The sequence below is a fragment of the Vespula vulgaris genome, chromosome 11 (assembly GCF_905475345.1).
Source record: "Vespula vulgaris chromosome 11, iyVesVulg1.1, whole genome shotgun sequence".
In the NCBI taxonomy this organism is placed as follows: Eukaryota; Metazoa; Arthropoda; class Insecta; order Hymenoptera; family Vespidae; genus Vespula; species Vespula vulgaris.
In genome coordinates this window covers 3,570,207-4,642,523 of record NC_066596.1, presented here as the reverse complement: position 1 = coordinate 4,642,523, position 1,072,317 = coordinate 3,570,207, and the positions used below count along the sequence as shown (strand labels likewise).

General features: G+C 37.3%; 38 protein-coding genes, 8 long non-coding RNA genes and 1 other non-coding gene across 111 annotated transcripts in view; 22 read left to right on the top strand and 25 right to left on the bottom strand.

The window, feature by feature from the left end:
* The first annotated feature begins 39,660 nt into the window (after positions 1-39,660).
* Positions 39,661-40,020, top strand: LOC127067426 (uncharacterized). Its single transcript, XR_007782623.1, has 2 exons — positions 39,661-39,825; positions 39,961-40,020. It is a non-coding gene; the product is annotated as an uncharacterized LOC127067426 (long non-coding RNA).
* A 924-nt stretch (positions 40,021-40,944) lies between these two features.
* LOC127067427 (uncharacterized) lies at positions 40,945-41,450 on the top strand. Its single transcript, XR_007782624.1, has 2 exons — positions 40,945-41,093; positions 41,329-41,450. It is a non-coding gene; the product is annotated as an uncharacterized LOC127067427 (long non-coding RNA).
* A 36,114-nt stretch (positions 41,451-77,564) lies between these two features.
* Positions 77,565-78,653, top strand: LOC127067830 (trigger factor-like). The gene is made up of 2 exons (XM_051003194.1): positions 77,565-77,983; positions 78,164-78,653. Exons 1-2 carry the CDS (start codon positions 77,674-77,676, stop codon positions 78,235-78,237), a joined length of 384 nt encoding a protein of 127 aa, XP_050859151.1. The 5' UTR covers positions 77,565-77,673; the 3' UTR covers positions 78,238-78,653.
* Positions 78,654-81,527: 2,874 nt separating this feature from the next.
* LOC127067429 (uncharacterized) lies at positions 81,528-92,740 on the top strand. 2 transcript variants are annotated; one of them, XR_007782626.1, is made up of 3 exons: positions 81,528-81,590; positions 87,702-87,971; positions 88,229-89,016. It is a non-coding gene; the product is annotated as an uncharacterized LOC127067429 (long non-coding RNA). The 2 variants fall into 2 exon arrangements; XR_007782625.1 differs by lacking the exon at positions 81,528-81,590 and adding an exon at positions 89,091-92,740 and having other exon boundaries at positions 87,658-87,971; positions 88,229-88,422.
* A 51,105-nt stretch (positions 92,741-143,845) lies between these two features.
* LOC127067696 (sodium-coupled monocarboxylate transporter 2-like) lies at positions 143,846-155,449 on the bottom strand. 6 transcript variants are annotated; one of them, XR_007782710.1, is made up of 15 exons: positions 152,927-153,213; positions 152,579-152,738; positions 152,444-152,509; positions 152,325-152,376; positions 152,018-152,085; positions 151,067-151,221; positions 150,831-150,971; positions 150,509-150,751; positions 150,248-150,431; positions 150,042-150,128; positions 149,800-149,969; positions 149,565-149,723; positions 149,361-149,487; positions 146,111-149,275; positions 143,846-145,909 (listed from the first exon to the last, which is right to left on the bottom strand). XR_007782710.1 is itself a non-coding variant. In XM_051002945.1 (15 exons), the coding sequence occupies exons 2-15, from the start codon at positions 153,115-153,117 to the stop codon at positions 149,243-149,245; spliced, it is 1,836 nt and encodes a 611-aa protein (XP_050858902.1). In that variant the 5' UTR covers positions 154,105-155,449; the 3' UTR covers positions 143,846-149,242. The 6 variants fall into 6 exon arrangements, 5 of the variants coding, with proteins under 5 accessions (XP_050858902.1, XP_050858903.1, XP_050858901.1 ...); XM_051002945.1 differs by adding an exon at positions 154,105-155,449 and having other exon boundaries at positions 143,846-149,275; positions 152,927-153,117; XM_051002946.1 differs by adding an exon at positions 154,900-155,449 and having other exon boundaries at positions 143,846-149,275; positions 152,927-153,117.
* Positions 155,450-157,405: 1,956 nt separating this feature from the next.
* LOC127067694 (endoplasmic reticulum transmembrane helix translocase) lies at positions 157,406-163,121 on the bottom strand. The gene is made up of 18 exons (XM_051002940.1): positions 162,590-163,121; positions 161,947-162,212; positions 161,635-161,863; positions 161,419-161,572; positions 161,201-161,353; positions 160,952-161,134; positions 160,712-160,849; positions 160,503-160,623; positions 160,266-160,420; positions 160,029-160,204; positions 159,704-159,943; positions 159,388-159,606; positions 159,124-159,313; positions 158,774-159,043; positions 158,353-158,689; positions 158,100-158,271; positions 157,837-157,980; positions 157,406-157,778 (listed from the first exon to the last, which is right to left on the bottom strand). Exons 1-18 carry the CDS (start codon positions 162,884-162,886, stop codon positions 157,671-157,673), a joined length of 3,552 nt encoding a protein of 1,183 aa, XP_050858897.1. The 5' UTR covers positions 162,887-163,121; the 3' UTR covers positions 157,406-157,670.
* A 5,807-nt stretch (positions 163,122-168,928) lies between these two features.
* LOC127067698 (blood vessel epicardial substance-like) lies at positions 168,929-213,543 on the top strand. 5 transcript variants are annotated; one of them, XM_051002952.1, is made up of 8 exons: positions 168,929-169,449; positions 171,126-171,311; positions 171,485-171,642; positions 204,319-204,661; positions 205,069-205,466; positions 205,773-206,194; positions 206,810-207,075; positions 208,856-213,543. In XM_051002952.1, the coding sequence occupies exons 4-8, from the start codon at positions 204,332-204,334 to the stop codon at positions 208,877-208,879; spliced, it is 1,440 nt and encodes a 479-aa protein (XP_050858909.1). In that variant the 5' UTR covers positions 168,929-169,449; positions 171,126-171,311; positions 171,485-171,642; positions 204,319-204,331; the 3' UTR covers positions 208,880-213,543. The 5 variants fall into 5 exon arrangements, with proteins under 5 accessions (XP_050858909.1, XP_050858908.1, XP_050858906.1 ...); XM_051002951.1 differs by having other exon boundaries at positions 171,462-171,642; XM_051002949.1 differs by having other exon boundaries at positions 171,126-171,642.
* Positions 213,544-214,345: 802 nt separating this feature from the next.
* On the bottom strand, positions 214,346-218,260 carry LOC127067705 (uncharacterized). 3 transcript variants are annotated; one of them, XM_051002964.1, is made up of 4 exons: positions 217,321-218,260; positions 216,822-217,018; positions 214,996-215,224; positions 214,346-214,863 (listed from the first exon to the last, which is right to left on the bottom strand). In XM_051002964.1, the coding sequence occupies exons 2-4, from the start codon at positions 216,983-216,985 to the stop codon at positions 214,654-214,656; spliced, it is 603 nt and encodes a 200-aa protein (XP_050858921.1). In that variant the 5' UTR covers positions 216,986-217,018; positions 217,321-218,260; the 3' UTR covers positions 214,346-214,653. The 3 variants fall into 3 exon arrangements, with proteins under 3 accessions (XP_050858921.1, XP_050858920.1, XP_050858919.1); XM_051002963.1 differs by having other exon boundaries at positions 216,822-218,260; XM_051002962.1 differs by lacking the exon at positions 217,321-218,260 and having other exon boundaries at positions 214,996-216,962.
* A 774-nt stretch (positions 218,261-219,034) lies between these two features.
* On the bottom strand, positions 219,035-222,220 carry LOC127067704 (uncharacterized). Its single transcript, XM_051002961.1, has 4 exons — positions 221,938-222,220; positions 221,636-221,813; positions 220,900-221,179; positions 219,035-220,060 (listed from the first exon to the last, which is right to left on the bottom strand). Exons 2-4 carry the CDS (start codon positions 221,803-221,805, stop codon positions 219,815-219,817), a joined length of 696 nt encoding a protein of 231 aa, XP_050858918.1. The 5' UTR covers positions 221,806-221,813; positions 221,938-222,220; the 3' UTR covers positions 219,035-219,814.
* A 9,259-nt stretch (positions 222,221-231,479) lies between these two features.
* On the top strand, positions 231,480-232,687 carry LOC127067706 (uncharacterized). The gene is made up of 2 exons (XR_007782713.1): positions 231,480-231,626; positions 232,356-232,687. It is a non-coding gene; the product is annotated as an uncharacterized LOC127067706 (long non-coding RNA).
* Positions 232,688-237,593: 4,906 nt separating this feature from the next.
* LOC127067702 (protein vestigial-like) lies at positions 237,594-293,703 on the bottom strand. Of its 5 annotated transcripts, none has more exons than XR_007782712.1 (7): positions 289,986-293,703; positions 254,879-255,089; positions 254,637-254,792; positions 250,024-250,147; positions 249,259-249,491; positions 239,951-240,357; positions 237,594-239,685 (listed from the first exon to the last, which is right to left on the bottom strand). XR_007782712.1 is itself a non-coding variant. In XM_051002956.1 (6 exons), exons 1-6 carry the CDS (start codon positions 290,172-290,174, stop codon positions 240,311-240,313), a joined length of 960 nt encoding a protein of 319 aa, XP_050858913.1. In that variant the 5' UTR covers positions 290,175-293,703; the 3' UTR covers positions 237,594-240,310. The 5 variants fall into 5 exon arrangements, 3 of the variants coding, with proteins under 3 accessions (XP_050858913.1, XP_050858914.1, XP_050858915.1); XR_007782711.1 differs by having other exon boundaries at positions 239,955-240,357; XM_051002956.1 differs by having other exon boundaries at positions 237,594-240,357.
* On the top strand, positions 266,596-266,677 carry Trnas-uga (transfer RNA serine (anticodon UGA)). The gene has a single exon. It is a non-coding gene; the product is annotated as a tRNA-Ser (tRNA).
* Positions 293,704-293,843: 140 nt separating the features above from the next.
* LOC127067699 (HIV Tat-specific factor 1 homolog) lies at positions 293,844-332,063 on the bottom strand. 2 transcript variants are annotated; one of them, XM_051002954.1, is made up of 7 exons: positions 331,886-332,063; positions 331,351-331,753; positions 330,902-331,273; positions 302,378-302,544; positions 297,745-297,931; positions 295,419-295,555; positions 293,844-295,007 (listed from the first exon to the last, which is right to left on the bottom strand). In XM_051002954.1, exons 2-7 carry the CDS (start codon positions 331,678-331,680, stop codon positions 294,896-294,898), a joined length of 1,305 nt encoding a protein of 434 aa, XP_050858911.1. In that variant the 5' UTR covers positions 331,681-331,753; positions 331,886-332,063; the 3' UTR covers positions 293,844-294,895. The 2 variants fall into 2 exon arrangements, with proteins under 2 accessions (XP_050858911.1, XP_050858910.1); XM_051002953.1 differs by having other exon boundaries at positions 331,351-331,719; positions 331,886-332,061.
* Positions 322,826-330,886, top strand: LOC127067700 (uncharacterized). The gene is made up of 5 exons (XM_051002955.1): positions 322,826-323,275; positions 328,758-329,033; positions 329,150-329,383; positions 329,497-329,698; positions 329,816-330,886. The coding sequence occupies exons 1-5, from the start codon at positions 323,239-323,241 to the stop codon at positions 330,054-330,056; spliced, it is 990 nt and encodes a 329-aa protein (XP_050858912.1). The 5' UTR covers positions 322,826-323,238; the 3' UTR covers positions 330,057-330,886.
* Positions 332,064-332,497: 434 nt separating the features above from the next.
* Positions 332,498-333,520, bottom strand: LOC127067703 (trypsin-7-like). The gene is made up of 2 exons (XM_051002960.1): positions 333,393-333,520; positions 332,498-333,316 (listed from the first exon to the last, which is right to left on the bottom strand). The coding sequence occupies exons 1-2, from the start codon at positions 333,436-333,438 to the stop codon at positions 332,604-332,606; spliced, it is 759 nt and encodes a 252-aa protein (XP_050858917.1). The 5' UTR covers positions 333,439-333,520; the 3' UTR covers positions 332,498-332,603.
* A 366-nt stretch (positions 333,521-333,886) lies between these two features.
* LOC127067695 (X-linked retinitis pigmentosa GTPase regulator) lies at positions 333,887-342,745 on the top strand. Its single transcript, XM_051002941.1, has 12 exons — positions 333,887-334,119; positions 337,487-337,612; positions 338,927-339,019; positions 339,116-339,178; positions 339,474-339,797; positions 340,139-340,291; positions 340,383-340,547; positions 340,620-340,741; positions 340,821-340,910; positions 340,977-341,901; positions 341,992-342,080; positions 342,164-342,745. The coding sequence occupies exons 1-12, from the start codon at positions 334,089-334,091 to the stop codon at positions 342,185-342,187; spliced, it is 2,205 nt and encodes a 734-aa protein (XP_050858898.1). The 5' UTR covers positions 333,887-334,088; the 3' UTR covers positions 342,188-342,745.
* Positions 342,746-346,226: 3,481 nt separating this feature from the next.
* Positions 346,227-352,216, bottom strand: LOC127067829 (uncharacterized). The gene is made up of 19 exons (XR_007782761.1): positions 352,063-352,216; positions 351,850-352,002; positions 351,673-351,789; positions 351,424-351,576; positions 351,211-351,363; positions 351,034-351,150; positions 350,821-350,937; positions 350,572-350,724; positions 350,359-350,511; positions 350,182-350,298; positions 349,969-350,085; positions 349,720-349,872; positions 349,543-349,659; positions 349,294-349,446; positions 349,117-349,233; positions 348,904-349,020; positions 348,587-348,807; positions 348,084-348,491; positions 346,227-346,638 (listed from the first exon to the last, which is right to left on the bottom strand). It is a non-coding gene; the product is annotated as an uncharacterized LOC127067829 (long non-coding RNA).
* A 1,676-nt stretch (positions 352,217-353,892) lies between these two features.
* Positions 353,893-357,198, top strand: LOC127067825 (pseudouridylate synthase 7 homolog). The gene is made up of 5 exons (XM_051003190.1): positions 353,893-354,232; positions 354,355-354,864; positions 354,945-356,220; positions 356,289-356,440; positions 356,544-357,198. Exons 1-5 carry the CDS (start codon positions 354,043-354,045, stop codon positions 356,942-356,944), a joined length of 2,529 nt encoding a protein of 842 aa, XP_050859147.1. The 5' UTR covers positions 353,893-354,042; the 3' UTR covers positions 356,945-357,198.
* LOC127067828 (zinc finger protein 239-like) lies at positions 357,198-359,545 on the bottom strand. The gene is made up of 5 exons (XM_051003192.1): positions 358,448-359,545; positions 358,184-358,351; positions 357,929-358,098; positions 357,635-357,800; positions 357,198-357,576 (listed from the first exon to the last, which is right to left on the bottom strand). Exons 1-5 carry the CDS (start codon positions 358,452-358,454, stop codon positions 357,338-357,340), a joined length of 750 nt encoding a protein of 249 aa, XP_050859149.1. The 5' UTR covers positions 358,455-359,545; the 3' UTR covers positions 357,198-357,337.
* Positions 359,546-359,699: 154 nt separating this feature from the next.
* On the bottom strand, positions 359,700-362,867 carry LOC127067827 (beta-galactosidase). The gene is made up of 10 exons (XM_051003191.1): positions 362,420-362,867; positions 362,167-362,339; positions 361,956-362,106; positions 361,822-361,885; positions 361,654-361,748; positions 361,336-361,566; positions 361,069-361,240; positions 360,881-361,002; positions 360,401-360,808; positions 359,700-360,331 (listed from the first exon to the last, which is right to left on the bottom strand). Exons 1-10 carry the CDS (start codon positions 362,492-362,494, stop codon positions 359,912-359,914), a joined length of 1,911 nt encoding a protein of 636 aa, XP_050859148.1. The 5' UTR covers positions 362,495-362,867; the 3' UTR covers positions 359,700-359,911.
* A 1,758-nt stretch (positions 362,868-364,625) lies between these two features.
* On the bottom strand, positions 364,626-372,353 carry LOC127067824 (uncharacterized). Of its 4 annotated transcripts, none has more exons than XM_051003188.1 (6): positions 372,295-372,353; positions 371,009-372,208; positions 370,643-370,909; positions 368,991-370,533; positions 365,287-368,828; positions 364,626-365,111 (listed from the first exon to the last, which is right to left on the bottom strand). In XM_051003188.1, exons 1-6 carry the CDS (start codon positions 372,299-372,301, stop codon positions 364,876-364,878), a joined length of 6,795 nt encoding a protein of 2,264 aa, XP_050859145.1. In that variant the 5' UTR covers positions 372,302-372,353; the 3' UTR covers positions 364,626-364,875. The 4 variants fall into 4 exon arrangements, 3 of the variants coding, with proteins under 3 accessions (XP_050859145.1, XP_050859146.1, XP_050859144.1); XM_051003189.1 differs by having other exon boundaries at positions 365,287-367,694; XM_051003187.1 differs by having other exon boundaries at positions 365,287-370,533.
* A 9,415-nt stretch (positions 372,354-381,768) lies between these two features.
* On the bottom strand, positions 381,769-408,867 carry LOC127067408 (mucin-4). The gene is made up of 3 exons (XM_051002251.1): positions 408,227-408,867; positions 392,106-392,211; positions 381,769-385,749 (listed from the first exon to the last, which is right to left on the bottom strand). The coding sequence occupies exons 1-3, from the start codon at positions 408,233-408,235 to the stop codon at positions 383,207-383,209; spliced, it is 2,658 nt and encodes an 885-aa protein (XP_050858208.1). The 5' UTR covers positions 408,236-408,867; the 3' UTR covers positions 381,769-383,206.
* A 5,492-nt stretch (positions 408,868-414,359) lies between these two features.
* On the bottom strand, positions 414,360-417,091 carry LOC127067574 (peptidylglycine alpha-hydroxylating monooxygenase). Its single transcript, XM_051002656.1, has 3 exons — positions 416,951-417,091; positions 416,469-416,687; positions 414,360-416,389 (listed from the first exon to the last, which is right to left on the bottom strand). The coding sequence occupies exons 1-3, from the start codon at positions 417,062-417,064 to the stop codon at positions 415,718-415,720; spliced, it is 1,005 nt and encodes a 334-aa protein (XP_050858613.1). The 5' UTR covers positions 417,065-417,091; the 3' UTR covers positions 414,360-415,717.
* Positions 417,047-420,737, bottom strand: LOC127067577 (ADP-ribosylation factor-like protein 6). 2 transcript variants are annotated; one of them, XM_051002662.1, is made up of 3 exons: positions 420,499-420,737; positions 417,892-418,071; positions 417,047-417,824 (listed from the first exon to the last, which is right to left on the bottom strand). In XM_051002662.1, the coding sequence occupies exons 1-3, from the start codon at positions 420,581-420,583 to the stop codon at positions 417,610-417,612; spliced, it is 480 nt and encodes a 159-aa protein (XP_050858619.1). In that variant the 5' UTR covers positions 420,584-420,737; the 3' UTR covers positions 417,047-417,609. The 2 variants fall into 2 exon arrangements, with proteins under 2 accessions (XP_050858619.1, XP_050858618.1); XM_051002661.1 differs by having other exon boundaries at positions 420,406-420,735.
* LOC127067573 (uncharacterized) lies at positions 418,189-420,317 on the top strand. Its single transcript, XM_051002655.1, has 4 exons — positions 418,189-418,419; positions 418,512-418,990; positions 419,087-419,428; positions 419,507-420,317. The coding sequence occupies exons 1-4, from the start codon at positions 418,359-418,361 to the stop codon at positions 420,023-420,025; spliced, it is 1,401 nt and encodes a 466-aa protein (XP_050858612.1). The 5' UTR covers positions 418,189-418,358; the 3' UTR covers positions 420,026-420,317.
* A 73-nt stretch (positions 420,738-420,810) lies between the features above and the next one.
* LOC127067572 (protein LTV1 homolog) lies at positions 420,811-423,019 on the top strand. The gene is made up of 7 exons (XM_051002654.1): positions 420,811-420,973; positions 421,062-421,617; positions 421,701-421,915; positions 421,998-422,126; positions 422,194-422,382; positions 422,474-422,725; positions 422,832-423,019. The coding sequence occupies exons 1-7, from the start codon at positions 420,971-420,973 to the stop codon at positions 422,943-422,945; spliced, it is 1,458 nt and encodes a 485-aa protein (XP_050858611.1). The 5' UTR covers positions 420,811-420,970; the 3' UTR covers positions 422,946-423,019.
* An 872-nt stretch (positions 423,020-423,891) lies between these two features.
* LOC127067579 (V-type proton ATPase subunit G) lies at positions 423,892-425,682 on the top strand. The gene is made up of 4 exons (XM_051002664.1): positions 423,892-424,159; positions 424,526-424,626; positions 424,757-424,855; positions 424,933-425,682. Exons 1-4 carry the CDS (start codon positions 424,078-424,080, stop codon positions 425,005-425,007), a joined length of 357 nt encoding a protein of 118 aa, XP_050858621.1. The 5' UTR covers positions 423,892-424,077; the 3' UTR covers positions 425,008-425,682.
* A 597-nt stretch (positions 425,683-426,279) lies between these two features.
* Positions 426,280-538,232, top strand: LOC127067571 (E3 ubiquitin-protein ligase MYLIP). 2 transcript variants are annotated; one of them, XM_051002652.1, is made up of 8 exons: positions 426,280-426,947; positions 492,085-492,138; positions 517,227-517,423; positions 533,729-533,969; positions 534,096-534,265; positions 534,340-534,556; positions 534,734-534,931; positions 535,074-538,232. In XM_051002652.1, exons 1-8 carry the CDS (start codon positions 426,861-426,863, stop codon positions 535,395-535,397), a joined length of 1,488 nt encoding a protein of 495 aa, XP_050858609.1. In that variant the 5' UTR covers positions 426,280-426,860; the 3' UTR covers positions 535,398-538,232. The 2 variants fall into 2 exon arrangements, with proteins under 2 accessions (XP_050858609.1, XP_050858610.1); XM_051002653.1 differs by lacking the exon at positions 492,085-492,138 and having other exon boundaries at positions 426,281-426,947.
* A 636-nt stretch (positions 538,233-538,868) lies between these two features.
* On the top strand, positions 538,869-611,293 carry LOC127067570 (uncharacterized). Of its 3 annotated transcripts, none has more exons than XM_051002651.1 (16): positions 538,869-539,229; positions 540,993-541,886; positions 542,750-543,006; positions 543,113-543,500; positions 543,621-543,873; positions 543,957-544,148; positions 544,225-544,888; positions 545,039-545,135; positions 601,071-601,321; positions 602,051-602,298; positions 602,418-602,570; positions 602,693-602,841; positions 606,101-608,692; positions 608,796-609,002; positions 609,082-609,465; positions 609,549-611,293. In XM_051002651.1, exons 2-16 carry the CDS (start codon positions 541,106-541,108, stop codon positions 609,746-609,748), a joined length of 6,816 nt encoding a protein of 2,271 aa, XP_050858608.1. In that variant the 5' UTR covers positions 538,869-539,229; positions 540,993-541,105; the 3' UTR covers positions 609,749-611,293. The 3 variants fall into 3 exon arrangements, with proteins under 3 accessions (XP_050858608.1, XP_050858605.1, XP_050858606.1); XM_051002648.1 differs by having other exon boundaries at positions 544,225-544,891; XM_051002649.1 differs by lacking the exon at positions 538,869-539,229 and adding an exon at positions 539,237-539,358 and having other exon boundaries at positions 544,225-544,891.
* On the top strand, positions 550,953-589,978 carry LOC127067580 (uncharacterized). 2 transcript variants are annotated; one of them, XR_007782666.1, is made up of 3 exons: positions 550,953-555,030; positions 557,101-557,338; positions 558,819-558,950. It is a non-coding gene; the product is annotated as an uncharacterized LOC127067580 (long non-coding RNA). The 2 variants fall into 2 exon arrangements; XR_007782665.1 differs by lacking the exons at positions 557,101-557,338; positions 558,819-558,950 and adding an exon at positions 582,103-589,978.
* Positions 611,294-612,302: 1,009 nt separating the features above from the next.
* Positions 612,303-614,079, top strand: LOC127067578 (histone H2A). Its single transcript, XM_051002663.1, has 3 exons — positions 612,303-612,506; positions 612,653-612,860; positions 613,470-614,079. Exons 1-3 carry the CDS (start codon positions 612,485-612,487, stop codon positions 613,645-613,647), a joined length of 408 nt encoding a protein of 135 aa, XP_050858620.1. The 5' UTR covers positions 612,303-612,484; the 3' UTR covers positions 613,648-614,079.
* LOC127067581 (uncharacterized) lies at positions 612,744-613,474 on the bottom strand. Its single transcript, XR_007782667.1, has 2 exons — positions 613,227-613,474; positions 612,744-613,080 (listed from the first exon to the last, which is right to left on the bottom strand). It is a non-coding gene; the product is annotated as an uncharacterized LOC127067581 (long non-coding RNA).
* Positions 614,080-614,341: 262 nt separating the features above from the next.
* LOC127067575 (UBX domain-containing protein 1) lies at positions 614,342-616,218 on the top strand. Of its 2 annotated transcripts, none has more exons than XM_051002657.1 (7): positions 614,342-614,524; positions 614,597-614,650; positions 614,744-614,902; positions 615,038-615,289; positions 615,378-615,615; positions 615,697-615,877; positions 615,949-616,218. In XM_051002657.1, the coding sequence occupies exons 1-7, from the start codon at positions 614,469-614,471 to the stop codon at positions 615,999-616,001; spliced, it is 993 nt and encodes a 330-aa protein (XP_050858614.1). In that variant the 5' UTR covers positions 614,342-614,468; the 3' UTR covers positions 616,002-616,218. The 2 variants fall into 2 exon arrangements, with proteins under 2 accessions (XP_050858614.1, XP_050858616.1); XM_051002659.1 differs by having other exon boundaries at positions 614,366-614,524; positions 614,584-614,650.
* LOC127067576 (ribonuclease Oy) lies at positions 616,216-617,959 on the bottom strand. Its single transcript, XM_051002660.1, has 3 exons — positions 617,688-617,959; positions 616,748-617,285; positions 616,216-616,671 (listed from the first exon to the last, which is right to left on the bottom strand). Exons 1-3 carry the CDS (start codon positions 617,819-617,821, stop codon positions 616,504-616,506), a joined length of 840 nt encoding a protein of 279 aa, XP_050858617.1. The 5' UTR covers positions 617,822-617,959; the 3' UTR covers positions 616,216-616,503.
* A 2,854-nt stretch (positions 617,960-620,813) lies between these two features.
* On the top strand, positions 620,814-622,612 carry LOC127067569 (uncharacterized). 4 transcript variants are annotated; one of them, XR_007782661.1, is made up of 6 exons: positions 620,814-620,869; positions 620,948-621,090; positions 621,611-621,753; positions 621,832-621,974; positions 622,053-622,195; positions 622,495-622,612. It is a non-coding gene; the product is annotated as an uncharacterized LOC127067569 (long non-coding RNA). The 4 variants fall into 4 exon arrangements; XR_007782662.1 differs by lacking the exon at positions 621,611-621,753 and adding an exon at positions 621,390-621,532; XR_007782663.1 differs by lacking the exon at positions 621,832-621,974.
* A 7,974-nt stretch (positions 622,613-630,586) lies between these two features.
* LOC127067564 (uncharacterized protein DDB_G0283697-like) lies at positions 630,587-697,672 on the bottom strand. Its single transcript, XM_051002642.1, has 6 exons — positions 695,616-697,672; positions 667,393-667,705; positions 663,798-664,030; positions 633,036-633,217; positions 632,818-632,949; positions 630,587-632,715 (listed from the first exon to the last, which is right to left on the bottom strand). Exons 1-6 carry the CDS (start codon positions 697,056-697,058, stop codon positions 632,571-632,573), a joined length of 2,448 nt encoding a protein of 815 aa, XP_050858599.1. The 5' UTR covers positions 697,059-697,672; the 3' UTR covers positions 630,587-632,570.
* A 3,958-nt stretch (positions 697,673-701,630) lies between these two features.
* On the bottom strand, positions 701,631-713,730 carry LOC127067567 (protein FAM151B). Its single transcript, XM_051002646.1, has 5 exons — positions 713,367-713,730; positions 705,811-705,939; positions 704,227-704,450; positions 703,752-703,894; positions 701,631-703,168 (listed from the first exon to the last, which is right to left on the bottom strand). Exons 1-5 carry the CDS (start codon positions 713,413-713,415, stop codon positions 702,772-702,774), a joined length of 942 nt encoding a protein of 313 aa, XP_050858603.1. The 5' UTR covers positions 713,416-713,730; the 3' UTR covers positions 701,631-702,771.
* Positions 713,731-719,845: 6,115 nt separating this feature from the next.
* On the bottom strand, positions 719,846-729,388 carry LOC127067566 (protein croquemort-like). Its single transcript, XM_051002645.1, has 10 exons — positions 729,201-729,388; positions 726,712-727,042; positions 725,739-725,905; positions 724,123-724,267; positions 723,853-724,056; positions 723,145-723,356; positions 722,187-722,601; positions 721,862-721,935; positions 721,523-721,733; positions 719,846-721,425 (listed from the first exon to the last, which is right to left on the bottom strand). Exons 2-10 carry the CDS (start codon positions 726,826-726,828, stop codon positions 721,294-721,296), a joined length of 1,677 nt encoding a protein of 558 aa, XP_050858602.1. The 5' UTR covers positions 726,829-727,042; positions 729,201-729,388; the 3' UTR covers positions 719,846-721,293.
* A 3,319-nt stretch (positions 729,389-732,707) lies between these two features.
* On the bottom strand, positions 732,708-740,408 carry LOC127067565 (protein borderless). 2 transcript variants are annotated; one of them, XM_051002644.1, is made up of 12 exons: positions 739,805-740,408; positions 739,254-739,396; positions 737,220-737,448; positions 735,893-736,029; positions 735,553-735,697; positions 735,200-735,474; positions 734,698-734,832; positions 734,341-734,600; positions 734,083-734,258; positions 733,962-734,006; positions 733,707-733,889; positions 732,708-733,605 (listed from the first exon to the last, which is right to left on the bottom strand). In XM_051002644.1, exons 1-12 carry the CDS (start codon positions 739,860-739,862, stop codon positions 733,379-733,381), a joined length of 2,013 nt encoding a protein of 670 aa, XP_050858601.1. In that variant the 5' UTR covers positions 739,863-740,408; the 3' UTR covers positions 732,708-733,378. The 2 variants fall into 2 exon arrangements, with proteins under 2 accessions (XP_050858601.1, XP_050858600.1); XM_051002643.1 differs by having other exon boundaries at positions 735,893-736,059; positions 739,805-740,406.
* A 2,696-nt stretch (positions 740,409-743,104) lies between these two features.
* LOC127067562 (protein turtle-like) lies at positions 743,105-931,059 on the bottom strand. 21 transcript variants are annotated; one of them, XM_051002640.1, is made up of 21 exons: positions 930,577-931,059; positions 894,722-894,769; positions 856,399-856,437; positions 821,560-821,600; positions 799,111-799,241; positions 797,935-798,105; positions 796,894-797,210; positions 789,369-789,502; positions 773,098-773,329; positions 770,417-770,692; positions 768,817-768,939; positions 763,413-763,700; positions 762,931-763,340; positions 762,537-762,808; positions 762,279-762,451; positions 761,057-761,137; positions 758,684-758,869; positions 758,260-758,487; positions 757,752-757,845; positions 753,964-754,217; positions 750,773-751,171 (listed from the first exon to the last, which is right to left on the bottom strand). In XM_051002640.1, the coding sequence occupies exons 6-21, from the start codon at positions 798,084-798,086 to the stop codon at positions 751,026-751,028; spliced, it is 3,366 nt and encodes a 1,121-aa protein (XP_050858597.1). In that variant the 5' UTR covers positions 798,087-798,105; positions 799,111-799,241; positions 821,560-821,600; positions 856,399-856,437; positions 894,722-894,769; positions 930,577-931,059; the 3' UTR covers positions 750,773-751,025. The 21 variants fall into 21 exon arrangements, with proteins under 21 accessions (XP_050858577.1, XP_050858589.1, XP_050858576.1 ...); XM_051002641.1 differs by having other exon boundaries at positions 757,752-757,833; XM_051002620.1 differs by lacking the exons at positions 750,773-751,171; positions 753,964-754,217 and adding an exon at positions 743,105-750,525 and having other exon boundaries at positions 856,374-856,437.
* Positions 931,060-953,065: 22,006 nt separating this feature from the next.
* On the top strand, positions 953,066-954,310 carry LOC127067396 (ubiquitin-60S ribosomal protein L40). The gene is made up of 3 exons (XM_051002229.1): positions 953,066-953,224; positions 953,663-953,862; positions 953,968-954,310. The coding sequence occupies exons 2-3, from the start codon at positions 953,673-953,675 to the stop codon at positions 954,162-954,164; spliced, it is 387 nt and encodes a 128-aa protein (XP_050858186.1). The 5' UTR covers positions 953,066-953,224; positions 953,663-953,672; the 3' UTR covers positions 954,165-954,310.
* Positions 954,311-954,329: 19 nt separating this feature from the next.
* On the bottom strand, positions 954,330-959,659 carry LOC127067394 (polyphosphoinositide phosphatase). Of its 5 annotated transcripts, XM_051002226.1 has the most exons (14): positions 959,284-959,659; positions 958,991-959,216; positions 958,394-958,552; positions 957,509-957,878; positions 957,186-957,432; positions 956,924-957,119; positions 956,624-956,822; positions 955,963-956,544; positions 955,783-955,895; positions 955,465-955,705; positions 955,180-955,395; positions 954,932-955,114; positions 954,676-954,850; positions 954,330-954,602 (listed from the first exon to the last, which is right to left on the bottom strand). In XM_051002226.1, exons 1-14 carry the CDS (start codon positions 959,365-959,367, stop codon positions 954,498-954,500), a joined length of 3,096 nt encoding a protein of 1,031 aa, XP_050858183.1. In that variant the 5' UTR covers positions 959,368-959,659; the 3' UTR covers positions 954,330-954,497. The 5 variants fall into 5 exon arrangements, with proteins under 5 accessions (XP_050858183.1, XP_050858181.1, XP_050858182.1 ...); XM_051002224.1 differs by having other exon boundaries at positions 954,676-955,114; XM_051002225.1 differs by having other exon boundaries at positions 954,676-955,114; positions 958,394-958,537.
* A 205-nt stretch (positions 959,660-959,864) lies between these two features.
* LOC127067841 (uncharacterized) lies at positions 959,865-960,975 on the bottom strand. Its single transcript, XM_051003218.1, has 3 exons — positions 960,812-960,975; positions 960,194-960,331; positions 959,865-960,099 (listed from the first exon to the last, which is right to left on the bottom strand). The coding sequence occupies exons 1-3, from the start codon at positions 960,884-960,886 to the stop codon at positions 959,965-959,967; spliced, it is 348 nt and encodes a 115-aa protein (XP_050859175.1). The 5' UTR covers positions 960,887-960,975; the 3' UTR covers positions 959,865-959,964.
* Positions 960,976-960,978: 3 nt separating this feature from the next.
* LOC127067839 (uncharacterized) lies at positions 960,979-968,975 on the top strand. Of its 4 annotated transcripts, XM_051003214.1 has the most exons (7): positions 960,979-961,250; positions 961,813-961,895; positions 961,986-962,157; positions 962,443-962,660; positions 962,775-963,991; positions 964,079-967,635; positions 967,713-968,975. In XM_051003214.1, exons 3-7 carry the CDS (start codon positions 962,128-962,130, stop codon positions 967,737-967,739), a joined length of 5,049 nt encoding a protein of 1,682 aa, XP_050859171.1. In that variant the 5' UTR covers positions 960,979-961,250; positions 961,813-961,895; positions 961,986-962,127; the 3' UTR covers positions 967,740-968,975. The 4 variants fall into 4 exon arrangements, with proteins under 4 accessions (XP_050859171.1, XP_050859167.1, XP_050859169.1 ...); XM_051003210.1 differs by having other exon boundaries at positions 960,999-961,250; positions 962,775-967,635; XM_051003212.1 differs by lacking the exon at positions 961,813-961,895 and having other exon boundaries at positions 961,000-961,250; positions 962,775-967,635.
* A 303-nt stretch (positions 968,976-969,278) lies between these two features.
* Positions 969,279-1,010,111, bottom strand: LOC127067840 (gamma-aminobutyric acid type B receptor subunit 2). Of its 3 annotated transcripts, none has more exons than XM_051003216.1 (19): positions 1,009,605-1,010,111; positions 1,003,894-1,005,209; positions 993,626-993,943; positions 993,399-993,503; positions 991,981-992,046; positions 988,023-988,235; positions 985,658-985,882; positions 985,323-985,383; positions 978,568-978,691; positions 977,776-977,892; positions 977,528-977,663; positions 977,311-977,427; positions 976,482-976,643; positions 976,222-976,325; positions 974,667-974,960; positions 974,021-974,265; positions 971,825-972,025; positions 971,356-971,583; positions 969,279-971,279 (listed from the first exon to the last, which is right to left on the bottom strand). In XM_051003216.1, the coding sequence occupies exons 2-19, from the start codon at positions 1,005,151-1,005,153 to the stop codon at positions 970,618-970,620; spliced, it is 4,638 nt and encodes a 1,545-aa protein (XP_050859173.1). In that variant the 5' UTR covers positions 1,005,154-1,005,209; positions 1,009,605-1,010,111; the 3' UTR covers positions 969,279-970,617. The 3 variants fall into 3 exon arrangements, with proteins under 3 accessions (XP_050859173.1, XP_050859172.1, XP_050859174.1); XM_051003215.1 differs by having other exon boundaries at positions 977,528-977,666; positions 1,009,605-1,010,110; XM_051003217.1 differs by lacking the exon at positions 971,825-972,025 and having other exon boundaries at positions 977,528-977,666.
* Positions 1,010,112-1,022,675: 12,564 nt separating this feature from the next.
* Positions 1,022,676-1,034,621, top strand: LOC127067748 (excitatory amino acid transporter). 3 transcript variants are annotated; one of them, XR_007782723.1, is made up of 12 exons: positions 1,022,833-1,023,153; positions 1,025,876-1,026,001; positions 1,026,099-1,026,306; positions 1,026,871-1,026,913; positions 1,026,987-1,027,240; positions 1,027,314-1,027,547; positions 1,030,079-1,030,273; positions 1,030,350-1,030,484; positions 1,030,574-1,030,682; positions 1,030,760-1,030,878; positions 1,031,617-1,031,748; positions 1,031,846-1,034,621. XR_007782723.1 is itself a non-coding variant. In XM_051003055.1 (11 exons), the coding sequence occupies exons 1-11, from the start codon at positions 1,022,979-1,022,981 to the stop codon at positions 1,031,663-1,031,665; spliced, it is 1,647 nt and encodes a 548-aa protein (XP_050859012.1). In that variant the 5' UTR covers positions 1,022,676-1,022,978; the 3' UTR covers positions 1,031,666-1,034,621. The 3 variants fall into 3 exon arrangements, 2 of the variants coding, with proteins under 2 accessions (XP_050859012.1, XP_050859011.1); XM_051003055.1 differs by having other exon boundaries at positions 1,022,676-1,023,153; positions 1,031,617-1,034,621; XM_051003054.1 differs by having other exon boundaries at positions 1,030,760-1,030,894; positions 1,031,617-1,034,621.
* A 129-nt stretch (positions 1,034,622-1,034,750) lies between these two features.
* The window catches only part of LOC127067747 (protein dachsous), a 277,837-nt gene continuing 240,270 nt past the window's right edge, over positions 1,034,751-1,072,317 (bottom strand). For all 4 annotated transcript variants that reach the window (XM_051003050.1, XM_051003052.1, XM_051003053.1 and 1 more), the window contains 14 exons: positions 1,062,456-1,062,619; positions 1,061,929-1,062,333; positions 1,059,692-1,060,100; positions 1,056,329-1,056,607; positions 1,055,445-1,055,668; positions 1,054,513-1,055,179; positions 1,054,079-1,054,429; positions 1,051,352-1,051,678; positions 1,050,796-1,051,279; positions 1,046,786-1,047,731; positions 1,046,373-1,046,658; positions 1,041,643-1,041,939; positions 1,038,549-1,039,005; positions 1,034,751-1,038,472 (listed from right to left, as the gene is read on the bottom strand). In XM_051003050.1, coding sequence (XP_050859007.1) covers positions 1,036,147-1,038,472; positions 1,038,549-1,039,005; positions 1,041,643-1,041,939; positions 1,046,373-1,046,658; positions 1,046,786-1,047,731; positions 1,050,796-1,051,279; positions 1,051,352-1,051,678; positions 1,054,079-1,054,429; positions 1,054,513-1,055,179; positions 1,055,445-1,055,668; positions 1,056,329-1,056,607; positions 1,059,692-1,060,100; positions 1,061,929-1,062,333; positions 1,062,456-1,062,619 — 7,622 coding nt within the window. In that variant the 3' untranslated portion in view covers positions 1,034,751-1,036,146. The remainder of the gene's footprint in view (positions 1,038,473-1,038,548; positions 1,039,006-1,041,642; positions 1,041,940-1,046,372; positions 1,046,659-1,046,785; positions 1,047,732-1,050,795; positions 1,051,280-1,051,351; positions 1,051,679-1,054,078; positions 1,054,430-1,054,512; positions 1,055,180-1,055,444; positions 1,055,669-1,056,328; positions 1,056,608-1,059,691; positions 1,060,101-1,061,928; positions 1,062,334-1,062,455; positions 1,062,620-1,072,317) is intronic.

Below are 1,072,317 nucleotides of genomic sequence, written 5' to 3'. Positions count from 1 at the left end.
TATGATCGAAACGAAAATAGATATACATATTTGAGAAACATGTTACCAAAACGTAGTTCCGAAAGTTAAGGCGATAATCGATTACTGAGGCTAATTATTACTGATGTTACGGTCTAAAATTATCGAGTGAGAGCCCTTGGCAAGTTTCTAGATGTATAATTTTTAAGGTGACCTTTTAAGAGAGGGAGAGGTAGAAAGGCAAAGAGCAAGAGAGAGATGATCAGGTATTTACGATGGCATTCGGCCGGTGACATGGGTTTCTGAGACCAATGAATTTTAATTCCTTTTCACCCAGAGCTCGTTCCACGGGGCCCGGAGGATGCACCATGGTAGCCCCCGCTGCGACACCAGGACGATGATTTAATATTTTAAGAAAATGAGGGGTCCACCCTTAATTTAAGTTCACCGTAGACGGGCCCATGTTCTTGGCAGCGGGAGTCCTAGCAAAGCCATTACCCAGAAATTCGATTCGACAGTTTGAGAATGCTTTCGTATAATCTTTTCTCTTTTTTCTTTTTTTTTTTCTTTTAGTCTTCTCTTTTGCTCTTTCCTTTTCAATGATAATTTCTCATCACAAAGCTTTTGATACGTCAAACGCAAGATCAAGATTTGAGATGGATAACGAATACTACTATTGCTAAATTTAACTGTATGCTCGTATATCGAGTAAAGATTTGTGCATTATTAGTTTTGTTATCGTAGTGATTGTTATATATTGTGTATACAATTATAGTTACTGTTATTATATTGCAACTAGAAGTATTAATTTGTTAAAGATTAAATAAAATAAAACTATGAATAAATCAAATATATACATAGTAGTAGTAATAATAAAATAAAATCGACCGGAAACCGTTTAAGGAAGAAGTGAATCATCGCGAATAATTTATCGTTCCACCTTTTAAGGATTAATCAATAGCGTATCAAGAAACGATTAACGTCATCGAAATGATTTCTTTATCCCGGAACAATGATTCATTGGAATAGATGAAAGCAAAGCGCACGTTTTTATAATCCCTGTTTTACTGTTATTAACCTGAAACCAGAACGGCCCCTGAACGAGAGAGCAAGCGAGCGAATGGCTTTCACCATGGATCGGCGCTGAGTTTCCACGAAGGCGCGATCGATCCAATAAATTGCATGACATGACGCGCGGTTGCGTGGGCCCGAGAGAGATAAGGGCCCGTTCCGTGAGTATGGGACTTGAGGCCCCGAAGTCGACGAACTGGCAACGTCGGGACGCCATGGACCGCCTCTCTTTCTCTCTCTCTCGTTCTGAGGTAAGGAGAAAAACAAAGAAAAAGATAGAAAAAGAGAGAGTCAAGCGGAAAGAGGAGGAGGGGGAATCGCCCCCTAGAATGTCCTTTGTCGCGGTCGCCCTCCTCTCCCACTCTTCTCCCAGATGCATCGTCGGCGAGTCGAGTCCTTAAGGCTCCGTTCAGGCCCTTTGCTCGCATGGAATGCGTTCCTTTCGACCGACATGATATCTCTTGCCTATTACTCGACGTATTCGAGTATTTTTCGTCGGTTTAGAAGTTTAATATCAATGAAATTAAATTTAATATCAAACATTTAATTGTGATTACTGAATTGTTGTTCTTATGGATATATATGATGAATATTGTTAATATTAAAAAGAAAAAAATATTGAAATATTGACCTGATCCTAACTTAGAATCAATATTTAATTTACATAAATGGAACGTGCTCGTTTTTCTCATTTTTAACACAGCAACGAAACACGTAAGTTCTTTCCAAAACATGGTTAAGTCTCAAAAAGTGTTGTTGTTCTTTCCGGGAGGAAATTGTTCGAATAAATTTCCTCTTATCAAGGATGACAACGATAACCGCGATATTTATACATAGAATCGACAGGAACAGATACAACGTCATCGACCGATTGATCATGCCGACGTCTAATACCGAGTCCTCTAACGATTATCTGCGTTCGGAGATGCGGAGTCCTGAATAGACTTGGGTATTATAGAGCCCAGTCACGACGGGAGTTACTCGTCCTCGTATAGATATACCCAATTCCTCGTCGATGTAATTGAAACGTAACCCCATTGTTAAGGCATAATTGACTGACACCGTGCAAGGTCCTCTCTCTCTCTCTCTCTCTCTCTATCTCTGTCTCTCTCCTCTCTCCCTCTCCCACTCCCTCTCTTTCTCCTTCTCTTCCCCTCTCTCTCTCTCTCTCTCCCTTCTCTCTTAGCTTACAGGCCACCTTGTGCTGGTGCTACCGCTACTGATCGAATCGGGCCTCGAAGCAAAAACACCAATCAGGATGCCGCGAGCAAAAAACCAAGGCAGTAAAGCGACTCTCTAGCTTCTTTCCAGCCCCCTTTCGCCGTCTGAGGTATCTATCGAAACGATAGTCTCTCCTTGGTAGAGTGGAAAATGATCCTCTCTTTGACGACAAAACCGTTTCGCTTCTACGTTCCACCAATTTCTCTATCTCTCTTTCTTTCTTTCTTTCTTTCTTTCTTTCTTTCTTTCTGTCTTTCGTGCTTTCCGTCTTTCTCACTCTTTCTCCCTAGGGACTCTTGACGCTCGATAGGAAGGCACGCGCGAAATGGTTCGCTTGATATGTCAAGCCGGTTATCGGAACGTTCTACGTACTACATCCTGTTGCTTGAAATGTTTTGTGGGATGGAAGAAGAACGGATGTATGAAGTGCCGATTGAGAAAGAAATGAACATCAAAGAAATCTCCTCGTTCTTAATCGATCGTACTTGACCGACCAAATGATCGATGAATAACCGATAGTTCTTGTCGGAATGACGTGGAATAGCATAGTTCATTTCATTCCTATGAGTATTTCATATTTTCTTCAGTAACAAAATGTCATTTTTACCGGAATGAATTTGTCAAAATGGCTAAAAAAAAGGAAGTGTCTTCATATTCAGTTGAAATCTGCAGTTGTCACTTCAGAAATGAATGAGAGTTTCCGAGAAACGATGTAACAAAATTTCGTTTATGTCTCAGGATTATTTGCACGTGTTTTAAGGCACAGTTCTTCGTATAATAAATTACGAGGTCACAGAGGCCTCGAACAGAGATTATACGAGGAACGTAATTCTTGTTTGTAGTAGATAAGATAGGGCCCCTTTGGCATCACTGTTCTCAAAGGGAGGACATAGTGAGAGAGAGAGAGAGAGAGAGAGAGAGAGAGAGAGAGAGAGAGAGAGAGAGAGAGAGAAGGGATGGGAATAAGGCTTACGCCTCTATCGCCACGGCTTATCTCAGGAAGTTGTCGGGCAGGATATCGGGACAGAGGAGGGGCCTGTTTTAGTCGGCAAACTTCTCGGAAACGTGGAAATTCGCACCTTTCTTTCTTCTCTACACCGCGTCTCTTACCTCATACTTCTTGTTTAAATGGGGAAACGTGTGCAGAAGATATCTTACTATTTTACTATCCAAATAATATCAAGTCGTTTTAAGATTTCCAGATAGATTTTGGAAAACTTGTATGTTCAATTTTAACAAGTAGAAAATAAAGCGTCCTAGATCAATTTAGATCTGTATCGGAAGAAACAATAAAGAAAATGATAACCATTTTTGTAATTCTTCACAAATGTCGTCGGAGAGGAAGTACACGCAAACGAGTCTGGAGAAGGAGACAAAAGAGGAACGTGGTCCAAGAGAAGACGAAGAAAAAAAAGAAGTGAAAAAAAAAGGGAAAAGAAGTTCAAGCATGGCCTCTCTTTTTCTTTCTCTCTTATTCTCTGACGAAGAGAAAAAAATAAGAAGAAAAAGTAGATGGGGTTAAGAGAAAGAGGTAGAATAGGTGAGTGAGAGAGTAAGTGACTGAGTGAGGGGGAGAGGGAGGAGGAGAGAGGGAGAGAGAGCGAGAGAGTGAGAGAGTTAGACGAAGAGGAAGGATTTTAAACGAGTCACCGAGGCCTCGCGCTGCGCTTCACCTCGAACTCAAACAACTTTAAGCCGTGTGTACTCGTGCAAACAAAACAGCGCACTAATTGCTTACGTCACTCGGCAAGTCAATGGACTTCTTGAGCGAACGTTGTCTCTCTTTCTCTCTACTTTGGTCGTTCTGAGTCATGCAACAAATCTAATGAGAGAGAGAGAGAGAGAGAGAGAGAGAGAGAGAGAGAGAGAGAGAGAGAGAGGGAGGGAGAGAGTGAGAGAGAAGCGCACACCTCGATTTTCAATTAAATCACGTCCACGCACTGTTTACCTCGTATAAACGCACCGGCTTGCTCCCTTATACATATGTGTGTATATATATATATATATATATATATATACGTGTCGAAGTGTATGTCTATATATATATATATATATATATATATATATATATATATATATATCAAAGCCGATCTACTGGTACGATAATGATGACGATGTAACGAAAGATGGTAACCAGACTACGCTGTTACGAGTATTGACCATATTGATATCTGCTGCAATTCTTGATTTCCGCCGTTCATAGATATAACAGAAATTAATTTACTCCAACCCCATTTAATTGTCTTTTTATTATTGAACCCAACTTTACTCTTAGCCAAACCTTCTAACTTACTGACACATATAAACCATAATCTCTCTCTTATCCTTAAAAGTAAGCTGTTTATCAAGCAACGATGCTTGACTTTGGGACATCGTTACTTGCGAGGCAATAAGCAAATGCGTATCCCAAAGTATGATTAATCTCAAAATGGATCGCGTAATCAAGCGTCAAATGTCGTGGGGCTATTCGAGTATGCTGCGCGCGCAAACACACATACATATATCCGACTCGGTATGCGAGGGACTACGAAGGGACTATATAGGAGCTATCTTAGATCGAACGGAGTCCAATTACCAACGTTATTAATTAATCCCCTACCCTGCACGCTTGGTCCATCCTCTATCTTCCTCTCTCTCCCTCTCTCTCTCTTACTTATTCACTCACTCACTCACTCACTCACTCCTACTCTCTATTCTCAACCCCATCGTCGTTCGTCTGTTCGCTAGAGATACCTGCCTCGGATATCCCTGTTTTCGTGTGTGCTCGCGCGCGCCTGCTATTCTCCATTACTATCCTTTACAGGTTTGTTCCTTGGAAACGATTTGGTCGATGATGCGAGACGATCGTCAGCTCTTAATCGCCAATTACTTTACCGATACGACGTATCTCGAGGATATTCATGAATGAGAGTGCACGCAAAACCGAGTTAGATCTATTCAATACTTACATGCTTGATCACAATGCTTGACTTTTTAAGGTTGTTTTATGTTTTTACATCTGGCGTAATGAGATAAATATGTAGTTATTTGTAGCATGCAAATAAAATCATTAACTTATTACAGTACAAAATTACCGGTATTGTAGAACGATGTTTGTAATTACAATTACTACTATAATAGCAAAAATAATAAGTATTGAATAACTCTTTTTAACGACTAATGTAGTAATTTTATATATTTTGATCGGAATAATGTAGATACAGGTTGTTTACAGTTTGCTTTGATATACTTTGAAACTCGTTTTTAGGTGAAAATATGATATTTTATGACTAAATAGGTTTTGAATCATAGAGATCTTTGTATTATACGTATGCTTGAACAAGAAGTAGAGAGAGAGATAGAGTGAGAAAGATAGATAGATAGAGAGAGAAAGGGAAAGAGAAAGGAAGAGGGAGAGACAGTACTCGGAAAACATTTTTCTGCATTTCTCTGGAAATGATCGCAACGATGCTTTTTGGCAGCAATGAGAGAAAGAGAGAGAGAGAGAGAGAGAGAGAGAGAGAGAGGGAGAGAGAGAGGGGAGACAGAAAGAGAGAGAAGTATATTCGCGGTGTGCAACATCGAACCAGCGTAGCCGTGTCGTCATAGCAGGGATTATTTTTCTTCGTTACTGCTGTTTTTCCTCTCGAGTAGACCGGTCGTTCTGTCCGCGAGCGCGAGTGACACAGAATTAATTTGCAGCTGCCGCGCAGAACAAGGAATAAATTTCCATTGCTCGTCTCTACGGTCTCTTACCCTTTCTCTCTCTCTCTCTCTCTCTCTCTCTATGTATCTCTATCTCTATCTCTTACTCACGCACGAATTTGCTCGGATGGACTAACATTGTTAATAGAAAAATGTCGGAATCAAAAACAACAAAATTCAACTGTCGAGTAGTTAATTAAAAGACTAGGAACTTCGTCGATCGCAGCTATCCTTCCTAATCAATTTGATATCCTCAGAAATAGAAATTCGGTGCTTCAGGAAAGTTTATTCGCGAAGATACTTATGTTTCTCTCTTAAGAAGTACGTTGTCTTTTCAAATTGAAAGAATAACGAAAAATATAATCTACGAAACGAGCTGCTGTGTGGAGATAGATAGAAATTTTTAATTTACATTTTAATTTGAATTTAATCGGAGACAGTCGCCAACGTCCTTTGAACGGACGAGAACTCGTCGTTCTCTCGTACGAGAGGGAAAGAGAGAGACTGTGGATATATCCGCGAGGTAGAACTTGTACAGAGCGGAGAAGCTTACGATTAACTTTCTCGTTTATCGCGCATCCAATTTTTCAGCATACAAAATGATATACTCTTCGCTAGGCACGTAGGTTAGTAATTGTACGTAAGTAGTTCGAAAAATAAGTAACCAAAAAATCTAAAAGTTATAAAATTTTGTTAGTAGTAAATTGTTTTCCGACACTTGATTTAATTGTAAGTGGAAACTAATGTCCTAATGTCCCAAAAGATACACCTTTTTACGATTCAATTACTGTATTAAATATAATTGTATTAGTTATTTCCTATTCATATTCTTGGATAATTAATGAATGTAAAGATTTAAATTACGCTACCATTTTACTTAATCAATTCAGGATAATGGAATCGGGATTTTCATTTGTTATCTATTTCCTCATTAAGTATTATTAATATCTCGGCCAAATAATTTTCTCTTACAATGTATACCTCAACATTCTTTTCATTAATTATATATATTGAAAATTACGATTATAACCATCCGTAAATATTATCATCAATTCTATCGACTTACATTTACATCGACGCCAAACATTCATTAACTTATTTTATTTTTTTCATTTTCACTGGAATATACATTAAATTAATATATAATAAAACAATGAATGTCTTCATCGCTTATTATGTTTAATAAAATTATTCGTTTTTATGATATAGGAAAACTAGATATGTACTTTGGATTTCTAGAATTGGATTCTGGAGAAGAAAAAAAAAATGAAAAAAATCATTCTGTTTTTTTTTTCCTTTTTTCTTATATGCGTCCTCTTTCGTCTTTCCTCTCACAGTAATACTCGTTCTACCTTCGTCCCTACCAAAGAGGAGGTAAGTTTTCACGCGGGTTAGGCGAGTAATATGAGCTGCCACTCAAGAGGGCGCCCTGTATTACTGGCCGAATAATTATGGCAAAGCCCTCGCATGAACATTGCCGGCACCTTCGCAGCTTCAACGAATACATTGTAAGGTTATGACTTTGAATTGTTCGAAGAATAGAAGGAAGAACAAGAAGACGAAAGAAGAGGAAAAAAACGAATAAGAGACACAGAGAGAGAGAGAGAGAGAGAGAGAGAGAGAGAGAAAGAGAAAAAGAAAGGACAGATGCACTATTTCGTTTCTGTCACGTGGCTGGACGAGTAATTAAGTTCTCTTATACGTCTTTTTTCTTTTATTCCATTCTGAATAACGTCTCGAAATTATATACGTACTGTAACTATTATTGTTAATTTCGATTCTATATTATCCAAAGAAAGTAGAGTTTGATTATAACCATTCAGCAACCGATACACAAGTATTTTAGAAACAACGAAACTCGTCGTTTTCGTAACGAATCCTATCGATAGACATCTCAATACATAGGAATGAAAAAAATCATAGAATGACCATTGTGGATGGACCCTTAGCGTTCCGCGGTAACGTAAACGGTTTTGTTGCTTTTGTACGATCCATACCGCGTGATACGTTTTGTCACCGATCGGCATACCGTTTTATCCTTTTCTTTCGCACACTAAACCATCTCTACCTTTCTCTCTTTCTCTCTTATTCATTCGCACACACAAGTTTCGTTGAAACGCACGCTAGCAAAGCTCGTTTGGGAGTCGCGCGTAGCGCGATTACGAGCGGCGAAACGCATTTTTCGGATCTATCAGACTATAACCGTGACTCTCTCGCGTTCGTTTTGTGTTTCGCCCTCGTTTGGTAGCCTTCCTTGTCATCGCTCGACACCCCTGTCTAGTCTCCACACGTCTCTACCACTTCCTCCTTCTCCTCCTCTCGTGTCTCCTCCATCTCTTTATCACCCACGATATCCACAGTAACCCGCACGAACGTCGTTACGAGAGAGAGAGAGGAGAGAGAGAGAGAGAGGAGAGTGAGAGAGGGATGAAGAGAGAGAGGGTGATAGCGTAGATACCTGCACGAGGTAGCAGCTCTTTGTTTCGTCGTGTCCGCCATTGTAACCGCTTCCCGTTTGCCAGACTATCGCGATAAACAGCCGGAAAGCCCACGATGAATGACGCGACCACGCTGCAACAGTGTCGTGTGTTCTCTCTCTCTCTCTCTCTTTCTGTATCTATTCATCTCTATCTTTCTTTCTCTTTAAACTTTATTTCGTTGGATATACAGAATTTTCCATAATTTATAGTATAACTGTGGTAGTTGTGATTCTATGTTAAGAAATAAGTCGAAAATGTGAAAATGAAATTGTTTAATATTCGATTTTAAATATCCCTCAAGAATTGGTAATAAATTACCAATTACAAGTTGGCGAGTTAACAATCTTGATTATCATCTAGGATTCGTAATGATCGATGGAATCTAAATGTATTTACTTGTAAATATCTGTAACGATTCGCTTCGTCTGTACGATTAAGTTCCTTTTGCAGGATTGCTCTTAGCTAACACGATAAATAATAATCTGCCAGCACGTCGTCGAGCAATTACGCGCTTACGCGTTATGCGCTAAAGGCTTCACAGCCGTGAAACTTGACCGGGAGAGGATAAAAAATGATCTCTCTCGACGATTTACTCAAATGGTTGCGTCCTTAAAACTCATTAATGATTCTTAGAACTTGCTTATCGAATCAGAATAATTCAGATTTATTCTTCTACTAACATAACTTATTCTGATTCATATTGTGTTAATACGATGGACAAAATATCGTAATAAAAATAATTTTAGAAAATCACTTTTTGATCGATACAACTGTGGTAAATAATCTAATTAAAATAAATATGAACCTTACATTTAAAGTGAACCATATATTTAAAGAGATAAATGATGTTTATGGAAGAGTGTAAGTATTCTGACCGTGTGATATAATCACAATAAATCTTATTCGGTACGTTCTTTCCTTAATTAATCGTTTCGTTCGATCAGATGGAGAGGAATGTACAACAACATAATATATTTGCGAAAAAAGTTTCTGTACAGGTGTTCGTTCAGCACTTTCGAGCAAGATGCAAAAGAGAAATTCCACACGTTTGGAAGAGGAAGAAGAAGAGAGAAATAGAAGGAGCAAGAAAGAGGGTGGAAGGATCGAAAGGTTCTATCTGAACACACATGCATACTAAAAGTACAAGGAGAAAGCAGGGATTCGATTCTTGTCGTTCGAATTCCACATACTTCGAGCATACCGCTGCAGGAACAACAAGAATGAACAAAATTCCGTATCGATTCCCATGGTGATTCATAATCAATAATTTGCACATAAGATTTTTTCATCGATATTCAATCAATTCTATCTTTATCAATCATTTCTTATAATTTTAAAATATAAATTCGTTCTAAAAAAACCTCCTTGAAGGAAGATACCGAATTGATTATATTTTCCAATAGGACGTGTACGTTTCCTCCTCCCATTCCTGCACATTCATACTTTTTCTTATACTTGTGTATACATATATATATATATATACACATACATACGGGTGTAACGAAACAAACACACATGGCCAGTGGCACGAAACGCGAGAAAATAATGTGAGAACGATTTCTTGCCAGGCCGCATCATTATCTCCTCCCACGAGCTCTCATCCCAGTCACCCCCTTTCTCCACCCTCTCGCCAACGATCGATCTGTCGAGCCGATTCCGAGCCGGGACGGGCCGGCCCCGGACAAGCCTGCAATTACTATCTATTATCTCCTGGCGTGGGTGTAGGTATAATCTCGCGATCGTGTCGAGAGCCACTCTGTGTTTCTCTCTCTTCCTCGCGTTCGTATGTACGTTCGTTCGAAATGTGCCCGTGCCGTGGAAAAGGAGAGCAAATAAAGGGCTTTTGCTCGATAGAGCCTTGAGATCGGACACTTCGAGCGTGTCCATGCTTTCTTTCTCTTTCTCTCTCTATGTAGCTGTTAGAAAGAATCGCCTTCTTCTCGACCCTTCAAGACTTTATACCAGTACTTAGAATCTAAGACGTACTTTGTTTTCCTTAAGGTTTTCTCTTGGCCTTCTTGAGAAGGGTATTTTTGATCGAGTGATAACTGTGTGAGATTTATACATTGAACGCGTACATATTAAATATGCATTCATTAATTCTAATAAGTTTTTACCAAATTCTAAAGGGTAATTCGTTTGATTATAATCAGCATTAATATTATTATGATTTTCATCGTACAGAAAGAAAGTAAGAACTGATTGATGCTGGCAATATCATAATCATCATCATTACTATTATTATTATCGTAATCGGGGAAGCAACACTCGTGAATTCAAAACATCTTCACCATCTTTTCTTTTCCCCTCTCTATCAAACTCCCATCTCCTCAAACTCCTAAGAACCATCCTCCAGTCCCTTTCCCATCACTTCGAGCAACACATCCCGTCCTTGTCCCTCAGCAGCAGCAACTAACCAGTCAGCCATTTCACTTTTAAAGACCCTGTGCAAGCGGGGACACTGAGATTCCAGTTGCTCGTTTTCTATGGATTTACATTATTTACAAACTGGTTTCTCGCAATGTGAAATAAAAATCATTTCGTCCTTCTCTCTGTTCCTCCTTCTCCACCTCCTCCTCTTCGACTACGTTGCCACTACTTTCGTTTACGACGATTCCCAAGTCCCTCGAATGTTTTCTCTGTATTTGTAAGCATGTATCTGTGAGATATTGTCTGTATGTTTAAAAGAGGGATGAATTACGTGAAATCATTACCAGTACCTTGAGATATATTCTATACGAATGTTCTCACATTTATTTTCCCTCGTACTATTTCTATATAAAACAGAGGATATCTTAATCTTGGACAATTTTAGATTTATGATTCTAATTCTACGATAAGATATGCTCTTAGACGTGTAATTCGAAGGGGTACAATGATTGGAAAGTAATAATTTTTTTTGTTTTCGAAAGGTTTTCAAAACGATAACTATATTTTTTATAGTCACCAATATCTATATAAAAAAGAGAGAGAGCAAAAAATAAAGAACGCAAAGCTCGATATATATTCCACGTGTTCGTTCATCCTTCGGTTCGAATTTCGGGGATACTATCCTCTAATCCCCGGACAAACCCGTCGTTTTTAATCAACGCCTTTCTGCCGATTAGGATACTTATAATGATCGGTATTTCGCAGACACCCCATATATCATGATTTTAATGATGCCGTAAAAACGTGCTCACGATCGTAGACACGAAACGGATATGCAAGAAAAGAAGGTGAAAGGGAGAGGGAGAGAGAGAGAGAGAGAGAGAGAGAGAAAGAGGGCTGATGATCGCAGTACGCGTCACCCAATCAGCCGGATGCCCCTGACCGTGGCGAATTAATATAATTTATGAAAATGAGCCTTACCGTCTATGGCCACCGATTTGCCCAGCATTCATATTTATAAATGCATATATATGGACATACAGTAGCGTGCAAAAGTTTAAGAGACTTTTAACATTTCCGATAAATATGTCACGTATATGCGTAAGTGTACACGAATTACGTTTGTTATATAATTTAGCGCATAGTTGTTGGTGAACGTGCTAAATCGAACGTAAAAGGGAAGAAAGAAATTATTTTATACATTTGTGAATAAAAATAATATAAAAATATATATAAAAAAATTGTTTCTGCAATTTTACATTTCACATTCGGCGTATTTAACTTTTGAAATGATATCTTTTAGAAACTCAAATTATCTCATTCTATGCAGATTTTATTTTATAAAGTTTCCTAATATTTCTCATTCCGACAATATGTTCAGATGGATCATTTGAAACTTTTGATTGCTACTGTATATGTATAATATATATACCTTTAAATTCATATATATGCAGTTTATATTATATTGCATGGAATTACGGAGGAAGAGAGAGAAAAGAAAGAGAGAGAGAGAGAGAGAGAGAGAGAGAGAGAGAGAGAGAGAGAGAGAGAGCGAGCTGTAAGAATTCTATTTTTAAGTTTACGAATGGAAATTATCTTTTAAGACTATACAATGACTCATAGTTTCACTTTCATTTGTAAGTAATTATTTTTCAATTACGACGACGCATTAATGACGTATGAAGTTATGAGAGATTATAGAAAGTGATGAAGCAATATGATAGTATTTTACAGTATTTGTTAGATAACATTATATCATGCCGTCGGGGAAAATGATTGATTATTATTCATTCGAATATGAATAAATATCGTACACAGTCGAGTATTGATTTATTTTGAAATTTTTTCTTTTAGTTTATTGTTAGGTACGTAAGAAAAATGTAAAAGCGCAATTCCAGTGACCTTATGGAAACTATCAGAAGCAAAGAAGATAAATAATATATCGTGAATTTTTTTTGTAACTTCTATTAATGTTATTTTAGTATTAACGATAGTTGTTTGAAATGGTTAATTATCATAGAATAAATAGAATCGATCCTACAATCATACATTATAAATTGAAAATTGAAATATAATAGAAGAACAACAAATCGAACGTATAGTTTCGACATAAGGAAACAAAATGACCATTTGCCGATAACTTCATTCTTATCTGAAGCGCATAAGTTTCAGGTTTCGAAACCTAAGCATCTAACGAAGGCTATGATTAACGTAATCATATCTCCTTGTTCGACTTTTAACGTAATATATACGAACCAAAGATTTGCATGTCACTTGTTAAACAGGGAAAGGGAAAGGGGAACGTAAACTGTTATCGGACGATTTTAGCCCGGAAAAGATATCGTTTACGTAAATTTTAAACTTTTTCATTAATATATATAATGTACGTTTTAAATTATGAGTCAAATTAAAATTATCTTTAATTTACATCTGTTCTTAGTATTTTAACACATTACTTTTGGTCATTCGCTTATTGCAGATAGGGACATTATTCTTACTTCTATGATGTGGTCAGGTAATATTACGAAAACTAACTGTTCAAAGGGTTAACGAGCGTAGCTTGTTAGATTAGCTCCCATTATCTTCTCCCGTAGTTCTACTTCGTAACATAAAAAATACAGAATTTTTTAACACATCTTGCCACGTTGAAAAATTCTTGTCGATAGTAGAGCTCGTTTACCATTTCCCTGTATATTTCATTTCCTTGTTCAGTTATCAGTCATACATGGTCGTTTTAAGTATAGGCGTATATACACACATATATTGTTTCACATAAAGTGAAATAAAAATAAAACGTAAAAGAGGACAAAAATAATTGTAAAAATGATATAGTTGGGTGAGTCATAAGAGAATTTACAGACGTACCAAGGTCATGAATATAAGTAGAAACATCTAAGGAACTCAGTGACGGGATAAACTCAGCCTTGGCAGTAATTCATAGCAATTGCAGGAGGCGAGCTGCTAATGTGCGCTTGATATCTCGAGAGGTGCTTCCTCGTCTCTCTTTCTCTCTTTCTCATTCCCTGACCTCATCCGTCCTTTAAATTCTCGTGCGGTCATCTACCTGTGGAATATTTACCGAAAAAAGAAACGACCTTTTGGGATACTTTTAACGAGGTAACGTTTACAAATTATTGGAAAAAATTTACCGATCGAATTTATATCTAAACGAAATTTTCGATCTTGGCAGCGATTGAGATTAATTAAATTCGCAAAGTCATATTTAAGATTATCGAAAAGTAATAAAAAATCGTAAAGTTGGACAGTTATAAAAAACGGCGACAATTTTAGATGACTCTATTACGAATTCTTTTGTCTCTTTCGTCTTTACTATATAAGTAATGTAGGATACGTCGAAAAAGTTAATGTCTTATGGTATTTCGGATTTAATGGAATTTTCATGGAACGCTGGACTCCTATCGATGGAATTTTGGCAGGAATGTAGATTCTAATTAGTGGCAACTCAACGAATAATTATATCTCGAATGGCGGAAATTTAGCGGAATGTTCCAGGGCCTAACGGCGAATCCGAAGTTTCAGCCTTCAACAGCAATGGCGGCAAATCCCACGCTCGTTTCTACCTAAATATTTCCTAACGATCTACGCTATTCATTAGGTATTATCTCCAACTTGGTATTTCGATCGTTTGTGTGTGTGCATGTTTCATCCTACGATTCATTAACTCTACCATTCCATCATTCATTTGACTTGATGCGAAAAAAATTCTTTGCCATGGAAAATTTATTAAATTTTAAATAAGTAATTATATTTCTGACGGCAAATACGTAAGTTGAAAATATAAATGATAAAATAACATGTGGAATCTTTATATTCATAAAATTTATGTGAGTGTTTTAGAGATGCTCATGTAAAGGATTGCTTGTCGACAAAATCTGAGAAAGCAGAATCCTCGGTAATCTTTTAGAAGGCTTTTAGGTTTTTTTATTTGAAAATCATCCCTTAAAAAAGAACATAATTCCCAAGAAAAGTTGCTGAATTAAATCAAAATACTTGAGTATTCTCAGAATTGAAAAAATTACTTAATAATATCGAATTTCAGTGATTCATTCAAATAAACGGACATTCTTCGTATATTCGATTTACAAAACAATCAATTCGAATTAAAATTTTTTTAAGATATCCGGAAGGTAGCGAGCATAAGCCGATTATCGGAAAGAAAAAGAACAAAAACTTTAAAGAACCTTAAGATTCGATAAGGTTCAAAGAGAAAGAGAAAGAGAAAGAGGGAGAGAGAGGGAGAGAGAGAGAGAGAGAGAGAGAGAGAGAGAGAGAGAATATAAGTGCTTACTGGCCCAGTACGAGTAAAACTCGAGATCGAATTCGTGTACTGTATGGAGAGTCCATACGAGAGAAATCCCAAGGAAATTGAACGCGACTCCGTGTTGCGATAATTAATGTTACGCGAGCGGGCAAGTTTCTTAAGTGTGGGTATACCGGTTTCGCGAACCGCCCCGTCGAGCAATAATCAACGGCTCCGCATATCAAAGGAATTAACTGGATTTTGCCGTTAGTTTAACATTGAGAAACAAAACAAATAGCTGTGTCACGTTATTCTAATTGAGTGGACACAGTAAAAATCTATGGTTTTCGAGTGATTATTTTTTTCGTTTATACTGTAGAATTTTCTTAAAATAATGCGAGAAAAATTATTACCGAAAGTATTATATTATAAATGAACGAGCATCTTCCTAACTGGATCTATTTGAAACTCTTATATGAAATCAAACTCATAACTTGTTTGTAATCCTGATCTGTACTTATTTATCGGATAAATTTTCATTAAAATCACTCGTAAAGCTTTGTTCAATCGATACAAATCTTAACCAGTACATTCTGACCACGTAGCACGTATCGTACATAACGGGAGAGTAATAAAACTCGTCGTAAAGGAATCTCTAACGGTTTTATATTAATAAATATATTTTCTGAATAATATACTGTAGTCTTCCCTAGTTTTGAATTAGCGGAATATTACATTTCTATGATTAAAAGTACAAGATTATAATTAAAAACTGAAACTTCTTTTAACATTGATATTGATTATCAAGTTACATTGGAATGAGATGAATGTAGAGTTGAAATTAAAATATATGTATATATCGTTTTAGATGATTACAAATTATAATTTGCCTAGAACAATTTTTGTCCTTTCATCCAAATTAAAATACCAATATGAAATATGCGGTGTTGTGCATACTTTTGAATTTTTTCAAAAAGGTTTTTACGAGATGAATGAGTGAACATGATTATCTTCAATATCTTTTAATTTTTCGTTTAAATAATTTCAAATCTTTTATATTACAGAAATAATCCTCTCTATAAAAAGAATAAATCATAAAAAATTAATATATCAATCAGAGAAGCGAATTAAAATAAATAAATAGATTTATTTCGTTTAACAAATATTGGTTTCTATTTCGCATAATTCTATATAAACAATAGTTATTATTTTCAGTTGATATTCAATAGGTTAAATATCTTTGGAATCCAGAAAGTTTTAATTATTTCTAACTTCTCATGCTTTCAATTATAAGTTACTTGAAAGTTGTCCTTCGTGAATAATAACGTTTTGAAGATCTGCACATTATCCAATTCACTTTCGAGGACAAACTCGAGTACGTTGAATCCCAATTTTGTTTTTCAAAAATAAAATTTATTTATTTTTACCGTCTCGATTAAAAGCCTCTTTTGCAATTGAATACTTACATACATCATATTGATTTCATAAAATGTCATCAAGAAGGCTGTTTCATTCGCTTTTTTATTGCAATATTCTTTAAAGAAAAGATAATAAAGTTGAAAAAGTATATATTTGTTTGTAATTTATGCGTGTTCCCTCGAGTTTCTTCCCTCTTATGTTGAGAAAAAAGGATCGTTCTAAAGAGATTCAGAGCGCATCTTCGCGAGCGTTTAAAGTCACCAAAATACGCGTAGCATTAACGAGCTCTCTCTCTCTCTCTCTCTCTCTCTCTCTCTTGCTTTTGAAGAATTCCACTCTCTGGTTGTACCATGGAACGACGAAAGCCACGGTTATTTCAGGCCGCTTAATGAAAAGGGGACATTAATTTATAATTTACATTGGGCCAATTAAAGGCCAATTAAATAGCAAGGGGTTTAATTTGCGCCAGCGAAAGAGGCTGCTGTTGCTCGGTACTGCTTGCTTGCTTGCTTGCCTGCTTACCCCCACCACTTCACCTTACGCTATACTCGCCCGTGTGTGCACGTTTTTCCAACGATAAACTGCGGTATCGTATCAAGTAGTGAACGCTCTCGTTGTACGGCCGTTTAAAAATAATTTCGTATATACTCCTTAACCATGGAAATTCTAAGTCCCTTTTTTATTCTAAAAAAACGTTGCTGCACTGGAGAGAAGCGAGCGGAACACTCATAATAATTGCTAGGGGAAGAATTGAGAGATGTATGTAATAAAATACCTACCTTAAATATGGGAGTTAGATATAAGTGACTTACGATGAACAGAAGAAAAAAAAATGACTCGTGATATAAAAGCTAAAAATCACTTATGACATTGCCAACGTTGACAAGTTGCCTAACCATTTTTTACTTAATTTAATGAGCACTACATATCTTCCGAGTCCTAAATTTATATTCTTAACACCCTATACATGATCCTAACGATAGTAGAGAATGTACCGGTTGAGATGATCTCTTCGTTGGGATTTAACGGAAGACTCACCCACGATCCGTGGGAATGAAAATGACGGGAATGACCTATGAGGTAGTAATCTTTATATTCGTGGCCGGTTCTTAAACGGTTCTTAACTGTATATACGAGAGAATCAGGATTCAAGGGTAAGGATAGAACGAAGGAAGAGGTGAAACGTCGCCTACGTTGTCAGAAGGTGGAGAAGGGGGAGAAAGGAAAAAATCAAACACCACCCCTCACTCCTCCCTCTCCACTAAAGTTGCAGCTCGCCGCTAGCATGGAAACCTGTCCCTAATTGATAGGAAATTCCTGCGCACGGATACCTGCAGGATTTTTCAGCGTCCGTAACAGGTTGGAACTGGATACTTCGCGACGATTTGTAACCGTGCGCTTCGACCGTATGCGGCTTGCGTCTCTTCAACTGAGAAACTCTTTGACTACTCCCCAACAACGTAGCATCGTTCGATCGGTTCATTGGTTATACTCAAAGTGAGAATGAGGTGTTCTCTTTACAGCTGAATTTACGAAATATTTCTAATGTCGTATAGTAAATTGTTGGTTGAATTCGTAAATGACAAATTTATCGAACGATTGATTTGAATTTCGATCTAAAGAAAGATAAAGAGAGTTTGGTAATGCGAAAAAGTGAGTGAGTAAGCAGAAAAGCGAGGGAAAGAGAGAAAAGACGCAAGATCACGTAGGTGCGTGTGCAATTAACGACAACGAGGTGAGTATAATGAAGACCGGTCGAGTACTGTCCGTGCTGCAAGAGAAAGGAAAGAAAAGGGAAAGAGAAAAACAGCGAGAGAGAGAGGGAGAATGTCTCCGGATGCCGTTCGCCGGGCGCGAGAGAGACGTGAGAGACCAGTTCATTAGCGACACTCACGGTCTGCCTTCGCGACGTCTATCTTATTTATTCCCTTATTTTCTTCGTCCTTCTTCCCTTGCCGTCAACTCGTGGCTACCATCGCTTCGTTTCTTTCGATCTCTCCCTCAACCGTCTCGCACGCTTTAACGCTTTCGATCATTCTTCTTTGTGATGCACGGACTTGATAGGACTTATATCCTTGCGCCGATTTTTATTAACTTTTACAAAATGGCAACGTTCAATTGACTAATTTCGACGATATCGAAAGTTTCATATTTCATTTAGCCCATATGGTGTCACTCCTTTTGATTTTTATTCTTGCTATTACAGTGAAAAATTGTGAGAACGTGAAAATAACGATTAAGGGTCCTTTGAAGGGCGCGAACTTCGTCGGGAGTTCTACGATGCAACTTATCGGAAACGACCGCCCAAAGTTTTAACGGGTCGTTCTCCTTTGACACGGTTGAGCGAGTAAACGGGAAATTATGTATAATAAATGCTAAAGATGGGTCCTCTTCGAGTTCACGCCAAAAGAAATTTCCATTGTTCCCGAGCTTATCGTAACTCAACGAACCAATTTTAATGTGTCGTTCTACAAACAAGAATGCGGCTTATCAGAACAATTTTTTTTTAGAGATTTTATATTATTTTGCAAACGATATTTCGTTATCAATGCCTTTAATAACATTGTTTTAGAATTTATATAGGTCAGAGATACTTTTTAATGATAAGTATTTTAAAAGCTTTTTGCTTATCACTTCGCCAAATGGACTTATCACAATTAAAGTAGATGAACATTAACCACTTGTGATTCCTTCTTAGTTGGTAGAAACGAAAAACTGAAAATCCTCTAGACGATTGCTCGGACAGAAGAAAATGTTGCCTGCGTACATTCGTGGTAACGTCATTAATCGCGATATATTCTCACGAAAACGCGTGTGATTTCGAGCCGGTGGAATCGATGGAGCGCGGAATCGGTCGTGGAGTACCGACCAATTAGTCGGTCGATGATTGGCGCGTGTAAACCGAAACGATGACGTCGCTGGCGAACCAACAACCAACGGCTTCGTCGTTCGTAAACCGGCCTCTACTCTCTCTCTCTCTCTCGCTCTCACTTTATCGCTGCTACCTGCCTACATACAAAACTAGAGGGAGAGAGAGAGAGCGAGAGAGGGGAAGGAGAGGGAGAGAGAGAGAGAGAGAGAGAGAGAAAGAGAGTGAGACATACACAAGCTCACGCAGAAATATCCGTGTGGACGGTTACAGGCCGGACTAATGGAATTGATTAAAATGTGTTCGATCAACCGAACCGCGGGCCAGCTCTCTCTCTCTCTCTACTCTCTCTCTCTCTCTTTCTCTCTGTCTCTTTCCCTTGCTCACTTACTCTCTTACTCACTCACGCACAAACGAGCAACCCTTTCCCTTCCCTTCGTCAACCGAGGCTGACCCTAGGACCTGGCGAACGCAATCGAATATTTGCGTTTAGGTAGGCACGTCGACGCGGAAAATGCTATCTTTGTCAATTAATTCAACCTGTTGTCGCCCGTCGTTCGTCGCTCGGACGACTATTCCGCTCGGTTCCCGGTATACGATCGGGAAAATTGGCGGTTTTGCGGCCGTTGTCTATGGACGAGGGACTCTTCGCTCCCATCTATCTCTATCTCTATCTCACTCGCTAGCTCGCTCAATCGGATCAACACGCTTGTACAATATTTCTCTTCTCTTCGTTTGCATGTTCGACACTTTTGGGATTACTAGAGATTGATATCGGCGACTTCTTTAAAACTGGGCCAAGAGATTTTTCTTGGTTCATGTGAAGTCTTGTTAAACGACTTTGAGATATCAATTGCATAATAGAGTATGTCGTTCTCCAAATATATTGACTATGGAAATGTTTCATTAATTTTATCGATTTTCAAGTAAGTTACCTCCTTTTTTATTAAAAAAAAAAATCTCGTGAAACGAGGAAAAATTTTTACGCTGAGTGAACACCGGGAAGGATGACTACGGATGGAATCTCGACGTCATTATTCTCGCCACCGAATGATTCCATGCATGTCCGAGCGACTCTCAGATAGCAAATATAACGATTATCAGAATTTCCCATGTGTCATCGTTGTAATCATGTACCTGACGCATACGCTCGTATACGATGAACTTCTCACGAGACGAATTGAACGAACGAAAGGGGAAGAGGAGGAGAGAGGCGAACAGAATGAGAGAGAGAGAGAGAGAGAGAGAGAGAGAGAGAGAGAGAGAGAGAAAGAGAGAGAGATTGAGATCGAATACTCTATCCTGATCACGCGGAATACCTCACCGTTGGCTCGTTTGCTCAGAAAATTAACATATAAATTAGGCTCGAGCTGCAATCTCCATCCCCACGGCGTTACCCTCCTCCCAGCCCTCGGTCTCACTCTCTCAATTTTCCATTTATACGCTCGTATGCGTAGGCCATGTTCGATTTCGTCCTACGAAATGTTTTTCAATTGTCCGGAATAATCATCGGAGGCCGAGTGTGAACCCCAAAACCGGAAATCGTTACTGGTTTGACCCTTTCGAGGGTCAAGTCAGTCACGCTGCTTGGTTTCTCGTGCTTTCGAAAGGATATGCTGTTTTTAAGACGGCTCTGCGAAAGGACGGTGTAATGCTTCGGGATTGCTTTTAGAGAGGATTAAATTTTATATGTTATCGTGACAGGTATAAAAGAAGGGATTACAAGTGTTAAAGAAGTAAAAAAAGAGAGAATTCATTCGCGAATTTGCTAGCTTTGTTTCCTTGCAATCATTATGGTAAAGTCAATGGTATGAGGATATAAGCAATACTACACCAAATCGATATTATATATGAAAAAACGATACAAAGGCGTTCCTGATTTAGATCTTTTTGCATTTAGTAGAAAATCGACAAAAACGTTCGTATGCGCTCTAGGATTTGTCAAAAAAGAAGGAAAAAAGGGGAACTCGACGCGCATAACCCACCGAACGAGAAAAGGGCGTGCGTCGAAGAAGTATATCGGTAGGGTAGGTGCCGCTGGTACCGGCACCTAATCAAGCAATAACTATTTGTCAGTTCCCCGGGCAACCTAAATCCAAGCTAATTCGACATCCGTGTCGGACACAGATTCGCTATCGGGTATCTCTTTCTATCTGGACGACAGCATATTCGCATTAGCCTGGCCCGCAACCCACGCTCGATCGACTCCCTCGACCACCGTCAGCAATCTCCCTCTCTCTTCTCTCCCTCCTCTAACTCTCTCCCTCTATCTTTCTCTCCATCTCTCTCTCTCTCTCTCTCTCTCTCTCTCTTTCTCTTGCTCACTCACTCAGCCATCCCTCCGACCTTCCACGGATCCTTCTCCCTTTTCTCCCGTCAGTCGAGCACCTTCTCTTTCTCTTCCAAGTCTCGTCGACTAAGTATGCTATATACCCACGCGCAGCATCACACCATAGAAGCAGATCTCAACACGATTAGGGCGGTCCTCAATTCGACGTTTCGTCGATTCGGTCCTTTCTTTACTCGAACGATCTGCTTTTATACGAAATCTCACCGAATCATCCCGTTTTTCTTACCCCGTACGAAACCCCGACGACGACAACGTAACTCTGATGACCAACCCTTTTACATGTACGTTGAGGTTTACCTGTGTACATGTGTGCATGAATGTGTACGTGGAGTTCTCTTGAAGATCGTACGCGAACGATGCTTTCGAAGAACAGATTTTATCATTCTCCTTCTTCAAGAGAAAATCGCTTTCCGATCCACCACTTTTTCTGTCCGCGAGTTTGTCAGCTAACTTACGATAAACTCTCCTTCCTTTTTTCTCTCTTTATTACCTTGGATCAACTGGGGGAAATGTTCTTGGAGAAATGACGATTAGGGACCCTCAAGGCGTTCCTTTCATTTTTTGGCTCAAGAAAATTGTTTGATATAATGAATAATATGATGAGGTTAATTTCTTTGTCTTTATTTTTTCGGTAGCACAACGATTAGTTCGATGTCGATAGATAAGTTTTAAACTTGTAATTATTATACACGCGTACTTACGGATCTCATTAAAGATCTAATAAAATGATTTTTCATTACAATCTTTACAAATTCTGTCCCTCGCAGTTAGATCTCGATTTCATGAATTACAAAATTCACGAATTCATAACGTCTATGAATAATTGTGGTACGAAACGTAAAATAAAAAATACCTGGTCGCCAAAGATAAAAGCCGATATCGTCGAACGCTACAGCTAATACCATCATGTTTGAAATCCATCAAGGCTTTCAATCCTTTATCTTAACGCGGTCTGTCAAGACCTTATCTAAAGTGATTCTCACTTTCAAAGGTAGGAAGAAGAGAAGAAAAGAGAATACCGATAACACGAAGTATGGGGGATTTAAGAAGCAAGAAAATAGACAGGGATGACTGCGACGGAGGATAAAAGAATAAAAAAAAGAAAAAAAAGAAAAAAAGAGAAAAAGGAACATGACTGAAAAGTAAAAGGATTATAAATATTACTGAAGATTATCGCTCAATTAGTACGAAATATCCTGCGAGTTATCTAGAGAGGCACGCGAGCGTGAAGAAAAGCCCTAAAAGGATTTCAGCTGGAGAGAAAAAGGCTTCGATACGAAATTTTGTACAAGAGGAGGACAAAAGGGAACCAATTGGACGACGATGAAATGGAGAAAGAAGAAAGATGAAGATAAGAAGCTACTCTTCCTCTTCGATTCGATGATGTGCTTTAAAAACTGGTTCTTTTAACGAGACATCTCTTTCTTTTTTAACAGATTGATGGTAACACTAGTTACGAACGAATAAAACAAAGACCAAAATAGTCCGCGTGAAGATGGTCAAAATGTTTGAAGCAATACCATAACTCACGTATATAAATAGACAATGAATGCGAAGAACGTTAGTGGATGTCCTGGGTGGGTTCAATTAAGGCCCCATTACACTTTTACACAGGCAATTTTAAAGCTCGCAGCTGGTCGCGAAGTCGGGTATTATTTATCGGTTGACTTACGCCGAGCTCATTTACAGGATAAAAAGAAGGTCAGGAGTAAGAGAAGGGACAGAAGATGGCGCTGGTGATTACCAGTAACGTCGGCAGACGGGATTGGTCGATCTACGGTAAATCTACGTCTCGATTGGTCAACACGTGACTGTGGTAGGATTCCTTTCCTTTGAAACGGTCAGGCGCCGACGGCACGACGAGAGATGATAGAATATCTTATTAGTCGGACAATGGGCAATCAGAGACGCCATACAGCCTCTCTGTTAGCGGTCCAGTCTCTCTCTCTTTCTCTCTCTTTCTCATTCTCTCTTCTTCTTAGTCCATACATCTGTCTGTCCTACGTACGCTTAGTGTTCGTGGTTATCCAAGGTTACCTTGGAGTCAACTTCTTTAACTTTCTTCTCTTCCTTTACTTTCTCCTTTTGTCTTTTTAATCAACGATAAAAAACATGCGAAAAATTATTACTGCTTTCTTTTCTCAATTTTCATTTTATGAATTCCTTTGAATAATTATACAATGATATAAAAACATTGCCCACGATATTCTGTTATTTGCAATAAAACGATAATATAGCCATTAAATAGATCATTGTCTGTACTTATCACAGATAAGAACAGACACATAGTATCGTATGAGTAAGGAAAAATAAGGCGGAAGGAAGAAGACAAATCGTTATTCATCTTTCCTTCCCTTCTCTTACCACATCGTTCGACATTATCAAGAACTACTTACGAATCGAAGCTTTGATACTGGACATCGATAAGCATTCCCTTCTGGGATACTTATCCGGTAAAGGATCTTGACGATCATAGGAAGGGATAATACGACGTAAAAAAGCAAGGAAAGGAATCCTTGTGAATCAGAAGAAAAGCCAAAAATCCCTTTGGGTGTTCGAAGATCCAGCCAGCGATATAAAAGAAGCCGTCAGACGAAAAGTCGTGAAAGACAGTATATCTCTACTGTGGTCTGGATTTACCAAGTTACTGTCCTCTCAGTGTCTTCCTTTATTTTCTTTCTCTATCTGTCTTTCTCCCTTCTTTTCCACCAGACAGTTCTTTGGTTACGAATCGGCATACAATCGGAAATAATAATGATAACTCCATGGAGGAAGACGAAATCGAGCGATTTACTCGTACGGTGAGGAATCTCCTGGAGTTCAGAGGGCAGCGCCCTTGCTGCGCGTTAACTCACCCCCGCTGGGCGCACAGCAACATGCGATGCTGCTAGGGTTGATGAATGGATTCCACGTAACGCGTGCGTGCGTCCGCGTACGCGTGCTCGTTCAAAGAGCGCGTCGAAAATCGGACGGATTTTCGCGCAGTGGTTAAAAGGACGTATCTCTGTGATTAAAATCGTATTATAAGTATTAACCTCAATAAAACAATCGAAAAAGGAAGTTAAACCAACAACGATCGACTTACGTGAAAATATACAAGAATTTTTTTTCTTTTTGTTTTTCATATGCTATTATTTCATAGAAAGATTTGGAATAGAAAAGACTACTTTTCTTATGCTTACATAGTTACTCAAAGAGGTATTCACCTAATTACGATCAATCATCGTTCCAAGGGAGAACTTTTGGGAAGTTTCGTACACTTCGTATAAATGTCTCGATTTGGATAGGAACGTTTGAAATACCGTTAACGCATTATTGTCCGGTCTAAGTCGCGTATAATATTCCGCCTTTTATATACCTTGAAATGCAATAAATACGTCACACGGTACGTTGAGTTTCATAAATGTTTCATTGCTTCTATATAAATGCGTTTGCCTTGACTGTGGTGCTACGCTCTCGCGCATAAATGTTTTATTCGCACAATTACAGATAATGGACTCGCACGCAAACCTTAACATTACATCATGATAAAAATAGTTTCTCCTTGAAAGTGGTTCGAAGGATCGCTCGAACTAAAAGTTACGATCCCTTGTAAGGGATATCGCGCTACGAGTGATGAGAGTTTTCGAGGGTGTATTTCGGGTGTTTGTTTTTTATCCATACGACATTTCAGTATTTTTAACCGCATCATAATTTGTTGTAGTATTTGATTTTAATAGAACCAACATATTCTATATCTATGCAGGTAAAAATTTATATCGCGAAATAAAAGTAGCGAATCCTTCCATAGGATATCGAAGGAGTTTGGATGAATTTGTCTTTGGGGCAGTTGTCAGTTGTCAAATTGCATTTTGATGAGCGAACGAGGAATAGCAAGAAAAAAGAAGGAAAGGAAGAAAAAGCAAAAGAAAAGTAGAAAGCAAACTGGCTTGCCAGCTGACAAAGACAGACAGGTCTGAGCAAAAGCGAAGAGGGCATCGTGTTTGAACTCGAGAGGACTCTCAATGCTCTTTTCCAATGAGAAATAAAAATATCAAGCTGCGAATTTGCCGATGGAAGCCCAGCTTGATTTATTAATTCGATTAAACCTTATAAGCGGTGCACCGATGTTTAATCTTACTTGAGCGCGAAGCAGCCATTTTTACATAGTGCCTACTCTCACGCGAGCCACTTCGCGCTACTCGATTGTTCTTGCTATGGATGATTCTCCTGAGAGAGTCCGACTCTATTATTATGCTCTCCCTTTTTATCTTGTTTTCGCAACCCGTCGATTTATTTTACGATCATCGTCGTACAAGTACGTTTCAAACAATTCTTTTAACAATATGCGATGGTTTCTTATTAAAAATTTATAAATTAGCTTGAACTTTTCTTCTATCATAAGTAACTGAAAGCTTACGAAATATATTTTTGAACGCAGTATTAATAAGTTGAGGTAGTGGTTGGTACTCTTCTTACAAATCTTTGAACATCGAACATAACCATTAATGGATGTCGTACTATACACGAGGATCGATTTTAAAAATCTTATCGATTGATCAAAGACTACAAATGGGATTTTTTTGAATGCACGAATAATCCGCAACAAGAATCAACGATCCTAGGAAGTAAATAGCCGCTATGGCATAGAATTTATCAACCGCGCAAATTCCACGAACGATTGCCATATAAGTGACCCGCGCCCTTTTACGACGACCGGTCCCATAATCTACATATTACTAGCATAATCGTGTAGCCGTTGTGAGCGGTACCTTTAAGATCCTCGCCACATAACCGTAAGATTTTCAATTTCCTCTTTATCCTTACGAGCACCCCTTTCCCCCTTTCACCCCTCACTATTTTCTCTCTTTTTCTTTCTCTCTCTCCTCGGAGAGTAGCTATATAGAGTATCACCCGACTGTTCACCCCTCTCCGGCCATCTCGTCCGCTCCATTCATTAACGTAACACGATTTATCAATTAGCGTAAAAGGCAGCGATAGATAGTCGTTCTGATATGTTGCCCCGACGTGTCCTCTCTCTCTCCCTCTCTCGATCAGGGCTTTCACGGGAGGTATACCCAACCACGCATGCTATATATGTATATACATATACACGTATACGTATATACACCTACACTTATGTATATAGGAGTAACCACCCACGCACACGTTCATCCTCTCTCTGTCTCTCTTACTCTACGTTGGACTGCCACCAAAATCGTGATCAAGGGAGAGGAGGGAAGTATTCCTACGTAGCGAAGGGTTGCACACGCTTTCGGTAATGGAAAAGTGGGATTTCGGATTTAAAGTGCATATCCGAATCGAGTTACTCCGACGTTTCCTTCGATATGTTTTCTCTCTTCTTCTCTCCCTCTCTCGTTTTTGAGCTCTTTGAAAACGAATCGATGTTAGATCACGAAGTTCTATAACGAGATGGACTCAAGTGCGACGGTTAGGATGAACATGAGGATTAGGTGAGTTGCAAAGGCTAATCAAGATTAAAACAAATAACTTTTCGGTTCCATACGATTCGTTTGAACTAGACGTATGTTGTGTGTTCCCAATAAATGGCGGGAAGTCACGAGAGGAAACAAAAAGTTAATTGGATCGATTCAACTTCAAGTCCTTCAATTCTAAAGTGATCACAATGACGTGAAACGTTCGTAACTGGTAGAAGGAACAAGTCGTACAGGCGTTTAAAATAGGTGCGACCGAGGGTGAAAGAGAGATGGAAAGATAGGAGAAGAAGGAGGCAAAGAGACACAAAGTCAGGACGGGAATTAATTTCTTCTTCAATAACAGTTTTGCGCCTCGCTGCACACGGATGCCACTTTGCAACCACGAGTCCAACTATGGAGACTGCATTCCTGGCAGGTGCAGTCGTCGAGCGGAAGTGGCCAAGTGCGCCCGCGCGCACGTTCAACACCGAGAAAGAGAAGGAGAGAAAGATGAAGAAAGAGAGAGAAGAAAGATGAGAAGGTGATGCGGCTTGGATCGTTGGAAAAATGTTCTCAACTACTCTCTCTTTCTCTCTCTCTCTCTCTCTCTCTCTCTCTCTCCTCTCCTCGTACTCTTCATCTACTCTCAGAGATTGATCTGATTCAGCGAAGCGTTCAACGACGTTGCTTCGGACCGATCGACTTACCGATCGCTTACGATGGGTGTTTTGTGTATCAGCGTGCGGCTATTTCGATGGCAAATAATTTTGCGTCAATCTCTGTTGTGGCCTTCATATCTTTTTTTCATCCTTTTTTATTTTCCTCCTTCGTCGACTTGCATCGTTTTCTATAGAAAAAATGAACGGATAACGGATAACATTCTTCGTTTGCGTCACGCTCGACTACCTACCGGACGTATTTTAAAATAGGTATAGAAAATTTGTGACCTTCTTTTTATTATTTGTGTCGTGATATACGCGTATATTGTTGGTTAAATTAGATTGCTTTACTAGTATACGTACGTGAGGTTAGATGAAAATAAGTTATTTTATTCGATCGACATCTAGCAATAAAATAAACAGTAGTTTATACGAGCAGATCCAAAAGAAAAAAAAAAAAACGAAATTAAAAGTACCAAACGAGACACATAAAAAGCAACGATTTCGCACTCGCTTGCCATCACCAATTTTCGCCCCGTCGTCGTTGAAAATCGATTGGTGAGTCTCTCTCACTCTCTCTCTATCTCTCTCTCTCTCTCTCTCTGCCTTCTTCATCGTTCGTTTCGATTAATCGAAATCATGTAGCACCACTTGCATTTCCAGTGTATATCCGCACGAGCACGATGCACGTTCTGAAGGAATGCGAATAGCAGAGGCGTGCCGACGATTTGCAAGAAGGATCGAGACTTCAGAGAGTTAGAGGGAGAAGGAGAAAGAGAGAAAGAGAGAAGAACGAAAAAGAGAAGAAACGAGACGAAGGGGAAGATTCCGTTCTCGGGCCGGTTCCTACAGCGTCTGGTAATGAAGGTGTTATTAAATAGATTGAGATTAATTGCGTGATTAGTGCTTTATGTGTAATTGGATAGCGTACCAAGGGTAAAGATGAGAAAGAAAGACAGAAAAAAAGGAAGACGAGGGAGGGGAAAATTAAATTGCTGTTCGTATATGTGTTTGTATCCTGAATTCGCTCCTCTCTTTTCCTTTTTCGTTTGTGTTCTTTACATTGGAGTTTTGCCAGGAACAATTTCGTCGACTTACACATTAATGATCATCAAACTTCTACCGAGTCTCTTCAATATTTCAAAAAAAACTAATATTTTTATATAATTTCATATTGGATAGATATACTCAATGAATAATTCAATTAAAAATTATGTCGTTTATAATAAATATGTAAATAAATAGTACAGAAACGGAAGTAAGAATTTGGTTAACGGTGATGAAACGATGTTGAAAAAGGGAGAAAGACAGGTGCAGAAACGAAAGAGTAAAAGTTGAAGGATACGAGGTCAGAATTAAATGGAAAGGGTGGAGAAAATGTGATGGTAGTAGTAGTTTATCGAATTAAGGCAATTAGCGGCTACGATCGTTCTCCCGCGGTGCCACTTAACTGCCTATCTTCCTGAACACTCGAAAGCTTTTTCGCTTTCCAGCGCGAGAGATAAGTTTATCGCTCCGAGGCACTGTTTGCGCGCGCGCGCGCGTGCGAATTCTTTACTACTTTCAAGCGACAAATATGACGCGGATAACAGGACGCAAGAAAGGAGTATCGTGATTGGTCAGTTCTCGGTACAATTGCCCGATGACGTTAGTGTTAGATTATAATAACAATTCTCTTTCATTCCAGATGGAACGATAGTTGTGATTTTAAATTTCAGCAAAGTTTTGTATCGTTAAAGTATTTCGAGTAATTTGTCAATTCGTTGGTGTACTTATGTTAAATCCGTAGATGTTGAGGGGTACTCGTCTAATAATAAAAAATATTTCAAATATACGTAAAGTGTAAAATGTATCTATCTTGTATATTTTCTTGGATAAATTTTTTTTATTTGGAACAAGCACTTTATCCCATATTAGATGCGCTAGTTCTTAACCATCATGATCATATCGTACACTAATGTACATACCAATTATTACAAGACTGATTAACGTTGTAAAGGAAGAATAACAATAATGTGTACTAAAAACAATAACACTGAGAACAATCCGTTCAATAAATATTTCATATCTATTCCCCTTACCCTGGGGTATCGTTCTAACAACCAAGCTTCTAGAGTTACAAATTTTTCGCTGCACCATCGTAAACGGCCTATAAAAATTCGGTACGGCCATTTTAACTTGTCACAAAAACTGCTCGGCGCGGCTGGCGGTTCAATTTTGTTATTCGCCCTTCGTGAGATGGACTCATAATGGTGATTACGCTTTCAGTGACGCAACTGGCTGTTCTGGTGCCTTAACCCAATCTACTTTTTGTTTGTTTGCGTATATCATATACTTTCATAGCTTGAAGTAACGAAGTAAGAGAAAACAACCTGCTAATTCATATCGAATTATCTATTTTTATTCTTTTTTTTTTTAATGGATTACTGATATTCATGAGTATATTTTTTTAATGAAATATTTATCGTAGAATTTATTTATATATAACGCCTGAATGTTATTTGTTTTTATGGCTTATTTTCACATTTTATTACTCGTTAATGTGGCAAATATCATTTGTTGAAGAATAATCAGCTAAGAGGGTTGTAGATAAAGGTGGAGGTATATATTCGCATATACGTTAACGGTCAGGACGAAGTTGGTTAAATCGAAAATCCGCCGAAGCCGAAAGTCCGCAAGCCGACTCTCTGACAAAGGAAGGACTTTTCCCGATTTTCGCATTTCGCGCACGTTTAGGCCCGACCTGCTCAGTAGCCTCTCTCCTCACCACGACGCGCTTTTCGTCGTTTCTCGAACGCGCTGCTCGAAAACTCTCTTTTAATTTTCCAGAAAATTCGAATAAAGTTGCCTGTCCAAGCAGAGAACGAAGCGGCCAAGGCATTATGCAGGATTCGTCCATGCACGTCCGGTCCGTGGTAACATTTTAAACTCGCATTTGGCTGGCTTGAGCCCTAACTTTATCCCCGGGATTTCGAAGCCGCGCGATGCGACAACGTGTACCATCAAAACGACGTTTCGATAGCTACGTTCAACGTCCATTCTCTCCCTCCTTCTCTCTCTCTTTCTCTCTCTCTCTTTTTCTCCTCTTTCGACTTCACAACAAAAAGAAAAGTTTAGCCTGCTTCCGCTCTTTCTCTTTCCCTTATCCCTTTCCATTCTTTTTCTCTTTTTCTTTTCGTTCATTCTTTTTTCAACATTCGTTTCTGCTATGCTATAGAATATACACGTAAATAGATTGTAAAATAAAACAATTTTCTTAAGTACCTCCATCGGTAATAATAATTATCTTCTTCGATAGCAATTAAAGTTTCTCGGATGAAGGTACGCTTTAACATAATTATTTTAACGGTAAAAAGAAAAAAAAAAAAGAGAACAAGCTTAGAATTTTTCATTATAAAGAAATTTCTCCGCGGTTCTCTCCACTGGTCTCCTCGTCATCGGATTCCGTTATTTAGCACCGTAAGAGAGCTTACCTTCCGCTCTCAATATCCCAACATGTTCTCAATTTGATGACCGATGGCCAAAGTTATTCCAGCCGCAAATTCTTTCGCTTCGTCATCCCGAACCTTTTCCATCGATCTTTATAGCGTGAATAAGTCTGTGCATCAAGATTTATATCGACCCATGGAAGGTGAAATCATAGTAAGGAAGAATCTATGTAGAAAACGTGAAAACGTTAAAGCCGAAGTTTGGAAACATTATTACTTTATTTTTGTAGAGATAATTTATATAAGCGATTCTGAACTTAAGAGAATAGTTTAAAATCAAAAAAAGAAGATTTAAAGAAATGTGAATAAAAAAGATTAAGAGGAAGAAATGTAAGAAAGTAGAAGATAGAGAAATAAATGGGACAAAAGCTTAAAAACCTGACGGGTAAACTACGTAAACATATGACACGCTGCTTTTATCTCTCACTACTGTCCCTAAGCGATCGATGACCCCAAAATCGGACGACGCGTAGTTGTTGAAGAAGAAGAAGAAGAAGAAGAAGAAGAAGACGAATAAGAAGAAGAAAAGGAGAAGGAGAAGGAGGTGGAGGAAAAAAGTGTACAGGTGAGTGAGAGAGAAAGAGAAAGAGGAGGCACCTCGGCCCTATTAAAAAGCCCGTTTCCGCCTCCGTTTCTGAAAGCCTCTTACGGTACTCGAGGCAACTGCGAAAGCACTTGAAAGCTCCTGAAAAGCTCGACGACACTTCCCTGTTTGAGTGCCACGTCTCGCCAGGAGGTCGCTCTGCGACTTCGCACCCTGTCACCAAGATACGCGAGAGTCACCCTGTGTGTTGCAATATCGACTCTATCCTATGTATTAAACATCGAGTGCCCGCTACCCGCACTCCACTCCTATCCCTACCATCCACACCCACTCACATCCTCTCATCTTCTCTTCCTCTTCCTTTATTCTTTCCTTTCTTTTACTATACTCGATGTTAGTTTTAGATCAACTCTTAAAGTTCTTACCCAATGGATTTCAAGTAAGGAAACTTCAAGGAATCACTGGTGATCTCTTGATAATCTGAAGGAATATCTGAACAAAGAAAAACAGGAGAAACAATTACGATCGCGATAACATTTCGACATAACTCAATCGATCTGAAGTATCGATTTTTTTTCCTAAGATCTGTTTATAAAAGAATACACGTATAAACTACTCCCTAAAAACGGAGCGGAAATGATCAAAGGGTTCAGCAAGTCCTGTACTTGCTATAGGGATTTCTAAGAAGGCGTTAAAATTAGTGGAAAACGACACTCCTACTCGATAAATCTCGGCTAGACTATTCTTTTCCTTGCGAAAGTCCACGAGGGAGTAAGTTAGTGTTCTATCGGAAAAATAGAGAGAAAGGAAGAAGAGGCGAGAGAGAGAGAGAGAGAGAGAGAGAGAGAGAGAAAGGGAGGAGGGAGAAAGACCATGAGTAGGTAGCGACGAAACGAAGTGGGAGGAAAAGAATGGAAAAAAGAGGAAGAAAGAGAGCTAGAAGGGAAAAGTAGTCGGGCGCCTGTAATCCGCGTGTTGAAGCGTACTCGGCCGGAGGTAACAGGAACATACATAATGCAGTGTTTCTACTGTAGACGACCAATCGTCGGCTTTCTTAAGCGAAAATGGACCAATAGCTTTGCACCCCTAAAGCTTTATTCTCTTGAGCTTTATTAGAATATATTACAATATGGAGTTGAAAAAGTTAGAATGACATTGATTCGTACCAACGTGGACATTAATGAAAACTGAGGGTGGATTGTTCATTTTGTAAGATTCATGTTGTACAACAGAAATTTTCAATTCGTTGAACATTTCAGAGACATCATTTTATCAAGTTGCTTCAAAGAAATATTCTCGATTGCAATAATGAGTCTTTGCATGTTAAACTAGAGCAACACGTAGGTCACCGTATAAGCGATTTTGGCCAACGACTCGGCCACTTTCCCTTCTACCTTCATCCTCATACTCTTTCTCTTACTCTCACACACTTGCCGAGCTAAATGAAACAATTCCTGAAATTCTTCCTAACTTCCCTGCCGGTGGAGGCTGAGTGTCGGTTAATTTCTGGACACGACGAAGGTGGTAGTGTCGAAAGGGTTGGAAAGTAGTAGTAGGATGGTGGAGCAGCCTCGCTTAATCTGGCGCAGTTTAGACAATTTAGCGCGGTTTCCCGGTTAGCGTCAAACATAACCTCGCCACTTGGCCGGGTGTAAAGAATGGCGCTTGTAATGTCGGTCCACGATGCGGAGTTACCCAGAAACTGTGAGAGGAAGAAGTGAAAACGCTAGAGAACTGGAGAAAGAGAAAGAGAGAGGTAGAAAGGAAAGAGAGAAAGACGGAAGGTATGTGCTTACGAGTTACCGAAGCAAGAGGGTAAGAGGGGTAGCTCGACACCTAGGATAACCCAGCTCTTTAATTTAAAGCCGCCGGACAGTAATTAAAATAACCATCCCCGGCACATACTCTATGAAGGGGTGCCCAACTGGTTCAAGACGTTTGCACACGATTTCTAGCAGTTGACTCATTTTTTCTACGTACCCATGAATCTGAAACAAAAATTGAAAATTTATATGAAATATATTTTTTCGCAACACTTAAGATTATAACGAAAACTTATAGAGATAAAACTCAATGAGAACTTCTTTGGAAAATTTTGAAATTCTATTATGGATTTATGTAATCAATGAGCGCCTTCATTTTGCTAGTATACAACGAAGAAATTATGATTTTTTTTTTTTATAATTCTAATGCTTCCTTTATTGCTAACTTAAATCGGATAATGTAAAGGTTGAGCATCCTAAAGTATTCAAATTCAAAAATTAACTTTTACAATTACGATACTGAGATATATTATAGACAATATTGTTGTTCTTGAAAAAGTTTACGTTGTCATCTTCGATATTAATTAGAATCGAATTATCGTAGTTAGACGATCATTGAATACTCACGCTTTGTCCATACAATTTGGAAAATGTAATTTAGCCAGATTGTACCCGTTTTATATCGAATTCGACTCTTTATTGTACCGAAAGACTTCGCGAAATGAGCTTAGCTGAACTGAACACGTTCAATATTGATTTCCGTGCTGGCGACTAGCTCGATCGAATTTTGCACTTGATCGTATTAACAAAAGCGAAGAAGTTTGGTTATCGAAAGGTAGAGATCAAAATTCCGAGGAAAAACCAGGCGGAATGGGGTTAGCAATAACGCAGGCACTTAGCGTTTCGATAGCGTGCACGGTTTCCGATAGAGCAGGTGTTACGATAAATTTAAACGATATTTTATTCAGGCGGGTCCGATCGCTAGTTTTCAATTTGCCGGCTCGTATATATTTCGCGAAGGTCGCTCGTGGAATGGAAGATGGAGGGGTTAGCAGCACCACCGGCTTGACCACTGGAGATGCAATTTCTCGGGGTGGTCCGTCTGGACCCTTCGCATTCGCTCGAGACTTCGCTCCCTCCGCAACTTGATGAAAAAATAATAATCCCCATGGAACGGTCAGTTATAGGGAATGAAATCATCCGAGCACATCGTGTCGACCTTCGAGTCCACGCATCAGAAGTGGATCTCGTTTTATTTACCGTTTTTGCTATCTCGTGAATAGTTTTTCCTAGCAGTTAGGTTTTTGGAGTATCGAATAAATAACTGAATGTTATCAAGTATAGAAGATAAATGAATTCAATTACGTAATTAAGTACGATTCGTATAGATGTAATAAATATTATTTTTGCAAGTCGTAATTCTTCGGTAAAAGATTTATGACTATTTAACGCATCCTTTGGGACCAACAAAAGAAAAACGATGTAGTAAACGGTAAAATCTGATAAAACCATTAACCACTCGAAAACCCGGCTCTCGTCATGAAGAATATCAGACAAAGCTCGCATCCCAAGCACGTGATTCACGTTGAAGAGTCAACCGTGCAATTAGATCCCGTAGTTTAGGTATTTAAAGACTCGGTAATCAGTTAAAAAAGAGTGAGGGATGCTGGTATAAAAGTGGATGGAGGTTTAGCTTAAACGAAAGAAGATAGCGTAGGTCAGATAGAAGTTGTAGATGTTTGGCTTCTACTGAAATTAAAAATATCGATTCCCATTCGCACGCCGGGCTTCATAGAAGCTCAATTCATTTCTCTCCTGGAAGACAATACCTATTCTTCCCGCGGACAGTAAGAGGTACAAATTGCAGTTGCATCCCCCGTTCACCCTCAGTACCCTCGACCCTCGCTCTGTGCAGGAATCCCAAATACAAAGGCTCTTTTTCATTTGGTTTTTCCTCCTCTTCGCCAACGATCCTTCCACCTCCTTCTCCCCGGTCTCAACCCTTTCGCATAGTCCTCCTTCTATTCCCCCTGTTTGCGCTTTCGTTCGTTACCGCCTAGCACTCCCGAGTAGGTGACTCTCGCTGGCTGACCGATTCGAACACATGGAAACTTAATGCGATACATAATTGACTAATCCGATGGATTACACACGAAAGAGAGGAGTTGTCTTGAATAAGAAGGGGGCTCCCGGGAAACTTTCGTCCTAATCGATCGAAATGACACCCTGGGCCAATCGCGCGGAACCGGGAGAATCGCCGGCTTGCTTTAGTCGACTCGACCCGGCCGAATGAGATCGTAATTGAATCCACTGCCGAGCTGTCCGGTAAATCGATCATTATTTTCTTTATAGTATTTTCAAATAAATGTACGTATGTCCATGCATTTTGTTTTGTTTCCTTTGCTTTTGTTTTCTTTTGTTCTGTTTTAACATTAACTGATTTTAATTAATAGAAATATAAAAATAGTAAATGAAGGATTTTATTCGATATCTCTTTGTTTCGTATTCGACAATTATTCTATCATCGCTTTCTTGATTTATTATTAAACGAATGAACTATACGTTCAAAAATTTGTTCTTCGAAATAATTTTCTATGAGAAACGATGCAGGCTGCAGCGTCACCTGCACGAAGGGTTTGCAGTTTCGAAGGGCGGTTTCAACGATGCGGAGCGACTGCTACTACCCCCGTTCGACTACGAGCCTTGATTAGGCTTCCGGTTAATTAATAACCTCTCTTGCACACATAGCCACCGGGCCACGTATGAATATGCATGCGGCCTGTTGTGCGTTTCGTCGTGTTGGTGCACCGAGTGTATTCATGTAGGGGGTGAACGAGCGAGTGAGTGAGTGGGAAGGAGGGTGAAAGGATGAGAGAAATAGAGAGAGGAAGAGAATGACTGTGGGGTCGTCGAGAGAGAAGAGGACGGAAGGACGATTGAGGTAGATAGATAGATGGGAATAAAGAGAGAGAGAGAGAGGGAAAGAGGGAGAGAGAAAGGAACAAGTGGGGAAGGGAAGTAGAAGAGAGGATGGGTGGTTGAGGCTACTTATTTGCATTCGGAAAACAAAGGGTGTGGGTTGTGCGTATGCTTGTTTCTCGTTCTGCGTAACGAAGGACGAAGGAAGAGCAATCAAAAGCTTCTTTTCCGTGTTATTCATTGCTTCAAAACGTGATGTCCTAGATCGAGGAACGATGCTAATTATAAAAATTGCATAAGATAATAAGAGATCATTCGAATCGTTGATTTCATGTAGATATCATAGTTTCCATAAAGCAATGTGTATACGGTTATTTAACAATGATTTGATCTGATTGTAGCTTAATTAAACGTATTTCCAAATCCTGCGATGTTTCATTGGATCAAATGGCGGCTAATTGGTCATCTCCAAATGTGCAGATTAGTCCTTCATTATACTATCATCGATGCTCATGTTTCGTGTTCATGATTATCTGAACAACTGTGAATTCCGTGAAACCGATTACTTGATAATAATTTTCACCCATAAATTTTATTTTTGATATGTTTAGATTTACACAAAAATCAACATAGGTATTTAAAGACTTCAAATGCACTATTTATTTTTAATTTAATCAAAGTTGTTGCAATCTCTCGTAGATCGATCATGTCTGCAAATGAGACACTTTAAACACTGTTTTATTATTAATAATTTATAATCCAATTTGAACAAATTTATAATTCTTATAGACTATTATGTTGTTACAGATATAAATAAAACGCGGAAGCAATAAACTATTGAAAATAATCTCATTGTGTTCCACTTTTAAGTTACCCAATACCTATATATCTAATTTTATTACGAAATTATTATATGTTTCGTGAGTTGTATTCCTAAAATTAAAAAAGTGATAAAAAAAGTAATACCTCACGTTTTTCGTTAAGATATTAGTAATCTAAACGTCGTGATATATATGATCACGAAGTAGATACTAACGCGTATATAAGCCTGTGCGAATACAAGGAATAGCAAGAAAGTATTTTCCTTCACGTTAAATACACAACAAGTTTTCATCATGAAGAGCACGATCTTAATTCTATTCGCTGCTTTCATTGCCCTTTTGGGATTCTTCGGAATGAACGCCGAAGCTGCAGCTAATCCATCAGCTGACGCATTAGCTGGTCCTTCTGCTGATGCTAATGCAGACGCAATAAATGTAAGTATTGATTAACAATTATATTAAATGGATTATTTATTTGTTACGCGTTGGTATATTTATTTACAAGAACATGTTGTAATTATAATGTCTTTTATTTATTTCAGTGGAAAAAGATTAAATCTATCATTAAGGCCGCAATGAATTAATTTATCATTTATTCCGAAAACAAATTAAATGTTTTTAATAAAATGTAAGAATTATATTGTTATGATATTATAAATAACTGTGCACATTACATCTAGTGAATTCATTTTATTTTTACCTACCCGTTCCTTGCTACAATATACGAACTAGTATAATTCTATATTATAAAATCGTATGTTCGCTACTTACAGAATGAATTTGTTCCAATTTCACATTTGTAGGTATATGCTATCTCCTATTACACCTATTTCTATAATACATATTTCAGTGTAGGAAAGCTTCCTAACAAACTTTCAAAATAGATTATTTATAATAATTATATTCTCTGTATTTAACTGTTGATTTACTTAACAACTTTTTATGTCTATTTTTTAAAGACTGTTAGACATTTTAAATAAAATTTTTGATCATCACTAGGGAATTTATTTCCTAATATTTCACAAATCTAATTAACTTCTATTATATTTATTTTTTTAACATATTTTTATTATGGAAGTAAGTTTCTTGAGAATTCTTTCAAACAGGTTATTAAAAATAAATACACACTCTTTATTAAAACTTTTGGATTATCTAACAGTTTTATGTGTATTATTATGGCTGTGTTACAATATATTCTAAGAACTACAATTAAATAATTAATCGTTAAGCAATTTGAAAAAAAAGTAAAACTATATATATGAATTTTGATAAGATAGATATTAGTCATAATATCGTGACATGTTTACTCGCGAAGTTGATATTTGTGTGCATATAAGGCTGTGAGAATGTAGATACTGCAAGAAATTATTTCGCTTGGAGTAATACCAAGCAAAATATAAAGCAAAATTATATTATTAGAATGAAGTTCTTGATGCTACTATAACTTTGAGATTCTCCAATGTAAACTGCGAACCAATTGCTAAGTCATTAGATAATTCAATTACTAGTAACACGCCTCTGTATGTATTTATTAAGTAATTATTTCATGAATTTGATACAGTTTCTTATATATGTTTATATGAAATTTAAAAGAACAATAATATCTTTTGAATAAAATCTTTTAATCAAATGATCTATATGTTAGCCTATGGTATGTAGAAATATATTCAGATTGAAGTTTACAAATGGTGAAGTATTCCTTTCCAAACGAAAAGAAAAATAAGAAGTATACTACTTCATGGATATACACATTATTTCTAATGAATACTTTTTCAACCTTTCTAATCCGTGTATTTATTAATTAAATACACGAAATAATGCAAACAATTTTTGATAACATATCGTTTAATTTTTTGATAACCAATTGCACTTTAATTGTCTATGTTACTAGGAAAACGTAAGCATTTTCGTATAAGTAAAGTAGTATTTATATCGATTTATAAATTAAGCAAAATTATATGCATGCTATTATTTTTTTCTGTAAAAAATGAATATATCCGCAGCATACACATTTTATGTACTATTAATACAACTACATATTTATGTTTTGAATTGTTATTTAACTTAAGTTAATAAGTTAATATTGCGGTTTTTGACAAATAAATTATGTGTTTTGTGAACTACGACGATTACACATATATTTATACGTGAAATTATATCTTCTTCAAAAGAAACTGCTTATGTTTATACATAAGATTATATTTTTCACGAAAGAAACTGTATTCATTCTCAGTAAAAAAGCAATACTGCGTGAGTTTTGATAAGATAAATATTAGTCATATTATCGTGACATGTTTACTCACGAAGTTGATATTTGCGTGTATATAAGACTGTAACAATGTTACAGATGCTACAAGAAACTATTTCGCTTGGAGTCAAATATAAAGCAAAATTACATTACAGGAATGAAAAGTCTGATATTACTTTTAATTGTGGTCATAACTATGACATTCTCTAAAGTAAACTGTGTACCAATTACTCAGCCACGGGCTGAATCATGGAATACTGCTGATCTTTGTGAGAAGTTCAAGGTTATTAAATATTTTTTTTTTAGTTTTACTTATTCTATCTATTTTTTCTATGTCTTAGTAAAACAATTCAAATTATATTATGATTAATAATATCAAGTTTTTAATAAAAGTTTTGATAAACGTTTTTTGTTTCAGAAACCAGGACAAAGTCCACCAATAATTTGTTTTTAACATCTATTATTGTTTCCAGGAATTTATAAAATGTCTGTTATGGAATATATATATATATATATATATATATATATATATATATATATATATATGTATATATTACTTATAAAACTTATTATTTTTTCATTTTTATCTTTTAATTCGTCTTTATTCAAAATGGATTTTGTAAATAAAATTCTTTGAAACATTTTTTATTCGTCTGCTGTGTGTTGATTCATCACAATTTAGATTTAAGTATTGTAAAATGATTTTATATTATAAGTCCACTAACAGCTGATAGAGTACTAACAACAGATAAAATACTAAATAACAATTAGAGACAATGGAACTCTACTTCTTAATTATATTGATATTACTAATAATTATTGCTAATAACTATTACTAATAACATATTGTTCAATTTTTAAATAATCGATTGTGTTTTAATTATATGTGTGTGCTACGACATTTCTGTATGAATAGAGTAGAATAGTAACTTATCAATTAAGCGAAGTTATTAATCTGTATTATTATTGTACATTAAATAATAAATAACCGGAACACACATACGTGAAAATGAGCATATTTATTTAATATATGTATACATTCGTGGAGAGATTGACCAAAGAACCCCTAAACAGTTTGATGGAAAGCTTCAAAATCCGGGCTCGAGTCCTGGTCCAAACTATCTAACGATTTCAATCTTTTTTATGAATCCTATTTTAAATACAATTCTTAAATGATTTAACTTGAAATGATCATTTATTTCTTCGGCATTTAGATTACTTAGACTACGTTTAGAAATTTATTAAAATACATTTGAAAAAAATTTTTAATATTTACAATAAAAAAAGAATATTGCATGACATTTGATAAGATAATAGTAATGGTATTATCGTGCCGTTTGAATTCACGAAATAGATATCTACGTATATATAAGACCAGGTAAAAGCAAAAGCAACAGTTCCAGAAAATTATTTTAATTGACGTGACATACACAATAAAAATTTATCATGAGAAGTACGTCTTTGATTCTACTCTTTGCTATGGTCGGAGCTTTGATATACTCCGAAGTAAGCGGTACTTTGGTCGGACCTAATATTTGTCGCATAATTAAGGTAGTTAAGTATTTTATTTAATTATTGCTATACTTTCCATGTACTTTATGTATCAATAAGTACTGTAGTGAATTCTATTATAATTATTTTTTTATAAAATCAAATTTTCAATAAAAAATATGATTCATATTTATCAACAAGATATGATCTATATGTGATGTAAGGAATTGCGTTATAATTATATTTAGTTATGTCAGATTTTAACGAAAGATTTGATACGTATTTTTTATTTTAGTGTAAAAAACCAATTTTAAAACGTGGTTAAATAACCGTTGTGTCCTGGAATAAATGAAAGGTCCTGATGAGATATAAGCATAATATTATACTATGAAAATATAAGATTCTATGAGAAGTTAATCTCGTAAATTTATTCCTTTCCTCCGAATTCATCGTTCATTGACTTAATTCATGAAATCCGTTAATTATATTAGAATTTTTGGAATCATCATGATATTTTTCATATATCTTTCAATATTTTCCATATCTTCCAATATGTACTTTTGCAACTTTAATGAAGTTTTCTTTAAATTTTGCGTTGATCTGCTGTGCGTTCATTAATCACAACTTAAATATAATTTAATGTCTGTTTTCTGTATTATATCACTTTTTCAAAACTTTTAATATTATTTTTGCAAGATTAGTTTATAAAACTACAAAACTAACTACGAGCTTGCAAAGTTTTAGAAACAGGATTGATTTTTATAAAAATTTAAGAAGTTTTTGTTTATTTAGGAAATTTTGAACCATTCTGTATTTTAATTAAATTATCTCCCAAATAACCAATGAAACTCTACTTTTTAATCACGACCCAATAACATATCGTTCAATTGTTTATCAGTCGATATTAACTACTTGCGTGTTTAACTATGACAATCTAAGCATTTCTGAATAGAGTACTATACTGATCTATGAATTAGTTAAAGTTATAATGCATGCTGTTATTATATATATTGAAACAATATATTATTATCTATTTTTACAGCTCTCTATTTCAGTTTCAAGTTATGTAACTTAAATAAAAACGCTATAAATGAAATATTAAGCATTTTACACCAAGAAGTCACAGTATACTTTGATAAGATATGTGTTATTGTTATAGACAATATTACTGGCGTGACATAAACTCGCGAAGTAGATATCTGGAGGTATATAAGATCATGCAAAAGCAACAGTTACAGAGAACTGTTTTGGTTGACGTGAAATACGCAACAAAACTTCATCATGAGAAGCACGTGCTTGATTCTACTTTTTGCTATGGCAGCAATTTTGGCATTCTTCGAAGTTAACGCTGAGCCATTAGCTGAGCCACTTGCTGATGCTAATCCAACGGCTACTACAAGACGTAGAGGACGCCCGGTAAGAAATATTTTTTTAATTGTACACATACGATTTACTTCCTTTTTATACGTCTATATATGATGCAAAGAATAGTATTATAATTAATTTTAGTTACGTCAGGTTTTAACGAAAGATTTGATCCATGTTTTTTATTTTAGCCGGGTTTCTCTCCTTTTAGAAGTGGTTAAATAACCATTGTGTCTTGGAATAAATGAAAGGTCATTATAAGGCAAATATTATATGATGAAAATATAAGATTCTATGAGAATTTAATCTTGTAAATTCATTTCTTTCCTTCTTATTCATAGTTAATTGATTTAATTCATGAAATTGTATAATTTCATTAATTATTGAACTTATATGACTCTTACTGTACTTGTTAAATCAACCTTCTGAAATTTTACTTGTGTAGTATTCTTTCAATACGATTTATTTAAAATGCATTTTTACGATGTAGATAAATTTTTAAAAACATTTTTTGTCATACTTCTGTCATATTGATTCATTACTATTTAGATTATTATATTAAAATTTTTTAACATTTGTTTTTTATGTTATATTTTAAGTGCGCTATTATCAGTTAAACCATAAAAATTCGCTTCCTAATAACATGGCAATATCTGATAACATATTGTTGAATTTTTTAATGATGAATTGCGTTCATATTGCGTGTATGAGTAGGACACTTAAAACATATATCTATTCATACTATGTGGTTGAAATCAGTATACTGATTTACGAATTAAATAAAATTATAATGAGTGCTATTATTGTCTATCAAAAAATACATATATAATCGAAATGAGCGCTCGCATGTGATATGATTCTGTATATGAATGTAATTCTTTAAATATTTAAGTTTTAAGTTATCAAATTTCAGCCGATGTTCAAAATAAATAAATCCTCATGAAATATAAGGCACATATTATGTGATAATAATATAAAATTATGTGAGTATTAACTTCTGTGAAAACATTTTAATCTTTTCTTCTCATCGTTATTTCACAAATTACATAAACTAACGCAGTTTTTCATTACATTTTATCAATACAATGAATCATACAGTACATTGAATCAATCAGGTTTAATCAGCACTCTGAAATCTTATATAAATTATAAACTTTTATTATACTTTTTCTAAGATATTTATTTATGAAAGTCTTCGAAATGGTCTATTAAAAATATATATAGCCTAAGAATAAAAATTTATATATTACTTTACGAATAGAACTGTACGATTACTTATGAATTCGTGTGTTTTAAGATAATCCATTATCGCTCGTGATACTATGAATAACTAAAAAATAAAATTTTTTAAATATCTCCAGTTTCCATGGTTTAGGTTATCTAATGTCCTAATGTATATTTTTATGGCAAATTTATAACATATGTCGTGACCTACATAATTAAAACTATGATAACTAATGGAAGCAATTTTGCACGTTTCTCGTTAAAGTACTAGTAATGCGAGTCACGAAGTAGATACTAACGTGTATATAAGGTCGTGCAAATGTAAGGAATAGCAAGAAAGTATTCTGCTTGATGTCAAATACGCAGGAACTTTTTATCATGAGAAGCACGATTTCTACTTGTTGCTGCGGTCGCAGCTTTGGGATTTTTCGAAGTAAATGCCGAACCTGTAGCTAATCCATCGGCTAATCCATTGACTGCTGCATTTGCTAACGCTTATCCACAAGCTGATATAAAAATAAACATTTATTAGCAAATAAGTATGATACAATATTTTTTTATGACTGAAAATTTGATAACCTCTATATTTTATTTTGTATTAAGTAAATAGATAGATAAATTAAAAAATGGTATGCATAATTTATCATTTTCTGAAAAGTAATGAAACGTATCTTATTAAAAGACAAAACAAAATATATAAGACAGAATAATGGAATAAATTAAATATTGATTATGGATTATAAAAAAGTTCACGCGATGATATAAACTGTTGGGCACGCTAAATCCGGTAAATATCGTTTTATGTTTTCTGCTTATTATTATTCTGTTATATTTAAACGTAATTATTATAATTATTATACGATCGATATATACTCTTGACTACCTGGAGTTTATTTATAAAAAATGGATAAACGAATTCTGGACAAGTAATATGTTTTGATAGATGTTCTTTCGTATAGATTGAGAACCACTGCTGGTGTAATATTCCGGTATCGAGGTAAAAACACTGAAAATGAATTAACTTTTTGTCCAGGCGGCTCGACTCCAGGGCGGCCACGCTCGAGTCACATTGTCAGAGCCGAGGAAAGAGGTTACACAGGGACTGATGGAGAAGTTAGAAGAAAGAGATCTATAGAGATCGCCATTGTATCTTGTCTACTATTCGGTGTATCCTGTGGTGTGTCCTAGGATACCGGGACATCGCGAATTAACTAGCCGTATTCCCTCGATGAACATCGGCTGTGACCTCAACGACAACGACGAGATTGTCTGAAAAGAACCACTCTTCACATCGTCGAGCCTTAATCGAGGTCGTGCTACCCATAGTTTTTTCTTTATATCGTTGTATCCCAGAAAAACGGAACGATTCCTCATCTCGATGATCCTTCTCCGCTCGACAGTTATAGGGATCTTTTCATATAATTTTAATCACACTTTAAAAGAAACATTCGTTATCTTACTCGTAAGATATTCTTCTGTGCTCCAAAAAAATGTCGAAATAAATCATTAGATTCTAGTTTGTATGTAGAATTCATACAAGTTATTATATTCTAACTACTATTTCACTTATCGAGAATAAACGCTTTGAATAGACGAAATCTTTGGATCTTTGAATAGGTTTTGTATTATTAATGATTAGTTTTCGAAAGTAAAAAGATTTTGGTGCAGGATTTTATAACCTCTTTTTTTGCATTTGCGTTTGCAAATATACGATACATAGAGTCTTCAATTTCAATCCTTCTCAAGGATAATGACAATCGCACTTCCACGTGTGATTATGATCGATGATAGATCCAAAAGGGACCAAGATTGTTTCGAAAGAGTGTGCCCTAGCACTTGCTAAGGAGAAGAACGGTTATGATAATAGTTGAGCAGGATCAAACTACGGCAAAGCGGCCTCGTGTAATTTATATTTAAATAAGCTTGAATCGAAAACCACAAGGTAAATATGAGAGACGATTCGAGAAAACGTAAGAGAGAGTGTTCCGTGACTAACGTGTGCGTGCCGATTTCCATGCGATGTGATTTTCGATCAAATTGCGGTCGCGGCTCAAGAGTGCCGGCTAATCGATTATCATCGTCGAATATTTCAGTTCGATCGCTTTCTCTCCTTCTTCTCTTTTGTTTTTTTTTCTTTTCTCTTTTATTTATCTCTTTCTCTGGAAGAATTTTTTGAACGTTCGAAATTGCCTATAAGTATTTACGAATCTATGTGTTGAAATAATTTACAGGTAACTGTTGCCAATGCACTAATGTATCTTTTTATCTTGTTAAAGGTCAAATATTGTTAAACTAGTTAATCTTGTATCAACGTTTCAAAAATGTTGCACATTGAAAATCATGTGCCTTCGGACGTGTATCGAAATAACAATTCAATTTAACCTTTCGAAGATTTATTGAAATATGAAATCACACACATTATTTTCCACGTATAAAACAATCGCGGCATTAATTCTACAAAATTAAAATCAAAAACCTTACAACCAAGCTATCCAACACCTATCGGAGAAGCAACCACCGAGAGAAAACACACATCTACCCCAACACCTAATCCTACCTCATGCACGTCCATCGCAATTTTATTTCGATTCCCCCTCGCAAGGCACGCTACCTTTTCCCATCAGGAGGAAGGGCTAGGTCGGAGTGCGCCCGAGCCAGTCGTATAATAAAGGATGCCTGGAAACAATATAAAACAATAAAGGGTTCTTACCATAACCGCGTGGCTGAGTCGGTGCGATATTGTATCTGGTACACCGTGGTGAAGGAAGAAAGGAAGGAAGAAAGAAAGAAAGAGAGAAAGAAAGAGAGAAAGAAAAGAAGAGACAAAGAGAATGGCCTGGTCTGGTCAAAAGAGTGAGAAAGAGAGAAAGAGAGAAAGAAAGAAAAAGAGAGAAAGAATGACTGAGAGAGAAGGCCTTGGTAAGGGAGGAGTAACGGTGGAGGGAGAGTGTGAAACGAAAGAAGAAGGGTGTACGGGTCAGTTGTCTAATATATGTGATAATAACTTCGAGCCGGGAATCGAAGCCAGCGGCGTGCGAATCTCGGATCTGCATATATGGATTGCCGACCATCTTTCTCTCTCTTTCCTCTTCCTCCTTTTCCTTCGATCTATCTATCTCACTCGTTCTTCCCCTTACTATCCTACACGAACGTATTTTTCATACGTATAGAGATAGGCGTACGCGTGCGCGAGCCAATGCGCCAGCCGGGAATTTCAAGATTGAAATTTGAAATATGGAAATAACAGAAAACGATCTCGAGCATTCGCCATGGTGGGACCCTTACTCCACACTCAGCGGCTTTCCAAAAATGATGCGCGTTGTATATACGTATACCTATCTAAGTGGTTAAAGTTATGGGTGGAAAGGATTGTGGTCAGAAGAAAAAGAGAAAAAGAGTGAAAAAAAAAAACAGAAGGGTAGGAAAAGGAAAACATAATTGTTATTGGTATTAGGATATATGGGTTGGATCATATAAAGATATATCTTTATCATTCATATTCTAGATTAAATGAAGTTTTCTGTAGCTGACCGTACATGCGTTTACTATGAAGAAAATAAAGTATGTAAATTGTGAGTTGACTACTACCATCTCTCGAGGTACATGCAAACAGTCTTTGTTTCGAGAGAAGACAGAGCCGGCTAGAGTCGTGCCACGGAACATTAACCAAGCAGCGAGCATAACAGAAAAGATCGTAATGTTCCGCAGCGGAGGTTAGGTGCATAATGTGACGTAACGTAACATATAATGGCGACGAGAGCGTTCCATTGTATTGCACATAGAGAAAGAGAGAGAGAGAGAGAGGAGAACGAGAGAAAGACTTGAAAGACCAAACGTGGAAACCATATAGAAAGAAGTACTCGAGGGGATGCCCAGGCTACCCGTTCGGAGGAAAATTTTGTCGAGCGAACCAGCATTTACGTTACTCTACTTGCTCTCCACTGACGTTAGCTTCGTACACTTATGAAAATCTCCTTTTTCTTATACTGAAAAGAATAGACGGCACTATTTTGTTCAGAAAAAATGATGATCGCTTTCGCCAGAAAAATATCGATTTCATATTATACACGAATAAATGCATTTTTGATAAAACTTTATAATACAACGTGGACGATTGCCAAACATATTTCTTACCTACGTATAAAGCTATTATTATAATCGATAATCAGCATCATCAAGGCGTAAAAAGTAAATTCTTTTCCGGATAAAATAAAAAGAAAGAAAAAAAAAACAATTATTACCATTCGAACTTCGTTTTGGATCCCTTTTATTCACCCTTTGACGAGACGAGACCAAGGAAACGATTTAACAAGCGATTCCGTGGCGAATATTAATGAGAAAATTGCTTCGGCAATTGCGGAGAGATTCGACGGAAGATTTTAAAGAAGCAGGTGGTGGGTGCTCGTGGGCGTGCGCGCGCGCGCCCACTCCACAAATCCGATGGCCCGGATATTCAAGCTGAAAGCTCTTACAACCGTGGAAAAGGGAGTAATCGAGGAGAATTCAGTCCTTGTCTTCAATGCCCGTAGACAAACGGTTATTTCTTTCCTTTCTTTTTTCGGTACTGTCCCGCCATAATCGAGGGATTAAGATCTTCCATAGGTGTAGTGAATCGAATTATTAGCCTGTACAAAAAAAGATAAAGAAAAATATATCTTGAGAGAAATTTAAAAAAATTTTAACAGTTTCGTATGGAAGACTTCTATGTACAATATTTTTAATAGCATGGATCATCAAATTGCTTGTAAATATATTCAAAATGATGTCTCGCTTCGTATTAACCAGAATTTATTCGAGGTATAAACATGCCATTTGTCTTTGACGAAGAACATAAATATACTCGTTTCTAATGAGAAAGAGAAAAGAGGAAAGAGGAAGAGACAGAGAAAGGGAACGATTGCGCGATCGTTAATAAATTGTACTTATGCAAGAAAACGGTACTCATAATCAGACATTTTCTCAGCCTTCGAGTTAGGTCATTAGAAGGCCATTGTTCATAAGCGTTTATAACGTATTTGAGCTTTGAACGTGTATCACGTTGAAAGAGCCGCTATAGCATATCTTAACGAGTAATTATACTTCTTCGATAGATGGGGAAATGGCGAAAGAGAAAAATGGAAAATCGCAAATTAATGGAGAAAATAAGATATTGTTGCTGTAAGTTTTGGAGTGCGTGTAACCTTTCCCAAAAATCCTTAAAATCTTTGTTATCTCTATTCCTATTCGTTTTTCTTTTTACTCTTTAAGTCCTATGATCTGTTCTTATTGTTTGCACATTTTAAATCAGAATTGATCACGAAGATAGATGATCGAAGATCGAGAGAAAACTTTTTGAAAGTATTTTATAGATCCGTTCTTCAATAATATAATAATAAATAGTATGATTTCAATAAGATAAAATAATTTGCAAAGTTAAATGTTAATTAGGAATAACAAATAGTAAAGAATTATTACATCTTGACATTCCACTCAATCAGGACTCCATTTTTCCACCCCTAAATCCAAAATCGAAGGAAAACCATTTGAATCGTTTGCGACCCGATTATATCGGAATTAAACGGCCGATTTAAGAAAAGGAAAGAGAAAGAAACCGAAGGGCTTCAGGATCGTTTCTCAACGTCAGAAACCAAGAGCCATCGGATTTTCCTGACGGAGGAGAAAATACGAGCTCTTCCAGTTGCTGTTCCCTCTTCTCGTTCTTCTTTTCCCGATTCCACTCTCGTACATACGCATGCTATACGCGCGACTTTGAAAAGTAAAGAAGGATAGAAAGAGAGAAGAAGAGAGAAAGAGAGAGAAACAGAGAGAGAGAGAGAGAGAGAGAGAGAAAGAGAACAGACCGTTGTCCGGGTATAAAGAAGTTCATTATCGTGACGTTTAATTATGTATTTATTTTTAAAACCCTTTGTCGAGCCAGAATCCTTTTACCGGGAAAAGAGTTACGCCGATTCTCGGTAACCACTCTCTCTCTCCCTCTCTTTCTCTTCGTCTATCTCTCCCTTTCTTCTTGTTTCTCCTTCTCGCTCTGTTCCTCTCTCTCTCTTTCTCTCTCGTTGTCCATTGCTAGCTGACTGCTAATGAATTTTCACCTTTTTTCGCCTTATTTGCTCATTAGTGCCTTACCCACGCTTTTGCTCTCTCTGTTTCTCCCGTTCTTACTCTCCTATCCCTACTCTTTTCTTCTTCATCACTCTTTCTCCCTCGTTCTCTTTCTCTCTCTCTCTCTTTCTCTTACTTTCGACTAACTCTTATATTTTTTCTTATTCTCTACCTTTCCATTTCTTGTATATCCGTACGTCAATTTTACTTCTTCTTTTCTTTAGTATGTATTCCTTTGCACTCTAATCCTAGTAGTTGTCGGAGGAGATAAGGTACAGGTGCCGGAGTGGCACTTCGTTACTCAATTACGTTGTAAACGATTTAACGCGCGTAACCTAGATCTTTTTTCTATTTTACAATTCTACCCATGATAAGTTCGTTCTCGTTTTATTGTTTCATTTTCATTTTTATATTGATCGTAGAGATAACATTATTATTAATCGCTAGAAACTTACAGAAATAAACAAATTCAACGAACTGCTGCGGAATAAAAGAAACAGGAAAAAGAAGAAAGTGAAGGGTCAGCATAGCCCCAAACCTAACCCTAACCCTTTGATCTCGTTATCTCGCGCGACGCCTACGCGGCAAAGTAACGATGTCGCCGGAGAATCCCATCCGGTCCTATTAAAACGAGCTCACATTCTACGAAAGAGTTCCCTCTCTCTCCCTCTCTCTTACCCTCTCCTATGTACGTATATCTCGCAATTACAGCCGTCACTCCCCGTCGACGTTTCGACGATACAGATGAGTAGGGAGAGAAAGAGAGATAGAGAAATAGAGGAAAGGGTGGGGGTTGGGGGTGAGAAGGGTGGAAAGCTGAAATCCGTTCGATTTCGCTAGTGGCCGGCTGCTGACGATCGATTCTCTCTCTCTTTCTCCCTCTCTCTCTTTCTTTCTCTCTTTCCCTCTTTCTCTCTCTTTGCTGCACGAGTTCTCTCTAATTTCGACATTTTCACCCTGTCCGCTATATTTGTTATATTTTCGCCTCGGATCATTATTACGCGGCACCGCACGCAGTACGAGGGGATTACGGCTTAATCCGGTCTGCTATAAATTGGGCGGAATCGCAGTCCGTATTCTCTCTCTCTCTTCCTCTCTCTCTTTCACGCTTCATCGCTTTCTCTCTCATTCACCCACGATGATTTCACGCGTTCATTTGTTCATTCCGAAGTCGAAATTTGCAGTTTCTCGGAAGTAAGTATTATAACAAGTGGAATGTAATGTGTATTCTTATATCAGTTGAATATTTTACCCTTTATTTTTTTGCCTATATGTTAATACTTAATTGATTTTATATTAAATAGAATAAAATACAAGCAATAAAATTGTGTGTCGATTAAACCATTAGATTTTCACTATAAACAATCGTTCTCCGTTCGCTTCATGATGAGGATCACTTACTTCAACATTCTCGAAAGTGTTTTCGGGAGAACAGCAGAATAAAGAAAGAACGAAGAAAAAGAAGAAAACATTGTCGGAGGGAATGAAGAAGATTCAAAAATATCGTATATGTCGTAGAGAAGAAGAGATAGAAGGAAAGAAGATGAGGATGAAGAAGTAGAAGAAGAAGAATTTGGTAGGTCAAGCAAAATGAGAATCGAATCGCAGCAAGCAAAGAAATATCGTCGGTCAGCGGAGAAAATCCGTATCCTGGCAGTAACGACCAAGATGGACGAAGGAAGAAAGAAAAAGAAAGAGAAAGAGAAAGAGGGAGAGAGTGAAAAAGAAAGAGAGAGAGAGAGAGAGAGAGAGATGGCGAGGGTGGTACCCTTAGCTGGTTTCCCTCAGGAGGTTTTATAATGGCGTCCAGTTACTACCGACAGGACCTCGGGCGAGCCCACGGACACGATACGATCCTTCTCCAAAGGACGAAGGCCGATTTAACAAGTGCTCGAATATACGGCTATGAGTGGTCTGAGCATCCTACGAGAAAGAGATTTTTACAATGTACGGAAAGCAAAGAGGGAGAGAGAGAGAGAGAGAGAGAGAGGGAGGGAGAGAGAAAATCGCGATGGTAACGATAGTGACGATAAGCATAATCCTAAAGTGTATCTATAATATACATGCAATTTCGAGAAAAAGTACTATTATTAGAGCTATGTATTATTGAATGTGAATTGAAATCAATAGTTGTAACTACCAGAAAATTATGAATGTAGGTATTTCTTACAGAACGTTTTTATCATTTAAGTGCAAAAAGAAAATCCAATTCTTGAATATTTCACAACCACGAAACGCCACGCCGACGTGTTTCCGTCAAAGAGCTTCCGTTTTATTTGTACTCACCATCGCCGGAATTAATTCGGTTCTTGTAATTCTCTTGTTTCATCATGATATAATTGGTAACACGATATATTCTCTTCTCTCACTCGCTCTCTTTTTCTTTTTGTCTTTGTTTTTCGCGAATACGTTGAGCAGTGTCATTATGAATAAAGAGACGCGTTCGCGTCGAGAGTTAACGATTTTGCGACGTGATATTTTACCGGGTGATATCATAATAATGTTAAAATCACGCTCGGCCCACACACATTTAGTTTTGTTCTTGCAACGATCCAACTTCAAAGGAAAATTACACTGGATATATATATTTTTTATTTAAATTATTCCGATCTATATCTCCAAAAGAAACGGAAAAATGAATTATCCCTATGAATAATTATTATTCATCGATGCGAAATTCATAAATTTGTTACATATAAAATAAAATTATTTATTTTATTCCATATCTATATTCTTTATTCAAAACTTGTTCGAAAGAAGAAAAACTGATTTAGAGAAGTTCGATTTAAAATCGGAGTAGGATCTATCTCTTTTCCGGAATTTTTGTCTAGTACTAACATGGCTCGAGTCGGATCGAACCAAGTCGACATAGCGCATATCTTTCGTATTTGGCGCGTTTCAAGCCCAAGACGCGGTACCATGCGTTCCTCGTCTATTTTCGCTAATTGGGTTCGATTCTTTGAGATTCGGAGTTGCTATGGCATGCAGGCAAGCTCTTAAGTCGAGCCTCTAGAGAAGAAGAGAAAAAGAGAATGAGAGAGATTTATTATACCAGAGCCTGACTTGACTCAACAAAAAGGCGGTAATAATTGTAAATTTATAAAGAAAATTAAAATTTCCAATATTTGACTAATATCATACGTAAAGCGAAATTAATTTTTAATGAGAACATTTGCGCGGAAGATATTTTTTGCTGATTTTCATAAAAAAAAAGACAAAAGAAATGAAATCAAGGAATTTAAAATAAATGTTCAACGTTTATAGGAGAGAAATAAAATGTTTTTATCATTTGTGACAATATAATTTTATAAAATTACTTTTATCGATTTTTTAACTAATTTCAGTATACAATTTCTCTTTTCCAAATATAATTGTACATATATTAACAAGAAGAAATTAAAAAATTATTCAATTATTCAATTATTCGTTTATTAATCAAAACGACGAACAAAATATCCCAAAAGGAGAAATAGATTTTTCAAAAGCTGATATTACAATTTAAGCACATAGAAAAGGTCGATGAAAAATAAGAAGATGAAGAAAGGGATAGGGATGAACCGACTCGTAGTTGAGGCAAACCGTACCATACTTCTCGCTGATATACGAGATGTCAATTTAATTGCATCCACAAAGTGGCCCTGAGCGACGTGCGGTTCTCTTGCCCTCTTTCTCTCTTTCTCCTCGAGAGATTTAAATTAGAACACATCATAGGAGGCTTTTCTTGGACCTCGGAAAATATCGAAACATATTTATATACAAATTAAACGATTTGTAAAAGCGATGTATAAAACTCTATAAAAAGTGATTAAATAAATGGATGCATAGAATTCTTTGTAAATAAGTTTTTTAACAAACGTCAAAGAGAGAAACCGATCGTATATCGTCCAAAGCCTTCGAACGTAGTTACAAAAAGAAGCATCATCGCTCTTCCGGCAAAGCGCGGAGCAGGTATTCCATGTTAGAAATAATGCGATGATAAGAATCGAAAATAAGAATTCCTTGACGAAGAAGAGAAAAAGATAGGCAGACGGAGCGAGAGGGAGGGAGGGAGGGAGAGAATGAGAGAAAGAAAAAGAAAGAGAGAAGCAGAGACTGTTCCCCATTAAAGTGTCTCCGCAGGCGTTTAATCACCCAATTAAGAGGATTTTCACGTATGTTAATTAGTCGAAACACATGCAAAACGTTGTGTGTCCCCTCGCGTACCCTTCTCCCTCTCCAACGTTTCTCCCTTTGCCTCTTCAGCCTCCGGTGGTGCTTAAAGCCTTGCGGGAATGAGGGCCTCGATTGCACTCGAGGGCTAAAAAGAGATCAAAAGGAGGCTCCCACCGTCGCAAGAAATACCACATGCGCATACATATGTATGCGAGTTGCGATGGTGGCTACACATGTACGGCCACCTACGCACACGAGTGTTCATCCTCTCTCTCTCTCTCTCTATCTCATTTCTCTCTCTCTTTCTTTCTCTCTTTCTATCTTTCTATCTTTCTCTCTCTATCACTTTCTCGTACGCTCACGCGCACAAGGGTTGGAGACGCGTGTTAAACCATCCTCGTTAGTGCTCGACACGCGGAAAGGAAAGCTATCGCAAAGTTGGTAGGAACAAACGGGCTCGGTGCCCGGCCGTCGGTAAGGACATTAATGACCCTGCTCGTCTAGAAAATAATTGGGAGTAAAATCACGTTAAATTAAAAATAATTGGAGGTTCAATTAAATACCGCGACCTGGTCCCTCGTGTACACTCGGTCTATAATACGAGGTTGCCCTTAACGCGAAACTCTTTCTCGAGTGTCGATGAATGTAATCCGCGTTGCTATTACTGATCGATAATCCGAGCATACTTTATTGTTCCTAAGCTCGATTGTTGCGGTCTGGGTATTCCTTTGTTTTCTGTTCCTTTAGATCCAATTTATTTTTGAATTTAGAGTGGAAGCTTACACATCGACGATTTGGATTTTTCAGAACTGAAGTTCACTTTCTGAGGTATGTAAATGACACTCGTAAAACTGTAAGATCTTGTATTTAAAAGTATCTTTGTTGCTATAAAAAGTTAACCTACTATGGTTTACTGATAACAATCTGAAACCCGTGAAAAATAGTAATAAAGAATCTAAAAAATTATCTCTCGATTTTAATACAACCCATAACAGAAATGATGGGATAATTAAATTTGACTGATTGTTTTGATAAAAGATAAAGGGGGAGAGAAAAAGAGGAATCAGGAGATAAGGAATGAGTGAGAAAAGATGGACAGAAGCATCACAATGTTCGCTAAACGAAGGAAAAATCGACGAGGAGAGAAAGACAGTAAAGTAGGAAAGAAGAAGCGTGTCTATCTATTCAATTATCACCTCGGCCTCGGTCTCGGTGCTGCGTGTACGTACGAACAGGTAATCCCATTTCACGACTTCCGGCCATTCTAGCAACTTTGAGCGACGTGTCCTGTGACGTCATTTCGGCGCACTCATCCACGTCTTTACGAACGCGTTCCCTGAACGCGACCATCCCTCTCTTAAAACGTCATATCGCCATCGTTTTGAATGCCTAAATTATATAAGTAAATTAACCTCGAACGAACACTCGCGAACTCGTGGAAATAATATCGACTCGTAAGCACTCAGTTGCAGTCGTTAACTCGTCGAGGGTTATGACGCAATTACTTACAGCTTAAGATTTCAAAAGTTCCAATCCCTCTCGTCTCATACCTTTCATTTTCTCTTTCTTTTCCATTTTCTCTCTTTCTCTCTCTCTCCCCCTTAGTCTAATTTACCTCTTTCAGCAGGTACGAACATAGTCATGTCCTGCGTCATCGTCCACGTAACGGTATTATTTGCAAATAATTAGTAATGAATTAATTACGTTTTTAATGCATGATCAGAGCTTTTGATTAATCGATTAGGCTCAAATCATTTAGGCAAACAATCTAAATTCCTTTTTGCTCACTCTTGAATATCTGTTGTGTAATTAGGAGTTTGCATGTTGGCATTGCATGAGGTAGCATTTTGATCCTTGCTGAAGTAATTAAGTAAAACGAGAAGAAAGGAAAGAGAAAAAATATCTTATTAGTATATTCGTAATGAGAAAAATAATTAATTCAAAATAAAAATACTGTATAACAAGTGAGAATTTCGAAGATGTAACAAAGTGATTGGAAGAACCTTGATTTTCAGTAAAAGGTGCTATAAATAATTTCTTAAAGGAGGCCTTGATCCGGGAAAGGAGACGACGAAGAAACCCGTTCTGTTTCGAGAAACGTATCTTCCGGAAGATTCTCATACCGCGACAGGAAGTTTCTAAGCTGCTACACGTACAGGAAGAAAACTCGATCCCCAGATGACTAAGAGACTCATTTGCGTTGCTTTTAATGCTTATAAATCTCTTAGTACCTCTACACGTTTCAGAATCATCCTTCCTTCGCTCATTAACAAAAATTCATTTTCTAATCGTCGTCCTTAGTTTTTCTTTGTCTTTTAAAATTTGGAACCATTTCTCCAACGTACATTGATAAGTTTCAAATTTCGTTGTCCTACAGTACTCACATGTATTATCGTAGCGGTATCATTGATACTGCTGCAGCATCCGGAAAAGGGGCTCCAATTTCTATCGCTTGGAATTTCGTCACGCGTAATTCTATCCGCGTGTACCGGCAATTGCCATGTAATGCGCATAATATTGTTGGCCAGAAGCAACTTCACTGCACACGAGTGTACGTGCGTTCTCTCGGATTATTGGACGCTTGCATTATCACTGAATTTCTCTATCGGATATATACATATACGTTTATATATATATACATATATACACAGTTAGAAAGAGAGAGAGAGAGAGAGAGAGAGAGAGAGATAAAGGTAGGAAGACTGGCTTGTTAATAAACTGAGTACGCGGGCTACCCGTAGGCATGCATCTGTCCTATGGAATAACAATTGTTCGCAACAATAGGTATTTAATCTTCCGTAATATCCCAATGTGCGTTATGCACTTCGAAATTTGAGGAAAGCAATCGTATTACAATCCACAAGATTATGCTTCCGATATCGATAACTCTAGATACCACTCTACCCATCTCAGTTTAATTCGGATTTAAGAAACATTTGTGCAACGAGCACGTATTCACTTAGAAACAGTAAGAACTTTTGTAGACGATCATGTGGGAAAATAGTTCTTTGTTCGAGCTTTCTCTCTCATTCCGAGTTACATATATTAAAGGAGTACCAAGAAAGGTGTAGGAGAACGTTACAATACGATAGCATGTGCGTGTCGCGCAAAGGTGTAGGAAAGGGTCTCAAGAGGAGAAGAAGAAAGAGAAGAAGAAGAAGAAGAAGAAGAAGAGGTGAAGGAGAAGGAACGTAAAGATAGCGATAGTGATGGTGATGGTGATGGTGGTAGTGATGGTGGTGGTGGTGGTGGTGGTGATGGTGGAGGTGGTGGTAAAGCAGGATGGAGGTAGAGGTAGATACGTTGAAGGAGATAAGGGGAAGATACGGCTCGGTTTAAGGAAGCGGTTAATTACCAGAAGATGGAAGATTGCCGGGGGCACGGTCTTATGCTTCGCGTATAACCAAAAGAACCGATCCTTTAGCCCAGGATCGCGGATGCCTTCGAGTAATAATCTTACAAGCATTTACGGCCATTACCCTTCCACGTATTGATCTACGCTCGATCGAACTACACGGGAGACGAAGCGAAATCGAAGCGGCCCGTTAACGATAAAGGTTCAACGCGTGTCTACCAGGACGCGTCCCTAATCTACTTGCTTATCTCCTTCCACAGCTATGGCAGTCGACACACGTGTCGTCATTTCTACCTGCTGACCTTCCCCTGTAGGAAAGGCTTTCTATAACATTTTTTATAGAACAGCGAAAGTTACTGCCACGTATTAATTTCTAATTCAATGCAAATAAGATGAATAATAACGACAAATTCGAAAATCAGTTTCGCGCCTATGAATCGTACGTTCGCAAATAAAGGATAAAGGACAGGGACGAACATTACGAGCTCGCATTGTTCCGCATAATTAATTTTATACATTTCACTCGATTGTGTGACCGCGTTCCGCGACGTTTCGCCCACGACACGAGGTGCCGCGGTACCCCGGCCGACGAACCGAAACTTCCGTGATTGTTTTGAAACAAAAGTAAATTTAATTTACCGGCTAATTATCGCCCGCGCAAAGTTCTGAATTAAACTTGTAATTGGCTTTCGCTTGATTCGAAGAAATTGTACTAAGCTCTCTCTGCGTCTCTTTCCCTCTCTCTCAGTCTCATCCCAGAAACGACTGAGATGTTCCGTGTAATCCAACATGAACGTGTAATAGTAAATGTGTGTGTGGCTGTGGATGTGGTGTACACAGACAAGCATACAGAAGAGACGTAACAACCTTTCTACATAATTACAGTCACGTGTACGGTTTCCCAATTAAAATCATCTTCGCGTGCTATCCACTTACAGACCGGAGACAGATCGCTTTTCCCTTTATAGATCAACGGTATTCGTCTCTCTCATCGGCTTCCATGTTAACTACCCGTTTCCTCGACAACGAGCATGCCTCGTTGCTGGGTCTAACGTTAAAAGGATGGATGATATTTATCAAGAACGGTGCTAGTTTTTTTAAATAAATAATTTATAATACGATTAGCAACGATACAAAAATATATATATATGTATAGGTAAATCAATCAAATTTTATCGAATTCAATCAAAACGATGACTCGTAAGAACACACTAATCAGAAAATCTGAAATTGCATCTCTCTCTTCCTTTCTCTCTCCTCTTTCTCTCTCTCTCTCTCTCTCTCTCTCTCTTTCTCTCTTTCTGACGTGAACATATTAATTTCGTTAGACGAGAAACGAATTGCTGTGTCGCATTGCGTTATCGTAATGGACAACGTGGCCCTAGGAGAGAGGGCGAGACTCGGTATAATATACATTCGACCCTGTATTTGTATTCGTAACAGTAATTACCGGAACGCACGGATACATTCTCCGTAGGATTAATCGCACAGGTATTGATCAACTCTCAGTAGAAATGTGTAGTTCGCTTTTACGCGCACGATTCAGTCGTAAAGAGAAAGAGAGCGGGAGAAAGAGAGAGAGAAGAAAAGACAGGCACAGAGGAATGAAGTTAAGGTCATGAATCTCTTTTTCTTAAAGATAATAAAAATGCTAAGAAATTTTGTCGATATCCTCCTTGTTCAAGATACATTATTTTAGACTATTTATCTATTAAAAATGATTCAAACACAATTGTTATTGAATCAATGTTAAATGTTTCAAAAGAGGACGTGTTTCGATTCAGAACTGTTTTTTAATACTCACGTAGTCGATCTTGTTCATATCGGGAATAAAAAGGGAGGAAGAGAAAAAAGCGAAGAGAAAAAATAAAAAACAAAGAAAAAAAATCGGACAAAGTGACAACGGTATATCGTGTATCGCGTGACTGAGGTCGACGAGAGAGAAAGAAAGAAAGATAAAGAGAGAGAGAGGGAGAAGGAGAGAGAGAGAGAGAGAGAGAGAGAGAGAGAGATTGTATATAGGAGGGATGTGGAATTTCAATGGCGCATAAAAATGAGATGTTTAGATGAAAACAAGGAGATAAGGGACACACACGAGAGGGAACGTACAGCGGTCATTTAAATTGTAATTTTCAGTAGGAGTTCTATGGGAGGGTTCGCGTGTCCGTAATGTATGCGCATCTCAAGATGTTCCGCGTTTGCACGATAGTCTTAGTCTTGTGTAAGGTACGACGTACGTTCACAGCATTAGTAGACACTCGTGCTTCTCTTTCGGTTTCGGTTTACAAGAGAGAATCTTCGAGAATTTTTGCATTATCTAAAAAGTCTTCTTCTTAAGATTAATAAAAAGAATACATATTGAAAAAGAAAAAAATGTATATGTCTATGTTAGCAAACAAATAATTCAAAGTTTCTTTTTGACAAACTCGAATTACTAATTTTAAATATTGTAACATTTGTAAATATTTCGGACTAACGTGAGGTGTAATCATTTCTTACATAGAAAAATGTAAACTACTCGTTTTACCGTAGTAAGGTCGAAAGTGGAGGCTCCCGGTTCTTCGTCTTAAACGAGCGCCCTGCGGTGAGATCGTATCTACAAAATAGAACACCGCAATCGGATAACATCTATTTTCTCTCTCTCTCTCTTTCTCTCAAATTGGATAAGGAGGGACAACGAGAGACTGCAAAGAACGAGGACAATACGGAGAAGATAAATTTTCTAATTTCTCAAAAGGTGTTTTTTTTATGCATATGAATAACAAATTAATGTATATACTTGATGTATATACACTCGCAAACTTGATAACTTTAAATGTTGCATCCAAAAACAATAATTTCATATCGATATTGAAATCAAGCAAATGTACAAATTTCAAAAATATTAACACGGTATAAAAGGCACATATAACATAAATAATCGGTTGTAAAGTCCTCGAGATCCCATACGAGTCGACGATATAGCAGAACAAAAGAAGACCAGATGGAAGTAGAAAGGAAGGATGGAGTAAAGGCAAATGCGAGCACCCTTCTCATCCTCCTCGAGGCACGTCCAACAGAAAAATCCTGGTATCAGCTACGCGCGATCGTAAATTCCTTCGAATATTTTATTGTGTGACAATTTTTATGGTAATTATCATTATAAATTTGCCGGGTTATTTATGTCACGTCGCGTATAAAGAAGGGATAACCGGTGCTAGGGATGAGGGGTGATGGTTCAAACGAGAGAGAAGATCCCTACATCATTCGAGCGAAGATTGGAGGATGCGTAAACCATAAGAAGCATGATGGAAGAGCGAAAGAGGAAGAGGGAGAGAGAGAGAGAGAGAGAGAGAGAGAGAATGTTTCAATGGATCTCTCGGATTACCTGCTGAGATATTCATTAAAGCGTTCTCGTTAATGACACCTTCATCAAGAAAATTTACAAGTCTGTCGTTAGATGATCGCGACCAATCGAGCGTCTTATTCTCTTGGTTGAATAAATATATTGAAGAATTTGGTAATTCATCTTCTACCTTTTGTCTTAATTGTAATTTATTTTTTACTACATTTGTCGAAGAAAGTAACAACAGTCATTTCATTAACTTGTTCGTGTATTGTAAATTAGAACATTAAAAATCTGAATCCTTTCATGTGATAAAATCTGGAATGACGTGGAGAAAAATTGTGAAAGAAGGAGGAAAAAGAAGAAGAGTAAAAGACGCTCGATAGGTGAGTTCGAGCGAAGTAGCTGAAGGGGGTGGATGGAGGAAGCGTAAATCAAGCGACAGCTCGAGGCACAGGCTCGGACTTTGTGTAAAAGAGAAGGTGGTATAAAGAGTGTAATGAGGAAGAGAGCGAAGGCAGCGAAATGATCTCATTAGCACATTCCTAGCGGACCGCCTTCGTCGTCGTGTGTCAAGAACGAAATTCCCTACCCTACCGATATTGTTAGGGACGACTTAACTCCCACATAAATAATCTCCTATTCGCTCATGGTCTGGTCTTTCTCCTCCTTGTCCTCCTCCTCCTCCTCTTTTTCTTTCTCCTTACCCACCTTCTTCACCTCATCCTCTACCTCCTCCCCCTTTAACGAAACGAAGCCACTTCGACGTGTCACGATACGCTTTTAGACGCAACGACACAAATATTACACAGTTCGACGTTCCACATTACTCTTCTAAGGAAAACTACAGAGAACTTTGCAATGCGTTCGCATATATAATTTCTCGACAGTATAATTTAAATCTTCATTATTAAAGACAATAAAAATTTTAGTCACAATAATTTGTTTCGAATAGGTAATCGATAAAACATTCAAAAAGCTAATTTTAATCTATCTAGGAATAAACTTGAAAATCACCATTTTTCGTGATTCGATTTAACAATTCTTTATTTATTTCCATGTAAGACTTCTTTTCTCGGACGTAACGAAAAACAATGACATCAGTGGCATCGACTGGGGCAAGCCCGACGGCAATAAGGTTCTACAAAGCAACGCCTTGTCTTTTTCTTTAACGTCTACTCTCCTGGGTTCACCAAGAATGTAATACCGGACCAATTACTTGGGATATCTAGCTCGACCCTGCTCGTATCCTAGCCACGGACTCGAATATATCGCACACCAGAGAGACAACACTTTACGCTATTCTCAATCCTTTGTAGAATTCGATGAGCGATCATTATTGGTTACATTATGTTTAGACAGCTTCTTTCATATTCGAGTTTCGACGCTTTTCATTTTTGTTAATCTTCAATGATTTCTTTATGAATTCAAACAAAAAATCTTTCTACATTAAACTAGATCTCATAAATAGCTTCGTGAAAGCAACGAGTAAACGAAGGAAATTAGTTTTAATATGTGGAAAAATACTTGTCCAGAGTTAAGCAAAATTGTGAAATTAAAATAAAAAAAAGATTTGTTCGTAACACCACGGATAAACTGGTTGATGAAACATAAAAATTTCGTTGAGGTTTCAAATGAAACCAAAAAAAAAAAGACTGGAAATGCTCTTGAGGCTGTAATTGGACACTTTTTTAAAGTTCTAAATTACATTCAATTAGTAAAAACGTTGCCGGGGGCATTCAAAACCATGTAATGTAATCTGTCTTTAAAAATACCCATGAGTTAACGAAATCTAGTTAGCAAAAAAAAAAAAAAGAATAAAAAACCAAATAGAGGAGGAAAAAGAGAGAAAAGAAAAAAAAATTGTATTCTGAGTCGACACGTTCATCTCTATCGTCGATTAGTGTTTTGCAATAAGACTTAGATGGTAAGGTGCCTTACAACTTACGCACACACAAACACATTTATCGTATACACGTAAAGAGGGCTCAGGGTACTTCGACTATTTCGTCTGGAGGGGTACTAATTTCGTAACATCTTCGTCTAATCATCCTAAAGGTTTCGCGGTGTGCACCAAGTCCATGTGTATTTCTCTTCGTGCTGACACGCACACTTTTACTAAAGAGAGAAAGAGATACTGGGGCACAGAAAGGAGAGGAACGGAGAAGGAAAATGTGCAACTAGCGAGAGAGCTTTAGTATAATTAAAACAGTACCGAGGAGAGCGGAAGAGAGAAGGAGGAGAGAGAGAGAGAGAGAGAGAGAGAGAGAGTCTACGAGAGGAGACAGATACCGTGCTGATTTCATTAAACGTCTTACCTCGGTGCAACCTGGTTTCTGTTTAGTTCAAGAACCGAGCCTTTCATTTCGTTTTCCAGGCCCTAGAGAGAAAGAAGAAACTCACCCAAAGGAATGCAAACAGGAGGGAGAGAGATGATGGGGTTAGCACAGTGGTCGCTCGAAATAACGTCCCTGTGGTCTTTTTCGCATGAGTCTCCAAGAGCACGCTGCATTCTCTACCCCCACTCTTTCTTTACTTTCCCCTATTTCTTATCTCCATTCTTACTTTCTCTCTTTCTCTCTTTTTCTCTTTTTATAAGTAAACAACAAAGATTGTAGTTGATTGGGTTAACAAATCTTTCTTTATATCTATTAAGCATTTATTTAAGGGAAAAGATAGACACCGTTTTACTGAGAAAAGACAGAGAATATGATATCAAATGTCAAACGATAAGGGCGAGCGCGCAAGCATAAATAGGCGAGCATCGGGGTATAAAAGTTTAAGGGTGAACTGTGTGCAGACAGGCAAACTAAGTGGATGTTGTTTCCGAAGACAGAATCTCGTTTCGAGATCTTCATTGTTTAATCTGAATAGAATACTTCAGAATATAAGGTTTGTTGATCGTCCTGGAATTAGGTTTTGTTTTTAACTTAATTAATTTGTTTTTAATTTAATTTTTGAAATATCATCGCAAGAAATACGTTTGTTTCCATTTTTTGTTTTAATAAGAGAAAGAAAATAAAATAACACGACGATAGTTAAAGCATCAAGGGTGATGTTCGGGGTCGTTAACTCTAGACGGTCTCGTTCTTAATTATCCTAAATAGTATTTGCATACCTTTCTCCTATACACTCACTTTTTCCTAGTAAATTAATGTTTGAAAAGGATAGCTCTCTTCATCCTGCCACGAAGCCGCAGAGCTCTTTCTCGAGCCTTCTCTTGCTTTTCCTCTAGATCTCATCCCCCTTCACGCACCTACTACCAACTCTACACCCTCTCATTTTCTCCATTGCACGGCAAAGATCTTGCTCTCTCATAGACACGCGAGAAGAAGACAGCAAGTTGAACTGCGTGTGTTCTCGCTACCTCCCTCCCGCCCCACCCCTCTCTCTTTCTCTCTCTTTCTCACGAAATAAGTCCGCACACGTACGCGAGAAACATTGAGCGTTCTATACTCGAGCGCTAGGCGGATTTAATCCTAGCAAATTAATTCCATTTTCTCGGAGCATCGCGCATTCTCTGTGTTTCGTCCTTCATCAGCTCGGCTATGCGCGCGGAGCTACTATTCACCTATCCCCACCACCCACAACTCCCACCACCACTACCAACAGTACCCTGCACACTACCATTCCCTCTCCTTATTCTCTCCAGCGCGCCCTCTCGCGGGCCACCCGTCGTGCCTCCTCTCTCTTGGTTCTACACCTTACCAAAGCATCCATTCCTCCTACCTATCTACCTCCTCTCTCTCTTTCTCCAAAAGCTATACTCGCCCTGGTCTACAAGGAATTGTTAATTGCTCGTGCAGCGCCAATTTGCATAAATCAATTTTAAATCAACCCTCCAGACGTGGAAGAGCAAAACTTCGCGAATGCGCGCTCACATCCTATGGCCGTGTCATCGACGTTTCTACTCGCGTAAAGGAGCTGAAAGCATACTTTCCCGCATTGATTGATCCGATTGAAAAAAAAGATGTAAGGAAACATTGCTAAAAATTATTTCGTTCTATTGGTCAACCAAAAAAAGTACAAATCGCCTCGCTGATCTGAAAGATTCTTAGAATTTCTGATTTATATTTTATATTATATTTCAACTTCATTAAAGATTACGAATATATAGCTCGCGGAAAATATTATCTAATCCTGCGAATTACTCTCCTGATTTTCCTACAAATCAGTCCTTGAAACTTACAACGATTTCTCGTTTCCCAGATATCAACGATTTCTCGAATGTATGTAATTTTCTCTCTTGTATTAGATTTTCACATTGCACTATAGCAGAAACATTCGGACGCGAAGCATCGACATTAATGTTTCTGCACGTATGTCGAAGAGAAGGATTACTAAAGGGAAGTGGATTTCGTTAAATTTAAATCTCCACGTACAGATATTGCAATATAGAAGTACTCTCGCCATAACTAAAATGTTTTAAATTTACGTTACAAATCGAAACATTTACGCAACCCCTAACTACTCATCTTTACGCAGTCAGCACCGTAATTTTCATTGAAAATTACTCTATACCTAGTTTCCATCTCTAATCTTTTCTATTACTATCCGAACCAAAGAACTTTCTTCCTCCACTAAACAAAAATCCACCATGTCGTTTAACCATTTTGTATGCACAAGCATTTTTATAATTCTTCAAAACAGAACATGGGTTTCATCTTTCCATTAATTAGAAACTTAGCGCAACAACTTTCACCAAGTTTACTTACTGAATAAGAAAGGATTCGCGAAAGGCAGGTATTTGAAGATTTCATATTTAATTTCTTAAACAGCAACTAACAACGTCTCGACTAATCAGACTTTTCCTCGCGATCATTAGCAGAGTTCACGATCTAACCTAGACGTGGAGAAAAGAGCGAACGAGCGGTGGAAGGGAGAGAGGTAGAAATACAGTGAACGAATGAATGAGAGAGAGAGAGAGAGAGAGAGAGAGAGAGAGCACGTACAACATCGTGTAGGACAAGGGGGTGCCCCGGTACCCGGAGCTACCCTCGGGCATTGTATCCCGAAGGCCGTTATTCAGAGGAGTCGGCTCGATTTGAGAGCCGCGGCGATGCAGCTGGCATTTAGCAGGCATTCAATTAAATATTGATCCAGCTCCGTTTAGCGCCGGTAAACAATTATGCACGCTAATTAATGCTCGCCGTTGTCGGCGCAATCAAACCGTATCGTCCTCGAGAGCGTCGGCCTGAATCCGCTTCACCACCCTTTCCATCCTCCGACTCCTACAGTTGTATGGATCATCATCGATCCAACCAATCTCGATCCTAATTAGAAAGAAAAAATACTGGGGTTAAAGTATCGGTGGTTAACAATCGAGACTGAGTAAGGCAAGAAACTACGGCAACGCGCTTTGAAAATTGAATTTGTGTTACTTCGGAAACTTACATTTCGTGATTTCTCCAGGAGCCATCAGTAAGTCCCATACTTTGCTTTGCAAGATATTTTGGATAATCTACATTTTGTATTTATGTTTGCGGTGAGTGATTTGAAGATCTGTTTCATGCTTCAAAATAACATTTTACAAGAATATTTATTTTGTTATAAAAAAAAATTGCTGCTGTCGAGTCACTAAATTGATTTGGAAAATGCTAGGTAACGTTATTTATTAAATTGTTTGAATACGTTGAACAAATCTATTTGGAAACCGATAGAAACAATGCGCCGCAACTGAATTTTTTAACGCAATAACTATCTACAAATTTGATCAACCTGTTAAAATTCTGAATCTCTTTCGACTCGATACATACATTCATGTTATCGAGGAAAAAATCAGGGGAACTTTTCAATATAACACTTCTACTTCGTATCTAAATTTTACATGTTATTGAAAAATGAATTCTAAGATCATTATACAAAAAAGGAAATGGTGAAAAATTAACGCTTTATTAATCAATTTAAAATTGAAAAGAAGAAACTAGAATTTGACGTAACGAGCTATCACCCTTTAAATTCTCTGTTTTCATCATAAACCCATCTCAAACGAATGGTATACACTCGACGAGATATTCAAATCGATGGAAGTACCGTCAATTTAATCGTTTGCAATCGCTTTCTCGGTCGTTGCAGTGGTCTGCGGGTAAATTAGGACTTGGTGTTAGAGAGGGAAAGGTAAAAGGTGGTAAAGACAAAAGGACGAGCTACAACACGCGACTAATATCGTTTCTAAGTACACGCGCCTGTCGATGCCGCACAACATACAATTTTCCATGGTAGCAGCTTGGTCCTGTACACGCTGGTCGGTGTACCTGCACTGTGCTTTAACTATCCCTCGATCTAAATGCACTCTAATGGACTGCATTAAACAGAGAGGCCGGAGAGAGAGAAGGGGTGGCTGGGGTAGATCGGGTAGGACTGGCTAGCCGAGTGCTTTGAAAGGGGTCCCTCACAGGCACGTTGGAAGGAATTTTTGAGCGAATCCAATCCACTACTTGCCATCCACTGAAAACTTTCTCTAATCTGTGTACATTCTTCGACATGCTTTATCGCATGTTTTATAGGTTGATAATTTTTCAAAGAAATTTCGTTAGAATTTTTCAATGAACGTGGTTCGATTCATATTAATGTAATTAAATAAACTTTCAAAGATCTATTTTAACATCGACATCATCGATAAGACATTATTTGATATTCATACGGTCCGTTTTCGATATAACGTTCCGATATACCATCGTATATAAAATAAAAATTGAAAGAAAAAAGTTTAAATCATCCTCAAAAGAATATATGTTATGCATTTTCTATATTCATAAATATATATAGCGGAAGGAGATAGTAAATCGATTTCTATTGCGAGATATTTGCATTGCTCCAAGCGGTCTATGTGTTTGTTATTTAATTAATTGCAATAGTACTAGTAACGTAGCACTTGCTGCCCTACGATCATTAAAAAATGTTCTTAATCGCTTCTTGATTAAACCGTGAGCCTTTCTTTACTCGATGTAGACTCATTATCTCGAAAACGAGGCGAGAAAGAGAATTTAAAAAGTAGCGATGGAAAGCATGAACAATAAAAAGAAAAAAAAGGAAAAGCGGGGGAAAGAGAGTTTATTTGAAGAGAAACAAAATTTATATAAAGTAATAAAAAAAAGAAAAAAAAAGAAAAATCGAAAAAGTAAATGTGAATTCAATATTATCCTCTACCAAATATAATAAAATAAGTAACCCTGCCCTTTCTTTCGACCAAGAATTCAATAAAACAATGAAGAATACAGGAAACGCTGTAAATTGATTTTACGAAAAATAAGCGGGCGTCCTCAGCACTTTGCGTTTCCGAACGATTTAAACGTAGTACCAATACCAGTACGAGAATGAATGAGAAAGATAGAAAAAGAAAGAGAGAGAAAGAAACAGAAAGAGAGAGGAAGAAAGAGAAAGAGAGAGAAAAAGAGAGAGGGAGAGAGAGAGAGAGAGAGAGAAGGAAGGAAAAAGAAAGAGAGGAGGGAAAGAGAGGGATCGATCGATCGCCGTCGTTCCCCGTCCATCTGCCCGATTGGTCCGCGCTTACTTCTCCACCGCGAAACAGAGTAAAGAGTCTGTGTCCGAACAATCGGTAAGAATAAAGTTTCACTTGCGCTTCCTAGTGCTACCACCCTCGTCGAGGATGATGACAAACGGAAGGTGAAAAAAGGAGATTTCCAAAGAGAAGGAGGATGAAAGAAAAGAAGAAGAAGAAGAAGAAGAAGAAGAGAAACAGTAAAAAACGAGACAACGAGACGAAAAGCAAAAGTAGAAAAAAATAACAAAAAAAAAGAAGAAAGAAAGAAAGGAAGAAAAGAAGAGACAGGAGAAGTGAGGATGGTGAAGATGGTGTAGAATACTTGGATACCTCAATGCTACTGATTCCTACCTACTACCTTCGCGAAACACTCGAAAATCCCCAAGGCAAATAGTTTTTCTTCGATATCCATCGGCCAGAAACAAACAAGATTCTTTATAGACGGAGCAAAGCACTCTTCTATAAGTATGCCCACCGCGTCTCTCATCTTCTTTTTATTCTGTAGAATCGAATGTACGTACGTGTGTATTCTGTGTGTATTTGTGTGTGTCTGTATGTGTGCAAGTCTGCCATTCTATCTCTGGCTTTGTTTCTTTCTTCCTCATACACACACCATTGACGTACGCACATATATAGACACATACACAACTACTTTTTACAAATTCCTCTCTATCTCTCTTTCTCTTTTCCTATCTTTTTTTTCTCTTTTTCGCGTACACATGTTGTGTAGATGTATATATATATATATATATATGTGTGTGTGTGTCGAGTACGCGCTCGCGCACGCGTCCCAGCTTGTTTGCACGCGTCGCAAGAGCTCGCCAAAGTAAAGTAAGCTTTTAGCGGAGTGGCTGATTTATCAATGTATTTATTCCGAGATATTGAATTCATTTAGTTAAGTAGCTACCGGAACGCGGGCGCCCACGTTTTCTATAGCTATTTGCACCTACCGCCGGCGCGACGCGTCTCATCTCACTCTCTCTCTCTCTCTCTTTCTCTCTATTTCTCTTTTCCTCTCTGCTTTTTCCCTCTGCATCTCTATCGCCCTTGCTCTATCCATCTATCCTTCAATATTTATAACAGTCGCTCTTAGCACGATTTATTTTTATTTCACGTTTCATCTTTCTTTCTTTATCTCTATTTTGGTTATTCTCCCTTTCTTTTGGTTTTATAAAGCTTATTTACGATTAATAATATAAACACAGACTTTTCTACTTAAAAAAAAATAAGAATAAAGAAGAAGAAAAAACAATGTCACTTAATTATTTCCTATCTTAATTCTTACCTCAAGTACGTATCATGGAAATAAAAGTGGGAAAGAAATCTACGGAATTCTCCAGGAATTTCTTCGTTCGCATAAACAGTTCAGATTTGCGGTGTCGTGTGATCCTGTGGATAAGAGGAAAGAAAGGAAAAGAAAAAGAGAAAGAGAGAGAGAGGGGGACAGTTAACTCTGATTAAAGAAAAATCCGCAACTTGTTGAACGTCTTAAATATTCATCCACCGATGTAGTATCTACTTAATAACCAGCGTTGCCGACATCCCTCGGAACGAAGCGCCAACCTCTCTTTTTCTCACCCCTTTGCAACGGCAGATCACTGCCACGCAACTCTCTCTCTCTCTCCCTCTCTCTCTCTCTTTCTATTCGCCTCTTGTTCCCTTCTAAGATCCATCGTCTCAGGACCCTATTCCCCAAGCCGCGACGACGGGCAAATGAAATCCGCTAAAACGTTTTCTTAGCGGTATCGCCCGGGCTAAAAGCTAAAAGCGCTTTTAAATTCCACCAACTTCTTTCCCCCTCCCTCTTAACCCCCACCACTTCCCAGCCTCGTACTAACTCACACGACGCCAATCTCGGATCTGCAGAGTAGACCGCAAAGTAAACTGATAGTCATGACACAATTATCTTCCTTTAGTTATCATTTGATTGTTACGAAGATTTTTATAGGATGTAAAACGTAAGATTTTACAATTCGTATTTTAAAAATACATACATAGTTTAGTTGAAATACGAAAGTAGAATTAATGACCGTAAACAAAAATTGTCGAAAAGTTATAAAGTAAAATTATTTCGATGAATCATCAGTGGGAGAAGTTTCGGATTAAAAAGTTTGATGATGATAGGGAACAACGTAAAGTTTCTTCGAAGTGTATGTCGATAGACTAATGTGATGGACAAGCTAAGATAGAGATTTTGTTAATGCACGGGAGTGGAAAGCGTTGCTTTGTTTCTTCAATATTCACTAATCTCCGAATGTCTATACGTGATCGATACAAACTATTTTACATCCCACTTAATCTAACAACATAAATTTATTAAGAGAGAAGATAACGAATACAATATAAAAGAGTAACTGGCGGGGCAACCAAGCCGAAAGAAAGATACAAAAGTGTGGCAGAGGTGGTCTTTAACTAGTATGGTGACAGGATTAGCGTGGGGGTAAGGTTGCGATGGTAAAAGAAGTTAAGTGGACGCACCTCCTCGACGGTAAAACAGAACGGTCTCCGAATCGAGCCTGGCAGCGGTCCAGCCTAATGGAGACTCTTAGCGTAATTAAACGTAAACACATTCGAGGCGTCATGCTAATCTGAATGCTTATCGAGGTCCGCCGGTGTTGCCTCAGGGCCGTGTCTACCTGCTGCGTTCGTTCTTGGGAATCGGTCTGTCCGCTACATTCACGATACTCGAGAGTGTATGTGCCTGTGAGTAACTAAGAGAGAGAGAGAGAGAGAGAGAGAGAGAGAGAGAGAGAGAGAGAGATATCGCTCACTGGTTTAGTCTACTCGTACGGTACTACTACGATAGCTCTTACGACAACAATGCCGACGATTGTTCTCGTGCAAATTGATTCAGTCCACCAATTCTACCACCAGTTCGTTGATCCGAAAACTCAAAAGAGATACACTAACAATAAGAAATACGTAATGTTAATTGATGCTTATTTTCTCATCATTTTCCCTTTCCAAAGTATCGTACCTATTATTAAAGATTTTTCCGAACCGTATGGCAATAGTTTGGAAAAAAGGTGCGAAAGTACAAGAAAAGTATTGTTTCTCGAAATGATCAAAAGGCATGGATACGTCAGGGCGAAACATCGGAAACGGACATGAAAGGGACACTTAATTGAATGGGTAAAAGTAGAATGAGAGGACATTCGATTGGAAGTGAAAGAGAGAGAGAGAGAGAGAGAGAGAGAGAGAAGGTCCGAATCCACGATGCTAATCGAGACTTCCGAGTAGTTTCGATTAGTGCCGGTATCGATAGAAAACAAACCTGTCGTCTCTCTCCATCTTGTTTCCTCTCTTTCTCCCTCTCCCTCTCCGTCTCTCTTTCTCTCTTCCTCATTCTCTTAAGATCGAGACACGGAGCGGCTGTCCAAACAAATGAGAGCTAATGGAAGGTGGAAGGTTGAGGAGAAAGTAACCCCTAAGCTGCCTTCTGTCTTTCTCATCGATCGAATCTATCGATTCAGACTCTTCATCTCTCTCTTTCTCTCTCACAACTTTCTTAAAGAGATAAAAAGATCGGTGCTCACTACACAATCGCTTTGAAATAAAAAATAAAAGCATGTTGGATAATTCAATGAAGATTAGCTTTGGGTTCAAAGTTTCGAGCAAACTTCTACGTAATATCGTTAACAATAATCGATGGTTATTATTTGATTTGACTAACAGAATATAGTAGTAGCTAATAGCCTCTCTGCGTTTCCTCCCACTATCGCTACCCCTACCACTATCCCATCGTAAGTTATAAGAGCCTAATGGACGTTTTTCATTATGCAGATGCAGCAGGTGAGTCCGTAGGTTTTAAACGCTTTTAAGATCTCAATCGGTTACTCGTTTAATCTCTCGTATCTTGTCTCTCTCTCTCTCTCTCTCGCTCCCTCTCTCTTTTTCTTTTCCTTTCTTACTTTTATTTCTCAAACGATACCTCTTGCGCCGTGCTTCGAAAAAGTTAAGTTTTTAGAAATGCAATTTAAAATAAGTTACCTATGTTAAATTGTAAAATAGTGATCGTTAAGTAATACACAAAGGAAAGTAACTGACGTGTTATTTTCTAGAATCTCAGATTAAGTTGAATATTGAATATTTCTTTCATATTTTTTATGCTGATAAGAAACGTTCATCATAAAACCAACATGTTACGTAATTTATGACTATGTACTTCCATTAGCGAGTTTATGAATATTAATCAATTTTTTTCAAGTAATTATGTAATCTTAAAAGAATATCAATGCATCCTTTTATCGTTAGTCTTAGTTATTAGAAAGGAAAAAATCATTCGATTGTCCAGAAGCAAGTAATTAACAGTAATACGGCTAGTTATCCGTCAGAGTTTGCGACATAATACGAGTAGTCGGCTAACGGAACTCAAAATACCGAGAAGAGGGTAGCGGTTTGAGCAAGAGTTTTGTGGAAGGAGAAAAGGGGAGGTGTGGGGTCGGGGGTGGCAGTAGAGAGTCCGCACTTCTACAAGTCGAGAGGAGCCTTTGACTGGTCGTTGTAATACAACAGCAATTAGCAGTAAACCTGGCCCTTTCTACCAGAGCTTCCATCCCTCGCTCGCTTCCTCTCCTGCCCTTATCCCTACCTCACCACCCCTGTAACACTTCTCCTGGCGCTTGCGTCGTCAACGAGGAGAATCAAGATGAGGAAGAGAAGGAGTAACAGGATGAGAAGAGGTCCTGCTGAGGCCGAGGAATATATGTGAAGAGGTTTAAGCCTTGTTTAACTCTACAATACGCAATTAGCAATTTCTGCATCGGTAAGCAAATAGTTTATATATTTCATTCGACCGGTTTATATCTACATATGTCGTGTCATTGTAACGATATTTCGTTAGATCGTTACGATAATTAGATGGTAATAAGAGTTGCTCGTGATTATTATCAAAATGATTTCTCGAAATATCTTCGATAAAAAGAAAAAAATGTTGAAATGAAGTTAAATGCGAAATAAATAAACGGATCTGTTCAGCGATCTCTGTAAAATCAAATTCATCATAAATCGATAGTCTCTATTGTCGAAAATTAAACTACGAGACAAAAGGATTATTCGGTCAAGAAACTCATTTATTGAAATCCTTAAAAGCTTATAACAATAATCGGAAGAATACCTCGATCCATCCTACTCGATACAAAGTCTCGCTTACAAGAGTACCTATTCACGACAGTAAAGAGATAAAAAAGAAGAAAAGGAAGAAAAGAGAAAGCTGAGAAGAAGAGAGGGAGATTCATTTAATTTCATAGCTGTTAGGTCGGCGTCACGCGGAATAATGCGGCGTATCGACCCTCCTCCTTATATTCTAATACGAGAACCGAGATGAAAAAAAATTCCTCCTTTTAACGAGCTAATTTTGCTTGTACGCGACGATGCGTGTTAATCGTCTGCAAAAATGCAGCTAATGGATGCTAGTCTCTTCGAATTTTGCATTGTCCTTGACAATGTACAACGATCTATATCTCTAACTCTTTTTTTTTTTATTTAATCAAAAAATAATGAAATTATAAAACAAAATAATTAATTAATAAAAACCTTGCAAGCTCGAATATATTGTTATACCTACTTTTGTTCTGTTTTTCAAACTTTTACTATATCGATCGTCTTTCCTTCAGCATGTTTTAAATAGTAATTTCGGGTCTCCGCGGTTGGATAAATAATGCGAATAAATGAAATAAATGAACGTACGAACGAATGAACAAATAAATAAATAAAATCGTCCAATTTGTAATGTAGCTTTGTGCTCCAATAAAACGTGCACTCCATTTCACCCTTCTATCGTATTCGCCGGGGTAATGTATGTACATATATGCGCGTATACGTGTATATTTTATCGTATCTTACGCGAATACATATTTAAAATCAACGTTGATTATTCTGGTAAAATATCCAGTGTTTAATTTCAACGTATAATTCTTTATTTGCGTAATGGAGTGTTACACTTTCGGCATTTCTGTTATTTTATTTGTGAAATTCTTTATCGTTCATTCGTTTTTCACAAGAAAACAAACATTGTTACCGCATAAGCAGTAAGTTCATTTTCTCATCACATTTCTCAAATTGCGAAGTAAAAAATAAAATAAAAAGATAGTTTAGAATGCTAATCAGAATATATTCTTAATTAAAGAGAAGGTGTGTGGCTTTTATGGAAATTAAAAGAGCTTGGATATCTCATGGGTTCTACTCTCGTTTTTCTATTCAATCTGAAAAATGTTTCAACGTTGTAACTTGGACGTCATTTTGATCTGACCCAGATCATTGATTCAAATATGACAGCGTAATTAAATATGACAAAAGTGCTACTATCCTGATCATATCATCGTGTTAGACGCGAAATGCTTTTCATGAGTCTGGAAAAAAGTGATATTAAATGTTTCTTTTTTCTCGCTTCAATCTACCATTCGTTTATTTCTTTTGAAAAAAAGGCAAGCGAATATCTCTTAACGCTTTTTATTTACGTCATCATTTTTATCGATATTTCATTTTTCAACGCCTATTGACATATTACTTTTGCCTTCTTCTTTTATTTAATTTCTTTTTTGTTTTATTAGATCGAAATATGAATACGTCCTAGCTATCGTACACTAATTTAAGGCGAGAATTAAAAAAGAGAAATAAATTGAAAGAAACGTGACAGGCGAAGGTTTAATTCGGAAGATCGTAACGAGTGGCCGTTTCGAAATGGGGCTATGTTAAATGTAAATCCAAAGCAATCCTTCGACTCACAAAGGGCATTAGAGATTGCCAGGACAGGGAGGAAGATGCGAAGGAATAGAAAATCGAGCAAAATGTAGGATGGGAGACGGGTCGTTTGGCTATTTACTAAACACAGCGACATGGAACAGGCGCGTCGGTCCATACATCAGTGTCCTTTTTTATCGAACGTTTCTCGGAACGCACTTTTGAAGGTAGCGCTTTAAATTTGCCGTCTCAATTTTACTCGAGCTAAAACAGAAATAAATAGGATAACACCGAAGATGACATTCATCTAATTAAGAATGAAAAGAAGGTTGTCGATAAATAAATATTATAAAAACGTTGAAATAATTATAAAGTGATTTATGTTAATTACGTCGATACTTATTTACTGGTAGACCGTTTTCTCACGGTATTTACCGAGCGAAATAAAAAGAAGTCGTCGTCGTCGTCGTCGTCGTCGTTAGGAAAGTGGCGATGTAAATAGAAAGCTCTTTAACAGCATAACTTGGTGCACACCGTCCGTGAAAGATGCATGGGGTCTCAAGAGAGAAAGAGAAAGAGAAAGAGAGAGAAAAGGAGGGCGTCGCCCATACAACGTTGCGCACACTTCGCTTCTGTCTTCCTAAGCAGCTCTGACGGATAGCGCCGGAAATAGCGAAAAGGGATGGCCGAGACTCAACCCGAGCTATCGTCAAAGGTTAGAAGCTTCTACGGGCCGTCTCTCTCTCTCTCTCTCTCTCTCTCTCTCTCTCTTTCTCTCTATTTCGCTTTCTTTCTCTCTGAGTCGTCTGGGAATCCAGAGACTCGTTAGAATTAGATCTTTTAGAACACGATTGATGAGGGAAGAGGATATGTATTGGAGAAATAGATATGGGGTAAATAATGACGTAAAAGTTTGACAATGACATTGTTACGGAAATAGCTGTGAGTAAAGAGTCTATCAACATTATCTACAATGTTTTTGCTAAAATGTTTAGGTAAAAAATCAATGAAATTAGTTTTGATAAAAAAAGATAAGAGATCACAATATCAGAACAGTTTAAGAATGCTTAGACATTATGATCGTGTTTGTATTAGTGTAGGTTTGTGCTACAGGAATATCCAAAGTCACGTATCTTCCAATGGTCCAATTAAGCGCGTCTTTATACGTTCGTGAAAATCGATAAAACCGAGAAAGCGTTTAAAGTGCTATCATGGAAATAGCAATTGAAATGATTTTAAGTTTCAACGTAGCTATAAAAGAACGTGTATTTGTATAAACATTTATAAGGGTCGAACTTTGTATAATAATTTCGTACGATTCATCAAACTTCTGGCAAAAAAAAATTCTCAGGAAGTGCATGTTTGCGCTAGGGATTTATAACATTTACATTTGATAGCGTAATTCGTTAAAAAGCGTGCGGCACACGATGTGGTATCGTGCTCGCGCTCGTGCGTATACGGGTTATTACTTTAAAATTGAAATGCCTAGGAGAGAAACGAAACAAAAAAAAGATAGCAAAAAATCAAGTAAACACCGACAAATGAAAATATACGTCCGTGCGTGAATTAAAGTTACGTCGCGCGTGAAGTTTCATGACGTGACCGTGATGTTTAATGAAAATCCGAGAATTTGCGAGCTTGCTACTGAAAAATAAAAAGAGATATCCATTTTCATATCCATTTTCAATATTAACATAAGCATGCGTTGGTCTGTGATTGAAAATTAATCAATATTTGGATTTACATTATATGATAAATACAAATGCTTCGATCTGTCTTAATGCTGCTATCTTAAACCATATCAGATTTAAAAAGATATTTTTTATTCCTATTCATAGATATATACCTTTGAATAAATATTTATTTAAATTCTTAACTTACTACTGCATTTCGTTATAAATAATAAATAAATTCCTTTGAAAATTTTCAACAAGAACAAATCCGAGTTCGATCGAGCGAACATTTCATGCGAAGAAACATCGTAGATATACGTGAAAAAGAGGGAAAGTAAAGTCATAGAAATCGCATACAATTTTCTCCACGTAACGATGTATATACGTGTACGCATATCTACTATATGCAGATGTGTGCACGAAGCCCATCTGTCTGCCACAGAAAGGACGCGTATTATCCGAGCACTTGTACACCGTGCATTAGCAGGAACAGAGTGCTAATGCAGAAATCTGGTATCGGTTAATTAATAACCGTAAAACTCAAACCTCGCGTGTAGTACGCGCGTTATTCGATTTCCTCGAGATATTCTTCTCGTCCTTTCCTGCAAACAGAGTCCATGCAAATGGTATGAAACTCGACGCTGGAAATATCTTTTCTTCTCTCCCCCCGTTCCTTTCTGCCCCTTCGGAAAGAGTTCCTTTTTCATGTCACTTTCGATTCGTGAATCTACGTACTTTTAGTATTATTATATACACAGATATATGGTTGTTCTCAACTTTCTATTTTCTTAACTTCCCTCTCTCTCTCTCTTTCTCTACACATACACACACGCACACAACGAAATTTCATCGACGTATACATATATATATATATATGTGTGTATATATATATGTAATATTTTTCTCTCTCTTTCTCTTTTTTTTTTCATATCAGTCGACGTCGATTAATAAATGAACGCGTGTGCGCTCGTTAATAACTGCAAAATCGCAGAAATACAGGCTCTAGTGCTGTATACATACTCATCGACATATATAATATATATATATATATATATATATATATATACATATATATATACACACATGCGTATACACCCTTAATACCAAAGAGGGACAGAGAGAGACAGAGAGAGAGAGAGGGAGGGAGCCACATCGGTCGCACTTGACGACACATTCGCGCGTAGCCCTCGCCTCGAGCTGAGGAGGAGCCTCGCAATTTAACCGGTTCGACATTCGCCTCGAGCTCGTAATTGGCAGGACGAATGAAAGAGCCCCACGACTACGACTACGACGACTACGACGACTACAACGACTACGACGACTACGACGACTACGACGACTACGACGATTACGACGACTACGACGATGAAGACGACGAAGGCGAAGATGAAGACGACGACGACGACGAGGACGACGACGACGACGACGGCGACAGCGACAGCGACAGCAACAGCGACAGCAACGGCGACGACGACGACGACGACGACGACGACGGCGACGACGACGACGACGACGAGTGGTCGGGATTAACGATGGCGAATGGATCAGAAATTCTCCGCGAAAATAAAGTAGGTAGGTAGTTAGGTGCCTTGGTATAGTACAGTCCGTTCCCACCACCACCATCACAACTGGGAGAACGTAGGTACGAGCCTTTGTTTGTCGTTCGCTCCAATTACCTCCGGCCTCTCCCGGTAGCTTCATAATTAACTCCCACTCATTTAACAAACTTTACTTTTAATGTTTTAAAAATAGTAATTAGCAGTGGCGGCAAGAGAAGAAGAAGGAAGAGGAAGAGGAAGAGGAGGTGGTGGAAGAGGAGAATGTAGGGAAGGAAAAGAGAGATGGTGAGCTGAGTGGGGTGAGTGAAGAGAGAAAGAAGAGGCCTGCTGCCGGCGAAGGAGAGAGGGAAAGGGTGATGTTGGTACTGGTGCCGGTACTGCTGCTGGTAGTGATGGTGGTGGTACTGCTGGTGGTGGTAGTGGTAGTGGCAGGGGTTGTAGAGGGGGTGTAATTAACTATCATGCAACCCCTTCCCAACAGCAGCAGCCGGCGTAGCAAGGAGGTAATTGGACCGGAGTCTTATACGTGTGGAGCTCATGGTAGAGGGGAGAGAAGAGGCTGCTAGGATAAAGGGTTGCTTAAAATTGCACACAGTGCTGCATTATGGAACCTCTGACGAGCTTCCAGGGAACGACCGTACGGATGGCGGCGTGGAAATCCATTAACTCACCCCACCCCACTATCCTCCTACTCCTACCTCCCCCAACCTCATACTCCCACCTACTCCAGTCGCGAATTAATTGCGATCGTCTAAAGGCGAGTCTTTGTCGGAGTATGCCTCTAAATGACTACTTGCGCGACTCGGTGTTAAGACTCGATTTTACGAATATGCTGAGTATATGCTTGAAAGAAGCGAGTTCGTAGTCTCGAATATTCGCACTGAGAATAGGAGCTATAGACGTTCTTGTTTTTACAGATATCTGCCTATTCGATTGAGCTCCAACCACAAATATCTATATTGTCAGAGTGGACTGTTGCATCTCGCTTTCCCTGCAAAAAGCTTTAGTCTATGATACATAGGAAAACGTTCCAAAATATTGTGTGTAATAGATGTCAAATTCCATGTGCGAAAGGAAGCTTCATAGTCGTATATCATCAAACGCAACATTCGAACCGCAAACCTCAATTTCTACGAATAGTACTACTAATGAGAACGGCCACATCCTTCATTTCAGAAAACTGAATTTACGATTAGCAAATGCATAGTTTTAAAGGAGATCGTGCACTATATTAATCCTTTAGATTTATCAAGAAAGGGAGAGTAGGTACACCTGTACTCGCAAATTATGGCGATATAATAGTTCCCAAAATGGCCTTATCAAAGGGATTATGACATTGGTAGAGAGTTCAGACCGTGTTAATCAGGACTTAAAGACCTTCTGCTGGCTGAGGGTACGCGGTGTCGTAAGGGCTTCCCCGTAGGGAAGAGAAACCCCAACGGTGCTGCCAACTAATCAGCACCAAGACACCAATCTGCGTCTCTGTGTACCTATATGGGGTCGTACTGTACGGAATTCATTCTGCCTAAAGACAATTCCTTCTCTCTCTCTCTCTCTCTCTCTCTCTCTCTCTCTCTCTCTCTCTCTCGCTCGCTCTCTCTCTCTCTCTCTCCCGAACTGCATAAAGCAATATGCTTACATGATTAATAACTGCTTTCAAAGATTCTTTTCTAAGAATATTTTCTAAATCTGAAAATAAATATTGTGTGCATTGCACGATTTGATCTTTTTACATCATCTATATACAAAAAACAAATCATTTGTAAATAAAAAATAAAATAAATAAAAATACTCTAAATAATTTTAAAACCGTCATGAAAAATTTATCTGTTCTGAGAAAACCAACAGTTTCTTTTCTGTATGCAGATTCGAACTAATTATCCTAATTTAATTACCTAGTACGAACGGCAAGATAAAAAGAAACGATAATAATTTCATAATTTCGAAAGCCACGTGAATCATTGGATAATACATTAAAGAAAAGCTAATTAGACTTGTTCCACGTATGTATCCTAATTAACTATACTTAATTTATTACCTTCAATTAGTTATGATAAGAAATAACGCCATAATAATTTCGATAAGGTCGAAAAATATGCAAAATAACAGTGTTAGATAAGTGTTCGATAAATCTTCGATAACATTCCGTAGTAAATATATAGATCTTTTAATTATTGCGAAATAATTATTTTTCAAAAAGACGAAGCGATAAGAAATAGCGATATCGAAAGGGTAACGATTTCAATAATTTTCCAAGTTAAAAGTATGCACGTGGCGTATTAATTAATTAATCCAAATCAATCGAGTCAACATAGCCAACCTTCTTTAACTCCCAGCACCACTCTAAAAGCAGACACGGAACGATGCGCTTTTGAAGAAAATAGAAGATCTAGTGAAAAGCGCATTTCTCAAGGATTTCGCGAGCACAACGCGAAACATTGGACTTTGATTAGCTTCTTTACGGATTAAGACGCTTAGCCACGTTGTTGAGAGAACACCGCCGATTTAGGAGGCATAATTAACGAAATTAATTATCCCCGGAGGCGAAACTAATTTTGCACAACACCCTAGCCGCCCGCTCTGCTGGCGTCGGTCCCTTAATCGCGAAAAACCGTGAAATTTAATTAAATTTAGGAAGGCGAAAGTGAACGGAGTAGGGAAGGATGAAAGAGCGAACGAAGGGAAAGGACGCGCGGTGGTCGATGCTAATAACGTTCTTGTCGTGCCGTAAAGGTATTAAACCGCTGATATAACGATATTTTACATTATTACGCGAATCCATAGAGATCGATCTATGCGATATACATGCATACACTGTCATTATTAAGTTATTGGATAAGTTGACACTTCGTGTCGATCTGCAATATGAAGTGAATCAATAATCACTGTCGTTCAAGATAAACGTATTAGCAATTATCATGATTAAAGAGAGAAAATATAATTGAAATCACGAAGAAAGATATCTGCAAATTATTTTTTACCTATGACCGCTGAAATTGTCCTACTAGATACGGATATCTTGCTTCTGCACTTTATAACTGTGCACTCGCCGTCGGTAATATCTTAGTTCAGTACTTATTCTTAGCACGTATTTGCAATTTTCTTTAAACATTAATTTAACGTCTTGATGGTGGAGTAAATTTTCCGAAAAAATTTGTCATACGTTCGGAACGGAAATTATATCGCATCGATTTCTGCTTACACGCTATATCTATGTTACATCGATTTATATCATTGCAAAAAACAGCAGTTAGGGCTTTCGCTTCGCACCTCCTCTTTGGTATAGAAATAGAAACATATGCATAAACATACACATAGATTCTCTTTTACGAGCAAGTATGCGCGCGCGAGCACGCGCACATACATCTCTCGCAGAGAGAGAGATACATGTTGCGCGTCATAAGATTGGACTTCCACGAAGCTGCGTTTCCTAATTAATTAAAGTAATTAAGGCCCGGCCGAGTTATTGCTCGGGCGTCCGTACGATGGCGCATCACGGTCATATTATATAAACCTCGTAACGAAGGTGAAACAGTCTTCGAGTGTACGTATACTTGTGTTTGTTGGTGAACTACTCTCGAAAGAGATGAAAAGAGGGGCGAGGAGAAGAGCGTTCTTGCGTAAGTATTCTTTTTTTATTACTTTTTTCGTTTTTCTCAGTTTTTTATCTTTGTCTGCTCGTTATCAAAGAAAAATGATGATACTTATGTCAAGTCATTAAAATTATTATCTATAAAATGGACATATAAAAGTATTTAGCTCATATTTAAAAAGATATTTTCTCTCATGTCATTTATGTATCGTTCATATATTCCGATATGCACGAGAGTACTTGGCAATTCGTTCATGCTAAACAAAATTTTAAAACGTATGAACATTATTTACACGCCGTTAGGCACGCTAATACACGCCGCATAGCTCAATGATAGCCCTCTAAACATTCATGAAAATTCTTCATTCACGTGCGTATTTTTTAATCTCCACTTCAACGAAAAGCAGCAAACAGGGGGAGGACGTTGGTAACATTGCCAAGCTATCCACGCTCGTTTCTACTCTTACTCCCTCTCTCTCTCCATCTCTCTCTATTTCTCTTTCTCTCTTTCCATTTTTTTTTTAAATATTTCTACATTATTATATCCGCTTTTCATTTGTTTTGCCGGAGCAGACCCGCTTAGGCAGATACACGTTCACTCGAGTCGAGTGGGTTTAACAGTTCGGATGGGGAAACAGAGCACAATGTATATAGATATATGAGTAGACGGAATAGCGGAGGGGATAGGGTGAGAGTGTGTAGGGTGGGAGGAATGGGAAGGAAAGAAGTTACGAGATACACGTACGCGCTCGCACATATATACACAAATGCATACCATATACACACGCTCTTATATATATATATATACATATATATATATATATATATATATATATATATATATATATACCGGTGGTACGTTCAATATTTGAGAGGATTTAAATTCGGACGTTGGACGTCCGGACGAATTTCAGTTGGACCGTTTAAAGGTACGCTCGCCGACAGAATCTCTTGAATGATTAAAATCCTGCCTTCTCTAAAGAAGCACGCGAGGAAAGAGACGGCCTTATACAAGTCGTACTGAGACTTTCGAGAATTGTCTACGCGCGAGCCGAGCTTAACCTCGAACGAAAAATATCAGCTCGGACGTTTTCTTTCCAAAGCCGAAAAAAGGATGTGTCTTTTCGTTTACGGTTTAGTGCGACAACACTTACGATTGGTCTTCGAGAAGAACTATTGACTAACGATTGCAACATTCTGTACTATAAATAGTATAAGTTACAAAACCACCATATTGTTTGTACGAAAACATCATATTATTCCTTAATCGTATAACCAAATTGTCGAATCATAGAATCCAAAAGAATCTAAATTGAAGTTGAGTGATGCGTATAAATATAGGCTTGTTAAGAAATTCGAAGGAAAACACGAAATCACCCAGGTTCGTACAAGACTTAGTCCCATCTCTTAGTGAATGAGGACCATTATCGGGGGAGAGACCCTAGCCAACAATGGTCCCCTTTGAGTAATTCGACTCTGTCGACAAATTACAAAACTACACGCTGGCGACGGCGCGTTCGTGGCGAAAACAATAAACGCTTAAAAGCAAAACTCTTGGGTTAACTTTCTTTCTCTCTCTTTCTCTCTTTCTCTTTTTGTCTCCTTTTCTCGTTTCTGGTTCTTCATTCTCTTCGTAAGTTCTCGCCTGGCTACATAAGAACTCTGACAGACGTAATACAATAACAGAATAGCGAAAGAGTTTTCGTAGAAATTGATCCGCAAATATTGGCAAATAAGATTTTACGAAGAATCGTGATACGATCGATTGTTTCCTTTTTACCTAGAGAAAACGATTTCTTCTTCCCATCATCCAATTTACCTTTCCTCCGAAGAACTTACATATTTACGTACAATAATTTCAGAATAATACGCGATGGAATCTTTCGTTTTATCCATCAAATCGCAGAATGTCTCTATGTACATATATATATATATATATATATATATATATATATATATATATATATCAAAAGTCCCTATTTGGTCGAATTTACACCAAGAATTTATGTCGGTATACGTGCAAATAATTTCATAGGCGCTCTATATACAGCTCAGAGAAATTTGATTTCGAAAGAAAACAGAGCAGACATATTGTATTAAACAGGATCGCAATGATATCAGTATCGATTCCGCGAAATCAGATAGATGGATAAAGATACTCTTGCGACTCGTTTGTAATTCGAACTCGAATAAACGAATTTCCATCCTGTCGATCAGCCTGGTGCAAACGTTGGATATAAATATTCACATTCGAAGAACTCGTTATTTTTGTCATTTTTTAAAGGCTAATACGATTAAACACCACACCGTTTTATTCGCAATAATAATGAGATTTACATTACGGTATTACAGTTGATAACATGGTAATAAATAAAAATAAAACGTAAAGATTCATTTTCATTTTCAACTATCTTAAATGGATAATGTTGCGATTTAAATAAATTCGCAAGTACACGAGCTGTAAAAATAAGTATAAGTAGCAACCAATAAGTTTCCGCTAATTTCGGAGAGAGAAAAAGAGAAAGAAGCAGAAAAGAGAAAAAGAGAGAGATAAAAAGCAAAAATAACAAACGAGCGACGCGTGTAAAATCGGTAAACCAATGCGCATCGTTGAAGGTGGCGCCACCACCCGTTCCATTACCGTTTCCGACGTGTCCACATTTTTTTTCTCATTCCTTTTCGAAAAACCAGCCGCGCACACCTAACTATACAAAACCATCTCTCACCCGGCCACACCTCCTCTCCTCGAAATCCGCGGCACGCCGGACAAATATAAATAACGGAATGATAATGAATCAAATCGCACGTGAAAAACCAATAAGTTATTGGCAGGCTGGCGCGAATGATTGGACGGAACACAGTGGTATGGCGACGCACGACTCTCTTTCTCTCTTTCTCTCTTTCTCTTTTTCTCTTGATTCACCAAACGCGTTTGATGCTGCTATTCCGTATAACTGTCTCTCTCTTTCTCTCTTTCTCGCGGACGAGTACGATCGGACAACACACACAGTGCATATTTTTCAATTAATTTAAATTACAAAACATCACGGTAACGGTCCTGCACAAGCCCACACTCATCTACACTCGGGCCAATATCTGTAGCCGCGCATAAACGCTATATACGCTCCAGGACACGCAGTGCACGTTCATCGGGAACGTGGAGTGGGCCTTGAAAAAGGTAGGGGTTGTACGTAATCATTTTTATTTTCGTGCGTGTCACTGACATTTTTTTCCATGGCGTTATCCACCTTCCCTATCCCTCTCTCTCTCTGTCTCTCTCATCCTGATTTTCTATCTCTTTCTTTTACATTTCCCCTCCCTCTCTCTTCCTCTCTCTCTCACTTTCTACCTCCCTTTCTCCTTGGTATTTGTGATTTTTTGCAGCCAAAATTACGCAACGATCGTAAATTCGTGACCCCACGCCAGATATCTTCTAGCGTTAACGCCCTCAGCGTACAATTTCGATTTCGATCGTGATCGGCGTTTTAGTTCGCGGTTTTCTGTTCTAGTATGGGGAAAGGGAGATAGGAAATAATTGAGTGAAAGCAAAGAAGATTTACATAGCAGAAACTTAGGTAATTTATCCTATTGGATTTTTCGATGATCATGATATTACAGCTATTAATTTTTTGGACTTTACAATAACAGATAATTCCGACTGGTGCATTTAAGAAATCGAAAATGATCAATACATGTATGACTTTTTCAAATCCTAAAAAGACTTCCTTCGAATTATGTCGATCAAATCTTGTTTTCATTGGTTTGAAATCAGTTACAATATTTTTTCTCCGTCGATCGTGATTCCTTTGTAATTTATTCGCATTACGAGTAAATTACGTAGTTACGTTGGTGTGGTACCGATCAACCAATTAAACTCTTCCGTTACCACATGGTGCTCTCGATAAATCACGCGGTTCTCACAGTACAGTCGTTGCAAGCGAAAGGATTACTCGGCTTCATACACGTGTGATTGTGTGTCTGTACGCAAGTACACGTACATATATGTACTTATACATATATTTCCTCCAAAGTAATTGCCTTGGCTTACGTACGCTTTGTTAAAATATATCACATAATGTTTGAGTCAATCTGTACTACGTTATTCAAGTATCCGAGTAATCCGTCTTCAGTCCTCCAATTTTTAACAAATTGATTGTATTTCAATATCATTAAATTTTTATAATTGTATTCTCCAAGAAAAATATAATTTCATAAATCATCAGAATATATACATTTGGGAATTAATAATAAAACCCGAGTTGGCAGGTATGAGAAGAAAGGTAATAACATTACTAATATTGTGGTCGACTAAGGGCTCGTTAAATCCTGAGAAACTTACTTTGAAGCATTTTCGGAAACTCCAGAGTACTTATGAGACCAGAGGATAACCGAGAGTGGGGGGTAGGGTGCTCGCTCGTGGGAATACGATTACGATCGTTATAGTCGTATATTAGCATAGACGAAAAACAGACTCGTAAAACGGCGCGCCAACACTACTACCACTTCTGTTTCCATGGAAATCGTACGTTGCGTGCTTCTGACACTTCCGGTCGAATCGTTTTCGGCGAAAAAAAAAATAGGGAAACGATATTTACTTTATAGGTGCCACAAACAACGGAATCATACGTTTCGTTTATTTTCGAATTTGTATGTAGTAAAATTGCAGCTAAATGCTTATTTTGGAACAAGAGAACTGCATTGAATTATAATTCCTGACTTTTCAAAGAGAGCGATCAGAAAATTTTTATCATTAGCCAAAATTAAAATATAGTATACAAATTTTGATCTCTAATTTGATATCTTTTTCGAATATATTTCAACGTCGATCATACGATCAAACTCATTACAATTGCGAGTTAAATTTAATAGTTCAAGAAATTTCTTTTCCACTAAACAATACATAAAACTCAAACGATCACTCATGAAAAGTTCCATAGCAATTTCGACCGCACTCTTAACAAGCGTAGAAACAAGCTTAGCTATCGTTCACCCTCGCAATTATTCGCCGAAGTATCCTGTATTAACGAGCGAAGGTCTTCACGACTTATTAACGAGGGAGAAAGGGTAAAGAGAGGGTCGCGACGAGAGAATAATAAGTAAGGAATTTATTCAAAGCATGGAGTGAAGCGGTCAATGTCGAAGGAAAGCCGCATGAGATACAATTAAAAATTTATAAACTTTATATCTTTACCATCATTTATCATAATATGTAATTCAACATATTACATGTATTGGATGACTTGTAAGTATGTGAAGATTGATTGGATCATGACTGATTTTACTCAATCAAACTTTAGTCACGGATAAACAATAATAAATTAAGTGTTAAACAAGAATTCAAGCAGATGACCATTCTTCGACCCTCTACGACCACAAAATGCAGAGGGGGTGGTAGTCTCCTAAATAAATCGACGATCGACCTTTAACCCGCTGTCGCCTTCCGATAATTTAGCTGTATCTCCCAACTCGGAGGGATTTCGGCTCCCCTCGTAGGTGTATGATGCCTTAGTTGGTAGTAGTGTTGGTATTGGTGGTGGTCGTAGTGGAAAGTGGGTGGGGTGAACGGAAGTCAAAAAATCGTCCCCACAAATCACAGCACACAATAGACCCGATTGTGTACGCTACTGCTGCGTTCTCGTCGTTGTAACCACCCCTCCCTTTCCTCCTAACTAACTACCCTCTCGTACACCCGTCCATCTCCACCGTTCCCCTCACTCTCATCCTTTTTATCTCTGGTTCTGTCGGTAAGGCAACAAAAATTAACACAGCTACTGTGCGCAATTTCACGTATGCAATACTAATGTACAAAAATTTAAGAAACTAATAACTTAAGAATGGACGCAGCAGTCGTCATTTTTTTAATAATTACTAACGCAATACGGATGTATATGAAATGACTTGAAAAAATATAAATACAATAAATATGAATAATATGAAATGAAATATCTATTACAACTATACCGTTTGTTTTCACTATCAGTACTATTCCTGCTACTACCATTACTGTCATTGTTATTATCGAATTACTAAACAGCATTCGCTTATATCTTTCTGATCACACTGGGCTATTTGCCCAAGGCAATAAACTTTACCTTCTATCTCTATCTATTTCTCTCTGTCTCGTTCATTCTACAAGCAGAGCATTGGATGCTGGGAGGAAAGAGGTAGGCGAGTAAGGGTTGGCGAGGAGGGTGGTGGCGTCAACGGGGTGTGACTCGCAAAAGGAGGAAATCTATTGCCGGAAGTGAGTATATTCAAGCGGCAGTCTGCGGTGCGTGTATGGAAATTCGAGACCGCCCTACCACGAAAGGGTCCTTCCCGAAACCCAAGGGAAGCCGCACGCGACGACGATTTGCTCGAAGAAGAAAAAAAACGGAAAGACTGCAGAAGAAAAAGAAAAAGGAGATAGGTAGGTTTGGAATGGAAAGAGAAAACGAGCGCTGCTGTGCTCGGCGATTTGTAGCGGAACGCCGTTGTGTTCCATCCCTGATTGTGCTTTTGCCAACGATTGATTTGTAGCGGATAAACGGAATTAGAAATTGAGACACGATCATCCTGCCTTTATTTTTTTGCTTGCTACCTTTTTCTATTTGGGGTAGTTTCTTAAATCGGGGTTGAGAAAATGTTCATTGTGATTAATTATTTGCATACATTTCGTTGTTATAGATTTTCGGCTGTCGTCGAAAATAAGAAATATAAAAAGGTCGACGTTGGAACAAACAAAAAGATACAATTTTCAGAAAGCAAAAACGTCGAAGCGAATGATACGTGGTACTGCGTGCGAAAAAACACGTCGGTCAAGTCCCACGGCTCCTTGGATCGGAGTCTAATAATCGCGAGAGATACAGTGCTCATGCGAGGTAATTCCAATCAGAAATTAAGTCGAGGCCTATCGGAGATCGCAAGATGGATCGTGTCTCTCCCCCTCTCTCTCTTTTCTTCAACAAAGAACAAGAAGAAGCGTTGCGGAGGTGAAGGAGGTAGACGATATGAAAGGAGGAGAGGGAGAAAGGATGGGGAAGGAGTATGGTGGCAGGATGCTGTGCTCTTGTCTGATTCATATAATGAAATGTCTGCGAGTTGATGAGCTCGGAGGCCCGGTAAGTATAGCGTTGAGTCCTGGCCCGTGACCCTCGTCCTGTAAGAAGAAAAAGAGCCGAGGGCAAGAAAGGAATACGAAGGGGATGGAGAGAGAAAGATAAAGAAAGGAAGAGAAAGAGAGGGAGAGAAAGAGAAAAGCAGAAGAGAAGAGAATCGAATACATCACGTCGCGTACGAGATTCATCTCATAGTTCTCACCTAACAATAAGTACTTAGTATTTCACGAATGTCTCGTTAATGCGATACTTGTCCGTTCTTCGCATGATATTACAGACATTTATAAATATTCTCCATAGATGAAATTATGCTATATTGTTTCAACATAATAATCATAAAATTGATAAAATTGTAGTGGTTCATGTCTTTATGCTATTTACTATAAATATTGCTTTATAAATCAGTAAAAACAATCTTTTCTATATTTTAGGTAAAGTTGCAAAAAACAAAAAAGAAAACAAAAACGGTTTGCTTCGATACTTTTCCTAACCATTGTACAACAACGGAAAATGGGAACGGAGAAAAAGGAAGAGCTCGATATTGGAAAGCCTTTAGACATCAGCGTGCACCAAAAGCAGTGCTTCTTTAAAAATTGAAATCGAAGATGCGCACACGAGATACGCTATCAAAAAGGACTTAAAAGGAGAAACAAATCGATGTAGACGATCGATTAACGGCTTTGGCACAAGCATTATGTGTTTGTGGTGTGTGTATGTTGTGTTTCTATGCGTCTGTGTGTGTAAGAGAGAGAGAGAGAGAGAAGATGGAACGAGTATGCGCGAACCTGTGGAGCTCGTACGCATCTAGGTTAATGTACATACGCGTGATTGCACGTTGTGCACCACGTCGTAGGTAGGTGCACGTGTAATCAGTGCTAATGCGTCCCTAATGGTGACTAAATACCAAATCATAGTTTGATGTGCTCCCATCAACGATGGTCCATCAGCGGAGTGTTATGCGCCGACAAACAAAATCAAACCGATCGTCGTCGTGTCCGCTTGCCTAATAACAAAAATTATATATCATTTTGCCCCTCATGCAATTACCCCACCACCGACCGCGATAATTATCGCATATAATAATTAAGAGCGAAACGCCTTTGCAAGCTGCGCACTATCAACGAAAGGCTTCCCATCTCTTTCTCTCTCTCCTTCTCCCCCTTCCCAGCCTAATAACGTTTTAACAAGCAACGCGCGAACTTAGAAAGAGGTTCTTCGTTTGAGAGAACAAGCTTGTCAAAGTAGTCCAGAAATAACGATTGGCAAATCAATTAGTTTAGGTAGAAATTAGTGATGCGAAGAGACCGGCGAGAGAGAGAGAGAGAGAGAGAGGAGAGGAGAGGAGGAGATGCTGTTTACATCAAGGGTTTGATATTTACGTCGGGAATACTCTTTGATATAAGTATCGGTTGAAGAAGAAATTAATGTATGTAATTTGAATAATTCTAACTATCATTTAAAGAAAACAAAAAATCACTAATATATCAGTCAAGAGTAATACAGAAAATATATAGAAATATATGAGAGTAATAGCATATAAAGGAATATTGGTATGTAATTGTGTGTTAAAGTGCTAATATCAAATCAAACGAACATGATCACATAGCTATTTCTCTGACAGATAATCGATAACTCAATCGAGATAACGAACGATTTGCAGCTAGTAATAGGGTGTAGACAACATTGAACGTCTATAGAGTTATTTTGGCAAATGTTATAACTAATAATCACATTATTATGCTGATGAGAAATTGTAAATTTCATTGATATAAATAAGAAAAAATTCTTATATATGTATGCGTATATATATATATATATGTGTATATTATATATATATATATATATATGTATATATATATATACATATATATAGATATTTCTTATGTAGAAGGTAACTTCTGTTACATAGGAAGGGGTATTATTAGACTCATAGCTTACGGAATCTACCCACGCACGCGCGTCCCATACTATTTACATTCAGTCGTGCGTATCTACGCGTTAGGACGTGTACACGAAGACATGCTCTCTCGCCTCAAAACGAGAATGTATGAGCCCACGATATTAAGCCATAACCGTGATATTCATCGAATAAGTTTGTGGATGCTCACCAAACTTAATGTTCTTTACATTCTCCTACTTTACTATCAAAAGATACGATCGGCAGATGTTGTTTACATATTCCGCAGCAATGATCTTAATACATCAAGTTCTAATGCACCATCAATGAATTAAAAGTTGATGACACAAAAAAATTACACAATAAATAATTACATTGTTATTTGATTTTTTTTTTGCTATGTAGATGTTTTATGAAAAGATAGATATTAATAAAAAAAAAAGTAGAAAAGAAAAGAAATCAAATTAAAAAAATTTAAATCAACGTTTCATCTTTACAATCATTCATGTATTAAAATATAGATGGACAAATTTATATATTTTTTAATTGTTACTACTTTTGTCGTGTTAAAATGGATATATAACTTTTAAAAATATATAGCTACTATATATCTGCAATCGCATTAATTTAAAATCAAAGTTAATTATTATTTTTTTCTACAGATAACGAATAGCAAAAGCATATCGAAGGCCACGGTAGATTCTTGGACGATGTTATTAAACGTAAGGCCGATGGGTCGTCGTCCCGGGAGACGTATCGTTCCAATACCGCGTTAACGAGTTCTAATGGGAGTTGGGAACGATAATCGTCGCCTCGGAGCGAGTCAAAGTTTTCTTTCTAATTAAGAAACAAATAACCGGAGTTCACGCTTGGCCCGCTTTCGGGACAGCTTCGTTAATAAACGCGGCCCGGTTATTAAACCAGAAAATTAACGTCTGCCTCGTACGAAGAGAAATAGAAAGGAGAGAAAAGGAGCGAGAGGAAAGTGAGCTCGCGAAGATGGCGGATCGGTGATGGTGGAGGTGATCGCAGTAAAGAAAGAGGGGGAAAGTTCGCAGGAAGAGAGACGTCGTCGTCGTTGTCGACCGATTCGTCTATTCATAAGAGATTTTTATTCTTCGAGGTAGATAATCTTTTGAACGCTGTCGACGACGATGATGGCGATCTTAGAAAAAGAAAAAAAATTTCATACGATCGCACTCATCAGACCATTCGATTTTCTCTCTTATTACTTCCTCCTCAAACAAATACGAAAAAACCGACAATGGAAGGCAAAATTAAAACACTCGATCTCACACATACGAAAGCTGTCTGTTATTGCATCTGAGGAAAAAGTACTTTTTAAATATAATGAAGTATGATGAATGAGAAACGTCAACTTTTAGATGGAGATAATTAAAAGTAAATAATAATTTTCAGTAGAAATTCTTAATTTAGTAGCGCGCGCGAGCGAGGGGACAGTAATTTCTTTAAGGATATTTCCAATTGTGTGACGGCGTTAAGCGTTAGCAAAGTAAAAGAGACGTTCCTGCGCCGTAGTCGTTTACGACCACGGAGTTGGTTAGGTTAGGATAAGGCACGTTCTCTGTAATTACGTTGGATGTGATAATTATGAGGATACCGGGCACTTGTCACAGTGTAACGAGCTTTCTTTTAACCGTGCACTATCCTGCAACCTCGTCCTTCTTCTTTTGCATCCAGAAACGTAAGCAGTTTGCTTAACAAACCAGCAAACTGATACGCTTTATCCAACGTCTCCTCACAAATTAATCTCACCGCATTTTCTTGTAACATAATTATAATATAAGGTTAATGAAACAGTGTCCATTGTTTTTGTACGTGTATTCTTAGTTCATAGAATATTTTTATACGGGGACTTTGTAGTAAAAATAAATTTTTTTCAGATCCCCGGTTTACGAGGATTGTATAACAAAGGGTGGAACTTCTAGTATTTTTCTTTAAACAATACAATAATATATATATCATTAAATCTATTTATTTTTAATTAAAAATTTCTACTAAAATATTATCTACTCATAGGGAATCAAAAAGATAGCATGGCCTTGTATCGAAATCTCTCACGATCTAAATCTACTTTAACATCGAAGTATACAACTATTGAAAATCAATTATTTTCAAAATAAACGTGCATTAAACACTAAAAATCTTCAAAATAACTAACAATAGGGAACAGTGAAAGGATCCGATCTTAAGTTCTGAGAAAAGAGAAAATAACGAAGTAGTGAAAATGAAGAGAAACAAAGAAAACAGAAAAAAAGTAAACAGCAAAGGAAAGAGTGTCGTTCGTGGCATCCTTCTTCCTGGAAGCGTCTCACGAGCCGCTCGCAAATAAACCGATCGTAAACCGTACTCGATTCGAGTTTGTCGGTACATAACGCGAGTACTTCCCGTGCCGTATGCATGCGACCGCGTCGCTGCGCATAGTTTGTGAGTGCGAATAAGAGCAAAGAAGAAGGATGAGAGAGAGAGAGAGAGAGAGAGAGAGGGAGAGAGAGAGAGAGAGAGAGGAAGCCATAGAAAAAAGTGAGAAAAGCGTGCTGGGGTCGTCTTTTTACGAGCAGTGTGGCGAATGTGATCACGTACAGCACGTATATATATATATATATATATATATATATATATATATATATACACATACATGTAATATGAGCCAATAACTAATCCAAGATAATTTGTTGTATACTTATTTAAAGAAAAATATTTCTAAATCATATATGAGAATTTTATTATATGCTCATTAATCAAGAACGGTGTACATCAGCAAATAGTTTCTTTTATAACATAAAAAGAATGTGTGTAATTCTTTGTTAATGCGTTCACACGAAGTAGTTTACCTAGCTGAGAATGCATATACCTACATATATTTGGGATAGCGTTAATAGATTTATCTCTACTACTGCGACATATTATTTCTCCGAGTAGTGATGGAGATCGTGGTCTGTAAGCACCACCGCGGACGACTTTAATATCCCTATGTGCACTTTTTTTTATTAGCGTTACGGCGCTATGAATAAAAGCCACCGGAAGAGCCAGCGAAGGGTGGGAAGGCGTTTCTTTCTCCGACACCATAGTTCTCGGATAGACGTTCCACGACGAACGATGAAAGAGAGAGAAAGATAGAGAGTGAGGGAAGAAGAGAAGGGAGGAAGCTTTTACGACTACTCTTGGAAGAGTATGGGTCCTGCGGTTACTTCTTTTTCATAGGAGGTAAGGACAATCGAGGTGTGAGATACAAAGATAGCGTCTCTGTCCGTTATTCTAAAGTAGGTATGAAGCATAAATTAAGGTTTAAATTTCATTTTTTCGTAAAATGCTTAATTTAACGTTATTCTGGAGACAACAGCTTAGCAACATTCAACTTCATTAGTTTTTCTCGCGAATGATGAATAACCTGACAATGTATCGACGACTCTGCGAAACATATAATTCTGGAACTTCACCTAACACCCGAGAAACCATTAATTTTCTTCTTCAGGAAAAATAATCGATTAAGAAAAATCCACGGTAGGAGAGCCGACCAATCCTATCGGCGAACCCTCCAAAATTCGTTGATCCTACATAAAGGTAGTTACTTTGCACGGCACATTTCCTTCGCTTTTCATACCTTCCTTCGCGACCATAAAATATCGCTTAGCGTTTCATAGTTCTCTCGAACATCGATAACCAACGAGCGATCAAAAAATTTTACATCTAGCTTGAATGGAAAAAACAACTCCGAGGAATGAGAACCTTCGTCAGAGTTTTGCCCGCGTTTTTCCATTCTTCTCATGTAATTAACAATGTAATTAATATGCATACAAATGCTATACCATTAACATTCATTTACGTTTTAGTTGTGAAAAAGAAGTTGGACGAAGAACACACACAGCGAATTTCATATTTATGATTTCTACTTCAACATCATCTCATTGTTTCATTTTCGACATTACAAACAACTCAGTTTTAATATTTCTTTTTTCTATCCCTTAATGCGAGTCGTCCGATTGAAAAAAGTTACTTCGGAGTTAAAATTTCAGTGGGGTATCGAATAACTTACTTAAAAAATCTACATTACAAATTATCTTGAAATTATCAATTCATAAATTGAAAGATTCGAGATTTACGTCGATTTGCCATGTAAAAAAACAAAACTAGCATATTTTCTGTGACGAACCGCGGTATTTCGCGTGAACACCGTTGGCTTGTTCGTCCGGTTTTCGCTCGATTTTCGTACTTACGAGAACGTTTAAGGGGTACCTCCTTTGCGATCACATATAAACCGTACGTCGGATGTAGCGCGTAGCATCGGAGCAAGAGCTCGTTTACTAATTATTAATAAACTAATTGCGGCTTCCGTTCGGGGCACGCCTTTCTCGCGTAAATCAAGACGTGCCGTCGCGATGAACACCGGGCTCCCTTTAAGCTCCAGTCTCTCTCTTACACTCTCTCTCTCTCTCTCTCTCTCTCTCTCTCTCTCTCTCTGTCTCTCTTTCGCATGAACTGCTCTTTACACGCCATGTGTGAAATATTTATACGCGTGCCTCCGCAGACCGGATTTCGTTGCTAAAACGATGAGATAATAAAATGATTTGTAAAGATACACTCATGATTAAAGTAATCGATAGAAAAAAAGAACAAATATTACATATAAATATATATGTTTTCATAGGTTGAGAGTAGTTTCATAAAAAGAAATATAAAGAATATCATTTTAATGATAGCACGAACTAGATTGTTTTAATTTGCCGTGTATCACAGGTTCTTGATAGATCGTAAAGTCAATAATTTTCTATAGTCGTTCTCTCCTCTATAACTCAGGAACATAAACGGGCGATCATAATAAGCCACGTTGAGTCGATGATTTATCGTTCGACCAATACGTATATCTACTTCTAACGTTATAAACGGCAGTGCAATTACAGTTATATCGAACTCAAGACTGGTTTCCACTCCTTAAACATTGCTCGCATTGAAACATCATTTATTTTATTAATTATATCCAAAAGCAACAAATAGAACTAATATACGGATTTGAACTAGAATACATGCTGATTTTTCCGTAGGATTGCTTTTTACATATGAAAAGAGAAATCAGATACTCCAATTTCAAAAGAACAAGAACGCGTATAGCATTTTTACCGCTGGGATTCTCAAAAGATAACGAAGAAAGGGGATCATAGACCAGTAGTATGGTAAAAGAGTACAGGAGGTATCCATGGCGAAAAACACAGACCTGACATCACGTACCACGTGATATTAGTTCATATATCGCGAGTAAACATGCAGCGACGCATAGAGAGTGTAAAAGTGTAGCTGTGGTCTCGTACGGCTTAGGAAGAAGCGAGTGAAAGAGAGACAGAGATAGAGAGAGAGAGAGTTAGAAAGAGGGAGAAAACAGAGAAAGAGAGAGAGAAAAAGATAGTTAGAGAGGGAGCAAAACAGAGAGAGGGAGAGAGAGAGAGAGAGAGAGAGAGAGAGAGAGAGAGAGTGAGAAGGGAGGAAGGGCACGTATTTGATGTAAACTATAAAAGCAACCCCTTCTTCGTGCCACTTGCTACCCCTGGTCCCACCTTGTCTCTCTCTCTCTCTCTCTCTTCCTCTCTTTCTTTCTCTTTCTATTCTTTGGTAACCTGCTCGCTCGCGTAGCATATTGAATCTTATGAATCCACAGGCCGTGCGGTTGGGGCCACCTTTGCAAAGAAAAATTTAATTTCCCACGATTTCAGGCTTTACGCTGTTATGGGCAGCTATGATTGCTATGATCAAGCTACGATCCATCTGCTCGTCGAACAGAAGGGATAAATGACGTGATATATAATTAGAAATATATGTATTTTGCTTTATATCGATTTCGTCGTTGCTAAGTTTCTATCGAAGAAATTTTTCATTTGTTATAATTTTCTTTCAAATCAATTTCACAAGCAAATTTTGTATTGATACAGATTATACTTCTCGTACGTAGTACTACAAATAATCATTAGTAAATATTCGGGGATTATGTTTTACAATGTTTTAATAATATCATGCTCATGCATAATGAACATATATAACAAGCAGCAAAAATAGTTAATTGCTTAAACCTTTTTACCTCCACGATACGAAATGAGAATAACGCTGTAGCTACGTATTCGAGCCAACGAATCAAAACAACGGCTATGTTTCGAAAGAGCGAGAAAGGAAGAAAAGAAGAAAAGTAGAAAACGAAAACTACGTAGTTAATCCTGCCTTTCAATCGTACCGGAAGACCGAAAACGCACGCACCGTACTTTTCCGTTCACTTTTTGAATTCCCGATCCTTCACCCTAGTCCTGTTCTTTTTTTTCTTCTCTCTTTTCGATTCCACGTAATGCGGAGGCTGTTTCATGCCGCCAGAAAAAGGCACCCTCTCTCTCTCTCTTTCTCTCTCTCGTTCTCTCTCTCTCTCTCTCTCTCAACCTGGCGCATTGGTTACAGCGGAAATAATGTCGGTGCACTTTGAAAGTCGGTGAGAGAGCGGAGAAGAGAAGCTTCGGAGGATAACAGGAAAGTGGTGAGACGCAAGGGTGGTTTCGAAGGGTGGTGCTCGGAGAAGGAGAAGGGTTGGAAAACGAAGAGAGAAATCGACAGGAAGAACAGAGAAAGAGAAAGGATGCTGGAGGAAGGGATTCGAGGTTGAGGGTGGAAAGATGGCTGGGGGTTGGAGGGAGGTAGAAACGGGGGCGAGAATATTGGTTGACTTGTAATACCGAGAGTGGAGGAGGCAGGGACCCGGCGAATATTAAATATATTATTACATTCATTCTCATTTCCCTTTTAGCTACGGCATACTTGCTTGTTCCCTTCATTCTAGCGATAACTTCGAGCTGGCTTTGAACGCAAACAAGTAAGTGGTTATAAATACATGTAGATATTCATTTCATATTTCCTAAATATGTAAATTCTATAAATAGTTAAACAAGCAAGCGCAATAAGGTTCATCGATATTCTTTGTACATAAAACAACAGTGTATAAACAAAAACACTGCAGTATTTTGTTTGGAATATTAAAAAGAAGATATATGAACGAATTAAAAAATAGTTCAACAAATTTATCGTCATCTGTGTATATATATGTGTGTGTGTGTGTGTGTCATTCGAAAATTTCTCATTACTCTCTGTCTCTTTCTTTTTCTCTTCTAATGGTTCCTCATTATAGATAGGAACCACGGCTAAGAGAGATGGAGTGAGAGAGAGAGAGAGAGAGAGAGGGAGGGAGAGTAATAGAGAGAGAGAGAGAGAGAGAGAGGTATAAAGCATCGTGGAATGTGTGTACGATGCAAACACATAATCGAGGATATTAAACGTAATTAGCTACTCCTGTAAGCATGCGCTATAGATACATCGAACAGGAATATGTATCGATATATCGATCGATGGTTACGCGTTCATAGACGACGAGCTGGACTGAATGTGTATCGAAGGCCTTTCCAATAGCGTACCAACTCTCTATCGTTTCACCCCAACCCTCTCAGCTCACCCCACTCTTTTATCTTTACCCGTCTCCCAGAGTCTCTGATTTCTCTCGTGGGAAATACATCCTCTCGTTTCTAATTATTTTGCCTCTTCCACCAATGATCCATTTCTCCATAAGTCTCAAACGTCGCTCACCTTACACCTGAAATAAAATAAATACATTTACAAATGCTTTTCTTTTCTTTTGTTAAATATAATTTATTCTTTATTTAACGAATCGTATTAAACTTTCAAAATCATATAAGATTTCTGAGGATGAAAATGGAAGCTTAAACATAACGTTTTTTTTTAGAAACGACGTAATTATTTTCAATGACGTTTTAAAAAACGGTGTCATTCAGTTCTAAACGTTGAATAATAACAGACATTCAACTACCATACCAGGAATGGATACTTTCGGTTACAAGAGCATTGCCACTCGAGATATTCGGGCTACCATTTTGCATGTGTGTATGTGCTCTAAGTGCGAACGCGTAAGATGTATACTCCCACATCAACTGGACGGTGTTTTACAACGGAACGTAATACGACTTGTGAGAATCACAAAACACGTGGGCGTACAAAGATGTCTCTCTTTTGGTACCTTGTATGGACGTCAATGGCGTAACTTTAAAAGTCCGATCTCTTTTTCTTTCTTACTTGGTTTTTCTATTCTCCTATTGTGGAAATTAAAGGTTTAAGATGATTTGAAAACAAAATGATTATCTTTACAAATCGTTTGATGATTTTTGTAACTAATTCGATACCAACGAACTAATGCATTAAATAGATATTAAATATTTTACAAGAAATTATGAAATTTTTTTTTACAGTATCACAATTTTTTAAAGATTGAAAATAATATCGAACTTGCAGAACTTCGTCAGCTTACAAAGTTTCAAATCTTTTTGTCTTCTTTCTTAACGATACATTAATAACAATTTCATATAAGGTTTCAAGAAGAAAAGAAGTAAATTGATAGCTACGCTAGTGGAACTCGTACAATCTACGTATTTCTGCCCACGCGTTCTCATCGTCCGATCGATGGAAATCGATACGATCTCGTTAGGTATCTCACGAACCGTTCTCGAAAGCGATCTGGATGATCCAGAGACATCGATGACCTCTCCATCTCTCAATGTGTTGGATGCATTTTATACGTATATATGTACATATATTGTGTATATACGTACACACATACACATACATACATACATACATATATATATATATATATAGGCCGTATATTTGTATAATACTGTTTATTTGTATAATTTTTGTAAAACAAAAATTTCTAATTTTGACAATAATCATATTGTTTCTTTATCGATAATTATTTAATAGTAATAAATTTATTTATCTATCGCATCTAGATATATACCTACTCAATTTGACTGTTCCGTGAATGGAGTGTTTCCACTACGGTATCCACATGCCTTTTGTAAATAACTTTTTCGAAAATGGTCTAGAGAGAGATGGTCTACACTTTTTCACAGACCTATGAAAAGCGCGTTGCCATGTAACGTATATCAACGATTTTTGAAACATTGCAAATGGACGTAACAATGGTAAAAAACGAAAATGCATTTTTCGTAAGATTTATTTTTTCTGGTTTTATTCTATTAAATTTACAAATATTGTATATTTTTCATAGATGTCTTCTGTATATGCCTTTTATGAATCTAAAAAATCGATGATTTATCAGGAAAAATTAACGTCACAGAATTTTTACTATGGTCGCGAGACTCGTTCGAAATTTTGGTAAAATTATCAGAATTCGTTTGTGAACTCGAATTCGTTTTTAATTATCAATATAGTCAGAAGAAAAAAATCATAAATTCGTTCAACCAGTACTCATCCGTTTGCGGCAAAAAGTGAACTTGCCGAGATGTAATATCGGCGGTTAAGAGAAAAGCGTAGCCAAATCAGGGATGATTGCCACGGCAAATCACGCGCTACGCGCTTGACTAATGCGCGGCTGAGTCGGATAAATAATGCAGCGAGAGTGCGATTAGCTAATGCACACCCGCACCTCGTTTATATCCCCATCTGCACATCCCCCCCGTTTCTCTCTTCTTTATCCATTCTCTCTTCTTCTATCCTGAATCAACTCATCGAGCAAGCTTCCATCGTTCGCGATCATATTTTTCAAAGCGAACGTCAATGTCCCGCCGAGGATATTCGCACCAACGATTACGTTTTTCAAATAGATCCTTGCCTATCATTCTTTCCTTTCGTATCGTTTTTACGTTTCATCCGTCTGATTCTCTTAATAAGCGGTCAACGTCGTCGACGGACATTTTCATTTTGGTATATTCCACCAGTTTATTTGGGAATGTTCTGATCACGTCTGTTCGCGAATTCAATCTTCTTGGGGTTTCAAATTTGATTATTTCCTACTGGATACCTACATTGAATTTTTTTCTCCATCATGGCACGAGCGAATCTTTAATACTCCATAATCTCTTGTATAAAATTTAAAATACAAAAAATTATTTATTTTATTATCGAGCAATATCGAGCTTCATTGGGAGAGAAGATCGATTCGTCGTCGAGGAGATGTTGCAAAGTCAATTGAAATTCATAGGTTATCGCTCGAACTTTCGAATTTCCCCAGCAATTTCCCGTGCGTGCGAGCGGGAACGACTGAGGCGCGTGTACCGGAAGTACTGAATGTAGCATGTCGGAAATCGCGACGAGAATTACTCAAACTCGTGCGAGTTCGGGTGGACTTCGTGTTCCTTTTTTTTATCATTTCGTTGTCTTGAGAAATTTGAAGGAAAGTAAAAAGAGAAGAAAAAAAATGGAACGAGTAATGTTAATTGACTATCAGAAATGCGAAGAAAAATTCGAGGAAAAATTCAAGTTTCCCGCACTTTTCTTGCAATGCTAGGGAATTCGTGCAGTGACGTAGAAGAAGTACGAAAACGAGGTTGGCAGTTGAAGGGGAGAACGACCAAGAGGAGGAAGAGGAGATGACGGGGAGGGAACCTCGATGGTGGTAACGTGCGCTTGGTTTCGCACCAACGGATATCCCGGCGAAATCCGATAAACCGCAAAAGGCTATTTGTTAGAATGAAAAAATCACTTCCTACGCGTACGTCCACGTCCTGATAAACTCGACGGATCGTATCACCGGCTGCGATACGTCAAAACAGAAACGGCGTGAATTCAATATCCCGATTTCAAAGTCCACCGACATATATGTACGTTACTCGATCTACCATCCTCCACAACCCTCTGAAATCTCTCCTCCCTACTCTCTCTTTCTCTATCTGTCTCTGTCTCTTCTTCTGGAACCTTCATTTTCGTCCTTCTGTCTAAATAGCGAGGAGCAGACAGTTATCCTAGAGGGAGCTATGCTCATTCAAAGATTTTTCAAATTGTAATGAAAGGTTCAATTTTACACGATAATACGGTGACCTCTGATTTTAATAAAAAATATAATTAGTTCTTAATACCAAATACGCAAATTTCAAGCAAACGTAAAGAATGTTTAATCTTATAATAGCATGCAAAAGCTTTTAATATCTATAAAGTATGTATCCTTGGTTTTAATGGAAATACCACAAAATGCAATTATTTGCTAATGTAAAATATCATTTCATCATTATCGCGATTATTAAACGCATAGTGAGATTAATTTTGCGGCTGTTATCACTACCGATCCGAGGTGGATCGTTATGGCAAATAATAGAAGGGTTAGGACGTGTGTGTTAGAGAATAAGAGAGATAGAGAGGGTACGAAAAGATGGAGGTGGAAGTGTCAGGCGGCAAGGAACGAACGAGGCAAAGATAATGGAGGTATTCATAAGGGTTGCTGGCTCCTTATCGTATAAATGACGCGAGAAGCCGCACTCCGATACGTTATACACGCCTCGTTCGAGCTGTGGTTTGATAACGGATGTGGACGATGTACCGGTCCTTTCCGGTATTCTCGGTTAGGCGAATACGTCTCTTGCTTCAGTGATTACTATGCCGACTGCAAGACCATAAATGTTACTGCAATAACAGTCTCCTATCGCACTACCACAAATTCACAAAAGCGTATACATTTCACAGTTATGTTCTAATATGCTTCTGCGACGTTAGAAAATATATTACAAAATTATGAAGTACGCGATAAACTTAAGGAATATTCTGACAGATATCATTGCACGAATTCTGACCAATTCGGCCGCTATTAAGTATAACCATTACCGCAGGAAGAATGACCAGCTCTAAACACAGAATGAAGTGAAAAGCGAAAACAGGCAAACAGACCGATGAACGAGGACTATGTGGATGCAGAGGCAGGTGTCATTAAATCACAGAAACAGCCTCTGTTATTGACTCCATGGACAAATTTATCGTCGGTGGGCTATGCGTTTCGTTGTGTAGTGGGTCCTCGACGTTCTAGCCCCCATACCACCGGTCAGTACGGTCACCAGTGATGGTTCTCTTCCCTTGGACCACCACCAGACTCACAAGCTACCCTTTCTGTACCCACCACCCGTCATTGTTCTGGTTTATTCGGTGATTTGTGGATTTTACTGGTCGTCCACCACCTCCTCCTCTTCCACGTACTTTCCATCAACCCTCTTTTCCTCCACGTTTCGTCTCTTCTTGTACAGCCTCAGTCGTATTCTCGCACCTTTAGTTGCCTGCTCGATTTAGAACTAAAATCCGCGAATGTTGACGATACCAATCTTTCCCGATAAATTAATATTAATAATGATATTTAGTTAAGGCTTTCACATAACTGAAGAGTATCATAAATTCCATTTCCCAAGCAACACGTATTAAAATTCCATTTTTAGTATTATCTTGTCACAATGACGCACGTACTCTATCATAGAATCTGATTTGTACATGAACAAATATGGACGACGAAGTCTGTTTCAGAACTGTCACCTATCAGTTTCCGTTTGTTATACGAGTTTCACGTGCTACTGGTAATTGGACTACACTCCATTTTTTTTTCCTGGCAGCCTGTAAAAATCAACGTAACTCTGATTTCGACGATGTAGTAACAATTACTACGTTTTTCCTCTGTAACTTATTGAAGTATTGATAAAATGCCTCTCATAGACCGAAAGGTTCGCTATCTATTTTGGTTTCAAAAAAAAAGTGATGTAATGTTCTAGATCGTATATATTAAGTTACAGTACGAAAACTATAATGGACTTTAGAACATATAATTAGATACTGAGTTCATCGGTAGATAAACATTATAGAATCACAACAGTTTTCGTAATTTAAATCTCAGCAAGCGTTTATCAATCGAAGAAAATTCAACAGCGAAGTCTCGAGTCTTGGGTAAGAAAAAAAAAAAGGAAAGAACGAAATAGGCAAAAAGAAAAAATGGAGTTTCGATTCTTCGTTCACGAGGAGGAGAACCATGCGATTATCAGGCCATTTTGTTCGAGCTTTCGAGAACTCTCGTTGGTTTTCGCTCTTTTACTCGCGAGATTCCAACTCGCGCATTTCGCGAATGGCCGATCGCTATTAAACGGAACGAAACAGAGGAGGAAGAACGGGGTGGTGATGGTTGAGGATAAGCATAAAGAGAGAGAAAGAGAGGAATAGAAAGAGAAGAAGCGTAGAAGAGGGTGGAAGGGAAAAGGGAACGGGTTAGAGGGAGAAACTGCGAGGTGTCTGCTAGTGTGAGAAAGAGAGATAAAAAGAGAAAGAGAGAGAGAGAGAGAGAGAGAAAGAGAGAGCGCATCGCGCCGGCACTTAGGCCTGGCTTTTAATCTTCGAGCCTCGAGAAGAGCTCTAATTAGAGCTGGCTCTAGCTCTAGCTACGAGCCCGAGCTCCGTTATAAGCAGGAGTTAGAGTAGGTACCCCGGTAGGAGGTGGAGGTATGTTTAGTTTTTAGCCGAGCGCGCAGTTACACGCGGTGGTAATTAAAATCTTGATTAATGCACGTGTCCATCAGGGCCGCCTCTAATGAACTTTCACGTCGCCTGCACTCTTAAGTCCACACACGAAAGCATCACGATCGTCTTCTTATTATTCTTCTTATTCTTATTCCTCTTCTCCTTCATCCTTCCTCCTCCTCTTCATTTTCTGCTTCTTCGTCTTTTTCTTGAAGGAATGGGATACGATCCTAATCGTTCTATCTCGATCGGTGAAAGATCGCTCTTGAACGAGTTTAACGATCCAGAGGTAAATGCGAAAAATGCTGTCTATACGATCTAACTCGTGGTCTCATTTACCCGATCTATTTTGTGTTAAATGCATTACGAAAGAATTAGCAATAGATTTCTCTTTCCCTTCCAAGTACAGTATCTATTCATCGGAGTAATATCATATAAAAAAAAAATAAATATCTCTCTCTTTCTCTTCCTCTCTTATTCTCTAATTTTTTGCGCACGCACGCTTTCATCGACTCTCTAACTATGAAATTGTACGCGTTTCGTCGCGTTTGAAAATTTTGATGAAACAAATTCCACATCGGGAAGCTCTTTCTCTCTTCCTCTCTCCCTCTCTCTTTCTCACTATTCGCCGATCCCGTTCGTCCGAGCAAGGTGGAATTCGTTTAATGAAATTTAAAATGTTGTTTGGTTCGTTTATTGAATTTATGAAGATATTACGTTGAGTTGAAGTAGTTCGTCGAATGGAATAAAATAAAATAAGCGATATGTGCTCGTCCGACCGCGATACAAAGATAAAAAGAGAGAGTATGGTTAGACGAAAAGGAGGAAAAGAATGAAAGAGGTAGAAATGGTACATAATGAGACCCGGTTAAAAAAGAGATACATTGGAAAATAAGTTTGTAATAACGACGAGGCCACATCGATTGCCGTTAATTAATTTGCGGTGGGAGTGATCAATAAGTGGGAGATATAAAACGATTCCCGACAAAAAGAGAATCATAACCAATGCGAACAGGCAAAATGGGCTTGCATATGAGCTTACCGGAATCGTTGGAAATTAAATCGAAGCATCCTATTGATATCTCTCTACCTATTTTCTCTTTTTTCTTTCCTTTCATCGGGTTACATCTATCCTCTATGTGTGTGTGTATGTGTACACATACATACATACGCATATACGCATGCATATAATTACCTTTCATTTTTTGTACGCATGTACAAAACTCTTTTCCAGTTACCCACGACCTAATAAGATACTCGCACTAATAATTAATAATCTGTCAATAATGATAACTTCTTCAAAAATGCTTGTTTGATTTTGACAAATGTCATGAAAAAAAAAAAAGAAAAAGAAAATTAATTACATTGCCGCATTTCACGTCTTCCTGATTAAAATGAAAAGTACAAACTGTAGTGAGTTATATCGCTATATACAAAATTTTTATTTAGATTTGATTCTTATATTCACTTCTTTCTTTTGCAATCCTATAACGCCATCCACTCATAAACAAGAGAAACATTCGTACACAAAAAAAGAACGTGCCCCCGATAATTATGATACGACGCTATCTCGTAATTATGCCCGTAATAATTACTCGTACAAATTCATCTTGCGGACGGAAGGTTAAATAATCTTCCATATCTTGCTGCCGAGCCATCGTCGTCGTCGTCGTCGTCGTCGTCGTCGTCGTCGTCGTCGTCGTCGTCGTCGTCGTCGTCGTCGTCGTCGTCGTCGTCGTCGTTGTCGTCGTCGTCGTCGTCGTCGTCGTCCTCGTCGTCCTCGTCGTCGTCGTCGTCCTCGTCGTCGTCGTCGTCGTCGTCGTCGTCGTCGTCGTCGTCGTCGTCGTTGTCGTCCTCGTCGTCGTTGTCGTCCTCGTCGTCGCAGTCGTAGTCGTAGTCGTAGTCGTAGTCGTAGTCGTAGTCGTTGTCGTTGTACTCGTCCTACCGTGCTCCCACACTTTTCCCCTTAATTAAAAATCATGAATTAATCAGATCGTTAGTAATCAGGCGCTCGTCTTCTCGCGTGGACGCTCTTTCGTCTCTAAATTTCTCTCACTCGTCTCGCCTCAAATAGACGTCGTAGTGCTTTTACGGTCCCTTTAGCCTTCCAACCTCCCACCCCCACCACCCCCATCGAGGCGGCGCGCCGTTCGTTAAGGGTGGATTCATCCCCCAAATTAAATCAATTACCATACTAAGGCGGATTTTCGGAAAGCTCGACTTCTACCAACACCCACCCTTATATCTCTGTCTTCCTCTCTCGCACTGTCTATTTCACCCTATCCGTCTTTCGTTTTAACCCTGTCTTTTGACAACGTTTCGTATACTCGTTACTCTCTAGCAAAATACGTTTTACTCTTATCGAGAAGAAGTCACGTTGTTTAATGGGAAGTACTTTAGAAGGGAATAGAAATGAGCTAGACGACAATGTGTTTATTGTAACGCAAAGGTAGTTAGATTTCGTTAAGTGAGTACAAAATTTTTGTTTTATAAGTTTATTTTAAGATCTCTTAACGTTTTTAAATTTCTTACTTTTTTTATTTAATAATCTTATTAAATAGATTTCTGTTATCGTTACAATATCTCAAAAATTCATTGTTATCAAAGACCAAATTAATGATTAATCAAATTTTATTTCATTTTACAAAAATATTCCGCACATTCTAGAAATTGCAAATAGAAGTAAAAGTATCGAGCTCGAGATGTGTCACGAAAAGAGCACTAAGAGATGGATCGTGGTGAGCGTTAGACATTTCTCTCCATCCTGGACGTTCTCGAACTTCGTTTGAATTTCACTTGAGGAGACGCTAAAAGGTTCCGAGGTTGTATCAGAAAGATTTTGCTTTTAGCACATTCACGATAAAACGCGTCCATCGACTTCGACGACTACGTCGGTAGTCCACGGTCTTTGCGTTTCGTCCTTTCTGAAGTACTTCCGTCATTTTATGATAGGCTTCTTTTATAACAACGGTAATGCATTCTCTTTCGAAAAAGAAACATTCATAAGATTACATGCAAAGTGACACATCCTTGAAATCACGAGGCGTATTTAATTTTACGGTAAAGCTCATAGACCATAGAAGACTTTTTACTTTCGATAATCGATCGATCTTAACGAAATATCAATACAAAACGAAATCGGACTTGCGTCTTATCGTCTCATAGTTAGCAAAGAAGCCAAACTGGGCTCTTCGATTAAAAGCGCCAAGTGTCGCTGGAAAGGGCAATAAATAACGCCTCGTCGTTAGAGACCTTCCGATCTACCGAATGAAAAAGAATGGCCGCTCTTAATCGCTCTTCCAATCGGTTAATGCACCGCTCGTGGCGCTGTGGTAAGCTGAATAAATGGTCCTGTTCGCTCTTTCTCTTTTTCTCATTTCTGACCGTACTCGTACTGCCCACCTTCGCTTCGAGTTGATTTTTTTTATCAATCAACCATCGGCTCTCGACTTCATCGGTAACTAACATAGAGACCGTTAATCGGACGAGCGATTGCTTCCTTCAGATAACGAACCATTTGGAAATCAAAAGTATTCACTTGGAAAGTTTTCCTTTGCGTTTATCTTACCTTATACGGCACATCAGAACTTTGGTCAAGTTTCAATACAACCTAAAAAGGATAAGTTTCCCAAAACAAAGGAAGATCCTGATCTCAAATCAGTTTATCCACAATCGCTTCACGTATTGCTTTGAAAGCAATTTTACGATCAAATATTTCAAACAATTGTTCACACTTTTTCCATGAAATCTGAAACATTATCGAACTCGATAAAATTCGTTCGAAAAGCCCAGAGCATCGAACAATATCAGCCCCTGACACCGGCACTCTCGGCGTAGCAACGAAATCAGATCGTTATCCAATCGGAAAAGGAAGAACTACATCGAGAAGGAGACGGAAAAATCAAGATCGAAAGAAAGAGAAAAAAGGTCTACACGAAAATCCTACCGATCCTATAACGACCACCTTTAGGCGTATCTCCAACGGGTAACAGCAAGTACAACACCAAGTCCATTCAATCTAATACTTCTAGGGGGAGGGGGGTTGGAGTAGTGAGGAGGTAGGGGAGAAGGAGGAGGAGGGTTAGCAACAACCATTTGAACTCACACAGCCAAAGGGGTCGACACGAGCGTGGTTAGGGGCAGTTTAATATCGGATAATTGAATCCGAGCCACCCACCCTCTATCCACACGAGGCCTCTGCCTCGCTCTGAGCCCGGAGGAACGAGAGAGCGAGAAAGAGCGAGAGAGAGAGAGAGAGAAAGAGAGAGAGAGAGGAGAGAGAAAGAGAGAGAGATGAACAAACTGGTCGAGTAGAAGGTGCCAAGCTAGAAAGAGACGGCTAGATGATTGGCGACAGCGTGGGAGGTTCGGTAGACGATTTCTGGAGGGGATAGAGAGCTGGATAGCGAAGGATAGCGATAGAGAAAGAGTAGCAGCTACCTAGACTCTTATTGCGAGTCTGTTAAATGAGAGTGAAAGAGATAGAGAATCAAGGTAGAGAGTCCCCTTGTTTCCTAATTTCTGATACGAATCACCCTGGATGCGAAGAAACCAAAGGTTTTCCTCATTGTTTCAGAGAGTAACCTTGAGTAACTTCATTCTCCGATGGTGAAAGAAATGGACTTTGTGAGTGTTTTGGAAATAGGGAGGATAAGTTTAACCCCACGACGCTTTCGCGATGCAATACCACTTGAGGCAATAAGGCTAAATTAAACCCGAACTAAAGTGCCTTGCGCCGATTCGAACTGTCCAACCCCTATGTGTAAATGGGGCTAGATTGTTTTTTCGTCTATTCTTTTTAGGGGGGTGGTAGATACCATTAGTGGGTTTTTGCGTTTTCCTTTTCTTCGGCATTTTATGGTTTTCAGGAAAATAAGTCGCTCACCTCCAAACGGCATAGTTTGGAATGGTTGCCAGTGGTTGGTGGTAACGGAATGTGAAGTGGATAGCCTAATTTATTGGAACTGCTATAAATTCATAGTGGTCTACTCGAGGCAAATGTAATTGTATTTCGGAAGGGAAAAAAATTCTTTGGGGATGACAGTGGTTCCATGTTTTAGTAGGTTATGTTTTTTTTTAGGGGGATCTGTTTCTTTGTGTATGTGGTATATTAAAAAATATTACGTAGGAACATATCATATGGGATATGGAATGTTTATGATTTAATGAATTCTACTTTAATGGAACTTGACTTAAAAATGTTTCCTTTCTTTCGAACGATCATAGAAATAGTAACGATATAAAAATTAGTGATTTAAAAAAACTTGATCTTTTAGATATCCTATTGCTTTTCGCTATCTTTTATCATATTTTCGGAAACTTTTTGGTGGGCCGTTCGTGTTTATCTCTCTTTCCATCTCTCTCTCTCTCTCTCTCTCTCTCTCTCTCTCTCTTTCTCTCTCACTCTTTCTCTCCTATTCCCCTTGCTTCTCATTCTATCTCCTTCCTTCTCTCTACTTTCTGTCACCTTCTGGATTTGATTGAATTTTTTCCCGAGAAAGAAATGTTTCCACCAAATGAATCCGTCGAAATATTGCATTCCGACAAGCACGATCCAATTTTTCGTTTAATAAAAGAGACCTACTGTCTGTCTGTCTTTCTCTCTCTTTCTCACTCTCTCTTTCTCTGTTTCTCGTTGGTTTCTTCTTTCTCTAAGGCTCTGAAAGAGGACTGCTTCTTTTCTACCTTGTAACCGATAACCCTTAGCTTCTTACTCCGCTACTCATTTTTCTTCATAGCTATAGAGGCAAAATACCGTTCCATAAATCTTAATCCATCTAATGATTTTGTTTTGATAAGTAAGAAATAAAAAGGCTATATAAAATAAAGGATATATAAAATGGATAAAGGAAACTTGAACATGTAAAAGATATTACAAAAATTGGATTCATTTACATTTGTGCAAATACAATATCAAGATACAAATAAATAAAAAAATATAATAGCTATAAAATAAACGTTACAGGTAATTACGTACAAATGAGATAAAATTTCCAGGGCTGAATAATCGAAGAGAAAGAGCTCGCGTACGAGAGAGCAAAGCGTACAAATACACTTCTGCTATATCCCAGTTCCCCTATAAAAAAAAATGAACACAAGGAAAACAGACTTTACAACGACGCGGGAAACGATTTTGTACGAATAAAATTCAAATGGGATGGCGAGCAAGCAAACGCGAGAGAAATAATTTCTGTAAAATTATTAATAATCACGACGCGATCTCTCCCACCTCCAACGCGTAGGGGTGGTATTTCACATATAAAAAAAAAAGGAAAAAAAAGAAAAAAAATTCCATAGCGATCGAGAGCCGTTCGCATCGCACGATACCGGTCGACTCATCGCCACGATGAGACTTGTAATTAAAAAATTAATTAAACGAAATCTCGATCGGGGATGATTTTTTGGTGCATATTGCGATCGTCATTGTGTGTACACTCGTACCACGTATCATCCGGGGTCATTATGGCGGTTGAGTTTCGACGATTTTACCCCTGCCCCCTCCTCCCCTATTCTTCCTCTTTCTCTCTTTTTTTTGTCTACTCTCTCACTTTGTCCTCCATCGTACTCAATGTATATATATACATATATACAGATATATGTATGCGTACGCAATTGCACATCGTCGATTTATTCGATCCTTCCATGAAATGATCACAACGCTCTCTTCCTCTTTGTCTCTCTCACTTTTTCTCTCGATTTTTTATTCGACCAATACCCATTTCATCGTCTGTTTGCGTTCTATGTATAAAACATAAAGTGAATAGTAATATTTGGCGGGATTACATACAAATGGCTACGTTCTTTTTTCATTAAAACTATGGGACTAATTAGCTGATGATACTGTTTTAATCAGTTTTTTGAATATATCACTTCAATATCAAATAACAAAGTCTTACGATAATTCGAAATACAAGTCAGTTACTATTTCAAATAAAACATATTTAATATATTTAAGATTCATTGATTATAAATTCAATCGATGTAATCCCATAAATTTGATCTAAATCATTAGTTTTAATTAGGCGAGATTTAATTTATTATAATAATTATTCGAATATCTAATCAAAGAAAAATCTAACGATAGAAACAATGATTAAACGAGAGACGAAAGGGCGTAAAAACAAGAGAGAAAGAGGAGAAAAAGAGAGAGAGCAAGAGAGAGAGAGAGAGAGAGAGAGAGAGAGAGAGAGAGAAAGATAGTCGCGTGCTCGCACGTATCTCGATGTTTTAATCTCACCGGCTCGGATTTCCGGCTCTACAAAGGGATAACTCACCCTCGGAACTTTAACCCCACCCTATCCACCAGTCCATGGGGGAATTTTCACTTTGGCCGGAGTTGCGACGATGGTGATTTACTTAATGAGGACTGTGAAAGAAAAGAGAGAGAGAGAAAGGAAGAGAGGAAGATGGAAGAGTTAAGGAATCGAGTCGAGGTACGCATTGTCTTCCTTACAAACAGTGGAGGGTGAGAGAAAGTGTGTCGAAAAACAATGGGGGTTGCGTTATACCCTTGCGAGCAAAAGACAGAAAGAGAAAGAGAGCCAAAGTCAAACCAGCCCCCACTCTCCATCGTCTTCATGAAAACGTGACCCAGTATAATTCTTACGGCGTGTAGGTACGACCTTTGAGCTACCCGGAAAGAAAACTCACCCCCTCGAGAACTACTCTCTCTCTCTCTCTCTTCCTCTGTATTCTTTGGGGAGAAGAGGCTTGCTGGTAGTAGTGCTGGCGATTCTCTGCATCTCTTCGTAAGAAGACAATAACTTTTTACCATTTTGTTTACTTCCCTTCCGACAGTTCCTTCCTTCTCGAGCTAACCCCTTCCATTCGATCGCTTTGTATTTAGCAATTTTGAGAAATCTTGTCTCAGCAGGAAAGATTCCCAACTCGTAAATTCAAATCTCAATGAAGATCTCTTTAGAAATATCGAATACGACGTTAATCAATAAGGAATAATTAGTGATTCTATTATAGAAAGAATGGACTTATTAGGTTTTCCGATAGTTTTAGGAAATGGTGAGAAAATGGAAATGAGTGTATTTTATCTATCGAGCAAAGAAGAAGCGATATATATATTTAAGGAAACGACAATAATATCTTTTATTTAATCGAAGAAGCCTTTCTACGTCTGGTCCTACTCTATTGGCAAACAGTACGAAGTGACAAATTTTTCTCGGCATACCTAATGCAATTTCGCTAAAACCCGCATAACGTGAATCCCCGAATTCAACTAACGTGGAAGTCTAAAGTCTTCCTTTCTTCCTAACTTGTGCCAGTTATTGAAAGTTTGTCCACCAGAATGCACTACATTGTAAACAATTCCGAATAGTAAGAATTAGAACAGAAGGAAGGATCGTTGGTACCAAGTAGCACGGATCAATTTATTCCTTGATTTATGTTTCTTTAAAGACCCTCATGCTACACCCCCTCCCTCCCACTTCTTTCTCTCCTCCACCCTCCTCATCGTTATTTACGACATGTCGTGATAGCATGTCCGCGTGCCGTGGTTAGGATTAACGTCATGCCCTTAATTCATCGCCGAAGCATAGCTTTGTTTCTCCCTCGAAGACCTTTTTAACTATTCAGGTGTACCTACCACCCAACCCCACCCATCACCACCAACGACCTTTTCTTTCAAGAATAATGTCCTACCTTGTAGTTTCCTTGGGAACAAAAAGTACAGTAACGAGGAAGAACTCTACTTAAAATGCTGTAAGACGGAAGTATTCTATCGCGTTTTATTATATCAATATATTTTCATTGCGTGCTATAACGTCGTATAGTTTTGATATGTTATTTAGAAAGATATCAGGAAGCTATCAATCTAAATTCGAAAACAATAATATATTAAAAGATATTAGCGTTATTAAAAATCTGTTAGTCAGGTCACAATATCAGATATTTATATCAGGTTTATCATCATTGAGTTCACCATCAATAACTAGTTGCGACCTGTTCTTCGATCATTAACAACCTACACTCGTAAAAATCAAAAGAGACGCAGTTAAAAAGAAAAAGGAAAACAAAGACAAAAATAAAAGGATAGATATAAAAGCAGAGTGAAAAAGAGAAACTCTTGTATGCGATTCATTGGCTCGCGAGCGATCCTCGCGAAAGAGATGCGTACTCGCTTGCTAGCTCGCGTCGACGGCTTTCCCTACGTTTCGAGCCCGTTCGAGAGTGTCTTTCGAAGGGTTGTAGAACATTCCCACTAAAATATAAAGTGGCTTTCGGGGTGGCATAGCAATGGGGTGCCTATCGCATGCATTCAGCTGGGGAGGAAAGGTAGGAGGAGGGAGGGCTATTGATCGAGTGTAGAGCCCAGTCAACCCTCTCACTGTTCGCCTATACCTACACGTAAATCTTGTATATAATATCATATGTGTAAGCGTGTAAGCACTTGCATGCGTTGCCTACACATCTTTGTGTCTGTGTGTGTGTATCTATGCCTCTTGCGGTTTGTATGTACAAACGAATGCCTTGGGATAAAGGCTTAATTTCGAACTTTTGTCTGCTCGCACATTAAGAGCGCAACTTTTTGTTTTACGTGTTGCTTTCTTTATAAAGTTTTCTTTACCCAAAAAAAAATATTCCTCTATAATCATCTCTTAAGAGTTAACAAAAAATTTATTTTTTATATTTTAAAAATTCTATTATTTGCCGTCTTGTATTTAATATTAGGTATTAACAAGTACAATTTTGTTCTATAGATAGATAAGTGATCAAATCATGTAAATATAACGGCAGCTCGTCTGTCAAATTATTAGTTTCGAACATTTACGTTTAATTTAATATGCCTAAATCAGATATTGACATAGTTTACTTGTCAAATAAACTTAATTATCAATTATCTATAATATTACTTATTATTGATAATTCATGGAATAGCGATGACATGTATAGTCTATAATTGTAAATACATTTGGTAATTTACAATATTATAGAAGAAATAATGCTGTTCGTATAACGACTTTATTTTGTTTATAACTTTATCTAATATGCCTAAAACTAACAGTTTGCTCAACGAATCTAATTTTTCAACGTTATTGTCCCTTTTAGAGAATCTAAATATACAAATGGACAACTTTAGCGTTTAGATGTTATTTGAAATTGTTTGAAGATACGACAATTTGAATGGCGATTTTTGTGAGGGAACAATTTATTACGCGACGACATAACGAATCTGTGCAGGCACGGAAGCAAGTTGCAAACGCGAGAGAGAAGGACGAGGAAGGTTGGAGGGTAATGAAATTGCACTCATCGTGTGAAATTTAATATTAATCTCGGATGTAATATGAGATGATGCAGCGGTGCTCAAGCGTCGCGAAAACAAGTTCCAGCTTTGTGAAGCTTGTTGATGGACGAGGAACGAACGGGTCGATTCGTTTATCCCATTAACGTTCAAATGGCAATCTGTAAAGCAATTATTGCGTGATCGTATTGCTTAATTATTGCCATCCGTTGCTATTTGATCACCATTGAAGCGTACTGTCATTTTCTGATAATAGTAGGAGTAATTATTACATAGAAAAGCTAATATTTCTTTTAAATAAATTCATCGCAAATAAATAACTGTAAATATTGTTCTTATTATAAGGATGTTACAGGTTCAAATGTTTTTTTATTCTATAAAAATATTCGCAAGTTAAAATTTGGCACGTAAATTTGCATCAAATCGTCGGATATGCATTACCTCTTCTTTTAATGTAAAAAGAAAGCAAGTTGGGCACCATCGCCGCGTTCAAATGATAAGCGTCCGTTAAAATATTAATACTCGACTTTTAATGAGAGCTGCTCATCTTCTCCCTTATAGAGTGCCACTGCCCTCTACCCTTCCCGCTTATCATTCTCTCGTCCTTCGACCTTCTCCCTTCCAGTTTTCTCCAATAAATGCTACGCGAAGAATCTTGAGTCGTGACTTTCTTGTCTCATATTTTCTTTGTACGTGGATGTCATCGGCCGATGGAAGATAAGTACGATAAAAAAAATATCAGAGATTCGTACAATTTTCTTTGTATATGTTCGATGAAATTCTTAGTCCATCTATGGTTACTACGAGGAATGATTTCAACGTGGATTATATTAGAAAAATTATTGTTATAACTACGCGCGATCGAAAGATATTTAAACGTTTTATAGGCCTTGGCATATCGTAAGAAACACGACAAGCAAAGATTAATATGTGTCACATATAACCAATTAAATCGACTTTCTTGTAAAAGTCCCTTAAAAAGTAGTATCCATCAATCAAGCTTCGTATGAAACACGAACATACTTTCACGAAAATTTTGAAATCCATGAGATCGAAGGAAGACCTTTACAATCTGCAAAATCACCATGAAAGGAAGGAAGACAGAGAAAGAAATAAAGAAATACAGAAATACAGAAATAAAGAAATAAAAAGAGAGAGAGAGAGAATGTCCTTGTTGATAGAATCTCAACAGTCTCGAGAGAGGTTTCGGACGATGTGATAATGCGCTCCATCGAATGATCCAGGCATATCCTGTATCTTTGTTCCGCGCACGTTCAAGGACTGTGCGCGACTATGCTATATACAACATATATAGATATATATATATATATATGCACACACACTTCACACACAACATACACATACCATACACTCATATACATATATATACATATATATGTACTATACTCGCATTCTTCCTTCTCTTCTCCTTTCTCCTCACTCTCTCACTCTCTCTCTTTCTCTCTCTCTCTCTCTCTCTCTCCCTCTCTCTCTTTGTTCGCGTGTAGAGCTGCCGCCACCGGCATAGCCATCACCAGTGGCGGCATCGTCGCCAACTGTTAGTCCTGTGCCACCTTCTAGCACACTCTGCACGCCTGATTATGCCAGGACGTTTCCGCGCCTTCTTGGCTCGCCGCTGGCGCCGACTCCATAAATCCCCCTTTTCGTAGGGATGCTCAATAATACTTTCTCTACGTGCATCATCTTGTAAATTATACCTAAACTCAATAATGCTATTGAACGTTCTCCTGATTTTTCTTTTCTACTTTTCTGTTTTAGTTTTTATACTTTTTTGTTTGGAACATTCACTATTTTTCGAAATGAAGGAAATTAATTGTTTGCAATATTTTAATATTTTGATATATAACGCGACAAGTTAGACATTTATTTGTTGTAGGACCACGATCGATTAAAATTTTCTACATTAACGATATTTTTTTATTCGCATCACCTGTGAAAGGCATTAAATTTTCCGCATACATTCGCTATAACGGTCAATGATAACTGCTTGTTTTCATCCATTTATCACGCATATCGTATAAATGCAAACACACTACGAAACTCATCAATCACGTTTTTAATTAGATCTTAAAATTATTATTAGCGATAATTATACTTTTAAATACATAATATCTAGTCATAAGTTATATGAGAATAAGGAAATGCGTGAACGGAAATGAAATAAGAATTCTGCGAAAAAAACGATTGGTTATAATACTTAGAAAATATTAAGGTAACATATGTAACTCTACTCCACAATATTAGATAAAATCAATAAAGTAGAACCGCATTTCAATTAATCTGTACTCTAAAGTAAATAACAATTTCAAACCTATAGCTTTTAAGTCTTCTATTTATCTATTAACCATACGAATTTAGTAGCTAATTTTAGTCGTAATTTATCAAAAACAAAGTTTGCAATCGGAGATCGGTGACACGGTTAAATATGCGCGAATAGACAATGCAGCAATGTATTGAGTAACGAACGATTAACTGCGAAGCATGTTTCTAGAAAATGAGGCTGTGAAAAAATCAATTAAATTACAACTAAAATTAAAGTGACTCGATTAATGTCACCTTCTCTCGATATATACTTTTTACACATTTCCTACAAATGGCGAAGAGCTGCCTTTTGCGATATATTACATTAATTAACATACTCTTAATAAAATGATATAATGAATACTTAAATAAGATGATCTCATTTCTTATTGATATCATAAATGTCTCGATGTCTTGTAAACGTAACATTAAGAAAAAGCACGAGTATCTATACGTTAAAGAACGAGTAGTGTGAGAGAGAGAGAGAGAGAGAGAGAGAGAAATACACAACCTATATACGCTACAATCGCACGCGCATTGACATACACACACGCGTACGGACACAGACAGGAACACGTTCTGTATATTACAGACAAGATAGGTCGAACAATGGCTTCCATTACGGCTAAAGGCTGCCTGAGTTAATGGGCAAATTGTCTGCTAAGTCATTTAAAGGCCTAAGCTCGCCGTACGAGAAGCTTGGTTCCAACCTCTTTACGCGGTTTGCTGACAATCGATGCAATTAGATCGATGCCTTCTCATTAATGTCTAATACGATCGTTAAGAAAAATCTAATCGAACTCGAAGACAATGACGATGTCTTTGAGAGAAAATTTTCTATTTTCCTTCATCGTGTTATTTACTACCTTTCTTTCTTTCTCTATTTTGATTTCGCTGATTTTTTTATGTTACTGACAATAGCGTTTGTATGTATGTATAATATATTAAGATTACCAGGAAATTTACGTAAACTATTTCTTATTTTCTTATTATCTAATTCATAATATTAATAACCTTGTTCTCTTCTATAAAAACCAAAACAATATGTGAAAGATATGTATGTTTACATACAGCGCGAGAACTTGCCGATATGTGACGCATACAAACAAGGACGTTATAACCTTGGCTAAAACCTTTTAAATCGCTTAATAATATATAACTGCTTAACTTACTAAAATATAACCGAGAAAATTCTAAATTCTTTCCTTACAGATATTCGCTAAATCTTATTAGAAAATAATTGTTAATGGACGGTACTTACGTCAGCTTAGAAGATCCTTTCGTTTTGGCTGGAGACTTGCCGACTTGAAAGATCCAGAGTTCCTTATGACACGTCGTCCTTAAACGTTCGATCGTTTTTCCCTATTCGTTTAAATTCTTCTACGTCTTTCTGTTTTATATCAGTCCTTTTCACAATACACCACTTATGACGACACGCTATGAGAGCACGTGGTCGATTGCAACCAATCACCGGCACGCTTCGGACGAAGGAGCCCGCCTTTTTTACGAAGCTTTCGAAAAATACGACTTATAAATTTTTTCAATTTCAAACATGGAACGAAAAGAACAACATTGATCCCAGAAAACAAAAGCCAATGGTATTTACGATCTCTTAAGTTAGATCGATTAATCTACGAGTGATCACGTTCATCTTTGTATATATATATACATATATATCTTAACATGTACGTATATGTATTTGACGAAGGAGATACGAGTATATACGAATCACATTTATACTAAAAAATTCGTGGTAAATAGCAAGAAAGAAGAGAATAAATACACATGACTCCGCACGATGCCAGCTCGCGGCTAACTGACGTCGAGAGAATCGAGGAGCCGGGCGTGCGCCTCTCTCATATCCCCAGGGACCGACTGACTCGAGCCACGAGTGCGCAAAGGGCGAACTCTCGCTCTCGTTTTCTCTTCTTCTGCTTTCCCTTTAATACTAATCTTTCTCTCTTTCGCTTTCTGACTTTATTATTGAGTTTATCTTTAAGAGAATAATATTTTGATTCTTCTTTGTTTTCGATCGTTCGAGCGTTAAATTGGAAACTAGATATATAAATAAGCAATAAGTTTAAAAATCGTTAAGAAAAAATAAGGGGAAAAATTGTTGAACGTCGAAGAAACGTGTTCTCTCGTTTTATTATTGGCTGTTGCTTGTGGCGGGCTCTCTCACCCAGAAAAGACAACCTTACGGTCGGAACGCCGCAACGCGACTGCCAAGGCAACGTGCAAAGAAGACGCAATGCCATCTATCGACGTCTGATAGAACGAATTCAGTCTTACTAGTTTTCCGTAGGCGACAGAATGAGAAATCATAAGCCTACGTGGATGCGTAGAAAGCCTGAAAGAATAACAGTAAATTATGGTGGAATCGTAATTAGAATTTCATATTTTATAAAGAATGTATGATTTAATGAGCTTAAAACGATATTATGTAATTTTCTTCATTTGAAGCCTACACAAAGTAAGTAAATTTTATTATTTTCGTTCCTTTGTCTTATGCTTATTTGCTGATTGTGTTATGCTTATTTGATAAAAACGTATTAAAATTGAAGGTTAATTTTAATAGATAATCTAATTACATTTACGACATCATATAACAACATTTCTGTAAATTAAATTATATTTTCTAAGGTATACGAAAGTTTAACGATTATTTAAAAATGTTATTTATATATTTACAAAATTATCTAACATCTGTAGAAATAGCAAACTTTAATTTATAAAAGAAAAGATGCGTTCATTGTTTAATAGTCATAGTATAATACATCAATGTAAACAACGGTATTATTCCTGTAGTTTTGACGCAATACGTCAGTTTTAATAATCAAATGAAACATAAAAGAATAACACTATAGAAAATGTAAATATTAAAGATTTACAGTAAAAGTAACCAAAATCTTTATACCTGGGCTTTCGCTAAATCGTAGAAATATTAACGAAAATCGAAGTATCTTTGTAAATACGCACATACGCATATAGAAAAAAATCATGAGTAATCTTTCCAAGTGGCCGATCAGCCGAACATCGAAAGAAAACGAACACGGAAGGTCATAAGAGTCAAACGTAAAAGCCGCAGGTGCATGTGGGCGGGACATGCAGCGCAAGCGCAGGTGCAAACCACACCTCCAAAAGCTCGTATAGGGAGGAGCAAGACACGAAAACGTGCAACTACTAGTACGCCATTGGGTGATCCTGTTCACCTGCTTGGCCCCATATTTTTGCCACGTTCGAGTCTCTCCTCCTACGAGTACTACCCTTTCGCTCTGTCTCTCTCTATCTCTCTTTTTCAGTCGAGAAGGAACCTATTAATACACCTGCATGACGTCAGTAATCACCTTTCCCCACGCTGAGTTCTCCTTCTCCTACTTCTTCCATCTTTGCAACGTCTCTCTCTCTCTCTCTCTCTCTTTTACATCTTTCACCACTCATCTCTTCTTCGGAAATGCCTTTCTGATTCATATGTAATGCATGAATTTATTACATTTTAATTTTTGATTATCTCCAAAATATTTGTTTGATCGGTATATAAATTTGATTTTTCAATTATTTTCTTCTGAAGATGCTCCTTCGAAAGTGAACAGATAGATTGAATTTGTAACTTAATGAACATTCGAGGTAACAATGAGGTATATACATAGCTATGATATCCACTGTGGAATTTATGAGCGAATTAATTAACCACGAAGCCACGTAAAGCACTTTGATGTTTCGACAGGCTTCCCACAGAATACGTAAGGTTCGAGATAATAAACGCTACTGCTATAACCACACAATGAAATACTTGGGCTTATTGTTGGAACAATGTATATCTTACGTTATTACAAAATTATGTATATTAAAAGAAAAAAAAATAGCATTGGTTAATTATTATCTAGCATTAACACAATTCACATCAAAATTTGATGGAGAAAAAAGAAAACAAAAAAAAATATCATATACATAGTCGAATAAAAAAAATGGTTTTCTCCTGCTACTTGCACAAAGTCTAAAGAGTGGGATAGGAGTGGCGCTTGAAAAGACATTTACAAAACAACAAGACAAAAGCTTCGAGAGCTTTTTCTTCTGGCTGTTCGAAGTTTCTTTTGTAACGTGTTGTCAATCCCGTCTCGAATGCTTGAGTTTATTGTGCTTTATCATCCGAGCGCAACTCACCGCACATTTCATCTTGTGGAACACAGCGGATGAACGTTTTGTCTTTCACATGATTTTAAAAACATCCTATGTACTTGGCTGAAAGAATGATGATAGAGGAAAAATGCAGGAAAATATGAGAATTTTTTGTTTTTTAGCAACTTTATTTTCTTATAAAGTTTAAGAGATACTCGTCAGTTCATTCAGTGATTGAATGACTAAATCTGGGCTAATGTATTATCTGTGACTAAATTCTTCAAATTTTTTTTCAAAATGACGTCTCAATATTCCTAATTCCGATCTTCCATCGCAACTGGCATATACACACATATATATATGTAGCAACAACGAGGTTAAAAACTACAATTCTATAATTTAAAAGTATATTGAAAAGAATAAAACACATAAGATATAATAGATAAACATATATCTTCTTATTGCAGTGAAGAAGTTAGAAATGAGAAAAATATAGGTTTAAAAATTACATCGAGAAACGACCATACAAATTTGAGCTACTTAAAAAAATGAAATAGAGAGAGTAAGAGATAAACAAATGCGGAAGTTCCTCAAAAGAGATAATATCTGACATTAAGCAACTTCAATAGTAATCTCGTTAACGACGTCTTTGCGGTGAATCCTGCATGTCTCTTTCATGTAACACATAAAAACACATATACGCAAACGTTTACATCTTATCTCTGTTTCCGTCGTTAGTCCTCTCGTTATCGTCGAATCGCTCGTAAATCGAGCGAAGAGAAGGGGCAGAGGGTTCCATTCCGCTCGTTCACTTCACGAGCAATCGATTCCGACTCTGTGTCTACTCTAAATCGCAAGAAGAGATCACTTGAAAGCCTTTCGAGAGGAATCGTTCGAAATCACGCATCTCTCTCCTCTCTTTGAGATCCTCCTTGCAACGTTGATCGACGGATATACTTTTGGACCGAGGAGATTTACTGTACAAACTACTGGCAAGAATACCGATATATAAACAGAATCCAAAGCGGATATACTTGATAATCGAGTAACTTATACGAGTTCAATTTCTCTATGTTTTTCAAATAAAATTATGAGGAGAAGACAAGACAGTTTAAGTGCCGCTTAAAAAAGACAAAAAACAGAAGGACAATGCTTCAAGAGCAGAAAACCCCTGGGTTAGCCCTGTTCGAGGAAAAGGCAATGAAGAACACTATGGATCGAGCATGAACGGTGGATACGAAGTTGGTCGGGGGTTTAAAAATAAAAGGAGAAACTTTAGCCTTCCCATTCTCGACGTTATCGCGATTATCATTGTCGAGAGCCGTGTGCCACGGCTTATTAGAATAATACGCTTCCAGTATGTCGTGGAACGGGACGATGGCCAGCTAAATACGGAGGTAATTGTTCAAGGGATTGTTGTTCCAGGTTATTCTTATGTAAATCTTGACCAAGCACGGTGCTCGCCACTGCGAGAGTAGGTATACTCTCTCTTTCTCTCATTCTACGCCTCTGTCTTTGTTAGCTGTATCTGCTTCTATACGTTTGGAGTGTGCGAGAAAGAGAAAGAGAAAGAGAAAGATATAGAGGGCGTCACTGCCGTAAGCGTCTACGAATATTTGCACGGGGTAATTATTTCGTCCCTCGAGGAAAAGCCGGATTTCCGTCAGGGAGTTTTCCACGTGTTATTTCACGCCGAGCTGCGCTCCGCTTCTCGTTATAACAGCTATTGTTCTTTCCTTCGGTAGAACCTAGTGCCCACGTAGACGGCGAGGAAGACGATAACGATGAAGAAAACGATTTTACGACGTCCAAAAGTTCGTAAGATCGCCATTTTTGATTCTGCTAGATAAAAAATATTAGTTATAGAAATTCAGGGACTTTATTAAATCTTTCGACCGAAGATATATTAATTAACCAGCTTCTTTGTTTGATCGAATTACTTCTAAATCGATTAACCGAGCAACCTCTTTTCCAACCGAAGTTAGTTACAAGATAGTAAAAAAACGAGAACGAGACAATTGCGCAGCCAAGCAGTAACGAAAACACAACGGCAACGTTTCCAAACTACCGATGTCGAACGAGAACGAACAAAAAAGAAAAAGCTAAAAAGTGACAAAAAGAACAAAAAACAAGAGGCTAGAAGAGAGGAAATCGTCGAGGCAGGATTCGAGCGCGAATTTGACAATAAAGCACACCGGCTGAGCAGAAAAAAGAGAGAGACGGTGCGAGATGAAGACGAGGGGATAGGTGGTAGGAGGGATCGAGGATTAACGTCGCGAAATATCACAAAAATATGTAAATATATCGAGAGATGGGCAGTCGACACAGGTAGAAGAGGGATGAAGTTTCGATAGGGTTTTACAGAATCGCTCGAGTAGAGAGAGAGAATAAAGAGAGAAAGAGAGATAGATTTCCAGAGCAGAGGAGCCCCATTGAAAGATTAAAAAACTCGCTCGTGTACTCCATGTCGAATCTATACTCACGTTTCTCCTCTTTCTCCTTCGTCCCTTCGTACTCTCCACTTTTTTTTTTTATTCCTGGACGTACAAGTGCGCGCGTAAACGGACCGTCCCGAGGAAAAGTGTAGAAGAGTATGAGGAGTAGAGAGAGGTGGTGGGTGGTTGGGTGGTGGTTGAGGGGTAAAGAGAAAGAGCCTCAGGTATTTAACTACGAAAATGTTCCGGAAAAAGCCACCATTCTGATCTCAGGCATAACCTAAGCTCCGCTCGCATTCGGTTACGTGGACGTCGTGAAAATACATATACATATACATGGATATAGGCACATACATGTGTGCTCTAACGGAGAAGGGAAAAAGCAGACGGCGTAGGTAGAGGGTCGGGAACGTTTTACTTCATTTTATTCCCCGGAACTCTCGGTTCAGTAGGTACGTATACTAGTAGGTAGGTTGTAGGTACCGCAGCATCGCATAAAATCTGCCCATTGTTCTTCCTTTCCGCGAAAGAAGAGCCACGTAGTAAAGAGAAGGCTTAGTTCTCTCTCTCTCTCTCTTTCTCTCTTTATTTCTCTTTATCTGTATCTGCCTAAATATTTCTATCTCTCTCATTCGCATTCGAGTACCGATCTATTCGTCTCTCTCGTACTCTTATTTTCCGTATTTTGCTAGGTCGTTTTAGAAAACGCTTAATACGACCGCCATGATCCAAACCGGCGTAGAATTATAGCGCAAAGCGTCTCGCGTCGGGAAATACCCGAGTTGCCGCTTTTTGCCGAACGTTAAGACCACGCTTGAAAAGAGGAAAAAATAGAAGAGCTGGTAGATAGGTGCACTGCCGGGATGCTGTCTTCTTAACGCGCGCGCGCGCGCGCGTGCCGTGTTTCCACGATTGGAAGGGGTCGAGAACTCTTACTTTTTTTGCCTCTTTCTTGTGCGTACTTCTTTTTCCTTTTTTCCTTTACTTTTTATTTTCAATTTATTTTTATGCCGGTGGATCCACTTTTTATTTCGTCTTTCAGACACGCCGACGAACTCGTTCGCTCGCATTTTTCGTTGCGGCTCTATCATTTATTTCAGTCCGTTTCCACCGTTTCTACGGTTCTTGAATGAAGCAAAGAAAGAAAAAGAAAGAGAGAGAAAGAGAGAGAGAGAGAGAGAGAGAGAGAAAGAGAAAGAGAGAAAAGAAAAGTTCTTCCTTGTGAAAATACAGATTTGGCAGAGATTAAGAATACGATGAAATTTAATAAGGATAAACTTGTTTAAAAAAAGACAGGAGCAATTAAGCAAATGATTGGGAATGATCGGAAAATTTCTTTTCCTTTCATTTTATAAAGCTATTTATTTGTAAAGTATATTATCGAGTTGTTTCAGTTATTAGGATCACTCGTTACTGAATATTCGTTCACAAAGAAAAAACTTTCCTAATTATTTACCATCGTTCGACCGCGTTAATGACATGTGTACATAAACGTAATGAAACGTTGTTTATGAAGAAACAACGACTATGCGTTGTTTCGAAAAAAATTACCTGGTTAATGGGAAAACAAGGGAGGAGAAGGTAAAAAGTATTCTATGAGAATCGCAGGAAAAGGGAATGAAAGAGAGAGAAAGAGAAAGAGAGAAAGAGAGAGAGAGAGAGAGAGAGAGGGAGAGAGGGAGGGAGATGGAAAATGATTCGATAACGCAATCAATCGTATCAGACAGATCGTTCGTTAGGTTCTACGTTACCATCGCCTCTCGAATTGCAAATAATCAAAGTCAGGGAAAAACGTGTTTGAAATATAATATCGCGCGCGAGTTTGTTCGCATAGTCCACCCTTTGGCGAGTGCAGGGGTGTCAAAGTGAGCCCCTCGAGCATTTTTTCCTATATTCTGTTCAATTTTTCTTTATTCGCTCTATATTTCACGTGCGAAAACGGGCGCGCGCGCGCTTCCATCCATCCAACTTCTACCACATCTCCTCTCACCAAGCTATATGGTTTGAAATACCGATCCGCGAAATTTTTAGCATCGCACTTTGTGCGCGCGCGAGAGATTTAATAGGATAGAAGGCAATGGGATCGGTTTATCGAATGACCATGAGTGTACGTGCGTCGATCGTGTATTCTACGCTTTGTTTTTAAAATTGTATTAAGCCATATGTTTTTTAACAAATTTTAAATAAATAAAAGCTTTGTTTCCCATACAAAAAATTTACTTAAAAGTTGCAAAACAGAGATGGGTTAAAATGAAAGGAAGAAAGGTAGAAAGATAAAGGAGAGAGAAGAGCGGAACGTCGAAGGGCAATACCGCGAGGTACATAATTACGGTTCGACGCTTGCGTCAGAAATCTCGGACTGGAGAGAAGCTATGTTATGCGTGTGCCGCTGTGTTGGTATGGACTTCAGTCCCTCTGCTTCTCAGCGCAGCCCTGCCCGAAGGGACGATTTCGATCTCTCCGACTATCATCCACGACGTATAACCTCAGTTCTCTCTCTCTCCCTCTATCTCTTTCTCGCTTCTCTGCATATATGTATCTATAGATGTGTGTGTGTATAACATCTCCTCATCCCTTCTCAAAGGCTCTTTCCCAACATCACTACCAACATAGTCACGCGTAATAACCGCGAACGATTCGTTCCAGGCATTCCGTCGATCAGATTAGAGAATCCCAAGCTATACGTGCGTTCGCGTATTAGATCCTCGTGAGTGCGGCTTACCCAGATCTTATCGAGACGATCCCGAAGAGAAAACGCTTTCCGCATGGTCCCCGACCACTCTTCGTTACCAATGTCCTCCCCAACTACACGATAAGTTGGAATTTTGGTACACCCATAAGCTTCGAACCTGTCGGATATGTACTACAAAATTTCCTGTTTCGTTTTTACTGATACTAGTCAAGAGAATTCGTAGTTCACGTAATGTCATGGCGATAAAATATATCAGCAACTAGACGGAGAGTGCTAATGAATCATCCATGTATAGAATCAATATAGATTTTTGAGAAAGTTTTAAGAACTCAGAAATTTCTGACGAGATCGCGAAAAATAACGTCCTACGTGTTAAACCGATAGTTCAACCGTTATAGTTGAAGGACGAAGAACTGTATTTGCTGCTCATCGTACATTCGGTCTGAATATGAACGAGATGAAGGAACAGGACGAAGGAGAGGCGGAGGATAGTTGGTTGGTGCGTTCCTCGCGTATGGTATGCGCAAGGAGGGCATAAACCGAGACAATAGTCGCCTTAGGGCATTCGAGATGACCGCCATTAGGCGCACGTCCCTCACCTCCTTCACTTCCCTCATCTCCCTGATCTCCTTCCGCCCTCCCATCTCCACCTTTACTACTCGTCCTTTACCTTACGAACGTAACCACCAGAAAGGACAAACTCTCCTTCTGCTTGTTGGAATTTCACGCTGGTACGTCCACTCACACTCTATCTATTTTCCTCCTAGTAAGTTATTACAATCACAAGGATGGGCAAAGCATTTTAATAATTTACGGTTGTTATCATTGTTTATCCAATTTTCGAATCAACTATTTCAGTAGAAACTCAGTAAATGGATCTCATCAATTACTAGATCATTCGATGCAATCAGCACGAACGATCCTGCCTAATCTAGCTACAAATCACCAATCGTTAGTAAGTACATACTCACCGGAAGCTTAGAAAGCAGAGATTACGAAGGTAGTTTCGACGCGTGAAACTTTGCTCACAGAGAACACATTATTCTCGGATGCGATAATCGGCATATTCTCTCTCTCTCTCTCTCTCTTTCATGAAGAGATAGAAAGGGAGGTTACGATCTCGGGTCCGTTTTCAACGTGTTCCTTTCGAACGAGGATAGAGGAGGAGTTTCGGAGTCTCAGGGCCGAAGGGAGGTTTCCGTGCGATATATGAAAGTGAGGCTAACAGGATGGTGGAGGGAAGTTGCAACGAGAACCTACTTCTCTGTATCTATCTCTTTCTCGCTCTTACCACAAGTGAGTAATAAGTACCTGCCCGCCTTGAAAGCAGAGACTTGATTCATTTCGCGGTAAGTACAGAGCACGGCACACCGGCATGACGCCTTAGGCTCTCTCTTTCCTTCTTACTTGTTTTATGTTTCTTTCTTTGTTTTCACTTCGTACCGTCCGTCCCACAGAAACGTAGTTATTCCCTTCCGAAGCGTACAACTCGGCACTTCGGAGGTGGAACCACGTATTTCTTAGATCTTGGTATGCTAATGCTGCATGCTTGAAAAAGAATTCCTTGTGCGTGGAGATCTTATATTCTTTTTCTGGTAACTATACCGAAAATGCATTCTACGTAGTAATATACGATTAATTATACAATTCTTCCATTATCAGTAGATGGATGTTAAGTTCATTACGGATTGGATTATCGTGAAATCAAAAATTCCTGAGGTAACGAGATCACGAAACAGTCGATAAAAATTCTCTTTCTTTTCTCTAAGCCATTTTCTAAACGATCAGCCATTTGAAGTGCTCACGTAGTAACATTTTGACGTTCCTTGATATGATTTTGCCAAAGAGAAAAAACATGAAAACGTGAAAAACGAACGTAGAGAGAAAAAAAATAGATAGAACGAGGCGGAAATATAAAGAAATAAAGAGGGAAAAAGACAGGGAGAAAACAGGGGTAAAAGAAGGGCAATGTAGCAAAGAGGGGGTTTGCGGGGTAGATGAAGGTAATTCGATTATGGCAGGTAGACGGACTACGATCGTACGTAGAGAGTTCGCGAAACTCGCATATGTGTGAGTGGGAAAACGTGCTAGAGAGAAGGACAGTGAGATGAGCAGTGAAAAGAGAAAGAGAGGAAGAGAGAAGAGCGTTGGAGGAGTACACGTAAAGTGGTCTGAAACGAGGTTATCATTTTCTCTGGGAAAAGCCGTCAGTCGAGGACCTGCGGGGATAGGATGCCGTTAGATGCACTGAAACTCGATGGGAGAAACGTTTGACGGACGAATATACCAAGTTTTCACGTTGGGGAAAACGTATACGCCGATATCCATGAATTAGGAATGAATCTCTTCTATCCTGTATCTCTTTTTCTCTCTTTCTCACATGCCGTGGACCTCGAAGAGTGAAAAGTAGAGGTGTTGGTGGTAGAGATACAGAATGCTAGTCCCGTTGCTGAAACTATTATAGCTTTTGCTCCTTCATAGTTTCTTTTCTGCGTTCGTGCTCCTTTTTTTTTGTGTCGCATGTACATAGAAGAAAATGTACCTTATCGTAGAGAGACGAGCAAGGTTCTAATAAATGTATAACGCTTGTAATGCACTTGTTTTTTCTTTTTTCAGGCGAAAATTTAAACGAATGATTAAGCACAACCATATTGTTTTCATCGTACCCTAACGAAAGAAAAAGAAAAAAGAAAAGAACGAGATACTTTGAAGAAAAGCAGTATCGTCAGATTTTTATTATTACAGTTTACTCTCGCATAAAGCGTTCTCAAAACTACTTGGGAAAAGACAATAATGGTAGGAGTAGTAAAAGGTAAGACAAACCGTTATGGATTGGAGCGTTTGCTTTTGGCGAAAGTACGCGATAAAGGCTTTCTCAGCCGAAGGTATACCTTTCCCGATCGTTTCGCGAAATCGTGAAATATTCTAGAGTTTTGGGTAAGCCAGCTGCTCCTACGAGTAAAGTCGTAGCCAAAGCCGAGTAGGAGTTACATGCGCAATAGTCCTGGTCGTTTAGTACTCGCGAGACTCCGAACGTGTAAAAGAAGAGAGAGAGAGAGAGAGAGAGAGAGAGAGAGAGAGAGAGAGAGAGAGAGAGAAAGAGAGATAAAGGAAAGGAGAAAAGTTTTGAATTTTACAAAATATACCAGCAATAAAGTTTTCAAATATGTCGCACTGTGAGCTTCTTAGAACGTTAAAAGAAATGCTTCGTTTCTTCTAGCAACGTCGGTACGCTCTACTTTTAAAAATATAGCGAACGATAGACAAAATGGAAATCTTCCTTTATATCTTTTGGCTAATAAGATAATAGATAATAAAACTCTCTGTATGAAAAATAAGAAAATATTCAGATAGAATCCTCCTCTACTCGAAAAAGTTAAAGAAGTCTTAAGTTATACGTAGATCGTTACTAATGGTCGCCTCTTTTCGCGGCAGAAAACTTAAACGAAGGTTTACTACCGTAGACGAAAATAAAGTCTCTTTCCTTGGTGAAGAGTTTCGAACGAAATATTCGTAGAAACGCAGACGGAAAGATAAAGACATCTCGAAGAAAAGCACGAAACATTTAACACAGCGTACTCGGTATTGCGACCGAGAACGATGGTATATACGATACGCGATAGTGGGGATAGAGTGGCGGGAAACGGCAGCAAGTACGAAAGTGATGGAAAGTGAGTCTCGCATTCCTCCAGTTTTCTTCAATGCGATGAGAGAGCAAGGAGCGTATTCGCAACATTTCCGAATGAAAATTCGCTGGTTTTATATACAAACGCAATAGCCATCTTGTCCGACGTATCGCGTATAATTTTCCACACTTCAGAGACGAGCATGTTGTTGTTTTCGCACTACGTAGTCCTAATAGCTAGAAGCCCTGGCAACTCTGGGATTTTTATGAGGATAATTTGACACTTGTTTTATCTCGGTGTTTGGTGAACGAGGCGTTCCGAAGAGCTTTTGAAGCGCGATACGCGAACGGCCGAACGTTTGCGACGAAGGTTTACGAGCGTACGTGTGTACACGTGTAAGTGTGTTCGTATACATAGAGAATGGCGACCCGCACGAAAACTCTTCTTTTTATTTTATCGTCTTTTGTCCGCGTGTAGGGTATATAGCGCGACGACAAAGCACGCAGTTTGCCGTGCGCATTACGCTCGTTATACCTTCCACTATAGCTCGTTAATCTCACGATAATGTTTTTCATCTCGCTTTCTGCGCTCTCGCTCGCTAATTTTCTAAAATAACGTCTGTCTACGGATTTTTTTAATGCCTACCCTTCTTCCGTTTTTTTAATTTTCCATGAAGAGATTGTTTATCGCAATCTATTCGAATTTATAGTTTTCTTATAAGTTGTCTTTGAATTTATATCTGTTGGTCTTTATTGGACTTAGATCTTTCAGCAATACATTGAAATTATGTATTTCTTTAAGTTTACAAAGTAGTCACGTTGATCGGAATAAGAAAGAAACGAAAATAGAAAATAAAATAAAGCCATAAACGAATTCGATGTTTGTGTTAAATGCTTGCCGGCCAATACCTAGGAAAATACTAAAAGACGTATCAATAATTAACGATTTGACATCTTCTCTGAAGTACGTGACAGCGTATCTTTCCCCTTGAGGGACGGAGAAATTCCTGACGAGTCTCCGAAATGGTCTGAATAAAGAAGAAGAAACGCGTGAGGTTCTGGTATACGGTGCCAGTTTCTCGAGACCTCACTATACACCTCGTATATTTTTAATACACGCCTCCTGTAACTCATGATACTAGGAAAAACCGCGAAAATATTTACGGGAAAGAGCAGATCGCTTTTTATTATTATTGCTGTGATGATGAATCGCGTAAATAACAAAAGAAGATATAAAGAAAATCATAAAAAAGTTGAGTGCCTTTTATCTCATTTGAGAAAGATAACATACAACAACGGGCGACAAAAACGAATCGATTGTTTTAAAGTTAAATATCTTCTTCGCTCTAAACGCAAGTCCGTTTTCAAAATCAGTTTATAAGCTCTCCCTGGGCAAGAGTATGATATTTTAAAATTATTTTTCATTAATGACCTACTACTTCGAATTTTATGAACACAATGATCCGCGATCAACAAAACAAAAAAAGAGAAGAGAAAAAGAGAGATTATAAAGCTGGACCAGAGACAGGTCAATATTAATAGCAAAACGGTTCGTTCGAATGATTCGATCAAATCGCACGAAAGAGACTCGTATAGATGTTTGAAAATACATATGCATATATGTATAAACGCGAGCATATACATTCGTACGAAAGCAGGTAGTATGAGTGAAAAAGCTGCCGGCGGGCGTGATAAGAGAAAGAGAGAGATAAAGAGAGGGAGAGAGAACTCAACCCCATGAGGCTGATCGAATAGGAGGATCAGAGAATGAGAGAGAGACAGAGTACGAGTGGTAGAGGGGTGAGGATTGGGTAAAGGGAATTGATTTTAGCATCGGGCTTTGTGAAATGAAACCTGGCCGAGCCATCGCCATTAACAACGATAAAAATAATCCAATCCGACATTTGTTTGATCTATCAACGCCTATACCTTGCGTTCACTCTATTCGACCGATTGCGATCGCTTTCTATCTCTTTCTCTCTCCCTCTCTTTCGATGAAAATATGTACGTATGTAGGTGGTATATAGGAAAAATATTGAATCAGACATGGTCGATCGTGTATTTTAAGATTTTAACAATCCAAAGAATGTGGTAATGTTGAGAGTTTACAAATATTTGCAAAACAATCGCTGAAGATTAATTGGTCAACCTCACCCCCTTTAAGAATTATGGATCATTCTATTTTTCTCACAGACAAATAAACGTTCAATTGCAAAATTTCTCGGTGATCTTCACTTTCTGATCACAATAGGCCGTCTGAGAGTATCGGATATTGGCACTGATTTGGCCAAAGTCGAATCGATAACGCCATTCATTGAAATCGCCTGCGGCAAACTCGCAGGACAATCGTCATTAATAATTTGTCGACAAAGACAAAGGTGACACCGCGATCGGGCACCGCGGTCTGCCGTGTGTCAACAGAAGCCTTGCCGATGGAAGACAAACAGTCAAATGTTTGACGCGAATCGTCGAATTTCGAAAAATGTCTTTCGCCGTACAACTCGATGGATTCAGTTATGAAATGCTATAGTTCGATTCGATAGAATGATTAATAGATGAAAAAAGGAATTTTCTGGAGTCAATATCAATCTGAAATTTTCGATCATGTCTCTTTATTTTTACTAGCTTGCTGTTATTATTCTTCTTCGAAAATAAATAAAAAGAAAGAAAGAGGGAAGATAAAGAAAGGGTAAAAGAAGAGTCGCATTATAAAGACTGAGAGACAAGTGCGAGATATGCGCCCGGACGAGTCCAGACTTGAAATTACCGTAATTACACAATTGTTATAATTGGTCGACTTCTTAATTTACTTATATGCTAATTTTCCTCATGTTCCGCTGGACCTACCGTGCAGAGAGAGAGAGAGAGAAAAAGAGGTACACCTACCCATAACGACTGCATATGAATTATTAATTGGAAAGCCATGCGTCACAAATGACTCTATTATAATTTATTATTTAAAATCAATATGGCGCGGCAATGACACTCGAAGAGATTGGAATCTTTTTTCTCTTACAAATTATATTTTTATTTTCTTCTCTTATAAATTATATTAATAACATTATACAATAAATTTGTGATTCTGAATATTTTTGAGTTATTCACGCATAACTCTGAATGTATTCTTACCTTACTTTAATATCTTAGTTCTAAAATAATTTTAACTTTCTGTTATACATATCATGGTCATCGCTTAATTTGACACGTAGAACGCATACTATAATTGACTGATAATTAAGAATTAGTGATTATTCTTGGTCTAACGAGTAGTATCCTCTACTTCTTTCTTTACTCTTTCTCCTCTTCTAAGGACCCCTTTTGGTAGGTATCATAATGAGAAGGCTGCACCTCGCTCGGAGATCCGCAACTTTAACGTAGACTGCTACTACAGTAGAAGAGACGTATTATTATTTCCTAATTGGGCCATTATTCATGAAACTAAGACCACGTGACTTACAATAAAGTATTCAACGAATAAGTATGCATAGCCGATTAAGTTTTTTGTATTATTATATTTATTTAACAATCTAAAAATTGAATTGAATTTAGAAGTATAGATAAGATAAAGCTGTGCAAATAATTAAAATAACAAAATACGTTATATACAATTTCTTCTGATACGAAAAATCGAATTTTGAACAAGTCTATTTACGTGGAACAAAAAGGAAAAAGTAAAATAGTACCGTTGAAGAAGTATGGAGCACGGAATCGAGTAGAGATTGCAAAAAGTGGGATGAAAATTACAAAAGAAAAAAAAAGGAAAAATCTCAAAATGCCACGTTTGAGTTCCGGTCGTAGGAACGAGCGAGCTATTCGTTCCTTGGAAACCTAATTTCAACGTGTACCATCTCTCTTCCTCGCTCTCTCCCTCTCACCCTCTCTCTCTTTCTCTTCCTCTCTCTCTCTCTCTCCCTCCCTCTAACTTTACGTCTCAACACGTAGGCGGGTACCAACACATCTATACATCTGGATACCCTCCGTCATTGCCGCAGCCTTAATTAAACGGCGTTCCACGGATAATTAGCAATGAGTTTCGCTACTTTTGCCGCGTGCGGCCCCGAGATCCACTTCATAGACAATCGGGGTCGTGAGAACACCAAGGTAGTCATTCAAATACGAACGCTCGCGCTTATGACTCGAGCCGCTAATTATATTTGCAATTAACCCCAGAGAGAGAGAGAGAGAGAGAGAGAGAGAGAGAGAGAGAGAGAGAGAGTCTTTCTCGTGAATGCGCGCGCGCACGCAGCCTCAGCTTAATGTCTCGCGCACGAATTCCAGTTTATGATTGCAAATGAAAGCCGACCTCCATTGTGTCTCGAATTAAGCAAGTATGGCGGGCAAGTAAGTAAGTAATTAGTCCGTCAAGAGCGTGCGTACGTTTATGTACCCGTCCACCCGTTCAAGCGCTCGCGCGTCACGGAGTTAATTAGCCGGATTGTGTGCCAGGCAGCATTATAATGACGATTGAATTAGACATTGATTGCAAGTCCTTACTTCTCCCTCGCTATTGCTCTCTCCATCTCTCCATCGCTCTCTCTCTCTCTCTCTCTCTCTCTCTCTCTCCTTTCCTTCTCTACTTCTATGCTTCCATTTCGTTTCTTGAGAATCATTGAATTTTCATATCGAAAATGATTTAAATTCGATTCGTGTAAGTATAGGCGAAATATCGTTCTTATGTTAGATTACTCTCTGTCTTTTTCTGTTTCTTTGTCTTACAAAATAAACTAGCAAATTATTTAAGATCATTTTTTCTCTCAAATATACATCAATCGCTAGATAAGAAACTTTTATATTTTCTGCACGTATTGGTGTGTTTCGAAATAAACAAAGATAGATAAATGTCAAACAACTAATGAATCTATTTCCATCTCTTTTAATTTCACCCCCAACAGCTCTCTATCCTTTTAACCATCCTTCGATCTGCACCATCATTGCTTTCTCTCTCTCTCTCTCTCTCTCTCTCTCTTCTTACTCTCGCTCATATCTCTCTCTCTCTCTCTCTCTCTCTCTCTCTCACTCTCACTCACTTCACTTCTCTGGCCCGACCACTTAAGGGCACTTAACCTGTTTGCTAAAAATATTAAGCGCCGGCAAATATCGTCAAATAGAACAAATTCGTGCCGAGTGCTTTTGCGTGTGACTGGCTGGTGCGAGTCTCTTTGTGGAAAGGAATTTTTTTTTTAAGCGACGCCGGTGTGCTTCCACCCTTTTAAACTTTCGACCTAACTCGACCGTCGTCGTGATTATATAGAGAGGTAGACCCTCAAACTTTGCATATGTGTGCGTGTATTTGTGTATTTATGTAAACGCACACGTATACGCACGTTCGTATTATATTAACGTTCGTTAAGCGTAGTTTAAAGGAGATCCCACAACATGATAATTTTCTACGTTCTCTTCTACAATCAACCTTCTCAGTCAATACCTGCTACAATAATATACGCTATATAAAGCATAATATAAGGTGTGTGTATGTGTATGTAATTGAATCGATCGTATATGTACGTATGTGTGCCGAAAGAGTTTATGCGAGATTGTTGGACCTTTTGGAATCAGCGGCGTCTATATCTTAGACTAACAAATGAGTACCGCGCGTCCGTTCATTCCATCCTATTAGATCCTGTCCTGTTCTGTGTATCGAAAGTGAGGGCCGTTTTGAATATTTATTAAAATATTATTTTTATGGAAAAACATACCTCTCTTTTATATTTCTACTTGCCCTAATTTTTTTGTCTAAACAATAAATATCGTAGAGGATAGAGGTTGGATAAAAAAATGTTTCAGATTAAAGTTGTTCGTTTTTAACGTAAAATAAGATGCTAAAGTCACAAAAATTATAAATTTTTATTTAAAAAAATAAAGTTGATTTTGAAATAATTTTGAAAACTTTCACTGAATGAGAAATAAATAGTGTTGTTACGTTTGTCAGCCAAAACCAAATAACTTTTATTTCAAACTTTCTTTTTAAAAATGTATTGTCTTCGAGATATCTAGGTGTCTTAATTTGAAAAACTCACCCTGTATATATTGTACAAACATATTAATTAAAGGGATGATTTTAAACGAACTCCTATTCACCAGTGTTCCCTCTCTTTTTCACGCATACGTAGAAGTAACATAATACGCGATACGATTACGCGTGCGGTTTTACGTTAGAGGTACAATTTCATGAGAGGCTCAGGATACGAAGCGTTTTAAAGGAAATCCCGTGGATTTCTGTTTCCTTCCTCTCTGGCACAACGCGAGACATACGACTATAACGTCCACGGTGACAACAACAAGGACGTAAGCCGCTTATCGTCCTATTGACATATAATATTCGCCTACCCCGTTTCCAATCCTCTTCTTCCCATCCTATCTCTCCCCCCACCATCATTCTTGCCCTACTACTAACTCCCTTCGAGGACATACGTATACATCCACTTATAGTAAAATCCACGCTTAGGTCCATCGCATGGTGTATCTTCCATCTAGCATACCACAATATATACTCACTTTACCCTCTTCGCAGGATAGATGTAACATAAACAATTAAATCACGAATGTAAATATCTTTAATTATATTAGCATCTTATTAACTAACTAACTACTCATTAACTAACTACTTTTTATGGTAATGTTAATAGATCGATTTTCAATATTTATTTTTGTGTCAGCAAAAACCGTGTTTATTGAAAAAAACATAAAGTTCATAGGATTTGTGTCCTAAATTGAAAACTTCATACGATAAAGATCTTTAAAAAACTTATCAAAGAAAATATTCAAAACCTTCTTGGTTGAAATATTCAAGTTTGGGAATTACTCGCCCGTAAGAATATACACGTGTAAAGATCTCACACTATCAGTGACATACTCGTATACATCACGCACAGGTGGATAGATAGAAAGAGATGCTCCCCGATTCTCGGTGATATTTGCTAGTGGGAATCGACAGGTGTCCCTACCCTGGATGTACCCCCTAAGTACCGCTTACTAGGGAATTATGTCTGTCACGTCTGTCCGTTTTGCCCGATTCATTTCACATTGCCGTCTTTCCTCGACCACCTTCTCTTATTCCAGCTGTACCTGCACACAGGCTTCCATTTTCCTCTTTCCCTTTGAATTCGAACTGGCTTATGGCATTCGAGCGTGACAAAACGCAAATGCCTTCTTCAATATTGTAGTGGGCAACTTTTGATTTCTAGCTACATCACGAAATAGAAAGAAGAAATAAGTGAAATAAATTCAATGGTGAGATATGATAATGTGGTTATTATAATATTAATATATTTCTCCGTCAAGCATGACGGACTATTGAAATTAAAAAAAAGATTTGTACTACTTCTTTTCAAAAGAAGAAAAATTTTTCTGTTAGCTGGGAAAGTGTAAATTATTTGGAAAAATGCAACAATATGGTCAAGGGTATTCATCACTCTTGGCTTTATAATGAAATAATTTCATAGAGAAATGTATCGAAAAATTGTAAATTAAAGTTTTTATTCGTTAAAATTAAACTTTTTATATCGTTAATAATTATTTGCAAAAATCAGAAATTTTAATGATACACTTGAAAACTTAAATTATACATTCTTTTATCTTATTTGTGTGTAGATTTCGATAATAATATTATCTAACATATACCACGTAATTTGTTTCAATGCTTCCTATAACTTTTGCTGCAAATATTGGGAAAATTGGATAAATTGGAAACTCTAATTTTTCTCACTCTCATATATTTCGTACATGTACATTTCGTAAAACAAGAAAACACGATAATATCTATTGGAAAATGCGGCAATACGAGTTGCACGCCGTAACACCTAGCCTACACAGACAGACAGAGAGCCCGAAAACCTTTATAAAATCAATACTATTTAATCCTTTGAAATCTCCATTTTTGCTTTAACAGGGATTACCAGTATACATATTCAGTAAAAACTGTTGAACAATTCGTCGAAAAAAGAATTCTTTGCTAGGGCTAAAAAGTCTCTATTAAAAGTTCAGGAAAATATCTTTAATTACAAATTTGAAGAACTTCTTTAAGAAACGAACGTGATACCAAAAAATAGGACACTTGAAAATGAGAAAGATTCACAGACTTTCGCAGTATTTTTCAAAATCTTTTTTTTTCTTTAAACGAACAGTTTCCGCCAGAAACTGTATCTCTTTCTCTCTCTTTCCCCTCCCTTTTCTCTTTCTTACCTTTTCCACTCCTTTCTTCTTCCTAGAATAGAGTTAAACTCGAGCTTTGGATATGCAAATCAGGCAGCACGCGTGTGTAACTAACCCGACACCCCTTCAACAGTCTAGCCCAACCTACTCCATAGCATTTCTTAGGGAAGAAAGTCTCCACAACGTATTTATAACCTCTTCCTTCCTTTCTTCCTTCCTTCCTTCCTTCCTTCCTTTCTTCCTTTAGACTACACAAGTCGAGACTCTCCCTGATAAATGCTCATCTTAGATTTAAGTTTATTAAACTAACTTGCTGAAATAATGAATAATTCTGGAGCTATTGTGTTACTATGGGAGAAGAACCGGCAGTCATACTTTTTGTTTCAGCTTTGTGACCAGAAAGAGAAAGGGTGCTCAAAATCAAACATTCCGCTTTTCCCAGTATTTAAAGAAGACAATACGACCATTAAAAAGAAAGGAATGAATGTAGAATGAAAATAAAATGATTGGATACATTTGTGAAAGTATTACGTTGCACACATGCGTGTAGATAGCGCAAAAATATAACATATAATATCATATATTTCTTCGTTTTAGGAATTCGTACAGATGCAATACCTACAAGCTAACAGTTTTCGTAATTTCATGTACACTGTAATAGAGTACTTAAAATTATTTTTGTTTCCACGTTGCAATCTAAATTCTAATATTTTATATTCATTATTCCGGATTTATTATTTCTATATTTCTTATTCTTTTCAAAGTCAGATCATTCACAACCAATACTACCGAAAATAGAGAAAACAAACTGTACCTTCGATTTATATTAAAAAAATATTTACGCATACACAAATACATACTTCGTGAATTTAGCTGAGATAAAAGTAGAGAAGAGGAAGAGAAAGCAGGATTGGGGAAGAGAACAGGAGGGAGTGAAAATGCGTCGATTTCGAGAGGGATCAACGCAAAATCGTCTGCGCTCTTTTTCCCGTAAACACTTGAACGAGGTCGGATGGTTACGTCGATCGCACTCGACAATCGCAATTATCCGGCAGGTAACGATTTCCCGGAGGGGCCGCCGCTAATTAATATAACCAGCGACGATTCGTTCGCGATTGACAGGAAAATGCACGATGAGAAAGAAAGAAGCAGAGGAGAAGTGGGAGAGGGTAGGAGAGAGGTAGAGATAGTAGAAAGGGTTGAAAAAGAGAGAAAGAGAGAGATATGGTTCTGTGACCACGGTTGGCAACACAACAACGAAGCCAGAGAGTAAAAGAGATAGAGAGAGAGAGAGAGAGAGAGAGAGAGAGAGAGAAAGAGAGTGAAGAGGGGTGGAAGTGGAGGGACAGAGGGCCGCAATTTGTCAGGTGACAGCCAAGAGACTGGAATAAATGGACAATTACACAAATACAATGTTTGACGTCATTTCAATGACGCGAGAGACACCTGTGATTGATTGTTAATTGCCTCGGTTTGTTACCCCGACCAAGCCCGGTTGGGAGTTCGGCGAGTTAGCATCCGGGGTGGGTGGAGGTTGGTGATGCCGGTGGTGTCCGCTGGATACGAATAATTTAATTGAACCGATCGATGCGCAGAATGTTTTCACTACTCTTTATCTACTTTTCGACAGAGGCCTCTTATTTTCTCCACGGTCTTTCTTTCTTATAAATTTTTATTTGTATATTGGTTTATCTACTTCTCATCTTATCTTATGCTTCATACTGTTAAATTAATAACGCATTACTACTCTTGCTCATCAATCCATTGATAGCGTGCGGTTCAGTTTTCTCATCTACTCAGGAATATCATCCGTTAATTATCCCTGAAATTGAAGGATAATTAGCGATTATAGTGAGGTAAGACGTGAAACCGTGAAGTGGTAATAGTGAGGGTAAATCTCTTGTCTCATCCTTTAGTAAATCGAACACGACGCCAAATCGGCCTCTCCTGATGAGCGGTAGGTCAGGATTCCTATGTATTAGTGTTTGATTGAGAGCTCACTCAAGCGTGTATGTTGACTGATAGCCCCATTAACACACTTGCCACGCTATCTATATTTGCCAGCGTGTATTGTAATATGCAAGAAGCACGTGTGGATTATACGGATAAGTCAAAGGATGTGCACGCTTTCTGTTCACATTGAAAAATAAAACATCATCTTCGTAGTATTGACTTAGTTTATCGATGGACTCAATATGAAAATGAAGAATATACAGAATATCTCGAAGAAGTTTGATTAAGTTTCACAAACATATCCGTACTAAAATCCGACCTTTCACCTTGCTCACCATATATTTGGTGATGACCGTCAGCGAAGGTTACCTATTCGAGGAAAATTTTCGCCCTCAGAGACACGGGACATTCGTCCGGGGGCTGAGTTGTCCCGTATGCAAATTCGTTTTATTGTCGCAGCATAGAGAGCGAGAACGAGAGAGAAAATGAGAGAGACAGAGAGTCGGCCAGACGTGGACCCGTGTAAACGGCCATCTTCGCTACCCGCCTTAATTTCATTAATGCCCCGCTGCCCCCAACCACCCTCTTCTCCACTTTAATTACTGCCAATTGCCCTTGCCGCACGCGAATTATGTCATTTCCACATGAGCAGCATTTTAGCGAAATTTTCGCAAGGTAGTTAGAAACGAGACGACTGCAGTCGTTCTCTCTTTTCCTTTCTCTCTCTTTCTCCCTCCCTTCACGTCTAGCTCGTCGTAGTGCAGCGCTTAATAAGGGAATAATTAATTAACTGCACTCCTGTACTTCGTTTTTGCAGTTCAACCTTTTGCCGGAAAATAAAATGTACCATGTATACTCGGGATCTAGTAATGAAGCGCTATATGCATATTCCTTTGTTTTGCTCCAGTCAAATATAGCTCCGACTACGAATTTAATTTTCCAAATTATATCTTGAAGACCGCTTCGATAACGGCTTGAAGTATTTGTCTCGGAGATCTTGCTCAAAGTTGTATTTGAGAATAGTTATAAATATTATATATCTATAAACGAATGATTCGCGCATGATCAAAAATTCTCGTCATTTCGCAGTTATCTTGACTGAACGTCGCATGCTCGAATTTCCCGCGTCGCGAGTATTTCTATTTTCGAACAACGTCATTACATCCGGCTAACAAGGCGTTGTTCTCGTAGCCTACGCATGGATGGAAACTTTTTTTGGAACTTTTTTCATCCACCGTAGCCTTCACAGCTACGCTACAAATCAGTCCTGTCGGACTTGCGCTCGGACTAGCGAAATACAACACGCTGCGAAGTAATATCGCTAATTGAGAAAAATAACCCAGGTGTGATAACATGCTTCCGCGCTGATACCTACAACGACGACGACAATGCGACAACAAAAGTTGTCTTATACTTACGTCTAAAATCTTCGCGATTTCCACGTGTTCTCGATCATTTTATTCTTCAACCAATCTAATAATATCTTCAATTTCTTGCTTAATTAGATCATATTCAATTTAATATTAAAACAATTGCGCCATACTATTTTAAAGAAAGAAATAGAAAAAGTGTAGTTGCTGAGAGAATTAAATTTTCATGGACCTTCGTCTTGCAGCAGTTAGGACGTCGAAATGTCGTTGCTTGCTGACCGACCCGAGGGTAAGTAACTACTACCCTTCGCAAGGCTAAAAGGTCGAAAAGCTCGCGCGAGCTCATGCTTTGAGCTTATCTAATAACCCGAATGAAAGAGAGGGGCCGCTTCGTTGGATCTAAAAATAACAATATATAATAGAATCAACGACTGACATGGCCGTACCTTCTTCTATACAATTTTCTATACTTTTTTAATACAATACTCTTCCTTTTATTTTTTCTACTTCTATATTATTTCTTTTTGAGGGTTTCCTTTCAGTAAAGTTATTATCGATATCTTGTGAATACTGAACAAAATATTATTTAAATAATAATGTTAAATCTGATGATTAACTTTTAAAAGAAAATATTTGTTTCGATCGATAAAATAATGGTGGAGCAGAAATGATTTTACGAGAGGTTTGAATGAGAAGGTAAAGAAGAGTAGTGCAAGAAAGATAGAGGAGATGATTCGTCTAAATAGGCAACATAACGCGGGAAAAGTTTGAAGACAGTTCTTGAAGACTGTATCCATCGTCGTCGTTGTCGTCGTCGTCCTCTTCTTCGTCCTCGTCCTAGCCGATCCATTAGTGTAATTGCAATTTATTTAGTAATTACTTTAATTAGTGAGCACCTAGCTGGTGCTTCAAGATTCCGCGAGAGAGTTGCATCGAGAACAGCAAGAGAAGAAGGGAAAGAGAGGGAGAGAGGGAGAAAGAAAGAAAGAGAGATAGTGGGAAAGGTAGAAAGGAGAAACGAAAGGGGTTGAGAGGGGTAAAACGAGGAATGGAAACGTCTTTGCATCTCTAAATGCAGAAAGAGAGAGAGAGAGGTGAAATGAAGGAGACAAACGGAATTAATTAATGAATTAGCCTTAAGGGATAGGCGTAAAAACAAGTGGAAATCGGGTTGAAACGGGCTGAACGCGACCGATTAAAGTAAGTGGGGACCAAGGAACGTAAGTAAAACGAGTAACTAAGTAAGTGACGACTAACAGCCACCCTCGGTCCTTTCAATGTTAAAGCTGTGGGAGAAATGGTGCCGAGCGTAAACCGTGTCCGAGAATGAAAATTAATGGCAACTTCCCAAATCCTTTTTCAGTCGGGTTGCCGTTTAAACGCCTAACAGGAGTTGATTCGATGCAAATTAATCGAATGTAACTCGCGAGATATGTTCCATTCGTAAAAGTATCCAATGCAAACGGAGCTACTACGGTATTCTTGATAGATTTTTATCGCGGTTCTTTATTCCGTTTCACGTTCTTGCTAAGAGAAATAGGGATGTATGAAATCATAAATAACAATACTATGAAATCATATTATTACAAAATACATTTCGAGATTGAGCCTTCGAACCCTTTTGCTAGACATTCTCCAAATCCCTCAGTCTTTAATCCCTGTCTCAGCTCTCATCTAAGGTAGGTACTCACGACGCGAAAGCGTGATAAGCGATGTAAATTTTCTTGCGGGTTACCATTTCGCTAACCGCGGATTGGTACGGAATAGTTCGCGAGTTGAATGAACTAGGCTTGCTACATGTCTGGCTGATGTATCTTCAGGAAATCCGTACAGCTCATGAGACACCGTCTTGTTTGTCTTGCGTTTTAGGTGACTCGAATACTGTGCTTACATTTCCACGTTGGAGACCGAGACCTCTCGGCTTAAGGATTTGATTCCACATATAAATATTAATGCGTATCTCTTTAACGACCTGCTGCTTCTTCAATACGTTTGTAAATGGCTGATTGAGCTGCGACGATAATTAATTTTATTCATATTTCTTATCCAATAAAATTTCCTTCTTCATTTATCTCATGTTATCCTTTTTATTTTATTCCATAATAAAAAGTAACGGTGTCACAACAGTATCAAATACTTCTCTATTAATATATATATATATATATATATATATATATATATATATATATCGCGAGATCTTTGTTCCCGTGATGCGAAAAGCAAAGCTAGCGGTTTCTATACGTAAGAGAAAAGGACGAAGGCGTACGTGAAAGCTGGTCGATAACACGACGAGCTAGCTAGTGGAGGTGGAGACGGCGGCTTCGTGACGAGGCTGCGACATCGGGATTGTGATTAGGGGCCGGTCGGCAAACAATGCCTAATTACATAATTATTGTGCCCGGGCCCGTAATTAAGACACATTACTCCTCTCAGCTGGTAATTCATTACGCTTAATGTCTTCCCTCGGTCTGCCTGCCGTTTCATCGCGGATGACAGTCGCGACGGTTCCAGCTAAATACCGTTACCGTGAAATATTACCGACTGGTACCTTAGTCGGAGTCACTCTCCGAGAAGAAGGACGATTGCCTTTTACTGATTTTATTTCATCTAATTTTACTATATTATAAAAGTTGGTATTTATAAGTCGCAAGTTATTATAAGTAATTACAATTTATATTGTAACTTTTAAATAAAAGATTTTACAATATATAATAGTATTACGTATACAATATGGTTCATACTTGCTTGACAATAATTTAAATATTCATAGAGAAATATAGTAGAATCGATCATCAAATTAGAAAATTTGTCCTAAAAAAATTTGATGGCTTGAAAGAAACAAGTAGACTTGAAAGACTACCAAATGCATCAACATTTACATGCACATGAAAAACATAAGGAAAATCAGGAAAATAGAAGAAATGGTGAAGGAAGAAGAGAGTGAGAAACTCATATACATTATCCAGTGAAAAAAGATTGTTCATATGCAGGTTCTTCACACGAAGGAAAGAGGTTCCTACAAATGAAAATTCCTGAAAAAAACAGCTTGCCTTTTATTACAGAAACTGATACATGCCACACTGAAGAATAATATAAGTAAAAGAGGAGGAAGAGGTAGAAAAGATAGAGGGGAGGTGTAGAATACAGGAGAACCGATATTGTACTACTACTTTTATTTAGCTAACGTTCGAATATGAAGGGGTTCGAAGCAACGCCATCGTTTCCCATGGGAGTCTCTCTCATTGAAATCTAGACGAAGAGAGTCGCTTTATGACTCTCCAGTTTTCTGGTAATCTCGAAATGCTTGAAATACTTGCGAAAGACTAAAAAGGAAAAAGAAAGCTATAGGGAGAAGATAAATAAATAAAGGTGACGTGACACGAGCATCAGGATTCCCGAAGGATTAGTCGAAGAATATTGATTGGTATAATTCGAAGTGTTTTGCATTCTTGTTTGGGAAGAATTTCTGTTTTTCTTTTTTTCGCACACGACATTTTCTATCTTCGTTTTCTCACCAGTTTTTCTTTCTTTCTATCTAACAGTAATTTATATTTTTCACAATCTTCGTTATTTCATTTTGCATATCTGATGATGTTAATCATCCTACGGTGATAATTATTCTGATGCATTGCTGGTTGATTAATTGCCTACCTTAAGAACTGTGGTATAAAATTTTTAACGATTACAAGACAAATTTTATTACATAATACGCAGATCTATATCGCAAACTTACTGACACCAAAGAAAGATAAATGAAGGTATATTTTTTATATGTATCCACGATTATGTACATTTATCACACAAATTATCTTGAAATTGCTATATTTTCAAGTATTATATAAATCATTTCTGTGGATTCAGGAATTCAATTAATATTATCCAGGATGATGATATCCCTGTTACTATTCAATTAATATTACCTCCATCTCTTCCCCCTTTCCATACTCCAACGTTTCCTCTCACTTTGATCGCAAAATTTTGTAATACCAAATATTAAACGAAAACACAATTTGGGGGAAATATATGAGCATATTCGTTTGATTATCGTAGCGTGAATTGCGTGTCAACAAAACTTACATTTTCAATCAAAATTGCGTTCTAATTACAAACGTATTTATTTGTACTGACCATTGGAGTCGAGATACGCGCCATGGATTTTCAAGTTCCGCGAACGATTCTCCTCCGCACTTTACCACCCATCATCTTCTTTCTCCTTCACTACCTTCTTGGAGTTAACTTCTCTGAGTTAACGACGAAGAAACAGGATTTCATTTATAATCTCTACAGTCAAATTTTCGATTACTCTATTGATAGTGAATATTTCATTGATTTTATGAACCAGTACAAAAATGTTCGACGTTTTAAGAATAATTCGACATGTTATATTGATTGAACTGTGAAATAGCTTCAGTGGCGCCAACGCACGGCACGATAACGAGTTAAAATGCAAGATGTATTCTCGTGAGGATTAGCTTCTTAAATGAGGTGTCGCAAATTGGAACAGAGCAGGTCAGTATTGTAATTCTAAAGTAATTGAATCTTAACTGATTGTTAGTATTGATAAAATTTCTATGCCGTCATTAATCAGTTCCAAGATAAAGTGTTGATATAAATCATTCAATAAGATAATGACATCATATCCGTATCTCGTCAAAAAACATTAGATCAATCATCCGTAACCTATATAATAAGATACTATAGTTTTATCGTGTCTCGTGATAGTAAATGTCACAATGATGAATTCGTCTCGATACTCTTTGTACAATCATTGAAAGCTTTTTGGTTCGGCGCGCATAGACCGCCGTCACTTATAGCATATTGACATCTCGTAAGCCGAAGCTTTCTGAGGTCCCTCTCGTGTCCAAACAAGACGACGATGCACCCTGGGAATTGGAAGTCCTCGTTTGCACGAATTCGCAAATATAGCCAGGGGTATCGGAGCCAACCGAACCGAAGAATTGATAAATTAGTTATTCCGTTAGTCGCTCGAGTCCCTCTCTTAGCCCCTCATCCCTCTCCTGAGTCTCCTGCACACCACCACATTTGATCTGAGGTTACCGGATAATCACGCTTGTTTGCATCTGGTTCGACTCCTTCGACTCCTAAATCGCAAATTTGCGAGTCGTATGTAGAATACACGATTAGAGTATTTAAAAAAAAGTACATAAAATGAAAATTATATTAATGAAATTTAGTGTTCAATATTTATTAGTCAAATAACCTATACATATGTAGACGCACTTTCTTCGTGGAGTTATACGCTGCAGTGCGAGCAAGAATTACAAATATTCTCGTTTACTTACCGCGCAAAGGATAATCCGGGTCTCCAAGGTACCTAGCTTCGGCGCGGAGCCAATTAATTCCCAGAAGAATTCGATTCATACTGTATGATAATTCCAAGATAGTGCGACGATAGTACGAGATTAGGAAGATACAATATTTGCCCAACGATTTCTATCTCTAATAGGGTGTATCAAGATTATTTCCTTCGCAGCTGCGGCCTCCGTTCAACAAGGCCAAAGCAATTTCATTGGAGAATATTTCTTTAATCTTTTCTTCAATTTTTCATAAGTATGTTGTAATAAAAAAGATTCGGAAACTTGAAAATTTTTCTGCGTTTTTCTTCAAATCAAATTATTTCTGAAAATTGATATCGGAACATCCGCAACAATGCAGGACGTCGTCAGCAACAATCAGACCGCAAGATTTCCCGACAAGGTCTTCGAAAACTGTCTCTATCTACAGACACATATTAGATCGACTCGAACCTGACCCATCCTATAACCATACGAGATGCTACATAATGTCGCTTCGAATTCAAGATTTTTGTGGCTGCTAACCCGTTGGCTTTGGTCCGCTAACGTATTTGCAAGATCCGCCGCGTTGATGGACATATAATGCGACGTGTGATTGTAGGCCCGCCAATCGCGGCCGATTGTGCCTCTGAAGGCCCGCTAACTATCTCAAACTAGCCCCATTCAAGCTTCACGACCTCACTCTATCCACATCTCGCTCTATATCCTCCATCTCCCTCTGTCTCTCTCTTTCCCTCACCGAGCTATCTTTCACTCTTTCCATCTATATCGTTCTCCTCGTTTGCCTCCTCTCTTTCCCCCTCTCTCACTGACATACACGTGCACATATACCAACACATTGATGTGCACACACATACGTATACGTAGAAAGGTAGAGAGACACAATCACGCGCGGTGGTTACGTAGGTACGCTTCTCCACGCGACGTACCATTCGTCTCGGTTCGAATCCTCGGCCCTATATAGGTATCCAACGCACGTTCTACGTGGAAATTTCAAATCTATCACCGACCCAGACGAATGCAAATCGCGCATGAAGCGCGCTTAATAAAGCTTCGCACGCAGCCTCCGCAAGTCGCAATTTTCTTTCCAACGTGTGCTGCCATGCTCGTGCTCGTGCGCTCGCGCGCGCACTCACGAAAGCTTTTAATGAAACGCTCACGTAATGCGCTCTACTACCGGCCTTTCGAGCGTTTTCGTCGACCTATGAGAGAAAGGTTCCGCCGTTACTCATTATAATTACGAGACGTTTTTAATATGGTTCAACCCCTCGAGGAAGAAAAGTGAAAGAGAAAAAGAGAGAAAAAGAAGATGTGAGAAAATCGATTTTTTGAAAAGACCGGTAGACCTACTCCTCTCTTCGGCTATCCTTCTTTAAAACTGTCTCTCATAAATTTGTGATCGTCAAATTTACGTCAAAGATGAGGAACGAAAAGTCTTAGTAACTCTAATCTTATCTTGTAATGATCCTCTGAAAAATGTCAATAATTTTGATGAAATGCGATACGTTGTGTATCGCGTTGGTATTTTGAGATATGTATATCGGAAAATTAAGGTAATCGTTTGATTTACAGATCGACGAATGCACTTTGATGCAAAACGTTTTCGACGCGGTCAATATTATCCGAATAGATAAGCCACTAGTCGCAGAGAGAACGAGAGAGAAGTCTGTGGTAAGAGTGAGTGCAGATAGAGTAGTCGATACCTAAGCGTAGTAGATGGAACCTGACGCGCTCAGACAAATTGGACGAACGTCAAATCTAAGTCGTACCATCGGAGGGTATCGATCGGACCCTTCCCAGTGAGAACCGTATTCTCAGTCACTTCTCTCTGAGAAATATTGACTCGTCCAAGTGAGAGCTTTCAATATGATTAAACGCAGAACACATAAAATCCGATGTATGGTGTGTCCCTGAATGGTGTACATTAATTTTCGAAGAACTTGAAGAAAGTCGATGCATATCTCTAATTTCAGTATCTTCTGAACTATCGGTTTATTCTAAACGAAAAGTCCGTGTCTAGGTATGATTTTTATCAATGATAAACTAAACAACCACCTGATAAGACCAGGTAAATAACTATGCTTGAACGCAAAAATTTGAAGAACGGAACAAAATGAAAAGATACTTCATTCCCAGAAATAGATACTGTCGCGTTGCCGATTTCGCACCTCTCTACATCGTTAAACAAGCTTCGCCAACAACGCGATCCGAGCAAACTCGTGGCAAAAACTGGCGAAGCGTGTTGAGTGAAGGTACACGATCGGTGGTGCGAACAATATCGAACCTGACGGCGCCGCTTTTGACCGACCGCATTTCGGGTCGGCGAAAATTGAATTTCCAACGTCAGGGAGGTGTGTAGAGGGGTAGAAAACGAGAGAGAGAGAGAGAGAGAGAGAGAGAGAGAGAGGGAGAGGGAGGTTCATGTAGGTGAACGAAGAGAGCGGCCGGGTTATTTGCGTGGCCTTAATAAGGACGTTTGACGGCGTTGGCTTTCCCTTAACAAGCCGGCTAATATCCTGGGGCCTTGCCTCTCCTATCGTCATCGTCGTCCGAGCCTTCTCTCTCTCTCTCTCGTCTTTCACATGGTAGCCACCGTCGGGAATCACCAAAGCTTGAAAACCGAATAAACTCAGTTAGAGAACTCGGTGTGAAGCGAGTGGACCGCTCGACCAGGAACACGCTACTTGACAGGACGAGTCCTTAGCTCTTTGGCTATGTTGCTATTCCTACTACCATTCCCTCCTACATGCTACTCTTCGTCCTGTTCTTAACGCACTCCCTAGTACGTTTAACTTATGTCTACTGAACTTATCTTTCGAAGAGATAAGTCAAGTTGTTTTTAAATCTTTAATACGTCTCGCAAAATTTAGAAGAGTTCGAAATAAATATCGAATGTTCAAATGAAAAGAAAACGTAATGATGGAATACGAATTATTTATGAACATATAAAAATATATTTTTTCTTCGTTTCACACTTCGTTCTCTTTTTATAACATTATATACCCAACATGTTAGAGCGTCACTAAGATTCTAACACTAACTTTACATTCTACGTAATAACAAATTAAAAAATCAATATAAGTAATATTTTCTATACATTTTGACAGTATTTGACTATAGTCAAGAAACTGCTACGTCAGTTTGATTCTCTTTCTGAAAATAATTCGAAATTAAATCGCGAATAATACATATTTAAAGAAAAATATCTTGGAAAATATGTTACAAAAAATAATTATACCTTTTTGTATGTATCACTCTGTTTCAATTTGTTTGGTAGATTTTTTAATAAAAGGTTTACCGAAGACTGAGGTTCAGTCGTTGATTGATACCATTCTTCGTTCTGATATTTTGGATAAGGTAGCCATCTAAAGATTAAGATAAATATTAACTATGAATCATTTCATACTACCAGATGAAATATTTCTAAGAATATCATAAGTACCTGTGTATTACCGGAGACAGCAACTTTCTATCGATATAAGAAGGATCCTTTGGCCCCGTCAACCAAGTGACTATTCCTCCAACCACGATTACTATCAGCGTACCCAATCCGGAAAACCAATGATAGGACAATAAGTAAAGAGCAAACACATCTTCTTCGCTGAAAAAAAATGTAATTACAAGTAAATATTCATAATAAAACAAATTTGTTAGATACTTGAATGAACTTTATTTACTTAGAATGAACGAATTGATCTAAGAAAGCTTGACTTATATTTCCCGGACACTGATCGAGTGGTACCGGAAGCTTCTTTGGTACTATAACACCGGAACTGATCGATATATTTGCTCCGAAACATGCCCAACCAGCTATTAAAAATCCCACAACAGCACCTACGAATGCGCCCTAAAAGTAAAAAAATGTTGTATCACATATACTTTTCAAAATAACAAATAGTTATTTTAATTAGTCTATTACTTGAGAGTTAGTCCATGGAAAAAGCATTCCAAGAGTGAAGACTCCAAAGGAAATTCCTGCGGCAATTGCGGCTAAACTGTTCGTAACCTACACAAATATCAATATTCTAATTTTTTTACGATTAATCCAAAAAGAAAATGTTTTTCAAATCGATACTTGTTCTATCTTTTTTAAAACATCTAATTACAAAATTATCGTATACCGACCACTAAAATGCCTCCCAATGTTTCGATGAAAAAGACAAAAGCCAACGCGAATAAACCAAGGAATATAATTATACTTTTAACTAAAATCGTTGAACAACGCTCGTTCGGTTGTAGACCAAAACAACTCTTCACAAAGTCTTCTAAAAGAACTACAGAAGTGGAATTAAATCCTACTGATAGAGAGCTGGAACAAATATGGTAAAGATATAAAAAATATACACTGTCTGACTGATATTTATGCAAAACTTCAATTTTAAGTACCTAAGAGCAGCCCCAAAAATTCCAGCAATGAAGAGACCAGGTATACCATGCAAGTAACCAGCAGCTTGCATTACGAAAGCTGGAAGTAGTTGATCATCGGCCGTAATTAAACCAGTAGCTCTTGGATCACATTTTGGTGGTGACCACCAAGCTAGAAGAACCAATCCACACCAGCAACATAGCGAAATAAAAATAACTATGCCAATAATAGATATCCCTATAGCTCTGCAAACATACATATATCTACACTTAATTTCGTTTTGATGAAACTGAATTGTAATACGATCAATTAAAAAAATATTTTACTGGTATACTCACTTACAATTTAGATGTCTTCATAGTTCTCAGTGATGTGTACCGTTGAACCATCGTCTGATTCACAGCGATGTACGCCGTAGAGTATAGCCAAGATCCAATTAGAACACTCCAAACTGTGTGTCTCGTGTACAGAGAAGAATCGAAGCTAATAAATTGAAAAAGAAAACATATGGAAATTTGTTTAGTTTGATTACTACACAGTATCGTAAAAATGTAAAAAAAAAGAAAGACTGAATTTACTTAAAAAATTCTATTCTATTAGCTTCTCGTGCCTTCTGCCATACTTTGGATAGACCGCCGACTTCCCAAGTGCCTAACACAGTCACGATGAGCATGGCTAGGATCATTATTATAACTTGAAGCATATCAGTCCAAACTACTGCTTTTAAGCCACCCTAAACAAAAAAGACAAAGAATTGTCGGTATGATCATGAGATCGGTTGTCGCGCTCTAAACGATCAAAGGAATCACTCGTTTGCGATAAATTTTCATTAATATCTTCGTCGAACAAATTGCTTGGATAATTACGCAGGCCTCCGTAGGTAGGTAGCTGCTATTAATCACTTCAAGGTTGGCTTTGTGATCTGCTACTACCGACCAACAAGCGCACACCACTCGACGCCATTGTTTCAACGAGCCATTGTCGACCTTTTCAGTTTCCGTCCATAAACATTTCGCCCGTGCTCGCACGAGATTCTTCGCGGCATTGTCCACCGAAAATTGTTTCCTCCGGGGCCCTTTTCCTCATCCCTCTCCCTCTTACCCTCATTCATTCTCTCACTCTGTCTCTTCTCTTTCTCTTTCTACTCTCGGCAGGTCGAAGGAACTCGAACCACGCAAACGAGAATTCGCTGACGAGGAAGACTATCCTCCTAAACTAGCTCGGTCCCTTATGGTTATTACAACTTAACAGGAAGCTATACACCGGAAACGTTAGAAAGAAAATTTTAACAACGCTGTAACTCACGTCATGACACGTCGATTTTCGATATTTTCACTAGCGTGTGATTGAAAATGAAGATGATGAGAAAGTCTATTGATCTAATTATACTGATTTATCTAATCATGCAAAATATTATTGTAAGTGGTTGTAAGAAATTTAAATAAGACAAATTTATAACAATTACATCCTTGCCCATTAATATTATACATAAAATGCTTATAATATTAAAAAATTGATAAATAACTTACAAGAACTGTGTAAAAGACGCACACTCCGCATAAAATGGCGCCGATGATATGCGTATTGATATCACTTACTAGAATAATAAAATGTTGAAACGTTTATTAAGTTACATTATATAAAGTACAATGAATGCTGCAGAATGGTAATGGTATTTAAATAAATATTTTATAAGCCGATCATGTATATGTGAAATAAAAGTGTGCTAAGAATATTCTGACCAAAACTATTGGCTATTGAATGTACATATATTTTTTAATATTTCGAAAACATAATAATTTAATTTAACTATCAAAGAGATGTTTGTAAAATTACCTTGATTTAATGCCAATGCAGGCACGTAGACTACTATCGATTGGTAGAGAACCTAAAATATGTTTCTTATGAAAAGAAAAAATAATGAAAGTATAACAAAATAGGAAAGATATACTTACGGCATCGAAAACGAATATCAGCGATATTAAAATTCTAACGCCCTTGTTAAATCTTATCTCCAGATACTAAAAAGGGTAATTCAATATTACGCACATTCGTATAAGTTTACAATCGACAAATATTTAAAGACGTACCTCGTATGCCGAATTTAATTGTAATGTTACAAAAACAGGTAAGTAAATATTTGCAACGACAATTCCGGAAAAAAGCAAAGATATCACGGTGATCCAATATTGAGTGCCAAAATTATAAATTTCTGCAGGAGCTCCAACTATTGTTACCCCAGATATGAAACTATAAATTGAAGAAAACTTTATAATAATCTTAATTTATTTTAATAATATCATCAATGGATCTTCTCGATAAATATTTATCATTTCCAAAAATATTTATCAGTTGTAAAATTCATATAAGCATATTTAATGATATTCATGACGAATTTATAAATGAATTTAAAAAGAATCAGACCTGTTGATCGTTACCTGGCAATTAGAGACGCAGAAACCGGCCAAAGTCTGAGTTTCCTTCCACCGAGTAAATAATTCTCTACGGACGATTGTTGTGCACTCTTGTAATGCCAAAGTCCAGCTGCGGCGGATATAGTTAGCATAGCGGCGAAAACAAGCCAATCAGCCCAATGAAAGTGTCCTTTTTCTGAACTGTTCTCGAACATCTTGAAAATTCGTAAAAGAGAGAAAAAAAGCATCAATATATTTTTATATCTTTCTTATGACATCATGAGTTTGAATAAATAACTATCGAGTTATTAATTTTACCAAGTAGGATAACATGAATAATAATTAAAAAACAACAAAGTGTTTTCTAATGATTGCATTTTTATCGCATGGATTTTCTTTTCAAGATTAATGCTAATAAATTAATTAATGAAGTAATCAGTATTTCAAGGAGAAAAAATCAAAATGATTTGCACGCACAGCACTGTATGATTACTAAACTCTATTAGAACAATGTGAAATGTTAACAAAGCCAAATTGACGATCCTTATATAGAATAACGCTTGTAAATTCTGTATATATAGGCCAATGATTTAATGGAGGAGACATTAATTAAATCATTCTCGCAGTAAAAAAGTCCGAAGGAAATGCACGATTTACTCTTTCGATTTACAATCCTTCAATTGTTACGTTCACGTTTTCTAATAGAATATCACCGATTGTTTCTTCCTAAGATTTCTCCCACTCCTGTTGCTTCTATATGCGTCATAAAAAGTGTCTAATTTTAGCCTGACCATGACTACTGTGAATTTGTAACTTTCAATGAATCGATTAGGAACATTTTTCTTTTAATCGCAAATACAAAGCGACGAAGAACAACAGAATATTTCAAACATAAATATCCAATTTGAAAACAAAGGAGTCATATAAAAGATGAGAAAAGTATTACCGATTGTAGCTAAAACGGAAAGCGACATTAATTTTTTATTTTATATCAATACGAACCCATTAAATGAAGATAAATAATCTAAAATTGTATTTTCTAAAAAATATTAATATTTCTTATGTATAAGTTTGTAACATTCGAATAGAAATTTAGAGTTTTTTAGTTTGAGATACCAACGATATATAAAGTAGATAGAATCATTACCGACTGGAATGATCTATCAATTGCGACATGACCATTTGTCGATAAATATACTTACTTTTAAATTCTATTAATAATTCTTGTTATATTTAGAAGATGCAATTGTAATACAATTGAATATATTTGCGGTCAAGCAAACTTTTGCTACTTCAGGATCGTTGAATTTTCGACGATACTATAATCACAATTTGCTTTACATTTGAGAATGTTGATAGTATTAAGTTTAACAATTCCAAAATGACCTTGATCTACAATCGATAAGCGAATTACTCAGGAAACACGTGTATAATAAGCTATATAGCATACATTTTTTCCAGATAAAATTTTATTCTTAGTCCTTTCTTCTTTTTCTTTTCTGATTCGAACATAATTTACATTATCGAACGACCCAATTATACTGTGTAACCACTTATAGAATAATTTTATGAATTCTTCTTATTTACTTGTCAAAATATCTTCACATATATATTTTTTATGAATGATGCGTTCCAGATAGAATCATAAAAATGTTTATTAAAATAAGATAAAAAATGGCAAGGAACAAGAGTATAATACGTTTAAATATCTTCTGCAGTCATTAGAACGATATATTTATTGATATATTTATATCGCAGAATATCATGAAACAATAGTCAATCACTATAGGTTCTGTTTATCAGTTCTATTCGTCATTCTCGAATCAAACGAATCGTAAAGAAATTCACGTTAAATATTACAGTAAAAATAATCTACTCAAATAAACAGAATAAAACCAATCACTGACCCATAATAAAACTTTTGAGACATTACGTCTGCCATATACATATATTCACCAAACAACATAGAGAGAAAGAGAAAGAAAGATCATTTCTACTTTATCTTATTTACGATCCTTGCGTTAAACGACTATAGTAAAATAAGCTTCTTATTTCTTTCCTGTGTAAGAATGGACGCATTTGTGGCAGAAGAAACTTAAACACCCATTCACTCGCACATCAAAGATTAAATAAACGAAACGATCGCGAGGCAAAGAAATCTTGGTTCACGATGGTTCACGTTGAAACGGCTACAGTGATCTAGTAGTTGCTACTCTCTTGACTTCGATTCGACCGCGACTGAGTTGCACAATCGAGTCTCCATCGACGTTGATTCGTGTATGTTCGCTCGCTTTCTACCAAAGAAAACGAAAAGACAACGATGACGATGACGATGATAATAATGACTATCTTTTACTTGCGACTATCGTTGGTTGGTGAGCAATAAATGGTTCGAACCAATCAAGAATAATGTTAGGACACCGTAGGAGGAGTATCGCCATAACTATCTACCTCTGTCTTTTTCTTACTATCTTAATTATTTATTAGTTAAAAATACTAACAAAGAACTCGTGATCCCATGGAATACGCGTTTTCCGCGTGCATCTAGAGATCAGACAATAAACTCAATATATAAACGTCCAATTAGAAATATAAAAATTCTTACTTAGTCTTATTTTCTTCACACATTTCCACACTACAGTTTCATTACTGGTTTCGTAACGCAAACATGGTTATTAAATAGGACTTCGATATTAACTACAGACATTTATATAGAATAAAATATTGATGTACAAAATTTCTTACATGTGACTTCCATTTTTTTTCCTTTTCTCATTTTTCTTAAGGATATACGTACTATTACAGCGAGCGTTGCTAAACTTATATTAAATCAATATCCATTACTTTAATAATAGAGTAATAAAAATTCATATTATAAATAATATAATTAAACCATGATTTCTTATAAAAGTCATTAAATAAATCGATTACACACGTTGAACATTACGATAAATATAATGTACAATACATTGAGGCCTAAAACTAGTATGTTATATGTTTTATAATTATTATGTTATATATTCTAATAGCGCCATAAAGACAACCAATAACTTTGTATTAATTTTTTTAAATAGTTGAAAATAATAATTTAAAAACGTGACCGTAGAATAAATCATTTTTATCATACGAGAAATATTAGATACAGCAAAAAAGATAATAGTAAATTTCATAAAAAAGTTACTACACAAAATCGAAGAATAAAAATTACAGTAACATGAAAGTCCGAAAATAAAATTTTTTCTAACTTTGACTGAATGATTTTTCGTTACTCACAACAAAGAATACTTTTTATTACAAACCTTTATATTACAATGATATACAAGAAGTGTCGTTCTCAAAGTATATAACAAAAAAAAAGAGGAAAGGAAATGTAAGCAAGAATAAGTGTACAATAATATTCGTGTAAGCATAAATTTCAAATTGATAATAAAAATATATGCGCGATTGGTGAAGGTAAAAAATAACAACAAAATTTCGACAATCTTGTATGGATATGTTGGAATAACTTCAAAGTAAAATTATTCATATATTTCCGACATATTTGTAATCTGCAAATAATTTTTCCATGATGTGACATTTTCTAACACTATTCTTAAGATTGGAATGCAATTGTTACTATATACAATGAAATATATTAACCAGTGCATTCCGTAATAGAAATAACGACATACTTCAAACTCTCGAAAGTTATTTACACCTCCAATAATTTTTTTTTAGTGAAACAAACGGAATGTGTTCACGTGAAAAATTGCGAACAATATCTAATGGAATCAAAAAAGTAATTATAGTTCGATAGCTCATTGATTGCGAGATCGAATAATGCACACTGGTTATTTCAGTTCATTTTATGTAATTATTCTTAAATGTCGCATTAAATAATTACGATTCAAAATACAGTAATTTTCAATTATATATCATAAAATGTGTCCTGAGTAATAAAAAAAAAAAGAAAAAAGAAAAAAGGAAAAAAATAATGTAGTAAGATATACAATACCTGTATCACGATTGACTTATTTAAAACGCGTAAATGAATTCGAAAAATGATGAGATTATTTTTATGCCATTAAAATGTATTACTAAATTATTAGGCTACCGACGACGGAATAAAATTTTTGTGTCTGATGTGTGCTACCTCATGCAATATTACTGAAGAATTACTACATATATTCTTCATGATCTTGTTAATTATTTTATTCCGTATTCTTAAATATAAATATTATTATTAGTTTCTTCATTATGAATATAATTTTTCATTATATATAATGAATATTTAAATTCATAATAGATTATAAAATTATGTTCACAGATCGCATTTCTTTGATTTCACAAAGAAAAAAAAATCAAATTATGCCATTCTATTCACATCGCCTACATTTTTTTTGCGCGAACTAAAAGTACATTCAATATATATATATATAAAATATATATAATATATATTATATATAATATATATTATATATAATATATAATATGTATATATATTATATATATTTCTTATATATATATATATATATATATATATATATATATATATATATATATGTATATTAATACTTTGACACACATACGTCTTTCTTCCGAACTTCTTTTTTAGATCACTACATATATCCATTTAAAAAATAATACGTTTATACTTTAGGTAACATGAGATACTTAATATTTAGTATGTAGACAAATTATCTTAGTAAAACAAGACCATTGAGACTTACATCTCGTGCGTAAAAAGTATTACCTTATAAATTATGATCTTATTCAGAAAATGTTCTCATCACAGTTTGTAATGTTTTCCCTCGCCAAAAAGCCACAGACAAGTTCTGTCAGCAATATATGCAAGCACAAAGTCTGCCACGAGTATCTGAACCAAAACTCTTCGAAACTGTAATAATTTTGCAATAATTAATATTCGCGGTTTTTGCATTCATAACAATACTTACATCATTTGGAAAATCGACAATTTCCAATTGCGAAGCTACGTCTGGTAAGAGCCCACAAGCTAATGATAAAATAACAGCGGAACTACCCAAGAGACTGTACAACAATGATTTATTTTGTGTTAGACTCTCCATAAATGGTTGTCCCTATAAAATGAATACTTGCATAATGAAAAAGGAAAAATAAATATTTATTATTAAAGTTCCATAATTTTCTTAGTTTCATATATTCATGATAGTGTTACTTGACATTCTTGATTAATTACCCGATAATTAATGGCAAAAGTGGATACTTGAAGTGCCATAGCTACTATATAAACAGTGCTATTAATTAAATTGGCCTCGAATGGTTTATCTTCATCATTATTGGAAGAATCAATAGAAACATTTTGATTTACGTCCGTATCGGCAGCAAAAATTGCTGATAACTTATCATCCCTGATTATTAAAAAATCATTACTCGTAATATAATTAATATATAATTATCATAATTAAATAATATTTAACTGAATTATTTACCTTACAGATAAAAGCGTAGCTTCTTTTACTAAAAACACAAGACAAAAGAAATGTACAGCAAATTGCAGCAAGACTGTTGCAATAGTGTATAGATTAAAAATATTTGGCAGTGGTCTTTGTTTAGATAGAGTTTTCAGTGGTTTTGATCTAGATATAAATAGAAAACAGGCTGCTAAAAGAATACCCTGTAAAGTTGCCTGAGCATCACTGAATTTAATACCATCCAAATACAGAACAGATTGACTATAAGCCAGTACTAATGCGTTCAAAGCCAATATTTTAAACATTTGCAATGTTGTAACTAATGTACATCGTCCTTGTTTAATTACGTGGCATACTATAACATAAAAATTCCTGTTTTAGTCAGAGTGTCTAATTATGTGGATGTATAACAAAAAGATTTTCCAATAAATGTACTCACTACACTGAATAGAAGACATTTTGCTTGTAAATGGTGCAGCAATAGATGCATCTCCAAGTTTTATGACGACAGATTGTTCCTGTTCTTTAAGATCTTTCAATATTTTTTGTATTCTTGTTTGCATATTAGATTGATGTCTTATATTCATTCGAGGTCCATTACTTTTTGATGTATTTGTTACAGTTGCATTATTTCCACTTGATCCAACCGATGAATTTTCTCGTTTCTCCATCGATGCTCTCTCAGGTAGACTAGACAAAATCGCAACACCTGAAAAATATGATTTTATAAAAGATATTATATAATATCGCTAACGAAACGAAGTATTTTATATTTTTTTATCAACTTACCCACTTGAGCATGTTTTAATGCACCTACATCATTTGTTCCATCACCGCACATCAATGTTGTATATCCCAATGATTGTAAAGAAACAATAATAAATTCTTTCTGCTTTGGTTCACATCGAGCAAATATTACAATATGCGGTAACAATTTTCGTAAAAGATTCATGTTATTTTCATTCAAATACGAGAGTCCCTGAATGAATGAAATAAAATTTATGTTAAAAGAATGTAAAGAAAAATGATTGATTTGGTACTAAAGAAAATTACCTCTCCAGTTATACACAGAGTATGTTCTTTCCAAATTTCGCTGCCTTGTGATTTAACATTCTTATAACTTAAAGGTATTTGTGTTTTTCGATCTACACTTTCCCAAAACCATTCACCATCATTTTCCATTAAAATTAGAGTAACTGGTTTTTTCGTAAAATGTAATTCACGACTGACATGACAAGCTGTCAAGGGATTATCTCCAGTAATCATAACTACCTAAATGAAGGGTATATGCAAATCAGCATTATATAAAAGTTAAAAATATTGTATGAATATTTTATAAAGAGTAATATTTCTAGTTAATTTATCTTACAGAATGAGAAGCATTGAGAATTTCTTTTATAACTGCCTTAGAGTCAGGTTTAAGTGGACAACTTATAATAACAAATCCAGCAAATGAAAGATTTTTTTCTAAATCTTCCCGAGTAAACTCTCTCAATTCCTGGACAGATAAAGGAGTTGAAAGCTTACGATATCCCAAAGCTAGTACTCTTGCACCACGGCGAGAAAGAGACAAATATGTTGAATCATAATTATCGGGGACAGAAGACAACTGAAATAATATGTAACTTACATAAAGCAGATTACTACATTAAAAAAATTTTAACTTTAAATTATAATATTATATAAATTCTAACCATATTTTTTACAGTTTCAGGTGCACCTTTTACTGTAACTATGTACTGATTTTCAGATGAACCTGGTGATGTGTATCCTGCGACAACTGACATTCTTTTTAATGCAGACGAGAAATGATGTCTTTGTAAAATCTTTAGTACAGGTGATTTGCCTTTTTTTGGTATTACTGAATCACCTATATGATAATAGTTCGTTTTTATAAAGATTTTAGGTAATGTTAATATAACATAACATACTTTTAGTGAGGCTCCAATTTACAGCTTTCAGTGTAGCTTTCTCAAGTGGATCTCCGACAATTCCATCGTCCAACTGAACAAGGGAATGGCATGTTGCAAGTACTTGCACACTTTCTAAAGGTGCATCTGAGAGTGGCATCACATCTGCTTTACCACTAAAATACCAAAAGTATTATATTCAATAAATTTACTTTTTAATCTTATATTATAATTACATAGTTCATAAATTATGCCTACTCAATCCCTGCTATTCCTTCGACAACAAGATTGTCACTTGTTAAAGTTCCAGTTTTATCAAAACAACAAATTTCAACTTTCCCTGCGAATGGTATTCTAAAAGGTTCTGTACAAAATACACCTGAAAATAATTTGCATTTTAATATCATGACTACGTGACATAATAAATAATAGATATAAGTCGAATATTAGTAACATTTTCTAAATACCTAATTTAGATAAAGCTAACAAAGAAGTGTTTACAGCTAATGACAATTCAATGGGTAATTCTGGTGGTACAACGGATGTAAGAATAAGTGTACACTCCAGAAATAACTTATACTTATTTCTTGTTGGATCTTCACTGCCTAAAAATATTATGACTATGACATAAGTTCTCTCCTATATAAATATATCAATCGTTTGATTATTTTTAATCTACACATATTACAAAATCAGTAGAATTAAACCTTTGATCCAAACATAAGCTGCAGCAGCAATTGCAAATATCAGAAGAAATAGAATGAATCCAAATGTTTCAAGATTATTTGCTGTAACACGTTTAACTCCAAATAAGATAGTTCTCAGGAGTTTACCCTGTGATGTTGAAAATCCAGTACGCAAAACATAAGCAACACATCCATTATCAACAGCTAAAATATACAAATACAATTTAATTATTCTCTCTTATATTTTAATTGTTGTTTTAAAATGCATACCTCTGAGACCTGACACATTTTTACTAGGTGGTGTATGTTGTACTACTTTTGTTCCTCCAAATAATACATGAAGTTTATCATCGCCTTCTATGTTCAAATCTCTATTTCCATCTATATCGTCTATTGGTTCTTTCATTTGAAGAACAGATTCACCTGCAAAAAGAAAGGATATAATTGATTTGTAAATCTTTAAATTTATAAGACATTACAACAATTACCTGTTAGCATACTTTCATCCACAATACATGGGCCTCTTAATAATAACATGTCACATGGAACTAAATTATCATTTTGAGATCTTGTTATTGAAACAATATCACCAGGAACTAACTGATCAGTAAACATGTAACGCCATCTTCTGTTTCTATAAACCTTGAATATTAAATTTACATCATTAAAAAATTTATTAATATGGTTTAATTAATTCTACTGACCATTATCATATACGGTTTATTTCCCATTTTCCGTATTTCAGCCATATTTCTGAGTTGCTGTTGTACAAGCGTACATTCAAACATAATAAGCATAATAAGAGTGAAAATACTATAATACCAATATTTATCCAGACACCAAAGTGCCACGCAAAATACTTGAAAAACAAAGAATGGTGCAATAGCTCTTTCTTTAAAAAGTTCCCAAAACTCTGGTACAAACATATCCAATCTAAATAAAAATAAAATTATAACATCTTGTTAAGTTGATCTTTTTAAAATATTACTAAAATTATTTGTAAATTATGAACCCACTTATTTTTACCACATTTCTCCTCAGCAGCTGTAACTTCTTTCTCATCAAGATATCCTTTCCATTCAGAATAATGTTTAATTGATTGATTGATTGGAAATTGAAGACTTTTGAAACATTTTGCATTTGGTTCCCAATAATACTTTGTTTTTTGAAATACGAACCATGGTTCTTGTTTTTCTGCATGGTGTAATTTTACAAGTTCTGAACTTCCATTATTTGGGACAGGCACTACCTTCGCTATTGTTGCTATATATGGATTCTTTTCCTAATATATCAAATTTTCTCTGATTAGCACATTAATAAATGCTATATAATTTCTTTGAATATATTGTACTACTAAATTTATTTCAAATTAAGAAAATAAATGTATTACAATATATTAAGATATATTAAAAAGAATATATTAAAATATGATATAAAAAAATCGTAGAAATAAATTAAAAGAATGCCATATATTTCTTTTATATTCGAATTTAAAAAATCATATCTTCCCGCTTGTTAGTCATGTGATCTCGTATAGCAGAAGGCGAACATCCGTTCGAATGGCGGTTACGACAGTGTACATATTGTTTCGGCTAATTGAATTCTGCTTGTAAATAAATAAAGAGGAATGTAATTCACAAATCAACCATGTATACCTACCGAACTGCAATTTAAAAAGGTATGCACATGCACAGACCACTGACAGCACAAGCAGACAAAAATTTGTAGCACACCAATTGCAGCGATTCCAACCAGACCTGCATCGTAATACTCATCGAAACCATAAACAAAAATCCAACTATAAATCCACACAAATTGCAATATTACAAAGGGTAAGACGTAACCATTGAATAATAACTTTCGCGGATTGTGCAGAGTAACCGTTTGTACGAGATCGTCCAGTCGTTGTGATTTGTTGGTCGCCATGATTATGCTACGGCCGAACATAGCATACATGTATTAACGTGAAGTTATACGAAATTCCTTCTTACGTGAATCTCGATACTTATTATAACGACTCTGCTTTTTTTTATCAGACATATACAAAAATTCTTATTGTTGAATAAGAAAGCGAAAAAAGGTTACGTTCGGTGTGACCACGCCACGATACGTTAAAAGATCCCCCAGAAGGAACAAACTTGCATAAAGAACCAAGACCTTCAGTATTGCTGCCTACCATGGCAGGAGGTGCTGTTATCGTTATTAGTCGTGCTGCCTTGTGGTAAAGATTGATACTAGTAAAGACACTAGTGTCGAAGTTGACGCGTTCTAGGGTCACATTTGTGTTCCGATCTTTTATTTCAACACTGTTTATGTGTATAGTGTTATATATGTTGTATGCATTCACAGCCTGCAAATATCATCAATTATGTAGGTATTTACATATTTATTCCCTGATAGATACAATTGGTTAAGTGGCATTAAGATATTTGGTAATGCCAAATAAAATAAGTTAAGACATTAATTCTGTAGAGCTAGTGGTAAAATGTGTGTTACAAAGATCAGATACTAAATATGCGATGACGATCATTGCAGTTTTGTTTTTATTGAATAAATAATGATATCAATGGATATTTTTGCCCTTTATTTAGTAATTGTGCAAAAATATGGTTGGAAAGTATTGCGATTATGAATAGCTATCAAGAGCCAGTACATTATTTATTTATATCACGAAGAATTTCTTGATATAAAATAATTAATATCTCTATTAACGACAATTAATAGAATATTAAACAGAATTATCTCAATTCGAAAAAACAAAAAACGCATCAGATTGCCTTGATGCACTATTTGTTTGATTATTGTATACATCGCTTTAGCGCTTCAATCACGAAGCTGCTGCAAGTATTCAATGATACAATGTGATATAGAATATAGAATTTCAGAGAGGAACTAGAGCAATTCAAAAATAGGGACCCAAAGGAAACGACTCTAATCAAAGTGTATTCAATGATTTAAATAATTTTATTATCGTTACAAGATTTTAAAAAGAAAAATAAAAATGACTCGCAAAGCATTTAAGAAAGGACAAATGAATTATGAATAACTCAATTATACTTTCGATGTCATCAAAAATACTAATTCTTTTTGTCCACATCAGCGTTTCATTTAAGATGGCGCATAAAGCGCGTGCATCGCATGAAACGGAGCGCACTCTAGAATCGATAGAAGTGCTTCCTAGTGTTGCTTTGAGGAAACTTTAGCCAGGACTGTATCGACTAAGTTACATCAAGTGGTGCTTGAAAAACACATCCTTATAATTAATGTATCAAAAAATATTATAAGGAAACAAAATAAGGAAGCGTGCAAAATGTGTACATAAAGATTAAAAAATGTTATGAAACTCTATAAGTAGATATAGGTAGGTAAGTAGATAATAGATAGATATAAATAGTAATAGAAAAGGAACAATTATTACTTTGTAATAAAATAAAAATTTTTTATTGTAATTTTGTATTGTATTAAAATTAAATTAGAAATAAGAACATATTTAAATTACTATATTTATAATTATATTCGAAAAAAATAACATGTCGAATAAAATGGTTCATTTTGAAAATTAATACAATGAATAATAACGCAGTTTTTTATTTTTCCAAATTCTTTAAAGAGAAAGAAAAGAGAAAAGAAAAAAGTGAAGTTACAAAGAGTATTGACCTCGTTTTCTCTATAAGCTAGGAACCCAGGTTCTTTGATATTAATTAATTCCACGCGGTAACTTCTACTTACATGACTCTTTCGTGACATTTGATCACCTGATATCGGTGGTGGATGTCTTTCTCTTCAAATTTGAGTTGTAAATGAGGTATCTTCCTAAAATACGTCGTCGATGATCGAAGTGGATTCTATCTCTTTGAATATTGTTTACTTTACTGATATGCTTGTCGTACTCATATGAAAGCAGTGTGGCAATAATCGACCTCAAATAGTAACAATTAACATTATAGTCTGACATGATGGTAATTTAAAAGAGGTGAAAGCTCATTGTTCACAAAACGATAATCGTTAAGTGAATACTTTTCTAATCTCTTGTTACGAAGCTCGCGCCAACTTTGATTCAGAATCGCAGCGCGGGAAACAGCTTGAGATAATTAACGTATAAAATGTTTATACGAATATATCTGGAATTCGTCCAATGTGTTTATGAAGCGAACGTTTTGCTTGGCCGATTACCAACTCGTTTTTGCACTGGATGACCTCCTCCAAATTTCTTTTTCCTTTTTTTTTCTTTTTCTTTCATTTTTCTGTTCTCGAGCAGATCGCTATAAGGATGCGGGCGACTAGAGATTTTTTGTATCTGCTTTGCGACAAAGCCACATCAATTTTTCTGAGTTTTCTCTTTACTATTCTCTTTATTATTTCTTATTCTCTTCTTTTCGCTTAGACAGCGATCTTTTTCCGGATTTAATAAATCCTGAAATACAAAGAAGAAAATTTTTGAGCTATATTTATGCAGATGCGTTTATAAAGATTTTAGTTACAATAATGAAATATTCTCTTCTTGAGAGAAAACAACTTGAAAAGCGCGTTTTGGTGTGAATGATTGATGTTTTCTACATCGAATCAAGTTTGAAATCTTTTTTCGAAGAAATCGAAATCGTCCTAGAGCTTTTCCACGAATCGATCATCGTAGGATTAAGCTAATCCGGATATATAACTCTGGTAATTCGGAAAGGCAACGAAATCCTATAGGAATGATAACTACCCAGATATGATCGTAATAAAAGCAACTCCATCTATATTCATATCACGTAGTAGTAACCGCGGTGATCTCTTGAACGTATCCGATGGAATGAAATCGGTTCGAAGATCTCTCGCTCGGTGATCTCAATGAAGACATTCGTTGAACATTTAACACCGCAAAGAAAGAGAGAGAGAGAGAGAGAGAGAGAGAGAGAGAGAGAGACAGAGAGGGGGAGAGCTCGGCTTTAGTTTAATACAAAGACGGGTTCGTCAATCGGGGCCACCGCATCGAAATGCAAATTTTCGTTCGAGTGACTTCGACCGAACAGGATATCCTTTGATCGCTAATGAAACATCCTAATGCATAGCCACGTTACGTGTGGAGAGTGAAACTCTACCTTTGGATGAAGCAGAAGAGAGAAAGAGAGAGAGAGAGAGAGAGAGAGAGAGAGAGAGAGAGAGAGAGAGAGGTGAGGGAGTTGAAGCAGAGGCCCGGAAAATCAATTGGGTCAATTGTTTGTACTGTTAGTAAAACAAATATTTGAGATAACCAACCATCAGGCGAATCCCCGTACGTTGTGGAGAGCAACACTTCACCCTGGAAGGGATAAACTCCGAATGCTCTGTTGCTACTCTTTCTCCTTCGTGACGGTAATATAGTCCGCACGGAACTAGTTTCCTTCTTTTTCATCCCTTAACGAGCACGGTGAGTATTCATTAACCTCGTTATGTCACCGTGACGTATTACCGTATTTCTCCATCGTATGTCTTTCAGTAATAATCGAAGAAATTTATCTGCCATATGTTTTCCGATATGTGCACTATCTAATGAGCGGGATGAACAAATTTTCAGGGTGAAGTTTTGCAAACTATCGAGTTAAAGAATCACACCTTCTATTTGTATGACATACTTTATCGTGACATATGACATGTTGAAGATCATTAATGAGAAAATGCACGCAGTTGGGAACGAGTTTTTATGTAAAAAGTGTCTCTACAAATACTCGCTTTAACTAACACTCTGTTTTATTTAACATCTTACGATTCATGTTATAGTTGATTTATCAAATATACCAAATAAATAGGCTCGATAAAGATAGTACTATTTATTGACCCTATTTTCATATGATAGGGATGAAATTGAGAAGCGTTGATTGTTATCGCTATTGATGCCGTCCGTTCTGCTAATGTTGGCCCGTTTTTCTCAGGAAACGTAGTTCGTGTTCTTTAGCAAGAAGGGGCAAACGACTAGACACAGAGATTGCCAGGAACAAAAGCGAGAACTTTGATAGATCAGTAGGCCACAAACTGGTAGGACCAATTTAGCTACTCAATTAACATTTGAATTATTATCTTTGGGCTCGATCTTGTACGGTCAGGTATAATTTATCTAGAGAGCGTGAACTCTCTCTCTAGAAACAACGGACTTGTTCTTGAAATAGCACTGTTTCTTCAAGTGCTTCGTCCACAGTAGTAGAAGATTGATCTAATGGCGAAAACCAATGGTCGAGGCATCTGCAAGTGTAATCGTTCCTAGCCTTACTGAAATACCTACTTTATTCCATTTCCCTTTCCACCATAACGTTTACATAGAAGGAGATATATTACTTTTGTGTTCCCACACATTTCGATTCCCTTTGTTCTCTTATTCCTCAGCCCTTAGTTTTTTTTACTTAGCTTACACACATAACCGTTTACATGCTTCCATACTCGCGTTCTTCGTCACGGTCGATGCACGAGGCCTCGCAAAAGTTTGGCGATACGCGGGCTACGTTTCTGGCAACGATTACATATCGACAGTTGCGATAAATTATGGGAACTCCAGAAGGAACAATCTCACCAACGATACACCGCTCCTCTCACTAGTAGGAAGTGGCCCAAGGCATTAATCACAGTGGGGAAATGCATATGCGTAAAATTAATTACGCGAAGAAACTTGGAAACGTTCCGATACGATTTATGTTTTATTGTCCTCGATTTCTCGATACTCTCAACTTTTACGTCCGACATCGAAGGAATAACGACCAAGATTATTTCGGTTAGTACAATTTAATGTATCACGTAAGCAGTATCGTGAACTCTTTTTCTTCTTTTTGTTAGTGAGTTATGATAAGACAAGATCGTGGAACTTTTTAAGTAGGTACGTGACGTTTTCTAGATAATCAATGGGAAATAACAAGTTAGAGACAGCCTCTCGTTAATTATAAACAATTTATGCATACAAAATTATCTTGATTTTTTCGCTGGAAACGAAACTTTGCCAAAACAGATTCATAAAAAGTGTACTAATTCAAAATAAGTACGTTTTTCTTTAGAGGTCAGTTCGATTATGGTCCTGTAGTATAATTAGTGTCACAGGACTCTTTCCTTTTTTCTGTACTTCTATCTTTCTATGATATTATCCTGCGTTTATCAGAAATATATGTGACGCAATTATCTGTTCATTAAAGCAGCATCCCAGTTAAATTGATTATCCTTGAGTCACAGTGATATAGCGTACATAGAATTATTGTTGCGTACTCGGATTTATAAATTTTTTTACGGTACTTTTATAAAGAAAGCGAGATATCGAATAATTGAGTGAAAAGATCACGTGAGTCCTTTCATCAACGTGCATCGCGTGTGTTGCGTATTTCGCGCCTAGACATCCGGTGCGCGTGTTTCAGTGTCGTACAATGCGGGAAAATGTGGAGACAAAAAAAGACAAAGAGAAAGAAAGAGAGAACATTGTAGTCGTCTGAGGATGGAGGTAATATACCTGCTCGACGAGTCTAAGCATTCTCGAGTTTCTTTTCGTCGCCACTGTTTATTACTTTCGTTCGGCTACCGTAGTTTGATCATAAACGGCATTAACTACTAACGTTTAAACGTACCACAGTATTACCTACTTCAAGTAGAATAGTAGCACGTCTTTGTGGACAACAGAAAGTCCCGAAAGAAAATAAAACGAAGCAACTTAGCTCCAATAAAAATTCGAAGATAACGACCTCAGAAGTTGAAGGCTCCTTGGGAATAACGTAGAAAAGTACGATGTAGTATCAATGTTCCAGAAAGATTAGTGGAATTTGTACGATATCAAGTTGGTTGAGAAAGAGCGAGAGATATTAGTGAAGGATTTTCATCCCTTTCTTAAACGGGCGACAGAAAGAGAAAGGGAGGAAGAGAAAGAGAGAGAGATAGTTAAAGGATTTTGCGGCAGGTGCTGCCACCTGCTCCGAGGGCGTGGCGCTAGTTCCAGCGGAGCTTAGTTCAACGAAAGCTCCTGCATGTGACGCACCACTGGAGCAGCAGCAGCGGTCGCTTTGAGGTCGAGCGAGAGAGCCCCGAAGGGAGAGGGTGGCGCGCGCGAGAGGGTTGAAAAGAGAGAGAGAGAGAGATAGTAGTAGCGTGCGCGCGTGTAGAGGGACTATCCTCGAAAGGATAGGACGGATAACGACGAGAAGGAAAGAGCGAGAGAGAGGGATAGAGAAAGAGAGAGAAAGACAGAGGTTGAGAAAGAGGTGAAGAGCGTGTGTGCGCGCGCGCGTTCGCGCGTAGAGACGCGTGCGTCCTCGTGTGTGCTTGCGACGTATCTCGAATAGCAGGATCGCACAGAGATGAATGGACGGTTGGTCTGCCGTGCCTTATCGCGACGATGATATCGAAAAGAGGCCGAATACGAGACTCCACCGAGGCGTCGTCGGAAGCGTCGGGAGGACGATATGGCTCTGGAGCTGTGCTCCCTTCATCCTCCTTTTCCAGGACGAAATCGACTGAGGATACTTCGTTCAAGACGGTGGTGATTATCGGAGAAGAAGAGCTCTGTAGCCGGCAGTGACCATGGCGCCTCTCGTCGCGTGCGTGTAAACAGTGTTCAAAGACCACGTTCGAATTGTGTCCTCCTTTGCTGCTACTCGTCCCTTCCTTTTCTCACTTGCATACTTCGATTTCACCCCCTACTTGTCCATCAAGTGTTGAGTCTTTCGTGTGTTGTGCGAAGCATCCGTGTTACTGCAAGGAGAGAGAGAAATAAAGGGGTGGAAATGTTTTAGTAAAATCAAATGTATTCAATCCTCTCTACAAATCCTTTTTAGCAGTGAGGATATGATTGAGTGAAAGAGATTACAAAAAAAAAACGTGTTAGGGTAGAAAGTCATTGTATTTCTTTTGTCATTTCTTTTCCTCTACAGGTCTCTGTCTTTCTCCTTCATTATTTTTATCTTTCTCATGGGAGCTAAATGTGATATGTGAAGTTTTCTTGCTGACTTAACAAGTGGAGAGGCAAGAATGATTGTTCACTCTTCCTTGGGGTCCTCATACGAATAATTTAATGCTAACCGAGTATCATCTCATCACAATGTTTTTCTTCGTTGGGTCTTGAAATGAACAGACATTCCTCCACTTCTCCTCGTTGACTTTTGTTTCAGATTTTCGTTTCTTTTGACGAAGGAAAAATTATTGCCTCATCGCAACGTGACCACAAGGAGTACGGCATGTGCCTTGTTCGTATAAATGCGGATTCTGTGTTTCTCCTACTTGTACTACATGTTCTTCCTCCATGTTCTGCATGTGTATGTGCGTCTATGTATCCGTATTGGTATCACTGATAGTAGATATGCTGAACCGTTTCTTTTTCATCCAAGATAACTGTATTTTAATATTTAATCTCGTTGTTGTTGTTGAAGATGGAGGCTCATAATTTTGTTAAAAGAAGAAATGAAAATTTGGATTCTCGTCTGCATTTCGTCTTATAGCGATGCTCGTACTTATCGATACAAAAAAATTTATTGCAAGAATGTGTGTTTTAGTGAAGGTGAAATTTATAGGCATTGCCGAGAATTTTTAAAATATTTATATTCGTCATACGAAGTCTCGAGAATAGGTGGTTTGAACGGAAGGAACGTTTCGATCGAGGAGTCGAGATAATCTAGTAGGGGTGGTCTCCTTTCTCTCTCTCTCTCTCTCTCTCTTCCTTTTTCGTTTTCTATTTGTCTCTATCTCTTTTCCTCGTTCAAAAGCGAATGAAAGTTCGTTCTAAATCCCTTCGCTTTTTTCCATGCTATGTTGCAAACGCAACGGGCACTCATAAAATACAAGCTGAAACTCTCTCTTTCTTCCCATATTTCTCGCTCTCCTTACTTTCGATTACATTGCAGAGTAAACAACAGCATTGTTGTTCTTCTTCTTTCGCCAACTTCTCGAGATTAAATATTCCTTCACTTATAGTTCCTTCTTTTGGTTGAAATTCACTGGAATTTTAGTCTCAGTTGGAAAGCTCGCCTATGAGAGTTGTTGTTAAACCATTCTGATTAACAAAGCATTTCGAAATTCAACATCTCGTAAATTAACATTTAGAAACATTATCTGAATGATGTTGATAAAGATCATGCATTTATCCGTAATCCTTATCTTTCTTTCCACAAATACATATTCGAATGACGATTTTTGTTCTGATCGAAAAGATCGGATGATCGTTATACAAAAAGAATATGAAGAAGCAGCAGGAGTGACATGTGATTCAACAATGTTACAGGCGTAACGGCGGACGAACGTGTGTGCGGTCGGTCGACGTAAAAGCGTGACGATATCGAAGAGCACAGTGACTCGTTGCTGTTTAAGTATACATATATGTATATATGTATTGCATGTGTGATAGAGGAATTGAAGGATCGTGCGAGTGACGGATGTGGCGACGTGGGAAAATACGCTGACGATTTTCGTACGTTCGATCGGCTTTGCCAATTTCCAACTATCCCTAAATACCCTGCGTAACTATCTCGGTCTCTCTCTCTCTCTCTCTCTCTCTCTCCCTTTTTCTTTCTCTCTCTCTCTCTCTCTTTTGCATATATAATTATCATTGTGTACAAAGTTCGCCCTCGTTAATCAAATCAGTTGCAATGGTATTGCACGAAATGGTGATCTTCTACGAGGCCAATTTGGATAGAGGAAGCTCAGCATCTTTGTGTCCACCGTTATTGACGCATACTTACAGAAGACTGAGGTGTATCATCCCACATTCAAAACAACATATCGCTTATCCACCATAAAAGGTAAGAAAACGATCGAGGTCAAAGGTAGATCTGTAATTTTACCCATTTTCAACCGACGTAATAATAAAACCGAGATTTTATTACACACAAATCATCTGGACGTCTTTTATTTATTTTTCATTACACTACTTACCTATTACTATAAATACATACTTCCGAAGTATATACGAGCACCGTATTAAAGCTATGGAGTGTGTAAACTGACTTTTATCGTTGCGATCGCAGAAATATTTTTTGCTTGGTCATGTTGTACCTGTTGGGATGATGTGATTCTATAAAAATGAAAAAGAAAACGTATAAAAGAATCTCGTTGCTTGGATGCCGAATAATTTGCTAAGTTTTGAGAGTTGATCTCCATCTACTCTGGATCTTGGATTTTCTAGCGAATCTTTAGTTCTAGCAATCGTAATGACGAGGTGTTAAAAAATTAATTGCATCATGCGATCTTAGCACATTACCTTTACCTGTTGCATCGTGTTCGTGACGACGTGTACAGTGAAAGGGGGAGGGGTGGTAGAGAGAGTTTCGTGGTTAAATGAGTCGTGACGTTTGTAAGTTTCCCTGACAATTTGCGACAGAATCGATTCGATTTGCGTCAACCGCTCGACGACTTTGTTCAAGCCAGCTTTTAAAACTACGCGATCGTAGATCGCAGTGGAGCATACAATTGTCGTACTGCCTTTGTTTTCTTTTTTAGATGTCGAACTCCCTCGTGATTATATGTCAGCGATAGTTATTATCAGATTTCTTTCAATAATTCGATCATTCAAAGATAAGGATCATAAAAAATGAAATAAAAGGAACTCATTAAAATGGATTGTGTATTGACATTATTATAAATTCTTTGATAATATTTTCTGAACATATTTCGATGATCAACGTCGAGCGATCTCGATAATTTCGAGTTACTAGTTGCGAGGATACTCGAAATAATTCAAATAACGATACCCTGCATTGATGTAGTTCCTTCGTTCATGATGGCACAACACAAATTATTAGAACACGCGTTGTTTATGGAACAACCAATAGAGAAATATAAAATTTAAATACGTTTTACGAGAGTTTTCTAACTGGATTGCTTTTTGAGGTCATCGAAAAAATCAATTTAATTTGTTATTTCGATCACCCTCGAACCGAATTAACAAAATGTATGCTTTAAAAAAATCATATAATTTTCTTTACGAACTTATTTGTCGGAGGATCTTTCCCACCATTAACATTTTACAATTAGGCTGATAATTTGTTGGGCTAATCCTCTCGTGAGAAATAAAACGTGCCGGTAAGCGAGTTTACTTGTAATGTTGTGTATATAATGTAAGGGACTCGAAGGAATTAGGTGGACAAAATTTAACGAGACACTCGGTAATTCACGTAATATCAATGATACTAACTTTGTGGATTTTTTATTAAAAAAAATTCTCCGAATTTAACAAATTAAATTTAAATTAAATTTAAATCTACATTACACGAATCCCTAATTAAGAGAAAATCTCATTGCTAGCATGAGATCTTGTGAGAGTATCGACATTCAACAACTTTACGAAGTAATTACCTATAATAATTATAGTGATAATTATCACCTTCATAGATACAACTTAGGAAAGTAGTTTCGACCTATTTAGTGGCCTCTTATTAACACGATTACATTGAAATGTTTGCTGTTATGATGCGGTCGGTTGCATATAGAAGCGATCCTGTTAGATAATAATGTTTTTTAAATAGTGAAACCACTGAAAAGATATATGCATATATAATATGGATAGATATTTATTGATGTATTATATTTCTCTTATTCAAGAATGTGCGACTATGTATCAATATTTACCTTCCAGGCATATCTAATCCTTAAGAGAAGCCGACTGACTGTCTTTGCAAGGAATAACACTAAAAGTGTTTACTCTGCAAGTCTTCCTCTCTTTTGTAAATATTCATGCATAACTTTGAACGCAAAGAACGAGAACAATATCTCGAGAATAAAATTCTTGCGAGTTTAATATCTAAATACAGTGACGTAAAATATACATGTGTGTATGTATATATAAAACTTATACTTGTGTAAGTATTTACAAATCAGTTATTGTCAACTTAAGAAATTTGCGTTTGAGGAGAGTTAAAAATGTTAATATAATACAATTTAGTTGCCTAAAGAAACTTTATTTTAGAGATGAATGTTAAATTTGACTTACATATCTTTCAAATCTTCCTTATGCTTTATGAAAATTTAAAGTAAATTCGTATTACGTTAGATAAGCATTCCACAAAAACCTTTTTAGCTAATTACTTATACGCTGATGTTTAGAGAAGACGTTTTTAGCCAAAGAAGGATTAGGAGAAAAAGGTAGACAGAAAAAAAGAACGGTGATTGAAATTTAATTGAAATTCGGTTGGATTAATGAGCAATTAGGGCCTTGCAATAAACGAAGCTAATTCGGAGTGGCATAAATCGACAGATGTTGGAACACAGCGAAGCGTGATGTTCTGAAAATGACCGTCTGTGAAATCCAATGAAGCTTGGAATAATTACAGGCTGGCATGCGTACGAGAGTTGCATGGATCGAGTTAGAGCGTCTAAATTCATTTCTTCCGAAGAAATTTTTAATTCATTTTATAAACGTGTGATTTTCATGAACACTTTAGATAGACGTTTAGACAGACAGATTAGATCTTGATGAATTTTCTGTAAAAATAATTTTTGATAAGAATATTTTTTGGATCGCACTTCGTATTCCTCTTGTTAGGAATAAAAATTTGTCGATATTTACTTCCGCTGATTTAATTTACACGTGTTATGAATGAATGCATCGACACATACAATAATTTTTTCACGACTTTTCTGTTATCGAAAAGATATTCGACATGTGTTTTATCCTCGCTTTTTAAATGTTACCGTTGGCATGAAACAAAAGCTAGTACCGGTCTTTGTCCCGAATTGCATACCAGTTATTATTACACATCAGTTATTTTCTCACATGCACGCTCGCGACGAAACGACTTCCATTGGGTTGGCTGGCATACCGTGAATGGTAGAATTTCGCCTTTCATCTTTTCAATGCGCTCAGGCCGCTCGTGCCATGACACTTGCATTCTCTAGAAAGGTATGACCTAGTCTTGCAGTTACTTGCTCGAATAAAACATCGCGAAATAAGCACTATCTCCTTTTTTCGACCTAATATCAATCGCCTTCTTCTAATTTTCTTTGTCCTCTTTCTATTTTTTCTTTGTTCATTTCTTTCGCTTATCCTATCAGTTAGAAGTTCTAGCGGACGAATTCATTGATACTGTTTGACCGAAGAACATGAAAAAATGCGGTTTACATGCTTATCGTTTTGATGAGTTTCTAATTGTCTTTAAATAGTGGATTTGCTTATTGTTAGAACTAAGCATCGAGCCCTCCGTATTCTCAAGATGCGCAGTGGAAAGTTCTCAAACTCGTAGACCCACATCGTTACGTGAATCACGAGACGACACAACTTCTAGTACAATCAAGAATACATAATACTTTACGCATTATTTTACTTCTACATATTCAACATCGATGTATTTATCCTCTTGAGCTATCGAGATCTTTTAACTTGCAACTTCAATAGTCCCTTCTCTAATTTCTCTTAATTATTCGACTAAATCATTCCAAGTAATAATTAAATAAATGAAAACTAGTTCAGAGATAAACAATAAAAATGTCTCGCACTACAGTGAGCAAAAAATAATCTTCGAGGTGTCTGCGTATTTTATGGTAGGAATAAATTTATTCAGTTAAAGTTGGCCGATAAGCCGACTTCAGAACATCTTGAGATAGAACAAGGAATGGTGGATGGAAGTTGAAACTTTCGTAAAAGCAATAACCCGTTATGCTCGGCACACGCTCGCGGCTCGTCTTAATCTTCTTGTCTGTAGAGTGCTATTAAAGTGTCACCATATGTGCGATACATTGCAACCGTTAGCTTCGACAGCTGATACCGATAAAGGTTTGGCGTTAAAACAAAGAAAAGTGAAAGAGACAGAGCAAAATGTCAGTGAAAATGTCGAACTTTCATATACTCCTGATTTAACATCAGATATCTAATATCATTATCTTCTCCGTTGAAAAATGTTCGGACATTGATATAAATTGAAGTCTCCAAACTCCTAAAAAAACGAAACAAATATACTAATTTCATCATCCCTTTTCTAAAATATAATTTTTAAACCTAACCGCCTACGGAATCAGCAATATTCTTACTCGAATATCGAATCTACTTATAGCTATAGTCGTAATAATGGAACCCTCCCTTTCTCTTCCAAAGGAAATCCATTCAGCGAATCGTTTCCTTGTCAACCCTAGCTTATTCAGGGAAATTCGCATATCGATCGCTGGAAGTTTCGCGATGGAACACGCGGAAGAGATTACGTTTATTTTCATCCCGTCACATTAGCTATTTTTCACTTAGATTCGATAGATTTAATATTTTTTATACAATATCCTTAATCAAATATCTCGTATCCACCTACTCGTGAGCTCTTTCGTTTTAATTACGTCGATTCAACGAAAAGAATAGAAGAAATAAAAATCTGGAGATACGTTTTTTTGCCTAACGGATCGTTAGCCAATAACGAATGTCTGATCTTTCGTAATCCACAGATGTTCTTTTAGTTCTAAACGAAGCATTGTCCAGGTCTTTCGTGAAATTCGACGAAAGAGACTTTTTTCTCGATAGTGCTGGTGTCGGTGCTGGTGTTGGTAAGAGAAATATTTGAAATTTAATAACTCAAACGATAGCTCTCCTTCGGGGAAGTTATCGGTATCTCCGATAATTGGTTCGCCGGAAAACGAGAAGCCATCGACTCATACATATTTCATTCACGTCGTATTATTTCCGTACTTGAAAGTCGAGGAAAAAGAGATTCGACTTTTCCGAAGCGTATTTGGAATGTCGTTGGAAGCTATTTTGGATTCGTTTACGTTCGAAAAGTTGCTCCACGTTCCGTCGTACATACCTTCTTCGCAAGTTTGCTCGCTCGAGGGAAACGAATGCGTAACAAAGTGCCAGAGGAGCTTGAGTTGGGCTCCTAACGAAATGTAATTACGTGCCGAGTAATGGTTTTCTTGTTTCTTATTTATGCTTGAGAGCGTATTATGATATAGCGTGATCTCGAGAAATGTTATGAGGAAACTTTCATTGTTTCTTGCATGGTTGATTTTAGACAGACATTACTACTTGATTTTAATAACTAAGAAATAACATAGACAGATTTAATAGTCGCTCTAAAACTTTCCTTATACTTATCGTATAAAAATTTAAGCGTTTTTCGAAAAAATACATATTTTCGTTTACGTCAAATACAAAAAAAAAACACAATGTTTGATAGTAATACATACGCGATTGATTATATTCTGTCAATTAATACTTTACACATAAAGAAAGAACATCGAATATGACGATTATTACACAACTTATCCTATTTCTGCAACACATCAAACGTAGGTTTATGAGTATCCTAACTTAGGTAAATATATATCTCTGCTTTTATCGAATATTCAATCGTACAACCTCGTCCGTTCGAATGGGCATGAAACATTTCCTTACCGCGATAAGTCACAAAGATTAACTTAATAATAGTACACTCTTTTCCCGCGAGCATCATGTATCAAAACCTGTCCCTATCTTTTCTTTTTCTTTCCTTCCTCCATTGCTACTGTGGCAAGGTCGTAAGTCATAACGTGACCCAAATTCTTTTTCTTTCTCTTAAAGTTTTGTGTCAAAAGCTGAACGTATGGGGCATGTTTTAAAAACCGAAAAGAAGCTGATTTCGAGAGTCTTTAGGAAACGGTTATTGTACGAAAATTCTCTCGGGTATGTGGACCACTTAAAGCTTTAAATATTCAGTGTGCAGCGAAACGTCCGTGCTTTATTGGTTAGACGTTGGCCATGAATTAAGTTTTACACGTTCTGCTTCACAGTTCTCTGTATTACTACTGAAAAGAGAATGATGTAAAAAGAGAGAAAAATTGAATTAGCACATATATATATATATATATATATATATATATATATATATGTATATATATATATATATCTACGTGTTTGAAAGGAAGAGAGAGAGAGAGAGAGAAAAAATAAAGTATAAGACTTGCGTGAACGAGAGAAAGAAGGAAAGAAAGAGATGGAGAGAGAATGAATGTGAAAATTTACGCTTTTGAACTGTCCTTAAAATAGAAGGAGTAAAAGTCGGTAGAATTTTTGTGCAACATTAAACCGGCAAAATGTTACCAACACATCCGAAATATATGTACGTATATTGGCCACATGGGAAAATCGCATCGATTCGTTGGTGGTTTCAAAACGAGATATCGACTTCTCACCTTTTGCTTCCGTCCTACAGCACTGGCTGCTGTTTTCTATTTCCAGAAATTCGATTGCTTTTATTGGTTCGATCAAATGTGATCTACGGTTTTAATGTTAATGTCTTCGTTTCCATAATGAGTTCCCAACGCATGTCCCTTTCTGGAAATTATTGGAAAGCTAGTTTTCAAGATAATTTTTATTTTAGATACATCGATCTGTCGTTGTAAAACTGAAACCGTGAACTATACTAGCCTTTATTCCATTGTGAAGAAATCGTGATAGAGCCACAAGTGGGTAGAGACATATGTAAATATATCGCATGTATCGCACGCGATATATATGCATGTATGTATGCTCTACTTGCTCGCATGTACGATGTTAACGCAGATTCCTTTATTAATGGATCACGCGAAGTCTTGCAGCGTAGATGTAATAACAATTTGTTGAATTATGGGTAAGATCCATCAAACCAGTCCTGACGTTATCATTCCTGATATTTACTCGAGTTGATTCGTAACAAGTGATTAATCTGGGAAATGTTAATGGTATTTGAGATATCGATTGATATTTCGTCGTCTCCAATGTATTTTAAATCAACACATCGATCCTTTTTAATCGAGCCCTTTAATACGAACGAGTCCCCTGGTTCTTAAGAAAACACTATATTTATTAGGTAATGCGATTTGTTATTCTGCTAAATCGATTTCGAATTACTTCACGAATCCCTTGAAATATACATTCATCATTTGATGCATGCAGTGCCCAAGAAACTTTTATTATTATTCTTTCTAAATAACCACTACGGAAATGATAAATCGTAATCAATGTTTGATAAACTTCTCGTTGAATGAGTCCACTGAAAATAATTAGCAGCAAAATTGTTCAGAGCGGTGCTCTATATCGATATTTTCACGATTCACAGGTAAAATTATTTTATTGATTTTCCATAAACGATTTATTACCCATACTTGATCAATTTCGATGAATTTTCGATTGGATCTTCCGATTTATCAAAATCCTGACTCTCGATCACGTTTGTACGCGTTTTCATAAGCGAGTGAATGATTCACGTTAAAACCTTGACAAAGAAATTCCAAAGTGACGCTTTAAAGGTACGAGTGCACGATGCAATTAAATCTACCTTTGATGATACCCTCTTAATGGAGGGATGTTACTGCAATGATGACGTAACGAAAAGAGATATATATAGACCTGTATGAGTACACGCATATACACTCTCTTTTATAGGGTCGCAGAATATTTCACGGAAAAAGTTTCGCTATTACGTTATCTTCTTCGTGAATCACGTTTCCTATCCACCCTTTGCCAAACGTAATTCTATTCAATTTTTTAATTATTAGCCGTCAGTCAGAATTATCGCGAATGATAAAATAACGAGTATTATAAGTACTTATAGTCGAGTCTTGATATATACAAGAATGAGTTGGCATTATTTTGAACTACAGTAGATAAAATCTTTAATGAACTTTTAGTACTCTTCCAACGTATCACCGTTATTCTAATCCAGACTGAATGGGATACAAAAAAAGACACGGTTCTCTCTTTATTATTAGTATTATTTTTAATATTCTTTTTTTATGATTTTATATTTATAATAATCGCCAGATTGTGTGAATCCTCCTGAGCAGATGAGATACAGTTGCTCATGATATAGAGATGCATACATTGCTAGTACAAAAGCAGTACACAGCAGACCATGTCGTTCTAGGTTGGAATAGAAAGGGTCGATAGCCCTCTCCGTACGGCGCTCGCGCCACCCTCGTACTCCCATAGATGTTTTCGAGTTCACACATACATAGCTACACGCAAATACGCATGTGTACACGTATCCACTATAGGGTGCCAAGTACTTGGAACCTGCTTTAGCACTTCCCTCCTGTCCATGTTGATTTAATGCCTTGTATCTCCTTCCAATCTCTCTTTCTTTTTCTTTCCACTTTTTTTTTTGTCGATAGTAGCTCCCGCGTCCATTAACTACATTCCTAACTTTTTATATCTTATGCGGTAATTCTTGCTATGTCAATATCACTTTTTAGACTTTATTTCCGTCTATTAGAAATATAGGAAAAATCTAATAATCATTCAATTTTCTTTGGATCATTTGTTGCAGCAAATAGTCCGGATCTATCAGTAATTGAGAAACGCATCGACCCACAAATAATCCGCCATTCTCCATGTTAGATACGCTGCTAGACTATTCTTGATCCTATACAATAATGCAGCTATCCGTTGATATATCTTTGTGTAAACGGTTCAACGTGATCTACATACGTTCTACTGATTTCGAACCATGTGCAGATTAGGATTAGTTCTTTGGACCTTGATTATTTACAATGAACATATCTATTTTTAAAATAGGTATATCTGTTATAAATGTAATTGGTCTATAATTTTTAATACCATTGAATAATCGTTATGTATTTTTAACAAAAATTTATTATATACAATATCTCAATGAAGATTATTCAACAAAATTATATAGTTTGTAATGATTTCAAATACATGGTACAGAAAGCGGGAATTGTAAAGTATAAGGATAAATGCGGGCGAGTGCGCGCATGAACGTTCACTATCTGCACTAGTTTCACATTAAACGTAAGTCTAAAATCGGCTCTGCATAATGACTTCATTACATATACGAGGTTCTCGGCCCACGTACCACCAAAGTTTCGAGAGTGTGCACATCGCGAAAGCAATGGGCTATGACGATTCCCTGCTTTCCATGCATTACAATTTGTAGGAATGTCGCGAAAGTTTCAACCTTCGGGTACAGCTTTGTAATAATTTAGAATCATCTTCGAAGCTTAGGCATATTGTCCATGTCATGCTCTCTCTCTCTCTCTCTCTCTCTCTCTCTCTCTCTATATATATATATATATATATATATATATATATATATATAGATATATATATATATATATATATATGTGTGTGTATGTATGTATGACAATTCTTAGTACAAAATATGTGTAAAAAAATCAAAGGGAATCGCATTTGTATCAGACAAAACAGGAATACTATAATATTATAGCCAAACTGCAATAAATTATTATAAACATTTCTAGAAATCGTAACACGATTATTTGCCAAGTTCGTAAAATATTGAAATATTCAATTAATGTGACTGATCGACATCCCAAATATTATTTTCTTTCATTCTAGAAATCGACGAAAAAGTGGTAAGTGATCCTTACGACTGTCAGATCGCAGTTATATGCAGGCTTCGTTTCTGCAAAGCCAAAGACACTTGTTGCCCATCAAGATCGTCGAGCTTGTCGAGCTTCTCGTGCGTGAGTCCATCGCACGTAAATAATTCAATACAATTTTTTGATACGATCCTTAGAAAGTTACAGATTTTTCCAATTTTCTTGCCTTTCTTTTGTCCAATTTTGGGAACACTGATACTATCTCATATATAACATTTAAAATGTAAGCTCGTAGGTATTGGTGCAAAGCCACGATTCAGATCTCGTTTTTATTCACATTTTACGATTTTAAAAATAGGTTAGTTTATCACGCGAAATTATACGCGATACTGTGGGTGTAGTTCGCGTGACGATAAGATTTCTCGATGATTTCACTAGCGATCGCCACCTTTTGTTCGACCTCGAACATATTTCTTTTATTATACTTGCGCGGTAAGTCAGCCCTTTATCGTAATCAACATCGAGCAAATTAAATTAAACGGATTCATTCATAAAAAAAAAAAAACTTTATACGCCAACGGTTTTTTTAGATTGCTACTGCAGCTTCGATAAAAGCATTTATCGATATCCGCAAGTACTTAGGGCGAATATTCGACGTTTGTATTTTCATTATTTGATTAGTAAAAAGGTAAATATAAGGGGTGTTTTTTATTATAAATTATATATATTAATCTGTACCATACTCTTATGTCGTGTGATTAATACTTAATGGACTAATTAGAAATACTCGTATTTTTTGAAATAGGAGTTGCGTGCGTCACGGATGCTTAACGAGGTGAAATACATTATTCTTCCAACGCACTATTCTTCCATTTAATTAATTATCAAACTCTTAGCTCGATCGCGTGCAATTTCATGATGTTCGAATAGATCGAAATTCTTTTTTTACACTGGATAAGATATGAATGCTAACTTTAGTCCGAGGTGAAACATTATATGTTTCCTTTATTCTGCTTTTTCTTTTGTAAGAAATACTCGGAGAAATCGAATATTCTTTCTGCCTTATACATAGAGGCACAATAAAATCGAAGATCCATTCGACAAGAATTGGACTTCAATAGATGTGTTGAGCTCTAAAGAACATATTCTACTATCCTTTTACAAATAGAAAGAAAAATTCATTACGTGTAAAGTAATAAATTTTTGTTACATCTTTTACTACAACGAGATAAATTGAAAAAAAAAGTTATACTCTCATTAATAATTTACATACCTACTCGATATTTACAAGCTTCGAAGCTTTCGAATGTATATTCTTAGAAGCTTCACGATTAATGGAATGATCAAAAAGGAATACATTTTTCTCTTTGTGCCAAAGGCCACTTTATTAGGCTCGTTACGCCGGTCACCGTTTTCTTGAAGCTCTTTCGCTATTCGTTTACAGTAGATATAGCAAACCGTTGGACAGTTTTCGAATTGGATTAGACAGTAAAGTACGTGAGGGTTCAAGAGCATACCACGGATGTATGAACCTTCCGATCCCTCAGATCCCTCTCTCGAAATGGTTACTGACAAGCCACAAGAGACAGTCATGGTTTCGCTTGCGTTTGACCGTTCAATTTATGCCGACAGATGCGACCAAAATTATTTCTCTCTTACGATCCGTTTGAAATAAATTGGAGAAACGATCTTGAATAAGAAATAAAGTGTTATTATTATTAATGAAATTGTATTATTAATGAAATGTTATCTTGTCAATTTTTCTCTGCTTGATCTAACTGAAATTAAATACATAGATAATATTCATTACTCGGATTTTCATCAAACGTGCGTGTCAAATTTATCGATGAATTTTATGATAATCTAATAATGATATATCTGTACGTATTACTGAATATTCCATACCAATTTCAGTGAAGGCATTGGAATGAATTTCAATAATGCAAGTGGACAAATTAATAAATAATGACATGATGGCCCGTGTCGTATCGAATGTAATGCTCTTTTGCTGTTGTAATGTAAACATCGATTGTACAATATGGCTAAACATTTTAATGAAGGACGTAATGTATGGAAAAGAATTACATGGAATACGTATTAATTCCGATAAAACAATCGAAGTTTAATTGATGGTCTTGCAAGGAACGATCAATGGTCGTCTTTTGAATAAAAAAGAAGAAAGAAGAACGAAGAAGTAATCAACCGTGTTCTCTTTCTGGAAGTTTAAAAGAACTTAACCGTCTGCTTCTCTTTACTTTATCCTTTATCATCCTACTTCGATGCCAGGAAAAATAAAAAAAAGTAGATCCGGCGGTTCAAGATAAACAGCTAAAAAAATATTGTACCTCGGGAAGACCCTTTAGCTACTTATTGTTATGTCAAGATAGCTTTGACATCGTCTATCTTGCATGTTAAACTATATTTTCATATAAATATATTTTCATATAAATTATATATTCATATAACTATATAAAATATTCATATGTAACTATTCATATAAACTATATTTTCAAATAAATTAATATAAATTCATTCGTCTACTATTAGTAATTTTATTCGAATCTCATTTTTTTTTAGACACATATAATATTCTCTTGCAAAATATTATAGATCTATATATTTAAAGTTCACGAAGTCCAGGTGCACTACTTTTATTTCAAAATGTACTTTAAAGGGAACGCATCCCTCTGAAAGAAGGAAAATATTCATTAGAAGAACATACAAGATCGCTTTAATATGCTTCGCCTGGCTGTCCCAGATGCCTTTCGTTAAGAAAGATCGCGTAAAAGAGAGAAAAAGAGAAGGGAAAGGTTATAATGCCGAAGTCTCGTGTAAATCACCACACCCTGTTGTGACGTCACCTTATTCACCCTGACCCGAAGGGGCGAGCCCGTGAAGAAAGAGAAGGCGAGAAAGCTTCGTTTGGGATTCGTGCTGCTTGCTCGAGCGCGCGCCAAGAGTCACGAAAGGACTCCCAGTCATTAATTAGCATACCGATATCGGAACGCTTACCTGTTTCACTACCTACCTTACTACCTGCCTACTTCGAGAACCGCCAGGAATACTAAATTTGAGTCGGATACGCCCTCATCCCGTGTTTCTCGTGCTTTTCAAGCATGCTCGATATAATTCGACGAGTGTCTTCTAACTTTTCTTTGATTGTTAATTAACTGCAATCCCTATTTATCAATTAATCCTTACAAGACGATAAGACCAGAGAAGGGAATTGCTAATTGAGTGATCAGATCAAATTACGTTCAGAGTTGTCTCTCGGTTATTTCATATCAGAAGCATTATTAATTTATGTTTTACTAAACCTACCATCAGAGAATTTCAGAATGATTCTTATATAGCAATCGGAGATGAATCCTTGGTTGGAGATGGTAATAATTCACGTTAAAGTTTCTCTTTTTCTTTTCTCTCTCTCTTTCCATGTCTTTCTTTTCTTCGTAATGATCATCTGTTGGACATGGCATTTATACTTACCCTAAATGCACATATGTCTTTTTCCGCTATATTACTTGTCAGACCAAGCGCCATTAACATGATACATGCTGACCATAGCACGTTGACTCTTTTCGACGATATTTGTGCAGAAGAACGCAGCTGTTTTTTTCGTAATACTAGTAATATATTTTTCAGTCGAAATCGTCTGTGCTCGTCATACACCATTTACAAACCAAGAACCAAATTTAAATGTCGTAGGAAAAACATTTCATCGTTTTGTGACCAAAGAAAGAAAGGTTAAAAGGTGCTTGACAATTATCTTAGCTTATCTTCCATTTATTTGAACGAGAAGTGAGATTGCAACGCTATGTATAAACGCATAATAACGAAAGTAGAGCACTCATATTTCATATGTTTGCCGGCCTAACCCGTCTCTGACACGATAAGCACGTTTTTAGAATTCTTATATATAGTAGACAAAGCACCATTTTTTACTTTTCATACGATCATTTGGCCTAAGCTCTATTTCGAATGTGGTTAGGGGGATGAGAGAAGGAAAAGGATTACAATCATTAAGTTATGCTCGCCGACAAAGTCATGGTCAGGATGATATTAGCATAATGCTGTGATATATTATAGTCATAAGCTAGAATTATACCACGCGAGAAATTTCACGAGTCTAATATTAGAAATACAACAACGTCGATGTGAACTTGTAACTATTCTTTATGACCTTCGAGTCTCATTGAATTCGATCGAAAGTATTCGTACATAACAATTTAAACTAAAATATTTTACAATATAGATAAATTTTTGTTTTTAAATGATTAACAGGACAAAATGGTCTGTTGCAAAAATTTCTTGACCACGTGATAAGCAAACTCCTTTATTTTGAGAAGAACAAATATTGTTTTAGTATCCGTTCGCCTGAGAGACATTATCGTGAATTTTATGAGAATCCTTCAACAAGTGGTCATTGTGTCAATTTAGTATTATTTTGGCCAATAGTTACAATAAATCTTAGAATTGCAATAAAAGAATTTAATATTCTATTACCAAATTGGAATATTATTACGAATGAATAATAAAATGAGAGGGAGAAGAATTTTATATTCCAGGTATCTTGGACTATGACTATCAAAATAGTGGTTTGGACAGCTGACGTGGAAACAATATGCTCGTTAAATATTCAATTAATATTGAAATCTCGGAGATTTTAATCCAGAGAAATCGGTGGGCATTTCTATCTCTATCTCACGACGACTGCGGATTTAATTTTAAAGCCACGATATCCTATGAGTTCTTAATAACGGCTCTTGTAGAGTTTTCAAGAAAAATGATAGAGAATTCCAAATGGAAGATAACCTTAATAGCTTTGAAAGCGCAAACCCTTCTCGACTAGCAGGTAGACTATACTGAAGTGAAGCAGGAAGGAGAAATCGAGAGATAGAAGAAGAAGAAGAAGAGAGAGAAAGAAAGAGAGAGAGATACATAAGGGTAAAGCAAAATGAAATCCTTCAATTTTTCTTCTACCTCCCTCTTTTCTATGCCTGTTCGTCACGATCGACCCTACCTTTTCTAAGCTGATGATTGTTTTCACACTTCTATTCTTTTTATTTCATTTCCTTTCGAAGCGACATGAAGCGAAAATCCTTTCGAAGAATCAACGCGGGTCTATGAAATACTAATTAAATAAAAATTACAATTGTACTTGGAGATTTTATAATTCAATAAGTTCATTTAATCAAGGAGAAAAAAAGAATTTTAAAATAAGAAGAGGAATGAGATTCGTTATGAAAAGGTCATCCCTCTTTCTTCGTATTCTATCGTTGGGATTTTTACATAAAGAAGAAGTCGATGAATGAACTGAAACTTCCTGAATTGAATTCGATAGAAAATCTCAATAATTTTTACTAGCCATCTCTCTTCATTGGGACAATGTTAACGAGTCTATAGATTTTTCGGAACAAAAACTCTACAAATCGTATTGTAATTTCCTTAAGTGAAATTTCGCTATCAATAAGAATCACAGAAATGCTTTGGGCATGACGACGAGTCCCAAATTCCTTTTGGTTTTACGTGAGGTTAACGATCAAACGATCGAAGAAGTATGCACGCTCGAACTAACTTATCGAGTTGTCGAATCAGTGCGACGAAATCGACTTAATCTTTACGAGGCATAATACTCTCGTAACAGTCGCCGACGTTGAGTACAGGCTGCAATTTGCAGTTAAATCGTTCGCCTTATTAATTCTCAAGGCTGTTTAAACTCTCGTCGTCGGTTCGAAGGACGCGCAGATTTATCGCATCGCGTATCGTTTCTCATCGGCCATCCGGTCTGATTCGTATGTTCGTCTCGTGTCGATAGTAAAAAAGTTTACGACTTTCTAAACGGCAACATATAAAATGGAATTTGAAAAGTTTATTGCTGTGGTCGAAGGTTATCGAGGAAGAGAAAGAAACAGTCATTAATTCGTCGAACGTCTCATGTCGGCTCGATAACAGCAGTTACTACCTGCCAGACAGTACGTCAATGTACAAGCCAATAGTGATGGCAGAAACTGGTCAGATGCAACTATCATAACCGTAGTTACTATTTGTCAGACGGTCATACACGCGCCAGTAGTGATGTTCGGGCATTGCTCGGTCAGCGCATCAGTAGTAACGGATATTACTCACGTAGCGATGCGTCGTCGTTCTCGTTGTTATCGGTAATAACGTTCGATGCCATTTCTCGCGAAGCATCAGCAATACGTTTATTAGCTTCGATTTAGCTGAATAGTCGAACAAAATCGTCGAAGATAATCGAAACGAACTACTGTTACCTTCATGATCGTAGAAGTCGATACAATGTTATGCAACGATCGAATTCCAATAGTTCTTATCTTTTTTTATGGAAAATCAAATAACGGTAACAAAATGTTTAAAACGTTACATAAAGAATACTTGAGAAATGCTTCCTACAACACTTTCTGGCCTTACTTTCGATCTTTCGTACAGTCATGAACGTTTAATCTTTTGGCAAAGATGAAAGTAGATCTCTCGGTCTTTCACTGTGACATAACTATAATTTAGATGCGTTCACTTGGCACGTTCATTGACAGTCGGCCTATCCTTGATCATCTGCCAAATGTCTCCGAATCAGGCATAAGAGAAGAGTGGACCTCACGCTCCTTTATTTTGTACGACGCGTATTAACTTTTTCAGAATTTATTCCGGAATCCATGTCCTCTTTCATTCTGCAAACCACGCCTTTTTTTCTTTTTCTCTCTTATTACTTTTTTTCTTTTTCTGTGATACGTGCTCGAGGAAAGTATTTAATTAAGAATTTATAAAAAACACCAATAAAACTTTGACTATGCATGAAGAATTTCAACTATGAAAATATACGACAATTTATATGATGATAACTCTATATGTGACTACGATTTGTATTAGCGATTGATCTTCTTCTGCTTAACGGTACGATTTTTGTATACAAATATTTTAAAGGTATCTTATACTTTAAGATACTATCGATAACAGTACAAGCTGTTCTCTATATCCTTTATTCACGTTTAAAGTGCACTTACACAAACTTTTCATTGAAATCGAAGGACGAACATGACTCTGTTTGACTTTATTCGACGATATAGAAGAAATTCCCTGAAAAGATACCTCGTACAACGTCTAGAATAGAGAACTCTTTCAATTGTAAGGATGTGAAAATCCATTTGGATGGGAGCCGAACAATTTTACGAAAATTTGACGATACTCGCAAAAGGAAAGCTAAATCGATCCTGGCTCGATGTTCTTAATATTTTTTTTCCATCTTTTTTATTTCTTTTCTGAGTTTTCTTTCTTCTACTTTTATCGTGATGAGTCTAACGAAGGTAATAAAAAATAATGACGTATCTGGATACTCGAACGGTAACAGGCGATAACGATGAGTCGTGAAGGTACGTCAAAGCGTTGTCGCTTATCATCGATTTGAGGTGCCGCATTTCGCATATTATTAAACTCCTACATTTTTGCTGATGTTGATGTTGATCAAATGATTTGTGACAGTTCCCGTGAAAATAACCGATGAAAAAGATAGATCTATTCGAATACATGTTTGCCATGATTCTTTTTTTCACATTTAAATTCAACATAAATAAAATTGTTCCTTTTTTAGTAGTTTATATCAAGTTAAAAACATTACTCGTTAGGTCCAGTTTTCGAAATATCATCAATCATTGCTTGGACAAAGAATAAATCGACATACAATCTCGGACGCCCTTCAGTTAAGTGTCGAATAGATGGATCGTGAATAAAGTGATTTTTATGCTGAAATTCTATGACGTTGTTGTCGTTTCTCAGATTCGTCGATATTTTGATAGGAGAGGGCATTCATCCTTCACATTTTCGCATTCTATGTCAACCGGCAAATTTTTCTTCTCCGGAATTGAGGATTTCTCGATGTCTTTGTAAATATCTTCTTAAAGTCCGAAAAAATCGTACAGATGCAAATATTAAGTGATACATTCTGTATTAAATCCAAAAAATTCTGATTTTGATTACTTAGAAATTTTATAATCCAATATCCATCTATTCATATCCAAACAATATATATATATATATATATATATATATATATATATATGCGTTTCTCTATTGCTGACCACTTATTTCTCTTGGGATTGGTCAATCTCGCTTGGTGGTAAATTGGTCTGTCCGTTAAGTGCGAGCGAGTGAAACGATTCAATAGCTATACTATTTTTTTCGTTACTGATGCAATGTCATCGATCTCGTTTAAGATGACTTCAGCAACGAAGTAATCGAAGCTTCTTAATTGGTTGTTGACATTTTCTACGGAAATGAAACTTCTACTGTAATATGGTATATGTTCCTTCGTGTATCCACCTTGATTACAATCGATAACGTCAATGATATTACGGTGCAAGAGAGGAGAAAAGACGTTATCAAATGTCTAGAACTTCTGGCTAGCTATTATTAACGATGAAGGGAGTATTAACGCGTGAACGAAGGATAAAGGATATAGCGAAACGTAATATCAAAAGTTTCTTTCTAGATATTTTAAAACGCAATATTAACAAATTATAAAAATCAGAAAAATTATTTTCCACGAAGAAATATTTAGAATCTGTTTTTGAGATCGAGCATTAAGCTTGAAACAACCCCTACTTTAGTACGTATCGGAAAGCTTGTTATTACAAAGACAAAATCTTTTTATCGTTCTTTCATCAGAATGATATGTTTTCATGAAGGATTTCGTTTGAAAGAGAAAAATATGGAATACTGAATATTTATTTAATCCTCTTTAAATATTTTTTTATACTATTCAAGTATATTTATAAAAAAGCGAATTTGGAACGTATAAATTTCAATTTTTTTCTTTGATTTAGAAACTTGAATTACGTAAACTTATAATTAAATAATTCAATTAAAATCAACACAAAAAGTGAAATTTTTTCCAGTAGGTTAAAACAGAATTTCAAGCAACTAAAATTTGTAATTTTTTCAGTTTGATAATAACAGATTTCAAATATTGAATTAATCCTAATATTTATTAAATTCTTTTTATTCAAAAATATACTATTTTGTTAAAAGAGATGAACTTGGAGGTAATCTATTTTTCACTGCTGTTAAGGGAGTTTAATTAATGGGAGAAATAGTTGCTACATTTTTTGAACTAATAGGATAATATCGACCAATTAATGATACGATATAATGCAAAAGTTTGCATAACAATTATTTTGAATATAATTAATAGGATAGCTCTTATTGGATGGCATAGACATTCATTTGGGGCTTTCAACCGTGTTTAATGACGATCCTTGCTGAGTTAATACGATATACGAAATGTCCTACTTTATCCTCCTATATTGAAAGGACAGTGAGATGGAGAGAGAGAGAGAGAGAGAGAGAGAGAGAGAGAGAGAGAAAATGGAAAACAAAAATTATTTTGTGTGAGAATGACGCCGAGTGGAATCATTTGGAATCCTTCGAACAATGAACATACTTTTCACAGTGCCGACGAACAGAATTTTCGGACGCCCATCCCTCGGACTGCCGTTAAAATCGAGCTCGACTTACGCGTATAAAATGGATCGTTCGAACCCACCAAAATATCGCGACGCAAGCGTTTATTTCTCTGTTCGAAATTAAAGCATACTCTCTACGATTGCCCATTGTACTCCTCTACGAATTTTTTATTGCCGTTTATTTTAACGTCGCATCGCTTTCCAATTCGTCAGGTAACACGACTTCAAAATTTTGACAGAATATTCGACATTTTTTGCACTTTGAACAGGCATAAATACTTTCTCGTTGTTACACTTAACGCATAAATTAATTTTTATTGTGAAATGTAAAGAACAGGAATAAAGCAAAGAATCGATTTTTCGCGAGATGGAAATGGTATATTTTACATCTCTAATTTGCATGTCATTTGTAAAATGTAACCGCAATAAATATTATACCAAATGCTAATGTGATTTATAATACATTGTGATCGACATGTGATGTGAAAATTAAGAGAGAAAACTACACGTTGAGATATCACTTAAGTTTTTCTCGCTCGGTTTTGATAGTACACGATCGAGTACATTTACTCACATTCGTAATTTATGATGCTCTGTTCTTGTTTCATACAATGATTATATTTATTTTTATATTATATTTACTATTGACAAAATAGTCGAAAAGGAAAAAAACAGAATAAGAAGATTTTTCATCATAAATTAATACGGAGTAGACTAGAGCTGAAATTTCGTAATTGATTTATTTATGTAATTTATTTAGGACAAAATTAAAGAAGCTGCCTCGTTATTCTAAGCGTCTAATTAAAATTAGACAAAGCAACAGAGAAAGAGAGGACAGTGAAAAGAGAAAGGAATTAACAATATTAAGAAACAAAGAAAATGAGAGAGATAGAGAAAGCGAGAACTAGTATCAGAAGTTCAAAGTAACAACTACGATTTCGAAATTACATTTCATTATATTTCATATGCTACGTCTGATCATATGCTCGTCATATATAATTATGCAAGTCGAGTTGACGTGAACTAGAATTTCTGTAAAAAGGAAAGTTGTGGCACGATCAATGTTAATGAAAAGATCCGTCGCGCGGTTGGTGATAAGATCGAATTTCTCTCTCCCTCTCTCTCTCTCTCTCTCTCTCTTCCTCTTCCTTACTCCCGCACTATTACTGGAAAAGGGGAAAACAGAGTGTTTAATGAAACGCGAAATAAAGCGAGCTGTCGACGGAAGAGCGGGAAAAAGTTGGTTTCCGCGTAATAAAAAGTTACGCACGCACCATCACAGCAAAGAATGTATGTACGTATGTATGTATTGTAATTGGAAACAGATGTTGGTCGTTTCTGTTATATTTTCGTTTTTTTCTTTTTTTTTCCAATGACCTTGCATCAATGAAGTAACAAACGATGCGAAAATTTTCGATTAACGATACATCAATATTTTCTACCATGAATGGCTATTCAAACATGCATAAACCCATACTTTTATCAAATTATTTTTCAAAGGAAATACTGATTATCGATAGTCCATCTTTACCACTTATCACTTATACGTCAAGTAATTAAAATCGTTCGGATATACAAAATTCCGGATATATACGTTTTCATTTTTTTTCCTACTTTCTTTTTTCCCTCTTGTCAAAGATCATTGTAATGTTTTTTTGGGCTGTTTGGCCGATTGAAAAAACTAACACTTTCTATTTCGAATAATGAAGATAATATTTATTGACGTTACAGGGTAGATATTTTTGAATGTATTGTTGCGAAAACTCGTGTGAAATAGCAGATCCAGCAGATCGGAATAAACATTCGTTCTCGGTATATTTGAATTAATGATAGGGTTGGTTTTGCGTATGCGCGATAGGAACTGTACACCAACCAATCTAAAACATATCGTTGAGGAGTAAAAACCGAGAAAGTAAAGAGATGATATATTATCTTGTTTTCATGATTACGACGCATTTATGAGAGAAGACTCTTCTCTACCTATCTTTTTATGAACTTACTAATCGCTTTCAAAGTACGGAGGTTAGTGTGTACAATTGTGAAAGGAATAATAGTTTATTCTTAAGGGAATAAAGTAAGATATTCAGTAATGCTTCGAGAAAGAATATAAAAGTTTCTTTAAATGTCTGTTAACTCGAGAAGGTAGTATACGGATACGTCGACCCGCTAACATTTCCTTGACATTTTTCTACCAACAGCCTCTGAGCAGCACGCCGTAAATCGTCCGGAAGGTTTCACGATGTCCATCGTAAGGGGAGAGATATTTGTTCTATGACACGAGAAAATAAAAGGGTTGGAAAATTCATCTTACCGCAAGTTCCGATTTTTTCCATCTATTGTGCACTTTTTCAATCGCTTGTTAAAATTTTTAAAAAGATATTTGCGATAATTGGAAGGTAAAGTTGTTCAAAAAAGGTATCTACACAATGAATCTCTTCATAAATAGCGCATTCAAATTTATGAAAAATTTACGGTTAGATTAAGAGTTATTAGATTAAGTGTTAATCAGAAAAAGTTTATGAAGATCTTTCAAAAGTTATGCAAATGAACTTTTCTTTAATCACTTTTCATAAACTTGAAGTGACAGATTCGAGCGTAGAACAATATTTGAACTTTTTGTGAAACAAAAAACCGAAAGTTTGATATCTCGAAAAAGAATATATCGGAGAGAATTTACATGTCATCCTGTGATCGCTGAAGTTGACATACAGTTGCGCATGATCGTTGTTACAACGAACGGAAAGACCGTGCGATTAAAAAAAAAGTAAGAGAGAGAAAGAGAGGTATATTTGAAAGCAGAGCGGCGGAGGGGAATCGGGTCAGCTTGATAATGCTGGGGGAGAAAAATCGATGGAGCTAAAAAGTTTTCGCCGTCGTAGGAGCCACCAAAAAAGCATGTTAAGAGTACTTCGATGCGTCCTATGAAAGCTCTTTTGGACATAACTTTTTCATTTCTTAACAACGTACTACTTTTTGTACGATCTTATAAAATTTATTTCTCGTTGATTACTGAAATCAGACCGCGATACAATCCGGAATTAAAAGCGTTTCTCGTCGTGCTGTCATGCTTTCTAATTATTTTATAGTAATGTAGAAAAAATGTATTCTTATCATCTCTATACGCATATAATCGACTGGAAAAGATAATTGTAATCACATTTTCTTTATATTTTCGTTCATTCACTTAACACTAAATAAGTAAAATAAATAATTATTCTCATTCGAAATTTATTGGCACAATTCGTAGATCTATGTCTTCCTGATGATAATAAATTGATAATCGTTAATTATATCAATTACAATTATATCAAATTAGATTCATTAAATCATTAGTTCAATGGAACAATCTTTGTAAACTTGACTGTACTGATAGAAAGGATAGAAAAGACGATACGAGTTCGGAATGATTCGATATAACCGGTCGATCGTCGATACTTCCGCTAGTTAATGAATCGTAACGTCAAAGCGGAAATTCATCATTGGAGTTCCTTTCGTAACTTACAATTTCGATTAAAAAAAAAGAGAAGAGAAAGAAATGAAAAAAGTCGAATCTCTCTCGAACACGCGTTTTCATGTTTCACCCCGTACTTTACTATAAAATTTCGTTATGGTTGTTAAAAACGATAATCTAGTTTTATGGGACTCGTAACAGAAGTATGCTGCTGCAAGCGCGCGCGCATGTCCACTGTGTCAAATTACGTTTCGATCTCTAAGTGTAACCATCGCTCTGAAAACAAAGTTTTACGATGCGATTTCAGAGTTTAATGAACATTTATTCAAAAAAAAAAAAAAAAAACAGAAAATAAATGAGGGAGAAAGAAGAAGAAAATAAAACAGCGATAGAGCTTTGCTTAGAGAAATGACGATGAATAATTTTGAACGTTGGAAAATATTTATAATGCCCTCATAAAGAGGGAAATGAGCGTCACCGCGAAAAAATCGAACGCGTTCCGTTGCCGTGCTTTAATTAGCGCAATTAGTAGTCCTCGCTTATAATATAAATGAAATATCAAAGATAATGAAATCGGTGTTCCTTTGATGAAATATTCATAATTCAAAGTTCCTAATATTTTGAGTATGGTACGTTGAAAAATTATAACGAACTTTCTCGATATTCATCGAACCATAAATCTGGACTTTTAGAAAAATTTGGATCTTTTTCAAAGTCACAAAATAAATCGATTTTCCATTTTTCAAGCTATTCGAAAAAATATCTTTCTATGATTATCCCTAGCGAGTTTGTCGAGTTTGAGTGACTACCTTAAAAGTAGAAAATTAATTTTCTAAGAGAAAGAAGAATTTGGGAAATTATACTAGAAATGTGAACTATGCCAGTAGAACATTGTACGAACTCCTTCAAAATCGATTTACGTAAGATCAACAACAAGGGAAGCGTTGCAATCTCGACTCCTTATGTGCTCGCCGATCACCTGGAATTCCAGGTCTAATGGAGAGAAACAAGTCTCACGCTTTGACTATATTCTCTATCCCTTCGATCAAAATTATACATACGTGACCGTCGCTCAATATCACCCACAATTCTACATTCATGAATATTAATCATTGAAGATTACTTCCTCCGCAATCGAATGTTGAATTATTATCCAAATGAAATTCCTATGAGGAAATGGCAATGCCGAGTATTATACGTCGCACGGTATTATGGAATTATATTCACCGATTTGTCCTTTAAATACTATCACTTTCACTTGGGATGTAAATGATCGAAAGAATTTCGATTTATATTCTAGCGTATCGTAAAAGTAACTTTGCTATAAAATGATTCTTCATTGTACGAAATTCTATTAAGTTTCGTACTAACGTTAATTATCTTTCTCCTTCTTTCTCAAGGATGTTTAAAATAGAAGTTCACTTGGAAGCCAAGCTTCCGCGATCTTATTAATTTGTATGCTTCAAAAACAGAAGGCTCGTCTCGCGGCAAGATCAAATCATCATTACCATTATCATAATCGTTAACCTCCCTTCGCGAAAACTTGGAAAAGTTAATCTTCATAAAGCAAACTGTTGGATCGACTTAGTTCGCGATTAGAAGGAAAACTGCTTAGGATTCTCATCGTTCAATCTTAGCTCGCTACTGATCAAACATCGTTCGACATTGTTTAAGAAGGTCTCTTTTATCGTTGAGAAGAAAGAAAGAAAGAAACAGAGTGTTTGGTTATGCTGTCATTTATGATAAGTCACAGACGTGGTTATTGACTGAAGGTGATTGTCGCGTGACAGAAACCAAGAAATACGATACAAGGAGCGGCATGTCGTAAATGTGTAGAACGTTATATCGAGAAGAAATTACACTATCGGAGTGAATGAGTATGCGAATAAAAGAAGTGAGATAAATCCTACGATGCTCTCTCGAAACTTTTGCTTTTTGCTCGATAACACGATTTGTTATCTAGATTCCATTGGAAGCATTGGAACGAAAGAAGACGGTTCCTCTGAGTATTACAGAAACTACGAAAGGAAGAGGAATTTGTAATACGAAAAAAATAGAATAGAAGAGGAGAAAGGAAAATCGATTTACGGTTAGAAGTTGAAGAATCGAAGATAATTTCAGTAGAACAAGAAAAGCTATTTTTCAATGCAAATGTTTTTCTTTTCGAGTTTCGAAATATTTAAATGGAGAGCACTTAATGAATATATGACAATTCATACTAATTACTATGTAAAAGATTGACCTACCGCAGTAATTGACTTTACACCCTTCGTCCTCTAAATTTCCTCTCGTGTCATGACTGCTCGAAAATAAGCCGACACCTCACGCGACGCTTTTTTGCTGACTCTTAACTTTCAAGCACGTGACATCCACCAGACGCTTTTTTGCAGTCTATCCTCTTAAGATTATCTAACAATAAGAATTTATAGTGTTCATTCATTGCACTTTCTTGATACAGATTATTTATTTCTTCCAAGGAGTTTTCTTCGTGTATTATAAAAATACTATACATAAGTATACAGATGTTATTATTTATATAACACATTTTGTTTGATTAAATCACGTAGAACGAAATGCACTGAACAATTCTTAAGTGTCATTTTTATCCTTAAGACAAACAAATTTTTGTTACAAAAGATCTGTTTAATCAGGATTTTAATCTGTTACGATAAAATAAAGAAAAGGTAGGCGAAATAAAATTGAATGCTCTTATTGAACCTACACGTTCGATACAAGTTTGAATAGAGAGACTAGGGCGGCAGGTCCTCGAAATAAGATATCGAGTGCTTGTTCTAAGTTCAACTTCAAAGACGATAAGATCGCCGTTTTTGCGTCGCGGGTAGTCTAGTGCTGAGTTAAGGGCCGATGACGAGACCGATTGCGTCAAGATGTTATTTCGAGGGTAAAGAAACGAGAGGCTCTTCGCGTTGACCGGAAGATACCTCACGGAATCTTTTTAGTTGTAAGATCGATGAGAATTCGAGTTGGAAGAGAAAAAGAGAGAGAGAGAGAGAGAGAGAGAGAGAGAGAGAATCTCGAGTCACGCAGTCTCATCGTGACCTTCTAAGATAATGAGATTTTGATATTGCATCGAGTACGAAGAATTGAACATGCTGTAGTAACATGCAAACGATCTTTCTTCGATCTTATCGCGATCTAGTAACTAACCAATTTGTTAATGTTCACAATAGTAATGTTAGAAAAATTGATATTAACATAGAAATTTTTATGCTTCGATAAAAATTATATTTCTTCTTCGTACTTTCAATTTAACAGATCTAAAAATTGCAGGAAAGTTTCATCGGCTTAATTTTAAATCGATTTTGAACGGAGTAAGACCAATGGATCGTGTAATTTAGCTTGATTCGACAACAGTCGATAATGAATCTCTAATTTTCATGATTGAATGACTTTCCAAAGGTATTAATTGCAATTGCTCCGGGAATTATAATGATGAAATTTGTTAATTTCAGGTTGAATCGGATCAGATATAATCGCACAATTTTTTTATTCAAATACCAACGACGCAATGCCTTTGGCGAATATCGTGATATCTATTACAATCATAATAAAATTAAAAGTAAATAAGAGAATGGAACTGAAATGCGTAGAGAATCGCGATCGAATTTAATTTACGAGAATGCTTTAGGGTGGTTAAATAGCAGGATTTTTAGAATCCTTGCGCCCGCACATGTAGGATGAGATTCGTCACGTGTTTGGGATTTTCGAACGAACCCATGCATGAGAAAGAGAAAAGAGAATGTTCAAATGTATGTGTGTGTGTGTATATATATGTTACGTCGCCTCCTCTTTTTCTCTCTCTCTTTCTTTAACAGTGTACGTATGTGAGAACATGTATACACTTATACTGACTAAGTTCATTTTGAATTCCTGCATTAGAAAGGCATGCAAAGATTGAATGCAGATTCCACTTCTAGCTCGTGTTCGTATAAAAAGCTTTGGTACATACCACGTACCAAACCCTTTTAACATTTGTTCCCTTTTTCTCTGTTCCTTTCTTTTAAATGACGTTTCATTTTTAAAATCTTCGATTAGTTAGCACATATGAAATGGTAGAAGACAGTAGAAGTATTTCTTTATTCGATCAACATTTTCAATATTATTTTAATTAAATGATATTTATTTATTTTTTTTCCATTCGAAGGAAACTTCGATACGCAAGATTTCACAAAAAGTTGAGTGTAAAGTTATTACGACGAACTTAAATTGAAATAACTATGTTATCTTCGAAACAACTGGAACTCGATGTCAACCATGAAAGCTCGACAAATTTAATTCCGCGAAAGGAGTGACTTTTAAAGGGGATGGGAAAAGAAAAGATCATATTACTTAGATATAAAAAATTCGACCGGTTCGATTCAATTGGAAAGCAGACCTTCGGAACCTAAACTTATTTCAGCTTGGAACAACGTTTCGAGCTTAGTACGGAATCTAACGTGTGGAACGGGCCGAGCGGGCCTTAAATCTCTTATCCGGATGGTAGCGAATCTAGAAAAAGGTTAACCCGATTTAACGTAAATCTGGGAACTAGTAGCTCGCCGGAAATTGACTTAATTTCCTGCGGAAAACCTTTTTCTTTGCCGACGAAAGGAAAAATTCTTTAGCGTGCCCTTCTTGTGAACTTCCCAGTGCACCTGTCCAAAGTTTTTTAAAGGCTTTAAATTCTTCCATTTAATAGTTCTTTGACAAAGAGATTTCTATCCTTGAGTACTTATCACTTTCTTTTTAATCTTTCTATCAGGAACATTTGTAAATGTTTATAAATAAATGCTAAAACGCTTATATATATGTATATATACATATATATATATATATATATATATATATATATATAAAATTGTTTACATTTAAATAGATATATTTGTGATAGACAATTTCATTCAACAGTTTTCTTATGTAGTAATTTTCGTAAGTGAAAAGTAGGAGGATAAGAAGCAAGAAGAAAAGATTCTTGGCACAGTGACGAGAACTAGCGTTACTCCTTCCCTTGCAAACAGAGAGAAGATAGTCGCCTCTCACGAGACCCTCGGAGATACGAAATCAATGTCGCTGGACTAAAGAAAGAAAAAACGTCGTTCCGTGATTTATCGTAGTAAAATATATATTTGCGCCTCAGCATGCGACCCATTCTGGAACGTCGATTACAATTTAATGCCAATGCAACTCGTGTAGATGTTGCCAAATAAGAATATACATTTGTTTATCCGAGATAGTGCTTTCAAAAGTAAAAGACAAATTTTAACCAATGGGAATTTCAACAATTTTTTTCTACATGGAAATATTTTTTTCTCAGTGTTCTATAGGAATAAAATTCTAGACAGTAGTTCTTTAAACTGATATCGAATTAGCGAACAATCTCCATTATAACCACAGAATTATTTTCTGAAACTGAGCGAACGAGAGTTTTATTCCACGAAAACCACTCCTTTCGTCAGTATCATGTAAGCGAACGAAGGCATTATATCTGTATATGTGTCTTATGGGACGTCCGTGTTTTCCAGTCAGCCTGAATGAAGATTTAATGCAAATGCAATGCATTCGTTCCAGTTTGCCATTTCTCTTACTCTCCTTTATCGTCTTCCAGCATCGCTTTTTCCTTCTTCCTCTTCTTTCGTGCTCGTCACTCGAGCGACCAATCCTCGTATCACGCACGAATACATCGAGCCATTTGTATGTATCTCTATGTATTCACCTATGTAGATTGCTACATTTCGTATTCTACTATATATCTATATCTCTATATATGTGGGTATACACAGCCGGACGTAGACTTATGCGAACAATTTGATTGGGTATTTCCATCTGGACCAAGTCGGCAGAATGTCAAGTCAAAAAAGCAAGTCGGTGAGAGCGATAAACTATCTACTTCGAACGTTATTTTTTCTCATCCTATTTATATTCACATATATTTGTACGCTTGTATATAAATAGACATATACCTAGTATATTAATATGTACATTATGTATCATATCAAGCGTCCTTTCATCCGATCCAACCATTTCGATGAAGATCTGAAAAGTGAATTTGTGTACGCAAGTAAATGGATCGAAGTCGACTTTCTTGTATCTTTGCTACACGTTGTTTAAACTCACTCCCATTATTATTACAAGATATATAATGAAAGCTTTCTTATACATGAATTCTCAATTTTAAGATAAGTGATTTTCTTCATTGTTGTACTTCTGAATATATTTTTGTGTTTTCTATAAACATTAGTCAAATTTGAAGTCAAAACAATTTTAACATCGATTTACATTCTACGAAGAAATCGTTGTTGAATCCTGTGAGTTAATTATCCGAATGCTTTCTATAGTTTGTTCTTCTCTCAGTCCTGCCAGTCAAAAGTTCCTTCTTAGTACTCGCCGAATTGAGTTAGAGGGTTTAATCCCTTCCCACATAAAGCTCGTTCGTTCGAAGCTGGATATCGAATTTTCGTGGGATTCGTGATGTGTGATATGGCCGGCCTTCGCGTCCTCATCGTCGTTGTTGTACTTCGGACATTTGCATCTAAATTTACGCTACCATTTAGATTGTAACCGCTCGATGAGAGATCGTAGAAATCCTTGACTTTATTTACTCGACGGTTTCGATCTATGTGGAACAGTGATGGGATCTAAAAAGCAAAAGGGATCACAACGACTCGATTTCTGGAAGTAAACGAGGTGAGGCGAGCGAAAATTTAACGCCAATTTATTTATTGCCTTTCTCTGTCTACCTTTTTCGCTCTTCTAGTCGTTCTCGTTTTATTTTCCAACACTCGACATGTCGGACATCTCACGTACACACAATAACGCACAAACTCACGTACGTATACGCTTCACGTACAGACGTTATTTTCACGAAAATAAAACGTATTTTCATGAAGGACAAAATGGCCAGGTGAAATTTTTACGCGAATAAAAGAATTCGTGGGAATTGGGACGACGAACGGCATTGTTTCTATCGATATTTCTTGTTTTTCTTTATAGATTCCTTTGAACACGATATACTCTTATAGAAAAGATGTTAATCGGCAAAGATAAATATTAAGTAAAGTAACTTTCCTCGACTTTCGCGTCGAGAGTTTTTATTTCTTTCCTTCCTTCCTTCCTTCCTTCCTTCCTTCCTTCCTTTCTTTTTCTTCCTCGTTATGGGCGAAAGAACCGGAGCATCTGGTAGCAGCGGCCTCCAAATTGGACGGTTCACTGGGTGGCAGTCAAGTGTGAAGAATGTGAAAACGTTCGCCGCTGAAAAATCGTTAAGCGCCTCGACCGTTCGAGATTTACGTTCCATTCTGTTTCATCTAACGCGCTTTGTCCGAGTCTTGCTCCTTCCACAGCGAGAGAATGAGAGAGCATAAAAAAAAATTTACCGGCTTGTCCTAATTCTTTAGTCGATATAACAACTAAAATATACGGTTAAAACGAGAAAGGAGAAGTAGGAAAGAGGGAGACATAGGGAGAGAGAGAGAGAGAGAGAGAGAGAGAGAGAGAGAAAGATAGAAAGAAAAAGAGAAAGAGGAAACCGTGAAAAAGTAGGCCAGCATTTGAGGAATACCGATCCGCTTTATCGAGAATCTTCTTCTCATCTGCTCAACAGATCTAAAACTTTTCGATCGAGACCGAGTTGTTTGGAGAACACCGTCGACGAGCGTAAAAGTTGAAACAGTTCTGATCGCGAACTCTTTAAAAGTAAAAGCATCACCACATATCTTTCTTCTCGTATGTTAGTTTCGGACGTTTTAAGAAACTAGACGTCCGAGCTTTTTTCGCTGTTTCTTTTGTGTTATCAACTGTCGAATGAACTTTTGTGATATCAAAAGTACGAAAAAAGGATTTCAAAATTTTGTTAACTCTGTACGTATTATCGAAGATAAGATTACGTTGTTTTGGAGATCCTACAAACACAATTCCAAATTAATTTATTTACTTTTTGACTCAACTTGATTTAGAAGTAATACTAAAGATGCTCAGTCTCTTTTTTTTAGTCGTACGTCCACCCAGACAGTCCGTTTAACAATCCGTGCTGATTGAGCCAAGATAACCTAAGGTAATGATGCGGCAGACATTTTATGAGGAACATGACATAAGCAAATGGAGCGCAATAAGGAGTTCTAACCTCTATGAATATGTGGATGCATAAATTCTCTGATACTTTGACCACCATAGTCTGATTTGCATTCGACTACTGCTACGAATTCTTCTCTTCTCTTTTTTTTTTCTTTTCATTTCTTTTCTTTTCTTTTCTTTCCTTTTCTTTTTTACACGAGAAGGCAGTAACCATACGCTCTTTCAGTATTCTCATCTTTGTTCACCTTTCAAGTCGTTAAGGAGTTCTTCCTTCTCGTCTACTACCACTTTCCTTCGCACCAATTTGCAAGTCATCATCTTTGAACGCTCGGAGCCTTCAAAGGAAGACCTTGCTCGAGAGCTCAGGATCTCGTTACGAAAAGGGTTTCGCGTGTACGCGCGAGATTCGCCAAGAAAAGTGTAGGAATTTGAAAATCGGTCGGGTTATATTAATTCCTTGAGTGGTACTACGTGTCCCTACAAAGGAAACTCATCGATCCTATGGGCGATACTCGGAAAAAGAATTTTTTTCAGAATTGCATCATTTAAATTTCCCGCAACTTTACAACTACTAGTTCTAAAAGGGTTGATGAATTTCCAGTTACATCTTTTTATCTCGCCTCTTCCCAAACTTTTTCATCGAACGTTTCAACGGGACGGTTCGGACGAGTCCAGTTAAATCCCTTCTATCTTTGCCCTTTTTTCATGTTTTTTCTTTCTTTCGTTTTTTCTTTTTTTTCTTTTAATTTAATCAAATTAATCGAAAGTCAGCTTTGCTTTGTATATTTAGCCGCAAAAGGAAATAACGCGGCTGAAAGAACGTAGTGAATTACGAGTGGTGAAAGAATCGCAAGAATGCTCGAATCTCTTGATTACTTTTTCACAGAAAAAGTAATCGTCTTTTCCCCTCTTACTCTTTCTCTCTCTTTATATCTAGTTACAAGCGTCAAATATTTAATTTTAATGGAAAAATTTGACCCTGTCTTTGCGATATGGCTCCGTGACTTTTCAAAGCCAATGCGACAAGTCTAGACAAAATATCCAGAGCGATTTATTCTGTTATAAATGAGACGTTCAAGAAACGAAGGATCATATATATTTTTCAATCCGAATGGAAAGCGAACGATACGTCTTGCTAAAAAATGAGAGCACGTCATCGGTCGTTTTTGGGTGATTGATCACCCGCCCTAAACATTTCCGAACCCCTTCTCTTCGAAATCTTCTTCGACGAATAGTAATCTATTCGATGTTTGTTCGTTACTGAAAATGTCGATATTAACGAGAATAACACTCCAACATTGCTTCGAAATATAAACTTGAATGTAATTTGGAAGTCACTTTTTAATGGTAGTTTAAAAATAGAAGAGGAAATTCCTCGAAGGATTAGTAATCCGTGCTGGTTATATTTACCAATCTATCGGCTAATGATCTAAAATCACGAAAATGCTCTACTCAAATCTCATTTATCCATAAATGTAAGCCTAAAATCGTCGATACCTAACACGCTGATATTCTTACAGACTTAAAACACTACGATTGCGGTTGAGGTCAAATTGGATGAGATGGTAAATAAATTAGTATAGGAAATAAATTGCGTCTAGACAACATACGTCGATAGGCTCGTGAATATTTATTCACGACGTTCACTGTCGAGTTTGATAACCTATGAGCTTAAAACAGATGTCTCCGGAAAGAGACTTCGGTCTAAGTTTAGAAAATAATAAGTTTCTGGAGTCGTTTCTTTTTCCTGTAAAACTTCATAATTTCTTTCTATCCACGGTATCGAGATGTTATCTGGAGATACGGATGATTTTTTAACGAGACTCGTAACGAAAAAAGTCATTCAGGCTCTTTTTCATTTCGACGAAGCAACTACTTCTAAGAAGTTAAATATAATACTGTGAAATGAAACCTTATGAGAACTTGAATAGAATAGTAAAAAGCGAAATACTCGACTCTAAAAGCCTATCCATGAAAATCTACTCTTTCTTGAAAATATTTTCCTTAGAGGATAGATGACGAAGGCACTAATGAACGCTCATCGCGAATATAGCGATTAAAATGTTTGAATAAAGGGCAGGAAATGAAATCCGTGGAAGAGCAGGGCCAAAAGAACAGGGTCGAAAGAGCAGGGTCGAAAGAGCAGGTCGATCGAAAGTATCGTGGCGAAACGTAGTATGTTTCTGTTGCAGGGGGAAAAGGGTGATGGCCCGTACCACGCGCTCGCGACGAAAAATGGCGAATACGAGCGATGCTCCCTCGACTGCGAGCAGCCTTTTGTCGAGTACGACGACGACGCCTTTCAGCAACCCCACGTCAACGACCTATTCGACCGAGGGCTATACCTTCAATTACAGCGACCTCGCGAATTTTGCCGGCTACTCCTTGGATGAGCTGAATCACACAGGACTTTGGATAGACGTGTGGAACGGCACCGAGGTTGCTGATAACGTGACTGAGAGGTTAAATGCCACTGTATTGATACCCGGTGGCTATTGCGACGAGTGGGAGGCAGCGCAGCACAAACTCTTCCAGGTGAGTTCATGCTGGGTATTCTTTTCCTTTTACATCCCTAAGATGGAAATAAAGCACCAAATTCTACACGTATATTCGTATTCTTTATCAAGGATCAATAACTTGATCACGTTGAAAATAATTAAATTCCAGAGAATTTTACTAATACTCTATTCCTTTGGTGAGTTTATCTTCGATATCGTATATATCCAATCGTGTTCTGCAAAGGGATTATGTTCGCAGTAAAACGATTTGGAATTTAAGCGATAACGAATCCTTGCCGATCCTGGACGAATTCGTTCGAACTCTCCTTCATTTTGTTCGCTTCTTGTTGAAACTCTCGGCAAACAGGAAAGTTGGCAGTGAATCCAAATCGGTATCTTAGAGTTTCAAAAAGAGACTTAATTTTGCACGTGATCTCCTTCCAGGCAGCGAATATATTCTTCATGGTGGCCTTTCTGGTACCGCGCTCGTTTAAGGCCTCCGTCTTGGCCCTCCGTACATTTCTAACAGCCGGATTTATGCTGGCTGCGTTGTGGGCCGGTATCACCATATGTGCTCTCGACGCCATGCTCTGGTGTCTCATCCTCGGCCTTCTCAACGGCATACACTCCTTGATACTAGCTTGTCGATTTTTACCGCCTGCTCTCAGTCCGGAGCTCGCGGAACTATATCTCAAGCTTTTCAAACCTTACAAGGTCAGCAAGAAGCACTTTCAAGAATTGGCCAAAGAAGCGAGGATACTCAAATTGGATGCTGGTCAGACATACGCAACCGAAGGGATCACGCCCGCGGACGAAAGGCTATCAATACTTTTGCGTGGACAGTGAGTACTTATTTTTATCTATACGGAATAAATCAGCTTGTGTTTTTTCTCCTTTCATAGAAGAAAAAAATTCTCCTTTATTTTGTGAGTGATAACAAACCATTTTAAATGACATTATTGCGTGTTATAAAGAAGTATTTCAAATACTGAAGTATTTATACTGTATAAAATCGATTTAAAGGGTTCTTGCTATCAGTAAAAGCAAGAAACAATGAGCACGATGGACTTTGTACTGTGGTCAAGTTACTTTAAGAAAGGTAGATTTATAGGGTGTGCGTGAGCGAAAAACGACTGTCTGGGTTTCAGGCTGAACGTAACGTGCGACGGTACCCACCTGCACCATGTCAGAGCTTATCAATTCGTTGACTCGCCCGAATGGGAAGCCACGCACGAAAACATCGATGACGTCTTCCAGGTAACGATACGAGCCGAAGAATCCAGCACATACATTTGCTGGACAAGGCTGAAATTGCTGAGGGTATTAAGGCATAGGCCGTTGCTAAAGGTCGTTCTCAACACCCTCATCGGTAAGGACATTACGTCCAAGTTATACGCCCTTAACGAGCAACTCGCTGACGTCTCCACGGTCAGTGAGAACACCAGGTCGAATCCTTACAGAGGCGTCGCCAGAAGTCTTAGCGTCGACGCCGTAAACACAGAAACTGCCGGAAGAGTTCGCTCAACCACGTGGAAGGCGCAAAGGAGGCATAGTAATCCGCGTAGCGACAGTAAGAACTATTTGTAATTAATTACATTCGCGTCAAACAATTATTACGCGAAATCGTTTGTTCGTATTACTTCTAGAAATGAAGTTAACGTCTAGTTTATCCGATTCCTTATGCTCGTATTTATTTTAGTAGTTGATTTTATATATATCAACCTATAGTTATGAAACACAGTATACCATTATACGGGCAATTATCAAAAACTTGCAGCAGAGCATAGAAGCGAAAGTTTGCGAGACAACAATCCCGCCCGGATTTCTCAACTTCTAATAAACTAAATATCAGAGATCTATCATAACGTGTACACAAACTCTGAACGCTTTCCTGTTCCAATTTTCTACATTGTCAGTATTGTTTGTTACCTTTTGATAGTTCATAGCATAAACAATATATCCTCCCAGATGGATTCTCCTGATTTTTTAAACTTTGGCTTAGCATTCATCCGAATTTCATCTGAAGCGCGTTATCAATGTTTGAGTAACGTTATAGTTTACAAGAACAAAAAAAAACATATTAAATGAAAAATGCACCACTTTTTAGAAACGAACGTACGACATAGTTGCACTTTCACGACTTCTATCGGGGAAATTAAAACATGGATATTGGTTTTATCTTTAGGAAGTTCACCGGCCCGATATTCTCATCAGTATTGGGCGCCTGTGGTGGCGAATCATTTTCCACCGACTTCGCCCTTCACCCAGGGCCAAAACCTCGGGTATTCGTTACTGCCGCAGGGTGTTCAATTCTCGCCACCACGGCGGGGGCCGCTCATGTCACATCCGCCACTGACGCGGCAACGTAGTGGCGGTGCGGGTGGCGATTACACCTTGCTACCTCAAACACCGAAGCTCGATAGGAAGCGTTCGAAAAAGGGCACGAGGGAGGTAAGTTCCGTTTGTGAAACGTACAAATCTCGTATCAAATAATGAACTATATAGCGAGATAGTCGAAAGGGAAACGAAACTAGAATGAAATTGGAATTAGTATGACGCATTTTCTTTGTCTGATTAATTACTTTTTCCTTGATAAATGTATCTAATTTTACATTTAATTAGCAATTTAAACGATTATTTAATCCAAGCACTTAATCTTAAAAGACTTTAAAATAGAATACAATAGAGGGTGCAATATTTTTATCGCGTCTCACCGATATTCAACCTTTTTTTTAAGATTAATTACACTATGCGTTCTGAAGTCGTAAAGTCGAATGAGAATTAGTTCCTCGTAAGAACATTACTGTAATTAAGTGCTTTCACGTTTCTCCGAATCCCGAACGAAAAAAAAGACTTATTACTTTGGCAGAAAGTTTCCTTATTTTCACGAGGATTTATTCGGTGATAAGTTACCGAGTCCTTTTTAAAGGAGATTTCTCGTTCCGTGTTCTCGATATGTCTATGGCAACAAAATATCCAAAAGGGAATGCAAGAAAGCTCTAGCGTATTAGCTGCGCATAATTCAAAGGAGAAAAAGTTCGGTCGAAAATGTAGCGACGCAAAAACTCAATTATCGTTCGTTCGCGAGCCAGAAAAGTGACTTGATATTGAGTTAGTATACCGAGCTGCTTTCGATGGCCTCAGCGAAAAGACTTTCTTCGGGCCAACAAAACTCGTAGAGAAGATAGGATAACGAAGTACCTTCCAACTGTTGCCCACGCGCGAATGGAGCAGCTGTCATCACGAACAGGGGTCGGAAGAGACTCTTCAGTTTCACGCAAGTCTCGGAAAATTAGTCCCAGTGTTGCTACAATCGCCGGTGGTTAATTTCCGTGTTATCATGTGAATTTTTGCCTAACAAAAAAAAAAGCCTGAATGTTCGATTAGAAAAATGATCTCAAGATATTATTAACTACGTGATGATAATTTTTAATTGAAGTAATTATGTATAGTGAAAATAAAAGTAGTGAGAGATATTAATGAACGAATTTAATAAGTGGTGTTCGTAAGCTCGTCAAATTTCTGATGCGTTATTAACTCGTAAATATCCCAAAATAAGTTGAATCCGAAGTTGAATTCGAAGTACGGTAAAAAGTGTGCCATAAGGGTTAAGAAGAGTAAACGTGAAAATTGCATGCCAGTTTCCCTGCACGCATAAGAAAAACACAGAAATAGCTGCGATAACATACTACAGAAACAAGTGTTAAATACTTTCATAGATAAAACAACGTTTGTCGGACTTTCGTTATCTTATCATTAATATGTAAAGGACAAATATATGTTAAGTAATTACTATCACCTTGTTGAGGTTGTGATCTCTAACTTTATCGTGATTACTCGACAATCGTGTTGGTTGAAAAGTTAAAGTTCGAGTACGAGCTTTTCGAGTTTTAAGAGCTTTTCAAAAGTCTTCCGAGTTAAGTATGAAATTCGTTTGACTTGCTAACAACAGGCAGGTCAGCCAGTTCGACTGATTGTTGATTATTATTATTAATACGGTAATTATTAGACACCGACAGAATTAGAGTCCTTAGCATAATACGATTACTCTCTGATATCTTTAAGGATTCGGTAAAGTCTAAGAAAATATACAGAAATGGCTTGATTACAAATCGTTAGAAAAACACAGACGAAGTCCATATATCAGAATTTACATTGCGAATAATACATTATCCCATAATTACAATTAGCAAATTATTATTGGAATATTAATGAAGATATTGATTTTCAGGTAACATTCGAGACGCCGGTATGACGGTCGCTCGACGGGGAAGGCCCAGCCAGCGTGCCGCTTCTTTCGCTGTCGCCGCTACGTTTTGCCTAGCCCCGTCGAGGTTTCGAGAATCTTAAGAAGCAAGTCAAATTCAAAAAGGGATTCTCATTACTCGAGCATTCACCTCCTCGGCGTCGATTTTGGTGGCATCCAGGCAAGCAGACGCGCGATGGAGGAAGAAGAGGAGGCCTATTGGCCGATCGTCAAGCCCCAACCTCTGGCCCCTCCTCCTCTTCGATGTCTATTCGGACTTATCAGGATGATCCGGACGTCGAAGAGACGACTCTGTGGTTCTAAAAAATGCGATGAAACTCCTTCCGCGTGTGCAGGCTCCCTTTAAAAATATTTGCACTAGCTCGGACTCCTTCTTCAGACTCTTTCGTAAATATCGCGAGTGCTACGAGCCTTATACACACACTTACACACAAAACAGATCTACATACACGCAGGTACTATTCGTACACCCGAAAAAATGAACGAAAAGAACTTTAACTTGCTATAAGAAACAAAAAAAAAAAGAGAATCCGCGAACGAGAATGCATCGAGGTCGGACGAGAAAGGGAGTCGAAGGACGAAACGCGGTAAAGGGGTGGAGGAGGGGAAAATGGAAAAGCTTTTTTACCTTCACCGGAGAACGTCCTTCCTAATTTTTCGAGGAATCTCTATTTATATGTCTCTCTCTTTTTTTTCTTTCTCTCTTTTTTCTCTCTCTCTTTTTCGTAGCTGAAAAATGTGAAGAAAGTTGGGAAGAGAGAAAAAGATGAAGAGAAAGGGTCGAAAAAAGAGATTGGAGTATATCGCGTTATATCTTAGACGTGCATAGCCTCTGTGTACTTAAATCCATACATCGACTGTGATTATAACGGATATAATTCTTAAGTCTTTCAAGGGGTATCGCAAAAAATCGATTCTATTGAACTGTAAGTTTCTCAGCGACATCGATCTTATTATTTTAGGGAGTGTCTTCGTATCGTACGCGTTTGAGTCATTGCATCATGGACGCGTGATTCCAAACTTTTTCTTCCACCTAAATTGCCTAAAATATTTGTTTCATTGTTTTTCCGTGATCAAGAGATACGTTTCTTAAATGTTAACATGTTCATTGTTCTTTTATGTCCTATTTATCAGAGTTAGGACAATTTTTATTATAGGACTCCTATATAATATGTTGTTTAGAACTGTTCTGAGATTAATCTGCCTAAAGTGTGGTTCATGTATGGATGTGCATTAAAGAGTAGTAAACATGTTAAATTTGATAATCTATTTTTTCTCTTAGTTTCACAACTTTTTTTACAAGTTCATCGTTAAAGTATCGTAAAGGAGTTAAAGTATTCGCTATTTATCTCTCTCTCTCTCTCTCTCTTGCTCTTTTTTTGACGAAAAAAAGAAAATCATTAGTCTTCCTCCGAGTTTTCCATCGACGTGTCCAAGCCGTATCGATCGTGGGTAGTTGCACAAAAAAACGAAGTTCCACTCGTCGCAAAAACGATACCTCGACTCAACACGAAGATCTCTAATCACGAGCGAAGTGATACTTGCACTATTTCAATATACCATGGGCCATTCTCACCTCTCCGCCACTCCATCACAATTCTCCCAACTCATCGACTTTAGAACAAACGCGTTCCGTGTTACACGAAACGCCAAATATAGAAACTAACTCAACGGACAAAAATGGACATGAGACATTGAAGTGAATTATCCAGATATATAATGCAATAAGTGCTTTGTTTAAAAAAAAAGAATTTAAAAATCTGCAATAAAGTGCTTCGAGAACAAATGAAAAAAAAACAACAAATTGTAAAATAGTTGATTGCGAATGGAATTAAGAGATGAAATGGTTTATTATTAACACAGAATTTGAGGTGAAAGGAAGAAAAGTAGGCGTGCTAAAATAGATACACATATGTAAAGAAGAGAAAAAGAATAAAAAGAGGAGGAGGAGAGGGAGGGGAAGAAAACGACGAAGGAAATAAAGAAGAAGGACTACGATGATGACACAAATTAAGAAAACATGTGTGTTTGTATGTTTCTATGTTTATATAATCCCCGCGTGTGAGAGCCAGGTCGAAGAAGATTTAGAAAAAAAAAACCAAAGACGCATAAACGATTTAAACAAAAGAAACATTAAATTTCGAAAGTCTAAAGGACGAGTGAAAAGTATTGCGCAGAAAAGAGTGATGGCATAGTGACAGACAAACAAAAATATGCTAAATGGGAGTAAACGCGCGTGTGTGTCTATGCGTGCGTTGAATTACGTTGAAGAAAGAGATATGCTGACGAAAATAAAACGAAACAAAAAAGTTTGTAGAGTACGCTTGCGAGTCGATCAAATGAGCGTGCGTGTGTGATAATTAATAATAATAATAATTATTATTATAACAATAATATTAATATTAATATTAATAAAAATAATAATAATAATAAAAATAATAATAATAAAAAAAAATAATAATAATTAAAAAAAATCGGAGCAAAGGATCTTACACGTCGGAAAATATGTTTCGTACCTGATAGATTTTGCCATGTAATACATCGCGTTTCTTAGATGATGACGTTCCATGTTTCGAATTCTTAACACTTGCATTGCCTCATAAAAAAAGTAGAACAAATATGAAAATAATTCGGTAAAAAAAATTATTTTCCTTTCTTTTCCTTTTTATTCTTCAATTGGATGAATAGTATACGTATTAAGTTTATAAGATTACATTACAATCAATGCTGCTTTTTCCATCTTTTTGTATCCTAATTTGCAATGAAAGTGTTAAGAAATCTTTACGATGATCTTTGCAAATTGCGTAGTAAGAATCCTTAATGTAGATCAATCGTTTCACTGAAGGATATATTTTGCTTTCGACTTCGACTAGTGGGCGTGTACCTAGCAATCATATACATACATATATTATATCGAGTCGCAATGATATTTATATACGAGCATCGTTATATAATTCATCGTTACGATTTTTCCATTATAAAACGAAGTACAAACTATTCGTTGTTTGGTTTCCGATCGACGTGCCTAGCCTGCATTTTGTGTTTTAGAAAAGTAGAAGAAGTAAAGTATGGTCTTTCCTCGTTTACCATAAGCAATAGCATTTAAAAACCTGTGTAGAATTAACACATGACACGAGGAAGTATCGATCGATATAATGCACACACACGCGCGATAGTTGTTACGGACTCGAATCCATCGAACGCGAATCGTTTTTTCTATTGTACATAAATATATCGAGCGAGCAAAAATTTCGTTCTTGTAATGTCGAGTAAAAAAGAAAAAAGAGAGAGAAAAATTTGTTTTATCATTTTTAAAGCATTGTTGCTTCACGAAGGATGGAGAAATCAAATGAAAATTGAAAAGAATTAGGTACGTTCAAACGCGGCTCGTCCCGATTCTTTGACCACCAAATCAGCCGCACGTCGATATTGGCACAAGACCAGCCGTGCGAAACGCAAGGGCCGAATTTCTGGCTTGATTTTAGGCTGAGTTATTTACATACGAATAGAGACCGAACGGAATGCATTTGGCAAATATTTCTTCGTACGCTCGATCGTTTCGACGTCCACATATGCGTTTGATGTACACGATACAGACAAAAAATATTTCACAGTTGCATATGCGATTATGAAATATAAGTTACGAGCTCGAGCTCAAAGTACCCCATCCCTTTCTCTCTCTCTCTCTCTCTCTCTCTCTCTCTCTCTCTCTCACTCTTACTCTTTCATTCTTTCTCTTTCTCTTTCTCTTTCTCTCTCCCTATCTGTGAAAAAGATACAAATTCTTTCGGTTTATTTACCTTTAAAGTTTCTATTCCATACTATCAATGGCAAATATTAATTATCAACCGATCGATACTCGGCTGCGATAATTTCAGAGAAGGCACGAAATAAAGAAATCGCAAATGAAAAACACATATCAAACGTAAGGTGCTAGAGTAAGCTATTGTATATTTGAATAATGCTTTATTTACTGAATTATTTTGATGGAATGTAATTTTGTAATGATCTCCGATAGATTTGCTCGATAGATGAAAAATATAAAATTCATATATTTTATTGGACTCTGACAGAAAGTTATTGATAATAATAAAATAAAATTTTTACATTCAGTCACCCTACTTATGCGTCGAATTTACTAGAGAAAGAATTGTTAAAATATCTTGTTTTCGAGAGAGAGAAATAGCTTAAAAGCAAAAGAAAGATAGAGATAGAAAGGGAGAGAACACGTGAAGTAAAAGAACAATATATTTTCCGACGTAGGATCGGCTTTAAAAAAAGGGATGCGTCTGAATGTGCGCGAGTGTCTTTATCGATGTTGTGAACCGTGTTACGAGAAACAAATAAAATGAACAAAAAAGAAGAGAAAAAGAAGAAATATAATGAGGAAAATAAAACACAAGAGACTACAGCGACGACTGCAAAAAAAAGGAAATAAGAAAACGTACGTAAAGCCAACAAACACACCACCGTGACTCATGATTACAATAATAATTGATGACGATGTTTACGACGAAGCGAAAAAGAAAAAAAAATACTAACACCGTACAATGAACAAAGACGACAAGACACTGTATATTATTACTATTATTTATTATTACGATATGTTCGTTGACTATTATGTTAGAAATAAAAACTACATTGAGAAATGACGTGTTTCTGTATGATTCATTTCAAAATATTTGTTTCTCCCATCCACCCATTTACTGTTTTATTATTTTTATTTATTTATTTTTTTTCATTAGAAATGTAATGAGAAAAAAGAAGATGCCTGTGGACCGAGGTCTACTAGTTACTGTTAAAATAATGAAATGGAATACGAGAATATAAGAGAGTAAAAAAGAGAAAGAGAGAAAAGGGGGAAAATAGGGAATGATGTACATAGAGGTACTGGAATGATGGTATAAAAGGTGCTTCAAGGATTATAACCCTTGAATCCTTTCTCTCGTTCTATCCGCTCCTCTCTCTTTTTCCTTTTATATGTATCTCTGCCTCTCTTTATTCTTCTCTATTTTTCATCGTCGTCATTACGACTCGTCACTCGGCAAGAGTAAATGGAGGAAAAAGGAAAAGAACGAAGTATTTTGACGTTTCCGAAGGACGAAGGATTCGTGGAATCTTTCTAGTTGTGGCGTCGTTAAGAAAGGTCTAGGTAAATGCGGATGGATTTCCTGGCAAGAAGTAGCCTTAAATCTGGGTCGTCCACGATATTTAGTTGCCAATATTCGATACACCATTCCTCCTATTACGACACAATTCTTTCTGTTTCTTCGAGTGGAGGATGTTTCGTAGTAGGGACTTAATATTTCTTGATTTCTCAATTCTCTCATGCAATTTTTACGTACGATATTTCATACAATATACTTTTAGATATACATTTCTATACATTGTCTTTGCAATAAATTAATATTTAAAAAATGACTAACAATAAACAGCGTATATGTTATAAAAAAAAAAAAATAAAAATAGAGAGCACATGCCATTAAAAATTTATACTATATCTGATTCTCGTTTCTCCTAATTCTGCAGTCGATTCGAATATTAAATATAAATATCTATCAAATTTGTATTGCTACATCGCCGTAGCTTCCTTTCTCGATAACTAAAATACCGAGCTAATAAAGATTCAGTCTTCTCCATAAAGATTGTATGAGTTCGATGATAAAAAAAAAAGAAACGATCGTTCCTCTCATACTCATCAATGTTATTGGATGAGTATGACATATAATGTTACTGGACGTCACGAAATAGGAATAATTCGATTAAATACCCTGTATATGTCTTTGAAAAAATAATGGTGGCTTGAAAGTCAACAAATTTGTCTCTGCAGTATGAGTTGGTAATAATTTGCTGCTCAAAAATATTGGCGTCGTTAATACGGTCGTATTATTTTTATCGGCTATCTCGATTCCTTTGTCGTCGTCGATTCTCGATACCTTTATATGCACCTTTGAACCTGCATCTTCTGTAACCTATAACGAGTGCGTTTCTAATTTGAGATTTGATTTTTATATGTATTTAAATGTTACATATGTATATATATATATATATATATATATATATATATATATATATATAAAACATTTAAGTAAGACAATTCTTACTTTAATTTGTACTTTCTTCTCACCGATATGAAATGCTCTCGAACCAAAATCCTCGTCGTGGTCATTATAATGTTCGTTTCCAGTGTATTCGCGATCGTGAGCATCGTCTCTGTCGTAGTATTTCTCGTAATAACGATTTCTACGTTTTTCTTCACGTTTGGGTAGCTGGATAATTATCGTGTATGGTTGATTGTCCGAGACTGAAGATTCTTCGTAGAGAGGCGCATATCTAGAAAGTATTATGAACGAGCGGATTATATTAATAATATCACTTACAAGTATCATTTTCTTTTTCACGCTAATAACTATAACTTCTCGAAATCTTTCTGATCGACATTTATTACAAGCCGATCGTAAATCGTCCATATGCACGATTTTACAACGGAGTGAAAGCATGAATAGATACGTGAAACCCATCGTACTAAAAATTTATGACCAACCTAATGTCCAATTTATCTCAACAATTCTAAGTACTTATATTGATTGATGAATATTTAACGAAGAAACAAAATAAAATAAAATAAAATAAAAGAACGGCAACAAAGTTTGAATGATTCAATGAAAAGATAAAACGTAAAAGATTTTACAATGTGTAGATTGATTAATGTTCCTTATAATTAATGTCACCATTTTATTTATTACACGCATATGAATTCATCGTAACGACAACATGAAATTTATTACACATTGTGGTAAGTATTTATGGCAGGTTACACGGTCGATAACCTCCAAGATTACGCATAATGAGAAAGTGTCCGTCTGAAAAAGTAGGGCGAGTTCCCTTTATTCTCGAAGAACAGACTAATTTCGTCCGAAAACAGTGTCTTTATAGCGATTAGACTACATTCGGGAGATAACGAAAATGAGAGCTCGCAATTAGTCTCAAAGATAATTATACTCATCGTATGAGATTTTGAATAGGTTTTTTAAGTACTATTGTAGTGTGGTCCTGAAAGTGGGTTAACGCTACTAAAAGATAACGCAAAAGGTATGAAAAAAAAGAGTGTAAAAAAATAATAAAATAAAAGATTCAGTTTTAAGTAAGAATAAAAATGAAGGACTGAAATGTTCTTATGTAACGATTTCCTTTACCACGAGTTATTAAAATATTGTTCTAAAGACAATCAGACGGAATTAAAGCAATTATGATACGACCAACTAGATTTCTACAATATGTTCATTTCCATATCATTCGGTGCTAACTTCGAGACAATCATTATAGATTTCGCATAATAGTGTTACTAAGTAACTGTACGAATCCATTTCTCAAAGTTTCGAGTTCCATTAGAAGGGCTCGCAAGTTATGAGATATGTACGAGTATATCACATAAGAGGGTGCCAAATATCCGTAGATGTCCAACGGTGTTGTAAGTGCGAATGAGGTACTATCGATTTTACGCAAAACCATGCCATGTATAACTACGGTCGTCTAGCAACGAAGTCTCATTCAATTAATCAATCGTGGATAGCTATTTAGACTAATTAGATTACGCACTCACGCATTCGCGTTAAACTTGAAAACTTACGAGTATGTCTATCAATTTTATTTTTTAATCTTTCTAATAGATCGATGTCGAAAAGTATCGAACAAAAATAGTAAAACTTACAAAGAATAAAGCACGCTGTGAAGTAGAGCAAATTAATAATTTGAGCGATTATTACAATCACGTCCGTCCGTTCGTAAACTTGGATTCCGACTGACGATCGATATTGATCTTTTACGCCTTAATATCTGGCGTGTTGATTGTAATGTAAACACAAGGCAAGACTAAATTATACCGTAACGATATTGTAATTGCTCTACGTGTTGTTTATTTTAATCTTACCTTGGGTATCCAGGACGAGAATAATAATGGTTCTTTGTAGATTTTTTTGCTCCATAATATTTCGGCGAACGAGAGATCCAACGCGATCGTCCTCGTGACTTTGGATTGTAAAATTTATATGACCTTATGTATTTGTGTACTTCAAACAGTTCGACGAATTCCATTAACAATATGAAAAATAGAACGAACGCTAAAGCCTATGAAGAAAAAAGTATTTTACAAATCAAACGTCGATTTTATATTCAATGAGAATTTTATATTTGAAATATTTTTAATAATCATGATGTTAGGAACGACTACTCGCTTTTAAGTTCATATTCGTAATATTTCGTATATATCTCGGAAATATTTTACGAGGACGTTTTTAATCTCGAATTGTCAAAGATTTTTATAAGAAAATCTTCTATTCTCACGATTTCAATAATCATCCTTAATTAATTCATTCATTTGCGTAATTCTATCGATGTATGATGATTTAAAAGATATTTAATACACGTACTTTAACGACGGATATAGATAGACCGACGTCGAATAACTTGAAAGGTATTTCTCTGTGAATCTTCTTTTATACTTTCCCCACCTTTCGCTTCGGTATCTTCAAGGTACTGGAGAGGAAGAGAGACAAAGTGAAAAAAGCGTTTCTTTTTTCTGGTGTTAAAGCGTCTAGTGTCATTCTACGTTGTTACATTTCTTCCTTATCTGTATCGTGATCCGTTAGTTTTCTAATTGCAAGTACTATAACTTTTTAGAACAGAACGACAAGCTATGAAAAATTTCACGATTTTTCTCTTTGACGTTCTCCTTTTAAGTTACGTTACAGCAAATTTAAAAATGTAAAATCTTTTCGAAATAATTGGATTATTGATATTAAATTCTGATTAAGTTTTTTGACAAGGTCTGTTAAAAAATATGAATAAAAAAAGATATGTGTGTGTGTGCAATTATATCTGCTAATGAGAAATACCTTTATATGTGTTTATGCAAATATATGCACTATTTTTCTTTGTAATATTATTTCTTTATCATGACCCAATGAAATAAATCCATGCTTTTGATGCGACGCTCGGTATTATCAATTTATACATATCAATATGACAGATGCAGAGAATCGAGTTTAATATCGTTGATTGACATTCCGTGCATCTCTGCTCTTTCACTGGCAGTTTAATGCTTACGAGGATGAAAAGCTTGAAAATTGTGACAGAGGGAGAGGAAAAAGAAGAGGTCGGTCTCGTAGAATAATAATTTTAATTCCTCGAGAAGCTACAGCCCGTGGAATACCTACTTTCTTCGTTCTCTTCACTTTCATTAATTTCTACGACAAGGAGAAGGACCAAAATGAGCCTAAGAAATCTAAATAATAAAATAACGAAAAATCGTCGATGGCGTAGTGATTCGTTTGCCGCGTCTACTTTTAAGTGAAAAAAAAAGAAAATAAAAAATAAATAATATTTTGAAAAACGTTATGTTCAAAGAAATGAACAATTTATAATAAATGCTATTTCGTTGTATAAAACATTTACGACATCTATTCTTAATTCTTTTTTTAATTTCATTTATCTAGATGCGACAAATAAATTACTTTCCAACGAAGACGAAACCGTATTCTTCTTTAAATATTTTATGATTTTATTATATAATCATCGACATAGTGACTCTCTTTCTACTAGTGGAGTGTCCGTTTGAAAAGACGTGTCTTGAAAGAAGGATCCGATGGCTTTGGAAGCGCTTCTTGATGGATGATAAAGCAAAAGGATTGTCGAGTCTCGAAGGAAAGCCTTTTCATTTCCGATTCAGTTCGCTTCCGTGAAGTTTTGAAAAGCGAAGCAATCGAGAAGTCGCGGTGAGAGCGTCTCCGATGTCGCGACATTGGAGGCGATGAATAGGAAATGGGGAATGGATCAACGTGGCGTAAGAGAAAAAGAGACTTCTGGGTTTCGCGATCGATAATTAAAGACCCAGATACACGACTATCCTTGCTTCATCATCGAAAATGAAACTGTAGCTAATGTTACCACTCGCTTCCTTGAAAAGAAAATAAACGAGATGGACGATCATAAAAATACTTTTAGTTCCGCGTGGAGATTATCCAATAAAATGAACAAGCATGTAGACCAATGTATACTAACTCACGCTATATAATTCACGGTAATACTAATAAATATTGTTTAACTCCGTTATTTTTTCGGTTTTGATGAATTTCGATAGAAGACTGAACGAATCTCACCGTATATTTTATTTAATCTTTGGAAGAATTTGATGCGCAAGTACATCGTAAAATTGTTCCTTACATCACAAGATATCTTAAGTACAAATGCATATGCTTCTATAAAACGTCCTCGATTATACGTATAAGTTATTTATGTATAAAATAACCGGAAAGGACATGCTTAAACGTAACAAGCAATAAATAGCGCATAATATGTAAATTTTATATACCATTTTCAAGCGATAATTGCACTAATGCATGCTTGGTATCCAGAGAATATTACAGAATACCACCGACAAGAATGATATAATTACCGAGATCTCTAGCTCGGCATTTATACACGAAGCAATTTTTTCCTAATACTTTCATCAACGTGGACCACATGACACATTCTAATATTTTAAACATGACTCCTAAATCGTATGCCATTCGAAAAAAAATACTATTAAATATATACACCTACGAACAATACTTGAATATAAAACTATCGGGAATTTTTCAACGAATTGGCATGCTGCTCTCTTCTCTTTTTTACGAATTATAATAAAATACGATTGACTCGAAGACTTGTATTAAAAAGAAAAAAATACGTATAAAAAGATTATCGTTGAAGCTGCAATTTGAGCTCGTTTCTATTCTTCTACTTATCGATAAACAGGATGCGGTTGGGGAGAACCCTGTTCAACTAAATGCATACACTTAAGAATATAGATAATTATTGATAATGAGCACGTCGAAACTGTGACACTAGTTCTTTGAAGAACTCCAAAGAAGCTTTGCAAGTCTATGAATTTGTTTCTTGAGTTTCGGTGCAATCTGTAGGCTTGATTTCCAGCCACCAATCGTTGGGATAGTGATACTTTTGTAGTTCGATGCCCTCTCTTGGTACGGGCATTAATCGGCCACCAAATTGTTTTGCTGGTAAGGGAGGAATCACCAGTTGAGGCGGAAAGCACTGCAAACTCGGTGAAAACTCGCAATCCGGTGGTAGGACCCTTCTCGTCCATCCCACCCTTCTTACCATTTGAGTCTGGAAGCGAAAAGCAGTAGGACATTTGACTTAAATAATAATCCCTCAAAAATAGTACGGACAAAGGAATCCAATTCTGAAGACAATTCATGTCACAAAAGTTTTCCAATAATTTCGCGAATAACGAGCAGCTCTTTAACCTTTGTCGATCTTTTCAATGGTTTTATGAGAATAAAGGGACCAACAAGAAGAGAGAGATCCCTGCTTTAGGAAAGTTGGCAGAGAAATTTTGACAAGAGCCGCCAGTCGTAATAAAACGGCGCCGTGATTTACGGAAACACGTAAACGGGAAGTTCTTGCTGTCATTTTACTACCGAATATGCTGCCAAGGAATGATTTTCGGTTGGCCTGGTTACGTGACATGAAAATACACGACGTAAACATAGCAGTTTGAAATTTGTTATGGAGAGAATTTTTCATATTCCAGGTTTATAAGGTAAAAATTTATATTCACAAAATGAGAGCAATTCATTGAATGTAAGAATAACAAGAGAGAAAAGATGATTCATTTTATCCACGATTCATTTGCATCAGAACTATAATTTCTAGACTCCTTTACTAACACAATCTCAATCTACATCACGATGTTCTATTTTATTGAATTTCATCTTCTTTCTCTATTCGGCACCTAGAACAATCGTCTCATTAAACTCCCTGCAGCGACACTGCCTTGATATTATCGGGAGAATGAACCTGTCAATCTATTCCCAAGTTTCACACAATTATTATTATTGCTCATGTTATGATTTTCTTGCAATTAATGTAAAAAAAGCAAAAGTTGATATATGTATTCATATATTATGGATTAAACAGATATTATTATAAAGCATTATAATTACCACAGCATCCTCTTCAAAGACAACAATCTCCACTTTAGGAGAATTTTCGCCGACCTCATGCTCCTGGACACGATAAACTCCAGCAGCGTGAAGATACGTAGCACTTAAGCCTACCTCTCGAAACGCTTTTGTAATGATAACGTCGTCTCTTAAGGTATCAACCAAGCAGAGTTCGACCTTGCGAGCCCAGGGCAGTGCCCGACCTATTCGAACTTGACCCCAGAGCGCGCCCAGACACAGAAAATGCACGATGCCCAGTTTAGCTAATACCAAGTGTGTCCTGTTTCGTGCGAAAATAAAAGAGAAGAATAGCCATATAATAAAACTATGATTGAAGATAATTTTATGAGTCGCCAAAAGGAGAAATTCTTCATCACAAAATGAGTCGACAAAAAGTGGAAGTCTGTTGTGCCCGATATGAAAGTTATTTTTATTAAAGAAGACATAGTAGTATTTCTGTTAGCGGTGACTTTCATACACAACATGAGCGAAATGTATGTTTGATGTAACGATATGTAAACCATCTTAAAAAGAATACCTTGTGGTTTCTAAATATTCGTTAAATGGCGAAAGTGGCCTACTTGATAAAAAGAAATATTGATCTTAGCCACTGTTGATTACAATGTTGTATGATTATCTTTGCATGCTAAATTTAGATTGATTTATCTATCATCGCTAAGTTTCTGTCTTATCATCAGATGGTCATAGTTATTTTCCAAGAATGAACAAAACTAACCTGTAGGCAAGTTCATGCAGTTTCTCAGTATACTCTTCTGGAACACTACAGGGTTGCTGTGGAACTTCTTGCCGACTGAGACTGTACCAAAACAGCACAATCATGAAGCAAAACGCTGCTACAGCTCGTAGCGGCGTTATACGGAATCTTCTTCGCGGCCAAAAACTCATGATGGTAACTTTAAATAAAATGTAATAATAATGTCTTGAAAATTGATTATACTTTAATCGTCCAACTTAATAGACCAATGTAATAGCTTATTCATCAATAATACAAATAAACCAGAAGATGTTTCTACAAACCACGAAATATTCCAACAAACGAGGACACGGAATCTCTTGAAGCTGATCACTCAAACGACTCCACATCGTTACGTAATTCCGATAAAAACTTCAACCGTTAGCTCACAAAAGCGTTCTGTTCGTTTACAATCGCGCATATTTCGAATGTACAAAGTTTCCATGGCCCACGTGTACACCGAATACGTCAAAATTCTTCTCCTCGAGACACTGTTTTTTCTCACCCCTATCGTGCACCACCGTCGCCTTGGCGTCTCCTTCAACATCAACCCCTCCCACCTCCAAAAATCGTTTTTCTGTGTACTTGGCAACATCGCAAATGGACGTCATTGATTAATCTGTTTTATCGGCGGAGTTGAATACATGGTCAGTGGCGTCGCCTTTCGGTCATTTTGTTGAATCCAACGATCTTGTGTGGTGAAGCTTCGAATGGAATTTGAATCTATTATTCTTTTGGAGCGAGTAAAAGATGGAGAGAGCGAAGTACGAAAATAAATTCACCGACGCTCTACGCAATCGTCTTTTTTGTCTCTCACACAGGGTGAGAACTTTGTCATTTTGACAGAAACGGTGGCGAGAAAAAAGAGAGTGAAAACAGAGAGAGATAGCAAAGGTATTTAAGTTTGACATGTGAAGCATTGACTACTGATAAAAATATTTTAACCTTCTTTAGATATCTATTGCAATTTATAAAATCTAATGCCACGTTAGTAATGAGCAAAGTGTTAATTCCAATTTTTATGAAGTAAAAGTTCGAAGAAATAAGAAAAATTATTTTTTGTATTTAAAAATACAAAATGATTTCTGTTGTTAACACGCGTGCTTTCCAGTCCACTCCTATTTTTCTTTATTCTTTTCTTATGCTTGAAGAACGACTAGCAAGCATCCGCAAATTCGTCAACACGAATGGCTAGTTTAAAAATAAGATGTGCTCCCTGAAATGTGGTAGCGTTATTGGCGTTTGTGCTCATTAGGGTAATTGAGTGGGCTCAAGGCACTACTGCGATAACTCATTCGAAGAGAGCTCTCCGAGAAAAAGTAAATAGAGCGAGAAAAGGGTACATGAGAGAGGTACAAGCTGGAAAGTCTTTGACGTGAAAGAATTCTTATTCTTTTTTCAATGAAAGAGAGAAAGAAACCACCAAGAGTAAAATCCACTGTGTTATTATCCATAAGTATTCCTTTTTTCACTAAAATCTCAACTTTTTCTTTACACATTGATCGTTAAATAACAACGCAAGACTTTCAACCTTTTTAAGTTGATCAAGAGTCAAGTGTTAATACATTTTAAGTGTTGAAGAAACTCACGGGCCGAGCACGAAGATTCCTCGCCGAATAAAATTGTTTTTCCTCTCGACTCGCGAAGGAGAAGAAAAAGTCTCGCGCGATGTCGTAGAAACGACCGAAATTCCAAAACAAACGGTCGGACTCCTCGCCTTTCTCTCCTTCTAATTTTATCTTGTCGCTTCCCTCCCTAGTTCTTAGCGTGTATTTTCGTAGCACGTGTCACTTACGTATCGGTACCTTATCTTCGTCTTCTTCTTCGTTACTCCCTATGAGAGAGAGAAAGAGAGAGAGAATAAGAGAAAGAGAGAGCTTGTTGGCGATCTTTCGAACACGTGTACACTCATATGGCTGACGAGCTTCCGCTATTACAACGTTGAATCCTTTTTCCACTCATCTTTCTTTCTGCTTACTTCAAACTTGCCTTATTCGTATCGTTTCACTGCGAGTAATGAAGCAATCATCGCGAGAGTCAATTGGCCAGTTTATTTGCAAAAACTACTATCTGCTATTAAATGTCGATAAGGAGGAAGATCGATTTCTTTGTCAAACGGTTTTGCTATTGACAGGGTTAGCTAGTTCGATGACGAGGATAATTACTTCACCGGCACCTCGATCATCGTAAAATAGAGAGATCTACAAAGAAATTTAATCCGTCTGTACTTGCCGTAGTTTCCAGTAACAAAGTATTTACTGCGAAAGAGAGTTAATTAACTAATAATCGAACACTAAATCAGCGATATGGCGATTTCAATTTTTCTAGTAATAAGTCCACGTCTTTACATTTCAACTAAAAATATGACGTTTTATTTATTTATTTATTGAAATTCACTACTCTCCATATTACCTCAATAAAATCAAGAAACATATTACGAAATGTCGATATGCCAAGAAATAGTTGGATCGATGGAAAATTTCCATTTCGCACAGAACAATAATCATTGATCGTAACTGTCGATCGTCCGATCGATCGATCGACGGATTCCAAGTCTCGAATTACCTATTGACGTTTTGCACGGATAATCGTTCGGCACGATTTTCTCCTGTGACATAGCACTGCAACCGTTCAACCAAGCACGATCCTGCGTTTTTCCACGATAATGAACTCGGCTAATCTCGAGTGTGCGCGTCGGCAATGCTCTTTGAATATGCCGACTACGTCCGGTTTCTAGAAAGCCACGAGTCGCGATTCCCCTTAAATAATACAACTCGCGGAAACCTCTGACCTGAATGGCTAACACGTTCAAAGAATTGGCACTCCGAGGGTTTCCTTCGGAAAGCCTAACGACGTTCAAATCGTTATACACTTTTTTTACCATAAGAAATCTCTTGACATTGTTACGTTACTAGTCTATAACATTGACTTTGCTTCTTATTAATTACGGATCGCTCTGTATTCCCGTTTCATTCGTAGCAAGACTGTCTCATCTTAAAGTATCTAACGAATTATTGTGGCACAGCGGGAAACGTCTCGCGAGTAGATCGTTCATTCGTTTTATTTCGGTTGAACGTTGAAAAAGATCACAAGAGTCCTTAAAGATTTCTTGTTCCATTCCGTTTATTGCTCGTAAATAGATTTAATGCTTCATTTTTCTCATCTCTCTAATTAGGCAGATCACTTCAGTAATTGATGAAAGTTTTATCAGATATGAACGATTGTTTATATGATCTTTTTTATTTTCTCTTATTTATTGTCTCAATTATTGACTATATGTACGTGTCAATAGTGAAATATCGAGAATTAATAAAAGACTTTAATAACACGGATAACTGAGACTTCGACGAAGTTAATACGAAGATTAATTACATTGTATTTTTTTTACTTTCGATGGCTTCATTAATACAATTTGCCTGAATTTAAAAAATCTCACTGAGTTTCCCGGAAAATGGAGAAAGAAAGAGCGTTGTGTTCCGGGCGACAATAAATCTAGCGAGTCGAGTATCTTGATGACATTGTTGCCGCCTCGCTTTTAGGTGGCTATAAAATTCGAACAGGTTTAATGCGAAATAAATGAACAGATTCTCCGGATGCCGCGTGTGGTCAACTCGCTCGTTCCTGGCGGTCGCAAGGACAACCAACATGCTCGCTCCCTTTACGACCTATAAACTATTGTATCTTAACTCTTAACCAGTCATGCTTTCAAAGATACCTTTTCCAAGAGATAATATCAAGAATTCGTGCGAAGTTTGTGACCCTAAACAGATCTACCCATTTGCAATTTCTGCATCTTGGATGTTACTGCCATCAGCATTGTAGTGAAAATGTAAAATTCTGTAAACATCAACAGGATTTATTTATTTGTGGCACTTTAAAACTGCAAACAAGAATTGTTTTGTGATTTTGAGAATCTTGAAAACGAGCACAAATATTTACACTTATTAAAAGCGAAAGTAGGCCTCGAAAATCAGGCCGATCGGAGGTACACATTCTTCAGGATGCACCGCCATGGCTGCGGACACGTCTGACCAAGCGCAAAACGCGTCCCCGAAATGGCGGCTCCTTTGTGGGACTTCTTTCAAAGCGGCCATCGCCAAAAGGGGTTTTTACCCTCTTGGAATCCCCCAAACACTTTTACGTACGCGTTCGTCGCATTGAAATGCAAGTCGCGATCAGCAACTGGGCCATCAGCCCTTTTCCAGCCCCGCCGCACCATTCCTCCTACTGATCTGACACGACTCAACCCACCTTCTCCTTCTGTTCCTCTCTATTTCTCCCCGCGATCGAGCTACGATAAACCGCTAATCTGCCTCCACCTCCTTACTGTCCTCGCGATCAATCTTATGCTTTTTCTCAGCACTCTTCCTTCACGTGAAATATCCTTCGGAGTCAAACGTAAGTACCCAACGGATGGACAATGAGTCTGGAATAGAATAGGACGGCAAGAAGGCTGGGCATTCCCGCGAGGCTTATTAATCCTCCACGGCCAACGGTTATTCGACGGCCATTATTTATTGTCCAAGTCTCAGTCTCGTTCTTCTTTCAACATCTTGTCAAAAGGTACTCATGACAAATGCTAACAATAGATTATAAAGCATTATTTCAGATTATTTTAACAATCCTCAGGACTCCTGAGAGACCAGATAAAAATATAGATTCAAACGAGAAAAAATTCTAAAAATTTTCTAAATAGAAATATGCAGAACTACTGCTTGAATTTTTTTGATTTGCTTTCTAAAAAATCCAAGATACCTAGATGTGATTAAAGACAAAAGAAACGGATTCACGAAAGGAGTAGCGGGAAGGTCCTGGAGGTAACCCGACGACGTTCGCATTTTGTTTGGAGGGTCTCCCTCGGCAGGAAGAGAACAGAGCACGTGGAGGAGACGCTCGCCGTCGCGACGTGAGTTACGCCGACGTGAAAACGGTCCCTCGCATTCGAAATAACCGACACAACGTTCCGTATATTTGCGCGGAACGTTAAACGTTTACCTCGAGCGTTTAAACGCGCATTGACCACATGGTTCGCCTTAACGTTTGTCAACGCTACCCTTTGCTGGTTCTCCTTCGCTCTTTTAAACATCGCCGCTTCGTTAAAGCTTTTCGTATCCTTTTTCCTTATCCTCCTTCTACCCCCCTCCCTCTCTCTCTCTCTCTTTCTCTCCCACATCTCCTTCTATTCACGAGCCAGAGAAGCAGAAGCGGTAACGAGCATTCCACTATCCGTAATCGCGAAAGCTCAAGCGGTTAAGAAGTATTTCGGTACGTGCGACACGCCGCAAGAACGTACGCGATGTCTTCGGATAATCGAAGTCGCTTCCGACCTCGACGTTCCACGCTCGATAAAGTAAGTCCATGTAGGGGAGGTTGTCACGAGGAGTGACACGCCGGGACCCCGGTGACTGCCTACTGTCTCTCTTCCAGCATTTCATACTCTCTACGATCGATTCAAAATTATTATTCAAAATTCCTTTTAATGAGAGAACGCCCTCGATAGTCTCCAACCAAAATCATTCAAACAAACACATATTAAACGTGAACGCATTTTAGGAACACTAACTTTAACACGACGATCTTGTTACAACTGATAATTGTTTAAGATATTCAAAGAAAATTATCCCATCTCTTTAATACAGAATCCTTGTATTCGATTACAACGAATCTATTACAACGATTCTGCTATGAAAGAAGCGTAAGTTCCATAAAAAGAAGCGTACATCGCAAAAAGTATCGGAGGAAAAAGGTATTGATCTCGCTTTCGATTGCATTATCACGGGTGTCCGTCTTTTCTGCAAGGTAGCCGCGTGCACAGAACGCCTTTTTACGAAAGACAGGATACATTGATACGACTCCAATCATGATCGAAATACCATAAATAACCTTGCATTGAACCGGCCGCAGTCCAAACATCGGTCGGTGCGGAGAGTCTGGCTCGATGGTAGTCAGCTGCACGATCAGAATGGCCGTTGCGATGCGTGTCGGCGAGATACGCCGAGAAACGACGTTTCCCTGACAGTAATCTATGCAAGAACACAATTGCTGTTACGCGAAACACCTGTGTCTTTGGGAATCGCTTCGAAAATACCGATATCGGATCGTAGACGAGATTCGTGGAGTCTCATGCTTATCGGCATAATTAACTTGCTCCGTAATTCGATTAATGATTTCGTAGACGGAGACCAATTCTTGCTATCACAAAAATGTTCAAGAGGCCAGGTCGCCTATCTCCTTCTGTGACATTTTCCATTAAATTAATATTATGATATCGACAAAAAAGTAAATTTTTCTGTGCGATTAAATTCCTTTTTCTATTGAGCACCAGCAAAAGATGTCCAAGGTCAAAATCGGTCTCTTTAACCTCGTCAATAGTCCTCTTGATTTAGCGAGGAGAGACACTAAATCTTTCCTTGGTATAGGAAGGAATCAGTATACCCAACGATCGAGCAGGAGTGAGAAATACTTTAGATTGCTCGTTCGATCTGTTCGATGGCAGGCGTTCTCGGCATCCGGCAAACGGGTAAAAGCAAGAATTATCGCTCACTCGGTTGATCCCTCCTAAGAGAAAAGCGGCGCGTGAGCGCTTTTCTACGACTGTACTCTTCGCTTCTTCAAGAATGGAAGGGGGAGTCAAGAGATGGACAGTACCGATGGACTTTGATTGGTTGCGAAATCAATATGGCGGCGACCATCAATCGGGGTAATTGACAAGGTAATTGGCGCGGTTTCATACCTTGGCGTAGTCGGCAGGACCCGGCCGCGACTACTTCCAACGCAATAAGCAGAAAAACCTGGCGCAAGGAAAATAACGCATATAGGGAAAGTTGTCTCGCGCGACTCTCCGCGGACGCACGAGTATTTTTACGATATCCCTCCCCTTTTCTTTTTCCATTTCTTTTCATCTTATGCGATAGCTTTGCGGAATCCCACGACGAGCGCGCGCGCTGCTTTATTCTCTGGACAGTTTCGAAAAGATCTTCGTATCCTGGATGAAAGCTGAAAGAAATATACGTGACTGATCTCTGAACGCTTTTTTTTTTTGATCATTAGTACTTAAAAACTCTGATATTATTGCTACGGACTTCTTTTTTTATCTAACTATGCCTTACTTCACTTTAATTCCATGTAAATTGTGAGCTTATGCGCATTAAATTTTTTTTCTCTTTTGTGTCGCTACATCGTCCATACTATATTTGTCTTGGAAGGTGTGGACTTTTCTAGAGCCGACAACGACGTATTCCCGTCTCCACCCTCGAGTCCACCCTCCCGGAAAACACGCTTTAATATCCGCTTATGACGGCTATGTTTCACGGGCTGGGATACCCACTCGTCCCCATTCCGCCCCATCAACCCCTATAGTGCGTTTAATTTACGTGTTTTCGCGAGTTATTCGTCCCCACCCAGCCGTCGGAGAGCCTGGTCGAAGAGGGTCGGTCGCCATGGTAACGGCAACCCCTCCCGACGCCCAATCGCCGTCCGCCTACGACGAGACCCGTACGATGTTCACCATCAGCCCTACGATGCCGCACGAAGACGATAATAATTGATGGTGGAACGTGAAAGACAACCCTGCAAATGCGAAGAAGGACGATTCTCTCGTTCTTTTTCCTTTCCTTTCTTCTTCAACTCGGAATAAATTCAATCGTCACCCTCCGATGTTTCTTTTTATTAAGATCATTTCTCTAGATGTCTAAGAGTAATTTGAACATATACGTAACCTTATAAACCCTCTACATCATGTTTAATAAATCCTAGATCACATTGCATATGAAGAACTATCAGCAAGATCACTCTTTATGATCGAATGGGAAATGAGTTGTTATCTCAAACTCGTCCCCTGAGAAATTCTCAAAAGACAAACACTAACGGAATACGCAGAACGGGTACAAGCTTAACACTGAAACTCGTTCTGTTGGTTCACCAACGCGTAAACGAAAAGACATTATAATCTCTCTCCTGTACAAATCCTCTCCGCGTTGCATACCGCGCACGGAGACGAAGTAGTGCAAACAGAAGCTGAAGTTCAGCTCGCCCGGCACGCTACTCGCGCTACGAATGCAGTCGAGGGAAGTGGAGCATCTTGAGAAGAGGGTCGCTTGGATGCTGAGAGGGATGCGATGGATAGGAGGGAGGGAGGGAGGGAAGGAAACGGGTGGATAGTAGAGAGGAGAAGGAGGGAGAAGAGCCAGCGAGTGCTTCGGACGCGCGTATATACAGAAGCGAATCCGATCGCGACGAGACGCGTATCAAGCGTTGACGACGAGGAGAACGACGAGACGACGGATTCTGGTACTTCGAGGGAGAAAGAGAAGCCGGATCCGTGGACCGTGAGGTACCCGGGCTATGCAACGCTCAGATTCCGTCGACTCGTGGTGTCACTCGCTGAATTCCGCTCGGCCTACGACGATTTCCTGCTTGGAGTCTGCTCGTGCCTTTGTTGTCCTTCCTCTTCAGACTCCCTTTCTCCTTCTCTTTCTTTCGCTCAAACATATCTAGTCGAAACGCCTTAATCCAGGAGCTTCTATTCTCAAAAGAGCCGTAACAAGGACAGATTGTTTCTCTTTCTCTCTCTCTCAGAAAATTTTGTTTAAATAATCCAAACAAATATACGATTAAGTATTGAAGCAAGTAAACCCACGTTTTTCCCTGGATATTCCAACTTCTAACGTATTCTTAAGAAACAATTAACATTCAGAAACGGTATGATGTAAATTCGTGCCAAGATAAGAACGTCCTATTCTTGCACATGCTTAACTCCCGTCGATAAACTCGTCTGGATTCGATTAAAAGGGCTGAATTGAAAATTCTCAAGGGTCCCGTCCACAGGTCCAATAAAACAGAAGTCTCGACCATCGATTCAGTGGGAAGGAGCTTCCGAGATTTTATCGCGCTTAATCGGCAACTGATCGCATGCAAATCCATGGCAATAACACGCGCGAAAGACGCCACGGTTGGCACGACGAAGAAGAAGATCCCTCCTAACCCTCCTCTCACCCCTACTCTTACTCTTTCTCTGTCTCTCTATGTTTCTTCTTCTCTTTTCTTATTCTCTTGGCTCTCGACCAGAACGAGACTCTAGATCGAGCGTGCGAGATAAAATCTTTCCTCTCTCTTTCTCGATTTATTCTTTTTTTATTTTCTCTCTTTCTTTCTCTCATTTGCTTCTTCAAAATGCACGATCTCAATACGCGAATTTACACTTGCACTCCTGCCCTATACTTTTAAACTTCCCTTCGACGATTCGTTTGAACATACGGAATTCGAAATTCGCGTCTTTTCCGTTTCGAGATCACGATCGATTAGTTTGCGAATTTGTAAAACCGAAATCGATAACATGGATCCATCATCGAAAGCTATTTGGTTTACTTACATAAATATTTTTCTAAGATTCCGTAGATGTACTACGTGTTGTTTAAAACTCATTCATTATTATCATATTTAATTAAATAATTATTAAGCATAAAGTTCGAATACCATAACATTTTTTCAACTATCTTTATCATATCTATATACTTACCACAATATGTACATTCACTTATTTACTACAGTTTTAAGACTATAATTTATGAAATTATATATAACGATATTATCAATATTTAAAGAATTTCATTAGTGCTTGTCGCTTTTTAACATTTACTTTAATCGTTGTAACAGTTGGTTGTGCAAAATTAAATGATTTGTTTTACGTTCATTTGATATCTGTGTTTCCAGTTTCTTGCGCAATAACAAAAGTTTACTGTATGAAATATGCTTCAAGTATATTTCTCCGGTTGAAGATTTGTATTGAATGAGAAGGTTCGCTTTACGTCAATGGTTGTTCGTTTGCACAGATGCGCTAACGTTCCTATAATCGCTGGTATAAATTCGCCTCTTTGATAATTAAGACGTGACATTAAGTTTTACGAGCTCTCACGGCAAAGTACGACGTTAAGGTTTACGATTGGGATAGCCGTGCTGATAAATCATGATTCACGTAAGCGAACGGAGGTTATTAATGATCGCGGTGAAACGGGTTGATGATATTGCGAATCGTTTTATCGGATAAAAATTAATTAGTACATCAGACGACGAATGCAACGCTCACTTGATATACATTTTAAGTGATAGCTTCAATGCTTCCTGCATTTATCACACTTGTGTTGTGTTATGTGTAAATTCATACAGGATAAATTAATTAATTATATTTTTCATTTTTTTTTTAATTCTTTAAGAAAGGAAAGATTTAATAAGTAGCAATACCAAAAGACTCAACTTGTATTGGAATGAAAAAGCTCGATCCAATTTTTACTCCAACTTATTGAATCTTGATGTAGCTTAATTCTTTTAATAATGAAAGTGTTTCGAATACAACAGGTTCGTGATAAAAAGACGTAAATGAGAATGCGGCGTAGCTGGTGTCATGGATCGCGAAATGATAAACTTTGGAATCGTTGGCCTTCGTGCTGAAACGTGCGAAGCATAATATGTACGACGTACTAATTAACGCGTGACGCTTTTATAATGCTCGTGCAAACATCTTGTTTAATCCATGTTTTCCATCCAATCAATCCATGTTTTCGAACAGCTCTGTAATCCTGCATGTTTTCTTTGTTAATTAACTTTATCAAGCTGACAAATATTGCGTCGAAGCTCACGTATTTTTTTTTTTAATTGAGCACAATTAAGAATGAATTTAATTAAAAGTTAATCGTTAAAATTACAGATTTCCTGGAAAGCTTTAATCATCCTATCGGTGACAACATTGATCATGTTTTTCAACCGTAATAGAGACGAGAGCTACATCCCATTGAGATTCTAATCAATTCTTTTCGATATGAAAGTGCTTGCCTTTGGACCATTCGATGTTCATCTTTTAAATCAAGAAAGACATGGAATCGAAGAGCTAAAGAGACATATAGAATCTTGTTTAACCTGATAATCGACACACCATGTATCTACTTTCCACTGTCTATAACGTCAAACTCGCGGCGGGCTTGACGTTTTCGAGAAGAGAAACGAACGAAAAGAAATACAAAATTTAAGCCATATCCACAAGACATGGTGTAACTTCTTTCGATTGAGGTGATATCGTTTCAAAGACCATAAATCCACGTCATAGTTGTCGTCGTCGTCGTCGTCGCGAAACTGAGGAAAGATAGAAACGAAGCGACAAAGTCTTTGGATGGACATACGGAGCGCTTATCATTGTATGCATAGTAGACAGCTGGGCAATGAGCGAAACAGGGAAACGTCCTTCATAGTGGTCACTTCGCGTTACACTTGCCCGGTTTAGACGACTTATGACGTGGATTTACGAGGCACCTGGAGAGTGTAACCGATCGCACGTATAACTGCCTTGACATTCCTTCGAGTTCCCTCGCTATCAGACAAATCGAGCAACGCGTGCCTTCTCGTGAACAGTATCTAGCTGAGAAGGAGTCGAACTATTAGTTAGAAATTAGCTGGTTTGTGTTAACGAAAGATTAATTATTCTCAGGTCAGTCATGGTTGACCTGATCATGTTTTATAACAATAAAACCAATTAAAATATTATTGCTTCTTTATCTATAGAAAAATAAATTAATAGAAAAATGGCTTTATTCCGCATATTTATCAAGATAAGGAATACTACAAAATTAAGTATAATTTAAATGGATTTAATATTGGTAATTGTTGGTATTCTCATCTTTCGTATCCCAGTTATTTGCTAATGCGAATCCAACTGACTCGATTTTCTTTCGGAAGAGAACGTATCGGTCTCTTCTTCTCCGTGACGTCCACCAGCAGGATGAGGATCGCGACGCGAAGGAATGCTCGAATCATGCTCCCTAATTCTTCGATCGAACCGAACGATCGAGAGTAAGAGAAGCCAATGGCGTGCACATGTACGAGAAAGACAAAGTCCTTGGCAAACGACACAGAAGGCATCCCGCGGAGCAGGTAGCTTCGGAGAGACTTTCTGTCAGCATCCAACATTATCTAAGCCTTTATCTACCTCTTCGTCTATCTAACCACCCCGCTCCCTTCTCTCAAACTCTGCCTGCCATCTTCTCCTCTGTCTCTCTGTGGCTTCTAGAATGTCTGTATACGTCGCGTGTATATAGTCGACCGTTTATGTAATAGCAGGTAGGCCTGCCCTAAACGTAAGGATTCCACCTGTGGCAAAGGATCTTCCTCGTAAATTCACATCGTGGGAGAGTACCTTCACCTTGCGTGGGGTCCAACGACTCGATGAATTTTAATTACTCTATCATAGAAATTCTAAAGAAAATACAAGCCTATCGAATAGCGGTAATAAGAAATATCGCGAGTAACTCGTTTTTGAAATTGTTTCTCAAACTCGATATCGTGGGAGAGTGCATGTCTCTTCTGTGAGGTCTACTCGGAAGACAAAGGTTAGTTGTCGAAATAACCGGCGAAAGCTTTTGTTTATTTTTGTGACACAGATATATTAGAAGTAATAAATAAACAATAGGTAAGTTTGAAATATCGCTATTTGATTTTTTAGTTGAAATCGCTTGGAATATACGGTGTCGATATTCTTATCTATTTTACTACTCGATATCTGTGTCAACGAGACAGTGGAATGTAGTCTCGATGATCGATGTCATTGACGATACGGCCTTCCGCTTACGAAATGACTTTAGTTTATCGTTGCTGCGTGCCTAAAGAATTTTTAAATCGATAAGTAGGTGTGCCCAGCTATTGATATTGCGATAGATTCAAAGAATTCAGTGAATACTAATTGTAAGCGTTCTCTCTCTTTTTCTCTCTCTATTTTTTTTTCGTCACAAATTGGTTTAAGTACGTATTCAAAAATCTAACTCAATTCAATATCCAATTATCGTCTCATTGGAATTAAATGATAAAAGTTCTTTTACTTCTTAAGATACTCATTATGAGCTTTCGATACTAATTATAAAGTATCCATTTAATTTCATATCTACTGTCAATAATATTCTAGGTCTTCTACCGATAATCAATTGATAAGGTTGATCGAAAGCCCCATGATATCGTGAAAAGCGAAAGATCGTTAGAGGATCGTTAGACTAGAGCGCGAATCTTCCTTGATGACGGCTCGGTTAGATGGGGAAGCTCACCTCGTTGTGTTTTTGCTCTGCATAAATGATGAGCCCGGGTATTTTAATGAAGACATTCCATGGCTGCTTGCCGGCTTCTTGGTGTACGATGAACAGAGAGAGAGAGAGAGAGAGAGAGACAGAGAGAGAGAGAGAGAGAGAGAGAGAGAGAGAGAGAGAGAGAGTGAGCGAGAGAAAGAGAGAGAGAGAGAGAGAGAGAGAGAGAGAGAGAGACAGAAGCTCTACGAAGCTTAGGTCGAATAAATATGTTCTTGATCATCAGCTTTTGGCTCCTGCTATTAACGTATTGTTATCTTCTATCGAAAGAATATACAAAGATAGACGTCACCAAAATATTTTCACTAACATCTCACACTTTCTCTCTCTTTCTTTCTTACATTTTTGTCCCCAATTAACATAGTACAAATACGAATACATACATTCAAATACGAATTGTATACAAATACGAATCCAGGCAGACAAGATTTTCCAGTGCTTAGCCATCTTCGTATACCCGATGAAGTCTTGACACCTTAAAGGCTCAATCGACGCTTTATCTCGATTCCCTTTTTAAGAGTAAGCATACCCGCTCGGCTAGCTGTCGTAAATTCAATTCGAGTTATTCGCATAAGAACGAAATCGTGAATACGATCGTGGTTTTCGAGGTACCCACAAGAGAAATAACATTCGTGTACTTAGCTTGTCGAATGGCTGAAAGGATAAAACTAGCTTGGCGGATGAAATGGCGTGAACGCGCTAAAGAAAAAGGTAAGAGTAAGTGAACAAAAGAGATAGATCGAGGGAATGTTTTAACATCAACCGATTTACGGATGCATGGAGCGTGTTTCGTTCGGTGACAATGCTTAAATGACTGCAACGAGCGCACGTGTTTCAAAGCGACAAGCACCGCAACAGAACGTCCCTAACTCGTATCCAAGTCACGTCTCATTTGCCGTATTCAACGACGTATCGACAGGGAACTGCAATACAAAGAGGAAGAGAGAGAGTGAGAGAGAGAGAGAGAGAGAGAGAGAGAGAGAGAGAGAAATAAAAAAGAGATTGAAAAGATTAAAATACAAGATGGAGAAAAGAGCAGGTGCATCATGATTCGTGAAAATCAGAAACGCAATACTGATCTTACTTATTAATAATGTCGTTCCGCTTATGAATATCGTTTATGTTCTAATTAATTATAAGAGATTATTTTCTCTAAGCGATAAAGGAATGCTATATGCGTTAATATAGCTTTAATAAACAATTAAATTAACTTACGTGTTTTATGATAGTAATCCAAAAGTTATATCGATTATCTGCAATGCTTGTCGTATTACGTCTATCTTGTACGAAGTCTAATTTATTACTGCGGGATATATTCGGTTTTGTCTCGACCTTCGCAATTTGACCGTCCGTATCTTGTCCTCTACAGTTGTTTATATCAATGGTTTTATTTATATAACTAAGATAATACGACTTCTTATATACGTATACGCAGGAATATTTATATTGTACTCAATTCAATATTTTCATATTGTAGTATCCATTGTTACGATAACAAAAACTTTTTGTACGATCCAAGGTTAAAGCGACTTTCGAAATCTATTCTATACTATATCGAAATGAAAATGAATTAAATAAAAATAACTTCTCCTTAACATTCCACCCAGCGAAAAATCCATTCTTCGAGAACTTCCAAGAGGTCCATCCGGAAGTACCGAAAACTGTGATCGGTCGTTCAAAGGGAACGCGCCGGCTACTGGTTTTCTGGTAGCCTTTTGCAAAAAGTAGAAACGAAGAAGAGAGGGTGGAGGAAAAGGTAGCGGAGATGAGTTCGGGAGGGAGAACAACGTCGTGTAGCTCTCTTCCAGGACATCGTACGTCAGTGGTTCGAGCCCGTGGGAACGAGAGGGTAGAGACACCTCTCAGGCTCGCGAGAGGGACGCGGCGCCGACCCCAAGTCGACCTGCAGGTAGACGAAGAAGACGAAGGAGAGAAGAAAGGGAGAAGGAACGAAGAAGGCTTCGTGCGAAGACGAAACGATACTTCTTTAGGGTAAAAGAGGTAGAGGAGAAGTAAGAGGAGAAAGAGGGATTTAGATTTGCCGAACGAAGAGAGAAAGGAGTTCGAGAGAGATTTAGGATAGCGAAGGGTGCGAGAAGGAGGAAGATTCGAGTTCTACGAGGGAGGAAGCCGCATAAGAGGGAGAGAGGCGGATAAAACGAGGACTCTTCTCTGAGGTGACACCGCCGAAATATGTCCCGTCGGCATTCCTAGACGTTTTTTCGGCCTTTGTCGAGCGCGCCGTCACTATGTCATCGAAGTTGCTTCTTGGATACGATTGGACCAACGATCATCTTCCGATCCTTCTTCGATCGTACCGATCTTTGCTTCTTCCTTTACGACTATACGCTAATTTCCAATCAACTTTTAAATTAATTATTCTGACAATTGTACAATTGTATATGTGTAATAGTAATATGGATAAAATTAACAAAGGATTATTTTTTATTATCAACGAATTGAAAAATTTATATTCTTTCCAAGTAAACGAACAGTGATCGTAGAAGAAGGAACACAAGCATAATGTCGATGACAAATGGTAGACGCGAAGGTCGGCCAAGTAAAATTAATATTCATATTCACGGTTGGGCCATTTATTCCCTCGTTGCAATATCAATAATCTGACCCTAGTAGCTCGTGCGGTAGGGTAGGGGAGTTTGGGTAGGGGATTCGTGGATCCCACGTGCTCGGTATTTAATTACCAGAAATCGAGGGGTGCGCACAAATGTACGACTCGCTTTCACCTCGTAAATAATTTTATTCGTTGATGCCGAGTATCGACAATTTCACGATCAACGATCGCATCATATCTATTGTAAGCGTATTTTGAGAAGAATTCAATTCGGTCATCATTTTTTAAACACATTTGACGTACGAATCTTAATGAAATATCATCGTTGTGTAATACGAGTCGATGGTCACGGTGATCGTTCTTCTTTCCCGGATGACTGCATATCACGTGGCCCTCACGTGGGCTTCCTGCTTGTACTTTTTCCGCGTCTAGCCAGCATATGCACGATTGCGTAACAAAACACACAAATCATACGCACAGCATAAGAAACTCAACAGACTGATTTATGCTCGCGGGGCAATGTTCTGTATCCATCTTGTAAGACACGAGCTAAGCCATCGAAGCACAGAACAGGATGAATCTTACTTTTTTTTTCTCTCAAATATATTCTCATTTCCGGTCTGCATACTGACTGGCATCTAAATTAAATAATGAAAACGAAGAAAATATTTTTTTATAATGGAAATATCTAGCTGCGATAAGTACAATTCAATACCGTTATATATTTGTAAAATAAAAAAATAAAACCTTGACTAGGAAGTGGTTATGGTCAAAATGATTTCTTCCTTTAGCAAATTAATTTTAATGACTTTAATGGGGTCATAAAGATCCTTGGTTATCAAGAAGGGAATACGAGATACGTTTTCTAAGTTAGTATTGCTCTAGGGTAAAGTATCACTGAACAAAACTGAGTTTGGTAATTACAGGAGGTTGGAAAACGTTAGGTCGAGCAGTAAATCTTCAAGAGTCTCTCTTTTCCTTCTACCTCTCTTCCTTTTGTTCCTCGTACATCTCTTGTTCTTTCCTTATCCGAACATCGAAGCTAGCCCCTCCCGGACGGCTGAAGGATTTATTTTATTATTTGATAGATTTAATACCGACTAGATGTTACCACGTAAATCAGAAATTATGAGGATATTGAAAAACTATATTCTTTTTAACCAAAACTAGTCTTGTTATGATGTTTGTCATTGTATAAATAAGTAATGACGCGTATAATTATTTTTTAATAATGTAACATGAAACCAACATAAATCTAAAATAAATCGATAGCTTGTACAAATACTTAGCGTGAAAAAAGTCGGTGGATCATAAAGATCCTAATGCCCGATTTTCTTTGAAGTCCAATTAACGGACATATGTTTCACACGTGATTACACGCAAGTCGATCGGTCAACCACAGCCCCGAATCGGTTCCGCCTCTCTCACTCTCTCGCTCTCTCTTTCTAAGGTGACGAAGTTAATTGCTCACTTTCTCATCTCGTTAATGTTACTTCCGCAGCGCAGGCCGCTTATGACAATTTAGGAAACAGAAAGAAGCGGAAAGACTAGTAAACGAAGCGTTCGACGGAAATCGTTCGACGATCAGCGCAGATGGCCGATTTATAAGTCCTGACGATGATTTTGTCTAGCCTTACTCACACTATTTTTATATCCGGGTTCTTACGTTGTTTCTAAATTATTTTCTTACCTAATAATTCATAAGTAACTAACAATAAAGAGAATGTAGGTACGTACCTGAAGTTTAAAGACTGCCAGAGAATCGATTGTCAATCTTACCGATAAAAATTATTAAATTAAAAATTACTAATATTATCAATGCGATAGATTAGGAATCTTTCACGTTTTGGTAAAAATGAATACAGGGACGTTTAGAGTCATGTGATATATGTTTAGGAGTTCGCTTGACGAAGACAATTATTGTGGTATTGACGAATTGTTTATTTTATCATCTGCCGACGAAGACAGTTTGTCGTTAAAAGCAATGGCCATGCTGCGCGAAGCGATCGAGGATGTAGGTATAAAAAAGAAAAAAATGGCGACACTTCGGGTATAATAACTATCTCTCTTTTTTCTTCGTGTTTTGTTTTTTTTTTGTTTTAATTCGCCGACTTGGAGATGTTTCGGAATCTTCTCGTAGCGCCCAGCTTGTTATGATACAATAGTAATAGCAATATATAATATATGGCAAGGTCATTGGTCAATAAATACTTTACTTAAATCGCTCGCATCTAAATTCGCCAAATAACACGCAGAGTCGTACCGATTATTCTCCGATGACTTCTTTCTCTCCCTCTCTCTTTCTCTCTCTTTCTTTCCATTTTATCTATTATCACAATGACGATCTAAAATAAAAAACATACGTGTAGATCGTTTCTTTATTATTCGATAAAAGTAATCCTTCGTCCGCGATTATTTGGAAACTTTAGATTCGCAAAAACCAGGACAAACTCCCTCAAAAATTTTCGCTCACAGAACGCATCTAATCTACTATTTCAAAGGATCGGTTTCCATTTTCCAGCGATTTGGTCCAACGAATAAAAAGATCGAAAAAAAATTTCTCGCCTGCAGTTCCCAGTTGACGGAATTTGTCCTCGACGATCTAATTACCTACACGCTATGTGAACTAGAGATTCCTTTCAGCATCGAACAGCAGTCACTATGAAGGTAATAGTGCGCGCAATCGTTTCTCTAATACTATTTTGAGTTTACACTAATCGTAGATCCTTAAAAGATTTAGGTAACACTATATACACTCCAATTCTCCTTCTTTTATCTTTTTCATTGTGTTTCTCTCGACGTTCCTAACAAAGTTCTTCTTCTTTATCGTTTTTCCCTTCGTTCCGACTAACAATAAGCTCGTACGAAATTCTCGTCGAAAGAACAAACGACGAGCTAAAATGGACTCCTCGCGTTCATGAAAAATCACGCGGTTCATCAGTTCGGTTCGCGAGATTTCGGCGCTCGCTTCTAGAACCAGTAGAGATCTTTGGAATCCTGCACTTGCGACTCGAGACCTGAAACAAACAAAAATAATTAGTTACTTGTATCGAGGATTAAGATTCTTATTAGTAAAGTAAAGAAATTATTTAAGACGATATTTTTTTTCAAAGAATAGAATAATGATTACCGAAACATCAAGCAAGCACGTAGAAAGCGAACTGCATAGCATGGGTTGCCTGTTCAAATTATTTATCGGCGTGCCGCGTAATAAAAGAAGAGACAACGTTTTGACGGATGCGAGGGTGCAGAACTGGTGATGGCACCCGCTGAGCAACACGGACGGACAAACCGACGGACGAGAAAAGGAAGAGAACCGAAGGAACAGACACAGACGGACGAGCTTCGAGCGATGTCACGAGATCGAGCAGTTAAGATCTCACGTTCTCTTACGACGGACGCAAGCGTGCGCGCGCGACTGCATGCGTCCGAATTTATCTCCGTACGATCTGGATATCCCAAAGGGTGACCCCGCAGATATTCGTCCACTCGATGTCAACGTTTTTAAACGATCCTCTCCGACTCCAAATCGATAATGCTGCGTAATCGAACGAACGCATCTCGGCGAAGTATCATCGATGAGAGCACGTCGAAAAGGAAAATTGATCTTTATCTTCGATCGTTACTTTTCGTTCCTATTTAGTTGCTTGCTACATTTTTACAGAATTTTATTTAAGCCAACGAAGAAATAAATAATTAAAAATGATCTTTCACTTGTAATAAATACACTTGTACAATTCTTTTTTCATAACATTAAAATCTAATCTTATTCGACTTATGAATTTTCTATAATTCGCATATGTCTACTAAAACTAATCGTACGATGCAATAACTCTTTAATAGACGAAGATCATGATCTTCGATATTGCTGCTTTCATTAAACTATCTAACGATAAGTAACATCGCGTCGATATTCAAAAAACAAAGTACTGTGTTACACGGGCTGATAACTCACAAGAGATTAGATTCACGTAAGGGTGGCACGTGTCAGCACGTGGATCTACCTGCTTCAAAGTCAGCAACGTGTGCTCGTCGCGAGAGCATACTCGTACAAGTGGAAGCACAAAAGATTTTATCGTAGGTAAAACGTCATATAGGTATCGTTTTGCTCAACGGTGAAGCTAGAACGGCAAGTATTATTTGATGGAAAGTTACTGAGTTGAAAAATGATCGTAGAAGGTAGCGTGAGAAGGGAAACAGGTTTTCGTGCTCGCCCGCTTTTACGCGAAAACCTGATGCATGTAACACCGATCTCTCTTGTTTTTTTTATTGACCATTATACGTAATAATGAATCTCATCGATGACATATTGTAAACGGAAACGATTGAATTCACAGTAAATTAAAAAATTTGCCTTTATAAAGAAAATTTTGTGTGTTTCTAAATATAACAAAGTTTCTTAACAATGTAGTTTGATATTTAATTATAATTTAATTAATATCAACATAAATAAAGATTAATCAAAAGAATCTCTATTGCGATTGACTAACTTAACACATAAATTTAACATGAATATTGATTTACTATTACTATTGGATCAAGTCCAAACAAAAATTTTATAACGCACAGAATTATTAGCTATAACGACAAATAAAATCACAAGTGGAATGGGAAATTGGGAGATCATGGTCGATCGCTAATAGTAGATGATCTTCCCTTTCTTTTCTCCCCCTTTCAGGAATATCGAAGGGTCGGCTTCTGCGGGTGACTCGACAAATACCGGCAATATCGTCGACGTTATCCGACGCACCATTTACCAGCTAGTACCTCGTCCATTTTGCCGAGGGCTTGCGAACGAACTTGCGAATATGGTCGGAGCGTTCTTCTACGTGTGTGAATGTGTACGGGTGCGTATGAGAAGAGTATAAATCGTCCTGCACATATGACACTTATGGCAACGTTATTTGATGACCACGCTATCGAATTAAAACTTCTAATCTTCGTGAGAGTAAGTTTCGATGTATCGAGAATTTCTAATCTCTAATATCCGCCTATAATACATAAGTTGGCGTTATTAATATCATCAAAATCGTGAAAAATATCTTTTGTGAATGTTTGTAGATGTCTATTAAAGTACTTTGAATATCTCCGGGATACTTAATTTTAAAATATTTGAAAGGATGGCTATGAATCTATTTTTATCTATTTTTGCGGAATAATTTTTCAAAGATATTATTGTGATCAATAATAGGGTGGATAAACGTTTGAAATAAAGATATAAAGGATACCCAAGATAACATACTTGTCTTTGAAAGCTTCAACTCCCGACTACAAAGTAACGGACGAACGCACCTGTTATGAGCGTTTCAGTATTCAATATTGCGATATCAAAGAGCAAAGACGAAATGCTGTAGAAGCGAGGAGAGTTCAGAAAGCAAGAAGAAAAGAGGGAGGAGACCTTTCGTACGAAGTCTAAGGAAACTGGGAGACAAATGTTACACTCGAAGCACCAAGAATTTCAGCGGAGTTTGCCTCAACGGTATAATTATGTGGACGTCGTTGTTTTACTTTGATCGTTATATTCGTTTCTGAATAATATAATTATCAAATAGAAATTACGTTGTATATACATATGTACATATATATATAATTAAATAATAAAGAAAAAAATTATATAATAAAACATTACCAATAAGATGAATTTGTGCGAAATATATCTTACAGGTTAAACACTGGATTGTATTCGACAATGTAACACTGATTTGTCCACAGCCTTCGAAAGTCAGCAAGATACTAAGGTCGTTGTTGACTAAGACCACATATAATTTGGTCGATTATACGTCATTTGTAAATAAATAGTCTTGGAAGCATTCTACATAGGATAATACAATGTCATAGGAAATTTGTTTTCAATACAATTCATTGCTTCTTATTCTTTTCAATTATCTAGCCCTCCTCTTCTTAGCTTCGAAAGAAGCGAATCTTCATATCAGTTGAATTTAAGGGAGGGTGTAACTTCACAAGTTTCAGGTTGAAGAACACGAATCGAGCGTCGAGATTAAATTAAAGCGGACACCCTCGCGTTCGAAAACCGAAGATTCACCCCCTGCCGGTCGAGCCAACCCTCTTTCAAGGGATGCATACGAAAAGCATTGTGATGACCCTTATCAATGGGGGTCAGAACCCTTCGGAGTTTGGAATCCAATATACTCGTGGTAAAGGAGACTCTCCCTACTTCAACATATCCACAACTCTGGACCCTTCTCGAAACTCATATGCATCAATGTACGACTATTAATTAGGTATTATAACTTTTATCGATGCATCGATGTACCACAAAACAGATATTACGTTTTTTTTTTTTTTTAGTAACTACGATCTTTTTAACTAGTCGATTATTTTTTATTCTTAGTATGATGTCTCGGACAAAAGAAATATTTTCAACTATTAATCCTTATATCAATTCTTCTTTGTTAAATCGTTGGGAGAATTGCGAAGGGATACGAATGAAAACGAAACGCCATGTGTGCGTATTCGCGAATGCAATAGGAACCCGTAGGAGAACCGAAACATTCCAATGCTCTCGTGGAATGTTAGATGAACCCTTTCCATAACAGGATGCTGAGTGGGATCGTCTAAATATGGCTAACTCGCTGTAACATGCTCGTAATACACATCTAATAAATAAGTTCTCTCTCAAAGAAGTATCAAGTGTCACTCTATAAAATGATATAACTATAAGAAACAAATTATTTTATACCATATCATTAGAAATGTCACATTTGATGACGTGATCATTGAATCAAACTATTTAGAACTTGTTGTGATCGCTGCCGATGTGAATATTGGAAACGTAAACGTTGGAAATGAAATATCAGAAGTTTGAAAATTTGATTAAATGTTATTTTTCGTGTATTGCGGCTTTAGAAGCAGACTAGAAAAAGAGGAGGAAAAGAACAATAAGGAAGGAAAGAAACAAAAGGCGTTCGCCGATCTGGCAAAGCTCTCGGTTCGCCGGCCTGTCTCGCATCGAAGGAGAGGAGAGCAGAGTTCGAGAGATCGATATAGCCAGTGAGTCGACCACTCCCTCCATTCGGTAGACTGACCAATCGAGACTCACTGGCCATCCCCGTGCTGACTCCCGGCAGCCGAGTGCTGCGACGGTGTCTCTCTTTTACGTTCTCTCCTCTACCTCTTTTGCTGGCCACCACGGGTATATGTGAGCTGTGGATTACGTGACGTCAGTGTGCGACGCCATTTTCGAGGCGCGTGCCAGAAAGCCTTCGGAGTAAAGCTGCGCCCGTCGACTGAATAGTTCCCGTAAAATCTCCCGCGCCTTCGACGACTAGTTGGGATCATCGACTCTGATCGAGTGTGATTATCGATCGGTCTGCTTTCGCAGAAAGATTCCTTTAAAGAACGGAATTTTAGAGAAATCACTAGTTTATAATAATTCTTTGAGATGTTTACGGAAATAGTATCTATTCCATACCTATATCATATTTCTTCATCGCAATAAAGATATTTGTTTGAAATAAATCATATTTGAAGAAAAGAAAAAATGACGATTCCTTTGAATGGAACTTTCGTTTGAACAATTTGTTCATTCGATAAGCACTTTACGGATAGCTTAATATTCTCGAATTAAGAGTCATCCAATAGAAGACTTAACTTGCTTTTAAGTAAAATGTAAATCTAACTATTTTAAAAGCTGCACGTGTGAGGTTCCATTCTGCAAGCGAGTAGGGATTCGAAAGAGGTAGGCAGGCAAGGAAAAAGCGTCGAAGGGAGGCTCGTTCGCCGACACCTTTTCGTTCGTCGGAGAAAAGAGAATCGGCACTTTTTCCGATCCTCCTGGAAGGACATCGAGTGGCGAGCTCGTCGCACGAAACTGTCGCAACGAAAAGCAATGCGACTTCGAGAAGAAGTCTTGCCCGCTTTTTCGCCCGGGTATTTCGTATATCGTACACGGTTAGTCCTATCTTGGAATCTCGAAGGGGCGGTGTCTCGGAGGACAAGAGAGAGAGAGAGAGAGAGAGAGAGAGAGAGAGAGAAGCGAAAAGGGAAAGGAGAAGGAGAAGGAGCAAGGGAAGGAGAAGGATAAAATTCAGCTTTGATTTAGAGACTCGTACCGACACGGCGCCGTGACCGCTTCGTACCGCTTTCGTGCTTGGAAGCAATACCTTTCCAAAACTGAGTTCCGGTCTTTCGAACTACTTTGTTTGATATCGTGAAAATTCGTGATTTAAAACGATCTATAAGGTTGACTAAAAGATACATTATATAGCAAAATGGACTCTATTATTACCTGAATCGAACTAAATTTTTAAAATAATTGATAATTTGAAAATATTATGAAAATATCAGCTGCAATTTTTTCATGTGTTGAAATAAGAATAAAATTTGTTCGAACATTTTCCGCCGCCGCGTCGCACCGCCTCGGTACAAACACGCGAAATGATAAATTATTCATCTACGTCCAATCGAATTTGTCCTCCGATGAAGAGGACGAATCGACAATCGTTGGGAAGTAGGGAGAAACTCAGGATGGGTGGTGAGGGTGGAGTGGGGATAGTGCGACGACCAAGATGAGAAGAGAGTCGGCGTTCTCTCTGACTCTTCACAAACGTCAGTCGGTAATTGCGATTTATTTCTCTTAATAGCGCTTAAACGCCGGCCAATTTATTCCGTTCGAGTTAATTTTACGCAATTATATAATTATCACGAGAGAAGAGAAGAGAGAGAGAGAAAGATAGTGAAACGCACACAGATCGTGTATATACGCAACCTAATCGAGAAGACACCATCGCGAGATCTCGTAATGGTCGACACTTAAATTTAAAGACGGCAACTCCCTGTTAACCCTCCGTTGGTTTCCGTCTCCTGTCATTCGTCGACCAAGACTCGTTAACGAGCAAGACTATCGCGTCGATCGAGCGCCGATTAAAATCGTCTCGCTCCTCATATAAACGATCGATTAAACTCGATTGCTTCAGAAGTTTTTTTGTCTTCGTTTTCTCTTCGAGCCAACTTTGTTATCTATCTATATACATACAGAGAGTCGCCAAAATATTTAAACACATTTGGAAATTGAATAACTTGTCCTATTTTGAACAAAGTCAGAGGGTGCTTTGAATTTTTGTAAATCAATGCTGGAATTATTATTCATTAGACGATAAATTTACAGTATAAAATAAAAAAAATAATTAATTAAAGAATCGTGATTTTCGCGGAATATGAAAAATTCATGAATAAACGAGAACGATGGAAGCATCTTTTACATAAATTACCTGGAATCACATGAGTCTCTAATTAATTCGAACATTACTGGGAAACTCGCGACGAATCGAGATCGCGTAAGATCGCGGAATTGGTCAGCAATTTCGTTGCTCGCGCAACGATTCGTCCTGCCAACAAGTCCGTACTTATTTATTCATTAATTTCGAGAAGAGAAGTCGAGTTTGGGATTACTTGGAAGGAGGGAGCACAGAGAATGAGTTAGAGAGAGGTCTCTTACAGTAGCACACGCCAGTTCGAAATGTTCGAATAGTGAACGTTGTCGGCATTCCGCTAAGCAAATTCTTGAAAACTCGTTTGGTCGGTCCGGCCGCTTGAACCAACTCTCAATCTACACCGTAAAAGCCAGGCACGTGTGTAAAAGCTAACCGTCTCCTAAATTGGCCCTAAGTCTCAACTCGTTCTCTCTTTTTCTTTCTTTTCAAAGTAGAATACATACTTCAACAAAACAATCGAATTGCGACCAATCTATCATCGATGTATTATCTGTACACTCAAAATCAATGAATTTTCTCATATTACAATAAGCTGCTATTCAATAGTCATATGTTAGGTACAATAGGTAATGTTTAGGGTAAAAAATCAAAAGTATCGGATAAACACTCTTAAGAGAGGGTTGAAGAAATGGCTGCCACGAGTTAAATCAGTGACATCTGGAGGAATGATAGTAGAGAGCCGAGAACTTCTATCGATTTTGAAGTCTCCACCTCACTAAACCTTATCGTAGCAAAATCTTTTAACTTTGTTCTCTTTCTACTTCTATCCTTATCTATAAACATGATTTTGGCATTATTATTTACGAGACCCGGTTAAACGTATTACAAATTCTATCGATCGCAAAAATACTTAAAAGATGCTTTTCATGACGAAAAGAAAATTTCAAGTTGTGAAACCTGACATTAGAGGATGCAAAAAAATTTATCCGAAAATAGGAATAAATTCGAAAAAGGGAGACTAAAAGAACGAAACGGAAGGCGTGTATTTCGAATGCCAGCGTGCAGACAGATGGGAGTGGTCTCCGCAATCACGATGGGCGTGGTGTTTTCACGGCATGTTACAGCTGCACCCCGCAATGCAACCACGAATCGTACAGTACATTTACATACAAACATGCAAGCAAATTGTGCGAGCCTTCATCCACGCTACGGCTTATTTAACGCGTCGGAGTGAGACCAACGTTCTTCCCTCCTTATTTCTCTTACTTGCCTGTTCTCAGTCTAACTTTAATTTATTACTTATTCCACTTCAATAGCAATAAACGCATACATTAAAAACCATTTTTGGTATAGCACTGCTTTTATACAGCTTTCGTTCACACGCATTGATGGATCGAAAGAAAGCAAGAATCAAGTTCTGTGAAACTGGTTATCTGGACATTTTTATGTCATTTATGAAATGAAGAGATACACTGCCCAGCGAAGCGGTTTTTCTGGATTTCACGAGCTTCGTAAAACGATTGAAATTCTTTAACTTATTTACGTACTTTCCTCTCTCTCTCTCTTCCGCTCTCTCCAAGCAATCGTTTATAGTAAGTGACCATAAGGAGTTTCGAGTTAGTTCAAACGTGTCTTGAAATTCTTGCACAGTGATATCAATGATTAGTAATAGTATTCTCTAACTTCATCAAAAATTGAAAATGTAGGAAATAAATTCATATATGATGCATCAAAACCATTTGAAATTGAAGAAAAAAAATGATGACTTTTTATCAATCAAAATGTCAACTACAACTTAGAACGATCATTATTTTTTATCGAACATTTGTAAAAGAACCTATCAGTTTCTTTGTTATCTGATTAAAAAGAAATATCTAAAGAGAGGATATAGTCGTCGAGAGAAAGTTAAATCGCATATCGCAAGACACCATCCCGTTGAAGAAAAGCAAGGGATCGGAAGATGTAATCGCAAAGACGACCAAGAGCACCGCGTGTATCCTCTCTCGAAGAGCGTCGAAGCGGTCGTAAGAGCTCGAGTTTCCTCGTCTTATATAATCTGTAGCAGAACGGATCGCCTTTTTGCTAGAACGTGTCCCGAGCACCTCGCTTCGAGCGAAGCAAAATGTTTTACGGTCCGGTCGGGTCTTTTTGCTATCCTCCTTGCGATTTCGGCGTGGGAGAAAGACAGAAAGAGAGAGAGGGAAAGAAAAGAAAAACCGAGAAGAAGAGGGAAAGAGAGAGAGAGAGAGAAAGAGAAAGAGAGAAAGGGAGAGATAGAGAGGAAGAAGAGAGAGAGAGAGAGAGCACGCACTATATCGACCGACTTGGTCCCCCATTAAGCTCTTATTAATTGCGAGCATCTGAGGGACCGCTCGGCCTTTCTTGCTCTACCTGGACGCCATTCTACTCGAAGAAAGCCGACCAACAATCTCGGCTTCCTTTTGCAACTTTGATCGACCGCTTCAACGAGGATTTTCATATAAATAAGAAGTTGGGGCTACTCTACGACCTGGAATCCCTTTCTTCTTGCAAAAAGTCGAATCATTCAGGGAGTGTAGAAAGGAGAAGCAGAAGTGATGCACGTTTTTTGCATAAGTAAACCCACGATTCCTTATCATTCTAATTTCGATCAGATTATTGTGACGATTTAAATTAAAATTTCTGTTTCGCCTCATATATTCGCATAATTTTTCCTGTATTATCCGATTTGTTTACTGCGGGTTATAGGGGTTCGATAATACTCACCGGAAAGGGAGGCATAAGGACCATGAGGGTAAGGCGGCGCCGAGGACACGTCAACAAGCGACTGAGAGGGCGTTGCCGACGTCCAGTCCTTATATGAGGCCGCTGCGTGCACGTGGTGTGCCGCGTGGTGAGCCGCGTGGTGCGACGTGTGATGTCCTCTCGCACTACCCAAAAGTAACCCGCTGTAACTCGCTGCAGCGGCCATGTTATGCTGATGATACTCGTGCACCGCTCTGGAACCGGGAAGAGATTTCGATTAAGGCCAAGGTAAAGAAGATGGATAGAGGAAGAGAAGAACTGAGTAGCGAGTGGTAAGGTTGAGAGGGGAGAGGAAGGAGAAGAAGGATGAAAACACAAGAGAAAGGTAAAAAAAAGAAAGAATGAAGGAGAAGGGAAGAATTCTCGATACCGTGGCCTCTTCTCAAGCACGGTGACAGACTGGTAATTTATACGACGGTCCGCGCAGCATCAGTGCTAAAGATCTTCCCCCTGGTACCTGCTGCTCCCGACGGTTTTCTGTATTTTTCACGTCCACTTCGTCCTTTGACTCTTTTTTCTTTTTCTACTCATTTAACTCGCCTCGGATTATACACCGAGATCCTTGCTTTTATGATTCTTTATTTCTTTATCAAGATTTACTTTTGTTGCTACGAGATTTCTATACATTGGGTCCTTGAACTCGTGAACACAGTTTTGCGGTAGGTTAAGTGAGGATGGTCGAGAAGCGTGTCAAAATTATGAGTTTTAATGAGCTGTAGAGCTCACCTATGCTGGTACGGAGCATAATGCGCGTGCCATGGATCCGTTGGATACTCGTAAACATCGCTGGGATGCTGACTGTTCCAAAAGGATGGTGGGAAGTTCCTCATCGACATGGGGGAGATATTTTCTGTAACAGAAATCAACAGAAAGATTCCCGTCAATATCGTCAAATATTGACTTGATAATCGCCATTATGTCCTGTATTCTCGATCTTCACAATATCTCTACTGAAAGATGTTAGTGTTCGTCACACTTGTGTAGTATAGAGGTTATAAAGAATAAAAGAAAGTGTTTATTAAAATATTTCTACGTTTTCCCACGAACGTTTAATTTTGGAAGGTTTTAGAGTTTATAAACGAGTGGTAGTCGGACTCCCACGGGATCGAACCGTGCGACAGAAGGGTACCGCGCGGTTGTTTTACAAGCACCCACTTCGAAGCCAGAAGCTTGTCCCGTGTATTCTCCCGCGGTTCCACTATGGTTTGCTCACAAGATTCTTTTTTAATTCTTTTTTTTTTGTTCTTTTCTTTATCTTCTTTCTTCCTTCCAATCTCAGACGCGACCAATCCAAAAGTGTGGTCGAAGGTTGGACCGACAAGATCGATCGCGAAAGACGATTTATTTTTCTGATTCCACACTCGTGCCATTCCAATTTAACTCACTTGGATCCACCGACATAAGTCATCGTCTCTATTTACTATTTCCAATCCCATAAAGTCTCCGATAAATACTTTGGCATCGTCGATCATCATCAGTGACATGAGCGAGTCAGCGGGATACTGTGTGACTGGCGCTAGTACTTCTGAGAATCGAGGAAGATTCGTAGTTCTCGAACTTGTTAAAAAGCGTCGAATCATGGTCGTTTAACAATGTGAACATCATGAACTTGATGACCGATCAAAAAGAAATCTTTTGGATTGGCCAGTGTATCGATTTCGTCCTCATAACTCGACCAACACTTTCGCCGCATAAAGAAGCTATGGACCGCATTGTTTCCCACGCATGGAATGTCGTCGAAGGTTAGTCAAAAAGAGAAGAATAGAAAAGAGGATAAAATATACTTTTCCAAGCCATGTCCAGTGCAACCGGTCATCGATTGGTCGAGCCAACGACTTATTATAAAACGAAATAAGTGTCTACTGAAGTTGACACGAGTTAAATAGTTTACTGAGAGTTCTACGAAGCGTCCAATATCGAATAAATTGAAGATAGATTGCTTTTATATATCCCCACCGTCCTCCATGAGATCCACCACGGCCATCCCTTTTCTTTCTCCTCCTTTAGATTCACGGCGATCGTCGGTACCAACGGAGAATGTCCTTTATTTATTAACGCAATTAAAGAAACAGAGTGTCGAGCGTCCGCGCTTGCCTTTCTTCTCTGCCGATGCCGCGAAGGGGACGGAGGGATTCCCTCTCTCTTTCTTTCTTTCCCAGGACCGATATGCGGATGGAACGGGCTGCTCTTCGGCCCCTGTCAGAGTCAGATGTGCCAATAAGCGTGGTAAAGCACGTAAAAGGATAAAATGTTTTCGAATCGGCGTTCCTTTATCGGCACGGATTCCGCGTGTGAATCTCTTCTGTTCGGAGAAGATTGCATAAGCTACTAATTGAGATAGTCCTTTCAATGTTTATACAAAATCATAATCGTCGGTGCCTACAACGCATCTTAATATACATATTTATCGATGAGTAGCATTGATTATCTTGATATTATACATTTTAAATGTTGATTTTTAATTTTTCATGCTACATTGATTCTTCATGTTACTTTTTTTTGCATATTTTTAACCTTAAATGACGAGAGCTAACTGATCCCTGCTAATATTCGCAAATTGGCTTGATCACCCTACTCAATTTGAATCTAATCAGACTGACAACTATGAAGAAGACACGGAGCCCTTTTTAACAGTTCATGTGCAAAGAATTAACGAGGAGTGATCTGGTTCGAGATGAGATCTGGCGTGGGTCCACGAGATAGCTCATATAAAGACGTTCGGCGAGTCGCGATTCGTCAAAACGTAACGGAGAGCAGATTGATGTGCCGCTGCGACTGGACAGCTTGTTATTCCGATTCAGAGTCGGCATATATGTATATACCAAGAAGAGAAAGAGAATAAGGAATAGGAGTTGGAGGTGGAGGAGAAGAGACGACGGGGCTTGACTCGGATGTATCCGCCTTGCACCTCTCGTCCGTCGCTTTGAAGGCACTTCGTGTCAAGTAATTGCGTTTCTGTTACGCTTCACGATGGGATACGGGGCGTTAATTTGACGCCACCGACTGGAACGACGCGCTCAATTTCTCGGACTCGGCGATATTGCCCTTTTGAATACGCCCAGTTCACTCGACCTTTTCCCTTCAAGCAAGTAATTCGCCTTGCATCTATCATTGTTCTACACTATCTCCTATAATCTAAGTTTCATCGGTCGTACTTGTTTTAGACACATATATGTGTGTATATATGTGTATATATATATATATATATATATATATATATATATGGAGAGAGAGAGAGAGAGAGAGAGAGAGAGAGAGAGAGAGAGAAAGGGAAAGACTATACAATTCTAGATTAATTACGTTCATTTGATCAAATAAAAAAATTGCATTTTACAGAACTGCGTTTCATCAAGATTATCTTTCCTAAAAATACACACTTTAATACAAAGATTCTGTTAACGGGAACCCTACAAACGTTGAGATAGTTTACTATATATGATCTCGATTCCATATCAATGAAATTCTCGATACTCGTTACAGCATGCTCAATTCCGTGAGAGCACTAGATCGCACATTGCTTCGATATCGAAGAGATTCCTTAGATTTTAGATGAAGTTTGTCGTTCATCGGTGGGCGTACGAGCAAGAGGTTTTATCGCCTCACCGTATCACTCAACCATTTTTATACTTTACTCCGTATCATTGGCTGGCATAGTTAATTTACATCATTACTGCTACCGTGGTCGTTTACCTAACTGAATAAAACCGCACCGAAAGTACCTTGAGAAACGAATGTCTGATCGACAAAAAAAAAAGGAAAAAGATTGAGGAGAAAAAGACAAAGATGGCCTAATTAAAAACGCTTACACTGCGATTAGTTTGTAACGAGTGAATTCTTTATTCAAAAAAGAGTTACGGCATTCTACTGAATCTACATTAATTCATGGAAATTTATGAAAGATTTGAAGAAAAATCTGAGATTTTAATATGTTGTCATCCTTTACATAGGATAAAAAATAATTCCCGAAATTGCTAATAAAAATCTGTAAAAACAAGATGCATATACATTAATCAGACATCTGGAATAATCTAAACTTAATAAGATCAAAGTATTGCACTTGGTTCGAATCGAAACGTTTATCCACCTTCTCTTTTAGCAAAAGGTCGATCGATAAATCGTGGCTTCGAGGGTCAACGAGGAAAGGATGCCCGATCTCTATACGAAATCCCTTCGTCTCTTCTGTTTCCTCGATAAACACGAGAGAAGCTCTCCACTGTTCAGGCAGCGTTCAGACCTTTTACGTACGTTAGCCGGCATACCGCGGCTAAAACTGTCTCCGGCTTTCTCTCCCGCTTACTCTCTCTCTCTCTCTCTTTCTCTCTCTTTCTCTCTCTTTCTCTCTGTCTATCTATCCGCCTATCTCCCTCTCTCCTTCTCTCCTTACCCTCGAGGAGAGCACGGTTTGCGTCGTGCATCTTAAGGCCCGCCAGTGGAAGCTCTTAATTTACCTTTGCTACACTCCCGTGGTCGTGGAGAGAAGCTGAAAGAGAGAAAGAGAAAGAGAGAGAAAGAAAGAGTGATAAAGACAGCGAGAGGAGAAGAAAGACAGCAAGGAGAAAGATAGAGAGAAAGAGAGAGAGAGACAGTGGAGGTACAGAAGCGGAGGTGCGCAAGGCACATAACAATTAGGTCGTGTTGTCTTGAATTCTAAGCAGGCTAGTGAACTGATCCTGAGCACCGAGTGCGGGATAAATGCGGCCTTAAACGACACCGATATAGACGGACCGCTAACGTCGTTCGCGCTTGCCAAATCCTCTACCATCCTCTACCCCACCTCCAGTTTCTTCTTATTCTTTTTCTTCTTTTTCTTTTTTCTTCCTCCTCTTCCGCCTCGACGACAATCCCGCGATCCCCGCCGCGATGTTCCACGATCTTCTCCAACTTCGAACCCCCTACCCCTGCGTTACCACAGAGCCAGGTTTTAAGTCTTCGAGTACCGACAACGACGGTACGATTGTTACGGGCCTTGTTAGCGTTGTCGCAAGCTAATGGTGTACTTTATTACCAGGGCTTCGCGCTTCCTTCCAAAAGACGATGCTGTCGTGGATGCAAGACGAGATTGAACGTTAGCAGCCTCTTTTTCATGTATTCCAAAAAGCTTTTCTTTAGTACTTTGGTTCATTTTTGATGAGCATTTGTTACTATTACTGTGTAGTATCCAGTTAATTTTTTATAAACATTAATGTAGACCTAGTGAAACCATAATATGGTACAAGTTTATATGTACCAAAAAATAACACGATAACTAACCCAAAACTAATCATTCTTTTTATATCTATATTGTTACCTATCGTTACTCATACAAGTTAACAAATTTGAAACAAGATTTAGAAACATACCTTTGGGCTTGTCATGAGCCAGTGCCCGTTGGAAATGTTCCTCAACCTCAGATGCGGCATCCCCTCTGTAATGAGTGAAGACAACGCAGTTTGCGCTAACATACTGCGCCCTACTCTCACCATCGTCCGAATCCTCTGCCGCTGTAGCAGCCCCTACTAAAAGTCAATTGAATCATAATCAATCTCTGCTTATACCGAAATCATTCCTATTTCAATGACCGCAATTATTATGTAAAACATACCGTCGGTCGATCTGTCATCGTCGAGGGTTCGCGAAGGCTGAGATGTAGTAGTCGCGAGAGGTGGTCGAGGTTGAGGAGTTGGTCGAGGTGATGCCGGACTCGGTGCTGATCCCACCGAACCCGCGCTACTTGGTTGACCTTGCGGTACACTACCTCCACCACCACAAAGTTCTAAACCCGCCGCTTCCAGAGACCTTTGGTGTACGTTCAACTGTAAAAATAAAGATGAGAGACATTACTGGCGCGAGCATTATAAAAGATTGGCACATTAGTTGAGTAATAGGCCATACTGTGACTCGCCTTCTTATTCTGAACCTCTTATCGAATCAACGACAAAGTACTAAACCTGACTACTTGAGACGAGTCCAATAACTATGTCGACATATTTGTTATTGGCTTGTTATTGCAACCCTGAACAGATTGTAATACATTGACGCAACACGTCATACTTGAAGATTCAACGCTGACAATGAGCAGAATATGAATCAGACGTTAATTCCGAGTTCTCGGGATAGTTTTAATAGATTCGTTTAAGAGTCCTCCGATGCCAGAGGACAAGTCAAAGAGGGAGTGAAGTGGGATCCATTGAGCACATAGCGACGCCGGCCGTCGGCGTCCATTGCGTCTCCCACCCTTCTTGCTTGGACTGCAAATAACGCGAGAGCTATGCTATGCGTACCGGCATCGTCACGGCCGCTGGCAATGAGACCAAATAGGACGTAATGCTCACTATTCATTAGATCCTAGCGATGCAAATGCCACGGCAGGTCAGGGTATTCTGCTCGAATTTTTTTGACGACAATCCTACACGTACGCAATTGAGAGAGTGAGAGAGACAGAGAGAAGGAGAGAGAGAGAGAGAGAGAGAGAGAGAGAGAGAGTCGGCCAACTATTCGACCGACAACGAATCGTCGAAAGGTCCTTTGGCCACTTCGTTTATCGTCGATTAACATAGCGAGAGACTCGCTCTTAGCGAGTCTCTGCAAGTAAGCAGCATAAGAACACTATTGTGGCGAGGACTAATGGGGAAGTCAAGTCGAGGATTCACATGATATTCGTTATATCCTACGCGAGGGTATCTCGTTCAAGGTGTTTCGCCATTACATCGATCCTGGAGATCGTTCCGAACACGATCGTAATGACCCGAGGAACCGCAGTGCTAGTACGTGCCACTTGCATACCTGCACGACGCGCGCAACACGATGATAAAAGACGCGCATTTACGGGAGCGTTTCCAACGCACGCATCCCGGCCCGTATACATTCCCAGTAGCTATTGTTGTTTCGAAGAGCTACCGCCTATAAATCTGAGAAGTCTTTGCGACGGGACGATGGGCTTCTATGATTTATCGATCTTGTCTGGTCAGCTTAAAACGGTATACCAATAAGTGAAATGCACTTATAGCACATCTCATATACTCATGTCGTTTAAATTCACGTCGTATATTCAATGTTGGCAAATCGTCAATTGCGCTAGAATTTTTAACAACCTTTCGTATAAAACCGTATCACGTCATATTTCTAAATAAAAGTCTCCTAATGAGACCACAAGAATGCGTTATTTTCTTTATTTCTCCACCCCATTTATCCGACCCTTTTATAAGACAAACAGCGAGCTTCATCGCTTCTTCCAGCGTTATCTTCTTCATCTATGCTAACACTGGACTCTAATAAAACACCCGATCCAAGGAGCTCGTCCATTATCACGTTACGATCTTAGTCTTCTCTAAAAAAGTCCCATTCGTTTTATCAACAAATCGCCTATCGAGCCAAGCTATTTCCGAATCGGAATCATCCAACTTATAGAATGGACGTTTCTAAATGGCGATAGACTTTGGAGGAGAACAAGAAGGTTCCTCCCAAGCAGTCGTCGCGACGCCTTGATTCCCTTCGTTCGTCGCTGGTTGACAGGGAGCCTTTCGGCGTATATATCGAGCCGACCACGTACCCCGCCTAACCAATTACGTCCATACATCAGTGGCGGTAGAAGCGCACGGAAATAAGCTGACGGTGATGTATGCTCGCGCTGCACACACGGGGATGAGCGGGGGTGCACGAATGTGCTGCTCGAAAGCTCAACGGAGACGAAGACGAAGACGACGACGACGACGACGACGGCGAGATGTTATCATTATCTACTCTAATAAAGCCGGACTCTGCATTCCACGTGGTAGTACATCACCGCCACGATTTTCAAAGTGCAGAGATAGAGAGAGAGAGAGAGAGAGAGAGAGAGAAAGGGAGAGAGGGAGAGAGAGAAATGGAGAGAAAGTTTCGTAAAGAGAACGTCGAGTGACGAGCGCTTTCCTGGCGATTTCACGGAAAGTACACTCGATCATTCGCGTCCTCCAACTCAATGACATCCTCCTCGTCGCTTCCTCATCTTCTCTTTATCCGCCATTCGCGGAATCTTTCGTAGAAACTGGTCTGGTCGAAGAAGTAATAAAAAAAGAGAACGAGATCCGCTTGCGAGGTTACTATTGAAAAATTATTACCAATGGAGAAAAACTAATGTTTCAAATATCTTCGACGATAACGCTTTAACAGCGAATTATGTGTACGAGATGACGGAGTGTACCCACGTGCAGATTCAATATCGTTTGAGAATCCCGATTCAATTACATTGGATTGCATGGGGCTAAAGAAGACTCATCATTTACGAGGATAAAAGTATAAAAGAGATAAAATCGAGGATCAGCGAGCCCTCCATAGATTACCACCGGTGGAACATCTAGTGTTGCTTGGACGACAATGTGGTAATTAATCGAAGCAAGCCTGCTTCCAACAACCTCCCGTTTCCCTATCTTTCTTTTTCTCTCTTTTCATCTTTCTTTCTCTCTTACTTCTTCAAGGCGCACTGGCTTCCTTCGAAACGGTCCACGTCCTCCACGGCTAAGAAGGAGAAGGAGGTGTACTGTGAGCAAGGGGGAATGAGAAGGAGAAAGAGAGAGAAAGAGAGAGAGAGACGGAGAAAGCTGCTCGCGGCCTTTCAAAGCATTCCAAAGCACGAGCGCCTCTTCCACTCGACCTTAGCCCACCCCACTTCCAACCCCACTCGATCCTACCACCGCCACCACCACTGCCGTCTCCGCGCCTCTGTCGAGTCACTTCGCGAGAGGCAAAGCCCGCGTCTTTATTTCTTTCCCTTTTGTCTTATAGATCTCTGAATCTCTGTATCGGGGTCCCACTCTTCCCGTTCCAGCCCATTAAAATACTTGATGCCTCGGCGAGGATTTGAATTTACGATTGTCCCACCGATTCGATTGCGAAAATCGAATTTGCACTTCCACCAATTACCGTGCAACCAGCGATAAAATGAAAAATAAAGAAAAAGGATTGTTAGTAAGTTTACGATTTGAGAATAGTGCCAAAAAGCAATGTTATCTGAAGGAATGAAATTCGAACGATTACATTCGTCACAGGCAATCGGTGTTGATGGTGTAAAAGCGGACAGCTCACATCGATTCGAAAGGAGATCGGCAGCTTCGCGAGATCTCTCCTTCGATTCCCACATCAATTTAAGTCAAACCTGTAAGAGGGAGATCTTCGTCAATCCACTCTCGATCTCACTGTCTCCGTCTTTCGTGTCCTTCTTCGTGGAACAGTAGCCCGAAAGGGAGGAAAAAGATTCGAAAGACCAAAGAAAGAAAGGACGAACAGAGAAAAGAAGAAGAAGAGGAGGAGAAAAAGAGGGAGAAGAGGACAGTGGTGGAGAGGGTATAGAAACGTAGGGAGACGGTAACAAGCTACCATACAGCCACGGGGTATCTCGCAATTTGTTTGCTGGACACGACCATTCGTCGACACGATTCTCCTATCTTCCACGAAGATGAGAGAAGTCCGCGTCCTCTCGCTCTCGCACTCTCGAAGCCTTGGATTACGACTATCGATAAGGTACCGCTGAACGAGTTCCCTTTAGTTAAGTTTAGTTCATTAGCAAACCCGCCAGGTGGACGATGGAACGATTCCCCCATCCGTTCGACAAATTACAACGAGATCGTCTCCACCCCTTTCAATTCCCACTCCTCCTCTCTTCACCAAAGTGCATCTCCGTCTCTTGGAACTTTAGGATCTTTCAAGGATCTTCTCAGAATCTGTGTCTGACATATTCTTATTATTAAAATTTCATATTTCGTTATCTATAGATCTCATATTTACATTTTATTTCATGAACGTAATTAAACCTTAACGAATGCATAGACGAGGAAAAATTGAAACACCTTTTGAAAATCAGTACGTTGCGATCAAATGGAAAAACTTCATGTTCTTCTATCATTGTGCACGTTGATAAAAATTATAAGAGACATCAAAAATAATTCAGTGAGGAATTTCAAGCTCGTGTAGATTATAGCAGACGGTTAGATGCTATCGATAGACTCCCAGGTATTTTCTCCTAAAAGTGGAAGCGATTAATGAACCTTCTCGCGCCGGTATTAACTACTCCTTTACAAACGTATGGATATAGGCTTTATTTTATAGGAGCGTTTAAGCGCTAGCGCGCGTCAACAGATGACTAAACGGTGCACCGCCCGCCGATAACGATACGCATCGGTAAAAAGAAAAGGGAGAGAAAAAAGATGGAACAGGTTGGCATTCGTTTCGTGTAAACTCACGCGGCGAGTAGAGAAACAGAGGAAAAGAGAGGGAGAGCTTTTGAGTAATATCGCCGACTCGTTATATAAATGTATAAACGTATCCGAGAGCACGTTGGACTAAGATTATCTCCTTGTTACGGAACCGTAGAATACGCCTAAGTGACCAACAAGTTAATGCATTATTTAGTCTTTCTTATCATTGAAAATGTTCATTTCTTTCAAAAACTTTTGAACTTCCTACCTATTCTCTTTTCTCTCGAACAGCTTTAACGTCCAACCGCACAAAATTCGATTTTAATAAGCTAATCGACGAATGCAAGATTACAGAATATTAATATATTCGTCGTTATTGAAGTTTACAACAATTATTATTTTAGAAATGCCGATAATTAGCTACCACGAAGATTTTACCTGTTAAATGTTGAGAGGTGTGTTAATGAGCTGACTTCGTGGGAGTTGTAGTCTGTGGATTCGCCAGAAAATCTCCTCTTACCTTGTTCGATATTGTCTCTTCGAAGTCGGTCATCCCTGGAAAGGGACTAGTAAGTTGATTCTTCGAAGTTTCTCTCAGAGGACACCAAGATAAAGAGAAAGAGAAGAGACGAGGCTAAAGGCTGACTAAAAAGCCGGCACGGGACCGTCGAGATAGCGGGTCGAGAGAGCGTCTTTAGTGTCCGTTATCAGACCTGATCCGATACGGTCACCAATAACTTGAGCTACCTACCGCAGAGCCCGTAGTAAAGGTTATCCTTGTCGGAGCTACCGGTCGAGACCATTACGAACTTATTACTATGTACCTTCCCTCCGACGCTTATTGAAAGTTCGCGCTCGGCAATAGTTGTCCAATAAAAACTCTCGCTTTACGTTCGTCGTTGTAATGCCGGTACCGCGAGACCGAGCACAGACCGACATGCATAACTTAATGCACTTTATCGGAAGCCTGTTTCTTTCCCTCTCTTCTTCTTGTCCTCTCCTGGACCACCTGTCGTTTCGATGACTTTCTGTCGGATTTCTTCTAATAGGGTTGTTCAATAATATGATGCCATAGAATATTAGCACTTTTATACGTGTTTAGCAAAAATTATGAAAATAAATTTGCGTTTATTATATTTCAAATGATAGAAAGAAAATATAAAAGATCCTTTGAAAAGATCAATTTTATTACCTGACTGATCCAAAAATTCTGGAATGAACAATTTTTTTAAAGATCCTTGACCCAGTTTAGACTTTCTAGTTCGTATCGAGAAAAAGAAGTAATAGCATCTGGAACCATTTTCATTCGTCTCAAACGTTTAATCGATCTTTTAATCTAATTTTTACTCTTCGAAAGTTCATTTTCGTTTCTTGGCTAATTGCATACCATTGGCCTGCTAATTAGAATCTCCCGAAAATCTCCTCTTCGAGCGTAATGTCTTGTCGTTTAACATCGAATATCCTTTGATATTTTGGGCATTTTTCGTTAAGCAAATCGCGAAAGTAGGTAATAATTAAAACATAGAGCAATCACGCGAAACGCTTCGTTTCCTTATGAGCGGTGCGCGATATATGCATTCTTACTTGACATTTCATTGCATCAAATAGCACTCGAACCACTCTAAGAATTCCACGAATGTCTACCATCGGTCTGAACAGGTCGACACGCGTGATTTTCTGCGAAGATCGCGGCGGTCCATCGTTATCGCAATTTTTTACGCTCGACCTCTTGACTCCGATCGACGGCTTTATCGTCTTTGTCTGATAATAGCTCTGATCTTCGGCCGATTAGTGATTTCATCGCGAATCATTCTTTTAACGCTTTATCACTTCGTACTTTCTATTGGAATTTAGCCATAAAACTTTTTTAATAGATGGTTGAAACTTTCACGATTGCGGATTTAAAGTTTTTTTTTTTTGCAAGATTCGCGATACTGTAAAATTCAGGTCGATCATGGGATTAAAAATCAAAATGAAATGCAATGCGCGACACCGTAGCACGGAAATTTTTTCCTCGAGTGAATGAAGAACTTATGATTCATTACGAAGAAACCGAGGTTAGATCTAAAACCGCAATCCTCTCTTTTCCCTCTCTTTTTCTCTTTCTTAGACGGAGGTCGCGATTCGATAAATATTGATCGGTCGACCGATCGCGAGGCTACTGTCAAGCGACATCAACTTGACTTTTCTCGCATAACTCGAAGACCTTTCCACAACGCACGAGTGTGCTAGACTCGATAAGTTTTTTTTTCGTGGTTAACAGTATCGCGTTGCCCTCGTTGCAACAGCTATCGAGGACATGTCCGTTCCTTTTGAATGCAGCGAGGTCTCCTTATTACGGGAAGTTCTGAAAAGATCGTTTTCCAGCTTGAACAGAGAAGAACGAGAGGTCGAGAGGAGTTCAGACAAAGCAAAAACAAATGACCGAGATTATGAAATGTTTGACGCATGTCTGCAATAGAGTTAATCATTGATTGAATCCTCTGTATAATAACCATCGTAAAATAAAAAATAAATAAAACGGTTAGCTCAATGATCATTTTATCAACAATTTAACAAAGTATGATAAACGTTTCAGAAATATATTCGGAGAAATAGATAGATAAAATCCATAAAATGGCGTCGGTTGATCGAATGGAATGCGATTGAGAGAAAACAAAGCCCGTACGAAGAGTAGCAGCAACGACAACAGCAGCAGTAGCCCTTTTAGCGCGTGTCGCAAAGAATGGCGCTCCTAGACTAAAAACGGAACAGCGCCAAGGAATGCAACGTTGCAGCACACCTTGCTTGCTCTCGACACAGAGAGAATCGTTCGCGCGCGCGAGAGAGAGCGCACGCGATCGAGAGAAGACGACATAGTCGACCGTGCGTGAGATATGGCTTTGTCGTACCGATAATTGTCGCACATCCCAACAATGCCGTGACAATCCTACTCTTGTCGCGCGACTTTGCGTCTTCAAGGAATGACGTGTCATTTTTCTTCCTTGTTCGTGGTATGACCCTGGTAAAATTAAATCTTTCCGATATATCCTTAAAAAGTGAAATAGGTTTTCTAAGCTCATTCGGAAAATATTATATATTTTGAATTTAAAACTTGATGTCAATAATCCATCTAACGTTAACAAATTTAAGGGCAAAGAAGATCGATCGATCGTTCTTCTTGAAAATTTTAAAAGTATTAAGAGGAATGTGAATGAAGATAGCATACTGTCTCGTCTTCGTCGCGATTATTTACTCATTGTCAAGTCTATACCGATCGTTGTTTCGTTCGAAGGATGGTCCTCGAGGAATACGAAATAGTAAAGATCGGTTTGCACGGAAGACGCTTTGCTACTTTAGCGATTAATGGCGTCCGCTTGGCGATCGTAAATAACAATAAACCAGTTCAGTGGAAGCCACGCATCTTTGCTCAGCTTCGTCGCGTGGCTTCCGCGATTCTGAGAAGCATTCGAGGCTGTTTCACCTCGTCAATGCATGTGACGAGCGGCGATTAATTTTCGCGGACACAAATCACGAGCGTCGATACAATCTCGAGCTGAAGGATCGAACGAGAACCGAGAGCTCTTGAAGAGGAGGAGGAGACGCTCGAGGATAGATTCCCATTGGCGTCGCATGTCTTCCGAAAATCTACACTTATATTTTTCCCAAAGTATAAAATAGTTATGAAAAGAAAATTATAGTATGGAACATATGATCGTCTCATTTGCTATTCATCCTTCAACGAATTTTTACTACTCAAAGTCATTTGACGCAATAGTTAACAAATTACACGTTTTTAAGTTACTTTCAATCCTAGTCTTACCGAGACACCGAAAGAAAATCAACTACGCAGCTAAATTCAACAAATGATTCTTCGATTTTCGAAATGCTGCGCTCATGGGGACGGAAATAGGACTGTAAAAAAAGGAAGCAGGATAAAAAAGAGAAATAGAGAGAGAGAGAGAGAGAGAGAGAGAGAGAGAGAGAGGCGCCTCTTTGACGAGCGTAGAGTAGCGTAGAGCGCTCGGAGAGAAGTTACGCGTCTCGATGGAAACTGGCTCTCTCGAAGGAAAACCTTATTCAATTCAATTCTAATGTGTCGGTGGTACCGGAGGCGAATAGCATTGCATTCGAGATCGCGGCTACCTTTCCATCCGTCCGTCGATCCACCAGGAGGAGAGCTGGTACGGCGGTAAACCATTCGCCGTTGGTTTCACAATCGTCCAAATGATGAGAGTATTCTCACCACGTTTCCGCGACAACGGGTATTACGGATCTTCAAAGGAACAGTCCGACATCGGTGAGCCGAGTCTGCCATCGTTAATATAAATTACACCCACCATGCCTGTTGTCTCTGATACTAGTACACACATATAATACCTATACGTTTATAGGTAGAATCTAAACGTTTTGCTCGTCAAAGGAAGAAGGAAGACAAGAGGATAGCGAAACATCGAAGACTCTGAGACGCCTTGCCATATTAGTGAGGAGAGATACCAAGGAATGTCTATAATTTTACGAGCGTCTTTAATATGCGTTTAGCTTCCGCCGCCATCGCGTTGCCGAGAGCTTTATCGTTGTCGGTAGCTTCGAGATGCAAGCTTCCACTCTTTAAAAAAAACGTATCCAGCTTGGTATGCCTCTTTCTACGACATTTTCTACTTAACCTTTGAACCTGCCCGTTCGACCGAGTCAGGTGCATTCCACCTGCCGATGTGATCGTTTACAAAAAGCTCCTACCGTTGAATCGCCCGATCCATCTTTTTCCCTCATATTACAAACGAATTTGCGATGAATGATTGAAAGAACTAATTGAAAGAACTGAGTATACGCTCGCCTAATTCAGCGCAATATATTTTGAAGTTATAGCGTGTTTTATGACAGGCTAATCTAAACATAAAGGAATTACATAACATAATAAAAAAATACGACCGTATGTCTGTACACTACATACGTATGTTTGTACAGTATGTTTGTACAGTATATACGTATGTTTGTACAATATGCGTATACCTGTTTCTAAATTATTCGTATATTTCTTTACTCGCATATAACGTTTTTAATCTTTTTTGTATTTTTATCATTAATTACAACGGATCGAAAGTTACTACAATAATCAAGATTCGTAATTACCAGAGAAAGGAAATTAATGCGATTACGACCAGTCGGCCATACTTCGTCGATTATGCACTTAAATGGGAACTCGGGAAGTCGCATAGGCTAGTAAAAAGCGCGGCCCTTCACCTGTCACTTAAAACGAGTCGAGTCGCTTTCGCGTTCCATACTCGTTCTGCACCTTGAGTAATAATAAATATTCCTTCCTTCCGAGTGCGGACAGCGGATCGTGAAATCAGAAAATTCACCTGGACGAGACCCGACGATGGAACTGATCCTCGGCACCTGCGGACTCCGACTTCTTCCAAAATCGTTTGTATTATTCTTAACGATATCGTAATTCCTTATTCAAACAATAATATATTATAGTAATATATTAAAGCAGTTATTACAACTGATAGAGGTTAAATGGAAAAGATCGTTCAAAACCAATAAACTATCCTGAGCAATGTTACATTCGAAGAGGAAATGTTCGGAATGAACGCAAGGATTATTTAAAAATAAAAATATTCGTTGTAGAGAAGAGAGTCTTAAGTTGCGAGCATGGTTCAGTTGGTCGAGAGACGAGAAGAACGGAGACAACACTGGCAGCAGCCAATGACTCAAAGCTCCACTCGGAGACTGTCGATTCGTCACTGTCAGCTGGCGCAATGTCACGAGCGCCCGAGATGGAGGCGGACGATTATGAGAGTGAAAAATGATCCGCGAAAAGTTGTTGCATTCCTTTCGTTTATTCCCTCCGGAGGGAACGTTCTCGCGGTGGGATCTTGTCTTCTCGATTCTACGATGCTTCGGGAAACAATGGATTGAGGCAGCACACTTTTTTACGAAGGGCACCATCAGGATGGACATTTGCTACTTGGAGATATGCAAATCAACGTATCGAGATAAAATCTAAGATCTCCCGATAGTTTTCTTATTTTCCGATATAGAGGTCCACAGACTTTATCCATCTTCGTTAGCTACTGTCTTTTTCGCGTCAAAGATGTTAAGATGTATTGTCGCGCATGTATGCATGCAATTGCAATTAGGATATCGAATTAAAGAATAACGACGACAAAACACGTTCGTTTTACTCGACATAAAGTGGCAATTAACGAGCTCCTTCTGAACGTACAATTTTTGTAGCGATCCTCACGGGTCGATAAATTGATGGAATTTACGGAACCGACGGCGCATAACTCAAAACATGAAAACATTTAATTATCCGGTGTCATAGCGACCAATCATTTTTTTTCTTCGCTTACCGATCGCAAGTAGTAATCGGGTTATTAATCAAGTGGAAAACGACGAGGAGCGCATAAAGCGTTCACTTTCGCCTTATTAATGCCGACGTTCATGTCAAACGCTTCTGAAAGCTCCAATGTCGCTAGACGTTCTTTGTTAATTAACACTTTAATTAACACAGGGAGTCGCGACGTGCCAATCGATCGGACTTATCTTTTGTTTTTCTTTCTCTTTCTTTCTACTGAGGTCATTCGATTTATTGACGGCAGAAGAGGCTCTTTTAAAGGTAAACTTCGTGTATGAAAGCTGACATTGCTCTTTTTAATGATCGTAATTAAAGAACTGAACGATGACTCAATTATCGTTAATGCGGCCGCATATATAACCAACTCGATCTTGACACATAGAAAGGCCAAGATAGCATAATAGAAAGAGCCAAACGAAGAAAGAAAAGAAAAGGATTTCTAATTAATTCGCAGTTCATTCGTTAAGATCCGGAAGTGCGACCCTATTTGTGAACTCTTGGTGTAATTGTCTTAGTTCGAACCGTTTCCCTGGCTAATTGAAATTCTTATCCAAGTAGTCGTACCTTCGCGCCACCGAGAGAAAGAGACTCGAGACTAGAGTTCGCTAATTAATCGATAATTAACCCGTCGAAGACTGCACACATATGCATTTGACTTGTTTCATACAAGAATGGTAAGTGCGAATTTGTAAAGACTCGGGGAAAGTATACGAAAATCGTTAAATCACGTTTCTATGCTAATGACAAAAGTACTAAAAATAGAATTGTAACCTTATTAAGATACTAAGTCAAAAGCAAAAAACAGCTGCGGTGTCCGAGCGGTTAAGGAGATGGACTTGAAATCCATTGGGTTCTACCCGCACAGGTTCGAATCCTGTCCGCAGCGAACTTTTTTTTTTCTTAAAAAGCTCATATTTTGCCACAACTCAACTTTCTATATAGTCTATTACTTTAAACATTTTAATAGATAAATTGTTTTTAATTATTAAGCTACTAACAACTTCGCGGCATGTTTTACTACTTGTTACTCAGAAGTAACACTGTATCTTATCTATCTGATAAGAGTCGGCAAGTTTCAAAGAGATTCAAAAAAGTCTAGAAATAGTAAACCAGAATAAAAATAAGATCGTTTATTGAATGACAACGATTTAAAAAAATAAGATATAGGTATTCTCGCTGTGAAGTGTAGAAGTTGATGATTACGGAAGGCAAAATATTTTTATTTGCTATCTTTAGTTTATCCTCATGTAACAATACAGTAGTAATACAATAGTAATACGAATACAGAACAATAAAAAGACAATATACTCGGTAAAAGACAATGTGGCGTCGGCGGCAGCGTCGAAGATCATTTCAAACAAATTCTTAGCCAACATCGTTTCTGCCCTTTCGCATTTCTTTCATGTCGCGTTTCTCTCTTTCTGTTTTTTCTCTTGCTCCACCCACCAGTCCCTCTTTTCCGCATCCATTTCTGGCGTCTAGACGTGTAATTGATGAAACAAAGGGGCAGCAATTACGAGTCACAATTACGCCAGCTAGACTTTGCCCCGCTCAGCTCCGCTCGACTCCTATCTTGTATGCGAGAACGAACATGGCGGCTCTACGCTCTTTCCTCCACGCTCGACTCGAGTCGGACTTTTTGATGAAATTATTTCCGCGAGGAGAAGCATAAGGCAGCCAGAAAGGAGAAGTTCACGAGATTGAAAACAGCACGATGCCGGAAGTACTGCACGATTTGCTCTTGACTGATGGTGATATTCTTCCCCCACTTTTTCTTTTTCTTTGACATGTTTCCAACGATTCTGAACTTCTCGATAAAGAACAACTTAATATCTTCACGTACGTTTCCAAGTAATTATTTGAAAATCGAGGAACAACTGTGTTGGTATGTTATTCACGCCTGCGTGACCACATAAATCTTAAATACATTTGATACGCTGTACTTCGTGCATGCTTTTAAACGCTCATAAATCCGTATAGTTAAATAAAAAATTCCTACAAACATGGGATACAATGAAAAACCTATTTCAACAGCAATGAGTCCAGCGACTCGAGAAAATCCGTGCGTAACGCGAATCGGCGTAAGTTATCAATGTACTGCGGCTTTTACATAAGCGTTGAGAGATTCAACTTACGATTGGCCATACGTCTCCATCTTTTTCTGTTTTCAAATGCTCGTAAAGAAGTCAAAAAGGGGTGGAAGACCACGCCAAGTGCAGCTACTTATTGTATTACCGTCGACGAATGTGCAACGATGATGATCGGTCGAGAGTAAGAAGACAATGAATAAGGAAAAGAAGCATCGAGGCAAATCGACGTGCAAATAATCTACAACTCTTTATTTTAATCGTTCTCGTTCTGGCATTGAAGATCGTGGTAGCAGCACGAGAAGGACTAACATAAAAAAGGTTTACGACTTCCATTATCCTTCATACGTAATCATCAAGGCGGAAAACGTTTTTTCTTCATGTTCCAACAATAAAATAAATAAGCGATGATAGTGCTAATCCTCTTTAAGCTCTTTCCTATCTCTCATTTATTTTTTGTATCATTTCACGTAATGAAATTCTTATTGCACAAAATTTAATCAGCCTGCAAATCGAAAATTATGCAAACATACGTTAAAGATGAATTTTATTTTTGTTCCGTTGATCCATTATTAAGAATAGGTTATATTCGCATCTTAAATTGAATGAAAGACAAAGTGAATCCTTCTTTAAGAGAAGGAAGGAGGATCTTTACTCTAAGAAACACTCTAAACGTTTTTACCGCAATCTTTGCGTTCGCAAGTTAGCCCCCCATCAGCAGAGAGGCTTTTCATCGCCTGAATATCGAAGAATTTGTCGCTCGGCTGAAGGCAAGTCGAGCGAGAAGACATCAAAGGATTCCATCCATCCCATACCATCTTCTCCTCTTCCTCCTTTCTTCGCTTCGTCTTCGACGCCACCCTCCAACGTAATAATCATTTATTATCCTGGACGAGTAATAACGAGTACGCCTTGATATTATGAAGTTGCGGAAATTAGGGCTTTGTTTAAAAATTAGCTCAGCCCTCCTCTCCTCCTTCCTTCTCATAAACTTTGCCTCTCTACTACTTCAACTTTCGAGGAGTTTACGTAAAAAACTCCAGGCCGCTAATGTACCCTAATCATATCCTAGAATATCAGCAAAATTTTATTTTCATAAAAAGGATATTTCAAATTGAAGATATTTTTAAATACTTGTAGACTTCTCAAACTTTTATCGATTTCAAGTATTATCTAGGGATAATATATATAGATCTGGATCAAGGCCTCAAATATGGTATTTAAACCTGCTTAGCAGTTTAATTGTATACACAATTTAATCCCACAAACATACACGACAAAAAATATCTTAAATAAAATGTAATTGATAATATCGATGTAATGTAATTGATATAATCGAATTCCTATCTATAAAATTCATTTCCATAAAAAACAGAAGGCCCAAAGAGATAATAGGTGGTCAGGTATAAATCGGAGAAAGTAAAATTCGCGAAGGAATCGTTGCACCGCGTACATTCTTCGCGGACATGAAGACGAGAAGCTTTAATCGTCGGAGGGGCAAAGCCTCGTGCCAAGTCGCCCGATGCAAAGAGAACTCGCGTTTGCAAAACTCGTCAATGAAATAACTGTGCGCCCTGACTGCGAGACGCGCGAAATTGATGAAACTATGCACGATCCGCGAATTCTTCGAGAGTTTGGACGGCACGGACCGGTCGCCTTCGAAGTAAAGAGCAAGAGAGAAGGAGAACAAGATATGAAGAGAGAAAGAGAGAAAGAGAGAGACAGGAGAGCAGTATCCGTCGCGCGATTCACGCAGCTTGGAAGCGAGAACGAGAGCGAGCGACGAGTCGCGACGAGGGAATCGGTCTTATTAATGAGGAGACATTCTCAACGGGTTTCGGATCTTTGCTTGCCACGAGATATGCGATCCACGCTACGTGTACGCGAAAACCACGAAGAATTCGCCGATATGCGAGAAAGAGAGAGAGAGAAAGAGAGAGCGTATCAACGCCGAGAGTGCCCGCTCGTGCGACTCAATGAAAAACAGATGGCGAGCCAACAGTAATAAGAGGAAGGGAGATGAAGGTAGAAGGAGAGACGCCGCGTACTTTTTCAAGGCTCCCTTTGATCATCACAAACGCGTCCTCGGACTTTTCTGTCGATCATCGAATTTCTCCATTTTTTATCAACTTCCTCATAAACGCACAGGGATTATAAGCCTAACCCAACAATTCAGATTCGTATCCTTTTGACACGTTATAGTTCAAGTTAGTTAATTTTTACGATCTGATAAGTGTTTATAACAATACGATTATTATTCTAATATCATATTTCTTCGGTAGAAACTGCTAATGGATGTATAGATTAGAGCAAAGTGTTCTCTATATTAGTTCACTTTACGCCGAGATTAGATCGAATTAAGTCTAGGTGCTAGGTTGCTTAGATTAGTAGGGTTGTTCTCAAGACGCCGAATCTTCCTGATTTGAGAGTTTCCCTTTGACTCCTGTCTAATCTCTCACGCTTCTTGCGTACATGGTGCGTGCTATTCATTAAGCTGCCTTCGGTTCGAATTTTCACGTCGTGAGTTAATCATCCCTTGAGAGATCGAAGTTCGCCAGAGTTTTATCGAGGAACTACATTGTAGAAATTCCATGGACAGCTGCGGTTATAAACATTCAGGATTTGTGCAACTGATCGATAGTGATCGGCATGATCGCAATGTCCTTCGGGAAAAATTGACTGTTAGCTATGTACGACTTGTTACGCTTCAACAATTCTTGATTTTTTTTCGAATCTCGATATTTTCTTATTTCTCGAATAAGATAGAAAACTTTGAGGAGAGTTCGCAACGTATGGTTCGCATACCTTCGTCGAAAGTCTCACGAAAAAGCGAAAAGAAGAGACAAAGGGGTGGATCGTCCTTCGAGAAGACCCGCTGCGCGAAGATGGTCGGATAAGAGGATATAAATGGATCCCACAAAGGTCTCAGGGCAAATATAGACCAGCGTGTTAGTAAAAGGTACTGGGCCTTAAATGGGACCGAATGGCACCAGTATGGAAATGCGATCGGCTTTTAAACGTCGAACCGTGGTCAGCTATGTTAATTCCATACGTGTTACTCGAGGTGTAACTTCTGTTTATCTCCAAATCTACCCAATGTACCTTAACGAACATTTCGGACCACCTAAGTTTTAGCGATCGTCCACCTAACTGAGTACCTTTTTTACTTGTCACGCTTTTCAATAAGAGTACCTATGCTTACATGTACTTATAAAAACCTATTTCATTATCCCAAAACGTGCACAATTTTCTGATGTTTCTTTCTTGGCTCGTGATCTTGGTATACGAAAAGAGATATCATTTTACAGCCGATGAATCATTCTGACAGTACGTGGACCACGATTTCTGGTATTCAAAGGAGGCGTTAAGTGATTAAACGCGTGCTTGTCATCGGTGACATTAACATATTACGCGGCCAGTAGCAGAGGGTTAATGACTTGTATCCTGACTGTTCTCGCCGCGAAAAAAATGTTATGCCTATGTACCCATATACCCAAACGACGGTTTCTTCAACACCACTTTAACTAACGCATAGCTAACTATAAAAGAAAAATTTTTATACGAAGCAATTTTTAGCATCTTCTTTTTGTCTTTTTGGTAATACATACTAAAGCGAAACTTGTCAATTCAATAATTTATCAAATCTCTACTTGTAGAATAAAACAGAAAATAAACTAAAAAGAAGAGTCATTAGTTATTAAGTACGAATTCTTCTCTCCACTATTAGTTCTCTATGGCGCGCTAGTTTTTGTCACGCGTAGGAACTAATCGTCTAACTTTCGAACCGGACGTGTGACTTTCGTGCCTCCGACCAAGTCAGAAGTAATTACTTAGCGCGTTACATTGCTCTCCAAGTACGATCGAATCGTCGGAAGATAGTATGCTTCGCCGAGCAAACCGGAGAGACTCATCGTTTTCACGATTCAACCTCGTAAATTCTTGCCAAGCGACTCGAGCAGTAGTTACTACGACCGTTCGTTATCCACCGATATTTCGGCTTGGAAGTTAATTAACGAAGTCTACTTCGGATAAGTTATTTCATCTTTCTAATCAAAAGTTACTAACTTGAAAGTCAATGAAGGTGGCTCATTATTTCTGCCTTTATGAGTTTCGATTACGATATCGTAAGACACTTTGAATAACATTAAGTATTATTTGAAGGTACGAATCAATTTGATAGCAAAATAAGGAATCAAACGTTCATACCGACCTGTAACTATTCTAGCAAGATACTTAAGTGTATTTGCGAAGAACGACTTGAAAGACGCGACATTCGGCATGCTAACGCGGGAAATCCAAGAAAAAGGAACATCAGCGACTAGTAGTAAGTAGTGACCAACAACAGTAGCAGCCGCCCGCAAAAGGCCACTCTCGTTATGGCTCGGCATCATAGTAAAGAGAGTCGAAGACCTCTTCCCCGTCATAAAATACGGCTATACTATCGTAAAGCACTCGGCACGTAGTTACACCGGCTTACAAATGACTCTCTTAATGTTCTCTGCCCGGTGTATATATTTTACAAGGACTCTTCACTCTTCGCCATAACTTATACTTTCTGCGCGGGCTTCCGTAGGAGTGCAAGAAAAAGAAGGATCGTGGTGGATCCGTTTTCCATCTTAACTCGATGTCTACTCCGTTACTGCGATGATCTTTCTTCGTGGATCAGTATAAAGCTCGACCGCGTGCCGCATCCTTCCGAACGACATTAGAAACCTATCTCGTAGCTGTGAGGATCCCGCGGATAAATCGTACGACGCTTTACGACTTGAATTCCACGGGAGTTCTTCGGATTATAAACAGAACTTAGTATATCCAAAAATGAAGGTGTCAAAAAATCATTGATTATGTAATAGGTATTTCGTTGGGTCAGTGAACTCAACTATTTCACATCTATTATGAATATTGAATAATTATAATCAATAACTCTTTGATCATAACTGCAACTACTGCAATATCGGTTTTGTAATTGAAACCAAATACTTTCTTCCATTTAAGCAACCACGATTATTCGACTTTGATGAACTATGTACTTCTTACTATCATACTTGAAACAAGTAAAAACCGTCTCTAGAAGTCTCTGATTCTCGGTAAGCTCAGCATGTATGTCTCTCCAGATTCTCGTTGATTCACGGATGAAGATAATTCGATTCTACGTTGAAATCCGGGAACGAGCGGAGAATCAGTCAAGCGGGCCACTGACTTTCTCGCATATAAATATAGAGACGTCGTCGTCGAGGCTACTCCTCTTCGTCGAGCAAAGAATTCGCCAGGCATTGTGCTTTAAAACAGAACCTAGACCACGTGGCTCCGCGTACTTTTTGGTTCTGTGTCATTAGCGGTATCTTTAAACTTCTTACAAAGCTTTTCAACAGCATACTTTTCTGTGTTTCGGTAAAAAGTCTTTTGTGGGACAACCAATGAGCTAACAGTTCCACTAATGAATGATGACTATATGATAAAATTGAAATCTTTTTAGGTTACCGAAACAGACTATTATCAACAAAGCTGAAGGCGTCTCCGTAAAGTTGAAGTCTTATTGTTAGTCTCAGAAAAGAGGAAGAAAAGATGGCAGACGTGTATTTTCGCATTATCTCGAATTCGTAGCGTGCTTATATGTCTGCCTTTCGTTCTTCACGACATTCTCCTGACAAAAAGTGCACATTGTATCGCCAAGGAGGTATGCTAGTTCAAGACGGAATAATATCCGTCCCTTTAAATACCACGGCATTCCTGCTGACGTCGGTCGATGCCGTTAATTACTGTCGGCGATACTGTGCACTTTAATTTCAATCAATTAGTTCCGAATAAATCAATTAGAGAAGGTCGGATAATTGCGAACAGCGTGGATGGCAAAAGACAACTGCGATCCAGGATTTCCTCGTTTTGCTCGTTGTACGAGTTATTATAATCGACTCGAGCCGATGAGAAATTTTCCATTTTTATCGGGACGATAATATTCCGTAGAAAAGTGCTTTGTCATCTGTTAATGAGTTTTACGAATCTTTCGAATGAATTATTGATTTACATTAACCTCCTTGAGAAAAATAACGTGCCGCGTACAAATATGATCACTAACCAATCGCTACGTTAACCTGTTCCTAATGATTCGGTCTTTCTGCGAATTGCAGAAATATCAAAAGAAGCTATTAATCGAATCACGATAGCTCGTATAAGTCCAACGTTTCCACTTCCCTCGTAAAGGCCAAACGTTATTGGCTAGGAGCCAGACCGGTAGCCCTGAAGGTTTATTATAGTTTTGTTATGACAGTAGAGCGTTTCGGTAAATTAATGTTGAAACAAATGTATCTGGTTTTAAGGGAGCCGGCGGTTGTACTTCTAATTGAATTGGTAAACATCATAAGTTAACCGGTAAGTAGTCACGTCGACGTAAATCACTTTTGGAAGATGAGCTGTCAGCGTTTGCGACGATGAGAAAGAAGATAAGAGACACGCTCGTGGGTCTTTGCTCTTTGAGAATACAGTATCATTGATGAAAGAAATAAATTTTTGAAGTAGTTCGGAGAATTAAAACGAGCGAGAATTAAATTTTAATGGAACATTATCGGATTATATGAAATATCGATAAATTATAAAAGTATAGCAGGTGTACAGAAGATAACTTTCATGGCAGGTTGATTAGAAGTTGAACTTGCAGTTGTTAGTAAAATAAGCATAATACAAGAGTAAGATAAAGAGACATTGTTTCCTATAAATTACACCGAAAGTCGGCGTAATGTGTTTCGAGACCACGGCGACACTCGGTGCGCTGACATTTTTATTAGACGAGAGAGTTAAGACGCGGTTAAGATGCATGTTGATAATAGATTATCCTGCCGCTTTTGGGCTCGTAGCAAGAATAATCTCTTCCAGGGTGGCAAGCGTTAACGCCTTCTCTTTTCGCCACCAGCGAAGAAAATCTTATCGGAATCAAACGAAGAAAGAAGTAGAAGAAAAAGAATAATTGCATCCCGTATATAAGTCTTGTAAGCAACAAACGTAAAGTTATTTAGAAATTATTAGAAGTAAGAAAACGACTAGTATATGATTTCAAAGATATTGCGAATTCTCAAGTAGACTGACCACGCGACTATAATTTTCACGAGAGCGACTAGGTACACGTACGGATTGCTCTTTGAATAAAATTTCTTCTTCTTCCTTACCATGAAACGAGAGGAGAACGGTCGATGCACGTGCGCGCAGGGTGCATCATGCCTACTCTCGAAGAGGAAAAAAAAGGAAAGCGAAAGAGGGAGGGAAAGAGAGGGAGACAGAGATGGAGAGAGGAGAAAGGAGACTCGATAGAAATATTTTTGCCAGGCCAAATGGGTTTCTTCGGAAAGTCCGGGAGAACACGAGGGCGGCAGCTGGTCGGCGATGCGACAAATCATACCTGCTGGACAGCGTACACGTTGCATCGCCGGCGACTACGAAGCGGCGAGCACTCGTATGCAACGAGACGATGAGCGTATGTGAAAAGATATCTACTATGTAGAGAGAGAAAGAGAGCAAGTTACAGTACGTTGGAAGCAAATTTCGCGAGGGTTCCCAACAACCAGGAGGGATGTCCTAACGATTAGAAGCGATTGGAAAATTATAGGTAGTTGAAATAGATACCAATAATCGATTCTCCTCTTATGCTACCGAACGTGAACACGAACATACGATAAGACTGAGATTACGATAAACTTGGACGATGAGATAAAAGAAGAGAAAGAAAGAGAGAGAGAGAGAGGGAGAGAGAAATAGAGAGCAGAGAAAGTAAAAAGGTTTGAACAGTTGGTATTTCAGTAATGGAGCCTTATCTTCGACTACCGCGCAAGTCTCTAAGCACGAATCGGGATTCGCGGATTCTCTGGCGTTTATTAATTCGCCACTTAACATCTCCGACCACTCGTTCTCCCTACCTCCCTCTCCCACTGTCTTTCTCTCGATAGGGATGAGGAATTAGACGCGTTCATTCTCATTTATACTCGCGCTAATCGCCTCTGGAAAACGTCGCGCGCGATCAAGGAAAGCAACGCGATCGTAAATAACGGCCGGCTACGCAGAGTGCATCAAGCTGCGATTAACTGGTTTTTCTTCCCTTTCCTCTCTCTCTCCCTTCCACTCTCGGTACCACCACTCTCTTTCCGACCACTCTCTTTCTCTCTGGAAGAAGCCGCACCGGGTCTTGATCTATGGAGTGCACCCTTCGATACCGACTTTTATCGTTTCGAGATGCACCTCGCTCGCTTATTAAGCGCCCAGAGTTGTACCTCGTGCCAAGGAAAAAAAAATCCATGTAACTTGAGAAAGAAACCAGTATCTTTACAATACAATCGTTTTAAAAGTTTTGAAAGATACTTACTGTAAGCCTTTCGTATCATTCATTGGTACGAACCAAATTGTTCCTCATAATTTTGAAGATTTTTTATCAAATCAGAAAGCATTTCACTAATGTAAAGAGAAAGAGAAAGAGAAAGAGAGTATTAATACACGTTCACTCGTTCAAATTAATAAATTTTAATGTTCGCCTTTACGAGCACCTTACGAACTTCTTACGATTTGGCCCATCCCCTTACCTTTCTTTTTTATTCTCGTAATTTGCAATACCGAGATCGGCGACGTTGACACGTGTTGAACGTAGTACTATTTGGACTGGTCAGGAGGAACTTGCCAAGGTAGAAACTGGTCCGGTCGGACAGCTGACGTATCAAAGAGATACCGACACCAGCGTGTCGCTCCTCCCCGTACGACCACGGAGATCACCACGCGAGATACCTGACGAATAATTTCTAATTAATTGTCCCCCGTCGAAGGCACGATCCGCGAGCGAGACCAAGCAGGTTCGACGCGACTCACGTTTTTCCGTCTTACTCGATGGCTTTTTTTGTCAACATCTATCGACTATCCATCAACACCGGTTCGATCACCATCAGTCTTTTCCTCCTCATGCGAAAAATTTTCATTATCCTGATATAGAAAATGAGAAGAAATCATGCTAAAGCTGATATGCTTTTCAAACGTGCTTTACTTACTATATTACCGAGAAAGATAACGATCTGATGTGAAATCAAAACGTGGAAAGCTGTTGTAAGACGTGAGATAAGCCGTTGATATAAGACGTTCGTAATCTCAATGTACGCGGTTGCGTGCGGATTGATATGGGTGTCACAGAAAAGTGGATCGCGTGTGAATTTATGGAGAATGTGCGAGAGGATGTTGTAGTCGTTCTCTTCAAGTAGCTCCGCTCGTTTATCGGCTGTGAGAAGAGGAATTCCAAAGGAATTCCGAAGAAGAATCACCGTTTTGTTGTGTTATTTGTAATCGAATAAAGTGATACGGAGTATCCCGGAAAAGATGATCTTTTTTAAATGTGGGGATAGACAAGTCTTTTTTTTTCTTTTTACATTACGTTTGAAGCTAAATCTTTTCTACCGCACGTTGATAAGATATTCTCCACTCGAATCTTATGAAATAGAATGGAAGTACTCGTTTGAAAAATAATTATCGCGAAGGCCGATCGATCGATCAACGAATGATTCATGGTAGGAATGATCCTCTCAAAGAAATGATTCTCCACGTAAGCGAAGTAAGATTTCCTGAAAGGATCCATCTAGAAACAATGGCGAGAAATGACCTCGCACGATTCTACGAGCGTCGTTCCGGAAATGAAGAAAGATCGAATCGATAGTAGTTGAAGACAAAGGAGGAAGCTTGAGTTTCGCAAAAAGAGATTCAGGAAGGCAGTGCGTGTCCCTCAGCGTGAGAGTTCCTCAATGTTCTCCAGCCCTCATAAAACTTTGAAATCAATCCCTAAACGAATCTTGAAAGTATATCTAATACTAATGAAAAATATGAAATGTATTATTACGAAGTAGACAAATAAAAAATGTTTTCTCGAAAGAAAAATGTCGAAGATTTTGATTGAAGAAAACGCGAATTATCACAAAGTTAAATGCAATATGAGGTAACCGAGGAAGAGGATTGAAAAAAAAAGATAAAGAAAAAACTGCAAACGATCTCGAAGAGAGAGAGAAAGAGAGAGAGAGAGGGATGGTGAACGGACCGCTGGAGAACGCTTGGAATTGCAAATCGCGAGAGTCCAGATGGACTGGTGCGGTTGTCCAAGGGTGAAATTCCTACGGACAGTGAGCGAGTCAACCAACGGGCCAACTAACCAGCCAATGGAATAATATTTGGGTTACGCGAGTTCCCGTGAAACGAAGAGAGAGAGAGAAAGAGAGAGAAAGAGAAAGAGAGAGAGAGAAAGACAGAGAGAGAGAGAGAGAAGGAGAGAGAGACGAACATAAAGAATGACGAAGAAAAGGAACGAAGAAGAGGAGAAGCAAGAAGAGAAGAAGGAAGTGTAAAGAGAAACGGATAGTGGGGATCGGCAGTAGCCTCTTTATGCCTTTTAACTGTCCTCCCTGACAAGCCGCGAATGCGTTCTCTTTCTCTTCAGCTATCATTGAATTGCAGATTCGAACGAACAGATGGACACGTCCGCCGACGAACTTGCTGTACTTACGATCGACAAAAACTCTCGGGATCCTGGAAATCTGCCGGGTACTCGAATCGTCCCCTCAGAACTGTTAAACCAATCGACTTCTTTCCGTTTTATTGTTTTCGGACGTCTTCTTTTCTTTTTTAGATACTATGTAAGACGCTCCGGAAAAAAGTACATAGTATGTATGCATTTCATCAATGAATTCTAAACTAATATCGATTGACAACATTACCATGTAAATCGATGATTTTTACAATCTCATGAAATCGATTTGTCACCTGGGTAATTAAATTAAATATGAATACTTGTACTAACTTCTAAAATAGCTTGTTTCTTTAGTAACCTTTTCCATGAATTAAATTATCTCGAAAATTCATTGAGAAAGTCGTTAATTTTTGAAGTCCCGTAGGAGCAACGGCGTGGTATCTTGGAAGATTGGACTTAGACTGGAATTTTTACTCGCAATCTGGCCTAAATTCCGAGCGTCTGGTCTTCCTAGCTCGCGTGGCCGCTAATCTGCTCTTCTGAGACGCGTTTCGTGCGAATTAGAAGACAGCTCGAACGAGGAGAGTATGCTGAAATATGCATGACGCCGGAATCAGGATAACGCGAATCTCAGTCTGTGATCTATGTGATCTTTGATGATTAATCGTTAATGGAAAGAAATACTTAACAAGATGTTATGATTATACGACCAAGAAGAAAAGAACGAATTAATCGATCGACAAAGTATCTAACTCTCTAACTTAGCCCGATCAATTTATTAAGCGACATTTTTATTAATTTTACAAATAAAAAAAATATTCTTCGAGCGATGTCGCGACGAATCGATTTCCCGTTCTCGAGAATAGTTCGTCTCTGGTATAATTTGACGATGGGCGTGGTCCCGGTGACAAAGTGCAAGCCGTCAGACGTGATCTATCGCGCAACACGTGTTCCACATCTTTCTAAATTCTTCGGGAACACTTTTACGCGACTCTCGCGACGCGCGCTATCCGAAAAAAGGCTTCTCTTCATCGGTAGAATATATTTCCGCATACGTTGCTCGGGAATCCCCTCGTACATCATTATTAGAACTCTAACCTCAGTAGCGAGTCAATAAATCAGCGTTCATTTAAAAGTAAACGTGACGTTTGTTTTTGGTTCATTTTGAAGTAAACTTTGTGACTGTCACAAGTTTACACTTGCAATAAAATTTACTTGATATTTATTTAAGTTCGCATAACATAAAACTTTATAACGAAGAGGAGAAAAAATTTCAAAGTAGACTTCGTAAGCGAATGTCAAAAAAGCTACGATCACAAACTGAAGAGAAAGAGAAGGCACGCTAAGAGGAGTAGTTTATCGCTCTACCTCGGCGTCTCGTTAGTGACTCAGCTCGAGGAAAAAGCGAGCAGTAAGACTCACCGAAACGTCGCGAAATCACAACGGGTGAAGCGAGCAACCAGCCTTACCGGTTTCCCCGAAAAAATTAATACGCGACCCGGGCCGATCGACGTTCTCTCTCTCTCTCTCTCTCTCTCTGTCTTTCTCTCTTTCTCTCTTCGAATCTCTTTCGACCGCTAGAAGCGAAGAAAAGAGCTCTCAGCTTGCCAAGAGTTGAGTGGTGCCAGTCGATGGACAATCCGTTTGTTTCCTTTCCGATGGCCACCGTAAAAAGTGATCCGACCGTCGACGGAATAAAACCTGATTCGACTTCGGGCCAAAGTAGTGTTTCGCTTCACTCGGACGTCTCTAAGAATTTCGTGAAGCAAAACATTATAGCGCGTGATTCTAATCAGCGCATGGAAACCTTCGGAAACTCTCAGAATCATTATTTCTTTTTCATTTATTTTTTCTTTTTGTCTTATAAGCTAACAACAAAACGGAATTATTCGCTGCTAAAGAAAATTTTCGAAAGATGGGGATGACTAGCGTTGAGTCCACGACGATGGGGTCAACCGGTTTGGTTTTACGACGGCTCCACGACCGCGAACTTCGATCGTAATTAATTTGTTTTTCCCTCTTTTAGCGGTGCTTGTGCGCGCGCGCGCGCCCGCGCGCCTGAGCGCGTACGCGCGAAAGATATGAAAATGCCGACGAGAGACGTTCGCGTGACTGAGCGCAATGTGCGAGAGCGCAGAGAAGCCAAGAGCGAGTTGCACAAGGATATCGGTGTGCTTTGAGCCCGTGAAACGTGCGCGCGCGCACACGTGAGAGCGAGGGAAAGAGAGAGAGAGAGAGAGAGAAAGAGAAAGAGAGAAACATTATACGTGAGCGGAATACATACGATACTTGAAACAGGAAAAGGAGAGACGGAGATACAAAAAGGGTTTTGCCGAGGCGAGGAAGAAGGACGGTGAAGCAGACAATTATAAAATGTATGGCGCTAAGAGAGATAAAAAAGAAAGGGTGAGAGACGGAGAGGTAGAGGGGGATGAGGCTTCATCACGGTTCGCTACTTCGGGAAAATGTTCATCGTCTGGTCAAAGGGTTAAGTTCAAGGCGCGGGTTTCTTTGCCTTTTTTTTAATCTCCGTTCTCTTCTCTCTCTCTCTCTCTCTCTTTCTCTCTCTCTCATTACGTGTAAATTTCTAATATGTAACCTATCGTCGAGGTCTACTGCGCTTTTCCGTAGTCAACTGAAGATGATTCCCGTTTTACGAGCAGACTTTTTCTCTTTTTTTATATATACTTATATAACGTGCCTCGTGGAACAAACTCCCTTGTATTTCGATCTCTTGAACTGGGTATATGATGGTCAAGTATCTCGAGTATATGATTAAATTAGAACGCTTATTGTTAAAATGTTGATTCAAAATGATGTGATATATCAGATAATTTTCAGCGGAGTAAAACTTTATCGAATAATTCCGTGATCGAAAAATCATATCAAAGACTATATTTTTTAATTATTTCAATCATTTACTACAAAATTTCAAACAAGTAATCATAAAAAAAGAAGATTAGATGTAACATGTTAAAAACTAAACATTCTTTAATGAATTTATCGTTGGGGAGTTACAATAAATCCCAATGAATGAAGTTTTCCGATCATTGACAGTAGATGGATCGAAACAAAATACGAAGCCGATGCTCGATAATCCCGGATTTCTATCATTTTTTTGTTCTACTTGTATAAGACGCCCTCTTTCTTTCTCTCTCAAGCATACGTATCTCGCGGAAAGAATGTCTCGCGGTGGTCCGAGAAACTAGTCCGAGGAAATTTATTCCACTGAAGCGAGAACAACAAATTACAGTCGGTAGTCGATCTCTCCTAATACGATCGCCTGGTATGCTTGTGCTCGAGAGAGCTCGGCATCGAGTTCGACGCCATAAGACGTCGGTAGGATAGATCGGCAGGAAGAGAAAAGTAAATCGTCGCCGATCGCTACGTCCCACTTTTCATGGGAAAAATCGTTACGTGTCAATCCGATCGATTGTATATATATATATATATATATATATATATATATATATATATAGGTGTGTGTTTGTGTAGTATATATCCTATCTTTCTCTCTCTCTTCCTTCTGTACGCATATATAAGACTAGTGGCAGCCACTTTAAAACGCGTTTTATGACTTTACAGGAGCCATCATTATCACAAATTTATGCTAATTTTATTCGAAACTGTCTCCTTCGATCACGTTCAAACGATCACAAAACACACTTAGCAAGGGGTAAGTGTCTATGATTTATATTTAGAAAGGCAATTGAATTTTCTCCAAAGAATCGATTACCTTTAACTTTCCTAATCTTTAATTTAAATTTGAAATTTAAGAAATTGATTTTATTCGTGATTCGGAGAAGGATAGTAATAACGATAAGATATCTTAGGAAGACCACCGTCGAAGACTCGGAATGCTCTTGAACTGTTCTAAACGTTTCATGGATTAACTTCATCGCGAAAAAGCTGTCAATGAATTCGACGTCATCTTTTCTATGAGTCTCGAGGAAAATGCATGAAAAAAGTCGTCGAATGCGTTCTAAGATATTAAAATTCGCTCTCCAGGAAAAGAAAAACGGAAAGACAGACAGAGAGAAAGAAAGAGAGAAAGAAAAAGACAGAGAGAACATGTGAGGTCGTTCTCAATCTCCTTCTTCGGAATAATTCAAACATTTAAATGCCTTTTGTACGACTTACGTAAATATTCGCACGAAAGGGAGAAAGGTTTTTCATGGAAAAACTTCGACATTTAGCCTAACTCGATTAGGACAGGTAACCACTTATCAGGCAACGCTTCAAATCGAATCTCCGATCAATCGAGATTCCTTCATGGAATCACCACTTTGAAGAATGCAAACGATTTTAGGGAAAACTACGAACGACACTGACAGCTGTTTGGCTTTCGTAAGTTGATGAAAATTGGACGATGGAAATGTAAAAAGTAGATCAGAAACGAGTTTCGTAATTCGTTGTTGATCGAACGTAACTTTGAATGATCTAATATCGTCGTTCGTAGAGTTCAACACCGATGAACGATGAAAAATGCAGAGTGATCACGTATTTTCATTTTTTTTGATGGAATTTCTCAGCGATCGATCGGTGTAATAAATTAAAGTGCGATTTGACGTTCGTACGGAACGATAATAGCCGCACACTGAGATTCGATCCGGTGTGCAAACAACGCTCCTCCTTTATACGAGCATGCCGCGAAAAAGTGCAAAGAGCCTAATAAATAAGTTGCCGGTGTGTAGTTAAGGTATAATTACACGTTACTTCTACCACAGTGAGGGCATATACGCTCTTAGGCGGTAATATCGACGAACGCATACGCGCATGCGTCTCATATTTTTACGTACTCTCTTTGTCTCTGTCTGTGAAAGAGAGAAAGCCTTTTAAGCCCTGTAGTGAAAGAGGAGAAGGAGGAGGGTCCCTCCTCCTTTAATTTATGTAGGAACCTAGGAAACACGGAACGTAAAAAAAGGCCTCAACATGTGACGGCGCAAAAAGCAACCGGGGCCGTTATAATTTATACGCTAAACGCCTTCTATCTGCACTCAGTGAACCGTTTTTACGCTCTCGTCCTGCGTTCTCCGCTATCGCGTCGGGCCACGTGTCGCCACGAGAGCCTCTCTCTCTCTCTCTTTCTCTCTCTCTTTCTTTTTATACTGGAATCAGAGTAGACCGTAGTTCTTGATTAGAAAGGATCACAAGAAAGTAGTTACCAGAAATTGCATTAAAGATAAGTGATAAACAAGATATTAACATAATCAGTTTTTCACATGATTAAAAAGTGTTTCGAAACAACGATAATTGTTCATTCGATTACAAATAACAGAAATGAGAACGTTAACATTCGAGCGATACTACCTTCAATCCTATCTCTTTCTCCTTCTTCGAATTACTCGATTTCTTCTTCACAGTGAAGAAACCAAGAGTTATCTCCGATCGGCGAAAGAAAGAACGAGACTCGAATCAAATCGGTGAACGAGATCGTTGCGCGGCTCGTGTCGCGGAACAGCGTGGAACTTACATACGATCGGTCTTTTGCTTTCTCACAAAGTGAGAGAAAGAGAGAGAGAGAGAGAGCAAGAAGAGGAGATGAAAAAAAAGGGACGATGAGGATGAGGATGAGGATGAGGAAGAAGAGGAAGAGGAGGAGGAGCAGGATGCAGAAAGAGAAATAATAAGAGGCACCGCGACGAGAGAGCCGGTGCTTTAAGCCCGTCCAGATCCCGCCAGGACGATAACGGGAGGACACATCGCCACCTCGGCGCGACGATCGTAAAACTTGGTCAGGTAAAGGCGCGGTTCGTTTGAGACCTGCTGCGTCGAAGGACGGACAGGAGCTGCTTATAGGTTAGGTATTATAGTCAGGAAGAAGTTAACTCTGTTTCTCTGCGAGAGAAGTTTCTTCCATCTATCGAACTCATCGCAGTCTACTACTGTAAAGAGAGAAGGAGAGAGAAAGTCTCGTACCCTTCGGGGTGGTCCGAAGCAACATCGGTTCATTAATCGCTCGGATACTCCGGAAAAATGTGCTTTTACGAGCGTGAGCAGGACCGCTTCTCGCTCGATACGTACGGCCTTATCGTTCTTGAATAATCGGAGCTACCTTCGAATTAGGATGTTCTGATTCTTTCCTTTCGAGAAGAAGCGTTAAAACGTGCTACCGATGATCATAAGTATCCACCAACGTATCCTTATTATCAGCGGTTCCGTAATTCTTTCGTAAGAAGACAAAATTTAAACGACGAGTGTGACTCGACAACCACCGCAACATGAGTCTCGTAGACAAGGAACTATTCTTCTTGATTATTAATGATTTCCACAATATCGTTGTTTATTTCCTTGCGAATTCGTAGGAATCAAGTTGAAACGAGTTCCGAGCTCTCGGCAAAATAATCTCTATCTCGGTCTCTCTTCCTACTCTTCCTAGTTGACTCTCCCGCGAAGCGAAGAGAAACCGGTAGGCTGGAGGGAAAAGTCCATGTCGTTCGTGGTAACACGATCGCTTTTTACCGCCATTATGACTTTTTATTGGTCACGGAAAGGCGCGGTGACATAATACGATACTGACTTTCAAAACGCTGGGGGAAGAAGAAAAGGTAGAGAAAGAGAAAAGACTGCAAGGAGGAGTGGCCGTAGGAGAGCAACGGATTCTGCGCGAGTATGAGTGAGTCCTGAAGAAGAAGAAGTGGAGCTCCCGTAACGAGAGACGAGAGTGCTAATGAAGGATAGCTACCTTCTTACGGGCTTCGACCTGCACCTGTCCTCTCCCTTCCCTTACTCCAGTCTTCGACCTTCCCGTTGTTTTCTATCTCTCTTTCTTCCTCTTTCGTCTTTCATAATTTCTTCACCTTGTATGTCCCAGAATTTATAACACCAGTATTCGAGGTCCGGCCTAAGTTAGATACTTAAAAAATATGTTTATGACTTTATTGCCACGGTCTGCCAAATACGAACCCCCGTCTTCTCGTTCACCTTGTTAATTTAAGAAAAAGTTATGTTCTGCTGCTAAATTTTAAATCCTGAAGTTAAATCCTGGAGTTGTCTCGATCGATGTTATAATTCTGATAGAAATTTGATAGTCCTCGTTAAAGGACAGGATCATGAATTATTCACTTTCAGTAAAGTTCTTCAATATCGAAAGTCGTAACGACAAATTTTTAGATGTCTGTACGAGACCCCACGAGTTACCACAGTAAACCTTTTGAAGGAGACACTAAAAATTCCTTTGTGAGTTTTCAATACATCCGGTCTGTCGCGGACGGTTCTCCTTTCTGACACTAAAATGTCGTTTATGACTTTATTGCCTTTTCTTCGGGACGTTTTTATTATGAACATCATCTTCATTGAGCGATTCGATTTCCTTCGAGACTACGAATGTCATCCCTTTTTCTCCGCTCCTTTTTCTTTTTTTCTTCGACGGAAAGAAGGAAATATTCGGTCCATTACGGGACACTCGAAGAAAAATAAATTCTGGAGATCCATGATATACCACTTGGCTCATTAATGACAGCGCACGCTAAGGTACGGCGCCGGAAAAAAAAACAAAGTATAAATCATCCTTCTCAAAAGTCCATGTCGCATTTGAATCATTAGCTGGAAATACGATAGCAATGTTCCATCCTGTTAAATACTATAAATTACTGTTGTTTTACACGTGGATTTACATGCTTTAAATCCCGAAGAGAAAGGCATCGGGGCGTCCTGCTGCTATCTACCTTCGGGTTTCTCTCGTTAGCGATTAAACGAACGACAGATCGAAAGATTAAAAGATTAAAAGATGACAAAGATTGTATCGAAAATGATCATGACTAAACTATATATGTACCTACTTATCCTCATTTAAAAAAGAAACAAATCAATTTCCAACGTTAACCAAGCACGTAAAGATATATATTCCAAGTAAGTAAGGTCCGCGAACTCAGCGGAGTCTGCGCTCGAAGTTCTCGCATCTCTTCCGATCGTGAGATAACGGTGAGCAAAAGCGTAAAGCGCGCGCGATCGCGTACGCAAGGTCGATCTCGACGGGCGGACAGGTTTCTCGCAGGACGAGAGGGTATAACGGGTGGCGTACGAGTACGCAGGAGGATAAGGAAGAAGAGAAGAACGAAGAGAAGAGTAAAGAGAAAGAGAAGAAGAGAGAAGAGGACAGAGAAGCAAGATTTTCTATCCCGAAAGCCAGCGTGCCGCGATTCCAGAAGAGAGAAAGAGAACTCCGCTCGAACGCACACGCCTTGCGAGCGACGGCCGACACGAGTTTACTTTTATTTAAACGTTCCTTCCTTTTATTTAGGGCCTGACCCCCGAGAGACGCTCATTTTGCTCCTTTGCCCGGCGCTGACCGGTGTCCACCCGGTGCCGGCCCCTTGAATTAATAGCCCCGCGTTTTTCCTCGTGTTGGCTAATATACGCGCGTGCGCGCGAGCGTGCAGGAGAGCGAGGCCAGCCGCGTTAAAAATGCCTCGCTTCTGCCCGCCGTTTTCTCACGGCGCGCACCGAAACGCACCGACAGCGTGCTTTATTGCCGTCTCACAACCCTTCTCTTTTTCTCTCCGTCTTTCTTCTTTTCTCTTTCACTATGCTGATTCTTATACCTTACGAGAAAACTCTCCAGAGAAGTAACAACAATTAACGTTACGGGCATCTTTCTGTGATTTACCTTTTATCAATGACGAGATAGAAAATATTTTTAATCGATTTAAATCTTACGTGTAATTTAATAGATTCCAAAGTATCCATATTAATCATGCCATATATAATACTATGCTTTATTTCTATTTGTTAGTGATCTTGCGCAAAATCGAATGATCAACAAGTAATTAATTAAGACAACTATCGAGTTATAATTTTGATCTTTGGTTTATTCGTCGATATCTAAGCCAGTTATCTGACATAAGTTTTCCTTGTAACATACACGCGTGTTTAATAAATCAATTTTAATTTACGAGACTTTTATGATTATCAAGATTCTGAAAAACTTTTGATCTATTGGGACGATTAAAATTTTTTAAGAGATTATCTGTAAACACTACAAATTGAACGCTTATTATTATCTGAAATTTATAAGTCAAAAATTTATATGTATGCAATAAATAAAATTGGTATACGAAAATAATGTTTCGTCTTTCACTTTTTATTCATCATTCCCTTTCTTTTTTCCTTCTTTGGTCCACGTCCAGATCTTCTCTTTTTTTCCAGAGTGTAGATCTTTTCTTCGACGCTCATTAACATATTTGTTGATTTATACACCTAGCGGTAAGTAGATTAAGATAAGGTGATAAATAGTTTAAGTGGTCCGTCGGCGCGATACTTCACAACACGGATTTATAGCGTATACGAAAAGGTGGTAAGACTCGAGTTATATCGACTTGGAATGTTGCGTTGAGGTTGCTCAGGATGGAGCCAGTTACAGATCGTGGTAGATCGTGATCAAAATCGAAAGAAATTGGGGTAAATCTCGATACGTCTAACGAATAAATGATATTGATATTTCATTGATCGATCATGTCATTTAATAAATTCGTGATAAATCGTGATAACGTGAATAACGATTGTGATAATTTTTATCGTCAAGAAAACATCTAATTAAAACCAGTTTTCAGCGAAAGATAGTTTACATTTGATCATGTAAAATTTTCTGCAAGATCTGTAAACACGTCGCTTGACTTTTCCGATCAGTCGAGATCCTCCGGTTTGCCGATTTCAAAAATCGATTATCCGTACATATCCCGACGATTATAAGTAAACGTATTAATGCGTCACGCCACGCTAACTCATGGAGTAATACAAGATAAGAATTTATCGTACCACTTAGACTTATCAATTGTAAGTGAAATTTAATGTTAAACCGATAAAACGCAGACCGACGCGCCTTTAAAGATGCCGTGCATTTCCGAATAACGAAGTATCACCACCGTCCTCCTCTTCCTCCTCCTCCTCCTCTTCTCCTTCTCCATCTTTCTCTTCTTCTTCTTCTTCTTCTTCTTCTTCTTCTACTACACGAAAGAGTCGGCCCTTCCTAAGAGTTATAAAACGAAGAAAGTACTGATAATGAAATTGGACCGATTTTCTCGTCATTTCGCGTAATAAAAATTCAAAAAATTAACATTATAATAAGAAGAGCCATAAAACAAAATCGTTCTTGATAACATCGAATAAAAATTTGTACGATAAAAAAAATGAAAAGAAATATGTAACTTCTTTGCCACCAAGGACGAGAAGAGAGCTTTCGAAATAGACGTCTTGATTGGTGAGGGGCTTAATATATGAAAAGAAAAGACTGAAAGACAAGGAGATAAGGAGAGAACGAGAAGAAGGAAGAAAAGGAGAAATGAAAAAGACGCGAGGACAGGAGTAACAGGCGAACCGGTACTCGACACCCTGTGGTGTACGGATGAGCATACGGATGGGTGCACCAGAGGCTAGAAACACGCCTGACCTCCCAGCAGACAGATTAAAATGATGCAGAGGCTATCTACCCCTCCCGAGACTCTTGCTCTTCTCTTCTTCATCGCTCTGCCTAAACTATTTCAAGACTCTCCGAGTGAAACATCTTCTCGCCTCGCTTTTCTACCGTGTTTGTAAACACGGCTTGCCTTTACGGGACCATTCACTTGAGAAATTTGCCGAGCTTGATAACGAATGTATCAGTGTCAAGTTCGATGTGGAAAAAAAAACCAGGATGAATATTTGAGTAGCTTTAAAAAAGACCGATATTTTTGGATGCACCTGTTTGTAATCTTTGGGATCACAAAATTCTTCTGCTGTGATATCGATAAATTACATCCTGTGAGTTAATATTAAGTCATTGAGTAGGTGCAACGAGTCATAAGCGAAGCGAGTACTCGCCTAACGAGATTTCTCGATTATTGTGCACAGCTGAATACTGATAGAGACGAACGAGCTATTGAGAAAATCGAATGTGAGATTAAAAGTTGTAAGTTAGTAAAATTATCAAAATAAAAGTTGAAAATAAAATTTTCTAATATAAGAATATATTTATCGTCTAAATTTTTTTTCTATTCTAAAAGTCTTTATTATACGTTTACTGTTTACTATAAACAAGATAAATACAATTAGAAGATATTACATACCAAGTGGTTACAGAATATCTAAGCGATTCGCCCGGAGAACTTTAAAATTCGCCGAGACACTTTAACGTCGACGCCTTTAGGCGTTACAATGTTGCTCCTAATCTCTGTAACGATGCTTTGTCTAAGCGCTCCAGCTTGTACTCTTAACACGATACACGTTCCCCACGCGATACACTTTTGAATAATGATACCTGCCCATAACGATCGCTTAACATCTAAATTCTCGGCACGATTCGATTCCTTTCGCTCGTTAGCGTTAATTTGACATGCTGGAAATGCCGTTCTACTTTGAAAAATATGCTCCAATATCTACAGATATACTATCTTCTGAACATATCGAAGGATTTTTTGATTGCGTAGATACTTCTAATGCTGTAAGTAAGATTATTAAAAAAACCAAAATTCCGAAAGATTGATAAACTCTTGGCGCATTTAACATATGCTAATCAAGAATTTAATCCTATATCAAAAACAATTGATTTAATTCAACTCCTAGGCATAATGTAATTTGCTCGAATGTCAGTAAAAAATTTACACGATTTTTATGTAAAAATAATGTTATCATTGTGATAGAAAAGAGGTGATGCTCACCCTGTCGTACTGATGCGTCGCCGTGGCGGAGGAAAACGGTTGAAAAGGTGCCGGCCTTGCCGGACTGTGATGGGCCGCATGGGGATTCGTATGTGGGGCCGCATGGGGGTGGGTCGGGTGCGGCGGCGGCGGTGCCCTCGAATAGAGGTAAGGATGATAATATTGATACATCACCTCGGAGCAGCTCATCACCCCGCCCGGGCTTGGCACCCCAGACCCGGCCTGCCGACTTGCGTACCCGAACGTCGCACCACCCGTTCTAATACCACCACCACTTGGCTCCTCCACTCTCTCTTGATCACCTTCCTCTTATTTTTTCTTCTTCTTCTTCCTCTATTCTTTCTTTTATTTTACGTCAAGTGAAAATCTCAATCCAACCGTGCCACGTGCACCCGATCACTTCTGTCTCTGAGACTTCTAGCTACCTAACTGAACTTTCGAACGATTTAGAACAACCCGACAATTTGTTTGGACAACGAAAAGATATGCTCGCTCAACACGATTACGATGATCGTCCGTCGGCAAGCGTTTTGACGGTCTATGCCTTTCACTCGGACACTGCTATCGGAAACGCAACAGTTGGTATAGATGGTACATCGTCGAAATTACTTCTTTCTACGGGCAAAGAAAGGACCTTGGCACAAATTTAAAAGCTGTCATGCTGACGAATCCAATAGCAGGCGATAAGAAAATTTCGACGGTTTATCAAGGTTCTTGTTAAGCGCGGGAAGATAGATCTTCCTTTCTGACGTTTTTGATAGAGGAAACAAAGTAGGGAGATGACAGATCCACTCCTTTCAGCTTTTTCTCTTCGGTGTCAGGATCCTAGTATCGACGATAGATCAACATCGATCTGTCCTATCTGTCCTGTTTTTTCAACTCAAGAAACACGGAACTGTCTTGTCGATCCTGACACTCCCGACAAGCTGGCACCTTTAAATCGTTTTAAGAGACCTCGAAAATGATCACGTATACTCCGAGCATTATCACACTCACTTCTCACGTTCGTGCGTATCGCACGTCGATCGTTTCCTGTTATCAAACGAGAAAGAGATAGACAAAGATTACCAAAGAAACACGAACGAACGGAGCACGAAACACAGGAACGCAAGATCTGCACGAGTTCGACGGATAGAGATAGAGAAAGAGATAGAGAGAACGGAACGGCTGTCTCCAGATTACACCGCTGGTGTGTCTCTGATGGGCGAACACAGACTGAACCCCCCGAACCGACCGTTGGACACCCTCTCTCTCGTCCCCTAGACTCGTCCGCCGTCTTTTTCCAACTCCATGGACAGGCTCCTCTCTCTCTCTCTCTCTCTCTCTCTCTCTTTCTCTCGTTCCCCTCTCCCTTCCACCCGCTCTAACTCTTTCTCTTTCTCTCTTTCTTCCTCTCTCTCTCCGTCTTTTTCGTGCGTGGCACGTCCTCCTCTCCTTCAGCTGGCTGGAGGGTCGGAAAGGTCTCTTTTCCCTTCTCTTCCCTTTTCGATCAGCCCCTTTCGGAAAAGAAGGGGTTACCGGGCGAAAGGAAACGCCTACTGGTAGTACCAAGCTCGGCCAATCAACGAGCGAGAATCAACCGTCCAATGAGGCATCGGTTGCCACTCCTACGTACCGTCGTCTCTGTATTGATCCCACAATGAACCCGGACTACCCAGCACGGTATTAAGAAGTTCCTACTGAATCCTCCTCCTACCCTTCGATACCCACACTCTACCCCTGTCTCTCTTTCTATTTGCCTCTGGTTTTGTCTTTCTTTCTCTATCTTTCCGTACCCACCAACTTTGCCTACCCTTCTCGCTTCGTCCGGCTTTAACCACGCTTCGAGTCGCCTTTTCCCAACAACCCCGAACCTTATCCACCTCTTCCTCTTTCTCCCACTCCTACGACTTCTCTCTCTTCTCTAACGCTACCGGTGAACTCGGCAAGCCGCGCGCATAATGAGTCTTAATTAACAGTTTCGCGGTGTTTCGGGAAGCTTAATTTGCCTCGGCGAGAGAGCAGTGAAGGTTGCCTCCGCAGGGAGGCAAGGAAAAAGAGATAAGTGGAAAAGAGCAAAAGAGGGTAGGAAACTCCAACGAAGTTAGGCTGGTTAGGAATTTTCTTAAACTCCTCAGAAAATCAGGTTTTTCCTGTTGAGAAAATTGGAACGTGACTATGAATCTTCTACCAAGCGAAAAGTATTCCGACACCTTGAACTGACGATTCATTTAACAAGAAATGGGTCAAGCCACGAGTACCATGTTCATCCTTTGACACACGCAATCCAATTTTAAGTTCGAAAAAAATTGATACAAAAAATTCATCAGCTAATCTTAGTATTGTTATTCAATTATATTTTATTCAACATTAACTCTTGGTTATGTTTGATTTTAATAGTAATATAATAGATGTAATTACACGTACTTGATACTTGATACTTCGCGTTCAAGTTGAAAGAATCATAACTTTTGAAATAGAAAATTTTACAACCGATAAGTGGATCACAAAGCAATACATTTCATCACTAGTCTCAAACTACACAATCTACAACCTGTTCCAGTTCACCTGAATCGAATAATTCTAAATGTTGAGACACATCGTCATCCTAACGGCGACACACTCGACCGTGTCGAATGTAGAAGACTATAACTAATCCGATGTGTAATCTAGCAGGTCTCTATCTTTGGGGAGTGTCGAACAAATCCAATAAACCGTCGACGAGCGTGAAACGGGGTAAGACTTTTTATGCGAGTCGACCTTTGCTCTACTCAATACGTTCGGCCTAACGTCGGATCACCGATCAAACGCTTCATAGCGGGGTGGCAGTCATCCTGCACGTGGCCACTTCAACAATGGAAGACGCGCAATTCACCCCTGCAACTCCTCCTGCTAATAGTCGAGCATTAAATTTGTGAGTGATATTACCAAGTGGGGTGAAGCTCCTCGTTCTCTTTTCCTCCCTTCTTCCCATCATTGAAAGGTCGAGACGCACGAAATATGCTTTCATTCTCGCATTTCACGGAAGGATACCTCCTGTAGACGAATAAACGATAGGACTATCAAGCGAAAGACTCGTAACGTGATCCCGTCATGCGAGAGTATTGATGCTTCGTGGCTTTCATTATGTACAGACGGATTAAGAATAATCGATGTGCGTTGCGTCAGAGTCTTTCTCGCAACTGCGTGATATAAAAATAATGTTCCCCAATATAATATGAATATGTAGTTTTTTAAAGATCTCAGAAACGTGGTGTAATTATTTCAATTTTACATATTCCAATTACATCGTGAGCTCATAAACGTTAACGAAAGATACAGAACTTCCAATTACTTGTTTCAAGAAATGATGATATAACGAGTATTTCTCCATCTTCCTTCGTAATTAGATTCTGTGAATCGGTCGATTAGCAACGACTCGCGCCGTCGTAATTTACTTCCTAGCAAGAATCGGCTGTTTCTCAAACGGGTGAAAACACAGATCTTCCAACATTCGGATACTGCAGCGGAGAAAGAGAAGAAGAAGAAGGGGAGAAAGAAGAAGGCCGTAGCGGCGACCGAAGAATCGCGTTTTTTGACAGATCGGCAGCAACCTCTCAGGAGAGAAGTCCCACGAATGGGACACAACATAAGGATCGTGAGGAATGCCAAAATAGCAAATTAGGGAATTCCAGGAGATCTACCTTCCTTTCCTTTCTCTTTCTCTCTCTTTTTTCTTCTCTTCCAAGTCCTTTCACGACCGTTACCTTTAGCGCGAACATATTGTTTTTTAATTTTGTAATTTTCCCTTAACTTTACAATCTGTACATTCTAAAATGAAGATGTCATAGAAATCCTACATCGTAATCCTTTAATAGAAAGGAATTTAAATGAGAGCGATGCGTTGGAGCATTTTATTATTAATATTATCTAAAGACAAACAATATTATCATACAATTATAATCAAACTAATGTAATAGATACATGCGATTTGTTGGCTGATTAATCTAAAACTCTTCGTATGACTGAACTGAAAATACGAAGAGGAAAAAAATTCCAAAAAGAAGGGGAATGCGCTTTCTCGTCTCGAACGTTCGAATCGAACCTAGGTCAGTCACTTCGGTTCGTTCCGTATGATCTCTTCTCGTATGCCGAAGCACGCGAAACGCGTTTCGATCAAATTGCATCGCGTAATCCGAAGAACGTCAGTAATGTAACGCTTTACATTATCCCTCGACGTTTTATAAAGTGCGGGATAGAAGTGAACTGGGCGCAGAAGTGGGGAGAGAAAAGGATTGTTCACTTTTACACTCTCCGTATTAACAAATGCTTTGTAACTCAGCAGAGCAGTTTTCTACGATCAAGAAATATCGTCGGTATTTCCGTAAGGAATGGCTTTACGTACTTTGTTAATACTAAATATAAGACTGGGCGCTCTTTAATATTTATATTACCGTATATAAACCGAACACTATTCGATTTGCAATGATAATATATTTTGTACTTGCAATGCGTCGGCTATTGATGCAACGACGATGAAAGATTTAAGGAAGGATATGGCTCGAAAAAGTTCATCGTTTTTTTTTTTATCCGCAATCGCTAACAATCTGCTCAACGACGTTGATAATAATATAGCACGACGACTTGGATATGGTAAAACGACGGAAATCACAAGCGAATTGGAACGCAAAGGAAAGAAATGCTTACTGTAGTACGATCTGTGTAAGTAGATCGATATCTTGGGGAGTGACAAAAAATAAATATCGAAGTTATTTCGCTGTGTCTTTTTTGTCGACGACTCGAGTCCTTGTCTAAAAATAATTGACCGAACAAAATCGTTGCAATTTCATATATCATCCTATATCATTTATACACCGCTTCTCTATTCCGAAGACTTCGCTTCTATTTTTTTGTTGTCGTCAACCTTTCCCTCCACCTTCTTCACCTCAAACTTAGCTTCTTCCACCTTCGCCGCCTCCTTTCTTCTCCTTTTCGTCCTCTTGCTCCAAAAACTCGTCCCATTTGTCTAATCGCGCCTCGATCTCAGCATCCGTTTCGGTAATTCTGGGAGCAAATCATAGAATTTGCAAATATAATGCGATCAATTTACAAAAATAAATGTTTCTACTTCAGGATATTTGTCCGTGACTTGTGTATAAATGAGAATAAAACATTTGGAAATATCAGACAAAGTTGTGATTTAATTGATAATTTTTCCTGCAAGCGCTTTATGGACATTTAATAATTTTTTAAGTTTGATTTAAAAATAAGATATTATGTTATTCATATGGAATAATTATTCTAAAATAAAAATAATATAAAATTTTATCTCAATGAATAATTTGCCGATTGTCGATAAAGTAAATCGCTTCGCATACCAGCTACTATAGTTAAAGTAAATATCTATATTATCAAGAGTCAAAAAATACAATATCTGCGGTTGATAAAGAAGAAATTTGCTGTTGATAAACTTACTTGTACTTAGTTTTGCCATCCCAAATTTCGGCTGATATTTTTCTTTGACTAAACCAACGTCCATTTAATAATTGAACGCAAGCTTGAGCCTCAGCAGGTTCACGAAAAGTTACCTGGGCAACTCCTTCGGGATGCCGCTACAATCACATAAATGCATTTTAATTAATATAAAGTACTTTTGTCAATTAGTATCGAAAGTAAATTACAATTAATATAATGAAGACATTTTCTGCAAGCGGTGCGTTCAGAGGGAAATGCGCGAGAAGAATATGAAATGAACATTCTTAATGCTTTTCACGAGAAGATATTATCTAAAAGTCCTAATTCCGACTTACCTAGTAATCGAAACAGCTTAAGTGGAAACAGAAGTAATTATTAAATAAGTGCGGTTTTCATCAAATGTACAGTGGTTATATCCTGACTTTATTATTAGAGAATTTTCATTAGTTTAATGCTGAAATTTAAGATAATCGTACTTCAAAAAGACAACTATGAACAATTTAAATGACTGCTTTTTTTATTCTCTCGTCATGAAGAGGAAGTAATATTTCCTTATTATTCCGAGAATTCTATAAAGTCAATCAATATATCGATTTTTAAATTGAATAACTCTTCCAATAATAAGCCAGACGCAAAAAATCGTCTTAAATTTGTTCATAATGTATCAGACACGACAATGAAATTATCTGGAAATCCTTCTTCGTACAATCAAATGAAGACCTTCGCCTTTTTTACGCCGTTCGTATTCCAAGTTCAACCTCGAGACGGTTCAAAAACGTCGCATCGAGCCAAGTTAAAAATCCGCCTCCTTGTCGCCGTCGGCCCTTGGTGATATTTTTTCGCTTCGCCTTGAACCGCAATTTATGGACCCTTCGGTTTCGAGCATTAATTTTACTGCTGGGAACACGCTCGACACGAACCTCTTTGTTCCTTTGTCGCCGTTCGGAAGTATACGACGTAGAAACCTATCGTCGTTGTGTCGTGTTTTGTCCCATCAAGCACGTTGTACTTCTCGGCCTATGTATGTACTTCATTTATTCATAACTGTAATCTTCTCGGAACGGTCAAAGACTTTACGATTAGGTCAAGAAATGTAGTATGATACTGAAACGCGAGGGAATGAAAAATGAAAGGATTGAGTTAGAGAAGAAGAGAAAAAAGAAAATTTCGATTATTCACAGTCACGAAATAATTTCGAAGCACGTGTGGCTAACCAGCGAATTTGAAGAAAGCGAAACTGGTTCAGCGTGCTCACCGCAAAGTAAATTGGCTGCAAAAGGCCGAAAGTTCTAAGGCGCGTCGTCGTTTCTTTTGAAGTCGGCGCTATTTTTCGCGCCGACCTCACGTACGAGAGACAACAACAGGGAGAGAGAAAAGACAGTAGGAAGAGAAGAGGAGAGAGGAAGGAATTCACTTTGACATTGAATAGATTCACGGTTGAGACTCGACGACTAGGGAGTGTCCCGCGGCGAATTTATGGGGTTATGTCCTTTCCCCATTCCATCTCCACCACCTCCTTCTCTAGCAAAGAATCGTTTATTTGTATCGTTCGCAAGGAGAATTTTCTATTATCCTCTTTGTACTTTCTGCTTTCACGCAGCAAAGCACATCCTTGCCGAACCGACGAAAGTTTGATCGTTTCTAAGCGATCCGTTCTATTCTAAGTTCGTTCTTCTCTTTCGAACAGTGATTCTGGCAAAGAAGCGTTCTCTCAAATCTGGGTCGTGTATACTTTTCTACTAAAATAGGAATCTTTCAATGTTCGTTTCGTTCCCAATTAACATCGGTTGCTTTGGAAACATTCGCTCATTGCAATTTCATCAAAATTCAATTAGCGGACTTTTTAATTACGAAATAATAAAAAAAAAAACAAAACAAAAAAATACTGAAAAAAGAGATACAAAAATATCGCTTCTCTCGTCGAGGAATACGAGACTGGCAATACGCGTGGTTTCGCGTAAATGAAAAAACACTCACGATCGGCTTAAATTGATTTTACGCGAATATCATTTCGTCTATTTTATTTTTACGATCGCGGAATTTTACGTCAAGCGCAGAGATAGAACGGCTAGAACAAAAATGTCATGCTAACCTTCCCGTGCGGATCCCATGGCGCCGCTTGCGTAATGGCGTCTACTCATAAAGCACAATTTGAACTTAATGCATAATTTATCGCCCTCGAGTCATAAAGAAAAAATTCACCATGCCGTACGTTAACATTAACTATGATGTTATATATTTTTTTTAGCGTGTCTGTTTTTTTCGGCTTTCATTTTTTCTATTTTCATTCAATTTCCGGTAGGAATGAATTGATGAGATTACTTACATCATATATGATAACTTTCCTAACATCCCCACACTTTTGACATTCCTGTCGAATGTCCTGCTGATACTCCAGAAGAAGAGCGACCTCTTGATCGAAGTCTTTCGGTGAGAAAAGATTTTTTATTATCACAACTCTCTCGCATTTCAGTGGTTCACCCGGCAATCGATCTGGCCTCCAATCGAATAATCTGTAACGCAAATGCACGTATACTTAGAGACCATTATAATTAATATGCTGATTATAGGATTCAATATCTCCTTCTAGGATGACCCATATTCGCATAGTTATATATGCTAATAACGAACGGAGGCTTCCAAACACCACAGCGTGCTCGAGGGAACAACATAATTCGTGAACGTCGTATCTTTGCATTACAACTGCGAAGAGGAGCACTAAGCTGCATGCATATACGTACGTGCGATAAACGCACACAACGTAACACACACGTATAGTACACGAAAACACGTTTCACAAGGGAGGTCTTGTACAATGCTTCGTGTACAAGATCGAAGGCAGTATATTCGGAAACATTAAACTAGGAGAAAGAGAGAGAGAGAGAGAGAAGAGAAGAGAAGAGAAGAGAAGAGAAGAGAAGAGAAGAGAAGAGAAGAGAAGAGAAGAGAAGAGAAGAGAAGAGAAGAGAAGAGAAGAGAGAGAGAGAGAGAGAGAGAGAGAGAGAGAGAGAGAGAGAGAGAGAGAGAGAGAGAGAGAGAGAGAGAGAGAGACGCCAGTGTAGATTCATGCACGTATATCACATATGAAAATTTATGTTTGCTACACTTAGACTCTACTTTAGTCTCGGAAACTAAAATCCTTGCGAATACGCAAGCCACGTAAGAGGAAATAATTTCACACACTGAGCCATAAATGGTTTCACAAATTTTCTTTTGCTATCTTCCTCTTTTTCTTCCTTTATTTTAACTTAGTACCTATAAATGATGTTTACGAACATTTTTCTCTTTTTAATAAAATAACCTATTATTTATTCAAATATTTATAAATCTTCGAATTCGATAGGATAAATGTTTGGTATATACCTACGTATATTCTAATGAAATGTTTGTTGTGAGTGCAACTCGCTGTCTTTTACATTCTTAAGTAAAACACCAGTTGCCTTTCGCTCAGTGTTTTTGCCAATACAAGTCACTGAGAGAGCAAGAACGCGATGAAAACGTGGTAAGAGTACGCTAGAAGTGTCCGTGTCTCGTATAAAGGCGTGAATAAATGACTACCGAGAAATAGGATGATTTTACGCCCTCGTTGAGTTTAATAAAGCATACCGTTTAACGAAAGAGACGCAACAAGAAGAGTATGATCCTTGGGAGACCTTGAATAAATACATCAAATGTTTTACACCTAACGTCACACGGTATAATAATAATTGTACTATTTGTTGACGTAATAACAGCGTTCAGAAAACATTATATATAATCTGGTAAGGAAATCTCATTGGTGAAGAAATCTGACACGATCGATTTAAAAATTCATAATCGGAATCTATGACAAACAAGATAGGGATCTATCGTGGTTCTTTTTCGATTGATTATATCTAGGAAAAATATTGAAATAAACCCAGAGATTCCTACATCTTGCGTAAGGTACATATCCCACGATAGAACTCCCGTACTCTGACTAATGAGACCCAACAATTCATAGCATCGTGTGTGGCATCTTCTTCCCAGTTGCTGCGAGCAAGATGTTTAAACGTCTATTTCCTAGGAGCCCGTAAATAAAACTGAAATGTCAGGAAAATACAGCTGGCGCCCGTATCAACTATATTTTATGTTTCTTAAAGATCTTTTTTTATTTTCACGAAATCTTTATATTCCATTGATTCTCGACGTCGGCTTCAATGGCACCATTTTTATATTGTTATATCAATATTAATATCGTCCAGAGAGGCGAAAGTCAAATGGTATAAACGAGCCGTGAGGTCGAAAATCAATTAATGGCTCATCGACCAAACGCCTTCGCGAGTAATCCCCTCTCCCTTTTCAATCGTCGAGTTTCATTAGCGGGAAGAATTATCGAACGGATATTAATATTCAGAGATTGCTGTACAGTCACTATGAATATAAAAGCTATCACATCGTCATCATCGTCATCGTCTTTCCGACGAGCACCGTCTCGCACGAAGTTAGTAATCAAAGTATTATTTTTTATTTACAAAAGAAATTAACTTAACGCCTACCAAATACTTTTACTTATGCTTCACGAATGTCGATTATGGTAATCCAAACATTATCAGTTATTTCCATATATCAATCTTCTAAGGACTACTATTTTATCAAACATTTTTTTTCTTTGATGCATCTAAAATCGTTTTGATAAATCACATATATGGGATATTTTATAGCGATGCGTTCGCAAATTAGTTATAATGTTCGAGTATGATGGGTGGATATTGATAAGACTAATTACCAATAATTGGATGCCGGGTTATTTTCATGGATGGTTTAAATTATTGCATTCATTGTAAATGCTTATAAAACATGAGTTATAACATTCATAAAATTAAAAAAAATTATTAATGGACAGAGGAAGGTGTAAAATATAAAAAGACACAATTGATAACTTAAAGATAATAACAGTACGCTCCCTTGTGAAAACGTTCGTGATCCATCGATGGTTCACGATATGAAAATTGCATTCTACGTGATATTTATGTTATGTATGATCAACTGGTAATATTATGAAGCATTTTATGATGATGTTTTATTTTAAATAAAATAACCACAACCTTTGGAATGGAAAGTTCGACATGAGTCATCGGTGGACCATGCAGCGCTCAACGTGTTAAGAAGATTAATTTCAGAACATCAATACTTTTTTTTTATCTCTTCGGATGAATCTTATCAGGCTATAAACTTTGCTTTCGTGATTATCTCTTGAACCGAAAGAGAATCAAGACTGACGTCCATGAAAATGAGATGTTCGATGGCGTGAGAACTTCAAGAAGCGATAGGGGATTTCTTGAGTACGAGCACCTATACGAAGAAAGAAAAGATGTTCAATGAGAAGGAAGGTAACAGATTTGCAAATGTCGAAAGACCGTTACTTCGAAAACTTCCGGTTAAGCTGAGGAACGAAAGAGTGGCCGCGTTGCAAATAACTGGTTTTCGCCAAGTTCAGGGCATCGAACCTTCGACATTGCTTGCCCTACGGGGCAGATAATCATTCTCGCGAACGAAGACATCAGACCAATCTGAATCTGCACAACCCATGATTACATGCTGTGTTGTGAAGAAACACCTTCGTGGTGTCTCACAACGAGGGAGGATTGAAGATCAACCTCAATTGTCCATGAAATCAGATATACCATTGAAGATAATTCTATATTGGAACCCTAGCGTTTTTTTTTTTTAGTATTTTTTTTAAAGTCTCATTTATCCAATTCAGAGAATAAGCGAGAAGAATTGTCCAATCTATCCAATTTTCATCCATCATTCTTATGGTAAAGAAAGAAAAAATCTAGGGAATCGTCCTAGACCTGAAGTAAAAATCATATAAACTAGCAATGCGAAGAGAATGACCTATTCGAGTGATCACGTTACCACACTTGTTTTCTTCGGTTACTCCTCCGCAAGAAGCAAATGTAAAGTATATATATGTAGACAGAACTTGGCTGTCTTTAGTTGATCACGCGAGAATAAGTACTTACGTACAGTCACGTTCATGATCTTGCTAGTAGAAATAAAACATGATTATACGAATGAAAATTTCTTCTTAAAAAAATAAGAACAATAATAAGAAAAGGGAAAATCTTTCACATTTAGAGAAATTTGATATCGAATCATCGATGAGGAGAAGAGAAAAGAAAAAAAGAAAGTTTTCGATACGCATCGTTTCATGCACGTTGCATCTCGGCTGCTACTGTTACTTCTGCAACAGCAGCAGAAGGGTAATCGACGTGAACAGCTGGTGCTTTTACCGGAACCGCCAACGCCAAGCAGTCTGGCTGGCACGAACGTGGTCCAAAGGCTTCGTGGTATCCGGTGCACGTGCGCGATACATCCATCCATTCGTCCTCTCCCTGTTCTGTCCCTTCTTTTCGCACACACATACAGACGTACGTACATACATACACTTCTATACCTATAGACGTACGAAAAAGGAAAGGAGATGAACGACAAGATGAAACATATCTCGATTCCCCGAGGATAGAAACGAGACCGTTTACACCGGGATGCTGTGGTCCAGCTCGTGAGATTGCTCGAGAAAAAGAGAGAAAAGGACAGAGTATGTATGTATGTCTGTGTATATGTATCAGAAGAAGAGAGAAGATGAATGAACAACTCTCGCGGATGAAAGGAAATCGTAAGGGAGAATGAGAGAGAAAGAGAGAGAGAGAGACAGGAAGAGAAAGTATTTTAATGGAAGATCGAAGCTCGCTTGAATCTTCCGATCTTTTTTTCTCGACAAAAACTCGGGTACTTGCGCACGTCCTGAAAAGATCGAAGATTTTTTTTCGAGAATGAATGATCTCTTTCCTTCGAAGTGGGACGTTGATGAGAGCTCCTTGATCGATGTTCATCAACGCTCTATCCTTCTTGTAGGAAGGTGTAGTTTAAACGTGAATTGAAATTAAATTAAAAAATTTAAACACCAAACCACAAAGTAATTTCGAACCAACCTTTCTTGGATCTTCTTCTGACGATCTTTGTCTTTCTTTTTTCGTTTTGGTTTCAATGCTGGGTCGTACTCTCCCTTCATTTGAAACTTCGCTCTTTGCACCGATAACGTTTTCCCTCTTATCTGCCAACCGTCCAGAATTTTCAATGCTAAGTCAACGGATTCCACCTGGACATAAAACAATCGGATTGTTAAATTAGAAAGTTATAAAAAAATATATGAAATCAATTAGAAAGAACGATGTCTTTCTTCTTGGGATAAAAATTAGTACCCAAATGATGCTTGCTTATATTATTGATTCCAATAGCATTAATTAATATCAAATACAAATCACGTCATTCGGAAGCAACTTGACAACGGCAACGTTAATTAATTCGTCCGTGAACGGTCATCAGGCGATTTGATAGAATCGATCGCGACGTATCTCGAACGTATGTATATGTTTTTGCGTGCACGAATGCCAATAATAATTATCACACGCTACAAAAAATGTACAGGTCGCATGCAACAGCCTGAAGTTCCTATTTATTGTACTGAAGTAATGGTCAGCGTTCATTCTCATTGCGAATGGACATCGCACGTAGAGATACGTCGATAAATTCATCGCAGATACTTACATACGATCGACTCTCTTTTTTTCTCTCTATCTCTTTTTTTCTTCTTCTATATTATGCCTGTTTCATTAAAGTCTATGTAGGCGAGAAACTATCTCTTCCATAATCCATGACATCCCACTCCGATAAATTCTATCTTTTCTTGAGGAATTCAGTAATTGAGTATATACACTATCGTGCATAATTAATCGTATGCTTTCGAAAATTATCTGAGAGGATTGCAAATGCAAAGGTTTATATTCATTAGATGAGAAAAGATTCAAAATATAGAATAGTTCGAAGAGTTTTTTAAAAAATCAGAAAGAAATAGGTTGACTAAAGATAACATAATTATTTCCACAATGATAGAACATGTAACCGATTAAAAAAGGACAAAGGAATGAAAAGGCAAAATATAATTTTATAAATTAAAACATATTAGTTTTAGGTCATTTCTAATTAGAATACGATTAATATTGATATTTTGCAAGCTTGCGATTTATATATAAAAATATCTTCTTGACATTTTCGTCTTAAAATTATTAATCTTGATAAAATTCAAAACTTATTGATAACTATGACACATTCAGGCAGCTGTGACATATTATTCAATCCTTTGGATGCCAAATCGATCGTAACCTCACGAATATAGTTTGTACAATCTGAAAATAGAAAAACGACCCAATCCTTTCGTCAGATTTATTTTCAAAATCTTCGTTGCTGGAAATCATTTCTGAAGATGACGTCATGTTCGTAGTATTACGTTAAGAACGATCGACCAAGCCGATCCTCTCGAATACATCATGATCCTTCTTGAATACATTACGATCGAATGCGAATGACGGATCCTGAGAGCTTTCACAACGCCGGATCGATCGATCGGTCGATTGATAGTATGAGTTTCTTCTGAGCAACGATCGGTATGAATTCCATCTTTGGAGAAGTAACTACTCTTCGAGAAATAAAAAAAAAGTTCACATCTTTGTATGGGAACGATGGTTAGTCATGGGTAAATAATAAACGAAGAAACCGAGAGATATTACAGATACAAGAAAAAGATACGCGATTCAGCATGATGGGAACGTCTTTTGCGTCGAATGAAAATATATGTCCCGATTTTTTTATTACGTGCAATATTGCTATTTCATTGCTTTGATAAACGTGAGATTTGCTCATAAAAGGAAGGAAAAAAAATTACAAAAGCGATAAATAATGTTTTAAATAATACAAATTTTTATTAAAACTGAATTAACTCATTGATCTGTCATTAAATAATTTTATACGAATTACACATTGATATTGCCTCGAATACAAGGCTGACATTATTTTAACTTGCTTGCTTCGCTTTTGTACCCGTTAATATATCACTCTACCTCTCCCTTTACAATGCGAGAACGAGCGTCAGAGTGACTTTAACTCTTTGAACACAAAGTTTCAAATAACGGCAAAACTAACTTCCAAACCGTCATAAAACTAAGAACGATGTATATGTACGTTCCTACTACTACGACCCAACTAAAATATGACGTAACTACTACGTACGTACTACTCAAAGGGTTAAATGTGAATACGGACATACGAAAAAGAAAACGGAATAGAAGAGGATGCTTTTCACTTTTTGCAAGTTTTTCTAGAGTGCTGTTAAGAGATATAGACGAATGAAGGAATTCTTCAGCAAGCTTTGCGAAACTGAAAAACGAGTGAGAAAAGAAAAGAGAATAATCAAAGAGAATGGGAACGCGAAGTAACGAGACGTTTAAGCTACTACCTGTTTCTTTCTCTTTCTTTCTTATCTCATATTCCGTACTTGTCTCTCACAAGACGGAGAAATGTTGTTTGGTGTTTAGCTTCGAGTCTCGCACCCAGCTTCCTTCATTTTCAAGTTCGTTTTGCATTACTAGAGAAAATAAGAGAAAGAAAGAAAGAAAGAAAGAAAGAGAGAGAGAGAAAACCGCAATGAATTAAAAGGCAAACGAAAATGCAAGAGTCTTTGTGCTTTAAACGTGACGTTCGTTTTAACGAACACCTTACAAAAACAAATGCGAAGAAAGAGTCCAAACTATTTGAATCTAATGAATATTCGCGGTCTACCGAATGATCTGAAGAGTGGGAATTTTAAATTCGATAGAATATAAACTTCAATAAAACGAGAGAAAGAAGGCATCGAATTTTTTTCTTTACTCCAAGTGCCATCAATTGCAAAATTATGTGAAACTTACGAAAGCATAGGTAAACTTTTATTTATATACATATACATATATATATACATATACACAAAATGAAACGCTTAGATCGAGAAAAATGAACGAACGAACGTTTCTTCCGTGGCTTTTTCACATTTTTCAGATGTTTTCAGATTTCTCTATATAATGCGATTCTTCATTCAACTGCGCGTGTACCGAACGTAATAATATGTAAACGAGGGATACGGAATATGCCTCGGCACGTACGTCTCCACATATCGCATGCGTTTGTATGCGTGTCTGTGAATGATGACGTAATGCCATAAAGAGACAAGTCTCCCTTGTAGCGATGACCTACAAAACACTTTTTCCAAGTATGCGGTATACATCAGAAAGACAAGAATCATGGTAGCGAAATAATCAAAAGAATAGCAAATTTGCAAACAATAAAGAAAAAAAGAACACACTATTATTTCTGACTTATAAGTCTAGAAACGTTTATTTATCTGAAAGTTCACCTTTCGTCCTATAACGAATCATTAACTATGCATTAGATCTAGATACTTTATACAAAAAAAATATAAAAAATCCTCGGAACAAGACAAACTAAATAATATCCTATTTAATTGTATACGACTTTCCTTCATTAAGAAAGAATTTATCGACATTCTTTCTTCAATCGCTAGCGGGTGATTCAATCGATTAATTAGTAATTAATCGAGCATGATCGCTCTCAATTCTATTGAGCGAATGGAATGGAAGTAGCCATTCAGTCTGCGGACAAAGATTAGATACACGAGCTATACAATTAGGCTACCAAATGGAATATGTATCAGCTGGAAAAATAAAACAGTAACTATCTGTTAGTTATTTAATTTATACGATTGCATATTCAATAACGTATGTTTTATTCGTAGAAACACCCCTTATAGAGATACGATAAAATGATCCACAAAATGGAAAAGTTGCATGTTCGCTGAACCGCTTTTTTCTACTTCTTTTTTTGTCGCTAACGTATCTATTAAATCATTTAAATCGAAGGACGTCTTCGTTTATATCTACGATAACAAGGTAATAAAAAAAATTAACGCAAAACTACAATTTTATCTTTATAAACAACTTAAATAGTCAACAACTTTAAGAGTCAATACTCGAGCGATGATTTTGAAGTTGACGGAATATCTATTTAAAATTAAAAGTAATAAGAATTATTATTAAAAAAAATTTCCCATAGTTGTCAGTAATATCAAAAAAATGTAAAATAAAATTCGATTTCAAATCCCACCCACTGGTTTATCTTCTCGTAGGCTCTTCCTCCCACGCGTGTCGGAAAGTACGAAGATATATATCGGTAAGCGTGTCTGACGAATAAAAGTTCGAACGCTTCTCTCGCTTGAATGAACCTACGCGAGATTCAAGAGAGTCTCGAGGTCTCTCCTTCCCCCACTATCAAACGACTCCTCGACGTATGGATACAAAGGTGATTCGCCGTTTTGTTTCCTCCCTTTCTTTCCTTTCGTTTTCACCATCTTTAAACGGGATATAAAGGGTTTCTTCTCTTCTCTTTCTTGCGTCTGACACGTCGCTGTTAACGCGCCCACGTTTTCTCCAACGCTATTATTTTCTGTCTCTTGGAATAATCCTACGTTCTTAGAAATAATCCATAGAAAGGGCTGAAACGTATCTCATCAACCTTTCTTATCCTATCGCGATGATCCATAGCATGAAAATGTGATAAAATTTTATGCTGATCTTTCTTTCTCAATGAAATCATTCTTTGTAAATTCATTCATATATATTCCTAGATTACGTTTATGTTGATTTCAGAAAGCTATGATAAATCTTATTAATTGAATAAAAAACGGTTAGACTTGATTATCGTGATCGCAATCTACCGATTAATAAGTGATAATTATTTATCATTACGGAAATGTACCTTGTATGAATTAAATTCATTCTTTTGTAGATTCCAGTTATACAGATAAAAATTATGACGCAATATTCTTTAATACGTAATGCGATAATAACATTAAGCTTGGATCTTCCATCAGTATTTATGCTACGCAGCTCCTGCTACGACTGATAAATAGCATCATAAATAATTTTATGATTCCATGCATGCCGGTTGACAGTGAAATTACTTCCATTCGTAGAGTTAAAATAGTGCAACGACGATTACTAAAGTGAAACTCACTTGATTAATCATAAAAATAACGTTTTCGTAATTGCTATTTCATTTTCTTCCCTCATAATTTTATTTAAGTTTTGAACTTTGGTATTGTACACCGAACAAGAATCTACGAAACAATGCGAGAGTTTCTAGCGTGTAAAGAGAACTTTATGCGATACTAGGACGATGAAACTCGACTATCAAACTACCTGAATGCGTAGGTACTTGTATATGTATGTAAAAGTTAGACAATAGGTAGTTCTAGATATATCATTGTCATCCATATATATCTTCAGATTGGCGCTTCGCCTTACAACGATATTCTCATCGAACGCAAAACCTCCTCCCATAATTACGTAAATAACGAGCGGACGGTCAATTACGGGGCAGCAGCTAGTTAACCCAAAAACGTCATGTCTGTAAACGGTACTATAAAATCAAGCGTACTTGTATATTCATTCTTCCTCTTGCATAGAAATACGTTAATAATGATCTTAAGGAAAGCTAGAATTCCTTTTATTGAATTAAAAATGATTATGTTTTTTTCTCAGATAAAGAACCATCTAAAAATAAATCACATAGTCTAGCGTGGAACAAGTGTTAATTAGTACTGTTCGTAATTGATCATAATCATAATATGATTTTAAGAAGTCAAACTAGTCCTGCCCTGGCTTTATGTCTCTCGATTAGGAATAACTGTCCACTCCAATCCTGGAATATCGGTTTGTCACCGTAATCCGGCTTTACTCCGGCGGACGTGACATTTCTCCTACTCTATCTCCTTTCCTTCTCTCTCTCTCTCTCTCTCTCTCTCTCTCTCTCTCTCTTTCTCTACTCATTTGTGAATTTATCGGTAAATTCAATCGTAAAAATTATTGATCCTAATAACGAAGTGCTTTGAAGGACATCATCATTGTGACATTTCCTTGGAAATTAATTAGGCTGTATCTATAACTATTATATATTTCGTATAATATAATTATAATTCGAATACTGCATCAATTAATAAATTGAAAAAACATTGATCGCAATCTGGTCATATGAAATGGTACACTCGAGTGACGAGACGATTATAAATCGAAATGATATTTCCAGGTTTATTGAGAAATTTACCAGTTAAACGATGACCAATCGACGGAGCAATATTTATAGAATAACGATCGAACATGCAGATGGTGAGCGATTGACCCATTCGCTATTTCTATTTGTTGTTATAAACATCGAGTAGCCGTGATTGTCAAATGCAACAAGTCATAAAACTTTTAATACGAATCAATCTAGGTGATCGCTTTTCACAAACATGCTTTTTCCGGAATATAAAAAGATAGAAAAAGAACATCTGGAAATAATCCGTTCAAAATAGAATTGAGTGTTCCTGAAGCTCGAGAACTGGTCCACTGATTAAGACGTATATGTCAACGTCAAACTACTTTCCTAACTCGATTTGCAGTGCATCATCGTTTTCTGTATTTTCAGTTGGCTCGCTTAGATCTCGCAATACAAGTTGGACCACCCAGGGAATCTCCTGGTGGTCATCTGCCTGCAGCCATTCGAGATCTCGCAGCAATTACCAAGCTACGCCTAGCACACGTTAAAGTATACTAGTGTTCAGCAAGCATACATACTCAGTGGTATAATGAAGCACCTTGATCGCCATGTAATGCCATAATCAGAATTAAGTCCACCTGTCCTTTCATTTGCTCACTTTCAATGACTACAGTAATGACGTTTCTAACTAACGTAATACGTATTTGATTGTATTCATAAAACAGCTTCAAATCTTATGAAAGATGTAATTTATAATTAACTAACTTTTCAACTTGTAACGATTGTTTACTTTGCATTAATCTGACTTCTAAAATGAATTATTTCACATATCCAAACATAATAGAACTTTCAACGTATTTATAATTAAGCGTCATTTAGAGTATTCACAATTCGTATTAAATTGAAACAACTTACGCAACGATAAGACTCTAGCGATCCTTTTATAGTTTGCATATTTCCCGCTACGTAAACACAGCCAACCAAGGTTTACCGTCTTACACGTGCACACTCGTGACTTTAAATTCGTCGTCAACGCGGTAAATTATTACCTCAAAGTTTACTGACCTTCGCGAATGCCGCAGTCATCAATGACGTCGAACGTTCGACCAAAAGAAAGATTTCTATCGCTAAAGGCAACTTTACCCCTCCCACTTCTCTATTCTCTTCTAGGGTATACAATAGATTCTTATTAAAATTCTATCGAGAAAATGTTAGCTTACCGTTCTCGTTACTCACTGACGGCCTCATTCATTAAAGCTCAAAATCTCAGTTGCTTTGTATACGATAATGAGTTTGAAGAAAGTTTTAGAAAAAACGGATTGTTCGATTATTCAATCAAGCGTAGTGTTTTAAAGAAAAGTCAACACGTCAAATTTTTAGCAGTATCATTAATAATTACGAATAATCGTTAATAAACATAAATTTTATGAATGCAAGAAAAGATACGTATACATATTTTATTGTACGTATATATTAAATCGAAATCACGTTGTTTCTTGTCGAGCTTCTTTTTTCTTCTTTCTTCACATTGAACTTCTCAGAACAGTCGCAAATGATTCTACGACAAGCTAGTCCGATAAGAACAGGAAAAGCTCAGTAGAATCCTCTTGAAGCTAACTCGAGTACTAGACTTCTGACAACTCGCCATATACGCTAATACGCGTTTTCCTAATATGTTCGCTACGGGAGAGTTAAAAAGACGTGCACGTTACTTCACTACCTGCTTTACTGTCCAAGGTTGAGCAAGATTGCTCAAGTTCAATGACAATATATTTATGTTGACACTAGCTAGATGACACCGAGCTATTTGTTTTTAAAAAAAGAAGACAAATTTGGAACTTCCCTTTTTCGTTAAAAAATATTCAAAAAAATCTTTCGATCGTCATTGATTTTATTTGGTTACAAAAGTGTGTCAATTATTCTCAATCAAGTTATTTGATCCATCTAGGAGAGAGAGAAAGAGAGGGAGAGAGAGAAAGAGACAGAGAGAGAAAGAGAGACGTCATCGATCATCGTTAACTCGAGTTGATTCACGTAATCTTGTCCGTTTTGGGTTAGCGGCACGAAATGAATAGTGACATCTCCCTCTTCCTTGCCTATCCTTGCCCCTCTCATGACAACTATAGTTAGCGAATGTCCATCATCATTACTAACTCTTGGCGCCTGCCCAAATCTCTCAGCAAATGTACATTAGGCACGAGTCGAACGCAACGAAATGTAACAAGGCAAGTCATCCGACTTGGGATGCACCCACCGCTGCGTTTACTAGAGCGATAATTTTGAATAAATAGAAGTGTGAGAGAAACAGTGAAACAAAAGTAGTGTTGAGTTCCCGTTAAAGAAATAGCTTTGAGTACCGTGACGATAAATATTTGCAGAGCTAAACGTGACTTTAAGTCTTTTATGAATTCATCAACTGTTGCTTCGTTTGAATTCGCAGAAAAATTGTTCCGAGTAAATATTATATTTGTAATCATTTCTTTCCGTAAATAAAATAGTTATTATTGCGTACAAATGTATAAAAAGAACGTATATCAAATGTACGATGTATATATATTTTTTTAATCGCAAGAGACCAAGAAATTTCTAATTAATCACACGCAATATTTTCTCATTAACTACTTTAATAATCTCGGGAATTAACCCGAGATCCATAGTTATTAATTTTTCATCGACTCGAATTATTTGTTTAAGGACACGACGATGAACTCATCGAACAACATTCTTTCCGAGAAACGATTCATTAAACTAATCGTACGATTATTCCGAACGTAGTGTAAACGCACGTTCTTCGGAATTTTTCGTGTCTCGCAATACTAGTCGTGTTCGCGATCAAATCTCTCGCTTTTCAGTGAATACCAATTTACGCAGTACTCTCTCATGACTTGACTCACAATTCATTTTTGTTAATCGAGTAACGTTTTAAACGGTATACGTATCTTTGATCTGAAAATGAGAAACTTCAATACGTCGATAGTAAAAGTGAAATCGTAGAAAACGTTGTTAGAATTTAATAGCGGAAAATAAATAAAATAGTATAATATAAAAGTTTAACGTTGCTGATAACGCACATAACACGTTCGTTATTTATCATATTCACCACGAATCCATTCGGCCTTCCAAGCAATTACAGGATCGCTGCAGGTGCCCAGCTTACTCGGGGTTAAAGAGGCACAGACAAAATGAACAAAATGACGTTAAATATATGCCGCTAAGTGCTCGTGAGCCGCAAGCGAATCGAACGTTCTTGAGAGAACGGTGCACGTGTTGCGTTTGAAACAGGTCGGTAACCACCAACCAATTTCACATAAGCTACCGAGAAATTTCTTATATTTGGATATTATACGATACGATCCATTAAAATATACCTTTTCAATACTGTCAGTGACATCGAGATATTAATACTTCGTATTAATACCTAGATATTACCCAACTACGTTTAATCAAGGAAATGAAATGGATCGGGTAATATTTAATAATAAAACCTTTAAAGATCTCCTACAAATATTGACCATATACTTTTGAAATTACGATCCGTTCAAAACCTAAATTCGATCAAAAAGGAGAAGGCAGACGTTATAACGAGCAAACTACTCAAACGAGGGAAAGTTGAAAAGCGTGTGTGATTTGCTCTTCGTTTAATGGAAAATTACGGAATATTCGACGTAATTCGATGTTAAAGTTAAAAAAAAAAAGAAAATGAAAAGTCTCACTGAAGAAAAGAAGGTGAAATTATCTGGCGATAATACACGTTATAACGTTTGCCTTGTTTCCAATCGAAAAGGTCACGACACAAGCCACTAATTTACGCCACATAAAATTCTTAACTCATCGATGAGTCAGCCAAACGCAATAACCATCGTCATCGTCTTCGTCTGGTGAATGATCTACAAGAAACCAGATGGACCAGCGTAATGGCATGGAATGAATACGTCCGATAAGATCGTCGTCCGTCCTTCGAATGAGAATGCATTGTCGAATGCTGTCGAATACGGTGAGTCGTTCTGTTTATTTTATCGATCGCTGCTGTCCTTACGTCGCATCAATTCTGATTCGAGTTTTATAAAGCTTACAATAAACGAGACATTGTTCCTATATCGCTGAATTCGAAAACTAATTTTCAAAGAATATTGTCTTATATGATTATTAAAATTACCTGTAAAATTCACCGATTCTTCTTAATTCTCTTTGTTATGCCTTAATATAATATTGGAGTTTTATCCAATTAACACGTACTAACGTTACAAAAATTAAACTAAGGCTTATCTCGTCTCGTGCGATGTTCACTCTTCTACGACGTAGCTCTAACTAACGCGATAAACAAAACATATCAAACGAAATACGGAGAAATAAAAACATCGGTCACCTTACTACGCGACGATCCACGATATACAACTCTGTCTGAATGTTTACAAATGTATGATTATCTCTCCTTCTCGCATTTATCCTTCACTTTTATTTATATATTTTTTTTTGGACGATCCGTGATAATGCTTTACACAAAACCTTCCTTGGATTTTCCCAAAGCCGGTAAGCCGGTGTGTCCAGAAAACAAAAAATTGTCTTAGAAAACGTTCACTTAACTCCGCCCCTTAACTCTTCTGAAATTATACGTTTTCCATGGTTACGTCTAATTATACTTTGGAACAACCGATGTTATATTATCACTGAGGAGTGCCTTAAGAATATACTTCGGTTTGTAATTAAAATTCCGTTTAAAATGATATGAATCATAGAAAGATATAAATATAGACTGTCTACAAAATGAAATAAAAAGAGAGAAAACAATAATTAAAAAGCGACGAGATATCGAAATGATATAATCATTATCGATATAAAGCATTTTCAGGATCGAAGAAATTGAGAGATGCAACATGGTAGCGATCTATCCAATATCTATTAGAGTTGGCCATTGAAATCAAGTGCCTTATTATTACAACATGCTTGGTCACTCGCGTCAGTCTGTAAAATATCTCTTATCGAGCTGTTCGAGTGCATTGAGCTTCATCATTTCACTCGAGAAATGTATTTTGGGAAAGACAACTTTCTACCTACGAATCTGACAATCCTTTTCGATCTAACAACAAATATTTGTTTGTTGTATATTAATAATTGTCGTTTGATTAATATCATAAAATGCAAATCTAATCACATTTAGAGATATTGGTGATCAGCAGTTAAACATATTATATATTATATAGGCTGAATGACCCTTTTTCAAGATCCCATTAGATGCTCTCAAAGTACGGAAGGATCAAAATTTGCATAGATGCAATGTCTTCAGACCATAAACCTACATAGTTAATCCAATGTCCCAGAAATTCCATGACGGTTATTCGCCAATACTAAGGCGTCGACCAAGACGATGGCAACGTATGCAATAGAAAGCCGTATAAATTATTGAAAGGCAAGTTCCAGTTCTACCTGAACGGGTAAGAAGCCGGGTCGTTTCAAACGCACGATGACCGCTTCCTTTCGTGGAAAATCTTCTTCCAGACAAGATCTCGAGATGAAAGAGAAGGATGTGTCTCTACCTTCTTAAGCTGAAGATTGATTATTTTCTAAATGAAGATGATCGAATACCAGGAATAATTTTTTTCAACTTTATTTTATATATTTCGTATAGCATTGTATATTTTATGATTACAAGTATCAACGTTTGATTTTCGGCAATTCAAAAGTCCAAATAAAGATGATAAAAGAACAGACTCCGTAATGAAACCACTCCGTAAATGAAACCACGATTCGAAGTCGACGACGATTAATTAGTGCAAAATCGATGACTCGAGTGATTCGCGTTGATTTCAAAAAAGATTAAAAAAAAAAGAAAGAAAAGGAAAGGAGCCGCCAAAAGAGCCAGTAATGTGGTATTCGATCGGCAACAACATTACATCTGAACAAGCTGCTTGGCAGACGGCCACGAAAAGAGAAAACTCGCGTGTTCGGGGAATGACTCACGGAAGAAATATTCGGGAATATTTGTGTGTATAAACTTTTTTGCTGATGTCATCTGATCAAAATTTTTTACGCAATTAATTAACCAAAATCGCTGCTTTTCTTTAATATTTTATCGATTAATGGAAACGATGCAAGTTATTGAATAATAAATTAATAGTTGTTACGAATTCGGGGATATTATCAACTTTTATATTCGTTTAAAAATTGTAAAAAAAAAAAGAAAGTAAAAGCAAATACACTAACGAAACTTTTCCATTATCGAATGAACAACGACAGCGTTTCTTTCCTTTTTTCCATTATACCTTTTTAAAGCGAGTATTCTCTGTGAACCGATAAGTATTTTAACTAAAGTTTCCTCGACGTTGGACAGAACTGAGGCAGTTTTCCAGGGCTTCGTGCTTTCTAACGTTTAAAAATGCATCGAACCGTGGAAGAATCGAGTCGGATTTCTAAGGCTACAGGAGGAACGTTTAAAAAATAAAATTTCTCATTCTCCTTCTCTCTCTCTCTCTCTCTCTCTTTCTTTCTTTCTTTCCCTTTCTTGTCAGGTAACAGCACAAACGTATTAAACTTGTCGGACGAATATTTTAAAAAAAGATTCTCTCTTTCTTTTCTATTTACTATTTCGAGGACTAGTTCAAACGCCCGAATCAAAGGAGAAATAAATAGATCTGAAGAATAAATGAGATCTTTTATCGTGGTATCGATCGAAAGATATCAATTGTGCTATTTCTAAAAATAACTTTCAAAAGGCTTTGTAACGAAAAAATAACCTGATTCACCAATAGTGCGAGATTTAATTAAAATTGGTAGTGCGTTGCCTCTGGACGTTCCAGTGTTGTTTTCGATTCAAATAACGTTTGTCTCTTCTCCTCGGCTCTCTTCCTGAATCGCTGGGGGCTGATTCATTGGATAAAAATTATAATTTCGTGCATTCTACCGTTATTTTTTTTTTTTTTTTAAATAAAACGTAATAACACGTTCGTCTATTCTAAGATAAAAATTATTATTTATGATCGTCGAACCTAATTAAATAATTACGAACGATGTAATTCGTGTTCCAAGACTTATCGTGCTTTGACAAACTGAAAATAAATATCGTGTAAATAACCGTATTTATAGCTGAAACGACGAAATCAACGATCCAAGTTATAAATATGGATAAGACTAGATACGACTTCCTTGAAACATGTTTTATCGATAATCGAAGCACCCAGAGATAGAATATGCGTTATAAAAAAGAACTATGATTATCATCGTTTTTTTATTATAAAAGAAAAATATGAGACTGCAAGATATACGATTAAGTGTAGCATTAATCCATAAAGCGAACAATTAATATTACTTTTATTGGTTTTGATAAGATAAATGATTCATTCAAATCTTCTTTATTCCGCATTTATAAACCTCAAGAAAACAAGAAAAGTCGAACTGTAAAATGTGTTTTTAGTAGATGAAACTCAAAATGAAATCCGCTTTAGCTTTTTTCCGATCTTCGTGTTTACTCTACTTTTCGCTTTACGGAACCGGTTTCGATATAAGTACGCGGTACCATCATAAGGTCAAGAAGCAACCGAGAAATTCACTTCAAATGAAAAATCTATGTTAGAATTTTTGTTTTAATAAATAATTGTAAAAACGTGTCGATCACGAACATATTATTTTTATTTTTTATCAATTATTTAAATGAAATTGAAAAAATCGGACGCAAAATTGGTATGAAAGAATACTAAATTAACAAAAAAAAAAAAAAAAAGAGAGAGAGAGAGAGAAAATAAAATAACCTGCGAAAAACTAATTTCTATTCGATTTTTTTATTAATCATTCATCGAATAACATAAAAAATGTCGAGAACAAATTTTTTAAGCATCGAACGTTAATATCGACAACGATAGCGCATTGTGCAACGATGCGAGAAAGCATCGAAATTATTCAACAATAATAGCCTGATGCGTATTCCGGTGTAGATGTGTATGTGACTAAAGAGCATAATAATTACTCGCATCAACGATTCCTTGCTGTCTACTGCATATTCTCCCTTCCTCTCTCACTCTCCCTCTCTCCCTCTCTCTCTCTCTCTCTTTCTCTTCCCCTTCCCCTATTTTTTTCATTTTTGTTCTCCTTTCCGACAATAGCTTTATTAAAGCTTAATGGAACGAACTGAATTTCCACGGTCGACATTGGATCGCATTATTCAAGCTTTCGAGTCCGCTGTTACCGCTGCGTTCTGTGAAATTCAACGAGATTTAATATACTTTAAACGCGCCGTACGTGATGGAATCACCGAGCGTTATAAATTTTTTGATGCGAAATGCCACGATGAGAATGAGAGCAAGAGAAAAAACAACACGAAGAGAGAAAGAATATGAACAGCAGGAGGACGTAACGCGTTAAGTCGAGTTGTTGAAATTTATTAAGTTGTTGGAAAGTAGTCAAAATTTTGTATTTTTTGAAATAAAACATGATTATATAAACATTGGTTTGTCTATTTTTATGAAATATCAACGTATCTCATATACATGATGCTGATTTTACTTATCGCATCAATCTGAATTAATTTTATCATAGAACATTATTTTTCGCTTCAATACTCCATTTTTTCTTGAACGATGCAAGTAACAAGAGCAACGGCGAGTCGACGAGCTTGTTGTTAAGATTTTAACCCAGAATCCTAAATGGTTATGCAACATTCATCGCCACGTACGCCACATAGTGTATGATTTTTAAAATATTGTCCCTAGAGAGAATATAGACCAAAAAAAAGGAAAAGAAAAAATATCGAAAATAAAATGTAAAAAAAAAGGATAAAAAAACTTCAGATAAAAATGATAAACGAAATAATAATCATTTTTCGATATACGCTCCATTTCTTCTCTTTCTTTTTCTTTCTCTCTTTTCTTCGAAAGTTAATTTCATTTTAAAATTTAATCTTGCTTCGCTTTATGATAAAAAGCCCATCAGTCGGGAACGACAAAAGGAAGGGAAATTAATTTGCGTAACGCGAAAAGAACGTAATTACGTGCTCGCGAATTTACGTGGAGAATTTAACGATAGGATGATTATTACCAATAGCTCTCGGCCATCATCGTTTTTCTCCCTATTTTTCGATGATACCGAGTTAACCGCGTTATAGTTAACGAATAGCTCGCATAAAATTCTATTATCCTTACTTTTTCTCTTCATTCTCTTGCTGCTGTTCTCTTGACATATTACGTAAGATTTAATAGGATGTAGGTAACAGGTGCAAAGTGTCATAAAGAAATCTTCCTTAATGCTATGAAATAAATAAGAGAAATACGAAAGATAAGAAAAAAGAACATAAATAATTTTTGATCGATTGAACGAACCAATTTGCGTAATGTTCCGAGATTTAATGAGGTGACAACTATTTTATATAATTTAATGAGCGCATAACATCCGAGGAAAAAACTCTTGCTAAATTATCTCTAACGAGGATAACGAAAAAATTAAGTTTGAAATGACCGAACTGAATAGCTCGCAATGCGTATTTTCGAGGAATTGAAGCGTAACCTCATACTAACTCATCGGTTTCGACGCAAAATCGATTTGTCGTTCTCTCGAACTCGCGAACTTAAGCTCCTCGAGATAAACCTATGTACTTCGAAAATATCGTCATGCCGCAGAAGCACGTGGGACAGGCGTTTCCGTTTAATGGCCTCACGCCAATTCCATTTATCACTGCCTATCTATCGGATACATCTGTCGTAGGAATTGATCGAAGCCACGAGTTTTCGATTTAAACTGCAGCGATCAAAATCAATCGGTTTTTTACTTTTAGAGAAAAGAATCGGTACTGTGATCTTTACGTAAAACAAATACGAATGCAATTAATCAGAATCGGTAATGTGACAATTTACGACATTAATTATCCCGAGATGTGCACACAAATTTATTTATTTCAATGCATTGACAATTATGAATCAATGTAATCAAATCGTTTTTCAATATTGATATGGAATAAATCAAATATTGTTTAATTCGTTTGTAAACCCAACTCGATTTGAATCGACGAAACGAAGCGATGTATGACAGAAATGATTTACAAAAACGATCAAGTTTCCTGTTTATCCCGACCATCACAAACTTAGTTTCAACGTCGAAAGAACAATAAGAGTTACGTAACCGACTTGTTGAGATGGAACATAATACTTACGGCCAAGATTTGACTCGAGAGATTTTTTGAGATGACGAATGCTCCTGTTCAAATCCGCGTGGGATTTTGCGAGACGCGTTGCTGCAATCGCCTGTCTGCTTTCGAAAGGAGAAAAGACGATAAATCTGTGGAACTCTATTCGATAATTTTACAAATAAAATCTTACGATCTTGTAGATTTTTTAAATGATTATTGTTGAAGAGCCAAACTTTAAAAAAATGAACGTAAAAAAGTTTTACAGTATCTTTAATTAAGAAGACGTACATACGAAGTAGCTATATACCATGACTGAAATCGTTTAGTATGAAAAACGAAGAGTCGCTCGTTTAAAACGTCCTTCGAGATACGAGAAACAAAAAAATAAAAAGAAAGAGAGCGAAAGAAATATAGGGAGAAGAACTCACGTAGAGGCGATATCTAATGAGGCAAACTAATTAAGATACGTCGGTGTGAACGCGTGCAATAGAGACTGTCGTAAAAAATGCATCATCCTTATTGGCCGTGAATAATAAAGTGAGCGTAATACGTGCTGAAAAAAAAAACAAGAAATTAAATACTTGTTTGCTTTCAACTAACAAAGAAAAGTCATAATTCTCGTAAATAAAAACATTTTTAAATCTTGCCTAATTACGATATAGATATAAATATACGTCGCGATGCAACGAGGATCGTAAAATAAAAATCGAAAGTAGATGGAATCTTAATGAAATATTGAAATAGAAAAAAAAAGAAAGAGCAGAAGAGAACATAATGAAACCTTCATAAACTAGTATTCTTTTCGAATAAAAAAAATAACAAAAAACCTTCGTCCTTTTAATTAACCTTAGCCCAGATCGAGCAATCAATATTTAACGCTTATATGAGAAGAAAAGTAGTCAAGTTTCAAAGGAAGACGCTGCAATTGGGTTTCTCCTGCGATGGAATAAAATCAACGAAGGTCGTCCGTGTCATGGACTACAGTTTTACGTATGTCCGTAGAATTTCAAGGCAGAGAAGCCAAGCTTTGGCGAATGTAGAAAGTACAAGGCACGTGAGACAGTGACGCCCAACGGTATCCGAGTTCAAGGATGAGAAAATAACCACGAAGAGATAACGATATTTGCTCAGTCGTTCACCACTGGTAGGCATAAAAGTCGTCGTCGTCGTCGTCGTCGTCGTCGTCGTCGTCGTCGTCGTCGTTGTCGTCGTCGTCATTGAAAATCGTTGTCTTCGTATTTTATCTTGGCCGATAAACAAAGACGGAGTTAAATATAATGTTTAATATTCGAATCTATGCTACCTCAGCAAAATGTTACAATATCTAATTAAAGAGAAATCGAATTAACTGAGAAGTTTCTTATCGGATCATCAAAGATACACGATACGGTAATTAACATTACTTCCCAATCAACGATCGATAAGATATTCCTATTTGTTCCTTCGCTCATTAATGGACAATTATATTGGCAATCAGCGTTACATCCCGAAGGAAGGCATAATTATTCCTTCGAATCACGACATCAATCTACTACAAAAGAAAAAAAAGTCTATCCCACAGCTCAGCGCGTTAACCAATCGAACGAGTCTGCTTGATAGCTCATTAAAGGTACGATTAGTACGCTAAGATCGTTCGATGATGAGAAAGAGAAAAAGAAAAAAGAAATGTAAAAATAATCTCCCCCTACGAATGATCGACATCGAGGAGTCTCGTTGAGAGAGGATAATGAGAGGATTCAACAAAGAGAGGAAAAAATAGATCATCTCGATTTCTTTCGAGAGCGTTACAAATCGAGCAAAGTTCTGCAATGCGTGCTTCGCTTGGATAAGTTCGAAACGAGTTCGTGATAGGTCCGTTGACGATGTACTCGGCCCAGTTTGGAAAAGACCGACAGAACTCGAGAAGTCCGATAGAGTAATAGGTACATACGTCCGATAATAGTGCTTGGTAGAACATTCTACGTTCGCTACAATTCTCTTTTACAAATATCTCGTACCTTCCAAATTTTTCTGACAGTGATGAGTACGTTCTACCGCGTGGATGCTCGAATTGGGACACTTGAACATGTCCGTTGCTTATGGACGTGCAAATGAAACAGATGTTGATGAAACAAATTGATATTTGATGAAATCCTCTCATCATTATCTTAATATACGATGACAACACGTGATAAAAACTCTTAAGGAATAAAAATTGAAAAATATTCCAATTAAGCAATATCATAAACTCGTACCATACAATATGTTGTATATATATATATATATATACAAAAAGTATGCACGAATACTCAAGAAAATGGTCCGACGATAGTACAAGATGGATACGATCATACTCGTAAACGTAACGACCACTGATCTCGATTCTTACGAGCGCAAACTCTTTGTACCGACCATATTTCAGTCGCCAACGCCTCCTCGGTACAAAGTACACGATGTTACTCTCTCTTGGACCAAGTGATGGGTTCGTTGAACCGAATATCCCGATGGAGAGACCTCTCTCTCTCTTCACGATAATCGCTCTTGTATTTTATCGTCCGGCTTGCAGAGTCGCTCCTGCGTTTTACATCCGCCGAAATCGAATCGATGCTTCCTCCACTTCAGTGTCGAACGAAGCGGAAGCTGTTGTATATATATATATATATAAATAAATATATATATAAATATATCTATATATATATCTACTGCAGTTATAAGCGAATCGCTTATATCAATACATACTTCTTGTCGTTGATGAATTATTTTATTTTCGATTCTAATCCGTTTCACCGTTTCGATTTATCTTAACTGAATCTTCTTCGAATAACGCGGAATACATCAGCGTGATCAGATAAAAAATAAATAACAATGTTAAATTCGTTCAATCAGCAAGAAAGATCAGATTTACGTTCGATGTCGCATATATTTTCCTTTATTTATTTCCTTTTAATTAATCTTAATTTCGAGAAAAATTTGCAGCAAGAATTTCATTTTCTTCGAGAGCAAGATGCTCGGGTGATATTCTTTTTCCTTTTATTTTCTTTCAAGAAAACATTTTTGCGACCGAATACGATAGAAGGGAGTCTCGGCGAAGTCGAGCGAGTCGTTATATTCGTTTTGTACGGGTTGAAAATAAGGGTACAATCTCCCCTCTTCGCTTATTAAACCAGCCTGGTAATTTAAAGACGAAGACGGTATATTTCTTCCTTCTCCCTGTTAAACCACCTTTCAGCGTCTGCAATCTTTTCGGACCAGGTGCGTCAAAAATTTACCTACTTTCTGAAGGAGTTTTCAGATTAATAATATTTATAATGCGAGTTCGGTAGAAGAATTGTTGCATTTTTCCTCGAGCGTGAATCCACGAGATAAACGAAGTGAATGAATCCTGTTTCGTTGAGATACAAAAATTCAAAGGGCTAGTTCTATGAAATTAAATTAAATTTATAATGGCGCTAGTTCGCTCATTTTCTTTCAATTTCTTTTAAATCGTTTCATTAAGTAAACAATGAATTATAGAATAAAATATTTTATAATTATCATTCCCGAATATTTATATTAAAAAAGTCAAGTTGTATATTGTGCCGTCTGAAATACGCGTATAACATAGTACATACATATACATACATACACACACACACAAACACACTCACACAAAATAAAAAGCAACAAGCGGTATAGTAATACTTTTTATAGCTGCTGCATAAAATAAATTCGTATTATATTATCCATCTGATATTTTTAACAATGAAAATACACGAAGCTTCGAATTCTATTTTGCAACGTGAGAGGACACCTAGCTCGACTCGATGAAGATTTATCCCGCAGGAACCTGCCCGAGGGAGAAAGAGATGACCCGTTCGTTCTGGAATTCTTAAAAAACCCGGAAAAAGAATCGGCCGTGATGAAAGGAGAGACGAAAGCAATGCGACACAATGAGAAAGAGGATATTTTTTTTCTTCTGTTTTTCCTTCGAAGGAGCCTCGTTCTTCCCACATTTTTTATCCTTTTTTCTTTCTCGTTTCTATTCTCTTTTTCTATTTTTCCCTTCTCACATTTCTCGAACAAGAAATCCAGGTAATGTCACATGTCACACTGCTCGCTCGTTATTTGACAGAAGAAATGATGGCAAACGCAGCTGGTAAAAGTGTAGTCTGAAAAATTCTACGATATCGAGAAAGTATCCGGGTAGGAAGTATGAGTAGTCAGGATCGAAACTTGTGTGTGGGTTTCTCTCTCTCTCTCTCTCTCTCTCTCTCTCTCTCTCTCTCTCTCTATCTATCTATCTATCTCTCTCTCTCTCTTACTCTTTCGTACTCTCCCTCTATACTCGAGACCTGCACCTCCTCGTCGACGTGGTGGACTCGACGTCGGTGGCAGCCTCAGTCGTTCGCGAACCTTCATCGAAGAACGTTCCTCGTACGAATCGATATAAATATATACACTATCGAACGAACTATCGAAAAATGCTTAAATTTAAGGACAATTGAAAAATGTGAAGAAACTTTTTCTTTCCCCTGCGAATATTCTCCATCGTTTAGTAGAATCACGATCATCTTTTTCTAAAAACAAAAAATAATAAGAGAAATAGAATCGATCAATAAGAAACTTTATTCTATTTACTTTTTCATCGATCGTTACGTCGATCGATCGTATAAAAAAAAGAATCAAAGGTGCTATAAACGCGGCTCAGTGTTCGAGAATGAGGACGATTTCGTATCTCCGTCTTCGCACTACTACCGACGATTTTAGTGAATAAGTTATCTTAATTCGTACTCTGACATAATCATGTGGAAAATTTGGATCCTCCTGCTCTGTGCCACAGGTAAAAACCCCATCCCTAACGTTACTTATCTTAATGGAAACCGGATACTCGTATTTATTTATTTTTTATGATCGCACGTTATTATAATATTGAATAAGCATATGCATTTATCGAATTGTCTCACAGATATTTTTTTTTTCATTTGCTAAGAAAAAATATCACCGGTGAGTCCAAACATAATAAAATATGAATGTAAAAGATTGACTGACTTTTTAACTTAAACATTTGAGGAATCGTGCAGCTAAAAATAGAAACGAAGCGATAGCGGGCGCATTAACGAATTAGCCTTAATTAACATTATTAAACACAAATGTGTTATCGATGCATACATCTTTAAGTATGGAATGCGAAACCCACATTTGTCCTACGCGTCGTACGAACTCATACAGGTAACGATCGTCGCATGCGCGTGTACTACACGCGACGGACCAATTAAAGATTTTCAAATTGGCTCACCACGATAACACGCTATCTCGCTCCAGATGGGAATATGCGTGAAGCCTCGATGATAAAACGATGAGATAAGGATTTTTTCGAGAAAATAAAATCGATTAGAAGACGTCGCTTCAAGGAGACGATGTACGCGATATTTTTGTTTCGTCCTGCTAATAACTTGGAGGTTAAAACAAATATATATATATATATATATATATATATATATATATATATATATAATTAACTTTCATGTAGTTTTTTTTACAAATTCATGCCATAACAAGATTATCGCAAGATCATTGCTACTGGCCTCTTATTAAATTTCTATGTGCGAACGGCGCATATAATCGATTCAAACAAGTTCAATTCTTCTTTATCATCCTTGATCAACGATTGAAAGCAATTAAAAATCGTGTCCTTGCGCGTTGTCCTTCACCGACGAACAATTTTATATTCCTATTAGATCGTTAAATCTTTCATAAGAACGATAATGGAGATATCAATTCGTAATGTTCTCTTCTCATTCGTTAATTTAAAATCATAAACTATAGATCTTCGTTCTTTAAATAGAAAATTTATAAGACATCGATAAAATCTTTTTGACTAACACCGTTCGAAAAAGCTATACATGAAATGAACTATCAAATCCGACATATACTGAACGTGTTAATTGCGCGCGCGATTGTCAGGTAATTCGATAGAACACCAGCCTTGTGGGTTAGATGCTATCAGTAAATGATCCAGTAATCGAATTACGTTGTTACTCTATCCCGAACCACGAGAGCGAAAGAGATAGATGCAGAGCTTTGGAGCCAACCGGTTAAGATCTATTTTCGCCTGTTGAGAATCCGTTCGCAAAGATAGAGCGAGAAAGAGAGAGGATAGTAAATGCTGCGAACATACTATCAAGCTAGATAGAAGTTGTTTCTCTTTCTTACTCGCAATAGCATGTTCATGAGAAAGGTACAATATATTGTCAATGACCAAAACGAACCATGATATTATCTATCTCTCTCGTTCAACTTATGTAATACTATGTGTCATCTTATCGCATAAACGTTTCAGCCAGATACGAAAACATCGAGTTGGCCTATCGTTGGATCTCTAATATATGCGTTAGACATTTTTTATAAATCGACGAGAAATGACTAGCAAGAATCTGCTCTTTCTCTTTTTCTCTTTCTTTTTCGCATGATTACTTTCGACAAACAACGATTTTCAACGATAAATCTTATCGCTTAACTTTGAATTCCATAGAGACAAGCGAAACCTGTTATTTTTATTTCTTTAAGTAAATATAAATCGTCTACGCGATGTATTTAAAAATATCCAAACGTTTATATGTTTTAAAATTATATTAAGAATTCAGTCCCATGCACATATATCGTTCGTTTACTCTAAGTATACATGTCGAAGGACGAGCGGAATATTTAATATACGCATATATTAATATTTATGTAATTAAGAAGGGAATATACGTTGCTGAAATAATAAAATAGAGATCGTAGAGCCAGTCGAAGTTCGTGAATGAGTCATGCGCGAAATTGCACCCAATACAATACGGAGCTCGAGTTAACCTTGTAACACATAGCGCATGTTATTTACAATATGAATGAAAGTACAAGGATTGGGTGGGCGGACCGATCATTTCTTACTTATCAAATAGATGTTAGCTGGAAAAGCGCAAACACTTATTTATTTTCAACTTCGCGACAATTTTCGAAATTCTCGGGATGAGGAGATAGAATTCATTAATGTCGTATTCGAAGGATTATCGAAAGTTTACCGATATGTTGTCACCATGGACTTGCAAATTTCCACGTAACGCGACGTGTTCCATTACTCATGAATTACATACACTCTGGAAAACCGCTTATACAGCGTTCTTTTGCATATCTGTTTGATACTGCTAAATATGTACACGTACAAGGTGAGTCAACGACTGTTGTCATCCAACGTAATCATCTATTTACCGATTGAAGATAGAACGTTTAATATGAAGCCCTTAATGCGTACGATGACTAAGCTATCAAACGCAAAAAACTTTTTTTTTTTTAATCGATAAAGAAAATAACTTCGAACGAAGACAGTTTTTGATACGACCTGTATAAACCGCAAGATATTCAACACGTACTTTTACTAATACTATGAAAAAAATAGATAAGATCGAATATTAAAACGCAAAGATAAAGTGTTCGAACGTTGTTCCTATACTTTCTTCTATTTTTTATCTTCGAAACGAGTGATAGAAAATAAAATTATGATCGATATATCGTACTGGCGAACGCGAATACTCGTTTTAAAAGCCTCTCGTTCTTCCAACTTTGAAGTAAATAGAACGGTATCGTTGTGGAACGATAGTGATCATTCGATATATCGAAAACCGTATAAAATATCTGCAAGCTCTGTCGAACTCGTCCACGGAAAATGAATCTCTCGAAAGCTAGCATCCGTGCAACGATTTAAAGTGTAACGATGATATCATATCTTCCTGATGAATGGACGATATCGTTTTCGCAAACAAACGATCCTTGGCCAAGTAGTAAAGCGGAGAACGACTCTCTAGCAATCCTCTCACGAGTTACGATGTTGGAAACCACAAAACTGGACCGTTTCTACGACAGTGAAATTTAATTTACGATAAAGCGTGACCGCGTAATACTGTGTATGCAATAATTCACGTTCTACCTGTACTGATATAAATTATTCGATTGCGAGAAGTGAATAACTGGAGGTTGAATCTATGTAGAAAATAATAAAGACAATAATAAACAAATTCGCGATTCAGATTCGACGCAAAAAATTTTTTTTCTTTGAAAAAAAATACAAGAATGATATTTGCACTTTATTGAGATATCTTCGATAGAAAATTTATTTTTAAAGTTTAAAGAGCGAATTATCAGGACGAACGACTAACAAACGAGTTGAAATTTGTTATACACATATACTCTCTCTCTTTCACACCTAGATGCTTGGCGCGCGTACATGTACATATGAAAACGTTACGTAAATTTTCTTCTTAACGAGCGCCAACTCGTCCTATCTATATAGAAACATTTCGGAAAAAATCGTGCATGCATTCGCAGCATACAAATAAAAAATTCTCATTCAAATTTGCATCGAATGCATACGTGTCCGTTTATGCCGGCAAACTACCGTCGGTTCAAGGTATACGATCGCGAACTCCATATATGTGAACACGATAAAACCTAACGATTTCTGAAGTAATATCATTTGTATTGCGTGCTGAAAAGAGAACGATTCTAACCAAGAGATCGAATACCAGTCGGAGAGCACTTCTTGGCAAGTTTTAAAGAAATTCCTTGGTGAAGCTCCACTTTCCAAACGACTCACCGATTTATTGTAGATTAAATTGGAATTCGTGCCATAATACGAATTATATAATCCAATGTATTCGTGATGATAATTGAAATCTGCATAAACTTGACGATGCGATTAACCTTTGTTTAATCTCGTTAATCTTTGTTTAATTTTATTAAATTTTGATAAGAAATCACATCAAACTTAAGAGATTAAAATATACAAAGAACTTGACAATCTGACTTTTTTACCAATATTATTACGAACAATAGGATTATATTGTCTTCGTTTGTTAATATTACAGATGCGGACGTTATTTTTGATGTCTTGTCGACTTAATAGCAAAGACAGCTTTCTAGAACGATATTGTTTCTTGGAATAGGCATCATTAAATGCATTGAACGGGGTTAAGCACATTCCACCCTACGCGGAAGTTTATTTTCAGCTTGGCTCTTCTCTATCGATGGACTATTCGGTTTGTTTCTTAACTTTTCGATACGATAATTCTCCATCGATCTTCTTATCTCAACAGGATGTTTCGCGAAAGAAAGAGGGGATTTGAAAGAAAAGTGTCATTGATAGCTAATTGAAATTGGGTCAAGAAGATCGAAGATAACTAAAACAGAGAGGGGGACAGAGGGGAAGAGAGAGAGAGAGAGAGAGAGAGAGAGAGAGAGAAATACGTACACAGATATCAGCGATATTTGTTTAAAAAAAAGTATAAAGTAGAAAGTAGAAGCAATCGCGAAAATAATGAAAGATCTTGGTGAATGTAATAAATAGTCGGTCGTTCTCTGAGAGAATCTTTATTGTCGGTCAATTAGATCAGAATGAACGAGAATGACACGAACCATGTTACCGCCATAAATTCGTGTTAGAGTAAAGCCATGTAACTATTCATAAATACCAGAGGCTATTAAACCGATTAATTCAAAGAATATAATTAATAACGAGTTTCTCATAAAATTTCATGCAACTACGTCGTTAACGATATAGTCGTTAATAATAATGTGTCACTAGTATCACGGATTAATTATAAATTAAAAAAAAAAGAAGATATGCGAAGAGAATACATTGAAATAAAAGATTCGTTCGAAAATATAACGAATACGAATGATTTGGGAAACAGTATTAATACAAAAGTAACGAGCTTAAAGTTTTGCTTAAATTGATCCCTCTTTAAATCCCATTGTATTCGACGTGGTACGAGAGAAAATTGATTCTCAAACAATAGTTCGCATTTGTCGGAACGATCGACAAATATATCCTTTCGTAATAACGTAGGCGTCAACGATTATTCAACCGTAAAGTAGACATATGTATGTACGTACTTACGTAATTTTTTTAAATTCCATTCAAGAATACGCTACAAAAATGTATTCGATTAGAATGGCCGAGTTTTAGCCTTCTGTCTAACTATCCTAATGAAATTCAAATCGAACGATGCACTAAAATTAATTAAATCAAGCATTAATTGGAAAGCAGAGAATTGGACACGCAAATGACAGCGAGAAATGCTTTCCAACAGTTTGCGACTCGAAATTCATTGAATGAGATACTTCCAAGATGAGATCTAAATTCTAACGAAATATTAAAAGTAAAATACATGTATCTATATTCGTATAATATAACATATCGTATATGTTAGTGAAAGTATATGAAAAATTGAAGAAGTTTCAAATGAAATATATATTTCAAACTAATAAAAAATTTCTCATCCTTTCAGGGATATCCTCGACCTTGGTTGATCCTCATAGTTTCGGTATAACCATTCCACCGAAAAGTCAAGGAAAAACAAGTCGGCAACACGAACCAATCAGACGCTTCGCATGTCCCGTAGGATTTTTTCGATTGAAAAGATTCTGTTACTACTTGAGCGCGGGTACAGCACCCTGGAGAGAGGCGTACTTCCATTGCAAGGACAGAAACGCGACTCTTGCGGTACTCGATAGAAATGGGAAAGATAGAATGTTAAGGAAATATCTGATGGGCGACCAATTCAGTAAGTATAACATATAGGTACATCTAAATATACAAGGCAATTGTTAAATAAAAATTTTTATTAGAAAAATCGTAATCGCTCTTTAGCCTTTCGTAATGAAAACAAATCTCTTTTAGCGAAATTGGAGCGATGGATAGGTGGGATTTATAACTGGCAACAAATGGCTTGGGAGTGGGGTGTGACCGGCGAGAAAATGGTTTTTCGGAGCTTCGGTAAAATAAATCCCGGCAAGTCCGAACAATACGCCTGGCACTGCATTGTATTAGATCCTGCTTTGAAGTATAAATGGAACGCCAAAAGTTGTGTGCAACGGAAGCATTATATATGTGAGGTACCAGCCGGGAGAATAGGTGAAAAGATAATAATACTAATAATACATGAAGTTATCTCGTTTAACGAAGAAGTTTGTGAAAGGCTCTTTTTAAATAAAATGAAATAAGATAAAACTTTGTAAAAATTCCAGCCAGAAGACGTAAAAAGACGGCCGATCCCTTCGCGCCACAAAACCAAAGATTAAAGCCTCGCAAACAAGGAAAAAAATATCCTGGTGAGCTTCGAAGGCAAAATAATAGACAAAAAAAGGATTGGAGGCGAGACTGGGCAGAGCAAATTGCGAATCAACAATGGGCGCATGGAGTGAATCCTGGTTCAAGACCACCTGTCAGGTAAATCATGTTAAATAATTAGAATCAACGCACTGTGATTAATAAAAAAAATCTTTTTTTTGTTTTTTTATCTCCCTCCTTGAAATATTCTTATTTTCTTCGTAATTTATATTCCAGAATGAGAAGTTCAAGAGAAAAAATGCGACATCACTCGAACAGGACTATTTCGAATGCAACTGCACCGAAAGTCGCTCAAGTAATACCTCAAAAGCAAGAATACGGCACTTTTTTAGGGGATGGACCGAGTAGCGCAATACATAATCAGCCACAAGCTTTATCGAATGTAAATGACGTATTGTCTCAATTCCAAGCTAAGATCAACGATTTCGCGCGAGAGGAGGTTCTGCTTAAACCTTGAAAGATGTAATCTTACCATCGAATCATCTGCTTCTCGCAATGCCATTTTTCTTCTCTCTCTTTCTCTCTCTTCCTCTCTCTCTCTCTCTCTCTCTCTCTCTCTCTCTCTCTCTCTCTCTTTCTCTTTTTAGTAAACGTTCTTCCTTTTTTTAGATTACAAAAAAAATTCGAGAATTCTCTCGAGGCTACAGACTGAGATAATTTATTATATTGCAAATGAAAGATCGAACCCTCCACAGTTCCTTTTTTCTCTCTGAACTTCGTTAGTTAAATCGAACGTTGCTAAACGATTAAATTATAGCACAATATAAACAAAAAAAAAGATATAACTATATATAAAATCTGTTAGAATCTAATTGCAAGTTGTTCTCTTTAATAGCTTGATATATATATATATGGTTTCAAAGATGTGTATCTGGCGAAAAATTATCCCATACTTAAAATCTTCCCAAATTAAAAAAAATAAACTCAAGTTCGAGAGTACGAGTATTACACCCTTGTATTACGACATATCAAATTAGTATTTCTTCGCTATTTACGAAAGCTTCGAAAAAAAAAAAAACAATTGTAATATCAATGTTATAAGAGCCCGTGTTATTAAAGGAATACTTAATTTACTCATTTAGCGATTAAGCATTACCGCTAGTTGAAATTCTTAGTTTTAACTATATATATATATTATATATAATTCTATCAAGATAATGTTACTTTTACACTGCTTTGTCTGTAAATATGTAGAACCACAATCGCCTGCCTCGTACTTCGTACGTTTAACGTCGTATGTTATAATTAGAATAATAACAACAATAAAAAACATTTAATCAAATATAACATGGTTTCACTTACCTTGATGTACGTACAAAGAGCATCACCCTTCAATTCCCCAGCAGAATCTCTATACAACTTGATCTTATCTTTGCCTTTCTCATCCCTGGCAATGAGACCACATTTATTGAAGAGTTCTGTAAGTTCCTCCAATGTGATGTCCATAGGTAATCCAGAAACATAGATAGCAGTATTGTGGGCTTCATCTATTTCAAACCAAGTAGGTGGCTCCTGAGCTTTCCTTTTGGCTTCTGCTTTCTTTTGCTCTTTCGTTAACTTTGGTTGAAGAAGAGGTTGTACAGGATTTTCTGGTATCTTCTGTGAAGGTTCTGTGGCATTAGAATTAGTAAATCCATAGCTCATTTGATATCTAGCCATAAAGTCTTCATCAACCTAACAATAAGATTTGGAACATTATGCCTTAGCTTTGAGGTTGATTTTATATTATAAAGCAGAAAAAAGAATATTACTTTAGGAAACCATGCATTCTTCTCTCTATCCCAAATATAAACACTACCATCATTAGGATCCGTATATGTATGAGTATCATTTTCAAAACCATATATTCCACCTGGAGCTGCTACCGCAGGTCCACTGGCCTCCTCTTTCTTTTCGTCATCTTTCCCTGATTCATTTTGACTCTGATCTTGAGGAACCCACTGGTTTTTCACTTGATCAAATTTGTATTTCACATTTGTTGTTTTATCCATATACACATAACTTTGTCCATCGAATTCATATTGATTGGGATTATTAGAACTCTGACCTCCTGTTTTCTTTGATCCTGGAGCATCGCTCATTTCAATGGTATTCCCAAATTCTTTTTTATCGAAATAAATCTGAATGAAAGTAACGCAGCGCTATTTATTTCAACTGCGATTAAAACGACACATTTTCGAGATTTTATAAAAATCAAAATTAACGATACGTCGTGTTAGAAATGAAGGTTAGAAATTAAAATTGAGGTTAGAAAGAAAAATATTAAATATAAAAATAAAAGCTTACCAACTAGAGCACTCTTATGATTCAGTAATAAACAACGTAATGTTCAACGAAAATAATTATTCTTTAGCGATAAAATCTTGTTTAAAAGAAAATTAAACGTACATACGAACTTGACAGTAAGTTTTCTACACGTTCTTTAAAGTTCAGACTAGCGCACTCTACAGAGATTATTCGAAATAGTTTTTACATAGAATTATCTGTCGATAATGAAAATCGCTCTATTAGTTCCCAAAAATCCAATATACATGTTTTTCAATTTGAACAAAAAATTAGTTTTAAAGTGATAGAATAAGTTTCTAAAGAAGACGTTTTAAATATAAAATAAATTCTATTTCTTTTTCAATATTTCTGCAAAAAAACATTTTGCAACCAAAAAGTACTAATTATTTTCTATGCAAAGATCTTAATTTTTTTCTTTTCTAGGATTGCCGGTCTATTTCTATATTATAAAATTAAAACGGTTCTAATTTTTTGCCATTAACCATGAACAATTGTTATGGAAAATAGTCTTCGATAGCAGTTAGGGCAAAAAGAGTATAAGTGGCTATATGTCGAAGAGGCCCCAACAAACTATGGCTGAAGAGGATTTTATTATTAAAAAACCTTCGTTAATTTAAGTTTGATTTATATCTGCATTTTTATTTCTGTCTAAGTTTTGAATTCCTCAATAATCAAAATTAAATGTCGACATTGATTAAAAATATACAATATTTTAATATTAAATGCGTGTAACAGATGTGATCCAGGATCGTATAGGTTGTGCTGATAACTTCGTGTAAATTGTTGGTGTTACAGTGCATCCATATCCCGTAGAATAAATGCCAACCAAGGTACCGTTCACAACCAATGGGAAACCAGAAAACGCACAGACGCCTTTCTTATTTTTTTCATCCTTCGTGCAAAGCATCGTGTTCGAGTTGAACTTCTTTCCGTAATAATTTCGACAAAGCAACGGATCGAGAATCGGCAGAACCAGTTTTCGAAGAGTATACGAAAACGCTGGAACAGAGTTCGAAACCCAGCCCCAACCAGTGATAACAGCTGGTGAACCAACTGCTACATTCTTGTATGCTTGTATTATCGGAATGGGCCTGACAGCTCTTCCATAAACGAAAGGCGTAGTCAAATTCAATAAAGCAACGTCATATTCGCTACTACTGCGATTATATTTTGGATGTATGACGAATTTGGATACTTTATAAACTCTACCGCCACTTTGAGTGTCATTGCTTCCGGCCCGGAGATTCACCATTTCAGGAGTCTTGAAGTTCAAACAGTTGGCTGCTGTAATGGCCCATCTTGAAGCAATTATAGAAGCTCCACATACGTAGTTTCGTCCAAAATAAATGCTCAACTGATAAGGATAATCGTTTATGGAAGCTACGGTGCTACCAACAAACCTTGGTTCCAACGAATTGGCTCCATAGGATCCTAAAATAGGATAGAACCGAAAATGAATTGATATTCTATGGATTTAAAATTAATGAAGAGAACTTTGATATCTTACCAAGGGAGAGTATAATTGACAAACTTGTCAAATAAAATACAACCATCTTGTTCAGAGAGAATCTTAATACTAACGAGACATAATTATATTTATAGATAAGATTATCATCGTTATCAATTTATCGTTATCAATTGAGAATACCCGGAATAAAACATTGATAGTATTTTTTGTGAAATCATAGTTCATTAGTCATAGCTCACTCATATAGTCATAGTTCACTCATACTGATCATAAATTATATTTAACAAAACTGATATTGTTCTGAGAAATATTTATATTTGTTTGTTATCAATTCTTCTTTGACATTTTTTCAAAGATTGTTTTGTTTCCTCAGCAACAATTTCTAATTATCATAAAGTTTTATTACGTTTAGAATATAATCTCATTTACTTATTAATCTTACTATTTATATATAAATTTTGAAATTAAAATTCTCCATAATGAATTCAAAAAGTTCGAGGTTTCCCGCTATATCGTTAGCAAAGATCATTCAAAGCGCTTAACCCGCAGACGATCGAACAACGATTGTTCCCATTCTTCTTATCGTAAAGGAACGCTACGTGGGCCCGGTTGCCATTGGAAATTGATTTCCGGTTGCCAAGCAACGTTCACTTTAAGTCGCCTACCACGCTTAGCCATGCCTGACCGGTGGTTTAGTCAGCTGCAGGTTGCGCGGCGTCAAAGTGCAAGTAAATCATGGGTCTGCCAGACATAGAAAATATACCTGGTAATGGAACATTTTTTTCCTCCACTTAAATTGCACCAATGATCGAATTTATCTTTAGTAACGTCTAATGCACTTGCAAACGCACGACAATAATGTAAAAAACGATAAAAAACGATTAGGCACGAAAAAGACCGTCGAAAGTGTCGCGACGCTTTCGCAATTGTCTAGTAAATAATCGAGCCTATTGTTTTTTCTCATGCAACAAATGTTCTTATTTAAAGTCGATTGAAAATGATTCTAATCGCTCATTTTTACGATAGTGGAAACGCATATACAAGTTATATAGAAAATTAACGATTTATGTTTCCCAGTAGTGCGAAATTACGATATCAGATATCGGAATATCTTTATTTCTTTATCTATATAATATTTTTATATTTCGTTTTAATCTTTCGAAAGTACTGTTCTTTGAAATAAAAGAACGTAAAATAACGTCACTGCTTATTGATAGTTATTTCGAGGGACGTAATAATTAATCACTTCGTTACATAAATCAACTATAAAGGAAATTGTATGTCTTCGTACATACATATTCTAGTGTATAACGAAAGCATGAAACTAAATTGTCAAGTTAGTCGATCGAATGTAGAGGCAAAGTGCGAATGTTTAGCTCGGTTATTCAAATTTTGATCCTTCTCTGTGATGCACATATTTTTCGAAGCACTTCACTAGATAGAACGAGCCAAGAACCATCAAAGGGTCAATGATCCACCATGGTAATGTATTCATAGCTTGAAAGTAAGCGATACGTTGCTTCACGTTAATTTCTTTGGTATTGATGATAATATTATTTCATCGATGAAGATCATCAGAAATTAGTTCGAAATGTTTAAATTAAAACGAGTCGATCTAACAATAAATCAACAGCTACATTAATAGCTTGTTCACATTTTCTATAAAATTGTTCACAATTTCTATAAAATGAGTAATTTAAAGTAAATAAAATTAGATCGTGTCGAGTAATCGTAAAATATAGAACAAGTCATCAACCTCTTATTCCATTAATAAAATCAGTAAAAAGAAATCGTACGATGGTATCAAGGTAATAAATTGGCCATCGTATATCTGAAACTTCGCATAACGAAACTACCCTGGAACTTTAATGTATTTCACATTAAGAACAACGTCCCACTTTCCTTCACTTTCTCTTAAACTCGTTCTTTACATTTTGCGAAGAACAATATATGCAATAAATGCGATGCATTACGTACCGGTAATCTGCGGTTTCATAAATTTTCCTTAGTTAGGAAAGAAAAGTTTACACCTCTTTAAATTCGACCTAAGATGACGTGACCTCGGTGTAACCGCTGAAAACTTCTTCACAAAGGTGTATAAAACACTGCTCACCTAAGGGTGCCATTAAAAGGAAGCTAGCATTAACATACTTTCGAGGTGAACTGAAAAAAGAAGCACATTTCCATAAAGGAACTGTAGAAATGGTAGATTTTATTCTTAACTTTGGTAACATTTAGGAGGCAACCCTTTTTTGTCATTATAACATCGAAATTCGCACTTCCTTTCTAAGTTCTTACTTCTGATAAGAAAATGCAATTGTGGAACTCAATGTTTTATAAAGAAAATTGACAAACTGTTTATTTTATAAGAAATAGTACAGCATCTCGATCGTTAGTCTCCCATGTTCATCTTGCGGATTTTCAATCCATAAAATAAGTGAAAGATGAATAATGCAATAGATCGCCGTTTGAACTTTTGATAAGCAAAGCGTAATCGTAAATTGTACGAAAGAAGATTTACGTCGAGCACCACATTACTGACCTTTACAAACTGGGAAACTAGAATATACCTCCCGTCTCTTGATGCATCGCCTGCATGGTTTTCATACTATGGCTGGTTTTCATACTAACCTCTTACTCTACTGTTATTTCAAAATTTATTCTGTAATGTTTACTGTAATTTATATTCTCAAAATAGAATGACAAAAACATTGTTTCAATAATCACGATTTTTTTTTCAAAAGAACTTCAAAAGTATATCTTTCTTCGTTTTCCACAAGAACTTCCACAAGTGGTTCCACGTGTACGTAGATACAGTACGAAAAATCTATAAGCTTTCTACGTGTCTTGGATACTTTGCATAAACTTTGCCCAAACTTCTGATATCTTGATCTTAAATTAAATCTTTATCATTTTCTTGATGTTAAAACTCAATTATCAAAAAAAATCATACTTGTTCAAAAATGTAAGTAAACTCTTATCTTTTCCGTTCAAATACTTGTATGAAACAATAGGTTCTCATTGAGTAGTTCGAAACAATTAGCATAACAATTAAAAAATTATTCGAAAACGTAACAAGTGCTCCGTTTGTCTATAACAACACTAATGCAATTCTTACACTTACAAAATGAAAATTGATTATTGTTAGACGTTATATCTTAACAACGGCAACACGAATTCACCTTTACAGCTGCTGAGTAGAAACAATAAAAGCCACTTTTCGATTTACATTTTTAACTCGACTCGGCTTTCGTGCCAGACGTAAAAAAAAAATACTGATGCATTCGCGATAAGAACTTATCATGATAGACCCTTAAAAAATTAAAAATAAATCACTAGGTTCCCTGCTTTCATTAGTGTTTACCATGATATCGTAAATAATTAGCATGATAAAGTTGACCATCGTTTGGGAGGTCAACGAGTGCTTGAACTTTTTAAGCACAGTGAAATCTCGAACTTTTTTCACTCATAAGAAAAAGAAAGAACTCGTAAAACAGAGTAACTAATCATTTCGTTCTATTTTTACATACACATATATCACATATATATTTACATATATATTTATATATATATATTTCCTCTCTACTTTGAAGAAATATATATACATATATATTAGTATTCTATTGAAAATTTTGAATTCTACATAATATTCCGTTATAACGATTATTATTGCTGATAATACTTCTACCCAAAGCAATATCTACATATAATATTTTAAAAATGCGTCTACGACAGGACTGTAATTAAAAACAATACATTCAAAACGTAATGGAAGATAAGAAAACATACTTATTTAATTTTTTTTTTTACTTAGTTTTGCCTTCCATCTATGTATCTATAAAATTTGCTCTCTTGTACTCGCTATAATTTTCGAATTAATTATGCAAACAGCGATTAATGATTCCTCTGTTTCGATACTTGGCTATATCGGTATAATGGCACGCGTTCGTTACACGAATTCGAAACGACCTTCAAAACGACGATGAAAAATTTATTTTTAGAATAAACAATTATTGTTAAATCATATAATGAGCTCTTCTTGCTTTTCAAATCGGATTAATTAGCAAAGTGAATACGTAATACGATTAACATTTCAAATTCAAAGCTAAATAAAATAAATTTATAATTTTTAGAAACTGGTGCAGTTTTCACGATCGGCAGAAGCAGATTTGCGGATAACGTAGCGTCACACTTCTTTATACGCAAGGATCCAGTATTGACAATCACTTGTGGAGATGAACATTCCGCCGTTGTATGTCGTAAGTATTCTCACGATACACATGTAATAATAAAATAATTTGAAACGTTATACGTCGTTTGTCAGAAGCTCGATGCTTCACCCGATCTAGTAAATTTATTATTGAGAGACGAGCCGCACATGTCTCTAGTGAATTGCAGCTTGTCAATGTCCACCATCGAAGGATCTCAAACCGTGACTTGACTCGAACTAACGATCCTTTAACTAGCCGAGCACCAATGAGTCCTTCATAAAAAAAAAAAAGAGTTTAACCAAAAAATGATAGAAGTTGATCGTTAAAAGGGAACTCACATAAAGATTACAATTAATTTTAAGACAATAATACAGTGCAACTTATTAATCACTAATTGGTTATAGATACTTGTTTATAGAGTACTATATTGATTAGAGCATTAGCGTGGCTTGATTGAAATGGAAATCAATATGTGAATGACTTCGAGGTATCGTCCATCCGCCCTGTACTACGCACGTGCGTTTATTTTTCCCCACTATTACTTTGTATTTTTTCCTTTAATATTGCTATTTCGTTTAAAAATTGTCTATATAATTATCACTCTCGCTGATGGCATTCGAGTACACATTGACACCGCAAGTTGGAGGTATTTCAAGTTCCTTTTTTGATTTTCTGTAAATATTTTACGGGGTCAAATGTTGATACAACCGGTCGTGTGTAAAATAGGAAGGATCGAAGCTCGCATGATTTACAGCTTCTGCAACATGCCATGCAAGGAACTTACACTCGAACTATGCTTACATAGGGATAGCCACTGTCCGGTAAATCGATATGGACACGCAATGGTTGCGCTCTGCATGACCAGACTCAAAAACATTGTTATTGTTAATAATCTTGCTCGCTCACGAAGCACAAGGTACACTCCGATCGATACGGAAATCGTAACCTCACTTCCTTTTCATTGCGGACTGTATTCGTAGACATTTGGATACGTTCCAATTATTTTGCGCTAAAACCTCTATTGCTACTTTCCAGTTGCTCTAAATATAATAAACGGAACGGATGTTACTAATGAGTTATATCAAACTGTTCTCAACTCTAAAAGGATCGTTCGATGAAAATTTGAAAAGCAAAACAGTAAACTAAAGATAGAAACTCCGGGGAAGGCCTTGCTTCATATAAAATATACTTAAATCGAATTCGATAGTCCTTTGTCTATATAAAGCTTTTCCAATCGTAGATCACATTGTAGAATTTATAAACTACATTGAGAAATAGGATGATGGAAGTAGTACTATAATGATTCTAATAAAACATTAAAATGTATATAAATTTGTACTTTATTATATAATTGATTTTTAGAGAGTGGCAGACTATTCGTATTTGGAAGCAACGATTGGGGTCAATTGGGTCTCGGTCACAAAAATCATGTCAGCAAACCATCCTGCGTGAAAAGTATATCCTTCATTACGAACTTTTAATACTTCTACCATATTGTAGGATTTCATTAAGGTCAATTTTATAAAGGCCATGAATATTTCCCTGTTACAGTTTTAAAGCCGGAGAAAGTTACACACGTAGCATGTGGAAGAGCTCACACTTTGATATGTACGGGTAAGTCTTATATTCTTTAGAACACAAAAAATAGAAATAGCAAAAACTAAACAGACGGAATACATGCAGTAAACGTATATATCATAAGTAACACGTGAACGATTCATACCTACGTGAAACATAAATGTTAATTTATTCTTTTACGTGCGCAAACTATTTTTATATAACAAGACTAATTATTCTTTTTTATTCAGCTGATAAGTATGACGTACGCATTCACGTTGTTGAAATCGATTTCAGTTTAAATGACCGCATAAAATATTTTCTTTTCTCTTTCTACTTCATTTTCGCTTAGGTGGACAAAAAATATTTGCTTGCGGAAGCGATCAGGAAGGACAGCTGGGCCGCGGAAATGCAGCGGTAGGAGATAGCGCGAGCACTCCAGTTTTGGTATACGATTGCGGACTCGCAGGTCCAAGAGTTACTCAAATAGCTGCGGGATCTCACCATTCGATGGCCCTTACCAGCGACGGTGGTGTCATCGCCTGGGGAAGCAATCTTGAAGGACAACTTGGACTATCGGGAATCTCTGGACTGGTAAATAAGCCGACGAAGGTCCCAATTCCCGAACCAGTGAAAGAAATCAGCACAGGATATTATCATTCTGCGTTTTTAACCGGTAACGTATTCCTTCATCAAAACTTTCATTGAAAATTACAGTGATATTCTCGTCACATCGTATTGATGATCGACACAATGAATAATCATCATGATGATAATCAATACGACGAATAATCTCCGCAATGATTCATTCTTGAAAATTATTAAATAAACTACAAAGTCCCTATTGACCCTAATAGATACTAATCGTATATGTATCAATTGATATTCCAAGATCTGACAATGTATCTTCGAAAGTATTCCATTCTATAGACTATCATTCAGTGTCGTAGAAGTTGTGTTCCCGCAAAGATCTATAAACTTATACACATATATATTCAAGCTCAATGGTATTTCCAGAAAGCGGTCTCATTTATATCTGTGGCGAATCTGAAAGTGGCAAGCTCGGGATCGATGTTAACTTCACGACGCAAGTCGCGCCGAAGCAAATGCTATTGCCCACAACGGCGATACACATCGCGTGTGGAGGTCATCATACCCTCATATTAACAGGTATTACCTTCTAAACAACACTTATAGAGTAGTTTTCATGAATTTGATACGTTGTTATCATTGTTCTATACAAAAAAAAATGATCGTTTAGAGAGCGGCAATGTGTATTGCGTTGGAAGCAACGCCAGTGGTCAATTGGGAATGGGGACGAACGTGACCGAAATTCCAACGCCAAAACTTCTTTCTCGTGATGCTCTACAGGATCAGTCGATCGTCAAAATTGCTTGCGGGGAAAGTCACAGTGCTGTTCTAACAGGTATAACACGCATGTAAATTCGTCTTAATTTTGTGATTTCTTCGGTCCTTCATGATTCTTCTTGTACTACAGAATCTGGTAAACTCTACACGTGTGGTGACGGTAGACATGGAAAATTGGGTCTCGAGGAAAATGAAAATAACGTTCACGAATTAACATTCGCTATCAAATATCAAGAACTTTTTGTTTCAAATGTATGTCGTTTCTAACTCATAAGTTTTCTGATCACATATATGTTTCTTAACTTCTTAAAGCGTATGATTAATCTTCCAGGTATCTTGTGGTGGCTGTCACACGATATTGCTAGGTAAAAGACGTGAGACGAATAACCAGACAAATCAAGAATCAGAAACTATACAGATAGTGAGTATCAAATGAAATAAAAATAACTAAAGAATTCGAAAGAGTTTATTGATTTTCGAATTCTAGGATCACCAGATCCAAAGAAAGAATTCTTTGCCTCCTTTGAAACTTCCTGTAAATAGACTACAAAACGAAAGCCATATGGATAAAGTGGAGGACGAAAAGGAATCTACAGAGAGTGAAAAGATTCTTGAAAAATCTCCATCCGAGGACAATCAGGAAAATAAACTGGATAACGAGCATAACGATATCCCCGAAACACCGAAGGATAGTATGAATAATTTCGAAAAACTTGAAATTCCTGCAACGAATGAAGTATCAGAAGAGACGCAAAAAGTCAACGAAGTAGAAAATTCAGAAATCACAAGTGAAAAAGAGGATGCAGAAAATAACAACGAGGAAAACACAATGAAAACAAATAATGAGAGTAATGTTGATATTGAAAAACCAAGCGAATCAACGAAAGCAGATGTTGATGTAGATTCAAATAATGTGATAGACAAAACAGAAGAAACGATAAAAACTGAAGAATCGAAAATCGAAGATGAAACGAAAACTAGTCCAGAAAAACCAACATCTCCTGATCCTATGCCACCACCCAAACCACCTCGACAAAAAACAGCAAGTCCTCAAGGATCTGTAGGCGAAGATATAAAAGTATCAAGTAAGTATTCGGAGGAGGAAGAAAAAAAAGAAAATAATCAAGATAGCAATCCAAAACCGAATGAAGCAAAGGAAACCGAAGAGTCGATAATACGATCTATGACAGAAAAAATAAATAAAGAAGAAGAAAGTCCTGCGAAAGTCTCTATCAATAGCCACAAATCTCGATCAACGAAATCGAATGCCGATACTGAAGAAACTATAGTTGCCGACCCTCAACACACTTTGGACGAGTTGAAGACAGATAAGATCACGAAAAATGAAGAAAATGTTGAAGAACACACACACGATGATGCTGATGTAATACAATCACCAGCACCTAGAACTGGTTAGAGACTTTTTCATTTTGCTTTAATTATTCTTATACATTCAGTATATTATCAAGTTATATTATAATTATCTTGGATCATGTTTTTAGGAAAAATGGCAAAGCTATTCAAAGGAAAAAGGCAACAAGAGACAGAAAATGGCACAAAATCTAGTGGAAGTACGACTCCAAAATCAAAGGTATATATTATTTGGATCTCTCATTTTCCTTTTACATTATTATATAAAGATGTACAATTAATTATATTCTGTAAATATTTCAGTCGAAAACGTGTATCATCTTGTGATCGAGAAAATTTGAAAGATTTAATTATAATCTATTATATTTTTTTATATCATACTCGTACGCGAATCTCAAACGCTTGGGACCAAAGCGGACAAAATTAAATATTTTTTCAAATAATCTTGGAACATCGGCAAAGTGCCTTATCATGAAATTTATTATTCATTGTGGCCTTTATATGCGTTCTTTAAGATATGCGTTATTGTTAAATTGCTTCAATGATGAATTAAGAATTGTACCATAAATGTGAACACATAATAAACTTTTCCATTGTATTAAAAGATTATTTTTATAATGTAATTCTTTAGTAATAATTTTATCTCTTTAAGAATTTAATGTAACAATACCTTGAAACTGTTCATCACCATTCATTAGAAGCGTATGTGACTTCAGCGACAGGTATGAACAAAATATGAACTATAAGAATGAACAGAAAATACTGTCGTCGCCATTAATCTATCGTATCAGTTTATAAGCTTGTTAGGTTATACTATACTTGTACGTAATATAACTATTGAATTTTGGAGTGTGCATTAGAATAAAAAGTGTTAATAAGTTTAAACTCAAATAATTCATTCGCCTACATTTATATTCTTTTTTAATGGTGGCCTGCTTATCAATATCGGTGATAAATACGATGCAACATCGATACGCATTTATTTTACGATAAAAATGCATAAAAAATAATAAATACAATTAACACAAAAACAAGTAATACAAAATAAGTGAAAACACGAAAAAAAGCAATATTGGAAATTTTACTTTATAGATAGTGTGGAAATAAACTAACATTATTAGCAATATAAAATGATTATTAGTATATCAGTTAGTAGTTATTCGCTCAGTAGTACTGGAAACTTATTTCACGGATTAAAAATGAGTTATTTAAGTAAAATAAATATGAATAAAAGATAATAAATTACAAGGAATAAGAATATATAAGAACCATAAAGAAATTATAATTTTTCTGTGAGTTTCTCTAATAAATTATTCTTAAATTTTTCTATACTTAGTCTGTTTATATGTTGCAGTATTATCAGATATGGAAAATGTAAGTACTTTAATGTTAACTTACAATTAGAGTAAACAGATTTTGAAAAAGTCTTGAAATATGCAGCCATTCGCCCGGTAGTACTTGCGTTATATGACTACATATATAATTTATTTATAGATTTTAGATATGATTTAGACATTCGATATTTCGCAAGTACTACCGACCCAGGTCCCACCGCGTGGAGGTAGCTGCATCTGGGGACCCACGAGCTAACGGTGACTCTACTCTAAAATTCGCGTGACCGGCGTGATCAAATAATCGACGATCTATAAAACGGAGTCCCCGGTAGGACTTTTAATCGCGCCCGAACACTCCCGAGAGTGTTAGAATAACGGTGACTCTACTCTAACTTCGCGTTCGCGGCGTCCACGTACCAACCGAGAATTCAGGTCGCTAACTGGAGGAGGGTCAGTCCACGCTTACGGATAGCAAACCATACTACTCGGAAGCACGTAAACCGACACACGACCGGTCATTTATTCGTTTTAGCAATTAAACGAAGTCCATTACCGTAGGACTTTAAATCGCGCCCGAGAACACCACGCCTGTGCCCGCCGACCCAAGCGCGAGTCTTCTTCCTATCCTACCCGTACTCGCGTCTAGCAATCGATTATGAACCGAACCTTTCGACGATGTATCGGCGAAAGTCCGATATATCGAAATCCATGAAGAGGAGGAGAAGCAGAAGAGAAAACCGGACATGCGCGCACGTGAAACATAGAAGATAGAATTCGGAAGAAAAGAAAGAGAGGATATCCGAAAAGTACAACGAAACACGTGCATGTGTGAAAACGATGAGATAAAAGAAAAAAGATGGAAATAACACGCGACCAAAACCAGAGTACGAATATCGAGCTCGATATTTTGATACTCAAAGAAGGAGACCCGCACAGAAGCCCACGCCCAAGGGCCCATCCCAAGGGACCCACCCGAAAGAAACTATTATAATTAATTATTATAAAATTATATTTTTGAATAAATAAAAATGAAAGAATGCATTTATTGCAGAATATATGGAAGATGTACGAATGAACGTAAATTGAACGTACTTCGAAATTTAGTTGGAATTTGATAGAGAAAATCTTGGAAAAATCTTGAAGAACGCAGCCATTCGCTCGGTAATACTTGCAGTCTATGAGTTTCCGATGTATCACGAGTACTTCCGATCCAGGTCCCACCGCGTGGAGGTTGCTGCACCTTGGGACCCACGGGCTAACGGGGAATCTACTCTAAAATCCGCGAACCGAGATGCCTTTCCGCTTCGGGAGCTTCGGGCTTCTCAGCAAACTGGAGATGTATAAAACCCCGCTTACAGATTGCTCCACTGTCCACACCGTCAGCTTCAAACATCTCGAGACACGACCGGTCGTATCTATCATTCGTTATTTCAAAGATCAAAACGAAGTCCTCGGTAGGACTAAATCTCGCGATCGCGAACACCCACGCGCGTGCCGGCCGTCACGCACGTGAGTGTTTTCCCTATCATTCGCATACGGAAGCAAGGAGACATACCCTTTCTGCTATATAATTCCTATATAATAGAGATTATATGCAAAAAGGTTCCTTTAACTTCCGTGTAAAAATCCCACGATGATAGGTCCAGCGATCACCTAACTTGAAACAGAAAAAGAATAAATCAAAAAGAGATAATTATATGCAAAAATAATATGCAATATTATATGCAAAAAGCTATTTATATATAAATATACATTTAAAATCAAAATACAATTAAAAAATAATATTAATAATTAAAAAATTAATTAATGATTAAATAAAATAAGAAGAAAACAAATATATGATTAAAATTTCCCTGTAAAAATTAATTTAACGATGATCGGTCCTTCGATGATCTAATCTGAAACAGAGAAAGAATATAAAAAGAAATGAATATATGAGCAAAAATTAAAAAGATAATAAAAATTAAAGATAAAAGCAAAAATTAAAAAGATCATGAAAATTAAATATAAAAGCAAAATTTAACAGATAATGAAAATTAAATATAAAAGCAAAAATTATATGCATAATTATATACAAAAACTTCCCTGTAAAAATTTATTTTCACGATGATCGGTCCCTCGATGATCGGTCTCTCGATGATCGGTCTCTCGATGATCTAACCTGAAACAGAAAAAGAATGAAGGAAGAAGAGAAAAGGAAAAGAAGAAAACAGAAAAGAGCAGAAGAAAAGAAAAAGAGAAAAAGACCTGTTGAAGATGCCGAGATGGCAGCCCGCTCAGAGGCCCACACCCAAGGGCCCCTCCCAAGGGTCCCACCCGAAACTAATAATTAATAAAAGTTTATAAAAGTAATTAATATAATAAATAAAAGTATATAATTAATATAATTATCAATAAAAGACAAATTTTGATATATTCAATTTATTTAGCTTTCAAAATATAACTAAAAATTTTAAATGTAATTAATTTAATGTCTAATTAATATTAAACAGAAAAGAGATTTTGGAAACACATTGAAATATGCAGCCATTCGCCCGGTAGTACTTGCGTTCTAACTAAATTATATTTATAATTTAGTTACAGACTTTAGATAATATATATAATTCAGAAATAGATTTTAATATATCGCAAGTACTACCGACCCAGGTCCCACCGCTTGGAGGTTGCTACATCTGGGGACCCACGAGCTAACGGGGACTCTACTCTAAAATTTGCGTTCGAAATATCTTTCCGCTTCGGGAGTTTCAGGCTTATCAGAAAACAGGCTTATCAGTTCAACTTAACAGATGAACGAGACCCTGCTTACGAAAAACTCCACCGTCCACACCGTCAGCTTCAGACATCTCGAGACAAGACCGGTAGTGTCTATATTTCGATTTCAAAAATCAAAACGTAGTCCTTGGCAGGACTTCATCTCGCGTCCGCGAACACTCACGCGCGTGACGACCGACTTTTTTGTTTGAGAAATAGATAAAGAGAAAGTCTAAAAGTAGATGAGCAAAAGAAAAAAAATCAAAGAGAAGAGCAGAGCAAGAGAAGAATAGAAAAAGGAGAAAAAAAAACAGGAATATCCGTGCGAGTGCGAGAAAGAAAGATAGAATTTAAAAAGACATCTGAATATCTTGAAGATCGTTTCACCCGGGAAAAATCAAAGTACCCAAATCGAGAGAAAGTAGAATAATTAATCTCAGGTAATTGTTTAAATTATTATATATCTATGCGTTTAAATAAATAGAAATATATATAATCGATAGAAATGCATGTAATAAATAAAATAAATATGCTTATAATAAATATATAATGCTTATACATAAATAGAAATGCTTATAATAAATAGAAATATGCAGAATGAATAAAAATGTATAATAAATAAAGAAATAAATTTCACGATGATCATTCCCTCGATGATCCATCCCTCAATAATCCATCCCTCGATGATCTGACCTGAAACAGAAAAAGATTAAAAGTAAAAAAAAAAAAGAAAAAGAACAGGAAGAAAAGGAGAAGAAAATAGAAAGAGGAAAGAGCTTCTTTGCAAGATACTGAGAAGGTAGCCCGTCCAAAGGCCCATACCCTAAGGCCCCTTCCCAGGATCTCACCCGAGAGAAACTTGAGTAATTAAACTAGAAAAATTAATTTAAAATAATTTGAAGTTGAGACTATTATATACAGTTCTTCGCATTATATGTAGTCATTTCATCATCGTATATATATATACGTAGAAATTGCCTCACATCTCGGTGCGTTTCTTTCAATTCCATATGCATTTTTATTCAGTGCACATTAGAAAGAAAACTTTAGAAAAGAAAATGTAAAGAAAAGAAAAATTTACATTTCGATTTTAATAATAAAAATAAATAAAATATGTAATAATTCGATTCGCGTACGCCAATGTGGGACCGGACACGGAGAGTTACGTAGTCTGATTTTCTGAAATCAACATTATTACTACATAAGAGCATTTTGAGTGACCACATAGTAAAATTAAAATATGACTAAGAGCCATTCTCGAAGGGTTCTGTCGAACCTTCGAAAATAACTCAATAGTTTAATAGTTGCCCTCTTGAGCCACAATTCGTGGGGGCCTCTTCGGCATATAGCCTCTTCTTTGCTTCGTGCCCTAACAACTACTATAGAACATTCGAACTAACGTCAATATCAAGAAACTAAAACCATCTTTTATTCTAAAACGTGGAAGGAAACTAATAAATCTAACGCAACTCTAAATCAATCCTGAAACGAAAAATGGAGAAAGCATAGAAAGAAAAACGAGAATTAATATATTAATTGCTGAAAATCCTAATCTAAAAATTGATTAGCTTATTCTATGTTCTACGCGAGATTCTACAAGTCTCTTTGTCTTTTATCAATGACTCTACTCTATTTTATTCTTTCAAAAGCAATGACTCTATTGAGACTTTTCTTTTATTAATAAAATTGATTAATCTTTATATAAAAATGTAATTAAATAAAATCATTGGACACTCCTTCTTACAAGCGATTATTCTAATTATTAGAAAAGAAATTATACAATTTCGCTTGTAATCCAGAGACTATCCATCGCGAATGTCTTCTTGCTTATTCATTATTAAAATTCGCGAATATCGCGATTCTTTACTATTTTCGCAAGAGAAAATTATTTAAAAATGCATTTAAATATACAACATTTCAAATAATTATAATTACCGCGTTTAAACAAGAAGACTCTATCCTGATCTAATAAATAAATCAAAAAATAACAAACTATTCACGAGTAAATTTCCGAAGAAATTTACTCGAGGTCACTCAATGCTCTTGTACTAATTAATTACAACCAATCACTCGTGCCGATTCGGACCTTTCGTCCTCGACATGATTGAGTGATCAGAGGGATTTAAAAATTAACTTACTACTTAAGAAGTTCTGCGATGGCTCCAAAACACTGGACCGCGATTTAGGTCGAAATTGAGGGTGGATGATTTGTAGTTGGTTGAAAATGAGGTAGGTCGACATCGAAGTTGGTCGAGATCCTCTTCAGTGATGCACTGACTCTAACTCGCGGTAGTTATTTATTAACGAACGATCACTGAATTTAATTCGCGGAACTCTATTATATTTTATAAATTCAGTCTGTGCGACTGTTAAAAGAGCAAATAACTTTACGAACAACACTGACTCTAAAGACTGCATTGCACGCAGTCTATTCAAAAACACTTATGGTTTAAATCGCGAAGCGCGAACGAACAAACACTGCTTCTACTTCGCGATAAATTTATTTTAGCGATACTAACACTCGATTACATCTGCACAACGTGGTTCTGAAACAAAAATATAAACGAAATAATTAATATCATTGTTATAATGAAAACTGTATAAATCCGTTAACAAATATATGATAGAGAAATATACTTACTTTAAGTCTTCGTTAATACTCGCTCCATTGACATCCTCCGAAAATTTCTAAGTCCACTCGTGCAGATAGATTATCAAAGTCCTCCTCCGAAAGTGAGAAAATTTCTAAGTTCACTCGTCGGAAGACACAGCGAAACTGAACTAGTAACTGGCAAAGTCGACTGAAGGTCCGAGTTTGTTGTCGTCACGGGTGGGAAAGTATCCCCACCACACCATTTCATCCTAAAATAAAATAATTCGCATAGAATATTGAAAGAATGAGTAATATAATAATATATTTACATTAACTCTTCTCTATTACTTGCAAAGGACACGTACTACGAGAACTCCGATGTGTACTCGTCGAAATTCAAAGCAATACTGAACCATAACCTGTGAACCGGTCCGATTATATTGTCGCTACGGGTGGGAGAGTATCCCCACCACCATTTCATTCTAAAATGAAACAATTCGCATAGAATATTGAAAGAATGAGTAATATAATAATATATTTACATTAACTCTTCTCTATTACTTGCAAAGGACACGTACTACGAGAACTCCGATGTGTACTCGTCGAAATTCAAAGCAATACTGAACCATAACCTGTGAACCGGTCCGATTATATTGTCGCTACGGGTGGGAGAGTATCCCCACCACCATTTCATTCTAAAATGAAACAATTCGCATAGAATATTGAAAGAATGAGTGATATAATAATATATTTACATTAACTCTTCTCCATTACTTGCAAAGGACACGTACTACGAGAACTCCGATGTGTACTCGTCGAAATTCAAAGCAATACTGAACCGTAACCTGTGAACCGGTCCGATTATATTGTCGCTACGGGTGGGAGAGTATCCCCACCACCATTTAATTCTAAAATGAAACAATTCGCATAGAATATTGAAAGAATGAGTGATATAATAATATATTTACATTAACTCTTCTCTATTACTTGCAAAGGACACGTACTACGAGAACTCCGATGTGTACTCGTCGAAATTCAAAGCAATACTGAACCGTAACCTGTGAACCGGTCCGATTATATTGTCGCTACGGGTGGGAGAGTATCCCCACCACCATTTAATTCTAAAATGAAACAATTCGCATAGAATATTGAAAGAATGAGTAATATAATAATATATTTACATTAACTCTTCTCCATTACTTGCAAAGGACACGTACTACGAGAACTCCGATGTGTACTCGTGGAAATTAGAAGCAATACTGAACCGTAACCTGTGAACCGGTCCGATTATATTGTCGCTACGGGTGGGAGAGTATCCCCACCACCATTTAATTCTAAAATGAAACAATTCGCATAGAATATTGAAAGAATGAGTGATATAATAATATATTTACATTAACTCTTCTCTATTACTTGCAAAGGACACGTACTACGAGAACTCCGATGTGTACTCGTCGAAATTCAAAGCAATACTGAACCATAACCTGTGAACCGGTCCGATTATATTGTCGCTACGGGTGGGAGAGTATCCCCACCACCATTTAATTCTAAAATGAAACAATTCGCATAGAATATTGAAAGAATGAGTGATATAATAATATATTTACATTAACTCTTCTCCATTACTTGCAAAGGACACGTACTACGAGAACTCCGATGTGTACTCGTCGAAATTCAAAGCAATACTGAACCATAACCTGTGAACCGGTCCGATTATATTGTCGCTACGGGTGGGAGAGTATCCCCACCACCATTTCATTCTAAAATGAAACAATTCGCATAGAATATTGAAAGAATGAGTGATATAATAATATATTTACCTTAACTCTTCTCTATTACTTGCAAAGGACACGTACTACGAGAACTCCGATGTGTACTCGTCGAAATTCAAAGCAATACTGAACCGTAACCTGTGAACCGGTCCGATTATATTGTCGCTACGGGTGGGAGAGTATCCCCACCACCATTTAATTCTAAAATGAAACAATTCGCATAGAATATTGAAAGAATGAGTAATATAATAATATATTTACATTAACTCTTCTCCATTACTTGCAAAGGACACGTACTACGAGAACTCCGATGTGTACTCGTGGAAATTAGAAGCAATACTGAACCGTAACCTGTGAACCGGTCCGATTATATTGTCGCTACGGGTGGGAGAGTATCCCCACCACCATTTAATTCTAAAATGAAACAATTCGCATAGAATATTGAAAGAATGAGTGATATAATAATATATTTACATTAACTCTTCTCTATTACTTGCAAAGGACACGTACTACGAGAACTCCGATGTGTACTCGTCGAAATTCAAAGCAATACTGAACCATAACCTGTGAACCGGTCCGATTATATTGTCGCTACGGGTGGGAGAGTATCCCCACCACCATTTAATTCTAAAATGAAACAATTCGCATAGAATATTGAAAGAATGAGTGATATAATAATATATTTACATTAACTCTTCTCTATTACTTGCAAAGGACACGTACTACGAGAACTCCGATGTGTACTCGTCGAAATTCAAAGCAATACTGAACCATAACCTGTGAACCGGTCCGATTATATTGTCGCTACGGGTGGGAGAGTATCCCCACCACCATTTCATTCTAAAATGAAACAATTCGCATAGAATATTGAAAGAATGAGTGATATAATAATATATTTACCTTAACTCTTCTCTATTACTTGCAAAGGACACGTACTACGAGAACTCCGATGTGTACTCGTCGAAATTCAAAGCAATACTGAACCGTAACCTGTGAACCGGTCCGATTATATTGTCGCTACGGGTGGGAGAGTATCCCCACCACCATTTAATTCTAAAATGAAACAATTCGCATAGAATATTGAAAGAATGAGTAATATAATAATATATTTACATTAACTCTTCTCCATTACTTGCAAAGGACACGTACTACGAGAACTCCGATGTGTACTCGTGGAAATTAGAAGCAATACTGAACCGTAACCTGTGAACCGGTCCGATTATATTGTCGCTACGGGTGGGAGAGTATCCCCACCACCATTTAATTCTAAAATGAAACAATTCGCATAGAATATTGAAAGAATGAGTGATATAATAATATATTTACATTAACTCTTCTCTATTACTTGCAAAGGACACGTACTACGAGAACTCCGATGTGTACTCGTCGAAATTCAAAGCAATACTGAACCATAACCTGTGAACCGGTCCGATTATATTGTCGCTACGGGTGGGAGAGTATCCCCACCACCATTTCATTCTAAAATGAAACAATTCGCATAGAATATTGAAAGAATGAGTAATATAATAATATATTTACATTAACTCTTCTCTATTACTTGCAAAGGACACGTACTACGAGAACTCCGATGTGTACTCGTCGAAATTCAAAGCAATACTGAACCATAACCTGTGAACCGGTCCGATTATATTGTCGCTACGGGTGGGAGAGTATCCCCACCACCATTTCATTCTAAAATGAAACAATTCGCATAGAATATTGAAAGAATGAGTGATATAATAATATACTTACATTGACTCTTCGTTATTACTTGCGGAGAATGCGAACTGCGAAATCTGCGATGTGCTCTCGTCGGCGTACAAAAGGAAACTAACTCGACAAAAGACAAAGTAAATAAAAGTCGTATATGTTTATATTACACAAGGCCGATGATTCCGAGGTTAGAACTTTTAAATATTAAAACTTTTAATTACAATTATTTTAAGTTTCTCTGGCGTTACGATCTTTGTAATGTTAAACAAATTCATTATTGTTTAAATATTAGTTTTTTTTATTTAGCGTACATTAACAATTGTTTAAATAATTGTGAAATTATCGAAAGTATTAATTTCTAAGATTTCACGTTCGGAAAGAGAGAGCTGCGATCCTCCCTCCTCGGAGTACGAAAGGAGACTAACTCGACAAAAGTCAAAGTAAACAAAAGACGTATATGTTATATCACACAAAGCCAATGGATTCCGAGGTTAGAAATTTTAAATATTAAGATTTTTAATTACAATTATTTTAAGTTTCTCTCGCGCTACGATCTTTGTAATGTTAAACAAATTTATTATTGTTTAAATATTAGTTTTTTTTATTTAGCGTACATTAACAATTGTTTAAATAATTGTGAAATTATCGAAAGTATTAATTTCTAAGATTTCGCGTTCCGAAAGAGAGAGCTGCGATCCTCCCTCCTCGGAGTACGAAAGGAGACTAACTCGACAAAAGTCAAAGTAAACAAAAGACGTATATGTTATATCACACAAAGCCGATGATTGCGAGGTTAGAATTTTTAAATATTAAGATTTTTAATTACAATTATTTTAAGTTTCTCTGGCGTTACGATCTCTGTAATGTTAAACAAATTTATTATTGTTTAAATATTAGTTTTTTTTATTTAGCGTACATTAACAATTGTTTAAATAATTGTGAAATTATCGAAAGTATTAATTTCTAAGATTTCACGTTCGGAAAGAGAGAGCTGCGATCCTCCCTCCTCGGAGTACGAAAGGAGACTAACTCGACAAAAGTCAAAGTAAACAAAAGACGTATATGTTATATCACACAAAGCCAATGGATTCCGAGGTTAGAAATTTTAAATATTAAGATTTTTAATTACAATTATTTTAAGTTTCTCTCGCGCTACGATCTTTGTAATGTTAAACAAATTTATTATTGTTTAAATATTAGTTTTTTTTATTTAGCGTACATTAACAATTGTTTAAATAATTGTGAAATTATCGAAAGTATTAATTTCTAAGATTTCGCGTTCGGAAAGAGAGAGCTGCGATCCTCCCTCCTCGGAGTACGAAAGGAGACTAACTCGACAAAAGTCAAAGTAAACAAAAGACGTATATGTTATATCACACAAAGCCGATGGATTCCGAGGTTAGAACTTTTAAATATTAAGATTTTTAATTACAATTATTTTAAATTTCTCTCACGTTACAATCTTTGTAATGTTAAAGGAATTTTTTTCACAGAAAATAAAACTTTTTGAAAAATTTAAGAAAATATCCTAGATTAAACCTTTGTCTTTAAAGAGTCTTTTTTTGAGACTTCGTTCATCAAAATTGGTCAAGAATTACGCCTGTTCTTATTGTTGGTGTAAACTATTATGAAATCTGAGGTAATGGTCATCGCCTTAATTAAATCTGTGCAATTGTATTATCCCAATTATTTATGTAGATGTTAATAAAATTGGTTTGTCTAAAATAAAGAATCGGACATTTTGAATACGACGCTTAGTAGCTCGTAGTACACGTTCCGTCATCTTTAATGGCGCTGTTTACAAACGGTAGAATCACGAAACATTCTTCCATCTGCAGGTAAATGTTCATTAGTTCATTAATGATCATATACTGACATGTTCTATGCATGGAGGGTAACCTTTAAAAAGGTGTTGAATAGATGTCAGTATGTTATATTGAATATAATGTTGTATTACATAATATAAACAAATTTAATATAGAGATATAATACTAGTTGTTATTTATCAAGAAATATACGATGGCAGAAATAAATACAGATAGCAATGACTCCCAAACAACGCACGAAAGGATATCTCGTAATCGTGGACGTGGATCTGGCAGTAAAAATCGCGATACATTTTATAAACATAGTGATCGACGAAATTGTGAATCCTCTAATTCTCGAGAATCAAGTAATAAATCAAATCGAGCTGGATCATATGGAGGTGGTGAGTTTTAATTATTATGTTTAATTTAGTTTCATACAAGTTAATACAGATAACGTATAGTACATATTGTTCATTAAAACAATTTAAAGACAAGTTAATTATGTTTTAATAACTTCGTATAGGTTCCCGTGATAGCAATTTTGGTCGAAAGCCATATAAACGAATCTGGTCACATATGCAAGGAGATGGGAAAAGAAAGCGACTGGAAGTTGGTAATCGTCTGAAAGAACCTGATATTGGTGTGACAGAATTTATAGGAGATCATCTTGGTTTCTCTGGTCTAGTTAAAGAAAGATACAGTGATTTCCATGTCAATGAAATATCTCTTGATGGTGAGATTGTTAAATTAACAAATCAGGATATTCCTAGTGAACCTCAGGAAACAGAAACTTTAGATGATTTGAAGAATTGTGTATCTGATACAATATGGGAACAGTTACAAACATTAAAAGGAGAAGAATCATCTACTTCTAATATTGAAATTGATGTTACCGATATAGACAAAGATGGACGAAGAAGTATTCATGAAATTGCTAAAAGACTGACAAATGTTAAGAGTCAAACTATTGATCAAAATGGCAGAAAGCTTATGATAATAATGAAAAATACAAAAGAAAATACAAATACAAATGGTAAAATCACTTGAATTTAGTTGAAATAAAAATGTATGATTTTTTCTGTAAAATATTTTTATTTCACGTTATTTTATTAGCCTACAGGTTCCGTATTGATGACAGAGTTAATTGGAAAAAACATGGAGGAGATTATTGTTACTTTTCATTACATAAGGTGAATATGGATACTATGGATGCTTTAAATCAAATGGCCATGATGCTACGTATTAAACCAAATAATTTTAATTATGCTGGAACAAAAGATCGTAGAGCATGGACTACTCAATGGGTTAGTTTGAAAAAAATATCTCCTAAAAACATTTTACATGCAGGAAATGCAATACGTGGTGCCTATGTGGGAAATTTCAAATTTGTAAAAGAACCACTTAAATTAGGTATGTTAACTGGTAATCGCTTTAAAATCGCGATACGAAATGTTACTGCATCAAATGAAGAAATTGAAAAAGCTATGATATCGTTACGTGATCGTGGATTTATTAATTACTATGGTCTTCAACGATTTGGCACAGTTGCTGCCATTCCAACACATGAAATAGGAAAAAAGTTGCTTCAGGGTAAATGGCATGAAGCAATCGATTTGATTTTAAAACCACGAGAAGGTGAACAAGATAAAGGCTTGATAGAGGCAAGGAAAATATATGAAACGACAAAAGATGCATATACAGCATATAATAAAATTAAGAGATCTGATAAAATTGAAGCAACTCTTTTAAAGGGTCTAGCAATATGCACAGATAAAAATCCTCAAGGTGCATTAGATATGATACCAAGAAATATCCGTTTAATATATATTCATGCTTATCAAAGTTTTATATGGAACCATATGGTATCTAAAAGAATAAGAGAGTTTGGTACACATCCTATTGTTGGTGATCTGGTGTATCAAAATAATTTGGAAGAAAAATGTTCAGAGGAAAATGCAGAAGGTGCAGAAATGTGTCAAAATAATAGTGAAAATAATAGTTTGGATGATGATAATGATGAATCTAGTAATTCTATGAAAGAAGATCAAGACGAAATGATGTCTGAAATGTATGAAGAAGATAATAAAAACGATAGCAAAAAATCTAATAATGATATAAAAGAAGTTACAAATGCTACAGAAATAAGTCTTAAGATAGAAGAGAAAACTAATAAAAATAATACTGTTGAAAATAAAGAAGAGCAGGAAGATACTCATAATATTCCTTTGGTCAAAATTCTTACTGAAGAAGATTTACCAAATTATACATTAGCTGATATAATAATGCCACAGCCAGGATGGAAAGTGACTTATCCTCCATATGCTAAACCTTGGTTTGATGAATTTTTAGCTAAAGATGAATTAACTACTGATTTAAGACAAAATAATAAGTAAGTTTCACATTTAAAATGAAATTACTTTTTACTATTACATAAACTATGCTATATATTTTTTATAGGAAATACAGTTTGGGTGGAACTTATAGAAAAATATTACAAATTCCATTAGACTTATCTTGGAAAATCATGCGCTATAAAGCTAAGCATGATGATCTTATTTCCAGTGACATCGACGAAATGAAACAAGTTACTCCTCCGAAAGATAATCCTGGTACGTAAAATATGATTATTTCTTAATTTCTATTTTTATGCTGCTTATTTTTTCGTTTTAATTTTTTCGTATTAATTTTTTGTTACAATATCGTTACTTTCAGACGGAGAATATAAAGCATTGATACTAGAAATGAGTTTAGGAGCAAGTACCTATGCCACAATGGCGTTACGTGAAATATTAAAGCACGATACGTCACCTCAAGTACAGGCTGCACAATCCGCAGCTCATGACGCGCTGGTAGAAAAAAAAGAAACTATTGCTGATGAATCAGAAACAAATAGCGGTGATAAAAATACTCAATCAAAAGAAGTTGAAAAAGAAGGATTAGAACAATCAGATAAAATCGATGAGAAAATGGATGTTGATTCAGATCCGAAAGCATGTACCGGAAACGAAAAATGTTTAATCGAATTTGAAACAGAAATGCAAGTAGAACCTGCGATTGATGAAATAGAAATGAGTGAAGAAAAAGTAACTGTAAGTGACTTTAGCGCTAATTAAATATATTTTTCTTTAAGCATCTAAAATGCTACAAATACTTTGTTCCTGTTTATCAGTACACGCTATAATAATTAAACACTGTGCATAAAAACACACTTATTTTTGTTTAAAGAAACAGATTTTTTATTTTTTGTTTACCTAGAAACTATCGTGAATTAAAATTAATTCGAAGCAAAGCAAGATTTATGTAAAAACAAAAATATATGTATTTGCCTAATATATGCGAATAAATACATTTTTTCTTCTTTATTTAATCCGAATTGTACCTAATTCATTCTTTTCCCAACAAATTCGTAATATTATAATCGATATTTATATAAACGCATATTTTATAATTACAATTATATGCAAGATATTTTCATAAAGTACCAGTCATAAAATACAATCTACGTATTAGTATTGCAAGGGTAGCCATGAAGTCCAAGGAAAAATGGTAGAAGGTAACTGAAGTGCGTTCGTATTTAAAAATTCGAACCTTACATTATCAACTCTCGAAATCGCATTTTCAACATTTGCAGAATCTCTTAAATTAATTATAGAAAATTGCGAATGATGAGTTCGCTCGTGTGTTCGCAAATTTCCGATAATCGAGAATTTTTTGTCACATACAGTGCACTGATAGGGACGATCGCCTAAAAAGCAAAATCTTATTTTTTTGTTCGTAATAATTATAAAAAGTAAACACATTACCGTTGTGTAATTGCATATGATGATGTAGAGCTCCTGGTTTGCAAAATCCTCGATTGCATACAGGACATCTCATGGGCCAATTTCCGGTATGGGAATATCCATGTGCTCTGAGATCTCCAGGAGTCGGAAATGAACGGCCACATTCGTTACACTTATGTGGCTTTTCCTGTTTCATTATTAGCATAAAAATTTATTTACTTTAATTAGATGTTAAAAAAAATCATATGTCAAAAATTAAGTTAATTTTAAAAATAAGAATACATCTATATAACTGTTCAATTATTAATTAACAACCTTATAATGAGTCATACGATGATAATACAAGTTCGAAGACGCTGTGAAACGTTTTCCACAAATAGGACACTCGTGAGGTCGTTCTCCAGTGTGTATTCTTGCATGTGTGTTCAAAGAACTACTGGTGCTAAACATTTTACCACATACTTTGCAACCATGTGGTTTTTCACCTACCGATGTAAACAAAAAATGAGTAAACACAATTGTATGCTAAAAAGTGAAAGTTAATCTCTCATTTTCTTTACACAAATATACCTGTATGTGTTCGCAAATGTCTCTTTAGGAGAGACGGTCTATCAAAATTTTTTCCACAAGTTTGACAAGGCAAACGTCGCTGAAATTTCGAAGTATCCGTCAAATTAACTTTTTTTTCAGTTGCGCGACAACTCAAATCTAATGGTACATCTTGCATAACGTCCCAAACTGCATGAAAACAACATCAATTCATTGAGCCAAAAGGGAGCGAAAACAAACCGTGTGGTAAAAAGAAAAAAATATAAAAAAGAAGTTTTTACTTACCAGACATCACAATCACTTATTTTGGAACGATCTATTTTAAATCAATTTTTAATACTGACTTAGGAAATTTTCCAGTAGTATTTCAAAGGAGTTAAACAGTAGAGTGTAACCGATAGGTTCGTAATGCCTCGAGGAAGACCAAGTCTTACTACCCCGAAGAAGATTACGCGCGTGATTACAGGTGAGAAACAGGATAGGGGCGACGATACCTCGGCGCATGTCGGGGGCGGCGTTCTTCCGGAGGGCGGAGTTTGATAAACCTTTTGATAATGTACCGTACGATCGTCTGTAACATTTCGAAATACCCCATAATGAGTGCCATCGCCATCAACCCCTGTATGAGAAGAAAAATAGAGTCACCGATGACAAATGATATACTTTGAGGAATCATCTATAAAATCGCCTACGCTGGAAAACATTTCTGAACGTTTTAGATGTAGTTTTTACTATCTTTAAAGACAAACTTTGATGAAAGCAATAATTTATTTGTCTGATTATCTGAAGTATAATAGACAATATACAATATATTAATTCACAATGATTACTTATTAAATCTATTCTTCGAATTTTATTAGTAATAAAAGTGTCTATGTTGAAAAGTATATCAGAGTATACCAAAGGCAATCGCATTTTATATGCAGATTATACATGCAAAAATCAAAAGTCATTCAGGTTATCGTACTCTGGATTCGATATGAATTTAAATTGTAGAACTTACTGGCTATGTCAGAACTGCTATGTCAAACCAAACTAAAATAAAAATTCTTTCTCAAAGTTTTATTTCATATTTGTATTCTTGATTATTAAGAAATTTGTCAATATATTATTGCCTGTGTATATGAATTGACTCATACACCGGAGGGCCGAGAAAAAAGCTTATAGCCTTAATTACTCTTCGAAATCGAAGTCTTTTGTTGATCAACGGAGTAACGCGTCGTCACGGTATCGGCGATTTTTCACAAATATTCAACCGGAGGTGAGATAATTCGTCGTGTGGCATCGAGACGCCGGACGTCCCGCGGTGCCGTTCCCTCGTTTGTCACCCACCGAAGGATATTAACGCTATTGAAGTCTCCTTGGGATCTTTATAAAATGCTCCTTCATCGTCCTACAAACGGCAATGTGCCAGGCACGTGCTATCTATGTATATTACAGCATTATCATTGCCGATCGATTTGAGCAACGTCGAAAGCATAAACCAGCGTTTTTCGCTTTTAAAATAGGAACTTCTTCTTTAGTAATTTGTCATTCGTTAAAGGTTCGTCTGTATTTTATTCGCAAGCACAAAGACTTTATCTTCATTTCGTAAATACATGTATTATCATTAATATACGTTTCCGTTATTTTCTATCAATTGTTCTTGTAAACACCACTTATTTAGAATTGATCTTATAACAAATATTATATTAATTGCTGTAGAAACATATGAAAGAATTTTGATAAATTTATTTTATTTGATACATTTTAATGATTTTCAGTATGCATGACTGAAAAACCTAAATTAGCTTTATCTGAAAATCTCATTTTTCTTGTAGCCGGAACATATTCCAATTCTAATATTTCTAATATGTTTTGACCGGTGCGTAAAAATGTTGCCGGTATATAGAGGGTCATTTGTGGACCAACCACAGGCCAATATCTACCAAGGTTATAACCGTTTACGTATGCGACACCTTTACCCCAACCTGTGGTATCTAAATAAGTGTCCAATGGTTGGTCAGTGACTTGGAAATAAGAACGTAAAAACATAGGTCCATTTTGAAGGATACCACTTTGAATCGTTCTGATTTCAAAATTATCCAATCCTTTTACATTGCTTAGTCGAAATCCTGTTACATTCCATGGTGATAATGGAATTCCGTCGATGTTTACATTAAAAATACCCTGTATATAATAAAAATTATGATGATATTTACACTGATTTCCACTGATCTAAATTAAATCATTGAATACCTTGAAATCATGAATCTCATTGCCGTAATTCAGATGTCCTTGATTTTCTACGAGTATTTTCAAGCGTTGGCCATATGGAGTTGCCAAGGACAAGGAATGTATATTCTTCGTTCGACTCAAAGTTCCGGAGAGTTCATCGTCAACATATATCAATGCTCTATCTTTCGTTAATGCATTTAATATCATTGGATCCTTAACATTGGATGGTATGTTAGTTTCATAGAGAACCAACCAATGTGGTAATCCTATTTCTTCAAAAGTCGGTGGCTTAGATGTGTGTACTATAGGAGACCCAAATAATTCTCTCGATCTCGGTTCAAATAATTCCAGTACAGGCTCCAATAATACTGGACCATAATCGCCTTTAGGTGATACCGTTGGTATGGAAATATTTGGTAACGGAAGATACTATCACACAATCAAAACAATTAATATTATTAAATATCGTAATCCGTTACTAGTTCGTAAAAGATATTGTACCTTGGATATAACATCTCTTATTTGAAAATATTTTTCTGTTGGATCTCCAGCCTCTGTCAATGGTGCATCATAATCGTAAGAAGTTAATTGAGGACTATAAGTCTTGGCATCACCATTAGCTCCTAAATTATTATATACGATCATATAGATTATTATACGTAAAAATAATGACAAATAATTACACTAACCAGAAGTAAATCCAAAGTTCGTGCCACCATAAAACATATATATGTTAACAGAAGCTCCAAGCGCCAACATTTCGTCTAACTTTTTTTGAACAGTATTAGCCGCCACTCTTTGAAATGGTTCTTCCCAATGAGTCAACCAGCCAGGATAGAATTCCGAGTTTACCAACGGTCCCTTAAATTATTTTATTATTTAATTATTAGATTATTTAATCACTAGATAAACTTGTCTAATTTTTATTTAGAATTAACAATTATAAGAATATCTACCGTCGGTTGATAACGTCTCATAAGTTCAAAGCTGGTATTTACATTGGAAGTGGTACCAAAATCAATGGTAGCATATACACCAGATACTGACCCGCAACGAAGCATTCTGTCAGATATTCCATCCGTCGTATACAAAACAGCTTTATCTCCAATTATTTTTTGGAAGATATCGCGTAATGTGTTCATGTATGCGATATCGCAAGCTTTATAGCTTCCATATTCGTTTTCCACCTAGATCATAAACAGATTGATGAATATGTGAGGAATATCAGAAAATATAAATATTAATTTAAACAGAAAATATAAAAACTAATTTACCTGGACCATAATTATAGGTCCACCATTTCCTCTTAGATAAGGTTTTACTTTCTCCAAAACAATATTCAAGTACTGTTCTACGTAATTTAAGTAACCTGACAATGAAAAGAAAAAAATTAAAACAAAATCTATAGTGCAAAAATATTACTATGGACAATAACTACTTACGTATATCATTAGTACGTAAATTTATATCAGGTACACGAGTTAGTAACCAATATGGAAGACCACCCTAAAAAGAAAGATAGTTAAAGCAAATAAATGATTTTTTATATAAACGAGATTTAATACGATTTATGTACAAAGTCTCTTTCAGCGCAAATGTAAGGTCCGGGTCTCAATAAAACCAAAAGGTTCTCTTCCTGAGCGAGGTTTAAAAATTCAATAAAGTCTGCATCGCCACTCCAGTTCCAAACATCTACTTCAGGTTGATGTAAGCTCCACTCTACGTACCTATACAGAATATATTTAGAAATAGTCTACTTATTAAATTCATTTCTCATTGATTCTTACGTCGAAACGGCATTAAAACCGGCTGCTCTCATTTTCCTCAACCGATCCCGCCAGTATCTCCTAGGCGTACGAAAATAGTGAAAACTACCGGAAACATAACGGAATGGTTGCCCATCTAACAAGAATTGATTATTTGTATAATCTACTGCGAAGCTAAAGTTCGACTGTAAATTCTGCAATCGAAAATTTTCTTGATATAATTATAACAGCAAATTCGTCAATAATTCGTCATTTTTTGATATTAAATACATACATTTCGTTCGATTTGTAACAGTTCTCCGAATGTACTGCCGACGGTTACGATCAACAACACTAACGTCTTCCACATGTTGATTTGCTACGAATTCAACTGGATAGTCCTTTTATTCTTCGTCAAAGTTGCTAAGAACGATCGCCGATCCGGTTCGTCTTAACGATGACGCTCAACTGGCCAGACAAGTAGTATCTCGAGTTGTTTATGTTTAAAGTTCAGCACACATTCAAGATACGATCTATCGAGTTTGGTTGTTGTGCAATGTAATTATATTTTTTATTTTTATGAAATAGAAAACACCGTAAAGAGACGATGAAACGTCTTAGTGATTGTTACTGATTTGCAGCTTATCAATATTCTGTATATTTATCAAATGAGAACAGAAACCACTTGACACTGCTGACTTCCTTGCGCCAAGTGAAGAAACTTAATGCTTCGACCTAGAGCATATTGAACGATATATCTCTATGGATTATGGAACACGCAATGTACAGTCTAATCGGCGAATTTGCGATGACTTACATTCGTTGGATGAATACTAACAACACAGGCAGAAAGAGAGAGAGAAAGAGGTAGATTATAGTTAGCTTAACACGTACTATATCAATTACTGTAATCGACGTTCATTAAAATGTCCTTTAGTTTATCTTAAATTTCTTTTGATTAGTGATTTTATATCTTATCTGACTTGAACATTTTTCAGAAATGTTTTACATTTGACATAAATATTTAAATCTTATATAAAAATTTATATACACTTACGTTATGCTTTATATTAATATATTTGCTGATGACACTAAAATTGGCTAGAAGTAGATAACAATAATGATAAAGAACGAAGATAAGCCTAGACTCACTGTTTGAACAATTAGAATGATGAAAAGATTTATCATAAAAACACGGTACAATGTTTAACGAAATAGATTTTATATCACTATGTTAATGTGTTTCACCATGGCGCCAGAAAACCAACAGGTTTACACGTACCGTTAACTTCACTGTAAATCGCCCCACTTAAAGTTAGTCGAAATTTATGACCTTTCAACACTCTTGCGCACAAATTTCTTTCTCCACAAATTTCTGTGCTAAAAAAGTAATAGTATTGACATAGTACGAAAAACGTTTCGAAAAAATTATTGTTAGCTAGAGTTACCTTAGAAACCGGTCCAATTAATTACTATAGTAACGATCATTATATAAATTACAATTACTTACACATAGATACGATACGTCAATATTTATTATCAATCATAAATTGATAAGATGCGTTATACATTACAAACGCACATTTAGTACATTACATTAGCTTTTATTATTTACTATACAAGGATTGGCACTTTGGACTTCTTGACTATGAAAAACAGCACGTTTCCATTTATAGCGATAAAAAAGTAATTATGTTTTTTCATTACAAGCACGTTTCGATAGTCCGTCGCGAAAAATCGTATGTTTCACTTCTAGTTGCCAAACATTGCATTAAATAAGTTGCATTCTATTACAAAGTAGATGATTTTTCTTAACTAAAATGAATCTCTTTAATGAAATAAGTGGAACTTTTTAATAATATTAGCTAATATATTTAATTAATAGTATTAGTATAAAATTAGATAAGTCCTTTCAGAATAGGATTATAGATATTATTAATTAATTACATTTATGATAAATCTTCTTATCTTTTAATGATAGTTGAATTTAAATTTCGTAAAAATTTTGTAATATCTATATTCCATCATATTCTGCTTTGAAATGTGATGTTTCAACTTTTTTATTTCCGTACTATTTTCCATTTAAATCACATTTAACGTTAATTGAATTTTTATTTGAAATGCATACTTATCTTACGAAGTATAGTAATTTGAACAAAAGACCACTTGAATTTTTTCAATAAATCTTTAAAGTTTCATCTATCAAACTATAATTTTCCTTTTACAATGTTTAGATTATGAAATTTATATTCTCTCATAAATCTGTACTATTAATCTTATATATATGATAATTCGTTTTCATAATACTGTAAACGAAGATATCTACGTAACTGTTCATAAAATTAAAAAAAGGCCTTAGTCTTTGTAAGACGTGCTATTTTGTGTAACGTACGTCAATATATCGTGGAATAATCTAATGGACAGATAACAAATACAAACATGATAAATATCTCAAGTGATTACAAAAGAAAACGATGGTTTGATAAATACACCAACGATGGTTTAATATAAATATATTTTTTAATTAAAAAATCAGATATATTATATATTGATATTGTACATATGTTAATTCTAATTATTTTTTTAATATACAAAGTATATCTCTTCTGTACGTAACTATATATGAAATACTAAGATTATATTATTTTTATATGTCGATGACGCTTATAAAATTCATACTATTGATACATGATTTATAAACATGTCGATCCTTGTGAGAAAACGACAATAAATCATTAAAAAATCATATTTTCAAGATGATTGCAAATGGCGATATATATCCTGAAGGAGCTCCAGTAATTGATTGGTATCGTTCATATCAATTGTTTTAGTAATAGTCCCGTTGTTCGTATACCTAATAATTGAGGTAGATGAAGACGATTGATTTATATCCGAACTTTCTGATACGTTTGCAGCTTCTATGTTGGATACAGTACTTGTAATCTGACTTTCATCCACTGTACCTTCGTCTGTACTTACATTTGTATCTACAAAGAAAATTTCATAAATTGGAACATGCAAGATAATATATTACATAATAAAATTCATATTATATAAAAAAAATACATTACATAATAAAATTCATATATTCTTTTTATATCGATCAATGTACGTATGCCATACTAAATCTCTAATAGAACATCTGTTCTGAAATCTGCTTACTTTCTGCTTCAACTCCAGAATTAAGAGTACGTTTTTCAACAACGCCAGCAAAATTATCTTCCTCGGTTACAATTATCGGATCACCCGCTTGTTCTTCTTCATCTTGGAGTGTTTTGAGAGTTTTCTGTTCCGTTGTAATATTACTCGTAGGTAATATTACTCGAGTAGTGATAATATCCTCGTTATTGTTCGAATCAAGAGCAGTGTTTGTGTCAACACATATCGTTGTTATTTCTGCATCAGCATCTTGCAGGACAACTGTAGAGGCAGTATCGATTGGTTTGAGATCAGATGTAGATTCAGCTTCATGCCATTCAACGATACTTTCAGAATTCCCTTTAGAATGGGAAGATTCTTTACTAACGTTTACCGCGTTACTAGAACCATTTTGAGATTGATCGCCAAATTTTATTATATAATTTTCAACAGTACCTCCGGAAATATTAAGATTTGGAATTATTTCGTCTACTATAGTGAAGGGTGGTAATAAAACTATAGAATTTTCACTATCAATAGAGTTTGAATCGGTGTTGTTCAAATGAGAATCAGATGATTGGTTAAATGTCGAAAGTTCTTTCTTCACTGTTTTACTTATATTTCTGTCAACTTCTGGATTCTCATTCCCGTTGTTAGGATTATCTAAATTAACAGTCGTATATAGAGAATCGACAGTTGACGAAGACACAGATTCGCTTGTTCCTACGGATGATTTTTCAGTTATAGAAACTGGAATTAAATACTTCCACCGTGGATGATAAATTTTCTGAGTAGTACTAGGTACTGCTGCATTACTGCTAGATACTTCTGTTAATGTTGAATCTGATTGTGAATCCCATTTTGTTGCACTTGAAGTCGATGAATAACTATTGGAACATGGAATAACAGTTAGAACACCAATCTCATCATTCAGTAGAGAAGATTGTGGTGATGTAACAGTATTCTTGCTGTTACTTAAATTTGAATGATCATTAGTACTGCTTAATGCCGTTTCATCATTTTGGATTGATAAAGTAGAAGATGGAGTTACAGATACTTCCTCCTCATTTTGTCTCGTGTTTGGCAAAGTTGAATTGGAATTTAAAGATTCTGTTGTCAAATCTTTTAAGGGAATTTGACCAGGAGCTGTAATGTCGAATAGTTGTAAATCAGATGATCCTTGTAATACACCCGATGTTTGTGATAACTTCGCATTCCCTAATACCGCATCATCTGTATTTTCTTTCCTCTCAGATACGATAGAAGTCGATTCAATATTTAAACCATCATTTTCACCATTCGTATAAATGCTATTATTATTGTTTGTATTTGATTGGTCTAGTTTACTTGATGCAGTTGACAAATATGGTTCATCTGAAGATATTGGTAACTGTGGATTATCTGATGTAATTGGCAAGTTTGGTTTGAGTGATAAAACGGGCAAATCTGGTTTGTTTGATACCACTGGCCAGTCTGGTTTGTTTGATACAACTGGTACATCTGGTTTGAATGATGACACAGACAAATCTGGTTTGTCTGAGGCTGCTCTCCAATCTGGTCTCTCTGAAGTAATTGACAAGTCCGGTTTATCAGACCATATTGGTAATTGTGGTTTATCTGATGTAATTGGCACCTGTGGTTTGTTTGATACAACCGACAAATCTGGTTTGAGTGATGAAACAGGTAAATCTGGTTTCTCTGAAGTGATTAGCAAATCTGGTTTATCTGATGATATCGGTAATTGTGATTTATCTGATGTTACTGGCCAGTCTGATTTGTTTGATACAGTTGGCAAATCTGGTTTGAGTGATGACACAGGCAAATCTGGTTTGTCTGAGGTTGCTGTCCAATCTGGTCTCTTTGAAGTAATTGACAATTCTGGTTTATCTGATGATATTGGTAATTGTGGTTTGTCTGAAATAAGTGACCAGTCCGGTTTACTTGATACATGTGGCAAATCTGGTTTAAGTGATGACACATGTAAATCTGGTTTCTCTGAAGTAATTGTTAAGTCTGGTTTATCAGATGATATTGGTAATTGTGTTTTATCTGATGTAACTGGCCAGTTTGGTTTATTGGATAAAACTGGCAAATCTGGTTTGAGTGATGCCACAGGCAAATCTGGTTTGTCTGAGGCTGCAGTCCAATCTGTTCTCTCTGAAGTAACTGTTAAGTCTTGTTTATCAGACGATATCGGTAATTGTGGTTTATCTGATGTAATTGGCACCTGTGGTTTGTTTGATACAACCGACAAATCTGGTTTGAGTGATGAAACAGGTAATTCTGGTATCTCTGAAGTGATTAGCAAATCTGGTTTATCTGATGATATCGGTAATTGTGATTTATCTGATGTTACTGGCCAGTCTGGTTTGTTTGATACAGTTGGCAAATCTGGTTTGAGTGATGAAACAGGCAAATCTGGTTTGTCTGAGGCTGCTGTCCAATCTGGTTTCTCTGAAGTAATTGGCAAGTCTGGTTTATCTGATGATATTGGAGATTGTGGTTTATCTGAAGTAATCGGCCAGTCTGGTTTGTTTGATACAGTTGGAAAATCTGGTTTGAGTGATGACACAGGGAAATCTGATTTGCCTGAGGCTGCTGTCCAATCTGGTTTCTCTGAAGTAATTGGCAAGTCTGGTTTATCTGATGATATTGGAGATTGTGGTTTATCTGAAGTAATCGGCCAGTCTGGTTTGTTTGATACAGTTGGAAAATCTGGTATGAGTGATGAAACAGGCAAATCTGGTTTGTCTGAGGCTGCTGTCCAATCTGGTTTCTCTGAAGTAATTGGCAAGTCTGGTTTATCTGATGATATTGGAGATTGTGGTTTATCTGATGTAATTGGCCAGTCTGGTTTGTTTGATACAGTTGGCAAATCTGGTTTGAGTGATGAAACAGGCAAATCTGGTTTGTCTGAGGCTGCTGTCCAATCTGGTTTCTCTGAAGTAATTGGCAAGTCTGGTTTATCTGATGATATTGGAGATTGTGGTTTATCTGATGTAATTGGCCAGTCTGGTTTGTTTGATACAGCTGGCAAATCTGGTTTGAGTGATGACACAGGGAAATCTGATTTGTCTGAGGCTGCTGTCCAATCTGGTTTCTCTGAAGTAATTGGCAAGTCTGGTTTATCTGATGATATTGGAGATTGTGGTTTATCTGAAGTAATCGGCCAGTCTGGTTTGTTTGATACAGTTGGAAAATCTGGTTTGAGTGATGACACAGGGAAATCTGGTTTGTCTGAGGCTGCTGTCCAATCTGGTTTCTCTGAAGTAATTGGCAAGTCTGGTTTATCTGATGATATTGGAGATTGTGGTTTATCTGATGTAATTGGCCAGTCTGGTTTGTTTGATACAGCTGGCAAATCTGGTTTGAGTGATGACACAGGGAAATCTGATTTGTCTGAGGCTGCTATCCAATCTGGTTTCTCTGAAGTAATTGGCAAGTCTGGTTTATCTGATGATATTGGAGATTGTGGTTTATCTGAAGTAATCGGCCAGTCTGGTTTGTTTGATACAGTTGGAAAATCTGGTTTGAGTGATGAAACAGGCAAATCTGGTTTGTCTGAGGCTGCTGTCCAATCTGGTTTCTCTGAAGTAATTGGCAAGTCTGGTTTATCTGATGATATCGGTAATTGTGGTTTATCTGATGTTACTGGCCAGTCTGGTTTGTTTGATACAGTTGGCAAATCTGGTTTGAGTGATGACACAGGCACATCTGGTTTGTCTGAGGCTGCTGTCCAATCTGGTTTCTCTGAAGTATTTGGCAAGTCTGGTTTATCTGATGATATCGGTAATTGTGGTTTATCTGATGTTACTGGCCAGTCTGGTTTGTTTGATACAGCTGGCAAATCTGGTTTGAGTGATGACACAGGGAAATCTGATTTGTCTGAGGCTGCTGTCCAATCTGGTTTCTCTGAAGTAATTGGCAAGTCTGGTTTATCTGATGATATTGGAGATTGTGGTTTATCTGAAGTAATCGGCCAGTCTGGTTTGTTTGATACAGTTGGAAAATCTGGTTTGAGTGATGAAACAGGCAAATCTGGTTTGTCTGAGGCTGCTGTCCAATCTGGTTTCTCTGAAGTAATTGGCAAGTCTGGTTTATCTGATGATATCGGTAATTGTGGTTTATCTGATGTTACTGGCCAGTCTGGTTTGTTTGATACAGTTGGCAAATCTGGTTTGAGTGATGACACAGGCACATCTGATTTGTCTGAGGCTGCTGTCCAATCTGGTTTCTCTGAAGTAATTGGCAAATCTGGTTTATCTGATGATATTGGTGATTGTGGTTTATCTGATGTAACTGGCCAGTTTGGTTTGTTTGATACAGTTGGCAAATCTGGTTTGTGTGATGACACAGGCAAATCTGGTTTGCCTGAGGCTGCTGTCCAATCTGGTTTCTCTGAAGTAATTGGCAAATCTGGTTTATCTGATGATATTGGTGATTGTGATTTATCTGATGTAACTGGCCAGTTTGGTTTGTTTGATACAGTTGGCAAATCTGATTTGAGTGATGAAACAGGTAAATCTGGTTTGTCTGAAACTGCTGTCCAATCTGGTCTCTCTGAAGTAATTGACAAGTCTGGTTTATCAGACCATATTGGTAATTGTGGTTCATCTGATGTATTTGGCACCTGTGGTTTGTTTGATACTACTGACAAATCTGGTTTGAGTGATGAAACAAGTAAATCTGGTTTCTCTGAAGTAATTAGCAAATCTGGTTTATCTGATGATATCGGTAATTGTGGTTTATCTGATGTTACTGGCCATTCTGGTTTGTTTGATACAGTTGTTAGATCTGGTTTGAATGATGAAACAGGCAAATCTGGTTTGTCTGAAGCTGCTGTCCAGTCTGGTTTCTCTGAAGTAATTGGTAAGTCCGGTTTATCTGATGATATTGGTAATTGTGGTTTGTCTGAAGTAAGTGGCCAGTTTGGTTTGTTTGATACAGTTGGCAAATCTGGTTTGAGTGATGACATAGGCAAATCTGGTTTTTCTGATGCTACTGGCCAGTCTGGTTTCTCTGGAGTAATTGTTAAATCTAGTTTTTCAGATGATATTGGTAATTGTGGTTTATCTGATGTAACTGGCGAATCTGGTTTGTTTAATATAACTGGCAAATCTGGTTTTTCTGAGATTACTGTCCAGTCTCGTCTCTCTGAAGTAATTGGCAAGTCTGATTTATCAGATGATATTTGTAATTGTGGTTTACCTGATACAACTGACAAATCTGTTTTTTCAAATACTACTGGCCAATCTGATTTGTTTGATGTAGCTGGCAAAAGATATGAATGATTAATTATTATTAAATTATTAATTACAGCCTGTATGAATTATATTCATATTGTGTAATATGTGTATTATATATTCAAAATTATTATTACCGTGCGTTGAGTTTTGGATTATAACTGGACCTATCCCATAAAACGGATTATACCATGGTATTCTTTTAGAATTATTAGTATCATTAGACGCTCTTTCCAGACCTTTTAGACGGCTATTAGAATAAAACGGTAAACCCTGAATAACTGGACCTATTCCATAAAACGGGTTATACCATGGTATTCTTTTGGAATTTTCTTTACCATTAGCCGCTGTTTCCAGACCTTTTAAATGGCCATTAGAATAAAACGGTAAACCCTGCTCGTTACCTACAATAAATTTATTTGTCAATATTGAGAAAGTGGAAAAACGAAATTGAATACAATGTAGAAAGGATTTAAATTATTTTTATAATAAGATCTTTAAACCTGTGACTTCTGGAACTCCTCCAGTATATGAATTCAAGTTTAAGAATGAATTTGAACGATAAGACTGTAATTTGGTAGTTATTATGTCATAAATAGCATTTATTGCAATCCTTATATTTGTTGGCAAGTCTTTCAGCATGGTATTACCATATTTATGCTCAATACGATCTTGAAGTCTTTTTAATGTTTGAACAATTAACATCTTCCGAGTATTCGTACATCTTAAAAACTCCATACGATTACACAATTTTTTTTCTATTAAAGTTTTGATATTCGTTGACTTTACTTCATTCCATCTATTCTTAATTGATGCATCCTCAGTATTATTAAGATTTTTATCACAATTTATACTGTTCTCTTCACTCTTAGATGAGGATGTCTTATCCTGCTCCTTGTTAGTTTCCTTCTCATTTAATTTCTCCTTCAATGATGATAAAAGTTGCTTCAATACTTCTAAATTTCGTTCAATGAATACGTCATCGGACAATTTTTCAGATATTACATGATTCCAATTTTGTATTTTATTCAATGATCCATTTAATTTCGCTTCACCACTGGATTTAGAATTATCATATTTACTATGCTTGTTCTCTTCTCTTTCTCTGTTCTTGTTCTCTTTCTTTTTCTTCTTATTCTCTTTCTTGTCTTGATCTTCATTAGATTTATTGGTCTTTGATTTTTTTGAATGTTTATCTTCCTTAGACTTGTTTTTGTTCTTTTCCTTCGATTTCAATTGAGAAGAATTTGAACTCAAAGAATTGGAAGAGCTAGAAGCCCTCGATGAATTTGACGAATCCGAAGAATCTGATGAATCCGAAGAATCTGATGAATCCGAAGAATCTGATGAATCCGAAGAATTTGATGAATTCGAAGAATCATCATCCTCCTTTTTAGATTGTTGTTTTTCATACTTGTAAACGTTTTCTATATGTTTCAATCGATTCGATATTTCATCCGGCAGATGATCTAATACCGAATATTCCTTATTAAGATCTTGATCGTCCTTTGAATCCGTATCATCCTTAGAAAAACGATTCTTTAAATCTTCCAACTTCTTTTGAAATTCGTCATTAAGATTCTCTCCTATTTCTTCGTAATTCCGTTTTTTTCCATTTTTTAAATCTTTAGCCCACGATAAGTCTGATTCCCAATGAGGTGCACCCAAAGCGTAAGCAAAGAGCAAAGTTATAACAAAAACACCTAGATGAATTAGAAGGCATTGAGAAAAATTGTTAAAACGAATAATACTGAATCTTTAGAGAAAAACGTAGTATAAAGATTATTACCTTTCATGACTTTACCGTATGATCAAGCCAATTCGATTTGTCATGTAAAAATGTGTTCCACTGTCTTTACAAATCGGAAGGAACTCATTTATATAGCTGCCAGGTAGAAATTCCTTATCGCAGTTGCTCGCAAAGAAGCACGAAATTTACGGCTGTTATTCTTATGATTCAACTTGTTATGACGGAATAATTATCCGATTATCAGTCATCTCAAAAATCATCATTATTAAGCATAAAAAAATCATTTTCCTCTATATTTGGAGATATACTATTAAGAATAGACTATTTTTATCATAGGAGTTAAGTCAAGATATTCATTTGTTTTCATTAATTAATTCTTTATTTACTGAAATCATTGTATAAATTCACTATTATCTTTCGAAGAACATTCTTCAAACAATTTGATCTAAATAAATAGAATCTAAAAGCTATTCTAGATATAGATACACATGTACGTATGAACAATTATATACTTATTAAGGATAAATGTGTTACCTAACATTTTAGAAATTAAAAGAATTAGCGTTCAGATACATGTCAGTAATCTCACGTTCCAGCAATAAAGAGACTTGATAATTCACAACGATCGATATTGTATCGGCCGTATTCAAAAATCAATCGTGTATTATCGTAGTAATAATATGATTTATAAACGTGACGATAAAAAAAGAATCTCAAAGAATCGATACTTCAAAGAATCAATCGATTTTAATCCATCGGGAAACGTGATGAAAAAATTATGCAATGAATGACACGTACGCTTTGATCGACTGATTTATATTCTAACGTCTTAAAAAATATTATAAATTAGTTTTTATTCCATCTAAATTTACAATAATACGGATAGGTCAAGATCTTTGAACGAGAGATATCTAGAATTAGAAAACGCTCGCGATAGAAATCGAAAGTGGACAAGGTAGCGAGGCCAGCGAGCGAAAGCGAACGCGATCCTGACCTAGGATATCCAGCTTCCTCGGTGAGAACCGTTCAGTGATCGTACACCGGGTTAATAGAAATCTCTGTTAGGTCGGGTCAGGACGATCGCCGGCCAGCGAAAGTGAAAACGAAACGAAACTGGCAAGTCGGTCGCGACCGCCCGATGTAGGAGAGTGAAATTGAGGCCGGTAAAAGTGGGCAACTAGGACCGTGCCCTATATGCGACCGTCCTTTCGGTCACGATTTCGTTCGAACGCGTTCACTTTCAACGGATGAAACTGTCGTGCCTTCTCGCCCTCGATTAGCAGAATCTTTGTATCGACGAGTAAATATCGGCTTTCATCCAATCGTAATACATTTATATTTTATTTACTTTCACTGACATGGATTTTTCTAAATATTATTTTACAAAGAAAGATACTTTATAACAAACTTGATTCATTTTTAATTAATGATATATCTAATTGTTGAAATAATCATTGATAACACTCTTTAAATAAACACTTTTAACTGCAACGACTTATCATACGTGAAAAATGTTTAATATCTTTTGCAAAGTTTTCCTAAGATTACGTTTGAGATAAAATAAAAAGTATTTAGGAAGAAAGAAAAATTAAGAACTATTTCAAATAATAAATATTATAAAAGGTATTATAAAAAAGTAAAATTATAAGAACAATAAATCTATTAAATACAAGTTCGTTGTAAAACGTAATTACAATAAAATATTTCCATTGTAGATAATAAACTTATATCTATGTTTATGTACTTTTTTCCAGAAACTGGATAATAAAAGCGCTCTCACATCATAACGTATCAGTCATCCTCACATTACACAGATATCAAACTTATTCATTTAGAATTGTAAAAAAATCAATCATTTTTCTTTGATATCGAATCATATCGCTGATGTAAGAGATTATCTTTCTATTGCTAAATAAATAAAGAGGATTTGCAAATCACGACTGTTATGTTTCGTAAAACAGAAATTGAACAAAACGTGCAATCATTCTGCGGCTTCGTTTATTCATCATGAGTCATGACGTAAGCAAAGTAACAGTATATTTACACACTCCGCATCTTCTTTTTTCTTATCAAAACTGATCAAATATCAAAAGATTTAGCTCTCTAATGAATATTAACTCTTTCACAATCTATCTCCTCAGACAATAGAAAATTTAAGATTTGCTGATAAATTGCTTTAAACAAAGTGTATCAGATAAATACAAAGAAAAAAAGTTTTTGACAAAAATATGACATGCATAAGATATAATTAATAAAACGTACAAATCATATACTTCTTAATCTTTGAACTTCTTAAATGTCTTGCTCATTATTTCTATGAATAATGAACAAATTTATTCATCAAGAACAATAAAAAAAAATGATAAATATGAATAAAATTATCGATTGTAATCATGTCAGTAATTAATCGATAAATGATCAACGAAAGGTTCCTTCATCTCTCTTGATAATATACTTACAGTCGATATAGAGGAATTCTGTTTTCATATCGGTAGGTGCCGCTGTTAACTCAAATATTAACTCAATGTTCATTTATTTCTGATAAATCAATTTCATTTATGCAAGATCTTCGCGATCACTGTGAATCTATAATTTTTGGTAATTCAGAAACATTCCTGGAATATGTAAATGATTCATGTAAAAGATAAAATTTCTTTTAAAGGATTAAAAACGTAGAATCTTCGAAGTTAGGTGAATCATTGGAAATTGTTTAAAAAAGAAAATTGGTTAAGGAGTTAACATATTCTTTGAAATCATTCTCAACTTAATCGATGCAATTTACCGTTCGCGATATCTACCTCGCAGTCATTATAGTAACAGTTGTACGATGTTTTACATTGATGTCTTACACTCCATCAACGAAGAAAGTAACATATTTTTGCTCTTCGTTGCAACACGTGAGAGAACCCAAAATATTTTTGCAGGGTGTCGCGAATATTTTGCGAAGACTGTTGTATAAAACGGTCTCACATACACAAAATGCTTGAACCATCTGTGTGCTCCACATAGATGCGTCCGATATGAGATCGATCGGTTGTCGAGGCCGGTCCTCACGTAATGAGAGGCCCAAAGCCGCTTCGCGTGTATCTCGTGCTCCCCTTGTTTATGAGAATCGACAGATTTCCATCGAGATTACGATCGTGGGTGGATCATCTGATCTTGCAACAAGGACAACCAACTTTAATCGACTTTCTTAACTGCCAAATGCTTTTCCTGTACTCTACCTTTAACTTATCAAAGATCTCACAAGTTAAGCTAATGATCATTGAACCATATTATTTAGGATGAATCGAACAATTAGTTTAAAATTTGAATTATAAATCAAGATATTGAACAAATTCAAAACCTTTTGTTTTTATAAAATTTAGGATCATTTACAGGAAATAATGATCATTGATCGCAACGAAGCCTGTCATTTTTATCAATATTACGGAAAATAGTCACTTGGGAACCTCTAGAAATATTTCATCACCGGTGGAAATTGCGATGCGATTGGTGTTGTGGAGTCCACCCACCTCCCGCTTTTCGCCGTCGTTGTTGTCGTCGTTGGTTCGTTCGGTTGATCGATAAACCGTCGATTTTACAGGTAAGTGCGCATGCATGTAGGCGCAACGAAATTAGTATGCCGCTCAGTGTCGATATCCCGAAGCAATTATTTCGAGGCGGACCGGCCCTATCAGCTTCGCATACCCTTCTGAAGTTAATGGCCGGCCAATGTTTTGATTCTCGTTTGACAGGTTTCGTAACGACGCTCTAATTTACGCGAGGTTACACTGTCTTGCAAAATAGTCACGCAAAATTGGCAGATCGATCGTAGATTACGAAACAATCTGCTACTATCCTAATCATTAAAACTACTGAATAACGATGTGTAATAGATTCACAATTTTATTCTATTTCCGAGAAAAAAGATTGTTACTATTAAAAAAATCAGCAAAAGTACTGAACGCATTTCCGATCAAGAATGATTCTATGTAAAATTGATGAGGTCACCGCACCCGGAATCGCAGGTGACACGACACTTTCATCGTCGTCGAATTCGGTACGTAACTCTCTTTCACAGAGCATTACGAACCCACTTACGCTACGATCCATGTACCTACTTCGTGAAACTGCATTAATATTCTTGTCGCAGGAGCAGCCTCACGCTTTGTCGAACGTATTCCATACGACACGAAGTGGAAACACTCTTGAAGAAAGATCGGTCTGCGTAAAAGTCAAGAAATCGCTTACGTAATTCCGAGAGTTTCTATCGAAAGAACAAATATTTGGTTATACCTATGTAAATGTCGGACCCTATACAGTTACGAGAACAAAAAACTAACGAGTACTTTGGGCAACCCTTCTAGTTAAAATCAATGTAAAAAAGATGAATGAACTTAATCAGGTTCCCTTTCGCCTTTTAACCCCTGGAGCTGTTTAACCGTCTGGTCTTTGGTCACATCCTAAAATTTCACTAGAGAAAGCGACGAACGCGCGCTGACTTTAGAAATGTAAGGGAAACGTCAACTCGCGAGCAGTTCGTCTTAGTCTCTAACGAACTCTTTAGAATTTTAAAAGATATTTTTCATGATCAATTTATCTTCAGTTTCCTCTAAGATTCCTCGTGACGCTCAAGGTCTTTAATCTTCGGTAAAATATAAAAAATAATCGAAAAGGGGTCGTTACGTGCCATCACGTTTTCTCGCAACACGGAGCCACGTGCACTGTGCGTTGGATTAGCTCCACGCAGTAGTTGTACATTCCATATGCCACGATCTTCGATCTTCGACGACAAATTTCACGAAATACCGAACGTATCTCGATTGCGATTAAGAAAATAAAGTACATATGTTCCTTTTTCTTATTCCAAGAGCAGGTAATGTTGATGTCATGGTTGATAAGCTGATCGAACGATCCTTCTTCAATGTTTCTTTAAATATCGATTAGCCCGTTTGATTCAACAACGAGTTTGTATATTTAAAAACTGATGACACTAAGTCGCAAGGTAAACGGGCTAGCTAACTAGTTTAATTAATGATCCTGCTCTAGCAAAAAATTTCAGTCCAGCCTCTTCGCACTCTTCCGTGCGGTCATCAACGTTTCTATTCTCTTAGATCATGACAGGCAGATTCATTTTTCAAACAGTCGTTCGATCGTACTTGTTCCTAGATCGATAATGGTTCCTAGCAATTCCGTGGAAATCGACTTTCAACGCGACGACGACGCGGTGATCTCCTTTAATTCTGTAAGGTAATATTGATTCCTTTTTATAACGCTTCGATAACTTCTAGTAAACTAAGAATCCTTTTTTTATTGAATGCAATTTTAAGGTAAAGTAAATAATGTCGAAGAGACATCGTGTCGCAAAAACTAAATAATTATATTAACGATACAACCCTTAGGATCTAGACTAACCTGATATCCGATATGATGGATACACGCTCGGGCACAACAAAAGGTCGTGAATAAAAATTTTGCAAATTAATTTTATCCTGGCCAAGTGCACTAGGTACTACTAACTAGATTACATGCAACTAGGTTATTCGATACATCTCCCGCAACACGGAAGAGTCCCAACGCTAATAAGGTTTAACAACTTCCCTATCTATGAAGGTAGAAACTTTTTTATCCTTTTTCTCTCTGCGAGTAAAAAAACAAATTAAATATCGCTTATCCCACGTTGTACTACATTATCTCCTCGGTAATTTCGATGCATCCTTAATTCCAGATTATAGAACGATACATTAACAAGGCGGTCGACGAAGAAAACGTTGCCTTGGCACAGGAAGTGTTCGGCATGCCGGACAAGGGACAACCGCAAAGTCGGCGAAGACTGCAGGCAAGCTGCCGCTGCTGCAGCTATGCCGTTCCGATATCGGTACGAGGAATCGGTAAGTCGTCAGTGTGTTTCTGGAACTCACGTACCATTCGGACGAGCTCTACGAGCGAGTCTCGACCTTCCTACGATCGTTTCTTTTGTACCGGTCTAAGCAACCTGCCGTTCTCTACACTACGGAATCAAGTGGGGATTACTCGATTGTTCACTCACCCTCCAATCCTCTACAGTATCAATGATTATAATAAATTCTTAAAGTCTTTCGTGATCCTAGACTCTTTTCAATCAAAAGGATAGTCAGGACGACCTAAAGAAGTTGAATCTCTTTATAGATCATTTCGACGATGAGACCGCAAAATGATTAGGAAGTGAAACTCTTCTGCTGTTCATTTCACCGTCAATTTTAAAACTAAACCGCAATTGTAACCAGCTTCTACAACTTTCTGTTAAGCGAAACAATTTTGAATTGCACTAGTAGCTGTTGATTGTTTATAACCTGGTGGAAGTTCAATTCATTCGAGGATCGTTTTGATTAGGAACTGTTAGAAGAGGAAGGAAACATCGAGCCGTAGGTGTGGGTTCCAGGTATTCACTTGTGGATAGGTGGAGTACGAGGACATCGATATTGGGTTAGTTTTTGCCTAGAGTTTCTAGTTTCCACAGTGGTGCAATGAGGCCTGCACTTCCCGTAGACGATCACCAACACGTTCCAGATACTAAATCTCGCATGGGACAAATAATCGTTGATAACGAAAGTGAGAAGGAGGCCAGTTTCAACGGAAACAAAGTTAATAATTAAAAAAACATGCTTTCTTTGCTATCGTTATCAAATTTTTGAACCTTCATATCTACGTTCCTGCGGAAATATGTTCGATATTCATATTGCCATTGATTCTTTTCGTTCTATTCGGAGGTACACGTTCGATGTATCGGAATCGACGAGAACGACAACAGGATGCAAGCGGCGCGTGTTCCCTTGCTACGTCCGCGAATGGACGGACGACTTTTTTTCACGACTCGCCTAGAAATAAATATAACGCTCTCTCATCGATTCACCATGATTCACCGGATGTAGGAGAGATTCGACACGGTGTACGATTTTTCGTGTTCTATGAACGATTATACAAAATAAACACTTTTCTTTATTTTTCTTACTTTCTTTCTCAGCTTAGATTTCGATAGATAAATATATCTGTATATATTAAGAAAATAAAAAGAGAAGGAGTACGATAACAGATTGTGTTAAGTCAATACTTAAGGTAAAAGTTCGGTGATAAAGTAATCGTGAATTTTTCTCACGTTCGACATTACCTTTCTCGTCTTTAAAACCCACGCGAGGACCAGTAACGGTATGGTAATGTGGCGAACATCATCTCGATGTTTGACTTTCATTATGGTTGGGCGCATGACCTCTCCGTGGACCCTTATCTACCTGTCGATACGTTAAAACTACTGCTTTTTCCCACGTCCGTCCGATCACTGGCCGATTTAAACATCTTGTAAATGAGTTAACATTTAATGTAATTCGCTGTTTTCTGAACAAGTATTGTAATTTCAATACAGGCAATATTTCGTTACAGGTTACTTCGTTATAATAATCTTACCCTCTTTTCGCCGACATACAATGAAGGAGCGATTCCTCACATGGAATTTCATACTTGAAAAATGTTCGTAGACACCTTGATAAAATGTACGTTTGTCGTACGAAAAAGGCTCTCTCTTGCTTTCTCAAATAAGCTCTCTCTCTCTCTCTCTCTCTCTCTCTCTCTCGCTCTCGCTCTCGCTCTCGCTCTCCAAGAAATCCATTAGCGCCTCAGAATGTGTAACACTTAATAGCTTTTTAAAATAGCATCGAACTAGCAGAGAACGCTTTGAAATTCTCTAACATTTCGGCTTGCTTATCTAATAAAATAACAAAATTTAAAATCGCTTAGAGATAAATTTGAATGATAATCGTTATTGTTCGTCAATGACAAATGGCTAATCAAAAAAATGACGAATAAAGAAGAAGAAAAAAGAAAGGAGGAGAGAAAAATCAAAGAAGTAAAAGAAAAACGATAGCGCTGCATCGTCCCCACCACCCCCATTTGAAACTTTGTTTCGAGCCGACTTTTTTTCCCAATCCCAGGGTCCGGGCCCCTGTCCACCGTCGAAGATTTATGCTCCCGACATTGAAACTAAATTACACCATAAATTAGCCTTAAATTCGTGCTTTCGATGCAACCCCGACGGTTCGGAAAAGACACCACACGCAACCCCCCACCCCTTAGTCCTTTTTTATATTCCGTCAATACCCTCTTCAAGCTCGTATTCTTTTTTCTCGATCTTCCATCTCTCCAGCTCGATCCTTTTGCGGATCGAACGCGTAATTAAATGTCGGCGAACAATGAAACATTTGTTTGGTCCGTACGTTGACAGGTCCAAACGCTCGGTAATGCCGGACGACGAGTTCGCTTGATTGACGTTTTCGGTACGGTCGATTTTTCGACTGGAACAGATCTCGGTTGAGTTCTTCCTTCTCTTCCTACCTTCCTTTTCTTTATCGCGTTGAAAGCCTTCGCGATACATTTCCTCATGATCGCTTTAACTTTCTGTTACTATATTGAAAATACATATGTTATAATAGAGAGGAAGGAAAAGAGAAAAAGAGGTATCGGTTTATTCATCGAATGAATAAATAAATTCAAAGGAACGCGAGAACTTCGTTATATCGTACATATCTAAATCAAGTATTTCAAATCGAATATACGTACGGTACGGAAGATGAGAAAATATTTCTCCACCGCTATAAAACATAGTTCCACCGCTTGACATCGAGAGAGGTCTAGGAGGTCGCGCGTTCTGCGTATCGAAAGGAAAGATTTATCGCTTTGCGTCAAAGTTATTTTTGCGGACAGACTTAACTCGAAATCGTTCGTAGCAACTAACCATCCCTTCTACCATTCTATTTTTCTTAAAATAAACAACAGAATAAAGAAGATATAAAAACGTATTTTTGTAAAATGATCGGCAGAACCTCTGCAATATTTTACAATGTAATTACGTATTCTGAACGTGGCCGACGTCAATTGATTTCGTGTCACGCTGTCCAAGTACGATGGTGGGGGTTGGGATGAAAAGAGAAGGGGCATGAGAATGATTGCACACTTCGATACGTAACGGGAAACTGCAAACGTAATCAAGCCGAATTGCAGAATTTGTCATTTTCTCCGCGGATTTGAGCACTTCAATTACGGCCAATCGAAATGGCCACACTGCCGTGCTTTATTTAAATACGTTGAATGTTTTAGAGTGTCGTAAAAAGCTCCCATTAATCGTCAATGCCCAGGCCGATACGCTTCGTCGTGTTTGTTGTCCGGAACGTTTCCGTTACGCACGCACAATACAATATCTTTGTCCGACGACTACAGTGACAGGTAATTACGAGTGGAAAAAGAAAAAGAACATACAAAAAAAAAGAAATATAGCTCGTAAACTCAACACAGTGCCCGGCGATTTAACTTTGATGGGGAATGAAAAAAATTTATATCTTTTATTTAGCAATATAACTGGTTGCAATTAATTTTAAGTTATTAAGGTACACTATTGTTCCTTTTATTTGTTTTATTCCTTTTATTTATTGAAATTTATTTATGAGAAATAACAAAAAATAAACGAAGTGCTTAATGCACGTTTTATAAATCATATAACCAGTATCTCGATAATGCTATATACTTTATTAATAAACAAAATGATCTCAACAAAATGTGCGACCTTCAGGTACAAATATCATACATAAACGTAATATACATCTTCTAGAGCAATATATCTAGATGCGAAGTTTATACTTCTATGTACTACATTTTTTTATTTTTCTCTCGTATGTGTGCGTGTGGTCACTTAATATTTCTCCAATGCGATTTAATAAAAACAATGTGAGTGGAAACGAAACAACGTTCAGACGATCGATTGGAGCCAGCTTGTGTGTTGATGCATGTATTTGTGTACGTGTGTGTGTCTATCACACTAAACAGCAAGTACATGTATATAATTTACATAAATACGTATATGTCATATATTATTATGCATAATTTATACGTATAATCGAATAATTTCTACGTATTAAGGAATACGATATATTTGATGTTAGTAACGTTTGCGATATGTTTGGTAACTGTTAAATGTTTAAGACTAGTATTAATATTAAGTTATACGACAATGTCATTCCTTTAATGGAACTTCAAAAACGTTGAATCACTACTCACTAAAATATCTGAAGTCTATAAAATTCAAAAAGAGAACAACAATGCTCTCAGCACATCGTTAGGCATAAGAAGTTCTTAGATTATATAATTGTTTTCTTTCAATTCAATAAATATAATACTAAAAGGAAGTCTGTCAACGAGCTTCGCGTAAACGTATATTGACGAGATTCTTAAATCTACCTAAAATGCACAAAAGCATTTTTCACGAAACAGAATAATAATAAATGCAAGTAAACGAAATGTACAAAACGATCAATGAGTCGAATGAAATGAAAGAATCAAAAAGAGACTAAAGAGAGAGAGAGAGAGAGAGAGAAAAAAAATGATTAAATACATTGCTTGTATTATATATAAATAATAAAAAATTCATAAATATATCTGCTAAATTTATGATCGTCTAAATCTAGGGGCAAATATAATGAATACAACGCAAAATTCTAAAATATAACACGAATCAAACGCTCTATCGCATGATCGATTATCTCATAGTAATGATGTGTAACACATATATACTGGCACATTTGTAATTGGCACACTTGTATCGTTCGAAGTGGGAGCATGAGAAAGATTAGAAATCTCTGATGAAGTACCGCGGATTAGTTGTATCCTCATTAGTAATTATTTGCTTCGATTATCAATTAAAATCTGATACTTTATCATGTTAAGTATCGATATATTTCAAATCTTCAACTTTCTATTTTTGTAATAACTAATTGCGAATACATTCTACGAAAGTTTAGTCGATTTGACCACAAAATTCTTTTTCTTCCATCTAGATTTATAGACCTCGCGGTACATTCAACACTCCTCTATGATCACGATCATTGTCATTGGGGTTAATCAGTTGGTCCTTCCTGCTCGAGATAAGGAAAGCTATTACAGATACGACTTAATTACCATTGACCTCAACGGTGGTCACAGAATTACCCAGATGCTCTGTCTCTGTGACGGAAGAGGAATGAGGTATGGTAAAACTACCTAATCCGCTCTCCACAAGACTCATCAGACTATCTTGGCTAGTAGATGCACGTTTTTCAGCACGAATCTTCTCTTCCAATTTTTTTTTCTCTTCCGCGCTCTTATCTATCTTACCGTTCTTTGTGTTTTCGATGATCAGTTGTTCAAATTTCGATAATGGTCTCTCTGTTGCACTTCCCACAATTTCATTATGAACCGGTATACCATGTTTGTTGATAGTCGGTTTATAGGTTTTAACTTTGGAGTGACCCTGAATAATGAGATACATAGGACCTTTAATAGGTTTGGCCGGTTGTTTATAATGCGAAAATATTGGATCCGTTGTCAAACTGGGCACCGTTGTTGTTTGCGGTGGAATAACAGTAGTAGATTCGGAATTCGTTATCGTGGATTGCTTCTTTGGGGTTTCTTCCTCGGCAAAAAGCATTGCCAAAGGTGATTGATTGACCTCTTCCTCGTCAGAATTCTTTGCACTAGTGCTAGAAGATAGTTCGTGCATAAATGGAACGGTGGACGTCAAAGCGGAGGACGTGGATGTCGTCGTAATTTCGGATGCACCACTGGACTGATAACGATTGGCTGTTTCATCTTCCGCATCGACAGTTTGCAGAGTTAAAGTGGAAGGTGCAGGAAGACTTGTAAACGAGCCTGGAAATCCGAACTGCATTTGCGGTGGTCGTGGATGAGTTTGATCTATACTGCCTGTTGGTCCCATTATACCCTTCATTGCTGGTGGTGCATGCATATGTGACATATGTGGTGCAATATGCGACATAGTCATGGGCGGTGGCGGTCGAAAACCAACATTCGGACGCATACTACCAATGAAGTGCATCATACCGTGATTAGGTCTTTGTGGAGAATGCATAGACGATAGAGAATGAACCGGTGCAAACATGTGTGTTGGATTATTAATATGTCGAGAAGGTGTCATAGATAATGGTACAGATGGTTGATGCTGATGAGGCATCATTCTATTCGGCGTCGATGACGGAGTCGATGGACCATATAAGAACGTAAACGAACTTGTCATCGTATTTGTTTGTACTTGTGATTTGGTCGTTTGCTGAGCTTTTTCCATCTCCGAAGTCAAGTTCTCTGAAACGTTCGCCAAAACTATAGGTGATTCCGTTGATAAAGACAACGTCGTATTATGTTTATTGATGTAATTGGTTGGCATAATAACAGCAACGGGAGTTTTGTTTTGTGCTTCGGAATCAATAGTGGATGGTGAATTGGCCACGACAATGTGCATTTTTGGGGAAGTCTTCTCCAACGATTCTTCTTCATTATCTTCCGTATCAAAATTAAAAGTTGAATTTGAAGACATTGTCTCCGAAGGGATTACCGAAGAAGATGAAAATGGAACGTCGAAAGAAGCAGTATCACCCTTCTCACCTACAACGACCTCTTCTTTTTCGTTATTCTCACCATCCACAATTATATTCGTATTTTGACCAACAACAACTTCATGATTAGAGGAAGCTGCCACATGATGGTCAGCGTCGTAATGATCTCGTGGGTGATCAGGCGTTTGCCACGTAACCTGATTTATCTCAGGTAAAGTGGAAGTGGGTCCATTGTTAGCCAACCATCCACCGGAGATCGTCTGCGTGGACTGATAGATAAGATTGGACTTTTCGAAGGATACGGAGGGTGTAGTAGTAACATCATACTTTGGCTTTGTCGATGGAAAAGGCGTGTACACGTTCTTGATGGTCTCGATTTGGGAAATGCCCATACCTTTCGATGGTAATTTCGAAGGAGTTTGAAGATATTGAGGTCTCGAGGGTTGCAAAGAAGGAGAATGATGCTGGCTATAACTTTTGGATGGTATTCCGTAATACTGAGGATCCTGAAGTATTGGGCCCTCTTCAGTTTGCGTACTTAATTGTTGAGATGGTTCGACGTAACCGGTGATTTTCTCTTTGGACAAGATACCGTTGAAAGCTGTTGACGGTTCGATTTGTTTCTGAATCATCGGTGGTGGCAACATCATCGTGTAAGGTTTGGTCTTTTGATTATAATATGGACTGGGATAATAACTCGCCGGTACAGCTTGAATCCTATTTTGATTTCTATAGTCGACAAGACCATTTCGAAAGTTAGTAGTACGTAAAACTTTTGGTGGTTCGGCACCAGTACTGCCAGTAAAATCGTTCCTGTAAGTATTATCCTGACTCGTTCTAGTAAACTTTGGCCCATCGACAAATTTCAAGAACTGCTCGGGTATCTTAGGGCTCGTTTTCTTCGCTGTGACACCGAGCACCAGAATATCCCGTTTCGCTGATGCTTCTGTAGTGTGAGAATCCAACCAGTATTGAACGCGATCCAAGACTGGCGGAACATAATCAAAGGTGGGATTGTTCTTTAGTGGATCACCCCGTCCAAGAGGCGTCCACTCGTCATAGTCCATCCTTGGGGAGAACACTCGGGGTTTGCTGTCATTGATATCTGCGAACAAAGTTTTCCCAAGTTATTATCATTTGACTGGAAGCTGCGATACTCGAAAGGTATTTGCGGTCTATCCTGTTATATCTATTAGAAAACATCATATACCTTGGAGTCTGATTTATAACGACTACGTTATCAGCATCGCAATTTCTCGACTGGTATAAATTTATGAGCTATATCCTACTTCAAAATTCGTTGAGTAGAACGATGAAAATCGATGAATGAACAGCATATCGAACTATCGTATAAATTTATGCGCCTCTACAGTAAACGACGCCTGTGTGTGTACATGTGCATGGCTCAAGGGTAATCGTTAACAAGTATCGCAAGTGCATGCTATCAGTCCCGGGCAGTCAAAGAAGGACCCTGTTACAAAGCTGCAATTCACCATAAAAGACAGTAATATGGCCATACACGCTCGTACAAAGTATTTCGTTCAAGTTGAGGAAGCGTGGAGAACATGACAGGTACTGGGAGCACAGCGTTGATGCATCGACGATAAAAGAAAGAGAAGGCTACAATGTGAGATGAGAGAAGCCGATGGCACCCTTTCACCGTAAGAACAAAACAAACAACCGCCTTTTCACGCGAACGAATAGGACCTCGAAGAAATGGACGAATAAACTCGGTACACTGTCGACGGAAATTACATTTAATTGAGACGCATCAGCCAGCATGGCGTCTTTAACGATCAGTTACTTTAAAACGTGATTGCTATTCTCCCAGTTTCGCTCTCTCTTTCTCTCTTACTCAACGTCGGCCGTGGTAATCACGTTATTCTCCACGTGATTTACGAACAAGCATTGCCTGTCATCGGAAACCACCGGTCCTATCTACTACCCAACCATCCCTTTCACACGCTCATCGTTACTCATACTCGTCTTATAATGAACTCTCCGTCTCCGGGACGGTTAACTTGTTGAGCCTTTCAATAACATGTGAGAAGAGATTCAAACTAATTATGAAAATACAGTTTACTTTGCAAGCCTGCTCAAAATCTTTACTTTCCGATGAAGCTGATAGAATCTTAAACAAAAGTTTGCAAACATTTTATTGAGTTTTGAACAGTTTCTGTTCGCTTGTATTTAATTATTCCACATTTTCAATATCTATATATTTGCAAAATTTTCATCCATAAGCTCGAACAAGCAAAAGTTTTCGCAGTCTGCATTAGCCACGCTTATTACATATATCTATCAAACTTGATGTAGGTAATTCAAAATTCCTAAATCGATTTGTTCGCGAAAGAACATTATATTCATAAGAGGCGAGCAATAAACGCGTATGAAATCCATTAAGAGAGAACATTCAACTCGGGGTCACGCATTTTCTCTGACATTATTGAGGCAATCGATGTTTCTATTCTAACCATGCACTGTTATACATATGGCAGACGCAAACTATTATGGGTCGTACATGCGCACACAGGTGCGGTTATGCTACTCAGCAATTTGTATACCCACAAGTCTGATCATTAACAGCTTTCATACTAGTACTCCTGCCAATCTTCTGAAGTCTATGATCCACTGTGCTTAAGATCGAAATCCACTGAAGATTAAACTGTCATAATTCAAAAAGAAAACGAGATTTTCTTCTCAACAGGATAACACAGATACCGTTAAATATTCGATCTTAATCCAAGTAATATCTTTTTAATAATCTTCGGACTACTAGTTGGATACCAAATGTCGAGAAATTTATTATTAATATCGTCAATTATCATTTTACACGCTATCATAACTTTCATATGTTGAGTTGCCTCGTTTAACTCGCTAATATATAGAATATTGACGTATATTAGAAACGTTACAACAAACGCATACATATGTATGCGAAAGCATATATCAAAGATATAAGTAATTACATCATAAATACATTTATAATCGATCCATGACGGTTTCATCCTGTAATTAAATATTAGTTAAAACATGATAATTTCCACTATCGATAAATCAATGTAAATTACAGGAATAAGTTGAACAATGAGTTAGATTTTTATCAAGGTGGATATCCCTTTTAATTAATGCGAAAAATCCCTTTGATATGGAATCAATAAAGATATAGGAAAAGGAAACTATGGAATAGGAAGTGCTAGAGTATTCAGGCGGATATTGTTCTTCGCTAGAATATATTGTTTCGTACGAGTATATATCTATGTATGTGTGTGTGTATATATATATATATATGCACACATAGATATTTTTAAGACAGTAGGTAAACAGTCAACCCTTCCATCTAGCAAGCTTTTTAATTTAGAATTCTAGACTTTTTTCTTTCTCTCTGGTTCTTTTTCTCTCTGTTTTTCTCTCGTCTAGACTCTAGAGAAGATTATTCTTTTTGTCTTGCTATGTTCTTCCTTTTCTTTCGTTTTTTCTTCTCTGATTACAACGGATGGATGAATGTTTCGCCGTTGGTGTATATGGGTAACGTCCAAGGTGTATATACACCTGCGCTCACACAAAGAGCCAAGCGTACTTGAATATCCCAGGAGGACAGAACGAGCCGCAGGCGCCAGCACTCGAGTCATCTCGCATAAATACACGTGTCGCGCAATACAAACGAGCCCGTGCGCGAGCGAACACGGCTATTCCACCACCCCCATCTTGCATCCATGCACTCTGTTATGTACAACACGCTCCAAACACGCTCCTCTCCAGTTTGCGCTTCCATCCTTTACTTTTTTCTCTCTCCGAGAGTCTCCAGATGATGCGAAAATAATCTCTCGAAAAGAAATAAAAAGTAAAAACTTTTATTTAACTTTCTATAAAAACGTAAATTGATCGAGTATTTTAAAATGAGCTGGCATTGTTACTAAACTCGTACAATGTATATGAATAACGTAAATTATTGCAGTAAAACAAACGATACAACAGATATTAAATTTAATTATTCGTATGTATTACAATAATAGGACACAACATATTATTTCTGAATATATTTTCCAAGTGAAACTCTGGAAACATGCAAAAATCGGAGTTTACGTTTCTTTGTCTTGTCTTACTAAAAATATGATAGGTATAAGTATAGCAACGATGACCTCAAAACTATGTTCGTGATCTAACTATAAACTGTAGTAAAATATAGTAGAACGAAGTAGCTCGTGAAGATTTTCTCAGTCTTCCGTATTTATCCATTGATAGTTAAGCGAAAGCGTAACTTAATTATAAAACTTAGGCGTCAATTTTTCTCTCCGTTTCATTGTCCTCGTATTATTTTACGGTTAGTTTTCTAAGATGAAAGCAAGCGGAGAGTTAGGTTCTTGTCCCACGATATACACTTGTATTCACGTGCACGTACAGTGAACTATTTTCGAGGAAACTCCGACGTTCGTCGACAACTGAGTAAAGATTCATTAGGGTTAAGAGCTCGGAGTTAGTCTCGTCGCCGCTGTCAGTGTTACCACGGTCTTCTTCATCTTCCGTCTTCTTCGTCCACGCATTCGTGGTCATGTCTCATAAACTAACCAGTGAACGAGTAACGATCAACTTTGATAATCAAGTCCAACGAATCATGCAGCATACCTTGCACAGTATATACATTTATTAATTGTCTTTTAGTCTCTTTGTAATGGCCCAAACAGTATTACAAAATGTTGAACGACATTAAGGTACAATAATTAATAGATTTCTTTCTAATAGTATATATTAATCTTATAATAACAAGGTATAAAAGGAGCTCGTTCTTCAACTTCTACTACTGTGCTAACGTACGACGTTAACCTTCTAAAGTATTTTCAAAGCAAGGAAAAAGAAGTGGAAACGCGGCGTGAATTTGTCTAAAGAAACCTACTGCCGAAGGTAGTGCAATGCATGCCGAACGAGCACGAGGTATTAAAAGCAAAGTTCAACGGTGCGAATGTAGTCGCGTTAAAAGAACCGCCTTATTTTCTCTTACTTTTGTGCCAAACGTTGTCGTTCGAAAGTGGAACAACGCGCACAGGGTTGACTACGACGAGAATATGTCAATAGATCCTTTGAAGAGTGAGCGTTCCGGCTTTTGTTTTTCCGCCATTTTCCTCGTCAGCCAATCTAATTTCCTGACAGAATACAATACCGTTCGATCGATCTATACCAATACATAAATGTGCTGTTCCAATTAAATGCGAGTTAATACAAAATCAATTTCAAAGTGTTCGCGATTAACAAAGATAATTTCATTCGAAAATTGAAATTGCTATTCTTTCTTTAGCGGGATATATTTTAGAAGCATTGTTCCACATAATTGTGACAATTCGCCGTAATTTCAAGATAGAATCGTAGCATGAAACGTTACTTCGGGCTTTGCTTTTCATTTTATTCGTATTCCCATCGGTCGGGTCACATATTGTACGTTTAACGCGCTCCCTTTAAACAAAACGCAAAAGGCACTTTTCGACGTGTACACACCGTTCATATTTCATAAAACGCGTTCTCGCTGCCGAAGGCATTAAAATCTCGTTTACGCGATTATACGTCTGCTTGTCGCTCGATTTTTCATATTATATATTTCTATATCGATAATATAAACGCGAAACATGTAGCGTCGAGTTTTCAAATGTGTGTTGCGCGTAATCGACAAGAGTGTTCCTTTGGCATCGAGTAGTGTGACCCACTGACCCGTCGTATATTTACACGTACATACACACACACACACACACAGTTGAATGAGTTAAACATGAATGTGACACATGTCTCGCGATTGATAGAATCGATAAATTATCGAAATTTCGAAAAAACGCATTATTTTATATCAAGAATATTTCATTGTACAATGTTCAGCAATCGTAGTATTATCGATCCGATCAAAAACGATTAAAAACAAACATCTAAAATTGTTTCGTTCGAAAATATCGGAAAGGGAAGAGTAATCTTTCAGTAACTCGAAAAGTTCAACTTATCGAGCTTTATTCGTTCCCAAGTTTTGAGAGCGGCAAGTTTTAAACAAGGATAAATCTAACCACGTAGTTATATACACACAATAAAACACGGTTATTGCTCCGTAATATTTTTGAATAATGCATTATTTCTTGAGAACTTTTTCATGCATATAATTGACGCGTTTAAACATGTTGCATATATATACGTATATTTAATGTGATTAATTAACGAGAATAGTTGAATGTTTAACCATCAGTTGATCATTATCATTGATTTTAAAATTACGCGATTTAAGAATTCTCAAAGTTTAGTATATCGGTTTTAATATTAACTTTTAAAAAATATTCAATTCGCTTGAAAATATAATCAAAGATGTTTAGAGTTTTCTGCTTGCCATGATTCATCCTATTCGCCTTCTATTGTATAATCCTGTCTTATGAGATTAAGACGGATCGATCTGGATTTTCGCAGCAGTACACGTTTGTATTCTCTTCCTTAATAAGCCATTTTTCAATTTCACCCGCGCACGAAGGAAGAGTGACAAACGAGTCCCGAGGACAAAATAAAACTCCGACGCGCGATTCCGCGTATGTACATACGTAGAAAATGCAGGGGCACAATTTTCGATTAACTTTTTATGGTGTAGCGGCTCGATTCTGAGATTGGCATTTTGAAATCTACTTTCCGCTCGAAGAATTCGCAAAATCGCCACGACAATCGAACGGAATCGAGGCCGCCATGTTATCGACCTTGTCTTTTTTTGCTCCCTGAACCGCAAAAATTTTACCAACCCTTTTCGTTGACATCCCTCAATTCAACATTTTCCCCAACGTCATTTTCCAAATCGTCATCCTTTCGATAGAAACAGAAATGCGCAGCCAGTACTGTTCCGTTTCTCGCGTTTTCCCAAGGTTACACGTACAAATTGGTTTTGTTATTTCTCAAACGCTTTCCATTCTTTGAAATTTCAAGGAGATTGAATTTTTTCAAATTCCCTTAAAAACCTTTTAAATTTCAAGTTACTTCGAATAACGTGGAATATCAACGAAGGCTCTTTTCACGAATACTCCAGAGACCAACGAATTGAGATGCGAATGTATAGATAAGAGCTGACAAATCCCAAGACGGTTTTAGTTCTCCTTTGCTGGCGAGCAGCGAAACGCCAGTGATAAATCGTTCTTTAGCTCGCGCCACCAGCCTCTGCCATCGCACCGGCTAAATAAATCTCGAGGAAGTGAAAATGTTCGCGGCCTCTCGATGGAATTACCGAGCGTTCCGGTTTCCGCTATTAAGTGAGAAAGAAAGAAATATAAAAAAAAAAAAACGGGTAAATACGACTTTAAAGGTTCGATCTTTTCTAAACTCAATCGATCTTAACCTTGAGATATTCTCTCGAAATTTTCTCCCGAGAAAATCGGCTTTAGAAAGTGTCGTGATTTTTTTTCTTCTTTTTCCTTGAACTCATCAAGAAAGAACAGAAAAGCTCGGGACGAGACTCACCGGTTTTATTTTCAGAGGACGACGGAACGCTCTGACAAGCAACGCTACAAAGGAGTCCAGTTAGAAGCAACCACCTGGATATATTCGTCGATCCTTTCAACATCGTCTGAAACAGTAAAAAAATAAAAAGGATGAAGAGAAATTGAAATGGACACAATTATTTTTCTATTTCTTCTTTTACAATCAATAATCAATTCGTTCTGCGCAATAAAACAATCTTTCAATCTAACTCCGTTACTCGTCTTTTTTTTCTTCTTTTTTATTTCAAGAAGGAAAAGAAATAAGAAAAGAGGAAAGAAAGAAACGATAAAGTTTCTTTTTCTCGTATTTTTTTTTTTTTTTTGCGAAGCAAAGCAACGAGGTGACAATGATCGATCCATCAAAGAACAACGATCGGAACTCGATTTTGAACGTGTGAAAACAAGATATCTGAACGAAACGAATCATTACAAACGTTTGCTACGGTACAACTCAAATACTCCTTTCTTTTTCTTTCTTGTTCTATTTTTTATTTTATTTCTTTACATATAAACGAGAGAGATGCCACAAGCAAGTAGAAAACGGATAGTACAAAGTCATGGAATCTAAGTGCTGAAATAATTAATTTACTGGATCGTCCAAAAACATTGATGCACAAATTTATAAACATTCAAAAACATTATGTATTATTTATCGAATTATCTAGTAGTCATCTCCTTGTCCATTTATTTCTTCAACTTACCGTCATTATTATTATCATACTAACGTCTTATCAACTTTCACTATTACCCCGGTTTTCATATTCTCGTGTGTAAAGTACATATGTATATATTACCGTCAGTTATCTCACTACCGAGAATAATTTCGAGACTCATGGATTTCACAAAGGGTCGCTTTAATAACGCGACTACCTTTTACTGGATAAAACGAAGAAATTCATAATCAGTCTCTGGTTTCTACGATATACAAAACGTAATATACGATGGCGGATTATGCCGTTGTCTTCGTCTTTTACGAGATTCCAAAAGGGGACCGTATTGTAAGGTATCTCTAAAGTGAGTCATAAGGAACGACGTTAACCGCTTCCAACCCATCCCACTCATCCCACTTTGGTCTCATTCAACAAACCAAGAAAGAACCTAGCATTTTCTTCCAACACCTCGTGCATCACCGGATGGTTATCCGCAAGTGGATAATTTTACGCGAGAACCTGAGGTCGTGACCTATCCTAAGCGAACAACCCACGCGACGACCGCCGTGAAATTACATTCCCACGATTGAAACCAATGACATTTCGCCACCACTTTCTTCCCCTTTTTTTCGGAAATTCGTTGTGAAACTTTTTTTAGTAAAAGAAAAAACAAATACAATAATTTCCAAACACAAAAAATTTCCGGAAACGTATACTCGAGAGTTAGAGTAATTATTATCGTTAAGTCGTTAAGTGACCAATATTTAATTAAAAATAACCACACAAAATGAAGAAAAAAAATATAGAAAAGACAGTATTAAAAATAAAATTATACGAATGAAAGGCGTGTCTCAAAGTCTTTGCTAGAAACTCTCGGTCCTTTCCAAGGTTTTCTATTTCCACTTTACGATAAAAGCTCTTGGATTCGTATCTTACGTGGCTCAAAGTAAGCAATATGAAGCTGGAGTGAAGGTAAAAAAAAAGGAAATATGAAAGTTTCTTCTCTACTAGAAAATTAAACGATCGACTCTGAACGTTCCAGACTAAAAGAATTATTTAGCCAAGCTGAAAGTGATATTAGTAGTATGTTCATTGATTTTATATGTAAATTTAATCGACAATTCCTTTCCCATGGATTAATTTTATAATTTTGAGATACTCGCCTCGGGCTTTTGTATCGTATCGTATTCAGCATACATCGATGATCGCATAAAAAGGAAGAAAGGAACAGGTTAAAGCCCGAAATGGTTAAAACTTTGATGAGCATGCAAATGTTATCTGTAAACTCGATTTTTCTATGTCGCCGGTGCCGATGACCCACCCGGCGATACTTTCACCGTGTTCGCGTGCAAACGGGCTCTAACCATTCGTAAAAACGATTGTTCTTCCATTGCTTCTTTTTCGATAGATATCGACTGAAAGTCTATTGAACAATGTAAAGTTCTCCAGTGCGTTTAACTACATCGAACGTGCTCGGTTAAACATATCCTTTGTTTTCGCAAATTATCCGATAAGCCGAAAGCTTTGAAAGCTCTCTCTCTCTCTCTCTCTTTATCTCGTGAGATTTCTTTGACGTTTCATAAAAGCTTACGAAATTAAAATTGTCTTCGTCAAACAAGGTCATGCTGTCTTTCTCCTATTTCATCGGTATATCGATTATGTCGTTAAATATATTAAGTATTAAACGTGAGAAAATAAAATTAAACGGAAAGCTCTCGTGCCGTTAACGAAACACAAATATTATCTAATAATTATCATCGTCTTTACGTAAAGATATATATCTAAAATTAATGCGTTCTAAGCGTTTCTCGGATTCATTATATTCGTTAGAATAATAGAAGGAAGCTTTCAAACGATGAAACATGAGAAAGCTCGAGAGACAGCGCTCGTTTTCGTCGTATTTGCAGGAGGACGAAGAGGAAGACGAAGAGGAGGACGTCTCGAGGAGGAACGTTAACGGTAGACGGTGCTCCGGGCGGCGATCTCTTCTCTCTCACCAACGAAATTCCCAAAGAGAGAACGAGTTGGCGAGCCGGTACAGACAGCCGGCCAAGCAAAGAGTGTGCCGACTTTGTACGAAGCCGCCTTGAGAATCAGACAGCATCGACCTTGAACATCGAATCAGGGTCGAACGGATCGCTCCGTCGAGTTTGACCATTCCGCATTTTTCCGACGAATGCGGTACCAATGCGATGAGAAAATGCGAATAAAGATTTAATAATGAGAAAGGTCACGACACGTACGGTACGCTTCGTAAATTTGAAGAAGATCATTATGACGGCCCTTGACACAACTCTGCGAATTTAATAAAGTTGTTAGCGGGAAACATTGTAGAATATATGGGCCACGTATGGACTCGAGTTCGTGCAATATTAACACGAACACAAACGAAATGTTTTTTGGACTAACTCGTTGCGCGCTTTTAAAATATTTAATAAATTCCACAATTCTAATTTTTATTTTTTTGACGGCTCTCTCGTGCAATATGATATTTTTATCGTACGACCAACAAGAAATCTTTATACGCGATAAATAAATGAATAAATAAATATCGATTCGTTAACTACATTTACACGGATATTGAATTTATTTCTATTTTCATTTACCGGTATTAGAAGATATCATTTCACATTACATTTGAACAGCGATACCTTGAATGTTTTATCGTCCTTAAAATTCTTACAAATGGACCGACTCAACGGCGATAGGTATCACGTTGCTTGTATACATAAACCGAGTCTGATACGTTAATCCCCGCGGGCTCTAAACGACCGTTAATTGATAATTAGCCGCCACGCGCAATCGCATTTCCGTTTATCAAGGACGCGCCGGAGGGAGAAAGTCGGAGGAGCGGAAATTATCGATACTATCGTAAGGGGATTGAGAATCCTAATAACGTTTTATCATAAAATGTCAAATGTTCTATAATAAAATGTGAAACGGAAAATTTAAATTAGATACACATCTATGTTATAAATTAACGGGTAATATGAATTCTACGGTGCATTGATTGGCAGATTGAAAGTGACTCTACTATAATTAAGAAAGAAAAGTTCTGTTTAATTGCACGTTTACAAACATATTGAAAGTCCTAAGAAGAAGAAAACGGGAAGAGTAGAGAAAGCAAGTAACTGGGATCGTTGTCGTAGGCTTCGTGGCGCGAAGATCAATTACACGGGACGTTATTTAGCAATTAGCGTACTCCGGAGGTCGCTCTAGTGTTGATTATACATCATCGACACGCTTGTATGCAAATTTGATCGTTAACCTACGCCATATCCGTTCGTAATTAATCTCGATGCACGATAGAGAACCTCGTCATTTCTCTTTTCTTTGACGAGTTATTACCAGAAGAAAAACTTTCATGTTCGTCTTACAATGTCGTTAGTGCTATAAACACGATCATCCATACGATTGTCCTATTTCTCTTTTTCAAAAATCTACGATTTGTTTCGTAGTAATGACATTAAAATATGCTTTCATGTTTACAAGTAAAATACATCGAAGACATCGGAGGCACATTTGCATTTGAACATTCGAGATTATCTTTTAAAATGTATTTGAAACGATCTACGTTTTAACCGAGAGAATAAAAATCTCATTTGAGATCGATTTTCATGAGAACGAGTACGCGTGAACCTGGTATTATTATCGAAGGAAGAGCAAGACAAAGTCATGTCTCGAGAAGAACTCACAGAATGAAAGCTCCTCCTCGACTAGATAAGCGTATAGTATATAATTACTGTTTACATCGTTCGAAAGTTATTGCCTCGCCTATTATATACACACAGATACGCACGCACGTACGTATTTGTTTTGTTTTCACGTTCAATGGACTATAATATCGAAATTTACGATCTCAATCATTGGTGATCACCTTTTCTTTTATTCAACATTTTATCGATTGTAATCATTAATGAATAACTTTGTACTTGATGAACTTATTCATCGTGATCAAGACAATCAACTTTTTCGAGAACGATTGCAATTGTATAAAAACGCGGCATATCGCTGATCAATGAGAAATTATAACTGGACGACAATATCCTTGGGCGATAATCGATGGAAAAAAGAAATAGTCGATCGTGCGTGTCCATTACAGATGCTTATATGTGTTTTCGTGTATGCGTGTCTTTGTGTATGAGTGTTGTACGTACAATTATCGCTGAATTCTAACAAAAAGACAAAGAAAGAAGCAGAAAAAAGTCAGACAGCAGGGTGTCTTACGGCGTAAATTCTAGTGTATAATAACCGCTTTAATATTGGAACTATCAGCTACCACCAATTTTACAGTAGAAACCAGCAATTACTATGTTTTCAGTGGAAACACGACACACAGATGCAACGAATACTCGTGATTCGTTTGACTTGTTTCTCGCCTCCCTTTTCCTCATTACTGTTCGAACACGACCGCGACTAATTTCTCTAAAGGGTGTACACGTACGTGCATATATACACCATCGTAGAAACCTGCAGTCCAATCACGCAAGCATTAACCTGTTAACCGAGCAGGATCGTTAAACGTGAATGTGTGAAATTTAGTTTCATTAAAGATAAAATAGTATGAATGAAGACAAAGAGAGCTTGAGATAAATTAATGAATCGCAAAGAGAAGGTAGGTATGAGAAATAATTGATTTATTTATCCCTTTTTTGCGAAGGAAGTTAACTCGTCTACCTTGATTAACAGGTTAAAGGTCGATAGTACATTAAGCTTCGTATAGTCGGTGCTTTGCGAATTAACGCTAGAAAATCGTTGTATGGTCGGCCGGCAGTGACCACTTCGTTCTACTATGTACTCTAGTACCATTCATTAGACTGGATGGCTTCAGCACAATTCATGGAACGATCGTATTCGGTTTTAAGAGAAAACTGGTTTCGTACAATTGGTATCACAAAACGTAAAATTACTATATTGCAGAACAAATGTAATTAACTTAAATAAGAATAACGAGTAAGAGAACAATGTAAGATTTGTCTCAAAATCAATGCAAAAAAAATATTTACAACGATCGATTACTTTAGAAAATAATTTTTCATGATATTGATTGATGATCAAAACCGAGAGACTCCAGACGATGAAGAGAAATGGATGAAGCCACGGTAGCTTTATATACCGAGTGAAACCGGCTCGAAGAGCTTTAATTATGCACGATGTTGCAGAATTAAGGCCACTCGGCTTTATGGTTCCGCGTACACGAAACATTTTACATAATAGCTCCCGCGGGGTGGAAAATAATGCAGAGATATACACAGGTAGAAGCTCGCTCTTGGATATAATACATATACATTGTAAAAGTGTATACGTATATGCTACATAAAATCGCGCCGGAGAGTTCGCACTAGTTCCAAGCTTACGTTTCTTCTTCTTCTTCTTCTTCTTCTTCTTACGTAATACACGTTCAAAAGGTATTGTACCGCGACAATAAAGCTTTTAATAGCGGCACTCGCAAGATTCTTCTTCTTCCTTTAAGTCACGTCCATTGAATCTTTCAACTTTAAAAAAGTCAGTATCTGAAGCAAGAAATACGAGAGATAGAGTAAGAGAGAGAGAGAGAGAGAGAGAGAGAGAGAGAGAGAGAGAGAGAGAGAGAAAGGTCATCTTTTATTTACAATTTCATTTTTGTGATATCTAGAGCAAGTTAAGCTACACTCGTCCCTTCTCACTCTGTTTTCACGCTAGCAGCAATTAAATACTCGCACTTCTTCATTTCGTTTGAAACGGAAGCACTTGATTTAATTTAGCTTTTAATTATATTCGTCTCTCAAACTCTCTGGTATTATCCATCGCTTGAAGTTTTCGACAATAATTTTCATCGACCATAATCGTATAAGATCCTATATGATTTTGAAACGAAATATTAGAAAATGAATGTAAAATTATATGCCGAATTAAGGTCCCCGTAAATCCGAAAAAATAAAGAGGCCTCTGTTCGAATCAGAAAGAAGGTATTCGTTAAGTTAAGCGGCCCTGAGACCGAACCTGAACCACGAGACAGCGTGGCCCCGCGGTTTCACTTTATCTCCTTCTCTTGCTCTCGGCCGTGGACCACACGCAAGGTTACCGTGCGTGATCACATGTATGTGAGAGCTTGTTCGAAAAGCACGGGACTATGGGAATTTATGCGTGACGTCCACGTCGACGTATGCCTTCGATATCCGGTCCCTCGAACGAAACGATTCGATCGTGAATGAAAGTGGTCTTTCTCTCTTTCTCTCTTTCTCTCTCAGAGGTTACGAATTCAACGTCGAAGAGGATCCGAGTGTAATCGCTTCGATGAATCTCCTCCAACCACAAGTACTTCGCTAACGAGGACGTTTCTTTCAACCTTCTATTATCTCCAAAATAACGACTGTTTAAAGTTCTTTTTTTCTCTCTTTTTCTTTCTCTTTTTTTCTACGAAATTTCGTCTCAGCAATAATCATACTTGCACTCGGAAAGATTGAAGGGACTTTATTATTTGTAAAATTTATGTGACGAAAGATAAGACCTTGTTATCTACTAAGTAATCATTCTTCAATTATTTATCCAGCAAGGGAGACAAAGCTTTTCCCCATAAATTTAGTCATTCGTTATACCTTCCCTTCCATATGTTTCGCTCGTTTTTGATAAACCCTAAAGTCGAATGAAACTACCGCTTAAACTCTCATTGGCTTAAGATGAAATCGAAATTCTATCAAAAAGAGGATATTGCATGTAATACTTAGGATTACTTTCAGCTCAAAGAATTTTTGAAAAGCGTTCGGGAAACGTGATATCTTAATTTGTATATCTCTCAAGAAAGTACCAAGACTTTCATAGAGATAATATAAAAAAATCAAAATTCCTGAATTCTTTAGATAGCCAAAGCAAGACAAAAAAGAGAGAGAAAGAAAGAAAGATATATATATATATATATATATATATATATATATAGAGAGAGAGAGAGAGAGAGAAGAATAAGCCCTGAAGAAAGGAAGGAAGGAAGGAAGGAAGGAAAATAGCGTCTTGTAATCCGCCCCTGGAGGAGGTAGCAAGTGCCGTAAGGGGGCCACAAGGGAACCCACGGCCCCAAAACACTGGCCTATATTAGCTAAGAAGGCATATTACGTATGCAGGCCGTCGGGCCCACTCCTCTTCTCGCGTGCGATGAAATTTTTATCGTACCGTGCAGGGCTTTATGGAATGTACGTTCATGCGAAACCGTACCGATACGCAGTCCCACGAATTTTGTGCACGGAGGAGAAGAGGAACTGGCACACGAGCAACAAAAGTTCGTGCAAAAGCGAGAAAAAGTTGTCGGTCCTTCGTCGTCGTCGTCGTCGTCGTCGTCGTCGTCGTCGTCGTCATCGTCGTTGTCGTCGTTGTCGTTGTCCATCCTCCCCATGAGAATGAGTGAGAGAAAGAGATTCGTAAGATCATTCGATAAAATACATCCTTTCGAGATAGCCTCGATAACAGATAATTTCGTAAAACTTCATTTGAATTCTGCATCTGCGAAAAGCCTAGTATTGTAAAGTAGTTGTAAAGTAATTGTTATGTGAAATTATCAAGACTGTTAGTTAGTATTCACGAATTCGAAGGATAGGCCAATGACCGTTTCAATTTTAGGACGATGAAAATTGAGAAGAGTACTATCGATGGGAACGGTTTAAATTCATGAAAAGAGGAAAATGTAATACGGGATAGCCACGAAACGATCATTACTTCGGTTATTACGCGACTTCGTTAAGTTGAGCGCCCGCGTGAGAATACATTTTCTTTCGATAGAGAATATCGGAGCGATAGAGAAAGAGAGAAGGGAATAAAGATCGATATACTCTCTTGCACGGTGAAATAATAATGATAACGCTCGTATGGTTCCCAGAGAGTATAATATATGTACCTTCGAGAGCGCGCCCGAAAGACCTTAATTTTTAGATGATAGACTTTCTCTCTCATGTGTGCTTCTCTTCTTAAATATAAACGACTACTTCTGACCGACGTTGCCGTAAATGAAGTCACAATGGAAGCGAACGCGTACAAAAGAGAATTCTGCTCAATTATTCCGAGGAGCAAACCAGACGTATAACGGGAACCCATGCAGTAATCCTCTAATAATGGCGAAAACAGGTACTTATGATTAAACAAGAAGAAAAAAAATACGAGAAAGAGCAAAAATGAAAAAGAAAGAGATCAATTGTTTCGTCCACAATGGCATCGAAAGAACATTGCAGTTCATTCTTCGTTGATCCTCATTTTTTCTACAATTTTCATTTTTCAAAAAGTTTCAAAAGCAACGCTAGTTTATTTTTTCCCATAAACCAAATCATGAAAATGCCGTGAAATGACATTGAAAAATTTTCTACGTGTTCCGATCGTGTTCCGAATACGGGTCAGGATTTACATGCTTCTCGCTCTTTCTTTCGATATATACGGAAATTTCTCCTTTTCTTTTTCTAGGTGGTCCCGCGGTCTGATTGGAGAAATAACGAAAGTTACGGGCTCCCGTGAGCGGCATCAATCCCGCGAAATAAATTACGCGCACGGGATTCGTTACCAACTACGAATTTTATATATTCTTTTATCCCTACCGTTCGAATCTTTTGATCTTTATTAAAAGTCAAGGAAGAGTTCCGTTGTAAAATCGAAATAAATTGTCGATGACATTTATTCGTTTGTTAAATCGTCAAATTTGTTAAGGGAAAAATCTAACATTTGATTTTATCGCGATAAATGCTTTAATATTTTATTCCCAATCAAAACTTAGTGGAAGATATAAAAGAAGAAAAGGAATACTCAATTTGGTATAAAAATTTTTGAAGTTGATTCACCTTCTCTCTACTAACATCCGTATTAATAATTCTGTCAAATCCATCGACAAAGAACTCATCGCTAAATTTCTCTCGTGCGAACGTCACACGAATGCCGTGCACAGATAGAGAAGCGATATTAATCGGAGCACTTTCGACGATCCCTTTTGTCGGCTCTTGATGTAATCGAAATGAACGAACGAACGAATCGAACATTTACTTTTACACTTTTACGCATTGTTTTCATTCAATTTGCTATCGATCTGAAGATCCAACATTTAGAAAAAAAATTTAATTATCTATCTTCGCTAACTACAAATTCCTCGAACGATTATTAATTTTCTTATCGCGCTCTTCGTATTTTCCTTTCGTCCCATGTAATTTCCGCTCTCGTCGATTTTTCTGTTCGATATTTTTTCACCTCTTTTCACCCTTGACTACTTCTTCGTTGCACTCCCCTTCGAGCTCGTTACGCGCGAACACCAACGCGTATATATTTCTCTCTTTAAATTCTTCCTTCAGCACGAATATTCGTATTTCGTGTGAACAGATTAGCAAAGTTCAAAAAAAAAAAAACAACAACAACAACATAAAATAACAGCAACTAGAGAAACGTTTTCTCTACTAATTGCTATACGAAAACGGTTTATAATTTTATCGAGTTTTAAACCACCGACAATTAAAAATATAGAATCAGAATTGAATTCATTCAGCTTTGCTTTTTTTTGTTAAATACATTGAATAATATAATTGAACAACTTCATTCGTACGAGTCTCATCGTAAATTTGAACGTTTAAAATGCTATCGGATCCATTGATTTTTTCCTCCCTTTTTCTTTTCTCTCTCCCTTCCTCTCTTCTTTCGAGCGATCATTCCGGTCGGCAAACTCGTTACTATCTTGCAATAATCTCTACTGTATTTCTCACGAAGTCGAGCAGCCCGAACTCTCTTCAGTTACATTTAATGCCTCTATTTATTAAGCTTATCCCAGCCATTCCGATGCTGAAGGTTCAAGATTTATCAATGATTTAACTTTGTTAAATCGAAGCTTGAAACGAAATGCACGTGCGCGATAACATTTTCAAACTTATCTCTACTTTACTTGAAATTTCTCTGCTAAATAATACAACGATCGTTTCATTTTTATCGTTTTCTCTCTTTCGCACTCTCTATTTGCTGCATTACCTACGAGAGAAGCCTAAAAATCGATTGGTACTCCCAATGGCCTCTTGACCCAATATACCGATTCTTCAGAAAAGATCTTTCGAGTTGGCTGCGCTTGTGAATTTCTTGTTTTTATTACTTTTTTTTTCTTTTTTTATTTATTTTTAACGTACTCACGTTGTACACGAGCATATACAGACGTACTAAGCATTTATTGTATTGTTCAAATACAAGAATAAAATTTTACATGGTCGGTTTAAAAGTTCATTTCGATATTAAAGCAACGAGGGAGATTGTAAATAATAAAGTTGAAAAAAGTTTCGAAACGAATCTACGCGCGTTCTATGAGAACTTATCGAATACTCGAGTAATATCCGAACACTTATTTTCCTTACTTTTCATCGACGTTTTATATTTCTTTTTTTTTTCATGAATATCAAACAATACACTAGTTAAACGCCCATATGCAAGTTGTTTCACATTCTATATTCTACATAATCTCGATTATCCGAAATTTTTGGAAAACGCAGCAACGATATTAGACGAAAAAGAAAAGAAAAATGAAGACATGAATGAGTCGCACGGTTGCGATAGGACAAAAAATATATATTCGTAAACGCGAGAAAAAAGCAACCCCTGCAAACTCGAGGGTACGTTTAACCATTCGCGACGTAAAACACGCTGTGCTCTTTCGTGAAATTGCGAGCTTCGCTCTGGTAGCATGTATTCGCGGCTTGTTGGTTTCGTCGTAATTCTGCATTGCAGAGAAAAAATGTATCTGTATATATTCAGACATAGATGCGCTCATAAGACATACATACATATATATATATATATATATATATATATATATATATTGTATATACATAAGTGCCTACGGTAGAAGAGTAAAATGTGTAGCAAGTAAATGCAAAAATAAAGCTCTTTTCGCAGCTGCTTATATTCTCCGTAAAATCTCGAGAAGCGTAAAATCACTACTTTGGAGGAGAATTTAACACAAAGAAGAGAAACTGCGAGAGTCATCGCTATCACCCTAGACTAGGGTTCGTCGTCTTTTCCTGCTTTTAGACGGGCGCTAGCATCTCGTTCGAGCATAGTTGTCTCTTTGTAGATCAAAGAAAACATCTGCATGTTTAATTATAAGACAACTATAATATTTAATGTTCAGGTTTGATCGAGAAAGGGAAAAAGCAGTATTACTTTCGTGCTCTTTTTCTTTTTTTCTTTTTCTACGGACTGGTGCAATATTACGCATGAAAAATTTATCTCTGAGAAAATTTATAAAAGTTCGGTACTTCATGATTGATCGAGTTTACCAGAATGAACAAGGAAGAAAATTTTCAAGGCGATAAGTCGAGCAGGTGAATAAGTTGATGTTTACTTATTCACAGTTCGACATTATATCAAAGTTTATCTAAAACTTTTAACTTTATGATTGATTCGACATTATTGCAAAGAGTGTGGATGATAATAAACGCGAAGTCCAGTTGACAGGAAGAAGCAAAAACGATGCAAAGGACGATACCAAGAAGATTCCTTTTCTCCTTCCAGTCTTCCTCTCACTTTTGGATTTATGAATGCCGCCCGTTGTAAAGGGACCGTAGCCATTTCCTGGTTCTAAAGCGAGATATATGAACCTTATGGGACACCGTACATTAAACCGAGAACGCTTTTCGTGAATATTTTTTGTATATAAACGCGAAATAGCATGAAAACACTCCGATCGATTCGCGATATATTATTCAATCGTGTTTCCATCGATGAAACGCATAACGATTTGGGTTAATTCGTGCATGTGTTTTTTTATTTTTCAATCAAAAAAGATAATGTATCCTCTTGAGATGAAAAGATCGAGTTAAGTTGAAGTATCCTGTACGTAATATAGTATGTTAAAAGCTCGAAATGTTTTTAGATAATACTTTGAATTAGCTTTGTGCATATCGCAAACAGTCATTTTACATTTCAAGAGAATGCTAGGATGAGGTAGCAACGAACAAGTTTGGAAATAAATTTTCGACCTTGTAACGTCATCCTCTTTCTCGTCGCGTCATCATCTCGCTTTGGTAATACTAAAATTGCTTGCACGAAGTTACCACCATACTCGTACAATTCAGAATATAACTAACAATTATAGTAAAACGTTAGAAACATGCACGAGAAGATATAATGAGTGTAAATTTGAGTTAGATTCTTACAGAATAATGATCGAATTAATGTTTTTGAAATAATTCTTATATAATTCTGCTTTTATTTTTTAAACCATTCTTCATTGTATCAACTATTCAATCAACCTAGTCTCCATTTAAATCGTGTACATTTATTGATTTGTTCTCAGATTAAATTTATATATTTTTGGCTATTCATTTTCTTTTCAAGAAGTCGTAAATCGAGTTTTCCTTTATATCCAATTCCGGTCCAAATCATTATACTATTGTCACCCATTTGTAGTCTTTTTTCAATATTCTTTTCTTTCTTAAATCATCCATATTAAATTTTGTTCTGTAAATAAAACATATTTTCATTTTTTCTTCCAATGAATACGTTCTTTTACGAATGTTAATGGGTACTCTTTATGTTATCTTGTTAATAGAGGTTTTTGCTTCCTTTTCGATCTTTGAATAAACGTACACTTCTGAAGAACGTAGCAGACACTTCGGATGTTTGCAGTGATACCTGCTTTATGAGTAATTTCGCGTGATTTTCGCCTGAGTTTGAGGCAACACATATAATGGTCGTTTTTGTTACTTGGTCAATATTGGTGGTCTTCCATAATTTTTTTTCCTTCCATAATTTTCAGGATCTTTTAATAAATTTAAAATTACTTTGTAGCTTCTGCTAACAATCTTTAAAATTTTCAAAAATGTTAGATTTCGATTTTTTAAAATAAGTTTTTCCTTGCAATTTCGATCTCGCTTAATTTTTTACCGCGAATTTTGCTTCAACGTAATACTTAATGTTGAGTGCTTAAAGGATCACTAACTACTGAAGAATATAAACACAAAGTTCAAGTGGGCTATCATTTCAGAATTCGTCTTTCTCTTCGGTCGGCTGAGAAAGTCAATGGGAATAATATTATTTAATAACAGATTTTTTCTTCCCGTACCATTTGTATACTGTTTACTTCATTTAGAAATTCTAAGTTGTCTTTAAGAAATTAAAGATAACAAACATGTGTTATCATTTTGTCTAAGATTAGTATATAAAAGCATCATTGTGTACTCAAAAGTAAAACAAGTTTCTTGGTATGATACGGATTGACCTAAAATCTATTGTACTATGTATCTACTGTTTCAGAAAATTAATCGTCAAATAGAAATGAATGAAAAGAATATGGACTGTACTAGAAATGTGTAATCAAATTTCTCTAACGTACAATAATTTTTAATTCAGCAATTACAGCGAAATACCAAAAGTTGAATTTTCCTACAGTAACTACGGCACATTTGAGAGGTTTCGAATCGTGCAAGGATATTTCCCTCAGAGCTATCCTAAGAAAGACCGAACTTTGGCACTATTCCTGAACGCCAATGAAACAGATGCAATTTCGCGCGTGCGAGGACTTGGCAGAATGTGGATAGAAGGCGAGGAGAAGAGGAAGATAAAGACATACAGAGAGAGAGAGAGAGAGAGAGAGAGAGAGAAAAGGGTGGATGAGTGCGGTATAGGGTGGAAAAAAGGCAGAAGGTGCCGACCCAGTTCGAACAGTTTCTATACGTTATCTGTGGCTGTCGCTCCGTTCGATTCCGTACGGAAGACCCGGCTTTAGTAACAGCTTGCCAACTTACTTATTCGTACTCGAGTCCGTGTTACGCTATATATAAATACACACTCTAGTTTACATGCATGCAAAGTAAGTCAATAATTATTACAATCTGAAGTAACTTTACACATTCAGTAATAATATAAAAAAAATTACTATTTAAAGAACCAGTTTAAAAACTGGATACTTTTCGCAATAGCCAAATTTTGTATATAGCGTAGCAACATGCAGAATGGGTTAAAAAGCAAAGTTTTTACAAGCTACTCGATGTTATTCATTTTTTTCAGTTTTTCTTCTTCTCTTAGCGTGGTTCAATTAAATGATAAAAAAATTAAGAAAATAAAAAGATCCTCATTCGAAAATAAACACGATCTCAAAGAATTTGTCGATTTCATCGCTTCGCATAGAATTCATTTGAACATGACGAGCAATCGCAGACGCGATTAGTGTCAATCAAGTGATGACTTCGTGCTCCGAATTCAGGACCGAATTAATACAAGAAATCAATAGGCACCGCAAACCGATGCGATTGAGGATGCATCGGAGAACGAAACCACAAATCTAGAAAGACCGCAAAACAATTTCGATCAACGCCGATCGAACTTTTTTTCGAATTTCCATCATCTATTTGTGTCCGATTTTTCGAAAATTCAAGATACTATTGTATTACCTCGAACGATTTTAATGGTTCATACGAAATTTACTTTTTCAAATTACATTCAACGCCTATGAAACTTTTTCGAAAGTAATTAATGAAAAGCTAATTGTCTGCATGATAATACATTCAAAGTTCTATTCAAATTAATGGAACAATACAATAATGGAATACAACCGATCATATTTTAAATTGTTAAAAGTTAAAACATTTCGACTATAGGTATATACATACGAGTGTATAATTGAGTAGATGACTAATGAGATCGAACAATTACAAGGTATCCATCGGAACATAACCATTTTCTTTTTCAATGCGAATAAATCAATTTCAATTTAAATGATCTATGGATAGTGTGAAACTCGAATCAAGAAATAGGTCGTACACAACAATTTCGATGATGAGAAAAAAGTTTCTAGGATAGATGTTAAATCTGGACAAGCTGAAGATACGTTTGGAAGTTTCGTTATTCCCAGAAGAGAAAAAGGAAAAATATATATATATATATAGATAAAAAAAAATCGTAACTCGGAAATCAGGCCGCGGCCTGAAACAAAAGTTGGTGGGCAACCCGCTCTTCCACGTCTTCTTCACCCTTTAAATCTCAGCAGGGTTGCGCTCGAGGATAACGACGAGTCTCGGCTTAAGTCGTCGCTCGAGAAAACACGGCGATGCACTTAAATTAAGAACACAAGGCTTCTACTCTCTCGCACGACTGAAAAATAGCGGAGAAAAAAAATATCGTTTTTTATATTTTTTGTCGCGATCTTCTCGAACTCTTCCTTTCACGTTTTTGCTCTTAACACATTCAAAATTATGTTATATTATACATAATTTTGGAAGAACCCGAAAAGAGTTTTATTTATCTTCCAAATCTCGTTACAGTGAATTCGTCGTAAAATTTCACTGTTATAATTCAAACTAAAAAACGGTCTACTTTTGTTACGATTAAAATTGAATTGTATCAGTATATGTACTTTAAAACGTTTTTGATGAAATTGACAAATTAGTTCGATTAAATCAATTGCAATGAAACGTAGAATATATAAAGAAGTAACATAAATGAGAATCGATAATGAAAAAAAGAAATCGATACTAACCGCAATCATGGTGATTAATGCGCGTTTCCTTTTCCAAAAGCCTCTTTCCCTCCTCTGCTTCTCTTCAAAGGGGTTGCTGGCGTATATGTATATATGTGTATATGTATATATATACACCTATCCCGATTCTCAGAACGATCCAGAGGTTTTCTCTATTAAAGTTGCGCCTCTAAAGCACCTGCAGAGACTTTTTCTCGTAAGCAGACATTCTCCGCTTTTCTCCTTTGCTTTTGCCTTTTTCTTCTTCTCTTGAACGATCGCGAACCGGTCCCCGGCACGCGGAGAGGACACGGACGAAGTGTCAAACTTCTTCTTCCTCCTCCTCCTCCTCCTCCTCCTCTCTTCCTTCTCTTCTTCTTACAACGATTTCTCTCTCTGTCTCTCTTTCTTTTGAATGATTAAGATATCTAAAATATAGATGATATATATATATATATATATATATATATATTTCGAAAAAAATGGCTGTATTATTTTGATGAGTGACGATCGCTCGTTGGGCTTCAATAAATTGAAAAAGAGAGATAGAGACAGGGATAAAAGTGGTAGAGAAGAAGAGATGGATAGTGAGATACGGAGGGGACGTGAATCCGGTTGATAAAAGCTCCGCTTCGCTTGGAGCGCAGTGAAGAACTGAGCGAAGTGCCGGCCGGCCAAGCAGCCAGGTGGGCTTTTCCAAGCGGCTTAACCAATCGCGACTTCTCTCTCCCTCTCCCTCGCGATATTCGCCTCACTCCCTCTCTTTCTCATCCTTTCTCTTGCTTCCTCTTTCACCTCCTCGGTCCTCGCCTCGTCAATTCGGATTCCGCGAGAACTACACTGCATCCCCCGTTTTTGTGCTTCTACGAACACTTTGAACATTTTCCATCCCTTCTTCCTTTTCATCTCTTCCGAGCTTTTCCGCACCTCGACGAACGAGCTTTATTTTCTTCTTTTTTACGCTCTTCTTCGAGTTTCTCTTTCTCTCTGATCGTTTTCTCGATCGAAGAGAAAGTTACCTCGATTTCGAATCGAGGAAAAAAGCAACCCCTTGATTTTACTCGAATATATCGAATTCACGATGTTCAAGTTCTATCTTAAAGGATTTTAATACCAATGCTTACCGATTTGAACGAATTAGTCCGAAAGAATTCTCAGTTCCTTAACATTTCTTTAAAATTCTCAACTCATCGATTATTCGAATTCCGTGCTAAATGTCTTAATATTGACAGCGACGTCAACTTCTTCTCGTTTGAAAAAAATTTCTAAAGATCTTTAACTCGAAGACTTAATTTGAAAATGAATAACGAACGTTAAAAATTATATTGTAAAGATGGTTCTTTTCATGTAACTTATGTATATATGTATATATGTTTGCGATCCTACTGAGAGATACAGAGAGAAAAAAAATGTAAATATATTCGAACGAGTAAAGGAGTCAACATCTAGTTATCTTCGGAATTTTGGGTGTGTTTAATGCATAAACAATTTAAAAAGTCACATGTTCTGAATTTATTATTAACCAGTTTCTTTATTATTTACTAGTTGCTCAATTCTTTTCTTAACCATATCATACTATGTTTCTCGTTAAGCTTTTTTTTCTTTGACTCGTTTATAAATGGAATACCCAGTAAAAGCGTTGTTTTACCTTCGTGATAACAAGAAGAGAGAAAGAGAAGAATATCAATTTAATTTGCTCGGTATTACGAACGAAATTAAAAAAAGATCACGTAAAGACCCAAGACCATCGTATGAAATTGCGTTACCCCTTTCTCCCTTATTATTATTTGTCGTCACGACTCGAGTACGATTTTCATCGTTTCTTTCGTATTTCACAAATACGATTTACATTTCCGTGTTTCGTTGCAACTTAACTACGTTTCCTTGCATCCACCGGAAAAAATATCTGATGAGTTTTCATCGAAAAGAAATTGGAACTTTTACAAGTAGAAAAAAAATTGGTACTACCTTTGACCTGTGCAGAGATATGAAGGTACGATCCTGATTTTCTTTTTCGAGAAAATATTACTTGGAAATAACTCGTTAGAATTAGCTATCGAATTTTATCGACGATTTGATCGAAAAAAATAATTACAAGAAAAATAAAAAGGAATTGAAGGTAGGAAAAATAAGGCAAAAGAAAACAGAGCTTAGGACGATACGTCTACTACGTGTACGCCAAGTTGGCATCGAACGAAACGTGATCGAGGCCTCACTTTCGAAGTTGCCTGCAGTACTCAGTCAGTTGGATTATGGCTTGGTCGCTTTCCTAACGACGAACCATGCTTTTACCAACGAGACGATGCTTTTACACGCGCGTGACGTGCCGTTTTCATTGACGTATTACCGGTCTCGCGATAAACCAAAGAGAAAGAAAGAGAATGGGAACGCAGTCTGCTTTGCTACCGATATAGAAGATCGAGTCAATGGGAAAAGCTACGAATGTTCCTTCGAAAAGGGATAACTTATTGAGAAAGTCCCGAGGAAACGCAAACTTTACCTTCTCGAGAACTTCAATCATTCGGCTCGACGATCCAGACATATTTCACTGTCATTTACTTTACCTCCCTTTCAACTCCTCACCCCTTTACAACTCTCGCGCTTCTAATTTTCTAAAGAGATCCCGCGAGATTCCTATCGATCGAGCTTGGATTAAATTCTACCATTTGATTTCCATTTAAACCATTTTATCATAATCACGAAATCGCCGCGGATATAAAGTCACATGGGACGAGCACGAAAGAGAAAAGAAAAATCGACGTAATGTGCGAGGAGAAACGGAAGTGGGTACCTCGAAACGTGCCGAGGCTGCGTGCCGATTTTACTTTCGTACGGTGGTATTATTGTGGCGGCATCGTTACCCGATCGAATTCCATCCTCGTGCCTGCACGAATATTCTCCTGTCTACAATGTATACTTGCTCTCAAGGAAGCCGACATTCCTAAATCTATCGGATTGTCAGATCCTAACGAAAGTATTCTTTCGAATTTTTCATTTCTCAACCGAAGTTGAATCTTTCCACAGAAAGAGAGAGAGAGAGAGAGAGAGAGAGAGAGAGAGAGAGAGAGAGAACGCTCATCGTGTCGTGTACAAAAGACACACAGATCGATATACGACGAGTCAAAGTATGTGAATCACGTCCGAGGGTCATCGAACTCGTCGAAGTCGTCGACTTTTTTAGCGACAGAGTCGTAAAACCTCTGTCGCGCATTATTGTATTGCGCATACGGTGATTCGAGTTCTCTTTCCCTTCATTTTAACTTCGAGCTAAAGCCGCTTCCAAAGCGATGTATATCACGCGTTCAAAGGGACATCAAGGATCGGTATGCTTTGAACGAAAGAACGCTGATGAGAGAATGAGGGGTAGGGAGGGAAAGGGAAGAGAAGGAAAGGGTGGGGAGAGAGAAAGAGAGAGAAAGAGAGAGAAAGAGAATCGATCTCGACCGCAAATCTCACGACGCAAGTCGCATTGAGAGTCGACGTCGAATCAATTTCTAAGAGTCGCAGGAGAGGAATACGATTTACCTATCGGTGCCGGCGAGATCTCGCATGAAGGAAATCTAAAACACTTCCTGGAGAATTCCTGACACTCCAAGTGGGTCGTATCGGAAGAAACGAAAGTTCAAATGCGACTCTCGTACGTGCTACGAATCGATTGTTATCGGCATCAACGATTGTACCTCGGAGAAACGAAAGGAAAGTTCAACTTCGATCTATTTCGATTAATTATTAACGAATTGATACTCGATGATTAACGCCAAATTCTATTTATATAACGCCTGATAATTGTTAGGTTTAAATCGACAAAAAAAAAGATGAAAAATAAAATTGGCACGTTACGATAAATCAATCAACATGAAAATAAAGTTGAATTCATTTTTCATAGATCTCAAATGAGAACGAGCACGTGGCCGACTTTGACAGTTGTCGAGTCAGTAATCTTTTGAATTCCGACTAGTAAACATCGTAGCTCTCTCCTTCTATGCATTTAAGCTTAAATAATTTGTGTTTATAATTATTTTACATTTACTTAAATAATACTACATTTGTTTAAACATTATTATAAAATAATTTTAATTCGTATATTTTACTTTAACACGTAATGTGCACACTTGGATCAATCTTCTTTTATCAGTAAATATTTCAGCTCTTTCCTCGTATACAGGTACGTTTAAGTAATTTATACTTTTGATTACTTTTCATTAATTTAAAAAATGTGTAATGTATATATAGTACTGTAATGCAATTTAGTATTATTTAAACAATACTATATTTAAATAATATAAAATTTTTTAAGCCCAAGTTGTTGCAGGTATTCAAATATTTTTATTAAAAAAACTATACGTATACACATAGAGGTGTATATATATATATATATATATGTGTGTGTGTTAATAGTATAGATATGTACAGTGCTATAAATTATAATATATATTCTTTTAAATATAAGAAACAATTTAGTTATAAATAATTGTAAATAATTATTATGTTTTTGTCCGAGTATAAATTTCTCTTCTTGATTATTTTCAGCTTATTTATCGTTGAACTATCAACTACGTTGTACATACATCTAAATTGTTTTATGATAAAACAGAAAACTTTCCGATTTCATGAAATATATCTTGTTTCTTAGCAAGATATTTTCTTTTTTTCGAGTAGAGAGATCTTGCAGTAGAATCGGTTTTTCTGCACTGATTAAAAAGGCATTAAAATCCAATTAATTTGCTCTAATATACATTGAGTAGTTTATAAAATTGGAGTCACATCGTTAGTCTGTGGGTTTCCGGAAGCAGCACTTCATCTAAGTGATGAGATTATAGATAATTTTAAGTAAAAATAAAAAAAATAAAAATGTAATAAAAAAAAAATAAAAAAGAGAAAAAAAATAAAAGAAAAGGAAGGAGAAAGATAGAGAACCAGCTCAACCGCTCGGACACACCTCTATTAGGCTTCCACTTACCCTCTGCACTTTCTCCGGTCATTTGTTTTCCGAAAACGTATGTAGCCATATATTCAACGACACACTTTTTACAAAGGCTCGTTTTATGAAGCAAATAATTACGTATCTTCTTGATACGATAATCCTGAAATTCGTACTGAGCATCGTAATTAACTTTTTTAGAATTATAGTGCAAACTTTATACTAATAATTTGTTATCTCTAACTATTATCTTTAAATTTTAACGTTATACTATAGTATCTAATAAAATGTATGTATAATTAAACGTACGTATTAAGTATATAATAATTAATTATAAAACAAAACATTGTATTTAATTAATCATTCCATAGGCAAGCGTCCAAATAAAATCATTTTACAGAAGTCCCTTTCACCAGACACTTTGACGTAATCTCGTATTCAGAAAATACAACCGCATAACGGTTAATCAAAGATCGTCTAATTCACGATTATCTCGATCTTTGAAAATAAACGGTAGAGAATATTAATTCATGGATTTGTTCGTTGGTCGACAAGAATAGCTTCGAACGTAGTACTTCGAAGCACTTGGAAAGTTTGCTGCGCAAACTCAATGTGGAAATGAATTCTTATTTTTCTTATTATAATTTTCTATTTTCCCATTCATTTCCATCCGAGAAAATTTCCTCGTTTGCTCGTTATAATTCTCGACTTCGAGGCAACTTCATTTTTCTGCGGTTTAATTTAACTTTTTCGTACACAACATAAAAAAGCACATTAATGATCTAAGGTTTTTTGTCTTAAAATTAAATAAAATGTTCTTAATAATGTATTTAGTTACGACAATGATCTCTGGGATAAACCATTATTAATATCTCAATTAATATCTATAATAAAACAACGTAGTAGTCTCTGTAACAATATTAAATTAAAGCAATTATAAAAGATGTATAATTTTAACGGGCTTTTGAATCATGGAAAATTTTATAATGAATAATGTAAAATAAAAAAGTAATAACTGAAAATTGTTGAAGTTAAGACCAAAAATATATTTCATTAGTCTAAATAATTATTTTGTGAAAAAATAATTATTAACATTATACTTATTAAACTGATTAACATCGAAAACTTATTAAAAGGTTTTTGATAAAAACGTCGGTAAGCATAAAAGGAAAACAAACAGCTAGCTGACAAAAGGAAATTTGCGCTGAACGACGGAAAAAAGAACTTTTAGTATGATGCGTAGGAGTTTTATTTAAATTTAATGTCTTTAGATATATTGTTGGACTTGAAACAATAAATCCATTTTTGTATTATGCATTCTCGAAAATAGATATCTCGATGATTCATGTAGCAATATATACATATACATATATATATACCCTCTGTGTATATATGTATATCTTCAAGATTTAAATAAATATTTGACAATATAATTAACATCATTATATAAGATTAATTTATACAACATTGCATAATATTTTTTTTTACATATTAATTACAGTGTGCATTGTTCCACAAAAATATAAGAAAACAAAATTTTCGAATACCAATGATATTCTTAAAGTTTTCTCTTGACAAAATTACTTATATAAAATATAATCAAATTCTATCTTGAAATTGTAATTTTCTACGATTATTAGACATATATGAGATTTCATTGTAGAGATCAAAAATATATAAATAAAATATATGCTAGTCTATCAGGTATAGTTTTATACACAATTAAATTGGTTAGGACATATAAAATACTTAAGTTTCAAAAAGATATTACAAAAAAAATATATTTAAATAGATCACATCTCGATCTATTTAATCAGGAAAAAGAAGTTAGTAACTTCAAAAAAATCACAGATATGTTTCATTTCATTCAAGCAATAGGATTAGTTCATTTCATTTTTCTTCGAAAAATATTTTACTATAGATAATCTAAAATTAAGGTAGAAAACTGAACACGAAAAATATACAATTACAGAGATATGATTCCAATATTACTGATAATATTACTATTGTTATTTTTGTTATGTTCATGCATTTTCGAATGTTTTCAATACGAATTAAGACAATAAATAGCAATTAAGTACTAATTAAGTAGCAATTAAGTAGTAATTAAGTAGCAATTAAGTAGTAAATTAAATAAATTCTCGATAAAATACTTCGCAAAAACTGACTGTACTGTAGGACAAATTGTTTTGTTTACTATGTTAATATATATCAGATATGTTGTTTATCTTGCCTCCAATATTTATCCTTAAATATTACACAATAAATAAATGTATTAGAAAAAAATTATTGGAGGTTTAAAACTTAATTATTGACTGTAAACAATATTGAGATAAAATTAAGTATTAACTAATATTATATTATCAGTTAAATCAGATTTTTAAAAAATTGGAATAAAATTATCCCTAGACATTATTGGAAATACAATTATGGAGTAAAAAGATATTCAAGATAGTTTGATCCCATGACTTCGTCCTATAGCACCAAATTGACACGTATAATTTAAAACCATGTATGATATCTTATTTCGTCAATGAGAATAGTAAAATCAAGCCATTTGTATTTGTATAATTTCTGGATTCGTTAATTCTTTACAATGTCGATGCTTCTTTATCAGGAATATTCCTTAATTCATCATTTTCCCAATAATAAACTGGAGGTCCAGGAGTAAAGCAATATTTCATATTCAATGGTTCATCATTCTCAACGTAGTACATTAAATAAAAATTACACATTTCGTCTTCGTTCGTAGGACCAATATTAGTCCAAGTATCGCGCATATTTTGCATAGTGCAACGAGCTGCAATTTGATCGTGCATCGTTATCGAAACATTATTTTTCACAGGATAGAACATCTGTGGCGTAAGAGGATCTCTTTTACCAAGTTCAATCCATTTCCAATTAGGTTTTATTACATATCCAGAAATTACTCTACCCAAAGAATGACTGTGTGTTCTGTATGCTATAGGATATATAGTCTTATTTTCTTTAAGAATACAAGCAGTTTCCATATATTCAGTACTTCTAGGTGGTATAGATCCCCCAGTTCCCAAAAGAAGTACACCAGCTAATTTATTTAGCGGATGTAATATATAATGTAAAAATACTCCAGAATCATCTGTACTACCATCTTTGAAACGATCAATATGAGCATAATGTACTTGAAGAACGATGTATTTAATTGGAGAATCACCTCCAACTTTGAAACCAACACCCTCTGGTAAATTCAATCTAGGCGCATCTCTAGCCCAAGCATACAAAATCTATATTATAGAAAAATATTGACATCAATATATCCTTTAATTTTTGACATTTAAAAATTATAAGTTATGTGTTATTTACTTGAGATCCTTCGCTGCAAGGAACAGCTGTTTCACGTTGGCTATTAAGAGAATGTGCCATCTCACCACAATCCCATATAGACTTGGTACTTCCAGGTTTTGTACATCCATACAAGAGCATATGGTGAGCTGTTTCCATAGTAGCATTTGGCTCAAAGCCAACTATATAATAATTTCTAGATGGGTCTACTTTTACCGGAGTACATAAATATAATTCTGGCTATAAATTATAATAAAAATTATTATATTAATTATCAATATATAACAATTAGATATTTCATATCACATAGTTACATTTTTGACAATGAACAATAAGAAAGTTATGAAAATAATTATTAAAAAACTACATATTAAAAAAAACATAATTTTCTACTACAATATAATACCAATAATCATTTTAAACTACAAAAATGTACTGACAATGTTGTAACACTTATATATATATATGTATATACATTCATAAAAATATAAAAATTTACTTACCACGTTTGGGCTTACATTCGGCATAAGTAAAGAATATTTTTTCAAGTTAGAACACTCGATAGACTTAAAAACAACGCCAATTAAAAGTAAAAGAAATAAACTTTTTTTATTCATTTTATTTATTATTTCTTTGTCGTTACTTGCGCAGATAAATAATAATTTAATAAAGTGTGTAGGTTCACGTGCGTTCCGACAAACTGTATAAGTCAATACAACGATAGTATTTACGTAGACATATAATCTCCTAGGCTTTATATATAGAAATACTAGGTTAGACGTGACCAAGTGATAACTAAATCGATTTTATACATTGCGCCATCTAGAGTAAGAGCGCGATAACACACACATTATGAAATTAAAATATATTACTAAAATGTTATTTAGTTGTTTAGTATAATAGAATAAAGCATAATTAAATAGTGTAAATATTAAATATTAAAATATTAAATATTCTATATCCTGTTATTAGCTCTATTGGACGGATTCGTCTAATATGTTATAATCTAATACTGTTAAAACGTGGACGTTGTTTTCTCTCTTATCAAATTCAAAACAATTAAAAAAACATAAATATTTTAGATAACAATGCTTAAAATTTGAGATAAAATTAATTTTCAGATAAAATTTTAAGCATGATTTAAGAATGATAATATGTTCGCTTATTGTCTTTTATTAATATATATATCCCGGATTTGATCCGTGAGCCATTCTATAGCTGGTTGTAATCCTTCACCAGTAACGGCATTTGTTGCACGTATATGCCACGGTTTATTTTGTATTTTTTCGAGTCCAAGGCCTGAGACTAGTTTAACAGTTGTTAATGAATCAGGTAAATCCATTTTATTTGCCAAGAAAAGAATTGGTAATTTACGTCCTAAAACGATAAGATTACAAAATATTTTCAACTAAGCTTTTATGTTCAATAATTGTAAAAATTATACCTGCTATATCGGGATGTTGAAGAAGCATATCTAATTCCTCTTTTACGACAACTAATCTTAATTTATCGCTACTGTCAATTATAAAAATGATTCCATGGCATTCTTTGTAATAATGTTCCCATAGGGATCTGTGACGATCATGACCCGACATATCGAATGCAGTAAAATTAACATTTTTGACTGGAAAAAAGACGGTGCCATTGTTTTGGCATAATTAACACACACATATATATATATATATATATATATATATATGAATGTTTATTTTATAATATAATTAAATACATATTACATAGAAATAGTCATAAATATCCGCTTGGCTTACTCAACTTTGTGGAGTCTATCATCTGTTAATCTTTTACTACTTAATAAGTGAGAACCACTGCACTACATCAGTTACAAATTTCTTGGCGCGATTTTATTTAAATATGTACATATGTATAAAATTTTAACTAATATACTGTAATATGGAATTAAATAAGTCGTCTTCCAATAATAATAATGACGATGTTAAAAGTTCGTCCGAAGGTATGAATTTAAATAATTTATACGTCAATACATTAAACCTAACCTTTTAAAATATTACTTGGAATATAATTATTATGTTATGTCAATTTTAGATTCATCAAGTGCAGAAAGAATAAAATTAGAGAAGGAAATAGAAGACTTAAAGCATACTGTTAAACAATTACGACAAAAATTAAAAATTGTGAAACTTAATAATCTGAGAAAAAGCTTAAGTTCAAATAGCGGAAATAACATTGTTGGTACAAGTAATCAGGTTGTGTCAATGAATATAAATTATGAGTTGTACAGATATGGTGGATTATATTGTGTACATAGTGTTAAAAATGAACATGTAATTGGATTTAATTCATCGTGGAAACAACAAAAGCAAAATCTATTTGCGATACAACTTCTCAAACAAGGCAAGAAGATACAGATAGGTAAATGGGTGATGCCTATGTCAGTTGACATAAATCAATTATTTTCTGAAGTATCACTCAATACAATATACAATGTAATACCTTTTGTACAAAATTGTAAACATCATTGCAATTGTTATATGTTTAGATTGCAGCAATATCAAGAATTAAAGGTATTTATTACTATTAATGTTCTTTAAAAAAAAATTACTATGTACAAATTGATAATTGAATAATAATTAGTATTTTTTTTTTTATATATATTTTAGTCTTCTGTTGATAATTTGAGTAATTGTAATGTGCAACCAAATGTGGGATATACTTTACTTATAATAGAATTATTAAATGTATATGATAAAGTAGATGAAAGTTATGTCAATATCACAATTTATTTACGTTATGATTCTATACATGTTAGACCAACTGAAATCAAACTTGAAATAATTGGAAGTATAGAATATGATGAAGAGACTGAAAAACAATTGAGAAAGTCTCTAAAAATATTTTATTCTGTTGATTTGCGAACGGCATTTGACAGTATTTTAAAAGATAATAATACACAATTTACATGGACAAGAATGAAAAAGGAAGATGCTACATTAGAAATCAGTGTATGTTTAACAATTATTGATTTCAGTTTTCTTGTTTAGGTTACTTCTAGTATATAATAAACATCTAAATATTTATAGGAATCCAGCAGCTCGGAAGATTATCTGTTAAGTTCAGATACATCTGAAGAAGAAATATCTAAAAAAAGACGGAAAAGAAAAGTATCACAAAGGAAAAATAAAAACAAGAACAAAAAGGATAATATTAATAATAAATTAGATCAGCAGAATACAAATATAAAAATTCAAAAGCAATCATCACAAAAGGAAATAGGTAGAAAGGCAAGTACAAGTGAACCTATGGAAACTGCACATTCTCATAAATTGTCAAAAGTGCAAAAAAAATCTATTAAGAAAAGATCACAGTATGAATCATCTTTACATAACTTTACCATTAAATTACGTTCAAATGAAAAACTAGAAAGTACATGCAAAATGGCACAAAGAAATATAAAAATTAAACCAGTATCAATTAGATTACAAAAGATGAAGAATAATCATACTAGTACTCCTATACCAACAAGACAAAATCATAGTCCTTTCGAAGAATTACCAGAGTTGGATATAAGTGATATAATTGACAAAGAAAATATTGAATAATAATTAAATGTCATTTAATTTTTTTATATATATATATACATACATATATATATGTATGTATGTATGTATATAATGTATTGAAAATTTAAATATCCTTATTTAGTATATATTTGTATACATATATTAAATTCATAAACATAATTAATTTATAATTAATAATTATAATTTAAAATTTTATACACATGTAATTGAAACACATGTAACCAAAGTAATTTAAGGGTTTTGAAAAACAATTACATATATGTATGATATTTCAACTTTACGCTTAATAAATGGATCTTTTACGAACATCGATCTTGGTAATAACAAGTGAGTGCAATGAGAAATGTGAGTGCTGTAAAAAGCATCCACCGTCATTCAATCCTCAATATTTAACTTACATGAGAATTTTTCGACATTAAACCCAACCGTGGGCACTATGTCTATGCAACGGTCATCCTCGTGTTTGAAATTATTTATGACCGTCGACTTACCACTGTTGTTAAGCCCCACTACTAAAACGTTTACTTCCTTCTTTCTTAGGCCTAGAAGATTAGCTAACCGATCAAATAACCCCATTTTTTATTCTCCGATTCTGTTACGTTTTTCAAACATCAATATTCCATTACTACCCCTTCTCGTGTTAGCGTCGTCTAGTCTTATCTAATACTAGAACTATCGACAATTATTTTTGTATATTAAAGTAGTTCATAACCTTTCCCTCAAAGCGTGTGTGACTTCAGCGACAAGTATGGACAAAATATGAACTACAAGTATGGAAGGGAAACACCGCCATATCAGTCAATAAGCTTGAGTAGCTTATGCCCTTGTATATAACACAACTAAGTTAGTGAATTGGAATAGAAGGATCAGTTAGTAAATATCTACACAGATAAAAAGTTATCAATTTTTCATGTTTTTTGAATACATTATCAGTTTTACTTGAGTGTATTATAATATCAAAAGATGGTGAGTATGAGAGTTTTTATTAATTTTAGAAGACATATTTGAAGTATAGGTTAATCACGTTTTTATGTTATTTTTATTATAAAATTAGCCAAAGGGAAAATCAAAAAAGTTTATTGACAAGAAAAATTCAGTCACATTCCATTTAGTACATCGTTCACAAAAAGATCCATTGATAGCTGATGAAACAGCACCACAAAGAGTACTTGTGCCAGCTGGCGAAACACAAGCTACTAAATTGGAAAAGAAACCATTGGATAAGAAAAAACGTGTAGAAGAACAGCAAAAATATGGAATATATTTTGATGATGATTATGATTATTTACAACATTTAAAAGATGTTAATACTTTGGATGTTGAATGGGTACATGTTGATCCTGTAAATGTTAGCAAAGAGGAAAAGAAGGAAGATCATAAACTTAATTTACCATCATCTGTATTTGCTTCAAATGTTGAAGAGAAAGTTGGTTTACTAAACAAAGCTGCACCAGTTTCTGGACTTAGATTAGATATAGATCCAGATATAGTAGCAGCTTTGGATGATGATTTTGATTTTGATGATCCAGAAAATGAATTAGAAGACAATTTTATAGAATTGGCAAATGCTGGATGTTGTGATGAAGAAGACTTTGAAGATGAGGAATATGGTTATTATATAATATAAATTATATATTTGTATTTTATGTATTATATATATATATTTTATATATGTTATTGTATGAACTTGTAGAAGATGGATTTAGCGAGGAAGAAGACGTCGATGCTTCAATTAATGGTCACATGGAACTTTCTGATGAAGAAAGAGATGAAGTATGTAGCTTAAATAGTCCTCAACATACTTTCAAGGATGAAGAGACAAAGTCAAGATTCACAGAATACTCAATGAGTAGTAGTGTAATGAGAAGGAATGAACAACTGGCACTGTTGGATGAAAAATTTGAAAAAGTGTGTATCTTCTATAAATATGTTTATTATTATACTATCAACATGTAAAAATAACATTAATAATTATAATTTTCTTTTTTAGATGTATAGTGTATATGATGATAATGAGATTGGTGCTCTGGATTGGGATGAGATAGAAGGACATGTTGCACCTGATTCAAGTATTGTGTTACAATGTGCCAAAGAATTTGAAAAATTACAAAAAGAAGATGTAGGTATACAATTAATTTTTATATGTACATTATTTAAATAGATATTACACGTATTATCGTTCTCAGACGGAAAATGTAGCGGAACTTATGCGAGAAAGAATGAAAATTGTAGAACAAGAATACTCCAGTTCTGATGAAAATGATTTAGTAAAGTTAGTTGTTGATGTTAGAGAGAAAGAGAAGTGGGATTGTGAAAGTATTCTGAGCACATACAGTAATATTTATAATCATCCTAAACTTATTGTAGAACAAAAAGTAAGCTATTAAAGAATATTATTTACTTTAATTATCCAATTTTTCGATAGCTTTCTTGGATACTACACAATTTCATTTTTACTATATCTAGAAGGCTCCAAGCAAAATAAGAATTCATCCTAAAACTGGTATACCAAAAGATGTATTAGATGGATCAGCAGGAAAATTAACCTCAAAAGCATTAGCACAATTTAATTTACAAAATAAAGATAAAGAATTGACAGATACACGATCTGTAGCAGAGACTATGAGATCTACTTTAAGTATTTTAAGTATAAGACCTAAAGATGAATCTCCTGATGAAAGAAAAGAAAGAAAAAAAGCATTAAAAGAATACAGAAAGGTAATGAAGTCTACTGGATCTTTTATGAATTTTCAAATATAAAATATAGTATCAAATATATATATAGTAATTTCATTTCATTTTCATATAATAATCATAATTTTAGGAAAGGAGAATAGAACGTAAAGCCAACAAAGAAGCATTCAAGGAAGAAAAGAAACGACAAGAGAAGATTTTGATAAACACTAGACAAAATATTCAGGGTAATCGTATATTGTAAATAACCTAAATACTGTAAAATAAATTATATTTGTTGTTTTTATATATCATAAATAAAAAAGAATTGTAATTTAATATTTTGTTGTATAAGAAAACAGTTTTGTATAAGTGAGCATTCTTAATATTATCTCGTTTTGTTATCTTAATTCGCAGTAAAATAATTACATTATTAATTTATACATATGGTATTGATACGTGTTTTACGTAACATCTATGTAGATATCTGGAGTTTGAGCCAGAGACGAAAGATACAAAAGAATTTCATTGCTCTCGAAGTCCGCAGAGTAAAATCTAATTTGTTAATATCGAAACATTTTTTCTTCTTGTTACGCATCGGAGATAACTTTATGTACATTATACATCGTTGAAATAATTGTAAAATTATCGAAAGTATTAATTGTTTGATCTTAGACGTTTGTAAAGAGAGAACTTCTTTCTCTTACCGCAAAGTTTAAGAGGCGCCACTATAGGAAACTTTTTTCTCGAAAAATGTCGAAAACAGTGTTAATGCCAAGAACGAATTCAGGCGTAATTCTTAACCAATTTTGATGAATAAGGTCTCATTTTAAAGATGAAGATGCAAGTAAGGATATGGCTTTCTCGAATTTTTGAAAAAGCTTTATTTTTATGTATAAATTATTCTCGAAGAAGCATCATTTATTGACACGATTTTTTTCAATGAAAATAAAGTTTTTATAAAAATTCGAAAAGCTATGTCCTTCTTTAAATCTTCATCTTTAAAATGAGACCTTCTTCATCAAAATTGTATAAGAATTACGTATGTAGTCATTGTTGGCGTAAACCATTATAAAATCAACGATTTGACGAACAGTACCTTAATTAATAAGATCCTCTCTGCCAATAGGGATATTACGTGTGATATAAAGTTACATCAAATAAGAGTGGGGCAACGGCCAATTAGACTTCTTCCAGTATCAAACTCCAGAAGTTTATACAATAATACGTTGTGTGTATATTCATTGTCGGATAAAGAGTAAGTGAAACAATAACCACGTGAGACCACGAGGTAGAGCGCCATCGTTTAAGGCGGGGCAGAAAACGGAAGCTCCAAAGTCATATGATCGATTTATAATTCCTTATACTACTGTTCGCTATTCCCTTCATTCGCAAAGATGGCTAGTCAGACGCAAGGTATTCAACAACTTTTAGCAGCCGAAAAACGTGCTGCTGAAAAAGTTGCGGAAGCTAGAAAGCGTGAGTTTTTTTCTAACAGTTGTGATTCATTATCTATCGCAAGGATCGTGCAAAACTAATTAACATAGAACTATTATTAACTAATTTATAATTGGGTGTAACCCTTGTTTGCTAAAAGTGATATAGAAATTTTATTTATATAAATAAAAATTTAAATCTATCGTGTAAATGTGTGATGCAGATTTGTCATTCAACGTTTTGAGACATGGTGGTGTACAGTATTATGTTGGTATACATTTAAGATCAAATAAGATATCTGTAATAAAAATTAATCTGAAATCATATTTTTTAAGTTCATATATGTTTATATGTGATATCTTGTATAGGACATCCTGTATTTATAAATTTTGTATTTACATATTATAGGTAAAGCTCGTAGATTAAAGCAAGCTAAAGAAGAAGCTCAAGATGAAATTGAAAAATATAGACAGGAACGAGAAAAACAGTTTCGTCGATTTGAAGCCAAGGTAAATATTTTAAGCGTAATCTAAATTATATAATTGTATTTATTAAATTATATATGTATTGAAAATATATATATTATGAAGTTATCAAATGATAAATATCATTCTGGATAATAATTATGTATTTCAATAGCATATGGGTTCAAAAGAAGATGTAGCTGCACGTATTGAAGCTGATACCAGAGTGAAGATTGATGAAATGAATAAAGCCATTTCTGTGCACAAAGATACAGTAAGTAATCCTCCATATTTATTAAATTTTACAGTGATATTCTCTTTAAGAACGATATATTTATTGTTTGTAATTAGGTAATGCATAAAATCTTGGAGTTGGTGTACGACATTAAGCCACAATTGCACGTGAATTATCGCATAGAAATGTAAACTCTAAGAAATGTATTCAATGATTATAAATACTACATTTTATGCTATACATGTACATTAAATATTCTTTGCTATATCATATCTTAAAACATATTTATCACCGTTAAATCTATATATATGTGTACTGTTTAGACAGTCATAGACAGTAATATTTAAATTCTTAGAGTCTTTTCTGCAATCATTACGCGACAATAAATGTAACTGTAACTATGTTATTACCAAGCTTCAACCACCAATATAAACAGTCACAGAATTAGCACAATAATGAGAATGGTAGAAGTTTAGATACAGAAACGTTCTCTACCTGCCGTTTCAGGGCCTAGGGACGACAGATAGAAATTTAAACATGGATATTTATTAGTACAGTTTAAGGTGGTGGTAACAAATTGTACAATGTTAATGTATGTTGGTAGATGTCATTCCATGATCTATAACATCGAGGACAAAATCATATTTGTGTCATCTACAACCTCTCTAGGTTTACAAATAAGCTCCCAATCCAATGTAAACCTTGCGACGATGTAGAAATATAATATTCCTTAAATATTATATGCTTTGTTAAGTTTAAAAAATATAAATAAGCTTACCTCGCGTGTATACCCTGTCTCTGTAAGTTGGTTAATTGTCTGTACAGTATTAATGTTCAAAATAATAAAAAAGAAAAAAAAACGATAACATCATATTTTCTAACTCGTGTTTTATATCATAACAGTGATTGTAACTTTAACGTATAATCAAAATATCTGTATCATACGTCGCAACATTATTGAATATTTACTTTCATTCTATTTTAGATAGATTTATATACATTAACCTTCATTTTTATGGTTGCATAATTGAGAAACGCATGACCTTGAAAAGTCTACAAACTATAACTTTTCGACGTGCCCGCAACATTTGAAGCATGCGTGATAGAGATAATGCAAAAAAATAACACGAGAGAAAAATCGTTGAAATTCGATCATATCGTACTTTCTCAATTTGTAAAAAAAGAAGAAATTTCTTTAAAAGAGATTAATACATAAATACTTACTGCGAATAAATATTGTATATTCCAAACTTTTCTCTCGAAGCTAAAAATTCTTAAAATGTTTCAAAATAAAATAATGTAACATATATGTATCAAGTGAGAGATTCATCGACAAGGCACAAGATGACGCGTTGGTAGAAGCACGTGATTGGCTAACGTACGTGGCTCTCCCCGTTGGTACGTATACAATCTATGGAGTGGGGAAATCAGCTGTGCAGGTACGCGAGAGTTTCCCCACTCCACCGCGCGACAGTCCTTTGGTGGCCGACGCGTTGTAAATACGTGCGTGCGTCGCGGGCGCAAGTAGCGCCATTCGATAGTCGCCGGAAGGTGATTCGATTTTGCGAACTAATCCACGCCAAGCGGAACGGAGCTTCAGTCTGTCATTCCGCGCCGAGAAATGGAAGACGACGAGACGCTTTCGTTCGGTGGAAGCGTGAGCACGTTGCCGACCTACGAGAAGGTTGTCGTCGCGTGCGCATACGCGGTGACAGGTGTGCGGGTAGGAGCATTTTAAAAAATCTCTGGTTATGACAACGGACGCGACACCGTCCTATTACGATCGTCTTCGGATTGAGAACGAGAACACGCCGAGGGAGAAGTCTATCGTTTATTTGTCATCATCATAAGAAGCTCCCTACGATTGTTCTTCGTCAAGGGCATATTACATCGAGTGTTGTTTATTTTTCCCTTCTCTTATTCCTTTATGTATCCTATCCTTCCTTTTTTCCTTTCTTTGTACACAGTGTCACGGGATTCGTAACGAAATACCTGTTCTCTGTCTCCTTGTCGAAGCTGTCTGGGTGGCAAGAGAAGAAGAAATATGTGGTGCCTCGTGAGCCAAGCTAATTCCGTCATCCTCGAGGTTCAGGTCGACCCCAAAGCCATCGGACAGGAATGTCTCGAAAAGGTGAGTCCTGTGTTTCGTTATTTTCTTTTCACCTTTCTCTTTATTCCAATTTTTGGTCCATGATTTATGATGTAATTTAATATAAGTTTTTTTAAATCAATGAAACATATCCTCGTTTCAGCGAAATCGTCGAAAAACGCGCCGTCTAGCGATTCTCCTGATGCCCGTTCGCGATTGGTCCGTTGAATCGTTCAAGTTGATTTGACGAATAGGAGGCTTCACGTTATCGCGTCTTTGTTTTAAAAATTTAAATCGAGAAGCAGCGTTTCGTCGAGGATGAACAAAGCCAAGAAAAGTAGAGAGATAGGAAATAGCTTGCAGTTTTGCTCCTTCGTAATCATCGACAATTCTTTATCGTTTTCTTTTTCTTGGAATATGATGGGAGAGATCTCCGTCATATTTTTCGCGTTCTACTACGCAATCGTAGTCGAGAAAAGAGCGCGTCGTTTTGTAGTTTCGCCGAGGAAATTACACCTTTTGACCTTGACTCACTTGTCTCTTGACTCATTGTACTCGTTTGGCTTGGAAGGTGTTTTATAAAATAACTTGTGAACTATTTTAATCGTTAGCATTTATTTTATTATTGAGCCATCATCGACCAGCGTATTTATCCTATTTCTAAGATCAAAGAACAAACTTGGTCGATATTAGAAAATTACAGATTATCGACGGATTAATGAATTATAGATTACCGACAGATTAGATGTATGTATAATATTATCGATAAGACAAGAAATTATGAAGATATTATCGACGTAGCATTATACGATTTAGAATAAGACAACTTTATCGGTTGTTTACAAACGTTATGAGAATACCTTAAAGAAAATAGAACAAAATCTAAAACGTAGAAAGCGTTATACCGGTGTGAGGGCTGCCTTATGGTTAAGTCGTAACTCATGTGCGCAACAGATGTCCCGAAAATATTCGTTTGTATAGTGACTCGATACGAAATTAGAGAAACGTTTTTACACGGAGACGGAGCTGTGCGTGTTACAAGTTAGAAAAATTTTCAACATGGAATATTTATAAAACTACGAAGAATATAATGTCCATAGTTCAACGTTAACGCTAATTATTAAGATATCGTGGACGTTTTGATCCAAATAGCGATCGACAGGTGTAGAGAAAGTACATTCGCGGTTGCATCGGGTTGATAAAATTACCGAAGCATGTAGCCGATCTTTAAAATTAGAACGAGCGAGTAGTGCGAATTTCGTCTTGCGCAATCTCAGTTTCTCTTCTCTTCTTGTTCGTCTATGTATGCGTTATATCGTTGAAAGAAAAGCTCGAATGCGTCCTTTCTTCTGGCGATCTTTATCATCGGGCGTAGATTTTTACGATATCGAAATAGGTCAAACGGAAGTATAAAAAAAAGAGTATCTCGTGTCGATATCCTGGGGATATCGTAGCATCGAATAAAGGACTTCACGGAAGCGTGGTCCAAACTACTCGCGTACACGTACGTAATTGGAAAATGTGACCGGTACGTGCTTTCGCTTTTAACGGCTTCTAATCTATTTCTCTGTTCAAGAGAGCTCGGAAAATACGCTTATTTCGTGCGAAATTAAAGCACCTTCTCCTCGATTCGATGAATTTTGTAGAAATTTCTCATCGACGGTAAAGATCCTTTCAGATTTTTCTTTTCGACTTTTATCGAACATCTAATATCGTTTGTAGACGTTCGTTTAAAGATCCAACGGTTGGTGTTCTCGCTAAGCGTGTACGAGACTCGTCCTAGTTTTTCCTCGACGAATCTCTTCTTCAAAAATAATCTCGCGCGTGATTCGATTTCGATGATTTAACGGTGTCTCCAGGGCGATTCAATTTGTCGGAAAGGATTAGCTTCGCGAAAATATAGAACACCTGTACGTTTCTGATCGGCGTTCGTGATCACCACCATGAACGAAATTTTTTTAATGCAAAAAATTTGCCTATGATCTCGATTTTATTCATAACTCGATTTATTTCGATTTCCAACGCGAAAGAGTTTTTACAATTTTACAGAAAAAACTAACACTGATAATAAACTTTTCTCTTGCCTTTTTTTCTTTTTCTTCCTCTCTTATTTCCATTAATCGATATTAATAATTTACTCATAGCTATTATTAGCATGATTTTTATCGTGATATTTCTGTTAAAAAATAATGATTCATCGAGGGGACCTAGTGATATACACTTATAATGTTTATCGAGCTTATTAATTATTAATGCATGTGGACCGAGCAATACATCTTTGTACAAACCTTCATGAGGCTAATTTTGCGCTTTATTATGAAATTATTTAAATATGATATCATTAACATTAATAATTAATTGCAATAATTTATAAATTAAATATAAGATTATTAAAATTTAATTTTACTAATATAAAATTATTTCTCGGCAACTGTAAAAAATTATAGAGATATAATAGAAGGTAATCTAATCTTCTTAAGATTTATAAGACATTCTTTTAATTGTTAAAATGTGATGAGAATAAAAACTTCTCTTATTGAGAATTTTTTTCATCATCATCATCATCATCATCATCATCATCATCATCATCATCATCATCATCATCATCATCATTTTTTTTCGTAGATTATTTTTCTAAATTCATGAGATAATTTAGTTTCTTGAATTGATGGCAGCCATAACTAGAGTTATCTACTTAGACGCGCACGCGATTTATTTGCGAGGAAAAGAATAATCTAACGATTCTAGATACGCTCGCGTGCGCCTGCCTGATCTATACTGGTGGCTGTAACCATGAAAAGGGTGGATACGTTGTTGGAGCCAATGTTGAATGTGGCACGAACTTGTTTGATTTAATAGCGATATTCGCCATTATTTTATCGGCCAATCAGAATCACGCTCACTCACTTTATTTCACGGAAAACTTGAAATGTTTGAAAATAAGAGAAAAAAATACCTTTATTGCCGATTTAACAAATCCATTCTTTAATAGATAACGTAAGATGTGATTTGTTTTTTGTTTAATTTTATCTAAGTAAATTTCTTGAACAATTGCTTTTTATTAATTGTTTTGTAATATAGTTATTGTAGAAATGAACAAATATTATCTTTTATAGACCATTGTAATGATTTTCTTACTCGAGCACGTTGTGTCTTCTTCGATGTGCAAAGCGAGTTACGACCGTAGAATAATTTCGAACGATGTGCCAATAGTTCTGGAAATCCCTCTCTCTCTCTCTCTCTCTCTCTCTCTCTCTCTCTTTCTCTCTTTCTCTTGTCTGAAATTCTCGTCAAGCTTGGCCACGACAGGGTGTCGCGAAAATTAGGTCGAAATTGGTCGGAATTCAATCTCGGAATTCAATTTGCCTTGCCTTTGTGTTTCGGGACCGATGCGATCAACGCGAAGCAGTCGTTTTCTAGATCTAATTTGCGTTTACAGACATCATGCTTCAGCCTGATGTTCAGTTACGTAAGTGAGAAAGAGAGAAAGAGAGAAATAGTAGATGCAAGAAAGGGGTGGAACGTTTCAACGTTCGATATGATCGCGGTCGTATGAAGAAGGGGAAGAATGATTTTACTTTAGCCGAGTATCGATTCGAATAAATTCGACGACTCTATCGCGAATAGAATCTCGAAAAAAAAATCTAATTTTTTCATGTCTACGAATTGAACTAGTTTTTTCATGCTTAAACATCATACTCGATCATACGATAAACATTTATGATTAATTATTAAAGAAACTTATGATTAAATGACACATTTTAAAGATATGTTTGTAGTAATTGACGCGCAAAAAATATTGTTGTCTTTTCTTTTCTTTTTTTTTTTTTTATAACAAACTCACATGCAATGTAATTTATATGCTGCTATTATCGACGTTGTCGAGAAAACAAAGTACGATTATTTTGCATAGAAAAACAAATGAATCAGCCAAGTGACACTTATAACCAAGTTGTCAAGTTGTATTCTATTTTCAACTTGACTTTGTAATAACTTTTGTCCTTTTTTTACCTCGTATATTTTAATGACTTAAAAGTATTTAAACTTAATTACTTAAATTATTTGCTTACGTACATAATTCTTTTACTTAAATTAATATTTAAGGAAATTATAAAGCAATTTAAAAGAGTTTCAATGCTCCTTAATTTTACATATATTTTTCATATTTGATGTTTTTTTTTTTTTTTAAAGAATTATATTCACGCTAATGAAAACATGTAAACATTGCAAATACTATGAAAAATGAATGTAAAATAATTGTATAGAAAATGCATTTATACTCATAATTAAAATGCATTAATTCTAATCAATTCAAAACATACAATTATTTCGTTCCAAATGTACGTAGAAATAAATGAGGTATAAACGAGACGCTCGTTCAATCTCAGTTGTACGAAGGAATGCACTTCGTCGGTTTATTTCGTCTGTTTTTGACCGATCGGACAGTTCACGTCAGTTTCACGTGCTTCGGGACCAAAGTCCTCTTCGAATTTACGTCGGAACGAGTCAGACGACCGTTGGTGAAGTTACATGAAACTCTTGCCAGAGGCATTTTGCTAAAATGTGTGATCGTTTTCTAGGTGACGCTTTAGCCGAAGGTACGCAATATCGAAGAATTTTCACGTTGAAAAGCAAATATATTATATATTCTGACCTTATTTAAAGCTGTTTTAACAGTAAGGTGTGTCTGCGAAGATGCCAGAAAATTTTCTATCGTATTTTCTATCTTGCCATTCGGTCCAAAACATATTACTACATATTTAAATAAATGTAAGAAGCAGATGTTATTACACATGTAGTTACATATGTAAGTATATACTTACGTAGCAACATTTATATCGAACGGAAGATGAAATTTTATGGAGTCCGTATTCCGATTCACCAATCCTAATGTTCGTGGCTCGATGTCGATCGAATAGGGATGTGAGAAAAGTGTAAAGCGATGTACTTACATCCTTTTTTACATTCACAAGGAATATATATCAGGGAATTGGTACGTAAAATTTGGCGTTTCTTCCTTTCGTTAGACATCCGGTTTTTTATTGGACTCTTTGCTATTCCTTTGATCTTCTCGTACAACGAATACGTAAGAATTCAAGTTTCTTTCTAAGATTATAGAGAATTTTCTTTTCGATTTCTTTTCGATCTCGACAAGAGAAGATTTAGATTTTTTCTTTTTTTTTTTTCATTTTTACGGATAAAAGTCGTATCTTTTTTACTATAGAGGCAAAAATTCATAGAATCAAAATTTAATTAATAGAAGTATATTAAACATTCTTAATAAACCAGGTAAACAAGTTGATCTTTATCTTCTCCCAGGATTAAAAATCATAAGTTTATTTTGCGAGAAAGGAAGAGGAATAAGCAGAAAAGAAAGAAAAAAGGAAATGTTCTCGTAACTACTCGTACGAAGGGGTTTGAAGCTTTCCAACGAATGTATTAGAGACTTTCCTAAGAATATAATTGAAACTTGAGGAAGACCCGGAAAGTCTCACTAGCATTATACAGGCCGTTACCTTCTTATACATAATTTAATTACTTTGCAATTTAATCGGAGCTACGTGCAAGCAAAGCAAGAACACCCTTTCACTTACAGTTTTATTTGTCTTTTGTCTATTCTTTCTCTCTTTATCTAACTATGATTATTTTTTTATTTTTCACCATTTTCTATGTCTTCTTTTATATTTTTTTACAATATCTTATAAACTTTGATATTTATCGTACACATGTATATATTATACCGTATATACGTACATGTAGAGGCACACACAATATATATATATATATATATATATATATATATATATATATATAAAGTCTGTCCTGGGTTGGACGAAAGTTTAATTAGGCGTACGAATGACATCCGATCTCCTTGCTCTCTTCTCGAGATATCTAAAGTGAGAAAGAAGAAGATAGAGAGACAAGAGGTGGGAGGGAAAATGTTCATTTAACTTAGATCGTTTTCGAATTTCACATTGGTCTACGAACGTATATCGAAAAGACGCTGATCCACCGTCGTAGGAATCTCATTACAGCACTTAATTGCGTTCCTAACGGAAATCCTTTCGTTGGTAAATTCTCTTTAGCTTTCTCTCTCTCTCTCTCTCTCTCTCTCTCTCTCTCTCTCTCTCCTTTTGTCACTCATTTTTATTCTCTTTCCATTTCTCTTTCCCTTTCTCAGTTTTCCTATTTCCCAAGACAAAGAGAATAGACACCCGTTGTTTCATTTTCTTTTCTATCTTTTTCTTCTATTTCTTCTTTTTTTTTTTAAGCAACGATTTGCACTCGTTACTACGACGATTCGTATTATTTAGAAATTCGTTGGTAATTCGTTCGAACATATTCTACTCGATATAAGCTATAAATGTATAGGAGAGAGAGAGGACAAAAATATTCCTACCTCGTTCGATTTGTTAAAATGCGATTGAGTTTTTATTAACTTTATTCAAAAATGTGGATGAACGAGTACGTGCAGAATGTTAGAGCTCTCACCAAATCGACGCGTTTCGCGTTTTATTAATTGTTCCCATTTTTCTCATTCGTTAACTGAATTCTTGATGGATTGCGATCGATAGACGACGGTTCAGCAGGTATTGTAATTTTTCTAATAACGTCGTAGTCAATTCAGGAAGCATCGATTTATTCAAAATTACACGGAATTAGTATCGTAAAAGGATCAATGGATCAAAGTACAACTTACGATTTATTTATACGAAAATCATCCCTTTGAATAATTAATTCTACATTATATTTAGATATTCTAATCAACTTATGAGAGAGAATTCATATAACATAAATAATACATAACTAACGTTACTGCATTTATTTTCCATCTATTTCGTACTATCAATTATTATCGGAACAGCCGAACGAATTGGTTCGATTTCCGTATTCGTACGGATCGAGCAACCGCATTTAATATCGCGGTTATCGTCGTCACACACCGCCAATCTACAAACTGCGACGCGCGTTAGTACAGATAGAAAAGTTTTATCAATCAAGAACGTACATATATGCGATCGAATATAAACGTAGCGATTCGAGATGCTTTTTCCTTCTTTCTCTTTTCCTCTTTTGCTCTTTTTTTTCGTTCTCTTTCCCTCGTGTCGGATACAGAATACCTGCAACACAGTGTATCTAATTAATAGGATTAATTAAGAACTTTGTGCCAACGTTCTAGGCAAGTTTCCAGTAACTTCGTGACGATTTTTCTTTTCGTCCTTGTCGCACGTTTCTCCGCGTACGTAATTAGGTAACGTGGTTTCAAATACCCCGTCGACCCTTTCACAACCCCTCCTTCTTCCTTTCTTTGGAGCATTTCTTAAACGAAATATTTGGAATAGTTACGAATTCCTGAATTCTCGTAATCGTATATCGATCGATATCCCTTCTTTCTCTCTCTCCCTCTCTTTCTTCATCCTTTTTTCACTAATTTGTTCAAATGCCTTTTATCGGGTTTGCGAATATATACGTAAGGCTTCATTATATCATTAGCAAATGTGTCTTCTTATACAGAGTAAATAATTATTCCAGTATCAAAATAAACAAATTTAATTTCTTCATCACGACGAATTCGCGAAGAAAAAAAATTATTTAAACTACACGAGGATGGAATCTTCGTTGAAATCGATCATAGTTATTAATTTCCTAATGATCATCTTGCGGTGTTCATTGGTGAAACAAGTTCGGTCGAAACGTATGATTGAATTTAATCGTGATTCATGCGAAAGAATCGTTTACGCGAAACGTTAAAGTCCAAGAAGATGAAGTGAGTCGTAAAGTTATCAATTTTAATGATCGTTTAACTTTGCCTATGTTAATCGGCAAAACAAGTTTGCATAAGAGCAAATAAAGTGAAATCGTTTATTTATGTTAAATAAAAAGAAAGGATATCACGAAAGGCGGGGTCGATCATAAAGTTATCAGTTTCAACGATCGTTTTCACATGCTTATTCGTAAAACGAGTTTTAATGAATAAAACAGGTTTCACGTGATCCTTGAGTCATTCATTTCGAAGTTCTTTTGATATCGCGTTGTATTTATAAAACTATTTATTTTCGTTCTTGGCGAAGAAATGATAGAAGAGGGGGTAGGCATATTCTGGCGTTAAGAATTCAGCGTGAAAGTGTCGTTTTGGAGGCTATGGAAGTAGACAGAGGAAAGGGGTTACGACCTTACGGGAATGAAATTGTGGAGAAAGGAAAAGGATGGAAGGCGGGGGATCGGAAAGAACGACATGTGGGCGTAAAGAAAAAGAGAAAGATAGTCGAGGCCACAATCCGACACCTTTAAACTATTCCTTTGTGGGTTTTAAAACTTCAGTGGCGCTCGTATTTTGGTGTCCCAAGTGGGTCATCGATTGTTCTATAGCGCTACGATTCCCGTTGGAAATTGTCTTTCCTGTCATTGAGGACCTAATCATTTCTCTCTCTCTCTCTCTCTCTCCCTCTCTGGTTCTCCAATGGTCTCTCGCATAGTCTCCAACGGGCTATTGCGATGTAGGTTGTCGAAAAATATCCGCAAGTACTCCCAGAGTGACGATCATCCAGTGAAGGATTTTTGATATTTTTTTTTTACCTTTTTTTTTATATTACTATTCATGGATATTGCTACGAGGTAAAATTTTTTTTTTTCGATAAAGCGCGTATGTTCATAGGAGATATCGAACATAGAAAGTAAAAATTAAAAATAACCTTGATATAAATTTTAATGCAAATGATTATTAACGTTTTATCGGAATTTTTTTTCTGTTTCTATTTTTTCTCTCGTCTTTTATACAAAATTCTTAACCCTATCGCTTTGCTCATTTAGATATCGCGAGTCTTTTTCATTGCTATCGCCACTCTCGAAGTCGTCAGTTCTTCGTCGTATCGCTGTCGTTTCTTAGTTCGAATATCGTGCGAGATGCAAGCAAATATAGCAGGAATTCCCCTTTGCATCGCGATCAGAGGGGTGTCGGAGAAAATGGGGAAAGAGGGAAGTCTACAACAAAGCCTCTTTGCAGTCGCTACGTTGCGTTCAACGGCCGTTGAATAAGGCAATATCCCCGGGTTTTATCGTACTCGTTTTGCATGTGCTGAAAAAGAGAAGGAAGGAACAACAGAGATAGAAGATGAGAAAAGTGGAAGCGGGGGAGAGAGGCTATTATTACATCGGAAATTACTAGATTCACATTTTTTTCCTTCTCTTTTCTTCACCTTCAACTTTCATCTTTTTTTCTTTCCCTCTCTCTCTCTCTCTCTCTCTCTCTCTCTCTCTCTCTCTCTCTCATTATCCGTATGCCTATCTGCTAATATCGAGTCTCCCTTTACCACCCTTCCGTCTCTCTGTTCCTCTCTTTCTGTTTTCCTGCAATTTCCCTGCAATTTTCCTGGTTGGCGAAGCTCATTTTGCATCCACTTCGACGAACCACATATGGGAAAAGTTCGTGATCAAAATAGTCATGACAGTCATGACGTCGTCCTTAATAATGTAACTTTCAGTATGATTCTAATACTGCTGAAGTTGATTAGAATTTATTGTTTATGCATAGAACTTGTATGTGATTTCATTTCGATTTTAGTTAGATCAAACATAAGATACCAGTAGTAAGATCTATCAGATTTATTTCGAAAGTGATATATTGGTTTTAACATTGACGATACTTCTTTTTTTCTCTTTCATGTGGCAATTGTGTCGAGTCATTACCTCGTATGATTACATCGTTATGCATGCTAACGCGTAATAACATCTCCCTCTTTCTCTCTCTCTTGCTTTCTCATCTATGATCGGCCGTCATTAAGAACTCTAATGGCCTATCATTACAGCAACGCAAGTCGTTTTGCAGCGTCATACGAATTTTCATCTCCGTCTCGGACAACCGGTAAAAGGTGCGAATCTCTTGAGAGAGATAAAGAGAGAAAGAAAGAGCTCTTTTCTTCAATTTTGTTCTTTTATCTTTCTCTCTTGTGGGATTTGATTAGATAAGTTAGAAGTTGGAAAGTCTTAGAGCCTCTTATTGTCCTTTCATAAACGTATTGTGTACGTATTGGATTTGTAAAACATCAATTATGATCCTGCTATATTTTTTCTTTCAATAAAAATTTAATCTTTCTCGATTATTCAGCAAGAAAAATTACGTTTCTAGAGTTCGAGGTTAATATGTTATGAATTTTTTTAGTATAACCCAAAATTCTCGATTGGTATGTATCAAGATACGTATCTGATCTTGGAAAACTCATCCCTTTAGAAAATACTGTCAGTATTTTCACCAATCTTCATCACAGATATTACAATCTTTTATGTTTTAAAATCTGATGTTGATTTTTTTGAATGAAGTCGCGAAAAATTTGAGGTCTTTTAAAGGGAGTAGGTTCGATTAAAAAAAGAAAAAAAAACGAAAGAAAGGAGAGACGTTTTTGATTCGAAAGGGAAAGAATCTTTTTCATCATTCGTGGCTTACTTTCAGAACGATCATCGGAGGTCGAAGTTTTTCTTGGAAACGACGAGCTCGCTTTTACACAGCATATCGTTGCTCTCGACATACCGTTGTATGAATCTTGGCACGAAGTATTACGAGCATTCGAGGACACGACGACACGTATGTCGGGGCGTGCGCCACTCGCGATTTGGAGGATATGTTCCGTGGAAGTCGAGGAGCGATTGGATTCTCGATATGCTGACGGAGAGATATACATACTCAAATGTGAATGCCTTTGAACCATCAAGCATTCGAATTCTCCTGCAATTCGGAGATAGAAAGACTTCGATTTTCCTAATTACGGTCAGGTATAAAAAATTATAATTTCAATAAATATAACATATATTTTCGATATGATGAAAGTTTCAAGTTGAAATATCTTCCGATGAAAAGGGAAAAGAAAAAAGAAGCAGAGATAAAATTTGTTCGATTATAAGTAATATAACTGTGCAACGTATTAAGGAGAAAATATTTCAACATATATACGATGCATTTTAATTATCAAAATTGTGTGAAAACAAATGGATTATCGATAATAACGTATTATTTAATACGAGAATATATGTGCAGTAATATGATATGAATCGAGTTCAATAAAATAAAAAATATGACATTTTGTTTACGTTGAAATCAACAGAAATTTTCTGTTCATTTTATGAAATTTCTTGTTCTTCGATGTAATCATTAAAGAATAACGATGTATATTACATATATATTATAACGAGTACACACGTAGATGAAGACGAATTTGTGATTTTATAATAGAGTTTTAAGTGATATTTGAATAACGTCTAATAGAATGTACGGGAATCTATTTTCTGATCTTCGTGTTAACGTCAAGCTTCTCTTACGCTCGAGGAGAAAATGAATGCGGTCTAAAGATATGTAAGACCGTGTGTACTTGAATAATAGTTAATATACAGTATATTCCACTTGAAGTTTCTCCTCTCGGCCGTTACCATCTCAAACTACATGCATAATGCGCGCAGATGTTCCTTCGATGAAAGAACTCTTGTAAATTGAATTTGCAAAGGCTTTTCTTTGAAACCGCGTCTGGGAAGAATAGTTCATTAAAATAAATCGAACGGTTAATGTATTAATCACTTGCGTTAGACTAATCTTATTTGTACTTATCCGAATAGTGTAATTATATGCTAATATTACAGCAGGTTCTTTGAGAACTTATAATTAATATAGAAATGATTTTCGAATCCCTTTGGGAAGGTTGATCACGATCATTTGTCATTTAATTTTCAGCACAAGTGGTTCATTAGAAATGGTTATCGTTTTTTTTTCTTCCTTGTCTTGTTCCATTAGATTCGATGATGGTCGTATCAAAATGATTTATCGTTCGATTAGAATCAATTCGAATTCGACAGAATTTTTGAAGTTCGTTAAAAAGGACATTGACGTGAACATCGAACGTTCCATTCTATTTTTTCCAATCTCGCGTCGTGACGTTAAAGCACGCTGACGTCTCGTCGATTCGAATTCGCTTCATGGTTATAGCCTAGGAACTCCACGGAGATGGAAGTAACCGAATCAGAAATCAGAGAATCGAAGCTCTATCGAGCGAGTTCTGGACATGCCGAACCACTCGGTTAAATCAAAAACGAATTTAGGATGTCTACCGTGCACCGAGCATAGACGTCCACGTAATTGGATTTTCGATATCGAGAGGCTCGCGAGATAAAACGAATCCCGGTTGATAAGGAACAAGAGGCTTACGTCAGAGAAAACTGAACTCGATGCATTTTTTTTCATTTCGATCGATCGATCGATCGATCTTTTTACAATGCGTGCGATCATTTTAAACGACTCCCTATGGTCGAGTCAATTTCTGCTAAAATAATAAATGATGAATATACGAGATCATATTGAAACATTTAACGGTAGCAAATATTTATTTAAACGGAGCCAAAAATAATTAATTTCTTTATTAGTTCGTTACCTCAGTCGATAGGACGTTCGGGTTAAACTATTAAACTCGACGCTGGTTAACGCATATCGAGGTATATAATTATAGCATACAACGTTAGCCGTGGTACAAGATCAACCGGGGTATACACGACCTCGTTATGCTCGTTTTCTCGCATTTACGGACTACGCGTACATTTTCATCCGGGAAATATTATCCGAGAACCGTAGACCGGGGATTTATATCGTAAAGAATAACGGCGAGTTGAATCTAATGGCTATGTAACTTTTCGGCGACCCAGTTGTTCGTATCGAGAATAATCGAGACATTGAGAATCGATGGGGCGTCGAGGAAAAAAAAATTGTTCTGCTCCTGCTGCTGCTGCTGCTGCTGCAGCTACTGATGGTGGCTGGCGAGTTTTCTCGCTATGAGAAATATATAAACGATAATTCAAATTTTTCGCGCTCCAAATAATTTAAAATAAGCTTCGTGAACTCGGCATCTCGTTTGCTCGAGAAAAATGCTTGTAAATTCACAGAAGTGTTAAAAAAGTAAAGACTTGTTTTTTTTTCTATACTTTTTTTTTCCTAACATGTAATGAAAAAATCAAAGTCTTCATAAAGATTTCGCTTGTGATCCCTATAGAGCTCACGGACTTTGCAATTCTATATCGAGCCTTTCAATCGCTCGGAAAATATTGAAAGTATCTCGGTTAGAATCGAGGTCCCGTCGTTCATAGAAAGCAAAGATTGGGACAAAGCGATCGTGATACTTTTGACTTGGCAAAAACGGAGACATGTAGGTTACCAGATGGACTTTGGTGTTGACTCGTCGTCGTTCATTGGTCTGATGGCATGCGGTGTGAGAGGAAATTGGGAGAAATACATTAAATCCTTTAGCAGGTTGGCAGCAGGAAATGAAGAGATCGCTGCATTTACCTATATTCGTAATGTGTTTCCCTGTTTCCATGGCAATATTGCAAGCAAGCGAGTTCACCGAATTAGCCTTAAATTAAATTCTTGAATACGATCGCGTTTATAAGTTTCTGTAATATTTTGCGAAACTTTTTGAACGAACTTATTTTATTTACATTTGTTCAGAACGTTATACATATTTAATACTAGGAACGATTTTTATTTAAATTAGATTCACATTTCATTTCTGTTTTCTTCTGCTACGATTTCTTCCATCTGACAGATTTTCTTGAAATTATCGTTTTCTCATAACTCTATCCGTGGTTTTTGATCGATGCTCTCGGAAACTTCATTCTAACCACGAGTAGGTAATCTTTGTTCGTTCGTTCCTTCGTACCTGGGTTATGAGAAAATTTCTTACCGATAGGTAAATGCATTCGTTCTATATGTCGGTAGTACGCGATAGATGAATGGATCCCATGGTTATAAAGAATTTAAAGGGCAAGAAGTTCGATTTTGAGAAAAAGATTAATGCACTCGAGATTTCTTCTAGCCTCCTCTTCTTTTTCGTTTCTCTTAGCCACATTTTCGTAAAACTTTGATCGTAGCAAGAACCAGCGAATAGAGCAATAGAAAAGTTAGATGCGCGTAGAGTACCTTTGCGGAATACTTTATAAAACTTATACGTGATGATAGATAAGGTATTCTAATTATATGCTAGAGATACACGAGAAAAATTTTATGGTGGCCGACAAGAATTAATCTTCGTTATAGAAGTGAACGTTGCAACATTGTGGCATAGTATACTTGTTTTCTTATTAAAAAGAACTTGAAATAGTCTATTAAAGATACTTGCAAATTTTTGTCGAAACAATTAAAAGATCGAGGCACAAAGTTTATCTTCGTTAAAGTAGTGAGCGTGGATTCGCATTCGAAAAAAAGAGGGATTAGTTTATAAAAACGTGAACAAATTTTTAAATCGAGCGAGCGAGCGAGCGAGCGAGCGAGAGAGAGAGAGAGAGAAAGAGAACAGAGGATCCACGAAATCGGAATTCTCGTGTGACCGAGTAAATTCTGTTTCACAGTGTAAAGTCTATTTCGTTTACGAGTCCTACCTCGATGCGGTACAATTTGTTTCCTTGTTTGATGGAACTCATCCGTCATGTCAAAAAATTCGTACGGATGATTCTATCCAAGTTCAATGACCGTTAAATCGTACGTCCATGTATTCCAGGAAATATACGTGGATATTTTGTCACGGAAGAAATTAGTATTCGTAGTGATATTTATTTACAGTCTGTACTTAAAAGTTTAATATTCGATGATCAATGGAAATTTTATTAAATATTTTCCATGAGCTAATCTTCACGTTCTTGTAACCTAATAGAAATTTTTTATAAGGATTTGTTACTATGTACATACATATATATAAGTACGCGTTATTATACCATCCGAGCTTCATGACGAAATTAAGTATAATTTCTGGGGAAACGTTGCTTGTTACCCATTGTAGTCCACAGTAGGATGCATTGCTGTAATTTTATGCTACTTCGTAGAGATAGGTTTTCTTCTTCTCGTACATGACTTCAAAAGTGAAACGTTACTCGTGTCACGTCTTGTGAACATATATCACCACGTTAACTCGAGAAAGAAGGAACGAGAGAAACAAACGAAAAAGAGAGGACACGCTACTATAATTTTACTTCTTCATCGCAGCGTACAACGTATAATTTTGCAGCTCGTGGCTCGAGTAATTTCGTAACGGATTTACATCTCGCAAGTAACGCACTTTCGCAAAAATATTCCTATTTCACATTTAAGTCCATTTTAATCCATTCTACTGCCAGCTTACCCCTATATTTTTTATCTCATTTAATCGTTCTAGTTACAAGTTTTTCTTTTCCTCTTCTTTTTTCTTTTCTTTACTTTTTCTTTCTCCTCTTTTCCTTTTTTTTTTTTAACCACGTCGATTAGAAAATTTTCTCTTAGGTGCTCGAAAACGGCGAACGATTCTAATCTTCAATTATTCTACGATGTCGGTAAATCTCCGGTAAGAACAAAACGGGTCGCGTTATCTCCCTTTCTCTTCCTCTTACTCCTCGTTTTTTTTTCTTTCTTTCTTTCGTCGTCCTTTTTTTTTATTCTTTTTCTCTTCTCCTTACTCGACGGAAGCTTCATACATTTTTTTTCAGATTTAAAGGCTGCATTTAAAACGCTTCATTACAGTCCAACACGCGCGTGCTGCCCCAGCCGCGGCCGTGGATTATGCATCTCTCATTTGCCGTTGGAATATGGCCGGCGATTTAGATTGCAACACTCGGTTGCAGCAAGTAAAGATTAGAGAGATCTCGTCCTTCGCATAGTAGATACTATTCGTGTTTCGAACCGAACAACGCGTTTTCCTCATTCTATGCGTGCGCCATGTTCCCTTCGGGTTTGTCATGCTTCTCTTCCGTTGATGCGATTTGCATCTTGAATGCTGCGGGAAATGGACCGAAGATCTTCTCGTCTTCTCGAGATACGCCTTGCCGAAAGTTGAGATTTCTCAATCGTATGGGAGGACAAAGTTCGGGAAATGAGTTTGAAAAAACTTGACAAATTTTTATTCCTTTCGAAAGTTATCGAATTTTATCAGGATCTTTTGGGAATTTTTATTTATTTTCAGATAATCGTTTTATTTAACCTTCGAGATAAATAGAACGGTTTCAAGTTTTCTCCGAAAATATACTAAGGCGGTCCTTTCTTTCCTTTCATCGACACTGAAATCAATGTCTTGGAAACCATTTGTCCGGCCATCGTCGAATATTTATCGCATAATGAGAGAGCGTGCACCATCTTGTCGGAAGCACTACGGGAAATGTTACTTTCTACCGAGTTAGAGACTCTAGCCAGAACGTTTTTGTAATCCTCTTTCCTTTTTCCTCCTCCTCTTCTTCTTCTTCTTCTTCTTCTTCTTTTTTCTTTTGCAGTCCACTCCGTGTAAGTGGTATGAATATTCAAAAGTTCCAGAGCCAAATCTCGACCGTTGGAATTAAAATAAAAGTTTTACGCTTAGTTCGCGTCGTATTCGAAAAACGGATACATGTCGAGAAATTCGAATTCATGCGAATGATTCGCATTGTTTTTTCCAAAGCGTTCATCGTTTCGCATATTTTCATCCCTAAGATATATGTCGCTGGATTTGATTACGGGCGCAATAAATTGAAACAAAGGATTGAGAAAGTCATCTAAAAAGTCGGCAAAACGTGGAATTTTCAATAGTATAACAATAGATATTTCAAAAAATATACACCTATATTTTTTTTTCACGATTCTCTTTAGCTTGATCCAACTGAATTCACGTATTGTTTTCGTTCGAGGCAACGTGTTTCAATTTAGGTTTGCTTACTTCTAACTGAAAGCTCGAAAATATTTTGCGGTTGAAAGGGATATTGGAAGTCGAACGGGTATTTTTTTTTCGAGCAAAAAGCATTTGGTATACGAATATTGGTCGATAGAATTATTCGTGTAAAAGTATCTCTTTCTCCTTTCGTCTGAGTGGTAGTGTCTGTAGATGGGTGGACTTATGGTTTGAGTACCGTGGCTGAAAGTTGAAAGAAGTAGGAAACGAGCAAACGAAAAGTACGTTTAAACGGTGATCTGGAAGCTGCGGGAAGACGGAAAATTGTATAAAGAAAGACACGATCCTCTGTTTCCTTCAGAGACGTTACTCCAAGATGGCTTCCTCTTTTTCTGTGCTCTTCTTCCCTCGTCTACTTCTTCAAATTGAAAGCGGAAAAGTTCTTAAACTATCCGAATGATTCTCCGTATAAAGCCGAAGCGAGAAGGAATGAAATTTTTACTTATTCGGCTTTCCCTTTTTCGTGAGTGGTCTTATGTAAATGAAATTGTTTATGAAACTGCGTAATCGAGCCGACATTCGAGCCAATTCGCAATAAAACTTTTATATTGTGGATCAAAGCGTTACGAAAGAAGTTCGTAAAAAAATGTGCCACGTAGTATAATCGCATTGTTTTTCTTTTCGTTTACTCATCGTCCTTGTCGTTATCGTCGTCGTCGTGTATATTACATTCGTCTTACCAAGAGGATAAACGAGATTGAATATTTTTTCGTCTCCTCCCTGTCCACCGGTGAGACTTCCATTTCGACCAGTAAAATAGGGAAGAGCTCTAGCTAAGTTTGGGTTAGTATTTACATCGTTGCATATTTCACGAGGGACAAGATGAAAGAGGTGGCTGAGGTAAAGACGGTTTGAAAAAATTCCTGGTACTTCTTATTAAACGTGGAACCAGAGATGTACGCTATCTCTCCTTCTCTCGAACTTTTTTCTTCTGTCAAGATTTTTATCAACAACGAGCAAGAGAATTATTTTTAATTATAAAAATAACTTTGAATGGACACGCGAATATCCATCGTAGGTTTATTCTACGCATTCTAGTTTGGTCTAGACAGCTTGAACGAAAGGCAAAAAGGGAATGGGATCGTTATATTGATTTTCCTGTACGAGTTGGCGTCAGTACTCTTTTCAAAAGTTGCCACGCTTGTTGGAAGAGCATTTCTATTTCTCTATGTAGACAGTCGTCGCGCATTCCACTAAAAAAAAAAAAAAAAAAAAGCGAGAAGTTGTCATTGTCATTAACAGTCATGTTTTGTTTCGTAATACTTAAAAATGTGTACGAAAATTTTGTCGAGCTAAACGATAGAGATTAATAACAATATTTTTAGGAATTCCGTTTTTAAGAGTTTGGTTTTTATGCATTCGTGAATGAGATTAACGTTTTTGGATTAACGTTCCGATCCCTTTTTGTGATATATGCACTCGTATTTTTTCCTCTTGATATTTACCTCGTTATCACAGATATTTGGGAGTTTGAGCCGTTATTTCAATCAATTCAATGGTTTTATTTCAACTCTTTCAAAAAGCGATAACTCGACACTCCTTTTTTATTTTTTATTTCTTTCATAATTGTTTTATCTCGCTAGCACATTCAGGACGTTTAAGCACAAATTGTCTTACGATCGATCGTCTCTGGTAAATACGAATTTGTTTTTCAATCAGTGGACGTTCTTTTTTCCATGAATACGACAGGCACTAAAGGTAGATTAAAATAGTGTTGGGGAGAGCTACATAGGTTGCTAAATAAAGTAACGATTTCTTGTTAAAACGAACATTTATTGATAATTATTATGTACACATGGTAAATACAGGGTTCTTTTGAACAGGTTTGTTTATATATATATATATATATGTATGTATGTATATATACATATATATAATTTATATTTTATAACACATATGTATATATTATCGATCTGGAAATTATATTGGCATACGAATGAACGAATTTATAATTAAAATGTCGGCAATACTTTGCAGGTTATCTACTTGCCTGTGTAACGGTGCACTGTGTTGGAAACTAATCAGATTTCTCTGTTCGATAATGTATCATCGGTGTCAACGAGAACGCTATCGGACAATTTCAATTTTAAGTGAATTTTCATAGGACAAAGGCAACGAAAGAGACTATCGAAAACCTATTATTATTATTATTATTATTATTATTATTATTATTATTATTATTATTATTATTATTATTATTATTATTATTATTATCTTGGAACAAAAAACAAGACCTTTTTCAATGCAAAGTATAGAACACATTAGCCATTGTGTTGCGAGAAGGAGCAGGAGTAACGACATCAGCAACATCGATTCGACGTGAAATCCTAAACTCTGTTGCGGCTCTTCTAATCCGATCGATGCACCGGGAAATTATTTGATTTAGATAATCTCGTTAGTTTTCGCGGAGAACCAAGATATCGTATTATCCCTTCTTGTGATTATATGTTTGTCTCTATATGTGCATTGTTTAGACTACAACAATCTCTAAAATGTTTTACAAACTAAACAAAAAATGCAATATAGTTGATTTTAGTAAAGCTACTATTATTATCATTAGTTTCGCAATGCAAACTTTATCATTTGAATACTAGAAATTATCTTAAAATATCTGGAAGATCGAATATCGCACGCTCGATGAAAGAGGATAAGAATATAAAAAAATTTTTCTGTAATATTTCGACTGCGGTGTTGAAGTTCTTCGTGCTGTTGGAGTAACTGATACTTCTTTCTTCATAGTGGAGTTCCATAGGCATTATGTTCGTGTTAACTTCCATAGAGTTCAACACTTCTTTCGAGAGAACATTACAGAAGTGACGTGGATTCTCTAGTAGTAGCAGGACTTTCAAACTGCTTCACCTCTTGACTCGAGAAAGGACAATACGCAGCATTTCATGCTTGCTTTTCTTCCAATGGTGTGTTCTTATTAAAATTGAAATTTCAATGTTTTGTAGATCATCCACCAAACCAGGCATCTTTCTTCTAATTGAATAAATTTTATTAACTTCGGCGAATATCGTAGCGCGTCAACTGCAGTATGTAATAGAAAACAATAGATTCATCTCCAATAACATCAAAATTCTGAAATTCGTTTTTAAAATAAAATTCAAGATAAATATACTAATATGTTAATATATAAATATTCAAATACACAAATATACAAGATGTGCTCATTTAATAGTATACGATATTTATCGATAAAACGTGAAATTTAAAAAAATTCAATTTTTTTTCGTTATACTCATAATATTTAAATCATGTTGAATAATAATGATTCCGAGATAAACGATGAAATCTATGATAGATTGTCGTTGCGGAGAGTTAACACTCCCCTTATAGGGGAAGACTTAGATCTGGCGACAGTCGAAAACGATGCGATAAACGTCTATTCCAGGAAACCCACGTACGACGTCGCGTCGAAGATAAGCACGAGTTATGGATGGATCGAGACATTCAGGCGATACTGGTACCAGCGTTCCTGAAGCGAACGATAAGCCTTCTCTCGATATCGAACAATCGTCGTGGATTAGAAAGCGGCTCTTGAGTTACCTGCTTATTGCCTGCCTCTAAACTCCTCTCCTCTGCGAATTTTCTCGGAATCCTTGAAACATTATCGTTAACCCTTTAATACCGAGCTGTCGATACTAAAACGTATAGTTTAAGATGAGGTCGTGAGATTTCGGAAATCTTAGAATCTGTGCAGGTGAATAAAAAAGATACAATAATTGAATTTCTTACTTACTTTTTTAAGTAATAAATATTATTAAAAGATTATAATTCATGGATGATCATTGAAATCCGTGAAAATCCATTTTAATATTAAAGGATCAATCTTGACTTCATTTACGTTCTATTCCTAGCTTCTTTTCTTTTTTTTCTTCCTCTTTCTCTCTTTTTCTCTCTCGTAGCTTTCTAAATTTCTATTTACGATTGTGCATTCTCTAGGAAACAAGATATTCGATACTCATAGTGCGACGCGAAATAATAGCATTAAGATCGTATCTTGCAGGCTTCTTTCGAGTCTATACTCGTGTAAATGCGAGATAAAAGAAAAAAGAAAAATACAGCTTGGAATTTTCTCGTCGTTTCATGAATCTCAGCGACCACGCAAAGTGGATTTACTAGGTGATAGATCACCCAAGAGTTAACACTTGTTTACCGTAGTCTCTTCGACGTTTGATCAAAAAGCTGTCAATTTTAATTCTACGTTACGACACTTTTAGTGCTTCTTGTTCGATCTAGATTTTCCATGGAAAATATACTAAAAATGCAAATAGGCAAACACGTTTATAAGACTACGTTCCAAGTATTCCAGACCAGTTCGTAAAACATTAAGATTAGATGCATAAGTTTATCATCAGCAGTGCGTACATTACATTCTAAGAACTAAGAAAGAACGATCTAGTTATATACATCTATCTCCAAACAGATATACAACGTTTGCACGCGAATCAAAGTCTTTTCTGTATCAATCAAACCTTTGAAACGTTTACGAAGATATCGAAAGAGTTCAAAGTCTGTCGATTAACTAATCGTTACCGTTTGCGTTGAGGACATTCGTTTATATTTTTGTTTAGTGACGACTTTGCAAACACAGAAAAAAATATTACGTTAAGGTTACGGAACTCCATAGGAAACACGTAGAGAGTCACAAAGTGCATTCAGAACCAGTTTTGTTCGTGGGGAACTACCTTAATGCAGCCACCCGCCGCATGCATATATACCGTCGACTACAACGTCTTCGTTGGGTGAATCCTCCAACTCTTACATAGTCATGCATACACAGATGCACGTACGCGCGCACATACACACAACACACGAATACACATCGGTGCATCTGGAAATGCTTATGCCGACGTTTATGCCCTACTGCTACGCCGGCATTATTACCTCTTCTATTCAGACCACCACCGAGAGAAGCCACCAACAGCTGCATCTTATACCTAGGTAGTACCTACGTACCTACGGATTCGATAGAAAGTGCTACCTCCCCACTCCTCTTCCTCTACTCCCTCAGTCTTTCTCTTTTACTCGAGGTCTCTGTTACAAGTACACACTAATACCAACACGCTTGAGAAAGCTCCATACACTCAATTCGCGAAACCGTTTCGCGGTGAACATGCTTAGAAGCGAGACATTGCAGTAGAGTGCAAGGTCGCTTCAAACTCCTCGCTTCCACGAGCATTGCCCGTAATAATTGGCCAATCTTCAGAACGACGAACTGGATTTCTAAGATTGGCATAATGTTCTATCGAGTTTAGAGCTATTTACGTGTTAATATTCGATTCAACTCGTGAATTTGTCCTCGATAGAATCGGTACTATTCTTTGGTAAATTACCTGGCAATCGATATTTTCTTAGCGATAGATAAATGACAAGTGCACAAGAAATTTTTATTCCTATCTTAGAACGAGTATAATCAATTATGACGAAATCCCAAACGATCGGATCAATTGGTCAATAGTCACGTGAATAGCAGAAAATAGTCCATCGTGACAAGTTACGAAATATTTGATTCGTCGAAATATCATTCGTAATTTATTGCTTTTAACGATATAGAAATGACGAAATCGACTTACTTAACTAATTTTTGTCTAGAACAAATATATATGTAGGTATACATAGACGTTCCGTAAACAATGCATAAAGAACAAATAAAAGTATCGAAGAGGAGGAATATCGAAGAACGTTGCCGAAGGCAACGTTCTTTGAGATAAGAATCCACGATATACGTATATACGTATCTCTATGTTCTCGCACACGTCTTCACCGAGGCCATATTTACTCGACTAAAGGTAACGGAGAGCCATCCTCTTCGTGTTTCTCGTGGATGAGAACGACCTGCTCTCTCTCTCTTTCTCTCTCTCTCTTTCTTCTTCTTCTCTTCTTTTCTTTTTCTTCGCTTGAAAGCTTCGAAGATTTTTCTTCGTCGGAAGAAGGATCGAGACATCCGGTAATAGGTCTCTGTAACGTTTCTCGCTTTACTCTCCTTCCCCTTCACACTCTCCCGAAACTCCTTTCTTTTCATCCGAGACTTCGCCCAATTTCGAAGAAACCCATCGTATGGTACTTCAAGGAGTATAGTAACTCGGCTTCGTTCCTAGACTTTGACGGAAACGTCTCGATAGACGATTTTGACGTGCGATCGGATCGATGATTTTTCTTCGAAACTATAATCGTGCTCTAACGAGCAAAGTTACCGTCGAGCGAGGTAACACGAGTGGAGAGAAGTCGACGATGTTGGGTCAGGGGGTGGAAATAGGGTGTGGTACTTAGTGGTTGGGCTAATGTATAGACCAATTTCTTCTCAACAAATAATTACACATCGTCGATTCTTTCGTTGATTGCTTTTCTCATTGTATCCTTCCATTCGAGTCCAAAAAGGGTTTATTTTTTCTTTTTCTTCTTCTTTCTTTTTAGATTAAAGGTTGGTAATTGTTCTTGACTTCCATTGTACTTTAATTATCATCACTTTAATGAACGTTTCGAACGAAGTTATCTGTTTTCTTTTTCAATTTTTCTCTTTAATATATATATATATATATATATATATATATATATATATATATACACACACACACACATGTATTTTTATACGATTTTACTATGTAAACCTTTTATATAAGGACAAAAGAAGAAAGTGGAAAATACGAGTGAAAATACGGCCGCCTTAATGGATTATCACTACCTTAGGTTGAGGAGCCCGGTAAAGACAAGTAGAAGGGTGAAATCGTGTAAATCGATCGCAGAGCCATGGTTTTATATCACGTAACAAGTGCCTCTTTCGGTGCGCTTCGGAGAAACGCTTACTCGCTAATTGCGGTCGAGCTTTTTCTGTTAATTACACGGTTTCTCATTAACGTCGAATCGTACCGCAAGACTACCGTACGATTTCCTCGAAAAGTCTTTCTTCTTATCGAATAGAAATCGGAATTTCTATGATAAGAGAAAGGAATAGGTAACCAAATGTTCTAAGATTTCTTTCAAACGAATTTTGAGAGAGTTTTACTTAGAAAAAGAAGATCGTCGAAGACCCTCGGTTTTATATCTAGCTTTTTAACATCAAACTCTTTTCTCGAGAAATCTTCGTGAAAAATTCTATGTGAAAGAATACCGGTGTGACGTTCAAGTGCCGTTTTCCATCTAGCGAAATGGAAATAGAAATAGTAGAAAATGTTCTAGTAGGATAGATCGTCGTCTTCTTCCTTTTATTCCTTTAGATCCCTTTCTCTCCCTTTCTCTCTTTCCCTCTCTTTCTCTTTCTTTTTTCTCAACATGGCACGGTTCGTATCAATCTCCTTTTACTTCACTTACTCTTTTTTCAGTTGGTTCGAAAAATTCTCTTTTTTTTTTCAGTAAAATACGAAGTGAGAATGATCGATCTCGAATATTTCAAGTTTATTATTTTTGTTTAAGAATAATTTCCTCAAGAATCCCAATCGCCTGTTTCCGTGCTTGATTTCCAAAACGAAGTTCGCATTAACGAGCTGCCCGTAGCTACGGTGGCACGAAGGAACGCCTGAGAGTTTTCCTCACGGAAAGCGAGCTTTCTTTGTCTGATTAATGATCTTTCGTTTACTCGACAAAGACAAATTCATGGAATTACGGTAGTTGGTAGTGCGTCACAGACGGTATTAATGACTCGCCAAGTATTGCGAATTTATGGCTAAAATATGAAACTCTTTGATCGTTTCGATCGAGGCTCGATGGTTATAAATCATTCGCTTACGTTTTTAAAAGCAATTCGAAGAAAGTTTCAAGTTTCTCGATGTTATAAGAATCGTTAAAAATTGTCGAAAAAAGAAAAGGAAGATAGGAAGTGTAACGTGAGATCTGACAAATTAGTTATTATGATTTATTTTAAATAGGCAAGACGATACGAAACTGATAGAACGATTTAGATGCTTGAACATTCTGAAAAATGATCTTACAAAATCATACAGAGATGTCAACTGAAATATTCATAGTTGTAATTCGTTTTAGACGACATTTTATTTTTTCCTAGTACAGATAATTTCCAAGGTTTTGTCTGTAGTACAAAAAGAGAGATAGAGAGAGACAGAAAGAGAAAGAGAGAAGATAGACATTGTCTTTAGAAGTTTCAAGGATCGTTTTATCGGGACGGTTAAACTTATATCCGGGGGTAGGTCTTCTACACTATTGGCGACTTTCCAGGCGCCGAGGAATCGGTTGCCGAGATTAGTTCCTACTCTTGACACGATCTACAATGGAAACAGTGACGTATAGGAGAGGCATTATGGTGCCCGGCTGTCTGCTTGCATGCTACTTAAGTATTCTATCGAGTGCTTTAAATTCTTGAACACGACCCATGTTTCCTATCGAGCCGCCTTAAATTCTTGATCACGGTTACCGTCGTCACGCTAAGTCGTGTACTCTATAACATATATATACTATGTTCCTTTCTTGGAAGTTCGGAATAATTTGCCGAGCGTGGCCGATTTAGAAAAAAATAGTTTTTTTGTTAAGGTATCGTAACGACTCGACATAAACAACATTGTTATGAAAACACTTGTTGAATCATTCTTCCTAGAAAAACAATAAAAACAAGGACGACGAGAACTACGGAACGATCAATACAGCCGATGTGAGAACCGACCTTCATTCACGTTCAGACAAGTAAGCAGTACGTTTCGACTAGACGATTACGCAATATTTTAATTATCTCTAACATTGTATTATATATTTTAAAAGTGGATAATTTATTTAAAACTCATTTTCTACATTCAGTATTTTGTATTCGTTGAATATTTATACATATCGGAGAATTTTTGAAGGTACTCTTTGAATGAAATTCGTATATACGTCGTAGAAGAAATATATATATATATATATATATATATATATATATTTTATACTTTGTGGGAAGATAGAAACGAATTGGCTAAAAAACGTCGAAGTTCATTCGACGTTCGATTTCAAGAAAACGACTTTCCCTCGAGTGTATTCCTTGGCATCTTTTTACGAGGACAAGAGGGTGTAAAGCGTAAAGAAACAAAGTTTCAAAGGAGTATCTACTTCGAATTCTCACGCAGCATCCCAAAGAACAAACCGCAAGGCGCAAACCGAAAGTGCATGCGCGTGTTCACTCGCGCAAGGAGAGATACGACCAACTCGAAGTGAATTTGCTTGTAATAATGTATATACCTGGTACTAGAAACCTAGGTACCTTCTTAAACTATGTAAAGGCGCACGTAGAGTAGCTGAAGGTACACTCGTATTCCTAAGTCTATAAATCGCAAAGGATTTTCGGAAGTCTGAGGAGAAGCGTATAGATCTACTTTGTAGTTTCTACTTTTGGAGTAATCCACGACGATGGAGAGAGTGCCAATTTGCATCAGGTAAAGATTTTACTTTCTATCGTCTATCCTGAATCATAAATTCTTTCTTTCCTTTTTTTTCAAAATTTATCTTTATTTTCCTCTGATCGATAGGAAAACTCATTCGTATTTATCGCTCGTAGCTCGAATGACATTGTAGCGAATGTTAATAATTAGTTTCAATAACATCTTTTATTCCATGTGCGACTTTGAATATACATTTGCCGACTTTGAACAATTGCGACTTTAAAATTATAATTGATTTTCCGAATCTAATTATCGAATTGATTCTTGTGAAACGAATACACGAAGTGCACGAATACGCAAAGTACGAAAGTTCGAGAAATTAGTAATGACTCAAGTTTCGAAATAGGCATGAAGAAGAAGAGGAAAAAAATAAAACACTTTACGAATGATTCTAATAGTTAATATTATCGAAAAATATTAATAGAAAAACAAATAATATGGATCGTATAGTAAATAATATATGAACTCGATTATTTCCTTAACAATAGTAAAATATTATCTATTTATAAACACGATCGTTTATTCAAACGTAGTTTCGATAAAACTACTCGTCCATATTAACGTTTTTCATTTATTATTCCGGTTTTTTTTTTGAATTCCTTATCATTCTTTTCCTCTTTTCAAAGTGTTTGTTCAGTCTATCTTTTTGTCCATAGAATATCGCTTGTTCCTCGAAGTAAACTAATTTGATGACCCTTGAACAATAAAAGTAGAAAAAAATGAGTACAGGATCATTATCTAATTGCGACGTTCAGTGAAAAATTGGGCTGACATGAGCGTTCGTTAAAGGGGTCACAGAACGGTCGAAGATCCTATGCCATTATAATTTATTTAGATCAGTTAAAGTAGTTGAACTTCCCGTTTAAACGATGATCATGCACTCGTGTTGTCCTCCTTGTATCGCGCGCCCGCGCCCGCGCATGCATACTTAGTAAATATATTCGTTTATTTATTTTACTTTCGTTCTACATTTACAATCGTTTTTTGTATAAGTAGTACGTAAAAGATACACCGTACATTTGATAAAAGTTACGATGAAAAATACGTAGCAAAGGCTTATTTAAAAAAACAAGTCAAATGAGAGTTTGACAATACTCCGATAAGTCCGATAAGATCGTTTTGTTTTTGTCGATAAGACACGTGCACAAGAATTTACGCGGAACGAACATATTTATTTTCTTTTTAATGACGTTTTTTCTTATCAGTTCAGATAAAAAAGTTAGATTTACATATAATATACAAATAAAGAAAAAACTACGGGATGACTTTTTCAAGCGATTATCGAAACGCACGTTCGCATTAATAGTCATGAATTCGAATAGCGAATACGAACGGATGCGAAATAAAACTCAATTTTGATCGTCGAACGTGGGCGATACCGAAGGGAGATGGAGGGTTAGCTTGGCAAAGGGTCGCTCGTGCTCGCGCATACTTCGGTAACAGCTGCGAAACGTTGCAAATAAATAGAAACAATCTCTTTCCCGTCAATCCTGCACGATGAACGTCCGTTCACATGTTGTGTTGATTTATATTCATATTCGAATGTATTACGCAACGAACTACGTATCTCCTCTTTTCCTCGTCGCTTCTTCCGTTCGTATTACTTCAATTAACAATAGTTCGTGCAGACGAATAATGAACAAATGAATAATTCAATAATGCCAGAGGTTAGCGGATAATGTCTAAGGATATGTTGTCATTTGCATTGTAAAAGATATTACAAAAACAGAAAACGTATTTTTTAGAAAGCAAAGAATTTTTTTATATCGATTTTTTTTTCCATCGACGACATTGACCTTAGCTACGAATTAATGCGACATATTTTCATAATTTCATGTCGGCAAATATTGAATTAGAAATAAGTAGATTTGAAGGAATGAAGTGGCAAATATTTTTTGCGCTAGATGGAAACGAATTTCGATCGCAATTTCTGCTGTGTGAAATCAAGCCAGGCGTAGCTGCGGCAATAATTTTGTTAGAATCCGTAGAATAAGAGACGTCATAGAATCTGGTCAATACCCGTTTAAGTCGTAGTGGAATAAGCTCGGCGAGATGCACCGTTCTCTGGCGTGTGTTGCACGTATGCAAATGCATGTGTTAATGCACGTGCGCGATCACGTGTGTTATTTCGGGACTGGGAAACGCGCGTATTCCGACTATTCTCTTCCTCTCGTCATCGTTCATCGAGCTACAACCGACAGGGGAGTTCATTATCGGCGCACCCTCGGGCAAATCTCTTGTATATACAGATGAATCATCCGTGCGAATCACTCAACGTGCCGATCGACGCATGTGTGCGTATGTGTTAGTATTCATGCGAGCACTAGATAATAACCGAACATCCTCCTCTCCTTTATGAGCAAGTTTAATCTACTGCTTTCCCAATGATTTTGAGTTCTCGTTATGCATTCTCTTTCTGTAACTGGATTATTACAATTTTAAAATCGATTAGCAACGATTTATCGAAGAGCACTCTATTTCGATACGTTTCGATAATATTCGTTTTTATACCATTATCTATTGGATTCGCAGAATTATTTGAAAAACGTTTTGTACGATAACTCAATTGAAAAAATATTTGTTTACGTTTTTTAAAAGCGTTTATTCTATGAGCACGAAATGAAAGATTTACGAAGCTACATTCGAATAGTTTACATTTTACGTCATTGCTATTGTTGTTCATAGCTTCTACAAATATCTCTCTATTTATTCTGACTGTTAGCTGTTACAAATTGGTCCGTGGTCGTAGCTAGATCATTTCGAATCGAAAACATTGCAAATTACTGCATATATGCAGTTTATCTTGCGCTTCGATCTTCGAGTTTGAATATTATAGAGACGTCATGTGGAAAATTGCTACATAAGAAAATTTTTAATTCATATCTCGAGCCGACCACGAATTATTCGTGAAAAATTACGATCGAGTTAATACGATATATAAACGTCCTTTCGTAAGTTTTCCCCCACTGTGTGCTACTTGTTGCTAGCAAACGACACAAGATCACGTAGATGTCGGGGCTTTTTTCCTGTGACGCTTACACGGAATGCAAAGTTACGTGTCGTCGGGAAAATGACTAGTCTCAAGCAGACGCGTTGTTTCGCACGAAACGATTGCTAAATTTTCCTTCGTAACTTGTCAAGAAAGATGAGGATAATAAGGAAAATGTGGTATGGAGAGAGCGAAAAAGAAAGAGAATCTCTTTAATTACAGTCACGAAAAAAACTCGGCTAGACTCAGCGACACGCTTTTCATCTCGTTAGAGTGACACGATAATTACGAAGGCCACCGTAGGCGACGGCTACGACGAAACGGGACGCAATTAAATTTTCTGTATTAAAAAAGAGGACGCAAGGGAGTTTTGGGCGTTGCCTTGTTAGCGACTAATAGAAATACGTTTTAATTAGCCCGCTGTTATCGTGTCTCTCGTAGGTTTTTTCTCGTGTGTTCAACTCTCATTTCGCAATAACTCTCGTGAGTTTCGAATAATCGACCATGTAGAGATCCATTCGATCGATCATCCTTTCGAAAGAATTTCAACGTTATTTTTTGACGATCCATCACACGTCGATAAAGTTCTGACGATACTTTAACTTCATTACCAGATTCCCAGTTGTGAAAAACAAAATTGTAATTTATAGGTGCGATTGATTTTTCAACGATCGAGTTTTCTTCCTTATTTTTCTTTTTATTTTTCTTTTTTATTTATTCTTTTTTTTTCAGGAAAAAATTGCAAAGTTTTCCTTCGTTCGAGTAAAAAATAATTGCAATTAGTTGAACTGACAGAAAATCTCCGATATTTTTTCATACCTGAAATTCTTGTTATTCGCTGGTGTATTTACAATCGAATTCGTTCTTGTAAACATTGTACAAACTATGTCGGATTTTGTATTCGCGAGTACGTCATCGTTGCTTCGATGTCTCGTTAAAATAAAACCGATCACGTGACGTGATGCTAGACGAGCTATCGAAAAGACGTGCACGTGGTTGTTGTTCGTGCGTCGGAAACAGAATAGTCGGTGATGGTAGCTGATAACGGGCGGAATGGTACAAACAAGAACAAACCATAGGAGATACGATACGAAGATTGGACAAAGAGAATGTATGGGTGTGTGAGAGAGAGAGAGAGAGAGAGAAAGAGAGAGAGATTGATGGAACGAGAGGTGTAGAGACGCTGAACGTGCAACCGACAATTACAATCGTGCTGCACATGCGAGTTGCTTTGGGATCGTGTTCGAGGACGTTTTGGAATCAGCCTCTGATATGCACTCGTGTAATGCTTCCGATGTAACGCGTGTTCGGTTCCAGTCAGCAACAAGATGAAATTTATGGATTATGAACGATGACGATGATAAGCAATAGTACCGTCTTGAAATGCGATAATGTTCTCTGTATTTTCGTATGTTCTGTCTCTCATTATACGTGATTTCCATCATACGGTAATGATACTCGAACATCGTCGGGTTTACCTATTTTTCAAAAATCGATTTTTATTTATGCTCTCTTATAATGGTTGTTAAATCTCGAAATAAAAAGGAAATTTCAGGAAGTTTTTATTACGCATAGGGAACCACTGAAAAATGATCCTCTGTTTTAATTAAACACCAAATTGGTTCAAGCCTGAAGGTAAATTTAAGTTCAGGTTTAGTCCAGTCACGTTTCTACATTGACTTCCGTGGACGAACTGAGTCAGTATTTTAGGTGATTCGTTTACTAAAGTACTGTTTCCTTCTCAAAGAAGGTGATGAACCGCGTTTGCTAATTTTCTTTCCGAAATAGTTTTTACTCGATCTCGATCTCGATTTTAATTGCGCTATCTTTAATCGTTATTCTTTATTTTTTTATTGTTCATTTTAATCCAACATTAAATATAAAAATACGCGACAGTAAAGGTTTTGTAAAGCAGTAATTAGAAAGAATATATACGTAGAAAGAATATATACGTAGGTCGTTTAATAATTAAATGACTATCATTAATTTATTAAAATCTCATTTGGTGCGGTGACATTATTAATAGCACAAACCGGTAACCTGGAACATTAATTATGGGCCAACTGACGCGCTGTTTTTAAAGGTAAAAGAAAAAAAGAGAAACTTTGTTCTTCTCCTATCACCTTCTATACTTTCGTTTTTGAAAATCCTTCCAGGCATCCATTCAAGCGGAAGGTAAATTACTTTCGAGGGGAAACGTTTCGTGTGGTTGTTGCTCCCCCTTTCGAAAGGAGAGACACACGGTGCAAGATTTTTCGAGGAGAATTACGAAAGTTTTCGTTCCTTTGAGGATAATTAATGATTTTTCTACGATGTTTTTCTTTTGGATGAAAAGAAAAAAGGAAAAGAGAGAACTTGAGCGCAAAAAAATAGATGAAAAATAAAAGTACGATCAATAACAAGAGATATTTTTAAATAACTAACTAATGTCGTGTGTTCGTAGTTTAGCAAAATTCTCTTTGTAATAGTATAATCTTTTCGTTGAGACCAGGCTTTAGAACGATTACGCTCGGAGAGATTACAGTTTTCAACATTTTTGTTTGTTTTTTAACAAGACTCTACATCGAAAAGGGTAGTAAAAAAATATAGCTAGCCATTTATATCGTCTATAACGCATAGAAATTTTTCAAAAGTCACAAGCCAGTACTAGCAGTCCATTGAATCGTTCTTTCATGACCATTTTTTTCTGTCGTCGTGTTTTACCGAATAGAGCATTTTGTAGCTTGTTATACAAGCAGAGAGGTAATGATTTTTTACGAAAAAAATATATCAACGAGCTAGTAGTAGGATATTTTTTACTTCCTCTTTTCGATTTACATTTTCGCATCATAAATTACAGATACTCCGTATATACCTGAACCAAATCCGGCCATTAAGCAACGCGTAAACTATAACGAATACAGTTGAAAAAAAAAAAAAAAGAGAGGATTGGGTTATCATCGATATTTCAAGCGTGCGTGGTCCGATATGAAAAACGTATGTCTAAAAATGCCATAATAAAAGAGATAAAAAAAAAAAAAGAAAAAAAGATCGAGTATCATTCTAAGGGACGTAAATTTCATAGAAGTTCAATTTTTCCAAGAACAGTAACCGATATATCTCGGTTTTTCTTTTCCTTTCACTTATTGGTCATCGAATAAATTCTTTATTCGACGTTCCAAAGTTGACCACGACACGTTTTTAATAGCTTTTTAAACGTACGAGCAAACAGCTAGCACGATAAAAGAGTATTTATACGTGGGTTTCGATTTCGATTGACTTCTTTCAATATATGCATTTTAATTGGGTATGAAAGTTCAAAGATTTCCCTCGAGTGATCTTTTACAAACTAACGTTTACTTTGAAATCATGATGAATCGATTAATAGAAGAAGTAATATATTTGCTTTTATTGTGAATTTTTTTTTTTCATTTCCCTCCTAATCGTTAGGAAGACGATAATAGAAGAAAAAATTCGAAGCTTTATCGAATATAAAAGTGAACATTGTATTTGATAACTCGATTGTTATGGATTTGGCGAAAGTAATTGATAAGAACGTAATGAATGAATTCCTTTTATGTCCTTTAAGTGGATAATCATGATATTAGTCGTGTTCTATCCCAAAGAAGCCATAAGTTACTCTACTCTTGTTAGAAGAGCTTAAGCGATTATTGTAAGACGGATTTTAGTAAAGTGCCCTTTTCCATAGAAGGAATAGACGAACAGCATCACGTGTAAGTGCACCTTCAATGCACTCAAGCGCTCTCCTGTTTTAAACGTTGTCGAACAGACCATTACTCGATTGTCCTAATTATTTCGTTTATCAATCTCTCCGTTCTTTCTCTTTTCTTTTTTTATTGCGTAAGAAGTAAATTATAATTTCAAGGAGAAAAACGTTTTATCATTTCGTTAGATGGCTTAGAAATAATAAGGAGAACGATCGATATACGTAGATATCTATTGTTCGTACTTTGTGTAAAAAATAAAATATTATTAAGTGAACCATAATTACCATAGGAAATAAAAATGAAATAACTGGCTCGTATAAAAGATGAATTGTAATTGCAAAACGTCAATTTTTTTTCGTGGTTAGTAAAAATGTACGTACTAATTTAATACTTTTAACGTGAAAATGAAGAAGATATTGGCACGAATGAAATTCTAATTGCTTCAGAACATCGTTATCGACAAGGTAAAACGTAAAAACGTAAGCTAGAATTCGTCTCGGTGTTATCGTGAACGCGGCTCTTTTCGATATCGAAAAGAAAAGAGGCGCCTGGCGCCAAGCCAAATACGAACGGAAAGAGAAAGAGCAAGAGAAAGAGACAGAGATAGACGGCCTCGAGCAACTTATCATTACCGTTTCTTAATTTATCACCGTTTCGAATGTTCGACGTTATGCGTTAATATATCATCTATTGGTTAAATGAAATTAGTAAATCTGATTAGATCAATGTGATTCAACGTATTACTATCATATGAAAAAACCACGAAAAAATATAGTATAGGAACGATGTTATGTTTGACTTTAATCGAATGTGTTATATTAAAAATGTCTTCACATTTGATCGTAATCATCGATCTATTAGAAATAGATCTTAGAAAGATTTCAAGAGGATTAGTATATTTTCGTTAGATAGTGATGATAGATTCGTTCAATTCGTTTTATTTATTTGGTCATATTGATACAACGTTGATTAAATTGTCGATAAAAATTTTATCGAAGATCGATCGTAGGATGGAATATGAGTCTGACTCGAGTAAATTCTCGCCAATCATTAATTTTCAATAGTCGTTAACAACGACCGATGGATTAATCGTAGGATCGAGCGTTACATCGTTTTTCGGATTTCCCGTGGGTATCATCCATCGCGGCTTGTTCTCTTCGACGAAACATACGATGCAGCTGCCTTACTTAGAAGCATGCCTACACTGTAGATTCAGTCCGGCGTATTCAAGGTCTTCTTCTCTCCCACTTAGAGATACTTTCACTCAACGGATTCCAACATGCGTACGATATCGTCCTCCCTCGCTCCGATGCTCGAGTCTTGTTAAGGTCATAGTTCGAATAAAGCGGTTTAACCGTTGTTTAAGCATTGCGGTTCATTAAGAAGGATTCAGACCTTTATGACGTGCCAACATACCACTCTCGTCAGCTAATATTCTGTCTCTGTTTGTCTCCTACTCTTGTAAATTATACCTCCAGGGGATCATTTTCGAATAAACTACATATATCTACACTGTGTTTCCTTCGGTACTGTGTGCAAGAAAATAACAGGTCCATGAGTCTTACCTTAAGTCATATTTGATAGTTTTTGAAATACTTGTCAATGTGAAAATAGTTATATTTATTTTTCTCGCATATACGTATCTACAAAAAGTAGATCTATTAATAATGCATGTTTTAACGATATTAAAAAGGAACAAACGAAGCGAAGGAAAAACGTAGAGAAATAACAAAGAAAAGGGAAAAGAGAAGAGGAAAGTTATCGCGCTGGTAAAAAAGAATTCTCATAAATAACAGGGCTACGAATCGTTACGACTCGTATGTAATAAATATCGCTTGTCACAATATCGCGTTTCTAAACCCGGTAGCGCGCGCGCACATGGTTTGTCGCGAGCGATTCTGCTCCGGACACGTGCGGTGCCTATTCTGAAACGTATGATATATGGAAAATCAATGCGGTCGTGGTGCGTTATATTTCGGTCAAGGTACGAGCTTTTAAATAGCGATAACACAGAAATAGTTGTTAGTAACGTACAAATTTAAAGTTGATCATAATTTTTTCCTTTTTAATTGCATAAGAAATTAATTTGAATTATTTGTCAACAATTTTCAATTCGTCCATACAAAAAATAATTTCATCTCTTATGCAATATTGTGATCGAATTAAAAGGATCTTTGGCGATTTCAAACTCGTCAAATTCTATCGTACTGTATTTCTGAGATATTGGGGGCGTTTTAGTTTATTTTTTCAGCAACCAATACGCTTTTCCTTCGATCATCGTTCAAGTGGAAATTAAGGCGAGTTCAATGACGTACGACGACGTTCTATTTCGATCGAACCCACACTTTCCTTCTCTTTCTCCATCGACGGCTTCGATCTAGCTCGGAAAACAACTGACCCGATAATTTTCCTTCTTAACCGCCATGAAACTCGCATTTAAGGAACGTTTCGTATTTTTTTTTATCAATGGTATCCATATATATATATATATATATATATATATATATATATATATATACACATGTATAGCGAAAGAGGGAGAGAGAGAGAGAGAGAGATAGGCATTAAGAGCAGAATTATGAGGAGATGGGTGCGTACATTCTGGCGATGCAATATTACGTCTGTAAGCATCGAGTCGATCGTAAACAACAGTTTAGGGCTTTGCTACGATACACACGAGGCTTTGCCTATCGGTTTGCCAGCGAATTTAATGCCTTTCTCGTTGTCCATTATACAGCTACTTCTATTGATCGTTTCAACTTGTAAACTCGTTATAACGATATAAATTATTAAATTATATTAAACAATGGAATTTAATATGCAACAAACATTTACATGTTTACTTACCTATTTTCGACACGTTTAACATCTTGAATTTCAGTAGTTCAATCATGAAGCTAATAGGAATCATGTGATTTAACTTTGAGTCGATAATACTTTAAGTAATAGGGACTATAACCGGTATTCGTTGCCATCTATAAATATCATCCCACTGTTCGGATGCTAATCCTGCACGAATGGCGCGTTAATGCAAGCAAAGTCACTTTGAGCCAACATTTTACCATTCGACTAACTGTACTAAAAGCTCTATGCGAACAATGGTTTCAGAAGCAGAATATTACGTCAGAGCTCTTGCTGGTAGATATTGTGCAATGAAACAAAACGAGTAGTTCTCTCCTCTCTCTTTCTCTCACCCTCTTTCTCTCTCTCTCTCTCTCTCTCTCTCTCTCGCTTTGTTGGTTTCTAGCTATCTTCAATGTTAATTGAATATACAAAGCAAAATTTATGAAATGACCAACACCAACACGAGTAATGATCATTGGATCAACGAACTTGTATCCTTCCTAACTGTTACGAGTATTGATGAAGCTACGAAATTACGGTTGGAAAAACAATATCTGCATTAGTACGCATAAGGGAATAATTATACTACCAGTTCTCTAGACACCTCTCTTTTTTATTAAAGCATCATTATAGACCGACACGTCTCTGCGTGTTCATGTGTTTTCATGCGAGAATATAATACTACGTTATCACATTCGATTCACCGGTTTGCTCGTTTTGAAGAATTACCATCGGACTGTGAAATAAAAGAGAAACGAATTTTGTCGTGTGATTAGCGTAAAACGTGATCGTTTGCGATTAAATTGTATGCCGTTGAATTTTCGCAATTGCATCTGTGAGGTTTCTATTTTGAAAACGAAGTGACAATTTGACGAATCTACTGAATCGATCAGTGTAACGGTAACATTTTATTGTGTTCCCAAATGCTTTCCATAGTTTCTCCTAATGCCGTTCGATTAGGAACTACGATTTAATTTTATGCAAATTCATTTTATTTCAATGACGTACGATTGAATAAAGTTATCTAACTACAACTAACCATCATTTTTCTTTTGTCTCAGGTAAGACCAAGTTCGAATCTTCGACCAGTTTAAGAAGATACAATCTGCAATTCGAATGCGGAATCATAGGGGAATTCACAATTTTCTTCTCTGTTATCTCGGAAGAAGCTTTTTCCTGATATGTACGTTGCCATATTTATTTTCTCTTTTTGTAGATGTTGCTTGCATGTACATTCTTTTGTTGCAACAGCAATGGCTTCCCCATTGAGAAAGTTGAGTATTTAAATTTTGATGGATAATTTTATACATCGTACCTATGTATTTTGATGGTTTCCATCGTTAAATGATGAAAAACGAGCTCTACGATTTTTTCTATGGATATCTAGTTTTGTTAACATATATGATCGAAATCGAATGTTTCACCAAAAGTACTGATTTCGATAGCAATCGCGTTCAATTGGTAGTAAACGAATTTGTTCGTGAATTCTTTCGAAATTGTACGATTTTATAGATTGAAAAGAAATCTCGAAGGGAAGCTCGAACATTGGTGTTTCCAGTCGAAGGAAGCGAGTTAGGAACGCGTATTTGAAAGGTCGGATAGTCGAGGTCGGTCGAACTTGAGATCTCGGAAATGAAATTAATTAAAAGGGCGTGTCTCGAGTGTAAACGCGTCACTTGATTTCACGGTTATGAAGCACGACTTGATTGGCTGGAACCGTTCAACGCACGCGAGCACATCTATTTTGTTACTTTAGTATTTCGCGTATCTCTTCCTCTTTAAAAGAATAAAAGAGAGTACGAGTGAAATTTATGAACGCGTAGGACAGAGAAAATCAGACAATATATGACTACAAGAAAGAAGCAAAATGTAATTTCGGTTAAATTATGTTTCCAGTGTTAATATAAAAAAGAGAGAGAAAGAGAGATTGAGTTCGAGTCGAGTTTCAAAATATATTTCTCTGTAATCGAGATTCAGATAATATTTTTTCTTTTTTTTATCTTGATGGAGTGAGTCCTCTTTGCATTTGTGATCGATATCTATGATTTACTTCGACATTTTGAAAAGTCATATATGTATTTTTAAACTCTTCAAATCCTTGAAATTATGCAATGAACTTTCAAATAGTAATTGCAAAGAGGTAATGCGATGACATTAAAAGTAAAGATTTCTAAAAATTCTTGTAATTCTCACGTTAAATTATTACATCATAGGACATTAAGAAAAGTTTTCGTCGTCAACTATTTTGGAACAAATTGCATCATATCGCCAAAAAAGGTGAGATCGTGACAGAAGCGTGTTGAATATTTAAGTGCTATTTGACTTATGCGAAGGGAACCATTCAAGGATGCTTGAAATTTTACTCGTGCACTCTTTGGAATCGTAAGAGAGTCCCTTCGATCCCATATAGACAGCTTCGATTTTTCCATTAATGCGAGTTCGAACGGTATAAGGTTACATTTGAATTTAAAGTCTGCCCGTAAGAGTCCCTTGTACGATGTTTTTATTAGATTACAAGTATGAGACTCGTGTCACGAATATATGTATGTATGTGTTTTAAGTATATGTATATCTATGCTCACGAATTTGCCGTATTACGGAACGGTTTTACCTCTGGGAAATTTCCGAAATTCCTATTCTCTTATCAGAAACATCTCAGGTATATCGAGCTTTTGCGTAACACCGAATTAAGCTTATACAGTATAATAGTAGTAGGTATAGAAGCTACTTAATAGGAGACCTACTTCATTTAAAGTTCCTTTCTCTTTGTCTTTCTCGAAGAATGAGTACTCTTTTCCTTTATCGTTTAATCGCTTGACGTTCCGTCGATTATAGTCAAAGTTCGCTTCTATTCGAATTTCAGATTAGAGTAAAAGTACGATCTCTTTTTTCTCTAAAGATAGATAAAGAGAGAGAGAGAGAGAGAGAAAGGGAGAGAAATTTTTTTATGAAAATGTAGCATAAAATTTTTGAAAAGAGCCCCGTTTGATACGATTCTAGAATAGAGAGTTCTTTCGTATAAAACACTTCGAATTCGATGCTTATCCAGACATCGGTTATGAATATATTTGAAGCACGCGCACGCGGTACGTGTCAGAACGTTAAAAGAGCACCACATGCTTTTTAACTGTCATCGGTATAGATGTTTGCTCATGAATTACTCGATGGACCATTCAACCTGATTATGAACGGTTATAAGTCGGCGATGACAAAATATTTTGTTATATTTTTTTAAGGAACGTTTCTACGAATTTTTTCTTCTTTTCTTTTAATTATCGCAATTGCTGGATTTTCTATTTTTTATAATTAATTTTAGTTATTCAACCGCGGAAGAATCACAAGGCGGAAAATACAAGGTGAGATCGATCGACGAGATTCCAGAGTCTGGAATGTGTTTTCCAACGTGACAGACGTGGGAAAGCTCGCGAGTCGATTATCTTTTTCTCTTTCAAGCCCCTTAACCCATCCCTCTCATCCCCCATTGTGTGGAAATTAAAAAGCATTCCGGTTATTCTCGGACATTTAATTTCACCACCGCGAAATATTCGGCTTTCTCGAAGCAAATTTTAGATTGAAATCGTGACGAGGGATGGAATGTAATTAAAGGTGAAGTAATTCTGTCCATCTTCCATTTATTTTTATGGACGTTCGCTTAGATAAAAGCTTTCGCTTCGAAAGCGACTGGATAAAATCTTTTTCTTCTTTCTCAGTAACATCTGGCATCAAATTGAATCTCGGACTGTTTAAAAAGTCGAGTTGTAGCACTTTTTAACACACCCTTTCAACGGGAACATAATATGCGATACGCTAGTAAAAAGATTAATTTGTCGTTGAGTACTTATCGGAATTTTTATTTTAACGAAAGAAATGAGAAAAAGAGAGATTATCTACTTTGAAAGCTTTCTCATTACATCGGGCATTTGCGATATTAAAGGACGAGCGAGTAGAAAAATTAACAATTTCTTTCGACGGAATTAATAAAATATTCTTATAACATTAATATCTTTCTTTGTAGAAAATCTCCATATTATAGAATCAATTTCTTAAATCAACAATGATAGAAATAATTTCTTTAATATCTTTTATGTTTCGTGATCGTAATAAATCAAACTCCCAATTACAAATGGTGTATCATGTCGTAGATAATATCACGATAATTAACAAAACCATCTTTGCCTTTCAACTATCCTCAGCGTTATCTCTCTCTCTCTCTCTCCCTGTATGGCACGAAATCGTGCTTCCAGCACGAAGGAACGAGTATCCTCGGAGAAAATCATGACCCTTCCTCGAACCTTCTTCCATATCGGTCTAACAACAAGGAGAAGAAGAGAGAATGAGAGAACGAGAGAGAAGAAACGATATGATCCGCATCACGTCTGTAATTAGCTTCGGTAACACGAACGTAGCGAACCAGGACAATCGGTGATTTTATCAAACACTGAAGCACGTTTCCAGCCAGTGGGTAGGAAAAAGAGGAAGAAGGAAGAAAAGGGGAGAGGAAAACGATATATCTATAGACAGTGCTCGGATGCCAGAAGTACCGTGAAGGGGTTCGAAGGGGTTCCTAGAAGAGAGAAAAGGATGGGTAAATGAGTGAGGGAGGGAAAGAGAGAGAAAGAGGGAGATAGACAGCAGAGGGTTCTTGGTACATCGTAGAGTAGAGTGGAGCATCCGCACGGACGAACGAGCTTCGGATAGAAATCAGCTCAAAACGATTAAACAACCGGAAGGTCGAAGAGAGGATCGCTGGAATGAAATTGGCGAGAAGAAGAATGCGGTGTGTGTTTGATTGTGTGTTTGTGTGAAAGAAAGAGAGATGGAAAATCGGTACTTTCTGCTTTCTCGATCGCCGAGATCTGTCTTCGAACTTTAGAAAATTTCAGCGTCCTTTTCTTTTCCCTTTTCTTCTTCTTTTTCTTTTTTTACCTTTCCAAGTATCACCGTGGCTATTAACGTAAACTCTTGAAAAACTTATTCTCCTTAACTCGAGAGAAGAAAAAGAGAGATGGAGATGGAGAGTGGGAGTTGTATTCTTTTTCTTCTCGATACTTTCTCGGACTTCTTCTTTTTCTTCTTTTTCTTTCTCCTTCACCTTTTCCTTGTCCTTCTCCTTTCTCCTCCTCCTCCTCCTTTTATCTTTCTCTCTTCTTCCTTTTAGTTGAAAGAGAAAGGGGTTTTTCTTTGTCACAGCAGTCTTCGCCTAAACTGTTTACATTTATTATCGTCTCCTCGAACTCAAATTTACTTTCCGACGTTTTATTAGCCCCTTCCTTTCTACCTTTCTACTTAGTTTTGCTTCGTTGTTGTTGCGCGAGTTCGTTCTTGTCTTCGTCTTCGTCTTCGTCTTCCTCTTCGTCTTCGTTTTAGTCGCTCTCTTCGTTTTAGCCATCTTCGTCGCTATATTTCGCAAAAGCTTCTCTCGTACTTTTGTGAGTTCTGCATCTTTCCGTGCCTCCCTTAAGTTTTCTGCTTTATCTCGTTGTCGGTTTTTCTTTTCTCTTTTTTCTTTTTTTTTTTTGGAACCTCATAAAGCTTTTCTTCGACCGAATACTTTCGTTGGTTTCGAGTTTTTCGCAACGAAGTCATTATGTTGTTTTTTGCCATTACGATTTACCTTTTTTCTCTTTCTACTTTTTTTGCATTATTCATTGGTTTTGTTCTCTCCTTTTTACTCGAATCACATGTAAATTTTTTTCAGCAGCTCCTATCGTTTTCCAGAGAAATCTTTTGCACTCGTTCAAATATCTAGCGCTGCTGGTTCGATCAAGCTTTTAGTGCTTTTTACCGGGAGCTCGAAAAACCTGAGGCCGGGGTGTCGATTTTTCGCTATCGTTTCGCACTTTTCCCGAGGAAAATAACTTCTCGATATACGGAATCATTTTTAACGGTAGCACGTGAATACTTTTCTTTTTCTCTTTCTCTCTTTTTCTCTCTCTCTCTTTCTTTCTCAAAAAAATGTAAAAAAAAAAAAACGGAAATAAAGTTCCGCTAGGAAATGCATGCGATATTAAAGTTATATTTTTCTCTTTTTTCCCATAACTTTACAACAAATGTCACGTTGCATTTACAAAATCCGTTTCAACGTACGATACAAAGCTACGATACGATTAATTACTCGGATATAACATGATCGAAAAGAAATGCATTTAATGATTCAGTGAGAAATTTTTTCTTCGTAAAACCACAAAACGGTGCAGACAGAAGTTCATGCATATTCACGTCTCATAATTAAACTGCTTTCAGCTTTAGAACGCTCTCTTCCCGTATGTTGCTTGTAGTAGGAGAAAAGGGAAGGGGTAAGGAGGGGAACTAAAGTCTCTCTGTATGAAGAACGTTTTAGTTAAAAGCTCCTTTAGAAAGGACGTACAAGGAGAGACCTCGATTTTCTGGGTATTTAACTCCGTAATGCGCACAAGAGTACGTTGACTTTTTTGTTAAAAACTATGTCGGCTACAGAGTATCATCTTTTTAAATATGTTCGTTTTAATTCCTTTTTAATTCAACTAATATGAAACATTAATAGAGAAAGGATGCTTTTCACAACAGATTTTTCTAATAAAGGTACAAAAAAAAAAACGTTTAACGAAACGTACACTTTGTAAGGCACATTTTTCAAGAGAATTACACATGTAGCTTCGTTAGAAAGTTCAATTGCGATTAACAAAGTCGGATAATACGAGATCGTTATACTTTTCTACACGGGCCATTCTCATGAGTGATAGCGAGGAACATCACAAAGAGATAAAGAGAAAGAGAGAATATATATGCATATATATACATAGCTATATACATATCCCATACTCGCTATTGAATTTCTTATACTCGAGTTTCACGAGATCTCATAGGGTTGTCTCCTTTCAGGGAAAATTCCAAAGCACGTGTCTGGATTCTCGGATGCTGTGACCGAGCATCTCCGTTTCGGTTTGCTTTTTCATATCCGATCGCATGCCATCCCACGATTACCACCGATATATTCCGGATATCTAATATCGAAAGTTCCGCTCTATCGGTTTTCGATAATTTTAATTATATGTATTTTATTTAATTACAAATATAAAATTAATGAATTTTCATTAACGTTTATGCATATGATCTTTGCGCTGTTAATTAAACAAATATACCGTGCAATAACGTTATATCGATATATTTATATTGAATAATGTATAAATTTCGTTCTCTTCATTTTCATTCAAGTTAATTAAGTAATCGTACAGTTTAATAGCATATATTATAGATACGATATTTTCTGACGCATAAATTGATTTTTAAAATTCAACAAATTAAAATTAAGTGATGATAGGGTGCAATGACACATACGTTGTATACTTTCATCGACGTTCGATAATTTATACTAGCTTGTGAATTCAATTTATTTCAATTTCGATCGCCGAAGATTTCCCAAGAGCGGCCATAAATAATTCAGATCGTTAAGACGAATCTTAAAATTTTATATTTTCGTTGCCATTAATAAAGATTAATACGATGATCTAGAAGGAACGGACGTTATAAAGTAAAGTAATCTGACCTTTGATAAAATCAGATGTGTTAGAATGCGGCAGTACGGTCTATAAACCAGTTTGGTGAACGCGCATGCACGTGACAGAGCGATGTCACGCTTCGTGCATAATCTACATAGATGAAAGTCGATGAAAGACACGGGATAACAATTAATATCTTTATCTCATTAAGGATCAAAATTGAACTTTTATCGAAGTTCGACTATAGGAAGTGTCTTGTACAGTCACTATCGCTCTCTACTGCTATTGATGAAAACAAAATTTCTCGATCTTTTTCCTGAATTCAGTTTAACAAAATATGATAGACAATTTATGTATCAGAGCGAAAAGTGTTGTTTCAAACGATCGATGTTCCGAATATAAAATGTTGCATTGGTTCTAGAAAAAAGATTATTTTATAAGCATTCCCGATAATCCGTAAGTTCCGTATATATATTCTAAACTACGATTACGCTCGTAATCGTGCTACAAGCCGCGAAACATGGCAGTGGTAACAAAGGAGATTAGAAAGTGGAAGGGGAATGAATTTCGTCGAGGCATGCGTCGTCTTCGAAACGCCGATATCGTGTAGCTCGGCTTTGAATCCAGCTATTAAACTCGAAATCGCTCCTAGCAGAGCGCATCGGTATACATCTAACGAACCACAGAGCTTAAGTTGTCCATGGAACAACGCGAGAGCATCTGCGGCGAGAGGGAGATAAGACGCAAGATGTAACGTAGAGGATGGAATAGGTTTGAGGGTGAGAGAGTTGCCGCGCGTACCGTCCTATCTGTGATAGTCGAGAGAAGACTATGTTGGACGCCTTTGTCGTGTAACATTCGCTCAAACCTCAACTCTATCCTCTAACCCCCTTCCCTCGCTGGCGGGAATCCTTTGCAGTAGATGGAACGTTGTAACCAAGCCGGTTACATGTAGTCTCTCTAACGTTCTGGATTGTTACTGTGAACTGACGAAACACGAATTCTATGCACTCACGACTGACGAGAATTCAAACGACATTTTTTTTGTCGACTGTATCCAGGTTAAACTAGTTACCGTACTATCTTCTAGTTAGATTTCGAGTAACTCGATGACCGTTGAATCGTTAGATTTCTTTAAACGGAGTAAGTCGCATTTGTTTTGGAATCAGTGGAAATAATTAAATTGCCAAATGTAAATTACTAAACTATCAAAACGTTCGCGAGACACGGAGTTGGGTTCATTGCAAATTATAATTATAAATTAACGGTTTGACGATAAATTGGGAGGTAGCGCGCATGCTATACAACGGTATTAGAGAGGCAAGGTCCGAGAGTAAGCGCGTTAGATATGCTCGTTTTCTACGTGATGAATAGCTAGCAATTTCGTTAGCCGTATTCTAGAGCTGCTCGGACGGAACGACCACCTGTGACTACTAGCAGCTCGCTACTGAGACCAACTATAGCGAACGTATGAATTCTCTTGACTTACCGGTTATCTCAAAGCGAATCCTTTCATCCATCACACTCGACACCACGTTCGGTTACGAAAGGAGCCACGTGAATCGATCGTGACTGAAGAGGGACGTCGATGTCCGCTTTTATATTGGCTATGCTAACATCGAACCAAAATCTTCGATATATTCGTCGCTTTTCAATGTACGAAATTATATCTATAACAAATATTGTACGATACGGAGAATAAAATGTCATCATTTATATTGAAATCGTTGTTCGAAATGACCAACTAGATTATTCTTCTTCAAATATTTATCAATTATAGTTCGTAAATAAATCCACCTGTATTCTGATGAAAATCGTTATTAAACCAATACGCAGGATCATGTTCCAACCATTTCAATTCCAATTTACATGGTAACGAATACTTCCGAATCAACAACAATTCGTTTCGAACGAAGCAATGATAGAATCTTTTAAAAAATCATACGTCCATTCGTCCGATCGGAAATCAATTTTGAAATTTTCACTGAATTCATGATAGTACCAATAAATGACAACCAAAGTTGAAGCCAAACTATTTACTAATTCTCGTTGAAAAGTTTCTCGTGTAGCAGTTACGTGGCAAATATTCTGAAGGGTAAGGAGAGACGGTTAATTGCTCGTTATAGATGTTTCAACGGAGTTCCCGTGGTTGGTGCAGCACGTAAAGAGGAGAGAGAGAGAGAGAAAGAGAGATAGAGAGGGAGGAAGAACATTGAGTACTGCTTGCTGCTTCGCTCAAAGTCGCACGAAGCGTTACAATCAAGTTAAACGTCGCACGCGTCACGTTCGCAAGCTAACGCAAACTCATCGGAGAATACAACGCGCGAGATAGAGATAAAGAGAGAGAGAGAGAGAGAGAGAGAGAGAAGAAAATAGAGATACATAGATAGAGATATACAGAATACACCTGTATTAGATCGAAAGCGATGTCCCGATGTCTTTTCTTAATGACGTTACATTGGCAGTAACCGTCAAGGAGTACGCAAGTTTAACGATATTATGGTTGCGTTCCCGTTTTCGAAGTTACTCGTACCTATTTCCTATCTCGACTTCGACCTCTCATCCTCATGTTGTTGGATAGTCTAGTTATCGTTGTCGCTTATATAATGCATGTTGGTAACTGTGTTGTGGTAGTAACTTGGCGGCCCTTCTGTATCATCCATCGGGAATAGAAAGTGGTACTTTATCTATCTATCTCTATCTCTATATCTGTTTCTACCTCTCTCTCTCTCTCTTTCTCTTTCCATTGTACTCGTTGAACAAGTTCAAGTAACCCACGAAGAGATGTGGTACCTAGTTCTCTATCGTATTTGCAAACTATCCTTCGTGTTCGGGTAGATTAATCTTTGTTCCTTCCACGTTAAGACGAGATGAAGCTCAGTTCAGGGACTACACACATTCGCAGATCGGTATCGAGTATCTGAGTTTCACGAGAAATCGAGCGGAGTATGGACCATCAAGACAATCACTAAATTTCCTTTCGAGGGTTGAACTGGTCGTGTTCACTTTGCATGCTAAATGATAGCTTCTTCATTCGATCAGATCTCAATTGTGAGTTTTAGAGTAAGATCTTCGATTTCATGATGTAAAATGATTAGATATTTTACATTTGGCGATCTAATTTGAATTAATTTTATTTTTTCCCTTATAATCGTAGGTAGATTCTCTTAAAGATTTCTACGTTTCATTCGTGGAAAGTGGAAGCTTGTGCTTATTAAGCGATTTCACTCTGAAATCTCGAGACGTACTTTCTCAGATTTAATTAAATCCATATCTTGATCCATTACTCGATGTGTCTTCTCGTAACAGGACGAAGCTTAATCAAGGCTTAATAGATATTTGATAAGATTGCTTTGATTATCGTCTCAGGTTACACAATCTAACATCAATTTCACCTTAACCCTAATATACCATATATACTTCGATCTAATTTATATCGATATTAATGATTAATTTTCGAAAGGGTATAGAAATCGAGTAAATCAAAAAACATTTTTATTCGTCTGCACAAATGCATAAACGCATACATGAATTAAACGTGAATACAAGTATCTAATACTCGAATTAAAAAGATTATTTTTATTTTTCAAACAAAAAGAAATCGAAAATTATAGTAAAAAAAAGAAGAAAAACGATCAAAAAGAGTTTTGGTAAAACTCGAATACTCGGTAAAAAACGAAATAGACGATCTAAAAACTTTTCTCATTGTTTCCTCATTGTTTACATATCTAGTTTAGGATAAGAGTGAATGAATCCCACATGTCAAGAGTATGCACTTTGTATTTGCATTCGTAGTTTCGAGATAGAGAAAGGTTCCTTCGCGTACTACGATCGAAGTTTCCGGCAAACTATCGTTAGGCGAGCGGAGTTTAATTAGTGCTAAGGGCACCAAAGCCCACGGGTTTAATTTTGTTTGCATCCTTGGGCTGAGAACGTAGCCATTTCTGTACTAGCACCAGTACGAGCAGCAAATCTCGGTATTCACCTTTCCCACGTCGACTATTCTTGCGCCTTCCTGTCCATGGCACCGGCTTAATTTTGATTCATCTACGCCGGAACAAAACCGGATTGAAAGCGATGGCATTGTTCCAACCGTCTTTCAGTAAACTATATTAACCTGTCGTTGTTATCAGGCCGATATTACTCTGTGGCAAGTAAAGGAAAGATTGAGATTGTGAAAAGGGAGAAAGGAAGGGTCTTGAAGTGATATATCGTATTTCGATAGTCAATCGTTTTATGGATATCTATTCTACTTCGTCTTAAATTGATCGGATAAACTATTAACTTTCTCCGTAGTCATTGTTTGTTATATTGATTTTAATGTCATGGCTTCGTATACATTCACGATTTATCAATCATCGCTATATAAAAAAACTGTTTAAGGATTAAAAAGATACAAAAAGCGGAACGAAAAATTCTTTTGTTCTTTCGTAATATGCTAGGATTACGTTTTATGGTCGTACATGTCTAGTGGTAGTAGTGGTGGCAGTACCGGCGAGGAAAAGAAGAAAGTGCAAAAAAAGCTCGACATTAGTCACTGTTCTACCAGGGTTTACTCGTTACAGAGTACTCCACGACTACGGTACTACGAAATTAGCTGGATGTCTCGAATTATGTAGATTCGTACTGTGTCATGTGTTATCTTTTATCGATACAGTTTTTTTTACGTTTTATTTCGTTTTATTTCGTTCCTCACTTTCTTTTCAAAATAATTTTGAAAATAATTTTTTGCGTCATTAGTTAATGGAGTAATCGTATTCGATTAATTCTATATTCGTAACCTTATCCAATGCCTTTTCCAACATTACCTCCAATTCATAAGAATGTTAACGATGCGATCGATGGACGCAATACTTGTCTCGTACAAGAATGATCGATCGATCTCTCGTGTTATTCGTCCCTTCTACCTACGCTGTACATTTCATCCAACATCCGTATTCATTTATGAAGAGAAACGTAAGCTCGTGTGAGTATGTCTCTACCTACACATTAATGAATGCGGTCAACGTAAATCGTAGTTGGCATTTAGAACGCGGCTAACATGGTTTAAGTTGAACTGCGACCTCCTGCTTCCGCTGTTGAACATTTTGGGCATGGAAATTGGATGCACTAGCCGTAACATGACATTTCTCCGCATGCTACTTTCATATGTATACATACGAAATATATGTTGAATCAACCTGTTACATGGGTTAATATAGTATATTTTTCACATAAAAAATTAATTGATAAACATAATTTATATGCTTCAGAGAAAGCTCGAAACAATGTTGGCAATTTTTTTTTTTTAAACACGCTATCAAGATTTTTCTTATATTCTGAATATCTATTAATCGATTGATTAATTAATTTGTTATAACGATATGTAATATAATGTAATTTTTCATCTTTTTTCGTTCTATTTCTCTACGTTTAATGTTATTTGTAGGATCACGTGAATCATATTTTTTTTTCTCACAGTACCACAGCTCGTTTGTTCTATCTCTCGGTCTTTTCTATTTTTCCAATTTTTATCTTCCTTCTCCATACCTTTCTTCATTCCTTTTTTTGCAGCCGCAACTGTAACTGCAGCAAGAACGATTCGCGTGCAATTGAAATCTACACAAACTGAAAATTACTTGTGTCCGGCGGATTTTGATAATTTTTTATAATTTGACTTTTATTCTCTTTTCCTTTTCCCCCACGGGGAGCAGATTTTAACGTTTTTGTGAAATATATCGCTTATAAAAAATTTTAAATACTTTTTCTCGCTACGTAGATAACTATTATTACTATTACGTAGAGGACGGATTGCAAATTCACAAAAAAAGCTTGTCTTGCAGTTTTCATTTCTTGTTGTTCTTTTAATCGTGCTTTTTTTTGTAGAGAAATAGAGAAATAAAAAATGATGTAATTAATTCGAAAACTGCAATTAATAATGTCATACTTTACTGATCGCGTTTTTTTATTACGCTTGGTAACGTTCTACCGAAAGGAATTTTTATATTTTTTACAAATAAAATGTATTTCTCAGATTTTTTTACCTCGAATTTTTTAAAACGTGGCTTACAAAATGTTTATATCATTGTAATGGATTATATAGAATTTACAACCCAGGCTTGTGTTTTATTTCTTTATTTCGCAGTAGATCGATGTCAATAAATAAATACTTTCGTGGGTTCGTGGGTTCATGGGTTGTTTGTTATTTTGCGCGAGAAGTGTAGATGAATATCGTTGGCAATTTCGTAAATCCTGTTCGTGATATGTGACTAATAAAGAGAAGAAAAAGAGAGCGATAGAAATAGAGAAAGAAAAAGAGAGAGATAGAAATAGAGGAAGGAAAACAGAGAAATAGAAAGAGAGAAAGAAAAGAGAGAGATAGAAAGAAAGAAAAAACAGGACGAATAAACACGTGTCTTTACATTAGGATTTACATCTGAAATATGTATTTTATAGAAGGACAAAATGAAAACATGATGAAAGAGAAAGAAAATGGAAAGGAGAGAGAGAGAAAGAGAAAGAAGGATAGAAAGATCATACACATGTACCTCTAGATAAACTTACTACATATATTTTTTTGTATACTTTTAGAATAACAACAATACAGTATTCTACGTATTAAAGAAAAAAGGTCAACACGTAGTTGGTCTCGCGTACGTCTCAATCGTACTATTCTAATTGTACATATTATTTATAAAGATCGTTGTATTACGCAGTAATACACGGGATTTCAAACTGGATGGACGTTCGAGCAGCGTTATTAAGTTATCTACGCAAATAATTATTAAAGTAAGTAATATTCTTTCGATTTTATCGCTTTATTCTACCGTGAATATCCGTTCTCGTTGAACGTAACCGTATCGTTTCGCAAGCGAGCGAACAAAATGGGGATAAAAATAAGGGGATAGAGAAGTACATCCATCTTATCTGTCGATACCTCCATACCAAATGAATTCACGACGTAGAACTGTGAATTCCTTAACCTGCTAGCTACTCGATTAATCTTTCTTCGTTGAGTATCGTTTCTTAGAATCTTCTTTCACTTCTTTTACCTCTTCAATTTCGTTGATTCTAAGATTGAAATAAGATCGATTTTTAAAAGGAGCGTACATAGATACACACACGCGCGCGCACAGAAACATACAGTGTACGTTATATTAGTTGATAATAATAATTGTTAAAAGCGAAGATTACGTAACTACTATAGCTATGAGAAAATCGAGACTTTAGATCGTAGTTACAGATGCACAATTAAAATTATCTCAATAAATCTGAAAATCTATCGTAAGAAGTATGCACGAGTGCGGATTTCGAGAGATAAAAGTCATCCCTTCGTTTCATCTAACGTTGTAAGGATTAAAACGAACCTCTGGCCCTTTGTACTTCCAATTAAGGTGGGACGTGGAAGAGGAGTCGATTCTGGCAGCGAATCTAAAGGTAGGAGAATATCATTTTCAATCCTCTTTCTCTTTTCCAATTATTTTTTGCGACCGTTTATCCATCCCTTTTTTAATTAATGATTCGTTAGGTTAATGACAGTTCAATTTTTTTTTATCCATTATATCTCCATCGGTTTCTTATATTTTGAATCTGAAATGAGATCGTAAAGAGGTGAAAGTCTCTTCTCTAACCCAATTACCAGAACTAACAAAGTAAACTTCGAAAACAGTGTGGATACTAAAGATTCAATTTCTTCGTCGAGCACGAGGGTTATCTATGTTGGCAAAAGGCTAGAAGTCGGCTACCGAGGTCGGTTGCTTTACTGCAAAGTACTAGATGCGTTGCCAGATGGCTGCAACTTTTCTTGGCACGTTCTGGTCCACGGCAATGCGCGGCATTAGTTGTTGGGATTTCCCTCGAGCCGTTTCACTGACGTCCCTTCTTCTTCTTCTTCTTCTTCTCCCTTTTCTTTTTCTTTTTCTTTCTTCTTTCTTTTTTTTTTATTCTCTCTCCCTTCATCCCGTTTTTTTACGAGATCGTTAAACTCTATCCGTTTGCATACATTAAACGACCGTAATTCGTCCCGTCCCCTGCAACAACTTTGTCGTTCTCACGAGAGTATTTTCTTGGAGGGAGTAAAAAAAGTATTTAGAACGTGAGTTCTAAAAAATTTGAAAAAGTTTGTTGAGTTAGCTATAAAGTTATATATAGAAGGTATCAGGATTAGATCAGGTTTGTGATTTTGATTGGATGTAAAATACGTGTTAGATAAGGAGGGATCGTAAATTGGTATTTCGAACCAATTGAAATCTCGAGATGGCACTTAATGCTGTAACTTTACTAGCCGATAGAAAAGAAGTTGGAATAAACGAGCCCTTCTTCCCTACGGTTTAGCAACCTTTCGAGAGAAATTGAACGACGTCAGCTATCGATGGATATATATTTATAGACCTAATCCCTTTCTTGAGATGAGGAAACTGTAGGGAGAGATAAATCGATCTGGCACCTTAAGACCATGGAGTAGCGATTTTCGAATAAATTTTCGAGGAGTAACTCCATAGGCTAAAGAGATGCCGGATAAACTAGTTCTTGGAGACTGTTAAAATGGAGCTATATATATATATGCAAAATACTTATTTTTTCTGAGTAATTCAATCAACTAAACAATAGAGACGAATTTAAAAGAATACATTTCGAAAAGATCGCAAATCGAAGATTGCTAGGAAGATGGTAAAATAGATCTTCTAAAGTGTGCGAAACATTCGCCGAGAATTCTCTTTCTTTTTCTCCGATTTCGCGAAAGTGAACGAAGACGAATGCGAGACAAAGAATTCCACGATCACAAGTCGGATTCCTATCGCGTCGTTTTCTTGACTTCGTTTCCTCTCCGGAAACTCGTCGTGTATCTCTCTCTCTTTCTCTCTCCCTTTCTCTCTCATCTTCTTTCGCTAGAAAAAGTAGAGTAAAGAAAGGACTCAACAAACTTGAGAAAGATCGAGGCAAGAGGTGTTAATTCGAGCTGACTATTTTTGCTGAGAAGAAGAACGAAACATTTATTGGGTAATACTTTGTTATGAGGAAAAGTAATCAGAAAAGAAATCTTTTTTTTTATGAATGTCTTCCATATAGATATTAATTCTAGTTAACTATTTTTATTGGAGAAAAGAACATAGCGTTTATTGGGTAATTCTTTGTTATGAGAAAAAGTAACCAGAAAAGAAATTTTTCTTTTTTTTTTTTTACGAATGTTTTTCATATATCTACAAAAAATGAAAATATTTAAATTGTTATCATTTTAATAATGTAATTGGCCTATTTTATATAATGTATTGTTTGATATATCTATAATGCAATCAGGTAAAATTAATTCTTTCATCTTGATAGTTTACTTTAGATAAGGTAAAACCAATATCAAATATTTTACTTTTTCTATAAGAATTATTAATGCATCCCGTTAGTTTGATTCGAAATTTTTTAGAGCAAAAAAAAAGAATAAACTATCTAAGTAGTAATTTCTTCGACTTACTCCTGAATTATAAATTGTAAAATGTGTCTTCTCTCGTCGAAAGTTCCTTTTCAAGCATTCGTAGCTCCTTTTAAAATTCCGGATTAGTTCCTGTGAGATCGTTGGACTGAAAAGGAAGTAATAAGCGTAATCACACCGTGAAATCTAACGCGATGAATGAAATCGACCACTACGTGCACTTTTCCAATTTCACAGACCAATCTCGAATGCAAAATAGTCGAGTTCGGTGATTCAAGTAACGAGTATTTGCTGAAGACGATACGTGTTCCTTTTTCTTGACTAGAGAAATAGAAATTGGGACGGGAGAAATCAGACATAGAAACAGTCGTGTGAGAGCGAGAGAGAGAGAGGGGGGGGGGGGAAAGAAAGAGAAAGAGGAAGAGAGAGAAGGAAACAGAAGTAGCTACGTGAAATTCGTAGAGGATTATAGAGACTCGCGAAACTATAGTTGTATTTAACGGCTCAGGCATGCACAATAGGAGGATAACCGAGACGACGGTAATAAACGAGAAAGAGAGAGACCGTTTATCGTCGACGATTTTGCGAAAAGCAGTTCCTTTAATATTTCCGGTAAATCGTAACGTTGGATGTTTACGCGTTCGTACGAAACTATGTAACAAAGTCAAAACTGGAGCACGAGGAATCTCATCGATTTGATGTCGCTCGTATTTTGCACTTTAAATAAAAATAGAATAAAAAAAGGAGAAAAAAGAAGAAGAAGAAGAAAAGAAAAAATACGACGAGAGAGTACTTCACTAACAGGAAGTAAAATATTGTAAGAGGGGATGGAGGAGAAGCTCTCTTTCAAATACGTTTTTGTAGTTCGAATCAAAATGTTCGTATTTAACTGCGCGTAAAAATACGTTTTAAGAAATAGCTTCTTATTCTTCTTCTTCTTCTTCTTCGAAGTACGGCGATCTTACGAAACGACAGAATGAAATCGAGTTTCTTTATCGTGAAATGCGGCCTCGGGAAAAACGAGAAAGAGAAAGACAGTTGAAAAACACTTCTTCCATGAGAAATCCATCGCCTTGAGCTGCCTCTCAGGGATGCGCCATGACAGAAGGGTTCTGCTGAAAATAGATTTGAATGGCCGATTTTCCGTACCTTCTCCTCTTCTTCTTTCTTTCTTTTTTCTTGTTTTTTTTTTTTTTTATTCCATTAACCGTAGTAACGTAATCGAAAAAAAATTTGTTCTTGTTTCAATTATTCTATCTGGTCTTGTGTAATAAATACATATGTATAGGATTTGTACCACTGGTTCGATTTAATTAGCTCCTTCTCTTTCTGTTTTTTTTTCTGCAGCAACGCTCGACAAATGCATTCATTCGAATAACAATTTTATGCATCGTTTGTTCTGCAGAAATCGTGCTTGTATAGTTATCACAAAATGATATGATAAAAGAGAAACTCTTTGATATTTCAGCTTGTTGTGGTTAATGATATGAACTCCATCGGATAAAATTAGGAAGAAGCTAAATCTTTTCACGTTTTCTTTCGAAATTTTGTGCTTCAAAGGGTAAGGGATTTAACTTGGCTACTACGGAATATGGTATTAGATTCGATCAGATGTATGGAATCGGATATGCGTATACGGTGCACAGTGCCCAGTGCCCGGTGCACGTGCGAATTACAAGACGGTAATATTTTATTAGATCCGTATTAAGATTATTTTAATATTTCACGTTGATGAGAAAGAGAGAGAGAGAAAGAGAGAGAGATAGAGAGAAGATCGAATTAGTACGGTTGAATTTCTCGAATCAGAAATTCTCACCAGAAATAGCACATGATAATTCAACCGAAATGTTCTCAACTTATCTAACTTCGTCTTTGTAATTTGTAATTTAATCTTTTTTCTTTTTTAAATATTTGAAAAATTTTAGTTTAATATTTTCACGGCCACCGTGCTTTCATTGTAAGAAATAGTACAATCGCGAGTGTAATGTTTGTTATTTTGTCGTAATATGCAAATTATGAGGTTTTTATTCGAGTTATATAAAATAGTTATAAACAAGTGTAGAAGTACTATAAATTAGAATATTACGTCGAATGTGCTACGTTCGATTAGAATTTTAAATTTCAGTAGAATTTTATCGAGTGATCAGAGACAGCTTTAGTAAACAAAGAGTTAAATGAATAAAAAAATGGCAATTTTTGTTAAATTTGAGCGAACAGTTTCGAACAAATATTTTACCAATTATGACGAATATGTGATAGGTACTATCACATGTGTTTAATATTTAACTTTTATAGAAATTACACACGTACTAAATCCCTTTCATTGTATTCGAATGGATTCGGGATGTCGAAACGTCAAAAGGTTTAAAGATCATGATTTAAAACCAGCAAGTGTTCGTGATACATATTAATCTTGAATTGTTCGTTTTATGGATAGAAACGAACATACATATGGTTGTAGAAGAAAGAGATAGGAGAGAACAATAACTCGCAATGCGATAATAACGCGTTAATGCTAGTGATTAATGTGTTTGTTAAACTGCATAGGTATATAGAGAAACTAGGTGACGCATAAAGGAACGTATATTCATACATATACATGTATGTATAATGTATGTACATATATATAATATATGAATATACGAGATGTACAGGATGTTTCATTTGATTATGATCGTTCAGAATGGTTTCATTTTTATGAAAAACAAGGAAAATTTGTCGAGTAACAAATTATTTACTTGTAAAAAATTAATTGTACAAATCTCTTCTTCTCTTTTTCTTTTTTTGTTTTGTTTTGAAGTATTTTCGACAAGAAAAAATGATGACGATCGAGTTAAATGCGACACCTTGTATGATTTATACAAGAAATACCGAATTCTCGTTATAATATATGTGTAGAAAACGCGTTCCGCGCGTACCCACACACACGTATGTTTAACTTCGTTCAATAATCGCACGATCGAGCGACTTCCCGTCCCTCAACTGCATCCAACTTTTCCATTTGCGGCTCGAAGATTTATCGAACATAGAATTCACGACGGCTTTGTGCGGGTGGTGAAATGCATTTAAAAGCACCACAGTAAATGCGACTCGATCGATGCATTCTCAAACTCATGGATGATTCATGGACGTATGAAATGAATGAGAAAAAGTCGAACAATTTGTTTCGAATTAATTTATTATAGTTTGCATTGTAATATTGCGGACGCACCAAGCTCACTGATCATAGTTCTTCCTTTTTATTATACATTTGTACAAACAAAATGGACAAACGTAGACATTGATAAATGTAGTATTTCTACGGTTCTTTTTTTGTTCGGCGCATAAAAAGATAGATTTTTTTTGCGTAGCTTGGTTAGGCACTCAAATACTGTCCACCAACGAAGGATCTCTTTTGAGAGATTAAGTGCGTTTTTTTTGTAACCATGGTCAGCATATCCCTTCGTAAAACTACATTTCTGCTTACACTGGATCACGATAAGGACGAAAGGTTCTCGGTCGAGCAGATAACGAGTGTGTATGCGTGTGCGTGCGCACGTGTTTGTGTGTGTGTCTTTATAAAAGAGAAAGAGAGAAAGAGAGAGAGAAAGAGAAGGTCGATGAAAAGCGAGGAACGATAAACGGCACGTCGACCGTTCTTCTTTTTCGTTTCTTTTCGCTATCCCTTACCATTCTTGTCAAGAAGAGAACGTCGAAGAAAGACGTTTTTCCGGTGTTACAATATTTTCTGCTTTTTTCCTTTCAAACGTTGTTTTCCTCGTTTTCCTTCTTGAAAATATATACCTGCATAGAAGGAAAATATTTTCTTCTATTTATCAATTATGAGTATGCACAAATAGTAAAAAATATTGATGAAAAGAGTAAAAAGACTATGTTCTTCTATTAAACGATAATCGCTACGATTACGAACGTCACGATCAACTTTAAATATTCATAATGATTTCGATCGACGTATTTATGTGTATAACGTATGACGATGAAAAAATTCGCATTTACATCGTATTTTCGATAGTGAGGACGAAAATGGAGCGTTTTTTCGAAAGGAAAAAAAAGAAGAGACAGTTTAGCGAGGACGTTTTCATGGTGACAGATAAATTGCGGTGACGAGAGGCTGTCTGTCAATAGAAGCTGCGCTTACGTGCAAATCGATCGGCATTGTTGCGTCCTGATTTGTGTCGAGCAAACAACACCTTTTTTCGTTTATCCCCACCTATTCGAATGGCCACTCTTTCAACATCTCCTGAATCGAAGCTTTTAGAATAGGATCAATTCATAGCCGCGATTTTCTCATTCGAAATCGGCCGACTAAATTCCCCTTGCAAAAATTCGTTCTATCGTTTGATTTTCATTAAACGATGAATTTCTCTTATAAAAATAAAAAAGAAAAAAAATTGGTTAATTAATCGATAAAATAGCGTTATTTTTTTTAGAATCTACATATAATGATTAATCCGAACTTGATTCCTCCTTGATTCTCGGACGTTTACATCTTGCATTAGTAATTAACGTTTAATGACCGATATATCTCTCCGAGTGCATTTCGCTGTCGCTGCTGCACGGAGAGGCTTACGCAAGATGCAATTATCCTACGATGATTCTGTGTCTTGCTATGATAGATATCAGTGCTGGTATTAAGCTTAAATAGATGTAAATTCTTGAAAACTTAATCTTGTGAGAAAAACTCTCACGATTATTTCTGATAATAATAATAATAATATTAATAGTAATGAAATCAAAAAACTTTTCTATGAAACAATAAATCATAAAAAAATAAAAAAATTGTTAACCACGGATAATTCATTCGCTTTTATTTCGCAATAATTACAAATCTACATGTACTTTGATATCTACAGACGCAACAAATCTTTTTCCAATTCAAATCGATGGAGAAGGTCCAGCTAATGGAGGATTCTAGTTCAAGAGTATTAGGAGGTCAAATACTCTCGGAAGCTGCCGACGAGCGTGTTGTTAACGAGCGAAGCCTGATTTCGACGAAAACCGTAATGCCGTAGGAAGTTCTAGTTGGCTACTATTTAGTGGTTTATCATTCATTTGCTTGAGCGAGTTCGAACTAAATCCATGTATAAGCTTGGCATGGTTTGTCATTAGTACGAAACCTTCCTCTCTAATTGTTGCGACGTCGTCGATGTTTATCGTTTATTTTTTTATCTGTCAACGATACGATACGAACGGACATTTAAATGCCGGAAACTAGTTTCTCTCTTTCTCTCTCTTCCTTCTTTACTTTAATAGCATGCAACTATCGAAGTTGCACCGAACGAGATCAAATGGTTTCGATGTACACCCTTCGTTCAACCGACCATGAACGATTAGAGAGTGGAGAGACAGGTTCATTAGTGACTAACCAATGTTGCGTGATCGTTTTAGAAACTTCTTGCGAAGTTTCATCCGTTCTCTTCGAATCCATTTTTAAAGTGGAATAAACCGTATCCTTGAATTGTCTATTACTTTAATAGTACTTATAGATCAATAAAATCGTATGTTAAAAGAGAAAAAAACCGATATAATTTGTTCATGAATGCATTATGTATAAAGAAGGAGAAAAAGCGTGAGAAAAAATTGATTTTCTTAGCTCTGCCGTATCTCGATTGTACGAACGGAAAATACCTGCGTATCTATTTACTTGTCTTTCGATTTTGCATTAACGAGCAACTCTCGTCAACCGCGAGGCACGTCGCGGCTTCTTCAATTTTATGATTTGCATCGCTACCTCAATGTGATTTTGACCGACGCTTTGCCGACATTTCAATATTTCAATATTCATGAAACGAGAAACTCGTCCTTCATCCTTTTCTCCTTCTTCTTTTTCCTTTCTCTCTTTTATTTTTTCTTTCTCTCTTTCTTTCAGCATCATCTAACGGTACAGCATCTTCCAACGGCCTTTGGGCCACTTCATTATCCATTTTAGAACGAGTTATTCTTATCTCTGATTCCTCGTCTATCCACTCGTTTCTCCTATCACCTACATTTTACATTCTTCCATTTTTAATCTCATTCCTTGAGATGAAAATTTTATCTGGAGTAAGAGAGCTCTGGATGTTGTATCGATTTCAATACATCATACGAGCCTTTTATATTTCACTTGGCCTCTTTAAAAGCAACGAAGTCTGAATTCTATAGCACTGATCATAGATATGCATCTGAAGCTAGTCGAACGCAATCGACTCTCTTTTCCGTCTCTCTCCTTCTCTCTCTCTCTCTCTCTCTCCCTCTCTCTCTCTCTTTTGTTCTCAGTAGTCCATTAAGCTAATCGATCGATTCCTCGAGAGAAATGCTCCGCAGGTGGTACTTCTAATTCAATGGCATTAGAACCGTATAGATATCGATTTGCACAGAAACGGAAGTCTCCCTTTGTATTTTCCTTTTATACTAATTACTTATTACCTACTCCACTATCTCCGCCTTTTCAGTAATATCGATATCACGATTGATATTAGTACGAATTGAATTGTATTTCCATTCTATTATTATATATCGTTCACATTGTTATATTCATTATATTTATATAATGTAAAACTTTTCCGAATCAATTAGCAGTTTCCGCATTTAAAATTATTAAGGAAAAAAAATAAATAAATAAAACGTGCCATTACGTTAATGAATAAAATTTTGTTTCTTCTATAGAATTTCGTTCTCACATTTATGAGATTATATCCAAGATGTTCGTACGAATATCGACGAAATTATTGTATCAGATCGATGTTTCAATTACGATAATTAATATTTTCAATTAATGGCGAGATCGCAATGACGTGATTCGAGAGCTCACAGTATTCGCCCGTTTGGTATCACTCGTATTTCAGGAACTGGATTGATCGCCGCTTGATATTTGCATTTCAATTAACCATATTACGTTTCTCAACTTGCTTTTCTATCGTTAAAAAGAACTTTGAAATATTCATATGATAAATAATAAAGCTCGCTATATAGATATCTTTCACGATATTTATAATTTTATATAATGAGGTTACACTAATAAATGTTATATTTATTAAAAACAAGAAAATTACCTTTCATTTGAAATGAGAAAAAGTACAGCCAGTGATTTTATTTTCTATTTAATTAATCCGTATAAAAGGATCATTCTAATTTAATATGTAATAATGAAAGAATGCATCTACAATATCACAGAATCGTGTTATTTCTCTTTCTCTCTCTCTCTCTCTTCCTCTTTCATATATACCAAATATTATTCAGATTCTCAAAGATTTCATTTCGACGATAAGGACGAGAACGGCTTTAATTTCCTTTCCCATGTTCATAAGAAAGAAAAATATTTTTATTAATTCCGTAGTTTTTGAAAGCTCTATAGTTTTTGAAAGCTTCGTTTCTTTCATCTATGTTCGAGCGTACAGCTTTACATCTCTTCGTAATGTCATTTACTTCAAACGATTAAATTTAAATTCCGATCTTTTCTATTTCACTATCTTTTTCTCTTTCTATCTCTCTCTTTCTCTCTTTCTTTCTTTCTCTATCTTTTTTACACCGTCCGTTTGCTCTTCAGACATCTCTTTGTAACGCGAGTAGAGGGAAGAGTCGTTGAATTGACACAGACTGCTGCTTTGAGCAGTTCAATTTTGTTTCGGAGTTTTTTCATTATGACCCTCGGCTACATTGTCGAATCGATTCATTTCGAAAGTGCATCTCTTTTCAAACAATTTGAAAAATCTAACTTTTAATTTGCAAAAAAGTCGACAATTGTACAAGTAACAAAGTTGAACTTCCGAATCTTTTTCGATTGGTAAATTATCAGTAATAGAAGACCGCTTTTACTCTGACTCCGATTTTTGACTTTTCAATCTTCCTTTCTCTTTCTATCTCTCCCTATCTTTCTCTTTTGCGCTAAGATGCGTCTCTTTACTATGCATATTCGTTTCTTTGGGTTCCTCGTTTTAAACGTCAAAGGGACTTTGCTCGGTCGAGTCCTTTGCGCGTTTCACTTTACCTTCTTATTCGTTCTACCCACTTAGACACATACACGTACACGTACAAAGTCTCCTTCCTTAAAAGAAATAATTTCGAAAAGTCAAAAGGGATCTTCATTCCAGCTTAATCCTCCTCCGTCGAAGTTCTTCCTTTACTAAGCTTTAATTTTTTTTCTAGCTTCGATCAGGTTTCTTCCGTTCTTTTCTACAAAGGCTTCGTTTTATCAAAAATTATTTTTGATCAAGTCGAACAGAAAGTTGTTAAATGGGCTTTCATTTCCAGCTTGCCAAAAACACTGCGCGTATCGCCAATTATTCGCTCGATTTCACTCTCTAAACCATCCTTTGTTTCTCTTTACTGGCGAGAATGTGCCAACGCAGTTTGCCGAGAGTGATAGTGACGGTTGTCGAGCAACCGCCACGATTGTTAATAAACGAGAATCTCTTTGCCGCCAACCATGCGAAAGATTTTCATAGTCGACGTTTTTCCGCTTACGAAGTTAGATTCGAGAGTGTGAGAGAGAGGGAGATGCGGAAAATACTGGAGGGTGAAAATGTTGTGGGTAAAGAGTGAAAAGAGCTAGATGACAAAGTAAATGAGAAAGGGAAGGAGAGAGAGAGAGAGAGAGAGAGAAGGAAAAAGAGAAAGAAAACAAGAGCAAATCATTGACCAGACAGGAAAATTGATAAAAGCTGCAAAATACTTCGGCCAAAAAGAACAATAAAGCGAGATGAAAGATACAGTTTCTTCCTTGCTCAGTAGTGCGATCAAATTGTCAAAGGAAAAGACTGTATTTTCCGATATGGCGAATGTTGATGTTTCGTCAACAAGATAAATCTTTGAGACACAAAGGTCGTTCCGAATATTTTTCCAATGAAAATAATAACATTCTTTTAATTTCATTTCTCACAATATTTCTCACACAATGTTTAATCTTCTTTCTTTTCATTTATTATTATTTTAAACATAGGTGTCCTTCTCATGAAAGATGGAACTGCTAGAAAAAACGTAGTTACTTTCAAAACTCTTAAGTCCTTGACTTCTTAAAATAACTCTTCGAGGAAGTAGGCGGAGCATGGTGGAATAGAATGTGACCATCTAAATCAGTTTTAGGATTAAATCTTGAGGATTATAGTTCGCCCATAAACGGAAAAATATTTAAAGTCTTTCGTGTCATTGATGAGAATAAAAAAAAGCAAAAGTAAAAAGCAAGAAACTGGAAGGGAAAATTCAAGAAAAATGAAGATATTTACGAAAGAGAAGAACGAACAAATTGCGAATAGATTGGATTGGAAGCATCGAACGGTAAGACGGAAGAAGGAAAAAAGAAGAAAAAAAAAAGAAAAGACAAGGCCGATGATAAAGAAATATCGATGCTGAGTCGGGATATTTTGATCGATATCGATCCTTGGATGATCGAGATTTCTTCTTGAGCTGTCTATAGGAGGTTTATCTTATTTGTCTCTAGTGATTTCTCTTTCGCTTTGAAATCAAATTACGATAGATGGGATTGATGGAAAAGCAGACAGGATAATTCGGTATAAATTTGATCCTGATGAAGATAGCTATGAGAGAGAGAGAAAGAGAGAGAGAGAGAGAGAGAGAGAGAGAGAGAGAGGGAGAGAGAGAGAGAGATAAGAGTGATGAAAATGTTTGCACTATGTTTGCTATTTAATTCTAATTCAGCAAAGCTAATAATAGATTTACTTTCGAAAAAAATCGAACGACTTTGTTGCTTCGTTTATTTTTCAATTTCGTTATTTCGATTGTTAATTAAATCCTGATAAATTGAAATAATCCAATTAAGTTGTAAAAGGGCTGCAAGAAAATACATTTTTACAATTTTGCTTTAGATACGTGGCGAGAAGGTTAAATAAAATGTATTCGAGGTACGCCCGATGGTTCATAAATTAGATTAGAAACCCGTCGAGTCCGTTATTCTTTCTGTTTACGTTTCGAGACATTGCTCTCTGTTGCATGGCATATTTTTCTTTTTTATTAGTAACATTTAACGTCGTAACCGGTTTTCCAAGTAGACCTAAGCGTACACGCGTGGGACGATAAAAAAAAAAACAGAAGACAAGAATAATATTTTTAGTAAAAATAATTAACATCCATTTAACTATGGTACATACATGTTTTATTTCGGAATCTATAAATGAATTGACAACAAACATTTACATCTGTATAAATCGATTATAACAAGGCACTTATATTTTTCATTAATATTTTACTTTGTTATCAAGAAAATTTAGAGAGAGAGTGAGAGAGAGAGAGAGAGAGAGGAAGAGGAAGAGAGAGATGAAAAGCAAAAGTATCGATTAGATTCTAATAATATCATTCCCATTACTATCATTCGCTTTTGTATTTCACATAATCCAAATCCGTGCGTAACACGTACATTCGTATAATTCTCAACACGTGACACGGTTTCTCGTAGTTGTTTAAAAGCACTTCATTGTACCAACACAAATCCCTGGAATTTTCTCCGCAGAATACCACACAGATTCTCTTTCCAAATCCTTGGTAGCTAGCTGCCACTATTTCTTTCTCTCTCCCTTTCTTTCTATTCCTATCGGGTTCGTTGTATTCTTTGTATAGAAACGAGCATCCCATGGAAAGAAAGATAAGAGTAAGGCAGCACTTTTCCCGTTGCTTCTATCGTTCTTTTCGTTATCAGATGACTCTCTCCTTTCTCTTCTTTTTCTACTGCTTATGTAATGCTTTGTATTGCACATTTCGAAATGACGCGTAGCTCTCCAGAGACACCCATCAAGCTGATACCCTTTTTTCTATTGAAGAAGATGCCCTTTCAATTTGGTCATCTGGTCATCTGTTTTATCTTAAAAACATCGAATCCATAAATCATTATTCAATAAGTCTACTTTCTTCAATTTCGACTACGAATATATCGTAAAGATGTTTTGAGAATTTATTAAATTAATCCACTCAAACTCGATTCATTATTAATTATGAATTTTATTATGTATAAAGAATCGTATTCCAGATGGATATAAATATTTTGTTGGAAATGATTATTAACATAAGGAAAATAACTCTAACGTTGCTTGTAATTATAGAAATTTGAAGAAAGAAAAGCGAGGGAAGATGCGGGAAAACTTAACAAAGCATCCCAATTAAATCAATTAAAAGCTCGCCTTTCATAAAGTTAAAATAGAGAGATAGAGAGTAGAGGGGGGAGGGAGAGAGAGAGTTAAGAATTGTTTCAAAGCTTCGTATTTTAGATAAGTTTGAAATACGAGATGTTTGTATCGACGTAGTTTGTTCATTAATATATTTATAAGAATGAATGAATTACGAGAAAAAGAAAGTGGAAATTTTAGACGATTATAAGAAGATAGTAAGTATAATAAAAATGATGCTAGTAAAATAACAGTTGAATTAAACTCTATAAAGTAAAGTTGAATTAAACTCTATTAAGCATGTATATAAAACAAGAATTGATCATTTTAATGGTATGGTCGAATGTCATAAGTGGATAAATGAGACGTCTTATAGCTTTTTTGACCCGCGCTCATACATATTCGAAATACCATTCCCCTTCTCTTCCTTTCTTTCTATTCTTGTTTCATTGTAGTATAGATTCTCTTCTCGAGTTCAAAAAACTCATCTCTTCGTTGAAGGACACTGTGGGGATCGGCCGAGTTCCAACTGTGAAGACGCGAGCTAAGAACGAGAGAAAGAAAAAGAACTAGAGAGAGAGAAGAAGATTCAAGAGAGAGAGGGAGAGAAAGAGAAGATCGTAGGCTCGATCTCAGATAAATTCTGTCAAGAGCACAACGAGTCACTTCTTTGGCGTTGGTAGACATTAACAGTAAGTGCTACCGAGTCTCAACTCTTAGCACGATTTTTTTTCTTTTTTTTTTTTTTTTCTTTTTTATGTTCTCACTAGCTCGTGTAACGAAGGATAAGAGAAGAATAGCCGCCGTCAGAACGATACACGGATTCTCGATAACGGATCTATTTCTTTTTCCTAACTTCGAGACATTTGGCATGAACATCTCAATCGGATTGATCCAGTAAACGTTATTGCTCTTTCTCTCTCTCTTTCTCTCTCTTTCTCTCTCTCTCTCCCTTTCTCTCTCTTCCTCTTTCGATTTTGTTAGACTTTTTTTTTCCTTCCAACTACTATAGCTTTTCCCTAATGGAATTGGCTAGTAACTAAGAATAGCTCTTTTGAATTGGATTATCGAACATACGGCTTGTTACGAGTCAACAGAGAAATTTGAAAGCAGAGTCCTAAGGGGAATCAAATAAAAAAAAAAGAAATAACAAATAGAATGTGTTCATTTACATGAATAGAATTAATTCCATTCCTTTTTTTTCGATTATATTAATTCAAAATAATTTTTAATTATTCAAATAATTTAACAAATCGAAATCGCAATGCTCCTTTTTATTTGAAAAATTTATCGGTTTGAATTTCTTCGATATTTGTAAATTTGTATAATGTACGTACCTTCGGGCATTTAATCGATGCACGCGAGTTGCAAATGCATCCAAATCGCTTTGAAAAGTACGTGAAAGTTGAACTAGGAACAATAAGTTTGTAGCTTGGTACGTAAATCGTTTCAACTAAATAGTTGATCAAAGTGTTTATTTTGAAACTTTTATTAACGACGTTCAAATTTAATAGTCGTTTAGAATCGTTAAATTGTCATCGTAATTTGCAATAATTTATTCATAGATTTGTCTGATGACGATATCGTTAAAGTATTTTTTTTTTTGTTTCAGGTGAGTTTATTTTTATCAACTAATTCAATTCATTGGATTACAAGGGATGCTGCGGTATGTTATTTGTTCGAATTTCAATGTCTGAAAGTGATAAAAGAATATTAACAGAAAGTATGAATACAAGCATTTATAAATTTTGCTTATGATTTACGAATATTATATCGCGTTTCTTAGTTAGATCGGTTCTTTACAAAACCAAAACAAACTACTTCGTTATTTACATGAGCTCGATCGACGTGATTTAGTCTTTGCGTGTTTGCACGTAATTACCGTTTATTGTACCGCATTAAAAGTTCATCAAACGTTTAGTCACGGCAATAAGGTATATTTAAAGTACGTTAATTGAGTGTGACGTAACAAAGTGCACATAAAATCCGTAGTTTCGTCAAAAGGAAAGAATGAGAGAGATAGATAGAACTTGGAAATGGACGAATCGTAAAATGGACGCTCGGCATGTCTCTCTCGTGCAAGTCATAAGCTTATATGAACTAAAAAGACAGAAAGAGAGAGAACTATGCAGATGTATATATAAGTTAGAAATATATCTACAACGATGCATGTACTCAAAAAAGTGCACTTGCATCAATGACTACATTTATGAAGGATACCGCAACGATCTTTCGTTTTAGAACGGAAACCAGTAGGAAAAATCGATTCTTTTGGTTCATTCATAAACTATTTTTTAGTCTATTTTAATCTTTAATTTTGTATGGACATATTGTATTGTTTCTCTCTCTATTTTTTTTCTAATTTTTCTATTTCTCTATCTGTTTGATATTCTAGTTTACTCAACATGACGTACACTTCAATTGAAATTCTACTCTTGTTACGAATATTCAGCTAGGGAACAGACTTCTCTGACTTGTTAAATCGAACTATTCTTGTTTGGATATCCAATATTAGAAATGCAGTATTCAAAATTTCATTCTTTTGTAATTCCTCTAAATTTTATTTCTAATTTGTTTCTAAGATTCATTTCATTGTTGCTGCAAGCATCTAAACGTCGAGTATTTGAAATTAATGATCATATAAAGTGATAATAGAACTTCATCATGTTAATTATATCTCAAAGATATGATATGTCGCATAGATATGTCATATTGACATATACTTGACGAATTGCTAATCTTCGATAAAAACGAACTTTCTCTCTCTCTCTCTCTCTCTCTCTCTCTCTTTCTCTTTCTCTCTCCCCTTGATAGTCGCGCGGCACCGTATGCGATTAACGAGAGAGAACGGTTAATAAAGCTCTACCGTAGCCATTATGATAATAGCTCGGCACACAGTACGCTCGTAGTTGATACGGCGATTATCGTTACCGTTCGCGACAGATGTTACGGGGAGACTGCTCGCTTTCGTTGCTTATACGTAGCGTTTCAACTAAAATGAGAGAGACAGAGAGACAGAGAGAGAAAGAGAAGAGCATATAAGCGGGTTTTTTCAAACGGAAGAACGATCCGTTCGTCCGACGATTAATCGTCCAACAAACGGACGGAAACACTGGTTGGACGGGCGCGAAACCGTCGAGCTCGATGGATTTCGCACGAAATGCAATTTAAAGTGTAGCAAGAGAGAGAAAGAGAGATAGGGAAAGAGAGATGAAGAGAAACACACACACACACACACGCACGCATGCACACACACATATATATAATGTGTTCTCTTTAACACGAAGAGTATCATTGTTCGAACAAATGTATTTACGAGTTGCAATATGGCGAAGAAACTATCTCGGAACTGTAACAACATTTTCCGCGTGCATGAACACGTTTATGACTGATGTGAGTTTAATTGACATCTTTACGAGGAGACTGGTAGTAATTATTTACGATTAGTATGACGAACGGTATTATACGAATTTGAATTATCGATAAAAGTTGTATGTTTCGATCGTCTAGAAATCTATTATTCTATATACATGTATTTGATATGTAGATGTTCATGACATAGCATGCCATTAAAATTCATCGTTTACCAGACATCCGTCGCAATGCAAATAATAAATCGGACAGTCATTTCGTTCTCTTTTACGATCGAATTGTTTAATTGAATTTCTTTCGCGACGCCATGGATTGACTTGACAACGAACGACTAGCTCGTTACCGCTTGAAAACGTTTTATTGCTCGTTTTTACGAGCATTCAAAGGTGTCAACGTTGGAAACGTTCCGATCGTCGTTCACTCGTGGTCGATAGAAACGAGTGGATGGATATTAAAAAACAGTGGGATGATTGCACGACCGTACGATGCGGAAGGAATTGGAGCACGTGTCAGAAAGAAGTACGCTATTGTCCACGAACGACCTTATTACCATATTTTCCATCACACCGTGGATCACGTTTTTCTCGCGAAGATCGTCTTCCTTTTCTCTCTCTCGCTCTCTCTCCCTTTCTCTTTCTTTTTTCATGCGAGATACAATGTATACCATATATGCATATACATGTATCCACGTATACACACACTTTCACAACAGATATTCATGCTTTTAGATATGCATTCAGAATTTCGATCACACCTTACTTCCATAGAAAATCCTTCTAAACGTTCGTTTCATGTATCGAACGATTAGAACCACTTTTCTTCACTTCTATTTCCATTTTTTTTTTTTTTTATACATTTGCATCATCGACATATTCCATCATTTTCAATGAATTTATCGTTGCACTTTTCATTTTCAGATCTGTAATAATTTTCAAATAAATTCATCAACGCCATTCATTAATTCACGCTTAGTCTCGTATTTGTACGGTCCGCTAACACGTTAATTAATTTTCAATTATTTCGTCTTTCATATTTGTACAGTATACTGACAATATTTCATCTTTCACGTTCTCCGTTAAATTTAACATCAACGTCGAACCTCGTGATGAAGCTCCATTGAAAAATGAGGAGTCAAATCCAAGCTACGTGCAAACGTCGTTCCAACGTTCCCCTGCGATGTTTCACGTGTCTTTTTTAACGAGCTAATGAAGTTAATAAACAGTACGGCGAGGTAACGTAAACTCAAAGTGCATTCACCGTCTCGTCAACTTACTACGTGTTTAGTTACTCTCTTAAGAGCATTAAACTTTCATTCTGTGTTCGTACGTCGAGAGAAAGAAGAAGAAAGAGGATTTAAAATCGGAATTTTCTTTCTTTTTTCTTTTCTTTTAGCGCTGTACTAGTCGTGTCTCCCTTTCTATCGAGATAACGAAAGATAAACGAGCCGAACGAAAATAAAAGCGTTACGTCGAAAGAGAATGAGAGGATCTCAGCAGCAATTTAGAGGGATGAGATTCTATTTCGCTTCTTGGCAATTTCTCGAGGCAATAACGTCAACTATGTGAACAACGTTCAAAGCTGTTGGAGGCATAGAAAGTGATTAGATTAGAATAAAGTGCGAGCATTCATTGAAAATCTTTGAATAAGCCATTAGACTACACGGATTATTTGCGTGCTTGAATTTCCCGTAAGAAAGGGATAACGATTCTATTAAAGCTTCTATGACATTTATGTTATTAGACGGAAAGAGGGAGACGGAGAAGAAACTTCTTAAATTGCCAGAATAACCTTAAGATCAAACGTTACAAATTCATGGCGATGTCCTTTGAGTAGGACGTTTTCGTTATTTCGTTCAAATTTCTTAAAGAGTCGTTTCGATTGAATTCATTGGCTTAAATAGTTGACAATTTAAGAATGCGAGATGAATAGTTTTATTCTTAAATTGACTTCATACGAATCAAAGAATTTAAAGAAGAATTATTAAAATATATTTTTTATTTGATATATGTAACTTAATATTGGAAATTGTAACTTGATGTTTGTAATAGTTATTTAATATTGCATGTATAAAAACACTTACTATTATATGTTTGATTTTATAGATTATATTCTCTTCTCTCTCTCTCTCTCTCTCTCTCTCTCTCTCGTTCTCCCACACACACACACAGTTTTGTATTAGGTATAATTGTTATAATAATTATCTTAGTAAAGATCGTAAAGTTAGCCGCTCTCTTCAATACTGTGGATCGTATCACAGTCGCTTATCATCCTTTGGCTTTCCTCACTTTGGAATATCGATCAGCTCGACTAGCTTATGCAAATGTATAGAAGATCCTCTTACTGTCTGCCCAAGTTGGTATAACTTATGGCTGCGTAAAGTATTGATTATCGCTGTCCGTTTAGGAAGGATATTATATTGTAATCCTTCTGCTGCATAGCAAAACCATTTTCCATTTAATGACCTTATTTTCTCTCGTAGCTGTGAAATCGATTCGTCCTCGAGATAAAACGAATTGAAATTTTCACCACTTAGTCGTACAGTCTTTTATTAAAATTAAAAATGTTCTTTCTTCTTTTTTTGTTGCTGTTGTTTTTCCTCTTTTTCTTGTCTTTTAATTAGAAGACAAGAAAAGCGTGATATACTCAACTGATTCGATATCGTGGTATATATGCTTAATGAAAGGATCCAGGTCGAACGTGAACTTAACTCTATAATCGAAACTTGAGTTAATCGATATGCGGGTAATCAAAGGCAAGTACAAATGCTGTGTGGATTATCAAGACGCTATTGCGTATGCATAAATGGAGAGTATACTCAATGAATTCGGAATGTAAACAAAGAGTACAAACATGGATAGAAAGAATACACGTATGAATTAAAAAAATACAAGTTTCTTTTTAATCTTTTTTATTTCTGACTTTCAATTGAAGAAATTTCAACTTTTAGATTGATAAGAAATATTCTACTTCTAGTTCTTGTAGCGCGTTCAAGTTACCAATATAAGACGAGATAAAAGCTTTTTTCATTTTCATTCGATTTATCGTTAAAAAATGAAAAAAAAAAAGGAGATAATAAGAAAACTTTTCCCTTCGAGTATGAACACTGGTTGTAAGTCAAAGTCTGTATACGTGCACTTTGCCATCGCATTTGCTACGATTGGAGGAAACGACGTGTACGAGTGCCGGCTGGCATTTGAATGAGCGCTTTCAATCGTAAGACCAAGGCTCAACTAGCGTAAGACATAACGCTTTTAACGAAATGAAAACTAATATTTGCTTAAATTATACTTCTTCTTAAGCTACTATTTTATCTACTTTCTGTCTGTCTCTCTCTCTCTCTCTCTCTTTCTCCCTCCCTTTCTCTTTGCATTTTAGTCGTTCGCATTTAAATATTCAGCGAGACTAGAGGAAATTTCGTTTTCTTCTTTATAATGTAGTAATAACGACGATAATGAGGATGAAAATGAAACGGGTAGTAATACGGTTTATTATTATTAATATTCTATCGTCAAGTATAGCATGACGAATGAATAATTTATTGTTACATTTGTTAATACTAATGGAAAGAGAATATCCAGTAATGAAACATAATTCTGATTGATGACAGTTAATGAATTTGAACATAGTAAATGTATATATTGAATCAGGTGTTTCTAAAATATTTCATTATTGAAACACTAATACAAGGTTTTTTTATTAAATACCTTGGAACATCTCAACTCTAGATACGATTAATTGGACACACATTTCTTTTGAAAAAAAAAAGGAAAGAAAATATCCCTTTTACCGCGTTAGATAAATATGAAACCTTCAACAAGAAAATTCTCTTGTCAGAATTTAAGAATGTATTGAAATATTTCAAAGAGTTCGTATCGAGAAGCTTCATTAGCAAGAATTAACTAAACTTCATTAACTTTGTAATTTGTTATCAGCTACGAGATCGAATGGAGAATTCTTTCTTGTCTTGTTAATTAAAAACGCCTTTTATTTTCCGGTGCTTTTTTAATCGAGCTAATTCCAATTAAAAAAAAAAAAAAAATAGCAGTGTATGTAGGTACGTATATACATTTGTATATACCTATATGCATGTAACTACATACAGATATTTAATTTATATACGTATATATAAAATACCAATAGTTCTTTTCATATTATAACAAGAAACTCCAAAGGCTCGTTTATCTCTCTTACATCAGAAAGAATATGATTTTATTAACGATCATAAGAATCCCTTGGGAAAATTCCTTTTTTACTTTTTTCCGTCTTTTTCTCTCTTACTCTTTTTATTTCTTTTTCGTGAACCGCTTAATTCGTAATTAACCAGAGAAATAGTCAAATACGACTGGTGAACTACATATGAATAATTTCTTTTCTTCGAATTAATAGATGTCATGTATTTTCCTCTTTGATTTCGTTACAATGACACGTACCTTTGAATTAGCTTTGACGAGGGAAGAACGAAAGGAAATAGAAAAGTTAAACACGTGTAAGATGCATTTTTCAATATATACATGCTTATATATCCATCGAGAAAGAAGAAGAAACTAAAGTGTCAGTAGATAAAAGCCAGGATTATATTGGATTTGTTCGGATTTGTTTCGTCCCATAAATACTTTACTATCTTGTATTTGTATCTCTTTTTCCTTTTCTCATTTTAAACAGGAATACCCATCGGATGCAACCCCATCGTACTTTCTAACGTCTTTATTCGTCGTTCCCTGTTCACTGTGCCGTCCATTTACATCTTATTGATTCCTTACTTTTTTATTCATCTTCAGGGAGATCATATTACTCCTTCGAAATTCTTTTCTCCGATAGAAAAAGTAGAAGAAAAAGAATAAGAATAGAAAACAAAGATATAGTACATTGCTATGAAGTTTTGAAAGTTAATAAGTACCACGAATACTTAACGTAATCTATTAAAAACGTTTGAAAAAAAGATACGTACATTACTATGAATTTTTAAAGTTAATAAGTAACACGAATACTTCATAAAATCTATTAAGGACGTTTGAAAAAAAATATGTACATTACTATGAATTTTTAAAGTTAATAAGTAACACGAATACTTCATAAATCTGTTAAGATTTTATACATTGAAAACAGATATGTACATTGTTATGAATTTTTAAAGTTAATAAATAGCACGCGTATTGAACTCAAATCTGTTAAGAATGTTTATCGATTGAGAGATCGTAACATCTTTCATAAATATCTTCGAAATAAAAAAGAAAAGAAGAGAAGGAGAGAGAGAGAGAGAAAGATGGAAGATGACAGAATACGTTTTTCTTCTTATTCTTTCATGGAAGTAAGAGCAGCAAAGACGCGTAGCCTACGTTCTCTCAGACGTACGGGGCTCTCAAGGAATCCGTCTGATAAAAGCATATCCTTGCCAAGTCTGAAAGGATACGCTTAAAGGGAACCACGGTATGGAAATGCGGGAATCGATTTATACCGTCGAAGAAAACCCGGAATCGTTCCGGGAAGTTGCGGGGGTAGAAAATCGACGTCTTTTTAGTCATCCTCTTTCTTTCTTTCTTCTTCGTTCATCCTTGTCCTCTGATCCTTAAAAAGCGACACCCTATGGCCTCATTTAAAGTAACCATTTTCTCGGAATCGCTCGTCATTCTTTTTATCTTTTCTTTCGGTCGTATTGTTCACTCTTTTATCTTCTTTTACGCATTATCATGTTTCATTATATATATATATATATATATATATATATATATATATATATATATATATACTGTTCGAATTTTTTTTCCTTTAATCCTTAAGATGGAAAATTGTAATTGTATTTAAAAAAAACATCTCTTTTTTCAATATTTTAAAATCATACTTCAATGATATGAAAGAATTTTTTGACGAATGTAATTAATTTGTCAAGAAAAGGAAAAAAAAGTTTGACACAGCAATAGCTTTTTTACCTTAAAATTATTACGATGCATTTACACGTGGTCTTTGAATTTTATTCAATGAAGAAAAATTCGAATTTTAGGATGCATTAATATACGTCATGTTATATTCGTATTCGAGCTTATGCAAGAAAGATATATAATACTCTTTCACACGACGACATTGAAGAAAGACGAAAGGAATCGGAAAGCAAAAACGCTTTTTACGCGAGCTTTTTCATTGCAGTTCTCTTTTCTTCGGTCGACTTGCGCGTAGATTTGCTTCGGCGGTGCACTTAAGAAAGTTTTTAAGGATTGAAATATTGTAAGTCGTTGCATTTCACACACATACATAGATATATACACCCACATGTAGACATACTCGGTTGCACAGAAAAGGAAAAGAGAAGGAGAAGGCATAGCGTGTCGGATATGTGGACGTCGACGGTCCATTCGCATTGGATAGAAAGTCGATTCCATTCGAAATGAAATTTCGAGACATAAACGTCTACCAAGGAAGCCTTCCTAATTCCACTGTTCGGTCGCAAGACACGTAGCTCGATTGAACGAGATCACAAAAGACGTCTACGAAGCATTTTACTTTTATCTCGGACAATATTCGTATTAAGCCAAAGTCCTCGAATTAATTGAACAAATTAGATTAGATTTATAAAATTTGATTTGTTTTTAATGTCCATTATCGTTAAAATTGATTCGTTTTTAATGTCTATTATCGTTATTCGTGAATAGTATAGTATGAATTCTTTTTTACTTTTTTTTTTCTTTAATTGAGTTTATAATTAATTCATTGGATAAATGAATGTTGCAATGTTGAGGTAAGAGTTAACTTGGAATAACAAAAAGGTTTCCTTTTTATATCAATAATGTTTAAGGTAGGTACTAGTAGAGTGCTTTTTACCGTCGCACGAATTTCGAAGTAACGGTCAAGGGGAAAAGTTTCTCTTCAGTTTGTTTCATCGCTCTCAAGTTACTCCCATGGATGATTTGTATACGCAGCACTCGTTAAAGTTTCCAAAAGATGAACTCTTATGCTTTTTGCGAACTCGTTTATTTGATTCTTTTCTTTTATCTCTTATTCTTCTTACTCTCGTAAATTTTTTATATACTCTAGTATGCTTACTAAAGTCATGTCGTTAGCTATGATTTCTTAGCCATTTTTGATATTCTGATAAGTCGAAAATCTTTGGAAAAATTTTCACCCCTTTTACGATCTAACATCAAAAAGCGAGTTTTGGTGGAGCGCCAACCATCGAAGAATCCACTATATTTCTATCGAAAATATAAGTTAGAATCGTTCTAGGAGATTCAAGAATGCGGAAGATGTATACCAGCTCTCAAGGATTCTATTAAAAAGGATACGCTATATTAATATAAACGAATTTATGAATATTTCCTTTTTTGAGAGAGAAAGAGTGAGTGAGAGAGAGAGAGAGAGAGAGAGAGAGAGAGAGAGAGAAGATTTAATTGTTGCTTAATTTCATTATTATAGAATTTTAGTTTCAGCAAGTATGTCTTCCTTGTTTCAATTAACCATAATGGATCATTCTTCATTTTCAAAGGATATCATTCGTAAATGTAATTGGATTCTTAATTTGTCGTTGTATGTGTGTGCGTGTATATATATATATATACTCATATTATGTGTATATATGGACTAGGAAAAAAGAAAGAGTTAGAGGAATGGGTGAAAGGAAAGCAGCTTAATTAACTGGTCCACACTGGTGCGAATACCCGCCATGCTAATTAACTCGCTCGTGCAGTGTAAACTTCTCTTTGGTATTTACTTGGAACGATCTACATAGCGCTTGGATAATTGACACCTGTATAGTATATAATATGTAATATATATATATACATATATATATATATTACGTGTAAAACTATAGTGTCTGACAAACAAGTTAATATATAGTATTGTGATGCCAAGACTGTAATAGAGATAGAGTGATAGAAAGAGAAAGAATGTTTTATTTCCATAATGATCACGTTACACGCATTAAGGTAGTAATTTAGATTTATTTAATACATCGTTATAAGATCACGTATGGTAGTAATCTTTTCTCCTGTTTTTCAATTATATCTTGAATTCATTAACGAAGTATGACTAATATTTTATAAAGAAAAAATTCAGTTTTGTTAATATCATAGCCATTAGGAATCGATAAAATTTTCTTTGATCATTATTTTCAGAACCTTCGATGGCCTCAAATTTAATTGGTAGAACGTTGAGAGACACGTTTTTGAGTTGTTCCGGAAGTGGAAAAAGTCATTTGCACTTTAACGGTCTCTCTTTCTCTCTCTCTCTCTCTCTTTTAATGTCTAGGCAAGCTCACGAGGGACAAAGGGCTTCATCGTAGTTGTCGTTGTAACAGCCGCGAGGCGTTGTGGAAAATTTAAATCGAGTTCGTCGAACTCTCCACCTCCTGACAGCTATTTTCCACGAGCTTTTCTGAGCATCTTTAACGCGGATAAGAATCGCTATCGCTATAGAAAAGTATGGGAGACAATATACACCTATTCTAACACGTGCACAAGAGCTCACACTTTTTGAATATTTATAAATCCTTCTAATAATTTTTAAGCAAGCTCGTTAAAGCAAAGGAATTGCAAATGGTGATTATACGCTCTGGATAAAAAATATTCTTGCTCTTTCTGTCTCATTTTTTGGAGATAATTTTCTTTGCAAATTCATTTTGAATTATTTTGCTCGAAAATTTTCTTTAAATTACCGTTTTTGAATGGCATGTTTTTCTTACGATTACTTTACCTTAATGTAAAAAGATACGTAAAAATACATGGAATGCAAAAATAACGACGATTGAAACATCCCGTTAAAAGTCGCCGTACTACTTGGATGGCCGTGTGCCGTTCGTTAAAGAGTTAAATGGCAGTCCATAAATTACACCGTGGCGAGCAGTGGCCCTTCATTCGGTATTGCCGCTCCTCGTTTGGGATAATGCGACGCCATTGCCGCGTTATTAACGACCGCGACGTTATAGCATCCATTACGCGTTTATTATTTATAAACGGAAAACTAACGACGAATGGAACATTTCGTCGGTATTTTATAAATTAAAGTTTTATACATTGCATGACTCATCCCCTAAGTCTGTATAAATTATAATCCCTTTCTTCACGGATTATTAAATTAAAATATGCATAATCCAGAGTTATTAAGAATTTGGAGAATTCGATCTTACGGTTGATTTTTTTTCTTTTTTTTTATTTATTATCGAGTCGCTTTACTGTGTTGTCGAAAAGACCACACTCGTACAGGAGAGAACAGAGATTCTTCATTAAAAGTTCTACAACGACTTTTCTCTTTTTCTCTTTCTTTTTCTTTACTCTAAAGTCATAGTTATATAAAGCAGGTAAGGTGAAGATGACAAGAATATATATATATATATATATATATATATATATATACACGCGCGTACACTTATATAACATAAAGTATAGGTATAGAAGAAAGCAAGAAACGAGATCGTCCATTGTGTTTCTTAACTTACTCGGACACTTGGAAGTACCAAATTTTTTGTAACACCAAGGAAAAAGGCCAGCGCATTACTGTGGGGTGAAATATCACGTTATCTCTCGAACAACGTCGCTTTTTCTTTATCTCGGAATGAAAACGCGAGTTTATTTCTCTTAGAGGTGGCCACATAAACTGATTCGTGATTTTTGGAAATTAAGATTTAGAAATCAAACGATATCTACATTCTATTTACTATTTCTTAAATTTATATTTGAAAAAGTTTAAAATATAAGAATTATCTTGATTTCAATAATCAAAATCATTCTCGCGAACTTTACGTTACTCGAAACGAGCATACCTTAGCCTATTTTACATATTTTGAATTCGCAAAGGGAAAAAGGAAGTTACCCTCATCCAGGGATCGGGGTTGGATGCGATACGTGAACGGTAGAATTTCGTGACCGTAAAATGCGGTATCGAGGCAACTCGATACGCCTTGCTGCTGCAGTCTCGAACGCGTAGTGTATCGATATACTAAATGCGAAGTCGATACTTATTGAATTCGACTCTGGTACTCCGCATGAAAGTAGGAAAAAGACAGAGAATAAAAAAGAGAAAAGGAAAGAGAAAGGGTAAGAAAAAGAAATGAAAAAAAAGTGGTATTACCGGTGGAATGGCTGCTCCTTCGCCTAAACCGGTAAAGAGCCTTCCCTTTTCACTTATTTTTCAACCCCCTTGCACCAACGACGCTTTCTCGCCCTGTCCACTTTCGTTTGAAACTTGCGTGGAAATCGTACGTGCTCGATACGGTGAGCACAACGTTATCGCGTGTCGCGGTAAAAGTGTCGTTTAACTGAATGAGAAAGAGAGAGAGAGAGAGAGAGAGAGAAAAAGAGAAATGTCAGTGCCATAATTCTTTCAAACTTATTACCGGAGGCTTCGCGACCGATAAGAAAACGGAAAAGAGTTCCTTGTCCCTTGCGAAAACATTTAACAGCAGTTCGTTGCTCTATACACCTGTGTATGTGTACATGTGTATGTATGTGTCTGTGTGTCTATGTGCAATCAAGAGAGAGAGGTGGTTACTGGGGTAGAAAAATTTCTTCAACAGCAAGAACTTGTTTCACTGATATATCGAATCTCAGAATCGTAAAGTGTTAAAGCTTAGAATGGTTTTTAGTATAAAAATTTTATATAACTTTTGAAAAGATACTCGTATAATCCTAACGAAGATAAACGTTCTTAAAATAATGTACGATTTGGATTAGTACGAATTAGTATCGAAATAATCCATGCACAGGCACCTAGGTTCCACATCGAACAAGGTTGATACATAACGTTCATCAACAAAGTTTCTCTCTACTTTAGTAAAGTATTTCGATGTTTGCCCTGTAAGCTAACTCGGGTAGAAAGTTTTCTCGGAGTCCTCGAGTCCAGGCTGGCCCGGCGAAAAGTTTGAAACGGAAACTTCCGGTGAGTCGTCGATAATACTCGTTACAAGTTGGATCGACCTCGTGGATCATTAAACGTCATTAAATTAAGCGATAACTCTTCGACTATCTTCGATCGTTTCGCATTTCTTTTTTCTCTTTATCTTCATTTCTTCTTTCACGCTTCGTTGACGACTTTTTTTCAATTCATCGAACACGCCGGAAAAATAGAAGATGATACTCTTCGTTTGTCGAAAATACATGTATAGCAATCTCCGTGGAGAAAGAAAAAAAAAAAGAAAAAAGAAAAAACTCTACATTTTTCTTTTCACGAAGAATATCACAAGAATAGCCATTCGCCCGGAAGAAAGATTCCGTCTTTCTTCTTTCTCTTCTTTTACCAAAGTCTCCTAACGATCCTCTCGAGGATACAAGAAGAAAAAAGAAGCTGAGAAAGGGAGAAGGAAACGAATAAAGAAACGGACCGAAGGAAGAAAAGACGGAAACAAGGGTAACGCGTTAAAAAACGTTGCGCGACGTGCCGAAGTAGTCTGAGACCCTATACTCTTTCTCTCACTCACCCTTTTGTACCTCCCTCTCTTCCACGCTGACAGTGAGTCTGAACTCTGGAAAACCTCAATTACGCGACGGTCATTAAACCGTCGTCCATCGTGGTCTCACTAAAGGACAAGTACGAGTCTCGTGGAAAAGCTGTGGGCAAAATGGTGAATAGGTAATGGAAATAGAGAGAGAAAGAGAGAGAGAGAGAGAGAGAGAGAGAGAGAGAGAAAGTTTCAAGAGAACAGGACGCACGTATAGGAATTCCCTTTTGAGATTCCATCGGAAACAAGAAACAACGGTAGACAAGGAGTAACTACGACGTTCCTCTTTTTGGCTTCTTTGACATTTACGAGATGAGACAGCCTTGCGAGGGATGAATCCCTTTTTTGTAAGACTTCGAAGCTTTCGAAAATCAATGCTGAACGTGATGAATTTCTTCCTAATAATTTACGAGTACAATGTCGTACGTGAGCTAAGCTTTTGTCGAATTAATTTTTAGATTAAATTTATCTTTTCTTTTTTTCGTTACGTCTAAGAAATTCCGTAAATTGAGAAAAATTGATATTCACAAATTCTTGTTGTTTATTTTACAAGAAAGTACAATATATGCATTATTATTATTATATTGTCAAAGGAACAGGAAAAGAGAATTTTCTACGATAAGTTGTTAGTTTGGTTAAGGCAAGTTTGATATTATAACTTTTATACTTTCGTTATTCTTGTACTCTCTTTGGAATTATCTCATCAATTTAAAATACGCTCGTTTGCGATATTGCTACTTTCTCCTCTCTCTCTCTCTCTCTCTCTCTCTCTCTCTCTCTCTCTCTCTCTTTATCTTCTTATCCTTTTCTCTCTCTCTCTCTCTATCTATCTATCTATCTTTGTCTCTCTCTTTCTCTCTCCACTCTTCTCTTTAACGGATAAAACGAGCACGAAGCAAGTTGGAGCGACTCGAAAATTTATCGTCACTGCTGTTCACCAACGACGTGGTAAAACATTGCAAACGTTTTGAACGCACCTTCTCCAATTATAGCCTTTGGAGTTGAAGAAGTAAGTTTCAAGGTTATATACAGTTGTACAATTTTCCAAAAGAAATAAAGAAAAAATATATTTATCTTCTTGCAATTAAACCAAAGCAAGTGACAATATTATCGTACGCTTTGATTAAAAAAAAAAGTGGAGTAAATCACTTCTTAATTGATTAAAAGAAAAAGAAAAAGAAAAAAAGAAAGCAATTTTATACTTTTAAATTCGTCATCGTTCCAACTCGCAAAGATCAAAGTGTCTCTGGAAAGCTTTGAAACGATTTCTTTAGGAGCAACGAATCCTCGAATTACGAAGTACTTAATTATCGCTAGATAAGAAAGAACTATACTTATAGTCTTTCTCTTTCTCCGTATCATTAGCATCTTTCTCCGTCCTCGTGAAAGGGACAATAAATATCAAGAATTGTATAGGAGTAAAGGAAGAAAAATTGCGATGGAGGTAAAGAGTGTAGAAAAAGAAAGGATAATAAGAGAAATCATCCAGAAATTACACTTATTTTTCGCGGCATTTTAAAAATAAATGCGGCTCGAGCGAAGAGTAGGAGTTGGTAAGAGTGAGTAGTGAGGTCGTAATGGAAAGCGAGTGATTCGTCAGAGGACTTAGAACGTAAACAGGTCGCGATCATGGCAGACGCTGACTCATGAGGTACGCATTTGCTTCCTTTTCCTTTTTTCTTTCCTTCTTTCTCTCATTTTATTCTCTTTTTACTCTCCTTTTACTCTCGACAGATACTCAAGCAAGAGATAGAAGGAAATAAATAAAAAAATAAAAAGAGAGAGAGAATTTTTACTAATAGCACCCACACATAATGTCTTGTTCAATCATCTCCCCCCTTTTACTAATTCTCATTTCTCTTCGCCTTTTAGCCTCTCTAGCCTCTCTCTTTTGGTTTTCATTGTACGTCTATTTTTTTTTTTTACATGCCCGTACCAGACTGATTTATATGCCAGGTGCACCCACGCACGCGTAGTCAGTCCTTGTTGACTCGCCTCGTCAACGTCGGGGTTAACGAACAGAAGATAAATAATAGCGGGAGAACGAAAACAGTATGAGAAACAAAGAGTATGAGAGAAAGAGAGAAGTAACGTTCTGGTAATACGTGCGAGTGAAAGAGAGAGAACGTGAGAGAGAGAGAGAGAGAGAGAGAGAGAGAGAGAGAGAGGGAGGGAGGGAGGGAGGGAGGGTTAACAGGGCCGTACGAATGATGGAGAAAACAAAATTTTAATCACTCCTTTCGTTTTTTAATTTTTAAAAAGATTGAGAGATCGTCCGATTTCTCGCTGGTTTCTTATTTATCTCCGAAGGAACTCTCGTAAGAAGTAATTAAACGGCAAGAGAGACGATTCTAAAGCGTCTTATTCTAGGAAACAGTTCCACTTTCTCGTGCTCCTTAGAAGCCAGGACATTACGGTTATTTCCTTCCTCTCGTATAATAAGAGTATCTGGCTTTTCTATGCTTTACTTACAACGAGAAAAATAGCCGAAGTGATATCGTTTATTTTCCTTTTTCTTTTTCTTTCTTTTTTTTTTCAATAGTAAAAAAAGCGAAAATAACGATCGGTGAAACTTACTTTTCAGCCATGTAAAAATACTTTGGTTGTTCGTTAAAGAGTATGCAATCAAGATCGTTTTAATTAGATTTATTTACGTAGCATCCTCGAAGCAGACATTAATCTTATGTAGTCATGTTTTTCGAATTTTCTTTTGAAAAATGGAAAACTCGTGCGATGATTTTCTCCTTCGATAATAAATTTCTATGATATAAACCACGAACGGATGTAAAGTTTTATAACTCCGAAGGAAGTTATAAATCTTCGCGAGATGGTGTAATGAAGGATGATTCGAGATCGAGGAAGGAGATGCTATTTTACGATCTTTTTACGACGTTCTTCTCTCTCTCTCTCTCTCTCTCTCTTTCTTTTTCTATCTCTATATCTGTTTTTCTGGATAATGGGAAGGAGTTGGGTACCGGAGAGAGGCGATTACTTCGCTGGAAACCAGCAGCGAGATTCCTCGTACGCGATCGTTGCAGTAAACAAAGTTGACCTTCCGAGAGGCCAGTGCACCGCGTTGGACCATCATATTTGCAATTCCTCGATTTCTCTTGCAATAACCTCCTGCTGTATTTGCCACGTACTTACTTGCAAACGTACGTACATAATTACACCGTGTACGTAGGGAGCTTGACTTTGGACAAAATAAAATTATCGCGTCGTTCAACTCAAACTCACGTGTTTCCTTATCGTTTTAACTATCAAACTTTCTTCCTCCGTTCTGGAAATCGCCTCAAGGCGATAAAATATTACGTAATCTCTCGTCAAATTATATCTGTAATTTAGTCACGATCAAGTTCTTCGCAAAGGCTGACATTTTGCGTTCCTTTTATCAGCATTGCTGTTAAAATTAATCTTGTTTAATCATACTAATATATGAATGAGTTTAGATAATGTTATTAGTTTGATAAGTTTCGTAAACTTGTTCTCTATTTGATTTTATTGCTTTTTTATTTTGTAAGTATCATTTGCATATTTTACTAATCTCTTGCATGTACGCAAGTTACTTTAATTACAGAAAAAGGATCGGAGTAACTCGTGTCCAAGGATGTCGTCCAACTTACTCTTTTTAACTTCTTCGCTAAGAGATACCTTTTTTTCTTTTCTTTTCTTTTCTGGATCTACGAATTCTTACAGAGAATGCTCTGAATTCTTGTTCTCTCGGAAGTTCTTCCCATTCGAAATTCTCGACGCTTTTGTCGAAATACTTCGGTAAATGTTCTTCTCTCTGGTGTACCTTATAATAACTTTCACTTTTTGTTTTATTATCTTTTATTAAGGTTCTCATGGGATACTCGCTATAAACGGAAGTAAATAGCATTGGTAGATCTTAATTTTCTTTCGGTCAACATACCGAAAATGTTTTTCTTTAGAATAATACTTAAGACAATTATCGTTTCTTCGAATAAGTATTAAATAAAATAGTCGTACGGATTCGTACCTGGAATTGGACTAATAAACTTAATGGTTTAATGACGAACACGGTCGGAAAAAGAAACGAATTGAATTACATTTTGAATTTAATCGTAGTATTGTATGTCGGGAATAGCAAGTAGGTATATAACCACGGAATATAACGTCGATGTAAAAAGGGCCGGTCGAAACGGTGGAAGTAACGCGCCTAACGTCGAAGATAAATTCTCTTTCTCTTTCTCTCACTTGGATAGAACTTCCGCTTTTCTGGAAAATTGATTTCCATTCCAGATCAACGACTCGTGAATCGCATTAATAACGTCACACCGTACACATCGGCTACCTTCTCGAAATTGCATTATTCGCACATGGATACGCACACTCTCTCTCTGTCTCTCTCTCTCTCTCTCTCCTTAGATTTTCGTTTGGCCGTACACCTACTGTTGGAAAAATACGAAAGGATCGTTTCGTTCTTCTCTTTGCAACAGGTATCTCTTTCGTTTGATTCGAGAGATTTGTTATCCTGTAAATTTGTTCGATATTGTTCGTCTACCTTCTCATTCTTATTTTTAAACATCGTACTACGTACAATAAATAAAAATCTATTTCGAGCTTTACGATTCGTTATATTTTTTAATACGAACAGTAGACTCGATGAAAATACTTAAAAATGGAACGATTACGTGGACAGTTCGATTCAACTTCAAAAAGTTATCCATGTCACGCGATACGTGCATCCTCTTTTAATCTATAAATATACGGAGCTGTATATCATACGCACTTATGTTTGTTCTGTACGCCTACGTGCAGTGCTCGGATTCGCTTTTAAATATATCCAAAACGTTTCTCATGGAGAATAAAAAAGGAGCAAGATGAAAGCTGACTCTTCGGTTACTTTTCTTTTTCTTTTTTCACTTCCCATTCGTTTCGAATCGTCGTTAGAGATTTTCGAAATTTACTTTTTATTTTGGCATTAAAACGCAAGCTTTCACGAAGATTCCACAATTGAAATTGCGAGGAGGGTAAATAAGAAAATCGTAAAACTCTTCGAAAGGGATTCGGTAGGTCGGTCACGTTCCTCTCTTTCCGTGCGAAACGGAGAATCGTTCATTGTGACCTCCATTATCTCCGACATCCAGTAAAGTGCGAACACGAAGAGCTACGAGAGTTAAGTTTCGTTTAAGTGAGGAACGAAGCGAGCGAAAGGATATCGAGGGGGTGCTTTCCTTTTTCTTTTTGGCTTTTTTTTCTTCTCCTTTTTTCATTTCTTTTTAACGCCATTATGAAAGAGAGAGAAAGAGAGAGAGAGAGAATACCCTTCGCGTTCGTTTCTCATTGTAGATAATTCGAAATTCGAGATATATTCAGCCGGTAACTTTGTGTATCGTAAATCGAAAATTTATTACATAAAGCCTTTCGTAAAATACCAGGCAGATGCTTCCTTTGAAAATCAAATCTCTCCAAGTACGTAGATGTTACGCACGAGTCGGTATTCGCCGTTACAGAGAAAATTGTCGATAATTCTTGGAAAGTTTGATCCTCCCGTTACTATCTTTGACTCAAAGATCTCATAGAACCGAACACGTTATCTGAGAATTCGTGGAACTCGTAATGTCATTTTAAATTTTCTAGTGCTTACCTTCGATACTATTGCTCGAAAGCTCTTGAATTTGAATTTAAACTTTGATCTTTCCAATTTCCTTATCGCCAGACAGGAGTTTACGTTGTTTCCTATCTTGTCATCATTTGTCTATTTTTAGATTACGTTCAGAATATGTTATATAGTTACAACATTATTGCAACATAAGAAGCGTTAAACGTTCCTCACGTCTTCTTTTCAAATTCTCTTACCCTTCTAATAACATGACGCAATCTCGTAACGCTAGGAAACTGAAACGCGTCCATGTCGAGTCCTCGTCACGCTCGCTTTAAAAATTTCCAAGCTACGTGGAATTTTTAATGAATCCTAACGAGCTCGCTGCAATTCTTTTTTTCTTTGCGCGCGGATCGAGCTCGAGCGTTCTTAATTATTTCTTTTTTCCTTCTCTTTTTTCTTCTCTCAAAGAATGAAATCGTAAAAAATTTCATTCACTTGTTCGTAATTTTATCGAGAAGAAACAACTCTCATCGGTTCGATATTAATATTTATAACTTTGAGAGTTAATAGAGAGGGAGAAAGGGAGAGAGAAGGAGAGAGAAAGTTCAAAAGTGCATCTGTGACTTTTTATTTTCGTGCTTTAAAAAAAAACTCGGTAAAGTCTTCTCTCAAACCGCAATTTAGCTAGTTGCGTTGACGTATAAAATGCATTTTGAACTTTTCATCGACATCGGTGTCCTTTGATCTCGACGTGTATCATGGAAAATTCATAACCGTTCCATGGTAAATTCGACGAAAAATATATATACGTATATATAAATAAATTGGTTAACGAGAAGAGGCGGATCGTTAAGCTTTATTTCGAATTTTACTATCGATATTTCTTACAATCTTTTTCAACGTCATTCGAGGAGAATTTTCACGAACTATTTGAGCATGCCTTCGTTATGAGTTTTTCTCAATCGTTTGCATTCTCATTAGTCGAACTAATTTAATGATCGACCGAGATCGTTGCCGACGATTTTCGAGAGATCGACTTTCGAGTTTCACCGATTAAGTCGAAACTACGTCCTAAACTGTGTACCGTATGCGAACGATTCGAGAACTTCTAAATGGGTCGACTATTTTAGATAATAGGCGATCTATTATCGCATGAAACAATCTGAGTCTGTAATATATAGCTACGCTAAAATATTCTACCAATCGATGTTCGAGAGCAGGCTTTACACAAGATTCATGAATAACATTGTAATCGTCGGTAGAATCGATCGTGCTCGAACTTTACGAGGATCGATATTTTCGTTTTGAAGTTGTCGATGTACGCTGTTTGCATTATGATGCAATATATATATATATATATATATATATATATATATATATATATTTGCATATATATACGTAAGCGTGCAAGGAACATCCTCGGAAATCTGCCGATTATGGTCAACCGGACAAGCCGAAGCTCGTTCCTGTCGTTGGCGCCGCGTCGAATTAACGAGTTTATTTAATTCTTGCCGCCACCACCGTTGCCGGTATTAATTTTGACGGCACGAATGCAAATTACTTCGTTTGCAGTAGTCGTCGCGCTTTCACCGTACATTCGCACGCATACTTTGCTGTAACGTGCGTGTTACGCATACTAAGCCGTACATCAAATACAGGAGCTCGTCTCTAACTTTAGCGAAATGAAAACAAAAGATCTCTGCGAGCTAATATTCGTTCGAGGATAAATATATTTTCTAATATATTATTTGCAATAATTATCCTAACAAAATTAGGAGATTTTTATTCGTACTCCGTTTGATATTTAATAGTTAATTAAAAATAATAAACGGGATGCCTCGTTTTCTATAACGATATTTCCATTTTATGCGAATCAATTTTTGGAATTTATTCGCCCACAGATGCACGAAACGCGTACACGTACTTAGCAAAAATAGAATGGCGCCACTCGACGCGTTCTTTTGTCTCACCATTTTCGTTTCTCCCCTTTTCTTCTTTTTCTCTATCTCTATCTGCCTGTCTCTCTCTTTCTCTTTCTCTTTTTCCTCCTCTCCCTCCCTTTCTCTCGAAGTTATCGTACCAGCGATTTTTCAAAACGGTCTGCCGTGCCATCTGAATATTTATGAAAGTCGACGATGCACGCGTGCATGTCGCGTACACGTTGCATCGAGCTTGGGCGAATACAGAGAAAGGACGAGAAAGAATGATAAAAAGAGGACGAGCGAATTGTATCCCGGGGCAGAGCAAATCCACAGACAACAGAAATTCTCGTTGTCGACGCGTTCGTGTCGCTTATTGTATTCGAAAACCGCGCCAAAAGTGACACGCGATATCGAGATATCGAAAACGATTGCACCCGCAACGAGCTACGAACTTTTCTTCCTCTTCCACTTCCTCTTTTTCTCTCTCTCTCTCTCTCTCTCTCTTTTTCTTCTTTTTAACCGCATAGTATTTCCTTCCAAACGTGTTGCGAATTTTAAATAATCTGAACAAAGGCGAGAAAGATTCGATATTGCGAAACGATCGGCAAAACAAGAACTTCTCTTTATATATAATAATGAAATATTATCTACGTTTATTTCTTTTAATAAATATAACAATTTCAATGAATCAATTTGATGATGTTGACGTTCGATGAAACAATTTGCATATTGTGCAGCGATTAAAATGAATCTTTCCCCTTTATTTGCGTTACGTTAAATCTAAAACGAGAGAAAAGCTTTACAGGTAGAACAGGGCGATGCGGTGGAATGTGCTTTCTGCATTTTAGATTTTTCCTTCCGACGAGGTCTCCCGAGGGTACATTTCGATCACTAAAGCGCAGTATCACTAGAAGCGATTCATTCAAAGCAAACCCGAAACGAATGGGATCGTTTGGTTCCATAATTAAAATCTGTCTCTCATCGGTGCACGCTCGAAATTCGACTTTATCTTCTCGTTTTAAATACACCGCGATAGAATCGTTATCATTACGTGAGAACGTAATGAACCTTGTAATTGCAAATAAAATAGTATTACATTTATGTCCACGATATTTCAATTTTTTGTCGCAATTAAAAAGTCTTTCGCATACTATCACATATAATAAAAAATATTATTCCAGCTTAAATAATTCTCTTTGAAGGAAATTTTACGAATAAATCTATACCGATTGATCGTACGAAATAGTAGTATTCGTAGATATAACGAGCGTAGAATTTACTGGCTCGGATCTATGGAAAACAAATTATTTATCGTATTAAGATGCGATTTAAAATGGACAGTCGCAATCTGTCGAACGATTTATAGGTTCGATTTATGCATTCGACGATCTCGTTTCGATTTAAACCAACATTTGAAGCTACAATCGATCGACGAACAAGAATAAAGAATTAATCGGATAAAATGATCGTAATTTACGGTTTGTAACTTTAATCTTTATCCGATTTGTCGGTACGAATTCTAATACGGATTATGTCAAAGCTTGTCTGTTGTTTGGGCGAAATGAACGACTTTATGAGCAAATATGAACTTCACTCAGTCAACTAAACATCGCATCGTTCACTTTTCATCGGATTTTTGCCGAATGCATGGCAACAAGAGGACCGAAGAGATTTTATACATTTTTTAACCATGTATTTGCAGCAACTTTTAGTTTTTGCAGATTTTTGTCCCAGTTACATTCGTACGACACTTTAAAATTTTTTTCGGTGGAAAAAAGCAAAATTAAAATATTCGAAAGGAAAGAAAGAAGAGAGAAATAGAAGAAAAAGTAAGAGAAGAAAAATGTCGGGTCGTTCAAGATTTTCTTAACTTTAACTTCGTTCGATGTGTTGCGTCCGACGAATAAACAAGGTTAAGATGAGTAATACTTGTAGCGCGAACTATTCATCTTGAGGTTTTTTTACTGTTGCTGAAAGTCACTGAAACGACGAAAGTGTCTCTACCGGGGACAAGTGGAAAGAGAAAGAGTGAAAAAGAGAGGTGCAATTTATTGCACCAGAAACAACCGGTATTTCACTCTCCGTGAATTTTCCTTATCGCTATGCGCATGACCGAGTTTTCCAGAATTTGCAAGTAGCAGCTAATCTCTGACGAAAATAGTTTTAATGGTTTATAACAAGCTATTTACATGACTAAACGATACGTTTTCTCGTTGGCAGTAAGATATATATTTCGACTAATGAATATTATTTCGTTTGTTACAGTAGTAATAATTAAAGGCGAAACAATTGGAAGTAAAATAGAAAAAATAAAATATACGACCTATAAAATATAATATATTTGTAGTATTGAAAAGGATACATTTTCTTCGTACATTAAAAAAGGGAAATAATTAACAAGAAAGTTAAATCCTCAGCGAGAGCAGCCATGTATTTTTATGAGAGAAGAACGAAGTTTTCTTTGGGGAAATGAGATGAAAGTACTGTAAAGAGAAGGGGAGGGGGTGGATGAGCGAATAATTATTATTCTCTGGTGTAGTAACTTAAAGAAAGCTTTCGAAGATCGCCTAAAGCGAATTGGAATGAAACGTATTTTATATTTTAAGAAAATTCAGCATTCCCCGTACTAAATTGGATCTCATCAAAGACTCGTGTATTTTTTCATTTCTTTTTCGTTTCGTTTTGTTTTTTTCCCAATGGTTTTAGTATCTCGACTCGGACGAAAGGAACGATCGACTTCGATGAACGTCCAAAGGCTTGATCATTGTCCTTTTTCTTCTCACCCTTCGTCTCTTACTAAGTTCAATATTTATACGCGGAAGGTCCGTTCATTGTTTCCGAGAGAAATGAGGAAACCAGTCAACTTTTCCTTTAGTGGCCGCATCAAAATTGGAATCGTCAGAGATTCCAATTTTCGTTCGAACTTCCTTTCTCATCGACATTCGCCTATCCCTCATCGATTCAATCGCTTTTTCTCTTTCCTTTTCTCTTTTTATTTGTATAAATAACCATCTCATTTTTCTTTAATAATTCCCGGGCAAAATTCTCAGGATGTAGATATTGATGAACATAATTTTAAAAGTAATTTCATAAAGAATGTTATAAAATATTTTAATAAAAGTATTCAGATGTAATACCGATAGTATGAGTTTGTCATAGCGAATGTATATTTTGACGTTTATTTGTTTTTCGATAAAAATTAATGATCATAATATCGATTCTAATGAAATTTGATACGACGTCAAAAGACTCGGAATATTTTCTACTCGCACTCGTTGACCATCGTGCGGTGATCTTGAAAAGTAACCTTGATAGATCACGTCCATCTAGTCCAATGACGATATCCATTAATGGCAAACGTGCCACGTAATAAGGAAATCAGTTGTAACAGGGAGACCTTAGGAATTGTAATTAAGCCGAAGATGGTAAGTTCCATCTAGCGTCCGATGTATCACGATAATTCGAAATACGCTGAAGCAATAGAAAACAGACGTTACGTATTTAAAATTCACATTGAAACGATAGATACGAATTTATTTTTTAAAAGTTAACGCCCCGAAGGCCCGATTGGCAATCAGGATGCAAGCTACCGTGACAATGACCAGTTGGGTAAACCGAATAGTGTGCTGGCTTGGAAACTCGAATGTGATATACCTATGTAAACAGTTTACACTCGAAGTAACTTTCGGTAGAGCTTGGATTATTCGAGCTAACCGACTCGAACTCTTGTTTGATAAATTTACTCTTTAATAAACTGATAATTGAGATTCTAAATGTTTATGTAGTCTAGCTAAAAGTACAACCAAGTAAAGTTGTTTATATTAATCAGCATTTTATTTGAAAAGCTTTCGTTAATGATAAATATAATAATTTTATAACTCCTATAACATGTTTCATAATTACGTAACTACGAATTCGTGCTTTCTGATTTTGTCCGCCATATCAGGTTTGATTAGAAGAAGAAAAGACTTTTTACAATAATGGATAGAAATCATCGGAGAAAAAATATGTACGTGTGGATAATAGCTTTGCAGGGAATAATATTTGTGTTTGTGTTCGTGCGAGCGCATTCATTCCCGTAGTAACTTTCTAAATTATGACCGGCAATTTGTTTGCCGTTCTGGCAGCTCGAGTCGCTGTTTTCCCCTGAATCGGCCTGCGGTTTTGTGCGGATTAATCGGCCGGTACGTCCGGATAAACGGTTAATTATACGTGCGACATCGAAGCCAGTCGGATAGGAAGCTTGGAGATATAAAAGAAAGAGGGAGACAGAGAATACGGAATCATAGAGAATATATGTATATAGGAGCAAAACGATAACCATGATTAATATTTCAACGTAAAATTTCGGAAAATACGATAATTGGAATTTAATCGTTTTGAAAATTTTATTCGTTTATTATATTTCTTTTTGTTCCTCTTCAATATACTTTGATCATATACTAACAAGAAAATTTGTCTGCTCGTAGGCATGCGACTATTTGGGAATCAGCAAAGAATGCGACTACTTCGGATTAAAGTATCAGAACGCAAAAGGCGAAGAACTTTGGTTGAATTTGAGAAATCCTATAGAGAGGCAGACCGGTGGAGGCGTGGTGCCTGTAAGATTCGCTCTCAGGGTTAAGTTTTGGGTGCCACCTCACCTGTTGCTGCAAGAAGCTACCAGGTAAGAAATTCTCTTCGGACCTTCTTCGTACTCTTTTTTTTATAATTTATATTTATCTCACTGACTGATATAAATATTTCGATTTTTTGTGAATATTTTTTGCTTCTTAAAAATGATTGTGAACGAATTAACTACATGTTTATAAGTAAAATCTTTAGATTTCTCAAATATAAGAACATTTTATGAAATCGCAATTTTTAAGACTGTTCACCACATTTCATTAGAAGCGTGTGTAACTTAGATAATAGTATATCTAAAAAGAAAAGCAAAGAAATATTCGATATTACTTGAAATCGAATGCATATCATAGAAAAAATTATACATATCATACCGACTATAAATGTACTCAGGTCTCACCAATGGAGGTTATAGCTTCTGGAGACCCAGAGGTTTACAGTAGTGGTATGCTTTTATAATATTGTATTATTGTTACTTAAAAATCAAAGCAAAATCTAATTTTCTGGATGACGTGCCATTTACAATTAGCGAGAATTCAGATCTCAATACTAACTGCAGACCGGTTGGACTTGGCCTACCAATTGCTCAACTATCAACACCGGAAGCTTCAGTCACCACTATTAAGCACGATCGGTCGTGGTTTCGCGATTCTCCAAATTACTTCGGAGTCTATGGTTGAACTTAATCGGGCCCATGAACACCCACGCTTGTATCCGCGTCTACTAATACGAGTGTTCTATCTATCGTATCCGCAAGGGAGAAAGGATTTTCTTTCTACATATAATGCGAAACGATTCCAAAAATTCCCTCGTATAAAAATCTGAATCGATGTGAGTCACAACTCCCTCGGCGATGAATGGATCCGACCTAAAAAAGGGTTTTTAGGAAGATTCAACCTAGAAGAAGAAGAAGAAGAAGAAGAAGAAAAGAAAAAAAACTCACCCAATAATAAAAGTCCCTTTTTAATAAAGCCTCATCGAACTATAAAAGTCCCCTTTTAGTAAAGTTCCATCCAAGAATCTTTTCGGAAAGTATAATAAATCTAGATAATGTAATAGAACGCGTGCAAGCATGTAAAAAAGATAGAAACTCATAATGAGAAATTGGCAACTTGAATATCACCGTATGGAGCAATATAAAATTAAATCGAGCTTCGTTTAAAGAAAGTGATCGGTTCAAAAACTCAAACGAAGATTCTTACAGAAATAGAAGGCCTCACCACGTGGTAATAGCTGTTAAGAAATGCACGATTTAACTTTATTTCAATTAAAATCAAATGCAATCGCATTTAATATCTTTTGGAAGAAAGCTCGAAAAATCGATAGTACCGCGAAATCTATCAGTCTAATCGAAAAGTAGAAAAAACCATTTCGCATTTCATCTAATTGAAAGGTTTTATATTTTCCCGTAGAAAAATTTAAATCAGTTTGTATTCAATACGGTTGATTTTAAATCAATTGTATCACGAGATCTATTTGTCTAATCGAAAAGTAAAAAAATCCATTCTGGATTTCATTTAATCGAAAGGTTTTATACTCTCTCGTATCAAACATTAAGCCAGTGTGTGTGTGTGTGTGTATATATAAGACAGTTGTTTTTAAATCAATAGTATAGTGAGATCTATTTATTTAATCGAAAAGTAGAAAAGAACATTCTACTATCGATTAATTAGTAAATTTTACCCACTTCTATTTCATATAGATTTTATAAAAGAATTTCATCAATGTAATTATGTTCATTTATTTCTTTTATCATCATTATTATTTATTATTATATTACATATTATTATTATAGTAATAGTAACAATAATAATAATAATATAAAGTGGATCATGGACTTAAAAAAGAATTTTTGTGATTTCCTTTATAAAAAAACAGCATGATTTTTTACCAAAGAAGATTCAAATTTTTTCAAAAGTTTTAGTAATCCATTTCCTCATGTAAACCTTCGTCTTTAAAACGAGACCTTGTTCATTTAAATCGTCCAAGAATTATGTCTAGATTCATTGCTGGCGTAAACTATTATAAAACCAGGGGTGATGAACAACTTTAAGTTGGGAAATTGCACTGAGTAAATTTCTTCCTGACGCAATTTGAAGACGGGCCACTCTGCTAGTCTCCACTCAACTTCATTTCAATATTATAAGCTGACTCTCGGCAAACAGTATTTCAACTCAACTGATCTTAAACGGATATCAAGCATGCTATATCTTAAGAGACTTCGTTTTAAAAGTATAACGTTATTCACAACGTACGTTGATATTCTTTTCTAAGGAATACCTCCTTATTCTTGAAGAAAAAGGAAGAAAGAAATGATAAAGATTACCCTACTTTCTGGTTGTCGGCATAGGAAGAAAGACGACGGCGAGCATAAACGAAATAGAAAATCCCGCCTCGGAGAATGCACGGCTTTGTTTGAAGTTCTGATTGGCTCGTTACGCGGAAACCCGCGAGATGCAAAGTATACGCCCGTGTTACGAAGCTTCGTTCCGCTTTATTTTCGTAATCCGCAAAGGACGTACTCTCTCTCTCTCTCTCTCTCTCTCTCTCTCTCTTTCTCTCTCTATCTTTATTCGTGCGAACGTCCGCACTCGTACAACGATATAAGAAAGTTAAAAAACGAAAGAAAAGATACGATCAAAGTAAAGTTGGATTTTAGTACTCTGTAAAATCGTTTTCTATCCAAATAACATTGAATACTTTTCCTACGAAGGACTCTTGTGCAATCAGGATTCCTGGAAGATCGATCGATCTTCGATCGAAAGAGGGAAAGAGAAAGAGAGAACCGTGTTGCAAGCACGTACGAAATTGCATACTAGAATTGCCAAAGTGCCCTGATTGCACTTGGTAATATTATCCTTGAATATATTTTCATGGCTTGGAGTTAGGTGTATATATACATACATATATATGCATCTTTATAAAATATATACTCATTTATTTACATAAATTCAATGCTTGCAGAAAAAGAGAGAGAAAGAGAGAAAGGGCGAAAGTATACAACTGCGGCGAATGTATATACGAAATAGTAATGCGAACGTAACACGGCAGCTTCGGTGCAGTTCTAATTTACGGCAGCTTATTCGTTTGCTAGCTAACCCCTGACACTCTTTAATCTCCTATGAGCCACCCTCTTGCGAATATCCAGCGAGGCCGAACTTTTCCCTCTTGTATTTCGAAATTCTCTCTCGTTTTCATAACAATATTAATTATTCACTTGTTTCGAACTCTATCAAAATTTTGGAAATTGTTACTGCGGAATTATAGAATAAATATCTCATTTTCTCTCTCTCTCTCTCCATCTCGCTTATTTTCTCGCTCGAAATAACTGTATAATTATTTAATATGTATTCGGACTTCGACGTTATTAACCAGCCATTCGTATTTTCTCTCTTATTTTTGAAAACGATACGGGCATTTAAATCTTGCGATTATATATGTATTCGGTCAGTCTGTACTAATTAGTGTTTATTTTTGGCTTTATCTCGCAAAAGAAGAGTTAAAGAGAAGGGACACGTTCTTTACTGTCGTCGTTTAAAAACATGGACACGATGCTTTGAAAGAAAAATAGCCTTGATTACGATGAGAGACAAAGAGAGGTAATTTACTAATGGCTTTCGAAACAAAGACCGACACTATCGGCTTTGTTGCTTGGGTAAATGAGGACAAATGGTTACGGAATTCCGCAAGGCCGTAAAGAATCCACACGTTGGATTTATCGCGTCGTCGTGAGAAAGAGTTCTCGCCTAACCTACCTATGTAGTACCTACACATATATATATATATATATATATATATATATTCGTCCTAAACTTCTTTTATACTTGTAGTGTTTTCTTTTTTGTTTGTTTTATGTAAATGTACCTGCGTGTCATCGTTAAAAATATAATCTCTCGTACCCACGGTTTATCCAATAATACACCGAATGCATGACAAAGGTAAAAAGGATAACGTAAGATGTAAAATAATATAAGACAACGTAAGAACTTTCACGGTACCATGAATCGGTTTTCCATACAAGCCAAACCCGAATATTTCATCGATGCTTTCTCGCTCGATTTTTTTGCTCATGACAAAGAAGAAAATCAACGACGCAAGTCGCACACGCCAGCAAAGTTTCCCAAACAATCGTCGTAATTAAGCGCAGCGCAATCAGGTCGCCAGTTTAATTAATTGCAACGCGGTGGCTAGGAAGTACTTTAGGGTCGGAGATTTCAACAGATCGATTCGTAATTCCAATTTAATCGCGGTTTGCTTGGTTTTGCTCTCTCTCTCTCTCTCTTTCTCTCTCTCTCTCTCTCTCTCTCTCTCTCTCTCTCTCTCTGTCCTCCTTCTCCTTCTCCTTCTCCATTTCTTTTACATATAAGCACGCCAGTCTAAATGTTTAGAGAGCAACGTATATGAAGTTATTTCTGATCTTAGATACTTAGAACTCAGCCATCGAATTCTTTTTATTGGGCGGTTTAGTTATAACCAAGTAGTAAGGAAAATTTATTACCGCGGTCGTTTCGATTATCATCCATAAAACATTTTACATTTTTTTTTTTATGATAACAAAAATGCAAAAGAGAAACGCCAGAAGCTGTACCATCTCGCATGGAATTTTTCTGTAATATCATCCGTAAATCATTTCCCAACAAATTTTACGTATGCATACGTGTATGTCTACGTATGTACTCGAATATCGGTAAGCTTTTAATGGTTCTCAGCAAATGTGGCTATAATTATTTATCACTGAACTCTACGAAATGAGAAAGAATGCATATGTATGTGTATGTCCTTTTTATTTTTTTATCCTTTTTTTATTATAAAAACATGCATTGTTAAGAATTTGAAAATTCATGGATTATAATGATGGATAGATTTACATTTTTGATAAACGAGCTTTCGTCATGATTTTTAAAAAACAGCTAACTTAATTAACAATTGGATTTTTATTACGACAATTGGCTTCTTGTCATGACCTCGAGGCAACGAAGTTACATGCAAGTTTTTTTTTTTTTTTAAAAGAATATTTTCTCGTTACTTATTTGATTTCTTTTTTATATTTTTCAATGATTTTTGAAAAGAAAAATAGAGTTCTTTTATGAACGTTAAATGTTCTCATAAAATTATATAATAGTTCAATTAATTTTTTTCTCAAAAAGATTCAGTAATTGACGTTTTAAATAAATCTCTTATATTACATTTTATGATACAACATGTATGATATTAATGAGTTTTCTCGGTGGAGAGATCAAAAATCTCGGGCGCAATTAATAGAACGAAGAGAAGAAAGAAGAAGAAGAAAAGCAATTTGGAACCCTGAAGAAGGAACCTCGTTCCAATTTGCTTGGAGTTCCTTCTTTTAAAGCTCGTAACGCCGTTGTGGAACGGCATTACACTGAAGTCGTCGTTATGTACGAGCCGCACGTACGTACGTTCACCTTTAACCACGAGGAAAAGCAAGGCGGGTCTCTTGCAGACACTTCCAGTGGGCGCACCGATTAATCTCTAACGAATTTATGGCTTTACCGCGTTGCGCTGTTTTCCGCCCTTACTCGCGTTTCCTTCGTTACCTCGGCTGCGATCTCGCTCTCCTCTAAAGTCAGAGAGTATGAGTATATGTGTGTGAAAGAGAAAGAGAGAGACTAGCCATACGACAGTGCAAAATTAATCTGACGCAAACCAGATTTAATTGCTCAACGCTGCCTCACAGAGGATTTGAATCTTCCACCAAAGGAGGCTTGCTCGAGAGATGAAGGAGTGTTAAGAGGTCTTACTGGGATGATATAGTGTCCTTGGGAAATTAATAACTTTCTCTTATGAGAAAGAGAGAGTGAGAGAGAGACAGAGAGAGAGAGAGAACTTCTTGCAAATTATATATCGAATGGTCTTCTACACGTAATATTGATCAAGATGAAAAAATGACAGAATTTTATGACTCCATATTGCATAACGTTTATTGACATTTTTCCTGCTGCTAAATTCGGAGGATCTTTGTCTTCGGAATACTTTCGAAATATAAAAGAAAGCAAATTAAATTTAGATAATATCCAATTAAATACAATGGAGTTCACGAATCGATAATGAAATTTTACCAAATGACGAATTGTGCATTTTGCTTCCAATATTATACCTTGATTAATAACGCAGAATAAAGGATCGATGAATGTCATTAAAAGTTACTCGCCCAAGTGCTTTCGGAAGCAGGATGTGAAATTAATAGAGCCACTATGAGGCACACTATTCTATCGGCCGTACATCGGTATTCAATCGCCACGATAGAATTTCATTAGATCAGAAATATTGCTCGCGATCCGTCGTAGCCGTTATAACGTCCTCAGAAAAATATTTATGTCACGTTTCTGGTATGCGATTTCAATGAGGAAAAGAGAGAGAGAGAGAGCGAGAGAGAGAGAGAGAGAAAGAAAGAAAGAGTCCTTCTTTAATCGATTTTCCCCATGCATTTACTTCCCTCAAAATGTCTTAACATTTTCCCAAGAAAATAATAACTTTATGTCGATAGATTTGGATCCGTTGAAATAAGACTCGTCGATCAATTTCAGAAAGAATCTCTCCTTGCACGAAAAATATATTTCTTGGGCGTATTAAATCCAGACGAAGGAAAGATCTAAGCCGAGGTCGAAGAGAAAATATTTTATCAGAAAACACCTTCCGGCGTATAGCAAATATATCCGATAACCGCGTTGATTCCTTGGGATACTTTAATCAAACCGAACACGGATTATTAAGAAAAAAGTAAGAAAGAAAGAAAGAAAGAAAAAGAAGATGAAGAAAAATAAGTAAGACGATTGATCGTAAAAGAAACAAAGGAGAATAAAGGATTTGACAAAAAACGATGACGAAGTCGTAGGATAAAGCTGACATCGATGTATGTAGACGTAAAAGAAAAACGCTTGGAGCTTGAAATGGAAAACAAATATTAGGGAAAAGAAATATGAGCCGAAGGATAGAGACATGGAGAACAGGAGACACGTGTAACCAAAAAGAAAGATAGGATCGGGAGTAGGAGGGCCAAAGGAAAAGGGATGGAGTAAGTTGGCCGGAGTTGGTAGCTTCGGGCATATAAATCAGCTGTTATTACAATGGTATCGTCGTCGAGCGGAGAATTCTCCGTTTCATTCCGCAGATATTGGATTTAACTGAAGTATTTCGCTGTTTCCGATTTCCCAGTCTGCGCTTTCCGCGGTGAGAATCGCTTCGATAGCGCGAAACGTCCTAACTTTCCGTTGTAACGTCGTCTTGATACTTCCGAGACAATATTCGAATGATTAAGGACAGGAAAGCGTTTCTCTGATCTCTATAGGAAACCTTAGTCGGTTTCTACAATTCGTCAGATCGAGATATAGAAATTGCTTCGGAAATTTGTAACTATGAAACTTTGACGACGTTTAATTGTACGAACGTTTCAGTTATCTTATTTAGAGACACATCTACTTTTGTGATCGTACTCGAACATAGTCTGACGTAATCTTTGTTGAATACCATAGAAGTGTTTGCGAACTATTATGAATTATTAGCACGGAGGATCAGTGAGTAAAATCTTATTGTTACCAGGACATAACGATTTTCATACACCGGATAAATTCGAAGCTAAGTTTATAGAATGCTTTTAGAATAGAAAGTACGATCACTTCCTATTTTGTTTCGTGTATTTACTTACTTAATTTGTACACCTTGTCTCATTGTCCTTTCTAATCTCACTGCTGGAAAGCGTCGCTTGCTCGCGAACGTTCAGAAATTTTACCTAGGCTTTCGCAGAAAGCACCATTGAAAAGAATGCTGTAGAGCGTTCATTAGCGTAGTCTGGCATAATTCAGAGTTAGCCGGTCGCGAATGATCCTTCTCTGGGAGCGGCTTACTTGCCAAATCCGAAAAAAGCGTAGACTTCTCTATTTCTTTCTTGGATCTCGCTATGTATTATGTCTTGTTAGAATCTTTCTTCATAGAATTTTAAGTCATTCATTGAAAGACTATAAAGAAAAGTAGAGAAATAGGATATATTAAAAAAGAAACCAAAGGATTTTCAATAAATTTTCTTTTTATTGCATCGTTCGCTTCCTTTTTTGAATTTTTTTACTTTTTCATCGATCATTAAATTCTTCTATCCTGCTCAAACAACAATGATCTTGATTTCGAATATATTCGGATTTATTTCAAACGCGGAATATTCGACTAATTAAAATTATTATTATCGTGAAAATTCCGAGAAAAACTAATTCAGATAATTTCGGAGATCACGCAGATCGATTTTTTGTTGTGGAAATTATGCTTCGTCGAGGGTCTATTGTGTTTCGTGTGTGTTAGAGAATTGAAAAACGAATTATGCACTTCGATAATAGGATGGAAGAATAAATGATGAAAATTTTCAAACTCCAATCGTAATTAATACTTATTTTTATTAACTTTATTTAAAATGTCGATAGCAACGACTACTTGTAGAAATACAAGAGAGATATTTTGTTAAATAAAATATGAATTTTCTTTTACCGTACTTTTCTTTCGATCCTCTTATTACGTTGAAATCACAAACCGTGATAACTGCGACGCGAAACAAGGAAATTTACGAAGAAAATTACAGCGTCGACCGTGAATAGGATAATATAAGTAATTCATTGTTACTGCTTCGTGACGGTAACGCTTTTGAACTTTGAACCAAGCCAGACTCATAGACGGCAGAATCACCGTTCTTCTTACAAGAGCACAGACACCAACGATACCGAAGAAGAAAAGGAATTCGAAAGGGATTCGTGAGTCAACGAATAGTCTCTCAGTTCACTCTTAACTTATACTCCGAGCAAAGCTTAAAATCCTCCAGCACGTTCATAAATTTCTTTCAGCGAAACTTCTCTCGATTCGAGATATTTTTCAGTTGTTTAGAATAATCCTGAAATATTAGGAATCCTTTAAAAGGATCAGATATTTTATTTAAAATATTTCGTAAACTAGATATATCAATCTAAAAGTATAATCCATATTTGATAATTCGTCGAAAATCGTCCGATATTATTATTAATATTTGCTAGAATAGAATCTTTATTTCAGACATGAAAAACAAGAACTTCCTTTAAAAAATGTACGCATGTCGATAAAATTGGGTTATCACGGTAAACTTTGTAGACTCTACACTCGGTAATCGGATTTCAAATAAAATTTGAATTCGAAACGTAACAGGGCTTTGGCGTGGTTTTGCTATAGTCTTCTCCTCGACTCTTAACTCTTCAACCCTCTCATAAAGTTTCCATATCAAGAGGAAAAGTGGAGGAGGCATTAACCTCAAGAGTACCTTTAAATACCGACAAGTCAATTAGAGTTTTTTGCTTCTTTTTTTCGAAGACAAGTACTCTCTTCTTTTAAAATCCCAACGCGACTTTACTCGGCTTTCCTTCTTTTTAATCCTTTTTCGCATAATCACATATATATATATATATATATATATATATATATATACACACAATATATATAGTGGATATATAAAACAGATTTTCGAAAATGACTTGACGAAACGAACCTTCAGCGATATAAAGCCAATAAAAGCATCAGGAAGTGTCTCTCCTCGAGAAAATTTGCTCGAGAAGATATGATTATCGTCGAAGTGGAAGAAGAAACGTAATTGGCTTCCTAGTTAATTAGTCACCAGTCGAATATACGTAAGAACAAGGAAGGATTCTCTTGTTCGTGAAAATCAAGAGATTATTTGAACACGCAGGTGCGATTTTGATTTTCCACTCTTTCACCTGTAACGACATTCTTTCGCGAAATGGAGTTTATCGATCTTTAAGAAACGGAGACCGAGAGTATAAAGAACGACCTCGTTCTTTTTCTACCTCGATTTATTGACATCTTTTCGAACGATTTCGTATTCTTTGAAATTCTTTCTAAATGTTTATGAAAAAGAAAAGATTGATAAATTTTTTTGGTCTCTCTGCAAAAACGAGGATACACGTAAAAATTAGGATTTTATTTTTTCTCATCCGATTGTGAGAATATTAAGCGTACAATTAACAATTATTTCAAAAAATCGGAATTTCTTTATTTTTATTTTTTATTTCATTTTATTTATTTACTTATTTTTTATTATTACTTATTTTTTCTTCTTCAGAGAAAACGAACTCTATAAAAGTCAGTGCAAAAAAATAAAGAATGAAAATTCTACTCTTGGTTACGTTGGACAGAGATGAAAGAGGGTAACACGATGAAACATTTTACGCGGCGCGCCCGGAAATTCTGCTTTCCGGATTTCGTTTGGCTTCCGCGGCCGCGATACGCGTTGTAATCCGAGTGGTATTGCGGGTCACTCGCGTCAAAACATTTCGTAAAACTTTCCTCGTCCTCGTCTAGGGTAGCAACTTTTTTTGTTCTCTCTCTTTTTCTCTCTGTCTTTTCGCTTTTTTACGATTTTAATTTAGAAAGTCCCTTCGAGTTCTATCTCGACCTACCTCGCAAAATTAAAGCGGATCCAGGGCAATTATCTTTTACGAGATCGAACTTAATCTCGCTATGGAAATTAATTTTGTAATTTTCATATCCAAACTTCTTCCTACCCACCTCCTTTCTCTCTCTCCTTCTTCCTTAACGAGTTTTAGACGCGACATACTTATTTTCTGGGTCAGAAGTATAGCCAGTGTTTCTCTAACCAAGCAAGAAATATCCTTCTCAGCAGTTTTATCGCACGACTTAATGAAAAATGAGACGATTGTGTAATAAAATCAATAATAATAATGTTCATCGAGAGAACGAATAACGAAGTGAACATTTGTAATATATTTGTGTATATGTACGTGTGTTCATGAAAGACAAAGAAGGAGAGAGAGAGAGAGAGAGAGAGAGAGAGAGAGAGAGAGAGAGAGTGAGAATAGTGTACGTTAATTAACAGCTAGAGGATTGCCTATTAATTTACAGGGAGACGGTCATTCGCATACCAAGAAACATTTGAAACTGCTGACATTACAGTGGTGTCACGCCGAATAAGAACTTTATTCGGTAATTTAGCGTTCTCTAGGCTAATCACTGAGCTCCGTCTTAAGCACGTCATCATGTCGATATAATGTTGCTGGTATAATCGACGCTAAAAAGGAAAGTTCAACGAGAATTTCCAGCTTCATCGGTTTGCAAGCTCGAGGGAACCTTTTGTGTATTTAAGGAACGATCCAGTACTTTTAATTGAGTGATATTTCATTTCGAAGAACAAGTTTGCCATTAATTACGAGTTCGCTCTTGTATGAATACTTTGGTTTGAAAATTTTCGTTAGTGTCTTTATGCTGTATAATTGAAAATACATTTGCTTTTTTTTCGATTGTTTGTTTTCTTTTTCTTTTTTTTTCATGTTTCCTTTTTTTTTATTTTAACTTATTATACTTGAACTAATTATTTCTATGAAATAGTATATCAGTATTGGGATAATAGAATATAAAGTTGAGAAACTTTATCGTATTCTGAAATCCCTCAGCTTCCGTGATGATCAAAAATAAAGAGAAAGACGACATAGCAGAGAAGGTTTGGGTCTACTGCGGTAAAACTGGACAGGCTCGTAACTCCCCGTATCGGTATGGCTAGTTCTCCGAGCTTAATTTCGACTTTCGAAGTCCGACATCGTAACCACAACCAGTTAAGCCGGAATAATAACGTTAGTTTCCAATTGGCCTACCCTTGAGAATGAATATTTCGATTTTCCTAAGTTAAGTCGATTTTGTTAAAAAAATACCATGACGAAACTCTTTTCAAATCGTTTTATATATGTTCTTTAATTCCTTTTTTTCTCATTACTTCCATTAATGGTGGCTAATGGAAAGCATATTTAAAGAGGAGCATAGTACTAAAAATAAACAGAAGTTTTTGTACCATCGAAAAACTGGCCTTTCTTTGGACTTTATTTTGAAAAGACACGGATCCTTGAAGCTTTAAAAGAAAAGAACTAGTACTGAATGGTACGTGCAATACTTAGCTGGTCTCATTTCAGAGGAAAAATACGAAATGGCTTTAGTACCTGGAAAATATTTTTTACAGCCTGCTGAAAGTAGTTCGCCAAAAGTAAAATAAAAAAAAAAGAAGAAATAGGAATTGTTTCACCTATACACGAACAATTGTAATTGTTTCAACTTTTATAATCATAGAATTTTTCGGCAGTGGTTCTAAAATATTTATCTTGAAAAATATGCTTTTGCAAAAGCCAGAAATTAATATACCTCTCAATGCATTATATTATTCAAGTTACGTTTAGCAGGAAAATCGGTTTTAAAATTCAATGTGTAGGTAATAATTAAATCTAACATAGAAAATTCATTGGCTTAACTACGTAGGAGAAAACGTTTCGGTCTTTTAACAAAATATTTAATTTCCCGAGTAACGCTGTCGTTTCCAGGCTTGATTTCGCTGGTCGGTCACGCTCGACAAAATCGAAAACCGTCACGCCTGTTGGCTCGTTGAACGACTTTCGCGAATAAACATTCGTCTCGGATCGAATGGTAAAATTTTACAGGCGACGAATACACAAAGGACCAACGGTACACGTCGAATCAACGAACGACGAATGACGAGCGACGAACAACGAACGAACGAACGAACGAACGAACGAACGAACGTTGAGTTTGAACGTAGTTCGGATCAAGTGCACCGGAAATAATACGTAGGGCCGTTCGGATTTTCCTGGTGTTCTCTTTTCATTTAAAAAAAAAAGTTACTGTACGAAAAGTCCCTTTGAAAATAGCTCGTATATACTGCACGCTTCGTCGATCCAATTTCCGTCTCTTTTCCACTACGTTCTCGCTGTTAATACGAACGATTTTAGAGAAAATGGTTATTTTCGTGACGTCATCATAGCACGAATGTACCCATAAAAAATAATGTAAATGTATACAACGTTCGAAATTTTATTAGATTATTTTTTCCAAAAAAACTTTCTGACTTTTCTATAAGAATAACTGACCAAAAATTCGTCGATGTTCGTTATCTGTCAAATTATGTCAGTTTAAGCAATATCTGTAAGTTCTTATAAAAAATGAAGATCTTAACGAACTTGTTCAAGTAAGCTTCCAGACACTGTTAAAAGGTTAAAACCAATTCAGTAGATTCTTCTTTTTTTTTTTAAAAAAGATTCTTATAAGAAATTAAAACAAAATTTTTAACTTGTTCATAACTTCCATTCTCTTCATTAAGGTAGTCTAACAACTTTGAAAAGTCTTTCCAACATTCTTTACCACTTTGGTCTGATAAATTATGACAAAACTTATTATTAGAAATTATAAAATTTTTCGACTCTTTCTACGAACTTAATAGAAATAGGTATTTTAAATTTATTTAAAGAATTAAGGAGCACGTTAATCACGAAAATATATTAGTCTTTTTTATCTTCTCTTTTGTTAAATTATACATTCTGAGTTTCATTACTTATCTATACTTCTTGTACATATCTATATGATTACGTAATAAACGCGCGCGCGCGCTCGTACCACACACATACACACATATAGTTTCCCATGAAATCTAACATGCCGCAAAATTAGCCAAGTTAGGAAGACCGATGAGAAGTTTGAGGAAAGGAGTATACCAGCCTCCTTTACCTCCTTCGTCTAGATTGAGAAGCCATTAATCTCGATCTTTAGTAATAACCAAATCCATCTTAATACGTAGACTGAAATGCATCCGTACCGTAGCGAATAAGGAATAGAGATCTTGACCTAAATTTTCGTATGTCCGAGGACTTGGAAAACTTTGTACGATAGTTTAGTTGCTAACGAGGAAACGAAGGATAGATAATTAATTAGAACAAGAGGAATAATGTTCCATCGAAAGGACAAAGAGAAATGTTAGCAAAGGAAACGAAGGTCGAGCATAAGGTCGAAAGCGATCGAAGTTAAAGACGATTAATTACGATTCTTTCTGTAATTATTTATCGAAAAAAATATCTGAAAATAGATGGAGGGTCTGTAGAAAACGAAAATTGGCTCTACATGAAAATTGGATAATCAAGCATTCGACAAAAATGTCACGATGCGGAAGAATAGAGCTTCCATCATATACCTGTACACGTGTAAGCATTTAAGGAGCTTTTAAGTCGTTAATTAGGAAAAAATTCTGTTCCTTCTATAGGGAAACGGAAGGTCAAGTGTCCTTGTATTTCTTTCAGAATAATTCACGTGCAATGAGGAGCTTGACGACTATTTTTTTCTTTCTTCGTTCTAAAACAAAAAAAAAGCGGAACAAAAAAGAAAAAGGAAAAAAAAACAGAAAAGAAAAGAAAAACCAACAGAGATTTTTCATCTCGCCAATTCGCCCTCCATTTTTTTCCTTTTATTCCATCCCTTAATTCGACGCAGGCTACGTACGGGAAATTAATTCGTGCACGTCCATTTGTAATTTGAAAAACAAATTGCGACAATTTGGAATGCAAAGGAGAGACACGAGTACGAGTACCGAAAGTTGAAATATCGTTAAACGACGATGATAATTCTAATTAAATTGTATTTTCAGAACGACCGAAGTCATATCGTACCCATAGAAAATTTATTTCGTTGACAAACGTCCGACATATTGTCGCATTTTTGACGATAAATGCGAGCAATTCGTTGCTTTCCATCTTTCTATGTAATTCTTTTTTCTGTTTTTTCTTTTTTGTTTTTGTTGTTTTTTTTTTCCTTTTTTCGTCTTTTCGTTTAGTTTTGCAAGTTGAACTTTGCTCTCATAGCCGTTGACAATTTTGTACGAGCTTTCAACGGGTGTCCGTGCAAATATATCCCATTAACGCACCACCGGTCTTCTATTTTAAGCGACGGCTCGAGCGTGTAACTTGTAAGCGCTTTTCACATGGCACAAATTACCACGCGCAGGCATACTCGACTCGTTGTTGTTGCGATATATTCTCGAGATTTAGTCAACGCGCTGTCCAACGCGTCGCGTTTCACGAACGCGCGTTACGACAACGAGAACGCCAACGTCATTCGTGTCATGCTTCTCGGACTCCCAGAAACGACATGCATACATACATACATATATAATATATATATATATATATAATATATATATATATATATATATATATATATATATATACATATGCATGTGTATATATACACCTATATATATATATGTGCTCGTATATACATAGATATGTAACGAAAGTTAATTCTCATCTTCCGCGCTATCGAAATTACGTTCCTCTTGTCTGAAGTTTTAGAATTTTGCTAAGAGGTATTTCGAACTGAATGTTAATCGTTTCGAAATGAATACGTAACATCATCGTTCTATCTTTTATTCGATAAAAATAAGAGAAATCCATTAGGATCAAATTCGACTATTATTCCCACTAGGCCTAGTATTGAAACTCTCTCGATAACTCTCGATATACAACGATGTATACTGGATAACGAGTTAATTGAATTTCGATCAGGAAACGATCGGAAGAGAGTTGCAATGGAAAGGAAAATAGCGAAGGAAGTCTTTCCATCACCGAAATTCCAACGTCAAGGGGGAGAGTTAGAAGAAGCGGAGGAGAGTAGGATTAAGACCGCGTCGATCTCGTTCGAAGACCGCTTCGACCCAGTTTCGCGTCGATATCAATTAATTTCTCGGTGCTAGCGGGTCATCGCTGGCGGCGGGCCTTTCAGATTAAACGCACAGAGAAATATATCACGGTCCGATTCATCTCTCTCCTCTTTCTTCTTCTTCCTCTTTTTCTCTTTTTTTTTTTTCTTTCATTAAATATGTCATGTTACGTATATATCGATATATACGATAAATCCTATCTCACGAATGCCTATATCCTTTTCGCAATATCTTTGTATTATTATTAATAAATCTTCTTCTTTTATTTTTTTCCTTCCTAGTGACAGTGACCTTTCGAAAATGCTTGATTATTTTTGCTATTTAATACTTTCCATTTTTTTTTTTTTTTTTTTAATAGAGATGTAAATGTTGATTAATAAGAATATTTCGATATAAATTTGATTTCACATCGATCATTACATATTTTTTATTCATCTTGTTCATTTGAATTTTTTACGAATCGGCCAAGACGTTTTCTCTTTTTGATCATTTCGTTTGAAAGCGAATGTAAAGCGAGGATACGATGCAAATAAGAAGGTTGACAGCTGAGGAAAAAAAGGAATCACGATTCGCAATGGTGGTCATTAATCACGTACGAACACATCGTCCAATTTTCCCGGGAATAAGTCGAAACGATGCAGGTTGAAAACAGAGGTGATCAATCTCGCTCAGTCAGACTCGTACGAAAGCATGGCTTCTCCCTTAATTAGGATTAATCGTTGCTCTCGATAATATACGCGCGTGGACACGTAAAGTGGGGCAAATATATCTAATCCGATCGATTTTCTTTCGGATCTTTTTCAGACATCAATTTTACTTACACTCTCGTCTCGAACTGGTTGAAGGGAGGTTGAAGGTTCCCGATTGGGTATCGATAGCTCGTTTGATGGCTCTAATAGCTCAGGCAGACGGTGGCGATTACGATGCCTTGTCACCACCGCACGCCCTTTATTCGCAGTGCTGTCAGATACAACCGACCGAGCCCTGCGAGCCCAAGCCTCAAGATTTCCTGCACCGGATAGTTCAACAGCATAAGGAGATCAAGGTAAGCCAATTACGCTAATTTAGTCTCTATAATGTATAATGTATTTTATGATCCATACTACAAAAAGAAGATAAGCAAGATAAGATAAGAATTGACTTGTTTCATCGATTTGTTTACTTTCCTCAGGGTATGAAAACTTCAACAGCGGAATATTGGCTTCTGAAGGAGATATCGAATTTGGATACTTTTGGTCAAGAAATGTTTCATAGCAAATTTGGATACAACGGAATCTCAACGATCGGCGTTGGACCTCACGGTATTACAGTATATCGTGGTCAGGATGAAGAAACGCAAAAGTACATTCTCACGATATAACTCAAAGTAATAAAAAAAAGAATAAAAAGTAAGATTTATATCCTGACATTTTTAGCATACCATATACGGCAATTCAAAGCGCCACGTCTCAACGCCGGATGTTCCATTTGGTTTATCTCTCGCTCGACGGCGAAGAAACCTCGTTGGATTTCAAATTAGACTCAAGCCAATCGGCCAGCGGTCTCTACAGGGCGATCACCGAGAAACATGCGTTTTACAGCTGTGAGACAGTAAGAAGCGCGGTCACTGCTCAATTCATCCGCGACTTGAAGGTATTTACTACTCGAGAATTTATTGTTCTAAAAATGGTGAATAGAAAAGGAGGGTAGGGGGATAGCTGTAACTATGGAACGATTTTAGTGAAGAAGTGAAATACTTCTCGAAGAAACTTGTCTGCGAAACGACCTTTCTTTCTTTCTACTTTGAGTTCTCTTTCTCTTTCTCTCCAGGGAACGATAATCTCTATTTTCAACGAGGACTCGACGCTCGGCAAGAAGTACGTCTTCGACATACGAAGAACTTGCAGGGAGGTTTACGATAATGCTCGACGTGCTCTCTATTGCGAGTCTGCGAGTATAACACCACCGGAGGAAAAGGAGATCTTGGAAAGGCACGATTGTGCCGATTGTGAAAATCCAAAGTGCAAGGTAGATCTTTGTTCTATTATTCCATCGAGTCCTTTCACCTATACTCCTTCGTTTAATCGTATATTTAATCGCCCACGTTGTCTGACATAACTAGAAATAAAAACGATATGCATATACAAACAACTGAACGACATTATTTCAGGAATCTCGGGAGTGCCTGGCAAGGTTGTTGGATGCCATGCTCTGTCGGATTTGCATGGATCGTAGCCTGGACACCGCGCTTTTCCCGTGCGGACACGCGGTAGCCTGTTTGGATTGTGCTCGACGATGCGAACGTTGTCCGCTTTGCAGAGCGGATATCGATCACTGTCGAACGATCTATCTCCCGATAGAGTTAACGCATATCGATAGACACAGTCCGAAGTTGCTACCAGAGACGATCGAGCCCGTGTTCGCCGTTAAATCCTCCTCGGACGAGATCAAAGGGAGGATCGTGGAAAACGAGATCAACGAGAATCACGTCTGAGGGCGATCTACCAAAGTGAAATTCAAGCGAATAGAGGAAGGTCATCTTTCAACGATAAACCGATGGAAGATCTTGCTGAATCTTTCGTTGTCTTTTGTTGTTTTTCAAAAAAAAAAAGGAGACGAAAAGTTCTACGTCCAGTCTGTCTACGACAGTTTTTGTCTTGCATTTTGAAGATTTAGCGAAAAACGGAATTGGTAGGCTTCGTTTAGGATACATATGATTCTTCTCCTTATTGAGAATTAAGTTAAGAGTTATTTTTCTGATTTTATATAAGTTTTAAGAAAGTATAGAACAAAGAACAAAAAGAATTATACGATGTATTTTGTTTTTTTTCTTTCTTTCCAAGAGATGATATATTGTTGTTAATATCGATATCGCAGCGAACAGACTGGATTACTTTATAAGAGCATATTTGATTACACGTTTGAGAGTACTGTGATTCAAATCGATATGGCTAAAAATATCTTTTATTTGTTTATTATTCCAAGGTAACTACCATTGATATGAAATGTATTTATGTGATGGTGTAACCCATTTGTTGAGTGATCGAAAAGTGCTATTAGCAGCATTGATCTATTGGGAAGCCATGCTGCCAATATTTTTAGTGAATCATCAATATAAAAAGAAAATAATTTTAATTTCTACTTATCGGACCAATTACTCTTTTTATTTTATGATTATCACGAAAATTTTTTTTGCCAGGTCGTACACTCATTAAAATTATATACATTTTGAGTTTCTTTTTCTCTTTTCTTTTTATTATTTAAATGACACTGATTCGAAGTAGTACAAGGGTAAGAGAGCCTGAATTTTTATTACTTTCATTGAACTTTCATATTCTTAAAAATAAAAAGAAGCATATATATATATATATATATACACAACATAGACTGTTAAAGTAATTCTATGGAATCAATCGTAGAGAGGATGTTTCATTAGGATAAGATTTCAATTGTAATTGACTTATGAGTTTAAGAAACTTCCGATTTGGCAAAATAAAATATGCATAAAAAATAAAAAAATATAAATATATATATATATTTTCTTAAAGATAAATTAAAAATACATTTTACTTTGTATCAAGCGGCAAATTACTGAAATTTAATCTGTATCTCTTCAAGTGTTCAAACGCCTATGCGCATACGAGAAATAATATATTTGCTTATGACTTATCGTTCTACAAATTTCATAATTTATTCGTTCTTGGAACATCCTGTACGAAGAGAAATTCATATTACAGTAATATATCTGTTTATATGTACATAAAAAGTATGATAACACCTATTGAGGGTCAAGCGAGTAAATGTCACAAGTTCGCTAAAAGTCAAATCTGATTCAGCAAACTCTGTGTACATACCATCTTTTAAATAAGTCGTAATAAAAACGAGACAAGTTAATTGCAGTGCTTTGCATCCAAAAGATAATTTACGAAGTAACAAGTCAGCGACATTTAATCTCTGAAAGAGCATAAAAGAAGGATGTTTCTCAATCAAAAGGCATAGTTATGGCGTCTCGGAAATTCAACCAATAATAATAATAAGAAGAATAAGAATAATGATAATGATAATGATAATAATAATATTAATAATAATAATAATAATAATAAAACGATGATAATCTAATAATATTAATGAAAAATGATAATTGTAGTTTTCTAAAAGACGCCGTCTTCCTCTTTTATCTTCGATCAGTAGCGGTCCTGTTGTTACCATTACTGGAAATTATTGTTAAATTAATTCTACTATCTGATAGCACATTCTATGAACCTCATGCGTGGGTGATGGTGGAAAGAATGACCGAGAGAAAGAGAGAGAGAGAGAGAGAGAGAGAGAGAGAGAGAGAGAGAGAGAGAGAGAGAGAAAGAGAGAGTGAAAAATGTATCAATCGTTTATAGTCATTCATCAATGCAAACAGACTTAGTTTATAAATATTTATAATGAAATGTAATAATAAATAGACGAACTTCGGAGTTGCTATATTTACAAAGTCTTAAGCGTTTTTGCTTGAGATTTTGCGCAGTCTAATATTCTTTTTTTTTTTTGATAAGTTAGAAACTCGTGTTACTATCAAAATTTCTATAATGTTCTTATAGCGTTCCACATACATCAATATAATAATAAGGCTACACTATTTCTGTGAAAATGAAATGTAACATGGTTCGTCGAGTGATGCACATTCTTTAGACATAAGTCAGATATAAATGTTTATGAGGATGTTGAGTTTAGAACATATAGGAGACATGGAACAGTACTATATCAGATTTTCGCGTTACGATAAAGGAAATTACAAATATTCCTAGAAGATTTTGTAACTTTGCTATCTTATCGATTAACCGATGTACATGTAATCCTGTAATCATTTTTCAATATCCTTTACCCCATAAAAAGAATGAATATATAAAAGTTTCTTTGTGAATAATGATGTGTGTTACTTAACATGAAATATAGCTTTGTACCTATTACTGCGATGTTTATTCAGTGATCGTAAGATCGATAAAGACAAAAAAAAAGCAACAATAGCATATTACGAATAAAAATATTTCTTGTAACTTAATCTCTGTATAAAAACCATAAAAGGAATAATTCAGAATGTGGTAGTTAGTAGTATATATGTATATTACATTAACGAGATATACAAGAAAATGTATTTCTAAAAGTTCTAATTTGCAAAGAGTATTTTTAAAGTATTTCCAATTATTTTTTAGTATTATACCAGGAATCCACTTATCATGGTGACAACAAATATTCAAATGAAGATGATGCAACCTATAAAAGGTAATTTTTAGCGTACCAATATATATTATAATATGTTGATTAAATATTGTAAAATATCGATGTTTCTTTTCTTCGTGTTTACGCCTATAAACCTTACCCTCGACCTAAAAAGAACATTTATAAAATCGGCTATGGAATTAGACATTTTCTTTTTTTGAAATATCATCTTCATTTATTTTGTATACATAAATTAACAACAGATACACCGTGAGCTTTTTCTTAGCAAAGCAATAAAATTACAGAAGAAAAAAGAAACTTATATGATTGATAATATAATAATAAATAATTAAAGGAAATTACGATAAACAAAATAATGAATTTATCTATTAAGGTACGCGCTTCGAAAGTACCGCCAAAATGGAGGAAAAATTCACGGAAATGTCACACCTATTCCCAGAGTCAATAACTTTAAAACTTAGAATCTTCCCTTTAACTTTGCGGGATTAGAACGAAGAAGCGCGCGAGAGTTCTAATAAGATCACAAAGTATACTAGGAGAAAGTAAGAAAAATCGATGCCGTGAATGGCAAGGAAAAGAAAAAAGATCGTTCGAAGCCGGTCGAGTTCGAATGTGGCGCCAGAAGGTTAATGGCGCTAGTGTCATAGTCGTATTAGTTCGATGCGCAGGCGTAGAGCGCGCTGATTGGTTGACGCGGCGGCACTGTCATATGACGAAGCTGCGTGGCACGACGGGAAACGGATTGCAATTTTGCAACATGGCGGTGAAGTGAGGCAAAGTCGAGGTGCCGTGCCCACGTAAAATGTATAGTTCGTAGTCTCGAAAGGGCCATTATCGTGGAATAAACGCGCGCGTCTAAGAAACACGTGTCCAAGGATCGTTGCATGGTGAACGATAAATGTAAATATGTACGCAAGGAGTCGTAACGTCGTTTGGAAGGTGACACCCCGTGACTTCGTGCGGTCTCGGAGCACGTATGGCAGAGACTAGAATAAGAGATAAGAGAAGAAAGCTTCGTCCAAACGACGAGGAAACAAGAGCGAATTATCGAGAAGGCATCAGAGATGTTTTGCCCGTTCATCTCGAACTGTGAAAACGTGAGTGGGCCATATAAAATGGTCGTCGAGCTAGCAGCGCTGGCCGCTGGTTCACTTTGATCCTCCGTTACTGCTTTATGCCCATAGTGGTGCTGGTGGATGGTGGTGGTGGTGGTGTCGTCGTCGTGGGTGCGTATTTCGGTAGTCACGAGAGCCACCGACAATGCGTGCCTTTCCCCCTATTGTGTTTCCAACTCTTCTTCCGTGCCTCTCACGTTTATCCTACGATTGCTGCTGCTCCTCCTCTCTCTCTTTCTCTCTCACTCTCTCTCTCTCTCTCTCTCTCTCTCTTTCTTTCTCTCTCTCTTGCTCTCTCTCGCTCGCTTGCTCTTTCTCTCTCTCTCTCTCTCTCTTTCTCTCTCTCGCTCTTTCTCTCTCTCTCGCTCTCGCTCGCTCTCTCTCTCTCTCTCTCTCTTTACCTCCCTCCCTCCCTCCCTCCCTCTGTTTCTCACACTCTCACGAGAAGCCGTCCCTTTGATCCACGGATAACCTCGACCCGCCGTCGTACGCCGTTTTAACCTCTGACCCTATGCGCCAGACCCGTTCCCGGTCACCGAAAACGCGATTTACAAATGGTTCCGATCGACCACCACCATTCAACCGAACCAATGTTCGCTACAGTCGAGAGATAATCTTCGATTGTTTTTTCTTTTTTTTAACTTCTCGCAGAGAGGAACGGGGAATGAACGATTTTCCCCTTTTTTCTCTTTCCTTTTTTTCTCTTTGCTTCTATTTTTTTTTTTTTACATTGTCCTTTGAAAGGATAGTATTAGCTTCTTTGTGCTAACGAGAGCGTCCTATTCTTTCTCGTCGTCTTCATCGTCAGAAAATCCGCGCGTTCACCGAACGAATTGTGTGCTAGTTTTACGATCATTCATCGGTTCCGCTTGTTGACGAGACAAACGGTATTTCGTTTGTTAATATTTACTTTCCGCTTTCACCAACCCTTAGTTGCCTTACCGATATCCGAAATGGTGTTTTCTGGTCGGTGTCGGTAAACGTCGAGTCAGCTATGCTCCAAAAATACCACATGTTACGGTATTCTAAAAGCATCGCACGTGCGGCACCTCGGTGGATCGTGGATTTATTAAATTTTCTAAGTTATGCTTCTTAGATCAATTTTATTTTCAAATTCATATATTGGTGCAATACATGTGAGAATGACTCATTACGTCGCTTTACTTCTGTTCTCTATAAATCTTAGCATAATTTCTATTGCATTGTTACTTGGCACTGTAGATTTTAAGCGCTATAAAGATTTTACTAAGCCATTTGTCTTAACCCAACAGTATCAAAAATATAGCGTTGTTTTTATATAGTGTGACTTAAATATCGAATGAACAGTGATTAAACGTTAGCACATTGTTGGACTGTTTATTGTTATTTTTGTGTATCCTTTGAATTGTACTTTTACGCATTAAAGTTTTCTCAAAGATGTATTATATACTAATATAAGAGTTCATGTTGACATATTCGGCTGCCATGTGTTTTCTATATAGCTATCAAAGAATGAGGTCACAGCTGCGCCCAAATAAACTCATTTACATACAATGCGACAGCTTTGATGTAGTCTGTCGTATCTTCTTAAATTTAAGGAGGTAGTCATTTAATAAGATCATCAAAATGAAATCATTTTTTCTTAACTATATTTAATATAAACATTGTTTATTTGCATGATATTAAAACATGGTACTAGGAATTTTGTATTTATATATTTCTTCACAAAGCATATATTAATACTCTTTCTGATTTTTATGTTACAGATTTACGCAAGAAGTAGAAACCTTCCCTGTAATTACAACTTTTGATCGTGTATGCGTGCCAAACACAAGGGTATAAGAGCTTGAGGCATGAGAAGACCCAATGGTTTCCTGACATGATGGATAGCAAAGTCTTTATTAAAACTGAGCCGGGACTCGAAGGGCAATCACTCCCAACTCCACAACCAAATGTACCCACCGACGATACTGGTGGGGCAAAGATATGTTTTGTTTGTGGTACTGTAGGCCATACTGATCAATATTGGCTCAGAGTGAAACCAAGTCCTGGTGCTGCCTCAAATGAACCTTACTTTCCATTTCTCGAGTCCCATGAACCACCAGCTGGATATTGTGGTGAAGGATCAAGAAGTGGAGCTGTCAAAGCGTGCAATCTTTGTTATGCTTTGCTCTTGCAACAATGGGAAAGTTATGAGCAAGATGCTAGGCCTCATAGTCAAAGAATTTATTGGTTAAAAAGATGCGATGGTGGGCCCTTTACTGGAGCTGAAATGGCTCTTCAGGGTGAATATGCGGCTCAAGTTTTAGGATTAACCAATGATCAGGCACCACAGATGAAACAAGAAAATCGGCCAGTGGGTGTTTCTCCACGGCTTCCACCTAGTTCACCATCTCCAAGGGTAGAGCAAACAAGACCTCCATCGAATTCTGTCGAATTACCAAGACCTCATTCTAATATGGCAGAAACACCAAGGCATTTAGAACAAGCGAGGCTCACCATGGAATCCCCACATCAGAGACTGCAGTCTCCTCATCAAAGGTTGCAAAGCCCTAGACAACCTGTTGAAGATGTTAAAATGTCTGAAGCTGCACTGGATTTAAGACACGGGCCCAGGAGTTCACCTGCACCTACAGCTGCTTTAACTCCTCAATCTCAAGGTATATAATAAAAGTGCAATAGTACCATCTAACGTTGATAATTTTTGCAACATTTTGTAAAAGAAATTGATAAGCGATAGAAGACCAAAATTTATCGCGCTTATTACAATCTACTCCTTAACACCTTCGTGTGTGTTTGTATTACGAATTTAACATCTACCTGTAATATCAGGTAAAATTAGATTAGATTGCTAATAATGGGAGTGTCTGACTAAATTATTTCTATGCCGACTAGACCATACTTTCTGAAATAACTTCGACGTGAGATCATGACGTCCGATATCTGATACGAATAAATGCCTTTTTTCACGTCTGAAGCAGTTATCTCGTTTTAGAATGTAGTTGAAGCAAATAAGCGTATTCGTTATTTACATTGGCCTTAGTCCTTCCGTTTAGTAATGTAAACGTTTTGTAAGTAAAGGTTAACAGTTTTACAGATAAGACCGAGGAAATCATTTCTCGCGAACGATTCTTATAGCGAATGCGGCCGATACATGCATTGATTAAGTTATTTCTTTGAAAGCATTAATTAACTTGGAATTCTTTTTCTTTTTCCTTTCTTTCTTTCTTTCTCTCCTTCTTTCTTTTCTTTTTCTTTTTCTTTTTTTTATTCTATTTTAAATAAATATTTTCTTATTACACAATCACAACGGAAATCGAAATAAATCGCGCATAACTCTACTGTATTCGTAGAAAAGTAAGAAAGTCTTAACGAATCTCTTTCCAACGCATATATTGATAATGTCTGAAAAAATATAAACACAAACTAGGCCACGTGCAGTGTGACGATAGCGCCTCAGGCATATAAGGCACTCGAAACAAAACAGGAATGTTATGTTTATTATCGTTCATAACGTGTTCAGCCATCTACAGCGGTGGATCCTCCTCCAGTATTGGTACTGATATTTTGGATTTGTCAATGCCGGACAAAAATTCTGTAACAGAAGTGTGTTACATTTGTGGGGATGAATTCAAAAGAGGATCACTGAGTCATGTCGCGGCAAAACCACTGCCAAATGTACCGAAACCTTCCGAAAGTCCTCCACCGTTCTTTCCGTCATTGATGCTTCATCCGAGGCCAAGTAGGAGTCGACCTATGGACAGTGCCGGTCGAGTACAGGTATGTATCTCGTTGAACGTATTTTAAATATTGACACCGTACCTACTTACGTCATTCGTAATATACGGTTCATCTCTTTCTTTTTTCTCTTTGTCTCTCTTTTTAGGCCTGTTCGGCTTGTCAAAATCATCTTTTAGTACAATGGAAGACATATATGCGGCAGGGCATACCGCACGGCGATCGAAATTATACGCTTCGCAAGCGACCAACACCCATGATGGACACGACTACTTTTATCTGCTATACTTGCGCTCTTGAGTACCCCTCATCCAGTATTAGACTGCTGTACTGCTGTTCTAATCCCGAAAAAGAAGCATACTTTCCTTTTATCTGCACTCTGAGACCCCCACCCGGAGCTAGTCCTATTAGTCCTCAGGGAATGGTACAAGTTTGCTCTATTTGTTACAAGGCTATACCGCAAAAGCAACAAGTATTTGGCGGGGAGAACCACGATATACATCCTATCGGACAAAGTATGGATTTTCGACTGCAAGGTAACCGTTACGTAACTAACAAAGTCTATGTATACATACATGTATATCGCGATATGTACGTGCCGTTCGTCGCTTTTTTTCTAACCGTATTGTTTTCTTTTTTTTTCTTTCTTTCTCAAGGTCTTTTACCACGTCCAGCAATTGCAAAATCTCCAGCCAATTCTGCTGGCAGTGATATTCGGTTTAAGCCGTACGACTTGAACAAGTCGACCATTGTCACAAATAAGCAACGCACTGTGAACCTTAAAGCTCCTACTCTTGGCCAACGAAATTCTCCTAGCAATGGTCCCGCTGAAAATGGGACCGTCGTACTTGGTCAAAACTATAGGTGCTATATTTGTGAGAGATTGTGTCCTCATACGCATATGGAATGGTAATATTCCATAGATTCCGCATAATTTATCTTGTAAATCTATGTAATCTGTATTACAATGGTTTTTCATTTATTAACAACAGGTTGTCTACGAGTCCAGAGGGAATGAATTCACACGCCATGCATTTCCCATGTTTAAGAGGGATGGCACGTACTTCCGAGAACGCTTGCATGGATAGTCATGGAAGAGTATTAGCTTGTGGTCATTGTGTGACTCACTTAACGCTTCAATGGGAAAGTATGGATGCAGATCGCGTTCCTTTGGAACGTCGTAGGTGTGTTCAAATTTCATTCCATTCTTTCTTCTCGGATTATTGAATCTCTTTTCGAACCTTGATATTTTTTTTCCAGGTACGATATTCCTAGTCCACATCCAAACGGTGATGTGAACCGATCCATTGCCACTCCACCGAGTACGAGCTCGGATCGGACATTCGGCAGTAATCCTGGCACATCGAGCAGCTCGATCTATTGTTTCCTATGCGGTTTACATAGCGATCTAACACTTGCGAGAGTTTTGTATGGGCATCCTCAAGGCCGCAACGCGCCATACTTTCCAGAATTATTACGTCACCAATCGCCACCAAACGCTGAGCAACTCAGGGAAGATGGTTCCGCGTTAGTTTGCACTTTCTGTTATCACACCCTACTTGCGCAATGGCGCCGATACGAATCTCAGCAAATCGTGGATAGACAGTACAACACTCATGATTATTGCTGCTACGTTTGCGGCATTACGACCTACAGAAAACGTATTCGAGCATTGCCCGTTAAGGACTTCCCATTCCTAAGGTATCATAAACAACCGGAAAAGAGCTTGCTACTGGAGAACGGTGACTTTGCGGTGGTCTGTCTAGATTGTTACGAAACTTTACGCACGCAAAGTCTCGAATACGAAAGATGGGGCTTACCGGTTGAAAAGAGAGAATATAATTGGATCGTTCAACCTCCTCCGCCTGAAGATAGTCCTGACGCGACCATCGCTAGATTACCCTCCGGGGAGAGATCTGAGAAGGTGGTGAGTCTTTATTTTCTTTTTTTCTTTTTTTATTCTTTTTTATTTTTTTTTTTCTTATCTCTCTCTTTTTTTTCATTTTTTGGACAAATGACACAACAGCTTCTCAAAATGTACGAATTTTTATAATTTCCCTTGACATTTCTATAGGTTCCTCAAACTTTGACTGTCAGACCTGCAAGAAAAAACTGTTCACCAAAGGCACCGGACAAAAAGATTCCTACGAAGGCTCCGGATAAGGATCAAGGTAAGTCACAAACGATATTATTTCTTAGACGATCTAAGCTGATATGAAGAGTGAAGAAAAAAAGAAAGTTTAACCCAGGAACGATACAGATACACAAGGATAATAAAATTATATTCTTTCTATAACATTTTAACAGAAAGAGCTTCTCTCCGTTCGAACGTGCCACGAAAATTAAACCCTTGACATTGTTAGAGCCTATTTGGACTCTTCGATGTTATTCAGCTAGACTTTAACGTTATCTACGACCGACAAATGCACGTATTCTCCATTTTTCGCCCTTCCATTTGTTCGACGTCTATATTCTCGTCGCGATACGTCAACGAGCTTATTTTCAAGGAAAAATCTTTATTCGTACGAGCGATAAATTTAAGGGAACTTTTTGATATAGAAGTCGTGTCGTACCATTATGTTTCATCGAGTACTATTCGATGATGCTGTCAACGTCGTTTAGAAAGCATTCGTTTTGCTTCTTAACTCGCTTCTGAGACGATGTGTCGTCGGATCTTTTATCAAGATGAAAACGAAGATGGTAGAAAAATGGGAGAATCCTTTCCGCTTGGTCGATGCTGAAACAACGGCCGGCACTCTCTCCTCATTCTCGTTCTCCTCTCGGTACCGCGCTTAAGGGGGTTGTAAGTGTACATATGTATATGTATACATATACCTGTGTAACTGTATGGATATGTACTCGTAGAAAGCTACAGGGACGAGGCCGAGGGTAAGAGGTAGAGAACGAGACAGAGGGTGAGTGGATGAGACGTGAGTGAAGCTCTTAAAAATCCGACAGACAAAAGGATACTGACGGTCGAGAGCCATCCAGGAGGAGGGCCTGATGGTTTGCGTTCGAGTGAATTCACTACCTCTTTTTACCTTCTTTCCTCTCTATTTTCTTCTTTTTTTTATCTTTCCTTTTGCTTACCTCACCCTCTAACTCATACCCGCAATTTCTCTCTCTCTCTCTCTCTCTCTCTCGCTCTCTCCTTTTTCTCCTTCTCTTTTTCTCCTTATTCTCATGTTTCTTACTTAGCGAGAAAATATTCTTTTTCGCTCGAGGTTATGATCGGTCTTCGAGTTTGTTTGTTGGTCGCTTCGCCGATCGGTTTGCCGATAGCGTCGCGAGTAAGATGAGCCAATACATGTTTCCTATGCTAATGTAAACGAAGTAAGTATATTTTTCAATGCATTATACATCGTTCCGTATTTGCTTCAGGCTAAAGGTATTTATTTTGTAACGATGGATAAAATCGGTATTAGCGGAAATTGGGATAATACGTGATTCATCTATTGTGGTCTAACATTTCCGTAGCATTAGACCAAATGGATCGGACAGGAGATACCTTTATCGAGGGTTAGCCTGTAAAAGTTTTCTAGGATTGAGGAAGATGTTGGGATCTCATTAAGCTTTCACAAGGGTTCCCTGTTTTCAGTCACTTTGCTTCGAGTTGCAGCTATTTGTATGATTTTCCCTACTCTCGAAAAACTTTCACGATATTTTACGATATGGTAAACTTGAAAAATTACGTTATTTATTACCACACGAAGGTAAATCCTTTTTCCTTTTTTTCTTTTTTCTTTTTTTTTTGGAAGAAGAATTACCAAGAACGCTGAACAAAATTTTTTTTGTACATAATCAGTCCAACTTTTTATTTATCGAGCGTGATAAAGATAAAAAGGAAGGAATTACGAACGGATGTTTCTCCGAAACACGTCAAGGCCGTCAAGGATAACTCTAGAGTTTTATCCGACGAGTTCGTGCATACACACACATACGCACACATTTCTTGAGAAAACAAACCATCGTGACTGGCGTCTGGTTCCGTTGTGGTTATTCCGTAACGTTTGGAGTTTCCTTGCTTTTTTTTTTCTTTTATTTATTTATTTTTTTTTCTCATTTCCTTCCCTCTTTCTTGGCTTATCGGCGAGCGAAATGCCCTGCAACGTACCGTTGCAAGTTTCTTACTTTAGCGTGCATGTGTGCATCGTGCGAATCCGGCATTTCGAGTCATAAAACAACATTTGCTTTTGAAGCACGTTTATTAATAGTCAAGTCATTTCCGAGGGAGATCCAAAATAGGTTGGCAAAGATTCACCATGACGAAGGACTATTTTTATTTCGTTCTCATGTATCACTATAATCGTTTAGGATAGCAGAGATTAAAAGTCACATATTTTTTGCGTTCACGTATCAAGAAAAAATTCATTCTTTTTGATTTGCTTTTTTTTTTATTTCGTGCGTGTATGTATGTTTTTTTTTCCATTTTTTTTTCCTTGATTATTCTAAAATACAGGAGATTTTAGTTTTGTTTCATAACGAATTCCAGGTGGTACCATTAAACCACCCTCCGTGATATTCCATCGTTTTAATATACCGAAGAGAACTCTCGGCTTGCGTAAATTCGTGGCGCTTACACTGGGACTTATCCATGATTCTCTCTTGGGACGCTTAAGTCGCGTTCGACTATCTCTCTCTTTCGTAAGCTCATGGAAACAGGATTACACGCGCCAGGAGATATACTGGACTCGCTTTCGAAGAAAAGAGGGAGATAATCGAGATATATATATATATACATATAATATATAATATATATATATATGTGTGTGTATATATATCGCTCGATCTATTCCTTGCTAGCAAACGATTTACAAACCAGCTATGTTTATCTTTCCCATCTGTTAATTTTTGTCATTTTTTTTTTCTATTTATTTTTCAACCAGATCTCCAAGTAGTTTGCACAGTTAGTTCAATTTCTTGCGGAGATATAGCATCGGGTTTCCTTCAGTATTCGATCGAATTACTTCCTCATTCATCTCGTAAGAGAAGGGAATGCAATGAGATGTTTCTTCTATAATAAATAATCTAATCTCTTTCATTAAATATTTCATGATGATATAATAAATCCTGACAGTCTATCGTCCATACAAAATCGTAATAGAAAGGTATAGAGATAGATGAAGAAGGGAGTGGGAGAGGCGACAGAAGTAAAACGAAGGATCGAGATCAGGAGGTTGATCAGGGTCAATCGGTTCGACTCTGAGAGAGGTAGAAAGCGATGTCGAAGGTGTCGAAGAGACTTAGCAGAGGGTTTAAGCGGGAGAATCGAACCGCTATACTGGCAGCTTAGGACGTGAGAGGGTGGGTAGGAAAGCTCTTGGAGGGAAGTACGGGACACGTTGAGACGAGGGTTGAGAGGAGAAGAGAAGAGTAGAGAAGAGTAGAGTAGAGTAGAGAAGAGTAGAGAAGAGAAGAGAAGAGAAGAGGGTGTCGAGAGATGAAGGGGGTTGGAGGCACCCGCAGCGTGACACCGCATTGCGCCCACTTGCCAACCCCGGCCGACGCCTAAATTCGAATTAGCGAGCCAACTCCGCGGATTCTCGTCGGCCGACCCTCCTTTTGTGGCACCCCTACGAGTGGGACATCGTTTCTGTCTCTTCCTCTTCTCTCTCTCTCTCTCTCTCTCTCTCTCTCTCTCTCTCTCTCTCTTGCTCTGTATGTTCTGAGTAGAGAGAGGTTAAAGTAGCAGCAGCTAGTAGAGTAGTCGTCGCTTTACTCCTCCCTTAGGAATCGATATCAACGTCATCGAGTGCCTAGCTCGCTCCTTCTACCCTCGTTTGAAGCTTCCTATTGGGGTGACACAAGGGAAGGGGTTGCTTCTGCTTTTCTCTCTCTCTTTCTTCTTTCTCTCTCTCTCTCTCCCTCTCTCCCCCTCTCCCACCCCCTTTCCTCTCTGATAACGTCGCCTCTTGTACCGTCTTCGCGTTTACTCTTCCTTTCCAGGCACACTGCCAAAAGGCTCGATTTCGACGTAGATTTTCGTTCGATTCGAGTCCTCCTATCCTTCAGGCTCTCGATCGTCCCTGAGACACGCTAACTTTCAAGAAGCATTTATTCGGTGACTGAGTAATCTTATTTTAATGGATTTTGTGGAGACTGAAATTTGTTCTTAAAACGAATTTAGCTATTGGTAAAAATAATATATGTTTTCTTTTCCTTTTCTTTTTCTTTTTTTATTTCTTTTATTTTTTCTTTTTTATTTGGAGTTCAAGTTCGCATTGATTTTAATTTATTAATGCAAATGAATGCAAGAATGTGACTCCTTCGATGACAAATACCTACTAATTTTTTGCTCTCAGTAATGTTTGCATTTCGTGTACGGAAGGTGTTCATCTAACCAGGCAGTGGTGTACAGTGTCTTTAACACGAAACACACAGAGGTATTCGTCGTGAGCTCCGTTGCTGGGTTTCGTGTTAATAATTAACCACCGACTGCCGTTCCGGAGTAGTAGCTTTTACAGGGATCCCTCGCGGTCGTCTCCACGGATCGTTTCACTCGGGACACGAACTTGGAGCTAGGCGTTCCCGTTTCTCCCTGTTCGTTCCAGCAGGAAACGGATGATCCGCGACCGTGAACGTCACGAAGGACAAAGTGTGAGCCCTCAAGGGAATTAATGAAATACAAAATACGAAGTACATCGAACGCTTATCGATATTTTTCAGTTTTATTAATGGAGATTGGATGAGTCGCGAGAAAAATCGCGTTGAAATTTATTCCCCCACTCTCGATCCCGTCGACGTAGAAATTTCATTATCACGCTCGCACTGTCCCCGACATTTTTTCCTATAATTAAACGCATCTCGCGAGTCCTGGTAATTCCGTATACCGGTGAAAATAATGGAAATAACGTGGATGCGTTATAGAAGAACGAGGACAATTGGCCGGGAACTAAAAAGAGAAGGAATGAGATAGAGCAAAGCCCGGGGAGAGGTGGCTTTGCATCGAAAATTTCGACCCTCGAAATGGAAAATTTATTGAGCCGTAAAAGCCATAAACGATACATTAACATCGTACGCTTTGAACGTTCAACTAAAATCAAGTCTCATTATCATCGTCCCTCTCTCTCCCTCTCTTTCTCTTTGTAATCGGCTACATCGGAGTGGAACGGTCGCGTTTAGAAATTTCGATAAAATTAAATCCTCTGAGAATTTGAAGACCCATCGATCGATCGATCGATCGAACACGATCGATAAAAATTATATCGAAGATTCTCCGGTTCAAAAACACGTACAACATTACGCATACGTGTATTTATACACACCGGCATGAATCGTTCTTACCGATAGGTGCTCGGGAGTTACCCTCTCGCTCGAGCGTGATAAAAATAATACAGCTTATTAGCCCCCGAAGGCACGAGAGAGAAATCGGTGGACTAGCGGGGGTGAGAAGACTCGAACGCGTACCGACCGTTTGTTCGTTGGCCCATGCAGGTTCGTAGAGGAGAGAACGAAACGAGACAGGGGTGAGTCGCGAGGAAAAGAGGGTGTCTGAGAGTGAGGGTAGGTGGGAGAACGAGGGGAAGTTCTCTGTCGCCGGCACGCATTGATTTTGCCCGACAGACAGCCGCCTCCTGTTGGTCTCTCTGAACCTAACTGTTCGCCGTTCACCCTCTTACTCACCCTTACTATCTCTCTCACTCTCACTCTCACTCTCTGGTATCTCGGCAACCCCTCACACCACAAAAGTCTCCCTCTCGTAGCACGCGTTGAGGATTTACAAAAGCGCGCCACGTATCGCGCAAATAGTAAGGCGGCGAATGATATTAGCGTTCTATCGGCACTCTTTTTTTATACCTCGAATGAGAAAAAAAAGAAAGATAAAGAGAGAGGATTAGACGATTAGATTTTATGTTAAGCATTTTTATTTATCTTACGCGATCTCCGTTCTGCATTAAGTTTTGCATATATTGTTGTTGTTGATGTTACTATTATTATTATTAATTTTTTTCTTTTTTTTTTTTTCTTTTTTTTTTTTTAGGAGCGCTTATGTTCACGAGAGAGGAATATTGAATTTCATTTCAAAACCCGACAAGTTTAAATAGAACTGATAGAACCGGTTTCTTAATAGATTCTCGATTTAAAACATTCGCTATTTACTTGGCGTTCATCGATATGTACGATTTCTCGTCTCATTGCTCGTATTTTATTTCTCCGAAAAGCAGAAAGAAAATGAGAGAGAGAAAGGGAGGACGATCGCTATCCGATCGATATACACGAATCTGCATCAGGTAAATGGACTTTTCAAGTTCGGGATTTTGTCACGAGACTCATCCTCCCATTTTCTCTAGTTTTTCGCAAAGATCATTTTCGCGTTACATCGGCGATCCTTTTGGTTTCGTTCAGTCGAATCGAAACGGAGCACCGTTTATCGGGAAAGGTTCGATTCAAGAAAAAGCAATTTTCTTTTATGGTACGCGAAGCCGCTATTTGCTTTAATCTTCGAACGTAAACGAAGAAGAGAGAAAAAGAGAAAAGAAAAAGACGAGTGGTTATCGGCTTAACGATAAACTTTATTCTCCATGTCAGTTTATTGGACCGCCGGCGCGTTTCGGTACGATAGCTCCTGGGTATCTTCGTTTTCTTTAACGATGCATCGAGCTCGATTAATTGCCACGCCAAACGTGAAATATTGCACAAAGCGTAAATACTAGATACTGGTAAGCTTATGATAAGAACTTTGCTGCGTTATAATCTCTCTCTTTCTCTCTTTCTCTCATTCACTCACTCGCTCGCTTTTTCGAGGGCCTCGAAGACAATCGTTCATTTGCGTGAAGCGAACGCCACGACTAAATTACAACCTTCGTTGGTATAATAAATGTGTGGACGACCGTTACACCGCGCAAACTTAATGGCCAAGTCAAATTATAAGGATAAGATAACGGACTGGCATTCGTCGTAATATTCGAGTAACACGACTTACATAATAATAACAATAATAAGAAAATTGTCGATAATGGCCTTAACTCGTCTTTTTTTTGTCTTCGTTTCTTCAACTTCTTATCTTTTCTTAACGCTCGCAAAAGTTTGGAAAGAGGCGCTCGGGTTAACGTGAAAACGCGAACCAACGACTCGGTATATAAAATGAACTTTGGCTTCGGAGTAAAGTGGTCGATTCCTATGGCTTCCTTCACCATATAATGAACTTTACGAGCGTTGCACCGTGATTTCCGTAAAGCGCTAATCATTGGTGAATCGGTCAATCATAACAGTTTTACGAGCGGCTCGATCATGCCGCTACTGCAATTTTCATCGTGATTCAGCGTCGTATTAAGCGTGCGTTACATCTTTCGTGTATATTCTTACGTCCTTTTCCCCGACTCGATTTCTTCTCCTCCGTTCTTTCTCTCCGTCTCTCGTCCATTTGAAAACCACACATTACCGAGAAAGAACGTGCGCTCTAAGTTAGAATTTGCACGAGTAATTTGACTTCGAGCTTAAGAATATTGGCAAAGAATGATACGCGAATACATCTATTCGCTTTATCGCGCTATTAGGTGATACAAGAGAAGAACCAGTGAGATAAGAGGATAGGGAAATTGAAGACGTTCGTTCGACTTGGCCCTCCTCGTTTCCGTTTTTTTCGTTTGAGTTTTATGGTTATGGTTGGAAAAAAGGGGGGGGGGTTGGAGGGACTAAACGATGATGACTGTGACACGAGCAGGGTTCGACGGAGTGCTTGGATTTCGACTACTAACGCTCGTAGGGATAGCAGAGGTTGAGAGAGGAAATTGGGGGGGTGGATGAGTATAGGAGGGAGAAGACTCGCCAGTTTCGTTTCTGCCTCTGGCACAGCGCGTGCCGCTTTGACGCCAGATGGCTTCGAAGGAGCGACAGAGACAGCACCATCGCCTTCTTTCCTTCCTTCCTTCCTTCCTTCCTTCCTCCCTCTTACCCTCCTCCCACGTTTTTGCCTCTTCCTCTCTCTCCTGATTCTATATCGCACTTACAAGAGTACGGATGGTTATGTAAAGGGGAGAGAGAAACGCGATATGCCGGATATCAAGTAAAATCGAAGTAAAATTCTGCGTGTTTTAGCTTGAGAAAAAAAAATAAATGCCGATTCCTCTTCATTTACAATTCTTACATTATAATATTTACAATAGTCGCATTTAAATTTCGATCATCGACTAATGTGTTCTTAGATCGTATTAATTGACCCAGTGGCATTACTGCATTGTCTTTTCTTTTTTTCTTTTCCTTTTTCTTTTGCGACGCTATTTTCCGTAATTATGAAGGTAGCTTATAAAAGATGCGTTTTAAAAATCAATATCAAAAGGCCAAACGAATAGAGTCAAATTCCCAAGCGTGATGTATTGTAAATCAAAAGGGGACAATAGAACATCGCGATTCGTATTATGTACGCGCATGATGACATACGAATCAGCAATGAGAGGATGAATATGAGGGAAGTTGGAGTGGAAGGGTGGAGGGGGATGGATTCCTAAAGAACGCGCGTAACAACGTGTGACGGATTTTTCCAACGAAGGCGCAGTCAAGGCAAGAGCACGAGGCAAGTTGGAAAAGGAAAGACATCAGCAGCAGCAGCATCAGCATCAGCAGCAGCATCAGCATCAGCATCAGCAGCAGCACGGCGTCAGAGAGACTCTCCTCTTCCTCCCCCCACTTTTCCTTCTTCTACCCCTCGTCGTATGCTTTCTGTCTCGCTCGTTCGCGCGTTAGCCGATCTCGGTCGAAGCACGGTAAACGTACTCGGGGTAGCTTAGTAGTGGGGGTAAGGGCCGTACGGAGACGTACGAAGCACGTCGAACTCCGTTCGGCTCGGTTCAGTCGCGTACGAACCGCAGTCGACGACGCGTCGCTGTGCGTCGAGAAATTTGAAGAAACGTGAACGAGCGTACCTACGTGTAGAAGAGAGAGAGATAGAGATAGACACAGGGACAGACAGAGTGGGGGAGGTCGCGTGATATAAAGGAAGCGTGCGCGAGTGCGACTGGCGATAAACTACAAGTGACACCAACGATCGTTCGTCGAGAATGGATTTTTTCGAGGATTCACGAGACTTTTCGAGGAGTATCGGAGCAAAGCGAGCGCAAGCGCGAGCGTAGGCGTCGTCGTCGAGAGGACCCGACGGCCAACTCGACTCTTTTTTCTCCTCCTCCTTTTCCTCCTTCTCTTATTTCTCCTTCTCCTTTTACTTCTCCTCTTACTCCTACTCGATTTTCGCGTGAGCCGCACGTTTTACCCTTGCACCAGCGTTACGCAGTCTCGCGCGTGAAAATATATATTCTCGTTGCCGGCAGCCGGCGAGGCGTTCAGTCAATTAGCCCGTAATGCCGCGACCTGCCGCGTCGGTCTCGGCCAATTAAGTGGTGATTAGTGCATCGGCTCTCCCTCAATACTTCACCAATCCGCCACCATCCTCGTCGTTTCTCCTCTACCTGACTTTACCTACTTTCCCTATTTGGTCTTTACGAGAGAGATTACCCCATATCGTTTCCATTTTCCTTCTTTCCATTATTCCCTTGTATTTCTATTTCTCACTTTCCTCCCTTTCTTTTTTTCGATCGTCGAAGGTCGAAACGACCTAGAAAATGTGTTAAAGACATAACGTAGTATTATTCTCGATATCGAAGATTGTAAATCATCCAAACAACTAGACCAAAGGAGTGGGGGAATGTTTCTGAGAAATACACGATCATTCTGAGCTTCAAGAACGTTCAACTTAACGAACTAAAACAAAAGTTTTGTATCTCGAAGTAGCGTGAAAATTTTGTTTTCTTTCTGAGAAAGAGAGAGAGAGAGAGAGAGAGAGAGAGAGAGAGTAAGAAGAAAAAGTGTGTTGTGGACGTAAAGAGTACTACGCGACCTATCGAAGAAAGGAACTACGCGAGAAGAGTGAAAAAAATGCGCCTCGAGGTCACGAAGGAAAACAAGCCTCGTGGCACCTTCTTTTTCTTCTTCTTCTTCTTCTTGTAGCTTCGGGAGGAGGATCTCGTTGAAAGAGGGAGGTGGACTGTGAGAAAAGTGGCACGATGGAGTTCCGGGCGCCACATCCGCTCTTGCATCCCTCCCACGCTGCTGGACATCCTTACTATTATCCAGGTACTTTAGCAAGGACATCTTGACGACATTGGTCCTTTGAAAGATATCTTTTCTTTGGTTGTTTCTTTCTTTTTTCTCTCTCTATATTGTTTAGAAAACTGTTTCGTACGAATAATTAATATCTCTGTTTCTCATAGAATGAGTTACAAGCGATTAGGAATTCGTCAAATATCTAGATAGTTGAATTTTAATCGAAATAGTTTAAAGCCATGTATTTTTTGTGACTAGTCTTCTAGGAAATTATTAGTACACGAAGGATACCGCAAAAAAGATTGGAACGCGAGAACCGTGTACCGAACGAGATATCGTGCCGTGTAGTTAACAGTCCCTATGATTTTACTGATTCGACGAAGTAGTAACAGCAACCGTGCTGAGAGAGAGAGGGAGAGAGAGAGAGAGAGAGAGAGAGCTAGGAGTTATTGTCAAAGTTGCGAACGAGGAAAGATATTTTCTTCGTAGCGATAGATTTCCGTCTGTTAATTGGAAAACGGCTAATTTTGCGAGTGCGCCGACGCGTGAGAAAGACAAAGAGAGAGAGGGAGGGGTGAAGGGGAGGGAGGGAAAGAGAGAGAGAGAGAGAGAGAGAGAGAGATGTAGTTTTCAACGAGATCAAGTTTCTTTGCACGAGAAAATTAATTTGCGGAAAACCGAGCGCTCGTTTACCCTATCTTGGTCGCCATCGCATTTGCCTTTCTCCGAAGTTCTCTCTCTCTCTCTTTCTCTCTCAGCGTGTCTCGATTGACCTGTTGGTCAAAAAGAAGCAAAGTGAGTAGGGGAAAAAAGAGAGAAAGAGAGAAAGAAAAAAATACTCCCGACGGAAGGAAAGAGGCGCGAGTTTAACTCGCTTTACCGCAAAAGAGATTCCGTACATTCCGGCGAGTGCTGGCAATTTTCTTAACTACTTCGTCGCTCCTGTAATTTAAGTTATCGTCACACCGAGAAAGCTCGTCGCCGGTAGAAACGGCAAAGATGAGATGTCCTCGATGTAATTTATTCGTTTCACCGCAGTCGCCTGCACCTCCTCCTCCTCCACCTCCTCCTTCTCCTTCTCTTCCTCTTTTGCTGTCAGCTACTTCTTCCTTTTACCGGAAACCCTCACAGCATTTCATCGGCCTTTTATGCCGACACGAAAAGAGTCCCATGACGCGTTTCGTCGAGCGGAAAAACTGAATTATCGAAGTTTATCGAAGAGAACGAGCATCGATTTGAACGCGGCACGTGCAATCGTGCGAATTCGTTTATCTTTCGAACTCCACGTATTATCGGTTCTTTATCGATTTACTTTTATAATTTACGATGGTTCGTTAATATCTTATCGTCGCTCGTATCGACTCGTTTCGATATTTTTTGGATGAAATTAAAGGAAAAAAAAAAGCAAAAATAATAAATTGGACGATTCAGTTAAGTCGAAAAAGTATCGATGGTTTATAGACCGTATCAGTACGATAAAATTAAAACGATGATAAGAGCCGGTTGGTGACCGGCACGTTTTTCTCCTCACCCCTTTGTTTCTCTCCTACTTTCTCTTTCTGTCTCTCTCTTTCTGTCTCGTTGATAGCCAGGGGGACCAGTTTACCAGAAGCACGCGAGCCTTTATTAGCAGAACATAACATCATTAATTGCAGGATGTTTCTTTTTCTTTTTCTTTTTCTTTTTTTATCGGGCATTGAGCGCGTTTAGTAAATATTGGTGCCGCGTGTTAGTCACTTTGGAATATCGACTTACTTTTCGAGCCGACGATGAGTTCGTCTTTCCTCTTCGTCTCCATTTCACGTTCTCCTCTTCTTTCTGGTAAAATCATCATTTCTAAATCTTAACGTTAAAATTTCTATATAAAATCATCGTTTTAATTGCCATTACATATAAATCCCTATTTCTTGTTATCTTGTAATCTTTTTTTTAATTTTTAATTCGGAATGCGGGCCATCGACCATGGGCGAAGTTTTCTTTTATTATTTTTTTTTCTTTTCTTTTTTTTTTAATCGGTCATCGCTCTCGCTTGTTTTCGAGACAAGAGAAATTAATTATCTATCGATGCCGAGAGAGAGAGAATACCGTTAACGGTTGCAGCTGCTGCTGCTGCTGCTGTTGTTGCTGCTGCTGCTGCTACTGCTACTGCTGCTGCTACTTCTGCTACTGCTGCTGCTGCTGTTGCTACTGTTGCTGCTGGTGAATTTTTTCCCCGGCGTAATCGAGCGATTCAAGAAAAATTCGCTTATTGCTTCGTCGATAACAACCGGCCACGTTATAACGAGCGGATAAGAAACGGAAGGATATAGAGCGAGTTCTTAATGACGACACTTTTACGGTAATTAAAGTTCCATCGAAATTTACCGGTGTCCACAAGCCGCGAAATTACACCACGATAGCACAGTAGGAGCTGGTAGAAATTGAATCGCGTGAATTTTGTAGAAGCACCTTAGGACTCCTCCTCGAGTCGAGAGACACCTAGTCCCACGTCGTAATCGATTATCTACTGGTCTCGGACGTGTTCATGGTTGTTTGCCGTCCGTTTCGAGACATCGTCTACGCAATGTAGTTAGCATGAATAATTCTCGGCCCTGAATATCTCTAGTTTCAACTTTGGAGGATCATAGAATATAGAGAACCTCGATTCGATCGATTTTGGCGAAGCCTTCGAGCCCACCTTCTCCTCGTACTACCCTTCCTCTTCTTCCTTCTCCTATTCCATAGTCGTAAGAAAGTTAACGGAGCATGATCCTACAATCGTAAGTTCAAGCTACTCCACGGCCTCTCCCGCGAGTATTTTTATCGACGCGAATGGTTGTTCGAGCTCATTCGAGTTACGTAAATGAGTAAAGAGAGAAAGAGAGCTGGGCTGGGTCGTTACGCTTCCTCTTCTACTTGTTCTATCGTTGAAAGAACGATATATCGATTGCCGACAAACAATATAGTTCAAGGAATCGCGCTTCGTAAAACACGACCGCTCGTTCGCTCGTGCTGCTATAATTGAAGGTTTCGCTAGAAAGAGAAGGAGAGATAAAGAGAGTATAACCAGCTATTTGCAAGGAATGAAAATTCATCGAGCAACTGGATGTAATAAAAGGAACAACCTTTTTATACAGAATGTTTCATTAATATTCTGCTGAAGTTACACATTTGCACATGAAAAAAGAAAGAAAAAAGAAAAGAAAAAAAGCAGATACGTGATCAGCCACTTTTTTTTTCCTTTTTAGAAAGTCCAATCGTTAATTTATATAAATTATAGAAATATTAAAATCATTCCAATGAGATATTCTGTATGATAGTCTCCCTCTATTCAGCCGATCGTTATCGCACTCATTAAGGGAGATCATCGTCTTTGATATGAACTCGAACGGACGACGGGAGTTGGAAAACGTGCTCTACGAAGGTTAGAACGTAAAGGAAGACCGAGATTATCTCGAGACACGTGGTAAACGGCTTGTTATTACGGTTATTAATATAACGTAAAGATGAGAGCCATTAACCGGAGCGAAAGAGGGAGACAGAGAGAAGACCGACCATTTAAACGGTCGTTTATGTGGGCACATAAGCCTTTTACAAAGACGACGACGACGACGACGAAAGCCGTTGGTTACAATGATCGGAAAGATGTCACGAATATATTCGGAAAGAAAGGTGATGCTGCGAATGGTCAGGAGATGGTTCATCTCGTTTAATTCTACAGACCATCGGCTTTCCTCTCGCATCTCGTCATCTCTTCTTCTCCTTTATACCATATATACTATATATAAGAGCATATATTGCATGCATATACATATGTATGATATATACACGTTTTTTAGATACACGTATATCGAGAACCCATTCGGTTTTCCGACAAAGAAAAAGTGGGGGAGCGAAGAGGTTCGAACATTTTTTCCGCCCTTTTCCCGAAAAGCACGGGAGCTGTTTGTCGCGGAGCTAAATCGCTTTACCGATATTCCGTGGACCAGTAGCAGCAGCACCAGCACCAGCAGTAGCAGCAGCAGTAGCAGCGGCAGCGAATCTCTTCTCCCTTCGCCCTTCGCCCTTCGCCCTTTTTCACCCTCGCCTCTTCTCTTTTTTTTTTTTTGCGGCAATCCTTGCGGGAGGATCGATACGAGCTTCGCGTGGTGTAAGAAGTTTTCTCCCGCATTATGGAATCTTTTTTCTTTTTTGCTCTCGTAATTAGTTTTTCTTTTCTTTTCGTTTCTTTTCGTTTCTTTTCGTTTCTTTTCGTTTCTTTTCTTTTCTTTTCTTTTCGTTTCGTTTCCTTTCGTTTCGTTTCTTTTTTAGAAGCGATAGTTCATAAAAGCAACATGACGTTGCGTTTTATAAAATACGATTCTTTCGATGAACTATTCTCAAACTGTCCAGTCTGGTGTTGTAACATTTAGGATATTTTTCTCCTTTCAATCTGTTTTTGTTTTTAGCGTTATGTATAGAAACGTGAATACGTAATTGAATAGTTATCGGCTTTAAAAGAACTGCGTCAACTAACATACATAGATACAAACGTCTTTTTGAAAGTCATTGGGAGCGCGTGTAAGCAGCTTAGAAGTAAGCCGTGTGTAAGTGTAAACGAGCATGAGAACCCCGTTTATCGGTTATGCAATACTTGTATAAGTTTAAAAGCGCATCGTTGTAATTTCTACGATATCTCCGACAATATATATACGTGTTTTAATTCAATGCCGATCATTGAATTTAAGTGAGACATAAATTACAATGACATTATCAGAATCGAGTTTTATCTAATTGTCTTATTCTAAGTCTTATCTCAAATAGCACTTAATTTCGAATGTATTTTAATGATCCTAAAAAAAAAATGAAAAGAAAAAGGAAAAGAAAAAAAGTAGAAGAACAAAAGAAGAATGAAGTAAATGTTAAAAGAACAAGGAATAGAATGGCGTGCTTAAGAGGAATATCATTCGCAAAGATCGTCACGGATCGCGTATCGCTAACGAAGATCGTGTCGGTACTCTCATACAATTTAACTGTGGCATCCTCGATAAGAATCTCGGACTTTCGTAGAAGCCGTGAAAACGTTTTCTCGTTGCTCAACATCCGACACGAATCGATGCCCTTAGAAAAAAAGAGGGTGGGGGAGAGAAAGAGAGAGAGAGAGAGAGAGAAGACGAGTAGTAGGGAGAGAAGAGTAGAAGTGGTAGGGATAAGAGAAGCTGTGAATTCGACTGCGGGAGTCCCAGAGTATGGAGAAACCCCACTGACAGGCCTCGGGGTCAAATCCAGTTCCATTACGGGATCTCCGATCCGGGTGGTCGCCTAATAGCGTCTAACTTGGCTAATTCTTGTTACCCCTCTTTCTCTCTCTCTTCTCTCTCTCTCTCTCTCTCTCTCTCGTCTCGCACCGCGTCTCCTCTCTCTCTCTCTCTCTCTCTCTCTCTCTCTCTCTCTCTCTCTCTCTCTCTCTCTCTCTCTCGTCCACACACAGATACACACACACATATATATATATATATATATATATATATATATTTATGTATGTGTGTATATGCGTACTCTTACTAATCTATTTGTTTACTTTTCGAGTCAAATTATAAGGTGATAAACGATAAACAAAAACATTCCAATAGAATTTTATTTGATACGAGTGTTTTTTCGATCTTTACAAGGTCTGCTTTTATCGAATCTAAACGTGAGTTAATTTATTTAACGAAAGGCCGATCGATACCAGCCCTACGTTTCCCTTCGTGCCATACTAACACGTGGCCGTCTTGTTTATCAATTTATTTATTATTTCGATCGATAGTCAAAGAATAAGAAATGATTCTAATTCTCTAAGTGATTGTTGGTTTATTATAAACCAAGTATCTTTTTTTTCTTTTTTATTATTTCAGTTTGTTATTTCACATATTTCTCTCTCTCTCTTTCTCTTCCCCTCTCTCCCCACCTCTCTCTTTTTCTCTTTCTCTCTTTGAGGCCACCCGCGAGACAATGCGAGTATCTCGCAAGGTCTGCCTTGGCACTCGGACCGTAACGAAGTGGAACGGGCGTAAAAACGAGTGGAAGACAATTAAGCTCGATGGCGGTGCCGCGACTACTCGTGCTCTGCTGCCGGGGACGTGCTCGGTGGGAAGCATAAAGAAAAAAAAAAGAAGAGACAGAGAGAGCCTACCAGAGCGAAAAAAAATGAGAGGTCGTCCACCTAACGGCCTGATAAAGTCCATTACCTTCCTTCCGATTCTTTGGAGAATTTTATTTCGTACTGCTTGAATGATACTCTAACTCTCTTTCTCTTTTTCACCCTTTGCTTCTTAACTTTTAGTAAACCCGTTTATTTACGCTTGTTTTGATCGCCTTACATGACGGGCTTATAGAAGGTAACCTTCTTACCCCTCTGTCTACATACGCGGTGTCCCATTTTAACCAATCTGTAGTTAGAAATGTGTTATATAAAAATAAAATGGTTTAAAAGTGGGCGTACGTTTAGCACTATCATTATTTCTTCATGAATATTATTATCCTTTAGCTTTTATATTGTATAATAATTTTTATGAATATTCGATTCAGCGGATCGATGAATTAAAACGAGACACTCTGTATACGTCTCACTTTCGATCACCTTGTTCTATTTTCAAGGCCCTTCCAGGCCCCTCGCCCTTTCTCTCTTTCTCTTTCTCTCTCTCTCTTTCTATCCTTCTCTCACACACTACCATCTTTCTTCGCACAGTCCACTAAATAATTGCGAGCCGGCAGCAGCGTAGCTTTTTCTTCTTCTTCCTGTCCCGCCACACTCGACAAAGGGCTGTTAGAACAACCCTTTGTATTTCTCCCCATCTCCCTCTCTTTTTCTTTCTTGCATCTTCCGTTTTTCTTCTTCTTTCAACTCCACGATTCCTCTCTTTCTCTCTCTCTCTTTCTTTCTCATTGACGATATTTACAAACGCCATTTAGCATCTGTCGTCTACTTTGCTCTTTCCCCCTACATCCTTCCCTTCGTCGATTTATAGATTGCGAAGGTGCCTTCACACTGAAATACACTACGAATGCGAAGCATTTTAGTGCGTACACACCTTTAGAAGCTTTCAGCCTACGATATAAGAATTTAAGCACGCTCGAGGACGACTTCTACCCTCTTTCTATCTTCCTCTCTCTCTCTCTCTCTCTCTCTCTCTCTCTCTTTCTCTCTTTCTAGAGTATCGTACTCATCTTTACCCTCGTCTTTTCCTCACGCACGTGATATATCAAGGCGCCTCGTGCGCGCGCATGCATATTGCATGCCACAGACTCGAGTATTTTCCGTTGTGTAACTCACGTACCGACCGTCGACCCTTCAGAAAGTTATAGAGGGAGAGAGAAAAAGGAAGAGAAAAAGAGAGAAAGCTTAGAAAAGAAAGAACAGAAGAGAGATGGCAGAGTCGTCGGAGGGTGAACGGAGCTTTCGTGTTTTATCGGCAAAACCAGCGGCTTTTCAACGAACTACGACCAGTAAAGACACGATCTAAGGGGGGTGTAAAAACTTTTTACTTCCGATTATTAACGTCTCTAACACAGTCCTTTCTCTCTCTCTTTCTCTTTCTCTTTCTCTTTCTCTCATTCTCTATCTCATTCTCACTCTCACTCTGCCTCTGTACGCTAAAGGTTCCAACATCATCTCGTTGAAAGTTTTCAACGCGACAAAATGGGAGGGAGAGAGAGAGAGAGAGAATGTGTAGACAACATAGAAAAGTAAGGGGTTGGTTGTCAGATGAGAGAAAAATCCGAGTTTTACCTCGGAGGCGTAAACTTGCTTGGTAGCTACTTCGTTCGCGTGAAATGCAATTAACTGGTGGTTAGACGTGCATCGAGTACGCGTGAAAGAGAGAGATTGAAAGAGATAGGACGAAAAAATTGATAAAGAACTTTACGCCATGGCGAGTCCTGATTTTCCCTTGTTATTATATTTTTGCAAAATAATTATATATTATGAAATGGAGTTATTGTAAATTGCATATTTCATGATAAGAAAAGTATTTTAAGTATTAACAAGTTGCTCGTCGTTATATCATTATATCGTTAAAGGACAGAGAGCAGAATATAATTTCATTTATTTATTTTTTTTTCTTCTTTTTTTCCCTTCTTTTGTGAAACATGGTCTCGAAGATATTTACTTCGAAACTCGAGGTTCGTTTGAACGTTTATTACCAGTATCGAAAGTGTTCATAGCATTGAAAGCATGGTGGCTGCATCAGGTGCGAGTTTCGGTGGCTAATCGATGAAACCACAGTCTCGTAAATTTCGAAGGTTACGGAAATATTGGAGAGCACGTTAAATCGACATAAATTGCTGGTACATTAAGCCGCGTACTCTTCCTTCCCATCTCTTAACCGCTTTTACCTTATTCCCGACGAATTCTTATTTTCATATTTTTCCTTCTATCTCTGGGATACGACGATGATTCATGATATGTTTCTAATATTCCTATATTTGCACACGTGTCATAGAATGAATATAGGGTCCATTTTTTGCATATGTCATGCAGACGTAGCATAAAAAAAGATAAGCAATGGGAATAAAACGTTTAAACGTTTGATTATCTGTTTTGAAAAGCAACAAAAAAAGAAATGAAACTCTTATGAAGACATTTTACAATATTTTTTATATCGTGTAACATCGGAAAATGTAAAAAAGTATCAGGGAAATTGCACGGACGGAAGACAGGGGATGATTACGATATAGGTAGATAGATGGAGAAAAAGAGAGAGGGAGAATTTGTGTGTGTAGAAGTCGTGGCTTCGACGAGAGGTCGATTTCCGGCGATGATATATAGGGTGTTTCCTTTAACTCGCAATGTTGGAGTCGATAAAAAATAGTCCAATAATTATATCATTTTGCATTCAACTTTAGTAACAAATTTTTTTATTCGCTCAAGATAACAGTATCGCAAATCGTTGAATTCGTCTCGATATATGCCATCATATTATGAAAATAAAAAATGTATGGTTTTATTAAAAAAAAAAAAGAATTTGACTTTGAAACTTTCCTCTTCAGTTAACCTGTAAAAGAATAATATGCATCATACGATGTATCCTCTCATACTAAACAAGATTTGTAAGAAAAAGTTTTTCTGACATGTTCAGTCACTCGCAAGATATATCAATATTGCGAGTTAAAGGAAACACCCTATATATTCGCATCGTGTGTCCGTAAGCACCGTGTTCCATCTCTCCCTCTTGCTCGTCGTAAAATAATCGCTCGGAGGGTTGGAAGAACCCGGAGAGTATGAATCGAGTATGACCCACCCTCTCTTTTTCTCTCTTTCTCTCTCCTCTCTTTCTCTCGCTTCGGAAACTCTCCCCTTCGATTTCGATCAATACCACGAGCATGGACGCGAACGAGAGAGGGAGAAAGAAGTCGAACGTTTTTCTTTCGACCTCTTTCCACCCCCTGAACTCCTCCTGGAGACACTCTTCGTTGGGGTCAAAGGCTATAGCTCGGTAATATAAATCAGAAGGTCCTTTCCAAACAAGCGAGCTCGCTCGAGACCTCTTTGAAATTAATTTATCAACGTTTCCAAGCAGCACTCCCTCGTTTTCTCTGTCGGCACACCTGACTCTCGCTTTTTAAAAGGAACAAGAAGCGAGAAAAAGAGAGAAAGAAATAAAGAAAGACAGAAAGAAAGAAAGGAAGGAAGGAAGGAAGGAAAAAAGAGAAAAAGAAAGAAAGAAAGAAGACAAAAAGAAAATAAAAGCGAAGGGTCGGAAGATTTCTTTGCAAACAGCACACCCACACGTCTTAGCGAGCTTCTCGTTTCTTTTAATCACGAGCTGGTGGTTCCTCTTTTCAAAAGCATAGAAGGAGAAAAGGGTGGGTGCTCCCTTTCGAACGGCATCGACCGCTCTCAGTGAAGGGTGTCGCGTCTCTTAGTGATCATCGCGACCATTTTGCATCTCGTTTTCTCTATTATCCATTCTAGTCTCCTTTTTTTTGCTCCTCTCTCTTTCTCTCTCTCCCCCCTCTCTCTTTATTCTTTTCTTCTTTCGGTTTAATGGTTATAACTCTAACGCAGCCACTCATCGAATCTTGTTTCGCGCGTTAATTCAATTTCAATCTCCTCTCGATTTTCTCTTTTTTCTCTCGCACACAGCCGTTTCTCCTTTACTGTCTTTGACAGTCGACGACGACAAGCTTTCCGACTCGCGACAGGGTGCTCGCGTTAACTTTATTACAGAGGGTTAACTTCGTTCGTTCGTCCGTGCACTGAAAAGCCCATCGGCTGTGCTTGAAAGAGTTTCAGAGAGGAGAAGTACCTCCTCGCGAAAGGATAGGCCTCACTTTTTTACGCCAAGCCACTTTGAAAAAATATAAAAAAGAGGGAAAAAACGAAAATAGGGGAAGAAAGAAAATGAAAGGTATCTCGACCGCCCGTTTCGCGCCTCACGTTTTATCATAAAACTATATATATATATATGTATTCCTACCTCGGAAGCTTTTCGCTAGAATTACGATTTAAACTCGTCTTGTTTTCTAGCTTTTCTCTGGTAGAAGAAACATTTCAAACCAGAAAAAGGAAAGAGTAAATAGGAACCACCTCGCGAATTCAAAAGCATCTACCACTTTTTAAACCCCTTTAATAAAACATCACTTTTACTTGCCGGCAATTGAAATACCATAGCGAACTTGCACAAAGAATTGTATAATTTTGATAACTTTGAAATAATTGTTAAAAAATTGTAACGTTACTGATCTGTTCTTTTTCTCTCTTTTTTCTTTTTTTTTGTTCTTTTTGGTTCCTTGTTTTCTTGTTTCTTTTTTTTTTGTTTGCTTTCTTTCCTAACATTCTTTTTTTTTTGTTTGCTTTCTTTCCTAACATTGCAATACTTAATTATTCTTTCGGATGAAAAATCAAGAAAGAAAAAAAGAATGGTATGGCGAGTAGAGAGAGAGAGAGGTAACGTTGTCCACAGCAGTCGTTATAAATTACGAGCGCTTTACATCGCACGATCGCACAATTTATGGCTAATACGTAATCATTAGAGTCACGCGAGCCGTTAGAAGGACGTCGTTCGGGCCCTCCTCTCCGTAGCACGTTGACTTTCACGAGTTGATAACCGCGAGATGGTGGTGGCTTCGTTTCGAAGTGGCTTCCACATCGTTGGGGAACGCGTCGCTGGAGGGTAAAGTGCGATAGAGGTAGGGGTATGTAGGGGTAGGCTTTATATGGCAGAGGGTGGCGATATAGAGGCCCGCAAAGCGTCGTATTTCATTGGATTAACGTAACCGGCGAGCGGCGTTTGCGTTTCAATTACTCCGCGAATTTACGATTGAATCGCGCCTGCGCGAGTCTGAGGACGTTTAGTGGGATGGGTAGGCGGGACAGGGGGGGCCAAAGGGGTGGAGATACGATATGGTGAGCGGTGGGTTGTAAGGGGGATGAAATGAATCGGAAAAACGGCCGGTGAAATCATCGCGATGAAATTAGCTCGCACCTATCTGCTAACATTTATACGATATCGAAGGCTTTAAACGCGTAGCTCGTTGCTTTTTTCGATTCTCTCTCCCTCTCTCTCTCACTCTTTCTTTCTCTCTTTTTCCGTCGATATTCCACCACTCTTTTTTTCCTTTTTTTTCCTTTTTTCTTTTTTTCCTCATCGCTCGACGCGTCCCTCCAGACTCGTTTTTCGCGTCAGCCGATATGCGAGTTCGATTTTCGCGCGGTCCGGGGGTTTGTTAAAAGATATCGTTTCATTGAACCACCTCTCCCGTTGATTTGCTACCGTCCAACTTTTGTCGCAGTGCGTATGTACCGTTACCACTGTCGTTTCGCGTGCATGCCTTCGTTTGTAAAAATTGCGCGATCGTAATTGAGGGTTCTTGTTTTGTCGCCGTTGAAACATAAAAACGTAAACACGCTACACATTTTATTTTTATTACTGTTTTAATAAAGTCAACATAGCAACAGGAGTTACAATCTTTTTTCTTGTCTTTTCTTTTCTTTTTTCTTTTTTTTTTTTTTTTACTATTACAATGTCGTAATTTCTTAGAGACGTCGAGGCTATCGTAAGAAACTCTTGATTCGTTTGATTTATTCAACGGCCATGTCTTTCAACGTGCTTGCTTTCCTACGAGTATCAACAGTAGCTCGTTGACGAGAAGAGGTCAAAAGGTGCCGCTCCCGGCCAGATGTTTTGCATTACCTGGCACTACCTTCCCGTCATGGCTTACAACGGCGTCTTTGTGCTTGATATAATAATTATATAGTTGTAAAAGTATGTTATATGGTTAACATTCCATTTGATGAAATGAACAAACGATGATTGTTATATAATGTGTGTGTATATGTGTGTGTACATATATATATTATATATATATACATATATGTATATATAAAGAAAAAAGAAGGTACTGTCTACAACAAGATAATTTGCACAAACGACCGCGAATAATTCGAACGAGTAACAGAATGAATGGATTTCGACGAGCTACTTGATTCGCACACAGCGAAATTGTTCATGCGTCGTTAATGCTATTGTCCTCCTCTCACGTGTGTAAATTTCTGGATGCGTTTCATGAATCATCGTAGTAAATTAATCCTATATCTATCATAAATTCTTTCTTCTTTCTTTTTGTCGCTGTTAAAGGTTCTGTAATCCACATTGTCTTTTGATCATTTTCTATCCGCTGGAAAAAAAAATGGAGATACTAGGAAAGAGAAAGAAGGTCTCGTCCCTCCCCCTTTATCGTGCTTCGTGTCATTAGAAAAGATCTTTGGACACGTTTCTGTAAAGCCTCTCTGCCTTTTCGAAAAGGTATAAAATAAAAGCTCGAAAGAGGTTCGAAGGTAACCATACGATCTCGCGAGGGCGCGTGTCTAAGCGCGCTTAAACTCGAGCCATATCTTTTATCTCCCTTTCTCTTTCTCGGGAACGTTATTAGTCAGCCACGACACGTTCCTCGTGTCGTGCTCTCGCATCTCGGCAATGTGCCAGTAGCCAGGGCCAATTTAGTTGGTCGGAGGTGTGCGCGTAGGTAATGACAGACGAAGAGAAAAAAAATGTAAAGCGGTCGGACTTTAAAGCGATGGTAATTAATTAGCGACACGAGTGAGCGAGCGAGCGAGCGAGCGAGCGAACGAACGAACGAGCGAACGAACGAGTGAGCGAGCGAAAGAGCAAACCAGCGAGCGAGCGAGCGAGCGAGCATGAGTGACTTAGTGAGTGTGAGTGTAACGAGCAAAAAAAGGATCATTGTAAAATAAGCAGCAGTCTATTCTCGCTCTCTCGCAGTGCCACTTACGTTTCCGATGTAAGTTACGAGGTAATCCGACGAGCTCTTGTTGTTCCACTTGGTTCGCTTTAGTTATTCATTCATTCGCACTCGGCCGTTCATTCATTTGTTTATTTCGCTCGTGCATGCTCACTTTTGCCAACGACTCGACGGTACGTGGACGGACGATAAAGAGGTTCCCTTTTAAAAGCGTTGGGATTACCATAAAACAGTGTGCTATCGGGGGATCGCACGGGAATAATAAAATTTCCGAATGTAAATTCATGCAGATCGCGATTGGTCAGCGAAGGAAAAGGAGGAAAAAAAGAAAGAAAAAATTGCGATACAAGGCGATAACGCCTGCAGTCTTGTTTTGTGGGAGCTATTAATTCGTATATTGTGTCGCATATGGTGAGTCTCGCCGGCGATATGTAAAGAATGTCTTTGAATAACGAGTCGATACTTATTTCAAAGTTGTCGGAGGTCATGTAAATTTATCCCACGATCAGACTCGACCGGAACCTTGCGAAATCGTTGTGCGAACCTTCGAGTCGTTTATTATCGATCGATTAGAAAATGAATCGTAATGTAATATGAAACAATAAAGTAATAAAAACGAAAGGATCGAGAACTCATTTATCTTCTACTTGGAAGTGTACTATCTATCAATAAAATATTGTTGAGAGAGAAAAGAAAAAAAAGTGATTTAATAGTTGTGTACTTGAACGTGACGTTTAATAGCAGGTTTGATAGATAAGATAGACCTTTGTCGTTTTGTACACGAAGTTTAGATCTCTTTCGAGATTTTTACGTCCTTCATCGTCCTCGTCGTCGTCGCCGTCGTCGTCGTCGTCGTCGTCGTCGTCGTCGTCGTCGTCGTCGTCGTCGTCGTCGTCGTCGTCGGCACTGGAGTTACTAACGCTCGGAGGCGCCTCGACATTCGATCAAGATGGGACTAATGAAAATCAGAATTTATACCGAGCGGCAAGCAACGTTGGTGGTGTAACGAGAAGCCACGTAAAATTGCACATCTATATAATTCATCGGTCTGTATGTACATGCACATACATACACACACATACATACACACGGATACATGCTTTATCTTCTCCTCATTAATTTTCAAACATGTGTAGACAAGTAAGTTCTCGGTTCCTGCGGAGCGTTCTCCCGAGACGAAGCTCGTTTCGATCCTAATGAAAATTGATAGCCCGGCTAACCGCGTTTCACGGTAGTCGCAACCGTGGCCAACAAGAGTCCTCCTCATCTCTCCTTTTATCCTCCCTCTCTCACTCTCTCCCTCTCTCTCCTCCTCCTTCTTGAAATAACTTGCTCGATATTTCTCGATCATAGTTCTCCTCCGAGACTCCTTCGATTTGCTCGATAATCTATTTTTATTTAAAGCACCACCGTGATTTCATTCCACGTAAAAAAGAAAAAAGAACAAAAAAGCCTCATAGGTAATTGTGAATGGCTGGCTAATCCGTAGGTATTACATTACTCGATTATCTTCGATATCCAATAACAAATAACATTTATTAATTTGTCGTGTTGCTAGTAGATAACGTTGAAATGACAAAAATGTTCCTTCACAAGATATAAAAGCAAAGAGAAGAAAAAAGGAAGTAAAAATAAAAAGAAAGAAAGAAAAAAAGAAAAAAAGAAAAATTAATTCCCATACAAGTGGAAAGCGGATAAAACAAAGAGAAAAAAAAGAAAAGAAAAAAATCGATCAAGTCCTCGACGAGCGACAACTCTCGTGCTACCGACTGGAAAGCTTCCTACTCCCTCCAATCTTTTTCTACCGGCACGTATACACGGAAGAGCTTTTTTCCGTCAGCCATCCTCAGCCTGGTGGTGGTAGTTTCGAAAGATCGCGAACTTCGTGCTGGAATGGTAGAGAGAAGGAGGGTGCGCTTGCGACTCTCGACGTCAAAGACTCGAGAAAATTTTCTCTCTTTCTCCTTCCCTCTCTCACTCTCACTCCCTCTCGTTCTTTCTCTTTGGAAGGAGACGAGTGTTGATATCTACGAGTAACGAGAGAAAAGCTGAGAGGGTGGTAAGGCGTTTGTGAGCATTATACGATGTTACTGAATGTGTATACGTGTTCGTCCTGTTCGTGTAGAAAGAGAAAGAGAGAGAGAGGAACTCGAGAGAAGACTTTTATCGCTCGTCGAGCTATTTCCGTTCGATGTATACGAGATCGTTGTCGAGAAGGGGTGTGGAAAAGTTCTCTCTCTCTCTCTCTCTCTCTCTCTCTCTTCTCTTCTCTCTTCGATTTTTCCTTCTTTTTCTTAGGTGACGTGCTCCAGCAAACGCTGATATTTCGTCGCGCTAGTACGCGTTCTTTGACGGTAGTGGAAAATCGGTGGCCGTTTGCCAATGCTCCTATCAACGTGACCCGAAAAATTCCAAAGTCTCGTTCTTCGTCTTGCATATCAACTTGTTCGTTTTCCTATACGTTTCTTTTCTTTCCAACTTCTTTTTCTTCGTCTTTGGAAAGGGAAGATTGTATTTTCCGTGTAAAGAACACGTAAATATTAAACATGAATATCAAATGATTTTAGAAAGTAGTTCGTTATACGAGTTTCCTTGATCATAGTCATCGCGATCACGAACCGTGCGGTTTATTTCAAACTCCTCGCGATCGTTATCGTTGAGAATGAGGGACGCGCATCGATCATCTGCGCGATTCTCACGAAAGGAAGCAAAGAAAAAAATAGTTTACTAACTTTTTTCCCTGCTCGTATGCATTTTTCACGGATTGCTGACGTGTGAGTTGGGGAAAAAAGAAAAAGGAAGGGAAAAAAATTGAAGCCTTTAATCTTCGGTTTTTCTTTTCTTTTTTTTTTCTTTTCTTTTCTTTTCCTTTTTTTTTTGTTTTATTTAATTTTTTTGTTCTTCAGCGCGATTCGCATTCGTGAAATGTTCGCTATTATTGTTTTCTTGTTTGATCAGAAATAAATCGCATAAAAACTCGAATTTTTTCCGCTTCGACGATTCTCTAATTTATTACTTATTAACTTTTAACAACGCCTGTTACGTCTTAGTTGAGATTTATCGGAGCAAGAAATCTACACATATACCAAGGGGTATCCCTGCAAGAGTTTGAAGAATTTCCTTTATACCGAGCTTGAGAGACTCGAGAGAGGTTGAAAAGACACTGTCGAATTAGGGCGATAGGGGAAATGTAGAGAAGAATAGAAAGGAGAGCAGCCCTTTTTTTCTTTTCTTTTTTTTTTTCCTTTTTTTTTCTTATACTTCGCCTACTCGACGACGTTCAATTTTTATCAATGCCCCGAGTAACATCGGACTCTTTGTTCGATTTCTTTCATCGTCGAAAAGTCAAAGAGCAGGAAAAGAAAGAAGATGAGAAAAAAAGGGAGGATCATTCGTCCTTTTTATCGTCGGCATTGTCGGGCAATCGAGAATCATTCGCGAGTTCTCCGAAGCGAGCTATGGAGAGATCACTAAGAGAAAGAGAGAGAGTAAAAGAGAGAGACTAATCGGCTAATCGGAGCGTTTAGAAAGGCAGGCGACGCGCGTTCAGCGAGATGGAACGCATGGTACCGTGCCAAGAGCGTTTCGCGTATTGCGAACTACTCTTGCGAGAGGGAAAGAGAAAGAGTGGGAGAGGGAGAACGGAGAACGGAGAGAAGTGGATGGATCCCGTGGGTGTTCAGACGTGAAGCATGCTCGACGTTATAGGATAGGCCGAATCCCGCGGGCACAGCCTTGTTTCTCCTTAAAATATTCATGGGATTCAGACACTCCGAGGAGATCCTTCGTATTCGAAGATTAAGACGTTCCTAATAATGATCGAAAGATATTTGGAAAATGCCCGAAAATATACTATACCAAAAAATTTCGAAATCTTATGTATTTCGCATAGATGATCTTCCATACTGTTTTTCGTTTTGGAGAATAGGGAAATAAAAGAAAAAAAGGAATCAATAAATAAATAAGTGAAAAAAAAAATAAAAAATTTACGATGAAGGTGTTTGAAGCTTTTGAAGCGTCATCGTCGAATGGATATTATTCGTCTCCCTCGTTCTGCATTTTAGGAGGCACGCTTCCTTTTAGTCCTCTGCACATACGAAAACACAACGTGTTTTCCATCTCACTCACTCTCTCTCTCTCTCTCTCTCATCTGTGATACTGCATATTTCACGACGGAAGAGGAAGCTGCGAATGTATAAACATTTATGTAAAACGGGCTTGAGCTTTGAAACCGGAAAAAGCTGGCTAGCGAGAACGAGGAAAACGGTGTGATGGTACTGCCGGAACGACTTACGATAAAGTCGATGCCATTTTTCATGTGGCTTGCGACCTCGAAGGCCGGATATCGTTTAATTCCCAACGCAAAGCGGAATCGATTTCACGTGAAAATAATTAACGCGAAACGTTTATACTCTACCGCACCAGAAAGTAGATGTACGATAATTATTTTTAAAACGAAATTGCAATTAATAAGCATAAGCGATTGATAATATTTAGCTGGTGAATTATTTGAGCAAAAAAGAGAAAGAGAGAGAGAGACACTCTTTCGAATAGTACATTGTTACCCTTTAATCGTGCATCCATTAATATTTATTTATGCATTGATAATGCATTATTAATACTGGATCGTTTCGTTGCATAAAATACGGCACGTTTCCATAGAATTTTCCAGAGCAATTTTTGACTAAATGTTCATATCTTCCGTCCAGTAAATAATTTTTAATCGAATATTATTTTACTTTTTCGTCATACACTTAAGAGACTTTCTATAGACAGACAGAAAGAGAGAGGGAGGAAATGAAGTCTTTTTACCGCGTGTTTGCAACTTCCAGTAGTAAGCAAATTATCGGAATAACGGGGTAGAAGGAAGTAGCTGAAGCGCAATTCCCTCGGCAATTTGCTTAAGCCGGAGCGGATCGCCGCAAGTTGGAGAGCAACGAAAGTCGTTAAAATCTTTCTCTTTCTCTCTCTCGCTCCCGCTCTAAAACACGCAGGAAGGCAGCCAAGTTCTTCGTGTGCGTACCTTTCGAAGTCAAGAACATAAACGGTCTGGTACTAACAGCTAGTTACGATCGGATCAACTTGAGGATTTAGAAGCAAAACTAACATAACTAAAAAAGCGAGAAAAAAAACACAAAGATAGTTTGGAAAAATCTAAAGGACAAGTGGTATAAGAAAGAGAAACTTCTCAAGATTATATCTTTTCGTGAAATTTTCTCGCAATTTCCCAAAAATTTACGAAGGTCGTTCTGATATATTGACTATGATCTCGGTTTTATTGGTTCTTATAAAAGCTCCCGTACGTTAAAGCTTTTCTTTCCGTTTTGGTCATTCTTCTTTCTGTGGAAGATGAGAAATGAGCACTACCGAACCTCTGCTACCTTATTCGAGTACGTAATTCAGAAAAGGTCAGGTGCCATTTCCCTCTTCGTTCAACTTGCAAGTTCTTTTTGCTCTTTGGGCTTCAGCTTTCTTCTTCTTCTTTCTATTCCTCTTGCACTTCCTCTTCTTCTTCTTTTCTTCTTCATCTTCTTCTTCTCTTCTTCTTTCCTTCTTCTCTTCTTCTTTTCTTCTTCATCTTCTTCTTCTTCTTCTTCTTTCCACGTTTTTCTACTCAAATCCATCCTCTTACCTTTTCCAAGACGATCTATATAAAAGAAGGAACTTCTCGAGATCCTCGTTTCCGACTTCCGACATGACCATTCCAAGCCGAGATACTTCAATCTTCTCATTCTATGATCCACCTACCTCTCTTCTTCCCCCGCTTGGATCGGCTCTTACTAGAAGACGTGATCTCGTCAAGACTCGACGTTATTTTCGAGAATGAAAGAGCGTTCACGTTTTCCACATACACACACACACATATATATCGAAGATGACCACGATTCATTTTCAGACGTTATACATAAATATATATATATATATATATATATATATATATATATATATATATATTTATCGAGAAGAAATGTTGATGGACGGAGTCAGGTAGTCCTTTCTGATTGTTCTGTGAAACGTTTAGACAAATAGTCGTGTGGAGATGCCAGCGATGCATTGGAACAAACGGATCTTCCAACGGGTCCTGGAAAGCATCCAGGATTCGACCCGCTGCGGTATTAACAGAATACCTCATCCTTCTCCTCGTTTATGAGGCTCTCGAGAAGGATGTATATAAGGTTATATTCGAGGCACGTCCATTCCTCCGCTAACTTCGTTCCTTTCCACGATCGAACACATAATTCTCTAAATACAAGGAAGGATCTGGCGAACTCTCCTCGTAACGCTTACTTTTACTCGTTCGTTAATATCTGTAGTATTCTACCCATAATTCACTCTCTTCCGCATCGTGTATGTATACTTGCATGATCACTAGGAGTGATACTTCGTAGACAAGAATTATTAATCATGGGAGTCAAGAAGAAGAAAAATAAAAAATGAAATAACTTCTCAAGTTTCATTATTCGATGTAATTAGAACGACCGATTCGTTCTTGAGGAAGAGGAAGAGATAAAACGCATAGCAAAAAAGATCTCATCTCGTAAGTCGACATTTTTGTTCCGTTCCAACAGGACTCAGCAACTTTTTACGATCCCTGCACGTTCTTCTCCGAAAGTTTATGTGTGTCAGCGAGTCGTTCTTCGAAGCGACTCATTCAATTTTAAGGTTTTTCGCTTTTTTTTTTCGGTGGACTCTTGGCCCGTGGTATTTTTCCACTGGATTTATACGAGTCAGCAGTCGACAGGAGCATTCGATTGGCCTTTCAACGATAGATATCTTGAAGATTGATTGCCGTGAGGAAAATCAGGTATAGCATTAGGGAGATTAAAGAAGGAACACGATCGGCAATCTTTCTGAGCGACCATTAGAAGAAAGTTGATCCTTTTGGCTCGCTAATCAAGTTCACCCCAATGCTCGATGCGAAATCAAGGAACGAAGTAAGAAATACTGGTAAAACGTTCGACAGGAATCTTTGATCTTTCGGTAAAGAGTTGAGTTAGCTTTGATCGATAATGAACATCCTGACTAATAGCATTATCCGTTGGCAATTCGATGCTCGCACGATCGTGATCAGGATTATCGATCTCAAAGCAACACCTATCTACCGTTTTCACTTCTAATTCTCGTTCTTGTTAGGTATGGACTAGTAAAACGCGTGCTGCCACACAAAAGCTCCGGCCGATAAATCGTAAACGGATTAATTAATAATAATGCGTGGTCTCGTGTATGTTAACTCACGCTATCAGCCCCGTTCTCTTCTCTTCTATCCTCTTCTCACCCTCCCACACAATTTTGACGTCGATAACCCTAGGACAGCATACGCGCGTGTCCGCGATTATTTTAACGAGCGAGTTCCAGTATAACGTTCGACCCGATCGATTACACCGAGGCTTGCCATCGAAATTAATAACCCTTCTACACCGTCATCGTCGTCGAAAGTAGAGGGAGGGAGTGATATAAACGCTGGGACACGCGCGAGAGAACACACCCCTCTCTTTTCTTCTCTCTCTCTCTCTCTCTCTCTGTCGATCGCTTAACGAGAAAATCTTTTTTCTTTTCCTTTTTTGTTTTTTTTTCACTTTGCCTCGAACCGAGTCTCTTCGTTTTCTTCCTGATTGAAGTTCGATCGTGCAGGATCGTTTTATCTAGGATGAAACTTTCGTTTTGTTTTCTCTTTGACGTGGAATTGATCTCTCGTTGGGGAAGCGAATTCATCGAGTAGTTTTACTTGGAGAATTTTCAAAAAGTACAATCAGTTAAGGAGGATAACAATTTCCTTTCTCCGTTCTTTGGAATTTTTTCCCGTTTTTCTTTTTTCTTTTTTTTTCTTTTTTCAACTCGAGATAATTGTGTGAAAACAAGCGAACGAAAGATCGATCGAAGAGAGTACCAGACTAGAATGATTTTCATTTCCCTATCCGAGGGAATAAATTTACATTTGAAAATAGTATTTTCGTCACGTCGAAGCTTACAAGAGGAACATCGTTGCTTTTTCTATACTCGTCGCTTCGTTATAATCTTACGTGTGCCTTTTAGTATTCCACCTAGGAGATTTACAACGACGGAAGATTACTTTTTTCCTCGCGCAACGTACGCGAACTGCATTAAGGCCAAAATGAAATAAAAAAGAAAACATATACACTTGATTTTGTTTCCTACGAGGAAAATCTTTTTTTATTTTAGAATTGATATAAACGAAGTTTTCGTTTGCACCATTCTTACGATATCCCTCAATCCCTCAATCGGATTTACACGATATTCCTGGAAACTTCTTATCGGTAGATTGGCCAAGTCTATGGAAAATCAAACTACTTGTAGACTTATTGACCAATGCTTGAAGTCGTCAACAAGTTGCCAGCTTCGAGTCAAGTGCATACATCTTCCTTTTCCATGTTTAGCGTGCTAATTAACTTCTCTTTCTCTCAACTTCCACTAATCGCTCTCGTTTATATATATATATATATATATATATATATATATATATATATATATATATCGACAAACTTCCATCGCGATCTTAACTACTTGCCATGGGATTGCACTAATTGCTCGTTTCTAGCTAGCTCGGCTACGGTCTCTTGAGTATATTTTACATGGAATATACATTGAGTTCTTTGATGATAAAAAAAAATATCATTTAACGTTAGCTAAAAAAAGAAACAAGATCGATAACTTTCCTTGAAACGTTAAAAAGGTGTCTCGTGTCTCTACGTGAACGATATTAGACATTCATGGCACGAATTCTTCGTTCGTTTTCGCGGCCCAAGAGGGAAGCAATCGACGTCGAAAGGTTTTCCCTCGACGTCGTTGTCGTTCTGCCTTCTCGTTTCTAACGGATCGAAGTGCGACCACCGGACGGACGAGCGAAGGGAATAATAAATAGGAATAGGGCTGCTTCGAGAGGGTTCCTTCTCGATGCTTGAGCGAATCGTTCGAATGGACTGTCCGTGACAAATGAGTCTGGTGGAAAAGTAAAGTAGTGAAGGTAATTACTTTGGTAAATTAATATCGTTCGATCGTTTTTATCTTCCTCTTCTTTCTTTCTTCCTTTTCTTTTCTCTTTTTTCTTCATTTTTTAGTCAACTCCAATCTCTTCTCTTTCGAAGTTCAATATTTTCGTGAAGTTTTAACGGTGAGGGCGTTTTTATCGAGGATGCTCTCGTTGACTGGGCGAGTCAAAAGTAGTTCAGAACAATTTAATAGTTTCTTTTAGAACACTTCGTTTTTCTTTGGATAGGATATAAAAATAAAAAAAAAAAGGAGGAAAAGAAAAAGAATATCCAGAAGCGACGAACTTCAAATTTGATTTATTATATTACGGATCACGGAATAGAAAAAATGGTAATGTAATTCCAGACTGCCTTCTCGTACGGTGAGAGAATTTTCGTTATTCCATACGGACCGCCGACAGACGTTTATTTTGCCACGTACCCTGTGTCCCGTATCGATTTCGTCCTACCCTCCATCCGAGAACGGAACATCGTGCGACTTGTTGTCCGGACGGAACCGGAAGTCGCTTTGTACGTTCAAAGGCTTCCTGTTCTACGATCCCAAGCCATTCAAGAGTTTTAAAACACCTTGATCGAACAACACTTTTCTACCTATGGGTACACGTTAAGAGATTAACGATTTAATGTTAATATTATTTTTTTCAATAGGTATTTTGGGACAAGACACGTCATCCGTTTTATTCTCGACTCCCTTTTCTTTTTTTTTTTCTTTTTTCTTTTTTGCCTACGTCAGAGAATTACGTCCCCTTTCAACAGCTGCTACAGATTATAATATTCAGTAGTATGTTCATCTCGAATCTCAATATTTCTTGTTGAGTTTGCCTTCGAATTTGATGTTTAAGATACGTTCGTACATATTGATATCCCATAGTTCTTTCTTGTAGAATCTCTTGTTTATTTCAGCGCTCTTCTCTATCTCTCTTCGTCGGCACTTTTTCCTTCTAGGAAGGAGAGGCTAACGAAGATCAAGAAAACGATGGCTCGACGGCGAAAACAACGGGCTGAGTTACGTTTGTTTCCCAACAGCTTATTGGCGTCGTTTGACACGGTTGGCCCCAATTGCCACTCGTTGACCCCACTGTACGCGTTGTCATGACTCCGAGTCATCGGCTTACCAGCCTGTTAAACTTGCTCCCTGGCCTCATAGCCCTCCCATAATCGTCCTGGCCGCTCGCACGTGCTCGTCTGTGTGAGTCCAACTCTCTTTCCCTCCCTCTCCCTCCCTCCCTCCTTCTCTCTCTTTCCCCTCCTCTCTCTCTCTCTCTCTCTCTCTCTCTCTCTCTCTCTCTCTCTCTCTCTCTCTCTCTCTCTCTCTCTCTCTCTCTCTCTCTCTCTCTCTCTCTTCACTCGTAAACATCATTAATGCGTTCGTGTATATATGTACATATGCGAGATGGAGTTCCTTGGCATGAATGCGTGCCTGCGTAGAAGCCTCCGCGACTTTCAGCTTGGATCCGTTAAATTGATTCGGGCCACAAGGTTTAAGCCGCTGTCGAGACTTCTTTTAATATCAATAGAACAAGTATTTTTGTGATTATAGATTAATTAAAGGGAAACGAAAGATTTCGAACAATTGAAAGTACTTCGTTCGAAGCTTTTGTCTGATTGGTCTGATAATCTTCGCCGGCGTTTTAATACGAGTCGCTTTTAATGAAAAGAACGTAGATAGATTTAGTCGACGAGGAGTGCTCTGACGAGGGCAAGAAAAAAAGAGAGAGAAAAGGTTACATCGAAAACGATTATTATCGTTATATCGAATGAAAGTTAAGTATAACAAGCGAGACCACCCATCTCTTTTTTTATCTCTAACGCGTAGGTATGCGTTTTTCTTCTCCCCTCTCTCCCTCCCTCTCTCTGTCTCTGTCTCTCCTTGTCGATATCGACGTTGAAACCGGCGGGACGTATCAAAGGCGTAGTATATAAATCAATTACTCGCGACAAAGCGCCGGCGAGAATGTAGTGGGCTGGCAATACGGCGATGTCGTCCTGCGCAAACTCGATTATCGATACCCGGAATGTCGATGCTTCGTCGACTACCGACAAGCATCGCAGAAAGAAAAAGGGAAAGAGAGATAGCTTGCTGGACTGTTCGACGAAAGGGATGTCATGAGCAAGAGAGAGAAGACAAGTTAGGGAGTCCTGTGCCTGTATGAAAGAAAAAGAGATGAGATGGTGTAGAAAGAGCCCCAACGTGCTCCACGTAATCCAGTTATGACCTGCACGAAATCTCTCGTGGCGAAAGAGCAGCCAACTTGTCTGTCTAAAGTGGCGTGGAAATTAGAGCGGTGGGATGATATATTGTTTAAAGCATCGTCTATGTCGGCAGTCACAAATCGTATATATCCTATCCTTCTCTTTCTCCCAACCCCTTTCTCTCTCTCTCTCTCTCCCCCACTCACTTTTATTCTCTTCTCCTTTTTTCTGTTCTTTTCTTTTTTTCTTGCTTTTTTCTCCCTTTTCCTCTCCCCTTTTCTTTTTTTCTTCTTTTTTTTTTTTTTTTAAGAGAACGATGCAGCGCGTTTTTACTCTGCTTCTCGCAGTCTTCTCTACTCTCTTCTTCGTCCATGGCTTATTCTCGCGAGATAAATTACGCTACGAGACGATTCTTCGTCTTCGTTTCTACTCTATCTCTTCTCTCTCTTTCTCTTTCTTTCTCTTACACTCGCATACACAAACATTTTTCTTTCTCGCTTTTATCAAATAAAAAGCAACTATCGAGGTAATAGACTTCACTGGAAATAATCCGATACTACAATTGGTTTGTCTGTCGGGAGAGATAAAAATCAGTGATTTTTTCAATTGACATTTTTGTCGAGCTTGCGGAGAACAAATAAACTTTCGACGGTTAAGCAAACGAGCGAATAAACGAGTTATTTAATGAAATAATAAAAAAAAGAGAAAGGAAAAAAAAAGAAAAAAGAGGAGGAGAGAAAAAAGATTTGGGAATATTCGATCGAAATCGCGTTAAAATGCAAACGTCCAGTTCGTTTGCACCAGAATGTACTAACAAGCGCGTACGACGAATGAACGTAAAAAAGAAGACGAATTTACGTCGTGCCAGGAATAAACGAACTATCGATCATCCCTGGCTCCCTCTCATTAAGATCTCATTACTCCAAGCGTCTCCGGGATTTCGCGCATATTTCCTTCGGTATTCGCCTACGTGAGAATCCGATGTTCGAGCCAGCTTCCAGCATCATTTTACTCTTGTTTTAGAAATGAATAGAGAGAGAAAGAGGAGGAGATGCTTTCGAGAAATACTCGACTTCATTGGGCGGACTCTGCTCGTTTATAACTTTTTATCGGCAAAAATTTGTCGACCGTTCACAATTCCACGGGTTTTACACGTCGACTGGGAGGTCAAACGGAGCGCGATCCGCTTTGACCTCGAATTACTCTCGTCTATCCACTGCACCATCTCGAGAACGGAGGAGAGAGAGAGAGAGAGAGAGAGAGAGAAGAGAGAGAAAGACACATAAAGCGTGACTTTACTTTAGAATCGAAATGAAGCGAACTATCGCGTTTCCTTTTTTATTCCTTCAATTTTGTGGGTAACGTATCTCGGTCATACCTTTGAGATCTGTTAAAAAAGGGAAAAAGATAGATAGATAAATAAGAGAGAAAGAGAATAAGAGTAATCGAGAGGCCGATAAATCTCTCTATTTTTGTTTTGGTGGCTCTTTGTGAACATTGGGTTACAGAGATGCTATGAATGTTAACGCTAGACGACGAGTGAAATTAAAGTTCTTTTTCGAAAGCTTTCACGATTTTAGAGATCATAAAGGTACTTTTTTACAGACAAAGAGAGACAAATAACATGGAGAAATTCGTGGAAAAGTACCGACTTGATCGTAAAAATTATTACAATTTATATACCGATGAGAATTATTGTTTGACGCGTCGCTTACGTTCTAAGTGAGTATATGAGAGCCAGCAGAGCACCTACGTAGAATTTTTCATTTGAGAATTCCGAGGTTTCATTGATCAAAGGTTAAATGCTCGATGACACCAGTTAACTCGGAATATGTTACGTTTAGAATTCCCGCCGAATGCGTCGCAGACGCATACACGATCTCTGCTGCTAGTCCATTCAAGCTCTGCTGATACTTTCTTTTTAAACATGGCCCGCTCGAATGGACGACCACTAATTTGACTTTGCATTTGATATTGAAAATGTTGCAAAAGTGACCGTATGTATTTCTTTTCTTTTCTTTTTTATCTTGTCAGGTCGGGTGGTGGTGAAATTTGTTCTTCATATTCCTTCGAGTAAATTTCTTGTTTTATTACGATCCGTTTATGTGTAAAAAAAAAAGAAGAAGAAGAAGAAAAGAAAATACTTGACAATATTTCAGTGTAATTTGAAATAATATGAACTTAGCTCAGATTCGATATTCGAAACGCGATCGAGTTCTATATTCGACACTGCTGAAACTACGTGGCACGTTCTCCACTGTTTCAGTTCTCCCCTCTCTCCTATCAAATTAATATGCCAGTTCCGGATGAGCAAATTGTGGCTTTGGTTTCTATCGGTATAGCTCGATTGTTTGAACGTCCCGTTTATATTCGCTCGTCGTTGCTCCGACGTATTGCAACGCGTCACGTCTCTTCGCATTTTACAGCCTGGATACTGACTTCAAACGAGCACAAAAGTGCGGATGTAACATACGATTCGCGGATCTTTGATTAAAAGCGTGCACTCTAATAACTATTGTAAACCTTAATTGACGCCTTCTCGCGTCTGTTTGCCTGTGTAAACTTCTCTTTGAAACTATGCGAGACTTTTCGAAATTACGCTTTTTATTACGCTAATTATTACTTTTTCAAGATATGCTACGATCTTGTAATTAAGAGAGTCAAAACTGACGATATTTCTTCTTTTTTTCTGTTTCAGGTACGTAAATTTGACGAGCGATAAGATATAGAAAATGCATAGCCATAAATCGTAAGTTATCATATATCTTTCGTAATTCATCTTTGTAAGTAAAAAAAAGAAGAAAAAATTTGAAAAAAAAGAAAAATATATACCGAACGTTTTGAAACGATATCTCGTTGCATACGAAAACATGACGTTATCGTCACACGTTTTTCTCTCCATAGCAGAATCGTTTGTATAAATTACTAGGGATATGTAAAGAGCTACGATGAAATATGAAAGAACTGAACTATCTGCGGAGCATCGCGTAGCAAAAAGAAAAGTACATTTTTTCAGAACCGTTTACGCAGCTTCGTATTGGTTTGCATGAATGAATACGGAATCAGGAAAAAAAGAAATATCCTTCGAAATTGCGATTTGATTTGTAAATATTCGTCGAAGGATATACGTCGAGCTTCGTTTCAAACGTCATTAAAGCAAGAAAATAATTTTCTCGTTGGAACAACGATTAAAAAAAAAAAAAAAAAGAAAGAAAGGAAGAAAAGAAAAAACAAAAAGGAAGAGAGAAAAAGAAGAAGAAAATGAAAAAAGTCTTCGTGCTCGCGAGACAACGTTTTCTTTCGTGTAAAATCACGAGAGTGGAAGAGGAAGCTCGGCTGTTAGAGAAAAAAAGAGAGAGAGAAAGAGAGAAAAAGAAAAAGGAATAGAAAAGCGAGAGAGAGAAAAAAATAGAAAGAGAACGAATCGAGAAAAAAAAAGATGATCAGTGGTAAGCACACAGTCGTAATGATTTCATGGCAGAGCGATTATTCCAGCGGCAAGCTTGTAGTACACCGAGCGCGAGATGAGAGCCGAAGGGAGGGTTGGAGGGAATGGATGAGGGATGTGCTCTCTCGCACGCACCGTCGCCCCCGTAATCGCGGTTAATTAACGACCCAGAGCCCGGTAACGAGGCTGCCGATTGCTAGGCGCACATCGACCGCGATTATTCCAGCTCGCCGATCGCCGATCCGATTGTCATCGTTACATACCCCTTTTTCGTACTTCGCTACTTTTTTTTTTTGAACTTCCTCTCTTCTTTTTCTTCTTCTTCTTCTTCTTCGTTCCTATTGTAAATTTACATACTTGGTGGAAAGCAAAGTATCGAGCTTGAAGGGAAAAAAAATAAAAGAGGAAAAAAAAGAAAAGTTTTTAAGAAGTTCAATTTGATCGGTTCGTGGTACAAGTTGTATCGAAGGTGATATCCCAAGAAAGCTTTCAAAAGTGACGTTACTTCGTGAGAGATCGAACAACGAAAACGTGAACTTTGATACGAGCAAAGTTACGCGATAAATCGGATAAAATGATAATACTCAAAGTGCCACTTTCTTCGTCTCTTTGACTATAATTCGATGGAGAAAAGTACGAGATGGGAATCTTCTAAATTTTCTAACGAATCACAGCGAGAGAGAGAGAGAGAGAGAGAGAGAGAGAGAGAGAGAGAGAGAGAGAGAGGAGACTATTGGAGCTGCGAATAAACGCTGGGATTTCTTTCCCATGCTAAGGGAAGGTTTTTCCTTCGGATAAATGTGTTTCCCGAGCGACGAGTGATTAAGGAGGACGACGTCTCTATCTCTGCCGCTTGAAAAGGGATCGCTAAAGGACCTCTCTTTCTCGAACTTTAACCAACAGATTCCTTCTTCTTTCTCTTTCAAGAGAAGGTGCGGCTTTTAAATCTCGATCCGCGTCGTTTCCCCGTCGGAAGAACAGCTACCGGTCTTTCTTCGAGAAAACGATAGGGAAAGGAAGTACGGTGAGCCAGAGAAGTAGGGATGAAAGAGAGAAGGAAGGAGAAAAAAGAGGGTGATCGAAGATAGGAGAGTAGGAGGAGACGTAAGTCGGCAGGGTAGATACCTTCTTTACTAGCTAAGCCGAAGATTTTTCTCTCTGTCTTTGTCTCTCTCTCTTTCTCTCTCAGGCTTTATTAAAAATGTCTTTTAGAAATGTGGTAGAACGTATCTGTGGAAGGGTGCGAAGGATAATACGTAAAAGGATCCTCGGACTAGACAGGGGAAGGGAAAAATGGGAAAGAACACAAGGTGAAATTTTTCTCGATCTGTCTTCACGAACCGAGGAAAGCTGCGTGGGATCCGAAGAAAGAGAAAAGAGAGGGAGGGTGGATTAATCTCGCAAAACGACGTGAAGGAGTCTTCTTGCTTATTCTTGTTCCTTCATTCATCTCTCTTGCTCTTTCGCCAGCACGAGGATCAGACGTTATTAGAGCGTATTAAAGTCCTGACAACGGCCAGAGAAAGTTTTCTACTTTCCTCTTGCTTTTCGGTACGTGCCTTTTCCTTTTCTTTTTTTTTTCTTTTTTTTTCTTTCCTTTTTTTCTTTTTCCTTTGTTCTTTTCTCACAGTCGAATAATTTTTTGTCCTCGCTTTCTACTTTCAATGTATAGGTATATATCGCTTGAATATGATTTCATTTCTTCGTTTATCGTCGCGCCGTCTCTGAGAGAAACGCTATAATAGCGAGAGAGAAAGAAAAAGAACATTCCTTCAAAAAGTCGGACTACTTTTGGTTTGAGGACTTTTTCAAAAGTTTAAAGCCGAGACGACAGTGCTTTTCTCGGCTTAAAAGAGACGCGAGTCGTACGAACTATTTTGCTCGCAAGTAAAGTTTCCTCTTGGTTGTCTCTTGAAAATCTCAAAAGCAAGATTTCACAACGATACCTAATCTTTTCTTTCCTTAAAGTTCATCGTGCGTTTACTCGCAACTTCGAGAGACAGAAAAAGAGAAAGGAGGAGAGAAAAAAAACTATAGATATATAACATAAAATCGAACGAATTGCAATAAATTTCTGTCTCAGCGGCACCTTGTAAACTCACTGACAAGAAAGACAAGGTCGAATCAAGGATGGTTCTTATCGCAAGGGACTGAGTTCGAGGACGAGGAGGAGGATATCGATTGCTTACCTTCTAGTTAACCTCGCGCGACCCTTCATTCCCAGTCGCCTTTGTTATCGGGCATTTACGGAGGAACGGCACTCGGCCTCGTATTTCTTTCTCTCACCCTTCGGCAACGAACACAAGCACCAACACGAGCACCCGACACTCACCGACCAACCATCCGCAGCTCTCGGTGTCGCGATAAGCTGGAAGGTTGACACGACACAAGCACGCTCGAAACTTCTTACCTCGTACGTACACGCGTAAATTGGTGTCAACCGTCGTTAAAATCACTTCAAATATATCCATCTCAATATACATATATATATATGTGCAAGATCTTTCGAGTTTTCAATTCGATGAAGATTCTTTGTCACGTTTTTATACATAACAAAATGTTCGCCGAGATATTTTTCTTTTTTAAGTAATGTACGCATTTTAAGATCGATATTTTTTAGAATGAAACAATCTCCTCCGTATTTCCAAAAGTTAACGTTAGCTTCAACGTCTTACGCGAAAGTAGTTCACGAAGGTGCGATATAATTCAGTGGCTCTTATCTTCTCGACCATGAATTCGCGTTTTGGAGAAGATTGGCGGCACCTTTCGACCCCGATGATACTTCAACTCATTAATATTAATTAGCGATGGTGACATTATGTCGTTCTAAATATTTGATTAGTCTAGATACCCTAGAACGAGGTGGAGAGGAATAGAAATGGTAGTTTGCTCCGTGCTGCTAATCACTCTTCAAGTTCGTTCCGGTAACGAAATTGGTTCGTTCCGACGAGAAAAATAATTACCCGAAAATAGAAAAGTTTACCACTTAATTTCGTTACCCTGTTATATCAGAAAGATTTGAAAAAGTCCATACTTTAGTTTGATCAATATGCCAACGAGTTCTGTAATCTCGACTGTTGTAAAAAATGTTTCTCAACAAATCCGCTGGCCCCCTTCTGAAAGAGAGAGAAAAAAAAAGCATATTACCACAAGCGAGTTTGCGATCGATCTTTACCATTGACACTTCGATATTCGTTTCGAAGTGCTCGGTATAGGAAAGAAGTATAAGAAAAAGGGGAACGAGGTTCGAAATCGAGAAGGGAGAGTCGGTCGTTGAAGGAGGGCCGTACGAAGGAAATTGGAGGCTTCTCGGCGAACATATTGCCCTCTCAATCCTCTTCAGAGCAACCCCTACAGACCTACGCGGGAATGAGATGGTTCAACCCTCCTACGTTGAAGCTAACGGTAGCAGCAGCAGCAGCAGCAGCAGCAGCAGCAGTAGAAGAGGAGCTATTTGTGGAGGTGGGAAGGAAGAGGGAACGAGCAACGGCACATGGTTGGGTTTAAAGCCAGGCAACTAGTTTCGCAACTACTCAGCCCACTTGGACTACCCTTCTCCTTTGGTATGTGTACCGAGCGTAGGAGAGAGAAAAGGGAAGAGCGCTGAATGTGCTGCTGGTACGCGGAGCGCGGAGTTGGAAGGAGATGAAAGATATGTTAGTGGCGAAGTTGAAAGAGAACGAGAGTGTGGCTGAAGTAGATGAGTGGTGTTGATGGTGGAGGTGGAAAAGAGAGAAGCCGGTTGCTTTCCGTGCGTTACCGTTGGTCCCAACAACGGATCAGAATGGCCCTACCGGAAAGGGGTCGGTTCGGGTTGGTTCCGGCTCTGCCGTGGACGGAAATGAAAGAGGCCGAGCCGTTTGGACAAACACTGCTATCCAGCAGTACTAGCACTAACGCTAGCACTATCATCGTCAAGCTGCCTGCTCACCAGCTAAACTCGCACACACCACCGACAACTCGAACTTTCGTAATGAAGCCAACGCCGAGTATGTTTACTCGGTGCATTTGTTGGGAGTCAAACGGGTACCGACCATCGCACCGACTAATGCGCTTTCAAGAAAGGGATGCTCGAATCTCTTCCTGCCTATGGAAGGATAGTTCTCGTTAATTTGGCCGAACCTATGCAAATCGTTGCGCTTCCTATATATTTCGAAATGTTCGTTCGCGTGTTTAACTACATTTTCGTTGACTTCTTCAACGATTTTAGTTTATTATTTGACGTAATTACTATACTATACGTGTACTTTTCTACATCAAGGGCTACCTCGCGTGACCGTCACCGCACACACGCGATAGAATTTTATCAAAGACCGGAAGAGTCCTTGGAGTTGATTTACCGAAGAGCTTCTTCCTTCTTCCTTATCTTAGCGGCGTGCTGCGATGAAAGAAGGAAAAAGGGTGTGAGTAACTTGGTTGAGTTACTTAGGGTGGACGTAGGTATCCATAAAAGCAACGATCTCACTTTAGTAGCGCCCGTTAAATCGGTCAACCAAGTTCCAACCGGTTTTCAACTTCTTCTTACTCTCTTCGTCCGACGGAAAATTGCTAATGGTTTCTGCTTGGGTTCTTTGAAAAGGGCAAAACCAACCGGTGGAGAGAAGCTTTCCTGCTCGCACTGTGTTTTCAGTAGACGATCGACCCAAAGAAAAAGGTGCAAGGAAAAGAAAGAGGGAATAATGTCGTTTGCTTCTATACTCTTCACCCGATCCTCTCTCTCTCTCTCCCTCCTCCTCTTTTTTCTCTTTTTATTTTCTTTCTTTTTTTCCTCGTCCCAGTCCATTCCTACTCTTACAACGAACACCTTCTTTATCAGCAGACGCTGTTAGCTTTATCAACGAACGCTTCCTTCCGCCGGTTGTGCGTCGTAAAAAGCAGTAGGAACGGTGGACGGGGGATGAACTTTCGCAAGAAAGGAAGAAATTATCCTCCCGTTAGTTGCGAACCGGTGGAATTCTTTCCACGCGCAAGAATCAAGAATACTCGGATAACGTCGCGTGAAAATATGTCTCCTCTGATAATGAAGTCGCAAAGATTCTTTTTCGCAATGTTGCTTTTTTCTCTTTTTTTTTCCTGTTTTTTTTTCTCGTTACCTTTTTTACTTTGCAAGTTTTCATGCGAAATTATTTTCTATACTCGCCGAGCGTACGAAACTTTTCCTTTTTTTTACATATAGTATTGAGGAAAGTACACTTTTGAAAGTATTTCAAAATGCATCATTTATTTATTTCTTTTTTGTTTCTCTTGCATCGATGAACCCATTTTATTATCTCGAAGAAAAAATGTCGATAGAACGTTGAACAAAAAGAAGGGTGCTTTTCATATACGCTTCGATGAACGGAGATCGAAACATAACAATTACTTGGAACAAGCGGTAGATTCGCTTTTCTACCATGAAAAACATAGTACTTACTCGACCGCCCATCCAGTGGTAAAGCCATGGCAATAACCTTCCTCCTTACGTGTCGTCTCTCTCGTTTTCCGAATCTATGTGCACATATACATATATACGTGAGCTTGAAGAGCTCGTTGACCTCGAACCAACCCAACTTGTTCTAATAACGAGACGACAAGCTACTGGAAGCGAACTTTATGTTCAATTTCTTTTTCACGGCTTGTAGAATCGTAAGGGTTGAGTTTCGTACCATAAAGAATTGCTTGAAAATAAAATAACACGAAAATAAAAGAGAAAAAAGTATACATCGTATTGATTTTCAACAAATAATTATTTATAACAATTGTACATATTTATTAATATTTGAAAAGTTAACAAGCATCAATATCATTTGTTTTTATTTTGTTTTCTTTCACGTAAAATAGAATATCTCGTGTTTTAATGCATAAAATTCGTATTGTTCGGTACATTTGTAATGGATTGACCGTCACCAGAGTTCCGACGTAGAATTAACGCAGCCTTGTAAAACGATCAAACGAGTGAGCACGTAAGTACGCTTGTAGACGTACAAACATACGTTTCACGTAGGTACGAGAAGCCGCCATGAAGGTATCGATACGTGACCGCACATATGTTCACCGGGAACCCTCGACCCCCGAGCAAAAGAGGCAGAGAGAGAGAGAGAGAGAGAGAGAGAGAGAGAGAGAGAGAGATAAATAGAGATACAGGCGAGCGTAGGTACGTGTGTGCATGTTTGAATTATACGATCGCCATAGAATCCACGACTATATCGCGTGCGGTTAACTGATACACATATTGCCTTCCGTTTACGAGCTAGCACGTGCACGAACACGCACGCGCGTAATGCTCGCAAACGATACGTGTATGTGTGTGTGTGCGTATGTATGTATGCTTGCGAGAGAGGTAGAAAGCATTGGATGGAAAGCTGTGGAGGGATCACAATCAACCCGCTCATGCATTCTAGATTTCGACCCCTTTAATACATACTCGCATGTACGTGTATATACGTGCACATAGTCACAGAACACATTCTGTACATGTTGGTCGATCAGGAAAGAGAGTGCGTGTCGTGTTTGAGAGGGAAAGGAGGGGGATTGAGGTGGGTTGACGACGATGCTCGAACAGGCCAATGTTGGCTGAATTTCGGTGCAAAATGGGGAGTTGGTGGACTTCTCGTGGAAGATACCACGTGTTGCTGGAAATTACTACCAGCAACGAGAGGCCACGTTCCGTGACCGACAGACTCATTCGAAGGTGTGCGTGAAACGCGTTTGACTGTTCAAGTTGGTAGCCCGAGCAAGCATATGGCACGATGTCGAATACGATCGCGTAAGGTTAATCGGATTTTCGGGTTGGACTGGGTGATCGTTTCAGTTTGATGATCGTCCGGAGAGAGATAAAAAGAATTTGTGATCGTGTTCAGGGGGTAAAAATTGTACTAGGAAGGGTTGCTTGAACAGGTTAATTTTTTTCTTTTCTTTTCCATTTTTTACTTTTTTGTCTAGGAAATTACAAACAATTTGTTATTACTTAGTATAATGAATGATTTGAATTGCGGTGTTATCAGTAAACATTATTGTAAGCGTGCCTGCGAATACTAATTATAGACATAGAAAAAATTTATTGTACAAGTTAATTCGCCTTTTCAATGGTTAATAAGGCAAATGTAATTAAAGAAATTAATCATCATGTATATATGAAGACAATGAATTGCGTCTGTATTATTTACCAATTCATTAGCATATTTCGAATTGTTTACTTTCATTAATCGAATATGTTTTATCGATTAAATTCTTACCATTCGACATTGAGAGAACTCTTATTATCCATTTTAAACCGCAGAGTTTTCCATTGGCAAAGAGACTATCTTTTTTTTTCTTTTCTTCTTTTTTGAATAGTCCAGTGTTCTCTCCGTTTCTCTGAAAAATTATCAGCGAAACTTTATCGAGTGGGTCAAAGTGCTGCCTTTCAAATTATCGATTTTACATTTACGGATAGAACAGTTTGGATGCTGCGCATACACGTTAGCATGATAGTAAATGGCATTTGGTATATATCTCATATATATCGTTTTATACACGCGAGGAACTCATTCTGTTCTCTCTTCGACACGCTTCGCATTCGTCCGTGTTAAACGGTTATAATTGCTGCTGCGGAAATGTCTGAGTCCGTCAGGTAGAAGGACTACTAAAAAGAAAGAGAGAAAGAGAAAGAGAGACGAAACGATCCTTTGAAACAAGTCCTTTTTCGCGTTAAATAGAATAAAAAGAGCACGAAGGGTGGACCATGGGAGTAGGGATGTGCTCGAACGAGCACGAAGCACAGGACGAAATGAAATAACGGCTGGGTGGTCGCGCGAAATGGAATGAAAATTCAAGCAGAAGCGAAGAGGAGCGAGGACGCGAGAAATTAAACTCTTCCCTCTCTCTCTCTCTTTTTCTCCCTTCTTTTTTGCACGTCTGTCGCTCGATTTTTCTCTGTCCGCAGCTTTTCGTCCCGTCTGACGATCCCTCAGTCAACGAAAGATAGGTGGGAAAAGGAGAGAGGAGACGATACACGTTTGTGACGTGAATGTTATTGAAACTATGGGATAAAACTTCCGCTTTCTTCTCAATGATCCATGAATCGTTTTTGTTTTTGTCTTTGTCTTTGTTTTACTTTTATTTCTTTTTCTTCGGATGCAGCCACTCTCATTAAATTAATTTGAGGTCATTTTAAAATGAATATAAAAGTTCTTCCTTTTTTGGTTATTATTATTATATATATACATATATATATATTAAAAAGTTAGAGTTAAAATAGAATCAAATTTTTGTAACTTGAAACATAGTGGATATCAGAACTGATGTTAGCTCATTGTTAGCTCCAGGTAAAAATCGTTAACCAGAACCATCCGATATTCCCCTTTATCTCGAATTTTTCTGACGTATTGAATATACTCATCCTTCGTATTATCCAGTATCGACAACGTGGGCGTGACAGGTGTTTGTTGGAAAAAATATGTATTTCCTTTTTCATTTTTTCTTTTGTTTTCTTTTCCAAAGCTTTAGATAAGAAAAAATCCAAAGCTTTAGAGAAAAAAGAAAATCAAGTTTTTTGTTCAATTTTACCAGTGTATTTAACCTGTTTACTTTCGTTCGTTCGTGAATTACTATAGAAAAGTAAAACGAACATTTTTAGACAATTTTAAGGATCACAGACCATAGACAAATCATAAGAAGAACGGTAGGCGTTTTAAAAAAGGATCTATTCGCATTAGCCATCTTCTTTCGTTCCTCTCCGTCTCCACAAATGTTTGTAGAATAGTGAGGTTCAATCGTTGATGTCTGGCTCTCAGAACCGGAAAGAAAACGCGAGAGAGATAGAGATAGAAGAGCAGGTCTCGGTGGTGTACCAGTCGACCCTAATAAATCACTAAAGCTCTCGTTGTCCATAACGTCTATGCACGATAAATCACAGTGGTGACAAGCGCGCGAAGCACTCCTATTTTCCCTGATACTCTTGAAGCACGAGACAGCAAGAGAAAGAGAGAGGATACAGAGAGAAGAGTAGTGGGGAATAGGACGGTGGCGAAGTGGTCGACTTGCTGCAGGTATCTGGCAAACAGTGCTCGAGTACACACGCCTCCAACAGGTATATCGACGTTGTTCCCTCTGGAACGGTACCAACTGTGCCGGAGGTGGAAGAAACCCTTTAGCGATTTTCTCACCCTCCTTCCTCGAGTTTACTCACGAGATGGTGAGGCATGTGTCAGTGATACTCACAAACACAGGGACGAACGTCGAATCGTTTTCACCGACTCTCGGGTTCTCAGCAGTGAGAGTGCTGCTGGAAACACGCGAGTTCACTGAAACATCCCTTCTATGTGTAACGAACAGAGACGGAATTGTACGTTGTTCAGGGTGGTTTACTAAAAGGAGGAGGAGATAGACCTCCCGTAGAGAAGTAGCAGCGCGTCGGTCCACAATTAACACGGCACATGCAAATCGAGCTTTAATCCGAAGCTTATTTCCAGCTCGCGCGCCATTGAGTATGGCAGCTCATGGTCGTGTGCCTCAGCTATGCCAATTCCGAAAAAGAGAAGAAGAAAAAAGTAACACAGTGGGAGCAGCCGAGAATAATTCTTTTGGGCGAGGGTGCCCGATCGATCGATCGAACTACTATCCTCTGTCTCTCTTTCTCTCTCTCCTACCCCTTTTTTCGGTAGTCTCTTGTTCTACCCCCTCTCTCTCTCTCTCTCATATCACATATACGTATATACGTGACTCTACAGGCAGTCACCTCTAAACTCTTTGCACATATACACACATATAGAAAGGAGGTAGGATGGTGGAGTACAGACGTGTACCGACGAGGGTGCATAGGTAAAAGCAGACGGGAATATTTCCATGGCGTGCACATTCGTTATTCGACCGGTCGATGGCGGGTAATTGAATACGCAGCTTTTATACGGAGCGTAGGGTGGTGCTTTGGTTCTCAGCATGCGGTGTACATGGCGGAGCTGAGAGAGAGAGAGAGGGGGGGGTGAGGGTGAGGGAGAGAGAGAGAGAGAAAAAGAGTGAGAGGATAGTAAAGGGGAACAAGAGAGAGAGACGTGGGTTGAGAGGTTCGGAAGAGGAGATGGTGGTGGTAGTGGTGGTACCGGCGGTTGTGGTGGGGGAGGGGATTGAGAACGAACGATTCGGTGTGTTTCGCTGTTCCGGGCTTTTATAGCGGCGGTCGGAATTAATGAGGGGCCGTGTTTTCACGGCGGCCGAGTGGCAGTGCAGATTTCATTTTACTATTTACCTCCGGAAATTTATTCGACAACTAGCTTGGCCCCAATGGCGGAAAATATTGAGGGAGGAGAGGGAATCACTGACACGAGCTAGCTCCACCAAAGTCCGGTTAAATCGTTTGACACCAAAGAGGGAAGGAGAAGTTAGGATTAACGAGCTCACCGATTCGAAGTAGAATTGACAAAAATCCTATTGTCTCGTCTTTGATAATCTTTTTCTTTCATTTTGTTATATTATTTTATTTTCTATTCATTCTACGACAGTAGAAACGCGATAATTCGTGAATCTTTCTGAAAATTTTGTATCGCTTAATTATTAATACCATTTTTCCTTTCGAATTCATTTTCTAATAAAATACAGAAATATCATCTGTAATATATGTATTTATATTTTTGCACTCTTTCTCGATATTCTCTTCTTTTCCATTTTCTCTTCATTTAAAAAAGAAAGAGAGAGAGAGAGAGAGAGAGAGATTGACTAAAAAGACGGGATCCTCGAGCGAGCCCGAACAAACCGTTATTAAATCGTGGATTCACCTCACGTTCCGCGATCTAACGAATTAATATGGAAATTCCAAAGCATCTTACGAACGAACGAACGAACGAACGACGTCGACGCGAAATCCCGCAGGCACCCCTGGCAGCAATGGGAGCAATGGGAATGCGAAGCTTCGTTCTCTCATTGACGTCGAAGTCTCGATTTTCCTACTCTTTCTCTCTCTCTCTCTCTCTCTCTCTCTCTCTCTCTCTCTCTCTCTCTCTCTCTCTCTCTCTCTCTGCTTTTCATTTTTTAAAAAGAAAGAAAAAAGTGAGGATAGAAACTCACGATGTATGGAAAATAATTACTTTGTAGAGGAAGTCTGCTTGGTTTTTTCTTTCATTCTTTTTTTCTTCGTATGCTTCATAGGATACAACGAAAGAGATAAAGAGAAAAGAAAGGAATTCTTTGATATAAAAATACTCATTTTTATGATCATTTAGCTATATTCGTGTGTAGTCGATCGCACGTATTTCCAATTTACGGCTTAATGAATATCCACTCGGTTATTCTTTTCGCTTTTATAATTTACAGCATGGGTCGTAGTAAATTTATTTGCAAGCCACGTTTGCGTCTGTGATCTTTACGTTTTCTTAGAGGTATCCGGTATGGAAAGTGCATCTCGCTCGTAAAATTTCAAGATGCTTGTCCGCCTATCGTCGAACGCATCGTTGAGAGAAAAATATCGTACCTTTTACGACACGGTCAATCGCACATGGTTCACGTTTATCTCGTTTATAAGAAAAACTTTCCTTCTCACGTATATTTATGTATGTGTATATAAAATAAATACATATATATATATATATATATATATATACCCACACACATGCGCTCGCGCGCGTAAAATATTTCGTATAATCTGAGAAAGGAGAAGCAGCCGAAAGTCCAAAATGTCGGCGCCTATGATCTCGCTCGGGACAGCGAACGTACTAAAATGAAACGTATATTTGAGGTTAGGGCGGATCAGGGGTTGAACTCACAGGGCCTAGAGTCGTTTATATGGTGATTCAATGGGGGTGCTTGGCAAAATGTCAAGGGACTCCTAAGGGTAGCTCGAGTTTCGGCGAGTTTCGAGACTCGCCTTGCCGCTTTCTACTATCCACCCTGTCGGTTTATATCTTCGAAAATTTCACGTAGGTTTGGTCGTTTCGTCGTATCGTGAAAGGAGAGGAGGAGAGATAAAACGAAGATCGAAAACTTAAATTTCATTGATAGGAAGGAAGAAAGTCTCCCCTTCTCTTCTCTTCTTTCTCGATTTTATAAAGTTCTTAACGAACGACGTAAACGCCAAGTACTCTTGTCGGATCAAAGTACTTTGAGACAAGTATTTTTCATGACACTCATCTCCATCGACTTCCTGTCGAGGTAACATTGACTGTACATCAAAAATTGAGTATCTACAATTTGGGACTTCTTCGATTTTATTCGTAAAAAGAACCTATTGTATAATATTCGAAAGATTAGAAAAAGCTCTTTTATCTCACCCTACACCATTCGACAGATCGAAAAACGTATTAAACTGCTAAAAACTTTATTTATCTCTCGGTTATTTAATGAACGTTGTTCAGAAAATTTTAGTCGGTTATTATGGCGCTTTATCTTTTGGTTGCTTTTTATTGTGTTACTATTTCAAAATCCAAATATTTTCATAGTTTGTTATTTCGATTTCGGAATAATGTTTACGCCTTTTTTCTTTCTTTGAATATAAATCATTCAGGTGTGTGCCTTTTTCCAAAAGTTCAATTCACTTTTTTGTTACATTCTTTTTACTCTCACGAAACAATGATAACGTTTTTCCGCCATTTATTCGAACGAACAAGCTTTATCGTCGATACGACGGCGGTCGCTGATCTATGACAGAAGCACTTTTCAAAGCTGGAAGGACTCAAATCAATGGCCATTCGCGTTGTTCTATAGAGACAGATGTCGATCGGTCATTCTCTCTCTCGCTCATTTTTTCGCTCTCTTTTGTCAACGCAAAGTTTACACGCACGCGCGTTTATGTCTCTTCTTCTCCCTCTGGGTGACATCAAAAATGGTGGAAGATTGCGTGGCAACCACCGATTGTTCGCGTTCGCACACAGTGTCATCGACAAACAGAGAAGTGGGAGAGTATGGCATCACTAGTAGCAAAACGGTGGGGGAATTACGAGATGACTCGTTCTGCGTACATGTATGTACAATGTACATACATACACACACACACACACACACACACACACATATATATATATATATATATCTATAATACGTAGAGCTTCGGATAGGATCGTTTAATGGAAAGGAAGCACGCGCCACGATCGATTCCGTTTCGTCAACAGGTTATACAGCAATGGTTACATGCTATAGTTTGTCCTTTATTACGATCGCTAGTTCTCACTTGATAAAGAAAATGGTTTCTTTTAAAATCGTTTATATAAGTTCGTTCAAGAGAAACGTCGAAGTTGATTAAGATATTACATTTATTAATTGAACTTTAACGGTTTCATTTTACTCAGGTTAATGGAGCGTTTCATTTACCTAACATATCGGATAATAAATTACACGAACTTTACAGAAGTCGATAGAACATGCTGATATCTAGTTATTAAGATATTATTAAATTAAGATATTAACAAGACAAGTGTTAATATATTTTTAATTCTTTCAATGATTTAGCAAAAAATTGTATTTATAATTTACTATCACCTTGTTATACGTTTGTATTTTTTAGATAATCAGTCGTCATGTTATTTTATGCGTGACTGTTCTTTTTTTGTAAATTTAAAATAAAAAATTGCCGATAATATCAAAGCGTTGAGCCGTACTAGAGAAAGAAAAAACGTGAAAAAGAACGTGTGAAAAAAAATGTTCTAGTTCGGGGAAAACGGCATGTGCTCTAGAGACATTTAAAACGCTCACCTACATAAGTTCCTCGAACTGGTCTCGGTGACGCTAAGCGTGCAAAAAACACTACGGTCACGTGACACGTAGTATTAGTAGTAGTAGTAGCGGTAGGTCAGTACTATGTCTTTCTCTCTCTCTTTCCTGAATGAATGTCGAAAGGAATTGTAAGAACGTCAGTTTAGACTGGAATATCTTTGTACAGATATGTCCTAGTAACACGATATTCAAAATATTGTAAAGCGCAATATTTTATTAACATTTCTTTCTTTTTTAACTTGTACCGAAGCGTTCGCAGTGCTTAACAGTTTTAAAATATCCGCAGAGTATTGCGTTGAAAATTGTGCATTCATTTATCGATTATATCCACGTATATTATATATTACCTACGGACCAAAACTCCCAGCTGAATTTTAATTATCACGAATTAAAAATTACATATTACGCGAAATAAATCGTAAATTCGGAAATATCGAATACATACGTACATATCTTTACACGGTGCATTTATTCAAAATACAATATTTCGAAATGTAAATGTTAAACAAAATGGGAAAAAAAATGAATTGCACTTCGCTAATCTATATGTTCATTGCATAGATAATGGCTCTTCATAAAATGTTCATATATTTGAAGATAAGCTCGAATAGAGGAGTTCGAGTCGTAGAAGTTTCGTAACGAGCCGATAATATCGATGTATCTTCGAAACGGTGTCGCGACAACGAAGATTACGACTCCTCGAAACGAGTCGTGGCCTTTACGGTTTCCGCACAGCGCAAATTATTTGTGCGACGTCGTCGTCGTCGACGTTGTCACGAGATCGCGCATTCGTGCCGCAACCGGCATTCGTGTTCTTAAGTAGTTTGCGAACTTCTAGACGTTACTCAAGTTTCTATCTTATCGTACATGACTCTCGTTGGGGTGTTTCTGTTAGTTGAGGTAGCAGAAAGCGTAAGGGTAGCTAGATGGCAGTTCAATAGGTGAACGTAATACGCAATAACTTTACTATAGGCCGTGAATTTAATGATTCTCGGTGGGAAAGGGAAAATCGAAATGCTGTTAACTTTCCAGACTTCTAGGCATCTTTCCCTTGTCAAACGCATGCTGAATTTCTCGTAAATTCATTCCTCATGATGAAGAGAAAAAGAATGAAAAAGAAAAAGACCGGATAATTGCATGACTCTGGAGTCAAAGAACTGCAGATTTTTTTTCAAACCTGTTTTTCCCGAACATATTTGCCTCGATCGTACGTGCCTAAATATTTTTTAATATAAAAATCGACTAGAACGGTTGGTCAATAGTGGTAGGATAGAGATCGCCGGGAAATTGCAAAAATAAAGCGCCCACCATTTCGCAATATCATCGTTCGTATGAAATTTATTTTTGCCAACTCTCATTGCGACCAACGGATTTACCGAAAGTAATAAAGTACGCGAAATACGAACCGGGGTTGATGCGCGTGCATGTCAAACGCGGTGGTGCATGTGATCGCGCATACCGTTGTATTTTATTAAAAATATCTCAACTCTTGCGAAAAAAATGGGAGCTTACGGTTACTGCCCGTTTACGAAAAAATATTGCTGGTTTTTACGAAAAAATGAAAAACAAAAAGAAAATAAATAAAAATAAATAAAGGAAGGATATATAAGTATAAAAGAAAAGATATTAAATCTAACAAATCGAAAGGCAAAGCCAGCGTTAGATTCGGCGTACTAATTATCTAATTACGCGTAAGTCCGTTGGTTCCCGAGGGGAAGAAGACAGAGGTAGGGGTGAAAATTTTCTGACTACTACTCCTACTCTTTTCATTCCCTTTCTCTTTCTCTCTCTCTCTCATTCTCGTGTTTCGCGGTACGACGTAAATTCGTTATAGCGAGCACACCGAAGCTGCGGTTTATACATCGGAAGCTCTCGGTGAAAACACTTTGGTGTAAAAACAGAGTTAGTGGCGTAATCCCTCCGCCCACGTACTCCCTTTCATCCCCTCTTTCGTTTCCCGACATTCTCTCTCTCTCTCTCTCCCGCTCTCTCTTTCTCTCTTCGGTTGCGTCGTTGATGGGGTACGCCGAGGGTCACAGGGCCTGCAACGCGCTGGATTCAAGCTCTTCCTGTCTTAGTGGTGTGGTGTTACCATGGTAACAGACTGTAAGCCGCTTAACACCACCCCCGTTACACCCTTCTGAATCCTCCAGACCTCGGCATAGAGTCAACCCAAGCCCAGAGTTCGTGATACTCACGGCAACGACGATGTTGCTCGTGTTAGTAAATGTCCTAGCATGGCTGCTGTTGCTGGTGCGTCGATGGTGATCGCATGTATATATTCACCTTCTTTTTATCTTGTCCACGACCACACGCACATTTTCACATCCTCGTTATAACGAAGGGTCTCGACGAACGAAGATCTCTCGAACGAAAAGGTTCTTCTATCGGCTAGCCCTTAGCCTATAATGGTTTTCACGAATAATGATGCCCATCAAAAAAAGAATCTCTTTTATATCTACGAGAAAGTCGATAGTCGTCGCGTAGAATCCTGTAATTTCTCTTTCTTACAAATTCTCTCGTTCTACGTCCTTCCCGAGAGATTAAATGCTACGAAACAAAGATAGAAAAATAGAGGCACGGCAGTCTAGGGTACATCGTGAAGGGACATCGAGAAAAAGTAGAAGAGGTGGGGATACGGATGAAAAGAAATTGCGTTTCGGAGCCGAGCACTTTAGGGAGAGTCGAGGATCGAGTTGAAGCAAAGGAGGGGAAAATGGTAGATATAGAAAGAAAAAGAGGGTGAGGATGTACATCCGCAAGAGACGCAGAGGCGTGTGCACTCTCCTGATGAGGAATTGAATGGAGGGCGAAAGCCACCCTCGAAAGGAGCGAGCCGTCGGGCATTCTCTCCCTGTTATTTTCTCATTTTGAGCGGGTAGAGCTTTCTCTCGCGACGCACGCCGATTCCTCTCGCCCTTTGTCGTTCTTTTCGCGTGCAACATCCCAAAAAACAAAGACTCGGCCGAGTGGCAACGTTTCTCCTCTTATTCCATCTTTCTGTCTTTCTCCTTTTTTTTTCCTATTCTATAATTTGCAAAAGAAGAAAAAAAGAAAAAAAAATCGAAAAAAAAGGAAACGAAACTTCGATGTTTGAAAATTCTTTCTCCAGTCTGTGCTTCTTTTTTTCTTTTCTTTCCTTTTTTTCTCTGTAATCCATAATTATTAATTGCTTTAAAGACAAGACTTCGATTTTACTGTCGTGTTTCGTTTTATATTTGCGATATGACCTATGTCCATTGATCTTCCAAAAGTTACCTGTGAGGTCGTTGAAAAGAGCATATGCACATAACACATATATACATTATATGCAATTCGCGACCATCTCATATACATTTGTTCATAACTAATCCCCGTCTGATGCGTAACGAGCGCGAGCCGTCCTCTTGGTGGCAATTAATTTATGTTAAAGTCATACAAATTAATGAAACGCTCACGTACGCGTGACACCACCGACATTTTATCGTCGATCCATTAACGCCTACCATTTGGATTATTCCTCCTGTTTTGCATTATCATTCGCTTTGTAACGAGTTTTATTTTTTTAGCTTTGGCGTTAACCGAGAAAAATTGTTAACGATGATTGACAATTGATCACTTCTCTTTTCTTTTTTTTTTCTTTTTTCTCCTTTTTTTCTTTTATTCAACGCTTTTTTTTCGTTACCTCGACGCTCGTTCTCCAATTAATCATCGACGAGACCGACCTCGACCGGTTGACCTCTTTGGCGGGTCGCGTCAACACAAGTTCGACCTCCGATCTCGCAAGAAATTCATAATCCTCGATCGTGACCGAACGGCTCTTTCGCACATAGCAAATTTAGATTAATTCTTTTGTTATCTTTATACGTCGATAAGACTATAAACATATAATTTGAGTATTCCAAATCTTTCAATGTTTATTATTCGTCAATTATTTAAATCAATGTTAATTTTTATTAAAAGCTGCACCCGAATATCAAATCTTTTCTATTGCAATCTTGTTGAAAGTTTTTAATTAGGGTAGAAAATATATATAAATCTATATCGACGGATCACTTATCGCATTATATAAAAGGCAATTACTTCGAGTAATATCAATTGCATCTATTCTTTACATCCATGTCATCCTGATATTACAGTAATTTTATCGTCATATTACAATCGAACGAAACGTATGCGCGCTTATAACCGCTGTTAGAGTAAATAGTTTCCTCATTTTTTTTTTTTTTTTTTTTCTTTTACGTAACGCCATTTATCCTCATTCGTATTATTGAAATTGCAATTTACGTGGTTCGTTTATTGATTTCTTCAGAACTAGTAATAATTTTAATAACACGTTGAAACGTTGATTTCCATTGAAATTAATTCCATCGCAGGTGTAACTTGGTTAATAATTCTTGATTATTTTCCACTCGCGAGATTGTTTCGTGTCGGTATAGGTTCCGAAATGAAGGAAAGAAATTTAGAGGATGAATCATGTATAAATTTATTCTCATAATTACATATAGAAAAAAAAAAAAGAAAAGAAAAAAAAAACGGAAACGTAACTGTGACCTCGTCACTAACCACAGGATTTCTTTCAGGTCTCCAGCCAGCCAGTACCAAAGCACAGCCAACGTCTATTGGCAAGTCCCACAGACCCAGTTCCGGCGTTCTACCTCAGGGTCATACCCCGGGACCCGGGCCAGGTGGCCAACAGAACAACAGAAGTTTCGCCGCGGCTTTGAGGAACCTAGCGAAACAAGCAGGACCGGCTCCTCAAGAAGAGGAACCCCGTGCCAGTCCCAAGAGTCGGGCTCCACCTCCTCTGGTCAGAGGTCCTTCTCCTGCCAAGGTGAGTGATCGCCTCGTACGACCTTCCAGTCTTTTATTTTCTTCTTCTCTTTTTCACTTACTTCCGTCCATTCTTCTTATCCCTTTTTGGCGTCCTTTTTCTTTCTTTTTCTTTGCCGGAGTGAACGTACTCGGAATATAGCCTAGGACGACAAAGCACTTTCTCGTCGTCGAGTTCTTTGTACGAAGGCAATGTATACGTCTGTAAAGGTAAAAGAATTTATATCGGTGCAACAGTTAAGGATAGAGACCTTAAATGTATTTATAATAAGCGTAAGAGAGTTTAGTAATCTTTGAAGAATCTGGATACGGGAATGAACTTCGCAAATGTTAAATTTCCTAAAGATCGAACAATCGTTCCTATAAAATTCAATATTCGCCAGGAGAGAGGAGAAGAATGTAAAGTCAAAGTCTTTTGATAAAGTATAAGCTAGTGAAAGAGAATCTTCAATCATGGCCCGATATGAAGAAAACGTTCATTCTGCTGGAAGAGAGTAGAGAAGCTCGATTTGGTATAATCGAAAGATCAAAGCTTCATTTCCCTTTTCCTTCAATTCTGTTCTCGGAATTCTCGTGAATATTTTCTTTCTTTTCTTTTTTTAGCGAAGAACAAATATCGTCTATCGAATATTAAACGTCTATTAAATAATCATCTTAAAATTATTTCTTTCCTATAATAATATTTTATTAACAATAGATATGTATAATATAAATTGGATTTGATTTTCAGGAACGAACGTCGCACGAAAGAAGGCCGGAAGAGGTTCCCTCTTTATACACGACTGCCAGACCTACTGAAACTAGCAAACATAGCGTGACTGCAGCAGCTTCCGAATTGTTGGCTCGTTCCGGTTTCCAACCCTATCGACCTGAACACCATCCGGCCCATGCTCCGCCTGCCTTTGCTTTGGATCCTGCTGCTTATAACCCTTATCACCATGGTCTCTATCCACCACCACATCTGCAGCACGCTTATAGGTAACCACTTCGCTGTTATTAATTGAGAATTTCTATCGATTTTCTGAGATCTTTCAAATTTTAATCGATGTTATAACGTAAAACATTAGAATCATTTCTTTTTTTTCTTTTGTTTACAGGTTAGAAGAACAATTGTATTTGGAACGATGCGGGATGTTGAGACCACCGTTATTTCCTGGATTGCCATCGTATCCCCTTTATGGGTTAAGATACAGTCCAGACATGCTTCCACCTGCTTCGCTGGGACTCATGTCGCCGGTGATGCACGAGCGGTAAGTAAAAAGCCAGAGTCGACTGCTATCGACTTCGTCTTGTTTCCTTAATAAAATCTGTTGAAAGCCGAGGTGTCTCTCAACGTTCTTGAGATTTAACGAAGCGACGTTTCTCGTTTCAGGCTGAAATTGGAAGAGGAGCACAGGCTGAGACAAGCGCGGGAACAGCAGGCTGCTTTACGAGAGGAGGAAGAGAGGAGAAGAGCAGCACGAAGCACTGCTTCCTCTGCCCCGGTACCCGCACCCACACCTGCATCCACCGATACTGCAGGTGAGCGAGTCGCTCCACCCCCCACAGCCTTTCATTAAAAAGAAAGCGTCACGCGAAATCGCCGAGATCGCTCATTAACGCGTGAAATCTCTCTTTTCGTTGTTGGCTGCTCTAGATTGATAAAACGAAAAGGAACAAAAAAAACACCCCAAAAATATCGCGCGACTACTCTCTTTCGCCTTAAATGCTTAACTTATATCCAATCCTCTCCGATATATCTATCTTTCTCTGTTTCTATCTCTTACCCTCTCATCCCAAGCCTAACCGTGTAAAAACGATCACCGTAAGTTTCTTCCTATGTTCGAGCCATCGACAGTCGAAACTTTTCATCTATTTTAAAACGAAATAGTCTGTGTTCCATTTTCCACGTCGTGTTTTTTTATTATAAATCTTTTTTCTCTTTTTATCTCGATCTCTTTTATTTCCTCTTTCACACTCTCTCTCTCTCTCTCTCTCTATCTTTCTCTTTCTTTTTCTTTTTCTCAATTTCTCTTTGTTCTTCTGCTTTTTGTCTTAGAAACATCGTCAAGACAAAGACGATGTTCTAAACAGTGAGTTATCCTTTCAACATTCTCTTTATTAATCTCATTAATTTTATTACTACTCTTGAAATAAATTAATAAAGTATATGTCGGTGCCAAGCGATCGTTCTCTCATTAAGGAATTTTGTTAGTATAACGTAGTACAAGAATCTTCGAGTAAAATATGAAAGAAGGAAAAGAAAAAATGTCCTATATACTGCGAAAATAAAAAATTTCAATCGACTTGTGTTTCGAGCGAAAAGAAATGAATTAGATGAAGCAACTGACGAAGCCAAGCGAGGAGAAGTCGTTGTAGAATATATTTGACTGTGACGGAAGTTTCAAAGAAACGAGGAAAAAAAACATACTACGCTTCTAATTTTAATCTAGATATAATTAAACGAGAAAATAAAGAAAATATAGTCATAGTTAATTGTTTCTTATGGAGGTCAGATTGATATTTTTTAGGTAAGCGCACAGCTCGACGATCTAGTTAAGCCTAACGTTCGTTCTTTGACTTTTCTTTCTTTTTTAATTTTTTTTTTTTTAATTTCCTTTTTTCTACTTTTTTATTTTTTATTTTTTTATTTTTTATTTATTTTCATTTATTTATGAATCTTTTTTTTTCTACTTTTTCTTTTTGAGAGAGAAGTTCAAAGTAGAACAGTTGGCCTCGCGACAGTCCTGGGTGCTCTCGATCGATTTTAGTGTACTTTAAAAATACTACTTCTATTCTTTTGTTCTTCGTTTCTTTGTCAAAGAGAGCGTAAAAATCATCTCTGCCTGACCCTCTATGATCTCGAATTTTTTAGGGTTGGGACCGACTGAAACGCGAATTTCTTAAGGCCCGATTTAGCGAATTATTCAGTTCTCACTGCGGACCGAAGTCAGACTTATCCAAAACGTTTTGTCGCTAACTTTTATTAAACATCAAGACGAATAATCTAAGTCGGCCTTCGGTCGGCCGTTACCTATTGTCTATATGATGTTCCAAAAATCACTTTGTAGTACTCAAATAAGACCTCTGAATGTACAATTACAGGTTCGTTATATAATTAATCGTTTTATAGTTATATTAAACGTCACAAATGGCGAAACTTAAACATAAGAGTGCACGCCTTTCGAAGAAGGGCTGATTTTTGTTGAATTCTTCATTCTCATTCAAAGAAAAAGGAAAGACAATGTTATTGCGCGTTAGGGTTATCTTATTCTTTTCTTTTTTGTCATACCGTTTATACGTTAAACGTTGTTTCTTTTAATTAGATTATAATTTCTTTTTTCTTTCCCATATTAGAGAATCTTTGTATAGATGTATCCTATAAAAAATTTTGCCTATAATTTACGCTAATTCTTGAAAATTAGCATCGTACAAATCGTACGAATACAAAAATAATGATCGGTGGTCACATCAGTCGTCGTAAGTTATTTGTTCATCCTTTGTTTTCTTTCCCTTGTATATTCCAAAGGTCGATGATCGTGTAGTCTCGTCTTTTACTAATCTGGTGGTGCATCTTTATCGAGTAATTTCTTATTCGTTAAATTAGGTAGCAGGCATTTGTTATAATACGTGCCAAGACAATTAGACGAAACACCGATTAAATAATCAGTAATCTCATATACGTATATACTAAAAAGTATATATATATATATACATATATATATATATATGAATATATCAAGAAGTATATATATATATATACTTTTCCAGGCGCAATGCACTCTTGCGTATTAGTTCCCGCAACTGTTTTAGAAATTTTTGCAAATAATCGCTAAATGTCGAAATAATTTCCCTTAATTGTAGTTAAACACGTTGCTCCTAATACTGACTGAATCCACCGATGTATATAACTTTATCACACATATTCTTTTGTCAAAATTATACCATTTTTATATAATTTATTATGTAAACATGTATATTTGGACTACAATTGAAAAATAAATATTGCAAAAAATTTGATCAAAATTCTGATTGTACTTGGAATTCTTGACCCTCGCATCATTTTCTGAAACAGTTTTGGGGAAGATTCGATTAATGTTAGTCTGCACTTGTCATTCGGACACCGGTTATTAGAGCGTCATCACCATTATCCATAAAATACATTGGCATTGCTTTTTAATCTTGGCTAAACGATGGTGACTAGCGATCGTCACCTTCAATCAGCGTATTAGTTAGTTTTACTTATTCGTAATCTTAGACATCTATTGTAAATAATCTTAAATGGAAATCATCCCCAATACTTCGAAGCGAATAGATTCAGATATCTTCTATAGCAACGAAAGAGAATATGGATCCCTAAGGTAAGTCAAAGTAGACAAACAATGTGTCGTACCTCGAAAGGATAGCGTTACCCTCTCGATCATCGTATACCGTCGTCTCGACAAATAAGCCTAAATTTTACCTCGTTTCTAACAGCGCTAGCGAAACTTCTGAATTATGTTAAACATTTGCGAAATGCGGAAGATCTTTAGCTTTTTCCATATTAGAACAAATAACAAAAACGAAACACGTCGATTATATATATATATATAGATATATTAAAGATAGATATCATTAAGGCTTCTCCTCGCGTAGTTAATAGAAAGAATTTTGAATAAAAAAGACCACCCAGGGACTCTTATCGCGACTCAATCCAAAATAATCGACAATCGATCCATTAATCAATCGTTCGATTAAATTCAAACGTAGAACGGTAAACGAATGGAGGGTTACCAAGCACTGTGTTCGGGATTTGTTCCAGCTAGGAAGCCGACCATAGCGGTTCAGATGCACAGCGAGCGGGAGCGTGAACGGGAGAACAGCAGAGACAGGCCAAATAGTAACAGTGCAAACAGCAACAATACGAGCAACAATAATGGCGTTGTTCCTGGTAGCGGTGGTCATCATCAGTCAAGAAAAGACGAGTCATCGTCTACAGTACAAGCAACGGCTCCGCAAGCACAACCCCCACCACCACCACCACCACCAGCATCGGATCCATCAGCAGTAGCAGCAGCAGCAGCAGCAGCAGCGAGCATCTACCATTCTCGTTTACCACCCTTTCCAAGCCCAGCCGCACCAATCGGGCCATCCTCTCTGGGTTCTGCTTCCATATGCTCCGTTAGTTCCGCTCCGATCCCACCTCCTCTTGGAAGCACGTTAACTCCCCTGAATCTTGGACCACCTCCTCCGGCGATTAGCACAGCGCCGATCGGTCCACCTCCTATACCTTCGATACCTCCAATTTCATCCTTAACCCCAGGAGTAATAGGGCCACCACCGCCGTTAAGCATGCCCCTGGCACCTATTATCTCTATACCTTCTCTCCACCTTCCCCCAGTGCCGTCGAGTACCATTCATTCTAGTCAGCATACAGCCACGATAATGAGTAGCGCGACGACCACGGTCACAAGTTCTATATATTATCAGCAACAACATCAACAACAAACTCAACAACCGGTGCAGCATCAGCAACGTACGAGTAACACCAGCTGCACCACTACCATTAATTCCTTGTCGAACAATAATACGATGACAACTCACGCAACCCATACCTTGCCTACTCCAAGTGCCGTACCATCCTCCTTGAATTCCATGAATCACGTATCCCTGACGCGCAAGTCTCCGCCGTTGCTGCACGGTGTTCACGTGTCCAGGAACAAGGAAGTAGCGTCAACAACGAACACCACGACTAGTACACCGAGCATAACAACGACCACAACTTCAATCACGACTACCACTGTACCGTCCACGACCACGACGACTACGAGCTCTTCCACGACGATGCAACCAGCCTTTGTTAGACCATTCGAGGATTCTTTTCGATCCAGTGTGAAGCCACAGCAAAGACCCACGATAAACTGTCACAATCATAGTATAGCTAATCAGATAAATCATCAGGAATCGACGTTGAAGTCATCAGCTACATCAACAACCTCTGCGTCCATCGTGGGTCAACTGCAGGCGCAAGAAAACTCGTCGCTGGATAACAGCAAATCGGCGAATCTTCAACAATCGCTCTCCCAACCGATTCCTTACCCACCTCAATTTCATCATCCCCACATACCTGTCTCCCATTTGCCAAGTCTTTACAAGCCACCGCACTTTTCAACATCAACGCATCAACATCAGCATCATTCGTCGAACAAGATGAGCATACAAACGTTGAGCGGCAACGGTGGCAACGTTACGAGTAATAACGCAAACATCGTCAGCAATACGAACAGCAACAAGCAACAGAATTCCTATTCTATTGCAGAGTATCAACAAACGTCGCAACTCGTGCCACAAAGAAACGAGAGCGCGCCGTTGAGTCTAGTTAATTGTACATCCAGCGACAAAGTCCAAATCCAAATAAGTAATAGTTACGGCAACGGTAACTGCGTTGCGTCGAATACTCCAAAAATCAGCAATCACACGAATAATCATCACAAAAGTAACATGGACGTTGCCGTTGCTAAAGAAAACAAGCACAATGCGAGCAACGAAAAAAACACAACTGAAATTCACAACAAACAACAGCTGCAGCAGCAACAACAGCAGCAGTTGCAGCAGCAACAGCAACAGCAACAACAACAACAACAACAACAACCAACGAAACAGAATCACGTAGTTACGAACATATTACAGGAGAAAACACTAGCTCCACATTTGAACTACGAACAGGGAAAGGGACCGCCGGTTCTATCCTTTCATCCGGCGGAATTCAGTCAGAATGAGAAACAAGAATATAACAAGCCCGACGTCGAACCACAAAAAGGCCAAAATGACCCGAACATAATGTCCACATTACCGTTTCAGCCAAGTTTTAAGTTCAGTATAAGCGAGATTGCGCAGAAGCCTATTGATACAAGTCACTTAATGCAGAGCATCAAGTCTGAAGAGGTATTGCGTACCTGTCAGAACGTTTCGAACGTTCTCCTCCAGATACCAAAATATCAAGAAAAGCTTTTGAATTTCTCGAACAACGAGCTGAAAACTGCGTTTTGTTTTACCGACAAGTGCAATAATTTGACTGAGATTTCCGTGAAATGCGAGCCAGCTGTACTGAACGTGCCCGATTTGAGTAAGGCTCTCGTCAAGCAGGAGACGGCCGGTAACAACGAGCAGTCTTTCGCCATACCCGAAAAACCAAAAGAATTGACATCTTCATTGGATCTGGCTGAGAAGCGACGAAAGAGGAAGAGGGATAAAAACACGGGGATTACGTGTAGTTCCGATTCGGAGGGCGAGGAAGACAATAAGGAGATGGATCTTTGGATTATTAAAGGTCCACCAGCGAAGTTACAGTATTCCTACAAGAAGTTGTCTTTCCTCGCCATGTTTGGACTCACTACATTAAGTACCAGAAACGGTAAATCATTTAAAATTATTTATATATCAGTTATAAATTTTCCTTTAATCGTTTTTTATTTTTCATTATCATAACTAACGTTAAATTTTTATCTTTTATATAGAGATCGAATTGTGTAAAGTTGAGAAGAGGTACAGACTAAATCCAGACCCACCGGAACCACCCCTCGAGACTGAGGCTATGATCGAATCCGTGTTACCGATTCCACGTGAACATCCGGATGTCCTATTACAATCGCCGGATTTCGAACCAAAAGTTGGTTTCCTTAGAACAATAGGTCTCGACGTTATGCCACCGCATAAACGAGACGGTAAGGAATTCAATTACTCCTCATAAAATCCATTGTTTTATTTTTGTTTTATTAATCATAGATCACCTTACAATTTCAGAAGCCGAGGCGACGTGGCAGTACGTTCTACAAGATCGTAAGAAACGAAAGAGTACGAATTCCGTGACCGTCTACTGCGAAAGAATTGCCAAAGTCTATTCGAAAGATCCTCCGCCTTTGCCGAAGCCACCTCAGAAGATGAGACTTTTGGATAAAGTCAAAGTGAAGCATGTTCCGGAACGACCACCTCCTCTTCCACCTCTAGTACCGAATATCGTTTCCATGTATTACCCTACCTTTCCTATGCCCGGCGAAAATGGCGTAAAGCAATACAGCAAAGTCATAGACATCTGTGAAAACACCGACGAACATAGTGAGAAAAAAGAAAAGCCAAGGTGGAACGGTATCGAAGACATCATGCTGGCCTACAGAGAGTATTCGAAAGGTATCAAGCGTCTACCTGTAATATGGCTTAGATTTTTCTTTTTTAATTTTAATTTATTCCTAAAACGATCGTTTCCTTTTTAGATAAAGTATTGGAGAGAAGAATTCTAACTGGCGAAACATCAAGATTGGCGGCGCAATCGAATGCATTGCGATCCGAAACAATACAACTCGAACGGAGAATATACGAACTTTTATCAGCTAGAACAGCACTCGATTCTGAAAGACGAGTGCTTAGTGAAAAGATCGAGAGAATTAATGCACTTGTTAGGACTCTTAGGTAGCGATGCATGACGCACAACACGGAAACTCATTCATCTGTGATATTATCGGCGGGTTAAGAGCCGTTGGCATTCGACATACCTTACAAAATGTAGTATGTAGATAAATATAAACAAGTAAGCAGAAGGGTTACATTGACCAAATGTTTAGGAATTTTAAGTCTTATTTCATGATGAATTCGACTAATTATTGCGGAATCCTTGTTCAAGAAGAAATTACATACATAATAGTCGTTTGTCAGTGCATTCGACGGAAGAACAATTTGCAAAAGACATTTATATTCGATGCAGATACTTACCATTTTATTCTAACAAAGAGTCATATCAGCGTGTGTAAAATGATCTATATAAAAAAAGGGAAACAAAATACAAAACCAAATGGAAAATCAAGCTGAATATCAGGAACCTTCGATGAGAGGTATTTTCTAGTTTTGGCTAACGGCTCTTATTCCACTCTACTATAAATAATTATAATTTGTACCAAACACGTACACATACATAAATACAAATACACACATGCGCGCACACACATACACACACACACACACATATACTATTTTAATGAGAAATAGACAAATCGTATAACTTATTTTATTCTGAGTAATGTGGACTCTAATGTCGAGTTAATCGAAAGCAGTGATGAGAAAAAAACAGTGATGGAGCTAAAGTGGGACATGGGATCGAAGGACATAGTTCACCAAATTAGTTGGTGATGTCAATAAAGTCATTGCGAATGTAGATCGTGACTTCGACCTTTTTTTTTACGTTTAAAATAATAATATCACGTATGAGGTGATATAAATTTTACCATATAGTTAAGTTAATATATCAAATAGACTGCGATCACAATGAATTAGATTCTAATGAAACGTTCAGAAAATAGGATCACGCGGTCACTTTTAATTTAATAAAAGTTCACGATAACTCTAGTCCGCGGACGTTCATAGAATACAAAATGGAAATACGCTTGATTTAGAGAGCGTAACGAGAACTCCTTCCTTTCGATGTCCACGAGTTACGATATATATATAACTTGAAGGCCAGCGAATACGAGAAAGTTAATGTAATACAATCACGAGGTACTTAGGTAAAGTGACTTAATTTAAACAAAGAAAGAAAATAAGAAGAACGTGAGACTTTGTGCGAGCACATTCCACGAAAAATGCTTGATTACCCGATAATCCAACATTCCGCGTTCACACTAATCGGATCGTAATACCAATTGAATGTGATTAAAATTGCGAACGGAGAAAAAAAAATATTTTTATTTAACAACGTCATAATTAAACTCCATTGACTTTGGTATCCTTAACTTATCTAGCTCTGCTCTCTGAGTGCATTAATTGATCATAAACCGTAACAACCCTCAAAATATATAATAAGACGATCGTTTATAATTTCATTGTTTTGTTCATTGAGTGCCTAACATTATCCTACATTTGTAAATATCATTATTTTTATGTATTATATAACAGAAAGAGACCAAAAGCGTCTATCGGTCTCAGTCTGGCCAGGACGAGCCTAGGAGTAAATTGTTGAAAACATGAATATCTCGTGTATGCTTTCTTGTCACCTTACATTTTCCTTATCAACATTTATCTTAGGAAAATATCTTCATGAATTAATTTTATAAAATAGTTTTGTTATATATCGAATTTCATTTCTGTTTTTAATCGTAACAAATTATTAATAAATAAATATTGTTCATTATAAAGTTTTTCGTATTTGAAGAATGTTAATAATATCAATAATATAATATGCATATACAATTGATATATGATATAAGATAATTACAAATTTATTTTCGGGAAAATTCGAAGTTAAGAATTCGAGGCAGAGAAAATTTATTATTTAAAAAAGTTTAATTTAGTTGTTGTCTAGCTTTAAAATTGCACAGACGCATCATGGCAACATGATGGAGGAACTTAGGTTTCAATAGCTAGAAATTCTCGTTCTTTTTACAATCGTACCATTCAAAATCACACACGGTCTCTTTCTTCCCAGCGAAGAATAATTTTTATTGATTAAAGGAAAGTAGAAAGTAGTCCGTTCGAAAGATTCACTTGCGTACTTTGCAATTATTTTCCCGCCATAATTTTTGCAACGTATAAGTACTTAGCAACGATAACGAATTTATTTATTTTTGCAATCTTTCTAACAATAATATAGTTTACAAAGGAAAATCTTAAGAGTTTAACGTTAATAATTCTCAATATAATCTTTTATTGTTACATTTTTCTTTTAATCGTTATTTCATGCAAGATGTCGCCTCGATCGGTTTATAAACGAGCGTAGCCTCGACGCCAAACAAATTATTATTATAAAATCACGATTAACTCGACATATGTTGAAAATATAAAAATATCTAAAGGAAAATTTCAATAAAGAAAAATTAATTTCAAGACGATAACGAAACTAAATGAAGAAAAAGGGAAAAGAAGCCGTAAAAATTAACAGGAATATTTCTCACGATCCTATTGGCTGCTTCTATTGGTTGTTTCCGATCTGTGGCGTCTTCCCGCGCAAACGAGCACCTACCCAACCGCCGCCGCCAAAATATCTGACGTCCTAACGCATAACCGTTTTGTCGTCGTCGTGCAACGAATCAACGGCTTCATTCTCTCTGTAACACTCGACGTTAAAGGACAAAGATCTTCGTAGTCCGCTCGAGTGAAGCCGATATTTGTTCGCTTCTTTTCCAATTTAGATAGATATAATCTCTCGAAAAACAGTGAAAAGATGTCGGGACGCGGAAAGGGCGGTAAGTATACGCCTTTAATTAACCAAACGACCAAGTGGAACGTATAACTTTCTCTTGGTTCTTTTCTTTCTTTCTCTTTCTCTCTTGGAGGAAGAGAAATTAGGAAAATTGGATTAACGTGATCGGATATATGGTTTTTTTCTTAGGCAAGACTAAGGGAAAAGCAAAGACTCGTAGCAGTAGGGCAGGGCTGCAGTTCCCGGTCGGAAGAATCCATCGTCTTTTGAGAAAAGGAAATTATGCCGAACGCGTCGGTGCCGGTGCACCAGTTTATCTCGCCGCCGTTATGGAATATTTGGCGGCTGAAGTACTTGAGTTGGCCGGGAATGCCGCAAGAGACAACAAAAAGACAAGGTCGGCTGAAAATTATACCTATTTTTTTTCTCCTTCGCCCCTCTATTTCGGTTTTTATATCTGTCTTTTCTCCCTCTCTCTCCCTTCCTCCTCCCTCCCTCTCTCTCTCTCTCTCTCTCTCTCTCTCTCTCTCTCTCTCTCTCTCTCTCTCTCTTTCCCCCTTTCTTTCTTTTCCAATCCTTGCAGAATACTCCATGTTTTCTTTATCGTCTTCTTTTGCCTTGAATAAAAAGAAAAAAAAATATTTATCTCGAACATTAACTGAGGAAAATAGTTCGGCTGTGAAATTAATAAATATGTTTTTAAACATGTTATATATATGCTAGTTTTGTTTTCAAATGAATTACACACAGCTTTTATAAGTACCTTTGTAATGTTCTTATTGACATAGTATGTGTTGTTTGAAGAAGTAGGCTCAGCAAGGTCATGGACTTTAGTTTAAAGTCTTTTATTGATGTGTTCAATACAATTTCTTAATCTTCTCTTCCTAATATTTTTAATCAATCTCCATATTAAATCAATCTCCATATTAATCTCCAATCTCCGTATATCTCAAGATTAAGAGCAAAAATTCTTATTATCTTCAACTGTTTGATTCTTAACTTTCAGGATAATTCCACGTCATCTGCAGCTAGCTATCCGTAATGATGAAGAATTAAACAAACTTCTGTCTGGTGTTACCATTGCTCAAGGTGGTGTTCTGCCCAATATCCAAGCTGTTCTCTTACCGAAAAAGACTGGTACTGGAGGATCTGGAAAGGGAGACAAAGCTTCCCAAGAATATTAGATTAAACATTTATAACTTATCAGTATATTAGGAATGCGTCTAATTCCGGAAACCTGAAATGTTCACAGGCACAATGTATTTAAGAATTACACTGTGCAAATCGAATACATTCGAGTTATAAATATTGACGATGTAGCGAACAGTTTCTTAATTTTTATTTAAATAATACTATATGATAAATCAAACAATTTAATAGCGCGTTGACCATGCTCCTAGAATTAATCTGTATCACATGCATATAATCCATATTTAATTAGAAATCTTTAGTACCTTGTGTTATGTTATATTTTGAACCCACCTTTTTTTTTTTTTTTTAATAAACAAGAATATTTCTATAAACTATAAGATTCAATAATCTCTACATGTTAATTGTTTTTGTTGAATGTAAACGATGTTTAATGCGAAAATAAACAAGGACGAATCTTCACTTTATATACTGTTTGGTATACATATACGTAGAATGCAATTATGAACAAAATTTTTAATATTTTAAGATTTTACAGAAGTAAATTTTTATTTTAAATCAGATCGAACAACTTAGTCATGTATAGTTAGAAAATTCAAATTTGTATATAATACGTGTGTATGTGTGTGTGTTATATATATATATATATATATATATATATATATATATAATATAGACACATACACCCATATATATCTGTACTTCCGGTTACATTTTTGCGTGAGATCACTGGAGTAGACAGTGTATAGAGAGCGCGTCGGTTCGACGTGACAATTAGATTTCGTTGAAGTGAATAGATTTGAAAAGGTACTCGTCTGATCTAAAATTTATTTAACGTCTGAATAAACGTTGAAAAATGTCATCGGCAGATATAGCCATGCTCGTGGACATGGGTTTCAGCATGTCCAAGGCGTAAGTTACTAAATAATACATCCAAGCCGCAAAAGTTAACCTTATAAATTTACATTAAGTGTTTTGTTATAGCGAAAAGGCCCTGGAAATTACAGGAAACAACGGCGTAGAACCTGCAATGGAATGGTAAAAGATCATTTCGTTTCCTTTTTATTATTTTTTATATATTAATCGATTTATTCGTTCATGTCAATAAAAATATTATAATTATTTTATAAGGCTCTTAGCTCATTCTGATGATACTGAACCTTCTCCTGAACCTCCTGTTGCTGAAAGTGCACCAGCTTCTGTAGCTGATACTCCAGCACAAGATAGTGTTGCTAGTACGGGTGGACAAGTGTCTACAACAGAAGTTGCGAAGTCAATGAAATGCGATGTGTAGGTACATGTTTTTCTTATTGTGCATTTATTAACTATTGAATAACTATATTTTGACTATTTTATGATAATAATTTATACATTTAACTTCTATTTATAATATTTCCCATGGTTGTCATTTTAAATATTTTACAGATGTGGAAAGCTCTTTAACTCGAGTCTTGCAGTTGAGTTTCACGCTACAAAGTCAGGACACGATAGATTTTCAGAAAGTACAGAAGAAAAGAAACCACTTACTGAGGAAGAGAAAAAGGAACAATTGAAATTGTTGGATGAAAAATTGAGACAAAAAAGGAAAGAGAGAGAGGAACAAAGTAAGAAAGAAGCTTTTGAAAGGGAGAGAAATAGAATAAAATCTGGAAAAGAAATGTCAGAGGCAAGGAAGAAGTAAGGCATTATGCTAAGAAAATGGAAACTTTGATAAATAGTACATTTAGAATTGTTTTTAACGATTTTATATTTTTACCAATTACAGATTGGAAGAATTAGAAATGAAGAAGCTTTTAGAACAAAGAAAAAGGGAGAAGGAAGAAGAAAAATTAGCAAGGCAAAGAGTTAAGGCACAAATCGAAGCCGACAAAGCAGCAAGACGTGCAAAAGCTGCAGCCGATAACAGTCAGATTCCTAATTCTGTATCAACGTTATCGTCATTGTCGTCATCCTCGTCTACGTCGTCTCATCATAGGAAAGATTATAGCGAGACTAAGCTTCAAGTATTCATAAATAGAAATATGAAAGATAGAAATAAAAGAAGGATAGGCAAAGCCTTTATGATTTTATATAATATTTTTCAGATTAGACTTACAAATGGAAGAACATTAACGCAAAGTTTTGGAAGTAAGGAGCAATTATCTGCAGTTAGATTATTCGTTGAAATGAATCGGACAGATGATTGTGGACCGTTTAATTTAATGACAAACTTTCCTAAAAAGGTATTCACAGAGGAGGATTATGATGTACCATTAGACGTTTTAGGTATGCCGTGTTTGACATTAATTTAGTTGAAGAAATTAAGAAATGTTTTATTTGTTATCTGTATTTTTTAGGGCTGGTGCCTTCTGCAGTTATAATCGTTCAAAAAAAGACTGCATTGTGTTGAGTGCTATCTATTTCTACTTTAATGATCAGAATACAAACTGTGAGCAGTTGCATTATCTGTAAACATGCAATTTAATTGCAATTAAGTGCTACAGGAAACAAATTCTTTAATATGCGTTGGTTATTTAAGATTGCAGATAAGTTTTTCATAACTTGATTTTCAAAAAATGCTATAATTAAAAATGCGTGGGAAGCAGAAAATATACGTTTGAAAATAATGTATACGTATTTTATTGTAAATCACATAAAAATATTATGCCTTTTCTTATATAATGATCCAATAATTTGTATAATTCGTATTAATAATTTCATGATTTATGATATATGGTACATACGGTATATACGGCACACACACACACACATATAAACATTATAAGAAATTTTAATTAATAATTTCTAAGTTGCAGTCTAGGCTGAATTTCCATTTTTATATTATAATAGTTCCATCCATAGTTTTCGAAGATCGTCTTTGAAAGTTGCTATATATTTAGCAAAAATTACTTTTATATTTGTATCACGTTATAAAATGACGGTACAATACCAGGATATATAACTTGCGTAGAATCTCTACAAGTAGTAGCAGGATATCCACTAATGTTATCGCAATCGATCAATTGTAAAGTCTTATCGAAGCAGATCCTAATTTCAAAAATATATTCTTCTTCTTTTTCCTTCAATAAGTAATTAAATTATTAATGATCGTGAGTAATTGAATTAAAATTTTCAAATCCAGTTAAATATACCTACCTCGTTATGCGCGCATACTATTTCTGCTGTTTTACCTATAATTTTTTTAATTCCGTTTAAAATATCTTGTACCGAGTAACTGCGACCAGGTACGATGTTTACTTTTCCAAGAACATTTTTCATATCATAAACGTCCAAGAGTTGAAGTCCTTTTTGAAAATATTTTAGTTCACTATTCAAAGTTGGAAGTACAGCAGCACAAGTACCATGTTTGTTCCATTCGTGACGCCATAGGGAATACGTATCCTTTTCATTTTGTACATCGATCCATTTTGTTTCCAATTCATTTTTTATTGGCTTCAGAGTGCTCGCGTTAAATGGCAAGGAATTGTTACAGAAATTTGGACCTTCGCTGTGATACTTCGTTGGCCATATACCATGAATAGACCATTCATCGTCCTTGGGCAACGCGCAGGCATGCGACTCCGATTTTTCCTTCCATAAGTAACACACTGTTTGCGGCCAGTGTTGAGTGAAAATTAGAATGTCGAAGTAGTGAGGATCTTCTATTTTATTTTGGCACTTAGAACGTCTTCTCCTAGGTAAAAATAAAAAAAAACAAGTTCTTACGAACATTCATTTTTTACAATGTGAATTTAGTGTTATAATATTCTGTACTATCTTATCGCTCCTATTTCAAAATTGTATTAATGCAGTACTTGAATATATTAAGTGTCTACGTATATAGATTAGATTTTGTTTTCGAATACAATTTTGAAATAGTACGAATAATCGTAATAAAACGTATAATCTATCAGCAAAGTGTTCTCATGGTTAAATAACGAGTTTTGCCTATAATTATTTCTTCAACATATTAATGTTATAACGATGATGAACACGATCATTCTGTGAATAAGTTGCAGGATAAAATTCAACAATGTTGCGTTATATAACACTTGAAAACGTTAACGCAATAGTCGGAATGAATCGTATTACTCACCCGAAACTATGATTAAATAGAAATAAGACAAGGAGACACGTGATAATCTTGTGTCGAAGCATGCTGCTAGCAGCTGAGAGTTTCTTCGGGCATGAAGGGGGACTGAGCTGCTTGCAATCGTGACTTTTACTCATCACTTATACACAGTTTTACTCCCACTACTATTTTTGATTTTACCCCACCATTCTAACTGAATTATTAGATATAAAATAGCCCTTTGCTTCAGTGATGCGCAAACTATGGATTGTGGTCTCCTTCCAGGAACTATTGGATAATTGGTAAATTATTGAAAATGGTGAAATGTTTATAAATTTTACCTATAATAATAATAATTAAATTCAAGAGTTAATTTTTTATTTTTTATTTTTTTTTAATGAAAATAAAATGATATAACTCTTATATTTACTAATGTAATTAAGAAAATATGTTAAGAATTGTCTAAAATTGTTCTGTCTAAAAATAGTTTGCGCACCACTGCTTTACCTGAACGACAGGTGTGTGTCGACAGGTTTACGGACAAACACAATCTTTCTCTCTCTCTCTCTCTCTGTCCTTTTCTTTCCCTCTCTTTCTTTCTTTAAGCAATATAGATAACAATAAAAAGATTTTAAAAATTCTGTAATATCTATGAAACTTATTATTCCTATCGGTTTTTTTTTTGTATAATATTTTAATAGTTACTCCGTTCTTTTACTTTACTACAGTACGTAATAAACGAAAGCATTAAATCCGCATGGACGTCACATTAGAAGAGCTGCAAGGTTTATTCTTTTCGCTGACAATGTACGAAATTGCTTTTGCTGACGTACGAATGAAGTATCATTATCCATTCATGAAGAAGTATGCGATTAAATATGTGCTTCTTAGTTCTTACTCTGTTGAATAACATATTCTCTTTTGATTTTATTGTGTCTTATATAGCACACGTTTATCTCAATAATTTTTCTAATTCAAACATTTTCTAAGACGATGGAAGATATATTTTATCAGCTTTAAATATTATCAATGCACTTACTGCGTATTTTTTATGACTGTAATATCGCATTCAGTTCCGTCGAGTATACAACCTGATCTGCACCCGTGTTCATCTTTTTCATGACGCGATGATACTTAACACGAAAAGATTTTTTTCCTTTTTTAATTTCAAATATTTAATATATAAATTTTATACGAAATATGAACTTGTTCTCATTTTCAAATTGTCAACGATTGTGCATCAATAACTAGTAAACAATCGAGTGCTCGATTGGCTCGAAGTTTATACAATTGTTATATTTGATATAGTAATTGCACAAAGTTGAAATGTAATTTTACAGTATAAATTATTAATTTTATTTCAAATTTATACAAACTTCATATATATATATATATATATATATATATATATATATATATTACAATAGTCAATTTTGTCGATAATGTAGAAAATGATTTGATCGTATATAGAAAAGTTAATGTAGAATAGATCAATGTAAACTTTGCAATAGATCTAATCAAGATATCTATGATGCCCAATGATCAATTATTTTTAAAATTTTTATTCGTGTTTTTTCTAGATTCAAGTAGAATTAAAATATAAGTAGATAAATAAATAATAGAATTAAAATATAAATAGATAAATAAATAATAACTAAATAAAATTTAAATAATAATCCATTTACTTATATGTTACATAGTTTGTAATACACCTTAAATATAAAATAATTTGCATTTAATATATCGGCTCACGTAAATCGGCGAACTCAGTCTAAATAATTAATATTTTCTATTATATGACGAAGATGTAAACAATATACGATATGCTTGTAGTACAACAAAGCAATATTTGAACAATAGTACATTCATTTAAACATTACATGATGCGTAATGAATATTTTGGTCTTGTGGCGTTGGTTATGCGTAATGTCTTTCAAAAAGGGACCTTTACTTGACATTGAAGATTACTGAGTTAGTTTTTCTTTGCAATTCGCCGAGTAAGCATCGAAGCTCTATCTCTGAACGTTAATACGAACAATTAATACTTTTGATAGTAATACATTTATTTAAACAAAGTAAGACGTACATGGAGTACAACAAACTAATATTTAAACAACAATATATTCGTTTGCACATTACACGATGCGTAATACGCGTTATATTTCGTACGCATGAAATATTGTTAATGTAAAATTTCTATACTTTAATATTTTAGTCTCGCAGCCGTTGATTACGTAAAATGTCATCAAAAAAGGAATTTCGACGAGTACATATCGCAGTACTCGCAGTATGCATTCTCCGCAAGTAATACAAAAGAGTTAACGTAAGTACATAATTATATCACTCATTCTTTCAATATTCTATACGATTTATTTCGTTTTAAAATTAAATTGTGGAGTGGGGATACTGGGCTTCCTAAGATGACAACAAAGTCGAACGTTCGACCGATTTTAATAGTTAATAGTTCAGTCTTGCTACGAATTTCGACGAGTACACATCGTAGTTCTCGTAGTACGCATTCTCCAGAAGTAATAACAAAGAGTTAATGTAACATTATCACTATTATTATCACTGTATTATTATCACTCGTCCTTTCAATATTCTATATGATTTATTTCGTTTTAGAATTAAATTATGGAGGTGGGGATACTGTCCCACCCATGACACCAATAGAATGGATTTTGACAGCTGCTGGTTCAGTCTTACCATGAATTTCAACGAGTATACATCGCAGTTCTTGTAGTACGCATCCTTTGGATATAAAAAAGAAGAGTCAATGTAAGTACATAATTATATTACTCATTCTTTCAATATTCTATACGATTTATTTCGTTTTAGAATGAAATTGTGGAGTGGGGATACTGGGCTTCCTGAGATGACAACAAAGTCGAGCGTTCGAGAGATTTTAACAGTTAATGGTTCAGTCTTGCTTCGAATTTCGACGAGTACGCATCGCGGTTCTCCCAATACGCGTCCTCCGCAAGTAATAGAACAGAGTTTATGTAAGTACATTTATTCTCACACATTTTTTCTAATTTTCTATACGATTTATTTTGTTTTAGATTCAAATTGCAAAGTGGGGATACTCGGCTGCGATAAATGACAACAAAGACGGTCCTTCGACCGACTCTCACAATTACTAGTTTAGTTGTGTTTTGGACTTCGACGAGGGAACTTAGAAAATTTCCCGGAGAACATTCCTGCAAGTATTAACGAATAGTTAATAAAATATATATTTGAATTTCTCCTTCTTACAATATTCTGCACAGTTTATTTGATTTTAGATTAATTTGGGAAGTGGGGATACTCGCCTGCGAGGGAGGAAAACAAAGACGGTCCTTCGACCGACTCTCACAATTACTAGTTCAGTTGTGTTTTGGACTTCGACGAGGGAACTTAGAAAATTTCCCGGAGAACATTCCTGCAAGTATTAACGAATAGTTAATAAAATATATATTTGAATTTCTCCTTCTTACAATATTCTGCACAGTTTATTTGATTTTAGATTAATTTGCGAAGTGGGGATACTCGCCTGCGAGGGAGGAAAACAAAGACGGTCCTTCGGTCGACTCTCACGGTTACTAGTTCAGTTGTGCTTTGGACTTCGACGAGGGAACTTAGAAAATTTCCCGGAGAACATTCGTGCAAGTATTAACGAATAGTTAATAAAATATATATTTGAATTTCTCCTTCTTACAATATTCTGCACAGTTTATTTGATTTTAGATTAATTTGGGAAGTGGGGATACTCGCCTGCGAGGGAGGAAAACAAAGACGGTCCTTCGACCGACTCTCACAATTACTAGTTTAGTTGTGTTTTGGACTTCGACGAGGGAACTTAGAAAATTTCCCGGAGAACATTCCTGCAAGTATTAACGAATAGTTAATAAAATATATATTTGAATTTCTCCTTCTTACAATATTCTGCACAGTTTATTTGATTTTAGATTAATTTGGGAAGTGGGGATACTCGCCTGCGAGGGAGGAAAACAAAGACGGTCCTTCGACCGACTCTCACAATTACTAGTTCAGTTGTGTTTTGGACTTCGACGAGGGAACTTAGAAAATTTCCCGGAGAACATTCCTGCAAGTATTAACGAATAGTTAATAAAATATATATTTGAATTTCTCCTTCTTACAATATTCTGCACAGTTTATTTGATTTTAGATTAATTTGCGAAGTGGGGATACTCGCCTGCGAGGGAGGAAAACAAAGACGGTCCTTCGGCCGACTCTCACGGTTACTAGTTCAGTTGTGCTCTGGACTTCGACGAGGGAACTTAGAAAATTTCCCGGAGAACATTCCTGCAAGTATTAACGAATAGTTAATAAAATATATATTTGAATTTCTCCTTCTTACAATATTCTGCACAGTTTATTTGATTTTAGATTAATTTGCGAAGTGGGGATACTCGCCTGCGAGGGAGGAAAACAAAGACGGTCCTTCGGCCGACTCTCACAGTTACTAGTTCAGTTGTGCTTTGGACTTCGACGAGGGAACTTAGAAAATTTCCCGGAGAACATTCCTGCAAGTATTAACGAATAGTTAATAAAATATATATTTGAATTTCTCCTTCTTACAATATTCTGCACAGTTTATTTGATTTTAGATTAATTTGCGAAGTGGGGATACTCGCCTGCGAGGGAGGAAAACAAAGACGGTCCTTAGGCCGACTCTCACGGTTACTAGTTCAGTTGTGCTCTGGACTTCGACGAGGGAACTTAGAAAATTTCCCGGAGAACATTCCTGCAAGTATTAACGAATAGTTAATAAAATATATATTTGAATTTCTCCTTCTTACAATATTCTGCACAGTTTATTTGATTTTAGATTAATTTGGGAAGTGGGGATACTCGCCTGCGAGGGAGGAAAACAAAGACGGTCCTTCGACCGACTCTCACAGTTACTAGTTCAGTTGTGTTTTGGACTTCGACGAGGGAACTTAGAAATTTTCGAAGGATACTATTCCAGCGAGATTAACGAAGAATAGACGCAAGTATATTTTCTATCACTCAGATTTTCATAATTTTACACTACTTCTTTTGTTTTAGTCTTCGATTTTGCACTCCCGGTGAACTTTGAAAATCTATCACCACGAATGGACTTAGAAATTTTTGCACTTCCGGAGGACTTTGAAAATCTATCTCAACGAGTGGACTTAGAAATTTTGGCACTCCCGGAAAACTGAAAATCTATCTCCACGAGTGGACTTAGAAATTTTTGGATTCCCGGAGGACTTTGAAAATCTATCACCACGAATGGACTTAGAAATTTTTACGAATGTCATTCGAGCGAATATTAACGAAGATTTAAAGTAAGTATATTTCTCTATCACATATTTCTTTAATGATTTATAGTTTTCATTATAACAGTGATACTTATTATTTTCTTTGGATTTTTGTTTCAGAACTCATTGCAATCGCGCACGTAGCAAAGAAGTAATCGAGGATTTGTATCGCTAAAATAAAAATATCGCGAAGTAGAAGCAGTGTTTGTTCGTTCGTGTTTCGCGATTTAAACGATAAGTGCTTTTACATAGACTGCGCGCAATGCAGTCGTTAGAGTCAGTGTTTGTTCGTAAAGTTATTTGCTCTTTTAACAGTCGCACAGACTGAATTTATAAAATATAATAGAGTTCCGTGAATTAAATTCAGTGATCGTTCGTTAATAAATAACTACCGCGAGTTAGAGTCAGTGCATCACTGAAGAGGATCTCGACCAACTTCGATGTCGACCTACCTCATTTTCAACCAACTACAAATCATCCACCCTCAATTTCGACCTAATTCGCGGTCCAGTGTTTTGGAGCCATCGCAGAACTTCTCAAGTAGTAAGTTAATTTTTAAATCCCTCTGATCACTCAATCATGTCGAGGACGAAAGGTCCGAATCGGCACGGGTGATTGGTTGTAATTAATTAGTAGAAGAGCAATGAGTGACCACGAATAAATTTCTTCGGAGATTTATTCGTGAATGGTTCGTTATTTTTGATTTATTTATTAGATCAGGATAAAGTCTTCTTGTTCAAGCGCGTTAATTATAATTATTTGAAATTTTGAATATTTAAACGCATTTTTAAATAATTTTCTCTCACGGAAATAGTAAAGTATCGCGATATTTGTGAATTTTAATAATTAACAAGCTAGAAGACATTCGCGATGGATAGTCTCCGGATTACAAGCGAAGTTATATAATTTGTTTTCTAATAATTCGAATAATTGCTTGTAAGAAGGAGCGTCCAATGATTTTTCATTACATTTTTAATTAAAGATTAATTAATTTTATTAATAAAAGAAAAGTCTCAGTAGAGTCATTGCTTTTGAAGGAATAAAGTAGAGTCATTGCTTTTGAAGGAATAAAGTAGAGTCATTGCTTTTGAAAGAATAAAGTAGAGTAGAATCTTTGATAAAAGAAAAAGAGACTTGTAGAATCATAATGCGTAGAACATAGAATAATTTAATCAATTTTTAGCATAGGATTTTCAGCAATTAATATATTAATTCCTGTATCTCTTTCTGTGATTTCTCGATTTTTCGTTTCAGGATTGCTTTAGAGTTGCGTTAGATTTATTAGTTTTCTTCCACGTTTTAGAATAATTGATGGTTTTAATTTCTTGACATTGACGATAGTTCAAATGATCTATAGTAGTTGTTAGGGCACGAAGCAAAGAAGAGGCTATGTGCCGAAGAGGCCCCCACAAATTGTGGCTCAAGAGGGCAACTATTAGACTATTGAGTTATTTTCGAAAGTTTTACAGAACTCTTAGAAAATGGCTCTTAGTCATAATTAATAAGTCATAATTTAATTTTACCATGTTGTCACTCAAAATGCTCTTATATAATAATAATAATAATGTAATTTCCAGAAACTGAAACGACGTGACATTCCGTCTCCCATCTCACATTGCCACGCGTACGCGAATAGAATTTTTACGTACTTTATATATTGATATTATTAAAGTCGAGTAACAAATTTTTTTGTATTTTTCTTTTCTAAAGTTCAATTGAAATCGTAATATTATTTTTATAAAATCAAGTTTTATATTAAAGTAATAATTTCGAAACGTTTAAAATATGGCAATTGTGAGGACCACTGAAGGTGTACTAACTAAAAGTGCACAGAATAAGAAAATGCAATTGCGGAAAACACCGAAATTGCACTGAACGAAGGTGCACATACAAATGAAATAAGAACATTTAAATATATACCATATTCTTCGTTCACTTTTACAGGAAGGATAACTAATAGGATTCCAGTATTACTCAGCGCATGGCTGCGTATTATAATTTAAATAATTATTTTAAATTGTTGATTAAATAGTTGATTAATTACTTTATCTTTTCTCGGGTGGGACCCTTGGGAGGGGCCCTCGGGTGTGGGCTTTAGGCGGGTTTCGTTCTTTCACTAATGAAAAATCGAATACACTTATGGTATTCGATTTTCATCGAGTGAAACGTTCTTCGAGAAGCATACCCATCGTTCGGAATTCTATTTTTCTCACATGCACTTACAAAACTATTCTCGGCTTCTTTTTTCCTTTTTCTCTTGTTATTTTCTTCTCCTCTTATTTTTTCTTTCTTCTTGCCTTCATCTTCTTTTAACCTTTTTCTGTTTCAGATCAGATCATCGAAGAACCGATCATCGAAGAACCGATCATCGAAGGACCGATCATCGTGAAATTAATTTTTACAGGGAAGTTTTAATTGTATATTTGTTTTTTTTCTATTTTATTTAATCATTAATTTATTTATTAATTATTAATATTATTATTTAATTGTATTTTGATTTTAAATTTATTTTTATATATAAATGGCTTTTTCCATATAATATTGTATATTATTTTTGCATATAATTATCTCTTTCTGTTTTATTCTTTTTCTGTTTCAAGTTACTTTTTTCTGTTTCAGATTAGATCATCGAAGGACCGATCATCGTGAAATTAATTCTTGTAGGAAAGTTTTAATTGTATATTTGTTTTATTTTTATTTTATTTCATCATTAATTTATTTATTAATTATTAATATTATTCTTTAATTGTATTTTGATTTTAAATGTATATTTATATATAAACGGCTTTTTGCATATAATTATCTCTTTTTGTTTTATTCTTTTTCTGTCTCAAGTTAGGTGATCGCTGGACCTATCATCGTGGGATTTTTACACGGAAGTTAAAGGAACCTCCTTGCATATAATCTCTATTATATAGGAATTATATAGCAGAAAGGGTATGTCTCCTTGCTTTCGTGCGCGAATGATAGGGAAAACACTCACGCGCGTGACGGCCGGCACGCGCGTGGGTGTTCGCGATCGCGAGATTTAGTCCTACCGAGGACTTCGTTTTGATCTTTGAAATAACGAATGATAGACACGACCGGTCGTGTCTCGAGATGTTTGAAGCCGACGGTGTGGACAGTGGAGCAATCTGTAAGCGGGGTTTTATACATCTCCAGTTTGCTGAGAAGCCCGAAGCTCCCGAAGCGGAAAGGCATCTCGGTTCGCGGATTTTAGAGTAGATTCCCCGTTAGCCCGTGGGTCCCAAAGTGCAGCAACCTCCACGCGGTGGGACCTGGGTCGGTGATACTTGTAGATACATCGAAATTTTATGGGATGCAAGTATTACCGAGCAAATGACTGCATATTTCAAAGAATTTTCCAAAATCTTTTCTATGTAATTCCAAATTATATTTCACATTATTTCTAACATCTTCGATACATTCAGCAATAAATTCACAGTCATTTCTATTCATTGAAACGCATAGCTATGTAATAGTTGAAACAATCATTCGAGATTAATTATTTTAGCTTCTCTCGGGTGGGACCCTTGGGAGGGGCCCTCGGGTGTGGGCCTCAGGCGGGTTTCGTTCTTTCTCTAGAGAAAAATTAAACAAATTTGTGGCAAACTGATTATGATCTGGTCAAATAATCTTCTAAATGTTTATCCATTGTTCTGAGTTCTATCTTTCTCTCGAGCACGTTTTGCGTTTCTTATCTTCTTCTCTTTTTTCTTTTTCTTTTTCTTTTTCTTTTTCTTTTTCTCCTACTCTATTACTTTTTATCTGTTTCAGGTTAGATCATCGAGGGGCCGATCATCGAGGGATCGATCATCGTCAAATTAAATTTTTACAGGGAAGTATTAATTGTACATTTGTTTTTTTCAGTTTATTTAATTATTAATTTATTTATTAATTTATATTATTGTTTAATGATATATTTGATTTTAATTATTGTATTTTTTTAATTATTGTTTGACTTTTATTATCTATATTTGCATATAATTTTGCATATAATTTTTACATGTTTATCTTTTCTTCTTTCATTCGTTTTCTGTTTCAGGTTAGGTGATCGAGGGACGGATCATCCTGGGATTTCTACACGGAAGTTAAAGGAACCTCTCTGCATATAACGTTTGTTATACGCAGGGAGGGTATGTCTCCTTGCTTCCGTACGCGAATGATAGGGAAAACACTCACGCGCGTGACGGCCGGCACGCGCGTGGGTGTTCGCGAACGCGAGATTAAGTCCTACCGAGGACTACGCTTTGATTTTTGAAATCGAAATAGACACGACCGGTCGTGTCTCGAGATGTCTGAAGCCGACGGTGTGGACGGTGGAGCTTTCTGTAAGCGGGGTTTTATACATCTCCAGTTTGCTGAGAAGCCCGAAGCTCCCGAAGCGGAAAGGCATCTCGGTTCGCGGATTTTAGAGTAGATTCCCCGTTAGCCCGTGGGTCCCAAAATGCAGCAACCTCCACGCGGTGGGACCTGGGTCGGTGATACTTGTAGATACATCGAAATTTTATGGGATACAAGTATTACCGAGCTAATGACTGCATATTTTAAAGAATTTTCCAAAATCTTTTCTATGTAATTCCAAATTATATTTCACATTATTTCTAACATCTTCGATACATTCAGCAATAAATTCACAGTCATTTCTATTCATTGAAACGCATAGCTATGTAATAGTTGAAACAATCATTCGAGATTAATTATTTTAGCTTCTCTCGGGTGGGACCCTTGGGAGGGGCCCTCGGGTGTGGGCCTTAGGCGGGTTTCGTTCTCTCGCTAGGAATAAAATTAAACTCATTTATTAAAATTAAACTCATTCATACTCTGAATTTTGCCTAGTGAAATGATCTTCGTGATACTTGTCCATTGTTCCGAGTTCTATCTTTCTCTCATACATGTTCCGTGTTTCTTTTCTTCGTTTTTCCTTTTCTTTTCTTTTCCTCTTCTCTTTGTTCTTTTTTCTTTTCTCTTATTCTTTTACTTTTTTCTGTTTCAGGTTAGACTATTGAGAGACCGATCATCGAGGGACGGACGGATCATCGTGAAAATAAATTTTTACAGGAAAGTTTTTATATATAATTTTGCATATAATTTTTGCTTTTATATTTAATTTTTATTATCTTTTTAATTTTTGCTTATATATTCATTTCTTTTTATATTCTTTCTCTGTTTCAGGTTAGATCATCGAAGGACCGATCATCGTGAAATTAATTTTTACAGGGAAGTTTTAATTGTATATTTGTTTTTTTTATTTTATTTTATTTAATCATTAATTTATTTATTAATTATTAATATTATTATTTAATTGTATTTTGATTTTAAATGTATATTTATATATAAACGGCTTTTTCCATATAATATTGCATATTATTTTTGCATGTAATTATCTTTTTTGTTTTATTCTTTTTCTGTTTCAAGCTAGGTGATCGCTGGACCTATCATCGTGGGATTTTTACACGGAAGTTAAAGGAACCTCTCTGTATATAATCTTTATTATATGCAGGAAGGGTATGTCTCCTTGCTTCCGTACGCGAATGATAGGGAAAACACTCACGCGCGTGACGGCCGGCACGCGCTTGGGTGTTCGCGGTCGCGAGATTTAGTCCTACCGAGGACTTCGTTTTGTTCTTTGAAATATCGAAATACAGACACGACCGGTCGTGTCTCGAGATGTTTGAAGCCGACGGTGTGGACAGTGGAGCAATCTGTAAGCGGGGTTTTATACATCTCCAGTTTGCTGAGAAGCCCGAAGCTCCCGAAGCGGAAAGGCATCTCGGTTCGCGGATTTTAGAGTAGATTCCCCGTTAGCCCGTGGGTCCCAAGGTGCAGCAACCTCCACGTGGTGGGACCTGGGTCGGAAGTACTTGTGATACATCGGAAACTCATAGACTGCAAGTATTACCGAGCGAATGGCTGCGTTCTTCAAGATTTCTCTGAAATTTCTTCTGTGTAATTCCAAATTGAACATCGAAGGATAGACATTTTTCATTCTCTCTTACTCTTTCCGTATATTCAGCAGTAAATTCATATTTATCGAACAGCATTGCTATTTAATAATTGAAATAATTATTAGAGATTAATTATTATAGTTTCTATCGAGTGGGACCCATAGGTAGAGCTCATGGGTGTGGGCTTCTGTGCGGGTATCCTTCTTTCAGTTCCGAAAAATCCAATTCGATTTTCTTACTCTAATTTTGATCAGATTCATCTTTTCTCTTCTTTTCTTTTCTATGCCTATCTTTTCTCTTCAGTCTCACCTTTTTCACATCTGCAGGTATTTCCTTGCACCTTCTGGATATCCTTCCTTTCTTTTCTTTTGAGTTCTATGGTTTTCACATGCGCGCATGTTCCGGCTTTCTCTTTACTTCTGTTTCTCTACTTCTTCTCCTCATCTTCACGGATTTCGATACATCGGCGCAGGTCCGATGTATCGTCGAATGGTTTGGTTCATATTCGATTGTTAGACGCGAATACGGGTAGGATAGAAAGAACACTCTCGCGTGTGTCGGTGGGCACAGGCGTGGTGTTCTCGGGCGCGATTAAATGTCCTACCGTGGACTTGGTTTTATTTGCTTAAAATATAGAATAGATTACGCCGGTAATGCGTATTTTTGAGTAGAGTCATTCGGACGCTCACGTGAGTGTCCGAGCGCGAGTAAAAGTCCTACCGGGGACTTCGTTTTATTTGTTCACGCCGGTCTCGCGAATCTTAGAGAGTAGATTCCCCGTTAGCCCGTGGGTCCCCAGATGCAGCTACCTCCACGTGGTGGGACCTGGGTCGGTAGTACTTGCGAAATATCGAAATCTATATCTTAATTGTATCAAAAATTTGGAATTAAATTATATATGTAGTCATATAACGCAAGTACTACCGGGCGAATGGCTGCATATTCATATATTTTTCCATAATCTCTTTTCTGTCTAATTTCAATTAGACGTTAAATTAATTACATTTTAAATTGTTAGTTACATTTCCACAGATAAATAAATTGAATATATAAAGTTTCTAAATTTATTTTCTAATACGATGCACAGAAAACTTTTCTGTCGCCCTTATGTTCGCTATCATTCCTATTTATTCTTATTTACTTTTATTAACTATATACATTTATTAGTTATATTAATCATATACTTTTATTAATTATTTTAATTATATATTTTTATTTATTATATTAATTTTTATTATCTTTAGTAATTTATTAGTCTCGTTTGGGACGGCTGGCACGCGCGTGGGTGTTCGCGAGCGCGAGATTAAAGTCCTACCGAGGACTACGTTTTGATTTTTAAATTCGAAGTATAGACACGTCGATATGATTTACTCTCTTGTTTAGAGTATTTGATTAATCGATATTTTACAGTTAATAAATTTTTTATTATTTTTATATATAAAGAAAATAATTTTATTTTTCCTTTTTAAAATCGTAATTGCTATGCACCTTTTTTTGATTTTATAGTTTGTAAGAAAATGGAATATAGCATAATGTATCGCTGGATATATATTGTGTATATTCAATGTAAGAAGCTGTTTGCACAAATGATTACTTATCTAATTTTAATATTTTATTTGTCGTCTAGATCTATATGAACTATCTAGAGACCAGTATTGCGTACGAAGGAGAGTCAGTAGAAGTGGTATATAGAAAAGATGATTTTTTATTTTATAGAAGAAAAAAATGTTTTCATATACAGTAATAGACATATTTTGTTATAGGAAGCGCTGTCAATTTTCCTGATTATTTTAATGAATAGATTATCTTGCCTATAGATATAGCAATCCATGTAAATATATACAAAAGAGTACAAAAAGGAAAAGAATTTAAATGCTTCGATTTTTAGCAAGACGATTATTATTAGCACTGCCAAGGGAATAATTTAAACAATCAATTGAAAACAATATGGATAGAGCGAATGATTCTAAATGAAAGTATCATAAATGCTACGTGCAAAATTTTAGAATATTTTTTCCCTGCACTCCTTTTGTATTTAAAATATTTTTGTTAACATTATTTCGCACGCGACTTGCAACGGCACGTACCTAATGTTATGTAAAACTTTGATTTTTTTCATTTTTATTAGTATTATAGAAAAAGTATGCACAGAGAGAGAGAGAGAGAGAGAGAGAGAGAGAGAGAGAGAAAGAGAGAGAAGAACGAGTTATCAAACGATACAGTGATTCATGGGATTGTTCCGATGTTTACAAAAATGTAACTCTACTTATCGGATCTCTATTTACTTTTATTTTTTTTACTTTTATTCTTTTTCTGTACCTCGGTAAACCACGAAAAATATATTCACGTAAAATTGAATAATTTTATGGGAAAGAACATAATCATGAATCTAGGTACACGACCGCTGCTGTTATTCTTACTTAAAGTTAAAAGGAAAGAGCAGGATAAAAAAATCAGAAAACAGGGTGGATCGAAGAATTACAAAACTAACTTTAGATTAAATATTAAATTAACTAAATATTTATGGATTAATGGCTCGATTAAATATAATAAAAATGTACCATTGTAAACATACAAAATCGTGGATACATCAAGGACCTGTTTCGATTCTTGATAAACCCTTCTCTTTACATTTTTGGTTATTTCATTTTTGTCTTTTATCACCTTATTAATTTATCTCAGTGTGTATGGTTTTTTAATATGTTAGTATTATTAGTTTCTCTCGGGAGAAGAGTTTTTCGCAGAGAAGAGAGACAGATCCTCAGACTAGGCTCGTGTTCTAGCGTAAACTATGAAAAAACGCGAGGAATATCTCGCTATTAAAATTACGAATTAAATTAAAATACATGTCGCGCAACAGTTCAAATCTACGTTCTCCTTCGATACAGTTATCTCATTCATAGGACATTATGCACGCTATGTTACATCACAAAATACGAAATTACATTTGTTTCACACGTCGATGGTATCGCAAAGTAATACGTTCTTTTGCTTAAACCTTTAGCACGACATTCGTATCATCGTTTCTTCGTATCATCATCCTGTACTTTCTCGCGTTCAAAGGGAAGTAGGAAATAGAGGGAAGATAAATTCAAAGATAGATAGTTCCTTTGAAGTCGGAAATGATCGACGGAGATCGTATCCCAAGGAAAGTTTTAACGGATTCTAATCTATCTGACCTACTTACTTTCTTCGAATCAAGTTACGTTTATAAGTAGAATAGAAACATGCGTGATCGGACGTCCAAATACACACGAGCCATCAAAGATGAGTTTTACTCGTAGACGTATTTTTTCTCAGAACTAATGAGTTCGAGTATTAAAAAAGAAAGGTAACAGAAAGATAAGAGAAAGAAATTGAAGAGAAAGAAAATGGGAAGGGATGATAATCAGAACGTGATCATGCGACTTCTATCATCTAAGAATGGCGTAATACATTTTATACATAGTCGCGTATGTGTGCGAATATATATATATATTTTATATATATATTTTATATATATATATATTTATACACATGTATATCATATAGTAAGTCTCTCCGTCAAAGGCACTTGAAAAAAAAACAAAGTAAATGGCACCGTCGGGTTATCGCGCGTTACGTTGCGCTCGTTATTCCTGCTTTTTTCGTTGGTTGTTTCTTCTTTCGTCAAAGCAATTGTTTTTCTTTTTTTAACTTCTATATCGATGATTGAAGTTCATCCCGAAATTGGCGATCGCGTCGAACTTGTCCCTCTTTCTAGGACATTTACCTTCTCGTCTCATATACTCGCCATATTCACAGATAGGTATTGCACATTCGTTATTTTGAATACACCTGTAAAAAAAATAATGTTAGGATTAGATAAAAAATAATATATAGAGTAGCGTCGATAAATTCATTTTGAATTTCGTCGAATCGACGAATAGTTAGACGTACAATCTGTCGCTCAAAGAAAAATATCCCTTTCCACGTTTCGTTTTGATACAGTTTTGATTATGTTCGTAACAGTAACATTGGCACTCTCCGTCCGGCGTGATTTTCGGTGTGAATTCCGAGGGACATCGGCACCTGTCGATTAAACGACGAGTTAATTCGTACTTGAGATTAATTCGTATTTCGGAATTTACAATGAATTCATTTAGATTTAGACTCACGATTTTCTTGGCGGTGCTCTCCTCATATTTTGCGGCTGCGGAGAGAGCTGATGATGCCGATAGAATCTCTGCTCAAGAGACTTCTCGTTCGTATCGTATTCGGTTTTCTCTCTACACTCGCATTCTGTGTGATTGTAAAAAGATAATTTTTCCACCACGCTTGTACCAACGACGTTTGTCATCTGTGAAAGAAAAGAAAAAAGAAGTAATTGCAGTATATCTGTCAAATGTTAAATCTTGTTCATTTTATCTATTTACTGTTTAGAAATACATAGTATGATTTCGTGAATATCGCTTGTTCTCTGCGTTTTTAATTTCAAAATAGGAAACTTACTCGATTACATCGATTGTAGTAGCAGACATCTGGACACAAACTGGCATTTGTCCCAGTTCGTTAATCGTGCTACTTGAACGCGTCGGGCGATGCGAATAGACTCCGGAATAAAATCGTGAGTTGATAAAAAATGTTGCTAACGATCGGTCGGTATCACTTCGGTACTAATTGAGCTCAATTAACCTGACTCGCATGTTCTGTCGTATAAAACGAGTGCGAGGAAGACGCAGACGAATAGAGATGATCCGCGTTACGGGGAGTCGCGTTTAAACATGTCTTTAATTGACTTTAATTGCCCTAAGTCAATGTTTGCACGTATGTACCGATTTCCGTTTGGATATCTTACGTGATTCGATTATACGATTTTTCTTCTCTCTTATTTTCTATTTTTACGTTTCATTTCTCTTTCTTTTTTTGTTTTAGTAGTCATTGTTGAATCAGACACGATCGGCAAATTAAACATTTATACTCTCAAGTCATTTCTTGCTTCAATAACCTCAATGAAGACATTAAGAAAGAATAAAGCGTCAGGAAACATTATTCTTAAGTATCTCGATGAATAATTGTCTTGCCATTGGTCTAAAAAAAGAAAAGAGAGAGAGAGAGAGAGAGAGAGAACCAAAAAAAGAAATCCAAAGGGATCACGAAGATCGTATGATCGATCGCTCGGTTAACTTAGACACGGTGCTCGATCGAGTTGTTTGCTCGATAACAATAGGCTAGCGGAACGAAATGCGGTGATCGTAGACTCGAAGGTGCCACCGATTAATCGCATCACGATTACGTTTATGGAATCCCGTGGTGGAGGTGTGGCAATCACGAAGGTACTTCGGGCTTGAACCAATATTATTTATTAACCTTAGCGTATCTTATAAACTTTAAAAAAGAGACTAACTAAGCTAAGAAAGAATAGAAATCATTTCAAGAACGTGTCCAGAAGGTTAAGTCAACTAATATAGTAGATATTTGCTCTCAGGTTGTATATTTTTCTTATCATTAAATCGACATCAAGGATAGTCATCAATTTTCGATCGAATGCGATCGGTTTGTTTTCTCAGGCTGTATTTTCTATTAACCAGATATTTGTTATTCCATTTGAACTCTGTAAAGAAACAAATGATAATAATGGTGTATTGTCGTTAAAGAACAAAGAGATATATTCGATGCGAATGCATTAAGAGAAATCCGAGCAAAAAGAGATATGAGCAAACAAGTGACAAATTACGATTCTGGATTCCAAGGGTGGTTTACCTCTTTTATTCTTTCTTATTAAGCGTCTTACATGCTCTCATCGTGTCTGGACCTCTTTTTTTCTTTTTAATCTTTCTTTTTACTCTTGGTCGCTGACAAAGCGCAAAGATCCAGCAGGATCCTTGCAATACGAGTTGCATCTATGGACGTTTCTTTCTTCTCCTCCTCCTCCTCCTCCTCTTTTCTTCTTTTTTTCTTTCCTTCGTTCGTTCGTTCTTGCTTTCTTTCACGTACATCCTGTCAAGTCGGTACACCAGGATTGAGATTCGCGATCGTCCCTGACGAATAGCCTGGCCGAGGGATCGTGGTCATAAATTTTATGCCCCAGAGACACACAAAGGATAAACTCTTGAAGTTACCACCATAGTTTCGAATACATTCTCTGGTATAATATCTACATAATACTTGTGCTTATGTAGTCGTTTTTGGAGTTTGAAAAATTTAGTTTGGAATCGATTACTTTTCGAAGTAACATTTCTGAATTTGTTGATAATCGAACGAACTGTTTTTAGTGAGACATCCATGGTATATAAAGTCAGTTCGAAGTCTGTCGCCGGTAGCGTTTGAATAGAGGTTATTGACCTTTTACCATGGGACTGATTCTCGATCGTTCCTCGAGCCACCCCCGTAGTTTGCTTCGTGACAGCCAGAAGATTACAGAGCGGCTCGAGATAGAAATCGGATCGGTCGAGGAGAATCGAAAGTCTCTCGAATTCGATAACGATCTTGGGAGTATTCCGAATGTTAATCGTAACAGGAAGTTGAAGTAGGTACGTACTTATAAAAGTAAATAAACGAACTTTGATCGGAAATCCGATTATTGCTAATTTTCAATGCTTTCTCGATCAAAGAGATAATGAAAAAAATTCTCAAGTTTTTTTTATCGCGATAGTTAAGTACGATATTAGGATCGATCCTATCGATAGATCATTCCTTTTTCATGAGGACAAAGATTTTCGTGATTTTGCATCGAACACGAGCTCGTAAAGTTCACTTGAACTCGTTGACTCATGGTAAACGGCGAATCCAGGAATTTAATCCCCGCTAGGACAATCTCCTCCGGGTGGGAAAAGAGCAGCTGACCGGACGGCTCATTAACATTCGCCGTATCTTGCCGGGGGCACCCACTCGTGAATGAAACACAAGAAGAAGGCACGAAATCACGTGCGGACGAGAACAGCGAGCGGTGAACCGTGCGAAGAGAGCATGGCTTCCACTCGGAAGCCTATCCTACGATTTCGACGTTGCTCACGAATTTCATCCTCGTGCCTTCGCTGGATCGTTCCCTCGCTCGATCGTGATCGACACGCTTCGACGACGTTTTCGTGTTCTCTCGGTAAAATACAAATCGTTTCTAATTCCTCGTTTGTTCGATTGAATTTGAACACGAACAATATATTACTTGACAATATATTTTTAACTTTTAATTATTCGTTTAACTTTTATTTATACTTGAAATCTTTTTTGCGTTTCTGAGATCATCGTTATTCTTCAAAAGTTTTACGTAATTACAGAAGACACGTTACGATCTATCTAGAATATTTTAGCGTTCGTTGGAGAATAATTCAAAGAGAACGTAGCGTATAATCGATGTAACCGTTTCTTTTCGATTCGACGTTTTTGATCATCGAGATTACTTAAGGAACTTTCTCAATACGATGTCGAGAAGATAATATCTCCACTTTGGAAAGTAACCTCGTGGGCGTCGAATCGTGTGATACCAGAAGGAGATTTGATAAACACGACGCGTTTTCCTTACCGTTCGTTCTCACGCGATTCCTTCGATTTTTATGCCAATCCGAAACGCACTTTCGCTCTTACATGAAAACGAAGAACTTTTCTGAACTTATGAATAACATTTTCTTGGCTTCCATTTTCTTCGCATTCTTTCGTTTCGTGATATCGTAAAGATATATATATATATATATGTATATATGTATATCTCCTCGGCATCGATTTTATCAACTTTCGGAGTAACGCTTTGACTATCCATCGAGAATACCAGTTATACGTCAGTCAACGTTAAATGTTACCGTGTCATAACAAATTACATCGAGGAACAGGATAATACGACAAAAAGTACGACTATAATTGCGAGGGGAATGCAGCGATGGAACGAGTGGAATTTTGTTTGAACTTTCCTAGTGAAAATGAATGGTCCGTGAGTATGTAAAAACGTTTCGAATTTAAAAAAAGTAAGAATCGTAAATCTACGTCTATTTGACGAATGAAAATTAGAAACGTCGAAGCAATGTATCATTGATCCTGGATTTTTGTAACTCGTTAACGAGATATTAATTTGAGACAGATCATATAAAAAGATTTTTTTTATGTTACATCCTGTATTAACAGTAAAACGTTAAGTTGTAAAAAATTCAACATATCTTCTCTGATATTCGTATCATCTCGATAGGTCTTCTGATCTGAGATGACGCATTTCACACGAACGATCTGATACACAAGGATATCGAATATCCAAAGTGTGAGGTCGTATATCTCAGAAGATAATCGAGCTCCGAATAAACGATCACCCTCGATATCGTATGAAAAAATGAACGATAGAATTTTTATATACCGTATTGGAGATTGAAAACGTTACGTGTTCGATAAAATGAATTTTCTATCGATCGCTCTTCAAATTGCTGCCGGAAGTGAAGCTTTCTTTTCTTTTTATCATAAAGAAACGCTATTAAGAAAGGTAACATGGCGTAATTTCGTTGGACGTTTTAAGAAATACGCGAATATAATCTCCTCTTGGCTTCTTTTCAAATGTAACGAATTCCCTATTAATCGACTCGTTCTAAAGGCAGATGGAAAGCCCTCCCAGCAACAATAATTAATTCCTGAGACGTCGAGGTATAATTAAAAGACGACTCGCTTCGTCATTACACCCACACGTTAGCTTCTTTCTTTATGCGCGGATGGTTACAGAGTGTCGGGATTAGCTATTAGGAAATTCCTTTGCGTCTCGTAGATCTATTCTTCTACTATTGAATCTTATTAACTTCTTCGATTTAACATGTAAGTTGCATAGAAAAGATTCGAAAAATAAACCATGAGAATATCAATTATCCTAGGCAGCAATCATTTATTGTTTAGAACCTACACGATATTTTATCCTTTAAACGATGATTATAACTTTTATAATCAATTATTAACTTTGATTAATTACAGTGATTTATTCGAAAACATTGTAAATAGAATAGATTTTTAATTCTCTTAAGCGGAAATCTAAGTTTCGTAAGAGCGTAATTGGAACACGACAGATTACTTTATAAGAATAATTTAGAGACTGAATATCTTCGAGATGTTTTCAAACATCTTAATCGTGTTCTCCAAATACAGGATAACGATGTATTCATCTTCTTTGTTGGTCAATCGAGATACAACCATCTGTCTCTTTTTCTCTCAAGTTGGTAGTTTTTCAGCGACGCGTGCGTAAGTGTTAAGGCCGATTTGCATGTGATTATTGGTGGGCGTTCCGACGTGCAAGATCGAGATCTTTATCGCGTTAGGGTAGCGTTAAGCTCGCACAGGATGATTACACGGGAATTAGCTATCGGGCTGTCTTGGCATTGGTCCAGGTGTTCACCTAGTTCCAACCAGGCACGAAACGGAAGCGCGGATATTATCGAGCGATTTACACATAGCCTTCCTCGATTACACGTACGGTGAGTTTAACGTCATGCTTTGAAAAGGTTGATCGTTATATTTCTTTATTTTTTCCTTTTCTTTTTTTATCTAATCGGTAGTTTAGCTTCCTCGACGCGAAGGATAGCTTGACAATAATTACGAAGTCTTTTGCGAAACTGTGATTGGAATACCTGTTAACACGATTTTTAACTGTAATTTCTATGGAAATTATAACATTCGTTTTAAACTTGCGCATTAAAGTAGTCGATTTCAGGTGAATAACGATATTATAGTCCGTAATCGTCAGATAGGTACTTACGTTATTGTGTAGGTACTTGTAGCCGATAATGATCACGATTACGATAGCTGTTCTCCGTAAGCAGAGTCGGTAAAATCACTTTTATCATACGTATCGATCAACCAGAGGGCATAAATCATCTCGTAGATCCTTGTCTTCGGAAACTACTTTGAAGACAAAGGATTACAACTTTATTATCGTTTCGTCGACAGCTTCTTCGCATTCTTGATTCAAGTCGACTTTCTTGAGATAAACTGGCCATAAATCAACATATTAGGGCGATATTAGGTCAGAATGGTGTTAGTTGACGCGTTACGAAGCTTTAAGAGCCTCAGGCTATGTTGATCCCATCGAGCGAGCAAGCACACGCGCGTATGGAAGTGAGATAGAGGTTCGAGCAAACGCATTTGCATAGACACGAGGATAGAATTCTAGCTTGTACTATTCGCGCCCATCAGCAATTAACGTTGAAAGATCGTACGATTTCTCAGAATCGATTTATGCGCTCGTCCAATGCTCGTTTAGAGATAAGATTTACGCTGTGGTACAAGGAAACGTCTTGTACCTTTATTCGTTATTTTCGTCTTAGAAAGCTCTCCTCGCGAATCGATTTCACTTCTGTATGTCGATTGGTTTAAATCTTCCCCACCCTCTCTCAGACGTAACACAAGTATCGAACGTTTTGCTCGTTTATCTATCTTTAGTTGCATCGAGTTTTGCTACCTGTGGTCAGTCATTATACCTTTGATCGTTTCTACGGTTCAGCTTGGACGATTTAACGTTCGAATGTGATCGTTTTATAAATAGTTGTCTGATCGTAGAGATCTGAGAAAATAAGAACTTATTATATGTATGCGAGACATTAGGATGCTTTTGAACATGCTCGTAGAAAGTTCAGGAAGTTGGTAGGGTCATTTGCATCGATATTTGCTCGTAACAATATTTCCTACTCTTGTGACAGGATCTTGATCGTTATTCTACACAGTTTAAACCATTTTTCTTTTTGAGATAGAATAGAGGATGTTGTTTATAGAAGTGTAATCGATGACATTTTCTAATAAGGAAATAGACTAGTCAGTAACATTCAATCATTATTTTCTTTTTTTTTTATACATAGACGGTTTACATATTTGATTGAAAATCAAAAGTGTTATGTGAAATATTGATTAATGATTACTCTTTTCTTCGTCGCAGGGTGGATAACGATCGGCTTATGTCGGTTTTGTAATTCCGCCGCGTGTATTAATTAACGTTATGTGGCCAACCAGTTAGGTACACTCATGTTGCTTGAGAGTTTACTTGCTACCGATGCGTTGACGCTCTCTTGAGAAAGGAATAAGGAAGAAACCTTCTGTTCTACCGAAAAGAGAAATAACAAAAGGAAGTTTTTTTCAACGACGAAGAAATTTAATAAAACGAAGAGAAATGTTGACTTTGATCGTAATCGCTGCGATCTGTATGTTCAGTCGATTTACCGAATATTTCGATATTGTTTTTAAGAGGAAGATCAAGAGGATTCACCAAGAGGAGAGGATCAGAAGGAACGAACATTTCACTCTTTTTGTCTGATTCTCGCGCGGAATGCAGTCTGGAACACGTCCGTTGCATCGACGTGCATTCGCGCACGCGTAAGGATCGGTGAGATAAAAAGAGTTTAGAAATTAGCGGCGTACATCGCCGTAAGTCGATTTACTCGATCAAGTAAGATCGTTAGAAATTCGTGATTTTTTGATAATCGAATTTTTCAAATATAATTTACTATGAAATATTTGAAAGACTTTGAGAAATGAAACTGAAGATAAAAAATTTAAATGCACGATTTTGCGAATGATTCGAATTAGCTTGGATATGTTCGATTGAAATCATTAAACGAATTCGTTCTTGAAACGAATATTTGTTCGAAGGCCGTGGTGTAGTATCTCTTTCTTTTTTTATTTGTAAGAAAATCGACTCAAAGGGGTGTATCTACATCGATAGCGTTTTACTCGTTCGGTTCGACCGACTGACTTGCCGGTGGAGTCATCTTCTCGATACTGTGTCGACCGTAAAGTATTTCGATTTAAAAGTCAATCCGCGTGCCTCCGGCGGAACCAGTTTTCAGGAATGGCAGAGATCGAGGTGGGGTGAAGAGTTGGTCGTGTTTCAGAGGAGACGTGAGACGTGAACGAAGCACGAGCGTAGAAAAATAAGGAGCTACCGTTCATGGGAACTTTTATGAATGAGAAGAGACCATAGTAAGGCATATAAAACAATCGATGCTATCCTAAGATCGAGAGAAGATCGAAACGCGTTTGACGTATTACTGTTAGACGAGTCGTTGATTCTATAAATGAATTTATAACTAACCATTTGATAAGAGAATTTGTTGAATTTATAATTTATTTAGAAATAAATATAGACATAATGTATCGCAGTCATCGACGCGAAGAGAAATCCGAGGAATTTAATGTCGACATAAATTCAACTCGTCGACCGTGCGAACGTCACTTAATCCGTAGCTTACGGCAGGGAAGTAACGTCTCGCGATTACGGAACGTTGACTTAAGTTTCCGATTTATATTCCCGTCAACTATGCATGTTGTACTGATATTTCTCCTCCGCAGAATCCGTATTTTCTTCGTTTTTTCTTTTTTTACTTATCAGCAATAGTTAATTTATCGATCAATAACCTTATATTTTGCTCATAAAAACAATATTCATTATATATCAAGTCGATCGAAATAATTTCATGCAATTTTACCAAGAGCAGGTACCTTAAAAACGAAACCTTAATAACGACAAAAAAAGCAGCTTATGAGAGAGAAAGGTGCATGTAATCTGTGCGCGGGTGCAACGGCGCATCAAATTTCATCGAATTAGTAGCCAAAGGCGTAGAATCGCGATTATGGGATGCGTGCACGGGTGCACGCTCGATAAATCCGATTTAATGCGATCAAATGAAATCACAGGGGAGTCTCAAGGAAACTGGTCCACCCTCGAAAGATTAACAGAGGAGTTGGACCACGGTCGTTTGAGGACGAATGTCCATTCGTTACGAAATACATGCTGGTTTAGTCTCACAAATCTGTTGATCTCGTGGATCGGCCGATCTACTTGAAGTATCGATCGATACGTTTGTAACCGCGTACTTTAAGGCTATTACTTTCCCACGAGGCGTATTTCATGCTTCGTATGTCGGTTGCTAACGATAACACGAAGCTGCTCGAATTGCCTCGAAATTCTCGGGTGGCAACCTCTTTCTCTCTCGAAGAAAATTTATGGACTCGAATTGTCTCGCAAGACGGAACATATGTTTTACGTGAACGCGAGATAATTGGTGATACTTGGTAGCATACCATTTGTTCCTTACGGATCGTTTACAAACGATCAAACGAGTAACGAGTCTATCTATCGTAGGTTCTCGATAGTTCCTAGCTAGCTAAAGGCACGAAGGATGAAGATATTAACCGAGGCTGTCGTGCCTCAGAGAACTCTATTTAGCAATTAGCATCAGTTCCTTGTATAATTGCTTGAAAGTGAAGTTGAACTAGAATTATCGTGATTTCTTATCCGCTAGCTTTTTCAATCAATAATATAAATTAATATCATTATTTAATTCGGATATTTTACGATCAGGTCAAGGCAGAATTTAATAATTTTTTAAAATTATTATTTTGTCTTCGACCTTATCGATAAAATTCGAAGCATTCCAATGTGACCTCCAAATTCGCAGGTAAAGTCCATTGTATCGAAGATGAATCACGAGGAAGTGAACGAAAGTGGGTCGAAATCGATTAATAAATCGATCGTTAATATGATAGATTCGACGATTTCTTCGAGATATATAATCCATAAGTTGTGTTATGCTCGATATAAATTCTCCTACGGCTCTCGGGGATTTTGTTCTGGCCGTGACGGGAGTATACCGACGAGGATGAGCAAGAGCAAAGACCGTCCGTACAAAATCGCTGGCCATCAAGAAGGATCTAATTACAGGACACTGCCTCCTGCCGTAATTAATCGGTACGACCCGGAAGATTTATGCTACACTTGTGCACAAGGGCCTTTCTCCTCTTGTTCAGAGCATGGTGTTTGATTTTCTTTGGTTACGTCGATTTTTAGATCGACATATTTTTTATACTCTTCGGTAAAGTTTCCATTTAAGGATAAAAAAGTTTTCGATGAAATTAATATTTTATATTTCGTTTGAACAAGACGACGCATTGATTTGAAAGGATTAAAGATTCTCATGAATTGCCAAGATGACGTTCGAACGAGTGATAGGAGCTTGGAATCCTTCGAGAAGAGACAACCGGTCTAACTGCGCGACCATCCAAGAGAGAAACAATGAGCTTCCGGTCGGAGCTTTGCGCCGTGAAACGAGCGACAATGCCCTCATTGTCTCGCGCCGGCTGCATAAAGATGCGAGAGGTTCCTGCGAGTATCGTAGCCTGTTAAGACTTTGCAACTCAACTAACTACAGGCATGATCTTGGTCCACGGTACCACCTCATGATCGCCAGGAATAATTTGTTCGCTCCTGCACGTCGACCCCAAAGCCACATTCCTTTCTAACAGAGAAGCAAACTATGAGGGGCTCATGGTGGTAAATGTTAACTCGCTTAAAAGGAAAGGAGAACGATTTTTCTTGAAAAGAGAGAGAGAGAGAGAAAAGAAATAAATGAAAAACACAAAATATAATCGAGCAACTTCGTATTTTATTACATATCGATGGATATCGTGAAACTAGTTTCAAAATTTTATCGTTCCATCGATAAGGTCTTACGTTGTTTGGTATCTCAGATTAAAATGTGATAGCCTTCATTTTTATAGTAACAAAATTGAAATTCCCTACCAAACGATACGAATGCCTAAGCAGAAATTTAAAGATCGATATCAGTATCGATTATGGTTCCTTTGGTTTTCCTTTCCTTTTATTATTCCCACTGTCCCATCGATCGTAAATCATATTGTTTTTAGTATCGGCGACATTTTACGCCTCCACCGGAGACAAGTCGTCATATCGTCGTACCATCAACCCTCGCGATTCACTCGCCAAATGAAAAGGAAACCGTATGTGAGATAGGCACGAGATCACGATCCTACCTGTGAAGACACGGTTGACGTCCGAGGTGCTTTAAAAGCACGCCCGGATAGTCGTAAAACGATCTTAAATGTTGATCTTCCATGATTTATAGAGATCGTAATTCATAGCCCTTTGTGAAGAGTGTTTTAATGTGACGCAAGATCTACGCCTTCAAAGTTCAAAAGGTTAGAAATTCTTTGAAATATCCAACGAGTCTTTCTAAGCTGACCGTATGCCAAAAGAGAAAGCAGACGAAACATTTTGCAGGATTTCGTTTTACGTTCGTCTTCGTTCTTTCACGGACATACTCGCATTTTTAAGTATATACCTTACTTACTTGGTTACCTTGGTTATTCTACGGTACGACTGTAAAGTAAATTTCATAACCATTTATTAAATCTCATGATCGCTCTCCTTGCCGATACATCGATGATATGCATTCTGTGCAATCGTAACGAGCTTCGAGAGAAAATCCTCTGTATAGAGGCAAGGGTTCAGGGACGAGCGATGACATCCGATGATTGCAATAATTCATATGCGATTGGTTAAATAAGCGGGACAGGTGAGCACGATTATGCGAAGTTAAGTGGCAAAAGCAGGGAGATACGAACGTTCGAGTGTGAAAGAGACACGAGAATGGAGAATCGTCGAGTCGAGATTTTAATAATGTCTCTTCATAAATCAACTTCAACGATGTCATGTTTCGTAAAAAGGGCGAACGTAGAGCGAGTGCATTGGTTGGATCTCAACATGATTTTTTTTTTTTTAATCGAAGCTCGTAACTTGAATTTCATAATTGTTTAAAATGTACGGAATGTTCCTGTTAATACCATTCATCGTATTTCTCTGTAGATAATAAATATATATACAAAAAAGAATAATAAAAAAATCATTCTTTACTATTAATTTTCTCAAGTGGTAGTAACGAGTGCTCACGTAACATTTATACCGCATACCAGTTAGAAGAAAAATGGGAACGGTGTAATAACTCGAGCAATCTTGTTAATCAAGGACTAGAAATAATTATCCCGATATCGAAGAATCGATGCTGAACCTTTGACTTTCGTTTTTTAGCAGCAGTAGCAGGTCAACGTGAAATAAAAAGAAATAGAGATAAGGATAGAGATAGAGATAGAGAGAGAGAGATAGTCAATCGCGAAGCGGAAAAGAAAAAAGAAGGCTTTTGCCCTTGGTGATCCAGTGCAGTGAAAGCAAGCGTGGTAGGTACATAGGTATGTATGTATAATATCGCAGGTTTCGAGTTGGGCTCGGCTTCGTTGCTTGCGGAACACTTAAAGGGAGATTATAGGAAAGGGGTCCAAAAGGGGCGTCAGAGCGCGCATTTCTTCGCGTACGCACGACGCCGTCATTATCGCCCACGCGCGCTAACTGTACGCGCAATTGAATATCCCTTTGCTGAGGTCTCTCTACGCTTTATACATACATATACTTACTCACGACAATGTGAGAGGCCTACGCCCACGCACCTGCGCTTGCTACGTGACTTCTCTTCGCTCTTTTATCATTTACCGGACGAGGATTAATTTAAATACCGCGATGAAATTACCTCGGTGATTTTATTCTAAGATTTTTCTCGTCAGACCGCGTCAAAGTGCCAGCATCGTTTCATTCGAAAGATTATCTTCGTTTCGACCTCGTTTTAGTAGAAATAATTCGAAGGAATAATTAGTATGATTATTCCAATCATAGTCTATCAGTGTCAAACATTAAATCTTTTTCTAATTTTATTATCGCATTTTCAGTCGTTATCTATATGCACGTTATCATTCCTAGACCATGAACAAAATGTCGAGAGAACAGGATTAAAGTAGCATCGAAAAGTCTCCTTTCGTAAATGTCGTAGGTGGATGAGAAAAGATCTAGGAAAGACGTGGGTGCATCTGATATTATGGATCTGACGCCATAACGAAACGACTTTGAACCTGAAAAACAAAATATCAGTTGCAAAAGAGAGGAAGATCGAATAAAATTCGGCGTAGGAGTTACCGGTCATCGGCGTCAAAGGTCATTGCGCTTGCTGATCTTTTTGAGAAATCAAAAACGATAGGTTCGTCGAAGATAAAGGTCATTGTTCAGTTTAAATCTAATTCTCGTTACGAGCAAAAAAAGAAATTTCAGTCAATTGGCTTCCACTACGTTTTAATTCATTGCGAGGATCATTTACATAACTGATCATCGACATAGCGAGCTTTCTTACAGTGTGATTCATGTCCGTACTACGTTCTGGAAAACAATGGCGACCTCTGATCGGTAGAGTGCCATTAATTGACGATAACACGTCGTCATGGGCGTCTGGTAAGGTGCTAGTCTTGTTCTTTCTTCCTACGAGTACACGTTAACGACCCTGAGGATCTATCTGGGCGATTGGTTCCGATCAATGATTCCATTCATTGTGCCTTAGAAAATTCCAAAGGTTAATTACGTTAGAATTGTGTTATTTCAAATCGATAAAAGTAATAATTTTCATTTATTGCTCTGACTTGACACTTCTCAAAAGTGTCATCTCATTTCTGTACTTTCATAATTAAGTTAAAATATTTACTATTTAATGATTATTTACTAAAAATAGCTTATTCGAATCAATTTTACGGTGTGAATTTTGAAAGGAAAAGTTTTCTCGAAGAAAGTGTTGTTCCATTAGATGATTCTTCTTTCTTATAGCAGCAGTGAGAGCATTGGTGGTAGTTAATTCATGATATCGACGCGTTTAATAACTCGCGTTATTGTCGGTGTGTTCGGCGAAGTCACGCCTTTAAATTGCGTTTGTCCTCGGTATTGAACTCTCCTTCTCTCTCTTTCTTTTGATATTCCAGCATTGTCCTGCGGCAAGATAAGATAGCAGATTTTGATTATAGCCGTACGTGGTTGATTCACGCCTGCCTTCTCAGGGTCATTGACAGTTGTTCCTTCATAAAGCTTCAAAATATCACTGCGGCATCTCCGTTCACAATTCCGTGTAAGGCAATCGCGATCGCGATTACAAAATTTATATCGTCCGCGCGACAAGGATCTCGTTAACATGGACCAAAGGTTAGCTCGTACGTTCCTTGGATGCTGCTGCAAGCAACATAAGATCGTATTCGTAGAATGTAACGTACAATACTTGCATGTACTGTCTATGATCATTTTTTAAAAAAGAGCTCAAGTACAAGAGGCGTATTTTATATTCCGCGCTTTGCGATTTTCCTACATCGAATGATGTCATTGTTTCTATAATACGACGTGATTTCTTTTTTAGTGTCTGTGATTTCTCTCTCTCTCTTTCTCTCTCTCTCTCTTTCTCAGAAAAAGGACATATTTTTTTGCAGAGATAGTAGTCATGATGGTCGGAAGCTCGAAGATTTACCGTCAAAAATAAAGTTGTGTCTTCGAGTGAGGAATGCGTAATGCGTATCCATTCAAATTTTAAGTCTGACACGACCGTTCAATTAAACTTACAACTTTGTTTCCTGTTTTTTCGGTGATAAAAAAAATGCCGGTTTATTGTGCTTTCGCAAATTCTTAGTTATGCATAATGCAACGACGGGATAATCTTTTCTTTTTTAACAAAAAAAAAAAGATTTAACAAAAAAGTCAGAGTTAGCGTCCGCTATAAGACGTACTTACATTGGATTATTTCAAGCGTTTCAATTCTTTTCAGTTTGTTCGATTATTTAAGAATAACTTAATTTAAAACTAATTTAAACTTGTTCGTTGTTTTATACATTAAGATTCGTAAAAATTGATAGTATTATTGATAGTGCCATAGAAGATAAAATAAGTGAGAAATAAAAGGAAATAAGGAGACGTTCATGAAGCGAAGGCGTGCGTCTCGGCGACGCGACGCGCGGATGCGAGCATTATTATACAGCGACAAGTGAATAATTTTACGGTGAACCTTGCTATAAATTAGTCGGTCCCCTCGTCGTTGTTGTCGGCTCTCATCTGCATGGCGCCGCGTCTTGCATAACGTATAAATTCGCAAGCGGCGATATTCTCAACGGTTTCTCTTTCTGTCTCTCTGTCTCTCTCTCTCTTTCTGTTTTCTTACGTCTTTAAATTCCAAGATCGATCGTCGGACGTAAAACCGGTAATAAAACTCGTATAAAAGGATGCAGACCGTAACGTTCGACAGACGTCGAGCTCAAAGTTTCCTATCCTGTATGAATAGTTTAGAGAAGAGTAGAGAAGAAGAAAAGAGTGAAAATAAATTTTGCGGTTTTCTTTGTAATAAAAACGATACTACTGGCCCGAGATAGAGAGAAATATTGTACGTTGAATACCTAAATAGATGCGTTGATATTTTAATCGACCGAAACGAAACGAGATCAATCATGATCGTATTTAACCGGTTTTAGATCCCAAGGGCAAACTCGACAATGAAGGAACACTTCCGATCATCTAAGCATACGTAACTTCCTGTTATTAATCGATAGATCAAGGATTTATGACTATTTATATTTGCTATTCTCTTTGTTAGATAGAATTTTTACGCGACGTCCAAAGCATTTTTAATTACATTATATATATGTGCATATTGTTGTTAGTTTTTTTATTAAGTTTATAACTTATGAAAGAGTTCGTGCATCAGTGATTTACGTGATAGTAAAAATTAAGGATTAAAATGGTTAAAATGGTAAATGCTTAAATACGTTTTATTGGACCATTCAAATTTACCATTGCAAGAATTGAGATCGTTTAAAATGTTATGCATTTGAGAACTTACTTGTTCGAGCTGGCATCTGTTAAGCTGGAACGTCTATCGTTCGATGGAACGGTACCGCCGATTTAGAAATCTACTGAAGCAAGGAGTTCACACGTTCAGGCTAATCGGACGCGCGCGCGTGCTTCGAACGACATGGTAGGTGCTAATTAGTCATTCCGTGGAAGAAACCTCGAAACGTGCAACGCCTTACTTCAAACTCGGTAGTCCTCGCAGTGACCATTAGTCGTGTGGAAAGGTGCAGCTGATAAAAATTCTTTAGAGATGACAAAGCGATGACGATGCTGCTGGGAGCTAGTTTTATTCTTCCTCTTCTTATTCTTCTTCTTCCGTGTGCTGGTTGGTTAATCCTCGATACTCGAGAGGAACGAAGAGCCTAAGACTCGTCTCGCACGCGATATTACGTGAGCTACCAAGCACGAAATTTTTCTTTCTTGTGTCCACTTACGTCTGCGGTTTCGCGAGTTGTTTCTGTCTCTGTTCTTTTTAGCACATACCGAGTTCCAACATAAACGACAATCAACATCGTTGCGGAAAAAAAAGCAGATCTTTAACCGATTCTCTTCTTCGAAGATTTTCCTTCTTGGTTATCCTCGTTGCTGTCAGTTTGACACGTGTCTTAAACATTTCTCGTAAAACAAGTTCGGTTTTAGTATTCGGATTAGTATAAAGACGGTCCTCGTAGTCATTTGCATAGAATTGAATAAAGGCTAGATGTCTCGTTAGAAAAGTTTTTCAAGGTTATTAGATAGATACGAGATCGTATGTACATATATAGAGAACTATTTTGTGGGACAAGTTCTTCTACTTCGGTTGTACAGATAAAAGTAATTTAACGTCGAACTCACTAGAGAATTTTCCAACAGCTTCGAGTGTGGACGATTGCGATCTGGTTCGATAAGAAGGCGCTAACACGTTCACGCGAGGGCGTATCGATAGTGACACGTTCGATTACTTTGACCAACCCGTCCATTCGTGTTCTCCATACACGGGGTAAGTGTACTTCGCAAGGTCGTTTCTTCGTACACCAACTCAAATTCTTACAGCTTGTTGCTGAAGTGGATGTACATAAGGCGTATACGTAAAGTTACGAACTTAATCATAGTGGTCATAAAACTTATGACTAGATTAATAACAACTTTGCTAAGTAGTCGTTGGTAGGCGTAAGCGTGACCATGTACCTGTTTTAGGAGAGAATAAAATCTTTTATGGCAGATGGTTAGTCGATAACGTGTCATTAACGTTGCTACTAGGTGTCGAAAAACTTGGACGATGATCATAAGAGAAGATCAATGTTCGCGGAAGATCGTACGGTAATGGTAGACCATGCTATAATTTATTAGGATCAACTTTATCCCGACGTACGTTAGATCGTAACAGTAAATTCCAATTTGGATCGATCTCTTGAAAGATATTTTTCCTTTTAATAGTGATTGTGATCGTTCTGAAATCGGCTCGTGTGCCGTTATCGTGCTCCTTACGTGACACGAATAGTGTCGTTCAGAGAAATTCATTGTCACGCGAATATCATTTTTAAATATTGAAAATTAAATGGATAGGAATTTATCGTCGCTTTCTCTTTTTATTCGATGATGTAAAATAATTCTTATCGTATTCATCGCGATCACGATCGCAGTATTATCGAACACCAGTACTCTTGATAACTATACCAGTAGTTTCGTTCTTCACGGAAGTAACTACGAAATAGTGGACCTTCTGCACTCGGACCTCGTTAAATCGTTTCGCGGACGATTCGTGCCGTTCGACAGGCGAGAATTATCATTCTAACCGGCGGTTAGGTTAGCGTGTGTTACTGGCAAACGTAGGTTCAGGGAACTTGCATAGCAGCGACTGTAAACTACGGTAGGTAGGTTAAAAGCATCGTTTAGACATATTGAAAAAAATTCATGTAATTCTCCGACGCTAACAGATCAATTTAGTATGACTACTTGTTAGTCAAACGTCCTAGTTAACTCGTAGGAATCATTGCTACTTAACGAACTTGCAAGTTAACTTGAATGTGTTTCTATTTAAGTATAAATTTTATTGATTCGAATAAATAGCAAACAAAAATTGCTTATTCAAAATACTTTATTACGAAATTCTGTCGCATCAATCTTGGCTCCGTGATCGTCAAGAATTGATTCATCTAATAAGCTATGACATTTAGAATATTAGACATATCCCTTTCTCTCTCTCTCTTTCTCTTTATTTGAATTATGAATACACCCTAAATGAGCATGCACAGACGCACCTTTCCTGTTTCGTACGTCGAACTGGGTACTGGGAGAACAAACGATGACGAACGACTCTTCTGGCCATTCTTAAAACGTACGAAATTTATCGTCCTACACGTCCGCCCGTTCATGTTATAGCTTTTCTCAAGTCTACCGAAAGAAAGATGCTTCCATGAGCAAAAATTCCTTTTTCTTACTCGTGTCGTATTGTATGCAGATTCTCTACTCTAGGATAATCCTTCCTTTTCTAGGAGCAATAAATCTATTTTTACTGACACGTTAAGTACACCTCGTGTTTGTAGTTAAGTCTAGATTCTGCACGATTAACGATATAAGTTATTATAAGATATTTCGAGTTTCATTGAGAAAGATTTCATTAGGAATTCATTTTGAATAGGATTTCAAGTATTTACATACGCAAAAATAATGTGAAATTTACCGAAGGAGAAGTCGCGACAAGATAACAACGAAGAGTAATGTTCCATCTCGAAGTTGTTCGTAGGCGTGGTCGATCAATGAAAAATGATCCTTCGGTCTCTCGCACGAGGCAACCTTTTTTCGTTGAATACGTCCTTTAAAGAATCTATTCTCTATCTTCATCGCAGGTTACTAAGTTATGTAAATAAGACTTTTAAACGTTTAGCATAGTTTATTCGTAAAATACTTTGACATATACGTCACGAAACGTTTAAGTATCGAATGTTCCATCATGATTAGTCTCAACGAGGCAATAGATCGATCTATACCGATTAGAAGAGAAAGATAGTTCGAAGATTTGAGAACCTCTGTATGGTAGGAATCTGACGGTAAATTACGAGCTGCACGAGTCTATCTACGCAGGATGTCCAGGCTGCGCAGGTGGTCGAGTCGAACGTCTAAGAGAGAGGAGACGTACGACGAAGAAATTACGAGAGACAATCGATTCCTTTTTATCCGGGCCATTGATAAAGGACCTCGTGCTATTATGGAGAGGAAAGATAAAAGGACGAGATGAATGCGCTGTAGGGTGATTCGTGTTACTGGAAATATACGGATAATGTGCATAAAAGATGGAGACATTTATAAAATACATACATATAAGAATTACATACGCGTGTTTCCTTTGATAATTATTTATTGAAAAATATACGACGTTCTTTCTTTCTTTGATTTCATATTAAAATTTCACGATGGTGATCTCATTCGTTTCGATGTTTCGTCGATTTCTTTTTTTAAATCGTGTAATGCCATATACCAGATTTTTGTAGTTAATTTCCAATTAATTTTCTTTTTTTTTATTATTATTGATTATTTATCACAAAGGTGTCTTTTGGATATCTCCGAAAATGACGTCTACGGTATAATTTTATTGGCGGTAACGAAGTGAAAGCTGTTCGAGCTCTCGCGTCATTTTAATGATCGATAAATAAACAAATCGTTGGACGATGGAGGGAAATGGATCCAGTTTTAATCTAAATCGAAGTTCTGCACTTTAGATTACGAACCGGCCTTGGCGAATACTCGCTGCTTTCCCGTTTCGTAAGCGAAGCTCGACGGAAAACTGTGTGGGACGTTCTTATTCTGCAGTCATTAAGGCTAATCGATGAATCGTTCCACGATTTCCTTGACAATTACATTATCTTCGTTTTCTAATTTACGATCGAAGTAGTCCGATTGGAGGTTGAAACAAAGGAGCGAGAGGAAATTAATATTTAAATTAATTTATTACGTGATTTATAACATTTTATGATTTCCGAATCGTCTTTCTAGGACGTAGGAAATGTATTTCCTTTTGAACGTTGAAGATATTTATTGCAATTAATATTGAATATACGTCGAGTTAAGTTCACGCGATGAAATATAATTAATTTCGAATCGTCTTATATCTCTCGTCTGATTTCTTAGTAATCGTCGCATCGCTAATGATTTTTCATGTCTCTTTCACGGAACCAACGATCGGCTCACATCGTCGACGAACGGACGTGGCATAAGTTGCAACTCGGATCGCATACGTCGAGTGGTTTTATGCAAATCCATACGAGTTACGAAAGCCGTGGACGTTAGGGTAAAAAGAGAAAATGGGAAGGCCCTGCGTTACAGAAAACACACAACTTGTTTTTGGATTTGACTTTTAACCACGATGACTTCTTCTTTTTGACATTTTTCAACTTTTACTATCCTATTTCTTTCTGTTTGTCTTCGATCGTTCGACAAATAAAACGTCTTCGTCGATTCCAATTTCGTACGATGACTCCTCGCGCTCATTATGCTAATACCTAATTAACCTTTCGAAGTGTTTGCCTGTTAAAGAGTACCGGCGACAGGCCACTCATTTTAAGGTGTTAATGACCATTCCCGCCTTAACTGACACCTTACGATTATACGCATTAGTTGATATTTCCATTTTTATTATCGGAACACATGCCAGATTTTGCGCTCGACTCTTATCTGCTTTTAGAAAGGACTGAAATTTGTACCGCAGTCGTAAGACTTGAACGGTTTTTCTTGAAGAGCGGTGTAGTGTTTCGAATTGAAATTAATTTGAAAATAAACGTCGTGATCGGTTACTATCGCGAGTTAAATTGGGTGCAAATGCATTAAGTGTTTCAAGTAGTTTTATTTAGCGATACCAAAGGCAGACGATCTTCTTAAGTGCTTAGCTTAAAATAAACCTTGCGTGTTTGAGGGTTCGGTATAAACGTAAGTTCGCATAATCTATATCTTATTATGATGTCTTATTAGAAAATTATGAAAATGATAGTGTTGTTAGGATATTAAAATTGTCTCATTGAAAGAGTGCAATGAACGATTTTGAAGCATTTCCAACGCAACAGGCCAAAGATTATGCTAGAATACTCGCGAGTCCTTGTTGCGTTTGAATTACCGTTTAATAGTTTTCAGAAGCAACCGAGCATAGCCTCTTTAGAGTTAACGAGCTTACAAATAGCACAGGGCTAGTAGTAAACGCGCAAAATTTTATTAACCATAAAGTCATACTTCTTTGAATCATCCTCTAGAATAAGTTAGACTAGTTTAACATTAACTATAAGGATTCTGCCAATGGTTTTTGTTTGATTATTTTAAAACGTACATTAATCTTCTTTAGAAACTTTGGCCTAATTCGATTCTAAATTCGTTACTAACGCTTTCTCGTAAGCAAACTTGAGAATTTGTGTTGAAGCGTATGGTTCAACAAAGTTGTTACAACACCGATCATAAATTATCGTATAGTAGCGTTGAACCAGCGATCGTTTTCATTGACTGAAGCGATGTGAGTATATCAGATGGGAGCGGAGCCATTGCACTCGTTTGCGAAGAGACGCATCGTCAGACGTTCTCCGTCTCATACGCTCTTATAGACTATATGTGAGCCGCGTAGGAATAAGAGAGCTTTCGATATGCCAGTGCAGCATAGGATCACGCACGTACCCTACGTACGTTCGAACAAAAATAGAAATAACACGGTGCTTAGCATGAGAGAGCATGTCTGCTGTGTACGCGGTGGGATTATCGATACCTGACAGCTGACCCCGTGGGGTCAGCACGAGTAGGCGAGGCCTCCGATGGTGAAACGGAAAAGGAAGTCGTGACTCTCTTGGTTCCTTCCTTCTACCATTTCATTCTTCTTGTCTCGACCGAGAAGATCGCTTTGAATCGATTGTTTTCTTCATTCTACGATGCCACACACGAAAGACGAACCTTTATCGTCTTTTAATGCTTTTAACAACTTTTTTTACTTCATAACAGAGAAATTACTTTTTCGATCGCAATCTTACGTTACAGAGATTCATAAAAATAATACTATCGATAAACTATCTTTAAAATTGAATTTTCACGAGTATCGTTGTGTAAGAAGATAATATCGTCTTTAATTCCGTTTCGAGCTTATCCAGTTTTTTCGATTCGATTTCCGACCTCTATGATTTATTATGACATAAATCCAACAATGGATCCCATTCAAGTCTTACAATTAAAGTCGAACAAAGCGTTCGGATTCTGAATGATTGTTCAATAGTCAGTCGTGTATCTAGGATTGTTCGAACAAAACGCGCAGTCAGGTAGCTACTGTATTGTGGTGAATGTTAGGTTTGAATACGAATCAATTTGCGCGGTATTTGATTATGCTTTGATAGAAGGAGAAAGTTTATTGAATAGGTACTTGGTAAGATAGATTTTCTTCATCTGTGATATAAATCTATATACTTACATGTTCTTATTCATCCAATAGGACAATACAATTGTACATTGTGGTGACATTAGGTAATCCTCAATCAATGGATTAACTTCAATAATTCGTCGATAACAAAACCTTAATCAAAGTTGTGCTGCGTTAAAACATGTGACCGAATCTAAGCGGCTTAAATCGATAATAATAGTATTCGTTGACTTGACATTTTTTGCCGGCACCTGTCAAAAGACCTCTCAGGTTCAGTCAGGTGTAATCCAGGAACAGTATCCGACTTGCCATTAAAACGACGGACGGTGTTCGCGTTGACACAAGAAACCATTCACGCTGGACAGAAACATCGTTAATCTTACTCGAATGGTACGTGGGCTTCCAGAAACGAGAAAGTCCAACATCTCAGGGTCTTCTGGAAGCGGCCAGAGTGGCGACTCAAGAAAACCATTAGAAACGATAACTAGGTCTTCCCCTTTCCGATTGGGATCTACTACATTCCGTAAGAATGTTATATATCCTTCTCTTGGAGCAACCTGAACGGAACACACAGGTGCACTGGGCTCTTGTTACTCGCCTAACAAGTTTTCAAAGCTTGCTGTAGACTCCGGAATCGCTGGTCCAGATTCTGAAGCACGAGTTGAGTCATTATCTTGAACTGAAGAATGTACAATTCGTGATACGTCTCTCTCTCTCTCTCTCTCTCTCTCTCTCTCTCTCCCTGACTTAACGGATACAAATGTTGCTCATATTTCTAATGTACTATCTAGAAACGATTCGAGAAATCCAGAGACTCAGAGAGACCAGGAATATATGCCGCTTTTAACGGGTTTATATTACTCGTTCTTAAAAAGATGCTAACTCATACGATTCGTCGCACGTAATTCGTCAGTTTTAAGGAGCCTTCTTATGGGCTCGTATTCCTCACGGTTTCTGGAAGCTTTCAACAGTGATGTACACGCCCATTTTGGCTTCGTTTTATACGGAGAAATGGATAAAACAATGGTGAGTAAGTCCGAGACGAAAATGTCTTCTCCTTCTCCTGTTCTTCGTTGCTTCGGTCGCACTACCGTTGGTCGGCATTATAATTCTTGGCAGCGTTAAGGCCGCTCGTTGCAGCTGCTAGTCTCGTCAGTCCCTTCGAACTCGTATCTTTTTCGTATTCGTGAGTGGTGCACAAGGGAAATCGACCAGGCTGGATACACTTCGATCGAGCAAAATCCTTTCAGTAATTTCAGTAACTTCATCAAATCAACATATTGCTATTATTGTTTTTGCGAGAGCGTAATATATACTTATCAGAATGATCAGCACGTTTCATTATAGATTTAGAAATTGTCTTCTTCTCCTTTGTAATCACTTGAGAGGGTTATGTTCCAAGGTGTTGCCTGAATGAAGAAAGAGTTTCAGAAAAACTGGGAAAGCGACGACATATGCCCTGTAATACTCGGCCCACTTTCTCCTAATTACTTATGTCTTCGGCGTAAGTGCATTTAGTAGAATAGTTTTAAACGTATTGTATGGATAATAGAAGTGTTTTATAGATCGCCGAGTTACTTTTAACCAGTTTAACCTCGGCCTCCCCACTTTCTTCCAATCGGTATTTTAATGTCTTTCGGACAAGAGGGTCGTATGAAAAGCCGTCACTAATTGTGGCCTGAAACTAGTGCAGCACTTTGAACGCCTTTGCGATAACTAATGGTGCTAGAGCATAAACATCAAACAGATAAAATAGATCCTCTTTGAAAGAGAAGAACCATAAAAGATAGATGATTGTCGTGTAAAAGGAAAATGAAAAAAGAAAATTAGATTAAACGTCGAATCATTTAATTTCATTGCTTATAGCAGTTTTGTTTCCAGTGATTTCCTCTTCTTCTTCGTTTTCTTTTCTTTTTTATATGTACTCGAAGAAATATACGAGACAAGTTTGCAATATCGTCTCGTCGTTGCGATATGTCGTAAAAGAGTATAATGTCGTAAAAACGTCGATAGTTAATGTAAACGAAGGAAGAACGAGGTGACCGAGTTGTCATACGTCGATACGATAAACTCGTTTTATTCCATAGTAATCGTCGCTTAAGAATTCCACGTGGCCTTTTATCTAACGCACAATTCTCACCTTTCACTCGACAAACGATCTATAGGAGGACGTAAAAGGAACGGCATTAGATCGTTGCCACGTCAATTAAGGTTTATCACGTTCGACAGGCATCGTTGTCGTAAGTTTTATTATTTCTTAAACTTTCGAAACAAATCATTGTTGACTTTATGAATTTTATGTTTAGCAATGGTATGTCATTTATTTCGCAAATGAATTTTTTTAGATTTTAAAAGAAAGTTACGATTTACTAAGTTTCTTGAAATAAAAAGAATATTGTGTGGTCAGAAGCAGAAACCGTTCATGCGGTAGAACGCAGACATTATCGTGGAGTTTACTGGTCAGGGTAGCTTAACTCGGCCAGCTTGCTTCTTTAATTTTGAGTATGCCGACGAACGGGTAGGTACCCATTAACGACCATTTCGAGGTATCTCTTGGAAAGTACAAGAGGAAAGGGACGGTGGCTGTGCTTGTTTTCGTGGTAAGATTTTTAGCGAGCTAAAGGAAGCACAGAAATTCGATATGCCAATTTATATAGAAAATTTATAAGATATGTTTTTCTTTTTTTTCGTTATTTGATATCTAATCTCGAAGTAGAAATTTATACAGTTATATCCTTTGTCGTCAAACTGAATAAAGATATTAAATAATTTAAAGTATCGCATATATTCCTGTATGAAGTATTTTTGATGAACAACGCTTTCAGAGCTGACTTTGACTTGGAATTGTACCAAGAGGCTACACGTGCCACCGAGTAAGCATCGTACGATTATAGTAACTTGAAACATCTTGCAAAGAGTTTCCGAGAGCACGATGGGCAAATCTTACAAAAAAAGGTGGTCTTTAGTTTGCAACCGAGTGATGCAGTCTAAAGGAAAACGACGAACGTAATTTAATTTTTATTTTTGCCAAATATTGATAGATTTAACTATATAACTTTAAAATTTTCAAGTTGGATCTTAGTTAAAATCCCTATAGTTCATTCTCGAATCTCATGTTCGTTCGGAACGCTTTTCACAGGCACAACGTGATTAGGCGATCGTTTTAATCGAGGATAACGCAAACATTTAGAACATGCTTACAAGTGAGATCCTTCTAATCTATTTCTATTTACGTGCACGCGTATGGAGTTTGAATGTCAATCATTTTCATTTAAACGTACTATCTCTACAAAGTTTGTTTCCGAAATCGTTTGAAGTACGAGACCATTGACGGAGTAGATGCGTTAAATCAATGACTGTCTCTGCCGTTCAAGTAGATCTTACGCAATTTTTGAAAATTATGACAAGATCGGTAAATAATTTATTTTGATTTGAAAGTCTTGAAATTTATAAACGGAATATAAGTATTTAGCAAAATGTTCCGGTAAATCAGCTACGTATATTTTAGATTTAATTAGAGCTTCTCACGAACCTGGGTGATCCCATGCATCATCGTATTTTGGTATCGCGGAAGTATATTCTTCATTTTGCCATAAACGTCGGATTAGAGTAGCTAACATCTGTTAACACTGCCATCGAGATAGTTCGATTAAACGTCGATGGGAATAGAATAAAAAAATAAAAAAATTCATTATTTATGACTCAGTCTACGATCGCGTAGGTCTAGAACGATTCGGTAAATATAAATTTCACTTGGATTCTCGAACAGTAACAATATACTTATTCTCGAAAAATCATTTCGAGTTATCGAAACGGAGTCTCTCCTCGAAATATCTATTGAAAGTTTACGGGTTTCTGGAAAAGGCTTTAACGATCGTCCAACGTTAACCCAGTTACTCCGGTATATCTGCGAGGGCGATTTGCGATATAGCCAACGAGGAACACCATAAATCAGCGTATTTCGGTATCGCGGAAGCCAAGCCACTGGTATTTATATAACTCGACGTTCGTGCTGCGCGTCTTGAGGAGAGAGATGCATCATTCTCCTCTCTCTTTCTCTCTTTCTCTCTCTTTCGAGGAGAGACTCTCTTTGTCGATTTCTCGCCTAGCTAATGTGAGATCTTTGTAGCTCATTGGTGTCTTGTACACGGCCACGAAAAGGCTGCACGCGCTCGAATTTGATACCTAGCCAAGTGTGGTGCCCGAACTCTATGAACTGACTAACTCGAAATTCGACTAATAAATTGATTCGCATGAGATGAGAACAAGGATGACGAGTAGGTCGTTTCTTGGATTTTTTTCTTTTCTCTTTACTTTCTTTTTTGTTTATATTATTACGGACAGATGGTGGAACACGATAATTGCAGACAGGAATTGGAGCGTTTCGTCTCGTCGCGAGTAAAAGCGAAAGAACAAGATCAGTTTGTCTGTTTTTTAAAGGATCGGACCGATCTTGATGACGTTTCGGATATTCGATTTTCGTTTCGTTCATTAGTCACGAAAATTTCGATTTGCACGCTACAACAAGATAAAGATCGTTCAGAAATTTATGGCGATCATGTACGTACGTGTACTCAGTGAATTTGTGATGTAACTAGAAATCGCCATTGCGTTTCGTTTTATCGGTATGGAGCTTTGAAAAGTACAACATATCCTATTAAATTTATCGCCTTCTTTCTCGTAGTAACACCAGTGACCCCCAGCGATCCCGTATCCGTACATTTATCACAATCAGTACTCTTGATTGGTCGACCATTTGCACGTGGGCGTATCGAAGAGAAACGGGGATATCGTGCGATCTTTGTCGAGATAAAGAAATCGTATGGAAAGTACACGCCTTCCGCTTTGCATCTAATTAATGCCTTTCTACGGTCAGGAAGAATTCGAAACGTTTTTCTTTAGCACCTGCCTTAATCGCGATGAAAAGTTTAAACATTTTTATCTGAAGACATTTATGATTTCTTTCGAGCATAGCGAAATAAGCGTTGATTCGACAACGTATCTCTAATACTTCGAATCCCATTCCTTTTTTTTTTTGTTACATCCATTTATTTTCACACGCTGCATTACGTATTCGTCTGCACGCGCATACGTATGTACTCTCGTATATATCCGTAATATCGGTTCATTCAACTCTGCGTAAGGTCGACCAAAAATAATTCCAGATTCGAGCTTGCTGAATCTTTATGTGCGAACACAAACTGACCGAGAATTTTCATTGTCAATTAATTGGATCGTATATCCTCGATCATGATCTTGTTTATCGATTTGATTGAAAAACAAGATAAAAGAATAATGTAGAAGAAAGTGTTCAAGATGATATCAGCAACGTTTCGTATATTTAAGTGATACCATGTGACTGATTCCAACTGTGAGTCATTGTACATTGAAAGACTCGCGACGGCCATCCGGTGTGAAAGGGACTTTACGATAGCATTCGTCGAACGTTAAATTCCTGACAGCCCCTACCGTACTGTCTTCTTTTTCTCTCTTTATTTCACTCTTTCTCGTTCTCTTTCTCTTTTTTCCTGTTTATAGTATCGTCTTTTTTTTCGTCGGCGAGCTTGGAGTGCCAACAAACGGCGTCTTCACGCCAAGAACAAACAGCATGTTTTGTACCAGGGTTGTTTCATCGAAGACCGATGAATCGAACTTCTCAAAGTGTCGATTGACGTGCGTGCTCGAGCGAGACGTTTAAAAACTCCCGCGCACGTATCTTTGAAAGCAGCTCGGTGGTTTACAAGGAAGAGCATTAAACTACTGCTGAGTTTTACATTTACGACGTTAGGTCGATCGTATCTCGAATAGCAAGTAGAAGCGTAAAAACTTGGATGCTTGATATATCTTATATGCAAATTTATTTATTGTCGCGCCTACTATCGGAGGTCCATCAGCGGAATCACTTCAAGTGATTCGTAGACTGTGATTCGTAGTCGATTTTCTTTCGTAGAAACATAATTTTACAAATTTCCATTTTTCTTTTTTTTTTCTTTTCTTCTTTTTTTTGCGTGAAAACTGATATTTGTTTTTTCGAGTCTACTCATTACAATTATTTTCGTATTTGTATGCATCAGCATATTTGAATCCGAAAAGACTCGACTATGCTATGCTGAACTTATGCTAATGTCGTGTACGGTAATTACAGTAAAATGCAAATTATACTCCCGATGTTATTGTGCCCACCCCACCGGCAATTAGGCATGCGCTTATTGCGATTTATAACACGATGATTTTTGTCCCCTTTGCCATCGGGGAATCGTTAATAGCACGAGCTACGTTTTAACGAGTGACTCTAAAGAGATTCTTGAATGTTTATACCAGAGCAGGTTTATACTTATTGGAAATCATAATTGTTTGGTGAAAAATACGTAGGTCATTAAGCATTAATAGATTGTTCGGCTATCGATCTTGTCGTTAATGGATTTGTCTTTTCATTATTAATAGAATATTATAAGGCAAAAAATTAATTATCTCGACAAATAACAATTTCTATGATAATCGGAGAAATTTTACAATGCAATTTCTCCACAAAATTAAAACGTAAAATTTACAGGTCACACCTTCCCGAAAAGAAATAACGATTACGTTTTTCTTTCTTCCTTCGTCGACTTTTTCCTATATTAATGCACTTATGCTAATGAAGAACCGTTAATCAAAAAGTGTCGGAGATACGGTATGAGATTTAATTGATGTAATAACCATGAGGATTCATGATCGCCCACACGCCTAAGTTTAACCATTTTACGATGATCTTGCGATGATTTTTTAGCTGTTTTATTTTTATGAGAAGCAAATTAGCTTGGGCTGGTTAAGTCATTAAGTTTTTTAACGTCGACCAGATGATCGATAACCACCAACATGAAAGATGACTTTGCTTCTGCTTTCACCTCATCTTTCTATCCTTTGATTTCGTACGGCCATTGTTTCAAGATATCGAGTTCGAAAATAAAATTAATTGGCTATCGTAAAGCGAACTTTCGTTCTACCTAACCGTCGACGTTTCACTCCTTTTGTATTCTAAGCGTTTATCATTATTAGAAGATAGAAATCGGTTAACTCGTAATTGATTCATTTTTGTTCATTTATTTGTTAGTATTTTACCTTAAAACTTGTTGTTTTAATTATCAGCAACGTACCGAATGTGAAAGCGTTAGTTATTTTTAGTATGATATTTCAATATTTGATTCGTAATATCGATTTGACGATTAAAGATATCAATGGATCTTATCGTCCATACCAAGAATTGTTTATCGTGATAATTATTCTTCCATAGCACCACTTCATGTGGATAGTAATTTCATTTAGCAAGGAATCTATGATTTCGAGTTGTTTTAAGTTACATCAGTTACGTCATATTCTCGTGGTATTTTTATCGAAAAATAATTTCTACAAATACAAGCAAGTACAATTAAGCTATCGAATCGAGCTGTTCGTTCAATTGCTGGAAAGCAGAAAAGACAGCAAAAAGTAATAATTGAAAGGGAGAGTAACGTATAGTTCATAGTACGAAGCTGCTCGGCAGGTCACGCGTTGAAATCTCTCGTTCGATCGCTCTCATACTTTCGATTTTACACGCGTTCCAGACTGAGATGATTAGCACGACCACTGGCGATTAATTTTCTTGGGCCGTGATCCCTGTTAATCGCGTAATCGCCATCGCGATTATTACATACATCGATCTTTGAAAGACAGGAAAATTAATTTCCTCATCGTTTTAACCTTCTTGGTAATAATTCCATTGCACTGTTAGGCTAACTATACATTGGAGATTAGACGATCGAAAGTATCTATTTTGGATTAGTTTGAAGAATCTGGTTTATTCGAAAAATTTATGATCTCACTATCAGTCGAGACAGATTCTATGTTTAATATATCCTTTGACAAAGATCAAACAATTTGATAGGATTTAAATATCAGTTTATTCGACAGGTTCATCATGCGACTAGTCTTAGGAGATAACGTTTATCAGAGAAATATAGTATGCGCTGATATTGCTACAAATATTAAGTTAGATAGGCTCGCTTAAGAATCGACTACCAGACATAATGCAATGGAAATTGATCCGAGCGTCCATAATCGAGTGATAAAATAGTGACTTTAAGTATCGAGTTGCAAAGAGAATTCATTTACGAATTTATCTGAGGAGTATACTTGGCTATCCAATCATTGATTAAATGACCCGAGAAACGAAGATTCAAGAGTACTAAGAATTAAAATGATAAAGCGTTTGAAAGTTTCTTATCGTTGGATCGTATATCTCCATTGATGATTACATGGTGGACCACCATTAAAGAAATTGCGTGTCATCCAAACAATTTTAGATAAAACCAATTTGCATCACAATTAGGTAGGATTAATTTTTATTATCGTTCTAATACGTTTGCTGTCAAATAACTGGTTAAATCAAACGGGAAAAATTCTTTCGGATTTAGAAAAGATTTGTGTCAATTCATAATCAATCTTTAGAATTTATTCATGGAATTAACTGAGGAGCTAGGATATTTCTTCGTCTTAATATTCCATTTCACATAAAAGAGGCATATAGATGTTTTCAGCTAAAAGATAATCAACGATGTCTATCCTGTAAATCAAAATGACTTACAACGTAGCTTCTTCCCTGATCTTAGCTAATAAATTTTCCACAATGCATTTTGCCCGATCGACGATACTTTCTCTTACGATGGATAGAGTTCTTCGATTGAAACTTTGCTTCGGGCGATTTGAAGATCGTTTCTCAATACGATGTACATAAGTAGATACATCGTATAAGGCTCTTTCTCTTTGCGATTTATCTTTCGCATAATGAAGCCTTTGCCTAGTAGCTCTACGATTACCGTTTAATCGGCTCGCTCCATATGACTCCGTTATTAATTTTGTTTAATAACGCGGTATATGAGTGAAATATGCGGTGATTAATAATCACGTACCTCGCGGCCTCATTAATCGATATAATTTGAATTTCAATACAGGAAGCAGGGTATCATTTTTTCTTTTTTTGTACATTTACAAAAAAATTGGATGAAGTATAGGATAATAAAAATCGCTTCTACCAAATTAATAAAAAATAAGAGAATATTATCAACTTACGTAAAAAGATAATTCAACACGATGAGAGTGCTTAGGCACACAGGTGAGTGCTTCCGATCTACAACATCCGGTATCGTCCGAGCACCTGTGCAAGATGGCGCAGTGTGGAATGTAGGTGGTCGATGGACTTGGGTAGACATCGCGAACCGGAATAACTCTCGGACGTGGCCACTGACAGCTACCTTCTCTAGATACTTTTATTGCGTATTGTAGAGCATCCTTGATTTGTGCAGCTGAAAATTATGCAAACTTGTATTATCTTTGTAGAATTAGAAGATAATTATGGAACGGAGATAGCTTTCGAAAGAAATCGATAGAACGATCAGATGATTTGTCCTTATTGACGATGGCTACTTCATCATATGTTTAGAAACTTCATGCGTTCATCAAAGAAAAGTTAGTTTATCATACGAGCATCGACTACTTGTTGCAATATTTTTTTTTAAGATCGAACGATATTGGTCACGAAAGCTTTCTATTGATTCAAGGGAAAGATACCTAATCGCTTTCTACGCATACCACATACTGTCGATAATTATGCCGACGTCAGTCGTATCGAGAGGTTCGCTTTGATCGCGGAAGAAATGTCCTCGTCGATCGAGAAACTACGGTGGATGTCGCCTAAGACTCTATGAGGGAAAATTACATAGTTTGAGTTTGCACGGTCGCTTCCTCGTGAGAGAGAAGATCAAAGGGCGTCGCTACTTTGTTATTACGCAGGATATACTTGGACGATTCAATGGTACATACATATATACGTACATGTATACAACTCGCTCTTACTGGTTCTCTACGTGAGTAACATCGGGGAATGTTAGGATGAATTAATTCGACGCGACAAAGGGCAATGATTACATCAAACTCTCCTTCTCAGAGATGAAATAATTATGAGTCATGTCGGTCGATGCATAGATAGAGTTAAAAAATTCCCTTCGATTGCTTCTTCTACATTCAAAATAACACGAGTAATTACTCGCATTGGAAAATGAATTCTCATGTTTTAAAATAATGCTTATTTCAAAGTATTCACGAAAGAAAATTTGACCGATATCAAACGTGTGTATTAGCAATATCGAACTTTACGCCCGTAGTATTGCAATTCACGATGAGGGTTAATCGGGCCAAGTTCGCGAATAGGAAGATAAAGACGAAGACGAAGAGCCGCTTTATGAATATTGCAGACGAGGGCAGGATCGCGTCGTTTCTAATCGAAAATTATTACTAGCTATCGTCGTCTTTGCTCTCGCGTTCCACACTGCTTTTACGTTCGCAAGTTGGCATTAAATCGTCGTTTGTCAGTCGGCATTACTCGCGGATTAGTTTATTGGCCGTAACGGAGTATCGGAGGAAGAGAGAAAGAGAGAAGCAAAAGATTCCGAAGAGAACGAAGTAAAATCCAAACGGATTCGTTCTTTGATCATTTTATGAGTTAGAGTAAAGTTTCTTCTCTCATGCAAAAGCAAGAATCGGCCGCTTTGTAGGAACAAAAAGCTTCGACACGCGAGCTGTGTCGAAATCGATATTTTAACGAGTAGAATTCTAATATCTTTCGTGACTAATATTAAAAGGAAAACGATCTTCCGATCTTGCGAGTAATTACATGCTTATTTGCACGAAGAAAATGTAACATACTCTAATGAAACAGTATTTAAAGTACCCTTAATGTCCTTCATTTTAACGATAAACAACGTCAACTTTTTTCAATGATTTTGAAAAAGGATAGAAGAGAGGAAAGTACTTTTTGACAGGAGGAACAAAATGATTTTCGTAAGAGTTTTGGAAACGATGCCTCCGATATAGTCGATATATATATTTCCCTAGTCGTTTAATCTTCACCGCCGATCTCCGGCTATGCTAATTCTGAGCGTAGGCGTTGCTTCCACTCGGCACGGTCCGCACTGACACCGAGATTCTATCTGCGCGCGTTCACAATAGAGGCACGACCGTCAGGAATTCTGAAGAATCGCTCTCTCGCTTCGTACATCCCGTATTCAAACGTATTCCTGAATGTATTATACCGAGTGAAAAGAAGTTTAGATTCGATCACCTGTTATTCTTTCGAATCGGTCACTTTGATTTTTCCCTTTGTCTTGCTGCTGATTATCTGTCTCTATATATGATCTTGATCGTATTGAGAGTGAATCAAAAAAAAAAAAGAAAGATAGTAAAAAAAAAAAAGAAAAAATTAAACCATTCTTAACCGAAAATCGTACCGAATGCATTTCTATTATTTCCAAACATTTTTATTTTTTCGGTCATGCGGAATATTTCAAACGGGATTTTTTGAACGACGGAGATAAAATGAAAATCACGAGAAGAAAACGAGCTAGTCGTGATCGTAGAGCAACGAAGCGAACAGTCTCTTTGCTTTTACCGAGCAAACTCGGCCTATCGTTCTATCGAAGGAATAAAAAGTTCTCTTTAACGCTCGACGCCGTGAAAACGAAGGTTGAGCCGCACGTGCGGGGAACTTTCGTTGTTCGTAAACGTTGCAAGGTATGTACGTAACGCCTATCGTGTCTGGGACAACAGGAGGGGAGTTCAAAAAGGTATGGAGAATTGCCGCAACTGTGCAATCAGTTTGCATGTTAATGCTGGAATCCTCCTTCTTTACTTTCTTCTTATTTTAAATCGAATTGCCTCTTGAAATACCAATTTTAATGTAATACGAACGAATAGATATGAATTTTGATCGGGTTTAATAATTCGTCTTTAGGAATTGCGACTGTAATTGAATATAGTTTTGTTGGAGTCAAGTGACATTCCTGACGATAGTTAGCATGTTTTGAAATCATTTGAGATCACGAAGATACCCTGACCGATCACGTAATCACGTCGAGCAAGGTACAACGTCCCTGAATAAATAGAGGCGTCAGCGAGAACACGCGTCGCATTTAGAGATTTTCTGAATACATATGTGTCGACATTTTAATAAATGAGAGATGAGATCTAACAAGAAGTCTCGTAGATAGCTAGAACTTAATTTCCTTTTTTTTTTCAGAATACGCGTCGCTGACATGTCTATTGTCGAGTCCGTCGACGATTGATATTTTTTCCGATTATTTGTAAATTAAAATTTTCAAGGGAATTCATTTTCGACACGATGCAAATCGACCATCGAGATAATTTTAAGGATCGAATTAATAACCACTTTGCGTCTAAATAGGAAAAATAATACGTTTGATCGAGAAGGGCCACCTACGTTGTCTTTGAATATCGATTAACAACGGACCTTCGGATAGGGTCTCAAAGTTAATTGGGTAAGATGCTGTTACTGTAATCTACATAAATCGATTACGGAACGCCTCGGACGTGATTGCGCTATCGTATCACGTTTCCCATACTCTCCTTGCATGATAATAATTAAATGTTTTTTGCCAATGCTAGTTTGTATTATCGGACAGTGTATCGTGAATTTTACTACTTTCGATTATAGAGGATGACATTGTATTCTCCTTCGCATCGTACAATTTTGTCCTTTTAAGAAGACTCCCTATAAGCCCTGCATATCGTATCGAGCTCAAAGGGATCCTTTTAGCAAAGAGAGCGATCTCAAAGATATACACGATATAAGAAAAAAGCTGGCGAGACGTACTCTTGCCGTTTTTGTTATATTGCTGCATGTTGCTTCTGGTCTCTTTAACGCTCTCTCGAGTGCCCAGGGATTGCCACTTGTGGACGCTATGAGCTGACATAGGCGGGTAGTCGTTTTTCGCTTGGTAGCCGTTGTATTGGGTGCTGGTACCACTGTCGTAAGCTCTTGAATCTCTGTAGTCGAAGTGCTGAGTAAGCGTAGGCTTAGGTGTGGTCGTTGTTGTGGTAGTGCTGCTGGTAGTAGTGGTGCTCGTAGTAGTCGTCGTCGTACTCGTACTTTCCTGATCGTTCGTGGTTTCATTGTCGTTGTAATCCTGTCGAAAAAGACAGCATCGAATTTGATTAGAGAAAGCGAATAACAATGATCTCATGAAGATAACATTGGACTTGGACATTTTTCGATACGATTTCGAAATTCGTTATTCGAGTACAGGAAACAGATTTTCTAGAAACTTTCTAATAGTCGATCGAACCGGAACGAATGTAAAAAACGTTCATCGTTCGTGATACTGTAATTAGTTCGAAAGAGGACTTAACCATTTAATTATTCGTTTAATTTCGAAAGTAATTACTGGACTTTCCTTTTTCTTTTCTTTTCTTTCTTTTCTTTTCTTTTCTTTTCTTTTCTTTTCTTTTTTCTTTATATATGCAAAATATCGTCGGGCTTTCTTCAAGGCTCGTTAAATAAATCTTTTCTCGATCACGGGTGGCCAGATTCTTCCGAAGCTCGCGCACAGCCACAAGAGATTTTCTACCAAAGATAAGGCTAATAAGCCAATTTGCATCTCGCTCGCACGGTGTACCTTGCGATCGTGCATCTACTCTCAAAGAGGGCATGGACCTACTTGATCCATGTAGTACGTAACATCTGGTGCTGTCTTTGATGTCTCGCCGCTTAATAGAAACAATCCCGACGAACGTACGCGCTTCTCTCACTCTATCTTTCTTCGGTAAGAGGAACAGTTTTCCTCAAAACTACTCTAGCACTTTGAATTTATCTTAATATATTCTGTCTGTATGTTGATAATTCGTTCGACGATTTTTCTGGTTTCATGTTTCTAAGAACTTTATGTTATCTCTTCATTATTAAAAACTGCGTTGGTGATACTTGAGTTATGTTTAATTGCTTTTAAGGAAGATTACCGTGATATAAGCAAAGATAAGATACGTCGAACTGGCGAAATTTGATGCTTGTTTATTTTCTAAGATTATATGGAAGATACGTGATTACTTTTTTCTTCACATTTTTAGAAAATAATGTGTTTGGGAAGTAACACGTCATTTGATTGCGAGATAGAAAAAAACCTATTGGAAGTAATACATTTTCATGAGTCGGATATATACGGACGTTTAGTTGTGCTATCGTTAATGATTCAGTTGAAATCAGACTCGGCGAAAGGTCAAGAAGGCAAGGTTTTAAAACGATCGTGCGGTTCCTATGAATCTCATCTTGTGATATGATTTCTCGGCCGCCCACGTCTGGTAATAAAATTTAGAATTATAATTAGGATAGAAATTTTTTGTATTTTTCATATAGATATATACATTAGGTATGCGATGAACAAAGAAATATTTTTATAAAAAGAAATGTTTCATAGACACATTGCAAACAATACGATCGTTAGATCGTTTTAGATCCTTCTCCATTGAGTTTCACGATCTTTCCCGCTATAGATTCGACACAGTAGGCATAAATTTTAGGAAAGACACGAGATATACCGGGGAAATATTTTTTAATGAGAATAGAACAACGGGTGATTGAGTTTCTATGACTTACTGATCGAGGTTTTCAATCTCTTCAAATACCACAGGTAACTATTCGCACGCGATTTCTTTGCTCTATTTGGTGTGGCTATGAAAATTTACGATAAAATTTCGAAATCGTCTATGTATTGCTATATATTCCATTAGAAAGATCGTAGGAGTTGCTTTAAAATGAAATATTATTTGTTAGATAGTAAGAAGAACGGAGACATAAACTGAAAGCGTAGATAAGAATAAGAATAAAATAGATAAACTTGGATATTGTGACGGACCACACGCGCTTTTCACGCGCGGAGGTCTCCTCGATTATCTTCTTAAATAAAAACAAGAAAACGATTTCTCTCTTTAATGTGATCGACTTTTCCTCATTTAAATCGAGGCAATAAAATCGTTTACGCGAAATGCATATCTTGTCGTCGTGCAATTTATCGTAGCTCGTTCCTGAAATTCTAGCTGGTTGAAAGCGAATAAACCGATAAGGGAAAGTTAACAACATGCGAAGCACGACTGAAATGGACTACTCTTTGCTCTCGATCACGCGGACACGATTTGTCTCATCTTTATTTTAAAACTCGCCAGAGATCCTGGGATTTCGATAGCTTCAGGGATACACCGGAAAATCCAAAGAATCTTCTTGCAGAAAAAAAAAGAAAAAATTATCAGGAATACATTTATTTTATTATCATCGCAAAATTCGATTAGTTAATACTTTCTAGTGTGACCCGCGCCTATCGTCGTTTTACGACGTAGAAAGACCTGATTTTCTTAGATAGGCGCATGCAAATCTGTATGTAATTTCGTATATTATCTTTCAGAGACATATTAAAAACAGCATTCCGATTTAATTACAGGAACTACCGGAGCACGTTGTATTTTGTTACTTGTCGTATTAAACGAGAAAGTTTCTAAACTAGGACTCAAAGTAGACACGATCGATATACTCTATTCCTTTCTTCATTTAACTATAGGACTCCGCAAAATTAAGCAGCCTTCGTTTCAAGGCGAGGAAGAAGCCGGTTAAGAGGCGAAACCGCAAAGTGGCCAATAAAACTTACATTAGCATGATGCGAGTTTGCTTTTCGCTCAGCGACTACGACAGGTGGTAAGCGGTGATAAAAGATCAACCTCGAGGAAGGTTCGAGGAACGAATCCTTGTTCCTCTTACGAAAAAGGGAAGTTTGGGGTCTTCCTTGAATTCCAATGAAAGAATCTTTGGAGGTGTAAAGACCGAATTACAATCTAGCTGAGTAAAATATTCCGAGATGCCCTCGAAGGCTACACGTCGGCTGTTAAGAAGCATTATCGAGCATGCTGGACAACACCTCCTGTTATTAAACATTGGATTCGGCTAGTGGGACCACCCAAAAGAAAAGTGGCAAGGTGGTCCACTTCGTTGTTACCACGCCAGGGGGGCGGTTTTCGAGGAGCCTACAAGAATTTGCATTCTCTGCTTCGGTAATTCCGATAGATACACGTGTATAGATTTTGCTTTCGTATTTCTTGTTCTTTTTTTTTTATTCTCATCTCTGTCCATTTCGTCAGAAAGGGAAGATAGCTGCAAGGTGTGTAACCGATTGGATGAATAATATTCTTGCGAAGAAAACAATAGAGAGGAAATGCCCGAAGCGAATCGACCACATTCAAAAATAATATATAGAAGAAAAGAATCGATACTTGGACCACCCACGATGTCGAAGATCGATTCCTCTCGTTGACGTGTTCGACTGGTTTAGCGGTAATCGTAATTCTTCAAGAACTATCGAGGTTGAATAACAGAAACATTTGAAAAGGACAACTCATTCTCAAATCCATTTCAACGCGGTGAAAACGCGCGAGAGCATTTTAGCGATATATGTACACACACACATATATATATATATTTACATGTGTAAATACATATATTTGCATGTGTTTTTTGTGATCGAAATCAAAGTCGTGACACGAATAACGTTAGGCGGTCGTTGCAATTTCTTAAGAGATTTATAGAATTCATAAGTTTTTATAGATCGGAACGTTTTCTAAAGCTTTACTACTGAATTCCACGGAAGTCGTTGCTCGATTAGTTCGAGAAGGTGCACGAAACGTGACGACTCACTCGAAAGTATCCGCCCTTCGAGCTCGGCGAAGTGTAACGTGAAATTCTTGGCATCTTTCTTAGAGATAGAAAGACAGAAAAAGAAAGAGAGAGAAAGAGACAAAGTAAGAAAGAGAAAGAGAGAGAGAGAGAGAGAGAGCGGCACGTCTTACTCGAACGAGGAGAGACAGATGGACGGGCGGAAAAGAATGCGAAACGTGGCGGAGGTGTATTCGTTGAGGTCGTCGTTTGTGATCTCCATACGAAATGCCAAGCACGTTGGAGTTCTAAGAAGGAGGAGGGCTGCTTTGCTGCCAGGCTGTCTGCTATCACCAAGACTCGCCGCCATTAGAGATGGAAGGCCGTAAAGCTGGCCACGATCATCATTGGTAATGGGTTTGATGGTGATTCTGAGAAACGTTACACCAAACATGTATTCTTTTTCTCATAAACGACATTAGGAGCCGTGCTAATCGACGAGAGTCTCGTTTTAATCAAAAAGAATAAATAGAGAAATAAAGAGAAAGAGAAAGAGAGAGAGAGAAAGCAAAAGCAAGAAGGAAAATCAAAAAAATTCGAAAGCTACACGCGAATTCCAAGGATAAAGAAAAGATTTATCGCTCATTTAATTGTGCTTCGTGATATTGCAAAACTTTTTGCAACAACAAGCCGTTAAAGCCCAGCATCGTCTTTGCCGTTTCTATCGACACATTTGTCATGAATTCCATCCGCGTGCACGTTCTTATCGCTTGGCGAAGATAGGGATATTTATTAACGTTCTAATTCCCACTGACAGCGTGCACTCTTCGGACATTCGCCTTGCTTCGATGGTTAACGGATATGCGAGTCTACCGAGCGGAAACGTTAGCTCGGCCAAAGATTAAATTTATGTACATTGTCGTGTCTTTTACGAAAGAAGGAAATCGTTTTTCTAATTCTAAAAACAACAATTTCTATCTGAAATGTTTGTCGATGTTTTCAGCAAAATTGTCGACAATTTTCATATCTTGATTTCATTCAAATTTTATCGAGGTACTTCTTTTTTTTTTAACTGTAAGCTTAAATCAATCGATAGAAGATCCTCTCAATCGCATGACGAACGCCATCATCCACGGCTCTCACGGATATTATGAGATTATTTTTATCGAGGTCACCTCTGAAAATAAAGTACCTTTTATCGTGAAATTTGGCCGCTCTCCAAAAGCGAATCTCGAGATGAAAGCGAGCGCGGACTCTTTCGTTCTTTGAGAAATACGTGCTGTTTCCGACGGCTGACATATATCGGGAGAACTCAAATTCGAAAGAAAGGCCTTGTTTGTATTAATACAGCCGGGTATCGTGAGGATCACTTGTTCATTTAATTACATATTCCGTATAACTGAAACATCGTGTTGTCTCTTCAATATTCCTACTTTCTATATTAGTATATTGCATTTTTGAAAGATTTGCAAATGTGTTTTTTTTTTTATTTTTTTCGATTAGAAGAGAAATTAGGAGATGATCAATATGGAAAAGAATGCAGAGACATTCGAGATACATTAATAAAACATTCACATTCGCATTACACACTCTATTCATCGTCGAATTTTATTCGGACTGGTCATCGGGCGGCCATTATGAGGACGATGAGGTTTTATTAAGTGTGTGGGTGGTTTTAACGCTACTTTTGTGACGGAGCATTGCTTGTTGCGTTAAATTTTATGAAATGCTATTATTTATCGCTCTTGTGCAACCTTTATTCTTCGCGGAGACACCCCATCGTGTTTTACAACGTTTAGAAGGAACCTTCGACGCAACGAAATATCGTCGATACTTTTTTTGCGGTTATTTTACTCTCTTACGGAGATAAACCTATGTACTTCGAAGTGTGTAAACTGCGATATCGACAACGTCGATCGATTCAGGTCGTGTTTGGAATCGAATTCATTCAATGAAAGAAAATTTTTTCATTCGTTCCTTAGATTTATCTAATCGAACGAATTGCCTTATGACAACTTTCCAATTGATTTTATTTTTATAATCGAATAGGTATCTGTATTTGTATACATTGTATTAGATCTAAATGGAGAACTGAGATATATCTAAATAAATCCTAAATGACAAGCAAGTTACGAGAACTTTCTTTGAAGAAAAAAAAGAAGAAAAAATTTTTGAATAGAAAAGATAAAAGATACATATCGTTTTAACGATTGCGACATCGATCTAATCGCGATGTAGTGCGCATCGGGATCGATGAATTGACGTCGAATCGTGCCTACCACCGCAACCTTCTCTCTTTCATGTGTGGTCTGAAAGCTAACCGCAAGAATATCTTAGTATGCTACGTGACCAATGAAATGCAGCCACTTTCAATGATTCATTCGATGATTCTTCTCGTCGACGACGCCCGGCTGTCTCCGGCTGGATCGATTAATCGATTCACGACGAACAGAGTTGTCGTTCGTACTCGATGAAATAGACTCGATCAATCACTATGATCGTGTTTAATCAGTACTTCGTTTTGTTAATTTCAAAAAAAGAATATATGTATATATATGTGTGTCCTTCGGAAAAAAAAATTGTACAAGGCTAAACGATATATCTACTTACTTGCTTTGCAAAAACAGTTGCTAATCGCACTGTTGGTTAATTAGTCACTTGTATCGATACTGTAAGTAGGCTACGACGAACATTAGTTCACAGATAAGATGACATTTGCTCGAGCGAAATCTAATTGTTCGGACGAATACATACAATTATGGTAATAAGGTTAGATAAAAAAAGAAAATGTCGAATAGTTTCGTAAAATAAGAAATTTGTTATTACGTTAATATAAAAAAATTTTGTTAGAGAAGTATATCGTTTTATGTAGGAAAGTGTCGCAGCTTGAACATTAGAACGCGGAAGAATCGTCAGATAGCTTTCTAAAACGACGTTTCTCGAGGCATATTCGGATCTCGTGCGAAAGGTCGTAGGTCACGCGTTGAAGAGGCAGTTCGTATGCAAGGATGTCGCCCTCGGCCTGCATTCCAAGACGAAACGTGTCGCGATAGAATGGTCGAAGCTGTCAACAGTCTTTTCCGTGATAGAAAATAATTGGAATTTGATTAGAAGTTGAAAATGTATGAATACCGACGAGTAACATTTTCAATAGAGAGATTAATATCGAATGTATTGCTTTTCAATCAGAGACTCGATATTAGACTCGCAAACGTCGACCCGATTGAGAGCAAAAAGAATTGGAAAGAACATGTTCTGAGTTAATAAACGTTCGAACGTATCGAGTGAAAGGGTTTATAAGAACGTATCCTGTCGCGTGCACTTTGACATCGTACGTCCGCCTTCCTTCGACCAATGAGATCATCCAAAAGTTCTTTTGCTATTACGTACCGGTGGTTGACCGTTAATAAGGATAAGGTGTAATGCCTATCGATGACATCATCTTATATTCACGCCTTGCATTACGCGCTTTGAATCGTGCCAGCTTCGACACTCCTTTAGAAAGTCTTCTACGTAAACAAATGTTAAGAAAAATTGATTTATCCTCAACGACGACAACGACGACGAGGATGATAAATTTGTCATCGAAATGGTTTCTTCCTTGAAGATAAAGCACGATCCTCTTTGTTCTTCATCAATGTAACGTCTAGCTGAGATTTTTAAACGTCGATGAAAAAGCAAGCGTAGTGAAACGTCGCGAATTTCTAATATAACTAATATGTAATATATCGTGAATTTCTAATATAACGAATATGTGTATCGTTCTCCATTATTCGACAACTTTTTCTCGGTCGCAGTCGCATCGTATATTATTTTTCGTTTATCACAGACTCATTTCTCTCATTTTAATACTACCGCCTCATTTAATACTACCGCTATTGTCAGAAAGCATTTGTCATCGAACGATGTAAAAGTCACAATATAGCAAGAGTCAATCGATAAAGCAATCGCTTTCGCGGATTAACATTGCCAAGACGATAAATTTCTATTGACATTTGACAAAAATTTCAAATGGAACATCTGGTCACCGAGAGTCATAGGTCAAGAAAGCTCGTAGGAACAAGTGACACTTAACCCATAAAACTTGTCTTCCTCTGCTCGATCTTTCATCGTAGAATTAATCGTCCTTAGACAGACCTCGCTCTTTCTAGTCCCTTTGAAATTAATCGTATCTATCGTTTCATCGATTCGTCTCGTTAAGGTCGGCTACACACTAGACACTAGACAGTAACTCTTCTTAGATACTCACAGACAAAATATATCTTCTTGAAAGCAAAATATTTAATTCGATGTGCAACCAGCTTTAAAGTTTTCATGCGCTTTACCCTTTATCCCGGGATGACAATTGAACTAATAGAGCAACGAACCGATCTGTGCATTACATATCTAGAACGACGAGGCTTACTCGCGTTTGAAAGCCACTGAACCGTAGCTTAACAATCTCAATGACGTATCGATGTGTCTCTCGCGCATTGGTTAATAACGTTCCTTCGGGAGAACACGTTTTCATCGAAGGCATCGAAGGACACTCGTCGACTCGCTCGGAAAATCATGCATTCGTGATAGAACTATACCCTTTGCTGTAAAAGAGATTTAAAAAAAAAAAGACATCTCAGTGATATTAATTACATCTTGATTACGTATTGCACGTGATTCTAATAATTTATCGACATAGACATGAAACGTGCGTTACGTGTATGCCGCATTTCTCGGATATGCTGTAATCTTTCGAGCGTGGATACAGCTGGATCGTTTTACTTTCGAGAGATACATAGATAAGAAGAAAAGGAGAGAAAGAAAGAGAGAGAGAGAGAGAGAGAGAGAGAGAGATGAGTAAATATCGTAACTTCTCTTAAAGAGATCACGATGATAGAATTGAATGGAAGCGAGGAATAGTGCGTTGTATTTTTGTTGTAGTATCTTCTTGAGGAATGTCTTTGCTCGTAAAGGAGAGTCTAGAGAGAGAGAGAGAGAGAGAGAGGGCACGAGAAAAAGAGAAAGAGGGAGAGAGAGGGGGAAAGAGCGAAAGAGATATACCTATACATTCATATAAGGCGGTTTTCATTGAAAGAACTTGTTTTTCAAGCCAAATAGGGACGGTTCATTCATCCTGAGATGGAGCGATCAAGCGTAAGATATCTATCGTCAATAACAGTAATTGTAAACTCATGCTTTTATCATTCCGACTTTGAAATTTGACTTGTAAACAATAACAAACGAGTCGAGTTACCTTGAATGTTCGGAAACAATTCAGTCCGTCGTTGTACTTCGTCGTAGAAACACAAGGGAAAGTTCTCGAGAATTTTATATTAATTAATATATTTGAATATATTTTAGTAAATTACATTTATCATCGTTGGATTGTGCAAACAGCCACCTCGACGTAGTGAAACTCATCGTAATATTACTTCGTATGTATGTATGTACTTTATATATTCGCATCGCAATATTTCTTGTATAAAATTGTAAACAACGTAAGTACTTTCGAGTTAATGGCTATTTCATTATATATATATGATAACATCAAATGGTTACTTTTGAATATTTCGTTGAAGTAATTTACATAATTTCAAATTCAGTTGTTCTCTTGCATCACATTAAACAAGATTTTTCGTAGTAATATTTATTCAATAAGATGGCAGAGTATTCATTACCGTGCACTACGATCAAATCTAACACCACTCGTTAATGTTACTTACGTAATGTGGATATTCCTCTCGCTTAATGTCGCAGATAGGTCGCATTAGAACGTCGCGGACGGAGGAACGCGTGAGAACGACGAGCGAATGTAAAGCTTGAGGAATTATCGCTCTATACAACAATCGCTAATTACACGTCGATGGAATTTAACGGGCACGCGTTAACCCAAAAAATAAGCTGGAGGCGTGATTATTCGAATAATAAAACGCCATGGTGGTCCCGGTTGATTTTATGCCATTTTCTATTCTCGATATGATGTCATATTGTGTAAGTCGACTAAAGTGTAATTGCAACATTGAGACGATTTGACAGTTTTAGAATCAATTTACTTCGAATTATTCTTAATTAGAATTATATCGGGCAGAGTCGAAAGAAGTGGGATAACACGGGAGATAGACAAGGCGAACTGGTTTTGTTCTCAAGCGACAATATATTAAATATTCAATGGATCGACATACAAGAAGACGCTACCCACGTACACGACGGAGACGTGGAATGCTTGTAATAGATCTGATTATTATCAACCGTGCCATGTATACGCCCTATTTTATGAGTTATATCTGAATTATGAATTTAAAAAATTCTTTTTTGTGTACACATTAGTAGTAACATCTTCAAGTATCGTCTATTATCCACTTTACCTAAGTACTTATGGTCGCACGGGCCACGTTCGAAGCGAAGACTTTCAAACGTGGCGGCGCGCATTTTGAAGCGGGTCAACTATTTTTATCCCAACGCTTACGGGTACGTTTCGCTCGTACGTCTCATTGTCTATTCGACGTCTGTCGACCTCGCGCTTTAACTACTTGTCCGTTTCCTATGACGACAACAACGTACGATACTTTCGATCTCTTGGAGTTATTTGTACGTCGGTAATAAGTACGTAATTTTTGTTTTTTATTCGTCACTTTGTTATTTTCAAAAAAATATCTTCAATGATTATCAGCGAGTTGTATAATTTACGAAGACTCTTATCAAAGAAACGAGTAATTAGTAAGATTTAATCACCGAGTATTGAATCTATCTAATATTTTTCTTCCCCCTCGAAATCGTACAGCACCTTTCCAATTAACAAACTTACCAGTAATTAACAATAAAACGACTAAAAGATTTAAGACAAACCGATAGTGGTCGACCTTGTAATTACTGTAAATGGCAAATGCTATAAGATTCGAGGTTAAGCGAAAAATAAAAGGAGAGAAAAAGTATGTTTTATTACATCGACTGCAAACAAGAGAAGGAAAAAAAAGTACTTTCGTCGTCGTTAATATCATTTATTAGGGTTGGCATCTCGTTTCGACGGAGTGTCAGTGTCTGGATATAGCCAAGTTTCATTAACGTTCCATCATTACTTCTAATTCCACTTGTTGCTTCATTGTTACAGCATGAGAGAAACACGACAACATAACTGTTAAGACAATGTCGAGCAACGTATAGGCAATAGACGATACCGTTATTCTTCATGCTGCTTCTTTAGAAGAGATCTCTGAAGAGACAATCTTACACTTGCGAACCCATTTCGATGGGACATCAATGATATGTGTTACGTTCGAGACATCGACATAAACTTTTCATGTATATTTCTTTTTTGTCGAATATGCCAACGAAGTACAGAACAAATCGAAGGTAGGAGGATAATGGAGTTCGTCCATGTCAGCGTAATAAAGTAGTAATTCATACGTGTCAAGCTTTCGACTAATGCCAGAGCTATCGACAACGGTACGATCGATCTTTCTCTCTCCTTCGCACTGTCGTTTCTCCGATGGCCGTTATTATGCTATTATGCGTTATACGGCTTCTATAGTATATACGTTTTCCTTCGTAGACTTTAGGCTCATAAACCAGTTTCGAATCAGCGAGATATACTTATATACGCGTACTATAGGTATGAATACGAGTTTGTTCCTCGAGGCCTCGCGAAATATAAATCATTAAAATATGTCGCGCGATCTTGCCGGATACATTGCTGCGAGCAAACTTCGATAATAGCGATAATGCGATGTAATCGATCGACCACGATTGATTAGTCTTATTGCGCTAGTCATTTAAGACTCTTTTTAACGTTAATCACGATATCGACATCGTGCCTTCGATGTAGGTGTTGGAGGGGCGTGTAGATAGTACCATGTAAGTAGTCCAATTGATTATTCAAATGAGATAGGTAATTAGAGTTATTTACGATGCTGATCTCTCGTTCGGTCTCGCGTGCTTCGAATATCTCTCTTTTTATTTATACGCGATGGTATAGGATTGGGACATGGTAATTGTAACACGATGAAATCCGATTTCATTTTCATTCTTTTCTTGTTACGGCAATCCCGTGAAAGTACGATCTAACTTATCTACTTACAATTTAATCTATCCGCTTAACAATTTAATCGATAGTACGATCTTAACGCGATAGAATTTATTTTCCATTATTTCGTTTTCATCGTATAATTACGATTACACGGTATCGATCGATGTCGCTGATATCGCTGTAATTTCATTTTACTCTTTTATTTTTTTCTTTTTATTACGTTAGCCGTAGAATTATACAAAATTGCAGTGTACGTGGAACATTAATTATGTCACGAGGATGTTACGGAGCAACGCACGTGTTCCGATGTCATTGATCTCGTTGCGATCTAACCGCCGGAGAAAATATCGATGGTTTATGAATCGCGCTCGGTTCCTCGTACTTTATCATTGCCGGATGGTATCATCAATATACCAAGCGTTCTCTTGACTATTTCCAATCCGATGCGGACAGGGGCACGTTTCATAAATACACAGAAGAATATGCGGATGTTATCGGTTGTTCGTTCTCAATGTTTTGCTTCCAGGTAGTCTAGACCAGCGTTTCTCAACCTTTTTGCCATTTGACCTAACATATATATTTGTAATGATATCGCGACCCAGATGTGAATGGTATAAACCGTATATCATATAAATGAATAAAATTATGTATATTTGATAATAACTTCTAGATACGTTTGAAAAGTACTATCCGATACTACGACTAAAAGTAGTTCAAACGAATTTCTATTTACAACAAATGCTTCAATTTCAATTTTTTATCATTTAAATTTAACTATCGAACAATCCGTACATCCATTATTCTTCGAATCCATTAACTTCTAAACGATCCATTTCTAAATTGTCATTAACAAGAAACTCATGAAAGATCATTTATTTTTGTTCTCAATACGTTATTGTTACAAAAAAAGAAAAAAAAATAGAAATCGATAAAGACCGGCCAACTTTCCAAATTCTTAAGTTGAATTAGAAACGATTCGGATGAGAAAGCGTCACGCGAGCATAAAATCAAGACGATTAACCGTGACTTCTGATCGTATTATTTTAGTCCCGTCTCTTTTCAACTCGCGTTTCTCGCCATGTTTCACGCACCTTTTAATGCATGCGCTTTATGGTAGTCGCCAAGGTAATTGTGGCTTTCTTCAATCATAGGACCGACACTTACGACGCAATTACGATAATTAACATCGTTATTTCGAGAGGAAGGACGACGAGTCACTTCCAATTATTATTCTCGTTCGATTTTGAATTTGACGACTTTGTAAAGGAATTAATTTATTAATTTCTCAAATTTAACGATCGAATTATTATTTTAACAGATATTTTTCTTTACAATATTCGTCATAATTCTATGAATATCCCATGATAGAAGCACCGATCTATCTAAGTAGCGAGAAAACTCCAAGATCGTTCCGTTTATTTTTAGAACGTCAACTTGGCAGCGGCTTTATGCAAATTCGTCGTCTACCAACGAGAACCTTAAAATGCAAGACCCCAATAAACACCGGCCTTAACCCGATCCGCTACAAAACGAACAATATAACATATGTTTCCTTTTTAGCCTCTCGGAAATAACCATTCTCTTATTCAACGAAGGAATCTATCGATGAGGTAACAAACGAGAGGGAAATAGACAGAAAGAAAGAGATAGATAGATAGACAGATAGATAGATAGATAGAGAGAGAGAGAGAGAGAGAGAGAGAGAGAGAAAGAGAGAGAGACGGAGACGAAGAAGGTCGGTTCTTTCAGCGAACAAGACAAAAAGTAGTGTTTCCTCCATTCATTCGATAGCTTTAAGACCTTTACGCTTTACATCCAGACAAGTATCCAGACACGAACTAATTAGTTCTTCCTTGCTAATCGACGAGTTTCTTCTCGATCGTGCCACCTCGTTAACGCTCGTGCTCGTTGGATTCGATCTAACTCGATCAAACGACGATGTATATGTAAGCTCGTTATCGAAAGGATAGTCGAGATTAAATTCTTCGTGCAATCCATCGTCTCGAGGAACTTTTAATTATCACCGTTAGGTTGTATCTCCACAACGAAAGATATATCGTTCGTATTGATCGTATTCGCGATAGTGATTTCAATCAGGATTCAATTTGTCTTTCGATGCTCGAAACAAAGTGTGATTCTACCTATAGTAGTTATAACGACTAGGTGATCGGTAATTAGTCACCGACAGGTTGCCTTGTCGCGGTGTCGTGGATCCGTTCTTAACTGAGAGAAAATTCATGGAAGCTGCTCGTTACCGCTTGAGATCTTTCGCGTTTATTTCTATCTTGAGGGAAGTCGGATGATCATCCTATAACTCATTGCACAGGTGTTGAACCGAAGAGCAAATGCGAGCAGCTGCGATGATTATGTACAGCCCGGAGGATGTTTCGGGTGTATCGATAATAACAAGTTTAATTTATACAAGTCTGACATCAATTTTTAAAATAAAATTATGAAATTGGGATAATCGAATTTCGCGATTTTTTTTTTATTTCGAAGTGTTAGTGTTATCGAGAATAACCAAAGAATATGCAACATCTTCACTAACATTCTTGGACTCTTTGATGTCGGTCCGCCATTTTCGAACCACATAGAATATCCACGAGATGAGAGCTCATCGTTCGTACGTCAACGATGTCGTTTCTTGCGTTCCACGAGCGTCCATATCGCCGAAATAGCAGCAACCGAAGATAGACGACTCTCCGCGAAGTATCTAACTGGCAAATGTTAGTAAACCACGTTCGAGAGCAGTCTGGGATAGGTAAAAAGGTCGTTGATCCTCTCTTAGACGACGTGACCCTTTACGAACTAGCCTGCCAACTTACGTCGTCCTGCTGACTTAAACTGGAAGTTCCTATTCGCTTGCTGTAATCAACGTTGCTCGACGCTGACGACGAGCTCAGCGAAAAACGAGTGACCGGCATAAGCAATAATCGTAGTGTAACTTTAAGAGAAAACTGGCGATTCAGTGAATCATTTTAACTATATTCAAATCCATTTTTTTTTATTTAAATTTCGAATATGAAATTCGAAAGAAGAGAATTTTTACTACCTAATTCATATTTAAATGTATTCGATCTTATTTACCAACCTCTTTGTCATAGAAAAGATCATCGAATTTCGTTACACTGAGCGTTAACGAGAGAGCATTTGGAATCTTGATATTAGCATAGATAAATAGAAATATCGGCTGATTAACATTCGTTCGATTTGTAAGCGACGAATGCGCGTTCTGGTTGATACCAGGGCGTAATTCGTTATTTGCATGGAAAAGGTAGGTGCTACCGTGGACACACGATCGAACGAAGCTTAAACAGAGGCGCGTCACGTTAGGAAATCGACGAAATTCTTAGCACGCTTCCCGCTTGTAAATCAACCGAGAGAATGCCTTTACCGAAGGCCGACGAATTCGCGCTACCAAGCCGTTAATATTAATATGTATCTTCGTACGATCAAGTTTCCGTTAAAACGAGCTACCGTATAAAATCATTTTTGGTTGTCTCTCTGACTATTACTGATACTTATGAATTAAAAGATAGATTAAAGAAGAATAGTTAATTTTCATTGATCGCAACCGTAGTCGTGTCTATTTTAAGAGAACACGTTTGAAAAGGAAAAAGAGTCGAGTGAATGTTCGTGTTCATCAACGGAAATGTTATCTGTTAGATGGAAAAACGTGAGAGAATAATTCAACATGAATTCCAAAGACCGAACGAGCTTCGGTCTCTATTGCATCTCGGTGTTACGAGGTCGATGCATTATAATTAACCAACGGACTAGACATTGCGACAATTCCCATGAGTAGCACTACGAATTGACCCTTATAATGTACACGTAATTGCGATTTATTTTGCAATTAGTGGGAACGTTATATGTACACCTTCCTATCGTCGGTCTTATCCATAACTCTTGTAAACCCGATTAATCGAAGATAAATGTGTTTTTATCGAAACCTTGTAAAAAACATTAAACGTAATTTTAAAAGTTGCAGTTTAATGTTCCCGTTAAATAGACAAATGAATTTATGGCGAAATTAACCTACTTTTTTACACATGACTCACATGTCATGATATCATTTATTACCAAAACACATGGTACAATTAGAATTAATCATACAGTAAATTTTTATAAGATTCTTCATCCTAGTTTCACACCTAGTTTCGTGGAATCGGATAACAGAGAGTAAACAACGATATTGCGATATTGTAATGTGATCGTAACTATGCGCATAGGAGAGAATTGTTCATGAGCACGCGTAAGAGATAAGCTTCAACATCGAGAATCGCCACGCGAAAAACATTTGCCAAGATATCATTTGGGTCCGTTGACTTTACCGCGAAAATTAGAGCTGACTTTTAGGAAGTCACGCTCGACGCCGTCCAACAAGAGGTTTATGAGCGTCTGCATAATTATGGAGTAACCTTCGCATATAATAATGTAAATCGTCGTACATTAATAAAACGTATCCGTGAATTAAAATGTCGTTTTTTCCTCATTTTTTTCTTAGATAAGCTCGTTCGATGTCATTTGTATGAAAATAACTGCTGATCGAGTCAGATGAATAATTATTTAAAAATAATTTTATTTTTATCTCATTAAAACGGACCGGTCAATTTTGTCGAGCTTCTGAAAGACGGCATCACTAAATGGTACCATCCAAAAATGACGTCTCTTCGGAGAGACGAAAATAAGAAGCGGTAATTCGAATAAGACAAGCAAATGTGATGCAAAATTACTATGACGATTATCTGTCCGAGCGAAAGTCGGCAAATAAATCCGTCTGTAGTTTCTTAGGAATGTAGAAAATACCACGATATCGTGGTAGTGGCAGTAAATCTATTGGATCGAGCAGTAGTATGTTGTGTTGTATAACGAATAGCGAAGAGAGTAGTATCTTTCGACGCCAAGCTCGCTTCTACTTTGTATTCGTCTTTTCCTGCGTCATTTGGAGCAACGTGCGCAAGACACGCATCGCATTAATAAAATAACCGATGCGATACGAGTCGACCAATGAAAAACGTGTCTATAATTTATATGTTTTCTCGTTCTGACTATACGGAACTCGTCGTGTTCATTTTCAAAATACATATTAATTGCTTTTAATGAAAGTATCGTCGTACCAACGATCGTCTTTAATAATTATAGGCGCCTTGTCGTTGACGCATGTCTGGATGACTTTTCTCAGCGTATATAGGTACGTATACACAATAATAATCTTCATTCGTTCCTATGAATTATTAACGCGAGATCGCAAAAGGAATGCATAATGCATGCGTCCTCTTTCGATGAACGATTAGATAAGGACCAGGAAACAGCTCTCCCGGTTTATGTCGATCGATGAATAAACAAAGTTATACGACTAGGAAAGAAACATTAATATTTGCAGCTCGTTAACGACGACGTTTCAGCGTATTCCGAAAGAAATACGTCAGATGTATTTTATTAAATGTAGCATGCAATTATTCTGATGCATTGTCCATAGAAGTAACGCCTACGTTCATCGACGACGTCGTCGACGATGACGACGACGACGACGACAACGACGACGTGCTTTCAAGGATTCAGAAAGTGATCGGAGGCGACGATTTGCGATATCGTTTCACGTTATTTACGATAACTATGTAAATACGTAATAATAATCAATACGTTTGTTTCAACATCACGATATAATTTATGATACATTCGTGGAAGGTATCCTATATCATAATCATCTATCGTGTGCATGTATGTATATGTTAGAAAATCGATAAAACGTTATTATTAAGTTATTAGATCATTTTTTTCGAGGTGTAAGATAAAACCCTAGGATGATATCGTAACGAGCTCACAGGACGGAGCATAAATATTGGTTATACGGTGCGAGAAGCAGTATAACCTGCGAGTATCATAAAGCGGTGAAGAGGGATACGAAGGGTAAACAGACGTTGGAACATCTATGTAAACATATCGGGCCACTGTGTAAAAGAAACACGTGTTTTCCGGAACGTTGCTCGGAATCTCTCGAAACTCTTCTTCTTTCTCTCTTTCTTTTCCTTTTACACTTAGAATGGAACGTGAAAACTGAAACGAATAGAAACTTATGCGTTTGGCAATGCTATTCTATCATCGCATGCATTTGTATCAAGAGTTCCTTACGTCACGGTAAATTTACGAAACTACATCTTACTTATTTTTTCTTCTCAAGTTTAGATTTATTTTATTAGAACTTGATATACGCGATCACATATATACGCAGAGTGCGTGTTTTTAGCGCAATACACTTCAGAGAGACATAATATATGCTAGCACGATTTTCCTCTCCTAACGTGTTACGGTCGACGACTTCGTGGATCAAGAACAAAAGTTATTTTGGTAAGCACGGGGTGGCTCTGCAGCTTCTCTTGGTAGCATCTTGAAAGTGAGTACTCAAGTGAGAGATGAAATACTAGAAGCAATTTCATTGTTCAAAAACTAATCGAAATTTCGCAATGACGTTAACATTTTTACGTCCATTTTCATTTGTCCGATGAGAAATTATCAAGCGTGTCGATCCTTTTAAGAATACCATTAAAATTTTTAATTCGTCATTGGCATTATGCACAGTTTCTTAATAATTTTATAGTGGACGATGATCGGCATTCGAGATTATATGAGCCGTTTCAGAGATTCTAATCAACTTTCAAATCCGATAAATACGCATCAACGATTTGATACGATAAGAGATCGATTCGTACACTTTGATGACCGGCATACTGCTCTTGACGTACATAGGTAGGCACATGCACTAATTATCGATCATTGGCATTATGGGCGCGGCTAATCAACCGGTGAAAATTGCGCGAATTATGTCTGGAGAGACGGTCGTGCAATTCGGTTTCAGTTCGTGCTATATAAATTGGCTCGCTCGTGTGTATGTAACTACGTGCGTCTGCGTTGTTCTGGATAATTGGCCTAACTGCCTTGCGACGAGGAGTAAAGCGAGACGAATAAATCATACTTTACGAGGGACTTGTAAGACTCATTCCGATCAAAAAGCATTGCTCAGCCAAGCTGAGCTTCTTCTCCTTCGATAATTCTTCTAGCGAGAAAATTCTTGAGAACGTAGATTCCAACGTTGAATAGTCAGGGTACTCAACACGAGTTGAGTAGTCGAGCTAACCGTTCAAGCTTCTTGTAGAGAGTTAAGCATATATAGAAAGTTCTTAACGCTATCGAAATTATTTATCATAAACGTTTAATGATTGATAGAAAATTATGAATTTGACGCGATGACTCAAGTCTTTTCGTGATTCTTATCATAAATCGGTAAGGGTCAATGATTCCACGTTTTCAAACAGGTGCGTTTCTCGTACTGCGACGCGACCGTTATTAAATGACGAATGTAATTGGTTTTAATTATATTTTATAGAAAATCATTAGCTCGTTCGTATTCGTTCGTATTCGTAGACTTTCGTAAAATATTGGAAGTTATTTTTGGGATAGTTTGCGTTCTCTCAATGATATTAAATTAAAGAAAAAAATTATTAGAATATTAGGAACACCCACGGATAAAGAGAAGAATGCTTATCATAAAATTAATTGCTTAATTGGCTTTCTGTGCCTCCTATCGCCCTTTCTCCTTCGATGCACGAAGCAAAAGGGCAATGAAAAATTCTCAACACGCGACTCGTGGGTGTCCCTCGAATTTACGAGCACGGCCCTATTCATTAGCCCTTGTTATTAAACCTCATCGTTCTCCTCGTTGGCACGGTTGCGCGCTATGATTCACGCCTCCCGAATCTTTATCGCTCGTTAATTTTCTAAAAGGGCCGAATGGTCCTTTTTAACTTGGTATTTCCTTCGAGAAGAGTTAAACTCTTTTTATAAGTCAAACCTTTTGAAGTTACGTGAATGCTGACAGAAATATGCTGGCTTCTCGTATTAAGATTAAGATTTTTTAAGAGATTGATTTATATCGTAAAAGTCCGATAGAATCTTCAACAAAATTGGAACATTCACGATCCGCTTTACGTGGTTTTATAAGGTGACTCATGCAACTTGTTGCAAGTCAACGTCTCAATACATTTTTAATGATGTTCGAAATAAACTCTTATCAAAGTATAGACACTGACTTTTAAACAGTTACGTGACTCACTTTGTAAGTGCGATACATCGTTCATTATGGCAGACAGGATTCGAAGGAAGAATATCGCAAGAAAATTTATGGAAGGAAAGTAGATAGTCTCTCGTATTCCGTGCAGCGTTTGATTGATGTCGAAAGGAGTGGGGGAACGAGCAATAGATTAGATAAAACGTATCGTTAATGAATGTTAAGGCGAATGTACAAATATTTAATATTAGATTACATGCTTCCTCGTAATTTATTGTATGTATTTATATGTTATTTACATACATCACTTAGGAGAATCGAGTTCTCCAATCGTAGAAAGTCTTCGAACGGAAGGAATAACAAGAAAAAGTGTTATCTGTTATAGGAATTTAATTCTTCTTTTAACTCTTTCTATCGAACAAAAAGAAATATTCTAAGAACGTAATAGTATCGTAAAATCGCGAAGAATTACGCAAATTTGATTTACCTTGACACCGTTTAATAGCTGTATCTATGAAATTGCTTTATTCCGAGTATCATTCTTTCGATCGTAGAGAAATTTTTTCTATTTAAAACTCTAGGATGATGCGTTTGATGGAGAAATTGATTTCTTAGATGACTAGCATGAGTTAAATCCATTGTCTCCTATCATCGAGATTTCGTAATGTTCGATCGACTCTTACGAGTGATTATTGACGTTATTGCGTTCTTCATTAACAATAGCATACTAATTCGAAGATTTGCTTTGTTGCCGATGAGAATAGAACCTATGATTTATTTGTAATTCAATCGGTTATCGTTTGATTGTGCTCGGAGATCGATCTTCTCATTTTTTAACAACACTTTTGATTTTTTTTTCCTTCTTTAATATCTTCGTGTCGGCACATCGCATTACTATTGTGAAAGAACGAAAATGTCACAGCAATTTTCTGTTCTTTATCAAGGATAATTCTGTTTCCGGAGGATTCCTCACGTAAACAAAACGTGAGACGCATCAAAATCGTTGCAAGCGATGCAGAAATTCTAGGAATTCTATGACCTTTCATGATGATTATCGACAGTCCATTATTCATCTTCTTAACAATTGAACATCCAGCTGCTAATCCGCTAAGGAAATGAAACATCACACGTGATCGTAAATTATATTTACATTTCCCTTAACATTTTTTTCTAATTTTTATTGCTCAACTAAATGCGAAATGTTTCATTCAATTTTGAACGTTTAAGAAATAGCTAGTGTTATTGTATTTTTTCGAAGTACAAAGAAGCGCTCGATAAAAAAAGTTTTCACAATTGAATTTCGCATAATTTCAATCTGTGAATGAATATCATTTCCAGAAATAAATCTTATCGCAACTATTCGAGATAAGCTTCGTAAAAAAGAGAAGAGAGGAAACGAACAAAAAAAAAAAAAAAGGAGATGAAACCTTATCGAGTATTAGCAAATTTTCTCACAGCATAGATTCTTCTCGTGTGACGATAAAAGGGACGTTGTGAATATTCTTGAAGATTTTACTTCCTACCGAGGTCAAGAGGTCATGGCGCGTGTATCATAAAACAACCGGATTATGGAAGATACTTGAGAAAGACGGCTGTGGGGTCTGAGGGGGAAGAAAGAAAAGAGTAAAAAGTTATTGAGAAGGTTTATGGTCGTTGCTGAGATTCTGATAATGCGGACACCATTTAGATCGTGGCACGCGCGAAAGAACGCGTTTACTCTAAGGCAAACAGGTCCTTTTTCTTTTCCTTTCACATTTTTTTCTTTTTACGTTGCCATCATATCTAACTAAGTACGTTCCTCTGATCGAAAGGGAGGGTTAGAGAGAAGAAGAGAGATTCTTTTTATAATGACTTCATCCCTTCGTCGCAAGTATTAACTCGTATCTAAAGGCTACGCCGATGCTTGCGATAGTAGTAGTGTAACGTGTTATTTAACCGATCGCGCCTCTCACGGCCGCAACTTTCCGTAAAGGAGAAATTGCTTAGCCTCATCGTTTTCTTCTTTCCAGGATGTAAAAGGAAAGGATTTTAATGGAAAACGATCTCGAAAGTTTTGATTCCGGTTTATGGCGGTATATTGCTAATGTAAACAAAATTAATGTACGATAGATATATCATAATTATTATGATCGATAGTTAGTTAAAATGTTTGAACAATTTTCATTAGTTGTGAGGAGAAAATAAACGAGTATCGATGTCATTTGGATATTTTTAGTTTATCGTCGAACCGACCATTGTTGGAACTACTCCAAATGGGCAATTGGAATAACCCAGATACTCGAATTTGTTCGAGTTTCATGATATCGGTGGTCTACGATCGGAGGATAAATATAATCGATACACGTTTTAATAATGAGAGAATAGTATCGAGAGATGACGCGAAATGAGGAAATTTCCAAAAGATTCGTCGTAGGGCAATATCTTGCAAGTTTGACAAATCTGGTAAGTTGCCAGAAGACTGAATGGTAGTGCATATTGAAATAACATTTAGTCTCTCGTGTTTTCTTTTAATAAGTCATCAACGAGAGATAGAAAGTTTTATTGGATTATCAAGTGATTTTTATCGAGCTTTTATAAATCAATGAGATAGCATATCGTTCGGCTTAATGTTTTTCTACGAGAGAACATTTTTTCCTTGCTCTTGAAATGATTTTGAAAGTGTCTCTATTCACTGCGATTAGCACTCGTAAAAACCTAGAGAAGGAGAAAACACGAGCTCCTTCGTTAACGAGAACAGTCTGGAGATTTCATTTACACTTTACAATAAATTTTGTCTTTATGAAATTGATTCCTTTCGCGTCTCTTTTAAAACACACACATTTGGGTAGTTTCCAGACGACTATTCTCGATTGCTCGGGACGAGAATTTGTACTTCAGACGATGTTCCAGGAATTAATTAGCTTATACTCATTTTAGTATTGCTTGGCCACGCACAAGTGTTCCGGGAGCCCCAATGAACTTTGGCAATTAACTCGTGAGTCACCGATTTGCATGGACGTCAATTCTTAGGAGACATTCGTAATCGTTCTTTCTTCTTTCACTTCAATTAGTAGTTTATTGTAATTTTCTCAATTTTCTCATAATGTTATCATGTAAAGAGCAACCGGATAAAGTCAATTAGATATCTATCTTTCTTTTCGTTTCGATTATCTTGTCTTGCAGAGAAAGTTGCCGATGAGTTAAACATCATTATATCCGCGACGGGTTACCGATTTATAAAGCCAACAATTTTATATGGAGACTTTTTTGGAAGCCGTCCAGACAAGTACCTGACTCGAACAAAGTGAAAACTTATTTTGATTTAATTTATTACGTATTAAAAACGCCCTGATCAAAAACCGGTTATAGAATTGGACTTGCATAAGACAACCGATTCGATAATAACAAATATTATATACTGGATATTGAAGAATTCAACGAGAACGTTGTTATTCATAAATTTGCTATTGTAGATGTTTTGTTAAATATAAAGAGTTATGTAGAACAGAGATAACGAACATCTTTCCAAGAATCTGAGTTATTTCGGTCGATTCTTTAATTAGTTATTACGCTGACTCGGCCTTTTTTGCGAGCATTTGTCCTTACAAATAGTATCGTCATCTCGACGATGAATCATCATCCGACAGCACGGTTAACTCAAAGATCTTTAGCAGTCTTTTTGATGCTTCCCGATCGTTAATCATCTTTTCGCTAACTTCATTATTGTCAAGGGCCTAGCAAGTGGGCGGAGTAAAGGCGAAGTTTATCACAACGTTTCGATCTATTTTCGCACTTTACATTCCAACTTCTGGAGATTTTCATTTCAAAATATTAACTTTCCGATGACTCAGTTCGATCGTTTCTTCAAATCGTACGTTCACTTTCACTTCGTCGGTATTATTTAATTGAAATTATTATTTTTAAAATAAAAAAACTATAATACATGAACGAAATGAAAGTTACTGACGTCGATAATTTCAGTATCTTTAAAAGAGTTACGTTTCTACGATACAAATGAACTTTGGTACATATGTGAAATTCGAAGGGCCGCGCCTTGACATGTTCATGAGCACAAGGGTGAATTTTATGCTCGTGGTAACGAGCTTCCGCGGCAAGCTTTATGGTATTTATGGGGGTTCTTCGCACGGTCAGGTGGTAAAGTCGTTTTCTTGATACGTCGAGAGAGGAAACCTTTTCGGCGAAACGGAGACTGAATAGGGAGTAATAAAAAGGGCAAAGAAGAAAGATATAGAGATGCTCTGCTCGTCGTTTAACGTAAACGATACTTCCACGAAGTTTATCAAATGTTTATCGTCGGGAGAGATCGCAAACGATCGATTTCCGTCGGGTTTATATAAATCGAGGTTCGTCGAGAGAGTTCGAAGTTAAACTCCTTGTAACTCGATGAATAAACCTTTTCTGAGATATTTTAAGAGCTTTCTAAGAACTCTCGAGAAAGTTTAAAGTATTTTTGCGTAGAGCATAGTCGAAACAATCCCAAAGGGATCGTTCGCAATACGATGAGATTCACTGAGAGAAATTTATGAGATTAACGATCGATTGGAAATACCTTCGTAAAAGGTCGACGCGAAATAATAGTGCGGCATCCAAAGAGGATCGTTTCGAACGGGAGCAATCGGTATAATCGTAAAATAACTCGTAGGATCGACATTACCCAATTAGAATTTTATGATACGCGGAAGTTGGACAGTAGTACTTATACTTCGGCGAACGATAAATGCTAAGCAATTCCATTGGAGTCAACCACGTTCTCTTTTTAGACATTAGATTACGTTGCTAAAGGTGAGATTAGAAAAGTGGAAAAGTAAATTATTGTATGGCTCGCTTTATCAACTATTAACACTTCTGGCTAAGTGAGCGTTATCGTTTTCTTAGTAGCCTGTTAATTCGTTAACAAGGAACACGTACGTACATATATCTGTGTAAGGTACACATCAGTCGGATTTACCTTTAGAAGAGGGTAACAATCTTCTTTTAGGCTAGGTTAAGCTAGGCTAGGTGAACCGGATGCTGAGAGTCACAGCGAGGGCACCGGTGGTTCTCATAAAACTTGTTGAAACACGATACCCTGAGGGACTTCTTTCTTAAGCAAGTCAACGATTATCTTCTTGATACAAACGTCTAGGTTCGTGATAGCGAAGGGATTGTCAAGTACTACCGCACGGTAGGCGTGTTTGGATAGTCTAAGTTTCCTCAGATTAATAAGATAATACCTTTAAACGAGATGCTGCTCGTTTGCTTTATTCGAGTTTCCAAGAAGACGATTATTTTTTTTTGTCGACGCTGATGACCTAAACGTTATTATCCCTGATGTCTGTTTTAGTATTAATCACCTTTGGGTAGTCCGTAAGCTCTTTCGGATTAACGAGTTAATCTCCGTTGCTATCGGGTTTCTCGTTTTCCGTAGTTTCTACGAAGACGAACATTTCATTTAACATCAATGACCCAGAAAAGGTTAACTCCAGTCAGATATTACATTTGACGTCCGCTTTGGGCGATAATTTGTAGCAAATCCTATTACGCGCTTTCGCTCGTTAAGGATATGTTTCTCGGTGGTGCGTAGAGCACGTGGAGACTGTCCGTTATCTCGCGGATGATGAGCCATAATCGAATTAAATACTCGTCGGTTTTGTACAAACGGACAACTGTGCGACTTGTCTCTAGGAGAGAGTACAATTTCCGCGAAAGCTAGTACGGGAAAGATATTGAAATTCTCACGATCAAAATGGCAAAAAGTATTACGACAAATTTAGAAAAACATATCTATTCAATTCGTAAATCCTATTGTACGAGTTTCGAAGATCATAAAAGCTACTCGATTTTTAATCTCCTTGAAGATTCTACTGTAGAAGCGCGTGTCAGGAAAACTTTATCGTTCTCTTTGATCCCGCGGCATCGACGTGCATGGATTTTACGGTGCAAGAGATCAGCACGTGGAATTGCTCAATTACGCGAGGCTAACAATCCCTTGCTACGTCCTCTGTAAGGTAGAGGCTAAGCTTTCCAATGGAACGTGGCGGGTTTTACCTTTGTAAATTGGCGCAAAAAAGTAAAAAAATATCGAGAGCGTTCGCGACGGTGGACGTCGTCGATTACCTTTCGAATCGGTGTAGCTACCGGCACGAGAGTCGATCTTTGATCGAATTATCCCTCTTTTAAATTATCCTTGAATGATCGAGATCTGTTCAACAATACAATTTATTATTCATTATCGTACGAATTTATTATCGAGGATTGAAATGATTTTACAAATTTAATAAAATCTGCACGAATTGAACTAATTACATTTTAAAAATTACAGAGAAAAAGTTTAACGTTGTTATTCGTAACTTATGCTTCGAATAGAAGTAAAAAGAAATCGGTATCGAATCATTTTTCACTCTAATACTATTTTTGTATGCTGCCAGCATCTCGTTGATCTCGCAACAGAAGTTAGTTTTTTCCTTGGCAGCTTACGACAACACGAGCCGATAGTACATTCCCGAAATTACTTGCCGCCTTATTTTCATTGAACGATCTGTAACATCTGTGCCGTCGAGACTGTTTTGGGATACAGAGAGGCCGCTCCTTGACGTACGCAGAAAGCGTTCCATCTATTCGCAGGATGATCGAGCAAACACGAAGATATGCACGTAGAAGAAAAGAAGAAGAAGAAGAAGAAGAAGAAGCAGAAGAAGAAGAAGAAGAGAAAGTAGTTTTTGGTCGTAGGCAGAGTAGACTACGTGCTTCTTTGGCTCCTCGGCGAAGATATGGCGAATGTTCATTGGCTTTGACGAGGCGTGGCGGACGAAAATAATCTTTGAAATTCGCGCTCGTTAATCAAAGACTCTTGTGGCCTTTTATCTTTCTCTTCTGAATTTGTAGAATTCTTTTTTCGTTCGATCTCATTACGATCGTTTAAAACTATTCTCGAGAAATCTTGTTAGAAACGACTATCGCTTATGACAATGTCAATGGTTATCAATAGGAATGGAAAGCGATATTCAAGAGATTCCTACGTTTATTTCTTACAATTTTAGAAAGTGATATATGTATAATACATGACGTAGAAACTGAAACTCATTCATTGATGTCAACAACTGGTATAAAGAAACTTCGCCAGCTAAAGTTCGTGAAGTTTCCGAGTAGTCGTCTACCGATATCGCACGAATACCAGAGCAGCGATCACTGAATGGCGTGTTTGGCAATGAAGATTGGCATACGAGAATAGTATGAGTTCTTAGTGAGTTCTCCGATCTTTCATAAGATTTCTGCTCTTTAAGAGTCTCCATGATGTACATATTACCCAAGGATAATCTAATCTTAGGTGATGAAGAAGGAGAGAAGCCACCAACGTCGCGACGAATGCAAATACGAAGTCGTTAATAACGTTGGAAGAACGTCGTAGATTCGAAACAGTTCTTGGAACTAGAGTACTTAACGAATCTCAAGAGAGAATGAGAGAGTTTTCGATAAGCACGGCTTGCTTCGTCGTAAGCACTAAGACTGTTGTAGGTGTCTGATGCGATTCACAGCCCGTGGCGAACAGCACTGCCAAGGACGATCCAAAACGATCTTCTCGAGTGCAACAGGGAGAGAAAGAGAGAGAAAGAGAAAAGTGGGGAGAAAGAAAGAGACTGTCTGCGTTGCATCGTGAAAGTCGATCACGAGATCAACCGTGCGAGACCGAGAATCGCTGAAGGGTAACGTCGCGTACACCCTCGAGATCTCGAAGAATGTGAACGTGCGAAATTACCAGCTTGAGCTATGCGATTCTCTGAGATTGCTTCGTGCAGGCTCCCACTTGAGATCATTCTCAAGACATGATTACGATAGTTCGCCACGGATTTGTGAATCGATGAGAGTTGATTAAAACGTCAAGTGTACTTATGATTTAGACTTGGAATCTTTTCGATCAGCAAGATAGATGTTTACCGGATCAGGTAGATGTCTTATTGACAGAGTCGATGTCTGTGCTCGTGTGGACAGTACATTCTGATAGGAGCTTATCTCTCAAGGCCGCGATCTTGGATCGTTGCCCTTTCCAAGGATACCTGGTGAAAAGAAGAGAGAATCGATACGATGTACATCGAACGATCGGTGAACGGTCATAGCGAAGATCGAGATCTTCCCTCGCCAAGGTCATTTAGAAGGGAACTCGATTCTATCCGGCTCGATTTGCGGTTTCTCGTAGGTGCAACTGTCGGAGAGATCGGATAGGATAGTGTCTTCTTTGAGAATTGTGAAATCTTTCTCACGCTTTAGAAATAATTTTTCGTGGGATATCGATTTTTTCTTCTTTCTTTTCTTTTTTTTTCAATCAAAATAAAATGAACACGACCCATAGAAAGTTAAACTCACCGTGTTAGTGACGTCCGATTGCATGCCGGAATCATCTTCGACGCCGGCCTTGATAAGATCTTCCTCCTTCTCGTTGTCCTCGGTGTTCAAGTAGTCATCGTATTCCTGCTCGAGACTCTTTGTCTTAGCTTTTCCGGAATGCTCGTCATCGTCTTTAACCACGACACTGATCACGTTCTTTGAGGGTTTACGTTCGATCTCTGCACTCGCGGACTTGATCATCGCGACGCTCCTATCCACCACCTCCTCTCCCTTCGACGGCTTTTTATTTACAAGATAACTGGACGCGCCGGCTACGTAAGAAGAGCCGACGACCTTCGGACGAGTGAGATTTCTGGAGGCACTGTTGTTGTTGTACGATACGCGCAACGGATACTTTTCTATACCAACGTTCCTGTAATCTCTTTTCACCGTCGGCTTTGCCGTGCTAGGATCATCCGACGTGAGTCTTCTGATAATATCGTCGTAGCTATACAACGGCGGCTTATTTTCATTTTTATAAAAATCATTATCGAACTCCTCCTCGCCACCGTCATTGTCAGCGTCGTCATCCTCTTCCTCCTCTTTCTCGGCTTCCTTCCAGATATCATCCTCCTCCTCCTCCTCTTTTTCGCTCTCCACGTAATCCTCTAAGATTCTCTCGGTCAAGTTCGCTCTCCTTCTCCTCTGATCGTCCAATCTGAATTTCCTCATGCTATCGAGGTCGCTCGCATCGTAGAATCTCTTTCCGTTACGATAACCAATCGAACTTTGCCTGTTGCTTCTCCAATCTCTTCTCCAATTGCTCCTGTGCTTCTTGGAATTTCTCCAGGGTAAGTAGGAGGAGGAGGAGGAGGAAGAGTAATGATTATCCGGACCGGTATCGTCCTCGTAGTGACGCGCTGACCTTTCCTCTTCTTCCTCCTCGTTCTCCTCGTTAAAATCATCGCGAAAAGCTTCACGATTTCTCGAATAGCCTCCTCTATGCCTGCTTCTACCGAGTCTTCCCAATCTTGACCTGTGACGATTCTTCCAATTATATCTCGAGGGAGTCCGACGTTTCTCCTCGTCGTGATACCAACCGTGATAACTCTCTCGATGACGTCTTGGATATTTAGATTCGAAAATTCTTTCCTGGTAACTCTTCCCTCTGGATCTAGGATATAACCTCTCCTCGTAGGATCTAAGACCTTCGTAATCTTCCTCATCGCCGTACTCATCGTCGTCTTGTCTGGAATCATCATCCAGATCGTCGTATTCGTAATCCAATTCTCGCGACCAGCTCGATCGTCTGTCAACCGGCTCGTGGTGATTCCTTCTGCCAGCCGATGTATCATGCCTGTGTCTGTGCCGATGTCTTCTTGCCTCGAGAGCAGTATCTTCGCGATACCTTGATTCGACCGCAAACAATCCGTACGCCATCAGCAATGCCAACAATAGTAACAATCTCCCGTCGCGCGTCATTTCGTCTACCTAAGGATCTATACCAGCTAGATAGCTTACATTATCGGCATCATTATCGTCATAGATCACACCCACCCTTTCGGAACGTTCTTTTTCTTTTCTTTTTTATCTTTGACAAAATTTCGCGAAAATCAGGAACACATGGCTGAGGAAATGCCGGTCCACGCACGATCACTATGATGATCTTTTCTCCACGATCGAGACATCAGTCAAACACGTGGCTACCGGCGAACCGATCTAGCCACGAAAACCGTACGAAAGTTCTTCGAGCTTTATCGATTCTTTCTTTTTCTTTCTCTCTCTCTCTCTCTCTCTCTCTTTTTTTTTTTTAATAAACAGAATCCGTTTTCGAAGTATTCTCTCGAACTATTTCATTCATCGAAGCGTAAAATGAAATTTGGCAGGACCTCTTTTGTCCTTTTCATCGATCTCATAGCCGATCAGGAAGACGTTAAAGAGGCAAAAGGCTCGAAGATCTTTTCTCAGCGAGATTCTTGAACCCATTCGATCTTCGTTCGATCTTCGTTCGGCAGGAGAAGAGTCCGACGTTCGGTGATCCAAGACTCGAATCGTATCTCGCGGACCGAATGTCGCGGTCGACTGAGACCAGCCAGAGCGGCCGGCGGCCTAAGAGATCGCGGGACGCACTGCGCATGCGTGCGTGCGATATTCGTCCCCCGTCGCTCTTCTCTCTTTTCTCTTCTCTTCTCGAGTCTTCGTTTCCTCCACCACCCCCTCCTACGCTTTCTTACTCGTCTCCCTAGAGACTTTATCTCCGCGAGAGAGAAGAAGAAATGTTTCAGGGAAGAAACCAAAGAGAGTCTCTTTCGTCTTTGACAAAGAAGAGGGAAGGTTTGAAAATTGAACAACTTTTGCACTCTCGACCTTTTCTCTTTTCTTCGAGATAAAAATGAAAATTCGTTCGAGCAATATTATATTTTGCATAAGAGGAACATTGTCTTCTTTGTATTTGCATATCTTTGTTCAGCAACGGTTATCTCTTTATGGTATAGTATGTAAAAGACAATGGACGTTTCTCGCGAGAATCGCAAGTTATTACGATGACACGGGCGTTTCGGGGTAAGAGTGACAAGGTATTTCCCTTTCCTGCACACCTGTTTCCTTATTAACTTTCTAATGATACTACGTAAATAGGAATAAAACGATAGCAGGAGAAAAATACTTCCGTGCGGTGACTCGTAATGCGTCTTCTCGTCGGAGATATCGTAGCTTTCGTACTCGCGTGTGGCTTCGCTGCCAGACGTTCTACGTGACGCGCAGGATTTTCTGCGATCCCTTCCAGGGGTGGGGGGAGGAGAGGTACCTGCGTGAAAAAATAACCATGAAGTATTAAACGCGAGAAAGGAAACGAGCGAACACGTCGAGAACGAAAGTTTGCGATAATTGTACGAAGTGATCCGTGTGAAGAATAGTTTATCACGTTGAAACGATGTAAAAAAACATTTTTCAAAAACTGTCAAACACGATAGAATAATCCGTTACAATGGATAATAAAAAAAATGTAACATTTTTATTGAAAAATTTATTCTTATTAACGAGAATTACTTTCATATAGATATAATCCATTTGAAATATTTAATACATTTTAAAGTCTTCCAATACGACAATGAATATAGAGTGATATTAAATAGTCGAATAAAAATAATAAAAGAATGTTGTCATTTTACTTCAGTTAGTTTAGTTAGAACTTCTATACTATAATCGATTTGAAAATATTATCTAGCCACTGAACATGTTTCAATGGATTTCCTTAAACTAATACCCGAGTAGTTTCGATTTTAACGACGACGTAAGGGCAGGACCGGTCGTCCTTTTGGTCCTCCATTCACTTTCGCGCCGCCATTCAGAGACGTCTCGACGTCGGCGGGCCGAAATCTCGGCCGCCGATGAAGAAAGAGAAAGAGAAAGAGAGAAGTAAAGAAAGATACGATCGGTAGTGCGTGCTCGACGGACTGGAGGACTGGTTCTTTCGTTCTGCAAACGGAGCTCGTGTCGTCGTGCTTTTTGTCGCCCTTTTAGGCCGGACACCGATAAATAAACACGCCTGTTTCTCCACCAAGAAAGATGGCTATGTCTGATTTGAAATCTCGATATCTTCTCTCTCTCTCTTTCTCTCTCTTTCTTTCTCTTTCTTCTTTCGTCCTACGATTTGTCCCGAAGAAATGTTGCTGCCTCGTCATGCGACCCTTTTCTCTCTCTTTCAACTACGACAGGAAGTTGTACACGAGGAAGGGAAAAGAAGGTGGAATTACACAACGTCCGCTACCGCCTTTCGATACTTCTTTTCTCGACGCCCCAAGGAAGAAAAAACGTTCGACCGTTCGTGTCTCTTTTATCGATCGACTGTCTCGATTAATCTTGAGCAATACTGATTCTTCAATCCCTCTGTTAAGCCGAGAAAGTATATTTCGTATGGATGTTATAGTTTTTTCAAGATATTTAATACAGGAAAGAAATGAGTTATCTGATACGAACTATTTCCAAATGAGTTTAAAATCTATTCCTACGAAGAGAAGCAGTTAACGAATATAAATTCCTTAACTGTGTTATAGCGAGAATTGTAAGATCATCCAAATGGAATCCTTAGACCCGTTTCGGTGCTAACCTTAACTCGGCCTAAATTAACCGACCAGTCGTTTGTCAAAAGTTATAGAACGAAGACAGACTCATTAACGACAAAGTCGAAATCAATCGTGAGCGCACATGGAAGCCGAATGTTCATCGCGAGAACGCTCGTAATCATCCTGTCGATTTAATGAGTCGAGATCTCGCAAGGTAAGAGAGAACTAGCTGATAAATAATGACTCTCGAGTACATTCCATCCATTTAACGTAAAATTATCTTGATTCTCCGTCGCAGTGAATCCTCTGTTTAGTATTCAATTATTCACATAGATCGTCCTATTGATTGTTAAATTAATAGTTGCTATCATTGTTTCTGAAGTCATGGATATATCATGATTACAATTTCCACGTCAATTTCCACAAGTAAGATATGCAATTACACTTTTTGTTTTATTGCTTGGAATTGTGGTGAATTATTCGAGATGAATAGTTTGTAAGAATAGCTGTCATCTTTACATAGATTTTCTGTACAGATCTTATGTATAGATACGATATGCTCGGAGTTAACCGAAAATATTCGTGAACACGAAGGGACATCCGTCATGCGGATTTAGATTTAAAATGCTGTTGCTTTCATGCCAAGAGCCGTGCTCAAAGTACCGATTTGTTCCACTTGGAAGTGGTTCGCTCTTTGCCACAAATATCTATCCATCACTTAAAGTTTTCCGCGTGTCTGCGTAGATCGTTTTGTAGAATGATCAATTTGTTGTTTCCTCTTGTCACGCTTTTCTAGTCGTAGAAATATCAAGAGTCCGTGAACCGAGGAGATAGTAAAAAGGAGGATAATTTTTTTCAATAAATGCGACCATTCGATGGATCAACGGAATTATTAAGTGAGAAAAATAATGAAAATGAATTTATCGTATCGTTCGTTGACACTTCCGACATCGATGCCGACGTCTCTTTTGTCCTGGTTCAAAAAGGTTATCGCGAAGATTAAGTTCATAGGCCTACGCAATAGACTCATCTTCGAATTTATTTTATATATATTACGATCGAACACGTTATCCGCATACACGTTATCCACCTATTCCATAAAATTATTACGGGTTTAGAAATAAAACTTATTTCGACTTCCTTTAATTCTTTTTTACGGTAATCAAGAAGATTGAGGAGTCGCAAGGTAGACAATCAAGTTTTTGCTCGTATCGGAAACTTAATTGCGATCGTTGGATCCTTCCTTTCTTTTTTGAGAAAGAGAGAGAGAGAGATAGAAAGGAAAAGGATGGAGAAGAGATTTTACAACGATGATTGCGATCGCACACGTCGAAAGTAATTGCGTTGCACCTGCCTAGAAGGGACGACAAGGAAACGTCTGTACGCAGCTAAGAACGATTGTGATAACCGGAATGGCTTCTTCTGTCTCTCAAGGACGTCTGTACTAGTCGAACGACCTTTGACACGGCAAGCTACGCTATCGACACCTCTTATGTTCTTTACAATCTCGTCTTTCCATCGAGCTTACCTTGAAATCTCTGTACATTTCTTTACCAGTATAGTTATATTCACGAAAAGTTGTATATTTTTGCAATATTATATAGTATCAAATGATATTGCTAATTATTTAGCAGGATGCGTCAATTTTTTCATTATTCGTAAAGCTTTATAATATTATTTGCATAGAAAAATTCTCTATTCGTTTTTCAAGGTGAATTGTATATTTGAGAATATATTGAAGTAGAAGAAAAATTCAGCAACATGTTTCTTTCATAGTAAATAACAGTTAATCCTATTTAGAATGCACTAAGGAAAATTTTCTAAGCACAGGTATTAGCGCAGGTATACAAGTTGGGATTTTTGAACTCGTGCATATTCCAGGACACGACTGAACCTGAGGATTCATCGATCGGTAGGATTACAAACTAACCATCCATAATGAATAGCAAAAGAATGTGGTTAAGAATTCGAATTAGGAATAGAATAGATATTTTATTCGTAGGATTGTAAATAATTTTATTGTTTCGTTAACAAACGCAGTGCTCTGGCACCGTATTTATACATTTAAATATTATTATATCCTTTGGCTTAGATATGTGGCTTACGTAAATTCCTAATATCAGCTTATTTGCACCTAGGACATTGAATGAGAGATATGTTAATTATAGATACAGAATGTCTGCAAAGAGAAATAACCAGCAAATAAGCTCTAAAGTTGATTTAAAAAAATATTGAAGCGTTCATAAAAAACGTAAAACTCTTTAATCTCTCTTTTAAAGTATGCGTTCAAAATTAAAATTAGCCAAAATAATTATCCGTTTCAAAAGAAAGTATAATTTTTTATCTTTTTATAAGCGCGATCTCGCGCTAGAGAATCAATAATACGTTCATAAACAAATATGATAAGGGGTAATGTTAATTTTGTGATGTGAAATGTTCTCAATGTTGTTTACATGTCGTATTCTATTAAAAAATAATTTATCTAGGATTCATGAATATTCTTTCCTCAATCGACCAAAAAATTTTATTACGATTCTTGCGATAAATTTCAATTAGATTATAATTTTGAAATAACGGAGTTACGCCGATGATAAAGTCTTAAGATAATTTTCAGGCAATTCTCGTATATCTCGTTTGACGAGATTCTTAACGAATCAAATGACATTTTTGTTAAATGTATAAAACGGTATTCGATAAAAGTGTGCGTCTAATCCTACAAGTGAATTATTCCTACTGTTCGATTATTATTAATATTTATAAGCGAAAGGAATTGTGTGTGTGTGTGTGTTGATTTAAGTTGTTAAACGACTACGACAAATTCGCAAGATGTTCTCGGAAATCTTCCTCGTTTATTTTCGTTGCGCGTACGGAAAGGGAGAGGAAAATGTAGATGAAGAAAAATACGAAGAATCGAGACCGAAAAACGTTTGACCTTGCAGCTGTTGAAAAAAATGAGAAGGGAAACGACGACGATCTTCGATGAACGATCTTAAAAATTGATCGGCGGTAAGCAAAGTTGCGAGATCTAAAGCGTTCATTCTTGTTTGACGTTGTCCAAAATGGACGAAGATGCTCGCATCTTGTAACGTTGTATTTTCTAAAAACCGCGATTGATCTTCGCGTAGATCGCTTCACAGCATCCTGGCAAAAAGGAATGAAAGGAGCGTCATTGCGGTCATCATCGCGACATTAGAGGTCGACGAACCGCTGGTCAAGTCGAGATTCTTCCAAACATCTTCTGGAACGTCGACGTAGACCTTACCAACGCCGATCGTTTTTATCAACTCGGAGAGTTTCTTCGTGTCGACCTGATCGCCATGGCTGGACCAGATGGTCATAGTTACATTGCCAAAGCTGGAGCTTCGATCCATCAACGTTTTCATGGCGCTAATATCGTTAGCAGCGAGACCTGCTCTCACTGGGTAAGTTATCGACTGAGTGACCTTATTCTCCGTTAAGGTGTCTATCATCTTCTGAATCTGTTCCGTCGTGTAATGGCCTTCGGTTATGTTGAACTCTGACCCATATCTGAAAGTAGAAAAGAAAAGATAACAAAAATGTTTTCTCTGTGAATCTTTAGAAGACGTTCGTCTTATTGAAATCAATTTTTTGCTTTAGTAAAAATCTTTTGTCGAGTGATACCATTTGTGGGTCTCAACTTGTACACCTTTACTCGGTAGGTTCATTTCTTCACATTGCAAATTCTAAAAACAGTAATATTTATCGTCGCGAAGCTATCTTTTGATTATTATTTATTTTCTTTTTTAGGATAATGTTAACATTTTTCTATCTCTCTTTCTCTTTCTGTTTTTTATATTCTTATATATTACGCTGATGAATGAGAATAGAGGTAAAGGTGAAGGTGAACGTAAACTCATTTGCGCTTATGTAACTCGTATTTACGTTTCCACAGTCCCTCTTCAAACACTCTTTTTGTCTTTCTTTCTTTCTCTTTTTCTTTCTTTTATTTTTTCGCAGCATCACATCTCGCGAAATGCGTGGAATAAAAAGAAATTTCAAGTAATACTCGTTATACTTTTTTTCTATAATTTTATAACTAGTGATCACCGAGTTAAGAAAAACGTGAAAAGCAATATATTTTTGGATTTACCTAGTCGTCCAACCAATGGAGAGGACACTTTCTGGAAAAGCTTCCATTGCACCGGTCAGGAAAGACTTGGAATCGAGCGGAACAGTCTTGGCTTCGACCGGTCCAGGTAAAATGTCGGCATTTAAGAACAAAGGCTTGGTGAACTGAAAGACAATAAGAGAAAATTACTATTAATAAGCTGTGGTCTTTGTTCTCTCGAGTTCTTCGCAACAAATCTGTACGTACTTTATAAAGTGTGTCGTTTGTAATCTACATAGATATGGGTGTATATAGAAAGGCATAAAAAATAAGCAAGTCTCCGGATCGATACGGCCAGTTATACGAAATATTTTTCGTTTTAACAGTAATAGATGTATGTTCTGTCAACTCGGAAACATTTAGACCGATTTTTTTATAGAAATTGTCGACATTTCCCAGATATAATTGCTTCAATCGTATCATTTTTATTTTATCAACCTATTTTACGCATACATACCTTTTTTCGATTTTCGGCAAGGATAGGCTTGCTGCGTTCGAAGGCCTCGAGAGACTTGAAATCGAGTTTTACGCCCTTGGTACTATTAAGAACACTCGAGAGAAACTCGTCAAGAGAGAGATCACTCTCTAGGTCCGGTGGATGAGCCATTATTGGTATGTTCGTATTATTGGAATTGGTCAGGTTGCCTATCATGACGTCGCCTTCGAGCATCATGATGTCGTCTTTAAAAAAGCAACTACGTTTAGTGTGTGTTTGTGTGTATGTGCGGAACATACACAAACTACGAGACTCGTAAAGACTTAGAGAGAAAAAGAGAGGCGTATATATAGAGATAGAGACGGAAGCAGAAGCAAGAGGGAAACGGAAAACGCGCACACGTGCAACGAATATCGATCATGCCTAAAGAGGCTGCGAGTCGACACGACGTTCGCGACTTTCTCTCTCTCTCTCTCTCTCTCTCTCTTCGCATTGTTAAACGAGACTTTTAAGTCGTCCTTAAGAGAGACGAAGTGAGAGAAAGAGAAGGGAAACGCCCTAACCCTTTCTGTTCCCCTCCACGTCTTCGAGCTTCCATTGTCTACTTTAGAATTACTTTCTCGTGGTATATAAGTTTCAAGGTCAAATATTTCCATGCCTTCGATCAAGGCTTTCATCCAATGTTCTCCATACCGCTTCATTCCTCCAATATTTTAACTTTTTCGCACTGAACAGTGTATATATACGTACTCGTGGAGTGAACACTTAGATAAAAAGAGTATAGACATACATATATACATACATACGTACATACATTCATATATAGTTGTTGAAAAATTGACGGTTAAATACTAATAATCGTATCGAGTATCGTCAGTCAGCATTGAATTGTCATTGATGCATTCCGTTCACTGCGAACATATCATTTCACAAGGACACCGGAGCGATAAGGTTAATTAGATACGGAAAGATGAATCATTAAAAAATTTATTTCATTCGTGATATTTTGAAAAGGTTTCACGATTAAACGATCAAACGATTCTTGGCAATATCAAAATGAATGTTTTGAATCGTTCCGATGAACTACGACGTGATATTTTATAAAGGAACCAAGCGATTTGAGTATCGCCGAGGAAAAAAATTGGTATTCGCTGAAAGCGCACTTGAAAAATTTTTTATATTTTTCTCTCTCTCTCTCTCTTTCTCTCTCATCTTCGTCATTATCATCACGCCAACTCTCGTGTACAAAGAGAGGAGGAAAATGAATACCGTGACGCGAATGCATTAACAATCGAGTTTATAAATTAACAAGGATAAAAAAGTGGACTATGGTAAACAAAGATTTACCATCATACTCCACGGTAATTACTTCGAGTTCAAGTAGCCCGTACGCTGATAAGCATATCGACAAGCCAATAAATCGATTCTCTATCGTCGTCTTTGATATCCGTCCTTCAAAAACTTTTTTAAAGCTGCACGGAAGTAAAAGGAACGATAAAAAGGAAAATGATCGTCGTCATACGGTGTTCCATTTTTGTCTCGTCGGAATGATATTTTCACCAGTCGATTAAAATATGACATTTTCTATAATGAAAAGGAACTCACCCGCGTTCAGTGCCTTAGTCAAGTTAGCTTGGCTATTGACGGCATGAGCCCAGACGATCTTGGTCAGATTACCTTCGATAGCTGGAAAGAAGGTCTTCGGGTCTGGTGCGATCTCACACATGACGTATTCTGTAAAAAAAAAGAAAAGTATTTCGCGTTTACATTCCACATCATTCTCGCGTATCTCTTTATATGCGTGCACATCTTCCATCTTAACTGGTAGTCGTATTTTGACCTCACTCGCGCGAGACTTGACCTTCCGCATTAGTATTCTCGAGACCCCTCGACCTTTGACCCAATATTCGACAGAGTCGCTCCATAATTGAACAGACCGAGAATTCCTCGCGGCACGAAGCTTGGAAGGACTTGGGGTGGAGAAGAGAATCTCGTAGCTCGACTACCACATCCAGAGAACCTTCTCATTGTGTCCGAGAACTCGATCGATAATCACGCTCGTTCGTTACCATCCTTACCAACTCGTTACTCTCTTCAATTATTTTCCTCCCTTTTTCCCCCCGCTTCCTTTTTCTTTTTCTATATCCTATACTCACATAGGGGATGATATCGATGTCACTTTATATGATTGCGGATAAATGATTTTTCTTCGTATTCTGCTTTGGAATTAGGATGGAAAATCTTTTGAAATGAACATTAAGTGATAACAAGAATAATCTTGTTTTCTAAGTATCCTTTGAAAAGCTTAGTTTTAATGAAATAATCTCACACTTTTGACACTTGAACCTGAACTTGAACTTGATTTGCGTATAAACGTTAATGAAGCATCAGAAAAGCTCAGGTTTTTGGAGCTTTCGACCCGCTTTTCATTTGCATAATGTACGTGTCTACATATTTACATCGCTGGTTCGCTTTGTACGGTCTGTCAGTATTGTTTCTCAGAGGAGTATATTACCTACGGCTCGGGATATTCTTGAGAATAGTAATTATTATAATTCTCGTTCTAGTTCCCGATTACATGGACGAAGGTAATTTTTTACCGAATTTTCCGACCGCGTAATGATTTTTCTTTTCTTTTCTTTTCTTTTTTCTTTCCACGACGAAAACTTCACTTTGCATTTAAACTCCTGAATTTTTATTTGATGTAAAAAAAAAAGAAAAGTAGAGAGGAAGGTCATGCATTAAATATTTTCAGAGTAGCACAAGACGAAGCTTTTGAGTGACATTAGGATATGAAAAATCTAACAAGTTTCAAAAGTAACACTTGTGAAATCGGCCAACTGATCCGAATTATATCGTAACAAAAACAATGAATATTTGAAGCGAGAAAGAATACTACTTTCTTACTTTTATATTATGTATCCTTTAAAATATCTCAAGGGAAAAAGTGACAGGTCTATGCAAATTTTAATGTGAATCAAAATTTTATATTCAATAAGGAACGCGTTAAACTCAAATAGAAGGAAAATCATTTTCAGAAATTTATCAGCGATATCAGGGGACACGTTATTTTCTTATCGATCGATTTACCATGCATAGAATAAAATCCCAAGAGATTCTGGAATCTACCCGAAGAAAGTCAGTCCCTTCTATCTACCCCTTTGGCACCCTTTAAGTAACGATTACCGATATTCACCATTCGTCGATATCGGATGCACGTTCTATCGTATCGGCTCAGCGTCGCAAATTTCAGTCAGCTGTAGTTTCTCGACCTAGTCTCTTCAGCACACCCAACCCCAACTCCGAACTACTCTCTCAACTTTATCGTATACAAGCAAAGAAGAATTTCCTAAAGTAGAGGTGACTTCGTCGTATTGGAAGATCGCATAAAACGTCAGAACTGTTCAAAGCGTATATCATATATCGTTTAGAAGACTTTACGATTATTCTTCTATTTTTAATATCGATAGTGCACGTAACGTTTCAACGATAAAATAAAATAATCATGATATTCAGGATGTTACCTGGGAAAAAAGTCATTTCATTGAAATTTCGTTTAGTTTCAATCCCGATGAAAATAGTCGTTCACGAGGATTTTTTCGGTTATAGCGAAGAATCCTCACCCCTGAAATAGTAGCCATTCGAACTCCCTTTCCCCCGCTGAATAGATCGGTACGAAACACGTTCCTGCCACAATGGCCACGAGTGACCCGTTTCCGGTCCAGCGGTCACGCACAGTGTTCTCTCTGTGAGCGACGACCGGTCTCTCTCGCGATGGAAAACGTGAGAGAAAGAAGAGGAGAGAGACCGGTCTCTCCACGGCTTTTTTCCTATCGCGCGATTTCTCGTGCTGTTCGCCACTCTGGGATCCGTGCGAACGTTCCAAGACATTACGCTGGAAGACTAAGAAAAGAGAGATAGATAGAGAAAGAGAAGCTAGTTCGTTCTAATTACTAAAACAATCGGTAGTTTGTCACGAAGAGAAATCGAGTCCAAACAGACTAGTAAAACTCACATTCTATTTGAAAAATAATTCTCCTAAGGAAGAATTTGGTATGGTTTTCTTTTTTCCCGTTCCTTCGAACAACTCAAAGAATCCGACAAGCAAATTAGAACGAATAATTTCCAACGAACCTTCTCCTCGATCCTCGAGTTCGGTGAAAGCGATTCTCTTACGTCATTGTTGCTACTCAGTGATAGCACCAGTTAGGAATCAGCAATGCCAGCTGAATACGCTTTTCCAATTCGTACTATCCAAAGTACCGTTCGCTTTCATAGTACTTTCAATGGGAACAGAAGTACCAAGGGAATCGGTTCGCGTTAATTCGAAATGCATCTTACATTATGAGATATTCCCATTCCTTCGATTCCTTGTTTACTCTAACTTTTGAGCCGATGGATAAGCCAATTATGGTAGAAGGTCTTTTAAAATGCTTTTCCCTTCTTTCTTCAAGTACGCTTCTTCAAGATTCCTTCTGATAAAGAATTTCTTTGATCATGGAAAGTTTTCTTACCGTTGTATATTGCAACGATTATAATCAGATTTATATCTAATCATAATAATCTTTAATCTCCTCATTTTTTTTTTTATTATACATGTTGCTATTAATCGTATATCTTTCATTTTCTTTTACTTTCGCATGAACAGTTTAATTCGACTACTTGACTCCGATCTTACTAAAGGAGCAAGGTATCGCACTCACATGAATATTCAACTTCACCGATTTGCCTCCCACTCAAACGAAAGCAAGAACGATCTATGCATAAGAATGTAACCATTAACGACGATTACTACGAGCGTATAATAAAAGTCAGATTTACGAACGTTTCACATGGAAAATCCTTTTGGAGAAGGTTCGCGGAGGACTAACGAAGAACATTGTTACTCGAATAGATTACATTTACGTTACATTGTTTTCGAAAAAGTATGAAGTTGCTTACGCTTGTGTTTCTTAATGTTGTAAATCAAGAGAAAAATAGAGCAAGATAAATGATAGATGTAATGTAAATGTAAATCAATTAATGTGCAACATAACGAGCGGATAATGATCGCGATATATGTATGTATAAACGTAGTATACAACAAGGTGTCGGATTCTTCTGCGAATCGTTGGCTAAACTTGTCAACGTTTGAGATATTTACGGCCGATATTTCCGTTCCGTACAATGAGACGTTGCGTCATGCAATTTACATTATGTCGCAAAAAAGGAAGTTGAATATTACAGACCTATAGATGATACGTTAATATTTCTTGAAAATTATTCTTAATAATTCTTTATCGATAGTACAAGGCCACGTCCTTCTTTTCTTAAATATGCAATACGTCGCTCACCTTTAATTATTGATCGTATACATTTTATTTGTGTTATTCAGAAATTCGTATAGATCGTGAGAATTTTTCGACGGGGTCTCTTCTGTGTAATAACTTAACGTTATTCACGGAGCATCAATCTCCGTTTGAACTTGACAAGCGTAAGGAGAATGAAGAGCATAATAATCTTTGTAAAGAGAATGGTCAGAGAAAGAATATAAAATAGTCGCGACTAAACAAGGCCCATGAATTCTAATGCTTTAAAGAAAATAATGAATTTCTGTCACGCAAGGACGCTACTGACTGATAGATCATTCGAGTTTGACACAACCGTTGAAAATATTCATCGTTTGGAAGGATAGCTTCTCAAGCGGATATAAGTTACGATCTCGGATAGATTTAGTATCCGTTTAAAAATTTCATTTCGTACCGCAGATGAAGGTGTGACACCGATATCGACTTTCAACGCCTCGAATCGGAACATAATGCGATATAAATCGCGCAATCGTAACGTAAACGTGACTCGTTGTAAGATTGCCGAGCTGCGAACAGCAATAATAATTTCTCCTTCGTTGTTTTCTTTTCTTGGAGAATTAAACGGCGAAGAAATGAAGTTAGTAACGTGAATATATATTTTCACAAGTTGTAAGTAATTAATCTCGGGAGTGTAATTAATGCGTATACAAATTGCGGGACGGTCCAAACACTTGCTACAATTGAAAAAAATTATAAAGAAACAAAAAAATATTCCACGGTGTTTTAGCGAACCGGGATTATGTTTTTATGTCTTTTTTTATTTTTTATTTTTTTTGTCAGTCTTCTCGCTGAAAATAGCATACGAGCATTTTGTAAAATGATTCCCTAATGAATATCGCGGTACATCGAACGATGACTCAGTTTATCGGTGATGAAATAAGAGTAAATCACTGTGGACTCGTATACAAACTCCTTTCGTTGGATTTACGATAAAAACGGACAAACAAATGAAACAGATATTGCATTTCGGAACGTATAATAAGTCGAGTTCTTGTGTCATACGTTTTATGGATAATTCCATTGGAAGGGTTAACAAAGCGTGCGAAATTATCCACGGAATCGGTATGCACCTTCTCCGCTTGATTTCCAATTCGTCGATTATTCGCATCACCATTTTCCGGAACGAAACGTAACGAAATGGTACGAAACGAGCGTTTTCACAGATAGATACGTATGTAAAAAAGATCGTATCTTGTTTCATCCGTTCTTAATATTCGAAATTACAAAGATAAAATTGATATCACAAAAGTCACGCACTCTCAACTATTAATCCGTTCTTCATCAGATTTAATTACTTAATTGTGAAGCGTACCATTCGTAATAGAATTAACGATCGGTCGCGAGATAGCGTTCGTTTCTTAATTAGAGTAGCCAGTCTATTCTCGTTAACGTCCACGATGTTTGTCTTACTTCTTTTTTTTTAGATTCACAAAGAAGAAGGTCCGACCTACATCTAGACATCACCGGCACTCTTTAAAAATGTGGGAAAAAGAAAATATATATCAACCGCTTCATCGATTTTATAATACCTTTCATTTGGAATTTTTACCTTGAACGAACGCAAACGAGTTTCAATAATGGCATTGCGATTTTTCTAATAAAAATTATGAAGCTTCGGTTAAACGCTATCGGTCGCTCGGTTATTGCCCATCAATTCCATTATACATGCGATCGTAAAATCGATTCGACATTATCGAAATTTATGTTTCTCGTTCTTCCTTTCATATAATTTATATATTATCAAAGAAGCTTCGGGCATGTATACAACGTGTCACTTTGAAGACGATCGATCTCTTAGAGAACGCTCGGAAATCTCCGAGGTGAGTTATCCTAAGCGATAAGAACATAAACAGACGCGTCGTCGACGAATTCCACGACGTATCTTTGTACATACGATAAAAGTAGAAAACGCCAAAGACGCGTTAGCAACCCTGACGCCTATTCCTCTGGAACTTTTTAACGAGATCGTTTCGTTCTTGGTAGACGAACGAGATCGATAGATAGACCAGCCACGACAAAAATAGATAAATGAAATGCATTAGAGCATCGACGAGTTTATTCGACGTCAATAAGTAATAGCGTAATCGGAGGATCGTTGAATTTCCGTGGCTTTTCGGCCGATCGACCTTCCTTTTGAGTTATTGTTTGCTCTCACGAAACGACAACAATTGGATTAGTATCTCTATAATAACAGAACATTGCTACTCTAACAGGAAATTTGTATTTTTTTTTCTATTTTCAATAATATGTGATATCGTGACAATAAACCGTTCCATCGAATAAATTATTTTAATCAATTGCAAAGCAATAATTTTTTTCTTTTCGCGAGTTATTTCGCGTTTAGAGTTTTGAGTGCCTGTGGATCCGGTAAAGTAACGCTAAAAACAGTTTATTTTCGTACTATTTTCGCAAGGCTTGTAACTTTCACGTTTTACGCGACCACGGACACGTTGCTAATCTATTTTTACGAAAGAAGGAATGAAGCTCGATCATAAGCTCCTTTCCTACCGTACAAAATAACGAGTTTTTGAGAGAAATCATTTTCTTCGAGAAGGTCATCGTTTAAAGTACACCTTTCGAAGGTAGTTCGTAACTCGAACGAGCTCGAACTTTTCCGATCAGTTCGAACGAAGCTATTGTACGAATCCTTTGTTGCCTTGAACTTAACCACCATAGATCAAACTTGTAAGTAATTTCACGAAGGTACGTCTCATATCGCTCGCATTAATAACACGATGTATATACTTCGATGTAAGATCCTGAACAACGAACCTTTGAACATCTTTATTTTTCTTTTGCTTTGAAAATGGTGGATGCGAATTTTCTACAAGATCGAATTTAAACGACTTCTTCGTATTTTCTCGACGTAGAGATTTCGTGGATCTTGGTAAAGAGCTGGGGAACTCGGGAAAGAGAGGTGAAGAAAAAGAAGAAGGGGGAGGAGGAGGAGGAGAAGAAGAAAAAAAGAAGTAGGAAAGGAGGCAGCGTGGAATTTTATCGTTCGTGAAAAATAAATTCACCGACTGCTTTTACGAACCGTTAAAGCGTCGTGCTTGTTAACGTGATTTGAGTAAAAAATGCTGTTCGACGTTATGCATACGCTTATATTTAATCGTCTCGTCGTTAACGGAAATCGTTCGTTTTCCATTTTTCTTTCTTTAAGATCAGAATCTACCTTATGATTTTTATGACGATATCGTCGTTTATTGCACCAGCCTTGCTCGCATAGTAATCGCGAAGTGGAAGCTGTACGAGGAAAGCACGTACACCGAATACATCTCCCCTTCTCCTTGTTTCCCCTATCCGTTATAACGCATATTAAATAAATATTTAACGAACAAACACGACAGGGACGCCCATCGTCGTTGTATTACTTACGTAAAAGACAAACTCGAATATTTCGGGTCATCGTCGAAATTTCTTTTACTACCTACATTAATTAACTTCGATTTTACTTGCAATTTTTCGTTCAATTGCATCGGATGATCAAAAACGTAGCTAGATGTTCCGCTTGACGAATCAATAACATCTTTCTTTCGTAGCTATAGTAGAAATCTCTTTATCTAGCTTTTCTTTCCCTCGTTTAACGACGAAGCGGACAAGTTTAAAATTACACTCGGAATGAATTTTTGCGGAACATGCAAGTTTTAAAGTCTCGGATCTCATAATAACATTTCTCACGAATCCAAATCGATACATTTCGAGATACAATTCAACTAGTATCTCTTTTCAATCAAAGAGAAACAGTAAAAAAAAGAAGACAAGATAAAAGTTTCACCCTCCGGGAAATTTTTTTCTTAGCTTGAAACTTACGTATCAACGCCAGGAATGAGAGAATCTTCGCGAGCGTCGTACAATCCATTCTTCTCGAGATTCGAAAGTTACTGAAACGTTGAGATAGATTTGTAGACGATAGGAGGATAAACGGAAAGGTGAACACGGAACCGGCGCGAAAGCTTGTGTGAGAGCTCGATACGACACGCCCGGTCAACTCGGCAGCCACGAAACGACTGAACTCTCTCTCTCTCTCACTCTCTCTCTCTCTCACTCTCTCTCTCTCTCTCTCTCTCTCTCTCCTTTCTCTCTCTCTCTCCACCGCGTGTCTCTCGTCGAGCAATCGTCGTTGAAATCCTGGCGCGCAGACGATAATACGAGCGTTCTAGGCGCGTCGATCGTGCGTTTTACCGGCACTGCCAACGTCACCGATGCTTTCGGCATCTGTACACCTTCTCTCTCTCTCTCGCTCTCTCCCTCTTTAATCCTTCCCCTCTTCGTACTTCCCCTACAAAGCTATCTACCGCGCACACGTGTTCAACCGGGGTCCTCTAGGGCCACCCTAAACGGGACCCTAAGCGGTGCGCTTAGCGTCCGGTTGGTTTTGAGCACGCGAAGGGGGCGAGGGAACGGTTTCTCCGTGGCACGTCAGTACGTGCCATGAATTTCGATGTTTCTTAGTACTACGAGTAGAAGACAGACGGTATGTATGTCTTTGTTAACGGAAAAAATTTGTATCGATCTTGAATGTACGATAAGAATGGAAAAGCTGTTATGTTTCGTAATCGTTCGTAAAATTCAGTCGCAATTTATTTCGCGATTCGTCAAGAGTATTTCAGTTTGAGAGAACGTTAAGAAAGAATCAGCCGTCGACACGTGCTTTGGTATATGAGTCACGTGTGACTCACAAGGACTTCTCGAAATTAATCGCACCGATTAATTGCATTTACTAGTCGTATTCTGGCGATCAACCGAATTTTTCTACTACGTGCCGAGAAGTGTCGTACAGAGGGAAAATAAATCTTTGTTCGGAAAACGAAAAGGAAAGAGGAAAAAAAGGAAATAGAAAAATCACGGTCAGCGTAGCGAGAACGAGGACGAGAAATTTTCGAAAGAGTCGAGCTTTTTCACGGATGGAGAAAAGAGGGCTCGAATGGCAGATATCGATGTACAACACAGAGATTCTTTTCTCTGTGTGAGCGTTTATGTATGGGATGGTTATCTTTCCGTCACTGAAGTTCCCTCGAGGCATCGCATGTGTCCGACATCTGCGATTCGAACGAATTGTACGGAGAAAGGCCAAGAGGCAGACAGATATTCGCCGACGACTACCGAGCAAAGTATCGGAATGAACTCCGATGGATAGTTCCGATGGATTACGAGTGAACTTAATCCCGTTCCGCTTCGTTCTTTCCTACCACCAGCATGATTTACTCTCGAAGCTTTCTTGTGCCGTACCGGAACAGATCTCGTCTTTTTCTCTCTCTCTCTCTCTCTCTCTCTCTCTCTCTCCCTTTCTTTTTTCTCCCTTTCATTCATCTCGTCGATCGAAATTGAACCGTATCATTCTTTAGAAAATTTCTCCGGAAAGATTTATTCGATAAACATCTCAGTATACTAGCGAAAATACTTCATTAATTTTCTTCTCATTACCGAATATAAACGATATTTAATGATAAATATATAAAATAAATGGGCAATGTATACTGTGTTGCAAAGAGGCTTGTAAAAATTTAATTCGTTCTAGAAAAAAAAAGAATTGGGCATATTGCAATAGATGTCTTAAAAGTTAATTTAAAATCTCTTTTATTAAAATGTATAAAAAGTAGAAGATTTAACATGTCCGAATGTCGATAAATAAAAATATTCATGTTAAATAAAAAGTTTCGAGAGTTCGAAGAGACTGAATTCTCTTGCCAGAGAATTTGAAAAGAAGTTCCGGACAATGTGTCGCGAGTCGATTTTGTTATTTAGTGTGAGACGATCGTTTGACAACGCCCCTATGTACTGCTCCTCGGTTCTTTTTCGTAAAAATTGCACTCGTGCATGCGACATGTGTTAGACGCCGGACCCTAAACACAAGTGCGACGGTAAGGGTCGTTTCGAGGAAAAAAATAGAAGGGTTAAACATCTGTCGAGGGGTTCATTGATCGATCAGAGTAAAGGGTAAAAAAGATTGAGTGTTATTTTTTCGTTAATTGCGAACGAACTCTTTTCGCGATATATGTAAAAATCGTGTTATTTCTTTAAAATCAAGGCGCGTTCAATTTCTCCTTTCATTAAATACTCTTGATTAATTTCGAGAAACTGAGGTACATCTATATTGCGTCCTTTGGGTCGAATAGTGTAGAAAATAAAAGAGAAACATGTCCAACGCGCAAGACCTTAGCTCCCTGTGGTTCAATGAATTCATGAATAAGAAATACGGCATTTCTATGAAATATTCGACTTCAACTATTTAGATTTAATATGTCAATATTAATCATGCGACAGCTACCGCATTTCACTTATATACGTATTTAGTTCTATTACTCTCTTCTTTATGAGCATTGCATTCCTAGTTTCGTTTAAATTGTATCTCGATTTATCTTTCGTCTAGACTAAATTTATTATTAAAAAGAAAAAAAGAGTAAATTACTTAATTTCAACGAAATATCGTTGGTAATCTTCTTTTCTTTTTTTTTTTTTATTATCAAATTTCTCGAGAGACACCTGAGGATAATGTACGACGAGCGGCCAGACAATTTCATAAAAAGCCGACAAGAGAGTTTCCTATGGGAATTCTTATATGTCGTCGTGTAACAATGCAAGAAGGAAAAGACAAATACACGATAATTGTTCGTGACTATGTCCTGGTATGACGGGTCAATCGCGTTATTAGGTCAACTTCGCATTGGTCGTGTTCGCGCAATTTTTGTAGGAGGGTGTCTTATTTATTTAACAGCATAATTGCGGCCCTTTCATGCTCTTTAACGTCGCGACCGTGCTCCCGCGGTTGCGGGAAATCGTTCTATAAAAGCTTCATTCGACCGTTTGCAATTAACTCGATCTATTAAAGCAACGACGACAAAATCGTGGGTCTAATTTCTTAATTCGGCTATTAATATGTTCTACGGAATGTAGCGTGTTCGTCGATTACCATTTCCACCTCAATTATATTATCGCATGTGATATCATCGCGATTATGTTAAGCCTTTTAAAAATTGTCTCGAACGATTCGAAAGTGCTCGTTCTGTTTTAGTTTTTTCTTTTCTTTTTTTTTTCCTTTTTTTATCAAACAGAAAACAGGCTAGGTTTTCTCTAGATAGGACAGTCCGAAAAGTTTTCGTTCGTTAAATGGACCGAGCTAAGGAAGAAAAATCGTCCTTGACTTGTTAGAATCTTTACGATCTTTGATATTTCAAGGAAAAAACGAAGATAGAACAAAGAAAGGACTGACGAAAGTAATTGCGAAATGCAAGCTTTTTTGATACAACGAAAAATTGTAACCACTTTTCCTTTACTAAAAGAAAAGTTTCTTTTCTATTTGAAGAAGATAGAAGAAAAAAAGAAAGAGATTTGTAAATGTCGACTTTAAAAATATTGATTCGGAATTGAGATAAGCGGTTGGTGGAGACAATTAAACGTGCCAATTTTCGTTTATACGCTAATGCATTTAGGAAGCCCTTTAACAAGAGGAGAAAACAAAGCCGCGAAACTCGTATTAGGAAACGAAATTATGGAGCCTCTCTACCACGATCCTACCACTATCCTACTATCTTCCTTTACACCCTTTCATTAGAAAACTTGAATTCGTTACTGAATAATTAAAAAAAAGTTGAATAGAAGGTAATTGATTTAGCTGATTAATTGTAATCCTGTTAACTGATAAATAATTGCATTTTCGATGAATTAGAATTGAAGGTGAAGTTTTTACATTGTGTTTTAAATTAAAAAAAAAAACATTTACGTGATTAATATATTCATTTTAATGAAATTACAAAACATTGAAACACGAGGAATCTTTAATCTTTAGCTTTTAAAAAACGTTATCGAACGTCGGTTTTTTCATAATATTTATTCTAATTATTAACGCGATAACGAAAGTACAGAGTGTAAATTACACTAATTTTTTCTCAAATCATTGATTTAAAATATTTTTTGTCAACTTTTGTGCAATTATTACGAAGCGTCCTTCATGCAAGGAAAAACATTATTTGTATGGAGCAAATAGAAACATTAATTAAAGAAATTTAGAGGAAAAAGAATGTGAGAATAAATTCAAGATCGAACAAACAACGGTTTTGACTTATATTTGCGATGAACCGTAATTAATTATTAATTAACGCTCATTCACTTCTCGTTATATCGACAATTGGAATAACAACTTAAAAGTTATATTACTGAGAAGGTGTACTGTTTCATTCAGAATTATCGTTCGTTGGAAATAATTATCTGGATCGTGGGATGGATAACTGTAATTATAAACTCTGTATAAAATCACTTGCTAAAAATTAAATACTTTTAATAAGTACTACAAAATTGTACCTTGTTTATTTTCCATTCTTTGTTCTTCCTTTTCCCTAGTGCAATTAAGCGCTCGCGATATAAATGTTGTTCGCTTTTAAAACAAAGAGAAAACCGACTATTCCTATGTGTATTATTTAACATTCTCTCGAAACTTCTAGTCGTATAGTACAAAGCTCTCGAGCGTTCAAGCGTTAAAGCTTTTTGTGCGTTCTTAAATATTCGATAACTTCGATAACGGTCGCATCAATAATCCTCGTTTTTCCATTGGTAAATTTCTGACGTTATCGACGATAAAAAAGGTATGTATGTAGGTTGACGTTCGAGAAAAAGCAAGACGAGTTTTGTATCTAATGAAAATAAACGATAAAGAGGAAGAAAGATCTGTTATCTTGTCATCGTTGTGTAATGTACATACATTTACACGATAAGCTGGTTTGGTGCTCTCGTTTCGAGAATACCTATGTGAACAAAGATATTCTTGTCAACGTACTCGGCTCTTTGTACATACATGTATGTTTATTCGTCGTTATTAATTCGACGTTTTATTTGCTCGTTTGTTTAATTATAATTAGAGACGATACTATATAAGAGCGAAAGAGAAAGAGGGAGGGAGAAAGAGAGAGAGAGAGAGAGAGATTCGTGGTCGTGGTCGTTTTGATGCATTTATATAGCATCGTTCGTTTACCTACATATTTAACATTCCAAGTCAACAATTCTCGGTGCGAGCGACCGCATCGCAAAGCGCGCAAAAGTCTGTTTAACAGTCGAGGTCACGTTCCATTTCTATACAGAGAGAAGGTGACAGACTTCGAAGATCAAGAGAGTAGTAATAGCGACGTGTCTGACCAATTAACGAGTCGATCTAGTGCACATCTCTACTCGATCAGTATGCTTGATCACTATGGTCTTCAATTATTTGTTCAACGACGTTAATAGGCGAAAGTCATTGTAAATGTCTCCCAAGATCTAATTCGATACTATGACATAGCATATGAAATCAGAACAGTTTTTAGAAGCTCGACTTGTAACTTAAGATATTGATATTTTATTCTTGCATTAAACTAGCTGTCATCGAGTGTAATTTAAAGTGAAATTTGAGGTTAGGTTTGGTAAAAATAATTGCACTTACTATATCTATAGACGCATGCTTAAATCGATCGCTCGGATGTATTCAAGATTCACTTGCAGCTAAGCAAATACACATTGCAAATACAAAAAGCTCGTATTATTCTGTTTTAATATTTCTTTGGAAATGTTGGAATGATGAAGTATAATTTCTTCTAGATCGAAGTTACATTAAAACCTTGTACTATACTAAAATTAATTAATTCATTGTAGTTCTTAAGTGATCCTTTAAATATTAAACTTACCATAAAGTTGAGAGTTGTATAAATAAGAAGCGTAAAGAATATATACACGAGGTTTTAGCGAGAGTGTCTTCCAGTGATACTAAATTATTTAATGGAGAAGTAACCAAACGATACTACTTGCAAAAGTTTCATCTATATACTGTCTAATGGTATAGAAATACTCTGTTAAGGTTTCTCTGTCGATATTCTTATATAGTATGCATTAAACATGTAACGCATATAATAACTATCAAAGTTAGATATTTGTACTTCGAATTATCGTAAATTGCTGTATTTAAAATTTTAGTTTTATATATTAAATTCCAAATCCCAACAGTTTTAAAAACATTAAATATTATTATTAAGTAAAATTAACATTAAGGGAGTACGTCGTTAATAGAATATAATTTTTTCCTTTTACAGAATATTTACTTATATTTTAAACCGGATATATAAATAATTACAAAACATATATTTAATTGATATTATTGTAAAGTTTTACTAATTTAATATGTACATAGATGTATAGAAGTAATCTACCCTGTCAACTGCGAATAGTTCAGGGAGCTACTCTAAAGATCGATCGTAGGTAATGAAAATGCAAAAAAAATTCTTTTAGATTTTTTTTTGCAATTTCCACGAAATGAAACAAAAAGACAATTTGACGATATAGTAAAAACGATAGATTTTTTTATTACATTTAAAATGAATTACAAAAATTTATTTATATTTTTACGAGCTTTCCACTAAATAGAAAGATTTGAACAATTTCCTTACACCTTATAACTATATACAGCAGTGGTGTGCAAATTGTTTATATTATGTTATTTTGTTTAATCAGTTTCTTATACAGAAGTTCTACGTACGACTCTAAAAATTTAAAAGTCATCAAATACAAGGATATTAAATTAACATTATTTTAATTGATTAAAAAAAAAGAAGAAATGAAATTAATTTTATACAAAAAATTTAGGACAATATAATAAATTTTAATAACGTTTTTCTTTTTATTTTCTTTATGCAATATTTCATTACCGTTTGCACACCGCTGATATATAATATAATTGCACTATACTATAGATATGAACATTCGATTCACTTGTTTGTGTGTATCTAGTAAAAAGAAGTATTAATATTAAAAAAGTATTCTCTTAAAACTTTTAAAAGTATACTCGACCATTATATATTCTGGAGAACTAACAAAATGTTTGGCACAGTTTTTCAGATTCTTCAACGTGTCATGTATTAATTTCATGATGAAGAAAATATCGTGATTAATCAGACAAATCTATCAAATTATTACTTACTATTAAAATGACATTATTAATAATATTCTTTTCATTATTATTGCAACAAAATTCACAAGAACAAAGCACAATAATGTAAAAATCTATTATGCGATCGATCAATCTTTACTCACTTAACGAATATAAATCCTTCTACCACATTTTTTTCTTCTATATATTGGCATTTTTAATTTTGAAATGTAGAAAATATTTTGTTTGGGTATTTATACTCCATATAGAAAACCATATTCGAGACGTACATTGCCTTTTTCATTCTTCTCCTTTTTTTTTTCATTAATAATGTAACATTACAATTAAAACAATTTACACAGCTGTCAGTCTTAAATTCTATCATTCTACGACCTCGATTAATGTATATATATTAATTTCTACGTTAGGAATGTATTCAAATGTGAGGAGATTATCGCCTCTATATTATTTGTAAAATCCTCGTTCAAAGCGAATGAAAAGGAAACGAATCTTGAAGAATGCAAACGTTCAAGATGAAAAGATATTTTTCTGAAATCCGAAATTCTCTCTTTCTCTTTCCGCGTCTACTCTCTACATTCTTTTTCATAAAAGTATAAAAATATTCGAATATGTATATATATTTATATACTTTCTATATTTATATCCTTTTCCGATTCAAATAAGGACGGTAATTCTTCAATAAGGATATACTTTCCGTTCGGTCAATTAAATCGACCTCGATCAAAAGACTCTCTATGAAACATAGTAGACGGCTCTTCGATAATTGATCGTAAAGTTCGTTCATGATTGGCACAAGTACAACTTGTTAGCAGAAAAGAATATGAAAGCCTTTCAATAAAGTTTTGGATATAATCGACGATCACTTCTAACGTGACTATCTTCATCGTGATTCGGTTTGTCTATGTAAATCGATTCTGTAGTTTTTTCCGAAGAAGCATTTGTGATATTCAACTTTAGTTGTTCCTAAAATACGATAAAGTTAGATCAATCGTTTGAAACGAATAAAAAAAAAAAAGGAAAAATTTGATATTCTATATCAAGTTAGTACTAAACCACTCACGTGATTTTTGTGGCTTCTTCTCATGACGTGGAACAGGACAATAGAGATAAGTATTAACGTTCCGAGCGTCATTATGATCAAACCAATGTAGAAACAGAAGCTTGAAATCAGAAGGAAATATTTCAGATCGGAAGCTAATTCTTCAGGAATGTTCACCTTCATAGAGAACCAGAACATAGGGAAGTATGTCTTCGGTACGTTGTTGAAAAGTCTGGAAAGAGATACAAAGTTGAAAATTATTCTTTTAGAACAGACGAGGATCTTTATCTTTGTTCAACCAAATCGATCAATTTTTAAACGATCTTATTTTTCACTGCAACTTAAAAGGTAAGTACTTACGATACGATTTGCGAAGGTTGAAGGAGTACATTGATTTGCAATCTAGCCGCTACTTCCAAAGGAATTCCTGTCGTCTGCAAGATTGGAAAATAACTTTTCAGCAGTATATTACTAATTAGTATATTACTAATTATCGTAATTGAATTCTTGGAAATGAATACCAACGTTAATTGATTATACTTTGAGATATCTATTTTTAAATATTATCGATCAAGATAACAAATGATAATAATTGAACACCTGTATTTTGATCGAATAAATATTTGTACATATATTTTAAACCTTTTAATAAAGATTAATTACTTGATTAAATGAAGTAACTTACAGGTTCTAAAGTGATGTAGAAACTGTGATCTTTTTCGTTAGAGTTCATCCCTATGACCTGTTTACTTAGAATAGGGTCAGCTTTATAAAAATGGGGAAGACTGACGAAGACCGGTGCCCCATAACGACAGGCCGTTATATTTATTAAACCACTGGGATTACACTCGCCGTTGCAATAACAGTGGCCAAGATTTACTACGTCGGGATCCTCGGTGTCCTCCGGCATCTGCGTAACTTCGATCGAGTGTTCTGACTCAAAGAAATCCTCAGTCGTGGTTGTTCGCTCAAAATATTTTGCCTGGTCGTGAGGATAACGCCTCCTTGTTTTGTTTCCTAAAGTTTTCTCGCCCAGAACATATTGATTGCCCTCGATTTCCATATACGTAGTCTTTTGCATAAATTCGTATAACAATGGTCTGCGAAAATAAAAGAATAGCGAACGATTATGAGGTATTGAGAAAAAACGAAGAAAAATATTACTTTATTAACATTATCTTTTTTACTTTTTCTTTTGTAACAAAATTCTACATGTTCCCATATGTAGAATTTAAATATTAAAAGCAGAGAGCAATGGACATGAACGTGTTCTGACTACAAAGACAAACATCGACATGTGTCTTAAGCTCTATCTGTTAAATAAATGAGATTACAGACCAATCCAATTATGGTTACGTCGCGAAGGTTAATATACACGAAGTGTATGAAGTCTGTAGGGGTTAAGGTTTTTTCAATGTGATTTGCTATCCGAGAAAAATTAAATGAATTTGTCTGTGTCATTAGTAAAGTACATATTTTTAAAAAATTCTCTATTCTAAAATATAAAAGTACTGTACGAAACAGTGTCTGCTATAATTTCTTTATCAGTCCAAATTTCTATCAGATAAATCTTTAATTTCTTAATCATATTAATTTTCAACGCAGAAAGCTCATAAATTTTAAGTAAACAATAATTTCCTTACCTACACATATCCGGACTAAATAAATTGATCTCGTCTTCGGTTTGATACGGAGGCCAAAATTCACCAGCGCTTCCTTCGATTATATTGCAAGGAGTTTTAAAATACTTTATAGTATCCTTGTAATTCCAATTTCTCAAAACACCTAAATTACTGATATTGCTATTACCAGTATCCATGTTAAAGTGACCGTCAAATTCCGTGGAACCGTTTCTCTGAAAAGTTAAACAAGTTCAATATTTTTACTATCGCAAAATTACCAAAGATAATTTTCTCTAATTACAACGAGTAACGAGGAAAAGCAGGAGGGAACAACAAATATATAACGCATTTCATAATAGAAACGATGCAATCTTAAATTAGCAGACCATTGATGTTGCATGCACGACGCAACAAATTAATACATAATATGCCCCCATTGCTTTTCATTCGTTATTCAACGTAGACGTGACCCGCTTCGTACAGTAGCAATTTAAATCTTGGCTTGCGAATAATTTACCACCGTCTATAATTCCATTACCACGCGACTATTACCATCCAACAGGTTCTCCAAATAAAATAAACAATATCCAGATGATCGAGTACTATTTTTTTGTCTTAAGAAATTTCATAATAAGTTCTGATCGACTTAATTTGTCTTGTTAGATGTATTAATGCTATAAGTTCTTGTAATTGTGTGTTAATATTTTGTATGTTAATATACTATCATACCATATAAAACCAACCGAAGCGATCAAAGGGTGGCACCTCATCCGCAGCGGCGACTTTTCCCATATTAATTATCGTGTCATCGTAACCAGTGAACAACAGCTCGCCCACCGTCTTTGTTATACTTAAATTTGATTTTGAGCTAAGAATGTAGGAGAAAGTATTTTGCATGAAATAGGACCAGTACCGTATTTTGTGCGTAGCCGACTGAAACACGTTGATTAATTTTGTATATTAATTTTACAATATAAAAAATAGAACAAGATTACTTACCACTGCGACCACATTGAGTTGCGTGATATTATCTTGCAATGTTCCATTAGTACGTTCTTGATCAAAGTACCACCATCGTCGTTGAAAATAACTGACAGTGTCATTCTCAGGATGAAACGTAATATTTACTTTCTGTCTCACCTCTCTGTAACATGATGTCATAATATATTCTTTATGATTTAATGATTCGTTTTAATAATTTTTTCCCTTAATTTCTTAATCATAATTGAAGGAATAGAAAAAAAACGAAGTGTTTCTTCGAATGTTCTAACGTAATCTATAAACAGTAATTAAATTCTTTTATGCGAAGTAGATGTTTTTTCATTATGCACATGTCTGATAAAAAAACACTTTCAGATTATCTAATACAGTATGCATATTCAGAATATCTAAATCAGTATGCATATTTGTAATAAAAATTTTTTTTTATTTTATTTAGAAAAACATATTTGTAATATGTCTAAGGAATAAATAAATAATATTAATGTTTATAACGTTACATGATGCAAGGATAGAAACAAACCCAAGAAGTATAACTTCTTTTGTACCATTCCATTATTTATATATATACATATAGGTAGTCGATTGAAATTGATATTGCAATTTCAAACTAAGTTAACATATATACACCTTATGTATCTAATGACCGTTTAGAGAGATATCATCTTTGTTGTGTAATCTTTGATGGTTTTCTTTACCCAGTGGGAAGCTTAAGGAATGGTGTACCAGATGGAAGAGAGAACATTTACGGGAGGGAGAACTCTATTTCTATTTTTGGCAGAAACGAGAGCTTGAAATAGAAGATCGTTGTACCTATAGAGGCATACTTTGTTCTTTGAATGGATCATTTGATAACGTGTATTTTTCTAATCTCTTATATGCATATATATGCCCGTGAAACATTCTATGTATAAAATATCGGAAGACAATAATTTGTTAAATGTTCTTTACCTCTCTTGATAATATTAATACATTTTATTCATATATATAAAATGGTCAATTATAATTAAGATAATTAGTGACCTGCAAGATGAGAAATGACGAAGAGTTCTTTCGTTGATAAAAATATTATGGTAGGTTTTTATACAGAAAAGAAAGTCATCAATTAAACAATTAATTCATATAGTATCGCCTACTCACTCCTTTACCATTTGGCTAAATGGTTTTATTGTTCATTAAAATGTCATTCTATAAGGTTAAGTATTTCTTATTTATCGTTATTAGATTTTCTATTAGTATACACATATGTAACGCTTAATTAGAATAATTTCTTAATCGTATTTCCTCTTGAAAAATACATTAAACTCATTTAATCGTAGATATTTTCACATGCGTCACATGGAATCTTTAATCTTATAATGAACTAAATAAATTAAACGATATAAATTTAAACAAAAAAGATAAATAGCGTTAATCAATTTTTACTATGATTAAATAACATAAATATATATGAGTAATGTATATTTTATAATGATGTTTTGTTAAAAGATTTAGATTATCTACGTTACACGATCGCTAGTCCGATAAGATTTAATACGTCGTCTTAATAATTTCTTTAATCGTAGAAATTTTATCGATTCTTTTTAATGATATTTGCGTTTGTTTTTAATACTCACACAAAGCTGTATGGACCGACTTGAACTAGATTCGGTTTTTTTCCGGGTATAGTTAGTTCTTCTGGATTCGTCCAATTAAAGAAATAAATATTTAAATACATAGGTGGTAGACTACTTGTGTCCTTCCATATGTTGAAACTCTTTGAATCTTCTGAGAAAACCAATTCCTATAAAAATTGTATAATATTACGTATACTGTAATTAACAGCATGAATCTTATATGTAAAAAATGCGAGTAATTAATAATCTCGAAGATGAAATAGTACTGGAGTGTTAACATTAAGAACATAATTATATTAAAATGTCGTATTAGATCTATAACTATTGATGCATTTATATATTTATATTAAACTCTATCGTTTTTCAGATATCACGATTTTGCATAATTTAAATAATTTGTGATAAATATTTTATAAATAAAAAAGATAATAACTATCGATTGGGACATACTAATCGGCAGAATAAAATCAAACTGAAGTCGATGCAAATTATCTCTTCTAACGTCATAACATAAATTTTTTTCAATCATAGAATAATCAATACTTGCATTCCTTAATGAACGTTTTTAAATTATAATATTAATCACATCGTGAAGTCGAAGAAGATTAAGATAATCTTTATTCGTATAATCATCATTATATGGGGAAAATAAATGTTCATTATATGTACATAAATTTTATTCTTGTCAGAGTTATATTTTCTAAAAAAGCTACATTAAAAAAATAAGCAATGCAAAATATATATAACTTATAAATAGTAAAGATATTCTTTTTTTATGTAATTAAAAGATAAAAGATTCATATTATGCATATATATTTACTGACATTTTTTTGAATTTACAAAAAAGTTTTATGAAAGACAACAAAGCTTAAGAAAAATATTCATTTTTTAATTTATTAGTATAAATAATGATAAACGCATAATGAACAACTATATTTTATACTTTTTGTTAAAAAAAGAAAGTTGAACTCACCTTTCTAAGAATATGATCAAAGATGGTCGACGAAAAGAAAGACAAAAAAGCTCCCAAAATAATGAGGAGACTTCCAGCAATTCCAAAACTAATTGATTTATTAGTCCAAGGCATCATTTTGATAACGACGACGACGACGACAGTAATGACGACGACGACGCGTAGTAAATTTGAACGTTCACTATTTCTCGTCTTCTCAGCATGTGCACCCTGAACTCAATGACCGTCGGTCTCCTCCTCGATTGCCTCTCTCACCTCACCCCGTTGCTTTTCCGCTTGCTGATTCACACTACTGCTGACCGCGCTATTACTCTCACTGCTCTTTGGGTCTCTGAAAGATAAAGTCCTATCTAATCTAGTCAGTCGTCAATAGTATTATGTCTTTCGTCTTCTGATTTTATATGTATATATAAATATGTGTATATATATATATTCCTACGAATTTACAAAATAACGTTTTGTTTCCCTCTTTCAACGATCTACGATCTAGCTGTCCCTTTCTTATTTATAGAGATACTGTACTCTTTCGTAAAATCATGAGATAAAAAGAGAGAGAGAGAGAGAGAAAAAGAGAGATAGAAAGAGAAAGAGAGGAGAAGAGTGATTACTTATCTCTAACAGAAATGTTTGTTATATATATGTTTGTAATTTTATTTAGAATTTTTTATTTTAGATTTTCACTTTTTCTCTTAAAGAGACTCATGTCATTTGCCCCTTGTAACTAAGAAACTTTATTTTCGTCTTATATGTTACTATGTATTGCTACCTTTTCTTCAACGATTATAAATAAATAGGGAAAAAGTAGTTTATTCATATTTGAGTTTGTTTTAGAGATTGTCGAGAAATTCTTCCAGAAAAATTTTTTTGTTCGAATAAATTTTTCTGATCGACTATGATAGAATCTCTCTCGATTAATAAATTTTTACTTCAATATGTTTTTGACTGAAGCTTATAATAATTATTGATCAGAGATAATACATAATTAATGAATAGGTTTATATAACCAACATATGGCTTGTGTAAGCTCGGCTAGTGAATTTATTGATTATGTTGATATGATATTTTAATATGGAATGCTTGTGCTCGTATTAAATCGTATATTTTTAAAAAGAGAAAAAAATAAATAAACCCAGAGTTTTTTCTGATTGGATCTTACTCGTTCTTTGAAGATCGACCGATATTTCACACAATTTATCTTCCGCCAACTAAATTTTTCTTCCAATGAATTTAAAGAATAAATCTTATAAACTTCTAAATTATGTTATAAACTTTAAAAAGAATAAATCAGATTCTAATCGTTAACAATATACAGAAGTTATTCAGTCGCTATTAATAATTGTTAGGAAAATAGAATAAATTTAATTTCGTTATTTATCATCAGAAAAAAAAGAATTGCAATATCTATTCGGAAAAAATATCTTACAGCGAATTGCGTTTTATTGTAATATTAAGTGAGCGAAAACAAAGGATAAATTGTCTTGAATTATCGACACTCATGATCAATTGATGACGCTTCAATAATTTGTCTGTAATCAAAACACGTAATATAACATATTATACAATAGTGTAACATTTCTCACTCATTTTTATGAAAAATTACGAGAGTAGTAATAATGGTCATTTATTGAAAGATTGTAATTTGTTTTTTCGAATCTCATGAATTGATCATAGAAGCGTTTTTCTGGTTTAGTTAATTTTATTTACTAGGAAAAATAGTTTTTTTATACTTATAATGACCTTTGCAGATAAAAAATAGTCGATGAATTTATGATCGTCACGTAAATATCATTAAATATTTAATAACTTTAATAAGTATTATTACGTATGAATCGAATAGGATTCATAAACCTTTTTATTCGTCTATTGAATATATGAAAAATATTTTAAGTGTGAAATCTACGTGAACTTGAAAATATATATTTATGTATTACATATATTACATAATATATATATATATACTAAATTACATTGAAAAATGTGTATTTCTTGTTGTGCGTTAAGAAGAAGTACAATCGAGATAAAAAAAAGGCCAACCATAGCTTTTTCATTTTCTCTCTACAATTTCCAAGTTTTCTCTATTTTTATCGTTTCTATTGAATTTATGTTAGACCGTTAACGTCTTTAGCCGCACGTGTTACATGAATGCACGACGAAATTCAATATCTCGTCAACGTTTCCTAAGATCTGTTTCATTTCTCCGACGATGCAATTAAAACTGCTAATACAACGTTTTTATTAAGATCATTTAAATCTTTGAATTATTGGTCACATTACACTCGATTTAAGGCAAGTATTGAATTAGAAAAGTCGATGTATACTTATGATGAAATCACAAAATTATCTTATTTAAAAAAAGTTCATATCTATGTCATCAAATTATAATCTCATCAAATTACAAGAAAATTGTATTATCATTATGAAATTCTTATAAAATAATAAAACAAAAGATATGTCAAAGAATCTCGTTTAATCACTTCATCAAATATCACCTTGATAAATCCGTTTGTAAATAAGCTTCACTCGTAAAAGTATCCAATCGTATCACTTTTGAAAGTAGAAGATAAGAAGAGTAATATTCTGGAGAGTTTGTAGAATAAATGTTTTAATGACTAAATTCACTTTTCTAATGCGACGCGTCGTCCGTTGCGTCTGTAACTGGCGAGCGCAATGGATCAACAGGCTATGTCTAACAGCTTTATCGGTTGCGTCCCCTCCACAAGAGTAGGTATCTCTCTCGTTTCTTGTGTCTCTTACTCGCAACCCCACTGACTCCACATCTCCGTCTCTCTTGATTTCCCCTCTTTTCGACGAACTTCAACCCTCCTACCATGTGCTAGTCTCTCTCTCCATTTTTGACCAGTTCCAAAACGTATCCGAATTATTCGATTAGATTGATGGAATTTCTTCTTTTATATTATATTGTTTTTATTATTATTGTTAATATTATTATTATTATTATTACTATCATCATTATTATTATTGTCATTATTATTATTATTATTATTATTATTATTATTATTATTATTATTATTATTTTTAGATTCATGTCTTTTTTCTGCAAATTTTTATAATTACTAGACATTATACTTCAGCTCTTTTTTACTAATTATTGACGATAATCATAGATCGTTCGATCAAACTTTTTATATTATATATTAAACGATTCTAAATTTATACAAAAGCATTTAGCATAGTCAGAATAAACGAACAGTTAATGTAGTTCCAACTCTTGATTAATCGAGAAAAAAGAGAAGTGAAAAAAATAATAAATGTTCATATTTATTCAGATAATTATTCAAATATTTATTCAGATAAATATATATGATGTAGTCGTAAAAACAAGAATATATCAACTTCCGCAATATTGATAAGATTTTATGATTTGTCATGTTTTTTTTTTTACCGTATCCTTTTTTACCTACTTTTTTATTCGATGTTCGAGCATGACTGCAATAATGTTCGTATTATAATTCTTAAAAATTAAATGTAATTTTTAGCATAAGTTCATGTCTTGATAAGCAAAAAACGAACAGTAAGAAAAAACGTTGTAATTATCCAGTCGTTTAAATAATATGAAAGAAAACAAAACAGAGAGTAATAAAGAGAAAAAAGAATCGATCTTACGTTATAACGTTGAATTCCACGTTACTATTAACAAGAAAGACACGTTTAGAATTTTAGAATTTTATCTCCTTTGCTTAGTTACTTATCTAGAGAGGGAGAGAGAGAAAGTAGAGAAGGGCCATATCCACACAAAGACCCTTCGTACCTTCCCACTTTTTCCATATATCTTTCTCTTCTTTTTTTCTTCTTTGTAAGACGAAGTTTTCTCTTTCACGATCTCATACGTCCGAGTACGTGTTTGCCATTGAATAATCAAATTTTCATTTACACTTCTCACTTTCATTTTGAAACACGTAGATATTTTTGACCTGAAGAAATAAAAAGAAATTTATAATACACCTTTTCGTTTCCTTATTTTTTTCATTTACGTTTTTAAAACAACAAAAGAAGTCAACAAAAAAAATATCTTCTTTGTTTTACTGTTTGAATCTCTTTTTCATTTTAATTTTAATGAAATAAAAATATGAATAATAGGAGTGTTATAAAATTTTGAGTCAAAATATTTTAAGAGATCGACTTCATTCAAGATAACCGGTTGGGCAAGTTTTTCACTTTCTATCCTGTTCTTTTTTTATAATAGAGAAGAAACGAAGATTTATTGGAATAGTACGCGTGTCGAACGGTTCTAAAAGCATAGCTGAAGAGAGAAGTTCGTCGTAATGCGAGCCATAGGGGAGATTCGAGAAGAGAGAGGAAGAGGGAGGAAGCTCTCAGGTAGTAAGCCTCTGAAGTGCCTCGGTTCCCTTCATCCCTCTAGTGCTTTCTCGACGTCTTCGTCTATCTCTATTTACAACTACGAATAGACGCCTTCGACGTCTTCGTTTCGTTTCGTGTTTGTTAAATGAATCTCATGGTTTTCTGTCCCTTTTAAGTTTTAGGTTGCGTCTAATTAGCTTATGTATATTACATTAAATAACTGGAGTCGATCTTTGACCTACGCGCAATATTCGACAATTATTTATTTCGAAACAAAAAAAAGAAAAAAAGGGAAAATGCAAAATGATTTAAAAAATAAAGATAATGATAAAAAACAAATTTTGTTTTTTTCTTAAAGCCTCTAACATGGATATAAATAGTAATAAAGCTATATCCGCACCGTTGAATATTTCAATGCGTCATGAAGGATTTGTTCGAAGCGAAAAGACGTAGGAGGGGAGGAATCGAGCATGCTTGAGAGCTCAAAAATTCCAGACAAGTCTTTTAATTCAAGCAGACATGTTTATCAAAAAATGTAGGTCATGCATAATCTTTAAACGTTTGTCAGTGAAAGATAAAATTGGCTTCTTCGCATTTATCTGTCGCTTTATTCGCAATTAGTGGACTATCGAAAATTAAAAACATAAGGCGCTGCTATTAAATTGACTAAGTAGATTATGTCATTCGAATAAATTATTTGAAGTTAACCGTAGCAACGTTTAAACTTGAACATACCTATATCGTAAATTACACGTTCAAATTATGTTATTCGTAAGCAGCGTTCAATTCGAAGGGAAGCTCGAACAAAAAGAAACGAAGAACGTTCGAATGTCGTACCATGCACTAACCGTACCGTCGTACTCGTAGACAAGACGATAAGGCGCGAGGATGCGATGGAATCCATTAATTCACTCAGCAAATTCGTTGCTCGAAGAGCCTCGTCGACTGGGCGTTTACCCACTATAAATCGGTTGAGCACGTGGTATTCGTTTGGATCGGCAGGAAGACCTCGTTTAATTGTCCACAATGCCTTAGATCGTAAGAAACCAACTGGTTATTAAAGAGAATGTGAACGAACGACAACTCTTGAGCTCTTTCTAAAGAACACAAGAATTCTTTCCAACAAAATTGATATTTTTATTTCATATTTTTTGAAGTTATTAATAAAACTATTAAAGGATTTAATCTATACTTTATTAAGATACTCGTCTTCATTTATCGTTTAATTTTATTTTTAAGTATGACGATGATCGTGTGTGATAATTTGTCGCATTACAATTTTCTGGATCACCGAGTGTGATGTAAAGATACGAGAAACTATACAACCTACGTAAACACGTTTACTTTATGGGACACCCTGTAGTATTTCATTATATCGGAACAAGGCGTACGTTTACCATAAGCCAGTTGCCAGATGTGATCTTGCGTCTAAATGATTCAGAGGTATTCCATGATGATACGTTGCTTGGAATTAATGACGCATGAAGTTAATTGTATTAGTATTAATGAAGACGTTTATAAGAAACTTCTACTAACGATTATTTGCTACTCCTCTATAATCAATGATCATCTATATTTACTTCTTTTAAACGTCTTCATTTTATATATATTTATATTTTATAATAAGAAGGTATGCCTACTGCATGCATATTCAAACAATAATTCACTCTACCGTATATAGTGATTTTCATACTTTATTTACAATAGAAAAATTTACTATCGAACGTAGCCTACATCCAGAAAATTTTCACTGACGAAACGCGTAACGTGTGGAAAATTCATCTATATATTTATAATATTTATAAGAAACATAAATAAATGCTAAAGATAATTGAAACTATATGATAATCAAAGAAAAGAAGAGAAAACCGAACACGTTTTTAAACAAATTATAAAATTCATTAAACGATAACGAGATAACTCTATTGAACGATTCAAGTGTTATACAATATGCTATTAATATAAAGAAGCTTTTCGCAATATATAATATATGAACATGATTAATAATAAAAGAAAATCATATAACATAACACTTCGCTTTGTCTCTACGCTTTTATTATTCTTTTTTATTAGTTAGATATCTATATCAAAATCCAGAAAATCATATTACAATGATTCATCTCTAATCCTTCTCGATAAATATTTTTCGTTAAAATACGTCTAATCGATGAACTTGTCACTAAAGGAACCTTTCGATTTTTTCTCCTTCCAAATTTTACTCGAGACAACTGCGACAATAAAATACGATTAGACGAGACGATAAATGTATGACGCTTTCGAATAATGCGTTCACACTGGCGAACTCAGCTTGAAAATCTATGGGGAACGTCGTTTCATTAATAAGTTTTCATTTTTCGCTGGTGGATGTTCGACAAAATCTCTTTCTGGCCCACCAAACTGCTGCCAAAGTAGCTGCTAAAAATCCGATGCCAGCAACGATACCCATAGAAATTGCTCTATTTCTACGATATGCTGGTACTTCTAAACTGATACGTTCGCTAGTAGCTTCATCGTCTGAAAGTGACATCGCTGCTACTTCGAAAGTATATTGACTTTCCTCTTCTAACGTTTTCACTGTAATTAGAAGAAGAAAGAGAGAGAGAAAGAGAGGGAAAATTTTGAGAAACATTTTTGACTGATAATTCGTAGTTTTAAACTTAAATTCGAGCTTTTACCTAAATAATAAGTGTCCGTTGTCTCGGATCTCCCATATAAATGTTGCGCTGGACCTCGAAACCATCTTACGACATAGAGCCTAACTTGACCTCTACCTTCGGATGGTGGTTCCCAAGTAACAAGATAACCCTCTACCGTCGCTTGAACTCTTACATTACGAGGTGGGCCCATTTTCTCTTCCTCTGAATTTTAAATAAAAATTCGCGTAAGAATAGATATCGGATCTTTGTCATCGTAATTCAACTTTTACAAACCTAATGGACTGCGAAATTCTGATGCTGAATTTTGATCAATGGCTGCTGCAATGTATAAATTCGATTCATTTAAAATTCAAATAATAGTCATGTCAGGTCGTTCAACATTTTTCAAACTTACTTGGTTTGGTAAATACTCGAAGTGCCTTACTAAACATTCCGTCGCCGTGCTTATCTTGACTCAAAACCATGAACTCGTATTCTCTACCAGGATGCAAATTATTCACCGTAGCCTCTGTGATCTTTCGCGAAAGTATCTTCATGGTACGCCATTCTGACATATCGGTAGGTCTATACCTATTTGTTAAAGAGAAATGAAATTTTCTCTTTATCTTTCTTTTAATCTTTTTTTTTCAAAAGAATATAATTCTTTTATTACCAGACGGAATATTCCATCTTTGGTCTAACGTAACCAGGTACCCACGTCAAGGTTACCGCATTTTTACTACTGTTGGCACTAAGATTATAGGGTGCTCTCGGTGGAATATTCAAAACCATTAATTCTGCATCAGCTACTACCGTTGCTGCTTCATTGCTAGCTGCACATTGATACAATCCACGATCCTGTTCTTGAATTCTTTCGATGGTCAAGTTGCCACCTGTTATAATTGTCCTATCGCGTGGCAGTGGTGAACCGTCCTTTAAATCATAAGAACATTTTTGGGAATCGTTGTTAACACGATTATTTAATTACAATGGTGTATGCTTTAAAAGAGAATTACGTTGTTATACGTACTTTGTACCATGCTATCGTGGGTCGATGACTCTGATCACCATCACTGGCATCACACGGAATCTCCAAACTCTCGCCTAATTTTCTCATATACAAATGTTGCGGTGTGACCGTGAAAACTGGTGGTCTTTGGACAACCTACAACATTAAATTGATGCTTTATTTGAAGATAAAATTTCTCAAACAAACTATTTAAACTTCCATCTAAAGATGGAACAAATATTTCAAATTTTACGACGATGCATGTTAGACTATCTGTTAGTCCAGAAGTGCTGTAACTCTAGGGATGCACAATTGAAGAATAAAAGAGCGTTTAACGCTGATCGTCAATTGGTCAATGGTCTCGCTAGTAAACGTTGTCACGTTGTCTTTTACACGTAACCATGTTGACTCAACGTATTCGAATGAAAAAATTGATTTAATCTTATTCAATATACTACTAGCAGTCCGAGTTTAAGCACGAACTGAATTAAAACCATATAATTAATATTGATATGATACTAACGACGTTGATTGCAGGACTAGGTCCTTCGGTACCCAGATCGTTATAAGGCGTACAACTGTAACTTCCAGAATGCGTTTCGTCTACTTTGCTAAAGTAAAGAGATCCGTTTCTCCTGTAGAAAACACCTTGAACATTGTAAGGATCGAAGAGGAATCCGTCCTTTTCCCAACGAAGATTCGTCAGCGGTGGATTTGCTCTAAAATGACAGTCCAAAAGGGCCGGTTTTCCATAAGGAAGATAGACTTCTCTAGGCGCATAAATGACCTTTGCCTTATCTAAAACGAAGAGGACAAGGTATAGAGACATTTAACATCATTAAAATCTCTCAAGACAAGAAAGCCAAGCGAAATTACATTGAACGTTGAGAAAGGCCGAGGCATTCTGTTGATTCCCATTCCAACCGGTCACCCCACAAGTGTACTCTCCAAGATCACTCATTAAAGTTGACTTTATTACCAACGTTCCGTTTTCCTTGATGGAAGCTCTTCTCTCGAGATCCTTCAGATCAATGAAAATAATTTTGAAATTTTCGCAAAAAGCTCGTACAATAAAGAATTGACAAAATAAAATCTTCGTCGCAATATCAAGCTGCGATATCAAATACTAATTTTCTTTTCTTTACAAATTTTTATCAAGTGGAAAACGCCGTAAGATTTTAACAACTTTTGTTTCTTGGTTCTATTTTCAGCTCACCTTTACTTGCGAGATCTCTATGCTTTCGTGAAACCAGCTTACAGTAGAAGAATTATCTTTGACGACGCAATCGAAAGAAACTGGCTCGCCCTCCATGACGGATTTGTTGACGGGCGGTGTCGTGAAGAGGGTCTCACCTGGAACATTTGTCGGAAGCGGCGACACACCTGGATTGAACGATTTAACAAGGTCTGCCCAGTGTTTGTTTGTTAATTGCAGGCTGGATTATAATTCTTTGCTAATGGATCATCAACGTTCTCTCGCGAAAGCACGTTAACGCGTTTTTCGATAGAAATTAATAGTATTATCTTGTTGGTAGTTGAACGTGCAAATTTGTTGATTTTATTAGCATTTGTTAAAATCTTGTGCGTCAACCAGAGTTCAAAAGCCGGATGCACGTGGACTGTAGAATGATGCAATTGTATTTAATCGATCAACGAGAAAATAATCTGCTTTGTGATCCATTATTCGACTTTCGATAAATAGAGGAAAAGGGTGTGTTTTTTGTTTGGACGAATCTGTACTTGTTCTGGAATGAATGTCTGATATTATTGTTCGATGTATTATATTCTTTTTTATATGTTAAAAGGTCGACATCTTTTGTTACTATAATATAGTCTAATTGATAAAATAAGAAAAGTAATTTCAGTTCAAAGATGGATATGTTAGAGCATCCATAAATCTGAAATGTTCTCGTTAACATCATATCGTTACTAACAATTGAAAAATAACCCACACACGTAGTAATTCAGAGCCTCTCAAGTCATCCAGTAGATAATTTAATATGCTGAAACCAGAACTCTGCTTGGATTAATTAGTACAGTCGTCGCTCGTAACGTGAAAAGTTTTACACTTGTCACGAAATACTCAAAAAGAAAAAAAGAGAAGTGAGAAAATGTACAATCGATAATTTGACTCTACTTATTTTCAGAAAAATTCTGATGTAAGATTTTTAATCATATATCCATGTTTCCGCTGAGCGAATAAAGTTAATAAAGAAAGATCGAATTAGCCTAGTCAGCTTGTACTGAAATTAATAGACCGAAAAAACGGAATGCCCTTTTTTTATTGCCAAAAAGGCTGAGTAAGGAATGAAACGCTCGTAAAAAGCTCACACGTTCGTTGGTTAGGTAGATCGGTTAGACGAAATAGCCTGACCTCGATTAGGTCTTCACGGTTAGTTCAGTTCAGTAACACGTTTTACCCACGATTTAGGTTAATATATCCTTCAGCTTTAGCAAGATAGAATGAACGAGGAACGAATTAATCGAGTTAGTGAATCCAACAATTATCTACGATAGAAACGAAATGAACGTATTGTCCTTACCATCGATGGCCAGATGAAACCAGGTGCCATTTTTTCTTGAGTTAGGTGTCCTGTTTGGAAAGATGACGCGACACTCGTACCAGCCCTGATCGCTTTCTCTGATGTTGGTAAGATTGATGCTACCCTGACCGTATCCGCGAGATAACGAGTCCTCCAGTAAGTGTATGCGCCCTCGATAACGAGGATCCAACGTCATCTCTTCATCATACCATGAGAAGACGCTGTGGCCCTGAAAAATCGAGTGACGAAGTCGATCGACTTGAGAACAATTCCAAGAAAAGAATTCTCTGGACGCGTTAGTTCTGTTTCTTGGTCAAATGAAATTTATTAGCCGACCCAGATTACTCTTTCGCATAGTCTTTATCTCATCGTGAAATTTAGATAGCTAGTTGCGACGAGCTATGTCGCCTTTAACAATATTCAAACTGAAATATAGGAAAAGGAGGTTTGAAGAAAACGAAAATTGCAACGTGTAACCGGATAGTAATTGTAGCGATGATCTTTAACAACCTCCGTCATTTTGTAGAGGAAAACGCTCACGCGATTCTTCATAAAAGCGTAACGCGTGTCTAGGAACGAAATGCTCATTAATTATTAAAGAGAACATAATTAGCCTTAGCTAGTCACGGATTAGATTATCCTCGAGATTTAACTTTGAAGGTCTTCGGATCAAAAAGAAAAAGTTGTGTCTAGACAAATCTATGTTCCGGAAAAGGCTAAAGGTTGGCGTTAACGTGACTTAGGGTAGCACGACTGAAACAAGGCTGGCAAAAACAGTGCTAATCGTCCCTAATCGTTTGACAATGCGTTAACAGTGACCCACTGGTTGGACCCCTCATGTCGCGAACTCTCAGTGACTAAATATAATGCAGCCTTGTGTCCCGTACTCCAATTACTTCGATAAGGATAGAGAGAGAGAGAGAGAGAGAGAGAGAGAAAGAGAGAGAGAGAGAGAGAGAGAGAGAGAGAGAGAGAGAGAGAGAGAGAGACAGAGGGAAAGAGAGCACCTGTTTTGCATACGCATCAGCAAACCAATCGGGTTAAGTTCCACTTGATTTTATGTTCCAGCCATGTGACAACGCACAATATGTTTCCGTTGTCCGATTCTCATTCTCTCTCGACGCGTAGGTCGTAACGTCCTTTAACGAAAGACGAACCGGAAAAATCAGCAAGTCTTAATCGTGTTCGATTAAGGTTGTTATTTTAACGGTGTCCCAATAGTCTTCGATTATTACTTGAGAAATTACGACATCGACGAATGTTTACTAGGACATGACAAGATCATTTACCGAACAAGTTCATGCAATATATGTATAATAAGATGTATAATAAGACGTATAAATGTCTTTCTTAACCACGACGCGTTCCATATTTTTGACGAAGACGGATACATTGCGTAACGAAATGAAATCGAAGCTAGCTCGGTAGTAAGGTTCTCACGACGATTCAACGACGTTATCGAAGTGGTTATCTATATCGAAGAAATCGAATAACCTGCCTTAAGTTACCAAACCAAATGTTCCCTCTTTATCGATTTTCTGCTATTTTATAAACATTAATTTATTATTGAAGCTAATCTTCTCATGGTTTTATCGATTTTTTTAATACGACTGTAAAACATATTGATATCAATACTACCGTATAGAAGTAGGTACGTGCGAACTTCGTTATCGTCATCCCTTGCCAACCACAAACCGCATCAGGAAGAAAAAAATTATATATTCATTGGATAACGCTTCCATATGGCACTCGAACCGATATCACTTACGATTGTTACATAAAAAGGTCGGCAAATTTTGAAGATCAAAATAAAATGATTTAAACTTCGTATCGTAACCTAATAATTCTATATCGATTGGTTCCTATCATTTATTCTTCGAATAGGTGAAATGATTTCAAATCGATTCTGTCAATGAAACGGTAGAGTCGATATTTGTAAAAATTGGATCGATTCTTCGATAAAATGTGTTTCGTATAAACGCGACGGAGTTTACTACATATTCTAACAAGGAAATATTTCATTTAAACACTTACATCACGGTTCCACTGAAGAATATATGGGATCGGTGTCTCGTGCGGAAAGTCAAGATCACAATTGAATACCACGTACTCTCCAACAGCCGCCGTCAAATAATTCGGTTCTGTTTCCTCCTCCAATATCAAGCCGTGGTTGAATACTGAAATGAGAAAAAAGAAAAAAGAAAGAAAGAAAGAAATTGTATTACACGTTCTCACAACACGCCAATCGTTTCGATCGAATTAGCGTACGAATGAGTGCAACTGATAATGGTACTTGAAATCAGACAATTGTAAAGGAGCTCTCCCTGCTAACTTAACGAAGAAATCACCGATACTCGTTCCTCTTGATATGATCTAATTGTTCTAAAACGACTAAGTTCCTTGCGTGGAAATGAAAAATAAATCAAATTTTATAAGGAAAAGCATTTTAAATTATCTTAATGATAAATGTGTTGAGAAGATCGCGAAACTATTTTTCTCGTTTCTCTCGAAACAGTGCATCATGATTTCAAATCAATAAAAAACAGTTGGAAGAGATTTTGATCTAGGAATGAAATGGTGATTACCTTGGCAAAAGACGAGTAAAGGTGGCAACAATTCGAGAAAGCTTCGGGAGCCGGTCATTCTCGTAGATCGAGCGACGTTATCCTTTCACAAACGCATGGATTCGTTTTTCAGGTATTCTTTGAAGCGACTCCTTGCTTTCGGTTACATGCAAACGTGGTTGCACCTAAATAACAGCGATTAGCGATGGACGCGAAAAGAAAAAACACATTCGTTATCACCCACACTAATCAAGATTTCATACACACGAGCCGTTCGAAAGCACGTGACACTTTCACGATTGCTTTATCATTTTCCTTCACTTCCTATTCTTCTTTTTCTTCTTGGTTATTTGCTATCACTGTTTATTAACAATGGATCATGTTTTTCCTCATATCTTTATAATTAATTTTCGAAAGGAGACGAAAACCACTGCTCGCTTCGACGATTTTCCCGAATTTGTCTTCTCGAAGAAAACGTTTGACGAGCTCAACGTTGATCGAGTGTCTGTGAACACGACTGGACTACGTCTACCAGCGAGAGTAGCCTCGGTCTATTCCGAGCGGATACGAGAGAGTGGACCTCCGAGGAGGTGTCGCGAGGAGGAGCTTGGACACTCGATAGAAGCCTATGGGATTCTACGTTTGTTCGAGCGCGCTACAACTCTCGTGGAAAATCCTTTTAATATATTTGACATGCTAGTGGGAGTAAGAAACTAGCTGTGGGAGAATCAATGACTACGCCAACAACGTCTCGATTTGAACAAACCATATGACGATGCATAAATTCCAAAAAACTATGATGATAAAAATCAGATTTTTACGAATGTAATACCTATTGAAATTTAAAAAATTTTTTTCTTTATGAAGTTCATGTTCGAAACGATTGCTAGGATCTTATGGATCCGATTTCCTTAACTCGGATCACTTATATTAAAACTTATTAAATCCGACTCTTTGTGCACGTGTTCTTGTAAAACAATAATTAAAAAAATGAACATCTTAAATGAATCTTATTCAAGAGTCGAGGTTACACTGGGTCTTCCTTTGATCTTATCGCGTCTTATAGTATGCATTCGTTCGAGTAACAAACGCGTGCTCTTTCATATTGAACGGAAGAACGAGATAAGCATTCAGCAAGGCTCTGATCCTTAAGCCGACGCTTGGCTTTTGAGTAGAGATCTTTTCGCATTTTAAAATGAAGGGAGAGAGTAAAGAGAGAATTTATTATTACACCTCCTGATCCTTTTAAAGTCAACGAAAATTAAAAGTAAGGCAATCGTTGAAATGAATGAAATTTCGAGGACGAAAGTATTAGAAGTTCGAAGAACTCTCGATCTCTTTTATCATTCTTTTTCGATAGTCCCTTTCTACTTTTATTGAAAAAAAAGAAAATAATCGAAAATTAATTTTGTTCATATTTCAAGACACTAATTTTGGTGAGCATTCGTACTCGTGCACTTGTTTCTTAGCGATCGTGTTGCTGACACAAAGTTATACCGAGCAAATTGAGCTACCGCATTGATTATTCGCCCACGCTTAGTTTAGATCAAATTGTATTAAGCGGGTCGATAGGATGCATACTCAGGAAAGAGCATATATTCTTCTTTAACGAACTTGAGTACACCAATACTTGTCGTAATTACGATAAAAGACTAAAAAATTTCATTTATTTTTTGGTAAAAAATGTCACAAAATTTATTTCGTTCCAATCTCGAGTATTCTATTTGTTATGTTTTAAATCGAAATTGTTTGCGTGTTTCTCACGTGTGTGCGCCACCAGAATGGAGATAGAAAATAATAGCACAGTGATCTTCCGATATAAACAAGCATTTGTCTGTCTCTGATTTAGTTTCATTAAATTTTGATGAAATTTGTACGGGGATATAAGTTGTAGAAAGATTTACTGAAAAGCCACATTGAATACGAATGCTTGCTCGCCCGGATTAGCGCGCGCGCACACGCCTGCGCTCTTTGCAATCTCGCGCGCGCCACTTGCGTGGGTGACCTCAGATTACGTCACATCCGTCCCTTGCCGCATTAGTAGACTGCCCACAGCCTTGTCACGCTGTTGAAGATAATGAATCCATTCGCATGGATCACGATCTAGGATTGGATGTGCACGGGACAGTGGAAATAAATGCGTGCATAATGACACCGGCCGCATTATTTCATCGTTGAACGAGAGGAGAAAACCAACTTGTTCCTGGTCCACCTACCATTGAATCAATCCATTCCTAGACATTATTCGACTATCGAAATGTTGCGTTAATCGTGAGATTCGTGTACGTCTACGCTGCGTTGTAATAATTATCTCGTCTACTCACCTGTCGGATCTTATCTTGTATCGCTAGCAAGGGGAGTGTAAATTTGATCAATTTGATGTCGGATTAGGTATTTTTTTTTCCATCAAGCCGATGTTACCCGAGAACATTTGTCATATCCGACACACGCTGACGACACAAGCCCCGTCTTCTAATCATGATTAATGTCTACAACGTGTCAGGCTTAGATTTCGGATGTGCATTAGTCATGAGACTGTCCGAAACATCGGTTAATCTTAAGACAATTACTATTAAGATACGTCATCTTGATAATGGATAGAACAATTTAAGAAGGAAATCGTTTGTATAAATTACGAAAATTTAGATATTGAAAATATTACATTTGCGAGACGTTTTTAACGTTTTCTAGTTCTTCTTTCGACGATAATCAAAGATCTTTCGCAAGTCTGGCTATTAATGGCACGTTCTACTTTCCGAAACGTTCGCGTATTGTGCACATCGAGGAAAATCAAGGAAATTGCAGTAATTCTTGGTAATCAGTGTCATAGACGCCTCGCACGAACATTCCCCCTGCGCCTTATCGTACTGAGATTCCGCAATTCTCAGATCATCCTACGAAAATATATCCTCTGAGACTGAGTAGATCGACCCGGTTCTTATATTGACATTGATCTTATTACCTCGGCTAATGATTCTTTTCTAGGACCATTCTGAAACACGCTCGATATTCTGGATATCGAAATGTTTCTATATAAATTCTAAGGAACCTAACAAAATTTCTCTGATATATATTGCTAAATTTTTTACTTCACGATATCACGAATAAACTTATTAGAACGAGTTCATGATGGGATATAGGTATGCATACATATATGTACTTTGGTAATATCTTATTTGAAAGAATTAATTAGGTGCTCTCAATGTATATTTTGTGCCATCTTACCTATTTTAAATATTTATCTCTTATTTTACTTGCAATAATCAGTAACAGGTAAAACAAGAACAAAGGGGCATCATAGATCGTCCTGTATTTCGTCGCTTTCGTTTCAAATGTCGCTTTATTTTTCATTTTATTTAATAATAAATTGTCTACAATTTGTCCTAAGTTAGTACGTCTTGGAGTTCTCGGGGAGTTCGCGAGAAAGCATAGATCGATCGAATCAAAACGGGATTGTTGAATGTGAACATAGAGGTTAATCGCTTACTTATTGTTTCATTTTTTTTTGTTCCTTCTTTTTCCTTTTTTGATCGTTTCGGTTTTCCTCGTTCGTGTTCACCGCAGAAAGTGAGAAAGAAAAGAAAAGACAAGGTGTGAAATTGATTGAGCGTGTGTTCGCGCGCGCGCATGAACAGGACGATGACGACAACGACGACGGAAGGTGGTGATTTTTCGCCGTGAAAGCGAAGAAAAGTGAAAAGACGGACTGAGATTGAGAGTTACAGAAGAAGAGCGTTTTACGCGTTTTACAAGAAGTAGGTAGATTTGTTCTCTTTTTTTCTTTTTTCGATCCATTTTCTTTCCTCACCTCATACGCCGCTTATGCGAAGGGTTTTTAAGAAGTTTTACAACGGCGTGCGCGTGAAATATATATGCGATTATCCATAAAGTTTTGCGACTAAAATGAAAACTCTTAAATACCATTGTTTCTTGTACTGTGGAAAAAGAGAGTCGACGGATTCTCTTACGAATTATTTAGGTGCGATTAATTACTAAAAAACGCAATAACGATTCGTTCGCCGGTGTGTCTGTCTGTGTGTATGTGTATGTATACAAGTGTAAACGCGCGAAAGGTATTCGCTTCCCTTCTTGATATTTTTTCTTATTTTTTTTTTATTACTCTTTTTTGTTATTTTTTTATTTTTTTATTTATTTTTTTTTTTAATACCACGCAACTTCTTTTCTCTCCTGCCGATTACGCGACGATCGTTCCTCGATCGATACTTCGTTGTATCGCGTCGAGAATGAAAATATTCGAGATTCGATGCTTAATTGTATCGTCGCGAAATCGGTATCGGAGTTAGTACCCGAGAGCCATTAGCTATTCTTTCTCGTTTCTTTTCTTCTTTTTCTCCTCTCTCTCTTTTTTAATACAGTTCTTCGTCGAGATACTCGTCTCGATCTGTTGCATCGTCCTTGATCAATCGCGATCTTGATAACGACCGAGCTAGATTTTCGATTACGGTCTTCCATTCCGCGAAAGCGTTTCGGGTTTTGTAAGTCGAGAATACCGAGTGTCACGCTTATCGTTCTGATCAAGATCTACGCCGACGTATAAACGAACGAACGACGAGAAAATAAATGTAAAAATTTGCAACTTTGCCGATTGAAAATCGAGAAGAAAATTCTCGGTATGCCCAATGGCTGTCAGGTACGCTCGTATGGAGATCGAAAAACTTAACAACTAACATACGAGACCGTCGACGATACTTTTATTTTCTTTAAACTATCTCTCGTTCGGTTTGTTCCGAACGTGAGGAGATTATAGAGACTCGAATAATCGTTAAACGGAAAGTACATTCTTTGTGTGTAACGTCGAGCAACTACGTGACTTCGCGAAAAGAGAAGAAAACGTAAAAACGTACAAAAATGAAGCTTAACTTCTCGCTCGGCCAACGAATGTGTATATTAGTAAAAGATGGGCGGGTGTCGAACGTTTTACGCAAGTTCACGATTCAACCATATTTCTTTTAACGATCGTTAAGACGTCGCGATTCATTCATGCTGAACCCTATTTCGTTTCTCATTCTCTCGCGCACATACACACTATCGCTCTTTGTCTTCCTCTTCCTTTCTTTTTTTTTTCTTTTATCCATGATAACCGCGAGGCTTCCTTCAGATTTTCTTAGTTAATTCTATCCTTTTCGTTTTTTACGACCATTCACATTTAGCGTGTCCATTTGAGATCGTTGTATCTAACTATGATATATCTACACGTTACTTATACGACTACGTCACGGTTTTTGTTTCTTCGCTTGCTTTTTTTTTAATTCCCTTTCCTACCCACATATGGAAAAGAAAAACATGGCCTAAGCAGGGGAGAGAAGAGGTCGACGTTTTTAATTATTTTTCTTTTTTCCTTGCCTTTTAATTCATTCGCAAAACTTCGTTTCGATCTTTCACGAGTACTCTAACGATGTCAACGAAGACAACGCGAGAACGATCGCGGCCCGAGTAACGACGATTCGATTTGTACAAAGTACTTGGTATTAAAAAAGTGTGATGATTTGGTGCCATCTTGCGCGCGCACGTACTCTAAACAAATTCGTTTGAGAAATCGAGAAAGATCGAAATTTCGTTTCGATTCCATGATCTTAAGCATTTTCTCATAATTTTCAAAGTTTAGTCTTCGTGACTAGGTCGAACCTTGGAATACCACGAATGCTTATTTTTCATATTACATGGTAATAAACACTTATGACATCCCAGCAACAAACACTTGAGTGCTTTTTAAATGAAATCGAATTTTCGTCAAATATCGATATTGAAAAAAGTCTCCTTTGATTCTCTATTTCCTTTTCTTCTCTTTCCTTTTTTTCTTCTTTTTTGCTTTAAAACGCATCCTCTCAAAATCCACCCCCACCATTCGTTCGCAAAATACAGACATACCGATCGATTCCTCGGCGCGTTTTCATCATTCTCGTTGATTAATAAACTACACGCTACGTCGTTACGATTTACAATATCAATTAATTATCAAATTATTAAGTCAATCATTAGAATTACTTTAGAATATTGGTACACTTCGCGTCATCCGGCATTTCTCACTACTCTCATCCCGCCGTTTTCTCTTCCCTATTTTACGTTCGTTCGTTCGCTCTTTTTTTATTTGTTTCTCTTTCCATTTCTCTGACAATATACACAAAGTCTATTTTTTCCCTCATTCGCACACTTACATTCGCACGTTTTGGCAAACACGCACTTTACCTCTTTGACAAAAAAAATTCTATTCAACCACGAGAGAGTCGATCCTTTTTCGTTTCCCTTTTTCATTACCAACTCTTCTCTTTCGTGGTTTTCGTCGCATTTTTATAGTTGAATCGTGAGTAGTGCCCTCTTATAAGTATTTATAATATATATATATATATATAAATAAATGTTTGTACTATAAAAAAGTAAAACGTTGAAGTCGAGGTTCTTCAGGTGCGGTTTTGACCTGGGGAGTCTTCGGGATATTTTGGTAATGCGAGGAAAAGAGAGATCGATGACAGATAAATAGGAAAAGAAGAGTCGTGAGAAAAGAAATTATTATGTCGATTAGCTTCTCGTCGAACCTGACTTTGAAAAATCGCAAAAGGCGTCGTCTGAAGGAACGTATCGTCTTATCGCGAACCTTTCTTTCGTCCTTCTTTCGTTATATAATAATAGTAATAATAATCATAATCATAATTATAATTCTAGTGACGCACAACGATCATTTCGTTTTTTAGACCGTATTTATATTCGCCCGCGTACTCTCTCGGTCGAACTTCCGACCTTCGACCTCGACATAGAGATAATTCGAAACAATATGCACTCTTCCTTTTTTTTATATCTTCTTCTTCCACTTTCTTCCTTCTGGGACTTTTCCTTTGCGTTTCTACAAACGCTTCTTGTTTTTCTCCCTTTCGGTGTGCGTGTACGTGTGTGTGTATGCGGGTGTATGTACTTGTGTTTGACGTGGTGTTCCTCGCGTATATTTATATTTATATTTATATTTATATTTATATTCATATTTATATTTATTTATATTTATATTTATATATATATATTTATACGTCGCGTCGGTGTACGCGTGATACGCACGTTCGCGCGTAATAATTAATATCTCTTTTTTATCTCTCCTCGGTGGCGCTAATATCTCGGCTGATCGGCAATTTAGACGTGATTGCACACACGCATGTACGCACGTTCTTCCGCCCTTACGAAGAAGAATGACCGTCATTTCTTCTTCTTCTTCTTCTTCTTCTTTTTCTTTTTCCTCCTCCAGTTTCTTTTCTATCATTTTTTTCATCTTTAAGGATTTGGTCGCGACGGAGGAACGATATGTCGTACGAAAAGACAGAATCGTTCGATTCATTTCTAATCGCCATGCAATTAAAAAAGATAAAGGAAAAAAGATCGAAGGAAAAATGATTTCGAGTTTCGACGATATCGTTCGTAATTAATTGAATCGAAATTGGACGCTAATTAATGCTATTCCTCGAGACTCCAAGATAGCCGCCGTGTTATCGGCGAGGTCGCACCAGCTCCGACTGGCGGCACTACGTGCGAGCGTGCGCATGCGTATTCTGCGCTATTTGCGCGCCGGCCGAGCGCGCGTAGATTCAAAGAACATTATTTTTACTTCTCGTTTCTTTTTAAGTTACTTAAGAAAAATTATTGTGCCGATAATATGTTGGGTCGCTAGCGAAACCCTAAACAGGCAGTGCAGTACGAGTGAGTCCTTAAGCAACCTCGAGGCAAGCTTCGGCCTAATATCACGTTTCGAGTCCATTGCTCATCGATATAATTACTTTTTAGGCACGACCGCTGGGAGTTACTTATGCTCTCGATATTAGCGAAAAGTGTAACAGACGATTATCTCCGAGACTACTTGAGATATCCAAAAACCCATTTGGATCTTTACGTTTCATATCAAAATCTAAATATATGTGTATGTGTGTGTGCGTGTCTGTGTATCCACTCTACCGTCTGAACGGTTAGACTGATTCATTGAAATTTATATAAAAACTGAGATTACAAGCTATGAAGATCCACGAAAAATTTACGTTCAATTTGTCTTTTGGTTTAAAAGCGGGCATTTCAAAAATTAAAAAATTTATACAAATTCAAATATGCAACAAAAACGATAAACATTGTGCAGGAATATTTAAAATAGTATAAGCGATTAACTCGAACTACATCGGTCGTGCCTGTTGCGAAAAAGTGATGCGTTTTCACTGGTGGTTTAGGAGGCAGATCCTCCTAGTTATCGTGTTATACTGCCACAATTTTTGCATCGTGTTGTATGAATTCGTGTTATATGAATCTTTGTTATATGAACCCGCATTATACGGGGATCTACTGTACTATTCCGACTTGTTTTAATGTGTCTTCGTGTGTACGCGCGTGTTTCGTAATGTAATGAGAATGTGTCTGTGTATTTATGCGTGTGTGTACTTTTTTGCGTGTGTTTCTCGTTATTTTTTTCGATTATCTTACTTTTTTTCATTTGCTTTAGTTTCATTACTTAGTACTTACAGCGTACGATTACGTTTAATCTTAATGTTTCGTTTTTTTTTTTTTGTTAAAAGGTATACGGAGCACGTACAGTGGTACAGTTTCTTTGGAGTGTCATGCCGTTTGTCTATCTATTCCTCTTCCTCCTCCCTTTCGCTTCTTCGTTTTATTCCCTCTCTTTTGTTCATCGTCGATCTCGTTCTCTTATGTTTTAATGACTCGCCTCTAATCTTGAGCCAGCGGGAGATATCAATCCTTTTGCGCGACTCATAGCCACGGGGCAGTTTCACTGAGCTTTACAAAAAAAAATTGTCCATTTCGCTTCGTGTCTTCCTTCCTCAGCGTTTTTGGTGCATTCCTTGATTCTTTGTTATTCTTATTTACTTTATGTTAAAAATCACGGTCCACTCGGTATGGACGTAGGCGCGGTTGTTATTATCGCGGAACGCAACCAGCAACACTCTTCCCTTTTCTCTTTCCTCAATTTTCTTCTTCCGTCTTTGTACGTCATCTGACGTTCATCGACCATAGGCATTTTCGCTGTTTTCATCCTCGTTGGATCGTCTTCTGCCGATAGGCGATCTCGAGAAACTCGTTCGGTGTGATGATCTCATTTGCGTTTTCTTTTATTCGTAAAAAAGACGCGAACGTCTGAACGTTTCGTATCTACTCCGTTGTTCTTCGTGATCGAGGGAAACATATGTATTCTGAGCTTGGCGCTCGTAAAAACAGCCCTCTCTTAATGTCGGAGAGGATTGCTTTGGCTAGCGGAATTGACTTTTTTTAAAACGCGCCTATACTTCGATACCGTTACGCGATGATGATTCTCGTTGTTTGTGCCTTGACGATTGGTCTTAATGCCGAAGGGTTTCCCAAAGGAAAGCACGCATACCAGGTTGTCTTCGACCGCGACAGATTCTTGGTCCTCCGATATATCCGTTCAATGGGAATGTCTCGTTACTAGGTTTTCGGGTATTGGACCGTATCTAATCGTACCACGCCACCACGATGCGAATCATCCTTGATCGTCGAATTCTCGTTCAGCCTGACGAGTTTTCTTTGAAGAGCTTTAACAAGCGCTTTCCAAGTGCGTGCTCTGCTTTCTCCTAGCCTGCCTTTGCCTAAATTGATGGAATTCGGCCTTCATGGCCTGCACTCTGGCCTCGATATTATCCCTACTGTATCTCGATGGTTGATGATGAACCGTGTGCACCTGATGAACGTGCGGCACATGGATGGCGTGTATTTGATGAACCGGTGGTCTTTCCTCTCTAGTAGGAGTGGAGGCAGAGGTAGGTGTAGGCGTACAGGAGGCAGGATCGAACTCGTAGTGTCCATCTACGCTACCAGCATCTACGGCATTCTTCAAGTGGCCGACCTTCGCCTGGTCCTGAAGCTCCAACCACCGACCAACCAGAGGAGGCGGCGGTGGCCTATAAGGTGGTGGTCTCCATTCAGCCACCGTGCTTCCGCTCCTCGAGCTCTGATTCTGTTGAGATGTGTTCTTGCTACCGAAACCCGAACTGCTGGATCTACTTTCAGGCGAGGTCTCCAAATCCGGAGACGCAGCCAGTTCAGGCGCCGACCTGGCGTGCCTGGCGTGTCTCGGTGGAAGTCTCGCCCTTGGTCGACCAGCGGATTGAGGCGGAGACGAGGTAGCAAGAGGTTGAACGGGTACGAATCTTCTGGACTCGGCGTGGATCGCCTTCAAAGATGGGAGCTCTTGGCTGTAACGTTGATGAACGGTTCGCAGTTGAAGGTAACTTGGAGGGGTCGGGAAGGATCTTTCCCCTGACGATGGTTGTCTCACGGAGCTGAGATCGCTGAAGTATAACGGCGTCCAGGGTACGTGGGGACCGCTCGGTGAACTCGCTAAGAATCTGGGCGACGATATGGTACAGATCGTTGGTGGTATCCTGGCCAATGAATTCACCGCATCCTGATGGTGATGATGAGCAGCGTGCAAAGCACCTATCGAGACACCGCTACCCGATGATCTCAGGCTCAGCTGACTGTTGCCGACCAAGGGACGTCGCCAAGAGGACTTGAGCCGTTGCTTAGGCAGAAAGCCACCGTCGTCGCTGCTTGATGCATCCAGGATGCTGTTGTTCGCCGAACTGAGAACCGAATCCGCCACGACGAACCGGCCGTCGGCCGCGCGAGAGATCTTACCGAGAGGACGACCGCGGCATGAGTCCGGGGTGTCTGGACTCAGAATCTCCCGTAGGAGATTTAGACCTGGTACTCTGCTTTTTCTAGGTCTATATAGTAGGACAGAAGAAACGTTAGAACGGACCTGCTCTCGCGAGTCTTCGATTACAAACGACGCGATCGAGTATGCCGGATAAGATTGATTTTAGCTTTTCTCGCAAAAGATCTCTCACAAATGTTCAAACAAAGAATGAAAATTCTTTTCTTTTTTTTCTTTTTTCCATTCATCTCCGGAATACTTTATCACTCGTTTGATAAGACAAAAACGTGCAACAACGACGCAACACGTAACGATAACGAACACAAGGGAAACAAATGACTAGAACAAAATAACGAAAGGCAAACGTTCAAGATAAAAGTGTATATAATTATTAAAAAATCTATCACGTATGATAGGTATATAATAAAAAATAACGGATGCAGGCGAGGAAGGCATGCCGCATGCGCATTCTGGTGCACGAGTGATAAGGGTGTGACGTAGGTCGTGAGTGGGTGGGCGTTGGCAGTGATTATTTTCTTTTTTCTTTTTTTTTTCGAACACATTATTTTTTCAGTCTTTCTTTTTTTTAAGAACATTTACTATTTTTCTTTTAGTGTAATCTTTTTTCTTTTTTTTTTGCTCAAATTTTTTTTTGTTTTTCATAGTGATAGCAATTGTGGATTTAGGTGCTCCGAAACTCGTCACCTTTTTTCCTCCTTCGGGTCCGGCAGCAGGGAAAGATGGGGGAGAGAGAATGTTGTAACACAACGATTACATTCACAAAAACAATATCGTGGCGATAATAATAAGAAATATAATGCTAAATAACCGAGCTTGTTACTTTTCTAGGCGGTGATGTTAGGGAGCAAATAGATAATGTGTGTCATATTGTGTAATCAAGGTGACGGTTAAGGCTCTTTTGTTCTACCGATGATTTCTCCACGCTTCTTTAATTATTTTATAGAATAAATACTCAATTTTCCATGGGGACGAACTTTCTTGTATTGTTTGCGAGTTTAAAACAGTTCGTCAAAAAAGAACACAGCAAATTAAATAGTACATATATTGTAACAGAGAAGAGAAAAAAAGGAATTTTTCAGTGGAAGGATTTGATGGGGGGATATTTTCTAAGAGTTTTCGAAACAGAATATTTAAAAGTGCAGGCTATATACAGGGTATTATAAAACCCTGTATATATAATAAATATATATATGTATGTGTATTCGAATGAAAAATAAATACTCGAAGGCGGAGAGGATAAATTCTCTTGGAAAAATGTGAGATGTTTAACGATAAAAAATGTGATGTGAAAAGGCGGTAAACAGAAAAATACGACAATGGAGGCCATAGATAGACACGGCTGAGAATGGAGCCGCAGCGATGGCGGCTTACCTATCTTCGATCGTATATTCCCGAGTGTGTGTGTAAGTGAACGTGTCTTTCATAGATCGTCTAGAATCGAAAGACTGGAAAGAATCAAAACAACGCATAAGCATTTGAAGTGACATTAAACTAGCGTGTTCTATATTTCTGATTAAACGACAACAATTCTGAAATATTTTCATTTTCGGATATAAAATTTGTTATCTCTAAAGATTTTCTAATGAAATAACGTTAATTATATAGCACGATCAAGGTCCTGTGAACGCACACGCCTAATAGTATCATGCTTTCATAATTGCACGTGTGATCGTGTGACATGCCATTTACGTGTATAAATGTTTAAAAAGCGTATACAATGATCTTAGAAAAATTGTGTCGTAGACAAGAGAGACTCAAAAAACGAGTATGAATGAATACTACAGCGACGTGGAAAAAAGTGAAGACGAATGTGAAGTAAAAATGTAATGTTAAGAGAGTGATCAAGTCTAGAACAAATTGGAAACTGCAGATATTGTTTCCTTATATTTCGATCTTTAAACATCAAAGATTAGACAGTTTCGAATCAACACCTGCGTTTCCTGTAACCTTAACGAAGATACTGGCAATTTTAAAAAAGTTTCCGTTTACCAGTAACTCGTCTTATTCCATAATTGTTAAATGTGACAACCAAAAGGATGCAGCTACGGAATTTAGCTATAACAGTAAGAAAGTTATCAGCTAACATTAGTGCTCGTTATCGGAAAACTCGATGGCTGTTAACCGAAGGGAAGTTAGATTAAAGTTGATTCAAATTAGAAAGATTTTTATCATTTTAACCATCGAATTTACCAACATTTCAAATCGACGTGTCAAGAAAGAATGTCGGTGAGATCTCTAATCAAAATATGACGAATGAAGTCGGTGAGAGGGTAAAGTGTGCTATGGTGTATGTGTGTGATGTAATGTATGTGAGAAAAAGAGAGATAGATAGAGAGTGGGAGGATCGTGAAAAGTTCCTGCTCCGCGATTATTAATGAATGATTAAATGAACAAGAGCAGTCAAAGAGAAAGAGAGCGAGAAGAGAGAAACAACACGAGCCAGCCTTCTACTCTCGACTTTTTCTCGATTCGAAGAGAAAGATTGTATTGCCATTAATTAAGATTCAAAGGATAAGCGACGGAACTATATACAATATCGAAATATAAAAATATTTCAAGAAGAATAATCATACGCAAGATCGAAAAGGATCAACTGCCTTGCCTCGTCTCTTATCTATGTACTCCCTAAGGCCGCCGAACGAAGGTAATTAGGGTACTGACTGGATGTTACTAGTGTGACTCCTAGCTGTTTTGCCTGTATTGCTGATCTCATCTACAGTCATGACAATCATCCTAAGTAGTAGATAGTAGGTGGTAATGGTAGATTAGTAGGTCCTAGCAGGTAACATTGCAGAGCTGTAGTCTCGCATAATAGCGGTAGTGGTAGTGGTAATAGTGGTAGATGGTAGTAGTAGTAATAGTAATAGTAGTAGTAGTAGTAGTAGTAGTAGTAGTAGTAGTAGTAGTAGTAGTAGTAGTAGTAGTAGTAGTAGTAATAGTAGTAGTAGTAGTAGTAGTAGTAGTAGTAGTAATAGTAATAGTAGTAGTAGTAGTAGTAGTAGTAGTAGTAGTAGAAGTAGCAGTAGTAGTAGTGGTAGTAGTGGTAGTAACGGACATGTCCCACCGGCAAAGTGGTGTTTGCTCATTCGATCGACCGACAAGGATCGATGGCAATTTGTTCGATCCGATCGATCTGATCGATCGATCGACGGACCGCTCGACACGGCGTGTTTAAAACACACACAAATACAGACATATATACCGTCGGCGAGTATCTTTCTCGGGAGCAACCGTGGTCTCGGGTTACGTAGTAGTAGTAGTGGTAGTAGTAGTAGTAGTAGTAGTAGTAGTAGTAGTAGTAGTAGTAGTAGTAGTAGTAGTAGTAGTAGTAGTAATAGTAGTAGTAGTAGTAGTAGTAGTAGTAGTAGTAGTAGTAGTAGTAGTAGTAGTAGTAGCAGTAGTAGTAGCGGTTGTAGTAGTAGTAGTAGTTGTTACGGTGATAGTACTTGGTATTATTTTCTGTGTGGTTAGCGGAGATTAGGCTTACTGTTCCGCCTCTCTATGATAAATACGCTGTCGTAATCTGGATTATCGAGGTGGAGCGCGTGATGGTCACGATCACGATTCGGGGGGGCCTGCTCGTGGACCGGCTCCGAGGTGGCAGTGGCGGGGGTGGTTACTTGCGTAGGAAGTGGTGGTTGATGAAGAGGTTGTGGTGGTGGTGGTGGTAGTTGCGGATTCAACGGGCTGCAACGGGTCAGCGTCGAGACTGACTCGCCGCACGCGTTTAGGTTTGTCGACCTACAGAAAACACAGAGAGAGAGAGGAGGACAAGAGACGCCCACGATTTTCTGTTTCTTGTTTTTCATCTTTTCTTTTTTTTTTTTTTTTTAATTTTTTATTCTTTTCTTTGTCTTTATTTTGTGGTTTCTCTTTCTTTTCTTTTATGTGCTTGATTATTTAGTTAACGTTTCATTTCATTTCGAATATTTTTTTCATTTATTTTATTTCTTCTTTTCGTTAACTCCAGTTGCATTTTTAAATATTGACGCCGTTTGTTCGAGAGACTATATGAGTGGGAGAAAGAGAGAGACGACTTTTGAAAAAGGTGTCTACGATATCAATTTTATGATCTTCGATTGGTATTCTTATCTCTAGCTTCCTCTCAGGAGTCTCTCGACCATCGGACATTTCTCTAGCTCGCGTCGGCTCTCTTCTGATCCTTGCTCTGATCGCGACCTCGGTAGGCGTTACCGAGTTAAAATTAGCTCCGTATTCGTAGTCGGTTGACAAATGTTGAACCCTCGACATAAGCCATCGAACATTCAATATTTAAGCAGCAAATCTCTTCCTTCTTCATCGACTACGAATGCCGAGCTTTGGAAAAGTTCTTGGCAGTGGCTGAACCGTCCAGCCCGTTCTGGATATTCGTGTAGGTATCAAACGTGCATCGCCTATTGCTTCACGAGTTTTTCATGTGACGCGAACGATTTTGGTAAAAGGACTCCCGTAAGATTCAAAAATTATAGATGAACTTACAAGGTGAACGAGCTCGTCACGAGGGTAATGAAAGAAGAAAATAATTTATACATTTTCGTTTAAGAAGTAAAGCATGGAACGGGACAATGGGAAACTGGAATAGAATATCTGATAACACCCTCGCGATGAGCAAATGTGATTTTCACGAGTAACGATGTCGCTAGCGGTACAAAGTGAAAGTAAATGAAAAAAAAAGAAAGAATAAAATAGAAACGGCGACAGTGAAAATGAAAGAGGAACGATGATGTAGGATTTATTAACACTGTCCAACCTTGTCTTTGATTCCGGGTTGGTGCTGTCTGCCTCAAATGTTCAGGATTACGTACAACTTATGTTAACTTGGACATTATTATTATTATTAGATATTTCTTTTTTGTTAACGCTTCTTCTCTCGGATCTTGGTAAGTGTGGGGATCGTATGTTTTTCGAACGTAAAAAAAATTGTGATGTGCACGTAACAATGGAAATTCATCCCGGAAGCAAAGAAAATTATAGGGATATTGTCGGATAGGATTGCGGTAATCACAAGTACTTTAATTAAAGTAATACAATAAATAAGAAACGAAATTAAAAAGACTTCGCGTCGCGATAAAAAAAAGGACGATCCAGAATAGGCATCACTGCAGTCGTATTGTGGACTTTTGGATGCCACGATAAAAATCATAATCGATTAGGTGTCCGATTTGTTCTTTTTTTTTTTCCTCAAAAATGCTTCGCTACACGTGCAACCCGTTTTATTCGTAGCTTCGATAATGCGAAAGAAGTACGCACGGCGTTCTCATTAGAAAATGTAAATGCTCGTTGTCGTTGAAAATAGAGATAGATAGAGAAAGACCGGAAAACAGAGATAGAGAAAGAAAAAGAAAAAGAAAATTTAAAAAAAAAGAAGAGAGAGAAAGAGAGAGAAAGAGAGAAATTGAAACGAATGCAATATGGCTTATACGAGATTAGCGTGCGCGAAATTTCTTTCACGCGACGTATGTACTTTTCTTTTTCCTTTTTTTTTCTTCCTTTTGACGTCAAACGAAAAAACAAGTGCACGGAGTGGTCGCGATGAAAAAGAGAGAAAAAGAGAGAAAAGAGAATGAAATAATTAGGTGCACGCATAGCCGCGCTTGAATGTTGTCGTATGAGAGAGAAAGAGAGAGAGAGAGAGAGAGAGAGAGAGATAGATAGATAGATAGATAGAGAGAGAGAGAGAGAAAGAGAGAGAAAGACAGATTGAGAGTTACAGAGTTCGTTTCGTTAATTAATTAAGTTAAAAGATCGTTCTCCAACCTCGTCCAAAATACCTCTGCTGTTGCGGTTAAGTCTGCCGGTTTGGTTATCTTTTTTTTTTGTTCTTTTGTCTTTCATATGAATTTCTATGAGAAATAGATCTAAAAGCTCAAAAGTATCACACATATATATAATATATGCATATGTGTATGTATTCTTGGACGCAAGAAGATCAAAAGAGGGTTTTTATTCTGGTTATGACTTCCTTTTTACTATTTTTCGCTTCTCGACTTTATTCGTGTCTTTTTTCTTCATGAACGGGGTCGAAGCGGCTGCTCTTCTTTTTTTCTTTCTTTCTTTTTTCCTTTTTTTTTTAATAATAAATCGCGCTTGAATCGAGACGACGAGAGGGAACGAAGAGCGAGGAGTTTCTCTCTCGTACGTCTCTCTTGACAATTTCGGTCATCTAACTGAATAAGTTGGCAAGGACATCGTCGATGCAAAAAAAAATCATGAATTCTAATTGGTACGAAGTATTTGATAGTACGAAGGTTAAATTAAAAGTAATAAAGTGATTTGCATCGACGGCATCATTATGTATATTACGCGTAATGTTAACTTGGATAAATTCGAGAACGTAGATATATGAATAATTAACCATGTTCTCGTTACTCTTTAACTATAGATCGCTCGTGAGAGGTTTTGTAAAATGCTTGCGGTGCTTCAATTTGCCTACTGCTCGTAAAAAGGGGGGAGAGTGGACTTAATAGCTAGCTCTGGCTAAGCCTATGTGATGTATATTCTCTTCGAGGTCGCATCTGCAACATCTTACATCCCCTAAAGAATCAAGATCATCGATCCTTTAACAGGAAATTCGTAAAAGATGCCTGAGAACTTCATCGTTTTTCCTTCTCCCTCTTCCTAGGAACCTCGTTTTAGCTTTCGTCTTAATCACCCGTCCGCCTGGTAGAAACCTCGTCCATCAAGGAGAATTCTCGATGTTTTGCCGCGCACTTTGTCGATCCGTCTCGTTTATCATGCATCGTCATTAGTCACGCAAACCACCGGGCGCTGAGAATTTATGCTTCCTACGAAATTTAACGTGTCATATTTCAACCGACTCATCGTACTTCGCTAATTTGTCCTGCAAACCGTAACACAAGAAGGGAACTTTCTACACAGGAGCATGAGAACCTTTTGTCCCTGATGATCTAGTCAAGTTAATGAGAAAATCTCGAAAAATTATTTAGACACTGTGTGTGTGTGTGTGTGTATGTTGATTAAGAAAAAATTGTTAATCTTTTCTGAATAAGTTAACGAGAAATGCGGGGTTTCTCAATCGGCGACGATTTAAAAGACAGGGTGATTAAGAGGATCTAAAAGTATACATAGTCTTAAAATTTGTTGCACGTTGCAGATACGACTCCCTCGATCTAAAGATTCCTTAAATAGGGGTTTCGTCGTTGACGATCCCAGAAGAGATTCTAGGATTCGAAAATTTAGACGTATTGATCGTGATACTCTTTTGTAGATGGGTACCTGAAGGGAGGAGGAACATTTTCGGAAATAGACACTCACTTTTTCAAAGGCACTGTTCCTTGGGGCCCCTGCCCTGCGCCATTCCTGGTGTCAGTGACCCGGCAAGTCACCATGTTATACGCTGAAAGCAGTTCTATAATGTTACAAAACTATGTTAAATATGTATGCGTTCGGTTACACAGGTGCTTGCCCAGCCCCTGCGATGCTCGGATCGTTGTCATCGTCCTCTAATTATACATTGTGCTCGTACTACTTCGATAATTTATATTTCTTTATCAATCTCGAATTTGATTGTTAATCATTTTGCATTTAACAATTACCTCTAATCCTATTCACAAGTTCTTCTAGTACTGCACGTATGAGAAATAAATACCTATTACTTTGCCTGTAGATTCGAATGAAAATATCATTATTTCATATATCGTTCATTGTTGATTGTAAGTAAGAGAAAGATCGACACGACCAAGAGCAGAGATGCAGGCCGGATACAAGACATGTTCGTTGTATATCAAGCTTTTTTCCACCAAAGGAACGTCCTTAACCATACCTTTCTCCTGTTTTCGTCTTTTCCGCTTATTGCAGATCTTCACCGCGCAAATACTCAGGATAATGGCGACGATGAAGAAAAGAATACCACCCACAACCCCGGCCGTGATCGCCTTATGCTTCACACGAGCAGGCACAGGAAATTTCACTTGATCGCTGGCACCAAAATTTGTCGCTGAGTTGGCGAATACTTGGAAATAATACGTCCTACCACCGACCAGATTCTTCACTGTTAGCCCGAAGGAATAAAAAGAAAATTCATTGGTATAAAAAAATTATTTCATTAGTCAAACAAATATCTGATATTCTAACAACTATTAGAGTAATTGACTTTGATAAATTATTGACCATTGGATCTGTAATACAATTTATAAAATGGCTTAGGGAAGTGTTAAATTTAATTACTAATTATCTTTGCAATTTACCCAAGTAGCTTGTTTCCTCCGGACGGATTTGTCCCTTGTTGAGATTTTTCCAGGGCCCGTCCGTTTTGTATTTAATAGTGTAATGTTGAATGAGATGATTCCGCTCTGTAGGAGCTTCCCAAGTAATCAGAAAGCCATTGCTGATTTCGGTCACTGTGAGATTTTTCGGTGGACCTGGTTTCGGTCCTGTAAATACATCGACGTATATAACATTAAATGAATTGTTAAAGGAAGTAGCACTACATATCGAATTTTTGAATAGAAAGGGATCAAATCGTATTGTGACAAGTTATTTCTATTATGTTTCCGCAAATGAAACTTCGACGTTTCATTTTTATTGAGGCATTCTAGATCTCGAATAAAAGAATATATTGGATACGGAGAGAAAGAGGGAGAGATCATTTATCATTCTCTTTCAACGTTTCTTCTATACGAATTCCACTTGTTATTGATGTTTTTTTTTTTTAAATAAGGTCAGCTAGAATTAGGATTACGTGCGTTAATAAGGGTAACGAATGAATCCCGGAAGTAATTAGGCTGTAACATCATACGCGCTAGAAAAGCCACGAAAGATGACCTCACGCTTGCGGCTAATCCTATTAAGAAGTACATCAATATCATTTCATTACTACCCACTGTCGTTTAAAGTCTAACCATAAACCTTATCGTTCTGTGCAAATTGATAGATAATTTATAAACGAAATTAAATTGAATTCATTGAAATTAATCGAAATGGAAAGATCTAATTTTAAATGTTTCTTCCATTTACTCATCCTTTTAATACGTGAAGATCGTAAATAATGAATAAAGTTAAGTATAAACGTTACTAAGCCATGAAATGAAAGAAAAAACGAATACGAGAACGAGTGGATTAATCTAATTTACAAGGATCGCGATAAACCCTGAAAGAAAACGTATTCGCCCAAACCTAACTTGGTTCTTTTCGAATAGCCACACGAAAGGGCTGGTTTCACGAGTAATAGTGGTGGTAGTAAATGCATCGATCGAAACGGGAGAAACCCGTGGGAGGCGTGAAACGAAAGGAAAGCAAAAAAAAAAAAGAAAAAGAAAACAGTTGGTCCACCGTGTACAAAAATCCAACGTTTCTCTACGTTTGAAGTTAACGAGATTCCTCCCATGCTCTCTTTTCCATCGAGCAAACCTTAACAAAGGTTTCTCTCCCACTTCTCTCTTTTTCCAAGATAAACTGATTTTATCGTAATACTGGAAAAGAAGAGATAGAGAGGATCTCATGGAGCTTTTGAAGGAACTCGCTTTGATTCCAATTTTCCATTCGCGAATTCCGTAAGGAATTCGTTAAAAGTAGTAACGATATGTGTAAGTCCAGCCACAGGCGTCGGAACAAATGTTTTATTTGACCTCAACTTTGAAATTAGCAGTGCGCTTAGTTACGACTATTTTTGCCTCGTTTAAAATGTATGAAGTTATACTATTCCTTCTCTACCCTCGACGTTTCTAAATTCGTAAAGTATTTCACAAACGCTTTCGTGAAATTAAATGGATAAAGTCTCCCTTTTTCACTTTCATTCGATTTTTGTTTCTAATTTCGTCTTTTTTCTCTTTCTTTACAAGACACATAACAACGGTCTGTCTATTTTTCTCTCTCTTTCTCTCTCTTTCTGTCTTTCGTATTTGATTCCTTTCCTTACATCTCTCTTCATCTTACGAGCACAAGACCCGAAGTCTTTTATTGCGGAGCAATAACGTTTAATCCGGTGTGCTTCGAGAGGAGAAAGATTATATGGATAAGAAACGACCAGGAAGCTTTGACTTCCTTCTTCCGACAAAGAAACGCAATAACGTTGCTAGGAATTTTAATGAGAAATTTTCTAAAAGCTCCTTCGCGCGTAGTCCTTCAACGGTGATCCCAAACGATCGATCTGAAAGATCTCTGAAAGTAAAAGTGCTACAAATTTCCCTTTGTGCTTTCGTTCTTGTAAACGTGCTGTACAGAATTTTTACAGTGACGTATTCTATCGTACAAATATTAGGAAAATCCGTGAGATGGGATGAGGGATATGGAAGGTGAAAATTTCGAGAGTGGACGTCGCGTACGAGAGTCACTTTTAGCACGTCGGATTTAATAATGGGGGACGTGACGACGCACACCTCTGACTACTTGCTCAACCCATATTTTTGCGAACGTACATACGTACATTCGTGTAAAGCAAACACGAAAGGGGACAAAGGTAGGAAGGGAGTTCGTCTGAAAACAGATTAAAATATTGCCTTTCCGACTCTCGTACGAGGAGACCACGTACGCGAAAATTCACATTTTTACAAGTGAAAACAACAGAAAGAATTAGAAAGAAAAGAAAGGGAAAGAAAAGAAAAGAAAACACAGTTGTATACCTTTCGGCCTTATGATTGTCGGGAAGACGGGATTTCCAGTAGAATCGGTCGGTAATATGAGGGTACTATAATCTAAGATGTCTGAAACGAGAAAACAAAACAAAAGAGGAAAAAATCGATTGAGAAATCAAAGAAAAGCAGGGAGACATGTTGTAGTCGCAAGATAAAGGAAGCTGAGGGTGGTGTTCGTGGGGCGTCGTAGGTGAACCGGAAGAGAGATTCAAGCGTACGAACATGATCCCCCAGGAGTATCATTAATCTCCTCTAATCCAGTTTCTCGAGGCAGACTAACAAGCAAAGCTGATGATGCGTGAGCGTGCATGGTAGTTGGTAAGGGTGAGTAGGTTGCTGGATGAAGAGAAAAGAAGAAAAGAAGTAGAAGGACAGAAATCTCTAGGTGCTCGAAGCATCGTATGTACAAATGAAAGGCAATGAACCGTTGGATTCGAGGAAAGGAAATAAAAGCGGAAGCAGAACGAACGGCTCGATGGGTTTTCCGATACGATAAGTCGTGACGGAAGCCTCCGTTCCCTTTCTCTACTTTTATCTTTTCTGCTCTTACGTCTATCTCTTTTTCATTCTCTCTCTCTCTCTCTCTCTCTCTCTCTCTCTCTCTCTCTCTCTCCCTCTTCCGGATTTTGCTTTCTCTTCCAGTAGTGGGTCCTCGTTTATGACCGAGTATCTTCCATATAACTTTTCAATTCTACTTGCGTGCCGATACTCAACCGAAAGAATCGTACAAATCGTTTGCAAAAGGGTAAGTTATTTTTCTTTTCTTTCGTGCATCTTCTTTGCATATGTGCATTCGCACATAAAATCATTTCGTTAGAAACGTTCACGATAATATTTGGAATGTAAATCCTTCCTTCGGTCCATGTAGTTTCTTACATTTTGATTAGAACTTTTCATTTGAATTTACAGAAATTCACGAAAATATTTTGATCGAAAATCAGCTTACCGCTTTGGTCCGTCGCAGCAGCCTGACCACTGGATGATGAAGTCAGTGCCACGTCTTTGAAAATGCAGCGATAAGAATAAGAATAAAGAAAAGTTGAAAAGAATGGTAGAAGAGAAAGATGTTAAGCAAGAATTAGAGATCTCTGTTAGTAATGTAAAAGCTGCTTGAGTTATTCTTTAAATTAATTCTACTTCAATACGAATACGATTCTGAAACTTCAACGTTATTAAATAGTTCATCTTATGAATCAGAATCTTTTATTACCGAGAGTTCTGACGGTGATGACTTTGCTCATTGTTCCATCGCCCAAAGCGTTTTTTCCGATAACCTGAAACTCATAAACCGTAGCCGGTGTCAGTCTGTTGATCGTAACCGTTGTACTTCCTGATGGTGTCACAGGTATCATTTCCCACTCTGATGTACCAGCTTCTCTATACCTGTAACAGAAAAATTAAATGGTAGCGTAAATGTAACATGAACGTAACTATCGATGTAAAGTTAAATTTAGATCGAGTTACTTGCCAGATGGTATAGTCTTGTTTATAATCAGGTCCACCAGAGTAACCAGGTAACCAATTTAACGTTACTGAAAATTCTGTAGCGTTGCCAGTGACATTGTAAGGCGCGTGAGGTTGGGTACCCTCGACGATCAGCTGCGTCGAAGTGGAAATTGTAGCAACTTCGTTCGTTGCGATACAATGATAAAACCCAAAGTCAGCTCGTCGGAGACTTTCGATCGTCAGATTACCGCCGTTGATTTTCGCTCGGTTGCGTTGAATCGGAGCACCGTCTTTCTGCGCGAAACAAGTGAGTATAAACGTTATCCCGTATATAATAAATATATAAACGTAATTGATCACTGTCGATCACTGAGCAGATTTCTATTCTTTAGAAGACAAAATTTCGGTGGTCATACCCTCTGCCATTGTATAGTAGGTTTCTGCGTGCCTTCCGCCTCTTGAGCGTTGCAATGCATTTCCACAGTCTCGCCAAACTTCTTTTGATAAATCGGTTCGGGCTCGAGTGTGAAAACCGGTGGTTTTCTAACGAGCACTTCCATAGGCGCGGAACTACCCTGCGTGCCGTGAGCGTTATATGGAGTGCAGGTATATCTTCCTTGATGATTCTCATTGACTCGCGTGAACAGCAGGGAGCCGTTGTTCATTATCACGATTTCCTTCGTCTGATAAGGCTCGAGGAGTCGCTTGTCCTTCGTCCACGTTACATATTGTAATTGCGGATTAGCCTTGATATAGCATTGAACTACACCAGCAAGCCGGAAGGGCAGATATTGAACCGTCGGCGTGAATGTGACTTTCGCTGGATCTGCATAGCAAAGTGGAAAGTGATGATATCGCGATGCTTTTTTTTGTCAAAAACACGTTTAGCTTAACTTACACTCGACATTGAGATAGGCGCTGGCACTTTGGGGTTCGCCAATGCCATTGGTGACCTCGCAGAGATATTGACCGGAGTCGTCGGCGCTGACAGGACTAATGACAAGGCTGCCGTCCATCCTGATGGAAGCTCTCGTGTCCAAAGACGAAACTTCCGTGACGGGTGCACCTTCCCGAAACCAACGTACCGTCACGTTACCCGGAAGAGCTTTCGCCTCGCAAGAAAACTGAACCTTCTCTCCTTCGAGCTTCGTCTGATTTGATGGCGGTACCATAATGACGGCTCCTCCTGTCGAAACGGAAATTAAACGCACCGTGAAAAGACTCCGCCTGTCCTTATCGCGCTTCTCCCCTCCGATCGACGCTCCTTTCCTTTTTCTCTGTTTTCCTCTCTCCCTCTCTCGCACGTTCTTTTTCTTTTTTTTTTATTTCTACAACAAAATGGCGTGTATAGCTTAATATCGTGCCAGTGTGGGAGCGTCTTCGAAAGCTTCGCAGAATCGCTTTTACATTCGGGAACGGGGAAAAGAACGAGACGAGTGGGTCCTTAGATGATCGTTTTAAAGGAAAGATACTAGGAGCAAAAGCGTTGCAGTTCCACGCTCGTATGAAAGACGTGACGAACGAATGTACTCGACGATCAAGAATAATGACATTGGATATTCTCGAATGAAATTCAATTAAAATGCAAATGCACTCTTCCCTCTTCGCCGTGATATCTCGAGAGAAGAAAAAAAACAAATTTAAAAGAAAGGAGCCGAATAAAAATTCGCGAAGCGTTCGATCCTTTTCTTAATCGGTGACGTCCTTCGATTCGGTCCGCTATCATCGCGTAACTTCGACCGACGATTAATAGCGGAATAAAAATGTAAATGAGATATCCGCGGAGTGAAAATAAATCTTCGTGAATCGTCGCGACGAAACTTTGCCAACGTAAGACGGGGCCGCACGCTTTTATATTTCAAATGCAACGCCGTTCGTATTCGATTAAAATGTTGGAATCAAACAGAGTCGCCCCTCGGCATTGTTTTCTTTTTCGAAAGACGATCGACGCGATTTTCTTCTCAGTTTATAAATCTCCTTGATTTACGAATGCAGTAGATGATGATTAATGAAACATTAAAGTGCTAAAATTGAAATTAGGACGAGGATAAATCCTTTTCCAATGTAGAAAAACGAAAATTCTTATTAACTGACGCGTCTTATTTACTTTCATTCGTTGGAAAAGTAAGCAACGATCGTGAACTCTGCGAATGGCAAATCGTTTCATTTTCAGTGATGACGGAAACATAGCTAGGGCCGGCCAATATCCTGGACGAAAGTACGAAATGGACGGTGGCGCTTTTAATGTTAGTCCATGCAGAAACAGGACGTGGAACGAGATCGTGCCAGTATCGAACCGGAGTCTACCCTCGCAAATAGGAAGCCTCGTAAATATATACATGGGAAACTGGAGGCCAACGTGATGTGGCCAAAAATCGAAGGACAACCACGTTATTACGTTACTACTGATTTTTCCATTCGCAGGTAAAGCACATTTCTCTCTTCGACGTTTTATTTATTAGATATTGCATTGTTATATCTTCGTAGATATTATAATCGTTTATAAGTTCCGTTTTTATCGAACGTTAATTATTCCTTAAGAACGAGGATAATAGTCGCGTATATTCATACTCTTGAGCACTTATTCATGAATCTCTTTACAAATACTTTATCAGGATGCGTATTATATCGTTACCGATATCCAACGGAATTTTTACTTTAATACCCACAAGAATCTGGAAACTCGGAGCTTTGAGCAACGAACTCGACGTTCCAGAAGGGAATATCATTGTAGCTAGTATATAATGGAAAAGTACTAGAGATGGGGATGGATGTATGAAAGAGGGTAAGAGAGTAAGAGAGTAAGAGAGAGAAAGAGAAAGGGAGAGAGAGAGAGAGAGAGAGAGAGAGAGAGAGAGTACGAAAGAGTGGATAAGGAATGAGAGGGTGGGGATCGATCTCAGCCAACAAAAGGCTGAACTCTTTCTCCGATTCAGCAATATTTTCCACAATCCGATCTGTCGTCACTTGCAGGGATTAAGGTAGGTTTTATGTATCCGTGCGAGATGCGCTCCTGGATTTCAACTCTATGTAAGAAATATTCGAAGAATCATAGATCTTCCGGATTGAGGAGGATCCATTCTTCGCTACGAGAAATCCGACACGAAAGTTCGAGTTTATAAAATTCTTTCCCGCGTAAAAGACGCTGACATAACACGGGATATCGTTCGAAATAGGAACGATATATGTTTTCTTTGATGCCTGATATTATTATGATATATTTGGGTAATCTATTAATAGAAAGGATAAATGTTTCTACATAATATCGGCACTATTGGATCTTAAATACGTTATTTGTAACAAATCGGAGACATTTAATCGTGAACCGCTTTTTATGCAATGAATGATTATCATTCGCTTCGGTATACCTACCTACACTTCTTTGAAGAACGAATAAAAGAATGTCTGTCTCTGTGAATCGTCTCTTGAAAAATATGTACGAACGAACGTATCGCGCCTTGTGTAGGTATATTCTACGCTTTCGCTTTGCGCCGAGGGGGTGATTCAAAGGACCCGTATTCATTTATTCATCGTCCGCAGAAGTGCACTGAAGTTTAATGGTGACTATTTCAAAGGTACCTACCCTACCGTCTTTCGTAAGACGCACGATTCTTATCAAAGCCCCGCATACTTGTTTTCGTTCTTTTGCTGCAACTAAAAAAGTGGACATCCACATATGCTCAACTATTAAATTTGCATTACACGTTTCAATTTGCTCACCGACCCGACTATATTTTCTAAAAATTATCTTGCATTCTTTTATAAAAAAAAATCATAAAAGAACATTTCTACAACATCTTTCTAAAGTCTCCTATTTATTAATTGAAAAGACAAAAAGAGTTTATTATAATTAATCGTGTTTCTTCCTTTTTCTTTGCTCTGTTCGCGCAACAGAAGTTAAATCGTAGTTATCGCAAAGAGAAGCAACTCAATTTAGTAATTCCGTTATATGTACTTTCTCGACTCGAAGAAACATTAGAAAGGAGGTCAATGAGATTCGAAACTTTTTATGAGATCTATCATATCTAATGATTCACGATGACGATAATTTTAATTAATAAATTATGAATTGACGCTACAGTCGACAATTAGCGGAAATATAATTTATTATCGTGCGATTAAATAATTACGTTCGTACGATTCTATTACATATTCAACAACGGGGAGAGAAACGTGCTATGCGTATATAGACTTTAAGTTTGGCACGGTTCGCGATCCAAAAGTAAGGAAGATGGATTCAGGAGCTTCGCTAAATATTCAAAGCAAGATTTAAAAGTTTCCCACCGATGACAGTAGTAAGAAAGAGAGAGATATATACACATACATACATACATCCATATATATACATATATATATATATATATATATATATATATATATATATAAAGAGAGAGAGAGAGAGAAAGAGAGAGAGAGTTAGACAAAGTTTAACTTCTTTGTCGACGTTTGAAATACTCGGCATTAACGCTGCCGTCAGTATTATTTCATACGAGATAGAAAAGGAATTGAAAGATTAGAGAGGTAGAATTACATCTCTCTTTCTTTCTCTCTCTCTTTATTTCAATGTCATATTCTATCTTCTACTTGTAGAAGAACATTAAGACGAAATTTTTATTGGATTAAAACTTTTTCAATCGCGAAAATCTCGATGGAAAACGTTTAAAGATTTGTCTCTGTACATTAACAGAAAATTATTAATTACTCGTCCTTCGATTCGTATTCGATAAAAATTTGATAAGTTTCTGGCCAACTGTTAGGAAAGAAATATGTAAGAAAAAGTAGATGAGATCGTTGGGTCAAAAAGAAACATTAGCCGAGGGGTGCTGCGTTAGGGGGAAAGTAGACAAATCGTCTTTTAACGCGAGCTTCGCGGCGCGCGAGAAGCACCCTTAATTGGCCAGAAAGAGCTGCTGGAGAAGTAGGTAACCAGGAAAATGGCAATGGTGGTTGTGCTGATGATGGTAGTAGTGGACTGTAACCACTTTGCCTAACGCGAATTTTATCGTTTCGAGGAAACGACACGCACACAGAACGATACGTATCGATTCATAAGATTTACGATGTATATCAAGAAATGTATATCAAGAATAGATACCCCGTACTCGAAGACCACCAAATTTCTATCATATAGATTTTCCTTAGATAAAATGGATGTTTTGTTAGAATCGAAATCAATCACGGTAATCGATTGATCTAAAAAAGGAAGAACTATAGAAAAAGAAAAATAGAAAGTAATAAAGAAGAAATATATTCGAGTACCGGGTATTGCGAGTGTTATCGCTTTTTAGCTTTCGATGATATATGCATAATCATAATGATAACGCAAAAGCTGAGAAATCAAGTATAAGAAAAAGAAAAATGAAAAACTTAGTAGAAGAAAACTTTTTCAGGCTTCAGTAGGTGCGCAATTGTGGGGTACGTCTGTCCGTCCGTCCGTGTTTCCTCGTTATTTTTCTCCTGCTCCTGTCCATTACGGGACGAATAGTAGAATTGGTTTCATCGAGATACGTTGTTCGATCACGATCGCTATCTGTTTTCGTCGATCGCTCGGTGTTGGCACGAATGAGGTAAAAGAAACCATCGACAATGTTGTAAGCGGATGCTAGAAACACTTAAAGCTTTGTCCAGTCGTTCCGTGAGCATTATTAAGATACTAAAATGATCGCATGTGTATGTGTGTATGTATGTTTGTGTATGTGAGTATGTAAATATATAATATGTACGTGTGGTTCGATGAACAGCATTAGCGATGAAACGTTTCCAGCGTGTAAAGAGAACAACAAAACCTCTGTGAAAGATCTTTGTAAAAATGAATGCCGGTGATGGCTGAAACACTTTCGATAATTCGCGAGCTCTCATTCTCTGCTTCTAATCACGAGATATTTTTGTCAATCAGATTATATACAATGTTATATCGATCGTGAATTAACGTTCCCTTTCTTCCTTTGTTTCATCCTCTCTTTTTCTTATCTCACTCTTTTTTCTTTTTTTTCTCTTTCTCGAGCTTGATACGCGCTTGATTTGAACTACTTTGAGAGCCACAGTGATATAAGTCAATTACTTCTCTTCACGAGTTCAACACGAAAAAGTATGCTAAAAACTTGATGGTAAAAAATGTAGGCAAACTCCAAGGTGATAAATATGGACATGCAATTCGGCTCAAAAATAAACTATTATCTTTACTAGCGTGATCGAGTTACAAAGCAAATTGGTACTAAAAATTATATATATAATATATATATATACGAAGAATGTCATGAATGGAAATTGAAAAATTACTGAATTATACCACTTTGACTTACTTTGATTATTTGATCGTATCGAGCGTCTATGCCGATATAACAACACCATCAAATTACTGGTTCGCTTTGAGGTATTCTCTGATACTGTGGTTACCGGAATTTCCATATCGGTATTCGCTCGATCTGTAATTATCGAAAATATTTGTGTCTAATAACGCTGTGTTCGTCAATAGCCGTCGCAATTCAGTTTTTATTGATTATCTGATAAACGTCGTACTTTCTGCGTAAAGATACTCTTCGCGATTATTTTCCCCGTAAAATATGAGGTATGCATACGCACCTACATACGTATGAATATACAACAACAAAATTACTCGAGCTTATACCTCTCTCGAGGAAAGAAAAATCATAACGACGTGACGTTTTTCGCTCGCGACGAAACGCTGATAAGAAAAATCCTGATTACACCACTGTCCTTGGTCGCAACAGAATAACAAATTAAAATATTCTCGTTGAACGAAGCGTCGCAAAAGAAAATACAATATCTGCCTGTCCGTGTCGTAGAAGAAAGTATACAAAAAAAAAGAACAAGAAAAATGAGAAAGGCTGCTTGTCTTACTTATTGTCTGCTTGATTTCTTCGCGAGATACCTGCAATATTTTTATCATTCCCTCACTCTCCCTCCCTCGCTCCCTCTCTCTCTCTCTCTCTCTCTCTTTTGTTTTCTTTTATTTTTCCTTCCATGTATTTTTTCTTTTTGGTTTTTTAATTTTTTTTATCACACCCTGACACAAGAAGGGGGATGGAGCAGGATCGTTTTCTACGTGGTAGGCGCCTCTCGTCGTCATCTCGCAACCGCGAACCAAGTGGATTAAGCCGCATCATGGTTCTACCAGGGCTAATGCGTTTCTGTCAGAAGTTAATGCTTAATAGCATCCGCTAATGTTTTCCCGCGTGATATTTGCGAGGTCGGATGGAAAAATGAGTTATTACTTGACGTTGCGACGCGATTGAACCCGACGTCGACTAGAAAGGACACCGTATGGACTTGTGAAAGTCTCAGAAAATGCTTTCACAAGGGATTAACGCGTTTTAAAAGAAAGAATAACAACGACAGGAAAGATAAAAAAACCTTTTTTTCACTTGGAAGGTTTTTAGAACACCGAGATAAAAACTGTCGTTTCCTTTTTTGGTTTCCATCGTATCAAGTTGATGTTCGTCTAGGAGATCTTTTTTTTAAATGCAATATATAAAATATAGATGCAAAATGCAGTAACTAAAGAATTAATGTCAATGAAAAAAAGGACTTACGTAATCGACGGTAAAAAGCTAAATAGAAAATAATAACGATCGTTGTTGTCGACGATATCTTACCGCTACGCGTTCTCAGCATAAACTGAAGACAGAATGAGCAACAATGATATCGTTTTAACAAACGTGATCTTAAGTTAGGTGTTAATCATTTTTAAGTTCGATATGTGACAATAAATAAACATTTTGTGTTATAATCAAACAATCCGTGTGAGTGAATAATTCTCAATAAAACTTTAGGATAAATTAGTATGACGGAGTACCTTCGGAAAAGTCGACTTTTTTCTTCGAATGTTAAGGATAAAAATAAATCTATGCTAACACAATAAAATAATGATTATCTTCTCACCTGCAATGATGACTCGCGCGGTGTGACTGATTTGACCCTCTCCATTTCTCGCAATGCAAGTGTAATCACCAATATCCTCGTTCTTGATAGTAGCAATTCTCAATTCAGTACCATCGTTGAAAATCCCGATGGTTTGCGAAGGTTCGACAGGATTTGCATCCTTGTACCAGAGAATTTCAGGCGTCGGGGTACCCTCGGCTTGGCAGTTCAATATTATCGCATCGCCCAGATTCACGTAAATCATCTCCTCGGGCGTTATACTAAATCTGGGTGGCGCTGCAAGAATATCGAGTATTATGTTTTTAACCGATTCACCATTCGTTGGATTTCTTTTTAAAGTTAAAAAAAAGAATATTCGTAGTTGGCACATACACGGGTTCCTGATTTTGTCATTATAATTTTGATTTTCGTATAAGAATAATCTACTATTGGTAAGAAATCAATTAAATGCCGTAGTCTATTTTTATCTATAAAAAAATATCTTTCGAAAAAGAGAGAGATTTATTTTACGAAAACATTATCGAAAAATTCAATGAATATTTGGCTCTCTCTAGGAAAGAACGTATAAGTCGAATATAGCGCAGGAACGAGGAACAAATGGTAGAGAAGAAGATCGAGAGAGTTCTTTTCGTTTTCGTCTAGCGTATAAACCAAATATTCCACGACGAAACCAATCCAACATTCAATTCGAGTGTTTACATGTCAGCGACTTTATATCGTGCCGAGCGCTACAAATTGGACGAGCGCCAAACTGTACGCTTTAGACGTCCACCGCAGAAGTAGGGAAAAAACTTCGACGAAAGATGATAATTTCTATCCGTCGAATCTTTTTCTTCTCGTATTCTCATTAGAATGACAATCGGAATATATCGCTAATGCTTCGGTACCAGCGACGTAAAATCACGAAATTTACATTTAGAACGAACGAAGACGTTACCCTTCACGAGAAATTTTCACAAAATTTTCACGATATCGGGTCGTAATTTCTCCAAGAAAATTGCAATTTTCTTCTTATCCTACTTTTGCGGAAAACTTCGAGATTATTAATTACCCAGCTTACGCGATATTGAAATAAGTAATTGTAAGTTGGCGGTCCTTCCTCCTGTCTTTCCGTTAGTGGAACGTAATTACGATCTGGAATATAAATTACATACGAAGGTGGACGTCGTCCGGACGACGTCGGAAAAACGGACAGTACTCTATCATTGTAATGCGAGCTCGACGGCCGAACGGAGGCACTTCAGTGAAGGACAAAGGAGCCTTAAACGTTTTTCCGGTGCCCCGAGTATTTTTCTCTTTGATGCCGAGTCTATCGTCGTCGTAGTCGTGGTGGACGTAGTCGAGTGTAAGCCCGACGGCTCGAGGCTTGGTTTCGGAGCAAATGACGAAGGGTGGAAAACACGAAGGGAGAGAAAAAGAGAAAAAGAGTCACTTTCTTCCTTCCCTCTCTCTCTCTCTCTCCCTCTCTCTCTTCTTCTCTCCGTCTCTCTTTCACTCTCTTTTGTTCACAATCTAAATGCTTTTCCTTTTCTCTGGCCTTTCCGCGACGTTTATGGCCAAACAAAACGCGGCAATAAGTTTTTCCCTTCCTACGGTTTTTTTTCTTCTTTTTCTTCTTCTCCTTCTTCTCCTCTTGATTCTTTTGGTCCTATCTCTCTTTCTTTCTCTTTCTCTCTCTCTCTCTCTCTCTCTCTCTCTCTCTCTCTCTCTCTCTCTTGTTGTAGCATCGACGTTGACGAATCGGGAAAACGCTTGCGCGGTTCTTCACAAGGCAAATATCTTTGTTCTTTCTTTTTCTTTTTCTCAATTTCTCTACTATTTTCCTTCTCGTCTCTCTCTTTTGCGACGAGGGAAATTTAAAAATCTGAGATAGAGGAAACAACGCTCGAAGCGTTTAACGGAGCATGAAGAAGCGATACTCTCGTAGGTATTTTGCCGAATTTCTCGCAAAGATATGCGAACGAATCTTTTACTCGTTTATTTCTCTTTTAATAAAGGAAATATCTATCATTTGTTCGTCTTACAAATATGTTCGTTTAAAATTATTTATTACTTTGTAATAAGAAAGAAGATGAAATAAAATGTAGTACGACTTCGATGTAAAATTTTATATAACATTTGCGAACCGTCGTTTACCAATTCCCAAGCAATACGAATAGAAAATTTATCGTAAGAAAGGAAGAAGAGAGAGAAAGATGTAAGCCTCGCCATAAAATTAATTCTGTTTAAAATATGACAGAAAAACGTTAGTTGTAGACGTATAATCTGTTTAAGCTCGAAGTAATATTAAGAGGAATGGGAAGGAGGACTCAAGAGGAAACGAGGGAAGAGGGAGATGAGTTTGGGGTGAGCGCGATGTAACTTCGTACTCTCTGACGTAAGTCGGATAAAAGTTTCAAAAAAGTAACTACTATGCCAAGTAACTACTGTGGGTATGAAACTTTTTTAGTACCCACCAGCCGATCGGTATCCTTTATTTTTACATAGGACGAATATGACGAAGAAAGAAAAAAACATGAAGAGAGAATACCTGTTCGTCAACTTCATTTAACTTTGATTCCTTCTAGTCTTTTTTTAACGCGTGTATGTGCACTTTTCTTTTAAATTGAGTGTGTAATGAAAATGTCCTGTAAGTAAAATCATTATGATAATAATAATTATTGTAAAAAATTGGCACGCACCGTGGACGTCGAGATGAAACCAGGTACCGTTCTTGTGACTGTTAGGCGACCTGTTGAGGAAGACGACCTTGCACTCGTACCAGCCTTGATCGCTCTCACGGATGTTTGTAAGGTTTAGGCTGGCCACTCCATAATTCGAATTTGGGCTCACTCTCGAGACGCGACCTTCGTAACCTTCGCCACTGTGGGTCGGATACGACTCGTACCATATGTATATCGGTATCTCCTGCCCCTTGCACCAACACCAACACGCAACATAAACGAGGGATCGCAATGGACGCGAGCTTACCGATGCGAGTGTATTTATTTATTATATTTTACCCGAAGGATTAACTCGTTCATCTTCGATTTTAAAGAATCCATTCTCAAATTATGTTTCAAATCGCTCGCATCGGTCGAGTAAATCATGAAACGATGACATATGACGAAACAAAGGTAATGCAGCGATAAAGACGAAGATAAAGCTTTTAAACGTTCTCCTTTTATTGGAGATCGGGCACGACGGATGAAAACAGGAAAAAATTTCATTTTCCTTCTTTTCGCTTCGGTCGAAATTTTCTTTTTTATTATATATCAATATATTTTTTCCCTTTTTTTTTTTCATTCGCGTTTTCAATTCCATCGTGCCGGTAGTTGGTTAGCGATGAGATTACCGTCGTGCATGCAAGTTATGTGTGAATTTTGAGTTCTTTCCCAAAAATAAAGAAATAAAAAAAGGAAGAATAGAAAAAGAAGGAAAGGAAACAGAAAAAAAGAGAGAACAGACGATGAGAAAAGAAAAGGGCGATGAACGAACGTGGTTCGTTTACTTTATCAACGATAAAAGATACATGCAACTATAGTTGTATCGTGCTCGTGATGTTCACAGAAAAACGTTTTAGAAGGATCTTCCTTCGAAAATCCAAGCGCAGTTTCGGATTACCAGGGGATTCCGATGCCGTTCGTTTTTGTCTCAAGGATAGTAACATAGGAGATGGGTATAGAGGAGAGAGAAAGAGAGAAGGGAGGTCGTACGAATTGCAATCGAATCCGATCAGATCGTAGTATCCACTCCAATTTCCGAGCCCAATGATTCGGTCTATTGGAGCATCCGCATCGCATCAAATAGTTCGAAATCGAGTCATCTGCCTGATAACATTTAACTCTCAATCGAGAATCGTCCTGTTTCGTGGTGTCAAAGAAGAACGATTTAAATGGCCTCGTTCCTAGAGACAGTTCTTTCGTGTTTGCCTTTTCCAACGAACACTTCTAACATGCAACGTTGTTCATTTTATTTTAAAACAGAAACTTACAGATTATCCAATATGATGAAATAATAGAATTAATAACAAGACAATACTAAAAGAGTTTCCTTGCTTGTCGCATAGAAAGGAATGTCGTTGGGCATTAGCTGCCCCAGTTGTGACGGTTTCTATTTCAAGCTGGCCTAGTTGCATTGATAATAACGACGACCACGATGCTTACGATGACTACGATGCCGAAGAGGTTGGACTCGACTCGCGTGATTTCAATATCGTTTTCCCTTGAGCCACCGAGTTCGTTTCGGTATCGTCATTCCGTTGCGATGTACTGTGCGGCTAGCATGCCGTGTAAAATATAGACGTGTATATATGTGTATATATATGTATATACATATCCAAATATGTATATACGTATATACGTATGTATCGAGTCGCGGAATGCACTCGAGCGCAAAGTGCCAGAAAAAGGTCGTCCTCGGTTCCGCTTTCCTTCGGGAATGCTACACTTTCCTGCTCGTTTATTCAGTCCACCCCCTCCTATCACTTCTCCCACTAACCCCGTACTCTCTCACAGATCCCTTCCTCTCGACTTTGCCTCCACGATTACTGTAAAGTATGTCCCTCGCAATGCTCGATTTTTCGAACGAAACGCGAAAACCATTTACCGCGCGGTTACCCTTTTAACCCTCCCTTTATCTTTTTCCTTTTACTTCGAAGTAACATTTCGCTCTTCCTTCCTAAAGAAAGAAAAGGAATCGTACTCGAACCGAATTGTGTGATCGATAATGACGTCTTTCTTTAATCTTCACGATTTTTCGTAATCCTTTGGAAGGATTAAAATTTGATCGCTGACCAGAGACAGTTAGAACTAAAATCCGTTAGCCATTTTCTCCGAAAGTATTTTATAACGTTCAATGGGGATTGGAGAAAAAAACTTTAGAATGAATTGGGAAAAAATACAGAGGAAAAGAGTACGGATTAAACCAGGAGATTTGAACGTAATGAAAGAAGAAAAACGATAAAGACGAGCGTGGAATAAATTATGAGGAAGTATTTTAGTTTCTAAAGTGGTCTTGAACCTTAGGTCTTCTCTATTTCTTTTCGAAAATCATACTGACAAAAAGGAGTACGAAAGAGCATAAAAAAAGAAAAAGTAAGAGAAGTAGAAATGACGTAGTCGTTGAAAACCCCTTCAAGATGGCACGATATATGCAGAAAAGCATAACGTCATCGCTGGAGTATCGTGACCCTGAGTGAATAAGCGAGAATAACTCGCTCTCTTTCGTGCGAGCACCTAGGCGAGTAGGCGTTTTACACCTACGCCTACGACAAGACCGTCGACATATAGGTCGCTTGACTTTTCTCTCTCTTTTTCCTTCTTTTTCCTTTTGTTTGCTCTCGGCCCTATTTTCTCAGCAACGCTCTCAGTCACGTTATTGTTCGAAAAGCATACGATCATCTTCGCGAGCCCGCCTTTTCATAGGGAAAAGAAACGATGAATCTGAGATTGGATCGCTGAGCTTTAATTATCCTGCTGAATTCGGTGGAAAGTTTGACATAATGATCTTAAGAAAATTTACTTTAATTCAACGAAACAATTTGAAATGATCTTTCGGATAGGCGAAAGTGAAGGAAAATAACTGGGACATAGGAAGAAAGAAGGTCTGATTTTATGGATGCGTAAACTCGAGAGAAGAGAATCTTGATAATTCAGTCGTGGAGAGCGTAGAAGTGGGAATGGTAAAAAATAAAATGACAAGGGGTGGATGAACGAATGGAAGCTGGCTCGCCGAGCGAAGGGGATGAAAAAGGAGAATAGAAAGAGGTCGTTCTCATTCCCTATGCGCACCACGACCGTGCTACTTAGGTCACTCGAGAAAAGGGAGAGGAGCTCGCATGCGGTACGTGTTGCGGAAATTTTGATAATTCATCCAGCTAGCAACGCGATGAGGGGAAATGGACGTACGTTTCGTGATGGCCAATGCGACGAGACAGCTCGGAGGGAACCTGGATTCGTGCACTTTGATATTTAAGCCGAGCCACGTATCCTCCGGAGATATGACTTCAACTTGGAACGGCCTTGCTCGTGAAACGTTAATGAGCTCGGCACATCTCGAAAGTCTGATGTAGCGACACGAGCGAAATCCCCGTTATCTCTCCCAAAATCATGCGAAATTGTCTTCTCCGATTGAATTCATTTGAATTTTGGATCGATGCTCGAAGTGATCCAATCGGTATCCTTTTCATTACGTTATGTTTCATCGAGTTTATTGTTTGAGCTATCTCACATCTAACTTTGTTAAATCACAAATTCGTTATAATTTTACGCATAACGAAAAGGATAATTAATTACACCACAAGTATGGTGTGGCATTGTTTCGAAGAAAATTTACAACCGGCAATATTTCATTAATATCTCTCTCTCTCTCTCTCTCTCTCTCTCTCTCTCTTTCTCACTCCCCGTAGCCCGATAGTAGTAAAATTATTCGCGGCTTCCAAATGATAATTAACCAGATCCAAAAGGATACGAACGTACCCATATAAATCCAAATGGTTTAATTTTCATCCTTCGATCGGCTGTATGTAATTTGACTTCCAAAGCGAAGATTAATTACACGACCTAATAACTTTCTCATGCTTCGAGAAACGTACAATGACATGTTCCTTTGCAATACGGAAATATTTCAACTTATTTCTACAAATTGATATTATTTTCGAGTCTCAGAATGCAAGGAAAAGATCTAAGAAAATCTACGACAACGTTAGTGGCATCAAGGGAAAGAAGTGGTAAAGAAGTAGTAGAAGATTGCTAAAGAAGCTTAATGGAGCATTGGCGCTCTGCAGAAACTCGCTTCGTTTACACGACAAGTTTTCGAAAGTACTTTCTCAGAAAGTCATCGGAGCTGATATCACTTTTGGGAAAAGGCAATCGAGTCCATGGGCCAGACGAGAAGTAATTCTTGGATCCAGAATGATACCTAAGAAACTATTCGCAATATGAAAGCTTTAGCCGACGGTTTAACACGTGCACAAGAAGGAAAAAGAACATATTACGCTCGTGAGCTCTGCGAGAAAATGAGAATGCCAATCGTTATGATACGTGAAGTAATGACGCAATGAGCTCGATGGAACCAGCTGTTTCTTATGTGCGAATGCCGATTTTACTGGAAATTATTTTCGATAATATAGCAAATCACGGTTCGATGTCTAAAGGGAATCAATTTCCTAACCAGCTGCTACGATTACCTTCGTCTTACTTACGAAGCTGCATCGTGCATAGGTATTTGAATCGAACGAGCATTAATTTTTTATCGGGAAATTACAGCGCACTCGCGGCACATATGTCATCGGTGTCTCGTTCCTTAAATAAGTGTAATAATTTTTCTTGGTAGACACGATATCTATATCTCAAGGTTGGTATTCAAACGATTTCTTATTACCGTAAATGGTATTAAAATATCGCAATAAGTTTTTTTTTGTTTTTTTTAACATAACAATGAAGTTTCCTTTAAAAAGAAAAAATTGTAAATATTTCGTTTCAAATAAATAGGAATATGTAAACTCTCTACACCACACAAATACCGAATATGTCGCGCGTAAAGTAAAGGGGAAAAGGAAGAAACGGAATGTTGAAATTCACGAAATTTGCGGCGGGAACGTTGAATATTCCGCGAAGAACGTAGATTCCACGATTTCCGTTTACAGTCAAGTCACGAAAGCGAGAAAATTGTCTTCGTTCAGGACAAACAGGTTTTTGGTGTTTACCTTCGCGCCCTGTGCTTTGGTATTCCTATTCCATCTGTGGAAACAATGCACGTCGTATGAAGAGAATAAGAAGAAAATAAGAAAAGAATTCGTTTTTTTTCTCTTCCGTGAAGTTGCATATGAAATTGCATTGGAGAATTCTGTCCTTTGCGATTCTCTATCCGAAGATATTATCCTTGATCTTAGCTCAGACAAATCTCAATTAAACGTTCTACGAGAATCATCGCGTTGAAATACATACATACTAACGGTATCGATCTTTCCTCGAAAGATAGTCTCGAATAAAGGTTGGGTCACGACTTCCATTTAAAAAGTCCGAGGCTTGACGCATGATTCGCATTATCCGACGCGCGCTAATTATCTCGTTAGACGGGCGATTTCAAATCGGCCAAGCTGACGACAATGGCTCGCGGACGAAAGCGAGCTTACCAATTAGAAAAGATAACGAGCGATGAAAGGACGAATCTTTAGATCCTTTCTCGGCCTCTTCTCGTCTTCCTCGCTACGTCAGAATGAGAATGAGACGGTTACGAGGGAGTAAAGAAGAGCAGGGTTCGGGGTGAGGGATGTGAAACGGATGAGGGACAGGGTCGAGGGTTAAATCTACCACGCGGCACCGAGTAAAGGTGGGGTGGTAACCCTGACACAGTTGAATAGTTCTAGCCTCCGTGAGACTCTGCATTATGTATGTAGACCTCCTAACCCCCTACCGCGGTCTCGACTGCGTCAGCCAATGGCACCAACCTGCACCGTACTTTACGTACATATAAACCTCGCGTTACCTGCAAGTAACGACCGTGCATGTTCTCGAATCCTGTAGAGGCACGCGCGCGAGAACTCCAAGAGGAATCGTCTAGGCCAGGGCCACGAGCCTTCCCCGGTACGGTGCGATCGATATTACCAGTGCTAAGAATAATTACCTCATGGATTCGCGAACAAGAGAAAGAAAAAGATATACGAACCTTCGACTCGTTCAGATTATAGATTGCGAAAGCTTGTTACTTCAATTGAAACTTTTACGAGGTTGTTCGATATCTTTGTTAGATATCTTTATGAAAGGTTGGATAAATTTACGTCGAGAACGTTCACGAATTGATGTAACAAAAGGGAAAAAAGATACAAGTTTCAGGAAAAACTAAAACTATACGGTTAATCACCATTCTGCAGTAACGTATTCGATATAGTCCGACGGTGAAAACTTTTTTACAAACTATTGTAAATATTCTTTGAAATAGGGCAATTATTCTTTTTCTTATAAGTTATTGAAGTTTCTTTAAGTTATAAATAAGAAATTTAGATATTTATTAAGCAGTGGGAACTCGTAGAATACATTCCTTTCACGCGTAATTTAATAACTCTCTCTTTCATAGTCCGTTTTGTTCGTATTCTATTCCTCGTGAGATATAATTACTGTCCGAATAACAACCGAACATATCTTCAAACTTCTATCTGCGAAAGTTAACGTGCCACAGATATTTCAAGTATAATTACCCGAGAGTACCAATAATATGCTTCGTAAGTTCGTCCGTTTATAGCGGAATCACGTGCGCGGATATACATCGTTTCTCCTCCTTCAAACTTTTCGGAATTATTAGTTCTCTAGAAGGAGAAAGAGAAAGAGAAAGAGAAAGAGAGTGAGTGAGAATACCTAGTTTCACGTAGTTTCTAATTTATAATTCGATCGAGAACGATGACTTCTACGCAAATATACGGGATTCTATACGCATGTACAACGAGAAAGCTTCAAAACGCTTCAAATATTTAACGAGTTCGTTGCAAGTTCATCCAACGACATTCATCTAACGAGAAGGGAAAATCATCGAATACAAACCTATGGAAAGAACATCGACAAGAAGAAGATAATAAATTAGTCACTCCTTATTTTAAATTCACGATACCGTAGAAGAATTTAAATTGCACGTTACGAAGGATATGCAAACAACTTCACTGAGTTTCTTTCTCATTTCGGAATAATTCTCTTTCCGAGATAACGTTTTATAGTAAAACTTCATAATATCGTCAGCTTCCACCCCTCACCCACCCGCGAATTCATTGCCCTTCGTGCAACTTAAATTAATTCCCTTTCCGTGGGCATCTCATAACGAGAATCGCTTTACGCGTTCGAGAGATTACGATTTCAAAAAAAGTTTCAATTTTATAATACGTTCTAAAATGGTCGCTAGTATTCCGTAATTAAAAGAAATAAATCAATTCCACGCTTGAGTTACTCGATATCGTTAGCGTTATTTTAATATTATATATTAATTTCTTACGGCAAAACAAAAATCTTTGATAATTTCTGTCTATAAAGAAGAAGCTAGCCACAACCACGAGAACAACGCTGAAGAAAACATTTAGTACGACCGCGAAAAGAGAGAATCTGCCGCTTTGCCACGCGGTTAGAGTGGTTGAAAGCTTCGAGATGATTTCCAGAAAAGAAGTTATGAAGAAGAGAGAAAGAGAGAAGAACTGAGATTTTGCTCCCAGCGGTAGCGCGTATCTACGAGTAGTGAAACGCCAGTGAAATTGAATTGCAGGAAGGTACCTTTCTCTTCTTCATCCTACATTTTCTCTCTCCATCTTTCTTTTTCCTTTCTTTTACCCTTAGCTATCTTCTTCATTTGCTTTTTACTATCTCTCCCTCTGATTCTTTCCTCAACCAAAGCCGATCCTCCTTTGCCTCGAGTGTTTGTGCAGTTGACTCGTGTCCCCATTTGTTTCATTAAATTACACTACATCACCCACCCTCGTCTTTTAAACTCAGCCTACGTTTCCCTCTGGATTCTATCCGGTGATGGTCTTTCCTATCAACCTTATCTCCTTTCTTTCTGAAACGAGCCGAAAAAATATTTCCATTATGAATGCAAAATAATTCCTATTATCCTGTTCTACTCTTGGAAAATCGTTTTCTGTGAAAAACTCTATGAAAAATATATGATAAATAATCCCATGAAAAAATAATATAGAATAAGAATTTTGTAGGTAACACAAAACTTGTTGGTAACCAATTGTAATTAAATGAACATAGATACAACTTGGATGAAACGCATTAAGAAAATTAAAAAGTCATCGTTTAAAATGATAAAGATTTTTCACACCCTTCCTACTCTTATCTTTTTATCTCTCTCTCTCTCTCTCTCTCTCTCCTCTGTCTCGGCTTAGCTAGTCACTGACGGATAAATGCAAATAGACGCGTATGCAAATTACGCGTGGTTAAATGCTCGCACGAGTGACATGAAGGGAGGGTATGTGTATATGTATATGGAGGCACGAGGAACCTCGGAACAGAACAGGCGACGCTGCCATTCGGATGTGGATCTGATCCCTAAAGGAATATTACGTGGAGCACATGACGACGTTATGAAGCTACCTCCCAATACAATGTACATGTATGTGTGCATGATTCTGTGTAGGTTCGTGCCATACATTCACGTAGTCGTCTCAAATAATATTACCTGTCAAACTCGACAGACACGGATACATGACGTGATACGAGATACGCTCGAACCTTTCTATTTCATATATAATATATACATATATGAAGAAAAATATATATATTTATATATATATATGTATATATAAATAAATATATATATATATATATTTCACTTAAACATACATTTATAGATTTAGCTTTCATTTGAATGGACCAACTTTACGAGAGAAGAAATTTCTATCCAAGATAAAACAATAAATATTCGAGGAAATTAATCGATTCATTTCCGAAACGGGATCATTATTTCACCTCTTTGTGCCATTTAATGATTTCTCAAATCGTCTGACAGATACGTACTTATATAAAAATTGTAATAAATCTATCTATCCAAGTGATTAATAATGTACGCCATTGAAAAGAATGAAATTTTTGAATTCACCGTCAAAAGTAGAAATGAAGGATGAAATAAAGGGAAGAAGAGTATCACTTCTATGTAGGAACCTTTATACGATTTTCCGGCTTTTCATTTTTCTACGCATCCTGACGAAAACCACGAAGAGCCGAATAAAAACGTATTTTCCCTGTTTCGCTAGTCCCTTTCCAACCCTCACATACTATGTCCGTGCCGTGCGAGTACGGACATTTTGAACTATAAAAAAGAGGAAGGAAGAAAAGGGGAAGAAAAAAAATCGACGATGAATCCACGAGTTCGCCCATAAACGGAATGTCGCTCCGTTGTTTTCCGCGAAACGCGAAGTGGCACGTTGACGATAGCATAAATCAAGCTTTCGATGTTCGTAACCATTTTTCATGCTCCGCGATTCGGAAGACGTTTCTTTTTTGCGGCTTCGCTCGTCGTCCTACGAGCTTCGATTATCATCACACTCTAGACCAAAACCGTGAAATATGTCTCGATGGACGAGGGCACGACGTTGAAACGCGAAATCTGATCCGACTTCACGTCGATTTTAATTAGAATATAGATGAGCGGTCATTTTTTTTTTCAATAGTGCATAGAAAGATCTTTCCACTAATTAGAGAGGATTCTCTTTTCATGTCTATTTTATCCATATCATATGTCTTTCTATATTCGTTAAACATTTTTTAAAAGAATTGTTAATAACAAATAGTTTATAAAAAATTGTAAAATATATATCTTTTTGCATGTGTTTATATAAATATATATATATTTTTTAATTGTCATTCGTTTAAAAGAAATTATTTATAAAAATTGTTTATAACAAAAACATAATAAAAAATATGACAAGAAAATAAACAACGATGTAAAATCGTCTTTGTTCCAAGTCTCTATGACCCTTACTTTTGGAGATATTTACATGTAAGTAAACGTAAATAGAAGTAATTGTTTATAAAAATTGTTTATAACAAATTGTTGAACATATACGTATTATACATATGTATCTATGATTATATATATACATACAGCTTACTTGGTATTGATTCATAAAAAATTTGTAGTAAGAATTATTTATAACAAATTGTTTATAACAAATTGTTTATAAAAATTATTAATAACAATACGACGAGAAGATCGATAAAAATGTACCCTTTAAAATGATCTTCGTTCCAAGCCTCTACGACTTTTAGTTCCGAAGATATTCACATGTAAGTAAAAGTAATTGTTTATAAAAATTTTATAACAAATTGTTAAATATACACGTATTACACCTATTATGTATCTACGTTTGTATATATATACATGAATTACTTGGTATTAGTTTATAAAAAATTTGTAGTAAAAATTATTTATAACAAATTGTTTATAACTAATTGTTTATAACAAATGGTTAATAACAATATGGCGAAAAGATAAACAAAAATTTTCCCTGTAAAATAGTCTTTATTTCAAGTTTCTATGATTATTAATTCCGAAGATATTAATATGTAAGTAAACGTAGGTAAAATCCATTGATAATATATATATATATATAATTTCATTAATAAATTATTGACACAGTGACCTACATAAATTCTTGGAATTTACGCACTACTAAATAGTTTTTTGTTTTACTACGATTCATTCACTATATTACTACTCCCGCCAGTTGCTTATTGAATTTATGAATCGCAAATTTCAAAGGGAAATATCTTCGCAACGGAAAGTCGTAGAAATATGAAACAAAGACCGTTTTAAAGGGAAAAATGCCCTCTTTTTGTCTATGTACTTTTCATCATTGTATAATATGATATATGTATAATTCACATATGTATTCATAATGTATTTCTCAATATACAATCGTACTTTTTCGTACAAGACAAGCTAGTTGGAAAGAGAACCTTTTCATCTTAGGGGAGATACTCCCATGTGCTATTAATGGCTACCCATACACATGTGTCCTTGATTTGAATGGAATATGTCAATGAAGGAAATATCGATTGTATCGGCTCAGCTTTTAACGTCGATAGCTTTAAATATCCTTGTTTCTTTTTTTCAAAAGACAAAAGTATCTAAAGACAGTATTACATGTAACAAAAAAGAAAATATAGAAAAGATTACTTTTAGTTATGCATCTTTAAAATGCATAGCTATATTCTTAAAAGGTTCCTATTATCTTTAAAAACAAAATGGATCTCAGTATTCTACATGAAACAGGTCGAAAAGTGAGCTAAAATCTGGCCTTTCAAATATGTAGGTTACAAGTTTCATTAGCACCCTCGATATGCAGACCCGTGTTTCTGCCTGCGTACGACTAAAAGTGGTACAAGAGGGTAAGAAAGCACGAAGGGCGCGAAAAACGAGCTCGCGTGAAGACGAGCCTACAAGAACTAAAAAAAGTTGGACGAGAAGAGAAATTAGTTGTCAGACACAGGAGCACTGGATGGGTGTCGCGACTCGGCCCAGACTTCTCCCGTGATTTATGCGAGATTCCAGGGACGCTAGGTATAAAAAAGAAAACACAGAAAGTCCGCCCAGTGCTCCGCCACCTTCTCCTCGTTACTACGGTGATATAGAAATTGTCTAAGGATGAGAATGCTTGACATAAAAATCTTGTGCTTTACTATCTCTCTTCTTGGATGAAAATTTTTGCATAAAAGTAGACAGAAAAAAGAAGATAGAAGTAATTAGCTAAATGACAGCACGGGAACTAATATTAGAAGTGAGAAATCATTGGATAAGTTTCTGGAAAGGAACGTACACGAAACCGTAATTTCCAACAGAGATGAACTAGATGTAAAATTACTCTCGCCAAAAATTGAAAGATACATACAAATTATGATCTACTGATTCTGTAACAGCACGTTAATCGCTGATTTAACGTGCATTAAAGGGAAGCAAAAAAGATTACTTCCGCCGCATTGCGGGCTTGGGATATTTATGAGATCATTGGGCTGGTGATCGAGTAGACTAATTGCCAGAACAATGGCGCAATTATACGTCGAATTAATTTATATCTCTGCCGAATCTGCGGCAGAAATTTGCGAACACATATCCGTCCATATATGCCTCTCTGTTTCTCCTTTTATAAAAGAGAAGGGAATGGGAGAAAGAGAGAAAGAGAGACAGAGAGAGGGGAGGAGATCCAGGCAGACACGATGATTGTCATTGCGGCAATCATAGTATTGTCCTGCGGGATCTATCGATCGATTAATTAATTACGGGAGAATGGATACGCAGGTTTGCGGAGTCAATATTGAATTCACGTTAATGCGTTTCGGGAAACCAATGCAGTCTCGCACGGTAATCGTCTCGGGATCCGCTCTCAAGCACGGATCGATCACATTTGACTCGAGACTTAATGATAAACGGTTTTCCTTAGATTAATCGTATTCATAATAGAATCAAATTCAACATTTTGCCTTCAGCATATTTTCTTAAAGAAAAATCCTCAAATATTCGACTACTATATTCCTGACACTTCGAAACGCATTCTCCGATGATATCGTGCTTTTAAGACTATGGGGGATGTTAATAATAGCCGTTCAGTAGGCGTGCTTAAATTTGGAATGTCATGATAATTATGATTTACGTGACTCAATTACACGAGCACGCGCTTACAATACAAATGGATTACTTTCTAACATGCAACAGTACAGCCATCTACGATAATAATAATAATAATAATAATAGTAATAATAATAATAATAATAATAATAATAATAATAATAATAATAATAATAAAAATAATAATAATAGTAATAATAATAATGAACTTATAGAAGAAAGAAAACGAAAGGTACGATTTAGTTTGTCTAAAACGAAAGGAGGAAATAAAGGAAAACTTGTACGTTCTTGGAGTTAAAATAAAAATGAGAAAGAAAGAGCACAGTAATCTTAAACGCACGTGACACAACGGCACGGAGTATCTTTCTTTTCCTCGTTGAATTACAACGGTGATATCTTTGATTGATCCGTCGCGTCGCTGGCACGTGCGTTAGCAAATCATGCAAAGCACCAGAGGTGGTTAGAGAGACAGAGACATGATTTTTCGATTATCCGCCTTCGACGAGAGAAGGAAGAAAAAAAAACACAACAGCTGGGGAAAGAGGATAGGAAGCAGGAGGGGGAGAAGGAGGGAATGGGTTGGGAAAAAAGGTAGAACGGGAAAGTGCACTAGCCCGCATTATTTCGTGATGGACGAGCTCGCCGTTCAAAGGGAATGTGATGAATTGAAAAACTGTCATAGGTCTTTCGCGGCAAAATGATGAAAGCTTCCTTCGTGTAGGACAATGATGAAACATTTAAAAAATTTTACGCTTCTCTCTTAATGGACACTAAAGTGAACAGTTCGAACAAACGATTCTTTCTTATAAATAAATGATTAGCTATTTAACAATTTGTATTATAATTTATTGTAAAACGAGCTCGTCGGTCGAATGAATCATGTCTGAGGCCATTGTCAAAAGCGGAAAAACGAACGCATCAATTCAAGTCTAAGCGATTAAGCGATCGTTTTTCCGAATTATCCTTTGACAAATGAAGTCCAGTCGACGGTGATAGCCAACGTGTTTCTTTCCTTCTTTCTCTCTTTCTCTGTCTCTTTCGACTTCCTATTCGAGGTGCTACGAATTCTCTCCCCTTCCACAGGAAAAAGAAAAAGATTGATACGTACGTTTCGTTCGTTCATGGATCGCCCCGGAAATAGGCTTGACACGAATAAAAAGGCATAGAGGAAGGGGGAAAAGAGAGAAGAAAAAAGTTTTTCGAGCTGAATACTATTGATCAGCGTTCGAAAAACCATCAGAACTCTATATACGTGTATCCGATATCAAATCTGTTTTATCCCCACTTCACCTCTTTTATCTTTCCCTTTTTCCAAGCTCTGCATACGACGATCGATCGGATAAATCGGGCTTTTTAAAGCTAGTAACACTGATTAAAAGGTTTCGAGGTACGCGCGTATGGCTGATTAAAAGGGGCGATTATTTTATCCGTAAAGAGAGAGATATAGAGAAAGGGAGAAGAGAACAAACGCGCGTAAGCGACTTTTTACATTTGAAATCAATTTGCCACGATTTAGACCCAATCAGCGTGTCTCCATTTCCCTTCTCTCTCTCTCTCTCTCTCTCTCTCTCCCTCTCTCTGTTTCTCTCTTTCTCTTTTCCCTCTCTTTTTATACCTTTATACGTAATTCTGGGTCCACGAACGAACTCGAACGTACTAAATATATACGTGTATGGTCCACACCGTTGATCGACGCGTGACATTTATAAATATACATGTATTAGAGATATTCAAGAGTGAAAATGAATGGAGTTAATAGTATCGATTTTTTGGGGTTAGTAGATACAAAGATCGAGATATGATTATCGTGTGTATGTAACGTCGTTCGTTCGAATGAAAAAAGTATGCTCTGCCCTCTCCAGTCCGGATTGTTTAACGAAAATTCATTAAAAATATTATACATTTGTCTAAAACGAAATTTAAATCTTTACGCGTGACTCTTATTTTCAGGCAATAATAAAAATAAAAGTCGAAATAAATCAATCGACTTTTGATAAATACGTAAAGTCGCACGAAGTTTCGTGGACACGGCGCGTCCAGTTCGCCGTTTGCTCTTTTCATTTTCCAACGAAAAGGAAGGAATAAACAATTAAGCGCGTAAGCTCAACGAAATGACATATCGCGTCAAAGCAAATTCAATATACAATAATATAGATATACGAATCTTGACAATAATTCTTGCAACTTTGAAATACGTATCAAATAATAACGGGGCCCTGCTCAAGAGCGTTCTTCTTGCTGCCAGCTGATCGTTTTATGAAATATGATGAAAGTATATTGCGACGATAAAGGATCTTCATCTAATAAAGAAGAATAGAGGAAGAAGAAGAAAATATATATATATATATATATATATATATATATATACACATATATATATATATATACATATATATATATATATATATATATATGCGGACAGATTAAATTATTTTTTAAAAATGCTTGTTCTTAAGTAAAAAGAAGAATAAAATACAAATTTCAAAAGAAATAGGCAAAAATGCATTTCTACGGTTCGAACTAATTATCAAAGTAATTCCAAAGCTTTTACCGAATGGTAGAATTCGCGTAGTCTTGTTAAAAAGCTGTTCATTGCTCGTCTGCTAAAAAAAGTCCCCATGGGTGGACGATCAACCCCCGTATTCAACCTCTACCCGTATCGCGAACCATGTACTCGTATAAACAGACACGTCATTGCATATATATACTTCCACGAGTATAGTATATATATATATATATATATATATATATATATATATATATATATGTAGACTTTGAAAAAGAGAGGAAGATTCGATCGCAAAGCTCATAGGAATACTATTTACTCAGGCAGAATGCGCTTGCTTTCTGTCTCTCTCTCTCTCTCTCTCTCTCTCTTCATCTTCCTTTTCTATTTTCAGTTCACGCTCCACTTGGCGATTACGCAACGTTAAATCGAGAAATTAAAGAAGAGCAGTGAAATTGCGAGCTACGATATTTTCCGGGCAAAGAGCTCATGGTAAATTTTACGTAAATGAAGCTTATGTGTGTTTGAGTTTGAGAAACGACGAAAGAAAAAATAAAAAGATATTTCAATATTCCGAATGCTCGATGATCATGCAATTCGAAAATAATTTTTCGAGTACGATGAACACAGAAAGAATATTTCCGATGAAAATATTGACTTATTCCCGAAAGCATGGAACTTCTTTTTTCTCGTGTTTTTTAAATATCCAAATGACGAGAACTTTATAGATCGATCGCGTGTAGTTCACTTCGTTACATCCCTTTCGATCGAAAGCAACATATGAAAATAGAACTTGCCTCGAAAAAGAATACGGAAAAAAATGGTCGAGAAGATGCATGGGAATGAAAAAATAATTGACGACGATGTTGTTCGTCGCTTTCCTACGAGTATTTATAAAATCGAAACTGCTCAATATTATGATGAAATAAGAAAACATTCTTTTCTTTTTTTTTATTAAAAACGAACATTCAATGTCAAGAGGAGTAAAAATACGTATTAGTAACTTCACATAAGCCTCGAGTAAATATTAAGGAAAGTAATCCCCTAAATTGTTCAATGGATTTCACTCATGAGAATTCCATGTTTGTTTGAACGGGGATTCGATGTGAATAATGAATTAAAGTGAAATTATACAATTATAACGATAGAAAGGATTGAATGAAATCGATAATAACGAGAGATCGCTAGATTACGAGAGATGCTGAAACAATGAATCTGTGAAATTTGAAAAAGTAATTTTATTAATGAGAGTTTGCGAGATAATCATTCTGGCAGCAGGAATACGCTCGTTTAATCGAGCAGGGCCCACGTATTTAACTCACGGATATTAGAGAGCAGAGGGTGTCGACGTTATCGTACCTTGTCGCCTACCTTCTTCTCCCATTGGAGAACGTAGGGCACTGGGTGCTCACCAGGGAACTCTACATGACAGTTGAAGACAACGCTCTCTCCCAATATAGCCGTTATGTGCACCGCGTCCTGGTGACAAAGTCCTGAAAAAAAAAATATCTACATTACTATCCGCTCCCATATCAACCTTCAATATTTTTCTCTCTTAAAAAAATAAAATGTTTGAAATCCATTATTTATATGCTATCGGAAAAATTTTATCGACGTAATCCAATATTATTTTTACAGTAAAAGAGTAAACATTTATTTTTACAATAAAAACTTCTTTTTTTTAATCTAAAATTCTTTTTTTTATATATATATTTAAAAAACGTTTAAATATTTGATAGGTTTTCTTTTTCTTTTTTTAGCAGTCGTATATATTCCATAAAATACTATAATTTTTCGAAAAATCTTCCGTACATCCTTAAGTGAAAAACATATGCATTATTTTCTTACATGAATGCATGTTACTGTAGACAGATGTGTCAAGTTTACGATAATGTATACCATTCTTTGTTATTTTATGCTTTGAAACTCTTTCTTTCTCTTTTCTTATCCTAAGTATAATATCTCGAACGTTCTTCCGACGATGGTAGAGCTAGTCGGAGGAATAAATTGAATCCCGTATTCGGTCGGCGCACTTAATGCAATTTGAATGTTCCAAGTTAGAACGTCCAGGTAGAAATACATTCTTCGAAGTTTCCTCGCGTGAAGTTTTGCACCGTTGACTATTGCCAAGAGAAACGCGAGAATCCATGGTTTCTGTCTGTTGTACGAAACGTAAAACTTACTGTTGTTCCATATTGAGAAAGAGAAAGAAAGAGAGAGAGGGAGAGAAAGAGAGAGAAATGAATTCGATAAAATTCTTTCGGAAATACAATATGTCGGCACGAGGAACGAGTGGAATCTTCCCTAATGATAATAAGTAACAAATCCAGAGTATTTTAATTACTTTGGCTCATTTTGCATGAAAAAACTAACTCCGTTGAATTTACTACAGTTAGCAACAGTCGTATTTTAACTATTCTTTGTGCTAACGTTTTTCTTTTTTGATTTCATTCGATTTAGGAGACTTCTCGAACAGCATTGAGAGATAACTCAGTGAAATTGCGACACCATATGTTCCGCAACTAGCTTTTCCTTCGTAAAGTTATTACCCGGAATTCCATAAAGGGATATAGTCTCCGGAAATGTAGCGTCCACCCTTTGTCCGGGAACGAACGTACCTTACAATGTTAGCCTTATGACGTAGCTTAATGCTCGGGCTAACTTTCGAAACAAACATGTCTCACGTCGAAAGTTCGGATCAAAGGATTCGCTCGGAACTGCACGTGTACCGAAGCGTATATACTCTTCCATTGCCGCCACCTTCGATAAGCTGTTACACGAAACCCTTTAAAATCTGTAGGACGGGAAAAAAGAGAGAATCATGATATATTTCAGGTACGAGGAGTCGTGCCTTCGTGAGACACGACGTAGGTTTCGGTTAGTCGAATAATGGAGCCCCAGACGTTTCGATGTCATTTCCTTTGACGTTGATACGGGGATGGGGAGGGTGGAGATGCATTTTGCATGCGATTATTTCCAACGAAGTAAGCTCGTCCGATCGATCTTCTCCAAAGCTTCCGCGATGCTTATATAAAATGGTAGCCGTTTCGCGTTTCGTTGAATATACACGGCGATGTCTCGATTTTTCCACGTGTTTCATAGTAAGACATCGCGATACGATTTTATAATAATAATAATAGAACTTTCTAATCGAGTGATCGAAAAATATCACGCTCGACTACGCTGAAAAATTTTCTTATATGCACCCACTTGATATTTTCCCACGGAAATGAGATGAAATAATCGTCACTTACAATATTCATAGGAGAGAAAAGAATGAAAAGAAAAATGGAAGATAGGACGAAATTGTCGTTTCTCTAACACACGCTCTAAGAAAAGAGAATGAGTATTTTTAAAAAACACCTAGGAGGCATCAAAACACCGACTTCTTTCTTCTATTCATATTTTTCATTATCTATCGAATACAAAGTGTTTCAAATGCGGATTTTTTCCAAATTGATCCAGTCCTTCGCAGAATCCTATCGCAGAATCAAACAGTATTAATAAAAATCTCAGGTCTGATCCTAAAACTTTTAAAATGACAATTCGACCAATTACTCCTTAGAAGATTAACGGTGATTCGGTTCATAGCACTGGTATTATAGAGAGAATACATTTGATCGGTGCGTTAGTTTCAATCGTAAGGAGGTAAAGCTCGTCTCGACATAGTCGATCTCGTTTGCTTCTCGCGCCTTTGAACGGCGATCTATCGGATAACTCTGCGGCGAGAGCAAGCTCGTGGAAAGCCAACTGGAAATACCTTTCATCCGAAGCTGCTTGAGCGTCCAAGAAGTCTTCTCTCCTTCTCCCTCTCGTCTCTCAGATTCCACGCTTCTCTACATCCTAAGGTAGGTACATACATAACGTCAATGGTAGTACGTCCTTTAAATCGCTTTCGCGTTTACCCCCTCGCCCACTTCCTCGAAATAGTTTTGCTTTCCCCTTTTAGATACGAAAACCGATGTCCGCTTGCTTCAAAGCCACTATCTCTAGAAGCTAGTTTGCCCTCCCTGTTTGTTTTACCATTGGCGATACTTCAAAGTCGTACGCCTCCTATCGTTCATCTCGTTCGTCGAATCGAGAAACGAACGCAATGTGTACCTTGCTTAACGCTCGGTATTAATTCTTTGATGAAAACGACGAACACGTGTTCTGATTTATTTATCACGAAAATGATACATTTTTTATTTAGTACTTTCAGAAACTATCCATCGTGTAAACTTAGTAGTTATTAAGGACTTGTAATCTTATTCCTTCTTCATGATTATTTTATGATACTTACTAACGAGAAATTTGCAAGTTCGTTTTGGAATGCATTAAAATCAGGATGCTGTGGGAGAAGATTTGCGTTGTTAATTAACCAAACGCAAAAATGTTATAATGAAACATGAGAAAATATCACGGTAATGCTACACGATATAAAATGCACACGCATGAGTTCATCGGCTCTCTCTCTCTCTCTCTCTCTCTCTCTCTCTTTTCGCAGTCGCTTTTACATAGAAAGAAGAAGAAGAAGAAGAAGGACAAGCAAGAAAGACCCTCGAACATTTTACCAGCCAAATTTGCAAGTAGCGACGAAGCGTGAAATTAACGAGACGTTGCATCGGATCTTTCGCTCTCTCTCTTTCTCTTTCGCACGCAAGCACACCACGACTGGCGTAAGTTAAATAGTTAAAGCACCTGTTTAAGGCTGCTTCGCTTTTGCCGCTAACGTTATGCTTCTACGCGCGGTTGAACCATGCCCGAGAGGAGAATAACGCAGACCGGGCTAAAAGCAATTAACCGATACTAACGAGTATTCCACAGCCCTTATATTCTGAAGACTCGAGAATTGATATTAATTATTTAGAAAGAGGTAAGCGGATATTTTCGAAGTCGAGAGCTGAAGACGAAGAAAATTGCTAGTCTTTAATTAAATCGAAAGACAAATATCCATTGTAGTTAATTATTAAGCAATTAAAAGAAGTATTTTTGAAATGACATTAATGCGGTTTTTATAACATTGCAATTGTGATCAAACATTGGCAATTTAATTTTCCTGCAAACTTCTACTTCAATGATTTTTCGACACGACCGATGTTTATTACCGTCATTACCATGATTCTTCCCGTGGAACGTCATCTGTGCAATGTTGTTCGGTCTCGCCAACCATCTGTGCGATGATCACGACCAATACCATAATCATTCTACGTATTTGCAAGTAATGGCTCGAAGTTATCGGACATTTTAAACGGCGATACTCTTTTTCCTATGATTAATTGCAGTTTTAAGACCAAAGATGATTCACACAACTTATCGCGATGCTATTTTAAACGAAGATCACAAAGTTGTAAACTTCTCGTAAAGGTCGTTAAGATTCTTGGAAAAAAATTTATGATCGTGTAACGTAGTACCGTTAAAAGAAAAAGAAAATTTTTCTTACTACAGTAGTCATCGTCATATCAATCGATTTCCATTATTAATTTCCAAGACAAAATTCTTTCCGCTTTTTTTTTATCATATAACCGTAATTCATTCAACGAAAGATTTACGAGAAGGATATAAAATTTCCTTTGCGAAAGTAAATGTCTCGATTTCACCTTTTCGAGGAAGAAATTACTCGATTCGATGATTTTACGTGAATTTAAAAGATATTACGAGAGCAGAGAGCGAACGGAAAAGGCGAACGACGCTTCGTGAATTCCGGTTGAAAATAATTGGGAAATAAATAAATTACGAGCGTTAGGCGGCAAAGTTTTGGTAAAACGGCGACGACGTGGTATGGTAAGAGAAGGGATGGGAAATAATGCCGCACAAGCGGCGATCACAATGGCCGCTTTACACCCATGCCCCAACTTAGAAAACTTTCTATATTAAACAACTTTTCCGCTAATTTTGCTATTCTCTTTTTTCGTCATTTTCTCGTATTTTCCGTTTCACCCCCAGTCCACTTCCTCCTCCTCCTCCTTCTCCTTCTTCTTCTTCTTCTTTTGCTACACGCCTCCGGTCCACTTCAATTTCTCTCTCTTTCTCTTTCGTTCTCTTCTGTACCGTTTACAGCGTTTCTCGGTAATTTTGTTCCTTGCTTTCTCTCTCTCTCTCTCTCTCTCTCTCTCTCTCTCTCTCTTTCCTATTTTTTCTTTTTTTCTTTTTTTTTTAATACTCCTCTCGTGCACAGCGTGGCGCTATAAAAACGTCTGCCATCGAGGGCGGAAGCTCGAAACTTCTCACGTTCAACTTTCCCGCCGTTTTAATTACCAAAGTACTATTCACTCGAATCTTTAAGGAAAAAAATAAGAAAGAAATAAATCGATGCTATCGAATCATGTAAAATTAATTTTTATCGCATAAGAATATCTTTTGTAGCAACGATTTAATTATTTCTCATAGGCGTTTTTGTATTGCGTTTAATTACGTTATTAAAATACGTTTTCGTAAGGACGTTAAACGTCGCCTACTTAAGCGCGAAGATCCTCATTAGAATGTTGCGACGTTCACTCCGACTTTCAAATCCATTCAGTTGATCCTTTGTAAAGCTAATGGAATATAATTAACATGTAATTCCGACAAATTTCATTGTGGTAAGTCTAACAACGTTTATCGAATAAACACGTACAATGTATAAACATTTGAAAATAATTAATCGTCAATGCAATCGGATAATTAGACATTTTCTCATATTTTGTCTCACATTTATTTATCCTCGAAAAATTGCGAAGAAAACTCGGATAATCCAACTGGACGGACATACCTGCATGTACTAATACGCACACATGTAAACATGAATATACAAAGATTTGCGTCTCCCTACATCTGTTATTTACAGCGTATAATTATGACAATCTCTTTTTAAAGGAGATTTAATAAAGCTGCTCTCATTAACGATACCAGCGAGGATAACAAGTGCGACACAGCCAAGATTGCTGTGCTTTAATACGTTAACTGTGTATAATAACATACACGAGCATGAACCAAAAAAAAGAAGAGAAGTAGATGAAACGACCGACGCTTTGATGCATTTCAAAGTACTTCCAAGAGATATAAAAGTGATATTAAATTCGATAATTACGCTCGTGCGGTGTGGTCGTACACAGTTGAGTCTGAAAACAGTTGTCGACAATACTTTTTGTTTCTTTTGCGGCTAATAACTGTATCGATAAAATATTGTATAATTTCGTTAGTTAACTATTAACACACTTCTTATATTACTTTACGCCTGTAATCATTGTGATTATACTTATACACCCATAAACGAATCTTTCTTTTTTCTTTTGTCCTTTCTTTTGTCGATTAAAATATATTCTCTCAAAAGAATAACATCACATAACTTCAAGAGAAATCATAACAAAGTAATCGCGCTTAATGGAAAATCCTTAAGAGAAAATGTAATTGCAATTAGGCGTTTCAACGTTAAAAGAGGATTATTAATAAAGATAATTAAAGATGGTAATCTCTTTGAAAGAGAAAGAAAGAAAGACGTCATCTCGTTCCAATTAAATATCTTACGTTATTCACGGAAAAAGGAAGTAAACGAAATGACGAAGATTCATTATATCGATCGTCAAGTTTAATATCAAAATGTTAATTTCAAAATTTTCTATTATTTTACCGCTTTTATTCGGAAAGACATATCGCTAACGTTAAATATCCTTAAACGTTTCTTACTAATGTTAAGAATTTTTTACATTGATAAAAACCACGTTTTTTCAGTTTGATCGTTAGGCCGTTGAAAGAAAGTCATTTTCTCGTCCGATTTTGAGAATAAACCAAAGAGAGAGAGAGAGAGAGAGAGAAAGAGAGAGAAAAAAGAAGAGAAGAGAGAGGAAGTAAAAAAAAACGAAGTCCTCCTCAAAATTGTTCAGACTCGTCGAAAAACTGCTTCGCCGGGTAGGACGGATGCTATCAAAGCGAATTCAACGCTGCAAAAGAGTTCAAAGTCCCGTTCTCTCTCTCTCTCTCTCTCTCTCTCTTTCTCTCCCTCTTTCTTTCTTTCTTTCTCTTTTCTCGCAATAGGCGACCCATTCACGCTCTTGGGTGTGTAGCGTCGGACGGAAGCTCTTTCAAATTGAAATTCGTATAACGCGTCACTCGTTCCACCGCAAAGACACGTTTGAGTCTCGTGAAGAACGCCGGAGTGTCGTATCTAAGCGCGTCCTAATAGTTTTCTAGAGACACCAACGATGAACATAAAAGTCAAGATGTGTCTCTTGCTTATCGTTGATAGCTTACAACTTTTTCATACATTTTTAAAATCAAGATTTCGTCTCGTGGATGGAGAGATTTTTCTTATTCTAACTGAACGATACGAAGATTCGAAGTGAACGTGGACGTTGAGAATCAGAATGCAGGGAATATCTTGAATCATAATTAATTATCGGTTAATTGGACACGTAAGTACCATCGGGCTGGTACGCAATCCACAGTTATAAGTCACTTCGCTCTAAATTGACATCGTTACGATTCCGACTTCAGCGTATCTGTGCACAGTACACTGAATTCGGAATCGATTTATCAGTTCTACTCGAGAGACCATGGGGTATCTATCAGTTTGGTCGGAGAAACCTAAATTATCTAACGAGATGAATACTAATCGATAATACTAATTTTATGAGAAAATTGAAATAGCTGATATACTATATAATAATAGATGAGAACTATATAACAAAAGGATTAAATGTTATCGATAGTAGACGAGTTGCTAGAAACAACTAATTCCAACAGCTTAGTGAACTTATTAGAGTTTCACTAATTGAAAAACGATACGTAAAATGTTATAAATCGCTTATCTCTTCGAGATTTCGAGTAACAGATTGAGAAAAATATTGTATAAAAGTTTGCTTTACGAATTTTGTCAGAAATTAATAATAAAATAGAAGTAATTAGTAATTAATCGAATAAGTTTTACCTGGTGTGACGAGGAGCACGATGCCCAAAAGCAAAGTCCTTGTCGCCACTTCCGCAATCTGCCGGAAGTCCCTGCGACACCATCGCAGTCGCTGCTTCCTCTCACCTTCCCCTTCCGTCGTCGCTTCCGCCTCATTCTCGATGCGGTTGAAACTTTTCGTGGAAAACCTCAGCTTCCCGTGGAAGGAGCCATCGGATCCTATTACACGCCTCAAAATTCTTCTCTCTTCCGTATCCTCCTCTTTCTCTCGACGTTTATACGTCCGGGAACCTGTACACGTTGGCTGGCCGGAAACGAGAATCGCTCCGAACTCAGCCCTTTCAAAAGAACATTTACCATACCGCACGTATAACGCTATCGATTTATATGATTTATTTCCTCGTCACAAATATTCGAACTAATAAATACCCAACCGATTGTTATTACATCAAAATGACGAATGAACATATGTATTTTGTTGTTTACTTTTCTTACTGATAATCCATAAAAAAAGTCATTCGACTTGAAAGACTGTCTGAATACTTCTGTAAATAATTATTCGCTTGTGTCCTTTGTAATTAAACGCTCAACGCGGTTCCGCAGGCTCGAGAACACTGGTGATTTGTGGTCTTGCAGAACGTACGATCGGTGATATCGATTGGTAATACCTCGTTCTAACGAGATTCACTAACTCCATGTGACAAAGTGTACGCTTGATAATTAATACCGATTAGCATAATCGTTAAACGTGTAACTATTTATCTTCTCGTAATTGATTACAACGTTCTCGATCGACTATAAAACTTACGAAGTATACGTCGAATCGCAATTACAACCGGTATGTCCCAAAAAAATTGTTTACCTACGTATTGTTAGATTATCAGAAATGTTAATTACGTATTTAAAAGTTACGTAGAAACGACAAAGTATAATAGTAGGTTAGGTTACGAGGAAAATAACAAAGTAGTCGGTTAGTTCTAGTTCGCTCTATAGAAGAAGTAACGATCATTGCTTCGAATAATGTTCGTCGGTCACGTTATTATTTCGTTACGCTTCACTTACTTGTCCTCATCCTCGCAAGTGCCATTCTCCGCAGGTACGTAGAAACCATCTTGCCTTAGGGAAAGAGGATTCTCAGAAGAATTTCGTTCGCAAGACTGGGACTCGAGCCTTCGCCGGAGGTCCGTGGCTTGTAGCCCTCCTCCGCCCCCCATACCCCCGCTCCCATAGTATCTACGATCACAAACACGATTCGTGAAGAGGTAAAGTCACTTAGAGCGTGTTTACTCGACCGTTCGTCCGTTCGGTGTTGCGTCGTCGGCTATACTGACGAGATTTTATATACAAAGATTCAACTACGTAATGCCATTTGCGTACAGTAAACACAATGACTCACCTTGTAAAAGATTTTATGTCGAGTTATTTATTTACTTTATATAATTCTCGAATATAAAACTTTCGAAATAAAAGTATTATTTTAACGAACAAATGTTATTCATTTTAATGATCCTTATAAAATGTTCTAATATATCGAGTTGTATTAATGGTTCATAAAATGTCGGAGGCGCGGGGGAGGTTGATAAACCTCAGAACGGATAAAGGAAAACGAAATCGGATAATCGGTCTTTTATTATCCAACTCAAGGACTGCTTGCACCGAGTGAAGACCAAACGATCCTCGTATTCGATGCGATTGAGAAACTAAAGAAAGATTTTTACGTCTTCTCACGAACGAGTTTACTCGACTCCACTTAAAAGCCATCGAAATTCGATGGGTATTGTCGATAGCATCGTATCTTATCTCCTTCATCGTCTCACTTTCCAATCGGAAAATGAGATTCCCATTGGAATCGTTTCTCTTTAAATCGAACATCGGTCTACGCGAATCGATATAGCTCTTTGAAATCGAGATAAAGGCTATCGTCACGATATTTCGTGTTAAATAATTCGTCGAATGATTCAAACGATTTCAAAAGAGATTATTGCGAGAGTAAAAGGATTCGAATCTTTTCTATATTATTAGTATCATCGTCGGTGTTGTAATAATTTACCACTCAATGAAAAAAATTTATGATTATAAAAACTATAATGAACACACGGATACTTTTTACACTTACACACTTAATGAACGCACGAATACTTTTTGCACTTACTCACTCTATATCGATCGTTCTAATTATAATCAAATTTCGAAGAACATTAGAATAGTAATTAGAGATAATTAAAAGAGATACGTTACCCCTGCCGCTCCGCCGCCACTACCGCTCTCCGGATCGCCCGCCTCGTTTGCCGATTTTCACGATCCTCCTCGCCACTTTCAGCTTCTCCTCGAGAGCCACCTTAACCACCGTAGCGTGTTGCTATCATCACCTGAAACGAGCGAGATATTGCGATGCTTTAATGGCGTTCTGCATGACAATATACGCCCGACGGGATATACATTTTATGGCTAATGTTACAACCACGGAATATAACGCAAACGCCCGCGCATGCGTAACCCCTTTATCTCGCCGAATTTTCCGAGTAACGTGGCTTTAAACGATACTCTCGTGTTACCTATACGCGTAAATATGCATATATGTACGTGTATTGCGCGTGGGTATACTAAAAGAGGTTGCTTTGAAATCGAGTCGCATAAAATGAATTTTCTCTCTCTCCTTCTAGATAAGGCAAAGATCAATGCAGCTCGTTCTTACATCAATGACGAGACCAAGACCGTCGAGAGATCTTGAATCGGTTGAAAAAACCTTGCGTTGAACTCACCGAATAAAATGCTATTCCGATTGTAGTTTTGGGAACGACAAGAAATCAAAAAGCATCCGGTGAAAGCCTTGAAAATTTTGAATTATAACGATTATGTCGTTGTCGACATTATTATCTCGAGTATTATTCCTACGTTGCTCGAAAGATGCATAAACGCATCGTCCTACTTTGCGAGTAATTTTCTTTTCTTTTCGAATTCGAAAGAAAAATTGCCGTCTTTTCTTGCGCCAAACTCACTCTAATTTTCCGAGATTTATTCAATTACATTTAAATCATCTCATAAAACTTACAACTTGTCCAGAGCTTATGTGACTCAAAGTAAATAATCTTAACTAGTCATGAACCCTTCAACGAACTACCATCTGCATTGTTAAAACAACGATAGTTTCAATGCGAAGGAAAAGTTTAAATTGCATCAATTGCGGTGAAAGCCTTCGCTCTCGAGCACGATCGAGACTCGTGGAATTCCCTTCGTGCCGACGACGGTGATTCGACGTAGTGGAAACGTGAATCGAATCGATTAGTAGTAGCTTGCACGTGTTCGTGCGAGGGAAGGAGGGAGGAGGGGGAAGGGAACGAGAAACGATCGAATCAATTTAGATTGAAGGGAGAAAGAAGAGTGATTGTTAAACCATCGCCATAATCATAACCCCTTTCATTATTCGCAAGGGTATCGTGTGATTCGATGATAATAAAGATAGAGAAGTATGTAATTAACCTATCGAGAAAGTAATCCCTTCATCTCTTTCGTCGATCGGAACGATCGGTCGAATTAACTGAAAGTATAGGAAGGTATTATAAATGAAGATAAAAATTCGAAACGAGCAGAAAGAAATTTTAGAATTCAGTTCCTTCGAGTTGAAATCGAAGAATATTAGTTGAACGTTGTATACTTATAAAAGCGTTGTAATAAATAATTCAAATAAGGTAATCAATGATTTTCTACGTTTCTTCGATGATCCTTAATGAACTCTTGCCCGAGTTAGGAATATCTAATCTAGATAAGTGCGAGTTTATTCTCAAGAAACATGCCTGCCTAACGTTTACGAGCGTGTCGATAGTAAAGCGCCGATCCTGGCAGTGTCCTAACTAAGTGTCTACTGCCTGTAAGGACTCCCGCGGTGATTGACTAGAGTCAATGACCATCGAGTATGGAAAGGAAAGAGAACTCTTCTTGAAGTAGCGCGATTGTAAAAATTTATGACCAAAAAGAAAAACGTAAAAAATTTGAAAGAAAATAAAAATGGATTTTACGAGAGTAGCACAGCAAAATTGTCACGCACGATGTTTTTCTATATTTTATAAAAACTTCAAATAGAGGGTCAAACTGTTTTGACAAAGCAGTGCTGGTAGAGTACTTCGTTACGGTGTCTGGTATTCTCTGAACGTAAACGTCTAATGTTTTATAATAGCAGATCAAAACGAACATTGTTTGTAAAGGAACAAAGGTGTCGTGAGATCCAATAAACTCAGCGCGTTTGACGTGCTCAAAAGATATGTCGGAAAGTAATAAAAAGAATCATGAAATAGAAAAGCTTTTTTCGATCTCTAATTTTATTTCCTTCCATCGTTCCCATCATTCATTCCACGTTCCAATAAAAACATCAATTTCGCTGAAATCTATTCGAACACCATGGGGTCGTGAAAAAAAGAAAACATTATTGCAAGTCATAAAAGTCAACGCTAGTAGTAGACAGACAGGAATATTCCGAGTGGAGTTTTCGAGGATCGAGTATCGGACAACTACTCGCCTTTATCACCGTTATCACTCTTGGCGTAAAGTCACGTTTTAGTGGCCCACGGTCAAACTATCGTAAGTCCAGATGCTAGTCGGCTAGAAGTACTTCTTCCCTCACGATTGAGTCGAATGAACCGGTTATAAGGTGTGAGATTATCTCCATTTCTCTCTCTCTCTCTCTCTTTCATTATATACTGACATGCATGTATGTACCTATATACGTAGATAGAAGTCAACACGAGAGTAGATAGATGTGTATGTACGCGCATATCTGTGATAGCTGGTTTATACTCGGAGAGCCGTCAGCACCTCAACAAGAAGGGATGATACGAAGGGATGATACGGGAGAGGGAGAAGGAAGCACAGTGCTAATAGAAGGTGCAGAGAGCGAACTGTTTGAACAATGGCACATGTCGCCCGTGCAATTGCGCACCGCCAAACGGGCCACGACACCGGCTGTCATAACCCGTCTTCGTGTTCCTCGGTTATTAGCACCGAGCCGGTGGGATTGACCAATTTCTCTCACGATATCTCTTGCATATCGTAATCCGAATTTCTGGTTAGCCGAATAACTTCTAATTTCTTATCTCTTTTACGTATTTTTCCTATCAATACTTTCCTCTCTGAGAAATAATTCGTTGAAAAGATTTTCTAATATCGATTAGCCAGGTTAGCGATCGTAATCGTTTAAATAAATCAAGATAAACTCGTTTGAAAGAACCGTTAAATGACAGGAAAGGCTTGTTGTAGAAGGCAACCAGGTGTCGAGGACGAATATTAGCGATGGTTAAGAACAGACTCCTCTGTAATTACGTAAATTACTGCGAGGGTAATTGAAAGGGAATCCTAATGAACGTACGGACTCGTATCGTGACTATATCTGTTCCTAACTGTGATTACTTCTAAATGAAGAAGAAGATAATTGGAAAGTAGGAATTACTCTTACGTAGTACTCACGTTCAGAGCATTGCTATCTATTTTCTATGCTTATATGCTAAAAGGTACCCTATAATTACAGCTTTAAGATACAAGAATTCTCAGAGATTATTGTTAAAATCAAACGGAAGTTTTACATAATACATGAAGTAGGACTCTTGACGCTGGAAAGAAAGAAACTATAGTTTCGAGAACACTTCTAGAAGTATAAGGAACGATTCTAGAGGACATCTTTCAGGCTAGGGTCTTAACAAGAACCTTAACAAGACGGTCAAGCATTACGCATGCAATCACGACTTTGTTTGTCCACGTTCCATTTCACTCGGACAAGCCTGGTCATTCAGAAGAAAACTCATCCACTCAACTCTTTTAAAAGAAGGTAGAGCATTAATGGTAACCTTGGACTCGTCCTCGAGCTTTAAATCGTCGATGTCAAAAAACTAAGCTCTCTGAAAGAACAGAAAGAAAGAGGAAATGATAAAAAGGATCCATCAAAGACGATGTTACAAAAGGCGATGTCGCGGGCCAAGTCAGGTGACATTTCTTCGCACCCGAAAATTCTCTAGACATGCAACACGTAGATGATTTTTTAAAATAAAACCCTCCTTGAATCATTCGCAGTTATATATTCAGGAGCGTACTCCTATAGTACATATACCAAAGCTTCAACAGTTTCCTGCTTCATTATATAGATTCTCTTCTCTTCTATCCTTTTCTAAATCTCTCGTGCGCGCGCGCGTATGCTCAACGTAGACCATCTCGAGGCCTTTCAGCTTCCATAACCACTGAGCATCTATCCGTCACGAAATCTGTTTGAACGTCCTCCTAGCACGATGATGAGGATGTTAATTATTACCGTCAAGGTTCACCCTAACTACGAAGAGAGAGAGAGAGAGAGAGAGAGGAGAGAGAGCTAGAAAGAGAGGGAGAGACAGATCTACTAACAGCGCGCTGAAATTCCGGGATGAAAGGGAAAGAAGACGAGGTCACTCGATAGCGTTGCTGATGATTCTTACTGACCAAAATCCGAAGAGAGTTCTTTCTTAATAAAAGATTCACATCGGGACACGCGTCACGTTTTCTTTGAAAAAATGTTTTCTTCGAAATTTTAACAAAATTCCGTATTTAATATATTTCTTCAAATCATTTTATTAATAATAGATCACTTTAGAAATTCGTAATCAGAGAATACTCATTAAAGTATTTCGATGTACGGTCGATTTATTCTTAGAACCGAAACCATTACCTTAGTTTAAACTGCCTATCAGGATTGAGTCGGCGTTCATAATCGCGTTATACCCACACGAATACGGAATCCGCTTTGGCCAGCACCCTTCGTTGTGCTCGTTTCATCGAAGATGCGGATTCGTTGAAGACTTAATTATTCAGTCTCAATTAAATCTGCTCAGTCTCTCTCTCTCTCTCTCTACCTCTCTCTACCTTGCTCAACCTCTCTGCTCCTCTCTACAATTAATCCTATTATGTGCTGGTCAAAATCGAGGGAGAGAACTCTTCTGGTTTACGCGTTCCTCACTTTAACCCGTTAAACGGATTGCTCCGTTGGTGTTCGTATTTATTTTATCTTCTTCCTCACACTACCAGAGTTTTTCTTTCACGTGAATTTTGAATTAGGGACAATGGTCTTTTAACGATTATTCGTCAAAGTTTCGGAATATATCGATCGTTTCTATATTAAACTTTTCCCTTTTAATATTTCATTAGTATGTTCGATAAAACTATTATGGATCATAATAGCGAGAGATTACACTACTATAAAACTTTGCATTTTACGTTTCAAAGTTTTTTGCTATGAAAGACTCAAAGAGACCGTAATCAAAAGTTGTTGAACACTGTGCGTCTCTGAAAGGTCGTAAAAACTGAATTCGAGATATAAAAATCATGAAAGTGGAACGGTAAATATCAGTCGAATTTTTGTTCTCGCTCGAAATAATATATATTTTGAATAATATGAACGACGAAGTGAAAAAGCAATATGTATTGTTACTTTGTAAATAAAATAACGTGAGTGTGAACGTATGAAATAAAATATCGCAAAATCAAGCCAATAAAAATTGAAAAATAATGTAAATTCCAACACAAGTGTTTGAGCAAACGTTTTTATGTAACAGGTTCGCGTTGAAGTTGAAGAACGTAAGAACTACAAAAAATATAAAAAGAAAGATGCTCTGATGCAAAGTGAAAAAGATTGAGGCGGCTCGAACATGAAGAGTAACGTAAAGCAAGATTGACTACAGATAAGATATAGACCTTTGATATTTTTTACATAAACGCGTTGTTTGCTCATCTCTATCATCAAGAAAGAGATATTCAACGAAGACTAGCGTTTCTTTTTTTAGTCACGTTGTCTCTTCTCTAGCGAGGAAACAAACATTCTCTTTTCGGAGAAAATAAATCAAGAAAAAAGGCAAATTTTTTTCTAAACAAAGTTTTTAAAGAATCCGAACGCTCGTAAAAGAAACAACATCGATACTCGACATGTAGACCACTTTTTCTTTACCGAAGAAAGACTCATATCGAGTTGCGTGATTTATTTCCTTCGCGAGGAAAGAATAAATCCGGCGAATTTTTGAATCCGCTAAGCTTCGCGGACTGCGAAGAAGGATGCTGCGCCTCGCAGCGTATTTTCTACGTCGTGAATCGAGCCGAAAGAGGGAGAGAAAACAAGAAGGCAAAATGAAAATGTAGTATGCATAAGTCGAGTACGGAATAGGAATGGCGAGGGAGGCGAGGTTGGAGGAGACAATACATATTATGCAAATCTTGGTCTGAAATAGCTTCGAAAGAATTTCGAGGAGAGTCGAGATATCGATCTGACTTAAAAGTAAAAAAAAAAAATCCGATTATATCTGCGCACTGTTTTTCTCATAATAACTAAAATTAAATGAGAGTTAAAAGTAATATTGGTTCTAATTAAAACAAATTAAAATAAATGGCATCGAATAAAATATTTTATTAAAATACTTGAAATAATTTTCAGATTAATATTAAACTTTGGTATTTATCTATAATTTATTGTATACGATAAAAGTTTATATAAACATTCATTGAGATTGCAAATGTGTAGATGCCATATCGTGGCCGGAAACGACGAATATCGTATACGAGTTTACTCGTTGAACGTGGGATTGTTTATGGACCGAGAGAATGGTCATAGAAAGGTAAATGGGAAAGAGAGAAAGGGAAGAATTGGACCCGAATAGGTGGGAGAGGAGATTCAGCGAACCAAATTGTTCAACCGCACTTTACTCCCTTATTGTGTCGTCGAACAGCTTCGAACTCCTGTAATTGACTCCGTTTACCTACGATATCCGCTTCAATTCACAGAATACTCCTCTCCAACTTCCTCTCTTCATCTCTATCCTTCTCTCTGTCTCTTCTTCTCCTACTATTTTAACAGGATGTACCTATCCAACTCTAAATTAATTTCGCACAGGACTATCGTTTACCGATTATTCGACTCGGGCAAGTCGATATCGAATTTCGTCCGAGTTCACCCGCCTAATTTCACTTATGTATAATTTAAAAGGATGAACTTTTCGTAATTGGAAATAAAGAAATCATGTAAAAGAATATAGTGAAAAATTTAAATAATAAAAATTTGTTCTATTTCAAAGTGTATTAGAAGGAAACTTTTTCAACAGACTCAGAAATTAGGTGTATGTACTTTCGGCCAGATGAAAGGATAAAAGCTTTAAAAGTTTATGCATATTGCTCTGCCGTCAATAAGCTAAGTTTTCTGATCTTCACGCAAAGAAGAAAGCTTTCTGCAAGAGCTCTCGCGACTTAGAGATGCGCATGAGAGAAAATAAAAGCACACTGTGAACTCTCATCCTGTAGCTCTCTAGCGTGCGATGCATTTAAAGATTTCCGATAGAAAGATCGAAGTATTTTTAAATCTATATGCTTTATCTCTCTCTCTCTCTCTCTATCTCCCTCTTTCCTCTCTATTCCACTATTTCTTTCTTTTTTTAACTCTATTCTTTTTTCGCAGAGTTCGCTCTACTCGCGTAAATCAGCAATCGACCGCTTTGTCGCACGCGTATTCGATGAATACTAATCGTGCTTGCGGTGCGAAACAGAATTTATCGGTAAACCTGTATTCGAAAAGGGAATATTAGTTTAAGAAGCTAACAAAGGTACCGTAGTTTAAGGAATAGATTGTATTATGATTCAATGATATTTTTAAATTATAAAATACACATTATTTCTTATTTCATTAATCGAATAAAATTGGAAATAACGACAGTAAGAATTCTTTATGAAAAAATCTATTATAAATATTTGTTACAAATATTAGTCGATTATTTCTGTGTTCGAGAGAAGTCAGAAACCGATCAACGAATATTGGGTATTTGCTGTATCAAAGTTGTAAGCGTGAGTGTCAAAGTCGTCTCCGCAATGCAAACCAAAGGGTTTGCCAGACCAATGCCGATTCGTGCTGCAGCGTAATGATTCTGGTCTAGCTAGAACTCTCGTGATATAACGCAACGTCGATTCGCTTGCTCTTCGTCGGAAAGTCCCTACCTATGTTGGATATTCCTGTCTCATCGCCTCTCATCCCACGCTTGAAAAACACTGCAATAACAAATATTGACACGAAACGCTTCAATATCAACATACCTCTTCGATGAAGTGCAAATTCTCCTGTTATTGATCATCTTGCTAAGCGATCGTCATTGTTATCATGAAAAATATCTATGCATATTGCGTTTTCCATATTTTTCGATTCAAACAGAATCTACTTTCTATATCTCTACTGATTTCATATTCGACTAAACGGATTCAACACTACGGTTTTGCAACATAGAACAAAATTTCATTGTTAGAATAAACTCAATAAAATAAGAATTGTTATTTGTGATTTTCTACGCTAATTCGTACGTTAACTCATAATGCTTCGTAAAATCTAATTCTTCGAAATACTTTTGTTTCCGTTCCTTCATCATTATTCGAAAACAACGAAAGGAAAATATTTATCTGTAGTATTCGCTTGCTAAATCCTGCGAGAACCTTTATCTCGATGCGAATGAGAATCACATAGGCATGTTTAAGCAACGCGCTCCGTCCGGTCATTGAATATATGGAAAGGTGTCGCCGATATTTGCGGTATGCCTCGACAACGTAAAGCCCTAAAAGCATTCGCAAGAGCCAAAACGACAGGTTCGTGCTACGGCATAACGACCGCTAAACGCAACCGCGGCAAAACTGGTCCTTCCCCTCTTCTATCGTTTACATTTTGTCTCTGTCTCTCTCTCTCTCTCTCTCTCTCTCCCTCATCCTAACGCGAGACAGAGTAAGGTAGGAGAAGCAAATCATTCGCAGCTGCATCGTAGGGGTTGCGAACCGCAAAACTGGGAACAGAGGTGCCTGGTGGCATTTCGAGCATCCCTTCCACTACTTCATCTCTTGGGAACCCACTCTTGGAGAACTCCTGGCAAGGTACACGCGCGAATTACAACAAGTACAATGTTCGACTTCCGGTTGCGTGCCGAGCGAGACTCGAGACAACCGAAGGAAGCTTCTAGGATGATCTAACTTTTTGCGGTCGTCCAAAAGCTCGTAGGACTTTACCGTTACTGGTATGGGATTCCGAGAATTCCGAAAGCTCGACGTCCAATGACGTTCACGTCGATCAACTTCCCTAAATTGGATTCTCTCAATACCGTCCACATGCACGATATCGTGATCTCCTTTCTTCGAGTATGTCCGTTAGCGTGTATCATTCTATCTCAAGTTCATTCAAGAGATTATTTTTCTTGGATATTTCTTGTATGCTTTCAATCGTATGAAACATTCGAGTAAATACTATGGAAAACGAATGTCTTATTTTTTCTTTTTTAATTTTTCTTGATTTTCCGATTTTCCGCGTGAAAGAATCTCTTACTCGTGCAACAAACAAATCTTGATTACACGCATAAAAACAATGAGAGTTAACATTGAAGGGTTAGAAGGGCAAGAACTTATTCGTTCCCGCGCCATTCAGAAAAGAATTCTATGAGATTCCAAGCTTAACTCGTGGATATTTCTCTTCCTTTATGAATATGCATAGAGGAAAGAAGAATCGAGAGATCGAGATTGTTATACCGGCGAATGTAATTCTGATCTCCATCGCTGATTGCGCGGTATCTATGCAAGAGAAATATTATTTTTTTATTATTTTTATTAATACGAATTCTCTCGTTTTTCTACGGTTCTAATTAACATGCGTAAAATATCCTTATTTGCAGCGAGTGATAAATGCTAGATTTTAAATCACTCGCCGAGATATAAATGAGTAGCGACGTTATAGTCATCATAGATACGTTTCTAATAATAGAGTACTAATAATTACCTTCATGCTTGATTAAATATTTTATCGACGTTGTATGCAATTCTCTCCCCAATCCCATATATCTAAATTTCACACGGAGTCTATTAAATATACATATTCAATCATCGCTTATACACACGGTTATACAATTTCTACCCAACAGCGAGAAAGAGAACATCCGCAAACCGATCTGAAGTTGTCTTGTCAACTTTTCATTGACCGCCTCTCTTTCTCTCTTTTTCTCTTTCATTTTCTTAGCGCCATTTCATTTATTCACCTCGAACGGTGCTAAAGTGACTTCCATCGTTGAAACGAGAGAAAATTGATCGATAAATTCTCTACCCTCTTCGGTGTTCGTTGTTTCGTTCGCTTAATTCGAAATCCAACGGAGAGGAAGAAAAGTATAACGCACGTTGACCATTTTTCTAACGAGCAAACTTGGAGAAGAAATAAAAAAAAAAGAAGAGAAAGTTTATTCCCATATAGTTATATTACTTCCAAGTCTGTTACAGAATTAACGAACTATAAATTGACGCAATTAATTAAATTTCATCAATCTTTTTAATATTTTTCGTTAACGAAGAACGGAAGTGATTGTATAATAAAACATCAAGGATCGTAGATCCTCATCATTGAAGAAGAAAAAGTTCGAGTAGCCTTGTCTTTCCGGTTGAAGAAGCAAGGCAAGACGGAGATAGAGAGATTGAAAGAAAAGGGAATGGAGAGGAGCACTTGGAAGGTTGCTAAAAGAAAGCGAGTCTTTCTATCGAGTCGGTCAGCAGCCCACGCTTGCAATTGAATCGATCGTGCCGAAGGAAAGTGCACTTATTGTTAGCCGTCTCTCGCTTGTCTCGTCTCACTTCTGTTCTTATACATCTACACACCAATACTGGAAGAACTTTAGCAGGGTGCGAACAATAACGATTGCCTAGAACATACTTTGGTAATTCGTGTATATATGTGTGGGAGAGAACTAAATATTAAAGGGAGAAAATGTACTGATTGTACAGGAAAGAAATATCAAGGAGAAATTTCGAAGATATCTCAATAATATATATTATAAATATAATTACACTTCAGTTGAAAAATAACAACGAAAAACACGCAAGGCGTTGATCCTTGAAAAAAAAAAACGATGTAACAAAGTTTTCTTCGTACCGAAGAATCACAAAATTTGTTATTTTCGAAATCGCCTTGATCCATTCCCAGATAAATAACGTGATCGGAAAACGAACTAGAGCCCAAAAGGAAGTTGGGAGAAAACTCCTTAAACTTTTCCTAACGGAGGGGGAAGGCTTTCTGATAGAAGGAGCCGGGTGAAAGAAAGGAATTGTACTTTTCTCTGGCGTTCTTCAAGCATGGAAACCAATTTTAGGACTCTCCGCGGGATCAGCTCGGCTCAGCACCTACCTCAGAAGCGTAGCAAAAATCAAATAACACGCTGTACGAGTTCTACGAACTTTTGTTGATCGTGAGAACGTTAGATTTTTAAAAACCTCGGAAAGAAAGATTTGAGGAATCTTTTTGCGAACGTGTCCGCAGGAACGTAAAGCAAAGACCATCAATAGGTGATTGTTATTAAAGTAAACGATCCTATTAACAATGTCAGTTAAAAATTAATGCTTGCGAAGATCATATACGTTCGAAAGACATTACGAAACACGTAACCGCAAGATAGCCCTGTGGCTTTTCGCTAGACCTATACAAATTCGAGAGGACAGACTTTGCTAACTAGCTTTTAACGTGAAATCGCTAGGAGAACCGTCGTTCCCATAAATGGGATAAGTTCTCGTTTCTCTGGTAACAACCATAGCGCTTGTATCCAATAGCTTCCCATTAAAACCTTATCTGCTAACGTTTCGCTTTTATCCTTTCCAAGAGTATCGCCTTTGACTAGGAAATATTGTGCCAAGGATTGAATCGATATTAAAGATCGAAATCATAATCCATAAAGATAAAGGTGACTCGAATTTAACGAGCGAATAAAAAGAAGCTAATTCCGAGACAGGTTTCTCAAAAGTTACCCTTTAATTCCATTTCCTTTAGCAGAGATCTTGTAACACTTGACATCATTTTCGATGGAGATCTTACAGTGCACATACTAGCGACCGTATACATTTGAACGCACACATCAGGATGGAATATAACGTTTAAACGGTGTCTACGAGCTGCCTAAAGCAGCCGGCGCAAACTTACTTAGCCGAGCACGGAGTCTCGAACGAGCCCACTTGCATAATACTGAGATGTAGAGAAAGTGAGAGAGTTAGTATGTGTATGTGAAAGAGAAAGAGAGAGATGCAAAGATTGCATGTAGACAGAGGGTGACAAAGTGGAGCACTGCGGGCTGCTCGCGTACGAAAACGGAGAATCGTGGACGAAAACAAGAGCAGACGTTCGAGAAAGAGAGAGAGAGAGAGAGAGAGAGAAAGAGGAGAGAGAGAGAGAGAGCAAGAGAGAGAAATAATGCTTCCTGTTTGAGTTACGTCGGATACGCGAGTGCATTTAAATTCCGCTTAAAGGGTCATTAAGGGTGAATTAGGCGAGACAGCTATGGCCGAGGATCAGTTCCGATTTTAGAGGAGGTAAAGTCTACGTTCGGGTCGCGTAACTTCTGAATAATATTCTCCATTGGGATATCCTTGACGGGGGTTGAAGTAAGGGGTAAGAAAATGGAGGTAAAGTCGAGTACAGACCGTTTCGTATCCAAATGCGACGAGTACGCTTCCCTGAAATATTATTCCCGACGTGCTTTTCTCTCTTTTCCTCTCCCTGGTAGCTTATAGTCTTTTCTCTCTATCTCTCTTCGTCGCACCCCGTTCTCGTCACCACTTTTCCAACCCGCTCGGTCGTCGTCCCCGAAGTCGAGTTTTAAAGTGCACTCGAGTTCGACTCGCGCCCGCCCTAGGCGGCGTCCTGGCTTTAACGGAATTCGAAATTGATATGGTACTGGATAGGCGAGACGAAAAGTGGAGGAGTAGCATGCAAAAGGAGGAGAGAGCTACTTTACTTCTGCAAAAGATCGACTAATATTTTTCCTGTGATGTATTGGGTGTTTTATTTTTATTAAAGATACGTTTCTTGTTTTACTATTTCTTTTTTCAATTACCATCGTCAACGTTCGATTTAATATTATAGTCTGTTGGAAAAATTTATCTTTTTCACACTGAAACACGAAGCTCGCAGAACTTGGGTTTCTTTGAGTTTCCAAAAACAAACATAGTAAATGTACATCGTAGAAATAACATAATGGAATGTTCTATCGGAAACACGTTCGCTGTGAACGTTCCGGAGTTAAAATAAATGGCGATACTAGCGTTAGCGAGTACGTGAAAGGTATTTCGTGAAAAACGAACAAAAGGAATAGTATCGAGAGCGCGATATAGGTGTAGTATCAATGCCGTTGAATAACTGTTATCGTTACTCTGCCGTTTTGTGACTGCACCGCTTATTTGTGCTTATACGTGCAGAATAGCGAAATAAAGAAAAAAATGGGGGAAAAAAGAGAAAAAAGGAAGAATAAATCAGTCCCGATAATATCTACTTCCGACAGAAGCTTTTGAAGCATCCCTTTCTCGGCACTGGATTCGCTAGTTACGAAACACTTTTGAACAATGCATTCCAACGAGAGTCGCTAATAAACAGTCACAGAAGTTGATTAAACTTTCTTCATTAAAGATCAACTCGCTCGTTGGCGAGTTGCACAAGACATAAAAATTAATTTTAATCAAACGATGTAATCTCGTTTCGAGCTTCCACTGCAACGAACGAGGACGTTTAATTTCGAACTTGCGTCATGGTTGCTTTCCACCTGCATGGAAACTATATTTTCCTCTTTCCGATATATTTGATAACACTACCTATCGGCCAAGCGTAATTTTTGTCTCGCCGACTTTCGCTAGCAATTCGGTCACTGACAATACAGAAAGTCGGCCTTGCGATAATGATTATACTGTACGCGGCTCAATTACCAAGTGCAGAAGCGGTAAATGTAAACGTAATAGATGCCGGCGTATCGATATAACGATACGCGATAGCGTAGATTTTATGAAAATCGATTTTGTATAAACCACAAAGCCGTCTGGTGCATTAGCGCGAATAAATTTCTGACTGATGCTGGCTGCCTGTAAATGGTATGCCCGCGATCGATCGGTCAGCACTTCCTCCTCCTCTTCCTCTTCCTCTTCCCCTCTTTTCACTCTTTCCCTCTCGCAAAAACGTACGATAAATACATAGGTGTATATTCTACGAACGACATATATACACGTAGGTACACACCGACACAACGAATTTATACGAAAATCGCGCGTTTTATACCCAGCTGTAACTCGTATCGCTGGAATAGCTTTACGAAGATCGTTAGTACTCATTACAACTAACGTATTCGGGGTCGAGTACCTACGCGTAATTCGGCTTCTACTGTATGTCAATGTAATATACGCATATCGAGCTCTCGTAATCCTCTTTGAAAATTTACTATCGTCGAAGTTATGGCGTGGACAGTAGTTGTCGCTATCGATCCGTTCGCTTTCATTAAACAAAAGATTCTATGTAAGCGAGTGGAAAATTTAAAAAAAGAAAAAGAAAAATGCGTTTTGTCGCAATCTCTCACGGTAACCTTTTGTCAAGTTTGTCAGCCAATTTGACAGGAACAAAAGATTTGGATTCTGGTAAACGATTGTCCGACCAATACAATGAACGCGACGAGAACATAAGCGTCGATTTTCCGCCATTGCCCTGCGTTTACATTGAGAACTAATCGCGGTTACGTTCGAACCGATGCGCGGCAACAATCGCGACCGTGCGAAGAATGACAAATCTATTTACCATCGTCAATATTTGTCACCAACTTGCCTCGATTCATTGGACGGAGTAGTCCGGCAATATGGCCGAACATACTCGGCCATCGTTAATTTATCGAAAATCTGCAATTCGAAAAACGAGGTCGCCTTGAAACAATCAACAAAATCGATAAAAAGTAGTTATCAGCGATCGTCAATATTAGCTCAAGAAATTTTAAACCATAATATTGTCCTGGAAAAGTTAAACTCGTTCGCGTCGATTTTTCCAGAAAGTCGAAACACACCCTTAATTACGAGGGATGTTTCGAGGTACTCTAAGCTACTTCGTAGGCACGTTGTCGGAGTTGTCACGAACAGGAGGAAGCAACCGGAACTCTACCGCAAACTCTGAGAACGCAGCGAAGCAACGAAATTCGTTTCCCAATGTCCGAGTTCAAAATTACGAGTATTCGTGTTTCACCTACTAAACAACCAACGGAACATTATCTTGCTGATTTATTAGCGTGACCTGTGAGAACCGACTTTTTTTTGCGCCCCAGTGATATCGATGAGTCGGATTTTAAAGGACTGACAACGAGCGATTACCACGACTCCCTTTATTACCGTGCTCGTCTGACTAATAGTCGACGCACTCACTAGTCGTAACTATTTTTTCCTCTGACAAGCTGGCATAGATCTCTTACCGCGAGATCGCCATATCTCGATTACTTGCTTTCATTTCCGATAAAACATCGCAGCGACTTAAAACGATGCGAATAAGTACGCTGATAGCGGAAATTAAAAATCGATCCTGGAAATATCATAAATATTTCACTTTTTCTCTGCACGAATGAATAGTCGTTGAAATGAAATTCCTACGAAACAGGCAACGCTATTGTTCTATTTTTTCTTTCTTCTCTTCTCTTTTTCTTTCTTCTCTTCTCTTTTCCTTTCTTCTCTTCTCTTTGCTTCTCTTCTCTTCTCTTCTCTTCTCTTTTCTTATGGAGAAGCTATAAAAGTACAAACTATGAAATACATCGGTGGAGAATTCATGCTGCGTCACGTGAACAATGTTCTAACAAATAATTGAACTGGCAGGACGACAGTTAGCCATGAGAATCCGGTTTTAACGACGATTCGTCACGGAAACTCGCGGAAACGAGAAGCGGAATCGCTGTCGGTTTAGAGAATATTGGTTCTCGAGTTACATACACACACATATCGCAAACACGCGTAGATAGATTCGAGGTCTCGCTAGTTCGACGTCTTACGTCTACTTGTCCGTTTAAGTAGACGGTACCGTTGCATATTACCGACATTTCGAGAAGCAAAGAAAAAGAGACAGAGAGAGAAAGAGAGACCTTCAACCTTCGACCTACGAAAAGCTATCGCGTGTTCTCGAAATCGGCATAATCTCGCGTTGGCCTTTCGATCGCGAACCTTAAGCCGAAGGACAGATCTTGTCTCTTCGTCTGTCCATTTATTTGGTCAGTTTACGAAAGAAATAAAAAAACTGTCTTATTTGCTTCGTTAAAAAAAGCAGATATGAAAAATAAAGACTTGAATTACTGCAACGTAATCGAAATGCTCTCACGCAAAGGTACACCATTTATATCGTATTTATTTGGAGCAAACTTTCGGATGTAGAAATAATAAAAACAGAATTAATGGTATGAGTAGTACAATTCCAACAAATGAATCGTAATAAATAAATTCACTTGGTCAAATAAATTGTAAATGCGACTACTCGCTTTGAGGCGCATCGATCGATTCCTTTTAACGGTTCGCCTAATCTACTTTTCAAAAAAAATGCACAACGAATTCGGAAATACCGTTCGACCACGTCGACATCATTCTTTCTTCGAAGCCGAAACGGTCCGAGGCGATATTTCTCAGCGAGCAACGTGCGCTGCGTTCGCTTGATGGCCCATAAAAATTGACCGGTAAAAATGGCGATGCAACTGCGTCCTAACCGCGATTAAATACGACGTCCATTAATAGCCGTACTGTCATATGCCTGTTCGTTTTTGGCCGTTTGTTTAAAGAGAGGGGTCTTGAAATCCGTGGCAAAGCTACATCTGTGAATAAAATACGGAATCCTATTGTTCTCTGGTCTATGACGTCTGCGAATTCTAGAGCAGGTGGGGAACAACTTTTAGAGTTAATACGATACCATATTTTTACAGTCAATAAACATTTAAGCGTTGCTCAGAGATCCATAACAAGTAAATTAAACTACCTTTTGTTTTAGTATACTTATAAAAATTAGCTGTTGATGAAATCGTAAAGAAATACAAATTAGTAAGGAGATAAGGAGTTTCGTATAAATTTCCTTGACGTATTACCATTTTTATCGTAAAAACGAAAAAGGGAAAGAAAGAGAGAGAGAGAGAGAAAAAAGTCGATGATTTACACCGGCGTCGATCGTACTCGATGTACTTGACATCCGAGCTCGACGCATTCGATGAGAGGCCGACAATTCAAGGCAAGCGATCCGCAATAGCTCCGCAATAGCTCCACGCTAGCTCGCACCGGCAATTGCAGCAGTTTTCGTTGGGAGTACCCGATTTCGAACCGACGGAAGGGTTGCGCCGTTAGGGAAGAGAATTTCGACAGCTTTGCCGGGTCAAGTGAGATTAAACGAGAATTTGGTCGGTGGAAATGTTGAAACGTTGCTCGTGGTAAAACCTCGACGATTATACGAGCTGACTGCGAATGAAACAATGCATTTTTCTTCCGTCATCAGCCCCTCCTGTCTTCTCTATCAGTTTCTCTTATTCATGGTTCTTTTTTCGTAAGCTCTATAAACGTTTGGTTAGCTCTTAAGAATGCAACGACGAAGAAGGAAACAAAGCTTTTGAATAAATGCTTGTCACGAAGATGCTATCTTTTCACGTCGACGATAAAAAACAATAGTAAAAGAAAGAAAAAAAAACTCCAGCAAACAATGCTCCCGGTAACTCGAGCTTCTCCCCTTCGTTACGATTTAATCGAGCATCTTTTTTTTCTACATCTTATCACTCATCCGTTGTTTCGAGACGAATACCAAATGAACCTAATAAGATTTCTCTGCATTTCTTCAGAAACGTTCATTTCTCTTTTGTCTAAAACAATCATCTGCTTCCTGATTTTAAGAAAAGATCTTCTACGCTAAACTTTAAGATTTATTATAGACTCGTACACTTCAGCGCTAAAACTATGTTATCAACTATTTATAACAATCTCGAAGAAAACAATTTTCCCGTCACTCTTCTCGTTCTATTTTAACAATGAACGACGTTTTTCCCTCTTTCCTTTCTCTTTTTCTTAATATTTCTGATTACGTGTGCCGAGTAAAAAGCAGATGGGGTGGAGTATCGCAGGGGGAAATTCGCGTCGGGGTATAAATCCGTGTAGAGTCGGTGAAACGAGCAGAAACAATAACGGGGTGAGGGTCAGATTCAATTACAAGGAATCGTGAAAGTTCCACCCCTTTCTCTAGACTCGCCTCGGAAGCCAGTGCGCTCTTCTCCGTCTACTTCTCTTCTTTTCCACCGTCAGGCCCCTTAACCTAATTTCGCGCTTTTGCTGGCCAACCGAATGGCTGTCGAACGAAGACTAATGTTCGTCTAACCGCTGGTTTCTTACCGTAGTTCTACTCATTTTTACCGCCTGAATTTTCTCGAGGTTTAGAGTTGCCTTCTTTCTCTCTTTCTTTCTTTTTCTATTTTTTTCCTAAATCCAAGTTTAAAGTTAAAAAATTTACTTCCAGGTGTTACATCACAGCAGTAAATCTCAGCAAAAGAGTTTGCTTTTTCGAAGAATCGAAAATCATTTTCGTAAACGGTCGTAAAGGTACAATAAATGTAAAGAAAAACGAATGTCACGAGTTCCCGTTGAATATCGCAATCAACGTCCCTATCGATCGAAGTGAATTTTAGAGAGTATCGAATACGACTACTTCAGGAATCGGCTTATGTCGTTTGCGTTGCAGGTGCTCGCATTCGCATCGATAAGTCATAGACTTACGCGCCTCAGCTGTTTTTACCGAAGCGTCGAAAGCAACGACTACTCGTAAATAACGATACATGGAGGGATGGAAAAGAGAAGAAAAGAAGGAAAATAAAAACGTGGGAAACAACTATCGATCATTTTGAAATTATTATATATCTCGACTAACTGTAAACACGCATTTATATGTTCTATCCTATATTTTCTTTATCCTTAAAACAGTAATGATCGAAAAATAGATCCAATAAATCAAGTTCTATCAAAGACATTGATTGATTCGTCAAAGTGCAAACGAGATAAGAAGCACTCACTATGTAAGCTAATGTTGCTTCAGAGGTTGATCATTCTGCTTTCTACGTCCATTAACCCCTTAATAAACACATCACACGCATGCGTTTACGCAAAGTCACGATACCAAGGCACTCCCACTTTATTCGCATAACTCGACTCGCGTAATCACGAAATCATCTCAAACGTCAAAATAAAATATTCTCCAAGAGAATTAGATATATTAAACATTTTGGACGTAAACGAATACATAGAGTGCACGCTAGTCCTTCACCCACTTCCAATCGTAAACGAGGAACCCAACCTATGCGACGGCGTTGCAACCTGCATCCAGCATGGAAGGAGGCCATGTGGACTGTCAATCTGACCGAGGAAAGGATAGAATATAAAAAAGAGCACACGAGGAGGGGATAAAGCGCGACACTCCACCCCACATGACTCTCTACTTCGTCATTTTCTCTGGCCTCGAGCAAGGTTATCTAACCTTTTCAATAACCGGACGCATAAGGATGAGAATAGGAAAAAATAAAGAGGAATCGAACGATAGTAAGTTAAGCTTACCAAGGAGCACGTTAAATCCGGATCTTGAGTTTTCTTCTCGTTCTCTCTCTTTCTTTCTTTCTCTCTCTATCTGTCTGTCTTTCTCTCTCTCTCTCTCTCTCTCTCTCTCTCTCTCTTTCTCTCTTTCTCTATTCGGGGTGTGGTTCCTTCGCGTGCGGGCGGAGCCCCACGGGATTAAGGACTTTGGACTTGGCCGGATTCGGGAAACTCGCGCTCGTCTATGTGCGTGTGAGTCTTTGGATATGTACGTATATCTGTGCGTGTTTAGTTTTGTCCGTCTATGTTCCTTTCTTTCTCTCTATTTCCCCTTCTTCGTAACAAGCAGCAGAGTGTTGCAGAAAAAAAAGTAAAGCTGGAGAAAGAATGATAAGTAAAAAGAGATGGTAAAGAGAGAGAGGACGAAAGCGAGTTCGGTATATGTGTTTATAGGTATACGTGTGTATTCGTGTATGTGTGTATGTAATGCGACAGCACGGGTAAAATTTGCTTGGTACGCGTTGGCTTAGGACAACAACATTAGCAAGGGTTCAGGTTTCGGAAGAGATGGACCAGGACGAGGGGGAGCGGTCTAGACGAGGTCCTGCCTTCGCTAGGACATTGTTACTCCTGCTAATCCGTTTTGAAGAGACTCGGCCGCTGTCAACTCGGTCCAACCGCGATGGCCACCCTCGCCTATCTTCGCCGATGTCACTTCAACTTCTTCAGATCCGCAAATGTCCTGAAGTATCCTTTGATAAACAATTACGACGATTAGTCTGTTTAATCAAACGACTCACTGCTACGCGACATCTTCCACCAGCTCGTCACGACGTTGGCATGGTCGTCGGGAAAATAGAGAAAAAGTTTACACACAGAGAGCAGTGCTGGGCTCTTGTCGAGGCAAAGTGTCACGCACGACGCGAGCGGAGTTCGATCCAAAGCGCGATGCGGAAATTCCGTGGGAGTATCGAAGCGACCTTCGGAAGACACAACCTTCAAGATCGATTGAGCCCACGACACAGCAACCGTTTTGACTTATTCAAAAATGTCTCGTCTCTTTTGGAAATATCTACTTCGAGCAACCAACCCTTTGACACTTGCCTTTCCTTTTTTCGATCCCATTAAGAAGATTCTAAAGGGACCACATACGCGTGTATGGTTTTTGGATCATCTGTGTCTCTCTCAGGTATATACAGATCACAAACGATTTGATCGCACAAAACAAATGATCACAAGTTGTGCCACTGCTGAAGGAGGGAAAGAAAGAGAGAGGGAGAGAGAGAAAGAGAGAGTGAGAGAGAGAGAGAGAGAGAGAGAGAGAGAGGAAAAAGGAGAAACGAAAAATCGAAGAGCACAGAACGCTTCTCACACTCGCGCAAAGCTTCGATCGAAAACACCAATCCGTGAATATCCTGCGAGCGAAATGTCCTTTTCGACGAAGAACCAAGTCGTAGTTCGAAGAAAAGCCGAGATACAGAAGCGCGTAACACGCGACGAGGAAAGATGTCGAGCTGCCGCTTGCCTGGCGGTGGTGCGCGCCGCCATGACAGACTCTTGCCTCCTATCAACCCCACTCTCACCAAACAACCCCTACTCTTCTATCTCCGTCGCCCTACTACTTCCCCTAACCTTCTCCCTCTCTCTTTCTCTCACGTAGCGTCCCTTGTCTGCGTTCTCCTTCCAATCCCTCGTTTTCCACCACCGAGCTACCTTGCCTTGGCCCCACCAACGCAATATTGATCGGGCGGAAGGGCGGCATCCAAGAACGTAACGACGCTTTCACGGGCCCCGGACGATTTTACAAGTCACTCTCTATTCTTTTCTTTTTCCCCTTTTATTTCTACTTCTCTCTTGTGTCCTCGCTATCTTTCTTTGTAACCCCTCAGTCCACTTTGTCTTTTTTTCGTTTCTTCCTCTACAACTTTTTCATTTTTCTTCTTCTTCTTCTTCTTCTTTTCTAACTTCTTTTCTCTTTGTCTTCACCCCGAAGTATCTCCCTTTTCCCAACGAAGTTTCCTCGATATCCACGCCTTTCTCCCCTCGATACTTGTACCCTTAGACGAGAGCACCGATCGAGGACGTACGAGGACGACGCACGTGGAGCGTAGACTCGAGAGCGAATATTGCGACTTCGTTTCTCTTGCAGGTTGGTATCTAGCAGTCGAAGCTTTACGGCTCTTTTCAATGTAAATGCTTATGAGGGTGAACGGTGAAAGAACTTTATCTTCTCGATCGAATTTATGTCATCATCGAACGTGAAAATTAAAATGATCGGATGAATATAAAAGATCGATTAATAGTTGCTATTCTCGATAAATGGTTTCGATCGTTAGAGAAGAAACGAGAGAGAAATAGAGAGAAAAAGAGAAGGAGAGAGAATAAGAGAGAGTGTGAGCGAAACATAAGATAAATTGATAATAATGGGAGAAGCTACAGCGTCAGCTCAGGTAGCTTTTGACACCTGATCCCCTTTCTTGCCAGACAGCAGCCTCGCCGTTAATCAAGCGCCGTTTCACCCCGTGTATCCACGACCCACAAAAGCCGAGCTTTGGCTCGTGCTGTGATGAAATGAATCCTTTGCAACCCCTAAATAATGTTGAACGCATTGACCAAACCCAACCACCCTACACTACGTTGTAAGAAATGTAACGCCCACGAGTATACGTATTATGAATTTGTCCGGCGAAAAGTGTTCCTCTTTCCGTGTTGCTTCTCTTTTTTTCATCATCAGTTTTTATCTTCCAACGAGTACTTTTATGGTACGTCGCTTTATTAATTAAATTTATGAAAAGTCGATAATTTGCCGTAAGCTGGTTAATTAATAAATTGAAATGTTTTAAACAACGCTGCTAAAATGAACAAAGCTATCTTCTACTTGATCGAACCGACCGATATGAATTTTTCATGCAAATTTTTCTTCATCGGATATTTTCCACCGATACGTGACTCAACGTCAAGAATTGCAGAGTGTATTATTTAACGGATTACGGATGTAACGCACGAGAGACTCGACAGATTGCAAAAAGCATTTAACGCGATGGCAATACTGTAAAGTGCCTCTTCAATGCGAAGCAGAATAAAAACATCGGTGTCGAGCGTGACGCTCTTTCGTTCGATTATACTTAACGTTAATTAAAATTATATTCCTCCGGTTGAGTATCGTCGTTGGTATACGAACAATTCGAACGAGTAAGTATCGAGTTACCTTGCGTATCGTGCAATTCATCCGTCCATTGATCGAAATCCAATCGAAATCCGATCGAAACCTGCTTGCGACTACGTACACTTTGTTGTAAATTTAACGAAATAAAGATTAAAACTTACCATCGAGCGTTGACGAGTCGCGCGATACGCCTCTTCAGTGTCTGGAAAAGAAAAAGAAAGAAACAAACCGGTTAGTTTTAAGGATCGTTATATAGGAGGTACCCGTAAGAGAACTTTTGCAATTTACAGCTCGGAAAATTTTCGTTCGAGGCGATCGTGCGACCGAAGGGAGAATGATACTCTCGAGGGTGATGGAAGCAGCAGGGAACAAAGAGGAGAGAAAAAGAAAGAGCGATGTAACACGCAGGATGTGAATGAGAAAAGAGAAAGGAAAAAGTGAAAGAATAGGAGGGACACGAATGGAGGAAAGTCCTTTCGCGAGAAATTCCTTTGTCTCTTTCTCTCTCGAGAATTCGACGATTCTCCGCGAGATATGATCGAAAAAGGTCGACCGTTTTCCACGTTCGTTTCTTCTCAGCAATGTGAAGAACGAATGAAAATCGAATTTTCGATATCATTTATCAGAAACGAACTTCGTAAGACGTGCGTTCGATGTGTGTCTGTATGAGATACTACTACATATATCGGTGGATGAAAAATTTCGATTAGTCGAAGTACTTTCGTACGTAAGTACTTTCGCAAATATTCAACAAAAATTTGTTCAGAATATGAGATCTACGAGAAACGAGCCCTTCCAACGAACTTGGAGAGTTTGCAGCCGTTAAAGGGGCTTCGTCGTTTCAAGTTTCCGCGATGTTTCGTTGTGGAAATATTTGCCTCTAAAGATAGATAGTAATATAATCGCCTTTGGTGATAGTTACCCGATCGCTTGTTTCGCCCTTCGTTTCACGAAAGAACTATCAAGAGCGGTAGCACGCTTCGCCGATCTATTCTCGAAAGCTTGTCTCGAACACCTGCTGCCACTGTTTTTCCCAGATATTCGAGATTTCGAAGCTTTCCACTTTTTCCAGTTCACGCTGTTTTCTTGGCAAATTGATACGCTTATCAATTTCATTCTCGAGAAATTACGATCGAAAGGAATACAAAATGAATTCAATTTTTTCCTTGTTACAATCGAAAGGGAACGCTTAATAAAACGAATTGTCAATATAATATTCCGTATGATCGTACGGTGCAATAAAACGATTTCATCGAACGAAAGCTCGTAAAAATCCAAGACCAGGGGCTTGGCGAATCAGCGAACAAGTTCGCATTTCATAAAAAGCTTTCGGCAAATGGCGGGCCCGATTTCTCGACGTACACGCCTGGAGGTCGAGGTCGAGGCCTCGAAAGAAATCGTGCATCCGTTCCATCGGCATTCCGGCGTAACCGCGAGCGTTAATGGCGTTTCTTACGATCTCGAATAGAAAAGGAGGTGGTTTCAGGGGTGGGTAACACGGTCGATATACTTGTCACGGCCGAGTCGTTAGACGAAAAGGAGAGAAGCTTCGATCTGGGTAGCATCGGGCCACGATGAAAAAGAGAATTTTCAAGGGAATAGATAGATAAAAAATATATGATAAAAGTTATCGACAATTTTTTTCATATGCGTGTCATGTGAATGTCACAAATTAGGCTATAATATGAACATGATGAAATTGAAATATTTTTGTTTCATTACGCTAGAATTAATAATGTCTTCATTAACATTTCGAAGGGTCTGAATACACCTGACCATCTGCTTCATGAATATAATTGAAACATGAATTTTCATTGTTCCGCTGTCGAAGTTAATTAAATCGTAATAAATGATTTTCGAAATAAACGTTTATATTATGAGTACGACTTTGCGAGTACAACATTCAAGTTTGTAACATAAACGTGATAGTTTGCACGTTAAAGGACTTGCCAAGAAGAACTGGCATGAGTGTACGTAGGAGCTATGTTGTTGTAGAAACTTCAGACTTGGTAGCGCATCTAATGTCCTTAGTCACGCCGCTTTTTCCATATCCCTACGTTTATGTATATTTTCGAACCTGTGTACACACACGTACTTCTAACCTATGTAATTTAAATTTCTTAACATCATTCTCTACAGACCACTTGCATATCTACATGTAGCAGAAGAGAAAAAGAGAGAGAGAGGGAGAGATCAATAAAGTGGATTTGAATAAATCCAATCGAATATTCCTTTTTAAATTCCACATCCCGTCAACTTCTTTCTCGATATAATCATATTCTCCTTGCTTCTCGCATAATTTTAATATTAAATTTTTGACATTTTCCCCGCTATATATACACGGAAGATGCTACGCATATACAGCAAGACAATATTACGAGGTTGACGAAAAGTGGAAAAAAGTATTACATAGCCGGTACTGAGAATTTTGCTAAGATTCTTTAATGCTCGGAACGTTCGATTTTCTTCCTGTCTATGCCGACGTTGCAGGCTGACGCTCAACGTCAGTCGATTTGAGTAGCAACCTTTTTCCAGAAGCGAGGACACAATTTTTCCGACGATTTTTCCGACCGATTTCCTCCACCCACCGTTTCTCGCCAAAAGATATCGTTGAACTCGCGAGAATTCAACTCGTCTCCTTGTCGATTGCTCGAGGAGAGAGAGGTACAAACCCGTGACTACTACATCTCCCTCCTTTTACTTCTTTCCTCTGAAAGAAAAAGAAAAAGAAACTAACTTTTATACTCTTCGATTCACGGACTTTCCAAAGTGCTCGATCTAGCGCAAGTAAGAGGAACATTATTTAACAAAGAGTTATTCGTTATCGCAGAACAACGAATACGATGATTGAATTGTTTCCTTTCCTTTTTTACAAAAAAAAAAAAAGAAACAAAATCACGAAAGTTACACATCGATGAGAATACAATTTTTTTTCCAGCAATCAATACTCTAAATAGATTTTATAACACGAGATTCGATGAAAGGTATTTAACAGAAAAGCTTCGTTTACCTTAACAACGAAACAATCGGTCGCACAAATGTTCACTTCCCATAAAATTGTCTATCATGTACCTCGGTAATTGGATTATGAGAAGGGCCAAGTTTTATATTGTAAAAGAAAATTTTTCAAGCCATGACATTTACGAAACTTACAAGGCAAAGTTATAATTAAAAATGAGATAGGGTGCTAACCTTTAAAGATGATACCACCCCGTTCGCCTTGAACGTCCCAATCATCGATTAATACACGAGCAAAAAACTTGTTACTTTTTATCTCATTGCAAGAGGAGAAGACCAAGCCGATAGTCGATCCGCTTTCAAGACAAGTCTCATTAAGAATAAATTGATTTTCTCGAGATTTCAAGTCTCCGTCATTAATCCACCCTCGACACTTTTCGTCTAATCCGTAAGAACACATAGGATCGTGGGTTTCTCGTTTGCATTCCTCCCTCCTATTCTCTATTACTGCTCGACGTGACCAACTGCCTTTCCCACTCCTCTACTTCCTCTTTCCCCTTCCAACTTTCTTGCTCTTGCCCTCTCTCTCTCTCTTTCTCTTAGCAAATGGTAACGATAGAACTACCCTCTTCAACTATTAGCCATCTTCTTCACCCGGGCACGAAGCAAGTCAAAATTGGTCTTAAACTCTACAAACTATCGCTGAACCATTCGTGAAAGATAGTTACTTTAAAGTGGAAAGAGGCCACAAATCTGCAGAACCATACCTAATTACTGAATATTTCAATTGTTTCCGCGTGGATTTATTTCCTTGTAAATTTGTTTTCAAAAAAAAAAAAAAAAGAAGATAATAAAAATAAACGAGAATGATAAAATATTGTCGGAGGGAGGCGCAAATATGTACGGTAAATAATTTTATGATTAAACGCGGTGAGAACTTCTTTAAGTATGCCGTCTTATTTTCGCGAAAAAAAAGATACACGAGAGAGAAGATCTACATTGTAATTGAATTTGTTTATTACGATGAGAGAGAATAGTTGACCGGGTCGTGTGCTCTTAGGTAATTTTTTATCTTTTCTTGCACCCTGACGAATACCCGCGGAGCATTTTAATTAGAATGTATAGCGTACGATGTCGTGTAAATTTTTATTATTCTCTCGAGAAGACTGTTCTCGTCGTCATTCATCACCAACATTAATTCTACATGCGTGTGTAATTCATAGAATGTTTCCGAGCATCTCCCGTTAACTTTACGTGCGATCGTCGAGCGTTAAAACCGAAGATTAACTTAAAAATAAAATTTTACACGTTGGAAAAGTTAATAACGACGATGTTGATATTATTAACCGAAAGAGCAAGAACAAAGAAGCGAAAGGAAGACAATTACGATATATATATATATATATATATATATATATATATATACATCGTTTAACTTGATACGTTTTGTTACGATTCATTATTGAAAGTCATTTTCACAAAAGAATCGAACTGAAGGATCGAAGAAGTGGATGGACAGAGTCTAATTATCCTAATTAGACGTGGAACGTTCGAACGAAGTTAAAAACCACAAGAATGGAAAAGACATTCCATTTATTAGCATCTCTTCTCTAATTAAGTAACGTCAGACAGTATCTATAACGTTATATAATACAAATGCTAATCTCGACTCAAAAAGCTCTGAGATACCTGAAGAGTACCCTCCATTAAAGAAGCTAATTTTACGCTAAGCCATATCGCAAACGGTGCATCGACCTCGTCTCTATATCCAATAACTAATTCGCTCGCTCGTGAATTCGCAAAGTAGGAGGGAGGCAAACGAAAAATCGATCAGCAAGAATCAGCCCTCGGCATCTGTCATCCGTGAAAAGCCATTCGGATTTAGACAGCGATATTCATCGTTAGTAATTCTAATTTTAGTGAAAATCAACGATCCTAACGTTTCCACGCGTGATCCGTAACGACGACGTTCCAAAAGATACGACTAATCGCGAAAGGATAGTAAGAGCAAGAGGAGGGGGTGTTGGGGGGTTTACGCTAGGGTGAAGTCTAATTTTAGATAAATCCATCCAGCAGTCGATATCAGTTTAAACTCGGAATATATGTATGTACGTACAATGCCTTGTGTTTATGTGCGTTGTGTCACGTATGTACATAGATAGATGGTAGACGGGTTCCGTGTAAACGCGTGTATATGTGTGGTGTGTGCAAGCGATAGGTGTATGCACACGACTGCCTAATAACGTACGTGGAAGTGTATACACTCTGCACATGCATCGACGATGCCCATGCGAAGACCCGTTGCACGAGTATCGAATTGCTCGTCGAGAAATCGATGTATCCCTCTCTCTCTCCCTTTCTCTCTCTCTCTCCCTCTTTCTCTCTCCCTCTTTCCATCCATCCATCCATCTATCTATCTTTTTCCCTCCACGTCTCAAACCCCTTTCGACCGTGCACCTCGGTACCAAGCACCGTCGTCTACATATTCGTCGAACGATTCAAAGGTCGAAGATGCAAATAAATATGTATGTGTGTGTCTCTCTGTGTGTTCATATACGTATGTGTGTGTGTATCTGTTGGTTTCACCGTGCACGCAGATGGCTGAACGAGATTTCCAATGGAGACGAGATAAATGTTTGACATGTATCGTGTGCTCGCCTTGGCGAAAAATATTATTCGTGGAAAGTAAATGTACTTTATAGAAAAACTTAACGAATACAATAAAGAGATAAAAAATGAAGTATGAATAATGAATATCGAGAAATTATCAATGGAAAATACAGTTGGTTTTGTTCTATTCGCAATACTCATAACAGTATTGATCGAATCACGGTGAAAACGAAAAGAAAAAAAGATGAGCGAATAAGATCGAACAGAACATTCAACTTCGTTTACGAAATTGTTCACTTCCATTTAACGGAATATCCAGACCGCACTAAATCGTTTCATGTCGAAGCAATAATCCGTCACGTAGTATTGACCAAATGATTTCCACCCCCATTCTTCCTCCCTCACGTTATATATATATATATATAAAATAAAACTGGTCGTACGATCGGTGCGCCTTAAACAATTTCATCGGAGCTCGTTCGACTTGATCAAATCGATTCTATCGCGTCTATTGCGCTGTGAAATTCGATTATTCGTAGAAGTTAAGTTGCAACAATGTTCTATTCCAAAAGATACAAGACACGAGAATTGTTATGAATCGAATGTAGAGAAGATAAGGAGATTTCAAGCAACGATTTCAATCTTATTCGGATATCCAAGAGTCGACATTCTCGCGCGTGCTTCGAAAGACAAGCAAACCAGGGCTTTGCACGAACACAGTGCTTTGTCCGAAGGGTCGAAATCTGAGAGAGAAAGAGAGAGAGAGAGAGACAGGAAGGAAGAGAATGAGAAACTCTGAAGTCTCTCGGTGCATCGCAGTTTGACGCTCGACGACTGTCTGAAACGGTAAACCGAGCATCGGTCGGTCCGACGACGAGGTGGCATTGAAATGCAAATGTTGGTTCCTTCCATTCGCTCGGTACGGTCTCGCTTAAACGTTTCTATGCTTCTGAGAGCCCAGGGATTTCTCAGGACGTATATACGTGCGTCGCGTTGCACGTCTCACGTCCGACTGAACAAAGATCGACTGAACGCGCAGACTCTGTGAAGTGTCTGACTTGTTGGTACATACCATTGACGTTTACTACTGAATACGAGTATATATGGTATACCATATTCGTTATCTATGCTAGATACTATTCCTTTCGAAAGGAATGCCACTGATCTCGTCAAACTTTATAAAACATTGCGAACGTGATGTTAATCGAAATGATTAGGTCGTTTGTGTGCTATCGAATGCTCTTAATTATTATCCTCGTATCACTTGAAACGTGTGATCACGTCAAAGGAGAAAAAAGACAGAGACAGAGAGAATGTCGTACGAGCGTTCCGTTCTATAAGTAATTGCTGATCGAATTATCAGGCGAAGAACTGACTACTGCTAAAGGATTCTCCGGATTCCGTAGGAACGGAAATTTCATTTCAAAAGCTGCTACAAAGAGCCATCGGTCTGTGAGATTAACGAATACGATGAAACTTCCTTCTTTTTCCTTTTCGTCTTTCCTCCAAGAGATCTACGATCTCTACATTGATTCCTTCCAGGACTAGGATATAACGGAGAATAGAGAGCGAGAGAGAGAGAGAGATAGGTAACGACCTAGACGTTGTCAACTTCGTAAGCTTGACTTCGTTAATTATACGCTAATGGAGGCAAAACTTCCTTGACGGACGAACTTCGCGACCGGCATATTACTGATCGAGGCCATCGGAGAAAATGGTAAACGGTCAAAGGAGCAAGAAGATCGCCTCTACCTTCGGACATCTCTCTTTGAACAACTTCCAACTTTTCATGACCATCTTCAGTGGCCCTAATTATCTACATTCGTTTCAGATATACGATTTATCACGAGGAAAATTAAATCGTAGGAAGGTTCGTGTATTTATGAATGTAAATACGTAAGTGTGTTGTTGATCATTACTCATTGTTCGTAAAAATACGGAAAAAAATTTGTGAAATTTTTAATCGGATTGAAAACGAACTTGCAATATATAATTTCTCACTAAGAACATATTCAACCTCTTTCTTCTTTCTTTTATTTTGTTCATTATATTTTGTTGAAATATCTACGTATATATGTGTATGCGTACATATTGTAGACACATGCATATTGAACATATGGAAAACTTCGAGGAAATTATTTCAAGCATTCGTTACGGAAGAACACAAGTTGAACATTACTACGAATGAGAAAGAAAAAGGGAAATAGAAAGTCATAGGCTAGAAGACAAAAAGTTTGATAACTCGAAGTTAAAACTTTTCAGGAATAACAACCTCCTGCTATGATATATTCTCCTGTTTACCAGCTGAATTCTAAATCGGATCTTCGCGTAATTACACTGTCGCCATTAAAGGACGTCTTAATAATTAATCGAGCAAGACCGTTCATGGTTCCTTTGATTTTCGAATCAAGAAGTTTGCGAAACCACGATTAAGGGGTGAATATCGAAGGTAAGGGAAATCATTCGACACAAGTATGAACAACCTCGGCCAATGAGTTTGTTTCTAACTTTCGAAATTCAAGCATATTAATTTATCTTCGTCCTTTTAACTTTCTGCATCTCTAGCCTCATTTCTAAGGTTCATCGATCAATGTGTTTGCCGTATGATGCGAAAGTTAGCTCGCGTTTCTAGCTCTTAGTTTCGAGTACGTGGCGTGTAACGCACATCATTAAAAAATGTTCTGTCTTTCTCTCTTTCTCTCCTTCTCTAACGATTCGAGAAAGTTACAGTAAACTTCATTACTACCGTCGATAAATATTCGCTCCTCGAGAATTTCTATTCGTTATGAAAAATTTCCTCTCTCAAATGAGGGAAGGAAAGTAAAAACGAAATCGCTACGACTTATTTGTTCTTACAATGTCTACAGAATGTTTAAAAAGCTTATGCAAATGTCGTAAAAATTACAAATGGCATTAAACGATGTTTAGACAAGAGTCAAAGGCATCGATTGAGAAGATTATTAAAGTTTATAAAAAGTCGAGAAAGTTCAACGATCCTTTCATTCGAGAAGAAATCGTAAGAAGATGAATGAGAAAGGTCGAAATTATAACTCTATTTAACTATGATTTAAAAGGAGAAATTATTTTTCTTGAAAGTCGAATACGGCTTTGTGAATGCGAGAGTCAATAGCGCTCCTCCTCGACTCGGCGACACAGCCAATTTTCATTTACGAATCTTAACACCTCCCACTAGCACTCGTTGCTTCCTCATTGCGATGCTTTCTTTCGAGCAGAAAATCTTTTTCGTCCTCGACTAAGCATACGTCTAGCATGGAAAGAGCTTCCATGAAAGTACGCCGGATGACTGAATGGGACAATTAAGAATGGAAGCGTGAAAGTATGATTTCCTTGAAAACACACGTAGCCAACACGCGAAGCTTCTTCAGAAAATACTGCGAACATTCGTTTTCATGAGTCATTTATCGGTAGAAGAACCAAGAAAAAGAATAAAACGGGAAGATTTACTCTCGTCGTTTTTTAACGAAACATCGAATTAATCAGAATTTCGGCATACGTATCTTTGCGCACACGTATATCTAACTCTTAATAAAAAATAATGACCAAACAAAAACGCAAAGTATTGGAAGGATAGATGCACCTTTTTGACACGTACTCGTTGAAAGTTTTGATTTATTCGTCAGGATTTATATCCCGTGATAAATACTCTAATCCCTTTTCCATTCGAAATAGACCGGTGGATTTGTTCTCTCGTCGTTTCCCAAGAGTTGGCAAAGGTGAGAAATATTTTCATGCAAATGTAACTTCTCGCCTCTTCCCGAGAATGGAAGCAGCCTAGAAAATAACAAAGAACAGCTAACTGTCCATCTCTTTTATCCTTCTACTTCGTTATAGCGAGTCTTTACGATGTTATCTACGAGCAAAGAAAAGGCTCACGATTTACAAAGGCAAATGCACGAACCATTCAAATCGGACTTACGTGAACAGAGTGCATCGATCAGATAATTCCTAACTAAACTCCTGTCCAACGCTTGTTATGTTCGTTACGCTCTTGATATTTATCAAAATCTACTGACACGCCTAATCTCCTTCCTTCGTCTCGAAGTAACAACTTTGAGGATTAATAACGATCCGACTCTCGTGTGCTTAATTACAAAACTCCTATGATAAACACGTCTCTCTAAACGCGACAAAATACTGGACGGGCGTTCCGCATCAAACGAGAACTTTCTCTCGTCTAAATTCAACTTGCAGCAACAAAACGCATGCTGGATCATTTCGTAACAATTATACACTTCATTAGCTCTTTCTTATTCAATGGCGAATGTTACTCGGTCATGATAATTAATATACGCGGATAAAACACTACGGATTTTGACACAAATCCGAATCCTTACGAAGATTTCATATCTTCCTAATCTTATCCTCTCGAAAAGGACGAACGGTAATAGCTCTACGAGAGATGTGAAATACGAAGATAAGAGAGAAAGAGAGGAAGAATTGGCTCGAACACGTTCTCGTACGAGGAAGTCGAATTTTATCTGTCAGCCTGACCTGCCCACCTTTCTTCTTAATTACCGAGCCAGCTCGTACATTCGTTTTGCAGCTCGGAGGCTTGGTCGAAACACACCCTTCCACCAGTTACCTCTCCATCCCTCGGAACGACACCCTCCTTTTCCTCTATTTTCCTCCTTTGGAATGGACGATGCTTTTCGAGGTTGCTGCTGCTACTGCTGCTTCTGCTGCAGCTATTAAAAGAAAAGCAAATGGAAGGCGACGAAAGGACGAAAAGGTAGCCCCGCCTACAATTTTCTACTCTCTCGAAAAGAGGGCTAGTTTTACTCGTACGTCGCTGCAAGCAATGAGAATTATCATCTTATACCGCTTATGACTACAGTACACGCTCGTTCTACGTGACCGATATGAGTACCTTTATTATTCTATGAGAGTCTTCGTTACGTTACATTTCTCCTCGACGATATCGTTAACGAGACTAAGAAAAAACAAAACCGTGTTTGAATCGTTTTATCATTATGACTTATACGTCTGCTATTCTTTTTTTATGTTAAAATCTTATAGTCAATGCGCCAGCCTCCGATAAAGATTACCTCGTCAAATTAAATTTACTTATAATATACCATTAAATTGACTATTCCTAAATCGGTAGATCTTTTATTCAGAAATTCGAATGCGACCTCAAATTGGCTTTATCTTTTATTATAATTCAATTCAATTTCGATCTGTTAGGATACAAAGATATCGGTGAGTTTCCAAAGTCGCGGCTCTCTTTACAAACTCCGGTAACACGAGACTTTTACCTTTTAGATACACTGAAATGTTTTTGTTGTCCGGCATCATGGTACTACGAAAGTTTACTCAAAAAGGGTAGCTTTTCTAACTTAGCTCAAGTAACTTTTATAAATCGTTGTTGAAAACAATTCGGTGGATCGATAGGTAAGGAGGATCGTTGTTGGAAAAATTCCACTAGGACGTGGTACAAAGCACTCCGCGTATTTGGAGATTTAAAAAAACTGTTAAAGTATTCCCAGGTTGCCGGAACTTTCGAAATATTTTTCATCTGTATGAATTCTTTCAGCGCTTCTTTCAGCAGACTATCAAGTTTACCATATCGATCTAACGCTTTCTCGTAAAGAAAACTCCTGAAGTTTTCGACTCGATGATTCGAATGATGTTAAAGCGAATCAGACAAAATTTTTTTTATCAATCCTTCTCGTATATCTATATAATAGAAGGTAATCAGTGGATGCGATTCACTGGAAATCCATTAAAATTTGAGATGGTTGTCCGAATATTATAAACCTCCGAGCGCTAACGTGGAACAGACCGTGTTTGGAGTACAATTTCATGGAATGGTTGATATTCGAAACATTTTGGAATTCAATCTCATCGATATCTCTACCTGTATTATTCAACTCCCAAGTTCGAACATTTGAATTTAACGTTTATATACTCTCTCTCTCTCTATCTCTCTCTCTCTCTTTCTCTGCCCCCTTTTTTCTCCCTAGCTATCTACTTATCTCTTATTCCATGGAAAACTTTCCAAGCAACTTAGAACGCATTCGCAAGTATCAGTAGCGAAAAGTCATAACACGCCAAATGGATTGTTCGTTGACGAACGACCTATGGTTCTAGAAAATTATCTTTCTTGTTATTAACGCACCATATCTCACTGTGTTTGCTTCCATTAACCCCTTTCTCTCTTTCTCTCTCTCTTTTCTCTCTCTACAATAAATCTGCTTTCAACCATTCAAGCTTTAGCTTCGAAGTTTTCGAACGTCTAAACGATCGGATGATCGATCTTGATTTATAATAAAAATGGTATCAACCTCATTATTTCAATGAATGTAAGTACAGTACGAATATTATATAATGAATGTGCAGAAAATGCTTACGTTTAAATCACCGTATAGAACAAATCGATATCTTAGAAGTCGATGTAAAAAGCACCCTTAACCCGAACAATCGTTGGTTCATTCATTTTCCGAGATCGACGTTCCGTACTTCGTGTTGTTTCGACGCGACGAATACATATATACGTACACACACACACACACATAAATCACGCCTTCGCATTTATCCAGGGAGCTCCGATAGAACCGTGAACATTCACGACGCGTAAGATTTTACATTATCGCATTCAGACACAGATTTCCGACGCTTTGTTCTCGCCAGGCTAAGAGCTCGCAAAGCAGAAATGCTCGCCACGAGAAAGAGAGAGAAAGGGAATGGCGAGAAAGGAGGGGGGAGTTAGGTTAAGCGCGAGGGTTGGTACGGGAGTTGGTGATGGGTGTACGAGGGCGTCGCGGCGGCTCTCATTGTCGTCGGCACCGGTGTTTCCGGTCGGGCGAGCGTGTAGAAGGCACGTAGGAAATTACATCGCACGTCAAAACGCGCTGGCTTTCGAAATTCACCAAAGCGAGACGACTTCGACGCTCTCAGAGAAACAGGGAGAAAGAGAAAGAGAGAGAAAGAGAGAGAGAGAGAGAGAGAGAGAGAGGAACAGAGAGAAAGAAAGAGAGAAACCGCGGACTCGAAACGTCGTCGAAGGGGAAACGCGTATCCAACTTTCTCGTCATCCTTGTTGCGAGGAAAGAAGGTAGGAGGACAAGACCGATTGTCGTTCTTACGAATGGAATTGCGTTTGTATAACTCGTGTATACTATGACCAGGTATACCTCTAATGCATTGGAAAAAGAGAAAAGAGAGTTGGGGGTTGGAGATAGAAGTACTGGACTCTTAGACAAGCCTCGTAAAGCTTGGATGGCCTGGCTTCCCGTATTGGTCGTAAAGCTTATAAAGCTACGCGAGCTAACACTGGAAACTGAACGATTAAGAGCCGATGTGTTTGTACGTAAAGGGAGAGAAAGACAGAAAGAGAGAAAGAGAGAGAGAGAGAGAGAAAGTTTCTGCATCGGTTTATCCCAGCAGAGTTAAAAGAGAAACGGAAACGACACTTACGTCACGTGTTACTCTTTCTCGGTCTGAAAATCGGAAGCATTTCTTGGCCTTCGAACGAACAGGCTACCCGCGAACAAGTCGTATAACGATAGAAAAGGATCGTAATCCTGGGACATCTGCCCGCGAGAATGACACTAAATCTAAGTGTTGGAGAATGGGAAGGAGAGTTACTACGAAGGAAACTGCGGATGTTCTTCCACTGTGGAAAGCTCGCGATCAAAGTAAAGCCGAGTTCTCGATTCTTGTGAGAAAAATTTTTAGCTCTGTGGGGCTACTTGATCTAAACTTTGAAATATTTTCGAAGACAACTTAACGATCCCATGAAAAGAAGAATTTTACATCGCCGAATTAATCGCAAAATCGTGAAAGAAAATGTATTGTATAAAAATATTTCGTAAGAAGATAGACTTCGATTCGTATTCTGTAAAAAAGAGAAGTTCGAGTCGATTGAATCTTTTGTAGATCAAAGCTTCCTGCCCCTGATAGACCACTCTATCTTCTCTGGTGTACTTTGTCTTACTCTTTCATAGTTCTCAATCTTTCTTTTCCTTTCGCATTATAGACGATAGAACGGAACAACGATCGAAAAAGGTTTGGACAATTTCTCCTGATCGGATAATTCCAATGGACTGCCATTTTCAATGATTTAAAGCTCTCACGCTAATACTTATCGAACGAATCCAACAAAAAGAATTGTTATTCTCTCGCTTATCTTTCATATATAAAGTAAATTTTTCTTTGTTCTACTTCATTTTTTTTCTTCAAATTGACTAATGATACAACTATGGCAATTAATTTTACGTTAGACGAACGATTCTTTTGCACGTTATCGTGGTATATTTTTCCTCGTTAATATCGTTGTTACTAACAAGTTTAACTAACCCACTAGCGAGGCTTCGAACAACCGTTTGGAGAGGACCGAAAGCAATGTAAATGGCTTAATATAATTTATTAATTCAAAAGCGTGTCGAAAGCGCAATATAATCCAAACTTTAGTTAATTGCCGAGCGGTTAATCGCCGCTTCACTCGATCGATATTCATTTTATCGAAGTCATTTAAAAGCAATGGGTAGTTCATTAAAATCTACCGAAGATGTTTCTTTAATATCAAATTAAAAAAATAAATAAATAAATAAATAAATAAATTGTTCGACTTGGCGAATTCACATCAACACCCTCTATATTTTTAAGCAGAAAATGAAAAAATTTGGACGAAGTATTTCGGTAGCGAAAAGATTGAGGAAAAGAAAAAAATAAAAAGAAAAAAAAGTAGAAAGAACCACGAAGCATCTTGAAGAGATCGAAAAGAGCATTGAGCCGTTGTTACCGTCTCAGCGAAAAAGTTGTTACACGAATAAAGTTTTAGAGACTCTCCACCGAATTTCCCGATGAACGCCGAAACGTTCGGTAAGAATTTGAAAGGCAAATTTTATCGCAGTCCACGCCTACTTCACCGCGATTTCGGATTAAGCGTCGAGCCGACCGTGCGAGATGGTTTGAGAGAATGAGAGATGGAAAAATGAAAAAAAAAGAACATAGGAAAAGGAGAAGAAGGAGAAGGATGAGAAGGAAATAAAAGTGACAGCGCAATCAATCCTTTCCTCGTAGAAGCGAATCCGACGTCAAAGTAAAAGGTTGTACTATTGAAAAATCGAACTCCATTTTATGATCGTACCACTTACGTTTATGCATATGTATTACTTTACGACTGCCATACGACGTACTGCAAGCTCGTAGAATGGACGATAAATGGAGATCGAATGTTTGCGGCACGTTTACCATCTTTCGGAAAAATCTTTCGTTCTATGAGCTCCTTCGATTTGATATTAAATAATGTTAATCGTTGAAAAATGATAGTATTCGACAACGTGACTCGCCTAACATTATTTCGTTTCTTCGTTCGTTCATACCATGTTCCAGAACGTAGCCGTCATTGATATCCAGATGTCCTCATTTGGGACTCTGCAGTTTCATTTCCGAAGGGAAATTCGACTTTCCTAAAGCGGGACAATGAGAACAAGTTAAATGTCATAAGACGTAATAAAGGTTCGCGATACGTTCTCGAGAGGTTCTTTGCATGTTAGACGTAGAACAGTAGAATGTTGATAGTAGAACTATGATTCAAAGTGACACAGAAAAATCCGTATCTGTGGAAAAATTTTTCCTAATGTAAAAGTCCATTTTTTTTTCTCTGTAAACATTTATTACGCACAATATTGACGCATAACAACGAACACGATATCAATAAAAGTTCACGGTTGAATCGACGATCAATTGCAAATTATCGAATTTCGTATCGCAAGAGTAAATTTGTGAAACGCGGAAAATTGCCGATCAACCGACAGCAAACGACAGAGAGAGAGAGTGGGAAAGAGTAAATTTATTGACGAGATGCGTAACGTTATAACTTGTATCGCAGCTGTGTTACCGTTATCAGAAAATAGTAAAATCATCATGCGTTTAGAATTTAGATTATATTAGAGTATAATCGAGAATTCGGGTTATTCCATTGCATGTACCTGATGACGTGCTATATAAAGCGGAATATAGAAACGTATAAAAAAGAGCAATAGAGAAAAAGAAAGAAATACTAGATGGCTCTCTAAATTGGAACGTCACTCTGTAATAGGAACGAAATGCGATACAGTTACTGATTTGATTGCGTGAAGAGAATTTATTGGCTTCCGGTTATCTCGAATTCTTCGTAAAAATATGCTTTCGATCCGTTTTTTGTTACGATTGGACGTGGAGAAAAGATTAAAAAGCGGTTTACCATTGACGTATTCGTTTTAATTGTATCGATTATCGGGACGTTAATTTTTCTACGAATTAATCCTATTTTCGGAGATCTGAAACGAATGGAAATATTTTATCGAGTACGAGAGAAAACATATCCGCTTTTTTCGCCTGATTTCTTGCAATTTGAAACCACATTGCCGCGTTTAATAACTCTATATTAGGAATATAAAAAATATTGAAACGAGAGAAAGAGATAGAGAGAAGAAAGTATTGATTTTTAAGTGCAAGAAGGGTAACCGTTTTACATTTAGGATTAGCATTGAGATCGTTCAACCTCTTTACTAATCTGATCCACGAAGACGTAGTAGAGTAACATAGCTGGAAACAAGAAAGCTTTATCGTGAAAAACTTCGGCAAAGCCATTCGCGGAGAAGTTGTCGTCATTCGCCTCCGCGACCGTGCTAATCCTAACGCTAAAGTTCTAGATCTTTATTCTACACCAAAGTATACTGCGTTAAATATTATGCTGTGTAATTAACGAAAGAAAAAAACAATAAGAACAAAAAGGAATGAGTAAAAATATTCAATCCTTAAAGATCATTAAATGTATTGTCACGTGTATCAAGTTGCGATAATAATCGTTTTCAAAATGATTTCGCTTGAAATACTAATTGAGCGATTTGTTGATCCACGATACATGTTTGTCCGTAATATAATGTATACGCGTGTGTGTTTTATCGTGACTGTAATACCAAACTGCAAAATCATCCTCAATTTATGTCAGGGAGCGTTTACATATGTCCGAGACATTGCTTGATGCAGAATATTCAAATTAAACGACGAGTAAATTGCAACGATCTAATTTCTGTATTGCTTCAGTAAAATATCAGGAAAAGAAATAATATATATTTTTGATGAAAGTCAAAAGTATACGTTGTAAACTAAAGGATAAAATCGAAATATAATGTTATTTTTATTAACGTACCCCTTTATCCTCTAATTCCTCGGAATTTCGTTTATGCTCGTTTGCTCTTTATGTTAGAATAAGCGGAGATCCCGACGTACATATGTACGTGAGAACGGTTGTACATATTTTAGTGAACAATGATGGGAGATTCAGACAGAGAAAGGGCAAATTTGCTCTTTGTATTTGTTCCTTCACTCGTGATTTCGTAGAATAGACGTTCGACCACAAACAAAGCATAAGCTACACGAGTAAATACTATAATAATAATTAATAACGATCGCGAAAAGTATAAAATCGAGTTTCACGTTGAACGTTGCACAACTTCAGCGAGAATTATTAATAATACTAACACGATCAATCTCCGGACAGCACGTTTATCCAGGGCACTTGCACGATCTTTGATAACCTATGGCTTCAACTGATGTATTTCCAATAAGAGCTGTCACGTGCGTGCGTTCACGTTGCGTGTTCTCGCAATATGTGCGTCAACTTATTTACTCACGTACCAAACTTTAAAATCTTTGAAATAAAAGGATGAACGTTCAATAAACGTGACGTGAGCTCATCACCAGAACTGTTATAATATATCAAAGGATCTATACAACCATAAAAGAGAAAAATAAAGTATTAATAAAAATAATTTAATGTTAATAATATTATAATATAAATAAATATATAAATCTATATATAAAGTAAAATGTAATATAAGACAGATAATATTTTCAATAACAAAAATGACAAAAATAACAGTTCTGATTAATAAGTCAAAATATAAAAAAAAAGATTAATTAGTTTTAATCAATTTTTTCGATCATACTTTTTCTTAAGCATTTTAGATTTGTTCGTTTCATTCGATCATTCCCTGGATTCTGGATGAATACGTTTGTAACGCATCTAAGCGCATATACTGGGCAACGGCAGGCTTCGTTCGCTCGTCAAGCGGAATTATTAATAGCACTAACGCGATCAATCTCGCATGCGGTTATCCGAACCACCCTTCGGATCTTCGATACCTCATGTATCCTACCCTACACCGAGCGATGTGTTTCCAATGGCAATGAAAGGTGACGCACGTGTGAATATACGCGGTATACGATCATATGCGTTTAACTGCACGATCAAGCTTACCAAGCTTAAATTTTACGTTATCCACGAATATTCTTCGAGCTAAAGCACGTACTCAGCTATTTTATATAGGTACATAATTAAAAAATCACCAGAATCCGAAATCGAAATATCTGTTTAATACTTTATTCATATGATATCGATAGCAACAAAGATGAATATTTTGTAATTCGATCTATTTATTGGTAATATTTAAAAATTGTAAAAACCTTCGAACAAGGTAAATGTTAAAATACATGAAAAATTAGATTTTCTCAAATCATTCGTCTCTTTAATCATTCACGAGCGAACTGCAAATCCTATTACGTCGAGTGCTGCAATTATTTAATCTGTTTAACGTTCTACAGCAATCCTACATTAAGTGTACTAGCAAATACAAAATTATGTGACCATGGTAGAGAATTAATCGAGAGCAAAATTTCGCTCTTAGTCTGTAATTAAAAATCTGTAATCGGAGTAGGCTTATCGGATGTACATACGTTCGATTGGACATCCCGTAAAATAGACTCGACAGGTGTCGGCACATAATTAAGCTTCATAGCTGTAATCAAATTGTTGAGAATCTTACATTCGACAGCAAATTCAACACAGCATTCACATCTCGTTTCTCTCTTCCTCTCTCTCTCTCTCTCTCCCTTCTTTCCCCTCTCGTCCACACGTTAATTATAATACTCCAGACCGTACTATGAAGAGAGGAAGAGAAATACAAGCACCATCAAATGAAATTCAAATATTCCTATGGTGGAATTACGCTTGGTTTTTCACAAAACGCAACCGAACACAGACATATACGCGTGAAAGCAGTATTACTCGTAACTACATGTACACGAGAGCATACATTTACGAAGCGTACCTTCCGTTCTGTTTGCCTCTTTAGCTCGTAGCTTTAATCTACTATCGAATTAACTTTAATATACTCGTAACTACGAGCTCGTTCCTAGATGTGCGCGTGTTTCTACGTGTATAAGTACATATACATCATCGACCGTGTTCTTGCACGAACTAATGCACGACTTGGCTTGTGAACCGAGCACTCGCGTACTCGAATGACCTCCGTCGTGAACTATCGTCCGGGTATTTGTTATCGCTAATAAAGATAAACGCGTCGCGAGAGTTTCGACCGTGAACGCACTTCCACGGACTCCAATTAAACTTGAGAGAGGGAATGTTCGTTAATTAAGCTTCGGAGCGATTTAGTAAGATAACCAGTAATCGTTAATGAAAATTAATAATAAAATCGATATTTCGGTCGGAAGGAACATTGGTCCATTCCAGATCAGAACTGGAAGGTACTGATTATCGTAACACACAAACTATTCGTGAAATCCCTCTAGCGTTGGATATTTTCTATGACACTGGTGGACAGCTCCAGCGGGATTTCATTTTATCTGCTGACGTGGATTGGATCGCGAGAGGTCAGGAGGTTGGACCAAAATAACGCGAACTGACCGGAGGGGAGAATAGAATGAGAAAGGTGGAGAGAGGGAGATTGAGAGAGAAAGAAATGAAGGAAGAGTCGAGATTCCGAAGGCGAATAGATTGAATTAAACTTGAAGAGCGTTGAAAGAAAAAGGACAGTAAGAAAAAAAAAGAAGCCTACTCCCACGCGAATTCGAGCTTCCCACCTCTTTCTTTTTTCTTTTTTTCTTTCAGATGCAAAAGAGAACGAATTCGAAGTCTAACTATACTTCCGATCCAACTGGATGAATTGTGAGTCTAATTTTGGGTGGGTTTTCCAGCGGTAATCTCCCTTTTATGCCCTTCCATGAATCATTATGATTTCCCTGTTTCAATTAATTTCTACGTCACGTGTTTGCGATGAACCCACGTTACGGCGGGTAGTGAGAGCGAGAGAAGAAAAAAGGGGGAAAAGAAAAGAGAAAATGATAGAGAAACGATAACAGAAAGTAGAAGGAAAAAGTCTTGCGCAATTCCGTTGATTTTCGATCGAGCCGACGATAGACGATGCAGTTAAGCGCGTTCGCGTTATTTATTCGAGCGTTTCACCTGCATGTCAAAGCGTTCACTAGCCACAGATGTGACGCGTGACGTACCTTCCAAATAGACGGCCGAGCAAGCCTGACCGATAATAGCAGAGACGTTGGTACATACGTATGGCTAATTACGTACTATTCGTGAAAATTTAATAATAATAATTATGCCAACCTGCTTTTGTTCCTGTATGCCGAATGATCTACTCGCCTGTTCGAAGGGATAATGCCCAAAGAGTCCTTCTGTTTGAGCCCTTTTCGAATATGCTCTATATTCACGTATGGTATGCGTCTACGTAGTTCGATGTCAGTAATTTATCGTAAACCTTGTGTTGGTTACGAAATTCCATGGTAGGGACATCGCAGATTAGTTTGCTCTTGCAAATGTCAGCTCCAAAGTTGAAAATGAATCCAGGAAAATACAAGCAAAAGAGAATTTATAAGGTAGCAAAAGGCAAAGGGCTTCAATCGACTCTGATTACATTCGACGCAAAAGAAATCTCCTTTTTCAGACGCGTAATATGATTTATAACGCAGAATATAGAAACGCAAGATCTCTAATCCAATCGCAAAATTATATAAACTGATTCGTGAAATACATAACGATACTTTATTCGCTTAGTTTGCATATTAAAGGAAACAGGAAATATTCGATGAATAATATTGTAAAGTATTCGCACATCTTTACTAATTATATTTTACGGTATACAATGATTAAATTATGTTAAGTTTCGGATAATGATATTTTATATTTGCTTTTAAAATGACGTTTTGCTGTAAAGTGGCAATAATATCGCAAAGAGCGGATATCTTGCGCGAGTTTCTCTTTGTACGAGTAAAGATGAAAATTAATTACTGAGTACTGTGCTCGGCGAGAAAAAAGTGGAAAGAAAATAGATGGAGAGAAAAGAGAGAGAGAGAGAGAGAGTCTGTATACGTACAGCATGAAGGTTACGTTCTATGTTGATCCTTTGTTCTAAAGCGAAAGGAAGACAGTCAACATAAGAAAAAAAAGAAAAAAAACATGAAACGAAAGGAATCTCAAAGCGTTGTCGATGTTGCTTTGATTAAATGTAGATTGACTAAATTCGGCTTTCTTGCCAATTATTCACAAATGTCGTTTCTTTTCTTCAACAAAAATGAAACGTGATAAGAATGACGATACGAAATTCAACGTAAGAGAATATTTACGTTTGATTTACAAGGAATTACAAATATAATTATTTCGTACTATCGTATATTTACTTCTTCAAGCTTTCTTGGAACTTCATCGATCCTGCTCTCAAAAAAAAGTCTTAGTCATACTGAAAACAATATCAGATTTCTCTTACCCTACGATCTTTTTTCGATTTGATACGTGCGACGTAAAAGCTTTTTCGCAAATAGAGAAAGAAAGGAAGAAAGAAAATTTTTATCCATTAGATAGTGTAGCTGCTTATTGAAAGTCTCTCTCTTTCTTTCTCTCTCTCTCTCTCTCTCTCTCTCTCTCTCTCTCTCTCTCTCTCTCTCTCTCTCTCTCTCTCTCTCTTCATTAATACTCCATAGAGTATAATTTTTAAATTGCTACTATATGAAGCTCGAAAAATAGACGTTAATAGAGGTGACTCTCGACGAATAATTAAAATACGCATAAATCACTAAAAAATTACCTTAAACGTTCTATCAAGCTTGCCAAGCTGATTAATGTTATCTTTATCGAAAGGCTCGAGGTGAAACGAAAAGAAAAAGAAAAATAAAAATCACTACGTTCGAACCTTCTTTCTCCTTCGTAAATAACCCGAGAGAAGGACAGGGAAAGAGAGAGGGAGGGGAAGGAAGGGAGAGGGAGAATGACCCGTCGGATGTAAAAGAGATGGACACTTTTCACTAGACGTAATTAATAAGGCCTTAACGCGTTGTCAGCTGCACCTGCAATTTTTCATTCCGTCGGCTTACTCGGCTACAATCCGGACGTCCAGCGTCATGGCCAGTCGAAGAGGCAAAAGAGGCGCCGATGTTCTTTCGAAGGAAAAATGAAGAACGACGGAGAATTGGTAGGGAAGATCGTGGAGGAGAGAAAATCGTGGAATAAAAAGAGTAGACAGCGTGACGACGACGACGACGAGGACGAAGACGAGGAAGAGGAAAATGGAGGGTGAGAGGACGGTTAAAATCTCCGAGACAATTCATTAGCTGCACGCGCCATTGTTGTGATTCATTGTCTGTGCTTGACGTCCGACATTAGCCCCGTTATAATTTATTAAAGATGGAGTAAGAATTAAATACCAACGGTTATATCGTTACGCTTTATGTGTACCTCGAAAAAGAAGAATTCTTATATACATACGTGCTTAGATTTTATCCGTAGATCCATTCTGCTCCGACGCTCGAGGATGTATGAACGTTAGTTGTTTACAATGAGGCAAGTCGAGGTCGCCAGATTTACGAGTGAGAAAACAAAACAGTACTTTTCTTAGAACCGACACAAGTGTACACAATAGAGAAGATGTTATTACTTTATGAATGAAAATAAATATCGTTACAGGTTTTAACGCGTATCTAGAGAAAAGAAATTCTTATTATGTCTAGAAAAAATTCTATACGAGTTTACGCTTTACTCGTGTATTCACACAGCTCCGAGGTTCAAGGATAAATGAATGTTAGTTGTTTACAATAGAATAGGTCGTCGTCGTCAGGCTTACGAGTAAAAAAACTAAACGCAATTTTTCTAGGTATACAGAAATATATTGAATGTTTACGTCATTCAATTGATGTAATTACGTAATGCGTCAAAAAATCATTTGTTACTTTTCATCTGATAAAACAAGATTGAGCGGAAAAAATTATAAGTAAATCTTTTTCCATACTGAAAATGAATTGGAGTGTCTTTTTTTTTTAATTTAAAACGAATTTCGCAATAAAATATTGTCGAAGATAAGCTTGCACATATACATTCGAGGAACAAACTTTTGATAGAATCGAAATCCGTTCTCATATATCTGATCGATCGATTGCTTTATCAAATTTTTACAACATAATGGATTGATAAAAGTTGTACAAGCCATAACGACTCATTCGCATCGTGAACACGTTACACGCTTTTTTATGACTTACCTCATGGAGCGAGCGATTATATATAACTCATCCCCGAGGCAGTTTATTCCATGCTTCTATTTTCGAATAAAGACTTACGTAAGTTTCGAATAAAGACTTCGTAAATGAATTACGACAACGAATATGACATATTTGAAATTGACGCAGGTCAGTGATCCAATTAACGTCAAAGAACACTCAAACGCGTCAGGTTTTTCTTTGACGTTCGTCTAGACGTGCGAACGTTTAACCTATTTCGAGTTGGGGGTCACTATAAAATAAAAAAAAAGTCACGCAATAAACCTATCATCGATGAATCAAAAAGCTGATCTAAGATTATCGATTAATCATCATGCAGTATAATACATAACGTTAAAGAACGTACTTGATTGTACAAGGAAGATAAATTTTCTTTACTTATTTCGCAACTTATGAGAAATATATCTGTAAATTATCGAATGGAATTAAAATATCAAGTGTATAAATAAAATTAATAGATTACCCGTTGTACCGTATAAAATACTTGTAAGAAGTTTCGAGAGTTCGAAAGAACAAAAAAAAAAATAAGTAGAAAGAGGAAAAAATAAATGGTGAATAACGCGTGACTCGGCGATAATTCTTAACATCTCTTAACGCGGCCCAGCATCCCTTGGCTATACACGCTCCATCGCGCGCCTCTCGGTCGGTCGATACCGATGCCCCGTCAGGCAGTGCTCTCTCTCTTTCTCTCTCTCTCTCTCTTTCTCTTTCCCCACCCTGCTCGATACTCCTTCCAAACCCTCCACCCAACAACACCCTTCGTGCTTTCTACCACCGACTCGGCGCGTTACGTCAGCGACAGACCGACCTCAGTTCTCTCATCCCTCCGCAACATCCCTCGTTACGGCACAGCCGTCGACGCTCCCGGTGACGTCACCATGCCCTACTCTCTTCGCTCGGCTAAATTCATATCGTCCAAGCGGCGCATAATAACACATCGATTATCGATGATCGACGTCATCGACGACTACGAACTCCCTTCCGCGTTCCTTGCTCCACGTCTCTTCTCTACATCTCTCCCTTTATCTCACATTCTCTCTTTCTCTCTCTCTCTCTTTCTTACGGTGAGCTCCAAAGAACGAATAGAGTTAATTAATGCAAAAAAGTCCCATTTCCATGCCACCGACAAAGCTCGTCATAGGATACGGGAGTCTTTTTTAGTCTTGGAAGAGCTCAGAATACGAACGATCGTTGTATTTCAAGGAATTTCAAGGACTCGATTCTTCTATCCACTCCGTATAATATTATCGTTTTGATTCGTTCAAATTAATTAGATTCGATTAATTAATGTTGTTGATAGAATAAAGACCGCGAAATGCAATATGAAAATAAATTCTAATCGATAACCGTAGTGGTTTAAAATAGCGATGCCTCTCACTGGGTCGCGAGACACTGGTCTGATTATATAACGATGACATAGTGGGTTCTCTTTTGCTGCTACGTAGCTATCGGCGAAAAATAGCAAGAGATAGCAGATGTTGTCGATGCGTTCGTTCGAATGAACGGGAGAGTGCCTTTCTCCGTGAATTTTGGCGGTTTGACCTAAATACGTTTCTGGAACTGACAAGCAGAAGAGTCCATTTCTTTTGAAAGCAAAGTTATCGTTCATATTTAGCCACGGCCATGGCAAGAATACCAACTGAAACGATGATTCGTCTAACATAAGTTTTTTCTTTCTCTCTCTCTCTCACTTTCTTTTATTTTTTCGCTGAGATAAGATCGTATGAAATTGTTCGAACGAGTTCAAAGTAAAAAGAGCTTGTTACAAGCTTTCCGTGAGAGTTTGACGAAAATAATGGGATAGTACGAGTAAACGAACAGTAGTTGTGACCAAGATGAGGGGAACGATTTCAGTGGTACGAGTCAACGGTAGAGCTAGACGATAATGTGTTCGAACATTTTCACGACGAAACACGAAGTTCGACTCCGTAATAATCGCTCGGTAAACTCTCTCAGAGTGGTCTGCGTGATGCGAACGATAGCAAGAAGGTTCACACCACGGGATCTGGGTCAAAGGGAATTTCTTGCCCAGCGAATTCTCTACTACGAATATTGCTCGCGTAACGCGATCTCTCGCGGCGCCAAAGTTTCCTTATTGGGGTGTTGCGGATTCTGCGGTCCTGTGGTATAAAGGAAAAAGTAAAGAGAAAGACGGAGAGAGAACAGAAAGGAAATTCGAAGAACAGAAAGGAGACAAGAAAGAACAGTCGATGAGTCTCTAGCGATTCTTTGCCGTTGACGCTTTTCCAAAGGGGGTGAGAGAGAAGGGTGGTTAAGGTGGTGGGTGGTTTAAGGGAAATACCGGACGCGGAAATGCGCTACGACGTAAGCAGTAACGTTGGCCCGGTACACGGACCGAGCTCAGCCGGCCGGAACAAAGCTCGATCACGATGAGCTGACTTGGCAATTCTCTGCTCGAATCGCTCCGAAACTAGCTCGGTAATATTACCGTACAGCAGGCTGTAGCGACTTTACCAGGCCGACCGGCCACTTGACCCATTCTTTCTGGCCGGCCACGTTATTGATTCAAAAGAGAGAAAAACGAAAAAAGCGTATGATAGAGGAGAAGGAAACGATTCGTACAACGACGAAACCATCGCGAAAAGCTATTTAAAAATTAGTACGAAAGATACTATATATATATATATAGTAATGAATAGTATGAAAGGTGAGAAACGGCTGTCGATTTTTATTTTATTGCTAGTATCATTCCTTGAAAATAAAGAGAAAATCGCGAACGATTTATCACGTTGATCGAAGAAAAAGAGAGAACGAAGGAAAGCGTTGGTTGGAACAGTTGGGATAAGATAAACCGGCTGGTTCATTGTGAAATAAGATTATGGAGGGAAATACCAGAAACGTGTGATAAAATAGAATAGAAAAGAGAAGAAGAGAACGACGGTAAAGTGATCGAGGTGGTAGGGATTAGAAAAAGACCGCAGAGTGACGCAGCCAGATGTGTGCCAGAGGCGTCCACTTACCAATCAGAGAACTCTCGAAGCACCGTTTTCCGCCTTTAACTCGTTTGATTTTACAGCGAACAAATCGTAGATCTTTTCAACGTTACAACATACACTGACGCAGAGCTAGGTTGTACGTGCGTATAGAGAACATGTACGATGCGATACTTATTTATCATCGTAAACGGAAACAGACATTTTCCAAGCTTGCGGATGACATTGTAACGTGATTTCCACGAGAATTAGGTTTCCTTTGGGACGTAGAAAATTGCATTATTTTCATTGGCATTGGGTACTCTTCTCCTTTGTCCCCGATGCTCTTCGTACCTATACCTTCAAAATAGGTATACGAGCCCTTCGCAGCCATTAAAGCACCTCACGAACGAGCTTCGCTTTCTACTAGTCGAACGAATCAATGAGCCGAACGTTTGACATGGCACAGAGGAAATTGAGAAAACGACTTCTTGGGCAAGAAACGAAGAAGAAAAATAGGCGGAACATTGTCCTACTAACCGTGAGTTAAATTTTGCCGAGCTTTGCAAAGTTATCGTCAGGTTAGTCGAGCTACGAATGAAAAGTTAATGCTTTAAATTAGAAGATCGATATTTTCGATGACGAGAGACTATTGTAAACGTTCGACTTATCGAACGAAAAGTGGGCAATAAGAAGAGCTTACGAGAACGACGAACATTAATCGTTAACATCAGCAATTTCTTAGCGAAAAAGGCGGTCGAGCGATTTTCTATAAAATTCTATAAAATTCCAAGTGGATGGTTAGCCAAAGGAGAAAAAGATCGTAAGAGAGAGAGAGAGAGAGAGAGAAAAGGGAGAGGTTAAGTGACTTGACCCGATACTCTGAATGTTTCATCTGGATATCATCTCTACTACATGGGTCCGCACCCTCTTGACGTCACAGAGTGCATTCGTGACGTCACGCCGCAACGTCACCGCACCGACGCTTGCGGCAGGTCAGGGGTCGTTGCCAGGAACGTATCCTGCGCTTCGCGTTAGCCGAAGTGCAAGTCATCCCCTCCCTTTATTCACTCCCGAACCTCCCTTGCGAAGGACTTATTACGTAAGCGAATCCGTCGCTAACATAACTTCCTAATTATTTTACTTTCCAAAACCTTAGCAACTCGTTATTAATGAGATCTTCGTATCCTATATTTATGCAACATTTACATAAAAGTACAATTGGGATTTAAAATATGACAATCGGTAATTGAATAGTATTAGAAGCTTTTAAAAATTCATTAAAATTTGTAAGATAAATTTTGAAAAAATGGGAACATATCCATCCAGAGGAAAACATTTAATAACGAGAAACTCCGACGATATAATGAGGAAATCCGAGATAGTTACTCTCGTAACTATGTCACTCAACGACGTCGTAGAATATATCACGATCAACGTGTCAGCGGAAATCCAAGATTAACACTCGACGTAGTTTGATCGAGCCGCGTTAATCTGGTACTTAAGCGAGTATCCAATTACGAAAGGCCGAGGCACGTTTTGCGTTTGGCCCGGTCCTGGGCTTTCGCGTTTCCTTGTCATAAGCTTTACCCTCTCTACGAAGTGGTCGAACAATTTCAACGTAGGGTTGGTTCGGGTTTGGCACTTTATGAGTGGGCTTGTTATCGAAATGCGATAATTTGTTTAGTCAACCACGAAACCTCTTTCTCTTTCTCTCTCTCTCTCTCTCTCTTTCTCTCTCTTTCTCTTTGTATCCATCTATCTCTCTCATTCTCTACACCCTGTCCGATGCTGTTCGAGCTTCCACTACCTCCATCCATTCTGTATACCACCAAAGTTCCACCCCCGAGCCGTCTCATCGTCCCGTCGAGACCGACCCTCGTGTTATCGTGCGCCTGACAGGGCTGACACTTTAGCATCATTACGATGTAAATGAACGAGGCTGAGGGACCGTCGCGTCGCGAGACCGACCGATCTGTTCATTATTTTCCACGCTCGGACATCCACGTCGGTCACGCCTACCTATCACGTGTGTTCTAACACGCCTAATCGTCAACAGAATTTCTAGGATTTTACGTTTTCTCGACACGCTCGACTCAACGTGGCTAGCAACTAAAATAATTTTGTTCTATCCGTTTCATCGATAGATCCTAATGATCTTATATACCATTAAATTTGCCTAATAGTACTAGATTAGTATCTAGTAATGACGTTATTATACGTGAGAGCGTAGCTATACGTGTCCTAGATCTTTTTACATCGCTGCAATAAATTTATGACGTGGTTATAGAACTTTCGTAATTTTTCTTTCTCGCGCGACTTCGTTAAATTTTTTCTCTCTCTCTTTCTCTTTCTCTTACTCTCTATTTCTCTCTTGAGATGCGTGCCAGGAACATATTATGCCATAAAGTTTTTCTTGGTAGATATATATACATTAAGAAGGAAAGACGAGTTGGCTAACATACGTCGATAATAAGAATAAGATTCATTCGATATTCGCTATATAATTTTCTCGATTTCGTGACCTTGTCTCGAAAGAAAGAGACAAAGAAATCGAATCTATGATGGACGTTACACGTAACTGACGAGTATCGAGTATCCCCATTGATCCGTGGTACTCGATGAACCCGATCGGAAGCTTTCCGTTCGCACGGAAAATGTCGTAAAAATAGCCCGAAGTATTGAAGACTCTTCTCTAGCTCCTTTGTTTCCTCTACGGTCCTCTTGCTCACGTGCGATCTTATCCCTACGGTGGGAACAAACTAACGAGATGAACTGAACGAAAATTTACCGAGTTACCGCTAAGTTATAGTGTCGTAAGTTTATTTAAGGAGTTTCTCGAGTTCTTTATGTCCGAAAAAAAAGCTAAAACGTAGAAAAATACGGCAAGTATATTTTTTCGAGGATTATTCTAAAAGTTGGCCTCACTTTATTTTTCGAGATCAAAACTTTGCTTACGTTGGCCGTCGTCCGTTGCATATTAAATCGTCGCTACGGGAACCCTTACGTGGTCGCGTGACGAAAAGGAAGAATATCTTTCGCTCGATACCAGCTACTCTCGACGTTGTTACGTTCCTTCGATTATTCCCTGCAATTCGTCTCTTAAACAAAAAGTAAGTTATCGTAATAATCTGTTCTACGATTATAAAAACTTAAATTACTTATGCTTATCTCTACTAACTTTTATTTTCTCTAAATACGTATCTACGTGAATAAATCGAAAATGGTTTTTAAGGAAAGGATGATAATCACAAGCCAATGGCTCGAGCTTAACGGCTTGTTATATTTCATAGAAGAAGTCGTTTCCTTTCTCTAATTATCCAAAAGCACGGCTCGTTAAAGTGATCTTAAACGGGACTATGGATACTCTAGCTTCCCGATAGCAACGGTAGTCAAAGCTTCCAGTCGATATCACGTCTGTGGTAGTAATTATCTTGTGGGAAAGTACGTCCTCTAATCAACAACGATTCGAATCGATTGGAAATGGAAGAGAGGAGGAGGGGACGTCCGTATTCGCGGTCGTTTCGAACAGATGAATACAAAATTAGCATTCTTTTACCTGATCCTGTGAGTGAATATCTGTACATATACGTTATGAGAATGTAATGAGAATAATGAGCGTTATCAGCAACGATACACATGCTACTATTCTCATATCGTTTCGGTATCGAGATTGTTATCTACCATGTCTAGTTATTCACGAATAGCATGCAACAAACACGTTGGCAGCTTTAAGAGAAATACATCGGTAAAACGTATCGGACGATAGAACGCAATCGTAGAATGCAGTCTCATAAACGGTGCGCATCGATGCTTTTCGAACAAATCAGCCAATACGAATGAATAATTTACACACGTTCCCCTATTATGTACTGTATCGTTATCGGACTGTAAGCATTCATATATCAACGAGTCAATTCTTAAAGCAGATTTCAAATTAATCTTTTATGTATTATATTATTTCGTAGTTCGCTTTAAAGAATATTTTCTTTAATACTTGGAAGCTTTGATAGTGCTAATCCAATGAACTTAAAACAGAACGTGTATACAGAGCTCGATTGATTACAGAGAACTTTGTTTGTGACGTTTGATCGGTCGAATCGAACTCTGCTATTCTCTTTGAGCTTTCCTTTCCCTCCGTTTTCCTCTGACAATGCCGTAAATTTTACCCTCTACAAAAGGAGCTGTTAAAGCGGAGGAATTAAGAGAAACACCCATTAAACAGTTACAATGGTCTGATCGAGTAAGTTAGCACAGGAGTAACGACTATGTAGAGTCCTACGGGCGTTTTAATGTCGGAACTTGAGATAAAGTGAAAATAAAGGGCATCTTATAGATCGATAGTGTACTATACTAGCGTATAGATCGATAGTAATTAAAAAAAAAAAAAGATAAAACATGTTATTAAAGTCATGTTAAGTATCGATATAATGAAACAAGTAGATTATAACTTTGGATAATACGAGGTAATTGTTTAAACCAACAATTAACGAAATACAACATGCAGGTTGCGTAGATTTTTGTTAAATCATACCGATCATACAATTTTGTTCAAAGTTCAGGCAGTTCGATTTGTCTCGTCACCCTCTCTCATTACGTTTACTACTGTTTGACGTAATCGGCTTCTAATTGGAAAGCAGCCACGTGTTGGCAAACGAAGCGCGTCCTTCCGCCGAATCTCCCACGAAGATTAGATGACGTGCGAGTTGGGAAGAGATTAGATACGCGTGAGATGTTCCTGGACGTCTCGAAAATCGATTGTCTTTGCCTCTCGATTGTTATTTCTTTCGAATACAACGTATCATTCGTTCAACTCCTACGATTGTCCTTTTCAATATTTTAAATATTTTCTTTTCGACGTGGTAAAAATTCGATACGAATTTGGCATGTATAAAAAGGTGCGTGTAGATGGGTCGATCATTCCGAATAATTTTGGTGTGTCTTGAATCAGGTCTATCGTTTATCATCCGTGATAAAGCAGTCCGCAAAGTGTAATTAATCATTATAATGTGTCTATAACAATCAACTGGAATTTGTTTGGGCGGCAAACTATGTCGTACAGTATCGAATATCCTCGCAACCTGTAAACGTGACTATGTCGTTCAAGCGTGCCTCGCAAGGCAATCGTTGTGCCAGCGTGCTCGTTACGTTCAAATCTCTCGTTATCATAGTCGACACTGATTCCGCTCATTAAACGTAACATCGGCAATGACAGCTGGTGTCACTGTATTATCGAGAATTTCCATGAAAGCTTCGACGATATTCTCAAATTCATTGCTCAATGTTTTTTCGCTTTTTACAACTACCAAAAAGAAACGCGAAGTTTAAACGTTTCGGATAACGAAATATACTTCGATTTTCACACTCTTCCTCTTTCACTATGGGAATAGAAACATTGATTCGACAGTTATAAACTGTGAAACGAGCTATCTAGTATCAATGTCGTACTCTCGAAAAATGTTTCGTAACGTTGACCAGCGACGTAATTGGGTTAAAAACGTTTATAACGACGCGTCGCAACGCGCAACACGAGAGTAAAGGATATATCCATGTATCTATATATACAAATATGTATATATATATATATATACATATATATATATATATATCCACGTATATACATGCATATATACGTCGAGATACGATAAGAAGAAATGAAAAGCGTCGCATGCAGATGTGAACGGTACTTAAAATCAGGTATGAAACGTTTCGATCCCAGGTGACAATTTTATTTTCTCTCTCTTTCATTCGCATTTCGAAAATCGTTTTGGCGCGCGCGTTCTTTCGTTTGATAGACACCGACCATTACTTTTAACACGCTCTATATACGTGCGCAACATATCCCGTGTAACGTATAGCTTCCGAGGTAAGGGCATGTTCTCTGAAAAACTAACGAGACTGGATTTATTTTGCCCTTTGCGAATTCTTTAAGGAAACCATATTTCTTCGTATTCCCCTGTTTTATTTTCTTGGGAATACTAGAATTTCTTTTTCATTTTCCTTTTATTCTTTTTCTATTTCTGTATTCTCAAAGTACGTTACTCGTTAATTTTTAACATTCTCAGGACGTTGACACGAATTGATAATACGGGATACTTCGAGATTTTTCTGAAAGAAAAGAAAAGAAAAAAGAGAGGAAAAGAAAATAATATGGTTGAACTATTTACCGCGAGCAACCGCATTGAAAAATTAATCGTGAAGTAGTCGCAATGAGTTCGCGTGTAAACCGCACGCTAACAAGACAAATTTTCATCCGAAAGCTCGAGTAACGAGGTACAGGATTAAACGTCGAAAGAAAATCCACTTAGACTCGTACGTAGGAGTAGAACGAATTCGACAAAGTTCGAGAAAAGAGAGGAGAGAAAAAGGAAAGAAAAAAGTGGAAGAAAAAAGATGAAATCGATGGGCTCTGAAAAATATTCTATCGTTCTAACGAATTACTATCACACTCCTTTCCTTTCTTGATCTTTTTTTCCCGTCTACTTATCTACTTTCTCTTACTCTTACTTGCTTTCGAATTCGACATGACGGCGCATAAAGTCGCTCTATATTGGTATCCCACTGTGAGCGAAATTCTTCCTTTATTTCCTTCCTTCAATCCTAACTCGCGACAATATTTTCTTCGTTTCAAATACCTCGACGTTAGTCTCCGTCTGGATTTCATTCGATATGAAATAAGAATCTTGCGTATCACAACGCAATTTAAACTTATGAAAAGTAATGGAGTATTATAGTTTTATGTGTAATATAATAGAAAGGGATTAAGAGCTGTATACTATATAAAATACGTTAAAGGGATAATGCTGTATTTAATTAGGCAAATGTAAAAAATATAGAAAGGATGCTACGTTGTTATTTTTCGTCAGATCTAGAAAGATACCCGACTAGATCTCAGATAAAAGCATTTGTGGATTTCGAAAGCAGAATACGGCAAAAATGTAAATTAGAGTAGTCACTTTGACAAAATATTCTTAATGCGAGATTTTCGGTGCAAAGTTTAAATCCGAGAATCCGCGATACTCCGAACAAAATTCCTAAAAGCTCGCAATTTCGAATGAGTCGAACAATAGCTTTCATTAAACCGCCCAAGTATAGCCTGAGAGTTTGAGAAACTTTCCTACAGCCACCAAGCGCTCCTCTTAATAAAACTCTGTTGCGAGATTATACATTTTCCAGTTTAACTTCGTTCTTCGGGATCGAACGTAGGACCCAATGGACCGATATTAACCAACGTCGTACTCGAGATTTTAAGTTCGTGCATTAATTACCATGACCAACTATAAACGAAAGCGATTTTAATCTCGTCTAACCACTGTTAATACGTCAATTCTATATACATTGCCAAAATATACATTGAAACTTTCTCATTATTTATCATTTTTCTATATGGCTTAACTACACGCATTGCCTTAACTCTTTTTCAGTCTGACCATAGACGATACGCAATTCCTTCCCCATTTGTTCGACTATACGGTACGTCTCGCTACTTTTTCCAAATAATTACTTCCCTCTTCGAGAACACACGGAATACATTTATTCGAAGGAAACTATTACTCAGAGTCATGGTAAACCTCTCAGGAGATAAAAGCGAAGGAAGCGGACCAGGATGGAAAGGAACATTGTAGAGAACCGGAAGGGTGTAAGATCGTCTCTACGGAGGAACGATCCGTCTTAAGAGAAAGTTCAGAGTGGTCTTCTTGGTATCGTGTCACGGGTTAAGTCCCTTCGGGCCTCACTATAGGAATACTACTAGCGTTAAACCTTACGGGAGGATAAATTTTGGTCGATCACTCTCGATACCTTTGAAACTTTCGAAGGATCACTTTGTGAGTGTAGATCGGTAAGCAAGGATCAAGTTTTGTAAACCCTTCGAATGGTACTCTTCTAGGCTTAACAGTCCTGTTTCCGTAGAGGAGGAAATGTATCAAAGAAAAGTAAGAAAATGTAAGAATGCGAATTTCTGTGATCTTCGAATATATCTTGCGTTAATTCTCAAAGGAAACTATCACAAAAAAAAACGAATAAGAAGGACAAGGTCGTGACAAACTTTCCGGTTACTTTGACGAATAGTCTTGGGCGGTATCATCTCCCTAGACTCAGAAGATCTCCACCGACATTTTTCAAAGGGTGATAAATATACAAAAGTGTTATGGCTGCCAGGAGAGTACCGGCCAGTACCCTCCTTCTACTTCTCTCTTCTCTTCTGTGTAGTTCTTCTTTTAACCTCTTTGGAAAGCAACGATGTTCCTTCTTTTTCTTTTTCCTTTTTTCTTCCTTTCTTCTCTTTCTCTCTCTAACATGTTCTAAGCTTCGCACATTTCCAACGATGGCACCTCGTCGGCCATCGCATTTCTGCTCTGCTCTCCGATGCCATCCGCCATTTATTATTCCTCATGAAAAGACGGGCCGTCGGGACGCATTGAAAATTTTTCGCGAGTCATTAAGAGGAAAAAGCCTCGGATTCGGTCTCTCCTCGTACGCCTCGAGGATTCGCCCTTTTCCTCCGTGCAAGAACTCACAACCTTTCTGTCTCCTCTTTCTCTCTCCCTTACCCTGAGAAAAAGAGAGAGAGAGAGAAGCAGCGTCCGCCATTAAATCGACGTCTTTTCGTCTCTTAAACTCCAAGCGAGACGACGCGTTGGGACTTTCGAGAGTCAATGCAAGATTAAAAATAGTCCGCTCTCTCATTTTCAACTTGCTACTTTGCATTTCCATCCGAGTTTCACGACCCCTTTTAATTTTAAAGACGCAACCCTGCCCAGGAATGAACGTTGACTTTTATCAAAGCCCGTGACGACATCTTAGCTCGAGAAATTAACTCGTTCGCGTTATTTTCGATAGTCAAAAAAGACAAACCGAATTCGCCTCGTTCATGGATAATTGGTAAACATGACTGTCCCCTTCGTCGCACGCAAGAGACAATTAGAAGAAGGTAGGATAATTAGAAGAAGCTTACCACGAGAATTTAAGGGTGGAAGTTAAGGGCAAAAGTCACGGGAAGGTAGTTTAGTATGCAAGACCTCGCAGTCGCCTCCATGATAACCGTAATTCTGGGCTAGTTTTCGGCTCGAGTCTCGAGTTTCTATCCTTTCTTTACTTTTTACCTTGGTATCTGTTGAATAAACTCACCCGGTGCCAAGAATCCTCATCCTCCGTAACGATTCATTTCTGTAACAGAAAAAAATAACGATTGCTTTTGTAAAATAAACAATGATCGTATCTTTGTTCTAATTACACTGATCGTTTCGAGCCGACCCTTGAAAATAATTCTTGAATAGGATCGAAAATTATGAGAAAGGAGGAAAGGAAAATTATTTCCCATTGAAGCGACGATAACCACTCTTGAAATATTATTCACGAGTTTCCTAACCGATAATTCGCAATTAGAGTTGAAAAAGGAACTAAGAACGATCCTTTACTATCAAGGACTTCTCCTTCGAGAAAAAAGAATTGAGAAAACGAGATATCGGAGTTATCCTATTGTATGACCATTTTCGTTCGACAAGGATCGATAACGAGGTACGAAGGATCGAACTCGAGAAGAGGAAGGAAGGAAGGAAGGAAGGAAGGAAGGAAGGAAGGAAGGAAACTCCAGGAAGACGCTGTCGCCAGTCAACGATACCTACAACCTTTAACCCCATCGCACTCGACCTTCGGTGTTCGCATTCTGTAATTGCCGCTGCAATTACCACGAATTACGGCGATAATTACCGTCATTATGCGGTGCAGTAATTTTGGTAATTACTGCGGTAAATCGCGAGCTCTGATCCCAAGCGCCACCCTCTTTAACTCCCCCTTCCCCATAAGTTTCGTGTTCGTCATCGGTCGATGCATCTTCTCAAATTACTTTTTTGAGAAACATCTCATCAAAAGTTTCACAGAAAACTCGATTATTTCGTTCTTTCTTTTTGTGCTTTGTATTCCTCACCTTTAGAAGAAAGTAAATCTACGATATAATCGTCCTGAGCTTCTGTCGGAGGAAGAAGCATCGACAAAAGGTGGTTTCGAATTCCTTAAGGGTGCTTTGTATCTTCCTGTCACGTGCGAGTTACTTAACTCAAAGTACATGTTCGGAATGTTAAGGTACTATCGAAAGTTACCAATGTGTTTCAAACGGGAATCGGCGAAACGCGTTAAGCTTTTTAACGGCGCCAAAGTTTCTATCGACGATGAACCTAGACAAAATATTCTTTAAAACCGATTGTTATCTATGATTTTACTTCTCATTAAAAACAGAAAAATCATCGTTATTCTACGAAATTTAAATCCTCGTTAGAAAGGTTTACTTAATGATGCTACAGAAAAAAAAATAAAAGGAAGAAGAAAAAGACGAAGAATCTTAGGAATTCTGCGTTAGTGCGATTAAACAAGGGATGAGTTTAATCGTTCGTTTTAGAAAAAATCACGGCGCCTATTAAGCGTGCAGAAGCAATAAATCAGAGCTCGAATAATAATATAATTCAATGGTAGGACTGTCCGCAGAGAAAGAGAGAGAATGAGAAAGAGCGTCGGAGTAAGTTTTATCGAAAAAGCCTATTTATCTTTCTTACAAAACAGTTTGAGAGCAACTCCGTCATAAACGTACGCTATGTAGGAAAGAATCCTAGCTCTTTCTTTCTCTTTCTCTCTGTCTGTCTCGCTTGCAAGCGAAACTGGGTCGTCGAGATTGATGGTTTCTTAGAGGATCCTCCCGAAATAATCGTAACATTCATAAATTTCGTAAACATTGTCAGGTGAACAAGATATGTATGTTGGATGAATAACGTTTGTACTTTGCAAGAAAACGATTTTGAATAAAAATTTTATAAGGAATATGTAAAATCGTTCTTAACAGAACAATGTATACGAACGATGTAAATATTTAAAACGATGTTATTTTTAACGCAAAAGTAAGAAGAAGAAAAGAGAGAGAAAGGAACAAAGAAAGCTTAAAATAACAAGGAAAATGTTGAGACTACGAGACAAAGCAATTTGGTTTGCACAAGCTCCTTCGGATTGCATGCTTTCATAGAATCTCATTCACGATTCTCTCTATCCAATTTTCAGCCTGTATCAACGTGTATCTGGTACTCTCGTAATTTTCTACTGTCGTCCAGCCTTCGGTTACAAGAGTGCTGGATCTCCGAACACGAAACAAAATTGATGATTCGAAAAAAAAAGTTAAAAAAGCTTACATACAAAGAGAGATAGAGAAAAAAAGAGAACTGTCCAAACAAAATAGAAAGAGAAACTGATACGTAGAAGAGATCAAAAACCACATACGTTCTTTTATAAATAAATATCAAAAGCCCTTCATCAAACGCAAATCTCATTTCTGTTCATCGAAACCCTATCTCTTTCTTTCTTTTTTTCACTGTATCTTGTATGTTTTTGTTTAACATGAACCGAGAAGGGAAACTGCGTCAACGACTGTAAAAGGCCAAAAGAAAAAGAGAGAAAAGAGAGAGAAAAAGCATGGGCATCAAAGTATCGTGAATGGATAAATTAGAGGGTATGCCTGACGAGCACCGACCTCGACATTGGCCGGGAGAAAACATGTAAGCCCAGCTCTCGTCGTCGTTTCTACCTTTTATATGCCTGAAATTTCGACGATTCGGAGCCGTTGTGGGAAAACCTTTTCAAATCACTCTGGAACCCACTCTCTCTCTCGCTCTCTCTCTCTCTCTCTATCTCTCTTGCTCTTCTCTTTGTCCCTCTGTGCGACGAGTTTCGGTTCCACGTATGCGCCGTATTTAATCCACGTTTTACGCCTCGCTAGCCGGGAAGCGTGATTCAATTACGTTACGAAGGGAAGGACGAAGAGTGGGGGTCGTTAGCGTTGGAGTCCTATACACATCCAGCAGGCTCATCCCTTCTACCATACCTTGTCCAATTCCCCTCTGGCAAGCGTTAGGACTGCTGAAAACGAGAGATTGCTACGTTTCTCCTAAATGTGTAAATGATCCTACGTGTGTTTTACTACATATATATATATATATATATATATATATATATATATATGTACATGTATGCGTATGCTTCTATGTCATACGAAATGGAATGAAGGTGTAACATAGAGAGGAGTTCGAAGGGTCGCTTGAGAGAAGAAGCAACACGCGCGAAACTGCACGCGTTGAAATTTGACAACGACCTGCCTGAAAATTAATTTCCATCCAGGATGCACGATAACGTCATGTTTAGAAAAGTATTGTCGTTCGGTGACAGAGTTTTAAGCTCCCTAAACCCCGTACCCCTTCAGTTCCATGTAGGGAATAGTGAAAGCGCTAAACTTTGCAACCCTTTATAAAACGACACCAAGCAGCTGATGCCGCGAGTTTCAGCGAAACAAAAGATACTGTATTTTTTGGATTATCCTACCCATTGTAGTGGAGTTTCTATATTACGCTGCTGTATGTTTACCTGCAATCTTTATGTATTCCTATTTCTATCAAATCGACTATACAATCACGTGATACGTTCATTACTTCCTTCATTATAATGTTTCCAATCTTCCTTTCGTGCAATAAGATGAGAATCGGATTTTTATTATTTCGTAGGAATAAGAGAGCTTATTATAATGGCAGATTATAATAGGATTCTATAATCCTTTACTGTTTAATCCTGAAGTAACCAAAGTAATAAAGAAATGATGTTCCGCCTTCTGCAAAATGAATTAACAAATCTATTTCGATCGAAGGATATTGCTTGTTTATCTTCATATATAACACAAAATAATGATGAATGATATTGGTGGTGCATGATGATATTGTTTTTTTTCTCGATTTAATCATATAGGATGGAAGCATTAAAAGTATTAAAATCAAAAAATTTATGATATTTACCGAATAACGAAAGAGCGAGATGAAATTTTATGCTCATGTGTTCAAATCGAGTTATTATTCAGCATATTAAAATGAAAATATTTAAGCGTTGTTTAAAAGCGAAGAGAAAGAATTAACGGCAATAAAAAAAGAAGAATAAAAGTAAATACAATAAAACGAAAGTAGGTTGTTCGTAGTTTAATAAGCGACACACGTAAAAAATCGTTTCGAGTTTCATTCGCTTCGTCTGCTTTTCTCTCACACCCTCCCCCTTTCTCTCTCCCTTTCTCCCTTTTCTTTTTAGGTCGAAAATGTTGAATATAGCTATATCGTAAACGCGGCTGCTACGTTGTCAGTCCCACGTGCGGAGGACGAAATAGTACAGCGATTAATGGGTCAAGTATGTTTGCAAAACGGCTATCTAACTGCAAATGCAACTCCCATATACGTACGAATCTAAATATATATTTGCTACTGTCAGAAAAAAAACATCCCTTACACACCCCAATCAAGCTCCCCTACGACAGCGATATATTCGTTTCGCAGCCTTATTATTCTCTGGGCACGATCAAAAAATTCTTAAGATGTCTGCAAAAAATAATCGATTTATCAAATCAATATCCACAATTTGAAAAATTCATCAAGAACATCGATATCAATGGGATATCAATACGTTGGTATCAGCTAAATCTAAACTTATCCAAACTGAAGATTCACTCGACTTCATTTCGCTAACAATTTCATGATCAGCACTGTGGAACAAACCTTTGAAACTTCCAGAGTGTATACCATACCGCAATATTGAAAAGGAGAAGTTCGTAAAAGCGGAAACTGATTGTAGTATCTTCAGTGTCCACCAAAAAGATATAAGAATCCTCTCTGTCCCCACCTCTTTATTTGTCTGGATCTCTCTTTTTCTCTCTCTTTCTGTCTCCCGCAGTTGGACACCGAAGAAGATAGGTGGTTAAGGTAAAGAGGGAGCGGCTGGATTATCCAGAGAGGATGAAAGGTCGCGCTGGTGAATTCCTTCGTGCTCGTGGGTAGGCAGGCGGTATGGAATTACGAAGTTTAAGATAAAATGGATTCGCGGAATCTGAAATAGAAAATTCCCTAGCTAATACCACGCCAGGATTCCCATTCTCCTCACATAACCTCCGTCATCTTAGAGTCTCCTCTTTCCTTCGTATTTTCTCGTACACACACTCTCTCTCTCTCTCTCTCTGGCTCTCTCTTTTGCTCTCTTTTTTTCTATCATTTCCTTTCCATCTTTTTCCTTTTTCTAAGAGCATAGCAGTGACGCGAAAAACGAAGGGAATAATCGAAGGTGAATGAAATCGGTCGAGAGACTTCGCATTCTCTTCGTCTCTATCTATCTTTCTTTCCTCTTTTTTTTCTTCTTTTTCTACAATCTCTAGGGATAATGATCGAAGAACAGAAAGGAAGACTACGAGATCCTCCAATCAGCGCACCGACTTTGAAATGTACTCGAATCGAGTGCAAAATACGAATGCTCTGCGATGACCGTGTTGTTTCCCTTCGATCCGACAGGACATCTGTCTCTCTCCCTTTCTCTTTATCTCTCAAACCCGTCGTCAATTATCGTTCCTTTTCTATTTCTTCCCCTATATTTCAAACGACTTCTTCTAGTAAATTCGAACGTTACATATCACGCTTGATCGAATTGAATTTCTTAAACGAACAAAGATCATCGTTGTTTCTTTCACTTTTCCTTCGTAATAAATTCAATTTATCGAGTGCCGATATCTTTAAAATCATAATTATAATTGTTGAAAAAAACGATAGATTTTTATATATAAATTTAAATATAAGTTAATTAATTCATAAAAATCATTCGAGGAAATTTTTCACTGTCGCTTATTACTGACGAGTCCGTGTATATGTCTCTGAAGAATGTCTGTATCTCCCAGTGAATGCAAGAAGCATAAATCACTTTGAAATATAGGACAGGAAGAATTCTCGATGTTTGGCGATAAGTCGAAGACCTCGCTACGATCGAACAGCGAGAACGTCTTCTCGCCGATAAAATCGAGGCTTCCGATATAAGATACTTAGAAACGTGGATCGCTTTCGAATACGTCGGCCTGATATTATCGCGTATTGTGATCGATCGACAATAGGCATTCGCGATATATCGACTACGTATATTGCCTCGATCTCCCATACCGTTGTTACTGTATTTTGCATAGAAGATGCGTTCCTACGAACAAATACATATGCTTATATATCTCACGTAGAGTCTGTTACACGAGTCATCCACGCTTCCAAAAATTTTCTATTTTTTCTCTCTTTTTTTTTTTTTACGAAGGTAATACTCATTGAAATGTTCTGAACGAGCTTCGCGCAATTTGTTTTATTAACATTCAATATATCGATAGCTCGACCAATGGAACAATTTTGTTCTGGTATTATCGAAGCGATATTGAAAACTGTGAAAACGCTATAACGGATTAATAAACATGAACAACGTGGATACTGTTATCGAAGTTATTCAATTAATAACTCTCTAATTGACTACTTTTCCCCAAGGTGAAGTTTTAAAAAGAGCGCTCGTTATACAATGACTGCCATCGATAAACATTTATCACCAAGAAAAATGCTGAAGCGCACTTTCAACCACATTTAGACGGTGTTGATACAGGCGTTAAGGGATACTACGTTCCTATTGGCCGTAACCATGGCATTCCGTCTCGCTCTCCTCTCGTACGAATCGTCGATGTCTAATTTAATCGTGCCAATTAAGGGCGGCTCTCCTCCTTTTCCTTCTCTTCCCGGGCTACTTGGAAAGGAAAGTTGAGAGTAACGGGTGAAGGGAAATCGAGAAATTATTATTTCTACGGTCCGGAGATAGCGGATTCAAGGAAGAAAAAGGGAAGGAAAAGTCGGAGAAAGAAAAGGTCGGGTAAGGGTTGTAGAGGAATAATTAACAGTCGGCCTATAAAATCCAATTGAACTTGCACGTAGTGGTAAAGAGAGATGGGTGATGCCCAAGAAGGGTGGATCCGTATAATAACCCATTTATTTTCCTTCTCTGCTATCCCATTATTTTGAGATTTAATGCATGGACGATTCTTCGATTTACTTGGTGGAGTAACGTAAGTTCACATCAAGAAAATATCAGAACTGCACCAAGAAACCAACGCTCCAAAGATTTAAATTTACTCCTCGAGCATCTTCGTACTATAATACAATGAATTTGGTTATCAACGCTTTTGAGGTACCATCACTTTAGATGAGCAAGCAAAGGTGTTAGTGGGAAGAAACGGAAAGGAATGGCGAAGAGAAACAAAGGAAACAAATTGCTATCAGTACCATCAACACAGTTCCTCCCTCCATCCCAGCAAACTTTCCCCTTTCCTCTCTTGCCCATCCGACACCGAAAGTCCTCCAATTTATGTGTTCGCCGGTTATAACGGAGTCAACGAGCCCTCTGCCCTTTTGTTCTGTCGCCGACCTCGTTTCTCTCGTTTTCCTTGCCTCTTGTTACTTTTTTGGGGAAATTTCTATATTCCTATGCATATACATGTAAATTTCTATATTTCTATATACGTACATATAGTATACAGATATAAATTTGAAGTAAAATCTCGGAACATCATTCACATCTCATTTTTTAAAAATTGTATCTACCATAATTATCGAAATAACAACTACCGGAAGCAATCCTTTTTTGTTTTGAAGTTAAAAAAAAATAAGTAACAAATGCAAAAGATGTTCGTATTTTTTATTTACAAATCTGTACCTCTCGTGTCTCGCAAAACGAATGCTCTGATCTGTTTCATTTTATATACGTAAACGAACCAAACCGTACAGAGATATTTCTATCGCGTTACATCATCCATACTCTCTACCCAGAGGCGATTAATTAAAAAACATAATGGAAAAATGTATATGCTAACGCGGATTGTATTAAAAAAAAAAAAAAAAGGACAGCGAGACGCGTGGCATTTTCTATATGAACCATGAATGTACGTAACACGTATTAAATGCTTTTGTTTCAAACGATTTCTATTTCGAAATTCTGCAAATACCAAAAAGTTACGAGGTCAAAGAGCGAAATTGTAAAACAAAGCGATAAAATTATTAAATCGCAAATGAACAACTGTAATTATAAAGTTAACATTTTCGCGAAAAATTAAGAGAATTCTCAAAAAATTTAAGTCATTCCGACGATTTATGTTTCTTATAGTTACGTGAAGCTTTTATAGTACATTACCATATAGCTGAAGCCAGTAAACTTCGAGCGGTAAATAGTACCTAATAGTTTTTTGCAAGTCATGTGCAACTAATATTCTCGTCTTTTATATCGCTACCACCTCGTTCGGAGCATGCTTTACCCTCTTACTCTGTAAGAGAGGTTGAATAAAAAGGGGGTTAGCCCGTCGGTATATACACACTAGCAAGCTGACTAAAATGCAACAGGGATATGGCTTTTATAATAAACCCATAATCTCGATACAACGAGATGGAGGAGAACGAGGCTTTTAGGTATATCATGTAGGAAGCTTCGAGGTTACGAAGATCTTATGGATCTGTCCTGTCGATTGAACGAAAAATAGAATGAACGGTCCAACATAGCCTCATTTTATATATTCTAAATACGAAATAATGAGAGAAAAGACTTTATCTTTTGTAATATATAAAAAACCTGCTCGTGTACCTCATTACTGAAAGATAATAATGTTTTATAAATCAGTCTTTATTCTAATGAAGATAGGTATGTTAAAATGATTGTTCTTGTAGAAACATTCAATCATAAGTCTAGATTCTATCGAAATAGATTTCTCAGATGATACAAACCTACCAAATAATCTGATTAACGTACTGTGCTTCTCGCATTTCCACAAGTGGAGCATCGTCTGATTCAACATCGACTCGAGCTTAATTTGGGCACTCGAATGCTCAAATACGCGATGGTGGTGTTCTCTATAGTGCTTCCAACACCGTAGGATCTGACGTCCGCCAACGATGTAAGCATAAATTAGTTGGATATCTGAACCGAGATAATTATCAATGCAAGCTCGTCGCAAACTGTTCTCACCAAGCCGGTCGATAATATATATATATATGTGTGTGTGTGTGTGTGTGTATGTCTTGGATCTTCTGATATGCAGAACTATCTTCTGCGTTTGATCAAAACAATAGACTTTTGATTATGCACGGTTACAGTGAATGATCCTTTCCATATCAGACACAAGTATTTCGCCTCAAGATGATTCATAATAAGATATCAATGGATTAAGCAAAAAATAAAAATAAAAATAAAAATAAAAATAAAAGAGAATACGTCTGCCAAGTTATTTGCGAATAATCCGAACGGAGAAAACTGGTATTGGAGGATGAAAGAAAAATCTTGAATAATTCGAAGAGGTTACTCGTTTTTTTTGTCGAATTCAAAAGAATTGCTTTCGTATTACCGGAGAGTGCACTTTGTTTCATTATAGCGTATGCAGTATATCCGTAGTGGGCGCACGCCTTGGAAAGAGCCGGTGCGAGAAAAAAATGTTTGCCTTAGTTTCACATTCCTTTGTGTCGTTCCACCCGCTATATACTCAACGTAGGCGCTCTCTTTGGTCCATTACTGTCTACTGTGTATAAACCGTTCTTGGTGACCCCTTCTCTTTCTGTCTCTATCTCTCCTTCTTTTCAAGCAACATTTTCTGCACTCAACTTTGTATGTCCTCTACTCTTCTTCTTTCTTACGACGCGAGCCGTTACTCTCTTTGCATTTCTTTATGTTATATCCACTCGTGCCTATGTTACGTTGAAGAATCTTAATTATTCAAAGAATGATGTCGAATAAAAAAATTAATTCATTATTATTGAAATATATTCGTTGAAACAACAAGAAAATTTTTGGAATTCCCGGAATTAATAAGGTCGGACTTTAATAAAATTATACGATATTATTCCACTGCGATGTAATTAAAAAGATCTTTTCTTTTCTCTTTTTCACCCCTTGAAACGGCGGAGAGAAGGAGGAAGACATAAAATCTATGGTGAGTTCGCATTAAATGTCGCTAATCATTCTGTTGAACGTTCTTTTGCTGTCCCTTCCAACCCTCTCATGATATCTTTTCCGGTTTGTCCGAGTCACCCCTCGCATCTACACGGTTTAAAGATAACAAATGCCGGGCGTTTAGGTTCTGCGATTACGACGAGCCATTCGTTTCTCGTGTCAAGCTTGTCTGGTTTATTCGGCTACTACCCCTTCTAAAAGTCTCTTCCTCCTTTCTTTACCCTCGTATAGCTACCTCTAAATACCGTTGACGACGTCGTTATGTCAATATGTCATCAAGGTCTCTTTTCTTTGCTTCCAAAAAATTGTCTTACTCAGCTTTAGATAGAAGATCGACCAACGTATCTAAAGATAGTATTATAAAATATTACACGATGTCTTATTCAAAACATTCAATTACAAATACCACGAGAAATAAAAAATATAATTTAAACATAAACCATAGATAGTCGTTTGATTTGATAACATACGAGGGAATATCCTAGAATGTTATTCAATTTCAAGATCACTCGTAATTCCTTTCAAACGAACATGAATACGATCGAAGGAAAGAGGAACGAGAGAGCATGAGCGACGGCGAAATGAAATAGTCGATCGAATCTAGCAAGACTTGATCTAAAAAGCGTTCTAAGAAAAGCTATTATCGTGGCGAAGTCAAACGAACTTTCCGAATAAAATCCGAATGGAAAGTAAATGAGAAACTCGTATTACGACCGTTCAACTTCCTTCTAGTGATTCGCTGACAGACTAAAGAGTAAAGAGTGGAAGTGGGCTTAAGAAACGTAATGTCTATATATAGATCTTCTATTTCTACCTTCCCTTAGTAACGAGATTTTACGGTAGACATTAAAGGTAAAACGCGTCGCATCGAATAACTCTCATAGTCGAAAAGCAAAAGTTTATCAAGTCGCGGTCAGAGTTTCGAGCAACTTCGTATCGCTATCTGCAGTGAAGCAGCAACGGCACTAACTGCGGCAGCAGCAAAGGTAGCAGCCCTTAGCAGCAGATCGACCAATTCAGAAGCGACCTTAACGCCTGGATGAAACTAAGCGAAACGTCTCTCGAGAAACCACCAACCTCCTTCCTTCTCCATAAGTCGAGCCGAATTCCCTCGCGCTGGATTAATTCGCCTGTAATCCTCTCTCTCTCTCTCTCTCTCTCTCTCTCTCTCTCTCTCTCTCTCTTACTCTCCTTCCGCCTCTCTTGCGTCCATCTCCTTCGTCGCCTAGTCAATGAATACGAAATGACGAATAGGATACAGGCCCTGGGACATTGCTCTTCTTGTTGTTCCATCCTTGATAAGATAACTTTTCCTTGCAGTTTAACAAGGACTTTATGGAATAATTGTTTATGAATCACTTTGTTATTACTACGCCGTCATTCTGTTTACTTATCTATTCTTGTTTGAATATTTCTATCTATTAATCTACCATTACGAAAACATTCTTCTTAAGTTTTTGGTAAATCAAATCTACGAACCACTATATCCTGATTTCAAAGATACCTCTCGATACGTTCTACTTGAGGATTTTGCATTTTACTGTTGGTTTAAACCTTTTGAGAAATAAATGAAATAAAAAGAAAAAGCGATAAAAACGAGGGTAACTTTCAAGCCCCCCAGATCATATTTCCGTGAACAAGGTCGCAGTAGTTTTAACATTAAAGCGTAATTCGAAGCGAATTCAGAGCAACGTGCTTGCTCGTCCATTCACACTGTGTATCTTTGTGTGAGCTGACTGACATTCGGCCTATAAAGTGTCACCGGACCATCACTTGACATCGACTCGTTCATCCCTCTCTTCTACCCTACCAACTCCCCACCTCTTCTCTTCGTTGACACACATACATACAGACGTCCACACACAAGTGCATACACATAGATATCTACGTGCGAGAACACGTTTTCCTCTCTCCCACGCTTTCTCCCGCTTCCTCCGCACGTCCCTCCAGCCGCAACCAATCCTCGCAGGCAGAGTGTTACCGGATTACAATGTTTGCCGGTGACTGTGCAAACACCGCGCGGTTCCCTTCTCTCTCATACGTCGACATTCTCGACACTGTGTCTCTCTCTCTCTCTCTCTCTCTCTCTCGATCTCTCGCTCTCTCATACACTCTCTCTGTACAAGCATTTATATATATGCATGAAAGGGAGAGAGAAAGAGAGAGAGATAAAGGGAGAGAAAGAGACAGAAAATGCGTTCGAAACAGAAAATGCGTACGATTTCGAGAGGAGAATAGAAGGGTAGAAAAGCTTCGAAATGAAACGACTAGCTGGCCGAACAACCGCGTGCACAAATTGCCAGAGTAACAGCAGCAATACCAACCTGTTTTCTGTCACTCCTCGGTCAGACCGGGTTGGAATATTTTTATCTCATTGCGTGACAAAATCGAACGATTTATCTTTATTATTTATCTTCATCATAGGGCCGTTGTTTCTTTTATGACAAAAAATGTGCTTATCGAGTAGAGATCTTCTCAAGCAACAGTGATTAATGTATCATATCTTTAAATAGATAAAGAGAGAGAGAGAATTCGTATTTTTCAAACTTAATATCATTCATGCTATCGTAATTTTTAATCTTAAGAAAACATAGTTATAAGGGTCGAACACGAAGAGAGAAAGGCTGGACTTATTAAGCAATTAAAGCAACGCCGTTCTCCCTCACCGAAGAGTTTATATAGGAAGGAAGGTATGGAAGTCGGAGGTCGTGTAGAGACAACGAAGATGAGTATACCCAGAGATAGAGATAGAGAGGAAGACGATGAGAAGGAAAACGCAACAACGCGGCAACCGCCACATGCATTTAGCATAGTAGACGGAAAGCGGTAGTAGGAACGTCGGCAGGGCCGCCAGCATACAGCCATCAGCGAAACTTGACAAAAGTTGAGACACTTGCTAATGAGCGGTACACATCTCGACGCTGCACTCTCTGCATACTCTCTCCCTCTCCCTCTCTTTCTGTCGTACTCGCAGCACGACCTTCGAAGCTCCGTAGAAACTGCTAGTATAGCAGTAACAGCAGCAGCCTGATGTGGCCTGGTACTTCCGCTTCGTCTACGTGTCCCGTGCAACCGGTTGTCTAGGTCACGAAAGACGAGTCCAACGACCTCACGCAGCACCTGCAGCAGCTAGAGAGGGTGTACGAACTTAACACGCTCGTTCTCTTTCTCTCTTTCATTCTCTTGTTCTCTAGCTCGCGGATTAGCTCGAAGCAAGACGAGGAACGAGTCTCCCTATTTGTTCCCCTTCCCTTTCCTTTCTCTTCCTACCTGAGAAACTTCCTTTTCACCATGGAATTTATCTTCGACTATATTTCAGCATTAGCGAAGTTTGTCTTTGAGTAGTCGTCGAGCATGTCTTATCGGAAAGACAGATTTTACGTAAAGGATGAATTCTGGCCTGGTAAGGATTATCGTGAACCTATGAAAAATGTGAAGGAATAGTGTAAAGTGATATGTACGTTTGCACGTGGACTTGTATATAATTTCTGATGTTTATGTTCATAATGTTTGACTATATATAATATAATAACAATATATATATATATATGTATATATATATATATATGTGTGTGTGTGGTTTGTGCACTTGCGCTTGTTTACTTGTAAACATTTTAATAGCAAGTACATAAATGAATAAAAGTAATTAATGATAGAAGGCAACGTCGGTAAATGCATATTTATATCGTAAGATTAAAAGAATCTTTTCGACATTTGAATTACTTCGATAAGGTGGAAATGATGCCGTAATTAACCGATATCGCTCGATAATATAGACGGAATCTTGACCTCGCGAAAAAGCCTCCCTTTTCCTTGTTGAATTGCGCACGAAGCATCGATTAAGCCGGCACTTTGACTGGAGCATCACTTCGCAGATTGCCCATTACATCTTCGAAGCAGTTACTGTCTGCTATCAGGAAGCGCTCTCCGCGAAATTAGCCGAGCCGTTCCCGTATCGTGACCGAACGAGAACACGAATTACTACGTTCCCTCGAGAATGTAAATCATCCTTCCCGAGTATCTAAGAAAACTCCCTCTACTCTTGATTAATTTTCTACGAACTTCAATTTTGCAAAATGTCGAACATTTTTATGAAAAAAAAAATTATTACTTTACAGACTGATTATTCCCATCGTGTTTGACTATCTCGTTCAAAGCAAGAAGGAAGTATATGCTATTAACGCTTCTGAAGAATCTCAGTCACGCGGGAATCGAAAATGCAAATGGAAACGACCAAAATCCAATTGTCTCCAAAGGAAGCTTCGGTGAAAGACGTCTTACCGAAGAGATGTACGACACAAGAGGATACAATGGAGAAGCTTAGACGTTACTACGTCCGCGAGGTAACGGCAGCTCGACAAGAAGCTGTGGTCTTGAATAAGGACAACGAGTAAGAGGAGAGAAGGAAAGATGCAGATTATTCCGAACGCGGAATCCTTAACAAGAGAAGAGACTCTCACCTTCGGTGAACGTTCTCGTTCGAATCTACGAGCAGTGACAGCAGCCTTTGCCTGACGAGTCCTTTTAGAGGATTCCAATTCTAGAATTACGGACTTCCGACTGAATTACCACTAGCTATCCTCAACTTGGTGGTGCGGATTATCGATTAGTCGTTCGACTTTCTTGTCATTTGAATTATTACCTTTGTAGTGCAAGAAACTAGATTAGAAAGTTAACAATCGTTTGAAAACCGCATAAAAAAATAAACAAACTTGATAAATATCAATTCGACTGACTTTTTGAAATCCGTTGCGTTCCGCGAGTAAAATTGTAGAACTAAATAGTCATCATAAAGCTCGTCAGCTTGTCATCGGATTAAGGATCAAACGGATAAAAGAACTTTGTGAAAGGAAGAAAGCTGTGGATTAGATTACGCAAGTGCAAGTACGGAGATTCCCTCTTCGTTATCGAGGGATTATGTAGCTTCGTTAGAAGGAGCTTATGGGGTCGAACGGATCAATTGTTGTAATTTTTTCTTTTTCAATGCGAGGTACCTAAAAATTCTACGATCGAGCGAATAAGTTAAATAATTTGTATTTTTTCTATAAATTAAAAGACAGTTACGCTCACGAATTTTTATCGCAAAATGTCTGAAAACTTTGAAGCATAAATACAACCAGTCGGACCAGTGATGTAAAATTTCATTATATAATATATAACGTAGCTCTACGAATATTTTGAGAAGAATAAAATGGCATATCCGACGCCACAACCGATATCGGTTTTACGCAATGATATTTTCAAACGACGACAATATAAAACCTCGAAACACTGTTTTCTATTAGAAATATGCATCGTCGGCTGATTTACAACAGTTATCAATTTTAACAAAATGCAAAAAAAAAATACACGAGAAAAAAGAAGAAGAAAAGAAAAACAAGAGGGAGAATACGAGGTACCCGTAGAATTTTTATTTATTCGTCAGAACGGAATACTCGATGAAATAAGACCATAATGGAAAGGAAAACGCGAAGAATCGTTGAAATAATAAATTTTTTGCTTGACTCGTTCAGGATAAAGAAAACTAAGATATACGAAATTGTCTCGATAAAGAATCTTATCGTCTTTTCCCTCACCCTGCTCTTTCCATCTACAAGTCGTTCGAAGGCAACATTGTTCCATCGTCGTGGCAAAGCTGTAAATGCGACGATAACAGTGTATAAGTTCGATATCAAGGTGTAGTTGCGAGTACCCGTGAACGATGAAACGAGAAACAGAAAAAGCTTTTTCTTTCTCTTTTCTTTCTTTTTCTCTTACTCGCATCCTAGCAACTTTCTCTCCCTTTTATCCGCCTCTTTTATGGAGCAGTCATCAATGCAGTTGGCTGAACTATTCCGAATCGGGTGAAAGAAGAACGCTTAGAACGAAAGAAAAGAAACTCTGTGCATACGTTTTCCTAGAGGTGTAATGGAAGAAAAGAAAAGAGGAAAACGGAAGTGTTACTCCGAACAACATTACACGAACGATTACCGTTCAACTGTCTTTTGCATCAGTAAAAATCTTTTGAAACCTTCGTTCTATTAACGTACCTAACTTATTGAACATTCCTTTCCAGGATTTTATTAAGAAAATTTTTTTCTATAGAAGGATCGATGTATGCGAAGAAAATATACCGAGCAGCGACACTCTCAGATCGATTTTAACGACTCTAATATGTGCCGACGAGTCTCTGGATCGTCGTTTCCAAGGCTCCGTAACAGCACTTTCGGTCGACGTATCCCTTAACGATGTACAGATTCTCGCGAAAAGTGTTTCCGACGATCGTAAAGCCACGAAAGAGAAAATTAATTTCGTATTCCCGATCGGGACGATTCAAACAGCTTTTACCATTCTTTTTTATTTTCTTTTTTTTTTTATTATTTTATTTAAAATCATATATCATTCGGATACGATTTTATATCGATCGTTGAAACAAAACTTGTAACCGACAGATGACATCGAATTGTACTCATTTTGATCAATACAATCGACGTGACATTTCCAACATTTTTAAACACTTCGATCCTCGATTTTTCGTTCGTGTCAGCTTCAAAAACTTGAATCTGCCGCGATGACACGACCAACGAAGATCTCCGGTAAAATTCGAACTTTTCAAATTTCGAGTTGCTAATCCTCTCTCATCCATGCTCAGTATAATCTGAAAAAATCGTTCAAAAAACGAACGTGTTTGGTCTACCAACAAGTTGAAAAAAAATTATTGGTTAACCGAAAACACAAGGTTTCGATAGACTCAGAGATATTTTACGGAAATTCTCGAGACTTCAAACGCAAGAAAGAGAGTGGGAGAGAGTCTTTCCTCGGTCCAGAGTTGGAAAATCGTGGAGAAATTCCAGAGGCAATCCCATTTACGTTTCGTTTCGCGATCTCCTACTCCCAAGTCTCACTCTCCACGCTGAAGTGAATACGAAAAAGCAGCCAAGACACGCTGATGCTGATGGCTAGCAGCTTTCGAATTCTTTGAAGGATCTATCCTCACCGTCCTTGGATTCTTTACCATCTCTAGGTTACACTGTTTCTCAGCAATCTACTATTAAAGCATATCATAACGCGCGCGTCTCCTCATTGTTAGTCTCAACCCATTCTCTTTCTGTCTGTCTGTCTGTCTCTCTCTCTCTCTCTCTCTCTCTCTCTCTCTCTCTTTATAAGGATGAAACCCAAAAGATAGCATGTGCTTTGAAGTCGGTACTTCCGTGTGATCACCCATCTTTAGATGAGATTCCTCCCCTTTTCTTTCGTTTTATGATATACTATTTACTATCAAACGTACGTCTGAATTTTCATAGAAATCAGCTGGAGTACTCTTTGGATATCAGTGAATGATCGCGATGATTATCATGCATTATCATTGTCTTTAAATAACTTATTTTGATTTGAAATCGTAGATAGTATTTGTCAATATGATAGATAAATGTGTTAAATTTGATTAGATTTAATTCAGTCAATTTGTTATTATAACTCAGGATATTAATGAAATAAAATTTTGTCTGTGATCGTATTTAAAATTGTTCATAAAGGTACGCTTAAGTATCACTGATGGAAGTGAGTATCAAGATTGTTCTGAACACTACAAAATTCATCCATTTCTTTTTGTCGATCTTTTCTATTTATTCGAATGTTCCATCCAGTGATTCAGGGAGCGTGTAAATGGAATATACTTGTCGGACGGTGTTTAAGTTATACTCGCCGGCTCTAGTCACTCCCATTTCATTCGGATCCTGTTTAATTAAATGGTTTACCATTCATAGTGAACGACTACGCTGTGAATGGTTTAAGCAGGTATTATTCCTCTATCTAAATTCACTGAAATCCATTGTACCACTGGCTTACAGAATCCTGTTTTGAGGCACTTTGGCGAGCCGGTTTACTGTTCGATATCGAAGCATTTTTTTTCGTTTCTGTCTATGCATTCATCGTTATTACACGAATTAAATAAATGGAGAAAAATTGTAAGCGCTCGACCAAAAAATTAGATACTATTAAAATATGAGAAACGAATTGAAAAATTTTTAATAAGAATTCAACTAGTGCATCAAACCGGTAATAATGCTAAATCTATCTTATAGAAAGAAACGAAGTTGTGAAAAAACGCAGTTACACCTATTTCAAGGAATAAACAGAAGATCAGGGAAGCAGGTAGCAAGAGGAATGCGTCATAATGTTCTATCACGTGGAGGTCACGAGGTAGCAGTAGGAAAATCACCCCCTGGAAGGGTAACGCGAATAAGAGGAAGAGAAATGAAGAGATGGAGGGGATGAAAAGATAGAGAAAAGAGGGGAGAGAAGAGAGAGAGAGAGAAACAGAGAGAGAGAGAGAGAGAGAGAGAGAGAGAGAGAGAGAAGCTTCCAAGAGCCGAGGAATAAAGTTTTAGGAATTGTAAGAGTAGTTGCGTTCCCAAGAGAAGGGCCTAATGGTGTAACACCTGTAATAATTATGATATGCCGTCAGGGTGAATGGTTCTCGTCCCTTAGCAGCGAAGCTCGAAGCCACCTCGAGCACTCGAGCAACGGTAACGTTCTTCCACTCGCGGCTGCTACCCCTCTGGCTCTTCGTCTCCTCACCACTAGTGGTCCCCCCGGGGGGTTGGGGCGCGGCCGTGTTTGCTCTATCGACCGCCGACGATCCACGAAGCCAGCCGAACGCGGCCGAACGCCTCACGGAGGCGCGTATCTCACCGATTCGCGTGCCACCCTTCTCTGCATCTCTCTTTTTCTCTCTTTCTCTTCCTCTTTTTCTTTCCCTCTTTCTTTCTCTCCTTCCCTCTTTCTCTCTCTCTTTCTCTCGATCTCGCACTCTATCTCTCTTCTTCTTTTCACTCCTAATATCTCAGCGATTGCTTCTTTCTTTATTCAATAAAATTATTTTTTATCATTGTTATTATTATTTCGTATTATTGTTTATTATTTTAGTATTATAATTTGTCAATTTTTTTTAGTCAATCAACGTCACAGTCGCAAATGAAATATATTGAGCTATTTTCTTTTTATTCTCAGAGAGTAAGAAATATTCATATTATTGCTTTTCCGCGCTGATCTTTCATTCTTTTTTCTCTCTTTTTTTTTTCTATCTTAAGCGTGAGAGAAGAAGCACTTTTGACTTCTAGAAATCTTGAAGAGAAAGGAATCAAAGGTATTTTCGATGTCGACCTGCCTCCTCCCGAGGGAACCTAATTCTTCTTGCGTACACGAAAGCAAAAGAAAAGATCATTTCTTTTTTTTTTCTCATGATTGTTTTCAAATGAAATTTCATGCTATCGATTCGAATAAGAAGGTTACTTTGTTGTATGCTGATCAGGGATAAAAAGATATTGTTTTTGAGAGTTCGAAGAAGCTAAGGATTTAAGGATGGTCATCGCAACAGAGCGAAAGCCTTTGTCTTCGAAACAAATAAGATTCCGCTTCCTGGTAAACGCTGCTCGCCCTGAAAAATGGATTACGTGCTCCTTCGAAGAACTCTTTATCTTCAAGAAACAATGCTACGAAGACAAACGCGATATTAGATTCAAATGAAAATAAAATGGAAATATATAAAAACATCTTGGTATTTCGTGGCCACGCTAAGAACAACTTTGTTCGAGTTTACATGGAATAAGATTCTTTCTTTGAAGTATAAGATACCTTCTTTGCTTTTGACTTGAAAAACCAGCGAATGTTATTTGACACTGGAGAAATAAAAAAATTTTGATTAAATAGTACGGCAATACCAATGAAACTGAGATGCACTCGCACAGAATATTATAAAAAATTCTATGATGAAACAACATCTTTTAATCCACCTTCAAATTTCGGATCTCCTCGTTTTCGGTCAGCCAGTATATACGCACCGGCAATACACGATGTAATTAACCGAATATGGACACAGTCGCATTTCGTAATCAACAAGTTCACCCTCTAACTCCCTCACCACGTGCTTTTTTTCCATACCACGCGACGCTCGTAGAACGCTGATGACATTTGTCTCGTTAAAAGGTATACTGACTCTGCGCCACGTTGCTAATAATTAATCGCGTTGGACAACATACGCTACCTGCAATGACGACGGAAATCTAGCATTTTTTTTTGTCATTCAGAAAAGCCACAAAACCGTGCTGGGAAATCGTATTGTCAATTTGAAGCGACGTTCGCGTTGAATCTAGATCGCCTATCGCTCAGAATACTCAAAATTCGTACGATTTTATTCGTGCTTCATTGTATCTCTTGATGAACATTTAGTTAAGTGGATTCGATGAATTTCGAACGTTACGATAAATCTAGATGCAATTTAATGCATCTATCGATGATGCAGTTTGTCAAATTAATGTCATATGAATCATCAGTTTTTCAAATGTGGAACACAAAAATTATATTTCCCGTTTAAAAGGTACAAAAATTTGAAATAATTATTTTGCGAACGGCATCGGTTGTTAGTTTTCACGGAAAATTCGCAGTTGTGGTCGAACAAAGAATGCACATACACTATGCAACAGAGAAAAAGAGAAAAACAGAGAGACGAAGCTGAGGAAAAGTTCGTTGCTAGAAGAGAAAAAAATAGAGCTGTTACTCATTCGGACGTTCACCATAAGCGACTTTAAAGCAACGTTAATTTCCACCCATCAAGTCCCTTTATCCTTTGAAACACCTGAAAAAGACGCAATTCAGAAACGACAGGATAGTATTCGATGATTGTTTCTCTTTGAAATATCTTTCGGTTCTTATCTTGGAACGTTGCAATCTTCTTACTCATTTCTTGGGACAATGGATCAACCAATTTGATCTTCAGCTTGGCCAGGGTACAGGTAGCATATTGTATAACGAAATGAAGAGCCCTCGGTCGATACTTCAACGTCGACATTTCTTCTTTGTCGCCACGTGTAAGTGCCGCCAAGAATCCGTGGATGGCTTTGACTTTGTTCAAAGTAGATAAAAATAACCATCGACAGACACAGCATAGACGGAAAAGTCGCTCGTGCTACCGTCTTCTCACATCGATTCCACGTTGAACGAGACAAAGAGAGTACGATTTTCTGTATAGACATGAGCCCGTACATGAGCCCTTGCATGAGCCCATTCCATGAACCCATACATGAGCCCATTCCATGAGCTCGTACATGAACCCGTGCGCGATCTCGTTCTATGAGTCCGTTCCATGAACCTGTTCCATGAGCCCGTTCCATGAGTCCGTTCCATGAGCCCGTTCCATGAGCCCGTTCCATGATAGGTAGATAAACCCGTATATGACAGTCATTCGTTTTTATTTGCGATCGCACTAAAGCGATCGTCTTTGGAGCAAGATCGATTGAAGAATCATTCGAAGATACTCTACTCGATCGAATTACTTCATTCTATTTGATGGATACCATTGGCTAAATTTAGAATCCTAAGAGAAAGTACTATCGTTATCGTGGATGAATAAAATGAGGAACGATCGTCAAGAATCACGGACGATCGTTTTTTTTTCAGTTAAAACTTCGATCGAACATTATCTCAGAAAATGTAAAGCGTTCCAGGTAAGTCGACCTTAAGAAAATTGATTCCACGTCTTTCAACTTTGAATGACATCGAAAACCTAGCGAGTTATCGTGACGTAACCGATGATACACTTGCTCGAAAGAAAGGGAAAACTCTCGTAAAGGTCCCATCGAAAGAACCGATATAAAAAAACGAAGCAGAAGAGGAGGAAAATTCGAAGCGGGTACTAAAATTAATGTCACTGACGTAAAATGAAATGGACCGGCAGCCGTAGGGTAAATAATCTCTTTACCTTTAATAGAGTTCAGTATCAGCGAGCAAACAAGATAACGAAAGTTCATTGTCATTCCTTCTCTTCCTCTTTCTCTCTTTCTCTTTCTCTTTCTCTTTACCCCACGATTCTTTTTATTTACCCTTATCTTCTGTCACTTCACCAGAAGAAAGACAAAGATAGAGGGACTTTTATACGTTTCCGAAGAAGTTCTTCACGTGTTCGAATAAACCCTCTACGAAAACCGACTTGTGAGACAACGATCTTCACATTTTTCATACTCCTCTATCGAAGATCACGATATTATAAAGCAGTTCTCTCATTACAACAAGAAACTCAGTTCTATCTTAAACTGAGAAAAGCGCGAAAAGACTCACACGACAAAGAAAAGATTGACGCCGGCAACAGACCTTCCGAGACATTTTCGTGCAATTTTGACGTGAGAACAATGGATCGAGTTGGAAAGACAGAAAGAAGAAGAAGAAGAAGAAGAAAAAGAAGAAGAGGTGGTGGTACATAGGCACAGGCGATCGAGCTTTCGGTCATCCAACGACTCTCTCTCTCTTTCTCTTTCTCCTTCCTTCTTTTTTTCTTTCTTTCTCTTCCTTTCTTTCCCTTCTCTCTCTCTCTCTCTCTCTCTCTCTCTCTCTCTCTCTCTCTCTCTGTCTCTTACTGTGTCGAGGATTTCGTCGGGAAAGAATCGAGGCGCCATACACCCACTCTCTCTACATCTAGCATTCTCTCTTTCTCTCTCGCTAGAAGGTTCCATCTCATCAGCCATTAAACAAAGCAGTAGCGGACACAAAGGAGCGTCTGCATTGTCGACGGGGTAGCTGGCAGCAGCTCAAGAGAGAGAGAACGAAACTCTGCTCCCCACTCCAAGCCCACCCTCTCAACGAGAGGTGTTTCTGATTAATCTACGTGGACCCCTCGCAGCCCCTGACTACCCTATTCCGTCACTACTTCCTCCTCGTTCACCCTTCTTCGAGTTTCTACTCGCTACTGCTCTTAAAAATCTACGACTATATGTGTAGACTAGGTGAGAGAGTGAGTAAAAACGGACGACTCGATGATGAGATGAGAGAACGACAGGATTGATAGTCTTCTCTTTCAGCAGGCGATATTTCGCTTAGAAAATGTCATCAGCATGTATTACAAAAAGACGATCCAGCGAATTGTTTTCGAAATACAAACGCTGGGAGTTTACGTCGATAAAGAGATAGCAATGCGTGGCAGGGCTTCAACGTCGAAGATGATCTCTTTCCAGCCGATCAAAGCTGTACCAACGTGAAAAGAAGACGAGAGAATAAAAAGAGTTCAACGATACTTCGTTCCGTTGAAAAAGATATCTGTTTACTCTATATCGAAAGCGAGGATAATGAAGTATCGCGAATGCCGATATGGATTATTCGATCGATTTTGATTCTTACGATAGATCATCAAACACCTCCCGTAAACGAAGAGGATTACGAGCTTCATCTCTAACGAAGAAAAAATATCTACGTGTTTGTACGAGATTAAGAATTGTTAGTTTACGAGAAAAATAATTTATTTTATCAATATAAAATCAAGCAAGAGAGAGAGAAACGATGTTTCTCGTGAACGCGATAATTTATTTCCGTTCACTCTTCCATCCACTTTACCTCTTCCACACATTTTCCAGGGAAGTAAAAAAGCATAGTAGGCGTTCAACAGCCCGTCGATGCTTCTTCGAAGCGAATCGATCAACAGCGCGCACATAACTGCCACGCGATTAGTATACTCCAATCGTTCCTACTTCGTCGAACTATGTATGGAAAGAGACAAAACTTAGAAATTTTAGAAATAATTTGCGAGACAGGCATCTATGGTATTTTCGCGTATATTTATGAGAGCTTATAAAATTAATCCAAGAAAATATCTCTTCGTTCTTATGATATCAATAAAAATCAATAAAAATCATTAATATGGAAAGCTAATTCACATATAAATGAAAAAAATCATCTTCGTAATATTTTACTCGTTATATTTCTTTCCCAATGAAAATATCATCTACGACGTATTCTACTCTCGATCGCGAAAATGGAGCAATTCGAGCCGATTCGTGAGTGGCCAGAGCTTTTAAATACTCAACCGTTACCGCAAACTCTGTACGTTCGTATCCGTACGTATATCGCTGCGGTCTCGGGCTGACGTTCGCGAAAGGTCAGAGGTGAAAATATAAAATCGTGCGAGAGGTCACGATGCACTTCTTTTCAAAGATAATTTGATTGCGTCCGCGCGAGCGAGCTCGGCTTTTATGGCACGAAGCGAGGAAAAGATCGCGAAAGGATATCGAGAAAAAACGATTCAGAGAAAAGAGAAAGAAAGAAAGAAAGAAAGAAAGAAAGAAAGAAAAAAAGAAAGAAAGAGAGAAAGAAAAAAAGAAAGAAAGAGAGAAAGAAAGAAAGAAAATTGAAAAGAGAAAAAAGAAGAGACTAGGAAGGATTATAATGAAAGAAAGGATCCTTGGAAATTCAAATATCCCTCTTTCAATTTTGTTTGTCTTTCTAGTTAACGTTACGAGGGTGTTTGCTCTGCGATTCAGGAGAAAAAGCTTTCGCAATAAAGAGAAAGCTGCCTTCAATGATAAGATTCCATACGTTTTTCGACAAGCAGACATGCTATCGTATAAAGATATTTTCCGATTGTTCGAAAAATATCGTCTCATTGAAAATTACCAGAGAAAACCTTAGATAACAAAACTAAATTGGTTTCTGTAAACAAAGCTAAAGTAAAGTTTTACGATAATGAATTAACGTTAAAAGAAATTAAATAAATGAGCTTCTGTTATATTTTCAATGATTGGTATCAATGTTCCAAGATCAATACGAGATTCCAGTATAATTCCCTATCGGATGTATACTGATAAGGACGTTGAATGCTTTTACAGGTGAGCTTGCTGAGCTACGGAAATAGAGAGAGAGAGAGAGAGAGACAGAGAAAGAGAAAATCCGATAGCATCCTGCTATCTCTCTCAAGAGATTTTAATAACTATACTATCGAATTCTATAATGTAGGTTGTTTGGTCCACGTTTATATTGCAAGTACTATACCACTTTCATGATCGTGTTAGAATTTTAATGCGACGTTCCTGACGACGCGCTCACCGTTCAGAAATCCACCCACGCTTACGAGAACGAACTTGCTCTATCTCTTTCTCTTACGTATACATACATATACGTGTTACCTTTGGAACCCATTTAAGTGCGATGGACGTCGTAAGCTTTACGATCGTCCTCTACCGACCGACCGTTCGCTTTCGCGATATTACAAATCGTTTCGATTTTCCACCCGTCGATCTGTGCCACAGCTATTTTCTACGGACCTTGCCGAACACACTATGAGCTGGACGTAAAAATTCTTGTGTGGGTTCCTCTTTTTTCTCCTTTTCTCTCGTGCGTTCAAAGTGGCGAAGGTATTCTACGTTGGATCGGGATGTGAATGTAAAGAGAGAGAGAGAGAAAGAGAAGGAAGAGAGAGAGAGAGAACAATGGCATTGCTTTTCATTCCTGTACAATGCATCGAGCTTCTTTCTTTCTTTCTCCCTTTTGTTTTTTTTTTATTTGCATCTGATATTATTTCGTTCATTGTAGGACGTTAATCGACCGTAAATCGCTTACGTTGCATCCTGCACTTGGCTGTAGTTATCGGCTCGAGTAGAATTCAAGACTTGTACAAGTAAGAGAAGTAATTAGTTCCTCGCAAAAATTCAAACTATATTTTTCCCTTATATATATATATATATATATATATATATATATATATATATATATATATAAAGAAATAGAAATAAATTACATTTCCAAAGTGTACAATACCACATTTATTCGCTTTCAAAATGCTCGAGAAAACATGGATTATTTCTGAGGTGACAGAATTCTATTACCATTCAAACATTTTTTATTTTTACATTTAATGCACTCTTTTCATGTCGAATTTTATATAGAAACAAAAATGACTAGTCTTTTCAAAACCGTGTGGCTCATCCATTCGTAAAAAAATATCTAATCTGCAGAGAGAACACTAAAGTCACCTTGTATGCAAATTGAACAACCCTATTCGTATTACGGCGAACGGAATGCATCGTAAGTGCAACGAGGTTAAACAGCATTGAATATACAAACATTTGAAATGGTATTCGTATTAAGCAAAAAGAAGATATTCGAATGTACCCCTTTGCAAAGAAAAAAAAATATTTGAACAACATTTTGAATAGTCGTAATTCAGCAAAATTCTGTACAAAAAGAATCCTCGTGCATCTATCGGAAAACTTGAGATTCATCATATCCAATGGTATGTAAGAAAAGTATTGTCGATCAGAGACGCTGAAAGCGTCATAAAAAAAAAAAAGCGTTGACACTGAAAAATTGCCTTCGTACACCTGAAAGACCGATTCTCAGCAGTATCTTTCCAACAGGACTATCCATCCTGTATTAACTCGCGATGGACTCTCGACAACGCATCGTCATTCGACTTCCACTCCCGCCGGCAAAAAAGGGTCCTGAAAGGTTGTTAAAATAACAGGAGCGAGAAAGAGAAAAGAAGATAGATATATAGACAGAGGAAGGAAGGATCGACCTGCCGTTTATTCACTGCTTTGAAACGATTCAAGGGGGTCGAACAAAAACCATCGAATTCTTGATGTCTCCTCTTGCCTAGGGCACACGCACAGACACACACATAAAACACCACGTGCAGCCCCATTTGACATTGTATACTTTTCCGCAGGAAGGACACGTCTCGAACAATCAAATTCTACGAAGGGATGAAATGCACCCTATGTGTTCGGCTCGTTGGACAATGCCGAACTACTGCATCTCCAGACAAAGTCGAGTGTAACGCTGCTTTTTTTTCTCTCCATAGATCTATCTTTCTCTCTCTCTCTTTCTCTCTTTATCTCTTTCTCTTTTCCCCCTTCCTTTTTGCAGGATGATCCTATAGACTAGGACGAAGTACTTCAATCTTTGGTAGGAAGAATGGAATAAAAATGCTTCAGCTGAACCCCGTGGAATTCACCTGACTTTGCGTATCCCGGTATCTATGCTATCATCATAGAGATCTCTCTCTCTCTCTCTCTCTCTCTCTCTCTCTTTCTCTATTTTCCTTCCCCATTATCGTTATTGCAAACATCTCGTTACGTTTAACGATCTTGACGTTACGTGAACCGAGCATATATGCGCCTAGTCCGTAGTCCTTTTTCTCTTTATCCTTTTTTACGTTCGAACGAGAGCGTGAGTGATACTCTCTCTTTCGATCTCTCTCTCTCTTTCCTTCTTCTTTCTCTTTCTTTTTCTCGTTACGTCTCTCTCGTGGAGAAGCAAAAATCGCACTTCGATCATGTCGAACGATTAGCTCGACCGAGGGTGAGATGGTTAAGGGTTCTATCCGAGAAAGTTAAATTAAATTCTCGCCACCGTATCGTTTTCGTTCTCCTTCCCGTTCTTTCCCACTCTTTCTTTCTTACTCTCTCTCTCTCTCTCTCTCTCTTTTTCTCGAAGCATCCTTCTGAAATACGAGAGAACCCATTCTCGTAATCCTTGGATAATCTCGAGCCTATCGCGAGATTTTTATGGTAACGCGATCGCTGTGTAAACTTCACCGTGCATATTCGTTATATTCTAGAAAGAAAGGCAAAAAAAAAAGTAGAAAGAACTCTGTTGATTCTACGACGATATCTTTTCTATCCCGGCGATTACGAGTCGATAATTTGATCAGAATTTCAACCCGTACGATCGAGATGGCACGCGTAATTACATCGAATTCGCGAGATCTGCTTTTAAATCGGCTCCCTTAAGAGGCTTATTTGCGTCGGAATGCACGATAAAATTGCATGGAGAACGATTCGAATTTCGATAATTCGAGAGAAAGAGAGTGGGAAAGAGAGAGAAGGAAACAGTGGGAATGGAGGTAAAGAGATCGGGTAGACATTACGACGCTTCAGATCAATACAAACGAGCTCTCCGATAAACGGAAGCTGAGTAAAAAGGGAGAAGAAGAAATAGATAATAGGTAAGATGAGCTGAGATAGAAACGAGCCACTATTCGCGGAAAGAAAATATAACGAAGTACGTTTCGAATGGGATCTAACAAAGTCTATAAAGAGACGCAGATATCGAGGTAAAACGAGATGACTGAAAAAAGAAAAGACAAGAGAGGTAAAAGGTAAAAACGAAGGAAGAAATGGAGAAGGAAAAATATAGAATCATAGTCTCGTATAGAAAAGGACCGTCCTCTTAAATAAAACTACCATTTTCAGATAAAACATTTCAGGGATTACGGTCGGTAGGAAAATTCGACGAAACATTTTTCAGAAATTCATTGTCCATCGAAACCATTTTTGGTTTGAAAGACCTCCTACCTTCCACCACATAGTAACATAAAATTCTAACCACAAGAAAACTGACTCGTCCGATGTCTCGACGGCGAAAGAAGAAGAAGGAATGAAAGACCGAGACGGTGAAAATCGGAAAAGCGTTGAAGGGACGGACGAAGGAAGGCAAAGGTCATGGGGACATTATCCTCGGCGAGAACTCCGACGACCAAGAACGTAGAAACGTATCTCTCTTTGTGTGTATGTGCGTTTGTTTGTTTGTGCGCGTACGGTCACACACGTGTGTATGTATGTGAGAGAGAAACACGAGCTCGATATTTCACCTCTGAAACCGTGTAACCCCTGGACGGAATGTACAGTAGCAATGGCCTCATGTATATCACTTCCAGCCTTAACCACTAGCCACCTCCTAGCCACCCTCTTCCTAGTCGTTGCGGAGATGCTCGCTGACCGTGACGGGTTTTACGCTACGTGACTGTTGTCCTTATGGCCGAAAATATGTGAATAAGACCGTCCATTGTGATACCAAAATTGTTGTCCATGTAGTTCTTTCGCCGTACTCGTTGTTCTCACGAAACGAGAAAAAATAGCAGAGCTTTCTTTACTTCGATGTCGAGTGAAATTAACTTTCGCTCGACTACGTTTTGATATCACGATTGCATGCTTGGTGAGCGAACACTTACGCTCGTATGTTTGCGTTTTTCGTTTGTTTCCTACTCCCATGCTTCGATATAGGTTTTACCCTCCTGTAAACGCGCGATGGAGTTTGTTTTTGTTATTGGAAAAATAGTCGAGCCAATATTAGCTTCGTTTTCGATTAGATCGTAGACCGCTTGGAAAAACAGTACAAGTGTTTGCCGGACGGGAAAAATCGATTTCTCCAGTGGGCTAACGAATTCTTTTAACTTCTAGAGACGAACAAATGAGACAAACGTAGCTCCTGCCTACGGTGCACCCAATATCTTCCTATAATTTAAACAAAATTTATCTTTAAGAAAAAAACATCGCTACACGTTTATTTCTAAACAAATTTCAATTTTTTTCCGATGTCAACACTTTTTAATGGACATTTTCCGAGTAAAAAAATTTAATAAAATTGTTCAGATCGTTCCTCAGAAAAAAAAAGAAAAAAGAAAGAACATAAAACGCTCGCGTTCAGAAGAAGAAAGTCGAAGAGAAGCTGAGAGACTTTATAGGAGACACTCGGTTCAGGAAGGATCACGGATATTCCATGTCGTGGATCTTCGAGCACGTTTGAATAATAGAGCTATGCTAGTCGGAGGTCGAGCAGCCGGAGTACTCTTCGGTACCCTTTTCCAAGTACATGACTAGTCGGTGGATAGTTGTGAATAACGATGCCCCAGGGAGGAGGAACCCCTTGTTGGTCCTACCGACTCGGATCACCGGCCGTCCCTCACCATCAACGCCGTATCTTCTGTCTGCCATGAAAATAAGGACTACGGAACATACACATATGGACATACATACACACGCGTAGATATACACGCGTACGCACGTACACGAAGTTACTCGTTCGCCCGATCTATCTCACAAAAAAGATGCTTTTCAAGATGATATCGCGAGAAAGCCATTGGTTTTTCCTCGATCACAGACATACACGCACGCACAAACAATTGTTTAAGTCTAACGCTTTGAAAAAGAATAGAAAACAGGAGAGCAAGAGAGGAATTTCGTAAAAGAAACGAATCCAAAAGTTTCAGTGAAGTTACTTACAAAACACGATATAACAATGTTCCTATGTTCTCCACTGTTCTTCCTGTCGGCAATGATTAAACCACGAGGAAAAATTGTGGTGTTTTCGCGCGAGCCTGTTTACTCGTTCTATTTTCAGCCTCGAGTTCTAACCACCATGATTCTGCTATAGGCGTATGCGAAGTTTTGTCCTCGTGCTAGCGCCGTTCTTTCAACCGGGTAAATATTTGAAAAAGGACTTTCTGTTTCGTAGCAGGAGAATTAGGAAGTATCTCGAGTGGAGTGCATCAAGTAGAGAAGATACTACGGGTATTGAAAATATGCTTAGCGAGACGCACTCTGCCTCCGTTGATTCTACGGTTCCGTCTTAAAGATTTAAAAAGGATTTTCGATTCTCAGAATTGTTCTTCCATATTGTAATAATCTCTATATGTCTACTTTACTGAAGATTTCCGTGAGGATTACAGACTCGGTATACTTTCAACGTACGTACATTTTATCGGCAAAAGACGACGTTTGCGAGTCGTCCTTTAGTTCCTCTTAAATCTTGTTCGTTATTCGTTAGAGAAAACAACCGGTAAATGTACCCCGTAAATGTCATGATCTTAACTTAGAACAAATCGGATGATCGTCCTCCCGTAAACTTCTTCGAATGGATCGACGCGAGTAATCTCTGTTAATTTATAGCTGACGTGTTATAATACGACATAATTTGTAATTAAGTGTTGAAGGAGAGTGGATGGAGAAGCTAGGCGAACGTTATGGACCGCCATAAATGTAAAACGCGTCGAGTATCAACGTAATTTGATTTCACCGTCGGGCAAGCCCGCGTCACACTCGCGTTGGCGCTTTCGGTTGGGGATAACGAGTCAACGATTTTATTAAAAGGGGCTAGTGTCGTTCCAGCTGCGACCGTTTATCCCTCCGCTTGATTACAATGTTATATATTATAATTTTAATAACAAAGGGCGCGTTCTCACGTTTTGTTACAATCTTCTTTTGTCGTAAAAAAGAAAAAACAAAAATTTTAACAGGAAATAAAACGCTTCGTTAATTTTCAATACTTTTACAAGTTTAAAGCCAAAGAATTTATGAGGAGTTGTAGTCGTATGGAGAAATTTTTCCATATCGTTACTCTTCTCTCTCTCTCTCTCTCTCTCTCTCTCTCTCTTTCTCGCTAAAATTCTTTCTACAGCTGCGCCATTGGTTTCATAAATACGTCGAAGGCTTTTCGAGGGTGATGAAAAAAGGCGGAGAGATAGGATAGCGTGCGCTTGTAGCAACGCGACTGATATAAAGCCTTGAGAAAGGTAGTAGGGTGAGAAAGAAATGTATTCGTCGGTCGAGTTACGAACTCTCGCTCGATTTAACGCACCTTGCATCCTCCTATTTTCGTGCTTTTCGGCTTCTTCTGACTACTAAATATATTACGATTACGCGCGTAGAAACTCCTGTAAAGTATAAAGCCCGACTTGATGATAAAATTGGGATGAAAAAGTAAAGAAAGAAAAACCGAAAGAAAGATGTCGCGTTTACCAAAAAATTGAAGAATCATCGATTGTTGATTTTAAAGAAGTTGTAAATTTTGAACGGACAAAGCGTTATTTCGAGAGGAATGAGAACGTGGAGATAAAGAGTGGGTTGTAGACGAAAATACAAGGGGAGCAAAGCCACTGGATTGTTGGACGTTACGTGTTTGGTCGGAAGAGACAAAGGGACATGAGTGGAAGAGAAAGGGAATGTTAGAGTCACTGTACGGTAGATAACGTAGACACGAAAAAGGAGTAAGAGGGAGGGAAAAGAGAGGGAAGGCAAGAGGAAAGCTTAACAATGCCCGCAGGGCAACGTTGTCGTACGTAAAGAGGGAAAGATGGAGGAGTAAGGAAAATGGACTAGAAGAAAAAGAAACAGATAAAGAATAAGAACCGGTGGACTACTAGACGAAGAAAAACATAAGAAGAAAAACAGAAATAAAAAATAAACGAAAACACTGCGAAAGTATCGTTCGCTCCTCGAAGGCACTGTTTAACGCATACGTGGATACAGGTAAAGTTTACAGAGCTTTTCGCGTGGAAAGTACAAAGAAAAGAGAAGATAGATAAAAGAAGGTGGGGGAAGGAACGGCCATTTTCTTTGTCGACGCCTTCGTCGCCCTCGGCAGGCAGCCAACGTGCCATTTTTCTAACACACCATTCGTATCTCCCCTCTCTCAGCCTGGACAGGCTACGGAATTATACAGACACTTTCTACGAGCGTATTCTATAATTCGTTGAAAGGGATTCTCTGAGAAAAGGGAGAACTCATTTTCCTATTGCGGCAAATACATATAAGAGAGTAGACTTATAGATACATTTACATACGTATATATAGTATTAAGTATAAGGGGTGAATAGAACGCGGACGCCTCTCGAACGTGTTTCGCGCTTATTCCACGACTTCGAAAAGAGTCCCTTTAATGGATTTCCTTTGCCACCGAGACGCCACTTTCCGAGGAAATATTTCCTCGTTTAACTTGTTCGCCGGGAGAAAGAGAGTTATCGTGGTATATCTATAGATATAGTTACTACATACACCAAGAAGGGAGAAGAAACGGGGTGGGACTGTAAGAGTAAGCTGGGGGAACTTGGAAACCGCCTAAACCAAACTACGAAGACCTCAAACAGGTGTTAAAGATGGAAGTACTCGAGAAAAGCGTTTGAATTTATCGAAATAGCGATAGAACGAATCGATATGATTAAGCTTTCGCAATTCTTTCGCAAAAGAAGAAACGATATCGTTGAAGATGGAATCCTAATCGAAATATCCTAATTACGTTCTAATAATCGCTCGAGAGTGATTAAGTTCATAAAAAAGTCGACGACCGGCTTATCTGAATCGACTCGCGTTCCCGCAAAAATTCAAGTCGCATGAGATTACCGGTTAACGTGATGGAGAGGTAGACGGTGACCGTAAGAGAACGATTTTCATCGTTCTAACGAGGTCGGGTCACGCAGGTGAAAATAAAATGGTTGGAAGAAAAAGAAAGAAATGGACTAGAAAGGAAAAGGAAAAAAAGGAAAATGATCTTTCCCGTCAAATCTTCGTAATTCCCTTACCGAGAAGGAAAAATCAGTCAAGCTGATAGGAATCGACACCTTTGATCGGTAACTCTTACGAAAAAAGGAAAGGAAAGAAAACCGCATGGTTTCTTCCCATTCTTCGACTTCGTTTACGCGTACTTTTCTTTCTTCTCTCATGGCAACTTCAATGTTTGCTCGTTTTCTGTTACAAAATCCTACCGCAAACCTGTGAATCAAGGGGAAAGAAAAAAAAAGGGGAGGGGAAAGAGCAAAATCCCGTATAGTTCGCGTAAAATCCGTGGTATTTTCGAGATTGGAAAATATTGCCCGTTCCAAGTTAATTGGACGTGATTTCATTTTTCCCATTTTATGATTTTATCGGATAGGAGAGAAAGAGAGAGAAAGTTATGATTTTGATCTGCTCGCGGAAGTAAAATATTGATAAAACGATTGCATCGGACAAAAATGAAATTTAGAAAAATTTCTCGTCTTTCTGAAAATGATTCTACGTATCCGATTTCGAAAAGGATATTTTCAATATGATTCTTGAATGTCGTGCTGTGTCGTTTTTCCTTGCTTTTTCTCGTTTCACTCTTATGTTGGTTCCATCAGAAAATGAAAAGAAAAACGACGAGTAAGTACCTACAGAAGAAGTAAACACGGATCCATTACGGAGAAACCAAACGCACCGGAAGCGACGTTATCGGTCACGCAAAAGGTATACGTTTACGCTTTTGCGGTTGGTTCCCACCTGTGTTTCTGTTCTATGTCCTCGGAAGAAAGTAACTCTATTCTTTTGAAGGAAGGCTAATACAATCTCTTTCAAAGAAATATCCTTGCGAAAAATGAAAATTACTCGTATTAAAGAATACAAATGAATTAGAAACGAACAAAATAATAATTAGGGATATACCCTTACGCGAAGTTCGCCGATATTAAAATTGCATTATTTGAAAAAGGAACGTAAGGATGTTTCGGAGCAACAAAACTTTGAGAAAATCTCATCGCACGTAATGGAAGGGAAAGGAAGAGGACCCCTTCAGGTTCTCTGTTATTTCGCATGCGAGTCGCGCATGCGACGCAATAAATTTCAGACTACGATCGTTCGAGGGGATAGTTTTAATGATCGCGCGGATCGTTCCTCGGCCATTTGAGCATTCACGAAGCACCACCGTCGATATTGAAGCGGCTGATCGATTAGACGTAGGATGCTTTACGACGTCACGCCCCTTTCTCTCTTCATCCCCCTTTTCTCTCTACGCGCACGCCAGTAAATATCCTCGGTAATTTTATTATTTGCCGCAAAATAGGAATGACTCGGCGTGTTCGATATTTCACCCTCCAATGCGTTTACCTCGTAATCGTATCGAATCGCCCCGATGAATCGTTTCCTTCTATCGACTTTATCTCAAGAGTACTATTTCTTTCTCTTTCTTTCTTTCGTTGATTTTCTTGCGAGAAGCTATAGATAATTACATTTTAAATACAAACCGTAAATCGTTTTATATTATTTCTTCTTTTCTTACACCGACGAAACTTGCAAACATGTTCGATGATATCCCCATCGTTCTTAAAAATAACGTCGTCGAAAAATTATCATCAATCCTTGGTGTCAGAGAATCCCTCCTTTCGTCGACGAAAAAGGTTCGTAGAGGGAGGAAACAACGCGATTACTATGAAAGATAGTCAGCCGCAAGAAATCGCCAAAGTAAGAATAGAAGACAAAAGATGAAGACGAAGTTTACGCCGAGTCACTGTACCTAATATTTTCTCCCACTCTAACTCTTAACAGAGTTTCATACATCCCTCTTCGGTCTCTCACTGCAAGCGAGAAGTCGCTCCACAGTTGGCAAAAGTGAACGCATATAAAAGTACGCACCTTGAATGTATAAGACGCCGAATAAAGTTCGTCTTTGGAACTACTTTTCGTCTCTCTCTCTCTCTCTCTCCCTTTTTCTCACTCTCTTTTCTTTTGCCGCTCAGCTGGCAACATGTATACGCGTATCAAATGTTTTATTATAAATAATTCGCGAAATAAATATAACACATGATAATTTTTTTGTAACGTAACGATAAGAAAAACCATTCGAGTAAAAAATAATTGGAATATTCTAATATAAGAAGCTTTCTTAGTATTATTTTTATTTCATCTTGGATATTTCTCTATATATTGACAAGGATGGATATATTCTCAACAACCAGGTTAAAGTGAACAACCTCTAACACAGTGAACAACCTCACATCTAGATATACGCGTATCGAATTTCGACCATTCCTCCACATCGATTCGATCGTTTTTCCCTTTCGAAAGGTCGAAGACGATAGTAGTAGACTGCTATATATCTAGTTGCGAGTTGCTACAACGATTTTCACCGCTGTCAATCGACTTGTAAGACGTTCGAAAACGTGAGAAGGGCATGAGTCTATCGAAAGCTGCAAGACAATTTCATAGATCGAGAATTCCTATCTCTGTCTGTATCTCTCTCTCTCTCTCTCTCTCTCTTTCTCTCTTGTAAAGATTCGAAATTTTCCTACGATTGGGTAGGTAGTCGATTTAGAAGATATTCCAAAGCATCTTCTAGTATATGTAAAAGAAAGAGAAGGACAGATGCAGTCGTTGTTCGATCGTCGTCGTTTTCACTGCGCGAATATGCAATATCCGCATGCGTACGCAAGATGCATATCTTTGAACGAGAGAGTAGTCTATGATCGAGAACGAAATCCTGGATAAGTATTATGTGATACATATTTATGAGCCGATCCCGGGAGTCATAAATGTCGCAACGACGTTGTTGTATTTTTTTTTTTTTTCGTTAAACTCGCCTTTCTAAAAAATATTAACGAACGATTCGAAAAAAAGAAAGTAAAAAATAAAACACAACTTTTATTAATTATTTTTTAAAAGTAAAAAGTATGAAAAGTGTATTTTATTCCAAAGCCACGTGGGTTAAAAGGTGAAAAATGATGGAAGAAAAAGAAAGATGATCGAGATGCATTTTCGTAGGACCGGAGACAGCATCCTTTTTCTACGTGGTTGTATGGTTGTATCCGTTTTCTTGAAGCCACGACGTCGTGCACCAAGCAACCAATCGATCCTTCTATTCGTGCCGCCCATATTTCGCACAATGCACTTTGACTTTTATATATCGATGATATTACCGATTCGAAGAAAGCGTCGATGCATTTTGGATTCTAAATCTATGCATAGTACGTACAGAGTACGTACTTCGTCCGTATATGAATGTCGAATTAAAAAAGAAAAAATGATGTACGATATGAATGTAGGTAACGTGATAAAAGGTGATGAATGTCGAACGAATGGAATTGAGAATACATAATGAAGAAGGAAAAGATGATACATAACAAAACAAATAAAATAGAAACATAATATAATACATAATATAACGAATGTTATGTATTATATGTAAATGTAAGTATAAAACATTTCCTTTTATGATTTTTAATGGGAGATGAGCGAACCAAGAGTATCCTCCGGCGTTTCTCTTTCTAGAATAAAATTGGAACTAAAAGTCAGAAGTAAGATCAAAACGAAGAGTAAAAAAGTTAGAAGACTTTTCCTTCCGAAGAAACTCGTGTATCGAATGAAATGAAAACTTTCGTGAGTGGCTGCAAGCCTATGGGGAAACAGCAAATGTACCGTTGAATATTAAATTATTTTTCTGTATGCGACGATTCCGAGTGGCACGGTTGCTTGTCATTGTAGTGGACGATAACGGGAACTCGAACACTCACGACACTTCCGCCAGTCTCCATGAATAATTTGAATTTTTCTAGCTCCGTGGAAAACAACCAGCTGTCAATTTAACGACCGATTGCTAAACCTTCCACGCTCCACCGATGCGAACATCGAACCAACGAACAAAGATGTATCCGTGTCGTTCTACTTCTTCGATAAGATATTGAGAAAGCGAGGAATATGTGTATCATACACGATGACGTACATTTTTTTACAATAAAAACGTTAAAACAAGAGGAATCTTGTACCATCTTGGACAAACACAAAATTGAAAAGAATGAAGTAGCATGGACAGGGCGACTACACAACTGCAAGAGTATCGGATAAAATAGGAGTACAAAGAAGATCAGAGAGATGACAGAGGGATGATATTCATTCAGGCGTGTCTAGGAAAGCTCTGGGAAGGTAAGGTAAACGTACGGAGGGTGGAAAGCAGAGGAGGGTGGAAAAGAAGTATTCTGGATGGGGTGCTCCCTCTCGGCCGCTTTCATCGATGATCTCCGTGTCGTCATGGGCACGACGACATTTTCAGCATGGACAATGTCTGCTTGTCGACGCAACGAGAACGACCTCTCGGAAAAATATTTATTCGACCGCAATAGAAGAAAATCTTGCCTGGTTATGCCCTGTCCTATCTCGCTTTTTATTCCATTTCACATCCATAGATGGCACCCTTTAAAAATATCCATCTCTTTTGCTCCACTCCCCTTCTCACACTTTCTCTCTTTCCTCGTCGCAAGACACACGAGTCTTTTGCGAATTCACAAAAGGAATGTCGAAGGACGAAGGCTGGCATTTTTCGAGCATCGATCGCACTAGAAATCGGATAGCTTCGAGAGGGTAGAAAGGGTCGTGGAACGAGGCAAACGAGCTGCTTCGAAATGCCGGCTTTCCAAGCGAATGTGGGCGAGGAAGGGGACCTTTCAAGAGGGATCGAACGAGACTCGAACGACTCGCGGTTTTCGCAAAATAGAACGGAATACGGAAGAATATAGAAAATTGACGGTTAGCTAGATATACAGAGTGATTCTGCAAAACTCCCACTACTACCGTTCCTCTCTGAAGTCGAGAGTATTCTGAAGGGATGCCAAATGCATTGGGTACCTTCTATACGTACATGTATAGCTCTCACGTGGTACTATTCGATAGTACGTATTATTCCTCGGAAGAGGCGCGCCTCTTTACGAGGAATAAGCTCTCGCCTATATATCTCGCGTTTCTATTTAATGAAATATTCTCATCGGGGATATACGTAAATGTATAAATGCACGAAAAGCGGATTCGTCGATGCCACGAGGAAAGAAGAATTTTCTCTCTATCACTGAGCTTCCACGATCTTTCAATTTTCTTTCATCTTCGAAAGTCGAACGACTTTATGAATTAACGAAGTATTTAATCACGGTGAGTACCGTGGTCTAGAGAGGAAAAAGGAAAGGAAAGAAAAATTCGTTTTTAGAATAAGAAAGACAAGACGAGCGTCTCGATGTACGAGAAGAGAAGGAGGGTGAAAGGAAGAGAGTATAAAGTAGCTAAGCTGCCAAAGTTACGAGCGTTTTTGGTTCCACCATTCTCGGATGCTGGCGTAATTTCGAAAAATATACGGTCCTGGGTACGACTTAGGGGAGTTTACTCTATCTATCTCTTTCTTTTTCTTTCTCCCTCTTTCGGGTTACACTCCAACATCCTTTCTGTACTTCCGATACGAACTTTCGTTTCACGTACGCGCTCATCGCTTGAGAAGAGAAGTTGGAGGAAGAGGCAAAATAAATTGGCGAGCTCAGGCGACGGAGCTTCGGTCGATTTGATTTCGATCCTGGAATGGGTAGAGTACTCCAGTCTCGCGTTAATTACCGGCAGTTTCGGCATTTCGCCGCTCTTTAAGTACTACCTAGAGATTAAAGTGGCCCGACTATATACCCCACAGTGCCGAGAGAGAAGGAGAGAAAGAGAAGAAGATGCTCGTACCTTCCAGTTGTTTACAATTTATAATCCTATAGCAGATACTTGGGATTACTTACAGGTGCGTGCACTTCTTGCTGCGCGAACCACCGTCGGCGAATTCGAATCTGTAAGCAGAGAAAAAAAGAAAATTTAAGTGAACGAAATCGATCGATATATCAAATTAAACAAAATATCTTATGAGAATTTCCTTTTGAAAAACTCGGAAGAAATGTTAACGTAGAAAATTGATCTTATTCGATCGAACCTAAAACTATGGAATTCCTATAAAACTATAATTAATATCGCATGTTTCTATATTTCAAAGGAAAGATATATTCCTATTTCTTTCCACGCTGTTAATGATATTACATTGCTCTAAGAGAGATTCACGAAGGTAGAACAACTTTGTGTTTCCGGTTGCTCGAACGAATCATCATTCGCATGGTGAATCTAATTAAAGTGGAAAATACACGAGGAATCAAAGACGACGATTTGAGACAATAACGAGCCAGTTAAATTTCGTCTATTTGTTTCCAACTCGATATCGTACATACATACGTTTCGTTAAAAGACGATTATTTTCTCCCCAATTTCGAAACTCCTAAAAGAAGAAGAGAAATAAAAGATACGAAGGAACAGACTTTCTCAATGGGGAAATCCTTATGAAAATAGTCGTCGTATACGGACGAAGAGACCGACTGTACCTGAAATCCGCTCAACGGAAATCTTTCTCCGCTGGAATATTTAACGACCGAGTGAATTACGAGGGAGGAACCAAGCAGTGAAGGTAGTGGTAATGATGGTAGTAGTTGCAGCTATGGTAGAAGGCAATGAAAATTGCAGAGAAAATCGTCTCTTAAGCGGATGAAAATTTGAAAGTTTCTGGAGTCACTTAAAAAACACTTTAACGGAACAGGGAAACGCTCGATGAACACTTCAATAAATAAAAGAGCAAAGCGTTGCTATTTCTCGCGAGATTCATGCGAGATTATAAAGAAGCTACAAATAACGATGGATCTACCTTCGGAAAAAATTATCATGTTCGATCGATAAATCCATAGGAATAGAGCCTTTCTAATTTTAATTCTATAAAAACCAATCGGAATAATCGTGATATATTTATCTTTCGAAGATGCATCAAAGGTATTCAGGAATACTTACGACATAAATAACAAAATGGAATCTAATAAGAAACTAATTACATAGCCTGAGAAGATGGCATACTCGAACAAAGCAAGAAGTATGTCGGCGGAAATGATACTTAAGTGAGAGTTCTCAGGTGAGTAGACATCCGACGCACGCGAAATTCATTTCGTTCATTCATTATAGATTTTAATACCGTTCGGAACGGAAATCCATCATAAATTAAATCCCTCCGGGGGTCGAACGGAATGTATATCGATATGGAGAGAGAAAAGTTATATCGATATACCGTTTCCGATACGATGCTGTAGCTTCGGATAAAATTGCAAAATGGTCTGTCACGCTTGACAGATTTTTGCGAGTTACAGGAAGCTCGCGATCGATGTTCACTCGATGTATATTTAACGAAACAAGAATGCCATCTACTCGCTGCTTTTTCCGTGCCCTACTGTACCCCTGCAGGAAAGAAATTAAAAACTTGCCACGTTTTTTTCCTACTACCATCGTCAAATCGAAGAAGTAATTGAGAATCGTTGGATCGCGAATAACGTCTACGGGCAAATACTTTTCCCCTTTTTTTTCTTTCTTTCATTCTTTTTTCCATTACTAGCACTTGAGAATATTTGATCGACTATTTTCAAAATGATTCCGACACTTTTTTTGAGCTATCGGGATCATCGAAGAGATAAAGAGTTATCCATATTCTAGTAAAGGAACGAATGTATTTAATTACCAGGTGGAATTGCAAACGTTCTGACATATCTCGTGAGTACTTGGCGCTTATTACACCGCGAAACGTTCAAGGAAAATTCATTGAGCGAAGGAAATACCTTAAACCCTTCGGATCAAAGGGCGTCTCTCGAAAGATGGTAAGGGGAACGTGACGAGCGTAGAAACGTTAAAAAGCATTGGGAGAACAGTCTCTCTCTCTCTCTCTCTATCTATCTATCTATCTATCTACCTCCTTCCCTCTCTCTTTCTTTCTCTCTCTCTCTTTCTTCCTCTTTAGCTATATATATCTCTCTCTCTCGTTCCCGTGGTTGGTGCAACAGAAAATAACCGGAAATTCGTAGCTAGAGCCTCGTAGCAACGCTCGGTTTTGCCGTCTCCTCTTCGTCGGTTCACCGGTTATAACACCGGCTGGTAAAGGCACGTAACCTCCACGTGTTCACGCACTGTGACGTTCGCACACTCCACACGTCGTATATCCCACAAGAGCGCAAGAAGAGCGAAAGAGAGAGGGAGCAAAGGAAAAAAATAAAAAAAAAAAAAATTAAAAGGTGGCACTATCCAGTTTTCCCGTCGTTTTCTTCGCGATACTGCTCTTGCTTCTCTGCAGACTCTATGTATTTTGCCTCCCCCTTTAATTACACGCGTTACTTAGACTCGTTAATTAGCTCCGCGGACGGGAATTAGAAAAACGGAAAAGGTAGATGCGAGACATTGTAAGTGGGTACTTGTGCGTCGAGCGATAACCTTCTCTCTTCAACAAATTTTCCTTCTCTCTCTCTCTCTCCCCTCTCCTCTCTCTCTCTCTCTCTCTCTCTCTCTCTCTCTCTCTATCTCTCTCTTTCTTTTTTTCCCTTCTTTTCTTTCGACTCGGGACCGGAATATTTCGCTGACCCAGTTTCCTGAGACTAATTGGCGAGCCAATCCCGCTGATTCGATCCTTTAAACGTTTTTCTTTCTGTTTCCTTTCCTTTTTCCTTTCAACAACTTCAGAAAATTATTAATACTCCTGTCAGACGAGACACTTTTTTGAGAGGAAAGTGTCGACGTAGGGACTACCGAAGATTTATTTTCTTTTAAAAAGAATAACTTTTCGATGACAAAAAAAAAACAAATAACTTAGGTATTCTATAATTCGTTTCCTTCGACACTTTCTCACTCGAGCCTTCAATCTTTTTTTCATATAGATTTGCTATAAAAAAATACTAATTAAGAATATACGCAAAAATACTCTCTCTTCTCTTTTTCTTTTCCTCCTTCAAATATACCAATGGCATACGATTAACAAGTTTCACGTTTCGCAGATCCATCGAGGAGATCGAACTCCTCGAGAGTTTAATTTCCGCTCTCGTGCTCCTTTGTGTGGAAAACGCGCGAGTATCGTCGAATCTAGACGAAGATTCTATCGGCAGCTCCTCAAACTCCTTCTCTCGCCTTTCTCAGACACTTGGATGCTTCAATAGCGCGACGGAAAGAGAAAAAGAAGCTCGCGTAAATCGATCGCGAAATTATGAAGTATAATATACCGAAGACGTCTTCAAGACCCTTTCTCCTCGTGCTTTTTTCTCAATCTCGGGGTAGCGACGTTTCTATGCGGGGATTCTACGGAAAAGGTAGATGACAGAGCACCGAAGGAGAACGAAGAAAAAAGATCCTTTTTCCTGAGCGTGAATGGTCGCTGTAGAATTCGCGCTTGGTGACTTTTATACGTGGACATTTCTAGGTCCGACCGTGTTTGTATTGGTACGACCTGAAAGGAGCCGAGAGATAGACTAAGAGAAATGCTTTCTTCTATTTACATCAAAATTCTTTTCTCTCTTTTACTTTCTATATTCTTTTCCGAACTTACGTCAGTCTCAATTACCGATTTTCCATCGTCGATAGTTTTCATTTATCTTGAAAACGCTGCTTTTCCAATATTTTATGTTCACATCGAGTGAATAGAAAAAGGAGAAAAATTTTAGAAACGAGGCTACCGAAGCGTTCTGAACTTTGCCTAAAAGCGCTTAAAGAAGAGGAAAAAAAAAGGAAAAAAAAAGAAAACTATAAAAGAAATGCATAAAATCTAGACAACTCCGTTTCACCGTTCTCTATTTTATCACGGAAACTTCGTTGCGTGTGACCTACTTTCTCATTATCACGAAGCAGAGTCGGAGAAGGAGAGAAGAGAATGAGAGAAAGACCCGGGAAGAGAGATCGTAATAAACACAAAGCAAAAGACGACGGTCGCGCGCGCGTCCTTCTAATCTCGAAAGAATTTCCCTTTGTAATTCCATTGTGACTCCGCTCGGCGAATTCTAAACAAAAAGGACGAAAGGCATTTTATATCCTTCGTGCTTCCAGACAGGAGAATCCTTTCGGCGAGTAGCGCGATACTCGGAAATTACTTCCTGAGCTTTCGCTTAGAAATCTTTTCCTTTTCTCGACGAGCCAAATTCGATTACACCGTATCTACGATATCGAACGATAACGGATAACTGCAAAATATTGGTCTTTTTGCCGAATCAATTTTTGCGGTTATTTGCGTATCTCAAATTTATTTTTCCAAACTCAACGAGTAGCCCAAAAAAGCGCTGGGTTGATAATCCATGCCGTCATAAAGCTGATCGATAAACCATTCGTCGACAAAGTGTTAATAGAAAATGATGAAACGATTGCAAATCCATCGAACGTGTGGTAAATCATGGAGTTTGTCCTAACGAACGCGTTTATAAGTTAATAATTCACGCATCGCGTCGATAAATTCATAGGATAAAGCACGTAGGAAGGAAAGGGTAAAAAGACACGAAAATTCACTATGAAATTTCTAAAGGGTAGAAACGCTGAGATTTCGCTCTATATCATGGACCTCTCGAGGCTTGGAAAAAGTTTACCACCCATCGCTAAGGAAATATATAGCACCCCATAGTGCCGCGTGCTATGCTAGCTTTCTCGCTAAGGGAATCCTGCGGCATTCGCGAACCACTATCTCGCGGTGCATATAACTACTCGTTATATCGTACGAGTTACTGCGATAAAATATAGGAAGTCGCGTTATAATATCAGCGGGAACTGTGTCGTTCTTGCGAGTGTCGCTTGAATTTACCCTTTCCTCGAGATTGCGAGAAAAGGTTCGCCTAAGCGCGTTTCTGTGTAGATATACTGGTGAATGTGCTCGGAAATAGTATACCGTGAATATATGAAATGCTTCGAGTTTACGACGAATGTCATTTAAACATACTCTACGAGTATTTCCTGTCATAACAGTGAAAACGAATAGTTGCCTATATCGATCTCTGTTTTCTATTCTTTATTTAAATTTTAAGTATAATTCATAGCCTTTCAAATCCTCCTTTCCGAGGATACGTGTTGAAATACCGTATTAATTATCGTCCGACGAAGCAACGAGCGTTGCAATCAACGATCTCCTGACGCTTATTTGTCCTAGAAACTTTTTCATTACTTCATCGTAAAATGAGGCCCTTCTTCTTGAACGCTTCTTTACGTAAACTCGATATAGACCTTACATAAGAATCACTTTATCTCACGGTAAAAATAACAGTAATACAATATCTGTCGCAAAGAAATTTCTCGGCTCTTTTCAGAACGACATACACGAGATGAGCTCATCGATATGCCGTAGCAACGAATTGCCCAATGAGCATTCCGGATATACCGAGAGTGGGCTACAGGTAAAGAGAAGAGGGAATTGGAGTGGATTTATCGTTGGAGATCTCAACGCGAAATCACCGACATTTATATCATGGCCCAAGCACACCACGAATTCGGCCTTTTCTCGAGGGGGTGTCTTCAGCAATAACGAGACAATTATTAATCTCTGCGTGCGATAAACGTAATAATTGAAGAGCCTCCGAGCAGCCTGGTCGACATTAATTGTTATTGCTGATGCCATTAATTCTCGGTGAGGGGAATCCGACGCTATTAACTGAACGTACGACGAGTTACTATAGTTATATGTACGAATTTATGTGTATATATATATATAAATATATATATATATTTATATGTACGTATATGTGTGATAAATTCACATGTATCAAAAGTAATAATATTCCATGCGTGCGATTTGTGAACGAATCGTTTATCCTTTTCCCCACCGCCAGCCTTTGTTCGGTATGCCGTAATACATTTGCTTATTAATTCTCGATCTCCGTTATTCCGCCAACCCCGTTGTGTTTTCTGAGCCATAATGCCGGATAAATTCATTATGACAGGTAATTAGCCTCTCTCAGCACCCCTTTCCACTTTCTATAGTCCACCCCTTGGTTTACTCTCCTCCGACGTTAAATGTCGCCGTTTTTATCGCGAAGATGAAATATATTCAGCTCTTTCGACACGAAAGACCGCCACTAATTTATTCGCCGTACCTTCCGTTCGAAATTATCACCCTGCTCGATATAATCCCTCAGACCGTAGTATATCGAAACGCGATAATGCTTATTAATCTCTTGCCGTATGCAAGTAGTATGGACAAGGCGAACGCTATTCTCTAACTCTACCATTTTTCTCTAAAAATACTCTCGCTAAAGTATATAAACACAGAAAACACATTTATTCGTTCGTCACGATATATTCTCGTATGTTATACTTAATAAAATGTATATTCAAAAACAAAATGTATATTCAAATTCTTGTGTCGTTATTAATAGCATTATTAATAGCGTTTTATTAGCTCTAGGCGATCGTATTAATAAATTATCTTCGAACGAACTGACGGAATAAAAGATGGATTTATCCCGGTGAATAGCAATCGATTCGTGAAATTACAGATATTTATCGATAAACAATCAGCGATCGAAAATGAAGCTTTCCGAAAATATTCGAATTAATAATTCCGAGTAAAATATTCGATTATGAAAACAAAAGGTAAACAAATCCGTGTATTAATCGATTTCGATCGCTCGAGGAACGAGAATAAATGCGAGTCAATGTGATTATACTTCCTGCACTTTAGCAAATACTTCGTTCTTGTATCCTCGTACTCGTACAGCGTTCTAACCCTCTCTAGACCGTTCCGCAATCAGTTATTGTACCTTTAAACAGCGGTGCGTGGATACACATCGGGTCCCCGTGTCAGCCACGTAATTGCAAGTACGATGCAAAAGCGAACACATTCATAAAAACATAGAGACGCATACACTCGCGTTTAGTCAATGATAGTCGTCGCACTAATTATGAGAACGGGGTAGATGAATAAGACAAAGGCAGACGACGATGAGAGAAAAAAGGACGAAGCAGAAAGATCCTCGGGATATGTACTCCTTTAGTTTATATACGTGTGCCTATGCGTGTGCACAATGTGCAACACGCGATTCCCACTGGTACATCGCGCGCCATTGTGAATTCTCACAGTCGTCGAGAGTGCATTCACTTGGTGGTTCAAGAAGTCGTCGACCGTAATATCTCGTGCAACGAAGAATATCCTCTTGGACACTTTCGATCACGCGTTTTCTTCGGTGATTCAAATCGCCTCGAGTATTGTTCCTTTTCGTACGAGCTCTTTACTTCGACGTTAATATTAATGATTTTAACAAAAACAAAAAATTCTCAAGTACGACCGCTTTGTCGTCGAACGAAGTGAGGTCATGTTTTGTTTATACGCTCGGTAAGCTTGTTTATACCTTGGTAACAATTAATGTATTCGTTCTACGTTTAATCAATTTGACCGATAATAACACAACTGTTCGAATGTGTACGAATGGTACACAAGGTCTCGACGACCTACCAATGTGATTTAAAGGTTGTTTATCAAAACAATTATCGCTCACCGAGAGAACAAACGTTTCTAATTACGTTTAAAAATTATTCATTAACTACGTATCTCTTTCGATCTTCGCTAAATAACTTCAAATATACCGCATTTGTAAGCGCCCTAAGAAAAATATATACCATATATAGCAAACATTCTAAAGCCTCCATCTATGATCATAGCGAAAGCTTTTACGGCCTACACTCTGCTCGGGTAATGGCACCATTTGTATGTAGAAGCCGGCGTTTTCGCTCTTGGCACGTCTGCTACTGCAGGACGAAAGGAATATGTGCACCTGCTGAAGCGAATCTTCAGAGAGCTAGAGAGAAAGAGAGACTCTCCTAGATATCGACTTTTTCTCTCTCGATATACGATAGCCTCCGAATCCCTGGACACAATTGTACGGAGGATAACGACCTCTATAAAGTCCGGAGAAGAGTTTCGAGAAAGAAGCAACCTCTTTGCTTCAAAAACGATGATCTCTATTGTGGCTATAAAAAGAATATATAGAATAATATACAGAATATTTCTGAAATGTTATATAATATATGGTGCTAGAAAAACGATTAAAGCAAAATTTAGAAATTCTTTGAACGATTAGACTCGAGACATTTGTAGATCTCTAAGGAGCAACGTCCATTGGTTCTTCGAATAGGTATATAGCGAGATATAGCAACGGCAGGACCCTCGATGCATTAACTGCAGCTGTCGTAACATTTCTGGACAAGACGGAGCAAAGCCATGTCGCTACATTATGCACATGTGGGTCGCGCGATGGATCGTGTCGATTTCAACGGTCATGATAATGCTAAATTCGAGCCGATCTCAATGCCAGTAACACAGCTTGGTAGCGAAATCGTGAGATGGATGACTAAACCACGTCTTGGAGGGCACTTACAATCGTCGATAACTGAGAACAAAATGTCTAATCATCCGTAACATCGGCTAATTATTATTGATCGCAGTTTCCCTACGTACGGATTTGCTATACGGACTATTATGACGGATTGTAATGGTAGTAATTAAAGATATAATAATACGGTATTAGCGGTAAAATCGGAAACTTAATAAACGATCGCTGTAAGTAAAATCATTGACAAATTAAAAGTATATATAAAGTATAAGTATATATAAAGATACAATAAACGTAATATTAGAAGATGTGTATATATAATAAAATAGTTATTAATATAAATATTACGTACATAATACGAATGAAATAGACGATCTTCTCCCATGGCAGAGTAAAATTTCTCGTATATCCATTCTCACCAAAATCTATGAATGCTCGAACGATCCGGAAAAACACTGTTTACACGACGGCGTCCCAAGTTCGACTGCCTTCCCCACTGCTTGCCTTCGAAGCAATCCATTGTTTGTTTTTATATTCGTACTTTCGATATAAGTAAACGCGCATGCTCGGAGAGTAAGGAAAGATCGTCTAATCAGTCAGGAGAATAATAAACATTGTTTTTCAATTCACTACATTGAAAATCAATAATATATATGTGAATATAGTAACGTAATCACAGAGTAAATGATTTGGTTAATACAAACGACGTCTTTCGATATTTCTAATTACCGACGAGGTAAGACTTCATCAAGCATCCTAATGACGCCTCATTAGCTAATCGGAAATGTATCTCCGGCTACCAAGAAACACGGTTGCCTTCCGGCTAATTCGTTGAATGTAGCTCACGTCAAATTACTTCATCAGTAACATTTCCGATGGGAGCTAACCGCCAGCAGTATCGATACATATATGCGTATATCGATTCAGTGATGATAACTATTGGAAATGTCATTTAACCATGATCCATGCGCTTTACGTGACATACATTTTTTTTGACTCTTGAAAATAAATAAAAGTCCAAAAATTGAGCTCTCTATTTCTCCGGATAAACTTTATTCATGATAAAATGTACGTAAAATTTCCGCGTTGTTAAATTTTTCTTTTTTTTATAACTGAGAGCAGTAAAAATACGAAACGACAGTCTTTCATTGTTTCCCTTAAAAATTTTAAATGTATAATTAAAGTCCTAACATTACGAAAGTCTAATCGTAACCGACCTGATCATTAACGTAGGTACTTATACTAGTGTTCCGTTCGTTTTACGAATTCTACAATTACCTTTCGTTTCAGCGGGACGTTAATTGAATTCGGGAATATCACGAAACGTCTACTTTTAAAGAGCGTCATCTGGTAAAGCCGGTTCAGCAATGAAGGATGCTGCAAGTGCTCTGGACCGCGGTGATACTTGACGACCTTCATCGAAGAGAGATAGATAGCGGATCTATCGAAGCACTCGTGCGACTATCCTGGACTATCGTTCTAGTGGATGGAGCGAAGTTAGTAACTAAATGAGTTTCTCACTAACAAACCCACTGGTTTGAAACGATGTCACTGACAGTCGGTGCAGAAAAGGGTGGAGAGAATTGAGTGGAGTCGATGTGAGATGAAGTGAAGTGAGCAATGACCAGGAGACTACGTTAATATCACTTGGAAGTTCTTACATCGTGTGATACGATGAAAACGAAAATGAGAGAAAAGGTTGACTACAAATTAAAAAAGAAGTTTATTGAAAACAGTTCAATGAAGTATTCTAATTGAAAGAAACGTCATCGTTCCTTAAGATCTAAAATATATCGATAGTTTTTAAAAGTATTCTCTATAGTGAAAGAAGTTCAAGAGTTTTCGTTTGAATTAGTTATCACCCATTATCTGTCATTTATCTTATAGGAAGAATAAGCTCTCTCTCCCTCTCTCCCAGTGAGAGAACGTACTGACATGAAAAATGCATCACCTTTTCTCCGTCTGCAACGGAGTTCTAGAAAATAAATTTACATGTGAAGTTTACGCGCTCCATCGATCTTACCTAACAATAAGTCATATTATGGTTGAATAAGTTGACACGCGCGATGACACGCTCATCATCGAACGGAACAACGAATAGCACCCAAGAGCTCGGAATCTTATACCGTTGTCATTATTATTCAATGAAAAATAAAGTGCATATTCAAATCCCTCGATAACATTAGAAAAGGAATGCGAATCCCGATTCGGCCAAAGTTTGATTTTCTTTCCACCAACTCGATTATGGAAAGCAAAAATTCCCAAAAGGATCGGGTCACGACTTTGCTAGCTAGAAGACGATCGACTTTTCGCGCTTTTCTAACCATAGCAATACCCTGTGGGATAGAACGACAGAGAGATCGGCTGGTTGCATTAATGTTATCGAGATTCTCGTATGAGGGTGGAAGGAGAGAGCGCAAACATCGTACGAACGTCGTGGGTAGATATTCGAGAAGCGAGCTCACGGTGGGAAGATAGAAAGAAGGGGTAGGTAGAAGTAGGGTTGGCGATGAGGGTAGAAATCGTAGAGGGGTAAGAGACGAAGATGGTTAGTCGCTTTTCTCGTATTCTCGAAAGGATAGGTACTTTCACTCGAGAGGCAACAGAGGGAGAGAAAGAGAGAAAGGAGAAGAGGAGAAAGACGAAGAAGGTAGTCGAAGAAGAAGGAAGGGTGGAATCGAGCACTCGACAACTTGTGGATCGTTTCATTATCTTGGAGTGGTACTAGCGCGCAACTTCTAAAGTTTGCCGCACAGAGTCAGGCCATCCAGCAGAGCAGAATAATCATATTACCGGGACCCACCCTTTGGCAGCCACCCTCTTGACACGAACCCTAGCCTAGGCAGCACCGCGAAATTCCTTCCCGCCATCTCTATTATCATCGGTGTAAATGCCTGCTTGTTTAAATGCCAGACGCACCTACGATACTCGTGAGAATACCTACGATAACATCCGATTATTAATCGAGAAGCTTTGAACGCATACCAGTATCCTGTTTGATCTATACTGTATAAGAACAGTGGTAGAATGTTTGTAATCGTCTAAGCAACCGTCTGAACAGAACTCAATGTTTAACGTGTTTAATAATTTCTTTTAGTTACAAAGGTTTAAGGTTTAAAATTAAAACTCCCGAAGTTTCACATTTTTTTACGATTTCGCGGATATAATATCTATCAATGTATCGAAAAAATAAAAAAAAAAGTCAATGAAACTATAAAGGATCGTTCTTTTTTACTTATCGAATCATAACTATTTTTATAGCGCAATCATTTCAATAAGTACTCCCTTTCACAACGTAAATTTTGTGCAAAGAGCGCCAGCAAATTTGTTGTACACTTAAAAACGGCTATGATGTAATATAGTAATGGATGCGACTATGTTGACTTTCCAAGTATTTGAATCTTGAGAGAGTAACTTTAAAATCTTGGAAATATAAAATAAACACTCGCTTTTTTAGCCGAAAAAAATTTCAATTCGGAACTCCGATATTATATATTTAACGTTGGAACGAATTTTCTCTGTCCTTTTTTTAGACACAGAAAAAAGCGTTTGCTCGTTATAACTTTTGATAGAAATGGATTTTTTCCAATCTGTTTCAAGTTCTACACGAATCATGACATTGATGGAAATGTTGCCTAAAATTTTAGATTGATTGCCTAAAAAAATTTCAAAAATGTCGTCCACTTTATTATAAATATTTTAAAGTTAAAAATTAACGAAATGGTCGATTCTTCTGAAATATCACAGAAAACTTTCGTTGAACGTGAAAACGCGTTGCTTCTAACTTCAAACATATTTTAATCTTAACGATCGTACCATAAAAGAGCAACGAGTAGATCGAGTGTAGCTATTATGCAAGATTACTAACACGAACGCGTGATAATCATCGTGATGATTGACCTAAAGAGGGGTCAAATGCTGGAGGCGATTGAGCTAGTTACACCATAGAATATTCGAGTTGTCGATCGGAAAGAAAAGTTTCATTCCTCACAAATTCGAAACTCCATTAAAGTTGGTAACGTCAAAGCAAGATCGCTGCCTTTTCTCTTTCCCCTTTTCTTAATTACTTAATTGCTCTGAACACAAAATGATTCAAGAGGATGCTATCAAAACATTTGAAAAGGCCCCACAAGAAAAAGCATTAGATACAGTATTCTTTCGTGCTCTAAAAGGTTGGTATTTTCTTTTGCCGTATTTATACCGGTTGTTTGTTTCACTCATTTCTTTTTACAAATAAGAAAACAACAGAGAGAACTCTAAAGTCATATCGCGCAAACTCCCTTTTAAGATCGATAAAACGTCAAATTATAGAAGATTATATTTGGTGTCGTGTACGATTTCGAAAAAAAAAGTACGGGAAAAAATAAGGACATCCCAGAGGTAAATAAAACTTTGATAAAAGACTTCGGGCGGATGCTGGAGAAGTAAAAGGAGGATGCCACGCGTCTTTCCTTCTTTCCTACGCGGTTACCATCAATTAGCTTCAGCGAAAAGTTTCAGCCGTCTAGGAGGTGAGCGTCAAAAAGATAGGAGGTTCGGAGGAGGAGTTGGAAGGAGGAGTTTCGAAGCGATCTTGGTGAACGAAGAGGAGGAAAAAGAAGGAGGAAACCACTGAGATCGCCCGCGGGAAAGAGACGAATAGAAAAAGAAGTAAAGCACAGACAAGACGATGAGGAAGCGATACGAGAGATCGAGGAAGAGAGGAGATAAGCTGTAGGAATAGGAGAGAAAAGAGGATGAAGAAGAAGAAGAAGAAGAGGAGGAAGAAAAAGAAGAAGAAACCAGAATAGAGAGCAAGCGAAGCGAACGAAAGGTAATTAAATTTGCAACTGTTAATCAAGTTCGAGCGGATCGATGCGAGAACCACAGAGGCCGCAAAAGAGCACCGCCCGATGGGAGGATCGATGTCCTCGTGAGCGGAATGTGAAGGGGAAGGGACGAGATAGATGGAAGAGAGGAAAGGCCGGACGGTCAATAAAATCGGCCAAATAAACCGACGTTCTGCTGGGAGGAAGCGGTACTTGAAACTTCTCATTGGAAATGACCGTGACAATGACTGAGAAAGAGGGAGAATGAAATAGAGAAAGGGTACTCTTGTTCTTCGACCCTATAATAGCGCTCTTCCTGCACTTCCATTGGCCTAATCGTTCGCATCGTTCCTAAGATCAACCGCTTAGCAAACCTTCGTTCTCGTGTAAGTCCGTACGAAAGGAGTTCCTTGGCTTTCGAACGAGAGAACCGGAAGTTGAAATCACGGAGACGCGTCAGAGACAAACGATCATTTTCCTCGCGAGAATGATACTATGATTTGATGACTTCATCGCTCTTCCGACGCGGAGCAATGAAGAATTATCACGCGATGCGGAATAATTCTCCGAGTTAAGCGAGACAAGAGATTTATCTTTGTTAAGAGAGGTTCCGTCTTCTTCTTCTTTTTCTTCCCTTTAGTTCCGATATGAAGTTCGTAGAAGTTTAGAGAAAGTTTATAACTTTCATTAAGAAGAAAGTCTCCAGTAATTACGTAGAGGTCAACTATTCTACTTTTTTTTTTCCATAGATTTGATATAAATATACCAACTTTCAATTAGGCTAACACACAGTATTACGTTCACCATAAAGTCTTAGGAAACCTTAAGGGATTACGATACCCTTTAACTTCCTCTATCTTAAGACGGATAGTATAACTGAAGTCTACCTCGTGCAACCTGTAAAAGATATCGTGACACGCAAACTTAACTATCTTTGAAATTTCAAACGGCGATCCCTTTTCGAGCACACTCAGAATCGCGTTCTCATAGACAGATAGAAAACTATCGAGCTAGAGAGTCTGCTCAATTAAAGAAGCATTAAATCACGATTTGTGTCTTCCGAAGCTCAAAGTTTTGCTGTGCTTCAAACCGCCATTAGGAACATTTTTACATCGATTCGCACATTGGATGGCTTTGGTGGTGCTGGCGGCGACGGTGGTGGTAGTAGTGGTGGTGGTGGTGGTGGTGGTGGATAAAACTGGCAACCATCGAAGATAGGAGAAACAAAAAAATTGCCGAATGGAAGCGGCAGAATCCAGGATAACATCTCGACGGTAACGAATGGCTCGTCGATTCGCCCTCTTACCCGTGTCTCGTATATTGCTGCACATACCGGGTGATTCGTTTGCAACCTCCGCGTTCTCTGCAAGAGCAAAACGAATGGAAGATATACCAGAGCTCTTTGCGGTCTGAAAAAAACTGCATCGAGTACAGGATCGCTTTAATAACTTCGTTTAATCGAACGACGCGATGTTAGAGATGATACTCGATTTCTCGATATCCTTGATGATTTCACAAGAAAAACTTTATCAATGCAAAGCACATATTGTACCTGCGAAAAAAAGATAAAACGTTTTAAAACCCCAAGAAAGAATAAGACTTCTATTTGCATTCGTGAGGATTTTAAAACCGCCGAGGGGCCGAAGCCTCATCGGTTTCAAGTTCGTCTCGCGTTGCGGTTTAATGAAAAGCGCGTCCCTCGCTTTCTCACCTCTCTCTCTCTCTCTCTCTGTCTCTTTTTCAACCTTTTTATTTCTTCTTTCTATCTTCCTACCCGAGCAAATCCTGCGCGTTCATACCCGACGACGACACTTTTATCGGCGTTTTCTCCTTCGTCTTTTATCATCAAAAGAAGAGCTAGAGAATCCTACGATCCTGTCTTGGCTTAATCCGCCATCCCTCTCCAATATCCCATCCTCCAGCTAGTAGAAAACTCGTATTTCTTTTAACTGAAAAGAGGACCTACGATCATTAGAACGAACTTTAATGACAAAGTGGGAAGAAGATCGTCATAAATTGGAGAATCGCAGCAGCTTCGGAAGATGGCTTTTTATGTCCGATCATTGCACAGTTCTTACTACTCGTCCTTTTATATTTCCTTCTTTCTCTTTCTTTTTCTCTCGCTTTTAGTCCATCTATCGTAGCTTTTATGGGAGAAAACACCCTCGTTGAAAACGTGCCTAACGAACGGAAACGAGCTCAACCGAGCGATTCGAGAACACGTCGTTTCGTTTCTCGCGGCCACTTTCACGAACCAACCAATGGCCACAGGGAATAGTCGAACATGTTCTCTCACCTTTACCCACGATCCTTTTCGAACGACTAGAGTAATCGTTCGCGATCATCGTCGTTAAGATCGTTCGAGACTATCAAGTTTACTTCCCTTTAGCGTTTTATGATTCCTCACGTTGTTTCCTTTTGTTCAGTCATGTAATACATTTCTTTTAAAACAACGGAAGGATTACATAGGATAAGAAGCATTCAGAAATATAATTGATGATATCTTAAATCAAAATTAAATTCATTGTCATACCATTATTGCAATAATCTCGATAACCATAAGTTTCAATTACAAAAGCTACCAATGCTCGCTAGAAAAGTGAGATGGAACGTCATAGACATTAACGATTTCTCTAAACGCGTTGCTTATTTAAACAGGAATTATTAATGACTGATCATTGTCTCTTCTAAATATATCGTACAACATCCACCGATTAATTATCGCGATGATTAAAACGAGCCCTGCTAAAGTCAAAAGTGATTTAGCCCACGAAACTCTTACAACACATAACGCCCGATACGTATTTAATTTACATTAGTACACAATGTTCGATAGCTATTAATCAACGGGTAGTAGCCCGATATCGAAATTGCGTCGTTCGTTGAGATCATATTCCATTAATGACGAAGCTATTACTTAATGACTCGTTACTATAAAACGCGAAAATAACGATGAAAGGATCGATCCTGTGAAATTAGACATTCGTATGAAATTATTCGATACTCGAATTTTCATCGTATTTTATTTCAAAATTTATATTATAACAAATGATATGGCCTCATTAATCACGAACGATCACGTTCGTCGCACACAATTTTTCCACTCGGTCCTCATCCCCTTCCTCCTCCCCACCATGTTTCCAGGCCGCGAAACGCACCGCGACGAAGCGCGTTCGAGCGTGGGTTTAACTGGAGTACACATTACGTGCACGTGAATTCGGAAAACGGGGATGGGTTTAAGCGCAAAGGGGCAACGGGATGAGCAGGGAGAACGACGAACGATGTACCACTACGTCCGCAAACGGACTAAATATTTGCGCTGCATTAATTGCAACGAGCTGCACCGATACTTGTGCTAATTGATATTTACAGAACGGCCAGCGGTAATTTCATCGACGTTCCGCTAATGAAAATATGACGCGACTGTTCGGTGCCCTATAACGACTGACAAATTGAGGGTTGAAATCTTCAAGATCAAATGGAAGTTCTTCCAAAAGTCTGGAGAAAACCTAACACGATATTTGTAAGAATTATTTGTTCTAAGGTCAAGGAGAATCGCAAAATGAAGTAAGAGGACCTCACGTTCGATAGTTAAACTTTAACGATGTTTCGTGAGTAACGCGTTAGTATAAGTGCATTTGAACGTACACGACGCATATATAATGCATGTCCGCGTTATGCTCATGTAATATGCAACGAAACGCGAAAGTTACGGTCGGTGATCGTTTATCCATGCTAATTCATGCTATCGCATTGAAGAATATTTTTTGGAAAGCGCTGCAAGAGGAATAATTGCAATTTTTAATTTTCCCTTAAATTTCGTAATATAGGAAACGAGACCAAGAAATATGTCAAAGTAAATTAGTGATATTCGTCGGATGGAGAACTCATTTATAGTTTTCCGGCAAACGAGGGAAGACCAAAGATCGCTCTATAGAATCGAATAGAGTTACAACAGAACGCACTAGTCTGTTATATTCAAAGGAAAAACTTTCAGCTATCGAAGTCAATATCTGAAATTCAGGGATTACATTGGTACCATTTCAACCTCGTTGTTGGTTGAAAGAAAGATGTTTTGTAAGAGGAAAACAGAGTAGCGAATATTTGAATATTGAATCTTATCTTCAAAGAAAGCTAGTAAAAAATATTAAACAACATGTCATTTTACAAAGTATACGCGTATAAAGAAGGCCAACGAAGAAAAGAGGGAAAAGATTCGTTCTATATTCGTGATACAGAACAGCACGAAACACCGATTGGCCATTACTTAGGGCACTACGTTCGCACCGTTCGCAGCTGCGCCACGGATAATGCAGGTACAGGTGCATCCAGGCCTCCAACACGGTCCCAACGGTGGGTATATAAATTTATAGCAGTTAGTATCGCGAGCTCTCTTTCAGGTTAAAAAAAAAACAAAAACAGAGACTCTCTAGAAATCCATATCATATCTTAAAAGAAACAAACTCGCCTTTCTTTGCATCATTCGTACCATTTAAATAGATAATTGCGATGTCCTTATTATTCGAGCAGGCGACTACTTGATTACAAGGTCGTAGCGTCCAGATATCGTGTTCCCCTTCGTGACACATATGCAACGATGTCATGTATTACTATTAGATATGTGTTAGTTATGATACTAGCTCGAAGCACGGTGATAATTTATATCTCTAGATATGATCTAATTACTTGTATTTACACATGTATATAAGATTATCTTCAATTCTTCCTTCGATATAATTTTCTTTCGTCCGACATTACAATAAACTTTAGATTCTAGATTAAATTACAGTTTATATAATTTTGACAAACATTTATTAGCTATTGTCCATCTCTTTTAACGATATAATTATAATATAATCGCACGAAATGCATCAATCCAATAGGTGAATATTCAGTAAATGATCGAAAATTATTGAAGATAGAAATTGTTTACATTGTCGGACGATTGCCGAAGAAAGATGTATCGTTCGAACGGACTCGAAGCATGTGATTTACGAGTCAAGCGGGTATTCGAAGAATAATCCTCTTGATAGAGGGGGAAACTTCAAAATTGCTTCTTTAACTGTGGTATCAGACTCCGCGATAAATCGAGCCAAAGGCTACTCGCTTTGAGTTTGTACGAATACTCGTCGCTATGTAGATATCTTCCTTCTATCCCTTTCTCTCTCTCTCTCTCTCTCTCTCTCTCTCTCTCTCTCTCTCTGTCTGTCTCTCTCTCGTGGGAAACATAAGTTTCAACGGAACAACATCTACTATTGCGTAGCGATAATCGTTATCTGCGTGAACTACCGTGATTCATGTACCTTTGGAATAACGTGCCAATCGGCTAAAACGAAAGAACGAAGCCATTAATCAGCATAATCCGAACGTGTTGCAGAAAATCAAATATAGACGAATAACAATTCGATGTCAAACTGCATAATTCGAATCGTTCAACGAAAGAAAACACGAGCTTTTCTCGATAACAATGTAAAATAGAATACACTCTACCATCTCAAAGAGGATACAACACGCGCAACGTAAGTTCACAATGTCCAGAAGCGAACTATGCAGAGCATAATAGATATTCGTGGCTGTGCTTCGTGGACACTGGTTCACCTTGGACGTGTCTCGACTCTTGGCCGACTCGTGCAAGTAGCGTTGAAGTGCCGCCGCTTCGCTCATCTCTTCTAACGAGAAGGAAGGCACTGTAGCTCGGCTAGAAACTGAGCTGGTCCATGAGTACCGGTACTTCTTCGGTATTCTAACGCAATGCTCGATCGATGTATCGATAAGGTTTTTTGTCGATTCTATTTGATGCTGATCCGATATAAAACTAATCGAAAAACCCACGTTAATTAATTATTATATACTTGATCACCAAGCACATATACTTTTGTAACTTTTTAATATCTTTTTTCATCATGTTTTTCAAAGCTACCGTACTAAAAATACATCGAGTGTGATCGCATTTCCAAACACGACGACAACGCCGAGTTATCGTCGGAAGAACGACGGAAATCCAATGCGCCGAATCGCGAAGCGATAAACCCAGCATACATCTACCCATTTCTACCCTCTGCATGCCTTTCGATGTTGTACATAGAAGAGGTAAAAAAAAAATAATCATGATTCTAAAAAGAATGGCGCAAGCGCGATAAAAGTGCAACGAATGGAAACCCGTTCGAGGAAAAACAGCAGATCTATATTTCTGTACCTTCAAACTGGAACAAAGTGAACAAAATTACAAAAAAAAAAGGGAGAAAAAGATAAATATTTTTTCTTCCAATTAAAAATGCAGAAAATACTTTACTTTTTTTAGCATTATAAAAATCTTCTTGTTGCTTTTTTAATTGTTAGTATTTATTAACTAGATGTAATGATAAGAAAATTTTTTAAAAAAGCATTTATTTTTTTCTTGTTTCATCCATTGTTCAGTGTACATTAGAAGACGAATCGTTGGAATTTTCAACCCCATCGCGAGCCATGCCACGAACAATGGTCCACCGTTAAACTTATTCCAAGGACTTTCTTCGGCGCAAAAGTCGAGCATTGTCTTGAAAGAAAACCCATTTGAAAAAGGGCCGTAAGTACGGAATTGATTCGTGTCTCATAATTATTTAAAAAGAGACATGTATATGTATCTCTTTAATTCGAAATCATATGGTAAAAGCGTTTACAATATTTCAACAGTTTGGATATTACGAACGCAACGACCAAAATGATTACGAAAAAAAACAAGATCGATAAATACCCTGACTCGATTCCAAAAAAACTTTCGAGCATGTGATCTCTTTTTACAACGTTATAAGCAGCCGGTGAACGTCAGGTGGTAACTAAAACTAACCCCCACCGTCTCTCTCTTAATGTAGTAGGGTCCGCTGTAAAAAAAAGTTAAGATATCTTCGGTAATCTTTGAATATCTTCGACAATCTTCGAGTATCTTTCGGGTATCTTCGGCCGACTTTCCCGTTCGCTCATTACAAGCGTAGCATAGATGATGCTGTCAAGACTTTAAAACATCTATTTTACCTTAAATTTTCTTCGTTTCTCGTCGTTACATGTTACAAACGAAATCATCGAAAAAAATTATTTAATACCTAATCGATGTATTCAGTGATAATAATATTCATAACAATAAATATTAGTTCTAAAAAAATGAACTTAATTACAATATCAACAAAGCGTTTATCACGTCGTCGATATAAAAATGATAGTTGATATTATGCAACGTAAAGAACAACGAATTCAAACGTCAAATTTTTCAGAAGGAACGATCGGCACGAGGTCACGACCGCGCCCTGAGGAGTCGAGTCGATCGTTCGGGAAAGTGAACAAACCACGTTCCATCCCTACCACCATGGCGGAACCAAGGTTCTCCCTTTGCTCCCTACCCATCTCTCCGCGTAGGTCCGCCTCGGTGCTCTCACGATGCCTTCCAGTTCTCTCTCCAGCATCTCTGCTCGGCTTCAACGCGATCCTTTTCTCTTCTTCTCACTCGCTCCTACTATTATTCGAATACTTCCCTCTTTCTCAAAGCAACCAACTCCTCCCCACTCGAGCTACGTGGAACAATGAGATTGTGAATGCAAGACGAACGGTTTAGGACCGCTAAGCCCGGATAGGTGGGATCTGGTAGCCATGAGTAATCCTAAAGGTCTGCTCCTATGTTTACAAACACGAACGAGTTGAAGGAACCATGAATGACCAATGCTTTGGAACACTCTCGGAATTAGGTCTCGCGCTTCTCCTCATCGAAATTATTCGAAATGATCAAATTGAGATTTTATGTTCGTAAAAAAAAAAAAATAAAAAAAAGACATTCTAGATACTTATTTCTTTCTAAATGTCCTAATGATCAAATCCGTGTATGGTACGTGATTTTTATATACGTTTCAAAGGGATTTTTATCAAATAAGCAAATTTCGTGATCATAAAATGCATTTCGAATAATACTCGTAAGTAAGCTCTTGCGTAATCGTTGCAAAATAAAAAAGCGTCTATAAAAGCTTAACCTCCACCGACGTTACGCATCGAGTGGTTAAGCAAACGGAAAATATACAAATTAAAAACTTTTTCCGGTAGAAGACACGCGAAATATATACGCGTCATACGTTTTCATTAAAATTATTTATTCGTGTAGTCGGTACAGTGTAGATCCAGCATGCAGATGTGCTTGTATATACGTTTACGTCTGTATATGTTTTTAACGAATATTCAGAGCTTCGCCAAGCTCGCAAAAGGAAACCCTTTCAACCGCAAAAAAGGCGCTTTCATTTAATCCATTCGCAAAGGGACAACGCTTTTTTCCAAACCCCTCGCATAACGAGAGTGCACTTGATCCTTCTCCACTATTCGCAAGCACGTTTATATGCGTACGTACATATAGGCATTCATATACATAGATGTGTTCAAGACAAGATTCAATGCAATTACGATCGAACGCTCTTCTTGCGTTAGTTCTCTCGTATGAATTGCTTCATCAGCCGAAGGAGTAATATTCCGGTATGTATCGACGCCAAACTCGAACAAGTACTCTCTCTGCTTTTAACGACAGATAGTTGTAGACTGTAACTAACTATGTATACGTTTGTGTGCCAAAGATAAAGAGAATGAAGCATTTAGCAATACAGAATGGAAGAGGATGTGATATCGTTTCGTCCATTCTTCGTACAATCAAAACGAACTTTACTTCGATCCGTTGATCTCGAAGTTTGTAATAATAGAACGAACGTTGTCAAGTATTTCCAAACCGTGACACTATGGAAACGTAAGCGATTATGTCACATCCTTCGCGTGAAAGGTATGAATGAACGTAAGCGACCAACCATAATTTATGGTCCGGTAGATAGCGAAGAAATGCGACCTGTCTTTATAGCTAGCAGGTAGCTGCACGGCTGCTTCATAACAACAGCAGACACGTACAGGCAGGATCACACTACCACATTTAGAGACCATTCGCATACGTAACAACTCGACTTAATTATATCCAATAACGATTTCAAAACATCTTCGTGACGTTTTGCACGGTTGAACGAGTCTACGAATTTTCAAGGAAAATTCTTAAGCCAAAATACATTCGAGATGCTCTTTATTCCTAGACTCGTTATGTTCGTTGACATGGACGGTTAAAGCGTTCATTACTATTCAATGGGCAATAGAACAGTCAGTGTCTGCTCGTAAAATTATTCATCGCCTGGACTCATTCACTTTTACGATCCTGTACCACGAATAGTTTTCTTCCTGAATCTTCTTCATTTTTTTACGCCTTTCCAGCCGAGAAGCGTCGATTACGTCCGCGAATTAATGAATCCAACGAGTTAAAGTAAGATTTTTTTGTACTATAAACGACGAACTCGATTGTCCCTTCTATAGAAAAATTATACAATCAAACTGTTCGTAGAGGGTGGCTAGTTCACCTTGCTCAGGAACTCAATTTGGAAAACGGAGCATGACTCGACTTATGCGAAGATCTTTTTCAATCCCGATCACGTAGCGATGCAGTAAGACCAGAAGATAGAAAAGGAGAGATTATACAAGAAAGACGTTCATTGCGTACGACATAAACGAGTCACAAACGAGTTTCTTACTTTTCGATAATTACTCGTTTAACACCGACGTAATGCCAACTCGTCAGCCAGCAATTATGTTCGATCCATTCGTTTTCGCGACGTTTCAATTAAACTCTCCGAAAACCGCGAAGAAGAGGATTTCACGAAAGAGGATATACACGCGCGTAATTTCCCTAATTACTAAGAAGATCTCTCAAAATCTCTCGGCAAGTATTCTCCTTTCCTACCCTCTTCTTCCTATTTCCCGGTACTTTCTAATTACCTCGAGATAAACAAAGTTCGATACGAATAGCATAATAATAGCAACAATTCTGTTGTTTATTAACGATTTATGAAAGCTTAAAATAAAGAACGTTCTTTGAGGAATGATCCAGAAGTATTCGTATCGAATAGATAGATGCAAGAAGTTTTGACCCGATTGAAAATCCGGCATGCCGTCTCCGCAAATTGCGATCTATTCAGGATTATTTGAAATTCGAAGAAGAAACTTTTGCTCGAAGTGGTTTTCTTCCAGGTGCTCGTGAGCGAGTTCAATCAAATCGAGTCTTTCCTATCCACTATCTTTCTTTCTCTTTCTCTCTCTTTCTCTCTCTTTCTCTATTCCTATCAAGCTCTATTTCATCTCTTTCTCTCGTGACACCGTTCGTCTAACACGCCTAACTCAATCGAAACTGCTGCTTATTACGAGACTGCAATGGTTCTTTCGAAGAAGTCGAATGGCGACAAGGAGAACGAAGCAGAAGAGAATTTCGTTTCTCTGGTTGCACACGCGTGTAATCACGAAAGAGACGAAGTAAGAAAGAAGAGAAAGAAAATGAAGAGACGACGATGACGACCTGACGATTCAGGGGCTATACTGAATCTCGGTGAAATTGCTGAAAATCAAGGAATACATTTTTGAATGGAAGCAATCGCGAGGAAGTGCACCTTCGTTGAACACTCGCACACTCACACGTGCAACAAACGAAGATGGAGGTCGTGCCTTGAAAACATATTATCGAAGAAGAAGAAGAAGAAAGTAAAACCTTAGGATCACCTTTTCTCCCAACTCTCACCACTTCATTCTTCTTTTTCACAACTCTCATTCGATTAACTCGGAAGTATGAACAACTTTGGTTCGTTTTTAGAGACGGTATTCGATTAATTAGTTTCTGTCGAAATGGATGTATTCATAGAGAACTATTCGAAAATCATAAATGTGCATCCGGATAGCAAATTCTCAGGGATGGAGACGGAATTCTCGCAATTATTCAAAGAGCAATTACTTCGAACTTCGCTGTTAAGGGCAAAGTAAATACCACCATCGCGGAATTAATCACACGCGCCATTTAGCCTACTTGTACTACGACCGGCTCGCACGTTGTGCACCTTGTAAAATGGAGTACAAATCATTCCTACGTCGTCGAATTATAGTCGTTGGCTTTTCGACGAGTTTCTAGGCAAATTTCCGTTCATGTTCCGACTTCGAGAAGTACGATTAAGCGACGAACGAATCTACAACTTTATATTGAAAATTGTAATGCAAAGTATTTTTTCAAAAAAAAAAAAAAGAGAGAGAAAAAGCAAAAAAAAGCAAAAGCAACGACGGAGTTTTAGCTCAAGCGCGGTAACGTTTAAAATTTCATACCAACGGAAATAAAACTGGCTTAGTCCGAGCCGAAGGTTCAAAAGTTTAAAAAGCTTTCGTTGATGTTCCCTGCATGCGTAGAGAGGCAAGGAGTTTGTTTTATTTGCGCCATCAATTATACAGATGCTAAATACTAGAAACTCCGTTCGCTCGAATTACTCGCTCGTGACTGCCTTTTTATCTGCGCCATTGATTCCAGACTCATTGAGGAGAAGGCTCAGAAGAAAAACAGAAAAAGAATGAGGAAAAAACTGGCACGTTTAACGCCTGAAAATAACATACGTCTACATTCAGATCGTGTGGAAAATTTCAAAACAGCTCAGCCGATTTCGGTGTCCAGTTAAACCCAAAGATCTTTCTCCTTAGGTATGACCAAATTTTTTATTGAATGAATTAGATCGAGCTTAGCTTTTCCGTTTTAATTCTTACAGATTTTCAAACTGAAAAGATTTTCCGAATTTCTTTAATAATATTTTTTGGGTTACTCAAATTCATGGAAATGTAACAAGTAATTCTTGCAAGATCACCTGCATGAAAAAAACCAGTTCTTTGTATCGAGAAATACGCGAGCAAAATTGACGTCGAGTTGTCGTCATTATCGTCGTCGTCATCGTCGTCGTCGTCGTCGTCGTCGTCGTCGTCGTCGTCGTCGTCGTCGTTATCTCGACAACAATATGTTACTCTTCTCAAAGATTTTACGAGCCTTCGGGCCTTACTTTACCGTAGCAACGAACTTATTGCCGCGTCTCCGTCATCATTGCAGCTCGTACTTTTTTCTCTGCACATCGTTAATATCCGGCGCACAGCTCAGCCGAAAGTAGCCCTTTAACGCCTCTCAACGGGCATTAAGCGACTTTTTTGTTTGTTCCTTACGTTGCTCCTTGCAGAAAAGTGATTTCGTTCCTTGTACCACAAAATCAACCACCACTATCACCACCATCAATAGCATTTCTTAAATAGATAAAAAGAAGACAATAAAAAAGAGCAAAAAAACAAGCTAAGAACAATGCTGCTATTAAAAACGCTATTACATGAAATTCAACATCGCTAATTGAAAAATCGAATGAATTAAATCAAACAAATTGCAAAATTTTGTTCTATCTGATTCAGGACAGGTATTGCTTAAAATTAGTTAAGTATCTACATAGTACCAAAAACGTAATTTTATTTCAGTTACTCTTTCGACGTAGCTATGTAGAAACTTTGTTATAACGAAATCGTACAGCCAGTATCTACTGATTTTTATCGAATAACATTAACGAGTATCAATTTAAATTTTAAACCGAGTCCCGATTTTGCTTTGGTCTCTATCGTCGAAATTTTGGCCGAATTCCAATTGTTTTAATTTAAATTATTTTACCGACATATTTAATGGCACGCGCATGATACACTCTCCATTGCAAATGTATCTATATGTGTTTATCTATGCGGACACAGAATGGATATAAAATATCCGGAAGACCGCAGCGTGTTCCCATTTTTATTGTTTACGGAGTGAAGAAGAAAAAAAAAGAGAAAGATCCGCCGGAATAAATTTTAGCGTTCTGTAAATAAAAATGCGAATATAAATCGGACGGTGAGAGAACTCCTTAACCGGCGTTACTTTCCTCGGAGGGCCAGATTTTGTAGCCATGGAACAAGCTCATACAATCCCGTAGTCTTTCAATGCAACTGCACTGGTCTTTGTTTCTTTATTTTTCGTAGTTTTTTGTTTCTGTCTCTCTTTCTCTCTCTTTCTCGGTTATCGGTAAAACACGTTGCAACCTCGCGCGGAATTTAAAACGAGCGTGGAACGCAACGATAACAAAACTAACAGCTTTTTTCTTTTTCGAACGTGCATATTCGATTTATAGCATTCTTTTCACGGCAGAGTTGCTCGAGTTTGTTAAATTAATCGCTGATTTGCAAAATATAAATCAAGAGGGTTATCAAACATCGACTGTATATTTACTGCTTTTGTTAGAACAAACCACTTTAATTGAAAAGTTGAACGATTTGATTGAACAATTTCTTCTTTTTTTCTCACGTAACAAGTATGAAAGAAACGAACGAAATCAATCAGTTTCGGGTCGTTTTAATTATAGTAATTATCCAACGAAGATCTTTTCCTCGTCTACTTTACGATATTATTTTCTAATGAATTCTCTAACAACGAAGTGTGAAAATGGAACGTGTGAACTCCGGATAAATTATGTTCATGATTAAGGAAAATTTGGTAGCACATGCGCGTAACGTTTACGTCGATAGGCATGTTCGAACCTTCGCCAGTTTTCGCTATGATTTATACGCGACAAAAATGGGCAAACAGTAGCGTCATGCGCGCTCTAATTCAAGCCTGACCTGTTAACCACGAGTTTGTTGATTTAGTTAGGATTCGACGTTGGAAGAACACCCACCACATGTCCTCTTCGTACACTCGAAAATACTCATTTATGGAGTTTTATTGGCAAACAAAACTCCATACTGTTGATTTGACAAAATAATCCAAGAGAGTGGCTGGCATCGGCCAATTAATTAGGTCGTTATATAAAATGCAATAAATTTTGCGAAAATTTCCCACAATGTAAATTATTTCTATTACTATCGTTAATAACCATGACTCATTATTTTCCGTAAAGCGCATACTACCAATTTTCCAGGGAAGTACTTGAAATAGAATTGCGGCGAGTTTAGTTGCAACTACGCAAGGTTTATCACCGTGCATTCGGTCCAGCGTGGCTGCAGCGGTGAGTGCACCGAGTCGTAGCGAGGAAACCGTACGATGCGCGATTTTCTCCCCCCCCCCTTTCTCTCTCTATCTCTCTCTCTCTTCCTCTCTCTTTCTCTGTCGTTGTCCGTAGGCAATAAGGACTCCATTACTATAGTCAGCAGCCAACGTATAGTTCAAACGTGGTTAGCTTGCAAGCTGCGAGGAAGCAACTTTATGAAACGCTGTTCACGGAAAATGCCACGTAAGTTGAGAGAAAAAGAGAAAATTAGGTAGGGAGGAAAGGAAAGAATGAAAAGGCTAGACTCGAAAGATTTCTGTTATTTGACGCAATGATCCCTGCGGAATGCGAAGGCATTGCCGAGGGGATATCTTTTCTTGAGATGGCTTCACCTACCGAATTCATCCCCTCGACCTAAAACTCTTCTCTCTGGCTATCCTTTTCTTTTTCTCTTTTATTTGCCTTCTTTCTTTTTTGCTCTTCGCATCTTTTATCGATCCATACGAGGCTTCGCACGTGCCAAGATAGAACACGACTTAAAGGCTCATAGATTTGTCTCTGTGAGAAAATAATTGCGAGAATTTTTATTAACGGCTAGTATAAAGTCGATATCTTCCGACAATCTTCCAACGATAAAATGGCACTTTCGAGAAGTTTGAAAACTTAATGGAAAGGAATACGTTCGTTAGGATTTACGTTCGTTCTACCGCGACTTCGTTTTCACGTTTCGAATGATTTAAGTATGGAAGTCACGAAGCACTCGTGGAAGGATGGTGTATGTAGCGTGTAAACAAATCTATCGAACGAGGAAACTAGCATGTCATTGAGTCCCCAAGTTAGAACCGATAATCCTTCGAGTAAATATGTCCATTGGGAAAGCAATCTGTCGGTTAAGCGTAAGTCGTGTAAATAAGTCATCGGAGAAGAGAAAAAGTGAAAGGGAGAACTTGCTGTCAAAGATACCAACCATGATTTTATCATAAGTTAATCGTTTAACGAGTTAAAACAATAATATCATATATGTGAGATGTCAGACCTCTATCGCTTAAAAAATCGAGGAACGAATGGAGTTTCGAGGTTACTCAAAAAAAAAAAAATAAAGATAATCGATTCAAAGTATCTTCTTTAGTATTTTTTCTAGTAATGACTAAAAAGTGGTAGAAACATTTCATGAACGTTCCAAAGCTTTTTAAGCAATGAACGATAAAATTTATTTACAGTATTATTCTTCTTAGAATGCTTATATGATCGTGTCATTACATTGTCTTGTTTATTTTTTTATTTTTATTCTTTTTTTTTGAGAAACGAGCTAAGAAATTAAAAGAGAAAATAAAAGTACGTGGATTTTCGATATCGATCTATCGTATAAAACTACCGTATTCTAGAAACTCGATCGAGTACCGTTCGTCGAAGGGAATTAAAATCCATTGGAAAAGATTCTACGTTCACGTTATTTCGCAGAATATCAACCCAATGACGAAGTCGATTGGTGGTTGCGAATTAAAGACTAAATCGAGAAGGGAGATAGATGGATAGAAAGGAAGAGGCAGAGAAAGAAAGAGAGAGAGAGAGAAAGTGAACGTAGAGGAGAGAAAAGTACCGGGAAAAAGCACCGTCGACGAATCGGAAATCCTCTCGAAAGTATTCACGGCGCCTTGCGCTTTCCGATACAACTCGATAAAAATACTTCACGTAACGAAATTACTCAGCGTTCCTTGCGCCACCGTTTCCCGATAAATGGTCTGAAACTCGAACATTGGAATACGTAAGAGTACTGTCCGCACGGATTTACAAAAGTAATGAAGAAACGGTGTAAGAGATAAAAACTAAAAACTAAAGACGAATATATAACGTAACTTCATGGATCGTTTATTCTCTTAGCAGCACCAAAATCAGAGAGAGAGAGAGAGAGAGAGAAGCATGGAACGTCTAATTAATTCCTCCAAACAATTTCGCGCGTTCCAGATGGATCCGAAAGATAACCAGGGCAGGCCCCAGAGCGGTAGCAGCATGGAGACTCTATTAGTACCGTCGAGAAAATCCCCCTGAGAATCGAGTTTGAGACACAATAACCAGTGCAGAGGATAGAAACGTGTTAGAAACGAAAGGCTCGGGGAGGAAACAAGAACGGAAAGTCACGGTCGAGGACAAGAGAGAATAAACGGGAAGAAAGTCACGTGTCAACGGAATAGTCCCGTTGAGTTTTTCGGATTCCTTAGGAAAAAAAAAAGGTGTTAAAAATTGTTGGAACGTTCAGGATGGTTGTACGAGTAACACACACACAAGAAGTTGTCTCAATCACGCAAAGTGCCATCATTCCCAAAGCTACCTGACGAATCCGTTACTTTAAATCCCTCAAGCATCTCTGTTGACAATGAGTACCAGTAACAGCAGGAGATCGTTACACGTAAGAGGATGCATGCTGCATATGCATCTATAGAGTAGGTAGGAGGAATATACACAGCTACAAATATGTACACATAGAACGTACTTGCTGCGAACAAGCAGGTAACTAGGTATGTCGGTGCAAAGCTCTATTATCAAACGAGAGGGGAATACGAGAAGGGAAGGAAGGATAGAGGTTGAAAAGCACCCCCTACTGACATTCAGGTCTTCGGCAAAGAATCAATGCGACCACCGCGAAGTCTCAACTCCCTCAGCACTCGTTCGGAAAAGGTAGGACACTGTTTACGCGACGGCAAATTTCCATTCTGATTCGAGGAATCCAATTTACATGGGTGCTGCCGGTGGTTATAGGTCGACCAAGTGGAAAGGCCGAGACAACAAAATGTCGAAGGGAAGATATCGAGTTCGGTCGATCGTTTGCGGAAATAAGAGCCGCGCGTCTCGTTCAGGGTAGAGAGTCGCTGGTATATAGCGTATAACGGTATGAACCAGGCTACCCGAGACACGGCACGGTTCTTAAATTTAATCAAGACGGTACGTTCCACGTCGCTTCCTTTCGTGGCTCGTTTGTGCCTCGATATCGAATGCGCTGCTTCGATGCTGTACGCGGTGCGGTTCAACGAGAAGAGCTAAACTCCGAGTCTCGTTGATATCCTCGAGGCTATCGCGGGCCGATTCAAACGAAACGTTCTCAACTTGTTTCTCTCTCTCTCTCTCTTTCTCTCTATATCTGTCTGTTTCTAAGTCCGATAGTGCTTGCTAACATCGTTACGGCCGTTTGCTTTTGAAATTTGCACCGTGTAATCGTGAATTTGCCGTCAAGAGATCACACTGTGAGACTACGAGGAGCGATGTACTTTTGATTGCGTTACGAGCTTCCATGGAAACCTTAGAAGACTCTTCGTAAAATGTCCAAGAAGGACAAAGAGGGAGAAAAAGTTTACGCTTGGATGGGAAAATACCTTTAAAACTTCTACGAGCCTGTTAAAATGACCTTGCTAAGTTTCTACTTAAAAATCATTCCTGAAGCTATGTCTTCGATTATCTCACCTAACGTGAGTATTCGAATTTCATGGAAGATCCTAATCTCTTCTCTCTTTCTTTTTCCCTCCGTTGCCTTTTTTAAACGTAGTGAGCCAAGAATTCCAAAGCAAGAAACACTTCCAAAAATCAGGGATAATCATACGTGCGAAGAGAAACGGTTCTCCCCGGGCAAACCACTCGGTGAAAACCAGCGTGAAACGATTCCAGGGCCGTAGAATGATGCGCACACGCCCGCCTCTTTCTGTTTCGTGCCGCAAGAACGGAGAGCGGAGCGAGGACAAACGTCGGGAATCCGAAATCAGGTGAGACGCGCGAGCGAACGCGAGAACGACGTGACTGTAATCTGTAAAATCATCTCGACAAGAGGGATAGCGAGTATGTCGTGTCTGCATTATACGAAAGACCGTATGCAAAGCGTTAGTCGACAGTTCCGGAAAATAGCTTGTGAGTTTTCGTCAGCTAATGTCGACACGCACTCGTTTCATGGCTCGGCACAAAGACAAGTAATAATAGCTTTTACTCTATCTTTCTCTCTGGATCGCTTCATCTTTCTCTACATCTCTCTTAATCGTATATGCACAAGCAATTATTTCTTCTAATACCATTCGCTTACTCTTTGCACAGGTGAATTTAAAACTTCCAAACGGAAGTCTGAATTTATTTACGAATCGTCGAACAAGTGAGAGATATCTTTTCCGAAGGAAGAAAATAGCACACGAAGTTTAAATTGCATCGGTGTACTTCGTAGAGGAAGAAAGAATAGAACGAGTTGCTTCGGCGAAGAGGGAGCTTATTCGAAATTCCTCCTTTGAAGCGCTTTGTTTCGCGGTCGGTCGATCGGTTTACCGACGATAGAAGAGAAGAAAGAACGGGGAAAGGGCAGTGTTTCCGGTCTCCGGTGCTTTAAACGCGGTCGTTCGAGAGATTACGTCAACGTAACATATACGTGGAGTGACGTCGAAGAACAACGTCTTTGATATCTTCTTCATATTCTTCAAAGAAAATTTGCCTCGGTAAATCTTGACGCACGACCAGCATCTCTTCAGTGACGTCTTCTCGCTCCAAATCTTCCAAAAAGTCATCTGTAAACATTTTCTACCGATATGAAAACCTCGACGAATGCGCGACCGCCCTTGAAAAAAAAAACACATCCTTTAACTTCTTTGTGGGAAATACTTTTTCTTTCAGAAACCCTCTCTAGCAGTATTCAAAACTGAAAGATAAGATCAACGAGAAGATGTTGGAACATATCTTATTCGGTAAACTCGTTAAGTATCTTAATCCCGATGATTCAATTCAGTTAGTCAATCACAGATTCATTTCTTTCAAATATTCGTAATTTTAATTTGAGTGTCAGTTTTCGAATTAACGAGAGATAATTTCGCATCTCATTTTAAATCAATCGATCGAGACAACTTCAGCAAATTTCTTAATAGAAAAAATAAAAAAATAAAAAAAGACGATGACAGCGACAACGATAACAATCGTGGAACAACAAAGCTTTCTGTTGAAGCTTTTATCTTGGTGGGCTAAAGCCGCGCTACTTTTTCTCGAGCATAAGCCGTGTTTTCCCGAATAGAGAGAACGGGTCACGAGACGGATGAAAATCGCTTCCTTTCAACGACGTTGTCGTATCCGCAGGAGCCACAGTACCTTGTCTTGTTGACGTACCATCAGGTATGGAGATGAGATAGACACACCCTGAACTAGAAACTCAGCGATCTTGTAAACGTTGTTACTCCAAGCTACATGACACTAACTTATCGTGAACTCTTGTCTCAACTTTCTCTCTCTCTCTCTCTCTCTCTCTCTCTCTCTCCCTCTCTCTCTCTCTCCCTCTCTCTCTCTCTCTCTCTCTCTGCGTGTCTCTTTTTCTTTGATATCTTCAATGAAGATATTCGACATAAATTGAAAACTACGACCTTCTACCTTACCTCGAGCAAAATTCTCAATTTTAACAAATAACATCGATTCTTTTTCGATCATAGCATTTCACTTTTTGAAGCATTCGCATGAGATTGCATATCGTTGAATAGAAAGAATAGAAAGTTTTGGAAATACAGACCGATTCGATTACGTTCGAAACAAGTCGGACAGGTGCAAAGCGATAAGAAGATAGTAGAAAAGAAAGAGGGAGAGAGAAAGGAGAGACTCACCTGTCGGTAAGCTTTACGATAACAAACGATCGACCGTCTGTCGATTTTTCTCCCTATCCTCTATTCATCTCTCTTCCTTTCTTTTTCTTCAGGTTCTCCCTCGAAGTAAGGCAAGCGCCGGGTCTTCGAGTACAATGAGTTAGCAGGCTGTTCTGGCCACAAATATGCTGAATATGCATGAGACTCCTCGCAGCAGCACCACCACCACAACCGGCAGCAACTTCGGCAGCAAAGCGAGAGGTACGTACCCGTCCTCGAATTAGGTTTCCCGCAGGTTCTTCGAGTCCTGTTCGCAGGCACTCGAGGTACTCTAGCAGACTCTCTAGTCGCCTCTTCTCCAAGCCCTCTTCAAGCGCATGCTTGCTCAAGCGCGCTTTTCCCTTCGTTCGTTCGAGAACACTAAATTCAAATGGCGCGGGGAATCGCTGATCGAACGGAAATATCGAGGACATCCAGACTTTAGACCCTTCAGTTTCTCTCTCTTTCTCTCTCCCTCTGTATTCTCTTTCTAACTTTGCCTCTATTCCTCCCTCTTTGGAAAAGAACCCAATGAGAATTTCCGAAGGTAGGGAAAAGGATCCGTTTAATTAAGATCATCCGCTGAATTTAATAGTGACGCGATAATGAGATCGGAACGCGGAACGGATGGCGAACCAAGGCTAGAATTCTTCCTCCGGAAAGCGGAACGTCGTCGTCCTTTCTCACGGTCAGTGCACGTGCACGAGAATTATCGTGCTATTCGCAGGTGCGATTAACGTTCTCAGACGCACGCAAACGACGCGCGCTCGCATAACGCTCTACTATGAGATACCGTACGATCTCGAAGAAAAGAGATACGTGGGAAAGGGTGGCGGCGAACTTTCGACTTCTTATAAAGATTCTTAACGATAATTCGATCGATAAATTCCATAGTATATTGCAAAAGAAATGTCCGAAAACTCTGAGATTATCCGGCTTGAAAGGTTTACCCGTGATCAACTTAATTTATTATTTCCAAAAATCGAGGCAATTCCGTGCTGGAATAGTATATCACTTCTTAATCTCGCTGTGACGTTTTGAGCAGGGCCGAAATAAATCCCACGATATTTCGTAACGAATAATTCGATACGATTACTTTGTGCATGCGCTTGTCTATATACATACATATACATACATATCCCTGACACGTCCGCTTCGAAATATAAATTTAGTTTGACATTTCCGGACGGATTACTTCGATCATTCCGGATCACGAAAGGGGCTGACACTAAATTATCGAATCTACTCGCACATAATAGTTCTAATCAATTAATCAGTCTCGATCGACGATGCGCTCCGCAAATTGAATTAAGTTTGCGATAAATTATACGATCCTCCTCCTACTCCGATTATTAATCGACGCTCTCATTCGAATTAAAATTATGATCGATCGGAAGGTTTAAAAAAACTTTCGAACCATTGGCTGATCGTACGAATTATGCAGAGAAACTAGATCGATAGATCATAGATTAAGAAAATATCTACTTGGATAATTTTATACGAACGAATAAAAATAATGTTTCATTCGCATAGCTTATGTAAAAGTAGACATGGGATAGTCTGAATTAAAATATATTTCAAACTACCATAAATCTCTGCTCTCCGACGCAATTTTCTCGTAACATCCGGCGAGAAGAAAATAAAAGAGGAGAAAAGAGAATAGAAGGACGGATTACGAACCTCTCAAGCAACTTTTGACGCGTTCTGTCCTCCCTTTCGCCGCCGACGCACAACCAAATACACTCGTGGACGGAGATCCTCTTTTCCTCTCTTCTCATCCCCTCCTCGGTGAATCCTGTCACCTTCTTTCCACCACCGTGCTCCGCGTTATCCTTCGTACGAACGCACGCGACACGCATACACATATTCACCCAGTCATACACATTCTCACCAATGGTATGGATACGTAAATTCAGCCACCGTATTCGTAGCGTAAATATTTGTGTAGAAATACGTACGTAGAAGAGGGAAATGTACCGTATAGGTAGAAAAACTTTCTCGATCTCTTCTCTCCTCGCGCATATAAAAATCCTCTCTCGTGTATCAAAAAAAAATGCAAAAGCTTGGTACTAAACGTTGGTACTTTTTTTGTTTACATTTTCTTTTGCTTATCATGCGCATGTCACGTTAAAAACTTACAAATATTCTCTCTCTCCCTCTGTTTATGTTTCTCTTTCTTTAATAAGGTAAACGTTCTTCAATGACAAAAACAAGGTCGCACTGAAAATGAATGTATACTGCGTATCACCGTAACAATACAAAGACTTTGTACTTTAAACGAAGAAAGCGTGTAAGATTTCTAGCGTGGTCGTAATTTCTTCTCATTTTTCCTTTAATAATTTATACTTTCTAACATCGTTAAACCAACCTGTGAAGTACGAAAGAAAAAGGTTTGATATTTTTACGCCATGTTATTATATTAATTCGATGCACGATATTTCGTAAGATCAAACAGAAAGTAAAGTAACATACGGACGATTCTATGAAATATGTTGAAACGTAACGGTTGGAAAATGTGCGATTGTTGTAAAGTGACGGCAAAGATAGTCAGGTGCAGTAGATATGTACAACAGCTTTGAAGACGGGTAGAAGAAAAAAAAGAAAAAAAAAAAAAGATTAAAGCGCCGGCGGTATCCCGGAGTTTGCCACCTGGCGAATATCCAGACGATGCATACAGACAGTCGATAGATCGTGGTGGCTTTTTTTAGACCACAACGTCAAAAGCTATTATTGACTATAGACTTTGAAAACATGGGAAAGTTGGCCTAACTACTCATTCCAAAAATTAAATGTACTCGTATGTTATTTTCTCGCAGAAAAATGAAAAAGAATAAATAAAATTGATGCTAGTTTTTGGTCGTTGATAAAGTACTTATTTGAACTACATACTTGTTCAAATTTTCCCGCGTCACTTGTCAATAGACACCGAACGAAATCCAAAACGATTTGGAATCCAGTGAAATTCGATAGAAAATACGATTAAAGTAAATCAACAAGTTCGTTGCTCGTCGCACGTTATTCCTCGACATGATCGCAAAATGAAATGGCGCACTTTTCGAGAATTAAAGATAAAGTGTACGGAGGTAAACAAAGGTTTGACAAAGATAAACGAAGATACAAAATATTTAATAAAAACTTACCAATGACTCCGTCTTGATATAGAGCGACAATGAATCGTTGGAAGCTTGTCAGGGAGATGGAAAAAATCCTCGAAGCGAAGAGAACACTTAAAAAAGTTCACGGAACACAAGGAGTACTGTCACTAAAAAAATCACCTACAAGGGTTAACACTAATAACGAGAACGTAAAATACGGTGATTCTAAATAGAGGTCCACGTTCGTATTAAGCCCGCGGCTTTTATAATCTGATAATTAGCAAGCAATCCGTTTGTGAAGACGATGTAATAAGTTTCTCAGATTGTTGCTTCACGTGTATGATTTAAGCGGTACTTGATAAAAGGAGATATAGAAAGAGAAAGAAGAAGGAGAAAAAGGAGTTGAAAGGTAAACGGTAACCGGTCGTCGCGCGTTGCAGATGATGGAGGAAGCGAGAGCGAGAATTTGAGTATCGAGAACGACGGACGAAGGCAGCGGCAGCAAACGGAGCAACTAACAGTGCGAGGCTCTGCCGGGTACTGAGGGTACGAGCCGGGCTATCGAACGCACCTTCCTGCGCCAACCAATCGGCGCTAACGCCGCGCAACTTTCGACCAATCAGGTTACGAGACCGCAGGACGACGCGTGGGCATGCTGGGAGCGCGCCACCTTGATCAAAAAAGCCGCACCGACAGCGGAACAACCTTTTCTCGATGCACTTTATTCGACCGCGAAAGGAAACGCGTTCTCTTCGTACGTTCCTCTTCCTTTTCTTGCCATTCCCTGTCTTGTCTTGTCTTGCATCGCATCGAGAACTTCTCAACGATCCCATTTTATTTTAACGTCGATCCTTTACGTCTTTCGGATCGTATAAAATGTACGTGTGATCGTTGAAACTGCCACTGAAAGCATTTCGATTTTTCAGAATCGACAAAAACATATGTCGGATTTGCGACGTTTATTTTCCAAGGAAATTCTTCGTATATATAACAGATGCGCTTGACTATATGAATTATTCCTTAACGAGGATGATACGTCAATAAATACACGGACGGCCATCCAATCACGAAACTTTAATCGATGTTAATACGTTTAGGATCAGTAATCATCGTGTTTGCTATCGTGTAGAAATTATTAACATTGTCGCATGTATTTTTAATATTCGAATGAATATTTCCGTCGCGTACGGTATAAAAAAGGTACCTATTATTCTAGGAAATAACTTTTTAGTATTTTAAGATTTTGTCACATTTCTTGTTGCTAGATTTAAATCAGATTTAAACCAGAATTAACGAATTCAAATTAATTCAAAAGTAATAGTACTTATATTCTTGCGATTTACGGTTCACGAGAAAATGGGTATCATAGGTACAATATTCATGATAGGATTGACTTAACGTAAATTAACGCTTCTAATTTATGCGAGAGTATCGGCCCTGTGAGATCCCTCTCCTTGTCCTTCTCGCGTAACCTCATGGTCAAGCACTCCGCGCAAACTGCTCTAAGCGTGTCACTCTGATCACGCTGATCAAGAGGTACAAAGGGACAACTACGGAACAGCCCCAGTATCGCTACGGAATAATATCTCCGGAATTTGATTAATTCGACATGCGCGTTGAATACGTTCTCGCAACGTGGAACATCGTGGAGTTTCCTCTACAGTTATTGGCCCCTAGACAGATATTGCACATTTTCATCAGCTACAACGGCACGATGAAACATTTCTCGCTAAATAACGTTCGGCGCAAAGAGGTCAACAAATGAGTGCTTTCCATGTCGTCCACTAGAAAATGTCGATTTTCTGTGGCCGTACTCGCGCACAATATCGAATACAATACTTTAGCACCGTAAAGTAGAAATGATCATTCGCAACCATTTGCTATACTTAATAGGATTAAATTGTTATAAGATCGAAGAGAATATTCCAAGTACGGTATGTATTTATTTTTACATATTTATATATATGTATCTTTCTCTCTCCCTCTCTCTCTCTCTCTCTCTCTCTCTCTGTCACTCTGCTTCTCTTTTACCACGCACACGCATCAATAGAGCACGCTCTATAATTGGGAGAGATTATTATCGTTTCAAAGACGCACGTAGTTATGGGAATGATCAAGAGGCACAAAGGGACGTATTCAAAGTACACTAAGCTAACACCCCGAAGCTGTTCGAAATACTCGAAGCCGTTATTCTTGGGAAGCAATTAATTATCTCGGTCACGTTTGATCTACGATCCTGGGAAAAAGTATTACACTCGCTATAATCTTTTACCTGGCAAAAAGGATATTGTGCTCTAATTAGACAAAAAAATTTCACTTCTCAATCTAATTTCCATGGTAGTGAAGGCACCGTCTTCTATAAATCCTTCGTAGTCTTCTTCTTCCTTCTCTTCTTGAATAATCGTTAGCAGAACTTTTCGCACTTTGCTGGATTACCATACCCTTATGCCTGGAAGAAAGAGAGAGAAAACAAAATTTGACCTTGTCGAAACGCGTTACCGTGCCACGCAATATTTCTTGGTAAATGACTATAAACAAGTTTTTATAATCGTATGAATCACAGAAATAACATGTTGTTACGTCGTATTGTCTGAACATCGAAAAAAACAAGTTGTTTGTATGTATACAGTGAGAAATAAAACTTGAAATGGCAGTGCTACGTTGAGCGTTAAAAACATTACTTCGCTATCATTAAATACTTCAAATATTTTCACGTAATAATTGTAAAACAAAGCAATTAACTCGTATCTTCTCCTTTCGCTACTTTGAAATCGTTCAATCTAAAATCTGAGAAAGAGCGACAAACGCCTTATTTGATTCTTTCATCTTCAGAAGCGATCCATCTTCGTTATTACTCTACTCATGATATCTTTGGTAGGATAATAGGTAAGGAAATGCGAGAATAACGTGATCGCTTATGAAAGTCATGGATAATTCGTTCTTTTTGACGTTCAACGGTTAGATCATACGTCTTCAATACTTTTCGAGGAAACGATCGTCGTACATGCGAATTGAAGATCGAGACATCGATCTTTACCAAATGAAAAGTGTAACTCTAATATTTTCGCATTAACCTAAATCCTGAAGTGATGAATACTTTCCATCGACGATCATATTCGAAAACACTTTAGTACGTGGATAAAAGCTCAACAAGTGTAACGAATTAAAAATCGATACGATAATCGCTTTATCGTCTAGAGAACTTCCGATGCAGAATCGTTAGAGAAAAAGAAAAAGTCAAAATCTCGTAGAGTAAGAACGCTTAACGGAACCGTTTCCTCTAAAGCTTCCTTTCTTTGCTTTCAATCACGGCGAAAGGTAGTTGTGGGCGATCGTCCGTTTATTTCTAGTCGGGTTTTCTTCGTGAAAAAGGATTTACTTTTCTCGTCGAATACTCTTCGCCGATACTCGGTGCTCCCTTTCGTTCGAACAAAAATATCGGATGAAATAGAGCGATTAATTTAACCCGCCCTCTCTAAATCGAATTATTTCAGAATAGTGGACGCGATCGGATAATTTCCGACTTAAGTACATTTCAAGTGTCCATCGATGAGAGTACGAGCAATTATAAATTCAAGCGATTATCGAGGATCCACGATATCGGTCTCTAGCGATATCTGAACGAGCTCGTTTTTCGTTACCATGACGCAAATGTCGATACACGAGTACCATCGTAATCATTGATGGAACGATGGCTTCTCCGATTTACACGATACCAAAAGAAAAATAACCTTCGAGCACTCCACATTCCACAACTTATACCGCACGAATGATCGTGTGCTTTTTTTCGTAAATTGTATGATATTTCGGAAAAAGGAAACTGTATCGTTTGGATCGTGTCTATATTAATTGTGAAAAAGTGTTCCAATTGCTAACCACGATTATATCAACTTCACTATATTTTTTAATCACTCGACTATCGTCCTACCGATCGAATAGAGAATCAAACGAATTGCCGTTACGACAACGTTACCGGCAACTCAGTCGGCTATCTCCGCTTCCTCTCCTTTTTTCCATCGAAATCCACCGCCCAGTACCCATCCAATGCATAACGATAGTCAATTCAATTTGAATCGCGGCCAAACTCGACGGGACAGTTAATTTCGTACGAATGACGGGCTTCCGTGGAAATTTGCAGCGCGATTCGCTCGAGCGAACCATATAGATTGGTGCTGATGTTCTCTCTCTCTCTCTCTCTCTCTCTCTCTCTCTTTCTTTTTTTTATTCTTTTATTTTTCGGTCATGGAAAACCAGCAGACTCGACTGATCAAAATCGACTCGAAGAAATTTATAGCGAATAGCTTTCGAAGTTCAACGCACTAAAAGATTCGTTGGAAGGATCTGTAGGATAATTTTCCTAAGATATCGAAAAAAATCGATTCATTACCATATCATCAAAGTATCGTACCAGTCTGTCGAATATCTGCAAGAATGCACGAACGTCTTTGGCTCGTCTATCCAAACGTCAGAATCAATTTATTCGTTCGTCTGCAAAGCACGCGATTTCGATCGTGATACGAATTTTGATATTATCGTAAAATCCTGTCCACGATCGTATCGAGTTTTACGATATAACGGACTAAAATTGGACGCTTTACCTTTGACTTTCAAAGCTCAGTACGCCGCAAAGCCTTCGAAGGGAGTAAGAAACGTTGCTGGCGTCTAAACCAGAAATCTACGTAGATGTATATATATATATGTATGTATATATATGTGTGTCGTCCGCATAGGGATACGAGTAATATATGCGATAAAAAGGTGACCGTTACTGTTCCCAGCTTTCAACCGAGCTGGCGCTTTTATTTATTCGCGCACAACAATCGTGGTAACCGGCGATAGCAGGGTCCTTTACCAGCCGACCTCGACATTTCTTCTATAAGGGCTTATGAAAGGCAACTTTTTATATTGTTTCCTGAAAAAGTGGGTCCTTAGTATATGGAAAATCATACGATTCTCTTACCTCCTACCAACTCGATAAAGTGCAAACCGATAAACGTGGAATTTTATTTCATGTCGCCACTCGATCTGGTCTTTCTGCAAATAAAGAGAATAGTCGCATGTCAACGTTTCAAAGGTTGAGTTTATGCGCTAGAAAAGACCTGGACAATTGCGTGACCTGGCAACGCGTTAAAAGAAATAAAATATTAAGTTGAACTAGAACGATGAATCATTCTTAGTTTATCCAAAGGACTTTAAACATTAATGATTTGGTTAAAAACACGGTTCCAAACTTTTTGTTCGTGTCAGTAAACGTACGAATTTCTGTAAATTTGTGTGATGAATTTAAGTAACAACATCTATCCAAAGGATATCGGTATACAAGCCAATCAAAAGGAATTCGAACGGTGTCGTTATACTTCTACATCTACTACATGATGTTTCACGAAGCAGATGGCATTTCGAACTTTGTCGCAACTGTAACTCACCGCTTTACCTACGTAGCCGCCTTCGCGACCGCGAATCGCACCGCCGATAGACGGTAAACTCGAAACTGGATTACGAATCCCGCGGATAGTTGCCACAACTAATAGACACACACGGCCCAAATTATGGCCCTTGCTAGATGTGCGAGTGTAAAGCTTTTGCATCAACATACACGAACACGTGAATCTCTCTCCGAATGTGTCATGTAAATGTGCTCGTAACGAATACATCAAATCTCATTGTGGCACTTTGTCGCAGTACGTCAATGATCGACTTCGATTCCCTAACGAATTTCTCTGTAATTTTGTGAAATACACATTGTGAAAGATCAAGTTCTATTCGTGGACTAATTTCGCTATTTTTTATGTCTAAAAAATTTTTAATTTATATCGCCAATTTACGGAATATTTACTTATCTTATAACAAATTTAAATTGGTGTTTTGATTATCTTACTAACATCAATAATCGTAATCGTAGGTATTTGTAATCAAGGTATATGAAAATAAAAAATCTGACAAGTTAAAACACACAGAATCTTCTATGGGATTTGGATCGATCTCTTTTTACCTATCGTCGGTACTCACGAAGCATTTTTTTCGTGCGCACGAAAAGGGGTGGTTCTCGAACACGCGATGTTCACATTTAGGACACAATCGACGCGCACGTCGTAGAGAAAAATCGTTCTCGTTCTTTCGTGAATAATTAAAACTTAATAATATTTACTTTAATTGACGGTAAACCATCGAGACTTGTTGCATATACAAATTTACGCGTCATATACTCGTCCTGTCTAATGACGTAGTGAATTAACTCGATGGTATTACAAAGACACATGCGCTTAACTACGGATAAAGCTCGTTCTTATTTTTGAAAGTAATCTCAGATCAAATAGAAGTAATTCGTGTAAAGCTATGCACAGTCAGATTTTCTACGGATTAGCTCTAAACCTATGCACTTTAGTGAAGGAGATAAAGCGATATCTCTCAGCAATAAATTCCCGTAAATCCGTCGGATAATTCTTTTTCGGTCTTTTTTCTTTTCTTTTTCTTATTTTCCATTCGCTGTAAATATCAAAAGACTAAGTTATTCACAATTACGAAAAGACAACTATACATATCTATATATTTTCTTTCTTCGATGTAATGTGACTGACGAATTTTTTAATACCAATTGAAATTTTTTTAATTAAAATAAGATCAGATTATAAGACGATCGAATGCGATTGCTGACGAATCGAAGTAAAACGAACTATCTGCATAAAATTCACTTATTTTTTTCATCGAAGATACTCGATTACAAATCCCTATTTCTGAATGAGATAAACGTATCAACTTCCGCTGCGTGTAGCACAATCGAAAGTAGGAAATTTTATTCATCGAAAGTTTGGGAAAAATTTTGTAGCTTCGATCGCGTAGTAATGACGTACGTGACCCAGCGTATCTCTGCGACCAGATGCACATCGTTTGCGGGGTTATTGTTGATACGCAAACAGTAAACGAGGGCAGTACGGATGTGTTTATTGTCGGATTAGCGATTCTATTGCTCGAGCTTTAACGATTTCAAACTCGAGAAACGGGAACATTGCATACTCTGCACAAAATATCAAAAACAATGGAAATTGAAACTAAGCATTTCTTAACTTTCGTTTCCATTAGCTATACTTGGCATACATCCTGTTTTATATTTTTTCATTATTAATGCAAATAATAATAAATATGAATTTGAATCTATTTTCATAGACGATGCTATGGTAAAATCCAAATTTTGTGAGAGCTTTGCTAAAGTCTAATGATTACGGATCGAGTTTATATTAGAAGGCAGTTCTACAAACTGATATCCCTGAAAATGTAAGCCAAGATATTATATTGCACATACATATATGCGTCCATATAATCAACTATCTCCAAGATAAATTATCTAATTAACAAAAATATATCCACACTGATTTGTAATGGGTGCATCATTTTTTCTACAAAAAAGACAAATGTTTCCATCTTACTCACAATGAAAAAGTGGCTAATGTATCGGCACAAGAGATGAGAGAATCCTCGATGCGAATTTAAATTCACGAGGGATGAACGAAGATGGTCTAATGGTTACAGATCATGTTTACGATCCAGGCACGATCCGAAACCCGTGGATAACCACTCCCATGGGTATACCCGAGTCTTTTATGAAACTTAATTTCCCGGATAATTTCATCATTTATTATCGTTGCCGCCCCCTCTCCCGTTTACGTATCACGTTCATAATTTACAGTCTGCGTGCAGTCGGGTGTTAATGGAAGTTTCAGGTACTTCGACACTCTCTTTTTCTTTTTCTCTCTATCTTCTGATTCTCTGATGATTTTTTTTTTTTTCTTATTACTTTCACTTTACCTCTGTCAATGACAGAAACATTTGATAAACGAAAATGTTGACGTTTCACGAAATTCACTAAACGTGTGTCTAAATACTCGTGCACCAACTCTTAAGTATGCATTCAAAGAAAAAAAAAATTGTTCGCACGATGACCAATGTTATCATCGAATAATCACGTCAATATCATTATCGATGGATGACGCAAGAATAAAATAAAAATATTCTATTGACGCGATACGTAATACGTTCATTTTTAGTCGCAGCCTCGATTATTAATAGACTCTCTGAGAAGGTAATCGATCCCTCTTTGCCTACGACCATTCACGATTACTTCAGTGAAGGTTGTTTTTAATAAACAACTATATACTTTATTTCTTTTTTTTTTTCTTACACTGATTGTAAGATCGTAAGCGTCAATATATTCGACCGAATCGGCGCCCGGAAAACAATAACAAGGTCGTCTTAACAAAGGTTACAGGCTCGGGTACTTTCGGTTTATTTGACCTTCCCAAATATTATTATTGCGGATAGAAACAAAGTAACACATCACAACGGGAGGCTACAGCATTAGCAGGATGGAAGTCTGCTCTGCAACACGCACATTGAGACGCACTTGTCCAGTAACGTATTATTCATCGGAAGATAGAGAAACAACGCGACACTCGGTACACTTGAAGCTGCGTTTACCTTGTCGCAATAAGCAAACAAACATCGTTCGAGCCACCAGCTGCTTTAACAATCTAGAAACACTTCAAGCCGTGAAAGTAACGTGACTTCAACGACCTTCAGACATCATTGAAAAATGTCAAACGTAAAAGTAAGAAAATTGATTTCTTTTAATTCAACTCTTAAATTCGATCTTAATTTTTATATTACGTAATAAACAACGAAAAGACAAAATCCTATTTGAAATCTCTTCGAAGGAAACTATAGATGTTATAGAAAGGTGAAAATCTCATGGGATATTATCAGGCGTTGTTTGAAACGCGTATACTTGCCTGGAGTAACGCAATTTGGTAGTTCGATGTTTGTAACGAAGGACATATACATGTTATGTGTGCGAGTATTGCTTCCACTCCCTCTCCCTCTTTCTCGGCAAGTCCATCCCCAACTACAATGCTCGTTACAGGGTCGGTCGTTCGGTCGGTTCGCATGTCGTATTTGTACTACAAATCCTCTAACCTCAAATCCCCATCTGCAGCATGCAACAGCAAACCCTAATCATGGCCACACGAGCGATCCTTGATCCCATCAACCTTCTCGAACGCCGTATCCTCCACCCTTTCCATCTAAGAATATTGTAAAACGCTTTATAGCATTATATTTCTTAGCATTATATTTTTTTTAACTACGTATCTTATTAACATCAAATGAAAATACTCTTAATTAAGAGTGTATTCATCTCTCTCTCTCTCTCTCTCTCTCTCTCTCTCTCTCTCTCTTGTACGTTAGGCTCATTACAACTATCCTTGTTTATCTCCTATCTCTATCCTCTCAATCCTAAATCCAGTGTACGTGCGTGCGGAAAGCATAATGAGCCTATCGGTATGCGTCGATAAACGTATCCGACTGAGGATGCAAACGCATGAAGTCAGCGGGTCGACTAAACTGACAAATTAGGAAACCATTAATACAAATCTAAGCACGAACGCTGCATCAACTAAATTACGTTTTATCTATAGGTCTTTATAAAGCTTTCTATTCCTCTTTATCTCGGCTTCATGGAGTAGTGTGTGATTGGGAAAGAGGATGATTGAATCGAAGCTTTCACTCCGAATTAGATGTTACCTGCTGGCCGAGAAACTAACGATCGAGTATTAAGGAAATGGTCCGTATGTTCGAACCACAAACCATTTGGATTTTATCGTGATGTACACGAGAATCAAGATATTCTATACAACGGTACTCTACAGTCAATATTCCGCCCGATGTCGGTCGTTCTTCATATTTATTTTAAGATCTGCACCGCTAGCTGAATTAATTCGAGCGAGTATTTACTTAGGTATATTAATAAATATTTCGCCGAAATTCCACAAGCTTTATGTATATATATATATATATATATGTGTGTGTGTGTGTGTGTGTAGAGAGAGAGAGAAATTGATTCTTTGTCATATACTTATTAATTCAAATATCGGTCCATTTAAATAATTTAGATACTCATCTAGGGCAACATGGATATCGACCAAACTACGAATAACGAAAAGCTTGAAATTATATTAGTTTGAAAATTAATCATTCGCACGCATACATTCCTTCTACTTTTATTTGTCGGTTCAATAACGAAGCAGTGTCGCGACGCATTAGGCCACGATTCTCCCGAAAGTAGAGCGACGAGAGAAGTATAAACGAATCCGTATTACGAATGTATGAATTCGCAAAGTTTTAGGCGCAAGGCTTGAAAATACTCGCGAACGTCTCGGTGTCCCTGCGTCAGAACATATCAGGGAGGAGAAGAGAGAGAAAATTTTCATGGAGTTAATGTCTATGAGTACTATGAGGGCTTACGTCGCCCTCCCGAGTATTTATTAACTCGCAACACGCTGCAGCAGCAGCAGCAACAGCTACAAAATTTTCGAGCGTTTCTACTACTGCGAATTTGATTCTCCCTCTCTTTATCTCTCTACTAGCAAAAGTGGCCGAGGTAGTACGAGTCGGAATTAACGGGAGAATAAATTGTCCTATTCGGCACGAACCCTTCATAACTCAGTAGCAAAATTAGCATAAGATCAATATTGCTTTTTCCCTTGTACCCGCCCTCTCCCTTCTCTCTTTCTCTTTCTCTATCTCTCTTTTTCTCCACCCGCACAAGCTATGTCACCAACGAACCTTTATCTCTCGTTTTCGTATATACGTAGATGCCTACATGTATATAGCCTGTTTCTCTTTCTCTTTCGGTTAGCCATCTACTATAGTACCTACCTATTTGATGCGTTTACAATGACCTGGAAAATTGCGAACACCAAAGGCCCACAACGTTCGGCAAAATAATGCTCGATGGTATTTGGGTAGAAGTACCCGAGATATTACCTACAGATTGCTGCTTTGTTTGATGCCCGTGTAATCGTGACGCACACGCTCGCGCAACTTCTATAGAAATTGTGTGCGTTTTCAGCCACGGTAACTAGCTATTATGTAAACGCAGAGGGCGAATTAATATTCGAATATCCAAATCGTTCAAGCCGGCTTTGAAACAGTTGCTTGCTGGAATATATTGTATACATACAATATATATATATATAATATATATATTTTATGATTTCTTTTAAAACATTCAGTGTACAAATTATCGAATTTAAAATCAGATATAAGAAAAAACAAATTAAAAAAAAGTAAGTTAGATCAAAGAGAATAAGACAAAATATTGTATATACGTAAACGTATTCTACTATACGCCAAAGGGTACAGAATTCACATAGGTCCATTTTGCAATCGAACGTGTACGCTGCCTTTATTTACAGAAAACGCTCGAACGATCACTGTCGAACTATAGCTGACGGCTCATAATACCTCAACCCGACAAAATGATCGAGATAGAAAAGGAAAAAAGACGGTACGTTACTGAAAAAAATATATAGTGAGCTACCTCAGGGTAAAACCTACATATATTGGGTATTATCGATCGTGTTCCTTTTCGTCATCCGTACGAAAATGTCGTCCGTGACGATTACGTAAAGTTACGGTCGTTGAACGGATTTGTTATCTAAATCGGAAGTCTGTAGGTGTGAATAAGAAGCGAGAAGAAGAAGAAGAGTGATGACGTTTCCAAGTTCACGTAAGCGAGCACGATCAACGACGTTACTTACGTTCACGAGAGAGTGGATCAGAAGAAGATGGAAGATGAAGAGAGAAAGAGGATCTTGAGTAAGTACGTATTTTGTAGTAGACCGTGAGGTGTCCACGTGACCGGTTGTGCTCTCGGAGTGGAACGCCGAGGTCAATGCTTTCCGTCCAAGGCCAAAGGACCGAGAGAAGCAAGACTCGAGTGGGAACTCGGATACCCGGAGTACACAGCATCCAACATCAAGGCAAGCAATGGCCAACCAAGAGGAGAAACCACCGATCTCGGTTCCTCCTCTTTCTTCTTCTTCTTCCTCTCCTTTTTCTTCTCCTCTTTCGTCTTTTACAACCTGCTTTTTCTCTCTTTCAAGCCTTCGAGGTTAAACGAGATTCTCTTTCTCTTTTCCCTCTCCCTCATTCTCTGACTTGTATCTTTCTCGTTCGTTCTTTCTCTCTCACTCTTTTCATCTCCTCCGTTCAAGAGAATTTCTCTATAGAATGTTACGTAGTCGAGAATATCGTGGCATCGCAAGAAATCGGATTTCGACTCCCGCTGATCCGAAGCACAAGGAAGCTTTTTTACGGGAGACCGATATAGCCATGGATTGCAACAACCTGCTATGGGCCACGTCGTTCTTGGTAGTTACTCTAATAAGAAAGAAAAGCATGCATTCCTGCTCTCGAAAAATTTCTCCTGCGGAGAAAATATAACGTGCATGGTGATTTTATGAATATTCATGTTTCGTTTAGTCATTCTCGCGATAAACGTTAACCATCAAATATTAAGGAAAAGCCAGTATTACGCTTCCTAAATTGATGATTGCATTTATTCAGTAAGCATTAACTATTTCAATGTTGAACAGCATAAAATCGCTCGATTTACCTCCTGATATTCAACCTAGTGATGTAACGGACATGCGAAACCATAGATGCACACCGCATAAATATCCATTTGCCACAACAAATTCGATTGTCGAACCAATGGCCGTAAAACGGCCGACAAATCGTGCGAGAGAATTACGAGATCCTCGCGAAACGTACAGGACGAATCCTCTCGTTATTATCCTTGGATTCTTTCGAACTGGCATAAATATCCATTCCTTACGGAAGGGAATAGGATTGTATTTCAGCGGAATGCGAGATTTATTTTTGGGTACTCAACAGGTGCTGAATTCGCGATTTCTTTTTAATTAAGAACTATGATATTGAATCGGACGAAATAAATACTCAGACAATCGAATTTATTGTCTAAAGAAAATTATTGAAAAAGAAAAATATATAATTCAGCTAGATTTGTTTCCAATAAAATTCGTATGACGTAAAACATATGTTCTTTCGAGACAACTACATAATTTTTGTTCGTGAAACGACAGTATTAACGATTGAAGAAATAAGAACGTATGAATCTCGGTGCCACGAAGGCGCCTTAGAAAACTTTCGCCGAACGTGTAACATCGTGGACGCTCTTAAATGTTACACGTTGGAAAGAGGAAAAGTTTACACGGGCCAAGTTCGACAAAGTTCGACTTATTTGCTTCCGTGCCGGATTACCGGTTAAACGGTCGTCTTCGTAGCAAGCTAATACAGACACCCCGTCGTCCTCCATGCAAAGGGATAGTATCGGTGGCGTCGGCACAAGGACGCAACTTTTTATCTGATAAACTTGGAGAAACTTCGTGCCGTCTTGAAGAAAAAAGAAGATGTTAAAAAACATCAGGACAACGTGAATCGAATACGTATACCAAGAAAGAGATAGGAAGAAAACGTTTATCGTGAAAGTAAACAAGTTTTGTCTCTGTGACTCATTATTTAGTCGGTCTTAGTTTTAAATCGTTTAACTTGAAAGAATGACATTAAGACAATCAATTACCAATATCTATTTACTACTTTCGAGAAATTGCAATTATCGTCTGTTGTTACATCGAACCAGGTACGCCTATCTACGACCTTAGTTTCTTTTTTTCAAAACATTATTTATAGTGCGGTGAAATGCAGATGTAATTAGTGAACTTAATTTACATCAAATACAACAGCATTAGAGAAAATTGAAGCAAAATCACTGATTGTGATGAGTCTAGAAATTTAGTCGGTTTGATCTCGTTAAATGCATCACAACTAATGTCGTACAGAGGTCGTAACGATAGCACCGCATCAAATCCATCGTACGAGTTCTGTCAAGTTCGTGGTTCCATAAATTTTCGAACACGAAGAGAGAGAGAGAAGCTGATTGAATATCCGATCGGCGGCACGACCGGTGCAGTTAGGTATGTATGTTAGAAACTCGTTTAATGCTAGCCCTAGGGACTGAAATTCTGCGGCGGCTGCAGTCGAGTTTCGAGGCAGCACACGCAAACTCATGGCAACCGATGTGCGGCCCAGCCATGACTGTGGCGGTCGTGCTTAAATGAGTTTTCAGTTTATAACCGAGCTTGACGAGCGACGCGAAAGTGAAAGCTCTAAATCCTCTGGCTCGCTCGCAAGCTTTCTCTCTCTTTCCTTCTACCGATATAATGCTTACGCATCTTTTGCCCAATGTCTTCGCAACGAAAACTTTGAGAGCTCTTCTTTATTTTTCTACCTAGAATGGAAATATAAAGTATAGATGAATTTGGAAACTTGAGTTGATGAACGAAAGGGGATATCGAAAGTTACTTTACAAGATTTCTTACATCTGCATCATCTCGTTCGCGAGAAGTATCGAAAATTTTGATTTTCTTCAAACTTTTGAATTATTTTCGTTGGGTAGATCTACGTGAAATTCTGCTAGAAACAAGTTATTTGCAATCGCGAATCGCTTGGATATTCAAGTGCAGAAATTTAGCGATCTACCGAATGAGTAAATTAACGCGAAAACAACTTAATTGGCACCTGCTCCTTTGTTACTTACGTCTTACATCCCTATGTTCCAAAATACTGCATAAATAAACATTCAAGGAGGAGCTGAAGAGATATCGTTCTGTAAAGTCGATTATTATAGAGATTCTCTTGATCGCTTCCTGGTGATGATGCCGCCGGCAGAAGATGAATCAACAAATTCCCTAATATACCACCATCGATCGTTCCTCTAAGCTATTTACAATACATATGTATATGTAAATATATATATATGTATATATATATATATATATATATATATATATATATATTATCCAAAGGGACGTATCAAAGACGATAGTTAATGGAGGAAAATTACTCGCTCGGGTACTCTGTAAAATCTTATATTTATCTTGGCGAGATCACGTCGGCGAAGAACCAATCTCGGAGCGACATTAAACGGGATAATGAAAGCCAATTAGAAAATTTTCCGCCATCACTGCGGTGCCTTTAAATTAATTAGCCCTATGCGGAACCGAGATAAGAGAATTTTCGATAACGCGTATTGGCCGGTGTCGTTAATGAAGTTCGACGCGTCGAAAGGCTCACTGATATTTTCTCCTTTTTTCTCGATTTCCCTATCTCATAGAAAACTTTTCGAGCGAACTTCTACTTTCCATTCGAGTCGTAATCCAATCGGATGCATGTGAAAGATATCCGGATTGTCACTCTCATCTCATATATTTTTTTTCATTCTAATTAACTGTCATTTGTGACATATCCATGAAATGCTATACTGCATCAAGCTAACAATATATGACAATGTATCAAGAACCATTCAGTTATCTACTTTCTTTTATACTTGTCACGAGAGAGAAGCCAGTTTTTATTATATTTCACGATCGCCATGCCATTATCGGAGTATATTTGTTATTTCGTCAGGAAGAGATCCAACAAATAAAGTGTCTCGTCCGATGAAGAAGAAGGCACTCGACGTTATTACCTACGGCCTACAAATTGTATGTACAATATCGTGAAGAAAAATGCTTCGTGGCAGGCAACAAAAAGAGCACGTTTATGTCAATGCAAAGAAGACTCGCTGTTTTTTGAGGAAAAGCGAAGTTAAAGGGTTCGCTTAAAGCTCGATTTTCTTGCTGCATATATCCGAAACGACATCCATTGTACACGCATTGCATTGTGTACTTACGTCGAGTGACCCAATTTGGAGAGTGCTCGAACGGAGAAGGTTGAGAAGATAAAGAGAGAGAGAGGGAGAGAGAGAGGAAGGGATGGTGGTACTGGGCGACGCCTAATAAGGTATGAAGAGGCGTACACGTTGCGAGACACGCGTATTCGTGTGCAACACGTCCGTGTGCAATCGGTGCAAAATGCTCTGTTTTGAGTGTGTGCAAGAGAGTGCATCTTGCTATAGCTGTACTATCGGTCTTTCTCTTTCTCTCCCTCTTTAGTCGTTGTAGTTGCTCGTCGGATGGTTTCGAATGTACATGCATATTCAGACTGGTCGAGCAGTCCTCTAGTAAATTAGACTATTTGGCCTTCTCCATTATTGAAGGAAACCCGCGGAACAGAGCTGCTGCAGCTTGTAATACTCCAACGTTGCATTCGCAACTTCGCGATTCCGTGGCTTTCACGAAGTTCAGAAAAGCGAGAGGAAGACAAAACGAGGGTGGAAAGCGAAGATGAAGGAAGAGGGAAAGTTCTTCATGGAATCGGATTAACAATAAAAAAAATCTAAGATTTTGTGGTTTTCTGATTCGAATGCACGATCACATCGTCTATCAATCATCGTATTCATTAGTATTTCAATTATATATATATACATATATATTTTTGTTTTTTTTTTCTATTTATCAGAAAAGATCGATCGTATCAATACCTGAAATGATTTACGACCAAATCAGTATTCGGGAAATGAGTAATTTTCTTAATTATCATAATGAATACATTGCATGCATTTTCTCGTCTGTTGACAGACTAAACATTATAATTGTGTTTATTTCCACATTATACATTCGCATTTCATTATCACATTTAATGCTATGAAAACTTTCCGACTAGGTGTAATCAAAGTATTGTTACATCCAAATATTTTAAGTGTAACAGTGAATAAAATTATATATATATATATATTGTATATATATATTGTATATATTGTATATAATTCTTTTTTCAACGTTAATTTTAGTCAACTAGAAACCTACTCATCATAAACAAAATATTACTTTTTGTGTACAAAAATGATCGTTTCTTCGTCCGTCCTTCAAAAAAGTAAATTGCTTTCATTAAAAAAAGGAAAAGAATTTAAAGAACGTATAGGTAGGTGCGAATAAAGACACGAAATTTGAAGGGAAGTCATTCTATTATCTCGTACGAGTCCTTCCGGGTGAGGAAGAGGAAGAGAAAGGGGAGAGGTCGAGCGGATTTCGGCGGTTATTCGTTGGAACGAGTGGCTCTCCGTAGAGTCCGCTGTCGGCACCGCCATTGCGGCCATTCATCGCGCTATTACAATGCTATCGTGATAGGCATGGAAATAGTGCCGCATATGCAGTCTGCCATTCACAGAACTGAAAGACGAAATAACGCGCGGTCGACGTGCGGCGCAGCTTCGAACCGGAAACCGGCGCACGACCGTCCGCTTCCGGTCTGGTTTCGCGAATCAAAGGAAGAAGAGAGGGGCTTGTTCCATCCGCTCGTGCCGAATCGCTTTCGAATGGCTCTCGTGCCATTTCCCACCGCGAAACGTTAATTACTAAATACGTTTCAAACTCACCCCTTTCCTCTCTCTCTTTACCATCATCTGCTCTACGTTAATGAACCATGCGTGCTCGCTTCGAGAGAAAACAAAAGTTCGTCAACGCGAGCTCGAACATTCAAAAATGTTTATTTATAAGATACCTTGACATTCATTTAACTAGGTATTATCGTGACAAGAAATTTATCGATTCGTAATTACTTTCATTTCAGTTGCTCTTTTTCGCATAGATCGATGCAATGACTTGTGTTAATGAAAGGCGAACGAGACAACGAGGATATGCCATCGAAAGAGCTTAGCAGCTTGATCCGTGCGATGACACGCGATTATATTCGACGTTAAGCGAGCGTTGCAACGAGCGACGCAGCGGTATAATCTGAGGTAATCGTCAAGCAACCGAGGTGTCATCGTTGTAGTTGGAAATGGGGAAAATTCAAAAAGGTACACGGAACAACGATAACGACGTGCATTCGAATGGAAGGGTTTGTTGGAACTAAAATAAATCGAAAAAAGTGTTAGAAACGTATACAACGCATACACGCATTCAATGCAATGTAAAAAATTTGTTTCACCGATATCATTTCACGAGACAATCTAGAGCCGATACATTGCAGATGTAAAGCGAGTTCGTGGAACAACGATATTTGATTATGAGTGCTCGAGAGGAACAGGAAAAAGAGAAAGAGAGGATAGAAGAGTGTGCCAAGACAATAAGAACCATACGAATTCTCTATGAAATTTTGTTACAAGCCGTCCACCATACGGCCGATACACCAAGCGTAACTCTTGGTGGTACTTGAGCGAGTATCTTATTCAAGAGGGTTCCCTCGGGGGTTGACAAGAGAAGAAGAGGCGCCAGAGATGGAAACGTAGCTAGAAGGAGAGTAGAAGGAGAATGGAAGCAGAGGATACGGACAAGGTAGCTTCTCGTGCTCCTTTAAACTCTCGCGCTAAATAAAGTCGAGGGACGTTTAATTTACATACATTTACTCTTCCACTACTCCGACTCTATCTCTCTATCTCTTTCTCTCAGAATAGCCTGACCCACGGTGACTCCGTAGCGGCTACCCTCCCTTCTCTAGTCAACGAGTACCAACGACGACTGCTAGTTCTCCAACCCTCGTCCGGCAACCCCCAGGGTACACGTTCTCTTCCCCCAATCTCCCTTATTCTCCTTCTCCTTCCATCCATTCCAGGCCTCGGTCTATCTTTCTCTAACCCGAAAACTCGCTGACCCAATTTCGATGAAACTGCATTGCGTGTCCTACCTGCACGGTTGCACCTACTGCATTTCGACTGCTCGTCCCTCCCTCCTCTTGCTCGCTATGGATATACATGAACAGAGATTTGTACGTTTGTTTGCGTACGCATCATCCCAACTCTCTTCCTGGTCTTCCTCCGATTCTACCATTTCTATCGACATATCTCGCTCTCTACTGAACGTGATAAAAAATCTGCCCATTTTATAGATCGCGCTTCGTATCCATATCGAGAAGCGAATAGTATGGAAAGAGAGAAAACGGGAAAATCGAATAATATATGCCGTGCGGAAATGAACAAAAAGAACGTATTGATCCTCTTTTCCAACGGAAAGCGTTGTCCCAAGAGATTCGGTGCGGACCAGCGAAATACGGCTAGAGTAGATTTTATTACGAACGCTTTGTCGAACTTGATCGTTTAATAATATGAGTTACTACCTTTCAAAAACTTTAATCGAGAATTTTAATAATCTTCGCGATTAATGAGAAGTCACGATTTGAAAATCGTTCTCCAAAGCGACCGATTTTATCAGTTTGCGCTGATAAGTCTAATTAGAATTGTTCTATTGTTATATTCGTTCGACAAGTGTGAGAAAGGAAAAGACGGATGGTTGTAGTTATGTGTAACACGCGTAGAGAAAGGTAACACACAGCACGTTAACTTATCCGGCATGCTCGATCGAAGTCTATTGCATTGCAAATACTCGAGAACGACGCGTGCGCAAACGTCGTGACAAATTCATTCGTCGTACTGTAAACGTATGAGAAATTCGTCAGCTTGTACTTAATTTTATATTCCCGACCATTCGTTTCTTCCTTCTTCTCAGTTCTAATAGTATAAACTTTCTTATCGATCAACGACGATCGCAAGTGGATACAAAACTCGATAATTTATCGATTGCTTCAATTACATTATTGAGAGTATCTTATGATTCTTTCTTCGTGAAAAAACAGATTCTTTGGAAATTTATTCTTTTGAATTTTTCATCCAGCTCTTTACAATTCAATATTTCTTCATATCTAGTATAAATATATCAGCAAACATTAATCTTCAAATATGATTCAATCATTAGTTTTTTGACGAAAAAATGAAATAAGACTTAAGTAGTATAGGCCTGTGAGTATATCACTTGAAAATTACATGGAGTTATTGAGGACTAAAAAAAAACACGACACGAACGAACAAATTTGGATTATTTCAAATCGATTTCTGATAAAACGAGACGGATAAGAGCATCGCTTTTCGTGGCGTGCTTTTATAGGGATTTGTTCGAGATCGTTCCTATCGAGAATACTCGAAGCCTCATTCGTGAAACAGCACAGCATGCGAAATGACTTCATACGGATTATAACGGCCGAGCACGCACTGTGTTGACGTCAAACCGGTCTTCATCCATCGAGGAGTACACGAAGTACCTCTTTGCCGACGTACGGCGAGTAGCTATTACTGGTCAGCACCGTGAAACTTACTTCTAACACTGTCACACGGAAAACAGGTTTTACCCTTTCAAGTTCTTCCGAGATCGTAACATTTCACGAACTTGCTATGAAGGTCTTTGCGTTTCCACCAAGGACCGTTGAATCTTTAACAATTGCGCTAGATTAAATGTTTCTCCTATGGGCTAACGATCGATTTGAAAGAAACGAAATCTCGGAACGAAGATTTATAGGGAGTTACGCTCGTCGTCGAACTTTAATTACAAACGAGACCGAATAAGCTTCTAGCCGAAGCCAAGCTTCTTTGATCCACGATGATAAATAACTTTTGATCTGTTCTTTAACGATTTCCCTTGACCGAAGGTCGGACTAGGAAAGAAGAGACCGAACCCATCGAACAAAGAGAGGGAGAGTAAAAGAAATTAAACGACACGAAAGGTAGAAAAGTAAAGAGAGAAAGGAGAGGAAAAGGAGGAGAGAGACGCGAAGCGAGTTAGAAGAGCGTGACGATACTCCGTTATCGAACGTAATCGATAATACGAGGAAGCCGAGAACGGGAACGAGATTCGCGCCTTCTCGTTAGCTACATTCCTTCGCACCGAGGTCGAAGCGTCATGAAAGGTTAACCGAGTTGAACGAGTTCGGCTTAAGTTCAACTTCCATTTCGTCCTATATCCACCACCGTGCGCACCCCCCCATAGTTTAATGATCTTACTAACTCAGACGGGCTTTTCCATTATTAGTTTGCCCGAGGGTAAACCCACCTGTCTACGTGCGCTGCCGTTCGAAAGAGTCCGATGTGGTGCGAACCGCCTGCATGCTTTCTTTAAATAAAATCCATGCTTCGTAAGTTGAAATTTAAGAAAAAGTTTCGCTGTCAAATTTGTACGCTTCACCTGGAAATTAAAAGACTTAATCAATGAAAAGATAAAGGAAATTACTTTTTTTCTCTTTCTTTTTCATAAATCAAACGCTAAATTCTTAATGAAATATAAGCTTTTGTTTTTGTTAAATGAAATAGAATATCATTAATTAAAATCGATAAACGATTTAAAAACGTGTTAAATTTGCGCGGAAACTTAACGCATGGCGCCATCAATTATTCAAATTCCGTATTACGAATCTGAATCGGTCGATAATGTAGATCAATAGATATTAATAAAAATATGAAAGCGAGAGAAATAATTATCGACAATTGATTGAATCGATTTTTAATTTGTTGGAGTATTTAATTTCTTTTTTTCATATATTCACTATCGAAAATGGAAAATTCGTATCCTTATTAACATCAACGCATGCAAAGTTTGCTAGCCTCGAGCGATGTTTGCGTGCGATCTGCCTCGTCGTTACTAACTATGTAAGGAATATAAGATTTTCGCCGGAGGATGTTCATTAACCGAAATACAAGGAAGGTGTGGAATTTTCGGCTGGTTAACGCGACGTCGTCGTAATTAACGCGTCGAATTATCAAACTTCCAAATGAAAATTATAACAAAACTATAATTTTCTTTTCTATGTGATAATGATCGTGTTATAAGATGAATATACCTATATGATAATTCATGAATATGTGAAAATCGTATTTTCCATTCAAGTGTTATATTTATATCGTCTTTACATATTTTATAATGTAAATTGTACTTTCAACAATTTAACTTACCAAATACATATGGAAATTGGAAAAATATATATATATATACAAGAGAAAATACCCTCTGATGAAAACTTCATATAATAGGATTGCTCGCGATTGAAGTTCGTTCTTTTTTTTAACAAAAAAATAAATACCGTTATAAAACTAGGACAACGGCTTGGTAAATAGAGAAGATTTGTAAATGTCATTGATGCCGTCACTTCGTTTTTACCATTGGTAACAAAATACATGGTTTGTATTTTCAAGCAATTCATTTATTCAAATTGTATCGTTAACAAAGCCCGCAAAACATTAAAAAAGTAAACTCAAATGAATAAAGATATCGTTAAAAAACTAATTGGTGCATCAATACATTCTCGACAAATGTAATTACGCGATTTTGTTTAATTTATAAACCGAATTATTTGTTTCTTTTACAGAAATGTAAAATTTATGAATCGATAGTTAATTATATCATAGATATTAATTTTGGAACAGCTATATTCTCCTTAAAAATTTGTTCGATACTCACAGTAAGCTTATAAGAACAAAAATAAACAATAATTAGACTGACATCTAATATAAGAAGAAAATATAAATTACCAATTGTTCATAAAATAAAAAGTAGATACGCGTTTATCGATATTCGGTAAATTTCTCCTGGGTAGTGGCTGATAGCAATAAAAGGTATATAAACTTAATAAGTTTATACACCGATTCAATAGGTATATAGTGGGGGTATATAGGTGTATAGTGGGGACGTGTAGTTTACATTTTGTCCGTACTTGTCGCCACAGTCGCATATGCTATCAACGGAAGGTGGTGATTTTTTTCGTAAAATTTTTATTGCTCGACATTAATAATACTTCATTTGTCACCTTTTATTCTTTTATATAAACATACGCCAATCAACAATCTTATATGTCATATTAAATTACTAATTGAAATATTTTTAAGTGAAAATTATATCGTAATATTGTAAGTATTTTTAATAATAACCAATCATATAAAGGAAAAGTGAATAAAAATGTCCACAATTCTTTGAATTAACTAATGAAACAACTGAAAGTATTATTACTTAACCAATAAGAACTGCTCAATGAAAAATGTCCGCAAGATGGCAGAAGAATCGTTGAATTGAACACGTAAATTAGTACATCTATAGAAATTCTTCTCACGTTAGATTCTCGTGGCAGGCACGTCGTCGGAACGGTAAGAATATAATTATTATTTAAACCTTAACAATTTTCGAATATTATTATCGATTTTTAAGTACATTAAGAACTTCTATTTAACAAGTTGTAATTAGCGTGTCATTTTTCTTCTTAATCTAAAATATATCGAAACAAAAACGTGTTAGAAAACAACTGCATCACGACACGTTGCCAATAACACATGCCATGAACAAAAACGTAATATCAAAATTTCCAAGCTTACAGTGAATCTCCTTTCTAATTTTTCATCCAAAATAATAAATCAATATAAAATTATCGAGACAATAATTAAGAAATTAGATTTGTAAGGTATCTTATTAACAAAGTTTATATAGGTCCAACATAAATGTCTCTAAAGTTATTAAGTGTGACATCTTTAAAATTAATTAAATTTTAAAGATAAATGTTATTATATGTTTTTATTATTCATATTTAGATAAACCACAATGCAGATCTTCGTGAAAACCCTTACGGGTAAAACCATTACCCTAGAAGTAGAAGCATCTGATACTATAGAAAATGTAAAAGCTAAAATTCAAGACAAGGAAGGAATACCACCCGATCAACAAAGACTTATTTTTGCTGGTAAACAACTGGAAGATGGTCGTACTTTGTCAGACTATAACATCCAAAAAGGTTAATTATATGATAATAATTTATTGGTTATAATATTAGCATATACTATATTTATCTATCCAGGTAACATAATTTGATAAAATAATTTTATTATCTGCTAAATAGAATCAACGCTTCATTTGGTATTGCGTCTTCGTGGTGGAGTTATTGAACCTACTCTTCGTATTCTTGCACAGAAATATAATTGTGATAAGATGATCTGTAGGAAGTGTTATGCACGTCTCCATCCACGTGCAACTAACTGCCGTAAAAAGAAATGTGGGCACACAAATAATATCCGCCCAAAGAAGAAGCTAAAGTAGATTTTTTTTATCCAAATCATGGAAAATTTGGATATCCATCTTTATCCATATTTCATTTCCTGGCAATGGTATGATTGACAACTCAGAAATATGTATCTTTTATTATGGATTGCAATAAAACCTAAGTATCAATCAATAATAAATAATTTGTTTCTGCTAAAAACATGTTAAAAATAAAAATTCTTTATTAAATATGTACAATATTTACAGTATGTAAAAGGAATGAATAATTTATAAATAATTTATAAGTTATTAATTAACTTATAAATTAACTTAACTTTAATTTAACTGCTTCATTTAATTCACAAAAATTAGTATAACTATTATTAGATTTTAGGTACAATTATTAGTACATACTAACTTTAATAAAAGTTGCTCTTGATTTACATAACTTTTATAAAGATTCATGTCATTAGAGTTTGGAATAGATCCTCCTACCTATTTTAAACAAATAAGTTTTTAAAAGATCAAGTATGATGTACTATCTTACATATGATAATTATTTATATACCTTGGCTCTGTTAACATACTGTTCATATATGTTTATGCTTGCATCTTTGATGACTGGTAAAGAATTAACAATCGGTGGTTGAGGGTTTTCTGGGAATGATGCTTGTTGCATCAATTTTGAACGAAGTTTTGTTTGATCTATTGGATACGTTGCATTACGTCCTATTAAAACAAATCTGCAAAAAATATAAATGATAAATAACATAACCTTTATCCTAATCATTGTAGAGCAATAAAAAATACATATATATATATACCTTTTATAGAGGATTATATCATTTCTTGCTGGATATTCTGGTTGCATTCCATATACCTCTTTCATTGATGGAAATAAAAGTTCAAAGGTCATTAACTCTGAATTATCTTTAGATGCAAATAATTGTGAGTCATTCATTTGTGGATGACTTTCATCTTCATCGGAAGTTGAATCTTCGCTCGAACTATGTATAATAAAATTAATAACATTCTTACTCTCATAAAATATATTCACATACAATAATTATACCTTGCACTAGATGTTGTACTGCTTGTACTACTTTGTCCAGTCATAGATGGATTTTTCATATTCAAATTTTTATTACCAGTTTCTTCCCTTCTTCTACCTGGCCTTATTCGTACAGCAAATGGACTAAAGCTTGTTGTGAAATGAGGCATAAAATCTCTAACTGAATGACTTATTTTATATGCATATAAATCCGCAAGTAAAGATAATTCATAAGGTCTGAAAAAATGAATTAAAAAATTTTTATTGCTTGAATTAATAATAATGATTATCATAAATTTTATTTACCTGTGGTAATCATAATAAACATCAATCATTTCTTCTAAAGTACTTTGTACTTGTATCATTTCAGAACAAGTTTTTGTTACTTCATTGAATGCATATGGTAGACATTTTAATATATTTTTGTTCCACCATTGAGTGAGTAATCTTCCTTTACGAAAATATTGACAAGCAGGCTTATGATGAAGATAATAATCTGTTAATAATTCCCATATTGAAGGTTTGCCTTCTTCAGGTATAAAAAGGCCTATAAAAAAATATATTTCAATATTTCTTTACTATTTATAAGTCCTTATAAATTGATCTAGTAAAATATTGAAATACCTAGAAATAAATTAATTGTATGCTGTTTTTCTTGATCACTGAAGGTATTACTATAATACCTACTCAATGTTTGCATAATATCATTTCCTTGACTAGTCCATGGTGCAGTTTTTCTAAATTTATAGATATATTTTACTATCAATTTTTATTATTGAATTAAATAAAAATTATTATCATTACCTATAGGTTTTAATTCTATGTACTAATTGAGATCCACCATACTGTAAAGCTAATGTATCACCATGATCTTCATACAATTCTTCCAACATTCTTACACAATCAGAGTCAAACTCAAGTTTAGGACTTTCTAATACTCCTAAAGCACATAACTGAAAACCTAAAGCACATTTGCCTATAGCAAACTGAGCTGTATTAGTCCTATCCAGACAATCCACACAATTTGTTCTAATAATTCCAGTTTGTGGTATCCCTTTCTTTGCAAAACAATCCTTTATATGATCTTCAATATATTCTAGATCATATGTTTTATTACATTCGATGGATGGCATCTCCAAAGTATGAGTACTTAAGTAATTATTACATTCTGGTTTTGATGAACCATTAAAAGAATTTCTTACATCATTAGAACTAAATGATAATCCAGAACTTGAATTTGTTTTATGAACTTTTTTAGTATTACTATGCTGTTGCATGAATAAATTTCTTTGACTATAATATGGATTATGCGATTGAAAAACACCTGTTTTTAAAACTGCATTATGAGCTATATTTGCTAAACGACCCATTACATTCACCTCTTTTCTGTAAAATAATTGTTTCATTTATTATTAATATATATATTAATCACGCAATGCTTTTTATACTTATAATTATAATTTACCGTTTAAGCATTCTTGCCATATCAAAACTTATGTACTGAATATGGTGTTCTGGAGGTAAAAATTGATTTAAATATTGCACAGCCATATTTAATTCCTCACTTAATGTACTTTCATGTTTTTTTTTCTCACTCTTTTTAACAAGATTCAATATTATAATCGGCGATCCGTACCTCTTAAGAAGTTTATTAAAATGTGCTCCTAAAAAATAGTTTAATTATAAAGTTTCACATCTAAATTAAACAGGCACTTTAATGGAAAATGAATCATTAAATCAATACATTTTTTTTTTAATTTCTTACCAGCTGTTTCTACATATGGATCAGCTAAATCACAAACAATTGTAGGCTTTGGAACCATCTTACTGACATCTTGACTCCAATGACCAGGAACTGACCCACGCATTTGTACAAAAGAACTAAAGCGTCCATTATTTAAAGAACTCACACCAGAATCATGAACAATTTGTTCTGTTTCTACTTCATTTGCTACATCACCCTTAATATAAAAATTCATATGTATAAAATTTTTTAATAAATGTAAAATAAATAATACAAAACTTACATCAAAATTTGCACCACGCTTTAAAAATCTAGTGCCTGCATATTTATTACTTCGTCTAGCTATCAAAGCAATATAAACAGATCTTCCAAAAATACTAACGTTGGATTGTCCAATAAAACCATGTATTACATATAAAATCCAATCTCTATGGAGATCTTTCTCTACTGGTGCTAATAAATGAGAATTCCATACAAACCGACGATGCGGATTACTACGTACTGCATAATCAATATATTTTTTCTTCTTACTGCAAAAAAGTAAAACGTGAAATATATTATAAATTTTTTGTGATTTTTTTTTATTGTAAAAGAACATATACAAACCTATCATTTTGCCAGTTTTTATGAAATGACCACATGTTAAAAAAATCTTCAGCTTCTTCTATATCATCTTCTTTCTGATTTGCATTCTTGGGTATGTCCAATTTGATATGCTTTGGTGGTGCCATGTTATATTGTAAAGTATGTGTCAAATCATAGGAATAACTGAAGTAGAAGTTGCTGCTCAAATCAATACCTTGGAACATCTTTACATATCTTTGCTCATCAGGATGAAATAGGCGAACAGTGTCATTTGGAATATATATCATTGAAGTATCTTCTATTTTATATATTGTGTGATGACCAATGAATGCCACTCTGCGACGTTTCGTTACGAGAATAATATAATATCCTTCCAAAAAGCGTACAAAACCTTTTACAGAAAATTTCTTAAGTAAGATTATATAAATATTTTTACAAAAAGAAATCTGGGGAAAATATATAACATTTACTAAAAATCCTGTTGAACTTATTATATGATACAACACATACAATTATTTTGAATTGCTGTAAAATTACCCACATTTTGTGCATCTGAACATGCTTCATCTACAAATGATTACATCGCTGACAAAATGTCATGCGCAGATTACTAACAATAGAGCCATGCTCAAGAAATTAATATACATACCATATTGCATTATAAATTACATGTGCATGATTATTAATTGTGAATCTTTACAATGTAGCAGTTCTTCAAATATATATTTTAGAATTTGAACCATTGTAAAAATATTTATATATGATTATTTTAGAAGATTATTACAATTCATCTAAACAATAGTATTTAAATGGATATAGTCTATTATTTAATGATAGAAAAGTTATAGTTCAAAAGAGAAAATATTTATTTTTGGCTCTGATAATAGAAACCTCAATGAGCCTTACCAAGAAGACCAAAAGCTGACACTAGCCTGGGAAAAGTATCTCTCTGCCACATATTCTTCCAGGTGAATTTAGTTTTTGTTGGTTTGTGCATCGGCTTTTGTGACCGATGCTGCTCAGACTCCTCTGATATATTTGTGCTGGATTCTTTATTATTGTTGCCTTTGTTAGCAAGCATATGTAAATAAGCTGTATTCTTTACATTATAATTAATAATGGTTCTGATATGATATCATTAGATTTTTAAAATTTGATAACTTATAATAAAATGAAAGTTATATACCATTTATAATATATAATATCATGTCATATAAGAAAAATAAGTGCAAAGCTGAGGAGCCTAAGCTGTTGCATTTACAAAATTTTCATATGCCATAGGCAGATTTCAGACTATTATATTTAAAATAATACTGTTTTAATGATATTGTGGTAATGACTCGATCAATGTGATTGTTAAAGTGTAAAAATTTAATAAAAATATTATTACCATAACAAATATTTACTACAGAAGCATGTACATGCAATGATAAACAATGTAATTCTTTGCACACCATACTAGAACCTTTATTATATATAATATAATATAATATCTTAACTTACCAACAATACCAAAAGCTGAAACAACTCGTGCAACACCACCAACATTATTGCGCTGTCCTATGCGTGTACGATTACCCATATCTATCATGTTAACGAGATCTTGTATTTCATCTTGAGTATACTCTCTTTTATCATCAATGACAAGAAGTTCCCTTGGTTCCATTCGATCAATTTTTAAAACACGGAATCGCGTTAATGTATTATTTGATCCCATTAAATAAAATCGCTATAAAAATTTTTATCATTACATTATTTACTTAAAAGTTTATATTCTTATATATGTATAATCTTACCGATTTTGTTTCGTAAAGCGCAATTTTTTGTATAGAAGATATTATAGGATGAAATATCATATTTGGCGCAATATTATCGTCCATTATTAATCGATTTAATTATAATTATATCTATTATAATTTATACAGTGATCACTTGTCATCAACTCCTTTAAAAGGCCATTGCAACTTATGTTGCTTAGGTTAAATTTTTTATAAATATATACACCTAATTAATGTTTTGATAAGTATAATGTTTCTTGATTTATTTATTCAATTTTAATCGAAAAATCATTTGTCAAATATGTTTACTGATATTATAACCATGTATTTATCTAACACTTTATTTATAAAAGAAATAATCTTAGATGACAAATTCACATTATTACCAACAGAGTACTGAACTGTAGTGTCATAACTATTACAAAAATTTGTATGTCACCTGTCTAGATTTAGAAGTCTATATCATTTTTATTCTAAGAATTAGGTATTTAAATGATAAAATATATATTTTTTTATATTTTTTCATATTATAATAAATGGATTAATTCCAATAGAAAGTTAGTAAAAATAATTCAGGACAGGAACAAAATCAGTATAGATTTTTTATGTCATTACTCTTTTTACTGTTTATTTTATACATTACATAATAATAGTATGCATGTTACATTTTTCTATATTTCTACATTATAGTACATATACTTAATACTTTTTAAAAAAATTATATAATAGCTTCCCAGTATTAACAGCACAGCCAGCCATTATTGTAAGTGTTATGCCAAATAAAAGCATGTCTTTGGTTCCAGCCATCTTATACACCGGTGCGTGTATATTTTTCTGTATAAAAAATAATATAATATGTTTACATTAAATGAATTAATTCAAGTTTATATTATGAGCAATCATATATAAATTCAATTATATAGCTTACCTGGAAAAACTCATATGTCTTATATATTTTAAGATTAGAGCTTGATCGACCTGTATCAGGTGCCTTGACTTCAGCCGATTTAGTTGTCATACTGTCCCAAATTAGTTTTTGTTCTGATGTATTTAATACACTGGGCTTCTATAAGAAAGAAAATTTATTAGTAATAATAAATTGATTTAGTAAGATAGAATTTTGTTTTTAACTAAAAATTAGTAAATGTATATTATTTTAAAAATTGTATTATTGTTTTCAAATTCTATTCTTTGAATATATATAATAACAAACGAATATTAATAAAATCATATGTGAATACCTTGTTACGTGTCGAAATGTCGTCTGCTAATTAAGTATAGCGAGTATCGTAAAACAATTGAAATACATTATGAATTATGAATAAATTTAAATACAGTAGACAGTAGAACATAGAACGTAGAATTCTTTGATTGTTTTTAATTTCAATTGTTATTGAAAAAGAAATGAAAATTCGAAAAGAACTTGTTACTGCTTGGCAAATCGTTAGCAACGATCGGTGTTAATTTAACAAAAAATATACGAAGAATTGTCAACTTTTTAAAAATGGTAAAAATATAACGCGAATAAATTTGAATTATTACTTACTAATGGATATAATGGTTGAAATCTTGTAGATTTTTTTAATCGACCAGTAAAAGGATTAAAGTCGTTGTGGGTCATTATCTAGTAGATGCCAATAGTTGTGTAACCTTCCGCAGCAAGCATTAAATACATCTGACATAGATTGTCTCTAAATAAAATAGAAGAGATGGTAGTATATAATAAAAATAGTTATAGTTTAAAAATTCTATACATCTACAGTTGTATCTACATTAACAGTTGTCTCTTAATTTATAAAATCATTAACAATAATAAAAAAGTTACGAAGTTGTTTTTTCCAATGTTTAATGAAGGGTATAAAAGAAATGTTATTTTGGACCAATTAAAAAAAAGAAACGTTGAAAGTCCAATTGTTTAAGTTATATACTGGTATTAATAAATATTCCTGTGTATACATTGACATCTACAAATTTATTAAAAGAAGGTTAGTTAATAATGAAATTTGTTCATTGAACATCCTGTATTTTTAAGATTATTTTAAGAAAAATATAAAGTATAAAAATGTAGCAAATCTACAAAAATATATAATTATTTAAAAATTATTGAATGGTTGTATCATGTATTCATAAATAGTGTACCTTATGCAAGGTAATACTTCACATATAAATTTATGAATAATCATGGATATAGATAATAATACTCTTTATTTTTATGTTATCATCATATAAAGTAATTTTCTATTTCATGATAGTTATATATATAAAATAGGATGAGGAGTAACAAATATATATGATAACAAATTACTTTTAACATTTCTTGAATATTATAAATTTTATCATTTATATAGATAACTGTAATCATCATCTGAATTGTCATAGCTACAATCTTGATACTACAAAAAAATATTTTATGTCATAAGTAAGAAATATAGAATATCTCAGTACAACATTATTAAATATTTGATATGTATGATTATCGCTAAATTTATTAATGTACAGGGTTATATCTTATTTACAATCAAATATTCTTTTTCAACATTTTTTTAGTGTCAAGATCTGCGAATCATTGAAGACACAACACTTTAGCTGTAAAATTAGGTCAATGAATGTTGATAATTAATATACTTTAGGTAAAGATTTTCTCGTGATTTATGTTTAAAGATGTAAAATATATTATAGATAATAAGCAGTATTTATTTATGCTTTATAATATATTTCAGAGGGCTAAATAATTTAATATTGCGATATTAGCGCTTTTGTTCTCTGCATTATCGACCGAGCAACAAACAGTTGAAAACATGTCATGGCTGATCTTGTGATTCATAACAATGTGTTAATTTATTTTACTTATTCTGATAAAATATGAAAGATAAATATTCAGGATTACAAATGGTAAGAGTAATATATACCTATATAAAAAATTAATCACACATATGGTTTTAAGTCAATTACTTGGATATATCATAAAATTCATATAAAATAAAAAAAAAAGTGTTATGTATATCTATCCATAATGTTGTTTAATAAGTATATAATTATTTGCATATGAATTGTTTTAATAGTCTTTGTAATTGATAGTTACATTTATATCAACACTTAACTTCTAAACAGTATTATAGTAATGTTAGATATAAATTATTATATCTTAAAATCATGTCATTGACCTGTATACTTTAGGATCCTGTTTCTGTCTTAAAACGTAACAACCGAAACATCACGCTCCGTAACACACATAGAATTTATAAAAAATGGGGATTAAAGTATCATGCAGCAGTAAGAGATGCTGTCTTCAAGATGAACTCAATGCCATTTGTACCTTTAAAACCACCAGCTTCTTTGAAATGTGACAATGGAGAATCTGATTTAGTATATGTGTGTCAACAATGCAAAGATTGGTAAGAATTCTATTTAAATATAAGAGTTTCATTTTACTTCTAAGTAATCTTATTATAAGTAAAAAAAGTAGTTTTCATCAAACGATTTTCTCAACAAATGTGTTTTTGTCTTAGCTTTTGGTTTAAAAGCAGCTTCGAAGATCACAGTCAGAGACACAGTTGGATTTTAGGATTTTGGTGTCAGAAATGTTTCTTAACAGTATGTACACATATACCTAATAGTAATTCACCATGTGATCTGTGTGTAAATATGGAACATAATAAGCGGTCATATATGAAAAAGAAAGGTATCCATAAACATCAAAAAATGGGGACTATTAGAGTCTTTTATAATCAGTGTCAATTTTTTGCACATTTAAAATTGCATAATATATCTTTAGTCAATATATGTGATATTATGTTAATGCCATTACCAAATATGGAGGGTGATTGGACACCTAAAATGGATACAGCTTGTGAAGCTCTTTTGGAACATTGTTTCATGATAAGAGCACATATCATGGATTGGTTACGAGCCAAAAATGTAGATCATAATTGGTGGCAATTAGTTGAAAGTAACATCGATGATAATGATAATCCTATTACAAAAATTTTAAAAACCTATAATGGAAGGAATTTATTTAATCCAGATATAGCAAAAGTAGATGCTGATTTGGTTCCTTTGACCTTACTGTACAAAACTAGTTTAACATCTACTGTTGGAGTTACTAAAGTAGCATCAGAGAAGAATGAGAAAGATTATAATAAAAATGTTAATGATATAAGTAGTGTAGCAACAGCTACTCTACTCAATCAGGATATTATTGAAGATGAAGATAATCCTTGCACTCCTACTGATATTACCTTTGTAGATTGTGGTCCTACTTATAAGTATTATACATATGGTCCATTTACAGATTATTCTTCACACAATAGTAAAATGACCAATTCGAAATATGTGCAATATATGAACAACAACACGCAATCAGCAGTAAGCAAAAAACAAAGTAAGCAAAAAAAATTAAAGAAAGAAGCTGTAAATTATATTACTTCCGTTTCATCCTCATCTAATAGATCATCTAACTTCATCAGTACAAAAGAATTTTTCAATCAAAATTTGGAGAAAGATACTAGTTATATGCAAAAAGATCTTGCACATAAATGTAGTGGTAGTGCAAAATTATCCACTGTTGCAATCACTACACAGAATGGTTCTATAGAAAATATAATGAAGAAATCAATTACAAAAAATGCAAATTTGTTGCCTAATTTATCACATAAAGGGATAGTGAATCAGGAATATCAGAAACAAAACTATCTAAAAAATGATTCAAATTTACTAACATTCCAAGGTACAGACTCTGCAAAAATGAATACACTCATTACTCAATTTCCATCTCATTTTCTTGCTAATAATAACATTTTATTTATTGGTCAAGATATGGATGGAGTAAACAGAAAAGTCAATCATGTAACACTTGATGCAAAATTTCATGAAAAAGATGTAAAAAATACGTCTACCAAATTAATACCTTTACATACGTCTAATAGTCCAATATCTGAGGACAATAAGAGTACTGGTAATTTAAACAAAATGACAGCTGAGTCTAATAAAACAAAAACTCATCAGATTCCTTTTGAAGGTAAAATTGTATATCGAAATGGCAGAAAATATATTATTACACATACACCAAATTTTCAAACAAGCACACCTACATCACCTGATTCATCAAATAATATGCAAATCGTACGATATAATACAAAAAATCAAAACGGTGTAACTAAGTTAACTTCAGTTGAAAATACATATCTTAATTTATTCGAAACAAACGTATCTTTACCGACACCATCACCATCTTCATCAGAATTATCAAATAGTTCAAGTTGCGAAGCTCAGAAAAAACATAACTTATCCGTTGCTTGTACACGAAAAAATTTAGAAACATCAAGAAATCACTTGAAACCAAAATTTAAACATTCTATATTGGATTTACTAAATGATGATGTATTGTGTGAAACTCTATCATTTCGTAGGGCCGAAAATGCAGAAATATATTTGAATATAAAACGAAGCAAAAATAGTACCAAGCAGCTGAACGTAGTTACAACTGTAACAATACCAAATTGTAGACAAGACATGTTGAATGAATTTCGACAACTGAATTGCTCTGAAATAAAGGAACGCATTTTGCACTTGCAAGAGGTTCGTACAGAAATTCTGAGAGTTATGAATTTCGCAGGCGATAGAGACATCGAAGATACATTAAAATCAATTAGAAATTTACAAAGAGCATTGGAGGATGCATTGGAAGATGCTCTTGAATCATGCAATCATGAATCTGAAGATATGAAGGATATATGGAATGATCAAGAAGTATTATTGAATGAATGGGAATCAGAATGCCAGTTATCTGGTAATGAATTCAGATGCGCCACGTGCAGTAAAATCATGAAACCCAAGACTTATATTCCGGGATTTTCCAAACCAGCAGAAAATGATACTATATATTGTTCATGTTATAAACATTTTTGTCAAGAATGTTGTAGTTATCAAGGTAACGTTACTCGGTTTTTAACACATCAGAATTTTCACGAAGAAGAAAAACCCTATGCTTGCCCTGACTGCTTTCGCAGATTTCCTTCCTTTAGATTACTTGAAGGGCATACATGGTCTCTTTGTTTTCATATGTTGAAGAAACGTGTTTTTTGTTGTAAAATATGTCAGATAGATGGTTTTCAAGATACAGAATCCATAGCAAGACATTTTGCTATTATGCATAGTAATAAAAAAATAGCGTGCGAAACTTGTTATATGGTACTAGATACGTACATTGAATATAAAAGACATCGTGACAAAATGCATTCGACCACGGCTAAATTTGAACCTATAAGACTGATGATTTGCAAACTAGGGCAATGTATTAATCGGTACGAGAAGTATATGATGCACTTAGAGAAACATTATGGTATACGTAAAATAACGTGGTTGAAATGTCCTTTTTGTCCATATTATAATCTCGAAAGCAAACAGTTTTTAATCCAATTCAAAATACATTTTCAAATAGTACACCTCAATCGTTTAGTAGAAATTATTAAACCAGAAACATTGAAAGATATTTTACCAACTAGTCTTTCCGAATGTTTATTTAAAAATAAGGAATCGTTAATTTATGACAACGAAAAATTCAAGAAGCTTAGACATAGTGATGATAAAGTACGCTTAGATACAATCGTACCTAAAATATTAAACACACGAACTATAGCATCAGAAGATTTTGATCGAGTTTCGGAGCATACTGAAACTGTTACAACAAATAGCAAGAGCTTACGTTCGATGCAATCAACGATAAAAAACAAAGTAGAAGATAATGTTTGTTCTGACATATCTAATAAAAATACTGATTTTAAGATTTTGGATGTTAGATCAGAAAATACAAGTTCTTCAGTATTTCATCCTTGCATTGATAAAGAAGATAATCTACCGAAAATTTTAGATGTAAGGTCAATAGCCGATGTTTTGTCAAAAGATCAAAAATGTTCATCAAACGTTGCTGAGATGAAAGAAGTTACTGTGCACAGTAAGGAAATACAATCAAATGCTGCAACTGATACGACAAAGAAACTTAAATCAGTAGTAAATGATCAATCAAAAGAAACGTGCAATTCTCCGAAAGAAACTACACAAAATGATGCAAAATATATAGAAAGTGATAATATTATTTCGGAAAATAATGGAGAAGTAAATAATGTTCAAAACATTGTCACCAAATTAAAACAATCGAGTCCGGCGACAGAAATTTTGAAACCTATTATTAAGGACTTAAATGTAGTTACGAACATTAGCAGCACAAATGCTTTATTGGAAAACAATTTAACAGTTAGTAACTGTAATAACACGCCTAATGAAATAGAAGTAGGCGATAACATAAATTCACCGAGTATAACGAAGTCGGAACAAGTGACTGCTCTTTCATCAAACAAGGATTCCATTAAATCAGAAGATATACATTTCATACCAAAGCCACCACCTTTAGTCCGTATTCCTCAGTATATTTTAGAGAGTCGGAATCATCAGGAAGTAAAGAGAATTAAAAAAGACAGCCGTATGATTTCAGGACATGGTAAAACAAATATCAAACGGCCATGGCGAATAGCTTTAAATGGTCCAACTAATTCGAAAAATGTGCATCAAGATTATTTATGCCACTTGTGTGGCGAGCTGATAAATACTGCTTGGCCTATCATCAGTATCCACTTTAATACAAGGCATTCGGACGAGTGCAAATTATCAATTGTAACACCGCGATTATTAAGAATAACTCCTGAATTCATTAATGGTGGCTATAAGGAATTGTTTAGTAATAAAAAGCGTAGATCAGACGGAACAGTATCGATTTCGAAAAAAAGAAGAAGATGGAGTACAAAAAAGCATACAGATTCGAATAACTCATTTGGTCTGGGATTATGTGTGGAACAAGAGTCTGTAGAAGACGGAGAGGGTAATTTCATATGTCGGAAATGCGATCAACGATGTGCAAATATGTCAGACCTAAGAGAACATATAGCTTCCAATCATAGAATCAAAGGTCGATACTTGATTTGTTTGGAATGCGGTGAAAATTTCGTTGTCGCGCCAAGTTTACAAATGCATTTGAAAGCTTTTCATGGAATAGAAGATCCTATTTCGTACATGAATCAAAATTCATCTTATGCGCCGGATAATATCGATGATCTTGAAAATGAAACAAAGGCAATGATAGCCAATCAATGTTATGTGTGCATGGCTGTATTTGAAGACAAAGCTACCGTTGATAAACATCTCAGAGTACATGGTATGGCATTTCTTAATCGCAAGAGAATAGAAGCTCGAAATGCTTTAAAGAGTTCAGATAAAACTATAAAAGTCAATGATGACAAGCAAAGTTTTCAAAAAGAAAATACAAAAAAACCTGTTAAACGGGACAATCCATCAAATACTATCCTCGAAAAAATTAATGTAAGTAATATGTATTTCTATAACGCGAAGTATTTTATACTAATCCAACATATATCTGTATTGATTTGTTGTTTTAGGCTACGATATTAGAGGAAGCTCAATGATTAAAGGCAAAAGTTCTTGTAAAATAGTACGTTCGTATCTTTTGTATTTTAAAGGTATGCATAAGTTTATCATTGTAGATAATTTATTGTACATTCTTTAAAATTATCTGACATGTGAAGTGAGGATAATGTACAAATTCCAAAATTCTCGTCAAAATAAGACTCGATATGAGTTTATATATGTACATTTTTTAACTACTAGTATGTTTTCAAACATCTAGAGGTTCATTGTAAAATATGATATATTAGATATCATTTGTTATATTAGTATAATTAGATATAGATCTTAATATTCCTAGATATTAAAAATATGTCCGTACATGCAATCTGATTAAATTTTTACTTTAATGTGATTAATTTAACTTAATTTATCAAATGAAATTTTATTTTCAAGAAAAAAGACATTATCGATTAAAAGGAGATTAGTAGTACGTGAGACTGTTTAAAAGAATCTTATAAAATTTCTATTTATGTTATATTTTATGAAGAAATTTCTATAAAATTTCATTTATTGATTTTGGGTAATAAATTTATATATGCACGTTTATTTGATTAGCATTTATTTGACACGGTCAAATAAATTGTTAATATTATTGTAGAATGATATTTCAAATATTGTCTTCCCTCAAATTATAATTTAAAATAAGATATTATTTCTTTTTTTGTTTCTTTATATATAAGTATATGTATATGTATGTATGTGCACATATACATGTCTATATTTGATAATTCAAGGTGCTATTATATAACATGTAACAAAGTTCGTGATTTTTCTTTTTACGTCATTTAAACTTCGGACATTTTTTTTTTTTTAATTTCATTAATTTTCAAAGCAATAAAGGTATTGGATATTATGGAATAATCAGGAATTAATTTATACACTCGCAAACTTGTAAGTTTGTTTTTTTGTTTAAGAACTAAATTATTTAAGTAATTGGAATATTTGAAGAAATTTTTTGTGTATCTATATTAGATAAGAATATGATAGACTGATAATAAATTAACATTATTTAACAATTATTTATACGTAACGAAGCGAAAGAACTTTCTTTTACTATATATACTATCTATTACAATGATTTTCTACTTGATTTCATGTTAACTGACATTTAATTACATATATTGGGAATCACGAATTGTTATTTACATAATTGTGCGCTTTGGCCTTTTGAAATTTACTAGTCATGTATCGAAAACACATTGCCACCCCTAATAAATAAATTATATAAGGCATAATTTTTATTGGGAGTATATCATAAAAATCTTTACCTTACCTTAGACTTACTTCATGTATATATGATTTAGCGGGCTGCAAATATTTTAGAATCGAAAAGAACATATGTATGGATCGTTTTCACTAGAATTTGTTTAATTACAATATTATGATCAATATAGTGTGTAAATATGATAATGTATAGATTAGAAAAAAGAAACAAGAAATAGCAATATAAATCATTTTTAACACTTCTTCAGAATAATTATATTTACGGGATTTTGAGGAGAGGATGTGTATGATTAAAAATAGTCGAATAGTAAGTAGAATATATATAGTATTTTTTTATTACTTCGCTCTTGACAATGACAGTTATTGCTTATGAGTTAAAGACTTCAATGATTGACACAAAGATATTCGAGGTATGAAGTCGATCGAATGGTTATCAATCACATCCATCGAGAATTTTCGAACTCTTTTTATCTCTTTATATAAATATATATGTATATGTATGTCCTTATGCACTCACATATACAATATACATACGTATATACACACGTATATTATATATATATATATATATCCTTTTTTATTAGATAGATATCTTAATTACGGCATGAAAATATCAATATAATATCTCGACTCGTACTTATTTTACGGATGAAATTGGCATATTCTTAATTTATAATTTTTATACTTTTGGAAAGATACATTCGCGTCGTACGTGAATACAGGTACTGGAGAAAGGGACTTTAGGGCACTGAACACTTTTGATTTCGGGCCTGTAAGAGTATTTGCGGTACTTCTTATGTGATACAATCAATCAATGATTTGATTAATATGTGTTAATAATCTTGTGGCCCAAAAGAAACAACGTTCGTTTTTTTCTTCCTAATTAATATCTTTCGATAAAATAGTTATGATTTACATTCGATTAGAGATGATTTGTCTGTAATTTGTTTGTTTGTGAGATCTATTTAGATATAGGTATCGTGCAGAAGGGTTTCAATCTTAATCATAAATTTAATTAAATGACTTATCGTTTTTCAGAACAATAGTTCATACTTTAACGATCTTTGATCCTTAGTGATATACGAGAATTTACTACTTTTATATCTAATAATACATTTATTAACACAGCAGTGGTTTTTTACGTCACACCCTTTTTATTTTAGACAGTAATTAATTATGAAAGATAGATGCGAGTGGGTACGTCATTTCTATTAGTATCCAGACGTTCGCGAGAAGCAATTTTCATTAAGGATCCTTTTTTGGCAGGTTTCACGAATATCCAGGCACGTGAAAAATTTTCAATTATTTTTCCCGATCTCGTAGGATGTATAAAAAATATGTACCAAGAAGACATCTTTCCTTCTTTTTTTTTTTTTTTTTATTATAATCGACACACATTCGGTAAGCTATAATTCGAAATGTTGTCGATTAATTGAAGGTAACATTTGAAGGACGTGCGAATTGAAATCTCCGCCCAATGTTTATTTGTTATAATCCAATACAATAGGAGGGGAACGTTGAATGAGAAATGAAAACAATGAAGAAAGCGAGTTGGTCCCTCCGCGATACACAAAAACCAAACACGTCGCGTACTCTTACCGGTCCCGTTTATTTTCCTTTGGCACGATGACTAAGGAACACAAACGACGAAGATTAAACGTTAGTAGGTTCCTGATCGTTGGACGAAGCATCTCGAAGAACATTTTCGTCCAGTCTAGCAATGAGGATCTTTGGACTCGTCGGTCGAGAACATTCTTGTTCTTGTTGAAGAGCGTCCGTCAGGACGACGGTCAACGTCGTGGAACCAGAACGAGACCCGTTTCTGAGAACTACGTCGTTCATTGTACTCGAGAGCTTCAGATTCGTCGGCGTAGACGAAGAGGAGGAAGTAGATTTGGCGACTTTCAATTCGGTTTCGACTGGACTGACGTCATTCGAAACATCATTTTCTCGGAAGAGTCTCTTCAAATCGTTTCCTAATCTGGCATCGTCAGGACTAATGTTCGAGTCGGCCTTGATCGTTAAGGCCAAACTCTCCGGTGGTTTTCTACCTCTCACACTTTTACCCAATTCGCTGAGGGGTATGCCGACTTCGTGAGTGGCCCAAACGTCGCAGAGAGGACTATAGGAGGAACCACGAGGTGTCAAATTCGTCTTAGATCTCCTTGCATCTTCCATTGAGTGCCAACGATGAGGTTTTGGGGCTGAGAGCCCAGATGCTATGGCACTTAGACTATTTGCTGGGACTATTCGATGAGGAAATCGAGGAGAACCACGGATTTTTTCTCGCGACGAACTTTGATTGCTATTAGCTTCTATAAATTTGAGATTGCATATTACTTAACTCGTAAAAGCGATAATTTTTGTTTGTTTAGAAAACGTTGAACTCACGTGGTGGTAAAGTAAAATTTACTCTCGGCTCACTGCTCTCCTTACGACGTAAACCGAGGCTTAATCTGCGGTCTTCCTCGCTAGTGATACTAATTATCGGCCCAGAACCACATCGGGGATGCGATTGCTGTGAGCCTTGCGCATCCATTTGGCAGGTTGAGGCGGCTTTAGCACCCGGTACTAGACCAGCGATATAGCCCATATGAACTCTCAGCGCAGACGCTACACCTAAACACGGTTACTCTTGACATTAACGACATATACCAGCAAAATGATAATGAATCATTTTCGATGTGTATCGATTGACCTTACGAAGGGTATAATCAATCTTGCCAGCAATACCACTACGTCAGTGCGTACGAAAACTCAATTTACTAGAGAATAGATCGTGTTTGTTGAAACAACGATCATCTCCGTAGGATATCCTTTCTTAGATATCATTGACTGAGTAAAGATAAGTAACTCGTACCTGTAAACGATGCCGTAGATGTCTTTCTACTTGTCGGACGGCTGCCAAAAAGGCTGAAGAGCCGTTGGAAAACGCCCAGACGATTTGGTCCCTCGGTTTCTCTGCGACGATGAAGCTTGTAAATGTCGGCTAGGCTTCTTCTGGGATCGTCTGGTTCCAGGTCCGGTTGACTGCTAAACGCTACGGTACCGCGGCGCATGCCTAATTTCAACAAGGGGTCAAGACGAACTCGTCGTGTAACCCGTATCGAGCGAGATCGCGATACTTTCGACATTTTGGAATATCTTCTGCTCGTTAAAAGTACGAGCGATGTATGCATGTTCACCTAATTTACTTTATGCAACGGAAGGATGCTTAAATAAATAATTTTGCGACAATTCTCTAAAAGGATTAAACTGATTAAACATCGTTCCGTTACTCAGTGAAAACGTTGCGTATTTATGTTAATAGAAGGGTGAAAGCGCATCGCAAAAGCGAAAAGCAAACTACGTTAAGTAGAAGAGGAAGGAGAAAAGTAGTTGCATGTCTCTTTTCCACGAAACTTTTTTTAGTTAATTTCGTTTATGCGTTTATATGATGCAAATTTCTATATGTGTTCTATTGTGCATTTAAAATGAATTTGTTTTATTGATAAAATCTACAAGTCCAAAAGTGAATTTATTAATTAACAATGCTTGAAAGAAAACCTACACTCGTCCTTTTCGACAAGTAAGATCTTTCGTCGATGCATTTAGAAATATCAGAAGCAAAGCGTGCAACAGACGCGTAACAGATACGATTCTTGTCACGGATACGTTTTGCTATTACTTCGGAGAACTGCTGTTTGTTGACCCAGATATCAATCGATATTTCCAAGAAATTTTAAAGTTAGTTTTTGCGATAACATATAAGGAATTCTAATAAACGAATTTGATGGTTTGCAAAAGAAGTATAAACAGTATGAAAGATAGAAAGATAGATAGAGATAAAGATAGAGACAGAGGAAGAGAGAGAGAGAGAGAGAGAGAGAGAGAGAGAGAGAGAGAGAGAGAAAGAGAGAGATAAAGGAAACGTAGAAACTTCATGCTGTATAATGATCGAATCAACTTACAATAGAAAGTGTTTTCTTAGAACGAAGAAGAAAGAACGAAACAACTACAGTTTCTTGTTGTCGAACTGTAGCGTGAGAAGGAATAGTCGAAAAAAGAAAGGCCGAGTGATAAGAAAAAAGATAAGAGGTTACAGAGGACGAAAAAGTTTTGTCATGCATGACGAATGTATCCGTGACGTGATGTAAGAGTATGAGTCATGCAAATAATATTGCGCGATTTTCTCCTTGCCACAACTTGGATGTTTACATTCATAGAAGAACGATCCCTCGAGGTAGCAACATACGACGTATTTCGAAGATCTCGCTTTTCTAAAATATTAACGAGCAATATTCAAGATGATGTATTAAGGAAATAACTTTGTCTACCTTTCATTTCTCCTTTCAAGGTTTTCCCTTCGAACGACTTTTTACCAAAATTTTGACGAGTACGAGGGATCTTTTGTATTTCGAGAATAAAGTACACAGCCTGTGTAAATATCTATTTCGAGGATTTATTCTACTTCGTTAAGAATTTATAATTTTTCTATTAGGATAATGTGCAATTTATTATTTTTATCCAATCGTTTATGTGACGAGTATGAATAATGGAAAGTGGAGCTGCCAAAACCACAACCCGTTTTCGATTTATCAAAAACAAAACAAGAAAGAAATCAATAAGAGCTCAACGTTCATGCATACTCGGACGTCCACGAGCTCGTAAAGGATTGTCATTGTCTCTACTCTAAATTCAAATGTTACAACGTCACACTCCATGGACATCTCTCCTGTGTCGTAACGTCAAGCAAGTGAACATAGGCTTTTGTTTAGAAGCATTACGTGCAATAAACGAAATTCCATCACCTTTCTCTGACACCTGAATGGCCGAGGAACGAACGAAGTGAGAAAGCATTAATATAACGTTGATTCCTTCCTTCTCTGCTCGAAACGAGTCAGACTTATCGTGCAAAAAATGTTTACTTTTAAACACGAATATATATCTTTGATTATTCATTGTTTTGTTATTCATTAAAAATTTATACTTAGTATCGATAAAAGAATATAAATGGATGAATACGTTTTGCACGACGAAGCCTACATAAACATAAAGTTTAAATTATCGTTCTTACCCGAAGGATCGGCGGATGGCCAACTCGCCCTCGGAATAACTGATGGGAGAACGCTGAGCAACAACAAGGGTAAACCACCCCCAATACTTGGATTTCGTTGCGGAATCGAAGTGCTAGAGGAAGCGTGCGATGGTTCGACCGGTTCTTGCGCCAACTGCTTTTCCAATCTGGCCAACTCGAGTTCCAACTGAGCCATCTCGCGACGGTAAACTCGATTCTGCACCTCCACTCGATACTGTAGTTCTCTACGGGATCGCGTTAATTGCATCAAACGAGCACAGTTATTTCGCATGGAAAAGACATGGTTCGAAAGAAAGATATCGGTCTCTTTGATCGGACAACGAATAGAATGAACAAAGTTGATCGATATTCGAGGCTGGGGGGAAAAAAATGAATAAAAAGAAAGGAAGAATAGAGAGTATAGTTGGATTTTACTCGGCAAACCCGAAACGTTATTTTCTCGTTCGTGACGGCTTTGAGAAGTATGGTTGGATCAGGGAGCCAGATGCGATAACGTTTATTGTCTTGAAGGCCAATTCTGCACTTGCCCAAGGTAGAATTTATTTCTTATCGTCGTTTCCCGTTATCTAAAGGCTTCCGCCTTTCACCCTCTTCCTTCCATTTCGATCGAGAAAAGCCCTCTTACCTTCTATCGTCCGTGACGAATCTCCTTGTGTTGCATTCGATCTTTAAGCCGAGACTCTGGACGACAGGATCGGCTCTCTCACCAGCGAGAATGTTCGCCAACTGAGGTAGAAAGAGCAAGGCTAACGTCGCTGTTGTTGAGGCCAGGATCAGGGCAGTGATCGTGACAAAGGCCAAGGTTGCCCGGTCGGACATCAAATTCGCCAACACGACCACGATTCCAGAGGTTATCACTACGGAATAGACGCTCATGCCGATGTATTGGGAATCGTTCAATGCTGGTATCTTCACGTGCCTAGAAAGAGTTTCCATTAAATTTGTTTTCTTCCATGCGTTAGAAAATTCGAAAAGTGTGAATTTCGAGAGAATCCGTGATAATCTCGTTTGACTCGAATCGAGCAAGATCGACTTTCTTTGTCACCGGAATCGCCCAAGGAAACTTCCTATTCGCCTTCTGCATTTCCGATATACGATTGAATTTCTTTCTTTTTCTTTTTAGGATCTCATCTTCCCTCTTTCCTTTCGTCTATTAGATTTCCGTAAATCTATCATGAGGCGTGCGTTTTTTTTTTGTCGTAACAACCACTATCTACTTCGCAAAGAAGAGTTTCGACTTTGACTTTACTTTTCGATAAAGTTTTCTTATTTTTTATTTGTTTCCTCTACCATATTATCTGGCTTTTTCCTTATTAAATTTTAAAACCAGAATAAAATTTTGCCGATCGATATTTGATTTGATCAATCCATCAGTGATATATTGTATGGAATATCTAGGATCGTGATACTACATTTTATTATACCAAGGTGCATTTGATTTTCAATTTAAAAACTTTTTTCTCTGATCCGTGGAAGAAATCGAATATTCGAAATGCGTTTGGTCATGTATATCACACTTAGCATTTTAATTGTTTAATTAACGGATAAGTCGGGATTGTTAAATGAAAGTACATTTTCCTTTTCACGGAGTATTATATCAGTTTCAATGAGGAAAAGCGAATTCGCTTTAAAGAGGCAAAATAATAGGTATCCCATTGTTTTTATTCTTATCTACAACACTGCACCATTTCGTAGGTTTCTGTCTCATTTCGAGTTGGAATTGTCGCTGAACGATGTAATTAATTACCTAAATTGCTACGGATTATTTTCCCATAGTATGCTCATCATTCTCTGCGATTACATCTTGGCTCGAAATAGCGATAATTATTGCATCCGTCTAATACCTCGAATCGTCTTAAATGTTTTCAAAATAATTTTAATCGTACCAAAGGATATAAAATTTAAAGTTTTCTCTTAATCGGAATAAAATTTTTAACGATATATAATTTTTCGAAAGAGCAAGTATGTACGTTACTTGCGATACCTAAAGCAAAATGCCACGATAATGTCGTTGTTTAGTCTGATTAGTTTCTCGAAAAATAATCAACGAAATGGAGAATATTTCATTCATGTGTACTTCGTATAAGAATACTTTTTACCAAAGTCAACCGACGAGGAAAGTTCAATCAATGAGAAGGTATGGATTAACGAGCCTGACGATCTTTGCGCTGAAAGCTCACCTTGTTTCCCAGGCCATGTAGACACCGGCTATGAGTAACAAGCCTTTGTAAACGTAAAGTGCACCCAGCCAGCCATTAGTGTGCTGTGAACGACACACCTCCACCTACGCGGAAGGAGCAAAGGCAAGGAGTTAATTGGTCACGGATCGTTAACGGTAATTACGAGTAGCGTTACTGCGGATCCTTTTGGGAGAACTTGCATCTCGTTCGGAAAAATCATTCACAGATATACGCATTTACATTTTCAGATTGTCGTGTACCTGAAGTTGATAGACGACGCCACGATCTTGCGGATTTATTTCCAAGGTTAAGTTACGCAGGTGACGTTGCATTGGATCCAAGGTTACCCACAGTGTCACCACCAGACCGTCGATCAACAGCAGTATGCAGATTAGGCTTATCAGTTGAGTATCCTGTAGCAGCTAGGAACGATATATTCACGTCGTGCATAAATCATAAGAGGTAATATTTCTTGTACGATCGAAGTAGATCATTTTTAATTCTTTAATTTAATCGTATAGTTATCCTGTTAGATTTCATTTTATCGAGCATGGGCATGTACGATCAAACGGAAAATATTTTTCGAGTAAAATTCGAATATCCTTCATATTTGAACGTTTTTCCGAGGAATGACTCTAGCTTCTCCCCTTGAGTTTTGCATATTTATCTCGTTTTCGTTGCATATGTATAATGATAGTCGGAGTTATGGGATCGAAGGAAACTAACAGTGATTTTATTTGCAATTTATTATACCGAGAGCAGCTATCGCTAATTGAAAGCGTAAACGTTAATTGTATCAATTCTCCCCTCCTACAACGTGGTTTACTCTATACATGGGATTTAATCGAATCAATCCCGTCTGAACGCACCAGACGTTCTAGAACGAGGTAAAAGAGGAAGGAGAGAGAGATAGAGAGACAGAGAGAAAAAGAGAAGGATAATTCTTTTTTTGTGTGCTGTCTAATTTTTGTGCTTTAACGTAATTAATCAAATCAACATGATGTTTGACTACATCAAAAGAGACAAGACTTTTTATTACGTACTTCCATTTTGACGTAAAATCGTAATAAAATAAATTTGGAACCAAACCTTGTTTTTGACGACTCCGCTTCTGCTTCTTGTAAAAATCCTATGAACCCGATAAGTTTTCGTGAACATAGAGCCAAAGGCTAAGGAGAAGCCAGCTGATAGTAGATAAACTCTTGCCTAGAAAAAAAGAATATAACAATGAGTTGATTTTAATAGGCAAAATTTATAGATGAGCATAAATGGTAAAATTTAAAATTTATCGAAAAACGATTCTCACGGTGCACACAGTCGGAAAATAATCGTCGCTGTCCGGGAGTGTCGCATGATCAAGTCCAAGTAGTATAACCGCACCATAGACGAGACAGCAACCAACTGCAGCCATATTGTTTAGTCTGGGACTCGATAGTTTAATACTTCTGCGAGCAAGCGAGCATGATTTAAATAAAGTTTCTTTTTCTCTTTCACTCTCTCTTTCTTTCTCTCTTTCTCTCTTTTCTACGAAGCACTCTAGATCTTAGAGCTTACTTGTGCTTTCGAAAATGAAGATTGAATGCGAGAAAGGCGATTGCCAGGGCAACGCCGATGCTGGCTAAGCAGGTAACCGCGAGAAAAGCTGCAGGTGCTACTGTCACCACTCTTAACCTGCATAAAAAATGAATACCGTAAAGCTGAGTAAAATATATAGCAAGATATCGGACTTGGTCGTTCGAGCTTTGACTATTTCATGATTACGACGATACGTACAGCGTATAGTAGAAACACCAGTGGAAGTCAACGTGAATCGTGATATATGTACCAACGATAGATAGTATATGTAAACGGTTTAGTTGACATTTTACGCGACCACGAAGAGAGCACGAGGATAATCCCCTGAAATTCCTCGCTCTACTTACTATGACCTCTTTGCGTTTAAAGAGAGAGAGAGAGAGAGAGACGCGAAAGTTTAATCGTAGCATCGAAATTGTCTCATTATACTTGTGAAAGAAGTTTTGATCCGACTCCGTATGATTACTCAGAGATTATCCTTCGTTTCCTTCGAACGAATAACATTCGTTAACAAATCTTATAAGCATGCTTTACATTTTCCTTAAGTTTCAAATTATTATTAGTTGCAATCATTAATAATCGTTTTAATTTTACTCATTCATTTTATCTCATAATCATCGAATTATACTTAAACTCGTATCGATTTTCATGCAAAACCACAATCATATAGTTTGTTATAAATGTTAACGACCACTTAGGAACATAGCTCGAAAGGCGAGTCTCGCGTGAACTTAATCAAAGTACGTTCGGTTAAATGGAGGGTGATACTACCGGAAGACCCTACGAGCTGCAGGCGGATGTCCTCCGGGCCATCTTGTAGCAACGCATCCTGGACAGTTCATTATCAATTTCCCATCTTCTGGAGTGAAGATCGCTATCTCTCTAATAGAAGGACCTGTAATAGGAAAATTTTTATACGATCGATATCTTTCATGTTCTCTCTATTGTAGAACGAATATACTAAATACAAACGTATAGGTTGCATGTAAGCATATATAGATATATGAGATTATATATATCGAGGCAATAACGCCAGTAACTAATCATAAATTCGTTATTGCCCGGTGTTCCATCGTTCGGAACATTATTGCAGCAATCCCTACTTTATGGCAACTGAGAGCCGACGATAATCGGCCATCGTTAGGTGTTCCAACTCGCTATAGAATTTGTTCGTAGAGAAAGAAAATGACGTAGATAATAATAATTGGAATTATTTCTTTTGCTGAACGCAAAGTTAAATTGTTTGATGAATCAGCAATCATAGTTTTTCTAATATCACAATAATCGGCATTTTGTTTTTCGATCAATTGAAACGTCGTATGCTTTACGAACGGACGAGTCCGTGCAATCGTTCTAGGGGATCACGTTTCATTCGTTGCGATCGAATCTTGCTGGGTGAGCACGAATTGAGGATAATTGGTTTCGTTTCGTGTAAAGAGCTTCAGAGACGTTGGAAAGGCCAGTTCGATAGGACAGAAACTTTAATTCCCTTTTCGCGCTCGACGATTTTTGAAATTTCTTTTTCTTTTCTTTTCGATTTATACGCTGCATGCACGTACCTATGTCGACTTATCGGCCAAAGTCGATAAGTCCAGAGGATATATGTCTGTTGAAGATATGACAAAATTAAAGTCGTAAAAGTGCTGGCCACGTTCATGTCGTAAACTCTCGTCGAGATGATTTTAAAATGGATTATGAGATTCGAACGAATGATTGATTCATATTACGTATTTACTGATCATTTGATGACTTCGATTCTTTGATCGTTGGATTGTAAAACGATAGAAGATTATGGAAAGAGAGAATTTGATAATAGAGGCAATGATCGTGGATAAGAACAGAATTTTTTCTCGAAGAATAAATATAAAAATATATATGAGTATTCATCGTACGAATATTAAGGAAACGAAGGAGCTACGAGATAAGATGAACTATCTTCGAGTAGTAAGACAAATCGACAAGCTAAATTACTACAAACACGTTTGGTCTATTTTTTAACGACAGATAAAGATAGGCAACAGCACTCGAATAATAAAAATAAAAGAGGTCGCACGATCGTTTTTCGAAGTTCGCATTCACCAAATACTCGGACGTATCTTTCAATGAATCTTTAAAACGGTACTTTTCTCTCTTTCTCTCTCTCTCTCTCTCTCTTTATCTCTCTCTTACACACCCGCTCGTTCACAGCATGCGAAAAAACGTTGCATTGATGTCGAAATGTTCGTTTTTCTTATCTGCTTTTACGGGTCCTTTTTAGAGTCCTTCGCGAATGGGATTATTAAACGAAATTACGTTACTTCTATTTGTCATCCACGTCATTTAGAAAAATCTTTGTTGGTCGAACGAATTTTGTCAGCAAATTTTAAATAATACGAATAATCAGGATATTAGAGTCCTTTATTATTTCGAGATTTTTTAGAACTTAAAAAAGTACGAATTTGATCCTGAAGACAGAAAAAGATTTTCTATACTCCTAATCATCTTTTTGTCTCTTCATGACTTTATTAAAGACGCTTGAGACAAAGAACGAAAACTTTTTGAACTTTGAATCTTTGTTGTTTCTTTTGTTACTCTTATCGAAACTTTCTTCCCCTTTCTTTTTTTGCTCCTCTTGAATTCCCTCTCTCTCTCTCTCTCTCTCTCATATCTTCTCCAACTTTTTTTAGTAATAAAAAGAAAGAAACTCCGAATAAGACGATTAAAAATAATACGAAATTTTGTGGAATTTAATGCTCACGATAATTATTTTTAAGAGGATAAAGAACAGAATACATCGAATACATCGAGAAAAAAAGTAATACATCGGTACGAATTTTTATTGTAAACTTGATAAAATCAACGTTAAAGTCTTTGTAAGAGTTTCTTTTCCATCCATACTTTCGTGTCCTAGAAACCTTTACTCGTAGCATTTTTCGACTTGAAACATGGAACAGGTAATTTCCCTTGACAAACGTGTGACAACCCGTGCGAGTTTCTTTACCCGACGTATTCATATTTTTGTGCGAATCTCTCGTAACGTCTCGTTTGTACCTCAAAAACGTTGTTTCTCTTTTCGTTGTGTTCTCAAATTTATATATTTTTTTTTTTCACGAAATAACATCCAATGACGTACGCACTAACTTCATATTTTATTTTGTTTTTTTCGTCCATTGCAATTTCATAGCTTTGTTTTTCTTACGTCACACTTTAAATGGACTTTTTTAAAAGTTTCACGACAAAGGATCTGCCGTCAAAGTCTTTTTTTTCTTTATAGCTTCTCTCTTCTTCTTTTCTCATTAAAGTAGCGTCAGAAGATAATCTTAAAGTGATCGGAACGATACGTTACGATGCCAAGAAGAAATTTGTCCGGAGCTAACGAAGAAGGAGTCAGATTACTTTCAATTTTCCTATCATTTTCCGGACTGCTTCCTCTTAGTGATACGCTTTTATGTCGAAAGATCGGCATTGTGAAACGTTGCCAGGTTTCTGTCACACAATTTATCAGCACTTCGAGAGAGAAAGTCCAAACTTTTCTTTCTTCCTCTTCCTTTTTTCAGCCTCGGGGCTTGCGTTCTCGAAGCGTATCATCGAAGAGGTCGATTGCGACCACCCCTCGAAGCTCGATTTGATGGATTATAGCTGTAGGATCGTTCGACACAATTCGACAAGCCCGTCGGGTAACGTGATGCTCGTGTAAGTGGAACAATTATATATAAAAGAGAGAGAGAGAGAGAGAGAGAGAGAGAGAAATACGACATAAAGAAGAGTAACAATTATATATCCAATTTATGGAAACATACGAAAAACGAAAATGCTTCCTTTTAGGCGAGTCCCGTTGAGCGAGAATAAATTCGTGCCAGTTCATTGACTTTATCTAAAATCGATGCCTGAAAGTGCAGGCAGTAAAAACAAAAAAAGAAAATAGAAATAAAAAAAAAAGAGAGACTTGAGAAGATGTTAGTTTGTACTGCGAGTGAAGTTAACGAGCGAAACGGCTAAACGAACGATCTCTCTGAGCAGTTTTGTTGAGATGCTGCACGGAAAATCTCTCTTTCTGTCTCTCTTTAACTTAAATATCATCCGAATGGAATCTTGAGAGATTTGCCGATCACCGAGTCGATATCTTCTCTTCCGATATCTCTGAATATCTATCTGTATCAAAGTCTTGGATAAGGATTTAAATAGAAAGTCAGAATTGGAAGAGAGACGAGGATCGGTACGTCACAATTTTCTGTCGAAGCTTTTAAGAGATTGTACGATTCTCCGTCCAGCCTGATTTTCGTCGACCGAGAGACAATCGAGTCGAGACAAAGAAAGTAATGAATCGCGGCCTCGATTTTTCGACACGGCTTGCCGCGTTCTCTTTTCTTTTCAGTGTGATCGATCGGCTTGTACCAGTAAACACAGCTATGGAACACTCTCTATTAAATCTCGTCGAATTAATGGATTTCTTTTTCATGTGTCTCAAGTATTTATCGTGATATTACAAATGACATACGTTACGTTTCTTTATGGAAGATCGTAGATCGTACATTTTCGTCGGCATCTTTCTATGCGCAGAATGTTCTTATATAGTCATTCCGGTGCCATTATATCACCATGCATTCTTGGCGTAGTACCATAAGCATTCCGATGCTGTCGGTATATTTAAATTATGCATCGGTATTGTTTCTCAGAAGAAGAAGATTCTCTTGACCCTTTGGCCGTTGTTGTTAGTTTTGTCTTTCGAAACAACATATATTCATGCGATAGCACGTTAAAGTTTTTTAATAATCAACAAAAAATAGTGAATTGTTTTTGACAGAGATTTTTTTTCTATTTCAAGAATAATATTTTTCTCGAGTTTTTATAAAAGTTACTACGTAACAAACACGTCTTTTTGTTGCCCCTGTTGCCGAAATTTATTTTGTTATATATGTTTCGATACATACCCGATAGTCATTTTGTTCGTATTCGCTCCGGTGCATTTATCAGCGTCGAATTTAATTCGATTTCGAGGTAGAAATTGACCGTCTAAATTCTACAATAGCTGCACAGTCCATCTCATCTCTCTCTCTTTCTCCCCAACTTTTGCTAACAGAGTGTTTACTTTTATTTTGACATTTTGAGTTTGTTCGGAGAACAAAAATATTGACCGGTGCTATCGGCTACTATCTCTTTCTCACCATCAAGCGAGTTCTCTATCTTAACCTTTTCTGTTCTCTTTCGTTTTCCCAAGAGGAGTTCTCTTCCGATTAATTATTCATCGTCGCTTTGCCAATATCCTGTCGTTAGAATGCCAAGTATCTTCGGCCCCGTTCGCACGAAGCTTCTATTCTACGATTCCTTCTCGTTTTATAGTTCTCGATCTCCTTTATATCGAAAATACCTTACGGCCTTTACTTTCCAAGTTGTAGAAATCGCAAGAGATCACGGTAACCGTACGTTTACTCACATCCTTTTCTCATGAGAAAGATTCTCAAACTTTTTACTAAGCTTTGGGCGTTAAATGTCATAGTTCATTAATTAATCAAGATTATAGACTAAGTTGGATCGAATGCTAAAAGTATTTGTTCAGAAAAATTATTATACTTGGATGTATAATACTAGTTTAAAATGATCGGTGTACAAATATCATGTTGCATTGTATTTTATGAAAATGTATTAACAACCATTATTTTGAGACGAATTCAGTACAACATTAACATTTAGTTTACATTAATACCAGAAAGATTAGTCAACTGTGTATTGCATTTCGTGTAATCAATTATTTCTATGAAAATGAAAGACAGTTGCGATAATAATTCGATCGGTTATTAATTGAACTGTGGTGATAAATACCACGCGCAACTTGATCGGCTTGTTATCGGAAAAATTAATAGAGTTCGATGTTCAATTTGTTCTTGTGGTTGTTTCCTTTTTTGTTATACTAATTGATCGCACATTCATCGTAGGATTTGCGTGTATTTCCAAGCTCGCTTCAGTCGATTCAATTATTTCGTGAGATTTCTCCACTTCTTTTTTTTTGGTATTTTTCAATTATCGCACCAATTCGAATCGAAGAGTGAAATTTAAATCGAAATTAATTGAAGAAATTATTTAATTTGTCACCAATACAGACAATATATTTTTAATTTCATTCTTATATATAAGCGAGTATATATAGAACTCGATGGACATTTGATCTTAAAATATGGTCATGTATATTTCATTGATGACGGTTAAATTTGCAATTTCCCTAATTTATATAAACAGAATGGAGAACGTAACGATATTTTTTTAATTACGCTTCGATGATCATTACCGTTCTCTTTTCATTTTTAGTTAATTTATTTTGCGTAGAAAACGAATTAATTTTAAAAATGATCCAAATGCAATGATTTCGCATAGAAGTCATTGCTATTTACCAACTAAATAGCGTCAATTTTTATTTTAACTTATCCAGGTATATGGAAGTGATGTTTTTCTTATTTTGTTAGCCAGCCAAGAAGGACATAATTATCGTGCGTACCAACCATGTTATAATTATCAAAGTCCGGTGAGAAAAAATTGTCAAAAATATCCAAGTGCCAGATGAAAGCATATCATGCTTTTAATTAGAAATAATGTTTTTATTCAACGATGCGATGATATAATTAAAATTTGTCATAATGCTTCGAGACCTTTTCAAAATATTTTCCAAAGGTTTCCTTCCGATCTTGAATGCTACCGTCTTTTTGTTCGGTCGTTGTCATTTATTTCTCATCTTACGTAAATTATAATTTCACGAAACTTTTACGTCGTAAAATTTAACGAGTTCTTGGTATCATTACGGTAAAGAAAAAAGTCTGTTTTATAGGCAATCACGTGCATTGTATACACAAAGAATATGATTAATCAATAATAATAATAGTAATTTAGACTTTAATATCTTAAGATTTATTAGTAATTCAATATATAGTAATTTTTTAATACTTAAAAATTTCTTATTTTCCCCTACAATTTTTTTCTTTTTTAATAGTTAACGTTCCTCTTTCTCCGTAGAACCTCTAAGAAAAATCGTTTTTCTGCACGGCAACATGACCTTCCATAGTGGGCTACGAGCGTAGCTTTCACGATATATCGGTTATAAACGAATGCTTTTACCGTAACGGAGATATAGCGTGAGCATCGTTGCGATGTGCACTTCACAATAGAAATCTCATAAATGGAATCATCCAACCGCTTATGTGTCAGTTAGCCGCGATATGTGGAGAGGATATGCGATTTATTATAGTATTACGCGTACATAATTGCTGATGATTTCAGCGAAGCTACGGGCATTTTACGCGTCAGACAACACGTGCATCCGTTATTATCAACGTCATTGTTCTCTACCAGAACAAATAAATTAGTACCAGGATAGAATTTATTTGGGACAAGTAATTGAAAACGATATCTTTTCTCTTGGCCAATAAAATGCATTTAAAAGTCCATTAAAAATACCAAACGCGGTAGCTTCGAACAAATTTTCAGGACAACCTCTCATTTATGTATGCTTGTAGCGCATAAAGAGAATATATCAAGATTAATCTAAAGTTTCAACTTACCCTGCAGTTGGTAGAAGGCGGTGATTCCAACACGATCCGCACCGTCAAAAAAAACCGGCCCCTAAAAGCAGAAACGTTGTAAAAGTGAGCTTCTTGCTCTACTCTTTTCGCGAAATATCGACGTATCATCGCTAAGCTAATAAACCCTCCTTTCCGCTACAGAAATGATGGATAGTATATATTTCTTTGGGAATACCTCACGAAAGAAGCCAATGTCCTTGTTCGATCAATTTTTAAGTTCTCCTTTAATAAACAATACTTATTTTTGTTTAAAGATGAGAATGAAGAGTTTTCCTTTTACAGCAGTTTTTCTCTCATTATTTACGCGCACTTACCGAAACACCGATAAAGTGTAAGAGTTTAAGTTGCTCAAGTAGATATTGAATAAGATCCTTATTTTCGTGCGTGTACTGCGCCATGCTCTTGTTCATTCCATTTAGTATAGTCTCAGTATTGGCCAAAGCCAATGCCATTGCCCAGACAGCATCGTACGTTTGAGCAGCGAATTTCGAATGAGTTACACCTCGTTTCGCAAGTTCCGAAATGAAGTCTCTGCTCGTCTGCGAAAGAGGTCAGTTTTGTTAAATAAATTACCATATATTAATAATATTTCTAATATTGGCCGAAAGTCCTTGTACTGAGAAAGTAGGTTAGATCGGTTCAATGGTAGGATCGCTTTAAAGGGCATAATGCATATTATATCGTTTTATGAAATAGATCTGTACGATCATGCTAATTCGATATTTAATATGTTTAATTCGATACATTAATATATGAATCAATGTTTACTAGGGTTCTCATCGAATCACTTTAATGTTATAGGTCGCTTTAATAAATGTAAATCTTGGAGGATTGGAAGAGAAGAGACATCGGAAGAAGACTAGCGAAGGATCAACAAAGTCTTGTCTTATAGATGATCGAAGTTGCTTTTTATCGATCACGTACATACCATTCTCGAAGGCTTTTCTATGGGTTCGTATAATCGAGGTCTCTCGCTTATCAGCATACTCGTTGATGTGAAATTAATCGATCTTGATCTATAATAATCTTAATGCGATAGCTTGGATTATAGGTTGAGATTTTTATACTGAATTGGATGGATCATTGTATATTTGCGCGGGTCGAATCGGAAATTGAATACATTAGAATTTCCTATTTATAAGATAATTTTTTTAAGAATCTTTTGTCACTTCATTTACACGTTGTTTGCATAATTCAATGACATCGTTTTGATTGTCGGTCTTGGTCTTTCTTTTTATTATTGTTTGTGTTAAAGTCAATCTACTAGAGAGTACAATCGTATAGTTGTTTTACTGTGTGTATTTTAGTTTAGTTCATAGCATCTAATTATTTAAATTCTATTTTGTTGTTTTCGTAAAGAAAGGTCTATGTTTTTTATGTCCTTGAGAAACATCGACGCACGAAGTGGAATAGTTTAAAGAAGAGAAGTGCCTGGCTTATTTTTTCCCAGAATATTTCGGCATATGAGAAAAGCGAACGATGACAATTGAAACGTAGCAGAAGTCGGCCATTCGCCGCCTACACGAAATGTTCGGCTTTCAACGGGCGAAGGCACGGTTATATATGTATGTGGCTGTGTGGGTGTATGTGTATATTATATATATATATATACACACATATATATATATAATAAAAGAAGTGCCCTGTGACGCACATATTAAAAGAGCAGTCGCATACTTATGCCGTCGGCGACGCAATCGGAGAATAAGACAATAGGATCTCACGTTTTATTTGGATTTTAATGCGTCAAACGATAAATATTAAGAAATGAATATTCTTTAAAGTGGAAGTGTAATGAAAAAAAGGAGTGTCCTCTTTTTTTATTTCAGCATAAAATTTCGTTTTATTTGTTTATATTTGTAAAATTATTTAAATTCAGCTAAATTCAAGCTATTCATTTGCTTGATTACTAGAGTATAGCAATTTTGGTAGATATTGAGAACGTCAGTAAGATATTCCAAGCGTTTTCTTTCTCCGGTTGAGGGATGCTCGTTTGAATCAAGAATATGGGATGCCAGTGACTTCATCTCTTAGTAGCTTCGACAATGATAGAAGCTACAAACAGCTGCAAACTAGCTTTCTTCTCTCTGCTTGCTCCCGTTTTCGCTTCTCTTCAGGAGTTTATGATTATTATGTACCAGTAACAAAGAGAACTACCCTAGATATTATTATATCTAAGAGTTTTCTAACGTAGTATGCATAGTCTTCAACTGGGAAAACAATGGCTTTTCTCTTTGATCGGTAATTGTACGAAGCGGTATGTGTCAATGTTTGATCCCTTTTATTACTATGAAGATTATTACACCTTGACTTGAATCTACAAGGACGGTAGATAAGTTTCCAAGTAATATCGTTCTCACGATTAATTGAAAGATGGAACGAAACGACCAGCACGATGAGAACTTGACTCCCAAGAAAGAGGAGAAAGAATACGAAGCTTAAAGCGGAAGACCGAGAGTAAAACGAAACGAGATTTCCGTAGACTTCCATTAGTCTAATTTGGATCGTTACGTATTTTATTATTATAAATCCCGGGTTTTAGACTTTTCGTTAACGGTAACGTTATGTGTGTGTGTGTGTGTGTGTGTATAACCTTCCTTTCCTTTTTTAATTAAATATTATCGATCGAGACTCGATCAAGTAAAATCGATTTGTCTGTTCTTTTTAGTCAAATCTTACCAAGCCCGAGGAGCTGATCTCTCCTTTAAGAGCGGAACCGTAGCTTTTAACGATGATCAAACCGTCCAAAGCCTGGGACAACTGAAGGGGTGAACATTCCTCGGGTCCCGACTCCCACCAATCGTTTGTCATCTCGGATAGATTTGTCAGATCGATGGTGTCACCTGGTAGAATCCAGGCGTAATCCCCTCCGTGCATGCCGAGTTTCCAAGCCTGGAAACAAGGGAGGATAATACAGCTATATGGATTATTAATCGTCCATTCTTTATTTAACCTTCTTCGTTGGCCCTGTCTTGGAATTGTGCGAGTTATTTTCGTGACAATGTCGGACAGTTCTTTCCCGAAATCCAATTTCCTTGAGTACCTGTTTTCTGCGTTCCGTTTCTGTTTTGACTTTTTTATATTCTTGAAATTTTCCATAGTATGTTTAAATGGTTTTGCTGTAATATTTCATTTATTTGCATTTATTAACGGCAATCCGTTTTTTTAATCTCCGGTGTACCATATGATGACTGAACACAATAAGATTAATCGGAATTATGGTCAGCATTATGATAATATGAATAGATAAGACTGAAGAAATAGGCGATGGATTTAGGTATTATTAATGATTATTTTTTTCGAGGGATAGACGCCCTTCGATATAATGAGAAATGACATCAAGAAGAAAGAGAGCCATCCTCCATAAAGTCTTTATAAAGTGTTTGTGTGTGTGTGTATGTATATATATATATATATATATATATATATATATATATATATATATATATATACGTCCATTTGCCTTCTTCCATTTATTTCTGCCTTTCCTTTCGCCCATTCGTTTCTTTCAACCAACACCGACCTTTAACTACTTTTAAAGCAACGGCAATCGATATTAAAATGTTACTCGCAGAACTGAAATATCGTATGTCGTATAAAAAAGTGAAATAATTCGTAAAATATTTTTTTCTAAAAACCGATGCGTTCAAAGAAAACGTTGCAACTATTTGGTTCACTTTGAACCAAATATATGGATTATTATTGAAGAAACAATGTTAGAATAGAAATTTATAAGAAATATTTTGTACAGGATAGTTTTAACTGGAAAGAACTGAACTTTAATTTGTGCAATTTGATTGTTATCGAATGTTATTCGATATTATGAACTCCGTTGCGTTTTAATAACTTCAAAAATAGAAAAGTTCAAGACTCTTTGCGTATCGATCTATCCAGAGGGAAAAGTCATTCTAGTGAGAGAAATACGAGTAGGGCAAATGATAGTTTTTACCGAAATCCCGAATGAAAAAAAAAGAAGATAAAAAACGAGAAAGAAGACGAAAGAAAAAATCGATACAACCATCATTTCACAGTATCGAACTTCCTCTTTGCCGTAAATCGGGCTCTCCTTTCTTTACCTTGCACTTCAACCAGGAAAAGTAGTAAAAGTGATAATAAAGATATATAGGCCAAAGTTTAAAGTCCTGACCGTCGAGATTAGTAGTAGTAAGAGTTATTCGGGATTTTGAAATAGAATTTTTTTACTTTATGAATTCGTTATCAGTTACATTAGTTATATTCGCCACATTGTTACTACTTTATCTGTCTTACTATTTTCAGGAATTTTAGAAATTTAGAGAATTCCAATATGTTTCAACCGATCACGTGGAAAATTAAGTATGTTCATCGATCGGTAGAAGAAATCGCTGTCGTTCTCTCTTGCAAAAGAGAAAAACTTGAGATTCGGTTCGCATGACTGGAAATGCATTTGTGTAAGAAATTGAAGGTCGTTAATGGAGACACGGATTGTACATTTTCATTTCATTTATAATAAAAATATAGATAATGGACGATTCGAATCAAAAATTTTTATCATCAATGTTATACGAGATAATTAAGACGTTAGACGGTCAGACTATTTTCACGTGACTTTCCATTCAGGTCCACGTTATTACATTCGTTGTAAACGCTTATAAAATATGAGTTATGATACTTATAAAACCAAGCAAATAATTAGTGGAGTGAGAAAGGTGTAATATAATATAATATTCGCCATAAACACGAAATATATAATAAATATTATTAATTAAAATATGTTTCTTTTTATCCTTTAGCGGCCATTCAACGAATATCCCAAGGGTAAATATTTCATATAGTAATAAATGACCCTTCACAGAAAGTCGAGAATGTGTATGCTAAATACCGGTACGGAACAATATAAACTGTTATTATATATTTTGGAATAAAATGACTAATTGATATAATTTTTTACTTGTTTCAATTTTTATTTATATCTTGTGTGAGAGGATTATACTACTGTCATTTAGCAATAAGAAACAACAAATGGAATTAAAAGAACACAATTGATAACTTGTAGATAACAGCGGTATATTTTCTTGTGCATCAGCCGATGATATGAATCTTTTGATTTCATGATCATGTTTTGTTTTATATGAAGCAATAACAATGGCCTGAATGGAAAGTTCGATTTGGGCCACCGATGGCTTATGCGGCATTCGACGTATTAAGTGTCTCGAATTAAATTTTTATATTTCATCTCGCAACTTCTTTCTCCTTCTCTATTTTACTTTTCACATGACTCGTTTGTAGTCTGATTTGATGTTATCGAACGTTACAATGAGAAACGATAAGCGATCCAACCAATTCTGTCAGAATCGATGTACTCATTCATAAAACTAGACACGTCAATATGTCATTCTCTCGCGTGCGTTATTCACATTTATCAGGAAGTATAAGTAAGAAATCGTTTTTCATAATAGTTGTTTCTTATTGTATGAGCATAGATATAGAGATGGGGACGGAAGTGTTCTCTCGGATACGAGAATAATAAGTGACTATTAAATATTGAAAAAGCAATGGTCGAATCGATTCGTTTGAGTGTCAGGAAAGCCCGTTAGAGATATTGCTTAATATAATGGTACTCGGTGAATGCTGACGATCGGTTTATTGGATCGTTCCTACGCTTGACCAAGATCCGATCGACCAGATCGATCTTTGCAATTCATAAAGAAGAAATTCTATCGTCGGACTGTTTATCGTGTTCACATGGAGATGTGCACAATTACGTCGCAAGAGTTTTAAGAACAGACGAGATATATCTTAAAAGGAACGTCTTTATTCTACATCCTTTCTAAGCGGAAACCATTAGGTTTTAAAGAAACTTAAAAGCGCAGTTTCTCTTGTTCCAAAAGATATCCGCTTTAAGGAATGCAAGGCTGACAGATTTTATTTTTCTCTGACATTTTTATTTTAGACTTCGTAAAAGAATTTTTCAACGTTTGAAATAAAATATAAAAAGTTGTTTTATACAATTTTTTTCCCCAGTTCGTACCAGTTCTTCTCTTTTACATTAATTCTTAGTAAAACTTTTGCTTTTGAAAATGTAGAGCGTGTACGAAGGCTGATTAAACTTCACGAGTTCTACTGAGCTATAGTTTTAATGTATATGACAGTAGAACGTAGAAAGAAATTCATTCAGTATTAAGTAGTATGATCTTATGAAGAATCCTGAGCTTGACAATCTTTGCGTATTCTCCCGTATTAACGCAATCATATGCGAGAGGGACGTTTGTAGAAGGGTGTATAATGTTTACTGGAACGAGAGTGGACTTTTTTAAAGGAAGAACTTCTAAAAGTACATGCACACATATTTACGTAATGCATACTCCAAGTATGTAAGCTGCGAAAGTAGATACGCAAGTTTTACAGTAATTAGCACATTTTCTTTGTACCTGCAGATTAGAGTGATCAACGATATATCTTTCGATGAATATTTATGTCAGCTAATTTGAATTTAAAAGTATCTATTGTGTTTGAAAGTTACGTGGGATATTTTAAACAAGTTGGACAACTATTCTATAAATCATGATGATGCGGTGATCGATGTGAACATTACCATTAGAAAGATTTACTTTTTCAAACGAACGATAGGAAAAGGCAAAGTGATAAAAAAACTTACCTCGCAAAAGATAAGGGGTGCTAGTCGGGACGAGAAACTGCTGATGATGATACGCGTATCGAGCTCCTGTAATAAAACGTGAAGTTGATAGAACGTGCGCGTAATTATCGCGTAATTAACGAGCCGATAATGATTACTACCGGAATCAAACAAAAGAGTGATAGATAGATAGATAGATAGATAGATAGAAAGAGACAGAAAGAAAAAGAGAGAGAGGATGGAAGGAAGAAAGGGAAACTCACGTAACGATCTGCAAGCGACATTGTTTGTTAGAACGGGGATAGTCAAGGAGACGAGAGGATCGTTACGAGTTTCTACCCACGAAAAATCATTCGACCAACATTTTCTTTTTTCTTTTCCCAAATTTCAATGGTTTGTAAATCATCTCGTATTTTCACGAATTTTTTGATCATATGCTGGCAATTTTTCGAAATATCTTGAGAAACTAGATAATAATAAATCATCGATTCAATGTGTTGACAGAGGTGACGCGTCATCACGCATTTATATTTTCTCTATTTGATCTTGAGGTCGTTCTGATCGTTTTTCTCGCTAGTCGAGAATCGTTCGAACGACGACAAAATGTCTGCTCTATCCTTTTGATAGTATCGTTCCCAGGGAATTCTCGTTGAAACGATTCTATAGAATTGATAGTTTTACGAATCTATTACGCGTGTAGTAGCGGATCGATATCTTTCGTCGAGTTTCTCTCTCTCTCTCTCTCTCTCTCTCTCTCTCTCTCTCTCTCTCCCTCCTTTCTTTGTCAGTTCTTTACGCCTCGTCTTTCCCTTCGGTTTTTATAAAGCTGAGCGAATAGTCGGTACCAACTACTATTCTTCTTTATACTCTTGTTTATACGTTCGAACAATGCGAGAAAAGTTCGATTTACGCGGGACTTTCGGTTTGTTAGAAATCGTAAAACGTAGTTAATGCATACGAAAAGTAGGTTAATAATTCCACTTGACTTTCGACGCTACGTTGCACTCGGCTGTTTCACACGTAGTCGCGAAAACGACTAGGGCCAGCCTTCCTTGAACGGAGCGTAAGAGTAATTGCGTTCGCCTCATTTAACGCGTCGACCTAATGGGCTTTAATGTACCACCCTAATTCTTCTTCATAAATTCCGTTATACAAAAGACTAGTACCTTTACGTAGTATCTTCTTACGAAAAGTTGTAAGAAGTCGTTTCGTCTTTCAATAATTTTTTAATTAAAGCCTTTCGAGATCTAATCGGAATTTTTGTAACTGAACAGAGTGTGTGGTGATTACGTTTCTGGGAGAAATATTCTAAACGCTTTTAGATAATATAAACGACGTGAAAATTTGCTGAGATTAAAGGAAAACCGATTGTATTTTATATAGTTTGAAGCTAACGTGGATACATTGAAGAAACTTCGCAAAGTTGTAGCCTGTCTTACTTTTAAAGTTCGCAGTTGTTCCTTGTAATCATTTTCAGCGAACGTGATGGTTGCCGTGCACGTGATATTGGCTTGTTCCAGCTCTGTTACAAGATTGTTCACTGCCTGTAACGATATTTTATACATTTTTACAAACGACTTAAGAATTTTTCTGCTGTTTATTCATTAAAAGTATTCTTTTATTAAAAATTATAGATTTATGATTAGACTCGTTACTAATTGCTTACCAGAGAATACATATCACCAGTTTGCGAAAGTGCGGTGACTGAATCCCAACCATAATGTTTGATCAAAGCTATCCTTGCTGAATTGTGACTCGAATCCGGTGCAACAGTTCGCAAGAACAATGGAAATTCGGTCGAGTCTGAGAGAGCAGGCGCGGTCGAGCCAAAAGATACTTGAATCACGTTCCAGTAAGCTACGATCTTTGCCAAGGTTTCAGTTACCTCGGAACACGCTGTACCAAGAAGAAGAGGCATCAGCTTGTTAGTTGTCCTTGAGTAGAGAGCGTGGAAGAATCTGTCCACGGCTACACCAGGATCGCACTGAAACATGAGATTGGAGTAAATGAGGAGGAAGAAAGTATTAGGTTAACCTAGATTGAATTTATGTTCTTTTGTATTTTTTGAAATTCGCTACTTTCTTTGATATAAGTTTATTGTGTACATTTCATTCTTTCATTATTTATTATATATAAATGGAATAAATAAGTTTGAAATAATATTTTACGTATTTGTTGTTTATCGCGAAAACAGAGAATTTGTAATCTTAGGAAGAAAATATCGGATAAAGTTTTACGTAGGATGAAAATATCTTTGTTGGAGAGGAAAGGATTATTTCAGTTATCCTTACAAGAAGGAAAAACGAGTTCTTGCAAGCTGTAATATCACTTGAATAGCGAATAAACGGAAAAGGAGGTTTATACAGATTTGTTAGGTCCAGTAAGGTGAGAGAAAACCGGGTAAGTCTTAACGAGTAATTATTCAATGCGAACGGCGCCTCGGCTGAACTGGAAACTCGGAAAAGCTTAAGGGTCTTCTTCGTGCATCGTGAGTCCTCTCATGACGGGTCGAGAGAAAATAGGAACTTCTTGATTCAACTCCTGTTCGAGTGGTTCCCACTTTACGTTTCGTTACAATTTCATCGGGTTCGTGTCGAGGACTAACTACTTGAATACGAAATTCGAATGTTAAATTATTCCGTGTCTAGATAATCTAAATACTAATGAAGTAGATAAGGCAATAAAAAAAAAGAAATTATTATATTTTACATAGTTCCTCGTTAGTTTTTTTTTGTTTGAAAAATCATATGTTTTCCGTGTAGTATAACACAGAAAAGAGAGATAAATATTAATCGAAACGAATATTTACAGAATTTTTAACGTTACCTCTAAAATGCTTTGATTAAGCCCATTTTGTTTGCTTACACAACGGCTTTTTTTGTTTGTAATTTATAAAGCGGTGCCTACTGATCTCTAGTATTTTATTTCGTTTCCAAATGTTCTCGCTAACGTAAAAATGATGATTTAATATTTCTTTCATTTCCTGATACTGACGACACTCGTTTGCGACACTCTTTCTTTGTATCTTCCTATTTTAATTAGTATCTCATTGGAAAAAAAAGCTGGATGTATGAAAGAATCAATACGATATTCGCACTGTGTTCCTCGGTTCGTCAAATCTCTTCTTATAATTAAATTAAAACTCGATGATTGTTACTCTATCTATAGTTAAGATCAAAGCGTAGGACACGATGGTATCGCTTTCGATTATCTACTACTCGTTAAAATGAAAAAAAGTATTTAAATCTTTTTTTCATTTTGCACGTTGCAATTTCTCACGGCAAGGCAGGTATTTCGTTTTAATAAATACCGAAAAATCCATCGTAGAGGTTCCATTAATATATATGGAAATATTTATTAACGAATCCACCAATCCTTTTCTCTCTTCTATCGCTGTCTATTCTTGTCGCAAACCCTCATTATTGTTTGATATTTTACAAGTCTTCATATCGCTGCATAAATATTTATGATAGAGATTCTTTTGTAACAAATCATCTCTATGTATTTTTTGTTTAGATTTTATAACTTTGCTTTTTTAAGAACGTTTCAAATCTTTGTGTGTAAATGATTTCTTTTTAATTTACTTTTAAAAACTTTTAAAAAAAACCTTAATCTTTAAAGGTTTTTTTTTGTTTTTTTATAAGTATTACGATATTGAAAAAGAACTCAAAGAAAGTAATGATAAGGTTAACGACTTGTAGCTGGAAACCTGTTGCGAAAGAAGTTCAATATCGATGGATACTCGATCGTACACATTAAAAAGTTAGATATCGTTTTAATTAGATTTATATTTTTTCAAGAGATCTTCGTGTACAATTCAAATTAAAGGTACAATCGTAATTTCGAATTTGTCTTTTTCTTTCGCATCGTGATAAATGTAGAGATATCTATGTATATGTTACGAGAATATTTGCTAAAAAAGTACATCCTCAATACTACCGATGATATCGAGAATTCAAGCCAAAGAAAAAGTGAAGTTGGAGAAGATCTTTCGTCCATTATTTGAAATAAGGAGCAACATATTTACGAGATTATGGAGATGCAAGTTCCATGTAGAAAATTGTAAGTTGGAACGTGATGTTTTCCTTAATATTGAGAGTTCTTTAAGAGTGACGTAAAAGCAAGAAGAAAATTGTGAATATTATTTCGATTATAGTGTTCCTTTTTTATTACAAAATACGAATTTGAATTATTTAGCACGTGTATTCAAAATTGTAATCATGAACTTAAAATTAGAGGAAAAACTATCGCTCCGTGAGTTCGTAACAGTTTCTAGTCAATTTGTGTTCGGTCGAGTGGATGTTATTACTTGCTAAAAAAGAAAAGAAGAAAAAGTGGAAGCGTGTTGTCGACACTTTTCAAGTAGAACTGAAAGACGTTTAGCAGATTGCGAATTGTTGCCGATAAATTGTTACCAATGCAAGCCGAGAAAACAGTGAAATAAGTAGAGAAGGAGAAATTCGCAAAATGGAAGAAAGTTGAAATAGATTTTTAAATCGTCGCGGTAAACCTCGGAATAAAACATGTGACAAGACGGGAAGCTTGATAACTATGAAAAATACATTTTTCTGCGGTGTAGATGTATCGGATTTTTAGAACGTTTTCTTATAACATCCATAATGATGATATACTCAAAATCCAAGTCATGAAAATTAAAAGTCTAGAAAAATGTTCTTTCTTCGATGTATCAATGAGACTTGCATTATTTATTTTATTGATGAAAATTTACAAATATTATCTATTTCAAAGATATTACTCCTATCTTGTCTAAAACTTTTCGAAACTATGATGCATAGAATTGAAGTTAGTGTCGATTGAGTTCACAAAGAATTCATATCTCCTAGATATATCTAGATAGAGAATACAGAATGTGGAAAAGGAAAACGACAATGATGCATAGAGGGTTAAAAAGAGAGAAAAGGATGAAGGATGAGAAAATGACCGGAGGAAAAATCGCGAAAATTTCAGAAGAATCGATGCGCTGAGCCAGCAGGTGTACTGGCCTCATGTTGATCTCTTTTTCCGAAGGTGTTCCTCGTTCACCATTTTGCCCATTTCTTTCAAGCTTCTCTCCGATTCCCTCGTAAAATGCTGATGCCGTATGAAGCCGCGCTCGTACGTCATGTGGCGAGGTCGCGCGATAAACGCCAGCTGGATAAAACATTTTCTTCTTCGGCCGGTTGCCTTCGTGTCTTGCAAAAGCCCTTGTGTTTGGAGAAGAGGGAGATAATAGAACGGAAAACGAGGAGAGATTCGTGTGTTCTGTGATAGGATTGTTCGAAACTCCCCCATATCCGAGATAAAGGACCTCAAGACTTTTTTAAATCTAATTTGAGGGAATTACCGATGTACCGAAAATCAGGTTAAGTACTCCATAAGGAAGTTCGAATATTAAATTCAGTTGTAAAATCGATCCGGTATTTTTTACTTTCAAATTAGTGTGCAATTAAATTTTTAATCAGGTAATCAAGTTCATCTCTCGATCTTCGTTCAACTGAAATCGAGTACCGATTCTCAACATCTAGGTATCCTCAACTTTTTTATTTGTGAAGTTTCGAAAGAACTTGTTCAATTTTTCTTCTTGCTTTTTTTTCACCGTATTATCTTGAACAATAATAAGAACTAGTTATTTATGAAAACAGCTATTTGTAAGAGAAACAAAGATAGAAGCGACAGTGGAAAATGGTGTGCTGCTAATTCAATCAAGTTCCCTCGATTCCGCTTCATTATCACAATGGAGTCGATGATCGACGTTGAGAGAGAAAAAGGACGAAAGCTGGAGAAAGAGGAGAGAAAGAGGGAAATACAATGTAAAAGTTGGCGTTTTAACTAAGAGACTTCCTCCGTATATTTTCGCGTTAATACAATTAGACTTGTTTTCTAAAACTTTTAAATATTTTATAATTGACAATTGTATGGTTTTCATGAGTTTGTATTTGCATCGTGCATACATAAAACGATACAACAACTTTGTAATATATATTATTGCTAGATATGTAAGTACATTGAAATTTCTACGAGCAATCTCGTTTATTTGAGAATCGATCTTAGTCGAGTAATTTGCCTAAGGCTATTGGTCACTCGAAATCTCTTGTAAAATCAATAGTGGTTCGTTGTAGTATGTCACAAACAATATGTGCAGGGGATATGTATCAAGATGTTTATTTGAAAAAAAATATTATAGATTCTTTGTCATATTTATAAACATAACATATTTCTTGTATTCACGAAGATAATATAAAAACGAAAGGAAAGTGTGAACGACACGTACGTTTCCCGTTAAAATGCAAATAGGATTACCTCGATAATGAGATCCTAAGAAATGTTTCGTTTCTCTGAAATGTAAGACGAGACAACTCGGTGGAAGTTTCTCTTATTAACTTGAGAATTTTTTAATTCTATCGGGCTGACACGATATACGTTTCTACCATACTTTCCTTTAAAATACTTATATTATTTCTCACTTTATCCTGAAAAATTTTAACTCTTCTGTAAGCTTTATGTGAGTTCTGTATAAATTAATTTTAATATTCGTATCGTATAACCAATTCTCGTTCGAATATTTCAACTTGTTTTCAATGAAGATTTCGAAGAAAGAAAAATAATTCTTTTCGATCGCTTAAATCGTATCGAATTTCATTCGATTCAATAAAGAGAAAAAAGAAAGTTTAATCCAGTCGAACAAACGCGTTTTCTAATTCCTAAAATACGAAGGACAGGTCGAACATTGGAATGGTAAAAGGTATTACGTTGGAAGATAATTGCGAGGGGCAGATGAAACGTAGAAACGGGAGGAAATGGCGTACACACATACAAAGATCGAATGAGGGAATCCAAAGCGTTGTAATCGTACGAAATTGGCTCTGATTTCGAAATTGAAGGGAGTCTTGCCAATTTCAAAGAAGTTACCGTAATCACGGAAGCTTTTATCGAATTTCTAACTGGCCATTTTCATAGAATACTTTCGAATTATTGTCACGTTATATTATACCTTCTGATAGGATACTACAGATTCTAGACAGTAACTGCAATTTGCAACTCCTCGAGTGAACTTTGTGCATTTAATCAGCGATACAGCTATAAAATACGAAGTCACAACTCGCTTTTAGGACAATAAGTGACGGAAAGTTCAACGAAAGTTACCATAGTGTTCCCTTCCGAAATTTCTACCTTTAGTAGAAATTCTAGAGAAAATATTTTCACGCAGCTACGTGACAAATAAGTTTTACACTCTGGTTGTCGCTTTGAACACTTTCGATTTTCTTCCCTTCTTAGTTGAATATTTCGAAACGTTTACGCTTGAGCCTTTTTCAAAAGACGATTTAATTCCATTAAAAACAGATAGGAGAAATTGTACGATTGCAGGAAAATTATATTCAAGGACGTAATAATTTGTATCATTGTACAGAAAAGTATAAGTATCGTTGCTGCGGAAGCTCGATGAGACCTCGAGATACCGAGGAAAAATTTAATTATTCAAATCCTATCTCGAAGATCTCGAGTATTTCCAACGTGAAAGAAACGATAGAATTTCTCTTGCAAGCGCGATAAGAATCAGTTAGATATAAGTATAGCTAACATAAGTGCACGAATTCGAGGCGGATGAAAGTTCGATTATCTCATAAATCTGTCCTTCCATATGCCGTACCGTGAAGAACACGATGTGATCTCCGGTACATGGGGAGACTTAAGGATTTTAAGGATTTACGTTTGCTATAACAAGAGAAAGCGCGAGAGATAGAAAGAGGAAGAGAAATGATCCGAAATGAATCGTATCGACGAAGAAGAGTACGCTACAACCATTGGCAATTAATCAAAATTTCGTGCTTCTTCTGAGAAATGTTACAGGCGAAAGCTGTCCCTTTTAATTTAATCTTCGATTTGAGAATAATGCTTTGAAGGTTACGCAGGTAAAACTTGTACAATCAGTGTGATAACATTTAAATGATTTATAAATCATAAAATCCGACCACCCTAGATTATTACAAGCTTTCGTCTGATTATGATGTCGTAAAATTACGAAGGATTAATTACTTTCTGAGCACGTCACGGGTGAATTACGGACGGACGTGAACTTGTGGAACTAACTAATTAAATATTAATACATCAGTTGAACTTGTTGATGCATCGATATGAGCCCTGAAATGTAATACCTTACAAGTTTCCCTTTGATACGCGATATTACATCGTATGTCAGCCATTTTTTTAGAGGAAGAAAATATTGCATGAAAAAAGAAAGAGGAAAAGAAACGTATATACATTAAATAGAAAGTACAATCTAGCGTGGTCGCTTTTGATCTCCCACGTCTTTAAAAGAAAATACGAGCTTCAACGTTATGTAAATATGCGCAAAACATCGAAACGCAACTACGACGACGAAGTGGAAAAGCGTTTTGTATGTCAAGAAAAACCGTGTCATCGATCACGCGCTTTTTCCCACTTGGTGAGAAAGCTGCTATCGCGAGCTTGAAAAAGACCGAACTTGAAAAAAGTTCGTATGCTGGTACGTAACTCACATTCGATTTTCTTCGAGTTACTTTCGTTATTAATTTGTAGATACTTCATGGGGAATGTAGATAATTTACGTTTTGTCGTTGGGAGAATTGGCAAGGCCAATTACGCGCGATTAATTGTCGAACTAATTTTCGAATTGGTTTGAGTCCTCGACGAAGAAGTGCAAATTAGTTTGGCTTCGTTTTCAGCGAGTATGCGCCCACGTGCGAACGCTTTAATTTAATTAAAATATGCAGATGTGTCTGGTGAATACAGGATCCTCATCCGTCGTTAACTTTAAAATCGTCTTGTGGACGAGCGAAACATCTGGATCGGATGATCCTCCGTATTCTTTACTGAAGATCAATACTGATAAAAAGAAAATACATATATATCAATAGAATAGAATATAATATGTATCTATCATCGTTGTGTTATATCCAGAGGTACGCGTTCATTTTTTTCACCTTTTTACTTTTCTCCAGCTTAATCAGATAATACCGAACGCACTGTGCTTTCCACGATAACTCACTTTTCGAAACAGTAACCACTTCAATCTCTATGCTCGTGGGACAAAATTTTCCTTCAATATTCCATTTTCTCTTCCCCCCCTTTTTTTAAATCTCCTCTTTATCTTACTAACGATGATTTTGTCTCATTTTCAAAATTTTGATCGATGTCTCGCAAAGAATTTTCCTGAATATTCTATTTTTATTCTTGACAACAATATATTCGGTAAATAGATATTGATGTAGCGATACCATTATAGATATATAAAGGAATATATAAAAGAATAGAATAAAGGAAGTTGAAGGTGAGAGTAGTGTACGTTTGCCGCGAGGCTACCTTTTCTCCGACTATCGAAAGAAGCAACTCAAATTTCAATTTAGTTACATTCGAAAAGCTTTCTCAATCGTATAAGGCGTTGCTTTTATGGACTTTGTTGGCAGAGGATTGGTTAAATTACAGAATGCCCTGTGGCATACTTCGTCCCACTGACGTAAACGGCTCACACATATACAGTTCCTTCGGACAAACGCATATAAAAGCCACGTGGTGCTTCGATTACTCGTTTAATGAGGCTTCGAGAAAGGGTCGACGCGGCGCAACTGCGTTGAACTAAGGGAATTATCGTGAAAACATTAAATTTTTGTCTTCATTCGTTTATTTCCCTTAATGAAGATGAATATGTTCGTACCTGCAAAATCGGAGTTAGAAAATTTCACGGAGAGTTAAATTCGTTAAACCTTCAAAGAGAGGTCTAATTGAGTTTCTCTAAGCATCCAAATTGATTCTTATTATTAATCTGACGTTAAACGTTGAGTTAGCCGAAGGGATGAGGAATATTCCTTTGATCCCACGCTTACATCGTGATTCTGATGAAAGCGCGTTTGGTACGAGAGTTGTTTCATTTGATATGTCACGTATTTATATAATTTATTTATGATTGCTACTTTCAGTAATGTATCCAATGTAATAAAAAAAAATTCCACAAGTTATAATTCTTTCGTTTTAATTTGTGCTAAATGTTCCTCTCGAAAGCGAAATTTTTGTAATTCTCGTGCGAGCTTATTACTTGCGAAAAGAAACGTTTGCATTCATTAAAAGGAAAAGTGGCAGATTAATTATGTGATAATTACTGTACAGGATGGGTACGTGTCGTTTTCTTAGGTGAGAATGTCTTACACAATCATCGTGGAGAAAAGTGTTTGCTTTTTATAATTTTTCATTAAAATGGAACTTTTCAAATCCGTATGAAGTTTTCCACAAATTATGACGATTTTCACTAAATTTTACATAAAACTTATCTAATACGATTTTCCAATTAAATCATTTGATTATTTTCAAAATGACATCCATTTCAATATAAGCACTTTAAAATTATAATATGTTATTACGATGGTCGTATGCATAAAAGCGTATAAACTGAAACGAATGTATTGTTATAATGCAAAATTATTAATATGGCAATAATAATAATGCCTGATAATTATGATGATGAGAGTATTAAAACAAAATCCACTGGGTAAAATTTTCCAACAGGCCAAGTATTGAAAAAATGAAAGACGAGCGCAATGAGTTGACTCGCAGTTGTCAATAATGCAAAAAAACGAATCTCGGTCGGGCAGTGAAGGCCATCGGATTGCTTTACAATGTAATAAGAATTACAATTCAAAAGACAATTGTTTGTCAGGATGGAGGGAAAAGAAAGAACAAAAAATAGCGAGGAAAATAGAACGAATTTTCCACGGACGTTTGACGAACGTTTTTGGCCGAACAATTCGAGGGTGCAACAAGTTCCGATCGGCTGAAAATAAAATTGACGTTCGTACTTTGTTCTTTGTCAGATTTTGGAAGTTTTCGTACGCGGAATGTCCATCATGTCACGAAATGAAAGTCGACTGTTACCGATTACCTGTCCTATTTTTGTTACCATACCAAAAGTATTTCACACATTGAAACTAGCATAATTACGCAAAAATTATTTCTCTGTTTCATATTATACGAGTAAATTTTTTTAATCTTAACCATAAAGAATGTGAGAATAATTAATGTTGTTTTTTCTGTTTACTTTTATATCATTTTCTTTCCTGATATTCTTCACGTCGATTAGCATTGATACGAACTCAGTTGATTTTTAAATCTATACTCATTTAATCCGTCGTTTGAGAATTATCGATTGTAGTCTTTTCGAGCTTGCGTAGGTAGAAGGTTTCGACGATGAGAGACATGATAAATAATGTGGAATAATTAAAGTGGCTTCGAGCGAACAACTCGTTAATAGGTAATTGTTTTGAGAGTAAACGCGTACGAAACTACGAACCATGTAACTACAATTCCGAGAACTATAATAAAATCAAGATCAGCTGATTGCTTTGTGCGATGTTCAACATCCTTGTACGTTAAGTTATGTGTTCAAATTACGAAATTATTAATAAATTTCATAATAATAGAAATATGTACAAGATTTTATTATTTCTTACGTATCATATATACATATAACATATATATGTATATATGTACATATTATATGTGTATTGGTACATATATAAAAGGAATGAAAAGAAAGGGTGTTGCGGTTTTCGTTTCGTTGGAGCGTCTAGGAGAAACTCATAGCAATGTCGAGCGTCCATTGTACACGAGTGAATGGGCGTGCATCGTATTTGAATCGCTCTGTGCGAGACTATTGTGCAGATCTATTTCATGATCGGTCAATGTATTGTTACCGAAGAATATGCAAAGTACCGTTGCGTTGGTAGAAGTAGATAAATTAGAGAATCCAACGTCTATCGGGACGGAAATTATTGCTAGTTCGAACTCATGAATATTCGGATTTTGCCATGAGAAATGTATTGGCTTAAATTTGATGCATTTTGATAAAAGTTTAAATACGATATTTTAAGTAAATTAATAACCAAATAAATTAAAGCGTGATCCTACCTTAGTGTCGTTATGGATGAGATGCAGGTGGAATTTTCGTAGAATGTTCATCTCGTTGACACGATCGACGGCCAGTCTAGCAGCCTGCAATTCGCAAAGTCCTTCCGATCTTGGTGCTTGTCCTTGTGTCATCTCGAAGAGCCCTAAGATCGTAACATTTATTTTCTCGAAGACACTGGGATTCGTCACAGAATCCTCTTCCTCTTTTTTCTTCGTTGTCGTCTCTTCTGCATTTACAACATGTTCGATGTTCTCACGAAGAGGATCCATTTCGATTTCACCTGTTGACGTCGAAACAGGGAATATCGTAGATTCGATCGTCGAAACAATTTCCACTTTCGAAAATGCATCTGTCGTCGTTGATGAAATTTCAGACGTTTGAGAGATATTCTCCTCTTCTTCTGTCTCTTTTATTGTCGAACTCTCGATCTCCTCCGTTTTCCGTCTTAGAGGTACGTCTCTACTCGGACTCTTCGGTAAATCGGGTGGTTCCATCGGTGTTGTTGATTCCGTCGGCTCTTGAACGTCAACCTTTGGCGGACGAAAATGACGACGATCGAATTTCTCGAGCTGTGGCACAACGAGCGGTGGTTTATGCGTCACTTTAACGGGAAACTTTTGCGAACCTTCAAAACCGACGAATGGTGCATCTTCCTCCAAGACTTTACTCACGTTCTCGGTAACAAATTTTAAAGACGTCCCATTAAGACTCGGATTAGTGTCGTTCTCCTTTCTCGAGTCACATACGGTTGTGTTCTCGCAAAGAATCACGAGAGAATCCGTGTCATTGACCACGAATGGATCCCCCTTTCGAGAAGAGCTTACGAACGTACGACTTTTCTTTCTTCTTTTCCGTCTTCTCGTACTCAGTCCATTCTCTTTTATTAAAAGATCTTTCATGAAAATGTCGTCATTAAGGATAAAGTCAGATCGAGCCAATTCATCGTTCGAATATTCAACTTCCGATCGACGTGGAAATTTGAGGATGGGCTTGTTCTCCTTTTCGGTTTGAGCCGTCCACTGTTCTTGTTGTTCTTTATTGGCTTCGTCTCTGGGATACCCTATATCCTTGTTCGTTAGAAGTTGTTCCGGTTCGTTTTCACGTAGCCTCGATTTCTCGTAGTCACACGGTAAGACACTACGAAGGAAGGTGAGACCGATAAGAAGGAAGGTCAGGAGGTGACGAAGATGAAGGGCCTTGGAGGGAGAAAACGACAGGAGGTGACGAGAGAAATGGCGACTCGTGCGGCTGCACTTCATAATCAGTCGTCGTCGTGTTTTCGACGACTCGGACTGGCCCCTTGGATTTTCATCGTCTAAAAACAGAAAGCCACGATGGACGTTAACTTCTCTGAATGTAAACCTCTCGCTAAGCCATCTACGCAACTACTCCGATCGCTCGACTAACTAACTACAACTTTAGATTGCAACTTTGTTAAATTCATCAAAAATTATTTAATTTTTTGTTTGATTACGCTTTATTCATTTTATACGAAACTCGACATTATTCGTGTTTGTTCACTTCGCCATTAGTTTTGTGTATAATCATTGATAAGTCTAGTGTTATTTTAGCTTCTTTGTTATATTCACAAAAGATATCATTAGAAAGAAAAGATGAATTGAATTATCTTCTTGCATTTTTTTTCTGTTTGCTCTCTAACTTACAAAAATGAATGTAAAAATATTAATAGTGAAAATGCTGATAATTTTTTCTTAACATAAGCCGAGCAATAATTTATGGCTCATTTTTATTGCCCTCATATTACTCAGATAAATTCGCCTGTAAAGTTTTACCGAAATGACTTTTTTTTATTATTTCTTTACTCTTTGTATCACTGTTTGAATATTAATACGAACAATTCAAAGTAACAAAGTATTTAATTAATAACAATTATTAAAACAACGAGGATAGAAAAGAACGACTTTTGGTTAGTATTAAAGATGTGAGTTATTTATAGAAAAAAGTTTAAGTTAAAAAGATGTAAACTTTCTTAAGAATAAGATCTCAATTGCTTTTTCATTTTGATGCTAAATTTTATAACGTGGTTATTTAAATTTATTTGAAAAAAGCGATAGTTGCGTCGTGCAATGAATTTAATGCTTGATGTTATATACATAAATTTCGTTGCTTAACAATGCGAAATTTTTAATAATGAAAAAATAAAGTTCGTGTTTCTTCACAAACATGTTACGATAGTAAAGGGTATTTTAAAAAAAGAATATTGAAAATAAAAAATAAAGTTAATATAGATGGATATATTTTGATAGATGAGGAAACAATCTTGTGAAAAAAATTATATTTGTGTGATAACACTGGAAAGTAATATTAGTCGGCCTATTTTACGTAAGCAATATTACATTTGCAGAAAAAGAGAGAGAGAGACAGACAGACAGACAGACAGACAGACAGAAAAGAAGGAAGATAGAACGAGAGGGAAAAGAGGCAAAGAATACTATCGATTTCGAGAAGGGAACTGTTCCAGCATCCTCGATCCACTTCTCAATGACGAACTTCTTGCTATAGAGACTTTTGAAAGAGCTCGTAACATGACACACTAGTTGCGGGATTTGGACAATACCTTTGATCCGCATTCTGTCGATTCGAGAGCTAGACATACAGATCCGTATTCACGCCTTCTACAATGCATAGATATATGCTACACCAAAGGATATTGTCTACTACTGGTCAAGCCGTTTACAGTCTACCGTACATTAATGCTCGAGTAAACGAGATAGATTATCAATTTGTTGCGTTTAACGATAAATGAAAATAGTCCTTATTTATCAAATTAGACATAATTAATTTATAATTAGGATCTATTCAATTAGCGCGACTTTATACATCTTCTTATTCCAGAGAAGTAAAATTTGTAATCGATCTGGCCAATTTCGATGTTTGCCATAGTTTTATTTCAATGTCCTTGAAACTAGGAGAGAATGGACTAGAACGTGACACTTTCGATAAGCACTTGGTTGACAGAGAAGTGGAAGGTTCGAAGTCTCATATTAGAACAGACCTTTCGACCATTTGACCTACCGCACCATATAAACTGTTATCATGTATGCTATGTGTATCCCAAGAGAGTAAGAAGAGGGAGAGTTAAGAAAATGAGAACTTAGAAAGAGAAAGAGAAAAAAAGAAAAAATGACAATTCTCTAACAATCTGGCTGTCTTCGAATCCATATTCAGATCCATATTCAGTAAGAAAATCCATGAAAAGATTATGAATCTTTTCAAACGATAATTCCGTCATTGCTTTTTTATCGAGGATATGTATTAAAAAGAAATCTGGACAATTTTAATAAATTCTACTGTTTGACATTCTCTCGAAGTTGGCATATAAATAATATCTACGTATAGTTTTATGAATGTATTGAAAAAATATTTTGGACAATTTATAAAGACAAGGCACGAGGGACCAGCGTTTACTGGGGATTTAAACGGACGTTTCGTGGCATAATCGGAGCCGATGGTACGTGGCTTATGAATATGTTAATATTCTCTGAATATTTATGCGTATAGGCTTTTCGATTTAAATACGATATACAATATACATGTATTATATCGATGTTGTAATATTCTATACCGAATGTATATTTACAATCGACGTTTTATATATCATATAAAAAAAAAGTATTCGACAATCTTAGTTTGTTCAGTAGAAAACCCTTAAGCATTAAATGCTTTAAAGCACGAAGGACACTTTTCTGAGGGAAAAGAAATATCCAAAAGAAAAAGCATTTTCAAGTACTTAATTATTGGGAAGCTAGCCAAAATCGTAAGTAGTTTGTTACGAGGTGTGATTGTATTTGGAGATTAACATCATTCCGTTCCCGACGCTCGCCAATGAAAATATGCTGCATTTTCTTTCTGATGATTGCTCTTATGTGTCTCGAAAGGGAGAAAATATGTGAGAAAGGAGAGAGAATAAAAAAAGAAGTAGAATAGGACGCGAGACAGTTAGAAAAGGAGAATGGTAGAATAGAATAAAAGAGAAAAAAAACAAACGAGAAAGAGAAGGCGCGCAGAATTTTTTATTATCTGGCAAAGAAAAACATCTCACCTAGATGATATAAAATCTTTCTAATTTTTAATGAACTTAATTAATGCGAGGACTACATTTTCGAATATTACACGTTATTAAACAAACTTTCTTTCTTTCTCTCTCTCTCTCTCTCTTTTTTTTTTTTCAATAGACATTTTTGTTTCATTAAACGGACGTTAATTTAACCGTACAGGTGTCATATACTATCAAATAGTTATGAAATTATGTGGAAGAAGATCGTTTTGTGTTAGCGTATTCGTGCGGTTTAAAGCAATTAATTATGCATATGTAGAAACTTGTTCAATGTGAAACGTGTGGAACAGACACGCTACCCTTAATACGTGATTTAATATTTCATAACGTGACAGGCTTTATGCGATCATCGTCAACTTGCAGAGATATATCATTTCTCAATCATTATAATATATATAATAAGTAAAATAAACTGCCAATTGAATTCGAAAGTAATGAAGGGTGAACTACTATTTTTTATACGATACGTTCACTTTCGATTTAACTTTTAAAAGTTGCTTTATGTTATATCATGTCATACAAGGATCAGAAACGTAATATGAAAATCCATCCATCCATTTTTTTATTTAGCAATGTGTTGGGATCGACCAATCATCCGTACAGTTCGTGCAAGAAATATAAACGATCTCTATAAAACAAGAAGCCTCTGTAAAATTAATTCGCTATTTTAACAAACGTTATCAATGACATTTTATGGATCGGAAGATCGTGAGATAAAATAATGAAATATTTCAAATGAGTTTTATTTCATCGCACATGAGCCTGCAAACGTGGATAATAATTTATATATTTAATAAGGGAACTATCTTTTGAGTAAAATCCGTTGTAGTATCATAATTTTTATTAAAATAACTAAAACTTTAACTTTAGTAACAAATAAACGAACGAGATTTTGAAATTGTTTTCGCTGAAGAGTTCTGTGGATTTTTTCTCTAAGAATTTTTATCTTAAGAAAAAGTCTCATGGGATTGTCCGACGAGTTTATATCCCACAATTAAATCCCTGAGAGTATTATGCAAAAGATGTTTGTGATAATGCAATTTTCAACATTTCATAGCAGTTGCGATGAAATTGAAAGCTTTCACCAATTTTCATTTTGTTTATGTGTGATAATAATTAATGTACAAAACATAAATTGTTTCTCTGAAAATTTTTTACATACTTTACACGAGAATACTGAACTAATTTTTATGGTGAAATGTTAAATTATTATATGCTGGAAGAAAGCAGCTTGACAATGTGTTTTTTATTCAAGAAGCCTCCCTGAAAATTCTTTTGTAGAACTCGTTGAAAACTCGATCGTAAAGTTTTCCAACCGTGAACTTCTCTCCTCGACGTATTTCAAATTGTTTTTAGATTTGTCAGAGACCTTTGGGAAAACGCATCGCTAGTACAACATGCCTTTTTTTATCTGTGTGTTTATTTTTTTAAATTAATTGCATTATCACTTTGAGAATTTCGCGAGTATGAAATTAATTTCTTTAAAAATTGCAAAAGAATGTCTTTTAATTTAGTTTTATAACCGATTTAATTCCACGGTGTTAATACGTTAATCGTGATATAATGCAAGTTTTTTTTTTTTATATTATAATTTTCTACAAATTGAACATATGTATATACAAATGGACGTACCATATCCTCCTTATATATATATATTATATTTCCGCTTCATTTTCAGCAATTCTTTTGTTGTAACAATTTCAATCAATTATTTCACTATTTTGAATATCGAGGACGTGTCAAAAATTTCAATTATCTATGTATTTACGCACGAAATTACTCTTTAGAATTATTTTCAAGCTCGTCATGTCCAGTCGCACGAATGTCACACACAATTTCACATACGGTTCTCATCTGATCGCGTTCCTTTTGTTAGAAATAAAACAACGACGAGCTTTTTAGTCACTTAAATCGCTTAAAAAAATATTTATATAAGCCAAAGATTTTTAAACATCGCGTTTTCAAAAACTCAAACTCAAACGTACTAAAAACTTATGGTATCTTTCTTGGATTTTTAGTTAAATTTTTTAATAATTTCTTTTATCGAGCTTGATTATTCGAAACATTGCTGAAAACAGCGACGTTCATTATACGATAGCAACCGCATCGCGTGCTGGCGGACCGCATACTGTCGTTCGGTCAAACTCGATGAGCTCTCTCTGCCACCAGAGAGAGTTTTCAGGATAGAACCTTCTTAGCAATGCGCAGACGCCTCCCTCTTTTCCTCGAGGTTCCTAGGCTTCTCGTTATTTTTAAATAATAACAGAAAGAGCATCCGAAAAATATTTCTTTTATTCCGATTACTTCCTCCTCTGTTTCAAACATCTCTTTTATTTTTCAAATCTTATAGTTCAGCTGAGTGGACTAGAGGGCTCATAAATTTTGAAACTTTCATTAGCAATCCAAACGATGTTAGAACTTATTCGCGTAATCATTTAAAATAATCACTGTGTTTGATAGGATTTTAAATAGGATATTTTGGTGTCTCGATCAAGAAGAAATACCCACTTTTAAGTAATACCCACTTTTAATTAGCTCATTTATTGTTTCAAGTCATAGCAAACTTTATCGCTGCTTAAAAAAAATAAAGAGATTGGAGAAAGTTATTTCATTAGGCTTACAACGATGTATCATTTAATGAGTCAAACTGACTTAACTAGTAGAGTTTAATCTTTTCAGTTTGAAATCTATTTGTTGTTAACTTTTTATCAGGTTTCCCTTCTAATACGATAATAATCTACAAGTTTCTTCGTCGGGTATTTCACCGGCCAGCTGACGTTCGACATTCATTTCTTCCAACACGATGAATATCGATTTTCGTGAAAAAAGTAGGATCGAGTTATCAAAAAAAAAGTCATTTCAATCGTTCTTCTAATTACTCAGATGTTTGTTAAATAATCAATTCATCTTTTAAGTTCACCATCTTATGCTCGAAACGTGCATTATATCAGTACTGATTATCCAACTAGTTTTCCTCTGAATTTTGATGTATAATAATTAAACAATAGTAGATTCGCTAAAACATTACGCGGCTCATTACACGTATAAAATATAAAATAATTTAATATAATATTTTAATTGCAATAAATTTTGAACTCGCAGCCGGTGTCTTCATTTACAGAAACGAACTTTCTGCGCACTTTGATGGTAATAATTTTTATTGCTTTTTGACATAATAAATATCGAAAATCACACTTTTCGTACGGCTAAACTTCAACAATTTATAATTTTCGTAATTTTATAATTATTTAAAAAATTTTTAATGTACGTGGAGTACGATAAACTAATATTTAAACAATAGTTTAAATTTCGTTTAAACATTACAAAGATCATAACGCAGAAGAAACTTAAAATAAATTTAATTCAAAACGATGGTCCCTCACGATGCATTTCCTGTAAGTAATGGCAGAGAGTTTAAGCAAATATATTTTTTTATTACATATTTTTTGAATGATTTGTATAATTTTTTATTATAACAATATCGATTTTTTCGTTTGTATTTTTATATTTCAGAACCTCATTGCAATCGCGCGCGTAGCAATGAAGTAATCGAGTGTTTGTACTGTTAAAATGAAAATATCGCGAAGTAGAAACAGTGTTTGTTCGTTCGCGTTTCGCGATTTAAACAATAAATGTTTTTATATTGACTGCGTGCAATGCAGTCCTTAGAGTCAGTGATTGTTCGTGTAATTTTTTGCTTTTTTAACAATCGCACAGACTGTATTTATAAAAAATAGTAGTTTCGCGAAGTAAATTCAGTGAGCTTCTGCTAATAAATAACTACTGCGAATTGAAGTCAGTGCATCAATGAAGAAGATCTCAACCAGTTTCGAATCATCTACCCTTAATTCGACCTACCTTATTTTCAAGCAACTATGAATCATCCACCCTCGATTTTGACCTAAATCGAGGATGAATGTTTTGGAGCCATCGTAGAACTTAAGTAGTAAATGAATTTTTAAGTCCCTCCGATCACTCAATTATGTCGAGGACGAAAGGTTTGAATCGGCACGAGTGATTGTAATTAATAGGTAAAAGAGTATTTTGAGTGACCTCGAGTAAATTTCTTTGGAAATGACTCAAGAAGGCAACTATTAGGCTATTAAGTTATTTTCTAAGGTTTAAAAGAATCCTTCGAGAATGGTTCTTAGTCATATTTTAATTTTACCATGTTGTCACTCAAAATGTTCTTATATAATAATAATGTAATTTTCAGAAATTGAGACAACGTAACACTCCGTCTCCAATCCCACATTGTCACGCGTAAGAGAATAGAATTATTACATATTTTATGCATTTCTATTATTAAAGTCGAATAATAAATTTTTCACGTTTTTTTTCTTATGTTGAATTAAAATCAAATATAAAAATTTAACGAAACATCCAAATTTTATTTTAATAAAATTAATTAATAAATAAGATTACTTTACTAATATTTAAACAAGAGAACATTCCTAGCAACATTATAACAATCGTAAAACACAATCGTTATAAGATAAATTTATACGAACATAAATTGCGAACTCTGAGGGTATAATTAATAAATAATATTAGTTTATTAATACTAAACGCTAACTTCTACAGTTAACATTCGGATCTGAATTCTTGTTAAGCTCATATCACCTCGGGAATTAAAGTACAGTTTTTAAAATCGAGTTCCGCTGAGCTGGTAGCTCTCAAAATACTGTAATCTCCACATGGTAAAATTTGGATCGGTATTATTCGTGGTATAGAGGAATCAAATAGGACTCCAGTACTACTGAGCGAATGACTACATATTTCAAAACTTTTCCAAAATTTGTCCATCTCCGTTGAATTCACATACGCTAGTTGTGAAAGATAGTGAATAGCCTTAAGCGAACATGCTAATCCACGTCGAGCGGCTTACAAAAAGAAAGAAAAGGTCCACGAAGGAAAGTTTTTCTCGAATAGTCGATAGATAAAAAAAAATATGGATATAAAAGTTTCCTCAAAATTTTTCCGACGATTCTAAATGATACCTAAGCCGAAATTCTCGTTTATCATACTTTCTGAATCCTGCATCGTGTCTATAGTTACAATGACTAGATACACGCTGTTGTTCGATAAAAATCACCATCGTATCGTGGATGCGGTTTCGAGATTAACGTCAATAAAAATGCCTCGCATATTTACGATAAAAATACCTCGCATATTTACGATAAAAAAAATTCCTTTTGAGAGTTTCGACGGCAATCATGTCTAATTAAACTGACGAACGAAATGCCTTTCTTTGATTTCTTCTCTCTTTATCATGTAGATTTCTATTCTTTACATTCGTAAAAAATCGTTTCTTGTTTGTAGTCTTTGGGCACAGAAATTTTGTTTCGTACTTACAAAGTCAAAGCAGAGCTTAATCGATAAGTTCACAGAGATATTTCGGCTTTAGACGAAGAACTTGCTAATTGGAGAAGTTAATGGAAGCATAAGAAAGTATCTCGTAAAGGGAATAGCTAATTCGTTCGTTCATTTCGATGTTTCCTTCTTTCATACTTTTTTCTCATTCACATTTATACTAATCGTAAAGATACGTATTTCACGAATTTCTTATTTCTAAGAACAGAAATTATGATTCTTGGTGGAAGATAAAATATCGATTATTAAACGATTTGTTCGGCGAGCGTCATCAACACACTGAACGTTAAATTTCCAATAACAATATTAGAAAAGTTCAACAACACTTAGGAAAGAAGCTTATTGCACGTTGCATATAATATCGAGTTTTGGTGGAAGGAAAGTCTAATTTTCGAAGGACTCTCGTCAGTAACGTCGAGGGATATAATTTCGTTAAGCACAACGAACGTATCAATCGATCGTCGTTCTTGCATGAAATCGAATTTTCGATGGAATCCTTTCGTAGAAGGATCTCTCGTCCTCCAGCAATTTGACTGAGAAAAGCAAAAAGAAGAGAAAAATACATTCGATTAGAGTTCCAAAAGCTCGCTCACTTAAATTTGTTGCTACGAAAAAGAAAATGCAAAAACAAGATCACTGCCGAATCGATTGAGTTTATTTCGCATTGCATTTTCTATTCCTCGCCGTTTTAATAGAATTTTCGATCGAGTCATAAATCAATTTTCGCTTTTACGATTTTCTGACGAAACGGAAAAAAGAGAGAAAAATAGAAAGAGACAGAGAGAGAGAGAGAGAGAGAGAGAGAGAGAGAGAGAGAGAGAGAGAGAGAGGGGATGACAAGAGAGTAAGAAGTATAAATCGAATAAAGAAAACGTCCAAGATCGATCTGTATCTTTACGTTGGTGGTTCGACTATATATTCGGTCGACGTTATTCGGCGCTGATCGAGTTAACATCCTCGTTTCGCGGCTAACGTAAACCGATTACCTGGACCATCCATAGACCACCGACGGGACAACGGCGACAACGAGAAAGAGAATGAGAGAAGAGGGGATGGAAGAGTGGGACGGCACGAGGGTGGTCTTTGTGTGGTGACAGCGATGAACTCTAGGAATTGAGCTTACCGAACATGCCTGTTGTTGTACGACCGTTCTTGACAAGGTAACGGGTTTCGCGGCCCATAACTTTAAGGAACTTGTTAATTATTCGTAGTCTATCACTTGAACGGCTTTATGTATTTACCATCAGTTCAGATAAAGATGGCATGAAGTCGATCAAAATAAAATTATTTGTATTTCGAAACGATTATAAGAAAATAGTTGTATTTTTACTTTCCTTCGGGGTTTAATCGTCATATTTCATGCTTGAACGATACAATTGAAATGGAAAAGTGACAAGTTAATAGTTTCGAAGGCGTACAGGTAGTTTACAATAGGTTAACCAAGTTCGTAGTTCTAAGTTAGGTTAATTGTTAGATTAATTTAAATTCAACGGTACGTGCTTTGAATTTAGCACTGCCAAATTCCCAGTTGCACATTATAGTTCGAAGACTCGAAACGCTTCGTGGGGAATCCATCGACGTAATAGCTCCCATTAAAATCACGAGAAATAGGATCAATGAGTTAAATTTCTTCATCCGCTTTTAGAACTTGAAACTTTATTGATTCCTTATCGTCTTTCGTGCTAAGTGTAATAAGACGATGCAATACTTCGATGCACGACTCTGTCGAATAGTATCGCGTATTTTGAGATTGTGTCAGACTCGAAATCTTCAATAATAAGTAAGAAAAGTTGATTAGGATTTAGATATCTATGTATATATAATGTATTTACGACTGTAGATTTAAGTGCAAATAGGTTTTCTCTGGCTAACCAGAAATTAGAAATTTTGCTGATTTAAAATGTCTCCTTCAAAAAGTTTGTAAGGATCAGAGCTTTGACTTACGACGTTTGTAGATTAATTCTTTAATCCATAGATACACATATGTTCGTAGTTCATTCTTAGGAATACTGCCGAGGATAGAGAAAATGAAGAAAAAAAAGGGAAGGGAAGGTTAACGGATTAATCTAGCAGTGAGTGGAAAGGTCGTGTGATAGTTAACTCTCGCAATATAAATCATTACGATTTATGCCTGGTCTAGATCCTAACGATTTATGTTCGCAAGGGTCTTACTTGATCCTTAGCCAAAGAGAAAAACGCACTTCGCACTGTAATCTTCGTGGCTTTGTTTTACCTAAAGGTAAAATATATTTTCCAACTTTCCGGCTTTCTTCACGATTTTAACTTATACAGCTATTTTACACTTAGAATTTCAATGTCTTTAATCGGTTCGACGATAGTTTCAGAAGTATTTCGAGTCTTGAAAAGAAAACAACGATGGAAAGACCATCGATTATGCAAAACCTTGAAGAAGACCCACGACTATAAAGTTATTTTGTAGTTTACTAACAATTTCCATTTCGTAAATCTTCACGAAGGTGGCTAGTGGAGGCTGTTAAAATATTATTTCTTGTACGAAATGTCATTAGGTTGGAAATGGAGGACGAAAACGGAATGTCCGGACCTCGATTAGCTCTCTTCCGCCCCTTCTCAATCTTGTAATCTTTTTCTCTTTCTTTATCTTTTTCTTTCTTTTTCTTACGCTCGCGCGTTCGCCCAGTGAAAATTTGATTTCCCAGTCCGAGGGCAATTCCATCCTACAAACTTATTTGCGGTATTGGGTCGGACGTTGCGAAATAGATCACAAGAAGTATTTCGAAGGGCTCAGGTGTTTCTTTCGTGAAACGTCCAGCGATTTGTTCTGAATTTAATAAGGATACTCCTGAGAAACTTGTAACGCGTCTAGTAACTGAAAGCTAAAAAAGAGAGAGAGAGAGAGAGAGAGAGAAAGAGAGAAATAAAATAAAGAAAATAATCGTATATACAACAAGTCGATAAATCAAATTAATTAAAACTCTTATGCTTGCATTTCTTTTTAGAAAAATAATGAACCTGACATAACTATTTTAATTCCAAAAATTACGATATAATGTAAAACGTTGTGATATACTTGATTTTGTTCAACAAATATATATCATGCTCATCATTCATGAACAATGTTTGAACTTTGTGTTTCTTTTCCTTTTTTAATATTTCGTATATTTAATTTCGATAGTTTGTCGACGATCGATCGTCGCTTGATCTCCGATGAAAATACGATTTTGTGTAGAGACGATGTAGCGCCATATTAAAGTCGCGTCAGACAATTTTCCGTTGCTTGGAAAAGCAGAGACTATTGCGAGAGAACCAATATCCTGAACACTCTTTCACTCACGAGCTTGTATCCACACATATATTCACACTTACACACGGACATCCTTTTTCCGGTATCCAAGCGTTGTTCATTCTCTTCCAATAACTACCAGCGAAATTTACGCAAGAGATTTTTCTATCTCCAATGTAAAAAATACTCGTTTATTTAAAACTAAATATTAAAAGTCGCACGATAACGAATACAGAAAAATTAATGTTATGAGTAATTGGAACAGTTTCGGTGGTTAATGTGCGACTAACACGTACGTACGTACAAAGGAAATTCAAGAGATGCAAGTTATCCGCGAAACCACAGTTCGTTCTAAACAAGCAGTTATCTACGTACAAAGCTAGCCGAACGTGTTGGTTCGTACGCGGCAAAATTTGAAAGCAACAAAATGCAATCATTCGTGGAATGTATTAATTTATGTTAGAAAAGGATTTTTCTTGGTACAGGCCATCCAAACTCATCTCGATCTCTCATTTCCACTTTTCTCTTAGGACCATTAATCTGAATTTGCATAGATAACCAATGTCCCGTAAGAGAAAATGTAAAAAATGGGAGGATAAAATGCACCCGTTGTAGCCGAGATACGATCGTCGAGTGAAAGCTTCTTCTTCTTTCCCCTTCTTTTTCTCTCGTCTCACGAAAGAGCAGCTTATCTGACGAACTTTGAGATTCTTTCGTGTGCTTTACCGGACGATAAGTTTACCAAACGATAGTTTATTTAACCATTTGTTTGCACTATTTCTAAATTTGATTCGAAACCAATCTGTAGTTGTTGATTGTATTAAACTTAAAGACAAATTTGGAATATTTCGAAATTGTTCTGGGAATGAAGGAAATTTGCATAAATAGTTTCCTGTCTTCGTTCTATGGTCTTTTAAAAAGATTTGTTATTGCTAGTTGCAGAAACGAGGGAAGTTTCTAGGATGCATACCACCGATATAATACACACTCGAGCTACCCCTTTTGCCGTCTAGACCATGCAAGTGCATAACGTGGAAATGGTATTGTTACAACGACGATATGCTTCCGGCAATGTCGTTGGAATTTAGAATAAGAAGTTGCTATCTAAAGAGAAAGAGAGGGGGAGGGGGAGGGAGAAAGGAAAATGTATTTATCTGAGAATAACTTCGTATAGTTGAAAGAACACAAAAATTGTTTTGATATTTTTAAAATACAACAAATTGACCAAATCTTCGGTACTACTGTTACTATTTGTAGTACTATCAAAAGTACTATTGCAAATAATATTGTTATTGACACAAGTGAACTTAAAAATCATTTAATATCAATACTTTCATTATAAATATTTCGTTTGAACGGTATCAATCTATCCTGTAGATCTAAGATCAATGGAAATCTTTTTGTAAAACGTGATCTTCTTAAAGAATATTTTGTGCAAGTTTTGAGAAAATATTTGGATAAATGATTGATATTTTTGCAACGTCGTTGTGATAACCTTTTGCGAAAAATGAAATTGATACTTTGCGGAAAATATCCCTCGAGACAAATTTCGTCCGATTTATCATTATATTTTATTTTAAAGTACATCTTCCAACACGGCAAGAAAGTTTTTTGTGTATTATTCCGTTCTGCATCTAACGTAGTGAAACGTAGGTGTTTCTTAGATTCCTGGGAAGATAATATAGAAGCAACGGATGGTGTGGGATTAACAGAGATTATGTTCACAATATGTCTAGGAAAATCTGTTCATACAAGCAAATGAGAAACTAGGTAAAGACATTTACGTAACTCGTATTACATAGTATATAGGGATGCAGTAGAATATCTTTGTTCGTATATTTATGAACATTCTTAATGGTTGTTAAAAAATAAAAAATGAAAACCTATTTGAAGTTTGATATCACCTTTCCATTAAATAGAAAACGCTTTAGGTAAAATGGTTTTGAAAGGAAGAGGTTGTTCTGTTAAAAGCGTTAGCCTTAAAGATAACCGAGAATTCACTGTGAACGTTTGAGGTATCCTTTGATATTATGGAACGAGGAGAAATAACGGAAACATTTTAGATTCTTTTAAATTTCTTTCGACAGTTGTCTCGAAACGATTTTCAAGAATGCCTCAAGTATAATGTCTTCAACAGCGATGTGACAATTACTTTTGGCTGGAGATAAAACAAAACTAGGACAAATGAGAAATTAGAGATCTGTACTCCGTAATTTGAGATTATTGGAAAATATATATCGCATAATACATTGTATAATATTTTATTTATAATATTATGTAACGCATAATACTTTGTAAAATGTATATTCCATATTTTGAACATTTGTATAAAAATAAAAAGTCAAAGAATTACCGAGTCCCCTTTGTTTCGAAAAGTAAACAAATTTCAAAGTAACATACTCGAGAGAAAGACATATACTACTTTCAAACGAAATCATCCTTCTGACCTAGTAAAGAGCTTTGCCAACAGGAAAAAGGGAAAAGTGAATACGTTCGAGTATACCTTTGAAGGTTTTTCAAAATGTTAATGAAGCGAAATAGAGATTGTAAAACGCGTAAGGAATAGATGGAAAACATTTTTGTATTCGCACGTATATTTCTTTAACGATGCAATCCCGAACGTCGAAGAATCAAGGGGAAAAGTACGAAAGAAAAAAAAAAGGTCGAAAGGGAAGGAGACGAAATGGTTGACTGGTACTACTGTGCCGCGTGACGTCAGAAATGAGGGAGAGAAGCCTGTTGAAGATGCAAAGGAAGAAGGAACACTCGAGGCTTTAGCTGACGTGGCTTTACGTGCCAGTATAATGGCCCTTGTCTTCGCGGTTCCAAGTTCTATTCAAGCTTGAGGCGACTCACCGACCGCCGAGCGACACCACCGTCGTTAAATCTGCTTAGCAAGCCTCGCCTTACGCTTCCTCTTTCTTTTCTTTCTTTTCTTCTCCTTTAACTTTCCCCGTTTCATTCCTTCTTCTTCTTCTTTTAGTTCAGGTTTTTCATCCGGTCTCTGTCCTAGCCTCTTTCCTATTTTATCATTTGCTTTACAATTAGGATAATAATTTTTTACATAACTCTGTCGAGTACGACAAGATGTCAAAAGATTCTCTTCAAAATAATCATAACGGAGAGTGGAAAGTTTTGTTGATTTTTTCCCATGATTGCACACCTTGTCCCCCTTTTTCTTCTTCTTCTTCTTTTTTTCTTTTTCTTTAAAGAATCATAGAAAAGAGTACGGAATACAGAGAGAACGAAATCAAACTACCCAAGGGAATCGGATCTACGTTCTCTCCGGCGCCGCGGTAATCCTTCGTATTTCCCTCTCGACCTTGATTTATTCCGAAGTAACTCCACTCGAGCTTCATCTACCTACGCGCAAATCCCGTCTCCTTCTCTTCTATCTCTCTTTCGACCGGTACAAATTGAATCGACTCATTCCTTCTCCTTTCTTGCAACGTCGGCGCTTGATCGTAATGAGATCCTTCGGTACGGCTATTCGCGCGACTATTCGAATACTATTCTTCCTTGAATCGGCATCGAGAAAAATGTTCGTTTTCGTTCTAAACGAAGATAAGGAGGATGTAGAAGGACATTTACATCTGGAGACGAAAGGATGCGAGACACGTCGGACTGAACTCTTGTACATGGAAAGGGAAGCACGGTAAATAGGCGAGTAAACGTAGAAACGACGTTTGTCGGTGAGCTCATGCTTCCCGATTATTTACGAGCTGGATGAGACTTGACTTTGTTAGCGCCGCAGCTAACTCTAGGTCATCTACATTATTCAACAACGAAGTTAGGATAAGAATGATCGGAAAAATCAGTTTGCAAAATACTATCTATTTATCATCATTCGATTATCTAATTCAGATATTTCGTATTACGTTTGTCGTGCAAGCGAAAAATTTTTATTACCTTTCATTTTCGTCCTGATTTGGATATTTCATTCGTTAAAGAGAGAAGGTCATTTCTATACAGTACTATCCCAGAGGAGAACAAACGAGCTAAACTGTTACGTTAGACAAGAGCCTTGGACGTTCTTAAACGAAAATTGGTATTGTAAAAGTTGTTTTAAACATTAAGTATTAATGGATGACGAAATGTGCAATAGATCTTGAATACGAATATGATCTATACATATTTGCATTAGCTCATAAAGAAGTTAATATATTGTTCATCTTTTCAAAGTTTACTTTAAATTTCTTTGGGAGGTCTAATGAAGCAATTGCCAAGCAATTTTTCATAATCTTTGAACAAACGAGATCAGTAAAAAGTTTAAAGTTATGGGGTTCGGAAACTATTACAACATTCTTATTCTTATTTTCTTATTGCATCGTCGAAAACGTTTGAATTGTCTTTAAAATGATGTTTTTCAATTAAACTCCTTCTACTGTTTATTACTAAATATAAATATATACATGCAAATTTCAGCAATGTAATAAGCAATTAAAAATAATGTTAATTACATTTTCCATGAAGGTAGGAGTATAGTGCCTCCATCTTTTGCTGTCTCATGAAAATACCCTGCATTATTCTATCGATCCGTTTGCCAAAGAATAAAACTCTTGGATAAGCGAGATATTACCCGTGTTTGATCAGACGAATCCGACTGGTAAAATACTTTCTGTTGGTCAGACTACGTTCGAAGCTCTTTTACCTTTCAAGTTCCCAAAAATTATTTAAATAAAAATTAATTTATCCTCTTCCGGCAAACTATTCGAGTCACAATAAGAACTTTATTTTTCCAAGGTGAAATGAAAATCTTTTTACAAGGAAACCCAACGTAATCTGGGCTATCGCGAAACTTTCCAAAAGTTCATATTATCTTTGGAAAGTTTTTGCATTGCACCGAAATATCATCTAATCATGCATGAATTGGCATACGATAGCTCGTGCTTGATTCTTAAGAAACCTTGACGATTAAAAAGTGGGTCATAATCCATAGCAAATATTACATAACATCTCGAGTAAAGACAAAGTTGAAACTGGAATAACGAGTGTATATATTCATGAAATTATTCCCATCGGCTTGGTTCTCGATAGCTTTGAGAGGAACAATTAGAAAAATGTATCGTTTCTTTCCATAAAGAAAGAAAAGATTTCCAAATGTCTTTCTCTCTCGACAGACGCATAGAGCTTCAAACAATAATAACGCGTTCGAACGATGAAAAGCTTTTCTGCCCTTCGGCAAAATCCCTTCCCTTCGTTTCCTTTGTCCCAAAGCTTTCTCTCATTCCATTTCTAGCATCTCACTTTCGCCTCTCGTGCGATCGAGCAAGCAAAAGGTATCAGCATCGGCACGTATCCTCGTTTCTGTCGCGACCGAGTTAGGCGGTCTGAGTTCGCACATGCGCGTGCTCAGCAGAGCTCACGGTTGCGAATAAGAGAAGGATGGAAAGAGGGTGAGAGAAGACAGAAGGGGTCGTCAGGGAAATCAATACGGCAATGTCCGCCGGTAACCGGCCCAGTCGGGGCTCATCCTTTGCGAGAATCGCATCGAAGCTAGTGCAAGATCAACAACGTTACTACGTCAGCATCGTCGTCATCAGGAGGGTCCATTTCCGTCGAAGGTCATAAACGAGAATCGACCTCGTGCCAAAAATCTAAATAATTCTCAGTGAAAGAAGAAAAGGAGAAAGCTAAGCAACGCGAAAAGAATAAAGGAATACAGGAAAGAAAGAAAGGAAGATAGGAAGGAAGGAAGGAAGGAAGGAAGAAAGGAAGGCGGAACCACCTTCTGAATCGTCGTTCTGTGAATACAAGAGAGGGGAGGAAGGGTGATATTGCTGGTAGGGTGTCGAGCAGGTATCTGGAAGGTAACTGACCCTGTGCAACAGTGGCAATTCTTTCGATCCTATCGTGCAGCTTCTAACGTGAAGAGATCACTTCAAGACTACTACTTGTTCCTCGAAAGGATAGAAAAAGAAAAGAAAAAAACATTTATCAACGTTTCTTCTGCGATTAAATCGAGAACAATCGGTTGTGCAAAAATTTCTTTCTCTCTTTTCGGAGAGGACAAAGTTCTCTTCCGTGATAAGAATCCCATAAAGAAGGGAGGCGAGACTCGTTGATTTCTCGAAAGGTTCGAATATCTCTCGAGTACCACGATCGTGTTAATAGGCAGGGAGAAGGCCGGCAGGCTGTTGGGACGTCTGGTAGGCGCTCGCGATTGCTCGTTCCGCAGGGATTTATCTCAACACTCCCAAAACGGCAACCCGTCGTTGTCGTGGTGCTGCCGGGGCCCCGCCGTTAGCCGCGAGAGATCGCGAGAAGGGAGCACGGCAGAATCGATCGGAGGATCAACGAGCGGATCGGTTGCCTCCTCCGCAAACGTTACCACCGCTTCCTACGCCGCTTCTTGTTGGCGGCCAAGTGAGATGGAGGAGAAGTCCTCGGCGCGCTTCTCGGAGTACCTGTTCGCCAAGATGGACGGGCAGGACGTCTCGGCCTCTCAGGGTCCCCGCAAGGTGACCGCCGACACTAGGAAGTGGATGCGGGAGAATCTCTTGCTCATGATCACTTTGTCCGGTGTACTTTTTGGTGTGATCCTTGGTAGGTAATTGCTACAACAACGTTGTAGCTTTTAATTTCAATTATTTCCGATCAATAAATTATTGATCAGGCATTAGGCAGTACGTACAGATACGTATCGACGCTTTAAGTAGAAATTTTTTGCTTTGATTAGAACGAGATAAGATTGATTGATTTCTTTTACGATAGCCTTTATTGATATTAAGAACAAGGCAATTTTACCCTCTCGTTTCTCCGTAACCGCATTTGTTTATTTATAAACTTCGGGTAGGGATGGGTCAAACGGCTTTCACTTTACAGGATAAAGCGTGGATTAATAATTTACCATTGAAGCCAACATAATGGATAATTTTCTTTCCTCGTTAGCACACTACGCCTTATATTTATTCTCGAAATTTAATCTTATATTCGATATATAATACTGTGCTCGAATTAAAGATTTAAATGATTTTTCGCTGAATAATTGTTTGAAATGTCAATTAATAGTATTTTTAAGTTCCTTGAAGCACACAAAATTTTATCGTAAGTGCTGAAAGATACGTATTAATAAGTAATCATCATTCGTATTTCTGTCACATCGTGTCACACGTGTACTCTCGATAATCAATGGATTCTACGGATGTCGAAGTAACACACGAACCAAGTGCATATATGCGAATGCATGGTCGATAAGTAATTGCTTGTCTATACAGGGAGAAGAGAATATCGGGCTAGGTACATATACATTAAAGTTATTGTCCTTTCAAATTTTCACATCGCTTTTCTATTCTTCCTTTACAAAGAATAGTCCACCGTACACGTAAAAGCAAATAACTTCCCAAGTACTGTCTCGAAACTATAGATCGTATAAAATAAAATAATTTGGTAAAGTTATTTCCACGAATACTTTTATTATTGCTGTTAAAAGACATCTAGAACTTCAACCAAATAACAAACTATTTTATTACTTGCATTCGTATGTTTTCTTTGCATTCGATCGAGTTCGTTACTGTTGAAGCAAACAACAGATACTTATCGTTATTATCCGTAGTGGAACACCTCCTTTTTTTCTTCATGATTGATCATATGTACACTGTCCTCTATATTTCCGTTGGCCTTGGTTCCCTTGGCATATAGCTGCTCTTGGCATATCGTGAAAACGATTTATCACGTGGACTCTTACTTTAATGTTCTTTGTATCTTCAATGCAATTTCATTGACAGTATATTTCAAACGTTTATAGCTATATAATGCGACGAGCAGAATAATATTACTAAGCAATCTTCGTTAATGGTATCAGTTTCGGATTATCTAGGACACTATTTTTTGTTGTTGTTATTCACGGCCGTGGATAAAATATGATCGAAAGCTTACGATGCTTTCGTTGATAATTCAATAGTCGATGACATTACATTCATCGCTAAGTTTTCATAAATATTTAATTAAATTAGAAATCAAAGCAAACTATAATCTTGTGGACTTGTGTAGAAGAGATACTATTTTACAAAGATAATTACGCAAAGAGTATTGCAGGTCGGTATTTGCGTCGATCGATAGAGCTTAGTCTCTATGAGAGTTATATTTTATTTTTCCACGTCAACGATATAGATTTTACACGGGGAACGAAGAAAGTGTGAGAATTCAATAATATTGATAATGCACGTGTTTTTCTCGCATTATTACATCTCTAAGGAGAATGAAAACGAATGATCGTTCGTTTATACGCTTTCGCACTATTATCCAATAACATTTAATTAATTTTATGAATATAGAGAGAACAGAGATAAAAATCTATGAAGCTTCAAACACGTATCATAAACGCTTGAGAAAATTGAAAAATAACACCAACTTTTTCATACACTTTTTGGGGATTCGTTCGTTATAGCGAAATATGATAGTTGGAAAATTTGTATCGTTATGAGGCAAATGATGAATAGCAGGTAAAAAGCGTGCTCAAAAAGAAATGTCATGCACGTGGCTCGTTAGAAATACTTATGCATAGAAACGCTTCCGCGTATCTTCAAGGCTTCTCCTCGTGAATTTTCATATCTACGATGCTCGAGCCATAATCGCAACATCGATCGGGAATTTTGCAAGAGCTCGTGCCAACGACGACGTAACGAAAAATACTCGATGATTTTACTCAGAAGAAAAGGAATAGTTTTCCAACGGGGGTGGAATTGATTACGTGTGTACTTGTACGTTGTAGACGACCCAGTTTGAAATTACCATTCGTTACGTAAAACTCTTGCGGTGGTCACATTATCCCGTTAAAAGGTGTCAATCATCGATGAGAGGTTTCCTTCAAAAGTCTCATCTAATTAACTTCCTACCGAAACTCGATCTTGCTAAACTCGTATCTTTCGAGCACTTTGCTCTTTACATGACCCCTTGGAAGGTTCAAGGGCAGTTTGCTTCTTCATATTGAGTTATACTGTGCCGCACGTAGACATCCACCTACGTTTTCGGTAATCCTCTCCTCGTCCAGCTGAAAGATTATTTAAAGAATTTTCTTGGAAGAAAAACTTACCGAATGCTTTCCTCGAGCTTCTAAGTCAGCACACCTTATTAACTTTTCCTTAAATACGATGAAACGCGAACGTTTCCTAGGAAATTACTCAGCAACATCTTACGTTAAGAAAAGTTTATTCAATTAGAGATATAATTATCTCGATAGCTACTTCAATCTAAAGGAGTTGATAATTTCTTTCAGTCTACTTTTTCCTTGGCATATTCCACTACAAACGATCTTGTATAATTAAAGGATTTGGTTTGCGACCATTGGGCCTTGGAGAAGACGCTGTGATGCTGATTAGCTATCCCGGAGAACTTTTTATGCGAATACTGAAATTAATGATTCTACCCTTGGTAATTGCTAGCCTCATATCAGGTGAGTTTAATTTAGAAACGTATTAAAAAACTAAAACAAAAAATAGCACATTTAACCTAATAACCGTCTAATAACGTTCGTTTGCTTTATTTCAAAGGTTCAGCGAGTTTGAATGCTAGGATGAACGGGATGATAGCCATACGAACTCTCGTCTATTTCATACTCACGTCCTTCCTCAATGCCGTAATAGGAGTTATCCTTGTTCTCGTTATTCACCCTGGAAATCCAGGAATCAGAGAATCGATTACACCTCTGACTCACGCCAGAGCCGTCAACATCTTGGACAGCCTTCTGGATTTAGGAAGGTAATGAAAAGTTCTACTTTTATCCTTGTGACATTTTCAGAGATACTCCGAATTAAAATCGTCCAGCCAATACGTTTCACTTCCATTCTTAACTAATTCTTCATTTCTCTCTGTAGTATTATTTAATAAGTTTGTTTATTTTCAAACGAATCAGATCGATCCTTGGTTTATCGCGTGAGAATAGAAGCGCAGTAGTGGAAGATTTTACTAGTAAGACAGCACTCGCGCGAAAAGCACAAAGGTGAATTATCGTAGTTTCCATGCTGAGGGATTAAGGTCGTTCGGTTTCACGATCACCGAACTTTTTAAACGAAAAATTTTCATTGTGATCACGAACACCACTATACTCGACCAAAGACCAAAATAGATGTGCATCGATCGTGCGTGATTTATTCATGCGCGAAGTACACTTTTTCCTTGTCCGTGATATCTTTCTTCATATTGATGGCTTTACTAAACGTTTCGTTCAAAGTCTCCGAAACGTATAGAAACGTAAAGTGTCCTTTATGGAACTCGAGTGTAGAGATGTCATTTAATTGAACCGTTTTTGTGTTTTATTTTTAGGAACATGTTTCCTGACAATCTCTTTCAAGCTGCATTTCAACAGGTAAAAAGAATGTTCTCTATTTCGTTCGATGAGAATGAAATATAAAATAATAATTATGGATATAATGTTAAAGGCACACACCGTTTACGTTCCGAGAAAGCCACCGATACAGAATCAAACCGATGGTCTATCGGTCGAAGTGGTCGGTGAAAAGGACCTGATCAGAGTGATCCAATATAGAAGTGGTACCAACACTTTAGGCATCGTCTTCTTTTGTCTAGTCTTCGGCACTTTCCTAGGTACCCTTGGTGAGAAGGGTCAGGTTGTGATAGATTTCTTCAAGGCTGTTTTCGAGGTCATTATGCGAATGGTCTCCACTGCGATGTGGTAAGTAAGTCTTAAAGATAACGAAAGAGTTTAAGCAACACGACGATTAATTACAATCCTTTTAATCGCACAGGGTGACGCCAGTAGGTATAACTTCGGTAATAGCCGGGAAAATCCTCGGTGTGGACGATCTGGCGCTGGTAATGTCGCAGCTAGCTTGGTTCATCGTCACGATCGTGATCGGTGTCTTTTTCTATCAGCTGGTGGTGATGCAGCTGATCTACCTGGCCTTCGTGAGAAAGAATCCCTTTAGATTCTACGCCGGCCTCGCCCAGGGTACACTCACCGCCTTCGCCATGGCATCAACGTGAGTCGTCGACCTTCGAATCCCAGCCCGACCTTCAGAGAACCCATCACGCCTGCCTTAAGGGGCCTCGGTCGTCATCGTCATTGTCGATTTCGATCCTGTTTCTCCACTTTCTTTTCTTTTCTGTTTCCTCTCATCATTAAGAGAACAGAAAAAGAACTAATATCAGTTTCTCTTCCCACTGAAAATAATTTCCCATCGTCTTCTCGCTTGATTTTTCTATTTATCACATGTGACTCTCTTACGTGATGGTGATGGTCCAAAATCTGCACGCGCATGATATACCGATGACGACGTGAAGACAGTGAACGTTTTCGAGAAACGGAAGGGCGTGTCGAAACGACTTGAATCGATTTTTTATAGAAACAATGTGTTTCAGCCAGCCGAGTGGAGTGGCTTTACGAGGCCGTGGTCCCCGAATCCGTTCCAAAATTTGGCCCACAGATTTACACAGCGTTTGAGAGATATTCTTTTATCTTCCTGCATAATCGTTTCCTTTGTGGAACGTGTCAATTTTTTTTTGTCGACAAAACGTTGTGTAATTCTAGCCGTAATCTCCTTTCCCATCCTTCCTTGACATTTTACACAATCTCTCTATTGTTATCGCGTTGTTCGCGAGGAGAGCTCGTCATGCCCCATGAAAAAGTGAGAAAGAGAGAGAGAGAGAGAGAAAGGGAGAGAGGTATGCAGTTCCGGGTGGCACTTAGGATGTGGATTACTACCGGTACCTGATACTCCGTGATTCGAACTTCCTTCGGTCATTAATCGATTGCAATTATCGGAAGTTCGAGTTTACCGGAGTGAAAGATTTCCACGCAACGCGCCATAAGAACATGCTTTATCTAATCCTTTTCAATTTTTCAACTATGGTGGAACTCTTCAGGCAAATTTTTCATATCGTTCAAACCGGAAATCGGCTGACTCCGTGTCACCTGGACTGATTTGTGGCGTGGAAGCTTTCTCGAGACTCGAGGAGGGCTCCACGTTTGATAACTTCTTCATCGTTATTTAGTTAATTATTAGCATTTTGTAAGATTGAAAAGAGGAACTGGAAAAATATTGGTTGTTTGCGCCGAGCCCGCTCTTCCAGGTTTGACGGGGACGTCCTTGACTGGTGAGAGCTGCTGGACCACGTGCGATCATTCTTTTTACATTTTGATCATTCATTTGTGCGGATCGCGCGAAGCAACGATCATTTTTCCAGTTCAACTACATTTCCACATCCCAAGTCACTGACGTAGAACTACTTTTATAATAAGTGCAAAAAAGTTTCATTTATTGATCTTGAACAAAATCATCGAATATCACGTAATACTTCCGATATTTCGTCGTGATCAATCACGCACGTCTTTTTTCTAACTTTCTTACTTCATTCGACAAATACAATTAAATCTAATCCTCTTTCTTTGACATTAACCTTGTCTCGTTCAAAGTGTCTTTCCGAAGTTACCTTTCTCGATCGAGATTTCAAAATTGCAACACTTTAGAGTCGCACATAAAAGATCGACAAATTTTCTAAATATCATTTCTACGTCACTCCATGGATCCACTTCCTCTAGCCACTACAAAACGTCTCCGATGGAAATCTGTGGTTTAACCAGAGCGGTCGACCTCCAGCTTTCCTTCGATCCTCTCTCCCTCTCCCTGGACCTAACCACTCGCCATTATCATCGTTAACGTCGAATTATCGACAATACATATCTAATTCAACCTGTTTTCTCTGTGGATTAACTTTTTCCAGAAAAGAACGTACACAACTGTGCGTAGACCGTGACTGTGAGACACTGACTTATCAGTGTATCTGAACAGAGACTATATGAATATCATGATGATGTATTAGAACACGCGCTGCACGCGGCCTTTTGCAGGTGGTTGACACTGACAAAAAGAGAAAGAGAGAGAGAGAGAGAGAGAGAGAGAGAGAGGGAGAGAGAGAGAGGGAGAGAGAGATAGAGAGTGACCGAGGGTGGCCCGTGGTAAGTATTTGATGGCCGCAGATGAAGGTACATACAATTGTCTGTTGCAGATTTTATTAAAGTCAACGCCATTTCAACGAAAGGGACCGATCGCAGGGCATTTTGACCTTAATCAGTGATTAATACCACTTGATTTTCAGTTCTTCGTCACGGTCATTCTGGCTGTCCTTGATAGATTCTCTGATGTCTCTCGATCCTTCTCCCGTTCGTACGTCTAGAAACGAAAAGAGTTAGATGAACGAGTCTTAGTCGACTCGTTTTGCATATCATTCGGTTTCGTGAGCATGAAATGACCTCTCCGTATTGTTATCATTACTATTATTACTGGCAAATCATTTCGTATATACTTTATACACGCATATGTAATAATACGATGATACTATACATTTCTGAAATTGTATCGTAAGAAAGAAAATTCTTTTAATCGATAGAAAAGATCTCTTCTTAACGCCAGAATGATCCTTATCGGCAGCAACCCTGGGGCATGCGGATTTATCCTTTTTTATTACAAACGAGAACGTTGGGCTGGTGTTTCTCTAACATAGCTTTGTACAGGGCTGCTGCACTCCCCGTTACTTTTCGACTGATGACCGAGAAGCTCAGGGTCGATCCCAGAGTCACCAGATTCGTCCTCCCGATTGGGTGCAACATCAATATGGATGGTACCGCACTCTTCGTCGCGGTGGCAAGTATCTTCATCGCTCAGATGAACGGGATCATTTTGGGTTTCGGGGAGATCATCACGGTTATGTAAGTTCGATGGTTTAAATGTTTGTTCGATAACCTGTAATGAGCTACTTGAACAAAGTCTGTTTTTCTTGTCTAGTTTAACATCCACAGCAGCATCCGTTTCTTCAGCTTCGGTTCCAAGTGCAGCTCTAGTTTTATTACTAGTTGTTTTGAGTGCCATTGACGTACCCGTTCATGACGTTTCTCTTCTCTTTGCTATTGACTGGTTTGTGTAAGTTTCCTTTTTTTTATACTTTATAATTATACCCACATCGATATCATCCGTAAAATTATTTACCTATATACAAATATATTTTACAGAGATCGTATAAGGACGACCAATAATATGTTAGGAGATTGTTATGCAGCCGCTGTAGTAGAACAATTGTCCAAAAAAGAATTAATGGCATTGGATGCAGCAGCTTATCAGGTAGATCAGAATTAATGTTAATGTTCTTTAAGGAGATTAAAGTTTCATTACTAATCGGTATTTCTCATCGCCTTAAGTCTGAAACAGTACTGCCCACAACTTTAGCCAATGGATGCATCTCGGCTAACAGGGTACCCGATCCTGATACTATCGTCGTTGAAATGCAAGACGACACGAGGATAGCCGGCATCGCCAAGTAAACTAACTTGTTGGTAGGGCTAGGCTATCACTTTATATGCTCATTAACGACATTCGCTTTGCAAATCCAATCTACTTATCTTATCGATTTCAAGCTCTTTATTCTGAAATCGAACGCTTACTGAATCATCCCTTAACGCTTTCTTCAACTTTGTTGCTTTTGGAGAGTCATTGCATTGTAGATTGCATAAATAACAGGTCGGTGGTAATGTAACGTGCTTGTTGCAACGATTCATAAAACGAACCTGATTCGACTCGCCATGTGCTTATACGCAAATCATTGCGCAACCAGCTTAAGAACATATAGCACGATAAGTCGATACGTGATGATGTAAGAACACCGAGTTTACACGTTATAGTTCAATGATCACGCTAAAGTAACGCGAAAAAAATACTATTGTTTGTTGTACGTAGGTATAGACGAAAGTCTGCATTATCGATTTTGTTCTTCGTAAATCGATCGATCGTTGAATATCTAACAAGTACGGACTATGCGACTTTGATTCTTTCACCACTTGACAAATTACATAAATCTAACATAAATTATTGTAATTCGCTATAGAACAAGTCACACGATGTTGAGACATTTGAAGTGTCTTCGGATTCATTTTGATTGCATTTGCACTTTGACATGTACTCTCTTCATCAGAAAGCAATTTTGCTATTAGTTAAATTCTGTAAGCAAAAAATACTTTGTGATACGTTACTATATATTTTGATACTTTTATTTTTTTAGCATCAGTGTACTACCAATACCGCGAAGCGTAACAGAGGAGACCGTTTGACTAATGGCCCATTTCGCAAGACAATTTAAAATGGTATACCTACGAGGTATGCCGATGAAATGAGAAAAGAAAACAATGGCGAGGTTAATATTAGGCACGCCAGTGCCTTTTCTCTTCTTTATTATCTATTTATTTTACTAAACAACGTTATCAACTTCTCAATCCCAAAAATGTCGATAGAGACACTCTGCTAGGACACTCGATGACTTTGAAACGTCACGGAATTTAGATATCTCCATTTCCGAGAGTTAAGTGAGCAAAGTTTGAGACTGAGATTCGATCGACCACAGAGGGAGAATAAAAGCAAGACGATTAAAAAGAAAAAAACTGAGAAAAACGAAAAAGAAAAGGAGTCAATATCGTATCGGAACGCGTGTGCGTTTGCGGTACAAGAGTAGCAATAAAATGTTTGAGATACGTAAGTTTACAGAAAAATGCGCTTCTAGTTAGGAGCACCGAAGTGCAGAAGTTCGATGATTCGCGCGCGTAGAAAAATCTCGCTCGTATGCTACGAAGGTGTTGTTTTCTTCTGTTCACGTTTCTTCTTCTTTAATTGTTTCTTTGTTTCTTTGTCTGTTCTTTTTTGTTTGGTTTTTTTAAACGAAACGTTAGTCAAAACGATAAAGACGATCGACAATTTTGCTCGTAAATCGTGGGAGAATAGTTTTGTCGACATCGTGAATATTAGTAGTTTCACTTAACAAGTGATCATTCGCATCGTCGAATGTGGTGCCTTAATTTCGATGCGCCCTCGGATTAGGTGCGATGAAAGTAAAGCGCGTCGTTGATGTATTCTTTTTCTTCGTACGTCATTCATATTAATTCCTTGAAATATTTTCTGCAATGTTCGTGTATCATCGAATACGATGATCAAGCAGTACTTTGTATTAGTCATCGACGTATGATCGATCGATCTTAGTCAATGACGCGAGCGAAGTCGTATTAGTGGTAAAAATTTCATCACGAGTTCGACGAAAGTGAGATCGAAAGTGTAGTGAGAGTGATATAAGATTTAAATATTTAACGAGTAGCGTTTTCTGCGTGTTAAACGTTAGCATCATCGAACCTTTAAAATCATTTATATGCATACACACATGTATTTCGCTCCTTGTGAGAAAATAATGATTAATGCACCGTATTAGGGGTTGTAAGTAGATATCCTAAGATATTAAAGTTCGTTGTAATTACATATCCACGATGCTAGTCGTGTAACATAAAAGGTGCTATGAGATGTTAAGCACGACGTTGTTTCTCACGAAGAGATTAGTGAGCTTTTTTCTGTAGTGTTCGCGTCATTGACTATGAATCGATGTCTGTATAGAAAAAAAAAGTAAGGGACATGATAATCAAAAAGAAGATAAGAAGACAGACGTTGATTTTTTACGTTCTCGTCGATCGATCGATCGATATACGACGAGACAAAAGATAAAATACTGATGCAGGTATAAAACGTCATATCGCGCATTTCGCGTTAATTGTTGTCAAATTAACGAGTGTATCATACAACGTGTTCTCTATCATTTTCGAGACCCTTTACAGTCCTCGATTACTTCGGGGTAACTTGCGAGTATCGATCTTGGAAGAAAAAGAGGGAAAGTAAAAATACTTTTAATATAGGCAACCGAAAGAGATGCTTCGAGTGCATCTTATTGAGTCTCCTCAAAGAAAAGTTGTTCATATTGCTTCGAACTTTCACGAGTGACGATGTGATGAACGACGATCAATCAAGATAATAATTCTGTCTCACTTTTGTAATTAGAGTGGTTCACAGTAAGACAGTTCGCCTTCCAATAAAATATATATATATGTATATATATATATATATATATATATATATATACACATATATATACACACATATACACATATACATACATATATACATGTATATACATGTATATATATATGTATATATATATATGCACATACATACATACATACATACATACATCGTTTAAACGAAAAAACAATATATGCATCCCACTTTTGTCATCGTTCACGAGTTATCGAGGAAAGTGTCGTTAGTGTTTCGTCCGAGAACAGAAAACCATTGCAATTTTTATCTCGATGTTAAAAGAGAGAAAGAGAGAGAGCAAGAGAGAGAGAGAGAGAGAAAGAGCGAGAGAAATGGAGCGAAAGGGAGAGAGAGAAAGAGAGAGAGAGAAAGAGATAGAGTGAGAGTGAGGGAGAGAAAGTTAATTAGTTAGGTCCCTCAATGGACCGATAATCAAGACTGGACACGCCATACGATAAATATTATCGTCTTTTTCATCGGCATAATATATTATTATGGGTAAACGATTCCTACAAGGTTTCGCTAATTTTAGACAAATTAAATAGGTAGGTCGATACGTGTTTTATCGTAGAGGCTGTTTCAATGTACAAACTATTTCGAGTATGTAGCATTTACGTAGGGACGTACGTTGTCTAATCCGTACGGACTTGAAAAGAGGCGAGTTCGACTTTTCCTATTTTTTCTTTCTTTTTTTTTTTTCCTATCTTTATGAAACTTCAAATGCGAGCTGGCCAACGATTTGTACCATAAAACGCTTTACCGGTGTACACGGTATTGATTAGAGACCAATGATCACTCCTTTTTGTCACACTTTGAAGGCTTCGATAATTTTAGATACAATAAAGCCGGTGTTTCGCTCGATCGATTTCTTCATTTGTTTATTGACACATCTTCGCACGTTTAGCTGCTAAATCAAGATTATTTGACGTAATTCCTTTTACGCTCGCGTGCAGAATAACCGGAAGAGATAAAAGAACAATTTCGTTCTGTCTGTGTTCGTAAAATGAATAATTTAAAATATACTAATACAACAACCAAAAAAGAAAACAAAATAACTAAATAAATTATCAAATTATCAAGGTATCCAAAGACTACGTGTTAATATAGATATAACATCTTAACGTGTTGTATAATAAAATGCAGGTTTATACGTGGAGAAAATCTCTGGTATTTCTTGATCCTTTCCCTTGTTTCCTGTATTACTTTAAATCACCTGCAATTGAAAAGCAAAAGAGTAAAGCAAAGAACAAGCGAGAGTTTATAATGATGGTAAGAAAGTACGAGTGATACTTTTGTTAAAAAATTCATTTAATTAAAGCCCACTAAAGTGGGCCTCCTCGGCTCGGAAGAGTCTTTGTACAATGGAATGAGAGAACGTTGTTTTTATACAAAATATGACATTATCTATATTCGTCGATGAGTATGTATATTCATTTATTCGAAGGAGATGACAACCGACTCTCGTTACATCGAGATTCTTATCAAGAGTCGGACGAGAAAAAGAAAAGAAAGAAAAAACGAAAGAGAGAGAGAGAGAGAGAGAGAGAGAGAGAGAGAGAGAGAGAGAGAGAGAGAGAGAGAGAGAGAGAGAGAGAGAGAGAGAGAGAGAGAGAGAGAGAGAGAGAGAGAGAGAGAGAGAGAGAGAAATAAAAAAAGATATTAAGAAAAAGATGCTTTTGAAAGTCACATTGCCGCGAATATTTTATAGCGATCAGTACGATCGCGACAATGCGTTAATTGATTATGTGAACGAGCACGACGCGTTCGATGAAAGAAACGCCACCGATCGACTTAACGTCGATCGAATCATTATTAAAAATTATTACAGGAATTTAATTTTACTGTACAAGAGCGTACACTTCCGTTGAACGCGTTGTGACCGCTTTGATTTTCTCCTTTACAGACAGTCTCTAGACCCTTTTTATTATCTTTTGATTATACGGCGAGTTTTTTACTATCCGTCGAGTTAATTTGTATTTACATTATCTACTTAAACATTTAACTACTTTCGTATGTACAATTTCGCTCGAGTATTCTTTTCTTTTTGTTATTAACTATCGATAAGACGTCGATCGATCGAAATAATATTATACAATAATACATCCTATTGAGTGCTCTTCTTAAAAATGCGATCAGTCTTCTTCTCGCGGTTTCTCTTATCACCAGATTTATTCGTGCTATCGCGTTCTTTTGTAAACGACCCTTAACGTACGCGACGAATAAAAATCTATAAATTATTACCTACTATAGAAGTTGTGCTTTTACATTTAATACAAGTTCTTCTAACAGACACATTTCATCGCGTTGATCATTAAGAGAATGGCTAACTCCTCGAATGTAAACCTTTTGGAATAAAAATTCTATTACATACATGCGAATAGAAAATAATATGCATGCAAGGAGCAGAAAGACACATTCATTCACTTGAAAAAAATATTACAGTTTTCGTTTATCGACACTTCACTCGCGATACAGATATCATTATCCAACAGCACCAATCAATACAAACTATCACGTTCGACCTGTTTTAACGAAGAGTCTCAACCGGCTTTCAAATTAATTAGTATATAAACGATCCTTTACACAAACAGTTTTCTTATAGATATTGATTTCGACAGCAGCGTAAATCATTAGTTTAATATACACTAAAAATTCTAATATCGCTCCACAAGTTCGAGAAATTAATTTAGATCCTCAATTCAGCGTTGGTAACGGGGATACCTCTGTTGGCACTTTGACTGGCTCTCTGCGTTGCAGGTGGAACTAAAGGACTGATACTTGGACTCCTAGTAGCCAATGGTGACAAGGATGGTGAGAAACTTGGACTGAGAGCAGCCGAGGGAAAAGTGGAAGCGTCATGACTGATTGGTGATCTCGGCAAGATAGCTCTGGCCAAGGCCGGAGCTGCCAGCGATCTTGGGGCGACAGAAGTTAAAAGAGGTGGCGGCGGTGCTTTATGTACAGACTTAGCTCTACCACTACTACCAGAATTCCCGCTTTGTACGCTGGCAGCATCGTCCTTGAGCCTTGCGATCTCACCGAAAACGTGAGCTAATGGTTGGTACTGAGGACCCCAATCTAAAAGATAATCCCAATTATAAGACCCAGTAAGTTCTTCCTCGCTATGAACGATGGAGCTTAAGGAACCGTTCATGCTGGGTCCACCAGGTACTTCGAGACCAGACGTAGGTCTTCCAGGTTCTCCGATTTTTCCGTAAATCAATGTAGCGATGTCTGCTTCTGTCGCAGCTTCGTCTTCAAATAGATGTAGACTATCCAAAGGAAGAGCTTCCGGTGGTCTTCTCGGAGTACCAGCTGGCGGATCGACGATACCTAGCCTAGCTAAGTACTCCTGTGTATTGTGAACGGACAAATCGCTCGCTGAGTCGCCCGTTTGTTGTCCCTCGTTTATCATTCTTATTTCTTCGTCTTCACCGTCGTCCTCGGCTGATCCTCGTCCGGATGATCCAGATTGATCGCTACCCGAAAGCTCGGATGTAGCTTGTTGTTGACCCGATTGACCTGAAGTCCCGTATGGTGGTATCTCATCGTACTTCGGTGGTGCGAATTGACACGAGGCACCACCGCCTCCGCCACCACCTCCAGCAGAACCTCCATTTCCGCTTCCACCTACTCCAACGACGCTTCTGATAGGAATAGTATCGAAAGCACTGGGATCCACATAACTGTTGGAGGCAGTGGCGTTGCTTTCTCCGTTTAAACCTGGCTTTGTCCCAGGTTTTTTGTGACGACGATTTCGTAAGTGAAAATACAAAAATATGGCGCCAAATGCAAGAACCAAAAGAAGGAGGGCTATCAAAAGACCAAGCGCCCAATCAGGTAAACCATTCGATGCAGCAACAGCCATATTAGATCCAATATCATTTGGTATTGCCATAGCAGTTGCTCCTTTGGAATCACTACTGTCATTATCTACCAAAGTGATTTCTACAACCGTACTATTCGACAAAGAACCTTGTCTCCCGGAACTAGCGCTTACTACCAACCTAGAAGATTCTTCGACATCCATGTCCATATGCATTAATTTTTGTTTGATGATTAACGCACCAGTAGTACGATTTAATTTGAAGTATGGGTGTTGTGACGTCAATTGATACACCACTCTTCCATCTGGTCCCTTGTCACGATCGGTAGCAGTTACGTGACCTATTACAGTACCTGGCATCATTTGGGAACCACTTCGAATTCCAAATTTGTACATTTTTTCAGTAAATTGCGGAAAGAATTCATCTCTCGATTCTATCTCTACTCTAACTCTGACTGCAGCCGTACGACCACCCATATCGGTTGCCCGCAATGTGAAAGCATAACGATTCCGTTGTTCATAATCAAATGTAGCGCACGTCGTGACAGTTCCTGATTTTGCATCAACCTCAAATAATTTCCAGCTGTCATCGATATCAGAGAAGCCTGTAGCAGCTGCCGATACGATGGAATAATTCAAAGAACCAAATATTCCTCGATCCAGATCGGATGCTCTAGCTGAGAAGACGATTGTACCAGCTGGCTCATTTTCACCAACGAATTCGAGGTATTCCGTAACAGGGAATTTCGGAGAATTATCGTTCACGTCTTCCAAGCGAATTCTGAGTCTTGCCAGAGCACAAAGAGGTGACGAGAGATCGCTGTCACATGCCATGACAACGAGATTATAAACCTCAGGCTCTAGATCGCAGTCGAGCGTTGCATTCACCAAAATAGCACCGGTGGTTTTCTCCACACGGAAGAGTCCCGCATCGTTTCCCGAAGTGATATCGTACGTCAAAGTGGCTGCTGGAGTGTCAGCTAAATCGTCATCCTTAGCATGTAACATGGCCACGGTACTACCAAACGCTGCATCTTCTTTAATCGATACTTGATATAGCTCTTCAAGGAAGCTTGGATAATTGTCATTTATGTCTTCGACGATAACTGTCACTGTGACAAGTTCATCTCCAACCAGGGAACCCATTGTCGTGTTCTCATCTCTCGAACCAAGTCTAAGTGTATATCTAAAAGAAAAAGGAGGTATAAGAAACTGAACGCATAGATGAAATTATAACGATCCTTTTGGAAGAAAATACTCACATGTCTTTCATTTCTCGATCGAGCGGTTTAGCTAAGATCAACCTTCCTCTGGACACTTCAAAAACTCCAGTCTCGTCGCCAGCGACGATAGCACCATCCAAAAGATCGACATCCGATAATCTCATCAAAGTCTTGCCCCTCGACGAGTTCTCCTTCGCATTGATCTTGTACTCTCGTCCGGGCAAAGTGTTTTTAAGGCTGCTGAGTCTTACGACGACCGAACAAGTCGCTGAAGCCGATGGTTTACCATGATCCTCGGCCACGATTGTCAGTTCTACTTCTTTTGGCAATGGCCTGGGTATGGCCGTACGATTAACTGTCAATACACCTGTGCTTGGATGAACGGTAAAACCTTTGACGGGTTGTAAAAGATAATATCGTATTCTGCTGTTGTCTTCCGTGAAATCGTCGTCAGTTGCGTTAACCGTGAGTATTTCTTGCAGACCACCATGTCCTTCTAAAGAAAAAAAAAAAGACAAGGGGAGTTAAACAAACGTGAACAAAGCGTGTAACTGTAATCACAACGCAACTTTCACGGCACCCACGCGTAAAATTAGCCATGCTAAGTGCAACACGTATTAGACGAAGAGAAAGAGAATTTTTTTTTTAGACCTGACCAATAAGCTCCATTAGAAAACATATACTACTCGTCCTTTAAGACGTTGGAATTGGGAGGGAGAGTAAAAGAGAGAAGAGGAAAGAGAGAAGCGTTCTCAAGAACCCCAAAGACGATAATTCACGTGAATGACGCTCGGGAGATCTGATAATAAATTTTCCAGCACGTAATTATTGTCGCGTCGGACATGGGACGCGATTTCTTCTTCTTCTTCTTCTTCTTCCTCTTCTTCTTCTTCCTCTTCTTCTACTGAGAGTGCGTCTTGGCGACATCGAAAAGCGTTAGGGAGAGGAGAGAAACGCTTACGTCGCGCTCGGTGAGAATCGATTATCGAATCGTAGGAGGCCGCAGGACCTCTCGAAAAGAGTTCTCGAGAGAGGATCGAGAGATCACGCGCGTCGAGGTCAAGTACCCTCGGGCTCTTCTTCTTCCAGCTACGTCCTCATCCTACTCTTCATCCTCCTCTTCATCCTCCTCATCTTTTTTCTTATCCTCCTTCTCTCTCCCTTTCTGCTTTCTCTCTCCTTTTCTTCATCTTCTTCATCTTCTTCTTCTTCTTCTTCTTCTTCTTCTTCTTCTTCTTCTCCTCCTCCTTCTTCTCCTCCTTCTTCTTCTTCTCCTTCTTCTTCTTCTTCTTCTTTGGCTCGTTCCCGACGAAGGAGGAGGATAAGCCGTCCTGACATCGGACCGAACGGAAGTATGAAATAATAACCAGTTATATAAATCGCTCGGCGAAGCCCTGGGCCTGGCCAGGGCCCCGTGCGCACAAAAATCATTTCGATGCGTTTCAAATCGTCGGATAACTCGGCATTAATGTGCCAAGCCGCGGCGTAAAGCGAGAGGCCAAGGAGGAAGGTAGGTAGGATCGGAAATAAGGAGCATATAAAGCTCGCGGTTGCCCTTTGGGGGATGTTCGGAGGTGAGGTGGTAGGACGACCTCGAACGATGGCAAAAGGGACTTTAAACCCTTTCGAGAGGGACGGACCGTATAATTATTGCCGAGTGCGTAAGATCCAGACAAGAACCCGGTTTGCGAATTCTCATTGTATCACGTGACCATCCCACGTGTTCTTTAGTTAGAAACATCTTGTAGAGAATAACATGATTTTAACTTTTTTTTTCAATTTCAACAATCTATCTATTAAACTTTTGCAAGACTTTTTCACGAATACATGATCAGCAGGGGGAAAAACAAGGGGAAAGTCAAAGTGCAAAAGAAAGAAATAAGATGTAAATTCGTAAGATCTTCCCCATCACGTTTTAAAGAATCCTCCTGCCAATCTAAGTTCACTCTGTTTTCTACTCTCCAAAGCAAATGCACCATTAGGCGCAGGCCTATGTATTTTTAATAAGTTTCGAGAGACTTCGAAGCCAGTGATCTCGGCCGGTGGTTGCAACGAAGGCGGCTTTTCGGCTGCCTCGCAAACGGTGTCTCCGCGTTTATTTATGTGCGAGGCGTTTGCAATTCACCGCCTCACCCCACACTATCCTCTCCCTTTACCATCTTCTTCTCTCTTTCCCTTCTTCGTGAGTTCGTCTGTCTTCTCTTTTGCAGCTAGCTTTTCATCGCTTTCTTTCTCTCTCTCCCTCTCTCTTTCTCTCTTTCTCTTCCTTTCCTCTCCTTCTTCTTTGCGCGCTTTATCTTGGCGCGGTGTCAATTCGAGTTTGGAACACGGGCAACAGGACAACGCGTGTCTACTAAAAACCAGTTTTTAAACGCGCGTTTATTTCGCACCGAGGGGTCTCGCTCCAAGTTTCTCTCTTTCGCTCTCTCTCTATCTTTCATCCTTTTCTCTTATTCCTTCTTCGTCCTTCAAAGGCAAAATGCACGCGAGACGAAGCTGAAATCGTCGGCTCGGTTATCAAGCTGCGAATTTGTTTTTTCTTTTTCTCTTTTTTTCACGAGTGTCGATAGTTTTCATTTTAATTTTCTCGTGCTTGAAAGACCGAATTATTACGTGAAGCAGAAGAGAATACGCATAATAATTGCGATAAACTATCATGCGAATGGGATTGTCCTCGGATTTGTGAGAGACGATTAATCGTTCATCTCGTTATCGTGTTCTCAGATAAATGCAATTGTACGCGAAGTAAAACCGATGAAACGTTCCCACATGGTTATATCACCGATAAAAGAGAGCGAGAGAGAGAGCGAGTGGTAGAACAATTTACTGGAATCGAATCGTCGATGTATCTGAGAAAATCTTATGATCTCTACGGTCGACAAAGGCTATCGGATGATATAACACAGAACTCGAAACAGGATACGGTCCACCGATAGTAAATATGGCAGCTGGAGAAGAAGGCCGACGGGTAATCTCGAAAAAGCATCGTTTCGAGATAAATCAAAGGACGTAGCATCTCGGTCTGTCCCGATAAAAGGAGATCGCACTCGATCGGTATTCTTCCTTCTCTCTTTTCCGTTCTTTCTCTTTCTCTCGTTTTCTCTAAGCTACGTACAAAGGGTTAGATACCAACCTGAGAGCGTGGCGACGTAGGCGGTTTGCTGAAATCTTGGCGCATTGTCGTTCAGATCAGCAACGCGTACTGTCATGTCTGTTGTAGCTTCGTGTATGCCATCGCTTGCAATTACACGAAGAGTGTATTCGAATTTTGTCTCAGCATCCAATGGTTTTCGTAAAATTACTTTTCCACCGTATCTGTCGATACTGAACGGACCTGGATCGGTTGTATTGCTAAAGCGATAAATCAACGCAGGTGAACTGTCCACGTCGTTCGCTGTTACGGTCGTTAACACGCTTCCTACTGCAGTACCTGTCAAATTAAAAATATTGTAAGAAATTACATTATTTACGATCAAAAGAAATAAATATATATGTATTGACGTTTAATCATAATTTCATTATATATGTATATACATTACGTTATAAGTGTAACAGTAGATTATTCTTAAATTAATATGTATTATAGACCATTGAAACATTTTGATCCAAGTACAAAGGGACTTTAATATTAACTGCGACTGAAAGACTTATCGCAAAAATGTTATTCTTCTTTGTTCATTACTAAGAATCGATTTTTATTCTTTTATTCGACATCTCTCTCGTCTCGCTTTGTCAACGACAACGATCTTTTCCGATACGAAAGTCGAGCATCGACTTTGTCTCTCTTTTCTTCTTTTTCTTTTCCCATCGAGTGGCGCCATTTTGCGATGGCAAGGAACTCGCTTCAAAGGAGTCACGTTTAAAATGCATTGGATTCTTACTATCGCGTCGTTTTATCTCGCTCGAGCAAAGAAGCACTCTAGAGAATGAGATGGATTTCTCAGCAATGAGATCGTTCGAGAGTTGTCACGAGTAGCGAATTGCGAGGCTGTTGTTTAACTCTTCCGACGAGTTTCATTTTGGTGAGACGTAATAATTTCTCGTAGCTCGTAAACGCGTAACGAGTCTTTGACGTTTATTCTTCTAAAAATATCTTCATCGATCGATATTAACATCTGTTCAAGTTTCTCGTTATTCGTCATTCTTCTCGACAGTGTAATAGAATTTTACGAACTCGTTAAATAAATAAATAAATAAATAAATAAATAAATAAATAAATAAATAAATGTAGAACACGAATATCGATAAAAATGTACGAAAGTGTACGTACGTCGTGTAAATAATTGTGTGATCGACTTCCCCTTCGAAATTTAAAAGAAGCGCGTGAAAATGGATGACATCGGCGGGACATTCGAATTCGATTCCACGAGACTCGCGCTGCAGTCAGCAACATCGACTCGCTTGCAACACCTGCGGCGATGAAAGAATTATTCCGTAGGAACGCGACGTGTCCGAGGGGGCCTCGGCAACTAGTTGGCACGCGGCTGAATCCGTTCATAAATTTCAACGCGGATCGTTAAAGTCGTGTAAATCGGTTTCGAGTGTGCCTTACGTATCGACTAATCTTTTGAATTTCCCCTCCAACCTCGTAACTCGTAACTGCTGGAGAAAGATATTGTCAGAGAGCTAAATTTACGTTCTCGAAATGCGGGTATTAGAATTGAAACGATGAAAGACGATGCAAAGATTATAAACGTTGCCTTTAATCTCGACGCTAAGCAGGCTACTCGTACGTACACAAAGAAAAGGATTAACGAATGATCTCGTTTTAATGATCGTTTAATGATGAACGCTCAAGCACTGAACTACTTTTATCTCGAGGAAAATGAATCTTCGTAAAGGACGTACGAGAGAGCTATGCAACTTTTATACGTGTATAAAATTAATTCCGATTACTTCGAAGCTCCCGGATCTGCGTGTATCCCAGGATGGGATCTCAAGATGGAAATAAGATGGTCGACGTGTTCCTTGTACGGAAGAAAATCTACTCGTCGGTGGTCTACCATTGTTTCGATATCTCGTGTCAATGCTACTTTCGGAATCGATCGATGCCTTCGATTAAATCCTCCCCTGGCAAAGGGTCGCGCGCTCGCGCTATGGGCGCACGTGGAAGGCCCTCCGAGCAAGAACCCGAGCGAGGCTCCGAGTTATCAAGCACCGACCGCGCCTCTCATTCTAACGCAACGGGTAATTAAATTTCTTATTCCGGGGCGGGGTAATAAAGAACGATTACTACGTGCCACGTTAAAATTCGACCTTGTTGCGCACCGGCGAAAGGTACGTACGGGCAGCCATTCGAGACACGATAGAGACGATTTCCGTTTCGAGAGACCCTAATGATTATCGCCTCGACGTTGGGGATTTACGCTCGGAGGAAATCCTGAAAGAGAACCAGAGAAAGAGAGATAGAGAGAAAGAGAAAGAATGAGAGAGAAAGAGAGAGAGAGAGAGTGAAGCAAAAAAGCTAAGGTATCGATATGTTCTTCGCATCGAACATATTTCCCGAAGGGGCAAAACGATCTTCTCGCGAATTAAAATCCTATAAAGATAATCGAATTTCTATCGTTTATCGTTTCACGTCTTGTAACGAGGAAAATTATTGGGAATTAAACGAATAGTATTTTCCTTTATTAATCGTACGATGAGAGCATCTTTGAGAACGAGAGAAAAGGAAAGAGAGAGAGAGAGAGAGAGAGAGAGAGAGAGAGAGAGCGAGAGAAAGAGAAAGCTTTACGAAAAAAGCAGAGAGGATTCTTAATCGGTCTTTAATCAGACCCCCGTTCGTCCGAGTGACATTTCTACGGCGTTCTTGCAGGTGGCTGAAAAGATCCGCGGCGCTAACTCGCTACCGGGATATCCTCCTTTCCGTGTACGAGTCCCCTTTCGTTGTGCACGAGTGCGGGCGGTGTTAAATAAATTCTATCGGGCACGGCATCGCGGACAGAAGTGGTAGGTAGCCTCGTTTACACCGGCTTCAAGTTTTATGGCGATACAAATTAGATAGTAATCTCGCGTTACGCCATCGGCGCGTGAGTACACAAACGCGCGAGCTTCTTCTTGGATGGTGGAAGAAAGGCTTCGAGGTTTTCGAAGAAAAAAGGGGGAGGATGGACGAGGAGGAGGGAAAGGAATACGAACGTGGAGAGGGTAAGCCTCGTTTACTTGTCCCGACAATTAGCATGGAGTTGAATTAAGGATCATCCAAATTATAAGATCGCTATCAGGATTCTTCATGACGAAGGAAAGGAAGATGGTCTTGTTCTTAAACGAACGATTACGAGACCTTATTTTCTGTTCTCTCGGAATTATATATATATATATATATATATATATATATATATAAATATATATATATGTGTGTGTGTGTGTATGTGTGCGTGTATATGTATATGCAAATATCTTTGATTCTATTATTTTCTTTTCCCGATGTGTTCCATTATTTTTTCGGCACATACTTTATGAATTGTTAATATTATTGAATAAACCAATCGGCTGTTTCTACTCGCTCGATTCATGTACATTACAAATAAATTCGATAGGGACACGTTCAAGAACATTGAATCGTATCCGTCAAGTAAGAACTCCGGAGAGGGAAAGTGAATGGAGTAGGAGAGAAGGAGAAAGAGGAGGGACGACGTCGAAGAAGGAGAGAAATGGTTAGCCACGAAACCCGCATCGGCAGCGTGCCCTAAGTTATGCAGATTGTTCCGAACAGTCGGACTTTAATGCCGGCATAAATCCTTTACCACTTAACTTTATACTTGGAGAGCAAAGCGCGCACTCCCACCTTACTTCGTGGTACCTCTTCTTTCTTTACCTTTTCTTTCTACGTTTTCGTCCTTCTTTACCTAACTCTTTCTCTCGCTCTTTTTCTGTACTACACATATATATATATATATATATATATATATATATATACACATACACACACATACATATTCTGTACGCTGTATTATGTATATATGCATCTCTCTCTCTCTTTTTCTTGCACGCGCGAGATCCTTCTGCTTCTTGGTTCTTAGCACAGGAATCACCGTGCCACACTTCGTCTTGCATGAACGTCTCTTTCTCTCTTCGCGTGGGCGACCTTGCGACCGGTTAACCTGCCGCCACATAGGAGCGGCTAGATTTCGAGAGACCTGCACGTGAAGACGAGCACGCGAGGCCGACGATTGAAACCCGAACCGTATTTACTTCGCTGGGCCCTTGTCGTAGATTGAACACGGAATTTGCTACTGGCAAAATGTGAAACCTCTCCTAACGAGGAGAATTTGATTAGCAAGAATTGAGTGACATGTCAATTGTCATAATTTATAGAGAATGGTAAGTAAGATGTAATACGAACGTGCTTCCATATAAAATTTCTATTACCCTTTAATATCGTTTATTATAAACAATCGATCAACGAGTAAATTATTTCGGAGATAAATCTTATGATTTTACTGCAACCTAATAAGGCATACTGAGTTTGACTGAAAGCTGGAAACTCGCCCCTTTAATAACAACCTTTTCGTAACGCAAGATGTGTGCGCGTCGAATCGTTAAAAGGACTCTTTTTCTTTCTCCCTGAAAGGGACAGGGAATTTCTGCTTGTATATCTTCTGCTCATATCCTACGCTCCACTTTATTGACTAATTAAAGTAAGGTAATTAAGCTATTACAGCATATGCGTGGGGTGGTAAAGAGGAAGCTAATCACTGTGCACTGCACCGTGTCGAAATGGGCTACGGTATTCCTCGTCTTTCTATAAATCTCTGAGAAAATACTTCTCGCTGACTAGCTGAGTAACCGATGAGTCTCCGAAATTATATCTTTTCTTTATTCATTTATTTTTTATTGTTTTATTTTTTTTTTCTTACTTACCTTCAGAGACGGAGATAATGTTGTGTTCGGGAAAAGTTGGATGATTGTCATTGATGTCGATTACTCTGACGCTAAGGGCCGCTGTGCCAGTCAATTGTGGGTTTCCTTGATCGGTAGCAATGATCGTTAATCTATACTTCTCGCGGATCTCACGATCGAGTACTATATTGGTCCGAACTATGCCACTGTAAGGTGGACTAATGGTGAAAGCATTGTCCGGATTACCGTCAACGATATGATAGAGAATTCTGCTGTTCAATCCTTGATCCGCGTCGCTCGCTGATAGCTATAAAGTTAAAATAATTATGAAATAATGTAGTACGCGTTAAGTGTCTTATTTTAATCGAGATAGTTTTTTTCTTTCTATCCCCGTTAAAACCAATTATCCAGTATACTTTCGATCTTTCTCTTACCTTGACCACGAAATCTCCTTTAGTGTTACCCTCGAGTACAGTCGCGGAGTATTGCGTCTGTGTGAAGATGGGTGGATTGTCGTTAACGTCGGAGACCCTGACAACGACCTTGGCATAGGCCTCCAGGGAATCCGGTCCCGTCGTTCTAGCTACGACAGTCAGCGTGTGCTTCGAACTCTCTCTCGGTTCTTCCTTAGGCTGCTGATTCTCCAGAGATCTTCCCCAGGCATTCGTACGACCTTCGTCGGGTTGTTCGTCGTTCGGTCTCACCGTTAGATCGTTCCAAAGCTCGGCGTCCAGTCTGCTTGGGTCATTCACACGCAATAATCCTGTATCTTCGTCGATGGCGAATGTACCAAAGTCGTTTCCAGATCCTATCGAATAGGACACGTGTTGTCTCCTGCCGTCGGACCGAACCGCAGTTATCTGAACGATGTCGGTACCAGATAAGGAATTTTCTTGGACCACCACGTCGTAGGTCTCATTTTGGAATTTGAGAGCTGGCGTTAAATCGGCTGATTCTCCTACTTGAACCTCGATCAGACCTTTAGCACTTTTTGGTGGATTTCCTTTGTCCCGTGCTAGGACCTCCAATCGATAAGTCTTTCCGTTGTCTTGAGACAAAGACAAAGTTGCCGTGACTACTCCCGTGCTTGGATGTATTCGAAATTTTGGTTTTTCTTGCTCGTGCAAAAACGAATAAACGACCTCTCCGTTAGCACCGTGATCAGCGTCTTTCGCAACGACTCGAAGAACATTCTGGCCGGGTTGAGTACCGATAGATACTCTAGCACGGAACGGATATTCCTCGAAAACCGGTGCGTTGTCGTTTACGTCGCTGATGGTGATCTCGATCGGTATCGACGTGCTCTTTGCGTCGTATTTTCCACTGTCCGTTGCTACGACTAGGAAGTTGAACGAACTCTGACGTTCTCGATCGAGCGGTCTGAAATTACCAATAAAGATACTTACACTTTGAGTAAATACGATTCTAAGAGGTTCTTGCTTTTTGTCAAGGAGTGCATACGTTTCATACACTCATGTTCGATAATGTAGATCGACTGTTGGCTCGGTAAAACTTGGAATACGATAAAATATGTCACACCGAATATGGCTCGAATTTATCACTTTCTGCCATTCGTAAGTTCTCATTGGGCGATTCATCGAGAAATAAGCGATAGTACGAATCGACAAGGGAAACGTCGACGGGGGTTATGGAAGTCCGGATTTAAGTAGGAGATGGCGGCTCCGTGGCGGGCAGCTTGTTTGTGTGACGGAAACCTTAATCGCGCACGGCGATCTTGTGTAATCCACGTCCACCATTACCATAACTCTGCGGATCCACCGCGGTGGATGCTGTTGAACCGATACGCGTCTTTAATCGTATGGACTCGCAGAAAAGGAATGCGTGAATTATCATTTTCGAACTGTGATCGATTCAATTCTCGATAAACCCTTTTCCTTTTTTCCTCGTTGTCGTCATTGCTTCTTACGTAAAGCACAGAGTTCTCTCGTCTGTTTTACCTCGTTAGCCAAACCCCAAGCAAATCGTTCTAAATGGGCTGCTCGAGTTGCATGAGATCAAGATAGCTTACAAAGTATTTCGGTGTCCCCTTTGACTCGGCACGAGCGTTAATGGCTTCGCGAACGACTTTTCGGAGGGGACACAAACGAAGAGAAGAAGAATAAGAAGAGAAGATCGCGAGCTTTGTCCAAATCATACTGGCAAAATCGGACGAACTCCGATCATGCGTCCAATCCGCACTATCTCTTCGATCTAACGAGGACCAGATCCGACTGGGGAATTTACGTTGTATCTACTGGGTGGTCCAGGAAGCGAACGAAGAAGGAGAATGTTCTATACACCTTCGAGCTGGCCAGGGTGGCGGCGGACGTTGTTGGCCTTCAAAGGTAACAACAGTGGAAACAACAACAATAACGGCAACAACAGTAACAACGCGACACGAGCGTGCGGCTTGGCTACTGATCGTTTAAAAAGAAAGAAAGAGAAAGAGAGAGAGAGAGAGAGAGAGAGAGAGAGAGAGAGAGAGGAAGAAGGTAAGAAACCGACCGGACTAGGGATCTCGTTTTGCATATCAGCCTTTTTGCCGGTTGAAATAATGCATTGAAATGCCACATGGTGTCCCGTTGAAATGACACACGGCTGTCGTGCCGCAAAAGTACGCCCTTGCCTTCCTCCTTCGCAGCTACGAATACCATCCCCTTCTCTCTCTCTCTGTCTCTCTCTTTTATCCCCACCCCTTTGCGTTCCATCTTGTTACGGTCGATCTTTCTCTACCTTCGCTCGCACCGTTGAGCGTCTTCTAAAGAGACGAAAGAAGAAGAGACAAGAGGAGGATGAGGCTCTTAGGAAACGTGGATTAATAAACAAAAGATCTAACGAGTGTCCGACTCGGTTGGGATTAACCCCTTGTTTTCTAATTTAGGACTACGACACGTAGTACGACGGAAATTTTTTGTGTTACCTTTAATGCCTCGTGTTAAATAAAAATACATTAAAATTCTATCCTTCTCTAGTGCTTTTCCAAGTACCATGGAATTTATTGAGAAGCGAAATTCGACTCGGCATTCGGTTTAACGAAGAAACGATTTCATTATGCGTAAGTTGAGCATTCGTTCTAAGTAAACAACTCGACGGCATGAGAGAGGATCTCTTACGGAAATCTACCTTATCTTAAAGATTATCTTTATGGATCGGCCGTGAGCAAGATACGATCGTTAAAAGCGTGCACCGTTCACGAAAGGTTTTACCAGCAAAGATTCTCTCTCTCTCTCTCTTTCTTTTTTTCTTTCTTTCTTTTTCTTTGTTTCTTTCAGCGTATAATTAAATATTCGAATAAAGCTTGCGATGCCAGGTCGAACATTATTATCAACGAACGGTTAACGACAAAAACTCTATGAAGACCGACATACCGCACGGCTAAGATCAAAGTTCATTGCGTTCACGTTAAAATCATCAATTAATTAGCGAAACCCGACCTTGTCGTGAACCGTAAGAAAGACGGAAGACGTGGAAAATCTTTTCTATTTAACGATGTTTCAAGATATGAGTTTGTTGCTTAACTATCAAAGTAAAAAAAGATAATGGAGTAAAGTATTATTACGTACTGCTGAAAGATATAGAATAAATAAGGAGATAAAGAGAAAAAGAGAGAGAAAGAAAGAAGAAAAAGAATAAAAGCCGGAATCTTTTTTCTCGTCTCTCTTATTCCCGAGTTGCACGAACAGCTTATGCATACAGAATCATCTAATCGGCTACAAAACAACAATAGCGAGGCACATCAGTGGACTTTATAATTTTACGACTTTCCTAAGAACATTTTCTACGTCCATCCTCCCTCGTTCTCTATACCGTCGGACTTCTTCATTCCTTGAGAGTGGTTCTCCTCTTTGTCTACCTTTCACTGTCTACGTCTATCTCTATCTTTCTCTTCTTCTCCCTCTCCCTCTTTGTTTCTCTTTCTCTTTGCTTCCACGTTTTACGACGTAGCATTACGGACGTAATATCCTTCCATGATGATCCTAATCGCGCAATAAAGGTCGCGGCAATTAACGCTTGGATGAAATTGGTCGAAGATACGTTCTTTGGTGCGAGCTAGACAAGCTCTAGACTACTGTACGTGCAAAACAGAAAGAGACAGAGAGAGAGAGAGAGAGAGAGAGAGAGAGAGAGAGAGAAGGAAAGAAACTCGTCGGATGAAATTCTGTAGAAGTCATAAAGCAAATTGGACGTTTTAATTGTTTGATCTATCAGTATGATCGCTCGTTCGGTTTCTTCTACAAGAGGTTTGAGTATTCTAAAAAGAGATTACGCGTGAATCGGAAAGGTATTATTATACCTATTCCACGCGAGCATCATACATTTTCATTGATTATCGGAATGGATTTGCGATTGTTATGGATTTCAATTGACGTTAAGAATATATAATGAAATATTGGGATATTTCAGTTAGAAAAAGTTTGTAAACGTTAAAAAGAATGATACTCACCCAGCAGTAGTTATGACACCGGTCAGATTGTCAACTCTGAACAACCAACTGTTTTCTTCGGCAATCGCATACGTTATTTTCCCATTTACACCTTGATCAGGATCGGTTGCTCTCACTGACATAACGCTTGAATCAGGTGCAGCATCTTCCGAAATGGTCGCGATATATTTTCCAGGATGATAACTCGTCGGATAATTTGAAGATCCATATTGAAAGCCACCGGAGAGACTATAGCCGCTATAATCGATCTGAAGTGCACCACGAGGACGAGATTCCGTGTATTGATTTTGTGAAAAAATTGGTGCATTATCGTTCACGTCGAGTACAATCACTGTGAGATTACAACGAGCTTCTAAACTTGGCCGTCCTTTATCTTTCGCCGATATAGTTAGGACATATTTTGGTACAGTTTCTCGGTCAAGATTGATCATCGATAATGCACCAGACGAGGAATCCAAAGTAAATTTATTTCCAATATTGCCACCTAATTAAGAGGAGGAATTTTTAATATCGTCCTACTTTAAGTACGATCGTCGATTCTTGGAGAAACGCTTACCGATTATGCTGTAATGAAGTTCTCCATTTTTTCCTTCGTCGATATCCATGGCAGCAACAGTATGAATAACAGAATTCTCTTCATTCTCTGGTATAGCCAAAGTGTAGCAAGATCCAGCACGAAATTTTGGACTATTGTCGTTTTCATCCAAAACCTTAACTTCTAACGTGGTGATATCCAATAGCTTCGAGGATCTAGCGACAACCGGTACGTAGTATTGCGAAACTTCTTCTCGATCCAAAGATCCTCGAAGAGTTACAAGACCGCTCGGTGAAATAGCGAATTTATCTGCGGCAACGTTTGTCGGTATGCTGAAGCTGATATTGCCTAGAAGAAGAGAAGGTTTTCTAATGATATCGATGACAATGAAAGAAAAACGAAGTGAGAGAAAGAGAGAGAGAGAGAGAGAGAGAGAGAGAGAGAGAAGGAGATAGACAGGATTTAGATAAGCATCTCTTTCAATTCGATTGGGATTATAAACAGCTGCTTTATCTTTTTAGAATGCAACTATTCCGGTAGGATGAATTCACCTGCTGAAAATAAAACACACATCGTTCTTGACCACTCCTTAACAAAATCAGACAACGTAAAATTTTTACGAAATTTCTTTCGCTATGCGATTCTTTTATCATTTTACATTTGTCGCGATGACACGACAAAATTTTGTCTTTCTATTTCTCCGCATATTATAGAGACTATATAAAGTAATAATATTGAGAAGAATTAGCCGTTGCAGAAATTTTATAAGACTTCGACCAAAAGAAAACACTCGTTGTTCGATAGGAATTTGGGTGGCCTCGTCGAAAGAAGAGGATCTTGTGTTTTTCTTTCTCGTATCTCATCCGACTCCTTTCTTTCCTTTTTTATTAAAAGAAACACGAGTCCCCACGAATTCCCACGTTTTGCAAAAGATCTTGTAAGAAAAAGAGAGGAGTACGAGCCGTCGAAAGAATTTAATGCCGGGATAAAGTAATATGTAGTTCTCTCTGAAACATGCATTTCTCTCTTTTTCTCTCCTTCAATATTTTCTTTTATTTCGAAACTCAAGTCGATGCACTTGTAACCTACTTTGCATACAAGTCGACGTGTCTAAAATCAAGAATATAAAATAATTAGGAAAGAAATCGACTATGCTCGATTCGATCGACGAATAGAAATGGATAATCGATAGATGATATTTTCTTTGTTAGACATCCTTTAGCAGAGGCATTCTTCGAAGATAAAAATTTACTTGGGATATCCAGAAGAGGAAAGGAGACAAACACGTTCGATGCTCAAATTCCAGAGGACGAAGAAATCGGCCTATCTCCGTGTCGATTTTTAGCGGTTTTAGAACAAAGCGAAGGCTAAACACGTTTGGTAGCATGTGCGTGCCAGTGATAGGTAGGTACCTATATACCTACTGGTATAAACTTCGCGTGTACACACCTACGAACAGGCACGAATACGAGAAAGAAAGAATCGTAGACGATAGTATGTGTCGTCGGTGTGTTTGCTTGGTGATTTGCCTATGGGCCCTATGGCCTATGCGTACGGCTTGGCGGCAGCTTGGCGGCACGATGATATACGCGGCCATTGTTTTCCCTCGCCCCGTTTGCTTCGCCCGTTAGCTTTCTCCCTTCACCAGCCCTCTTTCTTTCTCTCTCTATCTCTCTCTTTCTCTTTCTCTTTCTTTCTCTATTCCCCCTTGCAACACTCGTCCTTCCGAACATCGCGGCTTTGGCGCTTCTGTCGGGGTGCGCTAATGCGCTCGTCTGATACACGAGCGCCCCTATAGATAAGGGGCGAAACGAACGATATACTATGTTGTCCGAGCTTACTACCAAGCACTTTGCTTCGGCTACTAACTATCGAGCTTAGCTACCAGGATTCCTATTCTCTCTTTCATAAATCCTACCAACACGATTCCCGTAATGTTCACGTGTAAAAAGAGAGAAAGAGAAAGATGAGAATTAATAGCGATCGGTTTTTAATCTATTCAATTTGTTTAAAAAAGAATACAAGAAAATTTGAATAAATAAACATTTTCAATGATTTTTAATTCCACGTCTAAGTTTAAGTTGATCGATGTATACCGATCGAGATAATTCGTTAAATGCGTAATACATATTTTTATTTCTATCGAAAAAAGAGCGAAGTTTCGTGAGAAGCAAGAAGACGATGGAACGTGTTCTTAAACTCAACGAAGTTCCGCGAGTCATTTCGCTGAATTTACTATAATGCTTTGTACCGGTCGGATTCAAGGCAATTATTCGAGGTATTTTCATAGCAGGGCTTTTCTATTAGCCGAGAACGGACATCCTTCGTGGACGAGGTCTCCGATTATGTACCCTTCGCGTGTTCGTACGTGTAGGTGGCGTCTTACAGAGTACACCAAGAGAGTATATCCCTTTGCTAAAAGAAACGAAGATCAAGAGGATCGAGAATTAGAGGGAAGAGATGAAGATAGAACATCCGAGGTTGTAATTTCAACTAGAACTCAACGATGATGAGTGATATGTTCATTTTGAGAAGATCGTGAAAAAGAAGTATACGAATGGATTGCAAGGTGATCACTGTAATATCTTATTTACTTCTAATCACAGAAACTGCCATTTGAATTCGATTAATTCTTCTAACAATGTCGAAGAAGATAAGTATCATTTATCAAAGAGATTTAAATGGCTCGACAAATTTTCTGGAGGCTGTTACGGACTACTGAAATAAATTATCATTGCGATCTCCTACCTTGATCGACGATGGCTGGTCCAGCAACGTCCATAACGGACGCGCCAGTTCGAAGATCCTCGGAGATTCGAGCGACAGGATTGGAAAGCAGTAGTCGAGGAGGTCCTCTGGTCTGTCCAGCGGCGAGGGTCAAGGTCAGCTTCAGGGTGGCCTTGCGTGGCGGTGATCCGTGATCGTTGGCCGTGATCTCGAGTTCCGTGGGTCGGATCATGGGTCTCGTGAGACTCACTATACCGGACTCATAACCTACTGAAAATCTTGCCTCGTCGTTTCCCGATGTAATCACGTAAGACACACGACCATTGTCACCTGCGTCCTTATCTACCGCGACCACTCTCACTAAAGTCGCTCCTGAAATGTCAGATTTCAAAACTAAGTCGATAAGAATTTCATATATACGTACATGAAAAAAAGATTCCTAGATTTGTACTTGCCTGGTAAGACATCCGAAGTGACAGCGATTTTAGTAGTCTCTGGAGCGACGAAAACAGGATCGTTATCGTTTTGATCAAGAACCATGATTCTAGCAGTAACGGTTGACGCCAATTGTTCGCCAGGTGGTGCACGATCGGAAGCTTTAAGAATCAAAGTATATTCTGCTCTTTCTTCTCTATCAAGAGGTTTCGAAAGAGACAAGGCACCAGTAAGAGAATCAACGACGAAGCCACCGCTCGAAGGAAATTCAGCTACCAGGCCGTACCTTAGATCGCCATTCAAACCGCTATCCAAGTCCGTAGCTACTAGATTATAAATCGTCGAGCCTATCGTAGCTTTTTCCGAGACTCGAACCGTTATCGGATCTTGTGGCCAACGAGGTGGATTATCATTGGCATCTTCTATGACGATCTTCACCGAAACTGCAATACTTTGAGGATTTCCGATCGACGTTGTGTCCAACGCACGAATCTCCAGATGATACTCGCTCACGTTTTCGCGATCAAGAGAATGAGCGACCACCAATTGACCCGAACCTCGATCTACGTCGAAGGCTGGGAATTCGCTGATGGGCGTTAACGAATGCAAGGTGAAGGCCACACGTCCTGCTGGTCCTGCTCCTGATACCGATCCTACAGCTTGTCCGATATTAGCATCTTCGCATACCTGTGAAATCATTTAAGGATCGTCTTTTTCATTTTCATTCGAAACAATCGCAATTTTTTTATATGTCCAGTTATCAATACTTCTTAGTTTCTTTCCCGGACACGATGAAAATAAAAGTGGATATGGTATCAAAAAGTTAACTCGAACATCGGTTCTTACGATTTTCTCCCTAGGTATAGCTGTCACGATGAACGAACTAGAGTCAGAGAGGAAGTACACGAGGCAAGAACGAATCCTATCGTGCGGTAAAGCGTATGGTACTCACGTTAAAGGTAAAACTGCTGCTGGTGAAGGTCGGCCGGTTATCGGCAAGTGCCAGGACCTCGACTCTCAAAGCACGGACACTGTGTCGTGGCGGCCGACCAGCGTCCGTTGCCTTTACAGACACCCGGTATACATTGCGTTCTTCGTGATCCAGAACGGCCTTGGTCCTGATCATGCCAGTGATCGGGTCGATCGTGAAGACGTTGTAACCATCGGAGTCGCGATCTATGGTAGAATTTAAAGCGATCCATTGACAATCCAAAAATAAAGAAAAATGTCCAAGCGTTTGATTTATTAAATTATCCCAAGGAAAAACACGTTCGACGAATATTGAATAAATTAAATAAATAAGCCAATGGTATGGACCATCACTGTCAATTTCTTTCAAGATTTTGCTCTTTGGAAACGGCATTGAGCAATGTTTTTAAACGTGTTGGAAGAAAATTCATTTCCGATCGTCGTTATTACGAATGTCTTGCGGCGACGTTCTCTAATCGATACTATATTGCTGCTGGATGTTGTAAGACAAAAACACTTAACTTTGCCATTAAAGCCGTGCATAATCGTTTCGGTAATTGCGCTTTGGCTATTAAAGCGTTAAGAAGTCCAACCCTTTGGTCGATAATAAAGAACCAAGTAACAGCTTCGTAGCCAGTAAACTACGAGACATTATTATTACCTTTCACTCTCGTTTCTCGTAATTAGCGACTGCAAAGCTTTCAGCTCGTTCCGAGATAATCGTAATTGGACAATGATCGAATATCGCGAATGAAACGAAAGCGAAGTTCAGGATCATAGATACATGGAGAAAGAGAGAGAGAGAGAGAGAGAGAATGAAAGAGACGGAGAATAAAATATTTTTGACGAGGAGAGAAATATACTCACCTTTCAGAATACTGTAAGTTACGGACGCATTTTCACCGAGATCAGTATCCAAGGCCCTAACTCTAGCCACTTCGGTTCCAGGTGGCTGCTCTTCTCTCACGCTGACGACATCACCCTGAGGATCGACGATCTCCGGCGAATTATCGTTAACGTCGAGCACGGTCACTTTCAAGGACACTCTAGCTGCCCTCGAGGGTGTCCCCTGATCTCTTGCCTCGAGTACTAACTCGTGCGATCCTTTCTTCTCGCGATCAAGAGGCTCACGCGTCGTGATCTCGCCTGAAAATCGTTACAAAAGTGAACAGATAAATAATAATAATTGATATCCAAGAAATCGTTTATTCCTTCGGTATAACGGACTGTTTAATAATCCGTTAGCAATTTCTTGTCTTTTTCGTTTCTTTCTTCCGAAGGAACGAGTATTCGAATGACGTTGAATATTTAGGAGCATTTACAAAAAGGAGTTCGTTCGTTAGTCTCGAATTCAAAAGAATAGTCATGCTCGTCTAAAGAAACGTCTTATGCTCTAAGCTCGAATAATTTTATATACCACTTTCCGAGGTAATTTTCAAGCGGATGTGAATTAAAATAAGTTAGAATTTTTCTGTCATTATTAAATATATTCTATATCGAGTCTAATGAGATAGATAAGTTCTAATGCAACTTCCATTTTCATAGTAAACTGTGATGAAATCGATTACGGAGTAATAGTAATCTTGAGGGATGTCCGACATCATCATCGACTTTAAACTCTTCGCATAAAACGTCTCCGTTTCCTTCGATAAGACTAACGCGATTCTCAGCCTCAAATTCCAGCATTACCTTCAAAACGAATAAAAAGAGATAGTGGCAATAAAATGGAGTATGCGCGACAAACATGAGAGAAAGAAAGACTTTATCAATTTTCTTTGCCAGGTATGGTTAATTGGATAATCGTCACTCTTGCAATGGTCTCGGATATTCTATCTCTTTCTCTCTTTCTTCCTATATGTAAGTGACTTTTCTCGCGTATATAATAACCGTTTCAAGGACGTACGTAGGATCGCCCGTAACGAGCATCCTTGTAATTACGAAAGCTGAAGAAGAAAGATGAAAAAAGTGGAAAAAAGTTGCAGACAGTAAGAGAGAGAAAGAGAGAGAGAGAGAGAAAGAGAGTGCGGGCTGTCCGGTCCATTCGACCGGTCTGCGTATTAATGGGTAATTAAGGAAGCGCCTAGTCTGCCGGCAAAACTATTCCAGGATCTGAGAAAGGATCGGGATAATAATTCGTGCAGAGAAGGAGAGAGTGAAAGAGAAGGAGAAAAGATCCTCGCGTGCCTCGACGAATTCTCGACGTAGCTAGGTCCCTGTTCCCTTCTCTCTTCCTCTCTCTTTCTCTTCACCCTTCGCGCACACCCGGCAGAAACGTCGTCGACGTCGTTCGTTCGTAGTCCTCCACCTCGTCGACAAGACAAACGATCGACGAGAAACATGCAAACGCGCCGGCATCGAGGGATACCATCGCGGAACAATAAGAAGTATATCGTAGGACGCGTGCTAATGCGTTTCTCGTGTTAGCCGTGGGACCCAACCTTTTCGCTTTTCCCTCCCTTCCCATCTCGTTTACGTCCACGGCATACGATCCTTCCAATATTTGGGAATATTCGTTTCGCTCACCGACCTGAATCCATTCTCGTTTGTTGGACTTTGAAGGATTTTGTTAAGAGCGTAAAGTACTTAAACCAGAGGAGGAAACTCGTTCGTAAAAGTTATTTCGTATTTTTTATGAAATAGAATCTATCGCGGTGCAATTGCAAACTATTTGCATGATCGTAAAGTTGGATAAAGCAAAAGAATTTCTCGTCTTATTTTCACGTCGTCTTAATTTCGTATTTCAAGTCGTAAGAACGACGCAGGAGCATCTTTTGTCGAAGGATTAACATATAAATACCCGTGGAGGAGCGGACCGATCCTTCCGGCAAGTGTAGGATCCTCCTCTTTATTTTAACTTTTTCCATCGAGCGCAAACAGGCAGTCCGACGAGACCCCCCACTTCTCTCTTTCTCTTTCTCTTTTCGCGAAGAATGCCAGGGTCTGGTCTCGCCGCGTACTAAGAATATACACAAATACCCTTACATCGCATGCCAATCAAAGGTATATAACGAGAAAGAGAGAAAGAGAGAAAGAAGGATGGACTCGCACGCACACGTATATACAGAAAGGTATACACTTACACGCAAGCAATTCTTGGGCCAGTTTCCGATGATTCGTTACACGCCGATGAGGCAAAAGCACCACCTCTTACGAGATTATACTCTGATACCCATGACCCAGAGGATACACGAATGCAAAGGGCAAAAAGCGTCACGTACGCGGTCGCGAGCACATGCTATCTCACTCACTGCATCTTATTACGTGTCGTTTCGAGAACGCTCACAGTTACACGAAAGGATGCGTTTCGCGTTGCACTTCGCAATGGAGTACACCACCTTGTTAATGACACGATCCCCACCTCCAACCAAGACATTCTGTCGTTGCAATTAACACGGAGAAATAAAATCGAATCGTCTCGCTAAATTTGTTCCGTAATTATCCATTGATAGGGCCAGACAATATCAAGTGTAAAGAAGAGATCGAAGAAAGCTTTCAAGATACTTTCTTTGCTGAAATTTCTTTTTTGTCGAGGAAAGCCGATGAAAAGATTTTGCTCGTCATTTATCGTCGAACTTACTCGACACTTTCGCAAACTATAATTTAAAATAATCAACGTGGTCTTTTTACATCGTTAGATACAAAGTTACGAAACGATTACATTTTATTTTTACGTCGAAATATTAACACTTTTTTGCGATCATTTGTGGTTTTGAGAGCCTTCGAAAATTTATAGATTCTCGAGTTTACGATCCCAGCACTTTTTGCGGCATTTTAACGATAGATGAGGCAATATAAAATGTCCATTAAGAAGATGGAATAGAAATAGATACTAAAGAGTTTATAATGATAAAAAAAGATAAGAGAATCGGATCATTGACCTGAACGTGAAGAATCATTTCGATGAGATTACTTCCGCAAAATTATTTCTGGGATACTTTATTTCTTCGTCAACGATACCTTCTTATATTCTCCTTTCAAGATCTTTAAGAATCTTTAAGCTATAGGTTGCTGGCTGTGGGGTAATGGTTCGCTTAAGAGTATCCAATTAGCAATAAATTTTCGAAAGCGAGGTGACGTGTACGTATTCTATTCGCACGATCCCAATGATAGAAAATTTAAACCGTGTAATCGGACTAGAGATTAGTGATGGAGGTATGAATCACATATGTAGCAAGGATCCTTTTTCCATTTTTGATTTTAAAAGGGAATAAAGAATATATTTCTTCTTACCTGTATCAGGATCCACAGAGAAGCTACTGTTAACCTGGACGATGGCGTATCTAAGTAATGCATTTTTGCCAAGATCAGAATCGGTTGCACTGACAGAACCAACGATGGTGTCGGACGGTAGATTTTCCAATAATTCGAATGCGTAAAAATCTTTTTCAAAACGTGGCTCGTTATCATTGTCATCGAGAACGGATACGAGAACAGAGGCACTTGCTGTAGCCGCCGGTGAACCGTTGTCCGTTGCCAATACTGTTAACGCGTACCGATCGACGCTTTCACGATCGAGCACTTGCGCCAGGTAAATCCATCCGGTGTTTGGACTAATGCGAAACGCCGTGGAACCCTGGAGACGATAACTCAATCTCGCGTTGTTTCCTGTGTCAAGATCCACTGCAGTTACTTGAAGAATCTATTGGGAATAGAATTCACATCATTGTATAAAGATTTATTCGTTAGAAGTCATCGAATTAAAATCATCGAATTTTCTTATCGACGCTTGAGATTGATTATAAAAAGAAAATTTATAACGTTAAGTCGGATTTAAACGGATGTTATAAAGGATCAAACGAAGGTTCAAACGTGTTACTCAAATGTTTCTCATAGCACGAGCAGCCTTATACGAAGAAAGAAAAAGTATCGAATGGAATAAGGGGAAGAGAGACAGAGAGAGAGAGAGAGAGAGAGAGAGAGAAGATTCTCGTCAATCCGGTCGTTCCGTATTAATTACACTTCCTCCAGGACCCCGCGAACCCTAAACACATTCGAACCGGTTGATCTTTTCCAGTGAGGGAGTATCGTGCGTTAAGAAGGTCAATGAAACTCAAAATATCGAATATGAATACAAGTACATTTTAAGACACGTAATAACTCGATACCGGAAAATTAATCATAAATTATGAAAAAATAAAAAAATGGAATAATGAGTATGTCTATTAGAGGAAGAAGCGAATCTGGTAGATTTCCGAGATGAAACTAAAGGTGGAGACGAGGTACCATTAGAAGAAAACCTGACGTGGGAGCAGCCTGCAATGTGTCTAACTGTACGTTATTAGTTCGCACCGGGTGAAAGGTTACGCTCACTGCAGCCAAGTTACTCTTGCTACGTACTCTTTCTTTCTCTTTCTCTCTTTCTTTCTTTAGCACTGCCAGCTAAGATATTGTCCAGATAGCACCGACAGCTCACAGATCTGTTTCGCCGATAGATACTACCGATATATACGTGTACACCGGAGAAAGATAAAACGAAAGATCGAGTACCGAAATGAGGAAGAAGGAAAAGGTTCAAGAGGTAGAGAGAGAAAGAGAGAGAGGAAGAGAGGCCGTTTCTATCGCTCCCTCGTGCGCGTTGTATTAAAAATGTGACGTCATTTAACGGGCATATCTCTCGGTGAAGATCTCAGGGTCATTCGTCATCAGGATCCTCGTATTCGGGATTACGTTTGTTCGCTGCTAACATCGCGAGAGAAATCCGTAGGCTATCCGTCCTGTAGAAAGATCTTCTTCGATGACGATCATCGAAAGAGAAATAGAGAATACCATGGTTTGATGATCATTCTTATCATCTTTCCATACGAGTTCACGTATTGCATATCAAGCGAAAGACAGAATTTTTCAATTTTTTATAAAATTATTTATTTGACCGGGACAAGCGCGGAAAATCATGTACGTATTTAACTTTAGCTCTGTTACCTATCAATCCTATGAACTGACATCTATGTTGCCTCACGTTTCTATCAGATGATCAAGCTATTTCCTATTAATCTCAAAATAAAATTTCTTTCCACGCAATAGCTAAGCTCTTGGTTAATCGAAGCTAATCCCTCTTGAGTGAGACTCGACTTAGCTAATCCTTTCCTAGTAGTTTGACTTACTATCTCCCTCTTTCTCTAAAGAATTAATTCAGAAGCGTAATACGAAGACGTCCGACGATTATCTATAAAACACATAACTCGCACCGAATGAAATTACATACTCGGTGAAGAAGACTTTAAGAAACCAAATGAAGAGAAGAATGAAGTTAAGGAGACTCCGACGTTAAGAGGTTATTAACTTCGTTAAGATTCAAAATCTTCCTGCGATTTCTCACCGATCTTTTTAACTCTCTTCGCAAATACATACACCTATACATACACCTATGACGATTTAATACGGACACCCATACATCGTGGAAAAAGAAACGGATTCAACTGGACAAATAAATGGGCGTGTGACGGGCGTGTAATGAAGATTTTTCTCACTTGGGAATCGAGCCTGGCGCCTTCGGGAACCTCCACGTGATACTCGTTCCTCTCGAACACTGGGGGGTTGTCATTCACATCCTGAACCTCCACGCTCAAACTGAGATTCGCGGAGAGTCCTGCACCATCTAGAGCTCTTATCAGGAGACCATGCCTCTGTTGAGTCTCGTAATCTAATCGCCTTGCTAAATAAAGCTCGCCGGTTCGTCCGTCTATACCGAAGAGATCGTTGCTGTTTTGTACAAGTACGTAACGGATTGGTAACGATGGCGTCGAGTCTCGATCAGTTGCATGAGCTACGAAGAGGGCTGTATGAAGGGGATGAGATTCTGGTACCGATATTCGCAAGCTTACGCTTCGAAAGAAGGGTGCATTGTCGTTCACGTCTTCCACCAATACTTCCACCTAATAGACAAAGAAAATATTTGACGTTAAAACAACGAATGGAAAATATCTAACTACGAAAGATAATTTCACTCAAACGGATTAGAAGGATATCCTATTACCAAAAGAAAAGAATGACTCACTTGACAATATCCAGTTGAAGCACCGTTTCTCGCTTCGACGCTTAAAATATATTTGTCTCGAGTTTCTCGATCAAGAGGTAATCGAATCCTTAGCATCCCCGTGTTGGGATCCATGGATAGATCAGGTTCGTCTGTCGCTAAATAAAATCGACTTGGTCGTTCACCTGCAAATATAATAATGTGAACGTTAATATTATATAAAATTAATTTGATGGATATAACTTAAAGCACTAAGTTATATCCCATTGCTTGATTACCTCAGTAGAAAGTTTCGTGGTTTCGATTATCTTTAATTTCTCATGTAGCCGATATATTCATTCGTTTTGAACAAGACCACTTTCCAAGAAGGATCATCTTAAATGAGGGGTAAATAAAAGGAATACAGAGTCTTAAACGTTTTCAAACTCAGAATTTCGGCGAAATGTTAAAGATAAAAGGTAGAATACATTCGTAGCGTCAGGGTTCGAGGGTTGTTCGCTATGTCAAATCGATTCATTTACTGAGACTCGACTAATGGCTTCGATTTCGTCGAACAAGAGACCGTACCAGTGAATGCACGAAAAGACTTTTTGGTAGCAAAGTGGGTTCGATGTGTAACGCCTTTGGAAAAAGAAACACCGAAAATGAATTCGACGACGTGTCCTTGTAACCGATATAACGATCGAACGCTTTGTATCCTGTTAATTTAGCTAATTAGCCAAAGTATCATGCTCGTTTGTTAAGTCGACTCTATCGAAATACGTACGAGCTCGTACGTTGCTTCAATGTTCTGTCCGTGATCGCAAGTAATTTAGTTTCATGATTTTTCTTCGAGAAAGACTGATCGAATAAAAAAGGTATCCACTTTTTTCGATCATTCGAACGCACCGAGTGTTATGTAAATTAACTTAAGAGCAACTTTCTGATACCGTCAATCCTTCATCGGGACGTCAGATTTATATGTTTATTAAAATATGATTTTAAAATCTATAGAGAAATAAATACTCCGTAGGTGATCGACAGTTCGTCAAATACGGTCTGGAGTTAGACATACCGTGCACGCGTACGGGTAATTGCAGCGATCGATAGATCGATCCTCCACGATTTTGATCCAAATCGGGATCTTCCCTTTACTGTAAAGTCACAGAGCACGCGCTCTTGTCTTCCCCTTCTCTCTCTCTCTCTCTTTCTCTCTCCTTCTCTCTCTCTCTCTCTCTCTCTCTCTCTCTCTCTCTTTTGCTCGATCACGCTTTCGACAAATCCTGTGGATCTCCCGCGTTGTTCTCGATCTACGTCGACGTATCGGCCAGGTTTTTCTCGTGCGAGTAGTAGAGCGAAAAACTAGGTGGACTTGGAGAACGGTGCCCATGAGAGCAAGAGAGATGAAAGAGTCTTGTCGTAGCTGGGCGGTCTAGGAACGATCTCTTCCATTTCCACGATATCCGATGGCGTTCGACGGCAAAGTAGCTTCCCCCTTCGTCACCCTTCTCGTCCTCTTGCTCGACCGTCATCACTGACATCGACTGACATCGGCCGTTCAGCCAGTGTCCTTAAAGATGCTACTCGTTCCCGTACGTGACCGGCATAATTTATTGACCGCTATTTATACTTGTTTTCCTCGTCACCACCCTTTCCCTCTGACTCCGCCCTATATATATATACGTGTAACGAATGTGTGTGCCCGTGTCACGACGTGACCCATACGATTCTAGATCCTCGGTCGATTTAATAAAAACAAAAGGATCGATAAATATTTCAAGTAAAAAGATCTTTGATTTTCTATCGTATAGATGAACATTTCTGACGTAGCCGGTAGTAGTTCAGTTTTTGGCTAGAAGGACTTACACGAGTCTTGTTATTCAAGTTCGTATTTAAAGATAGGAAAGATTTGTTCAATATCATTTTCTCGCACTCTTTTCGTATCTCTAAAGTAAGATCGATGATACCATGACCATTCACCTCTCGTTTTAAAAATCTAGAGGATACTTAATCTGTACTGTAAAGTGCAATTTGCCATTACGTAGGTAATGCTCAAAGTTCAATTAATTATCCACTCGACGCGAGACAGACGTGATTCCGAAAGAGATCGAAGAAAATCGATGGTTCTCTTTCACGTTCATGGCCACGAAAGACGAATCGTTTTTCCAACACCATCAGTGCATAGAATCGATCCGTTGGGACTAACGAGCGATCGAGCTTATCGTTGATGTTGGTGAGTTTGCGCGAAATCCGCGAGAAGGGCTTGATCGAACGAATAATGATGATTCCTGGTCATCGGAAGGCAAAGAGGATTTTCTGTCTCTCTCTTTCCTCATGTCTCCCGAGGGTCTCCTTCTTCTCATCAGGGTGCCATCGTGGGTGTAACGAAGACAAATCGCTCGTGTATTTGATTAATACGCTGGATCCTTTCTCCCGAATATCTCGGTCTCTCTTTCTCTTTCTCTTTCTCTTTCTCTTTCTCTTTCTCTTTCTCTTTCTGAGAGACCGATGAGCGTTCGTGAAGCGAATCGAGAGCGAGTTTTTGCTAGCACCTTGCTCGACAAGAGAAAGAAAGCCTCTGCAACGTACTCATTACTTATTCTCGCCCTTTCACGACTTGGCTAAACAATGTTTCCTTACCCTCTTGCTATTATTCATGGATATTCGTCATGCGGTACAGAAATGAAAGTAATTAAAAACAAAAAAGGCCACATATCGAAATTTATCCACATATTAAATTACGATTATCACATTACAATAATGACAAATATTAGATGTAAGAATCTTTTCGGTTAATTTCTACAGTCTTGTAATAGTTGATACTCAAAACTCATGCGTTCAATATAGAAACTACCCTCAACGATTAGTAACATAATGCCGGAACTTAAGAATATAGTCAGTTTCGATCGGAGTACTCTTTCCTTATTTACTACCATCTTCATCCTCTTCCTCTTTTACAAAGTCTCTCGTTAGCCCTAGCCGTGTCTCTCGCAGCCGACGTCGTGCCAACCTTTTTTATTCAACCCCCTCTTCTCTATCTTTATCTCTCTCTCTCTCTCTCCCTCTCTTTCTCTCTCTTTCTCTCTTACTTCTTGTCTCCGTCCTCTTCCTTCCCTTTCTCTCCTTCTCAATCGCACAAACGGAATCCATTTCTAGTTCCTTGACTCCCATGTACCTACTTCTCTCTCCCTCTTTCTCTTCCTTCTCGTTCAACGTATAACTCCTTCTCCTTTCAGATACCTTGCTCGCCTCGTTCTCACGTGTACGACGCACTACTCTTCTCTCTTTCTCCCTCTTACTCAACGAGGCTGGTCGAGAAAGACAGGGACGTGGAAGACTCCGCAAGGGTCCTCGCAGTAGTACGTTATTGATTATTTATTTTTGTTCTATAGTCTTCACGTGAGTCCACTAGAGGCCACCCTTCTCGTCGACGATCACCATGGGCGTCGACCTTAAAAATTCTGATTGCACCTTTAGCCAGATCGTTGCAATTTAAAATAGTACGACTCAATCCTATAATTGTATGTAACTTTTTTGTGTATGCCAATTGCTTCTTTGGCTGATCAAGATCAACGTCTAATCAAGATCTAACGTGAAACAGTATCCAGTTAGATAAATGAAGATAAGAAGATCACAAGAAAACCGAAAAGTCCATACGCGAAAAGCTGCTCTCCTCGGATAGGACCGTGAGATCTCTTTCTTTGTTTTTCTATCTCTCGAAATCGATTTTTCTCTTTCCCATAGCAAGTATCGAGCTTGTATCGAGCTCGTCTTCCTTCGGCGCCCATGAGTTCTGTTACTCTTACGTTCGCCGCATCGAGCGTAGATCGGAAAACACGTCGAGTGAGTTTGCAAGGATCGAGAGGAAGAGAGAAAGAGTAGCCTGGTTACTCGGTAGCTACGAGTTCGATCCCGTCGTCGATCTTGGTAAAAAGTTTCTAATTGGTACCGAGTGGTTATATTGAAATCAAGGCGTCGTTCATTCGACCGGTGGTAAACTGGTTGAAATCATTCGAATGATCACGACGAATGATCTATCTTAGCGTTGTTTCTTTTTTCTTTTCCTTTTTTTTTCCTTTTCTCTCCAGGTTTTTGCTCTTTCCTTTTGCAAGACCGCAGTTTAGACCTCGAATTAGATCGTTCCTTTTGGCACTAGGAAGAACGAAGAGGATGAAAGAAAGAGTGAGAGGAAGAATGTGGAGGGATCGTAAATCGTAAGAGCGCGTTGTACGTCGTCGTTCAGGCTCGTATTTGTCACGGGCTTTAAGCCGTTCCTTCCATTGGCATTACTCGACGACGAGCGCTTATCCTTTATTGTCGCTTCTCGTGTTTCAGAAGCGCCGATCGGAATAATAAACCGGTCGAAACGTTTATCTTTTAATAAAGCACTTCTCTACTTTTTTCTTCTCCTTATTTCTTTTCTTCCCAATCGTCTCTTTATCTATTCCGGAATGATCAGTCGTGAATCCTCGAAGAAATCGACTTTATCTAAAATGATCCTTTTGACAGAGATGTTCCATTAATCGACCATCTCGGTACGATATCCATCGTCAATTTTAATATCTCAAATATATTTATCGTCTTGCAGAAAATATCACAAGATTTACCTTAAACGTTTCCTGTCCGACAATTAATATCAAGAAAAAAGGTAGAAATAATAAAGAAGCGCGGTGGATTCCGTTGGACGAAATAGTTTCAATAAAATCTGTAAAATATACCGAGAAAAATAATGATGGATCAGTAAGATCCGTATCGAATGCGGTGCTCCCTTTTGCATTCCTTCTTTCTCTACTTTCTGTCTGTCCGTCTCTCTCTCTCTCTCTCTCTCTCTCTCTTTCTCTTTTTCTCTCTTGATGGTAGTCGGGGACGTCGGAGCTCCTTTTATTTTGCTAATTAACTCGTAACGGGCCATCCCATGGACCGAGGTCGACTCGGTGGCCGGTCGTTCTTTCAGGGGCGGCGTCGTCATCACACTGGCTCCCCAACGACGAGAGTCGCGCATTTACGATCGTTCAGGAAAAGGTCGTAATCGCCTACGGTAAATACTTTGTCGCCCGGCCATCTTAACCACCAACACCACGAACATTTTCATCGGCATCATCGTGCTACTCTATCGACGATGAAAAAAGAAGAAGACAAATAAAAAGAAGGGAAAGGAAGAGGAAGAGCCACGGGGGGAGTCCATTTTGCGAAGCCGTAACCCGCCGAATTACGAGCCGTACCGCTCTAAATATGGGGATCGGCCTCTTTCTCTCGCTACCTCCGTTCCTTTTCTCCCACTTTTTTTCTTATCCTCTTCCTTTCTTTTTCTTCAGTTTAACACACGCGTGCTCGGCGGCCAGCGCGATCGATTATTCCCGCGTGGAGGACTCGTGGAATGTCCCAAGTCGGGTTTTCGGTCCTACGACGACGACGAAAGGAACCCTCGAACGTTTGCATAAATCCGTGGATTTTTAATTGGACCGGTAGGCACGGTTATAGCGCTGATCGAGATAGGCACGATCACGTGAAAACGATACCCACTCTCTTTTTCTTTCTTTCCTTGCTTTCCTCTATTCCTTTCTCTCTCTTTTCTCTCTCTCTTTCCGTCTCTTTCTCAGTCACTCTCTCTCAGAGTTTACACAGTGGTGGACGAGAGAAAAATTTGCTTTCTCGTTCGTTAATTAACGTACGATGCAGGAGCTAATTGCATGTACAAGTATCTTTCGATATTGGTTTTTCTCCGTTCAACGTCGAATTGCGTAAGATCGTGATTAGTAATTAGGTATAATACAATCAACGATTATTCTCGCCAATAAAATTGGTGTGCGCCTATTGATCTCGTAGAAACGAATGATAGTAATTCGTAGTTAGCAACTAAAATCAATGTAGTTATTAAACCGGCCGATAGCTGGGGAAATCGTTTTATATGGGAGGGAGTTAGCCTGATCTTGTCTCGTAAAGCCTCCTAGCGTCTATGTGCCACGACACGTCAATATATATTCCTTAAACGAATCGACGTAGGATTGAAATGTGAGGAGAGGGTCGCGAGTCGACTCGGAGAAAGCCGGATAGGCTCGAGAAGGAGAAGAAGACTCCAGAGAGAAGGGGAAAGAAAGAGAGATAGAAGAGGAACGAGACCCCCGTCAACGACAACGTTCCTTTACCCGCGATATCGCTTCTTCATCGCATTCATCGCGTCGCTCGACTCAACCGCGATCGCGGGCTAATCATCATTATTTAATTACGAGATTGTTTTTCCCTACGTGACGAAGAGTGTCGCGTCGTCATTCGAAGGGAACGTGCTTTGAAAAACCCACCCGTGTTTTCTGTATTCGAGTAAATTTGAAAAATTGCTTCGTGTCTCGTACATATATATTTAAACGTATATATGTACTTACGTACATACACGTGTAGGAATGTATTTAACTCTCTTTTCAGAAATAAAAAGAGAAATGAAAAGGTGGGGTAAGAAAGTACGGGGGAATCCAGTTGTAACCACGGTCAAAAGCGTTCCATATAACGCGATCACAAACACGAACGAAATCGTCTTAAAACGATGTAGGATCGGTGCAAGCGTGCATCGGAGTGCACAATAGTGCAAGAAACGTACGCTCGCATTGGAGATCGGTAAACAAACGAATAGGGCTTCGTACATGCGTAAGACGTCCTGGAGTAGGACGCGGCTAAATGGTCGGCTGTGTTCGCTCGAGAAAAAGGAGAAGAAGGAGTAGAAGAAGAAGGAAGAAGAAGAAGAAGAAAGAGAGAGAGAGAGAGAGAGAGAGAGAGAGAACGGAAGAGAGTCTCTAGCAAGACGCTGCACCGCAAGAAAGACAAGACAATGGACGGCGACAATAAGGCTGCCGGGCATCCAGCGACGCGAAAATAAATTAAAATGATGCTCGACATTAGCTAGCGCGAGCCTACCACCGACGACCTACTACTATCCCTTCGCGGGAAGGACTTCTTTGCTACACGCTCAAAACTCCGCGTACATGGCTCGGCGACGTTGTCTTACCAACTTGGGGTCTCCTAGATTCACAAGCCTATTCGATGTATGTTCGTAACAACGGGATGAATAATACTCATATCCCCTAGCATTGTTACTAATTTATAAAAATTGCAGACATATCTTTAAAACTTATCGACTGAAATTAAATTCGTTCAATTCGAAGACTCATCGAAGTTTCTTGAACGGTTCACCTCAATTACAAGAAAAAGCAAAGCGCGTGAAAACGTTCAACGGTCTCGACGAGTTACCTTCCTTTTTCCCCCGCAAGGAAACAATCTCATCTAGTATTACCCTGTGGTAATTCTCCCTCGTCGAAATTCCAAAGTGAGGCACGAGCGTAGAGAGAGTTGGGATCGAAGCGGTGTAAGATATCCGATAGGAAGATAGAAAGAGAAGGGGAGAGAGAAATGCATCAGTGTGTGCTACAAGAAAGACGTACGTATACCTATATATGCGCACCGTTAGTAAGATAGAGAGAAAGAGAGAGAAAGAGAAAGAAATAGAGAGTAAGAGGGACGGAGAACGTCTGTGCTAGCGGCGATGGTAAACGGCGATAACGAGGCGCGAGATAAGGGTCGAAGAGGTGCATCATATACGAACGAGGAAGGGAGGAAGGGAGAGAAAGAGAGAGAGAGAGAGAGAGAGAGCCGGTCTATCGTTGGCCTTTTACAACATCTAGGATCGCGGCATATGCACCGTATCTTCGGCGTATCTATACACATATACAAACACATACTATTATACGCTCTCACATGCACGGGGATTCACGTCGTAAAAGTAGCCGTGATTTCTGCACGCCCGAGCGTACTTTTTTCGTCGTAGCCACTGTAGTAGTACAAGGCGAGTCTTCCAATAACCAGCGATCGTGCTATAGGTGTACACGTAAGTGTATATGTGCGAGGGAGAGAAACGCTTCGTATACGGTTCAGACGAGATACCGAGGCGTACCGAGGTGCGCGCGCTCCGGTATATCTTACGAGCATCTAAGGATTCCACCGATTCACCGATGTACTGTAGGTTTGTGATTTTTCCTTCCCCGAGAGCCCGATCGCACGTTGTTTCCTTTTCCAAATCGATCGGCGCTTCCTCTTTAACTTTTCCCCCTTTTTTTTTTATCTTTTTTAGAAGTCTTTCGAACTATCTCGTTTGATCTATTTCCAAAATTTTTTAAAAGCAAACATTTCCTATACGTAAGTATTGCACCGGGAACGAATTCAATGTGCTATAAAATCTGATAATGATGTGATAAAGTATACGGGGAAAGATTTGAGATGAGTTTTCGAAGCAAAAAGACCAACCGCAAGGTCCAGCGTCGCGGTACTTTGCCGAGATGCCACGAGGTCGTCCCTCTCCGAGCGGAGAGAGAACGATTTGCATCGGGCAATAAACAGCCGCTGTCGAAAATGATATAAACGGGTGCTGAGGCCCGCCGAGCGAAACCAACTGAGATTATCATACGTGCTCCGAGCTTCTTTTACTCTCCCTTCGTCCTCTCCCCTCTCGTCCACATCTACCCTTTTCTCTTGGCGATGCTAATACGCGAGGAAAAGGAACAACGAAAGATAGTTTCTTGATCCTAATTGAACTTGTATCGATCCATAAAATACGTAAAAAAGTAAGTAAAAACTTAAGATATCTAAGTATGCGCATATAGAAAAATTTTTTCAACGTAAAGTATACTATCCTTTTTAGTGTACTAGGAAACTTAATAGACATGAGTTCGAAAGAATTACGAGACGTGCCGATCGTTACTGATATCCTCGATTATGCAATTTCTCTCTAATTAATAGAGTACATTTACCTATACATTATATATAGAAATTCCAGAAAGTAGTCGAAATACGCATGGTTAACAATCGAAAAGAAAGATCGTTATTACTGATCGAATCTCGCTCGATTTGTAACCTTTCTATATCGAAACGGTCCAATTTACTTTTCGAACGTGATGGTAATTGAATCGGTTTGATTCTATTTAAATTCTTTCCACTTCAAATTTTATGTACCGAAAAAGGATAGACATATACACGCGAAAGAGAGGAAGAAGGAAGGGGTGGACAAAATTCCGAGAACGAAGTTACGCAAATCAGACCGCGAGCATTCGTTGTTGCACGGCGAAAAGAGAAAGAGAAAGAGAAAGAGAGAGAGAGAGAGAGAGAGAGAGAGAAGGAGAGAAAGAAAAAAAGAAGAGACTCGTCGCTATCTCGAAGCGCGGATCTTTCAGCACGGAACTCTTCGAGAGGTCCCTCGCTCGAGATGCAGAGAGTCGAGGATATTCAGCGAGGAGTTTCGTGGACTCAACAGAAAGACGACGGTCGCACGAAATTTGCAAGTCCGGTGAAAGCACGACGCTAATGTAAGGTGGACAGGAGGATTGCGATGGACGAGAACTTTGAAAGAAAATTGCATTCATATAATACGATCTCTTACGATAAGAATGTTTTGCTCATAGCAATTTTAGCAAAGAGAACAATCCTACTTATCGGCATCTGTCAAACTTCCATATGTATAATTCACCTCATCTAAAGGAGCACTTCACGTAAAAGAAATTTGAGAATGGATTTTAATCGGTAATGAAAAACGTAGTTTGATCTTTATAGTGATCGTTAAACGAACGAAAGGATCTGTCGCGTATAAATAATTTCGAGAGAGGACTCGATCGTCCGTCTTTTTTTATCAGTACAAAAGAAATTCGATAAAAAGGATCTCGTTCCATCTTGCTCTTTCTCGTGGAAGATAGTACGATGATGAAATTTAAGTACGTCAGGTTAGACGAGGAAAGGGGATCGAGCTTTTACGAGATGTGATAAATAAATTAAATGCCTCTTGTCATTGGAATTAAAATTATCTCGGAATATAAAACGGTGCTAATACAATCAGCATTGGTCCAGGGGAAGGATGCTGGGTCCTGATCGT

What these genes read in the sequence shown, in the direction of transcription:
- LOC127067576 (XM_051002660.1), bottom strand. Translation starts at nt 617,821, where the DNA reads ATGAGTAAAAGTCACGATTGCAAGCAGCTCAGTCCCCCTTCATGCCCG. An exon ending in CTATTTAATCATAGTTTCGG is followed by an intron (nt 617,286 to 617,687) that starts GTGAGTAATACG and finishes ATTTTTACCTAG; the next exon opens with GAGAAGACGTTCTAAGTGCC. An exon ending in TAGTATGCGCGCATAACGAG is followed by an intron (nt 616,672 to 616,747) that starts GTAGGTATATTT and finishes TACTTATTGAAG; the next exon opens with GAAAAAGAAGAAGAATATAT.
- LOC127067572 (XM_051002654.1), top strand. An exon ending in AAAAATTACAAAAAGAAGAT is followed by an intron (nt 422,127 to 422,193) that starts GTAGGTATACAA and finishes TATCGTTCTCAG; the next exon opens with ACGGAAAATGTAGCGGAACT. An exon ending in CATTAAAAGAATACAGAAAG is followed by an intron (nt 422,726 to 422,831) that starts GTAATGAAGTCT and finishes TCATAATTTTAG; the next exon opens with GAAAGGAGAATAGAACGTAA.
- LOC127067696 (XM_051002942.1), bottom strand. Translation starts at nt 153,150, where the DNA reads ATGCTTTTTTTCTCTCTTTTACGAATTTTCAAGATGTTCGAGAACAGT. An exon ending in TCTGCGTCTCTAATTGCCAG is followed by an intron (nt 152,739 to 152,926) that starts GTAACGATCAAC and finishes TTCAATTTATAG; the next exon opens with TTTCATATCTGGGGTAACAA. An exon ending in TTCCATGGACTAACTCTCAA is followed by an intron (nt 149,970 to 150,041) that starts GTAATAGACTAA and finishes TTTTACTTTTAG; the next exon opens with GGCGCATTCGTAGGTGCTGT.
- LOC127067408 (XM_051002251.1), bottom strand. An exon ending in GTCCTCTGAAAATAAAACCG is followed by an intron (nt 385,750 to 392,105) that starts GTGAGTCTCGTC and finishes CTTTGTTCGCAG; the next exon opens with ATATCAATGACAGCAAACCC.
- LOC127067579 (XM_051002664.1), top strand. Translation starts at nt 424,078, where the DNA reads ATGGCTAGTCAGACGCAAGGTATTCAACAACTTTTAGCAGCCGAAAAA. An exon ending in TTCGTCGATTTGAAGCCAAG is followed by an intron (nt 424,627 to 424,756) that starts GTAAATATTTTA and finishes GTATTTCAATAG; the next exon opens with CATATGGGTTCAAAAGAAGA. An exon ending in TTTCTGTGCACAAAGATACA is followed by an intron (nt 424,856 to 424,932) that starts GTAAGTAATCCT and finishes GTTTGTAATTAG; the next exon opens with GTAATGCATAAAATCTTGGA.
- LOC127067700 (XM_051002955.1), top strand. Translation starts at nt 323,239, where the DNA reads ATGTGGAAAATTTGGATCCTCCTGCTCTGTGCCACAG. An exon ending in GGTACCAGCCGGGAGAATAG is followed by an intron (nt 329,384 to 329,496) that starts GTGAAAAGATAA and finishes TAAAAATTCCAG; the next exon opens with CCAGAAGACGTAAAAAGACG. An exon ending in GGTTCAAGACCACCTGTCAG is followed by an intron (nt 329,699 to 329,815) that starts GTAAATCATGTT and finishes TTTATATTCCAG; the next exon opens with AATGAGAAGTTCAAGAGAAA.
- LOC127067695 (XM_051002941.1), top strand. Translation starts at nt 334,089, where the DNA reads ATGGGTCTGCCAGACATAGAAAATATACCTG. An exon ending in ACATTCCGCCGTTGTATGTC is followed by an intron (nt 337,613 to 338,926) that starts GTAAGTATTCTC and finishes ATTGATTTTTAG; the next exon opens with AGAGTGGCAGACTATTCGTA. An exon ending in AATCAGAAACTATACAGATA is followed by an intron (nt 340,911 to 340,976) that starts GTGAGTATCAAA and finishes TTCGAATTCTAG; the next exon opens with GATCACCAGATCCAAAGAAA.
- LOC127067565 (XM_051002643.1), bottom strand. Translation starts at nt 739,862, where the DNA reads ATGACCGGCTCCCGAAGCTTTCTCGAATTGTTGCCACCTTTACTCGTC. An exon ending in TTCTTCAGTGGAACCGTGAT is followed by an intron (nt 737,449 to 739,253) that starts GTAAGTGTTTAA and finishes TCGATTTTTCAG; the next exon opens with GGCCACAGCGTCTTCTCATG. An exon ending in TAGAGATCTCGCAAGTAAAG is followed by an intron (nt 735,698 to 735,892) that starts GTGAGCTGAAAA and finishes ATTGATCTGAAG; the next exon opens with GATCTCGAGAGAAGAGCTTC.
- LOC127067841 (XM_051003218.1), bottom strand. Translation starts at nt 960,886, where the DNA reads ATGACCCACAACGACTTTAATCCTTTTACTGGTCGATTAAAAAAATCT. An exon ending in TTCAACCATTATATCCATTA is followed by an intron (nt 960,332 to 960,811) that starts GTAAGTAATAAT and finishes TCTTTCTTATAG; the next exon opens with AAGCCCAGTGTATTAAATAC. An exon ending in AGACATATGAGTTTTTCCAG is followed by an intron (nt 960,100 to 960,193) that starts GTAAGCTATATA and finishes TTTTTTATACAG; the next exon opens with AAAAATATACACGCACCGGT.
- LOC127067828 (XM_051003192.1), bottom strand. An exon ending in ATCGTATGACTCATTATAAG is followed by an intron (nt 357,801 to 357,928) that starts GTTGTTAATTAA and finishes ATAATGAAACAG; the next exon opens with GAAAAGCCACATAAGTGTAA. An exon ending in TCATATGCAATTACACAACG is followed by an intron (nt 357,577 to 357,634) that starts GTAATGTGTTTA and finishes TTTGCTTTTTAG; the next exon opens with GCGATCGTCCCTATCAGTGC.
- LOC127067574 (XM_051002656.1), bottom strand. Translation starts at nt 417,064, where the DNA reads ATGAATAAAAAAAGTTTATTTCTTTTACTTTTAATTGGCGTTGTTTTT. An exon ending in CGAATGTAAGCCCAAACGTG is followed by an intron (nt 416,688 to 416,950) that starts GTAAGTAAATTT and finishes TATAATTTATAG; the next exon opens with CCAGAATTATATTTATGTAC. An exon ending in CTTGCAGCGAAGGATCTCAA is followed by an intron (nt 416,390 to 416,468) that starts GTAAATAACACA and finishes TCTATAATATAG; the next exon opens with ATTTTGTATGCTTGGGCTAG.
- LOC127067575 (XM_051002657.1), top strand. Translation starts at nt 614,469, where the DNA reads ATGTCATCGGCAGATATAGCCATGCTCGTGGACATGGGTTTCAGCATG. An exon ending in GTAGAACCTGCAATGGAATG is followed by an intron (nt 614,651 to 614,743) that starts GTAAAAGATCAT and finishes TTATTTTATAAG; the next exon opens with GCTCTTAGCTCATTCTGATG. An exon ending in ATAGCGAGACTAAGCTTCAA is followed by an intron (nt 615,616 to 615,696) that starts GTATTCATAAAT and finishes AATATTTTTCAG; the next exon opens with ATTAGACTTACAAATGGAAG.
- LOC127067396 (XM_051002229.1), top strand. Translation starts at nt 953,673, where the DNA reads ATGCAGATCTTCGTGAAAACCCTTACGGGTAAAACCATTACCCTAGAA. An exon ending in AGACTATAACATCCAAAAAG is followed by an intron (nt 953,863 to 953,967) that starts GTTAATTATATG and finishes TCTGCTAAATAG; the next exon opens with AATCAACGCTTCATTTGGTA.
- LOC127067703 (XM_051002960.1), bottom strand. Translation starts at nt 333,438, where the DNA reads ATGGTTGTATTTTATTTGACAAGTTTGTCAATTATACTCTCCCTTG. An exon ending in GTCAATTATACTCTCCCTTG is followed by an intron (nt 333,317 to 333,392) that starts GTAAGATATCAA and finishes ATCCTATTTTAG; the next exon opens with GATCCTATGGAGCCAATTCG.
- LOC127067394 (XM_051002224.1), bottom strand. Translation starts at nt 959,367, where the DNA reads ATGGACGATAATATTGCGCCAAATATGATATTTCATCCTATAATATCT. An exon ending in TTCAGCTTTTGGTATTGTTG is followed by an intron (nt 958,553 to 958,990) that starts GTAAGTTAAGAT and finishes TTGCTAACAAAG; the next exon opens with GCAACAATAATAAAGAATCC. An exon ending in TCCATATGTAGAAACAGCTG is followed by an intron (nt 956,823 to 956,923) that starts GTAAGAAATTAA and finishes ACTATTTTTTAG; the next exon opens with GAGCACATTTTAATAAACTT.
- LOC127067567 (XM_051002646.1), bottom strand. Translation starts at nt 713,415, where the DNA reads ATGGATTGTACGACGCTCGCGAAGATTCTCTCATTCCTGGCGTTGATA. An exon ending in CTCATTCCTGGCGTTGATAC is followed by an intron (nt 705,940 to 713,366) that starts GTAAGTTTCAAG and finishes TTTTTTTTACAG; the next exon opens with AATACGTCATGTGTGAGATC. An exon ending in TCCATTGGTTGGACGACTAG is followed by an intron (nt 703,169 to 703,751) that starts GTAAATCCAAAA and finishes TTCTACTTTCAG; the next exon opens with ATATGGGTCAGAGTTCAACA.
- LOC127067748 (XM_051003055.1), top strand. Translation starts at nt 1,022,979, where the DNA reads ATGGAGGAGAAGTCCTCGGCGCGCTTCTCGGAGTACCTGTTCGCCAAG. An exon ending in GGGGAGATCATCACGGTTAT is followed by an intron (nt 1,030,274 to 1,030,349) that starts GTAAGTTCGATG and finishes TTTCTTGTCTAG; the next exon opens with TTTAACATCCACAGCAGCAT. An exon ending in TGGATGCAGCAGCTTATCAG is followed by an intron (nt 1,030,683 to 1,030,759) that starts GTAGATCAGAAT and finishes CATCGCCTTAAG; the next exon opens with TCTGAAACAGTACTGCCCAC.
- LOC127067704 (XM_051002961.1), bottom strand. Translation starts at nt 221,805, where the DNA reads ATGAGTTTTTGGCCGCGAAGAAGATTCCGTATAACGCCGCTACGAGCT. An exon ending in CTGCATGAACTTGCCTACAG is followed by an intron (nt 221,180 to 221,635) that starts GTTAGTTTTGTT and finishes CGCACGAAACAG; the next exon opens with GACACACTTGGTATTAGCTA. An exon ending in TCTTTGAAGAGGATGCTGTG is followed by an intron (nt 220,061 to 220,899) that starts GTAATTATAATG and finishes TTTCGCTTCCAG; the next exon opens with ACTCAAATGGTAAGAAGGGT.
- LOC127067694 (XM_051002940.1), bottom strand. Translation starts at nt 162,886, where the DNA reads ATGTATGCTATGTTCGGCCGTAGCATAATCATGGCGACCAACAAATCA. An exon ending in AAATGTGTCAGGTCTCAGAG is followed by an intron (nt 161,135 to 161,200) that starts GTATGCATTTTA and finishes TGTATATTTTAG; the next exon opens with CTGTTGATAATGGATGTGTT. An exon ending in CTTTTGCCATTAATTATCGG is followed by an intron (nt 157,981 to 158,099) that starts GTAATTAATCAA and finishes TTCATTTTATAG; the next exon opens with GGACAACCATTTATGGAGAG.
- LOC127067573 (XM_051002655.1), top strand. Translation starts at nt 418,359, where the DNA reads ATGGAATTAAATAAGTCGTCTTCCAATAATAATAATGACGATGTTAAA. An exon ending in TGTTAAAAGTTCGTCCGAAG is followed by an intron (nt 418,420 to 418,511) that starts GTATGAATTTAA and finishes TGTCAATTTTAG; the next exon opens with ATTCATCAAGTGCAGAAAGA. An exon ending in ATGCTACATTAGAAATCAGT is followed by an intron (nt 419,429 to 419,506) that starts GTATGTTTAACA and finishes AAATATTTATAG; the next exon opens with GAATCCAGCAGCTCGGAAGA.
- LOC127067825 (XM_051003190.1), top strand. Translation starts at nt 354,043, where the DNA reads ATGGCAGAAATAAATACAGATAGCAATGACTCCCAAACAACGCACGAA. An exon ending in AGAAAATACAAATACAAATG is followed by an intron (nt 354,865 to 354,944) that starts GTAAAATCACTT and finishes TTATTTTATTAG; the next exon opens with CCTACAGGTTCCGTATTGAT. An exon ending in GATTTAAGACAAAATAATAA is followed by an intron (nt 356,221 to 356,288) that starts GTAAGTTTCACA and finishes TATTTTTTATAG; the next exon opens with GAAATACAGTTTGGGTGGAA.
- LOC127067705 (XM_051002962.1), bottom strand. Translation starts at nt 215,412, where the DNA reads ATGGGTTTCACGTATCTATTCATGCTTTCACTCCGTTGTAAAATCGTG. An exon ending in AGAAGAAAGTACAAATTAAA is followed by an intron (nt 214,864 to 214,995) that starts GTAAGAATTGTC and finishes CACTCGTTATAG; the next exon opens with GTTACAGAAGATGCAGGTTC.
- LOC127067577 (XM_051002661.1), bottom strand. Translation starts at nt 420,583, where the DNA reads ATGGGGTTATTTGATCGGTTAGCTAATCTTCTAGGCCTAAGAAAGAAG. An exon ending in TAATGTCGAAAAATTCTCAT is followed by an intron (nt 418,072 to 420,405) that starts GTAAGTTAAATA and finishes TCTTTTTTCCAG; the next exon opens with TCAAAAATGTTAATTTTACT. An exon ending in TCAACATCCCGATATAGCAG is followed by an intron (nt 417,825 to 417,891) that starts GTATAATTTTTA and finishes TTATCGTTTTAG; the next exon opens with GACGTAAATTACCAATTCTT.
- LOC127067571 (XM_051002652.1), top strand. Translation starts at nt 426,861, where the DNA reads ATGTGGTGCCTCGTGAGCCAAGCTAATTCCGTCATCCTCGAGGTTCAG. An exon ending in GACAGGAATGTCTCGAAAAG is followed by an intron (nt 426,948 to 492,084) that starts GTGAGTCCTGTG and finishes TTTTTGTTTCAG; the next exon opens with GTGAGTTTATTTTTATCAAC. An exon ending in TTGCTGCAAGAAGCTACCAG is followed by an intron (nt 517,424 to 533,728) that starts GTAAGAAATTCT and finishes GATCTTTTTCAG; the next exon opens with ACATCAATTTTACTTACACT.
- LOC127067824 (XM_051003187.1), bottom strand. An exon ending in AGGAGTTCCAGAAGTCACAG is followed by an intron (nt 370,910 to 371,008) that starts GTTTAAAGATCT and finishes AATTTATTGTAG; the next exon opens with GTAACGAGCAGGGTTTACCG. An exon ending in TTCTGGAGTTGAAGCAGAAA is followed by an intron (nt 365,112 to 365,286) that starts GTAAGCAGATTT and finishes TTTTCTTTGTAG; the next exon opens with ATACAAATGTAAGTACAGAC.
- LOC127067562 (XM_051002620.1), bottom strand. Translation starts at nt 798,086, where the DNA reads ATGGGGGGCGGAGGAGGGCTACAAGCCACGGACCTCCGGCGAAGGCTC. An exon ending in CGCCTATCTCAATGTCGAGT is followed by an intron (nt 763,341 to 763,412) that starts GTAAGTTAAGCT and finishes TTTGCTATGCAG; the next exon opens with ATCCAGCGAAAGTCACATTC. An exon ending in CATCACCGTCAGAACTCTCG is followed by an intron (nt 761,138 to 762,278) that starts GTAATAAAAGAT and finishes TTCTCGTTTCAG; the next exon opens with ACATCTTAGATTATAGTACC.
- LOC127067840 (XM_051003215.1), bottom strand. Translation starts at nt 1,005,153, where the DNA reads ATGAAGTGCAGCCGCACGAGTCGCCATTTCTCTCGTCACCTCCTGTCG. An exon ending in TCATCCATAACGACACTAAG is followed by an intron (nt 993,944 to 1,003,893) that starts GTAGGATCACGC and finishes CTCATGTTTCAG; the next exon opens with TGCGATCCTGGTGTAGCCGT. An exon ending in GCCATCCGCCGATCCTTCGG is followed by an intron (nt 972,026 to 974,020) that starts GTAAGAACGATA and finishes TGTTGAAATTAG; the next exon opens with GCATGCGCCGCGGTACCGTA.
- LOC127067839 (XM_051003210.1), top strand. Translation starts at nt 962,128, where the DNA reads ATGAAAGATAAATATTCAGGATTACAAATG. An exon ending in TGTCAACAATGCAAAGATTG is followed by an intron (nt 962,661 to 962,774) that starts GTAAGAATTCTA and finishes TTTTTGTCTTAG; the next exon opens with CTTTTGGTTTAAAAGCAGCT. An exon ending in CTATCCTCGAAAAAATTAAT is followed by an intron (nt 967,636 to 967,712) that starts GTAAGTAATATG and finishes TTGTTGTTTTAG; the next exon opens with GCTACGATATTAGAGGAAGC.
- LOC127067566 (XM_051002645.1), bottom strand. Translation starts at nt 726,828, where the DNA reads ATGATGCCTTGGACTAATAAATCAATTAGTTTTGGAATTGCTGGAAGT. An exon ending in TTGATCATATTCTTAGAAAG is followed by an intron (nt 725,906 to 726,711) that starts GTGAGTTCAACT and finishes CAATTTTTATAG; the next exon opens with GAATTGGTTTTCTCAGAAGA. An exon ending in GTCGGTCCATACAGCTTTGT is followed by an intron (nt 724,268 to 725,738) that starts GTGAGTATTAAA and finishes ATCATGTTACAG; the next exon opens with AGAGGTGAGACAGAAAGTAA.
- LOC127067702 (XM_051002956.1), bottom strand. Translation starts at nt 290,174, where the DNA reads ATGAGCTGCTCCGAGGTGATGTATCAATATTATCATCCTTACCTCTAT. An exon ending in CGACGCATCAGTACGACAGG is followed by an intron (nt 255,090 to 289,985) that starts GTGAGCATCACC and finishes TTATTTTTACAG; the next exon opens with TTGAACGTACACCAAAGGTC. An exon ending in TATGCTCCGTACCAGCATAG is followed by an intron (nt 249,492 to 250,023) that starts GTGAGCTCTACA and finishes TCCCGGTTCCAG; the next exon opens with AGCGGTGCACGAGTATCATC.
- LOC127067830 (XM_051003194.1), top strand. Translation starts at nt 77,674, where the DNA reads ATGAAAGAGCCCCACGACTACGACTACGACGACTACGACGACTACAAC. An exon ending in TCTCCGCGAAAATAAAGTAG is followed by an intron (nt 77,984 to 78,163) that starts GTAGGTAGTTAG and finishes TTTTAAAAATAG; the next exon opens with TAATTAGCAGTGGCGGCAAG.
- LOC127067699 (XM_051002954.1), bottom strand. Translation starts at nt 331,680, where the DNA reads ATGAGCGATGCTCCAGGATCAAAGAAAACAGGAGGTCAGAGTTCTAAT. An exon ending in GGAAAGTTATCATATATGAT is followed by an intron (nt 295,556 to 297,744) that starts GTAAGTAATCTC and finishes ATGTGATTGTAG; the next exon opens with CGGCATCCCGAAGGAGTTGC. An exon ending in GATGGCAAAACTAAGTACAA is followed by an intron (nt 295,008 to 295,418) that starts GTAAGTTTATCA and finishes ATTTGCTCCCAG; the next exon opens with AATTACCGAAACGGATGCTG.
- LOC127067564 (XM_051002642.1), bottom strand. Translation starts at nt 697,058, where the DNA reads ATGACGCGCGACGGGAGATTGTTACTATTGTTGGCATTGCTGATGGCG. An exon ending in GTGTTGAATTATCTTTTTAC is followed by an intron (nt 633,218 to 663,797) that starts GTAAGTTGATAA and finishes TTTCTTTCACAG; the next exon opens with ATGACAAACGTCGTTGGTAC. An exon ending in TTTTCTTTGAGCGACAGATT is followed by an intron (nt 632,716 to 632,817) that starts GTACGTCTAACT and finishes TTTTTTTTACAG; the next exon opens with GTGTATTCAAAATAACGAAT.
- LOC127067578 (XM_051002663.1), top strand. Translation starts at nt 612,485, where the DNA reads ATGTCGGGACGCGGAAAGGGCG. An exon ending in GTCGGGACGCGGAAAGGGCG is followed by an intron (nt 612,507 to 612,652) that starts GTAAGTATACGC and finishes TTTTTTTCTTAG; the next exon opens with GCAAGACTAAGGGAAAAGCA. An exon ending in AGAGACAACAAAAAGACAAG is followed by an intron (nt 612,861 to 613,469) that starts GTCGGCTGAAAA and finishes CTTAACTTTCAG; the next exon opens with GATAATTCCACGTCATCTGC.
- LOC127067698 (XM_051002948.1), top strand. An exon ending in TCAATACTTTTGCGTGGACA is followed by an intron (nt 205,467 to 205,772) that starts GTGAGTACTTAT and finishes TCTGGGTTTCAG; the next exon opens with GCTGAACGTAACGTGCGACG. An exon ending in TAGTAATCCGCGTAGCGACA is followed by an intron (nt 206,195 to 206,809) that starts GTAAGAACTATT and finishes TTTTATCTTTAG; the next exon opens with GAAGTTCACCGGCCCGATAT.
- LOC127067827 (XM_051003191.1), bottom strand. Translation starts at nt 362,494, where the DNA reads ATGTGGAAGACGTTAGTGTTGTTGATCGTAACCGTCGGCAGTACATTC. An exon ending in TGAGACGTTATCAACCGACG is followed by an intron (nt 361,241 to 361,335) that starts GTAGATATTCTT and finishes AAATAATTTAAG; the next exon opens with GGACCGTTGGTAAACTCGGA. An exon ending in TAAGAGATGTTATATCCAAG is followed by an intron (nt 360,809 to 360,880) that starts GTACAATATCTT and finishes ATTGTGTGATAG; the next exon opens with TATCTTCCGTTACCAAATAT.
- LOC127067570 (XM_051002648.1), top strand. Translation starts at nt 541,106, where the DNA reads ATGATGGATAGCAAAGTCTTTATTAAAACTGAGCCGGGACTCGAAGGG. An exon ending in TTTAACTCCTCAATCTCAAG is followed by an intron (nt 541,887 to 542,749) that starts GTATATAATAAA and finishes TAACGTGTTCAG; the next exon opens with CCATCTACAGCGGTGGATCC. An exon ending in TCGCCGGTGATGCACGAGCG is followed by an intron (nt 602,571 to 602,692) that starts GTAAGTAAAAAG and finishes TTCTCGTTTCAG; the next exon opens with GCTGAAATTGGAAGAGGAGC.